General features: G+C 41.5%; 7 protein-coding genes, 2 long non-coding RNA genes and 5 pseudogenes across 29 annotated transcripts; 8 read left to right on the top strand and 6 right to left on the bottom strand.

Annotated features, from left to right (window-relative positions):
* Positions 1-14392: 14392 nt before the first annotated feature.
* On the bottom strand, positions 14393-123327 carry AXIN2 (axin 2). 5 transcript variants are annotated; one of them, XM_055258908.2, is made up of 11 exons: positions 47384-47582; positions 43717-44647; positions 35335-35475; positions 27279-27381; positions 24054-24194; positions 23180-23691; positions 22725-22919; positions 22175-22408; positions 21481-21576; positions 19710-19877; positions 14393-15919 (listed from the first exon to the last, which is right to left on the bottom strand). In XM_055258908.2, exons 2-11 carry the CDS (start codon positions 44529-44531, stop codon positions 15793-15795), a joined length of 2532 nt encoding a protein of 843 aa, XP_055114883.2. In that variant the 5' UTR covers positions 44532-44647; positions 47384-47582; the 3' UTR covers positions 14393-15792. The 5 variants fall into 5 exon arrangements, with proteins under 5 accessions (XP_055114883.2, XP_055114885.2, XP_055114880.2 ...); XM_055258905.2 differs by lacking the exon at positions 47384-47582 and adding an exon at positions 123267-123327 and having other exon boundaries at positions 14447-15919; XM_055258906.2 differs by lacking the exon at positions 47384-47582 and adding an exon at positions 46728-46784 and having other exon boundaries at positions 14447-15919.
* Positions 24005-27963, top strand: LOC129470761 (uncharacterized). Its single transcript, XR_008653297.2, has 2 exons — positions 24005-24185; positions 27229-27963. It is a non-coding gene; the product is annotated as an uncharacterized lncRNA (long non-coding RNA).
* CEP112 (centrosomal protein 112) lies at positions 122898-674473 on the bottom strand. Of its 8 annotated transcripts, none has more exons than XM_055258899.2 (27): positions 674250-674471; positions 665471-665584; positions 659102-659292; positions 657315-657487; positions 613818-613911; positions 610877-610954; positions 578051-578098; positions 577717-577794; positions 560486-560572; positions 557387-557486; positions 553548-553666; positions 544422-544565; positions 517708-517862; positions 516979-517108; positions 516170-516262; positions 515360-515419; positions 490614-490693; positions 444889-445024; positions 412487-412594; positions 387612-387794; positions 337023-337253; positions 239155-239217; positions 231183-231332; positions 176904-176993; positions 128302-128403; positions 124464-124528; positions 122898-123330 (listed from the first exon to the last, which is right to left on the bottom strand). In XM_055258899.2, the coding sequence occupies exons 2-27, from the start codon at positions 665574-665576 to the stop codon at positions 123327-123329; spliced, it is 2868 nt and encodes a 955-aa protein (XP_055114874.1). In that variant the 5' UTR covers positions 665577-665584; positions 674250-674471; the 3' UTR covers positions 122898-123326. The 8 variants fall into 8 exon arrangements, with proteins under 8 accessions (XP_055114874.1, XP_055114872.1, XP_055114873.1 ...); XM_055258897.2 differs by having other exon boundaries at positions 577717-577797; XM_055258898.2 differs by lacking the exon at positions 674250-674471 and adding an exon at positions 673910-674206.
* LOC129470525 (chloride intracellular channel protein 1-like) lies at positions 130144-131586 on the bottom strand (annotated as a pseudogene).
* On the top strand, positions 131794-142849 carry LOC129470526 (dynactin subunit 6-like). The gene is made up of 3 exons (XM_055258374.2): positions 131794-131969; positions 137445-137448; positions 142304-142849. The coding sequence occupies exons 1-3, from the start codon at positions 131794-131796 to the stop codon at positions 142835-142837; spliced, it is 714 nt and encodes a 237-aa protein (XP_055114349.2). The 3' UTR covers positions 142838-142849.
* LOC129470759 (nuclear transport factor 2-like) lies at positions 485548-486025 on the bottom strand (annotated as a pseudogene).
* LOC129470762 (uncharacterized) lies at positions 647091-652334 on the top strand. Of its 2 annotated transcripts, none has more exons than XR_008653298.2 (3): positions 647091-647175; positions 647331-647427; positions 652157-652334. It is a non-coding gene; the product is annotated as an uncharacterized lncRNA (long non-coding RNA). The 2 variants fall into 2 exon arrangements; XR_008653299.2 differs by having other exon boundaries at positions 647092-647175; positions 647328-647427.
* A 4744-nt stretch (positions 674474-679217) lies between the features above and the next one.
* LOC129469670 (26S proteasome non-ATPase regulatory subunit 7-like) lies at positions 679218-679915 on the top strand (annotated as a pseudogene).
* Positions 679916-708503: 28588 nt separating this feature from the next.
* Positions 708504-712731, top strand: LOC129469817 (keratin, type I cytoskeletal 17-like; annotated as a pseudogene).
* Positions 712732-751727: 38996 nt separating this feature from the next.
* Positions 751728-757758, bottom strand: LOC129469847 (sperm acrosome membrane-associated protein 3). Of its 6 annotated transcripts, XM_063629402.1 has the most exons (6): positions 757574-757751; positions 756554-756612; positions 753866-754174; positions 752578-752736; positions 752082-752160; positions 751728-751893 (listed from the first exon to the last, which is right to left on the bottom strand). In XM_063629402.1, exons 3-6 carry the CDS (start codon positions 753999-754001, stop codon positions 751827-751829), a joined length of 441 nt encoding a protein of 146 aa, XP_063485472.1. In that variant the 5' UTR covers positions 754002-754174; positions 756554-756612; positions 757574-757751; the 3' UTR covers positions 751728-751826. The 6 variants fall into 6 exon arrangements, with proteins under 6 accessions (XP_063485472.1, XP_055112975.2, XP_055112974.2 ...); XM_055257000.2 differs by lacking the exon at positions 756554-756612 and having other exon boundaries at positions 752578-752697; positions 757574-757757; XM_055256999.2 differs by lacking the exon at positions 756554-756612 and having other exon boundaries at positions 757574-757710.
* A 10476-nt stretch (positions 757759-768234) lies between these two features.
* Positions 768235-889986, top strand: LOC129470747 (cytospin-B-like; annotated as a pseudogene).
* Positions 889987-905370: 15384 nt separating this feature from the next.
* On the top strand, positions 905371-936438 carry ADORA2B (adenosine A2b receptor). Its single transcript, XM_055258865.2, has 2 exons — positions 905371-905830; positions 934719-936438. Exons 1-2 carry the CDS (start codon positions 905496-905498, stop codon positions 935380-935382), a joined length of 999 nt encoding a protein of 332 aa, XP_055114840.1. The 5' UTR covers positions 905371-905495; the 3' UTR covers positions 935383-936438.
* Positions 936439-936524: 86 nt separating this feature from the next.
* Positions 936525-959106, bottom strand: ZSWIM7 (zinc finger SWIM-type containing 7). 3 transcript variants are annotated; one of them, XM_055258875.2, is made up of 6 exons: positions 958916-959105; positions 953172-953193; positions 946033-946135; positions 939751-939855; positions 937991-938110; positions 936525-937052 (listed from the first exon to the last, which is right to left on the bottom strand). In XM_055258875.2, exons 1-5 carry the CDS (start codon positions 958989-958991, stop codon positions 937994-937996), a joined length of 423 nt encoding a protein of 140 aa, XP_055114850.1. In that variant the 5' UTR covers positions 958992-959105; the 3' UTR covers positions 936525-937052; positions 937991-937993. The 3 variants fall into 3 exon arrangements, with proteins under 3 accessions (XP_055114850.1, XP_055114851.1, XP_063485494.1); XM_055258876.2 differs by having other exon boundaries at positions 936525-937860; positions 958916-959101; XM_063629424.1 differs by having other exon boundaries at positions 936525-938110; positions 958916-959106.
* On the top strand, positions 959065-988683 carry TTC19 (tetratricopeptide repeat domain 19). Of its 2 annotated transcripts, XM_055258871.2 has the most exons (10): positions 959065-959449; positions 959535-959662; positions 961341-961451; positions 962215-962253; positions 963322-963378; positions 963693-963754; positions 965952-966046; positions 984963-985117; positions 986465-986627; positions 987299-988683. In XM_055258871.2, the coding sequence occupies exons 1-10, from the start codon at positions 959266-959268 to the stop codon at positions 987430-987432; spliced, it is 1128 nt and encodes a 375-aa protein (XP_055114846.1). In that variant the 5' UTR covers positions 959065-959265; the 3' UTR covers positions 987433-988683. The 2 variants fall into 2 exon arrangements, with proteins under 2 accessions (XP_055114846.1, XP_055114845.1); XM_055258870.2 differs by lacking the exons at positions 959065-959449; positions 959535-959662 and adding an exon at positions 959721-959799.
* Positions 988684-989870: the final 1187 nt, after the last annotated feature.

Raw genomic sequence — 989870 nt, forward strand, 5'->3', positions numbered from 1 at the left:
AAAAAGCCAAGGGTGTGTGGGTGGGGAGCCTGGATAGGTTCCATACGGTATTTTAACAAAAAATTGTAATGTAGCCTGGGGGCTTCTGGTTAAACAAAACAAAATGTTTAGTTTAAAAACCTGTTCTTTGCATTAGAATAAAGGTGAATGAGAGTATAGAGTTGGGTGAGATCTTAGCCATGTTCTCAAAAGAAGGACAGAGAAGCCCTAATTTAGGGAGGGCTTGGCCACAGTCCCTGTGTGATGTGCTTCAGATATTCGTCATCCTGCAACAAGCTGGAGAAGACAGAGGCGTTTTGCTTAAGGGCCCCAACGTCAGTGCCAGGCAGGGCTGAGGCCTCCTGCCCAGTGCTTCTTGCCCCTTACTTCCTGGCTGCTTCTCCAAGCTAGCAAGGTCAGGGTGGATGGAGAGAAACATTTCCCACAGGCCAGAGTTGCCCACAAGAAGTGGCTCTGCCCTGAACTGTCTCTCATTTTCTGGGGGCCAGACTGGCCTGTGAGGCAAAGTTGACTTCTTCCTGATATGGGGAACAAGGCGCTCAACCAGACATCCAAGTGTGGCTCAGCTTTTGCTGAGGCTTGGGAGGGAGGTGGGAGCCAGAGACAGTTCTGCAGCTTGAGGGTTCCTCTATGGATTTTATTTAAACCATCTTTTTTTTTTTTTTTTTTTGAGATGGAATTTCACTCTGTCACCTGGACTGGAGTGCAGTGGTGCGATCTTGGCTCACCACAACCTCCACCTCCCAGGTTAAAGCAATTCTCTCACCTCGGCCTCCCAAGTAGCTGGGATTACAGGTGCACACCACCATGCCTGGCTAATTTTTGTATTTTTAGTAGAGATGGGGTTTCACCATGTTGGCCAGGCTGGTCTCGAACTCCTGACCTCAAGTGATCTGCCCACCTCGGCCTCCCAAATTGCTGGGATTACAGGTGTGAGCCACTGCGCCCAGCTAAACCATCTTTCAAATGGGATTTTAGGAACAGTGTTGGGTCACTACAAGATACCAGCCCATGTCCCTGGGCTTGGAAATGAGACCTGGAAAGTTGAAGGCCTTCTCTGAGCCCCATCTGAGGGCATATGCAGGAGAGCCTAGGCTGCCTCCATTCCCCCAGGCAAACAAAGAAGAGCAGAGAGAAGTGGAGAACCCCACAGCCAGGAGCCCCTCTGAGCAAGCCAGAGCTGGGCCCGGAATCCAGCCCACAGCCTTTGCCTCTAAAGAACCTGGAGGTGGAAGCATCACCAGCGCAGTCCCCAGCCTCCCAGCACAACAGCCAACAGCGGGGCAGGGCAACCTGCTCTCCTGGGTGGGGTTCTTGGGGGAGACCTCTCTCTCTGCGGCCTCCTCCCTCTGACAGTGGGACTTTCAAAACTTGATCAAAAAAATAATAATAAATTTAAAAAGAAAAGAAAAGAAAGCAAACAAGCACAAAAGAGCAGGCGGGGAAAACCCTAGGTAGGAATCAATGAAGCCTTTCAACCTTCTTCCCTGCAAAAGTCTGCATTTCTCTGTTGTCTTTGGGAACCCGCTGAATGGCTGGGAAACTGTTTTTAATAAACAAGAGTTCAAACGCTGAGTCTCCATAGCCAACAGTCACGCCTTAAACTCTAAACTTTACATGAAAACTCTCCCAGTCCCTTTGAACTCTCCTTCCCTCTCCGACGGAGCATTCCAGTGTTTATGCATTTTTCGAGATTGCTGGCAGGATTGCGAGGCGCTTTGAATACTTTCCCTCTCTTTAGCAATCTCCTGCCTTCAGAACCCATTAATGCCCCACTCAGCAACATCAAGGTAATGCTTTGAAGTCCCTTCTGGCTACAGGCCTCTCACACTCTTTGGTTACTGTGCAATCAAATAATTAAATGGATTCTCAGGGAAAAAAAAAAAAATCATTCTTTTCCTTGGTAATTAAACACTCCAGGTTGGACAGGAGCGCTGTGTTGCCAAGGGAGTGAGAATCTATAAAGACTCCAAGCCCAGAAGGCTATGCTGGTGGCCCCCAGGGGAGAAAAATAATAACAAGAAAGTCAGCTCAATCCTCACTTCCCTTCTTGGCTGGCAGCAACCCTGGCCCACCCCGGGCTCTCCTGTCTCAGGGCCTCCCTTCCTAGGGCTGGGGATGGGGGGCGGAGGGGGCATCTTTTGGCCAAAATAAGCTTGTCAGAGACTGTGGCTGCTGGAGGTCAAGGAGCAGGTTCTACTCCCCTCCCAGGGGGATTATGCCCCTAAGGAGGCAGAATGGGGGCAGGAAGACAGGGCAGAGGGTGGAGGAAGGGAGGGTAAAAGGAGCAGTGGGGGAGAAGCAAGAAGGGGAAAGAAGAATGAGGAAGAGAGATGCGGAAGGCAGAGAATGGGTGAAAGGGGGAGGCAGGGAAAGGGGAGAGAAAGACAGGAAGGAGCAGGGAGGGGGTGAGGGAGAGGTGTGGGAGGAGGGAGAACATGGGGGAGGAGGGGGAGTGAAAAACTGTGTAGGTGGCAGCTGCGGCTGTTTCCTGCCTCTCTGTCTGCCATGCCTCCACCGGGGTCTGCTTCTCCCACAACAGATCTGACTCCCACCCTTCGTCTGGGTAGAGCCCCAACCTGGAAAAGTCCAGGGCACCCTCCACCACCTGCTTTGCCCTTATAGCCTCAACTCTCACCTCTTTCCCACCTTCTTGCCCTTGCCCAAACTGCTCTCTCTCCCCGAATTACTCTTCCGCTGTCCTCCTGACCACCCCCAGGACCCCCGAAGTCTCAGCTCAGCAGTGACCTTCCTCTGGATGTTCAGACAAGTTTTATTCAAGCAACTTTTTTTTTTTTTCCCAAGACGGAGTCTCGCTCTGTCGCTGGAGTGCAGTGGCTCAATCTCAGCTCACTACAACCTCCGCCTCCCAGGTCAAGAGAGAGATTCTCCTTCCTCAGGCTGGGGTTACGGGCGCCCACCACCACACTCGGCTAATTTTTGGTATTTTTAGTAGAGACGAGGTTTCACCATGTTGGCCAGGCTGGTCTCCAACTCCTGACCTCAGGTGATCCACCAGCTTCAGCCTCCCAAAGTGCTGGGATTACAGGTGTGAACCAGTGAGCCCGCCAACTTTTTTTTTTTTTTGAGATGAGGTCTCACTAGACTCCTAGACTCCTTGCTAGACTCCTAGACTCCTAGAGACTAGATTCACTAACTCCTAGACTCAAGCAATCCACCCACCTCAGCCTCCCAAAGTATTGGGATTACAGGCATGAGCTACCATGCCAGGCTATTCAAGCAACTTCTCCAATGAATCATGATCTCTCAATCAGGTGCTCCTCCGGGTTGGGGACCACGTTTTCATGGTCTGTTTCCCCACCCATACCACCCTCTCCACACCCAGCACAGGCCCATGGTAGTCCTCAGCAGGTGCTGGTGATGCTGGCAATGACAGTGATGTGCAGAAGACCGCCGAAGAGGCTTAGGCCCCAAGAAGCACTTTTTAAAATGGCCGCTATATACCCTAGGCTTTGTTTATGAGCATCTCAACATGGCATCCTCTGTGACTGGAACTTGGAGCATCTCTTCATCACTCCCGTCTTGTATTCCAAAGTGGCCCATTCCCCCTCTCTAACCATCTCTCGCCATGTGGTGTATGCACCTGAATGTCCAGGAACTTGGGCTCCCTGTCATCCAAATTGGCCTTGAGAATAGATCCCCCCCAACCCCTAGGACAGGAGCCATATTATTAGTCAGAATTATTTGCTTTGGCCATGACAAAAACCCAAGACAAACTGACTGAAGAGGAAGAAAAAAAAAGATGACAGGATTTATTGACTCCCAAGGCTAGGCTTTCAGAGCAGTTGAATCTAAGGACCCAAGTAAAGTCATAGGACTTAGTGGATCTTTTTCTTTACCCCCACCCTGCCATCTTCTGGCTCCGATTTCCTCCTCAGTGGCTTCAATCCCAGATAGGAGCCTTTCATACCATGGCCCCCAGAAGCCCAAGGATTTGGTTATCCCATTTCAGAAGCTTCAACAGGGAGAGAGCACCTCATTCTCTGAATTCATGGCACAAGTCCCAGGTGTGACTCTCATTGGAACAACTTAAGTCACATGTCCCTCCCTGGACCAATCACAGTAGCCAAAATGATGGGCTCTACTAATTGGCCAGATCATATGAGCATATTTGCAGCTGAAGGGTGTTCCCCAAAGGAATACCAAGATGTTAACATCAGGAGGTGAAAACATGGATGTTGGGCCAGCTAAAACAACAGATAACCACTGCAAGAACAAATCTCACTGGTGCCATTTATGGAGATTCTTAGAGGGAGGTGGCTGGGAAGACTACCCTGTTAGGAAGACTACCCTAAATCCTGTTAGGGATGAAAGGGTAGAGACAAACTAGGATCAGAAACAAGATCTCATCAGATCTTGTACAAAGGTGGAAGGTGTGGAGCAATGGAACCAGGCAAGTAGTAGACAAGCCAAGCAGGTGACCAAGGAGTAGGGCCTCCCAATAGGTAAGGGGGCAGGGCAAGGCAGCAGGAACTCCAAGCCAAATTCTGTCCCAGTCCAGAAGTCAATGATACAATTCCTGGGGAGTCAGTAGCCTACCCTGGGCTCAGCCTACCTCCTGCCTCCAAGTGGGAGAAGCTATGCTATGCCTCTTGTTAGAAAAAGTCGAGGCATCAAAGCAGTTCTAGAAGGGGATGGAGGTAGTTTGCAGAAATGTCCACAAACTCTGCTTGAAGCAACAAAAGTCTTCACACATGGAGAAATTTATCCTGAAAAATTATGAGATGCTCAGAACGCTTTATTTGGTCAAGAGAAGATGTCATCTATTGAAAGGAAATACACCAAAATATTATCAGATGGTATCTCCGGGTAGTGGGGATTACAGTTGAATTTCTTTGTCTTTTTCATAATTCTGTGTGTTTTCCAAATTTTCTACCATGACTGCTTATTTTTGTGATCAGGAAAAATACAATTTAAAGGTGGAGGGGGAACATCCCTAAACTGTTCCTATCAAATGCTGTATAAGCCAATCTTTCACGATCATAATCCACTTTTCCATTTATTTTATTTTCTCGCCGTGTCTCTGCTTCTCACCCTGGGTATCCCTCAGTCTGGATAATTGGCCTCTGGCTGCCTGGAAGCAGTGGCTGAAGCAGTCCTATTCCCTAAAGTGAGGTTGGGAGGGGGTCCTGCTTCTCCCAGCTGAGGCTGGGCCGGGAAGCCCTAGCAGTGGTTCCCACTGAGCCCGGCTGCTGCTGATGAAATAGGACTCAGATGTCCAGCAGCTGTGACCCTCCCCAAGCTTGGATCCCTCCCCCTCCTCTCACCTCCTGGGCTTCTTCAGGCGGGATGAATGAACAACAAAGGTCTTGTGGCCAAGTCAGCCATGCCAAGAAATGGGTGTCATCTGGAGGACGTGTCAGCCCAAACCTTTTATGTTGACAAACCATGTAGATCAGAAGACTAATTGCTTCTTGCTGTCTTCAGCCCGCCAAGGGCTCAACAATGATCCACAAATCATTTATACAATTGATGATCACAAATGGCTTTACCCTAGTGGAACTAGACACCCACGCACCCATTGCCTGACTGGGGATGGGAGTTGAGACTTAATTTACAAACAAAGGTCCCAGCCAGCACAGGAAACCCTCCCCAAGAGTCAGTAAGACCACTCCCACCCGCAAGCAACCCAGTAGTTAACTCCTTCCCTTGGAAAAAATATGGTGGAATCACACTCACAGGCCTGTGCCGGACTCAGAATCCCAGAGAAAAAGAAATTTGGACAGCTAGCGGAAGACACAGCCTCCAGGCCAGTGGCGGTCCGAAAGCCAGGACGATCCAATGCTTTATATTATCTCCCTGGAAATCTTTGGAGACAGAGATTTCATAGTTTCTCCCAATGACCTACTGCAGAGTTTTATATCCTGGTAACTGAGATGGTTTTTGGAGGAACCATTGCCTCTCCTGCTTTTCTTTTTTTTTTTTTTGAGACGAAGTCTCGCTCTGTCGCCCAGGCTGGAGTGCGGTGGCGTGATCTCGGCTCACTGCAAGCTCCGCCTAGTTTTTTGTATTTTTAGTAGAGATGGGGTTTCACCGTGTTAGCCAGGCTGGTCTCAATCTCCTGATCTCGTGATCTGCCCGCTTTGGCCTCCCAAAGTGCTGGGATTAGAGGTGTGAGCCACCGAACCTGGCACATCTCCTGCTTTTCATCCTGTTTGCCTTCCATGAGCATAGAGGGAAAGGCTCAGATCCTATCTTCATCTTCAGCTGGGCAAAGACAGGCAACTTGGATTTTCCAGTTTGGTCCAGGCTGGGTAGAAATGAAAACTAGAGCTGTGTGTAGTGGTCAGGAGAGAGTAAGTCCAAGAAAGTCTGGCTTAGCCTGCTCAGGTTTGTGAAGGGAGGTAGGCAGGGGAAAGGTAGTTACTGAGATGATTTGCAGGGAGGAGTGCTGATGTCTTGCACGTGATAATGTCAGTTTCTCCTGGAAGTGTTGCTTAAAGTTTTGTTTTTTGAAAATCTGTCCTTTTCTTTTTCTGTTAGGATGGAGAAAATGACAGCTGTGATAATTTTATCGGTCCAGAGACAGACAGCACTCTAGATCATTGTTTTGGGTTGAATTGTGTCCACCCAAAAAGATGTGGTGAGGTCCTAACTCCCAGTACCTCAGAATGTGCCTGATTTGGAAATAAAGTCTTTGCAGATGTAATCAAGTTAAGATGAGGCCAGGCCTGGTGGCTCACACCTGTAATCCCAGCACTTTGGGAGGCTGAGGCGGGTGGATCGCCTGAGGTCAGGAGTTTGAGACCAGCCTGGTCAACATGGTGAAACCCTGTCCCTACTAAAAAGACAAAAAATTAGCTGGGCGTGGTGGCAGGCGCCTGTAATCCCAACTACTAGGGAGGCTGAGGCAGGAGAATCACCTGAACCCGGGAGGTGGAGGTTGCAGTGAGCCGAGATCATGCCATTGCCCTCCAGCCTAGGCAAAAGAGAGAAACTCTGTCTCAAAAAAAAAAAAAAGAGGGACATTTGATTTGATTTGATTTGGACACAGACATGTCCAGAGAGACAACTGTGTGGAGGGATGCAGGTAGAAAGCCACGTGAAGACTGGAGTTGTGCTGCCACAAGCCAAAGAATGTCTGGGGCTGCCAGAAGCTGAAAGAAGTAAGGAAGGCTCCTGCCCCCCAAGGTTTCAGAAGGACCATGGCCCTGTTGATACCTTGACCTCAGATTTCCAGCCTCCAGAACTGTGAGACAATACATTTCTGTTGTTCTAAGCCTTCCAATTTGTGGTACTTTGTTACAGCAGCCCTAGGAAATGAATATAGTATTTTAAACAGAAAGTAAATTAATACAGAGAATCCGGCACTTTGAATTTTGTTTAAAGAGTCGACAGAGGCCGGGCGCGATGGCTCACGCCTGTAATCCCAGCACTTTGGGAGGCTGAGGCGGGTGGATCACGAGGTCAGGAGATCGAGACCATCCTGGCTAACACGATGAAACCCCCGTCTCTACTAAAAATACAAAAAATTAGCCGGGTACGGTGGCAGGTGCCTGTAGTCCCAGCTACTTGGGAGGCTGAGGCAGGAGAATGGCATGAACTGGGGTGGCAGAGCTTGCAGTGAGCCAAGATCACGCCACTGCACTCCAGCCTGGGCAACAGAGTGAGACTCCGTCTCAAAAAACAAACAAACAAACAAAATATATTTACTCCCTGTCTCATGGGTAAATAAGTATGCAATTAAATAATCAGTTTCGTTACAAATTAGAAACTACAGGGAAACAAATAAAGGAAGTTCTGCAATGGAGAGGATCAGACAGCCACACACATGGATCCCATGGTCAGAGAAGACCTCTGACATTTGAGACAAAACCCAAAGGCTAAAAGGAGACAAATGTAGGAAAGGGTGAAGAAGGGTGCGTGCCCAGCAGAGGGGTTGCATACACAAACTCCTGAGCAGCAGGTCACTTTAGGGCAGTGGACCCCAACCTTTTTGGCACCAGGGACTGGTTTCGTGGAAGACAATTTTCCCATGGACAAGGGCGGCGTGGGAGAGATGTTTTTGGGATGAAACTGTTCCACCTCAGATCATCAAAGCATTAGATTCTCATAAGGAGCACACAACCTAGATCCCTCGCATGCGCAGTTCACACACAGTTTGCACTCCTGTGGCGATCTAATGTCACCGCTGATCTCACAAGAGGCAGAGCTCAGACAGTCAGGCTCCCTCGCCCGCCGCTCACCTCCTACTGTGTGGCCTGGTTCCTAAAAGGCCACAGCCCAGTACAGGTCTGCAGCCCAGGGGCTGGGGACCCCTGGTTTAGGGGAACAAGAAGGTCAGCCTGGAGGGAGCACAGAGGATTTGTTTTCAAAACTAGGCATTGGATGAGGTGGAGGAGGCCCTGTTCAGGGGTGGTGGTTCTACCTGAGGCAGACCCTTCTAAACACTCCCTACACACACATCTCCTAAGCTGCCAGACCTAAGGTCCTATACCAATTCTCCCTGTTTGGGCTCAGAGACTGTACCAAGCAGGCGGCCTGCTCCCTGGGATAATTCCGGTAATAGACAACATTTATCAAAATGTCTTTCTTTTCTTTTTTTCCAAAAATTAGCCAGGTGTGCATCTGTAGTCCCAGCTACTCAGGAGGCTGAGGTGAGTTGGGAGGATTGCTTGAGCCCAGGAGGTTGAGGCTGCAGTGAGCCGTGATCGTGCCACTGCACTCCAGCCTGGGAGACAGAGTAAGACACTCTCTCAAAAAAAAAAAAGAAAAAAAGTTTTTTTTTTTGTTTTTTTGTTTTTTTTGGTGGTGGTGGTTGTTTTTGTTTTTAAACCAAGTCACCACTACCCACTTCCTGAGACAAGTCATGGAGTAGTGTCTACTCATACCAGATTTCTAAGAAATATGGTTGATAAAGTGAGATAATAACCACTAAGAAGGATGTAAAGCATTCTTTTGAAACTTTTGTGTAATTTGAGGTGTTTCTATACAACTACATTATCTACTAAAGGTAAAAAAAAAAAAGGGGGGGAGGAACATTTTTCTAAACCCTAAAACAAAAACAACTTTGCCTGATTATTCAAGTAGACTGTAATATTTTCTCTAATATTGGTAATTGACAATTTCCTTCTTTTTGACAGCATGATGATGGCCCTAAAATTTTCTAGGCTGGGGAGAATAAAATGGGATTTTCCCCCCAAAATCCAACATTTCAGACTCTTTCGCACAAACTGCCATCCTGGCTGCGAGCCCATAGAGAATTTCCAAGTACTGTAAGGACTTGGGCTTGATAAAGAAAAATTTACAGATGCTTTGTGGCCAAAGGCTGCCTCCAGCAGCAAGTCTGTTTCCAAATAAAGCAAGCCGCAAACCCACTCTCCCACTACCTTGGGCAAGAGAGCAGATGGCAGCCCCCAGGTAGTACAGCAGGAAGGCTGTGAGGGTGGATTCCACACGAGGAGCAAATGGTAACAAGTGGGTGAGACCCTCACCCATGTCACCATCACAGCCACTCTAGACAGAGGACTCACGTGTTATCCTCATTGAACAAACGAGAAAACCATGGCTCCCTACGCGGCCCAGCTGTGAGTGAACTCAAACTCGGGTCTGCCCGACCCACAGCCTGCTCTTGACCTCTGATCATCTGGTTAAGAATTAATCAGATAAATAAGGCAGGAACATAGAGAAAAGCCCAGGAAGTGAAGACGAAGTTATGTGATTTGAAGCTAGAGATGAAAAAGAGGAAGATCAGAGGAGGATTAAGGCAACAGGACGCCGGTGTGCACATGAGTCCCCTGGAGAGGCGGGAAACACGCAGGTCCCGTCTATCCAATGGAATGGGGTGAGCCTCTGCCTCTCTCAGGCTCCCACATGAGTCCGCTCCATGGTCCTCAGACCACACTAGCGAGAGCCTGGGGGAGGGAGGGAAGGGTTTCTGGAAGAGTTGGGTCTTAAATTATTTGGGGACAAGGAATAGAGAAGCTGACAGCCCAAGCCATGGGTTTTAGCATTTTCTCTGGAGGCACAAATCCCTTTAAGAATCAAATAAAAAATATAGACCTTTGCCTCAGAGGAAGGCATGCGCAGGTGATACTGTGAACAGTTTCAAGGGCTCTCAACTCCCAAAAGCACATCCACACGGGATTAGGAGGCCCTAAATGTTAATATGAGAGAGAAGCACAAAAATGGGCCCCTCTTAGAAGAGGCAGAAATATACAGTTCCAAAATATATAAGAGCTCCTACAATTCAATAACAAGAAATCTAATAGCCCAATCTTTTCTTTTTTTTTTTTAATTGGAGGTGGCGTTTTGCTGTGTTGCCCAGTCTGGTCTTGAGCTCCTGGGCTCAAGCGATCCCCCCACTTTGGCCCCCAAAGTGCTAGGATAACCCAGTTTTTAAACGGGTTAAAGACTTTAATAGACATTTCTTGGCCGGGGGCGGTGGCTCATGCCTGCAATCCAAGCACTTTGAGAGGCCGAGGTGGGGGAATCACCTGAGGTCAGGAGTTCAAGACCAGCCTGGCCAATATGGTGAAACCCTGTCTCTACTAAAATATAAAATTAGCCAGGCATGATGGCAGGTGCCTGTAATCCCAGCTACTCAGGAGGCTGAGACAGGAGAATCGCTTGAACCTGGGAGACAGTGGTTGCAGTAAGCCGAGATCATACCACTGGACTCCAGCCTGGGTGGCTGAGTGAGACTCTATCTCAAAAAAAAAAAAAAAAATAGACATTTCTCCAAAGACATACAAATGGCCAACATGTATATGAAAAGATGCTCAGTGTCAGGCCGGGCGCGGTGGCTCACGCTTGTAATCCCAGCACTTTGGGAGGCCAAGGCAGGCGGATCACGAGGTCAGGAGATCGAGACCACGGTGAAACCCCGTCTCTACTAAAAATACAAAAAAAATTAGCCGGGCGTGGTGGCGGGCGCCTGTAGTCCCAGCTACTCGGAGAGGCTGAGGTAGGAGAACGGCGTGAACCGGGAAGGCAGAGCTTGCAGTGAGCCGAGATTGCGCCACTGCACTCCAGCCTGGGCGACAGAGCAAGACTCCATCTCAAAAAAAAAAAAAAAAAGATGCTCAGTGTCACTAATCATCAGGGAAATGCAAATCAAAATCATGATGATGTATCATCTCATACCTATTAGGATGGCTATTATCACAAAAAACAAAACGAGTGTTGATGAGGATGTGGAGAGATTGGAACTCTTGTATACTGTTGGTGGGAATGCAAAATGGTGCAACCACTATGGAAAACACTTCGGAGATTGCTCAAAACATTTAAAATAGAACGGCTATATGATTCAGCAATTCCACTTCTGGGTGTTTATCAAAAATCATTGAAATCAAGTTCTTGCCGGATGTGGTGGCTCACGCCTGTAATCCCAGCACTTTGGGAGGCCAAGGCAGGTGGAATACTTGAGGCCAGGAGTTCAAGAACAGCCTGGCCAACATGGCAAAACCCCATCTCTACTAAAAATACAAAAAATTAGACGGGCATGGTGGTGGGCACCTGTAATCCCAGCTACTCGGGAGGCTAAGGCAGGAGAATCACTTGACCCCAGGAGGCGGAGGTTGCAGTCCATTGCACTCCAGCCTAGGTGACAGAGTGAGACTCCATGTCAAAAAAAATAGAGATCAAGGTCTTGAAGAGATATTAGCACTTACTTGTTTATTGCAGCATTATTCGAAATAGCCAAGATGTGGAAATGACCTAAGTGTCCATCAATGGATTCCTGGATAAAGAAAATGTAATATACACAATGGAATACTATTCAGCCTTAAAAAAAAAAAAAAGAGGAAAATCCTGTCATTTGTGACAACACGGATGAACATACAGCACATTGTGCTAAATGAAATAAGCCAGGCACGGATTGACAAATACTGCAGGATTCCGGTTACATAGGTTATCTAAGTCAACTTTGCAGAATTAGAGAGCCAAATGGTGGTAGTCAGGGGCTGGAGTGAGGGGGTAATGAGTTGCTGGTCAATGTGCATAAAGTCTCAATTATGCAAGATAAATAAGTTCCAGAAATCTTCTGTGCAACACTGTCCCTATGGTTAACAATACTGTATTGTATACTTAAAAGTTTAAGACGGGCCAGGTGCGGTGGCTTACTCCTGTAATCCCAGCACACTGGGAGGCCGAGGAGGGCAGATTCACTTGAGGCCAGGAGTTCAAGACCAGCCTGGCCAACATGGCAAAACCCAGTCTTTACTAAAAATACAAAAATTAGCCGATGTGGTGGCACATGCCTGTAATCCCAGCTACTTGGGAGGTTGAGGCACGAGAGTCGCTTGAACCCGGGAAGCGGAGGTTGCAGTGAGCTGAGATCGTGCCACTGCATTCCAGCCTGGGCAACAGAGCAAGACTCTTGTCTCCAAAAAAAAAAAAAAAAAAGGTTTAAAGATGAAAACAGGCGCCAGGTGCGGTGGCTCATGTCTGTAATCCTAGCATTTTTGGGAGGCCAAGGCAGGCAGATTGCCTGAGCTCAGGACTTTGAGACCAGCCTGGGCTGTTGTGAAACCCCATCTCTACTAAAAAAAAATACAAAAATTAGCCAGGCGTAGTGGTGGGCGCCTGTAATCCCAGCTAATCGGGAGGCTGAGGGCTGAGAATCGCTTGAATCCAGGAGGTGGAGGTTGCCGTGAGCCGAGATTGTGCCATTGCACTCCAGACTGGATGATGGAGTGACACTGTCTCAAAAAAAAAAAAAAAAAAATGAAAACAGGAGGTAGAAACATGAGTGATCAACTAGTCCAGTTCTCTCTCACAAATGCACCTTAGAAGATGCCAGGAACCCGCTCACAGCACCCAGAGGGTGGTGGTGCTGGGCCTTCAGTCCAGTTTGTCTGAGGCCCAAGCCCCAACCTCATCACTCTCCTCAATCAAGACGCCTGAAGATAGAGATGAAAAGCCATCCACAAACCCCAATCTTCACCACACACAATAGGTTGCATCTCCTCATCCTTTTGTCTTGGAAAGAAGCTTACAATTTGGAAAGTGGTGGACACCCTGGTATGAGCCCCCATTCTAGCCAGGAGGGGAGGGCACGGCAATTTGCATGGTTAGGGACAAGTTCAAGGAATCAGAGAGCTCCTCCAGCCTCTTGCCAGATGCCCTCACACCCTTGCCTTCTCGGAGGGTAGCTCAGGACTCTCCCAGCAGCCTTGACAACTCCTACTACATCCCTACCCCACATGGCCAGAACGCTGGCCTTTCTCTATGCCCGACGCCAGTTCACAGCAGGAAGAACAAGCCAAGCAGATCCACTGCAGACCACCAAGTTCATTTCATGAAAACTCAGCACACAAGAAGTCAAGTCTAGCCGGGCGCGGTGGCTCACGCCTGTAATCCCAGCACTTTGGGAGGCCGAGGCGGGTGGATCACGAGGTCAGGAGATTGAGACCACAGTGAAACCCCGTCTCTACTAAAAATACAAAAAATTAGCCGGGCGCGGTGGCGGGCACCTGTAGTCCCAGCTACTCCGGAGGCTGAGGCAGGAGAATGGCGTGAACCCGGGAGGCGGAGCTTGCAGTGAGCCAAGATCGCGCCACTGCACTCCAGCCTGGGCGACAGAGCAAGACTCCGTCTCAAAAAAAAAAAAAAAAAAAAAAAAAAAAGAAGTCAAGTCTAACTGCAGTTACAGATCCTCTATTTTTAAAAAGGGTTCTTCCTAGGACTCCACTAAAAAGACCTGCTTTCCCAGATCTGAAGTATGGCCTGGCATGCATGCCAAGTGCTCAGGGTATAGGGAGGGCACGTTAGTTGAGCGGGCAACTGCCTGCTGAGGTCCTCAGCCACACAAGCACACCTGTCCACTGAGCAGTGCAGAAGCTGCCCATGTCACCTCCTCCTGAACCACCTGCTTGCTATGTTCCCGACACCTGACCGGCCCTGGGCCTGACGGCCCACGATAAAATACTCAGACAGGATTAATAGTCAGCCTTGTTGATCAGCTCCCAGAATGGGGAGGATTGCCTGGCTAGCTTTGATCTCTAAGTCCATTGGCCCCACGTGGACATTCCAGGTCTATGAAACCATCTGCTGAACGGCTTTCATGTCGGAGACACCTATTGAAACTCCTGGGAGGGCCTTCTCTCATCCCCTGGTCCCCTGCACCTACCTGGCCGGACTGGAGACAATCTGCCCAGGAGGAAGAGGCTGAATGGAGGTGTTACAGGGAAGAGGACCCCAAAGGGGATGTCGTCTACAGCCTGCTCCAAGGCAAGAAAAGCCTCAGCCAGTAGCCAGGTGATTTGAATAAATGGTTTTACAAAACCTCCAGGTGGGTTCAGATCAGGTCAGGGCTCGAGGTCAGAGACGGGGCTTGGGCAAGATGGGAAATCAAGCACAGATGTCTACACACAAAAGGGCCCCTCGGCCCTGTTCCCACCCTGGGGATTCAAAGACGAGGAGGCCGATGTTTTGAAAAATATAAAATTTTAATAAAGGCTACATCTCTTAATTACAATAATTATTGTACCAAGTAATTTTCCTTAAATGAACTCTTTATAATGCATAATTTACAGTATAAGTAGAACAAAATGTCATGACAAAAGTCAGAGTACAAGACTTGTAATAAAAAGGCATAAAATATATTTATACATAAACCCCTTTCAAAAAACAAGGGAAAGCTTGAGCCCTCAATATAGGGCGACACACGGAGCGGGTGACCGTGCAGGTACAGGTACTGTACTGATTTAAAGTCAAGCACTAGAGATAGTGGATTAATACTCTTTTGCCGTACACTATATACAGATGTATAGTACAAGTAACAATGGCAAACAGAATGTACAGATTAACTTAACACAAAAACCCGAACATCAAAATGAAGGTATGTGGAGGAAAGGTGCTGCTGGGTCTCCCTACAACTGTTCGTTTCTTTGCGGGACAGGGGGTAGTTCCTGAATGGCTGTAGTCCAATGACTAATGTAAAACAAAAACAGAAACAAAAAAAAACAAGGAACTGTCATTTCCACGAAAGCACAGTGGCAGTGATTCTAGCAGGCCTCAGGGCCCTGGGCCTGGGGAGGCTACATGAGGTGGAGCCTCAGTCACACGATCAACCTGGGGCCCCAAGGAGCGGGGTTCCCTGCCTCTCCTTCTGCAACGGATCATCCCATCCAACACAACCCCCAAAATGTTGATGATGACGCAACATGGTCAACCCTCAAGACCTTTAAGACAAACAGAGCAGCATAGGAAAAAAAAAATGCACCAATTTCTGCATGTGTCAATGGTAGGGCACCATTTTAAAAAGTCTGTCTAAAAAAGTCTGTCTTCACTTGGAGGGACGCAGTGCAAAGCATAATTCCTCTGTTAGTGAAGAAACCATGAACGCACTCCTAGCTCAACTCCTTAGTCAGAACAATTAAAACTTCCTGTCTCCCCATTCCAAGTTTAAAGCAGCATATCCATAAACTGGGGATGGGGGAAATCAACTGTTCTATAAATATCAGTAAGGATTCCTGTTCAGGTAAGCTATACACAGTTTCTCTTAGTTTATGGATTTCAGATCCCTAGGAAGTCATATATTATGTATGGCAGTCTCTCAAATACAGGCAGCATCTTCAATAGCCAAGAGTGGTCATGTTTTTAATAAATAGTTCAGGCTTTTCTTATCTCAGTCAGTACCCAGCTCATGAATCATGAAAATCAACCTCCCCCCGCCCTCCCGAAGGCCCACTGGCCGATTCTTCCTTAGACTTTGTCTTCTTCATTGGTTTAATTTTCCTTCAAATTGTTTTGTCGCACTTGCTCACAGCCAAGACAGTTCACAAGAGCTTCGGGCTCCAACAGTTCACCAAAGCCAGACCCCAAGGCTCAATCGATCCGCTCCACTTTGCCCAGAATCCGGCCTTCATACATCGGGAGCACCGTCTCATCCTCCCAGATCTCCTCAAACACTGCTCCACAGGCAAACTCATCGCTTGCTTTTTTGAAGTAATACCTTAAAAGGAAAACCAGAAAAGCTTCTTGGTAAACTGCATTTTCCACATTGTTGAAAAGAAAAGCATACCAACATGGAGGACTGAGGTATCCTAGGAATTTGCTATGGCAGGTGTGCATGGACACTGTTGCCCACATCTGCTTTAAGATGGCAACTGGGACTGGCCACACCACAAGCAGCAGGTGGGCCGAGATGATGAAGGCCGGGCACCCACTTAACAGCAGCCTGGGCTGGGCCTGCCACCTGCAATCTTCAGCCCAGCACCTCTGCTGTCCCCTGACACACATACACTGTGAAAAGCAGAGCTGCTTTTCCCCTCCAACCTTTTTCAGCAGTGGGGTGGGGGAGGGAAGGGAAGGACGAATGCCTGCAGTTCATTTGCAGCAGGAGCCAAGCAGGTCCTTCAAAGAGACTCCAGACTATCTCCAGGTTCAGCCATCCTGAACCCATCACACCTGGAGAGCCGGAACCTGCTGAAGTCTGTAAAAGGCTGACTTCCAGATGGTTTAGCAGTCCAGAAGCCTCTCGGCCTTGCCATCCTCCAGGGACCAAGTGCAACACTCCTGGATGGCCCTGGCACAGCCACACAGGAGGCAAGCCAGCCCAGCACAGCTTCCCAGGGCCAAACAGACGGCACTGGCCCCATGATGCCCTCCCCTCTTCTCCCCATTTCCAGGCCTCTTCTCCCATCCCACCCCTCCAGGGTCAAACAGCAAAGGCCCTTCTATTATGCTCGTTGATTAAAGGCTCCTTTCATCCCTCCCCAGCGTTCTTTCTTCTGAGGCTGTTTAATTGTACAGATGCAAATGCCTGGCCTCTCAGGAGCGCCACATTCGGAAACAACTGCTGTCCTCTTGGGCCAGGCCCACCCCCAAACCCCTTCTGAGGAAATTAAGCGAGGGCCTCTTCCTTCCCTGTCCCCAGCCAAGGGAGACCCCTCAGAGGGATTAAACTTGCCCCTGCAAGCTGTCATTTCCAGCCCATAAAGGCCACTCACAGAGGGAAGGTCACAGTCCCCTGGGGGGATGGGAGAACCTTTCAAGCATTTAATTGTGTCTCAGGGTTATGGTTGGGCTTTGTCTTTTCCCTTTAAAAATAAAAAAAAAAATTAACTCCCCTTGGTGAGAGCTCAATTTTTTCCCTCTTTAATAAAGGCAAGCCAAATACTTTTGTAGGAGATAAGGCTAAATACAGTGAACAGCTGGGTTTAGTCAAGGTTCTTTGTTTTCAGCATTCCTGACCCAGCTAATGCAGTGGGGTGAACAACGGCATAGATCTGACTAGGCAGCACTGAAGACACGTCATGTCAAGGGGTCAAAATTCTCGGGGGAGCGTGAGGAGACAGTGAGAAAATGGGGAGGGGCTCTGTGCACAGGAGACTGGGGACAGTGGGAGGAAAAGTCACTTCTCCACATAAGAGGCTCAAATCCCAACGCCACCCTCCGTCAGACCCCTTTGGCCCCAGCTCCGACCCCTCCAGGGTTTACCAAGTTGGGCTTTCACAGCATGTCTGAGCAAACACGCAGTGACCTTTTACATAATTGCAACCTCCTCCAGAGAGGAGAGAGGCCACATTCTCTCGGCCCCACCCCCAGGACTTCAAACGCACTGCACTGCCCTCATTTTCTCCCAGAAACAGGCTTTTCCACTGCAACATGCTTTATGTGGCAAACTTTGCTTTCTTCTGACATCTGGCACCAATAGCGTCTGGCGTGTCTGAAGGGACTGTTTGCTTTTTGAACCCCTGCCATGCTGAGATTACTCAACGCATCCCAGGTCCCCCACCTCCCACCCCTGCTCCACGGCCCCAACCTCACTGGGTCTTTTTTATTTTTTTGAAGGGGGGGATGTATTCGTACAAATTGAGATGTTGAAGCACCAGCCCTGCTGGAAGGGTGAGGCATGACACCCTGTGTCCCTGTCCTACCCCAGGAGGGCACTGAGTCTAGCTCAGGCCCTGCAGAGATAAGGCAGCTGGGAGGGCCTTCCCACAGCCTGATCCACTCAGGAAAGAACTGGAGAGGATCGGAGGGTTGACCATTTGTGCAAGTCTTTGTGCATTAAAAGGGAGGCCAGGGCTTCAAAGTCAGGCTTATTAACTGTGCCTTGGGGAGAAAAAAAAAAAAAAACAATCAGAGCCAGATGTGGCCAGAGCAGCTGAAGGAGGCACCTTCCCCACAAGCCTATGCCAGCGCCACGTGGCTCTTCTCCGGCGTCACCTGCAGTTCCACTCAAAGTCCAGCCCAGACAAAGCCAAGATCAAAATGAATCCCCAGAGGGGCACACTTGTGTCATTAGTTTCACCTTGTGTCTTTTCAAGATAAAAGCAGCAGCAGCAGCAGCAGCAGCCAGGCCTGTTCCCCCATCCCTTTGATACCTTTTCACAATTGTCTCTGCCCAGGTGTAAAAGGGAATATCCAGACCCAGCAACACGCCCTGCTGGCCAGTTACCTCCAGGGGCTCAGTCCAACCTCCATCCCCTCCCCCTTCCAAAGAGAATCACTTTGAGCCCCCGCCCCCACTAACACCCAGATGAAGGTGGCTGGTAAAACTACACAGGGCCTGCTCTAGAGGGGAGGGTGTCTCAGAGCCCTGCAGGTGGACTCGTCCCCGTCGAGGAGCCCATGCCCACCTGGCAGGTTACCAAGTGCTATTCAGAGTTTTCCATTCACGCCCCTGGCCCTGGTGGCGGCAATGGGTTCACACCTGGGCATAGACTGTGGTCCTGGCAGTGACAACGGCACACAGCTGAGGAGTTGGAACTCTGTCTCAGGTGTAGACCCCAGAGTGAGCACCTCCTAAAACTAGGGTACCCCTGTCTCATCCTTGTCCCAGCCTGGAGCCCTAAACCTGGGACAGAACTGGAGCAGAATCCACACATTCTCTTGGGCTGCAGGCCATGGAGAGGGGCAAGGGAGGACTCCAGATGAACTGAGGCAGAGTCATCACTTGCTCCTTACTAGGGAAGTGATCAAGAGAAGGAATGGCCTAGGGCTGGCCCTCATCCTCCTCAGCTCTTGAACCCTCTCAAGGGCCCTAAAAAGTCAGCATGGACCTTCTCAAGGGCACCTTCGTCCACTCTACAGACAAGGTAAGGAGACCAGGAAGTTCCCTTCCTGAAGCCCCTGCAGGGGAGAAAGCAGCCGGGCCCGGACAGGGGGAGTAGACTGCCCTATTCACCCTGTGGCCACCCGCAGGTCCAGCCCCTTCTCCGTTATGGACAAAGGCGCATCCCTGCTTCTAATGGCCCATAAAACCCAGGGAGGCCCTTCAGGTGGAAAGGCAGGCTAAGAAAAACACGGCGGACTTTTCCTAGGCATGGTTCCTCACTTCAGTGTGGGGTCTCTCCTAAACTCAAGCCAGGAGGGCGGTGCTTCCAGACCCTCCCTCCTAATCAGTGTGCCTGTCCCTCTTTTTTCTCCCTGCTCCCCGCTCGCTCACAAGTCCCTCAATTGCAGGTGAAGCCTCTGCAGTGCGGCCTGAGCCCCACTCTCCTGTCAGAGCAAGCAGCTGCTCCTTTTCTCTCCTCAGTCTGGTTCACCTGGTGGAAAGAGCCTGGCCAGGTCCCCCAGAAAACCCTCCACGCAGCCTCCCTCTTGCGGCTGCTGCTTCGTTATTGCTGCTAGTGTGAGGGGAGAGAAGAAATGAGAAGGAGCCTCCCTCAGCGCCTGCTGAGCCCCCTCCCACCCTGCCCCGCCCAGGTCTGCTCAGCCAGGGGAGCTGCTCCAGGCTCTGGCTCTTGGTTCTGAGCAAACAAACTCAGGGCAGAAAAAAGCCACAGGACTCTTACCTATAATTTCCCTTTTTGCTGAGCTGCTCTTTAAAGTGGCCCAGGGTCAAGCTCTGAGCCTTCAGCATCCTCCGGTATGGAATTTCTTCCCCACAGAAAAAGTAAGTGACAACCAACTCACTGGCCTGGAGCGCGTGGACACCTGCCAGTTTCTTTGGCTCTTTGTGACTGAAAATAAGATGGAATGGAACAAGTTTAGCATTTTAAAGCAGACACACATCTAAAGCAAACACACACGTGCACACATGTGCATAAGTGACAGGGTATCCAAACACTAGGGCTGCAATTGTAAACCCAAAGTGGGGGCTAGGGCAGAGCCCTACATTCCAGAGTCAGGCAGCTCTCAGGGACACACAGTCCAACCCCACATGTGCTGCATGGAGCATGCAGAAAAGGATGATTGCCTTTTGGTTGTACAGATTGGTATCATTTCCCCCACTGCCACCAAATGAAGGTATACAGCGGCCTCTTGCAGGTTGGCATAAATGGGGTGCTTCCCCAAGAAGATGAGAGAAGAGAAATTATCACAGAGATGCTGGGTCTCACCTGGATTGGAGAGTGCTAAAGAGACAAACCCAGAGCAGGACACCTTTGGGATGGCATGAACTCAGAATGCCTAAAGCCCACCCCTTATTCCAGCAGAATGAGAACAACTAATGGGGGCTATGGCACAGTCATGTCCATTTCCCCATTTATTCTGAGATTTTGTAGAACGGCTTGAAAAAAACGCTGCTAGGCCGGGCGTGGTGGCTCACGCCTGTAATCCCAGCACTTTGGGAGGCCGAGGTGGGCGGATCACTTGAGGCCAGGAGTTTGAGACCAGCCTGGCCAACATGGTGAAACCCCGTCTCTACTAACAATACAAAAAATGAGCTGGGCGTGGTGGTGGGCACCTGCAAGCCCAGCTACTCAGGAGGCTGAGGCAGGAGAATTGCCTGAACTCAGGAGGCGGAGGCTGCAGTGAGCCGAGGCTGAGGCAGGAGAATTGCCTGAACTCAGGAGGCGGAGGCTGCAGTGAGCCGAGATTGAGCCACTGTACTCCAGCCTGGGCAACAGGGTGAGACTCTGTCTCAAAAAGAAAAAAAAAAAAGTGGCTGGCCCAGACCCGGACAGCTGGTACACTTAGGATCAACCAATTGAAACAATGAAAGGGTCCAGGGCGGTGGCCTATGGAGGACTTCAGACATTGCTCATTGATCAGGATGAAGACACTCAGAAAGAAAACTTTCTATAGACCATTTTAGATCTCTTTAGCAGATTTCTTTTTAATTGCACCATCCAGTAATTAAATTGAGCAAGCTCCTCAACCTACTTTGAAAGAGACTAAATTTACAAAAAGAATCACTGCCCAATTTGGGGGAAGATATTCTGTCTTCTCCAAACAAAAACACAAGGATGGGCCCCTCCATCTCTGCCACAGTGGAGACTGATCTTTCTGCTCAGGGGTGACAAATGTTTCCAGTACTACTACATTGCAAGTTGAATGGGGGCAACTTTTCCAGCTGAATTTGAGGTCCCTTCTACCCTTCTGCTAATAGCTTCATGCCCCAGCTTTTGATTTGTGTATGACCAGAAAAACTCTTGCTATGACGCATTCGTCCGCAGGACATGGATGGCAACATCTACGTTTACTGTTCCTCATCCCTAGCACTAAAATCAAAGTGATTTTAAAAACCAAAAAAAGCTTCACGAAAATGAAACTCCAGATAGCGAATATTCTGAAACACAAACCACTCGGCAGATCTCAGCAATGTCAGGTAAAGACACTCACTCTTCTGGAGCCAGGCTTGGATTGGAGAAGGGCGTGGCTCCCGCCTGAACAGTGGCCGAGTGGTTCCTGTCCCTCTGCTGACTGGCCACACAGCACCTGAGGACACAGCCAGGGCGAGGGATTTAGAGGTGCACTGTTGTCCCCAGAGCAATTGAAAAGCAAACAGAAAATTACTATTTGGCCTCCTGAAGAGACACGAACCCAACTTCCATCCCTATGGAGACCCAACCAAAACCCTGGGTTAACAGTGGCTGAAGAGGCCGGGAAGACGTCTTGGAATAGCCATTCTAAGCCCCCCTGGGAGCCCAGGATGGGACACTCTCAGCCCCAGCAAAGGGCTGAGGACTCTTGATCCTCCATCTCACAGCTTCTTATATACTCAACTAACCAGCCTTAAACAATCAAGACATTTGTAAGGAACGGGATTTGTAAGGAATTGCTGAAATTCATTCTCCCAATTCTAGGCATGACTTGCCTCACAGATCCTGGCTTAACTCTGGTAGAATGAACATAACTGAAAGGAACAATTTCTAGAAGCTGGAAAGCAGCAGCTTATTCATCCATAAGTAATTCTTCTTCTCATGGGAGGGTTTGAGACCCAGGCAGAAAGAGAGGCCCTCCCCATTAGCCACAGACCAGGTCTCCACCCAAACCCAATCCCTGCCTCGAACTAGGACCCCTCACTTCCACTCACCGCTGCTTTGGGGGCTTCGACACCTCAGCCAGCCTGCGACAGGCCTCCTCCAGCTGAGCCAGAGTGTTGGGTGGGGTCAGGGGAGGCATCGCAGGGTCCTGGGTAAACAGGTGGGCACGGGGGGTGGTGCGGGGGTGCCCGCTGTTGCCCCCCCACAGATGGTGCCGGCTGGCTCGTTCGCCTGGAGACGAACGGGCAGACTCCAAGGGGTAGGCCTTTTTTGTGCTTTGGGCACTAAACAAGGAATGAGCAGAGAGAAAACAGAAGGAAAGAAACTGGGTTAGAAGAACTGGAAAATGTGACTTCAATAGAAACTTGTCTATTCTGCTCAGAGAGAGAGAAAAAAAAAATAACTACCATAACACGAACAGGGGTCAGTGCCAAAACATGACATTTTTGTGGTCTGCTCAGTCCAACGTTTAATATTATGATGGCAGGAGCAAATAGTCACATTTGTATTCGGCGGACTGCAAAAACAGCCATTCCCACAATACCTCCGTACTGAGTGCCCACGACCCTCGCGGCCGCGGCGGCGGCAAGCGGTGTTTACCTATGGGGCTTGGGCTTGCTCTGCCGCTCACTCTCCAGCATCCACTGCCAGACATCCTGCGACCTGTCTCCTTCCTCCCGGGGAAGCTGCAGGGCCCCAGCTCCGCCGGGGGCCCCTCCTTCCCTGGCGGGCAGGGCCAGGCCCGGCTCCGTGCCTTTCCCATTGCGTTTGGGCAAGGTACTGCCTCTGCTGCCGCTGTGGGGAACCAAGAACCACACCCAACCCAGAGATCCGGTTAAATCTCCGGGACTCCTAGAATCAGACAATTCAGCAAATCGGGGGGCCGGTGACACGAAAGACCCATGCACCTGCTCCCCGCACCCTCACCCGGCCGTGCCCTCTGCCGCCCTCTTAGAAACTAAATGCCTGTGATGCGGCTCCTACCTCGCACCTGCCCATGGACCTGGCTGGGAGAGAAGCCCCACACGGGACACTGCGGTCCGCCTGGCACTTACCCAAACTGCTCGCTGGACATGGTTTCCGGAGCCTTGGGGTGGCTTTTGCATTTCGAGTAGCAATAATACTCGGTGCCCCCAGGGCAGAAGCAGTGCACCCGCTGCGTGGCCTCCGCCTCGATCTCCTCCTTGGTCTTGGGGACGGCGTGGTGGTGGATGTAGTGGTGGTGGACATGCTTCGTCGTCTGCTTGGTCACAAAGCCCTTGCCCCCGAGGAGGGGGCAGGCGCCCGGCGAGGCGGCCGCGGGAGGCAGCTTGCCACCGGGCGGGAGCAGGGAGTGGTACTGCGAATGGTGGTGGTGGTGGTGGTCCGGGGAGCGGGAGCGGGGGCTATAGCGGCCTACGCCCGGAGACTGGCAGCCAGGGGTCTTGAGGACCCTGGACAGGTGATCGTCCAGTATTGTCTGCGGGTCTTCCTCGTAGGTGCCGGAGGGCAGTAGGGAGAGGGGGTGCTGCGTGGGCGCCCCCTCCCGCGAACTGAGTGTGAGCTCGGAGCCCTCCTTCTCTTCATCCTGAAAGGGAAGACGTCAGAAGGAGAAATGACCCAGGAAGCAGAAGGGCCAGAGGCCCTGGGGTTACAACATTCGGCTCCCTACGCAGGAGCACGCACACCCATGTGCACGCCCACAGCCATGCCTATGCGCACACGCAAGGCCCACCTACACAAGTACATATCCACACGCGTGTGCACACTCACACGCAACCCACGCACATGCGCACACAGCCCAAGCCTAGGCACACAATCACACGCAGCCCAAGCGCATGCGCAAGCATTGCACATGCGCACATCCTCACGCACGCCAGGCACATGCGCATACACATACGTGCGCGCACGCCATGGACGGAAGCAGGAAGAGGGCCTAGGCCGCATTACCTCTCGGATCTGCTGCAGGCGCTCCTCCAGGCTGTGGCGGCTCTCCAACTCCAGCTTCAGCTTCTCCAGCCTCGAGATCAGCTCAGCTGCAAAGGTGGCGGGTTCCACGGGGGTCATCTCCTTGGGCAGGCGGTGGGTTCTCTACAGGACGTGGAAAGGAAAGGGAGGAGGCACGTTCAGCAGGCCGGGTGGGCGGTGGCTTGACCGGAGCTTCCCGCACCAGGCACTGTGCACCGCAAACCCATGTTCGGGTGGAGAGTGGATGGCAAGGCGGCCTGGGCTGCTCGGGACTTTTATGCGCTAGCGCCATGGCCTCATGGAGAGCCATGGTCCCCACCAGCGTTTGCCTTGGGCAGGAGCAGTTGGTCGCACTCCGAGAGGCCCTGCTTGTTCTCTCTGTAGTACAACCAGCCCATCAGTAGCTACTCTGAAGTAGAAAATCTTCAAAGACTGTTGTCAAACATCAAAAAAAAAAAAAAAAAAAAAAGGCAGTCCTCTGAGGTGGGGAGGGGAGAGACCAACTCAAGGAATAGAAAGTAGAATCTAAACAGAAAGGGAGTTGAAAATTTAAAAAAATAAGATTGGAAAGGAGGTGGGAGGGAAGAAAGGGGGGGAAAAGGGAGTCAAACAGCCTGGATCAGAGAAGAAGTGGTAATTTATTTCCTGGCCGCACACTGCGCACCTTTGAGGTGGTGTTGTCTCAACACTGTCCTCGATCTCACTCGTTTTTCTCCTTCCCTCCTCCCTCTCTCTTTGTACAGAAAATGAAGAAAGCTGCTGCAGGCTAGTAGCAGAACACTGCTGAGCTTGGCTGCCTGAAGCTGATCTATCAAGGGAAAAGGGAACATCTCCAAATCAAGTGCAGAATATAAAAAGGCACCAAGTATGCCTGCCAAAAGCAGCAAACAGAGAGAACCCCTGCTGCCCAGCTTTCTGTCCTTTTCCTGTCATCTCGCTCCCCCCACCCAACCCCCCACCCAACCCCCCACCTCTCCAGTGTTCTACCTCCTTCTTCCTAATCTCCCTCTTGCTTAGCTCCTTTCTTTGGGGTGAGGTGGGGGTAGCAGAAAGCTAACTTGCAAAGGCTAGCATCTCCCCCAGCTGAAAAGATGGGCCTTGCCACGGCAACCACTTAGCTGCAGAAACTGGGAGAGGACAGAAAGGCTCCTGTGTAGGTGGCCATTCTCACACAGGCTGGCTCCTCGCAGGCCCTGATCAAAGCGCTGCCTGATGGAGAAAGTCGATTTGCACACCCCAGGACAAAATCATCTAATTTACAAGCTTGGGCGATAGAACTTTTCTTTGTTAACTCACATATCCCCCCGTCAAAAAAAACAATGATAGTATGTCATCAATACTTGTTATCTGTAGAGGGAGGGGATGCTAGAGGTCCTCAGAAAAGCAATTTTAATATGCTAATTTTAAAACAAGGTAAGTCTGCCCTTGTCTGTGTGAGGAGCTTTCAGAGAAGAGCTATAGTTTGTGCACTAATGCGACATGGGTTTAGCAATTCAATGTGTTAATTTTTTAAGCACAGCATAACCAGACAGACCAATTAGATTCTCTGAAGCTGGCAGGAAGGATTCATAAACACCTGCTATGAGCTGGGTGCTTTCTTCCCCTCCTTAAAGAAGAGTGTCCTTGCAACCTGGATCTGAGACTGTTGTAAACAGCACAGCCCTAAAATGGGAATGTAGATGGGGAAGTTCTCTTGAGTACAGCCATGTGCTGGCTGCTTTAGCAAGCATGGAAATAAAAGGAGAGGTCCCAGAAAAGCCCTTCAACCACCATCTCAGTCACAGGAAGAAGCTGCTCAGGAGATCCTCACTTCTGAACGTTTCGTTCATTCTGCATTTGATAGGCACAGACTCACCAGCAGGTACCAGGCCAAGTTCTGGAGTTGGAAGGGAACAGCTACCCTCCAGGGCTTCAGGAGCCAGGAGGAGAAATAGTCAATGAATACATAAATGAATGACTAAAATCACTGACTAAAATGACTTGGAGTCCTGTGGTTGACACAAGAAGTAGAATGTCCCAGTGAAGAGAGCAGGAGAATGTCCCAAGGGGGCAGAGGTTCCTTATTCATTCACTCAAATGTTTATTGAGCACCTATGTCTCTGTGCATACAGAGGTTAACAGAACAGATAAAACTCCCTCCCATCAGAGGGCTTCCATTCTAATGGAAATACAGTGAGCTCACCAAGCTGTAGAGAAGCATGGATCATCTAGCATTTCTTGGTTTCTGGGAAATAAGTGCTTCAGTTTCTTTCTCATAGGGAATTTTTTTTTTGAATTCAGAAAATGCAAAGGTTCAAAAATAGGTCATCAAACCTCTGATACAGTTGGGATGTTTGTCCCCTCCAAATCTCATGTATGATCCCCAATGGTGGAAGTGCGCCTAGTGGGAGGTGTTTGGTGCCCTCCCTGCAGTAATGAGCAAGTTTTCCCTGTAGTTCATATGAGATCTGGTTGTTTGAAAGAACATGGCACTGCCCACCACTCCCCCAACCTCAGCTTGCTGCTTCTCTCCCTGTATTACAAAGTGGCTCCCCTTCCCCTGCATTATGATTGAAAGCTCCCTGAAACCTTCACCAGAAGCAGATGTTGGCGCCATGGTTCTTGTACAGCCTGCAGATCATGAACCAAATAAACCTCTTTTCTTTTTTTTTTTCTTTTGAGACAGAGTCTCGCTCTGTCGCCCAGGCTGGAGTGCACTGGCGTTAGCTCACTACAACCTCCACCTCCCAGGTTCAAGTGATTCCCCTGCCACAGGCTCCCAAGTAGCTGGGACTATAGGCACGTGTCACCACGCCAGGCTAATTTTTGTATTTTTAGTAGTGGTGGGGTTTCACCATGTTGGCCAGGCTGGTCTCGAACTCCTGACCTCAGGTGATCTGCCCACCTCAGACTCCCAAAGTGCTGACATTACAGGCATGAGCCACTGCGCCCAGCCATAAACCTCTTTTCTTTATAAATTACTCAACCTCCTTTATAGCAAAACTGACTGATACCTCATAATCACATCACTGTGCTCACCATCACAACCCAAAAAACCACGTGATGTCTATTGTCCAGTTCTTCTTTTCTCTCCCTTTGCCCTAGGGGACCTTAGGTACTGCTCTTTTCTACCTTCCCTATACCTCTCCCCATTCCACCACCCATTTCTTTTCCTTAGGACTCAACATAGCAGAAAACAGCTGCCTCCTCACTCCAGACTGTACTCACCGGGAAATGAGGTAGAGACACTTGGCCATTGGCCTTCACACTGCGATGCATTTCTCTCTGGAGCTGTTTCTTACTGCCCACACGATAAGGAGGAATTCCATCTCTAAGGGAAAGGAAAAGACAGAATCCATAGGCTTACGAGGATGTTTTCAGCACATGAGCTACTCTCATATTCCATCTTGAGATCCCGCCGACAGGGCCACATGCTTCCATAGGAGTGTCACATGTCTCCAGATGCCATCGGTGTTCCCACAGGGAAGGACCCACCCAAGATCAAATTTAAATCCTGCCCATCAATCATCTATGGAAACTTGGCTCCCTCGGATGCAGAAGCATTGACTTGGAAAGAGCCTGGAAAGTTCATCTCTTGGGCTGTTATCTTCGAACTGGGTTACACTCCAGCCAGCCCAGGCAGAGCAAAGGCTCCCCTATTTTACAGGTGCCCCAAGTAGGAGATTCTCAGGCCCCATTGGTCCTCCCACTTGTTCCCACTGCTTCAAACCAGGAACCAGTGCCTTACGGATAGGGCCAGGGCAGAAAGTTGTAGGGATAAGGACCAAACCTACAGAGGGCTAAATCAGGCATTAGTGAAGCATGCATAACTCTCCAAGTCAACCTCCCAGTCATTTCCAAATGTATTTCTTTTTATAAACCAGTACAGGGTGATTAATAAAAAGAATATATAACATTTTGGCCCATTCTCTCAGCTCCAAACCCTACCACCCCCAACCAAGGAATTTTCAAAGACACATGACCAATGTGGGCATGAAGAGAAAAGCCCCTACTATGTGGTGGTCTGTGCAATCCATTTAAAGATTAGCACCTACTATGTGCCAGATCTTCTCCTAGGCACTAGGCAAGAGAGCAGTAGACAAAGTGGATACATAATTCAAACAACTGCCCTCTTGAAGTTTATATTCTAATGGGGAGGCACAGGCAATGAACAAAATAAAAAATAGTACGTTAGTGATATGTACTATGAATAAATACACAGAAGGAAAAGGAGAATCACTGGTGAGTGGGTAAGCTGCAAATTTAAACTGGATGTGGGTGTCAATTAAGTCCTCATTGAGAAAGGGACCTTTGGGCAAAGACCTGAAGAAGTATGGGCCCCTATCCGTTACATTTTTAAAAACATTAACAAGTGGAAGAATTTTTAAAAAGCCTCCAGTCCAGCTAGTGTTCACTACAACCATGACCTGGAGTTGCCATGATTTTTTCCAGAAAGAATTTCCTTCTTAAAAGCAGAATGGTCAAGGTGTGACTATTTTCCCATTGATGTCCCTTCAGGAGGCCACTTATTTACAAAAGCCTCAGGGTGCAAACATTTTCATAATGAATCATACTTGGAGGCTGTAAATATTGAAATTGGGTGTTTGGCTACCTCCCTTTCCCCAATGTCTGGTTCATCATAGGGTGGAAGAAAAATAGGATAATTAGCAATGTCTAAAAATACCCAGGGGGCAGCCAGGAGTAACTGGTCAACCTCTAGCTCCTTATCTGAAATGCCCTAGAATTCTAAATAGCTGCATTTTCAGGAAGTCTGCTGACCTAGGTCAGAAAACAGGGCCACACAAGAGACAATGAAGATTCCAATAGATTAACAAACCAATGTATGTTAACCAAACCCTGGCTAAAGAGTGCATAAAGGATAATTGCACTGAGGGGAGTAGGGAAGGGAGAGAAGACAGATCAGTATCCAGAACAAAAACTTACCCCCAAGTGTGAGTACTGCCCCAAAGAAAGATGAGTATGGAGCAGTGACAGGGCATTGTGGGAAGGATTCGCAGCAGCTGGCTGACCAGTGCTGGAGAAACGTTTCCTACTCATGACTGAGAAACAGTCAGCCTCCTACTCATGAGGCTCGGCACTTGACCAAGCCCACCTAAAGATTATTTATCAAAACTCTGTGTCTTCACCTTGGGTAGTTGAAAACGGGACTTACAAGCATGACTGGCTTGACCAGAAACCAAATCGCACCCAAGGCAACTGATGCCAACCTGAGAATGCCAGCTCCTCCATACTGAGTCCCTACTGTACGTCAGACATTGGACTTATAATCAGACTTCATTCTCATAAGAACCTTAATGAGCCACATTTTACAGATGACCAGAAATGCTCAATAGCTCACCTAGTGTTACAGTCAGTAGCAGATTGATAACTCATACCCAAGCCACTGTTGGACTCCAGAACAGGCATCTGTAACAACCTACACTTGGTCATTTCATTAAGATGCCCTTCCCAGCCCCAATCAGCAGTCAAGCTTCCTGATGGTCTGAATGTGGAAGTGCCATTTCCTAAACCCCACACAGTCACCTGACATTCATAAGGCATGAGGGGGAAATTTGTGGAATTTTCTGGAAAGTCCTCCCCAACCACCTAGTACTCACTAGCTATGGGGCTTGCCAGGTGGTTCCCAAGCCACGCTGAATATCCCCATCTCTCACCTAAGATACCTTGTATGGTAGGGGTGGCGGTATCCCACAGATTGGGCTCATGCTGGTCTAACCAAATTCTGCTGCCCTAGGGCTGTAAGACAACGTCTACCCTCTGTCTTTCTTCCAGGGACTTAAGACAGTGGATGACTCTGCTCCAGCCCTGTTCCTGACAGTCTTGGGGGCAGGAGTCAAGCACTCCATGGACCCACCATGACACAAGTGACATAAGGCTTCAAGAGTCCTAGAAGAGTCCCCCATCCACCCCCTCCAAGACTAACATTTCCACTAGTAGCTTTCACTCTTCCTTCTCCCAGATGAAAGTCAACGGTAGAGCTTTTATGCCTCTTTTTCTTCTTCCATATAATAACGTTAAAAAAAAAACAGGATGGGGGTAGGGATGGGGAGGAGAGTAGACAACTGCAATATTGAAGGCAAAAGGAACAAATGATTTCATAAGCACCTCATACCCCGCCCCCCGTCCCCCACCACCACCACCACACACACTCCATTACCCAGGGCAAGTGAAGGACTCAACTGCTGGAAAGGCAACTTGTAACCAGAGCAGAAAAGGAAGATGTCAGCCTGTAGAGGCTCAGAAAGGCTTAACAGGCGCCTTCAAGGAAATGTGGCTTTAATTCCCTCCAGCCAAGAATCTTCTTCCCAAACAGCCCCTCATTCCAAAAGGGGGCCTCTCCTTTATTCAAGCTCTAAAAGTCTATGATCAGTTTCCTGGCTGCTCAAGCCTGTGGGCTGGAGAGCACCAGTTTTGGTCCCTATACGGTCTCCTTTAATTATAAACATTTTAGTTAACGAGCCTGCTGCCGGGCCCAGCTGTTTCTGGGGAGCATGGTTTTGAAGTATGGACTCCACTTAGCTGCCATTTGAGCCAAGCCAATTAGCTTAGCCTTTTGACTCCACCGTGCCCGACCTAACCTGAATGTCATTTTCTGGCGACTTTGAAATAGCAGACGCATGCACACATGCGTCCACTTGCATCTTCATTTGGCAACCACTCTGAAGGCAGCCTCTGATCACAGCCAACATCAAAAGCCTGGTTTGTAGGAAAAGGTTAATATTTGAAGTTCACTCAGATGAATTTCCTGGTGTCCAAAGTAAACCCCCATAAATAAGATATAAAGAAACACAAATAAGTAACTCGCGACATTCCCTGTGTGGAACACCAAAAAGTCATCTTGTGCTGATTTGGGGACACTCAGAGCTGAAGCAACATACAAACATAGCTGATCTTGATTAGAAGTGCAACTCCTAGCAGAAAGAAGAGACAAAGGCGTCCACGCCACTGACTTAGCTTTCATGCTTCCTGGCAACATCTAACCATGGCTACACTTGGGCGGCAAAGAGTCTGCTGCTTCTGACGTTTTCAGCCTCTTCACTCCATCCTTCTAAGCCTGATGCCCTGGAATGGCCCCACAGCCTTCTGCCTCCAGTGCTGCAAGGATTTTGGTGGGAGTCTGGCAGTTAATGTTAAATTTTTTTGGCAGGTTGCGGTGGCTCACACCTGTAATCCCACCACTTAGGGAGGCTGAGGCGGGCGGGTCATGAGGTCAAGAGATCGAGACCATCCTGGCCAACATGGTGAAGCCCTGTCTCTACTAAAAATAGAAAAATTAGCTGGGCGTGGTGGCGCACGCCTGTAGTCCCAGCTACTTAGGAGGCTGAGGCAGGAGAATCGCTTGAACCCAGGAGATGGAGGTTCCAGTGAGCCAAGATCGCGCCACTGCACTCCAGCCTGGCGACAGAGCGAGACTCTGTCTCGAAAAAAAATTAAGCCATTTCTTCCGAGAATGCAGGTTTCAGAGTAACAGGCTCATAAAACAGCCTTCTCAGAGGCCCAAATCCCCAGCCATCTTTAACAGGGCTTTTTACTTAGCAGGAAAACAGAAGTCAGCAGTAGGCTTTGGGAGAAGGCAATGATTTCTTTAAAGCCCCTGCCTGCTCTGCACACGCAGGCCCTGGCGTGTGGCTCCCTGGAATAACCAAGTGCAGGCCAGCGCTGCCCCAACTTCTACCCAGGCCGCTTGCAAAGGCCCCCGGGACTTAATTGGTTCTGTCGCAAATGAGATGATTGCTTTCCTGGGTTTGTGTCTAATGAACTCCAACCTTCTGGAGTCTATTGAAGGCTGCCTGTGACCCCCTCTCTCTCCCTCTCCAGCCCCCCCCAGCCCTGTTCCCTCCCCAGCTCCCAGCAGGGCAGCCAGCCCCCCTCCCCAGCCCCTCACAGCTCGCACTGGCCATTGTGACGGGAGAAACAGCCAGGGCTCTTTTCATGCTTTATGGGGCGCTCCTATTCACTTGTTCAAGGAAATTTCAAAGGGGCCTGCTACCCTCTTATCCCCTCTAAGCTTCCCGGGATGAACAATGGGCTGAAAGCGATTCAGTTCAGCTTTTCATCCCCCACACACTTTATTTCTCGCCCGGTGCTCTCATCTGCACAAGGCCTACAATTGGCAGAGCTCTGAAGAGGGGGTCTGATCCCAGCCCTGGGAATCCCGGGTGACCGCCCGGCACTGGGCAGGATCACACACACCCAGGGCCAGTCGGCCAGAGAACACGTTGCATCGCCAAGTCTGCTTGCAGCAGAGTGAGGAGGGCCCCAGAGACCCCCATGCCTGGCACCCAATGGCAGCTTGAGTCAGTGCCAACAAGTCTGGAGACCCTACTGATGTTTTCTAGTGAGCCCCACTAGAGGCAGCGTGAGACAACGCCCAAGAGACAGTGACCCCACATGGATGCCAAATGCACTCCTAATTAGTATAAATGCCCAGGTGGGCACAACTGTGACAGTTAATCTGATAACCTGCGCACTTGGTTCGGAGAGGGCACAGAGCCATTCAACACCACCAGGACGAACAGAGCCGACACCATGAGCCCACGGGTCTCCAGGCCTTGCAGCACTTCCTCCTGGCTTCCTGGTTTACTCACTATCCATCCAAGGCAGCTTTGCCACAGAATAGGCTTATTAATACTCACAGGTTCTGCCACCAGGGACCCAAAGGTATCTGCTGTGCCCCAAAGAGAAAGCCGCTACATGAGGGATTTGCCCTCTTCTGTCTCTGTATCCAAGTGGACCTCACTGAACTACACACTAACCCTTGCCACCTAGAATAGGGACTGGCAAAGGTAACCTGATCCCTGAAAAGTGGCTCCCCCATGCTTGGAATCCAAAATGCTTCAGCTAAAGGGGGAAGGGTGAAAGTTTTAAAGTCACCTCTAAATAAAAGAAAGTTTTTCTTCTGGGAAGGGGATAAAAGAAGAGGAAGTAAATGGGGAGGCTGCAGAGGAGAACTTAGAACCTGCTCCCTTCTACCCCTCCCGGAACCAGTCTTTCTAAAAAGCAGTCTTGATTACTAAGAAATATAAATAAAAGAAACCCAAAGTGGCTCAAAGGTCTCATGACCAACTGGTCCTATTCACAGATCTCACGTTGAGAACGCTCATGCCTGGGGGAAGGGCAAAGCAGGGGCAAAGTGCAGGGCCTGTGTCTGGCCTGGACCTGAAGTCTGTCTCAGAGGTGCATGGCTGTGGAAGCACCAGGCCTTATTTCCTCATCTGTAAAGTCCCAAGTATCTGCCTGCCTACCTTTCTGATTGGGTCTTGGGAGGATCAAACAGAAATAAGTGTGGGACTACACCCAAGTTATCTCATCATGAACCCGGAATAACACCTCAATGATGGGGACTGACATGCAGCCAAGGACCAGGAAACAAGCCAAAAATAGTCTCTAAGAAAACTAAACAGAAGTCTTACCGTCTTACGTAAACTGCATTTGACTTAGGAGATTCACTCAATGCCTTCAATCAATTTCAACTTACTCTTATTTTACACATAATGCTAAGAGTCCCACACAATCCACAAAGTAATATATGCTACAGGAGGAATGCATGCTAGAAGCAAGCACACAGACAGCAGGGAGAATGAAAAGAGAAAAGAGAAACTTTTCAAAGGGGAAAGGGTCAGATAACCTTATGCACCCTCATTGCCTATGAGAGAAATACCACAACAAAGTACACAAACAGATCTTGATATTATTTGGATAACTGAGAGATAAATTATGCCCTAATACTATTCAATAATGACAGAGCAAAATCTAAGAAATATGTCCACCAAAAAATTATCAAAGCATAATTTTTTCAAGTATGGATACCGAAAGTTCAGTCAATATGGAAAACTCACTTCTGTGAAACTTCTCATATCTCCATATTGGATGAAAAGATGTGTACTTTCCTGTTTCCATATTGGATGAAAGATGTGTACTAATGCCAAAATGCTATTTTTATTAAAATTCAAACTTTCACCTTGAGGATCTCTCTCCCTTTACTAACAAGGGAATTTGAGGTAACACAATAAAAGCCACCAGCAAAATAAATGGTAGGTTCCCAAACTCACCTCATCAACTTTCCCTCCAATTGGTCCCATGCCACAGGCCAGGCAACAGGACATTGGCCAATAAAAACCAGATAGTTTCAAACAAACTGGAAGAATAGATGGTCCAGTTTTAGGAAGCTAAAAGGAACAAACTCTAAATAAGTGTGCCAGAACTTACACGGTTCAATGGGTTTGCCTTTCAAAATTATTCCCTTAGCAGGTGAAATTCTGACTCCAAAACATTGAAAAGCTTTCAAAGACCATTTCTGGAACAACGAATCTCAATCGGGTATTGGGTGAGAAGCCTTTGGGGAATTTCACCCATCCCCCCATCCCCAGGCTCCACTCTGGGTCTCCTGAACCAAAACCTCAAAGGACGGCCGGAGACAGGGATACCCAGGCCACAGCTACACATCCCTCCTCATGAGACTCACTGAGGATCACTGCTGTCCATCCACAGAGATTGCCATGACTTGACATCAGATGACCTAAAATTCAAAATGTTACCTTGACTAAGGGCCTTCTGACCTCATCAGACCACGCCAATGTCTTGGGTTACTTTCAAAAATCAAAGGCTGTCTGCCAAAGATCCAGATCAGACACTACTTTGGAGAGAGCCCCTACTTAGGGTCCTCAGTATCTAACACAGAGTATCTAACACTCCACCCACACTTACTGAATAAACAATGTCCATTTAAAAACAAAACAATGCGGAACATTACACACTGTGGCTCTTTAGAGATTTCTGGCTTTCTCACCCCCACTTGCAATGCCTTTTCCTCCAAAAACAATGAATACCTGAACACAGACCCTTCTAATGCCACCTTGTCTCCCAGCTGTTGGTTCTACAGACAGGATACCTGGGTTTCTGGACCAGCCAAGCAACTGTTCCTACAGGGACAACCAGATGATGACAACCAGAAGAAGGTTTTTTAAACTCAAGGAATCTATAAATATTCACTCATCCTAATCTTCTACTGTCCTTTAGTTTTTCTTCTGTTACAATATCCTCCCAACTTTCAAAGTTCTAAGCTTTACCCTACCCAGATGACCACGTCATCCTCCTTAACCAGCACCATAGCCTTGTCATACTCCCCTCCCACCCAACCGATGTCCATACATGCACAGGTGGGGTCTGCAAAGCCAGCTGAGGATGACAGACGATTCTGGCTAACTGCCCAGGTGGTATCGACTCCCAAGCAAGCCTACGGAAGGGCGGCCAGGATACTCACACACTGCTGTCCGTCATGGACATGGAATCATCCGTCAGCGCATCGCTGGATATCTCACTGTCGTTGGCGCTGGTGGCTGGCGCAAAGACATAGCCAGAACCTACATGATAAGGATTAACAGGATCGCTCCTCTTGAAGGACCTATGGGCAAAGCACAAAAGTGGTTCAGTCACTGACCCTCACCAGAAACCCAGGTCATCAGGTGACCCCAGGACAACCCAGCGCACCATCCCACAATGTGCTCAATGCCAACCTGCTGCCCAGGTCCAGTTGCTCACCTGGGCAGAAAGCAGGGGCCACAAAAGGGAGGCCTCCTGAGCCACCGGCTCACCCTGGGGAAAGCAAGCTGGTTCCTCTGCCCCCAGTGGTGGGTCTGCCAGGGCAGAGGGTATTCCAGAGGCAGCCCAGGGGATCCTGTGAAGCTCTAAATGCACTTAGAGGAAGGAACTGGACTCTGCTTTAGGAGAGGAGGCCATGGAATAGAAGAGGGGAACGAGTCAGTGAAGATGAAATATCTTTCTCCGCTCCACCTCCCTATCCAATCCTGCACCGAAGAATACAATTTCAGGGCCCCAAGACATCTTAAGTATCCAAACTCCTTGTCTGGGGTCTGTTAGCCCAGTCCAGAGATGCCAACAGCTAGAGGCATGTGGCCTTCTCACTTTGACCCTGGGCCCACAGTGAGCTGGACAGATGGGACAGAAAAGTTCAAGACAACGTTCAGGACTCCAATCCCACCTGTGAGCTCTGCCATGAGCCATTGCCATGCCCCTTCCCCCACCCCCAGCTTCCTCTCCCCAGGGCTGGCTAGTGCAGCAGGATTGAAATGAGCAACCCAGCTGTTTCAAAGGAAGGCCCAGGCCCCTCCTCCGGTGTCTCCAGCCCTTTTGTTTCAATGGCCTCTGGCTCCTCATTTCACCCTCTTGATCTCCTTCCAGAACTACCAGTGTGCACATCTCCTGCTGGGCCGCATTCCTCTTGTGTCACCAGTGAGGGGCTTAAGTAGGGGGAAGGGGCAGATAGGTCGGCAGGCTGCAGGAAGGGACCACGCTAAGGCCTGAAGTCGCAGGAGGCCTGTTTACAAAGACTCTGGCATCCTCCACTGGTCCCACCAAGTCTATGCCAGCAGCAAAGAAATCAAGTGAGGGAGAAAAGAAAGGCTCAGAAAAGAGAATATATTCTATTAGTCCACAGCAGCTGGTCTGTAAAGATGGCCGTGGGGTTGGCAAATGAAAAGGACCCAGAAAGGTGACAGTCAGCTGCCTGCACATGTTCACCAAGCTCCTACTCACTTGCTGCGCGCTGAACTCTGGTCTCCCGGCACCCATGGCCAGGTGGGGGCATGTCACCATACTGTAGGGGTGTCATGAGGGAGGTACACTCAGTGTTATCACAGGCCCACGAGGAGGGGAGAAGGAGCACTGGACTGTGCCCATTCTACAGATGAGGCCCTTGGAGTCCAGAATTCCAGCAGCCTGCCCAGATCACACAGCTGGAACTGGTGGGCATGGATTGAGTCACGTGGCTCTCAATCAGACTGCCTCCCAATACAAAGACTAGACTCAACATGTTTCCAAGTTCTCATAGAATAAAAAGGGAAGGATGACTTAGTGTAGGTAACCCAGATGATGGATAGAACATTTCTAGGAGGGACGGTTGGGGACGGCTCCCTGGGACAGACGGGACTGATGGGACTAATGGGGACTCCCTGGGACAGATGGGACTGATGGGACTAATGGGGACTCCCTGGGACAGATGGGACTCATGGATGAGCAGGAATTTGAGGAGATGACACCCAGGACTGGGTAAAGGGAAAGGTAGTGAAAAGCTCTCCCTAGACTAGGGAGAGAGAGGGGTCTAATTAGCCAGGCTAAGAAGGCCTGGCAAAGGACATAGGTCTTCAGTGCAAGGTCAGAGTCCTGTCTTAACTGGATGGGGAGGGGCCAGGAGGCCAGGGGACAGCAGGGGTGCCAGGGGACCGGCAGGGAGAAAGCATTCGCATCAGCACATAGGACCCGAGGTCTGTCACCAGGCTGGACGGAAAGGAGGGGTAGGTACAGGCAGGGAGCCCTGGGGGAAGCCACCGCCACAATTTGGTGTGAGGGTCTGTCTCAACAGGGGATGGTGGGATGGAAAAGAAGGTGGGAGAGGCAGTCTCTGCCTTTAAGGAGTTCGCGCTTGTTGGAGTCACCAAACAAACACAAAAAGTTACAGGGCCATAAACTTTTTAAGCCAGAAGGGACCCCTGTAATCATCACAACCACCGAAGGAGGTAACTTAGCACCACGTGGGCCAAAGGCCTTGTCAGACTTGGCCAGGGGAGCTGGACCACAGCTGTGCCCTTGATCCTGTCAGACTGCATCAAGTCAGATCTTAGAGATATGCTGTAGGCATAGAACTGACCAGAAGGTGCAGACCAGGAGCGCTGCACATGAACCCCTCAACACTTTTGACCAAGTGACTTGTGACTGTCACTTGGACACTCTGACCCTGTTCTCATATCTGTACAGGGCAGAAAGTCTCACGACCTCCTGGGATTTTTTGGTGAAGATTAAATGAGAATGGTAAGATCTTGCAGGCCTTCCTCCTGGTCCGTGTGTCCTCAATCTGGAATTCCCCAACACCAAGGGCAGAGAGGAGTAGTGAGAGTAAAAAGAACAGTTCATTCTTCTGGAGAAGAGAAGGTTGATTCAGTGAAAAAGGCCTCGTAGTTGAGAAGGGGGACTCTCTGCTCAGCATCCCCACTAAAGGAAGAACAAGGGGAAATGGGCTTCAAAAGTCAGAAAGAAAAAAATACTTCTAAATGGTCAGAGGAAATCCATAAAGTAGGTGGGGACAGGCTGTGAAATCACCCAAGTCTTTAAAACAAGCCAAAGTGCCCAGCCATCTGGGTGCGTAAGTGAGGCGTGGATACTGCCTTGAAGCAGGATGCACAAGATGACTTCCTTGGGGCCTTTTCCTGTTGTTAGGAATCCAGTGATGAGGCCATTCTGTAAACGCTCAGTAGGGACCAGAAGTCAGAGGCTGGGCACTGCTGCCGGCTTGGCTGCAATGCTTGCTGCTGGGCTGAGTCACAACCCCTCCAGACGTGGGCACCCACCTGAAGAGCAGGCAGTTGGATCATGGCCTCTGCACCAAGTTCTGGGGTCCTCCAAATGAACCAACAAAGGCACAGGAATTTGGGGGAAATCACAGGAAAATTCCAAGAAAAAACCAAGTGCCAACAAAAGCAGAGAGCTCCAGCCAGGCACGGTGGCCCACACCTGTAATCCCAGCACTTTGGGAGGCCGAGATGGGTGGATCACCTGAGGTCGGGAGTTCGAGACCAGCCTGACCAACATGGAGAAACCCCGTCTCTACTAAAAATACAAAATTAGCCGGGCGTGGTGGCGCATGCCTGTAATCCCAGCTACTCGGGAGGCTGAGGCAGGAGAATCGCTTGAACCCGGGAGGCAGAGGTTGTGGTGAGCAGAGATCACATCGTTGCACGCTAGCCTGGGCAACAAGAGTGAAACTCCATCTCAAAAACAAAAACAAAAAAACCAGAGAGCTCCTATTTTCTCAACTACCCTAATTTCCTTCATCATCTTTATCATGATTTACAATGACTGGGCACTGGTGTTTCCATGTTGAACACCTGTCCTGTGAAACCAGACTGTAAGCTCCATGAGGGACAGCCCTGTCCTCACACGAATCTCCAATGCTGAAAGTAGTGAGTGGCACGTGGCAGGGACTCAAAACCTTGTTGACTCTCCTTAAAGGACCTAAGACCATCAGATGGGTCGCTGGAAAAGTTTTTTAGTTTAACAGGCATGGTGCAACACCAAAAAAGCCAAAACAGCCTTAAATAGCATTCAAACACTCTTTCTTCCATGCCTTCAGTCCTGCTATCTTGGTGGTATTAACACATCAACCATGTCTCCAGTGTAAGAGCTATACTTCAACCTCTGTGGGGAGAAAATGACTCAATAGAAAATTCCTTCCTCCCAGCAAAAAAGACACCTAACTCAAACCCTATGTGTGCTCACACAGCTTTGCACTTGTTGTTTAACACATGGATCCCAAAATAAACTTGTCTCCCTTCACTTCCAAAATAGAGGACTACTGTGTGACCAGTAATTAAAAATGGAATATACTGCTCTTAACTCAGTTGACTGCAATAAAGTACTTGGATTGTCCTACAATCATAACAAGACGGGGCAGAGAAAGGAGGCAGGGTTGTGGGGAGAGGCAGAGACTCAGTATTTCAGAACCCAGACCTTTGTCAAAAGTGCCACATAATTTTAAGAAAACGGAGTGGGGCTGTTTTCTTGTGATTACTTTAAAAAAAAGGGGGGGGGGGGAGAAACTCAAACCATGCTACAGTAATTGTACCCAGATGCTTCATTTCTTCAGGACTGTTGTGCTTCCAGTTGCTGCAAGGATTTTAAATTCCTACACAGAGTAGAGGCCTATGCCGCAGCTTTTGCATCGGCCTCACATCCACAGACCTGGTTTGCAACCTCAGTAAGCAAAGGGTTTTCAGCCTGCAGGTGGCAGAGACCCCCGGAACCTTCAGGGAAAGGAGGTGCTGGCTGCTTTCTGTTTTCCCCTGTCCTGTTCTTATCTCCCCTTAATGAGATGCTGTGGCCCTGCCCCTCCCCATATACCAGCGGGGAGCCTCCACACAGGGAGCACAGAACTGACCTGACAGAACTGACCATAAGGAGTCCTCCTCCTTCTCCTCCTCCTCCTCTTCCTCCTCCCTCCTCACGTTCCCTTCTCAAAACAATGCAACTTCAAAAGTATGTGCTTCTAAGTCTGTGCGTCCAGGGCTTTCCAAGAGCCCTCTGAAAATTTACTCACAAGGTCACTGCCCAAAAGGCAATACCCTCTTCAACAAGCATTTTCTAAGGCAAGATCAAGGGACACTCGGCAAGGGGCCAGGACTCCCACAGCACTGGGCAAAGGGGCCTTTTGAAAACAGGCAAACTTTTACAAGTGGATCTTAGCAAACTGCCCTCACCAGAGCTTCCATCCTCTAATTGTGGACTACTGCTTCCAGCATATCTTTCCTATGGCATCATTTTCTTTGATAATTGAAGCCAAGCTTGATTCCAATGGCTCCGCACAAAAACGGGCCTCATCAGCGAGTTCTTTCAGAGAACTGGAAGCAGCACTCAGAGCCAGCAGAGGGCCATCTGCTGGGCCCGACTTCTTTTAAGGGAGGCCAGAGCAGAGGGCCCAATGGGAGGCAGATGAGCCCCATCTTGGGCAGGACACACAAGGGCCCGTGCAGAAAGGCGAGGACATAGGGAGGGCTCTGTGCACCCAGCACCGTATTCTCCTCCCCAAAATAAATGCTGGGCCCAGTGCCTAATCCCACAACCCCCCTTTGCACACACCTCGACACTGTGCGTGTGTGTGTCTGTGTGCCGACACTGTGCGTGTATGTGTCTGTGTGCCGACACTGTGCGTGTGTGTGTCTGTGTGCCGACACTGCGCGTGTGTGTGTCTGTGTGCCGGGGATTTTACACGTGCTCCTACCAACAAGTTGCTTTTGCTCTAGGTTATTTATAGCCAACGTCAAAAGCCCAGGCATCCCCCTCAACCACTCAGACCAGAGTCCTGCCCTCTGAGGATAATTCCTGCTCTTCCGCCCCAACTATTTATATTAAACCTGACACCAAATCAGTAAGGACACAAACAAGTCGTTAAAAACGAGGCTCCTTTGAGTGCCCGAGGTAAACACAGGGCTTGCAAAGCCTGGTCAGTGCCCCAGGCATCCGGCTGCCAAGACCGCTCCTCAGCAGCTGATGAAGAAAGACCCTCCTCAGCAGGACTGACGTTTCTGTTTCATTCATTTTACTAACTTATTAAGCCCATCCCAGATGTCAGGTACTCTGCAGAATGAGTGAGTGTGCGGGGGAGGGAAGGGGGGAACTTAAACCTTAGATGGGATCTCTACATTCCAAGAACTAGCTGGAAAAACAGACTTCAGTTCAACAAGAAAGTTGAGGCATGGGGGACAGGGGGCCACTCTAAAACCTTACAATGGAAAATGGGCTAGGCCAAGAGTCACCCTTTAAAAGTGACATCTCAACCTGGTTGCCCTATTTACATCATCATTACTAATTATACTAATTATAACACTTTGCGGCTGTTCAAAACGTTTCTCTCTACAAAAGGCTTTCATGTTTATTATTTTGGTCCTAATAACGATCCTATGACACAGACAGAAGGAGTGGTGCCCACCCATTTTACAGATGGGCACATGCAGTTCAGAAAGGCTTCAACACCCAGGTAGTAAGTGGTGGACCGGGCTGGAATGCAAGCCTTTGAATAAGGAGTCAGCAGACCTTTCCATATACTGTGCACACACTCGAATATCTTACACGTTAAAATGATGTTAGATCACCTGGCTATGTCTTAAATTCTCTTTAAATATGCCCAGTTAAGACATATGAGCTTCAGAGAGTCCTTTAAGATGCTTCGTCTCAACCCAACAGTGGGAGAAGGCACACATGAATCTAGTATGGAAACTCTCAGGTCAATGACAAGCTGTCACCTCTTTATCAATGATGTCCACAGTTCACAGCCAAGAAGGCAGCCCTGGAAAACAGGAGCTTCTGTCCCTGCCTTCTGGATCACAAAAGCTTCATGAGTTGAATCCTGGTAATATCCCACATGAGGCAAGCCCAGGCTGGGTCTCAACTGCCCACCCACAAAGGGGAGGGTTCACAGCAGAGTCCTGCCTCGGGAGGGCATCCAAAACCACACACTGTGCTATTTACGAAGGTGACACTCCGGTCCCGACAGTGGGAGACACAGAAGCCCCAGTCAGGAGGCCCCTGGAGAAGCAGCCTTTACCATGGCCCTTAAGTAGTCTCAGCTCTGGCTGCCAGGCTAGAGGGCAAGGAGGCCAGCGCCAGAGGCTTACCCAAATGGTCTCACAATGGGGTGGGCAGGCGTAGCAGGTGCCCAGCGACTGACCTACTGCAGAGGCCAGACCCAAGATCTTCCTCCCAGACAACCTGACTCCATAAGCATAAAGACGCTGAAACACCTCCCTGGAACCTGTGCTTCCTTGCAAAAGTCAACCTGGTTCACACTTAGGTGTAGACCAGATGTCTTGAGTAAAACTGGTTCCCAAGCCACAAGCGCGCCCCCTGGTGGTTGGAGAACAAGCCCTTCCCCACCTCGCCAACAATCAACTCTCGGCCGCCCCCTAAAATCATGGCCCGCTAGGCTAAGACCTGGCCACCCCGAGAGGCTCAAGATCAACCATCTGGTGCCCACCTCTCTTCCTGCTGCTGGGCACTGGAGACCACACCCTACAGAGAAAGGGAAATCCAGAGGCAGCTATCAGATCGCATCCTGGGCCCCTAACACACAGAGAGATCCACACAGAGGGCAAGATAAACCATTCTGAGAGCAGTCAAGTGCAGCCCCATCCCCTGCCTGTCATAAACCACACCCCAGAATTAAGAGGCTCATTTCTCGTTTCGGATATTTGGAAGTCGGGAGGAGGGGAGAAAACAGAAAAACTCATTCTAACAAGAGGTCTGAAGTTGCCTCCAAAGGTCAAGAATCTTAAGACTTGGCCATTCTGCAAAGAACTATTTGTCTTTGAAGCCTCAAAGAGAAAGTACTCCAGGGCCCCAGTACTCCCGGGCCAAAATCTCTTCTCCATCAGCACTAACAAAATAATCAACTGAAGTCTGACCCTCGGACTCATGAGCATTTAAAACCTGGATTAATATGCCAGCAGGCTCTAAACTTAAGGGTCCTTCAGTCGGGAAAGTCACAGGACCTTCCCTAGTTAGAGGCCTTTCTTGCTGGGTAAATATCTAATTCTACAAAGGGAACCACAAGCTCAGTTAAGTCAATTGCTGGCTCTTATCTTAACAGAGAAGTTCAAAAAAAAAAATCCCACTTACCCCTCAATGGGTGCACATATTATTTCCTGTGCCTCCACCACAACCCAGCTGCCTCCCTAGCCATATTAATTCCACCCTCTACTGATTAGTGGTGAAGCGACCCCTTCCAAAACCGGCGCTTAGTGGATCTGATGACTCAGAGGCATCAAAAGCTGCTGTCCTCTCTCTCTCTCAACCTCTTCTGAGACACTAGCCCGGGATAATAAGTAACCCACATTAGTGAATACTGCTTGCCACTGTTTGATGTCAGCATTGGAAGACTGCAGGTATTTACTGTATGTGCATCACTTTCCCCCTCTTTCAACAACAAAAAGCAAGATCAAAAAGGGTTCATGGCCAGTAGTCCTAACTCTCAACAGACCTGTCAGTCTCTGCAGCACACCCATCCATCCATCCATCCACCATACTTAAAACATCTGCAAAGTCCACAGCATCAGCCCACCCGCCCCTGTCCAAGTCTTACCTGTATCCACTGTCAACAGTTTCCGTGGACCTCACACTCGCTGTCGCCCTCAGAGTTTTGCTGGACAAGCCAACCACAGTTGGCGAAAGTTTGCACTTGAAGTCGGCACAAGTCCACTCCTCTTCTTCGTTCAAGGTGGGGAGATAGCCACACACGACCTTTAGGCTCCCGAGTCCCCCATTACTCATGTAAGCTGTGTTTTCTCCCCCACTCCTCACATATTCGAGGTATATATCAGAAGTCAAAAACATCTGGTAGGCATTTTCCTCCATCACCGACTGGATCTCGGTCTGCGCCTGGTCAAACATGATGGAATCAATCTGCTGCTTCTTGATGCCATCTCTTATGTAGGTCTTGGTGGCAGGCTTCAGCTGCTTGGAGACAATGCTGTTGTTCTCAATGTACCTTTTGTAGATCGCTTTGGCTACTCGTAAAGTTTTGGTATCCTTCAGGTTCATCTGCCTGAATCCATTGCAGGCAAACCAGAAGTCTAAGGTATCCACGCATTTCTCCCTCTCCAGGAAAGTTCGGAACAGGTAAGCACCGTCTTGATCGCCCAACAAGGAGTGTAAGGACTTGGTCCACCGAGTCAGAGGGGAATCCGGAGATGCCCGCCCCTCCGGCTCCCCCAACCCATCTTCGTTCCGCCTGGTGTTGGAAGAGACAGGCATGGGTTTGGTGACCTGGCCCTTGCCCACCCCTGGCTGACACGGTGGGGTCTCCCCTTCTTCCCCTGGCACTGGGGGCCGCGGGGCATCCTCACGGAAGCTGCTGCTGGGGTCCGGGAGGCGAGTCACCAACATAGCGCTACTCATGGTGAGGGAGTTCTTCCCACTGAGTTTGGGAATTTTTCTTCTTCCAGTTCCCCTCAGCAATCGGCGTGGTCTCTCTGTCTCTCTCAAGTCAGCAGGGGCTCATCTGAGCCTCCTCTCTGGAAAGAAAGGAAGGGGGAAGGTGGGGAGAGAGAAAAGGGTATTGATCTAATCAAAACCAGATCTACCCAACATCAAAGCAAGAAAGTAAACAGGCTTTTCAACTCCTCAAATTCAAATCAAGCAACCCAGCTATCTGCGAGGTGCTCATCTAAAGTATCAGGCACTGCTTTTCAAAGGCGAAATCTGAGCTCCCTGCACACTTTTCGGGGTTGGGGGTGGGAGGGAGCTGTTGGGAAAGAGGCGGGGAAGGTGAGAGGAAGGCAAGAGCTGGGGACGGCAGGGGGACACCGGAGGTGTAAGACACAACCTTCCAAAAACCCACCCGGCCAGGGCGCACGCAGGGCAGCTCAGCCCGCGCCTCGCCTCCCCTCCCTTCCCCTCCCCCGATACCATCAACTCCAAAAAGGCGCACTCCCAGCCGCTAGGCTGTGTGCAGGTGAAACCAATTTCGGTATATTTCCCCACTCGGCTCTGCACAGATAACTCGCGCTCCAAACATGCCCTTCCCCGGCATCTGGTTCCCATTCTCCCTACCCACCCCCTCCCTCTGCGCTCCCTCTTCCTCCTTAAAAATTCAGAAGATCCTGGCCCAAGAGAAGCCCGCCCAGCATAGGCGGATTGGGCTCCCGGACTCCCAGATTCAGCATGCAAACGCCCCCTCCCCAACTCAGATTTGAGTGTTCGCTGCGCGCCCCTTACCCCCGCCAAGAATCCAGCTCAGTCAACACCTCTGTCTTCCCTGACCTCCCCCAAACCAGAAACCAACTCACTCAGTGGAGACTTTGATCTTCAAACTTTGAGTGAGAGCTGAGAAGCCTCGGAACCGTCGCCCCCGTGCCCCCAACCCACCTCCCGGAGCCGCGAAACCTACAAAACTGGATCACCAACCGTCTCACGCCACTACTGCCTGTGCCAAGAATCCCAAACTCTACTGATTTCAAGCCTGTCTTTTTTCCAGAGAAAAAAGTCTTATCTAACCAATAAACAAGCTGCTTTCCCTAGCACGGAAAGGATCAAACTAAGAAGGGTAGGGGCGGACTGGGGAACGGGGTGCAACCCCGGGCGAGAAGCCAGGGACCCCGGATCTGGGATGGGTGCACGCTAACCCCGACCAGAGCCTCGAGCCGCGGGACTGGGCGGCACGGCCCATAGAGAAGTGGGGCTGCCGTTAGCACCGCGCTACCCGGGCGGTGGGAGGTGGAGCGGCCCCGTTACCTGGAAGACGAAGGCCGCCGAGACCGGGCTCTCATGTCCTCCGAGCCCCTCCGGCCCGGTCCCCCGGCCCAAATGCAACCGAACGCCTCCAGAGCCCCGGCAGGCACACCTCGAGGCCGGAGCCCCGGGACGCGCCAGCAGCGCCCCAAGCCCGGGCGGGGGGTCGGTCCCCGGCGCCGCCGCTTGCAGAGGCGCCCGCAGAAAAAGCACAGAAAGCAGCAGCCTAGTCCAGAAATGGCGACGCGCGGAGTCTCTGCCTCTCCGCAAAAGGGGCCGGGGCGGCCACGGGCGCGGGGCGCGGGGCCCGGGCCGGGAGGAGGGACGCGAGCACCCCGGACTTGGGCCGGTCCTGCGCGCAGACTGAGCCTCTGCCAGCGCTGTGGGCCCCTTAGCGCGGACCCGCGGCAGGGAGGGGAGAAGGGGAGGGGGGAGAGAAGTAGGAGGAGAGGATGGGGCGGAGGAGAGGCGGGGGGCGGGGGAGGGCAAGCGGGGGGCGCCGCTACCCTTTCATCCCACCTCCCAAAGGCACTCCCGCGCGCACTCACACCCCAACTCACATCCATAACCGCGACAGCGACGCGACCCCCGGGGGGTATCTGCCCCTTCTCCGCCCCCGCCACTGCCGCCACTCGGAGAAGTACCCTCTCCGGGCCCCCCGCCAACCCGATCCCCGCGCTGGGGAGGGGGCTCCGGCGCAGGGCTGCCCGGCCAAGCCCCCCCGGAACGCTGGGCGCCAGGTCCGCCGCTCCCCTCCGCGCCGGCCCCTAGCGCGCCCCGAAATAGCCCGCCTGCCAACTTCAAAGGGCCGCCCCGCACATCAAAGCGCGCGGGCCGCCCGGCCGCCTCGGCCTCGGCACTCACCATTGATCCCCGCGCGCGCTCCGCGGCGAGACCTCGCAGGCGCCCCTGGCAGGGGCCCGGCCCCGGCCCCCGGCTCGGCTCGCGGCGGCAGCCCCGGGCCCCCCCGGGCCGGCCGCGGCGTCAGGGAACATGGGGAGTCGCGCGGCGGGGGAGGGGGTGCGGGAAACAACAATCCCGGGATCAGAGCTATAGCCACCGGCCGGGGAGGGGGAACGGCACGCCCCGCCGCCCCTTTTATGCAAAAGATCCGAGCGGGCCTCCGCCCCCGCCGCGGCCGCCCCCGGCCCCTGCGGCCCCCTCCCGGCCCGGCTTTCAACGCAGGTCCTGTTTCCAGCAGTCACTCGGCGCACCAAATGTCCTCCGGGCGCTTCCAACAAAAACTGCGCTGTGGATTTAACTGTGCACTTCAAAGGCGCGAGCCGAGCGCACGGTCCTGAAAGGGAGGTACGCGCCGGCCGCGCCCCGGGAAGCCCCCCGTAGCCCGGCCGCCGCTCCGCAGGGCCGCCCCGCCCGTGTCCCCCTCCAGGCCCGGCCTCCGCCTGGCCGGGCCCCCTCCCGCCCCCTGCGCCCACGCCGCGGCTCGGTGCGACCTCGCCCCCTGTCCGAGGGGGGCTTTCTTTGAAGCGGCTCCGCTGGGGCCGAGCCTCCACCCCCACCTTTTACAGCAGGGCCTTCGGCGGGCGCCTCGGCCGCCGGGCGGCCCCGAAATCCATCGCTCTGAGGGGTTATTTTTATTTCCCGGCTCTCGAGCTGTTACTGAGTTGCCAGGACCTTATCAAAGCGCAGCCGGCTCCAGCCGACTCCCCCGGGCCAGGCTCGCGGAGCCAGTGATCCCGCCGCGCCAATCACAGCCGCGCTCGGCCGGCCCGCGCCGCCCGCCTTAAAGGGACAGCGCCCTGGCGCCCGCCCCGCCCCGCCCCGGCCCGCCCCCGCCGCACGCTTCGCTCCCGCGTTAACCCTTCCCCGGCCTCTCCTCCGCCCCCTGCCAGCCCCCCGCGGCCCCGAGGGCGTTCTCAGCCGGAGTTCTGATTTCTTCTTTCAAGTTCTCCGGCCTCTTTGCTCCCGCTTCCTCCCCCTGCCTGCCCTCGCTCTCCCAGGCTCTGGAATGCAACAGTTTCTTGTAGCATTATGGCCATCGCAAGAACTGCAAGCAAGCAAATTTTTTTTTTTCTATCATCAAACGCTTTTCTACCTCTATTCAAGTTTCCCTGGGAATTTGGACTTGGAGGACTTTATAAAGGGAGTTCTGGCCCTGGGGTTGGCTGGCCCGCTGTCATAGGGCGGACTCGGGCCCAGCCGCTGGAGGCGTGTGCATGCCTGTGCGCGCTTGTGCACGTGCATCTGAGTTCGGGTAAATATAGGACTGCAGTTGGTGGATGAATTGCGTTTGTGCATGTGTGAAAGTGGAGTGTGAATCCGCCAGTATAGGCCTGAGTGCTAACACCAGTTAGGAGGTATACCTCAGTGACCTGAAGATCTAGGTCCAGCTTCCTAACCTGCTGGGCATAAGACCCTCATAGCGGCACACATTGGCCATCTCTCCCAAACAACTGCATACCCGTTACTCTTCCAAAGCCCCCTCTTCTGCCATATGTTACATATTAAACCGATATGGAATATCTTTTTTCCCCGCTCCAAACGACAAGGCATGCATGCCGTTTTAATGTATCGAAAACTCCTCACCCCATTGTCACCTTTGAATTTCTCCCACATTTCCCCAAAAACGTTTGTTTATAAGGCACACACAACCTTCTCTTCTCCCTTAAAATGAGAAAATATGTCACAAACCCAGAGCATTATGTATTTATTCTTCTGCTGCTATAGAATGATTCCTTATGTTATGAGCGAATAATTAACTTTTCTTCCTTTTAAAAAACATAAAGGGCCAGGCACGGTGGCTCACGCCTGTAATCCCAGCATTTTGGGAGGCCCATGCTGGAGGATCATCTGAGGCCAGGAGTTCGAGACCAGCCTGGCCAACATGGCGAAACCCTGTCTCTACTAAAAATACAAAAATCAGCCGGGTGTGGTGGCACTTGCCTGTAGTCCCAGCTACTCGGGAGGCTGAGGCAGGAGAATCGCTTGAACCTAGGAGATGGGGGGTTGCAGTGAGCCAAGATGGCGCCAACTGTACACCAGGCTGGGTGACAAAGCGAGACTCCCTCAAAAACACACACACACACACACACACACACACAAAGGTGTGAACCAAAGAGATCCAAGAAGTGAAAGGCAGAGTCCCTGCCTCAGAACTGTGCAAGGCTCTTACTCTCCAACTTAATGGATGACGAGCCCTTTTAAATATGAGATGGCCTGTCATTAGGCCTTCAGAACTTTAAAACATGAAAGAATTGTGGCTCTATCTAGGTATCCACAGAAAAAGAGAAGGAAGAGGCTGGGTGTGGTGGCTCAGTGTAATCCCAGCACTTTGGGAGACCAAGGCAGGCGGATCACCTGAGGCCAGGCATTCAAGACCAGCCTGGCCAACATAGTGAAACCCTGTCCCTACTAAAAATACAAAAATTAGCCAGGCATGGTGGTGGGCGCCTGTAGTCCCAGCTACTCGGAAGGCTGAGGCAGGAGAATCATTTAAACCCAGGAGGTTAAGGTTGCAGTGAGCCTGGGCGGCAGAGCAAGACTCCATCTCAAAAAAAAAAAAAAAAGAAAGAAAAAAAGAAAGAAAAAGAGGAGGAAGATCCATCACCCATGATCTGCTGGAAAGGGGCAGGCTGCAGGACTGTGCGCCACCTGCCCTCAGCGTAAGGGGCTGTGTGTGACAAGGGACTGGAAAGCTCTTCGAGCCATGCTGCTGGACTCTGGCTCGTGGGTGCCATGACAGGTGGCAGCTCCTCCCCAAAACCTGCCTCTCGGTGCCCATGGTCTGTCCCTCCAGGCTCTCGACCCCAGGCAGCCAGGTTGGCATAAAGACAGCAGTACCAGCTCTGAAATGTGGCCCTGAAGCCAGCCAGGAAGGCCAGGGAAAGAGTGTGGCCCGATGACTCATCTTTGCCTTAGGACAACTGCTGATGTGAGGAAACCAGCGGGCTCTAAAATCCCCGGCCTGCTGGTATTCTGGGGGTTCAGTGGCCCATGGACCCTCTTAGCCACCAGCTCTGAGCTGGCCCAGGGCCAAGAACACAGCCACCACCTTTGGCCACCCCAGGAGTACCAAGAGTAAAACTGTCACTGTGGTTCCAGGGAGTCTTTAGGCCACAGAGGGTGTTATTACTGGAACAGAAGTGTAGACAGAGGAGTATGGATTGCCATAAAAGTGTCTACCGTATAAACAACAGTAAAGGCGCACACACACACACACACACAGACACACACACACACAAAATGTAGGGGGTGGGGGAGAGAGAGAAAAATCAAAACATCTAAAATCAAAATAAACAATGTTCAGAAAAAGGAGGTTTTCAAAAAGGAAGTGGAAACTTGCTCTTCATGGGTGGTTTTCCTCTCCTCCCAGTTGTCCCCACTGACCGGTCACTGCCTCCCCCAACCAGCCCTAATCACTGTAGGCTCAACTTTAACCAAAGGACAACCTCATTATCCCATGGCTGCGACCGTAGCAAGAGGGGACTGGGATCTGAGGCAGTGGACAGCTATGGGCCTGTGGGAGCGGGGGAGGGGAAGGGGACCCAAGAGCAAGGCCCGGTTTGGTTTGGATCTTCTCAGTCAATAATAACTGCTCTGAGGGCCGGGCACGGTGGCTCATGCCTGTAATCCCAGCACTTTGGGAGGCCGAGGCGGGTGGATCACGAGGTCAGGAGATCGAGACCATGATGAAACCCCGTTTCTACTAAAAATACAAAAAATTAGCTGGGCGTGGTGGCGGGCACCTGTAGTCCCAGCTACTCAGAGAGGCTGAGGCAGGAGAATGGCGTGAACCCGGGAGGCGGAGCTTGCAGTGAGCCGAGATTGCACCACTGCACTCCAGCCTGGGCGACAGAGCCAGACTCCGTCTCAAAAAAAAAAAAAAAAACTGCTCTGAGGGCCAGGCACGGTGGCTCACGCCTGTAATCCCAGCACTTTGGGAGGCCAAGGCAGACGGATCACCTGAGGTTAGGAGTTCGAGACCAGCCTGACCAACGTGGAGAAACTCTGTCTCTACTAAAAATACAAAATTAGCCGGGCGTGGTGGCACATGCCTGTAATCCCAGCTACTTGAGAGGCAGAGGCAGGAGAATTGCTTGAACCCAGGAGACAGAGGTTGCGGTGAGCCGAGATCGTGCCATTGCACTCCAGCCTGGGCAACAAGAGCAAACTCTGTCTCAAAAAATAAAAAAATAAAAATAAATAAATAAAAAATAACTCCTCTGAGAGCATGGTTTCCAGAACAGGTGCTTGGGTCACCTTAGGGCAGTGACTCCCTCCACCATCACCCCTGGCCTGTCCCCTTTCCTACAGCTTTATATCTGGTGGGACACTTCCCACCCAGCAGGAGGCTGGACCAAGTGCTGGAAAGCCCTCTCTCTAGCCTCTGGGTCTCTGACTACTTGTTGATGATATTTCTAGAGGAGAATCCAAAGTCCTGTGCTTATAGCAGCCCCTTTCTCAAGATAGCACGTTTTCCATTTTCCCCTTGTCCCTGGCAGCAGCGCTATCATGTGACTTGTTGTAATCCTGCACGGTTGCCTGGAAACTGGAAAGCAAGGTGATGGATTTCTGCACATGCTCACTCACCCCCCGCTCCACCTTTAAAGAAAAACCCTACAGAGGATAAAGAGTCCACTTTGCCTAAGTGCAGACAAGTTTAATAAAGCAGAGAGTGATTCTTTGCTGGAATTATATACTGGGTTGAAATCCTAGAATCCCAGAAAACAAGGACTAAGGGCTCCCTGGGAGGCATCTGGCCAGATCTCTGACCTTTAGTCAGCCCCACAAAAACCACTGTGGAGGGGAAGTCACACCAGCTGGGACTTCAGAGGAGCTGAGACCCAGGACATTGCTCTCTCAGATTCAGTAACTTTGTCTTTTATTCCTTTGGAAAAGTGCCGCCTTAGACAATGTACGTTTGTTTGGGGAGGAAGGCGAAGAGAGACACAGGTAACCTTTCCTAAGACTGGAGGTTACCTAACCACGCTGAGTTTCCATTTGTTCACCTGTAGACTGGAGGAAACCTCCCCTGCAAAGGCTGTTGTGAGCCTGAGCAATACGATAAACGCCTGGCACAGAGCTGGACACACAACAGAACATGGTGGTTATTTTCACAGAGTAACTCTGTTCCCTCAATAGCCTGTTACCTATTCTGGGAAGAAACCCCCTATCTCCAAAGCAAAGATACCGTCCATTGGGAGCGACAGTCTGGGGAAGTGTGACCCCAGGAGGCTGACCACAGGGGGCCTAAAGGAGATAAAGGAGGCTGTGCCCTGCTACCATCTTTCAAGGACGGTCCTATGCAGAAAGGAATAAGCCCAGGGGCCATTCAAGTGTTATCTACTCCAACCCTTCATTTAAGAAACTAGACAAATTGGCTGGGTGTAGTGGCTCACGCCTGTAATCCCAGCACTTTGGGAGGCTGAGGTGGGCGGATCACCTGAGGTTAGGAGTTCGAGACCAGCCTGTCCAACATGGTGAAACCCTGTCTTTACTAAAAATACAAAAATTAGCTGAGCATGGTGACACATGCCTGTAATCCCAGCTACTTGGGAGGCTGAGGCAGGAGAATCGCCTGAACCTGAGAGGCAGAGGCTGCACTGAGCAGAGATCACACTATTGCACTCCAGCCTGGGCAGCAAGAGCGAAACTCTGTTTCAAGGAAGAAAAGAAAAAGAAGAGAAGAGAAGAGAACAGAACAAAAAGAAAGAAATCGGACAAATTAAGCAAAGAGAAAGTGAGATTTCCCCAGGATCACTTTGCCCGTATCAGAGATGAGCTGGAACTTCTGAGGGGTCCTGAATCCTGGCCCAGTCTCTTTTTCCTCCACACCATAGTAAGGAGGCCCAGGGTGGGGCTGGCTGAGTTGGAGGGAGCAGGACCATCTGGAGGTCTTGACTTTTACAACAGGACTAATACATACAATCTGGGATACTTTCCTAAAAGAATCACAACAGGGCTTCTGTCTGAAATCCCTCTAAAGCACGCTTCATCCAGCCCCTACCTGTAGGTAGGTTGCCTTGACTCTGCCAGCTGGGCTACCCACAGCCTGATCTGGGACAGTTCGACCCACATCTTTTAGAGTGGCAGCCATTTACATGGGCATCTCCGTGAAGTCGATCCACCTAAGGGGGAATGGACCTACTTCCTCTCCCCTTTGCAGAGGAGGGACTGGGAATGCCAAGGTGGAGATTTTGAAGCCACAAGGGGAAAAGTAAGGTTTCCCTAAGAAATCCCATCTTCAAGGCCAGGTGCAGTGACTCACACCTGTAATCCCAGCACTTTGGGAGCCCAAGGTGGGCGGATCAGCTGAGGTCGGGAGTTCAAGACCAGCCTGGCCAACGTGGCGAAACCCCATCTCTACTAAAAATACAAAAATTAGCCTGGTGTGGTGGCGGACACCTGTAGTCCCAGCTACTCGGGAGGCTGAGGCAGGAGAATCGTTTGAACCCTGGAGGCAGAGGTTGCAGTGAGGCGAGATCATGCCACTGCACTCCAGCCTGGGCGAGAGAGTGAGACTCTGCCTCAAAAAAAAAAGAAAAGAAATCCCATCTTCAGAAGTGTTGGGGGAATTTATTTGTTGATAAAATATCTTTTTTATATGAAATTAAAACACAGTTAAACAGTAATTTAAAACTTCCTAATTGGATTGACTTTCGAGTGCTTTTATTATGGATTGTAAATAGAGCTGCAAACTGCTGATTTTTTTTCGGCATCTCACCCTTTGTGGTCTTCAAGTTTGGCTTTTAGGAGTTGGCCTGAGCTTGTAACCAGAGGAGAGCACGGATATACCTATATTAAAACATACCCAGAAAGAGGTTTTGCTTTCTTTTTTCTTTATTATTATTATTTTATTTTATGTATGTATGTATTTATTTATTTATTTATTTTTGTTTTTTGAGATGGAGTCTCGCTCTGTCACCCAGACTAGAGTGCAGTGGCATGATCTCAATTCACTGCAACCTCCACCTCCCGGGTTCAAGCAATTCTCCTTTCTCAGCCTCCCAAGTAGCTGAGATTACAGGCGCCCGCCACCACGCCCGGCTAATTTTTTTTTTTTTTTTGTAGTTTCAGTAGAGACGGGGTTTCCCCATGTTGGCCTTGTGATTCTCCCATCCTGACCTTGTGATCCGCCTGCCTTGGCCTCCCAAAATGCTGGCATTACAGGCGTGAGCCACCGCCCCCGGCCCAGAGGTTCTGTTTTCTTAAGTGATCTTCTCCACAGCGAGAGACACCAAAACAAAGGGCGAGGTTGGGGGAGAAAACAGCCCCCCAAGGTCATTTTTAGAAAAGGAACTGAAAAATAGAAAGGAATCCCCCTAAAGTCATCACGCCAACCTGCGACGCGTGTTCCTAAGCCGCCCCCCGTAGACATTTTCCTCACCTTCTGATATCTTATTTTGCTCATTTTAAACAACTTCTGGGAAGCAAAGTTTAGCTGAGCTTGAAATAAGTTGCCTTATTCTCCTCTGGGCGCAGTGGCTCATGCGTGTAATCCCAGTACTTTGGGAGGCCGAGGCGGGCGGATCACGAGGTCAGATCGAGCCCATCCTGGCTAATATGGTGAAACTCCATCTCTATTTAAAAAAATACAAAAAGTTAGCCGAGCATGGTGGCACACGCCTGTAATCCCAGCTCCTTGGAAGGGTGAGCAGGAGAATAGTTTGAACTCGGGAGATGGAGGTTGCAGTGAGCCGAGATGGCACCACTGCACTCCAGCCTGGGGGACAGAGCGAGACTCTGTCTCAGAAAAAAAAAAAGAAAAAAAAGAAACCTGGGCCACATCTAGACTCCGCCTTCTCCCTCAAACGCCTCCATTCATTCACCCAGCCCTGTTGATTCTGCCTCTAAAAAATCTCCCACCACCACCCCCTGCTCCGCAAATCCACATCCGCTATCACGGCTCTTGCCAAGGACAGCCAAATGTTCTAATGATGCTTCACACCTACAGTTTATAGCCCCAACCCCTGACCCCCGTTACATAGTGATGCAATGGTAAACACTGTGTGGTGCAAAGCCACCCATGTCATTCTCCTGCTTCAGATCCTCCCCGGCTGCACATAACCTTCAGGATAAGGCCCAGAACCCTTTGTGTGGTGCGCAGGTAGCCGGCCCAGGCACAGGCCCTTTTCCAGCTCTGTTTCTTTTTCTATCTTTTTTTGTTTGTTTGTTTGTTTGTTTGAGACGGAGGAGCCTCGCTCTTGTTGCCCAGGCTGGAATGCAGTGGCCCAATCTTGGCTCACTGGAACTTCCGCCTCCCAGGTTGAAGTGATTCTCCTGCCTCGGCCTCCAGAGTAGCTGGGACGACAGGTGCATGCCACCATGCCTGGCTAATTTTCATATTTTTAGTAGAGACGGGGATTCACCATGTTGGCTAGGCTGGTCTTGATCTCCTGACCTCAGGTGATCCACCCACCTCGGCCTCCCAAAGTACAGGAATTACGGGCGTGAGCCACCATGCCCGGCTCTCCAGCTCTATTTCTTGCTGACACCCCCTTGTCCCTACCATATGCATAGTGGCTTGCCTCTCCTTTTCCTCCCTGGCCGACTGCCCTCCCTCTGCCACTTCTTCAGTCCTCTCCCACCTCATCCCCCGAGACCGGGCTAGAGCCTGTCCTCCTACTCCTGTGGCATCTGGGGCTCACCTCTAGCAAACACTGTGGTTGATCTACTTCTCTGTCCCACCCACTCCACCATGAACTCTCTGAGGACAGGGACCGTGTTTTGTGATGCTTGCATCCCTTGAACTAGATTGTGGGAAGGAGGGACCTGGGAGATATTTAACAGCTGGTGAAACCTGTGTACCGGCCAATCAGAACTGATACCAGCCTAGGGTCTGGAACAGGGTCTTGGAAACCCCTTGCCAGAGTCAAGCCAGTAGTCGCTGTGTCATGAGGAGCTGTGGTTGGCATCCTTTAAGTTGGGCCTTGATGATCCCTGCTTCCTAGTTCCACACCCTGCATACTTCCCTCCCCTTGAGCACGGATGGCATTTGACTCTCTTCTAACAAATAGAGTATGGCTGATGTGACAGCACATCCACTCCACATTAGGCTATCAAAAGGCTGCGATTTCTTCCTTAGGTGCTTTCCCTAGAATCTTGAGGCATCCCTGTTGAGGGATCCGTGTGACGAGGGACAAGCCTTGCCACCAACCAAGTGATCTCAGAAGCCGAATGCCACCTAGGCAAGCTTTGACATGATGCAGGTCCAGCTGCTGGCTTGCTGGTAGCCTCATGGAAACCTCAAGGAGGAGGCACCCAGCTAAGTCTTGTCCAGATTCTGGACCTACAGATGAAGATGTATCCTCTGGGGAAAGGAGTGGTGAAAACCGACGTGCTGATGAGACTTCGCCCTGTCAGTTAACATTGCTAATGGTAAGAACCCAGTTGCAAGACATACAGGTTGTGAATCTTTTCTATACTTATTTATTTATTTATTTATTTATTATGTTTTCTTTTTCTGAGACAGAGTCTCGCTCTGTTGCCCAGGCTGGAGTGCAATGACGTGATCTCAGCTCAGTGCAACCTCTGCTACCCAGGTTAAGGTGAATCTCCTGCCTCAGCCTCCCGAGTAGCTGGGAATACAGGTGTGCGCCACCATGCCTGGATAATTTTTGTAGTTCTAGTAGAGATGGGGGTTTCACCATGTTGGCCAGGCTAGTCTCGAACTCCTGACCTTGAGTGATCAATTGGCCAGCCTTGGCCTCCCAAAGTGCTGGGATTACAAGTGTGAGGTACCGTACCCGGCCCTTTTCTGTACTTTATGAAATGACAGCACATTGATGGTCAATGACGACAAGCATAAGCTATTGGCAATAATTATCACGTATTTGGGCCAAGCCCAGTGGCTCGCGCCTATAATCCTAGCACTTTGAGAGGCCAAGGCAGGTGGGTCACTTGAGGTCAGAAGTTCGAGACCAGCCTGGCCAAAATTGGCAAAACCCTGTCTCTGCTAAAAATACGAAATAATTAGCTGGGAATGGTGGCAGGCGCCTGTAATCCCAGCTACTCGGCAGGCTGAGGCAGGAGAATCCCTTGAACCTGGGAAGCAGAGGTTGCAGTGAGCTGAGATGGTGCCACTGCACTCCAGCCTGGGCGAGAAAAGCCAGACTCCGTCTAATAAATAAATAAATATCACATATTTGAAGTTCTTCAAAGGTTACTGGAAATTTCTATTGAAATATATCAAAATTCTCCTAATAGATTAATAAAGAAATATCAAATTATTTGAGATGTTACTGAGTTACAGGATAGAGACATTTGGTCACACTCAAAAGCAATATTTGCTTTGCTGCCACCTTTTTCTTCCCAAATGGAAAGAACTCATTGGTCTAGGAGGTAAATGTCAATAGTCCTTGCAAACTATTGCATTCAGATTAGAGGACAGGAAATGACTCTTCCCTATGGAGTGACTAGGAACCTGGGAGAAAGAGGCTAATAAGAGTATCGTGTGACTTAAATGTGGTGGCAAAATTAGTGGGGACATGGGCTAATTCTATGCATGATGATGGTTTTTAGAAAGCAGACCTCGGAGTCCCTGTCACTGAATTTAGATGGGAAGTGGTGGGGGCGGGGATTGGCGGGGATTGGCGGAGAGGATTCCTGAATGGTATGGCTTAGAAAGACTTTGAAGAAATCTTGGTATTTGATGACCCTTTTAATGACAGTGTGCCCTGGGAGTATGCTCTCTAAACAAACAAGGAGAAATGGTCTACAGATCAGTATGGTTGAATGTTAATAGCTTTCTTAGCAAAAACATTACTATCACAAACAATAAAATGTGTAGATTGGCCAGGCGCAGTGGCTCATGCCTGTAATCCCAGCACTTTGGGGGGCCAAGGCGGCAGATCACGCGGTCAGGAGATAGAGACCATCCTGGCTAACATGGTGAAACCCTGTCTCTACTAAAAATACAAAAAATTAGCCGGTCATGGTGGCACGTGCCTATAGTCCCAGCTACTCGGGAGGCTGAGGCAGGAGAATCGCTTGAACCCGGGAGACAGAGGTTGCAGTGAGCCAAGAATGCGCCACTGCACTCCAGCCTGGGCAACAGAGCGAGACTCCATCTCAAAAAAAAAAAAAAAAAAAAAAGAAGTGTAAATTGAGACTAGTCATGCTCTTTTGGTAAATACTTTTGCTGATAACTTTTGAGCATAGAAAAAGATACAATAATTATTGAAACTAGAAAATCTATCTTGATAGCTTCAGTGAATCACCCAAACACCTAAGGGATGTTGGGGGAAAAAAAACTGGTCAGGTGCAGTGGTGCACGCCTGTAATCCCAGCACTTTGGGAGTCTGAGGCAGGGTGGATCACTTGAGCCCAGGAGTTCGAGACCAGCCTGGGCAACATGGTGAAACGCCGTCTCTATAAAAATACAAAAATACAAAAATTAGCTGAGGGGGAGGGAGAGCATCAGGATAAATAGCTAATGCATGCTGGGCTTAATACCTAGGTGATTGGTTGATAGGTGTAGTAAACCACCATAGTACACATTTACTTATGTAACAAACCTGCACATCCTGCACATGTATCCTGGAACTTAAAATAAAATAAAAATTAGCCAGGTGTGGTGGCGCACACCCGTAATCTCAGCTACTGGGGTCAGGGGGCTGAGGTGGGAGGATCGCTTGAGTCCAGGAGTTTGAGGTTGCAGTGAGCCGAGATCGCACCACTGCACTCCAGCCTAGGAGACAAAGTGAGACCTTGTCTCCCTGAAAAATAAAAAAATAAAGAAAAGAAAAGAAAGTGAGAAAAAATTCAGTGAAAAACAAGTATTTAGCTAGCCCAGCTTTTCAGATAAGGAAGACTGGAGCAAGACATCCCACCAGCTTCAACGGGTTAAGCAGAGTCAGGTTAGATGACAAGGCAACTTTTTTAGCTGTTAATATTGTTCCCCGCCCCCACACCACCCCCACTGAAACGAGTCTTTCTTTTTGCAAACTGCCTTGTTTTCAAGAAGCTCAATTTGTTAAATGCATTCATCTGTCTACCTTTGTATAACTTTTCACAGGAATCCATTGGTTCACAAAGCAGAAAATGATCAAGACCTGGCAGCCTGACTTGGGGGTCAAAAAATATGGTCACAAAGAGCAGAGTGCAGTGAGTAAGGGGCTCCATCCCCATCCTCTCTTCTACTCCAAGGTCAGAGAGGAGCCAGAGCAATTTGTAAGAGCACAGAGGTGTGAGAGGCAGGTGTCAGACGTGGCCTGCCCAGGGAAGGAGGGGGAGGTAGGGTTGCTGTCTGCAGAGTGGATATTCAGAGAATGCCCTTGGGGACACCCTCAGCTGTAGAACAGATTCCCGAGGTCAAGACCAAGAAAGGCACCAGGGCCACCCAGGAAGGGAGTATGGGGCGCTGTGGGGGCGCTTCACCCATTTCCGCTCGCTCAGGCAGCCACCCACTTTGTGCAGGTCCAGCAGCTGCTCCAGCCGAACCTGGCTTATCTGTAACAGACCTGGCCCTCCCCCACTCCATTCCCATCCGTTGAACTTTGACCTTTTCTCCCCAACAAAGGCCACCTGCTTTCCTTTCTCTCGCCGTCCCCAGGAGATGCCCTGCTCTGAATTTCCCTGTGAAAAGGCATTAACCTTAAACTCTACAAGACAATGGAGGGTCTTGCACACCCCTAGGGAGGCAGTTGTGCCTGGGAACATGGGGCTGGGTCTTTTCTCGGGGAGCCAGGGCAGCACGAGGAAAGCAGGCACCCAAGGCAGTGGGCACTGGGGCCCCAAATGGAACCCAAGAGCAGGGCCTCCGCCCTCAGCAGCCCCCAGTCTGGGGGAGGGTGGGAAGAGGACACCGATAATCCCTGTTTTGATATTTTTTGTGCCACATGATCCGCAGAAGAGGTGAGACAGACACAGGGCACAGGAGAGTTGGAGACTGTGTGCAGCTGAGAACAGGAACTGCAAAGACCCCAGGCAAGAGAAAGCTCTGCCTTTTCCAGAAACTCATAAAAACTGAGAACCAGGAAGAGCAAGGGAGGGAGAAAGGTGAGGTGGGGCAGACTGGCCTAGGCCAGCTTGGCAGAGCACTGTGGGCCGCGGGGAAGAGGTGTTTTCTTTATCCCAAAGTGTCTGGATGAGCCAGGGGAGTGTGGCTCAATGGTTCAACACAGAGGCTCTGGAAATGGACGGCCCCGCTTCTTATGGAGAGTCTGTCATTCCTCTGTGCCTTGGTTTCCCCAAGTGTATAATGGAAGGAATGGTGGTGCCTGTCTGGTGGGTCGTTGGGAGGATTAAATGAAGAAGTGATGCAGCCGAGTGCCGTGGCTCACGCCTGCAATCCCAGCATTTTGTGAGCCCGAAGTGGGCAGATCACTTGGGGTCAGGAGTTCAAGACCAGCCTGGCCAACATGGTGAAAACTCAACTCTATCAAAAAATACAAAAATTAGCCGGGCATGGTGGCATGTGCCTGTTGTCCCAGCTACTCGGGAGGCTGAGGCAGGAGAATCGCTTGAACCCAGGAGGAGGAGGTTGCAGTGAGCTACTGCACTCCAGTCTGGGCGACAGAGTGGGACCCGGTCTCAAAAAAAAAAAAAAAGAAAAAAAAAAAGAAGTGATGCGGTAAAGTGGTTAGAACCCCCCTGATGCCCAGGGAATACCTGGTAAGGGTTAGACATCTTTGGAAAAAAACAAAGAGAGCAACCTGGCCTAGGGCCCTGCTCCCCCAGCTAGGGAGGTCCTACAAGTTATTGGGCTCTTAAAGATGCCCCTCCCTTCCCTATAAAGTGGGAATGAAATATGACAGATTTAAGGTTAGGTTTGAATGGAAATAGTCTAGCCAGTACATTTAGTTTCTGAAAGATGTAAGTGCTCAGCTTTCTGGCACAAATGGCTTCCCAAGGCCCATAAAGATCTTGGTGCACATTTAATCCTTTCACTGCTCATTGCAAGTCTTCAGCTAGGGGTAGTGGCTGCAGCCAGGTGACCCCTGGTGAGTCTCCGTCAGAATGTGCCCACTCCCATGCTCAAGTCTTGCTGTGATGACAGTGGGGACTTCTAGGTACTTGCAAATGGTCAAGTGTTCTTTGAATTCAGGAGCCCTGAACTCTTTACAGCATCGCAGCCCCCAGCCTTGCTAGGCGCCCCCATCACCACTACCCCCCAGGCCTTCCTCTGGCACCAAAAGCTGCACTGATGTGTTCTATAATTTTTTTTTTTTTTTTTGAGATGGAGTTTCGCTCTTGTTGCCCAGGCTGGAGTGCAATGGCACGATCTCAGCTCACTGCGACCTCTGCCTCCTGGATTCAAGCAATTCTCCTGCCTCAGCCTCCGTAGTAGCTGGGATTACAGGCCTGTGCTACCACGCCAGGCTAATTTTTGTATTTTTAGTAGAGACAGAGTTTCACCATGTTGGCCAGGCTGGTCTTGAACTCCTAACCTCAGGTGATCCACCTACCTCGGCCTCCCAAAGTGCTGGGATTATAGGTATGAACCACCACGCCCGGCCTTGTTCTATAATTCTTGTTCCTCCTCCCAAGAGCTGTAAGGTGGGCCCCAGGGGGCACCCAAGACCAGGTCCAGAGGGGACAAAGGAGGGGATGCACAGAGGTAGGAAGCCACAGTGAACCTCTCTCAGAAGTATTTTCTGCCACGTGTCTGCATGCAGCCTGGGCGAGGCTGTTTTTATTGCATATATGAGGTACTGGATTTTTCTTTCTTTCTTTTTTTTTTTTTTCGATGGAGTCTCACTCTGTCACCCAGGCTGGAGTTCAGTGGCGCAATCTCGGCTCACTGCAAGCTCCGCCTCCCAGGTTCACGCCATTCTCCTGCCTCAGCCTCCCCAGTAGCTGGGACTACGGGCGCCCGCCACCATGCCCGGCTAATTTTTTTGTATTTTTTAGTAGAGACAGGGTTTCACCATGTTAGCCAGGATGGTCTCAATCTCCTGACCTCGTGATCCGCCTGCCTCGGCCTCCCAAAGTGCTGGGATTACAGGGTGCTGGATTTTTCTAAAGGTGCTTGTCCAGACAGCCCAACCAACATGGTGCCATGAAAGTTGCCAGGGCCAAGCCTTCCACTTGTTTTGTATCCAGCACCATGTAATATTAAGAAACAAGTGAGCCGGGAGCGGTGGCTCACGCCTGTGATCCCAGCACTTTGGGAGGCCGAGGCAGGCGGATCACAAGGTCAGGAGATCGAGACCATCCTGGCTAACACAGTGAAACCCCGTCTCTACTAAAAATACAAAAAAATTAGCCAGGCATGGTGGCAGGTGCCTGTAGTCCCACCTACTGGGGAGGCTGAGGCAGGAGAATGGCATGAACCTGGGAGGCAGAGCTTGCAGTGAGCCGAGATCGCGCCACTGCACTACAGCCTGGGCGACAGAGCAAGACTCCATCTCAAAAAAAAAAAAAAAAAAAGGAAAAGAAAGAAACAAGCGAGGAAATTAATGAACAAGAAGTAACACCACACTATGGACTTTGGAGTCAGAAAGACAAATCAGATTTCAAATCCTGACCCCACACTGACTAGCTGAGACCTTGAGTAAGTTGTACAACCTTTTTAAGCTTTAATATCACCATCCATAAAATGGAGCTAAGGATAAAGACCCACTTTGTGAGGGTATCCTTCATTCGCTGGGTGAAATCACCTGTGAGCTATCCTTTTTTTTTTTTTTAGACGGAGTTTCACTCTTGTTGCCCAGGCTGGAGTGCAATGGTGCGATCTCGGCTCACCGCAACCTCTGCCTCCTGGGTTCAAGCAATTCTCCTGCCTCAGCCTCCCCAGTAGCTGGGATTACAGGCATGTGCCACCACACCCAGCTAATTTTGTATTTTTAGTAGAGACGGGGTTTCTCCATGTTGGTCAGACTGGTCTCAAAATCGCGACCTCAGGTGATCTGCCCGCCTCAGTCTCCCAAAGTGCTGGGATTACAGGCATGAGCCACTGCACCCGGCCGAGCTATCCTTTTCCATATGTTTCCCACCTAACAGGTCCGGGATATTGTGGGTATCAAGATAATATATACAAGCCGGGCATGGTGGCTCACAGCTGTAATCCCAGCAATTTGAGAGGCTGAGGCAGGTGGATCACCTGAGGTCAGGAGTTTGAGACCAGCCTGGCCAACATGGTGAAACCCCATCTCTACTAAAAATACAAAAATTGGCTGGGTATGGTGGTGGGCGCCTGTAATCCCTGCTACTTGGGAGGCTGAGGCAGGAGAACTGCTTGAACCTGGGAGGTGGGGGTTTCAGTGAGCGGAGATCGCGCCAGATTGCACTCCAGGCTGGGCAACTAGAGTGAAACTCCGCCTCAAAAACAACAACAACAACAACAAGATAATATATGCAAGGTGCCCACCACAGTTGCTGGCACAGAGGGAGCAGAACGTCTGCTGGCCTTGTGGTTGGTGTTAGTATCTTCTTCGGAAGTGCTCTAATCCAAAAAGCCAACCTTGGATACCTGGCCAGAGTAATCAGGCTGTCCTGTAAGTATGGCTGCTAGGCCAAGTCGGGCGCTCCTGTAGACCCTTGCAGACTGGCCTGGCACCAGCCACAGGGAATCCACTGCCCGGCCCTCAGAGGGAAGGTGGACCAGCAACACAGCTCAGCTCCTTGGCGCCATCTTCCCTCACAAAAGAGCGGCACTGTCTGAACCCCCAGGGCCAAGGAGCAGTAAAAGGCTGTAAAGGCAGAGGGAGGAGCCGCCATAAACTGGAGCCAGAGTCCTTAGCAGTTTCCTTTCTGATAAGGGCTTCAAGGGTTTGGAGGAGACCTGCTGTGATTTCCTAGTCTGAGCTCGCGTGCCCTGGATGTTTGAATCCTTGGGTCAGAGTGCACAGAGGGAAGATCAAGGAGGAGAAACCATCAGAGGGGACAGGAAAGGACAGGAGGGGGCATCTGACGAAGGCCAAGAGGCAGGCTACAGAAGGGGCCGTGGAATAACACCAAAAGGGTGGCTCGGGCGAAGGCCACTTCCTGCACGCCAGGCCCCTGTGAAGGGATCACCTCATTCGCTCCCCCACCCAACCGAGAGTGAGACGGCCCCCCCATTACCAACCTATTTTTCAGGAGACCCGGGTTAGAGGCAGGATCTGCTACATCATGTGCAGGGTACAGTGTAAAATGCAAACGTCAGCCCCCTTTTGCACCATTTATTAGGAATTTCAAGATGGCGACCACAGAAGGTTAAAGCTAGTGGGCATCCTTCTGAGTGTGGGGCCTTGTGTGACTGCACCAATCTCATGTCCATGAAGCTGACCCTGTCTAGAGGGGTTGAGACGCTTGACAAAGGTCACATGATAGTAAGAAGCGGTGGCTCTGATGTGAACACAGTGCAGTGGGATAGGACAAAGCCCCGGGTGGGTCTTTTAGTTCTTCCCATCCTTTCTACAAGATGGACAGTGCTCAGAGAGGGTCAGGGAGCTGTTGAGGGTCACACAGCTCCCTGAGAGGTGGGTTCTTCCAATAAGGCAGGGAATTCAAGATGGGCCATTGTTTTGGAAGATGTCAGTCTCTACTTGCTTAGACAAGCAAAACACACACCCAAAACACACCCAAACCAGGACACCAGCAGCCTGGAAATACCAGACAAGAAAATGGAAGAAAATATATAATGAGGCCAGGCATGGTGGCTCACGCCTGTAATCCCAGCACTTTCACACCCAAAACACACCCAAACCAGGACACCAGCAGCCTGGAAATACCAGACAAGAAAGTGGAAGAAAATATATAATGAGGCCAGGCATGGTGGCTCACGCCTGTAATCCCAGCACTTTCACACCCAAAACACACCCAAAACACACCCAAACCAGGACACCAGCAGCCTGGAAATACCAGACAAGAAAATGGAAGAAAATAGGGCCGGGCGCGGTGGCTCACGCCTGTAATCCCAGCACTTTGGGAGGCCGAGGCGGGCGGATCATGAGGTCAGGAGATCGAGACCATCCTGGCTAACACGGTGAAACCCCGTCTCTACTAAAAATACAAAAAATTAGCCGGGCGAGGTGGCAGGCGCCTGTAGTCCCAGCTGCAAGGGAGGCTGAGGCAGGAGAATGGTGTGAACCCCGGGGGGCGGAGCCTGCAGTGAGCCGAGATCGTGCCACTGCACTGCAGCCTGGGTGAAAGAGCGAGACTCCGTCTCAAAAAAAAAAAAAAAAAAAAAAAAAAAAAAAGAAAATGGAAGAAAATATATAATGAGGCCAGGCATGGTGGCTCATGCTCGTAATCCCAGCACTTTGGGAAACTGAGGGGGGCAGATCACTTCAGGTCAGGAGTTCAAGACCAGCCTGGCCAACAGGGCAAAACCCTGTCTCTACTAAAAATACAAAAATGAGCCGGGCGTCGGGGCACACGTCTGTAGTCCCAGCTACTCAGGAGGCTGAGGCAGGAGAATCGTTTGAACCCGGGAGGCAGAAGTTGCAGTGAGCCGAGATCATGCCACTGCACTCCAGCCTGGGCGACAGAGTGAATGAGACTCTGTCTCAAAACAAAAATCACAACAACAACAAAAATACATATATATATTATAAAATGAGTTTTATAGAATTGTAAGCTCATTTTCTGAGCGAGGGGACTTTTTTTAGTGAGTGCGAACAGATAGGAATGATAACTTTCCTGGCCCTACAATCCTCTAGCATTTCCATCCCCTTGGACACCCTGCTAGGGTAGCGGTGGTGGCCAGGGCTGGAAGGAGCTGCTGCATAAATGTCCTCCAGGTTGGAAACTCACCTGCCTCAGGCCCGGGGCTGAGGTCTGCCTGTCTTGTGCCCTCTTTTGCAGATAGGCGTTTCCTTAAACCCCTGATCCAGTGTTAGCTTTCCCTTCTCTAACAGGCGTCAGTGTTCATAGGCCCCCAACTCTGAAGGCAGCTAGTCCGAGCTGCTGTTTTTCAGAGCAGAGCCATCAAACTCAAGTGGCATTTTTATTAATTTTCCGGTTGACTACATGTTCTTATCAATTAAATGCACAGCCAGGAGGGTTAGTGGTGAGGGTCCAGGTTGGGCTCAGAGGCCTACATTCCAGTGCTGGCTGCAGCTCCCTCGTGACCCCAGACACTCTGGAGTCCTCATCTACACAAGGAGGGGCTTGAACATCAGCCTCTGCCTCCATGACTCACGTTAGCGGCTCTCCTAGCCCCATTCTTCTTCCTCACTGCATATGTTAGTCTGGGAGGCAGCTCAGCCTCACCTCCAAGGTGGACAGACTCATGAGAGCAAAGACTTCAGAAGGCACCCACTCACTCTTCTTCCCTTTTCACAGCCTGGGTTGTTGTTGGCCTCTTTGGAGGCTGGCAGGGAGAGGAGAGGTCCTGGTCTTGGCCTTGAGTCTAGCTCTCAGGTACAGCATTCAAGGACAACAGCAAGGATATAGGCAGATGCTAAGAGGTTGGGACCAACCAACGTATTCCCGCTATCCCTGTGGCCTCTTCCAAAAAGCCATCATACCTCCACTTCAAGCGAAAGAGCCAGGTTTCCTAAACACTCCTGGAGTTGGTGGAGTCTAAGATGTCATCCTGTACATTCCTGAAACCATTCCAAGCATGTGGGGTTATGTATAATCATAGGAATTAGGAAATAATATTTATGCCTATAGGGGATTAAGAAAACCGTGGCTGCACATGGGAACATTATATAGTCATTGAAATGGTAATGGTGTTGTGATGATATTGGAAATGCTTATGATGTAATATTAACTCCAAAGAGCAAAGTGCAAAACTGGATAGACTATGTACTCAGCCAGGTAAAATACACAGGAAAAAACCACCAGGGTCAGGCGTGGTGGCTCACGCCTGTAATCCCAGCACTTTGGGAGGCCGAGGCAGGTGGATCACCTGAGGTCAGGAGTGCAAGACCAGCCTGGCCAACATGGTGAAAACCTGTCTCTACTAAAAATACAAAATTAGCCGGGTATGGTGGTACGCCCCTGTAGTCCCAGCTACTTGGGAGGCTGAGGCAGGAGAATTGCTTGAACCTGGGAGGTGGAGGTTGCAGTGAGCCGAGATCATGCCACTGCACTCCGGCCTGGGCGGCAGAGTGAGACTCCATCTCAAAAACAAAAAACAAAACAAAACAACAACAACAACAACCAGTACAGATGATGGGATCGTGGAACATTTTTTTCTTGCTTTTTGTATTTCCATTAGCATGTTTCTGTTGCTGGCCACCCCGGCCCCTTCCTGAAGCCAGGCCTGGCTGGTTATATTTTGTACCATGTGACCCCCACCCACTTCCCCCTTCCCCCTTCCCAGTCACAGCTGACTGGGATGTCACTTGTGGGTAGCCAGCTATAGGCAGGCCAACACCATGTGACTTGAGTAGTCTGGCCTAGAAAGATGAGCTGAGTTATTTGTTCAGCTTTCCTCTTGAGCTCAGAAATGTGAACTGAGAAACAAAGAAAAAATTTTGCTCCGCTGGATTGAAGCTGTGGAGGGGACCAGAACGCTGCTGGAGGAATGGCCACCTTGGGCAAGGGGCTTGTTGAGGCTATGAGGGGGCAGGGGCCAGAGGCCAGCAGAGAAAGCCAAGTCCTGGGGACAGAGAAGTCAACAGCAGCCACCTTGGCCAATTCCCCCACAAGCAACCTTATTCTTGCAACACACTCCCATTTTCCCTTGAGGTAAACTGAGAGGGTCTCTGGTCCTTGCAACTGAAAAATGTTATCTTACACCTTCCAAAATGTCTATGGCTGTATACTATTATTATTATTATTGCTTTTGAGACAGGTTCTCACTCTGCAGCCCAGATTGGGGTGCACTGGTGCTATCATAGCTAACTGACCTTGAACTCCAGGACTCAAGTGATCCTTCTGCCTCAGCCTTTGGAGTAGCTAAGACTACAGTGTGTGTCACCATACCCGGCTAATTTATTTATTTATTTATTTATTTAATTTTTTTTTTTTTTTGAGACAGAATTTCACTCTTGTCACCCAGGCTGGAGTGCAATGGGGTGATCTCAGCTCACTATAATCTCTGCCTCCTGGGTTCAAGGGATTCTCCAGCCTCATCCTCCCGAATATCTGGGATTACAGGTGCCTGCCACCATGTCTGGCTAATTGTATTTTTAGTAGAGACGGGGTTTTGCCATGTTGGCCAGGCTGGCCTCGAACTCTTGACCTCAGGTGATCCACCCACCTCGGCCTCCCAAAGTGCTGGGATTACAGGCATGAGCCACCACACCTGGCCTTGGCTAATTTTTTTTTTTTTAATTTTTTTGTAGAGATGGAGCCTTGCCATGATGCCCATGCCAATCCTGAACTCCCGGGCTCAAGCGATCCTCCCTCTTCACCCTCCCAAAGTATTGGGATTATAGGTGTGAGCCACCGCATGCAGCCTATATAACTTAAAATAGAGAACCACCAAAAAGGGAAATCCACAGCATGTCAGGTGACCCTGGCATTTTGGAATGCCTTCTTATACCCAGTCACATACTATAAATTTGCCTGGTCTTGTGTCTTTCCACCAGGGCTATAGAAAAGCTAGAGTTCTAGGCTGTTGGGACATTGTGCATCCCTGGATGTCCATCTGGGGCTTTGCCATCAGACAGTCTCAGCCAGGGCCTGTTGGCAACGAACTGCCAGGGCAGCAGGGCCTCGTCACCTTTGACAGGCACCTTGGCATTGCCTATCTTGTGCTGATCACATCCTCAGACAACGTTTGGTGGATCCCCATTTACATGTGGTCTCTGTACTGCCTCACACACTCTCAGCTCTTTCTCTTTTTTTTTTTTTTTTTGATGTTGTTTCACTCTGTCGCCCAGGCTGGAGTGCAGTGGCACAATGTTGGCCTACAGCAACCTCTGCCTCCCAGGTTCAAGCAATTCTCTTGACTCAGCCTCCAGAATAGCTGGGATTACAAGCGCCCGCCACCACATCCAGCTAATTTTCATATTTTTAGTAGAGATGGGTTTTCACCATCTTGGCCAGGCTGGTCTTGAACTCCAGACCTCAAGTGATCTGCTCACCTCGGCCTCCCAAAGTGCTGGGATTACAACTGTGAGCCACTGTGCCCAACCTCTCTCTCTCTCTCTCACATGCACTCACACACGTGTGCACGCACACATGCATATGCTGACACACACACACACAGATGCTCAGACACACTCAAACCAGGACACCAGCAGCCTGGAAATACCAGACAAGAAAGTGGAAGAAAATATATAATGAATTTGATAGAACCGGAAGTCCATTTCCTGCGTGAGGGGACTTTTGTGAGTGAGTACAGACAGATAGGAGTGATAACTTTCCTGGCCCTATAAGGCTGTAGCATTTCTATCCCCTCACACACTTCTTCCCTTGAAGTTTCTGTTCTTCACACTTCCTGCTATCTCAGGCTCTTGGCCAGATCTGTGGACTTGAAAGGCACAGCGGAATGGCCTCAAATGTTCTTCCTCCTGGATAAAATGCACACAACTATGCTTACCTATTAGCGGACTTTCTTCCTCTTTGCCTGAAATGTGGATTGCTGAAGAGAAGAGGCCCAGGATGAAGTGAGAGAGAGAGACCGAGGAGAAAAAGGGGAGGAGTATGGACTCTTCTTTTTTTTTTTTTTTTTTTTTTTTTTTTGAGATGGAGTCTCGCTCTGCCGCCTGGGCTAGAGTGCAATGGTGCGATCTCAGCTCACTACAACCTCTGCCTCCTGGGTTCAAGTGATTTTCCTGCTTCAGCCTCCTGAGTAGCTGGGATTACAGGTGCCTGCCACCACACCTGGCTAATTTTTTGTATTTTTAGTAGAGATGGGGTTTCACTATGTAGGCCAGGCTGGTCTCGAACTCCTAACCTCATGATCCACCCGCCTCAGCCTCCCAAAGTGCTGGGATTATAGGCGTGAGCCACCGAGCCTGGCTGTCTTCTTAAAGTCTAGCTTGGTGCGCCCACCAAGCCTAGTGCACCCACCGCCGTCTCCCTCCAGGCAGACAGGTTTGATGCATCCCAAAGAAAACTGGTTTTGGTGACCTCAAGTCTGGGCTCATATCCCAACTTCAGCATTTAAAAGCTGTGTAAGGCAGTGACTCACACCTGTAATCCCACACTTTGGGAGGCCGAGGCAGGAGGATTGCTTGAGCCCAAGAGTTCGAGACCAGCCTGGGCAACATAGCCCCATCTCTACAAAAAAAAATTAAAAATTAGCCAGGCATGAAAGCTTCCACCTGTGGTCCCAGCTACTTGAGAGGCTGAGGCTGGAGGATTGCTTGAGCCTGTGAAGTCAAGGCTGTAGTGAGTCATGATAGCACCACTGTACTCCAGCCTGAGCGACAGTATGAGAGAGACTCTGTCTCAAACAAAACAAAACAAAACAAACCCAACTCTGTGAGCTTGAGCAAATTTCTTTTTTCTGATTTTTTTTTTTTTTTTTGAGACGGAGTCTCGCTCTATCACCCAGGCTGGAGTGCAATGGCGTGATCTTGGCCCACTGCAACCTCTGCCTCCCGGGTTCAAGTGATTCTCCTGTCTCAGCCTCCTGAGTAGCTGGGATTACAGGTGTCTGACACCACGACTTGCTAATTTTTATGTGTTTTTAGTAGAGATGGGGTTTCACCAGGTTGGCCAGGATGGTTTCAAACTCCCGACCTCAGGTGATCCTCTTGCCTCAGCCTCCCAGCTGTAATCCTCAGCTGGGATTACAGGTGTGAGCCACCACACCTGGCCTAGCTTGAGCAAATTTCTCACCCTTCCTGAGCTTCACTTTTCCCAATTGCAAAATGGGAATAAGCCGCTCTGTTACGGGAAGGATAAAATGAGAAATGGACATAAAGGTCCATGCATACCGCAAGTGACTTTCTTCATCTTAGGGAGTCAGACTGTGGCTGCCTTCCCTTCCTACTCCCCTCTGGCTTCCTCCTGGGAATATGTCCCTCCCAGGAGGCTGGTGGGGGCTGGGCAGTCACCCCAGGCTAGGGGGGCATCCACCTTGCAGGCGCTTCCATAGCAGACTGACTGCTTGCTTTGTACACTGTCAATGGGCAGTGCAGTCCGGGCCCAGGGAAAGGATAGTGGCGGCTGCAGCTCTGTGACCAGGTTTGGAAACACGTGTCAAACCCAATTCCAACCAGATGAAGCTGGCCTGCTTCCAACGGCTGCTTTCCATCCAAGGTCTGGCCAGGAGGAGCTTTGCCCAGATCCCCTCCACAGGCAGCCCAGGCAGCAAGGCCTATTTGTTCTCCTGAGTCCTCGGGTCCAGACTGACAAGCTCACCTCTCTATTCCATAGGCTGTGTTCAGAAGGTCCAAGCCATGAGTCATGGAGCCCTGCGCCACTGGGGAAGGTGGGAAGGGTAGGTGCAGGCTCCAGGGCACACAGCAACTGAAAGAAGCCATCTGCCCATCCTGTAGTTCAACAAGGCTGGTCCTCTCCCTGACAGGCAGGGGAAAGAGCTGGGCAAAAGAAGAGGACGAAGAGATGCTCTCCAACCACCACAACATGGGGCAAACATAGGCCTCCTCCAGCGAAGGGAAATATCTCATATGCAGCAGATGGGCCTGAGGCAGTTGGCCAGAGAGCCAGCGACTTCTCCTTTTGCTGCTTAGAAATGGTGGCTGAAAAAAACACACACGCCACCACCACCCAAAAAAACTAGAGAATGCAGCATACCAGCAAAGAGTCACAGAAGAAAAGGAAATCCAAATGTTTTGAGTTTAGCTATTAAGCATAGTTTCCAGCGAGTGTACTCATGTCTTGAAATGAAACAGATGAAAGCAACATGTGTCAATGGTTGTAGGAAGGCAATAATGTCATCAACAGGAAATAAAGAAATTGAACACTGAAGCCTCAGCCCAGAACTTAACTCTTCTCTTGCCCAGGTCCCCAAGGCTTTCTGCATGAAGACTGAGGACACTTCCTGCAAGACTGGGTCACTGCCTCTCTCCACCCGCCTGGAAGGTCCTTGAGGCACCCCCTGCAAGGATCACGAGCACCTGAGAAGGACTTGCTTTGTTTCTTAAGGCATGTGGCCTTGGAAGAAAGGGAACCCCAAGGGGCCCTGGACCAGCTGAAGAGGAAGCTGCACAGCCTCTCTCTCCATGAAGAGGCTACAAAGCCTTGGCTGTGGGATTACAGTTAAGAGCTCCTGGCAGGGACAGTGCTGGCTGCTGGAAGAGCCAGCAAAGCCAAGGCCAACGTGCTGGCACTAAAAGGGCTGGTGGTGCCACCAGGGAGTCCTGCAGGCCCCAGGAGGCTCTAAGTGCTGCTCAGGGGCCAGAAGCTAGGAGATCCCTTCTTAGCCAAGCCCCCAACCTGAGATAGAATGCAGAGCGCATGCACTGGCCCCTCTGGCCGATCCAAGAGAACCTCAGGAAGAGTGGGGACTTTGGGCCTTGGAAGGTGAGGCTAAGGTTCACGTGCCTTGAGAGTGGCCGGGATGACTCCTGCAGGCCAGTCTCACTGGCTGCTTTTATCTCTGATGAATCCACCCTATTTGGCTTTGGGGATGCCTGACTCACTGTTGACATTGTATGTCACTTGCAAACAATTCATAAAACTTAAATATCAAACAGATCACGCTGGATCAAGTAGATCAAACAGATCAAGTGGGATCTTGGAGTGAGAGCATTCATGAGTTCAGTTTCAGACCTGGCCTTAGAGCTCTTGAGTCCAGGGGTGCCAGACAGCACCATGGGCTGCACCTGTTCTCTGCATCAGAGTCCTGGGGGAGGTCTACACAAAGCCGGATTCCAGAGCTTTTCTCTGGAGACTCAGGAGGTCAGGCTGAGGGGTCAGCAGCTTAGCCCAGTGATTTTTAGACCACTCTGGATCAAGATAACCTAAAACAAATGGATGTAATTGTCATTACATACAGATAAAATTAATGGACAGAAATGCCTCAATTCTTTCTCCCTTTCTCCCAGAATTAAGAAAAATCAACCCTAAAAAATGTTTGTTAGGTCTTGACACTGAATTCTAGTACAGGATCTTTGGTATTTGCCCAGAAATATACATTTGGGTTTACTGTACCCATGTGCATTAGTCAGCTTGGGCTGCCATAGCAAAACACCATACACTGGGTGGTTAAATCACAGATATTTACTTCTCATGGCTCTGGAGGCTGGAAGTCCAAGATGAAGATGCTGACCTTTTTGGTTCCTGGTGAGGGCTCTCTTTCTGGCTTGCAGAGGGCTGCCTTCTGGCTATGTCCTGCTATGGCTGAGAGACAGGGAGAGAGCAAGCTCTCTGGCATCTCTTTTTTTTTTTTTTAGACAGAGTCTCGCTCCTGTTGCCCAGGCTGGAGTGCAGTGGCATGATTTCGGCTCACTGCAGCCTCCGCCTCCCAGGTTCCAGCGATTCTCCTTCCTCAGCCTCGCCAGTAGCTGAGATTACAGGTGCATGCCGCAATGCCCAGCAAATTTTTGTATTTTTAGTAGACACGGGGTTTTCACCATGTTGACCAGGCTGGTCTCAAACTCCTGACCTCAGGTGATCTGCCTGCCTCAGCCTCCCAAAGTGCTGGGATTATAGGCATGAGCCACTGTGCCTGGCCTTTGTGTCTCCTCTTATAGGGGCACTAATCCCACCATGAGGGCCCCATCCTCATGACCTCATCTGAACCTAATCACCTCCCAAAGGCCCCATCTCTGAATATTGGGGGTCAGGCATCAACATGGGAATTTTGGGGATACACAGTTGGGTCCATAGCACCATGTTTCATGGAGCTCCTCTGGGAGCATCACCAGGTCAATCTGACCCACATGTCAGGTGCCTGCCAGGTGGGCACTGGCTTAGGCTTGGGGGCAGTGTCAGCAATGGTCAGACCCAGACTTTTGCTCCTCAGGAGCCCTCATTGTGTGAGAGATCAACATAGAAACAGGGTAATGACCAAGGTGGAGATGTACCCAGGGTGCTAAGGGAGCAAGAGGGGGCACTGAGTCTACTTTAGAGGAGATGACAAGGGGTAAAATCAGCTCAAGGAAACTGAGAAGGGCAAACCTGGAAGATGGAACAGCATGAGCACAGGCTCCGAAGCAAGCTCGATGCAGCCTCGGGAGAGGGGGTGGCTCCCTGTGGAGCCGGACAGCAAATAACTCCCAGGGGGCTGTCTGGAGTGGAGGTTGTTGTGGCCAGATCAAGGAGAAACCCAGGGCTCTGCTAGGAGTATGGCCTTGACTTCGCAGATAAATTGTCTTAAACCGGGTAGTGCAGGAGCTACGTAACCCGAGCTGGGTTTTAGAAAGCTCCCTGTTGTGGGCGTGTTGGGGCTGGATGTAATGAGAGGTAGGATTCAGGCAGCAGGGACCCCATGGGAGTCCATTACACGAATGTAAGCGATCATATTTGTTTAGATATTCACATTCTATTTCAGCAACTGTCTTAGGTAGGGCTCCCCAGAAACTGACCCTGTGAGGGGAATGCATGTGAATTACTAGGAAAAGTCTCAGGAAAATCCTGCAGGGGAGCAAGGGAATGGAAGGGAAGGAAGCCAAGCAAGGCTGTGACACCGAGCAGTGTCCACAGAGGGGGGACTTTGGTTCCACCCACGGGGAAATCCGGAGACAGTGTAGGTCACTGCTCACCACTGTCCTGGCTTGGGGACAAGGGAGCTGGAGGATTTATATCCCAGCATCTGTCCACCACTAGTTAAGGGCTGGAAGGAGATTAAGGGTATGGAGACATTTGCTGCTCTCCAAGTTGCCAGCAAAACATATTCTAGCAGCTTCCACCAGAGAGGCAGCAGGAAACGCTGCGAGTGAAGCAGGAAGAAGCTGGTGTCCAGGGTAGGGTGGGGGTGGGGAGAGAGGGGGTTGGAAAGCAGAGCACTGAGGGCATCTGGTGCCATGTGAGGCTGCCCAGGGACTTCCAGTGCATCTCATGACTAGCCAGGGCCAGCCAGGAATTCCTGCTTGGGAAGAACTTAGTATGGTTCAAATCTAGAATGTCGAGGAAAGCCCAAAACAGGACAGCCGCATCAGCTCCTTTTCCAGGATTATGGGGACTTTATAACTTGAAAAAATTTTTTCCAGCTGGGAGTGGACAAGGAATTCGGCAAGCAAGGAATGCCCCACACTGACCTCACCAGCTAACTGAGAACCACATCAGTGGCTACGACAGGGCTTTGCTGCAAGAATCAGGGCCCAACCAAGGGCTGCCACTGACTGGTTAACTGATGTGGGGAAGGTCAAGTTCTCATCCATCGGTTACTCAGTGACCTTTATCTCCACAACCACGACGACTCTACCCGCCCTACTCATCTCTAAGATGGTTATAAAGATAAAAATGGGATTCCAGCTTGGGCAAGTTTTCCAAGAATGTTCAAGGCCTGTTGTGAGTCCATAGTATATGCCACTTCTGAAATGCTGAGTAATGTCAGACAAGGGCCAGCAGGGAGAAAAGTGACATTTACTGAAAATGTCCCCTACAGGTTGTCGGCTGCCTTTGCAAGCTTCATGCAGGTGATGAGAAGGTGCATAGGGAGAACTTTGACCTTCAAGGCTGGATACTGACAGAAACCTTGGTCTGTCCCTGTGGCTGCAGCTATCACTAAGGCATGTGGTCTCCACCCAAAATGCAATTAATCACTGAGCACGGGCGTTACCTCTTCAGACTTGTGAATAAACAGAGATCAAAGACAGCCAGTCAATGAGACTCCGATAGGCCTTTAACCAGGCCCGGTGCCAGCTCGCTGGCTGACCGCACTCGTGATCCAGCCAGACACACTCAGCCACCCATATGTCAACTGCCTGTCCTGCCCCCCACCCTCCAGGGCCAGGCCAGCCTTCCACAGTGTCCCAGAGCCATTGAGCTTCCAGGTTAACCTCTTCCCTGTTATAATGGCGCATGGAAGTCATCTTTCTCTTGGAAAATCAGGACTGTGGATGACGTGGCTGGGACACCATCCCTTTCCCCCTTCCCCTTGACAGCCCACTGGGTCCTGTCACTGATAGACCCAAAAGCAGAGCATCTCCCTCTGAAACATTCAAATCTGCGCCCCAGGCCCATTTACAAAGCTGACTCATCTTGGAGCCTCAAGATTGCAAGAAAACAACGAGACTCTGACTGTAACATCTGAACCGTCAGGGAACTCCTGTATAACCTCTGTCGGCCTCTCTGCCAGGGTTCATGCCCCACCTCACTGTGGGAACCCTGGTGCCCCAGATGTGGGGATAAGAGTGAGGGGGACGGGGAGTCTGTGCCATGCTACAGGATGGCCAGGCCCTCCTGGCCACCCCCAGTGTCTACATCAAAGTCCCCACCCCATTGCACGGCACGGGAACCTCTGCCCACAGCTCTACAATGTGAGCTCTTTAAGGGCAAGGAAAAGATTCATTCACCTTTGCATTTCCAGAGCTTCACCCAAAGCAGGGGCCCAGCAAGGGTAGGAGTCTTTGATGCAGGACTCACCACATGCCACCGGGAACACTGAGGATCTGAGAGCCTGTGGGACTTGCCCAAGCTAAGCTGGTCAGTAAACGGCAGGGTCTGGACTTGAACACATGTCTGTCCGACTTCAAAGTCTGGGCTTGTTCCAATACATCACACATATGTCTGAGCTAAGACATCTGGGTTTACAACATCATAAAAATCAAAGGTTGGCAATACGTTCACAGCATCCAGTTTCACACATGGACCAGTTTTGTCCCAGAGCCAAGGACTGGTGACCCTGGCTTCAGGTACCCCTTTGCTGACAGGGGCTCTGGGGAAGAAAGTGCAGAGGGCACTGTACATGCAGCCTCTTTGAGGGCAAGGACAGGCCATACTACGGATGTTTTCAGTTACACCAAGTTCTCTCTTCTCTAAGAGGATGTAGGCTGCCTTGTATATTATCTACATTAGTGGCCAGGCACGGTGGCTCATTATAGACATGAGCTATCAGCACTTTGGGAGGCCGAGGCGGGCGGATCACCTGAGGTCAGGAGTTTGAGACCAGCCTGGCCAACATGGTGAAACCCGTCTGTACTAAAAATACAAAAATTAGCTGCGTGTGGTGGCAAACACCTGTGATCCCAGCTACTTGGGAGGCTGAGGCAGGAGAATCGCTCGAACCGGGGAGGTGGAGGTTGCAGTGAGCCGAAATTGCACCACTGCACTCCAGCCTGGGCAACAAAGCAAGACCTTGTCTCAAAAAAAAAAGAACAAAAAAACAAACAAAAAAACTAAATTAGCAGATGATTTTCAAAGTTTTTGGATTGGATTGTGGAACAAATCATATCATTTCCCCCTATCAGGCTACACTGAATATTCGTCATAATTTTATTTTATTTATTTTTATTCTTAATTTTGAGGCAGGGGCTGTCTGTGTCATCCAGGCTGGAGTGCGGTGATGTGATCATGGCTCATGGCAGCCTTGAACTCCTGGGCTCAAGTAATCCTCCCACCTCAAACCTCCCAAGTAAGCTGCGATGACAGGTGCATACCACCATGCCCAGCTAATCATCAGAATTTTCCAAGAACAAATCAAATGAATGCATAACCTATCATCTGTGATCTTGGAGAGTCTATGTTACACACCACTACACATTACCTGCCCTTCTTCAGGGAACACTCTCTACGATCTCTGATAATCCAGGCATAGTTGGCCACAGTGTTTCTTTTTTCTTTCTTTCTTTTTTTTTTGAGATGGAATCTCGCTCTGTCGCCCTGGCTGGAGTGCAGTGGCACGATCTCGGCTCACTGCAACCTCCGCCTCCTGGGTTCAAGCGATTCTCTGGCTTCAGCCTCCTGAGTAGCTGGGATTACAGGCGTGTGCCACCACACCCGGCTAATTTTTGTATTTTTAGTAGAGATGGGGATTCACCATGTTGGCCAGGCTGGTCTTGACCTCGTGATCCACCCGCCTGGGCCTCCCAAAGTGCTGGGATTACAGGCGTGAGTCACCATGCCCGGCCACAATGTTTCTTTCTGAGCTTAAAAAGCCAGAAAGGGGGATAAAAGGTTGGAAGTGAAATTTGGTCAGCTAGTTAGATCATGAGTGTTAAAAGGTAATAAAATCAAGGGGGCCGCTGGCTCTGGCCAGAGTCATCTTCCCAACACAGCCTTTTTGCAAAGGTCTGGCAGCTGCAGGGCAGCCACACCACGGTACAAGAGTCAGCTGCAGAGGGAGTAGGAGGTCCCCAACTCTCTCCTGTTCTCCTTTGATTCTCCCACCTGAGGCCCAAGTATGGCTTGTGTCTTGAGATGCTGCAGTCTCTTTCCCTAGGGTACATGTATACGGCTTCAGAGAAGCTTTTGGTGTTTCTGGTTTTTTAAAGAATAGAGACAGAGGCCAGGCATGGTGGCTCACACCTGTAATGCCAGCACTTTGGGAGGCTGAGATGGTTGGATCCTTTGAGGTCAGGAGTCGGAGACCAGCCTGGCCAACATGGTGAAGCCTCATCTCTACTAAAAATACAAAAATTAGCTGGGCATGGTGGCGCATGTCTATAGTCCCAGCTACTCAAGAGGCTGAGGCAGAAGAATCGCTTGAACCCGAGAGGCAGAGGTTGCAGTGGGGCGAGACTGAGCCATTGCTCTTCAACCTGGGAGACAGAACAAGGCTCCATCTCAAAAAAAAAAAAATGATTTCAGCCTGACACGGTGGCTCACACCTGTAATCCCAGCACTTTGGGAGGCTGAGGCAGGTGGATCACTTGAGCCCAGGAGTTTGAGAACAGTCTGGGCAGCACCTCATCTCTACAAAATATTTTTTAAAAATTAGCTGGATGTCGTGGTACATACCTGTAGTCCTAACTCACCTGGAGAGGCTGAGGTGGGAGGATCCCTTGAGCCCACCTCAAGCTGCGGTGAGCCATGATCAAACCACTGTACTTCAGCCTGGGTGACAGAGTGAGATCTTCTCTCTCTCTACCCCGCCCACCTCCCGCCCCCATATATATATATATATATATATTTTTTTTTTTTTCCCTACAGAGACAAGCTCTCACTCTGTCGCCCAGCCCAGGCTGGTCTTGAATTCCTGGCCTCAACCAATCCTCCTACTCAGAGCTCGGGTTACAGGTATGAACCACTGTGACAGCCATCTTTTGTTAGGAATGGAGTGAGGGCGGCAGATGGATGGGGCCACAGTCTTCTCAGGTGTGCTGGTGACTGTCTCCTGAGAGCTGGAGAGAGGCCTCTGCACTCTGCCTGCACTCAGGAAACATTTACAGAATCACACTCTGTGTGGAGCACTGTGTTGCCCTGGTGGTCTAGGGTGCATTTCCTGGTCCTTGGAGGACTCAGATGGCTCTCTGTAGAAGCCCAAAGGAGGGTTGGTGGGGCTGAGGCATGTTGGCAGTGGTGAAGATATTCTAGTAACCTCCCCCAGCACCCAGCCTTCCCACTGGTCGGGCCTAGGAATGTGGTCAGAGAGCCCTGCCCTGAAGTTTGCAGAGAGGCTATAGCTGCCCTGGCAGCTGGTCAAGCGTCTATCCATTTCAAAGGCTTTTTGTTAAACTTCTAACAGCCGAAAGGACAGCCTGAAGCCATGCACCAGGAAGGCCTCCCAATTTTGGTGGCCAGGAAGTCTATTGAGCTCCCCTCCAACCCCTAGAATGGAGACCTGAGCTGGGCAATCAGCCCAATAAATCAGGGGATGGCACCCCAGGGGCCATGATGACCCAGGGGAGGCCCCCTCTGGCTTTGGGATTTACTGAAGGGCAACGCACAGGTGTGCGGGGCAGGAAGGCGCCAGGAGGCCTTGGAAAGATGCTAGCCAGGGCTGACGCCAGTGTCATACAAGTGTTGGGTCTCCCTGGGGTGATGTTCTAGTTGGATGCAGTCTTCCTTTCTTCCCCAGGTCCTGTCTGCTCATCCAGCTCTAGCTGTGGGAGTCAGCTCTGCCTTTGGTGGGGGTTCTGCTACTACCAATTCACGGGTGTTCTCCAGGCAAGCCATCTTGGCTTTTGAAATGTGATTTTCTCATTCATAAAATAAAGATGTTGGCCCGGTCACCAGGTCTGCTCCTCTCTGATGGGTGTCAGGGACGTCTCAGAGGACGCAAGGAGAGTGAGAGAGGTGGGGGATGTTGGGGAGGCCCCTGAGGGATCAAGCCCTCCTCCCACCCACAGGGCTCCCTGGTCCCTGGGGATTCCCAGCCTGCCCTGCAAAGCCTTCATGGGTGCCCTGGGTGCACCCATGAAGACCCAGGTCCACTGACACCAAGAAAGGAAGGCTTTCCTCCCCTCTACCCCCAAACCTTGTGCTTTTAAGTGTCTTTGTTTGATTTGAATTCTTGATTGCTATTGTGGAGGGGTGTGGCTGAGTGGGACCTTTGATCTCGCCCCCCCCAGAGTTTCTGGGGTCTGTGGTTCGGCAGAGAAGTTTGGGGTTAGCAGCAGTCACTGCCATCCGTATGAGGGGGGCGCTCAGGCCCAAATTGATGTCAGGTTCCTGGCCGGGCGGAGTGTTACCTGGAGCTTTGAAGCTCGTAACGACTCCAGACCGTCTTCTCAAGTCAGCGGCTACAAATGTTAATAAAATTAAAGCCACCTGAGAGTTCAGCTGGGCGATCCTTTGAAAGCAAGTCTGTGATGGGTTATTACCCTCAATTACCTAGTTGTCCACTCTCTTCGCTTGGGGTTAAACTCTTAACTCTTCCCTTTGAAGTCATTATCCTTTTATCTATGACTGGACCAAGGAATTTCAGGACAATAATCAATGGAAACTTCATAAGAATAGAAGAGCCGGGAGGGGAAAAGGTGTGAATATCCCTTTAACCGTTGGGGGGAAGGGCGGTGGGGGGTGGGGGGTAGGGGGTGGGGGGTGGGGGGTGGGGGGTGGGGGGTGGGGGGTGGGGAATGGGGGCCGAGAAGGCCCTGTGTCCCCAACTTGAAGAAGTAAAAAAGGAAGTGGGGGTACCTGATAATGACCCAGCGAGCAATTTTCAGATCTTCTAGAAAATAAAGAGAAAATGATAATTTGGGGGCGATCAGAGAGGTGCAGCCCTCATCAAAGGGGAAGGGAAAGTAATGAAGCAAAAAGACACAATTAAAGAATGGGTTTAATTAGGGCTTTGATGTCTGACATGGTGCATGACACTGTTAAAGGGGGAGGGGGACCAACTATTCAAGCGCCAGGAAATGGCTTGTTAAAAAGATCCATCCCCCAAAGACGCTGTCAGAAAGAGGGGAAACTTCCATGCCGCTTCTCCCACCAAAGAGGAAAGCCAGTTTCACTTCGATCCTCACCATCAGGAGGAAAAAACATCACAACTCTTTTTTTTTTTTTTGCAAAAGTCTTTCTGGGTTCCCAGAGGCAACAGCTCTTTCAGGATCATTATACTTGGTGCTGGCCTCTCTCTGTTTAAAGAGAGAAGGAAAGAGAGAGAGAGGAGAAAAGAAGGAAACAAAACAAAACAACAACAACAAAAAAAATGGAGTGTGTGTGCACTAACGAATGTTGCCAATGTGTGTTTCATTTCTCCTTTTCATTTAATCCCATTTGGAATGCTTGTCTACACAGAGAAGATGAAAACACACGGGGGGAGAGCCAGTCGCACTGGAATGAGCAAGGAGCCTTCTCTAGTAACAAGGAGCAGCCCCAGCCTGGTTTTAGATGTGACAGAGCCGCGTCTGCCCCTCCACCACGCAGCCCGCACCTCTCAGCCTGACACACACATGCACACACAAACACCGCCAATTGAGGATTTGAAAGCTCACATTTTGCCCTTGTTACAACTCCCCAACTCCTCATTAAAAAAAGAAATAATAAATAAAAACTCCTTTTATTGTGTGCAACATCTGGAAAGCTCCCTTCTCCATCTGCTAGGTCCTGACAGTGTTTGTAACCACAAAGCCAGCATCTCCTCCTGCAATGTGTCACGAAGGCTGGGGGTTGGAAGCCCTGGTGAGAAAGCCTGGGAGGGGATCAGACAAACAGGCCTGCCCTCTGCCTGCTGGATGTTGGAGCCAGCGTGGGTCCCCTTGGCCTGGGTTCTGGGGCCTGGGCTTCATGTGACTCTGAGTTTAAGGGAGGCAGGCGGTAGCCCCTGAGTCTGTTCAGACAGGAAGCAATGGCTGAGCATTCTCATGTTCCTGGGAATAACTTGAGTCAGGCCCTCCTGCCAGTGCCGGGAAGAAGGACAAACAGCCTGGAGACCCTAATATGTATGCTTGGGATTCAATTTGAAATAAGCCTGTTGGGTTTTTATTTCAAAACGATCCTGTGTTGGGTTTTTATTTCCTCTCTCGTATTTACACACACACTCAGCTAGCACTCTGGGAAAAAAAAAAAAGACAGCAGGTTTTGAAAAGTAGAGTGGTTTATGTGAAAAGATCGAAATGTTTCTCATACTTTCTCCAAAGGCCTAGGGCTCTCTTCTCCCAGGGACTGAACTTTTTCTCAGACAGTAATCCTTTAAAGCCTCAGCCTTCATTTCTTTTAGGTCACTCTTCCATTTCTTGGATTTAAAGAAACCAAGGGGTCACAGATGTGGGCATGTCACTCAAAATGAGCCACGGGGCCCTGGTCATCCTGCTTTGGAGGATGAGGGCTAGTTAGAACGAGAGCCTGAGTGATGATGGGCTGGTGGACAGAGTCACATGATCCAGGCCCAGCCAATGAGAAGTCACAGAAATTTAGGATGGCTTGAGCAACGGTCAGGGTGGTGATGTCCTCAGCTGTAATGATCTTGGACACAGTGCCTAGACAGACATGCATGTATTTATATGTGAACCGAACGTGCTGGGCTGTCCAGGATGCTATGATGTATCTGCTCCTGATGAAAGCGAATGCTAAAGTTAGCTCTACAAAAAGCAAACTTCTTCAGATCAAGTGTCATTATTCTAGATACCTAAAAGCTGCTTTATAATACAATTTATGCAGACCCTGGAGGAACTTCTACTTGAATTGGAGGGACTCCTTTGCTTTTCTGCCCAAACTACAACTGCTCAAGCATTTCTACTGTGAAGAAATAAAAGATTTGAAAAGCACAGTAAGGCCAGGCACAGTGTCTCATGCCTGTAATCCCAGCAGTTTGGGAGGCTGAGGAGGATGGATAATTTGAGGTCAGGAGTTCGAGACCAGCCTGGCCAACATGGGAAAACCTCGCCTCTACTAAAAAAAAAAAAAATGCAAAAAAATTAGCTGGGCAGTAGTGGTGCACACCTGTAATCACAGCTACTCAGGAGGCTGAGGCATGAGAATCACCTGAACCTGGGATGGGGAGGTTACAGCGAGCTGAGATCGCACCACTGCACTCCAGTCTAGATGACAGAGTGAAACCCTGTCTCAAACAAACAAACAAAAAACATGGTAAGCCTAAATTGGCCCACATTAAGAATAACTGTAATCTCTCCTCACTTTAGGATTTTCCATTTTATGGTGGTTTTCAATTCTTTGCATATTGGAAAGTAAGATACTTGGGGATCCTTATAGCATCTTATTTTCTATGTGGAGGGGAAAAAAAACCATTATGGAGGGCCTGGATTTTGTAAAGAGTTTTTAAATGCCCTGGGTTATTCTAAAAGTTTCTCTCCTCACAAAAGGAAGACATGACATGAAGTATATATATTTTTTTATTTTTTAAATTTTTTATTTCTTTTTGGGACAGAGTCTCACTCTGTTGCCCAGGCTGAAGTGCAGTGGCATAATCTCAGCTCACTGCAACCTCTACCTCCCAGGTTCAAGCGATTCTCCTGCCTCAGCCTCCCAAGTAGCTAGGATTACAGGCACGTATCACCACACCGGGCTAATTTTTGTATTTTTGGTAGAGACAAGGTTTCACCACGTTGGCCAGGCTGGTCTCAAACTCCTGACCTCAAGTGATCCGCCCGCCTCAGCCTACCTAAGTGCTGGGTTACAGGCACAGCCACCGTGCCTGGTCTGAAGTATATTTTTGATGATCGGTTTTGGGACAGTCTCATCTTGGCTTTGGATATGTAATTCTGCTGGGCAGAAGGGACTATGGGGAAAGAGGGCTCTGGGCTGGCACTGAGGCCCCAGGAGTCTAGCTGGGCAACGTTGAAGGCTTTTGGGTAACTGGGGTCAGGGATTGGCTTGATCCCAGTGTCATTTTTCCATATTACCCACTGGAATATGCCAATATTTCACCTTTACATAGTGTTGGTGGTGGGGGCTGTTTATGTGACAAACATTTCTGCAGCAAGAGAAAACGGATGTTAATTACCAAGTGAAGCTAAACCCCAGTTTATGAAGAGCCTTCTCCAAAAGAAGCTGCAGCTACAGAGAGAAGTCTTACTTTAGGAATCAAGTAAAAGGCTTCCCTTTCATGTTGTTTTCAGAGAGGAAGTCTTCGTTTGTGATGAGAGTAGGTGTCAGGAACAGGCTCCTATTAAAGGTGGTTTTGCTGGAAGCAGGAGAGGGCCCGAAGCCAGGGATATTCTTTTTAATAAGTCCCCAGCCTCAAAGCAGAAACAGGGCCTTGGTCCCACTAGGGGGATGGATGCTTCCCGTCCAGTCTCACACTGGAGGTGGGGCGGGGTGCATGTGAGTGTATGAGTGCGTGTGAGTAGGGGTGTCATTCTGCGGGAGCAGGGGACACTCCAGCATGCTTTGCACTCTCGTGGAAGGCAAGAGTGAACTTAAGACCCACAGTCCCCAGGGTAAGTCACACCTACCGCCCCAGGAATCCGGGCTTTGCAGAGTTTTATCTATCGGGTATAGCCCGAGTCTATGCCTCACTCTGCCACACACTGACTGAGGATAGGTTTCCTGGGACAAGTTACCCAATCCCTCCATGCCTCAATTTCCTAGCTGTAAGACAGGGGAGGACTCCTGCATCATAGGATTGGGGACTATTAGAGGTGGTGTACTGTTTTTGCCACATTGTAGCAGGCACTCAGTATACTCATTATTTTTCCCTTTTTTTTTTTTTTTTTGAGATGGAGTTCGCTGTTGTTGCCCAGGCTGGAGTGCAATGGCGCCATCTCGGCTCACAGCAACCTCCACCTCCGGGTTCAAGCGATTCTCCTGCCTCAGCCTCCCGAGTAGCTGGGATTACAGGCATGCGCCACCACGCCCGGCTAATTTTGTATTTTTAGTAGAGACGGAATTTCTCCATGTTGGTCAGGCTGGTCTCAAACCCCTGACCTCAGGTGATCCGCCCGCCTCGGCCTCCCAAAGTGCTGGGATTACAGGCATGAGCCACCGCGCCTGGACTCATTTTTCCAATAATTCTTCTGTGTGAACAAAAACAGGTAAGAATGGGTTTTGTTGAGGCTCCAAGACTGTAAGCTTTCTGAGAGTAGGAACTGCATCTCACTTTGTAGCCTCAAGTTCCAGCACACTGCTGGGCGTATGATGGACACTAATACACGGTTGTGGTTACTGTTATAGATCACTGGAGAACTGCTGTTGGTCAGGAGAGGGTAGGGGATGAGAACTACAGTAGTCTTTGCTTTACAAAAGCATCATCTTGGCCGGGTGCGGTGGCTGTAATCCCAGCACTTTGGGAGGTCGAGGCTGGTGGATCACCTGAGCTCAGGAGTTCAAGACCGGCCTGACCAACATGTTGAAACCCCGTTTCTACTAAAAATACAAAATTAGTCGGGCGTGGTGGTGCACACCTGTAATCCCAGCTATTGGGAGGCCGAGGCAGGAGAATCACTTGAACCCAGGAGGTGGAGGTTGTAGTGAGCTGAGATCACGCCATAGCACTCCAGCCTGGGCAACAATGGCAAGACTCCATCTCAAAAAAAAAAAAAAAAAGCATAATCTTACAGGATTGTTAAAAGCGGACACATTACTTTTATCGAACAGATGGCACACTTTCAGGACAAGTTGAAGTCTGTGATGTGTGAAACAGGGGCACCTACTGATAGAGCTTGGAAATGCAACATGAGTCTATTAAACATTGCAAAGGAGGAAGAAGAGGAGGAGGTTCAGAGTTTAAGGATCCTCAACCCCTAGAATCAATAGAAGAGGAGATAAAGGTGGAGGAGGCATCTCAACTTAGGAAGAGTCAAATGCTACCAAGTTCTCAAATTGCTGGCAGTCTGCCACACCTGGGCCACTAAGCACATCCAACATGCCACAGACATCCTTCCCACAAGAATCTGATCCTAGGGAGTGGCTCTGCTTGGCCAGCACTTGAGATAAATCTGCCTCCATCTGCCCTAGCTATCTCGTCTGAGCTTCATGACCCACCACAAACACGTAAAATGACTGACTAGGGCACAATTTCTAATGGTGGCACATTAAAAAATGGGATGCACCAAGAGCGGTTCAAAATCATGGCCTTGATGGATGGTCTGTGGACTGGGCTAACCAACTGGAAAGGCTCCCTTTCTCCACCTGGAGACAGTAACTCCACTCTTGCAATCGAATTTAATGGGAAAATAGGATTCACTTCGTAGTGATCTTCGCTGGAACCTGTGAGTGTCATGCCCTTGCCGTAGTGTTTGCTCCTGGGAAGAGGCGCCGTGCAGATAATCTGATGAGGTTGTCTATTCACTTGTTTCCATGAACAGTCGCTGAACACCTACTATGTGCTGGGCACTGTGCTAAGGACTGAAGCCCTACTACAGCACCACAAAAGGGGTACTCTAGGGGACACATTTGTTATCGTGTTCACCTTGTGTTAGAGTCATTGCAGCAATTCAGCAGTACTGATGATCCCTGGCTAACCATGTGGCTGTGGCCAAGCCATTTACATTCTGTCAATTAGTTGCTTCTTCGGTAAAGTGAGGGGTTGGACTAGATCATCTCCAAAGTCTCTTTCAGCAAAAACATTCTAAGCATCATGCTCCATGTGGAAAAGAGCAGGGAATCGCCATCACTCTGGATAAACACAGTGTTACTGAAGGGTAGTAATAAATTTTCTCACTGTCTGTCATAATCATGTTCTGCCACATCATCTCTCTTCACACACAGATGTCTTTTTCCTCTATCAAAAGCCTGCTCCCTCCCTCCTGAGCGCCTCATCACTGTTGGTGCCATCCATTCTGGCAGGCTCCTTACCAGAACTGCCAAAGCACTAAGGCCTTGATGCCATGCCTGTCCCCTGACGCGAACGGAAACAAGTTAGGTACATGACAGCATATCCACTCTTCTCTGAGCATCTCCTGAAGGGAAGGAGGCAGTTGGGCTATTTGAGGCGGAAGAATAAAGACAGGGAGAGTTCTTTCTCTAAAACAGCCATGTTGATGGCACAATGGCTCTTCCCAGACGTTCCTCGCCTTTGCGGGGCTTCTGATAGTCACCTGATTGATTGCCTAACATCTGGGGACTTTCCTGGGAGCTGCTGCATGGCATTTGTTCCCATATCTTTGGAGAAGATTATCAGGCATGAGCCTTAACATCTTAGCATTTTTGTAATTAGTATTTCTCCACTGCAATGGAAATGTCTTCTCTCCTACCCTGTTTTACTAGAACGTCGTGTAGGGTAGGTCTTCTGTTGTTCAAAAAAAGAGAGACTGTTTGGAACAGTCTGAAATATCTTTAAAGGAACAGTCAAATCATCCATTCAACTAAATAGGAGTCAACTCCCCTAGAAATCACTTCCAAAAACTTCTTTGGAGTATGACATTTTCAAAGCAAAATTCTTTTCTTTTTTCAAAATACCACAAGCAATGCATTGAGTTCAGGGAATACTGCCTGCCAAACTTCATTTTTTATATTTAACCTTTCTTCTTCATTTTTAATGTCTTGCAAAAACATCCTTGAAACTCTTCAAAAATCTTTTCAGCTTGAAAGTTTGGGAAAGAGTCTTAACTGACGAAACTCTCAGTTCTTAGCTTCCCTGTGTCTTCCCTTCCCCCTCCTTTGGTTAAGGAGAAAAATTATTATTGTCTGTTCACCAAACAAGGTCAATTCTAATCAGCCTGGGAAAGGGACGGGCATTCGGTGCTGGCTGCTGGCTTTTCACGTCTACATTACCTGAGTGATTCTTAATCAGGTCCCAGTGTATCTTTTTAAAACAAAAACTCATAGATTCTTGGGCCATTAAGAGTGAGAAACCCTAAAATTGTGATTGTGGTAGAAACATGACATTGAACACACCCCACTCCCCCTGTGTCAGGACAAATAAGCATTGTGTAGTCAAGTTCTGCCAAAGAAATTGAAAATATATCTATAAAGTGGAGCTACTGGCTAGTCAGTAGAAGAATTGAACTTGTAAAAAGGTGTTGATAAAATACTTGTCAGAACAGGAAAATTGGATTAGTGGTGGTGTTCTGGGCATGACGTTCTTTGGGCCAAAAAAAGAAAATAATCATGTTGTTCTATTTTACCCGGGGCCCAGCAAAGCAGTCTCAGCCCAACATCAGGCCTCTAATCTTATTTTCTTCTTCTCTAGCATGTATTTTATTAACCCATTTTCTCATTTACCCACTCTGAATAGCTCAGTGGGTAGCATCGTTCTCAGAAAGTGAAAACCTCCTTGGAGATGCTGTGTCGAAGCAGAAATGCACACAAACCCCAACCCTCATTGCAGCAAAGAAAAGCCCCTTCTGTAATCCTGTCTGGTGAATCCACACATTGTATTCCAGCCTGCCAGGAGTGCTCATGCCTTATTAAAACATGGGCCATCAAGGAATGCAGCTGGCAACAGGCTGGCAGCTTGCAAAGTGATTAATATCTAGGTAGGGATGAAAAGAAGTCCTTCCCATCCAGGGCCCAAGGCAAAGGGTTTCCACATATCTGCCACCTGGCAACAAGCTACTGCCCCAAAATAGGATGGGTCCAGAGCTGATGGTCTTCTGAAGGCATCAAAGTGCAGCTTGCCTCGGACTGCATGTTGTAGGGGATCAGCCATGGGTTTAGATTCAGCCAGGTGACCTGTGTTCACGTCTTATTTTTGCTACCATCTTGATTTAATGACCTTTGACAGCCACTTTCCTTCTTGGAGCCAAATTACAGGGGTAGTCCTGAGTCACTGATCTCACCGGACAGATGTGTTGTGAAGAATTCTAGACCCTCGAAATAAAGGGTCTAGAATGCCCAGTTCTAGGACCCTTGGAATACAGATGTAGACATAATGTCCCTATTTCAAAGGCAAAGCCTTAAGGTGGGGAATAGGTATGTATCCCTGCTTCCCCACTACCAATTTCTCATTTTGACTTTTGGAAAAGTCTGCCCCATAGTCTCTTTGCAAAAGTGAGATAGGGTGGAGGCTGGTGAAGAGCTGCACAGGAAGTGAGCTCACTCAATCAAAACCAACAAACCCTCAGTGCCCACTGTATACCCCGGTCTGTGCCAGTTGCTGGACAACACAACATATACATCATGTTGTACTGGGGAAGACAAAACCACAATGAGTTAACACTATACTTTCACCAGAATGGCTTAAGTTGTATAAACTGTCAATACCACGCGTTGGCAAAGATATGAAGCAATGGGATCTCACGTACCTTGTTGATAAGGGTGTAAATTTGTTCAACCACTTTGGAAAATTGTTTGGCAATACCTGCTAAAGCTAAACATATGTGTGTCCTATGTGCTGGTAATTCTATTTCTGGTACATATCCAGGGGAAATAATTGTACATGTTCACCAAAAGACATATACAATAATATCCATAGCAGCTATATTCATAATAGTTCCAAATGAGAGAACCAGCTCTATTACTGGAACTGGAACTTGACACAATCTTTATGACCTTTGTCTCTTAATCTTTTATATAATTAACATATCCTTTCATCCAAAAAATAAGAAAAATGCTGTGGAGGTGATTTTTTTTTTTTTTTTTTTTTTGAGATGGAGTCTCGCTCTGTCACCCAGGCTGGAGTGCAGTGGCGCAATCTTGGCTCACTGCAAGCTCCGCCTTCTGGGTCCACGCCATTCTCCTGCCTCAGCCTCTCCGAGTAGCTGGTACTACAGGCGCCTGCCACCACGCCCGGCTAATTTTTTTGTATTTTTAGTAGAGACGGGGTTTCACCGTGGTCTGGATCTCCTGACCTCGTGATCCGCCCGCCTCAGCCTCCCAAAGTGCTGGGATTACAAGCGTGAGCCACCACGCCCGGCCTTTTTTTTTTTTTTTTTGAGATGGAGTCTCGCTCTGTCATCAGGCTGGGGGTGCAGTGGCGTGGTCTCAGCTCACTGCAACCTCCACCTCCTGGGTTCAAGTGATTCTCCTGCCTCAGCCTCCTGAGTAGCTGAGATTACAGGCACATGCCACCACGCCCAGCTAATTTTTGTATTTTTAGTAGAGACAGGGTTTCACCATGTTGGCCAGGATGGGCTCAATCTCTTGACCTTGTGATCCACCCATCTCAGCCTCCCAAAGTGCTAGGATTACAGGCGTGAGCCACTGCACCGGGCATTTTTTTTTTTTTTTTTTTTTTTTTGAGATGGGAATCAGAGTCTCACTCTGTTGGCCAGGCTGGAGTACAATGGCACCATCTCGGCTCACTGCAACCTCTGCCTCCTGGGCTCAAGCGATTCTCCTGTCTCAGCCTCCTGAGTAGCTGGGATTACAGGCGCCTGCCACCAAGCCCGGCTAATTTTTGTATTTTTAGTAGAGATGGGGTTTCACCATGTTGGCCAGGCTGGTCTCGAACTCCTGACCTCAGGTGATCCACCTGCCTCGGCCTCCCAAAGTGCTGGGATTACAGGCATGAGCCACTGTACCCAGCCTGTGGAGGTGATTCTTATGCCCTGGAACATCTAGGATGTGTGTATATTTCTGTGTGTGTATGTTGGAGGGGGTGGTGTCAAGGAAAATGGCATCCAAGGAGATGGCTGGGTCTGCTCCTATTTGAAATCTTTCTACGCATCTGTGGGGCTATGGCATTGGGATAAACACTGGGGATTCTTCATGGTAGAGACCTCACCATCTGTGCTTCTGAGGCACTGGGGCCAAGAAAGCATCTTGCACAAAATCAAAAGTCAGCAAATGTTGACCTGAACTGAATTCCCTGCTCTCAGAGATCTTATAACATTGTCATAGAACAACAACAACAACAACAAAATTTCACCCAGAAACACTGCAATTTATGGCAAATCATTTAGTCCCAGTTGAAAACAGCTGTGTGGTAAGGTACTTTGGGCATTAAAAAATTTACACCTGTCTTAGTCCATTTTGTGTTGCTATACCAGAATACCATAGACTGGGTAATTTATAAAGAAGAATGTATTTCTCACACTTCTGGAAGCTGGGAGTTCAATATTAAGGTGTTGGCATCTGGTGAGGGCCTTCCTGATGCTTTATCCCATGGTGGAAGATGGAAGGGGAAAGGGCAAGAAAGCAAGAGAGCGAGCAAAAGGAGCTGAACTCATTTTTATACCAAAGCCACTCTGGTGATAACTAACCCACTCCTGAGATAACAACACTAATCCACTCATGAGGGCAGAACTCTTATGACCTAATCACCTCTTATTAGGCCCCACCTCCCAACACTGTTGCATTGGGAATTAAGTTGCTGACACATGATCTTTGAGGGATGCATTCATGCCATAGCAACATCTAATCTTAGGTCCATCACTAACTGGCTATATGATATTGGGTAAGTCTCTTCTTATAATTTGGTCTCAGTTTCCTCATCTTCAAATGATGAGGGCCTAGCCATATGACCTAGATTTCCTTGCTATGGTCAAACAAGAACATGAATGTGTTTGTGGTTCACAGATAGCAAAGGGGTCCTTGCTGACACTTCTGCTGGGGGACTTGAATTGAAGCTCAAAGCTGCAGGGTGATCTTGGCCTGAGGCAGCTTCCTTTCACAGGAAACTTGCAGGTGGTCAGCTGCAGCTCAGCCTGGGCATGAGATCCACTGGGAGGAAGGGGATCCTCCAGCCCTCTCACTTCTCCGATGCATATTCATGAGGACAGCCAGCCACCCGAATGATGAGGATGTGTTTGTGGAATCTGTTTGGTCCTTTCTAAAGCTCTAATCCCTTCAGGATTCAAGGTGGCACAGGAGCAGTAGCGTTGATGATGACAATCTGGAAATTGCAGCCATTAATTCTTGAGCACCTCCTGTGCAGCACGTGGCACTTTATAAACCTGGTGGGTGCCAGCAAAAGCTGACTACGCATCTCGGACTCATCACAATCAAAACCAAGCTCCTGGTTGTTGCTCTCAATCTGCTCCACCTGCAGTCTTCTCATCTCTTTTTCGGGAAAACTACCTGCTTTGGGTTGCTCAGGCCAATCATTTTGTTTGTTGTTGTTGTTGTTGTTTTTTGTTTTTGAGATGGAGTCTCCCTCTATCACCCAGGCTGGAGTGCAGTGGCGTGAACTTGGCTCACTGCAACCTCTGCCCCTCGCGTTAAAGTGATTCTCCTCCCTCAGCCTCCTGAGTAGCTGGGATTACAGGCGCCTGCCACCAAGCCCGGCTAATTTTTGTATTTTTAGTAGAGATGGGGTTTCACCATGTTGGCCAGGCTAGTCTCGAACTCCTGACCTCAGGTGATCCACCTGCCTCGGCCTCCCAAAATGCTGGGATTACAAGCGTGAGCCACCATGCTCGGCCAGGCCAATCATTTTGGAGCTTACATTTTCTCTGTCACACGACACATCTCATCCATCAAGAAATCCCATCACAACTGATTTGACACCATGGGCTGTGACTGCACTGCTCTTCCAAATGCCTAAGTCGGCCCCTCATAACAATAGTGATGTATTTGCTTCCCTTTGTTTTTTAACAAATCAAAGAAAAGGCATTTTAGTGGTTCACTAATTCAATTGACTAAACAAAGCCACATGACTATGGCTACAGGTCACATCAGGCTCAGCTCTGCAATTTTCTAGTCTGTGAACTCGGGCCAAAGCCCCCTTCATAAGTTCACTGTGGTTGCCTTACCATCCCATCCCAACTGGCCTTGACCTAAGGATGTCCCCAAATGCTTCCACTTTTGCTTTGCTTCTGTCTGCAAATCTCCCCTCCCCCACCTTCCACAAGAGCTTGGGGATGCTTGCCATTGCGTGGTCTCTTAGGATGAAATTCCTCAACCTCGGTCTCCACAATATCTGTGTGCAATGTCTCTTCATTTCCTCAAGGATCAGATAGCGGGGATTAAATCTCATGGCGCCAGGGCTGGAGGATAGCTGACTGTCAACCCGAATCCCTTCTGCCAGCACTAACCAACTCCATAAGGAAAAAGGCCACTTATTACATTGCGTTGGGAATTAAGCTGCTGACTCATGATCTTTGAGGGACACATTCAGCCCATTATACCTTGGAATATCTAGAGTATGTGTATATTTGTGTGTGTGTATGTTGGAGGGGGTGGTGTCAAGGAAAATAGTATTCAAGGAGATGGCTGTGTATGCTCCTATTGAAATTTTCCTAAGCATCCGTGGGGGTAGGGCATTGGGATAAACACTGGGGATCCTTCATAGTAGAGACCACATCATCTGTGGTGTGTGTGGGGACTCACCATAATTCTTAGGTCACCCGTGAGAGATGCTGCCACTGAAGGGGGAGGCGTATTTGAATTGGATACATAGGTTGTAGATTTAAAGGCAATGCTTGCTATGTTTTCAAAACGGAATTTTAAAATGAAGTTTGAAAAGTCCTATTGATTTTCAATTAGAAAAATTTCATCTTGGGCTGGGCACAGTAGCTCATGCCTGTAATCCCAGCACTTTGGAAGGCTGAGGTGGGTGGATCACGAGGTCAGGAGTTCGAGACCATCCTGGCCAACATGGTGAAACCCTGTGTCTACTGAAAATACAAAAATTAGCTGGGCGTGGTGGCGGGCACCTGTAATCCCAGTTACTCGGGAGGTTGAGGCAGGAGAATCGTTTGAACCCCAGAGGCGGAGGTTGCAGTGAGCTGAGATCATACCATTGCGCTCCAGCCTGGGCAACAGGACGAGACTCCGTCCAAAATAAATAAATAAATAAATAAATAAATAAATAAATAAAATTTCATGTTAACCTCTGGTCCCCTTTGGTCATTATGAAGACACAATGAATGGTATAATAGGATCTTTATTTAAATGGATTTGGTTGTACAATGCTCCCTGGGATCTGGAAGAGAATGAGGATGGATCCTAAAGTACTTTACATTTGAAAAAATGATGTGCTCTGGAGCGGAAGTGAGGACAAGCTGGGGTTGGGGATGGAAACTTTGAAGGGGTAGGAGGCAGAGGACTTATTCTAGGAGTCAATTTTAGGGATTTTGATAAGAGATGTATTTGTCTGCCAGCCCCAAATGTCTGCTCATCTTGGGACTTTGAAGAAGTATTTTGTCTGGGCTGGGATGTGTCACCTTGGAGGGGAAGAGGCAGTGCTAGGCTTCATACAATGAGGGGTAGGGTAGGTGTAATATCCCTATTCTGCAGGCAGAGAGACTAAACTCAGTGTGACCAAGTTGCCTCCCAAGGTTGCAGTTAGTCAATGCCAGAACCAGACCTGAAGGCAGCTCAGGCTTGAGTCAGGTCTGAGCCATACTCTGCCCTGGTCAGGTGCATGCTGGTTCCCTAGGTTTCTTAGGAGCAGATGCCTTAGCACCCACAGTCCCCTGGCCAGGAATGGGCCAGTCCCAGGCTGAGCTGTAAGTGAAGAGAGTGATGAGGAAGAGTCTGGGTTGTGGGATGCTGGTGTTGGGCAGGGGACGTCTCAGTAGGAGGGCCCTGGATTCAGTGCCTTCCTGTGTATTCCTAAGAACCTGGTGTTGAGACCCCGGGCTTGGCAGAAGGGGCAGGGCATCAAAGCAGAGAAGCACACTGGAAAAGTAAACAGTGTCCTCCTCCTCATTGCCATCACTCCTGTCACCATGTGTGGGGTGCTCTGCAGGTGCTAGGCCCTGGCTTGGCATGACGGGCACCACTGCCTTTAATCCTACAGCAACCACATGTGGCAGGTTTTCTGACCTAAGGAGTGAGGCTTACGACAGAGGGGTAGGGGATCTGAGGACAGTGCCTCTGTTTCTTTGCTGGCACCAAGGGCTGGCAGACATCACTGCACAGGTTCTTATGAGAAGTGGATATCTGGGAGAGCTTCCGTTCAGGCTGGGAGACGCAGAGGCAAGGATGTGTTCCATTCATTTCCAATGCAAGGGGTAATGGGGGCAATAAAAGCATCTGCAGGAAAGAGGGCACCACCCGGCAGCTCCAAGTTCACACTGGACTTTGAAGCAGTGCAGGCCCCAACTTTTCATTCCTCCCCCATAGACAGCCAAATGGCTACACTGTGCAGGGGCTCCCCTACCTTCACAGATTTATTTCTCCAGTATCAACAGCTGAGGCAGGGACACGCCTCATGAACAGCTCATAGGAAACCTCATTCCACCATGAGGCATTCACTCCCACCCACCAGAAAAGGCTTCAAAGCGGCAAACAAGCCTTGATCTAGTGGCCAGTTTGGGCACATTCCCTCCTCCCGGGTGACTTCCTTCTCCATTCTTTATAAGAAATTCTTGTAAAGCTCTATAAAGTCTAAAATGAGGGCCAGGCACGGTGGCTCACACCTGTAGTCTCAGCACTTTGGGAAGCCAAGGTCGGCGGATTACCTGAGGTCAGGAGTTTGAGACCAGCCTGGCCAACATGGTGAAACCCCATCTCTACTAAAAAAAAAAACCAAAAAACAAAAAACAAAAATTAGCGGGGCATGGTGGTGGGCACCTGTAATCCCAGCTACTTGGGAGGCTGAGGCAGGAGAATTGCTTGAACCCAGGAGACAGAGGTTACAGTGAGCCAAGATCATGCCACTGTGCTCCAGCCTGGGCAACAGAGTGACACTCTGTCTCCAAAAAAAAAAAAAGAAAAACCAAGAAGTGTGACATCGGAAGGTCTTCTAACAGTGGTTCTCACCCTGGATGCACCTTTGAATCATTAAGAAGCTTTAAAAATATTCGCACATTCGCAACCCCAGCCCTGAGCTTTTAATTTAATTGGTCTGCGGTGGGCTCCAGGCCTGGGTGTGTCTTAGAAGCTCCTCAGGCGATTTTGATGTGCAGCCCGTGGTAAGAGGCACTGTGCCCTCTCCCTAAGTTAGTAGAAGTCTTCATCAGGCCCTGCTGCATCACCACGGCTGCTTCTCCTTGAGAGATAACCTCTCAGACTCATTTCTTCATCTGCAAAGAAGAGCTAAGGGACTCTACCTCATACGGTGGCCATGAAGAGGATTCAGGGAGCAATGCCTGTAAAAGGGCCATGTCCTCCAAAAATAGATGATTTACAATCAGAACTGATCCACACTTGAAAACTCTGAGTTCAAAGTTTTCATGTTTTATGTTGTTCAAGAACAGGCCGGGCACGGTGGCTCATGCCTATAATCCCAGCACTTTGTGAGGCCAAGACGGATGGATTGCTGAGCTCAGGAATTTTAGACCAGCATGGACAACATGGCAAAACCCCATCTCTACAAAAAAAGAAATACAAAAATTAGCCAGGCATGGTGGTGCACACTTGGGAGCACTCCCATGCTACTTGGGAGGCTGAGGTAGGAGGATCCCTTGAGCCCAGGAGGTCGAGGCTGCAGTGAGTCGTGATCATGCAACTGCACTCCAGTTTGGGTGGCAGAGTGAAATCCTGTCTCAAAAAAAAAAATAAAATAAAAAAGAATAAATACAGCCAGTGACTCAGGAACGGTCTACACCCCGTTTTTCACCTCTGTGTAAACTATAGAAAGTGGGGCTCCAGGCTTATTCTGAAGGAAACCTGCCTCCTGACTGTCAAGGGTTTGGAAGCTGCTGGCTCCTGAGATATGATTTGCACATTATGCTCTCTTGGAGCATTTTATTTTAAGCAAAACAAAAAAGAATGTAACATTTTGAATCTGTCTTTGGCCACAGAGAGAATCAAACTTGGAAAAGAGGGGGCTCAGCTACTTTTCTTCCTGGCTGTCCTAGGAACCGGAAACATTCCATCCACATCTCTCCTCAGCTGTTTTTCCATCATCTCCAAACAGAAAATCAGAGACATCAGCAATGTGAAAGCCAAATCCTATGTGTCTGAGGTGTTGTGAAGGGATCCAGTTTTAATAATGTCCCAGTGTGGGGACATCTGGCTGGACATCAAAGATCTGTTGATTGCTTCACACTTTCCCCACCCATTGCTCAAGGTTAGCTACTTATCTGCTTCCTAAGATTTTGTCATAGAGTCTTGGCGTTACAAAGACCTGAGAGATACAGATCACGGGCTCACATAATGCAATCTCCCATCTCCTACTGCTTCCCTGACACCACTGCTCCAAGACTTAGAGGAATGAGGGCCCGCTACCTTCAAGGACAAGGGAAGACCTACCTCAAATGGTAACTCTGACCTCGCAAATAATGGGAAAGTCTGCAGCTTCCCCATGGATCCTTTCCCAACTGCCCAGAGCAGTCTCTCTCCAGAGAACTGGGAGGAAACAGAGGGCCCAGGCATGGAAGAATCAACAGTGAGTGAAGCCATTTGGAAGGGATGCCAGGACTCCCCTCTTGCAATTCCCACTCCATTTCTCAAACTCTTACCCAAGAGCAGACTCTTGCACATACCACTGTTTGGGACTCTGGCCAAGTGCTGTTCTCCTATAAAATGTCTTATCAGATGGTTTATGAAATTAAGCTTTGTTGCTGAATCCTACATTTCCAAACAGACACTGTTCCCAGGGCCACGGCAGACTAAGCCTTTCAACCTTCTACATCCCAAGACACATAAAATCCTTAAGAAACTGGTAGATGGACATTGGCCCATGAGTGACCATTGTAAAGAAAAAAGACTTGGCTCATCTCACCATGGGTTAAGCTGATGTGTCTAATACTCCACAGTAAGCTGTGGGTGTGTATTAGTCTGTTCTTGAACTGCTATAAATAAATACCCGAGACTGGGTAATTTATAAAGAAAATAGGTTTAATTGGCTCATGATTCTCCAGGCTACACAGGAAGCATGGCTGGGGAGGCCTCAGGAGACTTACAATCATGGCAGAAGGTGAAGGGGAAGTAGGCACGTCTTCACGTGGCCAGAGCAGAAGGAAGTGAGATCTTCTGATAACTCACTCATTAGCACAACAACAGCACCAAAGGAGAAATCTGCCTGAACGATCCAATCACTTCCCACCAGGCCCCACCCCCAACATCGGTGATTACAATTTGACATGAGATTTGGGTGTGGACACAGACCCAAACCATATCAGGACGTCAGGGAATAAGTAACAGGAAAGAGACTTTGAAGCCAAAAACTTGGATTCTAGACCTAATTTTAACAACTAGGTAGCTGACCTTTGATCTCAGAAAACTCATTTTACCTTAGAGATTCTCAGCTTTCTCATCTATTAAAAAAAAAAAAATGTGGGGGCATTAATAATACCAGCTATAAGGGTTTGTCCACACCTTTGGGAAAATCGAGTTAATGGATGAAACAAGATTTTTATAATGATAAAGTCAAATGAAAGGGAGGTGGTATGTTTAATTCCTAAGGCAAGAAGACATTATAACAAGAGGGACCAATTCTGGAAAGAAACGAAGGCCTTGGGTCAAAGAACCAAGCAAAGGTTTTTTTAAAAGTATGAAAGTAAAAGGAAGGAAAACGAGGAAAAGGCTTCTGGTTGGCCACAGGTCAGTGAAGCCAAAACAATGGACTTTGAGTGGTTGCAAGGAGCAGAAACTCCTCTGTCAGCCTTGAATAAAGTGGGTGGCATCACCAGCACATCAGCCTCATTCCTTTGCTAGCTCTGAGCTTTAACTCCTGTCAATGGGAATCTTCTTGGATGAGGCCAGGCCACAGGTCACTGGCCCAGTGACTGAGAAGGGGGCTGGGTTGGTTGCAGCTAGAACAGGGGCTAGGGGAAGGGCAGGTCCCCTAAAGAGGGTGCCGTGAGTATGGCAGGTGTCTTGAGGTTTAACCTGACGCAGCAACCAGGAAAGTATACATACCCCTAAGCTGCAGTGATACATGTAAAGGATCCAGATCAAAGTGGGTAGAACCGGCTGGGCATGGTGGCTCCAGCCTGTAATACCAGCACTTCGGGAGGCTGAGGCAGGTGGGTCACCTGAGGTTGGGAGTTTGAGACCAGCCTGGCCAACATAGTGAAACCCCGCCTCTACTAAAAATACAAAAATAAGTTGGGTGTGGCAGCGTGTGCCTGTAATCTCAGCCACTCAGGAGGCTGAGGCAGGAGAATCACTTGAACCTGGGAGGCGGAGGTTGCAGTGAGTCAAGATCGTGCCATTGCACTCCAGCCTGGGCGACAGAGCGAGACTCCATCTCAAAACAAACAAACAAACAAAACAAAGGGGACAAAACTCATTCATTCATTCCTCAACAAACATTTATTGAAAGTCTACTATGTGCCAATTCAAATTTTATATCTTTGCTTTCAAAGAGCTCAAAGTCCAGGGAGACCCAGAAATAAACTATTATCACACACACAGTGCATTAGGAGCTATGAGAGTGATGTGGACATCACATTGTGAGAATCAGAGCAGACATTCTTTATCCTGAGGAGGTGACGGTTGATACAAGCTGAGTCCAGAGGAATGGGTGGGCGTTAGCCAGGAGGCTGCCTGGAAAAGGGAGCTCCAGACAGAGGGAATAGCGTGTGACAATACGACAAGGCATGAGGCCACATGGCCCCACCAGAAAGCTGCAAATCATGTAGCAAGGCACGGATGCCTGTGGGTGGGACGGTAGAGGTGGCTGCTGGGGGTCAGACTGCTTCACTTGGGAAATACTGAAATTAGCACCTGCGAAGTGCCTGCTAGATGCCAGGCTCTGTCAATACAAAGATGGAAACAACACAACTCTGCCCTTAGGGAGTTTCGTCCAATTGGGGAAGACATCCAGGCATGGACAATATTGTGTGCATAGGATGTGCTCATTGCCTGCTATGGACTCACAGAGGAGGCATCTCAGATTGTAAAGGATATTGAGTACTATGATATGGAGAATGGCCTTGATTAAGATCAGCTAGAGCAGGGGCTAGGGGAAAACGGAAGTTAAGGAGTGCAGGCAGGAGAGTAACAGGGTGAGAGCTGGGTTCCCAGAAGAGAGGCTGGAGGCGGTGGGGAAAATGGACAGCAGAGCAGTGAGGCTGCTGAAGAATCTACCGCAAGAGTTGAGAAATCTCAGAGGCTTGGGCTACAGTGCTGACAGTGAAGATAGAGAAAAGGAGAAGGGCCAGAAAGCTCTGTGGATGCTTGAACTTGCAGAAGTTGGGAACTAATTAAATGTAAGCATGAAGGGAAAAGCAGGGTTCAAGCATCTGCTGGGCTTCTGATGTGGGTGACTAGTAAAGGGGACAAGTTTAGTCTTAGACATTTTGAAATTCAGTTGCTCATTGGGCAGGAGGGTGGAGACATCCAGTAGTTAGTTGAAGAAATGGCTCTAAGTTCAGAAGAAAGGACTGGGTGGGTGTCACAGTTGATGGGTAGAAGCTGAAGCCTGGATACGGAAATGATCATATATGGAATGAGGTCTACAGAAACCAACAATTAAGGGAAGCAGGAGGCCGGGTGAGTGGCTCCCAGCACTTTGGGAGGCCGAGGCGAGTGGATCACCTGAGGTCAGGGGTTTGAGACCAGCCTGGCCAACATGGTGAAACCCTGTCTCTACTAAAAATACAGAAATTAGCCGGGTGTGGTGGTGGGTGCCTGTGATCCCAACTACTCAGGAGGCTGAGGCAGGAGAATTGCTTGAATCCGGGAGGTGGAGGTTGAGCCAAGATCATGCGCCACTACCCTCCAGCCTGGGCGACAGAGTGAGCCTCCACCAAAAACAAACAAACGAACAAACGAACAAACAAAACAAATGCAGAAGCCCATAAAGGAGACTGCAATGGCAGAGACGTGGTGGCGGCAGGTGGGGGTCAGGGTGAACCAGCCATAGGAGAAGAGTTTGAGAGAGTAGAGAGTGGAAGAAAGGCAGGTGAGGCAAAACTGGGGATATCCTTTGGATTTGACAATGTTGTAACTTTAGCAAGAGCAGTCTCAGTAGTTACAGGCATGGGAAGCGAGTCTGTAGTGGGTTGAAAAGTAAGAGAAGGGTTGGAGAGCGGAGACCTACGTGTAACAGCTTTTAAGAAAAGCATGGCTGAAGGGAAGAGAGCCAGCCAGACCATGTCCGGAAGAAGGTGTCCAGTGGGCACCGGTTTTTTTTTTTTTTTTTTTTTTTGAGATGGAGTTTCACTCTGTTGCCCAGGCTGAAGTGCAATAGCGAGATCTTGGCTCACTGCAACCTCAGCCTCCCGGGTTCAAGTGATTCTCCTGCCTCGGCCTCCCAAATAGCTGGGATTACATGCACCTGCCACCACGCCCGGCTAATTTTTGTATTTTTAGTAGAGACAGAGTTTCGCCATGTTGTCCAGGCTGGTCTCGAACTCCTGACCTCAGGTGATCTGCCCGCCTTGGTCTCCCAAAGTGCTGGGATTACAGGAATGAGCCATTGCGCCCGGCCTGGGCACCGCTTTTTAAGAGGATGATCAGCAAACCAAGTGTGCCCAGGAGGTCCCACAAGTGGATGAAGGATCTGGAAACAATGGCACATAGGAACTACTAAAAGAACTGAGGATTCTTCATCCGAGCTGGTGGCTGAGGGAGCCTTCTTCAAATACCCAAATGCCTGTCATAAGGGAGAAGAACTCATCTCCTTTCAGGTATTCCTAAAGAGCAGAATTAGGACTAATGGGTAGAAGTTATAGGAAGGACAATTTTGAGTCAATATAAAGAACAGCTTCCAATGAAGAAGCGTTTCCTACAGTGAAATGGATTGTCTTGGAAGATAAAAATTTTATCTTTTGACTGGAAGCATTTAGCTGATTCAAGACCAGCACATGATGATGCCGGGGAACCATCCAGAAGCAGCCTGACTTGGATGCTACTTTTCCATCATCCATTGAATTCCACCCCTCCGTCCTGGGCCTCATTCCACAAGAGATGGAGCCAGAAGTGACCTTAAGGGCTCCTGGCAACCTAGAGATTTTATGAGCCTAAAAAGTTTCTAGGCTGGGTGCGGTGGCTCACGCTGTAATCCCAGCACTTTGGGAGACCGAGGCAGGTGGATCGCCTGAGGTTAGGAGTTCAATACCAGCCGTGGAGAAACCCCATCTCTACTAAAAATACAGAATTAGCAGGGAGTGGTGGTGCATGCCTGTAATCCCAGCTACTAGGGAGGCTGAAGCAGGAGAATCGCTTGAACCCAGGAGGCGGAGGTTGCGGTGAGCCAAGATCGCGCCATTGTACTCCAGCATGGGCAACAGGAGCGAGACTCTGTCTCAAAAAAAAAAAAAAAAAAGAAAAAAATTCTAATTAAAAGCATACAAATGAGGAAATCAATCCACTGCAAGCTTCACCTGTGGGCCAAAGCCTGTCTGCTGTTTTTGTGAATAAAATTGTACTGCAATGCAGATATACATGGTCTATGACTGCATTTGCACTGCAACTGCAGAATTGAGTAGTTGCAACAGACAGCATATGGCCTGAGGCTGAAAACATTTGCTATCCGGCACTTTATAGAAAAAATTCGCTGACCTCCTCTCTACATCCCTGAGATAGAATGGTTGAACACACTGGTCTTCCAGTCTAAGCTATACATCTAGCTGAGATTTCTCAGCTTATCTTAGACTTAGTATACATCTTTGGGAACCTGAATTTGTAACACAAAAAAAGAGCCAAATAGAGTCAGACCTGGAGCTGTCAAACAAACCCAGCTACAAGTGCATGTTTTATTAGGTTCAGGCTGGGTTACAAATACCAACTGTGCAAGGCAAACTTTGCACACTCCTTTTTTTTTTTTTTTTTTTGAGACAGAGTCTCACTCTGTTGCTAGGCTGGAGTGCAGTGGTGCAATCTTGGCTCACTGCAACCTCCGCCTCCTGGGTTCAGGTGATTCTCCTGCCTCAGCCTCCCGAGCAGCTGGGACCACAGGTGTGCGCCACCATGCCCAGCTAATTTTTGTATTTTTAGTAGAGATGGGGTTTCACCATGTTGGTCAGGATGGTCTCGATCTCTTGACCTCGTGATCCACCTGCCTTGGCTTCCCAAAGTGCTAGGGTTACAGGTGTGAGCCACCACACCCGGGCCACACACTCTTAAAGTAGAAACAAAATAGCCAAAGGAGTCGGGCAGCTTCCCTTGAAGGGGGATGAAGGGGCTTTCTAAACCACACAGACTTGGGTCAGATTTGATGGAAGGGAGTTCTAGGCAGATTCAGAGAACGTTTCTTCCTCCCGTGTCTACTCTATGGCTAACAGTGATGCGGACAAAAGTTCTTACACAGAGTGTCCAAAATCTGCCCTGTACTGCAATCTAAGAGGGTCTGCTCAGCCACGGGCTTCTGGAAGGCATGTATAAACAGCTAGCTCTACCTTTCTGACCCGAGTTTTCTCTTCCCTGTAACATCGTGATTGGCTGTCTTCACCAGAAAGCGGCCTTTTCTTTACTCCCATCCAGTTTCACTGAATTCCACGCTCCCTTACACTTGAGAATATGAAGCTGAGCCTGTAGCTACTCTGATGGGGTCGCACTCATGCAGGGCTGGGAAGAACACGCACTGACCTTGCCTATACCAGTGTTTCTCCAACGGAACACGCTGTTCTAGAAAGGAGACAAGTTCTCACTCGTCCTGAATCCTGGAGCATTCCAGCTACCCTTTCTTGAACTCTCAGGTTAGGAGAAAGCACTTCTCCTGGGCTCCTATTTAGAACCCTCTTATGAAATGTACCGCCAAATCCTATACATTACAGGTATTTATATACCACTTTATTTTTTCTAGACTGTGACCTCCCTGGGCACGGGACTTGTGCCCAATTCATCTTTGAATCAGTGCCTGACACACAGAGGATGTGTCTTGAATATACACAGAATGAATCATGGAATCTTTTTTCATTTTTATTTTTTTCAGATGGGGTCTCACTCTGTTACCCAGGCTGGAGTGCAGTGGTACGATCACAGCTCACCACAGCCTCAACCTCCCTGGGCTCAGGGTATCCTCCCACCTCAGCCTCACAAGTAGCTGGGACTACAGGCACGTGCCACCATGCCCAGCTAATTTTATTATTATTATTATTATTATTTTGTAGAGATGCAGTCCCAGTATGTTGCCCAGGCTGGTCTCAAACTCCTGGGCTCAAGTAATCCTCCTGCCTCAGCCTCCCAGTGTTGGGATTACAGGCATGAGCCACTGCACCTGGCCTGAATCACTAAATCTTTTTTCTTTTTGGAGATAGAGTCTTGCTCTGTCGCCCAGGCTGGAGGGCAGTGGCATGATCTCGGCTCACTGCAACCTCTATCTCCCGGGTTCAAGTGATTCTCCTGCCTCAGCCTCTCAATAGCTGGGACTACAGTTGCATGCCACCATGCCTGGCTAATTTTTGTATTTTTAGTAGAGATGTTGGCCAGGCTGGTCTCAAACTCCTGACCTCAGGTGATTCGCCTGCCTCAGCCTCCCAAAGTGCTGGGATTATAGGCGTGGGCCACTGCATCGGGCGTCACTGAATCTTAAAATCTGCTAAGTAGTGGCCACCTGGATAGGCTACACCAAAGGGAGAAACTGGCCTCATTCCAACCAGGGTCAATCACTCTACAGGGGGCTGGGAGAACTGGGGGAAATCCGTCTCATTAGATAATTATGACTGTGCCCAAATTTGTGACTGGCCAGTTTGGCAACACTAGGCACAGGCTCTGTATTCATCTACTTGCAGGATGAATCTTGGATGAAAAATTAAATGAGGCATGTTATTCTTATAAAGCAAAGGAAGGAAACGGGGAGTCTGAACATGAGCAGTGTATTAGTCCATTCTCATTCTGCTATAAAGACATACCCAAGATGGGATAATTTATAAAGGAAAGAGGCTTAATGGACTCACAGTTCCACATGGCTGGGGAGACCTCACAATCATGGCAGAAGGCAAAGGAGGAGGAAAGTCATGTCTTACACGGTGGCAGGCAAGAGAGCATATGCAGGGGAACTGCCCTTATAAAACCATGAGATCTCATAAGATTTATTCACTATCATGAGAACCAGACAGAAAACCCTGCCCCCATGATTCAGTTACCTCCCACCCGTCCCTCCCATGATTATGGGAGCTACAATTCAAGATGAGATTTGGGTAGGGACCCAGCCAGAGGATATCAAGCAGACTGGAAAATGTTCCCTGAGTTGGTGAATGAGAAAGGGGACTGGTTACGGCCTGGGCAGACGAGGTAAAGTACACCATGCCATGCAGAGTGTGCAGCTCCTACAGTGGTATGTGGAAGGCACTGTGCCCTCTGTTGAGGAACATGGCCCAGTCTGTCACCCAACTTCTCCTAGACGGTGCGGGTCACTTCTTAGCCAGTTCTATCCTCAGAGTGGTACTGAACCGTTGATGAAAGCTATCTGCCAAAGGAGCAGCCACATGGGTCACTTGCTAAGCTGATCTGACGAAAGGAATCTTCCAGACACATTCTTGGAAAGTTCTTGATTCAGCAAAGGCCATTTTCTCTGACTACCCAACAGCTCTACTCTTTCCACCCTTCTTGGGTTATTAGAATGAAAAGTTCTACATGTTTTATCTTTATAAAAGTTGGAAGACGTGAACGTAACAATTCTTGGCTCCAGATTCACTAAATAAAGACAAACAATCCTCCACAACCTAATTGGTTACCAAGCTGGTAACAAGTTAAATTATTCTTATGTTTTTCTTTTTTCTTTCTTTGTTTTTTTTTTTTTTTTTTTTGAGACAGAATCTCACTCTGTCACCCAGGCTGGAGTGCAGTAGTATGATCTTGGCTCACTGCAACCTCTGCCTCCTGGGTTCAAGTGATTCTCCTGCCTCAGCCTCCCAAGTAGCTGGGACTATAGGTGCCCACCACCATGCCTGGCTAATTTTTGTATTTTTAGTAGAGATGGGGTTTCGCCACCTGGGCCAGCCTGGTCTTGAACTCCTGACCTCAGGTGATCCACCTGCCTCAGCCTCCCAAAGTGCTGGGATTACAGGCTTGAGCCACTGTTCCCAGCCTGAAATACTCCTTTTCGAAGGCTTTTCTTCATGGGCTGAACTGGTTGAATTTTCTAAAAATATGAGCTCAATGATGTTGGACAGAAAATATTACCTTCATATCAGCATTTTTCATTGATCCAAGGGCCTTGGAACTGCATTCAAAATTAGAGTCATCTCTAGAAAATAGTTACTGTGGACTTACTGTGCATGGATGATCTAGAAATCCATTGAATGTAACTGCAGGAAGAGAAAAATTCCCTTGTCTCCTTCATTGATTTTTCTGCACAATTCTTTGATGCTTCTGAATAGGTTTTTAAAGCTTTCTCTTGTGTTTTGACATAAAGCCAACAAGTTCATTTTTGGAAGTGATGAAACACTGCTTTGGTGGTGCTAAAAATGTCTACATGTTCTCATGTGTTTAGAAGAAAATTGGTTCTAGGTTGGGCACAGTGACTGGTGCCTGTAATCCCAGCACTTCAGGAGGCTGAGGCAGGTGGATCACTTGAGGCCAGGAGTTGGAGACCAGCCTGGCCAAAATAGTGAAACCTTGTTTCTACTAAAAAATACAAAAATTAGCTGGGTGTGGTGCTGCGTGACTGTAGTCCCAGCTACTCAGGAGGCTGAGGCAGGAGAATCATTTGAACCCAGGAGGCCGAGGTTGCAGTGAGCCGAGATCATGCCACTGCACTCCAGCCTGGACAACAAAGCGGGACTGTGTCTCGAAACAAAACAAAACAAAACAGAACAAAACAAAAATTAGCTGGGCATGGTGGCACGTGCATGTAGTCCCAGCTACTCGGGAGGCTGAGACAAGAGAAACACTTGAACATAGGAGGCAGAGGTTGCAGTGAGCCGAGATCGCACCACTGCACTCCAGCCTGGGCAACAGAGCGAGACTCTGTCAAAAAAAAAAAAAAAAAAAGGGAAGAGAATCGGTTCTTTGGCTCAAACTACTGCTTGATTCTGAAACATATGGATTCATCTCATCTGATTAGGTTTGTAGTATCCTATCAAAATTTTTCCTCCTCCATAAATGAGCCTATCACATTCTCTTATAACTGAGGAACTGGCACTTTACATGCTTCAAATACTTTGTGTCCTTACAAAATTGTGCTCGCTATCAAATGAAACCTCTTACTTTTGACTAAATGCGTTATTTCCAAAACTATGGCCTTTCTTGATCATTTTATTGATTTGAGAATCTGCACATCAGATTTACTTTCCTTAAATATAGTGAAGCATGAAAACATTTTAATACTTGAATTTTTTAAAAAATGAAGTGTTGCCAAAAAGATCTGTTTTTTTTTTTCCCTGATGCTCAGGATGAATCACTAGCAACCTTGACTTTGACTGGTAAGACTGATATAGGTGATAGTAAATACAGGTTTTTGTGGTTAGTGGGGGTCTTAACTCTGGTTAAGAAAAGACCTTAAAGAAGGGACACATAGGGCCAGGCACAGTGGCTCCCACCTGTAATCCCAGCACTTTGTGAGGCCCAGGTTGGGGGATCACCTGAGGTTGGGAGTTTGAGACCAGCCTGGCCAACACAGGGAAACCCCATCTCTACTAAGAATACAAAAATTGCCGGCTGTGGTAGTGCATGCCTGTGACCCAGCTATTTGGGAGGGTGAGGCATGAGAATCACTAGAATCTGGGAGGGGAAGGTTGCAGTGAGCTGAGATTGCACCACTGCACTCCAGCCTGGGTGGCAGAGTTGTTGTTTTTTTTTTTTTTTTTTTTTTTTTTTTGAGACGGAGTCTTGCTCTGTCGCCCAGGCTGGAGTGCAGTGGCGCAGTCTCGGCTCACTGCAAGCTCCGCCTCCCGGGTTCACGCCATTCTCCCGTCTCAGCCTCTCCGAGTAGCTGGGACTACAGGCGCCCGCCACCACGCCCGGCTAATTTTTTGCAGTTTTAGTAGAGACGGGGTTTCACCGTGGTCTCGATCTCCTGACCTCGTGATCCGCCCGCCTCGGCCTCCCAAAGTGCTGGGATTACAAGCGTGAGCCACCGCGCCCAGCCGGGTGGCAGAGTTATAGCAGCGCAATTTGCAATTGCAAAAATATGGAACCAGCCCAAATGCCCATCAATTAATGAGTGGATAAAGAAACTGTAGTTTATATATACTACGGAATACTACTCAGTCATAAAAAGGAATGAATTATTGGCATTCACAGGAATCTGGATGGAACTGGAGACTATTATTCTAAGTGAAGTAACTCAGGAATGGAAAAGCAAACATCGTATGTTCTCACTCATAAGTGGGAGCTAAGCTATGAAGATGCAAAGGCATAAGAATGACACAATAGACTTTGGGGACTCGAGGTAAAGGGTGGGAGTGGGGTGAGGGATAAAAGACTACAAATTGGGGCTGGGCGTGGCGGCTCACACCTGTAATCCCAGCACTTTGGGAGGCTGAGGTGTGTGGATCACGAGGTCAGGAGTTCAAGATCAGCCTGGCCAACATGATGAAACCCCGTCTCTACTAAAAATACAAAAATTAACCGGGTGTGGTGGCGGGCACCTGTAATCCCAGCTACTTGAGAGGCTGAAGCAGAGAATTGCTTGAACCTGGGAGGCGGAGGATGCAGTGAGCTGAGATCACGCCACTGCATTCCAGCCTGGGTAACACAGCAAGACTCTGTCTCAAAAAAAAAAAAAAAAAAAAAAGAATACAAATTGGGTTCAGTGTATACTGCTCTGGTGATGGGTGCACCAAATTCTTACAAAGAACTTCATGTAACTAAATACCACTTGTTCCCCCAAAACCTATAGAAATAAATCGAAAAAAAAAAAAAAGACTATCTCAAAAAAAAAAAAGAAGGGACAGATAGCAAGACTAGCTGCTCAGTAAGAAGGGTGAAGGGTTGTTTACAGTCAATATCAGCTGCAGGTAACATTTCTCTTTCAAGATGGCCTAAGCGGGCCGGGCGTGGTGGCTCACACCTGTAATCCCACCCAGCACTTTGGGAGAGCGAAGCGGGTGGATAACTTGAGGTCAGGAGTTTGAGACTGGCCTGATCAACATGGTGAAACCCTGTCTCTCCTAAAAATACAAAAAATAGCTGGGTGTGGTGGTAAGCACCTGTAATCCCAGCTACTCAGGAGGCTGAGGCAAGAGAATCGCTCGAATCTGACAGGCGGAGGTTGCAGTGAGCTGAGATCGTGCCAATGCACTCCAGCCTGGGTGACAGAGTGAGACTCCATTAAAAAAAAAAAAAAAAAAAAAAAGATGGTCTAAGTGATTTCTACATTGTGGCTTCTACATATTAAACACATCACTAGTATGATAAGGCTGTAGCCATTATCTCTTGTCTATTTATCCGGACAGGGAAGCTAAGCATACAGAATTTAAGTGGCTAGCCTAAAGGCCAACTTAACCAAAGTGTTAGAAATGGAATCTGGCTATCAATACAAGCTCTTTCCTTAAGTATTGTGAACTATACTTTCACTATAAAAAATTTGATAACATGCCTGAAGATGCAGTAGAATTATACCTTCTTTTCTCCATGGTCAGAAGGCAATAAAGTAAAATTCAACTATCCTTAGGGGTGTAATCACTTTACTAATACAGATAAAACCATTATGACCAAGTAGGAATTATAGCATAAGCTAAGCACATAAAATGGAATTATTTAAATTATACTACAGCTAATCAGGAATAAGACTCCATTTATTTTTGGCCTGAACACTTCTTTGAGATGAAGAGAAATGTTACTCCCAGTTTTACATATATTTCTGGGAACGAAACTCAGGGCTTGTCCACAATACTACAAGTTTCCTGTGTTGGGATCCTCTCTACTTGAAGTGCCTGGGAGAAAAGCATATCCTGCTCAGCAATGAGTGGTAAGTAGTCCAAAATCAAGCTCACCATCACCCCCAGCATTTCTTAGCTTGATTTCAGCCAATGCCACCTGGCAGAAAAGTGGCACCACTTTTACAACACCAGCCACCGAAAAATCCCAAGTCCATGCTACCAACCTCTCTGTCACTGTTCGATCTCTGCAATCGACTAGCTAACTGACATGCTTTAAAGTTGCAACTTGGTCTCAACTTCTCTTTTTCCACCTGGGAGAGGCACATTCTATTACTAAAAGAGAAATCCAGGGCTGGATTCATGGTGGCACAGCTCCCAGTTTTTGGCACATCTACTCAAACCATAGTCAATTCTACAGACGTTCCCAGTGGGGAATGCTACCCCCAACACGCTCTCAAAGCTATGGTACAGTCAGTTTGAGTTGACTGAATTCACCCAACATCTCAAGGGCATCAGGACAAATTGGCTTTCCTTTGCCACTTCTTTGAAGGACAGTTAGCAGATCAAAAGCATTTACTGGATTTACTTCTATAGCTCCCTCCCCACCCCTGGAGACCGTAAAGTACCCAAATGTCCTGTTTTCAATTTTCGTTAGTAGAAAAAAGTCATTTTCCCCCTTCCTTCCTCTAAATAAGCTCACAATCTAAACTATTTGACAGAATTGTAATGTCTTGCCTTGCTTTGTAAGTCCATATTAGTAACTTTTAGTATTGGCATGAAGGAATTTTGGTGCCAAACTATGAAAAATATAAGCAAAGGAAGATATTTATGACTTCCAGACATTGTAGTAAGCATTTACAAAATTTACTAAAGAATTTAGGATATTAAAGTGTTTTTATGTAGTAAGAAAATCTTACCAGTATTTACAGAATTTTAGCAAGTTTAATTTCCCTTTTAAAGAGTTGTATCATCTTCTGGTGTTCAATACTAAAGCCCCTCACGTGGCTGTTTTTTGTTTTTTGTTTTTTTGAGACGGAGTTTCGCTCTTGTTGCCCATTCTGGAGTGCAGTGGCGTGATCTCAGCTCACTGCAACCTCCGCCTCCCAGGTCCAAGCAATTCTCCTGTCTCAGCTTCCTGAGTAGCTGGGATTACAGGGGCCTGCCACTATGCCAGGCTAATTTTTGGTATTTTTTTTTTTTGTAGAGACAGCGTTTTACCATATTGGCCAGGCTGCTCTTGAACTCCCGACCTCAGGTGATCTGCCCGTCTCGGCCTCCCAAAGTGTTGGGATTACAGGTGTGAGCCACCGCACCCAGCCTACATGGCTGTTTTTAATGCAATCTTCTCTACCCCCAAAATGTTTCTATAGTTTGGATGTGTGTCTCTGCCCAAACCTCATGTTCAAATGTAATCCTCAATGTTGAAGGTGGGTGGGGCCTGGTGGGAATTGACTGGATCATGGGGGCATATTTCTTTTATTGTTTTCTTTTTTTTTTGAGACAAGGTCTCATTCTGTTGCCCAGGCTAGAATGCAGTGGAGAGATCATGGCTCACTACAACCTTGACCTTCCAGATTCAAGCGATCCTCCCACTTGAACCTCCCAAGTAGCTGGGACCAAAGGCACATACCACCACGCCCGGCTAATTTTTGTATTTTTTGTAGAGACAGGGTTTTGCCATGTTGCCCAAGCTGGTCTCAAACTCCTGAGCTCAAACAATCCAATTTTCCTCGGCCTCCCAAAGTGCTGGGATTATAGGCATGAGGCACCAGGTTGGGCCAACAGGAAGATATCTAATGTATGATTAAGCACCATCTCCTTGATGCTGTCCTTTTGATAGTGAGTTCTCATGAGATCCGGTTGTTTAAAAGTGTGTAACATCTGCTCCCACCTCCTTGTTCCTGCACCCGCCATGTGAGGTGCCTGCTTCCTCTTCACCTTCCACCACGATTGGAAGTATCCTGAGGCCTTCCTAGAAGCTGAGCAGATGCCAGTGCCATGCTTCCTGTATAGCCTGCAGAACTGTGAGCGAATGAATCCTCCTTTTTTTTTTTTTTTTTTTTTTTTTTTTTGAGATGGAGTCTCGCTCTGTCGCCCAGGCTGGAGTGCAGTAGCACAATCTCGGCTCACTGCAAGCTCCACCTCCTGGGTTCACACCCTTCTCCTGCCTCAGCCTCCTGAGTAGCTGGGACTACAGGCGCCCGCCACCACGCCCAGCTAATTTTTGTGTGTGTGTGTTTTTAGTACAGACGGGGTTTCACCGTGTTAGCCAGGATGGTCTTGATCTCCTGACCTTGTGATCCACCCGCCTTGGCCTCCCAAAGTGCTGGGATTACAGGCCTGAGCCACTGTGCGCCACCCTCTTTTCTTTATAAATTCCCCGATCTCAGGTTTATTTTTTATAGCAATGTAAGAATGGCCTAATACAATGTCTTCACAATCATTTGCCTGGGTTAACTACTGTTTGCTTGTTTTTTGAGGGGAGTGCTGGACATTATTAATAAGAGTAGTTTTGTGAATAAGTATACTAACTTGAGGTTAAGTTCTACCTAAATATCAGCTTAAGTCAAAGTTGACATTCTGTTGTTGTTTGTAAGAATAAAAATGCCTGAAAACCAATGATAATCCCAGGACTTAATATTAGTAAGGATCAGAAGCAAAAATATTTTACTGAGCGCAGAGGAACTTCCCTCTCAGAGGATCCATTTTATTATCAGGATTTATCCCAAGGGAGGGCTAGCCGGCAAAGTGGCTAACTCCATTTAGCACCTCTACAAAATTTATAAATTGATGCAGACTGTAGGATGAGAGAAGAGCTGAACTTTCAGAAACGTTGCCCTGAACTTTCATAAAGAATCCAGGAAACCAATTCACATGGCCAGGCCTGTATGAGCTTCAGTGATTTTGTGGGTTTAGTGTCTGGTGGAGCACCCCCCCACTGCAAACTGTTATCTAGCATCAAAGGAAGGAACTTCCTCCAATCCCTAAGGAACTCTCAGAATGTCTGGTCCACTGGCCACTAAGCTCAGGACTCTAGATGTCTGGGAGCCACCACATTCTCTAGTTTGGACCCTCAAGGAATTTAGATGTGTCTCCTCTAACCCACTGCCCATTCTGACTTCTTCCTCAAAGGCAAATTCAAAGGACTTTATCCTCTTTGAAGTACACTTTGTCTAACCCTGCTGGCCATCCTTCTCTTATCCACTACTTCTCTTTTAAAAACTCACGCGGTGGCTCATGCCTATAATCCCAGCACTTTGGGAGGCCAAGATGGGTGGATCACAAGGTCAGGAGTTTGAGACCAGCCTGAACAACATGGTGAAATCCCGTCTCTACTAAAAATACAAAAATTAGCTAGACGTGGTGGCATGTACCTGTAATCCCAGCTACTCAGGAGGCTGAGGCAGGAGAATCGCTTGAACTGGGAGGTGGAGGTTACATTGAGCTGAGATTGTGCCACTGCACTCCAGCCTGGGTGACACAGCGAGAGCCCATCTCAAAAAACAAACAAACAAAAAACAAAATAACTCCTTTCCTCAGCTTCCAGAAAGGACTGTGCACTCTCCCCTGGTCCTCTCCTATTCCTCTTCCTCTCCTTTTCTGTTTTCCCCAAGACCTTCCCCTTCTTGGTGAAACCACTGGCTCTCCCAGCATCAACTGTAACCCTGGCTTGACAAATCTCTGGGCCCTGACCTAGGTTTCCAGTTGCCTGATGAAGCTCATTATGTCTAAACCCAAACTCATCCTTCTTCCCTGACTCAAACTTGTGCCAAACATCTTTTGAGGCTAGAAGCCTTGGCCCCATGTCTTCTGAAGCTGGAAGCCTTGGCCCCACATCTGTTTCTTTTTTGCAATCATCTCATTTATTTAGGTGTCATGGTGTCTACTGAATCTTTGCCCCTTTCCATTCACAGAGAAATGCCTCTCTCACTGACGACTTGGACCAATTTATAGGAACACTGCACACATTGCCTACATTTTTCTCTGCCTGCAGCCTCTTGTCTCTTCTAATCTAGGGGTCCCCAACCCCCGGGCTGAGGACCTGTACTGTTGTGTGGCCTGTTAGGCATGGGACCTCACAACAGGAGATGAGCCGCCTTGGAGCAAGAATTACCACCTGAGCTCCACCCTGTCAGATCAGGGCGGCATTCTATTCTTATAGGAGTGTGAACCCTATTGTGAACGGTGCATGCGAGAGATCTAAGTTGCATGCTCTTTGTGAGTCTAATGCCTGATGATCTGAAGTGGAACCATTTTATCCTGAAACCATCCCCACTGCGTCCTGCCCCCTGCCCCTACCCTGTTCGTGGAAAAATTGTCTTCCATGAAACTGGTCCCTGGTGCCAAAAATGGTTGGGGACCGCTGGTCTAATCTACCCCATCTCCGCCGGGTGCGGTGATTTATGCGTGTAATCCCAGCACTTTGGGAGGCCGAGGTGGGCAGATCACCTGAGGTCAGGAGTTCAAGACCAGCCTGGCCAACATGGTGAAACCCTGTTTCTACGAAAAAATACAAAAATTAGCCAGGTGTGGTGGCAGGTGCCTGTAATCTCAGCTACTCAGGAGGCTGAGGAAGGGAGAATTGTTTGAGCCTGGGAGGCGGAGGTTGCAGTGAGCCGAGATCGTGCCACTGTACTCCAGTCTGGGCAAAAGAGTAAGACTCCATCTAAAAAAAAAAAAAAGAAAAAAAAAATCCATCCCATTTCATGCTGTTGCTGGACAAATGCTTATACAGCAATTTCTGATGATGTTATTCCCCTGTTCAAATGACTCTAATTGCTCCCTCTTGCTTATAAAATAACCTCCAAACTTTTCCTGCATGGAGACAATGCATTGTAAAGACCAAAAATGAGTGAATCAGAGACACAAGGGTTCCAATTTCTGCTTTTGCCAGATGTTAGATATGTGGCCTTGGACAAGTTTCCAAACTTCTCTTTGCTTCAGCTTCCCCAAATATAAATAAGACTTATAAACTTATTGAGAACTGTCATAAAATTAAAATAGCCTTCGTTTATTGAAAGTTTATAGACTTTTTAAAATGCAACACCTCATTTAATCTTCATAACCATGTTCTACTATTCCTCTATTTTCTTTTTTTTTTCTTTTCTTTCTTTTTTCTTTTTTTTCTTTTTTTGAGACAGAATCTCTTTCTGTCGCCCAGGCTGGAGTGAAGTGGAGCGATCTTGGCTCACTACAACCTCCGCCTCCTGGGTTCAAGTGATTCTCACGCCTCAAACTCCTGAGTAGCTGAGACTACAGGCATGCACCACCACACTTGGCTAATTTTTGTATTTTTAGTAAGAGATGGGGTTTCGCCATGTTGGCCAGTCTGGTCTTGAACTCCTGGCCTCAAGTGATCCGCCCACCTTGGCCTCCCAAAGTGCTGAGATTACAGGCGTGAGTCACTGCACCTGGCCTTATTCCTCTATTTTTTAGGATCAGGAAACTCGGACTCAGAGAAGCTAAGCACCCAGCCCAATTCCAGATCCTTAACTGACTGTGCTGAGGCCTCGCCTAGTGCTGCAGGTAGTCAGTGCATGTAGTTCCCTTTGTCTTCCATAATCTGACTCTGACACACCTTCAAAAGCTTATCTCATGCCACTTTTCTCCCAGCAGTTGTCATCTCCAGGGTCTGAACTACCTGACCGGCTGTGACTCCACCTACAAGGCCCTTCCCCGCATTTCTACCTATTAAAATCCTACTGCTATCCTAAGCTCTAGCTAAGTGTCATCTTTTCCTAGAAGACCTGATTGCAAATGTTCCTGCCTCCCTGGAAATCTCGTAAGACTTGCCATGTCTCTTATGCAAAGATCATGTTTTTGCTTGTATTATCATTTTTTTCCCTTTTGTGCGTATGTTTTATTTTCCTTCTTGAATCACAAACTCTTTCTGGGCAAGGAGCATGTTGCCAAAGTCTTATTCAACCTTGTTTGCCTTTTAGTTCCAGGCTCAGTCCCTGGGACAGATGAGGCATTTGCAAAGTTCTGTAGAATATTTAATTTTTGCGCAAATTTAATCCAGCTTTGAAGAATTGAGCTCAATCTACAGTCTGCATGAAGTGAACGTGTTCCTCATGTGTTAGAGGTGATATCACAGGGAGAACAGTAATTACAATGTGAGATGGAGATGGGGCCAATTAGTCTTTCTCCTTTGCCAATAAAAAGGCAGATAGAGTGAACATTATATGGTTTTAGGCAAAGTACCTGACAGCAGGGACCAGCGGTAGGAGGTCTACTTAGGTTTGCTATCTTAATTAGCCTATTTAAAAAAGATTTCTGGCACTATAAAGATGTGTGGATTTGCCTTTGAAGGTATATGGATTTACCATCACTCTCGCGTGCATGCACACACACCCTTCCACACACACCCCACAATCCAAATAAGACAGTAGAAAGGGTTTTAAAAGAAAACCCTTAATCTACCCCATTTCTATTTCAGCAGCTTCCAAATTCACATGCCCGAATGCAATAAATAAAAATACTGGAGAAGAAAATCAGATAACACAAGTGGGAACTCAGTCAGCAAAAGGTTCCCTAACATTGTACGAAATATCACTCTAGGCAGAAAACTGCTACCAGATCCTTAACGCTGAGAAAGAACAGGTGGAGACATGATGAGTCAATGCCGCTGAGGCTTCACGCAGCAGCCACTGTGGCCCAGCTTGGGTAAATATTTTTATTACAAACACAGTGATGCATAATGGGCCAAAAGATCAGTCCTGACAAAGATGGCACACGGGACTGTGACGCTGCAGTAGCTGGGAAAGTGGGCTAGAACCGAGCATACACGAACCTGACGAGCAGCATCAGGGTTGATGTCAGGTTAGTGACAGCTGCTGTCACCTCACAGGAAGCAAAAGTGGAAAATGAAAAATTCAGTTTTGAGAAATCTCAGTCGATGGCAAGACGTTTCTTTAAAAACTGCAAGATTCGCAGGACCCTCCACAATCCTCTTAGGCAAATATTTCTTCTTAAGGAAACAGTGTCTTTTCTATTTTTCTTTCTCCCTCAAACTCTCACAGGCTCTGCTTCTTGGACTGAGCTGAATTCCAGTCAAACCAACCGTTTAGATGTCTTCTTTCTTCCTTCCTTCCCTTTCCTTCTTTTTCTTTCTCTCCTTCCTTCCTTCTTCCTTCCGTCCCTCCCTCCCTCTCTCTCCCTCTCTTTCTATCTTTCTCTCTTTCCTTTTTAGAGATGGAGTCTCACCCTCTCACCCAGACTGGAGTACAGTGGCGCGATCTCGGCTCACTGCAACCTCAACCTCCTGGGTTCAAGCAATTCTCCTGCCTCAGCTTCCAAAGTAGCTGGGATTACAGGCAGCACCACTACGCCCAGCTAATTTTTTATTTTTTTTAGTAGAGACAGGGTTTCATGATATGTTGGCCAGGCTTGTCCCGAACTCCTGACTGCAGGTGATCCGCTGGCCTCGGCTTCCCAAAGTGCTGGATTACATGTGCAAGCCACCTTGCCCAGCCTGTTTAGATATTTTCAAAACACCTGCGGATCACAGGGTTGGACCAATTGTCTGGTGACTGTGGCATTCAGTAAGATGTGGAGAGTTAAGAGAGCAGAGGGGCCGCCCAGCCCCTGCACCTGGCTCCCTTTACACAGTTACCTTCTCCCCCAACCCCCAGGCTCAGGCTGAGAAGAATGAGATCCAGGAGATGGGCTAAGAGGCCAGGAGAGAGAGAACTGGGCTGTGGTGGTGAGAAAGTGAGAAAGCTAACGGGGCAATTAGAAGGCTGATTCATTTGTTTAACTAGATGATTATGCTCTACTTAGTTGAATAGTTTTGAAGTGCTCTGTGGTTCAGGAAATTTCCTCTCACAGGCTTATCAGGTCCACAGCCTTCCATGTGCCTGATAGTTCCATGAAAGAAGGCTCCTGAGCACAGGGTATGAGTTTTGAGGGACCTTTTAATGATACATTTGCTAATACAATTAAGTCAAGTAATGCATACCAAACCTCAAGCCGAGGAGAGGTGAAAAAAAATTCAACTAAGGTTGCTTCCATCTTTTAAAAGAACAGAGAAAAAAGACATGGCCTCTTAAATATCCCTAACTCAGGGTTTCCCAAGAAGTGTTTCTAAATCCCCAACTGGACCTGTGATTCTAGAAATGCAACATAGATGAACAGAATTTTTGAACAGGAAGGAACTTTTAAGCAATATCTTAGGTTTGGGCATCTCTGATCAATATTTCACAGAACTCTACAATAAAATATGTGAGTCACAGAAGAAGCTGAAAGATAATTCTATGGATCAAATCATTTTAGGAAATTGCAGATTAAACAAAGTTAGGCCGGGCGCAGTGGCTTATGCCTGTAATTCCAGCACTTTGGGAGGTTGAGGCAGGTGGATCACTTGAGGTCAGGAGTTTGAGACCTGCCTGACCAACACGGTGAAACCCTGTCTCTACCTAAAATACAAAATCAGCCGGGCGTGGTGGCACATGCCTGTAATCCCAGCTACTCGGGAGGCTGAGGCAGGAGAATCACTTGAACCCAGGTGGTGGGGGTTGCAGTGAGCCGAGATCACGCCATTGCACTCCAGCCTGGGCGACAAGAGCGAAACTCTCTTTAAAAAAAAAAAAAAAGGAAAAGAAAAAAGAAAGGTAAATTGGTTTCTTTAGCAAAGGATGTGGCAGCTTACAGACGGCAACAGATTCTTTGCCTTTGCTGGGTCTGCGTCCTCCGCCCTTGTCTCTGGGTGGGTTCTGTCTTTGACAGTTGAAGTGATCCTGCCAGTTTCTGGGCGCTGGCCTTATGGGGTTGGTAGCTTCGACGTCTGGTCTCTGGCTGGGCTTGCACCGGAGGGCTCCTCAAAGCTGCCATTCCCCAGCAGACAGGCAGCGTCAGTTGCTCACCATGTGAATGGGTCTTGTGGGCTTGAGCCCTTGCCTCCCATGACTGCCACCCCAGCCAATAGCTGACTGCACCTGCAATGAAACCCAAGTGAGAACAGCCTAGCTGAGCCCGATGAACCCTCAGCACTGAGAGAGATGACAGGAAGTTACTGTTTAAGCCAGTAAGTTTTGGGGTGGTTCATGTTGCTGTATGGCACACAGTTGGCAATCAGCAACTATTTATTTAATGAATGAATGACTGAGTGAGTGGTGTAAATGTGAATCTTCCAGAGGGTGGTATAGCACGCCACATTTCCTAAATATGACACCTGAATACTTCAAGGCAAATCTTGCAGAACAGGGCTTGACGGAATGCTAGTCTGAGAAACAATAAATGAGAAGATTGAAATGGTAGAGTTTGGGAAATATTGCTTGAGTTATACCCTTTTATGTTGTAGATTAGAAAAGTGAGCCAGACAGGTCAAGAGAATTGCCCGAGGAAACAAAACTAATTGTTAGACTCCACCTGTGAACGAATCTCCTTTCTTGGCTAAAGTAAAGGGTATGGATACAATGGTTTCCCTCCCATAGCCACATTTTAGCTAATTAAATAGATCAGGCTTCTAACTTGGTAGCCCTCTCTTTCTGTTCCATGATAAAGTCTTTGTGTCCAACTAGCTATTTTCCATGAGACCTCTTTTACGTGGCAGACTTCCAAAGATGATATAAGAATATGAATTAGGCTAGGTGTAGTGGCTCACACCTGTAATCCCAGCACTTTGGGAGGCCGAGGCGGGCAGGCCACTTGAGGCCATGAATTCGAGACCAGCCTGGCCAACATGGTAAAACCTCGTCTCTATTAAAAATAAAAGAAATTAGCCGGGCATCGTGGCGCACACCTGTAATCCCAGCTACTTGCGAGGCTGAGGCAGAAGAATCACTAGAACCCACAGGACGGAGGTTGCAGTGAGCCAAGATCGCACCACTGCACTCCAGCCTGGGCAACAGAGCGACAGATCAAGACTCTGCCTCAAAAAAAAAAAATTAAAAAAAAAATATGTATTAGCCTAAAGTCTAGATTAAGCGTTCTCAAAATAGCAGAACCCATAGCAACATCTTGGTTCTTTGGTTTTAAAACACTTGCTTGGACCGGGCATGGTGGCTCATGCCTGTAATCCCAGCACTTTGAGAGGCCACGGTGGGTGGATCACCAGAGGTCGGGAGTTCGAGACCAGCTGACCAACATGGAGAAACCCTGTCGCTACTAAAAATACAAAATTAGCTGGGCATGGTGGCGCATGTCTGTAGTCCTGGCTACTCAGGAGGCTGAGGCAGGAGAATCGCTTAAACCCAGAGGTGGAGGTTGCAGTGAGGTGAGATCACGCCATTGCACTCCAGCCTGGGCAACAAGAGCGAAATTCCGTCTTAAAAAGAAAGAAACAAACAAAACTAAACAAACATTGCCTGATGGAAATGCTCGCTTAAAATGGAAATGTCTGGAAGAACAGATTTTCAGTGGAACTAGCTATCGGTGAGGAATCCAGATTTTAAAATTTCTTCAGTCTTATGTTACAAATTTAATTTCTCTTCCTCCATATGAAAAGTAAATAATATGATCTGATTTTAAAACAATATAGTGAAGAATGTTAACACTAACCAGGTCAAAATCTAGGGTATTCCATTTTACTTTCCTTCCTTTTTTTAGACAGAGTCTTGCTCTGTCGCCCAGGCTAGAATGCAATGGCGCCATCTCAGCTCACTGCAACCTCCACCTCCCAGGTTCAAGCGATTCTCCTGTGTCAGCCTCCTGAGTAGCTGGGATTACAGGTGCATGCCACCACACCCAGCTAATTTTTTTGTTTGTATTTTTAGTACAGACAGGATTTCACCATGTTGGCCAGGATGGTCTCAATCTCCTGACCTCGTGATCTGCCCACCTCAGCCTCCCAAAGTGCTGGGATTACAAGCATGAGCCACCATGCCTGGCCTCCATTTCCACGTTTCAAATACCATTACAGCCTATGCCACCGGTTCCTAATCAAGTCTCCAAAGCCAAGAACCACTTCAATATCAGTTGAAAAAAAGTTTTATCTAATTATCTTCATTCCCTACTTTGAATTGACCAACCATGTATCTTTTTCTGGTTTTATCAAAGGGGCTGCCAGGACAAAAGCACATCCAATTTTAAGTAGGCTTTAGTTAGCAGACTTAAAATTGATCATGCATTTTAGTTTTAGTAACTTGCAATTTCTATACCCTTTGATAATTCACTTTAAAGAGCAAACCGTCTTTAATGACAAGGCTTAAAAGAGACGACACTTCTGAACAAAATATGAAAGCTCGGAAGAGATAGTTCTTTTAGGGAAACTATGAATTAAAATGACCTTGTGTTCTGAAACTTTTCTCCCACCATTTTTGATGTTTTACCTTTCCTTTTTACTCTTAGAAAGAAAGCTAAAACACCACTGCCTTCTATGGATGGTGATGCACTTTAATAAGAGAGCTGTTAATTGTTAATTCCAACTCACAGTTTCTTCTGTCTGCACTGTCTCTGCAGATGCCTTTAATGAGTGAGGTTGCTCACCACTGTAAGCATATACCCGTTTCTGAAGAAATCACTGTTGATATGTGACATTACAGGATAATGTTTGAATCTGAGCTATTTCCCTTGAATCACAGTCAATTCTTTTGTACAGTCTATGAAGCAAGTCCGTCATTCTCTGTTCCCTCTTAGTCTTCCTGTTTTCTTCATTATGCCCCTGATGGCTGCCGTCTGTGAAGTTCATTGTTGAGTGGGGAGGTTGCAAAATCAGAGCTCAGACCCCTGAAAGGGTGCACTGCTTGGTGATGCAGAAATGGTGGACTAGAACAAAATTGTGACATATGTGGATGACTGAATAGCTAACTTTGCTATTAGCCCTTCTCTTCCCTGACCCCGTAAGTGGATAATAACAAACACCAAGAACCTGGGGTTGCAGAGTGTTTCTTCTGCTTGGCTTGTTCCAAATCCTTTACCAGCCACTACCTGTTGACAATTACGTGTTGAAATAGAAAAAGCACAGATGGATGACTCAGGTACAGCAGCCAATAATGATAACTTGAGATGTAATGAAATTAGGTACTTGTGATGAACAATTGATCTTCCAGCAGATAAAAGAACGGATTATATCTTAGATGATTTTATAATAAGGCACAGTGTTTATAATTTATTTCCTGAGCACTTTCTTTTTCTCCCAGTAGCCATTTCTATACTCACCGCTCAACTCAGTAAGGAATTTCAAACATGACAAATGCAATTTTTCTTTCTCTTCCTTTATCAGAGAACGTTCACAAAGACATTAGTGTCAACCATCCATTCCTATCACATCCAATCAAAGTGACCTAAAGTTTCATTCCCTTTACTCCCAGATGTACAAGACATGGTTCAGAAGGGAAACAGGATCTGGGTAATGTCAAAGGTTCACCAGTGTTTGTAATTTCATAACCCTTGAAATAAGGAAAAGAAAGAATGGCAGGCAACCTTCCAAAACACCTACTGATATTTACTCATGGAAAACAAATAGTCTTGAGTGGGAGTTCCGAAGCCAGCATACAATACAATTCACAAAGTATTTTCACCTCAAGCACCTAATAACCTTGCTAATGAAATCTGGTGAGCTTCAACTTGTTTTCCATGGTCTGTACAGAAAGAAGTACTTAACAGGAATCCTGTAGGAATCTTTCCATTCAGACTAAATCATAGTCTGAGTACCAATAACCCTCATTTGTTTTAACAGCATCTGCAATGATTTTGCTTTTTCCTAAATATTCTTGAAACCAGTACTATAATTTATTGTATATGCAGGAAAAACCTCATCTTCCAAAAGACAGAGACTTATATTCCTGGGGGAGGTGTCAGGGTGTCTGAACATTAACAGGCTGAGTGGTAGCCCCACAGAGATGAGTTAGTGCAAGAATCCCAGGCCTCCTACTGATGGCCACAGCCCAGCCCTGTTTATGCCAATTCCCTCCCTGGCTTTGGAAGTGGCCGTAAAACCTGTTACTTCCTTATCATCTTCGTGGCTCAGTTACAGTACAATAAGGGGTAATTAATCCTTGGGCTGCAAACAACAGACTTGGGCGTGGGAAAGAGAAAAGAATTTTGAAAAAGTGTAAATAAACTTTGTGTCCCGTCCTTTTACAGTAAACCAGAGGATTACAGCCCCGCCCATAAGCCAGATTTTTAGAGAGCTCAAAATGCCCATGGCACACACCACAATGCAGTCGAAAGAATTTGGAGCATCCATTCACTCATTCTCCGCAATTCAAAATTTCCTTGGCAAATGGGTTGACCAATCATCACAGAACAGCTCTTGGGCATTTGAACGGGGAGAGGGACGCAGACTTAACCATCCACTCATGGAAGCAACACCATAGTCTCTCAACCAGGCGGTGCCCACATGCAAACCGGACCAAGTAAAGCACATTCTGTGACTACTTGCCAATGTGTTGTGTCCTCATAACCTGACCTCACATTTTTTAGGCTTTCTTAAGGATCATCGATTGATATTATAATTAAAACAACAACCATAAAAAAGGAGATCAAGAAAGTAACAATAAAACCACAGCAGCTATCTAAAATTGTTACACCATATTCTGCCTCTAGGGTTCCAGGACGTGACTGGAGACCAACAAGACAAATACTTGGACTGATATCAGATGATCCAGCGATTTTATCCTAAACACCAATTCATGCACTAATTATGGATTTGATTGTTGACATGATATAAGGTATATTTTCCCAAAGTACAATTTGAGATTGCTAACATTTGCTTGGGAAAAATACCATATATATGTCACACTTATTTTAACAAATGAGGTTCAATAAAAAGTAGAAATAAAACTGATCAGTACAAAATAATATTTTAATAATATACGAACATGAACATGAAAACAACGTAAACAGGTTAGAATTTTTGATATGATACTACAAACGTGATTTTGATTGTACGCAACTGTAAAATTCTATGCAAAAGGATTAACAAGGCATATCATAGGAAATCACTTTGCCCAATATAAGCAGTTCTCAGCACATACTCAAATGCACACAAACATGAAAATTGGAAATAAAGGAATGTTAAAAAAAAACTTAGGCAGACACAAATAAAACCACCCCACTAGTGTATGAATGATGCATGTTTTTATGATCTTAATTACATTTAAGGATTTAAAAAATGTCACTGATCTCACAGTTTACAATATCCAAATCTTCAAACCTGCTGGAAGAAGTCCACGGCGCAGCCTGGAAATTGCATCCATTGCATTCTCTCGTGCAGTTACCTGTAAACCAAAAATCACAGTCACGACTTTCTCTAGGTTTAACAGGTATGTCAATCAAAAAATAAGCTTCAATTCTGGAGAAGTTGATAGGGGTTGAAAAGGATATTTGATATCAAAATTTCATAATTTATGCTTATCTATAAGGGATCAAATCTTACCTACACCAAGCAAACAGAATCTTTTGAAAAATGTGCGATTCATAAGATCTTTCCTTTTAATTCAAAGCCAAATAGGTAGTTCAGTCTTTCACTGCAGAAACAGGAAGGGCGTTTGATGGTATTACAGCAGGTAAACACAATCTATGTTAGTGATGGCACTGGGAACCTTTGACTACAAAAGGTCTCATGCATCCCCAGAAAGAGCACTGAGGGTACTCAAGTCACTGTGAGTGCCGGATCACTGAGCTGTTGATCTATTCTGGTCTGGAGAACAATACCAAACCCTTAGTGGAAAGGACTTTGAAGATGTGAGCTATCCTAGCAAGTACTGCATCATCTCACTATCTTAAAGGAAGATCGTGTCTCCTTCACTCCATCACTGGGTCTCAAGACAACGTCCTGTCCTCTTGTCCAGGTAAGGCCTGGACCTGCCATGCCCCTGCAGATCCTTTCATCTTTCATCTTTCATTCTTCTTTTTCTTGAGACAGAGTCTTACTCTGTTGCCCAGGCTGGAATGCAGTGGTGTGATCTCAGCTCACTGCAACCTCTGCCTCCCAGGTTCAAGCAATTCTCCTGCCTCAGCCTCCTGAGTAGCTGGGATTATAGGCGTGTGCCATCATACCTAGCTAATTTTTGTATTTTTAGTAGAGACAACGTTTTACCATGTTGGCCAGGCTGGTCTTGAACTCCTGACCTCAGGTGATCCTCCTGCCTTGGCCTCCCAAAGTGCTGGGATTACAAGAGTGAGCCACTGTGCCCAGCAGATTATCTCATCTTGTTTTGATAGTACAGACTAAGCACTGGGATGAGAAGGGGGGTGACTTCTTAAAGACATCTTACTTACTAAAAACAAGTCTTTTTCAAAACTGGCATTATGTCCAAGCATTTTAATAAAGACAAAGGCCAAATGAGGAGGCTCACAGATGACACAACACAAACTAATCAGGAGACAGACACTTGCTTATGGGCTGTACCTTCTGCCTTGATATGCAGTCAGTTCTTCTTGAAGGATGGAAGCTCTCTTTTTCAGAAAATTAACCTAGAAAAGACACCTTGTGTGAGAAGAAGTGGATGTGGCTTACATGTCAATATTATGCAAATAGTATGGTAAGATTTTATTTAAATTCAGACAATTCCCTAGATAAAACTCAGAGGATTTGTTGAATGTCAATGTTGTGTTTTTTACATTTGGTCATATCCCATCCTTATTGAAAATCCATCAGATACAACAGAATAAAGTTCAAACTCCTCATCGCAGAGCCATTTTGATCTGGCCCGCCCCCATCATTGTGGCTTTACCTGTCCTCAAGCCCTGCCCACCATTGCTCTTCTACACCACGTCTTTCTCACTCCATTGCTCTCTGGCCCAGGCCACTTTCTGTCTTTGGAACACTTGTCTTTCTGTCTCCCATTCATCCTCCACCATTTGGTTTAAATGTCACCTCTCCTGTGGAATCGTTCACCTCCTCCCCAGCTGCTCCTCGCCTCCTAGCCCCAGACAAAGCCAGCGGTCCCCTTCACTGTGTTCCTCTCCTCTATTACTGGTACTTCTCAAACTGCTTTGTGGTTATTTGTTTTCATATCTCTTCCCTAAACCTGAGAGCTTCTCTTGGGCAGGAATGACTTTTCTGTCTCTCCACCCCAGTTTCTTTCACAGGGCTGGGCTTGTAGCTGGTTTCACTAGCTGTTGAATGAATGAATGAATGAATGAATGAGTGAGTGAGTGAGTGAGTGTAAAGAAAATTACTGCTTTCTGGAAACCTCAATCCATCCTAGGGATTCCCTGAGGTTGGAGAGACAGAACTTCATAGCGGAAAGAGCCCGAGCATTGTCTGGAGTTAGGCCAACTTTGGTTCAATTCCTGGCTTGCCATCTGTGGCTCTAGGAAAATTACTTAAGCTCTTGATGCTTAATCTGTGAAATGGGATTAATGACAGCTACTTCCCAAGGTTATAAGGATGACATGAAACAACCATAGAAACCGCCTAGTGCAGAGCTCAAAGCAGGTACAACCCCCAGATCGCCATTCTTAGGAGGCTGGAGGAAACTGGGTTGTTTAGCATATTCTCTTAAATCAGACCTTTACAAAGCATTTGATTACTGTGAAGCATACATTTCTATACTGTTAAAGATGCCTGTATCAGGCATGGACTCAAAAGCACCTTACACAACCCAATTGGTTTGGGGCCAACTTATAATGTAATCAAGAGTCAGTGGTATTTGATCGTTTCAGAATTGTTTATTCTTGCATCTTCGGTCTGAACTGAAACCATGGCAACAGTTGATCCTGAAACATAGTTATGCAATAGAGTACAGCTGGCAGAACAGAAAATGTGCTTGAAAGACAAGAAAACACGGTCTTTCTAAATGGGTGCATCTCAAAGTGGTCCTCCTGGTTTTGCTTATTTGTATAGCACCCTCGTCTTCATTTTATCCAATTGCTCAAGTGACCCATAGGACAATTGATAATTTTGACAGATGCAGGGATTACACTGATTCAACTTCCCTCCCCCAACCATGCTCTGTAATCGGAATTCCAACAATTCTCAAAAAACACAGGCACCTGTGCTTTCAAACTAAATTTGCTCACTGTATGGCCTGTGACTCCTCCGTGCAGCTGCCAACTCTGAGGCCCTATCGCAGCTGGCAGCACTCTCTTTCTGGGTCAGCATCCAGTTTTAGGAGGCTGAAGTGGCTTTTATTACAGTGAAATGATATGAATGATAACAGAAGCCCTGCAGGTGGGTATCAGATTCCTTTTTTTTTCCTCTTCCTAAAAAAACTCCTCTGAAGGCGTCAGGTCCTACCTAGCTGACACTATCTGTAGCTCACCTACAAACTTAATGGGTAAACCACACCTGGAGTGTAGCTTTTCATGTAAATAAAGATTATTTAACCCTTTGTATATTCCCATCTCCTCCACTACTTATTTTTATATGCAGGCATGAACAACATTTCATAGCCCTTAGAGGCAAAATCGCAAACAGTAGCATATGGATTGAGTTTATGAACATTTCATTTTCAGATGAGAGAAGTTTTACTAGGGGAATATAAAAAGAGCAGCTAAAATGTGTTCCACATTTTATCTTACATATTATAAATAGATAACGTGGATATCATCAAATCATACCATTTATTTTATTCATAAATATATTTATTAAGCAACTGTTATGTGCCAGGCACAGTACTTGATACCGGGAGTAAAGAAATCCTTTCCTTCATGGAGTTTTTCAAGGAAAAATATGTCTTAAACTTCAAAGTGGGCTGGGCGCAGTGGCTCATGCTTGTAATTCCAACACTTCGGGAGGCTGAGGTGGGCGAATTGCTTGAGGTCAGGAGTTGGAGACCAGCCTGGCCAATATAGCAAAACCCCTTCTCTACAAACAAACTCCTGTCTCTAAAAATTAGCTGGGCATGGTGGCGTGCACCTGTAATCCCAGCTACTTGGGAGGTTGAGGCAGGAGAATCACTTGAACCTGGGAGGCAGAAGGTGCAGTGAGCTGAGATAGCACCACTGAACTCCAGCCTGGGTGACATAGTGAAACTCCATCTCAAAAAAAAAAAAAAAAAAAAATTCAAAGTGTATTGGAAATGTGAATATGTAAACTCTTTCTCACGACACCAACAACACGTAAAACATTCAAACATGTTAGAAGTTTTTCTCACATCATGAATCACATCACATTTCTTTTCTTTTTTTTTTTCTTTTTTGAGACAGTGTCTTCCTCTGTCACCCAGGCTGGAGTGCATTGGGCATGACCTCGGCTCACTGCAACCTCCGCCTCCCAGGTTCAAGTGATTCTCCTGCCTCAGCCTCCTGAGTAGCTGGGATTACAGGCGCGCATTACCATGCCTGGCTAATTTTTGTATTTTTAGTAGAGATGGGGTTTCACCATGTTGGCCAGGCTGGTCTCAAATTCCTGATCTCAGGTGATCCGCCTGCCTTGACCTTCCAAAGTTCTGGGATTACAGGTGTGAGCCACTGCATCTGACCATATATATATATATAATTTTTTTTGAGACAGAGTCTTTTTCTGTCACCCAGGCTGGAGTGCAGTGGTGTGATCTCGGCTCACTGCAACCTCTGCCTCTGGGGTTCAAGCGATTCTCCTGCCTCAGCCTTCCAAGTAGCTGGGATTACAGGCATGGGCCACCACACCCAGCTAATTTTTGTATTTTTAGTAGAGATGGGATTTTGCCATGTTGGCCAGGCTGGTCTCAAACTCCTAACCTCAAGTGGTCTGCCTGCCTTGGCCTCCCAAAGTGCTAGGATTATAGACATGAGCCACCACACCCAGACAAGAACCACACATTTCAACAAGAACTATTTAACCTAATTGTTTGAATACCTTGTCATTATTTTGCCTTGAACTTAGGATACATCTTGTTATCTCTAACGATCATGTAAAATACACACCAGAATAAAAGTGCTTCTAACATAACTGTGCTTTCAATTTCTCTGCACTTCTACACAATGAGGAATCAGCCATATGCTAAGTGATGGCATTTTGGACCTGATACCAAGAATAAAATGATGAGGCTATATTGGAAGGTAGACTGTAAATGAATTGAAGTTATAACTGACTGAACTTTTCAATTTTAAGGGTGCTTTAAGGAAATTCTTATTGAGACAGTGAGTTATTAAACAAGTAAGAAAAAAATTTGAAACAAAATGAAAATTTATCCTGAGTAGTAGGTTATGCAATGACATCACATTGATTTGTGGCATCAATTTGGAATCAGATTTATTTGCAAGTTTCTTTTCAGAGTATCCCCTAAATCCTTGGAAAATGCCTTGATTCTAATAATTACCTGTGATTTTAGGGAGGAAATGGTGTCTTCAAGTTCTTGTCTTAGGGATGCTGGCATCAATCCTTTCAATTTTGTTTCATATTCTTGTCGTATGTCAATTATCTAAATTGGAAAAAAATTAAGAGTTATCTTTTTACCACATAAATGATTGTTTTGAATTTAAGAAGTCTCAGAACAGTATCTGTTGATCACAATGAAAGGTTTGTTACACGTGGTCAGAAACCAGACAATAAAGATGAAATAAGAAGAAAAAGTTAAAAACTGAAAAGGCTACCCAGCCTGACCCTGTGACTCTGAGAGAGATGGTCCCTGTAACAATGCTTTATTTCTTTAAAATCCTTGTGAACACAATTTTTGGCATCTGAATAAGTAAAATAATTGTTCTCTCCTTTTCACTCATGAGGTTCCCCACTATGCTAGCCCTGCAGCCTCTCCTTGATCAGGATGTGAACTCCAACCATACTAAGCTGTCATCTGAGGACAACTCATAGCATGTCTTTGCTTTGATTAAAATACTCCTTGAGGGTGTGGTGGCTCATGCCTGTAGTCTCAGCACTTTGGGAGGCTGAGGTGGGCAGATCACTTGAACCCAGGAGTTTGAGATCAGCCTGAGCATCTCTAAGAAAATATAAAAATTAGCTGGGCATGGTGGTGCACAACTATAGTCTCAGCTACCTGGGAGGCTGAGGTGAGAGGATCCTTTGAGCCCAGGAGATCAAGGCTGCAGTGAGCCAAGACTGGGCCACTGCACTCCAGTCTGGGTGACAGAGTGAGACTTTCTCCCCAAAAACCCCCCAAAATTCCTACTCCTCCAAACTGTCAGGTAGTTGGGGCACTAAATGTGATTCATATAATCATGAAGACATGAATGAAGGAGAATCTGCATAGCTATGTCTCCAACCCCCTTTGACACAAGTAGACAGGTAGAGTGCACTGGGCATAGGAAGGTTCCTGGTTCCTGGTTTCTTTCTGCCTTCCGAATACTATCGGGTCTGTGTTTAACTAACTGATGCTCACTGAGCTAGTAAAAAAACTAGGTTGGTGGCTCATCCCGTTCATCTCTCTCAAGGCTAAAGGAGTGAGAGGGTAGAAGAAAAGCCTTTGGAAGAATATGCCTGAATAGGATGAAGATGTGCATGGATGAGACATGAATATGCATGTGTAGATATTGGTGTCTTTTTCGAGCTGTGTTTCTGCATTTCTCTTCCTCCTACTATGAAATATGATAGAATTAATTATTTTAAAAATCTGTTGCATGTGCTGTGTATGACTTAACCAAACATTAAAGCTGAGTTGCAGTGTATCGTACCAAGTGATTCATCATACACACTATACACACCTGGAAATAGGCAATATACTCTGAAAATTGTGTACAACTGAGTTGAGTTGGATAAGCCTATCAATTTGCTGAAGATAATTTAAAATTAACAGTCTTTAAGACCCAACTTTTCTTACACTAAACTGAATTAAGGAAGAAATGTGCTTAAGAATTCATTTCATCACCTACTAAAATCCTGTGGCCACTGTTCTAGAATGTAAATTTCCAATTTTTGGCAAAGTGCTTTTTTTGGGATACGCTATAATCCTGTGACTTATACCTAAAGGAAAAAAAGAAATAATAAAACATGATCTCTCCCACAGATGCAAAGTCTTTGCTGATGAAATATCTGTTGATTCTCCCATCTACTGATTTTTCTCACCTTCTCTTCTTCAACTTACTTCCAAGTGAGCAAGTTCCAGCTACTCACTTACTTGAGTCAGTTAGCTGACTCAAATGAAGGAAAAATGCAAAGCAAAACACATGCTTTATAAACCAGACCTCAAGGTAACATTTATTGAGGGTTCATGGGTTATATATTGACTATTTTTTTTTCTATCACTCAACACTGGTTCTGAAAGTTTGAGTTTCAACTCTTTTAAAAACAACTCATGCATGCACTATTTCCTTTTTAAACAAATTTTATTCTGTATTTTACTACTGAAATATGTTGTCCTACCCATTCCCACCCCACAGTAAAAATCTCACCCAGGCTCCCTATTTCTTTCCCTTATCCCCTCTTCCACCACACCGTCCCGGGACAAGTGCTCCAGGATTCCCTGTCCACTGGCCATTCTGGAGTGTATCCTTTGGGTAGCAATGTGGAAACCACCAGGGCCTTTGTGGGGCAAATGGAGGGGGCTGAAGGAGTCCCAAGAGGGGCTTGAGGGCCTTGGATCCTTGCTCATAGGCGAGCTTGATCTCATCATCTGGACAGGTAGAGGCAGATTCTTCCTGAGCATAGACATTGCTCAAGTACTGATGCACGCCCCAGAAGGCCTCAGGGATGGTGAATCCCTGGTACTTTTTTTTTTTCTTTTGAGATGGCATCTCACTCTGTCGCCCAGGCTGGAGTGCAGTGGCATGATCTTGGCTCACTGCAACCTCTGCCTCCCAGGTTCCAGCTATTCTCTTGCCTCAGCCTCCTGAGTAGCTGGGATTACAAGCACGCACCACCACATCTGGCTAATTTTTTTTTTTTTTTTTTTTTTTAGTAGAGACGGGGTTTCACCTTGTAGGCCAGGCTGGTCTTGAACTCCTGACCTCAAGTGATCTGCCTGCCTCAGCCTCCCAAAGTGCTGGGATTACAGGCATGAGCCATGACACCCGGCCCCCCTGGTACTTCTTACATACCACTTGCACTATGTGGAGCATTGGCAACAGGTTGCAGTCAGCCAGGGTGAGCTCATTGCCATCCAGAAACTTCCTCTGAGAGATGCCTTCATCTTCAGAACTGGTTTCATCCACTTCTCCTGAGTGGGGGGATGTCAAGTAACTGTCTAAAACCTTCAGGACTTTCAGGAGTCCCTGCTCCAGATTGTCATTGAGTGCTGGCTTTGAATTCTTGATGTAAGCAGAAAATTTCGCAAATATGTCCAGCTCAGCTGTGCTGGACTCAGGGTTCAGAGCTGCCAGCTTGGGGTACCTGGGAGGGCACAGCACTGCCTACAGAAATTCCTCAATCTTGTTGGTGTCCTTGTGCTCTTCCATGCCATACAGCAGGAATGGGAGCTGCCCTTCTGGGCACAGCTTTTGCACAATCTCGGTCTGCCTCTTGGTGTCAATGATGATGACACTGAAGGTGACTCCCTTGAGCCACAGCACCATGAACAGTCTCTAGGAGAAGGGGCAGTTCCCAATCTTGGCCCCATCACTGCCAGCCTTCACGAACGACTCAACTTGCTGTTGTTCTTCAGCTATGGTTGCGTTGGGGACCAGAAAGTAGCCATAGCTGGGGAACTGGGGCATGCACCATTTCTTACATCCTTACCTGTTTAGAATGTCTATCTGTTTTCCTAAGCTGGCACTCAGCAAGAAGGCCATGTTCTGTTTGAGTGCCAAGATGGTGAAGCCCAATGGTGAGAAGCCGGACAAGTTCAAGTCTGGCATTTTCCAGGGTCTTCTGAAGCTGGAGATGAACTCAGACCTCAAGGCTTAGCTGGGTTGCATTTACAATGCAGTCCTTGAGGATTTGGTCTTCTCACGTCAAACTGGATGGCAGCCAGCTCATACAGGTTAATTTGGACAAAGCACAGCAGAACAATATGGAACACAAGGTCAAAACTTTTTCTGGTGTTTATAAGGAGCTCATAGGCAAAGATGTTGATTTTGAATTTCCAGAATTTCAATTGTAAACACAAATTATAAAGTGTATTCACAGTAAAAAACACAAAAAAGTCTATCCATTGCCTGTATATTTAAAAGACAACTTTGCTGGGTATAAAAATGCTTCAATCCCACTTTCTTTCTCTCATAACTTTGTGAACACAAAGATCAAGTTAGCTAGGCATGGTGGAGTGCACCTGTAGTCCCAAATACTTGGGAGGCTGAGGCAGGAGGATTACTTGAGCCCCTCAGAACATTTCTCCAGTGTTTTCTGGCATTACATATTGCCATGGTAAAGTCTGAGGCCAATCTGATTTTTTTCATGTTAAATATAACTTTCTTTTTCTGCTTAGATGCTAAGATTTTCTTTTTCCTTCATTTAGTAACTTCACTGGGAAATGCTTTGATACTAATTATTTTATATTAATTTTCCTGAGACATTGTGTCTGCCCTTTCTACCTTTACATTCCATTATTTGAACAAAAGTTTGCTTTGTTAGAATAATTACTTGTATTTTATTATATATATATTTATATATATATTTTTTCTGTTGGTTCTCTTCTTCAGAGACACAAACTTTGCATGTGTTGACCCTTCTTTGACAATCTCCCATAATTATATATTTTCTCTATTATCACTTATACTTTCATATCATTTTATTTTGAGACAGGGTCTTGCTATGTTGCCCAGGCTGGTCTCCAACTCCCGGACTCAACCAATCTTCCTGCCTCAGCCTCCTGAGTAGTTGGAATTACATGCACGCATCACTGCACCAAACTCTTCTTATCTTTTATATCTATTTTATATTTTCATTTCATTTTGTATAATAGCCTCTAGCCTAATTACTATATTTCCTTGGATGGTTTTAGTTATGATTTTTCTATTTTTGTTTCATCTACTATGGTTTCAATCTCTGTAATCGTTTGCTTTTGTCTACCATTTTTCCTAAGCTCTGAGAGATCACTTTTCATCTGTCTGTTGACTTATATAATCTTAAAATATGTCTCTTCTTTTTTCTACTTCTCTATCTCCCTCCACCATTTTCCTTGAGAGATGTCTAAACGTGTTTTGTGAATGCTTTGACACTGTGAAGAGCTGTTATAAAGAACGGTAATTAGTCTGAACCTTCCTCCTGTAATTTTCCATTTGATATACAGAACACTATTTGCTCACATTCTTTCTTCTCCTCTCTTTTAATCCAGCAAAGATAATATGCTAGTTCCTTTTTCTAAAAGAAAAATTACACCTCATTTTTGAATGGAACCAGCTATTTGCTGAGAGTTGAGGTGTGGCGGGGGCAGCTGGGGTCAGGCCACAGCTATGCTTTGGTTTTGTTGTCTTCATTACACTTTGACCAAATCTATGATTTCATTTGCTCTGGGGGCCTATGTCCCTCAGTGTTCAAGTACTTTGGAGGTCACGGCCAAGTACTTAAGCCTTTTGGTTCATGCTCATGGTTGGTTTCTCTTGACTCTCCTTCCTCCCACCCTGCCCACTATTCACATGTGATGGTTTCTCTCTAGCAGGAGTCTAGGCCATCGAGAGTAGAAGATTGGGTGTGACTAAGGTTGCTCTTTGATCACCATTATTCCTTCCATCACTTTTCAAATTCAGAAGTTACATTTTCCAACATTTATTGAAGATTTGTGCATTTATACTTCCTGTCTACTCCTTTATTCTTAGTTTTTGTGATTTCAGTGAATTTGAATGAATTTAAAATAAGCCTCTGGAAAATATGAAATTACCTCATGTATGAGTGAGACTGTCAACTGGGAAAATATTACTACCCTGAATCCTTAAACTCAAATGCTCAATTTAAAAATCATTATATAAAGCTGAATCCTGTTACTTTAATAAAGTCATGAAAAACTTTAACCAATCTGTTTTCATTCTATTTATGAGGTTAATAAAGTTACCACAAGCAAACATTTACTGAGGACTTTCTGTGTGCCAGGTGTGACTCTCCATGTTTTTATATGGATTTAATCCTTCTGATCACCCAATGAGGGAAGCACAGAGAGGTAAAACATGATTTGAACTCAGGTAGTCTGACTCTCAAGCACATATGATTGTCCACTTTGCTCTACAGTTTCTCAAATAATCCTTCTAAATGCTGAGTTGATTTTTCCACCCTAGGGGGAAGAGAATGCCAGAGACACGTGGGTTAGAGGAGTCTTTGCTACCATGCTCTAGTGCTTTCCCCAGCACAACAGGGGCCAGGGCCAGGGGATGGGGCGTTGAACTGCAGTGCTTCCAGACATCCATCTAGTCATTGATCTTTTTAAAAAAGTGACAACAATAACAACAATGACAACAACAACTGGTTCCAGAGGACTCCCCACACTTTCCCACTGATTTAAAAATTTTAGCTTAGTACGGATTTATATATGACCAATTGAAGAAAACCTACACAAATGCAACGTACATGTCTGACCTAAAATAAAAGTTCCACAAATTCCCCAAAGAAGTACATATTCAAAAATCCAACCAGTGAAGGATACATGTAAATTTGTCACATGGCAAAATGACAAAAGAAAAGGAAATAATTAGTTTATATTCCTATATATCACTCTTGATTCTTGTTACTTATTTTTTTTTGAGACTGAGTTTTGCTCTTGTTGCCCAGGCTGGAATGCAATGGCATGATCTCAGCTCAGCGCAACCTCCGCCTCCTGGGTTCAAGCGATTCTCCTGCCTCAGCCTCCTGAGTAGCTGGGATTACAGGCATGCACCACCATTCCCGGCTAATTTTGTATTTTTAGTAGAGACAGGGTTTTTCCATGTTGGTCTGGTCTCGAACTCTTGACCTCAGGTGATCCACCCACTTTGGCCTCCCAAAGTACTGGGATTACAGGCATGAGCCACTGTGCCTGACCTTTTTTTTTTTTTTTTTTTTTTCAAGAGACAGGGTCTTGCTCTGTTATCTAGGCTGGAGTGCCATGGCACAATCACGGCTCATTGCAGCCTCAACCTCCCAAGGCTCAGGTGATCCTCCCACCTCAGCCTCCCGAGTAGCTGGGACTACAGGTGCGTGCCACCATACCCAGCTAATTTCTTTTTTCCCCATATGGATAGTTTCTCACTATGTTGCCTAGGCTGGTCTCAAACTCCTGGGCTCAAGTGATCCTCATGCCTTGGCCTCCCAAAGTACTAAGATGATAGGCATAAGCCACCATGCCTGGCTTTTGCTACCGCTTTTCTATCCCCACCTCTGACCCAGGCTGTGTTTAAGGGGAAACAATGAGGGAATGCGAACTTTTACCTGTGGACTATTCATGAACTTGGAACTGCCTGACTGTGAAACAATCTGGCCTTACAACAGACCATGAAGCAAGATGAGGTTGAGTGGAGTTAGGCAAAGGGTTTGATGGACACACAATTCCTTTGATTCAAGATCAAAATTTTTACACATACATGTATTTTATTATTATATTTGAATATTAAACTCATTAGCATAAAGTGTCCTATTATACCAGTGAGTGATTTCTATTAAACACGAAGGTATTCAAAGGCTGTTCTGCTGTGGCTCATTTCCATCCTCTCTCCATTCCCACCATCCTCAAAAAGCACTGTGGATAATTACGTGCTCTTCCACATCCCTCAACCATATCGCACCAAAGAGAGGGGCTTCCCTCTCCCCACCACGGTTACTTCTCTCTCTACCTTCCTTCATCTTCCTTCCTTTAGCAAAATAAAGTTAGGAAACTCACTCAGGACATTGTGATAATGACATTTCTATAATTGGTAATGACTCCTGTAAGCTGAGCTGAAATGGGGTCTTTATAACATGGTGCCCATGTGACCAAAGGGCTATGCCCTGCTCCGTGGCAACAGACTGCCCACTTTTCCCTCCAAGGCATGGCACTGACACTATGATTCCCTTAACTTTTAAAGTGAACTGTGAAGACCAAGACCATCCCTAACTAGAGTTTCATGTTCCAATCAAGTAAAACTGAAATCATGGGTAACCAGACAAATGCTCATTTGCATAAATAAGAGACTATAAGGTGTATGGAATGTGACTTGAGCCAAAGGGTCCCTAGAGATAAAAATTCAGAGTGACATTGGAAAAAAGGAGCCTTGAAAATCTATAATTTCATTAAAAATAGCAAAGGGAGAACTAAAACATATTTTATGATGTTTTTATTGAAAAAACACTGTATTGACCGGGTGCATTGGCTCATGCCTGTAATCCCAGCACTCTGGGAGGCCGAGGTGGGTGGATCACCTGAGGTCAGTAGTTCAAGACCAGCCTAGCCAACATGGCGAAACCCCGTCTCCACTAAAAATACAAAAATTAGCCAGGCACGGTGGCAGGCGCCTGTAATCCCAGCTACTCAGGAGGCTGAGGCAGAAGAATCACTTGAAGCCAGGAGGTGGAGGTTGCAGTGAGCCAACATCGTGCCACTGCACTCCAGCCTGGGCAACAGAGTGACAGTCTGTCTCAAAACAAACAAACAAACAAACAAACAAACACACACTGTATCAACCAGTCATGTCAATATGTCAAAACCATGTCAAATATGTCAACTTGTTTATAATAAAACAAAAACTAAGATGGAAATGTGCAGCTCTGTGCAATCAGCTTAGGCACAGGCCTCAAATGCAAGTTATTTTATTGCAAGCTCCAATGTGCCTAACACAAAATTGTCTTTTGAGGAGCTGAGAAAAGAGGAACCTATTACATCGCCACTGGTTTATGCTACAGTGGTGGTTTATATGTCTCTGCATAGTCCTTTATTATCATATTTTGAGGTAAGGGTGAAGCAGTTCAGGAAAATAAGTGTGCATGAGGCCAGGTGTGGTGGCTCATGCCTCTAATGCCAGCACTTTGGGAGGCTGAGGCAGGAGTATCGCTTGAACTCAAGAGTTCAAGACCAGCCTGGGCAACATAATGAGATCTCATTTCTACTAAAAATAAAAAAAAAAAAATTAGCTGGGCATGGTGGCATGCATCTGCGGTCCCAGCTACTTGAAAGTCTGAGGTGGGAGGGTCACTTGAGCCCAGGAGATCCAGGCTGCAGTGAGCTATGTTTGTGCCACTGCACCCAGCCTGGGCAACTAAATGAGACCCTGTCTCAAAAAAAAAAAAAAAAAAAAAGTGTGCCTAATACTACTTTACAAAGCCCAACAAGCATTTCTGGGGTCAGTTCAGCAGAGAAAAAGGGGAACTAAGTAAGAATTCTATTGATGTTATCTCCTGAATCTCTTTCCACTTTGCCACCGGTACCATCCCAATCCAGAATACATTCAATACATTCATCTTGCACCTGCATGACTGCAATATTGGTATGTTGGTTTTGCTTTTCAAGCAGAATTTGCTTAACTTTTAAGATCAAAATTCATATCCTGTATATGGCCAACAAGGCCCTGTACTGTCTGGCCCTATCCACCTCCTAACCTCCTGCAACTCCAGAGAGTCACCTGGCCTCTGGAATACCAGACATGTTTTCTTTCTTTCAATTCATTCACCAATGCCCTGTGCTTTTTCTCACAACAGGATGGTTCGTTTTTTTCTCTGATTATTCTTTCTTGTTGTGTGGGGTTTTGCCACTGTGTCCATCTGGACCTCTGGATGTTGGGGGCCCCTGCTCTGTGGTGATGTCAGGGAGGGGGCAGATCTAGGCACCCAGGGGGAGGGAGCTTGGACAGACCTTCATGATGAGGCTGTGTTGGGGCCAACTGACTCCCCTTTAGACAAGCCATATAGCCCTGAGTGTGGCAGGCACGAGCTTCATTAGCAAAAACGGGCCCCACACCAGCCCTTGCTTTCAAGCTGCAACCCAGGCTCCTAGCACTTTCCTGGCAAGGAGCACTTCTAGCATTTTTAGTCCCTGTCATCCCTAACAGGTTTCCTCCCAGCTGCCTCTGCTTGTTGCTGGGCTCAGTACCTGGAAGCTGTGGCTTCACTCACTACTTGGGTTCTGCTCTGTTTTTACATCACAGAGATGTTCGTCTTGCTTTTAATACCAAATACTGGCCGGGAGCGGTGGCTCATGCCTGTAATCCTAGCACTTGGGGAGGCCAAGGTGGGCAGATCACCTTAAGTCAAGAGTTCAAGACCAGCCTAGCCAACATGGTGAAAACTCTTCTCTACTAAAAATACAAAAGAAAAAAAGAAAATTAGCTGGGCATAGTGGGGAGTACCTGTAGTCCCAGCTACTCAGGGAGGCTGAGGCAGGAGAATCAAATTAGCTGAGCATGGTGGCGAGTGCCTGTAGTCCCAGCTACTCAGGGAGGTTGAGGCAGGAGAATCGCTTGAACCCAGGAGGTGGAGGTTGCAGTGAGCCAAGAAAACAAATACATTTTTCTAATTATCTCTTTCACTCTCTTTCTCTCTCTCTATATATATATATTTTATGTATATATATTTTTTATTTCCATAAGGTTTTTGGGGAACAGGTGGTATTTGGTTACATGAGTAAGTTCTTTAGTGGTGATTTGTGAAAATTTCATGCACCCATCACCCGAGCAGTATACACTGAACCCAGTGTATAGTCTTTTATTCCTCGCCCCCTTCCCACCCTTTCTCCCTGAGTCCCCAAAGTCCATTGTGTCATTCTTATTCCTTTGTATCCTCATAGCTTAGCTCCCACTTACGAGTGAGAACATACGATGTTTAGTTTTCCATTCTCGAGTTACTTCACTTAGAATAATAGTCTCCAACTCCATTCAGGGTGCTGTGAATGCCATTAATTCATTCCTTTTCATGGCTGAGTAGTATTCTATTGCATATAGACCACAGTTTCTTTATCCACTCACTGATTGATGGACATCTGGGTTGGTTCCACATTTATGCACCCCTTGTGAATTGTGCTGCCATAAACAGTTGTGTGCAAGTATCTTTTTCATTTAATGACTTATTTTCCTCTGGGTAGATACCCAGTAGTGGGATTGCTGGATCAAGTGATAGTTCTACTTTCACTTCTTTAAGAAATGTCCACACTGTTTTCCATAGTGGTTGTACTAGTTTACATTTCCACCAGCAGTGTAGAAGTATTCCCTTTTCACCGCATCCACACTAACATCTATTATTTTTTGATTTTTTGATTATGGTCATTCCTTCCTTCCTCTCTTTCTCTCTTTCTTTCTCCTTCCTTCCTTCCTTCCTTCCTTCCTTCCTTCCTTCCTTCCTTCCTTTCTTTCTTTCCTTTCCTTTCCTTTCCTTCCTTCTTTCCTTCCTTCCTTTCTTCCTTTTCTTTCTTTCTTTCTTTCTTTCTTGTAAAGTCTCACTCTGTCACCCAGGCAGAAGTGCAGTGGCATGGTCCCGGCTCACTACAAACTCCACCTCACAGGTTCAAGTGATTCTCCTGCCTCAGCCTCCTGAGTAGCTGAGATTAAGGCATGCACCACCACTATACCCAGCTAATTTTTGTATTTTTAGTAGAGATAGGGTTTCACCATGTTCGCCAGGCTGGTCTCCAACTCCTGACCTCAGGTGATCCGCCTGCCTTGGCCTCCCAAAGTGCTGGGATAACAGGCATGAGCCACTGCGCCCAGCTGATGATGGCCATTCTTGAGAGTGTAAGGTGGTATACAAATGGCGAAAAATGCTCAACATCACTAATGATCAGGAAAATGCAAATCAAAACCACAATGAGATCTTTTTATATTTTATCAATCATTGTAGAGTGTTTGGAGCTGAGGGGGTGCCTGGTAATATGACCTAATAGAGCCATCTAGTAGAAAAGGACAGACTGTTTTGTAATCTTTTGATTTAATAAAGTGTAGGGATTAAGAGCCCAGATGCTGAAACTGCAGTGTCTGGAGCTGGGTCTGAGTTGTGCCCCTAATCTGTGTGCTCCCAGGAAGAGTAACTTCTCTGTGCCTCAGTTTCCTTATCAGGAAAATAACTTTTCAAGGTCACTGTGAAGATTAGATGATTTAACACCTGCAAAATTTTTTTAACAGTTGCACATAATAAATGTTCAATAAACATTAGTTATCATTATGACTTAATAGATTTTTATTATATATATTTCATATTATGTATATAGTATGAATTATATTTATATATATATTCCATTTAGCCAATTCTCTATCATTAAACTTTATTGCTATTCCTAATTATTTGCAACATTAGAAATCCTTATAGCAAATTATTGGCATAAATTAATGATTGAGGACTCCACTGAAATGTTTTTGTATTTTTTGGTATCTGTGGATTGAGAAAGTACCTTACCAAAAGCTCCTATGAATCCAGAATCAATTTTAAATGAATTTAGATTTTATAATTCAAGACAATCTATATATATTTGAAAAACAGTAGTGCCTGTTTATCCAGGATACCAACAATGGCTAGTGAGGGTCTTAGTTTGGGCTGCTATAACAAATACCATAGATTGAGCAGATTAATCAATAAGCATATATTTCTCACAGTTCTGGAGGCTGAAAGTGCAAGATCAGGGTGCCAACATGGCCAGGTTCTTGGCAAGAGCTCTCTTCCTGCTTCCAGTTTATAGCAATGTGTATGCGGACCTCCCCAGATGGCCTTTCCTTGATGCGCTCTGGTCTCTCTTCCTCTTTGTATAAAGACATTCATCTCATTATGGGGGACCTACCCTCATGACCTCATCTAGATCTAATTACCTCCCAAAGGCCACCTCCGAATACTATCACATTGGGGATTAGGGATTCAACACATGAATTTGGGAGGGGACACAAACATTCATTGTATAGCAGTGCACACATGAATTTTCTCAGATCCTTGTCAATAACTCTGGTCCACAGGTGGGGAACCATTGCTTCATTGTAAATGACTTAAGGGAAGGATCTCAGCTCAAAACTCTCTTTCCATCTGGATTTCCACCAATACATAGGAGGATTAAGGGAAAATAACATATACTTCTACTCGTTGTGGATTAGTTTATCCAGAAACTGTTCTTTGAATGCCTGGCTTAGCAGAATGTGTTAAGTAAAGTGAGTTTGACTGGTGGGTAGATTGAAGCGGGCAGGAGGAGGGGAGGGAGAAAAAGAGGTGACTTTGGAGCATGGCATGTACTCTGAGGCAGGGTGGACAAGGGCAGGCACTGCAATTGGCCATCTGGTGTAAGAAGAGTGCAACAAAAAGACAAAGGGCTTCTGAAGGGTGGTGAAGGGCCCGAGGAGGTGGGCAGGAGCTGGGCACAGGAAGGCTTGCTGGGAGGGATCAGATGTAACACAAACAGGAATGTGGAGGATGTTTCTGAGGGATGGGCCTTTATGCAGCCAAACGTTTTTGCATAGGCTTTTTAGGGGAATGAGTATATTTTGGTTTCAAGAATAAGAACGAGGGCTGGGCGCGGTGGCTCATGCCTGTAATCCCAGCACTTTGGGAGCCTGAGGCGGGCAGATCACGAGGTCAGGAGATCGAGACCAGCCTGGCCAACATGGTGAAACCCCATCTCTGTGAAAAATACAAAAATTAGCCAGGCGTGGTGGTGCGCACCTGTAGTCCCAGCTACTTGGGAGGCTGAGGCAGGAGAATCGCTTGAACCCAGGAGGCAGAGGTTGCAGTAAACCGAGATTGCACCACTGTACTCCAGCCTGGCAACAGGGCGAGACTCCATCAAAAAAAAAAAAAAAAAAAAAAAAGAATAGGAATGAAAGAAATAGTAGTAAAAGATGATGCCAAAAAAATGCTGTAGTACAGGTGAGAAAATGTACCGCCTTCTAAGAAATTCCATTTTTTTATTGGGGTTAAAGTATCATGTGTTGCCACAGCAACTGCCAAGAAAAATCCGTTTTAAGAAAGGTGCTCCGCTGCAGAGCTCATGTACTTTGATTCTGAAGTATAAAGTGAAAATGTAAAAATAACTGCAATTTTCTTAACAATCTTAAAAATATTCATTTGCCCCCTTTCTTCAATATCATTTCCTCTTTAGGTTCTTTATTCTAACTGGCGTCCTCTCAAACCAAGCGTGCAGCGCAATAGGGGTCCTCCATTCCCTGTTCATAGGAACCATTCCACCGCAAGGGAGTGAAACCTGCTGCTTAACAGGCCTGGGACTCCAAGGCAACGAGGTGGCTGGTGCAGGGAGCAGTTGCTGACCTCTGTTGTTTGAAGGGTGGCATGAACTAGTTTCTGGAGAGGGTTATATTTTCAGGACCATTTTCTGATCCTGTGGAGAAAAAGGTGGCTTTAGCATGAGTGAGTGGTTCAAACCTAGTACAATAATAGGTTTAGATGCTCTAAATCCAGCTTCAGGTAGTTCAAAAGATTCTCTGACACCAAAAAGAAAACAAAGGTCTGGTAAGTCTACCTCTAAGGATTCACACACAGAGAAAAGATGGAAAATGGATAACACAGTCAAAGACCAGAAAATTACTAATAAACTGTCTGAATTCGTTCATGAATCGAAGACTTAAATTCCGAATAAGATTGAGTTTGTCATTGGGGCCGTACCATGGCGGCAAAGACTCAGAAGAGGAGCTCGGACAGTGATCCATCCTAAAGCACGAATTATTGTGGAAACCGGGCCAATAGTGATTGGCAAAGGGAACCTGATAGAAGAACAGGCCCTTATCATAAATGCTTCCTCGGATAATATCACTCCTGACACTGGAGATCCAGAACCAAAACCTATGATCATTGGCACCAATAATGTGTTTGAAGTTGGCTGTCATTCCCAAGCCATGAAGATGGGAGATAATAATGTCATTGAATTAAAGGCATATGTAGGCAGAAATGTAATATTGACAAGTGGCTGTCTCACTGGCGCTTGTGGCGACCTGAACACTTTTGAAGTCATCCCTGAGAATACGGTGATCTATGGTGCAGACTGCCTTCGTTGGGTGCAGGCTGAGCGACCGCAGCCTCAGACACTACAGCTGGATTTCTCCATGAAAATCTTGCCAAATTACCACCACCTAAAGAAGACTATGAAAGGAAGCTCAGCTCCAGTAAAGAACTAAGAATAGTACATGAAATGCAGATAACATTCTGTCTTTGACTGCTGTCTTTTGAATGGACCACAGTGTTTATGTACTCTTAGCAACTCACAGAATAATACATGTTGACTTTATTTTGTAAAATTGGGTTGAGAGGAAAGTAATGGATTTTCATTGTAACTGTCCCTTATAATTCATATAAAATGTATTATTTTCCTATATCCTTGCTTCTTTTATGATAATTTACAGATTTAGCTTTTCTTTTGTTATATAAACTGCTAGCCACAGATTTTAGTTATGTAAAAGACTACCCATGACAAGAAAGGACATATTGTTATGTATTTATATTCTAGCATAGGCTAAACTGAATAAAAATACTGATAACAGGAAAAAAAAAAGATTGAGGTTGTGATGTAAAATAAACACATGTGAATATTAAAATTTTGGACAGTATTTTGCATATAAGCAGTACCCTTTACTTCCTGATGGAGATGGAAAAGCTGAAACCATATTACAGAGCTCCTATTAATAAATGTGGCCTTGGGAAGTACTCATTTAGAACTTCACAAGACACATGTAGTGCAGATTTTATTCAGCAGCATTCATTCCAGCATTTACTCCAGCATTATTCACCAGTTTTCTGGTAACTGGAATCTACCCCTCTCCCATTCTCTGTCCCACCCAAGGGTCAGGGGTAGAGTATGTGACAGGACCCTAAGGCAATCATCACGTCGCATTATCTGGACCATAACTATTGAGGGCCTGGGAACATGATCCAAGTCCAGGTAACCAAAGTCACTGACAGTCAAAGGATGCAGACTCTCTCATTCACTGGACTTTCCCCATGGATGTCATTCTGGAATTGTGACAACCAACTTGCTATCATGGAGTATGAAGTAAACTGAGGGTTTTGACAATCCAGGGGAAGAATTGAGAAGTGGAGAAAAATAAACTAAGCCCTTTTATCAATCTGTACCTAAAGTTAGCCCTGTCTTTGGATTTTTCAGTTTGGGTTAGATTTTCTGTCACTTGCAACCCAAACAGTCTGAATTGAAACAACACAGAATATGCAAAATATTCACTTACATTTATGTGTATCACATCTGTTAAACCAGGGGTCAACAAACTTCAGCCTGCAGACCAAATTTGGGACACTGCTTGTTTTTGTAAATAAAGTTTTACTGGAACACAGCCATGCTCATTTGTTTACTTATTGTCTGTGATTGCTTTCTCATGACCATGGCAGTATTGAGTAGTCTTGACAGAGACCTTATAGCTCACAAAGCCCTGAAACATTTGTTATCTGGCCCTTTATAGAAAGTTGGCTGACCCCTGTGACTAGACCGAGCTCCACTAGGTAGGGACTGTGTTTGTTTTGCCGACTGCTACGGCCTCAGCATTTAGCATGGTGCCTGGCATATGCTAGCAACTCAATACAATAAATATTTGCTGATGAATGAACGAATCACACAGAGCTTACAACCTTTGGTGTTAAGTCTGTCTTTGTCTCAAAATGACAAGGTCTTCAGAATGTCTAGAGTAAACTCATCACACATGCTTTCCCTAAAGACAAAGAGAAGATTCTGTCATCTCAGTATTGCAGTTCTTAATCAGCACAGTGGCTATTAATAAGTAGGCTGGCTTCAAAGCTGAGAAAGTCGGAGGCAAACACCAGGGCCTACGGGGCTGCTGAGATCAAAGAGGATCTTAGAGATTCACCCCGAAGGAGGGGAGTTGGTTTCATCATGCTCTTTCCTCTTCTGTGTTTCTCCGGTTTACTCACTATCAGACTTTTTATATATGGTTGAGATAGTCAATGACTCATGCCTCTTTTCTTCTAAAACCAAATGCCAGCTCCTTTCTTGCTAGAATATATAATTTTGGTCTCATTTCTAATGTTTTTCTTCTTAATAATAACATTCTTAATATTTTTTCTTTTCTTAGATTGATATATACTATGAATACTCCATTCTTTTAAAGAAGAGCTGGTACAGGTCCTAAAGCAGTTTGAGCAGTATAGCAATTCTATAGGCATGGGATGAGAAAGGCTGAATGTGGAAAGTCTGGACAGGTACATGTTGAAGAACATGAATATATGCAAGACCAAGTTTAAACAAGTTAGAAGGAAGCATCTTCTCTATGTTGCAAGGTACATCCCTGAAAGCGTTTGGGGAAAACCTGGGGGAAGGATAGGGTGTTTTTCACTTCTGTTTACAATGTCTGACTTTCCTCTCAGAAAGAGGGTGACTAGGTCTTTTCGATTGGGGCTAGACTTCCTAAAAAAGGTAGTTTTCATCAACAAAGGACAAAAACCCCAACCAAAGGGTAGGTGGAGAAAGACTCTTGAGGTTTATACTGACTTTGTTAATAAAAGACCCAAGAAAACCTACAGAATAAGGCTGATACTCAGTGAGGCTGATGGGGGTTTTGGAGTCTCCCTGATATTTACAATTTATACACAGAAGTAAGGTTGGAGCACTGGGCACATAGCAAATGCTTAGTAAATATTGTTTTAATGAGTAAAAGGCTGAACAAAGTTGTTGTTGAATAGGTAGGTGGCACCTTGAAATTATGGAAGGTAGTAAAGGTTATGTCAACAAATTTAGATTGAATGTAGTAAAAAATAGAAAAAGCAAAGAAAACCCCACATTATGAACACCTTATATGTGCCAGATACTGTATTAAGCAATTAATGCATAATCTTTTACATACTGTGATGATTCTATTTAATTCTTACATACAATTTGGAAGACAGACATTATCTACTCATTCCATAGAGAAGGAAACAGGTTCACAGTGCGTAACTGCTAGAACCGCGATTGAAACCTGACATCTAACCCTGTACTGTGCCCATTTATTACTGGGAGGTGGAGAAGGGAAGAGGATTGATATGGAAATATTGCGATGAAATCTCAGGAGAGGAGATTCTGGGATTCAGGGGGGCAGCTGGGAGCTGCTGGAGTGATCTAGGAAAGTGAGGAACTCCTAGTCTGATCTGAGGTGATGGCTATGGGAAGGTCATAAAATAGAAGCTGATTAATTACCTGTCTCATAGAATAGAAGCAAGAGATGAGTTATGCGAGAGTATATGCTTCAGCCATGTGCCTAGAAGGGTGATGTTCCTGCAGAGACAAGGCAATGGGTACAGTACAGGGAGTTGGTCTGGGTGTGGGTAGGACACAAGGTATGTTTGGGGGTTTGCATTTACTTAGTTTGAGGAGCAGAGGAGACATTCATGAGGAAATATGTGAGTAGAGCTCAGGAGAAAAGCAGGACTAGAGGCCCAAGAATCACAGGCCAGAAGAAGAAGCTGTAGCCCCGGGAATGGAAGAGCTCTCTGAAGGGGAAAGGGGAAACAGGAATGTCCCAGGAGCCAAGGCTCATCTATAAGGGACTTCCACATTTAGGATGTAGGAGAAGGAAGCAGAAGCAGGGAATGACCAGAAATGGCTCCAGAGATGAGATGAAAGTTAGGAGAGCAGGGAGTAAGGCTTTGGGTTTCACAAAGGAAGGATGGAAAGTAGGTGTTAGGTGCTGCCAAGATCAAGGAAAATAAGCAAGAAGACCAGGCCATTTCAGCTGCAGTGAGCCAAGATCGCGCCACTGCACTCCACCCTGGGTGACAGAGCGAGACTCTGTCTCAAATAAAAAAAAAAAAAAAAAAAAAAAAAAAAAGAAGACCAGGCCATTTCTATCCCCTGCCTTGAATATCACCACCGCATAGGAAATAGAATGGTCTAGATAGCAGATTAATCACGAGGGATTTCGGTGAGCAACAGTGCTACAAATAAGAGGAGTTTAAGAAGAAATTAATTTGTTGATAAACATACAGTTTCCTATTTTAAAGCAAAACTTAAAATAAAAGATCCACATCTAACCTTCAGTTAAATATCATTCAAAATATCTGATTTAGACAGAGAGTTCTGACCTGGTTTGAGGGCATTTTTCAAGAGGCAAGCTACGACTGCTCTTTCTTTTCTGCATATTTAAACTCTTGACAATTATAAATAAGCTAAACCTCTCCCTCAAAGTACCAATTATCTCCTTATGTTTGAGAAGGCATGTCTTGCCAGATATGGTATTCGATACGAAACACAAAATACGAAGACAAAGGCAGCCGTTGTCCCACCGGTGCACCCCGGATTTACTTAGGCAGCTCGAATGAACACTAATGAGGATTTTGTGCCTGAATCTCCCACCTTCCAGCTAAAGGGAACCGAGACCCCACAACCTCACAGCAGAACATTTCTTAACACCATTGTAAACACTGACTCCATTCAGGAGTTGTTCACCTTTACACGGCAGAGAGAAAAGAATTTTTTGTTCAATTAAAACTTAGGGAGTGTGACGTCATCAAAATACTTCCTTTAGGCTTTCTGAAAGAAAAAAACTTATACTTTTTACACAAGAAGTAAAAAGGAGCTTCAGAAATACATAACTGACATATAATAGGCCAGGAAGGGAACAGGAGACATCAGTAACTCCTATGTGGGATAATGGAGGCCTTCATAGACGTGATGAGATTTGACTGGGACATTGAAGAATGAGTAGGAACTTTCAAGATGGATGAGAGGAAGAAAAAACTGCTAGCCGAGGAAAGGGCAGGAAGCATAGAGGTGACTGTGTGCGGCATGCCTAGGGACTGTCACAGGGTAGAGTATGGGTGGAGGTCATGGGGTGGGCAGGGGATAAGTGAGATAGGTGGAGACAAGGTGGTTAGGACTTTGAAGCTTATGCCAAGGTACCTGGGCTTTATTCTGAAGACAATGGAAAAACTAACTCAAGGTTTCTGATTAGAGACTAATATACCTGGATTTCTCCTTCCTTCCTTCCTTCCTTCCTTCCTTCCTTCCTTCCTTCCTTCCTTCCTTCCTTCCTTCCTTCCCTTCCTCCCTCCCTCTCTCCTTCCTTCCTTTCTTTCCTTCTTTCTCTTTTTCTTTTTTCTTTCTCTCCTTCCTTCCTTCCTCCCTCCCTCCCTCCTTCTTTGTCTTTTTTCTTTCTTTCCTTCCTTTTCTTTTTCTTTCTCGTTCCTTCCTCCCTCCCTCCCTCCCTTTCTTCCTTCCTCCCTTCCTTTCTCCCTCCCACCATCCCTCCCTCCTTGTTCCTTTCTCTCTCTCTCTTCTCTCTCTCCTTCCTTCCTTCCTTCCTTCTTCCCTTCTTCTTCTCTTTTTTTCTTCTCGTTTCTTTTTCAGACACGTTCTCACTCTGTTGCCCAGGTTGAACAGCAGTGATGCAACCGCAGCTCACTGCAGCCTCCACCTTCTGGTCTTAGGTGATCCTCCCACCTCAACCTCCCAAGTAGCTGGGACTACAGGCGTGTACCACCATGCCCTGCTAAGTTTTGTATTTTTTTTTGTAGAAACAAGGTTTTTGCCATGTTGCCCAGCCCAGGCTGGGCAATCCACTTGCTTAAGGTGAGCTCAAGCAATCCACCTGCTTTGGCTTCCCCAAGTGCCGCCTGGCCACACCTTGATTTCTATTACAGGAAGAGAACCCTAATGTCACCATCCTGCTTCTATTTTTTACTTCTCCAACTCATTCTCCACACTGTTGCATGTTTCTCTAAAATGCAGATCTGATCATCTCACCCCAACCCCACTCCCATATAAAAACACTTCTGTGATTTATCTGTAGATTAAAGACAACCTCCTTTGCATGGATCATCTAAGAACCTTCTCATATAATCTTAGACTAATTTTCCAGGACCTTGTGCTCCAGTAATGACTTGGCATTTTCCCCAAAAGTCCCATGTCATGCTGTGACTCATGCCTTTGCACATGCTGTTCTGTGCTCCTCTGCGCCCTTCCTTTCCCTGAGCTGGCTAGAGAACCACTCTCCACTCTCACATAGGACCTTCTCCATGACACCCTCCCTCAGCCTTCTAGTCATGGTAACCAACCCCTTCACTAAAATGCCTTGGTATTATGTTCATCTAACAGTTACTGATTGACACTTACGGAGTGTTTTCTATGTATTAGGCACCATATTGTACTCTTTTGCATATATTATATTTCATTTAATCTTCTACGAATGCTACATGGTACTTTTATGGCTGTTTACATAAGAAGAAATAGGCTTATCCACAGTCACACAGCTACTTGGTACCTGAGTCGGGACCTGTACAAGGTCTTCCTTACCCGAGAGCCTCCGCTTGTACTTCATTATCAGATACTACTATAACTATTGATTTGCACACTGCTTTCTCCTATTAGACTGTGGGTTCCCTGACAGTAAGTTCTATGTTGAACCGGAGATCAATGCTATTTCAAAAGTATATAAGATTAAATAATTATTCTTTTGAAGTTTGAGATCATTACATGGACTGTTTTTGCCAATGTAAAGACATTTTTGCTAACCTATTATGTAGGCTGGAGTTTGCATGAAGCAGAACATATCCAACCACGTAGACCTGGGCTCACTTAATCAGCATTACATCTGCTCTAGGTGAGATGGAGAAACAGCAGCCAATTAGTAGTTCACTTTCCATCTTTCAAGAGAGATTGACATCTATTTTTTTTTACATAGCAGATAAACTGGTAATGAATATATATATATATGTATATATATATATGTTTATTTATTTATTAAAAAATTTTTTTTGAGATAGGGTCTCCCTCTGTCACCCAGGCTAGAGTGCAGTGACGCAGTCATGGCTCACTGCAGCCTCAACTTCATGGGCTCAGGTGATCCTCCTATCTTGGCCTCCTGAGTAGCTGGGACCACAGGTGGGCACCACCACACCTGACTAAGTTCTGTATTTTTTGTAGAGACAGGGTTTTGCCATGTTGCCCAGCCTGGTGGTAACGAATATTAACTTGGCTTGGTCCACTTAGACATACATGAAAGTACAATTTCTGTTAGAAACACTTACGTAAGAATATGAAAAAGATAAGTACACTGTTACTGACTTAGACAAAACCAGTGCAACCTTAAGAAACAGTACTGGGAGGGCAATAGTTATGTTAGATTGGGCAAGAGGCTGCATCTTCTAATCTTTTTTTTATGATTATTTTCACTAGTGTGCTCTTTCAGGAATGTCTCTGTGCATTCTTTATAAAACTGTTGCCCAGATCTTTTTTTAAATCACATCAAACCAAAAAAGGTCAAATAAAGAGCAGGAAGATTTTGTTCTTTCCGTTGAAGGCATTTCTTTAATATTAAAAATGTACTGAAATGTAGAAATCATATTCTCATGATGTCTGAAAAGAATTCATGGTAAAGAGTAAAAAGACAAAGAAAAAAACTCTCAACAATCACTGGTGGTTGAGGGCCGCGGGATCCTCATTGGGCCAGCTTTTTCCTTTACTTCAAATGGCAGAAAAAATTCACGATTCAAAATTAGAAAAAAAATCCTAAATGTGTGTGGATATTACGATGAATGCCACTCTTCATGTTTATTGGCCCACATGGTAAAACACATTATGGTGAAAATTCCAACTTCATTTATAAGTGAAAACAAACAGAAAGGGCATCTTTTCTTATTCAAGTAGAGTTCTAGAGGGTGTGTTTTTGCTTTATTTCCAACCATAAGAGGCTCCTATCTGAAGGATCTTTCTGTGTAGCTTGAGTGCCCAAGTTGGCAACTTAGGTCTCTATAGCAATTTCATTCCCTCTCTTTATCTTGCACATGTATTTAAAACTGATGTTGGCAGCAGAAAGGCTAAGATTTTAGGGACAAGGATACTATTTTATCTTGTATGATGTTAACTTTTTTTCATCCAGGTTTGAGAAAACTCTTTTTTTCTCTCTCATTTTGATGAGCTGAATTAATCTTGCTTCTTTATGTCCTTAGGAAGCTTTAAAACTAAGATAGGTGAAACCAAGTCCCTGTACTAAAGGTGGCTTATGTGATCTTTGTCATATCCAGTAATCTTCTGTGATCTTTGTCATATCCAGTAATCTTGGAAATAAAATGGTTGTTGTATTGTAAACTTAGGTTAATATATACTTTAAATGTCCCTTACGGCAAAGTAGATGTTTGATGCAATGAGAACTTTCAGAAGACTTGTCTGAGATTTTTTTATTTAGTCTACACATGGTATAGCTCAACTTAGTTTGTGGATCACATATGGCAACCATAGGAAGTCTGAGAGAAAAAGGGGGGTGGCCAGTAGAAGGTAGGAGCTCCCTATATTTCTTAAAACTATTCTGAGCCAATTGGATGTTAGAGACTGGTGGGTAGTTAGGTGAGAAAGTGCTAGGATGGTGTAGCTGCCTAGGAAACCCAGCCCGCAACCCAGCACAGAATTAGACATCTGCATTTTATGCCAGCTTCCTCCTTTGCCTCCCTGATCAATGCTGAATGCCTGAGAGTTGACCAGAAGTAGCCTCTGTTCTGTGCAGAACACAAAGGAAGAATCAAACCCTGTCTTCAAGGAAGTAACAGTTTTGGGGGGAAGCAAAATTAACCTATAAACATTATACAAGGCCGAGGTGGGCAGATCACGAGGTCAGGAGATTGGGACCATCTTGGCTAACACGGTGAAACCCCGTTTCTACTAAAAATACAAAAACTCAGCCGGGCGTGGTGGCGGGCGCCTGTAGTCCCAGCTTCTCGGCAGGCTGAGGCAGGAGAATGGCCTGAACCCGGGAGGCGGAGCTTGCAGTGAGCCGAGATCGCGCCACTGCACTCCAGCCTGGGCGACAGAGCAAGACTCTGTCTCAAAAAAAATAAATAAATAAAAAATAAAATAAACATTATACATCCAGCTATAGGGAAACTCAGTATAAGTATAATAGACATTTGGGGAAAGAAAAAGATCTTTGGCCCATGGCATTGCTTGGGAAGGTCTGTGGGAGGTGAGTCTTGAGCTGTGCTCCCAAAGCTGAGTAGCAGCTGGACAGGCAGAAGTTTGGCAAAAGGAAATTTCAGGTGAAGGAAAAAGCATGAGCCAAGGCGAAAATGAGTGTGGCTGGTGTGAGAGCTGAGCAGCCACACTTGGCTGAGGGCTTGACAGGAGATGCTGGGGAGTGCTTAGAAATAATATTGGACAGTCCATTAATTAAGTTTTAAGAGAACTTAAAAGTCTGGCAGAGAGATCCAATAAGTGAGTGTGAGGCAGTTGTTTTTCCGAGCAGGGGAATAACATGATGACAATGGTATTTTAGGAAGATTGCCCAGATGTGACGCAGCTAGGAAGAGACCATTTTGTCCAAATCCAAGGTGATTAAGAGTCAAACAAAGATGTCCATGGGGAGAATCGAGAAGATGAATGGAACTAAAGTGACATTTTGGAGGTAGAAATAACATGACTTGGTGATGAAATAGTTATAAAGATGTGACCGATGCAGCAGGTAGAGCCCAAGACAATGAATGCCAAGGTTTCCAGCAGTCTTCCTCTCAATCCTGATAACACCATCAAGGACTCAGCATCCCCACTGAACTATCTTTCCTGGTTTCCACTTGTCTTAGTCAGCTCAGGCTGCTATAACAAAACACTGTGGATTGGGTGGCTTAGACAACATTTATTCCTCATAGTTCTAGAGGCTGGGAAATCCAAGATTAGGGTACCAGCATGGTCTAGTTTAGGTGAGGGCTCTCCTCCTGACTTGCAGATGGCTGCCTCCTTACTGTATCCTCACATGGCAGAGAGAGTGCAATATTTCTCTTATGTCTCTTTTTCTAAGGGCATTAATCTCACCATGAAAGCCCTACTCTCGTGACCTAATTACCTTCCAAAGGCCCCATCTCCAATACCATCACACTGGTGCTTAGAGCTTCAATATTTTGGCAGGGTGAGAGGCATTAACATTCAGCCCATAACACCACCTCAATTTTAACACCTTTTATTTCAACACCATAGATTTTTTTTTCACCCCCACTTTGCTGTGTCACTGGCCTCCTTTCCATTGGCAAGCCTAGCCCTACACCAAACTGCTGAGACAATGCAGGTCAGGACAGGAGGTACATTAAGAGCCTCAGTCCATCAGCTGGAGACAACTGAATTCTTCTTGCTATTGCAGACCCAGTATCAGGGGCCTCAGGACCAACCCAAGGGTGTGCTTCATTAACCCAGTTCATATGCATGGGCTTCTGCCATTCCCTCCTGCCTACTGCTCTAGGTCTCTGCTAGAATTGGCGCACAGGGCAGATGAAAGACGAGCCTAGGACACTGCGCGAGGTTCTGTGGAACAGAACTTTCTCTTTTCTTCTGATACAAGCCTGGAAACACAGGCTCAGGAACTGATAGCAGGTATCTTGCAACCATGAAAAGGACAATTTGTGGAGAATGGAGCCAACAATAAGGGAACAGTTAAAAAATGGAGAGAGAATAATTGGCTTTTGGTCACATAATTTAAGCTATTGGATTAAGCCTCCCCCGAAGCCAATGCTACTTTCTCAGTTTACCTGAAGCAACATATTCTTACTGGTTAAACCATCTGTTCTTCAACCAGCTATTTCTAATAAATTATTTGACTGGGGCTGAGACTCCCTGCCAAGGACCTAGACTTTGTACCCTATGAGCTGGTCCCAGCAGTCCCCCAGCAAGGTAGTGAGGGCCACTCAGTTTAAACTCTGCCACACCCTACTGGCTGGACTGGATTGCTTTGGGTACTGACACCTGCCCCAGCTCTCAAACCAACTTCCATATCTCCAAATACCTTGCCTACCTCACTGTTCATCTGCATTTCAACTCTGATCACTAAAAAGTTGCCTACTTTCTGAATTAATGAGTTAGTTTCCTCGTGTAGTCTCTTGGTGACTTAACCTACAATTTATACACAAAATCTTATGTTGCCAGGTTTTTTGGGCCAAACCTGAACTCTGGGAGCTCCCTGACACCTGCATGCTTTATCCCCAGGCTATCTTCTGTTGCTACAGAAAGTAAACAACAATAATAAAACACACTCATGCTGTTTCAATAGGGTCATCTACAAATTCATGCTATTTAACCTCAAAGGACCTTCTCCATTGCTGGTCAACCTTTAACTGATCTCTATTTTACACAGTGTGGGGGCCTTTTTCATACAATGTCTATCTCATGGGACACCCACATACTTGGTAGCCAACATTACTGATGATCTACATGATGATCAACATGCTGATGACTGACCCTGGTGTAATTTAGGGTTCATTAGTCCCTTGTGCTGGGTGAAGCCTTTGGTAATACTTAGGGAGCACCAGAGAAAATAACTTTACACAAAGACAAAGAGTTTAGTTATTTGCTGTATGTCTTAATTGATGCAAGCCATCAAAGTAGGAATTGCAGAGAACAAGGTATAAATCAATAAAATAAGTAAATGGAAGTGATTAAAGGACAGAGCCACTTTAAAGCAAGTGTTGCTCAATTTCCTGAAAACATAACCAAATTGCTTTGCAAAAGAAATCATAATGGTTTGCTTTTAATTTTTCCTAAAGAGCACTAATAACAAATAATGGAAAGTTCAATTGATAATTAAAGAAAAAAAACACTTCACTTTTGAGCATTCATAAGTGAGGCAGTATTCTTTTCAAATTATTATACTCTGGCAAGGCATACTCAAGGTACTTGGTTCCTTTGTACTCTTGCCCTCTGTATTTCAGGTTTTATATGAATGAAACACAATGAGTAATTCCTTCTCTTTGGATCCTTCAGGATATTATTTAAACACTGGCATCTGCTCTAAGGGAAACTTCATGCTAAGTCAGAGGAGTATTTGAAAAATAGTTTACATCTGGTTTTGTACTACCCATCCCTGGAAGTATGCAGGGAGGGTGGAGGAAATGAGCACATTGCTGGCTCTCTGGGCTGTGGTGCTGGTGGGGTTAGGTCTTTTGGTGTAATGCATACCACAGCATTCCCTTTTATAAAGTGAGGGATTAGTGCCACCTTCTTTGTAGCAATGTCGTGACCTCTATAATGCTTCTTAAATTGAGGACAATGATGGACCCACCAAGCCTTAACACATGATTTAAATCTGATCTGACAGTACTTAAACCCAGAACTCCAGAAGGCTAATGGTTGAACAAGCTTCAGAGAATGTCCAGGGAACCAAATGTAGAAGCCCGATGAATTACGGAGGAATCACAACTCCAGGGCAATGGAGGGGGGAGTAAAATGACATATTCTGAGTTGTTATCTTTTATAGGATTGACTAAAACTGTGGTCCCACTATAATGTGCTAGAAAGCAAAAAAAATATATTATTTTCACTCGTACATCTATAATTTAAGAAGGATATGAGTTTTAACAACATTTGTACTCTTACACACACAAACACACAAAACCTATCGAGAGGAATCTCTCATACAGGCTAAAAATTAGAAGCAATAATATTTTAAGGTGGTCATTAATTTTAGGTACAGGTATATAGTATTTTAAATTTCTCACATTTAGACAAACTTAGAAACCTGATTAAAATCAGTTTGTGGTATTTGTATACTGAGGATAAATGTAAATTGTAGAACCATGAAGAGCAAAACACTCAATAATGAGTCACAGCAGGACCCATGGAAGCTCACCTAGCAGTGACGTCTGACCTGCAGCAGCCACTGTGCTCAGAGGGAGGCCAATGCCTGCGCCACTCCCTTGTGCACTTTTTTTTTTTTTTTTTTGAGACTGAGTCTCGCTGTGTCACCCAGGATGGAGTGCAGTGGCGCGGTCTCCACTCACTGCAACCTCGGCCTCCCAGGTTCAAGTGATTCTCCTGGTTCAGCCTCCCAAGTAGCTGGGATTACAAGTGCCCACCACCATGCCTGGATAATTTTTCTATTTTTAGTAGAGATGGTTTTCACCATGTTGGCCAGGCTGGTCTCGAACTCCTGACCTCAAGTGATCTGCCCGCCTCAGCCTCTCAAAGTGCTGGGATTCCAGGCATGAGCCACTGTGCCCGGCCTCCTTGGGCACTATTCTTAGGGGACCTACTCCATTTCAATAAACTACAAGTTGGTGACAGGGCCAATGTTTATTTTGTTTTTGGCTTGTAAACAATCCACACATCGAAAACATCTTTGCCCTGCTCCTTCACTAACCCTCAGGGCCCTCCAGGTATGCCGAGCTGTTCAATATACACGTTAAGCCTTTGGCATTAAGTCAGGAACTTTCTACCCACATCCAAGAGACCTTATTACCCCTGTGACTTGTATTTCTGCATTTTTCTTTTCCTAACTCAGATCCCCCACCTGGAAGATCTTCTGTTTGTAGTTAAGCACTAAAAGTCTATATAATTCATAACCGCAAGGGCAGAGAAGGCAGAGAAAACTCTAAAACCACCTGCCTGTATGTGGCTTTCGGGAAGCAACATTCCTGTGATCACACAAGCTGAAAAGGAATAAAAGTGCTCTCTGACAACAGCATCAAGTTAGAGGTACTTTCCCTTCTTTCCTGGGATGGAACAAGAAGTGTTTCCTTTCTTTTCCATGTTTGTTAGAATTTGGATGGTTTCTATTCTTTCAACTCAGTGTTACTGATTGGCTGGAAGAGTTCGTGCCACCCTTTTAGCCAAAGTCACTTTTGAACAGGCTGTTTTCGACTGCCAGGCAAGCACCATACAAAATTGGCAAGAGATGCTTTTCTTTGGTTCCTTTGGCTTCTCCTTTGTCTCTCCATCACTCCACTTACAGAATCTTGCCCTCCCCATCTAATGCCCCACATTGTCACATTTTCTCCCCATTTTCTCCTAGCAAACTTTCTTTTGGTAAAATCTCTAATGTGTGACAATTTCAACGGGTAACTTGCATTAGAAAGCCTCTGATTGTCAGGTAAAGTTCTAGTCCCTAATACCTGAATTTTTTTGGCCCTCCTCAGTTCAGTTTTCAGCAGGTGGGCAGGGGAAGCATTTTGGGAGAGGGGCAGCTGGCCTTTCTCTCCTCACTGAAATCACACTACCAGTATGACTTCGCCTGGTGTTAAGATTGATTCTTTTACTACTGCCTATTACTGACTCATTTCTCTTTCCTTTTGAAAATACGTTATGACATCGAGCCCCAAATTCAAGTATAAAACTAGACTTGGTGGCAAGAAATTATCTTCTAAGGAATAGTTTTAGACTTTAGAGTCTGATGAGCCAGATTGAGATGCATGTGTTACCACAGGGTTATAAACATAGGGTTGGAGTTTGAAAAAGAGTATGTATAGCCTGGCGATAACAATTTGAGAATCACCACAATAAATGAGACCTGAAGACAATGGGGATAGATGATATCATTGAGGGAGAGAGAATGTATAGCTGGGAAAGAAGTAGGGAATAGATACCAGAAAACAGAGATTATTTACTATACGGGGAAGGCCAAAAATCAGAAGTCAATAGAAGAGATTGAGAAGCTGCGGTCTAAAAAAGAAGAAAAGGCCGGGCACAGTGGCTCATGCCTGTAATCCCAGCACTTTGGGGGGCCGAGGCAGGTGGATCATGAGGTCAGGAGATCGAGACCATCCTGGCTAACACAGTGAAACCCTGTCTCTATTAAAAATACAAAAAATTATCTAGGCGTGGTGGGGGGCACCTGTAGTCCCAGCTACTCAGGAGGCTGAGGCAGGAGAATGGTGTGAACCCGGGAGGCAGAGGTTGCAGTGAGCCGAGATCATGCCACTGCACTCCAGCCTGGGTGACAGAGCGAGACTCCATCTCAAAAAAAAAAAAAAAAAAAAAAGGAGAAGAAAAATAGGATTATGCTGGGGTAAGAAGTCAATGCAGATTAACCTTAGGAATCTCTTCTACTTGGCTATGAGCGCCTTCAGGAAAAAGACTCTCTTATTTACCTTACAGTCCAAGGCTAATGGCTCCTGGCACATAGTAGGTGCGGAATAAATGTTTGCTGAATAAGTGCCTTCTCTTTTTAAAAATAACCTGTTTGTCCCTTCAGTGGGGCATATGTTCTTTGAGGTTTTTTTGTTGTTGTTGTTTTAATTGATGCTTAAAAGAAGGTCTGAAACTTTTGTGTGCTGTTATTTTCAAAATATCCTCTAATTATACCCTAATAGTTATATAGGTATCATAGCTAGAATTTCCCAACAGGCAGAATTTCAACTCACTGTTTGGGTCCTGTTACCTTCTGTATATTTTTATAACTCAGTTGTAACTAAAAAAAAAAAAACCCTCATAATTGAAATTCTCAAGAACTTTTCTATTTACTGGCAGTATATTAATATACACAAATGCAAACACATTTATTATTCTTTGTCCCCTATTTAAAAACTGAATACCAGCAAGTGTCAACTTTTAAAACCCATTATGCATTCTTCAGGCTTCACCTTAACCCCACCTTCCTCCAGACTTAGAAGCTCCAAAATATCACGGCTCACAAAGAAATAGAGCCTGCAACAATTAACCAACTTAATTTTCACAGATGCTACCATCAATCAATACATATTACATATTAATTTTCACATAGGCTACAGTTTTTCACGAGCTCCACTAAAAAGGTCAGTATACACCGAACCAAAAATTTAGCAGTTTTAAGGACTAATGAAAACTAAGTAGATACTACTTCAGAATTACGAATCTGACTGTCAGCCAACTCAGGGTCCAAAATCTTATGGAAGGTACTACTCCTGTATTTACTGATCATGCAGTTGAATGCCTGTTTTGTACAAAGCACTGTGGTAGTGGGGGGGTGGGGGCGGACCAAGATTAAGCTCAATACAGATAACTGGGGAATCAACCCACACTACAGTCGTTGAAAAAATAACCCATTAGTATAAAGAAATGTATCAAAACAACATAATAGATTATATAAAAAATATAAATATCTAAATATCCACTACTATTTCTAAAAGGAAACATATTTCTCAGATGTCTGTTGGGGTTGTTTGGCTGACAAGGGGGTGGGTAAAACAAATAGAATGCAGCTGGTGGAAAGAGAAGGACTACAAGCAGGTGGCAAAAGGGAAAACAGTAGTCACTGGGGGTCAGGAATCTGAAGGTCATACCACAGGGTGACATCACAGAAAAGAGAGCCCTGACTATACTTTCAGAGCTCCCGAAGGGGAAATTGGGAGGCAGCATCAATAAGGGGAGAAGCACCCCCATATACGGGGAATGCTACATCTCAGAAAAGAGGATCTTGCACTGTGTCTAAGGGAGCCCATGATGAGTGTAAGAGAAAAGGGTCAAAAAGTCTCTTTGTGACTGATGTAAGGACAAGAAGAATGGTGTTTCCATCCCGCATATGCAAGAGGACTTGGAGGCTTTCTGTCTCTCACTGGTACAAACTCCCTGAACCAACTGGAGATAAACTCTGTTCATCTTCTATGTGCTGAAAGTTGACTGTGGAACAAACAGACATACTATATACACCAATACACAACATATATATATGTGTGTGTGTATGTGTATGTATATATATAGTATGTATGTGTGTATGTATATATATAGTATGTGTATGTATATTTATAGTACTTGTGTGTGTATGTGTATATATTTATTACATATGTTATGTGTGTGTGTATTCCTACTATAATATATTCACTGCCCTCAGAGGAGCCTTAGTCTAGTGGAAATGACAAAATATATCCACAAGTAATTAGAGTGAAGGTGATGTGTCTGAAATCAACAAAAGGTAGCTATTAGAAATCCTCAGGAAGCAAACTCTTTCAGTGAAACTTAGGCATTCTCATTAAAGATAAGAAAAAAACAAGGACACATACTATCACTGGTACTACTTGATATGGAACTGGAGGCCTCACCTGTGCGATATGACAAACATTAATAAATAAGGATGAAATATAGGAAGGAAGATACAAACATTATATCTGTTTAGGAATGATACAACTGCCTACTTAGAAAATTTAAGAAATCAACGGAAAGATCATTAGAAGTAATGTTGGTAAGGGCTCTGGTGAGACAACTGTAATACTCCTAAATACCAGAATTATCCATTTAGAAAAAACAAGGGAAATCCATGAAAGGAAAATATACCATAATATATTTGGGAACAAGTTTAATAAGAAATGTACAACACTTCCATCCATATTAGGATAGATTTCAGTTGTAATGAAAAAGCTAATGAAATGCAAAGAGATGTAAAGTTCCTGAATGGGAAGACTCAATATTGCAAAGATGTCAATTGTCCTGAGACTAATTCGTAAATTCAATACAGTCCCCATAAGACAATCAGTGGGATTAAAAAAAAGTGAACTCTACAATCTTAGCCCAAGATTCATGTGAAGGAGAAAATGCTTAAGAATAACTAAGACAATGCTTTAAAAAGATGATGATAAGAGTCTTCTCTGTATAGATGATATTTACTACATATTAGTACTCTTCAGAAAGGTTTTACTTGTAATACCTGATTGAATCCTCACAACAAATTCATAAGATGAGTACCACTATTAATGCATTTTCAAGATAGGGAAACTGAGGCAAATCAAGCAAGTAACTTGCTTAAGGTTCCATAGCAAGTAAGTGGAAGTGGCAGAGCTGGGATGTGAAGCCAGGCACTGTGGCTCTGGAGCTCATGCTCTTAAGTACCATAACAGATGGCTCATATTGGCACAGGAAATCGATAAATGGGAAAGAAGAGAAAATCCCAGATCCACACGCATATCAAAAATTTGATTTTTGAAAATGATGGCATTTCCAAAAAATGGAAGAAATATATCTCAGTCAATACATGGTATTAGTATTAATAACTGGCTACCTATTTGGAAAGGAAACTTGTAAGATTCCTGTATTAGTTTTCTATCATTGCTGTAACAAATTACCCAAAGTTAGCAGCTTAAAACAACACAGATTTATTCCCTCACAGTTTTGTAGGTCAGAAGTTTGAGGGAGCTCAGCTGGATCCTCAGCTCTGGGTATCACAAGGTCAAAATCAAGGTGTCAGCTAGCCTGGGCTCTTATCTGGAGGATCTGGGGGAGAATTCACTTCTAAGCTCATTTGGGTTGTTGGCAGAATTCACTTCCTTGGCACTACAGGGCTGAGGTTCCCATTTCCTGGCTGGCTGTGAGCTGGGCATCCCTCTCATCTCCTTGCAACTGCTATTCCTCATCATGTTGTCCTCTTCCTCTTCAAAGTGGCAATGGTGCAATGGTTCTTAGGCTTCAAATCTCTCTAGCACCTCCCCGCCCCTTTTTGCCACATTTGCCATGTTCTCCTGCCCCCAGCTGCAGAAAGTTCTCAGCCCTTAGTGGTCATGTGTCTGGATCGGCCCCACCACTTGGCTAATCTGGGATCATCTCCCTTTTTTAAGGTTACTCATTAGTAACCTTGATTATATCTGCAAAGTCTCTTGCAATGCAATGTGCATAGTCACAGATGCCAGGGACTGGAGTATGGACCTCCTTCAGGGGCCATTCTGTCTACCCCAATCCTTCTCTCACATAATATATCTCACATAACATAATAAATTTGAGGTAGATTAAAGAGTTAAATGTATGAAACGAAACTCTCAAAAGTATAAGAAAAGAGAATATATTTCATAATCTAGGTTAGAGAGTACCTTCCTAAGCAAGCTTGGAAACCATAGGGAAAAAGAAGATAATCTTCTCAAAAAATTAAAATATTGAATAAAAAATTAAAATATTGAATAAAAAATTAAAAGATAAGCAATTCTGAATTCTGAGAAAGTATTTGCAACTTACCTAACTAACAAATAATTAACATACAGACTATGCAAAAAATAAACTTCTTTTTTTGGAGTTGGAGTATCACTCCATCACCCAGGCTGGAGTGCAGTGGCGCAATCTCGGCTCACTGCAACCTTCGCCTCCTGGGTTCAAGCCATTCTCCTGCCTCAGTCTCCCGAGTAGCTGGGATTACAGGCGTGCGCCACCACGCCCAGCTAATTTTCATATTTTTAGTAGAGACAGGGTTTCACCATGTTAGCCAGGCTGGTCTCCTGACCTCAGGCAATCTGCTTACCTCAGCCTCCCAAAGTGCTGGGATTACAGATGTGAGCCACCGTGCCCGGCCAAAAAATAAACTTCTATAGATCAAATTAGAAAAACAAATCAATAGAAACAATTAGCAATAAATGTGATCAGGCAATCATGGACATGAAAATGCTTTCCACTCTTAGTAATGAATGTTTCGATAATCCATTCCCGGGTCTGTTTCAAAATGTTAGGCAAGGCAGGGAAGAATTATGGGGTCAAGATCCTGGAGATGACATAAAGCAGGAGAATTTGTAAAGCTGGCATGTGGGGACATTTTTACATGGTGGCCTTTGCCAATTCTAGAGTGGTTGGTGAGAGGCTGAGAAGCTGAACAAATCTTTCTTTTAATAGTTTCACATAAAAAAAATCCAGAGAGACAAAAATTGCAGTCCAGGGCTCACTAAGGGGGAGTGTCTGATAAAATCCCTATACTGTGGGTGGATTCCAAAGGTCTACACTCTAGGAGTAGGAGTGAATTGGAAATAAACCAGCTCTCTCCAGAACTGAAGTTTAGCTTCAAGTCATCTCAATCTCTGAAAATAAATTAAGGCTATTCGAGATTACAAGTGCCACTACCCGTCTATCTAGAAACAAATGTAAGTTCTCTGGAGGAAATTAACATCATCCTAGGTCTTAAAATTGTTTCTATAAATTTTCATGTAAAATATCTGGCACTCAATTAAAAATAGCCAGACTCACAAGAAGCAAGACAACATGCCAAGAAAAACAAAAGACAATGAAACAAGATCCTTGTGAGCTCCATATCACGGTTACAAGACTTAGACTTTATACGAACCAAGACATAGGGCCAACAGAATAAGAAAAATGATTGTGAATTTTGATATAGAATAAGTAATTTAAAAAGAACTAAGTAGAAAGTCTAGCTCTGGAGAATATAATAAGCAAAATTAAGAATGAGTTTAACAGTAGGTTAGACACAGCTAAGGAGGGAATTAGTGAGCTAGAGATTGGATAAAAATAAAATATCCAGAATAAATACAGACATAGGAAACAGGGCTAGAAGGCCTAATATATACATAATTGTATTTCCAGAAGGAAGATAGAGAGATAGAGTTAGGCAGAAGTAAAAATAGAAACATCTAAATACCATAACTACTAAAAAAAGTACATCTATAATTAATTACAAATCTTCCAACAAAGAAAAGTCTAGGCCCCGATGGCTTCATCAGTGAACTCCACCACCTATATTACAGGTGTCCACCACCATGTCCAGCTAATTTTTGTATTTTTATTAGAGATGGGGTTTTACCATATTGGCCAGGCTGGTCTCGAATGCCTGACCTCAAGTGATCCACCCACCTCGGCCTCCCAAAGTGCTGGGATTACAGGTGTGAGCCACCATGCACGGTACCCCAAATATTTTAAAGGAAGAAAGACTATCAACTTGATACGAATTCTTCCAGAAAATAGAGAATACTTTAATTTGTTTTATGAGGCCAGCAAACTTTAACACTAACATCCGATGAGAACGTTATAATAAAAGAAAACTATAGGCCAATCTCCCTGAGAAACATAGATGCAAAAATCCTAAACAAAATATTAGTAGACCAAAATCCATCTACAGGTTAAAAAAAAGGGATAACAAATGGGATTAATTCCATGAATGCAATATTATTATATTATTAATATTATTATATCAATAACATTAGAAAATAAACCTGTAAATTTTACTGCATTCACTGAATAGGAAACAAAATTCATATGATGACTTCAAAAGATGGAGAAAAGGCATTTAAGAAAATTCAACATCTACTTGTGATTTTAAAAATGGAAAATGAACTCTTAGTAAGAATAGAAAGAAAATTCCTTACTGTCATGAAGGCAGTCTATACAAAGTCAATTGTATTTCAGTATGTTAGCAACGAACTGTGAGAAAATACAATTTTTAAAAATGCCATTTAAGGCCAGGCACAGTGGTTCACGTAGCACTGCGCACTCCGGGAAGCCAGAGGTGGGCAGATCACTTGAGGTCAGGAGTTTGAGACCAGTGTGGCCAACATGGTGAAACCCTATCTCTACTAAAAATACAAAAATTCGCCAGGTATGGTGGCATGTGCCTGTAATCCCAGCTACTTGGGAGGCTGAGGCAGGAGAATTGCTTGAGCCCAGGAGGCGGAGGTTTCAGTGAGTCAAGATCATGCCACTGCACTCCAGCCTGGGTGAAAGAGTGAGACTCTGTCTTAAAAGAAAAAAAAAAAAGGCCGGGCGCGGTGGCTCACGCTTGTAATCCCAGCACTTTGGGAGGCCGAGGCGGGCGGATCACGAGGTCAGGAGATCGAGACCATGGTGAAACCCCGTCTCTACTAAAAATACAAAAAATTAGCCAGGCGTGGTGGCAGGCGCCTGTAGTCCCAGCTACTCGGAGAGGCTGAGGCAGGAGAATGGCGTGAACCCGGGAGGCAGAGGTTGCAGTGAGCCGAGATCGTGCCACGGCACTCCAGCCTAGGGGACAGAGCGAGACTCCGTCTCAAAAAAAAAAAAAAAAAAAAGAAAAAAAAAAAGAAGCCTTTAAAAATAGCTTTATAATATGTTAAATAAATAGGAGCAAATCCTACCACCCAGAAGATGTTAACGATATCTTCATAGAAAATGTAAAACATAACAGAAAAATTAATTAATGTTTAAATAAAGTAGAGGGATATACTATGTTCACAGTAATGACTGGAAAACATTAGAAATTGACAAACCGAGTCTAAAATTTATATAGAAATCAGAAGAACCTACCACTGAAATGTAAACTTCACAAGGGCAAAGATTTTCGTTGGGTTTGTTCAGCAACGTATATCCAGGCCATATAGTAGGTGCTCAGTAAATGTTTGGTGAATTGAAGTTTCAAACTGTCTAAAGACTTTGTTTACAGTAAGAGTTCACGCTGAGCTTCATTCAGTTAACCATGGCACATTCTGATATACCATCTCATTTACCTTCCTGGTTATGAACTCACACAAAGCCTCAAAATCTTATATGCTGAATGGAGCAATTGGGATCATTCGGTTTAGTTTTTCATTCTTTCTTCAGGGCATTCAGGCAAATAAAATCTTAAGCTGAAGGGTAGAAAAATAAGATAAATTGCTGCTCCGGTTTCAACCAGGGGAGCCTGGCCCAGAGCACCACCCCTTGGATTACCAACCCTAAGAAACAGGATAAGCATCTGAACATGATGTCTGTGCCCTCTCCAACATGGCTGCTACCTAACTGAGCTGAGAAGAGCCCCCCAGATAAGTTTGTCAGGGCCAAGACAAACCGGCTACAAATTCCTTCTTATTAATAATAAAAAACTGGACAATCTGGCTGTCAGCATGCTCTTTACCTCCTATTTCTTCCCATCATTTTAGAATAAACCTGGCTGTAAATCTCACATACAAAACCTAAAAAGGATCTTTAAACTATTTATTTTCCTTTATTATAATAGAAGCTCCTAGAGTATAACCACGTTTTCTATGCTATTTGTATATACTGAGAGCTAAGTATGTATTAAGTTGCTGGATTCAAAAGAAACTTTGTACTTAATAAAATTTAAATGATGCCAATTACATTATATTCTTTACTGATTCTTATTTTTTCATTTAATTCAATAAGTTACATGCATTTGAACATTTTCTAACTATGTATTTTTTTCTACTGGAACTATGCCTTCTAATTTTGTATATAAATCCAATAGGATATCTACATGGAACATATATTTAAATGGCCTTTTAAACTTCTGAATTGGCTGTTGTATTGAAAAATCAACTTTCTTTCCTTGTTTCTAGTTTAAACTGATGTATATCTGGTACCTTTACAACATCTCTGCTTCGGCTGGGTGTGGTGGTTCACGCTGTAATCCCAGCACTTTGGGAGGCCGAGGTGGGTGGATTACTTGAGGTCAGGAGTTCGAGACCAGCCTGGCCAACAGGGTAAAACCAGGTCTCTATTAAAAATACAAAAATTAGCCAGGTGTGGTGGTGCGCGCCTGTAATCTCACCTACTCAGGAGGCTGAGGCATGAGAATAGCTTGAACCTGGGAGGCAGAGGCTGCAGTGAGCCAAGATTGCACCACTGCACTCCAGCCTGGGCGACAGAGCAAGACCTTTATCTCCAAAAAAGATCAATCAATCAATCAATCAATCAATCTCTGCTTTTTCATTTGTTTGCCAATAAACAATTGCAATTGCTTCTACCTCAAAATAGCCCTTTCTCAACAGGAAAAGGGCTGGACTATAGTAAAAAAAGGAACTGCAAGTTAAGTGGCCTCTCGGAATGTTTGATACGTTTTTCCAAACATGACAAGCACAATCAGTAGTCATCAAACATTTCTCTCTGCTGACTCAACCCCACCCTCTTTTTAACATCACTGTGTTGATCTCTACTTTCTCTTTCTACCTATTCACTGAATTCTATGAATTCTGTGCTTAGTAGCTGTCAGAACAGTAAGCCTTGACAGAATACTGTGGGAACATAAACATATATATTCCTTTTTATCTTCCTGGGAAACTATATTTGATCACCCAGGTTAATGCTTGTTAATTCTGCTTGCCCACAAATTTTAAAAGGTGGGATAGAACACATCCTGGTTTTAAGTTTTTTCTATTTTTTTCTTTAAGAGCCTCCATAATTTACTTGTTTGGAGTAAATCATATGTTTTGATCGAAAACATAATTTTTAATAAGGCTAAAATTAAAGCCAAAACTGTCTTAAAAATTAAACGGAAAGACATGAGACTATACCACAACATTACTTCATTCTAAGGATAGAAGATGAGATCCGGCCCCAAGGCAGGCACAGCCTGGCTTTGAACCCTCCAGTCCCAGGTCAGAGCCCTGTGTGCTCCTGCGGCCCTCCCCATGGTCTTCGTCATCCCTCAGTATTCATTGTAAGGACGAAGAGCCACTTCAACAATGTAGAAAATGCTTTATGGAAAAACAGCTGCAGCAATGCAGTCGGTGCTTTGCTGACATGTGGATTTGATATGTCAGCAAAGCACGGGATTAAAAACATGCAGCAAGAACATAGAGGATCCCGCCTCTTCTCTCCTCCCCCAGCACACTCAGCCCAGTGAGATTAAAAACAAAGAAAATCTCAAGAAAGCAAAGATGAAACAGAGCACGTTCACACCAGAAGAATGCTTTAAGTGATCCTTTAAAAATGGCATTGCAATCATTATGTATGGTTTTTAGTGAGGGTTTTGGGTACAAGTGTTTGACTTGCTTTGCCACCAAAATCTATTAGAATAACTGATTTATAAGAAATATTTTGATAAGATGTGTATTTAATAAAAATACTAATGTCCTTGACACTGTGGTTCAAGGTTTTTTTGTTTGTTTGTTTGTTTGTTTGTTTTTTCAGAAAGCAGAGGCAAGTATTCAAACTGTCACGGAGAATAACATGTGGCCAAAATTAAATGTGGTTCTATCTCTCATAACAAGTCTTAGAATGATGCATCATACCAGCTGTCTGGGAACAAATGTATTTTGTTGGCATGGGAACAAAAGAATTAGTCTGAATTTTGTAAATAAACTGTGGTTATTAAAATTACTCAAAACAAACCAGAATAATAACCATTAAACATGAAAAGTCAATAAAAGTCTTTGAATTACATTTCTGTTGCAATTCCTGTTTTCATAATGTGCTTTGGGATGAAACATAGCTTTGAGTTGTTAGTACTTTTAAATAGACTTCACTGCAGATGAGTTAGCCAACAGCAGCTAAGACTGTGAAGTTTTAAAATCCTTTATGGAAAATGGAAATTAAAGGCTTGGAAATCTGTAGAAGACCAATTCTTTTTTAACAATTGTCACAATTATTGCACAATTGATTTTCTGTCTCTATAGCATCTTCTTCTTTAAGGTTGTCTGTGACTCCACAGATTTGTTGGTTAACCTTGATGATGGCTGAGGTGGTTTAAAGATAAGCAGTGCTATCTACTGAAAGCTTTAACTTTATTGATTTTGGTTCTCCTAATATCCATGCTACTCCTGGATAGATCACTGGGCATTGTGGGAGGCAAATGAACTCTTTGGGAATACAAATGATACTAGTTGTAATGGTATAACAGGTGGAAGGAGCTAAGGAGCTTCCAGAGTCGTCTAATACTACCTGAAAGCTACTTATACTAAAGGGACCAAGTTTTATTCTTTAAAAACCCAGAGACCTAGGAAGGAATCAGCAGAATGCTAAGTTCATCTATAGAGAAAAATCAAGGACTTTTTTGGTGTCTTTTCTGCTTTGGCCTTCTTATAGGAGAGATTTGAAATAAAAATCTGTCGCTTTAGAGGAGAGCAGAAAGGTGGGCCGCACAGGCAGGGCACTGGCATTTTGCTTTCTCTCCATCTTTCCCTGACCTGTGAACGCTTTTTGGTGCTATAATGTCTGAGGAATAGCTGAGGGCCCAGAGAAGCCATGAATGACCCTACCAGATGAAATGACCACCCCGGATGAAAATGATAAAAGAATATCTTTAATATTTGTTTTGATAAAAGTCTAGACAAGAATACACTTAGAAAAAGTCACTTAGAATATGTTTAGGAGGCCCAATACCAAGGGCCTGTGATCAGTACCCAAGTCCCCCAAGTTCAGCAACTTTTTGAACTCTTCCTTCTCAAAGTCCCTGTGGCCTGTGATGCTGCTAATTCTTCCTCCCTCCTTCTCTCCATCTGTCACCCTCCCTCTCCCTCTTTCCATCCATTCCTTCTTCCTCCCATTAATTCACCGAGCACAATTGGGCCTGATGCTGGGCTAAATGCTGGGATACAAGGATAAACATGACACAGTCCCAGCTCAGATCCCACCCTCAAAGTGTACCATCTACTGAGGGAGCTTGATGGAAAAAGTTTTAATGCGGGGGGTTGGAGGGGTGCTTTTTAGTCCGTTCTCACACTGCTATAAAGATACTACACAAGACGGGTTAATTTATAAAAAAAGGAGGTTTAATTGACTCACAGTTCTGCATGGCTGGGAGGCCTCAGAAAACTTACAATCATGGCGGAAGGGGAAGCAGGCACCTTCTTCACAAGGCAGCAGGAGACAGAGTGAGTGACAGAAAGGGGAAGAGCCCCTTATAAAACCATCAGATCTCGTGAGAACTCACTAACACAGGAACAGCATAGCGGAAACCACCCCCCATGATCCAGTCACCTCCCACCAGGTCTCTCCCTCAACACCAGGGGATTACAATTCAAGATGAGATTTGGGAGGGGACACAAAGTCTAACCATATCGGGGGGCCACAGGAAGTGCTGCAAAGGCACAGATAGATAAAAGTGGGACATCAGGTGGGCAGGGCTGTTTTGAGGATAGGGGCTCCGGAAAGCAAAGGCCTTACAGAGTGATTGAATTCAACAAGCGCTGGTGGATGCCATGAAGATGACAGATCGGGTCCTTACCCTAAGGGGCGTAATGTCTAGTAGGAAATTCTCTTTGGTTTTCCTGCCTTTAAATTCTCCTGGCTCTGCTCTTCCTGCCCATTGCTTTTCAATCCTCTTTGCATCCTCCATCTTCTCTGGTCCCTTGGCTGTGATCCTGCCTACCAATCTGCTCATGGCCCTCTTATATCCCTCTATGCTCTTCTTTGTCAATATTATCCATACGTTCTGGGTTTCTGCTATATCTGCATCAAGATGACTCTGACATGCTTAAAGTCCTAGGGCTCTTTCTTGACTTCTGGATTCAGATTTTCATTTAAATGCCTCCAAATGAATGTCCTCCGGCTAGCATCTAGGATGCAACATCTAAAAAAATGATAGTGTCATTGTCCACTATACACCAGCTTATCAATTAAAAACAAGGTATTATTTTCAACACATTCCTTTCTTCCACTCTCTAAATCTCTATATTCTGTGAATTTTTCCTTTTTTTTAATTTTTTTTTTTTTTTTTTTTTTTTTTTGAGACAGGATCTCCCTCTGTAGCCCAGGCTGGAGTATAGTGGCGCAATCTTGGCTCACTGCAACCTCTGCCTCCCTGGCTCAAGGGATCCTCCTACCTTAGCCTCCTGAGTATCTAGGACTACAGGTGCACATCACCACACCTGGCTAATATTTTTGCATTTTTTTTTTTTAAGACATGGGGTTTCACCATGTTGGCCTGGCTGGTCTGGAACTCCTGGGCTCAAGCAGCCTGCTTGTCTCAGCCTCCCAAAGTGCTGGGATTATAGGCGTGAGTCACCACGCCAGGCCTGAATTTTTCTTTTCTTTCTTCTTTCTTTTTTTTTGAGATGGAGTCTCACTCTGTCACACAGGCTGGAGTGCAGTGGTGCGATCTCAGCTCACTGCAACCTCTGCTGCCCGGGTTCAAGCAATTCTCCTGCCTCAGTCTCCTGAGTAGCTGGGATTACAGGCACCTGCCACCGTGCCTGGCGAATTTTTGTATTTTTAGTAGAGACAGGGTTTCAACATCTTGGTCAGGCTCGCCTTGAGATCCTGACCTCGTAATCCACCCACCTTGGCCTCCCAAAGTGTTGGGATTACAGGCATGAGCCACTGCACCTGGCCTGAATTTTTGTTTTTAAATGCGTATTCACATTTATCCTCTTCTTTCTACCCCTTTTGACAATATCCAGCTCAAGCCTTCTGTATTTCTCTTGTGACCAGTGATGTGAATTTTAGGCCATAACCTCTGAATTGGTCTCCCTTCATTTCTTGTTCATCTTCCCTGCTGGACTAATCTTTGTAAAATATAACCTCAGTCATCTAGCACTCCCCAGCAAAGAAAAAGTGCCCTATTGCTGACAACTGCTTTCTAACGAATGACTGAACTGCTCAGCATTCCATCCAGAATTGGCTGCTGGTCCTGACACACAACACAGCGCTCAGTAAAGAGTAGACACTGAGTAACAAAGGATCCCTCCTCCCTTTCTTTAATGGATGAAATGAACAAAACGAACTTTCTGGTCTTGTTTTCCTCTTCACTGATATCACACCTTCTGGCCAAGATGTTACTCAATGTCCCTTGAACACTCGGCATGTTCTGCTCTTCACTCTGCCCTCTAACTAGAATGTCCTTCCTCTCTGTTAATGCCCAGCCCAGATGTTCCCTTCTCCTCTATAAATAACTATAATCACACACGTTGCATCTCTATGATGTTTGATAGTTTTTGAAGTATTTTTACACACTTTATCTTGTTTTGATGTTCCCAAGAACGCTGTGGGAAGATATTTTACTAACATTTTACTGATTAGGAACCCATTATCCAGAAAGGTTGAGTGGCTTACCCATGATCACATGATTAGTAGTGACAAAGGTGGACTGAGAACCAGCAGCACTTTTCCCACTAGATCACGACAGTCCTTGAAGCCTCTTCTGGTTTCTCTTCCTGTGCCTTGGTGAGAGTCTCTGGGACCCTGCAACCCAAGAGGGAACCTCTTTCCCCACCCTGCAACCCCTAAACACACACGATTACCACGGAGACTGTCTTTGGTCACTAGTGTCTCTCCTAAATTAGTTGATGTGTCTAGGCCTTAAATATGAAGTTGGTTGCTGCAAAGCTGTGATCGAAATGTTAAAGTGTGACTTTTAACTATTTTAAAATAATTTATGAGTCACTGTGCCTGCACAGTCCAGAACTTTAATGCTTGCAAAAACAGATGAGGCTTAGAACTAAACCAGCTGGCTGCAAAAAATACTGAGCAGAAAACCAAAGAGGACCCCAGAGGCAACCCAAAACAGCAAGACAAGGTAGAAGCCAGGAGCCTTCAAGAGAAGGCTGGCAGAATGCTGATTCCTTCCGACCAGCTTTGGAAGGACCCGGTTCCCCAGAGGGCCGCAAGCTCTTGAAACAACCCCAAATTAGCAAGTGCCACACACTGCCTAGGCAGTGGGACCCTAACCTCTTCCTGGGTAAAGATCCTCTCCTTCCTTCTGATAGCATCAGGGAAGATGGAAGGAAGGACCAGTGCTTGTATTCTTTCTGCATATTGTGATTCTGAGCCTCCAAGCCATTGAGAAAAAGAACCAACTTCCAGCTGGGTGCAGTGGCTCAGGCCTGTAATCCCAGCACTTTGGAAGGCCGAGGCAGGCAGATCACAAGGTTAGGAGTTCGAGACCAGCCTGGCCAATATGGTGAAACCCGGTCTCTACTAAAAATACAAAAATTAGCCAGGCGTGGTGGCAGGCGCCTGTAATCCCAGCTACTCAGGAGGCTGAGGCAGAAGAATTACTTGAACCCGGGAAGCAGAGGTTGCAGTGAGCCAAGATAGTGCCACTGCACTGCAGCCCGGGCAACAGAGCGAGACTCTGTCATTAAAAAAAAAAAAAAAAAGAACTAACTTCCATTCCATGCCTGGGGTCTACATTTCATACACATCCCATTTACTCTATCAGACTGTAAACTCCTTGAGGGCAAAATCTATAACTTATTCATCTTCGTTTCTTCTCAGACCTAACACTGTTTAGCAAAATACACCTGTTAAAAGAATAAAATGTTGAGTAAAAAAAGACTGAGTCTCCTGTGAAACAGTCAGCATTGTATTTTATTTATTAGAACATCTCTAAAATATTGTTTTTTCTCACTAATTTGTTTAACAAAATATTCTTCTGGGAAACTGAGTGACTAATGTAATTAAAGCTATTCATACTTTCAAATTTTAAGATAGCCAGTTTGAAGCAGGGGGTTTTGCTTGTATGTTAATATCCACATATTGGTATGTTAGAATCTGACATTGTTTGGTGTCTTTGTTATAAATACATGCTTTATACAGTGTTAAGAATAACAAGAAAACTTTTAGACTATTTTCTTCCTTTTCTTTTCTATAATTTATCAAACCAAATTATCTAGTCTCATTGTGAATAACGAAACATTGTTTGCTCCCCATTGTGAATAATGAAACTAAGTGAATTTTAGTTTTACCCATAGTATTTTAATCTGTACCTGCACCCGAGTGACAGATGGCATATATCCATTTTACACAGTGTTTAACGCAGTGGAAAATAATATTCTGGGAGTAAGCAGACCACTTACAGACCTACCCTGGGTCTGCCACTACTGTGTTGTACATTAGGGAAGTCACATCCTTCCTGATGACTCAGTTTCTTTGCACAATGAAAAAGTCTGACTCAAGCTCTGATCTCCCTTCTTTAATGAAATTATGGGGTTCTTGCTCAGAATAAACTGGAATTAGAAATTATTACCTCCTCCTATGAATAAAAATAATGGTGATTTTAAATTGCTGTTTATTGATTAGAGAAAACATCATGCTTTTGTAAAGCTGACTTAGAAAATTTATTTTCTGATTCTATTAGTGTTATTTCTCTTGAATCTGCCCAAGGAGAAAAGTAACCCTTTGTGCCTCCCAGTGAGTACATCTTCCCTGGGGACTCTGTGTGTTGATCTGTCCACGTGAGGGGACAGAAGGGAGAGTTGGTGGCACCAAGGCATGTGGTGGGCAGCAAAGATGCCACCCATCAAGACCTGATGAGAAGCAGCTTTTTGTTTTTAATTAAAAACATAACTTTTACAATGCCTCATTCATTTCTTGTTTTTATAGAATCAAAACGCAGAAATTTTTCTTAAATGAAAACCAGAAACCATTGAAACATTTTTAAAGCAAGCAAGTTAAAAGAAGCAGCTTAGGAAATTGTCTTTTGTAATTCTGCCAGTTTCAATTTTGATTCCTTAATGCAACTAGTATCAGGATAACAATATTTGCTTGAAAAGAAAGAGAAGATAGTCCTCAGGGGCTGTTTCAAACACATTTTAGTTGTTCGATTGGCTGATGTGAGACTAGCTACTGTTACTGGAGTTGCTTTGATGAACAGCAAAAAATACATTTATAATGTAACAATCTCAACATTTTAGATATCCTTAGTAAACTCATATTTAGCAGATCCTAAAAAGTGTCTATGACAATCGTTCTAACTTTTTTTTTTTTTTTTTTTTTTTGAGATGGTGTCTTGCTCTGTCACCCAGGCTGGAGTGCAATGGCACAATGGCACAATCTCGGCTCACTGCAACCTCCGCCCCCCAGGTTCAAGTGATTCTCCTGCCTCAGCCTCCCGAGTAGCTGGGATTACAGGCACATGCCACCACGCCTGGCTAATTTTTGTATTTTTAGTAGAGACAGGATTTCACCATGTTGGACAGGCTGGTCTCGAACTCCTAACCTCAGGTGATCGACTTTCCAAAGTGCTAGTATTACAGGCATGAGCCACCGTGCCCAGCCTAGTTCTAATTATTTTTGACTACTTGTATTAGTGTCACAAATTTAAAGGGGGACATAGGTCAAATTTAGATAAAAGATTAAGTTAAATATAGATGAATAGTATTTGTTAAATATCTATTATTTGTTATGTGGTTTAATTGAAACAACTGCTTTTTTTTTTTTTTTTAGCTACACCCTAGGACCTTGTGGAAATAACCCAACATCTCTTGGTTACAAAGATTATGAAATATTCAGCTTTACCCATGGGTATTTCCTGACATTTCTTTGGTAAACGGTAGCCTAATAGAAGATATCAGGAATTAGTGTAAGAAATATTCTGAAAAGCTATTGTCACTACAAAGATGAAAGCAACTTTGATGATCAAAAAGAAGTCAATAAAAAAAGACTGAAAGTAGTTCCTGAATCCTTCTCTATTGTTCATTTGGGATTTCTTAATTTCCCTACTCTCAATATATTATGGAATTTTCTGTGTGAAGTTTTGCCATGAATTAAATTGATGTCAACAAAAGTTTTACCTTAAGTCATATTTTACCACAAACAGAGAAACCCCAGTCCTCCAGGGAGCACCTTTTCCTGCCTTTAAGAAGCTTGTCTTTTCTCCTTCTTTTAATTACAAGCATCATCTACAGAGGACGGGGCTCAGTTGACCTTCAGTGACGATTAGACCTGCTGATTTGACATGAACAAATCCATGCTCCCATCCGAGGAGGCATTTTCATCTCCTTGACTTGGCACATGATGGGCAAGTCTGCTGTGCTTGTGTTTCCTTTGCTTGTTGCTTTTCTCTGCCCATGGAAAGTCAACAGCATTTGCTCCTCTACCAGGAGGCAGGAATACGATGTCTGTTTGCCTGCCATCCTTGATAAGTTTACTTTCTCTATCATTGCTATCCAGTTTTTTTTTTTTTATTTGCTAGATATGTAACTTGAGAATTGTCATGGAAGGAGCAAAAGTTTGGAGTTCAGATAAACCTGGATCTGAATACTCTTCTACTACTGTGTGATCTTGGATCTACTGCTGTGTGATCTTGGATGAGTTAATTACTCTGGATTTTGGCGTGCTATTCACAAAATGCAGATGATAATACTGATCTTACATGGTTATTGTGAAAATTAAATGAATCAATATGTATAACATTTCTTGTACAGTGTCTGTCATCTTGTCAGCATTTGATAAGGTATAGTTATTAATTTTTTTCTTTTTTTTTTGAGATGTAGTCTTGCTCTGTCTCCGAGGCTGGAGTGCAGTGGCGTGATCTCGGCTCACTGCAACCTCCGCCTCCCCAGTTCAAGCAATTCTCCTGCCTCAGCCTCCTGAGTAGCTAGGACTACAGGCACCTGCCACCACGCCTGGCTAATTTTTGTATTTTTAGGAGAGACAGGGTTTCATCATGTTGGCCAGGCTGGTCTCGAACTCCTGACCTCATTGATCTGCCCACCTTGGCCTCCCTAAGTGTTGAGATTACAAGTGTGAGCCACTGAGCCTGGCCTAGTTATTATTAATTTTTTATTCTAGTATTATTCTATTTTGTTATCCTATTGTTGGGTGTATTACATAGACATTGTATAAAACGTATATGTATATATGTATATTTATGCATCTCATATACATGATATGTACATACATATGTGATATACATATGACACAGAGTTTATTAGAGAGTAGGAAGGAATTATAGGAGGGCAAGTCAATTCAGTAAGTATTAACAGTCAGCATCTATTACGTGCTTACTTTCATCATTTTGTACAATCCTCTATCATAGGATCCTGTTTGTAAACATCTCCAGAGATTAAAGAAGAAAAGAAAACCTATTAGCCTTACTTTTGTGTTTCCCCTTCCCCCAAATTCAGAATAAGCTAATATAATATGCCAGTATTCCTGTACTGAGTTTTACAACCAAATTATAAACATCTGTCAATTCCTATGACTGTTTCTGTACATAATGGATTGATGGCACTTAGATCAATATTAGCAATGCTATACTCAATGGCTGAGGACAATGCATTTATAAAGGGTTTCATCAAGATTCATGGTCTCTAGTGATACATGTTGACTTTTTAGCTTAAATTGTCAAAATTACCACTAAGTGTAATTTATTATAACCAGAAGAGTTGGGTGAAAATAATACTGTCATTTAAAAATAAAATAGGTCATTAGCTATTGTCATAGCCATACTATTCTGGGTTATATTACATTATTTTGAAAAGAATGGAAAGAAAGAGGAGAAAACTAAAATTCAAAAGAAAACATGATTTATGCCTCTAAGCAAAATAATATCCATTTATTTTGAAATGATAACATAGCAGACACTGTTGGCTGCATACTCAACACTCCATTTCCCCTTCTTTTTGTTCCAGTTTTCCTTCTCCCAGTTTCATCACCAGCAGGTGGGTCCTGATTATTCTAGGCTAGTTTTGTATACTCAGTTGTTTAGCCAGGGATTGGGTATGCCAGGCTAAGCATGTGACCTTCTCTGGCCAATGACATGTAAAGGGAGGGGGTAGTTTCCGGGAAAGATTTCCTTACTCATTAGGCCCTAGAAACTGGCAGCCTCTTTCTGCCTCCAAAGAGCGCAGATCTGGACAGAATGCCTGGCACTGCTGCAGCCATCTTGAAGTTGCTTCTAGAATGAAGCCAGCACCGGAGGCAGAGTCATGAGAATGCTTTACTTGTGGACTTCTTGTTCTGTGAGGTAATAAATTGCTTTATTTTTTATGTCAACCATGGGTGGGATATTCTGTAACTTGCACCCAAAGTATCTTAACTGAAACAGGCAATGGGTAAACTTGTTTTTTTTTTTGAGATGGAGTTTTGTTCTTGTCACCCAGGCTGGAGTGCAATGGTGCGATCTCGGCTCACTGCAACCTCTGCCTCCCGGGTTCAAGTAATTCTCCTGCCTCAGCCTCCCAAGTAACTGGGATTACAGGCATCTGCCACCACATCCAGTTAATTTTTGTATTTTTAGTAGAGACGGGGTTTCGCCATGTTGGCCAGGTTTGTCTCGAATCCTGACTTCAGGTGATCCACCCACCTCGGCCTCCCAAAGTGCTGAGATTACAGGTGTGAGCCACTGCACCTGGCTGCACACACTTCTTGACCTAGAGAAAGTAAACAAGAGAGTCAAATAGTAAAAGAGTGGGTACCTGTTCCTGTGACTCCAATTCTTTGTGTTGTAATTTTTTCTCTGCACATCGCACCTGATTAGAACGGTTTTCTAATTCATCTTGTAAAACCTGAAACAGTATAAAATAAAGATATCATTAATAGTTAGCACACTTGAAAAAATAGTTTTACACCATAAACTGGCACTAAAAAGGCCTCAGATCTCTAGTTTATTACTCTTGTTCCAAAGCATTCAGGCAAACAATATCAGACTTTTGTGTGTCAGGCCAAGATGTTTTCTGCTTGAAGAATACCTAGTATAAAAAATTCCAAAGTTATAAAATAGACAAATTGGCAGATGTCGATCATATATTAAAATGTCTCATATTCCCAGCACAGAACCACAAGCATGTAATAAAGCATATGTAATAAAGCACAACACTATTGCAATGAAAATGGCTCCCTCAGGACACCTGCAACGTACACTTACACTCTGAATATCATTGTGACAGATAGGAATTGTAGTATCTGACCAGCATAACATTTTTCAAAATTATATTATGATAATTTGAGTAAATTATAGTAGCCTTAAAGGAATTTCTTTATAAAGTCAGAGAGGATGGTATGGAATTTGAGGAACTTGTAAGAAATGGACAGAGGTGAACTCTTTCCATTGCCAAGGAGCTGTTTGAAATAGCATTCAGGTTAATATGGGAAATGGAAACCACAAAGACCAATAATTACCACTGCATCAATTACTATGTTAAGTAAAGAAGTGAACTAGAAAAAAAACTTGTAGTTTCCATGTACTATTTCTATAATGACACTGGATTGTCCATTCAAACAATCCAGTGTAATTACAGAATTACTACATGGAAAGTTACAGTGAGCAGAATGCATGGGGTGGTAACAGCAAAGGTGCCAAATTCACAAAATTCAATTCATCCAGTCAATATTAGTGAGTTCCTGCTCTATGTCAAGAATTGCAATAGGTACTGTAGACATAGCAGTGAAAGAAAATAGACCAAAACAAAACAAAACAAAACAAAACCCTGGTCAGGCACAGTGGTTCACATCTGTAATCCCAGCACTTTCAAAGGCTAAGGCAGGAGGATCACTTGAAGCTAGGAATTCAAGACCAGCCTGGGCAACATAGCAAGATGATTTCTACAATTTTTTTAAATTTAATTAGCTGGGTGTGGGGGTGCAAACCTGTGGTCCCAGCTACTTAGGATACTGAGGCAGGAGGATCACTTGAGCCCAGGAGTTTGAAGCTGCAGTGGGCTATGATTGTGTCACTGCACTCCAGTCTGGGTGACAGAATGAGACCCTGTCTCAAAAAAAAAAAAAAAAAAATCCTTGCATTCACATGCTTAGATTATAATGGGGTGGAGGTAGGCAATAAGCAAATAGTAAGTGTATTATATAACCATGATGAGTGCAGAAGAAAAATAAAGCAGGGAAGGGGACATTCTGGAGTGGTGTGAGGAAGGGGGGATTGTGATTTTAAACAGATGGTCCAAGAAGGCCTAGCTGGGCAAAGACCTGAAGGACAAGAGAGAGCAAGTCACACGTAAATTTCCACAGGAAGAGCCTGCCAAGCAATGGCCACTGCATGTGGAACGACTCCGAGATGGTATGTTTGTGGAACCCATAAGGTCACTGTTGAGAGTGAGCAAAGCAGCAGCAGTGAAGTCAAGGACATAACAGGGTTCAAGTCACATCAGGTCACGTGGAGTCTCGCAGGTCAAAGGCTTTAGATTTTGCCCAGAGATAGACAGGAAGCTGCTGGGGGGTGGGGAGCAGGTGCTGCTTTCATTGTTGTCTGAAGAGCGGACTGAGGGGCAAGGCAGAGGCAGAGAGCAGGGGAGAGGCCACTGCAACACCGGGAAAGGGAAGAGGGAGAGTGGGGCCAGGTGGTAGCAGCTGATGAAGGAAGGATCAGGTCTAGGTATGAAATAGGGATGACGGCCCTGAGGGAGTGGAAGCAGAGACAGGAAAAAACAGGACCCCAGGGATTCTGGCCTGAGGAGCTAAGACTGCAGTTGGCATTCACAGAGACAGGGCAGGTGTTGGTGGAGAGGAGCTGGAGCTCAGCCTCAGTTGGGTTCAGTTTGAAATGCCTATTACACATCCAGGTGGAGACACGAGTTCAGACACAATGGCTAAGTTAGTGTCCATTAAAGATTCCTGCCAACACAATGCCAGCCTTTTTTATGTCCACATAAACAGTGGTTCTTAACCCTTTGGGAGGTTCTAGACTCCTTTGAGAATCTGATGAAAGCTATGTAGTTACTCCCTAGAAGGAGAAAAACCATAGTTGTATGATTTTGCCTCTCACTGTAGGGCATTCATAGATTGCCTGAAGCCCATCTGTGAATGGACCCCAGGCTAAGAACTAATTTAAAAAGTGAAATGGTCTGTGAACGAGCTTGCATGCTTTAGGGTGTCTTTGATATTAGACTTGATCATAAATCTACAACTCAACCAGGTCTGAGAATGAGCTTGGAAATCTCTCCATTCTTGAATTGTCTATAATTCTGTTGTTCTGTTCTACTTCCAAAAGGATGAATGCAATAGTTCCTGTGCTTGTTGATGAGGTAGCCTTTTCCCTGCCCCCCACTTTCATAGCTACCAACAAATAGGATCTTATCAGTTTCTTTTATGGCATAATTGGGGAAAGTAATGATTACTGTATTGGGAAGAATATTTATCTATTTTTTTGTCCCCACTCTTTCCTGCTCTCTAATCCATCCTCACACCACTGTCAGAGTGATCTTCTTAAACTTAAATCTGATTATGTTGTTCCCTGACTGAAATGCTTAAACAACACTCCAGCCCCGCTGAGAGACAACTCTCACTCCTTAGCACAGCATACAAGGGCCTTCATCAACTGGCTTGGTCTCCAGCCACGCTACGCCATAGGAAGCCTTGGCATGCCGTGCAGATGTCATTACCAGCAATAACAACAGAAGCTATCATCCACGGAGTGGATTTTATTTTTAACCCTTATGACAATTTTGTGCACCCAGTATTGTTTCATCTACGTTAGAGAGGATGTAGTTGAGGCTCCATGCAGTTAACTACCTTGCTCAAGTCCATGTGGTTAGTAGTAAGGCACTGGACTGGAATTTTTTTTTTTTTTTTGAGACGGAGTTTTGCTCTGTCACCCAGACTGGAGTGCAGTGGCACAATCTCGGCTCATTGCGACCTCGGCCTCCCGGGTTTAAGTGAGTCTCCTGCCTCAGCCTCCAAGTAGCTGGGATTACAGGCATTTGCCACCACGCCCGGCTAATTTTTTATATTTTTAGTAGAGACAAAGTTTCACCATGTTAGCCAGGATGGTCTCGATCTCCTGATCTTGTGATCTGCCCATCTCAGCCTCCCAAAGTGCTGTGATTACAGGCATGAGCCACCACGCCCAGCCTGGGCTGGAATTTTAACACATTTCTGTAACTTCAAATTCAATATGTTTGTGCTACTCCATGCTGCCTCTTTCCCACACTGTACTGATTTTCTCTTTTCTTTGCCTGGAAGTCTCTACTGCACCTACTCTGCTCAATGATGTAATCGCCCTAATCTATACAAGAGTTAAGTAATGGACTTCTCCCGGCTTTCATCTAGTGTTTAAGAGAATTAATTTCCATGTCTGGGTGGCATGCAACTGTCTGCATGCAACTGCAGCTCAGGGCTCTCCTCTCTTCATCTCCGCAAGCCCAGTGCCAAGCCAGCTCAATGCCTGGTACACAGGTGACACTGAAGTCATGTTTGTGGAAGGAACTCATAAACATTTGAACTCTACTCCCTAAAGACATTTACTTCAATTGTCAGGGCTTCTGACTGTGGCACATTTAACCAAAGGTGATTATGTGTCCTGAGACACAAAATATACAAATATATCCTCCAAATGTCTGTATCTATCTCTGAACATACACACACATATCATAATGATAATAATTGATAATATATTATCTGGTTTCTGCTACAATAAAAAATACTCCTTTAATTTTATTTCACAGAAGAGAAAGATGGCATGCCTCTCCCTTCTCTTAAACGAAGAGTTGTTCCCCACCTCCTGGATTCTCTCCCTCCTTGCCTTCACCTGCAGAACCCTGAGAGTGCCACACTCGGCGTCCCACATCCTCCCCCATTCACTACATACCCCGTTACACCTGCCCCCGTCCCCACTGCTCTCCTGAGTCAGTTTTCACACCAGTCACTTGTCATCTCCCAAATGCCAAAGCCAGAAGCTAACTTTCTTCCTTTTTCCACAGAAGCATTTGGCCCTATCCACACCCAATTGTGTTTTTCTCTGGAATTTTGAGGAAATAATTCTGCTCAGTGAAGTCAAGGGATTAAAAAAAAAAAAAAAAAGGATGCTGCAAAAGTGAAGGCCAAAGACAACAGTCCTGGAAAGAGGGTGGTAGATATGGAGAAGGGGATGGGTGTAGTGGAACCATTGACAGGGGATTGGAAAAAAGGGACTCAGAGATACCCCAAGGCTTTGAGATGGAATGACCAGAGCACAGTGAATTCTTGCTCAGCACAAGTCAGAAGCGGTGTGGCAGTCTTTCTCACATGCTGGGTTGAAGGTGCTGGTGGGACTTCAAGGAGGAACTGTTGCTAGAGTCTGAATATTTGTGCCCCCTCCAAATTCATATGTTGAAATCTTAACCCCCAAGGTTATTAGGAGATGGGACCTCTGGGAGGGAATGTCCTCAAGAATGGGACTGGTGCCCTTCTAAAAGCTCTGAGTGAGGTCCCTGGCCCCTTCCACCATGGGAGGACACAGCACAAAGATGGGTGTCAATGAACTAGGAATCAGGCAGGCTCTCCCCAGACGCTGAATCTGCTGGTGCTTTGATCTTGGATGTCCCAGCCTCCAGAGCTGTGGGAAATAAGCTTTTGTGTTTAGGAGCCACCCTGTCCAAGGGATATTGTCACAGCAACCAGAGCTCACTAGGACCCCTAGCTAGCAGATCACGTTGCTCAGTGGGTCTGAACAGTGGGGCATGCTCTCAGACAGAGGCGCAAATGCGGAAACTTCCTTAGGGAAGTTTCCTAAAATGAGAAGAGGTTCTACAACCTGCCCTTTGGGTGATGCCCACACTCAGACAGGCAGAGGAGGAGATGGAGGCCAAGAAATCTGGTGAAAGTCCAGATAGGCAGGAGGCAACTGAGGAGAAGTTAGGATGACATATTACGGAAATCTAGCCGAAAGAAAGTTCCAAAGAAGGCAGGGTAACATAACTAGATCTGATCTTTTTCCGCACTTCACATAGTGAACAGACTACGAAGTCAACCATATTTTATCAATATTATTAAAATGGAATTCAAATTACATTTGCTTTTCAAAAAGGCAGGCCTTTAAAAATTTCCTCATAAAGATGTAAAGTGTGATCTTTCTAAAGTTAATCAGAGAAAGCAGTTGTATTTAGAAATTACTTTCGTTACCTATTAAAGATCAGTTAAAAAACTGAAAAGTCACCAAATAATATTTCACTTTCAAAAAAGTGAAAATGTATGGCATGAAAGGAAAATGACAGTTTATATTGGCAGCTGGTCTCGGTTTTATATTCTAAAAGATTATTAGGTTATTAGAGTTCCAACCTCAGAATTTGACATAAGGACTATGTGAAACTGACCACAATTGCTCAGTAAGTACAACCGGGGACTTGAAGTTGTGTCTTCCTTATTCAAAAAAGCTTCAAATTTGACATTTCACACACACACAAAATCACAACTTTTAGTTTCTTCCTGAGAAAAGCCCAAGATAATTAAAGAATAGAATGTCCAACACTGGGTCAAAAATATAAAACAAAACCCAACTTGAACAGTTACATTGTTTATTCTGCAGAACTGTCCCTCCTTTCCTAGCTCTGCAGTGTTAACTGGCATCATTACTGAAAAGACAGTTCTTTTCTCCCAATTAAATCTGCCTTTAAATATGCTGTAAGTCAGCTGGCTGTGGGAAGATACACCGCTCCTGACTTTCAGAGTGCTGTCTGCTGGTCGGGAGTAAAGAATGACACCTTCCAGAAAAAAATGTAAATGACATAAGCAGCTCCACAAGAACAACGAGCGCACACCGCACTCTTTAAAAGGGAGAGCGTTGTAGGATAATTTGATTTGTTTCAAATCTGAAAATAATGAGAGCAAATTAAAGTGTCAAAAATTGAACATGTTAATGGGCTCTTCAGGGTGAGGAAAAGGACCTGGTAGCTAATATGCCCATTGAATGGCACTTGTGACAGTACAGGGCTTTCCTGTGAGTTTGGGGAAAAAGAGTAGTCAATGCTATTTTAATAATATGTATGAACATAATTCAGCTCAAGCCACTCCTTAACTTGTAAAACCATGCATTAAGGAATTATGTGTAGTCTTACCAAAGTTTTCTCTTGTAGTTCTGAGTCAATTAAACAAGAATAAAGTGACGGCAGATACATGCCTTTTAATAATGAATAAATGAAACACAAGTTCATTTCAATTATAAAGTGGTTAAAAGGTTTTTTAATAAAGGAAAACTTTATTGGAAGAGAAAAATACTAGGTCACAATGATAAAAACAATTTTTTAAAAAATGTTCCCAGAATACATGGTATATAACAGAGAGAGGCTTTCAGATGTATTACTGTAGCAAGACCAGACGTCTTTCTAGAGATTTCTGCTCTCGCCTTTGGCCCATTTCTTAGCCAGCTCCATTCCGGCAACCCAAGAGCTGTTACCTTACTACCCTTTTCCCAACAGGCTGTCTAAGCATACAAACTGGTCTTCAGCTTATAGCTCAGAATATTGGTACTCTAAGTTTGTACCAGAGAATACAATTTCAAACTCTACCTTCCCATCTTTATCAAAATTCCATTTATGAGACATTTGGAAAAATCCACTTGCAAATCAAGACAGAATCATCAGCAGTATAAAAGTCACCCTTCTGAATCGTAGTCCTGGAAACACTGTCCTAGCAGAGTAGACTGCAGAGACACATTCTCTTACACATTTTCTGTCATGCAGCTTGTAGAGTGGCGTTCTTGCTCCCTTTTAGAGAGTTTCAAAGCAGTTCTCATTGAGTTGAAATTTAATGTGTCTGACACATATTCTGCCTCATTCTGTGTTGTGAAGCCTTGGTAACATACTAGTAGTGCCTGGCCTTTTCACCAATCATCATGAGGTCTATGAGCACGTTCTTCTGGGCCTGCCCTACATGAAGGGGCAGAGAGTAAATGGATCTTGTCCTTGGTTCTGTCCGTAGGTTCACCCACGTGTCCTCTGGGAATTGGGAAGCTTGAATGCTATAGTGTTCTGTTACTTAAAATAAACTGGATTGAATCATATGTAAGCAAAAAGAGGGTTGATTAAAGTTTTGCCCTACATAAATATAAAATTGGGGTTGGTAGAGTTGTGGATTTTAAGGGCCTTGGGTACAGTCTGTGGCCGTGAAACAAGGAACCAGATGAACCTCTGCTGGGTGAAACGCAGAGAGGGGCCTTGCGAGCTGCAAGCTCTGCAAAGCTGAGTTTTAACAAGAAGAAAAAGCCAGAGTATTTATACTAAAGATGCTGCCAAGAAGAAGTCACCCTGGCAAACTGCGGGAAACTGCTCAAGTGGGGTGATGGGTAGACGGCGGATCTGTGTACTCTTCTCCCTACTTTTGTGTATGTTTAAAAGCTTCCATAATAAAAAGTCAAAACATTGAAAAAAGAAAAAAAGTCGCACTTAAAAAAAAAATGAGGTCATCATATCCTTTCCTTCATGAGGCTTGAATTTACTATCCTACTTTAGAGAAAACAGATGATTCATTCGCCACTCAGTGGGGAGGAGGGATGCGGGAGGGTTTACCCCATGAATGTTTTGAACACAGAATGAAGAGACCAGGGGGGTAGGATGTGCATATTTTGACTGAAGGAGAAGATAACTAGAAAAGGAAGGCCTATTTTTATTTTTATTGAGGTATAATTTACATACAATCCAATTCAATGTTTTTTTTTCATGGTAATGGTCTGTTTTCCATTTAAAACATGTAAGATGATTTTTAAATGTGTGTCATAAAATATTTGTTAAGTTATAAAATCTTGACGTAAACCTCTCTTCCCCTGGCTGCTTGGTCCTTCAGACAGACGTGATGCCTGAGCTGGACTACAGTGAAGAGACACTAATTATAAAGGTGAAATAAGGGTGACTCTCATTTAAACCTTAATTACCTTCTTAATAATGCCCACATTTGTTTAAGCAGCATTACTCCAATTCAGTCTATTAACTGGGCTGATAATATTTCTGGTGAGTAGGTCTCCTTTTGCCATGTAAATTGACACCGAAACAGTAAATGTTTTTCTTTCTACTACTGCTAAATGAAGGCTAAGGTAAAATACAAATAAAGCAGTAAAATCTCGCTCTATTTTCATGTGAGATTTACAGACTTATTTTTTTAATCATATTGTAAATGACTAGGACAAAGCAAGAGGATCAAGCCCTGTCATCCCCATAAGGAGCGATAAATCTGGGGCTACCGAAAGTGACACAGTGGCAGCGTGACATTTTTACTGGGTGGTCTCATGGGCTATTTACAGAGGCCACTATGGTTTCTGTTTTATTATTATTTTTAAATAGGCTAAATCTACTAACAAAAGTAACTAGTCTTCTTCAACTGAAATGCCACTCAAGATTTCTTTTAAAGCGATTTCTTCATTCAGACCTACCCAGGATGAATAACAAACCATAAAAAAAGTTTTATTAGTGATTCTACAGTCATGGAAAACGGGTTATGCTGCAGATCTAAAGCCAGAGCGGCAGTTACTACTGCAGAGTCCACTAATGCATTCACAACACAACTGTATAATTTTTTTTCCTCTATGGCTTATGTTCAGTTTTTCAGTTTTTTTTCCACATCCAAGCAACACTTATTTTTTGTTCAGGTTTTCAGTTTTTTTTCACATTCCAAGCAAAACTTATATATATATATAAAAAAAAAACCCCTGATAATTCTATCTCTGATGTGAAGGTTTTTACCCAATACATATGTTACTCTTCACATAAGGCAAAATTCCTCTCACGTGAAAACTTTTTAGTTGTTGTTGCGACAAACCACACGCATGAGAAATTGCATTTTCATATGAGCTATTGCTATAGTACTTATTAGGCTACTGATTCAACATAAAAGGCAAAAATACTGTGGCCACTATATAAAGCAAGAGTTTTTCTTGTTTGTTATTCTCCAAGTACGGAAGTTTTCACTTTTTCTCTTTCCTTCTCTCTCTCACCTATTTTGAGTCCTTTAAAATTCCTAAAGGACTTCCTTTAAAGGTCTTAAAAATGCACTTTTTAAAAAGTTAATGTTTCCTGGTCTTAACAGAGGTTCCAGGAAAAGAAATCATGTTATTTCAAGACTTTGATGATCTAAGGAAGCCGGAATCTCCTAACGCACCTCATTCATGTTTTCCTAGTCACACAAAAGACCATCCTGACATTACCCACGTCTCCTCTTAAAGGGGCCAGTCTATTTCTGCTCAGGAAATTCAAAGCACGTTTCCCCCCTTTGTGGCTCTAGACAGCTTCACTTGTGAACAAGTTCTTATCTCGGGTGGTAGAAATCTAGGATTAAATTCAAGAACCACAGCTAGGATTTTGCAAGATCACAGAGGAATTTCCTTGTCTGGCCAGGAGGATAAGCACTCGAACTTGAGTTCAGTCTCTGCAGAACAGACTGTTAACTGTTAAATCCTCACAGACCACCCCAATTCGGCGCAAGCCCAGGGAAGAGGGAGGACCCATAAGCCATTCATTTAAATTTCGATTTTCTTACAAAGACTAATCATTCACACATGCCATCCCCTGAGCCTGCAGTATCATTTCCAGTCCCCTCCACCAAACTGTGTATTTCTCCTCCATGAAAACTGAAGATTCATTTCTTCCATGAAATATTTCAAATACAGATTAAACTATTTCGCATTGTCATTATATTCCCTATATGATAACATATTTATAGATCTCTTCCTATTGTGAATTTATCTAACTTTTTTTTTTCATTTTAGGCTCTGAACTTCACCAGAGCAACAGCCTTTGCCCTGCCATTATTTGTTAAGCAGTCTCTGAAATGCTTGGTAAAGTGATGAGCATTTACTGGTAACATCAACCAACTCTATAAAGAGCAAGTTGCCGTTCATTTAAAACAGTTGGGGTGATCCCACTAAAATTCTCAGATTTTTTTCCCCCTTAAGCTACATTTCCTCTCATTCTGTCCCTAGAGAAAAATAACTGAGTTTTACCCAGTCTGCTCCCTTGAGTGTCAGAAGTGGCCTCCCTTCTTGTTTTTTAATAACAACACATCTATCAGTGCCCTTTTTTCATGATCTAGAGGGCTGGCCACCACTGTTGCTCTCTCCCTTTTGCTAAGTCCCTTTCAGTATCTACAATGGCATGTTGTCTTTACCCATCTGCCCTTCAAGAAATTGGCCACATTTCTTTTGTTTGTTTGTTTTAAGAGATGGGGGTCTCACTATGTTGCCCAGGCTGGGGTGCAGTGACTTACAGGCATGATCATAGCACCGTATAGCCTAGACCTCCTGGGCTCAAGTGATCTTCCCACATCAGCCTCCCAAGAAGCTGGAACTACAGAGGTGCACCACTGCACCTGGCTGTTTTTGTTTTTGTTGGCCACATTTCTCAAGTGTTTGACTCCAGAAGGGAGGCCACTGCTGACACTCGAGGGAGCAGACTGGGTAAAACTCAGTTATTTTTCTCTGCAAGGTCAGCAATGATTCTCTTATTGATGATCCAGTGGCCTTTTCCACAACTCTATTCTCCTGGACCTCTCTGTTGTACTGGGCACTATTAGAACACTCTCCTTCCAGAAATCCTTCCCTTTGACACCACCATGTCATGCTGTCCTCCTCCTCCTTCCCACACGCTTTCTGCTCCTCCTCCTCCTCCTCCTCCTCCTCCTCCTCTTCTCTCTCACTTGTGGATATTTCCCTAACTAGGTTCTTACCTCTCTAGCCTTCTTTTTATACACTGTGTCCTTTGGTTCATTACTTCCATAAGTTAATGGAAGTATTTCTGTAATCTGGGCATATAGCATGTACCAGACGTGGTACTAAACATTACCCTCAAAATGCATCTAATCTAATGTGTATGGCAAGCTTATAAAGGAAATATTACAATACCACATGAATACTGCTAAAAAGTCTTACCGAGCATTGTGACTGAACACAGGAGGAAAGCAACAAATGCATGGGAAGGTTTATACAGTGAGAACTTCCTCGAGGAGGTAACGTGGGAGCTGGAGGGTTTCCCAGGAGAGGAGAGTGGTCCTGGGGAGTGAATCGCAGAGGGAAAGGCATGGTGGCATAGACCTGCAATGCGTGTTGGCTACACCGAAGGCATGGCCAAGCAGAGGGGTGGCATTGAACCAGGAGAGGCTGCCTGGGTTGCATCTCAAACTTATCAAGTCCAAGACCAAACTCAAGGGCCTTGTGTGCCAGGAGGACTATAGATTTTACCCTGTAGGAATGGGAACCACAAAAGGGCCTAAGATGATCAGATTTACAATACAGGATGAACGTTCAGGTGACAATGTGGAAAATGGTGGCAGGGAGGCCTGCTAGGGACAATTAACAGAGGCTTGGCAAGACATAGGTGAATCTATGGGACAGGACAGAAGCAAGGATGAGTTTCCACTCAGCCCTCTCTGTATACAGGAGAAAACCAGGCCCAGAAAAATACACCTGTAAGCTTCATGATCGTTTGTAAAATGGCCAGGAATACAGAATGAGGCTTAGGATATTAAATTTTCGGTCAATGAGAAATGCTTTAGAAACTCTAAAAATGAAAAGAATAAAAAAGCACAATTTTACAGACTGTAACCAAACATCCAAGAAAATCTGTCTCAGGAGTTCACTCTGCCATGGCTGGGAGGCCATCAGGAGGCCATGCAGTATCACGTGAGAGATGAGCTTGATTTGGACAAGAGATGGCGAGAAATGATGGGCCCGGGGGAATGCATGTGCCGGGGTGGCAGCAGAGCCACAAGACAGGTTGCAGGGCTTGGTCATGCAACGAATGTGCCATGTGCAAGAAGGAAGTTTAAAGAATGACTCTGAGGCTTTCAGAATAGGTGGCTTGGGTGCTGTCATTAACTAAGACAGAGAACACAGTAGAATTACAATATACAGAAAGGAAGGGGAAGAATAAGTTTCTGCATGACACGGATTCAACAGGAATGATGATGCCAATGGCTTGACCATTAGAGTATAGTGTCAAAAAAGAAATCATGGAAGGAACAGTTTTGGGGAAGTAAGATCATGAGTTCCATTTTAGAGTCACTGAGTTTGAATGCATATCACGACATCCAGCTCTCCTGCCTGATATGGGCAACAGAAACACTAGCTCTAACTTGGGCTTGCCTGGTGATGACTCCTACACTCATCTCCATACCCAGGATCGCAGAAGTCCTCTAATTTGACATCTCCAACTGTCTCTCTTATGTGTGTATATGGTGGCCTCACCATCATCTCAAACTTACCAAGTCCAAGACCAAACTCATAATTTTCCCCCTCAACCAGCTTCCCTTCCAACTGTCCTGCTGATTAATGACAAAGTCATTCATTCAATTACCCAGTTCCTGGTTTTAAATCTCACAATCATTTGTAAGCCCCACTCTCTCTGTTCTCCCTCCTAGTTAGGTGCCCACATTCCTTCAACTTCTTTTTTTCGAGACGGAGTCTTGCTCTGTTGCCCAGGCTGTCACTGCAACCTCCGCCTCCTGGCTTCAAGCAATTCTCCTGCCTCAGCCTCCTGAGTAGCTGGGATTACAGGCACCCGCCACCACACCTGGCTAATTTTTATATTTTTAGTAGAGATGGAGTTTTGCCATGTTGGCCAGGCTGGTCTTGAACTCCTGACCTCAGGTGATCTGCCCACCTTGGCCTCCCAAAATGCTGGGATTACAGGCATAAGCCACTGCACCTGGCCTAACTTCTATTTGAAATGACTCCACTCTGCATCCTGATTTCTGCACACCTGGATTCCAGACTCTTTCCCAGTTGTATCCTCCTGTATCCTGGCATGTAGGATGTGTCAAGGTTAGCATCCTGCACCCTGCATCCTTATCCTGTCAAGGTTAAAATTTCTTCCCTGGCTCTGAATCCCTTCCTAAACTAGCTTCATGTATCCATTTGGACTTCTTTCTTACTGTGCTCAATATACGGGAATCCCCATTTATCTGTGGTTTTATTTTCCATAGTTTCAGTTACCCGTGGTCAACTGTGGTCTAAAAAGAGGTGAGTACAACTACAGACAAGAATATATTTTGTGAGAGAGGAGAGAAAGAGAGAGAAAGACCACATAATTTTTATCACAGTATATTGTTGTAATTGTTCTATTTTATTATTGTTGCTAATCTCTTATAGTGCCTAATTTAAATTAAACTTCATAATAAATGTATTAGTCCATTCTCATGCTGCTAATAAAGACATACCCAAGACTGGGTAATTTATAAAGGAAAGAGTTTTAATGGACTCACAGTTCCACATGGCTGGGGAGGCCTCATAATTATGGTGGAAGGTGAATGAGGAGCAAAGGCACATCTTACATGGAGGCAGGCAGAAAGAGAGCATGTGTAGAGGAACTGCCCTTTATAAAACCATCAGATCTTGTGAGACTTATTCACTATCACAAGAACAGAATGGGAAAAACTCACCCCCATGATTCAATTACCCCCCTTCCAGTCCCTCCCATGACACGTGGGGATTATTACAATTCAAGGTGAGATTTAGGTGGGGACACAGAGCCAAACCATACCAGTAAGTATGTATATACAGGAAAAACATATGATACATCAGGTTCATTGCTATCTGTAGTTTCAAGCAACCACTGGGATCTTGGAATGGAACCCCTGTGCATAAGAGGGGATTGCTGTCCCAACTCAAAGCTGTCATGCTAGCTCCAATGTGCAGGCACTATGCTGTGGCTTTAACAGCTTTACTGACTTTCACAACGTCCCTCTGAGGTAGTAACCTCACCTTATAAGAAAGAGCGAAGGGCTGGCCACAGTGGCTTACACTTTGGGAGGCCGAGGCGGGTGGATGACGAGGTCAGGAGTTCAAGACCAGCTTGGCCAATGTGGTGAAACCCTGTCTCTACTAAAACTACAAAAATTAGCCAGGCGCAGTTGCAGGTGCCTATAATCCCAGCTACTTGGGAGGCTGAGACAGGAGAATCCCTTGAACCTGGGAGGTGAAGGTTGCAGTGATCCAAGATCGTGCCACTGCACTCCAGCCTGGGCAACAGAGTGAGACTCCATCTCAAAAAAAAGAAGGAAAAAAAAAAAAAGAAAGCTAAGGTTCCTAGAGGCTACTCAAGGCTACCCAGCTGCGAAGTCTTGCAGACAGGAAATGGCCCAGGTCCCTCTGCCTCTCAGCCTCCACCTTTTGCCACCAACAGGCCCAGCTCCACACATTGCCCTGTGAGCTCTGTGGGTCTTATCTTCATCATATCTAGAATGCCGTTCTCCTGCTATTACTTCCATCCTTCAAAAGCCTTCTTTGTCCCCAAATGCTCTGGATTTACTATTAATATTAAGATATTTAGACTTTAACGAATTAAAATGTATAAAAAAAGAAAAAACAAGTTTTTGTGTCACAGATTCAACAGTCGTAATGATTCCGATGGCTTCCGTATTAGAGTATGGAGCCAAAACGACAGGGTATTACATAAAGCGATGAGTTGAATTATATCCTCCAGAAAGACATGTTGAAGTCCTAATCCCCATTACCTCAGAACGTGGCCTTATTTGGAAATAGGATCCTTGCAGACATAATCAGACGAGGTCACCCTGGAGTAGAGTGGGGCTCTTAATCCAGTATGACGGGCGTCCTCACAACAAGAGACGCACAGGAAGAGGTTGGCCCTGCGACGACAGGGCCACAGATGGGAGTGATCATCTACAAGCCATGGATACCAAGGATTGCTGGGAAACATCAGAAGCTGAAAGAGACAAGGAAGGATTCCTCCCTAGAGCCTTCAGAGGGAGCGCAGCCCTGCCCACACCTTGACTTCGGACTTGTGGCCTCTAGAACTGTGAGATAATAGCTTCTCGTTGTTTCAGCCCACCCAGTTTTTGGTTCTTTGTTACGGCAGCACTAGGAAACAAATACACATGGGAAGAAACGTCCCTTGCTTTCCACATTTTCTCTTCTAAAATGTGTAAAATACACACACGCACACAAACATTTCTTTCAACTACCCAGTCCCACGAGACCTCATTTTACCCATGTGAGGGCCAACAGTCCACTCATTATGAGACAATCTGGAAAATGGCATTAGGGTATTACTATGTTATATTTATCTATCGGTATTTTCTTAATTTTTTGTGTGTACGTGGTCATATCAGATCATTAAGGAAGCCACTCCAACAGAATGATGGCTCCTTCTTAGCTGATGAAACAGATACTGCTTGAGGTGCAGAGGTGGAGATCCTCAGGTGAGCCTGCCTCTCACACCCCACATTCACATGATGGATAGAAATCACTCATGCCAGATAAAGTGTTTTTCTTTTTTTAACCTTAGGATTCTGTGATATCCGGAGCCAATACTCATGAAGGAAGAAGTTTAAAACTTTCCATTTAAACCACTTAGAATGAGAGGATTTACAAAGATCCTGTTTAATGTTCAGCTGACACATTGTCAAAAACATTTATCATGCAACCTTTTGAAGTTTCTTCCACTCCCTTCTAGTTATTAAAGCTTGGATTGCAGTTAGTTATCAACAACAAAGCATACACGTGATGGTGTTTTTAGTCAGCCTTTCAGTTTGATTTCTGAACTACTAAGCAAAATTCAGTTCTCCTGATCAGAAAAATGATTAGTGACCTACTTTTCATGCTGAATGCACAAAACCATTGATTTCTGAAATCACTTCTATATGGACCTAGAGATAATACAAGGGACATGGAAATTTCATTTGTATCATAATGCTCCAAACTGCAAGAATTTTCAGATATAAGAATCTGCCACTTCAAGTGAGGCTGTAATTCTTTCAGTGCAAATGAGGAAATAGTGACCTACATTATTGAGAAGATTCCTCTGGCAACTTAATTCCTAATATAAATTTCTTCAGATTGAGAATAAGCTTCAGTTCATGTTTTGGCAAGAGGAATAAAACTCTTTCTGAATAATTCAAGCGAATACTATTTTTTGAGTCTGTACAATGTATTAGAAGGTACAGAGTTGGGTAAGACATAGTCTCACCTTTTACGGCACTTACATTATCATAGAAAGTATGTGATAAGGACAAAAAGCAGGAGAGCGTGGTGAGTGTGTTAAGTGTTCAATCGAGAGAACAAAAAGAAAAAGGAAGGACAGAAGAAGACGTTCAATGATACCACAAGGAAGCAGGCAGATAAATCCAGAATGTGGGACATTCTACAGGACAACTGACCTGGTTTCTGCAAGAAGTCAATGACATGGGAAAAAAGTAAGGAAGGGTCTGCTTTAGATTTGAAAAGACACGAGAGCTGTAACAATCAAATGTAATGTTTGGATCCTGATTCAGACAAATCAACTGTAAAATGGCATTTTAAAGTTAATTTGGGATACTTAGTTATGAAGTAAGTATTAGATGATACTAAAAGATACTTGTTCACTGTCTTAGGTATGACAATGGCACTGTGACTGTGTAAGACACTGCCCATGGTTTCTGAGAGGCATTCTGCAATACATAGTGTAAAACGACTTGATGTCTGGAATTTGCTTTAAAATATTTTAGCAAAGAATGAGGGGGAAAAGACAAAGTAAATGTGGCCAAATCTTGATAGTTACTGAAGGTAGGTGACAGGTACACAGGAGTTCATAGTACTATTATCTCTACTTTTGGGTATGTTTGAAAATTTTCATAATAAAACTAAAAAAGAAACAAACATTTTATGTACAGTAAAATGATATGAGAAAAACACAAAGAGATTGGGAACGTGTTCAGGAAGGAAGTAGTATTGGGAAAAGCCTTGAATAACAGCTACAGTTCTGACAGGCCTAAGGTGGAAAGGGGAAAGAATTGTCTGCCAAAGAAGTTGCATTTGCAAAAGTAAATACAAGGAAAATGGGGGTGTGCTCAACAAAGGGTGTGCAGTCCCTGGAGCAGGACCTGGAATATGTGAAGGGGAGGCAGACCTGAAAAGAGGAGGCCAGAGCACAGTGAACTTCAGAGCACAGGCTTTAGTTACACTTAACTTGGTGAAAAGGAGAGGGGCTTTTGTGCAATGCCTAGAATCAAGAAAGATACATACAGTTACTTCCTAGACATTTACAACATGTGTCCCAGGTTTAACAGGTTCAAAACTGGACATCTTATCAGTTTTCCCACTTTATTTCCCTCTCCTTCCACTCACCCCTTTGCCTCAATCTAATTATGTTCCTATATATTCAGATCTAGATTAATGGAACCCATATTCACCTAGTTATCCAAATCAGGAACTGCGAGGACACCCTTGAATTTTCTTTGCCATCTAACCATTTACCAGCCTTCCAAATATTTCTCCTCTTCAGCCCTATGGCTACTGTCCTTGTCTCTTTTCCTCTGGACGATGACTACACTCACAGATCTCTTCGTTCCAATTCATTATTGCCAGAGCAATATTCCCCATCATCTTCAAGTTTCTCTACCTCACTGCACAGTACCACTACCACCCACATGATCCATCAAATTATCCAAGGCAAAAACTCAGATCTCTTTGACAACTTGCTTCTATTCCACCTGTTCCCTTCCAAAGACTCCTGTTTATTTGCCACTAACCCCTGTGGATTCAATCTCTTTTAATTTGGTCCACTTCATGCGATTTTTACTGACATTCTCTGATTATATTGTCAGAGCCCCCTTTCTGGTCTCCATCCATTCCTCTGGGCTCCCCTCGGTCTCATCTTCATACAAGCAGCCACTTACTTTGGAAGCCATTATTTAGGAGTTACCATTGAATCCCTTCTTTTCCTCACTTTACCCTGCCACATTCAATTTTCACTAGGAGTAGCGCAGGATGAATAGAAAATTATAAGTCTTTAAAGAAAAACCTTAAAAACATGCATAACCTACCCACTTCTCTCCATCTCTAGTACCACCTCCTTGGTCCAAGTCATGGCCATCTTTTACCTAAATATGACTCCAATAGCATAGTAGTCTCCATCTCCCTCCCATACATTCTACATGTCAGGTCTGTCCATTCATCTCTCTTACCTGCTCAAAGTTCTCCAATGATTTACAATTACACTTATCTAAGCTCCTCACCATGCTTAGAAGGCCCTATAAGGTGTAGCTTCCACATGCCTCTCAGGCTTCTCCTTGTACCAGTCTCCACTTTGGTCCAGCCACACTTGCCTTCCTACTATTCTCTGAACCTTACAACCATTAGCACTTCCCTTCTTTCATCTTTAGTCTTTCTGATTAAAGTTTCTTGCCAGGAATGTATAAGCATTTTCTTCTCACACTAGCAGTATATAAGGAATAGAAAATATGTGTTTTACAAAGAAAAACTCTTAATATTGTTTTAACACCTTTCAAAGTAACTTTAAGAGACAATGTGCAAGGTGAATCAGAACTTCATGTACTGTGTAAGAACTGGTGTGATTCCAAACACCCAGCATACTTAACAGAGGAATGCAAATAGTCAAAAATATATTATTAAGCACAAACCAAGACTGGTTCTTGGCAGTGTAGCCAACATTTTAACAGTGTAGTTTAAAATGTGTTCAACCTTAACCTTTCATCTAAGGCTTTCCTTTGCTAATGAATCATGCCTGTAACTAAAACGCTAAGGTTAGCATGGCTTCTTTGAAATGAACCACCACAAACCAAACATCTAAAGCTTAAGATATAGTGTTTCTTTTCAAAACTGACACCTCCCCCCAACCACTTTTTTTTTGTATTACATGACCAGTCTTCTTGAAATAATTGTGGTCTAGGAAATCTGACTTTTAAAATTAATTCTAAAAAATTCTATTTCCCCATTGATGTACTGTTAGTATGGTTTGTCAGTCCACTGAAATGCTAAGTGCATTTGATCTCCCACTAAGGGATCAAATCCTATTTTAGGACCTAATATCAATTTTAAAAATTTATGTTTTACTTCAGATTATAAAATAATACAGGCTAATTGAAGAAAAATGGAAAAGCATCAAGAGGGAAAAAAATTTCCATAATTCCTGCACTCAGATATAACCACTATTAGCACAGTGCCTTCTTTCCACGTCTTTTTTCTATTCATATGACACTGGCATGTTGGCTCTGTAGGGCTCCCTGAGTGTAATCACAGAAGCTTCTCTCTCTCATCTCCCACTGTTCCTTTAATCCGGCTTAGTGGAGGCAGTTCTTCTCTTGCCCCTTGGTGAAAATTCAGAAGGGTTTCTTGATTTTTCAGGTCACTCTAGTCCTACAGTCACTTTAAATTGCACACAAAGTTTTAATCCATTTAGATCGTTCCCAACCAAAATTTAAATGGTTCCTAAGAGCAATCTGATGTAAGGCAAGACATATCTAAAGGATTCCAGAACACCATTATTTGACCTATCATCAAGGTACTTTTACTTCCTGTTTGTCTTTGACCCAGGGACTTGAACCCTAGTGGGGTGGGTATGGTGCCTGCCTCACACACCAATGTCCCTAATGATGACTAAGATTGGACTGGATATGTAGGTGTCTCCTGGCCTCACTCTCCTAGTTTTTATATTCTGTTCTCCTCTGGGAATATCCCTCAACGTCTGTTTTACCCTGTTTCCCCAGCTTCAGCCCTTTGTTGCAGGTCTCTGTGCATTTTTCTTGGCCTGCTGGATGAATAAGCCTCTTCACTCTCGTCTCCCTTCTGCAGATAAAGGTCAAACATAACAATAATCTTCCCTTCATAGGGAAATGAGATGCCTGAACTCCAGGTTCTTGCAAGAGAGTAAAACATTGAATCTGCGGCCTAATTCTAATAAAAAGATTACTTTAACTAATAACATTAACAAAGATTTGCAATATATATATATATGTTACAACAATTCTTAGATATTTGTATTAGTTTGTTTTCACACTGCTGATAAAGACATACCTGAGACTAGGTAATTTATAAAGGAAAGAGGTTTAATTGACTCACAGTTCCACATGGCTGGGGCGGCCTCACAATCACGGCCGAAGAGCAAGGGACAGCTTACATGGTGGCAGGAAAGAGAGAGAATGAGAGCCAAGTGAAAGGGGTTTCCCCTTATAGAACCATCAAATCTCATGAGACTTATTCACTACCATGAGAACAGTATGGGGGAACTGCCCCACGATTCAGTCATCTCCCACTGGGTCCCTCCCACAACACGTGGGAATTATAGGAGCTACAATTCAAGATGAGAATTGGGCGGGGACACTACAAAACCATATCAATATTCAAATTTTAATTCATGGATAAAACCATCATCTGGTCCCAGGTGGAAGCATGTGCTTTAGGTGTGTGCCATCACTCCACACTGAGCAGCATCATACAAAATAGCTCTGAGAAACTTGATACTGCTTTTTCTGTAAGAATATTCTTAAGAACATCAGCTACATCTTACAGTTTTTCTTCCACTGATCTTTCTTTGCTCTGCAATGTCTTCTACATTGCTACCAATGATCTTTCCAAAACAAACCTCACCTAGATCCTCTGCTGAAAACTCATCAGTAGTTCTTCTCTACCTGCAGAATAATTTCAGACCCGTAAGCGTGGCATGTATCCTTGCTACTCAATGCCTGCTCTGAACGCCAGCAGCGTTGTAGGATCTTGAGCCCTACCCCAGACTGACAGCATCAGAGCCTACATCTTACCAAAATTCCCAGGTGACCTGCGGGCACATTCAGGTGTGAGAAGCACTTACACAGTGCACCCTTCATGAGGGTCCTACAGCTGAAATTCCTCTCTGGTGTCAGTGCTAGGAAAAGCTGTGTTTCTCCTAAGCACTTGACTTGGTTTCTATTAAGGACATGGGCTGCTGAAATTCGATTTCTTCTTGTCTTTAGCTGCTATGAAGCCCAGGCCAAACATGGAACTCTCCTTTTAGCAGCTTTATTGGACTTCATGGCAGGCATTTTGTTTATGAATTCTATTCTTGATTTCATATTTTCATATCTTTTTGTTTTATTGTGATTTTCTTATTTTTTTTTATTTTTATTTTTTTTGAGACAGAGTCTTGCTCTGTCGCCCAGGCTGGAGTGCAGTGGTGTGATCTCGGCTCACTGCAACCTCTGCCTCCCGGGTTCAAGCAATTCTCCTGCCTCAGCCTCCTGAGTAGCTGGGATTACAGGCGCCCACCACCACGCCCAGCTAGTTTTTGTATTTTTAGTAGAGACGGGGTTTCACTATGTTGGTCAGGCTGGTCTCGAACCCCTGACCTCGTGATCCGCCTGCCTCGGCCTCGCAAAGTGCTGGGATTACAGGCGTGAGCCGCTGTGCCTGGCTCTTATTAATTTTTATCCTATTGTACCATATGCATCTCTCTAAGTCACCTGAAATACTTTTGGGGATTTGGTGAGGTATGAGCCCATGATATTTGTATGTGTGTAAGACGGCAAGGAAGTAATAAAGTCAATAAATATTTCATTTCCTGGCCTTCCCTTGCCCTAAATGGTATGTTTAACACCAGTGCTAACTTCTCCCAATCCAACCTGTCTGTGTGTGCAGAAGTCTCATGTCAGATACTTTCATCACAAACCTAGAGGTATTTTCCATAGAAACCTCTTGTGTGAGAGGAATTGAAGATATGGAGGCAAGAGAGCATTGGTGGTAAGGCTGGTGGCAGGCTGGATGTCACAGTGGGAGGTCTAGGTTTCTCTGTAGCTTAAGAAGTGCGCTGGCCATCCAGGTCCCAGCTTACTCCGTGTCCCCACTCTTTTCTAAATAAGGACTTTCTGCTGTCGGTCTTTTCTGTCGTGAGCTGGGCTCCAAAGTGGCAACCTTCATTAAAAGGTGAAAACTGGGTGCTTCTGTCTAAAAACTAATTAATTCCTGTGGAGACATAAGACAACAAACGGGTTCATGTAATGACAGTCAACTGCTTGTGATGGCATTCCTGGGTGAGACAGCATGGCTCATTGGTGGCGACGAGTGGGTGGCGAACTGGAGCTTCACTTTCTCTCTAGCAGCGTGGCTGGAGGCAAGACATGTGACCTCTTTGAACCTGTGTTTTCATCTATATCACAGCGAGACATTTGAGAGGTCATCTCCCAGCACTAAATTCAACTGTTATGCAATCAATTGAGTTTCTAGTATTAGAGAGGTCATTTAGTCTGGTGGTGAAACATTCAAATGCATGGTAGAGTAATGAAGCATTCAAGGTTTCCAGTCTGGCTGCCTGAGCTGGAATCTCTGCTTCAACTCTTTGCTAGTCATGTGACTTTGGGCAAGTTATTTACATTTTTCTGGGCCTCAGTTTACTCATTTGTAAATAGAGGAATAATAACAGTACCTATCTCATATGGTGGACATGAGGATTATTACATAAAAACACAATGTTAGCACATATAAGAGCTCAATAGATGTTAGTTGCTATTTTATCACAACTGGGGAATAAGAAATGGGCAACCATATTTACCTATATGATTATATATCACACTTTTGTTAAGTTTTTGTAATTATTTTTCTTATGGAAACTCTATATTAGGGCCATCTAACTCTATATTGCTGACCAAGCTGGGACTCTCCAGCTTTTTAGAAATTCATCACGGTTTTATCAAACACCTGAGTCAAAGCATTTGTGAAGTCAAAACATTTTTAACATAAATTTTCATTCCCTCTATCTCCCCCTGCTATAGTCACAAAAATGAACAAATGGCAATAAAGTACAAGAAGTGCAAGAGGGTTGGGAGCTCATTCATGATCTGGTAGAGCAGAGAGATTCCACTTTCTGTTTCAGGTACCACGTCCATTACCAAACAACCACATGAATGAACACATAACTCCTTCGACTCTTTGCCCATTACCAAAGGAGCATGTACTCACTGCATGCATTTTGTCAAAGTACAAGGGTAGAAACAAAGCAAAAATAAAACACCACTACCACTTTCCCCACAGCCAGAGGCACCTACTGCTCAGGTTAATTTGCATCACAGAGTCCACCGACTGCTGTGAATGCTGCATGCCCAGCAGCCCTTCCCTGCTTGGTCAGAGAGCACTGCCACCCTCACACCAACATCTGAGAGTCAGCATGTTGAAAGGGAGACTCACCACCACCCTCTTGAATGCCCACTGTGCTCAACAAAATAATTTTTGAGATGCCATAAGTAAGGAAAGTCAGAGTATGAAATTAATGGTTCTGGCCCCCATGGGGCAATTATGATCATTTCTTCTGTAATTCATGGCTATGATATACAGAAGATGAATAGTAGAACAAAAAATAAACACCACCTTATCCACTTTTTTTAGATCTCTAAGGAGACTGAAATATTCTGTATTTATATGTCAGGTGGAAACGCTGCCTGGAGAAATGATGGCTAACATTGCTTATATCTCAGGCAGAAATAGTTTCAAGTACTTTTGATTTATGGCATATTAAAAATGCTTGCAGAAATAACATAAAACAGGTCAGGGCTATTCGCGTCACTATCCTCATCATGTAGTTACCGCCCTCTTCCATCTGACTGGCAAAGCCCAGACAAACATATAATTTCTGCTGTGCTGTGGGGCTTCAAAAGGGCTTTGAGCAACAACAACAAAAAAAACCCCTCTGCTTTTTTCACCAGCAAATGTAAATAGTGACCAAAATAGTACTAGAAAGTAAGCTGGGTTAGAACTGTCTGGGTCCCGCTCTAATTTTCACTTTTGATGAGATGTGAAGAAAGACTTTGCCCTCTCTGTAGGTGGGTGCTGTGGGCGATACTCAAAAGCAAGAACTGAGTAAGGCAGAGAGCTGTGCTTATCAGCAGCGCAGAACTATAATGAAGCTTGCATTCATGCCGAAAATCACCTTTGCCAAGTGACATTGGCTAATGTTGGGTCAGGAAAGAGAAAACTGGACATAAAAAATATGAATGGCAGACATAAGGCACAAAATAATTGGAAAATACATTCAAAGTGTAGCACATTGCTAACCGAAACCACAGTATAATCACCATACATTGGTCGTTCTCACTTTCCCTGCATGCTGTTTCCATTGCTGTGCTTTACAGAAAGGTAGGTAGACAGTACATGGCAACTCAGGATTCTGGCAGCTTTATGGAAATGCATACTATGTGAGTAGGGTATGCCTTTCTACCAGCTAGTGGTGGTCCGGGGGGTTACCAGGTAGGCAGACAATTAGAACCTGTGGAAATCATTAAAATTATTACGAGCCTTCTGAAATTGCTGTTTTTATTTTGGGGAACAGCAAATCCAAATCTGCACAGGATACAAATTATATTAACTTTGGAAACAAAAACATAAGAAAATCTAAATATAGCTAATGAAAACCTATACTGTCTAAAGAACAATTTAGAATTTATTTTAAGAGCTGTACCAAAGTGTTGTGCTACACATTGGTTCCTAGAAAACATACTCTTGTGAAGGCAAAATTCAAATATTTCACAAATAATAGTTCATTTTGATCCCTCCATTTCTTTAACAGCTATTATTCCTTCTCATGTCAAGTCAATTGACTTTCTTTTTTTCTTTTTTTTTTTTTTTTTTTTTGAGATGCAGTCTCGCTCTGTTGCCCAGGATGGAGTGCAGTGGCATGATCTCAGTTCACTGAAAGCTCTGCCTCCCGGGTTCACGCCATTCTCCTGCCTCAGCCTCTCAAGTAGCTGGGACTACAGGTGCCACCACCATGCCTGGCTAATTTTTTTGTATTTTTAGTAGAGATGGGGTTTCACTGTGTTATTCAGGATGGTCTCGATCTCCTGACCTCGTGATCCACCCTCCTCGGCCTCCCAAAGTGCTGGGATTACAGGCGTGAGCCACCACGCCCGGCTGTCAATTGACTTTCCTTCTTCCATAAGTTCATCTCCAAGGAGCTGAAGAACACCAAAGCCACCTCTTCTCTCTCAGTTTGGCCAGTCTTCATCTGTCAATTGGATTTTGTTTTCTTTTTTAGGCCACCCTTCGAAAGGAGCTTTGAATGTCAGTTCTCTAAGCCTTGAATATGCCCCTTGCCTAAATTATGCAAGTACCCTCTGCCTTCCCCTCTTCAAAGTCTGATGATTCCCAAGAGAATATATCCCTTTGAGCTCCAAGCATCATCTCTCTCCTGTCACTCTCTTCCATACATATGTAAACACACACACATATATATATATGTGTGTGTGTGTATATGTATATGTGCATATCTCTCTCTTCATGTACATATGTACATAAATCTTGCCCACAATGTAAAGATGAAACATATTTAGTTAATTCTGCTTGTTACATCTAATTTATTCTGGGTTGTGATAACCCAACTGATCAAAATGTGAAAAAGTCAATACTATATATTTTATGATATTATTATTTTTTGGATCCATATGAATATCAAAGTTTTTAAAAATAATTATTAGCCATTTAAATGAAGATGAACATTCTTTAATAGTATATATATCTGTTGGTTTACTCTTGTCCCCTTACTGTCAGTTCAGAATGTGAGCCCAGACCTAGCATCGCTTCCCCAGCTCCTAACAATTACATGACTTGGACGTCTTCATTCATTAGCCACCTGTGTACCTAGCCATACTATCAGTTCTTTCATTTTCTCTCCTAGCTTCACCTCCATTTTGGAAACCCATTCGACTACTCACAATAGTATTGTATCATTATTTGGAATTGATGCATGTCTGAAAAATTAAGCAATCCCATATTCTGGTAAAAATAGCATTACCAAATATTTATATACAAGAAAATATTGGTATATTTAGGCAGAAAAAAATAGTCTACCCTAGATGATGTTTAGGGCACATGTAGGTACAATGGAGGATGAGGGGTAGCCAGGCTAGTGGAGCTGTTAGGCAGCAGGGAGCAGTTTAAAGTTTCTGAGTAGGGGAGCTGTATGATTAGACCTGAATGATATATGGTTGAGCTATTTGCAATGGTAATAATACAAGCAGCAGTTGGAGCAGAAGGAGCAGGGAGACCCAGGAAGAGTCCAGGGGAGAAGTAGTAAGTGTAAAGTGGATTAGGGTAATGGTAACAGAAAGGAAAGGAGTAATAGAGAGTCAGGAAACAACTGATATGATGTAGGAAGCAAGAAGGGAAAAAGTCAGCTGACACTCTCGCTCCAATTTAAGTTAGGAGTAATAAGGATGGAGGGGAAATATGCTGAGTTCTAGAGGCCAAAAGATCATCAATGGAGAGGTGTCTATTCAGTCTGAAACCTGAAGAGAAGCCAGGGTCAGGTGCTCAGTCGGGATTGTTCTGCAAGAGGATTTATAGTTGAAATTGTAGGAGTGAGTGAGTTTGCTAACAGAGAAAGAATAGAGAGAAAAACATAAAACTCTGGGGCAGATATAGAGTCCCTGAAGAGAAAAGAAGAGGCAGCAAATGTATTAATAACCATAGAAGAATTTTCTTTTTTTGAGACGGAGTCTTGCTCTGTTGCCCAGGCTGGAGGGCAGTGGCGCGATCTCGGCTCACTGCAAGCTCTGCCTCCCGGGTTCACACCATTCTCCTGCCTCAGTCTCCGGAGTAGCTGGGACTACAGGCACCCGCCACCAGGCCCGGATAATTTTTTTGTATTTTTTAGTAGAGACTGGGTTTCAGCATGTTAGCCAGGATGGTCTCGATCTCCTGACCTTGTGATCCACCCACCTCAGCCTCCCAAAGTGCTGAGATTACAGGAGTAAGCCACCGCGCCCGGCCAAGAAATTTTAAGTGTAGTGTAGAATCTGGGGAGTCAAGGGAAAAGAGAATTTCCAGGACGTGGTTATCAGAATTGAATGCCGATCAGGGGAGTTAGGGGGGATTTGTGATTAACATTATCCTTACAATCATCACCAACATAACAACAATCACAAGAACAACTACTACTACAGTACTATTACTGTTGCTAATACTAAAAATATGTAGGAGGAAATGGATTACTTCTAAGCATGTAGTTTTATTGGTTGATAGATGTAAATAAACAAATCAATTTCTTCATTCAACAAAAATTTACTGAGTATTTATACCAAACTGAGCACTGGGTATAAAGCAAAGAATAAGAAATGAATGCATGGTAAAAGCAGAGAATATAGGCATAGGCCTACTCTTTTTTTTCTTTTTTTTTTTTTTTTTCTTTTTTTTTTGAGACAGAGTCTCGCTCTGTCGCCCAGGCTGGAGTACAGTGGCGCAATCTCGGCTCACTGCAAACTCCACCTCCCAGGTTCAAGCAATTCTTTTGCCTCAGCCTCTCGACCAGCTGGGATTACAGGTGCCCGCCACCATGCCAGGCTAATTTTTTTTGTATATTTAGTAGAGATGGAGTTTTACCATGTTGGTCAGTCTGGTCTCGAACTGCTGACCTCAAGTGATCCGCCCACTTTGGCCTCCCAAAGGGTTGGGATTACAGGCGTCAGCCACTGTGCCCAGCCAGCCCTATTCTTTTAAAAGTTCGGTGGTTGAAAGAGACTGAGCGGGGTAAGTAGAGCGGGGCAGGGGAGGGACTACTTGGAGTCAAGTCAAAGTTTTAGGAAAGATCTGAATCTGAAAAAGATTATTTAGCCTTTATGTGTCTGAAATACTATATTGTGCTAATTGTACTGTGAGACTCATCCACCATTTATAATAATGTTTCTGTTGGAAAATGTGTTCAAAGTTTCCATCTGGGATACAAGGAACACATCCTTCCTTGCAATAGTCTTGGTAGCATAATCAATTCAAAATGTGAGGATAATGATGAAAATGAGAAAAGGAACCAGAAGACTATGAGGAAAAAAAACAACTGAAGTGCATGATGCTGTAGAGGGGCATTTCAGCGACAAAGGGGTTCCGAGGCCCTTGCTAGGAACATGCTGGGGCAAGAAAGTGACAGGAATGGAAGGCTGGGAGTCATGCTTTCCTGACTACAGGTCTGGATTCTAGAAATCATTTATTATTGCCATCACCTTTAAATATGAAATTGCATTTAGAAACTTCAGAAGCCAGGAGTCTGTAAACAATGGTGCAAACAATTCAAACCTGAAGACATTCTCAGCTGCAATAAAATTTCTATTTACATGTTCCATTTTTTAAAATTCCTAGAAAAATGCTACCTTTATGACTGGGCTCTCATTGGGAAATATAATTTGCTCAGCTAAATAAATCTGTATATTTCAGGACATGTAACCACATCACACTTACAAGTCTTTGCTATGAATTTAAAAAGGCTCCTTGCCTCTGGAAACAGCCTTTAAAAGGCTGTTGTGGGCCTCAGGCAAGTGGCTAGATGGGCGGTATTCAGCACACACATCCTCTCTTTAATCTAGAATGATCTCACAAACACAAAAACAAGTCAGTCCCAGAAGAGAGAAGATTCAGCCCCTCCCCCACAAAAAATACTAGAAATAGGACAAAAGTAAGGTTTTGAAACTTATTTGCTGGTTTTCAGAACTGCCATATTATGACCACTATCCTTAATATTTATCTTTTCTTTTGGTTGGTTTTTCCTCCCTAGCTTTTGAATCCTAGCTCTTCCTTCTGGTTCCAGGACTTAACCAAAAGGCAGATATTTGAAAGTACTTATTCGTGTTCAGTGTCCAGCACAGTGGGCCTACTTTATGGATGCTATACAGTAAATACAAAAGCACTGCTTTGCAAAATGTTTGTTTTTCTTCTCAAACCCTGTATCCCAAACTCTCATAGCTTTTGAGTTTTAATTTTCCCACTCATGATTTCTTGGAAAGCTGGCAGCTAGACAATGTGTGCTCAAGTGAAGGCATGGGTGGCTGAAGGTGAAAATGTTTAAAAGGGTCCCTCACTTCTTGGCCAGGAAGAAATAAGCAACACAAAAGCAGAGAAGCCAACTGAACTGAACTGTCCACTGACAATCATTTAAGGTTGTGGGCTCACTTGTTAAAAACCAAATGGAACAAAAAAAAAAATCCTGTACATTTTTTTTTCTGATAACTTTTCTCTATTAATATAAAATTTGACTTGTCTCTTCAACTATCCATATATAACTAAACAAAATCACGGGGGCATAAATGTGATATTTTGCTATATTTTAACTGGAAGTTGCATTTACCATTTAAATTTCAATCAAATATTTACTACTTTTGGCTGGGCACGGTGGCTCACGCCTGTAATCCCAGCTCTTTGGGAGGCCGAGGCAGATAGATCACCTGAGGTCAGGAGTTCGAGACCAGGCTGGCCAACATGGTGAAACCCCGTCTCTATTAAAAATACAAAAAAACTAGCTGGGTCTGGTGGTGGGCGCCTGTAATCCCAACTACTCAGGGGGCTGAGGCAGGAGAATTGCTTGAACCCGGGAGGTGGAGGTTGCAGTGAGCCGATGTTGCGCCATTGCACTCCAGCCTGGGCAACAAGAACCAAACTCCATCTCAAAAAAAAAAAAAAAAAAAAAAAAATTTACTGTTTTGTCTGTAGAATATAATCAATGATGGAGTTTTTGCAAAGTGTTTCCTTCAACTCATCCCATTACAATACTATGTTTTCATGAGCCCCTTAATTTTAATGTCTATTTCAGTAGAAGTTCAATGAGTATCTACTAAATTCTATTGACTTTATTTTGGGAGGGTTTAGTTTAGCTTTCTTTCTTTTTTTGATCTATTTGTTTATGCTTATTGATAAAATCAAAGGGATTTTTATGTCATGAAATAATATGGCCTTAACATGGATGAAAGAAAAACTTGGATAAACATTATAAGAAGAAAGGAAAGGGAAATCCAACGTTGCAGACCTTCTACATAGTTTAGGGACTGACGATTGAGAAGGGACAGACGAGAAAGTGTTCTTATCTTGGGGTTAAGCCTGTAAGTGTGATTGTTCTCTTAGCCCTAAAAATTTTGTCAGATGCTTCCACGTGAAACATTCAGAGAAACACTATAAATAATTTGCATCAGAGAGAGGTAGAGAGAAAGGGAAAGAAAAGGCAAGTGGGAAAATAGATCTGAGGACTCACCCCCAAGCATGGAAAATTGAGGATGTGGGGATACTTAAGAAGTTAAATTTCTTGTTTTCTCTGCATATGTGTTGTCACATCATTGAAAAAAGAAAGTGCTTTCTGAAAGGAACTCTTTTTTGTTGTATACCTTTCATACAACAGTGGGTCTATTTGACTGTGAACACTAGGCACAGGGCTCTGCTGTGAACAGCCCTGTTCTTGCCAGGATTAGGGGCCAGTGGGAGGCGCAACAGCACCCAGTCCATTGCATCTGGCTCTGCTACAGCAGGAGAACCAAAGGGCACAAGAGGTGAATAAAGAACGGAACATTACTCCGGCGCAGGGGCTCATGCCTGTAATCCCAGCAATTTGGGAGGCCCAGGTAGGCAGATCACTTGAGGTCAGGAGTTCTAGACCCGCCTGGCCAACATGTTGAAACCTCATCTCTATTAAAAATTAAAAATACAAAAATTAGCCCAGCGTGGTGGTGGCCAGCTGTAATCCCAGCTACTCGGAAGGCTGAGGCACGAGAATCACTTGAACCCTGGAGGCAGAGGTTGTAGTGAGCTGAGATCATGCCACCGCACTCCAGCCTGGGCATTAGAGTGAGACTCAGTCTCAAAAATAAAATAAAATAAAATAAATAAAATAAAATAAAATAAAGAACATAAACCAGTCCTAGAGGCTGGAATGGTCCAGGAAATCTGTCTAGAGACAGAGACATCCAAGATGGGACACAGGTAGGAAGAGTAGGAGTTGGCCAGGGAAAGGGGCAAAAGGGAGAAGAAACAGCATATGCCAAAGGCTGAGGATGAGAGAAAGCTCATCCTAACTGAAGATTTTTTAAAAGATCAGCAATGGTAGGGGTGTGAGCAGCAGGAAAGGAAGAGGAGAGAGAGAGGACTGGGGCAGGCAGGGCAGCCTTGCGAGCGCATCTGGGCTGCATCTTCAGGGCCATGGGGACCCAGTGAACAAAGATCACTCTGGATGTGGTGTGGAAGAGGGCTTGGAAGGGGACAAGCCTGGGGGCCGGAGCCTGTTCAGAAGCAGGGGAGGGCCAGTACTCTCCTCAACTAGGGGAAGGGCCTTGTGAATGCACAGAAGAGGATGAGCCAAGCTGAGGCTCAGAGGGCTGGGTGATGGACTGCTCATGGCAATGAAAGAGAGGAGGAAAGGAAGGGTTGGGTCAAATAGGTGGACACTGCCATGAACTGCGTTTGGTAACACACGAACAGCAGCAGCAGGTTTAAGGGGATTCAGATAATGATTTTCATTTTGGACACAGAGAATTTCAGTTTTCAGTAGGACATGTCATCTGTTTTGATATCCAGGGAGGTTTTGGAAAGGGCTAGAACACACTATGATCTAAAAGACCTGGGCTAGAGATAGAAAGTTGCCAGTTGTCAGAACATAGGTGGTAGTGGCTGAGGTTGCCTAAGAGAGATTGCAGAGCCTAATAAGAAAAGGAAGCCAGGAACAGCTTCCCTGAGGAGCAACAGGGTTTCAAGGCAAGAGACAAACAGGGGCCGTGAAGGTTTCTAGGAAAGAGCTGTCAGAGAGGCAGAGGGCATCCCATTGTGTCAGGTGCTTCAGGGGAGTCAAGCTGGTAAAGACAGAGGCAGCAAGGATGTCACTGGCAACTGGAAGAACAGTTTCTGTGGACTGATGGCAACAGAGGCTGGACTGTAAAGTAATAAGAAATGAACAGGGATGGAGTACAGACAGAAGCTAGAAGGGAAACGGGATTAAGATAGATTTATTTAATATGGGCTACACTTGAACATATCTCAACACTTATTGAATAGGGTCTTTTTCAGTAATTTAACAGTTACATAAACATATGTAGGACCTATTAAGTAGCAGACACTATTCCAATGCTTTTCAAGCATTAATTCACTTGATTCTTGCAATTCCTATGAGACAGGCTTTACTGTTTCTCTCATTTTGGAAATGAGGAAACTGCTCCACAGAGAGGTTAAATAACTTGTTTGAGGTCCCATAGTTTCTAAATGGTGGATCTGGGATTTGAACTCAGGCAGCCTGGTTCCAAAATCCACGTTTTTAAGTTTTATCTCTCTCTCTCTCTCTCTTTTTTTTTTTTGAGACAGAGTCTCGCTCTGTCACCCAGGATGGAGTGCAGTGGGACGATCTCGGCTCACTGCAAGCTCCGCCTCCCGGGTTCACGCCATTCTCCTGCCTCAGCCTCCAAGTAGCTAGGACTACAGGTGCCCGCCACCATGCCCGGCTAATTTTTTGTATTTTTAGTAGAGACGGGGTCTCACCGTGTTAACCAGGATGGTCTCGATCTCCTGACCTTGTGATCTGCCCGCCTTGGCCTCCCAAAGTGCTGGGATTACAGGCGTGAGACACTGCACCTGGCCTTTAAGTTCTATATCTCTCTTTAACACAACACATGGAAGATAATCTAAGGGGATACTTTAAGCCTTAAGAAAAATGCAACAGTGGTAGCATTTAAAAAGATTGGGCTCCAGGTAATACTTCATAGTTTGGCAAAGGTTGAAAAATTACTTAAAGTAGCACAGAGCCTGACATCTTCATACCACTGTGCTGGTATCCTTCCAAAAATAAAGAATGCTGCTGTCTTGATCTCTTTTATTTATACATTGATCATTTAGCACCATAGAAATAAAGTCATTTGAACTAAATGGATTCTCAAAACAACTGGCTTCCTCTTAGAAGACAAATTCTTCAGGCTTCTTGCAAATCAATCTTGGCGTAAGTGTCTTTGCGGAGCCTCCACATCTATGAGGCTGCAAGAGATCGTTATTGATCAACAGTTCCTTCCTTTGGAATGCTCTTTAAATTAGTGTTTAAAAAGATGCCTTTTCAAATCATAACCTCTTTTCTAAATTGGCCTTGGACATTTTGTTTGCAAGGACCACTAGTATAATTAAAAAAAAAAAAAAAATCACAGCAAGCAACAAAGTCAACTATTGAAGGAAAGAAACATTTCTCAGACTGCCCACATGAGAAATGGCTTTGCTGAGCCCCACTCTAAAAGCCAAGGGAAATTTCTGCTTGAATTGCAAGGAACCACAGTAGAGGTGAGAAAGATGCTCCATCCATTTTAGCAGCTCACATATATTGTAAAGTAAAAGTAGTGTTTTCAGCTTCTTGCGCATTTGACTACGTGGAGTAGGAGGAGAAGACCAGACTTAGAAGTTCTGGATTTCAGACTTGGTGTTGCCAAGAGCTGCCTAAAAAGAACCAGGCACTTACCCTCAGGTGGGCTTAAGATTTTCATTTTTGAAATGGGAGATGAGGGTAGAAAGACTGGGAGGTCAGTAGAGCCAATTTCCTTTCTTTCTTTCTTTCTTTCTTTTTTTTGAGATGGAGTCTCGCTTTGTTGCCCAGGCTGGAGTGCAGCGGTGTGATCTTGGCTCACTGCAATCTCTGCCCCCTGGGTTCAAGGGATTCTCCTGCCTCAGCCTCCCAACTAGCTGGGATTACAGGCACGCACCACCACACCCAGCTAATTTTTGTATTTTTAGTAGAGACGGGGTTTCACCATGTTGGCCAGGTTGGTCTCAAACTCCTGACCTCAGGTGATCTGCCTGGGTTGGCCTCCCAAAGTGCTGGGATTACAGGTGTGACCCACCATGCTTGGCCAGTAGAGCCAATTTTTTAAAGATTCTTTTCAGCTTCAAGATTCTGTTAATCAATGAAATAACATGGAATTATGATTTCAGCTGGTATAAAAGAAAACAGATTCACATGAATCCAGTATAGTTAATACTCCGCTCATTAAGCTTTGTTAAGAACAGAGGAAGAATGGATGAGAGAGAACACGATGTTTGAGAACAGAGTGATGGTGAGCTTAAGTGGAAAACTGCCATTTAGAAGAAAAGAAGATCAGAATAAAAACCTAGCTAGAAAAAATAGGGCATAGGATCTGAAAGACAAGTCTGAGATTTGAAGTGATCGGAGCTCAGGATCAGTCTTCGTGAAAAAGCATTAGGTCAAGAAGTGAAATGGTAGATTTGTGAACAGCAAGGCTGAAACAGAGGCCACAACATGGAAGAATATCCATTGTCTAGCTGGGAGGGATTTGAGGTCAAGCACACATTCTGAGCTTCTCCAAATAAGCCTATCTACACAGTATCTAACCAAACACTATACAGTGTGTTCACAAAGATTACATGTGCATCAGATGTAGAACACAAACCATCTTGTGATGTTAATGACACACTTGTTTTATATTCAAACGGAGCCCAAACTGTTTCTGTGTTCTGTTCCATGGTAAGTAGACATGAACTTACAACGAGATGCTATTTATTAACCATGCCAAAGAAAAAAAATAGGCCAAACTCAGAGACTTTGTAAATAAGAATTTGCTGATGCTATTTTTAAAAACAAAATGAAATCAGATAAGCCAGCTTGGAAAATAGAAGGGAAAGTAAATATATCTCTCCAAAGAACATCAATATTTGCTAAAATATGGAATAATTAGTTTTTTAGGCAGCAATGAAATACTACCTACAAAAATGATTCACTGCATTAAAACTGGCAGTCCAGCTGAGGTCTTGTAAGCGTTGTACAGGAAGCCAAGTTTATTGGGAGGAACCTGAGAAGAGCTCAGTTCTCCAGATGAGAGAATACAGGCTAACATCACTTGTGAATTTGGAATGAATCTGCTACTAGAAATGGCAAGAATATAAAAGATGGGAAAAAAGCAATTGGGAAGAAAAGAAAAATAATGCTTGTCTGTAAGAATGCTGCTGCTTTATGAACTAGTCTATTTGTTTTGGCTCCAACTAAACTCAAGAATGTTTCTGCATATTTTACAGTGTAGTTTATAGACATCAAAGGAACAATCTCCCCTTTCATCATTATTTACACATAAAAATAATGCAATTTGTGGTACATGTAAAATGTTACTTCTTAAAAAGCTCTCGAGTCTAATTTATTAATTGCTTGAGATTTAAAGTTAAACAAGGGTGAGATGCAAATCATCTGTTACTCTGAAATATTTTACCACCAAATCCTGTTTTATTAATGAGATGTTGAGCAGCCATATGAATATTTATTTAGGTGGTTAGAGGGCTTTATGAAGAATCCTACAGCAAGTGACAAAGACATAAAAGCTGAAGGGTTCTGCTTCTCTTGAAAAAATGGGGGTTGTTCTTTTTTTTAATTCCACTTTTTCCTCTGTGTTTCCAACATTAAAGCATTCCTGTAACCCACCAACCATCCCGGCCTTCTTGCTCCAAATCTTTTGCTTTTGCTGCTACTACTGCTGCTATTATAGCAACAGCCTCCCATTGACAATTCGGGAAATAACAGCCTGGTCTTTTTGGATGGCAGGACAGCATCACATTAATTTTTGCCAATTACATACACTTGAAAAACATGATACATGTGTACTACTAGGTTTATTTTGCTTAATTTATTGATTTTGGTTCAGTTCCTTAGAAACTGTATAATTTACCATGCGATATTATAGATTTCCTGATGCAGTAGCAACAAGTTCCTTAAAAATAACTCTATATAAATGTAAAACAGAATGAGCTAGAAATGTCTTTAAATTGTTCCACGATTTATAAGGCACAGTTATGCAGAATCAGTTATAATAATACAACTATTTATTCACAACTTCACTTTTCTCTCAGTAGCATATAACTACTATTGGAAAATATACATATATATGCATATATTCATTCTTTTTCTAGAAATGTTTACACACATGTACAACATACGCATACATTCTACTTTCTTTTAAAAAAATTATACATATGTCTCAACCTATACATGTAAATATAGGATCAGGTACAATATTGTTTGAAAGACTTCTGAAGTCAGGTGTTAAAGTTCTACAGCAACAAAGATGATCTGAAATGAAGTCCACCAACAGGCTGGCTCTCAGCCTAGTCCCGCCCTAGGGGTAATTCTTCCCATTTCAGTCTAGCCCCTTTACCCCTCTTCCACTGAACAGCCCCTCCTGCTGCCCCCAAGGCTGCCCGCTCCCCTCTTGCAGACACCTTCAAGCTCTATTCCTCAGGTTCCTAAATGACTTCCTTGCCCTCTTCTTCTCCCTCCCCGCTCCAAATACCACCTCCTAGTCCTTCAAGTGAGATGATCTCATCTAATTGTTAGGAACAAAGTCTCTGATTAAACAGTTTCACATTAGAGTGTGAATTACTTCAAGTGGTTTAATATGTTAATACATCAAGGATGTCTCCATCTTAAAAGAGGAGTTTGTTAAACTGAAGGCTTAGATATTTAACTAATCCAAGAACTAACATTTTGTAGGGGTGGGGATATGGGGCCCCTGTTGATGTGTTTAAAGCTGCCTTGAAAACAAGCAATAATAGGTATAAAATAAATTAATATATTTAGTAACCAGGGATTATATGTGTATATATATATTTTGAAAGAGTCTCACTCTGTCACCCAGGCTGGAGTGCAGTGGCACGATCTCAACTCACTGCAACACCTCCTGGGTTCAAGTGATTCTCCCATCTCAGCCTCCTGAGTAGCTGAGATTACAGGTGCGCACCACCACGCCTGGCTAATCTTTTGCATCTCATAGAAATGGGGTTTCACTATGTTGGCCAGGCTGGTCTGGAACTCCTGACCTCAAGTGATCCAGTCACCTGGGCCTCCCAAAGTGCTGGGATTACAGGTGTGAGCCACTGTATTAGTCTGTTTTCATGCTGTTGGTAAAGATATACCCAAGACTGGGAAGAAAAAGAGGTTTAATTGGACTTACAGTTCCACATGGCTGGGGAGGCCTCAGAATCATGGGGGCAGCAAGAGAAAATCAGAAGGATGAAAAAGCAGAAACCCCGATAAACCCATTAGATCTTGTGAGACTTATTCACTACCACTAGAACAGTATGGGGAAAACTGTCCCCATGATTCAAATTATCTCCCACTAGGTCCCTCCCACAACATGTGGGGATTATGGGAGTACATGATAAGATTTGGGTGGGGACACAGAGCCAAGCCATATCAGCCACCACGCCAGGCCAGTATCCGGGGATTATATTCTTTAAATCAATGAAGTCTTTATGTTTGAGCACCCAGTACTGTGGGTGTTATGCAGAAACCAAAAGTGTGAGACACGAAATAATAAAATAATTATTGGCTGGGCATGGTGGCTCACGCCTGTAATCCCAGCACTTTGGGAGGCCGAGGTGAGCGGATGACAAGGTCAGGAGTTTCAGACTAGCCTGGCCAACATGGTGAAACCCTGTCTCTACTAAAAATACAAAAAATAGCTAGGCGTGGTGGTGGGTGCCTGTAATCCAAGCTACTTGGGAGGCTGAGGCAGGAGAATTGCTTGAACCCGGGAGGCAGAGGTTGCAGTGAGCTGAGATAGCACCGTTGCACTCTAGCATGGGTGACAGGGTGAGACTCCATCTCAAAAAAAAAAAAAAAGAATTATTAAGGATTAATAACAGGACCTCATGAAAGTGTAAGGTTCCTGAGGACTGGGGCAGTCAGCAGAGCTTCATGGAGGAGGGAGATAAGACCTTGAGATGATAAAACTTGACAAGTCTGAGGGTTAAAGATGCTGCTGAGGAGGAAGGTGAACAGCATGAGAGAGGGCAGGCTGTGTGGCTGGCAGGTGCTTGTGGATGGTGAGAACCAGCTTGATTGGAAGAGAATGTGTGTGTCAAGGAATAGTGAGAAACCTGGATGGGCTCTGAAAGCTAAGCAGAAGAGTTTGATTCATGATGATGAATTTAGTCATACGACATTGTAAGAAATTAAGATATCATCAAAAGATATAAAATAAAAAATGGAAAGTCCTATTCCCCTCAAATAATTACTATTACCCATCTGGAGACCTACTCAGGACATCTTTTTATGTATATGACATGCTGCACTCTTTTCATTTATTACATAATAGCAATCTTGCCTCATTTTCAAAGAGATCTACTTCATTCTTTAAAAATGGCCTCATAATATTCCATTGTGTGGATGTGTCATAATTTGCTTTCCCCAGCTTTTTGCTCAAACAATCCTGCAAAGATATTGTATAGACTTGCAAGTATATCCACAGATAGATTCCCGTCAGGGGGAACTGCTGGCCCAAAGGTTATGTGCATTTCAATGTTGGTAGATACGACCATACTGCCCTCCACAGAGGCCACACTGGTTTATACTCCCAGAAATGGGGCTAGAGCCTGCTGGTTTCCCCGTATCTTCATCATTGACCACGTTTTCAAAATGAAAACTTACGCTGGTCGGGTGGCAGTCAGTCCCTTCAAAACTTTGGACTTCTGATTTACATTTATTTGATTATGAGTAAGAATGAGCATTTTTTTTTCATAAGTTTGCTGGACACTGATGTTCTATGAATTCTGCATTTATGTTCTATGCTCTTTTTGTCCACTAGGTTGTTAGTTTTCCTATTGATTTCCAAACCTTCTTTGTAAGACAAGGACATCACAGTGATTTAAGATTTCTTTGGCAGAGTTCTTCACACTGGACTGAAGCTGAGAGCCTTTTGGCAGGGATATCGGCTGAGAGGAGGCTGTTTTAAATCAATCGCAAGTTGAGAAGAGCTCTGAATAGGGTCATATCACAGGAATAAGAAATACATTCAAGGACTCTGGTGAGAGACTTGAGATAAATTGGGATGAAGGAAAGAAAGGACAAAGATGAACTCAAAGTTTCTAAAAGGAAACAGAAAGACTGGAGGTAACCCCGATAGACTGGAAAGAAGGGCCAATTTGGAAGCGAAGATCACAACTCAATGTTGTAGATGGTGACTCTGAAATCGTAGTGCATCTTCAAAGGAAGACGATTTACAGGCAGTGCAAGATATAGGACCCAACTAGGAATCAGGCCAGGGCTTCTGGGAATCATCTCTATAGAAGTGACAGCTGACATCACAGAGGAGATGATCTTAGTGTGGAAAAGAAAAGGAGAAGCAAAGCCCAGGACATAGACTTGAGGAACACCCACTGGGAGGAAGAGAGACCAGCAGAAGACAGACAAGTAAAAGAAGTATCATATAAGCTAAGCTAAGTTAAGGTTGGCAAACTACAGCCAGCTGGCCAAATCTAGCATTTACCTTGGTTTTGTCAATAAAGTTTTACTGGAACATAGCCATGCCCATCTGTTGACATACTGTCTATGGCTGCTCTCAGGCCACAATGCTAAAAGCTAAATAGCTTCAACTGGGACTATATAGCCTGCAAAGCCTAACATTTTTACTATTTGGCCCTTTAGAGAAAAAGTTTGACAACGCCTGTTTTAGAAGGAAAACTGTTGGTCAATCAATATAATCAAATGCTCCATAGAGCTAGAGGATGATTAGAAGTAGAAAAACACTGTGGAATTTGGAGAAGAGGTGATAGGTTACTCTGTAAACTTTCTATATTATGGTGGGATTACAAAAGGAACTTTAAGAGAATAGATGGAAGAGCTGAATCATATACATATCAGAAAAAGAACAAGAGATTGGTTGGTAGCTAGGAAGGGTTGCAAGAGAAACAGTGCCATACAGTCTATCCACTTGTCTAGAGACCATACTCTGCTTATTGAGCTTAGCCATGCCTATAGGGCCTGGAGCTGTGAGTCAATTGCATCAAGGACATGGGAGAAAGAGAACTGTTGTACCGGTGGTACTTGAGTAAATGTATTTCCTGCACCTTATGACATTGTGGTATAATTGCCTATAGTACAGCATGTTACTATACTGTAACATTACTTTATCATTACTGCACTATAGGCAATTATCTAAATATATCTAAACAAAGAAAAGGTACAGTATAAAAGATACAAAATGGTGCACCTACATAGTGCACTTACCATGAATGGAGCTTGTGGGACTGGAAGTTGCACTTGTGAGTCAATGAGTGAGTGGTGAGTGAATGTGAAGGCCTAGGACATTACTGTACACTACTGTAGACTTTAAAATACTCTACACTTAGGCTATGCTAAATTTATAAAACAACATTTTCTTTCTTCAATAATGAATTCACCTTAGCTTACTGGAATACTTTCACTTTATAAACTTCACACACACAAAAATTAAACTTTTTGACTCTTTCGTAATAACAGCTTAAAACAGAAACACATTGTGCAGCTATAAAATATTTTTTCCTTTGTTAAAAATTATTTTTATTTGACAGATAGTAATTGTATATATTCTATTTTTCTTTATATCCTTATTCCATAAAATTTTTTCTATTTTTTTTATTTTTACTTTGTAAACTTTTTGTTAAAAATAAGACAAAAACACACACATTAGGCTAGGCCTACAAAGGGTCAGGATCATTAAGAAGTTACTAGGCAGTAAGGATTTCTCATCATTTATTTCATTATAATCTTATGGGACTACCATCATCTATGTAGTCCATCTTGACTGATATGTTGTTATGTGACATATGACTGCATATATAAATATGTGCATATACACCTATGTAGCATATATTAAGCTGGTGCAAAAGTAATTGAGATTTCTGCCATTACTGCAATTACTTTTGCACCACCTAATACATATTAAATTGATCATTCAGTAATTTTGGTTGCTGAGGCTTATATTTATGTCACTCAATGATCATTATGTTCATTATACTGCCTTTGAACTATCTCCAATACAGTTTAGCATTATTAAAGATTAACAATGTCCAAGTAGTTTTTTGTTAAATTTTTAAAATTAAAAAACTAAAATTATCCATATATATTCCAATAGTTTATTAACCAAAGTACTTCATTTTGGACCATGCAATAATACAATTAACCACCAGCCTGGGCAACATGGTGAAACCCTGTCTCTACTAAAAATACAAAAACTAGCTGGGTGTGGTGACCTGTATCTGTAGTCCCAGCTACTAAGGTTGGGGTCTGTGGAGGGAGGATCACTTGAGCCCAGGAGTTGGAGGCTGCAGAGAGCCAAGATCGTGCCACTGCACTCCAGCCTGGGCCACACAGTGAGATCCTGTCTCAAACAAACAAACAGAAAAACTAATTAACCATATATAGTCACCTAGTGACTTCCAAAGAGTACAATTTAGCCATTGGTGAAGAGGAATCTACTTTCACCTGTGTTCTTTTGATCACACTCTCTCTACTCACACATTCGTGCATTCGCTCATCAAACCTTAATTGATTCCTTAACGTACACAAGGCAATGTTCCAGTGGCTAAAAATAGCTCTTATAGCACTTGAAGGATTTTGTCCACTGAACAAAGAATCTTATTTGACTAGTTTTAAAATAAAATAAAAACTGCCAGAGAATAGAATCGGAGGGAAGCTATGGGGTAAAAAAAAAAAACTTTTGAGAGAGAACTGTTCATTTCTTCTATGCTCATTTATTTCTACTGCTTCTCCTTGCTCTAGGAAGCAAGGTCATTCACGGCTACAGTGTATCCAAGCTTATCTTCCAGAGCATTCTTCCTGAAAAATGGCACTTATGCTTTATGCTACTATGACTGAATGGCTCTGTCTTCGTTTCTGAGTGAGCAGGCAAACCTTCTTAGGTGGGATGGAAAATATATTTCTATTCTTAGCATTATTAATTCTAATTCAGGAGGGCACAAAGAAAATGCCACTTTCCTTGTGCCCTTAGGACGTGCATACAGGGGAGACAAGAATTAAATAATGAACAGGTCCCAAACAATGCCATTTGATGCTAGGCATTGAGATTTCTTCCCGTTTCTCAATGCTACTAAAAACCACAGTGAGGTTTGTAATTTTATTCTTTGGGAAATTGATTCCTGTAAGCTTTTAGCACAGTAAGAATTGCCCAATCTTATGAAATATTCTACACCCCCCACCCCCCACCCCCAACCAAGCAATTCTGGTAACACAGACCAGATTGCTAGATGTCCTACTGGCAGCTGACCTTTTCTTGTGAACTCCAGTCAGTAGCCAAGGGAGAGAAGCATCAATGCTGTAAAATCTCTTTTCTATGTCTGCGAGCAAAAATTTTACAACATTTCTCCTTGATATGAAATCTCTGCTTGGACATCTGGCTTCACAGTGAGAAACTTTCAATACGCTAGCTTCAAAGAAAGGACTTAGCCCTGGTGGTGCAGTGATGCCAGAAGAATGTTCCACAGTCTCTTTAAAGAACTATTTCTAACGTTTCCCCAAATGAACTTCTGTGAGCTCAGTGGATAGTGCTAACTCACATTTAGATAACTTGGCTTTGGCATACAGCCTTTTGTGGGCATTGCCCCTGGAATATACAAATTATGTTCTTAGATAATACAGGCATACCTCAGAGATACTGCAAGTTCAGTTCCTAACCACTGTAATAAAGTGTATACCATGATAAAGAGAGTCTCACATATTTTTTGGTTTCCCGGTGCATATAAAAGTCATGTTTACACTATACTGTAGTCTATTAAGTGTGCAATAGCATTATGTCTAAAAGAACAACGTACATACCTTAATTAAAACTTTCTTATTGCTAAGACATGTTAACAATCATCTGAGCGCCCAGAGAGTGCTAATCTTTTTATTGGTGGAGGGTCTTGCTTTTGATGCTGATGGCAGCTGACTAATAAGGGTGGTGGTTGCTGAAGGCTGGGGTGGCTGCGGCAATTTCTTAAACAAGATAAAAATAAAGTTCACTGCACCAATTGACTTCCTTTCACGGAAGATTTCTCTGTAGCGTATGATGCTGTTTGATTTAACCACAGTAGAATTTCTTTGAAAATGGGAGTCCAGCTTCTCAAATCCTGCCACTGCTTTATCAACTAAGTTGATAAAATATTCTAAATCCTATGCTGTCATTTCAACAATGTTCACAGCATCTTCACCAGGAGCAGATTCCATCTCAAGAAAACATTGTCTTTGCTCATCCATAAAAAGCAACTCTTCGGCCGGGCGCGATGGCTCACGCTTGTAATCCCAGCACTTTGGGAGGCCGAGGCGGGCAGATCACGAGGTCAGGAGATCGAGACCACGGTGAAACCCCGTCTCTACCAAAAAAAAATACAAAAAAATTAGCCGGGCGTGGTGCCGGGCGCCTGTAGTCCCAGCTACTTGGAGAGGCTGAGGCAGGAGAATGGCGTGAACCCGGGAGGCGGAGCTTGCAGTGAGCCAAGATTGCGCCACTGTACTCCAGCCTGGGCGACAGAGCGAGACTCCGTCTCAAAAAAAAAAAAAAAAAAAAAAAAAAAGCAACTCTTCATTCAAGTTTGGTCATGAGGTTGCAGCAATTCAGTCACATCTTTAGGCTCCATTTCCAATTCTAGTTCTCTTGCTATTCTACCACATCTGCAGTTACTTCCTCAAAGTCATTCGTGAGAGTTGGAATCAACTTCTTCCAAATTCCTGTTAATGTTGATATTTTGACCTCTCCCATGAATAAAAAATGTTCTTAATGGCTCTAAAACGGTGAAGCCTTTCCAGAAAGTTTTCAATTTACTTTGCCCAGATCCATCAGAGGAATTACCATCTATGGCAGCTATCATCTTATGAAGTGTATTTTTGACATAATAAGACTTGAAAGTTGAAATGACTCCTGGATTCATGAGCTGGAGAATGGATGCTGTGTTAGCAGGCAAGAAAACAACATTCATCTCCTTGTACATCTCCATCAGAGCTCTTGGGTGACCAGGTGCATGGTTAATCAGCAGTAATTTTTTTGAAAGGAATCTTTTTTTTCTGAGCAGGAGGTCTCAATAGCAGACTTAAAATATTCACTAAACCATGCTGTAAACCAAGCTGCAGTACAGGCTTTCTTTCTTGTTCCACTGAAAAAGCCCAGGCAGATTAGATTTAGCATCATTCTTTAGGGTCCTAGGATTTTTGGAATGGTTAATGAGCCCTGGCCTTAGTCACCAGCTGCACTTGCCTTGAACAAGAGAGTTAGCCTGTCCTTTGTAGTTTTAAAGCTTCTCTAGCAATAAAAGTCCTAGATGGCATCTTCTTCCAATAGAAGGCTGTTTCATCTATACAGAAAATCTGCCATTTAGTGTAGTCACCTTCATCAATGACCTTAGCTAGATCTTCTGGGAAACTTGCTGTAGCTTCAGCACTTGCTGCTTCACCTTGCATTTTTATGTTATGGACATGGCTTCTTTCCTTAAACCTATGAACAAGCCTCTGCTAGCTTCAGACTTTTTTTCTGCAGCTTCCTCACCTCTCTCAGCCTTCACAGAATTGAAGAAATTTATGGCCTTGCTCTGAATTAGACTTTCGCTTAAGGAAAGGTTGTGGCTAGTTTGATCTTCTACTAGACTGCTACAATTTTCTCCCTATCACCACAAAGCTGCTTTGCTTTCTGCCATTCATGTGTTCACTGGAGAAGCACTTTTAATTTCCTTCAAGAACTTCTCCTTTGCATTCACAATGCGGCTGTTTGGTACAAGAGGCCTAGCTTTGGGCCTGTCTCGGCTTTCAACATGCCTTCCTCACTGAACTTAGTAATTTCTAGCTTTTGGTTTAAAGTTAGAGATGTGTGACTCTTCTTTTCACTTGAACACTTAGAGGCCATTGTAGAATTATTAATTGACCTACGTCAATATTGTTGTGTCTCAGGGAAGAGGAAGGCCCAAGGAGATGGAGAGAGATGGGGGAATGGCCGGGAAGTGGAGCAGTTAGGATACACACAACACTTATTGCTTGTTGTCTCCCATGGGTGCAGTTTGTGGCACCCCAAAACAATGACAATAGTAACATCGAAGATCACTGAAAACAGATCAATCACCATAACAGATATAATAATGAAAAGGTCTGAAATATTGCGAGAATTACCAAAATGTGACACAGAGACATAAAGTAAGCACATGCTGTTGGAAAAATGGTGCCAATAGGCTTTACACAGAGTTGCCACAAACCTTGAATTGTAAAAAACACAATGTCTGTGAGATGCAATAAAATGAAGTGCAATAAAACGAGGTGTGTCTGAATATACAAGCACATATTTTTTTAGAATCTGCATAATTAGGCAAAATATATGGCAAGATCTGAGTTCTCTCCCAATATCTGCTATACCATTACAAAATATTTATGAGCTTGCTGCCACTAAAAATAAAATGACAAGAGAATAAAGTGACACTATTTGTTATCAGAACCTTTTGTGATTTATGAGGGAACATCATTCGTTTACTCTGTGTTATTTCCAGCACTTCCATTGAAACAAACATTGCACTAAAGCTTGCTCTCAAAAACCTCACAGTCTAGATGGTGAGAAAGATAATCTAAATATAGGTCCACAAGGTTCTATCTGCAATCCTGAAATCCAAAAATCCTCTGAAAAACACAAATTGTTTTTGAAAGTCTGCAGTTAACTTCTTTGGGAAAAAAACCTGACTGATGTTGGGTGGGTACTTATAATCTCTGCTTGTCTCATTCATTGGGGACACTCACACATTTCACTGTTCCTGTATTTGTCTGAGTAGACTGTGCTGTCCCAGGACCCAATGCAGATACAGCACAAGCACCACCTTCCTAGAACCTGCAGATTCGGACTGGGTGAGGGATTGTGGGTCAGCATTGTCACACAGCAAACACTTCATTAGAGGGATGAATAAGGTTGGCATGAGTTTCTCACTCTGATGCTTCACAGAAAAGATGACCTTAAGTCAAAGGGAAAGGACACTTTACACAGAGCTCATAGGCATTTCCCATGGGGCATGGGATAATAGAGAACATGGTATCTATGTTGAGCACTGGCAGCTGATGAGGGGGACTGGAGGGTGATGTCTAGACAAGTGGTTCTCCAAGTGTTGGGTTTCAGGATTCCTTTCCACTCTTACAAACTGACAACCCCAAAGAGGTTTTGTATATGTGGATTACATCTACTGAATTTATCATATTACATATTAAAACTAAGAAATATTAAAACATTTTATTCATTAAAATAGTAATAAACCCATTATGTGTAAACATAAATATAATATTTTAATAGAAAAATAACTATTTTCCAAAGCAAAAAAAAATTAGTGAGACAACTAGCTATGTTTCATTTTTTGCAAATCTTTTCAATGTCTGATTTGAGAGAAGGCAGCTGATTCTCAAATATGCTTCTGCATTCAATCTCTTGCAAGATGTTACTTTGATTGAAGAATAGGAAGAAAATCTAGTCTCACACAGATAAGAAGTTAGAAAACGGAGGAGTATTTTAGTAGCCTTTTTAGATGACCGTGGATATTTTTGTTACTATGCCAAAACTTGACAAGTGGTAGCTTCTTAAAAGTTAGTTGCAATGTGGAATCTGAAACTCTATCAGTGAGCTTTTCATACTATGACACTAACATCCATTGGTCTCTTTTGTAGTTTGAATGGATCTTTTACTCAGGCATGGTTTTGTAACATCAGGTGTTTGTCATTTGGAAAACATGGTTCTGTGAGTTATACAAATCTTCCAAATGTTGATACACTTCATTCTCTTCCTTCCCATCCACATCACTAATAATATCACCGATCTTAACAGAAAAGTCTGTAAGTATTGTGAGGCTGTCAGGTTCACAGTGGTGGTATTAGTTTTCCAAAATTCTAATTTTTGCTTGAAAGCTCAAATTTTATCATTAGCAACAATATAGTCAGTTGTTATCCTTGAAATGTCAGGCTTGTTTCATTTCATTCATTTTCAAGAAAACATCTGCCAAATACTCAGGTGTGAATAAGCATAGGTTGCCTGTCAATCGTTCTTTCAGAGTGACTAGAGTTCAGCTCATACTCATACAGACACAGAACTGCTTTTCTCTAAGACAGTCATCCTACTTCAGTATGCAGCAGAAGTGCTTCATGTGTACTTCCTATTAATATTAAAAGAGATGTGTCCTCGAGGTTTGAGATTTAACAAAATCAATACAGACGCTCTTCAACTAAGATGGTGTTAAGTCTCAATAAACCCAATGTAAGTAGAAAATATCGTTAACTTGAAAATGCACTTAATACCCTGATTAACCTATCATAAAGTCAAGAAATTGTAAGTTGAGCCACTGTAAATAAGGGACCGTCTGTATATTTTATTGCTTTTTTTTAACCATAAGTACATGGTAGTGAAGAAAATAATGACCAGTCATATGGTTTCACGTTAAAGCCTTGTTTTCTGTGAAGCCACCACCAGTTTTACCCACCACTGCTTCTATATCATCTGTTAAGTATCAATATAGTAAAAAAGGAAAGTGATGTCTTTGTGTTATTACGAAAATAGTTTTGACCTTGTGGGGCTATTGTAAAGGTCTCAGGGAGTCATCGGAGTCTGCAGAGAATACCTTAAGAGCTGCTGTTAGATCATAAAGTGTTTTGTATGCCATGCTGACAAGTATAGGTTTTATCCTGTAGGCAACAGAAAGCCATTGATGAATTTTAAGAAAAAACAACATGCCCATATTTGCGTTTTAGAAAAGTTACCTTATCAATAGTGTGAGGCATAGATCTGAGAGGGTCGAGTTATTGGCAGTGATTCTAGATAAGGGTGATTGTGCTAGGCAAGGTCAAAGATGATGACGATCTGACCTAGAAGGTAGGATGTAGTGATTGGGGAGTGGGGTATGAGTTTGGAGATATTTAGGAGTTTTCTCTAGGAACTGACCTATAAAAGGTAAGGGAAGGAAATAATTAATTCAGGGGGATTTCTAGGAAATCTGACTTCAGTGAGTAGGTGGATGATGGTGGTACTTTAATTCAGATAATCAATACAAGAAAAAGAGCAGGCTGGGGCTGGGAGAAGAGCAAGAGGAAGATAAATTCAGTTTATGACAAGTCTAGAGTGTACAGTCTATGGTCCATCCAAATGGAAATGTCCAGTAGTAGTCAGAAATGTGGACTGAGGGCTCAGGAGAAAAGTTTGAATGGCGATGAAAATTCAAAATTCATTTGTCTGGAAGTTAACATGGAGGGATGAGATTGTCTAGGGACAATCCAGTATATACAGAGAAAACAAAATAGGCCCTAACTAATACCATTATTTCAGTGCAAAAAAGAGGAGACGGGAACAAGAATGGGAAAGAGGGGTTCCGAAAGGTAGATGCTCCAGGAAAGTGCTGCCATAGAGCTAAGGAAGTTTTTAGAGGCTAGTCATGTGCAGATTAAATCGTTGTTCACAGATGTTCATGGTCTTCTAACTAGAGTCAGTATATAATTTCCCTGCCTCATTGATGTGGACAGAAATGAGGCTGAGGATGCAGTGATTTCTTTCAACCCATCCTCTTGCACTTCTGTAATCTACCATGAACAGGATATTCCGGACAACTACTAGTCCAAGCCAACTGTACAGACGTTTTGAGCTGGCCTGAATCCGATCTAAAGCCTGGAGTCAAACCCAGTCAGTCAATGCACATTCTGAATTTGAACCACAACAGCGACCCGCAGACATGTTCCAAGAAAAAAAAATGTGAGTGAAAGCCACTGAGTCTCCAAAAGTGTTCGTTAGGCAGCATTATTGTTGTAATATCTGAGCAGCAGAAGATCCTTGTTAAATGTTATAAAGAAGTCAGATAGGCGTCTCAAGATTAGATAGTAGATTGAATGTCCCTCTCCCAACACCAATAAAATCAGTAAAGAAGAGTAAAAGCTAGCAAAAATGCACCAACAGAACAATATTGGGTGGTAAGGTAGACATCATACAAAAACCATCAAAAACCTGTGGTCAAGGAAAGAAATGTAATTCTGGAGCACAGTGAAGCGTTACACAGGCGCCCCACTTCAAAACTTGCCCATGCCCCTAGGATCACTATTTTTTTATGAGTCAAAATCCTGAGAATTCTCAATACTGTCACCAAATCTGGATAGAAGCAAATGGCATGGCAGCCTCATTTTTTTCCTTTTCTGGCTGAGAGTAGGGGAGATGGATGTGGTAGAAAAACAGATAAACATCAGGGCTGGCTACCTCTGAGGAAAGGACTTCAGAGACATACACCAAATTGGGATCATTACAAACTCAAAGGAATAGAAGATGCTGCTCCCGTGTAGGTAGTGTGAACCCTGAAACACACTTAACATAATCTCAAAACGAGAACAGTCAGTTCAGCCAGATGCATGCTGGCTTGTGCGCCAGCTCTGCCTTCCCCTTCCCTCAGGTCAGAGAACACACAGAGACACTCACTACAAGTCAGTTTCACTTACAAGGAGAACCACTATGCCTCAGAAGCATTTGCTATTGAATACTGAACATGTAGACATATCTCAGTCGCTTACTGAATTTATCCTGGTTAATCTACTAAACTTACATGAGAAAGAAAGACTTCTTCAGGAATGCCTTAGAAAATGCAAATCACTTCCATGGAGGTGCACTCGGTCTATGTCTGCTGCTCTGCAGACAGAAAAGTCTGCGGGGTCACGTCTGCTGGTCTGTCTAGCCCAGGCTTCTCATAGCAATCTTAAACACTCGATGAGCCGTGTTTACACATGGGAAGAAAATGTGAACAGCAACAACGCACCCACGTAACATGCCATTCAATCATACAGGTTAGCCAGCAGACATTCTTAAACATGAAAAAACTCAGGGAAGACAGCACCATCCAATCAATTAAGAAACAAATCGAAGTAAAAACTGTGGGAATGGAGCCACTATGGTAAAAGGCCTAGTATAAACACTGCATAGATTGAAATATAGCATGAGAATTAAACTGTAGGATATGGTTTAAAAATTGTGAATATCATAAACCCGGACAGTGTGAAAATACTACTACCATCCAAGGTAGGAGGTGGCAGGGAAGGGTTACAGGAGAAAGTATGAGGGTGCAAAAGTACACGTTTTTCAGCCAAAATCAACATGTTCTGTCCAAAAATTCAACAGTTCCTCTGTTTTACTCTAGTTTCTTTCATCTGCTGAATTAAAGTAAAATTAAAGATTTTTCTAAAACAACAACAAAAATCTATAGTACTCATTTCAAAAACCTACTCGGCTTTCTGTTCTTTTTCCCTTATACATAGTAGGATATCAGAAATAATGTTTACCTTAATTCTATGATGGTTATTTCTGGATGATAGGATTTGGGGTGACTTTAAAAACTGTTACCGTTTTTTATTCTTGCATTTTAAATTATTTATAAATGAGCATATGACATTTCTACTTCTTCAAAAACAAGAGAATAGATTTTCTTTATAAAAAAAGATGGATGCAAATATGCCATGATGTTAAATAATGTTGATTATACGTAGTAGGAATATAGATATTTTCCTCTTTGTACTATTTTGTATAGTGGAGGAATAAATGGGAGATAAAAACCGGACCTTTAGTATAGACTACTGTGGTATATTTAAGATGGCCTCAAAATCTATGCCATTCCTCCCACTGAGAGAATGGCCACTATTTCTCCTCTCCTAGATTCTGGGCTGGCCCTATGACCTATCTTGGTCAATCAAATGTGGTGGAAGTGACTTTGTGAATCTTTCTAGGGCAGGGCTTAATGGAAATACAGGTTCTGCTTTTACCCCTTTTAATTATTTCTCTTTGACATAAGCTACTAGGTGAAAAGTCTGATTAATCTGTTAAAAAGGCCATATGGCATGGGCCTGAAACCAGCTCAGACATTCCAACCCCAGCCAAGCTTTCTGCTGAACGTAACCTCATGAGGCACCCCAGCCAATGCCACACATTGAGCAGATGAGCCACCCAGCTGATCCCTGCCCAAATTTCTGATCCAAAGAATTATGGACAGATAGACATTGCTCTAAGCCATCAAGTTTTGGGGTAAGCAGTGGTGATAACTCTTTTGAAAGGTGTGACTTTGAATGTAAGGAGTGAGCTAAGGCAGTAAATAAGTGACAAAGAAGATTTTTTTGCTATTGATTTTTAGAAGATAGGGTGTTACAGCATAAAAGATCTACTCTTGCTGGGTGTGGTGGCTTTTGCCTGTAATCCTAGCACTTTGGGAGGCTGAGGTGGGCGGATCACCTGAGGTCAGGAGTTTGAGACCAGCCTGGCCAACATGGTGAAACCCCATCTCTACTAAAAACACAAAAATTAGCCAGGTGTGGTGGTGGGCACCTGTAATCTCAGCTACTTGGTGGGAGGCTGAGGCAGGAGAATTGCTTGAACCCAGGAGGCAGAAGTTGCAGTGAGCTGAGATCGTGCCACTGCACTCCAGCCTGGGCAACAGAGCAAGACTCCATCTCAGAAAAAAAAAAAATCTACTCTTATGAATTTTGTTCGTTTGTGTAACTCTTTTTACACTAAAGGAATTCTGTTTTGTAAAAGACCTTATTTCATCTGTTATTTCTTGGACAGTGAGGATCATGCCTGCTGCTGGTCTCATCTACCACTATTCCCATAATGTTCAATGGATTTCTTCAGGCTGGTAGCTTTTCTCTGTTTACTAAACAATTTTTATTGCTTCTCTGTGCAAAAGTGCTATTATAGTTTAAATATAGATAAAATTAAAAAATCATAAATTCTACCACTCAGAGATATCCATTAGTAAAATTTTGATATAATTGTAGCCTTTTTTTCTCTTGAGTTATACTTTTGTTTTGCAAAAATGAGCTCATATCTATGTTTTGGGATGTGCATTTTCATTGAAAAATATCATGTGAACATTTTCAATATCCTTAAATATGCTCTCCAACATCATTTCCTATAGTGCACAGTTTTCAGTGTATTTGCTATAGTTAAAAATATAGAAAGGATATAGAGAATGCTGGTGTTGCAGGTACCTGTCACATAAGAGGAGCTGAATAAATAACTATTGACCGAAAGGATGAAAGCTAGAATAAGCATCTTTTTGATTAGCTAAAGCTTAGTGCGATTATTAATTGCCACCTTTGGGCAAATTCTGAAAATGGGTCAAAGGCTAGGTATATCTCTCAGGCAATTTAATAATGATAGGTATTGCCAAATTATCCTTTAGAAATGTTTTATCAAGTTATATTGCACATGACTGGTGACCCTTTAAGTGGATTTCAGTATACCTCAAATTTTCTCTAGAATTACTTTAATGATTTATCTGCAGAAACATTATTATAAGCTCTGACAGAATGAGTACTAGGTTTACTCTCTGTCTCCATTCTTGATCACCAGCTTGAAAAAGGTCAGTTCATCATCAACCCAGAAGAGGAGTGAAGTATGTCTCACAATTAGCATGCACGCTACTTTTACGGCACTATTGAATATATCGGCAGACAAATGTATTTGGTCCCAGAAAATCAAGCCTCATAGTGGCTGTGCCTCTCTCTGAGTATCAATATCTATTCATGTACCTAAATCTATGTGTACAAAACACTTAAATATAATCAGAATGTCCAAATCAAACAACTGTTGCAAAAATGTTATATCATTCATGCAGAGAGAAGAATAGAATGAGAATATCTAGGTTCATTTTCACACTTGGTCATTGGACTCATTTTTATGGACAGAATGTAGTACACTGGGGTATGGTATAATAGTTAATAGTTGAGGTTCTCAAGTAAGACAGATTGTGGCTTGAAACTGCCTCTGCCAATTGTTCAGCAGGATGATCTTGGGCTAGTTATTTAACCTCATAGTCGCAGTTTCCCCATTTGTAATATGGGGATGACAGAAATACCTTCCTCATGAAGATTACCATAAGGCTTAAATAAGATAATGGAACATGAGATGAATGAAAATGGCAGAGCCTGGAACATAGTACATGATGAGTAAATATCAGCTATTATTCACAGTATTTTTTGTGATATAGCCTTAAAAAAAGAGCCAAGGCAATGAATGCTAATGAATCAATTACCTTAGCAACTTTAATGTAGGTTAGTAAAAAAGAAATGTCATTTACTTTATGTATAATCTAAGTGAGTGAATCAAAACTTAGCTATCTCTTACCTATACTGTAATTTTAATTTTTTATTTTCAGGTAACATATGGTACATATGGTTTTTATATATATTATAAAACTGTAAGGATTAATAATTAAATTATTATTAATTTAAAAATTAAATAATTAAAACGGTAAGAATTAGTTTAAAATGAGCAACTGTACTAATTATAATTCTTTCAAGATTTTTTTAATCATCAAGAAACAATACCAGAACTATGTTATCAGGAGTACATTCATATTTTCCATTTTTGCTTATATTGAGATTTGATTGTTCATTTAAAATTTGGATATTACCTACCACTTGGTATTTGGATATAAAGTGAAACAGAAATGTACTTAATATGTAAATTTTATAGAACTAAAACAATTTAAACAAAATATGCAATGCAATTTATGTGAAGCAAAACAGTTCCATAGATCAATGGAGGCACTTCCTGTGCATTTGTAAATGAAAAAAACTTGAAAGATGTTTTTAAACCACCAGAATATGAAAAAAAAATCTCTCTCTCTTTTTTTTTTTTTTTGGTCTCATAACACAGGTAGGGGAAATAAGCTTGCAGGTGGAAATATATAGGAAAAATGTCATTAAAAAAAAAAAGTCCTCAATGGTAAAGTGAGGAGGCCGGATGTAATGGCCTTGAAGGTTTTGTCCATCTGTTAAGGCTTTTTATTCTATCTAGTGTTGTCTCAGCTTAAAGGGAATATATAAAAAGCAACTGACGTTAACATTAACTCTTCCCAACATTACTCAGATTGCCTGCAATAGGCTATAGAAAAAGAAGATGCAGAGGTGAGGCAGGAAAGGGCAGCTATAAAACCCAAATTTTTCTTTTATTGTTCTTTGCTTTGTATGATTACTCCACATGCTTTAAGTATTGTTATGTCAAACTAAAGTCGCTGAAAAATAATCTTTTGCTGGGAATTCTTTAAAAATTTTTTGTTCTCTTTTAAGCCTTATTTATAAAGGTTTCCAGATGCTTATCTTCACACATTAAACCCAGTATGATGTAGACACATACAATAATATTCACTGCTATGAAGCCAAGAAAAAACTACTTGGAGATCTAACTGCCTATCACTGAAAGAATTGGGGTCCAGGGAATTTTCTGTTGCTATTAAGGGTGTGATTCTCTGAAGTCATTTGGAAACAACCTAGTTTCTCAGCAGCAACACATCTATCCTGTACTGTGTCAAAGCACATCAAATGGTTGGCATTCCAAGCTTCGAACAGGTTATTTTTCATTATGTGAATACATAATGAAAGCATGTGGGCAAAGAACAGAATGCAAATTGGAAGCTGACTTCTGACTTTAACAGCCAGCAGTGCTGGGCTCAAACAGTCATTCTAATTTCAAGAGACAATTCCAAAGTGGTTCTCAAGAGAAAGGACAGGGTATTTTTAAAATATTTGTTCAATGTGAATGGATTGGGCTTGCCAAAAATGACTTTTTATGCTGGCATGCGATCTCTTAGAGGGAAGTCAGCCTGAGTCACTGGATACATCAAAGGTAGAGTCCAGTGAATGGAATTACTGCAGGCTGTGTGAACAAGCCAGATACCCGCATTCATCTGCCCACTGCTGGGATTTCAGCCCTCCTTTTAATTACATTAAAGCAGCTGGTACCACTGGTTACTGAAGTCTTCAGATTACCTTGATTGCTTGGTCATTATCTCTAATCAGCTGCTGCTTCTCATCTTCAAACTTTTGTCTAACATCCTGGAGCCGCCTTTCTGCAGCAAGCTGCTGCTGGCTGTTCTCTTCTTTCAGAGAGGAAATGGTTGTCTGAAGTTCTGCTATGATCTAAAATGAAAACAGCATGCTATAACTTCAAATTCTTCTGGGAGAGGCATCTATTTTATATGTATTGATGCTTAACAAAAGAATGAATTTGGCAAAACTTTATTCTACAAATTAAATATTTTCAATTAACATATCACACACTATAATGCATGAAATGCCACACAATAAAAGACTAATAAAAACGTGAATGGTGAACAACTGCTGAACCAAATATACTTGGAAGATGTTTCCACTCTAACATTCCACAATATTTACTCATCAGAAGAAAGAACATCTGTGATCTCAAAAATATGAAAAGTGTCAGATTTTATTTTATTGAGAAATATACTTACTAGAATGAGAAAAGCTATTCTGCTTTTCATAATACTTCGAACTGTAATAACCAAAGAAAATAATGAACAGAGTTTATTCTTCAGTCACCTAACTCTATACAGTAATTTTTGGGAATTCACTAATGTTTGTGTATTGTGTTTAACAATTTAAGTTCTTATGTCATTTACTACTGTGAAACAGGTATCATTATTGCCTATCTTTTATTTTATTTTATTTTATTTTAATTATTATTATTATTTTTTTGAGATGGAGTTTCGTTCTTGTTGCCCAGGCTGGAGTGCAATGGCGTGATCTCGGCTCACTGCAACCTCCGCTTCCTGGGTTTAAGTGATTCTCCTGCTTCAGCCTCCCGAGTAGCTGGGATTACAGGTGCCCGTCACCATGCCCAGCTAATTTTTTGTATTTTTAGTAGAGATGGGGTTTCATCATGTTGGCCAGGCTGGTCTCGAACTCCTGACCTCAGGTGATCCACTCACCTCGGCATCCCAAAGTGTTGGGATTACAGGTGTGAGCCACTGTGCCCGGCCTGCCTATCTTTTATAAATGAGGATGCAGAGGCACAGAAAGAGGACAAATATCTTACATTGTTGAAAATGACATTCAACTAAAGAGACAGGCAGGATTTGAACCATGCAGTCAGACCAATCACTGCACTAACTGGGTCCTTTAACCTGCCGACTTTATGGGTTTTTTTGTTTTTGTTATTTATTTATTTATTTATTTATTTATTTTTGAGATGGAGTCTTGCTCTGTTACCCAGGCTGGAGTGCAGTGGAGCAATCTTGGCTCAATGTAACCTCCATCTCCCGGGTTCAAGCGATTCTCCTGCCTCAGCCTCCCGAGTAGCTGGGACTACAGGCCACCACGCCCGACTAATTTTTGTATTTTTAGTAGAGACGAGTTTCACCATATTGGCCAGACTGGTCTCGAACTCCTGACCTTGTGATCCACCCTCCTCGGCCTCCCAAAGTGCTGGAATTACAGGTGTGAGCCACCATGCTTGGCCACTCTGTTATGTTTCTTTAAAACAAGGTTTTGGTATTGCAGGGAAGTTTATACTTCCAAATAGGTTGTCTTCTACCTAACTCCATGGATAGTTATTTTGGTTTACATGGTGCCATTTTCATTCACTCCTGTAGTATTCCCTGCATTTAAGAATCTGTTCTCTCCAGACAGCGTTCTTCTAACTTCTCAAATTAACCATCTGATGAGAAACTTTTATATTTAATTGGCCTTCTGAGAGCACTGTCCTTCCTTTGGTTTGGATGTATCCATTTCCTTGCAAATTCAATAGTGATGACTTTTTAAAAGCAGGAAATAGTTGTTTCTTCTAATAAAAGAAATAACATTAGACCCGCGTTAGAATATAATTCTTTTGGTCCTAAGCAGAGGGGAGGGCAGTTGGTGAGAAACTCTGGACAATTATCTTTCTTGAAGCTCAGTTTTTCCAACCATTATTTGGTGACAAAACAAGATTACAGCATTATAAGGCAATAAATAGAAACTGTCTGGAGTCCCCTAGAAGCCAAATGCTATAGAAATACTAGTTGTTACTACTGACATAAATAATAGCATCTTGACAATAAAATATGGAGTATTTATGCTTTGAGAAGTGAGGAAATTCACTGTACCAAAGTTTGACACTTGGAATTTGTCAATAATCAGATATTTAGCCAATTGTGAAATGACAAAATACATAATAACAACATGTCAATATTATTACATGCAAACTTGGGCTTTCTGCTATGAGTGGAGGCATTCATTTACTGAGAATGAAGATGTTTTCATCCATCTTCTGAATTTTGATTAAATATTGTTTCCATTCTGGCATCGATTCAATTAATTCTCATAGCACTTCTGTGAAACAGGAAAGGTTAAATTCTCATAGTAAATGTCAAAAATTGATCCACAAAACAATCAACTCACAGTCACAGAGCCACAGGAGCCAGGGACAAAAAAGAGTCAGATTTCCTTGGCCTAATATGAAATTTATGATTGATCTTTTATGAGAACATGGGGCCAAATAGTAAAAAACAACTTACTATTTCAATGTTTTAAGCTGAGTAAACTATAACTTTGTAGACGTGAGTTTAATTCTGGAGAGAGAAGGAGGGCAAGACAGAGAATGAGAGAGAGAGGGTGTGTGTGTGTGTGTTTAGTTCTGCGCAGTTTAACACATGTATAGATTCATATATCCACAACTGCAGTCATGTGATATATTTTTAAAGTACAAAGTAATTTTTTCTTTAAAAAATACTAAGATTGAGACTAGCTTGTAACTGACCAAAGAATAAAGATAAGAATATCCTGGGATACTTCAAACGGTCAAAGGCCATGGAACAGGGACATTTCTCATTTTCAGAACATTTAGGACAAAATAATTCAGGTTTTGAGGTGGGCGGATCACCTGAGGCCAGGAGTTCGAGACCAGCCTGGCCAACATGGCGAAACCCCATCTCTACTAAAAATACAAAAAATTAGCCAGGTGAGGTGACACATGCCTGTAATCTCAGCTACTAGGGAGGCTGAGGCTGGAGAATCACTTGAACCCAGGAGGCAGAGGCTGCAGTGAGTCAAAGGCCGCAGTGAGCCAAGATCGCGCCATTTCACTCCAGCCTAGGCAACAAGGGTAAAATTCCATCTCAAAACAAACAAACAAACAAAACAAAAAGAAAAGAAAAAAATGCAGGTTTTGGAAAGGACTACAAGTGAAGTCCAGGATGTTCTAAGAAGGACATGCTTGCTTTTGTGTGGGAAATAAAACCTTACATTCTTTGGGGGAATAACGGGAGATTCCTTTGTGGGAAATAATGAGATTATTTTTGGAAAGCTATTTCTAAAACTTAGGAAGGCGATATAAGGGGGAGAATGTTAAAACACTTCAGGTGAAACAACTTGGCTAGATATACAGATAAATTATTTGGTTGAATAGACTCACAGGTGATATGGATATGGAACAGTAACTAAAATAAGGATAATTTAAAAAACAAGATTTAATACTTTAAGACTGAGAAATAATCATAATAATCAGATTAACATGCTTCAGGTAAGGAACAAAACTCTACTGGTCATAGACCTAGAGTATAAGAAAATGGACCACTTTCTCCTTAGTTCAGTGTATGTAATAACTGGCACCCAGTTTAAGTGGTAGAACTATAATCATGGTAAGTAATAAAAAACCATCACCTGGCAAATTGTATTCAGATAACCTACCTTTCTCATAGAATAATAATGTTAAAAGTTTCTAAGAAAAATGAAAGCTAATATATACAATCATAATCAAAACCCTCCAGTTTTGATTGAATCATAATTAAAAACCATAGAACAAAATGCTAGCACTCAACTAAATGTTTATACTGTATTAGTTCCAACGAAAGAAGTGGATTAGAGAATTTTCATATGGATATTAAAAGTTAGTATTTTCAGAAACAAAAGGAGAGCTATTTTAAGCTAATGGTGTAAGCAACCGAACTCATGAAAGTCATAATAGTTAATAATTGTTAAGCAATTAACGCTTTGCAAAAATGTCAGTGGTCTTAAAAAAAAAACCAAACAGGATCCTAAATAGGGGTTAGGATTTCATCTTCAACTCATTCTATTGTTTTTCAGATTGTAGTACAGTTTGAGAGTTTTATAAAACTCTTCTTTAAAATATAATACAATAGAGAAGACAAGCCACTTAGGAAGCCATGCTTACAAACGTTAGGTGAACGGTGACGCGCCTCATAAAATAAGTGGATGCCCTGTGCATTCTGGGTTGGCCCCCAGGAGGCTGGCATAGAGATGGGCACAGGGGTCATGTGGAATATTCCCAGGTACTAATATGCATCAGGCGTTGGGTAGTGTGGGGCAGCGGTGGGAGACACTCGTCCCTTGGCAGCAGGCAAGCTCAACTGGCATTCCAACGTCAGTCCTGCCCATGTTTCTAACTATGGACATTCTGGCAAAATGGCAGTATCTTTCCCTGAAAAATGGCCACCAGATGACTAGGCTGAGTGGAAAAACTATATTAATATTGAAGAGGCAAAAGATTAATACATAATCACTTATTATTTCAATGTTTTAAGCGGAATAAACTCCAGCACTCACCACCACTGCAGTGTATGCACTGTCTCCATTCTTAAGATAAAAAAAATATGTGATTCTGATGGAAATGATATTTGGGGGCGTGCCCAGAGATGATGCAAACACTGCAGTAGTGGCGAGGGTGAGTGCTGCAGATCTCAGAATGGGGCACAGGTCTCAGGTGTGCCAAGGGTTCAGTGTACACAGTCTATTAGGTCCTACAGGCTTGATAAAATCGTGAAAAGTAAGCAGCTTCCTCTAAAGGAGGAAAATCTTTAAAATATTTTCCAAATTTAATCTTATGCTCTCTGAGGTACCAACACATTCATTACTAATGCATTCACTTTCTTTTTTTCAGAGAGGGATTTTAAAAAACCCAACAGAGTTAAGCACTTTGCTTTTAGTGTTCTCATCAGCCTAATGAGATATAAGTTAGAGATTCCAACAAACTATCACTTAAATATGAAGAGATCCAATCCACAGTCTTGTTTTATAATGCTCATTTTTAAATAATCTGACATGCTTCTCTGAACTGACTGGCATTGTAGACTAATGCTTCTCAAATGCCAGTTCACAGATATAAATATTTAGAAGTTGGCAAACAAAATATTATCAATGTAAGGTTATCATCCTAACTTTTATGAGAAGGATGGACTATCTTTTATTATATTACATCCTTTCTAAGTTTTTTTGGTGTTGCGCTGTCCCTTGATCAATGAAATGATGGTAATATATATGGTAGTTGCTACTAGTTGCTTTTTCCTTCTCCACCTTCAAGTCTTTTCTTGGGAAAACAGTTAGCAACCCTGTGCCTCTCCAAGTTTTTCAGGGAGATTTTATCAACTTGTGAACACTCAAAAGCATGGTGTCTGAAGCAATAATTTGTTCCACCTTCCGAACCTTTTTTCATTCTTCCCTCCCTCCTTTCCTCTTTCTCTATGGCAATTTTAGTGCTGATACTATAATAATTCACATTCATTAAGTGCTTTAGTGTGTGCTAAGCACTACACTGAACACATTTTTGGCATTGTTTTACTTAATAGTTAAAACCATCCTATGAGGTTAGTACTGCTCCTCCATTTGACAAATGAGGAAATTGAATTCCAAAGAGGGCAGGTAACTTGCTCAGGGTCACGGAAGTGGTAGGGCTGGTATTCAAATCCAGGGGTGCTGGACTCCAGAGCTCAGGCTTTCTTCTGCATTAACTTACATTTAATTTGTTTTAATATCAACTAATCAGGCTTCTTCATACATTCCTTTAGATAAATACTCCTGTTTACACTCTCATTATTTAGGCATTTTTATTAGCTATCTTATATCTCACTCTCGGTCTGCTTCCCCAATTTAACATAAAGCAAAATAAGCAGGATGTTAGGATATGCCAACTGGGGATTTTTAATGTTTTAATTTAAACTTTAACTTTTGGCCTAAATAGATTTCTTTTGATTGCAAGAAACTTTTTCAGTGGATTAAAAGGATATTTCTCCATGTTCCTTCCTCAAGGAAGGGCTGGAATAATGGCAATCAAGACATAATCATCATTTCTTACATAAACACATAAGACTCTTCATTTGGACAAAGACTTTTTGCTTTTCTAATGGGCTGTGAATTAGTAGAACTGAAATTTTAGGCCAGGCATGGTGGCTCATGCCTGTAATCTCAGCATTTTGGGAGGCTGAGGAGGGAGGATCACCCGAGGTCAGGAGTTTGAGACCAGCCTGACCAATACGGTGAAACCGTGTCTCTACTAAAAATACAAAAAATTAGCTGGGCATGGGGGCAGGTGCCTGTAATCCCACCTACTTAGGAGGCTGAGGCAGGAGAATCACTTGAAGCCAACTCAGAGGTGGAGGTTACAGTGGGTCAAGACCATGCGGTAACACTACAGCCTGGGCGACAAGAGCAAAACTCTGTCTCAAAAACAGACAAAAAAATGAAATTTTATAACTATCACCAAAATTTTGCCACATTAAAAATGGAATGGATGGGCCAGGCGTGGTGTCTCATGCCTGTAATCCCAGCACTTTGGGAGGCTGAGGCAGGGGGATCACAAGATCAGGAGATCGAGACCATCCTGGCTAACAGAATGAAACCTCGTCTCTACTAAAAATATAAAAAATTAGCCGGGCGTGATGGTGGGCATCTGTAGTCCCAGCTACTTGGGAGGCTGAGGCAGGAGAATGGCGTGAGCCCGGGAGGCGGAGCTTGCAGTGAGCCAAGATTGCACCACTGCATTCCAGCCTGGGTGACAGAGCAAGACTCTGTCTCAAAAATAAATAAATAAAATAAAATAAATGGGAGAGATTTGGCCAGGCTGGCAGTGTTAAGGTTAAGAACTTCCACTTTGAAGTCAGATCCAGACTGGGTCCTGGCTTAGTCACTTGCCAACTTGTGTGATCTTATCTCTTGAATCTCAGTTTTCACAAATGGAAAAATGGCACCAATAATAGTTCCTAATTCCAGAGTTATTGTGAAAGACTGAATGAGTCAACATGGTTAGTGCCCCATGAACATTAGATATTATTATCTTTTTTGTTGTTGTTACTACTATTATGTGGCATTATGTGGTAGTATGGTAAATTCTAGTTTACTACCAAATACCATTGTAAATATATAAAAATATGAAGACAAGCTGATTTTAACAATCATTAGATATGCTCACAAAACCAAATGGCTTAACTTACCTACCTGCAAAGTAAAGATAAGTAGTATTTATTTGTTCTATAATCACTTATGCAACTAAGGAAAACTTGGAGTTCCTTAAATGATACTACTGGATATCACTGTAACAACTTATGCTGAAAAAGCACTCTGAGCATCATATTTCAAGTAGAGACAGGCATTCAATTATTGGCCTTTCTTATACTAAAACTACGACAGTAAGTACAAACAGCAAGTTATGGATGTAGGGACTTAGAATTCTCTTTTTCCCGAAAGGAGTCAACAGTTGAGCTGTAGACTTAACCTAGAATTATTTGTCATTTTGATTTTTGTTTGAAGAAGCCTTTAGGTAGAGCAAAATGGAATATTACAAAAAAAAGCACAGATGGTACCAAACTGCTTACATCACAAATGTAGGTGTATATCTCCTGTTCTTGTGAAGCATGTTTCAGCCTGGGCTTGTTTAAGTGTACAGGCTGGTTTTACAACATCTGAGTGTGTGTGTGTGTGTGCGCGCGCGTGCGTGTGCACGCGCTTGTGTGTGTTGTTTCAAATGGTTAAATATGCCTAATTTTTCTTGATTTTTAATGACTGAAATATTAAAATCATATTCTGTTTATTTGTATACCCATAAAAATATGACACCATTCCACAAAAAAAACTGAAAAGAATGAAGTTTAACTTGAAAGTGCCAAGGCTTTTATGTGGAGGTTTCATTTTTGTTTTGGTTTTACCTTGTTTTATGTCTTTTAATGTTGCTTACCTGTGAAGATTTGGCAAGCTTCTGAGTGTATTCCTTTTCAATCTGCTTCAGCCTGCTGTTGGCCTGAAAAACACACGTACATGAACACATACACAGTGACCTGTGAGCTTGGTATCTCTTCCACATGCCTATCACCAGGCAGCTGGGATGCCTGCCAGCTGCACCACCCTTCTGGGGCAGCCAGAAAACCACAGGGCTTGTCTTTGATGTTATGCCAACTATTCATCACTTAAAAAGCAAAAAAAAAAAAAAAAAATCTCTTCTGCCAATTATTAGACAAACATAAGACTTCTGTGGATAGAAAGAGAAAGGGAGAAAGAGAGAGAAATAGACACAGCAAAAGTATGAAGGCTCAGAAGGTAAAGTAAGGGAAAGAGAGAAGAAACAAGAGGGGCAAGGAAAAGGGAGAGGGAAGTGGAGGAAGAGGAAAGGAAGGTAAATTTAGTACTTTTTCACCTTAATTAAAAAAATAAAAGAAATAGATGATTCTGGACAAAGGAGATACGGGATTTTGAGAATCACTGAGCAAAGAGTTGAGCCCTGACTCTGCCAAATACATAAGAGCTAATTTCTACAGTGACAAATGTATCTAAATCAAACAAGTTTTATGTCCTGGAAATAGGGTGGCCTTTCCAGAATCAGTCCACATTGCTTAGAACTTGGTTATCCCCTCTGCCACTCAAGTTCCAATTCTTTTTATGTGATCTGTTTTCTGCTCTCTGGAAACTTTTGGGATCTTTATTTCATCGTCAAGGTTTAAAAATGTCACAGTGACGTGCCCTAGACTGGGTCTTTTTCCCATCAATCATGTGGGCACTAAAGAGGCTTTTCACTCTGAACTTGTGTCCTTTACTACTGGGAAAGGTTGGTCATTACTCTCATGATTTCTCTCGTCTCTCTGTCTGTCCGTCTGTTTCCCTGAGTATGTCTCTCCCTGCAACTCTGATTTTGTACCTCTTAGATTTAGTGTCTCTTTTTCTTGTTGTTTCTATATTCCATTTCTTTGTCTTTTTGATTATTCTTAGAATTTCCTCAACTTTTACCTAAAACGTTATATTCTGCCATCATATATATATATTCATAATTTCCAACAGTTCCTTTTTGTTCTTTGAACAGCATCATCATTATCATCCCTCTTTTTACAGATGAGAAAACTAAGGCACAGAGAGGGTAAGTAACTTGCCCAGCATCACACAGCTAGGAAGTGATGAAGCCAGGACACAAACTCACACTTTGGCTGCAGAGCACAGGTGCTCCACCAGTGAGAGCACTGTGTCATGCCTTGCAATACAGTCCTTCTATCTATCTATCTATCTACTTTTCCATCCATCCATCCATCCATCCATCCATCCATCCATCCAGCCACCCATCCATCCATCCATCATCTATCTGTCTATATGTCTATAACTATCTATCTACACATATATTTTAATTTTTTTCTGCTGAGTGTGTGTGTGTGTGTCTGTGTGTGTGTGTTTCTGAGTTACCTTTGTTTATATACTTTCACCTGTCTGTTTTGGTCTTTGTCTTTCACTTTAGATACTTTCCTCAAATATCTGGTGATCTTTGATGTCCTTTCTTATTCAAAGTGAGGTCTCCAAAGCTGGATAAAAGAATCTTGCATGTGTGTATGGGTTTGTGGATGGGTGGGCATCACCACAGGGTGTGTTACAAAGGGGCCTGGACTCTCCCATGCCAGCATCTGACTGGATTTCCCTCTTGGATCAGTTTGCCCAGAGCTGCATCCTCCAGTTTCCTGCCAGGCAGCACAAATCTGATGGCCAGTATTTTCAGAAGGGCATCGAGGTGTTCAGGAGAGTGACTCTCGTGCAAGGCTAACCTCACATTTCTCCTCAACTGTACCTGAGGCCCTTTCTCATTCTACCTCTCCACAGAACAAACCAGAGATAGGGATGGGGGCAGTCTTGGGATAAAATCTGGGCCATCTGTTCCAAATGCAGACTTTCAACCAAGCTTCCAGTTCTTCACTTCACCCCATACCCAGTCTCTCCAATTCCTGAACCTTCCCAAAGTTCTACCACCGGAAAAATCTTGCTGCTTCTAATTGGTATCCTTCAGGTCTCCCTTCCCCCAGAAATTGTTCAGTTTTTAGGATTCTTAGTTCTGCTAAGTTAATTTCAGGCCCAGCCTTTTTCAGGTTCTCAATGCTATTGATTTCTTATGTGTATGGTTGTCTCTTATTTTCTTTGAAAAAAATTATAGTATAAAAATCTTGATGCCTGAGTCTCATCTGCAGAGGTTCTGATTCAATTTATCTGGGCTACAGGCTGGACACTAGGATTTTTAAAAATCTCTGCTGCTATTTCAAAAGTTCAGCCAAGGTTAAAAACCACTGGTTCATGCCTTTTTCAATTTCCTTACTTTCATTTTGATGGGACTTCCTCAGGGAGTGGAGATAAGAACAGGTGAGTTCTGTCCACTACCTTTAGTTGGAAGCAAATGATTTGTTTATTTTCATATCGCAAATAGGGTGAGGAAGCAATCCCATGCTCACAGCCCACTCCAGGCTCACCTCTATGGTGGTACTAAGGCTGAATTGGTCATCGCTGGTTAACCTGTCTTTTTCCCACTAGATAATGAGATCCTAGAAGGCAGCTCCCAGCCCCTAACATAGTGTTTGGGGCATAATTGTCCATCTAATGAATGAGTGGATGCCGTACAAGACCTCTTCCTCTTCTATTGCCTCAGTCCATACCTCTGAAGTTTTCTTTTCATAACCATTTTTTTTATGGACTTAAGTTCAAAACCAATTCTTTAGAGTTCATTCCATAAACCTCTTTGTATCTATAATCCCATCGAGTACACAGGGTAGTTTTGTTTCTTCCAGAATAGTGAGGGCATGTGACTATTGCTGTTTTTCTAGTAAGTCATCAGACTTGACTCCAGCTCTATTATGATTAAAGCCACTCTCCACCAGAATTAGGGCTACTCTGAATCTCTTGAGGTTTATTTGTCTTGGCTCACATTCTGTCACTTTTTTTTTTTTTTGTCACAAAATGCTTAATAAAGTATTTGTTGCTTTTAAAATAAACACTTAATAGAACTCATACCATGTCCCAGGCACTGTTCTAAGTGCTTTAAAAATATTCACCCACTAGAAAATCTAAAAATTAATTCTAGTGTCATAAAGATGAGGTTACTTTTCCCTAAAAATGCTAGAGTCACAGATAATAGTTAGTGCAGGAAAGCCTGTGTCTCAGTGTGAGCTACTCTTCATGAGTTTATGGCCAGTCCCCAAATTTCACAAACCCAATGAAGCTCCTTTATAACTAAATATCCAATTCATTCATCAACTCTAGGCAGCTGGACAACAGCAATGAACAAAACAGGCAAGAATCCCTCTCCATTTTTATGAAACATGTAGAGAGTAAACAAAGTAACTTTGAAAAGTTACATGGTGCAAGGCTTATGGAGAAGTATCAATCAAGAAAGAGAAAGAGGAAGTAATAAAAGTTAGGGGGTACTTTATAATTTTAAAAATACTGAAGTAACAGATGGCCTCCCTGAGAGGGTGACGTATGAACAAAAACCTGTAGGAGATGAGGGTAACCTCTAGGGAAACAGCATTCCAGGCAGAAGGAAGAACTAGTGCAAAGGCCCTGAGGCAGAGGCATGCACAGCATGTTCAAGACACAGTATAGAGGCCAAGAGCAGTGGCTCACACTGGTAATCCAGCACTTTGGGAGGCTGAGGCTGGCAGATCGCTTTAGGCCAGGAGTTCGAGACCAGCCTGGCAAAAATGGTGAAACCCTGTCCCTACAAAAAATACAAAAATTAGCCAGGTGTGGTGGTGCATGCCTGTAATCCCAGCTACTTGGGAGGGTGAAGCAAGAGAATCACTTGAACTGGGAGGCGGAAGTTGCAGTGAGCCGAGATCGTGCCACTGCACTGCAGCCTGGGCAGCACAAGCTTCTGTCATACACACACACACAAAAATACAGTGTAGAGGCCAGTGTGGTTGGATCAGTGCAACCAGTGGAGCACTGGCTCCCTCAGACAACACAGGGCTGTGACAGAACCAGGTCCTGCACGGTGTTGAACGTGATTGTAAGGAATCTGGCTTTTAAGATCAGTGAAAGAGAGAGTCACTGAAGGGGTTTGTGTTAGTCCATTCCTGCACTGCTACAAACCAAACACCCCATGTTCTTACTTGTAAGTGGGAGCTGAACGCTGAGAACACATGGACACATGGGGGCGGGACCCACTGGAGCCTGTTGGGGGTTGCGGGGAGAGAGAGCATCAGGAAGAATAGCTAATGCATGCTGGGCTTAATACCTAGGTATGGGTTGGTCTGTGCAGCAAATCACCATGGCACACGTTTACTATGTAACAAAACTGCACATCCTGTACATGTACCCCAGAACTTAAAAGTTGAAAAAGAAAAAAAAAAAACAAATAAAAATGACAAAAAGAGAAATACCCAAGTCTGGGTAATTTATAAACAAAAGAGGCTTAATTTGCTCATGGTTCTGCAGGCTGTACAGGAAGCATGGCTGGGGAGGCCTCAGGTAACCTGCAATCACAGTGGAAGTTGAAGGGGAAACATGCATATCTTCACATGCCCACAGCAGGAGAAAGAGAGGTGGGGAGGTAATACACACTTTCAAACAACCAGATCGCATGACAACTCACTCACTGTCATAAGAACAGCATCGGGGGGACATCTGCCCCCATGATCCAACCACCTCCCACCAGGCCCCACGTCCAACACTGGGGATTACAATTTGACCTAAGATTTGGGCGGGGACACACACCCAAACCATTTCAGGGTTTCAGTATAGGTTTGACATAGGTATTAATTTGACATAGGTATTAATAAGGCCACTCCAGCTTTTGTTTGGGGCAAGAATGAAGCAAGTAAGACAGTTAGGAGGGTACTGCAAATAATCTAGGATGGCAATAGAGGAGGTGGTGAGAAGGGGTCAGATCAGAGAAAAATTAGAAAGTAGAACCAACTGGACATACTGTATAGTGGAAAGAGACGAGTCAAGGATGACTTTAAGATTTTTGTCCTAAGCAACTAGACGAATGAGGTTGTCATTACCTAACATGGGAAAAGCTATAGGTGAAATAGGTTTTTGCAGAGAAGATCAAGAGATCAGTTTGCACTTATTAAACTTGGAGATGCCTATTAAATGTGCAGTATTGAAGTATCTGGGTATTCAAGTCTTGAGTTAATGGTTTAAGGTCTAGGTTAAAACTATGAATTCAGAAGTCATCAGTTTATACAGGGTGTGTGAAACCATGCTACTGGATGAGATCCCAAGAATCTAGTGTATATACTGGATGAGATCCCAAGTATACACAAGAAAGCAGAGGTCTAAGTATACTCAGCCCTGCGCCTGCAAATGTTAGGAGGCTGGGACACGAGGAGGAAACAGACAGAAGAAACAGCCAGAGAGTCAAGAAATCAGGATAGGCTGGTGGCTCACACCTGCAATCCCAGTACTTTGGGAGGCCAAGGCAGGTGGATCACCTGAGGTCAGGAGTTCGAGACCAGCCTGACCAACATGGTGAAACTCCATCTCTACTAAAAATACAAAAAATTTGGCTGGGCGTGGTGGCAGGAGCCTGTAATCCCAGCGACTTGGGAGGCTGAGGCAGAAGAATCACTGGAACCTGGGAAGTGGAGGTTGCAGTGAGCTGAGATCGTGCCATTGCACTCCAGCTGTGATAGAGCAAGACTCTGTCTCAAAAAAAAAAAAAAGAAATGAGGATAATATGGAATCCTGAGCCAACTGAAGAAAAGTGTTTCAAGGACTACTCAGTTGTGTCAAATGCTACAGAGAGGCCCTAGAAAGTGAGGCCTGAGAATTGATCACAGTAGTTTGGCAACACGGAAGTCACTGGTGATAAGGATAAAAGAAATTTTGTTGTAGTGGCAGACATGAAATCTGGATTAAAGGGAGTTCAGAGAGGAGATGCACTGGAATTTGTTCAGAATTTTATTATAAAGGGAAGGTGAGAAATGAGATGGAAGCTGCCCGAGAAGTGGGTGAATAGAGAGGTGAATTGTTTTGTTTTTTGGTAAGTTGAGGAAATTAATGGCATGTTTGTTGGCTGATAGGAAAGATCTAGCAGTAGAGAGGGAGGAAAAAAACCAGATGATGCCAGAGCTTTCCTAGACACATGTCCTTGAGTTAAGGGGAGGGATATGTCATGGAGTGAACTGTGTCCTCCCAAAATTCCTATGTTATGTTGCAACCCTAAACCCCAATTTGACTGTATTTGGAGATAGGCCCTTTGGTGAGGTAATTAAGGCAAAATGAGGTCATAAGGGTGGGGCCCTACTCCAAGAGGATAGGTGTCATTATAAGAAGAGGAAGAGACACCCATCTCTCTCTGCCTGTCTCTCTGTACACACACACAGGAAAGGAAATAGCAAGAATGCAGCGAGAGGCCTCAGGAAAGCAATCTTGATACCACCTTGATCTTGGGCTTCTAGCTTCCAGACCTGTGAGAGAATGAATTTCCATGGTTTAAGCCACCCAGTCTGTGGTGTTCTGTTATGGCAGCCCAAGCCAACTACTACAGGGTGGGACCTCAAGCATGAGGGGAGGAGATGGCCTTTGCTGGAAGTGCAGGCAAATGATCCCCCAGGAACAGCGATGGGAGCTTCTGATTGCTCTCGTTATCTCTACAAAGTAGGAAGAAAGAGTCATCAGCTGAGCATGAGGAAGGTAGAAAACATCTTTGGGAAATTTCAGAAGCAAAGGAAGGCACAAAATAGTCATCTAAAAAAAGCAGGAAAGGGAAAAGACAGAGAAATCCAGTTTGAGTCCCAGGACTCCAGGAAGCATCAGGACCCACTTGAAATTGCCAATGCTAAATTTAAAATGAGGCCAGTCTGTAATACAGAAACCCTTCTGGAATTTGCTAACAGCTAAACAGAGTAGAATCAATACTTTGGAGAATAAGAGTAACCAAACGAATAAAATTAACTGGTCAACTTTTGTGGTTTTTACTATTAATATTTTCTTCAGCGTAAATCATAGCTGCCTGAATTCCTGAACCCCTATTATATAAATCTAAAAAGCTCTGGTTTATCATGGTTGAAAATTCATGGCTAACTTATCAGGCAAACTGTCCCTAAAGCATTTTTTGAATAGCTTTAGTAACAAGATGGTACTGAGTGTACATTTCATTTCCCTGCTTAAAGGAAGGCTTAGTTATTTTAAACCAAGTCTTATTTTTATAGCTATCATTTGTATATAGAAACACAATTTTTAAACAACTACCAGCAGCATAACCTGAACAAATGTATAACAGAAGAGGAGGAAACCACAATTTGGGAACCACATAGTGAGACAGGGTCTCACTATGTTGCTCAGGCTGGACTCAAACTCCTAGGCACAAGGGATCCCTCAGCATCCCAAGTAGCTAGGATTACAGGTACATGACACTGCCCTTGGCTCTGCTCTATTTTTATTATTTCCTTTCTTCTGCTACTTTGGATTTAATTTGCTCTTCTTTTTCTTGTTTCCCAAATGAAAGCTTAGGCTATTGATTTTAGATATTTCTTCTTGTCTCATAAATGCATTCTATGTTATAAATTTCTCTTTTAATCACTGCTTTCTCCATATCACACAAATTTTGGTAAGTTGTAGTTTCATTTAGCCCAAAATATTTTTAAATTTATATTGAGATTTCTTCTTTGACCCGTGTGATTTTTCAAGTGTGTTGTATAATCCCAAAGTATTTGGGGATTTCCAGCTATCTTTCTGTTGATTTCTAGTTTAGTTCCATTGTGGTCTGAGATCAGATACTGTATGATTTCTATTCTTTTAAATTTGTTAAGATACGTTTTATGGCCCAGAATGCAGTCTATCTAGGGGAATGGTCCATGTGAGGTTGCAAAGAATGTGTATGCTGCTGCTGTTGGATGAAGTAGTCCAAGATATCCATTATTTCCAGTTGACTGATGGTGTTGTTGAATTCAACTATGTCCTTACTGATTTTTCTGCCTGCTGGATCTGTCCATTTATGATAGTGGGTATTAAAGTCTACAACTATAATAGTAGATTCATCTATTTCTCCTTGCAGTTCTATCAGTTTTTGCCTCACATATTTTTGTTTGTTCGTTTTTGTTTTTTTTGCCTCATGTATTTTGGTGTTCTGTTAGGTACGTATACACCTGTTAAGGACTGATATGTCCTCCTGGAGAATTAAACCCTTTATCATTAAGTAATGGCTACCATATCCCTGATAATTTTTTGTCCTAAAGTTCCACTGTATCTGAATTTAATATAACTACTAATCCTTTCGTTTGCTTAGTGTTAGTATGGCATATATTTTTTGATCCATTTACTTTAAACCTATATATGTCTTATATTTAAAGCAGGTTTCTTGGAGACAATATATACTTGGGTCTTATTTTTTGATCCACTCTGACAATCTCTGCCTTTTAATTGGTATGTTTAGGCCACTGACATCCAAAGTGATTACTTGATATAATTAGATCATAGCTACCATATTTGCTACTACTTTCTATTCACTGTCCTTGTTCAGTTTTCCTATTTTTGTCTTACACTGTTTTTTCTGCATTTTGTGGGTTTTAATTGAGCATATTCCATTTTCTCTCCATGCTTCTTTTTTAAAACATATTTTTTACTGGTTGCCCTAGAGTTTATAATATACATTTATAAATAATCCAATTCCACCTTCAAATAACACTATATCATCTTATGGATAGTGGGAGTACCTTATATGAATGAAATAATCCTAATCTACTCCTTGTTATTTTTTGTATTACTGCTGTCATTCATTTCACATATATGTAAACTTATGTAAGTATATATGTGTGTATAAATATATATGAATATTGTTGCTGTTAATATTTTGAATAAACTGCTGTTAGGTCAATTATGAATAAGAAAAATAAAAGTTTTAATTTTATCTTCACTTATTCATTCTCTGATGCTCTACGTAGATCAAAGTTTCTTACCCATATCATTTTCGTTTTATCTAAAAACTTCTTGTTAACATTTCTTGTGAGGCAGGTCTACTGGCAACAAACTCCCCCAATTTTTGTTTGTCTGAGACTCCTCCATTTTTGAAGAATAATTTTTTGAGGTACAGAATTCTAGATTGGTAGAGGTGTTTTCTCTCAACACTTGAGATTGTTCACTTCTCTCTCTTCACGCTTGCGTGATTTCTTAGAAAACTGATGTAATTCTCACTTCTCCTTTTTATATGTAAGGTGTTCTTCTTTTCCCTCTGGCAGATTTCAATACTTTTTAAACATTTTTTATTTTCTGCATTTTGAATACGGTATGCCTAGGTATCTTTCATTTATGCTGATTGGTGTTTTCTGAGCTTACAGATCTGTGGTTTGGTGTCTGACACTAATTTGGGGAAATTTTCAGTCTTTATTTCATTAACTATTTCTTCTCCTCCTTTCTTTCTTCCCCTTCCTTTATTCTCATATGTGTACATTACACCTTTTGTAGATGTCTCAACTACAAAAGATTTTATTTTTTTTTTCAGCCTTTTTTTTCTCTTTGTTTTACAACTTTGGAAGTTTCTACTGAGATATCCTCAAGCTCAGATATTCTTTCTTCAGCTGTGTCCAGGTCCAGTCTACTGATGAGTCTATCACAGTCTTCATTTGTTAGTGTTTTTGATATCTAGCATTTCTTTTTCATTCTTTTTTAGAATTTCCATCTCTCTGCTTACATTGCCCATCTCTTCTTGCATGCCATCTACTTTATCCATTAAAGCCCTTAGCACATTAATCATAGCTGTTTTAAATTCCTGGTCTGATAATTTTAAGATCTCTGTCATATATGAGTCTGATTCTGATGCTTGCTCTGTCTCTTCAAGCTGTGTTTTTTGCCTTTTTGTATGCCTTGTAATTTTTTTTCCTTATGGCTGGACACGATGTATTGGGTATATGGAACTGCAGTGAAAAAGTCTTTAATCGTGGTGGTAAGGTGTCAGGGAAGACGAAGTATTCTATAGTCCCATAACTAGGTCAGTCTTTTAGCAAGCCTGTGCCTCTGGGCTGTAAATGTCACGGTGCTTCTCAGTTTCTCCCCCTCCTAGCTCAACCAGGATGGTTCAAGACTGGAGGGATCTGGGCTTGTACATTTTCCATCCCCCATACAGAAGGCTAGAGTTGGCTGTAGGTGGTTATCTCCTTTCCCCCAGATTGGTTAGGCTCTGAAAAATCCCCAATAATTTCGGTGCTTGTAAAACAGTTTTTCTTGATATCTTGTTGCCGTTGGATAGAAAGTTATATATAGCACATTTTGTCTAAAGCACAATTCAATGTCAGTATCTCCCTTTTAATTTTCTGTCTCATTGATCTGTCTGTTGTTGATGGGGGATATTGAAGTCCTCACTATTACTGTATTCCTATCTATTTCTCCCTTCATGTCCATTAATATTTGCTTTATATATTTAGGTGCTCTAATGTCTAATGTCTAATGTGCTCTAGTGTCTAATATATATTTACACTTGTTATATCCTCTTGATGAATGTTCTCTTTATCATTAGTGACTTTGTCTCTTATGAAAGTTTTTGACTTGATGTCTATTTTAAATCTAAATATAGCCACTTCTGTTCTTTCTTTTTTTACCATTTGCATGCAATACCTTCTTCCATCCCTTCACTTTTAGCCTATGTATATCCTTAAGGCTAATGTAGGTCTCTCATAGGAAGCATATAATTGGATCTTGTTTTTTTATTCATTAAACCACTCTGTGCCTTTGGATTGGAAAATTTAATCCATTTATACTTATTGACATTTAAGGACTTACTACTGCTATGCTGTTTATTGTCTCCTGGTTGTTTTGTATATCCTTTGTTCCTTTTTTCCTTTCTTATTTGCCTTCATGATTTGGTGATCTTCTATAGTGCTAGGTTTTTATTCTTTTTTCTTTATTTTTTGTGTATCGCTATAGTGCTTTGCATTGTGGTTACCACAAGGCTTACATAAAACGTCTTATAGTTATATAATAATTGACTATTTTACACTGATAACTTAATTTTTTCCAAATACAAAATCTCTAAACATTTATCCTCCACCCTGCTTGATCTAGTCTGCTATTGAAGCTCTCTATTGTATTTTTAAATTTCATTCATTGAATTCTTTAGGTCCAAGATTTCTGTTTGGTTCTTTGTTATGATACCTATCTCTGCTGAATTTCTCATTCAGATCATAAACTGACTGATATCATTAAATTGTCTCTCTATATTCTCTTGTAATTTTTTTGAGTTTCCTTTTCTTATTTTGAATTGCTTTTCAAACAATTCATAAATTTTCTTTTCTTTGGGGTCAGTTACTAAAGAATTATTGTGTTCTTTGGTGGTGTCATATTTCCTTCCTTTTTTAGCTGCTTGTAAAACAGTTTTTTTTGGTAGGCTTTGTTAAGTGCAACAAAGTGCTCTGGTGTATTTCACAATGGTCACTTTTCTCCTTCCCCTGCCAGAAGCACAAATGGTTTTTTCCACAATATTCATGATGAGAACCTGGTCAAGCTCCTGGGGGCAAAACTCACAAAAGCCCAACACTGCTATGGCTGCTTGCAAGCCATGTTAGACTCAATACCAAGAGAGTTTCCCTCAGCTAAGACTCTCCACTGTGGGGAATATTTAAACAGAAGGACCCCAAGAGCCCCTGCTACTGTGAACTCTCACAATATGTTGCTGCCACTGCTGCCCTAAACTCTTATAGCCTACAGCACTGAGGTACCCACAGTCATCTGTGATACTGACCACAGCTGAAGAAGCTGCATGGAGGCTTGACCACTGCATCTATTCAGAAGCGGGGCCAGCAAATCCTTTTCAACCAGCACATTAAGGTCTATCTGCAGATGAAAATATTTTGCTATGAAAGTAACTCTGTAAAGTTTGGAAGTGGTGACTGTTTCATCAGATGCGAAGACATCAATTCGGAAACACAAGAAACATGAAAAAGGAAGGAAATATGACACCACCAAAGAACACAAGAATTCTTTAGTAACTGACCCCAAAGAAAAGAAAATTTATGAATTGTTTGAAAAGCAATTCAAAATAAGAAAAGGAAACTCAAAAAATTACAAGAGAATATAGAGAGACAATTTAATGACATCAGTCAGTTTATGATCTGAATGAGAAATTCAACGAGATAGGTATCATAACAAAGAACCAAACAGAAATCTTGGACCTAAAGAATTCAATGAATGAAATTTAAAAATACAATAGAGAGCTTCAATAGCAGACTAGATCAAGCAGGGTGGAGGATAAATGTTTAGAGTTTTTGTATGTGGAAAAAATTAAGCTGTTATCAGTGTAAAATAGTCAATTATTATATAACTATAAGATGTTTTATGTAATCCTTGTGGTAACCACAAAGCAAAACACTACAGCAGATACACAAAAAATAAAGGAAAAAGAATAAAAACCTAGCACTATAGAAGATCACCAAATCATGAAGGCAAATAAGAAAGGAAAAAAGGAACAAAGGATATACAAAACAACCAGGAGACAATAAACAGCATGCAAATGGTAAAAAAAAGAGAGAACAGAAGTGGCTATATTTAGATTTAAAATAGACATCAAGTCAAAAACTTTCATAAGAGACAAAGAAAGTCCCTAATGATAAAGAGGACATTCATCAAGAGGATATAACAAGTGTAAATATATATTAGACATTAGAGCACCTAAATATACATTAGACATTAGAGCACATTAGACATTAGAGCACCTAAATATATAAAGCAAATATTAATGGACATGAAGGGAGAAATAGATAGGAATACAGTAATAGTGAGGACTTCAATATCCCCCATCAACAACAGACAGATCAATGAGACAGAAAATTAAAAGGGAAATACTGACACTGAATTGTGCTTTAGACAAAATGGGCTATATATAACTTTCTGTCCAACAGCAACAAAACACACACTCTCCTTTAGTGCACATGGAACATTCTCCAGTATAGACTACATGGTGGGCCATAAAACAAGTCTTAAATTTAAGAAGATCAAAATCATGTCAAGTATTATTTCTGGCCACAATGGTACAAAATCAGAAATCAATAACAGAATTAACTTTGGAAAATTCACAAATATGTGGAAATTAAACAACTGGCTCTGAATAATCAATGGATCAAAGAAAAATCAAAAGATAAACTGAAAACTATCTTGAGACAAATGATAATGAAAACACAACATACCAAAACCTATGGGATGCCCAAAAGCATAAACTTCCCATAAGAGGAAAGCTTATAGCAATAAATGTCTACATTAAAAAAGGAGATCCCAAATAGCCTAACATTATGCCTCACAGAATTAGAAAATGAACAAATTAAACCCAAAGGTAGCAGAAGGAAGGAAATTAATAAATATCAGAAAAGAAATAAATAGAGAATAGAAAAACCATAGGAAAAAAACAATAAAACTAAGAGTTGGTTTTTGAAAAAATGAACAAAACTGATAAACTCTTAGTTATACCAGCTAAAAAAGAAGACAGAAAGAGAAGATTCAAATATATAAACTCAGAAATGAAAGTGGAGACATTACAACAGATGTTCTCAGATATGAAATAGATCATAAGGAGCTATTATTAACAATTATATGTCAACATAGTTGATCATCTAGGGTAAACAGATTAATTCCTAGGAAAATATAACTGAAGAAGGTTGAATAACAAAGAAATAGCTTGAACAGGCCAATAACAAATGAATAGATTGAAGTAGTAACTTAAAATCTCCCAAGAAAGAAAAGCCCAAGACCAGATGTCTTCATGGCTGGATTCTATCAAACTTTCAAAAAAGAATTAATACCAATACTTCTTAAATGCTTCCAAAAAAAAAAAAAAAAAGAACTGGATAATACACTTGACCCTTGAACAACATGGATGTTAATGGTGCTGACCACCCCAAAATGCAGTCAAAAATCTGCATGTAACATTTGATTACCCCAAAACTTAATTACTAATAGCCAACTGTTGACTGGAAGCCTTACTGATAACATAATCAATTAACACATATTTTATATATTACATTTATCCTATACTTTATTCTTACAGTAAATAAGCTAGAGAAAAGAAAATGTTATAAAAATAATAAAGAAGAGAAAATATATTTAATATTCATTAAGTGGGAAGTGGATCATCCTAAAGGTCTTCATCCTTGACATCTTGATGTTGAGTAGGCTGAGAAGAAGGAAAAGGAGTTGGTCTTGCTGTCTCGGCGTGGCAGAGGCAGAAGAAAATCTGCAGATAAGTAGACCCATGCAGTTCAAACCTGCATTGTTCAAGGGTCAACACTACTTCCTAACACATTTTATGAGGCAGCATTACCTTGATACCTAAGCCAGACAAAGCAACATAGGAAAACTATAGGCCAACCTTTCTGAAGAACATTGATGCAAAACTCTTCAATAAAATATTATCAAACCAAATTCAACAACACATCAATACATCATGATTAAGTGGGTTTTACCCCTGACATGCAAGGCTGGTTTAATATACACAAATCAATCAATGTGATATATCACATTAACAAACCACATGATCATATCAATTGACAAAAAAGCATTCAGGACAGCTCAATGTCTGATTTGATAAAAACTTTTAACAGTTTAGATATAGAAGGAAAGTTCTTCAACATAATAAAGCCTATTTGAGTAAACCCCACAGCTAACATCATAATCAATGCGGAGAAACTGAAAGCTTTTTCTCTAAGATCTGGTATAAGGATGCCAACTCTTACCACTTCTACTTAGAGTACTGGAGGTGCTATCAAGAACAATTAGACAGTAAGAAGAAATAACAGGTATTCAAGCTGGATTAAAAAAAGTAAAATTATCTCTATTTACAGATGACATGATCCTGTATGTAAAAAATCCCAAAGATTCCACATAAAAAAACAATTAGACCTAATAAATTAACTCAGTAAAGCTGCAGGATATAAAATCAACATATAAAAATCTATGACATTTCTATACACAACGATGTAGCCAAAAAAGAAATTGAGAAAACAATCTCATTTACAATCACATCAAAAAAATAAAATAGGAATAAATTTAACCAAGGAGAGAACCGTACACTGAAAACTATAAAACATTAATAAAAGAAATTGAAGAGGACACAAATAAATGAGAAGATATTCCATGCTCTTGGATTGGGAGAATTAATATTTTTTAAATGTCCATACTACTCCCAAAGGAATACATAGATGCAATGCAAACCCTATCAAAATTTCAATGACAGTCTTCACAGAAACAGAAAAAAAATCCTAAAATTCATAAGGACCCACAAAAGACCCCAAATAGCCAATGCAATTCTGAGAAAAATAAAGTTGGAGGCATCACAAATCCTGATTTAAAATTGTATTACAAAGCTGTGGCAATCAAAATTGTATGGTACTGATATAGAAACAGATGCCTAGACTAATAGAACAGTAGAGAGAGCCCAGAAGTAAATCCAAACATATATGGCCAACTAATTTTCAGCAAGGGCAATAAGAAAACACAATGAGGAAAAGTTTCTTCAATAAATAGTGCTGGGAAAACTGGATTTCTATGTGTAAAAGAATAAAGTTGGACCCTTATCTTACACCATACATAAAAATCAACTGTCTCTCCAAATTTGGGGCCAGCAGTTTGCCCTGTGAGTTTACTTCTCTGATAAATATAAAAAATGCTGATCAGTTTTTTCTTTCTGCTTTTTACTTGTTGTTAAGATGAATGGCAACTTCCAAGCACCTTACATGCCAGAGCAGAAACTGGAAATTAAGCTAAAAATAACATTTTAAATATCCAAATGGCTCCCAGAGAGACAAGGAGTAAGTTTACTGAATAATCTCAGTTATCTCTGAGATAGTATCACATCAACTAACATATGCGTGGTTGTATCCCAGAAAGAGAAAGAGGTTTGGAAAAATATTTGCAGATGGAATGGCTGAAAATTTTCCAAAATGAAAAAAAAAAAACCCTCTAAGACCACAAGTCCAAAAGATCATCGAACAAATAAAATAAAATAAAAAACCAAGATAAATACAGAGAAAACCATATCAAGGCATAACATAATAAAAGCAAAGAACAGAAATAAATATAAAATCTTATAAGCAGCCAGAGAAAACAGACACATTAAAAAGACAGGAATCAATGAAGATTTCTCATTTGAAACTATGTAAGTCAGAGAACAATACAATGAATCTTTAAAGTGCTGAAATTAAAAAAAAAAAAATCTGTTAATCTAGAAATGCATATCCAGTGAAACTATCTTTCCAAACTGAAAGTGAAAAGCACACATATTCAAAGAAAAATTGGAGAGAATTTGTCACCAGTAGATGCGCACTACAAAAAAGGTTGAAATAAGTTGTTCAGGCAGATGGACATGATACTAAATGGAAACCTGGATGAAACCAAGTGAACAAATAGTACTGGACATAAAAAAAAAGCGTTTAAATATAAATTACTTTTTATTCTCACATTCAAATTTCTTTAAAAGACAATGAATATTTAAAGCAATAATAACAAAAGTATATTGTGAGGTTTATAATACTTGCAGAAACAGAGTATGAATGGGGAAATGGAAGTATACTGTTAAGAAACTTACATTTTATATGATCTGGTACAACAGTAGATGAAGACAGACTGTAATTAAGATGTATATAACAAAACCAGATCAACAACTATAAAAACCAACAGTGAAGAGGTATAGCTAATAAGCTAATAGTAGAAATAAAATAAAATGTTAAGAAATAATTAATTCAGCCACTGCAGTCCAGCCTGGGTGACAGAGCGAGACTCTGTCTAAACAAAACAAAACAAAACAAAACAAAACAAAATAATTCAATAAAAGGTAGGAAAAGAGGAGAAAGAAACAAATAGAAAAGAAATAGCAAAATGGTGGATTAAAACCTAACAATATCAATAACTATGTTAAATATAAGTAGCCTAAAAATTCCAACTAATTGGCAAAGCTTATCAGACTGTGTTTTTTAAAAAAGTTTAACTACATGATGCTTTCAAGATAAATGCTTAAAAATCTTTTAAAAAACGTTAAGATTAAAAGGATGACAAAAGATGTATCATGCAAATAGTAATCATAAGAAAAGTGGAGTCAACATATGAATATCAAACAAAGTGGATTCCAGAACAAAGAAGCTGTTCTGTATCTCTGTAGAGATACCGAGGGGCATTCCACAATGATAAAAATTGAATTCATGAAAATGATATAACAATCCTAAATATGTATGTACCTAATTTTAAGGGCTTCAAAATACATGAAACAAAACCTGACAGAAATGAAAGGATAAATAGGGAAATTCACAAATGACAACTGAAGATAATTCAAAACTCCTTTCACAGGAATTGACAGGACAAGTAGACCATATCAGTGAGAATATAGATAGTTCAAAAACTGCTATCAACCTACTTGACCATTAATCAAGATAGACCATATTCGGGGCCATAAAATAAATTTCAGTAAATTAAAGAGGATTGATCTCATAGCGTAAATGCTCTGACCATAAAGAAATTAAATTAGAAATCCATAACAGAAATTTATCTTAATTTTTGTAAAGTAAAAGATAGACATATACTAATATTTGAGCCAAGAAAGAATCATGGCTAGGCATGGTAGCTCATGTCTATAATCCCAGTGCTTTGGGAGGCCAAGGCAGGAGAATTGCTTGAGGCCAGAAGTTCAAGATGAGCCTGGGTAACATAGTGAGACCCCATGTCTAAGAAAAAAAAAAAAAATTTAAAAATTAGCCAGGTGTGGTGGTACATGCCTGTATTCCTAGCTACTTGGGAGCTGGGAGGTGGGAGGGTTGCTTGAGCCCAGGAGTTTGAGTTTACAGTGAGCTGTGATAGTGGCACTGCTCTCCAGCCTGGGCAACACAACAAGACCCTGTACCTGAAAAAAAAATTGCAAAGGAAATTAGAAAATATTTTGAAATGAATGAAAATGGAAGCATATACTTATAGAATGCAGCTAAATCAGTACTTAGAGGAAATTTTTACCTTCTGAATTCTTTTATTAGCAAAGAAGGGAGTTCAAAAATAAGTGGTATAAGCTTTCAATTGAAGCAACCTGAAAAAGAACAGTAAATTAAAGACCAAGTAAGCAAAAGAAAGAAAATAAATATAAGAGTTGAAATCAACGAATTAGAAAAGAGGAAAACAATAGAGAAAAATTAATGAAACCAAAAGCTGGTTCTTTAAGAACAATAAAATTGATAAATTTCTAGATGGATAGATCTGAAAAAGAAGACACAAATTAACAATATCAGAAATACAGATGGGACATTACTATCAGATTCTGTAGACATTAATAGGGTAATAAGAAAATATGAACATCATATTTACAAATGTTTGATAATTTAAACAAAACGGATAAATCTCTTAAGTGACAGAAATTACTCCAAGTGACTCAAGAATTAGAAAACTCAAAGACTCCTCTATTTATTACACACACACACACACACACACACACACACACACACACACACAGCCCTTTCTGAAACCCTGATATACCCCTCTGCACTGTGTTAGTTTTGCAAACATTTACTTTGAGGACCTTCTCCGGGTTAGGCACTGTATGTTTACAGAAGTAAAAGATTTAATGCAGTTGGGGAGGGAAGAGACAGATGAGTGAATAAATAAAATGCTGCATAATAGGTGTCATGAAAGAGATCTGCACAGGGTGTTATTAAGGAAAAAATATGAGATACCCTACATGAGAGAAGGCTTCCATAAGGAGGTGAATATTAAAGGGTAATGATGATAATGATGTTGATGATGATAATGACAATGATAATGAGAGCAACAACAACAAAATAACTGTTTACTTTTCTCTTACAATAATCTATTGACACATATTGGCTAAATGTGTTACACATATGAACAAATCTAAACCTCTCAAAAACTCTGTGGTAGGCACTATTATCCTCACTGAAACTGAGAGACCCAGCAGATAAAAAACTTGTCTACGGCTATGCAGCTAGGAATGAAAACGAATCAAGTGACTGAAAGAAAGAGAAGAAAGTTTCAGATGACAGGAGTGACGTGCAAAGGTACAGACGCTTGAGGAAGCATGGTAGGTAGATTTGAGGCTGCAAGCTTCTTTCCTTCCTTCACAGGCACATTTCTTGAAAGGTAATATCTACCCTCTGCCTTCATTTTCATTTCCTTATTAGTTCAAGAAATATTTACTGAGCTCCTTGGTGACTACCCAGTCTTTCCTTGATGACCTGAAATTTGACCCTGTCCCTTCTATTCAACTTGCCAACTACCTTTTTACTGCTGTAATAAGAGGCCATTTTTTTATAATACTCATTTTCTTTTGATTATAAAAGTAAATTCAGATTGTGATGATGGTGTACAATTCTGTAAATCTGTTAAAAATCATTGAACCAGACACAAAACAAGAATGTCTCCAAATGTAAATTATACTTAAATGCTCATTGTGGAAAAACCAGGAAATAGAAAGAAATACATACGGTGACTATCTCCTCTAATCTATCACCGCATGTAGCTAGTGATTTTTCCGTGCAATGTTTTGCACATTACCTGGATATTTCTGAAGTCTTAAACCTGATATTTTCTTCTACTCAGCCCTGCCCAGCTTGTCATTCTACCTTCACTGCCTCATGGGAAAGGATGGCAGAAGTATAGAAAAAGGAAAGGAGGTTGGGCAAAGTAGCTCACGACTGTAATCCCGGCGCTTTAGGAGGATGAGGCGGGCGGATCACCTGAGGTCAGGAGTTCAAGAACAGCCTGGCTAACATGGCAAAACCCTGTCTTTACTAAAAAAATACAAAAATTAGCCAGGCATGGTGGCACACGCCTGTAATCCCAGCTACTTGGGAGCCTGAGGCCGGAGAATCACTTGAACCTGGGAGGTGGAGGTTGCTGTGAGCTGAGATTGCACCACTGCGCTCCAAGCCTGGGTGACAAAGTGAGGCTCTGTCTCAAAAAAAAAAAAAAAAAAAAAAAAGAGTCCATTTTTGGATTTAAACAATAACCAGGGCTTACTGGATCCAGGGCAGGGCATAAGAATACTACTTGAAAGTCGGTTTTACCTCCCTGCTTCCCTCACCCCAAGACTAGAAAAGAGGGATGGGGCATAATCAGGAATGAAGGAGAAAATGTTTACCTGCGGTTTTGTTCCCGAGAAAAGACCCTATTTCTTACTCTGCCTTCTCCATTAAGCCTGGGAGATGGGGAAACAACAGAAGCCCCATATAGGTCAGGGATCCTCTGAGAGCAGAAGGAGCTGCTGTTCACAGACAGGTCAGGAGAGGTGAGAGGCTGTGGGGCCACACTGTAGAGCAGACACACAGGCACAGATGAGCTTGGCAGCGTGTGTTCAGGCTGGCCAGCAAGACTGCAGGACCTGTTTCCTGTGGGCTCCCCACTGCCCCCCGACCACACACAGGAAGAATACAATATTTCCTGGGTGTCTGAGAGCAGCACGGATGTAGCCAAAATAATGTCAAATCAAAGATTAGTGGGGATAATCGATGTCTCCGTGGGTGCCTGGGTGGGTTGGTGACATCCAGGATCGGAGGCCCTACCCCATGGCATGATAGAGCCACTGGGGCTTACATGCTATCCTGAAACCAGGGGAGTGACTGAGGCCTAAGGTGATGAAAGGCAAGTAGCAAGTTTCTGCTGCACAGCCAAATGGTGATTCAAAACAGAAATGGATTACAGTGAAGTAGGCACCTCTGAGGTTATGGCCTGAGATCCGGACCCTTCACAGTGTATCAGCAGGAAGGGTTTGGCGAGGCTTTGGTGGTATTTGGCTCAGATCCTGGTTTGCTGCCCTGCTTCCTCTTCATGAAGGAGACACGCAGGAAAGTAGTAGCAGCAGCGGAGACACAAAAAGCTGCTTTACTACAGGCTGCTTCTGTGCTCAATACCCTTGATGTGGCGAGTGGGCGGGAACATGAGGCTCAGTTTCTGAGCCCCAGGAGGTCAAGACTCCCTCCTCCCAAGCTTGAAAATCAGCATTTGACCATCTTTTGGCCAACATAGGGTAGAGGAACCTGAAGCCACAGCAAGCTCACTTAGACCTAAAGAGAGAGAGCGAGACAACTGGGCCTGCCCGGGAAGGCTCCAGCCCTGTCATACCCGCACAGCTGGGACAAGGAGTCAGAGTAAGCTAGGGCCGTGCAAGTGTGACACCAGGGACCCTGCTCACCCTCAAGCATGGCAGAGACAATGTCCTCACCAGATCAGTGCTGCCTCTGCACGCAGAGGAAGGGGGTTGAGGAAGTAGAGATGGCAGGAAAGCACAAGCATTTTTATCACAGTTTTCCCCACTTTGCATTATATCATAAACATTTTCTCATGTAATTAAAATTATTTCAAAACCTAATTTTTAAAATTTTATTTTAAATTTTATTTTTTTTGAGGTGGAGTCTCGGTCTGTCACCCAGGCAGGAGTGCAGCGGTGCGATCTTGGCTCACTGCAACCTCTGCCTCCCAGGTTCAATCTATTCTCCTGTCTCAGCCTCCCGAGTAGCTGGGATTACAGGCATGCGCCACTACGCCCGGCTAATTTTTGTATTTTTAGTAGAGATGGCGTTTCACCATGTTAACTAGGCTTGTTTCTAACTCCCGACCTCAAGTGATTCACCCGCCTCAGCCTCCCAAAGTGCTGGGATTACAGGCACGAGCCATTGCGCCCAGCAAAACCTAATTCTTAAAAGCTTAGTATTTTATCATGTGAGTTGAGACTTTTAAAATGTTCCCATAAATTCAGGAAAAAACTGATTCTTCTGTAGCCACAGTAACATGTAGCCATCAGAACTGGTTTTAAATCCGTTCAATTAATCAATGACAACTGGCTTTGGTGAACGCACTTTCATAATTAACCAAGAGGTGTCAGCCCCTGACTTGGAAAAGCCAGCTAATCAGAGATGGACTCGCTGCAACAAACATACCTCTGAGGCCAACCAGTCGGCAACAGCCTCACACAAGTCTCTGGACTTCTACTTGACAATGTCAAGCCGTGGCTTTGGAAGGACCTCCCACCCCCATCTTTATGCCACCCCAAACCCTATACAAGACCTACCATCTGCTCTGTTCAAAGGGACTGTGCCTGACCGGCATAGCTGCCCCTTTTTATAGTTAGTAAGTGATGGCCTTTCTCTTTTTATTTGAGATACTGACAGGAGATAGCATGACTTATTGAACTATTCTTCTATTGCTAGATATTTAGATTATTTCCAATGCTTTATCATTATAAATAAAACTGTGGTATTTATCTGCACATAAAAATGTTTAATTGCACCACTGATTATATTTTTAAGATAAATCCCAGAAAGTGAAATGACTAAGTCAACGGATAGAAGTGGTTTTACAGACTTTTATAAATATTGTCAAAGTGTTTTCCAGAGAGACTGTATCAATTTACACTCATATATATCATTGTCTAGGTTGCCCATTCTGCTATATGTTTGTAAGAATTAAGTATTTCAATTAATACAATCTTTGTCAATGTAATAAGAATAGTTTTTTATTTTAATTTGTATTTATTTCTGAGAATGAATATGCTAGTTGTTTCCATAACACCTATTCTCCCTTCTTCCATAGGAATAAAATTTTTGGTTGGGCATCTGCTGTCCAGAATAAAGACTATATTTTCCAGCCTCCTTTGCAGCTGGACGTGGTCATGCGACCGCATTTAGGTGGCATGTAAATGGAGGCACTGTGTGGCAGCTTCTGGAAACTTCCTTTTGAGGCGCCATGTAGGTGAACTTGGATTCTTCTTTGTCCACTTCCCACTCCTCATTCTGATGCCTAGGCTTTAATGCAAGCTTGGACCACAAAATTGAGGACTGCACCATAGGCACAGGGTAAGCCAGACTGTGACCTGAACGTGACAGACATAAACTCTTTTGTTTAAGCCACCATTTAGATTTGGAATTTTCCGTGATTCGCTGATGATTCTAATCATAATGAATACACCCCTGTTTATTGGCCATATTTCCTGACTTTCTGTTCTGATTTGCCACCTGCTGACTTGCCACTTCCATCTAAGCTGTCCCCCTGAGAACATAAAAATTTCACATCTCGGCAGTTCTATGTACTTTGAGGGTAGGAGCTGTGCTACAGTCATTTATCATCCCACTACCCACACACTACACACCAAGGCCAGTGATCAATAAGCAGGTGCTTATCGAAGTACTCAATATGTGTCTAGTGGTTGAAGTTCTCCTCCCCTTCATGAATATTCTTAATCTGGAGCTATAGCTAGGCTTTAAGAGTCCATAGACCACTCCCTAAAGTTTTATTCAAACTTTTTATTTTAGTTTATTATATTTTATTCATATATAAATTTTTTATATATATCCTGTATTTTTTTCTGGAAGAGAATCTAAATATTTCAACATATATTTTCAAAGGACTAAATGACTCAAAGAAGTGTGAATGGCACTGTACCTACGACACACTGGAACCACCATTCTGCCCCACCAACAGGCTGAAAACCATTACTTTTTCTTCAGTTCATTGGTCCATCACATTTCCACTGCCTTACCCAATTCAGTTATTTCTCAATCTCATGTCGACAGTATTCTCCTGACCTGTCTCCCTACCTCAATCGTTAGCCCATCTCTAATGTGCCCTGGACCTCTATGGTGACTGTCCTGCCAAAGAATCAGTCCTGCTTACCAAGTCCACAGTCCCCACCCTGGTACTCAAGGTCCTTGGTGATATGGAGCCCATGTCTCTTTCAAACACCACCTTTATCCTATTGGAGATCAACTTCTCAAAGGCAGGAATCTTTTGTCTGTTCTGTTCACTGATATATCCCAAGACCAACACACAACACAACCAATAACTGCTGAATGAATGAATGAATGAATGAATGAATGAATGTTTTCTAATATGGATTAATGGGGGTTTTCCAGATCACTTTTTTGCTTTGCAGTCTCTGTCCCTCTGCCATAATCCTACCAATAAACCATGACTAATTCAAATGCTAACATTGTTTTCTTTGTTTATTTCCCTTAGAAGTGATTTACTTTTTGCTCTTTAGTATTTAGAGTCCTGGTAACATGCATGGCTGTTCTACAGTCTTTCGAAAATGTGTCTTCTTTCCGAATAGGTTAACACAGCTCATGGCTTTGGCATCATTGTTCAGCCCTTAGTAGTTGCTTGAAAAACACTGTTAAATGAATTAATAAAAAAAAGAAGGCTGTATGGGCTGAATTGGTGAGATTTTTATAGCTTTTAGATAAAAAGATGGCTATTTCTTTATCTCCACTTAGCATATTAAAGGTAAGGCAGAGGGAGAGGTGGAAGTGAAAAGGTTTCTAAGTATAGAAAAATATGATTTACTATACTTTTTTGTTATTTCTTCTAAGTGGAGATAAAAGAGAATTTGGGGTAAAATGAAAATTGGACATAAATTTACCAAAAAAAAAAAAAAAGGCATCTTTCAGGGTGCAGTGACTTGCACTTTTAATCGCAGCTACTTGGGAGGTTGAGGCAGGAGGACCATTTGAGCCCAGGAGGTGGAGGCTATAGTGAGCTATGATTGCACCACTACACTTCACCCTGGGTAACAGAGCAAGACCTTGTCTCCGAAAAAAAAAGGGCATTTTTTGTCTTGGTGAACAATTTGTTTTATATGCCATAAATAGTTTAAGGCATTTTAAAATAATTCAAATATTTAAAGAAAGTTGATGATAAAAAATAACCTTTTAAAGATATAATTTAATATTAATTCAAAGAAAAAACTCTCACATTTCAGTTATAACTTCCCCAAACATTGTACTAAACAATAAAATCTTACTTAGTTGAAAACACAAAAGCTAATAATTGTTCCTTGCAAGTTACTATTAAGTAGTAGGCAGACTGTCATTTACAACACTTCTGATTATCACATTTCTAATTTCAAAGCCCCTTCTTGAAAAGAGTGATCAAGACAGGAGAGTGGCAGGAAGTGAGCAAACATTTGTGGACTATCTACTAAACGTCAGTTACGAATAAGATTTAGTTCTTGATGTTGTATCCTAAGACTTTTGAATTCTTATCTTAAGTCAAGGACAAGTTCTCAGTTTGATGTCATCATCACAAGAAAGGGTACTTTAATTCAAGAATTCTTGTCCTTTTTCATCATTACATATAAATCCCAACTCCAGAAAATGGCAAACTAGTTTAAATAGCAAAACATCTGCAAATGTCACTGATCCATATTTAGTGACTCCTCAGTTTCAACTTGTTTCTAAAAAATTGACTGAATCATGTTAGATAGTTGCTTTACCCAGAAACAGAAGCTAATAATTAGGAACTACAAGTGTTCAGGTTTTTGTCACTGCCTATTCATTTTACAAGAATCCATGGAAAAGCCACATACTTTATTAAAGAAGGAATAAACAAGACTGTTTTTGAGAAGTGTTGTAGTGTATGCTTATCAATATCTGTATTTCCTAATACTTAACAAAAGCTCTTTCTCCTATACTGGACCTACTGAGTACCTACTCATTAAATACTGATGAATCCATTCTAAGAAGAAATGCCCATATATTCCTGAATTTGGCCCTATTTCTGAATATGTCTATTGTTATTGGATACATTCTCTGTCCACACAGAGTTAGTAACTGTGGTCAGTTTTGTGGACTTTTATAATATTTATTTAATGGCAGTTAACCTAAGGAATAGCATGGGACAGTTGATTTTCTTCTCTCACTATAATTCAGGACTAATTTTCTCACCATTGCAACATATATTTACATGGCTAACACCCATAAATGATCACATAAGATTTACATGCATTTCCCCACCCTACTCACTGAATAAGAAAGCAAACTGTGAAACAAGCTTATGGAAATAGTTAAAGAATTAAGATCTAATCATATTTCAAAGCTCACCCTCAGAGAAGCTCTCTGTAGCAAAGGCCACAGAAACTGAAACTCATTTATTACTTGGGCTGAAATACAAACTTTAAGAGAATGAGGGAGAAAAAAAACTTTACTTTGCTCTAGGGAAGAAGCAACTATTCTCTGATGTGCAAAAAAGAATTTATCATCAAAGACCAAATGTAAATGGGGTCAATTAATTTTTTTTAAATCTCTACCTTCTGTAATATTTTTCTGAGTCTTTGACACTGTTACACTTTATACTAAAATCTAATGTTGTGTGATTTGAAAAATGTCAAAGGAAATTGACTACTGTATTTAACAAATTTTAATAAGCATAATTTATACTTTAAATATACTTAACACAGAATTTACATATGAGTGGCCATTCTGTGGTATAGTACTCTTAGGAAGCAGATAGAACACCTATGTCAAATTTTGACTTCAAAGATTTAAAAAATAGTTGATATTGTTCAATGATCAAATGACATGAATCAGCCAAGTAATAAAGCATTTGAATTATAAGCTTTGAATCTAGGCATTAGATGCCCCAATTTGGCATGCTCATAATATCTTACTTTTTGTTTTTAAAATTTTTTACTTTTTTGTTTATTTGGGTAAGAAAAAAAGTAATGTATATTAATTGGAAAGTTTATAAAATAATATATTTGTACTAAGCTATGCTATGTCAGATTTGTAGACAGTTCAATATAAAACAGTGATCTCAATACTTAACAAAAGCTCTATTTCCTATACTGGATTATTTTGAGTTTAGAATAGCTGCTGAAAGGATGTTCTTGAGATTTAAGCATTAGCTGTTTCTAATTTAAAATGACCTAGACTCAAGGATACAAAATCAATGTACAAAAATCAGTAGCATTTCTATACACCAATAACTTCCAAGTTGAGAGCCAAATCAAGAATGCAATCTCATCTACAATAGCTACACACTCACAAAAATAGGAGGGGAAAGATCTCTGCAAGGAGAATTACAAAACACTGCTAAAATAAATCATAGATGAAACAAACAAATGGAAAAACATTCTATGCTCATGGATTGGAAGAATCAGTATCATTAACATGGCCATACTGCCAAAGCGTTTTACAATCTACAGATTCAGTGCTATTCCTATCAATCTACCAATGTCATTTTTCACAGAATTGGAAAAAAAACTATTGTAAAATTCATCTGGAACAACAACAACAAAAAAAGCCCAAATAACCAAAGCAATCCTAAACAAAAAGAACAATGCTGGAAGATCACATTACCTGACTTCAAACTATACTATAAGGCTGCAGTAACCAAAACAGCATGGTACTGGTACAAAAACAGACACATCGATTCATGGAATGGAATAGAGAACACAGAAATAAAGACACACACCTGCAGCCATCTAATCTTCAACAAAGTCAACCAAAATAAGCAATGGGGAAAGAACTCCATATTCAAAAAATGGTGCTGGGATATAGATAGCCGGCTAGCCACATGCAGAAGAATGAAAATGGACCCCTTTTACCGTATACAAAAATTAACTCAAGATAGATTAAAGACTTAAATGTAAGATCTCCATCTATAAGAATCCTAGAAGAAAACTCAGGAAACACCATTCTGGACCTTGGCCTTGGGAAAGAACTTATGACTAAGTCCTCCAAAGCAATTGCAATAGAAACAAAAATTGACAAGTGGAACCTAATTAAACTAAAGAGCTTCTGCACAGCAAAATAACTACCAATAGAGTAAACAGACATACTACAGAACAGGAGAAAATATTAGCAAACTATGCATCTGACAAAGGTCATCCAGAATCTATAAGGAACTTAAACAACTGGGCAAACAAAAAACAACCTCATAAAAAATGGGCAAAACACATGACCAGACACTTCTCAAAAGAAGACATACAAGTGGCCGACAAACATATGAAAAAAATGCTCCATATTACTAATCAGAGAAATTCATATCAAAACCGCAATGAGATACCATCTCACACCAGTCAGAATGGCTATTACTAAAAAGTCAAAAAACAGATGTTGGTGAGGCTGCAGAGAAAAGAGAATGCTTATACACTGTTGGTGGGAATGAAAATTAATTCAGACACTGTGGAAAGCAGTTTGGAGATTTCTCAAAGAACTAAAAATGGACCCAGCAATCCCATTACTGGGTATACAACCGAAAGAAAATAATTCATTCTACCAAAAAGACACATGTACATGAGTGCTCACTGCAGCACTATTCACAATAGCAAAAACATGGAATCAACCCAGGTACCCATCAATGGTGTATTGCATAAAGAAAATGTGGTACATATATACCATGGACTACTATGCAGCCATAAAAAGGGCAAAATCATGTCCTTTGCAGCAACATGGATACAGCTGGAGGCCATTAGCCCAAGCAAATACCACATGTTCTCACTTGCAAATGAGAGCTAAACATTGGGTACTCATGGACATAAAGATGGCAACAACAGACACTGGGGACTACTAGAGGTGGGAGGGAGAAGAGGGTAGGGGTGGGAAAACTAACTGTTCGGTACTATGCTCAGTAACTGGGTGACAGGATCATTGGTACCACAGACTTCAGCATCACGCAATATACCCAGGTAACAAACCTGTACCTGTACCCACTGAATCTAAAATAAAAGTTGAAAAAAATAAAAATAAAATTGAAAAAGAAATAGAAGACTATGCAAACTTTTAAGACAACATATATTATCTGCACTAAAAGTTTACTACTTTTCAAGAAAAATATTTTAAAAAATAAAGAATAATTCACATTTAAAAAATGGGTAAAGAACTTGAATAAGCATTTCTCAAAAGAAGATACGCAAAAGGCTAAAAGCACCTGAAAGTTATTTAACATCATTAGTCATTAAATAAATGCAAATCAAACACACTGAGGTACAACTACATACCCAGTAGAATGGCAATAGTAATAATAATGATGATGATGAAAATAACAAGTGTTGATGAGAATGTGTCAAAATTTGAACTTTCCTAGATTGTTGATAAAAATGTAAAATGTTTCAGCTGTTGTAGAAAACAGTTTGGAAGTTCTTCAAAAAGTTAGGCATAGAATTCTTATATGACCCAGCAATTACACACCCAGGTAAATACTCCAAAGAACTGAAAACAGGTACTCAAACAAATACTCGTTCACAATTTATCATAACACTTCTATTCACAATAGCTAAAAGGTGGAAGCAATGCGAATGTACATCAACCGATAAATGGATAAGAAAATTGTTGTATAAAAATAAATAAAAGAAAATGACTTAGAGTGTATGTAGTTTTCCAGAATCATCTACATCGAGACTGAATTACTTTGCCACTTCATTTAAATATAATATTCAAAATGTTTGAAAGCAATGAGTATGATGCCCATACAAAACATGTCTTATTTCCCCATTCGGTTGACAAAAATAAGGTGTCCAGTTGGCTCTGTTGCTTTATAGTTGAATTTCCTATCACCCAGACCCTAAAATCTACTTCCACCATCTTTTTCATTACATAAAGTTCCTCTGATTGACTATTTCAACTGTTGCCAGGTGGTAAGCAGTAGAGCATGTGGTTAACAGCATGGGCTATGAAGTTAAACCAACCTGGGTGGTGTGACCATGGGCAAATCATTTAACTTTCCTGGGTACTATTTTATAACATGTAGATAAAGTGGACAATAAAGATTAAATAGGACTGAGGTTTAGCAATGTAGGAGTGATGCAAGTGCAAGATGGCAATGGATTAGAGAGTAGTGAGTCAGCACTGGAATGATGACAAACACTAGGTTCTTTATGCGTGAGAAAATAGGAAAAATAAAATGCAAGGCAAGAGTGATCAAAAGGTAGACTGAAATCTTGGAGGTGAACTAGGCAAGTAATGTTAGGTCTAAGGCATGGCTACATTTTTGCATGGTCTAAAGTGGAAACAAGATATAACAGAAGTTACTTTACTATAGCTAAGCTTATAAACTTGCAGGGTCAGACTGTTAGAAAAGATACCCACCAAAGCAGTCTTTTACAGTAGATTCTGGTTACTCTTTCTTATTCATCTTTCCACCTTAAACCCAAAAGAACTATTTGCCTCAGCTTCTTTACTGGGGAAGCAATTTTCTTCCTGACATGTCCCCAAGAGTGGGGTGCTCTGCTACTTTTTTTTGTTTGTTTGAGACGGAACCTCGCTCTGTCGCCCAGGCTGGCGTGCAGTGGCGTGATCTTGGCTGGCTGCAACTTCTGCCTCCCAGGTTCACGCCATTCTCCTGCCTCAGCCTCCTGAGTAGCTAGGACTATGGGCACATGCCACCACGCCTGGCTAATTTTTGTATTTTTAGTAGAGACGGGGTTTCAACATATTGACCAGGCTGGTCTTGAACTCCTGACCTCGTGATCCGCCTGCCTCAGCCTCCTAAAGTGCTGGAATTGCAGAGTGAGCCACCATACCCAGCCAGATTTTCTATTTTTAATAACAGCTGTAGTAAGATATAATTCACATATCATAAAGTTCATATTTTAAAACTGCACCATTCAGTGGCTTTTAGTATATTCATAGATCTGTACATTTATCACCACAACAAAATTCTAGAATATTTTCATCACCTCAAAAAAACAAAAAACAACAAAAAAAGAACCCATCCCTATTAACAGTCACTTCCCATTCTCCCATCCTTTGAGCCACTGGCAACCACTAATCTACTTTCTGTCTCCAGGGATTTTTCCACTCTGGGCATTTCACATAATTGAAATCATACAACATATGACCTTTCATGACCAGATTCTTTCACTTAGCATGTTTCCAATGTTCATCTATGTTGTGGAATGTATCAGTACTTTATTCCTTTTCCTAGTCAAATCTGTTGTGTAGATATACCACATTTTGTTTATCCACTCCTCAGTCAAACATTTGAGTTTTTTCCACTTTTTGACTACTATGAATAATGCTACTGTAAACATTCTTGTACAAGTTTCTTTGGGAAATATTTTTTCAGTTCTCATGTGTGTACTTAGGAATTGAATTGCTGAGTCATGTGGTAACTATGTTTAGCTTTTTGAGGAACTGCCAGACTATTTTCCAAAATGACTGCACCATTTTACAATCTCACCGGCAAAGTATGAAGGTTCTAATTTCTCCACATCCTTGCCAAAACTTTCATCTGTCTTGTTGATTATATCCAGTCTAATGGGTATGAAGTGGTATCTCACTGTTGTTCTGATACATGATTTGTGATTATTTCCTTCCATCTGTGGGTTGTTCTTTTACTTTCTTGGAAGTTTCCTTTAAAGCTTTTCATTTTGATGAAGTTCAGTTTATCTATTTTTTCCTTTGCCATTTGTGCTTTTAGTGTCATATCTAAGAATTCTTTGCCTAATCCTGAAATGTCATGAAAATTTACTTGCATGTTTTCTTCTAAGAGTTTCATAGCATTTTTCTCTGATATTGCTTTTTTCTACAAGTTTTATAGTTTTACCGTGTATCTTGTGAGGTAGAGATTGAACTTTACTCTTTTGCATATGGATATCTAGTTGTCCCAGCACTATTCGTTGAATTTCCATATAAATTTTAGGATCGGTGTGTCAATTTATACTAGAAAAGGCAGTTGAGATTTCGGTAGGATTGTGCTGAATCCGTAGATCAATTTGGGTAATACTGGCATCTTAACAATCTTGCTTTCTGATCTGTAAATATGAATGCCTTTCCATTTATTTAGATTTTAATTTTTTCATTGATGTTTTGTAGTTTTCAAGATACATATTTTGCACTTCTTTTGTTAAATTAAATATTCCTAAGTATTTAATTATTTCATGCTATTTTAAATGAATTTGTTTTCTTAATTTCATTATCAGATTGTTTATTCCTAGTGTATTGGAATACAATTGATTTTTCTATATTGATCTTGTATCCTGAAACCTTGGTAAACTCTTATTTTTCAAATAGTTTTTTTTTTTTTTGGTAGGATTCCTGAGAATTTTTCTGTACACAAGATTTTGTCATTTGAGGATAGAATTTTACTTCTTCCTTTCCAATCTGGATGACTTTTCTTTTCTTGCCAGACTTCCTAATTTCTGTCAATCTATTAGATATAACATTTCATTAGTGTCTTATTTTTCATTTCCTTGGTTACTGACGATATGAGCAGTTCTTCATGTATTTATGGGCTACTGATATTTACACCTCTGTAAAATGCTGTTTTGTCTTTAGCCAATTCTTTTTTTTTTTTTTTTTTTTTTTTTTTGCTATTGTTGTTGAGGCAGGGTCTCACTCCGTTGCCTGGGCTGGAATGCTGTGGTGCAATCATAGCTCACTGCAGATTTGATCTCCTGGGCTCAAGCTATCCTGCTGCCTCAGTCTCCTGAGTGGCTAGGATCACAGGCATGCACCACTACACCCAACTACCTTTTTATTTTTAGTAGAGATAAGGTCTCACTATGTTGCCCAGGCTGGTCTCAAACTTTTAGGCTCAAGTGATCCTCCTGCCTTCGTCTCCCTAAGTGCTGGGATGATAAGCATAAGCTGCTACACCTGGCCTCAGCCAATTCTTTTATTAAGCTCTTCACTTCTGACACATGCCAAATTTCTATGGCGTGTGTTAGAAATGAAGAGCTTAATAAAAGAATATTATGCCAAGTTTCCATAACTATATCTATATCATCTATATATATCAATATATAGCTTTATGTGCTGTCTATTCAGTTCCTTTGGTCAGTCTATCTATACTTGTACCAGTGCCAAACTACTAATGTCCACAGATTTGTAGCAAATTTTGATTTTGTATGTGGTAGGAGGCAGATACTTTTGACTTTTTCTTCTTCAGAATAATTTTGGCTGCTCTTGGGCTTTAGGCCAGGCACAGGTTGGCTCACACCTGTAATCCCAGCACTTTGGGAAGCTGAGGTGGGAGGATTGCGTGAAGCCAGGAGTTCAAGGTCAGCCTGGACAACAAAGCAAGACCCCCACCTCTACAAAAAACTTTAAAAATTTAGCTGGGCATGGTGGTGTGCAACTGAAGTCCCAGCTACTTGGGAGGCTGAGGTGGGAAGATCACTTAAGTCCAGGAGTTCAAGGCTGCAGTGAGCTATAATTGCACCAGTCCACTCCAGTGTGGGTGACAGTGAGATCCTGTCTTAAAAAATTAGATTTATTTTTGTCAGATAAATCCAAAGAATTGCATTAAATCTACAGGTCAAATTGAGAACAACTGACATCTTTAAGATACTTAAGGTATTCAAGATATAGTGGGTATATTTCTCCATGATTTAGGTCTTCTTTAATTTCTTTTAATACAGTTAAAAGTTCTCCAAATAGGACTTATACGGCTATTCTTAGATTCATTCCTATACACTTTCTATTTTGCTGTGTGAGCAGAATCGTTTTTAAATTATGTTTTCTGTTTCTTGCTGGATCATATATTTAGACAACTGCTAAATTATCTTATTATTTCCAATGGTTTACTGATCCACTTAGGTTTTATGTATAGATTTTATGTATAGACAATCACATCATCAGTGAATAATATTGGGCTTGCTCCCGTCTAATTTGTATCCTATTTCCTTTTCTTGTCTAGCTGTGACCAATGGCATCTGTATTTCACTGTTGAACAGCAGCAGTGATAATGGGCATCCTTCTCCTTTCCTGATTTTAAAGGGAATCCTTCTAACATTTCACCATAAAAATGATGTTTGCTCTAAGTTTTTGATTAATATTCTTTATCAGGGTAAGGATACTCCCTCCTATTCCTAGCTTATTAAGATTATCACAGATATGAGTTGAATTTTGCCAAATGCTTTTCTTTACCTGAGATGATCACATGGTTTTTCTCCTTTCAGTGTGGCAATGTGATAGATTATATTAATGGATTTCTAACATGAAATCACCCTTGCATTCTTGCATTCAGTCCAGCTTGGTTGAAATGTATAATCATTTGTATGTACTGCTAGATTCTGTTTCTAAATTTTGGTTAGGAATTTTACACTTAAAATTAAATGTAAGATTGGTATGTAACTTGCTTTTTACTGTTCCTGGCTGACTTTCATATCAAGACTATACTGGCTTTAGAATAAACAGAGGATATTCCCTCTTTTTTTTCCTGTCACAGATTTTGTTTATTATTGGAGTTATCTGTTCCTTGAATGTTTGGTAAGAACTTGACCAAAATCATTTGAGTCTGATGTTTTCTTTAATAAAATATTTAAAATTAAATGCTATATTTATTTAATTTCTACAGGACTATTAGAGTTTTCTATTTCTTCTTTCATTTAATCACATTTTCTAACAATGTTTCCATCTTATCCAGATTTTCAATTTTATTGGCATAAAGTTATTCATTAAATTATCTTTTCTATGTCTTTCGACTCAATCAGCAGTCATTTTTCCTATTTCCTCCTTTCCCTATTTGTGTCTTCTCCCTATTTTTCTGACCAGTCTTCTAAAAAGTATGTATTTTGCTAGTCTTTTCAAAGGATCAAACTTTGCGTTTGCCGAATTACTGATTTTTAATTAAAACCTCTAACTCCTATGGCATCTATGTCCTTATTTTCTCCTGGTTCTCCAGGGACTTCTCTGACAATTGCTTATCTATCTATAGCTGGTTTTAAATAATTGCCCCATGCCATCTGCCCTTTCCTTACCATAGCAACCTCTCCCTTTTTAATCCATTCTGATAGTAAATCATCTTTTTGTTGATATGACTTCCAAATTCATCCCTAGGCACTACAGCCTTGGTTCCCAGATCCAGACACCTCTCTGTGATGTCCCAAAGGCACTCAACTAACTGAACTCAATCATTTCTCCTTGAGTCTGTTCCTCCTTATCTTAGTTAGTGGCACTTACATTTAGACACCCAAATAAGAAACTTAATAGAATTTCTTAGAATCCCTCTCTCTCACTCTTGACAGTCCTGCCAACTTTTACTTCTAGATTTTCACCTTTCTCTCCTGAATTTTTCCAATAGCCTTCTAACTTATTGTCCTATTCACTCTAGATATTTTATTTTTGCTATCTGATATAGATCCACCCACCATCTTTCAACTGATACTCTATCTAAAGTATAAATATGATCATATCACTTTGTAATTAAAGAAGCAATTTTCATTGCTTCTTAGCAAATACTAAAGTTCAAGTTCCTTAATGGGGCATACAGCACCATTCAGGGCCAGGACTTTACCTCTCCAGCTTCATGTTTCTCTATTTCTCACTCCACCCTTTATGCCTCTGTGAACATCAGACTGTAGTTCCCTGAATATGCTATTTCACACCCTGTATTTTTGTCCCATCTTTTTTTTTTTTCATGAATATCATTATTTCCTTGGTAGGATCTTAATCATCTTGCAATAATCATTTGAGCATCATCTCCTCCAGGAAGTCTTCCACAAAACCTCAAGAAATCTCAGTTTGGGCCAAGTCACATTTCTCTATCAGCCTATACACAATTATTTTATTGCTTATTATATTATATTAAAATTATCTATACAACTAGACTGACAACTCTTTAAGTGGGGGCGAATATGTTATACATGTTAACTCCAAGCATCTAGCACATAACAGGATGCAAATTTAGCTTCCTTGAGAGAACTGGATCGTAGCCCACCCTTCTGCTCCAAGTCTATATCCTAACTGTTGCCTGACAGGCTCAGTGGGCCTCACAGGAAGGAAGCAGCAGCTGAAACTGACCAAAGGAACAGAGGAAAACAAAATGGGTAGCCTTTGTCTCTTCCCTGCCTGTAGAAGAAGCTAGCAGCTTAAATCCTGGGCAAGAATAGATTAGACAGTTTGCTATTGAAAGTGCTTAATTTGAGAATGCAATATGGGACTTGGAAGGCAGAGCTTCTAGACAGGCGTAGTTCTTGACATTTGTGTCCTAAAGGAAAGACAGCCATTTTTGGCTTTATAAGAAGAATCAGAAGCAAAGACTACAAGGGGTCAAGGTTTCCAATAAACCAAGCTAGGGATCAGGGCCTGATTCAAATCCCAGCACAGATCTATGATGGGAACTGAGACCAAGAACCCAGGTAGAAGCCTGGGGAATAAGGACAAAGGTGAGCAGTAACTAGGGAAGATGCAGATCATGACTACAAGGGCTCCTCAGGGGTCAGTTCAGTCGAGGCCCAGCAGGTGCTGAATGTGCAAGCTGCATTTCTATACTCTTGAAGCAGCAGTCCTCAAAAACCACCAGCTTGGGCCCAGCTGGCTTCAGTGACTGGGCCCAGTCTAAGTGCTCTAAATCCTTCTCTCTTCAGTCTTAACCTCTCCAGTCCTCAGCTCCTTTGATTCCTCGCATGGAAGTAGCCTGAATTAGGATCTATATTTTCTAAACACAGGGCTCAGGCCATTTTCTGAAAGCTCTGCTTGCTTTTGGCTTTTCACAGTGATGCTCTAACATAGTGGCTCCCACCCAGGGGCCTTAGATTTAGGAGACATCTCAGCATTATCAGAGGACCTAAGGAAAAGCCTGTTAGAAGAGCTTGGGGCTTGTAAATACAATCTGTGATCTTCTGCTAAGTTCTTCAAACTGTTCAGTCTCTTCTAACTAGGCCTTGGCAGCATCACTGCTAAACCTAACCCTTGCGTTGGGGATGTACCCGACATACAGGCACCAACTGGCATTTTATTTCCTTTCAGACCAAAATCAGCAATGCAGGCTACCCTATCTATATCCCAATTACACTTTATTTTGATCCCACTTGGAATGGGGGGGAGGTTTAATCTTCATATGATTTTGGGGGGGATTTGATTAAGTCTAATGTCAGACTGATTTATTACATACAGCATTAGTGTAAATCTTTTATATTTCACGAGAGGAAAAATATCAATAAAAGGATGATAGTAGGGGATGAAAAACAAAACAAGAAGACAAAATCTTGAGAAATAATTTTGTAAAGCTTAAACGTCTGTTAATGGGCTACAGCATTTCAAAATATTTCTCCAAATAGGATTAGAATGAAGAAAGAAAGCAGGAAAGATGATGCCAGAGTAACAGGAGAAAAACACTTTTGAGCTTTTTCTACCGAATCAGCCACCAGGATCTTGTGGCCCAGGAATCTGATTTAAAAGCTCCCTGGTTGCTTCTGATAATCAGCTTTAGGTAAGGAACCACTGTTCTAGCTAATGAGGACAAAACAGAGGGCACTTCCCTAAGTAAAAGTATAAGGACAGTAATTGATACAAAACACATGATTTCTGCTAACCACTTCTGCCATATTATCTAATTTCTATGGAAACTTTTTCTCTGAAAAGAACTCAACCAGTTGAGATTGTCTATTCTAAATAAATGAATATCATCAACTTTGATAACCCCTAAAGAGTTTCTATAGTAACACAGAACAAAGATAATAACCATCAAGATCCAGCTAATCAAGACTGCTTAGTGTGCTTAAACTGGCTTACTGTAATGGTTTTAAATTCAGTAAAAACCAAACAGCTCAGCTCTAAGGAATCAGACAGCATCGCTACAAGAATATTTAATTATGTGGTCCCCCTAAAAAAAAAAAACAAATAAAATACAATGAAATATACTGTTTAATCACAAAAGCAATTAAAATACATGAATACAATTTTCACTGAGTCTGCAACTCTCAGCATGTCATTATTTATCTAATTCAAGTCATGCAGCTAGGTGTTGGAATTAACTTCTCTGAACTAAATACAAAAATGGAAAGTCATTTTGGGATTTGATCCTCATTCATTTTCAACCAAATATCCAAATTCATTTCCAATTCACACAAGAACTGCCACAGCTTTACCTAAATCAGTTTTCTACAAGTTAAACAGCGCTCCTACACTCAGATGTGATTGTGGAACTACTTTGATCTTTATTCCCAAATTTATTGCTCCATGTAATCCATGACAAAATATAATGTGATTTACTATATCTCTCTATGACAGCCCAGCAGCTGACAGAACTTAATAATTTAGCATAAGAAAAAAACCTTCTGGCACCAAAATACACAGATCGTAATGGGGACTCTTTAGTATCAGTTTACATTGAAGCCTATACAAGCTGATCCTAAGAACTTCAAAACAATTCTCTTTTTCATCATGCATTTAATGAAGGAGATTTTTATTCCTTAAACATGCTTTGTAGCTGCAAGCAAGTAATTCGGGAACATTTTGTTTTTGTTCTCATTAAAACAATGCAGAACTAGTTACATACTGATGTCCCATTCTCAAAGAAAAGTACTAAATTTCTCCATTGTCAAGTAAGTGAAGAAATACATCATACGGGAAGCTAAAAACTCTTAAAAAAAGTAAATTTACGTTGTGTTACGTTACATAAAAAGCGGAGATTAGATAATTAGGTACTGTCTAGAGAACCACCAGAATTAGGTGGAATCAAGACCTGTCTCTGAAGCTGCTAGAGCTGAATTTTCTCTGGGCTGCACATGTACCCCTGAACTTAGATGTCTGAAAACAGGAACAGAAGCTATATACCAAAAGAGGGTACTATTAAGTCAGAACATATGGCTGGCACTGATACGTTTTAGTAGTGGCTATTTAAAAAAAAATTTCATGGAGGAAATTGCCTATACCAAAGATTATATAACTTCCTTAGTAATCTAGAAGGTACTGTTAATTCATTTTTAATAATCAAGAAAATACACCATTGAACACCTCTTTTTAGCTTGACAACCTAGTGGGCACTGAGGATGCAGCCATGTCCAAATCGAAGCTCCTGTCTACAGAAAGCTTACCCTGCACTGGTGGGGGGCGAGGGAGGGGGCACACACAATAAACATATAGACCAATAACAGAGTAACAGAGGGATGCATGAAGTACGAAATAATAACCCAGAGCAAGAGAGTGAAGAGTGAAGATAGCTCATTTCTTTTTAGCACTGAATAATATTCCATTGTTTGGGTAGTACAGTTTACTTACCCATTCATTTATTCAGAAAACCAAATACTGCATGTTCTCACTTATAAGTGGGAGCTGAATGATGAGAACACATGGACCCATGAGGGAGAACAACGCCCACTGGGGCCTGTTGGAAAGTGGGGAGTGGGAGAAGGGAGAGCATCAGGAAGAACAGCTAATGGATGCTGGGCTTAATACCCAGGCGATGGGATGATCTGTGCAGCAAACCACCATGGCACACGTTTACCTACGTAACAAACCTACACATCCTGCGCATGTACCCCTGAACTTAAAAGTTGGAAAAAAAATAAAAACTAAAAATGTCTTCCTCTAATTCCTACAAGAACTCACACTTTATCTCATATATTCTCTCTCTTTCTGCCCTTGAGGCAACAGGTGGCAAACTTACCTGAATCTGCTTTGCTAATACTTTGAACATAGACACATTTTCCTTTATTTCTCATCCTTACTTAGTCCATCATTTATGAAAACTGGATCTAAAATTGAGATAAATCTATACCCTCTAGGTTTGTTAATATATTCTTCTGCTCCAATAATTGTTCTACAGAAAAATAGCATTTGTGTATTCCTGGAAAAGTTCTTCTGGAAAGGATAATCTTTGTTGTACAATAATCCTAACTTCATTAACTTTCTCTTATTCCTTCAGTTTGACCTATATCTCATTTCTCTGTGAGTGCCCCCATTCTACTCTCCATAGCTACTAAGCAGTGATTATGGAAAATAACTATTCCTGATGAAACAAAAAGAATGATAGTTTTCTTGAATAATTCAGATATTCTCTTTCCACTGAAACTTCCATCTATTCAACATTTATTAAATGCCTGCTATATTCTAGGTAGTCTTCCAGGCACTGGGGATACAGCAGTGAACAAAATGGGCAAAATTTTTGTTGTCATAGAAGTTACACTCCAATGGGGAGTAATAAAAAGCTGTATTGGCATGTATAGTCTTCTGTTGTAGGGTAAACTCACTTAAGGCCATATTCTTAATAATCATTTTCATCTTTGTATGCATCCCCATGACAAAATATTTCGCAAACCACAGAAAAAGGATAAATATTCATTAAAAGAATAGATAAATGATCTGTTTCATAGTTTCAATCTTTCTCTTTCCACTGGCTCATTTCCTTTGCCAAATCTGAAGACAGAATAAGCTACTTCTCAAGCTGCTTTCTCCTTCTTTCCTTTCCTTCCCTCTATAATACATTTAATGGTTAGTCTGTGCCTACAATTTCTACTTCCTAATTTCTCCACATCCCACCACTTTACTGAAATTGGTTTACTGAGGGTCACCAATTACCTACAGGAAACTCCCCCTGGAGAAACTCTCAACTTCTCTAATTTCAGAAAAATATTTCCCATTGCCTACTAGATAGCTCCAAATGGGTATCCTGATGGCATTAAACATGTGAACTCCATCATTTTCTCCTTTGAATGTGCCTTTCCTCTATGCTCCCTCTGTAAGTTGATGGATGGCATGACGACCTTGGGCACCCTCCTCAAGTCTCCCTTTCCTTTCCACCCACACCCAGTCAGGAATCGCATCTGCAGCTTCTACCATCTCCCCTTCCACCACCACTGCCTTAGTCCAAAACCTGTGTCACTTCCCAAGACAACTGCAATAGTCTTTCAACCAGTGTTCCCTTTCAACAATAACAGTGGTCACTTAGAATGTGAGATCCACAAGGGTGGGGACTGTGATCTGTTTTGTTCATTGATACATTCCAAGTACATGGAACAGTATCTGACACAAGGCAGGTATTCAGCAAACGTGTTGAAAGAATGAATAAACTAAGTGCTCGGCATATAAAGCCCTTTAATATATACTCTCTCATTTGATCAACACAAAACCTATGAGGCTGGGATTGTCATCCTTATTTTATAGATGGCAACACTGTCACTTGGTAAGCTGTCCTAGTCACAGAGCTAATAAGTGTGGGAGGTGGGATTTGAAGCCAGGTCAGCCTGTCTCACTCTGAAACACCAGCTCATAATCACACTACTAACTGTCTAAACCACTCAGATTCTTAAGAATTGGTTACTCTGATTAAAGGGGTAGCTACTATTTAATGAATTCTTACTAAGTGCCAAGGCTTTGCATAATTACTTCACCAATTACAATTCTACAGGAGAGGTATTACCCCATTTTACAATTATGTAACCTAAGCCTCAGTGAGTTTAAGCAACTTGTCAAAGAACGGTAAGCTATAAAGCAGGAATTCAGACTCCAAAATTCTAGACTACCCCTGGTTCCCTACAAGTACTATACTAGAATTATCTCTCTAAAACTCACCATTTTGGCCGGGCACAGTGGCTCATGCCTGTAATCCCAGCAGTTCAGGAGGCCGAGGCGGGAGGATCACTTGAGGTCAGGAGTTCAAGACCAGCCTGGCCAACATGGCAAAACCCCTTCCCTACCCAAAGCACAAAAATTAGCCGGGCATGGTGGTGTGCACCTGTAATCCCAGCTACTTGGGAGGCTGAGGCATAAGAATCACTTGAACCCAGGAGGTGGAGGTTGCAGTGAATTGAGATCACACCACTGCACTCCAGCCTAGGGGACAGAGTGAGGCTCTGTCTCAAAATAAATAAATAAATAAATAATAAATAATAAAACTTACCCATTTTATTCCACTAAAAAATCTTCAATGGCGCCTAACCCACAAAAAATAAGGGCCCAACCCCCTGAGTAAGGCATTTAACACTGTTCACACTTTGGTAATTAGCTCTCATTTAGTCATTTCATGTAGTTTGCCCTGGCCACATGGGGTCCGCCCTCTGAATGTTTTCTGGGCCTCTCTATCCTTACTCGAGTTGCTCCCAACAGTTAGAAAGCCTTTGCCACTTGTTCCAGCCCATCCTAGAAGAAGTAGTTAAAGTTACATCTCTTCTAAGCTTTCTCAGATTCCACCACTGAGAATGATGAATTCTGCTTCCCCCTTGATTACAAGAGCACTGTGTACCTCTAATGATGGCTTCTGTAACAGTTTGTCTGTAGCAGTTATGTAGGTATGTTTGTCTTCCTTTATTAGACTATGATTCCTCAGAACACAGGAACCTTCTCTGAAACTCTTATAAGGTTAGCACAGTTCTTTGTGCAAAATCAACCACTGCAGCCTGCTGAATGAACTGAGAGAATGGCCTGGGGCTCATCTGTTGCAGGTAGGATAATACACCAACTCTGTATATGAGGGTATTTTTCTTTTGTACTCATTGATCATTACTTTAAAAATTAGCAAACAGTACTTAAGCAATATAAACATTTAAATTTCTTCTATGTAGAAATCAGATACTAAATTCTATTTTTTTAAAAACCTCACTGAAGCAGGAAGATCCCTTGAGCTGAGGAATTCAAGGCTGCAGTGAGCTGTGATTGACCCTGAATCTAAAAGCAAAACAAAACAAAAATGCCTCAAACACCTCATACAGTTTGAAAATACCAGTTAAAGTAGAATATTGTAAAAATATATATGTCTTTAATATTGGTGCCTTGGTCATTCATTATATTAATAATATCTTGGGTCAGGCATGGTGGCTCACGCTTGTAATCCCAGTACTTTGGGAAGCTGAGGTGGGTGGACTGCTTGAGTCCAGGAGTTCAAGAGCAGTCTTGGCAATATGGTAAAACCCTGTCTCTACAAAATAAATAAATAAATAGAAAAAAAATTAGCTGGGCTTGGTGGTGCACACCTGTATTCCCAGCTACTTGGTAGGCTGAGGTAGGAGGAACACCTGAGCCTGGGGAAGTCGAGGATGGAGTGAGCCATGATTGTGCCACTGCACACCAGCCTGAGTGATGGAGTAAGACTCTATCTCAAAAAACAAAACAAACAAACAAAAAAAACCCCATCTTTGATAGCCATCATGGTATGTACCATGATATTCATTTGGATATTAAGACTCATGATCAGTAACACTGATTTCATATTCTTCTGTTCCCATTCCTTGGCTTCCACAGGAGTGACTGGTTCTGCTGGAGCAGCATAACATTTGGAGTCATACACTCGCCACCCAAGCCCAGACACAACTTTGTGGATATTCATCTGCAGAGAGATTGTTGAGATGTCCACTGATTATAATGTTAGCTTCTGGACATAGATGCATTTTCTAGTACCCGGTACCAGCATCTAACCCTGGCTCATTTGTTACTGCCTGTTTGCTAGCTTATTCTTCAGTACTTAAACAGTTTGTTTACCATTTGGGAGGATAAAGATACCTGCTGATCTCTTAGGCTGTCATACCTACCTCACTAGCATGTTTGTTTATCCTATCTGCAAACTCAGCTTATGATTTTCCTTAATCGAAATGTCTTGCTTTTCCTGTATACTTGACTCCAATGTCATGCTGACAGACATGAGTCATGTTTCCAGTTTCAAAATATCACTTGATTATAAAAATGTCCAGTAGCTTCATACCACACACCTGAATAGCTTAGAAAGGAAGACACAGCCAGTTCAAGGAAGGCTCATTGACTTTCTTCATTGAATCTGGTTAAGTTTGAAGAGGATTAAGTCATTTTTTAAGCCCAGTTGAAAGCTGGTTCAGTGCTTATGCTAGTCACCTCTTCTATCCACTTGTGAAAATCTTCTTTTGCCTGACAATCATATTTAATCTTGTTCTTGACCCTGATAAATCAGTGGAGGGACCCTTCATGAAGAGTATCATTGTGGTTTTAGTAGTGGGGGAGGCTGCACACGCATACAAGGGTCTCTCATGCTACTGGCTAAAGTGGAAACTGGTGGGAGATGCTGGCATCTTACTTGCATAGTGCCCCCTGAAGATGACTGGGTGGTATATGAGTGTGGGCCTCAGCCATATGGTCTAGCTGAGTTTGCAGAGCTTCAAGGTCCCTTCTGGAATCCCACTGGTTTTCCATCACTATGGTTCTCAAGAAAATGCCCCCAGCCCTCTACACTCCTTGGAGCTTCAGGAATTGTCAGCCTATGACCCTCATCAATGGAGAGTTACCTCCTGATCTCCTCTCCAGGTATTTAGTCATAAAAAAAAAACACATTATATATTTATAACTTCAAAAATTTGAAACCTATTATCTTCTCATATGTATCTGAGTGAAATATTCTTTATCTGAATTAGTGTATACTGGGGAAAGGCTAGCTGGCTGGCTAGCTTCTAAGAATACTCAAGCACCTTTTCTGAAGTCATCAGTAGGATCCACCATGCATCATAATCTGGTTCCCTGTTTTTTGTACAAAAATTCAATGTTGTCAGTACCCCTGTGTGGTTATTTTAAAAGACTGACTCACGGACTAAAGTTATAGTAGACCTAGGTTCTAGGGATGTCTCCCTACTCTCCTATGTTCTATTCATTATTCAATTTCATTTAGATTTGCACATCACCTTGCTTGCATTCTAAACCAGCCTGATGACATGCTTAATACCTGTTATTTGTCACAAGCACTGATCTCCAGTACTGTAATCGCAGAAAAGAATTTGGAAAAATCCAAGAATTTTTACTGTCTCTTGTTCAGAAAGGTTATAGTTAATTGCTTTAGAATCCAAAGCTATTGACATCCTTTAAGTGCTTTTCTGATGAACTACATGACCATGGTTTTCCATTCACTAAAAAATTAAGAGCAAATAAAATTCTAAATTCGAAAATGCATTAGGAACCAGAATTTGTTCTGGAGTGCTTTAGTGAATCTTAATTTTTATTAATGACCAAAAGCCTTCAGAATATTAAAATACACAAAAAAATGAACTAACTCATTTATTAGCCAAAGAGGCAGAAACCAAATGTTTGAATTTCCTTGACTGTTCAAAGGTATAATACACATATTTTACCCTAAATTAGACTCAAAAGTTGTTCCCTTCCACTTGGTTTAAAAGGTTTAAGTATATGATAATGTAGTATTTAATTATCTAGTGTTACTTCCCTTTTGAGGTGAAATTAAGAGAAAATATTTTCGAGGCAAAAAACTTCCGGAATAAGGTGTATTTTCTTTCCCTTCCACTTCTGAAACAAATCTGTGGCTCCCAACAGAAGGTCTTTAAGAATATCTACCAATAGAAACACTGTCCTCTTAACAGCTCAGACAACAAACTTCCAATGCTGGGATAGGGAGCTGGGAATGTAAGCTGGCACCGGATCCTCTACCTTCCCACACACATCTCATTGTTGATTATATCTCATGTCTGTCTCCCATTCAATTCTGGGGCTTCAGGGTCAACAATTCAGGGTTTTGGTCAAATCAAGGGGTCACAGGCCAAGAAACTGGATTTCATTCTGGATGCAGTGGGATGGGCAAGAGGTCTGTGAACAGAGAATAAAATGAATAGAAGTCCAGTTGGGAAGACGAATCCTCTGGGACTGTGGAGAATGATCCAGAAAAGCAGAGGAGACAACTGTGGCAATAGTCAAAGAGCACTGCTGCCCTTAGGCAAGGGCTTTTGTTTAAAGTCCTAAAGCAACTACAGTTCTGAGGAGACAAAGGCAGTGAAATGGGGCTATCTCAGCCTTGTGCCTCTTTCTGAAAGAGAAAGCCACATTGAGGCAAGTCAAACAACTGAACAAAAGGAAATAACTAAACAAAAGGTAATAATCCTTTATGCATCATCTACCTTTCTACCCTTCTACCATCGTTCACACACACACTGGTATCCACACACTGACACATTCACAAATGGATCTTCCTATAGTTGTTTTATGTTTAAAATTTTTTAAGCTTGGGTATATTTCTCAGAGTGCAACTAGAAAAAATGCAAGATGATGTATTAAGAGATTTATATAAACTATAGGTTACTCATACATAATTCCTCAGAAACTAAGAATAAGAAACTTGTCCTCTGAACATGAAATCAGTTTCTCACATGTTCTTCTGCCTCTTGATAGACTCCTTTTCAATATTACTAACTGCCTTTTCTTCCATAGCCAACTCTCTTTTAAAAATTGAGATATAACTCATTTACCACAAAATGCACCTTTTAAGAGTATACATTTTAATGGTTTTTACTGTATTCATGAAGTTGTACAACTATCACCATGATCTGATTCTGATTTTTTTTCACTACCCCAAAAGGAAATCAATAGCCATTATTCCCCATTTCCCTCGAATGAAACTCTAATCCACATTGTTTCTATGGATTTGTCTATTCTGAACATTTCATATAAATGTAATAATACAATATGTGGGCTTTTGTGTCCAGATTTTTTTTATTCACATAGTATTTTCAAGGTTTATCTGTGTCATAGTATGTATTAGGAACTCATTACTTTTTACAGCTGAGTAATATTTCATTTTATGGATATACCACATTTTGTTTACCTATTCATCAGTGAATGGGAATTTGGGTTGTTTACACTTTTTGGCTATTTATGAATCACGCTGCTTTGAACATCTGTGCACAAGTTTTAATGCAAACCTATGTTTTCAATTATCTTGGTATATCACCTAAGAGAGGAAATGCTGGATTTTATAATTCTAATTTTTTGAGAAACCATCAAACTGTTTTCTAAAGTGGTTGGGCGGTTTTAAATTCTCATTATAAAATATGAAGATTCCAATGTGTATTCATGTCTTTTTCAACACTTGCTATTGTTTGTCTTTTTTAATATAGCCATCCTAGGGGGTGTGAACTAGTATTTCATTGTGGTTTTGGTTAGCATTTCCATAATGACTAATGGTGTTGAGCATCAATGGTGTTGATCTGCTTACTGGTCATTTGTATACATTCTTTGGAGAAATGTCTATTCAACTCCATTGCACATTTGTCAGTTGTATTATGTCTTTTTGTTGTTGACTTGCGAAATTCTTTATATAGTCTGCTAGGCTTTTATCAGCTGGATGATTTTCTCCCATTCTGTGGGTTGTTTTCATTTTCTTTCTTTCTGTCTTCTTCATCTTCTTCTTTTTTTCTCACTCTGCCACCCAGGCTGTAGTGCACTGGTGCACTCACTGCAACCTCCGCCTCCTGGGCTTAAGCCATCCTCCAACTTCAGCCTCCTGAGTAGCTGGGACTACAAGCACATGCCACTACATCTGGATATTTCTAATTTTTGTAGAGATGGGGTTTCACCATGTTTCCTAGGCTGGTCTGAACTCCTGGACTTAAGCAATCCTCCTGCCTTAGCCTCCCAAACTGTTGGGATTACAGGCATGAGCCACTGGACCCAGCCAACTTCATTTTCTTGATGTTGCTGTATTCTTTAAAATACAAAAGTTTTTAATTTTGATGAAGTCCAATTTACCTCTTTTCTCTTTTATCACTTCTGCTTTTGCTGTGATATTTAAGAAATCATTGTCTTATCCAAGGTCATAAACATTTTCTGGTATGTTTTACACTTTTATAGGTTTTATAATTTTAGTTCTTACATTTAGGTCTCACAAGTTGCTATTGACAAATTGTCTCAGTTTGTGTTTATCTGAGAATATTCTTCATTTTAAAAGGACATTACTGGAAGTAGAATTCTTGGTTAACAGTGTTTTTCTTTAAGGGCTTTTAGTGTTTCATTCCACTGCTTTCTGACCTTCATGGTTTCCAAAGAGAAATTAGCTGTTAATCTTTATTTCTTTAGACATAATATTTTAGTTCTTTGAACATATTTCAAGTAACTTATTTAAAGTCTTTGTCTATTAAATCCAACACACGCGCTTCCTCAGGAACAGTTTCTATTATTTTTCCCCCTGCCCATGGGAAATAAAGTGTGCCCATGCCACACTTTGTTTCTTTGCATGTCTCATAATTATTTTGCAGAAAACTGGACGTTTTGAATATTTTAGTATGGCAACTCTGGAAATCAGATTCTCTTCCTTCCCCCAGGGTTTGTTGTTGTTGATGGGGACTTTTGCTGTAATAGTGGTGGTGATAGTGTTTATTTAGTGACTTTTCTGAACAAATGCTGTAGAGTCTGTGTTCTTTGTCACGTGTGGCAGCTGAAGTTTCTGCTTGGCTAGTTAGTGGTCAGCTAATGATTGGGTAGAGGTTTCTTTAAATGCCTGCAAACACTAAGTCTTCCAGTTTTCTCATTGCTTTTATGGAGAAGAGACTTTGTGGAGGCTTTTACTTTGTCATTTTCCCTGACATCCTCTCAGTACACTTGTTCACTGTTGTTTTCTACTGGGTTACATTCTTTCCCCTTTTCTCTTATTCCACAAAATTTCTCTGGGCAATATCATACACATCTACGTCTTAAAATTATACCCAAAATTTATTAACTCGCAAAACTACATCCTCAGCACAAACATTTTCCCTGGAAGATGTATTTGTAAATGACCAATAGTCATTTCTATGTGTATGTTTTACAGATGTCTCTAGCTCAACAGGTCTTAAACCACTCACCCACTCAGTCACACAAACTAGAAAACTGGGAGGCATACTAGACTACTCCTTTATCTTCAGTTCTTCACTAAAACACCTTCTATCAAATCTTACAACATTCCACCAGGCTCATCATTATCTTATCACATTATACATACCCCCATGTAAAGCATTTATTTACATGGATGTTCTTACTAGACTATAGGCATCTTGTGAGCAGGAATTGTATATATTTATCATCTTATTCTAGGACTCACCATGATGCCTAACTCATTATAGTCAGCCAAATGCTTTATCTGTGTAGCAGACTGTATTTTCCAAAGATGGCCACATCAATATATTCCTCTTCCCACATGCTCTTCTCCCCATATAGTGTTAATGCTCCATCAAGGGGTGGAGTCAAGGAGCTCTCATCTCTTGAACGTTAGAAGGCCTTTACAAGTGCCTTAACCAAATGAATGTGACAGAAATGACACCACTTGAAATCTAAGTCTAAGTCTAAAAGGTGATATGAATTCCACCTGGTTTCTGTCCCAGGACATGAGCCATGGAGTACTGAGCTAACATGTGAGATATCCAGCTACCCTGAAGCTGTCATGTGGACAGACTACATAGAGATAGAGATGCCAGAGGAGCTCCAGCTATATGTATCTTCCCTCTCCAAGTGCCAGGAGGGTAAGTGAAGAAGACTTCAATATGACCTCAGTTCCAGTTACTGTCTGACTGAAACCACATGAGACACTTAAGGCCAGAACCACTCAGTTAACGAGCCTCCAAATTCCAGAAATAGTAAGAGATAATATTGCTGTTTGAAGCCACTACACATTTTGTGGTGATTTTGTTATACAACATTAGATAACTAAAACAATAAATGAAGAAATGAAGATTAGAGTGGAGATATATCAATATCCCCCTTTCATTTCTCTACCATGCATCATTTTACAGTGGAAAATAGTTTTAAATATGTGCTCAAAACAATCTCACACTTATATCAAAAAGTTTCAAGATGTAATTAATGTGGATATAAAATGAACATACATCTAGCAAGGAAGTCCTTCCTCCAAATACCTTAGGCGTTGCATTATTTTCTCAAAACACAAATGTCTGCACTATTTAATCAGTACCACATGCCATCTTAAAAGGTGAAACCCCTGTTCTTTACTCCCTCCCAACAGATAATTTCATGAAGATAATTTCTGGATCATCCACGTTAGAAGTTTCTAGTACTATAATATCTAAGTGCATCATGTTCATGCATTGACTGCTCTTAGGCAAACTGTTGCTAAATTAAATGTCTTACTGTGTTTTTGTAGTTTCCTAGTCAAAAGAGTATTTTTATGAATCATGAGCATTTCTTTTGATTCTTATTTTTTACACAGCAAAATTTAATAAACTTATTAGTTTATAATAATGAACTATTCAATATATCCTAGATGTAGACAAATCCACTGTTTGTAACAGAAGTTTAACCTCAAGCTAACAGCTGTTAATATCTTAAGATTACATTTCTTTAGAACAGATGCTTACTTAACATAGACAAAAGAAACAACATTAAATGAAGTCTCATCCAGAAGAATTTTCTACCTTTCAATAGCCTTTCAGCATGTTTTAAAAAAAGAGTTGGGATTGATTACTTATAATTTTTAAAAATGTGTTTCGTCTGGTTTCCCTAAGCCAAAAGACATGTTAATCTAAATAAACACAAGAGAAGCTTTGTATTTTGATTCACAAATATAAAAGAAAATTTCTCTGAATTATTAAAATTAGATGAGCAATCTATGCTCATAATACTGTTTTGTATTCTACGTCCATAAAGCTCTTTTCAAAAGAACAAATTTCAGTCACTTTTCCATTTCAAATGTAGATGAATACATCTAATTATTCACTCAACACGTATGTTTGGAGCCCCATATCGACACAAAATTTCTCCTAGAAGAGATATTAGGAAAAATTTCTTTAATTGACATTTCATTTTGCTTAATACATTAATCATAATTTCCATTAAGTGTGTTTCTGATGACATCATTTAAAAAGTATCTTCTCTGAGTTTTAATTTTAATTTCTAATTCCAGTCTGCTGCATTCTGGGCAGAATAAGAAACTGAATGAAAAAATTACTACTGCTTTGTGAATTATTTAAAATGTATTATATAGAGGGTAAATATAAAATTATCAAAACTAGACAAATTTTTAGAATAAATGTAATGTTAAGAATTATACTAAAAAATAAGCATTGAAACTGGAAACTGTGGTCATTCTAAATATGAATCATATCCTCAGTATGATATTAACAATATTAAATATCACATTAGGTGAGGGCCACAGTCCATCTAGCAAAGGACAACCTCTGTACAATTAATTTTTTTTTTTTTTTTTTGAGACGGGGTCTCACTATGTCACCCGGGCTGGAGTGCAGTGGTGTCTCAACCTCCACCTCCCGGGTTCAAGCAATCCTCCCACCTCAGCCTCCAGAGTAGATTGTAATACAGGTGCACACTAACACGTGTGGCTAATTTTTGTATTTTTAGTAGAGATGGGATTTTGCCATGTTGACCAGGCTGGTCTCAGACTCCTAAGCTCAACTGACCCGGTCACTTTGGCTCCCAAAGTGCTGAAATTACAGGCAGGAGCCACCATACCTGGCCTACAAGTAATCTTTATAGTGGCAGGAAGAGTCATAAATGTCCTCATTAACATCATAATTTTCATGTGTTTTATGATATTTTACTATTTCTATGACTACTGTAATACCTCACTTGCCCAGAGATCAGAGTTTCAGTGGCAATGGTGTGTATTATTTAGGAGCTGCCCTTAGTCCCTTGCTCATGCTACTTGGTGTATAAACTCAGTCAACAAATTAAAAGCAGCTGCCAAAAGCATAAATTAACAACTGAAAGAAAAGGGAGGCAATGGAAGAACTATACAAAGGAGAGAAAACTGGGATAACGATGTGGGGTAGATTTTATTGTAGGGAATCTTTTATGTGGTATCAAAACATTCTCAATGATGACTCTGAGTTGATGTCTTTAGCATTTTTCGTTTAAAAGAGTAGAGAAGTAGAGCGTGCTAGAAAAATATCCTTCAAAATGGTAAGCTTTGGCACATATATTGAGATTACATTTTAGTTTTTTGGAAACTGACTTGCAGAACATTTTATTCCTGGACAATATCTGATAAATGAGGTATTCCTGTACTTCCTTTTATTTGGCTTGAAACAATCTCTTCAAAACTCTTCTAAGCAGTGCTTTGTTGAAAAAATAATCTGAATTAACCTATCCATGGTTTTAGCAAATTTCGCCACAGAATCTCTCAATGTTCTGCCTAAAATCAAAACTTTAAAAATATCTTCATATGGAAACAGCTTCATTCTCTTTATCACTTTAGTATTCTTGTTTCAAATGTTTACCAGTTCTGTATTATTTTCAGAATTTTAAGCTGCATTATGGATCCATTCACATAATATTTGACACAAAAGCAGAAAAAAATATTTTATTATTTTGTCCTATTCTGTTTCCAGAGCGTTAGAAGTATCTGTGTCAATACTACCATTTGTTGAAATCAAGACCCAAGAATTATTCTTGACAGAATATTTTCAGTCTCAATTAGGGTGCTATAGTTGGAAAACATTAAAGATTTATCCATCTATCTATTCGACACACTTGTACTGGTGCCTAAAACATGCCAGGCATGTGCCCAGGGGAAACAAGCATGAATAAACAAGCAAGCTAATAATAATAACAAAAACAGTAATAATAAATCATAAGGATTGAGAAGTATTGTAGAGAAAAAAGGCAGTGTACAATAATAGAAAGTGATGGGGGATATTCTAACATTTGGGTGGAGAGTAGGTAGTCATTGGAAAATACAAGATCCACTATGGTTTGAATGTGTCCCACAATATTCACGTGTTGGAAAGTTAATCCTCAATGCAACTGTGTTAAGAAGTGGGAACTGTAAGAGATGATTAGATCATGAGGGCTCTACTATCATTAATATGGTTTGGCTCTGTGTCCCCACCCAAATCTCATCTCAAATTGTAATCCCCACATATTGGGGGAGGGCCCTGGTGGGAGGTGACAGAATCATGGGAGCAGAATTCCCCTTGCTGTTCTCGTGATAGTGAGTGAGTTTTCATGAGATCTGATGGTTTAAAAATGTGTGGCACTTCCCCCTTCTCTCTCTCTCCTGTTCCACCACGGGTGGGAAGATGTGTCTTGCTTCCCTTTCACCTTCTGCCATGATTGAAAGTTTCCTGGGGCCTCCCAGTCATGCTTCCTGTTAAGCCTGCAAAACTGTGAGTCAATTAAACCTCTTTTCTTCATAAATTACCCAGTCTCAGTTGTTTATAGCAGTGTGAAAATGGACTAATGCAGAAAATTGACACTAGGATTTCTGCACTGCTATAAAGATACCTGAAAATGAGGAAGTGACTTTGGAACTGGATAACGAGCAGAGGTTGGAACAGTTTGGAGGGCTCAAAAGAAGACAGGAAGATGTGGGAACGTTTGGAACCTCATAGAGACTTGTTAAATGGTTTGACCAAAATGGTGACAGTGATGTGAACAATGAGGTCCAGGCTGAAGTGGTCTCAGATGGAGATAAAGAACTTATTGGGAAGTAGAGTAGTCATTCTTGCTATGCTTTAGCAAAGAGACAGGCTGCATTTTGCCCCTGCCCTCGAGATCTCTAAAACTTTAACTCAAGGGAAATGATTTAGGGTATCAGGTGGAAGAAATTTCTAAGCAACAAAGCATTCAGGATGTGATTGGCTGCTTTTAAAAGTGTATGCTCATATGCATGAACAAAGAGATGTTCTGAAATTGTAACTTATATTTAAATGGAAAGCAAAGCATACAAGTTTGGAAAATTTGCAGCCTGACCATGTGGTAGAAAAGAAAAACCCATTTTTGGGGGAGAGATTTAGGTAGGTTAGAGAAATTTGCATAGAGGAGCCAAATGTTAATAGCCAAGACAATGGGGAAAATGTCTCCAGGGCATGTTAGAGACCTTTGTGACAGCCCCTCCCACCACAGGCCTGGAGGACTAGGAGGGAAAAATGGTTTTGTGGGCCCCTCTGCTCTGTGCAGCCTAGGGACATGGCACCCTGTATCCCAGCCTCTCTGGCTCCAGTTGTAGCTAAAAGGGGCCAACATACAGCTCAGGCCATTGCTTCAGAGGGTACAAGTCCCAAGCCTTGGTGGTTTCCACATGGTGTTGGGCCTGTGTGTGCACAGAAGGCAAAAGTTTGGGAGCCTCCACCTAGATTTCTGAGGATGTATGGAAATGCCTGAATGTCCAGGCAGAAGTCTGTTGCAGGGGTAAAGCCCTCATGGAGAACCTCTACTAGGGCAGTGCAGAGGGGAAATGTGGGGTTGGAGCCCCCACACAGAGTCCCCACTGGGGCACTGCCTAGTGGAGCTGTGAAAAGAGGGCCACCATCCTCTAGACCCTGGAATGCTAGTTCCACTGACAACTTTCACCTTGCACCTGAAAAAGCTGTAGCCACTCAATGCCAGTCCATGAAAGCAGCTGCTGAGGCAGTACCCTGCAGAGCCACAGTGGCAGAGCTGCCCAAGGCTGTGAGAGCCCACCCCTTGCATCAGCATGCCATGCATATGAGACATGGATTCAAAGGAGATTATTTTGGAGCTTTAATGACTGCCCTGTTGGGTTTTGGACTTGCATGGGTCCTCTAGCCCTTTTCTTTTTGCCAATTTCTCCCTTTTGGAATGGGAGCATTTACCCAATGCTTGTACTCCCATTGTATCTTGGAATTAACTAACTTGTTTTTGATTTCACAGGCTCATAGGTGGAAGGGACTTGTCTTATCTCAGATGAGACTTTGGACTTGCACTTTTGAGGTAATGCTGGAATGAATTAAGACTTTGGGGGACTGTTGGGAAGGCATGATTGGTTTTGAAATGTGAGAAGGACGTGAGATTTTGGAGGGGCCAGGGATAGAATGATATGGTTTGGCTCTGTGTCCCCAACCAAATTTCATCTCGAATTGCAATCCTCACATGTCAGGGGAGGGGCCTGGTAGGAGGTGATTGAATCATGGGGGTGGATTTCCCCCTTGCTGTTCTTGTGACAGTGAGTTCTCATGAGATCTAATGGTTTAAAAATGTATAGCACTTCCCCCTGCTCTCTCTCTCTCTCTCATGTTCCATCATGGGAAGATGTGCCTTGTTTCCACTTAGTCTTCCACCATGATTGTAAGTTTCCTGAGGCCTCCCAGTCATGCTTCCTGTTAAGCCTGCAGAACTGTGGCCTCCCAGTCATTCTTCCTGTTAAGCCTGCAGAACTGTGAGTCAATTAAACTTCTTTTCTTCATAATTACCCAGTCTCGGGTAGTTCTTTATAGCAGTATAAAAATGAACGAATACAATCATGAATAGATTAATGTCATCATTGCAGGAGTGGGTTTGATACAAAAGTGAGTTTGGCCCTCCTCTTGTTCTCTCTCACCACGTGCCTTCTGCCATGTTATGATACAGCAAGAATGCCCTTACCAGATGTAGCACCTTGATCTTGGACTTCCCATCCTCCAGAACCATGAGCCCAAGGAACTTCTACTCTTTATAAATTACCCAGTGGTGTTCTGTTATAGTAGCACATAATGGACTAAGATAAGATCTGAGGGGGGAAATCCAGACAAAGAGAAAAAATAAGTTTAAAGGCCTTAGGTAGGAACAAGCTTGAAATACTTATAAATGGCAAGAAAACCACATGCTGGATCCATGTAACTGAGGGGGAGAGGAGTAGGGGATAAGTTGAAGAGATGGACAGGGGCAAGATTTCCATTTTGTTTCAATAGTGATGAGAAGCCATTGGAGGGTTTCAAGCATGGAATTATATAATCTCATTTATTTTCCAACAGATCTGATTGTTGTACAAATGAACTGTTGGAGGAAGTAGGTGTGAAAATAGGAAGACCAGGTGGGAGTTACTGCAAGAGTCCAGTGAAGAGTCAATTTAGATTTATTTTAGACTTGGGTGGTAATGACAGAAGTGATGGGAAGTAGTTTGATGTAAGATATATTTGAAGCAGCAGGACTTTTTGATAGGAAGAATGTAGGCGTGAAAGAAAGAAATGCATCAAATATGACTCAGTACTAGTTACTGATATGAAGAATATTGGGGAAGAATTAAGAGCTCTGTTTCAGAAATATTAAGTGCCAGACATCTATTAGAATTTCAAGGAAGGTGTCTAGGAAAAGGTTGAATACCAGCCTGGAACTTCAGAAAGAGACTAGGACTAGAGATATAACTGGAAGTCATCAGCATATAGATGGCATTTAAAGCAGTGAGACTGCACAAGATGAGTTAGGGACTGAGTAAAGGAAGTGGGGAGGGAAGACAAGGTGGTGCCACTAAAGGAGATGGGAGTAGGAGCAGCTAGCCAATTAAGAGAAATTCTTGGAGATCATGATGTTCTTCCTAACTGATAATGTGATTAAAACCTATCAGAGAAGGAGTGATCAGGCTGGGCGCGGTGGCTCACGCCTGTAATCCCAGCACTTTGGGAGGCTGAGGTGGGCGGATCATGAGGTCAGGAGATCGAGACCATCCTGGCTAACACGGTGAAACCCCGTCTCTACTAAAAATACAGAAAAAATTAGCCGGGCGTGGTAGTGGGCGCCTGTAGTGCCAGCTACTCGGGAGGCTGAGGCAGGAGAATGGCATGAACCTGGGAGGCGGAGCTTGCAGTGAGCCAAGATAGTGCCACTGCAGTCTGGCCTGGGCAAAAGAGACTCCGTCTCACAAAAAAAAAAAAAAAAAGAGGGAGTGATCAATGGTGTCAAAACTTCTGAGAAGTCAACTGTGATGAAGACTAAAGACTGAGCACTGCATTTAGTGCAGAGATCATTTGTTGATTGGACAAATGTTTCAACATATTGAAGTGGCTAAGAGCCTCATTGCCATGGATAAAAGAAAGAAGAGAATATAAGGCAGTAGAATAATTAAGTATTAATAGAAAGACCTTTTGAAGACTGGTTACAAAGATAAACAAAGACGTGGTACAGTGATTGAAGTGAGATTTGGATTGCAACAGAGCATTTACTGGTAGTTGAATATATACCTGCCTCCCTATTGCATCTCCTCTTCCTCACACACATTTCCTAGCCCCTTGCAGGTAGGTGGAGCCTTTTGTCTAGTTCTGGCTAATGGACTGTGATTGGAATATGGGTCATTTCTGGGCCAAAGTACATAGAATTGGGTGTGAGCTCTTCATATCCTGTCTTCTCTAGCCATTGTTGACCAGTAGTGTTCAAGATAATGGAATCTTTCTATCAACCAACATTGAACTTACAGTCTGAGAAAGTATTAATCACATTAAATTATTGATAACTAACCAGTCTAGATCTATAAAAACAGCAATTTCTTACGGTTTCACTTAACAAATCTTTGCTGAGTGAAGCCACTGAGATGTGGGGGTCAATTTGCTACCACAGTATAACTTAGAATAATTTGGCATAGGTGATCAGAGAATTCTTTAACATATTATTTCATATTTTTATATTTTGGAAATAATTTATCAGAGAGAAAAATGTTGATGTAAGAGAAATGGCGGATAATTATAGGAGAAAAACCCTTGAAAAAGGATGAGGAGTGTAGTGCACTAGTGAAGACCTTAGACAGAGGTACACATTTCCATAAGGAAGAAATTCATCTACCCTAAAGGAGGGAAGGTGGAACATGGATATAGATGCAATTGCAGAGTAGATTTGGGATGGGCAGATAAAGTGGTTCTCTTCTGTTTGCTTCCACTTTTCCAGTGAAATTGAGGTCATCATCTCAGAATAGAAAGGAAAAGGCAGTGTTAGAGGTTTGAGAAGAATAGACGGAGATGAAATTTTCTAGTGGGAAGATGAATTAACATTGCAGTGCTGTGGGCTCCACTGGAGCTTTTGGCCTTAAGTTCGAGGGAAGGATAGTTAACATAAGTGTCTCTTCTCTTGAACCATGGTCAAGTGTTTAGATACTGTAGCAGGGTATATGAGTGTTTGGTTTAGCCAGGGTTGGGGATTGCCAATGAGGAAGGTGAAGGTAAATAGGGGCAAGGAAGTTGAGAGTAGTTCAAGGAAGTGGTTACTCTGATGGACCATGAAATCTAAGCTGAGAAGTGAAAACATGAAGAAGTTAATGGAAAGTGGAAAATGATGTTAATCGATTGTAACTCTCACAGGGCAAAAAACTGCTAGTGTGAGGATGCTAACCTAACTGAGTTAGAAACATGAGGGTTGGGGAGGGCAGAGAGAATGGAATGCCAGAAACCAAAATTTTCAAGGTGGTACAGTTACTGGAATTGTTAAAGACTCTAGTCATATCCATGAACAGGTAGCTGAGGTGGAGAACTGATGAGCTCAAGAAACTGAGAGGCCAATGAGTTGCAATAATCTCATTCATGGGCTAATCCATCCAACATCATCTTGGCTATGAACAATTATGATTTAGGGTAGGACATGCTTTGTTCTTCCTGTGCTAGTTTTATCACGTACAAGTTATAGCCGCGAAAATCAAGCGCTGTGAATGAGATAGGGTGAAGCAATATCTAAATTTTTACAAGCAAAGTGTTATTTAAAGGAAAATTTCTTGAAAAATTGCTTTTCTTAACTTTATAAATCTCCCATTTAGAATTGAAAACTAAAGAGCCTTGCTTTTCTGTAATAACAGAATGCCTCATTTTTGGTCTACAATTCTAAATTGAAGTGGCATTTTACTACTAAAATACGTGTAAATTATTCTCTTTTTCTTTCGATAATTAATACACAATTTTCTGTCATTGCTGCTTTCCAATCCTAATCATATGTATTAAATTTTTTTTTTTTTTTTGAGATGGAGTCTTGCTCCATTGCCCAGGCTGGAGTGTAGTGGCTTGATCTCGGCTCACTGCAAGCTCTGCCTCCTGGGTTGATGCCATTCTCCTGCCTCAGCCTCCCGAGTAGCTAGGACTACAGGCACCCACCACCACACTTGGCTAATTTTTTGTATTTTTAGTGGAGACAGCGTTCACCATGTTAGCCAGGATGGTCTCGATTTTCTGACCTCGTGATCTGCCCGCCTCAGCCTCCCAAAGTGCTGGGATTACAGATGTGAGCCACGGCACCCAGCGATAGAAAGAATTTTTTATAGCTGAAAAGTATCTCACTTTCCCTTGATTTTTCATTTTCTCTGTTCTCCAGGATATTTACATGGGGAAGAAAATGGCCTTTTCCTCCTTGTAGATGATTCAGTTCAGAAAGGAACAGAACTGGCTTATACCTCATTGCTCCAAAACAGACCCTAAGAGCTCTGAGAAAATGTCTCCACATTTATCAGAATCTGCAGTCTGAAGCAGCTGACAAGGGCACCTGAAGCAATCCAAGTCAGCCCGTTTATAATTGAAGGCTTTTATTGAACTATTTTTGGATCCTGTTATATATTATCTCCACAAGAAAACAACTACATTAAAATGAATATTACAATGGAACAACAAAACTTCACTTTTATTTAGACAAAAGGCAACCTTCTAAGCAAGCATCCCTAATCTCTCAAAGATAATGATAAGGCAATCTGGCAGCTTGAAAAGTCAAAGTGACTTTCAAGCATTGCTGTTTAAACTGACAGAAATTTCTACAGATGCCAATGCAAAATTTAAAAAAAGAAGTAACACGTTTAAAATGTATACACTTTAGAGTTTATATAGAATAAAGGCTTGTTTTCAACATTTCTAGGATTGAAAACAAAAGCAAACATTGCTCTTCCAAAGCCATTATTGAGCAGAAAAAATATTCATACAGAAGTAAAAATCTACAGTGTAAATTAAAGCACAGAGAAACAATCTAGAATAAAACATTATTTCAAATAGTAAGATAATGCATGCATGAGTGAGCATTTCCTCTGAATCCAGGTGACTAGCAGGGCATGATGGGAAGATTACACTTCTGGTTATCCTATACAGAAACACCAAGAAAAGGTCTGGTGTCTCTCCAGGGACAAGGACCAATAATTCTTTGAGCAAAGGCATACTGAGAGGATTCCTTAAGTCAAATGGATCTAAGATCAAGTCCAAAGTGATCAAATAATAGCTGAAAGATCAGTCAAGTACCAAATACTCAAGGAAACTCATCAACGTAGAAACAAGAAATAGGGAAGGGGACTTGTGAACAAAAGGTGTGGGCAATGAGGAATTAGGAACCCAATCAGAGCCTCGTTGGGGAATGAGGAATGGGGCAACAAGCATGAATTGGTTCATAAAACCAATGATCTTGTGAAACAAGAGCTGCTTCTATCTTTTGCTCATAGTGACCTATCTGAGCCAAGAGATGGTTGGATTTGCTTGGAAATGGCATGAGAAGCCAACATTCCTGACATAGGTGTTGGAGAATCTTGGTTCTGCAACTTGTAGCTGTGTAACTCTGAGCCAGTTGTGTAATTCCTCTGAGCCTCAGTATCTTCTACAATTCTAAGGCATTCAATGAGTTGGGAGAATTAAACCAGATAAGGTACATGAAAGTGCTTTACACATGGAAGGCACACCATCAGTATCTTCTTCCATTAGGCCAGTACACCTGTATATTGCTTATTGTTTAACTTACACCAATTATTTTCAGGAATTTATTTGAGCACAAGGAAGTGTGGAATTAAGGATCTGTGTTGTGTCTGACTTTAAAAAATACAGAGAAGATCGTTCATTTTTTTCATGACATTGACAATGTCAACGTTTAACACAAACAATTCTATTTTAAAATCTTGTATTTCCTGATCAATCTGTTGGGAGTGAAAATTAGAAGAGAGGGTAGTAAACAAAGTAAGAATTTGCAAACATAGTTGAACTCAGATAATAAATACCTATATCCTCTACAGGTGCCCTTTTCTCATAATAGAAAAGAGATGAGAAGACATGAAAAGTGAAAGCCTCAAAAGACAGTACCCATGTAAGGCAAGAGCAGAATCTGTTCAGAGAGGTTACTTGTCTAGGGCTGCTTAGCTAGTTATTGACAGGGGCTTTGCTAGAACTCCCATCTCTTGTGGAATGTGTGTCTAACATATTCTTACCAAAGGAGTGTACGCATTATTTCCTCAGGGAAGCCCTTTCTTGGTCCCAAAACCAAGCTGTCTGCTCTGTATGCTCTCATAGCTTTCTATATTTCCCTTTTCAACACAGTCATCAGGCATATTGTTACCATGTGGATAATGGAGTGAGTGGTTAAAAGCATACGTTCTGGTGTCAAACTGTGTTTGAATCTTGTCTCTCTGAATTATTCAAACGATTTAAGCATCCAAAAAGAATAAAAGCACTTAATTTACAGAGATGTAGTGAGGAGACAATAAACCTTTACAACAATGCTTGACACTTCGTGCAATAAATGTTGGCAATTTGTATTATTAGTAAGGATAATTAAGGCAAGGAGTGTTTAATACTGGATGTCCAACACAGAGTGGTGCTCTCCCCAAAGATAGCACAGGATGTGTCCCCTGTCAAACACTCAGAGGAATTGCAAACCTATAAAATTAATAAACTTCGAAAGTAGTTGTGTGATTATGTTTGTTACATAAAGGCAATTCCAATTGGCACAAATTTCAGTTTTCATGGTTTAGTTTAAACAAACTCAGTGCCCCACCAACATAGTTAAAATTTCAGTTACCACAGTCTATCTTCTGTGGTGAAGAGCCTATTAAATCATTTTCTGATTTTTAAAAGTATGTTTTCTTCTTACTGAGTTCTTTATATATGCTGTATAAAAATACTTTTTCAGGTACATATGTTGCAAATATTTTCTCCAGGACTGGTTTGTCTTTTTATTTTCTTAAGAGTGTCTTCTGAAGAGCAAAAGTTTTATTTCTGAGGATTTCTAATTTATCTATTTTTTCTTCCATGGTTCATAATTTCTGAGTCCAATTGAAGAAATGTTTGTCTAAATCAACATCACTAAGGTGTCCTATGTTTCTTCCAAGGGTTTTATATTTGCAGCATTTATGTTGAGGTCTACAATTAATTTCAAGGTAACTTTTGTGTAACTGTGAGGTAAAAGTTGAGGTCTTCTTTGTCTCCATGTGAATACCCAATTGTTCAGAACTATTTGTGGAAGGACTATCCTTCCCCCATTCATTATCTTAGCACATTTTTGTCAAAAATTGATTGATTATAAATGTGTAGGTATATTTCAAGACTCTTTATTTTGTTCCACTGGTTGATATGTTAGTCTTTACACCAATACCACATTCTCTTGATTACACAGCTTTATGGTTAGTCATGAAATCAGGAGGTGTAATTTCCCCAACCCTGTTCTTTTACAAAATTGATTTGACAATGCTCTAATGAAATTTAGAGCCAGCTTGTCAAATTCAACAAGAAAACTGCTTAGGTTTTGATGAGGACTGCACTTGATCTAAGGATCAATCTGGGAGAAATGACATTCTTACAAGGTTGAGTCTTCCTGCCCATGAACTTGGTATTTCATTCCATTTAATTACATCTTTTCTTTATGCCACAAAAGTTTAGTTGTCAGCATACAGATCTTGGATATATCTTGTTAAACAAGTATTTCATATTTGTGATGATGTTGTAAATGGCTGATTTTAAAAATTTCAATTTCCAACATTCATTGCAAGTACATAAAAATATAACTGATTTTGCATATTGATTTGGTACACCATGACCTTGCTAACTTTAGTTATTGGTTCTTGTAGTTTTGTATTTTTGCAGATTCCTTTTATCTCATGTAGATGACATGTCTGCAAATAGAGACAGTTTTACTTCTTCCTTTCTGATTTGTATGCCTTTTATTTCTTTTTCTTGCCTTGTTGCACTTGCTAGGACCGCCAGTATAAAGTGAACAGAAGTGGTAACAGTGGATGTCTTTTCCTTGTTACCAATCTTGGGAAAAAATAATACGGTCTGTCATCATTAAGTATGATTTTAGTTGTTGGTTTTTCTTTTTCTGGCGTCTTTTCTTTTTAAAAAAGTTTTTAAAAAACATTTTTGTTGAAATATAAATCACATACCATAAAAATCACCCATTAAAATGTCCAATTCACTGTGGTTTTGATTTGCATTTCTCTGATGGCCAGTGATGATGAGCATTTTTTCATGTGTTTTTTGGCTGCATAAATGTCTTCTTTTGAGAAGTGTCTGTTCATGTCCTTTGCCCACTTTTTGATGGGGTTGTTTTTTTCTTGTAAATTTGTTTGAGTTCATTGTAGATTCTGGATATTAGCCCTTTGTCAGATGAGTAGGTTGCAAAAATTTTCTCCCATTCTGTAGGTTGCCTGTTCACTCTGATGGTAGTTTCTTTTGCTGTGCAGAAGCTCTTTAGTTTAATTAGATCCCATTTGTCAATTTTGACTTTTGTTGCCATTGCTTTTGGTGTTTTAGACATGAAGTCCTTGCCCACACCTATGTCCTGAATGGTATTGCCTAGCTTTTCTTGTAGGATTTTAATGGTTTTAGGTCTAACATTTAAGTCTTTAATCCATCTTGAATTAATTTTTGTATAAGGTGTAAGGAAGGGATCCAGTTTCAGCTTTCTACATATGGCTAGCCACTTTTCCCAGCACCATTTATTAAATAGGGAATCCTTTCCCCATTTCTTGTTTTTGTCAGGTTTGTCAAAGATCAGATAGTTGTAGATATGCGGCATCATTTCTGAGGACTCTGTTCTGTTCCATTGATCTATGTCTCTGTTGTGGTACCAGTACCGCGCTGTTTTGGTTACTGTAGCCTTGTAGTATAGTTTGAAGTCAGGTAGCGTGATGCCTCCAGCTTTGTTCTTTTGGCTTAGGATTGACTTGGCGATGTGGGCTCTTTTTTGGTTCCATATGAACTTTAAAGTAGTTTTTTCCAATTCTGTGAAGAAAGTCATTGGTAGCTTGATGGGGATGGCATTGAATCTATAAATTACTTTGGGCAGTATGGCCATTTTCATGATATTGATTCTTCACTGGCCATCAGAGAAATGAAAATCAAAACCACAGTGAGATACCATCTCACACCAGTTAGAATGGCCATCATTAAAAAGTTAGGAAACAACAGGTGCTGGAGAGGATGTGGAGAAATAGGAACACTTTTACATTGTTGGTGGGACTGTAAACTAGTTCAACCATTGTGGAAGTCAGTGTGGCGATTCCTCAGGGATCTAGAACTAGAAATACCATTTGACCCAGCCATCCCATTACTGGGTATATACCCAGAAGACTATAAATCATGCTGCTATAAAGACACATGCACACGTATGTTTATTGCGGCACTATTCACAATAGCAAAGAGTTGGAACCAACCCAAATGTCCAACAACGATAGACTGGATTAAGAAAATGTGGCACATATACACCATGGAATACTATGCAGCCATAAAAAATGATGAGTTCGTGTCCTTTGTAGGGACACGGATGAAACTGGAAAACATCATTCTCAGTAAACTATCGCAAGGACGAAAAACCAAACACCGCATGTTCTCACTCATAGGTGGGAATTGAACAATGAGAACTCATGGACACAGGAAGGGGAACATCACACTCCGGGGACTGTTGTGGGGTGGGGGGAGGGGGGAGAGACAGCATTAGGAGATATACCTAATGCTAAATGACGAGTTAATGGGTGCAGCAAAACAACATGGCACATGGATACATATGTAACAAACCTGCACATTGTGCACATGTACCCTAAAGTATAATAATAATAATAAATAAATAAATAAATAAAATGTCCAATTCAGTAGTTGTACTGAATTGTACATTTATAAAATGTCCAGTTCAAAGTTGTACAACCATCACTACAGTCTAAGTTGTTTTTTAAAAAAAAATTTTATTTCCATAGGTTATTGGGGAACAGGTGGTGTTTGGTTACATGAGTAAGTTCTTTAGTGGTGATCTGTGAGATTCTGGTGCACCCATCACCTGAGCAGTATACACTGCACCCAATTTGTAGTCTTTTATCCCCCACTCCCTTCCCACCTTTTTCTCCTGAGTCCCCAAAGTCCTTTGTATCATTCTAATGCCATCTGTTCTTTATTGGCTCTTTGAATAGGTGTTAAACTTTTAATGCTTTTTCTACATCTACTGATATGATTTTTCTTCTTTAGTCTTAATATAGTGAATTACACTGATTTTTTAAAAATTCTGAACCAACTCTGCATTCCTGAGATAAACCCCACCTGACCTTGATGTGCTATCCTTTTTATATATTGATGGATTTGATTGGCTAATATTTTGTTAAGGGATTTTTTGTGTGTGTCTGTAGTCTGTAGTTCTTTTTCTCTTGCAATATTAATATCTAGTTTTGTTATCAGGATAATGATAAGTTCATAAGGTGACTTGGAAAATGTTTCTCTTTTATTTTCTGAAACAGTTTGCGTTGAAATGGCATTATTTCTTTCTTAAATGTTTGGTAGAATTCACTGGTGAAGTCACCTGGTATAAAATACTCTTGTTTATTCATTATTCCTAAACTAATTCCATAAAAACACTGTGGAGGCAGTTGCTTATAATTCTTTCTTCTAGCAAATGCTAGCAGTTACTTGCATACAGAGATTGCCAAATAAGTATCTGTGAAAGCAAAAACTAAAATGTTACATACCTTTGTTTTTTCCTGCCTCACTTAAAAATATTTTGTGTGTGAACAAACAATATCAGTGATGATTTATATAGGTATATATTATACAAAATTAATTTTAAATGAAGTATAACATTAAGGGCTATTTAAAAAACCCAGGTATAAGGAGATTGCTACTTATTATTTAACAAACATAGATATTTAGCATATTGATTAATATTCTTCATTTAATTTGGTGGTTAATTAAACCATTTAGGTTATGAGAACAAAATCAAAATAGTGTCTAGTTAAAAACGTTTCAAAACAGGGGCGAAAATATGGGGCTGAAACAACCAATAGCTATTTTATGGAGAAAGATTACAAAATCATTTCCTAAATAACTTTCTTCTTTCCTTCTTGCAAGATCAGATCAAAGCAAAAATCAAGATTCCCTTCAGGTTCATGCAAGTTCCTGTGATTTTAAAAAATCTGATTTCTCTAAAAATTGTCTTTCAAAAACTGTCCTATTTATTTCTAGCTTCTTGAACAATAACAGTTAGGTTTATAAAAATTGGACAAATTTTGTTTTGGCTCTATTCATTAGCTCTCACAGGGTATTTCAAAAATAAACCAATTCCAACATCTGGATTTTTTATCAAAGTACTGTCTAATTCCTTGGCCATATAAGGCATATTTTAAAAAGCTGGTACAGAGCAGTTAAAAATCATGCTGAAACACCACTCTGGAAACTTTTATAGTATTTTACTTTCAGATTATAACCTAGTAAATGCAGATAACATGGAAATTCTACAGAGCCTGACAAACGTAATTTGCTTACCCTGGGTAAGCTTTTTATTTAATTTGAGCTACTATGTTGGGGCTATTTTATTCTTAGCTATATTTTATGTGAAATAAACTAATTCGTATTCTTTTAAAAACCTATGTTAAAATATATTTTCATCCTTTAGGTCCTGATCAATTATGATGTCTTTTCTTCTTTGTATTGTCAACACTTAACAAGTTGCCCAGTTTACATTGTCATTACTCAATAAATGCTAAATTTGAACGTGAAGTTTAACCGAACTAAACTGGTCTTGTAGCAATTTACAAAGTAACCCAGAGGGTCAGATATCAGTGTGACATACAGTGAAGGAAGTAATTACACATTTTTCTTTCACTTGAAGTGGTTCTAAATATACAAATATATTTACTTTGCATTCCTCAGGTAAGCAGCCCTTTACCTAACTATCATGAAAAGAGTTTTTAAAAACTTTTTGTTAAAATAACAAAGCCCTCGTTGCAGAACACCAAAAGCCACATATTTTAAGATATCAAAATCTTAAATATTTTTAGCTCTTTAGAAATAGAAAACTAGCAAAAGATAGCACTATCAGCAAATAATATCTCAGCCCCTTCCTTACTACTCCCCCACCATCCTTCCTCAGGATTCAGTTCCAGTGAATGATCATCAGAAGCAAAATCTGAAGCAAAAATCTTTCAAAAATTACAACAAATAAGGCAAATGCTTGGCAAGTCTCAATTTTGTTACAGCTTTCTCCTCAAGGTTAGTATTATAAAACTATCTTGTAATAAGGTTATCTGGACACATCCCCCATTTAGTCCCCCTTAGATGGTCTGAGACTAAATGATTTCTACTTCAGAAAAAAATACTTCTATAACAGGGTTTTGGTTATTTAGCAGAGTAGCATTCAAATAGCAGGAATTCAATTTTTGTTCAAGTAAATACTATCTGGTCATTAAGTTGTTTAATCACAAAATGATTTCACAAAACAATACAGTTTGTGACTTCTTAAAGAACTTCTGGTGTTCAGATTGACTTTTAATACATTATGTCTCACACTAATAGTCACTGTATTTTTAGAAAAGTTAAAATCAAAATAATACCTATTACACCTCCATTCTAAGGAAAAAAATATGTTTCATTAGGATGTTGTTGAAGATGTTAATTAACCATATTACACTTGTCCTCTTGGTGAGAATCTCTCGTAATTTTTTCTCTAAAGATTTCAATCCACTAATTTTTGAAATAATGACTTTTAAAAGTTTATTGCACTGAATCTTGTTTTAATTGTGATGCTTTTTATAAATTGACATTTGCTACTGAAAAATGTGGAGTCAAATATAGGTCCTTCAGCAGAATTTATCCAATGCTCAGTGTGTTGTGTTTTCATGAACACTGCCACTAGCCTCACCTTATTTTTTCTTTTATTTTCTGTTAGATGTGATTCCTTACTTTAAAAGAACCTTGCATTTTAAAAGCGACCTTGAGCTTCCAATATTTTCTCTCCTAATGATATGAAACAATAAAAATAAAAACAAAAAACCCCACACCCTCAGCATAACTTAAAGCTAGAAAAAATGACAAAACTTCAAAGTAACTGTGAGTAAAAGAACAGGTAATTATTTCAGGTAAGATTCACCAATGGTTCAAAGTTAGTGAACAAAAGTCTAAGAATATGTGCATAGTCTCAAACTATGTCTCCCAAGATATTTTACATCTTAGAAATGAAAAATGATTAATTTTACAGCACAGAAACCTGGCAGATACCATCTTTAAAAAGTGATCAATGTTTGCATCACCAATAACAAGATATTTTGATACCATGCATCCTTTGATATAATGCATCTGAGAAAGGCACAATATCACTTCTGTATTATTCTTGCCAGAAATGCATAACCTCAATCTGATCATAAACAAAGTGAGAAACATTCTACAAAATAACTAGCAGCTAGTATACTTCAAAAGCGTCAAAGTCATGAAAGATAAGGAAAGACAGGAGAGGTGTCATAGATTGAAGGAGAATAAAGAGATATAACAACTAAATGCACTGTGAGATCCTGCATTGGGTCCTAGAACAATAACAAGAAAGGACTTTAACGGAAAAGCTAGTGAAATTAAAGTAAGATTTGTAGTTATTTAATAGATTGTGCCACTGTTAATTTCCTGGTTTTGGCAATTGTACTATAGATAAATAAGATGTTAACATTAGGGGAAGCTGGGTGAAGGACATATGGCAATTCCCTGTACTATTTTTGTAACATTTCAGTAAGTGTAAATAAAAGTTTAAAAACAAAAATGTTAAAAAGCCATCTTCAATCTTTTTAAAATAAGTGGGATTTTCATAAACAATTACTGTCTGACATTCTTTCAATTTTTCCTAAGCTCATAGCTTCCTCGTGTTATCCCCTTTGACTGCCTCAGAAAATTCTTCATATCTAGTGCCAATTCAAATATTGTCCCTCTTCCATAAAAGATCCTGATTCCTACGGACCTTCTCAGATTTCCCAGCATTGTACCCTAAAGTAGAAGTTTACCATGCATGATTAGTTTTCTAGTTTTTTTTACCTTATTTCTCATTGTCACTGCAATAAGAAAAGCTCCCAGAATGCAGTGACAAAGTTACATGTCTTTTCATGATTTTCCCCAGCACTGACCTAAATATACAGTAAATGCTTGTTAAATATACGTTGACTCATTCACACATAAATTATTTAAGGAAACTAGAGATTTGTAAGTTCACATCATCCATTTTAGAGCCTCTCTGTGAAATTAGACATCAAATACAGGACTGAATGGGCCATTAGTTATAATCTAAGTATGGCAATTCTGATAATTTCTTATTCTCAGGAAGTCTTTAAAATGTAAAATGTATGATACTTCCTTCAACTTAATAAGGTAGTTGGGGTTGAATAAACACCGGAATCCATAGAAATAACAGGCCTAAATTTATAGAAATATAGGCCTAAATTATAAATCTTTAGAAGGTCATTGAAAACTCTGTTAGAATTCCGCATTCAATATTAATATGAAATGTACAATAACATAAGCAATTGTCACAAATAAGATTCAAAGATACCGATGTTTGATGAGATATTTTCCATGACCCGGGGTTGCTTTCTTAGAGTATTCCTAGGATGTCTACTGATCTGTTAAAGTCATGCAATGGGAACAAATGTCCATTTTCTTTGCCAAGAAAATACCATAGATGAATATTAAAAACAGTTATGTAAGCCAAAATTCACATCTGCACACACTTAAAATGTAGCTCTTTTTTAAAATAATAATTTGTAATACATTCTGAAAAAAAAAAAAAAACAAAAAATGTTGTACAATGCTCTACACCTGGCTGGGTAACCAGTGTTTAGCCGTAAGTGCAGTGATACAGGCTATGTAATTACCGAAGTTGATTAGTGTACTCTAAATTGTGGAAATATGTATGTGTTTGTGTATTAGTAACGCTTTTTGGCATCTATTTCAGGCTTGTTCATATTATACTATGTGTATATGTATATACATATATGTAGAATATAAAGTTCAAAATATACTCTACTGATGTAACAAACCAATTAAAGGAAATAGAATATGTTTAAGGGGAATATAAAGCATGGAAATTAAAGGGATTTTCTACACAATTTGGGGCTTCCAATACTTAAAAAAATTATCAATTATTAAACTAATATATATCTATCTATATATATAGATAGATAGATATTTTTTCTGAGATGGAGTCTTGCTCTGTCACCCAGGCTGGAGTGCAGTAGCGTGAACTCAGCTCACCACAACCTCTGTTTCCAAGGTTCAAGCAATTTTCCTCCCTCAGCCTCCTGAGTAGCTGGGATTACAGGCGCGTGCCACCACACCTGGCTAATTTTTGTATTTTTAGTAGAGATGAGGTTTCGCCATGTTGGCCAGGCTGGTCTCTAACTCCTGACTTCAGGTGATCCACCCACTTCGGCCTCCCAAAGTGCTGGGATTACAGGCAGGAGCCACTGTGCCCGGCCTAATATTGTTTCTTTAAAAAAACGTTTAAAAGGTCACTAATTCACTAAGAAGATATCACAAGCAATGCTTTAAAAAGCTTTTATAAAAACAATTTTTAAAATACGTGTGGGGAAAAATATATTTTGGTCTGATATTGAAAAAGAAATGATTTGCAAAATTTTAAAAATATTTAAGTAGTCAAAATTCCCAGTTCAATGGAATATTTAGAATACATGCATATATAATACTACTTTAAAATATTTCTATATCATTTTATTCTTAAAAAGAATGATTACTACAGTGAGTTAGGATGAAGAATAATTTGTATCTTAAAAATAGGTATTTAAAAACATAGATCACTTTTCCTATCCATGTTGGTTTATATTGTTGTTATCAAAAGAAAATCAGATGTATGGCATAGGACACAACAAAGTACAGTCTTCCTTAGGTACCCACAGGGGATTGCTTCCAGGGCTCCAGTGATACCAAAATCCAAAGATACTCAGCTCCCTTAAACAAAATGGCAGAGTATTTGCATGTAACTATGAACATTCTCTCATATACTGTAAAACATTTCTAGAGTATTTGTAATACCTAACACAATGTAAATGCTATGTAAGTGGTTGTTATACTGTATTGTTTTTACATTTGTATTGCTTCTTATTGTTATATTGTTATTTTTATATTTTTAAAAACATTTTTGATCCACGGTTGGTTGAATCCATGAGTACAGAACCTACAGATACAGAAGACAGATTATAAACTGAAAAATTACAAATGCTCATGTATTTTCCCTGGTACATTTGATTCTTCATAGGTTAGATTTGTTTTCAGGAGTCATTTTCCAAAATTCACCAGTTTATTAATAACACATACCACTGTGAAAAATAAAATATGTTGACATATGTGGCATAATTAAAATTAATCCCTCATAGGGAAAACTATTAAGCAACAGGTATTCAGTTAATTATATATGTAGAAAAATTCCAAGGAATCTACCAAAAATAGTGACTAGAATTAATAAATGAGTTTAGAAAGGTCACACTGTACAATATCAACATTAAAACATCTATTATATTTATATATTAGCAAAGAACAACTGGGAATTGAAGATAAAATCATGATTCAATATCATCTAACAAAATATGTGCAACCTCTAGATGCTGAAAACTATAAATGCTGATGAAAGAAATTAAAGAAAACCTAAATAAATGGTAAGATCTTCCATGGTCATGGATCAGAAGTCTCAGTTTCATTAAGATTTCAACCTTAATGTAGATTAAACACAAATTTAAAAAATATCTCAGTAGGATTTTGTGTAGAATTTATTATGCTGATTCTAAGAAAAGCAAAGAAATCATCATAGGCAAAACAATCTTGAAAAAGATCAGTGTTGGACAACGTGCACTACCTATCTCTAAGACTGATTATAAAAGCTATAGTAATCAAGACGGTGTGGTATTGGAAAAGGACAGACATATAGATCTATAGAAGGAAAATACAAAGTCCACTAGTAGGCCACACATATGTGGTCAAATAATTTTCAACAAAGCTGCAAAGGCAATTCAACAGAGAAAGGACAGTCTTTTCAACAAACAATATGGAAACAATTGAATCTTAATCCATACATTGCAGCATCCACAAAAATCTACTCAAAATGGACCACAGACCAAAAAATAAAACGTAAAACTATAAAATTCTAGCAGAAAACAGGAGAAAAGCTTTGTAACCTTAAGTCAGGCAAAGATTTTTTATACACAACACCAAAAAGATGATCTATAAAAGAATAAACTGATAAGTCAGACTTCATAAAAATTAAGAATCTCTGCTCTTTGATTTGGGAGAAAGTGTTTGCAAATCACATATCTTATAAACAACTTGAATCCAGAATACATAAATAACTCTCAAAATTTAATAATTAGAAAACAGCAATAAAAATCAGAAGAAGATTTTAATAAATAGTTCACCAAAAAAGATATTCAGATGACAAAATACACACAGGAAAAGGTGCTCAACATTATTAGTCATTAGGGAAATGCATGAATGGTGAGATATGTGTATTTGGATGACTAAAATAACATTATTAACTCCACAATATGAAGTGTGCAACCTAACTGGAACTCTCATACACTGCTGGTGGGAGTGCAAAATTATGTAGCTACTTTGGGAAACAGTTTGGCAGTTTCTAATAAAATTTAAAAATATACTTAACATACAGCTCAGCAATCTCATTTCTTTCTATTTACTCAAGTTAAAGTGCATATTCACACAAAATCTTTATGTGAATGCTTACCAACCCAGAAATTTCCCAGCTGGAGAATGGATAAGCTTTTGTATTCCCATACAATGGAATATTACTAAGCAATAAAAAGGAACAGATTACAGTGACACACAACAACATGGGTGAATCTCTAATGCATTATGCAAAGGGAAAGAAGCCAGACTCAAAAGGCTACCTACTGAATATTTACATGACATTCCAGAAAAGGAGAACCTATGGTCACAGAAAATAGATGAGTGATTACTAGGAGCTGGGACATGAGAAAAGAAGTGGGGCTGATGACAAAGGTCTGGAGAAATGTTTCAGGTGATGGAACTGTTCTTTATCTTGATGTGGTGATGGTTTGTCAAAACTTGCAGAACTGCAAATAACGTATATAAGTTATATTTGTTTTAAAAAGAGGAATAAATGAAGAGTTAGAGGAATACAAGAAAGAGCTTGACTGCTTCTGAGTTGGTGTGGAAAGGAGGAAGGCAGGGACATCTTTGAGGAAGAAAGATGAGTTACCAAGTCTTCCAGACAGAGGGGAAAATGTGTGTGAAGCCACAAAGGGAGACTATTTACAGCCTATTTATGGAAAACAGAGTTGTCTGGGAGTGGGTACAGCACAGACTGTTATCTGTGGTGGGAGAGACAGTTAAGAAAGTTAGAAGATATCAATTCACACCCATTACAATGGTTATTATAAACACTGTTGGCAATGAAGTGGAGAAACTAGAACCCTTGTGCACTGCTGATGGGAATGTAAAATGATGCAGATGCTATGGAAAATACATGGCAGTTCCTTGAAAAATGAAAAACAGAATAATATCGACCAATTCCTACTTCTGCATACATACCCCAAAGAACTGAAAGCAGAAACTTGAACAGATATTTACATACCCATGTTCACAAAAACATTATTCATAATAGTTAAAAGGTGGACACAACCCAAGTGTCTGTCCATCAGCAGAAGAATGGATGAACAAAATGTGGTATACACATACAATGGAATATTATTCATTTTTAACAAAAGAGGAAATTCTGACACATGCTACAACATGGATGAACTTGAAGACATGGTAAGTCAAATAAGTCAGTCATAAAAGAACTACTACTATATAATTCCATTCGTATCAGGTACTCTAGAGCAACGGTCCCCAGCTTTTGGTACAGGTTTCATGGAAGACAACATTTCCACAGGATGGGGGTAGAAGGATGGTTTTGGGATGAAATAGTTCCACCTCAGATCATCAGGAAGTAGCTCACCTGCTGCTCACCTCCTGCTGCGCAGGCTGGTTCCTAACAGGCCACAGACCGGTACAGGTCTGCAGCCCAGGGGCTGGGGATCCCTGCCCTAGAGCATCAAATACATATAGACAGGAAGTAAATGATGCTTGCCAGGGGCTCGAGGGGGAGAAAATGGGAGTTATTGTTCAGTGGGCACAGGTTTAGTTTTACAAAATAAAAAAAATTCTGGAGACGGATCGTGGTGATGGTTGTACAACAATTTAAATGTACTTAACACCACTGAACTGTACAGTAAAAAAAATAGTTATCATAACTAAAATTAATTAATTAAAATAAATACGTAAGGAAGAAAAACTAGGAAAGGTACAGAGGGGAAATGAAATTATGCAAATCCTTGGCCAGAAAACTAGGAAGCTGTGGCAACTTCACTTTTTCTTGGGCTACAGCACTTTGTAAGTTTTTGAGCAAGGGAGGAAATGCCATTAGCTCACAATCTACCTCTTCCAGAAAGTTCTGCCAGATTCTGCCTGTTGCCTCCAGATGTCAGACACCTCCCTGCATTTCCCAGGGCATGCAGTCCAGCATATCTAGATGATGGCCCTTATTTCTGTTCAATGTGATCGCAGTTTGTTCCATCATCCCTGCTCCATCAAAATTCATCTCCTTGAGGGGAGGGGCTGTTTTTATATTACCAATGGCTAACTCAGCTCAGCAATGTGATTTATTTTTTCAGCAAGATCCCAATGTCAGGAGGACAGACGTTGTCCTGTTCTTACCTTCTTCTCTTTGAGGTTAGATTTTCCTGTATCCCTCAGAGGCCTCAAACTTCCTGCCTGCTCTGTCTTGGGGGCATTACCATTCTCTTCTTTCATTTCTATCAGTCTCAGGGCTTGGTTTTCCTTGGCAGATGGATGGTCTAAACTCAGAGAAGCCCACATCTTCGTTGACCCCCCATTAAGATCTCAGAAGCAGTGATGAGAGCCCTCAGTGCAGGCTGTAGGGCAGGCAGAACTTCTAACGAGAAGCTAGTGAGAGCACAGCCTCCCTCTTCTGATAGAAAGATGACTTGGGCCCAGAGGGTTAGAGTCTCTGAGATTCCCCACCACTATCTCTTAGGTGAGGGTGAGGTGAGATAGTGACATCATAACCACACTGCCTTGCTCAGTTCCTGATGTCAGCTAATGTGATGCCAGGGCTAAAGGGCCAGCACACCCTCTTTGTGATTCTGGTCTCCCAGGGGCCGAAAATAGGAAGCAGGCTAAAGATGCCCTAGGACTTGGGGACTAGGCAACAGTATAATGAAAGGTTGACTTCTGTGCATCACTACGAAAGGCTGACTTCTGTGCATCACTGTTCAGCTTATAAAGTGCATAACAGAGAACATTTAGAAATACAGAAAAATACAATTCAAAATTCACATATCCCATCTCAAAGAGAAATGAACTAGCATATTTCTTTCCATGTTTTCCTGTGTGTAAGTGTGATGACGAATATTGAGTGTCAACTTGACTGGAATGAAGGATGCAGAGTATTGTCCCTGGGTGTCTCTGTGAGGGTGTTGGCAAAGGAGATTAACATTTGAGTCAATGGACTGGGAGAGGCAGACCAACCCTCAGTCTGGGTGGGCACCATCTAATCAGCTGCCTGCATGGCTAGAATAAAGCAGGCAGAAAACGGTGGAAAGAACAGACCTGCTGAGTCTTCTGGCCTTCATCTTTCTGCCATGCTGGATGCTTCCTGCCCTTGAACATCAGACTCCAAGTTCTTCAGCTTTTGGAGTCTTGGACTTACACCACTGGCTTGCCAGGGGCTCTCAGGTCTTCAGCCACAGACTGAAGGCTGCACCGTTGGCTTCCCTACTTTTGAGGTTTTAGGACTTGGACTGGCTTCCCTGCTCCTCAGCTTGCCAAAGGCCCATTATGGGACTTCACCTTATGAGTCAATACTCCTTAATAAACTCCCCTTCATATATACAGCTATCCTATTAGTGCTGTCCTTCTAGAGAACCCTGACTAATACACGAAGCTTATCTATGACTTACTTTCTTGCTCTCATGCCCCCTATCAAATCCATCAGAAAATCATATTTACTCTTACTTAAAGTATATTTTAAAAATATATCCAGAATATGATCACCTCCCCAGCTACCACTCTGGTCTAAGCCACCATCATTTCCTCTCATCTGGATTACCAAAGTTGCCTTCTCATTGGCTTCCCACCTTTGTTCTCATGCAGCTAGAATGATCTTTTAAAGCCTAAGTCAGATCATGTCCTTTCATGGTGTAATACCCTCTTACTCTCTCATTACTCAGAGTTAAAGTAAAAGTACTGGAACAGCCTCAAAGGCCCTACATGACCAGGCCTTGGAATGCCTCTAACGTATTTTCCAACTCCCCCATGTCCACTATGTTATTGTCACACCGGCTTCCTTAAGTCCCCTGGCAATGCCAGACATGCTCTTGCATTAGCGTCTCTGCACTAGTTCTTCCTTCTATCAGCAATTGCTTCCTCTGAATATCAACATGCCTCACTCGACTCCTTCAAATTTGTTTGAATGTTACCTTCTTGATGAAGCCAGCTTTGGCCACACTACATAAATGGTACCAGCCCTGGTACTTGAGAGTCTCCCTGAATCTTCTCTATCATTTCCTTTTCAATAGCACTTTGACACTTAAAAAAATTCTATATAAGTTACTTATGCAGCATGTTCATGGCTAACAATGTATCTCTCCTACTAGAATGAGCTCTGAGGGGATAGGGATATATGCCGTTTTGCTCACTGCTATATCCTAAGTGCCTAGGGCCATTGTACAAAAATTAGGCACAAAATGCTGAAAGCAATGAGTGTGTGCCATTAGTCTGTTAACTGTTCCCCAGTACCTGTTCTTCATTTCTTTTCAAAATAGTCTCCCTGCAACTTTTAGCACAGTGCATGCAAACAGGTCCCTGCTTCCCCAGGTGTGCCCCTGGGACTGTTTTCTCCAGTAAAATGTCAGAATGATATGCACAACTTCCATGGCAATTCCCTAAAAGGAAATATTTGTCTTCCTCATCTTTTTCCTCTTTTCCTGCTGGTTAAGAAATGGTGTCCATCGGAAGAGCAGCCTTTAAAGCAGAGATGGAGACAGCATGTTGAGGATGACTGAGGAATCTCACTAGTCAGCCTAGGTTCCTAAGTGACCTCATGAAAGAGAACCATTTGATCCTAGTGCTGGGCCATCCTAATACATCTGGATTGTTATGCAAAAGAGAAATAAACTTTCTTATTTAATTTCTCCACTGCGTTATGGGGTTCCCTCTTACAGCAACTTAGGATTACTCTAACTAGTATATAAAGGATCACAAATAATTTTTCTTTTTTGATTTATCAGTATAGTGATTTATATTATTAATAATAGTGCTCCTAATATCAAACCATCTTTGCATTCCTGGAATAAAATCCATGTGATTATGAGTACAATATTTTAAATGTGCTACTAGATTCTCTTGCCTAATATTTAGTTTTTTATAATATTCAAAAGTGAGATTAATATGTTTTTAGAGAGTTTTTTTTTTTTCAGTTTTGACACTGATGTTATGCTAACTAAGGAATCGATTACTAGGTCAAAAGATAGGGATATTTTAAGGTTCACAATATAGATAACCAAAGGCTTTCAGGAAGGTTGTACCAATTTATATTCCCAACAATAGCATTTTAGAGTGTTTATTCACTGCACCCTAGGCATTTTGGTGTTATTAATTTAAAATTATGCTTGGTATTATTTAAACTATTTTACTGTTTCAATATACTAAAAAAATAGTATGTCTTAATTAGCATTTTCTTTATTACTTATGAGAATGAAGAGGTTTATTTAAGCCAACTACAGTTTTAGTGGTCATGTACTTTCTATTTATTTTTTTTACCATGTCCCATAATGTATTCAATTTAGTTAAATTACTCAACCACCTTCAATTTTTAATTTATTTAATCTGCACAAAGCTGGATCAGACAAACCAGGCCCATAGAGAATTTTTTTTTTCCATTATGAATAAGAGTTAGAACCAGACCTGACTCTCAACACAGAACCCTTCCACTGTACTAGACCCATAATATATCTATGCAGCTTTAGGCCCATCAGCTCATTCAACTGTCCTCCCCTCAAAGAAGGTCTAAACATAGGAGCCGGGAGTGTGAAATAAGAGGCTCTGTCCCTTTATCCCAACATTCCTGAGTCTCTTAATAAAGAGAAAATAAGTTTGGTTCTAAGTGCATAAAATGCTATTTGAAATGTTGATATGATGTGGAAAAAACATCAGAAAGGCTGCTTGGAATATTAAAATAATTACAGTCTAGCTATCTATAAGCTAAATTTGGTATTACTGTCAAAAAAGCACTCACTTAAAATATACATAGTGACTACAATGATATTCAATAATTAAAGTACAGAAAACAAAAAAAGAAAAGGTACATCTTTTACATAAAAAGTACTCTTATACATATAACTTAGCATGAAAGCTGTGACATATTTAACAGTGAAAGGGATAGCAGGAAATACTGCTATACAAGATACTGAGACAACAGGTAAAAGTGAGAATGTTTTGGTCAAATCAAGATGTATAGACACCCTATTAATGGTAAGATATCAAAGTAGTACCATAAGTAATTATTTCTGTTCTTATTTGTAATCATTTCATCACTGATAAAGATCCTAGTAAAATATATTTTTCCATTTTATTAACTTCAGTGTTATAAAACACAGATGCACTGTCCAATTAGGCTATTAAAATTTAGCCATGAAGTTGAAAGGATCAAAAGATTTATACAGGCAAAGACTGGGAGTAGCATCAGCAAGATGGTGGAATAGATTGTCTGGCATTACTCCTGCCACAAAAATATAACTAAAAACTATCCAAAGACAAGAATACCATCCTGAGTTCACCAGAACTTGGAGGAAAAGCAGAGAAACTCCCTGAGCCCCCAGAATCGAGAGAAGCCATGACTGGTAAGAGAAATATTAATGTTGGACTATGCTGCCCTCTCCCACAAGCCATCCCTCACACAAAATTTCTCTAGATTCAGTTTCCAAGGTAAGAGGTTGTAGACATTAGATCTCCTCCACAGTCTGGGAATCTTCACAGGAAGACCATTCTGGTCTTGTCCCACAGGAACTAATGGAAATGCCAGGAATACTGAACCAACTGGGGTGAACTGGGGACAAACAGCCGGCACTGATTACTTGAATTAGTACATGGATCTTGGCAGCTACTCTGTACTTCAATCAGTGAGGAAGCCATATTAAAGAGACTGGTTGGTGCTGTACTGCTGCAGGGGGGCAGAATCTGTGGGAAGACTCGAATTCCTGGCTAGATTTTTCCACAAACCCCAAGTGCTCTATGGAGCCTTGCCCTGACCCAGAAACAACTAAACAGTTGAGATGAAGTTCTGGTGCCTGCTTAAGTCTTCCTTACACTGGGAAAAAATGGCAGGTCAGCAAGGTAGTTCAAAGGCAATGTTTAACTTCCAATGCTCACTATAAGTCTTCCCCAGACCAGAAAACAGTGGCAGGCAGTGATTTTGTTTCAGAGAAGCATTTAAGTTCTGGAGTTCACTATAAATCTTCCCCAGACCAGAAAAAAATGGCAGGGCAATGAGTTTGTTCCAGTGCAATGTTTTAGTTCTAATGCTCACTGTAAGTCTTCCCCAGAATGGGAAGTAACAACAGGCCACCATTTAACTTCTGATGCTAAGTAGTAAAGGTCTGATACCACCAAAGAACATGTGCATAAAATAGGGCAGGTGGATGTCTCCTCAAATGTGCAGCCATCAACATAAAGATGTAAGGATTGTGAAAACTCAGGGGAATATGACACCACCAAAAGAAACTACCAATAGACTCAGAAGAGTTGACAAACTGTGAAATATCAGAGAATTCGGAATAATACTTTCAAAGAATTTCAGAAAATCAGGCCGGGCGCAGTGGCTCATGCTTGTAATCCCAGCACTTTGGGAGGCCAAGGCGGACGGATCACGAGGTCAGGAGATCAAGACCATCCTGGCTAACACGGTGAAACCCCGTCTCTACTAAAAATACAAAAAATTAGGTGGGCATGGTGGCGGGCACCTGTAGTCCCAGCTACTCGGGAGGCTGAGCAAGAGAATGGCCAGAACCCAGGAGGCAGAGCTTGCAGTGAGCTGAACTCCAGCCTGGGCGACAGAGTGAGACTCCTTCTCAAAAAAAAAAAAAAAAAAAAAAAAGAATTTCAGAAAATCACAAGCAAATATGGATACAAAACTAAAAGAAATTTGGAAAACAATCCAGGAACAAAGTGAGAAATTTGACAAGGAAATTGAAATAAATAAAAAACCAAATAGAAATCTTAGAAAAGATAATACAATAATAGAACTGAAAAACTCTTTCGAAAGTTTCAATGGCAGACTTGATAAAACATAGGAAAGAATTAGTGAGCCTAAAGACAGAACATATAAAATTACTCACAGAAGGAAAAAGGAAAAAGAAAATGAGTGAAGAAAGCTTACAAGATTTATAGGGAAAACAACAGAATATACATTCATCTCATTGCCACATGGAATATACTCTAAAACTGACCACATAATTGGACAAAACAATCCTCGGCAAAGGCAAAAGAACTGAAATCATACCAAACACACTGTTGTACCACAGTGTAATAAAAATAGAAGGCAAGACTAAGAATATCATCCAAAATCATGTAATTACATGGAAATTAAACAACATGCTCCTGAATGACTTTTAGATAAATAATGAAATTAAGGCAGAAATTAGGAAGTTCTTTGAAACTAATGAAAACAAAGGTACAACATACCAGAATCTCTGGGACATAGCTAAGGCAGTGTTAAGGGGGAAATTACACAGAGCACTAAATGTCCACATCAAAAAGTTGGAAAAATCTCAAATTAACAACCTAACATTACAACTGAAAGACTTAGAGAAGCAAGAACAAATCAACCTCAAAGCTAGCAGTAGAGAAGAAATAACCAAAATGAGAGGTGAAATGAAGGAAACTGAGACACAAAAAGCCATTCAAAAGATCAATGAATCCAGGAGTTTGTTTTTTGGAAAAAAAAAAAAAAAAAACACTAATAAGATAGATAGGCTGCTAGCTAGACTAATAAAGAAGAAAGAGAGAAGATCCAAATAAACACAATTAGAAACGACTAAGGAAATGTTACCACTGACCCCACAGAAATAAAAATAACCATCAGAAACTCCTACGAACACGCCTATGCATACAAACTAGAACACCTAGAAGAGATGGATTAATTCCTGGACACATACTTCCTGCCAAGGCTGAACCAGGAAGAAATTTATTTCACAAACAGACCAATAAAAAACTCCAAAACTGAATCAGTAATAAATAGCCTAACAAACAAAAAAACTCCAGGACCTGATGGATTGACAGCCAAATTCCACCAGATGTACAAAGAAGAGCTGCTACCATTCCTACTCAAACTTCCAAAAAATTGAGGAGGAGGGACTCCTTCCCAACTCATTCTATGAGGCCAGCACCATCCTGATACCAACCTGGAACAGACAAAACAACAAAAAAAGAAAACTTCAGGCCAATATACTTGATGAACATTGTTGCAAAAATGCTCAACAAAATACTGGCAAACTGAATCCAGCAGCACATCAAAAAGCTAATCCACCACGATCAAGTAGACGTCATCCCCAGAATGCAAGGTTGTTTCAACCTACACAAATCAATGAATGTGATTCATCACATAAACAGAACTAAAGACAAAAACCACATGATTATCTCAGTAGATGCAAAAAAAGGCTTTCAATAAAATTCAACACCCCTTCATGTTAAAAACTCTCAATCAACCAGGCATTAAAGGACCATACCTCAAAATAATTAGAGCCATCTATAACAAACCCACCACCAATATTATGCTGAATGGGTAAAAGCCGGAAGCATTTCCCTTGAAAACCAAAACAAGACAAGAATTCTCTCTCACCAATCCTATTCACCACAGTGTTGGAAGTCCTAGCCAGAACAATCAGGCAAGAGACAGAAATAAAGGACATTCGAATAAGAAAAGAGGAAGTGAAACTTTCTCTGTTTGCAGACATGATTCTACATCTAGAAAACCCCATAGGTTCGGCCCCAAAGCTCCTTCAGCTGATAAAAAACTTCAGCAAAGTTTTAGGATGTAAAATCAATGTACTAAAATCACTAGTATTCCTATACACCAACAACAGCCAAGCCAAGAGCCCAATCAGAAAGCAATCCATTCACAATTGCCACAAAAAGAATAAAATACATAATATAGCTAGGAATACAGCTAACCACAGAGGTGAAAAGTCTCTACAATGAGAATTACAAAACAGTGCTCAAAGAAATCAGAGAAGACACAAACAAATGGAAAAACACCCCATGCTCATGGATTGGAAGAACCAATATCATTAAAATGGCCAAAGCAAATTATAGATTCAATGGTATACCTACCAAACTGCCAACGATATTTTTCACACAATTAGAAAAAACTATTGCAAAATTCATACAAAACCAAAACAGAGCCTGAATACCCCAAGCAATCCTAAGTAAAGAGAACAAAGCTGAAAGAATCACCTTACTCAACTTCAAACTATACTACAGGGCTATATTAACCAAAACAGCCTGGTGCTGGTACAAAAACGACACACAGACCAATGAAACAGTATAGAAAGCCCAGAAATAAGGCTACACATTTATAACCACCTGATCTTTGACAACAAAAATAAGCAACAGGGAAAAGACTCCCTATTCAATGAATGGTGTTGGGATAACTGGCTAGCAGTATGCATAAGACTGAAGCTGAATCCCTTCCTTACAATATAAACAAAAATCAACTCAAGAATAATTAAAGACTTAAATGTAAAACCTATAACTATAAAAACCCTGGAAGACAATCTAAGCATTACCATCCTGGACATAGGAACAGGCAAAGATTTCATGACAAAGACACCAAAAGCAATCACAACAAAAATAAAAGTTGACAAGTGGGCTATAATGAAACCTAAGAGCTTCTGCACAGCAAAAGAAACTATCAACAGAGTAAACACACAATCTACAGAATGGGAAAAAATATTTGCAAACTATGCATGTAACAAAGGTCTAATATCCAGCATTTATAAGGAACATAAATAAATTTACGAGAAAAACTACCCCATTAAAAAGTTGGAAAGGACATGGACAGATACTTCTCAAAAGAAGACACACATATGGCAACAAGCATATGAAAAAAAGCTCAATATCACTGATCATTAGAGAAATATAAATTAAAACAGCAATGAGATACCATCTCACACCAGTCAGAATGGCTATTAGTAAAAAGTCAAAAAATAACAGATGCTGGCAAGGGTGTGGAGAAAATGGAACACATACACTGTCGGTGGGAGTGTAAATTAGTTCAACCATTGTGGAAAGCAGTATGGCCATTCCTCAAAGAGTTGAAAACAGAACTACCATTCAACCCAGAAATCCCATTACCAGGTGTATACCCAAAGGAATATAAATCATTCTACCCTAAAGACACATGTATGTGAATGTTCACTGCAGCACTATTCACAATAGCAAAGACATCGATCAGCTAAATGTTCACCAATGACAAACCGGATAAAGACAATGTGATACATATACAACATGGAATACTATGCAGCCATAAAGAATGAGATCATGTCTTTTATGGAGATGGAGGCTATTATCCTTAGAAAACTAACACAGGAACAGAAAACCAAAGACCACATGTTCTCACTTGTAAGTAGTAGCTAAATGATGTTACCTATGCAACAAACCTTCACATGTACCCCCAAACCCAAAATAAAAGTAAAAAAAAAAAGACTTATGGGACATCAACAAGTGAATGAAGCTCCACATAACAGGAATTCCCAAGTCAGAAAAAGGCCCACAAAGCATATTTTAAAAAAATAATGACTGAAAATTTCTCAAATCCCAAGAAAAATTATACCATCCAGGCACAGGAAGAAGTAATGAATCAAATTTAACCCAAAGGGGAAATCCCCAAGGCACACAATAATCAAATTAGCAAAAATGAAAGACAAAAAAAAAATACTCAAGGCAGCAAGAGAAAAGACACATAACATATTCACTGGAGCCCCAGTATGGCTTTCAATGGATTTCTCAACAAAAACCCTGAAGGCCAGAAGAGAGCAGGATGCTATATTCCAAGTTTAGGGGTTGGGGATGGAAAGGAGAGACTGACAACTAAGAATACATACCCAACTTCACTATTCTTCAAAAATGACGGAAAGATAAAGATTTTCCCAGACAAATCAAAGCTGGGGTTATTCATCAACACCAGACCTGTCTTACACAAAATGCTAAAGGGAGTTTTTCAATCTGCAAGAAAGAAATGAATGCTAACATGTAACAAGAAAACATCTAAAGATATTAAACTGACTTGGAAAAACAAAACAGACACATTCAGAATAGTCTAATACTGGAACAGAAGCACTTAAACCACTTATGTCTTGAGCATGCAGACGAAAAGACATATTATTTTAAAAATAATAACTACAATAATTGGCTAAGAGGCAATATAAGAAGATTTAAATTGAAGCATCAAAGAGTCAAAATGTGGTGAAGGGGATGGTGTTAAAGTGCAGTTTTTTTTTGTTATTTTTCTTTTGGTTGTGTTCAAAGGTAAGTCACTATCAGTTTAAAATAACCTCATAACCAAAAGATGTTTTTTTGTAAGCCTCATGGTGGCCACAAAGCAAAGTAAATACACTAAAAATAGCACAGAATCAATAGATGCACTAAAAATAGCACAGAATCAAAACATACTACCAAAGAAAATCACTTAACCACAAAGGAAGACAGTAAAGAAGGAAGAAAGGATTTACAAAACAATCAGAACACAAGTAAGAAAATGGCAGCAGTAAACTCTTTCCTATCAATAATAACTTTGAATGCAAATGGGTTAAATTCTCCAATTAAAAGACACAGAATGGCTAAATGGATATAAAAGAAAACAAGATTCAACTATATGCTGTCTTCAAGAAACTCACTTCACCTATAAAGACACACACAGACTGAAAGTGAAGAGATAGAAAAGGATATCTCATGCAAATGGAAACCATAAAAGAGCAGGAATAGTTACACTTATATTAGATTATATTGACTTTAAGTAAAGAACTGTAAAAAGAGAGACAAAGAATGTTATATAACAAAGAAATTAATACAGAAAGATAATATAATAATTGTAAATATACCTGCACCCAACACTATAGCACCCAAATATAAAAAAACAAAAATTAACAGACCAAAAGGGAGAGACTGACTGCAATGCAATAATAGTAGTAGACTTCAACATTCCACTTTCAGAATGGACACATAATCCAGACAGAAAATCAGCAAAGAAATATTCAAGGTAAACTGTCCTCTAGACCAAACAGACCTAACAGACATTTACAGAATTTTCCACCCAACTGCTGCACACATTTACAGAACATTTCCTCAACAGCACATGGAAGAGTCTCCAGTATAGACCATATATTAGGTCACAAAACAAGTCTTAACAAATTTTTAAAAATCAAAATTATATCAAGTATCTTTTCTGATCACAATGGAATAAAACTAGCAATTAATAACAGAAAGAATGTTGGAAACTGTACAAATCCATGGATATTAAACAGCAGACCCCCCAATAAGAAATGGATCAATGAAGAAATTCAAAGAGAAATGTTAAAATTTCTTGAGACAAATGAAAATAAAAATACAACACATTAAAACCCATGAGATACAGGAAAATCAGTTCAAAGAGGGAATTTTATAACAATAAATGCCTACATCAAAAAAGCAGAAAGACATCAAATAAACAATCTTAACAACTGCACCTCTAGGAAATATAAAAGGTAGAACGAACCAAACCCCAGATTTGTAGAAGAAATGAAATTATAAAGATTAGAGCAAAAATAACTGAAATTGAAACCAAAAAAAAGAAAAATCAACAAAACAAAAAGTTGTTTTTAAAAAAAGATAAGCAAAAACTGGCAAACCTTTAGCTAGACTAAATAAGAAAAAAGAGAAGAGACCCAAATAAATAAAACTAGAGATAAAAAGGGTGACACTAAAATTGATACCACAGAAATACAAAGGATCAGTAGAGTCTATTATAAACATCTACATGCCAACAAAATGGAAAGCCTATTAACAGTAGAAATGGATAAACTTCTGGGCACATGCAACATACCAAAATTCAACTATGAAGAAATAGAAAACTAGAACAGACCAGTAATGCATAATGAGATTGAAGCAGTAATAAAATCTTTCATCAAAGAAAAACCGAGGACCTGAGGGCTTCACTGCTGAATTCCACCAAACATTTGAAGAACTAATATCAATTCTACTCAAAGTCAACAAAAAAATGAAGAAGAGAGAATACTTCCAAACTTATTTTACAAGGCCAGCATTAACCTGATACTAAAACCCAACAAGGACACACACATACACCCACACAAAGAAAACTAGAAGTTAATATCCCTCGTGAACATAGATGTAAAAATCCTCAGGAACATACTAGCAAACTGAATTCAGCAACACATTAAGAAGGTCATTCATCATGATCAAGTGGGATTTATCCTGGGGATGCAAGGATGATTCAACATAAATACATCAATAAATGTGATACATCACATTAACGAAACTAAGAACAAAAACCATATGGTCACTTCAACAGATGCTGAAAAATCACTCAATAAAATTCAACATCCCTTTATGATTAAAAAAAAAACCTCTCAACAAACTGTGTATAATAGAAACACTTCTCAAAACAGTGAAGGCCATATATGACAAACCCAGAGCTAACATCATAGTGAAAAGGGAAAAATTGAAAGCCTTTCCTCTAAAATCTGAAATTAAACAAGGATGCTCACTTTTACCGTTTCTATTCAACATGGTATTGGGAGTCCTAGTCAGAGCAATTAGTCAAGAGAAAAAAATAAGGAGCACCCAAATTAGAAAGGAAGAAGTCAAATTATCTGTATTCACAGATAACATGATCATATATTAAGAAAAACCTAAAGACTCCACCAAAATAATGTTAGAACCAATAAACAAATTCAGTAATGTTGCAGGACATAAAATCAACATGCAAAAATCAGTAGCAATTCTATACACCAACAGTGAACAATCGAGAAAAAAAAATCAAGAAAGCAATCCTATTTACAGCTGCTATAAAAAAAATCTAGGAATAAATTTAACCAAAAGTAGTAAAAGTTTCTACACTGAAAACTTAAAACACTGATCAAAGAAATTGAAGAGAACACAAAAATGGAAAGGTACTCCATGTTCATGGATTGGAAGAATTAACAATGATAAAATGACCATACTACCCATAACAATCTACAGATTGATTGCAATCTGTATCAAAATACCAATGAAATTCTTCAGAGAAATATAAAAAACAATTCTAAAATTTGTATGGAACCACAAAAGACCCCAAACAGCCAAAGTGATCTTGTGCAAAAGTTATAAAGCTAGACGAATTGCACTATCAGGCTTCAAAATATACTGCAAAGCTATCATAACCAAAACAGCATGGTACTGGCAGAGAAATATACACATTGACCAATGGAACAGAATAGAGAACCCAACACACCTTTACAGCTAACTCATTTTTGACAAAGGTGCCAAGAACATACCTTGGAGAAAGGACAGTCCCTTCAATAAACAGTACTGGGAAAACTGGATATCCATATTTAGAAGAATGAAACCAGGTCCCCATCTCTCACCATATACGAAACTCGAATCAAAATGGATTCAAGACTTAAATGTAAGACCTGAGAGTATGAAACTACTTGAAGAAGATATTGGTCTAGGCAAAGATTTTTTTTGGTAAGACTTCAAAAGCACAAGCAACCAAAGCAAAAGTAGAAAAATGGGATTATATCAAGGTAAAAATATTGAAAAATATTGAAGTAAATATACATTAGTACTGACTTTCTGCACAGCAAAGAAAACAATCAAGAGTAAAAAGAAATGAGAGGCCATATTGGCAAACTATCCATCTGACAACAGATTAATAATCAGAATTTATAACGAACTCAATAGCAAAAAACAAATAATCCAATTTAAAAATTGGCAAATGATCTGAACACACATTTTTCCGAAGAAGACATACAAATTGTCGACAGGGCATGTGAAAAAAATGCTCCATATCACTAATCATCAGAGAAATGCAAACCAAAGCAATAATGAGAGGATATCTCATCCACTTAAAATTGTTATTATCAAAAAGACAAAAAACAAATGCTTATGAGGATGCAGAGAATGGTGAACACTAATACACTGTTAGTGAGAATGCAAATTAGTATAGTCACTATGGAAAACAGTATAAAGGTTCCTCAAAAAACTAAAAATAATCTAGCATATAACCCAGCAATTCCACTGCTGAATACATATCAAAAAGAAAGGAAATTAGTATACCAAAGAGAGATCTGCACTCCCATGTTTATTGGAGCATTATTCACCATAGCAAAGATATGGAAACAACATAAATGCACATCAGCAAAGGAGTGGATAAAGAAAATGTGCAATATATACACAACAGAATATTATTCAGCTATAAAAAGAATGAAATTCTGTCATTTTCTGTAACATGGATAGAATTAGATGTCATTATGTTAAGTGAAATAAGCCAGGCACAGAAAAACAAATATTGCATGTTTTCATTCATATGTGGGAGCTAAAAAAGTGGATCTCATGAAGGTGAGAGTAGAATGACAGTTACCAGAGGCTGGGAAGGGTAAAGAGGAGAAGGCATAAAAAGAGGTTGGTTAATGAATACAAAAATACAGTTAAACATAAGGAAGAAGTTCTAGTGTTCGATAGCACAGTGGGGTGACTATAGTTAATAATTTATTGTATATTTCAAAATAGCTAGAAAAAAAGATTTGAAATCTTCTTAACAGAAAGAAAAGATAAATGTTTGAGGTGTTGGATATCCTAATTTTTCTGATTTGATCACAACACATTGCAAGAATGTATAAAAATCTCACATACATCTGATAAATATGTACAATTCTTACATATCAATATAATTTTTTTAAAGGTTTGCATAATTATCAGCACTAATCTTAAACAAACACACATACAACAAAAAATAAACCAAAAAAGTCTCCCCAGACCTAAACTGTATGTGCACGTACGCGTACACACACACACACACACACACACACACACACGAGACTTAGGGCACAAATATCTGCTTATTTTACTCACTCCCACTTCTCTCCATTTAAATATAAAACTTTAATGATGGCAAATAAGCTCTTCTACTTTCAATAACTTTCCAAGTCCAGTCACTATCTTTTGCTGTATTGACCTAAGGCATTTTCATTTATTCTAAATAGAATTTTTTTCATCACAGGGCGTCCAAAAAGACAAAACCAAAAACCTCTGAGGAATACAGAACTCCAATTTTTAATGGTTCTATTAGAATACTAAAAATTAGGCTACAGAAGGACAAAGGAGAATTAATCTTGTAATTTTTAAATGCCTACTTTAAAACTAAACTAATTCATTTATAATTCTAGGTTTTATTTTCAAATAACCTTAACATAAAATATACTCTCTTTTAATTTTCTCCAAGTAAAACATAGTTTTCTAGCTTCAGACAACTAGACTTTGAAGTTAAGCTATTGACTTGCTCTCCTGGATTGCCAGAAAATAAAGTGCTCTTTAATTAATGTGCAGCAGAAGGCAGAGCGAGAAAGAGGGATTCTTGGGGAAACTGTGAAAGCCATTCAGAAGGGAGCAGTCTATTTCTATCTACATCCATGACTCCACACTGACATTGAGCTTTGTAGTCCCTCTCAGGTAAGGATGATAGACCTTTGAACATGTAAATACTCAAGCATTAATGATGATAGGTACCCGTGCTTATTTTGTTAATAAACAAATGCTCCAGATATTATTCTAACATTTGTTTAGTGGACTCACTGTGATACGAGTGCCTCACATACAAACCAGATAAAGTAGGAGAGCTGGGGCTCATGTAAAATAGGGTCTAAGGAATATCGATTTCTTCTTGTTCCATAGGAGATACATAAATATATTTAAAATATTTGATTTGGTTTGATTTGTGTATTCTGTCAAAATAACAACAAAAGTCTTAGTTTTTCTTTTTAATTATGCCAATAAGTATTTTTTAAGGATTTTTTGGCTTTTTAATTTTTTATTTCTTTAAATACTTATCCTACAATAGTACTCCAAACCTCAGCATCACACAGTATACCCATGTAACAAACCTGCACATGTACCCCCTGAATCTAAAATAAAAGTTGAAATAAAAAAATTAGCCTATAAAAAGTCTTAGTTTTTGTATAAGACAAGATTATAACCCCTGTCATAAGAAAGCTTTACAATTTAGGTCATTCAAAAGCACATTAATATAAACCTTCATATAAATGAACATCAATTCATCACATTCAAATTATGTACACATCCTAAGTTTTCCAAGTTATTTGTGTATGTTTTTACTTGGTAAATTAAATTATTGTTATATTTACAGGTGCCATTATCTATTACACCAGGCTATAGCTTATATATCCAGAGGAAAATGCCGACTTTAAGTTCACCAATATTTGTGGAACCTAATAAAAAATATACGGGATATTGTTGGCCAATCAATTTTATAATTCTAACCTGAGGATAACATTCAATTTAAAGTTTAAGGATATAAAACTTCACATTTTTTAGCAAAGGAAAAAGTCATGGAAAAGATGAAAGTAAAAAGAACAAAATTGAGGTTGGAAATCCATCTTAAGCCAAAATGACAATGTCTTCATAAGTTAATATTAATCCTTTAATCATAAATTTTAAAGGTTTAAGTAGTTTCTATGACCTTAACTTTGAATAATTATGCCATATGGAGCTTTTCTTAAACTTGAAAAAGATGCTGAATTGTTGCTCAAAGCCTTTTCATGACTTCAGGCTGGCAGAATTCCAGTATAATCCTTCAGACACCACTTAAAATTACAGACCAGGAACCCAAGCTGGTAAATGCTATGTCAAAATGCTAAGAGCCTTTTACTGAGTAGAGTACGTTGTAGAAAACGTTTGATGTGTTGGTATATTTATAAATATCAAAACATGAAGCTGAAAACAACTATTTATAGTTGAGAATTTACAAAGGAAAAGATGAACAGATTAGACTAAATTTAAATAAAATGTTTGTGTATCATAAAATTAAATCATAAAAGGCAAATGCCAAAGATATTTGCCACAAAGATAAGGGTTTTATCATTCTAAATATAAAAGGAGTTTATTAGATAAGCTGATGAGAAAAACATTAGGACCCTAAAGGAAGAAAAATTGGCAAAAGACATGAACAGGCAATTTCCAGAAAATGAAATATAAATAAATAACAGGTAAATCCATTGTAAATGTTCAATCTCTCACACTTAAAAATACAAATTAAAACTGTTTTTTCACAAACATGTACTACAAATTAGGTAAAACTACTAATAAATCTACAGATAAGTAGATACTCTACTGAAGTAAATATGCATTAGTATAAACTTTCTGAAATGCAATTTGACCTGTTAATTCTACTAGGATTTTAACCTAAAAAAATTGAAATTGAAAATGTCAACAGAGGTGTTAACAAAAGTTTATGTATAATGATGCCAATCTCCACATCAAACAATTAAAATAAAATCTAAAAGTTTGGCTGGGTGCAGTGGCTCACACCTATAATCACAGCACTTTAGGAGTCAAGGTGGGCGGATCACCTGAGGTCAGGAGTTTGAGACCAGTCTGGCCAACGTGATGAAACCTTGTCCCTATTAAAAATACAAAAATTAGCTGGATGTGGTGGCGCATGCCTGTAGTCCCAGCTACTCAGGAGGATGAGGCGGGAGAATTGCTTGAACCCGCAAGCCAGAGGTTGCAGTGAGCCAAGATCAGGCCACTGCACTCCATCCTGGGTGACAGAGGAAGACTATCTCAAAAAAAAAAAAAAAAAAAAAAACCTAAATGTTCTAAAATAAAGAAATAACACAATTAATTACATCTGGCTGGGTGTGGTGGCTCACACCTGTAATCCCAGCACTTTGGGAGGTTGAGGTGGGTGATCACGAGGTCAGGGGATCAAGACCATCCTGGTCAACATGATGAAACCCCGTCTCTACTAAAATACAAAAAATTAGCCAGGCATGGTGGCACACGCCTGTAGTCCCAGCTACTAGGGAGGCTGAGGTGGGGAATCACTTGAACCTGGGAGGCAGAGGCTGCAGTAAGCTGAGATCGTGCCACTGCACTTCAGCCTGGCGACAGAACAAGACTCCGTCTCAAAAAAAGAAAAATTATGTTATATCAAAGGCCGGATAAGGTGGCTCATGCCTGTCACCCCGGCACTTTGGGAGGCCAAGGCAGGTGGATCACTTGAGGTCAGGAGCTCAAGACCAGCCTGACCAACAGGGGGAAACAGTGCCTCTGCTAAAATATAAAATTAGCCGGGCATGGTGGCACGTGCCTGTAATCCCAGCTATTCGGGAGGCTGAGGCAGGAGAATCACTTGAACCTGGGGGGTGGAGGTTGTGGTGAGTCGAGATTGTACCATTGCATTCCAGCCTGGGCAACAAGAGCGAAACTCCATCTCAAAAAAAAAAAAAAAATTGTTATACCCGTAAAACAGGATATCATGAAACAATGAAAACAATATTTTCAAAGAATTTCAAATGACATTGGAATATTCTTAGTATAATGCTTTAAAAAGCAAGAGATTGAATTAATTAGTATGATCTTAGGCAGCTAAGTTAGTATGGTTATTTTACATATACATTAAATTATTACTATTATATCTGGGTGGTGGTAGGAACAGGGAATTTTACACCTTTCTCCACCTTCCCTATTTTCTAAAATATCTTCTATTTCAAGGAAGGTTATTTTTAAAATAGCTGAATAGCTTTCTAAAACACTTGTCCAATTTAGATACCAAAGTTTTAATCAATCTTCTGAAAATTACCCACTATCATCACTTAGTAATGTTCTTTAATTTTTCAAAAGTTCATATTTTATGGACTTTGTTTCAATTCGGTTTGAAAAGATTTTAAAAGGCCACAAAAGAAGCTTTCACTTCGCAAATGTCAATCATTTACTCTCTTGGATTCTCTATTTGAAGCATTTTGACCTTGTGGAGGTATTTCATGTTTCTCTGAACTCAAAATCATTGAAGGTATCATCTGGGTCTAAACTGCTGCTGACAGGAACTCAGGTAGGATCTGGACTTAGGAATTCTTTTATAACCTTAACATTGTAAGTGCTACTGAAACAACACAGATCCATATAGAATGTTACATTGAGATTATTTATTATTCTGGTGTTACTGTCCTCTCCTCAATTATACACTCAATGATAGAAAATGAACTTCTAAACCTCTGAATTCTTGACTGGGTTTTAAACTACTAGCAAATATTTTAAATTTCAGATTTATTTAAACACGATAAAAACATCAAACTTTTAAAAAGATATAGTGAGAAGAGTTCAAGTAACTGGCAGAATGACACAACAGACTCACAACAGAATCAGCAGCTTGTTAGTTTTAATTCAAACTCTTATAGTAAAAACTCAAATTTTAAAAAATTTGTGTAGAAAAATTCAAAGTATGTCTGAATAAAGATTAATACTATGTTTTTAACTTATTAAGTGATATGAAGGAATTCAAAACACTAAAATAACATGTAAATAAGTATTTGAATACAAGGATGTATCATATCCTATCCAAAGTATTTATAATGATTTGAGATCAAATGTGGATAAATCAATAACAGTTTATTCACATGACCAGGCAGAGGCTATCTTGAATTTCTCAGTAGATTATCATTCTTTTTGTTTTGTTTTGTTTTGAGACGGAGTCTCGCTCTGTTGCCTAGGCTGGAGCACAGTGGCACGAGCTCAGCTCACTGCAAGCTCCGCCTCCTGGGTTCACTCCATTCTCCTGCCTCAGCTTCTCGAGTAGCTGGGACTACAAAGGCCTGCAACCACACCTGGCTAATTTTTTGTATTTTTTTACTAGAGATGGCATTTCACCGTGTTAGCCAGGATGGTCTCGATCTCCTGACCTCGTGATTCGCCCGCCTCGATTATCATTCTTTTATTCACTCACTTAATATTTAATGAGTGCTTACTTTGTGTAAGGCACCATGCAAGCTCCTGGGGCATTAGAAACAAATATTTCCTGCTTTCACGGAATTCGGAGTCCAGGTCTTCACTGCATTTGAAAATGCTGAACTCCTTTGACTGTTTATGTAAAAATATCAATCATTCAGAAATACAAATTACTCGATGTGGGCACAGGATTTAGATTTCATCATATGGACTTTGAGGTTGGTGAATTCCACCAACTGGACAAAAACCAAACTCATCGCACTAAACGCCAGTCTATGTAAAAGAGAGTCTTCCCTTTCCCCAGACTCTCCCTTTTTGTCAACAAGTCCCTCCATTCTGGTTCATCTCAGTACCTCTACCCATGCCAGCTAAAAGAACTGTCCTCAAACCTCCTTTCTACCTTCTGAGATCCCTTGTGTTCTCACTTCAATCCAGGAGCATTCCATTCTTCCAGATGCAGGATACCCATGCTCCCTCCTCTACCTGCAGAACTCCAATTCTATAGGAACAAATTCCCTTACATCTTCTTCCTTTCCAAGGCATTCCACTGTTCAGCTGGAAGCCTGTTTCGCTTTTCTTGAAACTCCTCACCTAAGCAGACTACTCTGATTCTTTGCTAAGAATACAGATGCTATTAACTACAAAGTATTTTCAAGTCTTGTCAGAGAGCTTCTCTATATCTTTACCAATCCTTGACTTCCTTCCTCCCCTGGTGAAGGTCATGCCTCCTGTCACTCATTCACATCATACTCGGAGGGCACCTGCCCTGAGCTGGGTTTTCTAGGCACTGGCAGTACAGAAGTAAACAAGATAGACAAGGTCCTGCTAACAGAGCTTATGTTCTAGAGGGTGGGAGGAAATAAATAAGTGAACAAATAAAAGGATGATTTCAAGCAATGCTATGAGCTATGAAGACAATGGGACAAAAAAAGGTGGCATAGGTAGGCCAGACTTTGGATGAAAAGGTCAGGGAAGGATGCTCTGAGGAGTGTAGAATGATGTTAAGGAGGTTAGCCATCGAAAAAATCATGCGAAGATGCATTCTGGCAGAGGGTGACAGCAGCTGCAAAGACCTGGAGGTAGGGGAGAGTGTGGCACATTCTGGGAAAAGACCAATGGACCCTTGCAGCCTTGTAGCCGAGGGCTGAGGTGGGCCTGTGCTGGGTCTGTGCTGGGGATGCCATTCCCACCTGCACCACCTCACAGATCACAAGCCATCAGTGATCTCTGATTCTTCACATCATTAAGCTGTTCTTTCCATTAGTCCCTTCGTATGTACTTCAAAATGCTCAACCCATGTTTAGCCCCAAAATATATTCTCTTTAACTCCTGCTGCTCTTTGGAACTACTTCTTCCTTTTAACATTGTACTTTCCCAAACAACAGAATGTTCCCTCACTTCCACTTCCAGACTTATCTTTTGTAACCCTGTTTCTGGGCACACAATCATTTTCAGCGCACTGTCCAAGATCATCAATGACTTCGTGGTTTCACATCCAGTGACCTTTCTTCAACCCTCATCCTTCCTGAGTTTGGGTCACATTCTTGACAATCCCCCTTTCCAAATAGTCTTTTCCTCTATTTCCATAAAAATGCATTCTTCTCATGTTCCTTCTACCTTCATGACCCTTCTTCTACTGTTTCCTCCCTGACCTCTCAAATGGAGCTGTACCCCTAAGTTCTTCCTTCACAGTTGCCCTCCCTCTCCCTCCCTCCCCGCCTCTTTCCCCCTTGCTTTAACAGTCCCACTCACTCTCAAGGCCACTGGCCAGGCCTTCTCTGTGGGTGATTCCCACAGCTGTTTGTCTCCAATCCTGCCTGCTATTGGGATATCCAGAAGCATTCTTTCAACAGCAAGGGAAAGTGTAGTGTCAGTTCAAACTCCACATGTTCTTAACTCAGTTCAGCTTCCTCCTCCTCCGACCAGAAACTTCTACATTCCTGGTCGATTTTATATTTAACCAGCCTAATCAGTGCTATCTCTATGATGGTTTTCAAATATCCTCTTTGTCCCCTTGCTACTGCCGACACTCTCACTGCCTTCTGATGCACATCTACTGTGCCCTCAAGGACCTCCTGCCTGGATTAATCCAGTCCTTGTTACCTCCTGCTGCTGCTACCACATCTTGCCAACACCAAGAGGATCATGTTCCTAAGAATCACTGAAATCTTGACACTTCATTTCCCTAAAACCTTCAGCAACTCCTCACTGTTTACCCAATGAAGCAAAAATGCTTATCACAGCTTTGGAGACTTTCAATGATCCCGAAGCTATCTTAGTTTGTTCGCTAGCTCTCTCCTGGATCAACCTCTATGTCATGGAAACGGTTTTGTTTGCTCTTGCTTTCCTTATTCTTTTGACTTAGAATGCCATCCAACATATCTACTAATTAAAATCCTACCTATGTTACTTATGTCGCATTCAAATGACATCTCTCCCAATTAATTTTCCCTGATTTCCTCAGCAGAAAATGATTTTTCCCAAATTCACACTGTCTTGCATTATAGTTATCTGTGCAGTGTACTTGCAGTATTTTTCTTGCAGTCACTATTATTTTTTCTATTTGAGGACAGTGGCCCCCTCCCCTGTTTTTTATATACCCACAGTGCCTGGGATAATGCCTTTCTGGGATATAAAAATTCAGGTTTCTGATACTAATTTTTAAATTATCTTTACCCTGTAAATTAGCATCACGTATAAACCTACGTTTGACAAAGTTCATCTCCTATTAAAAAGAGGCATTTGGAATGTGAATATATAATGCAGGAAAATTACGGCCTAAATTGGATGTGTTATATGTCTGACTTTGGCATATCCAATTTTCTTAAATCAAGGTGCACAGGTATCTGTGCTATTTAAGAACATTTACTTAGAAATACTTTGAACTGCTAGAAGAGTTGACTGAAGCCAAGGTGAGGTGTGTGTAAGAGTTAACAGAAAAGATAAGTGGCAACACCACTTTCACTTTCCATCAGTCTCTCTTTCATCTGCTGTTGTCAAAGTCCGAGACTATACCATATAAGAATATTTCCTGGCCAGGCACGGTGGCTCACGCCTGTAATCCCAGTACTTTGGGAGGTCGAGTTGGGTGGATTGTCCAAAGTTAGGAGTTTGAGACCATCCTGGCCAACATGGTGAAACCCCATCTCTACTAAAAATACAAAAATTTGCCAGACGTGGTGGCGGGTGCCTGTAATCCCAGCTACTCAGGAGGCTGAGGCAGGAGAGTTGCTTGAACTCAGGTGCTGGAAGTTGCAGTTAGCCAAGATCATGCCACTGCACTCCAGCCTGGGTGACGGAGTGAGACTCTGTCTCAAAAAAAAAAAAAAAAAAAAAGAATATTTCCCTAATTCCTGAACTGTATATTTCAGCATCCAGACATTATTATTTTATCCTGCTGTGAGGGAATTATCACTAACATCCCACTTAGCCTGAACATGTCCCGAGTGGCCCAACCTATTAGTCTTGTAGTCTTCTTCCTTTCGGCAAAGAGGAATTCCATCTGTCCACTGGCTTGGGAAAACAGCCTTGGTGCTGCCCATGACTGTTCCACCCTACTCCCCACCCCCCAGCATATCCCATGAACCAACAGTGAATGCTGTCAGCTCTACCTTCAGAACATATCCCAAATCTGATCAGGTTTTACCACCTTCATTGCTACTGGCTAGACCCAACTCTCTATTACCTTTCCTCTATATTTTTGCAACAGCGTTTTAACTGTTCTACTTCCTCCTTTACCATCAATACAGTCTATTCTCAGCACAGCAGATGATGACATCCTATTCAAGTGTGAGTCAAATCATGTCACTCCTATGCTCAAAATCTGCCAAGTTCCTCTACTCATAGAGAGTCAAATCAAAGCCCTCTCATTGGCCTACTCAGACCTATGTGACCTGGACCCACATCCTGAGGTTTCTTCTCTGGCCTCATCACTTTCCCTCTTCTTCTCACTCATCATTTCCAGACACACCACTTTCCCTGCTGTTCCCCCAAGAAGTCAGGCTCACTCCTGCCTATTTACAGTCCTTTTTCCTATTTATTTCTGGGTTCATAGCTATGCTGTCAAGGGCCAAATCTGCTGAAATCTGACTTTCAAATGAATTAAAGTACAATAAAGCAAGTACCTTAGGATCTCAGTCTATGTAAAATCAGTGTAGTAATGGCTAGTATGGTATTGCATACTCTTTAAAAGCTCAACAATAATTGAAGATGAAGAGGGATAGGTGGAAAGAAATTAAACAAAATTAGATGATTCTTAAGTTACCCTTTTCAAGTTTCTCATTCCCAAGATAAAGACTGGTCTTAAGAAACTCAAGAGGCAATTTTGGAAATAGCAATTCACATTTAGTACCTGACTAAAATAGTTACACTTTTCCTGAACGTCAAAAGAAAGAATATTTGAGATTGTACCTTGAATGTAAGTCCAATCAAAATGTGTAAACATTATATTGACATTTATTCCAATAATATATAATTCTAAAAAGACTTTTCTTATCTCGACTGAAATATCAACCTGGGAAACTAAGTCATCATTTATGTGACACTGTTATAAAAAACTGTAAAATCTAGAAATGCTTATTAGACAACTGAGGGAAGATCTGAAACTTAGTCTCCATCTAGGAAAATTTAGGGATACAGCCCCAGAATTTCTAATCAAAATAATATTGGAAAATATTATAATATCACTTTATTACAATGTGTATTTAACTACTACGGAATAGGATATTCCATAAAATCCCTTCCACGAAAGTCAAGGGAAAAGCTAGGAAATTCCCCAGATTATTTTACTGGTACTTAGACATAGGAGCAAGATACTTAAATTCCTCGATTGAAGAGTTTATACATTTAAAGAGTAATGCCATGTCTACTACCTTTTGGAGATTAAATATAAGGGTGGTGGCAATGGATTTTAAACGTGGGTTTCAACTGTCTATTAAAAAACCAGTTAAATATCTTACCTTTTCCAGTGTCATCTCTGTCTCAGCAGCATGAGTCTTTTTCAGCTCTATTTTCATCTTTTCTGATTCAGCCTTCAGTTTATTGACGACAATCTCATGTTCCCTTGTAGCCCTTTGCTTTTCCTCTTCACGAAGAAGACCAAGCTCTACCAGCTGCTGTTTCCGCTGTGAGTTCACATTGATCAGTTCTTCTCTCAACTTGTGAATGTGGGCCTCCATGTCGGCAATAACCTTGTTTTTAAAAATGGAAAAATGGGCAGAAGATATGAATAGGGGAGTCACAAAAGAAGAACCAATGGGCAAAAGGCCAATAAATGAAATATGAACATATGGAATAGAAAGCTTAGCTTGTACTCCATCCTTCCTTCTTTCCTTCCTTCCCTCCTTCTTTTCCTCTCCCTTCCTTCCTTCCCTTCCCTTTCCTTCCTTCCTTCCCTTTCCTTCCCTCCCTCCCTCCTTCCCTTCCCCTCCTGTCTTCCCTTCCCTTCCTTCCTTCCCTCCCTTCCCTCCCTTCCTTCCCTCTCTCCCTCCCTTCCCTCCTTCCTTCCTTCCCTCCCTTTCTTTCCTTCCTTCCTTCCCTTTCCTTCCCTCCCTCCCTCCTTCCCTTCCCCTCCTGTCTTCCCTTCCCTTCCTTCCTTCCCTCCCTTCCCTCCCTTCCTTCCCTCTCTCCCTCCCTTCCCTCCTTCCTTCCTTCCCTCCCTTTCTTTCCTTCCTTCCTTCCTTCCCTCGCTCCCTCCCTCCCTCCTCTACTTCCTTCATTTCATATTCCCATGTCATTCCTTCCTAGCTCAGAGGCAAATACCACCTGGAACATTTTACCATACTTTTGGATCTTTAAACAACATATTGTTTAGTTTTACTTGTTTCTAATATCTATGTAAATGGAATATTACATGTATTTTTCTGAAACTTGCCTTTTCAAATATTCAACATCATCATGTTCCTGAAATTCATCCAATGTTCCCTATAGGATTTTTACTTTTTATTGATTGATTTCTGCTTTTATTTTTATGCCCTTCTTCCTACTTTCCTAAGGTTTATTTTGTATTCCTTCTTCTAACTTCTTATTTTGGATACTTAACTCATTTATTTTTTATCATTTCTTCTTTTCTGATTTATAAATGTAAGACTACAAATGTCTCTCTGAATATTGATTTAGTTCCATCTCTTTGGTTTAGATATGTGGTATTTTCATTATCATTTAGTTCAAAATACTTTTTAACTTCCATTATGATTTTTGTCTTTGACTTATGAACCATTTAGAAGTATGTTTCTTAATTCCCAAGCATATGGGACATATTAGTTTCCCAGGGTTGCCATAACAAAGTAGCGCAAACTAAATGGCTTAAAAGAACAGAATACAGAATTTTATTCTCTCATAGTTCTGGAGGCTAGAAGTCTTAAAATCAAGGTGTTGGCAGAGTTGGTTCCTTCTGGAAACACTGAAGGAGAAGCTGTTCCATACCTGTCTCCTAGCTTCTGGTATTTCCTGACAATCACTGTGCCTTGGTGTGTAAATGCATCATTCCAATCAGTGCCTTTGTCTTCAGATGGTTTTGTTCTCTCTGGGTGTCTATGTCTCTGTGGTGCCTTATTTTATAAGGACACTGGTCATACTGGATTTAGGGCCCACCTTAATCCAGCATCACCTAATCCTAACTTGATTACATCTGCAAAGATTCTATTTCCGGCCAGGTGCAGTGACTCACGTCTGTAATCCCAGCACTTTGGGAGGCCAAGGCGGGTGGACCACAAGGTCAGGAGTTCAAGACCAGCCTGGCCAAGATGGTGAAACCCTGTCTCTACTGAAAATGCAAAACTTAGCTGGGCATGGTGGTGGGCGCCTGTAATCCCAGCTGCTTGGAAGGCAGAGGCAGAGAACTGCTTGAACCTGGGAGGTGGCAGTTGCAGTGAGCTGAAATTGCACCACTGCATTCCAGCCTGGGCAACAGAGCGAGACTCCATGTCAAAAAAAAAAAAAAAATTCTATTTCCGGTTCTGTGTAGACAGGAAATTTTGAGAGGCACACCATTCAACTCAGGAAATGGGCTTCAGTGGTTATTGTTTGGTCATTCACTTCTAATTGCATCATGGCCAAAGAATGTAGTCTATCTCCCATTAATTCTTTGCAAATTTTGAGAATGTTTGATGGCAAGTTATATAGTCAATTTTTTAAAAGCTTTATGTATGATTGCTAAGAAATGTCTGTTCTGTATTTTCTACAGTTTTCAGTGCTATATCCTATACATGCCTATCATATCAAGCTTGTTACATTGTTGAAATCTTCTGTCATTTACTTATTGCCACTAACACATTAGCCAGCAATGCAACATTTTCCAAAACACAATGATAAATGTTTCATTTCATGCCTAATGTACGTTCAACAAGCACAGCCTAAACCTACATTTCCTTGACTGGAAACCAGAAAAATAAAAAAGTGACAGGAATCCAAATGTCACATTATGACGCTGGGAAGATGAATACAAAGCTAAATGATGAGAAGTTGCTTTCGTCAAAATATCTACAAGAATTATTTCATTTTCAATATAAATATTATATTCATCCTATTTTTAATTTTAACAATTTTGTGATTTCTACATGATAAATAATAATTGCTATAATTTTGAGTGTTTACTTTGCACCAGGCATCTTATTTTGGATTGTGTTCAGTATACATTAGCTCAACTATTAACCCTGTGGCCTCTCTACACTAGACTGGAAAAGACATCTAGAACAGTAACATTTGTGTTAGAGGAAAGAAAATGCTTTACAGTAATAAATCTGAGCCTTCGAGGCTGGAGGTGATAGGATGTCCCATTTTTATCCAGCCTTTCTAAGAAAAGCTTACTTGAACTAGTCCCAAAGGAATGTGTGAGAGGACTTTATATAAAAGGCTGAAACTTGTAAACCTGTAGTGGAAAAATTAGTTATTTTTTCTTCAGGAAATCTATGCAATGTTTTAACATCTATTTGTTTCTCTATTTCATAGATTGATATCAGTATATCAATAATCAGCTGTGGATCAACTGTCCATGAAAACAGTCTTTTACCTTTTGTTCTTTGTTTTATAATGATTCTTTTGAACCCAAGAGAAGAGATAGTCAATGCAATCAGATTCTGAAATAGAGGATACATCTTCTGAAAGCAGACAGACTTTAGCAGTGACAACAGTTACATGTTTGGGAGGCAGAACATTCTTTTTTTTAAAAAAAGCTCAGGGATATCAACATGGCAGACAAGGATGGGCTGCTGGCTCCCTTCCCCAAAATCAATCCTGGAGAAAGCACAGGAAGCACGAATCTGAGATACTAATGATTATAACAATAATAAACATAACAAAAGCAAATTTTGAGAAGCTCCTGGGTGGAATAAAAACAGTCCTAAGGGGGTACAGCCTGGAGAAGAAAATAATAGAAAACCGCTGTAAGAAGGTGGGTTGCAGGAATGCTTTACTTTCTGCTCTTGTCTCTCTCTTTTGTTGCCAGGTAAAATCATATCTGTTCCATTACCATGTTGGGAGCAAGAACTCAACATAGTGTTGACATCAGTCAGTCAATACCAAGGAAAGCAAAGCCCTCCTTGGGTGAGGAGTTGAAGAAAACAGGCGCAGACTTCTCTGAACTTCCTGGGTATTCTCCCTTTCAAACACTTCCCTCCAAACTCCCAGGACTAGTGACTCAGTCATTAGACACTTATTTCCAGGAGCTTAGGTAAATTCCCGAGCAGCAGGTTTTCCTGATGAAGTAACTGTGAAAGGGAGTGGTACGGCAATGAAGGGCTCTGTCTTGGGGTTCATAATCTCGTCCTTCCATAAGCTCATCCAACAGGTCAGGGACTAAAGGTGGGCCTTCTGCTTTTCCCCAGTCGGGATATCTGATAGTCCCAGGGGAAAATGGGCTCCCTGGCCAAAGTAAATAAACCTAAGGAGCAAAACTACTACCAAAAAGAGACACCTAAATAACATATATTATCTGAAGCAGTATAATTGGAACAGATGAAACAAGAATTTTTTAAGTGCGTAATAGGCCGGGTGTGTTGGCTTATGCCTGTAATCACAGCACTTTGAGAGGCCAAGGCAGGTGGATTGCTTGAGCCTAGGAGTTCAAGACCAGCCTTGGCAATATAGTGAGGCTCCTTCTCTACAGATAATACAAAAATGAGTCAGGTGTGGTGGGGTGCGCCTGTAGTCCCAGCTACTCAGGAGGCTGAGGAGAGAAGATCAATTGAGCCCAGGAGGCTGCAGTGAACCGTGGTCATACCCTGTACTCCAGCCTGGGTGACAGAAGGAGATCTTATCCCCAAAAAAAGTCTATAATAAACATACAAATAGTAACATATATACTTAATATACTGAAAAGTGTAACGGAAGAAGTTACAGACATGAAGCTGCAATTAATAAGTCATAGAAGAAGGAAAAAGTGAAAATGATAGGAAAAAGAGCAAGTTAGCTAAAGACAAAGAATAGAATTGTGCATTGGAAGGATGGTAAGATTGAAGAACTCCCTGGGAGGCAGCAGAGAAAGATAATAATACAGAAAATGTAAAAGAAAAGCTAATATTTGTGGAGGACAGAGGAAGTGACAACATCTAAATAATAGAGTCTGAGAAAAATAGATATGGAAAGATTTTATCCAAGCTCAAGCTGATTTGAAAGCCTGCTTTTTATCATATACCGCATAATCTCAAAGTATTAAGAATTTATCTTAAGGAAGAGTACATATTTATTGTACTTTATTAATTTGTTATTATGCATTTCTATCCCCTAATTTTCACTACGGTTAGTACAAAGTTCACAATAAAAAGCCATAGGGCCATAATGTCTTTTTTGAAAATTAAAAAATACAAATATTTTTATAGACTTGGGAGCATAAGTACAGTTTCGTTACTTGGATATATTGCATAGTGGTAAAATCTGGGCTTTTAATGTAACCACCAGACAAATATTATACATTGTGCCCACTAGGAAAATTTTTTTTAAATGAGCAAAAATGTTAGTTTTCCAAAAGCACTGAGACCATCCCAAATTGAATTTCAATCTCTGTCAATGTATATAAAAGTATTTTTATGCACATTGTCATCACTGTGTAGATACTGTTCTATATTTTCACACACCCAATTTTAATTTAATTCCCATTTATTAGCATATTTGTCACATTTAGTAGCTCCCTGGTATTTCATCCTTCCAGGACAGGCATATCGCAGAGATACTGTGGGTTTGGTTCCCGACCACCTCAATAAAGCAAATATTGCAATGAAGTGAATAGCTCAATGAAGCAAATATCTCCATAAAGTGAGTCACATAAATTGTTGGTTTCCCAGCGCATATAAAAGTTATACACTATTCAGGAGTGTCCAAGGGAGAAAATACAGTCATGGGTTCTTAGTTTCTGTTTCTGGTTGGGCCAGTAAAGCCCCTTCCTCATCCCTCTTTTCTGCTTATCACTAGAGACAGAAACTTAAAAACCATGGCTTCTGGCTGCTAAAAGCCTAAAGCAAAACAAAACAGAACAACAGCAAAATAAGGTGGGTTGGACAAGCTTGCAGTTTATTCATTGAGGATTATGTCTAAAAAACAATGTGCATTCCTTCATTTAAAATACCTTATTGCTAAGAAGTGTTAACTATCATCTAAGCCATTCTTAAGTCCTAATCTTTTTGCTGGTGTAGAGTCTTGTCTTGATATTGATGGCTTGCTAACTGAACTCCTGACCTCGTGATCCGCCCGCCTTGGCCTCACAAAATGCTAGGACTACAGGCATAAGTCACTGCACCTGGCCAATGTTTTTTATTTTAATGCATTAATGGAGTAAATTATATTATAGGTTATTTTCAAATGTTACATCAACCTTAGGTTACATTCAATTTTTACCATAAGATAATATTACTGGATTCAGTTTGCTAATAATTTGCTAATGATTTTTGAGAGATTGACCTGAGGTTTTTTTTTGCGGGGGGTGGTGGGGGACTCTCCTTGGCATATTTTTAAATTGATGTTATGCTAGTCTCATAAATTGAGTTGCTGAATGATGCTACCTTTTTTATCCTCTGAAAGAATCAGTATAAGATGAGTTATTTGTTTCTTAAATATTTAGTGGAACTGGCCAGTAGGGCCATCTGGGCTTGATATTGTATATCTGGAAAAAATTTTGACTACTAGTTCAATTTTTCTGATGGTTATAGGATGATTCACATTTTCTGGTCTTTTACAGAGTCAGTTTTAGTAAATTTTTATAGTTTAGGAATTTTTCCTCTTCACCTAAATTTGTATTTGTTGGCATTTGTAAATTTCTATGTCCTTGCATTCTCTACAACTTGGTGATTACATACTTTATTTATATACATTATTGGACTTGATTTGCTAATAATTCCAGATTTGTACGTGTGTGTTCATGAGTGAGTTGGTCTGGAATTTTTATTTCTCTTCTTGTATCAGTCATCTTTTCTATCAATATTATAATCTTTTAAATTGGTTTGAGAGTATTTTTCTCTTTCTCTCTTCTCTGGAAAAGTTTGTAAAAGACTAGAGTGACCTGTCCCATGGGAAATTTTTATAGCACTCACCTGTAAAATTATATGAACTCAGTGTTTTCTTTGTTGAAAGATTTTTAACTCTTTTTAAAATTTGCTTAATTATATTAGATTATTTAGTTTCCTGTTTCCTCTTGTAGCATTTTATGTATTCCTGGAAATTTGTCCATTTCACCTGGGTTCTCCAATTATTGACATAATGCTTTTTAATACCTTATTTTTTTAATCTCTGATGATCTGCAATATATCCTTTTTAAAATTTAATGTTATTAATATCTTTTATTGATAACATTACCATAGCTTTATTTTTGTTCCCAATACTGTTTATTTGCACTTTGTTCTTTGATCAGTCCTACAGGAATACTTCATTTTTCTAACTTCTTAAGCTGGTTGCCTACTTCATTAACAATTAACCATTTAAAAATAAATGGCAGGTTAAGTGTACCCATTTCTCTCATTTTAGCTTCATCCTTCAAGATTTGAGAAGTACTATTTTCATTATCAATTATTTCTAAGTATTTTAATTTAAATGTTATAAATTTATTTTTGATTAGGAAATACATTGACATTGATAAGAATTTATAAGCCACAAAAGTAGATATAGTAAACTATCTTCCACTCACCCGGACTGTCATCAATAACCACCTCATCCCCACCCAAAATAGTACCAATGTAAAAAGTGTCAAAACTGTTTTAGGTCTAATTCTAGAGATCAATTCAAAGTGCTTTTAATTTTACCTTAATTTTATCTTACGGAAACAATTGAATGTAACCTAAGGTTGATGTAACGTCTGAAAATAACCTATAATATAGTTTACTCCATCAATGCATTAAAAGAAAAAACACTGGCCAGGTGCGGTGGCTTATGCCTGTAGTCCTAGCACTTTGGGAGGCCGAAGTGGGCAGATCACGAGGTCAGGAGTTCAAAACCAGCCTGGCAACATGGCGAAACCTGTCTCTACTGAAAATACAAAAATTAGCTGGGCAGGGTGGCAGATGCCTGTAATCCCAGCTATTCAGGAGGCTGAGGCAGAAGAATCGTTTGAACCCAGGAGGCAGAGGTTGCAGTGAGCTGAGATCGTGCCATTGCACTCCAGCCTGGGTGACAGGGTGAGACTCCATCTCAAAAAAAAAAAAAAAAAAGAAAAGAAAAAACATTATGATTATCTGAATACACAGAAAAACATCTGACAAAATTAAACAACAAAAATTCTTAGCAAGATAGAAATAGAAAAGATCACTTTAACCAGATAAAAGGTATTTGCCAAAAGACTCATCAAATTTCATTCATTCTTTATTGTGAAGTTGTAAAATATCCTTTTTAAACGAGGAAGAAGAGAAGAAGGTCTACTATCATTACTTGTATTCACAAGTGTATGACAAGAACATAAAAAAAAAAAAAAAACTGGGCCAGGTGCGGTGGCTCATGCCTGTAATCCCAGCACTTTGGGAGGCCGAGGCAGGCGGATCACGAGGTCAGGAGTTTGAGACTAGCCTGGTCAACATAGTGAAACCCTGTCTCTACTAAAAATACAAAAAAAAAAAAATTAGCTGGACTTGGTAGTGGGCGCCTGTAATCCCAGCTACTTGGAAGGCTGAGGCAGGAGAATTGCTTTAACCTGGGAGGCAGAGGTTGCAGTGAGCCAAGATTGCGCCACGGCAGTCCAGCCCAGGAGACAGTGCGAGACTCCATCTCAAAAAAAAAAAAAAAAAAAACAAAAAACCTATCTTTAATCGTAGATGCCATGACAGTATATATAAAAAATGAAAATGAATGTACAAATTATTAGAAATAATAAGAGCTTAGAGTGATGTCTGAATAAATGATCAATGTTAAAAAAGCAACTGCAGTTTTTATACCTCAGCAAAAAAATTATAAACATTTACAACTATGACAACAAAGAATCTTAGAAATAAGCCTATCAAAAGATGTGCAAAACCCTAAGGAAAAAAATATAAGGCTTTTTGAAAGACATAAAAGGAAGATCTAAATAACTAAGAGATATATTAGGGTGATGGAAGTCTCTTCATCAGTTCTCTGCAGATTAATCTGGAGTGTAAGTCCAATTAAAACTTCAAGAAAAGCTTTCAAGAAACCTGACAAGGTGAATCTAATATGTACAGGGACAAACATAGTACCATGACACCCCTAAAAAGAACAGGTGGTGTGATATTCCCTACAAGAAATTTGGGTCTAACATAATGTTATCATAATCAAAACAGTATAGTCTTATCATAGAGAACAGAAAAAAATTGACCAATGAAACAGAATTGAGAGCCTAGAAACAGGCTCACACTGGACAGAGCTGGCATTACAGTGTAGTGGGGATGTGACAAGCCAATGTATTCTAAAAATTATGCTGACAAAAGAAGTTATTCACATTGGGAAAAATAAAAGCAGGCCCCCATCTTACACAATGGACAAAAATAAGTTATTTCCATTTTTAGGTGTATATCCAAGAGAAATATAACCTATGTTAACACAAAAATTTGTAACATGAATGTTCATAGCAGCAATTTTCATAACAGCCCCAGAGGAAAAACCACCAAAATGTCCATCGATTGATGAATGCGCAAATGACATACAGTATATCCACACAGTGGAATATTATTCAGCAATAAAGAGAAATGCAGAACTAATACATGCTACAGTAGGAATGAACCTTGAAAACATGCTGAGTGAAGGAAGCCAGTCACAACATATTGTGTGATTCCAATATTTTACATGAAATATCTGAAACAGGCACATCTATAGAGATAGATTAGATTAGTGGATTGTCTAAGTCTGGGAGTGTTGAGTGGAAATGAAGACTGACCATTAATGAGTCTGAGTTTTTGGAGAGAGGTGACACAGTTAATGATGATGATGGTTTTGCAACCCTGAAGATACTGAAAACCACTGAATTGTGCAGTGTAAATAGGTGAATTGTATGGAATGGCAATTATATCTCAATAAAACTGTTTTTTTTTAATCAATTCTTAGTGGATGAGAGACCAAACGTGAGACAAAACTTTTAAAAATATGGGAGATGGCTTCATGACTTCAAAGTAAGGAAAGGCATGACTTAAAGGGCACTAACTTTAAGACTGATGAATTAGATTGCAATACAATTAAGAACGTTTGTTCATCAAAAGACACAAGAAAGAGAACGAAAAACTAAATCACAAACTGGAAGGGAACATCTGCAACATATGTAACTTACAAAAGAATATTATTCATAATGTCTAAAGTATATCAACAAGTAAAAGATAAATAACCCAACAGAAAATAAGTAAAACAATACATGACCAGGCACATCATAAAAGGCAACATTTTAATGGTAAACATGAAAAGGTGCCCAACTTCATTAGTCATCACAAATGCAAATTAAGGCTATTTTGATATCATTTTACAATCACCATATTTGCAAATTTTAAGAAGTCTGACAATACCAAATGGTGGCAAGAATGTGTATCAATGGGTACTCTTACACATTACTGATTTCGGTGTAAGGTGATAAAACCCTACTGTAAGTTAACTTGGCACTACCTCGGAAAGTTGGACATGTTCATAAGCTATACGTGTTGAGAATCTCTTACACATGAACACTAGGCACATGCCCAAGAATGTACACAGCAGTATTTGTACCATAACTCAGCTTGTCCCTCATGGTTGTCACTGATTTATCTTGATACAATGGAATATTATATACAGCAAAATGAATTAACCAGAGCTGTGCACAACACAACGGGTGAATCTTAAACATAAGACACTGAATGAAAAATGCAAATCAGATTACCTACAACACGCAACCATTTTTACAAAGTTCAAAAACAAACAAAAATAAACAATATTTTCTTCAGAGAATATATATATGTACAACAAAACCATAAAACATTGTTAGGTAACTATCAACACACAATTATGAATAACTGTTAACTCTGGGGAAGGGTGGTCAGAAATACGGGAAAGGAAGCAGCGCACAGGTACAGGCAGCAATCTTAATAATGTTCCAATTCTTGGCCGGGCATGGTGGCTCACGCCTGTAATCCCAGCACTTTGGGAGGCCAAGGCGGGTGGATCACGAGGTCAGGAGATCAAGACCATCCTGGCTAACATGGTGAAACCCCGTCTCTACTAAAAATACAAAAAATTAGCCAGGCATGGTGGTGGGCGCCTGTAGTCCCAGCTACTCGGGAGGCTGAGGCAGGAGAATGGTGTGAACCCAGGAGGCGGAGCTTGCAGTGAGCCGAGATTGTGCCACTGACTCCAGCCTGGGCGACACAGCAAAACTCCACCTCAAAAAATAATAATAATAGTAATGTTCCAATTCTCAACTTGAGTGGTCAGTTCATGATGTTCATTTTGTTGTATGTATTAGTATTTAAATATTAATTATGACACACATTCTTTGTATGTATCAGACACTAGATAAAAATTTTAAAAAGATGATGCAGACGTTTTAAGCGCAGCTGACAAGAAGAATGCTTCTAAAAGATAATTTCTTAAATTTTAGGACAATAATTATTTTTGATACATTGTAAGAGTGCTACTATTTATTATGGAAATGCACATAGCCCAACAATTTTTCTTTTTTTGTGAATATTTCATAGGAGACACTTAATTCTAATTATGTTTTTGAATATTACATGGCTTCATTATTCCTTACTTTTGTTTAGTATTTAATAAAGTTAATTAAAAAATAATATATTCTCTTCAGAATAACGTATTAGTAGTTCTAGTATACATTTTAATTATGTATTGTTAATATTAAGGCCACCAAATTTATTATTTTAAATTGTATGAAATGTATCAAAATTATTCCTCCATTTTCATTATTCTGGACACAATAAATACACATACTTGGATTTAAGCTTATAAATTCAAAAAATACATTATTTTAATTTACAGTCTTTTAGTCTCCTAATATTATTTTGTAAATGTCACATGCAAAAGAATTTTCTTTCATTCTATAAACAACTCCCATAAGACCTTAAGCATAAAATAATTTAACCTTAAAAGAAAACCTGGCTTTTGCCTTCCAAAGATAAAAGTTACTACTAGAAATAATGACAGATGGTTAATTTGTTTCTAACAAACTAAATACAATAATTAAATACTAATCAGCTCTGTTTTGAAGCAGGAGAATGGTGTGTCATGAGCACCATGGGTTCAGGCCATAGGCATGATTAAAAAGAAACAAAATGGGCTGGGCGCGGTGGCTCACGCCTGTAATCCCAGCACTTTGGGAGGCCGAGGCGGGCAGATCACAAGGTCAGGAGATCGAGACCATGGTGAAACACCGTCTCTACTAAAAATACAAAAAAAAATTAGCCAGGTGCAGTGGCAGGTGCCTGTAGTCCCAGCTACTCGGGAGACTGAGGAAGGAGAATGGCGTGAACCTGGGAGGCAGAGCTTGCAGTGAACCGAGATCGCGCCACTGCACTCCAAGCTGGGTGACAGAGCAAGACTCTGTCTCAAAAAAAAAAAAAAAAAAAAAGAAACAAAATGGTAGAAGACAGACTATTAGGAGGTTTTAATTCAGCACAGTCTGAGGCAGAGGTGTTCCTAGAAAGGTGAGTGCCTCCATAGCCAGGCGCAGTGGCTCACGCCTGTAATCCCAGCACTTTGGGAGGCCAAGGCAAGCAGTGAAGAGAAGAGATCGAGACCAACCTGGTCAACAAGGTGAAACCCCGTCTCTACTAAAAATACAAAAATTAGCTGGACGGGGGCACGCACCTGTAGTCCCAGCTACTCGGGAGCCTGAGGCAGGAGAATCGCTTGAACCCGGGAGGCAGAGGTTGCAGTGAGCCAAGATCGTGCCACTACACTCCAGCCTGGGCGACAAAGTGAGACTCCATCTCAAAATAACAAAACAAAACAAAAAAAACGAGTGCCTCCTGGGAACTCTGGATTTGACACAGGTTTCAGATCTTTCAGATTTTTGATCCTCGGGCAGTTTGCCACTCCATGTGTCCACCTAACTATCCATTACCTCTTCGAGTCATATTTTAAGATGCTGGGTTGTCTATGTTAATGTGCCTGAGTGTCCCTTTCAGAAGAGCTGTAGCCTTGTTTATACCCAAGATGTAGCAAGGAAGCACAATTTTCAAAATGTGGATTAGATTTCAAGAGAAGCAGTCCAAGCTCCTGACTTCCTCGTCACTGGAAATTTCTTCCCACAGTGAAAGGGCAAGGACCCTAATAACTGGGGCCCCGACGCCATTCTCCCACCTTCCTTGACATTCTTCAGCTGGTCACAAACACAATTAGTTAGTGATACAGTATGGAAGTGACTAACCTTTGGTCAGGCATTATCAGAACTGCTTCATTCAGATTTCTGAGAGCTCAATGTCACAGAATTCAAATATACTTGTGCTTCTTATGTAAATTATGGGTGAGCGTAGACTAGAAAGGCGGAGGCGTGCCTGCTCATGGCTGTTGGCTAAAGAGCAGTACAACACCATCGGCATCTTTATTATTACAAGGATGTAAATGCCGCAGGACTGAAAACCTCCCAGATGAGTAAAGATGTAAAATGAACATCTACTTTCTCGACTGGTCACATCATGTAGAAAAGGTCAGAGCGCTACTATACCACTATAGCCACTCCTGCAGTGGGCGGGCTTTTTAGGGGTAAGCAAGAGTGTGTGTGTGTGTGTGTGTGTGTGTGTGTGTGTCTGTGTACGTATCTATGTACCTTTTATTCACTTGGTCCTTTCATTTTACTTTATACAGGAAAGACTGTTCTTTTGTGTGTGTTGTGGGTTTTTTTTGAGACAGGGTCTCATTCTGTCATCCAGGCTGGAGTGCAGTGTCATGATCTCGGCTCACTGCAGCCTTACCTTCCCAGGCTCAAGCGATCCTCCCACTTCAGCATCCCCAGTAGCTGAGATCACAGGAGCCATGCCACTACGACTGTCTAATTTTTGTACTGTTTGTAGAGACAGGGACTTGCCATGTTGCCAAGGATGGTCTGGAACTCCTGAGCTCAAGTGATCTACCCGTCTTGGTCTCCCAAAGTGCTGGGATTACAGGTGTGAGCCACTGCACCCAGCCAAGAAGGACTGTTGCAGTTGGTGTGCATGGCTTGTATATAAGTGAGATAATTAGCTTATGGTAAGTATCATACAGTGAGAACTAAGCATACTATATTGAGGTGGGCAAGTTGCTAGATATATATCTATAATACTGATGGCAGCAACGGGCCGTCCAGATCCCCAAGGCAACCTACTGCACCACCCACACCCTTGCACAGCTGGGCAGGACCCGCTTCCAGGCCTGGAGCCTCTGCCATGGCCTCAACCGCCCTCCCCACAGGTCTCAGGAGCCCACCGGCACGTGGCTGAAGGTGCAGCTGGGGACTCGTGAAGCCGGTACCAAGAGCATCAGGTTTGCTTGGGCAGGGTTGGCTGGGGTTGCCAGGCCACCTGCCCCTCACCTGCCACTGCAGCAGGGAAAATGCAGAGAGAAGGTGGGCAGTGTGCAGAACCCACTCCTGGGAGTCCCCCAGAGACCACCACTCTGGGAGCTGTTTTGATGGGGCCCAGCCGCCTCACCTGACAGTGGGGGAGCAGCACGGTTGGGCACAGAGGGGCAGACAGAGAGATGCCCTGAGGCAGAGCTGGGCCCAGGGTGGTGCTGCGCTCTACACAGCCGGTGGGAGCTGGGAGCAGGCAGGCGCCTCACCCTCCTGGGTGCAGCTGGGGTCACTCAGGTCGTGGCTGTGGACCTGGGCCTCCCTGTGCTCTTGGGGTCTAGAAGCAGGCAGGAGCCCTGCCATCCTGGGTACAGCTGCAGCCACCCAGACACAGCCATGTACCCCGGCATCTCTGCACTCTCGGGGGCCTGGGAAGGCCCCTCATTTCCCCAACAGGGTCAGAGATGTCTGCTCCCACTGCCTGGCCTCTCCCTGCTCCTGGCACCCACTCCAATCCTGGAGCAAGGTTGGGGCCGAGCCCAGGTGCTGCTGCAGCCTGGTCAGTTGTGTGCACCCTGGAGGCATCACAGACACAGCAGCCCCGTTGCCTCAGTCCCCTCCAGACTTTGGGCACCAACGGGCACGGGAGGGAGGCCAAGGCGGGGCTGAGGGCAGCTTGGCATTGGCCTGCACCTCTTGGCACAAACAGCCTGGGCACCATGAATGGCAGCAGGAGGCAGACAGGCTTCTGGGAGAAAGGAGGTGGGTCCCTGGTGAAGGCCCACCTTCAAGCCAGGGAGGGGTTGAAGCCTGGGAGCTGGGCTGCTGGTCCCTGCAGATGGCAGTGGAAACCTGTGGTGCTTTTTCCCGGCCTGCCATGGCCATCCATGGACCAATCACAGGCACTTTCTCCCCTCTGAGGCCCATAAAAAGCCCCAGACTCAGCCAGATCAGAAGAGACAAAGGATGACCAGCTGCCAAGAGGAGCTACCCACCTCAGGGTCCCCCCTCTGCTGAGAGCTGAACACTCATTGGGACAATCTGCCTGCAGAGAGGAGCTACCCTCTCTGCTAAGAGCTGAACACCTGTCTAGACACCCTGGCTACGGAGAGGAGCTACCCACTCTGGGTCTCCTCTGAGCTGTTCTATTGCTCAGTAAAGCTCCTCTTCATCTTGCTCACCCTCCACTTGTCTGCATACCTCATTCTTCCTGGACACAGGACAAGAACTTGGGACCTGCCAAAAAAACAAACCCATGCCCCTTGCTCACCACATTGCAGGCGACAAGAAGGAGAGAGGAGAGAAGAGAGAAGGAGAGAAGAGTTGCAGCCCTTCAGGGAGCCCAGACCCAGGAGCTCCCCAAGCCAGGGCTGTAACGTCCTCTTTAAAGCTCTGTGGTTCCTGATGTCTCCAAGCTTCTGGGTGCCACATCACATTCCCCTGTGTCAGCCATGGCAGCTGCTTATGGTATGCCCAGTCCAGCTGCAACCTTGCAGGGAGCTAGCACGCCTGGAGCTACCCGCCCCACTGCTGCCGGCATGCCCGCCTGTGCACAGCAGCTGGACCCCATGCTCGATCACATACTATTCACCACTTTGAGTGGGATCCAGGCAGGTAATGCAAGCTGACACAGCCTGCCAGGCCAAGTGGGCAAAACAAACCCAGAGGACCAGAGCAAAATCCGGGCAAAGACGCCACTGGCCACAGAGGTTTCCGGCTGGCCAAGCAACACACCAAGTATCCTGTAACAATACTCTAATCTTACTTTGAAGATTTTGAAAATACTCCAGGACCATACAGTAATTCAAAGTCATTACAAAGACCAATTATCAATGTAAAGTCACATAAATGTATAAAGTTTAAGAGATTGGGGTTAATCTACAGAAGCCAGATGAATATCCTGTAAGTAATTTTGAAAAAAAAATTCTTGTTATTAGCTATTTACTTTTATGGTGCCTATACATTTAAATTCTCCTTACCTCTTTTTCTTTAGATTCTAAATAATAAGGAGCTTATTTAATAACTTAGCTTTATTTATTACTATGTATTTCCCGTTTTAATGTTTTTATATAAATCACCCCAAATTTGTTCTTAGTTATATGTCCCTAAAATTTCACTGAGACCGTTGTCAAGTTGGAAATACTGGGAGATAACTTTTAGTGTCTGCAGCAGCCAACTTATGAAGTAAAGGGGGAATGAAGTCACCCATGGCTATTTTTTCAAATAATGTTGAAGGGGGAAAAATAAAAACCTGATGACTAGGTTTGAAAATACATATTTCTGTTATTTATAATATATAATCAAAGTATCTATGTATTATGAGTTTATATTATATGTATTAATAAATTTTTAAAATTAAAATATAAAGAAGAGATATTCTTTCTGTTATATTTGGTTCTTGTTCCTTATGTCAATGTTATGAATGAGGCAAAACTTCAGACTTTTATTTGTCTAAAACTTTTCCTCCACCAAAATAAAATATCTCATTTTACTTTTTAACAAAAGAAATACATTGATGGCTAGGTGCAGTGGCTCACACCCATAATCCCAGCACTTCCCAGAGGACGAAGAAGATGGATCAATTGAGGTCAGGAGTTCAAGGCCAGCCTGGCCAACAAGGTGAAACCCTGCCTCTACTAAAAATACAAAAATTAGCTGGACATGGTGCCGGGCACCTGTAATTCCAGCTACTCGAGAGGCTGAGGCAGGAGAATCGCTTGAGCTCAGGAGACGAAGGTTGCAGTGAGCCGAGATCGTGCCACTGCACTCCAGCCTGGGCAACAAAGTGAGACTCTGTCTCAAAATTTAAAAAAAAAAATACATTGAAAGAAATATGCATTTTGAGATTTATCAAATATATAGAATTGATGTTTTGAAATTGAATATTCACATTTCAAAGGACAGCATACACATTAAAAAATAATAGAATATATTAGGAAAATACTGTTGTATCAATAAAAAAGAATATTTTGGATAGGTTCAACCTGTCAATTTATTTCATGGAGATTGAATTTATATAATGCATACAACTATATATATGTTCATTAGCATTTAAAAACTGAAATTCATCTAAACAGGGAAAATAAAAAGCATATTTTACTATACAATTATACAATATGCATTTTAACATTTTTTGGAAATGATTGATTTCAAATTAAATCACAAGTTACATAGTTATTTTATAGGTGAGGCAACGTTTTGCTGTAAGTTTCTGAATTAAAGTTTATATTTTTTATAGTATTTTTATAGGGCTCAAACTTGAACACGTGTTCTCGTAAGTTATTGCATAGACAGGTAGCTGGTAACAGTAGAAAAGAGACACATTAGGGATGCAGGTAAAGTCACACAGAAGTCTGGGCAAGAAACCAGCTCTTCAGATGCCCAGGCCAGCACATTTTCTATTTTTAACCTGCTGCATTCTAACCTGCAAATATAACTTTCTTCACTAATATTATCTGTGCTTTATCAAGTGGAAAATATTTTTAAGATCCCTTAAATGACCGAGAGCTATTTAGAAATACATCCAGCAGATTACCTTTAAAGTGATTCAAAAATTGTTCTGAGAGCCAATAAGGCATGTTTGGTATTATCTGAAATGCATGTGCGTTTTTCAACTCTTGTTCTACTATTATTATTAGACCTAGTAATTGGAAATGAAATCATTAGCCCATCTTGTGGTTTGGTGAAAATATTTCCTCTGCAACTTGTACAGATGAAGAAGAGGCTTAAATTACCCCAAACTCCAAAGAATAGGTTAGCTGTGGAAGGAATTCTATACACAAGACTAAAGTGTGGCACCTTTGTTCACAATGACACTAGAACTACAAGATGAAGGAGAGGACAGAACTTAACATATAGGAAAGGCAAGATAAACTTTTTTTTTTTCCTTCAGACAGAGTCTCGCTCTGTCACCCAGGCTGGAGTGCAGTGGTGCGATCTCAGCTCACTGCAAGCTACGCCTCCTGGGTTCACACCATTCTCCTGCCTCAGCCTCCCGAGTAGCTGGGACTACAGGCAGGCGCCCACCACCACACCCCGCTAATATTTTTTGTATTTTTAGTAGAGACGGGGTTTCACCGTGTCAGCCAGGATGGTCTCGATCTCCTGACCTCGTGATCCGCCCATCTTGGCCTCCCAAAGTGCTGGGATTACAGGCATGAGCCACCATACCTGGCCGATAAACTTTAATTTTGTTAAAAGTTTTAGAACAATTAATACCCAGGTTTGGAGCACACTACAAAGGTCTAATGTCAAGAAAAAAAGTTATCATGCCTGCAAAAAACGAGAGTACTCTAGGTAGAGAATAAAAAAGAAAGAAAGAAAGAGAGAGAGAGAGAGAAAGAAAGAAAGAAAGAAAGAAAGAAAGAAAGAAAGAAAGAAAGAAAGAAAGAAAGGAAGAAAGAAGGAAAGAAAGAAAGAGAAAATACAAAAAAAGGCAATCAGTGTATATACTTATCTGAAGGGGGAGAAAACTTCAAAAGGAGAATTAAAACATGTTACGAGTCACATGAACTGGAAAGCATTACGGCTACATTTGTTTTTTTGTGAGTAATGATACTGCTAAAGATTCATAACTGATGTTGAAATTTCTAGTTTTATTTTAAAAGAACTACCCAAATCATCTAACTAAAAATAGATCTTAAATAAAGTGAGTTAAAAACTCCATAACAATTTGCTCCTAGGTTAAGTTAAAACTAAAAAAGAAAAAAGAAGGTTCATAGCACGTTGACCTATTTTGGAAAATTGCAAATGAAATATCTACTACACGTAAAACAGCTATGTAGAAGCACATAAATTAAATGATTTTAAAGGTATTAGAAGTACTATATATATTTTTTTCTAGACTCAAATAGAATTATAAAAGTAGAAACATTCCACTTGAGATTGAATGACACTGAAACAAAAATACCTTCAAATTGCACTTTTAATAACCTTATCCTGAAAAATGCAGAAAATCAGTATTAAAAAGCCAATACAGGTGAATTATCCATAACTCACGCTGGCGCAACATCAGGGCTAACAAACAGGAGGACTACGTGTCAGGAAGATGTTATTTGCAGCATCTAGAAACACTTAAAGTTATCTTCTTGACAGAGTTTCCAGGAGTGACAGGTAACCTATTTGGCCTTCGAAGAAGAATAAAATTCAGCCTGAATTATTCTTCACCAGAAAACTACTTTTATAAAGAATGTCATTCAAGTAATTGGAGAGATGGTTTTCAACACCCTCTCCGCTTACTGTACTTCCCCTTTCCAGGGAAGCAGAGTTTTGACCTAGGTTTTTTGCCAGTTCTGTATTAGCTGCTCAACCCAAACACGCTACACACTAAGGTTGCAACCACCCACCCACCCACGTTATATGAATGTCATTCAGAACACACTAATTACTGTGCTAACAATGGTAGGACATTACTAAAGTAAAGTTTTGGTTGCTTAAATATAAGAAAATCTAGAACACAGGCACACAAATAGTTGAATTTTTAACAATGAGCCGATGAAAGAAAGGAGAGTGCTGCCCTCTGTGAAGTGGATTCCAGTGGCTGCCTTGGTCAGAATCATCATGGTGAGCCCTCCCTTATCATGACTTCTAACGGCATTTCCCTCCCATTATGTGCACGTTTTGGTGCACTGTGTTCACTCTGTGCAAATACCACTTTAAATACATGCAGGCCGGGCGCGGTGGCTCACGCCTGTAATCCCAGCACTTTGGGAGGTCATCGAGGCAGGCAGATCACGAGATCAGGAGATCGAGACCATCCTGGCTAACACGGTGAAACCCCATCTCTACTAAAAATACAAAAAATTAGCCAGGCGTGGTGGCAGGTGCCTGTAGTCCCAGCTACTCGGGAGGCTGAGGCAGGAGAATGGCGTGAACCCAGGAGGCGGAGATCACAGTGAGCTGAGATTGCACCACTGCACTCCAGCCTGGGTGACAGAGCGAGACTCTTTCTCAATAAATACATTAATTAATTTAATTAAATAAATAAATACATACAGAGAAAGGAAATCACTCTAATGCCATTAATGCGTTGGTGTTGAATATCTCCAGGACAGCAGCATAGTATCCTCGCTAGACAACTTGACCTCAAAGGACAATTTTACTGACCAGGTGGGCCTCCCCAAGATATCTTCAGTGTCAGATGACCTTGCATTATGTTTATAGTGTCAGCAGAGAGTGGAGTTACCTTGCTCTTAATCCCTACACTTGTCAAAGCATTTTGGATGACTTTTACATCAACGAAGCAACCCCATGGGACTATGCAACAATCAATTCACTATAATAATTTGTACTTTTGTACATCACCTTTTTTGCTGCTTTTTTTCTCTATTCATAAAATGAATTCACCTAATATAAAAATAAATTGTGTGGGCAAAGCCAAAGCAAATAACTAGAAAAAATGCACTAACTAAATTCTTACCTTTTAATTATATTAACATTTTTGGGTTTCTTTTAGCTGAGGCTTTTATAAGATTTAACATAATAAGGCTATTCTTAAATAAATTCAAGTGTATCTTCGAAAGGTATAAATAGCTCTATAATAAAAACTGGCCTATAGACATTAGAATCATAATACATGATTATTACGTACATACATGAGAACAATAATATAAAAATAAGGGTTTTAAGTTAATTTACAGAGGGATTTAGACTACCATTTTTAAGAATTCATCTTACTAAATATAATGTTAAATTCTTGTCAACATTATATTCTTTCATCTGGTAAAACCAGACAGTTATGAAATTTAAGAAAACTTATTAATCTTAGATATTCAACCATTTAGCTACAGACACAATGATCCTAATTATAACAGTGTTTAAAATAAACCAAGGAACAAAAACTACCTAGATCAAAACCACGGATACCAATAGATTTTCAAAACCACACAGAAATGCAGTAAGCAAGTTTAGAGATGAACAACTAAAAAAGTAAATGTGATTTCATTGGCTTAACATTTTAAAATAGCTATGTGAATTAAGTTTTTCACTGAATACTAATAAACATCAAATGTATTTTGAGATTGACATTTTTCATAACAAAATTTTCTACCCAATTTAGCTCACAGCTCTTCTAAAAACATTCTGCAATTAAAAAGCTTTGTCCATGTAACTTCTACAAGTCCGTATTCAATGGGTTTCCAATGCCTGTTAAAACGATTGGTAGCCTACTAGTTGCATGTTGTACTTACCTAGAGTACAGAACAAGGTCACCTGATAGTAAATGAGGTACATAATTTATGAGATTGTTTTCCCTTTTGTTAACCTAAAAGGTCCAGAAACTCCTTTCATCCTCTTTATCCCATGCAACTTCAGGCACCAGCTTGCAGTCTCCCTCCCACTCATTGTATCATTCCCTGGGAAGGAAGGACACACCCACATTCAAGCCAAAATGAATCTTGCCTCCAAGATGGGCTCGCAGCTAGGAACTTTGGTCATGATCCCATCGGGCTCACTGGCCTGACTAAACCTTTTGTTACCCTCCATCTCTGATCTGGATTTCTGACCTTACGCTTGTGGCTAAATTGAGGTTACCACCTGTTCCTCAAATTGTTTTGTGATTAGATTCTTGACTTTCGGTAATTATGTTCTTTTATCTCTTGCTTTAACTACCTGGACTCTTGAAGTTCATTCCTTGACCTCTTGATCTGACTTCATTAACCTCAAGCTGACTTACTTGAGTTTCTGACCCATCATCTGACTCTCCTAATAATTTAATGGTCCCTATTAATGCTTAGCTTAGCTATCCAGCTTCTATTCTCCTCCCTTTGCCACCCCTTGCAGTATTGAGATTACTAGATTTATTCTAGTAAATAAATATCCATTTGTCCCCCAGCACACCTAAGTAAGTTCTAGCAGGAAGATAACTACCTGCAAAATGTTGAAACAGAAATGCACGTTGCCATGGATACAGACTATATTTATGACCTAACCTTTATTCCATGCAGTTCCAAAGCAAAGAACTAGCCAATAACGAGGCAGGAACTTAACTAAGAATGTGATCGAAGAAATCAGAAACTACATATTACTTTTATTAGAAGAAAATTATATAAAGGGTTTTTCTTTGGTTTTTGTTCTTTGTCCAGTAAAAGATGACTTGAATATGGGTATACCATATTAGCATATACCAATTTCATGTCATAAGGAAAGAATTTTTCCCAGTCCTGTATGATTACAATTGAGTGCATATAATAAAGTAGATGCTGTTGATTAAAACGCTCTGCTTAATACAAACCACATCAGTTAAATAATACTCTGCATTTCAATTTTACATTTTAGAAAACCATTGTATGTGTGCATATGTGTACAGACACTCTATTTGCTTAAAATTTTACAAGTAGTTTCATAGTTATTTGAAATCTTTATAAATATGTAGGTATTGTCATTTCCATTGAAAATGATAAAAATGGGTGCTCAAAAAGATGGGATTAAGGTATCTGCTTTAGTTCACAAATCTTGCAAGTAGCAATCAGAGTTGACACCCAGACCTTCTGATTTCACTTTTTTGTACTATTAGACAGCACTGTCTTTTAGTTAACAAAAGCTTATTGCTCTAGATATCATAGAAATTATTTAGAGGCTTAGATTCCAGTAATGAGGGCACTTTCTTAAATTTTTAACAAAATCTTTAATGACCATTATTAATTTTGTTTTACTTTATCAACAATTGCTGGCTGGACCAATAACACTGATTCAGCTAACATGTCAATACAAAAGAAAACCAAAGTAACATTAGTGGGAGAAAGCACATGTTGGTTTCATCCAGATGAAGTTACTTCCCATGTATTGGCAAATTATCTCTCTGAAATAATGTCATTTTATTAAAGCCTGTAATTTTGCTTCTCTCTTAAAATTTTATTGCATCATAAAATTACATTTCAACAGGATGTTCAAGACTTATTATGAAAATTTTGACTCAATCTGTCTTTGATTGATTGCCACTAATATTTTGGTTTTCCATGCAATTTCTATTTCTTACAGCATTCTTCCTAATCCTTCTATGAGATTTGATATCTTCAACTTACTACCCATGTAGACAACTATATCACGGGGATTATCTAATGTATTCTCTATATTGACAAAACTATGCCTGTAAATTATTCTTTGCACTGTAATCACAAATGTGTCAATCTTTTTTTTTTTTTTTGAGATGGAGTCTTGCTGTGTCACCCAGGCTGGAGTGCAGTGGCGTGATCTCGGCTCACTGCAAGCTCCGCCTCCCGGGTTCAGGCCATTCTCCTGCCTCAGCCTCCCGAGGAGCTGGGACTACAGGCGCCCGCCAACACGCCCGGCTAATTTTTTGTATTTTTTAGTAGAGACAGGGTTTCACCGTGTTAGCCAGGATGGTCTCGATCTCCTGACCTCGTGATCCGCCCGCCTCGGCCTCCCAAAGTGCTGGGATTACAGGCTTGAGCCACCGCGCCCGGCCGTAATCTTTTTAAAGTATCTATGGTTTCCCTATGCTACCTTAACTGTTCATGATAGTAATTACCTAAATGATACTTATCCTTGTCTTCTTAACCCTAAAATATTATATACCTTTGTTCCACTGACAGTAGATATATCTTACTGACCATTCTCATAAGAACACAGTAAATTATGGTATCAAAAAATGTTTTACAGAAGGCAAGATAGCTGTATTCCAAAACATCAGATAGAGACCTGAAATGTCTTTTAAATATCTCCAAATTTCTCTGAAAAAAAATTGATGATGAATTATTTAGTCAGAAATTTGTCCAAACCACAGAATCTAATTCTTTGGAACATATCAGGAAAGTTGACACAAATAGAAAAAGAACAGTTAGACCACTGCATTGCCAAAAGTTTTCTTTATGAACTTTTTCCACTGAAGTGTTTAATTTAAAAATACACATAATCAAACCAAGTAGCATAGAAATGCCCTTAATAAAATCACTACATTATGACTTATGACTACCCATCTGCAAGTTACTCCCCAGAGGCAGACACATTTTTATTCTTTCAGTTATCTGTTTTCAACTCTGATGATCATTACCTTTGTACCTTTACATACTTCATAAATTAATTTATTCACAACCCATTGATTTTCTGCTATAAAAAATATTTCATTTACTTACACCATTTACTCTTTTTCGCTTCAAAATACAGTTGTGTCACAATTTTTAATTCCTTTATTGGTTATTTCTATAACTTTCAATAGAATAACTAAATTTTCATTTTTCCAGAAATTATGTAGCATCTTTTAATTCCTCACTTCATGCGATGAGAATATTAGTATAGCCTAACCTTCATTTGGCCTATTCATTCTCACAACCCCTATTATCTACATTTTCACTTCTGTTACCTGCACTTTGGTTAAAGTTGGAAACATTTACGTTGTGTCTGTAACCATGAGTATATTTTCTATGCTTTATGTATAAACTGATTTCAAAATGCGAAATTCAATACACAGAGTCTAATCATTATTCAAAACACAACCAGATAATATGTTACATAACTACATCTTGTTTCTGACAGTTTTTTGTTTCTCCTGAGGCTTCTAATTTTCTTCTTTCTCCCTTGCATTTTTTGCTTTTACTGCCTCCTAACATTGTTGAGAATTCTCATGAATAGTATCTAGAGTCTTCTTCCTCACACTCCACTTCTGTTCCAATCTGGACTGGATGTTCTTTCCAGACTCACTGCACAACTGTACTGTGCAACTTGTCTCTTCTCTTCTCCTGAACAAGATCCACTGGTTCAACGAATCTTCTGTATTTCTCTTTCATATTTATTCCTCCATCTTACTTAATAACATCCACAGCAACCTCCAAAGAAATGCAGAAGATAAACTTTCCAAATCCTTGCATGTTTGTAATGTCTTATTCAACCTGAGATTTCTATATAATATTGAATATTGGCTTATGTATAGAAGTCTGACTTGTAATTTTTCCTTTTCATAGTTCTAATAAAGGCATTTTTCTCTTTTACCACTTATTATTTGAAATCTGATGCCAATCTATCTTGTTCCTACATAGAGGACCTGATTTTCCTCTGGGAGTTTTTGGGATCTCTCTTTTATTCCTTCTGTTCTGAAATGTAACAATGATATGTGGAGACGTGGACCTTTTCTTTTGTGATGCTGGTACTTATTAACCTTTTCAACCTATAGACCTATACCCTTTGGCCCTGTAACTTCATTGACTTCACTATCATTATTACGTAGCTAATTCCTCCACAACATTTTCTGTTTCTTGAACATCTTGGTTAATCATCTATGTCTTAGCTTTTTGAAATATATTTTTACACTCTATTTTTGTCTCTGCTTGTTGTTCTGTTTTGTGAAAGATATTCTTGATATCAATTTTGGCTGGCCTTTAAAAAAATTTAATTTCTAAGAGCCCTTTCTTATTTTGATTGTTACATTTTCAGAGCAGCCTGTTCTTCTTTTATGAATATTACATCATTTTCGATATTTCAGTTTTGCTTTCCTTAAATCTTTTTTGTATCCTGAGGTTCTTGTTTTTTCTCTGTGGTCATCTGTTTGTTTAGTCTTTCTCATGCCTCTCAGGCCAGCCTTAAACTTCAGATAATCTGGGATTATCTGTTCATATTCAAGGCAGTAAAATGCAGATGAGAAGTCCTGCACGTGTGTGTGGCTAGAGTCGGCTTGGTAAGGGGTTTACTGCAGTCCAGGACATCTCCTTGGTCTGTCTGATTGCAGCCCAGCTGCAATTCAAATCTAATCCAGTTTTCCCACCTTGGGCTTTCTCCAAACTCAGGGAAGGCTGCTAAGCCCAAGTGCAGGTGTGACCAGGAAGTACAGGAAGAGGCAGGAAGTGCAGGGCCATGCAGGAAGTACAAGTGTGGCCAGGAAATGCAGGGGCAGATGCCCTCCGGGAGCACCCTCAAACACAAAGAGCTGGAAGTCCAGGGTTAAGTGCTGCAGACTCCCTTTCTTTGGTGGAACAACTCTGTGCACATTCTAAAAGATTATCCAGGGGTCCTCAGTGGAATGGAATCTCCCTTACTCTTAAAGTAGTAGCTTGCTCAAGGAGGCACCCTTTATTTGTTGTTCTCCCTTTTCTGTCTCAGTCTCCTCATTCCCTCACTTCAGACTCCTAGAATTCACCATCTCAAATAAATTGTCTCAGCGGCTCTATTTCTAGAATAACCCAAAACTAAGACAATACCATGCAAACTGAAGCTCTTAATAAGGTTCTTTGTAACACTATGTAAAACTGCAAAGGAAAATGGTAGGCTGATTTCTATGAATATGTCTAGTTATCCTTCATTCCAGTCGATTTCAATGGCCATTAGTTTAAAAATTAGTAGGCATCAAATTAGGTGATGTGATATGAGATGTACACATATATACAATGGAATATTATTCACCCTTAAAAAAACTTCATATTTGTGACAAAAATGGATGAACCTGAAGGATATTATGCCAAGTGAAAAAAGCCAGACACAGACAGACAAATACTATATGATGCCACCTATATGTGGAATCTAAAATAGTAAAACTGATAGAAACAGAGAACAGAATAGGCAACTCCTCATTCCAGGGAGCATTGGGAGGTGTTGGTCAAATGATACTAAGTTTCAATTACACAAGATGAGTAAGTTCTGGAGATCTAATATACACCAATGTGACTATAATTAACAATACTGTTTTGTATACTTGAAACTTGTTATGAGGGTAGATCTTACCTGTTCTCATTGCAAAAAAAGAATGAAGGAAGGAAGGAAGGAAAGAAGGGAGGGAAGAAGGGAAACTGTGAGATGTTGGATGTGTCAATTAGCTTGATTGTGGTGATTATTCCACAATGTATACGTATGCTAAAACATCAAGTCATGCATCTTAAACATATAAAGCTATTTGTCAGTTATACCCCCAATGAAGCTGAAAAAACGATGAAGCAAATACACACATTTTTTAAAAGTCTGCTTTTAGTGACCTTTAACCAATTTAGTGAACTGCTAAGTGACCTTGAGTAAAACAAAATGATATATGTACAAAACAAAGCCAACCATAAAAACAAAAAATGGGCAGGCATGTTTGGGGGACACTCATCAGTTAACAACAGCTTTCCACCACTTTTGGAGGACAGAAAATAGGACAATACTGAAGTGTTGAGGAATGGAACATGCTGTGAAAGCCAGAGCTAGTGGGGAGGCTTCAGCAGACCTGGGAACCCATTTAGCTATCACACATTCTCAAGAGGCTCTGGGCTCAGGTACTATAAAGATGGAGAAAACAGTGAGAAGTAAAAATAAGGACAAGCCCCCAAAAGCCTGCATACAGAGGGGTTGGACCCACCCCAACCTACAGATTGTAGGCAGTCCAGGTGAAAAACAGAAGGCCCTTCCCTAAAAAAAAAAAAAATGGAATGAACAATCTGGGAAAACCTATGGCTTCTAGTATGGCTTCTACAACTCCAGAATAAAGCCTCTCTTCATTAAAGCCCTTAAGGGGCCTGAATTCTAACACATCTATTCCCCCAAAACCAGAACGCACTCTAAATTCCCACTCAGGGAGAGATATATTGGGAGACGGGACAGAAAAGAAACTCTCTTTACACAACAAATCACTATCCCACCTGTGTGAACTGAATAATGCATCCCTTTCCCAAAATGTTACCTTATATGTGAAAAGGGACTCAGCAAATATGATTAAATCAATGATTTTGAGACGGGAGATTCCCCTGAATTATGTTGTAGGCCCAAGGTAATCATAATCATAAGGGTCCATATCAGAGTCCATGTCAGAGTCAGAAAGAAGGCATTGCGACAATGACAGCACCAAGAGGACAGGTGACATGACGTAGGGCTGCAAGCAGGAATGCTATGGGCCTGTAGAGGCTGGAAAACTCAAGGAAACATACTTTCCCCCGGAACCTCCAGAAGGAGCCAAGTATTCCAACAACTTCATTTTAATTTTGTAAGACTAATTTCAGATTTCTCACCTTCAGACCTGTAAAGTAACAAATTTCTGTTCTTTCCAGGTAGAAAGCTTGTGGTAATTTGTTACAATAGCAATAGGAAACTAACACCATTTCCCTTTCGTAAATGTGACTCAAAAGCAAGAATCATCAAGCAGATAAGAAAAGCCAAGACAAATAACTATGAAAGATAAACAGAAAAACCAACCCTGAAGGAAAGAGACATTTCAGAGAACAGAACTTAAAAAGCAGTCTAATTCATCAACTTGGAAAGAGGAAAATTTATTATATTTATTAAATGAAAACAAGATGCTCTGAAAAAGAAATAGGAAAAGTACAAACAGATCTTTTCAAGTTTAAAAATATGATTCCAGCGCATAAGGGAAAGCAAATCTAAAAAAACATTGAGTGAAAAGACAAAATGAAAAAAAAAATTTGCAAAAAAAAAAAAAAGAAAAAGTCATGCAGGCAAATCCAGGAGGTTCAATATACAACTAACAGAAGACCAGAAAAGACAATAAACAACAACAACAAAGCTAAAAGACAGAAATTATCAAAGAAATCATCCAGGGGAATTTTCCAGACATGGAAAGGGACCTGTACCAAGTCACATCAATAATGAAACTTTAGAAGCCCCCATATTTTGTTAGATTTATTTCTGGGAACCTTGTGGTTTTGTGCCATTGTAAACAGTACTTTTTTTTAAAATATGTTGTATATTGTTACTCATGTATGAAAATACAGTTGATTTTGTATACAGAATTGATTTTATATCTAGTTATTTTGCCTAATTGTTAATAGATTTAGGAACTGTCAAACTATTATTTAGATGACCTATAATAACAATAATTCTGTTTCTTGATTTCCAATCTTACCTTATTTTTTCTCATCTTACTATGGAGACAGGGACTTCTTTAAAATATGAGATAAAGTCATGATAATGGATATCATCATGATTTTTCTTACTATGAGCAAATACTATTTTGAAGAACATACGTAATAAAAACAGGTTAAAAGCCAACGAACTTCAAATTTAAAAAACGGGGGGCGATCCTATGGAGGCAGACAATGTGCTGAAGGCAGCTTCCATTAATTCAACTGACTGTGCAAGCTATGACTTCTTTCTTGTAAAATGTAATGACTATTTACTATCAAAGACCTTTCTAAGTTAGGCTCATGGTCTCTTCTAAAGAAGCTAGCATTGCCTGCTTTCTGAGTTCCTTGTCTGCTAAGTTCCTTGATTTAGAGTTAGAACATAACTGATAGAGACAATAAACCACCTTGTAATTGTGAGGTGTGAAGATGTGCTCTGAGGCTGGGGTTAGCTCACACCTCTGACCAGAGTATGGACACATGTGGCCAGTGCTCAACATCAGTTTAACATCTTAATGTTTTTTATTCAAGCAATAAAATCTTTTGATTGTTCAACCTCGGGTCTTTACCTAATAAAGGAGCAACATTTATGAATTCCAAAATGAACTCAATTTCAAATGAGAAAGCTTATAATTATGATAAAAACACAAAAATGGGCCAGGTGTGGTGGCTCATATCTGTAATTCCAGCACTTAGGGAGGTCGAGGAGGGCAGATCACAAGGTCAGAAGATCGAGACCATCCTGGCTAACACGGTGAAACCCTGTCTCTACTAAAATACAAAAAATTAGCCAGGCATGCTGGGAGGCAGGAGAATCACTTGAACCTGGGAGGTGGAGTTTGCAGTGAGCCAAGATCGCCGCCACTGCACTCCAGCCTGGGTGACAGAGAGAGACTCTGTCTCAAACAAACACCCAAAAAAACCCCCACAAAAATGGAATGGAAAGTCAAATGCTCTCTGGAACATGGAGGAATGCTACTTTTTTTTTTTTATAACTGATGTATTTTTCCCTTTTGCATCATTTTTATGAGAACAGACACAGCCAAGTTTTACACATTAACTTCAGAAGCAAAGCAGAAAACAGGTGTGTGTGTGTGTGTGTGTGTGTGTGTATGCACATACATATACATTCATATTGCATGTTTTCCCCTTGGCCATCAGACACAGCTTCAAACAACCATCTTATTATTTTATCCCTTCAAAGTTAATTTATTGCCTTGGAAAGAGCTAAAGAGGTTTCTGAAGATGATCTCAGACAATCTTTTGTCAATTAACTATCCTTAATTATAACATCATACCCACTGGACATGGATAAAAAGAACAAGTGATGGCTCTGTGGTACAGCAGTGCCCCATGACACAAATACCACATTCATCCTCATAATGACAACATGCTAATGGTATAAGAGAAATATCTCTAAATACTGAATTTAGTTTATGTACCAGAGAAGCACCTAAAAAGTCAAACCACATCAATCTCAAGAATCACCACAAGGAGACCACAAAATTGAAAGCATTCTCTATTCTGAACCGCATTTTGAAGATTTCAATATAAACTACGGAGGATAAATTAAAACTACGTAGGAATACTACTGTTCCCTCACTGCAGAATCGGTAGTACGATTCACTACTTGGTTGATTGTGGTAGCTTTTAGCAAAGAACGAAATATGGGACTTTTGACTGTGTTCCTGCTTTTCATGGACATGGTAGCCTCCACAGGGAGAAATTATATGGAAGTAAAATTTTGTACTTACTGAAAAACATTAAAGGAGTAATAAAGGGGGAAAATTATACTCATTTTGATTGAAACTAAAGTCCACAAGAGCAGTGCCCACAGGGCATGCGCTACTGAAAAACAGAACCTCCCCTCTGCCTGCTGCCTGCTCCCAGAATGGCCTGCATCTCCTTCTTCATGGTTCATCACAACTGATGACGTCTCTAATACTGTACTGAGCACATAATTTCAAATGTATGCTTCTTTGCCTTTTGCCCCTTAGGATTAACTGTGTCTTATTCATTTTGGCATCTTCAGCAGCTAGCAATGTGCCTAAACTAAGAAGGCCCGTGGTACATGTTGGACAAATATTCTTTCATTTCAATCACATTGCCAGAATGGTTCTCGGAAATCATTATTATTTGGAGATTTAATGACCATCTCTGCATATTTTAGAAATCTGAGGGTTAAAAAATATGATATGGAAACAAGCAAAGCCCAGATCTAAAGCAATCTCTGCAGCATAGTTCAATGTATTGATTTGTGTTCCCTCGTTCACTGATTAAGCGTCGGCACTTGGGCCAGGTGCTCTAGTAGGTTATTGGGATTCAAAACAGACAACATATAATCCCTCCTCTGGAAGACACAAACATGCACAGGATAATGACTTTACAGTAAGTATAGGCTTATGTTATACATATGTCTTTGTCATTGTATGTTAAAAATTTTGTGAGAGCTCAAAGAGATAAGAATGATAAATACACTGGCAAAGCCACCATCCACTGAAGAGGAAACAAACAAAACCAACACTAAAACAAGTTGGTGGCTTCTCTGAGAGCACAGCAAGCCATGAGCCTCTTTCCCTGTGACCCTACTCAATTCTTAGTTTGACTCCTCAAGGGGCCCTTCCTTGGCTTTTCTGTGGCTCCAATTCATCAGTGAATCTGCCTTCATTAATATAGCCACATGCATATGTTTGCTGAGGTCACAGTCTGTACTAGGAACCTTTTAGGCATCGGGTATACAGAAGTGAGGAAAATTAGTAAGGTCTCTTTTGTTTCAGTCTCAGGGTGGAACAAACAAATGGAATAATAAATCTGCAATTGAAATGGAAAAAAGTGTTATGAAGTTCACAAACAAGGTGCTCTGATAGAAAACAGCAAAAGAAGATGCTGGGAAGGTAACAATTAGGTCAGATCATACAAGGTATTGCAGCTCATGCTAAGCAGTTTACATACATATATATATAAATATATATATACACACACTTCATATATACTTCATATATATACTTCATATATATATATATATATATACACTTCATATTATATATATATATATATATATGATGTATATGTGTGTGTATACACACATACATTTTTCCTCCCAAGATAGAGTCTTGCTCTGTCACCCAGGCTGGAGTGCAATGGCACAGTCTTGGCTCACTGTAACCTCCGTCTCCTGGGTTCAAGTGATTCTCCTGCCCCAGCCTCCCAAGTAGCTGGGATTACAGGCATCTGCCACCATGCCCAGCTAATTTTTTGTAATTTTTTTAGTAGTGACAGGGTTTCACCATGTTGCCCAGGCTGGTCTCTAACTTCTGACCTCATGATCTGCCTGCCTTCCTTGGCCTCCCAAAGTGTTGGGATTACAGGCGTGAGCCACCATGCCCAGCCAGAAGTTTATATTTTACTCTAAGTGCAAGCTATGAAAGGATTTTAAGCAGGGGAGTTTTCTAACCCAATGTACATTTTGAAAAAGATCATTATGTCTGTTGAGAAAAATAAGAGATAAGGCAAGATTATCAGTTATAAGATTACATAGAGGCCTGGACTAGAGGAGTGGGTGGCAGTGAATGAAGTGAATGGATTGGAGATCAATTTGGGGGACTGAATCTATAGAATTTAATGACAGGTTAAGAGAAAGGAAAAAAATCAAGAATTACTTCCAAGTTCTGCCTTGAGCACTGAATGTACGGTACATAGGGAGGTTGGGAGGGAGAGGTTTCGGTTCTGGACCTATGAAGTTTGAGGTGTTTGTGGACAAGCTAATAGAAGATGTCAAGAGCACAGAACACAGATGAGAGATGGGAACTTGAAGGTTATTAGCACATAGTTGTTAAGGCCACTGAAATGCAGGTAATCACTTAACAGAAGCATGAATAGAGAAAAAAGTGGGGGCAGACTCCAGTGTTCAACGTGAAATAGAGGAGCTAGTGGAGAAAACAGAAACTAACGTGGAGAAGTAGAAGTGGAAGAAGCAGGAGGAAAACTAAGGAGAATTGGGAAGATACAGATAATTCGGTAAGACAGCACGAAAGAGTTACTTGCAGTGATGAAAATCTAGCTACCTGATGAAAAGCAATGAAGACTAGCTAGTCAGGGTAATAAAAAAGAGGGAACTAAAACAGAATTACAGAGTGAACAGAATTACACTGCGAGGAATCCAACTTCTTCCATGTAATTCAGTAAACTCTTACGTATCTACAGAAAATATGTAAGGAGTAGGTAAAATGTTTCCTGATACATCCTATACAAAAGTGTCTTATTTCAGGTTTTCTTCTAAAGAGGGAAAAAAAGTCTATGAAACATTCTAGAATATGAGATAGGCGATAGACGTCATCTATAGGACTTTTCCCAATGGTTGATGTTTTGCAAATTTAAAACTATATATATTCAGAATTTATTCCAACTATAGTTTGGATATTAGTTTGTAGTTTCTTTCTTTTTTTTGAGACGGAGTTTTGCTCTTGTTGCCCAGGCTGGAGTGCAATGGCGCCATCTCAGCTCACCGCAACCTCCGCCTCCTGGGTTCAAGCAATTCTCCTGCCTCAGCCTCCCGAGTAGCTGGGATTACAGGCATGTGCCACCATCCTGGCTAATTTTGTATTTTTAGTAGAGACTGGGTTTCTCCATGTTGGTCAGGCTGGTCTTGAACTCCTGACCTCAGGTGATCCACCCTTCTCGGCCTCCCAAAGTTCTGGGATTACAGGTGTGAGCCATCATGCCCGGCCTGGTTTGTAGTTTCAAATAAAAATCCTATTTGAAGAGCTTGAAAAGAATGTTGTGTAATTATTAAGTCTGCACAATTAAATGATACTTAACCTCCCAAGTAAATGGAAGAACCATTTTTATATTCTGAGAAATAGCAGATTTCTAATATAAAGCAGGTGCAGATTATCTTGAGAAAATTTTCTAATGGATTGAGATTATTTATACTGATTTATATTTAGAACATTAAAAATGATCACTTTTTACTTTAAAGTGAACTTGGGTTTATCTTCTAGGTTTGTAATGTCCCTAAACAACTCATTCAGTTACTTAACTATTTGGCTCAAGAGAATATTTATCATTCAACAGCAACAGGGCAAAGACAATGTTGAAATCTGCTTTCATAAATGATTTTTTTCCAGATCAACAGCAGAGTAAGGGGAACTATTTTAACGCAAAACAAGTCATTGTTTTAAAGTTAAGTTGTTTTCCTTTTTTTAAAAAAAAAAAAAAAACGGTTTGAATTAACTGCCTATGCTTCATTACCCCGCAATGCACTTCAACACATTTACACTGCAAGAAGAATATGTAATAAAAGAGAAGCTGCATCTTCAAATCCTTCTTGTCAAATTTGAAGAGATACCAATCAACCAAACACCTCGCTAATAGTCATGAGACTGCTGTTTTAATTAGCTGGTGATATTTTTGACTAAGACTCTCAGATGATGAAACTGTTTTTCCTTGTATTGAACCAGCTTGGCCCAGACTAGCCTGTCCTGCAGTGACATGTATATTGAATACAAATCAGACAGCACAGCTTTAAATCTGTGTTGCAGCTCTCATTTCCAATTCGAGAACTGTACTATAATCATAAGCTTCTGGTGGATGAAAGGAAATCAGCTCTCTGGATATTAGCTAATGCCACATTTGCAAGTCCTGAAGAGATCTTTGCTGTTAAAAAAAATAGATCATTTCACGTGAACCTATATATATGAATTGCTTTGTACTGCTCAACTGATAGAAGCAATGCCTGTGCTGGGATTAAACCCTTTTCATCATAAAACCTCATCTGGTTCGGAGTCCAAGTCCATCAAACCTTTTTCCTTTAAAGTCCCGCCTTTGGTTCCACATCAATTTATTCAAACCGCAGCTGGGTGGCTGAAAACGAAAGGACAGCATCATTTAAACCAACCATGTTCCCAACTTGAAAGAGGGACTATAATTAAAAAAATGGGCATAAAAGAATGGAAATGGGATAATATTTTTTAATGGTAGTTCAAAGGCCGACAGATGTCAGAGCCTTTGAAGATGTCAGTACACTGAGTAAGAAGTTGCCATAAAAGAGCTTGCCAGAGAGGTGAAGCAGCTTTTTAATGGCTAAAAAAACGCTTGCAGACACATCCTTGTGTTTTTAATTTGTCAGAGTTTCTGCAGTATTTTCTGATTAATGACACATGATTATAACAGCATAGCAGGCATATTTTTATACTTGGTTAAATGAATAGTTTATTTCACATTCTTTTAGAGCTAGATAAGAATAGGGACACTTTCCTAGGAAGTCCAAAACTATTCTGATTGATTCACATATTTATGCTAATTTTGTGGGACTGGCCCAATTCGGAATTACTATATGTTGCCAACTTTTGTTCTTTAATAGTCTGTTTGCTAATAACATTACAATTCACATGTGGTATTTAAAATACAATTCACTACAGTTTGATTCTTTTCATGTACATGGAACAATATGTGCCTGAATAATTAATTTGTGCACCAAGTCATGTCAAACCAAATTAATGTTTTAAGACATTCCTGAGCTCAATCTACACAACCGCAGGCTGCCATAGGGTTCAGAAGAGAAAGGGTTGCTTAGGGGAAAAAATGCAGCTATAACTATAATATAACATTAATGCATACTCAAAAAAAACGAGCTGGAATACTATGTGCAAAATGCTGGGGGACACTCTTCTAAGATTTAGGGGAGGGACTTAGAATATTTCCAAACTATATGCCCTTCTAAATAGTTCTAACATGTCAATTTAATTTGTTCTGTGAAACTGCCCTCACAATATTCATGCATGTTAACCACAAGTCTCTAGTGAGTAGTGGCAAGAAAAGAAAACAGGTTTCCCCACCAGTGGATATGCCTGTAACTTATAACCATGATGAGGTGCAGGGGAGACAGAGTTCATGGCTTTGAAGTCAGACATATTTGAGTTCACATCCTAGCCTTTGCACTTAAGAGCTGCATAGCTTGGGTCTATCTTCCCACCTGTAAAAACTGAGACAATACATAAGCGCCTCCTCCCAGAAAGCATGTGAAGGTGTCTAGCACGTAATATTGTTCCTTTCTCAAACTGCATGATATACAGAAAATTTAAAATTAGGCCACTTTCTGATTGAAAATGTTTATATATCATAAAATCACATTTTAATGAGAATAATCATTCTTTTAAAAGTGGATGTTGAAATTTCCCACTGCTTCAGGACCAATAGATTGTAAGTACTGTCTCCATCCTTACATTGTAATCTTATATGACCATGACTGGTCAAACCTGTAAGCATACACCTATTTGTGTCTGAACATCTAACTTTCAGCCCAGTGCTGCGAGCACACCCATGGAGGCAGCTCAGCAAATGGGGTGCTAGGGCTCAGGCTGGGATGCAGGAGAGAGATAATATTCTCACGCAAGATCAGGCAAGAGACCTAGGAAGCAGAGAGGTGGAGTAGGCAGTGCCCCCAACCCAGAGAGAGCAGATCTTGCAGCAGGCAGGAGCCCTGCAGCCTGATCCTGAAGAAGCTGACCTGCAGTCCTCTTGCCACCGCTCAGGTTTTCTCTGGAAACAGAAGCATCTTGGAGTTTACTTTCCTCAGGGAGGGGGTGTTTCCTCTTTCAGGTCTCTAGGTGACTATAGTTTTGTATCACTAACCCTGGGGACAATTTCAAAGCAGGTAAAGTTTGCCTTAAGCATCTTTCTACCCTCTTGTTTGCACTTCCCTGTTTTTTTTCTTGCCTTGCTCCAACCCACCTCCAGATGTCCACGTCTTCCAAAAACTCCCCCAGGGCATCCCACCAGGTTATCTTCCAGCAGTATCACTCTTCCTTCTCCCTTTACAGTCTTTCCATACATCAAAACTCCCATTTTTTGAGTGTAATGGATTTCAGCTTGATGAGAGTAATTTAATTAGAAACAATTTCACAATATGGTACGTACAATAGCTATTTTCCTGCCCAATTCAATGCTGTTCAGATCTTCCCTTTGCTATGAACTCCCCCGTTTCCTTCAGGCAATCAGTCTTCTGGCTTGGGGTACAGGGCAGATAGCCTTTATCCTACTTATCATGCTACATCCACTTGCTAAATTTTCTGCTAAGAACCCTTGCAGGGGAGGCCTTTGTCTTGTTTTTGTATACTTCCTCTTAGCGCAGTGACTGCTACAAGAAGGTGTTCAACAAACGAACGAACAAAGAGATCAATGAAAGAAGACACAATTTCATCCTTAAAATCATCATTTTTTTTTACCATATATCGTTATTCATTTAAGTTTTAACAGTGTTCAGGAATTGTCTATTCAGGTATCCATTTTACTGTATATATTTATCCATTTTGAATTTTTGAATGCATTCATGAGTTACTTATTCAAGGCAAATGCATTAAATTAAAATCAAAGAGAGAGAATGTTACTCAGCCCAAACAAATTCTACTTAGAGATACTTCAAGCAATGTAGTGGACAGATTCCAGGCACAGTAAAGTATGTGGGGTAGGAGCATTCTTACACCGAGTGACTCAGTCTAGGAATCTGGGCATTTTAGAGGAGCTTCCATGCAGCTCGTGGTTGGAAGCTCCTTATCTCCCATTAGCTGATCCAAGATATGTTCTCCCGCTGATCAGTTCCTCAAACTCTTGGCTCTTAGATAGGCCCAGGCAAAACCTATTCCTTTTTTCCTGTCAGAATTGAGTTTGTGCTTCACTGGGTGATCCTGCCAGTTAATCCCTGCTTCCCTAGGTGAGGCATGAAAGCTTTCTTAGTACCTAACTGGCAAATTTCTCTGTGGACATGAAACCTTACTGCTTTCAGGAGCAACTGTAGGACTGGAGATGCTGGGCTGGTTGGGTGTTGTATTGATCCTCCCCATATCACTAAACAAGCCCAGTTTACTGCTGCCTGAAAATCATGCCTGTGTCTCTCAGTAATGGCCCAAGTTGCTTCCTTCGTCTGGATCTTGTTTTCCACCTCTAAAATAGACTCCCTGATCTCACAGCCCACAACCACTTCAGAATTTGGTGAGAAACAGCCAGTGTTCATGGACTGCTGTTCATTTGGTGTAGTAGTCCATTCATGTATAACCACAATTCACAACTCAAGAAAATAAACTAATATTGACAGGGTTATTCAGAAGCATTTGCCCATTCCAAATTCTCACAATAATCCACGAGTTAGGTATTATTGTTACTTTTTTCCTGGCTCCTGAAATACCACTTTCTCATGGTTCCCTGCCTCTCTCTCTTGACCCACCTTCCCACTTTCTTAGTCTTCTTGTCCAGCTCTATTTCCTTCACCTTCTCTTTAAGTAGTGTGTGTCTTCTAATTCTCTTTCCCTCCATAGGAGATCTCATCTTCACTGTTGGTATCCATTACCCTCCATGCTCATGATTCTTTAATCTTATTTTCAATAGAGATGGAGAGCTGTCTTTTGAAGTCAGTCCTATATTTCTACTTGCTTAAGTAGCATCAACACATAAATGTCCTACAGCATGTCAAACCACAACTCGAGGTCTGTTCTCTCTCTCTCACTGCCACATCAACTTTCCCCATTGTCACTGCCTTGGCTAAGGCCCTCATCATCTCTCACGAGGGTGACTCTAACTAGTCACCCAGGCTCCAGTCTCACTGCCTGCTAATTCTTAATCTTCTGCTTAAAATTCTGCAATGACTTTCGATTGTTGACAATTATGGTCTCTAAACTTTTTTGTGACATGCCTATCATAAAATATACAGTGCATGTATATATATAAATTTGTAACACTATTAATATGTTAAATACATTATACAAATTTGCACAAAGTAAGTATTTTTAAAGACAAAATTCAAACACACATTAACAGAAGTTCTGGGTTTTCTCTTCCTATACCCTAGTGAACCTCACTTGGGAGAACACTGCTCTAAATAATTACTAAATGGGATAATAAGTGCAACAAGTTATTAAAGTGGAGGAATGGTAGAGGCATTGCAGATAGTGGCACAGACAGTATAAACCACAAACTGGGGATCACTGGCCAAGCAGACCCAGTCCGGACTTCTCAACATGGTACATGTTCTTCATATATTAATCATGCTACTCTTTCTGTTTAGAATGCTTTTTCCATTCTAATTTGCATATAACATTTCAGTCATTTTTTAAAACTCAAAGCATCTGATGTCTACTCTAATGGAACCTCTTCTGATGACCTCCTCAGACCTGATGCCCCGACATCCCATAATTTCCATCTCTACTTTTCTTGGGATCAAAGCTTCATTATGACTTTGTTGTACTTTGCTGTAACTCTGGCAGGCCTGAAGGGTGAGCACGCTAGAGGAGGCCGCAGAATATAACCTTCTATTTCCATACTCCCTCTGTCATTCTCAGAAAGATGCTGACACTGTCATCAGTTACATACCTGGTGGGCAGACAGGCGTATATTCAATGTTTCTAGACAGTAGAAATGGACCAAGAGGGTATTAATCTCCTTCCATACCAAAGAATGGTAAAGAACATTCCTTAAAGGGCCTGATTAAATCATCACAGCAATCAGGTGATATCATCAGCAAAGGGTGCCTTCATAACAATGTGAGAGCGAGGGGAGTTTGTCCTTCTGACCAGGGTTATTGTTACTGTGTCTCCTATACCACGCAGCCTTTGATGTGTGGTAAGATGCATCCTCTGTCTATGTTAAAGGAAGACATTCTTTGCTCATATCTGTTGGTATGAATCATAGTATTCTCCATTTATGACAGATGCACAATGCCTGTTTCCCCATAGACTGTAAGCTTGAGGGAGAAACCATTCCTTTTTTATATACTTAGGTCCTGGCATAGGGGCCTGGCTCATAGTAGGAGCTCAATGAATGCCACTAAATGAATGAATGGGTATCACAGGTGTGGAAAACGATGATCGGGGGTATTAAGGTAATTAGCTAATATGAACTCAGGTTTATAGAGCCAGTAAATGATAGAGACTGGCCATGAACCAGCATCTCTATCTTAATATTCAATAAGAAATTGGTAATTGCATCTGGGCCCATGCTTTAATTATTATCTATATGCCCAGTTCACATCTCTGGAATCTCAACCTGCATATCCAACTCGCTGTCTGACACACTTCCCTCTGGATGTTTAACATGCAGCTCACACTTAGCCTGGCAACAAAAGACCTCTTGCTTTTGCTTCTGTTCCCTGGCAATCTTCCTCATATTTGACACCACCATCTATACAGCTGCTCAAACCAAAATTCTAGGAGTTACTCGTACTTCTTCCCCTCATTCCCCACACCCAACCCATCTGCAAGTCCTGCTGCCTCACATACGCATATCATATAGGCATCTAGGACTGTTCACAAACAGAGCGATCTGTTAAAAACATGAATCAAATCATGTCACCTTACTGCTTACAGCCTCTGTCTTCCCATCACATTTAAAATGCAATTCAAACTCTTCACCAGGGCTTAAAAAGCCCTGTGTCTGCTACTCCCCGTCCCCTTTCTCACACCTGCTATGTTCGTGCCAGACAGGTCTCCTTTTTCATTTCGAGAACACACAAAACTTATTTTCCTACAGGATCTCTGCACCAATTGTTGCCTCGGTCTGGTTGGCTTCTCATCAATCAGATCTTAAATGAGATATCCTTTCCTTGGAGAGGCATTCTCTGATGGCCAGCTAACACAATTGTCACTGTATCATATCTCTCAATTTTAATTCTCCACCTACAAGTTATTGCTATGTGATACTCTCCTTGTTAATTTGGTTTTTGTCTTATGATCTGTCTTTCCCACTGCAACTGTAATTTCCTTTAGAGCAGAGTACTGGTCTATCTTGCACTGGGTACAGGAATACCCTTACGGCCATACAGGCCACGCCCTGTACAACTCTGGGGCAACATTCACATAAATCAGGATGTGAAAGGCACCTCCTAAAGGTATGCATGCCCAGCCCTAGGGCCTGGCACAGAGTAAGCACTCCAAAATTCTTAATGAAATAAAGTTGAAAAAAGTTGATGTCTGCCTAATTTTTGGCCAGCAAACTTACAGGGAAATAAATTTGATTTACATATTATCTGAAGGGTCATAATTATAAAATGTCCAAGTCACAGAGTTCCATTTTTTTCTATATTAATCTGAAACAATGAGATTTCAAAAAGCAATCAAAACGGTTAACAATAATTACGATTTTTCTTGAGATTTACTCTACTACTCTTGTTCCTGAATTGAATAATGTTTTTAAGAAACAGCAACATTATGGCAGTAGATGGTGATTTTTTTTTCTTGTGTGCCACTAGAAATGGTTAGAGAGGTGACATCACAAGAGCGCATTTCCAAATTTTGCCCCAAGTCTGAAACATCTATGCACAGTCTGGACTTTAACAGGGGAGCCTGGAACACACTGCAGCTCTTGAACTCATGGCATTTGTCTAATGACAGCTTTGGCAGTAATTGGTGGATAATTGAAGAGCAAAAGTTTTCAACCCTCACACTCCACTTCTCTTGTTGCGCATGTCAACATCACTATAACTGGAGCTATCATTTTAGCCAACAAGTGAGGATAACATTTACATTTCAAAAAATTAGCTTTTCAGGAAACATTTGGTGAACACATGCATTTTGTACATTAAATGACATCTTTGAAAGTAACGAAATCAGTAAGGTCCCACTTGACCCTAGGGATCTGGGGTTTGTTTTCTTAATAAATACTGACTTAAGGAGCAAACTTAAGATGAATGAATCACCAATTTAATTTTAACCTTTTTAAAGACCTGCGACTTTCAGGTCTTTCCACTGGAAAATTCCCTTGTTTTAAGATGGTGGGCCTGGCTGAACTACTGGATCTCTGTTCACTGAAAGCTCTTCTGTATCACAGAGCCACAGTATCCGGTGAAAGGACACACACACTCCTCGAGACTACTGCAGCATTACAACTGTCCCTACAAACGAGGGAAGAGACCCAGATCCAGGTTACATAATTCAGCACACTTCAATCTCTGAGGACACCACTAACTCATATTCAAATGTTACTAATACTTTCAGTATTGACTAATACTTGACTTCATACCTAAGCAAAACAAGTAAAAATAAACCAGAAAAATAACACATTTTCAAACCCTGGAAGTCTAATTGTGTATTGTTTCTTTGTGATTTCTTATGATTTTTCCCAACCTCCCAGTACACAAATATCCAAAAGCACTCAAGAAATCAAGACGTAATTTAAAATAATTATTAAAACAAGTGAAAAAGTATAATTTTCCTTGAATTTTAATATTTGTTTCAACTAAAAAACATTATCTCAAGTTGCACACTAACCTACTGATTCAATACTTGGGGGCTCAATTCAGCCCATTTTTATTATCTAAAAGTTTCCACTTAATGACAATATTTATAAAATATTTTCTGTACACAAATATTACAGTAGTTTGAAAACAGACCATTATTTTCATACAATGCTGTGTTCTCTTCTCCAAATAGGCATTTTAGGTCTCCCTGACACCAATTTGTGACATTTTTGTCATGAAAAAAGCTCAGGTGTTAAGTATCTTTCATATCATGCAAGTAGGCATGATTCCAATTAGTCCTGAATGGGAGACAAAATGACAGTTTAATAAGCTTCAATTTGCCGGCTCTTTGAACATTTGATGATATCACCATTTTGCCAATCATTTCTTGCACTTTGGCTTCAACCTCTCTGTCACAAAAAAATTACCACAAATATACAAATGAAGACATCGGGGATGTCTCTTACAGAACCGATTGAGTCAGAAATCCAAAAATGACTTTTCCAAGACATTAAGGAAGAAGAGTTATTCATCCAATACTTTCTCAGAGATAATTTCTGCCAATATTCCTAGTAATTTCATCGAGGCCTAGGTGAAAAGGAGAAGGAAGAGCAATATGCTAAAAATAACTCAAGACATATTTCCTTATGTCAGTGGAAATGACATTCTGCATGCAGAATAATGCTTTATCTCTGGAGTATTTATTTTAGAAAATAATTCATCTTAAAAGTTTTTACTTTGAGCAAAATAGCTCTAGGATGAAGCTAACACTGCATCAATATAAATTGTTTTTGAGGAGTCTAGAAGAAACACATTTTCTAATTATACCCTTGTATCAGTATGAAAAAATCTCCAGGTTTGAACTTCATAATCTTTTACCTCATTTCTAAGTCGCTTTTATTGGATTCTGTCATGCGACAGGGTCCTCATTCAGGTTCCTTTAGGAAAAAAATACTAACAAACAATTCTGTCATGCAATAGGATCCTCATTCAGGTTCCTTTAGGAAAAAAATACTAACAAACATTGAACTCTGAGAGTTAAAATTTCATTCTATAAAATGAATGGATCATATGTAATATTCCAAATTAGTATGTGAATATAACAAATATCCACAGATCATAAACCATTCACAAAAAACCATACCTTACCACTACTAAATACAAATTCCTATGCTGTTTTTATCAAGACTGGTAGGACTCATTGACCCAAAAACTTGGTGGATTCTTACTCTGGGCACTCCTTCTTATTTCAGTAATAATGTGAAACCAAAAGTGAACCCATTTCAAAAATGTACTCACTACTCACTCTTCTATTCTACAAATTCTGAAACTTGTTGGAAGAAACTATATTCCAAAGAAAATATTAAGGATTGCATATCTCTTTAGAGTTTAATTTACCTCAAAAGAAAGACATAGTCATGGCTTGTGGTTTTGGAGAAAGAGTGAAACTACCAGCTAATACTTGATTTGGATACACATAGTTTGAATTATGAGTATCAGTATTTTAAATCTAGTAAGGTAGTGACAATCCAAAATGAGGAATATAATGGATTTACGCAGAATAAATAAAATTCAGAGACAATGTGCTCATACACTAGCAGGCATATGGGGTAGAGGACTTTGCTATGAGTCCCAGTACACTAACTCTTAGTTACATAACCTTGGGCAATTTATTTATGCTTTCTGAATCATTCCTCATTGGTAAAATGAAAATACATATAGTCATCTTCTGACCTAGGTAAAAAGATCAAAACAGAGTTTCCAGATAGCAAATGTCATCCTCATAAGGTATTAAAGAGTTGCACAAGAGAATGCAATGCAAAGGACCCAGCAGAGAGCTTGGCACATGGAAAGCACACCGTAAATTGTTGTTGTTGTTGTGGCTGTTGCTGTTGCTACTGCTTCTGTTAAACACATACAAACATAAAAACTCAGTGTTGTTGGAGGAGCTACTACATACTCAAACTGGAAATCAAGCAGCATTATTCAAGCAATATTATGACTTTGGAGCAACATCAAATATGGCAAATTGCTGAAAGAAATGCAAACTGCTATGACAAGCTCAGCAGGGGAGCAGAGTACCAGTGTCTCTCTCTCCCATGCCAGGCAAAGATTCCTATATAATCCTGTTCCTTTTTTGCCATGTCCAAGTCTCTCCAAAAATCTAAAATCTTTCTTGGAGGAAACTATGATAGAAAGAGCACTAAATTTAGATTAAGAAGCCCTGGTTTGCTAGTTCTATGACCTTAGGCAAGAGACTGTCCTTGAATCAAAGGTTTCTTATCTGTAAATGGAATACAGTTGGATGTGGTCATCTCTTTAGATTACTTTATCTGACTATACTACTGCTAGATACTTAGACACCTGATATAACTAAAAGCTTCATGTTGGCAGAACATATGGTATACAATGACTTGTGGTCCCTTGCAACCCTCTCAGTTCTCACCACTGCAGTGATCATATTTTACTCCCTATTTAAAATCTCTTCCATATTTAATTACCTCTTCTTCAAGAACAATTTTAATATTTCTAAGGAAATCCATTAAATATAATGAGAACAAAAGACAGATTTTTAAAACAATCATTATTAGTTGACACAAAGTTACTAATGCAAATGGAATACTTTATGGTATTATTTAGAAGGTTTGTCTTTAAAAGAAATGCTCCCTATCTAAAAGTGGACCAAATACCACAGAATGTGGTTTCCATGGTAACTGCCACATTTAAAAAATATGCACAGGACTAAAGATACACTGTATCTTCTACAAATGGATCGTTGTTAGAGAAATCATTTTTCTTGCCTCAGCTTATATTTTTTGCTTTTTAAACAATATAATTTTCTCCATGATGAGGACAAAGTTAAATTGTTTATAATAGTTTAATCACAGGTATACATACACTAGTTTTATGCCTTCAGGATGAAAACAATTACAGAACTTTAGAATTATAACGGAAAAAGAAAGCTGGTGACCTACACAAAATGTAAGCTTTACTTAAAATAGCATTTTCCTATATTTTCTGCTAACTAAATACTTAAGAAATAGTATTATTTTACGTATTAATTTGTATAGTAATATATAAATAATGCAAATGTATTATTAAATTCACATGTAATACTAATAGACACGACATTATTGCATACTAATGAAACACGATCTTCACATCAGTGCATCCAAGCCAAAATATGATGAGAATTTTTGCCCCCTCTATTTGGAAAATTCTGTATGACCTATGCTTTCGGTGTCAGAAAAACAGTATTTCCCCCACATGCTTTTTTAAATGGCCTAGTTATGAAAAACTCTATCAATATTTTGAATATATACAGAAAGTTCCTGGGCTATCTTAAATACAGCACTTAGATAATACGATAAAACTTCATCTAAAGAAAATAGAGAATTGTAATGTGTGGTTTTACCAGGAGTCCACCAAAAATATCTTATTTTCTTTTTACAAAATGAAAGTGAAATAATAAAAACTTTTCCCACCAACCTTCTAATGCCTAACATTAAACTTTGTACATTGCAGTAAAGCCCACTTAATACTTAAAACACACTCTGCCTTCTCAATACAAATAACTCAGTCCATCAGGGGATGAGTAGCACAGCTTGGTGTGTACACAGCTGGAACACCAGGCCACCACTCTGATGTGACCATGTGTGTCACTAGGGAGAAGAGGGGAACAAAAAACAGGGTTACATTAACAGCAACAGCCTCATTAGGCTGGGGGAAAAATAGAGTTTACATGGCTTGGTTTTTCCAAGCAATCAGTCCAGTTTTATCCAAAGAAACAAAAATATATGCTACCTGAGGACCAAGCAAATGGCATTAATGAATAAATATTAGTGATGAAATACTATTTTGGTTATGCAGGTAGGATATGAATCATTTTAATACAGGTGTAAGTATCTTTGGAGTGAATTACCATTTGATTTTATAATTTCTTTTTATAGTTTTTCATAACAAATTCAGAGACAAGAAAATCAGATATAAGAAAGCTAATAACACACTTGGAAATTAGTATTAGACATTCACTCCTAAATAATTTCTAATCTCAGCTATGTTTCTAATTTCTACTTCCTAAAGACACTTTGTAAGTATTCCTGGCACAGTGATAAAACAACTGTACTAGAATTTGCTAGGCTGTGACTTAAAATATACTTTCTTATGATTCATAATATCTACAAAATTGCATTTCATAAAGCACTTTGTTTTTTGATTTGAGAATAATAATATTCTCAATAAATTAAAATGAAATGTTGGCACATAAAAATAAAATCTAGTAATTACATTTTATGAAAATACTAAAGAGTCTAAAGTTTCCCCACCAGATTTTATTTCCAATGTTTTAACATATGGAAAATATCATCAATTATATTGGTCAATGTCCTTTATATTAAGTCTAATGGCATAAATTTCTCTCAGAACTGAGAACTAGAAAAAAAAAGAACTGCTATGATTTTTTTCATTACATAATTAGAATTATACAATTCACAGCAAAGTTTCCCTCTTTGCTGTGGCTTCTAGGCAAATGCAGAGCTAAAATTTCTGCTTAACTGTAATATTTTTTCTTCAGTATAGATTTTCTAATGTGGTTAATATAATTTATTGCTTAATAATTATTTTCAGTTATTTTAAGTGTATGTTTATTATAAAATACTGCTTTAGATCCTTTTGATAGTAGCTGGCATATAAAAAAACTAAAATGTTTTCACTAGAAAAATGCTACCAAAGACCAAAAGCCATGTATATAGGTATAACAAGAATGTTCAGACTATACATATTGTTAAATTTACCCTTCGAGTAATCTTTAAAGAATGATAGCCAATGTTCAAGCCCCTGGATGCAGGCACACACTCAGTTTACAAATGGCGATTTTTATCTTGGGCCCAAATTTGCAAATGCATGGAAAATCAGGTAATGCAATTGAGATACAATTTTTAAAATTAAAATTGCCCTATCAATATCTTTCTAGGAAAACTTTTTTCTAAGTAGAAAAGAATTATTACAAATTCTACATTTCGGAATCAGTGATAGGTTCAGCTCTTAATGTGAATCACTATGGCAAAATCAAGATAATCTGTCCATTTATTATGTAAAAATTGTTCATATTAGATTTATGATTCTCAGTGTAGGGAATTAAGAAAGGCATTTAGATGCCAATGTTTTGCAAGAGCCACTGTACTATATGCAAATGCTAAATTCAATATATTTTTCAGATATGGCTGATGACCTTCGGCAAGTTTGCTGCATTTAATTTGCATGATACTGATGGTGATGCACAATGGCTGCTGGTTACCCTAGGTGCCTGAATGTCTCTACTGCAACAGGTCACATAGCGGTCCTAAGATGGTGATGCCACCTCTGGGGAGGATCACAAAGGTTCTATGCAACAGTCTCTACAGTAGTCACACACACCACTCAGTATGGCAACAAATGTAAAACATCAAGTAATCACTAAATAGTTCAGGGCCCTAAAAGGACAAGTAAGGGATCAAGGAACCTATGTTCTATTTTTCCTCTAATTCAACAGGATAAACTATAGAAATTCTTTCATTACATTATAGTTCAAAAGCAAAATAAGAATTACATGTAGAACTTCCATGTCAGAAGAAGCTAAGATTATATTTATAAATTTTCTTCATATTAAAATATGATTGAATCAATGCGATCATTCTCCAAAATAATTTCAATAAGAGAGACCTGGTAAATGAGAAATATTATACAATGAGGTTATGAATTTCTACAAGTCTTGATTTCTACTGGTCTGAATGCTTTTTTTTAAACATATGACCTTAGATAGATACCAGACTGAACATCTGGTATGATGGTGGTAAAATTTAATGTGCACATTAGCAAATTTAAGTATCAAAATATATCCTGCCATTGAAAATCAAAGTACTACAACAAAAATATAATATAGACATAAAATAATTACTAACTGAACCAAACAAAATGAGGAGACTAGTTCATTGTCCTTGGTGCATTTCTATGTCTTATCATTGCTCTTTAAAACAGAAATTATTAGAATAACAATTAACCTATAATAATTATAAAACATATTCACCAAAAGGGAGTCCCTAGTTGGAATGATTCACCTTAAGGTTGGTAACTATACTTTATAATAATTATTTTCTAATCAGCATACAATGTACTACATATTTGGAAGAAGTCAAAAATAGATTTTAAGGAAACTGTACTCATTTAAGAATCTGGTGGAAGGGAAGCAGCAAACAAAGTCATAGATTTCAAAATAGATATTTCACTGGTCCTCTTTTGGTTAAGTATTTCAAATAGTCCTTTTTACAAAATGGCCTCCATTGCTAAACTAGAATAGCCACACATTAACTGAAAATCAAATCTCTAACTCAAAATCAAATTAAAAAATTATACAATCTAATATTTAATATGTTTGCTCTGCATCAAACTACAACACAGTGATTTGAAAAAGATCTTCTATTTTGAAAATTATATGCCTACTTTGTTTTCTTGAAATCTGTGAATGAATTTAGAACTTAAAAGGTATTATACATTACATTATTTAGACCACAACCATGAAGAGACAGATTTTGAAAATTTAAGACTTACCTGAAGGAAACTGAATTAATATCCTCAGTAAATAACCAAAGACAAATACAAATTATGAGTATTTTGGTACATATGATAAGATTTTTTAAAATACAGCTCATTGCTAAGTTTTAAAAACAGTATTCTCTAAGAATGACTAAGTACAACATACACAAAATTATTTTCCTTTTGAGCAAGAATGCATTTAGCCTGTTTCCCTTGCTTACTGGCATTCCCTTGACAACAATTCCAATTAGTAAAACATTCCAAGAAAGACATGAAATATGAGAAATACAATCCTAAATTACAACATTTGAGGAGGTCATATAGTCCTCATACTTAATGTTTCAATAGGAAGAAATTCAATTAATAGATTCATTGTACTATCCCTGTGGCTTTATTATACGTAATAGAACTAAAATTTCCCTTTTGTTATGATTGGATGAACCGCACCCTATATGGCAGACACGACTCATGCAAAATCACAAAGGTTCCCTCTAAATTTGGCCTCCACTTGTATCGGCTTCCCATAGAAGCCCCCAAATAATAGGAAGTTATGTAAATTAGTGTATTTTATTTTATCCATTATACAATTCTACTATGCAAACAAATCCTACACTGACTCAGAACCCATATCTCTTACCATGGGAAAACAATGGTAAGGTTTAACATCATATTTGAAAGAGAATATGAACTAGAAAATATTCCTAATAAATTGAACGGCTAAGAGTCAAAACACCAGCATATATTTCACAAAGGCTCTAATGAGCCTGGTGGCAAAAATATAATACACGATGATTTAACAGGAACCACCTGAGTATTCTGGTACCATGGGCACTACAATGACTACCTTTTTAGGTAGCAAACCACCATAAAACAAGTTGAAATAATTGTACTGTAAATGTATACCATTGACAACAAAACCTGTGCTGTGTATATTCATACTGTATCAATTATTCTCTGAAAATAGAAGATAACTCAAGGTCAAATGAAAAATAACCAATAACTCCCATTCTTTGCCTTACCACTTCCCGCTGTCCACTCAAAAAAATTAACATCTTACTTAATTAGTAGTGTTTATGTTTAGATAATTATAAAATTGTTGAAAGACATAATATAATAGAAGGCTTGTTTTGTTTGAAAATTATATTATTTGGGGAGGAAGAATAACTAGAGGGAGAAGCTTGTGTGGTGTGGTTAGCATGGTTAGATTTCAATGGGAAAAGGGGCATTTAGACCTAGTATACAATATGTTTTTATTAGAAAAGAACATTATCTTTTTATTGTTATCAATTGCTCTTAAATTTTTCTTTAATACAATTTCACAGCAATCTCAAGAGGATACACTAAAGGCCCTTGATTATATATATTCTAAAGAATGTATTGTATCACAAAGATACACATCCAATAGATTTCTTTTTTCATCTGAAATTTATAAAGATAATTTTCCATGCTGACAGTGCACATTTCATCCACAAGTTTGAGGAGTCAAATGCTACCACAGCTGGGGGTTATTCTGCCAAATGGCTTCCAACAGGGACTACAGAGATGTGGGCTAGGAGGCATGTGTGTGTGCAGGAAAAAGCAACAGACCTGATGGGAAATAGCCCTTCTCTGGAGTCATTTTTATCAATTACCATCTGAGTGATCTAAGCAAATATAGTCTAATGAAAACAGCAACACTAGGAAGGAAAAGCAAATATTAAAACAGCTGCTTGATTACCTACATAGATTAAAACAAAAAGCAAGGAGTGAGGCTGATATATTTCATAGGGATTTGCTAAGGCTGAAGGGAGGGGTAAGGGGCAGATACCTTAAAAAAATCCATCATGAAAGGAACTGAGACAAGATTATAAAAAAGGGAGCCAAGTTATAGCGCGCCATGGGATTTTTAATCTGGCTACCTGTGGTTTCTGTAGTTAAAGCTTTATTCATCCCAAAACGGGGGGGGTGGGGGGGAGAAAAACAAAAAAAAAATCACATTTATATGTCAGTTTTGCAAATGATCAAACAGCGTGCATCAACAAGAATAATAAGAAAACATTAAACGCTGATGACTTTTTAAAAACAGATACCCGTTTTATCAAATATTATTGATAATTACCTGTGCATCTCGTTTCTTGAACTCCTGAATTTGATTTTCGTGCTCCATATTGGCAGCGCGAAGTTGTTTTTCCAGGTTTTCAATTTCCCGTTCATGGTCTCGGACTAGGTTATCCTTCTCTGCGTTATGCTGCTGTAATAGGTGCGTCTTCTCCTGTTCATGCTCCAGCTTCAGCTCTACTATCTGATTGGACAATGAGGAGGACAGTTCATCAACAGAACATCCTTGTCGTCATGACAACTCATGTACAGCTTAATTTTTCTCTAATTTGTCCAAGTTGAAAATTTTTATTTTTGCATCATTATTACCTCACCCTCGAAATACTCTCATTTGTTGGGGTGGTGGTTATGCAAACCTCCTAATATTCAAAATAGTTGGGCATATTCAGTAAATCCTTCTTCAATCTGTTGACACAAATGTCTGAACATTGAAAAAAATTATCTCAAATGCTAGTCACTTCCTCCCCAAAAATTCGGGTATTACTGATCAGCAATGGTTATAAATGGTTAATAGTCAGTACGCTTTGCTTTTTGCTTAAATATACACATGTAAAAAGCAGCAATTAAATCAGTCAGCTTTCTTCATGATTTTCAAATAAAAGATCGGAGCTAAATACGCATCTGGATTCTTGTATATACAGTTGTCTTTTAAAAAATAAAATGATAAATTTCAAAGCTCTATTATCTCATTGTCAGCTACGGTATACCAACATAAACAGATGTTATGTGTTCCAGAAGGGCACCTGCTGTGCTGCAAGCTTGCGCCATGATTTCATAAAGAGCATTCTATTCTCAGGATCCTTTCCCAGTCCACTCCACACTGGAGACTGTGACCTTGGCCAGTCTTAGCCTCTCCCTGCTAGACTGAATGGCAGCCCGAGACCAAGGGCCTGGTTGCCGCAGCTTTGATACTAATCCTCCCAGACTGTGCACAATGGCACCCTACCTGGCCTGCAAACTATAGCCAGCCAGGCTGTCTTTGAAGCAGGTGATGAATAGGGGACGGCAGGAAGCCAGCTTCCCCAGTGAACTCCAGGCCACACAGCTGCTAAGAACAGTCACTTGGATTTTTCTTCAGTTTTGGTGGATTTCAGGGGGAAAAACTGCTGTTATCTAGAATATGTTGTGTTATTTTCAGCGTGAGAATCCATCTTCAAGAAAGCTAACAGTAGGAGCCTGCTCCAAATCGATCTTGTTTCGTGCAATGAATCACCAGACTACCTTATCTTAAAGCTATAGCATTCATTTCTCCAGGCATGCACACTGCACTAAATTTCAGAAGTTTTCTTTTTAAATTTGAAATTCTTATCCCTTATGACAAATCAAGAATCAAAACACAAATGAAATTTGCTTTAAAACATAGGTTTCAAAATGTTTTCTTATTGTGATTAAAGAGTAGCTGGTACCATTCCTTCTGAAACTATTCCAAACAACGGAAAAAGTGGGACTCCTCCCTAACTCATTTTATGAGGCCAGCATCATCCTGATACCAAAACCTGGCGGAGACACAACAAGAGAAGAAAATTTCCGGCCATTTTCCCTGATGAACATCGATGCAAAAATCCTCAATAAAATACTGGCAAACCAAATCCAGCAGCACATGAAAAAGCTTATCCACCATGATCAGGTCGGCTTCATCCCTGGGATGCAAGGCTGGTTCAACATACGCAAATCAATAAACGTAATCCATCACATAAACAGAACCAATCACAAAAAACACATGATTATCTCAATAGATGCAGAAAAGGCCTTTGATAAAATTCAACATCCCTTCATGCTAAAAACTCTCAATAAACTAGGTATTGATGGAATGTATCTCAAAATATTAAGAGCTATTTATGACAAACTCACAGCCAATACCATACTGAATGGGCAAAAGCTGGAAGCATTCCCTTTGAAAACCAGCACAAGACTCTCACCACTCCTATTCAACATAGTATTGGAAGTTCTGGTCAGGGCAATCAGGCAAGAGAAAGAAATAAAGAGTATTCAAATAGAAAGAGAGAAAGTCAAATTGTCTCTGTTTGCAGATGACATGATTGTATATTTGGAAAACCCCATCGTCTCAGCCCAAAATCTCCTTAAGCTGATAAGCAACTTCAGCAAAGTCTCAGGATATAAAATCAATATGCAAAAATCACAAGCATTCCTGTACACCAATAATAGACAGAGAGCCAAATCATGAGTGAACTGCCATTCACAATTGCTACAAAGAGAATAAAATATCTAGGAATCCAATTTACAAGGGATGTGAAAGACCTCTTCAAGGAGAACTACAAACCACTGCTCAAAGAAATCAGAGAGGACACAAACAAATGGAAAAACATTCCATGCTCATGGATAGGAAGAATTAATATTGTGAAAATGGCCATACTGCCCAAAGTAATTTATATAGATTCAATGCTATTCCCATCAAGCTACCATTGACTTTCTTCACAGAATTAGAAAAAACTACTTTAAATTTTATATGGAACCAAAAAAGAGTCCAAAATAATCCTAAGCAAAAAGAACAAAGAATAAAGCTGCAGGCATCATGCTACCTGACCTCAAACTATACTACGAAGCTATAGTAACCAGAACAGCAAGGAACTGATACCAAAACAGATATACAGACCAATGGAACAGAACAGAGGCCTCAGAAATAATGCCACACATCTACAATCATCTGATCTTTGACAAACCTGACAAAAACGAGCAATGGGGACAGGATTCTCTATTAAATAAATGGTGTTGGGAAAACTGGCTGGCCACATGCAGAAAAACGAAACTGGATCCCTTCCTTACACCTTATACAAAAATTAACTCAAGATGGATTAAAGACTTAAACATAAGACCTAAACCCATAAAAATCCTAGAAGAAAACCTAGGCAACACCACTCAGGACAGAGGCATGGGCAAAGACTTCATGACTAAAACACTAAAAGTAATGGCAACAAAAGCCAAAATTGACAAATGGGATCTAATTAAACTAAAGAGCTTGTGCACAGCAAAAGAAACTATCATCAGAGTGAACAGGCAACAATACAGAATGGGAGAAAAATTTTGCAATCTATCTATCTGAGAAAGGGTTAATATCCAGAATCTACAAAGAACTTAGACAAATTTACAAGAACTTAGACAAATTTACAAGAAAAAAACAACCCCATCAAATAGTGGATGAAGGATATGAACAGACACTTTTCAAAAGAAGACATTTATGCAGACAACAAACATATGGAAAAAAGCTCATCATCACTGGTCATTAGAGAAATGCAAATCAAAACCACAATGAGATAACATCTCACGCCAGTTAGAATGGTGATCATAAAAAGTCAGGAAACAACAGATGCTAGAGAGGATGTGGAGAAATAGGAGCACTTTTACACTGTTGGTGGGAGTGTAAATTAGTTCAACCACTGTGGAAGACAGTGTGGCAATTCCTCAAGAATCTATAACCAGAAATACCACTTGACCCACAATCCCATTACTGGATATATACCCAAAGGATTTTAAATCATTCTCCTATAAAGACACATGCACGGGTGGGTACGGTGGCTCATGCCTGTTAATCCCAGCACTTTGGGAGGCTGAGGCGGGTGGATCACGAGGTCAGGAGATGGAGACCATCTTGGCTAACATGGTGAAAACCTGTCTCTACTAAAAATGCAAAAACAAAAACAAAATTAGCTGGGCGTAGTGGTGGGTGCCTGTAGTCCTAGCTACTTGGGAGGCTGACACAGGAGAATGGCGTGAACCTGGGAGGTGGGGCTTGCAGTGAGCCAAGATAGCACCACTGCACTCCAGCCTGGGCAACAGAGCCAGACTCTGTCTCAAAAAAAAAAAAAAAAAAAAAAAAAAAAAAAAAAAAAAAAAAGACACATGCACACTTATGTTTATTGCAGCACCATTCACAATAGCAAAGACTTGGAACTAACTCAAATGCCCACCAATGATAGACTAGATAAAGAAAATGTGGCACATTTACACCATACTATGCAGCTATAAAAAATGATGAGTTCATGTCCTTTGCACAGACATGGATGAAGTTGGAAACCATCATTCTCAGCAAGTTAACATAGGAACAGAAAACCAAACACCCTATGTTCTCACTCATAAGTGGGAGCTGAACAATGAGAACACTTGGACACAGGGAGGGGAACATCACACACAGGTGTCTGTCGGGGGGTAGAGGACTAGGGGATGGATAGCATTAGGAGAAATACCTAATGTAGGTGACGGGTTGATGGGTGCAGCAAACCACCATGGCATGTGTATGCCTATGTAACAAACCTGCATGTTCTGCACATGTATCCCAGAACTTAAAGTATAATAATAAAAAAAAGAGTTAGAAAATCAACAATGTATTTCTAACCATAAATGTATTGTTATTTAGAAGAAGTATGCAAACTCTTGAACATATACACTTATAACAATAAAATAATGTATAAATAATAAGGCAAAATGTATTTTGCATCTCAGAAGAGTGATGTGTTACAGTGAATTTATATTTATTTAAAATTTAGGGCTTTTCCTCATATTATTCTACTATTGGCAATATTCAGAAAAAACAGATAAACATTTTCTCCTAATAGATACTATACCGAGTAAGAAAGTTTTCTTTATTTAAAATAAATGTGTATGCTTTGTTCTGTGTCTCACAGAACTATGTTAATCCCAACAAAAGAGAGATTTCATATTGTATTGCTGTTATGACATTTTGCTCAGGAAGCTGAGTGAATGAATTACTGAGATGGAATATTTTTAGTTCTTGGACATGTTATTTCTACTCAGCGTTATACCACCAAGGATCATTATAATAAAATTATAAACTTTAATCAAAATCATTTAAGTATGTAACACAGTGAAGGGAAATGGGAGGTAGAAAGTTCTATTGAGATCTTCTTGAAAGCCTCAGAAATATTGGGAGAAGGAATGTGACTTAAAATTGATTAAAAGCAAAATATTTTACAATATTCTAGAATGAGAAAACTAACCAAATGAACTATAATTGGGGCAAAAGAATTGCAGAATTTTCTCCCAACAGAAAACACATGACTAGAACTAGCTGTGAGATCATTAGTAATGACACCTCCTTGTTCTGTGCTCTAGTAGTAATGCACTTTCACAGTAACTTTCTAAACAGAGACATTTGAAGTTTCTTATAGACTCATCAATGATCATGCCCATGTTCAAATTTCACTTTATTCATTTTTAAAAATCAGGAAAAAAGGAAATAGTGATTATCACATTTCAAGCATAAACACAGTCATAAATGATTGTTAGTTTGATATTTTGCCAGCACCTATTGCTCGTGATTCTACTTAATGAACAAATCTCAAGGTTGCCAAAGCCTTTTAAATATCATTCACTTTTACCTCTCCTGCTTGAATGGAGAATAAGGAGGATAATTTTCAATTTAAAATGCAATAGCTCAGGCTTGTCTGCTAAGCCCAACACTACATGGCTAACTTCTGGATGTCATGAGCCCTTTCTGGTCTTTTCCTAGGCTTCCGCACTGTCAGCATCTTCTGGCAAGGGTGTCTTCTCCAGATAAATGGTAGAGTCCAGAGAAGAAACCCTAATGTTGGGGGAATATCTTGACGATGGTATTCGTAACTACAAAGGATGTCATCAAGGTAGATCTGTAAATAAAAAGTTTTACTGGTGCCTAGCCCCATCCATGTAAATAAATGTTAAAAGAGTCATTTGGACTTTCCATTTGTCCTTTACTTGTTGACACATCTCAAAGGTAAACACAAAGTAGTTCTTCATGTTGGACTAGTAGATACTTTGGTTGACCAACAATAATGTCTAACGGAATTAATGATGACCAGGAGGTGGTAAACTATGGACATGTAGAGGACATAAAAGCAGACAGAACCCACAAAATGAATATTAAGTGGTTAATAAGCCCTAAGTTAAGGGGTGTGGGATGTCTGGACCCATAGTACATGCTACAAGGGAGAACTGGATGCACCATGATCAAGGACCCTGCTTAATTAAGGCTGGCTAAGGAGTTCCCTGTAATAAAAGGGGGAAGGCTTCAAGTTCCATAATCCAAAAGCATTGAGCTATGAGACAGATAACAATACTGGGTATGTGCCCACCCTAAACATATTAAAGAAGACTGGCATGTCTTCCAGGGACAATGGTACTGTCAGCGCTCATGTGCAAGCACCTGGTGGCATCTGATAGTCCTTTGAGATGTTAGGGTTGACGGCTTGGTGGTTGGGGTTCAGTGTCTAGAAAATACTGGGTTGACTCGTAGGAAATTGTCATTTTTAAGGTCAAAACAGGAGATGAAAAAGGGGCTGGGGGCAGTGGCTCACACCTGTAGTCCCAACACTTTGGGAGGCCGAGGTGGGTGGATCATCTGAGGTCAGGAGTTCAAGACCAGCTTGACCAACATGGAGAAACCTGTCTCTACTGCAAATACAAAATTAGCTAGGCATGGTGGTGCATGCCTGCAATCCCAGCTACTCAGGAGGCTGAAGCAGGAGAATCGCTTGAACCCAGGAGGTGGAGGTTGCGGTGAGCCAAGATCGCGCCATTGCACTCCAGCCTGGGCAACAAGAGTAAAACTCTGTCTCAAAAAAAAAAAGAAAAAGAAAAAGAAAAAGGGTCCTGCTCCACCCACTATGCTACTCCACAACACATGCAGAACTTGAAATTTAAGAGTAAAGTTTTGAAGTTCTGAAGTTCCTAAAAGCATCAGCCTCCATTTCAGAACAGACGAAATCCTTCTACAGCTTGATGGTGATGTCTTCATTCCAACTGAACTTTCATGTAAGTGCCTAAGGCCAAAAGTACATTCTAGGTCCCAAGAAAGACCAAGATGGAGCCACTGGACATCTAAGTCCCTAGGAATCTTGGGATATATATTTTAAGTCCTGGTAACTGTTTTACAGTGAAATTAGTGCTAGCAAATATGGCCTGAACCACTTTTAATAATCATTTAAAGAAATAGAAAAGGAGATGGAAAAAGTCATTTCTTCTCAATATACAATATGTGGAAGACTAATATATCCCAATAACATAACTTAATGTCAGGAACGCCAGTGCTAAAAATATAAATTATGGAAGGATGTACCACAACACACTGAAAAGGGAAATGATGGTATAAAATACTAACCAAAATAATCTTGAAGGTAATCAAATTACAAACTTTATATTCTACATAGCCCTGGTGTAAAAATGGGCTAAAGCTAGAGAAAGTAGGGAGAGTGGTTCTCCATATTCTCTCGCTAGAAAAGGAGGAAGAGAGGGAGTCACAGTTAGATGCCCTGAGGTTATATTTGTCCTACAACTCAATGATAATTGCTCTCCCTTAAGTGAGTAGAAATATGAAAGTTTAAGAATTTGGAAGGACTTAGAGGCTAGCTAATACAATGTTAATCTTAATCTAAAAACCTTCCCTATAAAACCCTGATAGTTGGTCATTCAGCTGCTGCTGGAATGATTTTACCAACAGGAGAATAACTGTATTCCAAGAGAAACCAATGCCTCATACTGAACATACTTGGCACTAGAATCTCTGGGTAAAGATAATAGGAAAAACTGAAAATTGTGAAAAGAATAAAAACAAACGTTAAATAGAGAACATGAGAACATTCTCTGGCAGTGAACAAACAAGGAAAGAAGAATAATAACTTGGCCACAAATTTCAAAAGGAGGTAGTCAAGGAAGGAAAGAGAAGATTCTGAAATGGTTTGGTGACACATACTCTTTTGTCCCTATACCCTAGAAGTAGAACTGGTAAGTTGAAATTATGCTGAGGATTATTTTCCAGTATCCCAGTTTTAGAGAAAAATGAACTGAAGATGTATCATTCACTTTTCCCCCTTCTGCCTGGGTGGAAGATAAGGAGGACAATTTCAATGGAGTAAAAATGGCTACTGGAGAGAGATGAATAAAGCTAGGAAAGTAGCAAACTTGGGCTGATTCTCTCCGATATAAGATTTAGAGTTCACATAAAAAAGAAAACACTCTCTAATACACAGAAAAACCCCAGTGTGAGACATTAATAAATTGTTAAAAGACAGAGCCAGTATCAGTTTCTCTAACAGAAGTTGTTCAGAACTGCAACTAAGCTCTTTTTCTCCATCCCTATCATGATCTCATAAAAAAGTAAATGCAATGAAATACCTGTGCCTTCATACTGAAATTCAGAGGACAGACAGGCTGAAAAGTGGTCAAAGAGAATTCATGAATATTATATCAGTCCATTTAACAGATTTGGACACAGGTGCCCACGTTAAGCCCAAGCAAGATGAGGGAGAAAAGTATCTGAAAACTAAATAAACATTAATCACATTAGGAAAAAGGTGAACTTAGTGACAAAGAAGAGGCAAAGAAGAAAGTAAGGAAGAGGCCCATCATTAAAAACCAGAAACAATTGTAAGAGAACTTAATAAGAACATGAGTGTGATGAAAGAATAATGCAAGGATAACAAGATAAAACAACATAATTAACTAAGGACCCAAATAACTCCATCATGAAATTGATTCTAAATCAGAAACAATGAGCTGAATAAACATGGTGAAAAATCAAATCATTGACATAGATAAAGGGCTTGAGGTAATCATAATAAAGGTCCAGGAAAAAGACAAAGAGAAGCTAAAGTAGGAAACGTGAAAAGAAAATCCATGTAAACACAGACCACGGTATCCGAAAATTTCCCTAAAATGAATGAAGAGATAAAATGTGTATATCAAAAAGACACACTGTAGACCAAGAAAAATAGATTCCAATTCAGGAAAAGAAACATGAAAGAAACTCAAGGGCTATAGTCCCCAAACCACTCTTGAAACAAAAAAACACTTGGGGATAAATTTCAAGCAAGAGATGACCAGAGAAGCTGTTTTAAGACCAATGTTTGCACCAAAAGGCAATGGATGATGTGTACCAAGTGACAGGGGAAAAAAGAATGATCAAAAAATTTTATGCCCAGCTAAGATATCCTTCACAAATAAGAGAACACATAGTGATGCTCAAGCATGCAAAAATGCAGTGAATACAACTATAAGCCCTTCTTGGAAAAGCTACTTGATGAAATCTCAGTAGTCAATAATAGATCAAAGTAAGAACTCAGGTATGAAGTTGTGCAAAAATCCTGGTGGTGAGCACATAACTGATTTAAATAAGAAGCTAAGTTTATATAACTGTGAGAATTATGGTTATGGGACAAAATATAAATGTTATAAACTTCAACAATGTATAAATAATCCTATGGTTGACAAAATAGACTGGTATAAGTAGGTGGAAGGAAATATAGGCAGTTTAATTTTTCTCCAATAAGGAGTTAACTAATGCCCTCAAAATTGAACCACAAAATTTAAAAATTAACTTCAATGTATTTTTAATTTCTAACATTCTAAAAATAATCTCTTATGTGGTTAAAAAAATGTTTTTCTAAATTTTAGAAATCTTTCCATTTCCACTGGGCACAGTGGCTCATCCCTGTTATCTCAGCACTTTGGGAGGCCGAGGTGAGATGATCACTTGAGCCTAGGAGTTCGAGACCAGCCTAGGCAATGTATCAAGACCCTATCTCTATAAAAAATAAATAAAAAAGAAAAAATGTCTTTCCGTTTCCCTTGTTTCTTCAAATAATTTCACATATAATTTAATATTTTAATTAAAAGTGGCAAATGTAGCATGGTCCTGTTTCTAGAAAATTGTTTTTGTCTATATATCTACTTAATCCTTCTATTTGTCAATCTCTCATAGAAATTTCTGGAATAATGCCCACCTAAGATTAACAGCAGTCGTTTCTGGAAGGTAAGATTTGGGTAAAATTTTTGTTTTCTTCTTTGTGTGCAGGACCATGCCAAATGCCAGTAGCTCCCTTCGGGGGGGAATATTTACTTCTGGTGGCAGTACAAGACTCTTAAACAAGGGATGTGGTCTCTCTTATAACAAATGGGTTCTGGGTCTGCGAACCGACTCAGATCTGGGAAACTAGGTAGAGGACTATGATTTTCCACCCTAAGTGGAAAACTGTTTCAGTTTCCCTCACCAGTTCTGGACGTTTTTCTTGATGTTGTGCAAGCCAAGCAGTATTCTCATTGGCTATCTTGTCACTCAGAACACAGCTCATTACCACCACAGATCCCTGCAGGGCAAGACACCTGAAGGGCCTGTCTAGCCTTACTATCCAGTACAGTAATCACGTCTACCTTCCATCTGATATCCAAGTGCCCCACGTAGTGCCTGCCATTTTGGAACCCAACTTTCCTGTTGAAAGTAGGCAGCTCAGTTCCATAGCAGCATCTCCTACTGTCGGCCCCAGAATACAGAGGAAACCACCATGGAGCTGGCTCAGTGCTATCAGTGCCCGTCCCACCAGTGCACCTTAGCACCCTAGTAAAGGCCATATCCTCCAGGCTTCCCATGCACTGGCTTCTCTGGCCTAAAGCAACAAAACCACTCTCATATTCTTACTTTTCTGATACTTTGACCCTTCCTCCATAGTAAGCCAGGGCAGTTCTGTCATGGCTGAAGTAGCAGGGAAGTAAGTAGCAGAAAAACTACTGCCTAGTAAAAATCACAAACAATTATCAACATGCCACATTTTTTAAAAATAAAGATGAAGGACAGTTCAAACATTGTAAACTGTATCCAAAATTATATTGATCATCAGATTAATAGTTCAAGGGACACACTGCTTTAAAGTGTTGGCCATTAATAGACAGATTTTTCTACAGGCCTTGCCAGGTAACACTTTCCTCTCATGTTCTACTCAAGGGCTCTCTGTGGAAAACCTTTGCTTCTTGGTTGTAAAATTTAGCACTAGTTTTATTAGGTTGGTGCAAAAGTAATTGTGGAAGTAATTGTTGTGTTTGCCATTACTTTCAACGGCAAAACCCGCAACTACTTTTGCACCAACCTAATATATAGGTCATTAGACTCATGATGTTAAGATGCATACTAAGAAACAGGTACATCAGGCCCTGGTATTTTTCATGTAATGAGATATATATTTAACATCATCAGGTTATGTCTCTCAACAATTTGCATCTGCAAAATTGCACACTTGAAATGTCAAAATAAGTTACTAAATTTTTTAGAGCTGCAGAAATTTTGAGCTAATGGGAAAGGTAGTAGTTTCACAGACTGATTTTATATCCTCACTAAAAGATGTTCGAATCTTGCTTTTTAGTCACAGTTATATGAATATAAAACGTGCTATTGGATACTTCACTATATGAGAAAAGCTCCCTTAAAGATAAAATAAGGACATATACAATCTTCTCTGAGTCTTTGGAGTCAGAGTAAAAATACATTTTAGCATAGAAAATACTACAATCTGGTCTTACTTTCTGAACACTTTAATAGAAATAGGCACAAAAAAATTGTAAAAAGCAGGCAGTGTGTCAAGAACAGAAATAGAATGTGTCATTTGGGGATGGCCATGTGGCTCCCAGATCAGATATTTGCTACAACAAAAAGGGCCATCCATGAAATCTGTCAATCAACAGTTCAGTTTACGCATGGAAGTTCTCCTTATTTAAAAGTTTAATGTTGCTGTGATAACCGCTGTTAGAGATGGTACCAGGGCCTGCCAGCATACACTGCTTCTTCATTCCCTTTCCTCTCCAGCCAACCATCAACAGCCAGGACTACTGCCTGCTGAAGCTCCCAAAGCTCATGATACAGGGAGAGCAGAAGGCTGGAAGCACAGCTGTGATTAGCAAGCTGATAGATGAAGCCAGGCTGGAAGCAGGCTCTATCTCCCGCGGTTATCTTCCCATTTAACACTTCAAAACACTTCTCCGGCACCTGTAGGTGATGAGTCACAATTATCCGGAGTTTTTAAAACTTTTTGAAAAATGAGCTATTGCTTTCTGTGTTTTTATCTGCCAGATCTCAGTAGAAACTCAGGAAGAAGCCAGATAGTCAAATGCTTCAAAAGGATTTTTTTTCATGGTTTAATAATGGACAAATCAAGCCACACAAATTGAGAAAATAAACTAAGTTTAATTAAGATTAATTAACTAATTAACTAAATTAATAAACTCCATATAGATGGAGTTCAAAATTTTTAGAAAAAAACATGTCTTGACTGTATATTTTAATTCATTTTACTTTATGTGTTTCTCTACAACACATTCAGTTCTCGATGAAATGTCCGTGTCTTAATCTAGTATGTCACTGCTTTTGAATGAACACGAAGTATAAAAATCATGTAAGTTTGCCAGCTAGAGTTCGTAATTTAGAAGGACAAATAGGTCAACCTGGTTATAAACTCTTCCAATATATAGTACCATGTCTTTACTTTCTTTTTACTTTCCTTATCTTGCCTACCACAATGCTTCGTAAATTATTCATCATTTTGAATGAAACAAGGTGGCATTCAAAAAACAGAATTACAAGTAGGTAGAAGACAGCTGCTTCATCTTCCCCATCACCAAATTGGCTGGTCCACCTGCAAAGACCCTGCCTTACCTATGGCTTGAACGCATGGCTGGCCTTGCAGCTACCTAAGGCGAGTCCTTTCATCTGTACATTGGATTCCATCCTTTCTTGCCAAATTAAGCATGTTGCTCTTGAAATTATCCCATCCCTCTCTGCATCATCAACATTTTCTTCTCTAGTGGATCAGTCTCATCAATAAGCAAACATGTTTTCAGCGTATCTCATTTTTAAAAAACTTTCCCTTGACCCCACATGTCCCTCTAAATACCACCCATTTCTCTGCTCCCTTTTCTTTCAAAATTCCTCAAAACGGCTGCTCGCAACCCATTGTCTGTCCACCCACATAATTCAGGCATTGGTTCCCACATTCTACTGAAACCAGTCTTGTTGAGCTGGCTAAAGACCTCGCCATCCAGCGGTCAGTTCTCTGTCCCCATCTAACTTCCCTTCTTGGCAACACCTGAAACAAGTGGTTACTCACTTCCTGAAACACTGCACATGGCTTATGGGAAATCCCACCTTCTTAGACCTTCCTTTTACCTCACTGGTTGTTTCTTCTCAGTATCTTTTGCTGCTTCCTCCACCTCTTCCTCATATGTAAGTGTTGGCAGCCCCTAGACTCAGTCCTGGAAGTTCCTTTCTTTTCTCTCTACTCATGTCTCAGTGTCTGTCACTACCATCCACCTGGTTGCTCAGTTGGAAAACTTCTAAGTCACATTTTAGCCCCCTCTTTACCTTACATTCTATTTCACAACCATTGACAAGTCCTGCCTGCAAAATAGATCCCAAATCTGACTACTCGCCGTCTCCTCCGCCACTCCCACCCTAGTCCCAGCCCGGGTAACCTCTAACCAGCCCACTGCAATCATCTCCTAACTAGGTCCCCTGCATCCTCTCCTGCCTCCATCATAATCAAAGCTCCACACAGCAGCTGGAGAGATCTTTCAAAAATGCAAACCAGGCCAGGCACGGGAGCTCACGCCTGTAATCCCAGCACTTTGGGAGGCTGAGATGGGTGGATCATGAGGTCAGGAGTTCGAGACCAGCCTGGCCAACATAGTGAAACCCTGTCTCTACTAAAAATACAATAAAAAATTAGCCAGGCGTGGTGGCGGGTGCCTGTAGTCTCAGTTACTTGGGAGGCTGAGGCAGGAGAATCGCTTGAACCCAGGAGGCGGAGGCTGCAGTGAGCTGAGATCACGCCACTGCACTCTAGCCTGGGTGACAGAGTGAGACTCCATCTCAAAAAAAAAAAAAAACAAAAAAAGCAAACCACATCTTGCTCAAATGCTCCAATGGCTTCTCAACACACTCAGAATAAAATCCAGTCTCCCACTATGGTCCATAGGATGTGATAAAATCTACCCTGTACTGTACTTTGGCTCCTACCACTCTTCCAAGTTCACTCCATTCCAGCTACAAACTAACCCATCTCATGGCTGTTGCAACCATCCACCTGGAATGTTCTTTCCTTACCTCAGGTTTTTGTATGGTTTCCTCCTTCACTTCATCCAGGTCTTAATTTGAATATCATTTCAGTAGAGTCCTTCACGAACAATCTTATCTACAATAACACCTTGTATAAAATAATAACCATTTATAAAGTAGCCCTTTCACTCACAAACACTTTAGCTTGCTTTATTTTTCTTCACAAGTTATCATTACCTCACCCTACCTTAAATTATGTTTTGAAAAAGAGTGTGTGTGTGTGTGTGTTTGTGTGTGTGTGTGTTAGTAGTGGTGGTGGGTAGTGGTAGTGTTTTTCTCTTCCATCATAAGGGTAAAGGACTCTATATTTTGCTCACTGTTATATCCTAAGCACTTGGAAGAGTGTTTAGCACATAGTCACTCAATAAACATGTGTGAAATAATGAATGATTGAGAAGGCATTAGTTCCACTTTATATTTCAAATGTACTTAAAGAAGGAATAATGAGTTAGTCCATATCACTATCCAGGAAAACTTTTTTTTTTTTGAAATGGGTGGGGTCTTGCTCTGTCACCCAGGCTGGATGGAGTGCAGTGGTGCTATCAAAGCTCACTGTAACCTTGAACTCCCAAGCTCAAACAACCCTTGCACCTTAGCCTCTAAAATAGCTTGGAACACAGGTGCAAGCCACCATGCCAGCCTATTTTTTTTTTTTTTAATAGAGATGGGGGCCCCACTACGTTGCCCAGGCTGGTCTCTCACTCCTGGCTCCAAGCAATCCTCCCTCCCGGGCCTCCTGAGTTACTGGAAATACAGGCATAAGCCACTGCACCCAGCACATCTTTGCTCTTTTAATATTCACTCTAGCTAAAGGTGCCACTTGTTTTAACCTAGATGACAACAGCTTCAGGCCAAAAGAAAAAAAAAGAGGAAGAGAAGGCTCTTCAATTGACTTTCACTAAATATCAGCACCCCTTCTATGACTCTAGGCTCCGACCACTGGACCTGGACACAGGGGCCCAGGCTCTGTAGCTTGTCTCTGAGTCTGGCAGCCTAATGGCTGGGAATCTGGTACTTTGCCATTGCCTGCAGGACCAGTCTGTGACTTGTGGTGTAGCTGCATTCCCTGAATTTGGTGCTTATTCAAAGAAGTAAGTTGAAAGGAAGCATCATTAGATCAAGGATTGCATTTGTCTCGATCACCACTGAGGACCACAGGGGCTGATACGTAGTTGGGGTTCAAAAATTTATTAGGAATTGGAAGAGGAAGGTCAAGCAAAAAAAGACTTTCAAAAAGAATATGATAAGGCGAGCAAGAATAAAACAAAGAGGGTAAGAGCAGCATACTGGATGTACAATAAATCATATATATCTAGAAATCAATAAGTCATATGGAAATCCATTTTGAAGGGATTTTAGGGAGCCCCACAAATCCATGGTCATTTACCTCAATACCGAAGAGAAAGTTTACGAAGTCTTTCTACTTGGATCAGTCTTGCTATCACCCAAATAATTTTAAACAATTCCCACTTTTATTTGCTCTCCAGTCTCAGCAAATGATCTTGCCGCCTATCTGACAAAGAAAAACCTCACTAATAAGAATGTCTTCATCTGCCTTTTGCAGATCCACAAACTTCTACACACCTGGCCTTCCCTTCTTTTCTCACGAGGCACAGGAGAGAGTTCTGGCCATCATCCGAGGACAGCAGCTCCCCACATGATGTGGGGAGCTGCCCAGTATCTCCACCTTCCTAGGAACATATGCTAGTGAGTATCTTCCCCTTTCCTCTCTCTCTTCCTTTCCACCATCTCCTTTTCCAGTGTAGACTAAATAGTTTCATTTAAAAGAAGCCTGGCCAGGCGCGGTGGCTCACGCCTGTAATCCTAGCAGTTTGAGAGGCCAAGGCAGGTGGATTGCCTGAGCTCAGGAGTTCAAGACCAGTCTGGGCAACACAATGAAACCCCATCTCTACTAAAATACAAGAAAAAATTAGCCAGGCGTGGTGGCGTGTGTCTGTAGTCCCAGCTACTTGGGAGGCTAAGGCAGGAGAATTGCTTGAACCTGGGAGGCGGAGGCTGCAGTGAGCCAAGATTGTGCTGCTGCACTCCAGCCCGAGTGACAGAGCGAGACTCTGTCTCAAAAAAAAAAATAAAAATAAAAGAAGCCTAAGTTTGAAGGTTATACAACCTAGCTAATTAATGACTAGAATATTTACAAAGGACAAGGATTGGGAATCGCGTGCTACCTGCCTTTTAAATATCCCAACCGACCTTCACTTAAAATTTCCTACTTGCTTATCTTGCATAATTTGTTTTGTCTTTGCTACTCTCTTTGCTAACAAAATATTTTAAGTTTTAAATAATGGCAGCTTGTAAGAAGTTGGCCCTTCGGTTTTTTTTGTTTTTTTTTTTGTTTTTGTAATCATGGACAATAAGCACTTATTCTTTCTGGAGAAGCTGGCCACTTGTTTATCTGCTGAACTACATTTCTCCTTCAAGGCTTTGTAGTGGAAAGCAAAGATATAAAACACAAGATTAAAGAATGATATCATGGAGTTGCCAAAGAAATCTCTATAGTCCAGGAAGTCCTAGCATGCCTGGTTGGTTGTTTGTTTCCAACTTGAATGAGGTTTGTGAAAAGACAATTAGAATTGTCTTTTTGTTCCAATGGGTTATACAGGAAAGAAACAGGAAATCTTGATGAAAGCTTGGGCTTTACAGGATATTTGTGTGAGCATTTAGCCCATGTGTTTGATGTTTTTCTTTCCACATCTGCACACTTTATGCCTGGATTTTGGCTAAGATACTTTAAAATACTACTTTGCTGTTTTCACTTCATTACAGTTCCTGGCACGATGCTTTCTGTAAGAGAGGGGCTCAAAAATTAAAACTGGAGAAGGAAACTGAGGCCCAGAAGGCACAAGTCCATTCATTCCCTCTGAATGTCAGTCAGTTCCCTCATTATAAAATGTGAGGATTAGACCGGATAAGTGCTTTTAAAACTTTTCCACCAAAGTACTCTTAGCAGCAGTGAAAATGAATAGGACCCCCCTGGGGGATCTGAGGGCATAGCCTGAAGCAGCCTCTGCAAGCTGGAAGTTTCTTTGAAATGTACTATTTTGTCTTAAAAATTCATGAGAACTTTGCATTTTACAAAACAGGAAAGTCTATGTTTGTTTTAATAGGAATGTTACCTCAATAGTAAAACTACGTTGCTTTCCCACAATCGAACTGAGTGGATGCAACACTCCAGGAAGCATGTACGCAGCCTCAGGAACCCCTGGCACTTGCTCACACTCCCCCGGGGATCACCTTACCTGAGTTGGAGAAGCAACCGCCCAGATGCTCCGCATCTAAATCCCCTCCTGATGTGAAATGCTATCATCATAACACTGACAATTTTACCTTTTAGAGAAAAGTAAAACAAAATAATAGAAAAATGTTCACACTTCCATTTGAATGGCAACTGAGAAAGTAGGCAAGAGTCCTGATACAGGGAAATCCAGCCAGACAGGTACCTAAGTGAATGAGTCAGCAGTGGAATCAGAGAAGTCGGTCTGTCAAGAGGGGCTGGGAATCTAATCAGGCAGATGAACAGAAAGTCCCAGAATCTTGGTTTTGGAAGACCACTGCAGTAGGACAGCCCCTGGAAAGCACAGTATCCCTCCAGAATACTCCAAAAACACACCGCAACCCACTCACACTGGAAACTTACTTTCTCACAAGAAAAACTGTTGCACATTTGAAGGAGGAGTTCTTTAGAAAAGAACTACCTTGAAACAATTCAAAATATTCCTCATGGTACCATCTATGTATGGGTTCAATTTCTGCCCCCTGGAACTCTGTGGGAGTGCATTTAGAGTGGGGGTCAAGAGCAGGGCTCAGGTTCAGATTCCGAATCCACCACCTATGAACTGTGTGGGACCCTAGGTCATTTACTTAAATGGATGTACTTCAGTTTCTACAACTAGAAGATGAAAACAATAAACAGTGGTAGCTACCTCACAAGATTTCCGTGAGTCAGGTGCAGTGGCTCACGCCTGTAATCCCAGCACTTTGGGAGGCAGAGGCAGGCAGATGACCTGACGTCAGGAGTTTGAAACCAGCCTGGCCAACACGGCGAAACCCTATCCCTACTAAAAATACAAAAATTAGCCAGGAGTGGTGGCACACCACCTGTAATCCCAGCTACTTGGGAGGCTGAGGCAGGAGAATCGCTTGAACCTGGGTGGCAGAGGTTGCAGTGAGCCGAGATTATGCCACTGGCACTCCAGCCTGGGTGACAGAGTGGGACTCTGTCTACAAATATATATATAAAATTATATACATAATATATATTATATATATTATATATACATAATATATATTATATATATTATATATACATAATATATATAATATATATAATTATATACATAATATATATTATGTATATAATTATATATAAAATGTATATTTTATATATATAATATATATAATTTTATATATATATATATATAACTGTGAAGATGGGGAGTGGCTGAATATGTGTAAAGCATGCAGAGTAGTGCCCAGTCCAGGGTAGATCCTAATAACTGTGGGCTTTTTGGATTTTTATCACACAGAGCAAGCCCAGTGCTCCCTGAAATTCAGACCTTAAATTTACAAACAGAGAGATATGCAATCCTCCCTTTAAATATCCCCTCTGACATAGTTCCAGACCTTTCTATACTCTGAAAACTCTTCTCTGAACATGTTCGAGTTTGTCAGTGGCCTGCTTAAAATGTGGTGACCAAAATCGATCTATTCCTTACGTGACCTGAAATGTGAACAATACCTGGGACCATATCTGCCAGCCCTTTTGTCCCCTGTGTCCCAGGCACTACACTCCCCTTATCTCTGTGGCTTTCTGTCTTCCTTCTACTTTTGCAACTGATTTTCTAAACCAAAGCATGGCATTTTATATTCAACCTCAATAAATGTAATCTTCTTAATTCCAGCCAGTTTAAAGCTGCAGAAAACTCATTTTTTTTTTTAATCCTACATATTAACTATTCCTCAGAACTCTAAGCTTTGGGAAACTTTAAACTTTTTTTTTTTTTTTTAATCCCTTATCATCCTCGACTGACTGAGAGACACAGAAATCTCACTTCAGGTTGACACTAATCATTCACAGATAGCCCGTTGAACTATCACTTAACCACATAAAGGTACCAATATTCAAACGATATTTCCCCATACTGCCTTCATGTAGGCACCGTCAGATGGCTCCACGAAAGCCAGATATATTACATCTACTCCTATTTCCTTATCTACCAGCCTGGCTGCCCTGTTCAAAGAAGGAAATGAGCTTAGTTTAATCGGCTTCATTCTTAGTGTACTCATGCTGGCTTGTAGAGCTCACTACTGTATGCATATCGTTTGTCATGATAAACTTCCACAGGAAAAAATCATAACAATTTGGAGTGGTCAGGGGAAATACCGTTACAGTTAATAGAATATTCTGCTGAAAAAAAAAAGCTAACTAAAAAAGTTTGTATATTGTCACATCAATAAATATTCTCCTAAAATGTACTAGCTCATACTCCTGCCTTCATCTTTCCTTAGTGAACTACCACCTGGGATCTTCGTTCTCAGCATTGATTCTAATGTATAGATCTCTAGACATAGAAAGAATAAAAACAGGTGAAATCTGCACCCACCTGAGGTACCCTTGTGTGTGTTTTTACATTCCTGTTATATACTACATTTGTATCATCTCTTTTCATGAAAAAAAGAAATATTGATGCAATGGTGTATGGCTTCCATTAATAGTATCAATTCTTTAAAGAATTTATCGGTATCCCTTATTGTGCTAGTATTATTTTTGATCAAGATAATACAAAGACAAAAATTTGACAGATTTTAAAATCTATCATTCTGAGAAAAGCCTTTGAAGTTTACATGCTTCCAGACAAATTTATATATATTTTTTACATTAAAAAAGTGAAACTGTCACAATGTGGATAATAGGAGGTATCGAAAAAAAGAATTCACCATGATTCCATCCTCTAAAAAATAATTAACATCATTGTTTTTCTATTTCTGTCTGATTTTTGAGATTAAGGATAACTGGGTCAGAGGGTGTAAGCGTTTTTCATGACTCTTGGTAGAATCTGCCAAAATGCTTTCCAAAAAGCCTGTAATGCCACTAGCATGTATAAAAGTACCAATTTCACTAAACTTTTACCGACTTTAGATGGCACATCATGGTTAATTCTAATTTGCATTTTTATTAACACCAAGACTAACGATGTTTCTACACGGCTGTTCACTTATTTCTTATCTCTGTCTTTCCTTTGCCACGTCACTTATTGGGACATTAATGATTTTCTTATGATTTGTGCTAATTACTATATTTATCTGCTAATTATTTTTATATATTATACATTTATTAATTTTATAAGGAGAGTTACTCTTTGCCTAAGATATCTGCTTCAATTATTTCTTCAATTACTTTTTTAACTCAAAATACTTTTTATTTAGTCAAATGCATTTCAATTTTCCTTGGCATTTTTTTCTTATTGTGTCTGACTTTCAAAGTCAGTGGTGTGCCAAAACAATTACAAAATAAATGCAAATCAGGTGCTGACATCATTTGGCCACACTTGGTTATAAATTTGTGACCCATGTGATTATCATCAAAAATGAGAATATAATTTTAAAACTCCCACAGAGAACTCGTCAACATCTTATACTCACCCTGTAGTATCATAACCTCTGACTAGCATTTGTGTTACATAAAGAGGTTTAAATTTCGTTTTCCCTTCTCCCCTGTTCCTTCATCAGTTTACTTAGAGGAACTGACATTTTTCTTATTTTTCTTAGTGCTTCTAATATTGTTTTTAATCCAAAATTACCTCAATTATACTTTGTAACTATAGCATAATAAAAAGTAACATTCATTGCCCTTCCTTAATATTTTTATTTACATTTGATTATTACCTCTGTTTCCCTCTTACCACCCCTTCCTCCCCAATTCCAGCCTCCAATTCTTCATCTAGTTTTCTAAACCTAGTTTCTGAAACCAGTTTCCAAGCAACTTCCTCCCATTACTAAAGTTGTGGAAAATATCCTCCATGGCTCTTTAGATAAAAGTGTATTTCGGGAGAAATACATATTTTTAATTTAGCATGTGTCAGAATGACTTTCAGTTGCCATCACATATTAATCAGAAATCAACTACTTCATTTTTATATGAAATCATTTTTTAAAAGAAAAGAATCTGATAGAATAACTCCATTGCACTGGCTTTTGCAGTTAGAAAGCCTGAAGTTACCCATACTTTGGCACTGTTGAAAATGATCTGTCAGCTCTATCATCTATCTTCTCTTTCAGGCTTTTCATTTATTGGTCATTTTTTACATTGCATATAAATTGTCTGAATTTATTTTCTATTTCATTAATCCAAATTTATTATCCACTTAAAATATTATAGAATATAATATAGACCAGGCACGGTGGCTCATGCCTGTAATCCCAGCACTTTGGGAGGCTAAGGCAGGAGGATTGCTCAAGCCCTGGAGTTCAAGGTTGCAGTGAGCCATGATCATGCCACTGCACTCCCGCCTGGGAGACACAGCAAGACCCCATCTCTAAGAAAAAATATATATAATATAAATGCTCCAAAATATTTTTTCCACTTTATTGTTTCTTAGCATTCATAATTTTAATATTTTACTTATCCAAGTAATGCATAACATGCTCATTATGAAATTTGAAGTAAAAAAGTTTTATTTAGAGCATACAGTGAAAGTCTCAATTCATCATAACCCTAGCCCATAATCCCAGGCCAATTCCATAGTCATGTATAATCTTACAGAATTTTTTCACTGAATTTACATATCTAACTTTGAGACACGTATGTTTTAATTTTACATCAATGGGATCATAATATACAAAGTGTTCTAAGAAGTGCTTCATTCCCCTCACCAATATGTCTTAGAAATCTGCATATGTTGGCACCTTCAGATTTATATCAATCTTTTTAATAAGTATATAGTATTCCACAGTAGGTATTTAGCATTATTTATTTATGTATTTATTTTTGAGACAGAGTCTCACTCTGTCACCCAGGCTGGAGTGCAGTGGCGTGATTTCGGCTCACTGCAGACTCCACCTCCCAGGTTCACACCATTCTCGAGTAGCTGGGACCACAGGCGCCCGCCACCACGCCCGGCTAAATTTTGCATTTTTAGTAGAGACAGGGTTTCGCCGTGTTAGCCAGGATGGTCTTGATCTCCTGACCTCGTGATCTGCCTGCCTCGGCCCCCCAAAGTGCTGGGATTACAGGCATGAGCCACCGCGCCTGCCCAGCATAATTTATTTAATCATTCATTTTATTCATAACTTTTTTCAATATTACAAATAATCCTCCCGAAACGTATGTGAACATGCATCTTTTTGCACATGTGTAAGTATTTCTATAGGATAGGTTCTAAGAAATAAAATTTTGGGATTAAAATCTATATGAATTAGTTTTTTTGGAAAAACAGAACATATATATCCTATATATGAATATGTATATATACAGTGTACATATTCATATGTGCATATGTGTCTGCATACATGCACACATGATTTTTAAAAATAAAATGGTAAATATCATCTTCTAATAAAAAGTAACAGGTCCTTGCCCCATCCCACTCCTGTATTGGTGGCAACTCTTTTAAAACATGTCTGTGCTCCTTTCTCTGGTGATTACTTCCCTACCTCTACAAAATATGCTACATAGCTCTTTCTTAATTTACCAAAGCTAGACATTCCTTATAGGCCTTCTACTAGGACAAATGGGGATTTAGCTCATTTACGCTCCCTCGCTCCTCTCTCCCACTCCTGTCACCATTTTACTAGTTACTCCACTCCTCTCAGTTCCTCCAGTGGTCAACCCTGTAATTAGGAATATACTAAAGCCTCTGTGTTTTGTTTCATGATACGGGCAGCTGCTCAAATCCACACTTCATGGTAATACCTCAGTGCTCTCACCCTTCCCCTCTCAGCCCCTCCATCCCTTTCCTCCGCTTCCATACCTACACCATCTTAACCTTTACTGTTACAATAGCAATGCTGGTGATATGGTTTGGCTGTGTCCCCACCCAAATCTCACCTTGAATTGTAATAATCCCCATGTGTGAAGGGTGGGACCAGGTGGAGATAATTAAATCATGGGGGCAGTTTCCCCCGTACTGTACTCATGGTAGTAAATAAGTCTCATGAGATCCAATGGTTTTATAAATGGGAGTTCTCCTGCACAAGCTCTCTTGCCTGCCACCATATAAAAGGTGATTTTGCTTCTCCTTTGCCTTCTGCCATGATTGTGAGGCCCCCTCAGCCATGTGGAACTGTGAGTCCATTAAACCTCTTTCCTTTATAAATTACCCAGTCTCTGGTATGTCTTTATTAGCAGCGTGAGAACAGACTAATACAGTTGGTAACATCTATGTCCTGTTCTGTAACCCTAAGCTAGTTTTTAAAGTTGAAAACAATAAATGTCATCTAATTATTGTGTCTATGTACATATTGTTCAATGATGAATATTTTGTCTGCTAAGACTACATTTCCTTTTTTACTGGTCCAGTGTCATAATGCCTGTGCTGCTTGATGAAGAATGTGCCTTTAAAATCCAGTTCCAGCATTTCCTACGTTTTTACATTTTCTAAGTTTGCAATCGTAGTCAGCATGGTAAATTGTTTTACGCTAACCCCATTTGATGGTCCTCTCTGTGATGCTCCTTCCCAGGCGGAGGATTACACCAGGGAGGCCATGTTTGCTTTGGCCAATAAAATGTGAGTAAACTTACTTCTGAGTCAATTTTAGAAGCCAGCAAATGCTCAAAATATTTCCTTTTCCATTTCCCATAGCAATGTTCCAGACAGTTCATTCTAAAAACTGGACTCAAGATGACATGACATGGGGCAGAGCTGCAGTCAATCCTCAAAGGACACGTGACATAAGTATGAAATAAGCCTTTTTTGTTCTAAGCCATTGAGGTTTAGGATCATGTTTACCAAAGCAAAACCAAGCTAAAAATTAATAGTAATCTTAAGTATTCTGGGAATAAGCAGAAACACATTTTTAAAAGAAGAAAATAAAACTTTGTATTACTAAGTAAGAGGCAGAGCACTGAGGACAAAATCTCAACTCCTTACACATCCTGGTCCTAACCTCCCTCTTCCCCTGCATCTCCCATAGCAGAAACCTTTCTCCCCATACTGTGGCTAACCTGGCCTCCATCATCATTTATCTTCCTTGAACACTTCCAGCTTGCTCTCTTCTTAGGATCTTTGAAAGTGCTGTTCCCTCAGACTGGAATACTATTCCTCCAGAGCTTATGGCTGGCTCCTTCCTAGTTTTCAGAACTCAGCACAAATGTCAGGGAAACCCTGATCAGTTATTCAAGGCTAGTAATCCCCTTCCCACCCTCCACCTAGCAAAGGCTGTAAAGGTATTATCTTTTCTTCTTCATAAGTCACTCTTCAGGCTGGGCATGGTGGCTCACACCTGTAATCACAGCATTTTGGGAGGCTGAGGTGGGCAGATCACCTGAGTTCATGAGTGATCTGGTCATTTAAAAGTGTACGGCACCTCCTCACTTCTCTCTCTCTTTCTCTCTCTCTCTCTCACTGGTTTATTTGCTGGCTCCTGCTTTTGCCATGTAAGGTGCCTGCTTCCGCTTCCTTCTGCCATGATTGGGAGCTTCCTGAGGCCTCTCCAGAAACAGAGGCCATATGCTTTCTGTACAACCTGCTGTGAGCCAATCAAACCTCTTTTCTTATAAACTACCCAGTCTCATCAATTACAATCAATGTTTCAATCAAACATTCAGATTAAACAAACTGTCAGAATAAACTTCAGTGGAGTGTTAAAATTCTGTTTACAGATTTTATTGAAACAAACATTATTTTAAATATAATGGTAATAACAGCTCTTAGTAATATTTTCATTATGCAGATATTTTGTGATAGTGATTTTTAAAAGATAAATTATATATGTATTTTAAAAATTTAATGGCAGCATCAAAATGAAAGACCAACCTGTTGTTCATACCGCTGTCTGATGTCCTCCAGTTGCCATAAAAACTCCTTTGATTGTTTCTCACGAAGAGATTTGGATTTAGTTAGATCTGCCTCCACTTTTTCCATCTACAAAATTTAAAAATCAAATATTAATTTTTAAAACAAACAATTGTGTTCCATGTTTTTGTAATTTGCCCATTTGTTTAAATGACAGATTTTAAATACATCACCAATAATAATGATGAATTTAAAGGTATTAAAATAATGAAACAGTTATCAATTCATTTTAATACATTTTAATTATTTAAGGAGGGAAATTAAAATTGGTATATAATTGACTAAATTCTAAAATTAAAACAATAATGTAGTGAAAATATAATTTAGGACATTCTAATATTTATTCAACAAAATTTAATTAAGCCCTTGGTATGTGCTGAATGAGATAAAGTATTTCCAAATCATCTCTCTGATAAGAGACTTATATCTTGAATATATAAAGAACTCTTATAGCCCAATAATAAATGGATAATTAAACTCAATTTTAAAATAGGCAAAGAGCCTGAATATATATTTCTCCAAAAAGATATACAAAAGGCCAAAAAGCATATGAAAAGATGTTCAACATCACTGTCTTTAAGCAACTATGAATTAAAACAAGAATGACGTATCACTTCATGCCCAAAGAATAGCAATAATAAAAAAAGACAAATAGTAACAAGTATTGGTGAAGATGTAGAGAAGTCAGAACCTTCAACACTGCTGCTGGGAATATAAAATGGTATAGACATGCTGGAAGACAGTCTGTCAGACAATCCCTCAAAACGTTAAATAGAGTTACCATGTGTCCTAGTAGTTCCACTCCAAGGTAAAAAATGAGAACATACATCCACACAAAACTTGGTATACAAATGTTTATAGCAGCATTATTCATAACATCCAAAAAGAGGAAACCACCTAAATATCCATCAGTTGATAAATGAATAAACAAAATGTGGTATATTCTTACAGTAGAATATTATTCAACCATAAAAAGGAAAGAAGTATTAATACATGTACTTTGGGAGGCTGAGGCAGGAGGATTGCTTGAGCCCAGGAGTCTGAGACCAGTGAAGGCAACACAGTGAGACTGTGTCTCTACGAAAAAGAAAAAAATTAGCCGAGCATAGTGGCACGGTCCTATAGTCTTAGCTGTTCGAGAGGCTAAAGCAGCAGGATCGCTTAAGCCCCAGAGGTTGCAGCTGCAGTAAGCCATGACTGCACCACTGCGTTCCAGCCTGGGAAAAAGAGTAAGATCCTGTCTCGAAAAAAAATAATAATAATTAAAAATAGAAAAAAAACTAACACATGTTATAACATGGATGAGCCTTGACAGCATTAAGCTAAGTGTCACAACAGACCACATACTGTTGGATTCCATTTATATTAAATTTCCACAATAGGCAAATCCATAGAAACAGAAAACAGATTAGTGGTTGCCTAGGGTGAGATGGCGATCTGGGATGGTAACTGCTAAAGCGTATGGTATTTCTTTGGGGGAAGATGAACATTTTCTAAAATTGATTGTGATGATGGTTACATAACATCCTGAATACATTTTTTAAAACCACTGAATCGTACACATGAGTGAATTGTTGGTATGTGAATTTTATCTCAACAAAGCTGTTATTAAAAAAGAAAACGGAAAAAGGAAAAGTCAAAGATTCCACCACACCCATGAGGCCTCACATAATCCAATCCCAGTGACCTCTCATAGCTCATCTCTACTGCTCTATCCCACTACCACCACCACAGTCCACCTATCTGCTGCCCAGGCCTATAATGTGTCAGAAGTGCTCTCACCTTGTGGGCAGGAGGTTCTGCCTGATATTCACACAGCTTCTTTCTCAAAATATTGAGGCTTTGTTTAGCATCACCTTTGTACTGAGACCTCCTAGACCACTCAATTTTAAATTCTACATTGCAATTCCCCAGCTCCTAAGTCCACCTAGTTCCCCTATCCCTGCTTTGCTACCCTTTTGTTCCACAGGATATATCACCTTCAGATTCACTATATAATCTACATCTTCATTAGGGCTGTTTATAATGTCTCTCTCCCCCAGTGTAACGTCACCTCATGTTCACTGTCATCAGTGAAATAGTATCAACCATTTATCACAGTGCCTGGCACATACAGGGAATCAATAAATACTAATCAAATGAAAACAAAGATTGCACAGTGTACCCAACTTGGTTCAAGACTTGCTGAATTTACAATTTCCAACATTTAGTTCCAAATTCTTTAAAACACACACAAAATAAATAAAAGCATGTTGGATCTAACTTTTTCTATCACTTTGTCCATGTTATGATCAGATGCAATGAGAAAGAGATGTTCTTACAGTCATGAAAAAGCTCTCCATGTCAACAACATGAAAATGGTGCCTTTTATTCAAAGCAATGCAGTATTTTATTTGTCTTTAAACCCCTGCACATTTGGGTATAACTTAAGACAATATTTTTTGTCTGAGGCAATTACCAGTTAACGTGGCAACCATTCTACCACTGGCTACTTTATATTACTTATTATTCTGCTTCACTGGTATGTGGAACTACTTCTACTCTGTTCAGCCTGCACACAATGCCTTCTTTCAGGTTACCTTTTGGTAAGCACTAAGATTAGTTAAGACACGAATATTGGAGGAAATGAACTATGAAAAATGCTTCTTTCACAGTTTTTCACAATATATTTGAAAAAAACATTTCAATGCATTTATTCAGACATGATTAGACTTTAAGGTTCTAGGAACAAAGATGTTCAGTGAAAGGCAACCAATTTCACTGCATGAGAACAAAATGCATATTACCACCCACTACTGTGTCTAACACCACATTCCAGTTTCTGGTTCTTACATTGAAGTTTGAACACCCTCTAGATTATAGCATGATATTAGCACCCAAGTATTTCTTTGTAAATACCAAGGATTGCAATCCCAAAAATATTAAGTCATCAAAGTAAAATTCAATTAGAGTTCTAAGATTACTGATTCATAGATAATTAGTATTGTAATCAAGAATAAATTTAAGGAATGATTAAAGGAAGCACAGTCAAGCACACTTTGGTTTTTTGTTTCTAACTCAAGACTTTGGTTTCAAGGCTCTCTCTCTTTCAATGCTTTTCATATTGGACCTCAAGTGAGAGGCTCCTTAATTTGTCCTCAGCAATCCAGACTCTAGTACCCTTGACATTTTCCAAGCAAGCCATGGCTGTTCTTGACTCTAGGGCCTTTTGTCCATCATACTATCGGTAGGTCCTTTCATTTTTTTTTTCATCCAGTCAGTCTTCTCAAAGTTGACTCAAGTTTTCCTTCTTCTCTAAGGTGTTCTTTAATCCCACTAACTGAATAAATGCCTTCCTTCTCTCTATGCTCTAGGACTTAACATCTTTATTCTCCTAGCACATTGTGTATTTCTCTATAAAATAGAAATGTTTCAAATGTGTAAGCTTTGTTTAGTAATGCAGATAATGAGCCCACAAATAAAAGAACTATGACAAGTCTTTCTTTTGTATATTTACTAAATAGCTGCCATGGTATGCAAAGTAAAGCTGTATTAAATTCTTAAGGATGAGGAGAAGGGACATCAGCAAGATGGTGGAATAAAAGTTCCCCAGCTCCAGTCTATCTCATAGAAATCCAACTAGCAACCATTCACAGACAAGAAAACCTTTGTGAATATTCCAGAACATGGGAGTGAGGCTAAGACATGCTCTTGGATCACAGAACTGACAAAAGTCACATTACAAAAATAATAGAAATGGTTTCACGTTGACTGTATCGTCCCTCTGACAAACCACCATAGTGCCGTGCCACACAGAGAGGATTCCCCTGGGCCCATGGTTTCTACAGTGGGAAAGAGATCTGGAGGTGAACATCCAGCTTTCCCAGCATTCCAAGATGCTTGGCAGGAGGCCCACTTCTGCCTTGCCTTAAAAGGAACATTAGGAGTATTAGCAGGGCTAGAATATCTGAGATCAGCTAGAAACAAAGAAGGGAAAATGGAGCTCACAGCAACCTCTGCATTATGGCCAGTGGAGGCACCCAACCAGAGAGACCAACAAATAGCATCACTGAGCAGGAAGCACAGTTGACAGATCTGCCAAGCTCAAGTCCCTAGCCAGATTTGCCACTCAGCCTCAGAGCTTGGCATACTTCCCCAGGCTGAGAGGCATGCCCAGATCCCTGCATATCTGCAGAGCAGAGCATGTAGTCCAATCCAATCTTAGCAGTGATTGCCCCTGTCTAGTGTTGGAGCCCAGCCTGAGGTGCAGGCAGGGAGCCAAGCCCAAAACTATACATAACTGTGGGCATAGCATCTGGCTTTGCCCATCTGAGTGGCTGGCTGAGCAGCAATCCCAGAGACCTTGCCAGCATTGGAGTCTGAACTTCAGCCCTGTCCAACTACAGATTTCAAACCTGAGTACCACCATGCCAGGGAACCCAGCCTGCAACCCTGCCTAATCAGAGGTTATCACAGAGCCCAGCCAGCAGCTGTGCTTGATTGTGCAGCCTAGCCAATGGTCTCACTGGACTGTGAAGCAAAACCAGGAGCCACACCTGACTTCATAGAACAGGCAGCAGCCCCTCATAACTAAAGAACCCAATAGCAAAATCTGCTTGCTCATGGTCACTATCAGCTGGTCCATCCAGAATCTTAGGCTAGACTAAATATTGAAAGTGTCCATCCCCACCAAAGGACATCTGCAAAGGCCAAAAGAGGAAGCCAATTCATCAAACACACAGACACCAAGGTAAGGACACAAAGATTACAAAAAAAAAATCAAGGAAATATACACCACAAAAAAAAACTAAAAGAGAAAGCTCCAGCAGTGAACCCTAAAAATCTGAAGGTCTATAAAATGACTGACAATTCAGAATAATCCTTCTAAGATCACGGATGTATTAGTCTGTTCTTGCATTGCTATAAAGCCCTGAGAGTGGATAATTTATAAAGAAAAAGATGTTTAATTGGCTCACAGTTCAACAGGCTGTACAGGAAGTATGATGTTACCATCTGCTCAGCTTCTAGAGAGGCCTCAGGAAACTTATAATCATGGCAGAAGGCAAAGGAGGAGCAGGTGCATCACATGGCTAGAGCAGGAGCAAGAGAGAGAGAGTGAGGGCGAAGGTGCAACACACTTTTAACAACCAGGTCTCATCACTTTCATGAGAACAGCACCAAGGGGATGACGCTAAATCATTCATGAGAACCCACCCCCATGATTCAATCACCTCCCACCAGGCCCCAACTCCAAGACTGGGAATTACAATTTGAAATGAAATTTGGTTTGGGACACAGATCTAAACCATATCAATAGAATTATAAGAAAATATGGATAGAAAAGTAAGTAAAACTTGAAAAACAATATACAGACAAAATAATTAGTTTGACAAAGGAACAGAAATTATTTTTAAAAACAGAAATCCTAGAGATAAAGAATACAGTAACTAAACTGAAAAATTTTATTAAAAGCTTGAACATCAGGCTCAAACAAATAGAAGAAAGAATCAGTGAGTTCAAAGACAGGACATTTAAAATTATCGAGTCACAGGAGCAAAAAGTAAAAAGAATAAAGAAGGCTTATGAAAATTATGGGACACCATCAAGAGACCTAACTTTCACATAATAGGAGATCCAAAGGAGAAGAGAAAGAGAAATGCCCCCCAAAAAACATATTTAAGAAAATAATGGCTAAAAGCTTCCCAAATCTAGAAAAACATGTCAATATCCAGGTACAGAAGATTCAGAGGTTACAATCGAATTCAACCCAAAGACAGTTCACCAAGACATATCATAATCAATTATCAAAAATCAAAAACAAAGAATTCTGAAAACCAAAAGAGAGAAGATACATATCACATACAAGGGAGTTGCAACATGGCTATCAGCAGATTTCTCAGCAGAAATCCTGCAAGCCAGGAGACAGTGGGAAGATATATATTCAAAGTACTGAAGGAAAAAAGCTGCCAATCAAGAATACTCTACCTGGCAAAGTTATCCTTCAGAAATAAGAGAGAAGTAAAATCTTCCCTCACCTCCATCTTCCCCCCAAAATGAGGGAGGTCATCACCATGAGCCTTGCCTTACAGGAATTATGAAAAGGAGTTATTTAAGCTGAGAAACAGTCACTTTCATATGTTAATAACATAAAACATAGGAAAGTAAAAAACTCAATGGTATAAGTAATACATAGTCATATTCAGAATACTTTAATGCTGTAAATATGGTGTGTAAAGCAATTTTGTCTCTAGTATGATGGTTAAAAAATAAAACTTTAAAAAGCAACTATAACTGCAATAAATTGTTAAGGGAGGCCAGGTGTGGTGACTCATGTCTGTAATCCCAGCACTTTGGGAGGCTGAGGCGGGCAGACCACTTGAGCTCAGGAGTTCAAGACCAGCCTGGGCAACATAGTAAGACCCCATCTCTACTAAAAATACAAAAATTACATGGGCACAGTTGTGTGTGCCTGTAGTCCCAGCTACTCGGGAGGCTGAGGCATGAGAATTGCTTCAACCTGGGAGGCAGAGGTTGCAGTGAGCTGAGATTACACCACTGCACTACAACCTGGCTGACAGACCAAGGCTCTGTCTCAAAAAAATAATTGTTAAAGGATACAAATTATAAAAAGCTGTAAATTGTAAAATCAAAAACATAAAGTTAAGGGAGAATAAAAGTGTACAGTTTTTATATGCAATAAAGTTATTATCATCTTGAAGTTGCCTGTTATAAGTAGAAGATGTTTTATGTAAGTCTCATGGTAACCACAAAGTAAAAATCTATAGTAGTTGCACAAAACATAAAAAGAAAGGATTCGAAGCATATCACTACAGAAAAACATCAAACTGCAAAGAAAGATAGCAAGTGAAGAAGATAAAAAGAACAAAGAACCTACAAAACAACCAGAAAATAGATTACAAAATGGAAGTACTGAATCCTTACCTATCAATAATTACTTTGAATATAAATGAACTAAATTCTCCAATCAAAAGACAAAAAGTAACTGGATAAAAAAACAAAACTCAACTACATGTTTCCTACAAGAGACTCACATCATGTTTATGGACACAAATAGACTAAAAGTGAAGGGATAGAAAAGATATTTCATGCAAATAGAAATGAAAAGAGAGCAAGGGTAGATATATTTAAATTGGATAAAATAGAGTACATTAGTCCATTCTCACACTGCTATCAAGACATACCTGAGACTGGGCAATTTATAAAGGAAAGACATTTAATTGACTCACAGTTCAGCATGGCTGGGGAGGCCTCAGGAAATTTACAATCATGGTAGACGGCAAAGGGGAAGCAAGGCACCTCCTTCACAGGGCAAAGGACAGAGTGAGTACAAGCAAGGGAAATGCCAGATGCTTATAAAACCATCAGATCTCATGAGACTCACTCACTATCAAGAGAACTGCATGGGGGAAACCACCTCCATGATCCAATTAACTCTACCTGGTCCCACCCTTCATATGTGGGGATTATGGGGATTACAATTTGAGGTGAGATTTGGATGGGGACACAGAGCCAAACCATATCATAGAATTTAAGTCAAAACTGTAAAATGAGAAACAGAAGGTCATAATATAGTGATAAGGGGCTCCACTCCTCAAGAAGATATAACAATTATAAATATATATGTACCCAATATAACGGCACCTAAATATATAAAGCAAATATTCATAGATATGAAGGAAGAGATAGACTGTAATACAATAACAGGAGAGAACTTCAATACTACACTCTCAGCAGTAGACAGATCATCCACAGAGAACATCGACAAGGAAACATCAGACTTAAACTACACTTTAGAACAAATGTACCTAAAAGACATATGCTCAGCATTCCATCCAACAGCAACAGAATACACTTAACGTCTCAAGTACACATGAAACATTCTGCAGAACTATGTTAGGCTACAAAACAAGTCTTAACAAATTTAAGAGGATTTAAATAATATAAAGTGTCTTTTTCCATCACAATGGTATGAAATTAAAAATCAATTAACAGGAGAAACCTTGGAAAATTCACAAACGTGAAAATAAACAACATAATCCTGAACAACCAGTTAAGTCAAAAAAATCAAAAGAAAATTTTTTAAAAAAACTTGAGACAAACAAAAATGGGACACAGGATGCCAAAACTTATGGGATATAGCAAAAGGAGTTCTACAAGGGAAATTAATGGCAAAAAAAACCTGTATCAGTTTTTTTAAAAAAAGAAAGACAAACCTCAAATCAACAACCTCATGTTATACCTCAGAACTAAAAATAGGAAAAATGAACTAAGCCTAAAGTTAGGAGAAGGAAGGAAGTCATAAAGATCAGAGCAGAAAAAAATGAAATAGAAACTAGAAAAATAATAAAAAAGATCAATGAAACTATGAGTTGATTTTTCAAAAAAATAAAATTTACAAAACATTAGCTAGACTAAGAAAAAAAGAGAAGACTCAAATAAATATCAGAAATGAAAGGGCAGACTTTAAAACCAATAATATAGAAACACAAAAACAAGGGAGAATTACAAACCTCTATACACCAACAAATTGTATAGCCGAGGAAACAGATGAATTCCTACACATGTAGAACCTACCACGACTGAGTCATGAAGAAATAGAAAATCTGAACAGATCAGCAATAACTAAGGAGACTGAATCATTAGCAAGAAACTTCTCAACAAAGAGAAGCTCAGGACATGATGAAAAAGAGAAGCTTCTCAACAGAAGCTCACTGCTGAATTCTACCAAACATAAGAAGAACTAATACCAATCCTGCTCAAACTCTTCCCAAAAAACTGAAGTAGAGGGAATATTTCCAAACTCATATCATAAGGCCAGTGTTACCCTGATACCAAAAACACACAAAGACACAAGGAAAGAACATTACAGGCCAATATCCCCAATGAACACAGATGCAAAAATCTTCAATAAAATACTAGCAAAAAAAAACAAAAACCCTGAATTCAACAACACTTTAAAATGATCAGCTAACCATGACTGAGAGGAATTTATCCCTTGGATGCAAGGGTGTTTCAACATGTGCAAATCAATAAATGTTAGACAACACATTAATAAAATGAAGAATAAAAACCACATGATTATCTCAATAGATGCAAAAAAATCATTTGCCAAAATTCAACATCACTTCATAATAAAAATTCTGGACAAATTAAGTATAGAAAAAAACGTACCACAACATAATAAACAACATGTATGACAAGCCCACAGGTAAAATCCTACTCAATGGCGAAAAGCTGAAAGCTTTTCTTCTAAGATTTGGAATTAGACAAGGATGTCCATACTTATTTTCAACATAGTAGTGGAAGTCCTAGCCAGAGTAATTTGGCAAGATAATGGGGAAAAAAGGCATCCTAGTAGGAAAGGAAGAAGTAGAATTGTCTCTGTATGCTGATGACATAATCTATATACAAAAAACCCTAAGGATTCCACACACAAAAAAATAAAACTGAACTGATAAATGAATTCAGTAGAGTTGAATAAAATCAACATTCAAAAATCATCTGTTTCTATACAGGAGTAACAAACTATTCAAAAAAGATTTTTTTATTTTTGAGACAAAGTCTAGCTCTGTTGCCCAGGCTGGAGTGCAATGGCAAGATCTCGGCTCACTACAACCTCTGCCTCCCAGGTTCAAGCAATTCTCCTGCCTCAGCCTCCTGAGTAGCTGGAATCACAGGTGCTTGCCACCATGCCCAGCTAATTTTTGTATTTTTTGTAGAGATGGGGTTTCACCATGTTGGTCAGACTGGTCTGGAACTCCTGACCTCAGCTGATTCACCTGCCTCAGCCTCCCAAAGTGTTGAGATTATAGGTGTGAACTACCACTCCCAGCCCCAAAAAAGAAAATTTTAAGAATCTTATTTGTAATAGCAATAAAAATAAAATAATTAGTATTCATTTATCCAAAGAGGCAAGAGATGTATACACTGAAAACTATAAAAGACCGATGAAAGAAATTAAGGAAAACATGAGTAGAAAGATATCCTGTGTTCTCGGATCAGAAGAATTAATAGTGTTAAAATGCCCATACTACCCAAAGCAATCTACAGATTCAAGCAATTCCTATCAAAATGCCAATGTCATTTCTCACAGAAATAGAAAAACCAATCCGAAAATTTGTATGGAACCATAGAAGACTCCAAATAGCCAAAGCAATCTTGAGCAATAAATAACAACAACAAAGCTGGAGGCATCACACTACCTGACATCAAAATATACTAAAAAAACTACATTAATCAAAACAGCATGGTATTGGCACAAGAGCTGATACAGTAGCCAGAGGAACAGGATAGAGTTCAGAAATAAACATCCATTTATAGACAACTGATTTCAATAAAGGTGTCAAAATCACACAATAGGAGAAAGGATGGTCTCTTCAATAAATGGTATTGAGAAAAGTGGCTATTCACATACAGAAAAAAATGAAATTGGGTTTTTATCATACACCATATAAAAAATATACTCAAAATGGATTAAAGACTTAAGTATAAAAGTTGAAGCTATAAAACTAGTAGAAAATACAGGGAGAAAGCTTCCTGACATCAGTCTTAGCAAAGATTTCTTGGATATGACAATAAAAGCACAGGCAACAAAGGCAAACACAGACAAATGGAATTACATGAAACTAAAATGTTTCTGCACAGGAAACTAAACAATCAATAAAGTAAAAAAAAATCTACAGAATGAAAGAAAATATCTGCAAACCATGCATGTTATAAGGGATTGATATTCAAAATATATTAAGAACACAAATAACTCAATAGCAAGAAAAATAAACTGATTAAAAAACAGGCAAAGGACCTAACCAGATATTTCTCAAAATAAGACATAAAAATGGCCAACAAGTTGATAGAACAAAATGCTCTCAACATCACTAATTAGGGAAATGCCAGTTCAAACTATATCACTTCACAACTGTTAGAATGGTTTTCATCAAAAAGATGAAAGTTAACAAGTGCTGCTGAGGATGTGGAGAAACAGGAACCCTTGTACACTGCTGGTGAGGATGTAAATTAGTATAACCACTACAGAAAATGTATGGAATTTCCTCAAAAAACTAAAAATAGAACTACCATTTTTTGATCCAGCAGTCCCACTGCTCAGCATAACTCAAAGGAATTGAAATCCAAATTTCAAAGAGATATATACACTCCCATGTTCACTGCAGCATTATTCACAATAGACAAAATATGGAATCAACCTACGTATCCACTGAAGGATAAAAGGATAAAGAAAATGTGGCATGTATATACCTTGGAATACTATTCAGCCTTTAAAAATAAGGAAATTCTGTCATTTGTGACAACATGGATAAACCTGGAGGACATTGTTTTAAGTTAAATAAGTCAGGCACAGAAAGACAAAATGGCATGATCTCACTTACAGGTAGAATCTAAAAAAGTCAAACTCAGAAATAGAGAGTACAATGGTAGTTAGGAGAGGCTGGGCGAGAGTAGGAAAAGGGAATTGGGGAGATACTGTTCAAGGGGTACAAAGTTTCACTTAGACAAGAAGAATACTTTCTAGTGATCAACTGCAGAGCATAGTGACTATAGTTAATAATATATATTTCAAAATTGGTAAGAGAGTATATTTCAAATAGTCACCACAAAAAACAAGTAAATGAGGTTATGGCTTTGTTAATTAGCTTGTTTTAATCATCTACATTGTGTGTGTGTATGCATTTTGATATATATATCAAAACATCACATTGTATCTCATAAATATATACAACTATGATTTGTCAATTAAAAATATAAAAAATTAAAATTAAAATTATTTGGGGTCAAAAAACTCTTTAAAGGATGAAATGGTAAGCAAAAGTGATACAGGAACTAAACAGAAGATAAATCAAGGATGGTAGGCCTGATATATTTAGTATTTTTAAGACAAATCTACATATAAAATTGTTTTTTGTTTCTTTTACTTCGGGCAAGTTGAAATATTAAAAATAAATAATAAACATTAAAATATTTAAAATGTTAAACATTTAAGTACTTAAAATAGAAGAATTGTATGTACTCAAAGTTGGTAAAAATAGATTACCTTCTATCTAAATAATTTAAAACACATTAAAAGGCTTTTGTACCAAAACATTTAAAAAAATCCAAAGTAAATAACAACTGATATTATAACAAAACAAAATACATGTTATTTTAGGTGATACTGACCAATAATGCCAGACCCCATTCCATTCTCTTTTCACAATTTAAAATTCAAAAATCGTCTTATAAAACACTTTGTAGAAAAACACAGCGTTCTCAGTTGCCATAGATACACAACATTCTGCTTCATCATGCATCATTCCATATTCCATTCAACTTCAAGTAAAAAGAAATATATAAAGGAAACTCCTTCATTGTGTAGCTCAGGCTTCAAGAGAACCTAAGATTAAAACCTAGTGGCCAAAAAAGGTACAGAAAAGGGCTTGAGTACATTTTTGTGGCTGTTTAGTGTTCAAAGATAATAAAGTGGTTTTTTTGGTTTTTTTTTTTTTTTTTTTTTTAGACAGTGTCTCGCTCTGTGGCCCAGGCTGGAGTGCAGTGGCACAATCTCAACTCACTGCAACCTCTGACTCCCAGTTAAAGCGATTCTCCTGCCTCCTGTCTTCCCAGTAGCTGGGATTACAGACAAGTGTGAGCCACCGCACCCGGCTTGAAGTGTATTTGATTTTCCTGATATGGTGCTTCAAGAATTACTTGTTGGTATATGTAAGAGAAAGCCCACGTATCCATAGCTTTAAAGAGGGGTCCCCAACCCCCGGGGCCATGGACTGGTACTGGTCCTTGGCCTGTTAGGAACCCTGCATACAGCAGGAGGTGAGTGGCAGGGTGAGTGAGTATTACCACCTAAGCTCTGCGTCCTGTCAGATCAGTGTTGGCATTAGATTCTCATAGGAGCCTGAACCCTATTGTGAACTGTGCATGCGAGGGATCTAGGTTGTACACTCCTTATGAGAATCTAATGCTTGATGATCTGAGGTAGAACAGTTTCATCCCCAAACCATCCTTCAGGTCCATGGAAAAGCTGTCTTCCAGAAAACTAGTACCTAGTGCCAAAAAGGTTGGGTACTGCTGGTTTAAATAGTATAGGTGCTTATTTTTTTTTCCCTTTATGTAACAAAAAGTTCAGAAGTAGTCTGCTACATTGGCAGCTCAAACATGTCAGGGAAACTGCAATTCAACTTTCTCCTAGCAGTTGCGAAATGGTTTCTGTAGCTTTGCATATCTGGAAAAGGAAGGGTAAAGGGTGAAGGGTAAAGACTGAAGGGCAAAGGGTAAGTATCAGGTGAGTTGAATCCCCTTTTAGGGGGCTTTCCTGCAAGTTCCTGCTGATAGCAAATTAATTATCCTATTTGCATCTCAACTCACTTGAACTACATTAAATGTCCATCTCCATCTACCAGGTAAGAGTATAGTTTTAAAACTGTGTCTCATGTTGCCCTAAATAAAATCAAGGTTCTATTACTAAGAGAGTAGGAATGTATATTGGATGAGCACCTGGCAGTCTCCATCAGATACAGTCATAATAAGTCATTACTCTTTCTCCAGTAAAGTACTATTGTGTTATTATATTCTAAGTAATTTGACATATACAATTCATATTAAACAATTATGCAGTTGTATATAAGTATACAATTCAAAATATATGTTGTTGTATTTAATACATATTTAAGGTGTAAGAAATAATCCTTCAAATATTTTCATATGTAGCTAGATACATACATAGATATGAATAGATAGGCAGGCTGGCAGATAGATATAAATGGCAGAAAGATAAATATTTATTTCTGTGCCTGGCTAAAGAACCAATTGGAACTAATGTTCTCAACAAAGAAAATCAATGACCATGTTAACTGATGATATCTGTAGTTCATTTGTGAAAGACAATCATTAATTCATACAAGAAAGACAACATGTCTTATATGTATGTTAGTGTGGGTGAAGAAAGGTATGAAATAGGAGAGATAGAAAATGTAGAAATATTTCTAGACATTTAACTACATTACTAACACCATAAAAGTTTAAAAGTTTACCTAAACAAAATAACAAGCCTAACACATCTATTTGTCTGAAAAGGATTTTATTTCTCCTTCGCTTATGAAGCTTAGTTGCCCGATAAGAAATTCTGGGTTGGAAATTCTTTTCTTTAAGAATGTTGAATATTGGCCTCCAATCTCTTCTGGCTTGTAGGGTTTCTGCTGAGAGGTCTGCTGTTAGTCTGATGGGCTTCCCTTTATAGGTGACCTGGCCTTTCTCTCTGACTGCCCTTAACATTTTTCCCTTCATTTCTACCTTGGAGAATGCCATGATTATGGTCTTGGGGTTGGTCTTCTCATGGAGTACCTTACTGGGGTTCTCTGAACTTCCTGAATTTCAATGCTGGCCTGTCTTGTTATGTTGGGGAAGTTCTCCTGGATGATATCCTGAAGTGTGTTTTCCAACTTGATTCCATTCTCCCTGTCTTTTTCAGGTACACCAATCAGTCATAGGTTTGGTCTTTTTACATAATCCCATAGTTCTCGGAGGTGTTGTTCATTTATTTTCATTCTTTTTTCTCTAATCTTTTCTGCCTGTCTTCTTTCAGCAAGACAGTCTTCAAGCTATGAAATTCTTTTCCCGGTCTACTTAGCTATTGAGACTTGTCGTTGCACTGTGAAGTTCTATGCAGCCATAAAAAGCAATGAGATCATGTCTTTACAGGGACATGGATGGAGCTGGAAGCCATTATCCTCAGCAAACTAACACAGGAACAGAAAACCAAACACTGCATGTTCTCACTTGTAAATGGGAGCTGAACAAAGAGAACACATGGACACAGGGAGGGGAGAGCATCAGGATAAATAGCTAATGCATGTGGGGCTTAATACCTAAGTGATGGGTTGAAAGGTGCAGTAAACCACCATGGCACATGTTTACCTATGTCACACCTGCATGTCCTACACATGTATCCCAGAATTAAAATAAAATCAAATTACATTTTTTAAAAATCCATTAATGAATTAACTATTCTTCCCTGCTGAAAGCACTGCCCCTTATTTCATTATTCTACTTTTAGATAATCAGCTTTCATATATCTTAAGAATCATATTTCTTTATTAATAAAAGAAAAGGAATAAAGTTAAATGGGTTATTATTACAGTTATTTTCATGAACATCATAATTGTTGCAGAATATCACTAACGTTTTGGAAACACAGTTAAAGAAATTAAAACTTTATTTTTGTTTTTGTTTTTGTTTTTTGGAGAAAGGGTCTTGCTCTGTCGCTCAGGCTAGAGTGCAGTGGTGTGACCATGGCTCACTATAACCCCAAATTGCGGGCTCAAGTGATCATCTTACCTCAACCTCTGGAGTAACTGGGACCATAGGTGCATGCCATCTTGCCCAGATAATTTTTTAATTTTTTGTCAAGATACGGGGTCTCCCTCTGCTTCCCAGACTGACTCCTGGGCTCAAGTGATCATCTCACCTCAAAAGTTCTGGGTTAGCCAGGCGCGGTGGCTCACGCTTGTAATCCCAGCACTTTGGGAGGCCGAGGCGGGCGGATCACGAGGTCAGGAGATCAAGACCACGATGAAACCCCATCTCTACTAAAAACACAAAAAATTAGCCGGGCGTGGTGGCAGGCGCCTGTAGTCCCAGCTACTCGGAGAGGCTGAGGCAGGAGAATGGCGTGAACCTGGGAGGCGGAGCTTGCAGTGAGCCGAGATCGCACCACTGCACTCCAGCCTGGGTGACAGAGCGAAACTCCGTCTCAAAAAAAAAAAAAAAAAAGTTCTGGGATTATAGGTATGAGTCACCATGCCTGGCCAAAACACTTTCTAACATATTAAAGTAATAAATTACTTTTGGACAAGTATTAACATTCTAAAAAACATTTTATTGAAATATAATAAAGCTAAAGAAAAAGGAACATGGATGATTTTCTCAAACTGAATACCTCCATGTAACTAGCACTCAGGTCAATAAACTGTATCTCAGAAGTCATTACCTCTCCATCCAAGAATAACTTGCATTCACTAATTTTGTTTGGTTCTGTTCTAACATAAATGGATTCATATAATAAAAACTGTTTGTGATCTTTGTGGCTGGTTTCGTTCAACTTTACATCTGTGAAATTCAAACATGTTATTAGGTAGATTCGTAGACTCTTCATTCACATTGCTGTATAGTATTCCGTTGTGTGACTAGACCACAGTTTACTTATCCATGTTACTTCTGATGGATTTGGGTATTTTCCAGTTTTTTTACTATTATAAATCATGCTGCTATTAATATTCTAGTACATGTCTTTTTGTCAAGTACATACATATTTCAGTAGGGCATATATGTAGGTGCAGAATAGCTGAGAATAAGGCACGCATATATTTAGTTTTCTTAGATATTGTCAAATAGTTTTCCAAAATGGTTGTACCCATTTATATTCATATTATGTACGTCAGTTTCATTGTTCCACCATTCTTGTAAACACTTTTTATTTTCTGTTTCATTTAAGGCATTCCATTGGATGTGTAATAGTATAGCACTGTGGTTTTATTTTTGCATTCCCCTGATGACTAAAGAAACTAAGCCCCTTTTTATTTACTTATTTCTTTTGAGATGAAGTCTTGCTCTTGTCCACCAGGCTGGAGTGTAATGGTGTGATCTCGGCTCACTGCAACCTCTGCCTCCCGGGTTCAAGTGATTCTCCTGCCTCAGCCCTCCTGAGTAGCTGGGATTACAGGCGCCTGCCATCATGCCCGGCTAATTTTTGTATTTTTAGTAGAGATGGGGTTTCACCATGTTGGCCAGGCTGGTCTCGAACTCCTGACCTCAGGTGATCCGCCTGCCTCGGCCTCGCAAAGTGTTGGGATTACAGGCATGAGCCACCACGCCCGGCCCTAAGCCCCTTTTTATATGTTAATTGGCCACTATGAAATCAATTTTTGTGAAATATCTGTTCAAGTATTTTACCCATTTGTCCATTTGAAGTCAGCCCTTATTGATTCGTAGTTCTTTATCTATTCTGGGTATGAGTCTTTTGTTCAACATATGAATTTCAATTATCTTCCCTAACCTGGAGTGCCTTTTCACCTTTGTACTGGTCTCTTTTGATGAATAGAAGTTCTTAATTTAAATGAAACCAAATTTTAAAATATTTTGTTTTTTATGCCTTTTTGTTTCCTATTTAGAAAATCTTTACCTTTTCCCAACTATCAAAAATGTTCCTACACCTTCTTTTGAAAATTTAATTGTTTTACCCTTCATTTGTATATTTACAATCCTTCTGGAGTTAATTTCATAAATGGGGTAAAATAAGGGGCAAGATTCTTTTTCCCCCATATGATTATCTACTTGATACTGCACCATTTATTGGTCATTTTTTTTCCCCATTGCACTGCTCTAGCTCCTTTTGACATGAATCAGACTGATCATATAGGTGTGGGTGTTTTTGGTCTTTCTTCTGTTCCACTGGTCATCTTGTGCCAATACCACACTGTATTAGTTACCATGGTTTAACAGTATCCTCAATATCTGATAATATAAGTTCCCCAATTGCATTCTTCTTCAAGACTGCCTTCACTTTGCATTTCATATACATCTTGAAATCAGCTTGAGAGTCCCCCTCTGTTCCCCTAAAATGGCCCTGTTAAGATTTTGATTTTAAAAAATTTTTTTTATTTTTAAGATTTTGATTTTTATAATTATGGTGATTCCATACATTTGAGAACTGCCATTTTTATAACATGGAGACTTCAAATCCATACACATGATATATCCCTCAACTTATTCAGGTCTTCTTTAGTTTCTCTCAACAACACTTTCCAGTTTCAGAACAGAGACCTTGTGCATCTTTTGTTAGATTTATTCTCGGGTAAGTGATGCTTTTTCATATTATTATAAATGGCATCTTCTTCAAGTTTTATTTTGTATTTGTGCTGGTAGGTTGGAATAAAATGTATTTGTATATTTGTATACAAAATTTATTTGCATATTTATTTATATTTAGTGACCTAAGTTCATTACCAATAACATTTTAACAAGTAAACATTTTAAGAAACTCGTAGTCACACAAAGATGTCACAATGCAGATAAGTGCATAACTCATTGGGCTACCTTAGATGACTCTCCTCTGTGCTCTCTTAATGACCTGTGAACTCCACTAGTTACACCATCTATTATAATCATACACCTTTATGCATTGGTCTATCACACAAGCCACAAACATGCCTATAAATAATCTGTGTATTCCCAGAATCTACAACAGTGGCTAGTAGAGAGCAGGTATTCATAAATTTTTTATGAATAAATGAAAGAAAAAATCCAGTCTGTTGAATCCTTTGACTGGCCAGTAAGTCAATAAAACAGTCCCTGTATTAAAAAATAACAATGTTACTATTTTCACAAATCAGCCAAGTGAAGACATAATGACATGTTTTCTAGACTAACATTCTCAATAGATGATTATTTTGCTTATTTTCTTTCTGCAAAAGAGATTAGTCACTGACGAATATTAGTAGGAAAAAGCTTCACTTACTATCCAATTAAGCACTTAAAGATACAAGTTTTCTTTTAAGTGTTTTATTTTTTGTTTTTCAAAGCCAAATACTTATACACATTCTTTGGAAGCTGTCATGTAGAATTCATTAATTATCATAATAGCATCTATTTAAACATTTAAAGGTATTCTAAAATTTTATCTCTGCTACCTAATCTTATTTAAAGACAATATTTAATAGAGACATTTCTCCATTATCATCAATAATTAACCGAGAGAAAATGCTTCTATTTATATTGGGTCTCTTATTATCATAAAAGTAGTCTTAAAAGGCTTATTTAAAATTACATGAGCTAATACAAGCCTAAAAGGACAATAAGACAAAGGTCCAAGTCATAATGAATGGTTTGTATGATGATTGGTTTTGTTCTCTAAGTCTATTTCTTATCCAATGACATATAATGACACAAACATATCCAGATAGCATTCTTGCTTCCTTGTAAGTTGAGAATTCTTTTCATTAATTCAGTAGCAATAATACGATGATGCACCGAAACTTAAAAATCTCTAAGAATGCAAGGAACTGACTAGCCAATTTCAGTTGTGCTAGAAGCCAGGATAAACCTCACTCATCAACAGCAGCGCTTTTCAGAACTTTGTTTTCATGACAAACCAGTGGGTTTTCCAGGTATAAAGTTAGCATCATATATCTAATGACTGTTAAAAAGAAAAGGAGTAGAATTTAAAGCCAGATATTTAGCAGCAAATCGCATTTAATAAGGATGTATTTTCAAGAGGAGAAAAATAAATTAGGAAAGTCAAGTGGCTAGTGGAAGCCCCAGGAGGAACTAGTTAGCTGACATTCATATTGTTGGTATACAAGATTTAAAAGATTTACTTTAATAGAATTGCTGCCAATACTTCAGAGAACATAGCTGTCTTTTTCAGTCATTTATGTGTTTCACAGAGAATAGGTAAATATAGAACACTATTTCTTTGAAAAATATGATTATATACATAGAAATAATTCTAACGATAATGCATTTTCACAATTAAAATATGTACATTTTACACAATTAGTTGCTGAGAGCTAAACTTATAATAAATTTCACCATTTCAGTATCAATTAGATTATTTAAGCAATATTAAATGAGATAAATGTTCTTCAAAGTGAAAGAAAGAGTGTGCAGCAATTTTTTAAAAAGTTTAAGTCTGTTACATTTTGTCTCATGGGCCTCATTTTTGAAACAGCAATTCTCTTTCTAAAACAAACTCAAAGTTTTTATTTTTTAATTCAAAATCCCACTGTCTGCAATCTGCAGCAGTTTCCAAATGGAAAAAGATGCCCTACAGCTCTGCTGGCTTTTACACAAAATATTTCTGTAAGAAGAGAAAAGCAGTTCAAAACAAGAACAGAAAAGGAAGACTTAAAAATATAGACTATGGAAAAATCTAAACACATTATGATTCTCCAAATAATGAATCTGCTGATTGATTTCTTTTAGAATTTGAGTTATATCAGATTCACTTTTTTAATCAACTGACAATCTGGAATCAAAGACACAATTTACCATGTTTGACATATATATTTTAATATTTTAATATTTGTTCAAATTTGCCATGTAAGAATTACTTGATTTGCGAACCAGCCTAGCTATAAGGATTATGTTCTAAATGGGGTCCCTTATTACTACATTCACACCAAAGGTGCTTTCTTTATTTCAGAAACCCAACTGCACTTGGCAAAACTATGTATAATTGAAACCACTGAAGAACATTTCTTCAACAGAAGACAACCAAAATAATTTCCTGTTCATGGGTTGCTGTTACTATTAGTTTTCGAGGAGTCTGAATCTAGCACACTAGACAGACAAATCAGGCCTGGTGAGGGCTGCTCAGAAAGATGGGACATAGGAATCAGGTATGTGGGGGGAATGTGGGGGGATTCTAGAGGCATGCGCCAAATTGGGCTCTTCATTGGATCATTTAACCAGTCCACAGCAATGTAATACTAAGACAACAGGAACACATGAACTCTTAGGTAAAGAAGAAGGAGACTCAAGTAGGTCTGGCAAAATTGAAGAAGTAAGATCGAATACAGACTATGAGCCAGGCATTCAACAAAACAGTCAGAGATGATATGAGGAGTGGACCAATTAAAAGGGTAGTTCTGGAACCAATTCCACAAATAGGATCTTTCATCCCTGGCTATCCTTATCTGGTAACAGCCTCATTTTGTCTGGCTAGGGTCCTTAAGGTTTCTGAGATTATATTATCTCCGGGGCTTTCAATTCTCCCACAGAAATAGGAGATTCTTTTTTTAACTTAAAAAAATTAATCATTTCTCCATTCTCTCCAATTTTTTGACATGTATTTTCTAACTTTTCCTCATTAATAAATAACATCACAATAACCACCCGTCAGTAGATATCTCGCACACTGTATTTTTAAAAAAATAGTCTTAGAAGTAGAATCAACACGTAAATGGAGACATAGTGTTAAAATGATCCTTCAAAAAGGTTACACAACTTTACATGCCCAGTAGAAATGCATGTCACTACCTGTTTCCTTAGGCCTTCATGAATTTCTATCTATGTGTTAGGTGGAAAATAGCTTATTGCTGTTTTAATTTTTTTCAACTTTACTAGTGAAAATAAAGATTTCTTATTGTCAATTTCTACCAAAAATTACATTGGAATTTTGAAAGAAATTGCATTGAATTTATGGGTCATTTATGGGAGAATTACCATCTTGACAATGAGCTTTCTAATCCATAAACAAAGAATAGCTCTCCACTTACTTAGATCTTTTTAACATTTCTCTCAAGAATATTTTGTTTTTAATGCTTAAGTCTTCCATTCATTTTATTTGTTTACTTGTAAATATTTTACTCTTCTCGATGTTATTATGAATTAAATGGCTGTCTTAATTTCATTTTCAAATATTTCACTGCTAGTATATAAAAGTGTGATTTTTAAATATTTTATCCTGTAAGCTGGTTTAAATCATGTATTAGTTCTAGTATATCTTTAATAGATTTTGTGGGATTTTCACTATACAGGATCATAATATCTGATACATTTGTACTTCTTTCCATTCTGGATACATTACTATCATTATTATCATCATTATTATTATTATTCTTTTGCCTTGGTGCACTGGCTACAACTTCCAATACAATGTTGAATAAAAGTGGCAAAAGCAGACATCTTTGCCTTGTTCTTAGGAGGAAAAGAATTAAATCTTTGAACATTAATTTTATTAGCTGTGGAGTTTTCATAGATGTCCTTTATTAGGTTGAGTAAATTTGCTTCTAGTCCTAATTTGCCAAGAGTTTTTTAAATCATAAATGGTGCTTGAATTTTTTAAATGCTTTTTCAGCCTGTATCAAGACAATCATGTGATTTTTTTCCTTTATTCTATTAATATGATATGTAACATTAACTGATTTCCTAATGTTAAAACAATCTTGGATTCCTGCGATAAATCCCGCTTGGTCGTGGTGTATAATTGTCTGTATATGTTGCTAGATTCCGTTTACCAAAATCTCATGAAGGGCTTTTGTGACTATGTTCATGACAGGTATCAATCTATAGTTTACTAGCGAAATATTTGTCTGGCTTTGATATCGGAGTAATACTGGCCTCACAGAATTAACTGAGAAGTATTCCTTCTTCCTCAATATTCTGAAAGAGTTTTCAAAGAATTAAAATTATTTCTTCTTTAAATAGTTGATGTAATTCACCAGTGAAGCCATTTGTCTTAGACTTTTCTTTGTGAGAATATTTTTAATTGGCAATTAAATTTCTTCTTATATTTCCCTTCAGATTTTCTATTCTTGGGACAGTTTTGATCATTTGTATCTCTCTAGAAATTTGTCCATTTATCTATGTTGTACAAATTGTTGGTATACAAAGATTTTAGTAATATCATTTTATAATCCTTTCATTTTCTATAAAATCAATAGTAGTATCCTATCCTTTGACTCCTAACTTTGGCAATTTCTAGCTCCTCATTTTTATGGTTTGTCAGTCACGCTAAAGTTTGTCAATTTTGTTGATCTTTTCAAGGAACCGGTACTTGGCTTCATTAATTTTCCATATTTTTATGTATTTAAATCTTAGCTTTCTGCTCTAATCTTTTTTTTCCCTTCTTCCACTTGCTTAGAAGTTTGCTTTGCTTTTCTTTTTCTAGTTTCATCAGGTGAAGTTTAGGTTACTGATTTGAGAACTTTATTTTTGGATATAGGTGTTTAAAGCTATAAATCTTTCTCTAAGCACTGCTTTAGCTGCATTCCAAAAATCTTGATATGCCATATTTTTGTTTCCATTCAGTTTAAAATATTTTCTAATTTCCCTTGTAATACCTTCTTTGACCCATTAGTTATTTAAAAGTGGGTTATTTACTTTCCAAATACGTGAGGATTTCCCAGATTTTCTCTTGTTGTTTACTTCTAATTTATTATCGTTGAGGTCAAAGAACATACTTCGTATTTCCATCCTTTTAAATTTGAGACTTGTCTTGTATCCAAGCATATGGCTATCCTGGAGAATGTTCCACGAGTGCCTGCAGTCATTGGGTGGGGTGATTTAAATCATCACCCAAGTCTCAGACTTACCCATGAGTGGCACAAGTACAAACAGATCCAAAGGAGCACAGCAAAGACTTTGAAACAACTGAAACTGGAATCCACCCACAGAAGACGAGACGAGACTTTCTCACTGAAAAGAACTGGGAATTCTAACAGGACTCAGAGATTACAAAACACTCAGTATATACTCTTCTGCTTGCATATTCTTTCATTCAGCATGATTTTGAGATCCATCCATGCTGTTGTATCAATAATTCATTCCTTTTCACTGCTGAGTAATATTTAATTGTACATACCACTTTTCATTTATCCTTTCACCTTTTGAGGAATATTTTGGCTGCTCTTTTGAGCTTTTATGAACAAATCTGCTGTCAGTATTTGTGCAATAGTCTTTGTCTAGACATGTCTTTATTTCTCTTTGGTAAATACATAGGAAGGGAATGACTGACATATGGTCATTGTGTATTTAGCATTTTAAGAAAATTGGCAGTTTTCTAACGTGGCTATACTATTTTATGTACCCATCAGCAGTGTATAAGAGCTTCAATTGCACCACAACTTTGTCAGCATTTGGTATTGTCAACCAGTCTTTATCATCTTAGTCATAACTAACATATCATCTTAGTCATAAACGTGTAGTGGCATCTCATTTTGGTTTTTAATTTGCATTTCCTTGATGAATGATGATATTGAGCATCTTTTCATGTGGTTATTAGTCATTTGTATATCTTCTGTGAAGTGTCTGTTCAAATCTTTTGCCAAGTTTTAATTGGATTGTCCTTTTGAGTTGTAAGATTTCTTTTATATTTTAGATGCAAGTTCTTTGAAATACATGTATTGTAAGCCTTGTCTTCCATTTTCTGGTTTGCCTTGTTTTTTTTTTTTTTTATGATGTCTTTCAAAGAGCAAAAGTTTTTAGTTTTGGTGAAGTCCAATGTAGCAATCTTAACTGAAATGTAATTTCCAGTTTTATTGCATTGTGGTAAGAAATATGTGTTCTCAGACATGTTAAGTTTTATAAATATACTGAGGGTTCCCTTACAGTCTACTAAGTCTTAACTGTTTTATGAGAACGGAGATTTAATATGTCATGTCAAATGGTAGAAAGTTGAAATACAGATTAAGATGGCAGACAGGAGGCAGCACTAGCTTGCAGCTCCTCTCCGATGGCCAGAGCAGTGTATGGAGATTCACATTGTGAACTTTGGCTCCAAGAACTACTGCAGGAACATAGCAGGAAAGCTGAGAGAATCCACAGAGCCTTTGAAAAAACTGGATCACTGCTGCAGGCTCCCTGAGACAACAAAAAAACTGAGTCTGCTTGCTTTCTCAATGGGAGGCTCGTGGTCTGGGGCAAGTTCTCAGCCCTGATTGATTGCCAGCTGCCTGGAAATAGACTTGGTGCTGTTGGAAGGGCACAGTGGGAGTTAGACAGGCCTTTAGGACTGAGGGCTGTGTGGCAGCAGGGCGAGGCCTGTGACTGCTGGCTTTCCCCGACTTCCCTGGTGACCTGTATGGCTCAGGAGAGGCAGCCATAATCCCCCTGGAAATATAACTCCACTCGACTGGGAACCACACTCCCATCCCCTACAGCAGTAACAGCCAGCCCCACACAAGGAGACGCTGAGCTCAGACATGCCTATTGCTGCCCCCACCTGGTGGTCTTTCTCTGCCTACCCTGGTATCAGAAGACAAAAATCGTAATCTTTTGTGAGCTCTATGGCCCTGCCCACTGCCTGAGAAAACTGAATACTTAAGCCGGTGTCCCGAGGGCAAGTTTGCATCCTCCCTATAGGACCATAGCTGATGCACTCTTGAAGTGCCACTTCCTGGCTGGAGGCCAAACAACACAAAACCAGCGCACTAAACAAAAACACAACCAAGAACCCTCACAGAGTCCACTTCACTCCCCTGCTATTTCCACCAGAGCAGGTCCTGGTATCCACGGCTACAAGACATAAAGACAGATCACATCACAGGACTCTTTGCAGACACTCCCCAGTACCAGCCCACAGCCTGGTAGCTCCACTGGGTGGCTAGACCCAGAAAAGCAAAACAATCACTACAGCTCTGCTCTTAGGAAGCCTCATTCCTAGGGCAAGGGGGAGAACACCACATCAAAGGAGCACCCCATGGGCCAAAAGAATCTGAACAGCAGCAAACCCCAGATCTTCCCTCTGACATAGTCTACCCAAATAAGAAGGAACCAGAAAAAAAATATGACAAAACAAGGTTCACGAGCAATGGATCCAAGCCAAGAGGAAATATCTGAATTGCCAGAAAAAGAATTCAGAAGGTCAATTATTAAGCGAATCAAGGAGGCATCAGAGAAAGGTGAGGTCCAACATAAAGAAATCAAAAACATGATACAGAATACAAAAGAAGAGATCTTCAGTGAAATAGACAGCATATATAAAAAACAATCATAATGTCTGGAAATCAAGGACACACTCAGAGAAATGCAAAATGCACTGGAAAACCTCAGTGATAGAATTGAACAAGCAGAAAAAAGAACCTCGGAGCTCGAAGACAAGGCTTTCAAATTAACCCAATCCATCTAAGATGAAGAAAAAAGATTTTTTAAAAATGAACAAAGCCTCCTAGAAGTTTGGGACTAAGTTAAACATCCAAACCTAAGAATAATTGGTGTTTCTGAGGAAGATGAGTAATCTAGAAGTTTGGAAAACATATTTGAGGAAATAATTGAGGAAAACTTCCCCAGCCTTGCTAGAGACCTAGACATGCAAATACAAGAAGCACAAAGAACACGTGGGAAATTCATCACAAAAAGATCATCGCCTAGGCACATAGTCACCAGGTTATCTAAAGTCAAGACAAAGGAAAGAATCTTAAGGGCTGTGAGCCAAAAGCATCAGGTAGCCTAGAAAGGTAAACCTATCAAATTAACAGCAGACTTCTTGGCAGAAACCCTAAAAGCTAGAAAGGAGTAGGATCATATTTTTAGTTTCCTTAAACAAAACAATTATTAGCCAAGAATTTTGTATCCAGCGAAACTAAGCCTTATAAATGAAGGAAAGATACAGTCTTTTCCAGAAAACAAATGCGGACAGAATTCGCCACTACAAAGCCACCACTACATGAACTGCTAAAAGGAGCTGTAAATCTTCAAACAAATCCTCTAAATACACCAAAGCATAAATCTCACAGGACCTATATAACAATAACATAATGAAAAAAAAAGTAGGTATTCAGGCAACAAATAGCACAATGAATAGAATAATACCTCATATCTCAATACTAACATTGAATGTAAATGGACTAAATGTTCCAACTAAAAGATACAGAATGGCAGAATCGATAAGAATTCACCAACCAAATTTCTGCTGTCGTCAGTAGACTCACCTAACACATAAGGACTCACATAAACTTACAGTAAAGGGGTAGAAAAAGATATTCCACGTAAATAAACACCAAAAGCGAGCAGGAGTAGCTATTCTTATATCAGACAAAACAAACTTTAAAGCAACCGCAGTTAAAGAAGACAAACAGGGACATTATATAATGGTAGAAGGACTAGTCCAACAGGAAAATATCACAATTCTAAATATGAATGCACCTAACACTGGAGCTTCCAAATGTATAAAACAATTACTACTAGACCTAAGAAATGAGACAGGTGGCAACACAATAATAGTGGGGGAGTTTAATATTCCACTGACAGCACTACACAGGTCATCAAGACAGAAAGTCAACAAGAACAATGAACTTAAACTATACCCTACAACAAATGGACTTAACAGATATTTACAGAACATTCTACCCAACAACTGTAGAACACACATTCTATTCAGAAGGGCATGGAACATTCCCCAAGATAGACCATAATAGGCCACAAAACGAGTCTCAGTAAATTTAAGAAAATCGAAATTATATCAAATACTGGTGGGAATGTAAAGTAGTACAATGACTATGGAAAACACTGTAGAGATTGCTTAAAGAACTAAAAGTAGGTCTACTGTTTGATTCAGCAATCCCACTTCTAGGTGTCTACCCAGAGGAAAAGAAGTCATTATATGAAAAAGATACTTGCACACGCATGTTTATAGCAGCACAATTTGTAATTGCAAAAATATGGAACCAGCTCAAATGCCCATAAATCAACGAGTGGATAAAGAAATTGTGATATATATACATACATATTTATATACACACACACACACACACACGCACACACACACACACACCATGGAATACTACTTGGTCATAAGAAGGAACAAAATAATGGCATTCGCATTAACCTGGATGTTATTGGAGACCATTATTCTAAATGAATGGAAAACCAAACATCAGATGTTCTTACTCATAAGTGGGAGCTAAGGTATGAGGACACAAACGCATAAGAATAATACAATAGACTTTGGGGACTCAGGGGGAAGACTTTGGGTGGGGGAGGTGAGGGTTAAAAGACTATACATTGAATACAGTGTACACTGCTAGAGTGATGGGTGCACCAAAATCTCAGTAATCACCACTAAATAAATTATTCATGTAATTTGTAATTTCATGTAAAGAAATTATTCATGTAACCAAGCACCACCTCTGCCCCAAAAATTGAAATAAAAAAATAAAAAATTTAAAAATACATAAAAATAAAAAAGTTAAAAACTTGATCAGCTATTCCACTCCTAGGTACAGTAGTCCCTCCTTATATGTTCTAAGACCCTCAGTGGATGTCTGAACTTTGGATGGTAACAAACCCTATATGCACTATGGTTTTTGCTATATAGCTGCATTGTATAGGGCAGGTAGGGTATACAGCATGGATATGCTGGATAAAAGGATGAGTCATGCCTTGGGTAGGACAGAGCAGGATGGCATGAGATTTCATCATGTTACTAAGAACAGTGCACAATGTAAACCTTACGAATTATTTATTTCTGGAATTTTCCATTTAATATTTTTGGACTGTAGTTGATGGAAGGTAACTGAAACCATGGAAAGTGAAACTTTGGATAAGGTGGGACTACTGTACTTATTGGAATAAAATGGAAACATGTCTACAAAAGTAAAAGTAAAAAAATAAAATGCTAAAAAAGAAAAAGTCAAAATATAGCTGTCATATAATTTGTTAGTTACACCCCATTTGGGTTTTACCCACTGACCTGTCAGAGATGGAGAAGAATATATGAAAACATCCCATGACTATCTATGTCCATTTCTTCATGTGTTCCTAACATCTTTTCGTATTTTGACTGAGTAGTCTTGCCTTTAGCATGCAAAAATATATCCCTTTGTCCAGTTTATTGACTTGTATTGATCTAATTTGTATGATAGTGTTACAATCCTACTTTCCTTTTTTTCTGAATATAAGTGATATATTTTCATCATCCATTTATTCTAATTTTTGTGTTAACTTTATTTTAGTTATAACTTTTACAAATAGTATATTTATGGATTTAAGTCTTCTAATCAATACCATTTTACTAGAAAAATTTAACCTATTAATGTTTATTATTACAATTATATACTCTATCTTATTTTGGACATTTTGTTGTATTTCTGCTTCTGTTCCTTTGGCAGCCTCTCCTCTCAAGCTTTGGTTTTTATCTTTTCAAGATTTTTATGAGAATGTACAACTTGTTAATTTTATTAATGCTCATATTTAAACATTACAAAATTATTTTTACCTACATTTCCCTAATTTTAAGAATTTTATGAGTCTCACATATTTATGACAAAGAGTTTTAGTATACTTTGCTTCTCCAACTCTCGCTATTCATCTACTTTTGATCCTTGTTAATGTAATCTAGGGATATAAATTCAAGTTGTTAATACATTTGTATTTTCTGTTTTATATACCTTCCTTTTCAAAAAATCAATTCATATTAGAATTCTATTCTTAAGTAGATTTGTAACAATTATTTAAATTTGTTTCTACTTCTTTGGGGTTCCAGGGTTCTCTACTCATCCTTTCATATGATGGTTTCCTTATGTGTGGGAAGTCTTATGCTTCATTTCCGGATTGGTTCATGTATTCATACAAATTTTTTCCAGAAAAATGTGGTATATATTATGTGAGCTCTTATATATAAGAATATGTTTTCTTACTGTTTTTGTAAGCAAAAAACTCCTTGGTTGTGTATAAAATGGAATCACATTTTTTTTACTGCATGCATATTACATACATGTATATTACATGCATTACATTATATGTAACAAGAATGGTGCAGTTTCAGCCTACCATACCATGGCTGTGGATCCAGGCATTTCTGTACTTCTGGGGGCTGGGGAAGGTCCCCACTGCCCTAGCTGGCTCAGAAGTGCTTGCTCCCACTGTCTGGCTTCTCCTTGCTGTCTGTGCCCACTCCAATGTTGGAGCAAAGTTAGGGCTGAGCCTGGGTGCTGTTGCAGCCAGCCAGGTGGGCACATACTCAGGGCAGTGCTGACATGCCACCCCCTGCTGCCTCAGCCACCTCTGGACTTTGGCTGCCAATGAGCATAGGAGGGAAGCCAAGGGGGTGCTGATGGCAGCTAAATGCTGGCCTGCAAGCAACCCTTGACACCTACAGCCTGGGCACCATGAACAGCAGCAGGGGGCAGACAGGCTCCTGCTCATAAGGGGATGGGTCCCTAGTGAGGCCTCACCTTCAGGCCAGGGAGGGCCTGAAGGCTGGAGGCCTGGCTGCAAGTCCCACAGACTGGAGTGGGAACTCGTGGTGCCTTTTCTGGGCCTGCCCATGGCCACCCATGGACCAATTGGTGTGCACTTCCTCCCCTCTGGGGCCCATAAAAGCCCCAGGCTCAGCCAGAGAAGAGCAGATGTGGGGACAACCAGCTGCAGAGGGGAGCTACCAACTCCAGGGCCTCCTCTCTCCTAAGAGCTGCAGATGTCAGGACAACCAGCTGCAGAGAGGAGCAACTCATCCCAGGGCCTACTCTCTGCTGAGAGCTGCAGAGACATCGGGACCACCAGCTGCAGATAGGAGCAACCCATTCCACGGTCTCCTCTCTACTTAGAGCTGGGGAGATGAGAGGAGGACCTGCCTACAGAGAAGAGTAACCCACTGTAGGGCTTCCTCTCTGCTGAGAGCTGCAGACATGATGGGACTACCTGTCTGCAGAGACAGGTTTACCACTCCAATGTCTCCTCTCTGTTAGGAGCTGAACACTCATTGGGACACCCTGGCTGCAGAAAGGAGCTACCCACTATGAGTCTCTGAGCTGTTCTATTGCTCAGTAAAGCTCCTCTTTGTCTTGCTTACCCTCCACTTGTCTGCATACCTCATTTTTCCTAGTCACAGGACAAGAACTCAGGACCTGTCGAATGGCAGGGCTAAAAGAGCTGCAACAAAAACAGGGCTGAAACATGCTCCTTGCTCGCCTCGTTGCAGGCAAAGAGAAGGAGAGAAGAGCTACAGCCCCAGACCTGGGCGCTCCCGAGCCAGGGCTATGACTTCCTCTTTGGGTTCCTGTGGTTCCTGGCTCCTCCTTGGGTTCCTGTGGTTCCTGGCATCTGCAAGCTTCCAGGTGCCACCACGTTCCCCAATGACAGCTGTGGAAGCTGCTTGCAGTATACCTGGTCCAGCCACAGCCTTGCAGAGAGCTGACATCCACGCTGACACCTGGAGCTGCCCACCCACTGCGGCAGGTGGCATACCTGACTGCACTGTGGCCAGACCCCATGCTTGCTCACATACCCCTCGCTGCTCCATGCCTGACTCACCCTTGGCAGGTGTCAGATCCAGGCAGTAGCATGAGCCAAGAGCAGCGTGTCAGGCCGAGTGGGTGGAATGAGCCCAGTGGGCCTGAGCAAAACTCAGGCAAAGGTGCCACTAGCCACAGAGGTTTCTGGCCAAAAAAGTGACACCCTAGGGATCCCATAACACACAGCTCAGTCCTCAGTCAGATTCAAACATGAAACCTTCCTTAGGGACATTTCTCCCACCCAGTGTGTGCTTGGGGCTCCTAAGGAAGATAACTATAGTGTAAAATCATAAGCGAGTACTGAAACATTCTTTATAATCAGGAAAAACTGAAAATAAACTAAATATGCTTGAGTAGGGGAGCTGATAAATAAAATATACTATATTCATATGATAAAATAAATCTAGTGTTAAAAAGATTGCACTAAAACAGCATGGTTAGCACACAGATACATAATATTAGATATAAAAGGGCGAACAGAAATAGTACTTAAAATCTGTTCATATTTATCTAATTAAAAAAAAATTTATCCCTATAACATATTAATGCATACATAATATATACATACATATTATCTATGGGCATTATGTATGCATATAAAATAAACTGAAATAATGCAGCCGTCTCCAGTATCCATGGGTGATTGGTTCCAGAACCCCTCCAGATACCAAAATCCACAGATAGTCAAGTTTCTCATACAAAATGGTCTAGTACTTCCAAAAACCTGTGCACATCCTCCCGTGTATGTTATCATTGCTAGATTACTTCTAATACCTAATACAACATCTACATGTCACTTCTATTACATGGATTCAACATAGTCCTCTGCACATGGCAAATTCAAGTTTTACTTTTTGGAGCATTGTCAAATTTTTCCAAATATTTTCGATCCATGGTTGGTTGAATCTGTGGAGGCAGAACCCACGGATACAAAAACACATGGATACAGAGGGCTGACTGTATACACTCAATTAATTATACTGGATTTCTCCAGGGAAGAAAGAATAATGTGTTTAGACATGAAAACAAAGTAAACTAAAACTTCACCTGAATTTTTTAGTTTATATAAACCACGTTAACAATCATTGCATCTTTGTGATGGGTACCCAGGTGTTTGTAATAATTTTTACCCTTTATTCTTTTATAAATTTTGTATTTTCTTTAAAAACTAAAAAAAAAAAAAAAAAAACTACCAATCTTATATAAGAATTGGAGACAGCCTTTGTTCTTCACAACTGCCAGTTGAAAATAATTTGCTGTAGCTGATCAATAAGACACTATGTATAGAACATGAAGAAACACAGACATGGTTAACTGGAACCCCTGCTCTAAAGAAACTGATCAGTCATGGGATTTTTCTCTTAGGCTTACCTATCCTTCCAAAGAAAAGTACATGCTTGCCATTACTACATTTATACAGGGGACTTTTAAATGATCATTCTGGCATTGCTTGAAGGATGAATCAAGTGGTAACATCTCTTTCTCATTCTGAATCTCTGACCCGATTGTATGGCTAATTTTGATACAGCTCTTTTAAAAAGTGAAATGTTTCTGTCATATTTAAGATGACAATGTACCTTCCTACTGAGAGAGTGACTTTCAAAAGGGACGGTGTGGCAGCCTCCTTACCTGCTCTTTCATTTCAGCATAGACTTTCTCTGAGTTCAGTTCCACCTGCCGCTTAAACTCTTCCAGAGTGGCATCTGCCTGCTGGGCCTGCAACCTCTGAACTTCAGTCACACGAGTTAGCTGCTCCTCTTTTTCCCTAGAAAGGTTCAGAGAAGCTTCAGAGTTAAAATATAAAAGAGATAGGCCTGAATGAAAGAGCAATATTTAACCCCCTCTAAAATAAAGTCCAGATTTTAATTTTTTTGATCCAAATCCTACAAAACTTCCCTTTAGAAATTTGACAATAAACTAATTTGTCTCAAGAGAAAAAGGGTATAAACATGTATTGTGTATTCTGATGAAGGCAAAACTGCTTTCAAAGATTTCCCTAAAAACAAAACTGAGTAAAACCATGTGTCTCCATCAAGTGATGAATGAATAAACAAAATGCAGAATAGCTATCCAATGGGGTATTAGTCATTCTTAAAAGGAATGAAGTTCTGATACCTGCTACAACATGGATGAACCTTAAAAACATCCAGCTAAGTGAAAGAAGTCAGTCACAAAAAGTTACATATTGTATAATTCCATTTATATGAAATTTCCAGAATAGGTAAATCCATGGAGACAGAAAGTACCTTAGTAGTTGCTAGGGTCTGAGAGGCTGGGGAAACAGGGAGTGATTGCTAAGGGATATGAAATGAGGAAAATATGAAAATGTTCTGGAATTAGATAGTGGTGATGGTTGCACATCCTTGTGAATATACTAAGATCCACCAAACTACACACTTCAAAGGAGTGAATTTTATGGTATGTGAATTATATCTCATTAAAAAAAAATGTACAAATAGAAAGATATATGTCTACCAGAAGTTAATCTGCAGTGAAGTCAATGCAACAGAGAAACATGATGGCCTAAAATTATTTTACTGCCTTCTAGCAGATTGCCTAAAAGACCACTTCATTTCTTCATACCTTAGGCAGAAACTATATAGCTCAAAGGGTCCAACAAAACAAAAGGAATCTTTGCATGTTGATAGAACAAAAAATTAAAGCCTTCAGTTTATAAATGCATGCCATTTAATAATAGCTAACTTTGAGTTCTAACTAGGTGCTGGGCATTGTGCAATGGAATTTTATATGGTTTGGCTCTGCGTCCCCACCCACATCTAATCTTGTAGCTCCCATAATTCCCACATGTTGTGGGAGGGACCCAGTGGGAGATAACTGAATCATAGGGGCAGGTCTTTCCCATGCTGTTCTCATGACAGTGAATAAGTCTAACAAGATCTGATGGTTTTAACAAGAGGAGTTCCCCTGCACAAGCTCTCTTTTTGCCTGCCGCCGTCCATGTAAGATGTGACTTGCTCCTCCTTGCCTTCCGCCATGTTTGTGAGGCCTCCCCAGTCACATGGAACTGTAAGTCCATTAAACCTCTTTTGAAAATTGCCCAGTCTCCGGTATGTCTTTATCAGCAGTGTGAAAATGGACTAATACAGAATTTTATGTCTTCTCTCATTTATTCTCACAGTAAACCAGTATAAGAGTGTTATGACATCCTTACTTACACAGAACAGGAAACTAGGGCTTAGAGAATACTTCCAAGGTTACACACCTAGAGTAACAACAGGTCAAGCCAGGATTCCAGTCCTGACAGTGTGCTTCTAGAGTTCCTGTTGTTGGCTGCTATGCCACACTGCTTTTCTGATTTTCCAGATGCCACAGGTAAGATTAACTTAGCTCACCTTCCCTAAATGGGAAAGCTTACACATGTACAAAATATGTTCTTGCTATTAGCTGTAACACTGAAGGATGCTGGGTGGGGGTGGGTAATTTAACTCACTCAAACCAAATTTTAGAGAAATATCATAAAGGGGAGAAAAGACATTTCTAAAACAAGATGATGCAATCTTTTAAGACTTGGGCAAAAAGTAATATGAGTTTTTCCAGGTTACTCATCTGAGTTTAAAATCCACTCTAAGACACAAAAATTTCTAGGCTTTTCAATAAAAACTTACATATCATATACATATCACATATCAAAATACCAAACTTTCTCCCCTCCCCCCCACCAAATTGAAAACCTCTTTCAAAGCTTAAGTGGTCAAAAGACTGATAAGAAAAAATGTGTCACCTAATTTCTACTTCAGCAAGACTCTCTTGTCCCTTTATAATGAGGTTATCATCAATATAGATATCGATATATATAGATATAGATAGGTGTGTGTGTGTGTGTGTGAGTGTGTTCTCTCCTTGCACTCATATCCCATCCCCACCCCTGTATTTGGGATCTGCAAATAGGCACATTTTTGTTGACGGGCTGAAAGAGCATATCGTGCATGTTTGTCATTTTAAACACGACCTCGTGTCTATGTATATCTTCATATCCCATGTATCCATCTACCTGAAGGTGACAATAATCATTGCAATCCCATGATAAACAAAACAGTTTTTCCACTAAATCCCTGTTCCTTTATGTGTCTGTTTTACAGATGTAGCCACCATTTTTATGACCTACAGAGTTTAATACTGCCCCAAGGTGTGTGATGCCCTGCATGACAGTTAAGCCATTCCAGGTCATGATGCATGCCACATGTGGCTCTCAGTGACTGCATTCTGCAGTTAAGCCATTCCAAGTCATGAGGCATGCCACATGTGGCTCTCAGTAACTGCATTTTGCAGCAATAGGGTACAGGATTCTGGAAGTTTTTAAAAGCTATTCTTCAACTTGTCTACTTTAATGAACTGGGACCTGAATATCTTGTTGTTCACCATGTTTCTTACATGTTGTTAAAGCAAAATGGCCTTAATGTTAACTGGCTGTTAAGTTCTAAAATCCTAACATTAGTGAGGCTTTTTAGCCACCTAATGTGAATATTAGCTCAAAGACAATGGTGATTAATAACTGGATATCATACTGAAGGCGGATTTCGGGGGCACCACTATATGAAAGGCTGAGCACTGTGATGGCTATAGAGAATTTTAAATTGTTCTGGTGCATTTTGACTCTTCCTATATTATTCTGCGCAAGAACAGGAGGCTTTAAGTTGTATGTAGGATTTCCCTGCTACAACTATTGAATAATTTGTCTGAATATAAAAATATCTAAATACTAAAACAGCACATGGGAACAACATAAAGTCACGTAAATTGTTATTGGGTACCATGGTCTAGACCTGGCTTGGCAAATAGATGTTCTCTGGCAAATAGGTGTGGTGGTCCCAACTGACTGGAAGGGGCTGCCTGGAATGCTCTATTTAAAGGATTCTGAGAGCGAGCTCATAGGGCAAGGGTGCTGTGGTTGATGAACGGTGGCACTGTTTACAAGGCACTGGGGTTAGGCAGTGCAATGACCGTTTCAGAGATTATAGTGACTAGTTTATGTTCCTCTTTAATTTTTGAGGCCCTTCTAAAAGCACTTGGGAAGACTATTTTATAATTAAGATTAACATTTATCAAAGGATTACCTTTGGTCAGTTTGTATATAAATACAAAAGAAAGTACATTGAACATGATTTGAAAACTTTAGAAGTTTATATATCATTTGCTTTTTAATTATGGAACATTAAATAGCCAAAAGAAAGATAACACATTTTATAAAAATATATGACCTATAGCTGAAATAGCAACTTTGTCCTATCTATGTTGAAAGTCAGTTTTTTATACTACTTGTGCAATAATTCACATGAACTATTTAAACACTTTTAATTTAATAGGACAAATCTTTTTCTCTATAACATGCCATTCTTACCTACTAAGCTTAGTTCATTTACTTTATAACTAATTTATGACCACATAAATCAAAGTCATAATCTTTAGCTATCCATCAGGTAATTAGAGGCCATTTTAAAATGTGAAAACCTTGTACAATAAGGCACATTGTTTTTAATTGATCATTTCTACCCTGATTTACAAATAGCAAATATTGTTTTATATTCAATTATAAGCACAGGGAAATATGTAAAATCTAGTTTCCAGTCCCGCCATACTGTCTGAACTAATAGTAACACTAAATATCAAAAGTGGCCTCATTCAATGTAATTTAATGTTCTTGTCCAGTAAAACCATAATGAATACATTGAGCTCCACTAATATTTAGAAACCTTCTGCCCTTTTTTTTTTTTTTTGAGACAGGGTATTGCTCTGTCACCCAAGCTGGAGTGCAGTGGCACAATCAGGACTCACTGCAGCCTTGAACTCCTGGACTCAGGTGATCCTCCCACCTCAGCCTCTGGGTAGCTGGGAATATAGGTGCAAGCCACCACCCCTGGCTAATTTTCTTTTTTGTAGAAATGGGGTTTTGTCAAGTTGCCCAGGCTGGTCTCGAACTCCTGGACTCAAGCGATCCACCCACCTCAGCCTCCTAAAGAGCTGGGATTACAGGCATAAGCTGCTGTACCTGGCCCCTCTGTCTTAATATAAATTAAATCTGTCAATTCAAATAAAGAGGTGATAATCATTTTAAGGAGAGATCCATTTTAATTTCTACATAGTAATGAAGCAGAAGTGAAAATGCTGAAGCTTTGAAACAGACAAAGGTCTGCTCCTATCACAGGAACAGTGCTCCTTTTTACTGTGATCCCAATAGTGCATCCTGCAAGAAGGAGGAAAAAAGGACTTTGAAGATTTTTTTTTTCCAGTGGAACTAGCTGTGGGGCCAAGTAGAAATGCATCACTCAAATGCCTTAAAGCTAGGCCTCCATGAAGATAAAAAGGTGGTAAGAAAATTTGCTTTTTAGCTCTGATTTATTTATAAAATGCAGTAAATTTTCCTCATCTGAGTATATAAAGGATAAAGAAAAAAGAAGCTGCATTGTTAAACAACCACAAGCCAACTCAGATTAAAGGATGTTCTGGAGTACATGATTATTCCAAAAAGGGCAATAAAATGTAGGGAACTAATGGATGGCAGTTTAGTATTTTTGAGCTTTACAAGCTAACATGTATATGTACGAGTGAACCTTAATTTGAAAATCTTCCTTTTGCACATTTCTGTCCCAGTACATTTGATAAAGATGGCCGCAATTCAACGTGTATGTATAAGGCTTCACATTACAGTATACTTCATTTGCTGCCAGCTTGGCATCTCCCTTGGAAACTCCAAGAAAAACAACACAAAACAAGAAACTTCAAACAAGTCTGAAAAACAGCTAGAAGAGTCCCCTTACCCTTGCCCTTTCCAGCTGGGCAGGAAAACAAGACTCACAAGTGGCAATATCACCAATATTCATGGCTGCTGGTTGTTACTTAAACTGATTAAACTGAATGAGTCAAAAATATTTAAAATAATACCTTTCATAAGCATGACAGATGAATAAACTGCTTTGGCCTCTTCTTCACTTGACTTCCAAAACTAGTAGTCTCTGCTAAATTCTAGTTTAAAAATGGTAAACCCCATAGACAGCTAAACATTTGATACTTCAAGAGTCAGAAAGAAACGCCCAGTAAGATGAAAATTAGTACTGGTCTTAATACTGAATATATGGTAATACTTCCCAAATTGATCTACAGATTCAACATAATCAATGCATGCAGGGCCACAAGCCAAGGAACTGGGGAAGTGTGTAGAAGATGGAAAAGGCAAAGAATGGATTATTCTCATAAGCTCAATGAAACTATGATGATCCAAACCACTAAATCAGAAATTATTCTCACGCTACTAAGGGAAAAGCTTGAAACAGGCATGATAGCAGCATAAAGAAGTGCTGCAGAACTCTATTCTGACAAAGACCTTTTATTGCCAACACTGTAGGCTTACCCAGAGAGCTTGCCCCCAGGGTCAAACACCAGTCTTAAAAACCATTCCTGTTGGTTGAGGCATGTTAGTTGTAAATAGAAATGAGGAATCTCCTTAAACAATTCAAAAACCTCTTAAGAAGACATGGATGTCAGCTAAGACGTCCATAAATCTATGACGCCAACTGGATTTAAATTGTAATTCAAAAGAACTAGTTCTGGCACCAACCTTGTAGCCTTTATTCTCAGTAAGTTAGTTTGTTCTGGGAGCAGAAATAAGGGTGCTGGCAGCAAATTCTAAGATCTGCTCATTCAAATACTATAGAAAACATAAAAGAAGTGTAAGACATGGTTCCTACCTTGCAGAAACTATAATCTGACTAAGGGAAAAGATGAAAATATAAGGAAAAAAATAAAATGATGCAATATCATACACATTAAATCTTGTGACAAATTTTAAGTGCTAAAAGAATACAAAGAATGTAACAATGAAGTAAGAGGCTATATAAAAAACAACGCTCAGAGGATCAAATTTATGGGTAAGGTAGGAAATAAAGCTATATAAGTAAAAACGAAAGCTTTAAACAGTTCAAAGTTTACATAATAATTCTATGCTAAACTAACTTCTGCCTGTAATATGGGTCCATAAATAAACTCTAGCTTGGCAAATACAAAAGCAAGTAATACTTCTATGGTAAACTAACAAAATATTGAGAAAATTATCCTTAAAGATAAAGCAGTCATGGTTTATGGTGAAGAAAAATTCCTTTAAAATCTTTAAATTCTTTAAACTTCAAAATAAATCCCACATATTATGCTATTTTCGTTTATGTCCCTATATTTAACAAACAATTAAAACTTCCATTTATAAACTGTACATCATATATGCAGTTTACATACATACTAATATATTTCATTGCAGATGTAGTATTATATCAGTAAATAATAAAGAAATATATGTTATTCTTGTAAAATGACAAAACCTAAATATTCTGGAATAGGTGAGGACCACTTCTTGTTACTAGGAGAGGAAGAAAGACAGTATGAAGTCACTCAAGCAGAATGATAAGTAAACCAAAGCCAGATCAAAAGAATAAAGAAAAAAGGCTGAAATGTGAATCTGAAATATTTATTTCCCTCAAAAACATTATCCATGCCTTGTCCCAGGGCAGTTCAATATTTCAAAGTAACTGGAAAATATTCTCACTTATATTCATCACTATGCACAAATAGATCAAATTTTAAGCAGGCAAATTTTCTCCTATTTATCAAATATAAATGTAATATTTATCATGTGAGAGACGCTTTTCTGCTCATTATAGATGATTTCTAAGTGATATGAAATGAAAAGTCGCAATAGATACGTCCCACTACTTTTACAGAATTATCTTGCTACAAAATATAACATTTATAGCATAGCCATAATTTTCAAATCTTTGGAAATGATGAAGCAGAGTGAACACTTATTGAATATCTACCCTGCTCATCACAGTTAGGGCAGTTCACACATTGCTTCATCTAAGTTCTATTAGAAAAGTTACTATATTTTTTAGATGAAAACACTGAAACTTAGAATAGTTAAGTGATTTGCTCAAGTTCACATAAAAGTGCCAGAACAGGCGATGAAAACAACCCATCTGACTGGAAGTCCAAAGTAGTTTCACTACACGTAACATTATTTCTTTAAATCTGTACATACACTTTTTATTAAGTTACCATTTCATATTAATTAGCTGAATTTATAACTATTTATTGTAATTTATCCTTATATAGCAATATTTGTATACCAAATATCTAGAGCATTTGAAACCTAAAATGTTCATTAGCATTTACTTAACATTTATCACATGCCAAGATCTGTGCTCAGTATCAGAAATGCAAAAATGATCAAGATGTTATATCAGTTTTTTGTTTTGTTTTTTTGTGTGTGTGTGGATTTTTTTTTTTTTTTTTTTTGAGACAATGTCTTGCTCTGTCACCCCAGCTAGAGTGCAGTGGTGCGATCTCGGCTAACTGCAACCCCTGCCTCCTGGGTTCAAGTGATTCTCTTGCCTCAGCCTCCCAAGTAGCTGGGATTACAGGCATGCAGTACTATGCCTGGCTAACTTTTTTGTATTTTTAGTAAACACGGGGTTTTGCCATGTTAGCCAGGCTGATCTAGGAAAACATCGTAAAGGACTTCTCATTTTGGTAAGATCATTATTAAAAATGTTTAAGAAGATTAACGTATTACATGTACATTGCATAATGCATACCACATGCATATCACATATAAGCATATTACATGTACATTACATGCATACACATCACACATGTATCACATGCATATTACATGTATGTATAATATATGCATATTACACACATGTATGTTGTATTTGCATTACTTGCATGTATATTGCATGTATGTTATTTAAGTGAATATTGCATGCATGTATATTACACACAAGTATACACATATATTGCATACACGAATATTACATGTGTGCTGCATGCATTGAACGCATATTGCATGTATACATTACATGTATATTACTGCATATTACATGTATGTGTATTGTATGCATATTACATGCATACAGGAATATCACATACATGTATATTGCATGCATACTACACGAATGCTTATTACATGTAAATCACAGATGCATATTACATTCATGTGCATCACATGTATATTACCTGCATGCATATTACAAGCACATCATCTATATATTGCATGTATGCAAATTACATGCACATTATGTGTAAATTACATACACGCTTAACATGCATATTACATGCATATCACATGCGATACACACATGCATCTCAAAGGTACATTAAATGCATGTATGACATGCATAGCACATGCATGCTACACACATCACAGGCATATCACGTGTATTGCAAACATGCATGCCACATATGTATTACATGCATACCGTATCACATGTATTGCAAACATGCATGCTACATGCATATTACAGGTATGCATAGCACATGCATATTGCATGTAAATTGCATTTATGTATTTTGCACGTGTATTGCAAACATGTATATTACATTTGTATTACATGCATATATGCTGCATGTGTATGGCATGCATACACATGCATATTATATGCATGTATATCAATTACACGCATGTTGCACGCATATTATATGCATGTATGTAGCATGGATGTCATATATTGCATGTGTATTGCATATATGTATAACATTGCACGCATATTACATGCATGTGCACTGCCTATATTACATGCATACATATTGCATATATACTGCATGCATGCACACATGTATATTATATGCATGCATATTAAATACATGTATAAAACATGCATATTACATGAAAGTTACCAGCATATTACATGCAAATTGCATGCATTTTATATATTACCTGTATATTGCAGGCATATGGAATGGACGCATATTGCATGCATGCATGTATATTACATACATGCATATTACACGGATATCACACATGCATATTACACACATACATATGACCTGTACCTTTATCACATGCATGTCTTAACACATGCACGTTATAGGCATGTATGTTATATGTATGTTACATGTAACATGCATGCAGAAAAATGTATATTGCACGTGTGACACATGTATATTGCATGCATGGCATATTTTATCACAGGCATGTGACATATTACATGCATATATAACAAATGTGTATCACATACATGTGCACTACATTTGCATCACATGTCTATCACATGCATGTATCATACCTGCATCACACGAATATCGCATACATGTAACATACATGCATATCACATACATGTCGCATGCATGTTGCGTGCATTCCACATTCGTGCCACATAACGCATGTATTCCATTCGTGCCATATTTATGCTTGCATATTGCATGCATGCACATCACATGCATATTGCATGTATATCATGTGCATGCCGCATCACATAACATGTATATCAGATGTGTGTATGTTGCCTGTATGTTGCATGCAGTTATTGCACTCATATCACATGTATATGGCATGTATATTACATGCATACACATTACTATGTATATCGTGCACACACTGCATGTGTATTACATGCATGCATATTATACATATGTTACATACCTATTACATGTTGGCCAGGCTGATCTAAAAAAACTATGTAAAAGGCTTCTCATTTTGGAAGATCATTACTGGAAATTTTTAAGAGGCTTATATTACATGTCTATTATATGCACGCATGTCACATGTCTTACATGTATATTACATGCAGAGTACATGCATGCATATTAAATCAATACCACATGCATGGTATATACATGCATAATACATGCATATTACATAGATGTATATTTTACATGTGCATTGCATGCATACTACATATGTATTACATGCATGCACACTCCATGCACGAATGCACATCACATGTATATCACATGCATGTGCACTCCATGAGTATTGTGCACATGCACGTTACATGCACATCACATGCATATCACATATATCACATGCGTATTACATGCATTCGTTACATGTGTGCATATTACATGTACAACATGCATGCTATATGCGTGTGAGATTTATATTGCATGTGTGCATGACACATGTACATTACATGTATAGCACATGTATAACACGCAAATATTGTATGTATGTGTCATGCATATTACATATGTGCATAACATGCATATCACATGCATGCTGCACACATGTATAGCACATGCATATAACATGCATGCTACGTGTTTTGCATGTCTTAAAAGTATATTACATGCGCTTGTATTTCAGGAACACATGTATATCTCATGTACATTGCATGTATATAGCATGTATATTGCACCCATGCAGCATACATTGGATGCATGTAATTTTACATGCATGGTGCACACATGTATTTTACATGCATGCTACATAGATGCATATTGTATGCATGTATCATACATGTATATGGCATGCATGTCACATACATATCACGTATGCACATCACATGTGTATCCCATAAATGTATGTTGCATGTATATTACATGTATGTTGCATGTATATCACATGCATGCATATTGCATGCGTATATGTATATCCCTTGCATACTGCATATTACATTCATATCACATGCATGCATTCATATATTGCAGGTATATTGCTCTATCAACACTAATCAAAAGAAAGCTGGAGTTGTGATATTATCAGACAAAGCCTATTCCAGGGCAAATAATTTTGCCAACACTAAAGAAAGTAAATTTACAGTACTTAAAGAGTCATATCAACAGGAAACAAATGTTGAAAATAAAAGAAGCAAAGACTTATTGAAATGCAAGGGTGAATAAACACATGCACAATTACATTTCGAGATTTCAATATCCCTCTCTATCAATAATTGATAGGACAAGTAGACAAGAATAAAGAGCTAGGATAAATAGGATCTGAAGAACCTATCAGCCAGCTAGGCCTAATGGACACTTATGGAATATTCCACGCAATCAAAGAAGAATACACATTCATTTCAAGAGTACATGGAACATTATCAAGATAGATTATTCTGGAACATAAAACAAGTCTCCATAAATTTAAAAGGATTCACATCATGCAATGAATATTTTGTGATCATTATGAAATTAAAAATCAATAAAAGAAAGATATCTGGGAAATTCCCAAATATTTGGAAACTAAATAATGTTTTTCTACACAGCCCATGGACCAAAGGAAAAATCAAATGAGAAATTAGAAAGCATTTTGGATTAATGAAACTGAAAACAAATATCAAAATTAGAGAGATGCTGCTAACACTGTACTTGAAGGAAACTTTATAGAATTAAACGTTTGCATTAGAAAATAATATACAGGTTTCGAAACAATGGCATTAGCTTTCACTTTAAAGAACAGTAAAACACAAAATAAGCAGAAGAAGGAAATAATAAAAATCAAAACAGAGATCAATAAAATGGGAACAGAATAACATTAGGCAAAAATCAGTGAACCCCCAAGCTGGTTCTTTGAGAAGATCAATAAAATTGATAAACCTCTAGCTAGACTGGTCAGAAAAAAAAGAAACAATACAAATTATCAATATTACAAATGAGAGTGGTTATGTCACTACAGATTTTATATGTGTTAAAAGGACAAGAAACCAGTATCATAAAAGAAGAGAAAAAATAATTTTTGTTTTGTTTTTTGTTTTTTTGAGACAGAGTCTCACTCTTGCCCAGGCTGGAGCACAGTGGTGTGATCTCAGCTCACTGCAACCTCCACCTCCCGGGTTCAAGTGATTCTCATGCCTCAGCCTCCCGAGTAGCTGGGATTACAGGCACCTGCCACCAGGCCCAGCTAATTTTTGTATTTTTATTAGAGATGGGATTTTACCATGTTGGCCAGGCTGATCTCGAACTCCTGACCTCAGGTGATCTGCCCGCCTTGGCCTCCAAAAGTCCTGGGATTACAGGTGTGAGCCACCGCTCCCGGCCTGAGAAAAAATGTTAATCCTTACTTCTTCCCACTATATACAAAATTACTAAAAAGTGATCAAAGTCCTAATGTAAAACCTAAAACTCTAAAACTTCCAGAAGAAAACCTTTGTGACCTTGGGTTAGAAAAAGATTTCCTAGATATGACACCAACAGCACAATCCATAGAAGAACAAATACTGTAAACACAGTAGACTTCATCAAAATTAAAAACACCTGCTTTTTGAAAGAAACCATTAAAAGAATGAACAGGCAAGTCACAGACTGGGAGAAAATACACAAAAACATCTATCTAATAAAAGACTGGCATCCAGAATATATCATGAAATCTCAAAACTTAGTTATAAGAAAACAGTCAACCCAATCTAAAAATGGACTAAAGATTTGAACACTCTCCAAGGTAGATAGGCATATGGCCAATAAGGACATGAATTAGTCACTAGGAAAATGCAAGTGAAAACCACAATAAGATAATACTACACACTTGTGAGCATGGTGAAAATTTAAAACACTGATGATATCAAGTTTTGGGAAAGAGGTGGAGGGACTGGAAAAACTATACATACTGTCTGCTTCCATTTATCTAAAATTCTGGAAATTAAAATATAAGGACAGGAAATCAGTGGTTGCCTGGATATGGGGAGGTGGAAAGGGGTAGACCAGAAGGATGGCATGAAAGCACGAGAGAACAAGAGAACATTTGGGGTGATACATATGTTCACACGTATGTCTTTTTTGAATTGGTAGTTTCATGACTATGTACATAGTTCAAAATATACGAAACTGTATACTTTAAATATGTGAAATTTATTGTATGACAATTCTAACTAAATAAGGCTGTTAAAATGGCCCTTAAATGTTTTATTAAGACAAAATTAAACATTTTATTAAATGTTTAATCTCACAAGAGTACTGCAAATTAAAACCGTGTCATTACTTCTCACCTACCAGATTTACAAAAATGTTTAAATTGTAACAGCATTCTACTTGGGAGTCTAAAAGGCTTCACTTTTTTTTTTTTTTTTTTTAAGACAGGGTCTCACTTTGTCACCCAAGCTGGAGTGCAGTGGCAAGATCACAACTCACTGCAGCCTCAGCCTCCCCAGCTCAAGCAATCCTCCCACTTCAACCCCCCAAGTGGCTGGGACTACAGGCACGCGACACCATGCCAGTTAATTTTTTTGCATTTTTTGTAGAGATGGGGTTTTGCCATTTGTCCAAGCTGGTCTCAAATTCCTGAGCTCAAGCAATCTGCCCGCCTTAGCCTCCCAAAGTGCTGGGATTACAGGTGTGAGCGACTGTGACCAGCCCAAAAGGCATCCTCCTTATTTGCAGCCAAGAGAAACTTAAGTCAGTGTAACCTTTATGGAGGAAAATTTGCCAGTACATAACAATACTACATACATGTCATTTTGACCCAGTATTCCCACTCCTAAAAAGTTACCCTGAATCTATATCCCAAACAATACAAAAATTCATATCCATTAGGTTATTCATGACAGCATCACATGCAACTGCAAATATTGGGAACAACCTGTATACTCAGATGTAGAACAGTGGTTGCATAAATACACTGATGTAAAAAGAACGAGTGACTTCCAGGTTATAATAAATGAAAAAAGCAATGTGTACAAAAGTATCCATGCCTTCCGTGTAAGGAGGAAGAGAAAACAATGAGATATACGTGTATCTGTTTATTTGTGCAGGAACAAACACAGAAATGATCAACTAGAGACTAATAAGATCATATATCTACAGAAGTGGCTTGGAATGGCAAAGACAACACAGAAGGAATGAAGGTAGGACGACACCTCTCTGAATATACCTAATAGTCCAGGTCTGGTGTTTGGAATCATATTAATGTTTTATTTACTAAAAAAAAAAAAAGAAACCGGACAGGAGAGGGAAATTCTGAAATGAAATACAAACAGAAACAAATAAACATACTTGTATTTCAAATGATTAATAATCACACTGAAGGGGGAATAAATAACCAAATCAACTTTAGAATACAATCTTTGGATCCTGTGCTCTTAGGCTGAAGACGAAAAGAACACAAAAGAACTCTTAGACTCTAGTTACAGGTTTCTTTCTTCACAGAGATATGGTCTATCAACTGAAAAACCATTTCCTGCTATTCTAGGTTTGAGCAAATAAGTAAATATATAATGGAAATCAGGTTTCTCACAGTCAGAGGGTAATAAAACATATAAGAAAAAACACTGTTGAATTTGACTAGAAATGGAATTAGTGTGAGTTCATGCTTTCTATATATTTAGCGAGATATAGAAATATAGATGTATAAGTATGGGATATGTGTATGATACAAAAACACACATATGTAAATATATAAACACACACACAAATATATACGCACACAGGGATGTATATGTATGTGTCTATATATTCATTTGTTTCCTAATTCCGCCTGCTGAAAGGGGCTAAAAGCAATTTCTTTGGAAAGGAAAAAAACATACCTTTAGGTAATTTCTCAGTGTCAAATAAGAAATCATACTGAAAATCATGAACTATACTGGAACTGAACCACAAAAACACACTACATATAAAAATGTGTGTCATACAACTTAAGCATTTCTTAAAACAATTTAAAACCTTCAATGCATAAGATAGAATAGGAAAAGCAACTGAAAGCCTTTTTTGGAACATTCTGTTTTACTTAAGGTACACTCAGGAGAAGTCCTAATTTGGGACTAAACATAGCCTTGAAATGACATGGCAAAAGCATAACATGTGGAAAAGAAAGGTGATTATCTCCAGGGAAGGAGAGAGAAAAAACCCATACCTATCGTAATTTTTTCTTTAAACAAAAAGAATCTGAAATGAATATCCCAAGAAGTTACCATTTGTTAAATGCATACACGTGTGCTGGATGTGTTACACAATCCTCCCGCCTTCCCTAATTTGACCTATAAAGTAAGCTCTTCAGCGCTTTCAACAAGAAGAGAACTGCTGCCCTTTCTTCGCACACACTAATCACCATGGACTCGGATAAGCAAGTGTGAACACAGTGTTCAGCCTCCTGCCTCTCTCTCCAGGGAGGGCCTATTGTCAGAATGTCCTCCTCCCCTGCCTTTACAGGCTGTAGTGGGTGGCTCTAGCTGTGACCTGGTGAGCACATTTAATCTAATGAGAAACGATTCCCAACCTTCACCTGGCCACACACCCAAACCACAACTTCATCTATAGGATTGTTCTATCTTCCTGAATGTGTTCTAAATTTGAGAGGGGAAGGGCACGTTATTTATTGGCCTTGACTGTCTCCCAAATAAGAAACGTTACCATTTTTTTTAGGTTCTATACAAACTTACAATAACTAGTTTATAGTTGTTTAGAGTAGTTTATAACTACAGAAGAAACCTGAAATGCATTGTTCCTAATAAAGCAGCAATGTCATTAATTTTATTTTCATGAATAATCTTTCTTAAAATTTCTAAGGAATCTATAGAAGTATGCCAACCGCATACGAATTCAGACTTTGTTAGTAAGAATTTGTGATAATTTTGACAGGGGTGAGATATTAACGTTCACCTTTATTTGTTCTTAAAAAGATCTTTTTAAAAAAATACATATTGTAATAACATTATATAGGCCATATTTTATCTATTTTTTAAAGTAAACTTATAACTTTCTCTTTTTTTTTTTTTTTTTTTTTTTTGAGACAGAGTCTCACTCTATTGCCCAGGCTGGAGTGCAGTGGTTCAATCTCACCTCACTGCAACCTCCACCTCCCAGGTTCAAGCGATTTTCGTGCCTCAGCCTCCCAAGTAGCTGGGATTACAGGTATGCGCCCCCATGCCCAGCTAATTTTTGTATTTTTAGTAGAAACAGGGTTTCACTATGTTGGCCAGGCTGTCTCAAACTCCTGACCTCAGGTAATCCACCCGCCTAGGCCTCCCAAAGTGCTGGAATTACAGGAGTGAGCCACCGGGCCCAGCCACTTTTTAAACAAATGTTTAAAATGCCTTTTAACTCATGGTAACCAAATGAAAACAGCTGTATATTATAAAGACATGAGCTCTCAGTGAAGGTGTCTCTTGAGATGCAACTGGAATAAACGAGACTCTGCTATGCATGGCTGCATTTCTCACAGCATCTGTGCTTCTCTTTGTGCATCTGCCCCATTTTCCTCTTGGCATCAATACAACTACTCGACACTTTAGCTCGCGTATGGCCCATAGTGGCTGCCTAGTCAACCTTCCTCATAGAAACGTTCCAGGTTTTCAGCTTCTGCATTGAGTCAGTCTCGTGGTTTTCCAGTTCCAAATTCCCAAGCTTCAGGGAAGAAAAGCAATGCAGTATGGCACAGTGGTTAAGAATAGAGGCTTTCAAGTCAAACACACACAATTTTAAATCCTGGCACCTCCACCAGCTGTGTGACTTATGCTCTTTGTACCTCAGAACAAAATGATTAGGCTGCCTTTGGATCAGGTGTCCACTCTAGACCCAGTGAATGTGGCAGAGAAGGGAAGATGGTCCTATAGCAAAGAACATGGTGGACAGCGGTCAGAGTTGTGGGCAGGGCAGATTCCCCAATGTGGGGTTCAGTGAGGAATAAGTGGCTGAGTGCAGTAGCTCACGCCTATAATCCCGACACTTTGGGAAGCCGAGGTGGGAGGATCCCTTGAAGCCAGGAATTTGAGACCAGCCTGGGCAACAAAGTGAGACCCTGTCTCCAAAAATAAAAATAAAAAGGCTGGGCACAGTGGCTCACACCTGTAATCCCAGCACTTTGAGAGGCTGAGGCGGGTGGATCACTTGAAGTCAGGAGTTCAAGACCAGCCTGGACAACATGGTAAAACCCTCTCTCTACTAAAAATACCAAAACTAGCCAGGCGTAGTGGCAGGCACCTGTAATCCCAGCTACTTAGGGGGCTGAGGCAGGAGAATCACTTGAACCTGGGAGGTGGAATTTGCAGTGAGCAGAGATAGTGCAATCACACTCCAGCCTGGGGGACAAGAGTAAGACTTTGTCTCAAAAAAATTTTTTTAAATAAAAAATAAAAAATAAAAAAATTAGCCAGGCATGGTGGTGCATACCTGTAGTCTCAGCTACCTGGGAGCTGAGGCAGGAGGATCACTTGAGCCCAGAAGTGGAGGCTGCAGTGGGCTGTGATCATGCCACTGTACTCCAGCCTAGGTGAGAGAGCAAGATCCTATCTCTAAAAGAAAAAAGAAAATAAGTAATGACATATCTAATATATGTTGCCATCTTTGAATGATTTGGATCCAATCATTTAAAAAGCACAAAAGGAAAATGACTTTGGTGACATAAAGGTAAACATTGGCATTCTATCAGGAAAAGAGCAATGAAGTAGGACTCAGTGTGCCCCGGGGCAAGGCCCAGCTCAGTCACATGCCAACTTTGCAATATTGGTCAAATTGCTTGAACAATCGGTGAAATCTCTATGAACCTCAGTTTCTTCCTTTCAAAATGCAGATAATAACAAACAGCCACATAGGATTCTTTCGAGGATAAATATATTAAAACCATTTTGTTAACTTGAAAACACTCAAGGAAGTATTATTGTCCTTTATTAGCATATTTTACTCCTCATAAGGGTTACATTTATTTCGCACTTCATTGCTAATGCAAATTTTGACTACAGTAAAACTCAAGAAGCTAAATATATAAACTGCTAAAAAATGGGTTTTGCAAACTCAATTCCTAAGGAAAGCATCCAAGAAACGTAAAAAATATGTTCCAAATTAAACCTGTTGTGTGAAATTGTGTCACAAAATGTCTCTGTCAGTAGAGGCCTCTTGACCATCATATTCTACTGACACTCATCCAAAGCAGTATGTTTTTGTGAGAAGTGCTGAGTTCTATAAAGGCATATCTACAAAGAAATACTTCACAGAATGAAAATTTCCCTCTCAACTGGAAGCAAGGTCACCACACATTGCTCTCTTCTCTTCAAGCTTTACATTGTGCTTCTTGGAGGGTTAAGCCAGCATGTTCACTGGAGCTAAGGAATGTTTACAATAAACTGGAAACCTTGCCTGCTCTGGATCTAAAATGGTTGCAGATGCTCCAGCAGAGAGGAGAAAAGAGAACAGCTGCTCCCCACCCCCACCATTGATACTTAAGAGAGCTATTTTTAAGAAGAAAATTATATTCAAAGGTTTTAGGCATTTTATTTTTAATTTTATTTATTTATTTTTTGCTTTTTGAGACAATGTCTCACTCTGTCACCCCGGGTGGAGTGCAGTGGCAATCAGTTTACTATAACCTCAAACTCCTGGGCTCCTGCAATCCTCCCACCTCAGCCTCCCAAAGAGCTGGGACTACAGGTCCACACCTCTGCGCGGGTCTATTTTTATAAAAAATTTTTTTGGTAAAGATAGAGTCTCACTGTGTTGCCCAGGCTTGTCTTGAACTCCTGGCCTCAAGCAATCCTCCCATCTCAGCTTCCCAAAGCTCTGAGATTACAGGTGTGAGGACACTGTGCCTGGCCTTAGGCCCTTTCTAAATGGTAGGGATAACTTTTCTCAGTATCACACAAATGATTATATCAATACAAAACTGAATACCTTAAATGTGCCTACCAGAAAAGAATGTAAATTCTTGTTATTGCCTTCTAGTAATTTAGCTATCATTTTCAACTTATAATGATTCCAGTTGCAAGAAAAGCAAACTATTATATTCCCAGTAAATTTAGAAAATTATTAAAATGAAACATCTTTAATATATAATAAACATATATTCACATCATAGCCACAACCTGCAAAATGAATGAGTACCCAGTATGGATAAGATAAACCTTGCATGATGAACTGTAACATTCTCTGGTAAGCACGATGAATCTCCTTAATAATAGTTTCAAACGCTATCACCATTCTCAACTACAAGATTTCATCATAATAAAGCAAGCTAAGGAACAATTAACTTCCCAAGAACTTAAAATGTTTCTAATTATAATCACATAACACCCCTTTAAAAAAGAAAAAGCCAAATCAAAGAATCAGACATCAAAAGGCCATTAGGTCTCTCGATACAGACCATTTCCAGACCTAGTTTACTCCACATAAAACTCCGTTGGGGTGTTTTCATTTTTCACTAAGAATAGAGATATATGGTTCAAATTACTGTTTCTTCAAAGTCCCTCGACATTTGTGTATTCTACAACTAAAATGAATAAATTTTATATCAAGTAATAAAAAACTTGAGGATTCAGGCTTTAACAGTAACCAGTTTTAAAAGATCATTGTTAAAATTCATGACATCAAACTTCAGGGACTATGATTTAGGAAGGAATAAAGGAAATTCAGTGAGGAAATAAACACAAGTTTTTGAAGGATAGAAATGTTTGACATTTATTTATCTATTGTTTATTATGATCTGACAAAATCTTTCCTCCAGAAAATCAGGTCTGTTTGCTGTACCTCTAACCTCATGCTTGGACATTAATATGTCATCAGAATCATGCCCTTGGAACATGTTATTCCTTCTGGTTGGAAGGAATCATGCCCTTGGAATATGTTATTCCTTCTCTCTCCTCCACCAGTTTATTTTCTGTCCCTTCCTTCAAAACTTAGCTTATTGGCAAGAACTATTCAGGAAAGTAAGCCTTTCTCCAATGTCACTTTGATCATATACTCTGTTACCAATTCTTCAACCATTCACCATTTGGGGGAATTTAAGGTCTCCCTCAAAGTGTACCATCAGGCCCTGCGCTTTCTGTTCCAGCTGGCTCATCTTCTCAGGTTTTTTTTTTTTTTTTTTTTGAGGGGGACAGAGTCTCACTCTGTCACCCAGGCTGGAGTGCAGCGGCACAATCTCCACTCACTGCAACCTCCACCTCCCAGGTTCAAGCGATTCTCCTGCTTCAGCCTCCCAAGTAGCTGGGATTACAGGTGCTGGCCACCACGCCCAGACAATTTTTATGTTTTTAGTAATGACGTTTCTACTAAAGAAATGTCTTTAGTAGAACATGGAGAGGGGTTTCTCCATGTTGACCAGGCTGGTCTCGAATTCCTGACCTCAGGTGATCAGCCCGTCTCAGCCTCCCAAAGTGCTGGGATTACAGGCGTGAGCCACCGCACCCAGCCATCTTCTTGGGTTTCTTCACATACACCCTTGCACTCTCCATCTCTACATATTAGTTCATGATCTTCTAACTTCCTGGGTAATTTTACTATATGGAAGAATAAATCTATAGGGTAGATGTTCAGGTGTTCAGGATATAACTTGGGAACACCATTAGGAAGAGATCTACTACTAAAATTAGTACCAGATTAACAGTTAACTTATGGAAATTTATTACTTATGAAACTTATTTTCTGAGTCTCTATGAAGAAACCAGCATATTCGATAGCTAATAGCCAACATATCTATGAGAAGTCACCAACATGGAAGATGTTTTTCCTATATTTCAGAGCACTATTTAATTTTGCTTTCTTCCTTTAAAATTTAACACACAGGCTTAAGTCCAATGTGAACCTAATTGAGGTTAAAGAAGTATTGTTTCAGTATGGCTGATCTTTTCTCAATCGTGGTTTTTGTTTTTTTGTTTTTTTTGTTTTTGAAATGGAGTCTCGTTCTGTCGCCCAGGCTGGAATGCAGTGGCACAGTCTCAGCTCATTGCAGCCTCCACCACCCAGGTTCAAGTGATTCTCCTGCCTCAGCCTCCCAACTAGCTGGGATTACAGGCATGCGCCACCATGCCCAGCTAATTTTTGTATTTTTCGTAGAGACGGGGTTTCGCCATATTGGCCAGGCTGGTCTCGAACTCCTGACCTCAAGTGATCCATCCACCTTGGCCTTCAATCATGTTTTGGTTGTAAAACTTCAGTTATCATTGTGATTGGCACTATTTTTTGGATTTGCAAATATACAAAAAAATTTAAAATAAATACATAAATGAGCTGCTACAGGAAAAGATGGCAATATTGATATAGTAAAAATGGCCAGCAAGTATAACAACCTAACAATTTATTGTAACTTTCTGGGTATAAGATAATGATGTTTTTATTTAGTATATATTTTTAAATATTTTTCTTTTCAATTTTTGTGAGTACATAATAGGCATATATATTTATGAAGTATATGGAATATTTTAATACAGGCCTAATATGTGTAATAATCACATCAGAGGAAATGGGGTATCCATCACCTCAAGCATTTATCCTTTGTGTTACAAACAATCCAATCATATGCTATTTTTTTATGATAATAATTATACATGGATGGATATGGAAGGTAAAAATTCGTCAGAGTGCCTTTGGTACTGATTAGCAGAGAAAAATGTGCTTTATGATAGCTGGCATAAGACATACAGGCAAAATATCCCCGAAGTAGAGAAGGGCAACTTGCCCAACTTAACTGCTTATCCTAACTAGATAGAAAACAGCATTTAAGAACACCCAGTTCTCTTAGTTATAATTCTATGATTATCAGACAACATTTCAACTGATGGTTTGAATTCGTGAACAGACTAGCCCACTAGAAAAACATATTTTTACCAAGTGCCTGGAAACCCTTTAAATAATTTTCAATGGCTCTTCTCCTTTTGTGGGTGATAGCCACAGTTCCAATTAGGGTAAAAGGGAAATGTGTGTGCCAACTGCCAGAGTATTATTTTGGAGACCAATATTGAAAGCCAAGTATACAAACAGTAAGCTGTCCCAGCAATTCCACTCCTGGGTAGATACACAAATAATTGAAAATAGGTACTCAAGCAAGTAATTATACATAAATATTCATAGCAGCACTATTCACAATAGCCAAAAGTTAGCAACAACCCAAATGGCCATCAACAGTTGAGTAGATAAACCAACTATGGTATATATACACAATGGAATATAATCCAGCCATCAAAAGGAATGAAGTGATGATATTTGCTGCACTGTAGATGAACCTAGAAAACATTACACTAAGTGAAAGTAGCTCCGGACACAAAAGGTCACATATTGTATGATTCCATTTCTATGACATATCCAGGAAAGATAAATCCCTAGAGACAGAAAGCAGAATGGTGGTTAGGAGGATCTGAGAGAAGGCGGGGAATGGGAATCCACTGCCTAATAAGTATAGGATTTTATTGGTGATTATGAAAGTGATCTGGAACTAAATAGAGGTAGTAGTTGCACAACACCGTGAACATACTAAATGTCACTGAATTGCTTACTCTAAAATGTCAATTTTATGTTATGTAAATTTTACTTCAATTTAAAAATAAATGTAACTGTAACTGTGGAGCAGGAGTCCAAATTCAAATGCCTACAGGGGCCAACTAACAAAAATGAGGAGAGTGAACCAAAGACCGCATGCCCGCCACGTAATTATATTCCTTTAATGTTGTTTAATTTTTGCCTTTTAGTCTTTGATATAGTTGGGATATGTGTCCCCTCCAAATATCATGTTGAAATGTGACCCCCCAATGTTGGAGGTAGAGCCTAGTGGGAGGTGTTGGCTCATGGGAGTGACTCCCTCATGAGTGTCTTGGTGCCATTCCCTTGGTGATGAGTGAGTTCTCACTCCATTGGTTCATGCCAGAGATAGTTGTTTAAAAGAGTGTGGCAACCCTTCCTCTCCCTCCTGTTCGGTCTCTTGCTCTGTGACATACCTACTCCCCCTTCACCTTCTAACCATGAGTAAAAGCTTCCTGAGGTCCTACAAGAAGCAGATGTCGGCACCAAGCTTCTTGTACAGTCTGCAGAACTATAAACCTCTTTTCTTTATAAATCACCCAGCTTCAGGTATTCCTTTATATCAATGCAAAATGATATAAAGGAATCAGAGAAAATGGAGACTAACACAGTCTTTTCTCTGTTTTTCCTGACCCGTCTAACAGAGACCTGTTTAATCTGTTCACTTATTTTATTAAACTGGTTTTGTTATCTCTCTACATTGTGTTTCTGATTTCACTGATCTCTGCTCTTAGTTTTACTGTATTTTTCACATTTACTTTGTTGCTTTTTATCTAGTGTTTTGAAGTTAAGGCTTAGCTTATTTCAGTCTAGATACCAATTTAGAGGTACTCTACAACATTTAATGAGTAATGCTGTCATTATCTTTCAGTTTTAAATATTTGACAATTTTATTGTGATTTTCTTTTTAACCCTAACTTATTTAAAAATACAATTTTACATTTCCAAACTTAAATCCAAGGGTTTTTTTTTAAACTGGCTGCTTATTATTGATTTCTAATTTGGTTGCACAGAGAACATAAAATGTCATCTCTATGACAGTGATACTTTAAAGGCAGTTGTGGCTTCTAATATAACCAATCAGTTCCACTTGTTGCCTTGACAAGGCAGGGGTCAGTGGTGCCAGATCGCACATAGTTCCAAAGAAACTAGAAATCTAAAATTTATGTGAAATCTTCTGATTTTATAATGTTGGCAACTAATTGAAAATTTTCAAAACATTGCACAGGCCAAACTAAATATATATGCAGATGACTCAACCTGCAGCCCAGGAATTTATAACATCTACTGGAAAGCCTGAACCTGAACAGAAGACCAACAAAACAGACAAGAAAAAAAGCACAAAAGCAGCAAAGATACGAGTAAGCTACAGGAGAATATTACGAAAGAAAGGAATGGCTTATATACACAATCCTGGAACTCTGCCTAACACAAATTTTAAAGTAGAATTTTAAAATTGGAACATAAAAATATTAAAATATCATATATTAATAAGTGCCATAAAGAAAATTAAGCAAATAGCCCAAGGCCAAGATACACATTTGTATATCATTGCTGTAAGGATGGCACAGAATGATAGTTACTGAAGCTAAACTTTCGAACTGGATTGTCTCATGAAATAATCTAGAGTAAGACAAGAGTAGGATGAACATGCAAAAAAGACCAAGTGGGATGACGAAAACCCAAAGAATGTGTGCCACAGAAAATGAAGAAGAAAATGTCCTAAGGAAGAAAGACGGAACAAAATCCAGATTGGAGGTCACTGGTATCCCTGGGAGGAGAAGTTTTGGTAACATCAGGGAATAACCCAAACTGCATTGGCTTGAAGGTAGATGATGAGAAATCTGAGGCAATGAGTAAAATAACTCCTTAAAGAAACCTGAATATAAAAGCAATGAAGGAGAGAGAAGCCACAGTTGAAGGCGTTGGAGTGAGATTAAGAAAAAAGTTTTAAGATGGATACTTACTCATGTCTAAGTGTTGAAAGGACCAATGTAGTTAAGAGATACCAAGAGGGTCCTGAATTAGACTTCAAAATTGAGGAAGATGCAATAATTGTAAGAGGAAGCAAACAACTGGTGGAAGGATTGGTACAAAGAAAACACCCTATAAATTAACAAAATACAAGAAGGCAAGAGTTTAAAAGAACATTAATGAAACCAGAAACAATATTTTGGCCTGGAATCTCAAGAATAGAAGTAGTATCACTTTTACATCTAACCAGTGGTGGATGACAGGAGAGGTAGAGGAGGACCACCTATCAGTCTAAAAGTGATGGCTAAGGCTTTACTATACACTCCATGAACAAATGGTGCCAGGAATAATTTTTTAAGGGATAAAAGCTTCAGAAGAAGTTGTCTATGGTCTACTATATTAATAAAGCATATATTCAATGGTGTGAAAAATAAAAGAACCATTCATGACAACAGGGAAAATGATGATTTTTCTGGAGTAAAAGAAAAACCACTTGGGAGATCATGAGTCAGCCTTTGATTCACTTATTAATTTTGTAGAAAGCTAACCGTGTTCCACTGCTCAGGAGGTCATACAGCTCTGCGTGCCTCACTCTATCCTCTTGAAGATGAGGGATAAGACCACAAAGCAAGCTGAGATCAAGGGCTTTTTGTTTTTATTTTTTTTAAGAAATCAAGTTTCAAAGTAATGGAAAGGTCAGTGTGCATTTAGATTTTAGGCCTATAAACTAATCTATAATTGAATCTACAGCAAATCACGATAATTTATTCCAAAAGTGATGATGCTGACTTATCCTAAACTTGTTCATTATGCAACTGTAAAGAGAATTGAAGTAATAGACCACATTTCAAAAAGAATTCTATCAAAAAAATCAAAAGAAGAATAGCTCTAGGTTTCATAGATAAAATGATAACTGGCTAACATCTCTCCAATAGTCTCCCCCAAGTGCTCACTAAAATACCTAGAAAGAGAAAGGGGGAAAAAAATAAAACATCGCAGTAACAGTAATAACTCAGATAAACAGAAAACACAGTGAAAGAACCTGGGCACAATCTCCAACAACTATAAAGTACATGGAAATAGACTAATTAAAAATGTATCTATACAGATCTACCTGAAAGCAAATGTAAATTAGCATCAGGAAACAGAACCTAAGAAAAATTATATAGGAAGACACATTCTACCTCCCTCAAGTCAAAGATTCTGTGTTGAAAAAAATCAAAAATATTTACTATGTGTGATTCTTCTATGATAATGCTTTTTCCTTCCATGGTGGTACATTTTTCTAACATCTACTAGTGTTTTACACACAACCATTCAGAGCCAGCAACTCCCAAAACACATCGGATTAAAGTAAAGTACAAATGATGTTGGCGTACTATATGTAGGGAGCCATCATCTCCACAGCTAAAGGAATACACATGGACACAAAAAGAGGGAAAAAAATCTGAGTTCAAAACATACTGAGAACTATACAATTCATTATTTCATTAAAAAAATCAAAGACGTCTAAGTTATAAAAAGATATATCACCAGTAAAGCAGAGTTTCTACAGGTAAAATAATCCTAGAAACTTGGAACTTCATTGGCAGCTGACCAATGTTTTTATCCACCTGAAAATCTTCAAGAGAATATGACCATTATACAAGCTGACATGGAGAAGACACAAGACAATCCATACCCAAAATACACAGTAGACTAATGTCAGAAAGTCCCTACAAAAGTGTACAGTGGGCCGGGCGCGGTGGCTCACGCTTGTAATCCCAGCACTTTGGGAGGCCGAGGCGGGCGGATCACGAGGTCAGGAGATCGAGACCACAGTGAAACCCCGTCTCTACTAAAAATACAAAAAATTAGCCGGGCGTGGTGGCGGGCGCCTGTAGTCCCAGCTACTCGGAGAGGCTGAGGCAGGAGAATGGCGTGAACCCGGGAGGCGGAGCTTGCAGTGAGCCGAGATTGCGCCACTGCACTCCAGCCTGGGCGACAGAGCAAGACTCCGTCTCAAAAAAAAAAAAAAAAAAAAAAAAAAAAAAGTGTACAGTGAGAGCTCAACAAGTGTTTGTTAAATAAATGAAACACCAAGACTGTACAAAATCTCCCTTATTCATTATTGAGTAATGAGAAAAAAATACCTGTTGGAGACTAAAAGCTATTGTAGAATCAGGGGAAAAGAACAACATCCTATAAACACAGAATAAAAATATACCATAAAAATAATCTCATATAATATCCAGAAGAAAATATCAAAAAAGTATAAGGAATATTAAAGAAGACCATCTCTATGAAATAGAAGGTAAAATCCTAAGAATTAGCTAAGACAAAAAGAGAACAGAATAATATTTAAAAGGGGGTATGATTACGATGAAAAATAGAAAGAAGCAAAAATGCAGAGCACAATAAAAATTCATAATGGAAGTGGCAAAGAGCAAAAATGCAAATCAGTGGTGTTGTAAACCATCCCATATACTCAGAGGACAAAAACAACACATGAAAAGATGAGAAACTAGAAATATGAAAGAATGATAAAAGAGCTACAAAAGTGAAAATGGAAAATAAATGCTAAAAAAAGGAAAACAATATTAGAAATAAACTCACTAAGCTTACACTTTTTAAGGGAAAATTTAAAATGCTGATGTCTTACTGTATCCTAGCACAAACAGAAAAAAAGAGAATTACATCTGATTCAGATTTCTGGTTTCAAAATGGCGGCATAGAAGCTGGCTTCACTCTCCCACACAGAAAACCAAAAACAAACATACAGCACTGAGATTATCACCAGCAATATCACAGAACTCAAATATGAGAATGAGGCAGTTCCCAGGACCACAGAGAAGTAAAAAAAACCTCTGAGCCGAGAGTAGGAGAACCACACTTCCATATATACAATGTCCCTCCCCTCCAATCTGCCCAGGCATACAGAAAATTTCCCCTCAACCCAGAGTTTCTACACTAGAAAAAGATCAAGGTGGACAACCAGCTTCTCCAACATCTTGGGTTCCCTGGCAGAAGACCTGTCTCTGCCTTAAGCCACAGGAAAGATTGTGAGTTCCTGAAGGGAGAAATATTCCTGAGGATAGCCAAAGACAAAGGGAGAGGTGAGTCTATCATTCTCAGTCCTGGAAACTCTGTTCTGTAACTTGGCCAAAAAAGACACCAAATCAGAGTGACTGTTCAACAGCACAGGTCCCCTAGCCACAAACTCCTAACTCGCCTTCCCACACTACTAGGATATCCCATTTAGGACGTCCCATATTCAGGACAGGTGACACTCTGATTGTTTACTAGAACCAAGCAAAACCTGGGTTTAAGGTGCCATCTAGTGACAAAAAGGAGGCAGTGATCTAGCGAGATAAGAAAGAAAGAAATCAACAAATCAATTATAATGAATCACTAAAGCAAACATATCCAATAAAAAACAAAACAAGTCAGGCAAGGAAAACTGAATAAATAACTAATCCTTCAATGCAAAGACACAGATGAACATCCTCAAGAAACAACAGCAAACAACAAACCATGAACTCCTCAAAGAGACAGAGCAAGGAACCAGCAACTGACTAGTGTGAAATGGTGATATGTGTACTCTCTGACCAAGAATTCAATATAGCATTTTTAAGAAAACTCAGTGATCTCCAAGATAACACAGAAAAGTAATTCATAAATTTATCAGAGAAATCTAACAAAGAAATTAAAACAATTTTTAAAAGATCAAACAAATCTTAGAGTTGAAAAATACATTTGCTGAACTGAAAAATTCATTTGAGACTCTCAATAGCAGAATGGATCAAGCATTGAAAGAACTTGTGAGCTTGATGACTGGCTATTTGAAAACACACATTGAGAGGAGAAAAAAGAAAAAAGAATGAGAAAAAAAGATCTCCTACAAGATACAGAAAATTATCTTAGAAGACAAAATCTAAGAATTATTGGTGTCCAAGAGGGAGTTGACAGTGAGAGGTAGAAAGCTTATTCACAGAAATAATAAAAGAAAACTTCCCAAAACTTAAGAAAGAGATAAATGTCCAGGTTCAAGAAGGTAAGAAAGCACCAAACAGGGCCAGACGTGGTGGCTCACGCCTGTAATCCCGGCACCTTGGGACGCCAAGGCAGGCAGATCACGAGGTCGGGAGATCAAGACCATCCTGGCTGACACATGGTGAAACCCTGTCTCTACTAAAAATACAAAAAAATAAAAAATTAGCCAGGTGTGGTGGTGGGCACCTGTAGTCCCAGCTAGTTGGGAGGCTGAGGCAGGAGAATGGCGTGAACCCAGGAGGCAGAGCTTGCAGTGAGCCAAGATTGCACCACTGCACTGCAGCCTGGGCGACAGAGTGAGACTCCATCTCAAAAAAAAAAAGAAAAGAAAAGAAAAGACGAAAACACCAAACAGATTTGACCCAAATAAGACTATCCCAAGGCATATAAACATCGACCACTCAAAGGCCAAGGACAAAGACAGAATCCTAAAAGGAGCAAGAGAAAAGAAGCAAATAATATAAAGAAGCTCCAATTCATTTGGGAATAGACCTCTCAGGGAAAACCATACAGCCCAGGAGGGAGCAGGATGACAGTTTCAAAGTTCTGAAAGAAAAAAAAAAAGAACTGTCATACAAAAATACTATATACAGCAAAACTATCCTTCAAATATGAAGGGGAAATAAAGTCTTTCCCTGACAAACAAAAGCTGAGAGAATTCACCAACACCAGAACCATCTTACAACAAATGCTAAAGGGAGTTTTTCCATTAGAAAGAAAAAAATACTAATGGGCAAAAAGAAAACATTTGAAGGTATGAAACCCCCTGGTAAAATTAAGTATATGAACAAACCCAGAATAGTCTAATACTGTTAACTGTGCTGTGCAATTCACTCATAACTCTAGTATGAAGCCAAAAAGACAAACCTATAAAAAACAATACTACCTACAGGAACCTGTTAAGAGACGCGCAATATAAAGATGTGTAATTGAGACAACATAAAGTCTAAATGTGGAGAGATAAAGTATATAAGTATTTTCATTTTTTGTTTCTATACTTTGAGATCTAAGATAAATTTTCATCTCTTTAAAATAACTTGTTATAGCTATAAAATGCTCTTTGTGAGCCTCATAGTAACCACAATGCAAAAACCTATAATAGATTTACTAAAAATAAAAAGCAATTAATTAAAACATACCACCAAAGAAAATCACGTAACCATAAAGGAAGAAAGGGAAAGAGAAGTTACCAAACAACCAGAACACAAACAACAAAATAATAATAGTAAGTCCTTACTAATCAATAAAAACATTGAATGTTAAGGAACTCAATTCTCCAATAAAAAGGCATAGAGTGTAGGGTAGAGCAAGACGGCCAAATAGAAGCTTAAGTGATTCTTCCCCTCAACAGAAACACCAAATTTTAACAACTATGTACAAAAAGCACCATCACAGGAACCAAAACTCAGGTGAGCAATCACAGTATCTACTTTTAATTTCATATGGCTGAAAGATACATCAAAGAGGGCAGGAAAAACAGTCTTTTTTTTTTATTATACTTCTAAGTTTTAAGGTAGGTGTGCACAACGTGCAGGTTAGTTACATATGTATACATGTGCCATGTTGGTGTGCTGCAAGCAGTAACTCGTCATTTAACATCAGGTATATCTCCAAATGCTATCCCTCCCCACTACCCCCACCCCACAACAGGCCCCGGTATGTGATGTTCCCCTTCCTGTGTCCATGTGTTCTCATTGTTCAATTCCCACCTATGAGTGAGAACATGCGGTGTTTGGTTTTTTGACCTTGTGATAGTTTACTGAGAATGATGGTTTCCAGCTTCATCCATGTCCCTACAAAGGACATGAACTCATATCATTTTTTATGGCTGCATAGTATTCCACATTTTCTTAATCCAGTCTATCATTGTTGGACATTTAGCTTGGTTCCAAGTCTTTGCTATTGTGAACAGTGCCACAATAAATATACGTGTGCATGTGTCTTTATAGCAGTATGATTTATAATCCTTTGGGTATATACCCAGTAATGGGATGGCTGGGTCAAATGGTATTTCTAGTTCTAGATCCCTGAGGAATCGCCACACTGACTTCCACAATGGTTGAACTAGTTTACAGTCCCACCAACAGTGTAAAAGTGTTCTTATTTCTCCACATCCTCTCCAGCACCTGTTGTTTCCTGACTTTTAATGATCACCATTCTAACTGGTGTGAGATGCTATCTCATTGTGGTTTTGATTTGCATTTCTCTGATGGCCAGTGATGATGAGCATTTTTTCACGTGTCTTTTGGCTGCATAAATGTCTTCTTTTGAGAAGGGTCTGTTCATATCCTTTGCCCACTTTTTGATGGGGTTGTTTTTTTCTTGTAAATTTGTTTGAGCTCATTGAAGATTCTGGATATTAGCCCTTTGTCAGATGAGTAGATTGCAAAAATTTTCTCCCATTCTGTAGGTTGCCTGTTCACTCTGATGGTAGGTTCTTTTGCTGTGCAGAAGCTCTTTAGTTTAATTCGATCTCATTTGTCAATTTTGGCTTTTACTGCCATTGCTTTTTGTGTTTTAGACATGAAGTCCTTGCCCATGCCTATGTCCTGAATGGTATTGCCTAGGTTTTCTTCTAGGGTTTTTATGGTGTTAGTTCTAACATTTAAGTCTTTAATCCATCTTGAATTAATTTTTGTATAAGGTGTAAGGAAGGGATCCAGTTTCAGCTTTCTACATATGGCTAGCCAGTTTTCCCAGGACCATTTATTAAATAGGGAATCCTTTCCCCATTGCTTGTTTTTGTCAGGTTTGTCAAAGATCAGATGGTTGTAGATATGCAGCATTATTTCTGAGGGCTCTGTTCTGTTCCATTGGTCTATATCTCTGTTTTGGTACCAGTACCATGCTGTTGTGGTTACTGTAGCCTTGTAGCATAGTTTGAAGTCAGGTAGCATGATGCCTCCAGCTTTGTTCTTTTGGCTTAGGATTGACTTGGCAAAGCAGGCTCTTTTTTGCTTCCGTATGAACTTTAAAGTAGTTGGAAAAAGTCTTGAATTGCTGATGCCACTCCTCCCCCATCCACCAGCCAGATAGCATCTGTGCTCTTAGGAGAAGGAAAGCACAGAGACTGTGAGGCTTTGCATTGAACTTAGTGCTGCACTGTCATGGTGGAAAAGAGAACCAGGTTGTAGTCAGCTGACATCTGCCTGCAGAGAGAGCACCTGGACTGGCCCATGCCTAGAGGTGAATCGCTCATCCCAAAGGTCAGAACTTGAGTTCTAGCAAGGCTTGCTACCACAAGCTGCAGTGCTCTGGGACCTTAAGTGAACTTGAAGGGCAGTCTAGGCCATAAGGACTGCAATTCCTAGGGAAATCCCAGTGCTGAGCTGGGCTCAGAGCCAGTGGACTAGAGGGGCATACAACCTACTGAGACACCAGCCAGAAAGGCTAAAGGAATGCCTGTATCAGCTCTCCCAAGCCCTGGGCAGTGGCCATCTGGCATGGAGAAATCTGTGTGCTTGGGAGAGGAGGACAGCAGCGACTGGGCAACTTCACATTGAACTCAGTGCTGCCCTGTCACAGTGGAGATCTGGCAGGATTCATCACGTGCTAACTAAAGAGCCCCTGGTCCCTGAATAACCAACAGCAATACCCAGATAATACAACTTGGGCATCGGGCTCTGAGATATCCTGGTTTCAGAACTCTGGATAGGTTCATTTTATCACAACCTTCTATTACAATGGTATACAAAATAATTATCTTTTGAATTACCCTAGAACTTGAGTGGCCACGACAAAGAATAAACTTTTTTAATAATTTAACTATAATATAATTCAGCAATTTCTGGTAACTTTTAATCGAACTTTGATATAACTCATTGAATTCTAATTAAGTGGAATCAAAGTTGATTTCATACATGTCAAATATTTCCCTCTTGCTCCCCAACTCTATACAGTATCTATGTTGTGAGAGGTAATGTTATACTCAGATATGAAAATCTGACATATTTTGGTTGAATAATACATTATAAATTGCATGTGTTCCTAATTTTAGTAATAGTAGCAATAGAAAAAATATATTCAAAAGTTACAAACTTAATCTTTAAATAGATATGCATCAGTTAAAAACAGCACCATATCTTCTTTATTAAGTATCGTAAGTTACAGGTTACTTTTGTGTTGTGGTAGAATAGTATTTAGAATGAATCTTTCAAGAATACTTTTTGAAAGTTCAAATTTGTTTTCTAAACAGAATAAAATTTCTTATCAAGGAGACCCTACAAAGATGCTTTCGCTTACTTATTAGGTACAGAAATCTTTATGTTTACTATTCAAGTTTGCAGGCTTCCTTTTAGGCTATTTCTAGATGTCTCCTTAATTCAATTTTTTCTCCATTTTAAATATCACTATTAATTCCTTGAGATATTTTTCACCAACCTTACAAACAAAATGATCAAGTCACAATTCCTCACTTTGGCAATCTTAAAACTAAATTCAGATTTCTACTATTCAGTTATACTTTAAAATCCCATACAAGACCAATTTAACCTAGCTCTCCCTGTCTACCAAAATTCAAAATTCAAGCTCCTGGGTAAACTGGAAGGCTTAATTCTTCCCACATATGTGTATTCTTTTTTGTTATTTTTAAGTTCGAGGGTACAAGTGCAGGATGTGCAGGTTAGTTACATATGTAAATGTGTGCCACGGTGATTTGCTGCACCTATCAACCCATCACCTAGGTATTAAGCCCAGCATGCATTAGCTATTTTTCCTAATGCTCTTCCTCCCCCACCTCACCCTCTAACAGGGCCCAGTGTGTGTTTTTCCTCTCCCTGTGTCCACGCGATCTCATTGTTCAGTTCCCACTTATAAGTGAGAACATGTGGTGTTTGGTTTGCTGTTCCTGCATTAGTTTGCTGAGGATAATGGCTTCCAGCTCCATCCATGTCCTTGCAAATGACATGATCTCATTGCTTTTTATGGCTGCATAGTATTCCATGGTGTATACTATCCAGTCTATCATTGATGAAAATTTGGGTTGATTCCATGTCTTTGCTACTGTGAATGGTGCTGCAATGAACATACGTATGCATGTATCTTTGTAATAGAATGATTTATATTCCTTTGGGTATAATATGTATATTCTTAACAAAACATAAAAGCATGGTGAAGATATATACCCAGCAGAAGTGTGTATATTTAGTTACCAAAAGAAACATATAACAATGTTCATTGCAGCACTATTAATAATATCCCCAAGCCAAAAACAGCCCAAATGAATATTGACAGTAGAATGGATAAATATATGGTGGTATATTGAAACACTATTCAACAAATGAGCATGTAAAAACTACAATGATACACAGCAATATAAATGAATCTCACAAACCTAAATATTGAGCAAAAGAGGCCAGGCACAAAAAACTGCATTCTATACGACTCTATTTATGTGCAGTTCAAAAATAGATTAAAAAGTCAAAATAGTGGCTGCTCTTGAAGGTGGGGCAGTGACGGTTAGGGGCTCAGGAGGGAGGCTTCTGCAATGCTGTTAATATTCAGCTTCTTGATCTAGGAGCTGCTTACATGGGTGTGTTCAGTTTGTGTGCTTTTTGGTATGTATGTTATACTTCAATAAAAAGTTATAAAAACCAGGAGACTGCAGGATGAGTCCCCTCAATAAACTTCGGTTCATAGGAAAAAAAACTACATGGAGTCAGAAAAGGGGTGTTATATGTCAATATCTGATACATATGAGCAGAAGACATCTCCAATTCATGGCCAATAGGGCTTGTGGCTAGGGTGTTTTCTAAAACCCATAATCTGAGACGAAATAAACATCCTAATCTGGGCATGACAGTAAGATATCAAAGAACAGGATTAGTGCAAGTCCAGAAACGTCACCATGCACTTTTTCCCTTGCATAGTTAGGCTTTCATTGAATTGACCGCATATGTGGTTTACCTCTCAATCTATGGTACCCCAAAACATCATTTGGCTTCTTTTTGTTGTTATTGAGACAGGGTCTTGCTCTCTTACCCAAGCTGGAGTATGGTGGCGTGGTCATAGCTCACTGCAGTCTCCAACTCCTGAGCTCAAGCAATTCTCCTGCCTCAGCCTCCTCAGTAGCTAGGACTATAAGTATGTGCCACCCAGCCAACTAATATTGTTGTTGTTGTTTTTAGAAATGGGGTCTTGCTACACTGCCTAAGTTGGTTTCAAACTTACGGCCTCAAGCAATCTTCCTGCCTTGGCCTTCCAAAGTGCTGGGATTTCAGACATAAGCCATTGCACACAGCCCTCATTTAACTTCTACTAGGAATTTTGTCCACAATATACAGCAAAATAGTTCTAGGAGAATAGGATGTGGGGGAAAATAGGAAACACATGGAGAGCCAAACATGTAAAAAAGAACACACTCATGGCACTTCCTTGAAAGGAAAAGAACATTCCAGTTTCAACACTCCCTGTCAAGCGATTACAATACTAAGTGACCATTTGGGGCAGTTCATTTGAATCCCTGCCTGCTGTGGGGCCACTTTCGGTTCTCTTTCTCTCTCTGGTGCCACTGGCCTAATCACAAGTGAGAATGCTGCCTCTAAGGGCTCCACCATCAACCCCTGAACTAAACATCTTTCATGTGCCCCTTCGGCATACTCATTACCCTTTTCCACCCAGTTCTGTGCCAAAGAGGTGAGTCTCTTTGATCTCCATCAAACCCGAAGGGCTCCCTTGCCTTCGGGTTTCAAGTTGAATTCAGCAAGGAGCCTGATCATCAGAGTCCCGTGTTGTCAGGGATTAAAAGAAAATGGAAAGGCTGAAGAGTTCTTGGAGTGGGGCGGGGTGGGGAGGCAAGTTTTATTCCCCATTCCTCTCGGAATTCTAACCTGGCCTTGATTGTTTTTGTTCTTCCTTCCTTGGAGACAAGGAAGTGGGTAAATTTATCTTCAAAGATTAAAACTTCACAAAATGTTGGACAAAGGAGAATGAAATACAGAAGTGATCATTTCAAAAAAAGAAAAGGCAAAACTGGATTCTGTTCAAATAGACATCTTTGATATAGGTGGGAAAATAGAAAAGGGTACACCTAGATGTTCTCCAGATAGCAGCTCCCTTGACTGAGGTTCAAGTACAGTTCAAAATCTGCTGCTCCATCTCTGGTCCCTGATATGTCTCCAGTTAGGGCATGAAAAAGTTACCCAGGACAAGTGCTCTTGTTCCACGACCCATCCAGCACTTCCCTCAGTGGGCTTATTCAGTCCTCAGAGCATTCTGGGCATTTATTAGGCAATACAATAAACAGAAACAGCTAAAATCAATTTATCTCTGAAGTTTTATTGAAATTTCTCTTTTAAAAAATGTCTGATTTTTACCCTAACAACTGTATCCTCACCCAAATCTCATCTTGAATTGTAGCTCCCATAATTCCCACGTGTTGTAGGAGGGACCCAGTGGGAGATAACTAAATCGTGGGTACGGTTTCCCCCATACTGTTCTTGTGGCAGTGAGTAAGTCTCACGAGATCTGATGGTTTATAAGGGGAAACCCCTTTCACTTGGCTCTCATTCTCTCTTGCCTGCCACCATGTAAGAAGTGCCTTTCGCCTTCCACCATGATTGTGAGGCCTCCCCAGCCACATGGAACTGTGAGTCCATTAAACCTCTTTTTCTTCATAATTACCCAATCTTGGGTATGTCTTTATCAGTGGCATGAAAATGGCCTAATACAATTCCTACATATTTTTTCATCATGGCATGTTTTGACTCAAATCCTACACCATGGGGAAAAATATGTGTGTGTGTGTGCGCGCGTGCGCGTGTGTGTGTGCGCGTGCGCGTGTGTGTGCGCGTGTGTGTGTATAATACAGTAAGTTAAATTCCAGTGTTTCAAAGTTTTTAAAATCATTATATTTGTATCTTTATAATTCATGAAACTGTATTTAAAAATCCAGTATTTCACTAGAAGCCCCAACACCCCCATTATGTAATATATCCATGTAATAAACCTGCACATGCACCCCCTGAATCTAAAAGAAAATATTTTTAAAATCAGTATTTGTACTTCAGATTTCCACTTAATCTACATCTATATGGAACAAAAATATAAAACAATGCAGCTTTTCATCAGCTATCTCTTAGAAATTATTTGTCAAAGTTTATTAACTGCGATGAAGAAAAGGTACTCAGACGAGACTGGAGAGTTCCAGAGAAGCTCCTTGTCTTGGCACATCTGATCCACTGTGGCTGCAAACATCCTCTCTCTCCATCACGGGCTCACCACTGTCCCAGAGTCCACTGTCTCTTACATGGACAATTATGATAGCTTCATCTTCGTTATTTTCCTGCTTCCACTTTCTCATTACTTAAATTTATATTTTCATTCCTGCCAGGATAATCTCCCTAAACTATAGTTCATTCATGAGATTTACTTACCCTGAAATGTTACGATATTTAGGAATCAAAATAAGTATGCTAAAATCAGATTCAAGTTTACAAAGTAAGATTGATAAATTAAAAGTAGAAGATGAATCTATGTATTACACACGAATTCACACAAGAAGAAAGCCTGAAGCCTCTTACATGGAGAATACTTTTTCTTTTCATTAAAAAATCCTAGATGGGCGCGGTGGCCCATGGCTGTATTCCCAGCACTTTGGGAGGCTGAGACGGGTGGCTTGCCTGAGCTCAGGAGTTCACGACCAGTTTGGGCAACACAGTGAAACCTCGTGTCTACTAAAATACAAAATAAATTAGGCGGGCATGGTGGCGTGCACCTGTAGTCCCAGCTACTTGGGAGGCTGAGGCAAAAGAATTGCTTGAACCTGGGAGGCAAAGGTTGCAGTGAGCCGAGATTATGCCACTGCACTCCAGCCTGGGCAAGAGAGTGAGACTCCGTCTAAAATAATAATAATAATCCTAATTGTACACTTATTAAAAAGCTCTCTTTCGTATTCTATATTCCATAAGCCTCCTAATACCCTCTCTTAACAGGCTGTGGTAGGGTATCCTTTCATTCTAGGTGAGAAAAACTCTCACCTGTTTAAAAAAAAAAAAGTGTTTCATCCCTGACAACTCTCCATTTATTATATGAAATACACAGAAGGCTGTTCAGTCAAAAACTCAAAATAGACTTTTAGCTATTTCCAGAAACTTGGTTTACACTCTGCTCCACCCCTTACTGGCTTAAGTGATTTGGGACAAATTGAAAGCATTTCAGGACCTCGAGGAATCCTCAGACACGTTTAATTAAAAATACATGCAAAACATAAATTTTTTAAAACCTCATATGCTTCCCAACTAGGGTGAGCATACAATATTTAACTACTATTAATGTTTTATTATAATTCTTCCTTCTAAAACTTTATTGGTTTATTTTGTCTTTATTATTGTCATAAGCTATAAAACATACATATATATGTATGTTTTTATATAATGTCCAGATCCCTTTCAATGCATTTATACACACACCCTAAACACCCACCCCAACACACACACAATCTTTTTTCTAAATTCACCCTTGTATCAAAGTTAAAATATTGGAGAGCAAAGTAACCAGTAAACAACATATTAAGGCTACCTTAGCTTAGGTCTCTACAACATGCCAAAGCACATCTTAATATAATAACTTTCAGCTTTTATTGAAAGTCAAAATAAGAAATAGTCTGTATTTTCTGCAAAATGACTATTGAAGACCTTGTCAGAAAAAAAAAATCATTATTTTATTTTAAAATTTGGTGCCATGGGGGATCTTTTTGGGGTGATAGAAATGTTCTAAAATTGGGCTGGGGGTGGTGGCTCACACCTGTAATCCCAGTATTTTGAGAGGCCTGAGGTGGATGGATCACTTGAGCCCAGGAGTTTGAGACCAGCCTGGGCAAAATGGTGAAACCCTGTCTCTACCGAAAATACAAAAAATTAGCTGGGCATGGTGGCGCATGCCTGTGGTCCCAGCTCCTCAGGAAGCTGGGGTGGGAGGATCGCTTGAGCTTGGGAGGTCGAGGTAGCAGTGAGCCAAGATCAGACCACTGCACTCCAGCCTGGGTGACAGAGTAAGGCCTCGTCCCCCAAAAAATGAAATGTTACAAAGTTGAATTATGGTGATGGTTACAAAACACAAAACTCTGTGAATTTACTAAAAATCATATATTGTGCACTTAAAACAAGTTATTTTTATGGTGTGAGAATTGTACCTCAATAAAGCTATTTTCTTTAAAAAGAAAAAAAACCCTGGATGATGAAATAATCTTTTCCTGTCAGGAAAAGATTACTTCTTCTGGAAAACCTGTTTATATGATTTTATAAGGCAATGAGAAACTAAGAAAACAGAGCTAATACACATATATAATATAGCCCTTATAATAATAATATTAATAATACATATACATAACAGACACAACTCTAAATGCTTTATATTAACTCTTCTAAGCCTCTCAATAATCTTAGAGGGAACACCTTATTATCTTATTATTATCCTCATGTTACAGATGTAAAGCCTGAATCACATGGAAATTAAGCATCATGCCTAAGGTCACACAGTTAGTAATTTAAGCTAGAAGTTGGACGGATGACAACCAAGTCCAGAGTCCATGCTCTTAACCCACACTAAATTCAAACTATTCCCAAAACCACCAAAAAGAGTTCAAGTCAAAGCAAATTTAGAATTTAAATACAGAAATATTTTATATCTAGTACAATAATATCTACCATTCTCTACATATTTGTTATATTTTAATTACATGTTAATATGTGTTTATAAGTCATTTTAAGTCTGTTCTAGAAGTAAAGACAAATATTTTATTCATCATTTCTTATAATACTTTCACTGTATCAGTGTTTTATAAATGCAGGAAATATTTACTTGCTGAAATGAATTCCAATAGAAATTACTAAATTCTTTTTTTTTTTTTTTTTTTTTTGAGACAGAGTTTCGCTCTGTTGCCCAGGATGGAGTGCAGTGGCGCTATCTCGGCTCACTGCAAGCTCTGCCTCCCGGGTTCACGTCCTTCTCCTGCCTCCGCCTCCCAAGCAGCTGGGACTATAGGCGCCCGCCACACTGCCCGGCTAATTTTTTGTATTTTTAGTAGAGACGGGGTTTCACCGTGTTAGCCAGGATGGTCTCGATCTCCTGACCTCGTGATCCACCCGCCTCGGCCTCCCAAAGTGCTGGGATTACAAGCGTGAGCCACCACGCCCAGCCAGAAATTACTAAATTATTTTTCCTATATTTACTCATTATTTAAGTGATATAATCCTGAAAGCTTTTTTTTTTTTTTTTTTTACTTAACTTTTAAGTCTGGGGTACATGTGCAGATTTGTTATATAGGTAAACTTGTGTCATGGGGTTTGTTGTACAGATTATTTCATCACCCAGGTATTAAGCCTAGTACCCGTTAGTTATTTTTCCTGATCCTCTCCTTCCTCACATCCTCCATCCTGCCATAGGACCCAGTGTGTGTTGTTCCCTTCTATGTGTCCATGTGTTCTTAACATTTAGCTCCCACTTATGAGTGACAACACGTGGTATTTGGTTTTCTGTTCCTGCATTAGTTTGTTAAGGAAAATGGCCTCCAGCTCCAGTCATGTTCCTGCAAAGGACATGATCTCATTTCTTTTTTATGGCTGCATAGTATTCCATGGTGTATATATACCACATTTCCTTTATCTAATCTATCACTGACAGGCATTTAGGTTGATTCCATGTCTTTGCTATTGTTAATATCGCTGCAATCAACTTACATGTGCATGTGTCTTTATAATAGAACATGATTTTCTATTCCTTTGGGTATATACTCAGTAATAGGATTGCTGGGTCGAATGGTACTTCTGTTTTTAGGTCTTTGAGGAACTGCCACACTGTCTTCCAATGGCTCAACTAATTTACACTCCCACCAACAGTGTATAAGTGTTCCTTTTTCTCTGCAACCTCACTGGCATCTGTTATTTTTTTGCCTTTTTAGTAATAACCATTTTGACTGATGTAAGATGGTATCTCATTGTGGTTTTGATTTGCATTTCTCTAATGATCAGTGATGTTGAACTTTTTTGCTTTTTTGTTTTTTTTTTTTTTTTAAACTGTTAAGAAAATGTTTGTGGTTTTATTGTATCATGAGGCATTGAAACATCTGAACAAATCAATGTCTGGGCGGTGAGGCAGCTGCTTTCTCCTTCACTTCTTTGGATTACTAGAGCAACTTGTCAGTAGATTAAAAAAAAAAAAAAAGACAACCTTTTGCATTATTTAAGTCTTTCCGAGGCATGTGCTGGTACAACACAAACTTCTCCCATAGATGCAACTAGTCTAGCGTCCAAACATCATTCATAGCACCTCGGTGGCAGCAGAGCACTGCGCCCACTCTCACCGCAGCGCTGCTCATTTGTGCATGATATTGGGAGCATCTGGAGGAGCGGGAATAGTATTGGGAAGAGGAGGGAGAAGGAAACAGCGTGCCAGGCTGAGAGGGGGTCAGGCGAAGTTGTGCAGGGCAAGCCTGAACATGTCATTGGTGCAAACCCAAGCATCGTTGATGTTCTTTAATAGGAACATCTGGTGGAACTCCATGATGGGGTCTTCACGTCTTAAGCTGGTCCACAACCATGCTGATGATGCAGCTATCTGGCGTGGGCTGATGGTCCTGTGCTGTGATGCTGTGCTGGACTTTCTGAAACGGAAGGCTAGACAACTTCTCTAAAATGGCAGCTTTCCATGGAACTGTTGTCCTTCTCACATAAGGCATGATGCGTCAACGTAAATTGTGCCTAGTTGGGTTCCATCGTTATCAAATAACTGGTAGCAATGTTGATTGAAGCCGGATCCAATCTGCTCCCAAATGGGCTTGTCTCCCATTCTGGAGCGTCACCCGGCCTCGGGGAGACCTGAAGGGCTGGCACAATGGCAGCAGTGGTGACAGCAAACCAGTGTGGTCTGCGTGAGCTTGTTTTCATATGATGGCTGACCACATGTATGTCTTCTTTTGAAGTCTATTGATGTCCTTTGCCCAGTTTTTAATGGATTTTCTTAATTGTAAATTTGTTTAAGTTCCTTATAGATGTTGGATATTAGACCTTTGTCAGATGCATAGTTTGCAAATATTTTCTCCCATTCTGTGGGTTATGTTTCTTTCCATATTCTAGTGAACTACTACTGTACATATATTTAATACTAACTGAAAAATAGAAAGCTTGTCCATATTAGTGTTAGGGTTAAAAATATTTAGAATGTTTATGACAATGCAAAAAGAGTTTAAAATATCAGAATAAATATGTTAAGGCATTTTTGTACTTTATTGTAAAAACAGAGTTTGAAAAAGTTAATCAAAAAGATGGTTTTGGAAGTTTTAATTGAAAACTTTAAAATAGACTATACACTGTCTCAAAATAATTCTTTATTATGTTTACAGCACCAAAAACTTAAAAATTAAATTTGATAACACAAGAATATTGAAAAAGGAATAAACCAAACTTGTACTATCCCCATTTGTTGTTTATGAATTTTAACTCCTCCAAAAATACAATTATTTGGTTTTATACCATCATTTTCCTTTCATTAGAGTCTATTTAGTTTCCCATATGCTTTAATTATTTATCTTTGAAAAATGAAACATGAACATGTACAACTCATACCATTAAAGCTTCAGATAACTTTCCATTTCTGGAGGTTATTAAAATTATTTTCTACAGTAAAAAACGAAATAGGAAGCAAAAGTATTTAATACATATGTAGAACAAAAATTGAAAAGAATAGTAAGGCAACAACATTAAACTAGTTTCATTTTTAGAAACAATAGCAATAGGCAAATTAGCTTTAAGGAGTTAGCATTTAAAGTGAAAAATGCTAACTACAATCCTCCTTCTTAAATAATGATAGGTTCTGAAATATCAACTTGAGCTCTAAACCAAAGATGAGTTGACAGTTTCAATTGCTTGGAGAGAGTATAAATATCAAGCACATCATCCTCTCATAGAAAAATTCCCAGCCTTTTTGTCTTTGATACAATTACTGTGTCAGAATAAAGCCACTCAACTTTTCCATTAACATCTCAAACACATTATGTATCATCCCGATTCACAAGACTATCCCTACATGGTCACAAAATTCTATAATCTGAGAGAATCAAAGAACTTGACACTTAGAAGTCATTAGGAGAAAAGGAAAGGTATTCTATCGAAGGAATATATCTGGTCATGTAACAAGGTGAAGAAAGAGAGCTGGGAAATAGAAAAGAAAGAGACAAAACTAGTAGAGGCTAGCATCTCTAGAGAGACAGGAGAGGATGGGACCAAACTCCCAGGATAATTTATTCTCCACTTTTCCTTCACAACTCAGTTAAAGACTTTTCCTTCTCTAAGATGCCTCCCATTACTAGTACATCTTACTGATTATTACCTTATTATTACTGATTATTACCTTATTATTATGTTTTTTTAAAGTATTTTGCTTTATACAGCATGTATCATGTTTTTATATGTATATAAATTCATATTTATATATCCCGGTTTTCTCTGATAGCCTCTCTACTATATATTCAACATGCACAGAAGAAATAAACCCTTATTCAATGAATGAAAGAAAGAATAACTACATGGATGAACAGCACTACATTCTAAAACTGAGATTTTCCATCTTTGTGTATTTTTAAAGAAAAAATTTTGTTAATAGTCAAGGCAAATTTCTACATCACAAAGCTGTCTTGTAGCAAAATGGAACCGTCTCTGGGCCAACCAGATCTAATGCTATTCTTAGATTCAAAAGCAGTAGCAGTCACAATATTCTCCTTTGGGAAAACAGCCAACTTGTGCTGTTTACTTTGAAGTTAGACCTCACAATAATTTACTCTTTTACTTTCAGACTACATTATTATTACTATGCTGGGTACTGTACTGTTAAGATCATCCAGACATTTAGCCAAAATGAAGGTATTAACTATATGGAGGATGGATAAATAATCTACAGAAGAATTTTATTTAACATTCTAAAATATCTTCTTTTAACTCCAAATAAAATTCAGTATTTTGGCAAAGACCTTTGAAGTACCTAAAGAGGGTTACTTGGCTCAGAAAATGATTATATTGTATATAGAAAACTGCAGAAACTTCAGGGCTCTTTGACTATCTACCAGAACCACTAAAAGATACTATATTGTTATATACATAAACTCCTAATATCACACTGAAACGATCTTTCTGAACTTTAATTGCTGTTATGGTCAACAAGTTAATACCTAGTTATTTTAAGTACTTCAAATGCCTAACCTGGACTGGAAAATCATTAAGAACATCATTACATCTTGAGCTGTCTTCTAAACCTTTTATTTCTTTTAGTATGATATTACAATGTGTAAACATTGTAGGTACTAAACAAATATTTGTTGTCTTACTGCTATTTAAAGCCAAGGTCCCAAACCCAAGGGCACCATACAGGTCCATGGCCTGTTAGGAACCAGGCCACAGCAGAAGATGAGCCCTAGGCGAGCCAGCATTGCCACCTGAGCTCCGCCTTCTGTCAAATTAGATTCTCACAGGAGCGTGAACCCTATTGTGAACTGTGCCAGCAAGAGATTTAGCTTGCACACTCCTTATGAGAATCTAATGCCTGATGATCTGAGGTGGAACAGTTTCATCCCAAAACCATTCCCCACCCACCCCCTATCCATGGAAAAATTTTCTTCCATAAAACTGGTCCCTGGTGCCAAAAAGTTTGAGGACCGCTGATTAAAAGAAATTATCCCTTCCTTAGACTTATAAAATATAAATCAATAAACCAATGAAGAAATGAAGAAAGGATAAAGAAAGTTAAAAAGAACAAAGGCAAAGTAGAACAAGAGAGAAAAATTATGGTAAATTTCATAAAGTTCATGGAGAAATCTTCATGAAGAAAGTAGTTAATGATTTTAAAGAGAAAAAATGAACTAATGAAGAATAGAGAGCATCCTATCCATTAACAAAAGCAAGAGTGGGCTAGGTGTGGTGGCTCACGCCTGTAATACCAGCACTTTGGGAGGCCGAGGCGGGCAGATCACGAGGTCAGGAGTTCGAGACCAGCCTGACCAACATAGTGAAACCCAGTCTTTACTAAAAAACATAAATAAATACAAAAATTAGCCAGGCATGGTGGCGTGTACCTGTAATCCCAACTACTCAGGAGGCTGAGGCAGGAGAATCACTTGAACCCAAGAGGCAGAGGTCGCAGTGAGCCAAGATTGCACCACTGCACTCCAGCCTGGGTGACAAAGTGAGACTCCATCTCAAAAAAAGAAAACAAGACTGCCCGAGTTTTGTTCAATATTTATTTGACTTAAAATCTAATGAATATTATTGTTCTCTCCTGATTTCATCTAATGCATATTGACAAGGTAAACAAATAAGTCCCTCTGTAGATAAAAACATGGATGTCTTGTGATGCCATCATTTATAAATCACATTAAAATGTTCTATTCAGGAACTGAGCCAATATATTTTATTAACAAGCAAAGTGAGAGAGAAGGAATGGTTATGCAATCTTCCCAGGCAGAATTCGATACTAAATGTGTTTGATCTTGGGTATTCTTTTTGGCCTTTCTGTAAGTCATTCTTATCTGGAGGTTTAGGGAAGCAAGTGAAATAAAATTACTGATTCTCTGGGAGTTAGCTAGGTATATTGAGCTCAAGAAAGCTTAATCTTAAATCACTTTTTTGAGCTCAAGAAAGCTTAATCTTAAATCACTTTCTTGGGTCAGTCACCGTATTGACCTTCCTCCAATTAAACTCTTATCATTCTGTACCAAATTGCCAAATGTCTTCAATATCTCTCCAACTAGACTATATGGTTCTATGGGAATGTGCTGAACATTGGCTGACACATGATGGGAACTCGATATTTATTGAGTTCACACCTCACAATAATTTATGTTTTAAGTTATCTAAATGAATCAATGTTTTTTCAGCTAAAAACTGCAAGGTCAAACCTAGTAATAGGAGAGTCCAATCAATTTAGTAAATGAATGGAGAAGACAAATAAAATCTAATATTTTAATGTATGCCTAAGTACACTAAAACACTAAAATACTAAGTATATCATAAGACAAACTCTTTCCTAAATAATGCCTGTATAGTAATCCATTTTCAATTATAACAACTGGAACATTTCATTTCCCAAACTGCTCAACAAAATCTACAGAGGAATTTCTAAATGTCCTAAGACCTAAATCTCATTTTTTAAAAAATCTGTTTTCGTTTAAGAGGGAGAGAGCATCTGAAACCACTAAGTTCTATTTTTTTACATTCCTATCACTTAAAAACAGCTGAACTGATTTTTCTTTTTTTAAAACAATTTACTGGCTAGTAATAAAATCCTGAAGATAGAGATTTGTGATGGAAAACTGATAGAAACGAATCCATAGCAAAGCTCTTATAAAAATATAGTGTTTAGGTCCCAGTTACTTAATTTGGCTCACAGTTTAATAAAGGGTAGTTTTAAATCAAATGCATTACAATTTTACTCACTTCAAAGCTTCCTCAAATTTATGAATTTTCTTTTGAGTATCTTCTTTTCCTTTATCAAGTTCACTCTGCAAGTCATGAGCCTGCCATGACAAGAACATGTAAAATTTATTGGAAGACAAGTAAAGTTTACTTCAAAGAGACATACAAACAATGAAACAGTGATCAAAAATCCATTTTTAATATAAAATCAGATTTAGATATTTCAAGATAGAAACTTGGTCTACCATAGAATGATTTCAATACTATACTCAAATACCTATTTTCTGTTCAAAGTGAATTTCTTGAGTCTACCTGCAGGTGAATTCTTTTAAAATAAATTCATAAGTTAAAAGAAAATAAAAAAAGGAATACTTTAGATTTTTTAAATTATATTTTAATCAAAGAAAAGAAATCTTACAAGATTCAAGAGAATACAGTGAACAATGTGTCTATATTCCCTGAACACATAATGGTTATGATGAAATGGTCTTCTCTTCCACTGCTGGGAATAATTTGTATAACCATTTACTGAGTCTGGAAGGAAACTGCCACTCCTCCCCTCTCCCCCCACCATGCCTACCTCTTTCCTAAATGTGGATCATTTGAGTAAATGAGATGGCAGCATCAATAAGAAGGGCTAAATGAAAATTTGTCTTCGGCCGGGCACGATGGCTCACGCCTGGGAGGCTGAGGCAGGCGGATCACAAGGTCAGGAGTTCGAGACCAGCCTGACCAACATGATGAAACCCTGTCTGTACTAAAAACACAAAAATTAGCCGGGCATGGTGGTGCGCGCCTGTAATCCCAGCTACTCAGGAGGCTGAGGCAGGAGAATTGCTTGAACCCGGGAGGTGGAGGTTGCAGTGAGCCAAGATCGCACCCCTGCACTCCAGCCTGGGCAACAGAGTGAGACTCCATCTCAAAAAAATAAAAAAAAAAATGTCTTCACAAAAAGCTCTTCATATGCATATGCAGATAAACATAGCCAATGTGGACATTTTACGGATCTTAAAATGTAAAAGGGAAACTTTGGTACAGCTGGACGAAAAGGAAGGAATGAAACAGCAGCCATGGCTCCACATACATGGCAACTGAAGATGCAGAGCCCAGCTGGGAGGTGGGAAAGCTCAAGTTACTTGGTGGGGTGGGAATACCCGCTACAGACCTGCTGGTAAGCAAGGTAAGGCTGAAAGTGAAACGAGTGGCCAACAGGTTTAAGAGAGAAACGACAAGAACAACAACAAAACAAATATACTATGACAAACCATATCAAACACTGAATCAGGGCTAGCCAAAAATACCTGTATTTAGCTATTTACATCAGCTTAAATGGAGACCTATTTAACTCAAACCCTATCTTTTACCTCTTCTTTTTAAAATTCTTTTGGATTTCTGCTCTCAGTGTTTTAGTAAATAAATAAATTAATAAAATCAATGTTTTCAGACAGGAAATTTTCCAAGATAATATCGAAAAGCTTCTATGAGCTGCTATGATGATAATCTCAAAAGTAAGAATACACTGAGAGGCAGAGAAGAAAAAGCAAGAGAATTAGGAACCTGTAGCCACCCTCCCCCATATTTTAAATGGTAAATTTAAAGTATCTCATAAAGACTATTTGTCTTATGAGAAAGAGAAAGAGCAACTTGCCTTGCAAAATTTTGCCACTACACTTATTTTATTTTACATGCAGGAAAAAGAAGTCTGCTGTTCAAGTTTTTACCATGTTCAAGTGTTTAATTATTATTTTGGATCTCTAATATGTATTACAGTGTTTGGCACATAGTAAGCATACTACACTGGAGTACAAACATTACTAAAGCAACAAAAGCACCATTTCAACGCAAATCTAGTCTTTTTAATGTACAGAGTCAAAGACTAAAACCTCAAAATGAAATTCGGATATGACCTAATACACAGATCCTGGAAACATGTTTTTATATCAGTAAAAAATAAAATCTTAAGTGAAAAAATCACCCACAAACTTAGGAAAAACACACAGAGAAAAGTCAATGTATTCAAGTGAAAGTGTGGGGGAAGGACAATTTGGAAGAAAGTTAAAGGGAGAAACTAATATGTGAGATGTTATCTTACACTGGTGTTTACTTATACACATTCACCTCTCCTTTTGCTTTAATCGTTCTTTGTTAGTCAAGTTCTCTCGCAAGTTGAATTTGGCCCAAATCATACATTTTCTTCTTAGATTTATTGCTAGCACTAAAATACTATTTATGCCGTTTTTTCCTGTTCCCTAATTTTTTATGTTACTTTTTATACATAGCATTTTTGTTACTGTCCTCAACTCCTCCACGTTCTGACAGATTGACACAGACAGAAAATGACTTTTCCAGCTTTATTGCCATATAATTGGCAAATAAAATTATACATCTTTGAGGTATACAACATGGTGTTTTTAAAATTTATTTTAATTGAAAAATGACAAATTGTATATACATATGATATGTGTGAAGTTTTGATATATGTATACATTGTAGAAATATTAAATCAAGCTAAGTCACATATTCATCATATCATACATATACTTATTTTTGTGATGAGAACATCTAAAGTTCGTTCTCTTAGCAATTTTCAAGTATACTACAGATTATTATTAATAATAATCACCATATTATATCTCCAGATACTTACTCCTCCTAAAACTTTTTTTTTTTTTTTTTTTGAGACAGGGTCTCACTGCCACCCAGGCTGGAGTACAGTGGCACAATGATAGCTCACTGTAACCTCAAATTCCTGAACTCAAGTGATCCTCCCACATCAGCCCCCCAGGTAGCTAGGACTACAGGCATGCACCACCATACCTGGATAATATTTTTTTAGAATCGGGGTCTCACTATGTTGCCCAGTCTGGTATAAAATGCCTGCCCTCAAGTGAACCTCCCTCGGCATCCAAAAGTGCTGGGATTATAGTCACGAGCCATTGTGACCAGCCTAAACTAAAACTTTGTACCCTTTAACCAGCATCTACCCATTCCCTGACATCCCTCCCCACCCAGCCCCTGGTAACCACCATTCTATTATCTGATTCTAGGAGTTTGATTGCTTTTTCAGATTCCACGTATAAGTGAGATAATGCAGTACTTGTCCTCCAGGACCTTCCATGTTATTGCAAATGACAGGATTTTCTTTTTTAAGGCTGCATAGTATTCCACTGTGTATATATACCACAGTTTCTTCCATCCATAGATACAACACTTAGGTCAATCCCATTCATCCAGAGATAAATATCTAGCTTGATTCCATATTTTGGCTCTTGTGAATAGTGCTGCAATGAACACAGGAGTGTAGATATCTCTTAAACATACTGATTTCATTTCCTTTGGATATAAACCCAGAAGTGGAAATTGCTGAATGATATGGTAGTGCTATTTTCAATTTTTTGAGATGCTTCCACACTGTTTACCATAATGACATTCCCACCAAAGAGTATAGAAGCTCTCTTTCTTCCACATCCTGGCCAACACTTGTTATCCCTTTGGGGTGTGTGTGTGTGTGTATGTGTGTGTCAGCAAAAGCCATTCTAACAAGTGTGAGGTGATATTTCATTTTAGTTTTGATTTGCCTTTCCCTGATGATTAGTGATGTCTAGAATTTTTCATACACCTGTTATTTGTATATCTTCTTTGGAAAAGTGTCTACTCAAGTCCTGGGCCCATTTTTTAAACATCAGATTATTTGTGTTTTTGCTATAAAGTTGTTTTAATTCCTTATATATTTAGGATATTAGTCCTTTATCAGATAAATGGTTTGCAAATATTTTCTCCCATTCTGTAGTTTGCCTCTTCACTCTGTTGATTGTAAATCTTTGCCACTTTGTATATCCAGAATGGTATTTTCCAGGTAAACTTTCAGGATTTTTATAGTTTTCAGTTTTACATTTAAGTCTTTAATCCATATTGACTTTGTTTGCTTATGGTGTAGGGAAGGGGTCCAGTTTCAATCTTCTGTATATGGCTAGCCAGTTATCCCAGCACCATTGAATAAGGGAGTCATTTCCCCATTGCTTGTTTGTGTTGACTTTGCTGAAGATCACATGGTTGAAGGTACGCAGTCTTATTTCTGGGTTTTCTATTCTGTTCCATTAATCTATGTGTCTGTTTTGTAACAGTACCATGCTGTTTTGGTTACAGTGGCTTATAATATAGTTTGAAGTCAGGTAATGTGATGCCGCCAGCTTGTTCTTTTTGCTTATGATTGTCTTGGCTATTCAATCTCTTTTTTGGTTCTATATGAATTGTAAAACAGTTTTTTCTAATTCTGTGAAGAATGTCATTGGTGGTTTGATAGGAATAGTATTGAATTTGTAAATTGTTTGGGGCAGTATGGCCATTTTAACAATATTGATTCTTCCTATCCATGAGCAAGAAATGTTTTTTCATTTATTTGTGTCATCTCTGATTTCATTGAGCAATGTTTTTTATCCCATTGTAGAAATCTTGCACCTCTCTGGGTAGGTGTATTCCTAGGTATATTATTCTTTTTATGGCCAATGTGAATGGAACTGCATTCTTGATTTGGTTCTCAGCTTGGATGTTGCTGGTGTGTAAGAATGCCAGTGATTTTTGTACATTGATTTTGTATCCTGAAAAAATGTAGTTTTTTTTATCAGATGAAGTTGTTTATCAGATCAAGGAGTTTGGGGCAAAAACTATAGGGTTTTCTAGGCATAGAATCATATCATCTGCAAACAGGGATATTTGACTTCCTCTCTTCCTATTTGGATACCTTTTCTTTCTTTCTCCTGCCTGATTTCTCTGGCCAGGTTTTCCACTACTATGTTAAATAGGAGTGGTGAAAGAGGGCATCTTTGCCTTGCTGAGGTTTTCAAAGGTATGTCTCCAGCTCTTGCCCACTCAGTATTATGTTGGCTGTGGGTTTCTCACAGATGGCTCTTATTATTTTGAAGTATGTTCCTTTAATGCCTACATCGTTGAGGGTTTTTAACATGAAGAGATGTTGGATTTTATCAAAAGCCTTTTCTGCAGCTATTGAGATGATCCTGTGGGTTTTGTCTTTAATTCTGTATATGTGATGAATCACATTTATTGATTTGCAAATGTTGAGTCAACCTTGCATCCCAGGGATAAAGTGTACTTGATTGTGGTGAATTAGCTTTTTGATGTGCTGCTGAATTTGGTTTCCTAGTATTTTGTTGAAGATTTTTGTATCAATGTTTATCAAGGATATTGGCCTGAAGCTTACTTTTTTTGTCGTGTCTCTGCAAGGTTTTGGTATCAGTATGATGCTAACCTCACAGGATGAGTTAAGGAGGAGTCCCTCCTCCTCAATTTTTTGGAATAGTTTCAGTAGGAATAGTAGCAGCTCTTCTTTACACATCTGCTAGAATTAGGCTGTGGATCCCTCTGGTCCTGGGGTTTTTTTGGTTGGTAGGCTTTTTATTACTGATTTAATTATGGAACTCATTATTGGTCTGTTCAGGGATTCAGTTACTTCCTGGTACAGTATTGGGAAGTATTCTTGTATGGTTTTTTTCCATCTCAATTTCCTTCAGTTCAGTTCTAATTTTGGTTATTTCTTATCTTCTGCTAGCTTTGGAGTTGGTTTGCTTGTTTCTCTGGTTGCTCTAGTTGTACTATTAGGTGGTTAACTTGAGATCTCTCTAACTTTCTGATATGAGTGCTGAGCACTATGAACTTCACTCTTAACACTGCCTTTGCTATATCCCGGAGATTCTGGTACATTTTATCTTTAATCTCATTAAAGAATTACTCGATTTCTGCCTAAATTGCATTATTTACCCAAAAGTCATTCAGGATCAGGTTGTTTAATTTCCATGTAATTATATGGTTTTGAGCGATTTTCTTAGTATTAATTTCTATTTTTAATGCACTGTGGTCCAAGAGTGTAGCTGGTATAATTTTGCTTTTTTTATTTGCTGAGGATTGTTTTGTGTCCAATTGTGTGCTTAGTTTTAAAGTATGTGCCATGTGCAGATGAGAAGAATATATATTCTGTTGTTTTGGGTGGAGTGTTATGTAGATGTCTATACATGCATTTGGTCAAGTGTCAAATTTGAGTTCTGAATATCTTTGTTAGTTTTCTCCCTTGATGATCTGACATTTGACTAATACTGTCAGTGGGGTATTGAAGTCTCCCATCATCATTCTGTGGTTGTCTAAGTCTTTTCATAGGTCTCTAAGAACTTTCTTTATGAGTATGGGTGCTCCTGTGTTGCGTGCATATATATTTAGGATAATTAGGTTTTTTTGTTGAATTGAGCAGTTTACCATTATGTAATGTCCTTCTTGTCTTTTTTGATATTTGTTGATTTAAAGGTTGTTTTGTCGGAAATTAGAATAGCAACCCCTGCTTTTTTCTGTTTTCCATTTGCTTGGTATATTTCTCTCCACCTCTTTACTGTGAGCCTATGGGTGTCACTGCCTATGAGATGTCTCTCTCAAAGACAGCATACCATTGGGTCTTGCCTCTTTATCCAACTTGCCACTCTGTGCCTTTTAATTAGGGCATTTTGCCCATTTACATTCAAGGTTAGTATTGATATGTGCTTATTTGATCCTGTCATCATGTTGTTAGCTGGTTATTATGCAGACTTGTTTGTGTGATTGCTTTATTGTGTCAGTGGCCTGTGTACTTAAGTGTGTTCTTGTAGTGGCTGCTAACGGTCTATCCTTCCCATGTTTAGAACTCTCTTCAGAACCTCTTATAAGGTAGGTCTGGTGGTAATGAAATCCCTTAGCATTTGCTTGTCTGAAAAGGATCTTATTTCTCCTTTGCTTATAAAGCTTAGTTTGGTGGGACATAAAACTCTTGGCTGAAAATTCTTTTCCTTAAGAATGCTGAATATAGGCCCCCAATGTCTTCTGATTTGTACGGTTTCTTCTGAAAGGTCTGCTGTTATCCTGATGGGCTTCACTTTGTAGGTGACGTGCCCCTTCTCTCTAGCTGTCTTTAATATTTTTTCTTTTATTTCAACTTTGGAGAATCTGATAACTATGTGTCTTGGGGATGGTCTTCTTGTGTAGTACTTTGCAAAGGTTCTCTGCATTTCCTGAATTTAAATGTTGGTCTCTCTAGCAAGGTTGGGGAAATTTTTATGAATTATAACCTGAAGTATATTTTCCAAGCTACTTGCTTTCTTTCCCTTTCAGGGACACCAATAAGTCATAGATTTGGTCTCTTCACATAATCCCATATTTCTCTGAAGTTGTTTTTACTTTTTTTTCTTTATTTTTGTCTGACTGAGTTATTTCAGATAGCTGTTCTTCAAGTTCTGATATTCTTTCCTCAGCCTGGTTGATTCTACTGTTAACACTTGTGACTGTATTCTGAAATTCGTGAAGTGCGTTGTCCAGCTCTATCAGGTAAGTTTGGTTCTTTGTTAAAATGGCATTTTCATATTTCATATCCTATATTATTTTATTGTATTCCTTATAATCCTTGGATTGGGTTTCAACATTCCCCTGAATCTCAATCATCTTTGTTCCTATTCATAGTCTAAATTCTACTTCTGCCATTTCAGCCTGGTTAAGAACCACTTCTGGGGAACTAGTGTGAGTGTCTGTAGGTAAGAAGACACTCTGGCTTTTTGAGTTGCCAGAGTTCTTGCTCTGGTTCTTTCTCATCTGTGTGGGCTCATGTCCCTTCAACCTTTGAAGTTGCTGTCCTTTGGATGGTGGGGTTGTTTTGTTTTGTTTTATGCTTTTATCTCCATTGATGTCCTTGGGGGTTTGTGGCATAAGGTGGGGTCCATCGATTCGCTTCATTTCTAGTAGATTTTGAGGAGCCAAGGCTCAGCTCAATACTCCCACACTGTACACTCTAAGGGGCTGGTATCGGGTCACTGGCTTTGTTCTCTGGTCCCTCAAAGTTGGGAACCTGCTGTGTTAAATGGGCCAAAGTGTTCCTGGTCCAATGGCCACATCACTACAATGAGTGGTGCCAGCCAAAGCGCTTCATCAGGCAGTGGCAATGTGATTCATGCTTGTTTGCATGTGCCAGCAGCAATGGTAGTACACCAGGGTTCACCCTTGTCAGCTGGGGTGGGACGCTGGCAGACCAGCAACTGCCAGCCTCTATATGCACATTCACAGTGGCAGCAGTGGCACCATGGAGGGGAGGGGTCACTGGCATCTGTGTGTGCATTCACACTGGTGGCAGTGTTGGCATAGCAGTGGGTTTCTGGCTGGGGTGGGGTTGGCAAACTCCTTGTGCATGTTCACAGTGGTGGCAATGGTGGTGGGAGGCAGGGCCACTGGCCTCCCTGAGTGCTTTCACACCAGAAATGGCAGCACTGCAACACAGCAGCAGGTGGGGGACGGGTACACTAATGCTGGCAGCAATGGCGCAGTGGGATGCACGCACATCACCGCACCAGCATGGAAGGGCAAGGTTGACCCATGCACACATGTGCCAATATGGCAACAGGGGGATGGCCATGGGTGAGTGCTTGCTGGTAAAGAAGCATGGGGGAGGCTGCAGTAGAGGGAGAATGTGAGTGGGCCGGAACATGTCAGTGGGGGCCATTCTGCTGGAGCTCTCTGACAATCTGGCACAGTTTGCCAGCACAGGAGCTATGATGAGGGCCCTAGGGAGGCATCCTGGTTGAGCATCTGAGACTGCACTGTAAGCAGGCAAAGCCAGGCTATGGCCCCAGGAGAGGCCAGCAGATGGGAGAGTTCAGGTAAGACTGGCCTCATCTGCTCTGTTCAGGTTCAACAATTCTTTTAAGGCTAGAGTCTCCCAGAGGAACATGGCCAGCCTGAGGGAATAGGCATCCCCGGCCATGTTCCCCTGCAGACATTCCCACATCAAAACTCTCTGGCCTCTGTACAGGCTGGAGTCCTGCCCCAACCATCTCTCTAAGCAACTCTCTCTGCCAGCTAAAGTGTGGGGGTCATGGGGTCTTCTGATGCCAGGATTCCAGAAGTCCAAAGCAAGAGCAGCTTGCTCCTTGCCTGCTCAACTCACCCATTCCCCAGGAGACATTACGAGCCAGGAAGAAGACCCAGTGCGTGGCAGCCCCATGCAGGGTTCCCAGCTTCCTCCCCTTTCAGCCCAGTGTCTCTGTCCTCCCTCTGTCCACTCTCAATAACTTCCCTCTGAAGATCGACTTGGAATGCGCCAGTCTTCCCAATGTCCTAGCCCCTTGGTGGCAGATATTCTTTCTAGATGCATCTAGTCAGCCATCATTTCCCACATTTATTGATTTACCTATCTTGAGCAATCCTTGCATCCCAACAATAAACCCACTTGGTCATGGTGCCTGATCGCTTAATGTGCTGTTGAATTTGGTTTGCTAGTATTTTGTCAAGGACACTGTCTTTGGAAACAGATTTTAATTACACTAATGACGCCACAAATAGTTCACAATTTTTTTTAATCTACATCCCTCTAATATTTAGCAAGCTAAAAATTAATATCTCTGCCCTGTTAAAATAATAGCTTGGCATATGTTTACTTCTCCCTCTCCTAGTCATTTTGGTTTTCTTTTATATAATCTTGAGATGCTGAGGCAGATAGTGGTTTTAAATTGTTTTAACTTTACACATCTTCTTTTTCAAGATTCTCTTCTGACATTTCCATTGTTTATATTGCGTACACAATATTTAAATTCATCTCTATTTTAATTTTGGCATTCACCAGTACTTTTTCATTCTTGAGTATTTTTTTTTGTTTGATTTGATCTTTTGCTTATCCTTAGGTTGATTAAAGTCCATCATCCAGTAATTTTATTTTTCAAAAAAAATATCCTAGTGATATATCTTCTGAGGCTTTGCACATTCAAAAATGTCATTCTGTTGCCTTTACACATGAAGGAAATTGTAGGTTTAAGATTCTTAGGTCACAACATTTTGGCCTAAAACACAGCATATGTTAAGTTTTTCTATTGTTTTATGACATTTAGGTTTGCAAATAAGAAGACTAAAGTCATCTAAACTTTGCTTTCCCCTCCCCCTGGGGTCTGGACATTTATAAAAATGATTCTCTTTGTACTGTCATTCAACCATTTTTTAATCTTGTATTGATTTTTAGCTGATAAAGAGTGAAATCTTTAAAATTACATACACAGACCTTCTGAAAAGTTTTCTCATATCTTTAGTTATTTTTGTGTTACTTTATTCTGAGCCTTCATTCAGAAATATCAGTTGTTATATACTGGTTTTCTATTTTCTGCCTTAATATCACCTTCCTCAAAATTTTTGATTCTTTGTCCCTTTCTTTTGCAGTCTGAAAGGTCATTATGCCTTGCCTTCGTATCGCTGATTTAATTCTTTACAAAATCTGACCTAACCCAACCAGCTCCTATGTGATCTTAAGTCTGCTATTGTACTTTTGGTTTCCTTACGATTTCCTTATGACAATTTTCACTTCATCCCTTTCTTTCCTTATGGTATCTGTTCCTCCTTCATAGATATCATATCTTCTTGTATGATACTGGTGAATTTTTAAACATTTTCTTCTGGAGTAACACATTTTCAGGAGAAACTCCTTCCTCTGAATCTTCTGCATAATGCTGTCATTCCTTTCCTCTACAATACTTTCCCAGAGACTCCATTTTGGTTCTGTTCTTCTACTCATTCTTGAACACCGTACACCACGCAGATTTGGTGCTTGATATTCAGAACAGCATTCAGTTTGCTGCTTGACAAAAACTATAGGGGCTGTAACTGTGCTTCTATTACATGTCTCTAAGTGTAATCTCTCTCTCAGAGATATAGCTAAAACCAATTCCCAGGAGGGTTTGAACTAGGTTACACTGCTCTACTGAGTAGGCACGTTTCTCCTCAAGCCACAGCCTGCTTCACTGGTACTCTAAAATGATATGTTACACGGCCTGCTTCACTGGTACTCTAAAATGATATGTTACATGGGAAACCAACAAGGAACTGCTATCAGAGTTGCTGACAAGTCAATAGGTATTTTGCAAATTAGCACTGTGCCTCCAATGTACCATGTACCAGTAGTTTCCCCTCTATTTACTGCTGATTTTTTTTTCTGGGACTCAGAACTGCCACATAAAAGCACAGTTGAGATTTACCCCTTTAAATGGGAAGCTTCAAAAAATTAACAATTTTTGAGAAAAATCTATCTCTAAAATTACACGATGATTATGAGTCCAAGCTCATAATCAGATGGCATGGATTTATGTCCTTATTCCTTCACAAACTACATAACATTCTGTGCCTCAGCTGGCTCCTTTGAAAAACTGGGATAACAATGAGTATATCAAAGAATTGCGATAAGTTAATAAATTACTTGATGTAAAGACCTTAGAACAATATTAGGAACATAATAAATGATCAGTATATGTGAAAAATTATTATACCTTCTCAGATTGAATAACTCAAGGTTATTATGAACACCCAAAACCACAATGTGCCACAACATGGTAATTCCCTTAGTCTGTCCACCTTTTCAGAAAGTAGTACCTGAATTGCTAAGCATTTTGTCTTTTTGTAACTGCTTTTTATCATTAATTATTGAATCTTCACCTCTGACAAGTTTTTAGCTGCCATTTCTTGACACTGGTCAGTGTGCTAGCACAAGCACCTTGATCTAATTTATTGCTTCTAAAATTATTAGAATGAAATTATCTGGGTGGGAAAACAAGGGACTCCCCTCTGAGGTAAACATCAATGTGTCAATGACCATACTTTTGAGCTGGGGGTTTCTTAAGGTAGAAGCTGTTTCTCATTTTTGTATCCCTAGGACCCAGGATAATATCTAGCCCATACTCCAATAGTCAATAAGTATTGTTTTAAATTTGTTTTTTCATAATTGAATATATCTGTATTGTTTAAGAGCCTTTTTGGATTGCATTTTTAGATTTTACCTATGTTCCAGATAGTTGTGGGTGACATAAGTAAACACCAGAGAAGTGAGAGATCATTGCATACAGATCTTGGCAAAAGAGAACAGATCAATACTTTTGGTGGGTTAAAAAAAAATCCTTGTTTGGGCTGGGCGCGGTCGCTCATGCCTGCAATCCCAGCACTTTGGGAGGCTGAGGCAGGCAGATCATGAGATCAGGAGATTGATACCATCCTGGCTAACATGGTGAAACCCCCATCTCTACGAAAAATAGAAAAATTAGCCAGGCATGGTGGCACATGCCTGTGATCCCAGCTACTTGAGAGGCTGAGGCAGGAGAATCACTTGAACCCGAGAGGCAGAGATTGCAGTGAGCTGAGATTGTGCCACTGCACTTCAGCCTGGGCAACAGAGCAAGACTCCATCTCAAAAAAAAAAAAAAAAATCCTTGTTTGTACATAAAAGACAATTAAAGAACAAACAACCTAGAAAGAGATAATGCTATTTCCAACCCTTCCTTTTTAGTGTACAAATGGTAGTAAGCAATAAATGATTTGCTTGTAATCCTTTCCCCACTTTAAATTGTTAATACCAGAAAAGTATTTAAAAGTGATAGGTAATGACAACACAAACCAGATAGTCAAGGATACATAATACACTCTCAAACATGAGAATTTTCTATAAATAATTGATTTAAGTAGCCATAAGCACATTTATTGAATAGTCACTGAATATATTTTTTTTGCTCCCTTGCATCCCAAGAATTTAGGTAATCACAAAAGGAATATTGTGTAAATAAGAAAGAGATTGTGCTATATATCAGAAACTAGATATACTGTGGCAGACAGCATAGTATAGTAAAGTGCACAGAGGAGGTACTGACCCAAACACTGGCTAGCTGAATAACTCCGCAATGCCTCTTAACTGCTATGACCTCTGCTTCCCAATATGAAAAATACGGGGGATAGGTTACATAACTTCTCTAAATCTTTTCACTGTACAATTTCATGTTTTAAAACATCACTAAAGGCACAAGTACTCTTAAAAATCATGTCAGTGGTAGTTCAAAAATACTATCCAATATGTTAAATATAAAGCTGCAACTATTTTAAACACGATTTTAAAAAGCATACATGATTGCTAGGCATTGGAATAACTATATTTTAAGGATTGTGAACTCCATTAGACTTCGTATCTCATTTGTTAAACAGTTCCATCAGAATGACTTTAAGTAGATATTTCAATTCGGTACATTTTAGAACATAGGTGCTTAACATATGTCTGGCATGTTTCTCTAGGTAAACAGCACCATCTTTTACTCTCTGGAACTGTTTGGAAAACAAGCAATATGTTATTGGTCGGGGGCAGGTGTTTCCTTGCTAGTCAAATCATTTAGTCTAACCATTTCCTGATTTAACAGATGAGGACACAATTCATCAACAATGACATTTCGGTTTACTACTTATTATTTGTTTGATGTTCAAAGATCTTAAGAGCAGACAATAGCCACTAGAGATCAATAAAGACCATTACATAATATGCGTGTGCTTAAATTAGGGACAGCATCTGATGCTGTTTCTTTTACCTCAAAGACAAGTTAGAATCCTATGCTCCTGTCCTGCTGCTGTCTCATAGGCAGGATAAAATAATGTCATTCAGATGGCATTTCCTCCCCCTGAAGAGATCCTTAGAATTAAGCTTTATATCAAAAGTTATTGAATGTGCACACCTGTAACACTAACAACAACAAAAAAAGCCCTATACATCCCATTTAGCTCTACAGTTACATAGTCCAGAGCTACAGAAGATTTATGTCAGGTCTTCAAGCTATCAAAAAGGATATTCCCTGAGAGGAATATAAGACATCAAAACTTCAAGGCTTGAGATCACAGCAGGTTTAATAAAGAAAGAAAAACAGATGTCAATATAAAAGGGGGAGATTATGAAGTTAATTGTAAAATAAAAAGTGGCATGCTGAACAACATTTTCTTCCAATGTAAATAATGTTAGGAACATATGCAATATGAACAACGATGGCTATTTTTCTTTTAAAGATTGTTATTATTTTAAACAATTCTTATTTACATGAAAACAACTAATACACATTAACAAGTAATGTTATTTAAAAGCTAGGCCAATTGATACCGCATGGAAAGGGAATCACTGTAATTATGATACCTAATAAAAAGGATTTAGGTCTGCTCCTTGAAGTGAAATAGAACAGGAATGGTCGGCAGGCTACTGGATACAGATGAACTGAGCTCCAATATTCCCTTTCTAGTGTACATTCACCAAGGAGGGAGACTGATAGCAGAAACCTTAGTTTACTTTGAGGCTAAATACCCAAGAAAAGATAATGGTAGAGGAAAGATTTCCTTTCTAGGTCTATCTCTATGTGTGTAACAGTCCTCAGCAGGATGTAATGAAGTTTGGGATAGGAATACCTTACTTTACAAATAGCCAGTGCATCCCTTTCTCCTCACTACAGCCCGTCTGTCTCACAGGTACATACGTACCAGGATATCAGGAAGAGGGCTTACCAGACTGCAACAGAGCAGGAAGCCAGGAAGCTCTTCCTTAATGGATGGACAGCCAGTGATCTGCCCAAAGAATGAACAGTGGACAAACAAGTGCACCTAAAGCATACTGATGCCTTATACAGGAATCAAGGATTATGAAAAAGTATGTCCATTTCATATGAAATATACTTAACATTTTGTATTGAGCTGCATTAAAACTGCAACAATAAGGAAATTTATTATGATTTTAAAGAGCACACATGCAGGTCAATACATGTTGCTAGAAACACTTTTCCAAATGACAGAAACAGATTTCTTCCTATACACTAAGCTCATGAAGGGCAGAATCTATGTCTAATTCATCCTCAACCCCACCCCACTACCTAATATAATACCTTCCCCAATATAACCACTTAATGGGTATCTGCTGAGTGACTATATGGATAAACAAGATGGTGGTATTACAAAGTGTTTTTTAACATTTTGTGATAGAAACCATATTTAATTTTAACTTGTATGTATTCTAAATAGTTTAAAGGTTAACTTTTTTCATTTTCTATTATTTTTGTATTTTACAAGTAGATTGATTTGATAAATGTTAAAACAGCAGATAGTGACAAAAGCAGCAACAAAACCTTTGCCATTTAACTACTCTTTTATTTTCTATATCTTATAGCAAAAAATAATTTAGAAACTTAAGTTTCATAGTCAGAAATCTATAGAACTCTGTTTTTCCTGAGATGGTGGACCAGAGGCCTTTCCAACATGCCTCATCTACTCGGAAGAATTTTGTCCAAGAAGGAAATGAAAAATCAACAGAAAGTGAAAGAAAACTTCAGATACTGGGGAAGAGAAGGTGAGCAGGGAGACAGTGGCTAGGTCTGGTTGAGAACTGAGTGAAGCTCCAATATAGGAGAGGGGAAGAGAATGTCCCTCTGCAATCTACCTGTCTACTGAGGAACGGTGCAACCTAGGCCATGGGAACATCCCATCCCTCCCAAGCCCTGGATATAAGTAGGAGAGAGGCCAAGAGCGTGTGAAAAGGAATGATATCAGAAAGTACCCCAGGCACTGTCCCAGACCTGGGACCCAACAGGACAATGCCATTCTTGATTCTAACTCATATCAAGCTGCGCGGGTCCCTGAAACCTAGCCGTGGCGGCAGCACCAGCATTAGTCTTGGGCCAGGATTTGGAGTGCTGGATCTGGAGCAGGGGAAGAGCCCCTACAGCCAGAACTTAGAGGTAAGTGTGGTGTGCAATCCAGCTGTGGGTGCTAGAATTGGGATACCCCTCCTTCATAGACCGAACTAGGAGGAGAGTTGCTGAAGAGGCATGGTTTTGCCTGGGTAGCGGGTTTTGTGGTCACAGGCAGCTTTGAAAAATAAAGTAAAACAACTGCACGTAACATTTCTGAGTGTTCCAACTGGCTGCCTTGCTTGGAATAGGGGTGTGAGCCCCCTCAGGTCTGAAGAGTGAGAGGTGGGTCCCCCTCCTGATCACCTGGAGTAGGCATGTGGGACACCCATCACTTGTCATGCAGAGAAATTGGTGCAGCAGCAGTGGTTGCTCTGTTTCTTGCCCAGCCTTATCTCCAGCCACCTGCTGACTACCTCTAGACCCCTGTCAGGGCTGGTGCTTGTGCCCACTGCTGGGAGATGTGAATGCAGACTTGCTCAGTCCAGCTCTGCCCAGATTTGGCCTCCACTGAGACTGAGCACAGGACCCAGTCCACTGAATATTCCATGGCCCAGCCATTGTCTGGGCAATGAAGTACTTCTCATGGTTAACAAAGATGAAGCATAAACTTTATTCCTACAAGAGCAACTGGCTTTTTTACCTGCAAGTGCCACCTACTGGTCTGGAGGTTGACCTGCAAACCCCACAATAAATCTGCTGACACAAATGCACAGTGCTTGGGAATGACATAAGATTCCCATGCCCTTTGCTACCACAACCATCAATGCCACTGTGGCTTCTCAGGAGGCTGTGAGCCTGCTTACCTTCTAGGTACACCACTACTACAACCAGGATTTGAAACAGCCACCACACTAAGTCTATTTATTACCAAGGAAATCATATAAAGCCTTAACATTCAACATACCCAGAAGTAAACAGCTCTACTCAACATACTTCATAGTTATATCCACAAGAAAAAAAGTTGAATTTCAATGAATTTTCAAGAAGTTTGAATTTCAATGAAATTCAAAAATAAGAAGTTACTATTTCTCCAGATGTGAATAAATCACCATAATAATACCAGAAGTATGAAAAAGCAGGGTAGCATAGCACCCACAAAGGAACACAGTAATTTTCTAGCAATGGATCTTACCAAAATAACATTTTTGAAATGCTAGATAAAGGCTGGGCACAGTGGCTCATGCCTGTAATCCCAGCACTTTGGGAGGCCGAGGTGGATGGATTACAAGGTCAGGAGATCGAGACCACCCTAGCTAACATGGTGAAACCCCGTCTGTACTAAAAATACAAAAAAAATTAGCCAGGCATGGTGGCGGGCACCTGTAGTCCCAGCTACTTGGGAGGCTGAGGCAGGAGAAGGGTGTGAACCTGGGAGGCAGAGCTTGCAGTGAGCTGAGATCGTGCCACTGCACTCCAGTGTGTGCAACAGAACGAGACACCACCTCAAGGAAAAAAAAAAAAAAACAAATGCCAGATAAAGAAGTAAAAATACTGATTTTAAAGAGATTCAGTGAGATAAAAGATATTCTGAAAACCAACACAGACATCACAAAATCAATTCAGGTTATAAATTTTAAAAACTTGCCAATGAGACAGATATCTTAGAAAAAAACAATTTCTGGAAATGAATAATTAAGAAATTACAAAATACAGTTCAAAGCTTCAACAATTGACTGGACCAAGCAGAAAATAAAATTCTCAGAAATTGAAGACAAGACCTTTGAATTAATCCTGTTAAACAAAAATAAACTAAAAATAAATTTTAAAAAGATGAACAAAGCCTTTGAGAAGTATGGGACTACATAAAGCAACTGAAGTTACAAATGATTGCCATTCCTGAAAGAGAAGAAAAAGCAAAAAGTTTAGAAAACCTATTTAAGGAAATAATTGGCAAAAACTTCTGTCGTCTAGCAAGAGATTTAAACATCCACATACAAGAAGTGCAACAAACACTAGAAAAAGATATTGCAAGATGCAATTTACCATGAGAAATAGTCATCAGATGTTGTCTAAAGTCAACATGAAGAAAAAAATCCTAAACTCAGCAAGACAAAAACATCTAGTCACCTATAAAGAAAAAAAAATCAGACGAACATCAGACTTCTCAGCAGAAACCTTTTCCAAACCAGAAGAGATTGGGATCCTATCTTCAGAGTGCTTAAAAAGAAACTGTCAACCACAAATTTTACATCCTGACATAACAAGCTTCAGAAACGAAAGAAATACAAAGTATTTCCCAGACAAGCAAATACTGAGGGAATTTGTCACTATTAGGCTGGTTCTATAATAAATGCTCAAAGGAGTTCTAAACATGTAAATGAAAGGTCAGTATTCACCATCATAAAAACACATTTAAGTATAAAACTCACAGGTCTTACAAAGCAATTGCACAAAGGAGGAAGAGAAAGAAATTAAATAGCAACATGACAAAACTCCAACAACTCACAAAGAGAAAAAAGAAACAAATAATTTAGAAAACAACTAGACAACATTATAACAAGAAAAAACTCACATATGAATATTAGCCTTGAATACAAATCGAATGAATGCTCTACTTAAAAGGTAAAGATTGACAAAATTGATTTTTAAAAGCATGAACAAAAAAAGTAAAGACCAATATCCCTGATGAACACATATGCAAAAATCTTTAATAAAATACTAAGAAATCAAGTCCAACAGCACATCAAAAACATAATACACCATGATCAAGTGGGTTTTATTCCAGGGAGGCAAGGATGATTCAGTATATGCAAATCAATAAATGTGATTCATCACATAAACTGAATTAATGGCAAAAACCATATGACCTTCTCAACAAATGCAGAAAAAGCGTTTGATAAAACTGACCACACCCTAATGATAAAAGTCTTCAACAAATTAGGCATAGAAGGAATACACTTCAAAATATTAAAGGATCTGTATGGCAAACCCACAGACAACACCACGCTAAACAGGGATAAGCTGAAAGCAATCCCAATAAGAACTGGAATAAGACAAGGATGCTCACTTTCACCATGCCTATTCAACATAGAACTAGAAGTCTTAGCCAGAGCAACCAAGCAAGAAAAAGAAATAAAAGCCATCCAAATAGAAAAAGAGGAAGTCAAATTATCTGTTATTGATAATATGATCTTATACCTAAAAAAACCCTAATAATTTCTCCCCCCAAAAAACCTCTTAAATATTATAACTGAATTCAGTAAATTTTAGGATACAAAATCAATGTATAAAAATCAGTAGCATTTCTATGTATCAAAAACAAGCTGAGAACCAAATCAAAAAGCAATCCCATTTACAAAGTTATAAAAAAATACCTGAGAATACATTTAACCAAGGAAGTAAAAGGAAAACTACAAAACACTGATGAAAGAAGTTGTAGATGACACAGACAAATGGAAAAACATCTCATCCTCACAGATTTAAATAATAAATATTGTTAAAATTACCATACTACACAAAGCAATCTAAGATTCAATGCAATCCCTACCAAAATACCAATATCATTTTTCTCAGACTTAGAAAAAACAATCCTCAAATTCATATGGCATTAAAAAAGAGCCAGAAGACCCAAAGCAATCCAAAGCAAAAAGAACAACACTGGAAGCATAACATTATTTGACCTCAAATTATACTACAAGGTTATAGTAACTAAAACAGCATGGAACTGGCATAAAAATAGGTCAGTATAACAGAATACAGAACCCAGAAACACTACCACATAACTACAGCCAAATGATCTTTGACAAAGTCAACAAAAACATATACTGGGGGAAGGACACCCTTTTCAATAAATGGTGCTCAGCAAATTGAATTGCCATATGCAGAAGAATGAAACTGAATCCCTCTCTCACCACATATAAAAATCAACTCAAGATGGATCAAAGAATTAAATGTAGGACTTGAAACCTTACAAATACTGGAAGAAAACCTAGGGAAAACTCTTCCAGACATTGGTCTAATCAAAGAATTCATGACTAAGACCTCGAAAGCACAAGCAACAAAAACAGACAAATGGGACTTAATTTTAAAAAAGCTTGTAGACTTGCTAGCGGTGTATCAATTTTGTTGATCTTTTCAAAAAAAACCAGCTCCTGCAAGACTAATAAAGAAGAAAAGAGAGAAGAATCAAATAGATGCAATAAAAAATGAAAAAGGGGATATCACCACCGATCCCACAGAAATACAATCTACCATCAGAGATTACTACAAACACCTCTATGCAAATAAACTAGAAAATCTAGAAGAAATGGATAAATTCCTCGACAAATACACCCTCCCAAGACTAAATCAGGAAGAAGTTGAATCTCTGAATAGACCAATAACAGGTTCTGAAATTGTGGCAATAATCAATAGCTTACCAACCAAAAAGAGTCCAGGACCTGATGGATTCACAGCCGAATTCTACCAGAGGTACAAGGAGGAACTGGTACCATTCCTTCTGAAACTATTCCAATCGATAGAAAAAGAGGGAATCCTCCCTAACACATTTTATGAAGCCAGCATCGTCCTGATACCAAAGCCTGGCAGAGACATAACCAAAAAAGAGAATTTCAGACCAATATCCTTGATGAACATTGATGCAAAAATCCTCAATACTGGCAAACCGAATCCAGCAGCACATCAAAAAGCTTATCCACCATGATCAAGTGGGCTTCATCCCTGGGATGCAAGGCTGGTTCAACATACGCAAATCAATAAATGTAATCCAGCATATAAACAGAACCAAAGACAAAAACCACATGATTATCTCAATAGATGCAGAAAAGGCCTTTGACAAAATTCAACAACGCTTCATGCTAAAAACTCTCAATAAATTAGGTATTGATGGGACGTATCTCAAAATAATAAGAGCTATCTACGACAAACCCACAGCCAATATCATACTGAATGGGCAAAAACTGGAAGCATTCCCTCTGAAAACTGGCACAAGACAGGGATGCCCTCTCTCACCGCTCTTATTCAACACAGTGCTGGAAGTTCTGGCCAGAGCAATCAGGCAGGAGAAGGAAATAAAGGGTATTCAGTTAGGAAAAGAGGAAGTCAAATTGTCCCTGTTTGCAGATGACATGATTGTATATCTAGAAAACCCCATTGTCTCAGCCCAAAATCTCCTTAAGCTGATTAGCAAATTCAGCAAAGTCTCAGGATACAAAATCAATGTACAAAAATCACAAGCATTCTTGCACACCAACAACAGACAAACAGAGAGCCAAATCATGAGTGAACTCCCATTCACAATTGCTTCAAAGAGAATAAAATACCTAGGAATCCAACTTACAAGGGATGTGAAGGACCTCTTCAAGGAGAACTACAAACCACTGCTCAATGAAATAAAAGAGGATACAAACAAATGGAAGAACATTCCATGCTCATGGGTTGGAAGAATCAATATCATGAAAATGGCCATACTGCCCAAGGTAATTTATAGATTCAATGCCATCCCCATCAAGCTACCAATGACTTTCTTCACAGAATTGGAAAAAACTACTTTAAAGTTCATATGGAACCAAAAAAGAGCCCGCATCACCAAGTCAGTCCTAAGCCAAAAGAACAAAGCTGGAGGCATCACGCTACCTGACTTCAAACTATACTACAAGGCTACAGTAACCAAAACCGCATGGTACTGGTACCACAACAGAGACATAGATCAATGGAACAGAAGAGAGCCCTCAGAAATGATGCCGCATAGCTACAACTATCTGATCTTTGACAAACCTGACAAAAACAAGAAATGGGGAAAGGATTCTCTATTTAATAAATGGTGCTGGGAAAACTGGCTAGCCATATGTAGGAAGCTGAAACTGGATCCCTTCCTTACACCTTATACAAAAATTAATTCAAGATGGATTAAAGACTTAAATGTTAGACCTAAAACCATTAAAATCCTACAAGAAAACCTAGGCAATACCATTCAGGACATAGGCGTGGGCAAGGACTTCATGTCTAAAACACCAAAAGCAATGGCAACAAAAGCCAAAATTGACAAATGGGATCTAATTAAACTAAACAGCTTCTGCACAGCAAAAGAAACTACCATCAGAGTGAACTGGCAACCTACAGAATGGGAGAAAATTTTTGCAACCTACTCATCTGACAAAGGGCTAATATCCAGAATCTACAATGAACTCAAGCAAATTTACAAGAAAAAAACAAACAACCCCATCAAAAAGTGGGCAGAGGACATGAACAGACACTTCTCAAAAGAAGACATTTATGCAGCCAAAAAACACATGAAAAAATGCTCATCATCACTGGCTATCAGAGAAATGCAAATCAAAACCACAGTGAGATACCATCTCACACCAGTTAGAATGGCCATCATTAAAAAATCAGGAAACAACAGGTGCTGGAGAGGATGTGGAGAAATAGGAACACTTTTACACTGTTGGTGGGACTGTAAACTAGTTCAACCATTGTGGAAGTCAGTGTGGCGATTCCTCAGGGATCTAGAACTAGAAATACCATTTGACCCAGCCATCCCATTACTGGGTATATACCCAAAGGACTATAAATCATGCTGCTATAAAGACACATGCACACGTATGTTTATTGCGGCACTATTCACAATAGCAAAGACTTGGAACCAACCCAAATGTCCAACAACAATAGACTGGATTAAGAAAATGTGGCACATATACACCATGGAATACTATGCAGCCATAAAAAACGATGAGTCCGTGTCCTTTGTAGGGACATGGATGAAATTGGAAAACATCATTCTCAGTAAACTATCGCAAGGTCAAAAAACCAAACACCACATGTTCTCACTCATAGGTGGGAATTGAACAATGAGAACTCATGGACGCAGGAAGGGGAACATCATACTCCGGCGACTGTTGTGGGTTGGGGGGAGGGGGGAGGGACAGCGTTAGGAGATATACCTAATGCTAAATGACGAGTTAATGGGTGCAGGAAATCAACATGGCACATGGATACATATGTAACAAACCTGCACATTGTGCACATGTACCCTAAAACCTAAAGTATAATTAAAAAAAAAAAAAAAGAAAAAAAAAAGCTTGTAGAAAGCAAGGTAAATAATCAATAGAGTGAAAAGACAACCTGAAGAATAGGAGAACATATTTGCAAACTATGCATCTGGCCTGGGGACTGATATCCAAAATTTACAAGGAACTCAAACAACTCAACAACAGCAACAGAAACAAAATAATAATAATAATAATAATTAATAGCCCCATTGTGAAGTGGACAAAGGGCATGAGTAGACATTTTTCAAAAAAAGACATACAAAAGGCCAACAGACCTATGAAAAAATGCTTAACATCACTGAATATTAGAGAAATGCATATTAAAACCACAATGAGATATCATCTTATTCTAGTCAGAATGGCTATTATTAACAAGTCAAAAAATAACAGACGTTGGTGAGGATGCAGAGAAAGGAAACACTAACACTCTGCTGGTGGGAATGTAAATTAGTATAACCTCCAAGGAAAACAGTATAGAGACTTCTCAAAGAACTAAAAATAGAACTACCATCTGATCCAGCAATTCCACTTCTGGGTATCTACCCAAAGGAAAAGATCATTATTCATAGGTTTCTCACAGCATGATTCACAATAGCAAAATATGGAATCAACTTAAGTGTCCATAAATGGATGACTGGATAAAGAAAATGTGGCATACACACACACACACACACTCACACATACATATATAGATACATATAGACCACACACACACACACACACACCCCATTTGTGTGTACATTATCTTAAATGAAACAACTCAAAAAGGGAAAGTCAAATGCCACGTCCTTATTTATAAGTGGAAGCTATATAATGGGTACACATGAACACAGAGTGTGGAGAGTGTGGAATGACAGACACTGAAGACTTGGAAGGGTGGGAGGTTAGGAGGCGGCGAGGGATGAGAAATTACTTAATGGGTACATTATTTGGGTAATGGTTACACTAAAAGCCCAGACTTCATGATTATGCAATATATCCATGTAAAAAAACTGCGCTTGTACCCGTTAAATTTACATAAAAATTTAAAAAATAAATCTATAAAACTCTGCACTTTACTGACTAAGGTATTAAGTGTGTCAATAACCCCCTAGTTATTACAGGAGGGATATGAACATATGTCAGTTGAAATGGTACTATAAACAACAAGGAACAATTGCTAATCTTTTTCAAGTAGTAGTCAGTACTTTCATTGTTTTAGGTTCTTTTGTTAAATATTTAAAGTTCTTGTTGCACATATGACACAACAGAATACCAAATACATCCCATTGATTATATAGTTCTAAACTAGTAGAAAGAAAATATAATTTCAACATGTTATTATGAGAGGTTAAGATAATAATATCGTTGTCCCCCAGCATCCATGGGGAATTGGTGCCAGGGCCCCCTGAGGATACCAAAATCCATGGATGCTCAAGTCCCTTTTATAAAATGGTGTAGTATTTGCATATAACCTACACACAACCTCCTATGTACTTTAAGTCATCTCATAATAACTTATATAGTACCTAATCCAATGCTTACACATCACTTCATTCACATGGATTCAACATAGTACTTGACACACGGCAAATCCAAGTTATGGTTTTTGGACCTTTGTGTAATCTTTTTTTCCTGAATATTTTTGATCCATGTTTGACTGAATCCACGGATGTGAAATTCATGGATATGAAAGGCCAACTGTACTCTTCCCTCATTAAATATAACACGAAAGCAGTGTTTTAATGTTGATATAACTAATATTGAACTAAAGCAGTTGTTTATTACATAAACAGGAAAAATAAGTAAGCAAAATTTAATTACTGGTTAGCTGAAATTAACTTAGAAACAAATTATTCTTGGCTGGGCGCAGTGGCTCATGCCTGGAATCCCAGCACTTTGGGAGGCCGAGACGGATGGATCACTTGAGGCCAGGAATTTGAGACCAACCTGGCCAAAATGATGAAACTCCCTCTCCACTAAAAATGCAAAAATTGGCCAGGCATGGTGGTGCACACCTGTAATCCCAGCTACTCAAGAGGCTGAGGCACGAGAATGCCTTGAACCTAGGAGGCAAAAGCTACAGTGAGCCAAGATCGCGCCACTGCACTCCAGCCTGGGTGACAGAGCAAGACTCTGTCTAAAAAAAAAAAAAGACAAAGAAACAAGTTGTTCTTTAAAGGTGAGAATGTATGGTTTCATAAAAATCAGTCCGCGTTAATGCCTCATTTGCTATTTTAAATATTTTATAGCTTCCCATAAAACATATTACCTTTTTTTCATAGGTGTGTTTTAAATGACTTTTCTCCATTTGAAACTTATTTTCTTGATCCTGTGAATGATAAATGTTTATATTTATTATACTTTAAATTATACTAGAGTCAATAAAATTAGCAACCTAATGAAATCAATAAATCTACTTAATGTCAAACTTTAGTTCAGAGTTTTGCATATTATTAAGTAAGCCCTACAGGTAGAAATTTGAGTAGCTTTATATTACGAGGCATAAAATCTTAGTCACCTGAAGATATTACTGTTCTCAAAAGTACTTGCTTTACAGTATAAGAAAATCTTTCTGACCCTTAGGATTAAGAGATACTTCATAAATGACTAAGTCAATAAATATGGAAATGATAAATTTGAAGTTACATCATATAACAGTCCTTGGTATTTTTTGATCATGAGAGAAAAGATCTAAAAGGTGCAAAAAAGAGAGACAGAGGGACAGAGAGAGGCAGAGAAAGAAAGAGGGAAAGAAAGAGAGAAATTATGAAGACTGGCAGATAATTTAAAAGAAGGAAATTATTCTAAAATAATAATATATTTAAATAAAATTTATTTTTAAAATTAATCTCAAAAGAGATCATTCCAATCCAAATTATTGTACTTTATTCTCTACGTCTCATTAGCATCAATCTCTATTAAGATAAATAAAATGTAAAATTATACAATGCGATAAAAGAATCAGAAAAGACGACTTGCATTTCTGAGTTTTATTTTTTTAATTGACTCTCAATTATACATCTAAATCAAGAAAACTGTGTTTGACAATTGTTCTTCTGTGTAGAAATACAAGACTCACCCTTAGTTGTTGCTTTCTTTGAACTTCTGATTCCTGTAACTGCTGTTTTAATTGACAGACATTCTGCTCTAATTCTTCAATCATACTAGATGCCTAGAAGGATTTTAAGAAGAATAAAAAGCAGAATATTGAGTTTTGTACCATATACTTTCCGATTGAAAAAATATGCCTTTTGTACCCCTGAAAGTCCAATCAGAATTAAAATTATCTAGAAATTTGAATGAAAAATGTTTTTAAAAGATACTAGAAAAATTAATCTTTTAAAGTAAAAATCTAAATTAAATGCAGCATAGTATTAAATATTATGAAAATGTAATGCTGATATAAAAATATAATCTTTTAAAGTAAAAATAGAAATTAAATGCTACATAATATTTAATGTTATGGAAATGTAACCCTGACATAAAAATAATAGCTTTACAGAAAACTTCAAAATTTTAGTTATAAAACGAAAGCAGAACCAAGATTTCAAAATAATAATAATGCATATAGTTACTCTATAAAATGTATTATTCATACAACTAAGCATTGGAATTTATATGTTTCCTCCTTTTAAGACTTTGGCATTTAAAATGATTAGCTTATAGCAGAATTCAGTTCATTAAATATTGGCGTTGTGCTATATAGTAGACATTTAGAATTTTAAACATTTTAAATACCAATAAAAACTCCTGAAGTTCCTGTTAATTTAAGAATAACGTGAAAGAGATACTAATTTCAAATGCCAAATTATTTCTACTTGGCTATCTATGGCTCTAGGCTTAGTGAATAAATACTTCATGTGGATTATCTATTAACATAAATAATACCTTAGAAGCTGAAAGAGCATGTTCTTGTTTTAGAAGGTTTATATCAGCATCATATTTGGTTTGTAACAGTTTCATGTTTTGCTCATAATCATTTACAAGATGGTCCTTCTCTTTATGCAGTGTGTTACGCCTAAAAGCAAGAGAATAAAATAGACTTCCAATGTATTTAAAACCAATCTCTAAAATGAAATTTTTAATCAGCTAAATCCAAATACATTTCCATTCAATATATTAAATAAGTATCCACAATTTTGTCAACTGCTTCTAAACATTCTGCTTATGTTAAAAACAGGTTGGGTACAGTGACTCATGCCTGAAATTTCAACACTTGAGGAGGCCAAGGCAAGAGGATCACTTCAGAAAAAGAGTTTGAGACCAGCCTGGGCAACAGAGTGAGACCCTGTCTCTACAAAAAAATAAAAATAGAAAAATTAGCCAGGTACAGTGGTGCATGCCTGCAGTCCTGGCTACTTGGGAGGATGAGGAGGATCATATGAGCCCAGGAGTTTGAGATACAGTGAGCCATGATCGCACCACTGTACCCCAGTCTGGGTGACAGAGACCCTGTCTCTAAATAAATAAATAAACAAACAAACAAACAGCAGTATTTAGTTTAGAAAGTTCCCAAGGCTAAACACACAAGGTGTAATTAATTTTGGCAGATAACTTATACAGTTAATATCAGTACTTTATAGCTACACCTGATCAATATCTGATTTCAGACAATACCTTGCCTTTACTTCTTGTAATTCACTACAAGTTATCTGGTAACATCTTTCAAGTTCTGCTTTTTCTTGAATTAATTTCTGTCTCTGTAAATTACTGTTCTCTGCTTCTCCAGTCAGCTGCTGGACACGGGCCTCCAGTTCTTTGATCATGTGGTTCTAAAAGAACAGGTCATGGTTAAGAAAGTCTCTGACTCAGTTGTAACACTTTTGTATCTGTAAGAAGCTTGAGGAAAATGTATAATCTATAAGCATAAATAAAACAAATGTATCATAAACCATGGTAGTAGAAATTAAATCAACCTCGAACTTAACCAAGTCTTTAAAAAAACAATGCATACTACCACAAACATAGGAACATCACAGTTATATACTTTTAGCCTTTTGTTCATTTAATGAATATTTACTGAGGCTGGTAATATTCAAGAATGTGGATACACAGCAGTAAATAAGACAAAGTTCCTATCCTCAGGAAAGTTTCAGTCTCTATGCCTCTTTATACGTACAGCCATTAGCTGACTACTTACCAGTGTTCTCTGAGTTTGATTTTAAGTTTTTGAAATGTGCTATAAGGGTAATGTAATAGTATTTTTTTTTCTTTTTTTTATTGCAAACAACCTGTTTTATTTTTTTTTTATTATTATACTTTAGGTTTTAGGGTACATGTGCACAATGTGCAGGTTTGTTACATATGTATCCATGTGCCATGTTGGTTTGCTGCACCCATTAACTCGTCATTTAGCATTAGGTATATCTCCTAATGCTGTCCCTTCCCCCTCCCCCCACCCCACAACAGTCCCCGGAGTGTGATGTTTCCCTTCCTGTGTCCATGAGTTCTCATTGTTCAATCTGTGACAAACCCGACAAAAACAAGAAATGGGGAAAGGATTCCCTATTTAATAAATGGTGCTGGGAAAACTGTAATAGTATTTTTAAAGGAAATCCATAACCCCAAAATTGTAGCACAGTGTGTTCACGTAAGTGATACACTTATTTTTAAGGGTATAGGAACATTTAATTACTTGTGTTAGTGTGCAAGATTTTTATTCATTTTTTAACATCTTTGCCATTTTGTAAAATGCACTTCTCCACTCTTCCACAGTATTAAGATTATCACTCAACTAAATCATTTCTCTATTATTTTTTATTTAGAATTTTTCCCCTTTGTAGAACTGCAATTTAAAACATGGATAAAGGTATTTATCATCTTTTAGATACTTTATCTAAAATTAGGGTAAGCAAGCATTAGATGAAGGGACAATTAATTTTCAGTTTTAAAATTAAACTTCTAATAAGTGTGAGCAATAAGGATAGGTCAGTATGATGTTGCACTCAATTATTGTGTTATACTTGTTCTAAGAGAACCATTTTAAAGATGCAGTTTAAGCATTAGATAATATTATAACCCTGACATCCTCTCTTCATTACAATACCAAATAGGTATACAAGTTACATTTTGGTGTAACAGCTTCCAATCTATATAAATGACTTATCTAACTTAAAAGCATGGTTTATAGATTAACTTCTTTAAATGCATACAGTTCTAGACTGACAAACATCAGAAGTTCTGATTTCTTCTTCCTGCATCTTATTCACTTTGTCTCTTCATTATCCCTCTGCTTTATGAGCTCCTTTCAGAAAATAGTTTCCATTTCCTAATATATATTCTAAACACTCTTTATGTCCTGCGTATTCCTTAACTGGAAGAAACAAAGAACATATACTTTGCCTTCCAGTTTTAGATGGTGGAATAAAGATGATTTGTATTCCTTCTTCTCTCAGAAACCAAAAACAGACAAGATAAACTAGAAACAAAAATGAAAATTCCATCCTAATAAACCCTACAAGAGGATATTCTATTATTGGCTATAAAAGAGTAGCTTGCAGCAGATGACACTCCCAATGCTAACAACTGAAAAATCCAGATTTATTTTATTTTATTTTATTTTATTTTTTTTTTGAGACAGGGTCTCGTAGCGCAATCTTGGCTTACTACAGCCTCAACCTCCCAGGCTCAGGTGATCCTCCCACCTCAGCTTCCTGAGCAGCTGACACTACAGGTACATGCCACCACACCTGGCTAATTTTTGTACTTTTTTGGTAGCGATGGGGTCTCGCTATGTTGGCCAGGCTGGTTTCAAACACCTGGACTCATGCAATTCACCCTTCTCAGCCTCCCAAAGTGCTAGGATTACAGGCATGTGCCACCATGGCCAGGGAAAGATTTAATTAGTAGGAAAGCACTTGAGAACTTCTAAGGCAGTTTGAAAACATCATAGAGATGAGGCATCATTCTGTAAGGTGCTTTTACCCTAGAGGTATTTTTCAATGGTGGAAGATGAGGATGGGGCAAGGAAACAAAGGCAGATGGTGGCCGAGGCAGCCAGGACTTGAGGAACCAAGATCCCTGAGAAAAGCAACGCACAGAGAAGTGGGCACCACACCAGCAGTTTTCTCAAGAGAATTTGTCAAATTCTTTTTCTTTTTCTTTTTGGAGATGGAGTCGCACTCTGTCCAGGCTGGATCTCAGCTCACTGCAACCTCCACCTCCCAGATTCAAGCCATTCTCTTGCCTCAGCCACCTGAGTATTGGAATTACAGGTGCACACCACCACACCTGGCTAATTTTTGTAATTTTAGTAGAGGTGGGGGTTTCACCCTGTTGGCCAGGCTGGTCTTGAACTCCTGACCTCAAGTGATCTGCCCACCTTGGCCTCCCAAAGTGCTGGCATTACAGGCATGAGCCACTGTGCCTGGCCAAATTTGTCAAAGTCTTAGCATTCGCAGGGCAGGAAGCCAAGAAACCAAGTGGGGGAAAAAAAAAAAAAAAAAAAAAAAAAAAAACCTCAGAAAAGCACACTAGAGTTTTCTGCAGTTATCAGTGTACTTAGGAGTAAAATAGATTGTCCAAGGAGAAGAGCCCCTAGTATTAATAATATCACAGGCTTTCAGCTGAGACCTGTGTTGAGGACTACCACTAGGAGTGAAAGTTAGTCAAAAGTAGACCAAAGATTACACATATTGCAACTCAGCCTTGAGTCAATTCAGTCCCTGAACGGATCCAGTGATCTGTCTCTACACCAGCTGCCTCTCAGAAGTGAGAGAAGAGCCTCTCTGGAAGAAGATAACATCATCCACAGCCTTTATTATTTTTTGTGCGCAATGTTTGGCAATTAATCACAAAATAACAGGCATACCAAGAAATAAAATCAGAGGAAAAAAAAAGAAAATAGAAATAGACATGCAGATGCCCCATATATTGAAATTGTTAAACATATGAGGCATGTGTTTTCGTGACTCAAAATATATGAGACATCACAGAAAATTAAGTGAAGATCAAATATAATTACAGGAATAGTCCAGAAGAAGAAGTCTCATGGCTGGAAATCCTAGAAAATGTCATCAGAACACACTTGTATAAACTAAGTGGCATGCAAATAACATCGCTGGTTCAATAATAACAGATGCATACGTTCCGACTGTAGCTTCTTTCAACATAATCTGGCACGAAAAAGAAGCAAGAAAGATTATGCTGAATGAAAAAATCACACAAACCATTTTTGCACAAAGCAATCTATGGATGACATTGATTAAGGGAAAGAAATAACATTATGAGCAAGTAAAAATTGTAAAAGCAAACAACCGACATAGAAAAAAACAAAATGGAGATCCCCCAGTTACCTAGTTGGTGTACCTAATGAACAGAAATGGTAGAACAAGAAAATATACCAAATGACATACTACAAGAAAACTATACATGAAAATAATATACAAATAGAAAGGGTATACTTTAAAAGTCACATAGAATGAAGAATGCCAAGACATAAGTAAAATTATTAAACTTCAAGGAAATAATCCTTTTAAAGCATTAATCAGACATGTCACTCTCTTGCAAAAGGACCAGAGCTTTTGCATCTCTATCTCCCACTGGCTGTGTACAGTGACATTAATAAACTTTTAATGCTTATTAAAAAAAAAAACCCTCCAGTGGCTTCTCTTATCACTCAGAATAAGAAGTGACTATCATGGCCTCTGATTTCATCTCCTACCACCCTCCCTCTTATTTACTATACTCCAGCCATACAGGCCTCCATGCTGTTTCTCAAAGTCATCAAGCTAGCCTCAAAGCCTTTTAATTTACTGTTCTTTCTGCCTAAAGCATCTTCCTCCAGGGGCCTGCGTAGCTCACTTCCTCACTTCTTTCAGTTCTCCACCTAAATGTCATCTTATGAAGGAATCTTTCCATAGCCATTCTACCTAAATAACCAGATCTCTACTGCCTATATTTCTGTGGCCTCTTACCCTTTCTTTTGCTTTTTCTTTCTTTGTTGTTTTCCACAAAAAAGTATAAGCTTGAGACAGCCAAGACATTGCTTTATTTGCATTAGATCTCCTGTTTCTTTCTAGCACACTGCTTAGCTTGTAGTAGGTATTCAATAAACATTTGCCAATTATCAAAACAGCTGACCTTGAACGATACGGGTTTGAACTGTATTGGTCCATTTATATGCAGATTTTTTTTTCAACTAAATGGTGATCAAAAATACAACATTCACAGGATGTAAGACCCACTTACATGAAGGGTCCGCTTTTCCTGTACCCAGACTGCACAATGCCGATTGCAAGACTTGAATATGTGCTGATTTTGATATACACAGAGGTCCTGGAACCCATCCCCTGCATATACCAAGGCACTACTGTATTCTCAAAAATAAAAACAGGTGGCCGGGCGCCTGTAATCCCAGCACTTTGGGAGGCCGAGGCAGGCAGATCACGAGGTCAGGAGATCGAGACCATCCTGGCTAACATGGTGAAACCCCATCTCTACTAAAAATACAAAAAATTAGCCGGGCAAGGTGGCGGGCGCCTGTAGTCCCAGCTACGCGGGAGGCTGCGGCAGGAGAATGGCGTGACCCCCAGGGGGCGGAGCCTGCAGTGAGCCGAGATCATGCCACTGCACTCCAGCCTGGGTGATAGCAAGACTCCGTCTCAAAAAAAAAATAAAAATAAAAATAAAATAAAAATAAAAACAGGATAACTGCTAAAATGTCAAAATGTCCCTTCCATATTCAAAACTGGAGTGATTTCTGACCATACTATAGAAAATATTAGCATTTTATAAGATTATAACAGGGTTACAATGAGGACATAACAAACATCTGTCCAATATAGAATATATCAAAATGTTTTTTGCATGTTTTATAAAAAATAGAGATAAAATACAAGAAATCCAACATAGAGGTAAAGATATTCCCCTCTATATTAAAGGAATTTCTGGAAATCTTTTTCTTTATATGAATCCAAAATAAATGTGAACATCATAAAATTTTAGAAAATATCAAATTGCTAAAGAAATAAACCAAGGCAAAGGGGGTTGAATTACACAAATAAATAAATCCACAGACTTTGCCTAAAGAAAAAGGGTTTCTGTTAGCCAGAAAAACCAGACAGCTCTCTTTCTACAATGTGAATAATTAAATACAGTGGAGATGAGAGAAAAAATGCTCAGATAAAAGCATAAAACTATTTTTATGAGAGAAAGAAAAAAAGATAAAAGAGAAAGATATCCAACAAATCAGAGAAGAAAATGATAGACATTGAAGCAATATTGTGACCTCAGCTATCTGTATATCACTGAACAAAGTAACAGTGATAAAGTGAACTTGAATTTTTTTTGTTTTTGTTTTCGTTTTTGTTTTCATTGAGACAGAGTCTCACTCTGTCGCCCAGGCTGGAGTGCAGTGGCACAGTCTCGACTCACCGCAACCCCTGCCTCCCAAGTCCTAATGCTTCAGTCTCCCAAGTAGCTGGGACTACAGGCATGTGCCACCATGCCCAGCTAAGTTTTTGTATATATATATTTTTTAGTAGAGATGGGGTTTCGCCATGTTGGCCAGGCTGGTCTTGAACCCCTGACCTCAAGTGATCTGCCCACCTCGGCCTCCCAAAGTGCTAGGATTACAAGCGTGTGCCACCACACCCAGCCTGAACTTGACATTTTGACTAAGGAATTATTAAAATGATGAAAAACATTCAGATCTGAAAGGAAGAGATTTGTGACTAAAATAGGTAACCCAAGGACTCTACCTGTTCAAAAGTAGCAGAACTATGAGAGGACGTGGTTCCTGTTCATTGCCCTATTAAATGCTGTGGTCTGCACTACTGGCCAGTCTTTTTGAGGATATGCATGTATTGTAAGTACCGACAAGTGAGTACCTCTGTGAACGTGCTACTTGCCCATCCTTATTTGTCTCCACCTGTTGATAAACCTTCAGGTTCCAACAGAAAACAACAACTGTTGGTGAAGTTGTGGAGAAACTGGTACCCTTGTGCACTGCTGGTGAGAATGAAAAATGGTATAACCATTATGGAAAACAGTATGGAGGCTCCTCAAAAATTTAAAAATAGAACTACCAAATGATATGGCAATCACACTTCTGCTTATTTACCCCAAAGAACTGAAGTCAGTATCTCAAAGAAATATTTGTACTCCCATGCAAAATTATTCACTATAGCCAAGATGTATAAACAGCATAGCATTAACCAGAGAAAATGGTGAATAGGAGATGGGACTAATGTGCAGCTCTCTCCTGGATGGACACAACAGCATCTGGAGACTCACATTGTGAACTTTTGCTCCAAGAACCACCACAGAAACATACCAGGAAAACCAAAAGAATTCACAGACCCTTTGAATAAAACAGCTTGCCACTGCAAACACCACAAGACAGCTGAAAAACTGAGCTCCCGAAGTGTGATGGGGGAAAGTCAGCCTCCAAATACACATCCACACTGGGGAGCCCGAACAACGTAAATGTCCATGGATGAATGAATAGCTAAAGAAAATGTGGTATATACATGCAGTGGAATATTATTCAGCCATTAAAAAGGGAAAGCCTGTTTTATGTTACAACTTGAATGAATCTTGAGAACATTATGCTGCATGAAACAAGGTAGTCACAGAGGAAAAAACACTGCATGATTCCAGTTATAGGAAATAACTGAAATAGTCAAACCCGTATAAACAAAGTAGAGTGGTGATTGCCAGGGGCTAGACGGAATGGAAAATGGGAATTTGCTACTCAATGGGTACAGAGTTTTAGTCATGCAAGACAAAAAAAGTTTTAAAGATACGCCATATAATATTGTGCCTATAGTTACTAATACTGCATTGTACCTTAAAAATGTGTTAAGAGGGTAGATCTCACAGTATATGTTTTTCACCACAATAAAAAGAAAAAGAGAAAACAACGGCTAAAACTTAACACCACATTAAATGCGCATACATGTAAAATTCCTGCCCAATAACCAAGGCTTCATGGACCCCCGACATATTTTGATGATGAATATAATGACAACAGCCACCACTGAACCCTCATTATAGGTCAGGCACTGTGCTAAGTGTTTTACCAGCTTTAGGCCATTTCTCTTCCCCACAAAACTATGAGGTAGGTATCATTAACATCACTTTAAATATGAAAAAACTAGGACTTAAGAAAATTGATTAACGCGGCCACACTTGCCCTACTGGTAAACTGGTAAGCAGCAAAAAAGAATGTGATCCAAGATCTCCTTGAATCAAAACCTATTCGACTGTATTACATCTTCTCCAGGACTTTGATATTCTGCTCATGGAATTAACATAAAATAAATTTGCAAAAATACCTCGGGTAGACATATCATTTCAAAACCTAAGGTACACAAAGAAAAGCTAAAATGCAACACTGCAATACTTGAGGTCTCTTTCTTAACCTCCCACATTATTACTGCTATTATTACCAGTCTCAAGATATTTTTTAATTGTGTAATGTGAAGGCTGTAGTGTTTTCTACCTTGAACAATCTATTATAATAAAGGGCTGGCTAGTGAAATTCTACTCATTTCTAAGCCCCTTTATTAAAATGCTCATTCCAGGAGAAATGAGACTCACAAATGGGATATTATAATCTATTTGCTAAAGGAACAGACCAGTAGAAATAATCTGTTACCATAAAATGTCTCCTAAATATGTGTGGAAATAAAAGTGGCTCATTATCCAATGATTTCTTAAACATATACTTTAGTTAGCTTAGATTAATAAAGTCAAAAGTTATCAGGTTTAAAATATAATAATTTTTAAGAAATAAATTTTAAAATATACAACCAGAATGCTCTAAAATAACATTTCAATATCCATCCACTCTCCATCTCTCCTTCTCCCCGTGGCCACCTCTCTCTCTCCTCTCCCTGTTCTCTCCTCTCTCCTCTGGCTCTCCGGCGCTGGTCATGCTAATGTCACTGGAGTATTATGTGATTATCTTCTGGCTTTTGCATTTCAAACTATATTGAATAATTCTAACTATAATGCTAAATAATGATTAACTCATCTTTCTTTCCAGTATTTATGCATAGTCTTTCCCCATTTCAGCAAATTAAACTGCCCATCTTGAATTTTATCATGACTTCCATAGGATGATTTTTCTAATACTACAAGATTATGTTTGTCTTTTCATAACAACAATTCTTACTCTAGTACCATAAAAGTATGAAAAGTACATTCCCAATTACCTCATCAGTAATAGAAATAAAAAGGACAGGCCCCAGAACCAGTCCCTTCAGCACACTACTCACCATATTCCATCAGGCTCATACTACTTTTTAAAATGAATTTTACAACATACCTGAGGCCAAACTTTACCGGTTTGTCAAAAGACTACTTCTGAGAATTCTTCAGAAAATAACTCAAAGAATGTTATGTATAATATAGATTTTAAGTATATACATAGATATGATTATTATATATCTGAAGCCCACCAGATGGACAAAACCAATCTAGTTGGTACTGTCTGTGAAGGCTGACATAAGATTAGGAAGTCCTGGGGCTGTACCAGATACAACAGGGAGTCGGAGGTTGCAGTGAGCCAAGATCGCGCCACTGTACTCTAGCCTGGCAACAGAGCAAGACTCTGTCGCAAAAAAAAAAAAGGAAAGAAAGAAAACAAAAGAAAAAAGAAGATTCTGATACGATTTATTCAAACACTGAACACCTGCCAAGACATAACTGTTGTTAGAAGCTGGCATGCTTTCTCACGTGCAGATAAGTATTATATGAAATGAAAAAGTGGCCTCTGCATTAAGATCTGTATTTGTCAAACAAATACTTTTGTATATACTGATGCCAAGTTTCTGACTGAAGAAGCAAACTATGTGACGTCACTTACTCAATTTATTTTTGATTTTTAAAGCATTTTCTGAACACTAATGTTCTGCACACAATTTTACACACAAAGTACATAAATTTTGAACCTACAACGTCAAGAGAAAGCCTATAGGCATATATAAAGTATCTTAAAAACAACAACATTTGACAAATTAATTTTTTAAACAGAATAAAAGAGCTGAGAGGATGCAAAATAGTGGAGTTCTTAAAATGGAGTAAAAAATTAGTCAAGAAAAAGAATGCTGATATAGAACTATGTTTTGCCGGCTGTAACAGACAATGCAGAAGCAGAATTCAGTGGTAGATGACAACAGAATCAAGGAAGAAGTAAGTTACTGTACAGAAAATGATGAACAGATTACCTTGTATGAACAGGATATCTTCCCACATTGGGAACTCAAAGGTAGCACTTGGAAAACTAGGTTGAACTTCGTGAACTGATGTAACTTGTAAGCATTAATTATAATAGGCATGATATTAGGAACTCAGGTTCTTAATCATGGGAAAATGAGAAAAAATGCATTTGTTGGCTATGGAGTAAGAGGAGACAGGGAAGAGTAATTGGCAGGTTACTGGAAGAGTCAGGAATGAGGCAACAATGGCCAGGACTCAATTGGTAGCTGTGGAAACAGAAGGGAAGAGAGCAGATCCAAGAAAATTTTCAGAGAGGTAAAATGGATGATTCTGTAACATACTAAATAAGGGAGATGGAAAAGCGGGAAAAACATAAATCTTCCAGGTTCAAAATTTAATGTGCCAACAGAATGATGACGATGCCAACTGACAAGAGGAAATTTGGGAAAGGGTATTATTTTGGTATTAATTATCATAGGTATGATCTTCTATAAGTTAAGTCTTAGAAAATATAAAATGTCTCATGGTCTTTTCATTGTACAACATCTACTGATATAAGAAGTCAGTACTGGAGATATAAATGTTGGAGTTTTACATACAAACTTAATTTGAAACCTTGTAGGAGTTAAAAATTAAAAAGGGTTAGTATTAGGCAACTACTTGGTATCCACAGTTCTCCTATGGCAAACTCCTATGGCAAAAAGAGCAACTAATTTTATCTTATTTCACAAACTTCTTATGAAAATAGGATATATTTTCATAAGAATAATAATTTATCCATGAAAATAGAACTATTTTCATAAGAAGTTTGTGTGCCACTGCACTCCAGCCTGGGCAACAGAGCAAGACTGCGTAAGTCTTAAAGATAGAGTTTATGATTTATGACAAAACGTGCTTAAGTCTGAAAGATACACACGTTTATGATTTATGAAGTTATAAATCATAAATCTTAAAAATAAATTCTGATAACTTTTTTACAAATTGAAAACTCATCAGCCACTAGAAGATGTGAACACTGCCAGCCTCCCTAAAGCCTTATTAGTTACCCTCCACCCAAAGGTAACCACTATTTTGACCCCTATCAGTACAAATAAATTTTGTCCTTTTTCAAACTTTGTATAAATGGAATCACAGAGTATATAACTTTTTGGGGTCAGGCTTCTTCATGCATATTAAATGCCTATGGGATTCATCCATGTTGTGGAACGTAAGAGTAATCTTTTTCAGTACTGTATACAGCATGCTAAAATAATTTATCCATTCTATTGATGAGTTTGTCTTCAGTTTTTGACTATTAAAAGTAATGTGGCTATGAAAACTCTCATACATGTTTTATGATGCATACATGCACAGATTTCTTTTGGTTATACATGTTGCAGTGAAACCGCTGTCATAAGATGTGCCTATGTCAAGCCTCAGTAGTTACTATCAAAGACCTTTTCAAACTGGATATAAAAATTTGAACTTCTTACAGCAGTGTATGAGACTTCCGACTATTCTGTATCTTTGTCAAAACTTTGTACTGTGATTGTTTTTGTTAAATTTAGCCCTTTTTGTAGGTATGTAGAGATACTGACTTTACATTTCCCTGACTATTAATAATTTGAGCACCTTTTTAAGTGTTTATTAATCATCCGAACAGCTTTTGTGTGCTGCCTATTCAAATATATTGCTCTTTTTTATTGAATTGTTTGTTAAGTGTTTATTAATCATCTGAACAGCTTCTTTGGTGTGCTGCCTATTCAAATATATTGCTCTTTTTTATTGAATTGTTTTATTGATTTTTTTCTATATTTAAAATGCAAGACATTTATTGAATAAAGGAATTGCAGATATCTTCTTCCATTCTGACTTGCCTTTTCCCTTTTTTTCTTTTTTTTTTGGAGACAGAGTCTTGCTGTGCTCTGTTGCCCAGGCTAGAGTGCAATGGTGCGATCTCGGCTCACTGTAGCCTCCACCTACTGGTTCCAGAGATTCTCGTGCCTCAGCCTCCTGAGTAGCTGGGGAGCATGCACCAACCACGCTTGGCAAATTGTATTTCTAATAGAAACAGGGTTTTGCCATGTTGGCCAGGCTGGTCTCAAACTGCTGGTCTCAGGTGATCCGCCTCCCTTGGCCTTCCAAAGTGCTGGGATTACAGGCGTAGGCCACCATGCCAGCCTCTTTTCCCTTTCTTAATGATACCTTTGGTGATCAAAAGGTATTAATTTTAATATATTCTAATTTATTAGTATCTTTCTTTAAGGTAAACATTTAATTTCCCTTTTAAGAAATCTTTGACTAGTCCAGGCCAAGAAGATATTCTAAGATTTCCTGTATAAGTTTTATCATTTTATCTGCACATTTAATTCTAACATGTTCCTAAAATGGGTTTATTAAATGATGTGAAGGTTCAAGATGCATTTTTTCCATATGAATATTCAATTGACCAATTTATTGAAAGGATCACTTTTCACAGTAAATGGCTTGGTAAAAAAAAAAAAAAAAGTAAATAACTGTAATTTTCATTGAAACTATTATATTACTAGTCCCCATAATTTAAAAGAACAAGGAGAAAATTATTTCAGAATTATTATATAATGAATATACATTGAGAAACAAAAAATATAGCCATCACCAAAATAAGTATTGTAGGAAATTAAAATTTTTGTCAAACAAGGAAAAACATTATGTTTGACCTAAGTGGCAAATAGAGCAGAGTTTAAATGTTAATTTATTAAAAAAAACCTTTAAGCAAAACAGTGTATAGCAGGTTCTCAAATAACATCATTTCATTATAATAACGAGAAAAAAATTTGGTTTCATTATATGTCACTTCACTTACAATCAGTTTCCAAAAACCTATCAATGACATTAAATAAGGACTTACTGTATACACAGGCTAGTATATACTGTATACACAGGTCAGTATTTCCTTGGTCAGGTGAGAGGGTGCAAGAGAAATGATACCCCAACAGCAGCATGCATACCTAGCACACAGATATTGGTTTCCAATACCATTTCTCCATATAATCCATATTGATGGGGCCATGTTCAAGAAGCACAGAAGTCAAATGAAAGAGCTCCCAATGGCCAAAGCTGGAAAAATTTGAGCAACAAAATGAAAAAATACTGGCTTATAACCCAAAGCATAAGATAAATATCCACATTTTCATATTAGTATGAATAAATAATAGAATAAATTGATAAATGAGAAAAATCTCCCATGCAGAAAAATTCCAAAAATTTATATAGATACCCCACCCTCAAAAACAGGGAGTAAAACTCCCTACTTCTTAAACACGGGCTGCCAAACAGTAACTTCCTTTCAAGGAGTACAGTATGGAAAGGTGGGAAGTAACTTTACACTGGAGAAACCTAATAAGCACTACCTCAGCCACATGATCAAAATTAATACACACAGGTATGATGTCACGTTGATAATATGTATTCATGGCTGGGCATAGTGGTTCATGCCTGTAATCCCAGCACTTTGAGGAAGGCGGATCACCTGAGGTCAGGAGTTCGAGACCAGCCTGGCCAACATGGCAAAATACTGTCTCTACTGAAAACTACAAAAATTAGCTGGGCATGGTGGCACACACCTGTAATCCTAGCTACTCAGGAGGCTGAAGCAGGAGAATCACCTGAACCCAGGAGGCGGAGGTTGTAGTGAGCTGAGATCGCGCAACTACACTTTAGCCTGGGTGACAGAGAGAGATTGTCTCAACAAAATAAAATAATAAAATAATAATAATATGTATTCGTGATATGATATGATGAGAATAGCACTTTAACTCTGAGGATCTTCCTGCCTAAACCCACAACCCCAGTCTAATCATGAGGAAAGCATCAGACGGTTTCTACTAGATGGGCATTTTACAATACGCCTGACCAGTCAATACTCCTCAAAACTGTCACGGTGATAAAAAACAAGGACAGTCTGAGAAATTATCACAAGCAAGAGGAAAGTAAGGAGGCCTAACAACTAAATGTCATGCGGTATCCTAGATGAGATCCTGGAAAAGAAATAGAACATTAGGTAAAAATGAAGGAAATCTGAATAAACTAAAGACTTTAGCTAATAGTGTATCAATATTGATTCATTTATTGTGAAAAGTGAATCAAGATAATGTAAGATGTGAAAAACAGGAGAAACTGAGTGGAGGTTATATGGGAATATATACTATGTACTATCTTCTTAAATTTTCTGTAAATCTAAAACTATTCAAAAAAAGTGTCTATTTTTAAATCGTCATTTTATTCAACATGATGAATTGGTGCTATTTAGAGCTTCTCTCCATTATAATCATTGTGAGCTTGGGGGAAGAAATGGTGATAGAAACTATAAAATCAAATTCTAGCTATCTCAGTGCATCCATGAGTAGTTCTATGAATTATCATATGTCACTACTAACAATAGTTAAATATTTCAGATGTCTAAGGCTTTTGGCACTCTTTAAAGTAAAGGATCTTAACCTACCTTAACCTACCACAGAGGATCATGGATGGAATTCAGACTGTCGCTGAATTTGAATTTTTTCTTTAAAGTTCACTTTCATTTTCACTACCCTAACTGAAAGTTAACATTTCCCTAACTGAAAGTTAACATTTCCCTTCAATTGTGAATGTAGTCATCAGACAAAGGTAGCATTAGCAATACCCGGGACAAACAGAAATCATGGATATTTTTACAGTTCATTACACTACTGAGCAATCACTATATATTGTTTACCCTCATTAGAAATTACTATCATGCTACTGCTAGATTTTGATATTTACTGCATTAATTTAGAAGCATATGTATTAATTGATCACAGCTTGGATTTATGAATATTTTAACAACTGTAACTCAATATAATTTTTCTTTGTAATCTTTTATTTTTAAAATACTATTCTGAGAAGGACTACACAGAATTCACCAGATTCCCAGCAGGGTCCATGGTACAAAAGATGTTAAGAACTCCAGTAAGAAAGACTAGAATCTCAATAAAGCCGCCCACACATTTTCAGTGTGTCTAAACCCTAATGTCAATAGAGCCATATCATTTTATAGCCTTCATCTTCCCAAGCATCTAGCAAGGAAGCTATAATTTTTATATTTATGTTGTAATATTTGTTTTAAAAATCTATTGTTTGCATATTTTCACTATGAGTTTCTCATAAGAAAATCCCTGCCAGTACCAAAATGCATAAGTCTCATAATCTATACAAGTGTCTGCTTACAATAAGTGGCAATAAGACAACACAAGACTCAACAAAAAAGAAAAAAGCCTGAAAGAACAGCAAAACAGAGAAACTGATTCTCAGTGACAGCCCCGTCTTTCATCTTAAGCCAGGCCTTGAACTCTACCTTGTTTAATTATTAAATCAGGAGCTGCTCAGCAAGACCTGTCTACTTTTGACGATTCTTAAATTGAATCCTGCTGACAGACTCCATCCATTTTTCTCTATATTTACTAGTATTACCTATGACAAGGTCTGAATGCTAATTTTTAAAATTCAGTTTTCATTAAAAATAGAATGGAGGTTCTCTGACAGCTACCTGTTGGCTCCAAAGCATGACTTTTCTTTTTATTTCAAACTTATAAAAATTAAAAATTCCATTGTGAATATTTCTCTCAATATTATTTAATAAATAAAATATACCTATGCAACAAACATTGAAGAAATATATTTTACAAATTTCCATTGTAATATTATTTAATATATTTAGAATGTGGAAATAATGAAAATGCATTTTAGACTTAAATTTGTTTTTTGTCCATGCCTTTAAATATCAAAGAGCTATCTGTACACCCACGTACACGGCAGCATTATTCACAACAGCCAAAAGGCAGAAGCAACTCAGGTGTCCATCTGCCAATGAATGGACACACAAGTGGTATAGAGTGGAATTATTATTTAGCCTTTAAAAAGAAATTTTGACACAAGCCACAACATAAATGGACCATAATGACATCATGCGAAGTTAAATACCCCAGTCACTGAAGGAGAGATACTGCATAATTCCACTTATATGAGTTTCCTAGAATGGTCAAATTCATAAGAGATGGAAAGTAAAAAGGTGGTTGTAAGGAACTGAATGAAGAGGGCAAATGCAGAATTATTGTTTACTGGGTACAAAGTATTAGGAAAAATGACAAAATTTGAAGCTGGATGGTAGTGATAGTTGCACTACAATGTAAATGTACTTAATGCCACTGAACTATATACTTATAATTATTAAAATGGTAAATTTCATGTTATGTCTATTCAATAAAAAAAGAATGAGGAAAAAGAATGTGACGATTTATTTGTATCCTAAATATATAAAATGTTACTATAAATCAAGGAAAAGAATAACTGAATTTAAAAATAGACAAGGCGGATGAATTGGCAATTGTAAAAGACCAAGAAACGTAAGAGCCAAAAGGGAGATAGAAATTAAAGCAATACATTTTTCAAGTTAGAAACAAAAAAAAAATTTTTTTTTTTTTTTAAACAGGGTCACACTCTGTCACCCAGGCTGGAGTGCTGTGGTGTGATCATAGCTCACTGCAGTCTTGGCTTCCTGGGCTCAAGCAATCCTCCCACCTTGGCCCCACAAGTAGCTAGGACTACAATGTGCACTATCACACCTGGCTAATTTTTTTATTTTTTGTAGAGATGGAGTCTTGCTGTGTTGCCCAGGCTGGTCTCAAACTCCTGGGCTCAAGTGATCCACCTGCCTCAGCCTCCCAAAGTACTGGGGTTACAGGCGTGAGCCACCGTGCCTGGCCAAAATATTTTAAAATTTGGTAAGTCCAAGTCTTGGCAAGGATGTGAAGACAATTCCTACTCTTGTTGAGCAGTGCCATAAACTGGTATAACCACTTTGAAAAGCTTACTATGGATACAGAAATTTGCTGAGGAGTGCTTTACTTCCAACTATGTGGTCAATTTTGGAATAGGTGTGGTGTGGTGCTGAAAAAAATGTATATTGTGTTGATTTGGGGTGGAGAGTTCTGTAGATGTCTATTAGGTCCACTTGGTGCAGAGCTGAGTTCAATTCCTGGGTATCCTTGTTAACTTTCTGTCTCGTTGATCTGTCTAATGTTGGCAGTGGGGTGTTAATCACAAGCATTCTTATACACCAACAATAGACAAACAGCCAAATCATGAGTGAACTACCATTCACAACTGCTTCAAAGAGAATAAAATACCTAGAAATCCAACTTACAAGGGATGTGAAGGACCTCTTCAGGAAGAACTACAAACCACTGCTCAATGAAATAAAAGAGGACACAAACAAATGGAAGAACATTCCATGCTCATGGGTAGGAAGAATCAATATCATGAAAATGGCCATACTGCCCAAGGTAATTTATAGATTCAATGCCATCCCCATCAAGCTACCAATGACTTTCTTCACAGAATTGGAAAAAACTACTTTAAAGTTCATACGGAAACAAAAAACAGCCTGCATCGCCAAGTCAATCCTAAGCCAAAAGAACAAAGCTGGAGGCATCATGCTACCTGACTTCAAACTATACTACAAGGCTACAGTAACCAAAACAGCATGGTACTGGTACCAAAACAGAGATATAGATCAATGGAACAGAACAGAGCCCTCAGAAATAATGCTGCATATCTACAACCATCTGATCTTTGACAAACCTGACAAAAACAAGCAATGGGGAAAGGATTCCCTATTTAATAAATGGTCCTGGGAAAACTGGCTAGCCATATGTAGAAAGCTGAAACTGGATCCCTTCCTTACACCTTATACAAAAATTAATTCAAGATGGATTAAAGACTTAAATATTAGAACTAAAACCATAAAAACCCTAGAAGAAAACCTAGGCAATACCATTCAGGACATAGGCATGGGAAAGGACTTCATGTCTAAAACACGAAAAGCAATGGCAACAAAAGCCAAAATTGACAAATGGGATCTAATTAAACTAAACAGCTTCTGCACAGCAAAAGAAACTACCATCAGAGTGAACAGGCAACCTACAAAATGGGAGAAAATTTTCACAACCTACTCATCTGACAAAGGGCTAATATCCAGAATCTACAATGAACTCAAGCAAATTTACAAGAAAAAAACAACCCCATCAAAACGCGGGCGAGGGATATGAACAGACACTTCTCAAAAGAAGATATTTATGCAGCCAAAAAACACATGAAAAAATGCTCATCATCACTGGCCATCAGAGAAATGCAAATCAAAACCACAATGAGATAGCATCTCACACCAGTTAGAATGGCCATCATTAAAAAGTTAGGAAACAACAGGTGCTGGAGAGGATGTGGAGAAATAGGAACACTTTTACACTGTTGGTGGGACTGTAAACTAGTTCAACCATTGTGGAAGTCAGTGTGGTGATTCCTCAGGGATCTAGAACTAGAAATACCATTTGACCCAGCCATCCCATTACTGGGTATATACCCAAAGGATTATAAATCATGCTGCTATAAAAACACATGCACACATATGTTTATTGTGGCACTATTCACAATAGCAAAGACTTGGAACCAACCCAAATGTCCAACAACGATAGACTGGATTAAGAAAATGTGACACATACACACCATGGAATACTATGCAGCCATAAAAAATGATGAGTTCATGTCCTTTGTAGGGACATGGATGAAACTAGAAACCATCATTCTCAGCAAACTATTGCAAGGTCAAAAAACGAAACACCGCATGTTCTCACTCATAGGTGGGAATTGAACAATGAGAACACATGGACACAGGAAGGGGAACACCACACTCCGGGGACTGTTGTGGGGTGGGAGGAGGTGGGAGGTGGGGGGAGGGGGGAAGGATAGCATTAGGAGATATACCTAATGCTAAATGACGAGTTAATGGGTGCAGCACACCAACATGGCACATGTATACATATGTAACAAACCTGCACATTGTGCACATGTACCCTAAAACTTAAAGTATAATAACAATAAAAGAAAAAATAAAGAAATTACACTCTAAATACATACTCCCCAAAGCAGTGATTTTCAAATTGTGGGTCTCAACCCATGTGAAATCAAGTTTTAAATCACAACCCAGCAATTTTTAAATGAAATTAAACAAAATGAAAACTACAGAATATGTTAGAGTAAATGGCCAATAATAAAAATGAAACTTTTGTTTGACTTATAAATATGCAGACAGATGTGTGCTCATATATGTACTTGTGTATGTTCTGGGCATAATTTATAAAATTTATTTCTTACTGGGAGTCATGGTCAAAAATGAAATGAAAGCCAATGGCTTAGAGCAGCAGTTCTCAAAGTTTGGTCAACAAACCCCTGAGCTTCCCAAAGACTCTTTTAGTAGATCCACAAGGTCAAAACTATTTCTATAATTATACAAAGACATAAATTGCCTATTTCACTATCATTTCCTCACAAGTGTACAGTGGAGTTTTCCAGAGGCTACATGACACGTGATACCACAACAGAATAAATGCAAAGACAGATATGAGAATCCAGTTGCCTTCTAAGACCGAGGTTAAAAAGTTTTCCTTTTTTTTTTTTGAGAAGAGTCTCGCTCTATTGCCCAGGCTGGAGTGCAGTGGTGGGATCTCGGCTCACTGCAAGCTCCACCTCCTGGGTTCACGCCATCCTCCTGCCTCAGCCTCCCAACTAGCTGGGACTACAAGCGAATGCTGCCACGCCTGGCTAATTTTCTGTATTTTTAGTAGAGATGGGGTTTCACTGTATTAGCCAGGATGGTCTCAATCTCCTGACCTTGTGATCTGCCCACCTTAGCCTCCCAAAGTGCTGGGATTACAGGCGTGAGCCACCACACCCGGCCAAAAAGTTTTTAAAAATATAGTCCCCAAAGAAAGCATGCACCACACTAGTGTGTTTAACTACTAAAAATGGGTCCCAAATTTGACTCTGAGCAACCTAAACAAAATAGAAAACATGATTGTTTACAAGGATCTTGCATGTGCATATTAAGCTTTTCTCCTTTTTAAATCCAATGGTTTAATTTTCAATATTTTCATTTATAAGTAATAACATAATTAAAGCAAAAATTAAATCACATTTTTTACCTATTGTTGTGAGATGAACTGTGTCCTCCAAAAAGATATGTTGAAGGACAATCCCCCGTACCTATGAGTGTGGCCTTATTTGGTTGGAAATAGCGTCTTTGCAGATATAAGCAAGTTAAAATGATATCATACTGGATTAGGGTGGGCCCTAAATCCAACAACTTCTGTGATTATGAGAAGGCCATGTGAAGACATCGAGACACAGAAATACACAATGAAAATGCAAATGTTGACAGAGCAGGACTGCCATGCTGCAGCTGTAAGCCAGAAAATGGCGATGACCACCCGCAGCCACCAGAAGCTCCACAGAGACAAGAAGAATTTTCCTCTACCAGAACCTTCAAGAAAAGCAGCTTCTGCTGGTGCCTTGCTTTCATACTTCAGGCCTTCAAAACTGTGAGGCAATAAATTTCTGTTGCTTTAAGCCATTGGGTTTGTGGTCATTTGCAACAGCAGCCCTAGGAAATCAACATATCTATCAAACTGGCCAACTTTCGGTTTGTTTTTATTTATTTTTATTTTTATTATTATTTTTTTTTAGATGGAGTCTCACTCTGTTGCCCAGGCTGGAGTGCAGTGGCATGATCTCAGCTCACTGCAACCTCTGCCTCCTGGGTTCAAGTGATTCTCCTGCCTCAGCCTCCTGAGTAGCTGGGATTACAGGCACACACCACCATGCCCAGCTAATTTTTGTATTTTGAGTAGAGACATGGTTTCACCATGTTGGCCAGGCTGCTCTCAAACTCCTGACCTCAAGTGATCTGCCCACCTCAGCTTCCCAAAGTGCTAGGATTACAGGCGAAAGCCACTGCACCCAGCCTGTTTTTAATTAAAACACCCATCTTTGGTTTGAAAATGTAGAAGAATGGACATTCACATACACTTTCAATAAGAGAGTAATTTTATTATGTAGATATTAATTTTTTTCTTTTTCATCATCTCTTTTCTAAAGTTTCAATAGTGAGCTTGTATATCTTTTGCAATAACAAAAACTTTCATTTTAAAACCCCTATTGTCACCATTATTTAACATTTTTCTGTAATTTCTAGTCAGTGTATGATAAATTATAAAATATTTGCTACATACATGTAAAGGGTTGAAATTTCTAACACACATTTATTTTTGAGTCTTTTATACAGCAGAAATATAAAACTTTATACAACAAAAGTTTGAGACTCAGGAATAAATATTACAAAAGATGTCCTAAAGACCCCAGAGTACTGTTTTCTTTATTAACTTGGTAAATTGATTCTAAATATACAATCATCCCTTGCCATCTGTGGGAAACTAATTGCAGGACCCCCTACAATACCAAAATCCAGAGATGCTCAAGTCCCTTATGTCAAATGACATAGTACTTGCATATACCCTACACACTCCTGCTGTATATTTTAAATCATATCCAGATTACCTACAATATGTGTAATACAATGTAAGTGCTACATAAATAGCTGTTATGCAGTATTTTTATTTGTATTATTTCTATTGTATCATTTTTATTGTTTTTTTTAAAATTTTTTTGAATATTTTTATGTGTGGTTGGTTGAATCACAAATGAGGAACCCACAGATCCAGACAGCTGACTGTATTTGTAAAAGGAAAGGGCCCAGAGTGGCCAAGACCCTTCTGATGAACAAGGAAGGAAGACTTCCTTATCAGACAGCAAGAGTAATTATGAAGCTGTAATAGAGATGACAGTATAATCATTGCAGAGCCAGTGAAATTATCCAATGTTCACATATATAGAAGTTCAATATCTAAGAGTAGGCATGACAGATCAATGAAGGAAGGAGGAATTACTCTAAAGTAAAGCTGGAAAAAAAAATGTATCCACATAGAAAAAAACAAAATTAAATCTCTATCTTGCATTAGTCACAAAACTAACTCCAGAAGGATTAAGGCCTCAATGTTAAAGGCAAAACTTTAAAGTTTTTCATAGAATATATAGGCAAACCTTCTGGCACTTACAATAGAGACAGATTTGTTTAACAAGACATAAAAAGTACTATTTTTTTTTTTTATTTTTGAGACAGAGTCTCATTCTGTCGCCCAGGCTGGAGTGCAGTGGCACAATCTCGGCTCACTGTAACCTCTGTCTCCTGGGTTCAGGCAATTCTTCTGCCTCAGCCTCCTGAGTAGCTGGGATTACAGGTATGCATCACCATGCCCGGCTAATTCTGTATTTTTAGTAGAGATGGGGTTTCTCCATGTTGGCCAGGCTGATCTCAAACTCCTGGCCTCAAGTGATTCGCCCACCTCAGCCTCCCAAAATATTGGGATTACAGGGGAGAGCCATCGTGCCAGGCCAAAAAAGCACTAATTATAAAAGACTTATACATTTGACTAAGTTAAAATACGAACTTCTTTCATCAAAAGACCATCTCTCCCTCCAAATCCTATCAGCTGATATATTACAATCTAGGAGACTGTCGCTCTACAAAGTTGTATTTCTCTCCCTTAGGATTACAAGGCTTGCTGATTGCACCTAGAAATTTGCAAAGGAGAGTTCAACAGTAGTCCTGTGCTATTATGGAGCTCTCTCCCTGAGGTTCACCCCATCTTTGCTACTTGAACAGTCTCTGATTGACCAAAACAAGGACCTAGTCTTCCAGGTTTTCCCCAATATGCGTTAAGAGTAACTTATAAACCCAAGGGACATGGGCTCAGAGTCCAAAATACCTAGATACCTCCAAAAAAACACTATGAAAGAAAGTCAGCAGTACTTGCATATATATAATAATATTATCACCTATATTATCATTCATAATACACAGCACATTATGACTTATATAACATTCTGAAGATAAATTATGAGAACTGATGAACTAAGAATTTTAAATAAGCTTAATCAATAAAGAGTCAAATGAGGCCAGGTGCAGTGGTTCACACCTGTAATCACAGCACTTTGGGAGGCCAAGGTGGGTGGATCACCTGAGGTCAAGAGTTTGAGACCAGCCTGGCTAACATGGCGAAACTTCATCTCTACTAAAAATACAAAAATCAGCCGGGCCGTGGTGGCACACACCTGTAATCTCAGCTACTCTGGAGGCTGAGACAGGAGAACTGATTGAACCCAGGAGGTGGAGGTTGCAGTGAGCCGAGATTGTGCCACTGTACTACAGCTGGGTGACAGAGTGAAACTTCATCTCAAAAAAGTAAATAAATAAAGAGTCAAATGAAAATACTAGGCATAAAAAATAATCACTGAAATAAAAAGTAATAGATCCCTAAGCAGGAGTAACTCTACCAAAGAATTAACTGATGAGAGTAAAAACAGAATGAGAAACTATCATAGAAATAAAGAATAAGAAGAAAATACAAAGAGATAGAAAATATAGCATAAGACCTAAGAGGTAGAAGGGATAGATCTTTTCAAAGAAATAATGATTGCAAATACTCAGAACTAAATAAAAAAACTCAAATTTAAAGGGCTCAAAATAATGCCAAAAAGTCCATAACTAGAGACATTATAGTGATACTTACATATATAAAAATCAAAGAGATGATGTTCAAAACTGCTCACCTCAGATCTTCATACTTGAAAACCAAGTGGGGTCACATTTTTTTCTAATGTTTATTTTTTATTAATAGATGTGGCTCCAGTGTCTTCTGGCAATGGATATTGAGATAAAGAAACCTAAAGGTATTTTGCATTTTTCCTCATATTAGTGACTTAATTTTTTGTTTTTTCTTTAGGGTAGGGGAATGGGGAGATGATGTCAGTGGTTTACAATTTGGACACTCAAAGGATTCTAGAGTCTCAAGGACTACTCAAGGGATCTGTTCACCACACTTGGCCAGTTGCCATGGTAAAAACCTCAACTGTGCCTGAAGTCTCCCAATCCAGAGACTGTTGTATTCTCTCCAGAAAATAACCTGTCTTCTGCTGAGTTGTAGAAGAGACAATCCCATGTTTCACAAAATGGGGGAGAAGATATAAAGATTTGGTCATTTTTTATTATTTTTAAAAAGTCATATTATCAAATATCTACAAAATTAGAAGGAAGAGTATAAAAAACCCCTTTGTACCTAACGCTCCAATTAAACATCTAGCTGCTTCTTAAATAGGCCTTCTAGCAATTTATATGTTGAAGGGCCACTTATCACCCCTCTTCCAGAGATGCCTGGAGCCTCTGGAGCTCCCATGGTGTAATTCATCTTACTTCTCAGGTTCCTTCACTGCTGATTTGGGGTTATGCTTTCTTGAGCCTGCTATATCAATTTCAACAAATCCATTGCCTTTCCAACTCCAAAAATTGTATCGCTCTCTCATTCTCTTTGTCCATCAGGGCTTATGCCTTTTTCTTTACCGTAGTCCTATTATTTCCATGGAAGGGAATGGAGACCAAAACAATTTTCCACTCTTCATCAAACAAATGTGTTAATTTTTTCTTTTTTTGGATCCACTGCCCAAGCTGGCATCCAGTAGCAAAATCACACCTCACTGCAACCTTGACCTAATGGGCTCAAGTAATCCTCCTGCCTCAGCCTCCCAAGTAACTGGGACTACAAGCACACCCCACCGGGCCTAGCTAATTTTTTTTTTTTTTTTTTGAAGAGACATGGTCTCGCCATGTTACGCTGGATGGTCTTGAATTCCTGGGCTCAATCAGTCTGACTACCTCAGCCTCCCAAAGTGCTGGGAACTTCTTAAACTGAGTCCTTCTTTTTTCGTTTGTATGTCTCTCTTGATTGTCATTCTTGTATGTTTCATTTTTGAACATAATATTAACAATGATCTGAGTGCGTACTGTGTATATTAATATATTTTATGTATATTAATATATGTATATATTATATACTTAATTTATGTATATTAATATAATATTTCCAACAACTTACATTATATTGTACTACTGTTATTCTATTCCACAAATAAGAACAATTAACATCCGAAGAGCTTACATGACACCCAAGCTATTAAGGAGTTGGGATTTGAACCCACAATTGTCTGACCCTAAAGTCCAGGTTCCAAACAACTGTGCATACCACTTCTCATTTCTTTTTCAATGTGAGGTAGACCTTAGTGCTGGTCTAAGGGTGCAAGGTAACACACTCTAAGATATATGTGTGATATGGCTGGGTAACAACTCTTGTTCTAATTCCACAGCTTTAAATTCAAGAAAGTACTTGGACCAAGTCAGGCTGGCCTGGGGAAGTTGAGAATAGTAAATGAGATAGAGTTCATGCCTAGGATACAACACTTGATCATTCTATAAGGTCATATTACATACAGATGCTCCTTGAATTAAAATGAGATCATGTCCCAATAAACCTATCACTAAGTTTCAAATATCATTAATTTAAAAATGCATTTAATACACCTAATCTACCAAACATTATAGCTTAGCCTGGCCTATCTTCAATGTGCTCAGAACATTTACATTAGCGTACAGATGGGCAAAATCATCTAACACAAAGCCTATTTTATTATGAAATATAGGGTATTTCATGTAATTTACTGAATACTATATTGAAAGTGAAGAACAGAATGAATGTACAGATAGATGGTCCCCAACTTACAATGGCTTGACTTACATGACTTTTTGACTTTACAACAGCGCAAAAGCAATATGCATCACTTTAAGTACCCATGCAACCATTTTGGGAAATAAGCCCATAGTAAATTGAGGAGCATCTGGTATTCTACTGAATGCATCTTACCTTTGCACCAACATAAAGTCAAAAAATTGTAAGTCAAACCATCGTTAAGTAGGGGACCATTTGTATCAGTAACAAGACTGATGCGATGCACTGGCCACGGACATGAGGAGCTCTGATCCACATGCAGAGTAGCTTTCCAGCAGAACTGTTCCAGGCTTATGGATCTTGAGATGTAAGGCAGGTTCCTAAAGAGCTGAAGACAGTCACTTCCTCAGACCTAGACTCCACAGCCATATATAATCAATGAAGAGTCTCTTTGGGGGATCCTCTATCTCACCCTGACCAGTGTCACCGGTCTCTCTGCTGTGTAGCCTGACTGTGGTGACCTCCTTCTGAATTATTTCAGTAAGGAACATTTTGGGCTTACCCACGTGATGTCTATGTCTGGCTCCTGAGTCAATATGATCTATTAAGAACATTGGTCAGAGTGGTCACACTACTCCAATCTCCCTCTTTGATTTCCTTCACATTAGCATTATTTTCAGAAAAACAATCAAGTCTTCCATTTAAAAAAAATGAAACAAACAAAAAAAGATAGAAAAGAAATGGCCAGGCATGGTTACTCATGACTGTAATCCCAACACTTTGGGAGGCCAATGAGGGCAGACTGCTTGAGCCCAGGAGTTCAAGACCAGCCTGGCCAACATGGCGAAACCCTGTCTCTACTACAAATATAAAAATTAATAGGATGCTGTGGTATGCAACTGTAGTACCAGCCACTTGGGAGGCTCAGGCACAAGAATCGCTTGAGCCTGGGAGGCAAAGGTTGCAGTGAGCCGAGATTAAGCCACTGTACTCCAGCCTGGGCAACAGAGCAAGACACAGTCTCGAAGGAAAAAAAAAAGAAAAGAGATTATCTCTGAACTGAAAGTCAATGGAAAAAAAAAAAAAAGAAGAAGAAGAAGAAAGATTTGTGAAGGCTTCTGAGGGTTAAAAAATAATAAATAAGACTAGGTACAGGGGCTCACACCTGTAATCCCAGCACTTTGGGAGGCCAAGGAGGGTGGATCACAAGGTCAGAAGTTCGAGACCAGCCTGGCCAACATGGTGAAACCCCGTCTACTAAAAATACAAAAAAATAGCTGGGCATGGTAGAGGGCACCTGTAATCCCAGCTACTCAGGAGCATAGTTTGAACCCAGGAGGCAGAGGTTGCAATGAGCCAAGACCATGCCGTTGCACTCCAGCCTGGGTGACAGGGTGAGACTCTGTCTCAAAAAATAAAAATAAATAATAATAATAATAATAATAATAATAATAATAATAATAATAAATAAAAAGCAGCATCAAACACTCTAGAGTCAAATCCCCCACAGATTTCAAGGGTCTGTCCATGGCCACACATAAATCTGTATGGAGTAGGAAGGTAAAGTTTTTCTTTTGATTCTGTAACACACTTCTTTCTACACTGTGCACATCAGGGAAGCATGAGAACATGGTAATTGAGAAGACAGGTTCTAAGATGTCAAGAATAGGTTTAAAGACTCACTGTGGACTGTGTTTGCGCCATGTATTCACTCTGCATTTTATTCAGACGCACATTTGTATCCTCAAGCAATTCTTGAATGTTTTCAGTGTGTTGCTTTTGAAGATCAAACTTTTCCTGTTCCATTTCTGCTACAGCATTGTGAAGCTACATCAGGAAATCGAGAGTTGACTCTTTTACTACTATGGAATTGACTATTTTGTAATTCAGCAGAAAAAATGGTTTCCTACATTCTTCTATTTATATATATGATGACCTGAACACCAAAAGATATAAAAAACCACCAATAAACATTAAAGGCAAAGATATCATATAAAAAGCAGGATCAAGAAACACTTAATTTTTCCTTTACTTTCCTGAATTGAAAATTTTAATGGATGAGCAAATATTAAAAAGAATTATCTGCCTCAGGTAGAAATGGTAAATAAATCAGGCAGATAATACAAGTGAACATTACTAGTATTAGTCTGAAATGAGAAAACAGAAACATTATAATATTGTTGCTAATTAGGAATACTGTCCCATTGTCCCCATTATTCATCCTATTTGCATGGAATTTTGTACGCCAGTAATGTTAAAAACCGCTTTCTCCCCTACCCGCACCTCAAACAAGAAATTACTTCTAGCCACTCCCTAATCTATTAAAAAACAGACAAAAAGATCACATTTATCAACCAAATAGAGTATGGGTAGGATGACTAAGCAGAATTGTATACTATATGTACGGAGGTCTTTATTTATAAAAATCATTATGTATATACTGTTTAAATGGATGAGGCTTTAAAATTTCTTCACAAACTAAGGTAAGGAAAACAAAGGCAAATACAGGAGGTCCAGACAAGCTTCAATGGACAACTTCCAAAAGGGGTTGAAAATCTGTGCTCCCAGCCTTGTGGGCATTCCTTCACTTATCTTAATGGGGGTACAATTCCGAGTCTAACTTCCATTCCCTGCATCCAACACCACACCTACCCAATAGGAGAAGAGACCAGGAGTCCAAACAGTCCAAATGATATATTTGGCTTTTTGTTTTTGTTTTTGTTTTGAGATGGAGTCTCACTCTCACCCAGGCGGGAGTGCAGTGGTGCAATCTCAGCTCAGTGCAACCTCCACCTCCCAGGTTCACGTGATTCTCCTGCCTCAGCCTCCCAAGTGGCTGGGATCAAAGGCAGCCGCCACAACACCCAGCTAATTTTTTGTATTTTTAGTAGAGTCGGGGTTTCACCATGTTGGTCAGCCTGGTCTCGAACTCCTAGCCTCAAGTGATTGGCCCGCCTCAGCCTCCCAAAGTGCTGGGATTACAGGTGTGAGCCACCGTGGCTGGCCCCAGATGATATATTTGATTCACTACCTATAAATAGGGAAGAGAGAAAGGACACAATACAGGCAGTGTGGACTCTTATTTGACTAGGAAGATACTGGAAGGACAGGAAAAACCTGTGAGAGATGGAAGCTAGGGCAGAATGCAGGCAATAATTATGATAATTGTACTGGTAAAGGTCTCAAGAACTCTTCTTCTAGTTTCTAGCTGAATAGGAAGAATGAGGATGCTCAGTAATAGCCATACAGAAGACTCCTGGATTTTGCAAGTTTAACATACACAGTTTTGATTATTTGTAAGTGGTCCCCAAAATTCCTGATGTATCTAATTTTTAGTTTTGCTGAAATAAACATTGTAAAGCAGTGTTAGGTCTGTTGTTCAAAAGTGAGTCACGCAGCTGGTACATTGCACCCAAATCTCAGTGCTCCTTCACAGCTGTCGAATGACATGATAGTAACTCAGATAATGGGCTCTAAAGGAGTCACTTAGAATTTTACAGTTGTACTTACAGGAGCAATTATACAATGTAGTGGTTTCCTCATGTTTATGGTCTCCCAAAGCCCCTAGAACATATGCCTGCCAAATGTCAAAAATCTAATAGCCCATCAACACTTAGTGGTTTCTCACGTGTCTTTCACAGTTGTTTTATAAACGGACTGTCGCTGTTGGAGGGGTATCTGTAAGTCAGTCTACAACACTCATCCAAAGAATTTGTAGTTGAGACTACAAGGGTAAAAATGGCACTGGCAAAAACAAGTATGCTATTACTTGGCTGATGTGTTTGAGGACTAGATAGGCATCTGGTCTAATAGTCTAACCAGAGGTGATTAAAATGTATTCATTCAACAGATTTTATTAGTACCTGCTATGTACCAGTCATAATGCATCAGTGAGCACTTTCCCAAACCTAACAATGAATTGGAGTCCAAGTCACTCAGTCTAGGAGGCTTTAAAGGGCAAACATTCCTAACTATCTTAGTAGCAAATATTATTAGGCTATAGGATACAAATCTTGCTAGAGTTTATGAAACCATAGGATATAACAATGAGTTGCTCCATAGGAATTCTCAAGAAGAATTTTTACCCAGAGTTTGATAATGGGTACAGGAGACACAAATGTCCTTCCCAGCATCCTACATATTCGTCTTTAACCATATAGTTGGCTCATGCCAGAGGAGACCCAGAGGAAACAGAAAACTGTCCCAAATAAAGGGAAAAGTATTACAAAACCCCACAGGTCAATGACGCAGCCACTGTGGAAAACACTTTGGCAGTTCCTCAAAAAATTTATCAAAAAGATAAACAGAGTTACCACATAACCCAGGAATCCTACTCCTAGGACTACACCTAACAGAATGTAAAAACACACACAAATGTTCACAGCAACATTATTCACGATATCCAAAAAGTGGAGTCAACTCAGATGTCTATCAGCTGATGAATGGATAGGCAAAATGTGGTCTATCCATGCAATGCAATATTATTGGACCATAAAACTGATTGAACTATTGATTCATGCTACAGTGAGGGTGAAACTTAAAAACATTACAGTAAGTGAAAGAAGCCAGTCACAAAATGCCACATATTATATTATTGCATTTATATGAGATGTCTAGAATAGGCAAATCTAAAAAGACAAAAAGTAGATTGGTGGTTGAAGAGCCTGGGGTGTGGGGAGTGGTAACTGACTGCTGATGGGTAAAGGTTTCTTTCCAGGGCGATGAAAATGGTCTGCAAATTATATTGTGGTGGAAGTTGCACAACTTTGTGAATACATAAAAAAAAAAAAATGAATTGGGTACTTTAAGAAGGTGAATTTTATGGCATGTAAACCATAACTCAATATTTTTTAAAGGCCCACAGATTAGAACAGCAAAACGTGTTGACAGCTGGGGCAAAAGTCAAGACAGGAAGAAGAATTGTGAGCAAAGATGAGGCTTGAAAGATCACCAGAGTCTTTATCATGAAAAGCCTTGTAAGTCCTAAGAACTAAGGAAACAATGGGAGCCACTAGGACAATAGGAAGCACTAGAGTGATTTAAACATGGTTGTGAGGTCAACCAGATTTGTGTTTGTGAAAGACCAATTTAGCTGTATTGTGGGACATGGAATGACGAGGGACAGACTGGAGGTAGCTACAGGTGATCTAGGCAAGAGACAGGTGTCTCCTGAACTAAGGAAGAAAGAGTGGTAGATACATTCAAAAGATGGATAAATAACAGAACTTGGCAAGGCATTAGATGTGTGAGCTGAAGCAAAAAGAAGGGTCTTTAAGTAGCTGAGCTGATTCCTATCCCATAGAGAATACCCTACTGGGCAGGTATATCCCTCCATGGGATAGGCATCTCCATGGGATAGGTATTCTCCATGGGATAGGGAAAAAGGGAATGCCCATTTTAGCAACAAAGGAAGAAGATGAAGTTTAGGGACAATGATGGAATTCAGACCAAGGAGAGATTTTAAATAGGTAGTTGAATAACTGGGACTTAAGGTGAGAGACATAGGATGCATATTTCTATTAGGGAATATACACACACACATACATATATCACCTTGTCCATGTAGAATACATAATAATTGTTGAATGAATGACTACATAAATAACGAAGTGAATCTATAATGTGCTTATTAATTTTGGTGCCTGTCCTGCTTGTACTCAGTTTTCATCCTCAGCCCAGATTTACATAAAATTACACTACACACACCACACACACACACACACACACACACACAGCCTTCAGTGAGGGGACAGGTACAGTGGCTCACACCTGTAATCCCAGCCCTTTGGGAGGCCAAGAGTTCGATACCAGCCTGGCCAACATGGAAAAACCCCATATCTACAAAAACTACAAAAATTAGCCAGGCAGTGGTGGCCACACCTGTTATTCCAGCTACTTGGGAGGCTGAGGCATGAGAAGAGCTTGAATCCAGGAGGCGAAGGTTGCAGTGAGCTAAGATAGCGCCACTGCTCTCCAGGCCAGGTGACAGGGCAAGACTAAAAAAAATTCAAACAGGTTTACGTATTTACACATCCAGTATTTATTGTATAACTAGAAAAAAAGCTTTACTAGTCCAGCAGAAAGAAAAAGACGTACCCTTGTAAGTGACAGAAGCCTCTTCTCTTCAAATACCTGACAATTTAAACTAGAATATATGAAACTAGCGAATTCAGACAAAGGAAAGAAGGGGACCTGCTAGGTACACAATGTCCTTGAAGCAAATACAAAAATATGCCAAATTTATAGAAAAGATAAAAACCAAAATACGAGAAAGAAAAACCGCATGACTAGAAATAACAAAATAAAAACTAGAAAAGAGCCAACTAAAAAGCAATCTATAGATTCAACACTATCCTATCAAATTACCAATGTCATTTTTTACAGAATTAGAAAAAATGATTCTAAGATTCATATGGAACCAAAAAAGAGCCTGAATAGTTAAAGCAATCCTAAGCAAGATGAATGAGTCAGGCATGGTGCCTGACTCCTGTAATCTCAGCACTACTGGGAGGCTGAGGCAGGAGGATCGCTAGAGGTCAGGAGTTCAAGACAAGCCTGGGCAACATAGTGAGACCCCACCTCTACAAAAACAAAAAGTTTTAATTTAGCCAGGTGTGGTAATGCACACCTGTAGTCCCAGCTACTCAGGAGACTGAGGCAGGAGGATCACTTGAGCCCAGGAGCTCAAGGCTGTGGTGAGCTGTTATGGTGCCATTGCACTTCAGACTGGGTGACAGAGCAAGACCCTGTCTCAAAAACAAAGTAAAATAAAAGAACAAGGCCAGTGGGCATCACATTACCCAACTTAAAACTATGTTATAAGGCTACAATAACCAAAACCACATGGTACCAGTATAAAAACAGACACATAGACCAATGAAACAGAAGAGAGAACCCAAAAATAATGATGCACACCTACAACCATCTGATCTTTGACAAAGTTGACCAAAAAAAATGGGGAAAGAATCCCTTATCCAATAAATGAGACTGAGATAACTGGCTAGTCATATGCAGAAGAATGAAACTGGATACCCCACAAAACACAAAAATTAACTCAGGATAGATTAAAGACTTAAGTATAAGACCTAAAACTGTAAAAATCCTAGAAGAAAACCTAGGAAGTACCATTCTAGACATTGACCTTGGTAAAGAATTTATGATTAAAACCCCAAAAGCAATTGCAACAAAAATAAAAAATGGACAAGTGGGACTAATTAACATAAAGAACTTTTGCACAGCAAAAGAAGCTATCAAGTAAACAGATAACTCACAGAATGGGAGAAAATATTTGCAAACTATGTATGTGACAAAGGTCTAATATTCAGAATCTATAAAGAACTCAACAATTCAACAACAAAAAACAAATAACCCCATTAAAAAGTGGACAAAGGACATGAACAAACAATTCTCAAAAAAAGACATACAAGTGACCAACAAACATACGAAAAAATGTTCAACATCACACGTCATCAGAGAAATGCAATTCAAAACCACAATGAGATACCACCTCACACCAGTAAAAATGGGTGTTATTTAAAAGATTAAAAACAACAGATGCTGGCAAGGTTGCAGAGAAAAAGGAATGCTTATATACTGTTAATGGGAACGTAAAGTAGTTCAACCATTGTAGAATGCAGTTTGGAGATTTCTTAGGGAACTTAGAACAACTACCATTTGACCCAACAATCCCATTACTGGGTATATACCCAAAGGAAAATAAGTCATTCTACAAAAAAGGCACATGAGCTTGTATGTTCATTGCCATGCTAGCCACAATAGCAAAGACATGGAATCAACCTAGATGTCCATCGATGGTGAATTGGATAAAGAAAATGTGGCACATATACACCATGGAATACTAGATGGCCATAAAAAATGAAATCATGTCCTTTGCAGCAATGTGGATGCAGCTTGTGGCCATAATCCTAAGCAAATTAATGCAGAAACAGAAAACCAAGCATGTTCTCACTTACAAGTGGGAGCTAAACATTGGTATATATGGACATAAAAATAGGAACAATAGACACTGGGGACTCCTAGAGGAAAGAGTGGGACAAAGGCTGAAAAACTACTGTTGGGCACTATGCTCACTACTTGGATGATGGGATCATTCATATCCCAAACCTCAAAGTCACACAATATAACCATGTAAGACATCTGCATATGTACCCTCTGAATCTAAAATAAAAGCTGAAATTATTTTTAAAAATGAAATAAAGTATCCATAATATTCAAAGCAATATACAGATTCAATGTAATCCCTATCAAAATATCAATGACATTTTCATAAAAATAGAAAAAGCAATCCTAAAATCTGCATGTAACCAAAGAAGATTCTGAATAGCCAAAGCAATCTTAAGCATGAAGAACAAAGGTGGAGGCATCACAGTAACTGACATGAAAATATACTTCAAAGTTGTAATAACCAAAACAGTATGCCATTGGCATAAAAACAGACACACAGGCCAATAAAACAGCATGAAGCACCCAGAAAAAAAATCCACACATTTACAGCCAGCTGATTTTTGACAAAAATGCCAAGAACATACAATGAGGAAAGTATAGTCTCTTTAATAAATGGTGCTGGGGAAAGTGGATATCCACATGCAGAACAATGAAATTAGACCTGTATTTCTCACCATACACAAAAATCGACTCAAAATGAATTAAAGACTTAAATGGAAGAACTAAAACTAGGGAACTACTAGGAGAAAACATAGAGGAAAAGCTCCATGACATAAATCTAGGCAACAATTTCTGTACAGGACCTCAAAAGCACAGGCAACAAAAGCAAGAAAAAAAAAAAAAGACAAATGGGATTACATCAAACTAAAAAGCTTCTGCATGGAAAAAAAAATCAATAGAGTGAAAAGGCAACCTACAGAATGGGAAAATACATTTGCAAACTATACATCTGATATGGGGTTTATATCCAAAATCTATAAGAAACTCAAACAACTCAACAGCAAAAAAACAAATATTCTGAAGATTAAAAAATAACCTAATGACTTATTTAGGCCAAGGACCTAAATAGACATTTCTCAAAAGAAGACACAGAAATGGCCAAAAGGTATATGAAAAATGCTAAACCTCACTAATCATTAGGGAGAGGCAAACCAAATTTACAATGAGATATCATCTAACTGTAGTTAGAATGATTATTATTAAAAAGTCAAAAGATAGCAAGTGTTGGTGAGGATATAGAGAAAAGAGAACCCTTATATACTGCTAGAGGGAATACAAATTAGTAGAGCCATTAGGGAAAACAATGTGGTTCCTCAAAAAATTAAAAATAGAACTACCATATGATCCAACAATCCCCCTACTAGATATATATCTGAAGAAAATAAAATCAGTATGTCAGAGATATCTGCATTCCCACGTTTACTGCAGCATTATTCACAATAGTCAAGATATGAAATCAATGTAAGTGCCCATCAAAGGATGAATGGATAAAGAAAATGTGATAGATACGCACACCCATACACACACACCCACCCACCCACACACACACACACACACACACACTGGAATACTATTCAGCCATAACAGAATGAAATCCTGCCATTTGCAACAACATGGACAAACTTAGAAGGACATTGTGTTCAGTGGAATAAACTGGAAACAGAAAAACAAATACATAATCACACTGGTGGAATTTTAAAAGTTGAGCTCATAGAAGTAGAGAACAGATAGCGATTACAAGAAGCAGGGGAGGAGAGGGAGGAAAGGGGACAGAGAAGTTAAAAAGCAGGTATAATGTTACAGTTATTGATAGGGTTTGGCTGTGTCCCCACCCAAAATCTCATCTTGAATTGTAATCCCCATAATCCCTATGTGTCAAAGGAGAGACCAGGTGGAAGTAACTGAATCATGGGGTCAGTTCCCCCAAGCTGTTCTCATGATAGTGAGTGAGTTCTCATGAGATCCGATGGTTTTATAAGTGTGTGGTAGTTCCTCCTGTGTTCATTCTCCTTGCCGCCTTGTGAAGAAGGTGGCTTGCTTCCCCTTCACCTTCTACCATGACTGTAAGTTTCCTGAGGCCTCCCCAGCCATGCTGAACCGTGAGTCAATTAAAGCTCTTTCCTTTATAAATTACCCAGTCTCAGACAGTTCTTTATAACAGTATGAAAACGAACTAATACAATAATATAGGAGAAAAAAATTATGGTTTTCTAATGCACAGTAGAGTGATTATAGTTTATAATAATGTATTATATATTTCAAAAAGTTTGAAGAGAGGAATTTGAATGTCCTCACAAAAAAGAACTGATAAATGTCTGAGGTGATAGAAATGCTAATTACTCGATTTTATCAGTATATAATGTATCTATGTATTGAAATATCACACTGTACTCTAAAAATATGTAAAATCATTACATGTCAATCAAAAATAAAATAAGTTTATACAATAAATTCTAGTCCATATTGTATTATCTAAAATTTCAGGAAAGAAATGCTCCAATGGCCCAAATACAAAATTAAAATGGCTTAATTTCCAAAAATTGTTTTAGTGCTATTTAACTAATTTTGTTTAAAATCTGTTGGCTGATAAGAAATCCAGAACATTAATTAAATTCAAGAGCTAGTCAAAAGAATATTTTCTAAATGAAAACTATTTTATAGACCACAGACTTCCAGAAGAAAATATACCAAAACATGAACAGTAGCTATTTCTAAACAGCCTGGAATTTTAGTTATTTTTTATACTTTTCTGTATATTCTGTGAAATCTATTACTTTTATAATTAAATATGTTACTTGGAAGCATAAACTTTTATGTTTTCCATTAGTATTTTATGTAGCTTACCTTTTTCTCCCAGCCATTATTTAGAGATTCCGTACTTTGTTCACATATCTTTTTTAGCTCTGCAATCTGGTCGTCTTTAGTCTCTCTGATAACTTGACAGTCACGTATCAGTGTCTGAACTGTCAAAAATTTTGAAAACATAGTTAAACCAATTCTAGGTACATAGAGTTTGATGATATAAAATTTAGTGCACCAGTCAGTAGGTAACTCAATTTTTCACCAAGTCTTCTCAATGCTTTCTTCTAAAATATCTTTTATTCCTTGCTGTTTTTCTCTATTTCTACCACCACAGACAGCCTTGGTTAAATTCATCATTACTGGCTCCCTAGACAATTTTAACAGTGTATTGGCCTCAAGCATCATTCCCCTCCAAGGAGTCCTCTGTTGCTTTGAGGAAACCTTTCACCATTATTCTAAGTGAAGTAACTCAGGAATGGAAAACCAAATACCATATATTTTCGCTTATAAGTGGAAGCTGAGCTATGGGTATGAAAGGAATACAGAATGGTATATAATAGGCTTTGGAGATTCAGAAGCATTGGGTGGAAAAGGGGGTGTGGGCTAAAAACTACATATTGGATACAACGTACACTACTTGGGTGATGGGTATACTAAAGTCTCAGACTTCACCACTGTACAATGAATCCATGTAACCAAAACCACTTGTACCCTAAAAGCTACTGAAATTTTAAAAATTTAAATAAATAAAGAGGCCTTTCACTGGTACGAATCTGGTAGTTACACCCAGGCTTACAAACATTCTACAGCTCTCCTCATCTAAAAGATAAATACAGATCAAAGCTTCTGACATGGACAACAGTTCCTCTTCCATATGGCAGTGCCCACTTCCATATGGCAAATGCGCCATATCTCTTCCCACTTGCATGTTTTCAACCAGTATTATAAACACACCGACCTATCTGCAGATTCGTGAGTTCATATTCTACCTTATATCACTGCCTAAATATGATCGTCTATCTACCTAGAATGCCCTTTCCTCCCTTATTGAAAAACTCCTACTCATCCTTAGACTCTCAACTCAAAAATCACACCTTCTTTATGAACCACTCATAAAGAATCACTAAATCATGATTCACACAACCAGATTTCTCCCCTTGCAGGGACAGAAAGAAATTCCTCTTTATTCCCATGAAACCTCGAGTATTTCTCAATTAAATCACTTACTAGCATTATAGTGATTTACTTGCCTGTTTCCTCTTTAATGAGACTATGTTCACAGAGGAGAAAGAGATTTCAACTTTTTATCCACAGGGCATAACAGTGCCACACAGGCAAGTGCTCAAAAAGATGCGTACTGAATGAATAAATAAAGGAACCGCTCATTTCAATATATTGTTGCTGCTAGATACTTTTAAATCATTTTTGAAGTTTATGTCACTAAAATGAAATAGGTTTTAAATTACATAAAATATTTGCCTTATAAATCATTTATGTTTCTATCTTCTTTACTAAAATTATTTAAACAGTCACTGATTTAAGTGAAAATGTGTTTAATATATTCATGTCTTCTGGATAGTAAAATAAATTCAGCTCTATTTTAATTGAATATAATATTATCATAGCTTACTAAATATGTTTTTATTCATTTACTTCAAGACAGCAACATTTTTGTAAACATTTCCCTAAAAATTGTTTTCACTCTTATACCTCAACTATGCAACAAATAAGAAGAGGAGATGAATCCAAGTTAACCTAATGTGAGTCTTTCCCATCTACAATGTATTTCACTTTACACTTCCAAAATTAAACTAAAATCTGATTGCAATTCCAAATGCTTTTAGAAACATTATTTTTAAAACCTCGTCATTTTTAAATCTTAGGCATGTTTGAATTGCCTATTTTGAATCAGGGTAAAGAAGAAAACCTGGAAATAAATTTAAAATATTCTTCTAGACACTGATAATATTTGGAGAAAAAAAACCTAAACGAATTTATAATTGCTTTTACCAACATTTAAGGGTGGAAATGAATCTAAAAATATTTATTTAATTGGTTAACTTATCTATGTAATTGCTGCCCTAACTTGTCAAAGCCATTATCATTCACTCAGATACACTCAGGTTTGGTGATTTGGGGAAGAGCCAGTAAGTTCCATACAGAAAATCCTAAATGAAAACCTTCCCTTCTCCTTTTCTCTTATTCATTGCCTAGATCTTCTCATTCACTAAATCATGATTCACTCTTCAAAATTTCTTCTTCGGTTCCATTCTAACTACTGCCAGTGCCATCATTCAGAAATCCTTCTCACCTTAACATGCAAAATTACAGCAGCACAGAAGCAGAACATCTCTGAGTTGGCAGGGACTCTATGTATTATTTATTCTGATCTCACCATTTTATAATGAGTAAACCAAGGCCCAGAGACGACTTGCTATCATATGTCGGACACTGGTAACAGAGCTGGGATTAGAGCCTATGTTTTCTAGTAAGTAGAATGCTCTCTCCCTCACTCCATTCTGCCTCTGCCTAACAGACTTGGAATTGGCCTACTCTATTCAACACACCCTCCATTACCAGGCTACTCCTCCCAAAACATGCGGTCCTAAAACTCACATCTCAAAATCCTTCCCTGGCTCTTTACATCCAGCATCTACAGGACAAAGTTCAAGCTTCTAAATCTAAAATTCAAGGTCATACTTAATGTAGCCCCAAGTCAACTATCTTAATATTTTAAAATCTATCTCTCTTTTTTTTTTGAGATGGAGTCTCACTCTGTCGCCCAGGCTGGAGTGCAGTGGCGCGATCTCGGCTCACTGCAAGCTCCACTTCCCGGGTTCACGCCATTCTCCTGCCTCAGCCTCCCGAGTAGCTGGGACTACAGGTGCCCACCACCATGCCTGACTAATTTTTTGTATTTTTAGTAGAGACAAGGTTTCACTGTGTTAGCCAGGATGGTCTCGATCTCCTGACCTCGTGATCCGCCCACCTCGGCCTCCCAAAGTGCTGGGATTACAAGCGTGAACCACCACGCCCGGCCTAAAATCTATGTCTTAATGCATGGGGTATCCACTCTAGCTAAGTAGTTGAGAAGTACCCTTCCTAAAACTTACCTATTTCAGCATTTCCATCCCAGTACCTGCAGCTCTTCTCTCCACCTAACCAAGACTTTAAAACTTCACAAAATTTTACAACAGTTCCTTTCCCGAAACAATATTTTCAATACTCTCTCTCATGACCACTTATTGATTGTAGATGTTTCAACCCATAATCATAGTCAATTAGGGTCAGAGTTAGCTCAAGCGGTTACCTCCTCATGCCAGACTTTCCATCTGTCCATAGTCAACTTAATACTTGATTACATGCTTTCTTTTCCTTCTTAATAAAAGTGCAAATAGGAAATACTTTTTAATTTTTTTCTGTCAATCACAATACCAGCATATACTATCAGACATAAAAGTAGATACTTAATGTAATGAATTTTACTAGATAAAGAAGAATAATTTCCTTTGACTTCCTCATGAAAGCCAGTAAGTCCTAATTCTATGACTGCCCTCAATACTCTATGGCAGCTGTATCCCAATGAGGCTAGAGTTAAGAAGAGGGAGTGAAAGCAACATACTCTTCCAACTCCGTATCTAAACCAACCACTACTACTATCCCATCACTGTCACTGCACAAACACACACACAGACACACACACACACAAACACAGTTTTTGCCCCTTCATATGGAAGCCTATATAAACTTATCCATTGATGAAAGCCCACACAAATATTCCTATCTCATACTATAAAAGGTCAGAAATCAAATTTTATTCTCCACATCACTAAAATAAAACGGAATGTTATTAAAAGATGTATGTAACAACACAACATCACCTTTCTTTTCAAGCTTTCTAATAGTCTCTTCAGTTTCATGTTGTTTACTCCTGTATAAAGTTTTCAGTTCCTCTATTTCATTATTCTTTCTTTCTAAAATCTGCAAATAAATTTACAACGTTTCAGCATATTGTATTACTTTACATATAGGACACTTTTTTTGAACCCTGATATATTTAATTCTAAAACATAAACAGAAAAAGTGATTGTAGCAAATATGACTACACTGTGAAATTATATACACACACACACACACATAAAGTAGTACCTCTTACCCATGGCTTTACTGTCTGCTGTTTCAGTTAGATGCGTGTGTTTTTGTGCATGTCCATGTTAATAATTCTAGCCTAGTCAGAAGTTCACATTTTACTCTTGCAGCAGCTAGGAGGTAGAATCTATATGATCTGCCACACTTGGAAGCTTCCAAGTTGCCTGAAATTGTGAGATTTTCCTCCTTTTGACTAGTGAATATTGCTGCAAATTGGCATTGTAGTGATTTAAGTGACTTTTTAAGTTGATTCTCAAATGTCAGTGTTTTGTAAATTAGGTAGAAGTGTTTTGTCCTGAAAGGGAGTTAGGGATTCTTTTTCTCAGATAGCATAAAAATAGGTGAAACTGTATGTGTCTAATGTTTCTCTTCACATATTTTTCTTATACTTATGATATCTACTGTTGTTTATCTGCTAGCAAATTCCTGCAGATAATAAGTGAATGGTGAATCAGCAGGTATACATTAATAGAAACTCGTAAAGAACCAATCATATAACTTTTCAATAAGCGTAATATTTTTGTAAGTCTATCTTAGCTAATCTCATAAATGGTTTTCCCCCAAACTGTAAAAATTATAGTGCATTAAGAAAATTATTAAATATACAAGAATAATTGATTATCTGAAAGAAATATGTTATTTGTTTGACATTTTCATATAATAATTTTTAAGGACAGTATAAATAATAATTTAGGTGATTCCCTAAAATGTAATTCAGAAATTAAGCTGTCATAAAGTGGCAGAGAGAAGCCCTCAGAAACTTGCCAGGTTGGGAGAGTATAATTCATCACATTGCACTGGGATAGAACATTCTTCAACTGGGTAGGTTCCCGGATCCACCCAGAAGCACCCTTCTATCCTCGTAGTGCACAGTAAAAGAATTCCCAGATATATGAGGAGATGACATGTAATCGGCCTCCTTTATATCTAGCTCTGCTACTGTGAATCAGAAAAATCAGCTCAAAATATGTCAAAAATTGCATTAAAATCTATTGTTAATTTATATTGTGTCAGAAGTTTTAAATGTAATCATTTAATAAAATTTGTAATTTTATACTTCAAAATACATCTATACTCACAAAAACTACAGAAATAACCAAATTGTAAAAAAGATAGCAAGTAAGAGAAAATGCTAATCAAGGGGAAAAAGGAATATCTACTTTTCTTATGGTTAGGGTATATTTCTCATACACCCAAAAGTCAGCTTAACAAGAACAACAAAAAAGAACGGGGCACAGTAGCACATGCCTATAGTCAGCTACTCAGGAGGCTTACAAATCACTTGAGCCCAAGAATTCAAGGCTGAAGTGAGCCATGATCATGCCTGTGAATAGCCACTGTCTTCCTCCAGCTTGGGAAACACAGCAAGATCCCATCTCTGGATAATAATAACCATAAAGAAGCAAAAAAGAAAAAGAATGTATACTAATAGGTAAAACACTCTAAATTTTATACCTCGCCAATTCCTGATGCTTAGAAAATGCCAGACAAGCAATAAACTGATGAATATACTTTTCAAATCTAGCATAAAGTTAAGAATTTTATTTATATTTTACATGGCACTTCAAATTAGTTGCACTGCCTTCTGCAAATAAATTTCAGGATTTATTTTAAAGAGAAATTTCTGGAAAGAATTATTAAATATTTTACTTTGAATAAATCTTTGTAACAGACATACCAAGAAACCTATTTCGAATTCCATCACCATAATTTTTCCAAATAAATTTTTATATTCATTTATCTTAAACATCAATAGACTCTATTTCAATTGTACATGTTATATTGAAATTATATTATTGACTCTCTAACATATGTATAGGGAGAACTATTATCTAAACAATTTAAACTAAAGTAAAACTCTAGTAAGAGCAAAAAAAATTTGCCTGTAATATCTGAATGGGTGAGAGGAAATTGGAAAAAGAGAGTTCAGTTTTTTTTCTCTAATATCCAATCAGTGGTTTCCTCCTTATTGCTTTGAAGGACGAGCCAAATACGTACTTTACTAAATATTTATATATGTATATTAAGCTTTTAAGAAAGCTTGGATACATAATCCTGATGCTGTAATTACTGCAACTACCTGCCTCTGTCTCTAGTACTCAGTTTTGGGAAGCAGAATCATAGGCTTAGTTTTGAAACAGTAAATGCAAAGTTTCCATTTGGATCAACCTCCATGTATTTCAAAAAAACACATACATACATTATTATCACCAAATGTTTTAATCATTACTAAAATATAGTCACAACCCAAATCCCATGTAGGATAACCATAATTAATGATTTTTGCTGTGCCAGCTAAGAAAAAAAAGTAAGTTTTATTTGAAAATACAGGCTGAAAGATTAGAAAGCATCAATCCCAATGAGCTACTTGAAAAACAAGCCTTTATTGTCAGTGCTAGCATTAAAATGCATACAAGTCTAAGAGTTCCTTTTTAAATTAAAAACGAAATTTAATTACCAGAAAACCAAAAGAATATTAGAATAAAACAAATTCTAGTATTTGCCATTGATGTCTTATTTCAACTTTCATGAAAGGTAATGACAGAATGCAGATAAAAGACTATAAGAAGGTCAGCCTAAATGTAACAGTTAAAGAAGAACTAAAAGGTAATGTAAATATAAGGTTTTAAATAAACACATATGTTTAGCTAATAAAGTTAAAAAATCAACTTTTGCCGGGATATTAGTTTAGCATATTCCACTTATAACAGGATGTCATAAAGTAAATAAATAAGTGGATGGATGGATGGATGGATAACTGGATGGATCATCATAAGACCTAGAATATTTTTAGTATTCAATATAATTAAAACAAGAGATATATATCCTACCTTCTGAACATCAGCATCATGTTTCTGTTGCAGTTTAAGCTTTTCTTCATGAAATTTAGCTTCCATCATTTTTGTTTTCATGTCCAACTTCAAGAAAAATATTTCAAAGGTGTTATTAATTTACTTTCCCTTTGGCAAAAAATACACAATTAAACTAAAATAATTCCCTATAAAAAAGACAGTTATCATTTTCCACCTTTACCTTGTAGTCACAGATTCTAGCAATCACATTACATATACCAATATGTTTATTTCAGTCCTCTAATTAATTTCAAACTAATTAAAAGTCTTTCAAATAAATTTCACCTGGTAGGCAAAACTGACAATACTAAGTACAGATTCACTACTCTCCCCATTCTCTCCCGCACAAAAGAAAAAGGCATTTTAAAGTGATATTTTGCTTTTACATTTAAATCCACACAGTATTTTACTCTTCATTATTTTTCATTTCAGTAAGTCTCTTCCAACCTTTTATTTTTTTTCTTTGATCTACTTGCTCATTTTAAAATACTCTAATTAACCTACATATGTAAATACCACTTGAGAATGAATATCCATAAAAATGGCAAATTACTGATAAGTGCGTATCTTTCGACAGTTTTCCAGTTCTCTCTCCCAGAATCATAGACCCCTGCTCCCTCAAGGGAGTGACTTTATCTCCTTCCAAGCATTCCTTAACTTCTGTCCTCTCCAAACCAACACCACATGCAACGGTGCTCTGAGCAAAGCCAAAAATGTAACCAATCTTGTTAATATAGAAGTGTATCCCAGAATTAAAACAGCAGTAGTGACAGGTTTCAAGAAGAGCAACATAAAATTGATTATCTCAAATGTGAAAGTATTTGGCCACATGATTCCTCACAATTTAAGAGAGTAAGTATTATACATTGGAGTCTGGCAGAACTCTTTTCCAACTCTAATTCCACCATATATGCATTGCTGCGACTTTAAGCAAGTGACCCTTTGACACTCTAGTTCCTCTCCTGCTAATTAAGGAAAAGTATTCTTACCTCAGTGGATTGTGAAAATTATATTCAATAAAATAATTTAACTGACCATACCCAGGACAACGTGTGGCACAAAGTAAGTATGCAAAAATATCAATCAACCACATTTAGGAAAAAAATTTTAATATTATTAATGTACCTTCAAAATATTTTCTTAAAAATTTTTGAAATACACTTTATATTTTCAATTACTGTTTCAAATACAAAATAATATAAATTTAGCAAGATAAACATACATATTAACATATCAAACTGAGATTTTATATTTCACAAACAAAAGTTAACACAATACAAATTCATGACTTAAATGTTATGAATGGTGGAGAAAGAGACAGTTAACCATTTACTATGCAAAAAAAAAAATTCCCTTGCCTCTAAATCACACAATATTTCTTCATCATTTTTGCAGAAAGGAGGCTAGACAATCTAATTCCATGTAAAGATCCTTCATAGAAGCATTTTTTGGGGTCTATTAAAAAGGAACTAAAGCCAAAAAACAGTATGACAAAGCTGGCCAGGTCTAAGAGACATGATTCATTGCCAGATCTTTCCATAACACCTTCTAGAGAACTTATCATACCCTCAGCTTCTGACGGTAAGCCCTAAATACCATCGAGTGTGCTACCATAACCCCAACACAACACCTCTCACCAGCCCCACCTTATTATGTATGGACCAAGTTAGGAATAAATACCTGAGATATGCTTAAGCAATCCATTAGCTAGCAAACAATCATTCAGATTCTCTCTCAAGAATCTGAACACACCAAGTTAGCTATTTTGGGGAGCAAATCCAAGTTCTAAAGTGCAGCAACCAAGAGAAAGCAGGCGAATCCAGTATATAGAAAAAAGTAGAGCAAATACACAAATAAAGATTAGAAATCACATAGCATCTGAAATACGAGGGAAGCAAACTCAGACTCCAACGATCTCAATGACATTAGGGTTAGTTGAACTCAAAAGGATTTTTGTGTCTCTTTTTATTTTACATAGCTTGATGGATCTCTGTTCTTACAACCAAAGATATTTATCTAAATTCTATTCTTCTGGTTATAACTTTTTGCCTTGGCATAATATTAAACTCACAGAAAAGTTGCAATAATAGCACAAGGAACTCCCATATACCCTTTACCCAGATTTACCAATTTTTTATATTTTGCCCTATATGCTTTGTCATTTTATGTCTATATCTACCTCTACATATATATAAATACACACATATTACTTCCTCAACTATTTGTAAATTAGAAGCATCATGTCTCTTTATCCCTAAAAACTTCAATATATATTTCCTTAAAACAAGAACACTGTCTTTGATAACCAAAGTGGTGTTATAAAATTGAGGAAATGTAATATTAACACAATGATATTATCTACTGCACAGTTTATACTCAAGTTTACAAATTATCACAGTAATGTCATTTATAGCTATTATTTTTCATAATCCAGGATCCAACCCAGAATCACGCATTGCTTTTAGTTGTCACATCAACTATTTATTTCTCCTTTAATCTGGAACAGCCTTTCTTTGTGTTTAGTGACCTTGACATTTTTTAAGAGTACAGACCGTTATTAAATGTCTCGCCATTAGGATTTGTCTGATGTTTCCTCATGACTAGGTTTATGAGATTTTGGCAAGAATGACACTAAAGTGATACTGTGTCCTTTTTCATTGCATCATATTAGAAGGAGGCTAGTTTGTCCCAATATCTCCAATGTACAGCGCAGTAACTTGGTTAATACAGTGAGCACCAAGTTTCTCTAAGGGTAATATTACAAAGAAAGTCTCTCCACTGCCATCCTTTTAAAAAGTTAAGAGTATCTCATCTCTGGAAACTCTTACCTTGATGCTACAGAATAGCTCTATATTTCCACCCTGTACTCTAGAGTAGGAATCCTGGATGTATTATGTACAACTAGGGCATGATTCCTGATGAAACACCAGGATTAGAATAGAGAAACAATCTTGCTACTATGGTATATAAAGACAGTATAAGGATACAGATTTAGATATAGATGTAGATGTAAATATAGATATGTACCTATGTGTTCATCTATATAGACTGAAATTGAAAAACATTTCTAATTAGTTTGACCTCCAAGGAAGCCTAACTTCAAAAAACATTTTTCTTTTTCTGACATCAGAATATACATTATCAATTTCAAATTTAAGATGGAAAAATTAGGCTTGCAGATCTACTTCAGGCTATAATGAAGTAGAGTACCACACTAACCTTCCACTGTTAACCATACAATGGGATAAAATATATGAGATAACCATTCTCAAGTACTGGACAACAGGCAAGCAGTACTGTGATCCTCATGAATTGAAGACCACGATAGTCCCAACTTTCCGCCTGGGTACAACAACTGGAGTCCATGTAGAGCACCACAGGCCTACTGAGCTGAGAAGGCAGAGGTCAGAGTTCTGGGCAGTTAAAGAATCTTAAATGCGGGGCACTAAAGAGGTATAAGCTTCCCAAAAGATTTTCCTGTCACTCCTCAACCACAGGCTGATGGCTGGGATGTGGGCACCCTGGGTGAATAACAAAATATTACTGCTACAAAGTAGAAAATGTAACAGCTGCTACAGGTTAAAGTGCTGGGAGGCACCAAAGACCTGCCCAGCCAGGTGGAGACAGCTTCCTAACAACTTGCAAATACCTGGGAATTCAGCTGAAACAACATAAAGGCCACACCTTAGGACTACTCTAAACCTACCTACAAGGACTGAAAGCAAGCCTCAGAAAGATAGTTTGTAAGACAGGTCCCATGGTGTTGGATAATATCTTTGGCTTTCTACGTATTTGCCTTAACAGAATGTAAAAACCAAGTCTACACAACTTAAAGGTGATTAACTAGTAATTGAACAGCCTATAAGAACAACAACAAAAAAAATATTCTATGGAGAAAAACAACAGAATCCAGAGTCCCTACAAGGTATCAACCACAAGGTCCTTTATCTAGAAAGTAATAAAGATGCACCAAAAAAATAAAAAAGAAAAGAAAATTTTATCCTTAGGCAAAATCAATATAAATAAAAGAAGTTAATAAGGCCCAAGATGACTCTACTTCAGCACACCACAGTTTAAAGAAGTTCATAAAAATACCTTCAAAGAACTAAAGGAAAACATATTCAAAAATTAAAGAAAAATATTATTTTAATGAAAGAACGGATAGGGGATCTCAGCAGATAAATGGAAATTATAAAAAGGAAACAAATGAAAATTCCAGAATTGAAAAGTGCAATAATTCAAAGGAACAAAAATTCACTAGATGAGCTTAACGGATTAGAGAGAGCAGATAAAGGAGTGTGTAAATTTGATAACAGAACAACAGAAATTATCTGAGAGAAAAAACGATTGAAAAATTGATTTTTAAAATAATAGAATCACCCTAATTTAAACAGAAAAATAAAACCTCTGCCTCCCAGGTTCAAGCAATTTTCCTGCCTCAGCCTCCCAAGTAGCTGGGACTACAGGCGCTCATTGCCACACCCGGCTAATTTTTTTGTATTTTTAGTAGTGACGGAGTTTCACCATGTTGCCCAGGCTGGTTTCGAACTCCTGAGCTCAGGCAATCTGCCCACCTTGGCCTCCCAAAGTGCTAGGATTACAGGCATGAGCCACCACACCTGACCTCATTAGTCAGTTTTTAATGGTATAAAATAAAAATTTGGGAGTTTGAAATACTTATATTGAAGGGTCCAGTAAGTCTGGAGATAATTAATTGATACCAATTTTTTACAGATTATAGAGTTCATCTGTGTCATTGTATTAGTCCGTTCTCATGCTGCTAATAAAGACATATCCAAGACTGGGTAATTTATAACAAAAAAGTAGTTTAATGGACTCACAGTTCTGTATGGCTGGGAGGCCTCACAATCATGGTGGAAGGCAAAAGGGGAGCAAAAGCACATCTTACATGGCGACAGGCAAGAGAGCAAGTGCGGGGAAACTGCCCTTTATAAAAGCATCAGATCTCATGAGACTTATTGACTATCATGAGAACATCATGAGGAAAATCCTTCCCCATGATTCAATTACCTCTCACTGGGTCCCTCCCACAACACATGGGAATGATGGTAGCTACAATTCAAGATGATATTTGGGTGAGGACACAGCCAAACCATATCAGTCATGAAGGATTTATTAAAGTATTTAATTTTGTTGAAGTTTTAGCAAGTCTTAAAATATTTAATTAGCCTTTAGAAATGGAGCTATTTAATACAATACAACTTCCATTTTAAATCCATAATTGTTCAGAAGATACCTTTGATGTTAACATGAGTAACATATGTAAAATTACTAATTGAATTAAGGCAATTATTTAATCTAATTTACTATATTATTTAATATTACTATTAATATCTACTTTTATTGGAGTTAAAGAATTATAGTGGTTTGTTTTGGTGGCTACAGATACACATATAAAAATTTTTTTTTTTTTTGAGACAGAGTCTCACTCTGTCACCCAGGCTGGAGTACAATGGTGTGGTCTCAGCTTACTGCAACCTCTGTCTCCTGGGTTCAAGTGATTCTGGTTCCTCAGCCTCCGAAGTAGCTGGGATTACAGGCACACGCCATCACGTCTGGCTAATTTTTGTATTTTTAGTAGAGACAGGGTTTTGCCATGTTGACCAGGCTGGTCTCGAACTCCTGACCTAAGGTGATCCACTGCCTCTGCCTCCCAAAGTGCTAGGATTACAGGCATAAGCCACCGCACCTGACCCACATATTAAATATTTTAAGATGTTCTTAAAAATTTTCAATTTATTTTGGGCATATTTCTCATATGTTATGGGAAAACATATGTTCAGTGACAGTGATCCTTTATTTTAACTTTAGCCCATCACTCACAAACATACTTGGACTTGCTTGCCTTTTTAATTGCTAACACATTTTCTCTGATATCCACATCACAGAATTGTGTGACAGTGAGCATCATCAAGCAATGGGTCTGTCTTTCTTTCTTTCTTTTTTTAGTAATCTGAAAAAAGGCTTCTTGACATTATGACATTTGGAAAAATGCTCTCACTGAAAATGAAAGAAGAGACAACACAACAAGAAGAGGTCAATTTTCAGAGAAGAGATGGTAGAAATTGCTCCTTTGGTAAAAGGCGAAAGATTTATACAATCTGAAGAGAAACCGGAGTAAAAAATTACTCTTTTTGTGAAATAGAAAATTAACCTCATGCTTATAATCCCAGCACTTTGGGAAGCCGAGGCGGGCGGATCACGAGGTCAGGAGATCGAGACCACGGTGAAACCCCGTCTCTACTAAAAATACAAAAAAATTAGCCGGGCGTGGTGGCGGGCGCCTGTAGTCCCAGCTACTCGGAGAGGCTGAGGCAGGAGAATGGCGTGAACCCGGGAGGCGGAGCTTGCAGTGAGCCGAGATCGCGCCACTGCACTCCAGCCTGGGTGACAGAGCGAGACTCCGTCTAAAAAAAAAAAAGAAAAAAAAAATTTCCTTTGACCTTTCTTTTCACCCATATTGAATGTTTCCATCTATTGCCTAAAAAGAGATGTTGCTTCTTTATTACATGTAATGCCAAGTAGGCCTTTTTTTTTTTTTTTTTGCTTTTTTTTTTTCCCCGAGATGGAGTCTTGCTCTGTCACCAAGGCTGGAATGCAGTGGCGTAATCTCGGCTCACCACAACCTCCATCTGCTGGGTTCAAGTGATTCTCCTGCCTCAGCCTCCCAAGTAGCTGGAACTACAGATGCGGGCCACCATGCCCGGCTAATTTTTGTATTTTTAGTAGAGACAGGGTTTCACCATGTTGGCCAGGCTGGTCTTGAACTCCTGACCTTGTGATCCGCCTGCTTCGGCCTCCCAGAGTGCTGTGATTACAGGCGTGAGCCACGGAGCTTGGAATTAGGACTTTTTTTTTTTTTTTTTTGTCTGTGAGTCTGCTAGTCAAATATATAATTTAAATAACTCCAGGATAAAGAAAGCCACAGTTATTGACATAATGAGAGAACAAGTATAGATTTCTTATGAAACATAGCATTCAGATATGCATAATGTCATATAATTTGATAAATAATTGTACAAAGGAATGCCATTGTAAATGCCATCCAGGCAAGAATTAGATAATTGCCAATATCCTAAGAAGCCTGCTGTCTGACCACTTGTAATCATATTCTCTTCCATCTTTCCTAGAAGTAACCACGTCTGATTTTTCTGACGATAATTTTCACCTATTTGTTTTAATATTGATTTTAGCATTAATACCTGCATCTTTGAAAATTGAAATATTTTTATTTTACCAGATTTTGAACTTTATATGAAGAAAACTAAACTTTTTATTTATTTTTATTTTTTCTTTAATTTTTTTTCTTTTATTATACTTTAAGTTCTGGGATACATGTGCAGAACGTGAAGGTTTGTTACATAGGTATACACTTGCCATGGTGATTTGCTGCACCCATCGACCTGTCATCTACATGAGGTATTTCTCCTAATGCTATCCCTCCCCTAGCCCCCTACCCCCTCACAGTCGCCGGTATGTGATGTTCCTCTCCCTGTGTCCATGTGTTCCCATTGTTCAACTCCCACTTATGAGTAAGAACAGGCAGTGTTTGGTTTTCTGTTCTTGTGTTACTTTGCTGAGAATGATGGTTTCTAGCTTCATCCATGTCCCTGCAAAGGACACGAACTTATCATTTTTTATGGCTGCATAGTATTCCATGGTGTATATGTGCCACATTTCTTTACTCAGTCTATCATTGATGGGCATTTGGGTTGGTTCTAAGTCTTTGCTATTGTGAACAGTGCTGCAATAAACATATGTGTTCATGTGTCTCTATAGTAGAATGAAATCCTTTGGGTATATACCCAGTAATGGGAATGCTGGGTCAAATGGTATTTCTGGTTCTAGATCCTTGAGGAATCTCCACACTGTCTTCCATAATGGTTGAACTAATTTACATTCCCACCAACAGTGTAAAAGCATTCCTATTTCTCCACATCCTCCGAGCATCTGTTGTTTCCTGACTTTTTAATGATTGCCCTTCTAACTGGTGTGAGGTGATATCTCTTTGTGGTTTTGATTTGCATTTCTCTAATGACCAGTGATGATGAGCTTTTCTTTGTATGTTTGTTGGCCGTATAAACGTCTTCTTTTGAGAAGTGTCTGTTTATATCCTTCGCCCACTTTTTGATGGGGTTGTTTTTTTTTCTTGTAAATTTGTAAAATTGTTCCTTGTAGATTCTGGATATTAGCCCTTTGTCAGATGGATAGATTGCAAAAATTTTCTGCCATTCTGTAGGTTGCCTGTTCACTCGGACGACTGTTTCTTTTGCTGGGCAGAAGCTCTTTAGTTTAATTAGATCCCATTTGTCAATTTTGGCTTTTGTTTCCATTGCTTTTGGTGTTTTAGTCATGAAGTCTTTGCCCATGTCTATGTCCTGAATGGTATTGCCTGGGTTTTCTTCTAGGGTTTTTATGGTTTTAGGTCTTATGTTTAAGTCTTTATCCATCTTGAGTTAATTTTTGTATGAGGTATAAGGAAGGGGTCCAGTTTCATTTTTCTACATATGGCTAGCCAGTTTTCCCAACACCATTTATTAAATAGGGAATCCCTTCCCCATTGTTTGTTTTTTTCGGGTTTGTCAAAGATCAGATGGTTGTAGATGTGTGGCATTATTTCTGAGGCCTCTGTTCTGTTCCATTGGTCTATATACCTGTTTTGGTACCAGGAACATGCTGTTCTGGTTATGTAGCCTTGTAGTATAGTTTGAAGTCAGGTAGCATGATGCCTCCAGCTTTGTTCTTTTTGTTTAGGACTGTCTTGGCTATACGAGCTCTTTTTTGGTTCCATATGAAATTTAAAGTAGTTTTTTCTAATTCTGTGAAAAAAGTCAATGGTGGCTTGATGGGGATAGCATTGAATCTATAAATTACTTTGGGCAGTATGGCCATTTTCATGATATTCATTCTTCCTATCCATGAGCATGGAATGTTTTTTCATTTGTTTGTGTCCAAAGAGAACTAAACTTTTGATATTCTTTTATGTCTTGCTTCTTTTGCTCAATAGTATGTCAGAGGCATTCATCCATGTTGTGCCATATAATTGTAATAGGTTTGTTTGCACTGTTTTCTATTTAATGAATGTCATATTTCTTGCCTTTTTTTGATACTTTATTCTAATTTTTTGCCTTTAAAAATAATAATTCTATGAATAACCTTATATGTGTATCCTGATATACATATGCAAGAGTAGAAACGGGGTTTTACCATGTTGATCAGGCTGCTCTCTAACTACTGACCTCAGGTGATCCACCCACTTCAGCCTCCCAAAGTGTTGGGATTATAGGCATGAGCCACTGTGCCCTGCAGCATTCCTTTTTCTTAGCAGGTTTGCCAATATGTTAAGTATTATTATTATTTTTGTCCTTTTAGTAATAGCCATTCTTACTGGTGTGAAATTGCATCTCATTGTGATTTTGATTTGCATTTCTCTGATGATTAGTGATGTTTCATATGTTTGTTGGCCCCTCATATGTCTCAACAGAAATCCTACAAGCTAGAAGGGATTGGGGCCCTATCTTCAGCCTTCTCAAACAAAACAATTATCAGCCAAGAATTTTGTATCCAGTGTAACTAAGCATCATATATGAAAGACAGGTACAGTCTTTTTCAGACAAACAAATGCTGAGAGAATTTGCCACTACCAAGCCACCACTACAAGAACTGCTAAAAGGAGCTCTAAATCTTCAAACAAATCCTAGAAACATATCAAAACAGAATCTCTTTAACGCATAAATCACACAGGACCTGTAAAACAAAAACACAAGTTAAAAAACAAAAACAAAAAACAAAAAAAACCCCAAAGTATGCAGGCAACAAAGAGCATGATGAATGCAATAGTACCTCACATTTCAATACTAACATTGCATGTAAATGGCCTAAATGCTCCACTTAAAAGATGTAGAACTGCCCGAGCGCGGTGGCTCACGCGTGTAATCCCAGCACTTTGGGAGGCTGAGGCCGGTGGATCATGAGGTCAGGAGTTAAAGACCATCATGGACAATCTGATGAAACCCTGTCTTTACTAAAAACACAAAAATTAGCCGGGCGTGGTGGCACATGTCTATAGTCCCAGCTACTCGGGAGGCTGAGGCAGAAGAATCGCTTGAACCGGGGATGCAGAGTTGCAGTGAGCTGAGATCGTGTCACTGCACTTCAGCATGGGAACAGAGTGAGACTCCGTCTCAAAAAAAAAAAAAAAAAAAAAAAAAAGATACAAAACCACAGAATAGAGCAGAATAGAGGACCCAGAAATAAACCCAAATACTTACAGCCCACTGATCTTCAACAAAGCAAACAAAAACATAAAGTGGGGAAAGGGCACCCTTTTCAACAAATGGTGCTGTGATAATTGGCTAGCCACATGTAGGAGAATGAAACTGGAACCTCATCTCTCACCTTACATGAAAACGAAGATGGATTAAGGACTTAACGTAAGACCTGAAACTATAAAAATTCTAGAAGACAACATTGAAAAACCACTTCTAGACATTGGCTTAGGCAAGGATTTCATGACCAAGAACCCCAAAAACAAAGATAAATAGTTGGGACTCAGTCAAACTAAAGAGCTTTTGCACGGTAAAAGGAACAGTCAGCAGGGTAAACAGACAACCCTCAGAGTGGCAGAAAATCTTCATAATCTATACATCTGACAATGGACTAATGACCAGAATCTACAACTTGATGACAGTGTGCCTAGGTGATGATCTTTTTGTGATGAATTTCCCAAGTGTTCTTTGTGCGTCTTGTATTTGGATGTCCAGGTCTCTAGAAAGGCCAGGGAAGTTTTCCTCAATTGTTCCTCCAAATATGTTTTCCACACTTTTAGATTTCTCTTCTTAAGAATACCGATTATTCTTAGGTTTGGTTGTTTAACATAATCCCGGGCTTCTTGGAGCCTTTGTTCATATTTTCTTATTCTTTTTTCTTTGTCTTTGTTGGATTGGGTTGATTAGAAGACCTTGTCTTCAAGTTCTGAATTTCTTTCTTCTTTTTGTTCAATTCTATTCTGTTGCTGAGACTTTGCAGAGCATTTTGCATTTTTCTAAGTGTGTCCAATGTTTCCTGAAGTTTTGATTGTTTTTTCTTTATGCTATCTATTTCCTTAAATATTTCTCCTTTCACTTCTTGTATCATTTTTTGGATTTCCTTGCATTGGGCTTCGCCTTTCTCTGATGCTTCCCTGATTGGCTTAATAAGTAACCTCCTGAATTCTTTTTCAGGTAAATCAGGGATTTCTTCTTGGTTTGGATCCATTGCTGGTGAGCTAGTGTGATTTTTTGAGGGGTGTTAAAGAGCCTTGTTTTGTCATACTATCAGAGTTGATTTTCTGATTCCTTCTCATTTGGGTAGGCTCTGAGAAAAGTCTAGGACTGAAGGCTGTTGTTCAGATTCTTTTGTCCCATGGGGTATTCCCTTGATGTAGTATTCTCCCCCTTTTCCTACGGATGTGGCTTCCTGTGAGCCGAGCTGCAGTGATGGTTATCTCTCTTCTGGGTCTAGCCACCCAGCGAGTCTACCTGGCTCCAGGCTGGTACTGGGGGTTGTCTGCACAGAGTCCTGTGATATGAACTATGAGTTGCTCAGCCATGGATACCAGCACCTGTTCTGGTAGAGGTGGCATGAGAGTGAAATGGACTCTGTGAGGGTTCTTAGCTTTAGTGGTTTACAGTTCTATTTTTGTGCTGGTTGGCCTCCTGCCAGAGGGTGGCACTTTCCAGAGAGCATCAGCTGTGGTACTATGGAGAGGAACCAGTGGTGGACGTGGCCCTAGAACTCCCGAGAGTATGTGCCCTTTGTCTTCAGCTACCAGGGTGAATAGGGAAGGGCCAGCAGGTGGGGTCAGGGCTAGTCATGTCCGAGCTCAGACTCTCCTTGGGCAGCTCTTACTGTGTGGCTGCTGTGGGGGATAGGGGTGAGGTTCCCAGGTCAATGGAGTTGTGTACCTAGGAGGATTATGGCTGCCTCTGCTGAGTCATGCAGGTTGTCAGGGAAGTGAGGGAAGGCTGGCAGTCACAGCTCTCCCCCAGCTCCCACACAGTCTTCAGGGCTGGTCTCACCCCCACCATGTCCCCCTAGCAGCCCCGAGTCTATTTCCAGGCAGTGGGTGAGCAGGGCTTGAGAACTTGCCCCAGGCTACCTAGTTCCCAGCTGCAAAAGAAGAGGGCTTTAGTTCTTACCCCGCCCGTGGAGTCTGCACACTGGGTTAGCACCCTTCTCTGAGTTCTGGCCCAGAGCCTTCTCGCCCAGTTCAAATTGTTATAAAGTTCAGCTGGAGACTTCCTTCTCTATGGTATTTCCCCCCTATGCCTCTAGCTGCCCTCGTGAAAGGTCCCTGTGGTACCAGGAAGGAATGACCTGCTTGGGGACCCAGCGAGCTCCCAGGGCCTTTCCTACTACTTCCTCTACCCCTGTATTTCGCTCAGCCCTCTAAATTGACCCAGCCTCGGGTAAGGTCGGAAGCGTCTCCTGGAAACGAGACCTTGAGTTTTCCCAGAGGGAAATGTGTTTGGGAGTGGAGGGTCTCCCTTTCCCAATTCTGCAGTTTGGGAACTCACAGTATTTGGGTGTCTCCCGGGTCATACAGGAGCAGTCATCTTCCTTCAGAGGGTCTGGGGGTCCCCTTGGGATTCCTGGTTCATTCTTGCAGTCATTCTGGAGCTAAAATTCACGATGCAAGCCTCTGCACGCTGCTCTGTCTGTCCGAGTTGGAGCTGCAATCTAGTCCTCATGCCTCCCATCCACCATAATGATTCCCATTCAAGATCCCATTGCTAATTTTTTAACAGTCTCTTTTAATTAGAGTGTTTAGTCCATTTAATGTAGTTACTGATCAATATGGTTAGGTTTAATCTACCTTGTTGGTATCCGTTTCCACTGGTACCCCCTTTTTTATTTTTCACTACTCTGTTGCTCCTTTCTTGTCTTATTTTTAGTTTTTTTTTTGTTATTCTATTTTAATTTTTCTATTGACTTCTTGGCTATACTTTCCCTTTGTATGTTTTCTTTATTGGTTGCTTTTGGGCTAAAATTATGCATCCTTACCATATCAAAGTCAGTTTTTAGTGTCAGTATTGTGCTGCTTACACTGGACTTTTCCCATTTTCTAATTTCCACCTCATAAATCTAATAACTTTAAAACAGTATAATCTAATTTAACCCTACAATCACTTGTGCTATTGTCATGTTCTAAATACCTTACGAAACCTAACTTTCAAGGTTGTTGTATTATCTTTAAATAGTTGTGTTTTGGGGAATTGTGAGAAGATAAAAATGGCTTTTATGTATCTCTGCTTACATACTATTTCTAGTACTTTCCTTCATTTCAGAGTATCTAAGTTTTCATCTTTAAGAATATCTTTTACTATTTGTTTTAGTGCAGTTCTACTGGTGATAAGTTAAGTCATCTGAATTTTTCTTTTAGCACTTCTAAGATGTTATTCCTTTGTCCTCTGGTTTCCATTGTTTCTGTTGGGGAGCCTGTTGTTTCTCTGAATGTAATGCCTGTTTTCCTGTGGCTGCTTTTAAGATTTTTCTTTTTTTTTTCTTTTTCTTTTTTTTTTTAGACAGAGCCTCACCCTGTCACCAGGCTTGAATGCAGTGGCATGATCTTGGCTCATTGCAACCTCCGCCTCCTGGATTCAAGCAATTCTCCTGCCTCAGCCTCCTGAGTAGCTGGGACTACAGGCACGTGCCACCACGCCCAGCTAATTTTTGTATTTTTAGTAGAGACGGGGTTTCACCATGTTGGCCAGGATGGCCTCAAACTCCTGACCTTGTGATCTGCCCGCCTTGGCCTCCCAAAGTGCTGGGATTACAGGCGTGAGACACCGTGCCCAGCCAAGATTTTTCTTTTTGTTTTTGTTTTTCAGCAGTTTGTGATGTTTCTAGGTGTTGTTTTCTTGCATTTATCCTGCATAGAGTTCATTCAGCATCTTGTTCTCTCAGTCAGTATTTTTATATTTTATCAAACTTGGGAAATTTTTGGCCATTATTTCTTTAAATAATCTTTCCCTATTCTTATTTGCTTCTATAGGAACCCCAATTACATGTATATTAGACTCTTGGATTTTGTTTCACAGTTTCTAAAAGTGTTAAAATAAATAACACACATGTCATGTTTCTGTGTATATATATATATATATATATAGTGGGCACAGTGGCAAATGCCTGTAATGCCAGCTACTGGGGAGGCTCAAGCATGAGAACTGCTTGAACCCGTGAGACGTAGGCTGCAGTGAGCTGAGACTGCACCACTGTACTCCAGCCTAAGCGACAGAGCATGACTGTCTCCTAAATAAATAAATAAATTGTATCCAAATTGGAAAGGAACGAGTGAAATGGTCTCTATTTACAGACGACATGATCTTATATGTAAAAAAAAATTTTTTTAAAGACTCCACCAAAATGCTGGAACTAATAAATGAATTCACTAAAGTTGCAGAATACAAAATCAACATACAAAAATCAGTAGCCATTTTATACACTGACAATGAACGATACAAAATCAAGAAAACAATCCCTCTCTTACTAGGTACCAAAAAGAAACCACTTAGAAATAAATTTGATCAAGGAGATTAAAGTCCAGTATAATGAAAACTGTAAAACACTGATAAAAGAAATTAAAGAAGATACAAATAAATGGAAAGATATCTCATGTTCATGAACTGGGAGAACTAATAATGGTTAAAATGTCCATGTTATCCAAAGAAATCTATATATTTAATGCAATCCCTATCAAAATTCTAATGGCATTTTTCACAGATATAAAGAAAACCCTAAAATTTATATGAAACCAAAAAGACCCTGAATACCCAAGGCAATTTTGAGCAAAATGAACAAAGGTGAAGGCATCACACTACCTGACTTCAAAATACACTATAAAGCTATAGTAATCAAAAAAGCATAGTAAAAACTGGCATAAACCAGACACACAGACATAATGAAACAGAATAGAGAACCCAGAAATAAACCCATACATTTAGTGTCAACTGATTTTTATTATTATATTTATTTATTTATTTATTTATTTATTTATTTATTTTGAGATGGAGTCTTGCTCTGTCACCCAGGCAGGAGTTTGGTGACGCAATCTTGGCTCACAGCAACCTCTGCCTCCCAGGTTCAAGCGATTCTCCTGTGTCAGCCTCCTGAGTAGCTGAGATTACAGGCATGCCCTACCACCCAGCTAATTTTCGTATTTTCAGTAGGGATGGGGTTTCACCATGTTGGCCAGGCTGGTCTCAAACTCCTAACCTCAAGTGATCCGCCCACCTCAGCCTCCCAAAGTGCTCGATTACAGGCATGAGCCACCATGCTTGGCCAGGTCAACTGATTTTTGACAAAGATGCCAAAAACACACAATGGGGAAAGACAATTTCTTCAATAAATGATGCTTGGAAAACTGGATATCCAACATGCAGAAGAATGAAATTAGACCCTTCTCTCCAATTCAAAACAGAGACTTAAATGTAAGATCTGACATTTTAAAACTACTATAAGAGAAATAGGGGAAAAGCTCCATGACATTGCTCTGGGCAATGATGTTTTGGATATGAACCGAAAAGCATAGTCAACAAAAGAAAAAATAGACACATGAGATTATATCAAACTAAAAAGCTTCTGCAAAGGAAACAATCAACAGAGTAAAAAGACAGCCTACACAATGAGAAAAATATTTGCAAGCCATATATCTAATAAGGGGTTAACATCCAAAATATATATGGAACTGAAACAACTCAATGGTAAGAACACTAATAACCTGATTTTAAAATGGGCAAAGGATCTGAATAGACATTTCTCAAAAGAAGACATGCAAATAGCCACCAGATATATGAAAAACTGCCCAACATTCCTAATCATCAGAGAAATGCTGATTAAAACAATACTGAGATATCACGTCACACCTGTTAGAATGGCTATCAACAAAAAGAAAAAAGATCAGTATTGGAGGGGATGTGGAGAAAAGAGAAACCTTGCCCAGTGTTGGCAGTAATGTAAATTAGTGCAGCCATTATAGAAAAACAGTATGAAGATTCCTTGAAAAATTAAAAATAGAACTACTATATGATCCAGCAATCTCACTATTAGGTATAAATCCAAAGGAAATGAAATTGGTATATTGAAGAGCTACCTGCACCCCCATGTTCACTGCAGCAATAGCCAAGATATAGAATAAATATAAAGTGTCCATCAACAAATAAATGAAGAAAATGTGATATATATACACACATACATACCCCCCCCATACACACACACAATGAAATGTTACTCAGTTTTTAAAAAGAAGGAAATCTTGTCATTTAGTACAACATGGATGAACCTAGAGAACATGATGTTAAGTGAAATAAGCCAGGCACAGGAAGGCAAATACCACATGATCTCACTTATATGTGGATTCTAAAAAAGGTGAACTCACAAAAGTAGAGAAATGGTGGTTGAGGCCAAGCGACAAAGAGTGGAGTTGGGAGATACTGGTCAAAGGATACAAAATTTAAGTTAGATGAGAGAAATAAGTTCTAGAGATCTATTGTACAGCATAGTGACTTTAGTTAATAACAATGGATTGTGTTTCAAAAATCACAATGAGAGTACATTTTAAGTATTCTCATTACAAAAAAAAGATAAGTCCGTGAGTTGATTCATGTATCAAGCTCAATTTAGCCATTTGACAATGTATACATATTTCAAAACATCATGTTGTACAAAATAAACATATACAATTTTGTTCAGGTGTGGTGGCTCATGCCTGTAATCCTAATGCTTTGAGAAGTCAAGGCAGGAGGAGGATCACTTGAGGCCAACAGCTCAAGACCAGCCTGGGAAAAACAGTAAGATCCCATCTCTACCAAAAAAAATATTTTAATTAGCTGGACGTGGTGGCACAGCTGTAGTCCTGGCTACTCAGGAGGCTGAGGTGGGAGGACTGCTTGATCCCAGTGAGCTCTGATCGCACCACTGCACTCCAGCCGGGCAAAAGAGAGAGACTCTATCTCTGGAAAACAAAAACAAAAACAAAAAACAAAACAGAAAGACAAATCCTGCCTACCATGCATCACGTTTTATATTTGTTTCAAATGCAACCTCTTCCTAGAATATACCATTATTTTAACTAAAACCTGAAAACCTAGATTATATAAAATATTAAAACTGTATTATCAAAGGGTTTATCAGCAATATCTCATTCCTACCTCTTTCTCACGTATTCGAGAGAGAAAATGATCATCATAGAAACTGCTGGATTTTCTCAGGCTGAATTTCGGTGTCATCTGCTGAATGAACAGGAGTTATTTAACATGTTTTCAGATCTGGTCTATCCTTAACCCCAAAGAAAAATTCTAAATTGCCTGAGGCCCATACCAAAATAGTACTAACACTGCAGGAAAAAATCACTTCCAAGTGATAAAATTCAAAAACTATTATGTTTCCTAATGTATATCTGCATTATTTTCTATAAATAACTTAGTGATTATTTTATTTTAAAATACCTGCCCCTAGAAAAAGTCCAATGGATTTCTCACATACCAGAGAAACTGGGATAGGCTTCTGTCTCAGGTATCGAGGATTTTCTATCTGAAAATTTAAAAATAAAACAAAATAAGGATTTATTAATTTTGGAGTTTTAATTATTATTTGATAAAATATAGAATTAAGCTGCCATATGAAACATTTTCTAGATTTCTTAATATTTAATTCATTTTTAGAATGGGTATTGTATGATACATTTTTAGTGGCTCCCTACAAATAAAACATAAAACATAAACTCCCTTGTGCATGCCAAAATGAACCTTCATGATCCTCTCACTGCCTAACTGCCCACTCTCATCTTCCATTACCCTTCACCTCATATTTTATGCTCCCAGGATCCACAATGACCTATATTACCAGAACATGGCAGATGTTGCCATGCCTGTCCGCTTCTGAATTTCTCTGCCCAGCCCTCCAAACCCTGTAAGCACACACCTATTTGTTCTTAGAGTCTCAATTTAATCACTGCACTCCCAGATGTATTTGGTATATGAATCCTTAAACATACCTTTCTAATAGCAAAGAGAACACAAAATTCCTTTGGGACTCCCCCTAAATCTCCCTTTCAGATTCATCTATCTCCACCATACCCCACATTCCAAGGACACCAGACAATTTGTTTTAACTTAAAAGCACTATACTGTCTCCCATGTCTGAGTCTTTGCAACCTGTAAGATCATTCCCCCAACTTCTACACATGGTTAACTTACTCAAGACTCACAGTTTAAAAATCATCTCCCCCAGGAAACTTAGTTTCTACTACTCCAGTAGTACCCTGGATGCTGGTTCCCTTTTACAATCTGGCATCTCCCTGTTTCAAAACCGTGTGGACTCTGAAAGCAGAGACCATGACTGCCCTGTTTACCACTCTATCCCTAGCACCCAACTCAGTGCCCAATGAGTATTTCTTCAGAAAGAAGGAAGAAACAAGAGGAAAGAAAGGAGTCACCTGTACCTGATTCCACCTTCTTATCAGCTCCTAAAGTATCCTATGTCCACTCTCTCATAGCCCTTATGTAATACTTTGAGTGTTTATCAGTATGTCTCCACATCTCTCTTTGAACAGAAGGAGTACTGGGATGATGTCTTCTCAATTTTGTATCTCTGGGACCTAGCAAAATATCTAATGTATAGTAGCCTTTCAATAAAGTATTTATTGCATGAATATACTATATGATAAAGTAGACACATTGATAGTTATCTCTACTATTTCGCTCACAAATAAAGTGATAATTAAAAATCATTACCATGAAAGTCTAATTTCTTCATATCACAAACCCACAAATTACTACATGGATAATCTCAAAAAGTACAAGAACACAAACTATCACTTCAACCTAGGGTAGTGGTTCTTACACTTGTTAAATTAAGATTAACCTAAAGCTGCCTCCTCAGATATTTTTAATTCAGCCTAAAGGTTTCTCCATTCATGGTGAACTGTAACCTAACTGGATGTGTAAACAGACTACAGCTTACTTTTGTGCCACTCACTGAGTTTTGGCCAATTAAAGGCAATCAATCATTCAAACCAAATTCAAATAAGGCAAATGCAGGGCTGTAACCAATCCCGCTGTTTCTGTACCTCGCTTCCATTTTGTGTAGGTCATTATCCTTCTTCTGTCCATAAATCTTCAATCATCCAGTAGTGCTGCAGTGCTGCAGCCTCTCTGAACCTATTATGATTCAGGGGCTGCCTGATCCATGAATCATTCTTTGCCTACTAAACTCTGTTCAATTTAATTTCTTTAAGGTTTTTCTTTTAACATCCTGGAGTGTACTATGAGGATCAAGTGATAAACATTTCAAATATAAATTATTGGATTCTACTTCTCCAAAATCCCATTGTGTTTTGAAAAAGTTCCCCAAATGATTTATTATGGTTAATAATTCTTGAAAATGAACAATCCACACCCAATTTGGCAATAAAGATAAGGGTGAATGAAGAATCAATTAATCAAAAAATGTAGAAGTCATAACATTTATAATAGAATCCAATCAAGTAAAACTTAAAAAGAGTATAGCAACAGACAGGATATAAAGTGTAATTATTTTAGCATCTAGATTAAAGCAAATACACAAAACAATTCTTTCATGTGGACGCCGGATCCTATAAAGTAATAGCAACTGTATGAATTTAAATGTCTCTCCCCATCCTCCAAAGACCCATACAGATTGATAAAGAGACTAAATAAAAATGCCCATCATCCATGACTACATCATAAAAAGGAGAAAGGGAATACAAATCCCTGGATTAATATGTAGGTGGCCAAATAAAGATATCAAATCAGCAGAATTAGATCCTAAGCCAAACCAGAGTGGTAGCATGGGGAAAAAAGGAAGTACCTCCAGGTCTTAGTAGTGGTGGAACTAAATATCATCAAATACTGACCTGTCAAAGAAAAGTGGCCTACCTTAAGTGGGCCACACAAAAAAACTTAATGGCTCAGAGTGCCAGAGATGGGCACAAAAGAAGGGGCTTGGCAACTATGAAGAACCAAAGAGGAAGTTCTAGGAAGGAATCACTTCTGAGGTAGAGAGAAGCACCTTTGAAGGAAGGTTGTTCATGATAAAGGGAAATAAAAAAGCAGCTGAAGATAAGGGCCCTGCAGAAACAAGATAGAATCAAAGGATCAAAAGACGACAAGCCATGGCCAGGAGCCGTTGCTCCCACCTGTAATCCCAGCATTTTGGGAGGCCAAGGCAGGCAGATTACCTGAGGTCAGGAGTTCAAGACCAGCCTGGCCAACATGGTGAAACCTCGTCTCTACTAAAAATACAAAAATTAGCTGGGCGTAGTGGCAGGTGACTATAATCCCAGCTATTCAGGAGGCTGAGGCAGGAGAATCTCCTGAACCCAAGAGACAGAGGTTGCAGTGAGCTGAGATCATGCCACTGCACTCCAGCTTGGGTGACAAGAGCAAAACTCCGTCTCAAAAAAAGAAAATAGAAGAAGACAAGCCAGGCTGACAACCACAAAAGGCACCATTTGATAAAGAAATTAAACTTCAGTGTAGCAGAGGAGGAGGGCTGTCCAGAAATAAGAAATAAAGTAAGCCACCCACTACCACTTCCCACACAATCACTGGCTATTATTTGTTCAGAAAAATCTAATAGATAATCATGAACAGAAAAAAAGAATCCAATATCCACAAAATATATAAAATAGAAAATATAAAATCAAAACCTGCCAGCAGAAGGAAACACTTTTTTAAAAAGCTAAAATACAGGAAAACAGTAATACAGGCTTCCTTTTGATTCCCATGTCTCCCCACTCTCATACATCAGGGTTTTTGTGCAATCCACTTAAAATAGGACGCTCTCCTACATGTCAATACTTCATAATACTTTTGTTCCACCACCACTAGGACAACAGGTATTCAAATATAACTTTTTTTTTTTTTTTTTTTTTGAGATGGAGTCTTGCTCTGTCACCCAGGCTGGAGTGCAGTGGGTGATCTCGGCTCAGTGCAAGCTCCGCCTCCCAGGTTCATGCCATTCTCCTGCCTCAGCCTCCCGAGTAGCTGGGACTACAGGCGCCCGCCACCTCGCCCGGCTAATTTTTCGTATTTTTAGTAGAGACGGGGTTTCACCGTGTTAGCCAGGATGGTCTCGATCTCCTGACCTCATGATCCTCCTGCCTCGGCCTCCCAAAGTGCTGGGATTACAGGCATGAGCCACTGCGCCCGGCCCAAATATAACTTTTAAATAACTTCAGGCATAAAAATACTCTAAATCAAAATAAAGACAAAAATACAAAGATGTTAAATAGGAGGTGACTAGATTCAGGAAAAAAAAAAACATGGAAGAGTAACAAAAATCATCCAAGAAATGAAGGCTAAATTAAGAGTTGTACAAGAGACAGGCTGGGCATGATGGCTCACACCTGTAATCCTAGCACTTTGGGAAGCCAAGGCGGATGGATCACAAGGTCAGGAGATCGAGACCATCCAGGCTAACACAGTGAAACTCCATCTCTACTAAAAATACAAAAAAATTAGACGGGCGTGGTGGCAGAAGCCTGCAGTCCCACCTACTCGGGAGGCTGAGGCAGGAGACTGGCGTGAACCCTGGAGGCGGAGCTTGCAGTGAGCCGAGATCACACCACTGCACTCCACCCTGGGCAACAGAGTGAGATTCCAGTCTCAAAAAAAAGAAAAAAAAAAAAAAAGAGTTGTACAAGAGAGAAAAGATAACTATAGTAACAGCAAGAGATAAAGATAGGACCTGAAGCCAAAAACCAGGAAATAAAACTGAAATAAAAACATATTCAAAAAGGATCCAAGGGAAATGAATAAAGAAAATGAGAAACAAGAATACAATAGATGTACAATTGGATTCCCTGAAGAAAATAAAATAAATGCAACTAAATATTTTAAATTATTAAGAAAATATTCTTAAATAAAATAATACCTGAATCATATTAAATATTCTCACTCTTTACCTTGGAAAACTGACCTAAGACCATCGACTGAAACATAAACAGTTGGCCCTCCATATTCATGGGTTCTACATCTACATATTCAACCAACCAAATTGAAAATATTCAAAGTAATAATTAGAAAACAAGAAAACAGTACAGTATAACAAATATTTCCATATCATTTATATTGTATTAGGTACTATAGGTAATATAGAGATTATTTAATCATTCATAGGTTATGTATAAATACTGTACTACTTTACGTAAGAAACATCAGCATTTGCTGATTTGGTATCTGTGGGAAGGAAGGAGGATGTTCTGGAACCAATCAACTCTTGATACTGAGAGATGACTGTGCAATATATTGAATAAAATCCAATGTGATATATTGAATATCTTTCAGAGTACAATATAAAAGTCCAAATATTAAACTTTATATTTTTTAAAAATTCTCTGGACCCTCAGTCAAAAAGAATAAGACGTTTATAACTTTATTTATATATTTATGAAAAATGAAAAGTATGTATCACATTTCTCAACTGTAACATACATCATATAAAACATTATATTTAAGGAACTCAGGTAAAGAAAATGCAAATCAAATATTTTATATACAATCTAGATTTCCTCCAAGAATCAAGACCATAGGAAACCATTTTGAAACATGCAAGAATTCAGAAAATATTGTATCACAAGGTCCATTCAGTAGACTCTACTAGAGCATGAGCATTTTATCTTAGTTAAAAGATAATCAAGAGGGAAAAAAAAGATAATCAAGGAACCTTCAGTCAACAGACTGGTGTTTCCTGATTAAGTATTCTAACATTTGAAATTTACTTTCAAATAGTTCCAATAAGGCAAAATCACAAAATTTAAAAAGCAGCAGCAATAAGTTATTGGTGTACTATTCTTTTTCTACTTGAAAATTTTCATCATAAAAATTGTAAAAAAAAAAAAAAAAAAAAAACTGGTTTCTTCAATAAGAGAGCACAAACCAAACTGATAATTATCTTATATTTTGATTTTGGAAAACCAAATACTATTGATTAGTCCAGTTAAATGGCAGTTTCTGATTACTGTATAGTTTAAATACATGCTGGAAAAAATGCTTTTTAAATAATGTTAATTCTGAGAAAAAAAACCAGAATCATGCTGAGTTTTTGTGAAAAGACACTGCAAAAAACTTAGTGGTTATTTGGGACTAACTAAATGAAATCACCATGGAATTTAAAATAATACAAGCTATTAGATAGAAGCTATAAATGTATTTTAGAAAGAAGAGATGGTTTGTTATTTTTTTAAGAAAAATGTGAAAATTATTTTGTGTAGATTAGAAAATACCAAGCTGAGAAAAGTTTCACCATCTCAACAGTTACTTTTCCACCTTAATAGATAAAAGCATGATAGTTTTGAGAAGACAAAAAATCTGAGAGTACGTATGTAACTAGAAAACAATATCAGAGATCCTTCAAAGAAATAATTTCTTGTGTCACACCTGGGGTTATATCATACTCTTTCAACAATTATATACTAAACATCTACCATGTGCCAGGTACTTTGAGAGACGTTTATGACAAGCTGTGAGAAAAAGAAGTGTAAACACCTGAAAATAACACCAGATGGAAACTCTACATAAAGTAATAAATATGCCATAAATGGTAAATGGTTGCATAAATATATAAGGCTTTTAATCTTATATTTTCAATCCATTTAATCAATATATAACTATTTAAAGGAAAACGAACAAAAACATAATATAATGAAAATAATATATTGTGGAGTTTATAACATTAATAGATTAAAGGAAGAAACTATATAATCCTCTCAAAAGATAAAGAAAAATTCAGGCCAGGCGTGGTGGCTCACGCCTGTAATCCTAACACTTCGGGAGGCCAAGGTGGACAGATTACAAGGTCAGGAGATCAAGACCATCCTGGCTAACATGGTGAAACCCCGTCCCTACCAAAAATACAAAAAAATTAGCCGGGTGTGGTGGTGGGCACCTGTAGTCCCAGCTACTCGGGAGGCTGAGGCAGGAGAATGGCATGAACCTGGGAGGCGGAGCTTGCACTGAGCTGAGATCACCCACTGCACTCCAGCCTGGGTGACAGAGCAAGACTCCATCTCAAAAAAAAAAAAAAAAAAAAGAGAGAAGAATTCAAAAATTCCACAAACATTCATGATTTTTTAAAATATCCTGACAAAATAGAGACATTCTTAATTTGATAAGTGGAATCTACCAAAAAAAAACTATAAGTAAGAAAAAACTACAAGTATGAAAAACTAGCCAGGCGCGGTGGCTCATGCCTGTAATCCCAGCACTTTGGGAGGCTGAGCTGGGCGGATCACCTGAGGTCAGGAGTTGGAGACCAGACTGGCTAACATGGTGAAACCCTGTTTCTCCTAAAACTACAAAAAATTAGCCAGGCACGGTGGTGCACGCCTGTAATCCCAGCTACTCGGGAGGCTTGAGGCAGGAGAACTGCTTGAACCCAGGAGGTGAAGGTTGCAGTGGGCCCAGATAGTGCCATTGCACTGAGTGAATAAGAGCGAAATTCCATCTCAAAAAAAAAAAAAAAAAACATGAAAAACTGAAAGCATTCCCTTTAAGATTGGGAATGATACAATGAGTACCACCCACTATGAACATGCTCCTATTCAACACTGTTGTGGAATCCTAAACAGCAGTTTTTTAAAAAAGAGAAGAAAAGGAAAAAGGAGGAGGATAGAAAGAAAGAAGAGGGTACAAGATTAGAAAGTAAAAACTAGAACACCTCATCATTTGCAGATACCTATCTACATAGAACTCTATAAATGAATAAATAAACAAGTAAATAATAGAACTCATAAGAGTTTGGCAAAGTTGCCAGATGCCAAACCAACATATAAAAGTCAACTGCAATCAAAGAGGCAGAGCAAAATGTTCGAATAGAAGCCTTTAGCAATTTTCCCCACAGCATGAACATCAAATTGAACAACTATTCACATAAAAAAAGCACCTTCATAAGAAGGAAAAATCAGGTGAGTGATCACAGTACCTGGTTTTAGCATATTAAGGAATAAGACGCCAAAGAAGGTAGGAAAGACAGTCTTAAATCACCTGCATCACCCTTCTCCTATCCCCCAGCAGTGGCTACATGGCATGAAGAGAGAATCTGTGTATTTGGGGAAGGGAGAGCACAGTGATTGTGGGATTCTGCATTGAAACTCAGTGCTGCCCTGTCACAGCAGAAAGAAACAGCAGGCAGAATTCAGGGTGCACCCACAGAGGAACATTTAGACCAACCCTAGCCAGAGGGAAATCATTTATCCCAGCAGTCAGAACCTTAGTTCTAGCAAACTCCACCACTACCATGGGCTAAAGTGCACTGGAGTCCTAAATAAACTTGAAAGGCAGTCTAGGTCACAAAGACTGCAAGTCCTAGGCAATCTCTGATGCTGTGCTGGGCTCAAAGCCAGTGGGCTTGGGGATGCATGTGACATAGTGAGACACCAGCCAGGGTGGCCAAGAGAGTGCTGGTGTCACCCCCAGGCAACACAGTTTGCAGCTCTGAGAGAGAGACTCCTTCACTCTGCCTGAAGAGGCAAGAGGGATGAGTAAAAAGAATTTTGTCTTGCAACTTGGATACCAGTTCAGCCACAGTAGACTATGGCACCAGGCAGAGTCCTGAGGCCCCCATTCCAGGGCCTAGCTCCCAAACATTTCTAAACACACACTGGGTCAGAGGAGAACCCACTACATTGAAAGAAAGGACCCACTCCTGGCAGAATTCATCATCTGCTGACTAAAGAGCCCTCGGTCTCTGAATACTTAGCAGTGACAGCCAGGCAGTACTTGCGTGGGCCCGGGGTAAGACTTAGTGTCATGCTAGCTTCAAGAATGATCCAGCACATTCCCAGATGTGGTGTCTATGGGGAGAAATCCCCTCAGCTTGAGGAAGGGAGAGGGAAGACAAAAGGGAACATTGTCTTTCAACTTTGGATACCAATTTGGCCATAGTAGGGAAGAGCACCAAGCAGGCTCCTGGGGTCACCAATTCCAGGCCTTGGGTCCTGGTAGGCATTTCTGGCAGCAGACTTCTCAGTGGAAATGTTACAGTCCAAAAGAGAGGGCCATGACATATTTAAAGTGCTGAGGAAGAAATGCCTTTATTCTTGAATGGTATATCCAGCAAAAATAACCTTGAGAGATTTGATCAACACCAGACCTATCCTACAAGAAATGCTAAAGGAATTTCTTTGATCTGAAAGGAAAGGACATTAATGCACAATAATGAATCATCTAAAGGTATAAAACTCACTGGTAATAGTAAGTATTATACTTAGTATAGTAAGTATATTACTATTATAACACTGTAATTGTGGTGTGTAAACTACTCATATCTGAAGTAGAAAGACTAAAAGATGAACCACTCAAAAATAATAACTGTAACAATTTTTGAAGACATAGTGTAATAAAATGGCAGGAGTAAGTCCTTACTTATCAATAATAACATTCAATTTAAATGAACTAAACTCTCCTATCAAAAGACATAGATTAGCTAAATGAAAACACAACTGGACCAGGCACAGTGGCTCATGCCTGTAATCCCGGCACTTTGGGAGGCCACGGTGAGTGGATTGCTTGAGCTCAACAGTTCAAGACCAGCTTGGGTAACACTGCAAAACCCCGTCTTTACAAAAATTCCAAAAATTAGCTGGGCAATGTTGCGTGCACCTGTAGTCCCAGCTACTTGGGAGGCTGAGGTGGAAGGATGGTTTGAATCCAGGAGTCAGAGGTTGCAGTAGCCAAGATCACACCACTGCACTCCAGCCTGGGTAACAGAGCCAGACCCCATCTCAAAAAAATGAACCTAATAAATATTTACAGAACATTTCATCCAAAGGATGTAAACATTCTTCTCATCCACATATGGATTATCCACAAGGACAGACCGTATGTTAGGCCACAAAATAAGTCTTTAAAAACTTTTTTGAATTTAAATTGCATCAAGTTTTATTACCTCTGCCCATGAGGTAATAAAACTAGAAAACAGTAACAGGAAGAATTTTGAAAACTATACAAACACATGGAAATTAAATATGCTCCTGAATGACCCATGGGTCAATAAAGAAATAAAGAAGGAAAATTTTCTTGAAACAAACAAAAATGAAAATACAACATACCAAAATCTATGGGATACAGTAAAAGCAGTAGTAACAGTAAAGTTTATAGCAAGAAGTATCAATATGAAAAAGGTAGAAAAACTTCAAATAAACAACCTAATGATACATCTTAAAGAATGAGAAAAGCTAGAGCAAACCAAACCCAAAATTAGTAGAATAGAAATAATAAAGATCAGAGCAGAAATAAATGAAATGAAAATTTAAAAAACACAAAAAATCAACAACACAAAAAGTTTCCTCAAGAGATAAAATCAATAAGCCTTCAAACAGATGAAGTAGGAAAAAAAGAGAGAAGATTTAAATAAATAAAATCAGAGATGAAAAAGAGACATTACAACTGATACGGCAGAAATAAAAAAATTAGATGCTACTATGAGCAACTATATGCTAATAAATTTGAAAACTGAAAAGAAATGGATAAATTCCTAGACACATACAACCTACCAAAAGTGAATAAGGAAGAAATCTAAAACCTGACCAGAACAAAAACAAGTAATGAGACTGAAGCTGTAATAAAAATCTCCCAACAAAGAAAAGCCTAGGACCCAATGGCTTCACTGCTGAATTTTACTGAACATTTAAAAAAGAACTAAGTATCAATCCTACTCAAACTATTCCAAAAAACAGACAAGGAAGGAATATTTCATAACTCATTCTAAAGGCTAGTATTACCCTGACACCAAAACCAGACAAAGGCACATCAAAAAAAGAAAACTACAGGCCAATATGACTGATGAACATTGATGCAAAAATCTTCAACAAAATACTAGTATACTGAATTCAACAACACATAAAAAAAATCATTCATCATGGCCAAGTAGGATTTATGCCAGAGATGTAAGGATGGTTCAATATAGGCAAATCAATCCATGTGATAAATCATAACAACACAATGAAGGGCAAAAACCGTATGATCATTTCAATTGGTGCTGAAAAAGCATTTAATGAAATTCAGCATCCCTTCATGATAAAAATCTTGAAAATTTTGAGAAAGAAGAAACATACTTCAGTACATCAAAAGTCATATACGACAGACCCACAGCTCATATCTATATTGAATAAGGAAAAACTGAAAGCCTTTCCTATAAGATCTGGAATATGACAAGATGCCCACTTTCATTACTGTTATTCAACGTAGTACTGAAAGTCCTAGTTACAGGAATCAGACAAGAGAAAGAAATAAAGGGCATGCAAACTGGAAAGGAAGAAGTCAAATTATGCTTGTCTGCAGATTATATAATCTTGTATCTTAAAAAAACTTAAAGACTACGACAAAAAACTATAAGAACTGACAAATTCAGTAAAGTTGCAGAACACAATATCAACATACAAAAATTAATAGCATTTCTATATGCCAACTGCAAACAACCTGAAAAAGAAATCAACAAAGTAATTCCATTTACAATAGATACAAATAAAATAAAACACCTAGAAATTAACTTAAATAAAAGAGTGAAAGATCAGTACAACAAAAACTATAAAACAATAATGCAAGAATTTGAAGAAGACACAAAAAAATGAAAAGATATTCCATGTTCATGAATTGGAAGAATCAAAATTGTTAAAATGTCCATACTACCCAAAGCAATCTACAGAGTCAATGCAATTACTATAAAAATACCAACAACATTCTTCACAAAAATAGAAAAAAATAATACTAACATTTATATGGAACCAAAAAAAGACTGAGAATAGCCAAAGCTATCCTGAGCAAAAAGAATAAAACTGGAGGAATCACATTACCTGACTTCAAACTATCGTACAGAGCTACAGTAACCAAAACAGCATGGTACTGGCATAAAAACAGACACACGCACCAATGGAGTAGGATAGAGAACCCAGAAGTCAATCCATATATTTACAGTGAACTTATTTTTGACAAAGATCACAAGAATACATACACTGGGGAAAGGATAGTCTCCTCAATAAATGATGCTGGGAAAGCTGGATATCCACATGCAAAACAATGAAATTAGAGCCCTATCCCTTGTCATACATAAAAATCAAATAAAAATGTAGGAAAAACTTAAATCTAAGACCTCAAACTAGGAAACTACTAAAAGAAAACACTGGGGAAACTCTCCAGGACATTGGAGTGGGCAAAGATTTCTTGAGTAATTACCCCACAAGCACAGGCAACCAAAGAAAAAATAAACAAATGAGATCTCGTCATGTCAAAAAGCTTCTGCACAACCAAGGAAACAATCACAAAAAATGAAGAGACAACCCACAGAATGGGAGAAAATATTTGCAAAGGAGCTCAAACAACTCTATAGGAAAAAAACCAATAATCCGACTTGAAAATGGGCAAAAGATCTGAATAGACATGTCTTAAAAGAAGACATACAAATGTCAAACAGGCATATGACAAGAGGTTTAACAATACTGATCATCAGATAAATGCAAGTCAAAACTACAATGCGATATCATCTCACCCCAGTTAAAATGGCTTCTATCCAAAAGACAGGCAATAATAAATGCTAACAAGGATGTGGAGAAAATGAAACCTTTGTACAGTGTTAATAGGAATGCAAATTAGTACAGCCACTATGGAAAACAGGGTAGAGGTTCCTCAGAAAACTAAAAATAGAATTAACATATGATCCAGCAATCCCACTGCTAGGTATATACAAAAAAGAAAGAAAATTAGTGTATCAAAGAGATATCTGCATGCCCATCTTTGTTGAAGCACTGTTCACAATAGTGAAGATCTGGAAGCAAGCTAAGTGTTCATCAACAGATGAATGGAAAAAGAAAATGTGTTACTTATACATAATGGAGTACTATTCAGCCATAAAAAAGAATGAGATCCTGTCATTTGCAAAAACTTGGATGGAACTGGAGATCATTAAATTCCGCAAAATAAGCCAGGAACAGAAAGACAAACTTCACATGTTCTCAATTATTTGTGGGAGCTAAAAATTAAAACAATTGAACTCTGCAGATCGACAGTAGGATAATGGTTGACAGAGGTTGGGAAGGATAGAGGGGGTTGGGGAAAGTAGGGATGGTTAATGGGTACAAAAATATAGTTAGAATGAATAAGATCTAGTATTTGATAGCACAATAGGGTGATACAGTCAAGAATAATTTATTCAACATTTTTAAATAACTATAAGAGTGTAATTGGATTGTTTGTAACACAAATAAAGGATCGATGTTTGAGATGACAGATATCCCATTTATCCTGATGTCATTATTATGTATCATATGCCTGTTATCAAAATATCTCATTTACCTCATAAATATACATACCTACTATGCTCCCATACAAATTTAAAATTTTTTACATTTAAAAAAATCAACTGCATTTCTGAAATGAGTAAAAATCATCTAGGAGAAGAATTTACAAAGATATAATTTCTAATATACTGTACAATTCCTAGATAAACTGACAAAATGATACCCTAGACCTTTATAGAGCAAATAAGCTTCATCAAAAGATTAGGGCTAAAGACTGAAAAAAAAAAAGAGTAGAATCCATTTTGGATAGTCTCGATGTTGCAAAAAATGTCAATTCTTAAGTTGATCTAGCAATTAAATGTGATCCAAACCAGAATTCCAACAGGGTTTTTGTAAAACTTATAATGACCTTATAAAATGTATATAAACAAAAACAGGGCAAAAGTAGTGAAGACATGCCTGATGAAAAAAATCAAGGTGGGGCAACTGGCAACTTATAAAGATATAATAAAACCATCCGAGCATGGTGGCTCACGCCTGTAATCTCAGCACTTTGGGAGGCCGAGGCGGGTGGATCACTCAAGGTCAGGCGTTCGAGACCAGCCAGGCCAACATGGCAAAACCCTTTCTCTACTAAAAATACAAAAAAATCAGCAGAGCATGCTGGTGCGCACCTGTAATCCTAGCTATTTCAGAGGCTGAGGCGGGAGAATCGCTTGAACCTGAGAAGCAGAGGTTTCAGTGAGCCAAGATCATGCCATTGCATTCCAGCCTGGGTGCCAGAGTGAAACTCTGTCTCATAATCCCAGCTACTTGGGAGGCTGAGGCAGGAGAATCGCTTGAACCTGGGAGGCAGACGTTGCAGTGAGCTGAGATCATACCATTGCACTCCAGCCTGGGCAACAAGAGTGAAACTCTGTCTCAAAAAAAAGTAAATAAATAAAATAAAATAAAAATAAGTAGCCCAGTGCCATATACACACTGCAACTTGAAAAACAGAGGCAGCAAATTTCCAGCAGGCAGCAAAGTACATGCAATTAAATATGTACCAGCTGAAGGTATACATATACATCTTCATATATATACATATGTATATACGTATACGTATGTGTATACGTATATACGTATACGTATGTGTATACGTACATATGTATATATGTATACATGTATGCGTATATGTATATACGTATACATATGTATACGTATATGTGTATATATATACAGATGTGTATATATATACCATATATTAGGTAATAATTTACTTTTGGAATGTTGCAGGGTTTTGTATAAAGCAGCATAGAAAGTAAGTTCTTCAAAGATACATGTAATTCTGCAAATATACAAAACCCAATTCATGAAGCAGAATCAAAATATAATGGAAAAAATAAAGAGGAAACAGGAATTTCCAAAGATGCTCAAGCTCTAATTAAGTTTAAAATTTAAAACCAAAAGCCAAGAAAACCATCTGTGATTTATTTTTATTCGGCTCTACATTTACAAGCAGAGTACAAAATATTGGTTCAGCTAATTATAATGTAGCATTTCAACTATGCAGAAGTAACTCCTATTTCATCCTCTTAATCTTTAAAAGCCATTAAATAATTTAAAGATTCATTCTAGCATCATAAATTTTCTTTCCCAACTTGACAAATAAATAGAAAATGTCTATTCTAATTTTTTAAAGCAACAATGAACACTGTAAACAACAGTGAATTATGTTGTTATTCATTTACAATACACTGAGTTTGTCTCATAACCAATTTTAATATGCAATGGGAATTATTCATGGTAAAGCATGTTCTTGAGTCTATTTGGGGGAAATAAGCAATCTATTTTCTGATTTCGTAACAGCAGCCAGATGTGCTTTGAAGTTCAATGTTCCCACTTTGTAATCCACAAGTAACATGGAACTTGAAGCAATCTGTAAACAGTCTTAACATTTACTTTTTTATGCTCTTTTAGAAAAGTTCTTGTTCTCTCATACTACCTCAAAAAAAGAATACCACAATAAATGTCCAAAATGGAAAATAAAAGACTTAAATGAAACACTGAAGTCAAAGAAAATATTGTATAGAAAGCAAAGCTGAAAATAATTAAGTTCCAATGGCACGAATAAATAACATGTTTGCACATTTCTTGCTTAACAGGCAAATAGAATCGCAATAATAAAATATGTAATAACTTAGGCTAGACATGAAAACAGACATCTGAATACTTTTTAATGAAAACTGGCTTTTGACATTTTGGGTTTTTTTTAGCAGATTTGTTTGTTGGTTGTTAGAGTTTTCTGTCCACTTGTTTTTTAAAATTACTTGGCATTTGGTCAAACTGACATAAGCAAAGAACCTCTTATAAACTAATGGTTATCAAATAGAAAAGTTTTACATTTCCAGAAAAATTAAAAGGCATTTTATCTGATATACTATCTTAGCGAGAAGGACATTGTCAAGCAATATATTACCAGCAACACAACTAAAATAAATGTTTTTATATCACAGCATCAGTCAGAAGTGCCGAAACTCTCTTCATAGAACAAAATAGATTCACTCTTCAACACCGAATTGAATATGCTCCAAAATTATGTTTTAAGTCAATATTTTAGAACTTTAACACCATTTTTCCACAGAAAATTTACAATACTATATTCCAAAAGGACTCTCATGCAGAATAGAGAAAAAGCCCTTATATAGGAATAGGAAAAGGGCAGACAACAGGAAAACTGACAAAGCTTTCAGTAAACACTTTACTTTGAGAGGCTATCCAAATTGACAATAAATATATTAAAATGCACCCAACTTTACTAGTCATCAGGAAAACATATTAAAACCACACAATACAATGTCACTAACTACTCTCAAGAATGGCTTTTTTTTAATTAAAAAAAAAAATTACCTGGCCAGGCACAGTGGCTCATGCCTGTCATCCCAATACTTTAGGAGGCCGAGGCAGATGGATCACCTGAGGTCAGGAGTTCGAGACCAGCTTGGCCAACATAGTGAAACCCTGTCTCTACTAAAAATATAAAAATTAGCCAGGTATGATGGCAGACACCTGTAATCCTAGCTACTCAGGAGGCTGAAGCAGGAGAATCACTGAAACCTGGGAGGCAGAGGTTGCAGTGAGCTGAGATCATGCCACTGCACTCCAGCCTGGGTGACAGAGACTCTGCCTCAAACAAACAAACAAAAAAACCCTGACAATACTAGGTATTGAAGAACAGGCACAGTAATGGGCTCTAGCACACAGTGCTGCTGAGAAGGTAGATTGGCACAGTCACTTTGGAAAACTGGCAATATCTATCATATCAGTTAGCTTTTTGCTGCATAACAGATCACCCCAAAACTTCATGGCTTGAAACTACAACCATTTTATTTAGCACCCAATTCTGTGAGTCAGCAACTTGGGCAGCTCATCTACTGGGACAGCGCATTCTTGAAATCAACCCAACAGTCCCATAGACGGTTCTTTTGGATAAACATAGAAATGGGCTCTTCTGGTCTTAAAGTTTGAAACTTGCATTTGTTTTATCTGAGTTCCCTCCTCAGGCATCTCAACAAAATATCAAAGAACTGAAACTGACCAGATTACCACATCCAGACAATGAAATGCTGGACCCCTCATTCACCATGATTGCTCCTTTATTCCTCCCTAGTTCCTGTTTTCTTACACATTATTACAGTTCTTCCGTGATATGTAAACCTCTAATTTTAGTCACTCAGAGATTAATCTGAGATTGATCTCCCATCTCCTTGGCTGCAGCACTCAATTAAAGCCTTCTTCCTTGGCAATAATTGTTGTCTCAGTGATTGGCCTTCTGTGCAGCAAGCAGCACGGCCTAGACTGAACCCCTGGTGTTTCAGTAACAATCTCAGCTGGACTTCCTTGTCTGTTGGCTATGCCAGTTTGACAGTTGCCCTCAATAAGCCCCGAAATGAAGGTTAAAGCAGGTCTAAATCAGCCCCAAAATGAAGGCCACACTGAGTACAATGGCCAGGCTTCCCACATTTCTTACAGGAAGAACAGAGGAAGAAAATTTTGACCCAGCAAAGGGTTAGAAAAAATTTGACCCAGCTACAAGGCAAGGGAAGGGTAAGTAATAAAAAGTATTTACCAACTTGTCCTTGAAATTTGTAACGTTCCTTACACACTGATGCATTTTATATACCAGCAGATACAGTGCTTACCTATAATTGTGAGAGCTCCGTACCTACCATTATGATCTCTTTTCAACAATTAACATTGTTGTTTTGTCCTCTTTCTTGTTTCTAGATCACACTGAAGACACCATAAAGTTTTCCATTTTATTGTTCTTTGCAAAGATCCAGCTTCTGTTTCATTGATTAGTTCTAATGTTTTGGGGGAAATTTTGATTGTTTCTTGTAGGTTTTTGTTTTTATTTTGGCGTGGTTTTTTTTTAATTGATTAAATTAAATAAGGGATCTTTGATCCTCAATATCACTTTGAGCACATCACAGAATGTTTTGTCAAATTTTACCATTATTTATTTTAATCTGCACTTGGTTTTCATTACTGTTTTTACACAAAGCTATTCAGGAGTGTGTTTGTACTTCATTTTAAGCTTTCAGGTGAAAACATGGAAAGGGAACTATCCTTTTCATGTTGCTGTCTAGCTTTATTCAAATGAACTCATTTAATTAGCATTTCTTTATGCCCCAGTTAAATCAGTTTTATAACTATCCCATGACTATGTGAAAAGTCTATAAATCCATATCCCATTCTTTTAGTTGGTCTTTGTTCGGGAACCATACCTTTTATTCACTTTTAGAAACTGCCATACCATTTTAAAAATAATATATGAAGCAAGCTTCCTTCCTTTCTTCCTCTCTTTTCTTCTCTCTGTTGCCCAGGCTGGAGTGTAGTTGGCTCGCTGCAGACTCCCTGCCTCCAGCTCCCATAATTCTCCTGCCTCGCCCTGCGGGCTGCCTGGGATTGCGGGCGCGCGCCACCACCCGTGCCTGGTTTTTGTCCTTTGGCTGGAGGCGGGATTTCGCCATGTTGGCCAGGCTGGTCTCCAGCTCCTGACCTCGGGTGGTCTGCCCGCCTCGACCTCCCGAGGTGCTGGGACTGCAGACGGAGTCTCGCTCACTCAGTGCTCAGTGTTGCCCGGGCTGGAGTGCAGTGGCATGGTCTTGGCTCGCTGCAGCCTCCGCCTCCCAGCCGCCTGCCTTGGCCTCCCAGGGTGCTAGGATTGCAGCCTCTGCCCGGCCGCCGCCCCGTCTGGGGGTGGGGAGCGTCTCTGCCCGGCCGCCCATCGCCTGGGATGTGAGGAGCGCCTCTGCCCGGCCGCCCCATCTGGGAAGTGAGGAGCGCCTCTGCCCGGCCGCTGCCCCGTCTGGGAAGTGAGGAGAGCCTCTGACCGGCCGCCGCCCATCGTCTGGGAAGTGAAGAGCGTCTCTGCCCGGCCATCCCGTCTGGGATGTGAGGAGCGCCTCTGCCCGGCCACCCATCGTCTGGGAAGTGAGGAAGGCCTCTGCCCGGCCGCCCATCGTCTGGGAAGTGAGGAGCGCCTCTGCCCGGCCGCCCCGTCTGGGAAGTGTTGAGCGCCTCTGCGCAGCCACCCATCGTCTGGGATGTGAGGAGTGCCTCTGCCCGGCCGCCCCGTGTGGGAAGTGAGGAGCGCCTCTGCCTGGCTGCTCCGTCTGGGAAGTGAGGAGTGCCTCTGCCCAGCCGCCCATCGTCTGGCAAGTGGGGAGCGCCTCTGCCCGGCTGCCCCCTCTGGGAGGTCTACCACGGAGGCCAGACGCAATGTGGGGGCTGGACGTGGTGGCTCACGCCTGTAGTCCCAGCACTCCGGGAGGCCGAGGCGGGTTGATCACTTGAGGCTAGGAGTTCGAGACCAGCCTGGCCAACATGGCGAAACATATGAAAAATACAACAGACCAACCAACCAACCCGGCAACAACAAAACAGGTCTACCCTGGAGTCATACTCTAATTTTTTCTATTTTCCTCCCTTTCTGATCCTTTATCCCACTTTCTTTTTCTTCCTTCTTCTTTGTCAAACAGAGGATTGAGTTATTATCGTTGATCCATACAAAGTCCCTCTCTCATTTATTTTCTTTAATTCCCACCCCCATTTCTATTCCTCGTCTTCCCATGTGCAACCTTCCTAATACGTTTGATATGCATCTTTTTGTTTGCATGTATTTTTAGAAAATGTTTGTTTTGTGTGCAAAAAAATAAAAAAAATTTAAAAAAAGAATAGAATAGAATAAACGCAAGTGATCAAATTAAAAAAATAATAATAATACATGAAGCATGGTAATTTCTCCAATCTCCCCTTTTTTTTTTTTTTTTTGAGACAGAGTCTCACTCTATTGCCAGGCTGGAAAGCAGTGGTGCAATCTCGGCTCACTGCAACCTCCACCTCCCAGGTTCAAGCAATTCTCCTGCCTCGGCCTCCTGAGTAACTGGAACTACAAGCACATGCCACCATGCCCAGCTAATTTTTGTATTTTTACAAAAATTTTTACAAAAATACAAAAATTAGTAGAGACGGGGTTTCACCATGTTGGCCAGGATGGTCTGGATCTCTTGACCTCATGATCCACTTGCCTCGATCTCCCAAAGTGCTGGGATTACAGGCGTAAGCTACCACACCCAGCCTCAAAATTTTTTTCAGTTCTTTCAAAAAGGTAACTCTAGGTGAATCATGATTTTTAAACGGAAACATACTACACAGAAAAACAGAAATTATTAGTCACTCTGATAGGCTTCAGCGCTTTTACCCATCGTTAGCTACAGCTATAAATGGAATATATCCTTGCAGGTCAGGAGCACAAATAATTTCTTTCTTTTTCCTTAAAACAATAAATAAAACACAAGACAAAAAAAATAAAACGTTGCTCATGGCTGACTCCTCATGGAAAACAGCAGAATATATTAACTTTTTAAATTTTTTAAATTTAAATTCCCTCTATGCCTCTGTGAGCTTTGACAAAAGAATACAGTGGTATAACCAGCAAAATACAATGAAAACAGTTCTGTTGGGGAAACACTCCAGGATATTGGTCTCTGCAATTATCTGAGTAAGACCTCAAAAGCACAAGCAGCCAAAGCAAAAATGGACAGATGGGGCCACAGCAAGCTAAAAAGCTTCTGCACAGCAAAGGAAACAATCAACAAAGTGAAGAGACAACCCACAAAATGTGAGATATTTGCAAACTAAGTATCTGACATGAGATTAATGACCAAAATACATAAAGAGTTCACACAACTTAATAGGGGGAAAATCCCTCATTTTTAAATGGGTAGAAGATCTCAATAGACACTTCTCAGAAGAAGACATACAAATGGCCAGCAGGTATATGAAAAAGATACTCAAATCATTAATCATCAAAGAAATGCAAATCAAAACCACAATGAGATACCATCTCACATCAGTTAAAATGGCTTACATCAAAATGACAAGCAATGAAGGATGCTGACGAGGATATGGAGAAAGGGGAGCCCCTAGACACTGGTGGTGGGAATGTAAATTAGCACAGCCACTAAAACTAAAAATAGAACTACCATAAGATTCATCAATCCCAATGCTGGGTCTACATCCAAAAGAAAGGAAATCAGTATATGGAAGAGATATCTAATAGTGCTGTAGTAAACATGGGACAGATTATTGCATTTATGGTAAACTCCCATGTTTACTGCAGCACTATTCATAGTAGCCAAGATATGGAATCAATCTAATTGCCCATCAAAGGATAAATGGATAAAGAAAACGTGGTATATATACACAAATGAATATTATTTAGCCATAAGAATGAAATACTGTCATTTGCAACAACAAGAATAGAACTGGAAGACATTATGTTAAATGAAATAAGGCAAGCACAGAAAGACAAATATCACATGTTCTCACTCATATGTGCTAATGTGGTAGCTATAAAAAAGAAAATGAACTCATGGAGGTATAAAATAGAATGACGGTTACCAGAGGCTAGGAGGGGTAGTGGGGAGTGAGGGTTAAATAGGGACTGGTAAATAGGTACGAAAATGTAGCTAGATAGAAGGAATAAAATCTAGTGTTCAGTAGCATGGTAGGGTAACTACAGTTAACAATAACTTACTGTATATTTTAAAATAACTGAAAAATGGCATTGAAATATTCCTATCACAAAGAAATGGTAAATGTTTGAGGTAAATGATACCTCAATTACTCTGATTTGATTACAACACATAGTATGCTTGTATCAAAATATCACGTCCCCATAAATATGAACTAATATGTATCCATAATTAAAAATTTTTAAATAACAAAATAGTTCCATCAAATAAAAAAAATCCCTAATGCTTATTCACAATAGCAAAGACATGGAATCAACCCAAATGCCCATCAATGATAGACTGGATAAAGAAAATGTAGTACATATACACCAAGGAATACTATGCAGCCATAAAAAGAAAAAAGATCATGTCTTTGCAGGGACATGTATGAAGCTGGAAGCCCTGATCCTCAGCAAACTAATGCAGGAACAGAAAACCAACCACCACACGTTCTCACTTATAAGTGGCAGCTGAACAGTGAGAACACATGGACACAGGGAAGGGAACAACACACACTGGGGCCTGTCAGGGGAGGCTAGAGGGTTGTGGGGAGAGCATTAGAAAAAAGAGCTAATGCACACTGGGCTTAAGCGATGGGTTAATAGGTGCAGCAAACCATCATGGCACACGTATATAACAAACTTGCACATCCTGCACATGTACCCCAAAACTTAAAAAATGATAAAATAAAAATCCCTAGTGCTATTTATACCCTTGTAGCCAAATTCTAGCCCAACACCTAGAAACTACTAATCTGTTCTCCATCCTTATAGTTTTACCATTTCCAAAATACCATATAAATGCAATTAAAACAAAACAGCCTTTTTAGTCTGGCTTCTTCCATTCAATATAATATATTTGAAATTCATCCACTTTATTTTGTGATTTGATAATTGAGTCCTTTTCATTACTAAAGAGTATTCCATTGTATACATGTACATACAATTTGTTTATCCAGTCTCCAGCTGATGAGCATTTAGGACTATTTGCAGTTTTGAACAATTACCAAAAAAGAGGGAAAGAGAGAGCTGTTCTAAATACTTGCATATAAGGTTTTTGTGTGAACACAGACTTTCATCACACATAATACTTAGGAGTGAGATTGGTGGATCATATGATAAATGTGTTTTAATTTTTTTAAGTGCCAACTCTTTTCCAAGTAATATTTTGCAGCAAGAGGTGAGGGTTCCAGTTGCTTCTCATCCTCACCAGCATTTTGTATTGTCAGGTGTTTGTTTTCACTATTATAATAGGTGTGTAGTGGTATCTCATCACAGCATCTTTTGTCCCATCTTTTAATTAGGTTGTTTTCTTATTGTTGAGGTTTAAGAATCTTTATATATTCTGGACAAAGGTATTTGCCAGATATGTGAATATCTCCCTAAGATAAAACTGGCTTCACAACACAAACTGGAAAGTGTTCCCTCTTCCGGTGGAGATGGTATAGAATTGGTATTATTTCTCCCTTAATTGTTTAATTAAATTTGTCAGTGAAACCACGCAGGCCTGAAGTTTTCTTTATTGGGAGGTTTTTGTTTTTGTTTTTGAGATGGAGTCTCACTTCATCGCCCAGGCTGGAGTGCAGTGGCACGATCTCAGCTCACTGCAACCTCCACCTCCTGGGTTCAAGCAATTCTCCTGCTTCAGCCTCCCATGTAGCTAGGACTACAGGCACATGCCACCACATCCAGCTAATTTTTGTATTTTTAGTAGAGACGAGGTTTTACCATGTTGGCCAGGCTGGTCTCGAACTCCTGGCCTCAGGTCATCAGGCCACCTTGGCCTCCCAAAGTGCTAGGATTATAGGGTGTGAGCCACTGCGCCCAGCCTGTTGGGAGGTTTCAAAATATAAATTATATTTATTTAATAGCTATAGGACTATTCAGGTTATCTATTGCATCTTAAGTGAATTTTTGGTAGTTTGTGTTGCTCAAGGACTTTTTCCCTTTCATGCCCAGAGAGCTGCTGGCAGTAATCTCTTATTATACTTTGAGTATCTATAGTGTCTGTAATGGTATCTTCTCTTTCATTCTTGATATTAGCAAATCCATTCTTCTTTTCATTCTTTGTCAGTCTGGCTAAAAGTTCATTGATTCCATTCATCACTTAAAAATCCAGCTTTTGGTTTCACTGATTTTCATTATTGCTTGTGTTCAATTTCATTGATTTCTACTTTAATCTTTATTATTTCCTTCATCTGCTTACTTTGGGTTTAACTTGTTCTTTCGCCAGTTTCTTTAGATGGGCGTTTAGATTCATAATTTACAACTTTCTTCTTGTCTCTCTTGGTGCTTTCAAGATTTTCTCTTTGTTGGCCAGGTGTGGTGGCTCATGCCTGTAATCCCAGCACTTTGGGAGGCCGAGGCGGGTGGATCACCTGCGGTCAGGAGTTCGAGACCAGTCTGACCAACATGCAGAAACCCTGTCTCTACTAAAAATACAAAAAATTAGTCAGGCGTGGTGGCACATGCCTGTAATCCAGCTACTCGGGAGGCTGAGGCAGGAGAATCGCTTGAACCTGGGAGGCAGAAGTTGCAGTAAGCTGAGATCATGTCATTGCACTCTAGCCTGGGCAACAAGAGCGACACTTCGTCTCAAAAAAAAAATAAAATAAAATAAAAGATTTCTCTTTGTTTCTCAGCAATTTTAGTACTGTGGCTAGGTGTGACTCTTTGTATTTAAACTTGAAGTGCATTGAGCTTTTTGGATGTGCAAATTGATGTTTCTCATCAAACTAGAAATTTTCCAGCCAATCGTTCTTCAAACATATTTTCTGCTCCTTTGTCTCCTCTTGTTCTGGTACCCCCATTACACATATGTTGGTGCACTTAATGGTATTCCACATTTCCCTGAGGCAATGTTCATTTTTCTGCATTCTTTTTTCACTCTCTTCTTTGGCCTGCATAATCTCTATCAATCTATCTTCAAGTTCACTGAATCTTCTGCCAGTTCAAATCTATTGCTGAGCCCCTATGGTGAATTTTTCACTTTGGTTATATGGTTTAACACTATAATTTCCATCTGCTTTTTTTTTTTTTTTTTTTGCTTTTTTAGAGATGGGGGTCTCACTATGTTGCCCAGGCTGGAGTACAGTGGCTATGCCTCCTGAGGAGCTGGAACTACAGGTGCATGCCACTGTGCCCAGCTCTGTTCTTTTTTATAATTTAAATCTCTTTATGATATTCTGTATTTGATGTGATATGGTCATCACAGCTTTCTGGTTTTTGTTTTTGTTTTTGTTTTTTCAGATGGAGTCTCACTCTGTCGCCCAGGCTGGAGTGCAATGGTGCAATCTCGGCTCTCTGCAACCTCCACTTCCTAGGTTCAAGTGATCCTCCTGCTGCAGCTTCCCAAGTAGCTGGGACTACAGGTGTGCGCCACCATACCCAACTAATTTTTTGTATTTTTAGTAGAGATGGGGTTTCACTATGTTAGCCAGGATGGTCTTGATCTCTTGACCTTGTGATCCGCCCACCTCAGCCTCCCAAAGTGCTGGGATTACAGGCATGAGCCACTGCACCTGGCCCATCACAGTTTTCTTTACTTCTTTAAACATCGTTTCCTTTAGTTCTTTGAACACATTTGTAATGGCTATTTTGAAGCCTTTGTTAAATCTGGTCTCTCAGCTCTCTCACAGGCCATTTCTGTTGCATAATTTTTCTCTCTACAAGGGCCATACTTTCCTGTTTCTTTGCATGTCTTATAATTTTTTTTCTTGAAACTTGGACATTTTAGGTAATACAATGTAGCAACTTTGGACACTGATTCCCCTCTCCATGAGTAATTTTAATTGTTTTCATTTGTTTATTTGTTTAGTGGCTTGGCTAGACTATTTCATAAAGTATATTTCTCCCACAGGGTGAAGACTTTGGAATCACTCCTCAGTGTATGCAGCCTTGGGCATGCATACAGTCACCTGTGATGACAGTGGATTTTGCAGGGCTCCTCTGTTTTTTCCCCTTATCTTTTTGTCAAACTGTAAATCTAATTTGATATGACACCCAGCTATTATGTCTACTAATTGCTGGCTGTTTGTTCTATTATTTTCAACAATACCCTGGTCATAAATTGCTCCATAGCCTGATCCAATTAAATTCAGGCAGGGGTAGATGCTGAGGTAGTCTCTGAGGATTGTTCTGATCCCAGGAGGACTCTTCTTAGCTGTCTTTGTCCCTGGTTCTCTCTGGTGAATGTACTAGCCTGTGGTTTTGCTTATTGCTGTTAATTAGTAGGAACCACCAGACTCCTCTTTAAAATCTCCATTGTTTTCTACAGCATCCTTAGGTTTGAACTTCCCAACACTGTTTCCATTAGTCCATTTCTTTGAGGAGAGCTTCTGATCTCACTGGTCTTCAGACTGCCTCTCCCCCTGTGCAAAAATCTATGAGCTACTACACTGGGCACTATGCAGAGGGATAGCTTTCTTGTTCCCAGTTTGCATCTCTTGGAGTGAAATCTCTATCCTATGAACAAGTCAAGGTAAGGACAATGAAGGCCACAGTATTCTTGACCTACTGTGTCTGAGGCAGAGCTTCTGCCCTGTCAGTCTTGGCTGAGTGGAGGAAGAGAGCCCTTTCCCCCAACCACTAAGCTGCACTCACCAGGAATTTAGCCACCTCCACTCAGACTTCAAAGGGATAAGAAATGCTGGCAGCATGCCCCTCCCAATACGATACTGTATCCCTTGACTGGGAGCTGAGGGGAGAGAAACTTCATCTTCTTTGCCACACCCACGGGGAATGGAATTTCTGTGAAGCTGAGCTGGAGGAGGAACAGGGGAAAAGTGAAAGCAAGTCATGGTTCAAGTGCCAAAACTCTTGCTGTTCTTACCAAGCTGTAGTTGATTTTCTTGAATAAATGTCTTCATTTGTTCTATGCCTTTAGGACAATTTCCAGAGACTTTTAATTACCAATTACCAATTATGCTTGTTTTGCTAGGGAGCACATCTGTGGAGCTCCTCATGCTACCATTCTAGAAACAGAACCCCCCTCTTCTTTTCTAAAATAAGTATTTCATGCTGTAAATTTCCCAATGAAACCTACTTGGGCTACATCCCACACATTTTGATATGTTGTGTTGTCATTTTAAAATATTTTCTCATTTCCCTTAAGATTTTTTCTTTTACCCCTGGATTATTTAGAAGTGTGTTGTTTAATTTCTAAATATTTGTGGATTTCCCAAATAATTTGTTAACAATCTCTAGTTTAATTCTCTATGATCTGAAAAATTATTATCTTAATCATTATAATTATATTGTGAGGTTCTGAAAAATGGCGATGCTTGTTTGTTTGTCTCAGTGGACAATCAACTGCGTTCAGATCAGTCTGCAAATTCCATCTCTCCTACGGACAGTAGCTCTGGTGTCAGTTCCAAGTTTGAAGTCTTTACTATGTCATTTGAGTCTGCCTCTCACATGTACCACTCAGGGGGTGGTCTGGGACTAGGGCAATAGTTTACATCACAGTTCAGTTCTCTAAGACTTCTATGAGACTATGATTTGGGGGGTATGTTCCATACATGTCCACCTTGGAGAAAGACTGGAACTTGTATGGTTCATACACAGACTAGCAATCCCCTTCTCCCACTCTTTCCATTCCTGGATTTCCCTCCATACTCTCTGGCTCTGAGAGCTTCTTTCTCAGTCCCACTGGCCAAACTCTGAAGGAACCTCATTGCACTATTGTACAGTTCCATGTGACTAGGCATACTCTCAGAGGAAAGTATAATAGCAAGCGAAAAGACATGGGAAAAAAAAGTATATAAAATGTTCCTCCCATATTCTTTGCATGAAGAGAGGTTTCTTTTATCTGTTGATCTAGCCAAACAGATGGGCGCTAACTGCTGCCCTTATACCACAATAGCATAGTTTTTCCACTGGGGCTGGTCTAGAGGCAGGGCCAGGAAAGAAAAAAAAAAATCCCCTCACATTCTTCCATTCTCCCACTTCTCTGGCCAAAAAGATGGGCTGCTCTGTAAGTTTCTGCCATCCACGCCTGCTACACAATCGCTCAATTTGGCCCACCCTGGAGTCAAAGCTGGGAGTTAAGGAAGAAAAAAACACAAACAGAAAACCAGGAAACTTCCTGCCACTGTATCAGTGATTCTTCATATTCCAACTTCCCTCTCAATCGGCCTGTTATTATTGACTTTTCAGAGTCCCCAAGTGGTTCGCTTTTTGTATTTTGTCCAGAATTCTTGGTTGTGGGAGAACCTGGCTGTAATAGATTTACTCATGGCCAGAAGTTTACATTCACTTTTAAAAGAAATAAATGTCAACTTCTCAAATAAAACTCTGAATATAGTTACACTCCTATTTAAAAAAACACTTAAAATGTTAAGAAAATAAGTGCTGATATTTTACCATGGGGAATTATCAGTTACCATTTTGAGTAGATACTTCCAGATATTTTTACACTCTAGAGAAAGACATTTGTCTTATCAAAGTATTAATTTTTTATGTAAACCACTCTCATAACTCTTCTTCATTTGGGTAACTTTGTCCTAGTCTCAAAATATGACACTTTCACTCATTTGTGGAAAACTACAGCCAAATGAGAAGCCTAAAATATCAGAATGTTCAGCTCAGTTTCTCTCCAAGACCACCGTGTAGTATGAAATGGACAGGAGTCAGGCACGGTGGTGTGCACCACCAGCTACTCAAGAGGCTGAGGCAAGAGGATCACTTGAACCCATGAGTTCAAGGCTGCAGTGAGCTATGATCATGCCACTGCACTTTAGCCTTGGTGACAGAGCAAGACCCTGTCTCTAAAAAAAAGAAAAAAAAGAAAATGGGCAGGTTTCTAACCTACATGAAAAAAAAACATGAAATTGCCTAAAATAAAACTAGATAAGACAGCTGAAATTAGATGCTCACTTAATGAGAATTGTCCCAACTAATCATACCACAAAGTACCCCATTAATGAATACAACATATTTCCCTTCTCCGTAACCTTAAGTAAAATTACAATAAAGACCCATGAAGAAGAGGAAAAGAAAGAGAAAAAAAAGAGAAGAGAAAGGAGAAAAAGGAAAAAATAAGAAAAGAGACTACAAATCTCTGTGTAATTAGAATTGCAAAGAAAATATTATCAATTCAATTATCACACAAGAGTAACATAATTTTCTTAGGATAAAAGTTGGTCTTTCTATGTATGGTCATTTTTCTTTTAAACCATCAGTCAGTAATGACCATGTTTTTTAGTGCTACAATTTAAAAGCTTCATTCAATGGAAGATTTCAATTGTGTCAGCAAGCTAATTTTTCCCATCCATTTCTATACCTATAAAGTAGATAAAGGGACTTAAATTCAAAGGGAAACAGGATGCTTAACTTGTTTCATGATTGTGATTTCATGAATGTTAATATTATATGCCTCACTTATCAAAGAAAATTCACAAGCACATTCTAGAAACCAGAATGTACATACTTATGACTTTTTTCTACTACCTTAAAACTGTAGCACTTTAAAAAGGAAGCTACAAATAATTCCTAGTCAACATCAAAAGCTTCCAATATTCCTGACATAGATCTTAAGATATTACATTAATCGCAAAATAAATAATAGAATCTAAAACTTGAAAAACCAAATAAGACATAATTTTTAAAGTTTTTTTTCAAATGGGTACACATAGAGTGTTTCACAATGATCCATGAGTCACTAAAGGGAGGATGTTCCAAAGCCTCCATCCATGCAAGTACTCAAATGAACTTACGAATAGCGAATACCCACAGCACAACCATTCAGCTTGTGACTTAGAGAGTCAGACACAAAATAGGTATACAATATATTGAGTAAGCAAGAAAGCGTCACAAAAACTAAATGTTGAAAAAGTTAAATATTAAGAAAAAATACAAGAGAAAAATATCGTTGCAAGTTTTTAATAAATAAATCTCTATTTGAATTATGTATTCTTAGAAAAAATACTAACATACTCCTGGGAAAATAAAGAATATATTTGGGAATTTGATTTCTGGGAAAATAAAGAATATATTTGGGAAAAATTTGATTTTTTAACAAAAACTAGAAAATTCAAATTCTACAACATCTAAGGCATCTGAATGAAGGTGTTGACAGTAACACCAGTAATATAAAAAATGTATCCGTAGTCCAGAGCACAAAAATTAACTCTGGCTACTAATGGATCACTCAGAGGAAGAAAGAAAACAAGCCAGTCACACATTCTCATACAAAACTAAAATCAAAGCAAAATCTAAGCTTTCCAATAAATTGAATACTTAAATTATTCTACTTAAAGAGATACAGCTCAGCCTGATTAATGCCTATATGGTATAAATATATAAAAATACAAGACTTTTATATTTTACAGTTAGTGTATTTGAACAATAAAAATGCGAACAAAACCCTAGACAGACCTACTTTTAAGGTATTACCTCACAATATCTTAAATGTTTTAATTTTATTATACCAAGGAAAGATTTAATTCTCAGAACAGTTAAACAACCGTGAAAAGTACTCTATGTGCTAAGTAATGTATATCATGTTTCAAGTGGCTAAGGGCAAAGGCGAGTTTAAAAGGATAGCTCCAGAATTTTCTTTTCCACTTTGATGTTGCTCTCTGGCAAAAGGAATTTGTCTTTCTGAAGGATTTCCTGTGCTCTTCTCCCACACTGGTAACAGCACTTCCCTCCAATGAAAACTTCCCCTGCACCTTAAAATATGAAAATGTTTTTCTTTTGATTTATTATCCTTCTCTCATCAATTCTACTTCTCTCTTTCTCTAGAAAACTCCCAAAATTAATAGGAGGCCCACATTACTTTAATTTCCTATCCATTTCCCAACCTTCTAACTGTGCCCATTCCATGAGCCAGACAACCTCCCTCACTCTGCTCTCCACCCAGACCTCCTGACTCTCTGAGCTCTCCAAAGATTAGAGCTGTCCTAGTCTCTGGGCGCAGCTGCCTCCTCAAACAGTGTGACTCCAACATATACCTCCAGCTCTTGACTCTCAAGAAGCTCTAGGCCTTGAACTACCCCATTTAACCTTACCAGTTTTCAAACTCCACTATCTAAATTAAAACCGTTAAAATGGGTCCGCCCTCATCTGACAGTCAATTAACTGACAAAAGGCCAACGTTTCCGTTTCTCAGAACCGCCTTTAGGTGTCCTTCAGTTCAGCCTTTCAGTCACTTAGCACATTTTACTCTCTCAAAAGTTTTTCCTTTTTACCTTTCCCTCCTCCCAGCAATCACACTAACATGCAGTCCACTATAAAGACCTAAAACAGCCAGGCGTGATGGCCCACACTTGTAATCCCAGCACTCTGGGAGGCCGAGGTGGGCAGATCACCTGAAGGTCAGGAGTTCGAGACCAGCCTGACCAACATGGTGAAACCCCCGTCTCTACTAGAAATACAAAAATTAGCCAGGCATGGTGGCACGCACCTGTAATCCCAGCTACTTGGGAGGCTGAGGCAGGAGGATTGCTTGAACCCGGGAGGTGGAGGTTGCAGTGAGCCACGATAGCACCACTGCACTCCAGCCTGTGTGACACAACAAAATTCTCTCTCAAAAAAAAAAAAAAAAAAAAAGAAGAAAAAGAAAAAGAAAAAAAAAGACCTAAAAGATAATCAGGACCTTGTCTCCATTTCTACTCATATCCAATAGAACTTTCATATTCCCACCAAGTCAATTTCCCTAAAGCACTGCTTTCATTAAAGATCATTATTAGTAGGAAGTTTTTAAGTTTTTTGAAATAACAATCCCTAATGTCAGTGAATAGGTGGAAAATGGACAACTGATATACTGCTGGTCGAAGAAAATGGACAACTGATACGGCTGGTTGAAACTGATATGAACTTTCTGGAAGACAATGTAACAAAGATGTCATGTAAGCTAAGAAAGCAACCAAATATGTATAAAAAGATTCTTATACGGAATTTTACTGCAAAATTACTTGTGTTAAACAAACTGGGAGCAATTCAGATGTCCAAAAATAGCAGAACACTTAAAAAGTTTATGGAATATCCATCCAAAAGAAAAATAAATGCTACCATTCACAGTCATTTATATAGAATTCTTATAAACTCATATAAAATGTTAAATTGCATATAAGATAGCATTTATAATAAATTTTGTTGAATCTTATAAAAACACACAGAAAAAAGGGAGGAAAAGGTATGTTATATAACAAAATGTTAACACAGGTCTCTGTTGATTTTTATTCCTCTGATTTTCTATATTTTTCAAATTATAAATTATTTTTATAATAAAACATATTCTAAAATCATTTTAAGCACTTTTTGTTGTTTCCTCAAAGCATTTAAACAGTTAACCATCAGAGTGAACAGGCAACCTACAGAATGGGAGAAAATTTTTGCAACCTACTCATCTGACAAAGGGCTAATATCCGAATCTACAATGAACTCAAACAAATTTACAAGAAAAAAACAAACAACCCCATCAAAAAGTGGGCAAAGGACATGAACAGACACTTCTCAAAAGAAGACATTTATGCAGCCAAAAAACACATGAAGAGATGCTCATCATCACTGGCCATCAGAGAAATGCAAATCAAAACCACAGTGAGATACCATCTCACACCAGTTAGAATGGCCATCATTAAAAAATCAGGAAACAACAGGTGCTGGAGAGGATGTGGAGAAACAGGAACACTTTTACACTGTTGGTGGGACTGTAAACTAGTTCAACCATTGTGGAAGTCAGTGTGGCGATTCCTCAGGGATCTAGAACTAGAAATACCATTTGACCCAGCCATCCCATTACTGGGTATATACCCAAAGGATTATAAATCATGCTGCTATAAAGACACATGCACACATATGTTTATTGTGGCACTATTCACAATAGCAAAGACTTGGAACCAACCCAAATGTCCAACAACGATAGACTGGATTAAGAAAATGTGGCACATATACACCATGGAATACTATGCAGCCATAAAAAATGATGAGTTCATGTCCTTTGTAGGGACATGGATGAAACTGGAAAACATCATTCTCAGTAAACTATCGCAAGGACAAAAAACCAAACACCGCATGTTCTCACTCACAGGTGGGAATTGAACAATGAGAACTCATGGACACAGGAAGGGGAACATCACACTCCGGGGACTGTTGTGGGGTTGGGGGAGGGCGGGGGGACAGCATTAGGAGATATACCTAATGCTAAATGACGAGTTAATGGGTGCAGGAAATCAACACGGCACATGTATACATATGTAACAAACCTGCACATTGTGCACACGTACCCTAAAACCTAAAGTATAATAATAATAAAAATAAATAAATAAATAAAAATAAAAATAAAAAAATTTAAAAAGCATTTAAACAGTTAGCATTTATGTAAAGTGAAATGAGAAAAAAAAAAATCCAGGGCTCAATATTGCCTAAAATTTAAAAGCTAAACTTCTCAATTTAGCATTCAAAGCTCCAATGCAACGCAGCCTGACACAGTGCCCACAGATTCCACACATAAATTCCAAACACCCAATCACAACAGCTCACTTACCCCACCACATCTTTCTTCGTGCCTATTTCTGCCTCCAATTCCCACTTCTCTACCTCAGCAAATACGTTCACGACCCTGAGCCTCTATAAACTGTTTTCCATAACAGCTGCTCATCCATGGGGTCCCCTTGAGTGTTTTTAACCCAAACGGCTGTGTTGCTTCAAGTTCTCCTTCCCTCCCCTCCAGCTCGGGTGACTCACATAACTCATCTTGGTATTCTACCATATACTAACTTTAATTATTATTTATTATTATTTAACTATTTCATGTGTATATCTCTTATTTCACACATAAGAAAGTTAGCTTGTTGGAGACAGGGACTATTTTATGTTTGTTCAGAATGTTATTTATTTCCTATACTTAAGCTCTTCTCAAGGCCACACAGTAACATATATCTAACATCCAACGTTCACTGAATAAAATCAAATTAGTTCAGATATTATCCACATACAATATGATTTTGACACATCTATATATACATAAAGCAAATACTTTTTTTACCCCAAGATTCCAACTATTAAGGCGAGCTTCAATGTCACTATCATCCAAAGAAACAGGAGATTTTTTCGAATAAGCTTCCTGAAATACAAAAGGGAAAAAGGAAGAGGAGAGGAAGGAAAGATGGAAGAAATAAAAGGAAAAGATGGAAAAGATAAAAGGGGAAAAGATAGAAGAGATAAAAGGGGAAATAAAGAGGAAGGACAGGAAAGAAGGGAGGAAGGAAGGAAAAAAGGAAAGGAAGAAAGGAAGGGAGGAAAAGAAGGGAAAGCAGAGGAAGAGAGGGAGGAAAAGAAGAGAAAGAAGTGGGAAGGGAGGGAGAAAAAAAGGACAAAATACATGTCATTCAGCGCAATGAGAGTTTTGTGTGCTTGTCTGGTAATGCTGTATTGCCCTCAAAGGAAAGGATTAGGTTACAACTGAACTAGAGTTCTTAGTTCTAAGTAATGACTGCTTAGGGCTATGTGCTGCCTTAACAACATATTCACACAGTAACTAGATTTCAAAAAAAAAAAAAAAAATTAAAAATCAATCCAGGCTCTTCTCTTTAAGTTCTTTTACAAAAAGTTTTAATTGTGGCATACCACAGTAGCTTTAAAGTGTGTTGTGGGGGACAGGGGCGACGTGAAAAGATGAATTATTCTCATAAAAATTAGTTAACAGGGAAGTTTTGTGCTGATGTCCAAGAAGCTCTTTGTTCTTAAATTAATTCTCACCCATACACTGAATATAAAGATAAATAATCTTTGGACTCACATCATAAAAACACAATTATGGTTGGGCACGGTGGCTCATGCCTGTAATCCTAGCACTTTGGGAGTCCAAGGCGGTTGGATCACGAGGTCAGGAGATCAAGACCATCCTGGCTAACACAGTGAAACCCCGTCTCTACTAAAAATACAAAAAATTAGCCGGGCGTGGTGGTGGGCACCTGTAATCCCAGCTACTCAGGAGGCTAAGGCAGGAGAATGGTGTGAACCTGGGAGGCGGAGCTTGCAGTGAGCCAAGATCACGCCACTGCACTCCAGCCTGGGTGACAGAGCGAGACTTCATCTCAAAAAAAAACAAAAAAAACACAATTATGGTGATTCTTCACTTTTTAAAACATAACAATTCCATGCTTTTTTCATTCATGTATAATTTTTGTATTACACATTTATCAGCCCCAGATTAAAACTATAATGAACTAGAGACAACCTAAGATCTGTGCCCAGAAATTGACAATGACCAGAAAACCGTAAAAACTTAGAAAGGTAAGTCTGTGGAAAAGAATGGCTATTTTACAGCCCAGAAAGTATATTTTAAAATTAGATTTGTTGATACAGCATTCTCATGCTTTTAGAAGGCTTAATTGCTAACAAATGTATCTATTTATATCTATGGTCATTTAAATTACTATGAAGTAATTTTTTTAAATGCACTAAAATGTTCTTCATATTTTACTGAGTTTCTACATTTCTTTTCAATACAATACTGTATTATTATTTATAATACTATATTAAAATTCATTATCACTTCTACTAGTGGTCCTCTGCTTTTTGTATGTTTTTCTCATCAACAAGAATTTCTTAAATAAGAAAATGTACCTGCCTTGCTTATTCTGAGTAAATATAATGATTGCAGTTTATCACTATTTAAAATATGCTGCCCTTTATATTTTTTTAATTCCAAATTATCATTCGATAAAATGCAATAAGTTATGTTCATAGTGCTACGTGCTAAAGCAGTCATGTGTTGGCCAGGCGCAGTGGCTCACGCCTGTCATCCCAGCACTTTGGGAGGCCGAGGCGGGCGGATCACGAGGTCAGGAGATCAAGACCATCCTGACTAACACGGTGAAACCCCGTCTCTACTAAAAATACAAAAAATTAGCCGGGTGTGGTGGCGGGCGCCTGTAGTCCCAGCTACTCGGGAGTCTGAGGCAGGAGAACGGCGTGAATCCGGGAGGCGGAGTTTGCAGTGAGCCGAGATCATGCAGGTACCATTGCACTCCAGCCTGGGCGACAGAGCAAGACTCTGTCTCAAAAAAACTAAAACAAAAACAGTCATGTGTTACACATGCTTTCTCTTGTAACTAAAAGTCATGTAACTCAAGACAGCCAGAGTTAGGCAATAAAGACTGGAATAAGCAGGCACAGTGTTTCTCTTTTCAAAGCTAACTGGGGCTGGGCGCAGTGGCTCATGCCTATAATCCCAACACTTTGGGAGGCTGTGGCGGGCGGATCACTTGAGGTCAGGAGTTCAATACCAGCCTGGTCAACATGGTGAAACTCTGTCTCTACTAAAGATACAAAAATTAGCCAGGCACGGCGGCACATGCCTGTAGTCTCAGCTACTTGGGAGGCTGAGGCAGGAGAATGGCTTGAACCCAGGAGGCGGAGGTTGCAGTGAGGAGCCAACATTGCACCACTGCTCTCCAGCCTGGGCAACAGTGAGACTCCATCTCAAAAAAACAAAACAAAACAAAACAAAAAAACGCTAACTGGAGTGCTCATTAGCACCTTGTCCAAACCAAATCTATGTTGAACAAATAGATGCAAGACAGACATTCTTATTTCAAAATATACACAGTTTACCTTCATTAGAAAAGCAGTGTTCCCTACTTCACTACAAGTTAATTCCAGTTTCTTCTTAATTTTATGATCATCGGGTATATAATCATTTCCACATATATTCTGAATAAAGGGAAAATGTTATTCTTTGATACACAGGAGAAACAACAGATTGATGAATATAACACCTCAGAATCACTGAGGAAGTAGAAGGGATACTACACTATATACCAAACACCCCACTTTCTTTGACATCAGGATGTTCACCAGAATCATCCAACTTTATTCTGTTTTGAAGCAATCATTGGCACTTCAACAAATGAAATTAAAACTTTGTTCAGCTATTTTAAAACAACAAGCAAAAACCAAACAAAAGTAAAATCTAATCTTACACAAATCTTTGGGATATTATTCTGTCCATCTTCTCTTTGAGTTGGACTCAAGGAATGTGATCTCATTCGGAGCTTCCCAGTGTACTGTTCCCTGCTAAGAGACCAAAATAATCACAATCACCATTTGGAGAATTCAGAGGACACAGAGTATTAGAATCTAGGATTACCATTTTTTTTTCCCTTGGAAATGAGATGATAGTTTGTATTAACAATGATGTTCCATAGCCGGGCGTGGTGGCGAGTGCCTGTAATCCCAGCTACTTGGGAGGCTGAGGCAAGGAGAATCACTTGAACCTGGGAGGCAGAGGTTGCAGTGAGCTGAGATTGTGCCACTGCACTCCAGCCTGGGAGACAGTGCGAGACTCATCTCAAACAACAACAACAAAAAGACACACACACACACACACACACACACAAAATGATGTTCCACACCAAAAAAAAAAAGGAAAAGAAATACAAATAACCATTTTATTTATATTTCATTTCATTTAAATTATGAGGTTACATAAATGCCACAGACTTGCTTATGCAAATGCTATTTTTAAGTCAGACTATAATAAATCACCTGTATTTAAATCTTTTCTCCTCCTTTCCCATTTTCTCAAATGTAAAAAGAGAGAAAATGAAGCATATATTCTACGGGAAGAATATTGTTTTAAGGTCAGCAAACTTGGTTGGATTCACGTTCCACATCAACATGAAGCCTTAAAATATATAAAATAACAAAACCTTCATGTAGTTTAAAGTTTTAATTAATTTGAAAGCATGTCAGAAACCACAGATATATCAAAGTCTTCTATTTAAAAACACACCATGTTAATTTAGGTAAAATGTGAAATGCAGAGTAAGTAGGAAACAAGTTTAAATCGACTTCATCAAAAAGACTCTAATATAAATATCATGTAAAATACATTCTTAAATGGCCTCCTTTAGCCTGGAGTCTCTCTTATATGATTTTATTCAAACCACTTCAATGAAAGTTCCATGATTATGAACACCTATTCTCTGAACAACTGCTTCAAGATACATTAAATGGAAAATAACCATTATACAACGAATTAAAGTCACTAACATTCAACCACAAACCATATCAGGATTTCCTTCACAAACTGTGACCTATGCTAAGTATTTCCAAAAGACAGAATATTAATTCAAAAGACAATATTAAAATGAATGTATTTTGTAACTAAAACTGATAGAATAACATTCCTTAGACTAGTTAATAAGTAACGTAAAATGGCTGAAAAAGCTGTTTTAAAGAGAGCTGCTTATTTTTTATACCCCTATTCAGTATCATAAACATCCAAATAGTTAAAAGCAAATGAGAAAAATGGGCAAAGTTAATATTTTGAGTATAATTATACCAGTCAATGTGCATCAGCTGATATAAGCATTTAAAACTCTATGAGGAGAGGTAACCTTATATGTCATACTAAGCAGTGGCCTATTCTTCTTTAAGAATAGATTAAATAATCATAAAAAGATCTATACTTAAAAATTGAAAAATGCTTAATACTAAAATTCTTCTCATAAAAAAATACTAATTTAAAAAGGAGCCTGAAATATTTATCTATTTATTGCACAGGGTTGCATACATAAAACAACACACCCTCTTGATTCACTTGTAGCTGTCCTTCTGTACCAAACTCTTTACCCTCACAATAAATTTTCAGAAATGTTATTGCATCCATGCTCTAACTTGTCATATATTTTTCAATCAACTACAATATGACTTGCATTCATCCCAAAAGTGCTATAACTAAGGTCATCAACAGTCTCCTAGACACTCAAGCAAATGAGTCATAATCTGTCCTTAATTTAGTTGATGTCACTAAAACATTAGAGACAGTAGTTTAAAGATGCTGAATTCAATGGCTCCATAAAACCATTCTCTGGCCAGGTGCAGTAGCTCACAACTGTAATCCCAGCACTTTGGGAGGCCAAGGTCAGCCTATTGCTTAAACTCAGGAGTTTGAGACCAGCCTGGGCAACATGTGACAAAAAGTAGTCAGTCGGGCGTGGTGGTACATGCCTGTGGTCCCAGCTACTTGGGAGGCTGAGGTAGGAGGATCACTTGAGGCCTGCAGGAGGTTGAGGCTACAGTGAGCTGTGACTGTTCCACTGCACTCTAGCCTGGGTGACAGAGTGAGACCCTGTCTAAAAACAAACGAACAAACAAAAACCATTTTTCCATGGTTCTCATCCTATCATTCAGAGATCCCCTTCACAATAACCTTCACTAGCTTTCTTTGCCCATCCATACATGCTGTGATCCCAGAGTTCTGTGTCTAATTTATTTTAATTTTACATGCTTTCTCTGGATGATCCAATGTATTAGTTTTTCAAATAATAAGTTTTGCTTACAAAATCTACATCTGTAGTCCAAATTTCTCTCTTGGCCTCCAAACCCATTACAAATACAAATTGAATAGCCCTACTTCCAATTCAACATGTCCATTACTATTAACTAAACTTATTATGTTACCCCTAATACGTGCACCAATGAAGGCCAAGTAATGGAGAGGCATTGTGGAAGCCAGCTTCTTGTGAACGCATTTGAGTCAACTGAAGGAGAAGGTCGGTATCATTGTTAAAATCTGGCTGGCACAAGAAAAACAGGACATTAGGTACAGAAGTTTCATTTTCTGCCATAAGACTGTCTCCAGCTGGAAACAACTTAAACTCTAAGTAAGTACAAAGGCTGAAATTCAGTGATGGCGCTGGTGGTCTAGGTGAACAGTGAAAATAGAAAGTGGGAGAAAAGTTCAACCTTAAAAGCCTTTTTATGAATAACAAGTGCCACACGCCACACAGAACAGCAACTCCTGGTGCTTATAAGGACAACCTACGACTGGTACAGGGGACCTGATCACAGTGAGCTCATAATATGGTACTTGTGTCAAGCAGAAAAGCGGTATTGTGCCTCAATTAATTTCAGGATGCCAAAACCAACATGGAAAGAAAAAATTCAGTACATTTGTAACATTCCCTGACATGCCCTTTACTCTTAAGCCATAAAACTAGGAGAATATAAATTTTCCCTTTCACTTTTTGCTAATGAGAAAATATTTCAACAGGAATTCACAAACACTCTCAAAGTATCAATGCTGATTCTTAATACTAGAAAAATATAAACTTATCCTTGTACAGATAAAGAAATAAGGAATGATATTTTATATATATATGTATATATATATATATATACATATATATATATATATATATATAAAGATATAAAGCCTAAAGGAAGACCAATCAAATGCCCTCCTGTAAAAGAAAATTACTTTAGGGGGTGATGTCAGCAAGACTCTCCTTCTCTCAATGGACACATAAATTCAACAACAATACATGGACCAAAATTCCCTTTGTGAGACATCCAGAGACCAGATGAGAGGTTCCTGTACCCCAGGCAAGCATGAAACCAACCACACTGAAGCCACTAGTAAAATTTGTGGAATCCTCTTGCGCCATAAGCAAGGTTACTTAAGGGACTTGTTGCTGTCTTGCCTGTATCTTAGCTCTGACAGGAAAAGGTCCCAGGTTGGGAACTGCTGAGAACAAAGCCTCCGGTTTGGACTAGTATGCAGTAACTGACCATAGCCCCTCCCACCAGCTCAGAAATAGCTGGTGGAAACTCCCAGTCCCAACCTCTCCCTGGGGAAGGAAAAAGCTGAAGCATCTGTCCAACATTCTGGCTTCTGGAAGGGGCTGCCTAAGGGACAGGATTCTGCAAGTGCTCACAGGACTAGTATTCTCTAAATGCCTGGGGACCACTAAGAACAAAGGTGGTGGTTTGGACTAGTAAGCACTCACAGTCAGAGCTCCTACCCCTGGCTCAGCATGACACAATTAGAAAAACTCATGGTCCACAGCTTCTCCCTGGGGAGGGAAAGAGAAGACTAAAGCATATATCCAACATTCAGACTCTTGGGGGACTGCCCAAGGAACTTGTTTCTGTCTCATCTGTCTTGAAGCACTGGTGGGATGCAGCATAAACTAAGTGCCTAGGGGCAGCTGAAAATAAAAAAGCAAGTAATAACCAAAAAAGGATTGAGCCAGTGTGCTACTAGCTCCAGAAGGCCCATAGTACAAGACACAGAATAAGAAGGAACAAGAGATTATGATCTCCTAAAAACAGAAACCAGCAAATCCCACTATTTAGAAATTTACACACCGAAGTCCAGAGAAGACATATCCACAGAAAAAGTTTATGAGGACTCCAGAATCTCTACTCAGGCCGATTCCTGAAGGTCTGCCCCTGTACAAAGCCAATCCATAAAGACTGGAAGAAGTGGCTGTTTTTCAAATATGCAGACATTAATACAAAGGGTCAAGGAAAATGAAAAATGGCCCAAAGAAAGTAACAAAATAAATCTTCAGAAACCAACCCCAAAGAAATGAAGGTAAATGGATTAGCTGGTAAGAATTAAAAATAACCATAATCAAAATATTCAATAAGCTTAGGATAAATTATGCATAAACAAAATGAGTATTTTAACAAACAAAATATTTTTAAAAAGAAAAATTTGAAGGCTGAAGAATACAATAACTGAACTAAAAATTTAACTAAAGGGCCTCAACAGCAGCCTTGATCAAGTACAAGAAAGAATCAGTAAACTCAAAGACAGGACATTTGAAATTATAGATTCCACAGAGCAAAAATGTTTTTAAAAGACATAAGAAACTTATGAGACACTATCAAGCAGGCCAATTTACATATTACTAAAGTCAGAGAAAGAGAAGAGAGAGAAAAGCAGTAAGCTTATTTAAAGAACTAATCTAAGGAGAAAAATGGACATCCAGATTTATGAAGCTCAAAGAATCCCAGGTAGGTTGAATGTAAGGAGATCTACACAAGGACACATTATAATCAAATTGCCAAAAGTCAAAGACAAAGAATTTTGAAATCAAAAAGAGAAAAGCAACTCACTACATACAAAGGAGACTCATAAAACTGTAAAAGGATTTTTCAACAGAAACTTATAGGCCAGGAGAGAATGGGATGATATATTCAAAGTACTAAAAGAGAAAAACTGCCAGTCAAGGATATTATTATATACCATGCAAATCTGTCCTTTAAAAATGAAAGAGAGATACAGTCCCAGACAAACAAAAGTTGAAGGAGTTCATCACCACTACACTTGACTTAAAAGAAATTCTAAAGGGAGTTCTTCAAATTGAAATGAAAGGACACTAGTTAGTGGCATGAAAACACATGAAAATATGAAACTCACTGATAAAAGTAATTATATATAAAATACAGATTACTCTATTGATATAATAGTGGTGCATAAATCATTTTCAACTTCAACATAAAAATGAAAAGATGAAAATCTTAAAAATAACTATAACTGTTACCGAAACACAAGGAGTCCAGTCTAGGTCCCACTGCTCACTGCACAGAAAGCCAATCAATGAAACAATGAGTACTGCTAGGGAAGAAGGCTTTATTTGGGCACTGAAGCCAAGGATATGGGAGATCAGTATCAAATCCATCTCCTCGCCCAACTAAAATTAGTTTATATAGAGGGAAGAAATGTTAACTACCTGTGGGAAAACAGGAATTAGGGAGTGGTAAGGAAGCGGAGTTCGTCAACAGGAAGCAGATGGTTGGTTAGGCAATCATGATAGGTGAGGGGTCTGGCATAACATTGTCTAGATGCAGTGATTTGGTAAGTTTCAGTTCCTTGATACTATCTTGAATACGTGACGGTTGGTTTCCAGAGAAAGGAACTCAAATAAGACAACCGTTAAGTTTCTCCAGTGTTAAGACTGGGTGGGTTAACGTCTATGTTTATTCAAAAAAACCATAAACATCCATTTTATGGGACAACTTGGATGGTTTCATACCACAAAATAATTTGTTAATGAATACAGCATATTAAAAGGTGAAAACTGGGACATTAATAACAAAGTGTGTGAGTGAGTAAAAGTATTGAATTTTTTAATGCAATCGAAGTTATCAGCTTAAAATAGGTTGTTACAACTATAAGATGATTTATGTAAGCCTTATGGTAACACAAATTCTTTAAATATAGTAGGTACACAAAATATTTTTAAAAAATCAAAGCAAACCACAACAACAACAAACAAATCATCAGATCACAAGGAAATATAAGGAAGAAATGAACAAAGGAACTATATAACAGTCAGAAAGCAATTAACAAAATGACTTTTTTTTTTTTTTGAGACGGAGTCTGGCTCTATCACTAGGCTGGAGTGCAGTGGCGCAATCTCGGCTCACTGCAAACTATGCCTCCTGGGTTCACGCCATTCTCCTGCCTCGGCCTCCCGAGTAGCTGGGACTACAGGCGCCCGCCACCGCACCTAGCTAATTTTTTGTATTTTTAGTAGAGACGAGGTTTCACCGTGTTAGCCAGGATGGTCTCAATCTCCTGACCTCATGATCCACCCGCCTCGGCCTCCCAAAGTGCTGGGATTACAGGCTTGAGCCACCACGCCCAGCCCAAAATGATTTATTAAGTCCACAAATGTGTGAAAATGAAACAACAAATTCTCATCAATCAACGAGTCAAATCAGAAAGCAAAATAAAGGAAATTAGAAAATATCTTGAGACAAATGAAAACAAAAACACAACATACCAAAATGTGTAGGTTTCAGTGAAAGCAGTGCTAAGAGGAAAATTTACAACTGTAAAAGCTTATATTAAAAAAGAAAAAAACTCTAACAACCTAGATGTACACCTTAAGGAACTAAAAAAAGAACAAACTAAACTCAAAGCCAGCAGAAGGAAGTAAATATTAATAGTAAGGATTAGGGCAGGGATAAAACAGAAAATAGAAAAACAACAGAGAAAATGAAACTAAGAGTTGATTTACTGAAATGATCAACAAAATTGAAAAACCTTTGGCTACACAGAATAAGAAAAAAGGAGAGAAGACTGAACAACTAAAATCAGAAATGAAAGATAAGACATTACACTCAATTTAACAGAAATAAAAAGAATGACTGGGTGCAGTGGCTCATGCCTGTAATCCCAACACTTTGGGAGGCTGAGGCAGGAGGACTGCTGGAGCCCAGTAGTACATGAGCAGCCTCAGCAACATAGTGAGCCTCATTTCTACAAAAAATAATAATAATAAAAATTAGCTGGATGTGGTGGCACACACCTGAGGTCCCAGCTACTTGGGAGGATGAGGTAGGATTGCTTCAGCCCAAGAGGTCAAGGCTGCAGTGAGCAGTGATTGCACCACTGTGCTCCAGCCCAGGTGACAGAGTGAGAACCTATCTCAAGAGAAAAACAAAAAAGTACTGAAAAGAACTGTAAGAAAGTACTAAGAGCAACAGTATGCCAATGTATTGGATAACCCAGATGAGATGAGCAAATTACTTGAAATGCAAAACTTACCAAGATTGAATCATGAAGAACAGAAATATGAACAGACCAATAATTAGTAAGGAAACTGAATCAGTAATTAAAAATCTCCCAACCAAGAAAAGCCCAGAACCAGATGACTTCACTGGTGAATTCTACCAAACATTTGAGAAGTAATGCCAATCCTCCTCAAACCCATTCAAAACCCTGAAGAAGAGGGAATACTCCCAAATTCATTTTACAAAGCCAGCATTACCCTGATACCAAAACCAGACAAAGACACTACAATAAAGGAAAATTACAAGCCAATATACCTGAAGAACATAGATGCAAAAATCCTCAACAAAATACTAGCAAACTGAATTCCATGGCACATTAAAAGAATCATACACCATAATCGAGTGGGATTTATCCCTAAGATGCCAGGATGGTACAATATATGCTAAACAATAAATGTGATACCCCACATTAACAGAATGAAGAATAGAGATTGTATGATCATTTGGATCGATGCAGAAAGAGTATAACAAAATTCAACATTCTTTTATGATAAAAACTCAATAAATTCAGTACAGAAGGAATGTACATCAAAATAATAAAATGCATATATGACAAAGCCCATACCTAGCATAATACTCGAAGAGTGAAAAGCTAAAAAAAGCTTTTTCTCTAAGATCAAGAACAAGGCAAGAAGGCTCACTGTCACCACCTATTAAATAGTACAGCAGTCCTAGCCAGAGTAGTCAGGCAAGAAAAAGGCATCCAAATCAGAAAGTAAAAAGGAAAATGGTTTCTATTTGCAGATGACATAATCGTATATGCAGAAACCCCTAAAGACTGCATTAAATAACTATTTAAACTAATAAATGAATTCAGTAAAATTTCAGGATACAAAACCAACATACAAAAATCGGTAGCACTTCTTTACACTAACAATGAATTATCCTAAAAGAAATCAAGAGAGCAATCCCATTTACTGTTATTTTTGCTCTTGTTGCCCAGGCTGGGGTGCAATGGTGCAATCTTGGCTCACTGTAACCTCCACCTCCTGGGTTCAAGCAAGTCTCCTGCCTCCCCGAGTGGCTGGCTAATTTTTTTTTATTTTTATTTTTAGTAGAGTTGGGGTTTCACGATGTTGGTCAGGCTGGTCTCAAACTCCTGACCTCAAGTGATCTGCCCACCTCAGCCTCCCAAAGTGCTGGAATTACAGGTGTGAGCCACCATGCCCAGCCCTAAGTTCATTCTTTAAGGCTCTTTTCCATATAATCTTGATGAGCATTGTGAGTACTATTTCTTTATTGCTTCTCCAGTTTCTATTTCCTCTTGGAATACATATTATCTCTGTATTGGGGATTTTGAATCTATATTCTTCATCTCTTACACTTCCATTAGTTATAGCCATGTTTTTATTTTTTTCTTTTGTTTTCTCAGAGAACTTTTTGAGCTGGTTTTCTAATTCACTGATTTGATTTTCTGTAATATTTAATCTGCTGTTTTCTGTTTCCATCGTGATTTTCAGATTTAGTAATCATGTTTTTCAATTGTAAGCACATTTTTATCATCAGACTGTTCATCCCCTTTTCACATATGAAATGTCTGCTTGAATCATATTGAAAACAAAAATTAAATAAACATTTTAGAAATTTCCCTTTTTAAAAGTTTTTTTATTTATTGTGGTAAAAATACGCAACATGAGATCTACTTCAGATTTTAAGTGTACAGCACAGTATTGCAGCTATAATCAGTGTTGTGCAGCAGACTTCTAGAACGTTTTCATTTTCTGTAGCTGAAATTTTATATGCATTGAACAGCAACTCCCCATTTTCCCCGTCTGTAAGCCCCTGGCAGCTACCATTCTACTCTCCTCTTCTATAAGTTTGACTACTGTATAGTATTTATTCTATTGTGATTGGCTATTTAACTCAGCAAAAGTCCTCCAGCTTCATCTATCTTGTCACATATGATAGCATTTCATTTTATTAATGTTGAATAATATTCTGTTTTATGTATATACCATATTTTGTTAATCCATTCATTTGTAGATGAACATATAGGTTGTTTCCACATCCTGACTATTGTGAATAATGCTGCAGTGAACACAGGAGTACAGACAGCTTTTTGAGATCCTGATTTCATTTTCTTTAGCTTTATACCCAGAAGAGGGATTTGCTGAATCATAAGGTAGTTCTATTTTTGATTTTTTGAGGAACTTCCATACTGTTTTTCATAACTGCTATATCAATTTATGCTCCTACCAAGAGTGGACAAAGATTCCCTTTTCTCCAAATCCTGGACAACACTTGATAACTTTTTTTTGATAACAGTCATTCTAACAGGTGTGAGTGATATCTCATGTGGTTTCGATTTGCATTTTGCTGATGATTCGTGATGTTGAACATGTTATATATCGTATGTCCACTTTGGAGAAACGTGTATTCAAGTTCTTTGCCCATTTTAAAATTGGGTTGTTTTGGGGCAGTTGAGTACTTCATATAGATTGAATATTAACCTATTATCACATATGTGGCTTGCAAATATTTTATCTGATTCTGTAGCTTGTCTCTTCACTCTGTTGATTGTTTGCTGTGCAGGAGATTTTTAAGTTGATAAAATCCCATTTGTCTATCTTTGCTTTAGTTGCCTGTGTTTTGGGGTTATATCTAAGAAATTATTGCCTAGACCAATGTCAAGAAGTTTTCCCCGTGTGTTTTCTTCTAGTCGTTTACAGCTTCAGATCTTATGTTTAAGTCTTTAATCCATTTCTAGTTGATTTTTGTGTATGGTGCAAGATGAGGGCCAAATTTTCTTTTTCTGCATGTGGACTTCCGGTTTTCCTAACACCATTTATTGAAGTGATTATCCATTAACCATTGTGTGTTCTTGGCACCTTTGTGAAAGATCAGTTGACTGTAAATGCGTGGGTTTATTTCTGGGCTCTTTATTTTGTTCCATTGGTCTATATGTCTGTCTTTATGCCAGTATTATACTGTTTCAATTACCATAGATTTGTAATACATTTTGAAATCAGGAAGCATCATTTCTCCAGCTTTGTTCTTCTTGCTCAAGATTGCTTTGGCTATTTGGGGTCTTTTGTGATTCCATACGAATTTTCGGATTTTTTATTGCTGTGAAAAAAGCCATTGGAGTTTTGATAGGGATTGCATTGAATTTGTAGATTGCTTTGTGTATGGACATTTTAACAATATTAATTCTTCCAATCCATAAGCACAGGATATCTTTCCATTTCAGTTTTTTTCATTGATGTTTTATAGTTTTCAGTGTATAGATCTTTTACATCTTTGGTTAAATTTATTCCTAGGTATTTTATTTGATTTTTGTTGCCAAATGGATTATTTTAGCTGTGTATGAAACAGAAGAAATCAAGAGAAATGAAGTAGAGAAGACAAGGCTCAGATTTCAAGCAGGGTCCAGAGATATATTCATATGTCCAACATAGGAAATATAAGATGGTAAAAGCAAATTATTTTTCATTCTCAGCTTCTTCCACTAGTAAAAGCTCTGAAGGAAGAAACAATCCAAGGGCAAAGATCAAATCCAAGGTTTTGCCAGTAAAATATGGACTCAGGATCAAAATTTCAAGGACACATCTTTAAACACTTGGTTAAGACCTCAGAAAGATTTGGGCAATGCCTGAAAAAAGGAAAACAAAAAGGCTTCTAAACGTTTCCATGTTGTACCTCTTAGAAGCTCTCTGACAGATAAGAGGGATTCTAAGAATCATAAGGGTGTTGTACCACAGCATCCTGATTCCTGGACCAAAACAGAGAAAGTCTGTCTCAAAGAAATTTGTGAATATGGTGTTTGTCTAATGGAATGGATTACAATTTGATACACAGAAAGCTGCAAAATTTTTAAAGGAATTATAGCTTCATTTGAAAGAGTTCAAGATGAAAATATGCATTTGGTTCCCTGAATTCATACAAACAGAAAGCAGGCTGAAAAAACTATTCAGGTGAAAGCAAATTATTTCTTATGGTAACAGAAAGATAGCTCAGAGGGAAGAGCCAAGATCATGAAAAACAGAGCAAACAGCCATGAAGAACCACTCCCAAGACGCAGCACTAAGATCTATCATGAAACGGGCAACAAATGCCTGGCTAGATTTCAGAACTGCTATAAACTATCATTGCAATCTGCCTCCCATTTCTCTGCTCTTTGAATGGGAAAGTTTACTGCAGTTCTCCGGTCCCTCTCTCACCATTGTTGGCTGTGCAGGTGTGTGGGAAAGAATAATGTCTTCCTTTAGTTCACAGGTTCAGGCTGAAAGAAGCCACACAATGGAAGACTCAGCCACACCTGTACCTGATTTTTATTGTTTACTGAGGTATAGCTTGCATACAATAAAACCATATCCTTGTAAAATGCAGTTTGATGAGTTTTGACAAAAGTACATGTAACCACCACAATATACATATTATTTCCATCACACCCAGAAATTCTTTGAGCCTGAGAGGTAAGAGTCAACTTACCTCTTCCTCCAATTCCAGACAAGCAGTATTTTCAAGAGTCTCATATGTATGAAATTAAACAGTATGTACATGTTTATGTATGGCTTGACCTGGCCAAGAATATTTCTGAGATTTCTCCATGTTGTTGCACATATCAAAAGTTTATTATTGGCCAGGTGCGGTGGCTCATACCTGTAATCCCAGCACTTTGGGAGGCCAAGGCAGGCGATCACCTGAGGTCAAGAGTTCAGGACCAGCCTGGCCAACATGATGAAACCCCATCTCTACTAAAAATACAAAATTTAGCCGGGCATGGTGCTGCACACTTGTAGTCTCAGCTACTCCAGAGGCTGAGGCAGGAGAATTGCTTGAACCCAGGAGGTGGAGGTTGCAGTGAGCTGAAATCACACCACTGCACTCCAGTGTGAGCAACAGCAAGGCTCCATCTCAAAAAAAAAAAAAAGTTCATTATTGCTTTGTAGTATTCCATTATATACATAAACCATAATTTGCTTTTCTATTCATGTGTTGATGGACATTTAGATTGTTTACCCATTTGGGTTATTGCGAATAAAGCTGCTATGAACATTCAAGTATTTATGTGGACATATGTTTTCATTTCTCTTTACCAAGTATCTAGGAATAGAATTGCTGGGTCACATGATAAGTTATCTTAAAATTTATAAGAAATAGCCAAACTGTTTTCCAGAGTGGTTGTACAATATTATACTCTCATCAACAGTGTATGAGACTTTCAGCTTCATCACCTCACCACCATACTTGGTTTTCTCAGTCTTTATAATTTTAGCCATTCTAATGGGTATGCAGTGGTATCACACTGTGCTTTATAATTTGCATTTCCCTGATAATGCTGTTGGCCATCTTTTCATGTATGTATACTAGCCATTTACATATTTTCTCTTGTGAAGTGTCTATAAACTCTTTTGCACATTAACTGGATTGTGTGCTCCCTTAAGTTGTAAGAATCCTTTATGTATTCTAGCCACAAGTCCTTTATCAGATATATGTGATGAAAATTTTTCTCCCATTCTGTACCCTGCCAGATAATTTTCCAAATGGTGCCTTTTTAAAAAAAAGTTTTGATAGTTCAGTTTGTAAATTTTTTCTTCATTGTGTTTTTTTATATCTTATTTTAGAAATCTTTGCCTATTCCAACGTCACAGAGATTTTCTGTTTTCTTCTAGAAACTCTATACTTTCAGCATTTTCATTTAGGCCTATAACTCATTTCAGTTTTTCCCCAGTGGATATTCAGTTCTTACAGCATAATTTGATAAATTTATAAAAATTTATAAAAATTTGATAAACTTATAAAAATTTATACAAATTTATAAAAATTTGATATACTTATAAAAATTTATACAAATTTATAAAAATTTGATATACTTATAAAAATTTATACAAATTTATAAAAATTTGATAAGTTTATAAAAATTTATAAAAATTTGATAAATTTATAAAAATTTATTAAAATTGAAAAATTTATAAAAATTTATTAAAATTGAAAAATTTATAAAAAATTATAAAAATTTGATAAATTTATAAAAATTTATTAAAAATTTATAAATTTATAAATTTGATAAAAAGACCTTCCTTCCCTCAATTCCACTGCCATCTTTGTGGAAAATCAAATGGCCATGTATATGAGGGCTCACTTCTGGAATTTCTATTCTATTCTATAAATCTATCTATCTTTTCACCAATACTACTGTCTTCATTACTACAGCTTGATTTTAAGCCTAAAAATCAGGAAAGTGAAGTCCCCTAACTTTCTTTTCTTTTCTATAATTGCTTTCATTTCTCATGGATAATGAATCAGGCTGAGGAAGTTCCCTTCTATTCCTAATTTGCTGAGAGTTTTTATCATGGATGAGTGTTGCATCTTGTTATATGCTTTTTCTGTATCTAATGAGATGATTATATTTGTAAAACTATGACGAAATACATAAATCTTCAAATGTTAATCTCAAATTATTCAGAATATTCTCTCCATCTATTAATAGATCTGATTTGATAATTAAGAATTTTAAAATCTATGTTGATAAGGGAATGCTGCTAGGTAGGTTTCTGTTCTTGTACGGTCTTTGTCTTCTTTTGGAAGCAGAGTAATACTGACCTAACAAAATGACTTGGGAAGCATTCCCTCCTTCTCTATTTCATGTAGGAAAAAAAAACTCAGGGAAGATTGATAAAATTTCTTCCATAAAAGCCTTAAAGAATTCACCAGTGATACCATCTGGGCTTAAGAGATTTGTGAGGTAGTTAATTATGAATTCAATTTCTTTGGTATATATAGAGCTATTCAGATTTCTCATTTCTTGAGTCAGTATTTAGTTTTTGTGTCTTTCAAGCAGTGTGTCTATTTCATCAACAATGTCACTGGTATAAAGTGATTTATAACATTCTCTTATCTTCTTAACATCTGTAGGATCTGTGTCAAGTCCCTTCTTTCATTCCTGATATTATTATATCTTCTTTTTAAAATATTTTATTATCAATTGTGGTAAAATACATATAACACAAAATTTACAGTCTTAATCATTTTTAAGCATACAGTTTAGCGGTATTAAGTATATTCACATTGTTGTGCAATAATCTCCACCATCTGTCTCCAGATTTCAACTGAAAAACTGAAACTCTACAGTCATTAAACAATAACTCCCTATTCCCTGCTTCCCACTGCCCCTATAACCACCATTCTACTTTCCGTTTCTATGAATTTGACAACTTTAGAGACCTCATATAAGTTAAACAGTATTTGTCTTTTTGTGACTGGTTTATTCACTTAGCATACTGTCTTCAAGATTTATCCATGTTGTCCCATGTGACAAGACTTTCTTCCTTTTTAGGGCTGAATATTATTCATTCTAAATGTACCACATTTTGCTAATCTATTCATCTGTAGATAGACATTTATGTTGCTTCTACCTCCTGACTATTGCAAATAATGCTGCTATGAACATGAATATGCAAATATATCTTCAAGACCCAGCTTTCAATTCTTTTGGATGTAAAAAGAATTCCCAGAAGTGGGAATGCTCGAAAATGTAATTCTATTTTTAATTTTTTGAGGACTACCATGTCATTTCCAACAGCAGCTGTACCATTTTACATTCTTACCAACAGTGCACAGGGTTCCAATTTCTCCACATTCTCACCAACACATTTTTTTCATAGTAGCCATCCTGACGGATGTAAGGTAACATCTCATCATAGTTTTGATTTTTATTTCCCTATGGTTAGTGATGTTGAGCAACTTTTCTTGTGTTTATTGGCCTTTTTTTTTTTTTTTTTTTTTTTTTTTTGAGAAGGAGTCTCGCTCTTTCACCCAGGCTGGAGTGCAGTGGCGCAATCTCGGCTCACTGCAGGCTCCGCCCCCCGGGGTTCACACCATTCTCCTGCCTCAGCCTCCCGCGTAGCTGGGGCTACAGGAGCCCGCTACCTCGCCCGGCTAATTTTTTGTATTTTTAGTAGAGACGGGGTTTCACCGTGTTAGCCAGGATGGTCTCGATCTCCTGACCTCGTGATCCACCCGCCTCGGCCTCCCAAAGTGCTGGGATTACAAGCGTGAGCCACCACGCCCAGCCTGGCCATTTTTATATTATCTTTGGGATACGTCTATTCAAGTACTTTGCCCATCTTTTAATCTAGTTTTTTTTATTGTTGTTGAGATGAGTTCTTTATATATTCTGGATATTAACCCCTTTTCAAATATATGCTTTGCAAATATATTCTTCCATTCCATTGACTGCTTTTTCACTCAGTTGATTATGTCCTTTGATGTACAGTTTTTAATTTTGATGTACATAGTTTTCAATTTTGATGTAGTTCAATGTATCTATTTTTTTATGCGTCTGTATATTTGGTCTCATATCCAAAAAAGAAATCACTGCCAAGACCAATGTCATAAAGCTTTTCCCTATGTTTCCCTATTATAGCTCTTATGTTTAGGTTTTTGATCCATTTTTAGTTAATTTATATATGATGTAAAGTGAGAGTCCAACTTAATTCTATTGCATTTGGATATCCTTTTTTCCCAACACCATTTGTGGAAATGACTGTCCTTTTACCACTGAATGGTCATAGCACCCTTATCGAAAATTATGTGACCATATATGTCAGGGTTTATTTCTGGGCTATTGTGTTCCATTGGTCTATATATTTGTCTTTATGCCAGTACCACACTGTTTTGATAATAGTGGCTTTGCAGCAAGTTTCCAAATCAGGAAGTGTAAGACCTCCATCTTTGTTTTTCTTCTAAATTTGTTTTAGCTACTCAATGTCCCAAGTGATTCCATATGAACTTCAGGATACTGTATTAGTCCATTTTCACACTGCTGATAAAGACATACCCAGACTGGGGAGAAAAATAGGTTTAATGGACTCAGTTTCACATGGCTGGAGAGGCCTCACAATCATGGCAGAAGGCAAAAGGCACTTCTTACATGGTGGCAGCAAGAGAAAATGAGAATCAAGAGAAAGGGTTTCCCCTTATAAAACCATCAGATCTCGTGAGACTTATTTACTACCACAAGAACAGTATGGAGGAAACAGCCATGATTCAATTATCTCCCACTGAGGCCCTCCCACAACATGTGAGAATTATGGGAGCTATAATTCAAGGTAAGATTTGGGTGGGGATACAACCTAACCATATCAGATGCATTTTTCTATTTCTGAAAAAAAATACACTGTTGGAATTTTGACAGAGACTGTATTGCATCTGTAGATCATCTTGGGTAGTATTAACAGCCTAATAATATTAAGTCTTCCAATCCATGAATACAGGATGTTTTTCATTCATTGGTGTCCTTTTAGATTCTTTCATCAAGGTTTTGTAGTTCTCAGTGTACAAGTCCTTCACCTCCTGAGGCTTATTCCTAAGTAATTTATTCTTTTTGATGCTATTGTAAATGAGATTATTCTCTTAATTTGCTTTTCAGATTGTTCATTGTTAGCATATAAAAATTTAATTAATTTTTTGCACTGATTTTGTATCCTGCAACTAAGCTAAATCCATTTGTTAGTTCTAACAGCTTTTGTGAAATCCTTAGGGTTTTCTACATATAAGATTATGTCTGTGAACAAAGATAATTTTCCTTCTTCCTTTTCGTTTTGGATGACTTTTTTTCTTTTTCTTGCGAATTGCCTGGCTGGGACCTCCAGTGCTATGTTGAATACACAAGACAAAAGACAGCATCCTTTCTTTGTTCCTGATCTTAGAAGAAAAGCTTTCAGTCTTTCACTATAAGAAGAATATGTCTATAGGCTTTAAATAGATGGTGTTTATTGTGCTGAGGTAATTTCCTTATCTTCCCAATTTAAGTTTCTTCTTATCAAAAAAGGGAGTTAAACTTTGTGAAAAGATTTTTCTATATCAATTAAGATGACTGTGTGAGGATTTTCTCCTTTGATTCTGTTAATGCTAATGTAGTATATCACATTTACTGATTTTCATATGTGGAACCATTCTTGCAAGTTACGAATAAATCCCATTTGGTCATGATGTGTAAACCTTTAATGTGCTGTTGAATTCAGTTTACAAGTATTTTCCTGAGGCCTTTGCAGCAAATATTTGTCAGGATATTGGCCTATACTTTCCTTGTACCACCTTTGTCTAGTTTTAGTATCAACTTAATGCTGGCCTCACGTGATAAATTTATAAGTGTTTCCTCTTCAATGTTTTTGAAAAGTTTGAAGAAGGATTGGCATTAATTCTCTTTAAACGTTTGGTAAATTCACCAGTGAAGCCACCTGGTCCCGAGTTTGTTGTCTGTTGAGAGATTTTTGATTACTGATTCAATCTGCTTACTAAAGGTCTGTTCAGATATTCTATTCTTCACAATTTAGTTTTGGTAGGTCATGTGTTGTGAAAAATTTGTCCATTTCACCTACATTATCAAATGTATTGACATATGGTTGCTCATAGTCCTCTCTTACAACCCTTTTTCTTTGTGTTAAATTTCTGATTTTAGTTAATGAGTCTTGCTTTTTTTTCTTATTCCATGTAGTTAAAAGTTTGCTTATTTTGCTGATCTTTTCAAAAACCCAACTCGTAGTTTCATTTTCTCTACTGTTTTTCTGTTTCATATGTTATTATTTCCTTCCGTTTGTTAGCTTTAGTAAGTTTAGTTTGTTCTTTTTCCAGTTCCTTAAGGTGTAAATTTAGTTTGTTTGTTTTTTTGTTTTTGTTTTTTGTTTTTTTTTTTGAGATGGAGTCTCACTCTGTCTTCTAGGCTGGAGTACAGTAGCGCGATCTCAGCTCACTGCAACCTCAGCCTCCCGGGTTTAAGTGATTCTCCTGCCTCAGCCTCCCGAGTAGCTGGGACTACAGGCGCATGCTATCATGTCCAGTTAATTTTTTTTTTTTTTTTTTTTTTTTTTTTAGTAGAGACAAGGTTTCACCCGGTTAGCCAGGATGGTCTCGATCTCCTGACCTCATGATCCGCCTGCCTCGGCCTCCCAAAGTGCTGGGATTACAGGCATGAACCACTGCGCCCGGCATTCTTTTTTTTTTTTTTTTCTTTTAAGATGGAGTCTCACCGTGTCACCCAGGCTGGAGTGCAGTGGCACAATCTTGGCTCACTGCAAGCTCCACCTCCCAGGCTCCAGCAACTCTTGTGACTCAGCCTCCCAAGTAGATGGGACTACAGACATGTGCCACCATGCCCAACTAATTTTTTTTGTATTTTTACAATACAAAATACAATACAATACCCCTAGTAGAGACGGCGTTTCATCATGTTGGCCAGGCTGGTCTTGAATTCCTGACCTCAAGCGGTCTGCTTGCCTCAGCCTCCCAAACTGCCGGGATTATAGGCATGAGCCACCGCACCCAGCCACTGGAGTGTTCTTTACATATCTGTTAGGTTCAGCTGGTCTACTGAACTGTTCAAGTCCTCTATTTATTAACCTTCTGTCATTTGTTCTATCCGGCGTATTGAAGTTCCCCACACTGGGGTATGTGCATTCTACAGTTATTGGATGGGGTATTTTATAAATGTCAATTAGGCTGTGGTAGTTCAGAGTATTCCTCAAATCTTCTACATCCTTTTTGATTTTTTGGTCAGGTTGCTCCTTCAATTCCCAAGAAAAGGAATAAATGCAATAATGTTTACGCATTTGTCTGTTTTTCCCTTTGGCACTATTAGTTTTTGCTTCATGTATTTTTGAAGCTCTTTTGTTTGCTAAATACACATTTATAATCATTATATCATGCTTATGAATAGACTCTTTACCATTACAAAATGACTATTTGTCTTATAATTTTTCCTTATTGTGAAGTCTATTTTATCTGATATTCAGTATAGCCATTCCAGCTTTTTCATGCTTGTTTCCATGATACATCTCTTCGCATCCTTTTACTTTCAACCTATTTATCTTTGTATTTAAAGTATATGTCTTATAAATAATATAAAGTTGGCTCTTGCTTTTTTTATCCAATCTAAAAATCATTGTCTTTGGCTTCCAGTGTTAAGTTCATTTATATTTAATGTAATTATTTATGGTTCTATTTAGTCTGTCATTTTGCTATTGTTTTGTCACAGCTCTTCTTTGCTCCTCATTTTTCCTTCCCTGCCTTCTTTTATGTTCACTGAATATTTTATATTATTCCATTTTAATCCTTCTAGTTACACATCTTTCTAGCTATACCTAGCTATATGTCTTTTCATTATATGCTTAGTATTTGTTCTAAGTATGCGCTAGGCAACATCTAAGATGGCTCCCAATTTTCCCCAACTCCTGGTATGCATGCCCATGTGATATGTCCTTTCCCTTGAGTATAGTCTGGACCTAGAAACTTGCTTTTAATAAACAGAATCCGACAAAAGTGATAAGCTATCATTTCCAAGATTAGCTTACAAAAAGATTCTAGCTTCCATCATGCTTACCTCTCTCTTGCTCTCTTACTTGTTCACTTCGATGGAAGCCAGCTGCCATGCTGTAGGCTATCCTATAGAGAGGCCCGAATAGGAAAAAACTGAGAGAGACTTTTGGATGACAGCCAGCAAAGACTGAGGCCCTCAGAGCAATACTCCTGCAAGGACCTGAATCCTATTAACCATATTAGTGAGAATAGAAGTGGATTCTCCCCCAATCTAGACTTCAGTTGGGACCACAACCCCAGTCAATACTTTGTTTGCAACCTTATAGGAGAACCTAAGCCAGAAAACCCAGCTAAGCCATGTCCATGAGAAAAAAATTAAAAAAATTAAAAAATAAACGTTGCTTTAAGCTGCTAAGATTTGGAGTAATTTGTAATGCAATTTCTCTTAGATGTTGCCTAGCACATACTTAGAACAAATACTAAGCATATAATTAAAAACATATAGCTAGAAAGACATGTAATAGATAACTGCAGATATCTGTATTATAGATAATACAGATTTTGGTATCTGAAAGTGAAGTACAGCCCAAGAATATGGAAACATCTTTGTGTGTAGTGTGCTAAAGAAAAGTTGATTTGAAGAGGTCATCAGTAGGAATTTGGAATTTGAGGATATTGCCAGTGGGGCTCAAGAGGAAGTAAGAAACCTGTTATTGGAAATGGGAAGAAGGGGATCCTTTTTACCTAGAGATAGAAAGCTACACCATCATCTTCAGTAACATGAAAATTAGAAAATATGCTTGATGAACTAAGTGAGTAATATAGCTAAGAAGATTTACAAAGTATTTGCTATTGCTTTAAGTGCTGTTGCTCTTAGGTGCAAGAGTAGAGTAAAACTGAGTCAAGGAAAGTTAAAGAAAATGGAACTAAGACTTCATGGTTTTAAAAATTCTCGGCCTCTCTAGATGGCAAAATATCCTAAATTAAGAAAGTCCAAGCAAACTTTGGACACTGCATAGATATAAAGCCAACGGTATAAATGTAAAATATTTTGTGAAGATCGAAAAGATAAAAGATGGTGTATCTCAGAGTACTATGCATTCATCCACAGATCCCTTAAAAAGATTAAGAGTATGCCTGACAGATCCCCTCAATCAAACAAGAGGGCCTCTACAAAACTTAAGAATGACTTAACTAAGAAAATTCTACTACTTGCCTATCTGGATTTCAGAATTGTTATGAACTAGTGACTTTTTAGAAATGTCTGTAGAGGTTATCCTCTGCTTGGCCCATTGTATGTTGGGTGTGTTAGGAGCAGATAACTATTAGAACAGACATTTCTTCAAAGAAGATATACAAATACCCAATAAGCACATGATAAGATGCTCAGTGTCATCAGTCACTGGGGGAATGCAAATTAAAACCACAATGAGATACCACTGCATACCAACTAAAATGGACAAAATCAAAGCCACTGACAATACCAAGAGCTGATGAGGGTGTGAAAAGACGAGAATACTCATGTGAAGAGACTGGAATATTGGTAATGGGGATATAAAATGGAACAGCCAGTTTGGAAAAGAGTTTGATGATTTTTTAAGTTAAAAATAAATTTACCACACAACCCACTCTTAGATATCTGTCCAAAAGAAATGAAAAACATACGTTCAAATAAAAATTTGCAATGAACGTCCAAAACAGCAACATTCATAATAGCCAAATACTGAAAACAATCCAAATATCCATTAACTAGTGAACGGATAAACAAAATGTGGTATACTCATCAATGAAATACCACTCAGAAACAAGAAGGAATGAACTACTGATACAAGAAACAATATGAACTTCAAAAACAATATTGTAAGTGGAAAAACTAGATACATAGGACTACATATTACCCATGAAATTCATAGAAAAGGCCAAAAAAAAGATAACCGCTTGCCTGGGGCTCTGGGTATAACTCCATATTATAAAGATATCAATTCCTCCTAATTTATCTATAGATTCAATGCATTCATAATAAAATATCTCAGTAGGCACGTACACATGCACACATCACATTTATATGCAAGTAAAAACTGGTGAGCTAATCCTGAAATGTATATGGAAATGCAAAGAACCAAGAACAGCCAAGGCAATCTTGAGGAAGAAAAAGAAGGACCTACACTACACTATAAAATATCAAGATTTATTTTAAAGCTACAATATTAAGGCAGTGTAGTATTAGCACATAGATAAACAGGCCAATGAAAGAAACTAGAAACCAGAAAAAACCTACACAAACAAGATCTCCTGGTTTACAAAAATGGTGCCAAGGGCTGGGCATGGTGGCTCACACCCGTAATCCCAGCACTTTGGGAGGCAGAGGTGGGTGGATTGCTTGAGGTCAGGAGTTCGAGACCAGTCTGACCAACAGAATGAAACCCCATCTCTACTAAAAAAAAAAAAAATACAAAAATTAGACAGGCGTGGTGGTGCATGCCTATAATCCCAGCTACTCAGGAGGCTGAGGCAGGAGAATCTCTTGAACATAGGAGGCGGAGGTTGCAGTAAGCCAAGATCACGCCACTGCACTCTAGCCTAGCGACAGAGTGAGACTCCGTCTCAAAAAAAAAAAAAAAAGGGGGGGGCCAACTACAGCAGTGTGAATGACATTTAAAAATAACGCTAGGCTGGGCACGGTGGCTCATGTCGTTAATCTTTAAGCACTTTGGAAAGCCAAGATGGGTGGATCACTTGAGGTCAGGAGTTCACGACTAGCCTGGTTAACATGGTGAAACCCTGTCTCTACTAAAAATATAAAAATTAGCTAAGCGTGGTGGCGGGAGCCTGTAAGCTCAGCTACTCAGAAGGCTGAGGCAGGACAATCACTCAAGCCCGGGAGGCAGAGGCTGCAGTGAGCCAAGATTGCGCCACTGCACTCCAGTCTAGGCGACAGAGCGAGACTTTGTCTAGAAAAAATAAAATAAAAATAAAAATAATGCTAGATCAAACACATATCCATTGTGATAGAGGGAATTAGCCATGACCCCTACCTCACTTCATACATAAAAATCAATTCCAGATGTACCACATACCTAAATGAGAAAGGTAAAATAAGAAGCTTCTAGAAAATAGCATAGATGAGTACTCTCTGATCTTGTAACAGGCGAGGTAAGAAATCTCAAACAGGAAACAAAAAACACAACAACAGAGTCAACTGACAGAACTATATTAAAATTAATAACATTCAACAGAAGATACCAGTTGCTATGGTTTGTCTGCTCCAAAACTCATGTTTAAATTTAACTGCCATTATAACAATATTAAAAGGTATGACCTTTAAGAGGTGGTTAGGCCATGAAGGCTTTGCTCTCATAAATAATTATTGCCAAAGTGGATTAGTTATAGAAGGGCTAGTTAGGCCCACTTCTCTTTCTCCCTCCCTCCCTCTCTCTTTCTTTCTCTTCTCACTTTCTGCCATAGGATGATACAACAAGAAGGTCCTCATCAGATGCCAGTACCTTGATACTGGATTTCTGAGCCTCCAGAACTGTGAGTCAGGGCCGAATAGAAACAGCTCCAGTCAGCAGCTCCCAGTGAAATCAATGCAGAAGGCGGCTGATTTCTGCATTTCCAACTGAGGTACCCGGCTAATCTCACTGGGACTGGTTAGACAGTGGGTGCAGCCCACAGAGGGCGAGCCAAAGCAGGGTGGGGTGATGCCTCACACAGGAAGTGTAAGGGGTCGAGGAACTCCCTCCCCTAGCCAACAGAAGCCGTGAGGGATTGTGCTGTGAGGGACAGTGCATTCTGGCCCAGTTACTAGACTTTTCCTATGGTCTTCACAACCCACAGACCCGGAGATTCCCTCAGGTGCCTACACCACGAGGGTCCTGGGTTTCAAGCACAAAACTGGGTGGCTGTTTGGGCAGACACCGAGATAGCTGCTGAAGGTTTTTTTTTCATACCCTAGTGGCACCTGGAATGCCAGCGAGACAGAACCGTTCACTCCCCTGCAAAGGGGGCTGAAGCCAGGGAGCCAAGTGGTCTAGTTCAGTGGATCCCACCCCCACAGAGCCCAACAAGCTAAGATCCACTGGCTTGAAATTCTCACTGCCAGCACAGCAGTCTGAAGTCGACCTGGGATGCTCGAGCTTGGTTGGGGGAGAGGCGTCCGCCATTACTGAGGCTTGAGTAGCCGGTTTTCGCCTCACAATGGGGAAGTTTGAACTGGGCAAAGCCCACTGCAGGTCAGCAAAGTCGATGTAACCAGACTGCCTCTCTAGATTCCTCCTCTCTGGGCAGGGCATCTCTGAAAGAAAGGCAGCAGCCCCAGTCAGGGGCTTATAGATAAAACTCCCATCTCCCTGGGACAGAGCACCTGGGGGAAGGGGCAGCTGTGGGCACAGCTCCAGCAGACTTAAACCTTTCTGCCTGCTGGCTCTGAAGAGAGCAGTGGATCTCCCAGCACAGTGTTTGAGCTCTGCTAAGGGACATGCTGCCTCCTCAAGTGGGTCCCTGACTCCCATGCCTCCTGACTGGGAGATACCTCCCAGCAGGGGTCGACAGAAACCTCATACAGGAGAGCTCCAATTGGCATCTGACGGATGCCCCTCTGGGACAAAGCTTCCAGAGGAAGGAACAGACAGCAATCTTTGCTGTTCTGCAGCCTCCACTGGCGATACCCAGGCAAACAGGGTCTGGAGTGGACCTCCAGAAAACTCCAGCCGACCTGCAGCAGAGGGCCCTGACTATTAGAAGGAAAACTAACAAACAGAAAGGAATAGCATCAACATCAACAAAAAGGAAACCTCATCTGAAGGTCACCAACATTAAAGACCAAAGGTAGATAAAGCCATGAGATGAGGAAAAACCACCACAAAAAGGCTAAAAATTCCAAAAACCAGAACACCTCTTCTCCTCCAAAGGATCACAACTCCTCGCCAGCAAGGGAACGAAGCTGGACGGAGAATGAGTTTGACGAATTTACAGAAGTAGGCTTCAGAAGGTGGGTAATAACAAACTCCTCTGAGCTAAAGGAGCATGTTCTAACCCAATGCAAGGAAGCTAAGAACCTTGAAAAAAGGTTAGAGGAATTGCTAACTAGAATAACCAGTTTAGAGAAGAACATAAATGACCTGATGGAGCAGAAAAACACAGCACAAGAACTTCGTGAAGCATACACAAGTATCAACAGCCAAATCAATCAAGCGGAAGAAAGGATATCAGAGATTGAAGATCAACTTAATGAAATTAAGTGTGAAGACAAGATTAGAGAAAAAGAATGAAAAGGAACAAAGTCTCCAAGAAATATGGGACTATCTGAAAAGACCAAATTTATGTCTGATTGGTGTACCTGAAAGTGACGGGGAGAATGGAACCAAGTTGGAAAACACTCTTCGGGATATTATCCAGGTGAACTTCCCCAACCTGGCAAGACAAACCAACATTCAAATTCAGGAAATACAGATAGCACTACAAAGACCCTCCTCAAGAACAGCAACCCCAAGACACACAATTGTCAGATTCACCAAGGTTGCAATGAAGGAAAAAATGTTAAGGGCAGCCAGAGAGAAAGGTCACGTTACCCACAAAGGGAAGCCCATCAGACTAACAGCAGATTTCTTGGCAGAAACCCTACAAGCCAGAAGAGAGTGGGGGCCAATATTCAACATTCTTAAAGAAAAGAATTTTCAATCCAGAATTTCATATCCAGCCAAACTAAGCTTCATAAGTGAAGGAGAAATACAATCCTTTACAGACGAGCAAATGTTGAGAGATTTTGTCACCACCAGGCCTGCCTTACAAGAGCTCCTGAAGGCAGCACTAAATATGGAAAGGAAAAACCAGTATCAGCCACTGCAAAAACATACCAAATTGTAAAAACCATCGACACTATGAAGGAACTGCATCAACTAACGGGCAAAATAACCAGCTAGCATCATAATGACAGGATCAATTTCACACATAAAAATATTAACCTTAAATGTAAATGGACTAAATGCCCCAATTAAAAGACACGGACTGGGAAACTGGATAAAGAGTCAAGACCCATCAGTGTGCTATATTCAGGAGATCCATCTCACATGCAAAGACACAAATAGGCTCAAAATAAAGAGATGGAGGAATATTTACCAAGCAAATGGAAAGCAAAAAAAAAGCAGGGGTTGCAATCCTAGTCTCTGATAAAACAGACTTTAAAGCAACAAAAATCAAAAAAGACAAAGAAGGGCATTACATACTAGTAAAGGGATTATGCAATAAGAAGAGCTAAGTATCAGAAGTATATATGCACCCAATACAGGAGCACCCAGGTTCATAGTTTTTAGAGACCTATAAAGAGACTTAGACTCCCACACAATAATAGTGGGAGACTTTAACACCCCACTGTCAATATTAGCCAGATCAACAAGACAGAAAATTAACAAAGATATTCAGGACTTGCACTCAGCTCTGGACCAAATGGACCTAATAGACATCTACAGAACTCTCCACCCCAAAGCAACAGAATATACATTCTTCTCGGCACCACATCGCACTTATTCTAAAATCGTCCACATAATTGGAAGTAAAACACTCCTCAGCAAATGCAAAAGAACAGAAATCATAACAAACAGTCTCTCAGACCACAGCACAATCAAATTAGAACTCAGGATTAAGAAACTCACTCAAAACTGCCCAACTACATGCAAACTGAACAACCTGCTCTTGAATGACTACTGGGTAAATAACAAAATTAAGGTAGAAATAAACATGTTCTTGGCCAGGCGCGGTAGCTCACGCCTGTAATCCCAGCACTTTGGGAGGCCGAGGCGGGCAGATCATGAGGTAAGGAGATCAAGATCATCCTGGCTAACACAGTGAAACCCCGTCTCTACTAAAAATACAAAAAATTAGCTGGGCGTTGTGGTGGGTGCCTGTAGTCCCAGCTACTCGGGAGGCTGAGGCAGGAGACTGGCGTGAACCCGGGAGGTGGACCTTGCAGTGAGCCGAGATCGTGCCACTGCACTCCAGCCTAGGCGACTGAGCAAGACTCCATCTCAAAAAAAAAAAAAAAAAAAAAAAAGAAAGAAAGACGTTCTTTGAAACCAATGAGAACAAACACACAATGTACCAGATTCTCTGGGACACAGCTAAAGCAGTGTTTAGAGGGAAATTTATAGCACCAAATGCCCACAGGAGAAAGTGGGAAAGATCCAGAATTGACACCCTAACATCACAATTAAAAGAACTAGAGAAGCAAGAGCAAACAAAATCAAAAGCTAGCAGAAGACAAGAAATAACTAAGATCAGAGCAGAACTGAAAGAGAAAGAGACACAAAAAACCCTTCAAAAAAATCAATGAATCCAGGAGCTGGTTTTTTGAAAAGATTAACAAAATAGATAGACCACTAGCCAGACTAATAAAGAAGAAAAGAGGAGAATCAAATAGACACGATAAAAAATGATAAAGGGGATATCACCACTGATTACACAGAAATACAAACTACCATCAGAGAATACTATAAACGCCTCTATGCAAATAAACTAGAAGATCTAGAAGAAATGGATAAATTCCTGGACACATACACCCTCCCAAGACTAAACCAGGAAGAAGTCAAATCCCTGAATAGACCAGTAACAAGTTCTGAAATTGAGGCAGTAATTAATAGCCTACCAACTAAAAAAAGCCCAGGACCAGATGGATTCACAGCCGAATTCTACCATAGGTGCAAAGAGGAGCTGTTACCATTCCTTCTGAAACTACTCCAAACAATAGAAAAAGAGGGACTCCTCCCTAACTCATTTTACGAGGCCAGCATTATGCTGATTCCAAAACCTGGCAGAGACACAACCAAAAAAAATCTCAGGCCACTATCCCTGATGAACATCAATGCAAAAATCCTCAATAAAATACTGGCAAACCGAATCCAACAGCACATCAAAAAGCTTATTCACCACGATCAAGTCAGCTTCATCACTGGGATGCAAGGCTGGTTCAACATATGCAAATCAATAAACGTAATCCATCACATAAATAGAACCAATGACAAAAATCACATGATTATCTCAATAGATGCAGAAAAGGCCTTCAATAAAATTCAACGGCCCTTCATGCTAAAAACTCTCAATAAACTAGGTATTGATGGAATGTATCTCAAAATATTAAGAGCTATTTATGACAAACCCACAGCCAATATCATACTGAATAGGCAAAAGCTGGAAGCATTCCCTTTGAAAACCGGCACAAGACTCTCACCACTCCTATTCAACATAGTATTGGAAGTTCTGGTCAGGGCAATCAGGCAAGAGAAAGAAATAAAGCGTATTCAAATAGAAAGAGGGAAAGTCAAATAGTCTCTGTATGCAGATGACATGATTGTATATTTAGAAAACCCCATCGTCTCAGCCCAAAATCTCCTTAAGCTGATAAGCAACTTCAGCAAAGTCTCAGGATACAAACATCAGTGTGCAAAAATCACATGCATTACTGTATACCAATAATAGACAAACAGCCAAATCATGAGTGAATTCCCATTCACAATTGCTACAAAGAGAATAAAATACCTAGGAATGCAACTTATAAGGAATCAGAGGGAACTCTTCGAGGAGAACTATAAACCACTGCTCAAGAAAATCAGAGAGGACACAAACAAATGGAAAAACAGTCGTCCATGCTCATGGATAGGAGGAATCAATATAGTGAAAATGGTCATACTACCCAAAGTAATTTATAGATTCAATGCTATCCCCATCAAGCTACCATTGACTTTCTTCACAGAATTAGAAAAAACTACTTTAAATTTCATATGGAACCAAAAAAGAGCCCACATAGCCAAGACAGTCCTAAGCAAAAAGAACAAAGCTGGAGGCATCATGCTACCTAACTTCAAACTATACTACAAGGCTACAGTAACCAAAACAGCATGGTACTGGTACCAAAACAGATACATAAACCAATGGAACAGAACAGAGGCCTCAGAAATAACACCACACATCTACAACCATCTGATCTTTGACAAATCTGACAAAAACAAGCAATGGGGAAAGGATTTCCTACTTATTAAATGGTGTTGGGAAAATTGGCTAGCCATATGCAGAAAATTGAAACTGGACCCCTTCCTTACATCTTATACAAAAATTAACTCAAGATAGATTAAAGATTTAAACATAAGACCTAAAACCATAAAAACCCTAGAAGAAAACCTAGGCAATATCATTCAGGACATAGGCATGGGCAAAGACTTCATGATTAAAACACCAAAAGCAATGGAAACAAAAGCCAAAATTGACAAATGGGATCTAATTAAACTAAAGAGCTTCTGCCCAGCAAGAGAAGCTATCATAAGAGTGAACAGACAACCTACACAATGGGAGAAAATGGTTGCAATCTATCCATCTGTCACAGGACTAATATCCAGAATCCACAAGGAACTTAAAGAAATTTACAAGAAAAAAAAAACCATCAAAAAGTGGGCAAACGATATGAACAGACACTTCTCAAAAGAAGACATTTATGCGGCCAAACAAACATACGAAAAAAAGCTCATCATCACTGGTTATTAGAGAAATGCAAATCAAAACCACAATGAGATACCATCTCACACCAGTTAGAATGGCAATCACTAAAAAGTCAAGAAACAGGCCGGGCGCAGTGGCTCACGCTTGTAATCCCAGCACTTTGGGAGGCCGAGGCGGACGGATCACGAGCTCAGGAGATCGAGACCACAGTGAAACCCCGTCTCTACTAAAAATACAACAAATTAGCCGGGCGTGGTGGCAGGCGCCTGTAGTCCCAGCTACTCGGAGAGGCTGAGGCAGGAGAATGGCATGAACCCGGGAGGCGGAGCTTGCAGTGAGCCGAGATTGCGCCACTGCACTCCAGCCTGCGCGACAGAGTGAGACTCCGTCTCAAAAAAAAAAAAAAAAGTCAAGAAACAACAGATGCTGGAGAGGATGTGGAGAAACAGGAATGCTTTTACACTGTTGGTGGGAGTGTAAATTAGTTCAACCATTGTGGAAGACAGTGTGGAAATTCCTCAAGGATCTAGAACCAGAAATACCATTTGACCCAGTATCTCATTACTGGGTATATACCCAAAGGGTTATAAATCATTCTACTATAAAGACACATGCACACATATGTTTATTTCTGCACTGTTCACAATAGCAAAGAATTGGAACCCACCCAAATGCCCATCAATAATAGACCAGATAAAGAAAATGTGCCACATATACACCATGGAATACTATGCAGCCATAAAAAAGGATGAGTTCATGTCCTTTGCAGGGACATGGATGAAGCTGGAAACCATCATTCTTAGCAAACTAACACAGGAACAGAAAACCAAACACCGCACATTCTCACTCATAAGTGGGAGCTGAACATGAGAACACATGGACACAGGGAGGGGAATATCACACACCGGGGCCTGTCGGGGGGTTGGGGGCTAGGGGAGGGATAGCATTAGGAGAAATACCTCATGTGGATGACGGGTTGATGGGGGCAGCAAACCACCATGGCATGTGTACACCTATGTAACAAACCTGCACGTTCTACACATGTATCCTAGAACTTAAAGTATATTAAAAAAAATATAAAAACTCTGTAAGAATTTAAAAATAAGTAAATACATATGGCATTACACTGTAAAAAAAACTTAAAGTATAATTTTTTAAAAAATCAGATACAGAACTGTGAGTCAATAAATTCTGTTCATTATAAATCACCCAATCTGAGGTATTCTCTTACGGCAGCACGAAATGGACAAAGACACCAGTGAAAGTGAAAATGCAAGCCACAGAATGAAAAAAGATATTTGCAATACATGTATTCAACAAAGAATTAGTATCCAGAATATACAAAGACAAATCAACAGTGAAAAGACAGACAAACCTTTTTTTCATACTTAAAAAAGATCAAAGACTCAACCAGAAACTTCACATAAGAGGATATCCAAATGGTCAATAAACTTTAAAAAAGATCTTGATATCATTAGTCATGAGGGAAAATGCAAATTCAAACTATACATCTGCCATACCATAATTGCTAAAATTACAAAAAACTTACAAACCGAGTTTCAGCAAGGATGGAGAGCCACGGGAACTTTCATTCTTGCTAGTGGAAATGTAAACTGGTACAGCCACTTTGAGAAACTTTATAGCAGTGTCTACTATGATTACACTTCTAAGTCAACACTCAAAAAAATGTGTATACTTGTGTACTAAGAGACACGTAAAAGAGTATTCACAGTAGAATCACTTGTAATATCAAAAACCAAAAGTCCAACCACAGTACAATGGATATATAAATTGTGATATATTCATACAATAATTTTAAAAATCCATTGCTAAATGCAACAACATGGATCAATCTCACAACATAATGTTGAGCAAAAGAAGACAGAAACAAAAGGGAACATGCTTTATGAATCAGAAACAATGAAAACGAATCTATGGTAACATAATACAGAATAGTGGTTCCTTCTTCAAGAGGTGATAAATGACTGGGAGAGAGCAAGAAAGAGTTTCTGGGGAGGTGGCTATATTCTCTATCTTGACCTGGAAAGAGATTTCATGGATATATACATTTTGTAAAACTTCATCAAGCTTTACACTTTGATGTGTCTTGTTGCATGTGTGTTGTATTTTGATTTTAACAGTTTACCAAAAGACAAAGAATGAACTCTAGCTATATTTATTAACATGGATAAATCTGAAAAATATGATGAGTGAAAGGAGCAAGTCTCAAAATAATATATACAGTATGATTCTACTTATATGAAATTCAAAATAAAGAGAGAGGTAAATAACTGATTAACACGAAACATAGGACAGTAATTTCCTCTCAAGCAAAGGGAAGAAGAGGCAATCGGAGAAGGGTACCCAGCGGTCTTCTGGAGAACTGTAATATACTATTTACTGGCTAGGTTGAAAGCATAGAAATGTTTATCTTCTAGTGGCTCTTTAAACTGTACCTGTGCACTATACACATTTTTTGTATGCATGCTATGTTTCACAGCTGTAAAATATTTTAAGAGTAATACAACTACTGAATTATAAATTATCAGAAAACCAAAATGAGAACTTCTGATTTCCTGTCTTTTCATTTATCTGAGCAGCAGGTAATATTGTTATATACCATCTGCAGAACAGTCTTCTTTGGGTATATTACTAAATATACTTATGAAACATAAAAATAAATAACAATTAATAATCCAGTAAAGTATCAAATGCTGAAAATTAAAAAATGAAAATAACTTCCAATGAGCCACAACATACTTATTTTAATTTTTCAAAAAGAACTTTATTAGAAAGAAAAAGAAAACTAAATGAAAAAAAGGAGATGCTTAACAAAACTAGAAAAAGGTGAGCACAGATCCAAAAACACTTTAAGACTTCGTATTTCCAACTACTTACTTTAAAATGGCGCACTTGATTTTAAAACTTAAAAAACAAATTTAAAAAATCGTACATTTAAATCATTGTTTATTAATATATCTCTGACTTAGAACACTCAGTATTTAAATTTCATTAAAATTAAATGTCAAAATATACTTATAAGCTGTTATCCATTATTGTTTATTAAAAAGGGCAACCCAAACTGTTCAATATTACCTGACAAACAGAAACTTGTTTGCGAAATTAAAAGATGTTATTACAAAGCCTCACTCATTAAAAGAAAGAAAGAGAGAAATGTGACTGAATTGTCAGAAAGCTCATTTACTGGGGGAGAAAAAAGCTTTTCAAAGCTGCTCCATCCCAGTTACAAATAGTTGCCACTTGGCCTCATCTTAGTAAATACCTAAGAGTGACACTTAATTAGCACATTAATGTTGAAAATTAATGAGTAACTAAGTGGTTTTATATGTGTGAAATGTTATATTTTATTGAGTACTCTAAGAAGCAGTTTTCACTTCTCATTTATGTAGCAGTCCTATTTCTAAAGTACAAGGTTAAGTGTCTATCAGCAAGTGTCCATTGTATAAAAGATTGTCAAATTAGTCAGATTTGGCCAGGCACAGTGGCTCACACCTGTAATCCCAGCACTTTGGGAGGCCAAGGCAGGAGGACCATTTGAGGTCAAGAGTTAGGGCCTACCCTGGCCAACATAGTGAGACCCCATCTCTACCAAAAATACAAAAATTAGCCAGGCGTGGTGGCAGGCACCTGTAATCCCAGCTACTCGGGAGGCTGGGGCAGGAGAATCACTTGAACCGGGGAGGCAGAGGTTGCAGGGAGCTGAGATCACGCCACTGCACTCCAGCCTGGGTGACAGTGCAAAACTCCATCTCAAAAAAAAAAAAAAAAATGGCCGGCATGGTAGCTCAAGCCTGTAATCCCAGCACTTCGGGAGGCCGAGGCAGATGGATCACGACGTCAGGAGTTCAAGACCAGCCTGGCCAAGACGGAAAAGCCCCGTCTCTACTAAAACTACAAAAATTAATGGGGCGTGGTGGCAGGCACCTGTAATCCCAGCTACTCAGGAGGCTGAGGCAGAGAATTGCTTGAACCCGGAAGGCAGAGGCTGTGGTGAGCCGAGATTGTGCCATTGCACTCCAGCCTGGGTGACAAAGTGAAATTCCATCTTGCCTTACAATTCTGTGAAAAATGTTTTGAAGCTTCTTGTTAATGGCTTGGAATTATTTTATGTCTTTTCAGTATGCCTTCTTTTTCATCAGTAAATTCCTCTCAAATAAGCAGAAGCAATGTGTTTCTTCCACTGTAAAGCAGTGTTTAAAGGTCAGGGTTTATTTAACATTACTCCTCTTCACCCTACCTTAACTTTTAATGAAAGTTTTCAGTAAAAATATACACATATGTGTGTGTGTGTGTGTGTGTGTGTGTGTGTGTGTGTGTGTGTGTGTATTTATAAACAGTTTCTTTTTTGTTAGTAGGAGCTCCTCTGACAGCAGAAATTGACCAAGAGAAGAGCAACTAGATGTTGACCATGGGTGATCATCACCAAAAAAGGGAGCTGCCCATGAAATGCAAGTAAGTACAGAAGAAAGGTCTCCCATGTGGCAGAGCCAGTTTCTATGCACCAGCACCCAAGCTCTAGTCCCCATCCCCAACCCACATCCCCGAGACAGAGAACTGGCCACCAGCTCTCCATCTGGTCAGTCAGGTTTTCCAATGGCCAAGCAGAAGATTCAGATCTGGTACTGTTCTGCCCAGCACAGTAGCCCCTAATCACATGTGGCTATTTAAGTTAATTAAAATTAGAAATTCAGTTCTTCAATCACACCAGCCACATTTCAAGTGTTCAATAGTCACGTTTACTGGTGGCGACCATATTGGACAGTGCCGCCTATAGAACATTACCATCAGAAAGTTCTATTTAACAGTACTGCTGTAGAACACATATTTGCCCAAACATCAGGGTTATTCACAAATAAAATGAATGTGCTTTTGGCAGGTAATATTTAAGAAGGTTTTACTAAGAAGGAAAGGTATTGATTGGCTCCCTGATAAATTATCCAAGAATTTCAGGAGGAGCAATTTATAATGTTAGTATAGTATCATTTACATATAAAAATGGAGTTTAACAAAGTAAAAAGATTCTTTTGTATGCCCAGACTAAAAAATTAAATCAATATTTTTAAAGTGAAAAATGTTTGCTCACATAGATTAACTTCTTCAACCACAAGTGGGTTTTCATTATACTTGATCACCATCTGCTGGCCATGTTATTAAACTGCACACACAAAATGAAACGTTAGCTATATTGGGGTAAGACATACAGAATCCCAGCTTTTTGCCACAATGCATTCCTGGAAAACCACATCATGAACAGGATCATTATAAAGCAAGTCACATTTTCCATAAGGGCAGGACCATAATTAGAATCTTCATTCCAAACTAAAATCTAGCATCAAATAACCCATGGCAAAATCTCATTAAAGCAAAGATGTAAAAACTATAGTCCTCTATAATCATTTAAAATAGGATAATCATTCTCCAAGTTCTTTCTTATAGGTATGAACACATGTATTATTTAGATGACCCAACATGAGTTAAAAGATATATATAATTTATATAAAATTAGCCTAAATCTGATATGGTAAAAATAAAAATAGTAGGTAGTTAATAATAATTATTTGCACTCTCCTAGAAACCCTAAGCAATCTGGTGTAGGCTCCTAATAAAACAGCACCTAAAGAAATCTAATTAAATGCCTTCTTTTTCATCAATAAATTCCTCTCAAATAAGCAGAAGCAACGTATTTCTTCCACTGTAAAGCAGTGTTTAAAGGTCAGGGTTTATTTAACATTACTCCTCTTCACCCTACCCTAACTTTTAATCAAAGTTTTCAGTAAAAATAATAAGTGCTATTAAATCATTTTTTTTACATCTTTCCCTATCCCAGAACCTAACTGCACTTTGGTGATAAGCTACCAGACCACACATACTTCACTGAAAAGACATAAAATAATTGCAAGCCATTAACAAGAAGCTTCAAAACATTTTTCACAGAATTGTAAAGCAAGAATACAACCTATTACTTTTGTGTTCTGTCTTTGAGATAAAGCATGAAGAGTATATAGATGATGTGAACTAAAATCAAAATATTAGTTACCGGCTGAGCCCAGTGGCTCACACCTGTAATCCCAGCCCTTTGGGAGGCCGAGGGAGGGGGATCACCTGAGGTCAGGAGTTCGAGACCAGCCTGGCCAGCATGATGAAACCTCGTTCTACTAAAAATACAAAAAAAAAATTAGCCAGGCATGGTGGCACATGCCTGTAATCCCAGCTACTCAGGAGGCTGAGGCAGAAGAATCGCTTGAACCCGGGAGACTGAGGTTGCAGTGAGCCGAGATCGTGCCACTGCACTGCAGCCTGGGTGACAGAGCAAGACTCCATCTCAAAAAAAAAAAAAAAAAAAAAAAACAGTTACTTAGGCAGCTTCAAATATATGGCATGAAAAAATGTAAACAATGAGGCCAGCCACTCTGTGTTCCTTCTATCCTTGAAAAAGAGGCCTGTTATATTGTTTAAAGATTCCTATAAAGCCTCTTTTAAAATACAATTACCATTCTTTATTTTGATATTGTGCAGGATTCATACTTACAATCATAACCTTTCTGCAGAGTCATAATTTATTTTTCTCAGGGAATACAAAATGAATTTTAGTAACTGAAAATAATTAATGACCAACAGACTTTAAGATAATACCCTTTGGGAGGATTAGTAATTAGAGAAGCAAAAGAATGGTCAAACAATCTAACAAGCAAGGCCCTGATGAACTATTACAATAACAATCACCATACCAGTGACGATGGTGGTAGCCGCAGCTAACACTTAACAGGCCCTCTGTCAAGGGCTCTACACGCCTTATTTCACTTTGTCCTTACAACTCCATTTGTAAATGGAGACAGTGGTAGTACTAACCCCGAAGTTAGTACTACCACTATCTCCATTTACAAATGATGAAACTGGGGTTTAGAGAAATTAAGTAACTTGCCTGAGGACAGACGGTTGCCAAGTGTCAGAAGTGGAATGTGAACAAAGGCAAACTGCTTTCTTTCAGCTCAACCTAGAAATAACCAAAAACAAAGGTATAGCTGCCCAGGATTGCTGACGCAGTACAAATGGAAAAAAACATATAAAACTGAAATTTCCATATTTGCAGCATAAAGTACTTATGCCTATATGATACACTAGAAAGAACATGGGTGTGAAATCATAAGGCCCTGCATTCCAATATTGGATCCATCACTGGAAAAGTCACTGGACTTTCCTGAAGCTGTTATCTCGTCTATAAATACAAAAGGGCAATTATGTCAACCTCACTGGACTGTAGAGAGGATTCAATCAGATGACTTGGAAAAGATTTCCAGAACAGTACCTAGCATGCAGTAGGAGATCCACAAATGGTATGACTTGCCTCACTTGGCCTCTGCTTTCACAAATTAGAAATACAAGTAGAATCCACATTTATTTACTAGAAAATTTTTTATGTTTAAATGTGTATATATTCGTTATACAAATTTATTAATTTGCAATGTGTATGCACAAACATTTTAACAAGATATTTCGGAGGGCACTGGACAGTATCTATCAAAATAGAAGAGTGTGATTATTAAAAATACCATAGACACATTTTTTTTTACAAGAATGTTTTTAAATGTACACTCCAAAATAGTCCCAATCCCTAAAGCTAACCACCTTTAACAGTTTCATGTGTGGTACCCAGAAAGATTCCCTGCACACGAACACATATGTATCCATACAGCCTCTAAAACACATATACACAAACGCAAATGGAAGCTTCCTATAGTTTATGTACTTCTTAACTTTATCCTATTAGACCTTGCCATAATAACCTATATATATGTGTGTGTATATATACACACACATATATACATATATACGTATATGTGTGTGTGTGTGTATATATATATATATTTTTTTTTTAACCGTTGCACAAGATGTTGAACCAACTAATAACCCCACCAACAAAGCAATTTCTCATCTAGGAATCCATAATAGCCCAAAACACATGCAGGCATATAATAATCATTCTTGATATTCTAATTGATAATTTGGCATCTTGAAATCATGGACCAAACTAACAGTCAAAGTTGTTCACATCCTTACCATCCCTGTCTTTTTGTGGGCACTTGGAAATTATATTACAAACCCTCCAACTACAAACCCCAACATTGGTGTTTCACTTTCTGTCTAATAGGGAACATCCCACCACTGTACAAAAAGGCTCTCATCCATGCTTCTCCTTGCTCCTTCTGCCTCCTGACCAACCCTTGTGCTTCTCCACGTGGTCTGCACGGTGTGGCATGCCTCCTCCTCTTGGAAACTGTGAGAAATGAACTCTTCTTTCAAAGGCAACTTGTCTCTACGTCTGTCATCGTATAATATCTGATTAAAACAAACCCTCGGTGCATTTTTAAATAAGGTGCATGATGATGGATTACTAGGATGTTAACTCAGGCATTCTTTATAACAATCAAAAATTAAAAGCAGAAGAGACAGGTTAAATTATAGTATATCCACATTATGGATTATCTATAATTTAAAAGTCCACATGATACAGGTTTAAGACACAGCTGAGTAAAAAAAAAAGAGCAAGTCTCAGAACAGCATGTACAACATGAGTCAACTGTAATTTCTTTTTTTTTTTTTTTTTCTGAGACAGAGTCTCACTCTGTCACCCAGGCTGGAGTGCAGTGGTGCAATCTCAGCTCACTGCATCCTCTGCCTCCCGGGTTCAAGCGATTCTCCTGCCTCGGCCTCCCAAGTAGCTGGGACTACAGGTACCCACCACCATGCCCAGCTAATTTTTTGTATTTTTAGCAGAGACAGGGTTTTACCATATTGGCCAAACTGGTCTCGAACTCCTGACCTTGTGATCCGCCTGCTTGGCCTCCCAAAGTGCTGGGATTACAGGCATAAGCCACTGTGCCCGGCCTGTAATTTCTTAATTATATAGGTGTGGATGTCTATTGTAAAACGATATGCACAAAATTGCTAATGGTGATTACCACTCGAAAGTGGGATAAAGAGGACACAGAGAGAAGGACTGTGACTTTTTACTCTAAATATTTCTATACTGAGGTTTTTATTAACATGTATTATATATATAGATTGCATACTTTTCTAAAATGAGGATAAAGACTGTACTAGTCATCAATTGCTGTATAACAAATTATTACAAATTTAACAGCTTTAAACAACACACATCAATTTTCTCATGTTTCTGCAGGTCAGAAGTCCAGGCACAGCTGAACTGGGTCCTCTGTTTAGGGCCACAGAAGGGTGCAATCATGATTGGACCAGACCTGGGTTCTCATCTAGAGGCTCTACTAGGGAAGGATTCACTTCTCGACTCGTGTGGATGTCAGCAGCATTCAGTTCCTTATGGCTATCTGATTCATGTATGATTTGTGGCAGCTGCTTCTTCCAAAGCCAGCAAACGGAATGACAGCAAGTCTACTAGCAAGATGAAGTAATGTAATCCTGGGAATAATATCCCATTACCATTGCCATAATCTATTGGTTAGAAGCAAGTCACAGGTCCTGCCCATACTCAAGGGGAGGGGATCATATAAGGGTATGAACACCAGAAGAAGGATCATGAAGACCACCATCAAGACAATTAAGGTCTTTATCAGACCTCCACAGTAAGTATCTGAAGGCTGATCAGAAAGATAATATATATTGATATAGCTCATGATTGTAGATCTAAATGAAATTAACCAAACTATACATGCATGAGATCTAAGTCTATGGTCTCCTTAGTAACATTTTCTAAAGTCATGCTCCAAACTCAAATATAACTAAAATATTTCATTGTCAAGAAAATAGGCAGATAGGCCAGGCATGGTGGCTCATGCCTGTAATCCCAGCACTTTGGGAGGCCAAAGTGAGCACATCACTTAAGGTCAGGAATTCGAGACCAGCCTGGCCAACATGGTGAAACCATGTCTCTACTAAACACAAAAATTAGCTAGGCATGCGCCTGTAGTCCCAGCTACTCTGGAGGCTCAGGCAGGAGAATCGCTTGAACCTGGGAGGCGGAGGTTGCAGTGAGCCGAGATTGAGCCACTGCACTCTAGCCTGGGTGACAGAGTAAGACTCCATCTCAAAAAAAAAAAAAAAAAGAAAAGAAAATAGGCAGATATTTGACATAAAAATGCAGTAACAGATATATAATAGCAATGCAATGTGGAACAGTAGTTTTTCTTATAGAAAATATGGGTAATAAGATTACCTTAAACCAAGAAATATGAAAAATGAAAGCAAAGAAGAGAACCAGGACAGGACTACTAGCTAAGTGTCGAAGCTGTTTGGTGTGAAATGCTAAGTACACTAGTATATAATGTATACTTGGAGGAAAAAATAAAGCGTGAGAATAAGCCAGATGGAGTATGACCTCACCATACTTCTAACAAGTTTGGAACAAGGCTATATACCATATCCTACAGGAAGAATAAAAGTAAAGGAAAGGTGCCATCTCTACTGAATAGGGAGTCCTAACAAAAAGGCTTCAAAAGGACTCTGCATCTTTAATAATATAAAAAGGCTAGGACACAAACAGCATCATCTAAAATGCCATTAGAAATACTTCACATACAAAAAGGTCTAAGTAAAGCAGGATTTTATAAAGTGATCAAAAAAGAAACACTAAGGGGGAAAAATCTTTTAAGATTAAAGAGGTTTTTCAAAGGACAAGTTGAAGTGGCTGTAAAATTTATGAGGCAGCATTAAACTTCAGTTCTAACTAACAATAAATTATTCACTATAAAAACATACATGTGTCAAATATTATAAGCCTCTTAAACTTTTTAAAACAATTTCTTGCAGAACTGATTAGATATATTAGGTCAAGATTAGCAGATACTAACTTTTTCATTAGCACACTATGATCACTTAAAGGGGGAAATTTAGAAAAGAAATAAGAAGACAGAACCATCAGTAGCTGATTCACCACATGTGATCTGATGTCACACATGATACATACTTCACCTTAAGATCAGTTTTCTTGGTTTTAGCTAAAGTAAATGTTAGTTTTATTTTTAAATGTCTTCATGTATGTAAAAACTACAAATATCTGTTAACTAATGTAAATCAAATTAAAATTGTAAAAATAATCAAGTTAAAACTATTAAATTAAAAGAAACATAAGATACCCTGAGATATTTTGTTTTGGCAGCCCTAACTGACCTTAGTGATTCTGACATTTGACAGAAGATATTTTAAGCATGTCCTTTCCAGGTCCTTCGTTGTCATATTCCTCACAGTGTGTGAAGGGAATCGCTATAAACTACATCCAAGCTTCCCTCCATGTTTTCTAAAATTTATGCTTCCCTCAACGTTTTCTGAAATGTTAAAAAGAAAAAAAAATCCTTTTAGGGCATTTCCTCTGTCACAATATACCCGTTTCAAAGGGATTTTGTACAGATTAAATATATGGCAGTGTCTAACACAATCTACTCATTCATGCATGTATTCACTCTTGAATATAGATACTTACAGAATTCCTAACACGTTCCTGCCCAGTGCTAGGGGCTGGAAATATAGCAAATACAGCAAACAGCAAAAACACAAGTTCCTACCCTATGAAATTTACAATCTAGCACACAGGACAGATAGTAAGCCTCTACGCATGGGATGAAGGCAGCAAAGAAACACAGAGTACTAAAGGAGTAAATAGCGGGGTCGCCTAAACTGCCCTGGGGTATCAGATAAGGCTTCTTTCACGTTGCGATCTCTGAAGGATGGGTAGGACTCACCAGGATCACAAGAGTGCCTGTTTCTCCCATTACTTATTATATAACTGACAACGAATGCCTCATACTCTAGCAATCCTTCTGCATTAAAACGCCATTTAATAATAGGTGACCAACAAAGAGAATTAAGTTATTTTTTACAATTGTGGGGATTTTACTACGGTTTCATTTCTCAAAAAAGTCAGTGAGTAATAGTTGAAGGATAGTCTCATTGTATCTTCTTAAACTTTATCCTGTATTCCAAAGAAGAAAAAAATCTATTCACCCGGACTCCCTGGAAATCTCAAGTCTATTTCCTATCCTGAACCCTTCTCTTATACACACCTGAATCCTTGCAAATACTTCCATGACTGCGCATAGCCACTGCATTGAAACTATCCATGTGCTCATCTCTCTCCCCCACTCATCTAACAATGGTTATAAATCAAAAGTCTGGAGGGCTTAACAGATGAGTTATCATACTGCCAGATATAAGGATATCCTTCACTTCTACAAAGACGTAGTGTCTGTCTCTCCCCTTCTGTTTTTTGTTCACAGATGAGGTCTCACTCTATTGCTCAGGCTGGCCTCACACTCCTGGGCCCAAGCTAACCTCCTGCTTCCACCTCTTGAATAGCTAGGACCACAGACGCACAGGCTGTGCCCAATCCTCTTCCCTTCTTAAATCACATGATCCCTCTTTTCTACCTTTCTTCTTTCACTTGCTAGAACATAAAAATAGAAAAACAAATACTTCATTTTCCTCTTAACCCTACTTAAAGGGGGGAAAAACTCAAGCTCAATAAAGACGCAATAGACATCAAATTTGGTGTCAGGAATTAGAAGAAAATCGTGAAGGCATACGCTAAGGGGGTTAACCAAGAACTACTTAGCTCCAACCTATGGCTGTCTCCTGGAAAAAATTCTAGGTGTCCAGTTTTAAAGAGAAGCCAGAAAGTTGGGCTTTTATATGAAATTCCCCAAGTGTTAATTTTGACAACTCATTTAAAATTGTTAAAGACATTGTTTAAGTCCAACAAAACAAATCTATCCACACAATTCATTCAGTTCAGGAAGATCACACATTTTCAAACTATGCTCTAAGCTCTAAGATACACGAAACTATTTTTGTTCACTTTTATACTGTAAACTCCACATTCATTACATCTAGAAAGGAACCCAGAATTTAGCTGGACTCTTAGCAGACATTTTGGGAAACAACTGATGTATTTTGCAGCTAAACTAAGAATCGTATTTTTCTTTGTATACAGACCACAATCTCTTTATACCTCCATATAAAAAGATTGCTTCAAAGGCTACAAAAATTCTACAATTACACCTCTTCTAATTGTAATTCTCCTATGAATGTAAAAATAAGTATTTTAAAACCACACTTCCTACAGACTTATCTATTCGTTTCTTTTTAACTCTTCTGAACATGCCCTTAATTATTTCACCTCTTCCTTTTTGCCTCCCCATTCTGTTTCTCCTTTCTACTGAAATAATTTCATATGGACTGGATCTCTCACTTTTATCTTTTTCTTTTCTTTTTTTTTTGAGACAAGAGTCTTGCTCTATTGCCCAGGTTGGAGTGCAGTGGCGCGATCTCGGCTCACTGCAAGCTCCACCTCCCAGGTTCATGCCATTCTCCTGCCTCAGCCTCCTGAGTAGCTGGGACTACAGGCACCCGCCACCACGCCTGGCTAATTTTTTGTATTTTTAGTAGAGATGGGGTTTCACCGTGTTAGCCAGGATGGTCTCGATCTCCTGACCTTGTGATCTGCCCACCTCGGCCTCCCAAATTGCTGGGATTACAGGCGTGAGCCACCATGCCCAGCCTGTTTATATTTTTCGACCATAATATCTCAGGTCTGAAAAACATATAAACAGACTACATCAACTGTGGAGACATTTCAAATTACTAATGAAATTTCTATATCTGTTTAAGGAACAAACCAAAAAAATTATAGTGGACAAGAAAGATTATACTGTTAACAGAAACAGATTTCTAAAATTAAAATTACCAAGAGAATGGTGAGGATTGAACTACAAAGTATGGTACATGGTAATTGACACTGTCCTGTATTTTAACATTTCAAGGAATAAGGCCAAACGGAAAAGTAAAAATTTGATAAAAGTCCAAATTTACATCTATCCCTTCCCTAAAGCCAAAAATTATGCTACCACAATAATGGCCTTTTTGTACATTTCAAAAATTCAGAAATTTATTTTTATTTGCACTAAAAAAAACCTATTTAATACTCTAGTAAGAAAGCACCGTCTAATGGGGTTTACACTTACATTCATTATATCATTAAGTGAAAACAAATATTGTTCAAGGTGGATTTGCAGGATATTATATTTTGTTCAAGTTATTGATAATGCTTTTAATGTATGCTTGTCATAAAGGAAAATACATAATTGTGTCATTTAAAGATGCTCAGGGACCACTTGTCAAGCAATCAAAAATATATATGAAGTTAACAGCTATCTATTAAATGGCTAAAAATATAAAATAATCTTGAATGTGCAGTTAAGGGAAAAGTAAAACTACTTACCATTTAAAAAAAAAGGAAAAACAGAATGTATAAATCAGTTCCAAAGACAGACTAAATGATGAAACACATTCAAAATCCCATTCTCTTAGCATACCTGTAGACATCAGTTGGCGACTGTACCAAAGTGTCATCTTCTCCAGAAGAGCGTTTCCATGATTCATTTAATTTGTGTTCACTTGTCTCCGGCTCACCCAGTACCCAGGCTGGTAATCCCTCTGGGCTTGAACCTTTTGCTCGTGCTGGATTTGGTTCATCAAAATAGATGGACTGATTTTTAAAAGTTAGAAAAATTATTCTTTCAAAATGTACTATAATAAAACCACTAAAATTTCCACCAAGTTTCAAGTTTGATAACAGCCTTTCAAATACTCAAATTCAATTACAAACATTTAAAAAATTAAATGTACATTGAATTATGAGATATTAAAATACATTAAGTGATAACATTTACATTTTAGTTGCACTCTACTGTCTAAGAAATACAATAAACAGAAGTACATAACAGATAAATCTGATAGTAATGTTTATATTACAAAAGGAATATTAAATACAAAAAGTTAAATACAAAGTTTTTTTTTAATTATATGCTATCCTATCTCTTTCTGTAATCACTAACTACTTTACACACACACAAAAAGAAATCAGTGGGACGAGAAACACAAACAATGCAACCCAGGAATTAAAATTAGGAATCCCTTGATAAGGTGGGAACAGCAGAGTGAAAAACCTGGGATTTAGTTCTGGCCACACTACTAACTAGCTGGGAAACCCAAGAGAGTTCTCTAAACTTTCACATTATTACTATTTGTTAAATAAAGTCCTTCCCTTTGATTCTATGAAATTGTGTGAATGGGAAAACATGATACAATATACTCGTATCTTCAAATCTAGATGTGCTTCATAAAGTGTTCTACCTTTACACGTTTCTAAAGAAAACTCTGCATTGACTGCACGCACATCTCTGCAACAATTCTCCCAATCCTACAGACAAAATCCTCAAGGCACTGTTCTTTAGGGAGGATGACACAAGATCCTCCACTCCATATGGGACATGCACAGAAATTTCTTTTTAAATGACACAGTCATTAAAACTTTTGGCATTGTGCCACGGAAAACAGGAATTATTCTCTAATGCTCAGTGTGCAACTTGACTAAGTTGTGCTTTAAGTAAACTGATAAAATATAAAAAGTTTTAAAATACATCACACAGGAATTCTGCAGTTCATTAAAAAAATACATATATATCCTAACAGCAACTACCAAAGCTACCAATACCTAGTACTCCTTCTTAAGTACAGGCACTCAAATACCACACAAACCAAGTTATATTTTATGGTTACAAGGACCAGGACAGTGACAATTTATCCACCACGCATAATAACTGCCTTTGCAATAAAGCTGATTTTGACAATGAAATTAATTTAAGTACAGAAAATGACTTTTAAACTCCAATTTATTACTGTCATTTTATTAGAGTAAAAAGGAACTTTTACAAATCATGCACTCCAATCTCTCATGAACGTTTAAATAATATATATGAAAGAGTTTAAAAACTAGAATTTGCTGAATTACATAAAAATTACCATTATAATCCAGTGAAAATTAGCAAAAAGTAAAGCTCAATATAAAAAATTTCATTTTGTTTTTTAGAAATATTGTTGAATACTGAGGCATAACTAAATCAATAAGGATACTCCCCTTATAAGCAATACTTGTATTTTATTAAAGGTGGAAAAAATTGAATCATGAAGAAAAAAACAATTTTAATATATTATCTAGCACATACAATCTAATAGTATTACCATTCCCCAAAGGGATGATAACTTGATGCTTTTTTTTTTTAATGAAACTAATATATATCTTTTGTTCATTGATACCTACCATGTATGAAGGTAGAATTTTTAGTGTCCCGGGTTCAGGTCGGTGTGTAAAAGGGCCTTCAAGCACACCTCGTTTAAGCATATGCAATAATAATTTTGCATACAGGTTCCGATTCTTCCTCCCCATTATTCCTGCACCTGTTCCTGAAGGTTCGCACAGCTTTCTAATCCAAAGAGCACACCTCTGCCGTTCTATAAATACAGAAGAACTATTAGAAACTTGATTTTTTATAAAATGAAACATTCGATTACAAAGACCTATAATAGCACCTGCTTTAGTCTAAAAGAAGGACCAACAAACCTTTTCTGTTAAAGGCCAGAGAGTATATACTTTAGGCTTCACAGGCCATATGATCTCTGGCACAACTACTCTGCCACTGTAGCATGAAAGCACTCAGAGACTGTAAGTAAACAAATGGCATGACTATGTTGCAATAAAACCTGACAAAAAAAGACTGTGGGCAGGAGTTGGCCCATGGGCCATTGTCTGCTAACTCCTGGTCTACAATTTAACTTTATTAGGTAATTGGTAAATGAGAAAGACAAACGCAAAGAAATATTTTCTCAAAAATAAAATCTCTAGATTATCATTAAGTAACTTTAATTTTTAATTTTTAATTATTGTGAGTACACAGTAGATATATATATTTAGGCAGTACATGAGATATTTTGATACAGGCACGTAATGTATAATAGTCACATCAGGATAAATGGGGTATCTATCCATCACTTCAAGCATTTATCCTTTGTGTTACAAACAATCCAATTATACTCTTAGTTATTTTTAAATATGCCATTAAATTATTATTGACTGTAGTCACTCTGTTGTGCTGTCAAATACTAGGTCATATTCTCTCTATGTTTTTGTACCCATTAACCATCCCCACTTCCTCCCCACCCATCCTTCCCACCCTCTGCAAACCGTCCTTCTATCTCCATGAGTTGAATTGTTTTAATTTTTAGCTCCCAAAAATTAGGAGAATATGTGAAGATTGTCTTTCTGTGCCCAGCTTATTTCACTTAACATAATGTCCCCCAGTTCCAGCCATGTTGTTGCAAATGACAGGGTCTCATTCTTTTTTATGGCTGAATAGTACTCCATTGTGTACATGTATCACATTTTCTTTATCCATTTGTCTGTTGATGGACACTTAGGTTGCTTCCAAATCTTGGCTATTGTGAACAGTGCTGCCACAAACATGGGAGTGTAGATATCTCTTGGATACACTGATTTCCTTTCTTTTGGGTATATAACTAGCAGTGGGATTGCTGGATCACATGGTAGCTCTATTTTCTAGTTTTTCTGAGGAATCTCAAACTTTTCTCCATAGTCACTCCACTAATTTGCTTTAACACCAAAAGTGTAGGAGAGTTCCCTTTTCTCCACATCCTTGCCAGTGTTTGTTATTGCCTGTCTTTGGATAAAAGCCATTTTAACTGGGGTGAAATAATATCTCACTGTAGTTTTTATCTGTGTTGCTCTGATGATCAGTGACGTTGAACATCTTGTCACGTGCCTGTTTACCATTTGTATGTCTTCTATTGAGAAATGTCTATTTAGATCTTTTGCCCATTTTTAAATCAGATTATTTGATTTTTTTGTATAGAGTTGTTTGAGCTCCTTATATATTCTGGTTATTCCCTTGTCAGATGAATAGTTTGAAAAGATTTTCTCTCATTCTCTGGATTGTCTCTTCACTTCGTTGATTGTTTCCTTTGCAGAAGCTTTTTAACTTGATGAGATCCCATTTGTCCATTGTCGCTTTGGTTGCCTGTGCTTTTGAAGTATTACTCAAGAAATCTTTGCCCTGACCAATACCCTGGAGATTTTCCCCAATGTTTTCTTTTAGTAGTTTTCTTGTTTGAGGTCTTAGATTTCAGTCTTTAATCCATTTTTATTTTTGTATATGGTGGGAGATAGGGGTCTAGTTTCATTCTTCTGTATAGGGATACTGAAAACTTGATATCCATATACAGAAGAATGCCTTTAAAAATGTTTGCATTTTTGCTGTGAAAATTATGTAATCACAAAACAAACTCATGAAATATTGGGATTACTTTTTACAAGAAAATACAAAAGTGAAACTGATAAACTTAAGTAAATGGCACCACTTACTGAAGAGACTGTCCTTTCCCCAGTATAAGTCCTTCACACCTTTGTCAAAAATGAAATTACTGTAAATGTATAGATTTGTATCTGGGTTTTTAATTCTGTTCCATAGGTCCATGTGATTGTTTTTATGCCAGTACCATGACGGTTTGGTTACAATTGCTCTGTAGTATAATTTGAAGTCAGGTAATGTAATTCCTCCAGTTTTATTATTTTTGCTCAGGATAACTTTGGCTATTCTGGGTCTTTTGTGGTTCTACATAAATTTTAAGGTTGTTTTTTTCTATTTCTGTGAAGAATGTCATTGGTATTTTGATAGGGATTGCACTGAATCTGCAGATTGGTTTGGGTAGGATGGACATTTTAACAATATTGATTATTTCAATCCATGAACACAGAGTATATTTCTATTTTTTTGTGTCCTCTTCAATTTCTTTCATTAATGTTTTATAGTTTTCATTATAGAGATCTTTCACTTCTTTGGTTAATTCCTAGATATTTTATTTTATTTGTAGCAATTGGAAATGAGATTACTTTCTTGATTTCTTTTTCAGATTGTTTGCTGTTGGCATATAGACATGTTATTGATTTTTGTATGTCGATTTTGTACCCTGCATCTTTACTGAATTTGTTTATCTGTTTTAATAGTTTTTTGGGGGAGTCTTCAGGTACTTCCAATATAAGATCATAGCATCTTTAAACAAGCATAATTTTACTTCTTCCTTTCCAATTTCGATGCCCTTTATTTCTTTCTCTTGCCTGACTGCTCTAGCTAGGACTTCCAATACTATGTTGAATAACAGTGGTGAAAGTGAGCAACCTTGTTGTATTCCAGATCTTAAAGGAAAGGCTTTCAGTTTTTCCCCATCCAGTACAATACTAGCTATGGGTCTGTCATATATGAATTTTATTATGTTGAGGAATGTTACTTCGATACCCAGTTTTTTTAGGGGTTCTGTCACGAAGGGATATTGAATTTTATCAAATGCTTTTCCAGCATTAATTGAAATGATCATACAGTTTTTGTCCACCATTGTGTTATGATTTATCACATGGATTGATTTGCATATGTTGAACCATCCTTGCATCCCTGGAATAAATCCTAGTTGGTCATGATGAATGATCTTTTTAATATATTGTTGAATTCTGTTTGCAAGTATTTTGCTGAGGATTTTTGCATTAATGTTCATCAGGGATACTGGCCTGTAGTTTTCTTTTTTTTGATGTATCTTTGTCTGGTTTTGGTATCAGGGTAATACTGGCCTCACAGAATGACTTTGAAAATATTCCTCCCTCCCCTATTTTTTTTGAATAGTTTGAGTAAGATTGGTATTATTCTTTAAATGTTTAGTAAAATTCATCAGTGAAGCCATCAAGTCCAGGGCTTTTCTTTGCTGGGAGACGTTTTATAAATAAATTTCTGTGATAAAGTTTTGTTATAATTTTGCATCTCTAAAATAATTTTAGATGTATTGAAAAATCTTTCCATAATTTTAATTATGTAAACCTTGAAAGAGATAAAATGCAATCTCTGATTTATCTAAGCATTTTCAACTTATTCTAAAATTAAATCTTGAATGTTTTATGAAATCCAATAATACCCAGGGATTTGTAGCTGACTGATTGAGGGTTTTAACATCTTTAAAAATAATTGAGCACTATTTACATGTCATTTTGTGAAATAATTATTCTTTTCAAAATCTACCTAAAAATCACAGCACAGTTTAACCCACATATAATGGTCTATATTATCTTGCCATGACACAGGATTGTTTTAGGTCTCATGAAAACTATTCTGTTATTAATTTTTTATCAGTCTAAGTCAATTTGAGGATTATATATCTAATGCAAATCATAAATCTGCTCTAATCTTTTAGTTTACAAAGATCATATTCATTTATTGTTTTACCTACAAAAATCACTAAGACCGGATTGACTATGTTGCAAACATCATCTCAGGTTGGAAACTTATGCCTTTAAAATTTTTTGTATTTTTTGCTGTGAAAATTATATAATCATGAAACAAACTTCATGAAATATTGGGAACACTTTGAACAAGAAGAAAATACAAAAGTGAAACTGATAAACTTAAGTAAATAGTTTTTCAATCTACATACTTTCCACATCCCATAGCAAACTGCAATCTATATAATATTCTAATGTCCAGAATTTAGTACAATTTGGTTAATGAAAGAATTCATTCCTCTATGTAAAATAATGGGAAAACCCATTATCACAAGTTGAATTTAGCAATAAGATGTAATTTATTATGAATTTCTAGTTCTTGTTTAAGATGTGAGTTTCGGATTGCTTATCATAAACTAATTAAATAAAAGAAAGCCATGGATGTACCAATACTGACAATGTGTCAAGGAATCAAAGATTACAATTAATGAATTCTATGTACCTAATTTTTTTTTCTTTTGAGATGGAGTCTTGCTCTGTCACCCTGGCTGGAGTGCAGTGGTGCGATCTCGGCTCACTGCAAGCTCTGCCTCCCGAGTTCACGCCATTCTCCTGCCTCAGCCTCCCAAGTAGCTGGGACTGCAGGCGCCCGCCAACATGCCCATCTAATTTTTGTGTGTGTGTGTATTTTTAGTAGAGACGGGGTTTCACCATGTTAGCCAGGATGGTCTTGATCTCCTGACCTCATGATCCACACGCCTCAGCCTCCCAAAGTACTAGGATTACAGACGTGAGCCACCGTGCTAGGCCCCTAAAATCTTTTTTTTAAAAAAGATAAAATATGAGGATGGTTTGATTTGAAATACATTTACAATGAGAAATTTTAATACAAATGTTTCCTAATCAGCAAATCTAAGACAAAAAGAAAAAAAGGTAGTGAATATTAGAAGAGGATGCAATATAAAAATATCATTAGATATCATTCAAATAATCATGAACTTGAGTCATGGGACATGAAACATTCCTTTGAAAAATATCAGAGGAAGAAAGAAGAGGTTAAAGCCCGACAAGGTCAAGAGCAGAAGGCAGAGGAGGAGGTCTTCAAGGGAAGACCATGGCAACTTACCCAGGACTAGGAAAGGTTGAAGGCCCTAGAACAATAGGTGAACACAGAATGCATAATTTATATATCATACTCCCTTCTCCTAACACAGCTCCCTGGAATAAAGGCAACAGTCTCCACTTATCCATGGTTTTGCTTTCCTCTGTTTCAGTTACCCACACTCGAATGCAGTCCAAAAATAGGTGAGTACAATACAATAAGATACTTAGAAAGAAAGAGGGAAATTACTTTCACACAATTTTTATTACATTATATTGTTATAATTGTTCTATTTTATTATTAGCTATTGTTGTCAATCTCATACTGTACCTAACTGATAAACTAAATTTCATCATCAGTGTGTATGTAAAGGAAAAGACAGAGCGCATATAGGTTTTAGTACTATCAGCTGTTTCAGGCAGCCTCTGGGGGTCTTGGAATGTATTCCTCAAGATTAGGGGGGATTGCTATATTTAATACTGAGTCAGTTCCTCACTGAATATAGAGTCCACTCAGACACCTCAGGGAAACAGGCAACTTGGAAAAAGTAAAAGCCATAGTTTCCTGGTCCCACTTCAAACCTACCACTCAAAAGCTACCAAGTCACATTTACCTTTACAGACAATCTTACACCTACTATGGCTTAGAGAATCTTCCCAGTCCCCAAAATTCTCTCCAATTGCTCTCTAGTGCCTTAAGTTACATGAAAATTCTCTAACTTGAGAAAAAGACTTTCATTCCATAATTAGAAATAACAGGCCAGGAATTGGAGACAAGATAGCAACAAAACTTTATTCACACTGGATTTTGTTCTGCCAACAAATAAGCATAAAAGACCAATAGATTATTTTCTGCTTTGATAGACAAAAGGGCCAGAGAACAGGAGAACAGTAGGCTCCTCCTGTCTCTGGCCCTTTCCATAGAAAGAAGAAAACTTTGCAAGAAAAATTTCCATAGAGAAAAGAAAAACATGCAAGAAAAAAGGTTGTAGCTAACTTTAGGATCCATGTGCTGTAAGCTCATGACATGTGAGACGAGGCATCACAATAAGATCTGTCCACAGTTTGGCAAGACATTATCACTGAATGTCTATCTACCCTTGAACAACTCAGTGTAAACAGTCCTATGTCAATGGCAAAAATTGTTACTAGAGAAAATCAGTTTTTCTTCCATGTTGATAGTTCATTGGTTTGACTAAATAATATAAAGAAAAAACTTAATCTTAAGAATCTAATTTTCAAACATAATCTTACCTGTCCTATGAGGTAATTTTAGAACAAAGGGCTTCATATCAACCACAAAGTGATCAAATTCTGCATCCAGCTTCTCCCATTTTTCTTCTTCACTTCCCACTTCCATAATCCAATCTGTAAAAGATTTTAAATCAAAATATTAAGGATTTGTATGCTGAAAACTACAAAACTCTGATGAGAGACATTTAAAAAAAAAACTCATAAGAGTTAAATATCAGTTCTCCCCAAATTGACCTGTAGATTTAGTGCAATTCCAATCAAAACCCAGCTGTATTATTTGTAGAGATAAGCTTAACTCTAAAATTTACACGAAAAGGTAAAGGAACTAAAGAGCCCAAACAATTTTGAAAAAGTACAAAGTTGGAGAACTCACATTATCAGATTTTAAGATGTACTCCAAAGCCACAGTAGTCAAGACAATTGGTATTGGTGAAAAGATAGATCAATGGAAAAGATTAGAAAGTCCAGAAACAGACCAAAACAAACATGAACAACCGATTTTCAACAAAGGTGTGATCCATGAAGAAATGACAGTTATTACAACAAATGATGTCATAACAACTGGATATCCATATACAAAAAAAAAAAAAAAACGAATTGAACTTCAACCTAAACTTCATCCTGTATATAAAAATTAACTCAATATGCATCACAGACCTAAGTGTAAAAATGTAAAACTATACAACTCTTAGAAGAAAGCCTGGGAGGAAATCTTTGCAAACTTGAGTAAGGCTAAGATTTCTCATATACAACATTAAAAGCACTACCCACTAAAGGAAAAACTGACTAGGCACGATAGCTCATGCCTGTAATCCCAGAACTTTGGGAGGCCCAGTCAGGAGGAATGCTTGAACCCAGGAGTTAAAGACCTGGGTAATTTGGTGAGACCCCATCTCTACAAAACAAAAAAAAATTAAAAATTAGCCAGGTGTAGTGGTATGTACCTGTAGTCCCAGCTACTTGGGATGCTGAGGTGGGAGGATTGCCTGAAAGTGTGAGAGGTCAAGGCTGCAGTGGGCCATGATCGCACCACTAAACTCTAGCCTCGGTGCTAGATAGAGCAAGACCCTATCTCAAAAATAAAAAAGAAAGCTGATATATTGAACTTCACAAAAAAAAAAAGTGTCCTGTAAAGGACTCTGTTAAGGAATTGAGAAGATAAAGCCACAGACCAGAACGAAATATTTGCAAATCATACATCTCATACGAGACTTGTATCGAGAATACATAAGGAACTCTCAAAACTCAACAATCAGAAAACAAACTACCCCGATAATCAGCAAAAAAAATTAGTCCCTTTACCAAAGAAGAAATACAGATGGCAAGTAAGTACATGACAAGATGCTCAATATCATTACAGAAATGCAAATTAAAACTATACTGAGATACCACTAACATTAAAAATGCAAACAATACCAAGTGCTAGTGAGGATGTACAACAACAGGAACTCTCATGCATTGCTGGTAGAAATACAAAATAGTACAGGCACTCTGGAAAACAGTTTGGCAGTTTCTTACAAAAATAAACACACACTCAGCCTATGACCCAGAAATCCCACTCCCAGGTATTTAGCTAAGTGAAAAGAAAAATCTATATACACACAAAAATCCAAATGTGATTTTTTTTAAATAACCACCAAACAACTGAAAACAGCCCAAATGTCCCTCAACTGGGGACTAGATAAACTGTGGCATATCCACACAATAACATAGTACGCAGCAACTGATACACACACAATATGGAAACTTCAAATCCTTATGCTAAGTGAAAGAAGCCCTTCTCAAAAGGCTGCATACTGCCTAATTCCATTTGTGTGACATTCTAGAAAAGGCAAACAATATAGACATAAAGAACGGATCAGCAGCTCATGAGGTTAGCAGTGGCGGCAGAGTCTCAACACAAAGGGATGGCAGAAACGATTTGGCATGTTGGAATTGTTCTGTACACTGTCTATGTAGGAAGTTATGAGAACCTCAGTGTGTAAAAACTGATAGAACTACATGCCAAAAAAAGTGCATTTGCTGTATATAAATTAAAAAAAAATTTTTTTCAGACGGATTCTTGCTCTGTTGCCCAGGCTACAGAGTGCAATGGCACAATCATGGCTCACTGCAAACTCCGCCTCCTGGGTTCAAGCGATTCTCCTGCCTCAGCCTCCTGAGTAGCTGGGATTACAGGCACACACCACCATGCCTGGCTAATTTTTCTATTTTTAGTAGAGACAGAGTTTCACCATGTTGGTCAGGCTGGTCTCGAACTCCTGACCTCATGATCCACCCACCTCAGCCTCCCAAAGTGCTGGGATTACAGGCATGAGCCACTGCACCCACCAAATATAAATTTTTTAATCCTCTTTAAAAACTATAAAATATTGGTCATCATACTTCTAATTAACAAGAAAAACACTGAATACAAAGGGGGTGAATCCCAAAAATCAAAAGTGTAGGTTTTGACAAAATTTGTTAAGTTAAAAATACATCCACACTCTACATGTTCCTTTAAATTGTGAAATGTCCTGATAGGGATGTGTGCTACCTTTACATTATGAATGGTGCCAATTTTTCATTTATTCCATTTACAAATTCTATATTTGGTGAAAAGCTTTGTTCTGCCTCATAAGCTATCTTGCTCCACAAACTGCCCTCTATCTGCTAAACCAGCTTCTAATATTTATCACATTATCATATGGTTTCCACCATTTCATCATCAACAACCTCTTCATAGAAAGTTCTCTCTACCCTGTCTCTGTAAGTAAATCCTAGCTTTTACTTGCTGACTTTACTTTCCTCAGTCATTAGAGGTAAGCCAAGGTCTCTCATAATCTCTCTCATTCTCTCTCTCTCTCCCCACCTGCTCTCTCATGCATCCTCTGTAGTCTTTCACTTTCTCCACTCAACCACGCAGTGGAAGGAAAACACTTACCAAGATCCATCTTGCCACTTCCCAACTACTGCTCTTCCTCCCTCAGCCCCAAAATCCCTCATGAGGCTCAACGCTCCAACCATCTGACTACCACGTACTCCCCTTTCTCATCTCTGTCATCTTGCAAAGAAATCCGTCTGAAACTAGCCTCTTGTCCTCTTTTTTCTTTTCTTTTCGTTTTTTTGTTTGTTTGTTTGTTTGTTTTGAGACGGAATCTCACTCTGTCACCCAGGCTGCAGTGCAGTGGCATGATCTCGGCTCACTGCAACCTCCGCCTCCCAGGTTCAAGGAATTCTCCTGCCTCAGCCTCCCGAGTAGCTGGGACTACAGGCGCCCACCACCACGCCCAGATAATTTTTCGTATTTTTAGTAGAGACGGGGTTTCACCGTGTTAGCCAGGCTAGTCTTGATCTCCTGACCTCGTGATCCGCCTGCCTCGGCCTCCTAAAGTGCTGGGATTACAGGCATGAGCCACCATGCCCGGCCGCCTCTTGTCCTCTTAAATGCTCTCTTCTTATTCCACTAGATCTTTCCTTTCTATTTGGCAAGGCCGCAATCCCTTGATGCCCTCCTTCATGCTCTACAGGGTTGCTGGAAAAAAATGGCACTGCCTTGTAGTCAGACAGCTTCCAACAGTACCTGAACCCTCAGGAGTCTCGCTATGTCCTACTCCACGAAGCAGCTTTAAAACTTTTCCCAAATATCTTACAGCCCCTTGAATAACTCCAGCCTCTCCTCTCAATTTAAAAATCATACATCTTGCTTCATGGAAAAAATAATAGCCAGGTGGTACCACCCCAAGATGTTGTTCCTCCCACCTCTCAACTTACCTCTCAGAGAAAACACTCTTCCACCTCTGCTCCTGTATCAGACACAATAACTCTCCCTCTATCTGTCCTCTATCAATTGCCTATCCGCTATGTAAAATTTTCCATCTCCACTGACTCCTTCCCCTCTGATAGCCGCTGAGAAATATCTCAAAATCTGCCTGCTTCTCTATTCTCACTGCCACGATCTCAGATAAAGGCCTGCTCACCACTTAACTTGGACTACTGCGGCAGCCTCATCATCTGTCTCCCTACTGTCAGTTTTCTCTAGTTGAGTCCATTTTCCTCACCTGTTCCAGAATGAGTTTCCTAATAACAAAGCTAAGTCTATCACTTCCTGTTTAAAAATCTCCCCTCACTCTAGCATTCCATTTACCAAATCCACTTACTTTCTCCACTTCATCAACTTCTATCCAGATCTCACCCCCTGTATATTACCTCTTCTATCTCCATCATGGTAGCAAAAATCTTTCAAAGTTCACCAGTGATCCACTAATTGCCAAATCCAAAGGGCTGTCTTCAGTTTGCATCCTATTTGACATCTCACAGCATCTTCCACTTCTGACAACTCCCTGCTCCTAAGAAACTCTTCTTTGACTTCGGTGGTTCCATTCACTCCTGGCTCCCCTACTGCCTCAGATCATTCCTTCTTGGTCTCTCAATAGCTCTGGCTTCTACAGTCAACATGGACTTTCCAGTGCTCTTTCCTTAGTCTCCTTTTGATCTGACTTTTCATACTCGCTTAGTGATTGCATTCAGTACCATCATTTCAAGTATTTGTTTCATGCCATTCACCCTTAAATTTTATTTCAAACTCCAGCCTCTCTTTGCAACTCCAGACTCATTTACAATAGCTCCTGGACCTATTCACTAATGTCCTGTTTATTACCTAGATTTATATGTCCAAGAAAAAAATCCTTGATGTTTTTCTCCATAAACCTATGTTGTACTCTGCTTGATGACATCATCTACTTTATCTCCCAAGCTAGAAGTTTCAATGTTCCCATCCTCTAAACCCCCACAAACCAATACATCAATAAATGCTGAGAAATATCTCAAAATCTGCCTGCTTCCCTATTCTCATTGCCACAATCTCAGATAAAGGCCTGCCCACCACTTACTTGAACTACTGCGGCAGCCTCATCATCTGTCTCCCTACTGTCAGTTTTCTCTACTTGAGTCCATTTTCTTCACCTGCTCCAGAATGAGTTTCCTAATGACAAAGCTAAGCCTATCACTTCCTGTTTAAAAATCTCTCGTGACTGCCTAAAACAGAATACTATCCAAACCCAAAGTTAGGCATACAAGTACCTTTGCATTTAGGCCTGTCTCTCACACCACACACACAAACACACACACACACACACACACACACACACACACACTTTGCCTAACTATACCAACCCACCAATGCCCACTTCCCTCTTGCCACAATGAACTCCTCACTATGGTCAAACCCCCCGAGGACTTATCTGATCCCACCCCCTTTGCAATTTCATAGGCTATTCCCTCCACCTGGAGTCAGGTAAATGCAGCTCAAATGTCACCTGAGTGAAGCTGGCCCCCCTCCCTTGCCCTAGACTGGCTGTTGCTCTGTTCTCAGTGTAAACTGTTCACATCTGTGTACAGCATGTTTTTTTTACACATCTGTGTATTATTATGCATACATCTTCCATTATCTGTGAGAAGCTCCTAGAAGGCAGGGACCATGATTTACACATCTTAGTAAGTACCTAGCTTATTACCTGGTACTCATCATTTTTTGTTTGGTCAGTTGGTTTTGTTTTACATGTATACAATATATTCCATCAGTTATGCACTTGGTAACAGAAGGCTATGATACCAGTGCTGGATGTGAGATCATAATGTTGAAAAGCAACAATTCAAATGGATGAACAAAACCAATGGAAACTCATAAACCCAGAGTTTTAAAGCACAGCTCTGGCCTAGATGTACTCCGGGGCCTAAAGACTATATACTGCCCATGTACTCAAACATTTGCCTGAGAACATCTATAGCTAAAGCTAAATAAAAAAGATTCCTCATAATCACTAATTCTCAATAAATCCTTTGACATGGGCAGGAAATGTTAGTGTTTAACATTAGAGGAAACTAAAATTCAACCATTAAATGACTAACTCAAAATCATGAAATCAAGCACAAAGCTCAGATTAACATTCTGAAACCTCTAGCTCTCAGATCCATTATATTGACAATTTACATATAAGTGAGCAATATCTCCAACTAATTAAAAAGTATTTTGAAGGCCGGGCACGGTGGCTCACGCCTGTAATCCCAGCACTTTGGGAAGCTGAGGCAGGCGGATAACTTGAGGTCAGGAGTTCAAGACCAGCCTGGCCAACATGGTGAAACCCCGTCTCTACTAAAAATACCAAAAAAATTAGCTGGGCAAAGTGGCACACGCCTGTATTCCCAGCTACTAGGGAGGCTGAGGCAGGAGAAACGCTTGAACCCGGGAGGCGGAGTTTGCAGTGAGCCGAGATGGTGCCACTGCACTCCAACCTGTGTGACACAGCAAAACTCTGTCTCAAAAAAAAAAAAAAAAAAGTATTTTGAAAAGTAGAAAGGCAATTGGAATTGCTATATTGACATGCAATATTGACGTATACATTTCAAAAAAAAAACAAGAATCAAAGTAACATTTGGTAAAAACTAAAAATCTGCTCCTTCTTATCCCTTAATTTTTCTCCAAAAAAATAAAGAAACGGAAAAAGAACAAAAAAACTAACATTTCAAACCTTCAAGGATTTATTGCTACACAAATTACATCTTATTGGCCAGGTGTGGTGGCTCACGCCTGTAATCCAAACACTTTGGGAGGCCAAGGCGAGTGGATCATTTGAGCCCAGGAGTTCAAGACCAGCCTGAGCAACATAGTGAGACCCTGTCTCTACAAAAAATACAAAAATTAGCCAGGCATGGTGGCATGCATCTGTAGTCCCAGCTACTTGGGAGGCTGAGGTGGGAGGATCACTTGAGCCCAAGAGGTCAAGGCTGCAATGAGCCAAGATCACGCCACTGCACTCCAGCCTGAGCAATAAAGTGAGACCCTGTCTCAAAAAAACTGAAAATGGGCCGGGTGCAGTGGCTCACACCTGTAATCCCAGCACTCTGGGAGGCCGAGGCGGGAGGGTCACCTGAGGTCGGGAGTTCGAGACAAGCCTAGCCAATTAAAAATACAAAAATTAGCCAGGCATGGTGGCAGGCACCTGTAATCCCAGCTACTCAGGAGGCTGAGGCAGGAGAATCGCTTGAACCTGGGAGGCAGAGGTTGTAGTGAGCTGAAATCACACCACTGCACTCCAGCCTGGGTGACAAGAACAAAGCTCCGTCTCAAAAAAAAAAAAAAAAAAAATTGAAAATGAAAAATAATTTTAAAACAAATTACATCATATTGACAAATTGTATCTAAGTTCCAACTTATCAAAAGTTTCATACCATTTATCAGAATTGAAAATTTAAATTACTATAATTGAAAAATAGGTAAAGCAACATCTTTGGCTTAGGCTTACAGTAATTATAGTGTGCCTATTAGTTATATAAATTATTTCAAAGGTAACCCAGGTGACGGACGTTGCAGTGAGCTGAGATCGCACCACTGCACTCCAGCCTGGGCCACAGAGCAAGACTGTGTCAAAAAAATAAATAATTTCAAAGGTAAAAAAGTAAATTGGGTGACTCTTGCTTATAGCTACAATCTATATTTGGATCATGTCTTTTATTAAACTCACCCATGTTGTTTTTTTTTAAACTTCTTTTTGGACAGCTACAAAATGGGCTTACCTACCCTAGAGTCAGCAAACATAACCAAGCCACGAGTATTAAAAGGTCTGGGAAAAAAAGGAGTCACAACTGCCAAGCAAAGAATACACTTCATTCATATCACACTCCTTGCCAAACAAAACGTTCTTGGAAGTTGCGTAAAATCCATTTTGTTCAATCAAATCATATTTTAAGTATATTGTGGGTCATTAAAGAAAACTGGAAATGTCGCCAAATTAAAAAGGATTACAGGTGCACGTTTTCTCTGGCTTACACGTGTGGATGTTTTGACAGGAGTCTTCCCTGACCCTACCCGTAGCTCAGTGTGTGCTTTAGAAACAAATCTCAGTTTATTTTCTGGCCCGGCCCTATAATTTCCGCACCATTTCCACGGTCATTTCACAAAGGAAGAAGCTGAGGCTTAAGTGAGGTGAAATCACTGTCCTAGGTTCTTAGGGGACAGTGACAGCTGGGCCTGAACACTGCACAAATTATTAATACCATGCATTCCACTAAGCTGCAGCCTGACCACTGTGGAGAGGCTCATGGAATTTAATGTGCCTTTTCTATCTTATTTTGACATCTTAAAATATTAAAGACAAATAAAAATAGCCGTGCAATGATCAGAAAAGCTGTTCACATTTACTTATGTCGTTCTCTTGAACACTTAAAAATAATTAACTCAGAAACACAGGGTAGTATCCTACATGCGGCGGTGCTGGGCTAGGGCCTCTCCAAGAGGCCTATGACTTTCTGCAAACCAACCAGCGCCCTGGTTCTGTCCCCGCAAATCCAGCTGATTGTTCTGAGACTCTTTTCTGCGACGGAATTGAAAACTCCAGCGGTGCCCTTCCTGGCAGTCCCTTCCTCAGCCCGCCGAGGCCCAGGCCCAGGCCGCGCTCCTACCTTATCCAGGACACAGATTTCCTCTCCCAGTCGCAAACCCTTGGGTCAGACTCCTGGACCACGTCAGACCGATCAAACCGGCTGATCAAACTTTACTTAGAACTTTCCCAAGCCGTCCCGGCCTGGATCGCGCTCTGCCTGCCGGGGACACCACAGCGGGCAGCGCCGGGACTCCCGGGGCGCACGCCCCCCAGGCCCGGAGAACGGGCCCAGGGCCTGAGGGCGACGCCCCTTCCCGAACGGGCCCGCAAGGGCGGGGCGGCAGCCACCGGCGCAAAATTACACTCAAGAACCCGGTGGGAGGGGCGGGGGAAGGAAATTCGGAAAAAAAAATGAGAACCTGGCACCACCACACGCAAGCTTTCCGCTCGGCCGCTGCCGCCAACGCCGCCGCCGCCCCTGCCAAACGGTTTCAAATCCTTGCGGGCCGCTGGGTCGCCGCCGCCCACCAGCCCGGGGGCGGGGACTTTCGCGCTCGCATTTCCCCGCCCCCTACTCCACCCCTCTAGCCTGAGGTGCGGTTGCCATGGCGACGTTCTCGGCGGCTGCGACCACCGGTGCCCCAGGCTGGGGGCGGAGACTTCCGCGCTGGCATTTCTCCGCCCACAGGCGGCGGCGTCCGCGCCGCCCCGTTGCCATGGCGACGCTCCTGCTGGCCTAGCAGCCGCCAGACTCGCATTCCAGCTTGCGGGCCCCTTGGCGGGTCCCCGGTCGAAGCTTCCGGGATAACCCGACAGCAGTTTGAATGCTGCTGCCCTCCCGCATCCCACGCTGAGTCGCTTATGATCACCTTAGGGGCCGTGGCGAAAGAATAGGGGCACAGAAAATGGGGCGGCTGGAGGATGTTCACAGAAGGGGTGATCCGCTATGTGGACAGACATCAGAGTTGAATGAGTCTCAAGTGAAAATTTCCTCACTCTCTGATATATCAAAACCCAAGTCAAATTATTTAAAAGGTTCTTTTTAAAACCTATTCCACTGGAAGTAAACACCAACAGCTCTTCCTTGTGTCAAAGACAAATCATGCTAAGGAAAATAAAGGGTACAGAATGCTTTTAAGAATGTTTAATTTTCAAAAGCATACTTGAACATGTTTATAACTAGGCAATGATCTATAATCCGGATCATTAGTACTGAGAATCAAGGATGCAAAATTAAGCATGCAATTGCAGGAATTTAACCAGTCAGTTAATACATTCAAGATAGATAAACTGACCGGGCGCGGTGGCTCACGTCTGTAATCCCAGTACTTTGGGAGGCCAAGGCGGGTGGATCAGGAGGTCAGGAGACCGAGACCATCCGGGCTAACTCGGTGAAACCCTGTCTCTCCTAAAAATACAAAAAGTCAGCCAGGCGTGGTGGCACACGCCTGTAATTCCAGCTACTCGGGAGGCTGAGGCAGGAGAATTGCTTGAACCCGGAAAGCAGAGGTTGCAGTGAGCCGAGATTGTGCCACTGCACTCTAGCCTGGGCAACACAGCGAGACTCTGTCACAAAAAAAAAAAAAAGAAAGAAAGAAAGAAAGAAAGATAAACTACCCTACTCCAGCCTCAGGAGGAGGAGGATATTAGTCAAAGGAAACAAAATTTAAGTTAGATGGGAAGAATAAGTCTAAGAGATCTATTGTACAACGTGGTGACCATAGTAAATGGTAAAGTACTGTGTTCTTGAAAATTGCTAAAAGAGTATATCCTAAGTGTTTTCATCACAAATTTGATAAATATGTGAAGCAACACTTGTTAATTAGCTTGATTTAGTCATTTCACAATGTTGTGCATGATACATATATGCAATTTTTAGAATCATAAACTGCATTGCTGAAAGATATGAAATGAATTTGACAAATGGTGTCTAAATGAACATGAAAAGAAAAATAGAAGATAAATAGAAGATAAATCAAAGAAAAAATGTAACAAGCTCAAGCTCATCTCAGAGGAAATAACTATAGCAGAAAAATATAACTGAAAATGAAAATGTCAGCGCCTCTGCCCAGCCGCCCCGTCGGGAAGAAGTGAGGAGCGCCTCTGCCCGGCCGCCCCGTCTGGGAGGTGAGGAGCGCCTCTGCCCGGCCACCCATCGTCTGGGAGGTGAGGAGCGCCTCTGCCCGGCCACCCATCGTCTGGGAGGTGAGGAGCGCCTCTGCCCGGCCACCCATCGTCTGGGAGGTGAGGAGCGCCTCTGCCCCACCACCCATCGTCTGGAAAGTGAGGAGCGCCTCTGCCCGGCTGCCCCATCTGGGAAGTGAGGAGTGCCTCTGCCCGGCCGCCCATCGTCTGGGAAGTGAGGAGCGCCTCTGCCCGGCCACCCATCGTCTGGGAAGTGGGGAGCGCCTTTGCCCGACCACCCATCGTCTGGGAAGTGAGGAGCGCCTCTGCCCGGCCACCTATCGTCTGGGAAGAAGTGAGGAGCGTCTCTGCCTGGCCGCCCCGTCTGGGAAGTGAGGAGCCCCTCTGCCCGGCCGCCCCGTGTCTGGGTAGAAGTGAGGAGCTCCTCTGCCTGGCCGCTCCGTCTGGCAGGTCTACCACGGAGGCCAGAAGCAATGTGGGGGCTGGACGTGGTGGCTCACGCCTGTGGTCCCGGCACTCTGGGGGGCGAGGCGGGTTGATCACTTCGGGCTAGGAGTTCGAGACCAGTCTGGCCAACTTGGCGAAACATGAAGAATACAACAGACAAACCAACCAACCAACTCAATGACAACAAAACAGGTCTACCCTGGAGTCATACTCTAATTTTTTCTATTTTCCTCCCTTTCTGATCCTTTATCCCACTTTCTTTTTCTTCCTCTTCCTTCTCCCTCTTCTTTGTCAAATAGAGGATTGAGTTATTATCACTGATCCATATAAAGTCCCTCTCTCATTTAACTCCCACCCCCATTTCTATTCCCCGACTTCCCATGTGCAACCTTCCTAATGTGTTTGATACGCATCTTTTTGTTTGTATGTATTTTTAGAAAATGTTTATTGTTTTTGTATGCAAAAAAAATTAATAAAAAAAAAAGAAAATGAAAATGTCTTTAAATATTTCCTCTGCTTAGGTGAAAATAAGATGAGTAGATCTCCCTTCCCACTGTTAAGAACAAGCTGATTGTCACTTTTTGCATTTATATATATCATTTTCATTTATATATTTTTCATTCATATACACACATGCAAATAAAAATATTAAGATATGCATATAGAGTTTTATTATTTATGTTATGCGTATATAACATGAAAGAGATACCAGCTTGAGCCTGAGCTGTGTTCACCTTAGAACTCAAGCCTACATGTCATGTTTAGATGACTAGTAGGCAAGTTTCACTTGGAAACTCCTTACCTGAGAACCAAGGAACCTCCTAGAAAGTAAGTCATCCTGGCTGCGCACGGTGGCTCATGCCTGTAATCCCAGCACTTTGGAAGGCTGAGGCAGGTGGATCATGAGGTCAGGAGTTCAAGACCAGCCTGGCCAATATGGTGAAACCCCGTCTCTATTAAAAATACAAAAATTAGCAGGCATGGTGGTGGGACGCCTGTGGTCCCAGCTACTTAAGAGGCTGAGGCAGGAGAATCGCTTGAACCCAGGAGGCAGAGGTTGCAGTGAGCCAAGATCATGCCACTGCACTCTAGCCTGGGTGACAGAGCGAGACTCTATCTCGAAAAAAAAAAGAAAAAGTAAGTCATCCTAAAGAGACCTGGTTCAATGGCAATATGCAAAATTGAAGGGGAAAGTGATGATATGATGCATGAAACAAAGTATTGGCCATGAGTTGCCCTTCATGTAGCATCTTCCTCTTTGTGTAAGAGAGTGATTCCTAATCCTACAGTGTGAACAACTTCCTTTGGGAATTTTCTTTTTTCTTTTTTTTGAGGCAGAGCCTGGCTCTGTCACCTAGGCTGGAGTGCAGTGGCATAATCATAGCTCACTACAGCCTCCAACTCCTGAGCTCAAGCAATCCTCCCACCTCAGCCTCCCAAGTAGTTCAGTCAGAGACAGAGCACTATGATAGGGTAGTTCCATCATATACAGAGCACCCATGTGACTCACCCTGGGGACCTCTACAAATATTTGGGAAGAAATTGCTGAACTCAGAGCCTATTCAGGAACCTCAAGGATGAAGCCAGATAAATATTCTCTAGTTGGCCAGGCGTGGTGGCTCACACCTGTATCCTAGCAGTTTGGGAGGCCGAGGCGGGTGGATCACGAGGTCAGGAGATCGAGACCCTCCTGGCTAACATGGTGAAACCCCGTCTCTACTAAAAATACAAACAAAAAATTAGAGTCTGTCTCAAAAGAAAAAAAAGGTATATAAATCATGTTTTGGGATAGAGAGGAAATAAAGAAAACACTGTGCTGTGATTATAAAGTCAGTATAGGAAAATATATACAGAACCTTGTTTTATCTTTGATAAAAAGAGAGTGACATTGAAACACTATTTCTATTGAAAATATTGTCTCCTAACAGCTACAAATGACTTAAATGAAAGTAGGTTTGTTTCAAAAACGAATGACATCTCAATTTTTAAAAATCAAATGGTAACATTGTTGATAATGGTAGTATAAAGAGGACCCTAAAAAAATTTTCTTTCCTCTGTGGGAAGATAATTGTGCTATACTTCCCACGTTGAAAGGGATCTGCTTATTTTCAAAATATAAACTTAAGAATTAGTCTAGATGACATTGAACAATGTGAATTCAATTCTCTACAAAAAAAATATGAAAATGTGAGCTTTTATTAATTAGAAAGATAATTATTCATCTGTAATTTGAACTAACATGCATCTTGAAGGATTAAATCTGATGATCTGTATACATTTTTTTTTTTTTTGATACAGAGTTTTGCTCTTGTTGCCTAGGCTGGTGTGCAGTGGCATGCTTACTGCAAACTCCGCCTCCCAGCTTCAAGTGATTCTTCTACCTCAGCCTCCCCAGTAGCTGGAATTACAGGCATGTGCCACCACACCCAAATAATTTTTTGTATTTTTAGTAGAGACAGGGTTTCTCCATGTTGGTCGGGCTGGTCTCAAACTCCCGACCTCAGGTGATCTGCCCTCCTTGGCCTCCCAAAGTGCTGGGATTACAGGCGTGAGCTACCGTGCCTGGCCAATCTGTGTAATTTAAACTCTTGCTCCATAAAATTAAGGTAACTATAGTAGGAGACCTAGAGATTACCTTTGTTTAAGCCACTGTTACTTGGGTTTTTTGTTTTGCAAAGTCAAATGTAAACCTGAGGGAAGAAGAAGAGCCAGGCCTGATGGAGCTCCAGGGAAATCACTACCGCTGCCAGTGTTTGCAGGTCGCAGGGAGCCAGGCCTGGGCAAGGTGTGTCTCGATGCCAGAGCTGGCAGTACAGAAGGTGGTGGGCCACCCCCGGTGCTGCTCAGCGTGGTGGATCATTTCAACCGAATCGGCAAGGTTGGAAACCAGAAGCGCGTTGTTGGTGTGTTTTGGGGGTCATGACAAAAGAAAGCAATTGATGTATCAAACAGTTCTGCAGTTCCTTTTGATGAAGATGACAAAGACAATTCTGTGTGGTTTTTAGATCATGATTATTTCGAAAACATGTGTGGAATGTTTAAGAAAGTCAATGCCAGAAAAAGAATAGTTGGCTGGTACCACACAGGCCAGAATATACACAAGAATGACATTACCATCAATGAACTCATGAAAAGATACTATCGTAACTCAGTATTGATCATTATTGACGTGAATCCAAAGGACCTAGGGCTGCCCACAGAAGCGTACATTTCAGTGGAAGAAGTCCATGATGATGGAACTCCAACCTTGAAAACATTTGAACACGTGACCAGTGAAACTGGAGCAGAGTAAGCTGAGGAGCTTGAAGTTAAACACTTGTTATGAGACATCAAAGACACAACAGTGGGCACTCTGTCCCAGCAGATCACAAACCAGGTCCATGGTTTGAAGGGACTGAACTCCAAGCTTCTGGATATCAGGAGCTACCTGGAAAAAGTAGCCACAGGCAAGCTGCCCATCAACCACCAGATCATCTACGAGCTCTCTCCATAAAAGATATTCTTATGGGCATTATAAAAGCATTAAGGCTTTTGATCAGTACTGCCAAATTGCTCACTGGAAGTATTTTGCAAATTTGCAACTTCACTCAATGGTCTGTGCAAATGACTGTCTCACATTAATGGTTTTTTAGATCTGTGCTAATCGTATGTAAAAAAAAAAAAAAAGCATCTCTTTTTACTTTGCATTTTTCACTATTAGAGAAGTTGGAATATTTAAATATCTCTATTAGTCTTTTATTCTTCTGCAAAGTATCTCTTTTGTCCTTTATCTATTTTTGTGGAATTTTTTATATAGTTATATAGATAGATAAGTATCTTCCATATTTTTAATTTATTGTTTCAAAATTAGCAATATGCATAAGCTAACATTCAAAGCAATCAAATTTCCATGATTCACCATTTTGCATTATTAAGATATTCTGTATCATTAGAGTGAAAAATGTAAATGACTTTTAGCTATCTAGATGGAAAACAATTTGTAAATACCAAGAATTGTAATTATTACATAAACACATTAGAGACAAATATGAAAACAATCCTGTACCTGGTAAATTCCTTAAATTGAATGGTAAGTAATGCAGAACTTTCTATTTACAGACCACAGAAGTATAGATTATACCACAAATGAATGCATTATAGGCCGGGCGCAGCAGCTCAGGCCTGTAATCCCAACACGGTGGGAGGCCAAGGCATGCAGATTACTTGAGCCCAGGAGTTTCAGACCACCCTAGGCAACACAGCGAGACCCTGTCTCTATTTTTTTAGTTAAATAAATAAATAAATACAGTATAAAGATTGCAGAAACTAAGAATGACGAGGCATATTTTCTTTTCTTCACTACTAAGAAAAGAGTCACTGCCTTTAACACAGTGACTTTGGATTTCTTCCTTATGCTAGAACTAAGCAATATTCAACATTTCATTCCTCCTTCTGCTGCTTATTCTATCTTAGCCTCTTGGGGCAATTCATGCTATAGGATATTAACAGAGATAAACTGGCTACTCTTTCTCCCTTCCCTTCAGTGATATACATACTGCCATAATGCCCTAGCCAGTATCCATAAAAACTAGCAACCTAGGATATTTCCTAGCCTTGCGTATATAACAATCTTTTCTACCAACTTGTTTCAGGAGTAGGCTGTAAAACGCCAACTTTAGAATGCAAATATTTCCAAGAAGCCACTGGGAAAATTTGTAGCTTAACTAGCAGTATAAAAATGGTACGAAAGATATCATTCTGAAGTTTGGATATCTGGTTCTGTCACTTATTAGCTTTGTGACCTGGGTAAACTAAGTTACATAATCTTCCTGAGCTTCAGTTTATTTATTTTCCTTATGGGATGATTGGGGAGATTGAATTAACAGAAGTGAGATATACAGAAAAAATGTACCCAGTGCCTGACACAGGAGACTTCAATATGAGGGCTTCTTTTCTTTCCCAACTGTTTTGCCAGCACTTTGGAAAGAAATAGATGCCACTAGGAGGCAGCAATAGCACACAAAGAACTAATTATCATGTGCTCGTGCATGCGCACACACACACACACACACACACACACACACACTCTCTCACATGCATACGCATGGGCACATACACAAAGCACATTCAAACCACATACACAAATCCACATGCATGCCACACATACCACATATATACTCACACTCACACAAAAGGGACTAATATGCTCACACATTTGCACAGCAACCACATACACACTCTCACCCACACACAGGCATACTGGCACACACATGCACATAGCTCAAGCTGTTTTCTTTCCTTTTCTTTCTTTCTTTTATCTTTTTAATCTTTTATTGAGAGATTAAAGCAGGGAACGATCCTCAGGCTAATAGGAAATGTCACTGAGGAGTAGTACTTATTATTAAGTTTGGGGCACAGGAAAGAGACCCTATATATTGAAAGATTGGTCCATGTATTAGAAATGAGAGAATTATGTTATAAACTTGTTGCAGAAATATAGCATAAGAGATAAGTGATAACATTGATTCCTTTGCATTTATAATGCCATCCTGCCATAAACCGAGAGAAAAAAGATGATCATTGCGAAGCACCTTCAGGGACCTACTTGTCTTGGAAGAAGACCTCCCTAGCCATATGCATTTATAGAATGTATAGTAATATAGTTATATGAATTTGTAGAGTTATAGTTATATAGTTTATAGAGTTCATTTAGTCTATGATTGCTAGGTGAGTAATATTACTTTGGGAAGATTCAGTTCAACTGTGCAAAAATAGAGGATGGGCCGGGTGCAGTGGCTCATGCCTGTAATCTCAGCACTTTGGGAGGCCGAGGCAGGCGGATCATGAGGTCAGGAGATCGAGACCATCCTGGCTAACGCAGTGAAACCCTGTCTCTACTAAAAATACAAAAAATTAGCCAGGTATGGTGGTGGGTGCCTGCAGTCCCAGCTACTCGGGAGGCTGAGGCAGGAGAATGCCGTGAACCCGGGAGGCAGAGCTTGCACTGAGCCGAGATTGCGCCACTGCATTCCGGCCTGGGTGACAGAGCGAGACTCCATCTCAAAAAAAAAAAAAAAAAAAAAAGGAGGATGATAACCAGCTCCTCATGGTTGCAGTTCTTTCTTCACTAGGCTACCTGTGGCAGTTAGTACTTCCTGTACCATCTCCAGCAGGGGGAGATCACTGCAAACTATGGCTAGGGAGGGTACAGCAGAACTGTGATGACAGGCAACCTGGCGAGCAAAGCATTTAAGAAGAAAAACGCTTGAAAAAGGGAATCTACTTATGGCACAAAATGGACCACATAATCACTAAATAGAGGGGCTGCAATTGGGCAGTTTCTACCGATGGACTCCTCACATCCAAATTGCCTCTTCCAATTACAAAAATAGCAGATTTTTATTTCTGTGAAAATACCATTACATGAGAGGAATCAGGACTATCGTCTAAGCTCTAAAGTCTGCTCTGATTATTTTTCAGGGATCCAAACCTATCCAGCAGCCTAAAATGCCTTCCAGTGAACAAAATGGCACAAAACACAACCTTCAACAAACTTGCCATATCCCAGGAGCTTCTTTGTAGAATAGGCTGGGGAAGGGAGGAGTGTTGGAAAGGTGCTAAGGGTTTAAAACAGAAGTGCTGAGGTGTCAAAGTTAGGCATGCTGACTATCGGGTGTTATCAAAATGCAGACCTAATTATTGTGTATATGAGTAGTGTATGTGTACATAAATATGTGTATGTATTTCCTAGCTCTGTCTGTTGAAGAGGACTTAGAAGCAGTGATGCCTCAATATCAATGAGCACTACACCCAGACACAATGCAGACTTTGATTTCTTTTTTTCTTTCTTTTTTTTTTTTTTTTTTTGAGATGGAGTCTTACTCTCTCACCCAGGCTGGAGTGCAGTGGTGCAATCTTGGCTGCAAGCTCCGCCTCCCGGGTTCACACCATTCTTCTGCCTCAACCTCCCGAGTAGCTGGGACTACAGGCACCCGCCACCACGCCCGGCTAATTTTTTGTATTTTTAGTAGAGAGGGGTTTCACCATGTTAGCCAGGATGGTCTCGATCTTCTGATCTCGTGATCCACCTGCCTCGGCCTCCCAAAGTGCTAGGATTACAGGCACGAGCCACCGCACCTGGCCCAGACCTTCATTTCTAAACACCGTTATCTTCAGTTCATTGGGGAAATGGCTGAGGTTTAGGAAGCTGAGGTTTACAAATTATGACAAGCTTGGAGTATTGTGTTTTAACCAAAAGCATGGTGGTGCACACCTGTTGTCCTAGCTACTCCAGAGGCTGAGGCAGGAGAATTGCTTGAACCCGGAAGGCGGAGGCTGCAGCGAACCAAGATCGTGCCACTGCACTCCAGCCTGGCTACAGAGTGAGACTCTGCCTCAAAAAAAAAAAAAAAAAAAAAAAAAAAAAGAAGTGCTCAAAGATGGGGGTGGAGCAAGATGGCCAAATAGAGACCCCCAGTAATCATCCCCCTCACAGGAACACCAAATAGAACAACCATCCACGCAAAAAAACACCGTCATAACCAAAAATCCCTGTACCTGGCTTTAAAATTATATCAAGGAAAGGGGCAATGAAGAGGCTGGGAAAGACAATCTCGAGTTGTCGGCACCACCCTTCGTTCATCCCCAGCAGTGGCCATGTGGTGCAGAGGGAGAATCTGCGTGCTTGGGGGAGGGAGTGTGAAGTGTTTGTGGGACTTTGCATTGGAATTCAGTGCTGTCTGTCACAGCAGAAAGCCACACAGGGCAGAATTCACCTGGTAACCACGAGGGCAACATTTAGACCGGCCCTAGCCGGAAAAGAATCATCCATCCCAGCAGCCAGACAGAACTTGAGTTCCAACTAGCCCCACAACCATGGGGTAAAGTGCTCTGGGGTCCTAAATAAATTTGAAAGGTAGTCTAGGCCACAAGGACTGAAATTCCTAGGCAAGTCCTAGTGCTGTGCTGGGCTTGGAGCCAGTGGTCTTTGGGTGCCCACAATCTGTGAGACAACAGCTGGGGTGGCCAAGGGTGTGCTTGTGTTACCCCTCCCACAACCTCAGACAGCACAGCTCGCAGCTCCAGGAGAGACTACTTCCTTCTGCTTGAGGAGAGGAGAGGGGAGGGTAAAGAGAACTTTGTCTTGCAACTTGCATTCCAGCTCAGCCACAGCAGAATAGGGCACCAGGCTGAATCCTGACGCCCCCATTCCAGGCCGAATCCTGAGGCCCCCATTCCAGGCCCTATTTGCTGGACATTTCTTGACACACTCTAGCCACTGCCTTAAAGAGAAGTACCAGTTCTGGCAGGATTCACTACCAGATGATCCAAGAGTCCTCGGACTTGAATTAACACCACCAGTTGCCAGGCAGTACTCACCACAAGACTTGAGTGAGATCCTGCGCCATGCCAACTTCAGGTGTGACCCAGCACATTTCCAGCCGTGGTGGTCACAGGGAGAGACTCCTTTTACTTGAGGAAAGGAGAGGAAAGAGTAAAGGGGCTTTGTCTTGCAGCTTGGGTACCAAGTCGGCCATAGTGGGATAAAGCACAAAGCAGGATTCTGGTGTCCCTGATTCCAGGCCTTGGCCCCTGGGTGGCATTTCTGGACTTGCCCTAAGCCAGAGGGGAGCACACTGCCCTGAAGGAAGAGACTCAAGCCTGGCAGCCTTCACCACAAGCTGACTGAAGAGCTCTTGGGCCTTGAATGAACATCACCGGTAGCCAGGCAGTAATCACTGCAGGCCTGGGATGGTGGTGACCAGGGGGAGAGACTCCTTCTCCTTGAGGAAAGGAGATGGAAGAGTAGGAAGGACTTTGTCTTGCGATTTGGGTGCCAGCTCAGACGCAGTGGAAAGAGCACCAGGTAGATTCCTAAAGTTCCCAACTCCAGGCCCTGCCCTGACAGCATTTCTGGACCTGCCCTGGGCTTAGGGAGAGCTCACTGCCCTGAAGGGAGGGACACAAGCCTGGCTGGATTCGCCACCTGTTGACTAAAGAGCCCTTAGGCCTTGAGTGAACAACAGACGGTAGCCAGGCAAGACCCAGTGCTGTGCTGGCTTCAGGTCTGACCTAGTACAGTCCCAGTTGTTGAGGCCACAAGGCTGCTTGTGTCACCCAGCTCCAAGCAGTTCAGCATGGAGAAGAGACTCTGTCTGGGAGAAAGTAAGAGAAGAAAGCAAGAGTCTTTGCCTGGTAATCCAGGGAATTCTCTTGGATCCTACTTAAGACCACCAAAGTGATACCTTAAGAGGTCTGCAAGAGTCATCATTACTGGGCTGGGGGTTCTCCTAGTGCACATATGGTTGCAGTGACCAAAGACTTAGATCACAACACGCAATTCTCTTTGAATACTTGGAAAGCCTTCCCAACAAACAAGCCCAGACTGCAAACACTACAATAAATACCTAACTCTTTAATGCCCAGACAACAATTAACATCCATAAGCACCAAAACCATGCTGGAAAACATGACCTCACCAAATGAACTAAATAAGGCAACAGTGACCTATCCTAGAGAGAGAGAGAGAGATGTGACCTTTCGTACAGAGGATTCAAAATAACTGTTTTGAGCTTCCTCAAAAGTCAGGACAATACAAAGAAGGAGTACAAAAGGATAATACAAAATTCAGAAAAGTACAAAGAAGGAATTCAGAGTCCTGGGCCGGGCATAGTGGCTGGTACCTGTAATCTCAGCACTTTGGGAGGCTGAGGTGGGCGGATCACCTGAGGTCGGGAGTTTGAGACCAGCCTGACCAACATGGAGAAACCCCATCTCTACTAAAAATACAAAATTCAACGGACATGGTGATGCATACCTGTAATCCCAGCTACTCGGGAGGCAGAGGCAGGAAAATTGCTTGAACCCAGGAGACGGCGGTTGCAGTGAGCCAAGATCGCGCCATTGCACTCTAGCCTGGGCAACAAGAGCAAAACTCCATCTCAAAAAAAAATTTTTTTTAATAAAATTTAAAAGTACCCAAAGGATATAGAGACATATCAAAAAGACACATGAGCCACTGTGTGGCTCCTACTGATCAATTCTGTACAACTCAAGCATCCAGATAAATAATTATATTAGTGAATCATAACTCACTGAATAAAATAAGAATCCATGTGTTTACACTAATATTAATCAACAAATTAATTTGGGGAAATGGGAAAGTACTTCCTTACAGCAGAATGAGAAATAATAAGTGTAGAAGGAATGATAAATTAAAAAAATTACTCATTGGCAACCATCACAAAAACAATTGATTTAGGTAAAAATCTAAAATTACTGGATGAAAATTTGATGAAAAACAGGATATTCACATAGTTGTGAAGTATCTCCCCATGAGATACTGATTAATTAGTTACAAAGTACAATATAGTAAGATTACAATGTAGAAATCTGGCAGACATCAGATTTCTAACCAAGTAATCATAGTTAACATTACCAATAGTAATGGCATAAATTGATATCATGTACTTCCTAATATGATGCACTAAGATTACAATCTCATTTCTCTTGTAATCCCAGCAACAATACAACTGAAATCGCATCATAAGGTAACATCAGACAAACCCAAATGATTGTCCTCTACTCTTTAAAAATATTAAGATTGTGAGGGGGGCACAGCATCTCACCCCTGTAATCCCAGCACTTTGAGAGGCCGAGGTGGGCGAATCGCTTGAGGTCAGGAGTTCAAGACTAGCCTGGCCAACATGGTGAAACCCTGTCTCAACTAACAAAAAAAAAAAAAAAAAAATTAAACAGGCGTGGTGGTGAGCACCTGTAATCCCAGCTACTTGAAGCTGAGGCAGGAGAAGTTTCAGTGAGGTGAGATCGGACCACTGTACTCCAGCCTGGACAACAGAGCAAGACTCCATCTCAAATATATATATATATGTAGATAGATAGATAGATAGATATAGATATAGATATATAGATAGATATATAAAGATTACAAGAAAGGAGGAATAAAAATGGAGGAACTCTTCTAGATCTAAGAAGACTAAAAAGCAGGGCCATGTCATCCACAGCGGAGAATTAGATGCCACTTGAGAAACAATTTCTAATATACTGGATGCTAGGCACCAAGTGACCAGGCAGTTACAGCTGCCCATCACCAGCTATATTCTGTCATACCCACCAAGTCGTAAGGTCAAGTGTGCCTAGCAACAACGCACGATAAGATGACAATGGATATACCCTGAAGCTACGTGATCAGAAGGTCAAAATTCCACATCATCCATCACTGTTGTACTAATGACATTCCTAGGTGCACATCTATAGCCCTATGACCCCATATGATCCCGTAAGACCAGCTTAGAGCGGAGGAAAAAGCCTGAGCTTCGTTCATGGACATGAAGGTCTGTACATGTGTGTAGGTAAACAAAAGAATGATAGCTACAATACAGCTTATTCGAAGAGCATCTTGAAAAACAGTGGTGAGAAAAAATCCTCCCCATGGGAAGAATTTTGGATGGTCGTCTTTCTTGCGTGGAAAAAGAAGTGGCTTACGATTAGTATATATATGAACTCATAGGTAGTGGCTTGACAGAGTCTGAGAGGTGAGAAGAAAGATGGGTAGATCAGGTACAAAGAGGACTAGGAGTAGAGGCATGTGAATCAATAAATGGAGTGGGCACAAAGTGTGAAGACCTTTGATGCACATGTTAACTCCCACTAGCAAGGTACTATATAACCAGATAGAGAAAAAGACTCAGCCAGTTGACAGCATCTGGCCTCTAACACTGGCCATCCCAGTGCTGGCATAATGGCCACATGACTGAAATGGCTATGGTAACAAGGATGGAGATAATTCATAGGCCCAACAGCATGGTCTCCTACTTATATAGATTGATCTGGATACTGCCTTGCTTGAATGTCCAACCTGGCAAGCAACAGAGACCAGAGGCAAGATGATACCATCTCGCAAGCAGACCCACTGGCACATAAGGTATCAAGTTGACTGCATTGGACCTACTTCTACTGAAGGAGTACAGATCCGTTATGCTAGGAATCAATACTTATTTGGATATGCATTTGTTTTTCCTGCATCACTATCTGAGGACTTATGGAGTTTGAATCCACTGATACAGGATCCCACATAACACTGTACCAGACCAGGTAACCCATTTTATAGTAAAGGAGGTATGACAATAGGCCCCCTGACCACAGGACCAACTGATCACATTACCTACCAAACTATCCAGATGCTGCCAGCTGATAGAACCTTGAAATGGCCTGTTGAAAGCATAATCAAAGCACCAGCTCTGAGATATGATCCTCTATGATGAAGTATATACTTTAAATCAAACATCTTCATTGTCTCCCCAGTAGGAACAATCATGGGTCTGGGAATCAAGGATTTGAAGCAGCAGTGGCCAAGTTATTATATCTCCCCTTGACTCACTTGGGGACACTTACGCTTTTGTTCCACATCTGAACTCTATAAATAGTTTAAAAGGCCTTGTTTCCAAAAAGGAAACACTTCCACTAGGGGCACAGCAAGTCCTATTGAACTATAAACTACAGATGGTGCCTGGCAACTTTGGGCTCCTTTTGCCAAGGAACCAGCAAGCAAAGATCTCACCATCTTAGAAAGGGTCATTGACCCTAATCATCAGGAGCAAATAGGGCTGCTGCCTCCTCAGTACTCCTTGATAAAATTTTGATTATAAAAATCATAGAAACATCAGAAAGGCAGAGAGGCCTTTCAGACCCCTCAAGGATGAAGGTCTTTGTCACACCACCAGAAGACCCACTGAGACCAACAGAAGAGCCAGCCAAGGGTGAGGAGAATACGAAATGGATGGTGGTGGAGGAAGAAGATGAGTATCAGTTGCAGTTCGAAGGCCAACTGCAGCATCAGCTGTTGTAGTTTATCTCACTAACCTTACTCTACTGAGTTTCACCCAAGAAAAGAGGTCTATCAGAATCCTGGAGGAGCTATTCTCAGAAAGCATACAAAGCAGTGGATCAAGCCAAAAAAAAAAAAAAAAAAAAAAAAAAAAAAGCGTGTATTGTCATGGGTACTATACTGTGCCATCCAATTTTCCTTTAAGGACTGAAGGGCAATGAATTGAGGGAAGTCACAGGTCAACAGTAAAAAATTGAGGCTCTCTTCCAATAGCCCAAAGGGAATTGAATCATGCCAACAACCACTGAGTGAGCTTAGAAGCAAATCCTCCTCCACTTGACCCTTCAGATAAGACTGCAGCCCTGGACAACCCCTGACACTTCTGTAGAAAATCGATTGACTATAAATGTGTGAGTTTATTTTTGAACTGCCTATTCTCTTACATTGGTCTATGTGTCTGTATTTGTACCAGCTGATTTGATTACTATAGCTTTGTAGTATATTTTGAAGTTAGATAATGTGATGCCTCTAGCTTTGTTCTTTTCATTCAAGATCCCTTTGGCTATTCAGGGGCCTTTGTAGTTTCATACAAACTGTTTTTTCTATTTCTGTGAAAAATGTCATTGGAATTTTGATAGGTATTGCACTGAATCTGTAGATCACTTTGGGTAACATGGACATTTTAACAATATTAATTCTTCCAATCTATGAACATGAATATTATTCTATTTATTTGTGTCTTTTTTAATTCCTTTCATCAATATTTTATATTTTTCAGCATACAAGTCTTTCGCCTCCTTGGCTAAATTTCTTCCTAAGTATATATATATATTTTTTGTAGCTATGTGAATGGAATTGTTTTCTTAATTTCTTTTTCAGATGGTTTGCTATTAGTGTATAGAAATGCTACTGATTTTTGTATGTTAATTTCATATTCTGGAACTTTACTGAATTTGCATATTAGTTCCAACATATGTTTTAAATTTAAAAACAATAAAATGAATTATGAAGCATTTGCAACAAAAGGTGGGATAATACAAAAATATTCTCTCCCCTTTCTCAGAGCCAATGCAGTGATCATGTGTGGGCAGGAGAAGACATTCTAAATGCTTACTGCCCTCTTTCCATGCCTAGAGCTGTTAGGTAGGATAAGAGAGGTCTATTTTTAAACTGACATGCAACAAGTTAAAGAAAACAATGGTTCTAAAGCTTTGTGCTTTGAGAGGAGGAAACCAGAGCAGATGGTTTTTTGTTTGGCAAAAATCCCTAAATAGGGCTTTTGGTTTAGAAAAGGGAAATACCACAACCTCTCAAACTCCACCTTCAACACACACACACACACAGAGTCTGAAGGAACAAGTTGAGGAAGAAAAAGTAAAATTTTGTTGTTGCTGTTTGTTTGTTTTGAGACAGAGTTTCGCTCTTGTCACCCAGGCTGGAGTGCAATGGTGCCATCTCAACTCACTGCAACCTCCACTTCCCAGGTTCAAGCGTTCTCCTGCCTCAGCCACCCAAGTAGCTGGGGCTACAGGCACCCACCACCATGCCCAGCTAATTTTTTGTATTTTTCTAGAGACGGGGTTTCACCATGTTGGCCAGGCTGGTCTCAACCTCCTGACCTCAGATGATCCACTTGCCTTGGCCTCCTAAAATGCTGGGATTACAGGTGTGAGCCACCGCACCCGGCCATAAAATTGGTTTTTAAGGTTAAGTAAAGGGAATTTGGAGCTTTTGAATGAAAGCCTAGAAGGGAGGGGAGCCACTCTGGTTTCTGTAAAAGGAGGAGGAGCAGAGAAGCATCTTGGAGAAAAGATCCAGTCCACGTCACATGGAATTGGGTTAAGTTCTGAGAAAGACGCATGGGTGGGGAAATCCTACGGAGAACATAGATTGTGGAGAAGTGATGGGTAGTACATAATGCAGATGGCAAAGGGAAATTAACTCCAGGACTTTTGTAAAAACAGGGACTAAAGAGTTGGAGCAGTAGCTGGAAGAAAGATGTGAAGTAACAGGGCTTCTTTTTTTAATGGGTGATATTACTGTATATCTGTATGCTGACTGAAGTGTTCCGATAGAAAGGAAAAAATAAACATGGATAAGCATTAATTAGAGGAGTAAAATCCTTAAGTAGGAGAGAGAAAATGGGACCTAGCACATAAAGAGAGGGTTTGTCCTTAGATGTTCATCCATTCATTGTAACCTGACGGAAGGCAGATTCCGTGGTTGCCGATACTGGTAGAATGATGGATTTGGGAGTGGAAAGATTAAAAAAAAAAAAAAAAAAGATCTTTTCTATTTTCTCAGTGAAATAAGGAGCCAAGTTATCAGCTAAGGGTGAGAAGAGAAGGAAGGTGGCTTGAGAAAGGTTGAAAAGAGAAATAGCCACTTTAGAGAGTAAGGGAGTGAACAAACTAGAGAAATATAATAGGATTGTTGGGCAGAGCTGGAGGCCCATGTAAAGTTTGTGTTTATGAATTTAAAATGTTTAAAATTTTAATCCAGATTTCAGCTGAGTTTTTAACAGCAGTTTTGCTGTGTGCACACTGAATGGGATTCTCCAAAGACAGGCAATGAGAAATCCTTCAACATTATAGGAAGTGACAGTGGAGAGAGATCCTTGTAGTCTTTGAGAGAAGGCTTTGGGGTTTCCAGGGGCTACGTTTTGTCAGAGATCTTCTTTCCTGTACAGGAAAGTAGGTGTTGCAGGTTCCTTCTTTTTCACTCTCTCCTTAATTATGGGAAGGAATTCCACCAACATTGATGTTTAACCTGGAAAGTCTCCCACTAGGGAAAATAATTGGCACAGGCAGCATGTCTATTTTTAGCATTATTTCAATACGCGTTTAAACTATTTTTTTTTAATTGAATATTGTAACTATTAAGTTTAAACCTAAGGATATGGTTGCTAAGTATAGGTCTTCTCTCACCTATTCAGTCTTTGCGTGGGTGAAATGCTACTTGTTGAATGAAATTAGAATAATTTCCATCTGAGTTTTTCAGGTTCAGCTGCAAATCAAGGAGTTGGTTTAGAGTCAGTTTATGAAGGAAGTTTTGGAAAACATTGGAGTATTTTGTGTGTGTGAAAATTAGACTTGTGGGAAGGAGTGTGGTAAAAACTGCTAGCAAACACTAGGCAAAATTTTTCAAAATTTTTAGTAGAGATGGGGTTTCACCGTGTTAGCCAGGATGGTCTCGATCTCCTGACCTTGTGATCCGCCCATCTCGGCCTGCCAAAGTGCTGGGATTATAGGTGTGAGCCACCATGCCCAGCCGATGACTCCCATATTTCTATCTCTTGCTGGGTGGGAGTTCTCCTCAGAACTCTATACTCATAAATCCAACTCTCATAAATAGTATCTCAAATGGGCAATATGCTCAAAAGTCAATTCCTACTTTTCTCCCTAAACTTGCTTTCCTGCAGTCTCCACCATCTTAATGTCCAATCTAATCTGGAGGCAAAAACTTTGAAGTCATTCTTGACTCTTCTCTATTACACACCCTATCCAATCTTTCTGCAGATCCAGTCGACCCCCAAATCCAGTTAGCTCTCATCATCTCCCGTTACCCCCTGGTCCAGGCCATCTTCCTCTCTCACCTGAATCACTGCAGCATTCTCCTCACTGGTCTCTTTGGTTCTGTTTTCACTCCACCTTAGCATAGTCTCCACAGAGCAGTCAGAGGGATCCTTTTAAAGTGTAACTCCCATCATATCCCTGCTCTGTCCAAAACTCTGTCGTGATTCCCGTTTTAATCTGTCAGATTAAAAGCCAGTCTTTCCAGTGACCTACATGATCTGCCTATTTATCACCTCCCACTTCTTTCCCCTTGCTCACTCCACCGAAGCTCTGCAGCTGTCCTTTCTGTTTCCTGAACAGCCCAGATTTTGCTTCTTTAGAACCTTTGTATTTGCTGTCCCCTCTGTCTGGAATGTTTTTCCAGGAAGTCACCTGGCCCTCTCCTGCACTTCCTTCCTAACCACCATGTTTAAAAATCACGCAAACACACTTCAGGCCAGACATGGTGGTTCATGCCTATAATCCCAGCACTTTGGGAGGCCAAGGTGGGTGGATCGCCTGAGATCAGGAGTTCGAGACCAGCCTGGCCAACATGGTGAAACTTCGTCTCTACTACAAATGAAAATATTAGCCGGGTATAGTGGCACACACCTGTAATCCCAGCTACTCAAGAGGCTGAAGCAGGAGAATCGCTTGAACCCAGAAGGCAGAGGAGGTGCAGTGAGCCAAGATCACGCCACTGCACTCCAGCCTTGGTGACAGAGCAAGACCCCATCTCAAAAAAAAAAAAAAAAAAAAAAATCACACAAACACACTTCTCTTCATATTCCCTTTCCAAGTTTTATTTTTCTCCAGAATACTTTACATTGTTTTAACAAAAGTTCTCCATTTCCCCCAAACTAGAATGGGTACTTCCTGCAGGTAGGCACTCCGGTCCTCCCATCCAAGTACTAACCAGGCTCAACCCTGCTTAGCTTCTGAGAGCAGGGGAGATCAGGCCTGTTCCGGGTGGTATGGCCCAGGAATTTTGATTCTGTTTTATTCACTGCTGTTCTGTTGATTCTCTTTTGTTCCTCTTCCTAGTGCTGAGAACACTACTTGTACATAATAAGCATTCAATAAATATTTGTTGAATGAATGAATTGTTGAATGAATTAATCTCAGAAATGCAGGACTGGTTCTACATTAGAAAATTTTTCAAGGTCATTCTCTGTTGTTGTAACACATTAAGAGAAGAAAATTTTGTACTCTAAATCATTTGATAAAATACATACTGATTTCTGTTTTCAAAAACTCTTATCGGCTAGGCACGGTGGCTCACGCCTGTAATCCCAGCACTTTGGGCGGCCGAGGCGGGTGGACCACGAGGTCAGGAAATCAAGACCATCCTGGCTAATACATGAAACTCCGTCTCTACCAAAAATACAAAAAATTATCCAGGCGTGGTGGTGGGCGCCTGTAGTCCCAGCTACTCGGGAGGCTGAGGCAGGAGAATGGCGTGAACCCGGGAAGCGGAGCTTGCAGTGAGCCGAGATCATGCCATTGCACTCCAGCCTGGGCAAAAAAGCGAGACTCCGTCCCAAAAAAAAAAAAAAGTAAGACCTCAAACTATTAAAATTATAGAAGAAAACCTAGGAAATACCCTTTTCAACATTGGCCTTGGCAAAGAATTTTTGGCTTAAGTCCCCAAAAGCAATTGCAATAACAACCAAAATAGGTGGAATCTAATTAAACTGAAGAGCTTCTGCACAGCAAAGAAAACTACCAACAGAGTAAATAGACAACTTACAGAATGGGAGAAATATTCACAAACAATGTATCTAATATCCAGAATCTATAAGAAAAACTTAAACCAACAAGCAAAAAACAAATAACCCCATTAAAAAATGGGCAAAGGACACGAATAGACACTTCTCAAAAGAAGACACACAAGTGGCCAACAAACATATGAAAATTGCTAATCATCACTCATCATCAGAGAAATGCAAATCAAAACCACAATGAGATGCCTTCTCACATTAGTGAGAATGGCTATGAAAAGTCAAACAAATAACAGATGGTGGTGAGGCTGTAGAGAAAAGGGAGCACTTATACACTGTTGGTGGAAATGTAAATTAGTTTAGCCATTAGCTTTAGTAGAAAGCAGTTTGGAGATTTCTCAAAGATCTTCAAACAGAGCTACCATTCGACCCAGCAATCTCATTACTGGATAGGTACCCAAAAGAAAACAAATCATTGTACCAAAAAGATATGTGCACTCATGTTTATTCCAACACTAGTCACAATAGCAAAGACATGGAATGAACCTAAATACCCATCAATGATAGACTGGATAAAGAAAATACGGTACATATACACCATGAAATACTACACAGCCATAAAAAAGAAGGAAACCATGTCCTTTGCAGCAAGATGGATGCAGCTGGAGGCCATTATCTTAAGCAAACTAAGGCAGGAACAGAAAACCAGATACTGTATGTTCTCACTTATAAATGGGAGCTAAACATAGAGTACACAGAGACACAAAGATGGGAACAACAGACACTGGGGACTCTGAAAGGGGTGAGGCAGGGTCAGGGACAAGGCCTGAAAAGCTAACCACTGTATACTATGATCACTACTTGAGTGATGGGATCAGTTGTACCCCAAACCTCAGCATCACACAATGTACCAATGTAACAAACCTGCACATGTACCCCCTCAATCTAAAATACATATATATCTCTCTCACACACGGAGAGAGAGAGGGATTGAACATAACCTATCATGCTGTACTTTGGTGAGGTAAAAAGAAAGTGATTTCAAGTAAAATGCATATGGCTACTGGTTTTCAAAAAGTCTATGAGTCATCTGACTTTCACCACTTTTTTTTGGCTTCCTAATTCTGAGAGAACAAGCCTATGAGGCATCATAGACAAACAGGTCTAGACACCATATTTTGTGAAGAGTAAATAAAGCAGACACATATTTATATTTCTAATTTTACAGAGATTTAACAATGAATAAAAATTACTCCAGGCAAAATGAGTTTTGGGTTTCATCAAATGTAAAATGTTTTGAAAACTAATCCAAAATATTCACACACACACACACACACACACACACACAATCACGCCAGTATGAAATACTATTCTTACGATCAAGATTAGAAACATCTTATTTTCTATCTCTTCCCTGCAATCTCATTATGACCAGGTTACATCATAAAAGGGCACTAATGAACATGTGAATTGCCTTTGCATATCCACTCTGGCAGCTGCCTCGGTCCATTTCTGTCAGGTAGGGGATAGCACAGGTGGCATCAGTGCAGTCATTCTTGAATGACTGCTCATTTTAACTGTTTTCTTCAATTTCCTGTCACCATTCCTATCTCCTTTATGCTAAACCTCCTGCAGGCAGCCACCTCCCTCTAGCTTTTTATTCTTTCCAGTGTTCTTGGCAGCATGGCTGACGGGCTGGGGAGGCTGTAACCAAGGGGCCTTCCTTCATGGTATGGTCCAGCCTTGGAAAGGGGCAGAGGCAGAATGGACAGGATAGCAGGAAGAACAAACAGCGGTCTGAGGTGAGTTTATACTTTGGGAGCCCCTATTACTGGTCAGTAACACGACAGGTTTTCTCTTCTTTTTTTCAGACAGGGTCTCCCTGTCACCCAGGCTGAAGTGGAGTTGTGCTATCACAGCTCATGCAGACTTAAACTCCTGGGCTCAAGCAATCCTCCTGCCTCAGTGCTGGTATTCTTTTTCTTTTTTTGACATAAAGTGAAAAGAAGGTAATGGCAGTGGCAGATACAAGATATATATATAATCTGGGTAGATTCTGGTTTTAAGACATATGACTGCTGATATGACGGAGACTCCCAGCCCTGCTAATTTACTATCTGGGCTAGGTCTTGGCTGAGGCTGGGATTTCCCTGCCAGCTTCTTTCTTTCTCTGTCCCCATCTCCCCAAAAGGCTTGAGGCTAGGAAGGGAGTGTTGTGGTGCCAGAATCTTCTAAAGGTTTAGCAAAATATTTTAAGAATGCAGTAAGAGTTGGTGATTTTAAAGAGGGTTTCTATTTAGTGTGAAAGATACAACAATAAAGCTCTTGCAGGAAAACATAGGACAGTATCTTCATGATCTTGGAATAAACAATGTCTTACACAGAATACAAAAAGCATTAACCGTTAGAGAAAAGATTGATGAATTAGACTTAAGAACTTTGTTCATCAAAAGAACATTTAAGGCACACTGGATGAAGGTATTTGCCACACAATTATTTGACAAGGGACTTATACCAAGAATACATAAAGAACTCTTAAAAGCAGTAAGGAAGATAATGACAATCTGATTTTTTTTTTTTTTTTTTTTTTTGAGACAGAGTCTCTCTCTGTCGCCCAGGCTGGAGTGCAGTGGCACAATCTCGGCTCACTGCAACCTCCACCTCCCAGGTTCAAGAGATTCTCCTGCCTCAGCCTCCCAAGTAGGTGGGATCACAGGCGCCCACCATCACGCCTGGCTAATTTTTGTATTTTCAGTAGAAACGGGTTCACCATGTTGGCCAGCCTGGTCTCGAACTCCTGACCTCAGGCTATCTGCCCACCTCGGCTTCCCAAAGTGCTAGGATTATAGGCATGAACCACTGCTTCCAGCCGACAATCTGATTTTATAAACAGGCAAAAGTTCATGTTCTGCTTACAGGCCAATAGATCTCACCCCCCAAACAAACAAGGATGATGGTTTCCAGCTTCATCCATGTACCTGCAAAGGACATGAACTCATCCTTTTTTATGGCTGCATAGTATTCTATGGTGTATATGTACCACATTTTCTTTATCCAGTCTATCATTGATGGGCATTTGGGTTGGTTCTATGTCTTTGCTATTGTAAATAGTGCTATAATAAACATACGCGTACACGTGTCTTTATAGTAGAATGATTTATATTCCTTTGGGTATATACCCAGTAATGAGATTGCTGGGTCAAATGGTGTTTCTGGTTCTAGATCCTTGAGGAACTGCCACACTGTCTTCCACAATGGTTGAACTAATTAACATTCTCACTAACAGTGTAAAAGCATTCCTATTTCTCCACAGCCTCATCAGCATCTATTGTTTCTTGACTTTTTAATAATTGTCATTCTCACTGGTGTGAGATGTTATCTCACTGTGGTTTTGATGTGCGTTTCTCTAATGATCAGTGATGTTGAGCTTTCTCTCATATGTTTTTTGGCTACATAAATGTCTTCTTTTGAGAAGTGTCTGTTCATATCCTTTGCCCACTTTTTGATGGGGTTGTTTTGTCTTGTAAATTTGTTTAAGTTCCTTGTAGAGTCTGGAAATTAGACCTTTGTCAGATGAATGGATTGCAAAAATTTTCTCCCATTCCATAGGTTGCCTGTTCACTCTGATGGTAGTTTCTTTTGCTGTGCAGAAGCTCTTTAGTTTAATGGGATCCCATTTGTCAACTTTGGCTTTTGTGGAAATTGCTTTTGGTGTTTTAGTAATGAAGTCTTTGCCCATGCCTATGTCCTGAATGGTATTGCCTAGGTTTTCTTCTAGAGTTTTTGTGGTTTGGGGTTTTACATTTAAGTCTTTAATCCATCTTGAGTTAATTTTTTTATAAGGTGTAAGGAAGGGGTGCAGTTTCAGTTTTCTGCATGTGGCTAGCCAGTTTTCCCAGCACCATTTATTAAAGAGGGAATCCTTTCCCCATTGCTTGTTTTTGCCAGGTTTGTTGAAGATCAGATGGTTATAGATGTGTCTTGTTATTTTTGAGGTCTCTGTTCTGTTCCATTGGTCTGTATCTCTGTTTTGGTACCAGTATCGTGCTGTTTTGGCTACTGTATCCTTGTGGTATAGTTTGAAGTCAGGTAGCATGATGCCTCTGGCTTTGTTCTTTTTGCTTAGGATTGTCTTGGCTATACAGGCTCTTTTTTGGTTCCACATGACATTTAAAGTAGTTTTTTTCTTTGGATTTATGTCCAATGTATGACCAGTTTCACGATATTGATTCTTCCTATCTATGAGGATGGAATGTTTTTCCATTTGTTTGTGTCTCCTCTTATTTCCTCGAGCAGTGGTTTGTAGTTATCGTTGAGGAGGTCCTTCAAGTCCCTTGTAAGTTGTATTCCTGGGTATTTTATTCTCTTTGTAGCAATTGTGAATGGGAGTTCACTCATGATGTGGCTCTCCGCTTGTCTATTGTTGGTGTATAGGAATGCCTGTGATTGCTGCACATTGATTTTGTATCCTGAGACTTTGCTGAAGTTGCTTATCAGCTTAAGGAGTTTTGGGGCTGAGATGATGGGGTTTTCTAAATACAGAATCATGTCATCTGCAAACAGAGACAATCTGACTTCCTCTCTTCCTATTTGAACACCCTTTATTTCTTTCTTTTGCCTGATTGCCCTGGCCAGAACTTCCAATACTATGTTAAATAGGAGTAGTGAGAGAGGGCATCCTTGCCAGACTTATCTTTAAAGAAAGCATTTACCAAACACATATCTGAAGAAGAACTTGCATGCAAAATATACCAAGAACTTGTGAAATTCAAAAGTAAGAAAATAAACTACATTTAACAAATGAACAAATATATGTAGCAATACCTCCTAATAGTAGATATTCTGATGGAAAATAAGCACATAAAGACAGGTGAACACTAGGGAATTAGGAGAAAAAAGTAATGCACTGTACATTAAGGAAAGCAAATTAAAACAGCAATGAGATAGATAGCCTATACATCGATTAGGACAGTTACATAAACAACAAACAAGCAAAAGCCAGCACTACCAATCCTTGGCGAGAATACAGAACACGAACTCTCCTTCATTACTGGGGAGACTGCATAATGGCATAGCCACTTCACAAGATAGCATGGCATGTTATTGCAAAGGAAACTGCAGCATCACATAGTATGCAGCAACCGTGCCCCTACACATCTACCCAACTGGTGTGAAAACACATCCACATACAAGCCAACAAGAAAATACACACAGCAGCTTTATTCACAATGATGAAAACCTGGAAGGAATCAAATCGTCCTTCAGTGAACACATAACCAAACTGTGTCGCTTGTAACCCGAGGCAGGAACAGGTGGTGGAGACACGAGACCTTTAGGGTGCAGCAGAGGAAATGGGGACAGACACATGAGAAGGCAGCACTGCAGCCACAAGGATTTCAGATACAAAAGGAAGACACTGACCACAGGCACGTGGTATGGCAGCACTTGAGGACAGATATGTCTGCAGGCACAGGGCAGCTGGGGAATGAAGACACTTGAGGATGGATATGGACCTCTAGGTGATGAGTGAAGACCCAGGTATCCTAACATGGGCCACATGGACAAGGAATGGATACATGTGGGGGAAGACATGGGCTACGCGCAGAGGGACCAAAGACAAATGAAGACTGGCATGGGAGGCAGACGCAGGGGAAGGAGACAATCTAGGCAAGATCTGTACTGCAAGCTGAGAGGACGGCAAAACCTGACAACACACAAGGGCAGACATGGAGAGAACCTGCAGAATTCAGGCACTGGGATGGAGATGCACAAAGCATGGCATGTTTGCAGGGACACAAGAGTGAAGACATTGGGAGACAGACAGTGCTGCAGGCACAGGGGTTGGAAACAGCTGAGTGCATACAGGAGATGCTTAGATCAGAGCTTGGTGGAAACATACACCCTAAGTGAGGATGTCAGAACAGAGAGAGACTGAAAATCAATCATCTCAGCTCCTTCTCAGGGATCAAAGCTAAGGAACAATCAAACTGGAAGTATACCGAATAAAGGCAATAAAAAACATAACAGCAGACATCAATAAATACGTAAAAAATAAAGCACAACAAAAACAAACCAACAAATAACATCAATAAACCATCAGTCAATGTGATTAAGAAAAAGAGAAGTTAACACAAACCATCAATATCAGAAATCAACACAGACACATTCTTCACTGGGCCTGTGGACCTTAACAAGAACTTAAGAGGACTTTGTGAAATATGTGGGTCTAAAAATTCAACAGAGAACAAAACGCACCACATTTAAAAACCAACTTACCCAAACTGACCCAAACATAACATGAAATAGAAAAACTCCTGGTCTACTAAACAAATTGAATAAATTCTTGGAAAAAAAAATCAAACCAACAAACAAAAATGTTCCACAAGTAAAACTCCCAGCTCATAATTATGGAATAGTCCATACAAAGAAAAACACTAAAATGAAAATAAAGATAATATTTTTAAAATTTTTTGTGTAGCTGGCATTACATTGAGGACACAATTGGACCAGGACACATTATGGAACACAAATGAATAAAATTATGTCACCTCTTTCATAAACAGTATGTATCTCCTTTTTAATAAACAGAGCAGGGGCCGGGCGCAGTGGCTCATGCCTGTAATCCCAGCACTTTGGGAGAACGAGGTGGGCAGATCACGAGGTCAGGAGATCCAGACGATCCTGGCTAACATGTGAAACCTCATCTCTACTAAAAATACAAAAAAAAAAAAAATTACCCGGGCGTGGTGGTGGGTGCCTGTAGTCCCAGCTACTTGGGAGGCTGAGGCAGGAGAATGGCATGAACCTGGGAGGCAGAGCTTGCACTGAGCCAAGATCACACCATTGCACTCCAGCCTGGGCAACAGAGCAAGAGTCCATCTCAAAAAAAATAAATAAATAAAAATAAATAAATAAATAAATAAACAGAGCTACAAATATTCTAAGCAAAATATTATATGAATGAAGCCACCTACGAAAACACAGTAGATCAATACTAAATGGAATATACACCAAAATGCAAGGTCCTTAACATTCAAAATAAATCATGTAAGTCATCCCACTAGCAGAAAAATACAGGAGAAAATAGTAAGATCATTTAGCTGAAAAGTTTTTTAAAGCATTTAATAAAATTTAAAATTGAACCACAAACACACAAAAAAAACTTGAGTAAAATATAAAAAGAGGATGGGCCAGGCGCGGTGGCTCACACCTGTAATCCCAGCACCTTGGGAGGCCAAGGCAGGCGGATCACCCGAGGTCAGGAGCTCGAGACCAGCCTGACCAACATGGAGAAACCCCGTCTCTACTACAAATACAAAATTAGCTGGGCATTGTGGCACATGCCTGTAATCCCAGCTACTCGGGAGGCTGAGGCAGAAGAATCGCTTGAACCTGGGAGGCAGAGGTTACAGTGAGCTGAGATCGAGCCATTGCACTCCAGCCTGGGCAATAAGAGCAAGACTCCATCTCAAAAAAAAAAAAAAAGCAACTTCCTTAATTTGATGAAATCTGATAAAGTCTAATACTAGCCAATAACAAATAACACAATTAACAGAGAATTATGGGAAGATTTTTCCCCCAGTGCAGGACCAGACGAGGATGCCTGCTATCACTCTTTAATCAGCATCATAGTGGAGAAACAACACAGTAAGAAATAAAAAGGCATTAGGATTAATTTTTAAGCCAAAAAAATTGTCATTATGTGTATACGACACTATTACATGCCTAGACAATCCCTGAAAACCCCAAAACTGTTACAATTAATAACTCACTGGATACATTATCGTTATCAACCAGATTACTATATATTAGTATGAAACCAATAGAAAATAATGATCAAACTAGAAAACAAGTATCTATGACAAAAATGAGCCAATAAAGGATCAATTTGCAGATTTAAGATAAATCCTTCAAATCAGCTTAAAAAAAAAGGACCCTACAAAAACATGCACAAAATGAGCAAAGCATATGAAGAAAAGGCACAGAAGCCAATAAACATTTGCTAAACTCTACCTCACATGAAACCCGCCACTGCAAGTTCCAGGTGAGAGGATCCCTGCAGAAACACTGTAGGGCAGGATCCCAGGAGGCAGGACCACCGGGGAAGTGATGGAGTCCCTGCAGTGGGGAGGGTCTCAGGCCCAAGAGGGCCAGGTGGCTCCAGATCTCCTGCTCCAGCTTCCCCTTACTCCCCACACCAGGCATAGCCCCACGTGAGTGCCCCGATGCAGGGAGGATTCTGACTGGCCATGTCTTCTCTGCCACTGTGCAGCCTGCTGAATGGCAGCCTCCTTGCCCATTACATCATTCCAGGCTTCCCTTTCATGGGTCACCTTCTCCCTCCCAACACAATGCCAGAACCCACCCCAGGAGGATAGGGACCGGGAACCAAACTGTGGCACCATGAGTGGAGACCCTGGAGGCAGACATGGGTGTAGGCACAGAGTGGAAACATGCTAGGCCTGGCCGATGGGTGACAAGCACAGAGGATGGGGACATTCAAGGGCAGACACGGGCTGCAGGCACAGCAGAGAAGACCTGGGCTACAGTCACAGGGGATCCAGACAAAAAGAGAGCTCGCTGGCTACAGCTGCATGGCAGAGAGGCACACCAGGGACAGACATCGGTACAGGTGCAGGACAGAGGAGTAGGTGAAGGTTGGTGTGGGCAGGGGGCACAGAGATAAAGACACCTGAAGGTAGATGTGGCTGTAGGCTGAAGGGTGGAGTCACAAGAGTCCTAATGTGGGCTGCATGGACAAGGGCTGGACACACAGGACGACAGGCATGGGAAGCAGGCACACTCAATGACAGGCCTCTGCTGCAGTAACAACAGATGGAGACACTCAACGAAAGAGACTGGCTGCAGGTACAAACACTGGGGATAGGAGTTTTGGGCATAGTCTCCTGGGAGAAATGATCCAGAAAAAGGACAGAAATGGGCTGAAGGCACAGGGGAAGGAGACACACGAATGCAGACATGGCCCAAAAAGCATGGATGAAAACACTGACTGTGGACATGGATTAGGGGGACAGAGAATGTAGCAAATGTTAAGCTGGCATGGGCAGAAGCTCATGGGACAGACAGACAAAAACATCAGAATGGGCTGCAAACACAGGGATTGAGACACAGGAGGACTGCTACTGCCTGAAGGCTAAGGAGATGGCAACATTCAAGGCAAGCAATGTGCTGCAAGCACACAGGATGGAGACTCACACAGCTGGCACGGGCTGCAGGAGCAAGAAATGGAGACTTCTGACAGGGCATAAAGTGAAGGCAGAGGACAGACCAGGTGACAATACACAATGGCAGACATGGGCTTCAGTCATTACAGGATGGTGATACTGTCGAGAAGATACAGGCTTCAGGCACGATGGAGACACACAAGGCCTGGCATGGCTGTAGGAGATACAGGGTGGAGACACTGGGAGGTCAATGCGGCTGCAGACACAGGGTTTGGAAACACCTGACAGAAAATGTGGGCTGCTTAGAGAGAAATTTACAGCCTTAAAGGAATGTGTCAGAATAGAAAAAAAGATTGACAATCAATCATATAAACTCCCTTCTCAAGAATTAAAAACGATCAAAATGAAACAATGCAGAATTAAAGTAATAAAGAGCAGACATCAATGAAATAGGAAAAAAAAATGCAACAGAAATAAATCAAGGATAAAAGTTGGTTTATAGGGTCAGGCGCGGTGGCTCACACCTGTAATCCCAGCACTTTGAGAGGCCGAGGCGGGCGGATCACGAGGTCAGGAGATCAAGACCATCCTGGCTAACACAGTGAAACCCCATCTCTACTAAAAAATACAAAAAATTAGACGGGCGGGGTGGCGGGTGCCTGTAGTCCCAGCTACTCGGGAGGCTGAGGCAGGAGAATGGCCTGAACCTGGGAGGCGGAACTTGCAGTGAGCTGAGATCGCACCACTGCACTCCAGCATGGGCGACAGAGTGAGACTCTGTCTCAAAAAAAAAAGTTGGTTTATAAATATTAATACACTTAATAAACCACTAGTGAAACTAAGGCAAACAGAAAAGACACAAAAAACCAATATCAGGAATCAAAACAGAAGCTTGCTCTATAGAGCAGGGTATTAAGACACTAGGAGGGTTCTGTGAAATACTTAGGACTACAAGTTTGACAACAGAGATTTAAATAACATCACACTGAAAAATAAACTTACTAGGCCAGACATGGTGGCTCACACCTGTAATCCCAGCACTTTGGGAGGTTCGAGGCAGGTGGATCGCCTGAGGCCAGGAGTTCGAGACCAGCCCAGCCAACATGCCGAAAACCCATCTGTACTGAAAAATACAGCCGGGCACTGTGGCTCACACCTGTAATCCCAGCACTTTGGGAGGCTGAGGCAGGTGGATCACGAGGTCAGCCTGTCCAACACAGTGAAACCCTGTGTCTACTAGAAACACAAAAATTAGCCGGGCGTGGTGGCATGCACCTGTAATTCCAGCTACTCAGGAGGCTGAGGCTGGAGAATTGCTTGAATCCAGGAGGCGGAAGTTGCAGTGAGCCAAGATCGCACCACCGCACTCTAGCTTGGGAGACACAGCGAGACTCTGTCCCTCTAAAAATAAAAATAAAAATAAAAATAAACGTACTAAAATGGACACAGAAATAACATAAAACAAGAAAACTCGTACATATACCAAACGATTTGTATTATTAGAAGTCAAACCAGCCATCAAAAATACTGTTCCACATGGAAAATTCCATACCTAAAGAAATATTCCAAATATTTAAGGAAGAAAACACCTAAATTTCTCAGACTCTTCCAAAGAGAAGAAATATAGGAAATATTTTTCAGTGTTTTTTTTTTGTGTGTGTGAAGCCAACATTACGTTGACACCACAATCTGAACAGGACATTAGAAAAAAAAATTACAGGCCCTCTCTTTCATTAACAGAAATACAAATATTCTAAAACAATCATATCATATGAATTAAACCACATATGGAAATGTAACACATGGATACCAAGTGGGATATACTAAAAAATGCAGGATCGGTTAACATCCAAAAATAGTTCATGTAAAATATCCTATTTTCAGAAAAATAGAAGAAGAATATATGATTACTTACAGTATATGTAAAAAAAAGCATTTATTCAAATTCAACAATTAGTCATAACTAACTCTTAGCATATGTAAAAGAAAGCAGCTTCCTTAATTGGATTAAGTTTGTCTAAAATGAAATTACAGCAAACTACATAAGGAATACAGGATCACTGAAACCTTTTCCCTGAAATCAGAACCAGGCACACTGTGTTCAGGAGGTGTGATCGGGACAATAAAAGAAAATAAAGAAAAATAAAGGTGTAAGAACCAACATTTAAGCAATATAGCTGTTATTATATGTGGCTGACACTAAGTACATAAGTATTTAAGTACGTAAGTAAGTACGTAAGTACATAACTACATGTACATAAGTACACGAAAAACCCACCACAATCCAAAAATGATGGCTATGAATATGTGAATTAAGCCAGGTAACACGACACAAAATCAATCTACACAATCAATTAGTTTCTTATTTACCAGCAAAAAAGAAATGTGAAATAAAATTAAGGTACAATGACCAGACTAAGAAACAACTATCTGCACTAGAAATGACCCCATAAAGGATTAATTTATAGAATACCTTTTTAAATTATTCAAGTCAACGTGAGAACACAAATGACCCAACAGAAAAGCCAGCACTGAAAATGAAGACAAAGACGCAAAGGCCAATAAATATTCACAAAACGTCACTTCACTAACTTATTTCCAGTTCCAGATGACAGGAGGCCCTCAGGGACTCAGGAGGCAGGAGCACAGGGAGGTGACAGCGCCAGCAGCAGGAGGGCGGGCCTCTGTCTTGGCCCGAGCCGGCCACAGCTCCTGGTGGGCTGCGGGGGCCAGGAAGCCCGAGCAGCCTGGCGCTCCTGGCCCCTGCACACTTCCCTCCCTCCACGCCGTTCCTCTCTCTCTCTCTCTCTCTCTCTCTGTGCCTTGGGCCCCGTGGGATGCGCTCACATCCAGACTCACCAGGCCCGAGACGTTGGGAGAATGGAGAAGCGCCTGCAAGAAGAAAGTCCTCCAGGAACACCTGAAGGAAGCTTCGCCTGCACCTGGGACACCCTTCCCTGATGCTGGCCTCAAGGCAGGCGCACCGCACACGCTACCGGTCCATGACTACCACACAGTAGCCGAGCACGCCTCGACCAGCTGCGAACCCAGCCTCCACGAAGAGAAAATGGCGGACTGGGTCTTCGCCTCCCTTTTATAATGGCTGTGCTCAACCGCTGTATCTTGTAAGCTTGGTTCTGATTGGGTGAGACGGAACTTTTTTCGACAACTCTTATTGGATAATAGTCGCCATCTCTGACTGGATAATCTTAACTAATCAGAGTTGGAGACTTATCCAATCAGTGTTGTAGTACAGAGTCTGCTCTCATCCTATCAGAAAGAGGCTTCCAGGATATGTCATTTGAATACAGACATTATAAAAGGGAGGCAAAAATCTGCACCTGCCATGGAGGTTGGGCTCATGTGCTCCTCCGCATTGGAGTTAGCCAAGGAGCGTGTGCAGAACACTTGACTCGTAGGCCAGCCGTAGAGAAGGATGTCCCAGGTGCAGGCGAAGTTTTGTTCATATGTTCCTGGAGGATTTTTCCTGTGGCAAGCGCTTCTCCATCCTCCAGCATCTCAGGCCTGGTGAGTCTGGATGTGACCGCTTCCCATGGGGGACCCAGGCACTGAAAGATGCAAAGGAGGGTGGATGGAAGGGGAACGTGGGCAGGGCCCAGAGAGCATCAGGTTGCCTGTTTCACCAGGCACCCCTGCTCCGGTGCAAGGCACAGGCCGGCCAGGGACCCAGGGCCGGGCTTGGGGTGGTGAGCAGGGCAAGGTGGGGCTGTGGGGTGGGGCACATGGCCCACCCGAGGAGCCACATCTTGGGGAGCCCGGAGTGGGGAGGGGGCTGGCTGGAGTCTCTGCAAGAGCCTCTTCTTGGGCAATGTCCTTTAGGTTTCCTATGGGCTGAGACCTGAGATAAATGCCCCTCACCTGACCCTGAGGTCTCTTGGGGTACAGAAGGGTGAGAGGAGTGGAAGGGGGCATCCCCCTCTCAGTTGGTTTAGATCCTCTGTTAGCACAGCCCACCATTTCCCCATCCTATAGCTGAGCCCCTGTTTGCCCACCCCAGCCTGGAGTGTAAACCTGGGGAAAGGTTTACACGAGGAGACTGGTTTAGCAAGGGCTTCTAGGGATGGGGCAGGGTCAGAAGCTGATTGGATGGAACTGTAGCTCCTAGAGTGCATTCCTGGGTGTTAGGCTCTGCAAAATGGGCCAATGTGGACACTGCACCCCTCTGGAGCCCCAATTTCTTTATCTGCGATGTGGGTTGGTCTCCGAGGCTTGATGGCGTTTCTGTGCTGTGAGGTGGGCCTGGTGGGTTTGGGCTCAGTTTCCAAGGCAGGATTGGCTCTCGGTCCCCTCTTTCTCTTCAGCACCCAGCCCCAGGCCAGCACCGTGGGTGGAGCAGTGTGGGGTGAAAGACAGCGACTTCGGGGGGGTCACCTGACACTGCAACCCATTTCCCCACCAGACAGGGTTGAGGCGGGCCGGGCTGGCATGGTGGCTGCCTGGGAGGGCCTGGGGACGGTGAAGTTCTGCCTTCTCCTCTTCTCCGTATTAGGTCATGGGAAAGCGTAGCTGGAGGGCTCGCCCGAATCACAGGTGACGGGCCTGAGAGCAGTGGCACGCACATGCACATGCACGGCACTCAGCACGAGGATTTGGAGAAATGAGGCAAATTCCTAATGATGGGTGGGGAGGGGGTCCCCAGCCACCTGAGAGCTGGCAGGTGGCCCGTGATGATGAAAGCCCAGGGAAGCATGTGAACCCCGGCAGCCCTACACAACTTGGGGCCCCTCTCCTCTCCAGCCCTTCCCCTGTGTGCCTGCCTCCTGCCGCCGCCACCATGACCGCCACCATCCGCCAGTTCACCTCCTCCAGCTCCATCAAGGGCTCCTCTGGCCTGGGGGCGGCTCGTCCTGCACCTCCTGCCGGCTGTCTGGCGGCCTGGATGCCGGCTCCTGCAGGCTGGGATCTGCTGGTGGCCTGGGCAGCGCCCTCGGGGATAGCAGCTACTCCAGCTGCTACAGCTTTGGCTCTGGCGGTGGCTATGGCAGCAGTTTTGGGGGCGTTGATGGGCTGCTGGCCGGAGGTGAGAAGGCCACCATGCAGAACCTCAATGACCGCCTGGCCTCCTACCTGGACAAGGTGCGTGCCCTGGAGGAGGCCAACATTGAGCTGGAGGTGAAGGTCTGTGACTGGTACCAGAGGCAGGCCCTGGGGCCCGCCCGTGACTACAGCCAGTACTACAGGACAATCGAGGAGCTGCAGAACCAGGTAGGGCTTGCTGGTGGGAGGGGTCTCCAGGGGGCATGACTTCTTCCCCCCAACTCCTGCCCTGGCCAAAGGCCTGGAGTCCAGCCATAGGGTATCAGGGAGCCAAGGGTGGTTTGGCTGTGGCTTAGCTTCTGGGAACCTGCCTTGGGGCCCCTGTGTGGCCCACATCCCCCTTTTCTGGGGGCAGCAGGCTGAGTCAGGAACAAACAGGCCTCGTGGAGCCCCTTGGAGCCTCAGTTTCTCCCTGTTGGAGCTCCTCCACCTGGAGAGGTTGTAGGATGAGGCAGGAGGATGCAGATGGAGGGCTGGGCCGGTGAGCCGCTGGATGCGTGGTGTCTTGCTCCTTTGGAGCAGGGGTCAGCAGGAGGGGGTTTTGGGAGATGTGGAGTGGGGGTGTCTGATTGAGCTCTCGATAGCACCTGCTGCAGGGGGAGGCAGAAAGGAGGGGGTGGGACCTCAGGGTGGGGAAGGCCTCTGATGTGCCTTATTTGGGGATTTTTCTGGCTTCTTCTTTCCTCCTCCTGTCCCTTAAGACGGGCTCAGCAAACCCCGGGGGGGGGGGCTGCTGGCTGGAGCCCAGAGTTAGGGGTTAGGAGGGGTCCTGACTTCTGATTTGGAACCACTGTTTGGTGAGGGCTCCTTTAGCCTCCTTTCTGGGGAGCCTCTCAGGGGCACCCTCTAGCTGACAGTAAAACGACGGGGTTGCCCACATCTCCTCCCTTGTTCTAGAATTCTGGGACAGCTTCTGCCCTGCGGACATTTTCCCATTCTTTTCTGGTTGCCTCATACTCCCAGCCAGCTGTCTCTTCTCCTTTAAGGCTGAGCCTGGCATGGGGGTCTGGTGGGGTACTGAGTAGCGGGGGAAGAAGAGGCACCTTTCAGCCCTTCAGACTCCTGCTTGCCCCTCCTCTGCCAATAATACAGCACGGGGCAAGGGAGGGGCTGGGCGGGAAGAGAGGCCCCCAGGCAGGAAGATCTGCTCAGAACCCTGGTGTGGGCTCAGCCACCCCCATCCAGTGACCTGACTACTCTCCCATCTCCTCAGATCCTCACAGCCACCATGGACAACGCCAACATCCTGCTACAGATTTACAATGCCCATCTGGCTGCTGCTGACTTCCGCACCAAGTGAGTTCTAGCTGTGGGCTTGGGCAGCCTGGGCCAGCTGGGGGAGGATCTCAGGGTACCCCTCCTGACCCCAGGACTCCTTGGTTGCTTGTGGCAAGGCCCAGGAGCTCAGGGTGGGACATTCCTAGGAGCCCCACTCCTTAGTCCAGGATGCAGTAAAGGCAGCCAGTTCTGAAGGTTGCTGGGCTTAGGCAGGGAATATAAGAGAAGGAGGGGAGGTGGGAGGCAGAGAGAAGTAAGGAAGCTGATGGGCATGGGATCTGGCCCTGTGATGGTCCCGGGGCCCCAGGGCTGGAATTTGTTTCCACTAGACCCTCTCGTCAGCCCTTCCAACCCCTTAGAGTCCTGGCAAAATGAAGGCAGGTGAGCAGCCAGGACCTGGACCTGCAGGTCCAAGCAGCCTGGGCTGAAGTCCCTGATTCCCACCGCAGGTTTGAGACAGAGCAGGCCCTGCACCTGAGTGTGGAGGCCAACATCAATGGCCTGCACAGGGTCCTGGATGAGCTGACCCTGGCCAGAGCCGACCTGGAGATGCACATTGAGAACCTCAAGGAGGAGCTGGCCTACCTGAAGAAGAACCACGAGGAGGTGAGGTGGCTGGGGCAGAAGGTCAAAGATGCTGAGAAGTGGGTGGCAGAGCCCTGGGGCTGGGCCATGGCTGAGGCCGTGGGAGAAAGCAGAGCAGATGCACTGGGATTAGGCACCTTAGAGAGCTTCCCTGTCTGCAGAGCCCTGATCATTGGGGTCCAGCGTGCAGGGCAGACTCCTCTTTGTACCACACTGCTTCTCTGTACCCAAGGAGTCTCCCAGGGTCCCACAGAGGCTCCCTCTACCCGCCCTGGCCTCCCTCACGAGGGCAGGGGATAAGTAAGGAAATCCCCTTCTTGTCCCATTTCAAACTCTCAAAGCTGAACATCTACATAGAAGCTTGGAAATTAGAGGGGAAATTTTGGGGGCATAGGCCTAATAATTAGATTTTATTTTGGAGAGCGGTTGGTCTAATGGGGGAGATAGAGTCTGATGGTGGAGGCAATACTGAGCAGATGAATAAAAATCATTTAGAGGGTCAGATAGAGCAGAGGGAGAACAAAGGAGGGGTCCTTGTGGGGAGTGGGGTCCCCTCGTGGGGGAAGGCTTGGGAGTGAGAGGTCAGGATGGGTCCAGATGCACACATCCACATCCCCTTTTTCCATAGGAGATGAACGCCTTGCGAGGCCAGGTGGGCGGTGAGATCAATGTGGAGATGGATGCTGCCCCAGGCGTGGACCTGAGCTGCATCCTGAACGAGTTTCGTGATCAGCATGAGGAGATGGCAGAGAAGAAACGCAAGGATGCCGAGGATTGGTTCTTCAGCAAGGTGAGGGCTGCTGCAGGCCAGAGATATCTCTTAGGGGCTGGGGCTCAGGGGCCTTAGCACTGACAGTAAGCCCACAGCCAGGTGTCTTGGAGGTGCCCCCTCCTCAGCAAGCTGCATGGACCACAGGGTCACCCGCTGCATCAACAGACCTGGAGCTGAGCTCAAGCTGGGATCTAGGGGGTGGGTGGGGAGGTAGGGAGCCCCCACAGAATAAAGGCGGAGGGTAAAGACCTTGGGAGTCCTCACCTCTCTCTCAAGAAGTCAGGAACTAGCACCAAGAGCCAGGCTACATGTTCTGGCTGGTTCTCAAGTTTCTGGTCTGTGCCTCCCACACACAGGGATTAACCATAAAAAGTTAACATTTCAAATGGCATGTTTCTGGGCTTTGGGATATGGGAAGCTGGTGAGAAGGCACCACTCTCTCCACAGTTAGATTTGGGAGGAGGCCTGACTTGGGAGAGGGATCCAGGCTCACACCACCCTGTCCTGTGTCCTGTCTGCAGACAAAGGAGCTAAACCTCGAGGTGGCTACCAACAGTGAGCTGGTCCGGAGCGGCAAGAGCGAGGTTTTGGAGCTCCAGCGCACCATGCAGGCCTTGGAGCAGTCCCAGCCCAGCATGGTAGGAAGAGTCCTGTGCACAGGGGTGGGCCCAAAAGAGGACACTGACAACCCTCACTGACCCCTGGTCTTCCTGCCGTCCTGCAGAAAGCATCCCTGGAGGGCAATCTGGTGGAGACAGAGAACCGCTACTGCATGTAGCTGTCCCAGATCCAGGGGCTGATCGGCAGCGTGGAGGAGCAGCTGGCCCAGCTTCGCTGCGAGATGGAGCAGCAGAACCAGGAGTACAAGATCCTCCTGGATGTGAAGACGTGGCTGGAGCAGGAGATCGCCACCTACCACCACCTGCTGGAGGGCGAGAATGCCCAGTGAGGGGGGGCCTGGGGTCAGGGCTGGGGGCCTCTTGGCAGGCGTGGGGCTCTCAGACTCACATCTAATTTCCTCTCTCTTTTTTTTTTTCTTTCAGGCAGACTCAGTACAAGAAAGAACATAAGCATCTTTGTGGCTGAGGCCTTGGGGATTGGGTGCATGGGACAGGCAGCCCACCTGCACATTGCTGGGGCAGGGTCCCCAGGAGCTCCAGGAGTTGATGGCTGTCCCTCAGCAGGGGTGGGAGAAGTGATCCATTAGCACTGAGGATTGATACTCAGGAGAAGATCAAATGAGAGAGACACTGTCTGGTCTGATGGGGGTGGGGCAGGGAACTGGTCCTTACCTTGGAGATCCTAGTCTGATGGAGGAGACAGGTCCCAGCTCTGGACCTGTCATGGTCTCACGATCTTTGCTTTTGACAGCTTTTGGATGAGCAAAAACAGTCATGTCTCTGGGGACTCTAGCCTGATGGGAGATAGGGACATGGTCCTTGTCCTTCAAATTCCAGTCTGATGGAGAAGATATGATCCTAGCCCCAGGGTTCCTAGTCTAATGGAGGAGATAGGGGCCTGGTTTTTGTCTTGGTGATCCCAGTCTGATGGGGGAGATGGGAGCAAATCTATGTCCTGGAGACTGCAGAGAAATGGAGACGGATTTCATGGAGTCCACATGGCTCCTCCCTGGCAGGACACACTGGGTCAGAATCAGCTTCCCCGGCCAGCCCCCCAGGAGGCAGGGAGGCAGCTGCCCCATCTGCCCTGCAGTCCTGGGCCTCTCCAGCCTCAGCCCCCGGTTTCAGTCCCTTCCCCATGCTTCATGCTTCCCTTAAATGTAAAACCTAAAACTATAAAACTATAAAAAAAAAAAAAGAAGAAGAAGAAAGAAGAGTAAAAAGAGGGAGCCATGACTTCAAACTATACTACAGGGCTACTGTAAGCAAAACAGCATGGTACTGGCACAAAAACAACATAGACCAAATAGAGAACTCCGAAATAGTGCTGCATAACTGTAACCATCTGATTTTTGACAAAGTTAACAAAAACAAGCAATGGGGAAAGGAGTTCCCATTCAATAAATGATACTGGGATAATTGGCTAGCCATATGCAAAAGATTGAAACTGGATCCCTTCCTTACATCGTGTCTAAAAATCAACTCACAATGGATTAAAGACTTAAATGTAAAACCTAAAACTATAAAACTATAAAAAATATGATATCCTGTAAGATACCTAGACAATACCATTCTGGACATAGGATCTAGCAGAGATTTCATGATGAAGATGCCAAAAGCAAATTGCAACAAAACCAAAAACTGACAAATGGGATCTAATTAAACTAAAGAGATTCTGCACAGCAAAAGAAATTATCAGCAAAGTAAAGAGATCACATACAGAAATGGGAGAAAATATTTACAAACTATGCATCTGACAAAGGTCTAGTATCCAGAATCTATAGGGAACTTAAACAAATGTACAAGCAAAAGACAAACAACTCCATTAAAGAGTGGGCAATGAACATAAACAGACACATTTCAAAAGAAGACATACACGTGGCCAATAAACATACAAACAAAATGCTCAACACCACTAATCATTAGAGAAACGCAAATCAAAACCACAATGAGATGCCATCTCAAACCAGTCAGGATAGCTATTTTTAAGAAGTCAAAATATAATAGATGCTGGTGAGGTTGCAGAGAAAAGGAACACTTGAACACTGCTGGTGGGAATATAAATTAGTTCAGCCGTTGTGGGAAGCAGTTTGGCGATTTCTGAAAGAACTTAAAACAGAATTACCATTCAACCCAGCAATCTCATTATTGGGTATATACCTAAAGGAATAGAAATCGTTCTACCATAAAGACATGTGCACATGTATGTTCATCGCAACACTATTCACAATAGCAAAGACATGGAATCAACCTAAATGCCCATCAATGGTAGACTGGATAAAGAAAATGTGGTATATATACACCATGGAATACTTCTCAGTTATTAAATAAAATGACAACATCATGCCTTTTGCAGCAACATGGACGGAGCTGGAGGCCATTATCCTAAGCGAACTAACACAGGAACAGAAAACCAAATACTGCATGTTCTCACCTACAAGTGGAAGCTAAACATTGAGTACACATGGACACAAAGAAGGGAAGAGCAGGCACCAGGGCCGACTCAAGGGTGAAGGGTGGGAGGAGGGCGAGGATAAAAAAAACTACCTATCGGGTACTCTGCTTATTACCTGGGTGATGAAATAATCTGTACACCAAACCCCCGCAACCCGCAATTTACCTATATAACAAACCTGCACATGTACCCCTGAACCTGAAGTACAAGTTAAAAAAAAAAAGGGACCTACAGCACCTGGGAGCCATAGGAGAGGTTGGAGCAGCATCCTGGGGTACTTCAGGGTCATTACATAAAGCACAAGGTCATTCTACCTCAGCATTCTCCCTCACCCCCACCTGCACACACAAGTGGCACTTCTCTCATCTGTTCTCTCTGTCTTTTCCCTTTTCTTTGTACAGGTCTTGCTTCAAATGTTCTGATCTTCTCCAAGACCCTTGCCCCCAGCTGTAACGTTCTGTGTTCCTTGATAGCACGTGTGTTAGTACCTCTCCTGGCCTTTCCTAGTTAGTGTGGTTTCATCTTCATGCATCAAGGACCTTACTTTAAGGGAAGCAGAATGTGTCTCATGTTCTCTGGATACACACAGACTTCGTTATCTATGACATTTTTATTCAACCCGATGTACTAACCATCTGCTCTTTGTCAGGGCAGGCAGAGCTGAACGAAGCCCCATCTCTGCCTTCGAAGAGTTGCGTGTCTAGTGATGGCATTGACAGTGACAGAAATAACTACCCCATGAGGTGGAATAAGCTAAGTGTCATGTCAGAGGAAGAAACAAAGTGTCAGGAAGCCTGAAGGACGGAGAAGGCTGTCTATCAGCTGTAGATGAGTAATTCCAAGTTAAGTCTCAATTCCCACTAGAGCAGCTGTATGAATGAGCAGGGTGGAGGGGTTAGGAGGATGCCTGTTCTGGGGCTTCAAGAGAATAATGATTGATAAAATGGGTGATTAGTCATCATTGAGCCATACAATGCATTTGTCTGTTGACTTTTGTTTCCTAGCCTTGATCTGATCTTTGGCTCATGGAGGTAAACGGTTTTGAGGGATCTTCGTGAAGATCCTAACAACAATACTGTGTCTGCACCAGTGGAAGTCCACACTGAGTTTGAAAACGACTTGTATCCTTTTGTTTAGCCGTATTAACTCCCCCCACCCCAAGATTTAGGCACTGGTGCCATTTAGAACTCCTGGAGGGCAAATGCGGAGACTGGAAAGCCAAGGGGAGCCAATAAACAATGATAACAAATGACTCAAATACATGACAAAAAAGATGTTCATCTTCTCTAGAGAAACTTCCCTGACCTCTTTCCCAAATAAATTCTGTATCCTTCCCTGTGCTCCTGCAGTCTCCTGAACCACTTCCTTCTTACCACCTATCACATATTTATCTATTCACATGGTTGCCTCCCCGACTAGAAAGTGAGCTCCTTGATGCAGAAACCGCGTTATGCTTATCTCCATGGGGGGGATGTGATGAGTAATACGGACTCAAGATGTGAACCCCTATGTAGCCAAATGAGTAAACCGCGTATGAGTGAACTGGGTGTTCTGACATTCCACCCAAAATGTGATTCCTCAGCCCTGATAGTGTGGTACTTCCCTTCTCCCCCACCCTCAACCCAGGCATCCAGTAGTTTTATTATAATGGATACTATACATGGACTCAACTCTTTGTAGCTCAGGGTTGCAAGAAGTGACAGCAAGGGTCATCCATGGTTCCAGGGAGCTACATTCAGAGGGCCACCCCCTCACCCCTGAGCAGGGAAGCCCTTCTTTCTCCCTCACTTGCGGTCATAAAGAGGTTTCCCCTCCACATCCTTGACCACCACTGTATTGATAACTCTATTTTGGGCATTTTTACATTTGTCTTGTCATGTTGTCCTCAACCTCCCAGGCTGTAAGCAGGCCCAGCAGCCACAGCAGTAACATGACCTTGAAAATGTCCTGGTATTTTTTTCATTTTCCTCAGCATATCCATGGCCTGTGGTTTTACCTGGTCCCAATATGTTTTGCCACGGTACAGATTAGGAAAGCAAAACCTAGAGAAGTGAAAAGACTGATCAAGGTCACAGAAGATGCATATCAAGATTCAAGGTCTTCAACTCCCAGTTCAGAGATGACCACAGTCCCTCTACAGGTATGACTCTCTGAGATTACACATATGGGAAATCTCTGATAATAGCAGACTCTCAGAAGAGATTACAAAAGTGCTGAGGATCAGGAAAGAGAGGCAGTCAATCTGGACATCCTGGCCTCTCCTAGAGTGTTGGGGAGACCACCGGGTGTCGAGGCAAAGAAGTAGCCTCCAGGAGGTGGGATGCCTAGAACTAGAGAACTCCTAGAGGGCAAATGTGGAGACTGGAAAGCCAAGGAGAGCTGGAACATAGGGTCATTTTGCCAAGATAATAAACCAAGAAGAGGCAAGTAGTGTGGTTTTGCTAGTATGGTATTCAAGTCACTTTGGGGGAAATGGGAGCAGAAGCTGAATTGTGGAGTGAAGAAACAAGTACACAATTACCCAGAGTGCAGCATTCTTCAGGATGAATTCCATAGTGTTGTGATATACTGAGGAATTGTGTTTACCAAGTCAACACCTCCTTCATCAAAAGCAGGAAAGAGAGCTGCACATTTAAGGAACCACAGATAGTGCAAAAACACTGAGTCTTGGTTTTCAGGAAGTCTGAACATGGCAAGCCACGAGGCCAAAGAGGTAGACAGGGGTCAGGTGACAGAGAAGCTTCCAGTTCGTGCCAGAAGCAATGCAGAATGTTCGCAAGATTTTAAAAGGAGAGAAACAGAAACTGATTGAGCTTCAGCAAAATTATATTGGTGCTGTATGGTGGGATAGATTAAAAAGAGACAAAACTAGGTCGGGCATGGTGGCTCATGCCTGTAATCCCAGCACTTTGGGAGGCTGAAGCAGGCAGATCACTTGAGGCCAGGGGTTCAAGACCAGCCTGGCCAACATGGTGAAACTCCGTCTCTATGAAAAATACAAAAAATTAGCTGTGTGTGGTGGCACATGCCTGTAGTCCCAGCTACTCGGGAGACTGAGGCACAAGAATTGCTTGAGCCTGGGAGGCAGAAGTTGCAGTGAGCCAAGATCTTTCTTTTTTTTTAGGCAGGGTCTCATTCTGTCACCCAGTCTAGAGCACAGTGGTATAATCATAGTTCACTGAGCATCAACCTCCTGGGCTCAAGTGATCCTCCTGCCTCAGCCTCCGCAGTAGCTGGTACTACAGGCATGCATCACCATGCCCAGCTAGTTTTTGTATTTTTAGTAGAGATGGGGTTTTGCCATGTTGGACTGGCTGGTCTTGAACTCCTGACCTCAAGTGATCCTCCTGCCTCAGCCTCCCAAAGTGCTGGGATGACTCGTGAGCCACCGTGCCCAGCCGGCATAATATTTTTTATTTAACGAATCTTCTACTGTTGAACATTTAAGCTGGCTTGTTTGAAACAGCACGTAATATTGCCGTCCATATCCTTGTAAAAAATATTTGAGCATACGGCAGATGATTTTCTTAGAAAAGTGTCCCAAGGTGGACTTACCGCATGTCCTGATTAATCTCTGTGTCTCCAGATACTCTTTGCAGCCTCCCCTACCTTTCTCTGTGCCCTGGGTGACTGAGCCAGCCCTAAGCATTGAATCACTTACTTCCCCTGGCCACTTTGAATAAGGTTTAGCCATCAAGAGGCAACAGCTGGGATGACAGTGTTCATAGACTTGAAGGCATCAATTTGACTTTAGCATTAAAAAAATTTTTTAATGTTTGCTGCAGAATATCCAAACAATAGAGATGTGTATAAAATATAACCCAAATAAAAGTCCAATTCTCCCCCAACTCACTTCTCACTGTTGTAAACCAAAAATAATGGACCCCTCCTCTCGGCCAAAGGCATTCCAGAGTTACCTGAAAATCTAGTCAGGCCATGATGGAAGAGGGGATGGGAGATGCCTCATTATACCCTCCAGCATCCACATCAACGGGGACCTTAGGTCTGATAAGAAACAATACAGTCTATTCTCCCTAAATCCTGCTACTTGGAGGCTTCGTCTGCGTGACAAAACCCAGGTCTTCACAACCTCTTATCATAACCCAGACATTCCTTTCTACTGATAATAACTCTTTCAATCAATTGCCAATCAGAAAGTTTTAAAATCTGACCTCTGGAAGCTGCGCCCTACTTTGAATTGTCCTGCCCTTCCAGATCAAACCAATGTAAACCTTGCCTGTATTGACTGATGTATTGTCTTCCTAAAATGTATGAAAGTGGCCAGGTGCAGTGGCTCATGCCTGTAATCCCAACACTTTGGGAGGCCGAGGCAGGTGGATCTCCTGAGATTGGAAGTTTGAGACCAGCCTGACCAACATGGAGAAGCCTTGTCTCTACTAAAAATACAAAATTAAACCTGGCGTGGTGGCACATGCCTGTAGTCCCAGCTACTCGGGGGGCTGAGGCAGGAGAATAGCTTGAACCCAGGAGGCAGAGGTTTCGGTGAGCTGAGATCACATCGTTGCGCTCCAGCCTGGACAACAAGAGTGAAACTCTGTCTCAAAAAAAAAAAAAAAAAAAAGAAAAGAAAAGAAAAAAATAAAAAGTATGAAAGCAAGCTGTAACCCGACCACGTTGGGCACATGTCATCAGGACCTCCTGAGGCTGTGTCATGGGCACGTCCTTAACCTTGGCAAAATAAACTTTCTAAACTAACTGAGACCTGTCTCAGATATTTTGGGTTCACACTGTTAAGAGTTTGGTATACGGCCAGGCTCACTGGCTCACACCTGTAATCCCAGCACTTTGAGAGGCTGAGGCGGGCTGATCACCTGAGGTTGGGAGTTTGAGACCAGTCTGACCAACACGGAGAAACCCCGTCTCTATTAAAAATACAAAATTAGGAGGACGTGGTGGTGCATGCCTGTAATTCCAGGTACTTGGGAGGCAGAGACAGAAGAATTGCTTGAACCCGGGAGGCAGAGGTTGCAGTGAGCCAAGATCGTGCCATTGCACTCCAGCCTGGGCAACAAGAGCGAAACTCTGTCTCAAAAAAAAAAAAAAAAGAGTTTAGTATAAATCCATCCTTCTAAGCTTTGCAACACATCTTATATATATGTAAGTGTGTGTATATATGTACGTTTGTATATATGTGTATATATATGTATATGTGCACGTTTGTATATATGTGTATATATATACATATATACAGTTATAATCACTGAACTACGATTCTGGAACTTCTGTGTTCTCTTCCTACAGCTTCATGGCTTTCTTTGTAAAGGCTCCTAACATCCTGCCACATGGTGAACCTGGTCCTCCCTATGGCTGGACAGTTAGGGAGATTTGCTTTATGGTACACGTCTGGGTGTGTGCTGTGGGAACCTCCATGGAGAATAACTTTCTACACGTGGATCTGTCAGCCCAGAGACATGCATGCGTCTTCTGGGCTCTTTAAAAGTTTGTGATGACAAGAGGCTGACAGGCGCACAGCAGGTTGCATGGAATTGCCACTCTGAGGAGTGCACTGTCAGCCTCAAGTCACCCCTCCCTCGATACCTGCTCACCGCCCCCTCGCCTGTTCCTCATCCCCAGGGCAGGAAGCAGCCCCATCTAAAGCTTCTGTCTTCCCGTGTGGCCTCTGTGGTCCTTCTGGCACCCCGACCCCCTCAACCACCTTATTTGTCATCAAACATCTCCACCACCCTCAGGCTCTTAGGACAGATGCACAAATGTCTGATGTGGCGCACAACCCAGTTAGCCACAGACTCAGCCTCCTTTTGCAACCCCGCCCACCAGCTTTGCTAACAACCCCTTTTTACTCTCCTTTTGAAGCAGTGGCAAAGATACAGATGCAGCTTATTTTCAGATGCAAATCAATGCCTCTCCACTGCTGCAGGCTGGGTTGCTGGGCCTAGTTTTGCAGGACTCTGACTGCTTATTGTCTCAATACAGGCTGGGGCCTACCCTCATCTGGGGGTCCACCCTGGTGATGCCAGGTGACTGGTGCAGTTTTGTGGAGCCCCTCTGTGCACTGGGCTTCGATCCAGGCCCTGGGGGGTGAGACAAGAGAAATAAAGAACAGAAACTCTGTTCCATGTTCTTCCTAGTACTGAGGGCTTCTGAGTATTTCTGACAGTGGACTTCTGCCATAACCTGCACAGTTTTTTGTTTTGTTTTGTTTTGTTTGTTTGTTTGTGTTTTGAGATGGAGTCTTGCTCTGTCGCCAGGCTGGAGTGCAGTGGTACGATCTCAGCTCATTGCAACTTCTGCCTCCTGGTTTCAAGCGATTCTACTGCCTCAGCCTCCCAAGTAGCTGGGGTTACAGGCATCCGCCACCATGCCTGGCTAACTTTTGTATTTTTAGTAGAAACGGGGTTTCACCATCTTGGCCAGGCTGGTCTCAAACTCCTGACCTCATGATCCACCCGCCTCAGACTCCCAAAGTGCTAGGATTACAGGCATGAGCCATTGCGCCCATACCTCGTTTTGTTTTGTTTTTTTGAGACTCGGTCTCCCTCTGTCACCCAGGTTGGAGTGCAGTGGTGCAATGTCAGCTCACTTCAGCCTCCACCTCCTGGACTCAAGTGATCCTCCCAGCTGAGCCTCCCAAGTATCTGGGACTGCAGGAGTGCACCACCACCCCAGCTGATTGTTTTATTTTTTTGGTAGAGACGGGTTTTCACCATGTTGCTCAGGCTAGTCTCAAACTTCTGAGCTCAAGGGATCCACCTGCCTCAACCTTCAGAATTGCGGGGTTTACAGGTGTGAGGCATGAGCCACTGCACCTGGCCCCTGCACAGTTTTCAAGCTTTGCCTCGCTCTTGCTCACCTCTTCCCACCTGCCCCCTGCCCTGCTGCCCCACTAAGAAAAGAGTGCACGTGATTCTTCTTCACAGAATTATATTGCAGTATGAGTGTTAGGAACCAGCATAATACAATAGTGTGGGATGTTCAGACCAGTTCAACGAGTGTTCTCAGAGAATCTTCCGTGTGTCTGGCACATCATGCCACACAAAGTGCATCACTGTCTATGTCAGGAAACTGTCTAGACTCCTGGTCTGCTCACAAGACAGATGTATAAACAATTATAATACAATGCGATGGGAACAAGAGAGGTTGGTGACATTAAATGATAATGTGGAATATTTATTATCTGTGGGATGTTTGGGGAGAAATGTTCCCAATCTGTCTTCTTTCCTTTTTTACTTGCACATCTCAACTCAAAGTTATATGTTCTCTGTCTGAGCCTCTTGCTCTTGAAATCTCATTGCCTCAAGGGAACAGTTTCAGATTAGACCCAGGAAAGATAGTACTCTTCCCAGTCTAAGTGCAAAAGCCCCGTGAATCTGGCCCACTTCACAGTCGTACGTGTATCCTCCATCCTCTCTGTCACTTAATATTCCATCCACCTTTAACAAGCTTTTCCCTCCATTTGCAACTGGATTGGGGATGTGAACCCCACAGAGGAAGAAGCTGCCTGTGGAACTCACGGAGTACCAAACCTTTTTTGGCAAGATAATGCCCAGTGCTGGTGAGGTTCTGGCGAGATTGTCACTCGCAGATACACACTGGTGCTTGTGGTTTAAATGGACTCTGCACTTTTGGAAAGCAATCTGAAAGCATGAACAAGAGCTATGAAACATAACTACTTTTTTTTTTTTTAGACTGGGTCTTGCTCATCACCCAGGCTGGGGTACAATGGTGTGATCACGGCTCACCTGCAACATTCATCTCCCAGGCTAAAGTAATCCTCCCACGTCAGCTTCCTGGGTAGCTAGGATTACAGGCATGTGCCACCACATCCAGCTAATTTTTATATTTTCAGTAGACACGGGGTTTCTCCATGTTGGCCAGGCTGATCTCGAACTCCTGACCTCAAGTGATCTGCCCACCTTGGCCTCCCAAAGTGCTGGGATTACAGGCATGAGCCACCACTCCCAGCCTATGAAGCAGAACTTCTGACCCACTAGATGCACAGTTTTTGTCCAGCTTTGAGATTACAAAAGCTTCATTCCTCGAGAAGCTATCTTTAAAAGGAGAAAAGACTTTAAGTGTCCACCCACAGGGAAATTGTTAATTAGGCTGAAAGCTCCTTCAATACACAGACTTTCCCTATGCATAAAGCATAGGACAGGCAGTGGGCCATAGTAGGTCCTCAGTAGATGTTGGAGAGCCTGTGAGGTGAGGGAAAGGGCAGTGCAGTGGTCAGAAACACAGTTCCTAGAGCCAGCCTGCTGGGTTCAAATCCCAGCTCTGCACTAACTTGCTGTGCAACCTGCAAAGAACATGGCTTTCTTAGAGTACTGTGCTTCTAAAAATTTAATGTATTTTTGGGTCATGTGGGCATTTTGCTAAGATGCAGTTTATGATTCAGTTATCTGGGTTGGGCTCAAGACTGCGTTTCTAGTAAGCTCCCAGGCCATGCAATTGCTGCTGCTCCTGGACTGCATTAGGAGTAACAAAGGCTTGGAGAAAAATCCAAACTTCCTTCCCATGTCCCACTTTATCTGGCCCCTGCATAGCTCTCCCATGTCATCTCCAGCCCTTGCTCCTCTCCCTCATCTTGCTATGGCTCCTCTGGCCTTCACTCTGTTCCTGGAGTATGCCAAGCTGCTCCTACCTCAGGGCCTTTGCACGCGATGTTCCCACTACCTGGAGTGCTCCTTTCCTGGAACATTCCACATGGTTTGCTTTTCTTTATTTACATCTTAGTTCAATGGTGAGATAGTAATTCTCTGTCCACTTCACCTAGTAAAGTACCTTAGCCACCAGGGACTCTCGGCTATTTGCTTTTTTCTTCTTCTGCATAGCGCTTATGATTCTCAGTTTATTTTGGTAATATATTTGTTGGCATTCATTTCCTGTCCTTCCCTTCATGTATGTTCCACAGGGATAAGGACTCGGCTTCCTTTGCTCTGAGCCGACCCCAGAGCCTGGCGCATGGTAAGTGTCCTCTTCATGTTTCTTGGGCCTGTGCATGAAAACGCTCCCACCGCTGCTGTTGGTGTTTGGATGCAGACAAGCCGGGAAAAGCAATGGAGGGACCTGAGACAGAGGAGAGGAAGGAGAGAGTAAGCAAACTGTCTCTACTGAGGTGCCTCAGAAAAAGCCTCAAGAACCTGGAGGTGATGCTGAAACCCTGAATCAACACATAGATGAATTCATCTAACTAGAAGAGATTCATTCTGGAAGGTGGGGAAGAAAGTAATGCACAGTTCAATGAGTTAAGGATTTGGAAAAGTTCAGTAGACATATAGTAAATATTTCTCAAATAATTAAATATGCTGAACTCTTATTTTATGACCATTACTTTGTGTTACATAATCTGTTCATCCTCATAAAACATTACCACCATCTTGCAAATAAGAAGCTGTGCTACCAGATTAGGAGATTTGCCTGAGGTCATATAAGACTCGCCAAAGGTCATACGGCGATTCAGAGACAGAGCTGACTACCCCACTCTCTAAAACAGCTCTATTCAAAGTTGTAAAGGCCATATTCCCCGTCCCCTTCCCTGCAGTGCCATACCACCTGTTATCACTAACACACTGTACGTTTATCTGCTTGTCTGTTTCCTCTTACTACAGCATAAATTCCCTAAGGGTAAGAATCTTGGTTTTGTTCGCTACTCTTTTCCAGAGCCCAGAACAGGGCCTGCCATGTACGTGGCACTCCATGAATGCTTACTGAATGTTAAAAGGACGAATGAAGGGATTATTTAAAAATCCTTATTTCGGCCAGGTGCCATGGCTCATGCCTGTAATCCTAGCACTTTTGGGAGAGTGAGGCCAAGAACAGGAGTTTGAGACCAGTCTAGACAACATGGAAAGACCCTGTCACTATAAAAAATTTACAAATTAGTCAGATGCAGTGGCAGGTACCTGTAGTCCCAGCTACTCAGGAGGCTGAGGCAGGAGGATGGCTTGAGCCCAGGAGTTTGAGGCTGCAGTGAGCTTTCTCACGCCACTGCACTCCAACCTGGGCAACAGAGCAAGACCCCGCCTCTTAAAAACAAAAAACAAAACAAAAAAGTTTCTCCACCTCTAAGGGGCAGTTCTGTAAACTCGTGGCTGACAGATGACTCAAATCCAGGCAAGAAGGCTGGAGGCCATCTGCGAGGAAGGAAAGCTGCGGCCTGCTGAACGCTTTGGATAATCAGAGGGAAGACTGTATCCACAGAGGAGAGACTCGCTGCATGGAACCTGGCGGGAGAGTAACCACGGAGCTGGCATTTGTCCAGTCTCAGGCTCTGACATCACCCCTGTGGTGACATGGGTGGGCATGAATGCCACAAGCTGGCAGTGGCTCTTCTCAGGATGTGGCTTCCCACATAAAGTGGCCCTAGAGGGAGAATGTGATGACCAGGCCCCAGTGGCAATAACAAGTTCGATGTAAGTGCATAAATAGGCACTTAGCAGAAAATTTCATGTGAGCCAGGCATGGTAGTTCACGCCTATAATCCCAGCACTTCAGGAGGCTGAAGGGGAAGGATTGCTTGAGCCCGAGAGTTTGAGACCAGCAGCCTGGGCAATGTAGAGAGACTCCATTTCTGGAAAAAAAAAAAAAAAAGTTAAACCTAGCTGGGCATGGTGGCACACTCCTATAGTCCCAGCTACTTGGGAAGCTGGGGTGGGAGGATCATCTGAGTCTGGGAGGTCTAGGCTGCACTGAGCCATGATCATGCTACTGTACTCCAGCCTGAGTGACAGAGCAAGACCCCGTTTCAAAAAAAAAAATCTTCTGTGAATTGCATTAGAATGACTGAGTCGTTCAAGCCTGGCAGCTCTGGCTGCTGGACAGAGGCTCTGAACCAGCCAGGCTGGGTTGTGGATAGTCCCTTGAGATAGTTCTCTGCTCACTGACCTTCCTCTGTACCTAGGCTTCTCAAAGTATAGACTTGCGACTGGGCTCAGACTAACCACATCAGTACCACCTGAGAACTTGATAGAAATGCAAATTCTCCTGCTCTGTCCTCTGATCTACAAAATTAGAAACTATAGAGGTGAGGTCCATGGTTCTGGGAATTAACAAGCCCTCCAGGTGATCCTGATGCATGTTCAAGTTTGAGAACCACAACTAGTTTCCCTTTCATAATAGTTACTACTTCGCAAGCAGTCGGGTGGGGTTAAGGTAACAGGTTGAGAAATTCATAATATCGTGCAGGGGGTCTTTTTATAAGTTGAGTGAGGACTGGATCAATGACTCAATGGGAAAGGCCAGGGGTTAGGGAGGAACCTCCTTGCATTTGGAAAATCTCCAGAGGAGGGGTTAATTTGCAAAAACAAATTTTAAAGTTATAGTTTTGCTTTCTAGATCTGATTTTTAAAAATTTATTATTTTTTTTAGAGACAGGGGCTTGCCATATTGCCCAGGCTGGTCTTGAACTCCTGGGTTTAAGTGATCCTTCCCCCTTGGCCTCTCAAAGTGCTGGGATTACAGGCATGAGCCACGGTGCCCAGCCCTTAATTTATTTTGAAGGCTGGTGTAATATAAACATTAAAGGAAGGTGTAATATAAACTGCCACCTAGTATTGATTGTTTTAGGGTCTATAATGTTTGGATCCCACCTCCTGTCCAATTCTCATCCTCAAACACAAAAACAAAACCAAAAAAACAACTGTCTACACACACACACACACACACACACACACACACACACCCTTGGCTGGCCTGAGAGGTAAAAGAAACATCCCGTACGACTAGCGGAAAGAGCTCCTGAGGCACGTTGGAGCCTTTACTGTGTCCCATGCACTATACATCTGGCACTATAAAGAGGGTACAATAGCTAGTGGCTTCTGCAATCAAGCAGCTTACAAGAGAAAATTCAGAGGGGAGACTTTTTTTCTGGTTGACAGATGTTGAAAGTATGAAGGTGTGGGAGCTTTGATCAGAGACTTGGTTTTTCAGTTTTGCCAGATAATAGAACACATGGGGTGAACTAATGGGAGGGGAGGGTGAACAGATGGTCGAGGCTTGATTGCTGGGTTAGGAGGCACAGAAAGGCACAGAGGACAGAGGACTACCAGTCCTTGGCAGTACTGTACTGCTCCATGGCCACTACTTGGGTCCAGGGCCACATTCAGATCTGAGGTTAGATAGTAAGAATTGCTAACATTTATCCAGGGACCACAGATGCGAGTACTCAATCTAGGTGCTGTGCATGTATTAACTCATTCTTCAAAGGAACCTTATGAAGGAGTTATTTGATGAGGAGACTCGGGCATTCACAGGAAATCGAACGTGCCCAAAGTCTCACCCTACACAGTGGTGGAGTGAGAATTTGAGTCCTGGCCACTTGCTCCGAAGCTACCGACAATTCAGCGTGCTGTCCCCCGTGTCTGGGCTGGCTTGGTGGGTTGGGAATGGCGGGGGAATGGCGGAGGAATGGGACACTTATTTTGGTAGGTAAATGCGGTTCAGAAGAAAGCTCTTCGTCTTTCTCCAAGCCTGAGCAATCCTTTTGGCTCAGGCAGTCCAGAGCAGAGCGCTTTGTGAGCCAGCTCTACAGGAGAAGTGCTGTAAGCCCCTTCCCACTAGATGGCAGCCCCTAAACCCACATGCAAATCCTGGAACCTCCCTGGTCCCCATCTTCCAGGGCTTGGCTGCAGCTGAGGAACTGCGGACGCACACCCGCCAGGCGTCCAGGGGACGTTGCCCCATCCGGGGGTCGCGGGAAGTTCCTAGGCCGGGTGGGGGGGCGGAGGCGGACGGGGAGAAGCCGGTCCCCTGACTGTCGGAGCCCGAGGGAGGAGTTGGCGCGGAGCAGCCCCATCTAGGGCTCCCAGTCGGGGCCGCCCTCACCGCCTGCATCGCCGCGGCCGCCGGGAGGGGAGGGGAGAGGAGGGCTCGCGGGTTGGGGGGGGATGTGCGGGCGCGGTCCGGGCCCCCAGGGCGGGGGCCGGCGGCAGGTGCGCGGCGTGGACTACAAGTCCCAGCATGCCCCGCCGCCCTGACCCGGCCCCCGCCGCCACTTAAAGGCTATGGGAGCCGCAGCGGTGGGGTCGCCGGCTTTTCGCCGCCGCCGCCGCCGCGGATTTTCGCTGCCAGGGCGGGAGCGGCAGACTCGGCTGCCAGCTCTACCTGCGTCCCGGCTCGGGCAGCGCCGAGGGGCGCTCCTGGTCCAGCTCTCCTGGCTCGGGGGTTCCTTGCCTAGGCCCCCGAGCCCCGGTCTTCCCGCCTGGATGGGAGAGAAGAAGGAGGGCGGTGGCGGGGGTGATGCGGCGGCCGCGGAGGGAGGCGCAGGGGCCGCGGCCAGCCAGGCGCCTGCAGCAGTGCGGGAGCTCCAGAAGTTCATCGGCATCTCCATAGGCAGCCTGCGCGGGCTGCGCACCAAGCGCGCTGTGTCCAACGACCTCACCCAGCAGGAGATACGGACCCTGGAGGTAAGCAGGTCGGGGACCCGGGCTGGGCTCGAGGAGCGGCCCGGACACCTCCCTCCGGGCCCTAGTTCACTCCTGGCCGAGTTGCGTCCTTGAGCCCGCGTCGCCCTCTTGGAGGCTTCCCCTCCTTCCTGCACTCGCTGATGCGGCAGCCAGAGGACTCGGGACCAGCCCTTACCTTGGGCAGGATTTGTGGGGCGGGTGCGTGGTGGGAACTGGGATGGAGGCTCGAGGGGCCTGTGGGCGGAGTGGGCTGCGCGCGGACATCCCCTCCCCCCCCTCGCGAATTTCCATCTGGTCCAGCCCTCTCATCTTGTAGGTGAGGAAACTGAATGCCTGAGGGAGAACTGACTTGCCAGGAACCCCTGTTAAGGAGAATTAACAAAGGGTAGTTATTAAAGGAGCACTGGGTTGGGAGTCAGACCTGGAGGCCCACACCCTTGGTTAAGAGATTATACCACCTTTAGTCTGGCCTGTTGACTGAGGGTGAGCCACTCCATCCTCCTCTGATTGTGGGGTCTTGACCTCAAGGGGTTTCCTGCAGGAAGAAGCAAATGGGTTTGCTTTCCTAGCTCTGTCCAGTGCTTTAGGGACCCTGAGGACTGGAGAGATTCTTTTTTTTTTTTTTTTTGAGATGGAGTCTCGCTCTGTCGCCCAGGCTTGAGTGCAGTGGCGCGATCTCGGCTCACTGCAAGCTCCGCCTCCCGGGTTCACGCCATTATCCTCCCTCAGCCTCCCGAGTAGCTGGGACCACAGGCGCCCGCCACCTCGCCCGGCTAATTTTTTTGTATTTTTTTTTTTTTAGTAGAGACGGGGTTTCACCGTGTTAGCCAGGATGGTCTCAATCTCCTGACCTTGTGATCCGCCCGCCTCGGCCTCCCAAAGTACTGGGATTACAGGCGTGAGCCACCGCGCCCGGCCTGGACTGGAGAGATTCTTGGAGAGCCATCTGGTGTATGTCATGGGTGGGCCTTTCTTGAAGGTCAGTCTGCCCAGTGGGCTGGCTCAGCCCGAATCAACTGTCTTGAATCTTTGGAGTTGTCTGTGTACTTTGAAGGGCTTCTCATCCTTGCACCAAAAGATCCCCTGGAAATTAGGTGGGAAAACCTTAACTTTTGTGGGGCCTTGTGTTTGTCTTAAAAGTTCATGCACATGGCCAGGTGTGGTGGCTCACACCTGTTATCCTGTCCTGGATCCCTTGAGTCAAGGAGTTTGAGACCAGCCTGGACAATATAGTGAGACCCCGTCTCTACAAAAAATAAAATATTAGCCAGGGGTGGTCGTGCCCATCTGTAGTCCCAGCTACTACTGAGGCGGGAGGAGCACTTGAACCTGCACCCAGTGTACTCCAGCCTGGGCCACAGAGCAAGACCTTAACTCAAAAAAAAAAAAAAAAACCAACAAGAAAAATTGTTGAAGATTTTGTATTCTGTCCCACTATCCATTGGTTTTCATGTCAAGATAATGTCAGAAATTCTTTACAATTGCTTCCAGAAGGAGTAGCCTTTTGATCTAGTGCACAGGTGTCCAGTCTTTTGGCTTCTCAGAGCCACGTTGGAAGAAGAATGCTCCTGGGCCACACATAAAATACACTAATGCTAACGATAGCTGATGACCTTAAAAAAAAAAAAAAAAAGTTTATGCATAATTTTCATGATACCTACCACCACAGATAGGCGGAAAAGTCCTTGTAGTCAAAGGGTTGGACACGGCTGTTCTAGCGTCTTGTCGTCCATTTTGGCTTTCTCCCTGATTCCAGAATGCAGGTAGAGATGTAGAGACGTGCTCTCAGGACAGCTGTTGAGATAAAAAATTTGTTGTCATTATTCCGAAGCACAGCTGTTTGTCATTTGCATTGAAAAAGTCTCCATTCAAACTGCTGTCACATATAAAATCTATTTATATAAGTCTGTATTTTTCTGTTGTCTTGGACTTTGTGGGTAGTAGTGTGTTTTAACCGAGCAAACTGTCCTTCCAAATAATGAAGGCGAAGTCAGCCTACCTGCTTGCCATTTTTCTTCCTCTTCCATTTTTCTAACCTCAGGATAATTGTAAGAATGAATTAAGATTTGTGTTTAAGGCCAGGCACAGTGTCTCAGGCCTGTAATCCCAGCACTTCGGGAGGCGGAGACGGATGTATCGCTTGAGCTCAGGAGTTCAAGACCAGCCTGGGCAACATACTGAGACTCCGTCTTGTATAATTAAATTAAAATTTAAAAAAAGAAGAGAAAAAGACCTGTGTTTAAAATTTAAAAAAAGAGGGGAAAGTGTAATGCAAAATGTGGACTATGCCAGCTATGATTGGGAAAAATAATTTTTCATACAGCATTATCTATAGACTTGTATTAGCAGCATACTGGTCATAAGCGTTTTGCTTTCCGCAAATATGATGAGGTAAGCTACTTTAAAGCGTGGTGGGGCTTTCTTCCACGTGGCTCCTGGAGGTGTTGAGTCCCAATTTAGGTTTAGTTTTGATATGGATAATTTCATATTTGGGTTTAGTTTTGATATAGATAAGGGAGACCAGCTTCATTCATGGTGCACGCCCAGTTTTGCCAATAAGGAAAAAAAGAAAGCAACCTGAATGTTCCTACTCATTAGATGCTATCTGGAGAGCTCCTACCCCACCCCCACCGAGGCCCGGGCCCTTAAAAAGACTCAGTGCAGCCTTTCTGTATCTCATACTGTATTCTGCAAGATGCTCTTGTGAAAGAAAGTTGTGCTGCATCAGCCATCTCCCTCTTGAAGATCCCTGCGGATGAGGATTTGTGTTTTAAAGGTTCTGAGAAGTCCTGCAACAACAGTTCTCAAACTTATTTGCCCAGGGGATCTTTTCTTCCACTGAACGTAGTTGGGGAGACACGGCCTTAAGCCTTGAGCAGAGAAAGAGACAAGAAACTGTTGGCTCATTTACAACCAAGTGTTGTGTTTATGTTTTAGGTTTTTATGAAACTGAGGTGCTGTTTGAGGTTCCAAATCAAATTGGGTGGTTGAAGAGAGGCTGGTATCTCTGTAGACTTAGCCAGCCATGAGAGATTGCCTTTTGTTGAAGGAGGTGTTTTACAAAGGGAAATAGGGTGTCTCCTGGGCATCACATTAGCACTTAAATACATCTGTCACTGAAATGAAATGAAATGATGAAATAAATGAAATGATGAAATGGTGAAACAAAATGATGAAATGAAATGAAATGATGAAATGAAAAGATGATGAAATGATGAGATGAAATGAAATGGTGAAATGATGAAATGAAATGATGAGATGAAATGAAATGATGAAATGAAATGATGAAATGGTGAAATGAAATGAGGAAATGAAATGACGAAGTGAAATGATGAAATGATATGAGATGATGAAATGATATGAAATGATGAAATGAAATGAAGTGAAATGATGAAATGATGATATGAAATGAAATGATGAATTAATGATGAAATGAAATGACAAAATGAAAAGATGAAATGATGAAATGAAATGGTGAAACGATATGAAGTGATGAAATTATATGAAATGATGAAATGAAATGAAATGAAGTGAAATGATGAAATGAAGTGATGAATTAATGAAATGATGAAATGAAATGACAAGATGAAAAGACGAAATGAAATGATGAAATGATACAACGAGATGAAAAGATGAAATGATGAGATGAAATGAAATGATGAAATGAAATCATGAGATGAAATGAAATCGAGATGAAATGATGAAATGATGAGATGAAGTGAAATGATGAAATGAAATGATGAAATGATGAGATGAAATGATGAAAGGATGAAGTGAAATGATGAGATGAAATAATGAAATGATATGAAGGATGAAATGAAATGAAATAAATGAAATGATGAAATGAGGAAATGAAATGATGAAATGAAAGGATGAAATGAAATGATGAAATAGATGAACCAAAAATACTTATTCATGTTTTTCTTGGCATCCTTCTAAGAGTATTTTAGTGAGGTTAATTTCTAAAAATAAATTGCTATTCAATAGCTATACAGTTGGCCTGTGCACCACAGGGGTTTGAACTGTGCAGTTCCACTTAGCAAAACCAACAATTCTACATCCTTCTCCACACCCTGCCCATGCCCATGAAAAGGATGAGGATGTAGACCTGTTTGATCATCTACTTCCATTTAATAACTAGTAAATATATTTTCCTTATGATTTTCTTTTTCTTTTCTCTGGCATGTTTGTAAGAATACAGTATATAAGACATATAACATATTAAATATGTGTTAATTGACTGGTTGTGTTATTTGTAAGGCTTACAGTAGGCTATTAGTAGTTAAGTTTTGGGGGAGTCAAAGTTACAGTGGATTTTCTACTGTGCAGGGGGGCCAGCACCCCTAACCTCCGTGTTGCTGAAGGGTCAACTGTACATGTTATTTCCTTACCTGTAAGAGAAAAATGATGAGAAGATCTTTTCTCCAATAAGTGTATTCAAAATGTAGCAGATTTGAAATGTGTTGGTGCCACCATTTTGCATCTCACTTTGAAAACTTATTATTAAAAATCGTACGAAAGCCTACCTTCCTTTTCCCACCTTAGAAAAAATGTTACAAAGAAAAGGGGTGAAACCATGCTAGTTTGCACTGAAATTTGAAATTATCTTTTAAAAATATATTTTTACTTTAATTACTTCCAAAATAGAGATCAATTGCATACAAATGGCAGGTCACCCTAATCCACCCTATGACTGCAGTTAGATTCATGAGGAATTGTGCCATCTAGAAAGGGCAGAGAAGAGGAATAGAGTGCTCTGCATGTTGAAATATAAACATGCACATAGCCACATGCTTTGATTCTGTTGTCACTGTGTACTTACTGCTAGGAAGAGGGCATATTTGTGTATTTTTATGCTAATTATTATCCAAGTTGTTCATGAACCATATAAAGATTTTTTTTCCTTTCAGATGTAAACTATCTTGCATTGTTCTTCTGATCATATGAGGGATAAATTTGACTAAATATTCTTCAGACCATAATATTATGTCCATATAAACGCCAGTAGCAAGAGTAGAATCAACCACAATTACCTTTTAATTATTTAAAGCGTGTGTACCTATAAGTAATTGGCATTTTATATAATCAAGAATCTTTGATATAATAATCTCTCAACTATTTGAAACATGGCTCACATATATTAATTTTATATGCAAATATATATATAATATTGTATACGAAACTAAATTTTGGACTTTAGAACAACTTCTTAGAATCTTGACTTAAATGTCTACAGTAATATTTGACTTAAAAAAATTTAGCACACTGTCACTATGATGAAAAAAATTACTATAAAATTATTTAAAAATTTTTTCCACCCTAACGGTTAGAATATTCTCACATTTGTGGTTAAAACCTATGGTGATTGTTTTAGAATTTAGATAAAAAATGTTCCAGAAAGTTTGAAGAGAAGCACTTTAGTCAATTTTTAGTTGTTCAAGCATGAAGAAATGGCATTTCATTGACATTTTAAAAACTATTCAGATTCTCTCTTTGAATTCAAGTGTTTCAAATATGTTTTATTTTAAAATACCAAAATAGGAATAGAATATGAAGGGCTGGTTATGAGTAATATGATACACTTTTATGAGAGGATGAGATTACAATAACAATACCTGCTCTCATAGAATAGCCAGCAAGTCTCCACTAAATAACAGTGCCTTGATTTTGTAGATGTTTAATCATGGATATTGAGTTAATCTGAACCATTTGGAGACACAGGAGTTTATTAAAGAATTATATAATGTCTTTCAAGTATTTAGAATAGTGTTGAAATTAAGCCTGCATCCCCGCGATTTTCAGAGGTGCTGATGCCTAATAAACTCAACCCCTTGCATGCCAAAATGGCTTAAAGCCCACCCGTTACCCAAGCTACACTTCAAGCATCAAGGTTCAAAAATGTAATTTTAAACATGCAAGAGTTTGAGGAATTCACTACTCACACTTTCTTGAACAGTCTATCCAAGTGCATCAAGCAAAATGTGAGTAAAGAAATTTTGACCAAAGGATTGATAGTAATGTTGAATACATTTAATAGTAGATCTAAGATTAAAAGGTGAGAGTGAGGGTGAGAAGAGTGTAATGCTTCATGTTCTGACAAAGAGAATGTAGCACCCATTTCCTACCTGCTTGGTTGCATTGCCAGTGCCCACGGTAGGCTATTTTATCCAGGTTTTTAGTTTTTTTTTTTTTTTCTTTTCAGGAGAGTTAGTCCAAGACCAGTAACTCCATAACTGGTAGAATTGGAAGACTTTAATAGTGCTTAACATTTTGTACATAGCTTTATAACAGTTTTCTTTTTCTTTTTTTCTGAGAGATTCTTTTCAATATACGCCATCATGGTTGGACTCAAAGTCATTGCTTATTTAAAATCTATAACTGCGGACGTTTTGTATCCTTCGCATTCCAGGTAATTGGTTTTTTGTGCATTTTCTGTATTTTTCTCCATCAGTCTACCTAGATATTTGTTAGATTTAATATTTTAATATTTTTCTGAAAAAGTGAGCTTTTGCATTTTTAAATATATGCTCAGTTGCTTTAATTCTGCTTTTTCATGTACTATTTCCTTTTTTTTTTTTTTTGAGATGGAGTCTTGCTCTGTTGCCCAAGCTGGAGTGCAGTGGCGTGATCTCTACTCACTGCAACCTCCACCCCCCAGGTTCAAGCAATTCTCCCACCTCAGCCTCCCGAGTAGCTGGGATTACAGGTGCATGCCACCACGCCAGGCTAATTTTTGTATATTTAGTAGAGAGCAGGTTTCACCATGTTGGGCCAGGCTGGTCTCGAACTCCTGACCTCAGATGATCCACCTGCCTCGGCCTCCCAAAGTGCTGACATTACAGGCATGAACCATGGCGCCTGGCTATTTCCTTCATTCTTTATGTTTATTTTACTGGTTTTATCTCTCTCTCACTGTTTCTCTCCTTCTCACATTCACTTTGCAGTTGTCAAATAGCCCAGGTGATGTTACAGATTTACTCCTTATTAAAGGAGGCATTACACATTATACATGCATCTTAGTGGCCTTACAAAAGTGTTTGGTTCATTTGTATTGACTATTCACCTTTAAAATATTTCAATATTCATTAAAATAGCTTCCAACCAATATTATTAGACTTACGTTTCTAGCTTTCTTTTTTCTTTTCTTTCTTCATTGCTGTTTGTTTAGGAAATGTATTCTGTGTCACGTTATTTCTGTGAAAATTGTTTGAATTTGTGGTATGGTCTAGAAAATGTTAATTTTTGTAAGTATTCTGTATGAACATGAAAATAACATGAATTATAATATCCATGTTCCTTATATAACATTTGCCCTTTTTAAGATCCACTAGCTTCTTTGAAAACTTACTCTTTTAATTTTTTCTTTTATCTATTACTGAAAGATGTGTGTTTGAAATGTCTATAATGATTTAGGGGCTTATCCATTTCTACTTACTTTCTGATATTTTTGCTTTATATAATTTGACTCTCTAAATGTGTGTGTGTGTGTGTGTGTGAGAGAGAGAGTGTGTGGTGTGTGTGTATATATGTATATATGTATCAGGCTAATGCACATTGAAGTCATCACATCTTAAAACTTTTATCACACTGGTTAGACTAACTTATTTTAATAAATGTTTCTAACTTACATTCTATTTTGTCTGCATAGCAACCTTTTAAAAAATTATATTCATGTAGTATGTCTGTATGTATATCATATATACACAGTATCTGTATTATTTGAACTTCAAAGTTTCTGTAAATTTATATATTAGTTGCCTCTCTTGTGACTATGATAGAGATGGATTTTTTAATTTTGCCAATCTGTATTTTAACAGAAGCATTATCTACTTAGGTTTAAGTTAATCTTGGATCATTTATACTTAATTTGTTTTATTAATTTGTTGTATATATATATATAATGTCTCATTTTCTCCTATCACTTTCTGTCTTGTTTTTAAATTATGACTTTTATTTTTATTGTTTTCCTAGATACAACAGAGAAATGCATAATGTCCAGTGAATTTATTAAAGTTCCAAAGTCGGTCATGCGCAGTGGCTGACGCCTGTAATCTCAACACTTCAGGAGGCCGAGGCGTGTGGATCACGAGGTCAGGAGGTGGAGACTAGCCTGACCAACATGGTGAAACCCCGTCTCTACTAAAAATACAAAAATTAGCCAGGTATGGTGGCACGCAGCTGTAATCCCCGCTACTCAGGAGGCTGAGGCAGGAGAATTGCTTGAGCCCGGGAGGCAGAGGTTGCAGTGAGCCGAGATTGCGCCACTGCACTCCAGCCTGGGCGAAAGAGTGAGTGAGACTCCGCCTCAAAAAAAAAAAAAAAAAAAAAAAAAAAAAAGTTGCAAAGTCATACTCACCTTTCTGCTCTTGTCAGACAATTAAGGGGTCTTTGAATACTTCAGCCCTAATAATTTGCTTCCCAACATACATATTGCAGTGCTTATCTAATTTTAAATATCTTTTTGTTTCAACGCCTAATTTTTTATTTAGATCTATCTGTATGTTTACAATATATTTTGCTCTTTGTTCATTCTTTGATTTCAGAACTTCAACCTTTCTGAAGCATCTTTTCAGAGTTTGTTTTTAGTTTCTTTAGTGGAATTCTGCTGGTGGCGTTTTGTTTTTTGTCTCTAAATATGTTATTTAGCCATAGGTTGATGAATATTTTTCTTGGTTGAGAATTTCAGAATGGAATTATTATTCTTAAGAAATAATATTGTTTATTTTACCTTTCATTCTTTCAGATTTCAATAGGATTAATTAAAGGTAATTTGATTTTTCTAGTGCTAATTGAAATATTTTTCCCTTCCTGATTGTTTACAGTTTCTCCAGGAGATATGTAGGTGTAGGTTTATCTCCATTGTAGCTTGCTTAGCATGCATTGAATTTTTGAATATGCGGATTAATGTCTTACAAAAGTCTAGAGAACTTTCAGCCAAAATACCATCACATATTGTCCCTTCGCAGTTCCCTTCTTCTATGAGAACACTCACTAAACCCATGCTACACTTTCTCACTGTCTCTTCCATGTCTCTTAATGATTCTGTCCACATTTTGCATTTTTTTAAATTATCTGTAATGCATTCTGAAATATTTATTAACTCTCACCATGGCCATGTCTAATCTGATGAGTTTATTTTTGAGTTTTTAATTTAAATTACTCTATTTTTATACAAGCTACTTTTCAAATTTGCTGCATCAATTTTTTTAGTCTCCTAAAAATATATTCTTTTTTTTAAAATTTTTTTAAAGCAAATGTGCTTTATAATCTAACAGTGATATTTCTACTAATGAACCTTTGTGGATCTGTTTGTACTCTTTTTCTGCTTTCCTTTCAAATGGTGGAATGTCACTTCCTTGTGTACTTAGATGCCTTTGAATGACAAATATTTATTTTTCTTTGAAAATTATTTTCGTGCACTTTTGAGGATTAGTACGAAGAAAATTTGCCAAAGAGAATTTGAATGTTTTTGTGAGTCTACTAAAGGCACCACTATTCTGGGACCACATTATGTTAATTCTTGGCCTAAAGGTGTTTGGACGTATGTTTGGACTGCACATTTAAACAATTTTTAAATTAATTGCTGTAAATCACTAATGATTGAGTTTCTTTAAATCTGTCCAATCTCAAGTCATTTTTATTTGCCATTTCCAGGGAATGTGAAATGGGACTAATTTAGCTCTGATTCTTCTTTGTACTGAGGATATAAATTTTGGTCTTAGCTTTAGGGAGGAGCTCCTGTGTGATGCCCTATCTTGGGAAAACCTATGTATTTCTTTACTGTCCTATGTGATGTATGTAGATAAATATAAAACGTAAGTTTTCTTCTTTAAAGTCAATGGGCTGCTTAAGGCAAAAATAATATTAACAGTGTGACCAGTCACAGTGGCTCATGCCTGTGACTTGGGAGGCTGAGGCAGGTGGGTCATTTGAGGTCAGGAGTTTGATACCAGCCTGGCCAACATGGTGAAAGTCTGGCTCTAATAAAAATACAAAAATTAGCTGGGCATGGTGGTGCATCCCTGTAGTCCCAGCTACTTGGGAGGCTGAGGCTGGAGAATTGCTTAAACCCAGGAGACAGAGATTGCAGAGAGCAGAGATCACGCCACTGCACTTGAGCCTTGGTAAGAGAGTGAGACTTTGTCTCAAAAAAAAAACAAAAAACAAAAAACAGTGTATTATAGTGCTTATAACAGATGTAGAAGTAAAATATATGACACAGAAGCAATATAAATAGAATTATATGTGAACTGGGATAATATTACTTCAAGGTATATTATGATGTTAAGGATGAATATTTTAAATCCTAGAGCAACAACTAAAAATAATAATACAAAGAGGTATAAATTGAAACTCAATGGAGAAAACAGAATGAACTACTAAAACAATATTCAACCTACCCAAAAAGAGTCAGAAGAGAGTGAACAAAAGAAGAACTAGAAATGAGGACAAATAGGAAACAAAGAACAACATGATAACTTCAACCCAACTATATGAAAAATTGCATTAAGTGTAAATAGATCAAACTCTCCAATTAAAAGGCAGAGATTGTCAGACAGGATAAAATACAACACTCAAATAGATGTACCTTAAAAACACATTCAAAAAGAGATGACCTTAAATATATAAAGATTCTGACAGTTAAAAGTAGAAGGATGAAAACAAAATAATAGATGGAAAAAGATAAATAGTCAGAGAATAAAACTGCCATGTCTGTTATTGTGCAAAGTAAACTTCAAAACAAGGACATTGTATGAGATGATTATTCACAATGATGACAGGATCAAGTCATCCGGCAGATGTAGCAATCCTAAATATGTATATGCCTAATAAGTTTCAGAAATACCCAAAGCAAAAATTGAGAAAACTAAAGGGAGAAACAGACAAATCCATAGTCATACTTAGACGTTTTGATACTCCTCTCTCATAACTGATGAATAAGTAGATGAAAAAGTTAGTAAAGACATAGAAGAGCCGAGCAACACTATTAAACAACTAAACCTAATTGCCTTTTGTAAAACAGTACACCAGCAGTTACAGAATGCATATACTTTTCAGGTGCACGTGGAACATTCAACAAGATCGAACATTGATTTATTTTTCTTGTCCAGTATCATAAAAACATCTCAATAAATGTTAAAGAAATGAAACCATGGAGAGGATGTTTTCTGACCAAAGCATAATGAAATTAGAAATTATTAACAATAAGGAAAAATAGAATACAAATTACCAATAATCAGGCATGAAAAGACATAACTGTAGATCCTACAGACATTAAAAAATGATGAGAATATTACATACAACTTTATGCCCACAAATTCAAAAATCTAGATGAACAAATTCCTTGGGAAAAAAAATACAACTTACCAAAACTAGCACAAGAACAAAAATAGAAAATCTGAATGTCTCTGTATCTATTAAAGGAATTGAATTCATAATTAAAAATCTTCACACACATACACACAATCACCAGGTCCAGATGGCTTCACTGGCAAATTCTATCAAACATTTAAGTTAGAAATGGTACCAAGTCCATACAAATTCAAAAAATTGAGAAAGAGGAAACACTTGATAACTAGTTTTATGAGGTCAGCACACTCCCAATACCAAAACTTGACAAGGAGATTATAAGAAAAGTAAATTAAATACAATATGCCTCATAAACATAGATGCAAAAAACCTCCACAAGATATTAGCAAATTGAATAGAGCAATATATAAGGAGGATAATAAATTATGACTAAGTGGAGTTTATCCCAGGAATGTAAGTTGGGTTCAGCTTCTTCAGATCAATCAATACCATTCACTGTGTTAATAGAATGAAGGAGAAAAATCATGTGATCATCTCAATAGAAGTAGAAAGTATATTTGCCAAAATATATATCATTGATGATAAAAACTCTCAGCAAATGAGAAATAAGACAGAACTTTCTCAATGTGGCAAGCACATTTAAGAAAAATATATTCCTAATATATTATGGTGTAATAATGAACCCTCCTTCCTAAGATCAGGAACAAGTGAAAGGGATATCCTCTCTCTCCAGTTTTATTCCAACATGACACTGGAGTTTCTAGCTAATACAGCAAGGTAAGAAAAAGAAATAAAAATAATAATAAAGACAGGAAGAAGTAAAACTCAGAAATAAAAAAGAATGAACTACTGATACATGCAAAAGCATGAATGAATCTCAAAAACATTATGCTGAGAGAAAGAAGCCAGACACAAAAGAATGCATACTGTCTGATTCTATTTATATACAATACTAACACAGGCAAACCTAGTTTATAACAACAGAAAGCATATTGGGGGTTGCCTGAGGGTTGGCAGGGAGGAAGTGACTGCAAATAGGAAATTCTGGAGGTTCATGGAAGTGTTCTATATCTGATTAGGGTAGTTGTTACAAGGGTGTATACACTTGTAAAAATTTATTAAATTGCACATTAAAATGGATGCATTTTTATATAAATTATATCTTCTGAAGTTGATTTTAAAAAATAAATACCATTAAGAAAATGAAAAGGTAAGCCAGAGACTCTAGGCGGTATAGACAAAATATTTACAATACATGTATCTGACAAAGGACTTGAATCCAGAATATACGAACAACTCTTACAACCCAAAAGTAAAAGTTAAAAAATAATAATTTTTAATGGACAAAATACTCAAACAGACATTTCACAAAAGATTATATATGAATGGCCAATAAACACATAAAATTGTGCTCAAAATCATCCGTCAGGGAACCACAAATACAAATGAGACGCAACGATATACCTACAAAAATGGCTAAAATCAAAAAGGTGGACGAAGTCAAGATTTGGCATGGATGTAGAGTAATGAGAATTCTCAGACATTACTAGTGGAAATATAAAATAGAAGAACCACTTTGGATAACAGTTGCTCAGTTTCTTATAAAGTTGTGCCTATACCTATCTTATGAACCAGCTGTTCCACTGCTAGCCATTTACTCAAGAGAAAACATATGTCCACAAAATGACTTATGTATAAATATTCATAGGAGTTTTTTCATGATTACCAAAAACTGGAAACAATCCAAATGCCCATCGTCAAGTGAATGGATAAGCAAATTGTAGTGTAGTCATACATAATGCTGGAAAACTATTCAGTAACTAAAAGGAAAGAACTCTTGGTGCAAACAACCATGTAGATGAACCTCAAAGACATTATGTTGAGTGAAAGAAGCACGTAGTGTAAGCTTTCATTTATATGAAGTTTGAGAACAGGCAAAGCCAACCTATGGTGAGAGAATTCATAACAGTGATTACCCAGGTAGGTTGGGGACTGACATTTGGTTCGTTACCAATTGTTTTCTGTGATAATCTGTGCTGAAATGAACATCCTCATTGCTACATTCTGAATTATTTCATTAGTTATCAGCAATTTCCTTAGTAATCTAAGATTTAAATTACTGATCTTTAAAATTGCCTCTGTCAAAAGGGACTTTGCCAAAATGATTAAGGTTACTAACTTTAAGTGGGGGAGATTATGTAGGTGGGCCCAAATCTAATCAGAGTCCTCAAAATTGATCCCCCTTTTCCAGCCAGGGTCAGAGGGAGATGTGACTATGAAAGAAGGGTCAGAGAGATGCAAACTTGTTCACTTTGAAGATGGAAGAATGTGGGTAGTCGATACATGTGGGTTGCCAATGAATGTGGGGGTGGCCTCTGGAAGCTGGGAAAGGCGAGGAAATGAATTCTCCCCTACAGCCTTCAAAAAGAACATCAGCCTCCCAGCCAACACCTTGATTCTGGACCAATGAGACCTATATCTAACTTCTGACCTGCTAAACTGTAACATAATAATAAATTTGTATGTTTTAAATATGAATAATAATAAAATGGCCTCTGAGCTTCCTAGAAAACAGAGCAAACAGGGAAACATGTCATTCAATCTGCTGTTTTCGGAAAGGAGAAAGCATATTGACTCTTCAGCTCTGAAAAAGGATTTGGGGAAAATAATAAGGAAAAAACATTATGGTGGACTTTAACTTTAGCACTTGGTAAAAGAAAAGAAAAGATCCTGGGTTTCTACAAAGAGATCCGGAGAACCCAAGCAAAGACATGAAGGGGCATAAGAGGTAGGCAGGTGCCAGAGGATGAAGGGCCTGGCCACCATGCTGAGAGGAGTGTCACGGCTGAAGTCCTTCAAGCTCTTTCCTTTGCTCCCCAAGAGGCTATGAAGACATTTCCCAAGCCAAGGATTGATTTCTTGAGCTAATGCCTTTCTCCCCACTCATTGGAGATTCTTAGCCTCTTAGCACATGGGATCGTTTTATTCAGGCCTTTATGTATTCCTAAGGCTAACAGGTTATTCTAGGGGGCATGAGGTTCATGGGGACATGAAACAGGACTGTAGGACCCAACCCTGCTTGAAGACGGGTGGAAGGAGGAGAATCTCTTACTAATTCAATTTAACATTTGATGAAACCAGTACTCGTTTTTCAAGAATAAAGCAGTGGGTTGGCAAAGGCTTTGGTCAAAGTCAGAAGACTGAGTTTTTGTTTTTGTTTTTATTGAGATGGAGTCTGGCTCTGTCGCACCCAGGCTGGAGTGCAGTGGCGTGATCTCGGCTCACTGCAACCTCTGCCTCCTGGGTTCAAGCGATTATCCTACCTCAGCCACCCGAGTAGCTGGGATTACAGGTGCCAGCCACCACACCTGTTTAGTAGAAACAGGTTTCACCGTGTTGGTCAGGCTGGTCTCAAACTCCTGACCTCAGGTGATCCGCCTACCTCGGCCTCCCAAAGTGCTGGGATTACAGGCGTGAGCCACCATGCCCAGCCAGAAGACTGAGTTTCTAATCTGTTTCTGCTGCAAACTGACCACATGACTTTAGGCCCAGTTCACTTCACTTCTATGGGCCTCAGTTTCCTCCTCTATAAAAGGGAAGGAGATGAAAATGGACAGATCATCCCTTTGGTGCCTCCCGACTCTAACAGTCTATGAATTGAAGTTGTAAGTGAATGTCAGGCATCTAAGCAAATATTTAATTGACTGCTCAGAGCCCCCATTTCTCCATCTATAAAGCAGAAATGCTGATGCTTAGTTTTCAGGCTTATTATGAGGATTAAATAAGTTTAAGTGTATAAAACACTTTCTATCTTTTCTTCTTTTTTCTTCCTGTAGAACATTGATGTTTAATCTTATTTGGATCACTGACTCTTAAAAGTAAGATGAAGCTGTAAACTCTCTCCCCCAAAAAATGCACATGGTCACATAGATATATGTAAAATTTTGCCTACAGGCTGGGTGCAGTGGCTCACACCTGTAATCCCAGCACTTTGGGAGGCTAAGGTGGGAGGATCACTTGACTTCAGGAGTTCAAGACCAGCCTGGGCAACATGGCAAAACCCCATCTCTATGAAAAATACAAAAAATTAGCCAGGCGTGGCGGTGCATGCCTGTAGTCCCAGCTACTTGACAAAACAAAATTTTTGCATAGAATTTCAGGAGGGTTATGGACCCCCAGAGCCCATCTGTGATCCTCTAGGGATCCACTGATGCTAGGCAAAGTCACCCTGATCAGGAAAGTGCTAAACAATCCTCCAAAAGAACACCACAGTACCACAAAATGCAACCAACATTTCTTCTCCTAAAATCATATAATGACGGTCATTTTTCAGTTTACAGAAAGAAGAAAAAATAAAAGGACAGATAGCATTTGATCAGTGTTAAGTGTTTTCTGCCATAATTTTTTTAAACCTTTGGCACCTGCTGCAGCTTGTGCGTTCTCACAGATGGCAAAATGAATGAACGAGCAGAAAATGAATATGAACACAAAAACTTGGAAACGTGATTTCATAAAATTATTTTATGCATGTGGAGATTTTGAAGGCTGAAGGAAGAGACCTGTATACATAAAAAGCAACCGTAGCATCCACTTTGCAGACACCTCCATGGCCTGGTTCTTCAAGAACATGCCCCCTGCATGCCCTGCACCCAGGAATGCATGCATAATGTTCGCTGGCTGCCACTGAGCCCCCAAACACGCCCCACTGCTGACATCTCATTTGTTTCTGAGCAAGGCCACAATGGTGTTTTGCTTTTTGTTGAAAAGAAAATCCGCCCCCTGATAATGACTGTGAGTGATGCTTTGGGATGGAGAACTCGGATTTTTTGCCTCCTTGAAGCTGTCCTCTCCCCCATGCCTCTGAAGGAAGTGGCAAACTTATCACCATTATAGGCCATTTGTCTTTAGTGTAATTCTGCCTTTTGTGGCTTCTTTACAAAAGCAGTTCTATCTGAGTTAAAATAGGCCCAATACAAAGTGATTGGTGGGCACCAAAGCACACCCAGCTCAACCAGCCTCCCGGAAGGAAACTTCCCAGCACCATGCTGGAGTCTCTGCCCTGACCCCATCACTCCACGAGCATTTTCTGTGTGCTCACTATATGCCAGGCACTGAGCTAGGTACTGGGAATTCACATATCAAGAAGACACAGTCTAGGTGGGCAGAGGTGGGCAACAGGCACGTACAGAAACACCTGAACAGTACGGTGGCTCACGCCTGTAATCCCAGCACTTTGGGAGACTGAGGTGGGCAGATCACGAGGTCAAGAGAGCAAGACCATCCTGGCCAATATGGGGAAACCCCATCTCTACTAAAAATACAAAAATTAGCTGGGCGTGGTGGCATGCGCCTGTAGTCCCAGGTACTCGGGAGGCTGAGGTAGAAGAATCGCTTGAACCTGGGAGGCGGAGGTTGCAGTGAGCCAAGATTGCACCACTGCACTCCAGCCTGGTCGACAGAGTGAGACTCTGTTTCCGAAAAAAAAAAAAAAAAAAAAAAAAAAAAAAAGAAAAGAAAGATTCCTGGACACATGCCAGCTCAGTAAAGATAAAGGCTTGTACTCAGTTTGCAATGTCTGCCATAGGCACAGAGGTGATGGGGTCCAGGAAATTCTGGGTGCCCTCTGACTGGCCCACCTCCCACAGTTCCCCTACCCTAGAAGCTTCAGGCCAGTGCTCAGAGTGGAGAAAAACTGCCATACCCAGCTGAGGGCATGGACCACAAAGAAAGAGCACCCCGCAAAGCCTCCTTCAGCTGCCAGGGGCATCTGCAACCCTCACCTATACCTACAGGTAGAGAAGGGACAGCACCTTAGCAAGCCAATCATCCCCAGGAACATTCAGTCCACCCTTAGCACAAAAGATATAGAAAAGCCCGTTTTAAATCTGTCTCCTGGAGCCAAACTAATCCAAGAAGGGGGAGACTTACCAAAAGTAACAAAAATTCATTGAATTCTCCCCTACTTTCCATAGGACTCTCTACTACTTTAACCAAACCATTCCCCTTCTGCTCCTTCTCCTCACACCTTCCCCTTTCTCTTTCTCTTCTTAGCAAACAGTGAGAAGGACACAGTACAGGTCTCCTAAGGAAGCCCTGGTCACTGGTGCAGGCATGTCCTGTTCCCATCCATTCCTCCCCAGGTAGGTTGGAACTTGCTACCCCCAGAGCTCAGGAAAACCAGATGAGCCAGCATTTCTGAAGCCCCGCTCTGTGCCAGGCACTATGCTGGGTGCGTCACTGCTCTATATTATAGATTACGATGAGAGATTATAGGTGCAATTGATACAATATTCCAAAGTGGCCTTCATTTGCTCCTCTTGCCCATGAGGAACACTGAGCTCTGAGAGGTGGAGTGACTTTTCCAAGGTCAGGTGGCTAGGAAAAAGGAGAAAACCCCATTGCTCCACCTCTGCCCAAACTGCCCAAACCGTACACCACGTATGGACGAGGAGGAGGCAGGCAGGACTTGTATGAAAAGCAGCCAGAGTGGTTACCTGGCTGAGGGATAGAGTATCCCCAAGAGAGGGATCCCTGGGGGCACGGGGCAGGGGGTGGCAGTGGGTCCATCTGGAGGGATGCCTAGGGTCTGGCACGTAGGTAGTGCTTAAGTAATATCATTAAATCAATTGTTGCATATTAGATGGTATCAAGCCCTATTCACTCACTGATTCTGCAAACATTAGCTGAGTGCCTACCATTCATTCATTCATGCATCAATCATGCATTCAACAGGTTCATTTTTTTTTTTATTGAGTATAATGTGCCAGGTACTATTCTAGGTGCTAGACATATAAGGAACAAACAAATTTTCTGCCCTCATGGTGCTTATAATCTAGCATAGGCAAGTGAAAAGGGGATATACATAAATTCAGAGGTGCATGGAATAATTTCAGATAATGGAGCATGCTGTAGTGCTAAGATAGTGACAAAGAGGGGAAAGACTCCTTCAGCTACAGCAGTCAGAGAAGTCACTTTGAGGAGGTGAAACTGAGACAAGACCTGACTGAAGAAAAAGGGAGCGTCACCCAAAGGTCTGAGGAAATATATTTCCACAAAAATATCAAAATATTAGTTGGGCCTGGTGGCGTCCACCTGTAGTCCCAGCTACTCAGGAGGCTGCAGTGAGCTATGATCGCACCACTGTACTCCAGCCTGGGCAACAGAGCGAGACCCTATCTCAACCAAAACACATGTAATCATGTATACATATGTAACAAACCTGCACGTTGTGCACATGTACCCTAGAACTTAAAGTATAATAACAAAAAAGAATACTATGTGAGAGGCACAGTTCAAACTTGACTGGAAGCAACAAGATCTGAAAGGGCGGTGGAAGTTGAAGATATTACAGAGACCTTATAGGATGGCTGTGGCAAATGGAGAGGAAAAAGTCAAAGATGACAGTATTTTCAAATTTGAGTGACTGGAAGAAGAATACTAAAATTAACACAAGTAAGGTAAGGATATTGTTTTAGGAGGATTGAGTGTGGCTTTAGACATGTTTGGTTTAATTACGTATCAAGCAATCAAACAGCTAGGATAGGAGTCTACAGCCAAAAATTAAATCTGTTTAAGAAACTGGAAATGTAAAGTGTGAACAAGTGAGCCCTGCGTTAACACTGGTTACCTTTGGTTATCTTTGTATTCTACTCACTCGCTATGACAAACACATGGCACCAAAACTTTTTCTGTAATAAAAAATCTTACAGTTTGAAATTCAAAAAAAATCAAAACAAAGATCTGAAGAAATAAAATTCCAGGAAGACAAAAGAGCAGGTACAGAGACCCTGTGGTGCAAACAGCTTGTTGCATTCAAGGGACAGAGTGTAATGAATGGGAGAAGAATGGTCGGTGATGATGCAAGGCGTGAAGCAGCATGCTAGCCTCGGGAAACTAACCGCCAAGGACACAAACCAGCTAGAGCAAAAGTTTCCGAACAGGTGAGAGTTGAATCTGTAGCGGTCAGCTGAGTCTTGGTCATGAAAGACCTTGTATACCAAGCCAAGGAACTTGAACTTTAACCCAAATAAGAAAAGCTATTGGGCCTAGGATGCAAGGCAGAAACAAGATAGAAAGCTCACTCTGAGGGAGGAGGTGGAGTGCCAAGGACCAAGGTTAGAGACACGAACGCTCTTAGGAAGCCATTGCAATTGTCCTTGGGAAGAGGTGATGAGGACTTGATTTAAAGCAGCTGCATGTGGATAGAAAGGAGGGAGAGTTTCTAGAGATATAAAGAAAGTAAAAGAGGTAAGACTTAATGGCCCATGGTAAGTGGGGTGAGTGACATGGAAGGAGAGAGACATCAGGGCATGGCCTGGTCACTCTCACCAACCTGAGCATGTCCCTCAGGAGCTGAGCTCTCAACGTAGAGGCTCCCTGGCCTCTACATTCAGATGGGCCTGAACACTCTGTAGCCCTCATTACAGGGGAGGCCTCCCTGGCTTTGATCAGGGCCCTCTTGCCTAAATACTTTTTCTCCATCTCCGTCTTCACCTGCTCCTGGTCAACCACCCAGCCCAGGCCTTCAGGGTCCCTTGTCCAGGCCTGATCCCAGCCCAGCCCCATCCTGAAGAGACTGTGGCCATCATCACTGCTCACAGCCCCCAAATCCTTTAACAATGTTCTCTTTGGTTCCAAGAGCTTCACTACACCTACTCCTGGGCTCCTCTTCCAGACAAGCTGAATGGGACCCAGTGAAGCAACCGGGCCAGGCAGGCAACAGAAGTCTGAAGTTGAAGTAGAAGGCACGAATCCTTCAAAGATGGATGGTTGGACCATGGACTGGAAGAATTAATATCATTAAAACGACCATACTTCCCAAAGCAATCTACAGATTCAATGCAATCCCTATCAAAATACCAACATCATTTTCCAGAGAATTAGAAAAAAAAATCCTAAAATTTATATGAAACCAAAAAAGGGCCCAAATAGCCAAAGCAATCCTAAGCAAAAAGAACAAAGCCGGAGGCATCACATTATCTGATTTCAAATTATATTACAAGGCTATAGTAGCCGAAACAGCATGGTACTGGTATAAAAAACAGACTCACAGATCAGTGGAACAGGGTGGAGAACTCAGAAATAAGGCCACATATTTACAGCCAACTGATTTTTGACAAAGCTGACAAGAACATACGTTGGGGAAAGGACGCTTTTTTCAACAAATGGTGCTGGGAAAACTTCTGCCATGTGCAGAAGAATGAAACGACCCCTGTCTCTCATCATATACAAAAATCAACTCAAGATGGATTAAAGACTTAAATGTAAGACTCAAAACTATAAAAATACTAGAAAGAAACCTAGAGAAAACTCTCCTGAACATTAGTCTAGGTAAATAATTTATGACTAAGACCTCAAAAACACAGGCAACAAAACGAAAAATAGACAAATGGGACTTAAACTAAAAGGCTTCTGCATGGGAACAGAAATAATCAACAGAATAAACAACTTGTAGAATGGGAGAAAATATTTGCAAACCATTCATTCAACAGGGGACTAATATGTAGCATATACAAAGAACTCGAACAACTCAAAAACAGAAACAATCCTATTAAAAAGTGGGCAAGCCAGGCATGGTGGCTCATGCCTAAAATCCCAGCACTTTGAGAGGTCAAGGCAGGAGGATTGCTTGAGTCCCCAGAGTTCAAGACCAACCTGGGCAAAATAGTGAAACCTTGTCTCTATAAAAAAACAAAAATTAGCCAGGTGTGGTGGTGGCATATGCCTGTAGTCTCAGCTACTCCGGAGGCTGAGGTGGGAGGATTGCTTGAGCCCAGGAGGTCAAGGCTGCCATGAGCCATGATCAAACCACCGCACTCCAGCATGGGCAACAAAGCAAGACACTTTCTCAAAAAAAAAAAAAAAAGTGGGCAAAGGATATAAATAGTCATTTTTAAAGAAGACATATAAATGGTCAACAGTTATATGAAAAAATGTTCAACATCACTGATTATAGAGAAATGCAAATTAAAACCACAATGAAATATCATCTCACCCCAATCAGAATATCTCTTATTAAAAAGGCAATAAACAACAAATGTTGGTGATGATGCAGAAAAAAGGGAACTCTTATACACTGTTAGTGGGAGTGTAAATTAATACATCTGTGGAAAATAGTATGGCGATTTCTCAAAGAACTAAAAGTAGAACTACCATTCAATTTAGCAATCCTTCTACTGGGTATCTACCCAGAGGAAAAGAAACCATTATGTCAAAAAGACACCTGCATTCATATGTTTATCAAAACACTGTTCACAATAGCAAAGATATGGAACCAACCTAAGTGTAATGGATGAATGGAAAAAGAGAATTTGGTATATATACACAATGGAATACTATTCAGCCCTAAAAAAAGAATGAAATCATGTCTTTTGCAGCAACATGGTTGGAATTGGAGGTCATTATCTTAAGTGAAAAATGCCAGGGACAGAAAGTCAAATGTCACATGTTCTCACTCCTAAGTGGGTGTGGAGAAATGTGTACACATGGACATAAAGAGTGGAATAATAGGGGCCGGGCACAGTAGCTCATGCCTGTAATCTCAGCACTTTGGGAGGCCAAGGCGGGCAAATTACACGAGGTCAGGAGTTCAAGACCAGCCTGGTCAACATGGTGAAACCTCATCTCTACTAAAAATACAAAAATTAGCCAGGCGCGGTGGCAGGTGCCTATACTCAGGAGGCTGAGCACGAGACTCTCTTGAGCCTGGGAGGCAGAGGTTGCAGTGAGCTGAGATTGCACCACTGCACTCCAGCTTGGGCGACAGAGTGAGACTCCATCTCAAAAAAAAAGGACTAGAATAATAGACAATGGAGATTCAGAACAATGCAGGGTATGGGGGGGTGGACAATGAAAAATTACTTAATGGGGACAGTGTACATTACTTAGATGAGGGATACTTTAAAAGCCCTGTCTTGACCACTATGCAATCTGTATGTGTAACAGAATCGCACAGGTACCCCATAAGTTGTACAAATAAAAATAAATTTTTAAATTTATCTTACAAAAAATAAAATTTAAAAAAAAGAAAGATGGATGGGTCATGAGTCCCAGGCCAGATGACCATAACAACAACCCCTCAGTGAAGTACCATGAGTAAGCATACATGTGGAGTCACACTGAGCTGGGTGCAAATTTATCTCGTCTGAGCCTCTGTTTCCCCTTGTCTATGGAATGGTGGTCATAATGGTACCTGCATCATAGCTATTGTTCTAGGGTCTAGATTAGATAATGCATGGCACATGGTAGGCACACCGTGTTTGCCTTAATGTTAAAAAGACAGCAGCTTCTCCCTACTTATGATTTAATAGCTCCATTAGTCATTGACGCCCCTACTCCCAGCAGGGTTCTTCACCACTCTGTCCCCTTGCATGAGTCGCTCTCAAGTTTCATCATCATCTTGACCAGACCAGCAGGGGAAGGAAACTGGCCTGCCTCGCTAATTGTGGACATTCCACGCCCCTCTGGTGTTTGCTGACGCGGAAGCATTCAGGGTAGCTGAATTAGTTAGGTGGAGGAGGATGGTGGGGGGCGACATTGTCGTCCCCTCCTCTCCCTAAGAGTCACCAGCCATGCCTCAACCAACAGTTCAGTACTTGCAGATTTCTTTGGAGCCTTTCCAGAAGAATCTACAATCTGAACTCAGGGCTCAGGCTTCTCACACGTCATCCTGTCCCTGCAACTGCTGCTGTTGCCACCACATCCACTGTGATCCTGAGACCCACCCACCTTCCTCCTTTAGAGGCAGTCGTTCCAGATTAGCAGGGGACCGCGCTATCTTTTTCTGGGCTTCCCATGTGCTGACTAAGGCAAAAGACTGCACGGATTGAAAGCCACGGTCACTCCCATCCCATCCTCCAACCTCCTAGCAGTAGTGGGCAAAGTGAGCGCACCGCATCTATCAGCGGCACTTGAATCTTCTGCCACGAGAGGGCACCAGAGAGCAAGGTGAGAGCAGAAGCTCCGGTGGTCATTCTCCCGCGACCAAGCAGCAACCCCGGCGTGGCAGGGGTGTGTGTTAGTAGTCACAGCTGGAGGGCCAAAGCACAGTGACCACCATCTGCAACCAAAGCTGCAGAAAATAAGTGTCCCAAGGACCTTCCCAATCAAGCCAGAGGTGCACAGCCCTAGATCCAGCTATGGTTGCCAGGTAAAACATAGGACACCCAATTAAGTTTAAATTTTAGATAAATGTCAAATAGTTTTAATATAAATATGTTCCTTTGCAATATTTTGGACATGCTTAAAATTATTTGTTGTATATCCAAAGTTCAATTAAACTGGGGCATCCTGTTTTTGTTGTTATGTATTTGTTTTGTTAAATCTGGCCACCCTAGACCCAAACTTTGCCAGGTGTGGTAGAGAAAAAATGCACTGGTGCCCCCCCCCAAACACCTGCCCCCAGGCCACCAGAAATGGAGGTAAGCCTCTGGTGCTGGGCTTTCTGGAGTCCACTGGAAGCCCAGCCCACGCGGACAGGTGAGGTGAGGTGAGGGAAAACGGAGGTGCTCTAGCTCTGACATAGCACCTGCAGACACACTGAGAGCTGAGAGCCACATTCACATTCACCCATCCTTTATTCGCTGGCTTGTCTTCCCAAGCCTAGGTCAGGAACCAAACCACATTTCCCAGCCTGCTGTGCATGGTTCTGTCCATCCTAGAAGTCACAGCCATCCACCCATTCAGTGAGGTCTTTTCCCTGGCAGTGATGCCTCCAGGCCTCCCTGAGGATGGAGAACAGGGAAGAGGAGAGATCATATCAGCTGCATTTGCCAGTCACTGCGCAGAGAAGAACAGGAAGGAGAGTGTGGGCTCTAAACCAGAAGTGAGGAAGGAAAGGGGTTTGTTCCCTGCTGCTGCCCACCAGTCCTAACCATACCACTGCGGCGGGGCTCCAGCCCAAGTTACTTACCAGTAACCCAGACCCTGAGGCTCTTGGGTGATTTTCATGGCACAGATAACGGTATCCTTGAGATCAGGATTCAACAAATCTGGGGTGATAGGCAGAGAAACACAATGAGAGAGGAGGAGACATCCAGCTGTGTGTGTGTGTGTGTGAGAGAGTATGTGTCTGTCTGTCTCTCCACACACACACACTCCACTCCCCTAAATCCAATCCTGTCTCAACCACTCCGGAAGCACAAGTACAACCCTATCCCCCTCCCCCTCCATCAGAAACAATCCTCCCTCCATTCCTATAGCCCTAAGGCAGTCTCCTATCTGGGACCCCAATTCAGACTGATGGAAGACCTACCCTCATCCCTTGTCCCATCTCCCTCTCCTCCGTGGGCCCAGCCTGATGTGGGGGAACCCTCAATTAGAGATGGGGGTAGCAAACTAAACTGGGAATGGAACAAAAGCTAATGCAGGGCCTGACTCCTGCCAGCCCTGGGCCCAGGCCCAGCTACCTGAGCAGTACATCCGGCACACGTTGGGGATGTTCGGGGTGAGGTTTCTGCACCACCTCCGGCTGTTGATCTGGAAGATCCCGTTGTTGGTGCTCCCATCAGCCTCGTGGTCCACAGCAGCTGTGTTGAAACCGCTTGTGAAATAAGCAAGGCAGACCCCTGCATAGGGCAGAGCACAGGCCTGGGGGTCAGACAGTTACGGCCACCCCAGACCAGGGTGCTCACTGCACAGGTCCCACGCTGGCTCCACCGAGCCTCACCTGCCTGATCAAGGTGATTGGGGCAGGTGCCCTCCCACCTGCTTTGCAAACCAATCAACTGAGGCTTAGAGGTGCACAGCGACTCACCCAGGGTCCCATCCAGCTACCAAATAGCATGGGTCGGGGCTGGCCTCAGGCCTCTTGACTTCTAGCCCAGCAATCTTCCCATTATCTCATTGTTCAGCACATAGTAGGGCCCAATAAATTTGTTGAATGAATCTACAAGTGCTAAATCTTTTTTTTTTTTTTTTTTTTTTTTTTGAGACAGAGTCTCACTCTGTTGCTCAGGCTGCAGTGTATGGCATGATCTCAGCTCACTGCAACCTCTGCCTCCTGGGTTCAAGTGATTCTCCTGTCTCACCCTCCCAAGCAGCTGAGATTATAGGTACCTGCCACCATGCCCAGCTAATTTTTGTAATTTTAGTAGAGACAGGGTTTCGCCATGTTGGCCTGGCTGGTCTTGAATTCCTGACCTCAGGTGATCCACCTGCCTTGGCCTCCCAAAGTGCTGGGATTACAGGCCTGAGCCACCGCGCCCAGCCTACAAGTGCTAAATCTTCAGTAACAAGATTTGGAAGACCCAGGTGGAATCTATAGAGGGTGCTGGACCTGTTGGAAAGATGAGCCCCGGCGTGACTGCCCTTCCCACATGGCCATCTTAAACTACCACCAGCTTGAAAAGTTTGACATGACTGCTCTGTTCAGTTTGTCTTCTAATTTCAGAAGGAATTTCTGATCCTTGTGGCCATAGTTAAGTTTAGGGGACTGAGCTGCTTGTTTCCTTCGACCCTGACTTTAGCAGCAGGGGAAAATGAAGGGGTGACTCCAATTTGGTTGCCTGCTGCCTGCCTACTGCGTGTTTAACTCAGTGCCAGCTGTTCTCTACCTGCCATCTCAAATCATCTTCGGTTTACAGAAGGGCTCTAAAAGCTCCCAAAGCCACAGCCCTTGAATGAGAAGGATAGAGGGAGGGAAAGAGGCAGGGAGGTGTGGGGAAGCCAGGGCCAGCCAGGAAGAGGGGTTCTCACAGTCAGCCAGGCTGTATCCCCGGTATCCATCCAGCCCGAAGTCATGCAGCACTCTGGCCAGTTCACAGCGACCATAGACCTTGGCCTCACTGGAGGGTAGCAGGCAGCTGAGCAGAGAGACCAGGGCCAACAACATGATCCCAGCTGGGCACCACCGCCTTCCGAGAGCCCTGCTCCTGGCTTCTATGCCGGCGGCAGAGGTGGAGCCACCACCACTCTGGCTCAGAGCTGAGCTTTGGGATGACAGGCAGCTCAGCAGCCTCCGCGGTCCACTCACAGAAGGAGAAGAAACAGGGCTTGAGTGCACCCCTGGGAAAGGGGAGAGGAGAGAAGGGGTGGGCAGAAGGCCAGGCTCCAGCAGCACGTATCAGCCCCCTTGCATTCCTGATTGGCATCACCCTGCCCTGAGACCAGCCCCTCTCCTTCCCCATCCTGCTTCACACCACCCAGGCCAGAAACAGGAAGAAAACTAACCTATTGTAAGCTCCATATTACATGTTACAGATTATTTAGTCCTGAGGCCCAAGATTTTACAACTAGGAAGGGGCAAAGTTTGGATAGAGACAAAGTTCTATAAATCCAAAGCCCCACTGAGCAGATGCTCCCGGAGAGCATGGCCAGGCGGTGTGTTCATGGGTCTCTCAGCCCAACTGTCAAGGGACAGCCCTTCTGGCATTGACCCTCCATCTCCAGATCTTAACTGAAACAAGGTCTCCCCCAGAACACTGCTCCCCTATAGCCCGCTCAAGGGGAAGCTGCTCTTTCTCCACACACAAGACCCCGAGATGTCCCGAGAGTCTCCTCCACCCCCACCACCCCTTCTAAACCATAACCTGCAAAAAACCCTTCTCCCTGGAAGCCCAGCCTGCCTGTCTGGTTTGACCTCCCTGCCCTGTCATCATTGGCTGTGTGTGGCCAGTCCCCCAAATCACAGAGGACATTAGCACCTAGGTGTCACAGCCTCAGGGCTCCTTCATCTCCCCAGACCTAGTCCCCTCCGGCTCCACTGTGTCTCAGCCAGTCCCTTCTCTGCCCTGGTCATCCCTGCTTCTTGTCCTCACCTGCATTTCCCCACCTCTGTGAGTTCCTATCCCACTGCCCAGCACCTCTGACAAGCCTTCCCATGCCCCTCTTGACCTCTGCACCTTCACAGAGTCAAAAAGTGAGAGTTGTACAAACTCTTGTTTGTGCCAATGAGTGTCCCTGGTCTCCAACCTCCACGGGACCTTGAATGCCACCGAGGATGACAAAGTGGTTGAGGGCATGGCTTTGCAGCAAGGTCCGGCTTGGACCCCCCCTCTGCTCCTTGCTCCATCTCTGACTTTGGGCCCTCCCTGAGCCTTGTTTCTTCCTCTATAAAATGAGGACGTGAGTAACACCTGCCTCATATGATTGTTGGAAGAATAAATGAGAAACGGCGTGGGCACAGCTTAGCTCTTGGCACTAAAAATAAGTGAGTTGTTGTTTCTGTTATGAACTACAACTAGCCCTGGTACTCGCGCTTGTCTCTGCTCAGATTTCTCTCTCCCATTTCCCTCACGGGAAATGAAAACCCTCGGTATTCTCCTTGAGCACGCCACGCTGTCCCACCCCTTGGCTCCCGGAACATGATCTGGTCTCCTGCTGCACTAAGAAAAGCAAGGTCCTCACTTGTGGAATTTCTTCCTCTTTCTGCCTTAGCCCCGCTCACTTGCAAACTCATCAGTAGCCTCCTCACCCTCATCTCCACCCCATCATTGTTTGGGTGCGGGGCCTCCACTCCCAGGCAGGCCCATCTTCCCTCCAAGCTCTAGATTTGTCCTTCATCTCCAAGCCTTGCTCCATCCGTTGTCCCTCCTCTCCCGGCGCGCTAGCACCATTCCCCTCCTGCTCCTCCTGCCCCTGCTCGTAGAGACTTTCTCAGTCTGTAGCTTCTAAATGCCTTCCCTCAAGTCTCATGCTGACTGGTACTCCCTTGTCTCTTCCCCCCTCTTCTCGCCCAAACTCCTGGGGAAAATTACCGCTTTCTCCCCTCCCACTTGTTTTCCAATCTGGTGAATTGGCCTCCCTGCCACCACCACGTGCTGAAACTGCTCTGCGGGTCCAAGGAGGCCCCCTTCGGCTCTGTCTTATGGGAGCTCTCAGCCGTACTCATGCTGTCCACTGCCCCCTGTTGAAAGGCTTGCCTCTCCTGGTTTCCATGATGCTCCCCTCTCCCAGGTTTCCTCCTCCCTTTCTGGCTGACTCTCCTCCTTATCCTCGGTGGAATCCACTTCTGCCCAGGCCGTAAATGCTGATCTGCTTTCCAAGGCCTTCCTGCCTTGAGCCCTCTTCTCTTCCACTTTGAGGAAACCCTCTGGGCAGCCCCGCTGTTAGCCACCGCCTGCAGGCTGGCGACCCCTGTGGCATCTTCCCCAAGACCTCAGAGGCAACTACTGGCTGGACACTTCCACTTGAATGCCCTGCAGGCACCTCAAACTCAGCACATCTAAACAGAACCACTGTTCCCATCAATGCCTGCTTCTGCCTTGTGACTTTCCTTACGTGCTTTAAGACATGATAGGCCACCCATTTACCCAAACTGGAAATACGGATGTCATTCTTCACTCCTTCCCCATGACATCTTTCACCCAGTTCCAACCAATCAGTCCCAATGTCCTGTGGATTCCACCTTCCCTCCGAGAGCACCGTCCTTTCCTAGGTTCACACCTCCATCCGGGCTTCCTTCATGGTCTTGTATCGTGTCTCGACCACTCTTCCAAGCTATTCTATACACATCCATCAGAACAAATTGTTAAATGAAAAGCCCAGCCCTGTGACACCTTGGATGGCTCCCACCGTCACTGCCCCTTCGAGGTCCACACGGCCTTTCACGACCCTTCACAGCCCAGCCCTGCGGCCCACTCCCTCACTCACACGTTATGTTCCGGCAATGCCACCTTGTTCTCTCACAATGACCTTGCTCTCTAGAACATTCACCCTCTCCTTTCCTCTACATGGTTAACTCTGACTTATACTTGAAGGGTCTCATCAGAGGTGTGTTCCCCAGTGAGAGTCTCCTGGCAGGCCACCACCCCCCACACTCTCACACACCCGATCTTCCACCTCCTCTGTCACACCAGGCTGGAATAGATGTCAGTCTTTCCCACCACAAAGTTAACTTCTGAAGAACCGTGGCCAGTCTTATTTATCTGCAGAGTTGCTGGCATGGAGTAGCTGCTCTGTGGCTGCTTCTGAAACTCAAGTCCACAAAAGGCATGGCCACAGGGGCATGAGCCCTTCTCCTCACCGCGAGGGGAGTGAGAAGGAGGAGGCAGCCAACCTGGTGGAGTTTGTCAAGTCTTTGAACACTGTGCCAGGCCTTTCCCAGAGCTTTTCTAACTTAATCTTATCCAATCCTCTCAGCAATTGAAAGGAGTGGGATTAATATCCCTAAGTTGTAGAGGAGGAAACCAAATTGACCGCTACACATGGACTGTTTTTGACTTTTTTTTTTTTTTTGTAGAAAAGTGACTTAAAAGGAATTCCATCCTGAGCATTTCACAGCAGCTCCAGAGTTTCTCTCTCTCTCTCTCTCTCTCTCTCTCTCTCTCTGTCTTTCAGCTGGTCACTCTTCCAGGCCAGGACACCCCCACCCTAACTACCACCTTGTTTTTCTCCACCCCTCTCTGGCCAGACCAACCCAGGGCCCCTGTTAACAGCCCCAGGAAGAAGGGAAAGGGGGCTCACTGATCAGGGGTGCTCCCCGCAGAGCTGAGACCATGGTGACAATGGCAGCAGCAGCAGTGGCCCAAAACCCTGCTTCAGCTCAGGATGTCCCCCACAACCTTGCCAGGGCCCCAGGCACCCGGTGTTAAGAGAACAGTGGGGAAGGCAGGCTCCAGGCCAACGGAGGGCCTTCTAGAACTCCAGCTCTGTGAGCTCATCTTCCACAAACAGCTCCACCACGGAACTTTGACTAGCCCACCTGAGCCCTTCCACTCAGGGTCCAGAGGCAGAGCAGGATATCTAATCCAGCCCCCTTGCACGCCTCTACCCCCCCCACACGTACACACAAGCACACACACACACATGCGTGCGCACACACACACACATGCGTGCGCACACACACACACACTACACTGAGGGATGACACTTCCTCTCCCAACAGATCTTTCAGATGATTATCCAGGGATAGTGGTGGACACCCAGGGATGGTGATGGATGTACAGAGATGGTGATGGGTGCCCAGGGATGGTAGCAGGTGTGCAAGGACAGTGGTGCGTGTGCAAGGATGGTAGTGGGTGCCCAGAGATGGTGGTGTGTGTGCAGGGATGGTAGCGGGTGCACAGGGATGATGGTGGGTGCCCAAGGATGGTGATAGATGTGCAGGGATGGTGGTCGGTGCCCAGAAATAGTGGTGGATATGCCCAGGGACAGTGGTGGGTGTGCAAGAACAGTGATGGATGTGCAGGGATGGAAGTGGGTGCCCAGAGATGGTGGCAGATATGCAGGGATGGTGGTAGGTGTCCAGGCACAGTGGTGGGTGTGCAGGGACAGTAGTGGGTACCCAGGGATGGTAGTGGGTGCCCTAGGATGGTGGTGGGTGTGCAGGGATGGTGGCGGGTGCCCAGGTACAGTGATGGGTGTGCATGGATGGAAGTGGGTGCCCAGGGACGGTAGCAGGTGCCCCAGGATGGTGGTGGATGTGCAGGGATGGTGGTGGTGGGTGCCCAGGGATGGTGGTGGATGTTCAGGAATGGCGGTGGGTGCCCAGAGGTAGAGGTGAGTGTGTAGGGATGGTGGTCAGTGTGCAGGAACAGTGGTAAGTGCCCAAGGATAGTGGTAGATTCCCAGAGACGGTGATGTGTGCCCAAGGATTGTGGGGGATGTGCAGGGATGGGGGTGGGTGCCCAGGGATGGTGGTGGATGTGCAGGGATGGTGGTGGATGTGCAGGGATGGTGGTGGTGGGTGCCCAGGGATGGTGGTAGATGTTCAGGAATGGCGGTGGGTGCCCAGAGGCAGAGGTGAGTGTGTAGGGATGGTGGTCAGTGTGCAGGAACGGTGGTAAGTGTGCAAGGATAGTGGTAGATTCCCAGAGACAGTGATGTGTGCCCAAGGATTGTGGGGGATGTGCAGGGATGGGGGTGGGTGCCCAAGGGGTGGTGGGTTCCTAGGGATGGTGGTGGTTGCCCTCTGCTTTTCCAGGCTGCCCATCTCACCATGGAGCTCCTTTGAGTGCCAGAAAGTTCTTCCTTAATGCTGAGCCACAAGCCACCCCCTTTTCCATCTGGATGATGGCCATTCAGTGTGGACAGGTGCAGGGCAAAGTTACACTATTGACCCTAAAACTTAAAGGACAGAGAAGTGGAAGGAAAGGGCATGTGGTGCCCACGTCTGTGTCCCACAGGAGCCTGAGTCCCACAGCACAGCAGCTAGAGCATAGGCTTTGGGGTTAGGCTGACCAGGGCTGAACGCAGGCGCTAGTGACTTCCAGCTGGATGACCTAAGGAAAACGGCTTCACGTTTTGTTTCCTTGATTCTCAGGTGGGGATGACAACACCAAGCTCACAGGGTACTAGGAAGCCTCAATGCAACAGCAAGAAAGTGCTTAGTACACCAGGTGCTCAATAAATAATAGTAATTACTACTAAGTGCAGAGCACAGCCATGAAAGTGTCTGGTTGCACTACGTCCACCCTATCTGTCTGGGCCCCACCCCAAGACAACCACGTTAAAATTGAGGGATGGCCCAGCATCAGCACCAGTATTTCTTTTTCTTTTCTTTCATTTTTTTATTGAGGTAAGAACACTTAGTGGAAGATCTGCCTTCTTAACATGTATTTAATGTGCAATCCATTATTGTTGACTGTACAGGACACTGCTGTACAGCAGCTCTCTCAAGCTCATTCATCTTGCCTGACTGGATTTTCTTTTTTTTTTTCTTTTTTTTGAGACGGAGTCTCGCTCTGTCGCCCAGGCTGGAGTGCAGTGGCGCAATCTCGGCTCACTGCAAGCTCTGCCTCCCGGGTTCACGCCATTCTCCTGCCTCAGCCTCTCTGAGTAGCTGGGACTACAGGCGCCCGCCACCACACCCGGCTAATTTTTTTTGTATCTGTAGTAGAGACGGGGTTTCACCGTGGTCTCGATCTCCTGACCTCGTGATCCACCCGCCTCGGCCTCCCAAAGTGCTGGGATTACAAGCGTGAGCCACCGCGCCCAGCCTTTTTTTTTTTTTTTTTTTTTTTTTTTTTTTTTTGAGATGGAGTTTCACTCTTTTGCCAGGGCTAGAGTGAAGTGGCATGATCTCGGCTCACTGCGACCTCTGCCCCCTGGGTTCACGCGATTCTCCTGCCTCAGTCTCCCAAGTAGCTGGGATTACAGGCATGCACCACCACACCTGGCTAATTTTTGTATTTTTAGTAGAGACGGAGTTTCACCATGTTGGCCAGGCTGGTCTCGAACTCCTGACCTCAGGTGATCCACCCACCTCGGCCTCCCAAAGTGCTGGGGTTATAGGCATGAGCCACCACACCCAGCCACCTGACTGGATCTTTATGCTCATTGATTAGTAACTCCTTGTTTTCTCCGCCTGCCATCCCCTGGTGACCACCATTCCTCTCTTTGATTCCATGAATTTGACTATTCTAGGTACCTGATAAAAGTAGAATTATTTCCTTTTCTGTAACTGGCATGTTTCACTTTGCATATTGTCCTTAAAGCTCATCCATATTGTTGCATATGTCAGAAATTTCTTCTTTTTAAAGCCTGAATAGTATTCCACTTTGAGTGTATACCACATTTTCTTTATCCATTAATTTGTGTGTGTTAGCTCATTTTGCATTGCTATAAAGGAACATCTGAGGCTGGGGAACTTAAGAAAAGAAGTTTATTTGGCTCACAGTTCTGCAGGCTGTACAGGAAATATGGTGCCAGCATCTGCTGGGCTTCTGGGAGGCCTCAAGAAGGTTTTACTCATGGTGGAAGGTGAAGGGGGAGCAAGCATGTCACATGGCAGGAGAGGGAGCAAGAGAGACGGAAAAAGATGCCAGGTTCTTTTAAACAACCAGCTCTTGCATGAACTAATAGGACGAGAGCTCACTCATTACCACCAGGCCAGCACCAAGCCATTTATGAGGGATCCACCACCATGACCCAAACACCTCCTAATAGGACCCACTTCCAACACTGGAGATCACATTTCAACATGAGATTTGGAGGAGACACATGCCCAAACCATATCACCATGGATGGACACGTTTCCACCTCTTGGCTTTTGTGAACAATGCCTCTATGCCCCGGAAAGCCTCTCCAGCAGCCTGGCAGTGCTCGAGGTGAGGACAGCGTTTCGGCCTCCCGAGCCTGCCTACTCTTCGCGGCGATGTCTGACAGCTAGGTCAGCGGCGCGACGTCCATGGGGGCCCCGCGCGCTGAGCGCGACGTCCAGCCCGAGCGCGGACCCTACGCGGGCCAGCCTCGGCCTGGGGCGCTGTCTGAATTGGGCGCTGGCTGCACACTCAGCTGGCCTGGAATGCCCTGGACGGCACCTGCCTGCATGACTTCTGCCTCTACCATCTGGTCTGGCATTTCGCCCCGGGCTGATGATAAGAAGGTGCCAGGAGGCCCTGGGACACCGCGCAGGAGCACGGCGGGATCCATACTGGGGCATAGCCCTGGACCGCCTCTCTGAACTGGCCTGCTCTGGGGAAGAGTGCCCTGCTTCTTTGTGCTACGATCACGCTTGACTCATTGGGCAATATTGTCTTGTCTTTCCTTTCTCTTTCTTTTTATGGATATAGTAGTCCTCATTCACTCCAGACCTGTCCTATGAATTGTATGGGGAGGCTGGGCCCTGGGAAGCTTTCCCTCGGCTTTTAGAATCTCAACCCCCTTGTGGTCATCCAAGCTTTCCAAAAAGGAAAGACATTTCTTTTTCTTTTTCTTCTTTTTTTTTTTTTTGACATGGTCTTGCTCTGTTGCCCAGACTGGAGTGCAGTGGTGTGATCATAGCTCACTGAAACTTCCTGGGCTCAGGTGATGCTCCCACCTCAGCCTCCCAAGTAGCTGGGACTACAGGTGCAGTGCCATCACTTCCGACTAATTTTTATGTTTTTTTTTTTTTTTTTTTTTTTTTTTGTAGAGATGGGGTTTCACTATGTTGCTCAGGCTGGTCTGGAGCTCCTCGGCTTGAGCCATCCGCCTGCCCCGGCCTTCCAAAGTGCTGGGATTACAGGCGTGAGCACCTCGCCCGGCCTCAGTATTGATTTTTTTTTTTCATGTACAGATTCACATTTTACTCTCTCAAGTATTTTCCCCATGATTGATACATGTATTTTCCCTGAAGTACTTACTGTTCTCTGTATTGAAATAACAAGGTAACTAGCCCTGGAGACCTCTCTAAATGTCCTAGAAGAGGTAAAGGGTACAATTAGAGTAATAGAACATCTATGGCCACTGACTAACGGTGAAGTCAAAATTAGCACTCATCTTTATCTGCTCCATCCAATTTGTTTCCAAACCTTCAGAGATTTTTTCTTTTTATTTATTTATTTTTATTTATTTATTTATTTTATTATACTTTAAGTTCTAGGGTACATGTACACAATGTGCAGGTTTGTTACATATGTATACATGTGCCATGTTGGTGTACTGCACCCATTAACTCATCGTTTATATTAGGTATATCTTCTAATGCTATCCCTCCCCCCTCCCCCCAACCCACGACAGGTCCCATGGGGGACAGGACATGGGGGTTCCACAAAGGGGTCAGAACTGAGGTAGGAAGACCTTCTGGGCTGTCAACACCAACAGAAAAGCAAGGAGCAGGCTAGAGTAAGTGTCAACAATAGTGAGCACAGCTGGTGAGGCCTACTCCTTGCTGGAGTAGGCCAATAAAATTGACTTGCCACTTGGCATGTGGGTAGTCACCTCTCCAAATGTGACTAAGGGAGAAAAAAGAGTGATGTCTCATCAACAGAGCAGCCAGTCTTGGATGGCCCAAGCAAATGAGCTGGATGGGACAAGGAAGCCCCATGTGCAAATCCAAGTTGACAGTCAGGCCTAGCTTAGATGTCCCAAAGTCAGGTGTGCCCAGGAGGTCCAGCCAGTCCAAGTACCACAGTCTCAGCTATAAGGGTAGAGATGTGGGTAAGGCAGTCTGCCTTTGGTCATATTGAGAGGCAGCATCTTGGTGACTGCTGTGAGCTGACACATGGTGAACAAGTGGCACAATTATTAAGTATCAGCAATGTACCCCCAAAGGGAAGCAACCTCACCCCAGTGCCTGGTCATGGTCATCCAGTGTGACACCACCCACAGCCATCAGCAAAGGCCTCAGAATTGGTGAAGATGTGGATTTCAGGATGGCCTTGGATGGTAGAACCAGGACAATGGCTGTAATTTCTCTCCACTGAGCTGAGTGACCCTTCCTCTGCAGCTGGAAGGGGGTGTCTAAAGCAGAAGGATGGCTAGTAGCTACCCAGATGGCACCTCTGCATGCCATCAGTGAAGCAGGCATACACCTGATGCAACAATGTGATGGTCCCCCAGCTGGTGGAAGGGCCCCAACTAACCAAAGGCTGAGTGGGAGCTGTTGATCGGAGGTCTTCCTCAGGCACATTGGAGGAGCAGAGACTGAAATCCTCATGAGGCGCAGAAACTCCTAAGTGTTCGGGCTTGGCTCAGTACTGTGAGTACCATTTCCACTTGGCAAGAGATGGTCGGTGGTGGTGCCCAGTTTGCAAAGATGAGGATCCCAAACCCAAGGCACAATGGGGATCTATTTTTAATGTAATGGGCTTGGATCCTGTTAGTGTCCATGTCAGAGAGGGCTAGGTAAGCTGCAGCCAGCTGTCTCAAGAGAGTCAAACACATTAAACACAGGATTTATGCCAAAAGCCCACTGGAAGAAGAGACCTGGATTGGGTAGTCTAAAGCCTCTATGTGTCAAAAGCGATGTCCTTGAAACCTAAAGCCTACATCTCCAAATCCTTCCTCCAGAAGACCAATAGAAGAGCCTCCTGGATTGCCTGCTGGTCAGCCCTTAAAGCTTCTTCTGGAGAAGGGCCTGAGTGAAGGTGGATGTCTCATAGATGACCTGAAAAATAGAACTTACTGGAGGTTTGGCATATGTTTTCCCCAGAAGCCAAAAATACCAGTGATGCCCTGGGTCTTGTTGGTGGAGATAGGATCCCTGAGGGTGAAGAGCCTGAGGCCGACAGGTTGTAGATTTTGTCTGCCTTCCTTACTCTAAATATAGCCTCACAATTTGGACTCGGCAGGGAAAGGGTGGGAGCAGGGTGAGGGATAAAAGACTACTACACGTTGGGTACAGTATAGACTCTTCGGGCGATGGGTGTACCAAAATCTCAGAAATCACCACTAAAGAACTTATTCACGTAACCAAACACCACCTGTTCTCCAAAAACCTACTAAAATTTTTAAAAAGTAACAATAGCTTAACAATGTTGAAAAGAATGTAAGAATATAATAGTTCTTTCCTGATACAATTACATTTTCAATTTTATTAATTTAAGGGAGTATATTTGGGAATTCAGAAAGGTCAAGGGATGAGTACTCTTTAGATTTTTAAAAGGAAACATCAATTAGAATCATTGTTTTGCCATAAATAATGTCATATGCTATTTAGTATGCTGGAGATTTTTCTTCTATTATGTGACAAAAATCAAAGATATATTCCAAAAACTAATTTTCTCAATATCAAAATTTATGATATGAGTAAATTATAATTTTAAATTTTTCCCTTAGAAATTCATGCATTCACAATGTTGATCTCCAGAACAAGGATTGAATACATGAGTCGGACATCAGTTTCTTGATGTTTTGAATAATATAGTCTGGGCCGGGCGCGGTGGCTCACGCTTGTAATCCCAGCACTTTGGGAGGCCGAGGCGGGCGGATCACGAGGTCAGGAGATCGAGACCACGGTGAAACCCCGTCTCTACTACAAATACAAAAAATTAGCCGGGCGTGGTGGCGGGCGCCTGTAGTCCCAGCTACTCGGAGAGGCTGAGGCAGGAGAATGGCGTGAACCCGGGAGGCGGAGCTTGCAGTGAGCCGAGATCGCACCACTGCACTCCAGCCTGGGCGACAGAGCGAGACTCCGTCTCAAAAAAAAAAAAAAAAAAAAGAATAATATAGTCTGGCAATTTCTTCTGTTTCTTAGCCTTCTGTATATAATACTTGGATATTGTCCATATTATTGAAATGCAAATTTATTGAAAGGATACTAGCATGTCCACTGAGATTTATAGTGTATCAGTTTTGGAAAAATCCCATCTCATTATATGAAACTGTACTGAAATAAGAGCAAAACATTTGCAAACCATATAGCTTCAAGTAATTAGTGACTTGTTCAGGTCTGCCCCTTAAATTTTTCTGTTTTTGGAAGAAATCAATGAGTACAGACTGTTGAACTTGGACACTCCACATTTAAAGAATGCCATTTTAAATTCCATTCTTCCTATAAAACTAACATTTTACATCCAAAAAAATAAGTAAATATAGCCCCACAATTTGATGAAAATGGCAGGCTGTTGTATCATATGGGACAATGGCTCATCCCCATTGAGTTGTGTGGTTAGTTGTCAATATGAGGGCCCATTGAACCTCTCCCTCTTTGTTATCGGGCAGAAGGACATTATCCATATAGTGCCACAAGTGGACATCAGGTGGCAGTCAGAGGGTAGCTAGATCTAGTCAATGCAACCTTGAGCCAGCAGAGGATTGTTGAGGTGGTCCATCAGATGCCTCCTAATGGTGTACTGTCAGCCTTCAAATCTGAAGGTGAATTGCACCTGATCTTCTTCACAAATAAACACAATAGAACATGTCTGCCAGGTCAGTAACAAAACCAAGAGAAAGAAGCATTCTGAACTTCTTCCAAGACAATGAAAATGCTGGGTAAGGGGACTCTAAAAGGAAGTACAGCCTTGTTGAGGTTGCAGTTTTTAGCAATGAGCCTTCATTCCTTTCCCTGGCCTTGAGAAAGGGCCATTGGTGAGTTAAAAGGTGAGATGGTGGGTTTCAGAACACAAGCTCTATTAACTGGGCAGATTCCCTCTGTGCCTTGCTTGGGTGATATTATGAGGTACTGACCACCTGGAGGAGTCTGGGGAGCTGTAAATGTTCCCGGTAGGCATGACCTACTTCCGTGCAAAGAACTTGGTGGGGCAAGACCTTCAGTGGGGGAACTGAAGTGCCAGAATGTCCAGGCCAATGATAGGAAATGGCCACTGAGAGATAGGCAGGAGAAACACTGGTGCTCATGGGAGAAGGATGAGTCCTACCTTAACAGTGAGCATGGCAGGCATCCTAAGGGCTCATCTTCCTCTCAGTCCATCAATGGGCACAGGAAGGCTGGTGCACTGCATGGGCAAAGCAGAGATAAGAATGACCCACGATCCAGTGTGTAATAAGACTATACACGTCTACAGGTTTGACCACCAGACTTATATGTGATAATATGATTGACACAGGAAAAAAAGCATTTGGCTAAATCCATCATATGATTAAAACCCTAACCAAACTAGAAATTGAAGAGAACTTCCACAATCTGGTCAAGTACATCTAAGAAAACCTACAATAAACATCCTAAACTAAGTTAGTGGGTAAAGAATGTTTACTCCATAAGATTGGAAGCAATACATGAGTGATCACTTTGACTACTTCCATCAACATTCTGCTGAAGGATTTTGCTCAAGAAATAATGCTAGGAAAATCAGCCAATGGATCTTCAAAAAAGTTAACGTGGAAAGGACACCGTATTCACTAAGTGGTTCTGGGAATAGTGGCTGAACATATGCTTAAGAATGAAACTGGACCCCTATCACTCACCTGTACAAAAATTAACTCAAGATGGATTAAAGGCCTAAATGTAAGACCTAAAACTATAAAGATCCGAGGAGAAAACCTAGGAAAACTCTTCCAGACATGGGAATGCTCATACATTGTTGGTGCGAATGTCAATTAGTTCAACTTCTATGGAAAAAGTAGGGAGGTATCTCAAATAACTAAAAGTACAACTACCTTTCGACCCAGCAGTCCCACTACTGGGTGTCTACCCAAAGGGAAAGAAATCATTATATAAAAAGGCACTGCACTCCCATGTTTATCGCAGCATAACTTACAACAGCAAGGTCATGGAACCAAGGTAAGTATCCACCAACGGTTCACTAATAAAGAAAATGTGGTACATATACACCACAAAGTACCAGGCAGTCATAAAAAAGAACAAAATCATGTCCTTTGCAGCAACACAGATGCAACTGAAGGTCATTATCCTAAGTGAATGCAAAAACAGCCAAATATTGCATGTTCTCATGTATTAAGTGAGAACAGTGGGTACACAGGGACATGAACATGGAGAGAATACACTCTGGGGACTCAAAAAGTTGGGAGAAGAATTGAAAACGTACCTACTGGGTACAACCTCCAATATTTGGGTGATGGGTATGCTAGAAGCTCAACCCCCCCATTGTGCATGTGATATACATATAACAAACAAGCACGTGTACCTTCTGAATCTAAAATAAAATAGAAAAAGAAAAAAGCCAAAGAAAAACATCCCGGGGAATCCAGGGAGCAGCGGCTACTGCCTCCACTGCTCACTGCAGCCCGCAGGTTCCACGTCGGCAGCTCCTGCCTGCGGAGCAGTGGAGCTGCGGAGAATGGCGGGATGGGTCTAGGTGCCAGGGCCAGAGCCCAGGAGGGGTGCTGGGTGGGGGCCTGGCCGGCCTGTGCCTTGCACCGGAGCAGGGGTGCCTGGTGAGACAGGCAACCTGATGCTCTCTGGGCCCTGCCCACGTTCCCCTTCCATCCACCCTCCTTTGCATCTTTCTGTGCCTGGGGCCCCCATGGGAAGCGGTCACATCCAGACTCACCAGGCCTGAGATGCTGGAGGATGGAGAAGCGCTTGCCACGGGAAAAATCCTCCAGGAACACATGAACAAAACTTCGCCTGCACCTGGGACATCCTTCTCTACGGCTGGCCTACGAGGCAAGTGTTCTGCACACGCTCCTTGGCTAACTCCAATGCGGAGGAGCACATGAGCCCAACCTCCATGGCAGGTGTAGAGCTTTGCCTCCCTTTTATAGTGTCTGTATTCAAATGACATATCCTGGAAGCCTCTTTCTGATAGGATGAGAGCAGACTCGTACTACAACACAGATTGGGTAAGTCTCCAACTCTGATTAGTTAAGATTATCCAGTCAGAGATGGAGACTATTATCCAATAAGAGTTGTCGAAAAAAGTTCCTTCTCACCCAATCAGAACCAAGCTTACAAGATACAGCGGTTGAGCACAGCCACGATAAAAGGGAGGCGAAGGCCCATTCCGCCATTTTCTCTTCGTGGAGGTTCGGGTGTCGTGCTGCTCTGCGGTGTGGTCGTCATGGACCGGAAGCGTGTGCAGCGCGCCTGCCTTGAGGCCAGCATCAGGGAAGGGTGTCCCAGGTGCAGGCGAAGCTTCCTTCAGGTGTTCCTGGAGGACTTTCGGCTCGCAGGCGCTTCTCCATTCTCCCAACGTCTCGGGCCTGGTGAGTCTGGATGTGAGCGCATCCTACGGGGCCCAAGGCACAGAGAGAGAGAGAGAGAGAGAGGAACGGGGTGGAGGGAGGGAAGTGTGTGCAGGGGCCAGGAGCGCCAGGCTGCTCGGGCTTCCTGGCCCCCGCAGCCCGCCCGGAGCTGTGGCCGGCTGGGACCAAGACAGAGGCCCGCCCTCCTGCTGCTGGCGCTGTCACCTCCCTGTGGTCCTGCCTCCTGGGTCCCTGAGGGCCTCCTGTCATCTGGAACTGGAAATAAGTTAGTGAAGCGAAGTTTTGTGAATATTTATTGGTCTTTGCGTCTTTGTCTTCATTTTCAGTGCTGGCTTTTCTGTTGGGTCATTTGTGTTCTTACTTTGATTTGAAGAATTTAAAAAGGTATTCTATAAATTAATCCTTTATGGGGTCATTTCTAGTGCAGATAGTTGTTTCTTAGTCTGGTCATTGTACCTTAATTTTATTTCATATTTCTTTCTTGCTGTACAGTGTATTTACATGTACTGCAAATCATATGTTTTTCTCCTATTTTTCTGCAAATAGGATATTTTACATGAACTATTTTTGGATGTTAACCAATCCTGAATTTTTTAGTATATCCCACTTGGTATCCATGTGTTACATTTTCATATGTGGTTTAATTCGTATGATTTTTTTTTTAGAATATTTGTATTTCTGTTAATGAAAGAGAGGGCCTACGTAATGCTGGCTTCACAAAACAAACTGAAAGATATTTCCTATACTACTTCTCTTTAGAAGAGTCTGAGAAATTTAGGTGTTTTCTTCCTTTTCTTCCTTAAATATTTGGAATATTTCTTTAGGTATGGAATTTTCCATGTGGAACAGTATTTTTGTTGGCCGGTTTGACTTCTAATAATTCAAATCCTTTGGTATATGTAGGAGTTTTCTTGTTTTATGTTATTTCTGTGTCCATTTTAGTAAGTTTATTTATTTTTATTTTTGGGGGGACAGAGTCTCACTGTGTCCCCCAGGCTAGAGTGCAGTGGCACCATCTCGGCACACTGCAACTACCGCCTCCCGGATTCAAGCATTTCTCCAGCCTCAGCCTCCCGAGTAGCTGGGATTACAGGTGTGTGCCACCATGCACCGCTAATTTTTGTGTTTCTAGTAGACACGGGGTTTCACTATGTTGGCCAGGCTGATCTCAAACTCCTGACCTCGTGATCCACCTGCCTCAGCCTCCCAAAGTGCTGGGATTACAGGTGTGAGCCACTGTGCCCGCCTGTATTTTTTAGTAGAGACGGGGTTTCTGCATGTTGGCCAGGCTGGTCTCAAACTCCTGGACTCAGGTAATCCACCCGCCTCGACCTCTCAAAGTGCTGGGTTTACAGGCGTGAGCCACCGTGTTCGGCCTAGGAAGTTTATTTTTCAGTGTGATGTTATTTGAATCTCTGTTGTCAAACTTGTAGTCCTAAGTATTTCACAGAACCCTCGTGGTGTCTTAATATACTGCTCTGTAGAGCAGGCTTCTGTTTTGATTCCTGATATTGGTCTTTTGTGTCTTTTCTCTTTGCCTTAATTAGTTTCACTAGTGGTTTATTAAGTATATTAATATTTATAAACCAACTTTTTTTTTTGAGAAGTCTCCGTCTGTTGCCCAGGCTGGAGTGCAGTGGTGGGATCTCGGCTCACTCCAAGCTCCACCTCCTGGGTTCCCACGATTCTCCTGCCTCAGCCTCCCGAGTAGCTGGGACTACAGGTGCCCGCCACCACACTCAGCTAATTTTTTGTATTTTTAGTAGACACGGGGTTTCACCGTGTTAGCCAGGATGGTCTCTTATCTCCTGACCTCGTGATCTGCCCACCTCGGCCTCCCAAAGTGCTGGGATGACAGGTGTAAGCCACCGCACCTGGCCTTGTAAGCCAACTTTTATCCTTGATTTGTTTCCGTTGCATTCTTTTTCCTATTTCATTGATGTCTGCTCTTTATTACTTTAATTCTGCATTCTTTCATTTTGATTGTTTTTAATTCTTGAGAAGGAAATTTAAGTGATTGATTGTCAACCTTTTTTTCTATTCTAACACATTCCCTTAAGGCTGTACATTTCTCTCTAAGCAAGGATTTATCTGACAGCCCACATTTTCCGTCAGGTGTTTCCAAACCCTGTGTCTGCAGCCGCATTGACCTCCCAGTGTCTCCACCCCGTATCGCCTACAGCCATGCCAGGCCTTGTGTGTCTCCATCGTTGTGCCTGAAGCCTGTATCTTCTCGCCAGTATCACCATCCCGTAATGACTGAAGCCCACGTCTGCCGTTGTGTGTTGTCAGCTGGTCTATCCTCTGCCTTCACTTTATGCCCCGTCAGAAGTCTCCATTTCTTGCTCCTGCAGCCCGTGCCAGCTGTGTGAGTCTCCATCCTGTGTGCTTGCAGCACATTGCTTGCCTTGAATGTTGCCATCTCCTTAGCCTTCAGGCAGTAGCAGTCCTCCAGTGCCTCAATCCCTGTGTTTGAAGCCCATTCTGATGTTTTTGTCTGTCTGTCCCCTGAGCTTCTGCCCATGACAGCTTGTTTGCTACATTCTTTGTCCCCCTAATCCATGTCCACAGTCAGTGTTTTCATCCATGCTTTTTGGGCCATGTCTGCATTTGTGTGTCTCCTTCCCCTGTGCCTTCAGCCCATTTCTGTCCTTTTTCTGGATCATTTCTCCCAGGAGACTATGCCCAAAACTCCTATCCCCAGTGTTTGTACCTGCAGCCAGTCTCTTTCGTTGAGTGTCTCCGTCTGTTGTTACTGCAGCAGAGGCCTGTCATTGAGTGTGCCTGCTTCCCATGCCTGTCGTCCTGTGTGTCCAGCCCTTGTCCATGCAGCCCACATTAGGACTCTTGTGACTCCACCCTTCAGCCTACAGCCACATCTGCCTTCGGGTGTCTTTATCTCTGTGTCCCCTGCCCACACCAACCTTCACCTACTCCTCTGTCCTGCACCTGTACCGATGTCTGTCCCTGGTGTGCCTCTCTGCCATGCAGCTGTAGCCAGCGAGCTCTCTTTTTGTCTGGATCCCCTGTGACTGTAGCCCAGGTCTTCTCTGCTGTGCCTGCAGCCCGTGTCTGCCCTTGAATGTCCCCATCCTCTGTGATTGTCACCCGTCGGCCAGGCCTAGCATGTTTCCACTCTGTGCCTACACCCATGTCTGCCTCCAGGGTCTCCACTCATGGTGCCACAGTTTGGTTCCCGGTCCCTATCCTCCTGGGGTGGGTTCTGGCATTGTGTTGGGAGGGAGAAGGTGACCCATGAAAGGGAAGCCTGGAATGATGTAATGGGCAAGGAGGCTGCCATTCAGCAGGCTGCACAGTGGCAGAGAAGACATGGCCAGTCAGAATCCTCCCTGCATCGGGGCACTCACGTGGGGCTGTGCCTGGTGTGGGGAGTAAGGGGAAGCTGGAGCAGGAGGTCTGGAGCCACCTGGCCCTCTTGGGCCTGAGACCCTCCCCACTGCAGGGACTCCATCAGTTCCCCGGGTGGTCCTGCCTCCTGGGATCCTGCCCTACAGTGTTTCTGCAGGGATCCTCTCACCCGGAACTTGCAGTGGCGGGTTTCATGTGAGGTAGAGTTTAGCAAATGTTTATTGGCTTCTGAGCCTTTTCTTCATATGCTTTGCTCATTTTGTGCATGTTTTTGTAGGGTCCTTTTTTAATATTGATTTGAAGGATTTATCTTAAATCTGCAAATTGATCGTTTATTGGCTCATTTTTGTCATAGATACTTGTTCTCTAGTTTGATCATTATTTTCTATTGGTTTCATACTAGTATATAGTAATCTGGTTGATAACAATAATGTATCCAGTGAGTTATTAATTGTAACAGTTTTGGGGTTTTCAGGGATTGTCTAGGCATGTAATAGTGTCGTATACACATAATGACAATTATTTTGGTTTAAAAATTAATCCTAATGCCTTTTTATTTCTTACTGTATTATTTCTCCACTACAAGACTGATTAAAGAGTGATAGCAGGCATCCTCGTCTGGTCTTGCACTGGGGGAAAAAGCTTCCCATAATGCTCTATTAATTATGTTGTTTGTTATTGGCTAGTATTACACTTCATCAGATTTCATCAAATAATTAAGGAAGTTGCTTTTTTTTTTTTTTTTTTTTTTTTTTTTTGAGATGGGGTCTTGCTCTTGTCGCCCAGGCTGGAGTGCAATGGCTCGATCTCAGCTCACTGCAACCTCCACCTCCCAGGTTCAAGCGATTCTCCTGCCTCAGCTTCCTGAGTAGCTGGGATTACGGGCACCCACCACCATGCCTGGCTAATTTTTGTATTTTTAGTAGAGACGGGGTTTTACCATGTTGGCCAGGCTGATCTTGAATTCCTGACCTCAGGTGATCCCCCCGCCTCAGCCTCCCAAAGAGTTGGGATTACAGATGTGAGCCACCATGCCCGGCCAGAAGTTGCCTTCTTTTTTTTTTATTATTTTTAATTTTTTTGAGACAGAGTTTCACTCCTGTTACCCAGGCTGGAGTGCAATGGCGTGACCTTGACTCACCGCAACCTCCGCCTCCCAGGTTCAAGTGATTCTCCTGCCTCAGCCCCCCGAGTAGCTGGGATTACAGGCATGTGCCACCATGCTCGGCTAATTTTGTAGTTTTAGTAGAGATGGGGTTTCTCCATGTTGGTCAGGCTGGTCTCAAACTCCCGACCTCAGGTGGTCCACCCGCCTTGGCCTCCCAAAGTGCTGGGATTACAGGTGTGAACCATCGCGCCTGGCCCATCCTCTTTTTGTATTTTACTCAAGTTTTTTTTGTGTGTTCGTGGTTCAATTTTAAATTTTATTAAATGCTTTAAAAAACTTTTCAGCTAAATGATCTTACTATTTTCTCCTGTATTTTTCTGCTAATGGGATGACTTATAGGATTTATTTTGAATGTTAAGGACCTTGCATTTTGGTGTATATTCCATTTAGTATTGATCTACTGTGTTTTCATAGGTGGCTTCATTCATATGATATTTTGCTTAGAATATTTGTAGCTCTGTTTTATTTATTTATTTATTTTTGAGACGGAGTCTCGCTGTGTCGCCCAGGCTGGAGTGCAGTGGCGCGATCTTGGCTCACTGCAAGCTCCGCCTCCTGGGTTCATGCCATTCTCCTGCCTCAGCCTCCCAAGTAGCTGAGACTACAGGCGCAGTCGAGAGCTCTGAGAATCACACTCCTTGGCTGCTCTCTGGTCTTGGGATGCAGGGGAGAGTCTCCGTGCTGCATCCCAGTCTGCGGTAGTCCAGGGTGTAAGCCCAGCCCACAGAGCTAGTGTCAGAGAGGAATTCCCTTTCTTCCCTTTCTGTTAATGGAGCTTCTCCCTCAAGCTTCTATTCTGCCTGGCTGGTGTCAGTCTTACGGTTTTCGTGCTCCTCTTTGGGCTTGATGGGGGTTCTGGGACTTTATGTAGGTCGAGATAGTGGTAGAGGAGGAAGGGCACGGACAGCTCCTCTGATCAGTTGGGCATCTGCCATCTGGTCAGTCGGCCATTATCTCCCCCTCAGGTCCAGTGGCTTTGGTGGCTTCCAGGCCATGAATGGGCCCTGGGACCTCCCCAAGGCTGCCCTTGTCACATAGGACCCCACTGCCGGATTTACTCAGCCACTGCTTCACACTATGGCAGGGTGGGTGGTAGCTGCCTCCTTCTCCACTCCCCAGCCCAAATTGGGGGAGAATTAGGAGTCTGTTTTTAATTGTTTGATCCTTTGATTTTAGATTTGCTTTTGAGTAGATATTATAGTCAGATGGTTTGAAACTCAGAATGTATTGAAAGATACAATAAAGTCTTTTTTCCCTCTTTGTCCACCAACTGCCCCCTTCTTGCCTCCCCTCGAATAAGCAGTTTTCTTGAGATGTAATTTCCATGCCATAAAGTTCACCTGTGTAAAGTGTACAAGTCTGTTTTTTAGTGTATTTACAGAGTTATGCAACCATCACCCTAACTAATTTTAGAACATATTGATCACCCCATAAAGAAACCTTGTCAATCTTCATTCCTCCCCTAACCCAGGCTACCACTAATTTATTATCTGTCTCTACAGCTTTGCCTATTTTGGACATTTTCCATAAATGGAATCATACAATATGTGGTATATTGTGACTAGCTTCTTCCACTTGGCATAATGTTTTCAAGGGCCATCCATGTTATAGCAGGTATCAGTACTTCCTTCAGTTTTGTGGCTAAATAACATTCCACTTTATGGATATATCATGTGGCTTATCCAGTCATTGGTGGATGGACATTTGGGTTGTTTCTACTTTTTGGTCACTGTGATTATTAATAATGCCTCCGTGAGCTTTTGGGTTCAAGTTTTGGGTGAACATGTTTCATTTCTCTTGAGTAGATGGATACCTAGAAGTGGAATTACTGGGTCATATGATAATTCTACATTTAGCATTTTAAGGACCTGCCAAACTGCTTTCCAAAGCAGCTGCACTATTTTATAATTCACTTCATGCACGAGGGTTCCAATTTCTCCACATCTTCACCGACACTTGTCATTGACATCTTTCTCATTCTAGCCTTCCCAGGGGGTGTGAGGTGGTATCTCAGTGTGGTTTGGATTTGCATTTCCCTAGTGACAAATGATGTTGAGCATCTTTTCATGTGCTTGTTGTCCAGTCATATGTCTTTTTTGGTAAAATGTCTCTTGAAATTTCTTTTCATTATTCTGTTATAAGCATTCTTTATATTAATATATTCTGGATACTGATATATTCTGGATACTCTTACTTAGCAATGAAGACTATTTGCAGTATGGGTCCAACCTGTGTTCCAGTTGGAATGTCCTAGTCACCTATGCATCCACCCGACAAATACTGCCAGAGAGCCTACCATGCCTATATATGGCAGAGTCCCTGGCCTCAGGAAGCCCACAGTCTAGTCCAGACACACGACACCACCCACGTTCTTTGAGCTTGCACTTCTCTCTAGATTTCTTGAGCCAACTAACAACTCTCAAGTACTTTGCCTATTCAGTATTGTTTTTTACAGCCCTTAATTTCATTTTGTACACTACTTACTGTTGAGTTTTAGGAGTTCTTTATGTATTCTGGATATCAATCTCTTAGCAAATATGTGATTTGCAAATATTTGCTTCTATTCTGTGACTTGTCTTTTTACTCTCTCAGTAGTATCCTTTGGTCCTATTAAAATTAAAAGAAGTTTTAATTTTCATGAAGTTCAATTTATCTAATTTTTTTCTTTCATTGTCTATGCCTTTGTTGCCATATCCAAAGTATCATTTCCAAATTCGGTTGATGGAAATTTTTCTCCTATGTTTTCTTTTAAAATGTTTATCATTTTAGCCTGTAGTCCATTTTGAGTTAATTTTTGTATATGGTGTCAGGTAAGGATTCAGCTTCATTCTCATGCATATGGATATCCAGTTTTTCCAGCGTAATTTGTTGAAGAGACTGTCCTTTTCCCCATTGAGTGGAATTGTTAGTGTTTTCTACATAGAAGATTATGTTGTCTGTGAACAGAGATAATCTTATGCTCTCCTTTCCAATGTTTATACCTTTCTTTCTTTTTCTTGTGTAAGTGCTCTGGCTATGTTGAAGAGAAGTGGCATGTGTGCATCCTGATCTTGTTCCTGATCTTTAGGGGAAAGCTTTCCCTCTTTCACCACTGAGAGTGTTGTTAGCTGTGGGATTCTCAAATATGGCCTTTATTATGATAGGGAAGTTACTTTCTACCCTAGTTTCTTGTGTTTTTATCATGAAAAAGTATTGGATTTTTAAAATTGTTTTTTCTGCATCAACTGAGATGAACGTAGTTTTTTCTTTAATTTTTTTTTTTTTTTTTTTTTTGAGATGGAGTCTCACTCTGTCGCCCAGGCTGGAGTGCAGTGGTGCAATCTTGGCTCACTGCAACCTCCGCCTCCTGGGTTCAAGCGATTCTCCTGCCTCAGCCTCCCAGGTAGCTGGGACTACAGGCATCTGCCACCACACGCGGCTAGTTTTTTGTGTTTTTAGTAGACATGGGGTTTTGCTATGTTAGCCAGGATTGTCTCGATCTCCTGACCTCATGATCCACCTGCCTCAGCCTCCCAAAGTGTTGGGATTACAGGCATGAGCCACTGTCACTGGCCTTTTAATTTTTTTAATGTGGTGCATTTTACTGATTGTTTTTGTATGTTGAACCATCTTTGCACTCCAGGAATAAATTCCACTTGCTTATGGTGAATAATTTCTTTGATATGCTGTTGGGTTCACTTTGCTAATATTTTATTGAGAATTTTTGCATCTAAATACTAAATACAAATTTGCGTCTGTAATTTTTTGTGATGGCTTCATTAGGCTTTGGTATCAGTGTAATGCTGACTTTTTAGAATGAGTTAGGAAGTGTTCCCTCCTCTTTGATTTTTGGGAAGAGTTTGAGAAGAATTAGAGTTGATTCTTTAAATGTTTTGGTGGGGTTCACTAGTAAAGCAGTCTGGTCTTGTGCTTGTCATTGGTTTTTGTTTGTTTGTTTGACAAAGTTTTGCTCTTGTTGCCCAGGCTGGAGTCCAATGCTACAATCTCGGCTCACTGCAACCTCCGCCTCCCGGGTTCAAGCAATTCTCCTGCCTCAACCTCTTGAGTAGCTGGGATTACAGTTATATGCCACCACACCCGGCTAATTTTTGTATTTTTGGTAGAGACAGGGTTTCTCCATGTTGGTCAGGCTGGTCTCTAACTCCTGACATCAGGTGATCCACCGGCCTCAGCTTCCCAAAGTGCTAGGATTAAAGGTGTGAGCCACCACATGCAGCCGGTAGGTTTCTTATTACTGATTCAGTCTCCTCACTTCGTCACTAGTTGTGGGTCTATTCAGATTTTCTATTTCTTAATGTGTCAGTTTTGGTAGATTGTGTGTTTCTAGGAATATGCCCATTTTATCCAGGTTATAAAATTTATTGGTATACTGCTGTTCATAGTATTCTCTTGTAATCTTTTTTATTTCCATAAAATAAGTAATACTGTTTCCAGTTTCACTTCTGATTTTAATAATTTGAGTCTTCTCTCTTTTTCTTAGTAAATTTCCTTTCTGATTTTGATAATTTGAGTTTTCTCTTTTTCTTAACAGATTTCATTTCTGATTTTGATAATTTGAATCTTCTCTCTTTTTATTAGTCTAGCTAATGTGTTGCCAATTTTGTTGATCTTTTAAAGAGCTAGCTTTTGGTTTTGTTGATTTTCTCTATTGTTTTTCCATCTGTATGTTGTTTATCTCTTCCGTAATCATTATTTCCATCTGCTAGCTTTGGGTTTGGTTTGCTCTTCTTTTTCTATTTCCTCAAAGGGTATAATTAGGTTATGATCGGGTTATGTTTCTTCTTTTTCAGTGTATGCGTTTACATAAACTTCCCTCTTCACATTGTTTTGTTGTATCCCATAACTTTTGGCATGTTGCCTTATCGTTTTCCTTTGTCTCAAGATATTTTCAAATTTCCCTTGTCATTTCTTCTTTGATCAGTTGAAGAAGAGTGTGTTTAATTTCCACATGTGTGAATTTTCCAGTTCGCCTTCTGTTATTGATTTGTAGTTTTATAACATTATGATCAGAAAAGATACTTTGAATTATTTAAAATTTTTAAGAATGTGTTAAGGTTTGTTTTGTGGCCTAAGATGTGGTCTATCCTGGAGAACGTACCATGTGCACTTGAGAGGAATGTGTATTCTCCTGTTGTTGGGTGGAGTGTTGTGTATATGTCTGTTGTGTCCAGTTGGTTTGTAGTGTTGTTCAAGTCCTGTATTTTCTTATTGATCTGTCTGGTTGTTCTGTTATTGAAAGTGGTGTATTGAAATATCCTAATATTAGTGTAAGAGTATTTCTCCCTTTCATTCTGTCAATTTTTAAAAATATATTTTGGGATCCTGCTGTTAGGTTTATATAAATTTATAATTGTTATATCTTCTCGCTATGTTCCTTTTTATTTTTATTTATTTTAGATGGAGTTTCACTCTTGTTGCCCAGGCTGGAGTGCAATGGCGTGCTCTCAGCTCACTGCAGCCTCCACCTCCAGGGTTCAAGCAATACTCCTGCCTCAGCCTCCCAAGTAGCTGCGGTTACAGGTGCCGGGTACCACACCTGGCTAATTTTTTGTTTTTTTTGTTTTTTAAGAGAGTCTCACTGTGTCACCAGGCTGGAGTGCAGTGGCGCAATCTTGGCTCATTGCAACTTCTGACTCCCTGGTTCAGGCAATTCTCCTGCCTCGGCCTCCCAAGTAGCTGGGATTATAGGCACACGCTGCCACACCCAGCCAATTTTTGTATTTTTGATAGAGACAGGGTTTCACCATGTTGGCCAGGATGGTCTCGATCTCCTGACCAAGTGATCCACCTGCCTCGGCCTCCTAAAGTGCTGGGATTACAGGCGTGAGACACCGCACCTGGCCAATTTTTTGTATTTTTTTAGTAGAGATGGGATTTCACCATGTTGGCCAGGCTGGTCTCAAACTCCTGACCTTGGGTGATCCACTCGCCTCGGCCTCCCAAAGGGCTGGGATTACAGTCCTGAGCCACCTGCCTGGCTTCCCTTTGTTAATATATACCTTAACAATGTATATTTTCTCCCATTCTGTAGGTTGTCTGTTTACTCTGTTGATAGTTTCTTCTGCAGACAGTGGAATACTATGCAGCAACTAAAGTAGCCACCTAGCAGGATGTATATCAGTATGGATACATTTTGAAAACACAGCTAAAAACAAGGTGCAAGGGCATAATAAGCATAAGATGGTGAGGGATAGAGCATATTACCATGTTACAAACCCGACACTCTAAAAGCACAATATAGTATAACATTGTGTAAAACATTCAAAACACCCAGAACAATACTACGTGTTATCATGGATACATACATATATAGTAAAAGTGAAAAACCATGCAAGGGATGACCACGTATCAATTTTAGGATAATGCTTATTACTCTCTGAGGTGGGAGGGAACATTGAAGCTTTAAAAAATTCTTCCTAGAATAAAAAGATTTTGCAAGTGTGGCAAAATTTAACTACTGTTAAGTCTGGGTACCTGTTTATCATTATTCTTGGTAGTTTCCTCTATATTTAAAATATTTAACAATCGAAAATTGAACAGGTGGAAGGACTGCACTGTGCCACTTTTCTGCTTCTGGTATGCATACTTTTCAGTGCTCTGTGCCTTCCACTGTGGTTCTCTATCACCTTCATAGTGTGTGTCTCTAAAGAAACATTGTAACTTACTGCAAAGTATCTCATAGCTAAGGAGATTGAAGATCAGCCTTGCTTCAGGGGCGTTGTTCACAGCTCAGCAGCAGAGGGCGCCACCCCATAGCTGATGTGCGGTGGGGCGGCCACACCAGGCAGGGCCAGTGCCTCCCAGGGAAGCAGGAAAGAGGAATATTTAAGTGCGTGCAGATTTCCCTTTGGCTTGTAGGAAGGGGCACAGAATCCAGCCATTTGGAAGCGTACATCATGTTTCTCTGACTGTTCGTGGCCTCGGCTGTTTCTGAGGCTAATAAATGCAAGAAACAGCACATGCCAAAGGCGTCTTTGCCACTGTGTCCATGAGCCTGCTGCTGACTTGCCAGGGGCTTTTTGTGATGTATTATTTTAGATTGAGGGGGTTCATGTACAGGTTTGTTACATGGGTATATTGTGTCATGATGGGGCTTTGGCTTGTAGTGGACTGATGACTGTGGGAACTTTGTTGTTAAACCGACCAGGGAACTTTCCTTTTATTGTAAGTGGAAAAAGATTATTCATACCTGAAGGAGATGTGTAATCACCAAGCAGAACAGCTAAACAGAACCAGCCTAAAGCTGCAAGAAGCATCATCAGAGAGTAATGCAGAGATCAAAGACGTGAAAGAAACCATGTTTGCACTGGAAGATCAGGTGGAACAGCACAGGGCTGTCAAGTTACACAGTAATCAACTTACCAGTGAGCTAAAAAGTAAGTGAGGTCAAGCCCAGGTGAAATGTGGAACGGGAGTGTGTAGGACACTAAAGAACCCAACAGCAGTGGGTGACTGTGGGAAGGTTTTTGACCGTGTGTTGGCTGGGGTTTATGAAGAGTCTTTCATTTGAGTGTGCTATAATCTCCCGGGAAGAATGTCACCTAAGAAACAATCATTAATCTCTTAAACTAAGTTGAAAACTGGATAACAGAAGAAAAGAGTAAGCAACATAAGTGACTGTGAAAAATAGCAAATGCTTTGTTGTTTGTTGTTGTTTTAGAGAGAGGGTCTCAGTCTGTTGCCCAGACTGGAATGCAGTGGTTTGACCATACTCACCACAGCCTCAAACTCCTGGGCTCAAGCGATTGTCTCAAATCAGTCTCCCAGAGCACTGGGATTACAGATGTGAATCACTGTACCCGGCCACAAATGTTTCTTGTTTTGTGCTAGATGTGCTGTGTGTGAGCCATGCTGCTGCCACTGTCTCTAAGCAGCCTCATTGGCTTGGAGGCCACAAGTTGGGACACTTCAGCTGTGACTGTGTGAGTGTTCACAAGGACTCTTCCTAAGGACATTCTGTGGGGTAGGAATGGGTTATTCAGAAGAAGTACCTTGCCAAGCATTGACACTGTGTTGTCTCTTGGAGCTGATAGAGATGGATGATAGGTGTCAGAGTGGATGAAAAATGCGTGCTCTTGGTCTAAGGAAGAAAACAATTCCTGCATGTGTGCCATTGATGGGAGGATATCAAGTAACCTACAGATGTTGGCCACTTAGTTGCTGAAGAGGCATCATTATGTGGCTTATGAGCTCATTGTTTACTTTGACTTGGGAAAGAAATTTTTAAAAGGGATTAAACGTTGCCTGCTTTGTCCAAATGAGCCTTATCAAATTATCACATCTAATGTGCTTCGCTTTTGTGATAAAAGACTTAATGGACGTGGCCAGGTGTGGTGGCTCATGCCTGTAATCTTAGCACTTTGGGAGGTCGAGGTGGGTGGATCACCTGAGGTCAAGAGTTGGAGACCTCATGGCCAACATTGTGAAACCTTGTCTCTATTAAAAATACAAAATTTAGCCGGGTGAGGTGGCAGGTGCCTGTAATCCCAGCTACTTAGGAGGCTGAGGCAGGAGAATTGCATGAACCCAGGAGGTGGAGGTTGCAGTGAGCTGAGATCACGCCATTGCACTCCAGCCTGGGCAACAGAGTGAAACTCTGCCTCAAAAAAAAAAAAAAAAAAAAAAAGGTTTAATGGACAAAGCATTTAGGTCACACCAGCCATTACTAAGAATAGCCTGGTCAGTTGCCTGAGAAGTTCCCCACCCTGTGCAGTTGATCCTCCTTATTCACAGATTCACAGATTTAACATTTGTGAATTCACCTGCTTGCTAAATTTTTTTTTTTTAGATGGAGTTTTGCTCTTGTTGCCCAGGCTGGAGTGCAGTGGTGCAATCTCGGCTCACCGGACGTTATCCTGCCTCAGCCTCCCAAGTAGTTGGGATTACAGGCATGTGCCACCATGCCCGGCTAATTTTGTCTTTTTTTAGTAGAGGCAGAGTTTCTCCATGTTGGTCTGGCTGGTCTTGAACTCCCAACCTCAGGTGATCCACCGGCCTCGGCCTCCCAAAGTGCTGAGATTATAGGCATGAGCCACCGCGCCCAGCTGCTCAAATGTGTTTTAACCCCCAAATCAACACACAGAGCACTTCCACAGAGTCATTTTTGTCATTTTTGGACTTGCACAGAGAAGTGAAAAGTTGAGTCATCCAGTGCTTATGCTTCCCACTGAGGTCAGACAGACATTTTACCTTCTCATACAGTACATGTGTCTTTTCCATGGTCTGTTTAGTACCGTGCTTTTAGCATTTTTTTGCTTGGTTTTGGTGACTTCGCTGTTCAAAATGGCCCCAAGTGCAGTGTTGCAGTGCTGTCCACTGTCCCTAAGCACAGAGAGGCTGAGAGAGACCTGCAGAGAAAACACGTGTGTTAGAGAAGTTTCGTGAAGGCATGAGCTCTTGTGCTGTTAAGCCTGAGTTACTGAATCGACAAGACAGTGCATCAGAGAAAGGGAGAGTAAGTTTGACAATATGTATGTAAAGCTGCCCTGACGTGCTAAAGGGACATCTGTAGAGTGTGATGCAGCTGTGGAAAAGATGGAAAAGCAGCCAAATTCACGGATTCATGAGAAGACAGCCAATTTTGAAAAGCAGTGGGCAACATTATTGTGAGACTGAAAACCAAAGACATCGCCTAAGGTCAGGAAAATATTAAATCCTTCTTGGTTAGTGCTGGTCGGCTCCTAGGTTTCAAAAGGCTGTAAGGTGTGAGAACGGCTAACCTTGCAGGCAAGGCAGGTTCTGCAGATCGGGAGGCTGAGGAAGAATTTAAAAATACTTGCTCAGTGTTAGGAAGAAGGAAGTGGGAAGAATGGGTTTCCACTGCTGAGACTTGCTTGTTTTATGGAGATATTGGCAGATGAACCTATATAACACAAATGGCATTTCAGTTGATGAGAATGTTGTGACCAGAGGATCTCAGGAACCTAACCTGTATTAACTTGTATTTTTCACAATAGTTCAGTGTTTGCTGATTTGGTGTGCATGGCAACTCTGTGCACGAACCTGAGAATTGACTGTGTATTCCAGATATTGATTAGTTGGTTAGAGTGAGAGTTGACAACACCTGCCTCATTTCTTCTTGAACATGACACACAGTAGAACTGCGGAACCTCAGCATTCAGTGTTGGTGCCATCCAGGCTGTTCTCAGGATACAGCTGAAAGCCTGGACGCTATCATCATCAGTGTATCCTTCCAAACCCAGCACCATGATTGAGAAGAAAAGTCAAAGAAAACAAGTTCTGTTCTGTTTTGTTTTTGTTTTTGTGATATTTTGCTGTTGAGAATGGGGTTGTATTGTCCCTAAATCCTTAAAAGTCAGCACAGACACACCAAGGAAACCAGTGTATAATTAATGTCCACAGCAAAATTTAGGCCCACCTCTGTGGTTATATCATCATATATCCAAGACTGACAATAACCCAAGCCATCTTTTGAAAAGCTGTTAAACTTTTTAAAAGGATTTTGAAGTATTATTCAAATATCTTTTTGCTCAGAGACCCCGAGACACACGAATCCAGCCCTAGATCGATCACTCCTTCCCGTGGGATCCTGATGGGAGAGAAATGGACTGAAAAATAAAAGGAAATTAGGGAGTGTTTTCTACTCAGCAGAATGATCCCAGACGCAGACTCCCAGGCCCACTAGAACTAGAACTGCTGGGGCAGGACCTGCCCACAAGCATCTTTTTAGCCTTCTCTGGTGATTCTGATCCACATCCTTCATAGAAAACTGCTTTAGGTTAGAGCATGAGGACCTATTGAGGAATTTCAGCTTGGTGACTGACACCATCAGATTTAAACTCGAATGACTCAGCCATATGGAGAGAACTGGAGGCGAGGAGAATGAGGGGCTGCAGGTGTCCTTAAGTAGGGAGAGGCAGGCAAGCCACCTGGGAAGATGTTAAATGCACACATCTCCGGGTTCTGTCTGCCCTTGGAGATTCTGCCTCCAGGTGTCTGGAGTGTGGGACTAGAACATCGGTGCTTTTGAAAAGCTTCACCAGTGATTCAGAGGCTTAACTGCCATTGAGACCCATGACTCTGGAAAGTGCTTTACAAACCACAGGAGGAATAAGCAGTCATGTGCTCTGTTATGTGAAAGCCTCTATCTCACAGCAATAAAGGACACTCAGGATGATTGTGTGTGAGTGCGAGGGAGGCTGGGCTCGGTGTGCAAGTGTGTGTGGCCATGGAGGCCTCTTCCCGTAGTGCTGCTATTTGGTTGTGCATCCTGTCTGCTGAGACTGTAACCTCAATATGCACCACGTATTTTTCAGATCATCGTGTTCCCTATCTTGGAGGAACTTACTGCTTCCAGCCCCTCTTTGCAGGGTAAATTGAAATGCTAAAAGTTGCATTTAGAGTAGATTTGAACACCTGCTGTGGCATGTGGAGCTGCCCCTTTGCTACCTGACTTATCTTCTCTCAAGAGTCTCACAACTCTTCCAAGGCCTGTCTGAATTGTCTATTTCTAAGTAATGTGATCAAGCTGGAGAAACAGAAGTCAGATCTGGGGAGGCAGCTAAAGACTGACTGAGCAGATACAGGGGAGATGTGGCGGGAGCCTTCACCACCATCTTCCTACAAATTACCTGCTCCGAGGTCTGGATCACTCTGTCTATCCTGCTTTATCTTGGAACATTTTCATGGCATGGGCCCTGAAACTGTAAATTCTTGCCAGCAAGAAGTAAAATCAAAGCAGTCATTTGTTGTCAGGATGGAGAGCTCTCATAACCTGAAGATGTAATTTCCACCAGTGCCTTTTCCTAGCAGCGAGACACCGTGAAAGCAGGGCCTCACTAAGCACTGCTGGCTGTTCTTTCTTGGTGACTGACACAGGGGCTCTGGAGTCTCTGCCCAGGCACCAGCCCTGGCAGGCATCTGACACGGGTGGGCTCTGGCATTTTCAGAAGGAGACTATGGAATGGAGGTGGTTCCAGCCGCATCTGCAGACTGCCGTGGCAGTGGCCAACAATGTCAAGTGAGAAGCAGAAGCTGGGCACTGTGAAGAGGAAACTGCTGAACTGCTGGAGGAGAAGGAGGAGGAGAATGCCTGGCTGCAGAAGGAGCTGGGGGATGTGCAGGGCCGCGGCAGGGTGGTTCCCAGCAGAGCTGCCTCTCCATGAGTCTAGTGGGCACCCAGGCCATGCTTGCTTTTCACTTGTTCACTCTGCGTGGGGCTCCCTGGTGGGGATGAGACGCTTCATGTCTCTCTGTGCAAGGCTTTGCTGTTTCTTTTCTGGGATCAGTCTGCATTACCAGTGCCACCGCACCACTAGGAACGTTCTGTCCAGTGCCCAGTTTCTGCCATGCTTAGCAGCATAAGGGGCTGCTAAGCTTCTCACTTACATATGAAGGGCAAGTTCTAGCCAAGTATCCTGCTAGGCTTAAAGAATAGAAGTCCAGTCTAGGATGCTCCTTGAATCTTAGTATTTATTAGTGCAGGGAGTGCACACTAATAAATATGAACCCACCACCTTACACAGGTCACTCCCATGCAGTGGGAGAAGCTGGAATCACTCCCGAGGGGAGGAGCCACCAAATAAGGACACATTCCTCCCAGCCCAGGGATGTGCCTACTTATTGACAACACCCATGGGCTACTTCAAAAGGTCTTGACATAACTCACTTTATTTTAAAAAGAGTGGAAAACATGCATTTGGCTGATGTATGACATTCCCCTCTGCTCTTGATGGGAAGAAACACACAGCCTATCAGCCCAGAGAGCTCTGCTAATAGCGACATTTAAGAGTATTTGGGACTACAGTTGCACCAGACAAGATCATTACTTTATAGCCAGACCTCTACCGTCTGGCCACCAAAGGATGTGGATTTTAGGAAAACTAGATTTTGCAGTGTTCCCTATTGAAACAGCAGTGAGGCCATTCTGGGTGTCTATTGTTGTTTGTTTGCCTCTGTCTTGCTTCCCGGTTGTCTGTCATTGGAAGAAGATCCCAGTCAGAACTTGTGTTGCTTCATGTGGACGTTATTTTAATGATAAATGGTAAAAGATAAGTCCTGAGTTTCCATGGTAGCCCTGAATAACCAGGTTCTTGTATGAACTGCTGCATTTCTTATGTATACTGTGAGACACAGGCCATACCATGCAGTGTGAACCCTGATATTCTAGGAAATCTCCACATGCATCCTGGCAGTTTAGGACTCCCTATGCTGCATCCTGCATCTTCAATCTTAACGTCACTGTTTTTTTAAACACAGAATTTTCTTTTTGGATTTTCCAGTGATTTGCAACATTACTTTCTCAATATAGCAGTTTAATCCCTTACCACAAAACATTTCAAAATTTTAGAACTGACACCAATGAGAACATGTCATGGTACTGAAATCAGGCATCATAATGATTTTGCCTGTGATTGCATTTGGCAGGAAGTCAGACAAGTGCCAGTGATGGTTTCTTGTTTGATTTTGCACTTCTCTGGCAAGCTGTCACCTCTGAAGAGTTGACTATTGGGCAATTACTCCCTCATGGCTCGGTCACTTCTGGAACCTACCCCATGAGCAAGAACTAAAACCAACTCACACCCTTCAAGCTCCAAAAGCCAGCCAGTGTTTCCATCTTGGCTGAATGAGTTCTTGATTGAAACTCAATTTGACTTTGGCAGTCATCTAATGAGAACTCAAAAGTCATCCTTGGTTCAGCCACAGCCAAAGAACTTGCAGAACATTCTCTGATGAGATCTTCAAGTACAACTGAGAGAAGGTAAGAACACCCAAAAAGCACCTGGATCCTGACACGGGATTACCTGGTTCTTAAGCTCTGTTTGCCCCCGTGGGCACTCAACAGGGATGGTTGCAGCCAGGCTGATAGGCATGAGATGAAGCGCCCAGGCAGGAATGCAAATCAGCATTTATTACCGGAACTCAGTGACTACACAGTGGGGTATTATCTAACTCATCAATGATCTTCAGCCCTGTTACACTTTCAAAAATATTTTTATTTCAGAGTTAGAATAACTGATGTTAAGGTATGTGGGGAAGGAAGGTGGTAGCCTCATCTTTGCAGCCAGCCAGCAGTATCTCATTCTCAGCCTCATCTTTGCAGCCAACTGGCAATATCTCATTCCCAGCCCCGTCTCCTGCCTCTGTTAAAAGAGGTGGGAAAAGTGAGTAGTTTTCAAGGTCCATTTAAGCTCTGCTATTCTGTGGACTGGTTGGTCAGCTGACCTTTCCCTGGTGGGAGAGTCAGAAATTCCTGTGCCAGCCTTAGCATCTTTCTGATGCAATCCTTTGAACCTCTTTGACACAGTGGTTTCCCCATTGTTGATGAGCAGTGCGGAGAAAGACCTCTGCATTTACTGTGTTTGTTTATTTCTCTTGTTCTGAAACAGTAAATGCTGTTATTTCAGGGTGACTTACCTAATTCTTACAGTATTTATATAACACCAGTAAACATCCATGGAAAACATCTTTAAAAGAGATCGTTAAACACACTTAACATCTGAGCCTAATTAATGCTATTGGTATCTAAATAGAATGTCTGTGATTCGAATGTGTTTTGCCTGCGCCACCAGTTCTTGGGTTGTCCCCTCTCGGAGGTGAGCAGTGTGGCAGCACAGCATGTGCAGACTCCGCTGGAATTGGCTTAACTCCGTGTGTGCACATCAGTGTTAGCCCAAGCGTCACTGCATGTGCCCGTACTTCCCTCTGTGTTGCTCTGATGGCTCTAATGGGTCACAGCCACTCAGCACATGTCCCAGCTGCTGCGGAGAGGGGAAGGGCGGAAGTTGGAGGTATAGATTCTTGGGTCCCTAAGGTCCCTTTTCAAGCTCTCTTGCTGTAGATGCTCTGGTACCGAGCCCCTGTCCCAGGTGGAGGGGGCCCATTCCGCTGAGGATTCCTAAACAGTTTCTGAACAGACCTCACCTTAGCAGCCATGATGAACAGGGGCTTCTGGCATTTAATTTGGACCTTAATGTAGAACCTGGTCCTCTCATATCCTATTACTGTAGCCAGCATTATCTGTTGACTCACCTAGTACTTTTTTTTTATAGTTTACATGTATGACATAGATACACAGTCTATAATTCTAAATAGCTGTGTCTGCCTCCCTGTTTCCAAAACCGCATCTTTACAGATTTGAACGGTGTGGACATAAGCTTCTCTTAGGCCTTTAGGATTTTTAGGTTGAAATTATGAAAGAAAAAAAGTTTTTTGGCCTTGACAGTAGAGGGAAGCACAAGCCTCTCTGTAAATTCTGGAGGGGCCTGTGATGTTCTTCGTGGGCATCTCTGCTTCACCACACAGTTCTTTGTTGGAGAAATTCTGGTGGAGGAGCCTAGTACAGGCATTTGTAGTCTGACAGTTTTTTATGTCCGAAAACCTTTGGCTTCCAAAAAATTGGAACAGTAGGAATTAAAACCCATTGGCCTATCCTGGACATTAGCTTGTCCCTGTAGGACAGTGTAAGCTGGAAATTCTTGCATTTGTGAACTAAGACCGTGTTGCCTTAGGTAACTCCTTTACAGCCTCTCCCTCCCCATTTCTATTTTCACCTCTCCATGGGCTCTGTCAGCTAGCAGAGCATTTGGTGGAAGAAAGACAGCCCAGCTCTTCCCATGATTGGGAGCCACAGCCATCTCTATGTGAAAGGAGGAATGTATAGAAGAGAAATTGCCTCTTTATAAAGAGCCCAGGTGTCTCCTTGTGACATTCACTGTTTCTCGGAATCATTGCCCTTGAGTCTTTGCTTTTTGTCCACATTTTGGAATCAGCTCACCGCATGATCAAAGATGATCCTTCACTCTTTTTTCTTTTTCTCAGAAGCTTCCACAGTCTTTTATTTGGAGAATAAAATGAAGTTGTCCTGAAAAAACAAAGTACAGGTCTCATGAAGGAGAGTTATTTGCAGCTGGAATGTTGAGAGGGCACAGTGGCAGAGCAGATCTGAGTAATGCTTATTCCGAAGAAGTCAGAAAGTTTGGCTTCCTTCTGTGGGGTCTTGATTGTGCCTCCTCACACAGGGTCTGACTTCATTACCTCATCTGAAACTAAGTGCCACTAAGCTTTGGTTTGATTTCCAGAATCTTGCTGGGCTAAACACAAGTAGATGTTTCATTGATTGTTGGGAATAGGCTCCCAAAATCTGGCCATAAACTGGCCCCCAAACTGGCCATAAACAAAATCTCCGCAGCACTGTGACGTGTTTGTGATGGCCATGATGCCCACGCTGAAGGTTGTGGGTTTACCGGAATGAGGGCAAGGAACACCTGGCCCACCCAGGGCAGAAAACCGCTTAAAGGTGCTCTTAAACCACAAACAATAGCATGAGCGATCTGTGCCTTAAGGAGAGCATGCTCCTGCTACTGATAACTAGCCAGAGCCCATCCCTTTATTTCGGCACATCCCTTTGTTTCCCATAAGGAATACTTCTAGTTAATCTATAATCTGTAGAAACAATGCTTATCACTGGCTTGCTGTCAGTAAATATGTGGGTAAATCTCTGTTCCAGGCTCTAAGCTCTGCAGGCTGTGAGACCCCTGATTTCCCACTCCACACCTCTGTGTTGCTGTGTATGTGTGTCTTTAATTCCTCTAGCGCTGCTCGGTTAGGGTCTCCCGACCAAGCTGGTCTCGGCAGTTGATCATAAAGGATGCTGTTAAGCCAGATAGGTAAGCATGGTGACAGTGGCAATAGAAATCTAATGGAAAACAGTTGAATGACAACTACACCAAAAGCCTCATGGATGAAACTCACCCAGGAAACTTAGTGTTCAACTCAGAGCGATCCACAATTTTTATGTGGATTTTAAACTTCCAGAAATGTGATTTTAAACTTCCGGAAATACCTGTGTTTGTGAAGATCCAAATCCAACTCAGCAACCTCCATCAGGCAGAAACCTCCTGCAGTTCTCAGCATGGAGCTGTTAGCTATCCAAAGGAAAGCCAGTATGTATCTTATCCAAAGGATGAGACAAGGCAAGAGTTACTGTCTAATAAAAGGAAAATTAGGAATAGGAATGCTCTTTAAACTCAGGAAGATGTTTCGGGGTGTCAAACCAGACAGCACAGAATCACTAGAAACATTAGCTTGGTGTGAGAAAGAAGAGACATTGATATCTTCTGTGTAAAAATAAATACTTGCGAGTAGGACTGCATATTCTGGGAGCTCTTTGCCTTGTGTTCAGAGTTGTTAGGATGATTTAAAACTCATTTGCTGGATGTTTTTAAATATAAACAGTTAGAAAACTGCAACCTCAACTAAAAAGGCACCACTGTATTTGCACCCCACATTTTGTCCTATCTTTTTTTTTTTTTTTTTTTTTTGAGACGGAGTCTCGCTCTGTCGCCCAGGCTGGAGTGCAGTGGCGCAATCTCGGCTCACTGCAAGCTCCGCCTTCCGGGTTCATGCCATTCTCCTGCCTCAGCCTCTCCGAGTAGCTGGGACTACAGGCGCCCGCCACCACGCCCGGCTAATTTTTTGTATTTTTAGTAGAGACGGGGTTTCACCGTGGTCTCGATCTCCTGACCTCGTGATCCGCCCGCCTCGGCCTCCCAAAGTGCTGGGATTACAAGCGTGAGCCACCGCGCCCGGCCTGTCCTATCTTTACTCCAGGTACTGCTGAGTATTTTTATCTGTAAGCATTTGTAAAATGCTAAATAATGTTATTATACAGAAGCTTGTCTGCTGCTTGAGGTTTTTTTTTTTTTTTTTTTTTTTTTTTGAGACGGAGTCTCGCTCTGTCGCCCAGGCTGGAGTGCAGTGGTGCAGTCTCGGCTCACTAACCTCCGTCTCCTGAGTTCACGCCATTCTCCTGGCTCAGCCTCCTGAGTAAGCTGGGACTACAGGTGCCCGCCACCACGCCCAGCTAATTTTTTATATTTTTAGTAGAGACGGGGTTTCACCGTGTTAGTCAGGATGGTCTTGATCTCCTGACCTTGTGATCCGCCCACCTCGGCCTCCCAGAGTGCTGGGATTACAGGCATGAGCCACCATGCCTGGCCTGCTGCTTGAGTTTTAATCACCAGCTATGTTTCTGCAGGGCCTTTATGTCATTTTGTTCTACGTTTTTTCATGAATATAGTTTCAGAACTTCAAAGCCTCCTCAAATAATAGAATTTGAAGGAGAAACAAGCTGGACTTTAAATATAAGTTGTAGATAGAAGGTTGAGCTGGGATATGAATGATTTTATTATTAGAACAAGAGGACATGGAGCAAAAACACTAGTTTTGCATGAATTAATTTTTAAGCAAAACTGTAGAATCTCAGAAAATATAGCATGGACTTTTTAATCTAGATGTGTCTTGTTGAAATTTAAAAATGAATAGATTGGCGAATCAATGTATTGGATTTTTTCCTAATTATGAAGTAATATTTAGGTATACTGGTAGCAAAATGGAGATGTGTCAAGAAAAATACTAATCTTTCTCCTCCTTCAGTACTCACCCTGCAAGGTAATCACTGGTAACAGTGTGTATATTTTTTGTTAATCATAAAATGTATAGGCTTCATTTATATATGTTTAAATATAAACAGGACTGTGTTCTACACAGTACGCTGCACCTTCACTTTTTATTTCATGTAACATGGGCATCCTTCCAGGTCAATACATACAAAGCGAACTCATTTTAAGAGCTGCATGGCCTTCCACAGGAGGGACGTGCCCTGGAATATTCAAATATTGTCTTACTAATGCCAGCAAGGTTATAGTCTTCTTCGTTACGAATAATGCTGTAATACGAGTCCTTATACATATAGTCCTATATAGTTGTGATTTTATTTTTATAGGATTAATTTCTAAAACTATGCTGCTCTAGAGAATTTACACATTTTTATCTTAATAGATGTCTCCAGGTTACTCACCTGACTGCTGTGACATTTCACTCTTTTTTTGTTTGTTTGTTTTTTTGAGATGGAGTCTCACTCTGTCACCCAGGCTGGAGTGCAGTGGCACGATCTTGGCTCACTGCAAGCTCCGCCTCCCGGGTTCACACCATTCTCCTGCCTCAGCCTCCCGAGTAGCTGGGACTACAGGTGCCCACCACCACGCCTGGCTAATTTTTTGTATTTTTAAGTAGAGACGGGGTTTCACTGTGTTAGCCAGGATGGTCTTGATCTCCTGACCTCATGATCCGCCCACCTCGGCCTCCCAAAGTGCTGGGATTACAGGTGTGAGCCACCACACCTGGCCGACATTTCATTCTTGATGAACGTGCCCATCTCTGCATAGTCTGAGCAGCCACAGAAAGCACTGATGTTATTTTTGTCAGTAGGATAAGTGAAAAATACTATCTTATTAGATTTTAATTTGTATTTCTCTGAGCATATTTTTATGTTTACTAACCAATTGCACTTTCCCTTCTAGAATTGCTAGCGTAGCACTTTTGCCTATTTTTTCACTGAGCTGATTGTTTCTCATCAGTTTGTAAGTCAATATTTTATTAGGGATGTGTTGGGGTTTTTTGTTTTGTTTTGGGGGATTTTTTTGTTGTTGTTGTTTTGAGACAGGGTCTTGCTTTGTCACCCAGGCTGGAGTGCAGTGGCACGATCACAGAAGCCTTGACCTCCCAGGCTCAAATAATCTTCCTACTCAGCCTCCTAAATAGCGGGGACTACAGGCGAACACCACCATGCCTTCCTAATTATTTCAAATTTTTGTACAGATGGGGTGTCACTTTATTGCCAAGGCTGGTCTTCAACTCCTGGGCTTGAGTGATCCTCCCACCTTAGTCTCCCAAATCACTGGAATTACAATTGTGAATCACCGTGCTTGCCCAAAGACGTGTTTTTATCCCCAGTGTACTACAGGCCTTTGGCTTTAACATCTGTATCATAGAAAAGTTTTTATTTTTATATAATGTTAACTGTTAGTGTTTTCTTTTATTATTTCTTTTTGTTTGTTTAAAGGTTTTCCCTCTCCAATCTTATTTGTTACAAATAAGTCATTAAGTTTCATCGTCTATTTTATGCACATGCACACACAGACACACAAACAGAGATACACACACACACACACATGCAGGCGTTTGATCCACCTTTCTTTATTTAATCTGATGTGAGCTGTGGGTTTTTCTCTCCCGGTTAGATAACTGGTCATGCCAGCACTATTATCAGCACCATCCTTTGTCCACTGAATTGAAATCCCACCTTTACATGGTTCATTTCATCTGCATTCAGAGAGAACTGCCCTAAGTATGCCCCCATTTCTTTTTCTTTTGAGTTAGTTCTGCTTTAAAATATTAATGAGTTATTAGATTGATTATATTATTTTTAACTCACCTTTCATTTTAAATTGTCATCTTTAATTTATGTCTTCTTATTTTATTGAACTTTAAGGTAGATACTATCAGTGTCAAATTGTTTCTGGTCATGAATTTACAAACGTTGGTCCTCTCTTGAGTGCAGTGTCCCCTTCACTTTGTATTATGAAATATTTGCATCGGCTGGGCGTGGTGGCTCATGCCTGTAATCCCAGCACTCTGGGAGGCCTAGGTGGGTGAATCACCTGAGATCAGGAGTTCGAGACCAGCCTGGCCAAAATGGTGAAACCCCGTCTCTACTTAAAAAAATACAAAAATTACCTGGGCGTAGTGGCAGGTGCCTGTAGTCCCAGCTACTTGGGAGGCTAAGGCTGGAGAATCTCTTGAACCCGGGAGGTGGAGGTTGCAGTGAGCTGAGATTGTGCCACTGCGCTCCAGCCTGGGTGACAGAGTTAGACTGTATCACAATAAAATAAAATAAAATAATAAAAATTAAAAAAAAATATTTGCATCAAGCAGGGCATTATTTTGTTCGTCACCTTCTCTTGCTGAAGCAGATCCAGGTGTGGCAGGGCCTGACATTTGGCCCAGGTCAGTGTCTGGATCCTGCTCAGTTCCACTGCCTTTACCTGACAGTGCTTAGGATCTTCTTATGACTGAAACGTGTTGGAAGGCTCTTGAAGGTGCATATATAACATATTGAAAGGTACAGAAGCTCAGGTAAAGTAGAAAAAGGTGAGTGCCTAACGGGGAAATTCGCCTGTGTCCAGTTTGTTCTCTGCTTGGTGAGCCCGGAATACAGAGCCAACTCTCTGGGTCTACATTTGCATGCCCCTCGTCCATTTTAGATGCACACTGTGGCTTCTCCTGCCCTGTCCCTTGTCACTACTGTCCTTTGTGTCTGGAGTAAACCAACCTTGGCCTCCTCAGATGTCAATTCCTCTTGTTCCTGATCCTTTGCCAGAATGCCCTGCATCTCTCTGGGCTTGTGCTCCTCGCCAGCCCTGGCCTTCTAGGGTGGGGGACATTAGTGGAGGGTTTCCTTTATCTCCATTTTCTTTGGAAGGGATTTGGGGGAAAGCTCTTGGTATTGTATTTTAATTTCCCCCCCACCACATACTCTCTATTAGCAGAAATTCTTCAAAGTCTAGGCTTGTAGATGATACCTGACTACAAGATTTTTACTGTTTCCTTTATTCTTTTTGTTCAGATTTGTAGATGAAGATGCTTATGTTCAAATTGCCATCTTATCCTGTTTAATTTTATTGTTGAATATGCTTATATTGAAATATGAAAGTGAAATTCAGAAGATACTGTTTGACATCTGGAGACAGAGTACTTCATAATTTCTGTCTCACAGTAGAGGGACAAACTTCTCTTAGATTCGTTTTGTGTAAAACAGTAAGAAGTATTTAGAGAAAATTACACTCCAGGCAAGGGCATAGAATGAGCAAAGGCACAGAGGCAAGACATAAAAGAAAAAAAACTTCAGGTGGCTGGGTGTATAGTCCAAAAACTAGACGGGTAGAGGGGACTCATGGGAGATCAATCGAAAGGTCTGGGGCTGGGCTTCATCCAGGTGTTCAGAAAAGATCCCAGCAGGCATGAGCAGGTGGTTGGCACAACCCGCCCTCTTCACAAATATTAATCTGCCAGTTGTGAAGGCAGCAGTGGTGCCATGCAACGCTTCCCAAATGGAGTTACCCTTGAATACTTTAAAAAATCATCGGCCGGGCGCGGTGGCTCACGCTTGTAATCCCAACACTTTGGGAGGCCGAGGCGGGCGGATCATGAGGTCAGGAGATCAAGACCACGGTGAAACCCCATCTCTACTAAAAATACAAAAAATTAGCCGGGCGCGGTGGCGGGCGTCTGTAGTCCCAGCTACTCGGAGAGGCTGAGGCAGGAGAATGGCGTGAACCCGGGAGGCGGAGCTTGCAGTGAGCCGAGATTGTGCCACTGCACTCCAGCCTGGGTGACAGAGCGAGACTCCGTCTCAAAAAACAAACAAACAAACAAACAAACAAACAAAATCATCATGGGCTGGGCATGGTGGCTCACGCCTGTAATCCCAGCATTTTGGGAGGCCAAAGTGGATGAATCACTTAATGTGATGAGTTCAAGACCAGCCTGGCCAACATGGCAAAACCCTGTTTCTACTAAACATTAAAAAAAAGAAAAATCATGTATAGGAGCTCACCTGTGCCTGGATCAGAATAAACAACAGAAACTGGTGTCTTGAGGAAGTGAAAGCTATAGACAATCACTGGCATTTGAAGACTCTGTTCTCTAATATAACAAAGAAAGCAACAAATTAGAGAGGTTAAATAAAAGTTTTAAAGGGAAATAATTACAGACATACATGTATATGGTCTTAAATGACAAGGTAAGACATAGAAGGCAGACCAACATTCAGTGAGGAGGGCCGTGCGCCTTGTTGTGCTCTGTGGAGATGCTGCCTGCTTGCTTATAGGGTGCGTGCATGTCACCTGCTATGTGTGACACACCATCAGAAAGTCTGGCCTCCAAATGTTATTCACAGGTATGGGTTGCCACCTTGTAAGAACAGATTATTATACAAAAATAGGAATGTTGAAAGAAATATTGGGAATGTTTTTTCTTAAATATTATTATATTTTAAGAAGAAATACCATCAGCATTATTTTTAGAACCTTGTATACCTCTCACAGAACACTTGTGCACAACAGAAAATTTGAGAAGGCATGGCCAGAGCTGGATTTGCATCCCAGATTCACCATTCATGAACCATGTGACCATCATCAAATTTTCCTCTAAAATAAGATATAATATGTGGAGGTTTTGTGGAAAATTAAATTAGATAACATTTTTAAGACACACGGTACTGTGCCTGTCATATACAGTGGAGTTATACTGTATTAGTTTGTTCTCACTTTGCTATAAAGAACTACTTTGAGGCTGGGCACAGTGGCTCATGCCTGTAATTCCAGCACTTTGGGAGGCCAAGGCAGGAGAGTCACTTGATGTCAGGAATTCAAGACCACCCTGGCCAACATGACAAAACCCCGTCTCTACTAAACATACAAAAATTAGCCAGGCATGGTGGCACGCACCTGTAATCCCAGCTACTTGGGAGGCTAAGGCAGGAGAATCACTGGAATCTGGGAGGTGGAGGTTGCAGTGAACTGAGATTACCCCACTGTATTCCAGCCTGGGATACAGAGCGAGACTTAGTCTGGAAAAAAAAAAAAAAATTGAATTACCTGAGACTGGGTATGTTATAAAGAAAAGAGGTTTAATTGCCAGGCATGGTGGCTCACACTTGTAATCCCAGCACTTTGGGAGGCTGAGATGGGCAGATCACAAGGTCAGGAGATCGAGATCATCCTGGCTAACATGGTGAAACTCCGTCTCTACTAAAAATACAAAAAATATTAGCCGGGCATGGTGGTGGGTGCCTGTAGTCCCAGCTACTTGGGAGGCTGAGGCAGGAGAATGGTGTGAACCCGGGAGGTGGAGCTTGCAGTGAGCCGAGATCGTGCCATTGCACTCCAGCCTGGGCAACAGAGCCAAGACTCCATCTCAAGGAAAAAAAAAAAAAAAAGGTTTAATTGACTCACAGTTCCACAGGTCACACAGGAAGCATGGCTAGGGAGGCATCAGGAAACTTACAATCATGGTGGAAGGTGAAGGGGATGTAGGTACATATTCACATGGCTGGCAGGAGAGAGAGAGTGAATGAAGCAGGAGGTACTACATACTTTCAACAACCAGATCCCTTGAGAACTCTTATCCCAAGACAGCACTAGGAGGACAGTGCTAACCCATTAGAAACTGCCCCCATGAGCCAATCACCTCCCACCAGGCCCCACCTCCAACAATGGGAATTACAATTCAACATGAGATTTGGGTGGGGACACAGAACCAAACCATATTATGTATGCATATTTGTTTCAGTGAAATTTTCAATTATTAACATAGTTTTATATGCTGGGGACAAGCAGAACACATGCTTCATTTTGTTGTGTTAAATATGGCCCCTAAACACAAAGCTGCTATTTCATCAGTGATGTAACTAAAGAAAGAGCCAACCTCAGTGGCTCATGCATGTCATCCCAGCACTTTGGGAAGCTGAGGCAGATGTATCGCTTGAGTCCAGGAGTTCGAGAACATCCTGGGCAATGTGGTGAAAACTCATCTCTTAAAAAAAAAAAAAAAAGAAAATTAGCCAAGTGTGGTGGTGCACATCTGTAGTCCCAGCTACTCTGGAGGCCGAAGTGGGAGAATCGCTTGAGCCTGGGAGATTAAGGCTGCAGTGAGCTGAGATGGTGCCACTACACTCCAGCCTGAGTGATACACCTCAGCCTCCCAAAATGCTGGGATTACAGGTGTGAGCCACCAGGCCTGGACACTAATAGTATTTTTTTTATTATTTTTTATTTTGAGACAGAATCTCGCTCAGTCACCCAGGCTGGAGTGGGAGTAATCTCCACTCACTGCAACCTCCTCCTTTCGGGGTCACGTGATTCTCCTGCCTCAGCTTCCCAGGTAGCTGGGATTACAGATGTGTACCACCACCCACGCCCGGCTAATTTTTGTATTTTTAGTAGATATGGGGTTTTATTCTGTTGGTCAGGCTGGTCTCAAACTCCTAACCTGAAGTGATCCACCCGCCTCGGCCTCCCAAAGTGCTGGGATGAGCCACAGTGCCCAGCCACCAATAGCATTCTTAATAACCATTTTCTTTAGTTGTTCAGTTCAGGCTTTGTTTTGTGAATGCCTCCCGCACACATACACCTACACACACACACACACACACACACACACACACACACACACACACACAATTGCTGTTATATAACATGGTGAGTATTTAGTGGGTATTTCTCTAATCTGCTTAAATGATGCAGGGTTTTCTCAGACTGACTTGTATATTGTTCTAGCCAAGCAGACTGAGCGTTTGAAATAACATCTGGAAATTAATTCTTGTGGCCTTGCTTTTTTCTTACACACTCTAAATGAGTCTATTTATCATTCAATATTTTGAATTGCAGAGAAACTTAGATAACTGAAAGGAATACCTCAGCAGAATGTAGGCGTCTCTATTTTGTTCTTATTAAATTATCAAATAAGGAAATGAACATGAATTATTTACAATGATTGTCCTTGGAGGCCTTGGGCACCAAGTCATTTAAATGGACTGATAAGAAGGTGGCCCATTTTGTTTGTTGATGACCTTCCTGAGAATGGCTGGCGCAGACAGAGGAGATTTTTTTCTCCTCAGACCTAACCTGATTTCATTCTCTTTCTGCATATTTGCCACCTGATTTTATTCTGTGTAACATAAAGGGGAAAATGTGAAAACCAGTTCCTGTCAGTAAACCTTTAAAAATTATTTAAAAGCCCAACCCCTTACAATTTGTTAAGTTCCTGATGGTTTCTTCCAATGAAGTTTTCAGTTTACTGATTTTTTTTTCCACTCAAAAGAAGGGGCTGTGAAGTCAAGAGTGTAAGACAGTGTGGGTTAACTGTTTTAAGTTCTGTTTCTGTGAAATGTATTCTATTCATGTTTACAGAGCAACAGAGGAAAGCTTAGAGAATTAAGTACACTGTAAATTCAACCACAGAAGCTTATGAGTAGCTAGATTAAGTTCAAAACAATCAGTAAATAAATATTTTAAACTTCCACTGACCTTTTTAAAATCTACTTCCAGATACGTTGGTTGAACTATTCTCATAAATTAGTCATCTTGCAAAACAGCTGTGGCAATATGATACAATGAAGAGAGCAATGATTTAGCAATCAGAAGGTTGGGAGTCCTTGTCTTGGCTCATTCACAGGGAGATCACATGACATGCCAAAGTCCCCTAGATGAGGAAGCCATGCATGAGAGGATTGAGGATTGGGTCAATGATCTATCATAAAAGACTTTCTGTGAGTCTGTGCTTAAACTTAGAAACCTCACAAAGAACACACCAGGGAATTTGGGTGAGAGCAGGAGCTTCACCTCATGCAGAATTGCAGTGTTATTTTAGAGTTGTGTTATGATTCTTAGGCTTAGAAGACAGAATGTCTGAGTCAGGATTATGTTGTGTATAATGGATTGCACTCTCGTTGGCTTAGGCAGAAAGGTGTTAAATGGCTTGCAGAATTGTTGGGAGGGCTGAGCTTCCAGGAGCAGCTCCCAAAGTCTCCACACAGAATTGGACCACCAGGGAACCTGCTCCCTCCACCAGGACAGGAGCCTTAACTTCAGAAAGCTGCCCACCCAGTTGGAAAGCTGCCAGCACAGTTAACAGCACCAGAAGCATCTTGTTTCTGCTACAGTCTCTGTGCATATAGTGAACGCCCTGTGCCCTGCCTCTCTCCCCCTGACTCAGGTGCCACTCCAGGTCTTGCCCAAGTCTTTCTGATTGGTGAAATTTAAATCACACCCAAAATCCCAGCTGCAGGAGAGTTCTGAGATTTCATCTTTCCAGCCTCTGTGTGTTATGTTACGTGGGGTTTGGAGCATTTGCCAACAAGCCAATCCAGTGCATTCACCATTGACAATAAGCAAAATGTTTATGATCAGTAACATTTGCATTTTTTCACAATTTCCAGCATACAGCCTTCTTAATTAGAGCTAATGTCAAGTCATTCTACATATAAAAATATCATTTTTGACCGTTTCTCAAGAAACAGCTTTTTAAAATATCGAGAGCAATGCCTACATTATTTCCTAATGCAAAGCTGGTAGAGAAAATAAGATGTTAAATTTAGAATTTCCCTTCCAGCTTTATTTTCTCCACATCAGCTCTGTTTTCCTGTGTCTTTTTCTCCTACGGGGATGTCCTCCACCTTTTCAGTCTGATTTGACCTTTGCCATGCGGACCTGTGGATGAAGAGCCAGCGTCCCCTAAGGTCGATGCTGCTGGCCAGTGGCCTGGTGTCTGTGTTAACAGAACATCTCCAATGCCCTCAGAGCCCATGACCACCATAAGTCACTCATCAAGTCATTTGATTTGGGATGCCCTGGTATTTAATCATTTTTTTCTATAAGCAAAGCTCCAAATTCAAACTTTGGCCCGACATATCAAATGTTTCTCGACTCTACCCTGGCCCCACGTTGTTACAACCACAAGGGCACTTTCCAGGTATTACCACATGCAGCCACTGCATGCAGGAGCCTGGCCGAGGCTCTGGGGAGGAACTGATGGAGAGCCTGACTCATGAATAACACAAAAGCAGCCTCTTCCTCTCTGCCTCTTCCTCCTCTCCAGTTCCTGCCTTGCCTCATTTCTTTTCTGCCTCTCATAGCCATTAAATTCAGGTCACTACTATTTGCCATTTTCTTATCTCATGAGAATTAGCATGGTCAGCCAGAGGCTTCATCTCCAAGGAAACCAGGTGTCACAACTGTGTACCTGACCCTTTTCTAGGCACCCTTGGCCATCCCCATCTTGCAGCCTGCTAGACATTTTTCTACCTGGTCTTGTATGTGAGCACCTGTGTTGATCTGTCACTCCTGATCTTGGTGTGCTCCCAGCTTTTCCTGGAATTTTCTGATAGACTCACAATACCCCTTTAGTCATGCTTATCTTCATATATGAGAAAGATGCATAGCTATACTTCATACATATACTGTACACATAAAGATAGCAAATAGAAGAAACAGAATATGCATCTCTCCACTGTAACAGTATCTTTCTTCCTGGACTGCAATGAACATGCCATTGTATTGAAAGACTCTAGTAGGCTGGGCGTGGTGGCTCACGCCTGTAATCCCAGCACTTTGGGAGGCCGAGGCGGGTGGATCATGAGGTCAGGAGATCGAGACCATCCTGGCTAACACGGTGAAACCCCATCTTTACTAAAAATACAAAAAATTGGCCGGGCGTGGTGGCGGGCGCCTGTAGTCCCAGCTACTCAGGAGGCTGAGGCAGGAGAATGGTGTGAACCCGGGAGGCGGAGCTTGCAGTGAGCCAAGATCGCCCCACTTCACTCCAGCCTGGGCAACAGAGCAACACTCTGTCTCAAAAAAAAAAAAAAGACTGTAGTAAAAATTAATCTTAGAATGTACCTGGTTATTATCTCTGCTAAAATAGTTTGCAATTAAGTTAAATGAAGATTAAACTACACATATTGAAAGACATGAAAGCCCAGTGAGTGAGTCTGTGAAGATGGGAAATGAACAGTAACAGTTTGTGCAAGAACTTTCCTGTTCCTTCCACCCCTAGGCACTTCATTATTTAAACATTTTCGCTTTACTCAGTTGTCCTACATCTAGGACTGGCCTCCACTCAGCTAACTCCTCCTCCCCTCTCATTTCTCCAATTCAGCTCTAGTCCAGAGGAGAAAAGGATAATAAATACAACACTAAACACCATGGAATACTTCTCAAGTCACCAAAAAGGTAAATCAAAAAGTATTATTTGCTGTTTTGAACCGGAACAACATGTAAATGTTCCCATCTCTTTTCTTGGCAAGTGGAACTGGACAGAATACTTCTGTCCATAAGGCCCTAAGTGAAATACCAATGAGGACCTCCCCAGCAGCTGCTGTCTCTCCTGCCAGGTAGATGAGCCCCAGGAATAACCACTGCTCATGGTTTGTTCTATATCCCTCTAGGTGTTTTTCTTTATACGTATGTGTGTGTGTGTCTGTGTCTGTGTGTGTAGAGAGAGGGTGTGTGTTGTGTAAATTGGATTATACTACACATTAGTCCAATACTTACTCATTTCACTTTATCATTGGAATGTGAGCTCCGTGAGGACCAAGATTTTTGTTTATTTTGCTTGCTAACATATCTTTTGTCGATAACAGGGAGTGAAACATGGTCACATCATGATAGAAGCTCAACAAATATTTGTTGAATGAATAAAGGAATATGTCTGAGACATCTTTACATTGCAACATTTGGAGAAATGGTTCCTTTTTGTGAAGGTTACATAATACACATCAATTTATGTAGCCATACTTCTACTGATAGATTTTAGGTTACTTGGGGTAAACAATAAAGTGAAGATCCTTATGCAGTTTTTTGACCACTAAAGGGGCTATTTCTGCATAAGGGTGGATCAAGATTCATTTGCAAATATGAGAGATCACTGTAGTTAAGCAGAAAGGGATTTAATCCAGGGCATTTGGTACTGGAAGGGCTGGAGAAGGCAGTAGGCTCCGTCCACTGAGCTTCCAGGAAGGGTTCCCAGAGCATCTCAATGCTGGTCCAGTAAAGGAGCTTCTGTTCCTGCCGGAATCAGGAAGTCTTTCTGTAGGTACATGCCCAGGTCCACCACTGCTGCCAAGATCTAGGATCAGCCTTGGGACCACACAGCCACAGGTGTAGTCCATGCCAGCACACCATGCTCTGTGCCTGCCTCATACTGCCCAGAAGATGGTGGAACAGACCCAAGAATCTCCACTTCCCTGCCACAGAACAGCAAATGCCTTCCCAGCCATGATTGCCAGGAGAAGCTGCAGAAGGGCAGCCTTCTACTCCCTATACCTTCCACATCCTCTGAGAAGGGGTCTGTTTGACAGAAACTAAGCCACTTGATGAGCCAAGCTGTAAGGACTTTGGCAAATACACCCCTTAGCTTTCCAGTCTCATGTAAGTCAGTAAGTCACCCTTCAAAGAGACAAGGATGGAATCAAGTGAGCCTGTCCTGAGATCTTCCACACATTGATTCCTAGAAAAGGAAAATGGAGTCCTAGGAAAGGAAGTGTATTTGACCTGTCCTGGCACGTTGAAAAACTTGACAGACACATTGCCCTTCAGTTTACCCTCCCACTCATAGCATGCAAGGTACTGTTTTCCCAGAATTTTCACACTCTATAAATTTTAAAGATTAAATGAACAATAATATCTTGATTTACTTTGTCCTTCAGTAAGGCTGAACACTTCTTCATATGTTTACAGACCGTTTATCTATCTTTTATATGTGTGAATGAAAACTTACATACTTTGCCTGTATTTATTTTGAGGTATTAGTCTTTTTCCTATTTGTAAGAAATCTTGATATATTGTGCTTTTTAACTTTTTTATATGTAATGCTGTTATTTTCTTTATCTTTGAACTTTGTTTGAAGTTATATCTTACTGAAGAAAAATGTTGCATGTTGTGTTGAGTGCTTTCCTTTATGATTTTAAGTGTTTTGTTTCCTGCCTTAAAAAGACCTTTCTAGCTATTAGATTATGAAAATATTCTTCCTTAACATCTTAAGGAAGTCTTTTATTTGTTCAGTCTTAAAACCCATAGAAACATGGGTTTGAATTTAAGTGGTCTTTCCCTATCTTACTGCCTTCTGGACTCAGAAATAAATACTCTTTGAATGAAGATTACATCATCCAGAACCTCAACTTATAGCCACATTAAAAAAAATATGGTGTCATAGTCAATTTTAAAAATACTAAGTATACAAATAGATAATACCAAATGATGAAAAAACAAGAGAAAAATAGGCAACAGAAACAGACACAGGAGATCCAGATATTAGACACGGACTTCAAAACAACTGAGATTAATCCAGTAAAGAAAATAAGTAACAAGGTGGATAATTTCAGCAGAAAACCACAATCTATGAAAAAGAATCCATTAGAAATGTTATAACTTAAAAATAAAATGCCTAAATTTAAGACTCAACAAAGTTTACCTGTAGATTAAACATTTTCAGAGAGGCTAAAGGAACTAAAGACAAGTTGATAGAAATGTCTGAACTGAAGCGCAGAGAAAACAAAGAATAGGAAATAGAGAAAAGGACATAAGAGCTATATGGGATGGGGCAAAAAGATCTAATGTGTAATTGGAGTCCCTAAAAGGGAAAACAAGAAAAACAAGACAGATAGGGCAGAAGCAGTATTGGAAGAGATAATGGCCAAGAATTTTGAAAACTAAACAGATGTCAAGCCCTAGATTCAAGAACAATATGAACCAAAAGCAAAGTAAATGCAAAGAAAACCACCTAGAGACATTAGGCTAAAACTGCTAGTAATGAAAGAGAAAGCATCGTAAAAGCACTCAAAGGGAAAAAAGAAACCTTAATGTTAAAGGAGCAAGAGCTAAAACTGACATCTGCCTTCTCAACAAAAATGATGGAAGCCAGAAGACAATGCAGTGGCATCTGCAAAATGCAGAAGGAATGCCTGCTTTCCTAGAATACCGTACTTGGTGAAAATACCCTTCAAAGGTGAACACAAAAGAAAGATGCTTTCAGTCCAACAAAAACAGATTTCTTTTTTACCAGTATACTTGTGATGAAAAGATTGTTTTAAAAAGTTCTGCATGAAGTTTGTTCTTTTAAAAGATTATTAAAATTGACGAACCTCTGACAAGGCTGACATAAAGAAAAGGCATAAATTAGCTATATCGGGAATTTTTAAAGGGGTGTATCACTAAAGATCCCATAATTATGGAAACAGTGATGAGGAGATTACAGATTACTGCTCTGTATAGTACTACTCTATAAATTAGAAAATGTTGATGAAATGGTCAAAATCTTAGAAAAACATCACTTACTAAACTGACATAAGAAAAAGTAGTAGGAAATCCTGATAGTCTGTAATTTAAATATTTTTCTCAAAGGAAATGCCAGGAGGACCAGGTGGTTTCATCATGAAATCTCCCAAACATTTAAGGAAGAAATAACACCAATCTTACATATTCATACAGAGACTAGAAAAAGACTAGAAAAAAGGGTAAACCTTCTTAGATCATTTAAGAGGCCATTAGGTATACCTTTGATACCTAATTCTTGCAAGGACATTAAAAGACAGGAAAATTAAAAGGTCAGTCTCTCTCATGAACCTCCATGCAAAAATCCAGAACAAAATCTTGGAAAACCTAATTCAGAGATACATTTATTTATTTTTTACTTATTTATTTTTGAGACGGAGTTTCACTCTTGTTGCCCAGGCTGGAGTGCAATGGCACGATCCTGGCTCACTACAGCCTCCGCCTCTGAAGTTCAAGTGATTGTCCTGCCTTAGCCTCCCAGGTAGCTGGGATTACAGCCACGCGCCACCACGCCTGGCTAATTTTGTATTTTTAGTGGAGGTGGGGTTTCTCCATGTGGGTCAGGCTGGTCTCGAACTCCTGACCTCAGATGATCTGCCCACCTTGACCTCCCAAAGTGCTGGGATTACAGGCATGAGTCACTGCGCCTGGCCTCAGAGATACATTTAGAAGATCATGTTAAATTGGGTTTATTCGAGGAATGCAAGGTGGTTTTAACTACTGAAACCAACCAGAGTTAATTTACCACATTAAGAAAGGTATAAAAAGTATACAGTCATCTCAGTAGATGACAGTAAAATATATCCAATAAAGATTAATACCTTTCTTAATGAAAAGTCTTAGAAAACTAGGAATAGAAGGGCAATTCCTTAATCTGATGAAGGGTCTCTATTATATATCTACATCATACGTCATACTTAATGGTGAAATATTGGACGTTTTCCCACAAGATTGTGAATGAGATAGGAATGCCCCATGTTGTCACTTTTGTTCAGCTCATTTCAAAAACAAGATATAAAACTACTTTTGAAAACTGTATACAATTATATTTATGTGGGGCATGGATACATGGAATTATGTTTAATGCGACGTGGAGTAGGACCTCTGAGGGAAAGAATGCTTTGGAAAGCCTCACAATGGCCCTGCTCACTCATGTACACAGACAGATGTACCAGGATGTTCATTTCCTAATACTCAAATCAATATCAATGCCAGTATTAACAGAGAATCAATCAAATAAATTATGGCAATGAAAATAGCTAAAATCTACTGAATGTCTACTGTGTACCAGGCCGTGTTTTGATTGTTTTAACTGGATTTAACTCTTTTTTATTTATTTATTTATTTATTTTGAGATGGAGTTTTGCTCGTTGCCCTGGCTGGAGTGCAATGGCACCATCTTGGCCCACTGCAACCTCCACCTCCTGGGTTCAAGCAATTCTCCTGCCTCAGCCTCCCAAGTAGCTGGGATTACAGGTGTGCACCACCACACCCGGCTAATTCTATATTTTTTTAGTAGAGATGGGATTTTACCATGTTGGCCAGGCTGCTCTTGAACTCCTGACCTCAAGTGATCCACCCGCCTCGGCCTCCCAAAATGCTGGGATTACAGGCATGAGCCACCGCACCCGACCAGATTTAACTCATTTAATCCCCCCAACAATCTTCTGGGGTAGGTACTATTTATATCAGTGCCATTTTATAGATAAAGAAAATGAAGCACAGAGAATGAAGTAACCCAGAGTCTTGCAGCTAGTTGGTGGCTATCTGGCCCCAGAGCCCTGTGCTTGGCCTCTTGTGTGACACTTCCCATGAGAAGCCACCAAGAAGGTAGGTAGAGAATGACCAGTAAGTGAAAGAAGCAAAGCGGTATGCAAAGCAATGGAATCCTGTGATAACATTTGTGTTTTTAGAATAACAGAGGGTTTTTCTTCAAGGTTTTTCCTTGAATAATATCACTCTCACCTGCATTCTGAAATGCTTTTTTTTAATGGGGGTAGAACAAATATACCACGAAAACTACCCTCTTAACAAATTTTTAGGTACAGTTAACTATAAGCACAATGTTGTACAGCAGATCTCCAGAAACTTTTTCTAAAATTTCAACTTTATTTCAGATTCAGGGTACATGTGCAGGTTTGTTACATGGGTATATTGTGGGATGCTGAGGTTTGGGGTACAATTAATCCCATCATTCAGGTGGTGAGCATAGTATCCAATAGGTAGTTTTTCAACCCTTGTCCCCCTCCCCATTCTACCACTCTCCAATGTCTATTGTTGCCATCTTTTTGTCCTCTAGAACTTTTTTATCTTGCTTGACTGCAACTGTACCCACTGAACAACTCCCCACTTGCCCTCCCCACAGCCTCTGGCAGCCACCACTCTACTCTCTGCTTCTGTGAGTTTGACTGCTTTAGATTCTTCACTGATACAGTTTCGCTCTGTGTCCCCACCCAAATCTCATCTCGAATTGTAATCTCTGTAATCCCCATGTGTCTAGGGAGGGACTTGGTGGGATGTGAAGGGGGCCGTTTCCCCCATGCTGTTCTTGTGATAGTGAGTGAGTTCTCACGAGATCTGATGGTTTTATAAGTGTTTGACAGTTCCTGGTTTTATGTGTTTGACAGTTCCTCCTCCACACGCACTCTCTCTTTCTCTGTCCCCCCCTTCCCCCACCTCCCTCCTGCCACCTTGTGAAGAAGGTGCCTATTTCCCTTTCCACCATGATTGTAAATCTCCTAAAGCCTCCTCAGCCATGCGAAACTGTGAGTCAGTTAAACCTCTTTACTCTATAAATTCCCAGTCTCAGGGAAGGTCTTTATAGCCGCGTGAAAACTGACTAATAGTGTAAATTTGTACTAGTAGAGTCGGGTACTGCTATAAAGATAGGCTGAAAATGTGGAAGTGACTTTGGAACTGGGTAACAGGCAGAGGTTAGAACAGTTTGGAGGGCTCAGAAGAAGATAGGAAGATGTGGGAAAGTTTGGAACTTACTAGAGACTTGTTGAATGGTTTTGACCAAAATGCTGATACGATGTGGAAAATGAAGTCCAGGGTGAGGTGATCTCAGATGGGGATGAGGAACTTATTGGGATCTGGAGCAAAGGTCACTCTTGCTGTGTTTTAGCAAAGAGACTGATGGCATTTTGTCCCTGCCTTAGAGATCTGTGGAACTTTGAACTTGAGAGAAATGATCTGAAATTGGAACTTATGTTTAAAAGGGAAGCAGAGCGTAAAAGTTTGGAATATTTGCAGCCTGACAGTGCAATAGGAATGAAAAACCAACTTTCTGGAGAGATACTCAAACCAGCTGCAGAAATTTACATAAGTAACAAGGAGCCGAATGTTAATCACCAAAACAGTGTCAGAGATCTTTGTGGCAGCCTGTCCCATCACAGGCCCAGGGACCTAGGAGTTAAAATGGTTTTGTGGCCTGGGCCCAGGGCCGCCCTGCTCTGTGCAGCCTTGGGACTTGGTGTCCTGTGTCCCAGCTGCTCTAGCTCCAGTGGTGGCTAGAAGGGGCCAATGTACAGCTTGGGCCATTGCTTCAGAGGGTGCAAGCCCCAAGTCTTGGTGGCTTCCATGTGGTGTCGGGCCTGTGCGTACACTGAAGTCAAGAACTGAGGTTTAGGAACCTCTGTCTAGATTTCAGAGGATGTGTGGAAATGCCTGGATGACCAGTCAGAAGTCTGCTGCAGGGATGGAACCCTCATGGAGATCCCCTACTAGGGCAGGGCAAAAGAGAAATGTGAGGTTGGTGCCCCCACACAGAACCCCCACTGGGGCACTGCCTAGTGGAGCTGTGAGAAGAGGGCCACCTTCCTCCAGACCCCAGAATGGTAGATCCACTGACAGTGTGTACCGTGCACCCAGAAAAACCACAGGCACTCAACGCCAGCCCATGAAAGCAGCTAGAAGGGGTGTTGTACCCTGCAAAGCCACAGGGATGGAGCTGCCCAAGACCATAGGAGCCTACCCCTTGGATCAGTGTGACCTGATGTGAGACATGGAGTCAAGGAGATCGTTTCAGAGCTTTAAGATTTAATGACTGCCCCACTGGGTTTTGGACTTGCATGGGGCCTGTGGCTTCTTTATTTTGGTCAATTTCTCCCATTTGGAACAGGAGCATTTATTAATGCCTGTACTCCCATTGTATCTTGGAGGTAACTGAGTTGTTTTTATAGCAGCATGAAGCAGACTAATACACTCACATATATGGAATCATGCAACATTTGTCCTTCTGTGACTGGCTTCTTTGACTTAGCATAATGTCTTCAAGGCTCATTTATGTTGTAGCATGGAACAGGATTTCCTTTTTATGGGTGAATAATATTCCATTTTATATTATATACCATCTTTTCTTCATCCATTCATCTGGTGGTGGACACTTGGGTTGCATCCACCTCTTAGCTTTTGTGAATAACACCACAGTGATCGTGAGAGTGTAAATATCTCTTTGAGATTCTGTTTTCACATCTTTGGGATAAATACCTAGAAGTGGCATTGCTGGATCATTTGATAGTTCTATTTTCATGTTTTTGAGGGGAACCTCCATACTGTTTTCCATAACGGCTACACCATTGTACGCTCTCATGAACAGTGCACAAGGGTTTCTCTGCCTCCTCACCAGCACTTGTTTTTTTCTGGGTTTAATGATGGCCTTCCTAACAGGTGTGAGGTGGCATGTCACTGTGGTTTTGATTTGCATTTCCCTGATGATTAGTGATGTTGAGCATCTTTTCATATACTTGTTGGCCATTCAAAATAGAATGCTTTTACACACATCCTTGAATATAGAGAACGTTCCAGGAAAGATTCACAAAGCTGATTAGTAATGAGTACTCTTGGGAAGGAGAACTGGGGTGCAGGAATGAAAGGGAGACTTTCTCTTCACTATTTGCCCTTTTTGTTTCTTTTGAGGATTGTGTCTATTGCATATATTACCTATTTGAATAAATGAGTTAATTAAAAACTCCCCCAGTTATTCCACTGTGTTTAAGAACTGTTGGACACACACGCACACACACACACACACACACACACACGCACCTGTGTTGGTGCTGTTCTTGATGTTACAAGCTCACCATTCTGGTGCCCCCCCCCCCCCCCCTCCCGGTTTTTACAGAGGCATCCGGCTTAGAGCAGTGTGTGGTCAGCCAGCAAAGGGATGACTCAATGCTTGGACCTTCCTGACCTTCCCCTCTCAGGTAAATTATAGAAACATAAAAGACTTTTGATTTACTGCAGTTTCAACCCCAGAATAATGGACGTGTCATGGACGTTAGATCCAGCAGTGCAGCCGACACAGGGAATAAATGTCTTATCTCCTGCCAGCTCCACCTCTTAGTGTGCTTGTGCTAGGGAGACAGGAACTTTGTTGCTGATTTTTTTAAGACATAGGGTCTTGCTTTGTTGCCCAGGCTGGTCTTGAACTCCTGGCCTCAAGCAATCCTCTCACCTAAGCCTCCCAAAGCATGTGAACTACCATGCTTGGCCAAAAAAACCATTCTTTTAATTGCCAAGATGCATACTAAAGTTGAGACCACAACAACTTAGCCCCCTCCAGGCACCTGTCTGCTTGGATGATTCTATTTACTGTAATAACAAAGGATCACAGTGACAATTGCTTGCTTCCAGCAATCCCCAGAAGTTGCTTGTCAACATTGAGGTCATCAGAAGCTGCAGAAACAGGGATTAATGGGCTGTTTTTGTTCTCTTTAGTGATGTAAATACTGTTTTTCTCTGCTATTTAGAGCTAATTAGCCCCACTCCCAACTTTAGTACCCATAATTGGTGGCTGTGAGCTGTAGAAGGATTGTTTTCTTCCGTGAGTATTTGTGGGTCATGGGCAGCAACTGTGGGCCTGGTCTCTGGCTTGCTGTGTAGCTCTAAACAAGGCACTTAGTTCTCTCAGCTCCAGTTTCCCCTATAACTATAGACTAGACAATCTTTGAAAGGTTTCTCCTGTTCTATATTTTTATGGTCCTTTATGAAATATCATCTGGCCAGGTATCAGGGCATGCTCCTTTAGTCCTAGCTACTCAGGAGGCTGAGGTGGGAGGATCACTTGAGCCCAGGAGGTTAAGTCCAAATCCAGCCTGGGCAACATAGCGAAACCCCTTATCTAAAAAAGAAAAAGAAATACCATCTAGAGGATTCAGTCTATTTCATTATCTGTTTTGATTCTGACTAATATGACAGCAGAATGAGCCTTGAAAGAATTAAGGGAGGAGACCACCCCTCATATTGTCTTATGCCCAATTTCTGCCTCCAAAGAAAAAGTAAAAACTAAAAGGCAGAAATGAAATCCACAAGCAGACAGCCCGGCATCACACCCTGGGCCTAGTAGTTAAAGATCGACCCCTGACCTAATCAATTATTTGCATAAGAAAAGCACTGTGAAGATCCCTGTCCTGTTCTGTTCCGTTCTAATTACTGGTGTATGCAACCCCCAGTCAGGGTACCCTGCTTGCTCAATCGATCACGACCCTCTCACGAGGACCCCCTTAGAGTTATGAGCCCTTAAAAGGGACAGGAATTGCTTATTCGGGGAGCTCGGCTCTTGAGACAGGAGTCTTGCCGATGCTCCCGGACGAATAAACTCCTACCTTCTTTAATTCGGTGTCTGAGGGGTTTTATCTGCAGCTCTATCTGCTACAGAATGATTTCTACTTTTTTACTGAACCAGGCCCTGTGGCCGGAATGGCCTTTCTCATGTAAAATAGTTCTTCTTGGTTCCCAGCTTCTTGCCTGCCGCTGCCTGTGACCTGATCATCACATGAGGCGTTTTCCTGCCACTCTCTCTCTGTCTCTCTCTCAGATGTCTGTCAATTAAAACAAAACATTACCTGGGGGCAGGTAATGTCTTTCTCCAGGTAAGGGCAATTTCATAAGGTCCTTAGAAAGGTGCATGCTTGGTTTAATGCTCTGATGACATCGTCTTGAAATTCACAATAATTTTTGAACAAGAGTTGATTCGGATATACATCCTATAAAGTATGTAGTGGTCCTGCCTGGAGAATCCACGTCCCTATTGCATTTTCATTACATCAGAACATATATATGTTTATACTTGAGGATAAAATGAGAACTGTATTGTACTAGAGTATGATGTTTGATGGCAATCAAGAGCCTCTTCTTCAGGAATAGGTGATTATGTGGTCGTTCCCACAGATCTTCGAAAGGGAAGGACCTAGGAACTGAAGCCAGACCCCCACCTCTGCAAGAGTTCCTTGCTGGAGTCACTCAGCAGACCCCCCCTCTCTGGACTTTGGGGACGTGAGACTGCTGAGCACCTCCACCAGAGGGAAAGTGGAAGTGGCCCCAAGAAAGAGGGAACCACGAAGCAGTTTCAGGTATCATGTCTCTAACAGTAAGAAATCAGAAAAACATAGGGCTGATCAGCTTTGATTGTTCCTTCTGTTTTGTTCTCCTGGCCAATTGACTTCGACAAATATTTGCTGCATGAAAATAATTAAGATGCAGTGCCCGTCTTCAGTGAGTTTAAAAGGAGGATGCTGGACAGTAAGTAGTGTGCAAGATGAAATTAAGAGCTGTAAAAAAACAATACTGAATAGACAAAGTACTTGAGAGTTGTTAGTTGTCATAAGAAGTCTAGAGAGAAGTAGAAGTTCAGGGAATGTGGGTGGTAGTGTGTGTCTGGACTAGACTGTGGGCTTGCTAAGGCCAGGGACTCTGCCATATATATGTATGGTAGGCTCTCTGTCAGTATTTGTTGGGTGGATGGATAGGTGACTAGGACATTTCCAGCTGGAAGGCAGGTTGGAGCCATGTTGCAAATCTTCATTGCTAAGGAAGAGGTTTGTGCTTTATTTTGGTAAAGCACTCAGGAGCCACTAAGTTTGTGGGATTTTGTTCCTGTTTGTGAGTTATGGTACAGTGAGATTGGACCCATATTTTAAGGAGGAGTCATCAGAAAACAGTGGCATATAAGGATTAGAGAGGCATTTTGAAATCAGTGTTTAAGGAGGACTTTTGCAGGGATGTGAAGGAGGGCTTGGCAGAGGGAGAGGACTGCAAGGCCAGCAGGGTGGTCACTAAGAGCTGGTCTTTGCTGCCACACCTCTGTCACCTCCTCCCTTTTCAGTGCCCCTGGTCATGCAGGTTACAGCAAACCTCTTTCAACTGTTTCCTCTCTCATGTCTTCCTCCTTTTTCGTGTTGGTTAATCTTCTGAAGCACTGAGCACATACTGCTGCAGACTTTGCAGAAATTTCCCATGACTCTGTCATCCTCACTCCTCATCCTGATCTTCTAGATGCTCCACTACTTAGCACCACCCCTGCCTACCTGCCAGAATGGCCCGGCGTCTCCCTCCACCTGAACCTGTTTTAGTCCGTGCCTTAGCAATATTGCACAAGCATATTTGAGTGTAAGTCTTTGTGTATAAGGTTCTAACTTGAATTGTCTTCCTTTTGTCCTTTCACATGCTAAATACTGTTCTCTTTATTTAAAGGTCAAAACTTTCATGAAGTTATAGCTAACACCTGGCAGCGTTGACATCTCCCTTCTCCCTTCTCCCTTTTTTTTTCTTTTTCTTTTCTTTTTTTTTTTTTTTGAGACAGATCCTCACTCTGTCACCAAGGCTGGAGTACAGTGGCATGATCTGGGCTCACTGCAACCTCTGCCTCCCGGGTTCAAGTGATTCTCATGCCTCAGCCTCCCAAGTAGCTGGGATTATAAAGGCATGCACCATGACACCCAGCTAATTTTTGTATTTATTTAGTAGAGATGGGATTTCACCATTTTGGCTAGGCTGGTCTCAAACTCCTGATCTGCCCACCTCAGCCTCCCAAAACGCTGGGATTACAGGTGTGAGCCACCATGCCTGGCCAACATCTCCCTTTTCTGACTTCGGTGTCTTACACTGTTTCCAGTGTTTAATTTCTGTACTGCTTTGTGGTGTGGATAACTTCTGCACAATATGTGCCTTTATCTCCATTTATGCTGTAATTTAGTGGACAGTAAATGTTCAGCTTACATTTGGTATCTCTCCCAGCCCCTTGCACTGTGCAACACACATAACATTTCACTCAGTAAAACTTATGAATGAGTATGCTCATTCATATACAATATGAATGTATTGTTTATCAATATACAAAATTGGCTACTTTTGGAGTAATAGCTTTTTTTTTTTTTTTTTTTTTTGGGAGACAGTCTCACTGCAACCTCTGCCTCGGGTTCAAGTAATTCTCCTGCCTCAGCCTCCCAAGTAGCTAGTAGTAGCTTTTTAATAAATATTATAATTACTAATAAGGGTACTGTCAAAGGATTTATGAAAGTCTGAATGAATAAGCTAGGTCTTATTGTTATACTTTTGGATGTAGCCTATATTTGCACCCAAATAGATGAAGTCATATATTTCAGAGGTTTAATTTAAAGCCTCAGATATTATATATTGTCCTGTTTATATGCATGAGATTTAAATAATCAAAAGAGGTTTTAAAAACCAGAATTAGTGCTATTCTAAAATTCTCCTTTTCATTATACCAGAAATGCATACAGGAAGGCTATGTGTATATTAATATGCTATTGATGTTTTATCTTTCATGGTGAAAAGTTAAATTAGTAAAATCAATTTATTTCAATTTTACATTTATCTCATTGAGATAAAGCAATGGCAGGATATCTGGTATTTTTAATATGACCTTCCAATATACCTTGAAATTTTTTTTTATTATTTTTTAGAGATGGGGGTCTCGCTCTGTTGCCCAGGCTGGAGTGCAGTGGTATAATCATAATTCACTACATCCTTGAACTCCTCGCCTCAAGCAGTCCTCCCACCTCAGCCTGCTGAATAGCTGGGTCTACAGGTATGTGCCACCATGCCCAGCTTATTTATTTATTTATTTATTTATTTATTTATTTATTTATTTATTTCAGAGTCGAGGTCTCACTATGTTTCCCAGGCTGGTTTCAAGCTCCTGGGCTCAGGTAATCCTCCTGCCTCAGCTTTCCAAAGTGCTGGGATTACAGACATGAGCCACTGTGCTGTGCCAGTCTCTACCTTTTAAATGTTATTTAGATACTGATATAGTCTTGAAACCTGTAGAATGCTTTTGTATAGATATCCTTAATTCAAATGAGATTGAATTAAAGGTTCTAGCCTGAATTATATTTACACAAATAAAAGACTAGATGGATGAGCAACAGATGGATTTTAAAACAAAATGTAGCAAAACTCTCCCCAGACTCATGACAGTCAGGAGGCACAATTTCATGTTTATTTCACACTGTGAGACATCAAATATGTTATTAATGTAACTAATGTGGTTGTTTCTTCAGATTCTGGCTGAATAAACTAGACATTTGCTTTTCTAAAGTAGGCATTTATTTCTTGTGAATTTGAGGATTCAGAACATTTGCATCTTCTCCTTAACATGTGCTCTTCTCTCTAACCAGTGTGGAAAGAAGAAACCCTCTGGTGGCCTTGGCCCAGGAATATGGCGGTTTCAAGTGCAACGCTGTAGTGAAATGGTACCAGAAGAAGACAGAAGGTTATGTGGTAAGGGACAACGTCAGCCAGCTTCCACCAGCCCTGGGTAGTAGTAGTCCTGTGCCAGTACATGTTCCATGTGTGCCTGTGCTTGGTGGGCCAATATGCATGTAATTATCATCTTTCTATTCTCCTAGACAGAGAGGCATATGCAACGGGAAGCCAGTTTGCACTCCACCCAGCAAACATATGGGTGCATGCAGAGCTGCATCTCCCTAGGGAAGGGGGACCTTTTCCTTTGCTCAAAGTGTTACCGACCACGGGTTCTTAGGCTCTTGAGGCAATAGAAATTCTCACCAGGCCAAAAGAGTTTACCTAGCAAGGCTTTATTGGAGCATATGCCCAGGCACAAGGGAGGAAGCACAGGAGAGGGAGGATTCTCTGACTGACTCCCTGAAATGAGCTGATAGGGATTTCTTTTATTAGGCAATTGTGCGGAAATTGATGTCAAGGTAGGGAATGTGGGCTGGGCAGGGTAGAGAATGTGAGTGGAGGGGACGTGAGTCAGCTTATCTGCTGGCAATGGTTGTCTTGAGTAATGGGCCACCTGGTGCTCTGGTTAGTGGCAGCAAGGCTATATGAATCAGTTGTTTAGCATTCCTTCCTGAGGTGGGATACTTGCAACCTTGGTTGGATATTTTGGATCTCCTAAGGCCAGTTCCTGTAATCCTTTAAGTAAAAGGCAAGGTTAAACATTATGAGAGCACTGAAGAACAATATAGAATGGCTGTTTTCTTTGCGTGACTGTTAGTGGGTATGGCGTCAGTGAGGTAGTGGTGTGGGTTTTGTGATCAGTGGGAATGCATGAAAGAATGCTGTAGTGGGGCCTCCACCCAAGGAGACAGCTTTTGCTAAATTACACTCCCAAAGAAGAGTGCTTTGCCTAATTCATATAAAGGCCCTACATAAATGAGCCTCCAAAACTTCTCCAAATATTTTCTTTCTATTGCTTTCAGAGTTGTTTGCATTTAGTTTAAAGAGCTTTTGTTTACTAGGACAGTATCTGTTTTCTGTTCAGAAAAGGAATTAATACCTGGTATAAGTTTAAGTTTTTTGTGCATGTGAAACACTATACACAAAGATAAAAATGCACAAAATGTAAATGATAGTTTTTCGTTGTTGTTGTTTAAGAGATGGAATCTCACTCTGTTGCCTAGGCTGGTGTGCAGTGGCGTGATCTCGGCTCACTGCAACCTCTGCCTCTCAGGTTCAAGCAATTCTCCTGCCTCGACCTCTGGAGTAGCTGGGATTACAGGCGTGAGCCACCACACCTGGCTAATTTTTGTATTATTAGTAGAGATGGGGTTTCACCACGTTGGCCAGGCTGGTCTCAAACTCCTGACCTCAGGTGATCCGCCAACCTCAGCCTCCCAAAGTCCTGGGATTACAGGCATGAGCCACCACTCCTGGCCTCAAATGATAGTCTCTTGAACTATGAGGAAGTGAAAAGTCGTACAGTCTCCACTCGCATCCAGAAGAAGAGCATCGCCAGCTCCCACAGACCTTCCTACAACTTTCCCATCATAACCCCTCACTACTCCCTAAGATAACCCAGCTCCCACAGACCTTTCCTATAACTTTCCCATCATAACCCCTTACTACTCCCTAAGATAACCATTGTCCTCAATTATTCTCCTTATGGATTTTCACGAAAGTATACAGCCCCAAATATTATGTTAGTATTGCTTGCATTTGAATTTTATTACAAATGGAATTTTAAAAACTATGTAATTTTGCATCTATCTTTTTTATTTTTTTGGTTTTAGGGACCGGAGAGTTTAATAGGCAAGAAAGATGGGAGAAGGCAGAAAATGGAGGCTCCCCTATACAGAGATGGAGGGGGGCTTTTTTTTTTACACAGTATTGAATCAGTGAGATTTATTCATGTTGTCACCTATACTGTAATTTGTTCATTTTCTTCACCATTTAGTAACCCATTGTAGGATTATAGCATTATTTAGTTATCCATTCTATTACTGATAGATAGTTGAGTCAAGTCCAGTTTGGGGCTAAGGTGAATAGCGCCGTTATGTTCTTGTCGATGTCTCTTGAAACACATATGTGCTTGTTCCTGTTGGTTACATACTTTGGAATGGAATTTCTGGGTCTTAGGGTATGCATACATTCTAGGATAATACCAAACAGATGCCTGAAATATTTGTATAATTTATGTCTTCTCAGCAATTTATGAGAGGTCAATTTCTGTGCATTTTCATCAACACTTGGTAGCATCAGTCTTTTTACTGGAGGTCATGTGGGTAATGTGTAGTAGTGTCTCATTGTAGTTTTGATTTGCATTTTTCTTTTGGCAGTGGAGATTGAGCACCTTTTCATATGCAAATTGGCCATGTGGATAGTCCCTTCTGGGATGCACCTGCTCAGGTTTTTTGCCCACTTTGTTTGTTTGGCGGTGGGGAGGGTGAGTATTGGCTCTGTAAACAGGATATGAACTTTTGTCCATTTTAAGAATCAGATGTCATTCTCTTCCTTATTGCTTTTAAGAGTTCTTTATGTATTCTCCATGTAAGTCCTTTGTCAAATACATATATGGCAAATACCTTCTCCCAGTGTGCCTTAAATTTTTTTCTTTTGATGAACAAAGTTCTTAATTTTAATTAAGTCTAATGTATCAGTCTTTCGTCTAATGGTTAGTGCTTTTTGTATTCTGTATAAGAAATTGTTTATTTATGGCCGGGCATGGTGGCTTACGCCTGTAATCTCAGCACTTTGGGAGGCCGAGGTGGGCGGATCACGAGGTCAGGAGATTGAGACCATCCTGGCTAACACGGTGAAACCCCATCTCCACTAAAAATACAAAAAATTAGCTGGGCATGGTGGCGGGCGCCTGTAGTCCCAGCTACTCACGAGGCTGAGGCAGGAAAATGGCGTGAACCCGGGAGGCGGAGCTTGCAGGGAGCCGAGATCATGCCACTGCACTCCAGCCTGGGCAACAGAGTGAGACTCCATCTCAAAAAAAAAAAAAAAAAATTGTTTATTCATGGATCATAAACATATTGTCTCACTTTTTCCTGTAATATCTTTCCCACTGAATAGAAACTGGTTTCTCTTTAAAATCACCAATTCCTACTGCATTCTTACAATATTTTGCCAAACTTTCTGACGATTCTGGCACCACAACACTCCCTTCCCAGCCTCAAGCTTTTTCGGGAGGTGGGGAGAGAAAGAAGGTGGAAGGAAAAACCCAGTCTCAGCCAAGATGCAGCCCAGATAGTAAATTAGCAGAACTGGGAGTCTCTGTCATATCAGCAGTCAGATGTCTTAAAACCAGAATCTACCCAGAGTGTATGTATCTTGTATCTTTGCCATTAGCTTCTTTTCACTTTATGTTTAAAAAAAAAAAAAAAAAAAAAAAAGAGGCCAGGCGTGGTGGCTCACGCCTGTAATCCCAGCACTTTGGGAGGCCGAGACAGGAGGATCACCTGAGGTCAGGAGTTCGAGACCAGCCTGGCTAACATGGTGAAACCACGTCTCTACTAAAAATACGAAAAATTAGTTGGGCGTGGTGGCATGCACCTGTAATCCCAGCTACTCAGGAGGCTGAGGCAGGAGAATCGCTTAAACCCAGGAGGCAGAGGTTGCAGTGAGCTGATATCACACCCCTGCACTCCAGTCTGGGCAACTGAGTGAAACATCATCTCAGAAAAAAAAAACAAAAAAACAAAAAAAAAACCTCAGCACTTTGGGAGTCTGAGGCAGGAGGATTACTTGAGCCCAGGAGTTTAAGGCTGCCATGAGCTGTGATAGCTCCACTGCACTCCAGCCTGGGTGACAGTGACAGAGGGAGACACTATCTCAAAAAAGGGAGGGAGGGAGGGGTCTATCATGTTACTGACCAGTAATAGAGGCTCCCAAAGTATAAACGTGCCTTAGACCCCTGTTTGTTCCTGTTTGTTCTTCCTGCTACTCTGTCCACTCTGCCTCTGCCTTGTTCCCAGACTGGACCATGCCATGAAGGAAGATCCCTTGATTACAGCCTCCCTAGCCCATCAGCCACACTGCCAAGGACATGGGAAAGAATAAGAAGCCAGAGGGAGGCAGCTGCCAGCAGGAGATTTAGCATAAAGGAGATAGGAATGGTAATGAGAAATTGAAGAAAACAGTTAAAAGGAGCAATCATTCAAGAATGACACCACTGGCCAGGTGCAGTGGCTCACACCTATAATCCCAGCATTTTGGGAGGCCGAGGCAGGTGGATCACCTGAGGTCAGGAGTTCAAGACCAGCCTGGCCAACATGACGAAATCCTATTGCTATTAAAAAATATATATATATAATATATATGTATATATATTATATATATATACACATAAACACACACACACAAAAATCAGCCAGACTTGGTGGCACAGGCCTGTAATCTCAGGTACTTGGGAGGCTGAGGCAGGAGAATTGCTTGAACCCAGGTGGTGGAGGTTGCAGTGAGCCGAGATCGTGCCACTGCACTCCAGCCTGGGCAACAGAGTGAGACTCCGTCTCAAGAAAAAGGAAAAAAAAAAAAAAAGAATGACGTCACTGATGCTACCTGTGCTGTCCCCCACCTGACAGAAATGGACTGAGGCAGCTGCCAGAGTGGATATGAAAAGGCAATTCACATTTTTGATGTAACCTTGTTGTAATGAGATTGCAGTGAAGAGACAGAAAATAAGATGTTTCCAGTCATGATCCTAAGAATAGTATTTCCTGCTGGAGTGCTTTTTTTGTTTGTTTTTCTGAATGTCTTATATTAGTTTTCATAACATTTTACATTTAATGAAACCTGAAACTCATTTTGCCTGGAGTACTTTCCATTCGTTATTAAATCTCTGTAAGATTAGAAATATAAATACGTGTCTGCTTCATTTACTCTTCACAAAATATTCTGTCTAGACCTGTTTGTGTAAGATGGCTCATAGGCTTGTTCTCTCAGAATTAGGAAGGCAAAAAGAACGCGTGAAAGTCAGATGGTTCATAGTCTTTTTGAAAACCAGTAGCCATGTACCTTTTATTTTAGATTCAGGGGTGCAGGTTTGTTACATTGGTATATTGTGTGATGCTGAGGTTTGGGGTACAATTGATCCTGTCACTCAAGTAATGAGAATAGTACCCAGTGGTTAGCTTTTCAGGCCTTTCTCCCCACCCTCCCTCACCTCTTTCGGAGTTCCCACTGTCTGTTGTTCCCATCTTTTTGTCTCCATATACTTGATGTTTACCCTCATTTATAACTGAGGACATGAGGTATTTGGTTTTCTCTTCTTGCATTAGTTTGTTTAAGATAATGGCTTCCAGCTGCATCCATCTTGCTGCAAAAGACATGGTTTCCTTCTTTTTATGGCTGTGTAGTATTCCATGGTATATATGTACCATATTTTCTTTATCTAGTTTATCAATGATGGATATTTAGGTTCATTCCATGTCTTTGCTATTGTGACTCATGTTGGAATGAGCATACGAGTACATGTGTCTTTTTGGTACAATGATTTGTTTTCCTTTGGGTACATACCCAGTAATGAGATTGCTGGGTTTAATGGTAGCTCTGTTTGAAGATCTTTGAGAAATCTCCAAACTGCTTTCCACACTGGCTGAACTAATTTACATTCCCACCAACAGTGTATAAGTGTTCCCTTTTCTCTATAGCCTCACCAGCGTCTGTTATTTTTCAACTTTTATTTATTTATTTATTTTTATTTTTCAACTCTTAGTGGCCATTCTGACTGATGAGAAGGCCATCTCATTGCAGTTTTGATTTGCATTTCTCTGATGATGAGTGATGATCAGCATTTTTTCATGTTTGTTGGCTACTCGTGTGTCTTCTTTTGAGAAGTGTCTGTTCATGTCCTTTGCCCATTTTTTAATGGGGTTATTTGTTTTTTGTTTGTTGATCTGTTTAAGTTCCTTATAGACTCTGGATATTAGATGCATAGTTTGTGAATATTTTCTCCCATTCTATAAGTTGTCTGTTTACTCTGTTGATAGTTTCTTTTGCTGTCCAGAAGCTCTTAATTAGGTCCCACTTGTCAATTTTTGGTCTTGCTGCAGTTGCTTTTGGGGACTTAGCCAAAATTTCTTTGCCAAGGCCAATGTCAAGAAGGGCATTTCCTAGGTTTTCTTTTAGTATTTTTGATAGTTTGAGGTCTTACATTTAAATCTTTAATCCATCTCCAGTTAATTTTTGTATGTGGTGAAAGGTAGGTGTATAGTTGCATTCTTGTGCATATGGCTAGCCAGGTATCTCAGCATCATTTACTGAATAGGAAGCCCTTTCCTGTTGCTTGTTTTTGTTGAAGATCAGATGATCATAGGTATGCAGCTTTATTTCTGGCTTCTGTAATCTGTTTCTGTTGGTCTTTATTAATATATTATTCAATAATGAATTGAATTATATATTGTTTCAACAATGAATTTTTATTGAGAGACCTCTTCAGCTCCAGGTAATTGCAGTTGCTGGGGATTACACAGTGAATGAAACAGGCAAAAGTTCCTGCTGTCATGGAACTTAAATTCTCAGGGGTACTGGCAGTTAATTAAAATTAAAAAGTAACGTGTACCGTATTTGAAGGTTGTATTGCTGTGGAGAGAAATAAAGCAGGAAAGGAGGATTGGGAATGTTGGGTGAATGGTACAGTTTATACACAGTGGTCAGGGAGGTGACATTCGAGCACTTGCTCCCCTCCCCTGAAGGGCTTTGGTGTCTGCATGAAGGTTTATTTTCCACCAAGGACTAGGTGTGGAGGGTCAGAGTAAGGAGGTCCTCACTGCCGTGACTGTGCGATTGGAGCTGAAGTGACACAATGGTGGCCGTCCCAGGTCAGCAGCACTGGGAAGTAAGCGTCACAGCCAGACCCACCTGCCGAGCCCCGAGCCAGCTGCCTGACATCTCGAGTGGCCCAGGATTGAGACCCAGTGAAAGGATGTGAGTCTGCCCTCACTATGAAGTGAGGCCCTCACTGAGCTCAAAATGATGCTCCTAGGAGACCCTTCCACACATTCTGCTCAACTCAGGCACCCTGGGATCTTTTTGGAATAAGTCACTCCTAGGAAGGCCCTGCAAATTACTCTCAGTCTTCACATTTCATGCTCCTGATGCCTGTTAGCTGTTTTCCAAGATAAAGGCAGCCCTGACCCAGGGAACCCCTACACCTCCTTTTCTTTCGTCTAAAAGTCTGCTTTGAGCTCCTAGTTTTGTGTTATGATGGGAAAATCTCTATCTCGAATGTAATTACCAGTAAGAATTCTGAAAGGACAGAAAGCCAAAAGGGTGAATGTGACAGGCAGAATTCTAAGGATAACCCCCATGACTCTCCCTAGTATAATGTCCATCCCTTTATATGACACAGGGAGATGGTCTGGATGTGCCCCACCTAATCACAGAGCCCCTTAGAAGCCAAGCTATGTCTCTGGCTTGTGGCAGAAATCGGAGAAATTCAAAGTGTGAAAAGGACTCTTTGTGTTCTTAGTGGCTTGAAGAGGGAGGAGCACGTGAGAAGGAGCCGAGAAGGGCCCCTGGCTGACAGCCAGCAGGAAACAGGGACTTTCTAGCACTAAAGCATTAGTGCTGAGGTCCTTGCCATGGCCAGAAATTGTCACATGGGGCGCTCTGCAGTTTGGAGATTGACAGCTGCAAGTGTGGTGCCACCAGGTCCTTTGTCCTCTGTCCCTGGCCTGATGCCCTCATACATCAGCTAGGCCAAGGGATTCTCAGTTTGCTTTGCCTTCTGCTTTCCCTCAGCTGGGGGATCTTGGGGTAAAAAGACACTCTGATGAATGTGTAGAATTCAGCTCTAAGTCTCTTCTAAGTCCTCTGTCACTTCCCAAGAAGCATCAAGAGGTACAGCTGCCTCGCCCCTTCATGGGTGGCACCTTAGCTGTGCTCCCTGGGCCCTTGGCCAATACTGGTGAATCAGGCAAGGGCAGGGATGGGGAGTCCATACATCTCACCTGCATCTCCAAAGCTGGAATCCATAATCCTTAGGAAGTTACAATGGGCCAAGTTTAAGAATTTTAAAGTCCTCTGGTTTCACGTGTCAGTTTAGAATATTAGAGCAGTATTGTAGCAGAAAAGAAAAGATGTAAAGTGACAGCAAAGTTCACTCTTGTGGAAAACATAACTTTGAAAACAGTTTGGCTAGAAATGGCCAAGTACTTTTATTGCTTTCATCTAAGTCATTGCATTAGTTTTCTTTCACTGGGTAACAAATTATCACAGACTTGGCGACGTAAACATTACATGTTCGTTAGCTCCCAGCAGGTCAGAAGTTTGGCTTGTGAGGCTGGGCTGTCCACTGAGGGTCCCCTGAGGCTGAAGTCAGGGCGTCAGCTGAGCAGCGCCCTCACCCTGAGACTCTGGGGAGAGCCTGCATCCATGCTTATCCAGGGATTGATGAGCTCTTTATGGTGGTAAGACCTAGGTCCCCATTTTCCCTCTGGCTGTTGGCCAGGAGTCACGCTCAGCTCCTAGATCGAGGCTGATCCTGCATGGCAGTGCCCTCATGGTCGTGCCTCCAATCTCAGACTTCCTCTTCCACCAGCTGGAGAGAACTCTCTGCCTTTAAACATCCAATGTGATTAGGTCAGGCCCACCCGATCCTTCTCCCTACCTTAGGATCAGTTCATTAATCAGCTAATCACATGTGTAAAATCCCTTTGCCATAGGTAATCTTGGGAATAACATCAGGTTGACACCAGGGAGTAGAAGTCATAGGGGCATCTTATAATTCAGCCCCTCAGGCAGGGTTCGCAATGTGGACTATGGATTGGAACCACCTAGAGAGCTTTTAAAAATACCTGTGTCTGGGCCTAACCCTGGATCTAAAGAATCAAATTCTAATGTGGAGAGCCCCAGGAACCAGGGTTTCTAAAAAGCTGCTGCTGTGGTCTGAGTGTTTGTGTTCCTCTTATCCCAACCCCAGATTGGTATGTTGAAACCTAATCACCAATGTGACCATGTTAGGCAGTGGGGCCTTAGGGAGGTGACTCAGTCCCCTCCTGGGGTGAGAGCCCTTATCCAAGAAACCTCAGAGCTGCTTTGCCTCTCTCACCGTGCGAGGACACATGGGAAGGTGTGACCTATGAACCAGGAAATGAGCCCTCACCAGACACGAAACCTGCCTTGACCCTGGACTGTCCAGCCTCCAGAACTGTGAACAAGAACTTTGTGTTGTTTATAAGCCACCCCACCCATGGTACTTCATTGTAGCCACAGAATTGCCTAGGACAGCTACTCAGGTGATTCTAACATGCAGACAGCGTTGAGAACCTCTGATCTAAAACTCATGCCTAAGCCTGAGAGAACTCTTTCCAGTTCTGTGTCTCCAGTTGCCAGCCGTCTGCATGCTGTAAAAGATGAGAAACACAGTGGACATGACGATGGAGACATTGATGGCCTGAAGAAGAGACCACCACTCTTTCACCATCTAGGCCAGGAAAATAATCTGATCCTAAGGAACTGTGGAATTCTCTGTTATTTCTTGGTCCCAGTAATTCCACTCTATCAGGTTTCTGTTGCTGCAAAATGCTGCAAAGATAGTCATTTAAACAATGCCCATTTAGCAGCTCACAGTTTTGTACATCAGAAGCCCCTATGAGCCCAGGTAGGTTCTCTGCTCCATGTGTCCAGGTGTTGGCTGGGCTCTTACCTGGAGGCTCTGGGAAGGAATCTGATTCCAAGTTCACTCCAGTGTTGGCAGACTTCACCCTTTTAAAATTGCCCTATGACCTCAACCACATCACCATCGTCAGCCGCAAAGTCTAGGACATGGCAGAGCCCTAGGAACGCAGCCAAGGTGCGAGCCATGGAGGTGTGTGGTAGCTGTGCCTTGTCATGCTTCTTGGGAAGTGACAGAGGACTGAGAAGAGACCTAGGGCTGAATTTCACACTTTCATCAGGTGACTTACAGGCCAAGGTCCTTCAGCAGAGGGCAAAGCAAACTGACCATCTCCTGCCTATCAGGACAAGGAGAGAGAGGACAAAGGACCCGGTGGCACCACACTTGCAGTTGTCAACCTCAGCACTTTAATGCTTTAGTGCTGGCCTGTCCCAGTCAGCCCACAGGCACCAAGGAAGAACGAAGATTCCATAGTTGGATCTGGATTCACTAGAGGCACCCCTTATGTCAAGCATCTTACAAGGCCAGACCTAAAGATTCTGAAGCCTCCTGACAGAGAAAGCCCTACCCTGCCCGTGGAGTGGGTCATTCACCTCACGACTCGTGAGTTCATTTACCTCTTAACAGAAATCCATTTTCCTATATCCTGTATGATAATAAGCAGATGTTATTTTCTATAACGAGCCTGTTTGCAAGCCTTGCTACCGTAGTATACTTCATAGTTAAGGACTTCATTTATGAGAAACTAAACCAAAAACTATAGCAGATGGTTGAGTAGCTCAGGGAGCTACTTTCTCCTTCTCAGGACATTTTGAACAGAATGACTGTGATTTCTGATGAGTAAGCGAAGCACCACATGTTTAAACTCAAGTAAGACCTTTGCCCTCTTCTGATCATGCTTCTCCTCCCAGTACGTTTATAGTCGCTGGAGTATAATATCTTCTAACTGCCTCATCCTTTATGTGCCTTCAGTGAGGTCACTGACGTGAGATCATTGAGAAAAGACAATTTAGTAAGAGAATTTCAATGTCAGCAGGAATGTTTCTTCTCCAAGCACTCCTTGCACATCATTGTGATTCACGTTTTATCTTTTCATTGTAATCCAGGCTGAATCAACATTTGAGGGGCTTATGATTTTATTTTGCAAGCACTGGGCCCAGAGGAGTAGAGTCAGAGGATGAATGGAGCCTTGCCGAGGCTGCAGGAAGAGCAGGTGTTGGAGACTGGGCGCTGCTGTTGACACTATTGACGGGGGCAGTGCTGCATCCAGAACTTTCAGTTCAGGGCAGCTTCAGGGTTGGGGGGTACATCATGGGGATACTTCAGCCCCAACCTGAGACAGTCCATTAGGTGAGTCATGACTGTGGAATGACCAAACAAGTTTCAGTCCAAGGGATTGATGGAGGAGGGGCAGTCTTCAGGCTAACTCTGTGCACACATGTGTGCACTCAGTAAATATATTCTAAATACTTGCTGGATGCTGTGCTCAGCAACCAGGCCTAGACCCCCAGGAAAAAGGTGGGTCAAAGGCAGTGGGACAGACAATAAAGAAAGAGAAGGGGAAGGGGAACAGGCCCAAGGGCTGTGCAGAGAATTGCACAGGATGAACAGGAGTGCCTGGGGTGCTCCAGGTTGGGAAGGCCTGCTGAGGAGGTGACGTGTACACCTGCACCAGAATGAGAGGAAGAGCCAGCCCTGTGGAGATGGGGTGGAAGGATCCCAGGTACAGGGAGCAGTTAGAGCCAAGGGCCTGGGGCAGGAAGGAGCTTGCCATGTTAGGGGGACAGAAGAAGGCTCTGTGGCCAGGGTGATGGTTGGCTGGCACAGAGTGGGCGTGATGAGATTGGAGAGTTGAACCAATATTGCATCATAGGTTTATTATTTCTAGTGGAAATGGGGCTTCTGCGTGAGGGTTCAAAGCCCCCAAAAGGTGATGGCTGCCTGACCTTTGTTCCATCCCAGCTGGAAAGTGGCTACCCTTGAAGTCATGGACATCTTAGTGCCTGCGTTTGTCGCACCCCCCCCATGTGTTGCCAAGGAATTTAATGTGGCAACCCTGCCTTCCCAGAGCATTGAACATCTTCTCTGCAGCACAGGCTCAGACAACCACCTCTGACTGTAGATCCTGGAGCTCAATGTGGTGAACTACTACATAAGTTAAAGTGGTTGGTTTCAATCATTGTAGATGGTTATAAATAGCCAGAAATATTGAAATTGTTTTATAAACTAAATGTAAAATTGCTCAATCCCATTGGTCACCAAAGATATGCAAATGAAAGAATGAAATGCTATTTCTTTTCTTTTATTTTTTTTGACGGAGTCTCACTCTATTGCCCAGGCGGGAGTGCAGTAGTGCGATCTTGGCTCACTGCAACCTCTGCCTGCTGTGTTCAAGCGACTCTCCAGCTTCAGCCTCCTGAGTAGCTGGGATTACAGGCATGTGCCACCACACCTGGCTAATTTTGTATTTTTGGTAGAGACGGGGTTTCTCCGTGTTGGTCAGGCTGGTCTTGAACTCCCGACCTCAGTTGATCCGCCCACCTCGGCCTCCCAAAGTGCTGGGATTACAGGCATGAGCCACTGTGCCCAGCGTGAAATGCTATTTCTTTGCTTACAATATTGGAAGTTTTTTAAAATGAAAAGGTGGTCCAAATGAGAATCCTACTACACCATTATTGGGAGTGCAGATGAATACTGCCTTTGGGGAGGACAATTTAGCAGTGTGTATCAGGAATCTTAAAAATGAGTATGTTCTTTAACACAGAAATTGTCTTTCTAGATATTTATGTGAAGGATATAGTCATGGATGCCTGTAAAGATGTAATTGCAAGTAAGTTCATAGTAGTTTTATTTATAATTATTTTAAAAGAACTGGAAATGGTATACATTTTTAACAATAGGGGAATCAACTAAATAAATTATGGTATATGTGTATGGTGGAATATTATAAAGCCCTTAAAAATCATGGGTTGGGAAAATCTATTTAAAGGCACAGGAAAAAATGTGCACAGTACATTAAGTCAAAAAGCAGATTTTAAGTCTCGGGAGTATAATTTCAGTTTTGCAAAAGAGATCTATATAAATGTTAACATTGGTTATCTCTGGGTGAATATTTAAAATTTATTCATGCTTGTCTGTATTTTTATATTTTCTGCAATGAACATCTTATATATATGTATGCGTGTGTGTGTGTGTGTGTGTGTATGTTTTTTTTTTTTTTTTTTTTTTTTTTTTGAGATGGAGTCTCACTCTGTCACCCAGGCTGGAGTGCAGTGACGAGATCTTGGCTCACTACAACCTCTGCCTCCTCAGTTCAAGCAGTTCTCCTGTCTCAGCCCCCCGAGTAGCTGGGAAGGCACACACTACCACGCCGGCTGATTTTTTGTATTTTTAGTAGAGACGTTGGTCAGGCTGGTCTCAAACTCCTGACCTCAGGTGATCCACCCGCCTCGGCCTTCCAAAGTACTGGGATTACAGGCATGAGCGATTGTGTGCGGCTAAACATGTTGTATTTTTAACAGAAAAAAATGTTTCTAAAATTGCGTTTTTTTAGCATAAAGAAGCCAGGTGCGAAATGCCACATCTTGTATCATTCTATTTGTATGGAATGTCCAGAATAGGCAAATCCATGGAGACAGGACATGGGTGGTTGCTAGGAGCTGGGGAGAGGGGATGGGGAGTGACTGCTGATAAGACAGAGCTTCTTTGGGGGTTGAAAATGTTCCAGAAGTGGACAGTGGTGGTTGCATAACCTTGTAAATATGCTCAAAACCACTGAATAAGGCTGGGCGCGGTGGCTCCCGCCTGTAATCCCAGCACTTTGGGAGGCTAAAATGGGTGGATCACGAGGTCAGGAGATCGAGACCATCCTGGCTAACATGGTGAAACCCCGTCTCTACTAAAAATACAAAAAAAAAAAAAAAAAAATAGCTGGGCCTAGTGGCGGGCGCCTGTAGTCCCAGCTGCTCGGGAGGCTGAGGCAGGAGAATGGCATGAACCCAGGAGGCGGAGGTTGCAGTGAGCTGAGATCATGCCACTGCACTCCAGCCTGGGTGACAGAGCGATACTCCATCTCAAAAAAAAATACAAAAAAAACCCCACCAAATGGCACACTTTTAAAGGGTATGTTTTGTGTTGTGTGATTTATATACCAGTAAGTTATTTATTTAAAAATAATAAATATAGTTTGAAGGGCTTAAGCAGAGGGATCAGGAAGATGTTGGGAGGGAGGGAGTACATTGGGTGGAGTAGGAGCTGCTATTTAAATTATAAATATTATCAAACTATAATTTAAAAAATATACATGTATTACTTTGTATATTAAAAAATAATTGAAGGCCAGGCGCAGTGGCTCATGCCTGCAATCCCAGCACTTTGGGAGCCCGAGGTGGCTGGATCACCTGAGGTCAGGAGTTTGATACCAGTCTGGCCAACATGGTGAAAACCCATCTCTACTAAAAATATAAAAATTAGCCAGGCGTGGTGATGCGCAACTGTAATCCCAGCTACTTGGGAGGCGGAGACACTAGAATTGCTCAAACTCAGGAGGCAGCGGTGGCAGTGAGCCAAAATCACGCCACTGCACTCCAGCCTGGGTGACAAAATGAGATGCTGTCTCAAATAATAATAATAATAATAATTGAAGCAAAACAATAAAGTAAAAGAGATAGATACAAGTTATTAGTAATCTAGTTTTTACTTGGGAGGCAGGATTCACAAGTATTTATTTTGTTATTATCATTCATAATCCAAGCATATTCTTTGTATCAAAGGTTATATTATGACCTACAATTTGGAGGTGGAAAATCTGAAGGAAAGGCCATGAAGAAGTATTGTGGTTAATAATTAAACCAGATGCTTTCTGAGAAAAGATTTAAAATGGAGAAATAAAACCCATGAGGAGGGTGCTCTCCTGGAATGACAGCATCAGGAATGGACCTGAGGGGCCTTCTGAGCTGGGCACAATCCACAGTGCTGCTATCCCACTTCACAGCCCTGTGACAATTCACAAGTCAGTTATTTCTTCCTAAACTGTGACTTTTTAAATTAAAATATACACATAAAAGAGTGATAAAAACATTTTTCAGAAAAATGGCATTTTTCCAAGTGGCTTACCTAAAAATGCCCTTAGCCCGAATTGCATATACTGTGTTGTAACTCAGAATTTTCTCATTTTGACATGGTCCCTTCTTATTTTATAAAGATAATAAAAGCATTTTATATCATCAAAGCTTTTGCAATTTGAAATAGTAATGTGATACTGTTAAACTAGATTTAAGTCTTGAGTCAGATGAATGGCAAATCCAGCCCACCACATGTTTTTGTAAATCAGTTTTGTAAGCACACAGCTCCACACGTTCATTTACATATTCTCCAGAACTGTTTTTTGCTGCAACTGCAGAGCTGAGTAGTTGCAACAGAAATTTTTCAGTTAGATGACCTACCAAACTGAAATTATTTACAATTTGACACTTTATAGAAAAAATTTACTTAGATGAAGATATATATTAGGTTGGTGTAAAGTACTTGTGTTTTTTTGCCATTACTGCAGTTCCTTTTGCACCAACCTAATACACATATTCCTTAGATGAAGATATATGCAAGTATCTCCTGTAGTTCAAATCCTATTTGGGGCCTGGCAGGGTGGCTCACACCAGTAATCCCAGCACTTTGGGAGGCCGAGGCAGACAGATCCCTTGAGCCCAGGAGTTCGAGACCAGGCTGGGCATACCAAAAAAGTTAGCTGGTTGTGGTGGCACATACCTGTAGTCCCAACTACTTGGAAGGCTGAGGCAGGAGGATAGCTTGAGCCCAGGAGGCAGAGGTTGCAGTGAGCCGAGATCCTGCTACTGCACTCCATCCTGGATGACAGAGTGTTATCCAAACTGAATCTTGTTTTAAATCTGGAAAGAACACCCACGTTGCAGGCAAATTGTTTTTCTGTCTCTGAGTTCTCGCAGACAAGCACTAAAATCTCCTTAGCCAATAGCAAGCAGCCCCTGAAATATCAGCCCACCTGGGGCTCTGTTTCTTGTCTTTTTTGAGAGAGATCTCTTGAGGGCTACATGCACAATTCAAAAAACATAAATCCTTTGACTTATTTATTGCCATCAGAGTGGTCCTTTCCCTGACTTCATTATGAAGATAGAGCCCCAATAGCAGATGTGCGGCACTGTGGGCTTCCACTCTGTTGAGGCCTTTTCTACCCGCTCTCCCTTCTTCTGTGCCTTTTCTGACACAGTGGCTTCTGAAGTGGCACAGGCATTGTGCTACAGCCTAACAGTGGAGTTTGTTTGAAAATAAAGACGAAGGGCTTTCCCATGTTGTGGGAGACACAGTCCTCTCCTGATGGCCATGTTTCTGGTTGGTTTTCTGTCACGAGCCAGTGTGCTTTGGGGCACCGGCTCCCACTCTTAGTGGTGTGTGCACTCCCAGAGGTATGAAACTTTGAGGAATAAAAATGGCTTTCTAAACAAAAATATCAAACAGTGTAGAGACCTGTCAGATTGTTCGCACAGCAGATGGGGAGGGACGCATTCTCCCACTTTAATGTACACAAACACCAAAGAAGCAGCCCCAACAAGTCTAAGCTGGGCCCATCAGCTTCTTCCTCGGGAATTTTGGAAATGAAACTGAGTAAGATCACCTTAAAATACAAAGCCCAGATGCTGTTGGCAGCCTTGTTTTTGCCTCTGTGCAGAAAAGAGTTAACCCAGGAGGCCTGGGACGGCTCTCCTTAGCAAGGCTGCTTGCAAGGCTGGCCCTCGGCTGGAGTCTGAGAACTAGGATTACAGGAGGGTTCACAGCATTCCCAGAACTGATGAGACGGGCTCACGGTGCTGAAACTGTTTGTGCAAACACGTGGTTTGTGCTGAACAGCGGCTTTCCTGTGAGGAGTCTGGAATGTGGTATATGCTGGGCAGAAGGGGCCCATGTGACCAGCCCCTGATAAAAACGCTGGATGCAGAGTCCCTTTGCGGATCTGGCTTTGTGTCCTTTCATTGTAATAAATTTGTGCATAGCTGTGGCCATGACTTCATGCTGCGTCCTGTGGGTCCTCCCTCTGATCATTGAACATGGGCTTTTTACTGAGCCTTAAAAAGGAGTAAGGCACTGACACAGGCTGCAATATGAATGTTCACTGAAGATGTCATGCCAGGTGAAAGAGCTGGGTGCAAAGGCTACATCTTGTTCAAGTCCATTTATAAGAAAAATCCAGAATAGGCAAATCCACAGAAACAGAAAGCAGATGAGTGGTTGCCAGGGGCTGAGGAGAGAGGGGAATAGGGAGTGGGGTGGCTGCTTAGTGAGTACAGTTTTCTGTTGCGTGATGAAAATGTTCTGGACTAGTGATGGTCGCACAACATTGGGAATGTACTAAAAGCCACTGAACTATACACTTTAAACTGGTTTAAATATACAAATTTGGTTCCATTGGTCTTTTATACCAATACCATGCTGTTTTGGTAACTAGTATAATTTGAAGTCCAGTAATATGATGCCTCCAGATTTGTTCTTTTTGGTTAGGATCGCTTTGGCTATTCAGGCTCTTTTTTGGTTCCATATGAATTTTAGGATTGTTTGGCTGGGCGCGGTGGCTCACGCTTGTAATCCCAGCACTTTGGGAGGCCGAGGCGGGCGGATCACGAGGTCAGGAGATCGAGACCACGGTGAAACCCCGTCTCTACTAAAAATACAAAAAAAATTAGCCGGGCGTGGTGGCGGGCGCCTGTATTCCCAGCTACTCGGAGAGGCTGAGGCAGGAGAATGGCGTGAACCCGGGAGGCGGAGCTTGCAGTGAGCCGAGATTGCGCCACTGCACTCCAGCCTGGGCGACAGAGCGAGACTCTGTCTCAAAAAAGAATTTTAGGATTGTTTTTTCTAATTCTGTGAAAAATGATGTTGGTATTTGGATGGGAATTTCATTCAGCAGATTGTAGATTGCTTTGGGCAGTATGATCATTTTCACAATGTTGATTCTATGAGCATGGGATGTGTTTCCATTTGTTTGTGTCATCTATAATTTCAGCAGTGTTTTATGGTTCTTCTTGTAGAGATCTTTCACCTCCTTGGTTAAGTATATTCCTAGGTTTTTGTTTTTGTTTTGCAGCTGTTGTAAAAGGGATTGAGTTCTTGATTTGATTCTCAGCTTTGTCGTTGTTGGTGTATAGCAGTGCTACTTCTTTGTGTACATTGATTTTGTAACCTGAGACTTGACTGTATTTGTTTATGAAATCTAAGAGTCTCATGGAAGAGTCTTTAGGATTTTCTAGGTATATGATCATATCATCTGCAAATAGAGATATATGACTTCCTCTTTTCTAATCCAGATACCTTTATTTATTTCTCTTGCCTAATTGCTCTGGCTAGGAGTTTCGGAACTATGTTGAATAGGATTGGTGAAAGTGGGCATCCTTGTCTTGTTCCTGTTCTCATGGGGAATGTGTTCAAATTTTCCCCCTTCAGTATTACACTGGTTGTGGGTTTGTCATATATCCACATATATATTATTTTGAGGCAAGTTCTTTTTATGCCTAGTTGTTAAGAGCTTTTATCAAAAGAGATGCTGAATTTTGTTGAATGCTATTTCCGCATCTATTGAGATGATCATATGGTTTTTGTTTTTAATTCTGTTTATGCGATGTCACATTTATTGACTTGTGTATCTATCACCTTGTACAGAAAATCAACTCAAGATGTATCAAAGACTTAAATATAAGACTTGAAACCATAAAAGTTTTAGAAGACAATTTGGAAAAGCTCTTCTAGACTTCAGCCTAGGCAAAGAATCCATGACTAAGACCCCAAAAGCAAATGCAACAAAACCAAAAATAAATAAATGGGACCTAATTAAACTGAAAAGCTCTTTACAGCAAAAGAAATAATAATCAGAGTAAACAGACAACCCACAGAATGGGAGAAAATATTTGCAAACTACAGTCCAACAAAGGACTAGTATCCAGAATCTACAAGGAGGTCAAACAAATCAGCAAGTAAAAAACAAATAATCCTATCAGAAAGTGGGCAAAGGACATGAATAGACATTTCTCAAAAGAAGATATACAAATGGCCAAGAAACATATGAAAAAAATACTCAACCTCGCTAATCATTAGGGAAATGCAAAATAAAACCACAATGAGAGACCACCTTACTCCTGCAAGAATGACCATTATTAAAAAGTCAAGAAACAATAAATGTTGGCATGGATGTGGGGAAAAGGGAACGCTTATACACTACTGGTGGTAATGTAAATTAATACAACCTCTTTGGAAAATAGTATGGATATTCCTTAAAGAACTAAAAATAGATCTACCATTTAATTCAACAATCCCACTACTGGGTATCTACCCAAAGGAAAAAAAGTCATTATATGGAAAAGACACACATGCATGTTTATAGCAGCACATTCACAATTGCAAAGATGTGTAACCAACCTAAGTGCCCATTGACTAATAAGTGGATAAAGAAAATGTGATTTTACATATATATATATATATACACACACACACACACCATGGAATACTACTTAACCATAAGAAGGAATGAAATAATGTCTTTTGCAACAACTTGGATGGAGCTGGAGGCCATTATTCTAAATGAAGCAACACAGGAGTGGAAAATCAAAAATCATATGTTCTCACTCATGAGTGGGAGCTAAGCTATGGGTATGCAAAGGCATACAGAGTGGTATGGTAGACTTTAGAGACTCATAAGGGAAAGGTAGGGAGGGGGATTAATTTTTTTAATAAAATAAAATTAAAATATATGTATTTTACCCTATTTTTTAAAAGTGTCGTGGCTGGGCACAGTGGCTCACTCCTGTAATCTCAGCACATTAGGAGGCCAAGGTGGGAGGATTACTTAAGGCCAGGAGCTTGAAACCAGCCTGGGCAACATCGTGAGACCCTGTGTCTACCAAAAAATAAATAAATAATAATCAGCTGTGGTGGCATGAACCTGTAGTACCAGCTACTTAAGAGGCTGAAGATGGAGAATGGCTTGAGCCCAAGAGTTCAAGGCTGCAGTGAACTATGATCGTGCTACCCTACTCCAGTCTGAGCAACAAAGAGAGACACCATCTCTGGGGATAAAAAACGGCCATAATGATGAATATCATTTATCATGCCTTTTTATGCTTGTGCTAAATAGTTGTGAAATGCTGCTAAATTTTTGTAAAATAAGTTCCTAGAAGTGAATTTGCTTTGCAAAAGGGTGTGTTATACTTTTCCATTTTAATATATATTCTCAAATTGCTCTCTTGTAAGGCTATTTAATTTACACTTCTCTACACAATGTGCAAGATTATACACATTCCCAATACTGGATACGTGTACTCTTTTGATCTTGTTCAGCCTAAGAGGAGAAAATGGCATTCCTTTTAATTCTTCATTGTAGATGAAAGTGACTTTTTATCAGTTTGTTAGTCATTTACATCTTTCTTCCGTGAATTACTAGTACAATTGCTTTGCTGGCTTTTCTGTTTGCATGTTCTTCTTTTTTCCTCAAAATTTGCAACAGTTTTTTGTTTTGTGTTGTTTTTTATTTCTAAGAAAGCTCTGTGTTCCCATAATCAAGTTTGCAGAGATCCTGATGAGCAAAGCAGTCAGCCTGGCCTGAGAGCTCTGCTTCCTGCTCCCCAGAGTCAAGCATTTTCAAGTCACCTTGCTGATTTTTTGGCATTTACCTCTACATTGCTAAATAGTATGCTTATCACTGCTATTTCTAGTTTTTCATTTTAGATGTTATATTTTGATCTCCTACTGTGAAAGATGAGGATTTATTTCTTTTCAGCCCCCAGCCTCTGTGCTTCCTGTCCTTGCATTCTCTCATTGTGGTTTTGTGTACCTGGAGTTCACATTAAGATGCTGTGAGTGTCATTCATAGATTAGCCATGTAGTAGTATACACTGCTGCTGCTTTTTCTTTTACACAACCTTTTATTCACCCTCCACTTAAAATTATCTTATTTTTGTCTGTTTACTTAGTTTTCTTTTTCTTTTTCTTTTTTTTTTTTTTTTTTTGAGATGGAGTCTCACTCTGTCACCAGGCTGGAGTGCTATGGCACGATCTTGGCTCACTGCAGCCTCCTACTCCTGGGTTCAAGTGATTCTCCTGCCTCAGCCTCCCAAATAGCTGGGATTACAGGCACATGCCACCACACCCAGCTAATTTTTGTATTTTTAGTAGACGGAGTTTCACCATGTTGGCCAGGATGGTCTCGAACTTCTGACGTCAGGTAATCCACCCACCCCGGCCTCCCAAAGTGCTGGAATTACAGGCGTGAGCCACCGCGCCCAGCCTCTTTACTTAGTTTTCTATGTAAATGTCATTAATTCAACCCCAACTCTTTGTGAGATATCCCCACATATCACAGGGGTCAGGGATCACAGCAGTGTCATCTTGAGATCTCTCTCGAGCCTCTGACCTCCTCCGTCATGGCTGCCCTCTCTGCCTGGCACACAGATTCCCTGTTAGTTCTTTGCCTCTCTCTTTTTTGGTCTTCTGTATCCTACATCCTATTCTTTTTCTTTCTCTTTTTTTTCCTCCAGTATCTCCCTGAGAATGGGTTCATAGAAGGTAAAATTTTATGGCCTTGCATTTTTGTTTTACCCTAATGCTTGATGGTTTCCTTGGGTATAACATTTTAGGTCAGAAACTATTTCCCTTTATAATCTTGTGGGCATTGCTCCATTGTCTTCTATTTGCCAGTGTTGCAGCAAGAAGAAAATAATTCCGGTCCTTTGTGACTTTTTTCTCTCCAAAAGCTCATAGGAGGTTCAGGCTGTTCCCAGGATTCTAAACTTTCAGTGTGGTTTGCCTTGCTGTATAGCTTAAGGTTTTTTGTTTGTTTGTTTGTTTGTTTTTCATCATGCTAGTCACTCACTGCACCCTTTCAATACAGTAATTCATGTCTTTATTTTCTGGAATTATTTCATTGGTAATTTCTTCTACTCTGTTTTCTTTTTCTGGAACTCCCTTTACCCTGGTCCCCTAATTATCATATTTTTTTTCTCCTGTTTTCTATCTCTTTGCCTTACAGTTTTGTTTTCTGAGATTAAACTTGAGGCTTCCCTAAGTTTAATCTTCCAAATTCTATTAAATGCTTCATTTCTGTTATCTTTTTTTTTGTTTTTGCATCACTTCAGTTTTCTTATTTTTAATTGTGGCAAAATACATATAACATAAAATTTACCATCTGAACCATTTTTAAGTGTACAGTTCAGTATCGTTGAGTATATTCACATTGTTGAGTAACCAGTCTCCAGAACTTTTTCATTTTGCAAAACTGAAACTCTTACCCATTAAATACTGACCTGCCATTCCCCTCTTCCCCCAGCCACCATTCTACTTTGTATCACTATGAATTTGACTACTCTAGGTACCTCATATAAGTGAAATCATATAGTATTTGTCCTTTTTGTCTGGCTTATTTCACTTAGCGTAATGACCTCAAGGTTCATCCATATTATAGCATGTCAGAATTTCATTTCTTTTTAAGGCTGAATAAAATTCCATCATATGTGTTTGCTATCATATTTTTAACTTCTAGGATTTTTTTTGTTCCCTAAATTTTTTATAGCATCCTGTTCTTGTTTCCTAGATGTAATGTCACATATGAATTTTGCTGAAGATTGTAGGTTGATTCTATCACCAAATCTCCCTACCTGGATTGTTTCCTACAGTTCCTTTGTTCCATTGGTATCTTTAGGTCTCTATCTTTATACTCGAGGTTTGACTGCTCATGTTTAGGTGGAGGCTCTGCAAAGCTGACCACTGCCCGGGCCTGTGTATGCAGCCTGCAACTATGGTCTTCATAGTAGAGAGCTGTTCCCCATGGCAAGTCCATGACAAACTCCTGATGTCAGTGTCTTTAGGTCCTTCCTCTTGGGCTCATCCATTCCCCAGAGAAGGGCCTTCCAGTCTCCTGCTTGAGGGCTTAGACTTGGCAGCCAGGATTATGGGATCAGTCAGAGAAGAGGCCTGGGGGTGGAGAATGACTATCTCAGCCCTCACCTTGTAAGTTCACTTAATTCCCTTGTTTTCGATGCATCACTTGTGCCTCAGCTGCTCAATATCCACCCGGTCCAGAGGCTTCATTTTATCCTCTGGTGTGCAGAGAAGAGTGTCTGGAGCTTTGGCTGCTCTGTGAACAGATCTAGAACCCAGTCCTCCTGTTTTTAACCACCTTCATTCCCCCATCTGAAGCACCTCTTGCCACTAATTTCCTGAGCCTTTGGGGGATTTTGTACCATAAGCAGGTGGAGTCTTTGCCCTTCCCCACTGCTGGCTTGGGATTTAGTTTGCTTAGGTCTGTTATGTTAGTTATTTCTTGTCCATCAGCTTTTCAGCTGCCAGTGTTTTATTTTCTTTCCTGTTTTCTTTTTCCTTGTCAGTTAATGCTTCTGGAGGAAAAAAAGAAATTCCTTTCTGTGGTTTCGTGGGGCCTCACAACGGAATGAGATTGTGAGTGCCTGCGTTTCATCACTGTCTGCCAAGAGGCCTCAGAGAGCTTTATTAGTTTCTCCTGAAGGATATTAACCATATCTGTCACAGAGGTTCCAGATATGCTTTATATATATATATATATATATATATATATATATATATACACACACATACACACACACACACACACACACACATTATATAAATACACATATTCCTTTGTTCTGGATGGCCACTTATTTCAGCATGATTTATTTCATCATCTCTCTTGAACTACCTGATAGGCCTAGGATATGAATGGGAACTGAGTGGTGCCTGAACTTGCTGTTCCCTTCTGCGGCTCTGTGGGTCTGGTCCTCTGCCACAGGTTGCTGCTGAGCAGAGAAATGAGAGTGTGACCTGAGTGCGGCACAGCGTCCTGGGTCTCAGCCAGGGCCCCGTGAGTGTCAGCCAGTGCTGTGATGCGCATTGTCATGATGACTTTTATGCCCTGGCATTTTTCATTATTTCATTATACTTGTTCGTGTTCTAGATAAATTATTACAAATAATGATAATTTTATTTCTTCTTTCCAATGTTTATACCTCTTGTACTTTTTTGGGTTTATTGCATTCATGACAGGCCGGAACAACTAATACTTACTAATGCTGGACATTCTTGTTTTATTTTCCATTAATAGCAGTATCTTACTTTAAATAAGATTTTTGTATTGTTTTCTGATGAATAGTTTATCAATTAAGGGAAGCTTGCATCTGTTTTGAATTTACTGAGTTTTTTAAAATCCAAAATAGATAAGAATTATAGCAAATTCCTTTTTGGCAGTTAATGAGCTATTCATATGGTTTCTTTTTAAACTTATTTATGTAATTAATAACATAAATAGATTTTCTAGTAGGAAAAAATTCTTACATATCTGGGGGCAAAATTCCAATTTGATTATGGTTTATTACTGTTGTGGGAAATCTCTACTTGATTATGGTTAATATTTAGTATGAAGCATATTATTTTTTATACTCTTATTGATGAAGAGATATTTGGCTTGTGGTTGCTTGCTTTAAGTGTAAATGAAGTTTTGTGTTAATAAGGCCTGATATTTTAAATTATGATGTTAGTGAGCTCTAAAACCCTGTATCATCTTTTTATATAGTCAAAAATGCAATAAGGGCCAAGTGCAGTAGCTTACACCTATAGTCTCAGGGCTTTAGGAGGCCAAGGTGGGAGAATTGCTTGGGGCCAGGAGTTTGAGACCAATCAGGTCAACATAGCAAGACCTCCTCTTACAAAAACGTTTTAGAAAAATAGCTGGGCATAGTGGCACATGCCTGTAGTCTCAGGTACTTGTGAGGCTGAGGTGGGAGGACTGCTTGAGCCCAGGAGTTCAAGGTTGCAGTGAGCTGTGATCATGCCACTACACTCCAGTGTGGGCAACAGAGTGAGTCCCTGACTTTTTTTTTTTAAAAAAAGAAAAAATAATAGGTATAGGTATTTATTTTACTGCCTTCTCTAGTAGTGTTGGTGACAGAATTAATTCTCAGCCAAAGATTTTTTTTTTTTTTTTTTTTTTTGAGACGGCGTCTCGCTCTGTCACCCAGGCTGGAGTGCAGTGGCGCGATTTCCCCTTACTGCAAGCTGCACCTCCTGGGTTTATGCCATTCTCCTGCCTCAGCCTCCCGAGTAGCAGGGACTACAGGCGCCCACCACCATGCCCAGCTAATTTTTCGTATTTTTAGTAGAGACGGGGTTTCACCATGTTAGCCAGGATGGTCTTGATCTCCTGACCTTGTAATCTGCCTGCCTCTGCCTCCCAAAGTGCCGGGATTACAGGAATGAGCCACTGCACCTGGCCAAAGATGTTTTATACTCTGGGTATGAGACTCTGACTCTCCAATCTGACAAACGAAAACTTGAAGCTTTAAAAAAAAAAAAAATTGGTTGGAAGTTGGGAAACTTCTCATTTAAAAGTTCCAGACAATTTTTGTGTTCTCTAAGCGTGAAGACTGAAGTTTTCCCTGGGACTGATACTCTTGTTTTGGTGAAAGTCTTCTGAAAGGACCTGTTAGTTGTACAGAAGTAAGGCTAGGCCTCCTCCTCTTCTCAGGGCTCAAGGTGTGAGTGGTCTGAGGTCCGTCATCGACCCCTGTGCCTCAGTGGGAGATCGAGTGTCTCCCATCCCGTGTGGCCACTTGATCTGCTGAATTCTGAGTCAGATGTGTTGAAGTCTCTCACTCTTAACTGTGGTTTATGTCAAAAGCTTTGATTTCTAGGATATTATGTCAAACCATACATAAAGGTTTCTAGCCCTGTCTTCTTGGTGGTTTTTACCTTTAATTTTAGTTAGTCCTTTTAATCTTGAAGTATACATTTTACAATACTAATATTACTGTTTCCATCTATGTTTTGAGGTTAGAAATCAGAGTTGGAGGCAGGGTCTGGGCCCAGGTGCTCTTGCCAGGGCTGCTTTCTAGGGTAGAATGGAGGAAGAGCCTTAGGCAAGGGCCAAGACCATTGGCGACTGTTGCCAGGGGAGCACCCAAAAGTCTGGGCCGTGCCTGGGAGCAAGAGGGACTCCAAAGACCCAGAGCAGATCTGAAGCACTGTGAGTTGGAGGAGTTGGGGTCGGACAGCAGCCTACAAGGGTGAGGGTGGTGAGAAAGCAGTGTGAACAGAGAAGGACAGACGTGGCCCACTCAGGGATCCACACCAGCGTTTTGTGGCATCTGATGCCTAGTCACCAGCACGCACGGGGTCGTGCCTGGATTCGTGAGCTGACGCTTCTGTAAGACTGAACCTTGCAGCACCAGGGTGCCCCTGGACAGAAACAACCACGTGGCCAAGCAGAACTCCTTAGCAGCTCTTTAAAGGGATAACTGGAAACTCTTCATCCTAATTGGGCAAGATTACTTACCATTTTCTGAAGTAGGGCATATGCTTAAAGTAGTTTTTAAACATTTTTTTAAAATGATGATGCTAAATGAAAGTACTTTTAATTTCACAGGGAGGATCCATTTTTGCCAAATGAAGTTCACTTAGCTCCTTTTATTGGTGCTTTGATGAAGAGGCGGCGTGGTCTGTCCCTTTAGCCTTGTTCTTGATCTGGATTTTCTTTTTTTATTTTTATTTGTTTTGAGACGGAGTCTTGCCCTGTCACTCAGGCTGGAGTGCAGTGGCACGATCTTGGCTCACTGCAACCTCCGCCTCCCAGGTTCAAGCGATTCTCCTGCCTCAGCCTCCCTAGTACCTGGGACTACAGGCGTGCACCACCATGCCTGGCTAATTTTTTGTATTTTTAGTAGAGTCGGGGTTTCACTGTGTTAGCCAGGATGGTCTCGATCTCCAGACCTCGTGATCCACCTGCCTCGGCCTCCCAAAGTGCTGGGATTACAGATGTGAGCCATCACGCCTGGCCTCTTTTTTTATTTTTTTATTGTAAAGTAGACATAACATGAAATTTATCATTTTAACTATTTTAAGTGTACAGTTGAGAGGCATGAAGCACGTCCACCTGGTTGTGCAGTCATCACTACTTTCTATTTCCAAAATGTTTTCATCATCCCAAACTGAGGTCTGTGTGCTTTAAACACTGGGGAGGGAACTTCCTATTCCCGGTCTTCAGCCTCTAACCACCGTTTTGCTTTGTCTCTGAATTTACCCATTTTGGGCACCTCATAGACGTGGACCCACACCGCATGTGCCGTTTGATGAGGGGCTGATTTCACTCAGCACAGTGTCCTTAGGCCCATCCATGTTGTGGCGTGTGTCAGCCACGCTGCTTCTGCATCCATCCGTCCACCTTCTTCTCTCCATAGCACCTACCCCATCCTAGTTCAGGAGTTGTGGTTTTCCTTGTGTCTTCCAGAACCACAGCTGGGAGACCGCCTGCCACTATGGCTTCAAAACCCGTACTGACTCTGTAGCCAGCGGAGTTAGACCCATATTCCTGGCCTGTGTGGAAAGACTGGCTTTTTCTAATAGGAGTACTTAGCTGTTTTATTTATCCTCCCTTTTCTCAGAGGTATGGAACGCAGCTCCCCTCCCTGCCCTCACCACCACCTACCTGAAAGACGGGAAGATTAGGTCCTCCGTGTCCTTAAGGAAAAGGAGAGAGTGTTTGGTTGCCAGCAATTTGGGCTCCAGGCCATCATCAAGGCAACTCATCGAGGTCCATGTTGGAGAATTAGAGGCAAGAGGATAACAGAGGCAGAGGATAAGAGCGGAGGCTCCAGTGGGCTGTGGAGGGAGAGCAGAGGCCAGCATGTCCCCTGGAGGTGGTGGCCGGTGGCTGAGAGGAGCATCTAGGAAGATCAGAAACTCAGCCACCCTGCAGGCTAAGGGCCCACATCCTGCCTCTTCCGACCTGCCAAATTCCTGTGAAACGTGGGAGGAAGTGAGGGAACTCACGAGGTGGGCTTTTAGAGACTGCACTGGACTTCAGTTAAAGGTTCTTGGCCGGGCACAGTGGCTCATGCCTGTAATCCCAACCCTCTGGGAGGTTGAGGCAGAAGGATTGCTTGAGCCCAGAAGTTGAAGGCTGCAGTGAGTCGTGATCATGCCACTGCACTACTGCCTGGGTGACAGAGTGAGACCCTGTCTCTAAAACAAAAGAAAGGTTCTTATCATGAGTTAGCCTCATTTTCTGGCTTTCCAGGGTCATTTGAAGGAAGTATCTATATCAAAACTGCCCATTTACACTTTTTTCGGTATAAATAGAAATACTAGATGTCATGCCAGCTTTAGGAAGGAAAAATAGGATTTTCAAAATAAAATATTGTCAGAATGTGTCCTCCTCCTGGAGACTGAGGGTGATTGTCAAGTTTCTTTGTCTTCTTTCCTCCCATGGGCCGTTTGTCTCAGGTTTGACTCAGTAGGTCAAATATGCCAGCAGCTGGTGCTGCAGCATGACACCACCCAACACCAAAACCATCATGTCACCATTCAGAAAAAGGAGGCCTTGATATTTGCTGCTTTTCCCTCTCCATCCCCCCAGGACAGCAGGTGAGCCTATTTAGATAATTACAGTCCCACGTGAATCTGCACTGAGCATTTTTTCCATTCCCTTACTCATGAAATGTTGTCCATTTGGGAAAGAAAAGTAATTTCACCACAAGACACTTATGATTTTAGAGGCTGAATTCAGCCTTTCTAAGGATAAGAGGTTAACAGGGGGCTGAAGTTTACTTTTCTAGTATAAACTTAATCTTGGAACAAAATTCCTTAGAACTAATTCTTTAATTATTACATATTATTTTCTTAGTAAGCACATCCAAAAATATAGAAGTGCTGTTTCCTTTAAAAACTTTTCACTTACTAAAAATGTTCTCTTTGGAGTGCTGGAACATTGTAATGTGAACAAAATCATGTTTTCTAAAACTGTGGATTAACTTATGACTTAATGTCTTTCCACATAGGCCAGGAATATGGGTTTAATACAGTGTTGGAAAGGGTTTTCGAGCCATGGTGGCAGGTGGTCTCTCAGCCACAACTGTGGTTCTGGAGGACAGGAGGAAACCCACAACTCCTGAACCGTGATAGGGATTGGGGCATTGAGAGAAGAAGGTGGATGGGTGGATGCAGAAGCAGTGTGGCTGACACACACCACAACACGGATGGGCCTGTGCTGAGTAAAAAGAAGCCGGTCATCAAAGGGCACATGCTGTATGGTGGAGGGACACAGTCTCACGTGTGTTGTTGGGAGGCAGAGTCTAAGGTGGAAGAACCTCTTTGAGGGCAATTTGGCAGAATCCGTCAAAATGGATTCCACCTGTGTGTAGAGACGTGCTTAGGAGGATAATTATTGCAGTAGTGTTTGTGATAACAAAAGACTAGAAACACCCTAAATGCCTGCTGTCTCCATCCATGTGATGGACCTGCATGTGTCATCAGAGTGAGGTAGGCAATGGTGACGGAAGTAAAGCTAGCAGTGATGAAATATTTACCATGTGACCGACATTGTCTAAGTGCATTTGGTCTTGACCACAATCCCATGAGTTAGGCATTTTATATCCAGTTTATGAATATGAAATTAAAGCAGTAAGAGGCCCCATGACTGCTCAGAGTCACACTTTAGTAAGGGTCAGACCTGGGACTGAACTCCTGCTGTTGGGCCCAGCATCCAGTCCCTTGGCCTCCACACTGAAACTGTTCCTCCAGATGTCATGAAGGACCTAGCTCTGTATATCTTGGTAAGGGAGTAGAACTTGCTGCCATCTGCATAAAAGAGGGGAACTATGCATGTATGTTTGTGTAAGTGCGGGGCAGCGCTGTCCTGTAGAACCTTCTGTAATGATGGGAATGTTCTAGATCTGTGCTGGCTGAACCTTATCCACAGGTGGCTGCTGAGCACTTAAAAGGTGGCTAATGTGACTAAGAAATTGAATTTTAATTTTAAAATTTATTAAAATTGTTTTTCTTCAACTTTTAGCTTCTGGGGTACATGTGCAGGATGTGTAGGTTTGTTACATAGGTAAACATGTGCCATGGTGGTTTGCTGCACAGATCAACCCATCACCCATCTTAATTCTTACTAAGAATAAGCCCAGCATCCATTAGCTATTCTTCCTGGTGCTCTCACTCCTTCCATGCCCCCAGACAGGCCTCAGTGTGTGTTGTTCGCGCACATGTGTCCATGTGTTCCCATCATTCAACTCCCACTTATAGGTGAGAAAATGCAGTGTTTGGTTTTCTCTTCCTGCATTAGTTTGCTGAGGATAATAGCTTCCAGGTTCATCCATGTCTCTGCAAAGGATATGATCTCGTTCCTTTTTATGGCTGCATAGAATTCCATGGTGTATATGTACCATATTCTCTTTATTCAGTCGATCATTAATGGGCATTTGGGCTGATTCTGTGTCTTTGCTCTTATGACTAGTGCTGCAGTGAACATATGCATGCCTGTATCTTTGTGATAGAATGATTTATATTCTTTTGGGCATATGCCCAGAAATGAAATTGCTAGGTCACATGGTATTTCTGCTTCTAGGTCTTTGAGGAATTGCCACACTGTGTTCCACAATGAATGAACAAATTTACACTCTGACCAACAGCATAAAAGCATTCCTTTTTCTCCACAAACTTGCCAGCATCCATTGTTTCTTGACTTTTTAATAATCGCCATTCCAACTGGTGTGAGATGGTATCTCATTTTGGTTTTTATTTGCATTTCTCTAAATCAGTGATGTTGAGCTTTTTTTCATATGTTTCTCAGCCACATGAATGTCTTCTTTTCAGAAGTGTCTGTTCATGTACTTTGCCCACTTTTTAAAGGGGTTGTTTTTTTCTTGTAAATTTGTTTAAGATTTTAACTAATTCAAACAGCCATGTGTGGCTGCTGGCTGTTCTTTGGGACAATGCAAGGTAAAACATAGACAGAGGTTGTAAAATAAAAGATCACTGGATTTTGCGGTTTGCAAACCGTACCTTTAAAAAAGCTTCTACAGGCCAGGCATGGTGCCTCACGCCTGTAACCTCAGCATTTTGGGAGGCCGAGGTGGGCAGATCACTTGAGGTCAGGAGTTCGAGACCAGCCTGGCCAACATGGTGAAACTCTGACTCTACTGAAAATACAAAAATTAGCCATGCGTGGTGCATGTGCCTGTAGTCCCAGCTACTCAGGAGGCTGAGGCACGGAAATTGCTTGAACCCGGGAGGCAGAGGTTGCGGTGAGCCGAGATCATGCCACTGCGCTCCAGCCTGGACAACAGAGCAAGACTCCGTATCAAAAAAAAACAAAAGAACAAAAAACAAAAACAAAAAATAAACCTCTGCAGAAATGTGAAATTGGAAGAACAGTTTTCGTAACTGTTTATTTCAGAACCACTAACTTAATCTAGCCACTTCATCTGAGAGATGAGAAAACTAAAGGCAGAAAAGTTGAGTCATTTTCCTGAAGTCACACTGAGTTGCTTTAATGAGAGAAGGAGGAGCTGGTCACAGTTTGGGCTGGTTTGTTACTCTTCAGAGCAGTGGACATTTAGGTTAGCCAGGGGCTTCATTCAATTTGATGTCAGTTCAGTTCTTAGCGTGGCCAGTTGGTTCCTGGAAACTGCAGCTTTGGGTGAAACCACATACCATAAGCCATGGGAACTCAACTGTGGCTCATATCAGTTAGCCTACAGTGAAACTGGTTTTGTCACGCAGCACATCACCATTTCACTTAACATCACAGTGTCCAAGAACCTCTCAGTGACATTAAGTGAGGACTTATTATAAAAGAAAGAATGAACCAGACTTTTGTTTCCCGGGCTCCCAGAACTCCATGAGGAATCTTGTAGTGGCTCGCCCTTTCCTGAAGCCCCAGAGTTCATCCTGCCTCCTGTACACCCCAACCTCAGGCTGTCCTGCATGCCTGTGCCACAGCACGGGTGAACCACGTGCGGTAGGACCACACTTCCCTGCAGGTGTACTCCTCAGCCCCTCATGCATGGAGGGCTTTGGAAATGTTTGTGTGGACTCTACTCCCAGCCTTGAGGGCTGAACTGCTAGTGAGTCGTGCAGGTGGCTCATGAGAAGGTGTCTCCAGCGTTTCCTTGGGGGAGCTTCTGGACACAGGTAAATGCTCAGCAAGGAGCAGGATGGGGCTTAGGGGTGCTTCCACTCCACTGACCCTGGGTGACTCCAGGAGGAGAGGAGCCAGCAGAGCTGTGCATAGCTATGACCTTTTTTAGAAGCAGCAAGCAAGGAAGAAGAGTGGAATTTATGAAAATGAGGTAGCCAACTTAACAGAAAGGCAGAAGAAGAAAGGAGGGAAAGAAAATTCCAGGAAAGTATTTGTCCAGAGGCTGGGAGCATGGTCCTGGGGACAGAAGATGGCAGGGAATCGTGTGGGTCCTGAACTGAGGGCACAGAGAAGACCTGCTCTCAGGATGCCACAGAAGAACCAGAGGCCCCTGCTGAGCCGCTGGGCTTCGCCTGCCTTCAGGTGCTGTGCAAGGCCACCACTGCCTGAGCTGCTGGTGGGCCAGAGGAAATGGACCCAGCCAGGGGGCAGGAGGTGTTGGCCCGTGCTTGCAAGGCAACCAGACCCTGTGTCACGATGCCAAAGCCAGGGAACCTCAGGGAGGAAACGCTGCAGGTGGGGACTCCTGAGTGTTTGTCAAATGAAAACAGAGGAAGTAAGAAAGATGGGGCTCTAGCCACTCCTGAGATGTAAATCTCCTGTGATTCTGTCTCCAGGGAGAGGCTATGCAGCATCCACCTGAACATCTCTGGGACATAGCCATCCTCTTGCCATGGGAAGGCTGTCACCCACAGAGGAGTAAAGGGAAGGGCACTCCTTCCTGGACCAGCTCACCATGGTCACTGTCTCCTCTTTCCCAGTCTCAAACCCTCAGTGCCGTCAGTGCAGATAGTGAGAGGAACCATTTAAAAAGCGAATTATTCCAAATTAATCTCCAATTGAAATCCCAACAGACTTTCTTTATTCTTGAACTTAAAATAATTAAAAATTCACATGGAAGAACAAACAAGAAGAAAGTTTAAAGAAAGAGTGCTGATGAAGGCAGGTTGCCCTATCCGATTGGAAAGGTGTTATGAAGGCCCCCTTCACATGTCATTCTGCCCACCCTAGCACTGCGGAAGGGAAGACACAATGGAAACAACCATGAGCATGGCCCCTGCAACTCATGTTTCAGAGTAGTAATGACATTGAACTGAGTGGGTTGAGGAGGTCTGTATTTTTTTAAATTTTAAAAGATAAGCAGGCTGGGCACGGTGGCTCACGCCTGTAATCCCAGTACTTTGGGAGGCTGAGGTGGTAGATCACGAGGTCAGGAGATTGAGACCATGCTGGCTAACACAGTGAAACCACGTCTCTACTAAAAAAAAATACAAAAAATTAGCCGGGTTTGTTGATGGAGGCCTGTAGTCCCAGCTACTCGGGAGGCTGAGGCAGGAGAATGGCATGAACCCGGGAGGCGGAGCTTGCAATGAGCCGAGATCGTGCCACTGCACTCCAGCCTGGACGACAGAGCAAAGACTCCATCAACAAAAAAAAAGCAGAAGTTGCCAAACTTGATTTGGGAGATAATGAGCCATATAAAATAAGGTGACTAAAACAATAATATGAACAGCATCAGAATTGGAAAAGAATTCCAAGGAACCCCAGAGTTATTTGCTTGGGGGACAATAGGTTGCTTTCCACCACCACAGAGATGTGATTCACTCCTTTGCAGCAGATATGAAAGAAGTCAGATCAGGTGTTCTGGTTGCTATAGCTGTAGAGCAAACCACCCTGAAACACAGTGGGTTAGAATTAACAACAGTGTTCATTTTGTTTGGGCATGACTGCCGTCTGCTCCTTGGTCACCAGCCCTCATGGCTGCGGCTGGGACAGTGGGGTCACCATCTCTCTCCATGCAGCCTGTATACTTGGCCAGCGTGAATTTCCACACACCCCAGGAGCCTCAGGGGTCCAAGAGAGCATTCCAAGAATCCTGGGTAGGAACTTCAAGCTTCTTAGGAACTGGCCTTCTGAGTCCCAAGTCACTTACTCCTCATTCAAGCAAATTGTTAAGGCCAGCCCAGATTCAAGGGGAAAAGAATTGGATTCCGTCTCTTAAATGGAGGATGTCCCAGAATCTGTAGACATCTTTAACCTATCACATAAGGTAAAAACATTAAGGTCTGCCTTTCTAGCAAGGATTTAATTGCATCTTGCTTCCCTCATTTACAGCCAAGTCTTCTTCAAAATTTTTGGAATAAAAAGGAGAAGACAGTCTCTCACGATTTGTTTGACACAGAATCATATAATTACTAGAACTCTTATTTATTCATGACTTTGGAATCCACATTGGCCTGTTTTAGCTATATGTGATGCCATATATATATATATACACATTGCCATATACATATATATGTGTGTGTATATATATATATACACACATTGCCATATACATATATATGTGTGTGTGTATATATATATATATATATATATATATATATATATTTTTTTTTTTTTTTTTTTTGAGACAGAGTCTCACTTTGTTGCCCAGGCTGGAGTTCAGTGGCGCTATCTCGGCTCACTACAACCTCCGCCTCCCAGTTTCAAGCGATTCTCCTGCCTAAGCCTCTCCAGTAGTTGGGATTACAGGTGCCCGCCACCACACCTAGTTGATTTTTGTATTCTTAATAGAGACAAGGTTTCACCATGTTGGCCAGGCTAGGCTGGTCACGAACTCCTGACCTCAGGTGATCCACCCTCCTCGGCCTCCCAAAGTGCTAGGATTACAGGCATGACCCACCACACCCAGCCCGCCACTAATATTTTTAATCATGTGTATTATTTTTATAAATGCGTAATTTGTAAAAGTAATAGCTGGTCAATGTGAAAAAATTTAAACACTCGCACATTAAGATGAAGAAGAATCAAATGTCAGCTCACTTAATTTGGTTCCTATTTCTGGCATATCGAAATCTTTTTGGATACTAAATCTATTAATTTGCTATTCTCTATCCTTCCCAGACCTCTTTGACCACATTAGGAAATGTAGAAATGCACAGGTCCAACCTTTTAGGTTGACATGTATCAAATAATTAGTGAAAAACATCAAGTACCTAGAAGGTGCTGCATATAGCAAACCCATCAAAAATCAGAGCATCAGTTTTGCCATGAGCTTTACAGGAATGTCTGAAGATTAGCAAATGGAGTAATAGATGTTTTTTATAAAATTTTTTTAAATATTTACTCAGTCTAGGCTGGATGTGGTGGCTCACGCCTGTAATCCCAGCACTTTAGAAGGCCGAGGTGGGTGGATCACCTGAGCTCAGCAGTTCGAGACTAGCCTGGCCAACATGGCAAAATCCTGTCTTTACTAAAAATACAAAAATTAGCTGGGTGTGGTAGCATGCGCCTGTAATCCTAGCTACTTGGGAGGCTGAGGCAAGAGGATCGCTTGAACCCGGGGGGTGGAGGTTGCAGTGAGCCAAGATCATGCCACTGCATTCCAGCCTGGGCAACAGAGCAAGACTCTGTCTCAAAAAATAAATAAATAAATAAAAGTTCTCTTAGCCTAATTGATAGATAATTCAGATATTTTCAGTTCCCCGTTTTGAATAGTAATGCTGCAGTAAATGTCGTTGTGGGTGTGTCTTGTCCATTTCCTCTACACTGGACACCTAGATGTGATATTACTGGGTCAAATCGTATTTTCATTTTCTAAAAAATACTTCCAGTTGCCTTCTTAAAAGCCTGTACCATTTTATGTTCCCATCAACCAATATAAGACTACCCATTTCCCCACATCTTCATTAACGCTATAGATTAAGAGTCTTTTTAAATTTTTGCCAGTCTAGTGAGTGAACATGATACTTTACCATTTTCATTTTCTATGAGACTGAACATCTTTTCGTACATTTCAGACTATTTGTGTTTCCTCTTCAGTATGTTACTGGTTCATTTCCCTGCCAATTTTTACTTGAGTTATCTATCTCTTTCTTAGTGATTATAGGAATATATTCTGGATATTAGTCATTTGCTATATATATACTGGTTTTAATTTTGTCATACAGAAACTTAGTTTTTTGTAGTCAAATTTCTCAGTCCTTTATTTTATTTATTTTTATTTTTTTGTATTTTGTGCCTTATATGGCTTTCTTTCCCCAGGATTATAATCTTAGTTCTTCTGTATTTTTTTTTATAATGTTATAATTTTGGTTTTTAAGCTTAGCCATCTGGAACTCATCTCTAGGAAACAAGCAGTGTGGGACTAATCCCTGAGAGAAGGGAAACTCCTGCAGTGATGGCCAGCTCACCAGCTCTCTGCCTGGGAACAATATCCAGCTCCCAGTGCAGGGAGCTGGCCTCTGAGCAGAGCACAGCAGCCCCACTGGCTAAGAAGGCGGTGATGAGAGAGGGCAGCTGAAGCAGCCCATTTTATGGAATGGGGCATTAGAAAGGAGGATGCTATGAAGAGAGGGGACCCAGGAGCCTATGTGCAGGTCTCCACAAGCCCATGCCCAAGGGCTGTGCTCTCCATGTGCAGGACGAGGCCACTCGAGGTTTACCAGACAGCCTGAGATTGGAACAGAGGTACTAACATTGGATATCTGTGGCTGGGTGCAGTGGCTTATGCTTGTAATCCCAGCACTTTGGGAGGCCAAGGCAGGCAGATCACCTGAGGTCAGGAGTTCAAGACCAGCCTGGCCAACATGGTGAAACCCCATCTCTACTAAAAATACAAAATTAGCCGGGCGTGGTGGTGGGCGCGGTGGCAGGCGCCTGTAGTCCCAGCTACTCAGGAGGCTGAGGCAGGAGAATCGCTTGAACCTGGGAGGTAGAGGTTTCAGTGAGCCGAGATTGCACCACCTGCACTCCAGCCTAGGTGACAGAGTGAGACTCTGTCTCAAAATAGATAAATAAATAATAAATAAATAAAATTGGATATGTGTATATGTCTGTCCCAGGCAAGGACTGAACACTGAATACACAGCAGGGAAGGAGCACAGGCTGCATTTGCTGAGATTTCACACGAACCCGCTTATGTGTGCATTTGCTTTGTATTCTCTCTAACCAGACCTTTAATGTAAGTGTGGTCCTCCCTGGGCTCTTATTGCACATGCTGAGCTCCAGTGAGGAATGAGCTGCTTTTATCCTCTGTGATCTGTAAACTGTTACATTTTCCCAAAAACTCAAACTGATTCCACAGCTGTAATAATAAAGACCTATTGGGAAAACCCCAGAGAGATCCTGGGAATGAGGCTGTTTAGATCGCCATCAGCCTGAGACAGCTGGTTCCTGCAAGAATGAATGTACAGCACTTTTTTCTTTTTTTCAAGATGGAGTCTCGCTTTGTCACCCAGGGTGGAGTGCAGTGGCGTGATCTCGGCTCACTGCAACCTCCACTTCTTGGGTTCAAGTGACTGTCCTGCCTCAGCTCCTGAGTAGCTGAGATTACAGGCGTGCACCACAACGCCCAGCTTTTTTTTTTTTTTTTTTTTTTTGAGATGGAATCTCCCTCTGTCGCCTAGGCTGAAGTTCAGTGGTATGATCTTGGCTCACTGCAAACCTCCACCTCCTAGGTTCAAGCAATTCTCCTGCCTCAGCCTTCCCCAGTAGCTGGGACTACAGGCATGCACCACCATGCCCAGCTAATTTTTTTTTTTTTTTTGTATTTTTAGTAGAGACGAGGTTTTCCCATGTTGGCCAGGCTGGTCTTGAACTCTTGACCTCAGGTGATCCGCCCACCCCTGCTTCCCAAAGTGCTGGTATTACAGGCGTGAGTCACTGCACCTGGCCTAATTTTTTTTTTTTTGAGACAGAGTTTCACTCTTGTTGCCCAGGCTGGAGTGCAGTGGCGTGATCTAGGCTCACTGCAACCTCTGCCTCCCGGGGTCAAGCGATTCTCCTGCCTCAGCAGGAGTAGCTTGAGTAGCTGGAATTACAGACAGGCACCACCACGCCTGACTAATTTTTGTATTTTTAATAGAGACAGGGTTTTGCCCTGTTGGCCAGGCTGGTCTCAGACTCCAGACCTCAGGTGATCCACCCGCCTTGGCCTTCCAAAATGCTGGGATTACAGGTGTCAGCCACCGTGCTCAGCCAAATTTTTTCGTCATGTTGGCCAGGCTGGTCTCGAACTTCTGACCTCAAGTGATCCAGCTGACTCAGCCCCCCAAACTGCTGGGATTATAGGCATGAGCCATGATGCCTGGCCCATACAGCATTTTCTAATCAGTCTCCTGCCTCCTTCCCAAGAAGCTTTGCTTTTTTCTTCCTTTTTTTTTATTTTTTGACTTGAGCAATTAGTGTACACAGAGTCAATTCATTAATAGACACCTCATGGAGGCACCTAGAGGACCTTGGCAAAGGTGAAGAAGTACTGGGAATGCAGCCACGAATCCAACTGTGTCCTCAGTGGAATTTAGCACAGTACACAATTCAGTGTGTACCCTGCAGCTTCTCCCCCACAGTGATTGATGTCTTTATGAAATGTTAGTAACCAAGGCAAGGCAAGTAACCAGGCAATCAAGGCAAGCGAAAGCATCTTCTAGAAGCAAATGCCGTGGGCTCTGTGGCTTGGCTTTGCCCCGTCCTGCTGCATTATTCATGAGTACTGTCTCTACATTCCCCCGTCGGGAACTTCAGTACAACCTCAACACTCTGGGAAGATATTCTTGGATATGCACTAAAATTAGGATTTTACCTTCCCATGTGCAATTCAATATCTTCATTTTTCTCAAATGACTTTTGCTGCATTGAGGGAAATAAAATTCTGTATATTACACAATATTTGTCTAAGCTCTCTTAGAGACCTAACTAATTTTGGAGATGCTTGGAATGTTAACCTTTTTTATATCTGAGACTTCCTTCTATCAAAAAGTCCCATATCCTACTGAGAAATATCTCTAAGGTATTTATATCCTAGGGAAAGTTAGAGATAATTTGCAATGAGTACCATTTCCCTGGGGAAAAATAATCAGTTAAGTTTCTTTCTGTTTTTGCTCTGCTTTTTCCTCCCAATAAATCTTGTACATAAATTCTAAATGTTATCATTCAGAGTGGACACTACACTCCAGCCCCTTAAGATAATCAGTCCTTCCTTCCTTCCTTCCTTCCTTCCTTCCTTCCTTCCTTCCTTCCTTCCTTCCTCCCTCCCTCCCTCCCTCCCTCCTCCCCCCCCTCCCTCCCTCCTCCCCTCCCTCCCTCCCTCCTCCCCTCCCTCCCTCCCTCCCTCCTTCCCTCCTCCCTTTCTTGCTCCCCACTGTAGCCACTGATAAGTTCCTATCACTGCTTTCCAGAGAAGGCCCCGCTGGAATCTCACCTTCATGTTTCAAGATCTTGGCCAGCATTTTTCAAAGCCTATTCCAAAGAACCAGCAAGCACCAACAAAACATTCCCTGCTGGAACACTGTATATTACATGACATTTGTAGACAGCACAGTGCCTATTAACACATTAAAGACTTCAAGAAGTCCTACATTAAGAAATCTGTGTGACTGTTTAACCCAACATAGATCAGATCCACATAACCTCTTAACTTTTGTTTATTTTACTACAATCACCGTAACAAGGGTTGGCAGATTTTCCCTGTTAAGGGCCACGTAATAGGCTCAGTGGGTCAGTTGGTCTCAGTTGCAACTATTCAACTCTACCATCAGGCTAAGGAGGCCTTCGACACTTTGTAAATGAATGGGCATGGCTGTGTCCCAGCAAAACTTTATTATATGAAAACAGGCTATAAGCCAGATTTGTTTGGCCCATGGGCAGCAGTTTGCCAGCCCCTGACCTAGAACATCCTACAATATGTCCCACAGAACATACTTTGGAAAATGCTGTGCTGGGCCCTACACTCGGTCACTCAAGAATTTCTTGCCAAGGACCGGGCACCGTAATAAGACAGCAGTCAGCAATAGAGACATGTCCTCTGAACTCATGAACTCTGAACTCTCATGCCCTCATGAACTACACAGACAAGCAAGTGGTAGACTTTATAACAAGTAATTAATGAACAAGGATAAGTCGTCAAAGAGCCCAGAGAGAAACTCAGTGCTGTGAGAGTGAGTGACAGGGATCACATTTAGACCAGGGAGACAGTGGCAGTGATGTCAAAACCAGTGTCAGAAGGTGGAGGAGGCAGCAGTGTGGAGCCAGGGCGAAGGAGTAGCTGCAGCCAGGAAACACCTTGGTGTGGTCCAGGACATGGAAGAAAGCCGGTTGGCTGGATGCGCTTAGTGGGGCCAGAGAGGCTGTGCTGATCCAGGGAGTCCAAGGGGGCAGGGCCTGCAGAGCTTCCATGGCTCAGGTTTGGCCTCACCCAGTAACCACGAGGGTGGTAGCAACGCAGATGGAAAGACATAGAAAGATTCTAAATATGTCTTAGAATCAACTGGACTTAGTGACAGATTGGTTGTAGGGGAGGAGGAGAGGAAGGAGTCAAAGACAACACCCTGGTGTCTGGTTGGACAGGGCCATTTTCTGAGATGGGGAGGGCATAGATATGTTTAAAAGCTCTGTTTTGATTACCCCACATCAGGATTTAAATAAAGTCCAAAGAATGGTCATGGTAATGACAATAACTAAGCAAAGTAATTTAATTTTTTAAGATGTTCTCTAGAGAAGCAGAATCAGTAGGATATTGGGGGTAGTGGTGAGGGGAGAGAGATTTATTCTAAGAAGTTAGCTCAAGAGTATAGAAGCTAGCAACTCCAAAATCTTCAGGGTAAGCCAGCAGGCTAGAATCAGGAAAGAGTTGATGCTTTGAGTGTGAAGGCCGTCTGCTGACAAAATTCCTCTTCTTGGGCGAGGTCAGTGTTTTTCTATGAAGGCCTTCAACTGATTAGATGAGGACCATCCACATGATTAGATGGTCCTCATCTAAGTAGACTTAATAAGTCTACTAATTTAAACTAAATGTTAACATTTAAATGTTAAGCTCATTTTAAAAAACACCTTCACGGAAACATCTAAAATAATATTTGGCCAAATATCTGGGTACCATGCCTATCCAATTTGACACATACAATTAACCATCACAGAATATTAAAATCTTTAAATTACTTTTCTGTGGGGTGCTTTGTTCATGAAGCAGACTGGACAGGATTATTAAACATTCTGGGGGAAAGGTTGTATTTATTTATTTATTTATTTATTTATTTATTTTTTTGAGACGGAGTCTCGCTCTGTCGCCCAGGCTGGAGTGCAGTGGCGCAATCTCGGCTCACTGCAAGCTCCGCCTCCCGGGTTCACGCCATTCTCCTGCCTCAGCCTCTCCGAGTAGCTGGGACTACAGGCGCCCGCCACCATGCCCGGCTAATTTTTTGTATTTTTAGTAGAGACGGGGTTTCACTGTGGTCTCGATCTCCTGACCTCGTGATCCGCCCGCCTCGGCCTCCCAAAGTGCTGGGATTACAAGCGTGAGCCACCGCGCCCGGCCAGGTTGTATTTATTTAAAGCATGTGGAGTCTGAGGTGCTGTGAAATATGCAGGTGATGATGGCAGGCAGGCGATTGCACGACAAATCCGGAGCCGGGATGGGAGAGCAGAGCTGGAAACACAGATCTGGGGGTCATCCATGATCCATGCCATCTAATGGAGGTTCCTGAGACGATGGAAGTGTTCTGTATCTGTGCTGCCTTCCTGGCAGCCACCAGCCACATGGGGTCTTGAGTCCCTGAAATATGGCTAGTGTGTCTGAAGACTGAATTTTTGATTCCAATTTTAATTTTAATTAATTTTAATTAAAATAGCCACGTCATGTGGCTGCTATGTTGGAGAGGGCAGGCACAGCGATGGTATTTAAAGCTGTCAGAGTGGAGGAGAGCATCCGGGCCCTCGGTCTTAGGGAAGCATAGAGAGGGAGGATTGAGGAACACACCTGGGGAACCCAGTGTTTGCCCACACAGGAAAAAGAGACAAAGCCCTGCACTCCCATAAACACAGCATTAGTACCAAGACCCCTGTGTAAAGCCAAGGCTCACAACATGCTGCTCTTTTTAGTAAAAGCAGAAATTTTTGCAACTCCACCTGCCAGTCCAGGGAGGTTATAAGGAAGCTGGTCTCTACCTGGTGTTTTTTGGGTATGGGCAGAGAGAAAAAGGAGAGAGAGAGAAAAAGAGAGAAAGTCTCTTATGAGGAAAGAAAACCAGGCCAGATGAGGTTTGGAGTCCAGATTTATAATATCTATGCTGCATAGAGACCTTAGATTATGCTCTCAGATACAGGAAGCCCCTGGGCTTATAGTACACAACAGCTGCTTTAAAAATGACAAAACACTTGAGAAAATTATCTACTTGAGCTAGTCAGCAAATACAGCAAATGAAAGGGTTACCTACCAGAACTTGAGATGATAAATAATAAAAGACTACAAAAAAACTGCATTTAAACATATTAAAGAGATAAAGGGAGCAATAGAAACCACAAGGAAGGAATGATTCTATTTAAAAAAGAAATTTGGAAAAAGAATCAAATAACACTTCTAGAAATGAAAATTTGGAATTAAAACCACAATGAGATGTGTTGCCAAACTGATCAGATGCAGGAGAAGAGAGAACTAATGAACTGGAAAATAAATATAGGGAAATTACTCAGAATATAAAAGAGATGTTAAAAAAATAGAAAATATAATAGAGGGGTTGAGTTAGTATGTGTTTACCTTGAAGAAACCAACAGTTGCTTAAACCATTAAAAATGTTAATTTTCTTTTTTAACAAAAGTAGTTTCAGGATTGGTTCACCACTCAGTGTTGTAATCAGGGCCCCAGAGTGTCTCCTCTCCATGCTCACTATCTTTAATCTGTTGGCTTTTTCCCATACTTGCTCCTGTGTGGCTGATTCCTTTTAGCTGCCAAACTTTAGACATCACTTCCACCTGCAGGGCAGGAAGAAGAAGAAGAGATAGGACAAGTCCCTCCTATTTTTTCCCTTTAAAGAATAAAAGTAAAAGGCTCCCCGGGTTCCTCTGGCTCATTGGCAGTACTCTGTTACATGGTCCCAGGCTGCAAGGGCATTTGAGGAAGGGAACATATAACATTTTTCAGCTTCTTTAGTGGGAAGTCTGCAAGGGAGAGAGAGCTTGGGAATGACTGTTGGTCTATCTAATACTGTCTGTCTCAGAGCTTAAGAGACATAGACAAAACAAAAGATCAGACGATGGCCATACCCCATGCCCACAGTGAATTCCAGATGAAAAGGATAGAAAGAATGGAGTGGAAACAATATTTGAAGATAAGACACCTGAAATTTTTCCAGAATGATGAAAGACAAGAGTTCACAGATTGTTCATTTATCTCAAGCAGGATGAATAAAAGAAAGTATTCATCTAGACCCATTATAATGAAACTGCAGAAAGAGCAAAGACAAGATAGGTAATCTATTAAAAATTTCTAGCCAGGCATGGTGGCTCACCTATGGGAGGCTGAGGCAGGAGGATCACTTGAGCCCCAGAGTTGGGGTCCAGTCTGGGCAACATAGCAAGACCTCATCTCTACAAAACATTTAAAAATTAGCCAAGTGTGATGTTGCATGTCTGTGATCCCAGCTAACTGGGACACTGAGGTGGGAGGATTGGTTGAGCCCAGGAGGTCGAGGCTGCAGTGAGCCAAGATCACCCCACTGCACTCCAGCCTGGGTGACAGAGTGAGACTCTGTCTCAAAAACAAAGCAAAAACCCCCGCACAGCTTTCTGCTAACCAGTAATAAAAAGACAACCTAGCAGGAAATTATCAAAGGCTAGAATAGACAAGTCACAGAAGAAGATCACAAATGTCCAATAGACATTTTTAAAGATGTTCAATCTCATTAGCGATCAGGAAAATCTAAGTTGAAATAACAGTGAGTTATATTTTGATAACCCTCAGAGGATGTGGGGAGTCTAAGAAATAAGAAAGTAAAAGTACAGCTATTGTAGAAAGCTCAACACCATGAACAGTGCTATGCCAGTATATTTCTGAAACAGAATAGACAGTTTTCTAGAAAAATATAAATATATTTTTTCAAATATTGAATGTAAATATTTCTCCAAAACTTACTCAAAAAGAAGTAAAACTTTAACCATTAAAGGGGTTGAATTCATACTTTAAAATGTAGTCACACAAGCAAAAAATGTCCCAACAAATCTTTAAGAAGCATATCCCTATTGTGTATTTACAAGTCCAGGGAATTTAAAAAGGAGTGAGGAAACTTACACATCTGACCAGGGTGGAGTAGCAGGGACCTCCTTTCAGAAACAACAAAACTAACCAGTACCAACAGAGAGATCAGTAAGGATAAAGATACAATGAGACCTTGTTGGAAGATTATATTCTATGCAGAAGACATTTTTCTTTGGAGTGTTGTAATTAATATTTGCTATTTATTTATTTATTTATTTATTTATTTATTTATTTATTTATTTATTTTAAGATGGCGTTTTGCTTTTTTGCCCAGACTGGAGTGCAGTGGTGCGATCTCGGCTCACTGTAACCTCCACCTTCCGGTTTCAAGCGATTTTCGTGCGTCAGCCTCCCGAGTAGCTGGGTTTTAACACTTTCTTAATCTCTCACTTTTTTTTTTTTTTTTTGAGATGGAGTCTCAAAATCCTAAGTAGCTGGGATTTCAGGCACCCACCACCACACATGGCTAATTTTTGTATTTTTAGTGGTGATGGGGTTTCACCATGTTGGCCAGGCTGGTCTCGAACTCCTGACTTCGTGATCCACCTGCCTCAGCCTCCCAAAGTTCTGGGATTACAGGCGTGAGCCACTGCGCCCAGCCTTGCTTTTTAAATTTATTATCTTTGTCTTAATTTTTGTCTAATGCACTATAGAAGTTAGCTGGGAAGAGAATGAGATCATGGTCCTAATTGTCAGAGCCAGGGATTTTATTTGTATGGATGGTCTGTGAGGAGCTGCTGACACACATGATAATTAATCTTAAAGTCACTTAGGAGTGTTTATGAACATTTTAACCAGCTTATTCCACCAACGAAATAGAAATTTCCTACATTCTTACATTTGTTTTTCAATACCGTGATGTGGATTGAAAAATAATATGGGCTGGGCACAGTAGCTTACGCCTGTAATCCCAGCATTTTGGGAGGCCGAGGTGGGCAGATCACTTGAGGCCAGGAGTCCTAGACCAGCCTGGCCAACATGGTGAAACCCTGTCTCTACGAAAAATACAACAATTAGCCGAGCATGGTGGCGCACACCTGTAATCCCAGCTACTTGGGAGGCTGAGGCAGGAGAATCACTTGAACCCGGGAGGCGGAGGTTGCAGTGTGCCAAGATAGCACCACTGCACTCCAGCCTGGGTAACAGAGCGAGACTCTGTCTCAAAAAAAAAAAAAGAAAAAGAAAAAGAAAGAGAAATAATATATTGAATTATACATGACACTTTTAAACTACACCCAGTCAGAAGTGACAGCAGTAATAATCCATAAATCTTCCATCAAGTTCTATAGTTAGATTATGCAGGGAACATTTTCTTATATGTATATATTCAAGTAAATAGAAGTTTCTGGGTGTAACATAGTAGCAAGGATGAGAGCTTTAATTTATTTATTTTTATAATTTCAACTTTTACTTGAGATTCCGGGAATACATGTGCAGGTTTGTTACATGGGTATATGGCGTGCTGCTGAGGTTTGGGGTATGACTTATCCTCTTACCCAGGTAGTGAGTATAGCACCCAGTTGTTTTTCAACCCTTGCCTCCCTTCTTCCATTCCCTCTCTTATAGTCCCCAGTGTCTATTGTCCCCATCTTTACATCCATGACTACCCAGTATTTAGTGTCCTCTTATAAGTGAAAACATGCAATATTTGGTTTTCTGTTTCTATGTGGGTTAGCTTAGGATTATGGCCTCCAGCTGCATCCATGTTTCTGCAAAGGACATGAGTTCATTCTCTTTTATGGCTGTGTAGTATTCCATGGTGTTTATATGTACCACATTTTCTTTTTTTCTTTTTTTTTTTTGAGACAGAGTCTCTCTCTGTCGCCAAGGTGGGGTGCAGTGGCGTGATTCTAGCTCACTGCAACCTCTGACTCCCTGGTTCAAGTGATTCTTCTGCCTCAGCCTCCTGAGTAGCTGGGATTACAGGCACGTGCCACCATGCCCAGCTAATTTTTGTATTTTTAGTTGAGATGGGCTTTCACCATGTTGGCCAGGATGGTCTCGATCTCTTGACCTCGTGATCCGCTTGCCTCGGCCTCCCAAAGTGCTGGGATTACAGGCGTGAGCCACTGCGCCCAGCCAACCACATTTTCTTTATCCGGTCCACCACTGATGGACACCTAGGTTGATTCCATGTCTTTGCTATTGTGAGTAGTGATGCAATGAACATACATGGGCATTTGTCTTTTTGGTAGAATGATTTATTTTCTGTTGGATATATACCCAGTAATGGGATTGCTGGGTTGAATGGTAGTTCTGTTTTAAGTTCTTTGAGAAATCTCCAAATCGCTTTCCATAGTGGCTCTACTGATTTACATTCCCACCAACAGGGTATAAGCATTCCCTTTTCTCCTCAACCTCACCAGCATCTGTTATATTTTGACTTTTTATTTTTATTTTTTTGACACAGGGTCTTGCCTTGTCACCCAGGCTGAAGCACAGTGATATGATGATAGCTCATGCAGCTCTGACCTCCCAGGCTAAAGTGATCCTCCCACCTCAGCCTCCCAAGCAGCTAGGACTACAGGCATGTGCCACCATGCCCAGCTAAATTTTTTTGTAGTGATGCATTCTCACCATGTTGCCTAGGCTGGTCTTGAACTCCTGGGATCAAGCAATCCTCCCACCTTGGCCCCTTAAAGTACTGATGAGCCACCGTGCCCAGCCCGATTTTTTTATCAGTAGCCATTCTGACTGGTGTGAGAGGATGCAATCTTTAAAAGTGAAGTTCTGCAGCGTTCCCCAGATCTTAGAAAGTGTTCCTCCTCGGCTACCATGTAAGGAAAGCATCTTAGCCAGCCCAGTTGCAAGTGTGAGCAATTCCCCACAGAAAGAATTTGGTGAGGGAGGATATGTGACATCGCTGTTGTAAACAAAGTCAGAACGTGTGTCCCCAGGACTGCCATGTCTGTACCAGGCCGTTTAGTCCATGAGGGTTGTTGCTCACTGAGTGCCAGCATGCCCACCAGGACAGCAGCTGCACACACAGACTGGGTGCTGCAGGCTCCCTCTAGAGAGGTCACCACAAAGTGATTCCTGAGGCATGACCACACCTAGTCTGAACTTGATTAGCTATACTGAAATAGCTAATTTGAGGCCGGGCACAGTGGCTCACACCTGTAATCCCAGCACTTTGAGAGGCTGAGGTGGGCAGATCACCTTAGGTCAGGAGTTCGAGACCAGCCTGACCAACATGGAGAAGCCCTGTCTCTACTAAAAATACAAAATTAGCTGGGTGTGGTGGTGCATGCCTGTAATCCCAGCTACTCAGGAGGCTGAGGCAGGAGAATCCTTGAACCCAGGAGGCGGAGGTTGTGGTGAGCCAAGATCACGCCATTGCACTCCAGCCTGGGCAACAAGAGCAAAACTCGATCTCAAAAAAAAAAAAAAAAAAAAAAAAAAAAAAAAAAAAAAAAAGCTAATTTGAGCTGATTACATGAAAAGCACTTTTTTTCATATTTACTATGTGTATTTACTATTTACTCATTCTAGGCATTTTCCATGCATGGATTTATTGAACCCTCACGGAGGTTCTGCAAAATGAATACACTACGGGGGGAAACTGAGGCACACAGCTCATAGGCAGCATAGGCAAGAGGGAAGTCCAGGCAGGCGGCTCCAGAGCCCATGCCCTCAACCATGGTGACAGTTGTGTTCACCCTCTGGCTCCTAAAACACAATTTATTCATGGTATAATGGAGCACATGCCCTATTATATTGTAATTTATCTGATCATACGGCAAATCTCCCCCCACCACCTCCGCAAGACCACGAGCTCCCGAGAGCAAGAAGTTTTATCTTGTTTGTTCTTTATTGTGGTAAAATACACATAAGAGTCACCGTCTTAATTTTTAGTTTACAGTTCAGTGGTATTGAGTCCATTCATGTTGTGGGTGCAGCTGTCACCACCTTCCTCTCCAGCACTCTTCATCTTCTCAAACCGGCACTCTGTACCTATTAAATATTAACTCCCCATTCTCCCTCCCCTCAGCCCCTGGCAACCACCATTCCACTTTCTGTCTCTGTGAATCTGAGTACTCTAGTACTTCATCTGAGTGGAATCATATGGGAATTGTCTTTTCGTGACTGGGTTATTTCACTCAACATAATGTTTTCAAATTTCATCCAGGTTTAGCATGTACCAGGATTCCCTTCCTTTTTTTTTTTTTTTTTTTTTGAGACAGTCTCGCTCTGTCATTCCAGGCTGGAGTGCAGTGGTGTGATCTTGGCTCACTGCAACCTCCACCTTCCAGGTTCAAGCGATTTTCCTGCCTCAGCCTCCCAGGATTATAGGCCTGCGCCATCATGCCTGGCTAATTTTTGTATTTTTACAAGTATTTCTCCATGTTGGCCAGGCTGGCCTCAAACTCCTGACTGCAGGTAATCCACCTGCCTCAGCCTCCCAAAGTGCTGGGATTACAGGCGTGAGCCACTGCGCTGGGTCACTTCCTTTTTAAGGCTGAATAATATCCCATTATACGGATAAACCACATTTTGCTCATCCATTTATCATCAGCCAATGTTTTCCAAACCAAGTTCATTTTCATCCTGGCTGGAGCCTTTTTCTCTTCCATCTTCTTTGTTCTGTTTTCAGCATCCCATGAATTGGATACTTACTCCATGCTAATCCATCCCATGGCTGTCCACACCAAACCACATGGGAGGATGATTTCCCTATATCAGAGCTGACATACCATTACAAAGGCTACTCAGCTTCTGGATCTGCAGTTCCTCAGTAGCCTTGAAGTTCAGAATCAGCTTCAGATGCAAAGCAGAAGCATTCTTCTTGTCAGATGAACAGTGCAGAAGATTCTGGAGGGCTCACTGGCAACCTGTCATGGCAGGTTGTGATGGGAAGGGGCCCCCGGGGGCTTCTGGGATGCAGATAGGGTGCTACTTTGTGATCTGGGAGGTGATTATATATAATATTTGCTTTATAATAACTCATTAAATTATGAATTTATATTTTATATATTTTTCAAATGTATCTTATGTTTCACAATGAGTAGTTATTAAAAGATTGGAAGTAATTATAAACATCTAGATGGATTCTGCAGTTTGCTTCATAACTGTCTTTAAATTTTTGCACCACTTGAAAATTTTTAAAAAGTAAATTAGGGCTTTCTAGACTGTCTATTTTGGGTCTGGCTTTTGCAAGAAAGATGGCATCAAGCCCTCAACCTTGGACCATGTTCAAATAAAAGGCCTAGGTTCAAATCATTAGATGGGCAAATGAGTATGTATAGTTGTATATTTCAGGTTAAAATGAAAAATATAAGATTGAAATGAAAAATATATATTATTTTCTGTGGTTACCCACTTTAGGCTGTATTTTTGTTTAGATAGAGTGGGAACTTTGCTAAATTCACCTTTTATGTAAATTGGAAATTTTACTTAGAAAGGCCTACCTTAGCACTACGTAGGGGGAAGAAAGCACCTTCTAGGCTGAATGCTACCCGGAGACCCTCCCTATGCACCTATGCTTCAAAATTGCCTCCAGCACCCACTGTCAAGCCTCCCATCCTATCGCCACCCTAGCATCTCACTTGCTATCTCCCTGTGGGTTTTCAGTTTCTTGTTTGGAAAATTATTGGGTGAATTAATATCTTTTGAAAGAATTTGTGTCCACATTACAAAAGTTATTCCATAAATGATTTGATTTTTTGGTGGTGGTTTTAGTTGTGAAAAGTGGGAGTTCAAAAGTAAGAGAGTTCCTGTTGCCCCCACCTCTGCATCAGAATTTGGTATTACCATTTTTTAGATTTTAGCCACTCTAATATGTGTAGCATAGTATCTCGTGGCTTTAATTGGTATTTCCCTACTTCAAATTACGTAGAACCTCTTTTCATAGGTTTATTTCCCAGCCCATCTTCTTTGGTCAAGTCACTATTCAGAACTTTTACTCATTTTTTGATCTGATTATTTTCCTGTTGAATTTTAAGAATTTTTTTTGTGTGTATTCTGGATACAAGTCATTTATCATATATATAATTTTTAGATATTTTCTTCTAGTCTGTGGCTGGTCTTTTCATTCTCTCAGCAGAATCTCTCCTAGCACAAAGTTTTAACTTTTAAAAAATTATTTATTATTTAAGTTAAAAATAGAGACAGGGTCTTGCTATGTGGCCTAGACTGGTCTTGAACTCTTGGGGTCAAGTGGTCCTCCCACCTCGGTCTCCCAAAGTGCGGGTATTATAGGCCTGAGCCACTGCACCCAGCCAATTTTTTTCTTTCTTGATGATATTTTACTGTTGTCTGTAAAAACTTATCACCAAAGCCAAGATCACACAGATTTTCACCTATATTTTTTCCTAGAACTTTTGTACTTTTGCTTTTTTTTTTTTTTTTTTTTTTTGAGATGGAGTCTCTCTCGGTTGCCCAGGCTGGAGTGCAGTGGCACAATCTCGGCTCACTGCAAGCTCCACCTCCCGGGTTCATGCCATTCTCCTGCCTCAGCCTCCCGAGTAGTTGGAACTACAGGCACCCGCCACCATGCCAGCTAATTTTTGTATTTTTAGTAGAGATGGGGTTTCACCTTGTTAGCCAGGATCTTCTGACGTCATGATCTGCCCGCCTCGGCCTCCCAAAGTGCTGGGATTACAGGCGTGAGCCGCCACGCCCGGCCTGTACTTTTGCTTTTTACATTGAGGTCTATCATCCATTTTGAATTAATTTATTTTTGTGTAAACAATAAAGTATAGGTTTTGGGTTTTTTTTGTTGTTGTTGCATATGGGCATCCAGTTATTTCAACACCATTTGTTAGAGCGTCCTTTAGCAATTGACTTTCTGTACACTTTTGTCAAAAATTAGTTGACAATATTTGTGTGGTTTTATTTCTGAGCTCTCTTTTGTTCTATTGATTTATAATCTGTTCCTTACCAGTACTACACTGTCTTGATTAACATAGCATTATTAAAAATCTTGAAATCTAGTCTTCTTTGTTCTTTTCAGAATGTTTTAGCTATTCTAGTACCTTTGCCTTTTTAGTTTTAGACTCAGTTTGTCATTATCTACCAAAAAAAAAGGTTTGCTAGAATTTTGATTAGGATTGCATTGTATCTGTAAATCAAACTGGGAAGAACTGACATCTGAACAGTGTTCAGTCTTCCAGTCCAGGAACACAGAATATATCTTCTTTTATTTAAGTATTTGATTTCTTTTATCTGTATCTTGTAGTTTTCTGCATATAGATCCTGCACATATTTTGTTAGATTTAGACCTTAGTTCTTTTTGTTGTTGTTGGGGGGGGTTGCGATTGTAAATGGCTTTTTTTTTTATTATCACAAAATCCAGTTGTTCTTTTCTGGTATATAGGATAGCAATTGACTTGTTGTTGTTGTTGTTTTGTTTTGTTCTTTTGAAATGGAGTCTCGCTCTGTCACCAGGCTGGAGTGCAGTGGCGCAATCCTGGCTCACTGCAACCTCCACCTCCCGGGTTCAAGTGATTCTCCTGCCTCAGCCTCCAAGCAGCTAGGACTATAGGTGCACGCCACCACACCTGGCTATTTTTTTTGTATTTTTAGTAGAGACGGGGTTTCACCGTGTTAGCTAGGATAGTCTCGATCTCCTGACCTATAATCTGCCCACCTCAGCCTCCCAAAGTGCTGGGATTACAGGCATGAGCTACTGCACCCAGCCGGTTTTTTTTTTTTTTTTAAGAGGGAGTCTTGATCTGTTGCCCGGGTTGGAGTGCAGTGGTGTGATCTCAGCTCACCACAACCTCTACCTCCTGGGTTCAAACGCTTCTCCTGCCTCAGCCTCCCGAGTAGCTGGGACTATAGGGACGTGCCCCCATGCCCAGCTAATTTTTGTATTTTCAGAAGAGACGGGGTTTCACTATGTTGGCCAGGCTGGTCGCAAACTCCTGACCTTGTGATCTGCCCACCTCAGCCTCCCAAAGTGCTAGGATTACAAGCGTGAGCCACTGTGCCTGGCCACAATTGAATTTTGTATACTGACTTTGTATTCTTAAGACTTTGCTAAACCTGCATGTAAACCCGTTGGGGTTTTCTACATAGACAGTCATGTCATCTGCAAATAAAGGCAGTTTATTTCTACTTTTCCAATTTGTATGCCATTTATTTCTTTTTCATGTCTTTTTGCACTAGCTAGAACTTCCAGTACAGTGTTAAATAGGACAGATGAGAAAAGACATCCTGGCCTTGTTCCTGATTTTATGAGGGAAGTGTTCAAGTCTTTCATTATTAAGTATAATGTTAGTTGTTGTTTTCTGCACATATCCTTTATTAGGCAAAAGAAGTTCTATTCCTAGTTTGCTGAGAATTAGCACAAATAACTGTCATGGTTGTTGAATTTTATGTAATGCTTTTTCATCATCTGTTGATATGATCATATGGTTTTTCTCATTTAATTGATTAATATGATGAATTACATTGATTTACAAATGTTGAACCACCCTTGCATTCCTGGGATGAACCCCACTTGATCATGATATATTATACTTTTATAGATTAATGGATTCAATTTGCTATATTTGTTAAGGGTTTTTGTGTCTGTATTCATGTGAGAAATTGGCCTATAGTTTTCTTGTAATGTCTCTGTCTAGTTTTGGTATTAGGGTAATGCTGGCATCATAGAATGAGTTGGGAAGTATTCCATCCTCTTCCATTTTTTGAAGAGATTTCGTAGAATTGGTATAATTTCTTCCTTAAGTATTAGAATTCACAAGTGCAGTCATATGGGTCTGGTGGTTTTTTGAAAGGTTTTAATTACTATTTCAAACAAATGTCATGCATTATAAGATTATTCCTAATACAGCATACTCTCTTCTGACATGTGCAAAATATGTGATGTTAACAATGTATCAAATATGTTTAGTTCAAGTATTATGACGTTCAAGCATGTAAGATAGTCTGTGTAAAACTGTGAATGTTGATTGGACTTCTGAGTCCTCTCTGAGTTTAAAGACACCCTTCCCATCATACAGAGGAAAGCTTGCCATCTCTCTTGGGTTTGTAGGCATCCCTTCTTTGCCCAGAGCTCATGTATCCCCCAAATAGCATGCCCAATTCTTCATCACTTGCTTTCTGTAAGTCATGTTATCAGACCTTCATGGTAAGGATTTTAGCTTGCCAGGCTTCAGTCTGTGTGTAGTCATGGCTAGAGCAGTGTAGGTAGAAGGAGACTTTCTATCCTTGTATACTGTGAAAGTGGTTTTTTTTAATTGTTCTGGGTGTACCTGCTTGGAATGTTTCACTCCTTTTCCATACCTTTCCCATGACTAATGATATGCTGATAATTTTTTAGCATCACCAGGAAGCAGAATAGATGAAGTCTGTTCAGATGTTGAATCAGGGGACCAGTGTGCTGAGTTCAGCCTTACTTTTCCGTGGTATCTCTGCTTCTGGCTTTACATCAGGATCCTTTCCAACTATTCTCTTGTAACCACCCAGGAATCCAAATTCAATCCCAAAGTTCATTATTAAATATGTCCAGTGACACAAATTTCAGAAAAGCTTGACTGAGTGCCTGACAGGATGCCCTTGCCCCTCCCTTTCTGGGCTGGACCTTATACGTGCTCAATACAAGCTTGCTTGCAAAATGAACAAAAGTAAATCAATCAGTAAAAACCAGCAAATTAGCAAAAAATAAAAATAAGCAAAAAGTCACCAAACTAACAACAACAACAAAAAAAAACACATTAAATGGTAACACTTAATGCTGGTAAAATAAATAGTTGCATTCGAAATTGGTTCAAGATTTTCATGATAATCCCACTCTTAGTAATTTATCTTGAGGGACTAGTTTGACAGAAGAAAATACTGCACAAAGATGCTGATCGCAAAGTCTGTGGTGGTGACAAGGTGAGCGTTCACTGCACGCCATGTCCCTTGTGGACAGCAGTTTCCCTGGTCAGTGTGCATCCACTAGAATGGCAGCCCGCACAATGGCACAGCAGCACGGGGACCTGGGTGTGAAATGCTCAGCCCACATAATAGCACATGCACTGTGCTGGGAGCCTGGGGAATTAGAAATGTGTATTCAAATGTAATTTAGAAACTTGGAAATCATCTTAATCGTTAAATTATAGGTGATTTTTTTTTTCTGTTTTTTGAGACTTCCTCTGTCCACCCAGAGCACCCAGGCTAGTGTGCGGTAACAGAATCATGGCTCACTGCAGCCTCAACCTCCCAGGCTCAACCAGTCCTCCCACCTCAGCCTCACAAGTAGCTGGAACCATGCCTGAGTTTTCTTTTTAAACCTTTTTAAAATGCTGTCATACGGTTAAAAGATGAAAGCAGCAGGAGAACATGTCTTCCATTTTTGGAAAGGGGTAGTATCTCCTGAGTAAGTGGGAGAAAAAGTCTTTTCTTTTAACTCATCACATTCAGCTCCACCTGTGCTGGTCTTCATATTCCATCTGTGTAGGTGGAGGGTTTCCAGGCAGTGTAAGCCCTAACCTGGATTGAAGTCCCTGAGGGGAAGGAGTCTGTGATGTCCTGCCTTGTGCTCTGTCCCCCATCCCCTTCCCTAGCAGGAGCTCACAGCAAGATGCTGAACACAGACTGGCCCGACTGGCAGAGAGTGATGCAGTATGTGGCCCAAATCTACAAGTACTTTGGGACGTAACCCCTGAGGGCCTGGAACAGCCACCACTGCCACCCACTGCAGTTTGTCCTGGAAGCACCTGATTACTGTCCACGGACCCTGCTCTGCCCCACCACCCAGCTAGATGGACTTCAAAGGCAGGCTCAATCCTAGTGGACCAACACCCAAATAAGAAACAGAGCGTACCTGTCTCAAATGCAAACGCAGCTGGAGTGTAAATTGGGGACGCTTTGCTCTTCCGTGGGATGCTTCTAAAGAGGGCAGCCTCCCTCCTTCCAGACCAAGACCCCACCCCCAGGCTTGTTTTGCTGATTACATTGGGTGAACAAGTACATCATCTGCACAGAGATTCAAACAAACAGCATCTCCAAATTAGTCTCTTTTTTTGCTAAAAATACCCTGGCTTTTGCCTTTATAAAAACTTTGCCCTTAGCTGAGTGTGGTAGCGCTCACATCTATAGTCTCAGCACTTTAGGAAGCCAAGGCAGGAGGACTGCTTGTGTCCAGGAGTTGGAGGCACAGTGAACTATGATTGAGCCACTGCTCTCCAGCCTGGGTGACAGCAACAGAGTGAGACTACGTCTCTGAAAAAACAGCAACAACAACAACAACAAAACTTTGCTCTTGGGAACCTTGTGCTTTCTCTTATCAAAAAGACACACACAGAAACAAACATTTGCTTCAGGGCAACCTGGAAACACATGGGCCCTGCCTTTCGGGAAATATGAGAATTCTAGGTAACAACGTTAACACCTAGAACTTGATTACATTTTTAGCTCTCATAGTCCTTTATTTGATTCATTGTAGCAAAAGGAAAGCCTGTGATAATGCAAGGGAGCCCCTGGCTGCTTTGCTGGAGTCCCTGGGAGGCGCCCCACACCTCTGCCATCGTAGTCTGTGTGCTCCGGAGTGGCCGGCCTCTTTCATGCTAGGGAACCCACGGTCCTCGTTGCCCACGCCTTTGACCTCCGGTTCTTGAAGACTCCCATTCACACCCACACAGGCTTGTCCCCCACAGAACTTGACAGGAGGTCATGTTTGTGGGAATGGCCTGTGTCTGCTTTGCAGGGTTGAGCAGGCTGAGGGTGTGTACCTCTGGGGACCCTGGGCTGACAGCAAATCCCAACAGTATTTTGGCTCTGGACTGTCTTGGCCTTCAGTGCTTTCCCAGGCCTCTTACATCAGCATGGGAAAAAGAAGCCCTTAGGGGTGGGCAGTGAAGGCCTGTTGTTAATTAACAAAAAGGAATGCAGCTGCCCCTGGCACCCTACTGGTTACCCTGAATGGCAGCAGAGCCCTCCCCAGAGCCACCCCAGTCCCTCAGAAGGGCTGGGTCCAGCCCAGGTGCCCATCTCGTGGCTCTGCAGTGTTCTTCTGGGCACATCAGTGGGCACTACACAGCGAGTGAGGGTGTGGCTCATACAGGTGGTTGAGGGAAATGGGTAATGCCCATCCCTTGCTGTTTTAAGTGCAAAATAGCCTGTTGGTGCTCCTCTGACAAAGGATCATCCTTCCAGTGAGTCACTGAGAATGACAGTGACTGCCATTACTACTCAAAGTACATCTCTGATTGCTGATCTGAGCCCCTTCAGAGCCAGGTTCTAGAGCAACCTTGTCCAACCCATGGCTCGCAGGCCACATTGCAGCCCAGGGTGGCTTTGAATGTGGCCCAACACAAATACATAAACTTTTTTTTTTTTTTTTTTGAGACTGAGTTTTGCTGTTTCACCCAGGTGGGAGTGCAATGGCACGATCTCAGCTCACTGCAACCTCCGTCTCCTCGGTTCAAGTGATTCTCCTGCCTCAGCCTCCCGAGTAGCTGGAATTACAGCCATGTGCCACCATGCCTGGCTAATTTTTTGTATTTTTAGTAGAAATGGGGTTTCACCATGTTAGCCAGGCTCGTCTCGAACTCTTGACCTTAGGTGATTCACCCTCCTCGGCTTCCCAAAGTGCTGGGATTACAGGCATGAGCCACCGTGCCCGGCCTACAAATATGTAATCTTTTTGTGAGATTTGTTTGCGATTTCTTTTAGCTGATCAGCTATCATTAGTGTTAGTGTATATTATGTGTGGCCCAAGACAGTTCTTTCAGTGTGGCCCAGGGAAGCCAAAAGATTGGACACCCCAGGAGCTGCAGGTTCAGCCCCTTCCCATACCTGGAAAGGGCAGGAGCTCGGTCCCCTCCTCCAAGCCAGACCTTTGCAGAGGTGGCAGCTGGGCTCTGCAGGTCAGTGGATCCCTGAGTCTCAAGCCACCACTAACCTGGGGACAAGAGAGTCTGCCCTGGCTCTGTTAGTGTATCCCAGCTGCAGCTCTGTATCAGAATTTTCAGGGCACTGTTTTGAAAACTGGTTGCCCCAGTTGGTTGACTCAGAATGTCTGGAATGGGACCAGAGATGCAGTCTACATGTTTTGAAAGTTCTCTAGGCGACTCCAATGCACAGCTGGATGGAGAACCACTGAATGGGGCAGGGATCTCCCTGGTGGCCCCAGGGCAGGCAGCCTGTGGGAGCTCCTGAGCAACTGCTTGGTGATGGTCATTATATCACCCACGCCTTTGTTTTTAAGTGAAACTTGAGGCACAGTCAGAACCAATTCAACCGGAGAGTTATTACTTGTGCTGCTTCACGCAACTGTCTTTTGTTGACATAACCGACGCATTTTTCTTTCTCCTTGTGCTTCTACTTTGCCTGCTATTGAAGTGGGGGAAAGTAATATCCCAAGTAGTTGTTGGTTGTTGGGTTTAAGCTGAAATTACTCCAGGGGTTTGTGTGGGGAGGCAGTTGTGGTTTTGGGATACCTGGAGTCAGTGTTTACTGTGATTGGCTCTGAGTGATTACATGTAAATGATCTAGAACCAGCTCTGCTCAAAGCAGTTTCTATGCTGGATGGTGTTGTGGTTTCCCTCCCTCCACACTGGAGCCATACCAGCCCCTCTCCAGTGGGAGCCCAAGTTGCCGATTACTTTAGCCAAACTCACCCATTCTGGTCTCTATCCTGATCCCTTTAGGCTAACAAGAAGGAAAGAAACATCATATGAAAGAAAGGCCATGTGCAACTTATTTTTATAACTCAAGGAGGTTCCCTGACTACCATTTTACTTGCCAATAGACATGCATGTAGAAGAGAAATGGCATGTCCTGTCCATAGAAATAACACGTGGTGGCTGGGCATGGTGGCTCATGCTGTAATGGCAGCATTTTGGGAGGCCGAGGCAGGAGGACTGCTTCAGCCCAGGAGTTCAAGATCAGCCTGAGCAAAATGGCAAAACCCTATCACTACAAGAAAATTTTTTAAAAAATTAGCCAGGCCAGCTGAGTGTAGTGGCTCACACCTATAATCCCAGCAGTTTGGGAGGCCAACGTGGGTGGATCACCTGAGGTCAGAAGTTTGAGACCACCCAGGCCAACATGGCAAAACCCCGTCTCTACTAAAAGTACAAAAATTAGCTGGGTGTGGTGGCAGGGGCCTGAGCTACTCAGGAGGCTGAGGCAGGGAGAATCGCTTGAACCTGGGAGGTGGAGGTTGCAGTGAGCCGAGATTGTGCCATTGCACTCCAGCCTGGGTGACAGAATAAGACTCCGTCTCAAAAAAAAAAAAAAAAAAAAAAAAAGCCAGGCCCTGGTGGCACATGCCTGTAGTCCCAGCTACTTGGGAGGCTGAGATGGGAGGATTGCTTGAACCCAGGAGGTTCAGACTGCAGTGAGCTATGATTGCACCACTGCACTCCCACTTGGGTGACGGAGACCTGTATCAAATTTAAAAAAATGCAGGTAGTGTTTCAGGGCAGTGAGGCTGCCTGTCCTGAAATGTTCACTTCTTCCTCCCAGGGAAGCCACACTGTCCCAGCCTTTTTCTCCCTAGGGCCTCTGCATCTTCTCAGACAGCACAGGCTCGGATAAGGAATCATCACTTATCACCTAGCCAGGATAGCAGCCACAGCTCACTTCCCTCTTGGGCTGTCAGGTGACAAGAGAAGCTGTGTCCAGGAGATACCACGTCTCATTTGCCCAGCATCTCATCACGTGCAGCTGTCTTCAGCTGCTCAGTGGTTCATACATGCATATGTGAACACACACACACAAACACACATGCACACATGGGCATTTTATGGAGGGCCAATGACTTAGCACTTGGGATGATCTCTTCCGTATTTGCCACTGTTCGGGCCCCATTAGGGAGGTTCCCATCCTGTGGCCTGGACCACTACAAGAATGAAGCATCATCCGTGGACATTTCAAGCCTGGGCTGTCTGAGCACACACACTTTACAGGTACCTGGCTTCAGGCCACTTAGTTGCACTGAAGCTCCAGGGCCTCTTCCTCCACCTCTGTAGCCTAGATTCCTCATATGGTGATGGAGAGAAAACACTCACCTTCGAAAGTGGTTGTATTAAATGAGGTGTCAGGTGAGAGGCTCCCAATGTGCCCCCTGAGGCATCTGTTGTTGCACTGTCTGTGGCAGTGGTCTCTGCTGCCCAGGAGCCCACGGGGACTTGCCCACCCTGTGTCCCTTGGCCCACAGCTGGCTCTTCCTTCCCTGAGCCAGAAGGGCTTGGATTCTTAGGCTGTGCATTTACACCCTGCACTCTGAGCTCCTTGGAAGCAGAGCTGTGTATTTACTGGCTCAAAATGCTACAGCCTAATGTGTAACAGTTGCTAAATAGATAATTTTGATTAATTAGTGGAAATATCCAGCTCCCACTCACCCTCATTCTGACTTGGAATTCTTCATTAAACTCCAGGAATAAACACCTCCGCATCCAGCCTGGTTTCAGAGCTGCAGTCAATCTTGTCAACAGTTGTTTCCAGCCTTTTCCAGATTGATGGTGAAAATCCCAGAATTGCAAACAAGAAACACCCGTGGAGGGAAACTCAAAACCTGGCCATTCTAAGACCTTTGTCATTTTTCCTTCTTTCTTTGCTAATATCACTTGTGGTGTCATGAATGGACACAATTTCCAAGCAGAATCTCTGAACCTTCCAAACTCATTAAATTGATACATTGTAACTTGACTCACCTGCCCTACTAAAACCTTACCAAGATTTTTCTAGATTATGAAAAATATGCTATAAAAAGATTTGGCCTGGACATCTTGCAGGCCAAAGGGCCGGTCCCGTCACCCCTCCCATATGTCCATCTGGGTTACTATTTATATCACCCTTTAAACCAGATCATTACCCTCATATCAGAAAAATAGCAAAACAGAAAATGGAACATGGGAAAAGTTAGCCGCAGCTTGCTTTTACTGCTGCATGTGACCTCAGAAGGCCTGGCCACCGTTTGAAAAGTCTAATCCTAGACAACACATCTGGCTGGAGAAGGAACCTTGACCACAGCAGAGTCTTCGATCTTCTCAGGGGCAGGAGGACTTCACTGTGCTCTTCTGATAGCTAGCAACAGACACCCAGGCGGGCTGCCCGGAATCACAGGGACAGACATGCAGCTCATGGCAAGGAGGAAAATGAGCCATACTGAGTCCTGGGAAGGCATTTCGAACTCACATTTTACTCCCACACATTTGACCACCTATAGTTGGAAGAAAAAACAAGGTTAATTCAAAAAAAATTCTTTGAGACAATCTCACTCCGTTGCCCATGCTGGAGTGTGGTGGCATAATCCTAGCACACTAGAACCTTGAATTCCTGGGATCAAGGGATCCTCCCACCTCAGCCTCCCAAGTAACTGGGACTACAGATGCATGCCATCACACCCAGCTGACTTTTTATGTTTTTACTTTTTGTAGAGAGAGGGCTCTTGCTTTGTTGCCCAGGCTGGCCTCAAACTTTTGGCCCCAAGTGGTCCTCCCATCCCAGTCTCCCAAAGTGCTGAGATTACAAGTGTGAGCCACTGCGCCCAGCTGTTAAAAAACAGGATGTGTCTATTGTCACCTGCCATTGCAGCCAATAATCATGTGCCCCAGAGCAAGCACGAATCATGTAGCTGGTCCCGTCTACAGCCTCAGCTCCTGTGGGTCACCCATTGTGTGAGTGTCCCGTGACATTGAGTGCAGTTTCAGCATTTAAAGCTTTCTTTGCTTGCTTGTTTGTTTGGACACAGTATGGGCCTTAACTGCAAGTGAACTGTTTCATCTAATGCTCAGCCCATCCCTGGAGGAAAACTTGGCTGTGTTGGGGCCATTTGAGAGGATTTTTAGATGTTGCAGATGGTAGCTTGATGGCAACTGACACAGGAGAATTTCCAACTTGTGCACTGACTTCAGATCCTAACTTCTTAGGCAACTATCCTCAAAGTTCAGGTCTTTTGGGGCAACCCTCGTTTCGTGACTATCTCGGGCTGGGTCATGACTGCTCACTGTCATTATATTCACTTCCTGTGGCTGTTGTAACAAATTATCACAAACTCAGTGGCTTAAAACAACAGGAACTTGGTATCTCACAGTCCTGGGGTTCAAAAGTGCAGCATAGCCTCACTGCATTAAAATCAAGGTGTCACAGTGCTGCTTCCTTCCTGGAGCTCTAGAAGAGAATCCGCCTTCTCGCCATTCCCAGCCTCCAGGGGCTGCCTGCATTCCTTAGCTTGTGGCCCCTTCCTGCATCTTCAAAGCCAGCAGCGTTGCTTCTGTGGCTGTTCCAGTCACATCTCCCCTGGTTCTCTGCTGCTGGGAAAGGTGCTCTGATTTTAAGGACTCATGTAAGTAGATTGGGCCTATCTGGAGAATCCAGGCTGTTCTCTCTATTGCAAGGTCTCTAACCTTAATCACATCTGCAGAGTCCCTTCTGCCATGTAAGCTAACACATTTACAGGTTCCAGGGACTCAGGAGTGGACATCTCTGGGGACCATTATTCTCCCTGCCATAGTCATCTCTTCTTTCTTTCTCCGCCCATTCACAATCCATGGAATCTTTCTGTATTTTCTAGTTATAGTTACAAGCGGTGTTAGTCAAGGTTCTCCAGAGAAACAGACCCAATAGGAGATAGGTAGGTGATAGATAGACAGACAGGTGGACAGATAGGGAATGAGATTTATTATACAGAACTGCCTCATGTGACTATGGAGGCTGAGAAGTCCCACAATCTGCCGTGTCCAAGTGGAGACCCAGGAAGGCCAGTGGTGGTGTTCAAAGGCCTAAAGAATTCAATCTTCCTCCACCTTTTGGTTATATTCAAGCCCCAGTGGATTGGGTGATGCCCACTGACGTCAGGGAAGGTATCTGCTTGATTCAGTTCACCAACCCAAATACTAATCTCTTCCAGAAACACCCTCACAGCCACCCCAGAAACAATGTCTAACCAGCTATGTGGACATCCCTTGGCCCAGTGAAGTTGACACATAAAGTTAACCATCACACAAGCTGAAGAATCAGATCGGCCTGCGTTAGGTCTCCCCATCCTGCTTGAGCAGGCACTGATTTTCACATGGGATCACCTCACGGGTCACTAACCAGTTAGCGGTCGGCTGCCCTGGCTGTCAGCTGGGGTGGGGGGGGGGGTCACATGGCACTGACTATGCCTGCCTGCTTAGGAACAGGTGAAGACTCTTGCAGCCCAGAGCTGTCTCCCTCCAAAGGCACTGGTAAGCGGGATGGGCTGCAGGCTGATATGTGTCCTGGGATGGGAATCAGGCTTTTCCCAAACAAGTCAGCCTTACTGGGGACTGCAGCTTTGTGCTACTGCAGCTGGAAGCCCAGCAGGACCGTGGGTCTGAGCCAGCCCCTGAGTTGAAGTGTAGCAGGACAAGCCGCAGACAAAACCCCTCAGACACCGAGTTAAAGAAGAAAGGGCTTTATTCGGCCAGGAGCCGAATAAAGACGTTTCCAACAACCGAGCTCCTGAGTGAGCCATTCTTGTCCCTTTTAGGGGCTCACAACTCTAAGGGGGTCCACGTGAGAGGGTCGTGATCAATTGAGCAAGCAGGGGGTACATGACTGGGGGCTGTATGCTCCTGCACCGGTAATTAGAATGGAACAGAACAGGACAGGGGTTTTCACAGTGCTTTTCTATACAGTGTCTGTGATTTACAGATAACTGATTATGTCAGGGGTCGATCTTTAATTACCAGGCCCAGGGTATGGTGCCGGGCTGTCTGCCTGTGGATTTCATTTCTGCCTTTTAGTTTTTACTTCTTCTTTCTTTGGAGGCAGAAATTGGGCATAAGACAATATGAGGGGTGGTGTCCTCCCTTCGAAGGGGTTGCGGCACCAGTGAATTAGGTCATTGCTAGACCATTTTATAGACCAGGAAACTGAGGCAAAGACAGGCTCAATAATTTGCCTAAAGCAGCTCAGCTTGGAGAAGGCAAAGCAAGGATTTAAACCCAAGTGATCTGGCACCAAAGCCTGCACTCCTAGCCACTGCTCAGTGCCTCACCATCGGCCACTTGTCCTGGAGAAGGAAGAGCACTTGCTGTAATCTCTTACTTGAAAAACAAGGCCGGGCACAGTGGCTTCCCAGCTCTTTGGGAGGCCAACACGGGAGGATGGCTTGAGCAGGAGTTCAAGACCAGCCTGGGCAACGAAAAGAGACTGCATCTCCACAAAAAACTAAAAATGAGCCGGTCGTGGTGGCGTCTGTGGTCCCAGCTACTTGGGAGTCTGAGGCGGGAGAATCACTTGAACCCAGGAGGTAGAGGCTGCAGTGAGCTCTGATTGCGCCACTGCGTCCCTGCCTGGGCAACAGAGCCAGACACGGTACGCCGGTGTCCTCTTGAAGAGGGGGCTGGGCGGGGACAGCGGTACCCGCGGAGTCCCGAGGGGCACGTTCCCTCAGGGCTTCCAAGGGGCGCCCGCAAGGCGCCAGGCTGAGCCGGCGCGGCCAAATCCCCTCAGGGCTGCGGCTGCCCATCCTGGGACCGCGCCCTTGCACCTCGTGGATGGTGCGGGCCGGGCTGGGGTCTGACGCCCGAGGACCCCTTTCCCCCCCCCACTCCCCCACCCCCGGCCCATCCCTGCCCTCGCAGGCACTGGAGGGTGCCCTTAGGCGGGGCTCCGGGCTAGGGAACAGGGATGCCGGGCGACCTCGCGCTCCCGGGGCGGGACTCCAGTGGCAGGGACCTCCCCACGCTGTGGCTCCGCGCCGGTGACCCGTCATCTGCCGAAGGGCTCCTGCCCCTGCCCAGCCTGGCCCGTGCTGGCCGCATCGGGGGCTCCATTCAGCAGACGACCGCTCCGGGCCTGGGAAGGGCAGGGGCCTGCAGTCATCGCCTACTCGGCCCGTTGGCCCTGCCACAGGAAGCCGCCCCAAACTTCGCCTGGACAGGCGAGTGCTCGGGCTCGGTCCCAGCCCCGCCTCCCGCCACTGTCCTTCCCTCCCTCCCTCTCTCCCGAGCCTGCACTGGGCCCGGGCTGTCCTCCTCCGTATCCTTGTGGGTGATTGTCCATCCAGGGGGCCGTCGCGAGGCACCTTAGACTGGGCGGCTTAGAAACGACGTTACTGTCTTGTGGTCCTGGGAGTCTGCTCTCGGGGTGGCAGCGTGGTCAGGCTCTGGAAAAGGCCTTCTTCCCGGTTGCCCAAGGCCACCTTCTTGCTGTGTCCTCACTTGGGGGACAGAGCGAGCTGCTCCTGGCCTCCTCTTACAGGGGCAGGAATCCTTCCATTCTCATGACCTGATCACCTCCCCAAGGCCCCAGCTCCTTATACCATCACCTTGGTTCGGGTTTCAGCAGAGGAATTTGGAGAGGGGGACACAAATATTCAGTGCATTGCCCTGGGCTTATATCTTCTTTTGCCTCTTCTGGCCACTTAAAAGTCGGAGTCTTAAACCTTTCCTCCGGTATGGGCCTAGTTTGTAGGCTGAGTACAGTCACCACATACAACACAGGATGCCCAATTAAATTTGGATTTCAGATAAACAATGAATAATTTCTTTTTGTTTGTTTTTTTGAGACAGAGCCTCGCTCTGCCACCCAGGCTAGAGTGCAGTAGCATGAGGTCGGTTCACCGCAACCTCCGCCTCCCGCATTCAAGCAATTCTCCTGACTCAGTCTGTCCAGTAGCTGGGATTACAGGCATGCGCCACCACGCCCATTTTATTTTTGTATTTGTAGTAGATATGGGGTTTCACCATGTTGGCCAGGCTGGTCTCAAACTCCTGACCTCGTGATCCACCCGCCTCGGCCTCCCAAAGTGCTGGGATTCAGGTGTGAGCCACCGCGCCTGGCCAACAGTGAATAATTTCTTAGCATAAGTACACCTCCTGCAATATTTGGGACAGACTCAGGAATTATTGGTTGTTTATCTGAATTTCAGATTTTGCTGGCAGCCGTGTAAGAGCCTCGGGGCAAGCAGGTCACACTGTGTGACTGGGGACAGCCAGAGGCCCAGGCAGGAGGAGCAAATAGTGAAGCCTGAGTGAACCACCCAGGCAGGTCCTGAGCCCCCCCCACCAACATCCGGTTTCTGTCCCTTCTCAGTCTCCAGGAGGAGGTTTATTTTCTCCTCTGCATCCTGGGCAGCTGTCCAGTGCCCAGCCTGACTGCTGGCAGCCCTAAGCAGATACATTCCAGATGCAGCGTGGCCTCCTCGTTGCCACCTCTTGGGGAAGGAAACTGTGATGGGCTCCCTGCCTTCCTACAACCATGGCGCCCACTGGAGGTGTCTTGTTCTAAAGCCCAGTGGCCTATTCCAGGCCCTGGTAGGAACCAATTTGGATTATTTGACCTGAATTTTCCAGCCAAAGCCTTCAGAAGGTGCCCATCCAATCCCACTGCAACCTGTTGAGTCATCCCTGCGTCTGTCCTCTACCTACCAGCTTCTACTCACCTTTCAGGACTACCTAAAACAAGACTGCTTTAGAGAAGCACCTCTCCATTCCCCCACCCCAATTAAACTGGGCTCCCTGAAAAAATGTGGCCTTAATTTTTCCTTCAGGGCCATCATCACATGTTTAACTCTCCAGCTGTGGGTGTCATTTTGGGGTGAATGTCTGTTTGCCACCCTCAACCAGGGACTACAAGCTGTGCCAGGGCAGGGACCTGTGTCTTTGGTCCCCTAGTGTGTCCTGGCACCACCTCCTCAGCAGGAAATGGGTGCGTGGAAGCCCAGTGGCAGGCATGTTGCAAGGGTTGAGCCTCCTGAGGTCAGGAGACAGCCACCAGGTACTGCAGCGGAGGTGCCCAGCAGGCGGGAAGGGAAGGGAGGCCAGGTGGGATGCCAGGTGGGGCAGAGGAGGCTCCAGTGGCCAGCTGGGTCTACAGGATGGAAAAGACCCACTTTTTCCAGCCACCTTTTATAAAAAATAAAAATAATTTTTTTTAAAAAAACCTTTGTTCATGAAGAAATTGGGTGAATGTGTCTAGACAAGACTGGATGTAATACAGACCCAAAGATAGTTTCAATTAGTGTGAAATCCTGTAAGCGTGAAATCCTGTAAGCCAGAGTTTTAAACCTTTTCCCTAGACCAACGTACCCCAGTGGGACCCTAGGCAGTCTCAGAACACAGTTTGAAGCTGTGTACTACAATAATTTTTTGAAATCTTTTATTTTGAAGCCTTATAAATGCTTCAGAGTTTTCAGAAACTCACATACTGAATGTTTTCATTATAAATGGGAGCTAAATAATATGTACACATGGACATGCAGAGTGGAATAATAGACATGGGAGACACAGAAGAGTGCGAAGGTAGAAGGGAGAGTGAGGCATGAGAAGTTACTTAATGGGTACAATGTACACTATTCAGGTGATGGTTATACCAAAAGCCCAGACTTCACCACTGTTCAATATACCTATGGAACAAAATTGCACTTGTACCCCCTGAATTTATATAAAATAAATAGTTTCTGTTCCCCTCATGACATAACAGTGATTGTTTCATATAAAAATGACTACTTTCAGGCCACGCACGGTGGTTCACGCCTGTAATCCTAGCACTTTGGGAGGCAGAGGCCGGTAGATCACAAGGTCAAGAGATTGAGACCATCCTGTCCAACACAGTGAAACCCCGTCTCTACTAAAAATACAAAAATTAGCTGGGTGTGGTGGCACGCGCCTTTATTCCTAGCTGCTCAGGAGGCTGAGGCAGGAGAATCACTTGAACCCGGGAGGTGGAGTTTGCAGTGAGCCGAGATCATGCCACTGCACTCCAGCCTGGTGATAGAGTGAGACTCTCAAAAAAAAAAAAAAAATGACAACTTTCCCCACCACAAATTTTTACATAAAAATGACATGCCAGAAAGGTGCATCACAGCACTGTGCAGGTATTTGTGACAGGCCTCATCCCTTGGAGGCTGTGAGCCCAGCTGGAGAAGCACAGCAGGGGGCCAACAGGATGACTCACAGATTGCACAACTGCAGGCATCTGGGAGCTCCCTGCTGATGGTCTTCTCAGAGCCACTTTCAACAGGTCTTCTATAAAAATTCTCTCGCTCTGGAATTGTTTGTATATGGCGATATAGGAAACCGATGTTTGAGTCCAAGAACATGTGCCAGCCTTCCGGCCTTCCGATCATTCCAGGATGAGTCAGTGAGCCAGTGGGGCACCCATGTGAGTTTTATCATCCATCTCCCCAGGCCATGGAGGATTTCTCCCCTGCTTCAGACAGTCGTAGACAATGGAAACCTGTTTCCCAGCAGAAAGCAGACAAGCTGAGCCTGGAGATTTGGCAAATCTCAATCAGAACTGACTCCAAGCATCTTCTAGGTCTCGCTTACAATTTAAAGCAACAGGCGACTTTTCTTCAACTGGAAGGTCTCAGCCTGTTCTGCAGCAGCAGGGATGCTATGGGATCTCTGCTGCTAACAAAGCACTACTGCAAATGGCTTCTGGAGATATTATCTGTCTTGATGGTTGCTGTCATTATCTCCTTTGAAAGTGAAATTTACCTGACACACAACCAGAAACTAGAATATCCGTTTTCTGTAACTGCAAATGTTGCTTTAAAGTGACAGTTGATGCTAAAATACATGTTCAGTACAGAAAATACCAAAGGCACAAAGAAAATAAAAATGTCCTGTCATCACACCAAAAATGGGTAATGAAAATTAACTTATTTTTTGGTAGTTTATCAGCACACGTCAGTATCAGTTAGAATTAGGTTAAGTGGCAAGGGATAGAGTCCTGAAAAACAGTGCTTTAAGGTAAGAAACTTCCTCCCTTCTCATTAAAAAAAAGAAGTCCAGAGGTAAAACTTCCAAAGCTAGCATGCTGAATTCACAAAATTATTAGGGATCCAGGCACCTTTTAGCTCTCACATCCTTAAGGGAGTGGCATTTATCCTCATAAATAAAAATGGCTACCAGAGTTCCAGTTATCACAACTTTATCCCAGGTGACAGGATAAAGTTTATGTCTTCCTAGAAGACTCATGTGACACTTTCTGTTATATTTCATTAGTCCCATGGCTACACCTAGCTTCAAGGAAGGGTGGGAAATCTATCTGGGGTTCTGTTACAAAAAGGAAGGATGACTTGTGTAGGGAATTAGAAGTCTGTGACAATTTATACACTTTTTCATCTTAAAGTTTAACTCTGAATAGATTCAAACATTTATTTTTACTTGACTCAAAAATAAAAAATTATGAAAAAATATACAGTGAAAGACCCTGCCACTCAGTCTTCCCTTCCCTTCCCAGATGCATACACACTGGTAACTACTGTTATCAGTATTTTGTGTATCCTTCCAGAGTTTCTTAGGCACATACAGGCAAATGTGAGTAGCATCATATCCTCTTATTTTTAACCCCAAAGTTAGCATGCTATGCATTTTATTCTGCACCTGGCCTTTTGTTTTTGTTTGGGTTTTTTTCTTTTCACTTAGCAACGTGTCTTGGAGACGTTTGCCTATCAGTACATAGAAAGCATCCAGATTCTTTTTTTCTGCTGCATGGTATTCTATTATATGGGTGTAGCATCAGTTATCTAGTCGCCTATGATTAGGGTAGCCATAAAACCATCCAGATTGGGACATTTTCAAGAGTGAACAGGGCTCTATTATTAATTATACTGGGGCAAAGGTGTAAACCAGGGCTGTCCCAAGCAAACTGGGATGTAGGGTCACCCCATAGATGATGAAGATAGGGACTGTTTCCAGTCTTTTGCTCTTATGACAATGCTGTCATTAATGTGCATATGTATATGTTCATGTGTGTAAGTTTCAAACATATACTTGCTGGGTCAAAGAGTTTATGCTTCTGACAGAACATGCCAAATTGCTCCTGTGGGAATTGGATTAACTTGTTCTCCCATGAGCATCATAGGAGAGTGTCTCTTTAACCACAGCTTGGCCCACAGAGTGTGCTGTCAGACATTTGGATTTTTGCCGGTCTAATAGGTGAGAAGTGGTGTCTGAATTTAGTTTTCATTTGCATTTGGTTATAAATGAGACTGAATATGTTTTAAAATTCTATTTGTGTTCCTTTTTCTGTGAACTGCCTTTTCATATTCATTGCCCATATTTCTTTCTTTCTTTTTTTTTTGAGATGGGGTCTGGCTCTGTCACCCAGGCTGGAGTGCAGTGGTGTGATCTCGGCTCACTGCAACCTCTGCCTCCCAGGTTCAAGCGATTCTCATGCCTCAGCCTCCCGAGTAGCTGGGATTACAGGCACCTGCCACCACACATGGCTAATTTTTTTTTTTTTTTTGTATTTTTAGTAGAGATGGGGTTTCACCATGTTGGCCAGGCTGGTCTCGAACTCCTGACCTCAGGTGATCTGCCCGACTCGGCCTCCCAAAGTGCTGGGATTACAGGCGTGAGCCACCACACCATGCCATTGCCTCTCTCTCTCTCTCTCTCTCTTTATATATATATATATATTTTTTTTTTTTTTTTCTTTTGAGATGGAGTCTCACTCTGTCACCCAGGATGGAGTGCAGTGGCGCGATCTCGGCTCACTGCAACCTCCACCTCCCGGGTTCACACCATTTTCCTGCCTCAACCTCCCAAGTAGCAGGGACTACAGACGCCCACCACCATGCCCAACTAATTTTTTTGTATTTTTAGTAGAGACACGCTTTCACCATATTAGCCAGGATGGTCTCAATCTCCTGACCTCGTGATCCACCCGCCTCGGCCTCCCAAAGTGCTGGGATTACAGGCGTGAGCCACCACGCCCGGTCCCATTGCCCATATTTCTTAGTGAGTGTTTGGAAACCTCATCTTGGAGCTTTTAGTACATTGGAGAGATGATGTCTGTGATTTGAGGTGCAAATAGCTTCCCCAGTGATTGTCTTTGTTTTTGCTTATGATGATTTGTTTTTGCCATGCAGAAAATTTTTTAAATTTTTGTCTCTTTTTTTGCAGCTTTGTTTTTTTTGTTGTTGTTGTTATTGTTTTGTTTTGTTTTAAGACAGAGTTTTGCTTTCGTTGCCCAGGCTGGAGTGCAATGGCATGATCTTGGCTCACTGCAACCTTTGCCTCCCAGGTTCGAGCCATTCTCCTGCCTTAGCCTCCAGAGTAGCTGGGATTACAGGCACCCACCACCACACCCAGCTAATGTTTATATTTTTAGTAGAGGCAAGTTTTCGCCATGTTGGCCAGGCTGGTCTCGATCTCCTGACCTCAGGTGATCCACCCGCCTTGGCCCCCACAAAGTGCCGGGATGACAGGCATGAGCTACTGTGCCTAGCCCTTTTGCGGCTTTGGATAAGTCAAAGCTAGAAAGCCCTTCCCCATTCCAAGGTTATAAAGGTGTGCTCCTTTATAACCTTCTACAACTTTCATTCTTCTAGAACTTTCTTCTAGAACTTTCATTGTTTTCTTTTAGAACTTTCTTGTTTTGTCTTAAATCTTTGATGCATTTGGGATTTATCTTGATGTACATGGTGGGGTATGAATTTATATACATTTTAAATAAGTATATTTACTTTTCCCATAGTAATACAAGCTTATTGTTAAAAAATTAAGCAGTATTCTTTGGGAGGCCGAGGCGGGCAGATCACGAGGTCAGGAGATCGAGACCATCCTGGCTAACATGGTGGAACCCTGTCTCTACTAAAAATACAAAAAAAAAAAAAAATAGCCTGGCGTGGTGGTGGATGCCTGTAGTCCCAGCTACTCGGGAGGCTGAGGCAGGAGAATGGCGTTAACCCAGGAGGCGGAGCTTGCAGTCAGCCGAGATTGAGCCTACTTTTTAAATATATATAGAAATGGGGGTCTCAAACTCCTGGCCTCAAGCGATCCTGCTACCTCAGCCTCCCAAAGTACTGGGATTACAGGCAGGAGCCACCAAGTCCAGCCTGAAAGTTTCTTTTTATATGTATCTCCCTATTTATAAATAGTAATCTAACACTGTTGTATGTTAACTTCATTAATTTTAAGCATGCTTCATTGTTACGTTGCATGAGAGGTCTTCCCTTCAAATAGAGGTGAAGTAATAAATGTTAGTGAACTCTGTGTCAGTATTTCTATGCAGTTAGTACTAGGATTTGACTGTTCTCTTTTTGCATATTTGAATAATTAACCTGAGTTGGTAATTGTGACCTCCTTTGCAAAAGTGTAAAAACCAGACAGCACTTTGGGAGGCCGAGGTGAGTGGATCACGAGGTCAGGAGTTCAAGGCCAGCTTGGCCCAGATGGTGAAACCCCGTCTCTACTAAAAAAAAAAAAAAAAATTAGCCGAGCGCGGTGGTGCATGCCTGTAATCCTACCTACTCGGGAGGTGGAGGCAGAGAATTGCCTAAACCCAGGAGGCGGAGTTTGCAATGAGCCAAGATCTTGCCACTGCACTCCAGCCTGGGCGACAGAGCAAGACTCCATCTCAAAAAAACAAGCAACCGATTTAGGGGTAAGGCATGGGATGAGAGGAATTCCTTATTTTTTTCTCCAAAGCAATTTTTTCTACTTATACAAACTTATTGTTTAAAATAGCTGGTTGCATTTGCCTCTGAATAAATAATAAAAAAAAAATTAAAAAATAAAATAAAAAGTTTTATTTACTTCCACGCTTTCAGCCTCACATTTCTGAGCAGCCCCAAGATTCCTCTGCAGATGCTCTACAGGCTCCTATGTGTCAGGCACCCTGCCAGTTGCTGGAGATAGAACAGTAAGTGAGACAAATGGGGTTGTGCCCTTTTGAAGCTCGCGCTCTGGTAGGGGACGCAGACAAGAAGCAGCCGAATACACAAGATGACAGGTGTTGATAAGCACTAGGAAGACAAGCAGAGCAAGGCGAGGAAAGAAGAGCCAGGGAGAGGGGTGCTATTCTAGGGAGGATGGTCAGAGAAAGTCCCTGAGTGGGTGACACGATGTGAGCAGATACCTGAAAGGTATGCAGGGGAACCATGTGACAAGCTGGGGAGAGCTTGATGGGTGGGCACAGTATGTCCAAAGGCCCTGTGGCAGGGACATACTGGTTCACTGGAGAGGGTCAGGGTGTGGGGGGCAGCAGAAGGCCAGTGTGAGCAGCAGAATGGGCAAGGCAGCTGCTAGGGAGTGGCTCATGAGAGATGGGTAGGGCAGAACCTCCCTGGCTTTATCTGAGGAATGGCAAAGTTCTGAGCAGGACCTAATTTACATTTCTAAACAATTTTTTTTTTGGGAGGCCGAGGTGGGAGGATCGCTTGAGCTCAAGAGTTTGAGACCAGCCTAGGCAAGATAGTGAGACCCCATCTTTACAAAAAAATTTTAAAAATCAGCTCGGCATGGTAGTGTGTACCTGTGGTCTCAGCTACTCAGGAGGTCAAGGCAGGAGGACTACTTGAGCCTAGGCGTTCGAAGCTACAGTGAGCCATGATTGCATCACTGCACTCCGGCTTTGGCAGCAGAGCAAGACCCTGTCTCAAAAAATAAAATAAAAATTTTAAAATAAGCAATCTCTTTGGTAGCCATGCAGAGAAGTCATTGTAGAGGCACAAGAGTTTAAAATAATAGACTGGGCATGGTGGCTCACGCCTGTAAACCCAGCACTTTGGGAGGCCGAGGCAGGCAGATCACCTGAGGTCAGGAGTTTGAAACCAGCCTGGCCAACATTGTGAAACCCCACCTTTACTAAAAATACAAAAAATTAGGCTGGGTGCAGTGGCTCACGCCTGTAATCCCAGCACTTTGGGAGGCTGAGGCAGGCAGATCACGAGGTCAGGAGATCGAGACCATCCTGGCTAACATGGTGAAACCCCATCTCTACTAAAAATATAAAAAATTAGCCGGGCGTGGTGGCATGCGCCTGTAGTCCCAGCTACTCGGGAGGCTGAGGCAGGAGAATCCCTGGAACCCAGGAGGCGGAGGCTGCAGTGAGCCGAGTTTGAGCCACTGCACTCCAGTCTGGCAACAGAGTGAGACCCTGTCTCAGAAAAACAAAAAAAAAAAATTGCTGGGTGTGGTGGCGGGCGCCTGTAATGCCAGCTACTCGCAAGGCTGAGGCAGGAGAATCACTTGAACTCGGGAGGCAGAGGTTGCAGTGAGCCAAGATTGCACCACTGCACTCCAGCCTGAGCAACAAGAGCAAGACTCCGTCTCAAAAAATAAAATAAAATAAAATAAAATAAAATAAAATAAAAGTAAGGTCTGGCTAGGAGGCCATTACATTAGTTCAGGTGAGAGATGAGGGGACTCAGCCCAGCAAGGGCAGAGCAGATGGAGCGGCTGTGGGGAGTGCAGGAAGGAGAGGAATCCGGGATGCCCCTCAGTGCCTGTTGCTGCTGACATGGAGAAGACTCAGGGATCCAGAGTCAGGCGCAAGATGGCTTTTCACATCCAAGTGGAGAAGGTGAGTAGACAGGGAAATATAGAAGCCTAAAGCACCAGAAGAAAAAAGACCAAGCCCTGGGGCCTCCCAGGAGCGGCTGAGCTGGGTGGGCAGGAGGGAGGCCGTGGGTTTTTTTTTTGTTTGTTTTTTTTTTTGAGACGGAGTCTCGCTCTGTCGCCCAGGCTGGAGTGCAGTGGCACGATCTCGGCTCACTGCAAGCTCCGCCTCCTGGGTTAACGCCATTCTCCTGCCTCAGCCTCCCGAGTAGCTGGGACTACAGGCACCCACCACCACGCCCGGCTACTTTTTGTATTTTTAGTAGAGACGGGGTTTTGCAGTGGTCTCGATCTCCTGACCTCGTGATCCGCCTGCCTCGGCCTCCCAAAGTGCTGGGATTACAGGCGTGAGCCAACACGCCCAGCCGAGGCCGTGGGTTTCAAGAAAGAGGAAGTGATGGGTGACAAACTGCTGAGCGGTTAAGCAAGGCCTGAGGGGCGGCCATTGGGTTTGGCAAGACGTATGTTGCTGGTGGCTTTACAAGGTGGTGTCAGGAATGGGGACCGAAGGCAGACCTCACTTGGGAGGAGAGTCTTGCTGTAAAGAGGAACAGAGAAATGAGGAGATCATCGGAAAGGGATGTGGGGTTAGGGAGAGTGTTTTCTTTCCTTTTTTTTTTTTTTTTTTCTGAAAGTATGGAAAGATAACAGTGCATTCTCTTGCCTGTGGGGGAAAATGCCCAGTGAGGGAGGTTGTGTGGATGCCAGGGAGATGGGGAAGGAGCCAGATTCCAGGCACACATGGAGCAGGGAGTCTGAGCATGGGGAGGCTGGCGGCTGAGGTGTGTCATTGCTTCCTACAGCGGGTGCAGCTGTACAAGGGCACGGGACTGGATGTCAGCCAGACAAGGCTGGGGGACAGGTAGAGGAAATAGGCTGGCAAGGTGGAGGCAGTTGTCCAAGAGGGGACACCTGAAGCAGAAACTCTGGAGAAGATGCAGTTACTGAGAGTGACAAGTCTCAGCCTTGGCCAGGACTCCATGAAGGTGGGTCAGGTGTGTTGGAGGGAAAGAGGGTTGTGGAGGAAGAGATTGGGAAGCAGAGGCAGGAAGATTCATGGGCAACATTGTTGAAGCTGCCAGAAATGAGCACAGGAGTGTCTGGCGACAGAAGGACAGTGTGAGGAGGATGAGAAACCTTCCCTGAGTGGTCAGAGTGGCTGGAGGTCTGGAGGTGACTGTGGCAAGCAGGGCTCGAGGGTGATGTGGTCCCCAAGCATGCTTTTGGAGAGGCTGGGTTGTTATGGAAGGAGAGGGGAAGAATATTCTGGAAAAGTAGGGAGAAGAGCTCTGCCAGCTGCAGGTCCTCAGAGAAGGCAGGGTGTGGGAGACAAAAACAGCCACCCCTTGAGAGAGCTGCAGGAGAAACAGCATCTTCAGGGGAGAACCTGACTTCTAGCAGAGTGAGAGAGTGGAGGGACATCTGAGAAGAGGCTGAGGAGGATGTAGGGGTTTTCTGATGACACCGTGAGTTGACACCGTGAGTTCCCAGTGGACTACTGACAATTTGGGGGTCAGGAAGAGGTAGACATTTAGGTCAGTTTAAGAATGTTTGAACCCTCTGGAGATGACAGTGGTGTGGAATGTGAAGTGGCATCCAGACTAAAACAGGAAAGAGCCAGGAGCACTTTCTGGAGTCAGGTGAATGGAATGACCAGGTGAGCCCAGGAGCCATGGGGTGGACTCCAAGATGTGCTGAGGCTGCAGTAGAACCATCAAGGAAGAAACTCACTGACCATGCTCTTCTCAGCCCAGTTCATGAGGGACTGCCCTGGCCAGGAGGGCTTTCCTTGTGGAGGTGGCCGAGGAGCACTGTGCTCTCCTCCCTCCACCTGGTGTCAAAAGTCAACCTGGTGCCCACCCGCATTCACAGCAGCACTCTGAACAACAGCAGAAAGGTAGAAGCAACCCAAGCGTCCATCTACAGATAACTGGATAAACAAAACATGATTCATCTATATAATGGGATCTTATTCAACTTTAAAAAGGAAGGAAATTCTGACACAGTGCTACAACCTGGATGAACCTTGAGGACGTTATGCTGAGTGAAGTAAGCCAGACACAGAAAGACAAATCCTGTGTGATTCCACCTACATGAGGTACTAGAGTAGTCAGATTCATAGAGACAGAAAGTAGAACGGTGGTTGCCAGGGGCTGGGGGAAGGGGAAAATGGGGAGTTAGTGTTTAATGAGGACAGAGTTTAAGATTTGCAAGATGAGAAAGGTGAGGTGAATGGAGGTGATGGTTGCACAATAATGTGAATGTACATTTTGGTTAATGCCACCAAAATGTTTAAGAGGATGTTAAAAAATGTCAGCTTGGGGAAACTGAAGCTATCCTATTGCCTCGAGGCCACACAGTTGACAGAAGGCTGCAGCATTGGACCAGAATGTGTCTCTGACCCCACACCCTGCAGGGGCTCTGCAAGGCAGAGGAAGAATCGGGGCTGTGGTGATTAGAAACAGTGAGCATCCTGGGGCGACCCGGTTGAGCCTCTTAGGAAGAACTTTTTAAATTTTTATACTTTCTTTGTGGTTGGTTTATTTGAATGTGAGACACTACAATTGGTTTATATGTCTCCTTTTTTTTTTTTTTTTTTTTTAAATTTTGAGACAGGGTCTCACTCTGTCACCCAGGCTGGAGTGCAGTGGCATGATCTCAGCTCACTGCACCCTCCGCCTCCCAGGCTCAAGCAATCCTCCTACCTAGTCTCCAGAGGAGCTGGGACAACAGGTGTGCACCACCTCACCTGGCTAATTTTTGCGTTTTTCCTAGATACAGGGTTTTGCTGTGTTGGCCAAGCTGGTCTTGAACTCCTGAGCTCAAGCGATCTGCATGCCTTGGCCTCACAAAGTTCTGGGATTACAGACGTGAGCCACTGTGCCTGGCCAGGAAGAACTTTCACTGACTCATTTGCCACACTCAGATCTTACCCAGAGACATTTGAATTTCCAAGGGTGATGATTTGCATTGGGTGGAGCAGAGCACCATGGGCACTTAGATTAGCCCAGGCTCAGCAAAAAAGCTGAAATGCTCACAAACAGCAGGCCCTGGGCATTATGGTTATTTTCCTGACCTCAGTCTCAAGTGCCAAATCTCAAAACTATCATTAAAATGTCCATATTTTTTCATTTAGAGAAAACAGTGTCTGCTAAAATCCATAATATCCACCTGAGTGTTTGTTCAGCACAGCTGGCCTGACAGCACTTGTTTGGAACTTGACAAGTAAGCCTGAGTTCTCTGGGAAGGATGAAGCTAAGAAAATTTGGAATAAGAATGAAGGAGGATGCACCCTGCACATATCAAAACACACCATAGAGATGCAGTGCTGGCCAGGCACTGTGGCTCATGCCTGTAGTCCCAGTGCTTTGGGAAGCTGAGACAGGAGGATCGCTTGAGCCCAGGAGTTTGAGACCAGCCTGGGCAACACAGCAAGGCCCCATCTCTACAAAAAATTTAAAAGGAGCCACACAGACAGGAAAGAAAAGAGAAATGCAGGATGTCCATATGTAATGTGTATGTTATCCCACCTGGAACTTTCCCCTTGGAGCTTAGCGCTTCAGTGCTGGCCTCTACCCAGAGCCTAAATCCAAGGTCTCCCTGAGGCAACTCTTCATCTTACTCCAGAAGGCTGGAAACCTTCAGTCCTCCCCAGCACCCACTCATGTGTGAAGTGAGATCTGATATCTTTGAAGGACATCAACATTGGGTAGAAATAGCCTAAGAAAGACCTCCATGTCCTTTTCCTTAGCAAGGATCCACATGCAGATCTGGCCCTGGGATGGGCATGGTGTGAGCATCACCAGAGGGGCAGCAGGAATGCAAACACACCTGGCTTAAGATCCAGCTCTGCCACTTACCAGCTATGTGTGGTGGCTCTGGGAAGGTCATCCAGTCACCTGCAGCCTCAGCCACTTCACCTCTCTACACAGGATCAAGTTACAAGCTACGCAACTTGCTTTTGTATATCTTCTTTGAAGAAGTGTCTATTCAAGTCCTTTGCCCATTTTAAAAATTGGATTACTTGTCTTTTTTTTTTTTTTTTTTTTTTTTTGAGACAGGGTCTCATTGTTACCCAGGCTGGAGTGTAGTGGCATGATCTCGGCTCACCGCAACTGCTGCCTCCCGGGTTCAAGCCATTCTCGTGCCTCAGCCTCCCCTGTAGCTGGGATTACAGGCACTTGCCACCATGCCCTGCTAATTTTTGTATTTTTAGTAAAGATGGGGTTTAACCATGTTGGTCAGGCTATTCTCAAACTCCTGAGCTCAGGTGATCTGCCCACCTCAGCCTCCCAAAGTGCTGGGATTACAGGTGTGAACCACCATACCCAGCCTGGACACCAGACTTTTATTAGATACATGATTTACAAATATTTTCTCCCATTTTGTGAACTGTCTTTTTATTCTCTTGATAGTGCCCTTTGATGTACAAAAGTTTTTAACTTTTATGAAGTTCAGTGTATCTATTTTTTTATCTGATTCCTTGGGTTTTTGGTGTCATAGTTAAGAAATTGTTGGCCGGGTGTGGTGGGTCATGCCTGTAATCCCAGCACTTTGGGAGGCCGAGGTGAGAAGATCATGAAGTCAGGAGTTTGAGACCAGCCTGGCCAACATGGTGAAACTCCGTCTCTACTAAAAATACAAAAATTAGCTAGGGGCGTGATGGCACATGCCTGTATTCCCAGCTACTGGAGAGGCTGAGGCAGGAGAATCGCTTGAACCCGGGAGGCAGAGGTTACAGTGAGCTAAGATAACGCGCCATTGAACTCCAGCCTGGGCAACAGCGCAAGACTGTCTCAAAAAAAAAAAAAAAACAGAAAGAAAAGAAATTGTTGCCTAAGGTCATGAAGATTTACAACCTGTGTTTTCTTCTAAGATTTTTATAGTTTTAGCTCTTACATTTAGGTGTTTGATCCATTTTGAGTTGATTTTTGTATATGACTTGAGGTAGTAGTTCAACTTAATTCTTTTGCATGTAGATACCCAGCTGTCCCAGGAGCATTTGTTAAAAAGGCTATTCTTTCTCCCATTAAATTATCATGGAACCCCTGTCAAATACCAATTGACTATACATGTAAGGATTTATTTCTGGATTCTCAGTTCTAATTCATCAATTTATATGTCTGCCCTTATGCCAGTACCACATTGTCTTGATTACTATAGTTTTGTAATAAGTTTTGAAATCAAGAAATTTAAAAATAACAAAAAATTTAAATTTAAAGCAAAAATTTAAAAATAACAAATAAAAATAAAGGGAAAAAAAGAGGTGTTAGTCCTTCAAATTTTTTTTTTTTTTTTTTTTTTTTTTTTTGAGATAGAGTCTCGCACTCTCGCCCAGGCTGGAGTGCAGTGGCGCAATCTCGGCTTACTGCAAGGTCCGCCTCCCAGGTTCATGCCATTCTCCTGCCTCAGCCTCCCGAGTAACTGGGACTACAGGCACCCACCACGCCTGGCTAATTTTTTATATATTTAGTAGAGATGGGGTTTCACCGTGTTAGCCGGGATGGTCTCGATCTCCTGACCTTGTGATCTGCCCACCACGGCCTCCCAAAGTGCTGGGATTACGGGCGTGAGCCACCGCACCCGGCCTTGTTTTTCTTTTTCAGGATTGTTTTTGCTATTCTGGGTCCTCTGCATTTCCACATAATTTTTAGGATCAGCTTGTCAATTTTTGCAAAATTTTGAGAGATTGCATTGAATATGTAGATCAATTTGGGTAGTATTGCCATCTTAATAATAATGTCTTCCAATCCATGAACATGGACTGTCTTTCCAGTTATTTGGGTATTTTTTAATTTATTTCAATTATGTTTTGGAGTTTTCTTTGTAAAAGTCTTATGCTTTTTTGGTTAAATTTATTCCTAAGAATTTTGTTTTTGATGCTAATGTAAATGAAGCTGTTTTCTTAATTTTATTTTAAGATTATTCATTGCTATTGAGTAAAGATACAATTAATTTTATATTTTGTCCAAGATACTGATCTTGTATTTTGCAACCCTGCTGAAGGGCATTTATTTGTTCTAAAAGGTTTTGTTTTTGTTTTGTGGATCACTTAGGGTTTTCTATATACAAGATTATGGCATTTGCAATATATATATATACGTATATATATATATAGAGAGAGAGAGAGAGAGAGAGAATTTTAGTTCTCCTTTCTAATCTGGATGCCTCTTATTATTTGTTTTTTAAATTTTTCTTTTGGCTTTATTGCCTTGGCTAGAACCCCCAATACAATTCTGAATAGAAGAAGTGAGAGCGAAATCCTTGTCTTATTCTTGATCTTAGAGGGAATGCTTGCAGTCTTTTATCATTGAGTATGCTGTATTAGCTTTGAGTTTTTCATAGATGTCCTTTATCAGATTGAAGATATTTCCTTCCATTTCCATTTTGTTGATTTTTTTCAAATCATGAAAGGATGTTAGATTTTACCAAATACTTTTTCTATGTATATTGAGATGATCATGTTATTTTTCCTTTATTCTATTAATAATGTATATTACATAATTAAATCTTATACATTAAACCAACTTAGCATTCCTGAGATAAATCCCACCTGATCATTGTATATATTTTATTTATTTTTTTATTTTTTGAGATGGAGTCTGGCTGTGTCACCCAGGTTGCAGTGCAGTGGCACAGTCTCAGCTCACTGCAACCTCTGCCTCCTGAGTTCAAGCAATTCTTCTGCCTCAGCCTCCCAAGTAGCTGGGACTACAGGTGCATGCCACTATGCCTGGCTAATTTTTGTATTTTTAGTAGAGACAGGATTTCACTACATATTGGCCAGACTGGTCTCAAACTCCTGACCTTGTGATCTGCCCACCTTGGCTTCCCAAAGTGTTGGGATTAGAGGCGTGAGCCACTGCACCCGGCCTCTATATATCTTATATCCTTTTTGTTCCTCTATTCCTCCACTGTTTACTTCTTTTTTGTTAAATAGGTATTATCTAGTGTACCCTTTTAATTCTCTTGTCAATTATTTGTTAAAATCTCAGAATATATAATGATATAAAAAAGCTTTCTTCCTATATCGTTCTGTTTCCTCCTCTCCTTTTGGCTATTAACATCATACAAATAATATCTTTATACATTATGTGCCCATCAGCACATATTTCTAATTATAGTTTTATGCTGTCTTTTGTGTTTATTTATTTATCTATTTTGAGACAGAGTCTTGCCCTGTTGCCCAAGGTGGAATGCAGTGGTGCAGTCTTGGCTCACTGCAACCTCTGCCTCCTGGGTTCAAGTGATTCTCCTGCCTCAGCCTCCCGAGAAGCTGGGACCACAAGTGCATGCCACCATGCCAGCTAATTTTTGTATTTTTTGGTAGAGACAGAGTTTAACCATGTTGGCCAGGCTGGTCTCGAACTCCTGACCCCAAATGATCCACCCACTCTGGCCTCCCAAAGTGTTGGGATTACGGGCGTGAGCCACCGCGCCTGGCCTGTATTTACATTTCATACTCTCTTTTATAGTTGTCTTTGTAGTAGTTTTTTCTGGTGTACTTTATTTCTTCATGCATATTGAGTTATTGTCTAGTATGCTTTCGTTTCAGCCTGAATAAATCCCTTTAGTATTTATTGTAGATCTCTTAGTGAATTTTTGTTTATCTACTCTCTTAATATCTGCTTCATTTTTGAAGAATATTTTTACTAGGTAGAGAATTTTTGGTTGGCAGTTTTTTTCTTTCAGAGCTTTTACTATGTCATAGTAGACACCTCTTCTGGTCTCCATGACTTCTGATTAGAAGTCAGATGTTAATCTTATTGAGGGTTCCTTGTACATAATAAGTCACCTTTCTCCTGATGCCTTGAAGATTCTCTTTGACTTTAGCTTTTGACAATTTGACTGTGGTGTGTCTAGGTGTAGATATCTTTGATTTTATCCCACTTAGAGTTCACTGAGTTTCTTCGATGTACATATTTCTTTTTCATCAAATTTGGGAAGTTTTTGACCATTTTGTTTAAATTTTTCTGTTTCTCTCTCACTCTCTTTCTGGTACTCTCATTTTGCATATATTGGTACACTTAATGATATCCCTGAGGTCTCTGAAACTCTGTTGATTTTTCTTTTATCTTTTTTCTTTCTGTTCCTCAAATTGGATTATCTCAATTAACCAGTGCATTCAAGTTCACTAATTTTTACTTTTGCAAGTTCAAATTTGCTGTTGTGCCCTTCTATTAAATTTTTCATTTGTTACTGTACTTTTTTTTTTTTTTTTTTTGAGATCAAGTCTCACTCTGTTGCCCAGGCTGGAGGGCAGTGTCGTGATCTTGCAACCTCCACCTCCCAGGTTCAGGCGATCCTCCCACCTCAGCCTCCTGAGTAGCTGGAATTACAGGAGCATGCCACCATGTTTAGCTAATTTTTTTGTTTTGTTTTTGGTAGAGATGGGGTTTCAACATCTTGGCCAGGCTGGTCTTGAACTCCTGACCTCGAGTGACCTGCCCTCCTTGCCCCTTGGCTTCCCAAAGTGATGGGATTACAGGCATGAGCCACCACACCTGGCCTGTTATTGTACTTTTCAACTCTAGAATTTCTATTTGATTCTTCATCATCTCCATCTCTTTTTTGAGATTGTCTGTTTGGTGAGACATCTTTAATTCTTTAGACAGATTCCTTTTTAATTTTTTTTTTTAGATCGAGTCTCTCTCTTGTCACCCAGACTGCAGTGCAGTGGTGCAATCTTGTCTCACTGCAACCTCTGCCTCTTGGGTTCGGGCACTTCCCATGCCTTAGCCTCCCAAGTAGCTGGGATTATAGGCGTGAGCCACCACCTCAGCTAATTTTGTATTTTTTTAGTAGAGACAGGATTTCACCATGTTGGTCAGGCTGGTCTCAAACTCCTGACCTCAGGTGATCCACCCACCTCAGCCTCCCAAAGTGCTGGGGTTACAGGCATGAACCACTGCACCTGGCCCCTTTTAATTTTTTGAACATGTTTAAAATAGCTGATTTAAAATCTTTGTCTAGGCCTCAGGCACAGTGGCTCATGCCTGTAATTTCAGCACTTTGGGCACCTGAGGCAGAAGGATGACTTGCAGCCAAGAGTTTGAGACCAGGCTGGAAAACAAAATGAGACCCCATCTCTACAAAAAAATTTAAAAATTGGCCAGCATGGTGGCACATGCCTATAGTTCCAGCTACTCAGGAGGCTAAGACAAAAGGATCACTGGAGCCCAGGAGTTCGAGACTGCAGTGAATCATGATTGTGCCACTGCACTCCAGCCTGGACAACAGAATGAAACTCTATCTCTAAAAAAATTAATTAAATAAAAATAAATAAAACATACATACATACAGTCTTTGCCTAGTAAATCCAACATGTTGACATTCTTAGGAACAGTTTCTATTGTTTCTTTTTTCTCCTGTATGTGGGCCATATTTTCCTTCTTATATGCATGTCTTACGATATTTTGTTGAAAGCACAACATTTAAAATAATACAATGTGGCAACTCTGAAAATTGGATCCTGCCACTCCAGGGTTTCTGGTTGATACTGTTTGTTGCTGTTGTTGCTGCTCATTTGTTTAGTGAATTTCCTGGACAAATTCTGTGATGTCTATATTTTTTGTCACATGCAGCAGCTAAAGTCTCTGCCTAGTTAGCCTAGTGGTCAGCTGATAATTGGATAGCAATTTCCTTAAATGCCTTGAATCTATAGGTCCCCCAGCCTTTGCAAAAGGGCTTAGGATGTGTGTTGGGGTACACTTTCACGACTGACAACTCTACCTTAGCCTTCATTTCCTGCTTATGCACAGCCCCAAAGTCAGCCAAAGGTGACAGATTATGGCATTTTCATGTCTTTCCTGGGCCTATGCACATGCACAAGGCCTTATATATTCCCAGGAATAAGAGCTTTACTTTTTTTTTTTTTCTTTTCTTTTTTTTCTTCTTCTTTTTTTTTTTTTTTTTGATGGAGTTTTGCTCCTGTTACCCAGGCTGGAGTGCAATGGCGCCATCTTGGCTCACTGCAACCTCTACCTCCTGGGTTCAAGCGATTATCCTGCCTCAGCCTCCCAAGTAGTTGGGACTACAGGTGTGAGCCACCACACCTGCCTAATTTTTGTATTTTTAGTAGAGATGGAGTTTCACCATGTTGGTCAGGCTGGTCCCGAACTCCTGACCTCAAGTGATCCACTCACCTCGGGCTCCCAAAATGCTGGGATTACAGGCGTGAGCTACCATGCCTGGCCTGAATAAGAGCTTTTCAAAGCCTCCTATGGACATGTCAGTTTTTAGTTTTTCTTTTTAATTTTTTACCAGCTTCTTGTTAGTCCTGCCTGGTATTGACATCTCAGGCAACTGCGGTTTAAACTTTTCCCTCACCCACCCCTAAACACACACACTTTTCCACGCCTCCATTTCCTCAAGACAGTTTTATCATGCTGGTTGTAGTGGATCATATCTGTAATCCCAGAATTTTGGGAGGCCAAGGTGAGTGGATCATGTGAGTCCTGGAGTTCTGCCTGGGCAACAGAGTGAGACTTTGTCAAAAAAGAGAGAGAGAGGAAAAAGGAAGGAAGCAAGGAAAGAAGGAAGGAAGGAAGTTAAGGAAGGAAGGAAAGACAGGAAGGAAGGAAAAGAGATTTATCAAATTTTTTCATTAAATCAATATTCAGTGTTTTTTTTGTTTTGTTTTGTTTTGTTTTGTTTTTTGAGGTGGGGTCTCACTCTGTCATCCAGGCTGGAGTGCAGTGGTGCAATCTCGGCTCACTGCAACCTCTGCCTCTCAGGTTCAAGTGATTCTCCTGCCTCAGCCTCCTGAGTAGCTGGGACTACAGGCGCCTGCCACCACGCCCAGCTAATGTTTTGTAGTTATAGTAGAGATGAGGTTTCAACCATGTTAGCCAGGATGGTCTCGATCTCCTGACTTCATATTCCGCCCACCTTGGCCTCCTAAAGTGCTGGGATTACAGGCATGAGCCACCATACCTGGCTCTTATTCAGTGTTTATATCAGTTTCCCAGTAGGAGCAATATTGGCATTTTGGTGGGACAATTCTTCATTGTAAAGGATATTTAACATCTCTGGTCTGTGTCCACTAATTGCCAGTAATGGTTATATAACAGTGGGAACCCAAAACATGTCTACATATTTCTAAACATCCTCTTGAGCTTAGCAGGCAGTATCACTTGGTTAATAATCTGCTTCACAGTATTTTGACTGTATAATTAGATTTACACTGAAACATGTACTGTTATTGCATTTTCTCTCTTCAACTTTCTTTTTTTTATAGTTACTAATTACCTCCCTTATTTGTTTAGTTTCTTAGTAACTATCACTATTTGCTAAGATCTCCGAATGTATACCAAATATCTCTCCATAACATCAAACATAGCAAGTAATTGCTTCTTTCTACTCTTTTTTTTTTTTTGAGACAGAGTCTTGCTCTATCACCCAGGCTGGGGTGCAGTGGCGTGATCTCGGCTCACTGCAAGCTCCGCCTCCCGGGTTCATGCCATTCTCCTGCCTCAGCCTCCCTAGTAGCTGGGACTACAGGCGCCCACCACCACTCCCGGCTAATTTTTTGTATTTTTAGTAGAGACAGGGTTTCACTATGTTGGCCAGGCTGGTCTGAACTCCTGACCTTGTGATCCCCCTGCCTCTGCCTCCCAAAGTGCTGGGATCACAGGCGTAAGCCACAGTGCCTGGCTGCTTCTTTCTACTCTTTCTTGGAAACATTCCTCCTGGAGCCTTCTGTCTTTTCACACAACTCTGAACTGATTAACCAGGACTGCTGCAAAGCAGACATTCTGGGGCTTCCCTTCACCACCATCCTGGTAATTGGACTCAAAAAATGTGAATTGGAAAATCCAAGTTGTCTCCACTGCCTGTTTCATTGGGAGAGGCTGAAGAAGTTCAGGACAATTCAGAGAATAAAGAAGTTACATGGCACGGCGCAGTGGCTCACGCCTGTAATCGCAGCACTTTGGGAGGCTGAGGCGGGCCGATCACGAGGTCAGGAGATCGAGACCATCCTGGCTAACACATCAAACCGCATCTCTGCTAAAAATACAAAAAAAAATTAGCCGAGAGTGGTGGCGGGTGCCTGTAGTCCCAGCTACTCGGGAGGCTGAGGCAGGAGAATGGCATGAATCCAGGAGGTGGAGCTTGCAGTGAGCTGAGATCACGCCACTGCACTCCAGCCTGGGCAACAGAGGGAGACTCTGTGATTCTGTCTCAAAAAAAAAAAAAAAGAAGTTACATTTTCTCTGAATGTCTGAGGGCAAAGTGAATGTATATGTAACATTACTTCATACATATATGGAATGAATACTCTTTAATGTGCCTCTATATTTATCATATAATTTGGTCCTTATTTTAACTTTATTCTCATTTCAGATTTGAGGAAATTGAAGTGCACTGCCTGGCACCCACTTTACTTCTGAAACAATACATGTGGTAACAGTATTAAGTGCTCACTATTTTGCAAACATTGTTCAAGAACCCTAGGAAAGACAGTACAGAAGAAATAGAAGGCAAAGTCTTTTAGTCCAAGAACTTAAAGCCCATCAGTGTTGGGAACATGCGATGTGTGTGTGCAATGGTGCAGGAGTCTGGCCGTGTCCATCTCTGGGGTGCAGAGCTGCCTCTGGAGACTTGGCAAGAACTACCCAACAGTCATTCGCTGACCGGAGACTGAGGAGCCTCCTGGGATTGGGCTCATCCTCAGGAAAAATGGACCCAGTCCCAAGCTTGAATCAGTGACAAGTCCTTGGATGTCAGAGAGAAGTAGAACGTTGAGGTACAGTAAGAAACCCTTGTTGACTTCCAGAAGTGCTTGAGGGATTTTGTGGGGAGCTGAGGCCTGGAGAGAGTCAGCTGTTCTGAAATGTAGGCTGTGACTCCTGCTGTGTGCCATCTTTATGTACAAGCCAGTGAGGCCTGGAGCTCTCAGGTTAGAGTTAAAATTTCCCTCTGACATTCACACAGACACTGAGGGGCAATGTGCATTGTACTCCTTTCCTCTTTATTTTGTAGAGCCCCAAGTTTATTTGGAGGGTAACATATTTGGGAAAGGTATGCCTCTCCCTCTTCCCCATGGAATAAATCGTATTTGGTCAAAGCCAGGCATGATCATTCCATTTCCCTGTGCTCGTGGTTGGTGTAGGGTAGCACGTCATCCATGACTTCACCCCATGATAAACGGTAGGGAGGCTAGCCCTCTTCTGCTTTGAATGAGGTTGCATGAGCAAGCAGTGCTTGCAGCTGTGGCAGCCTTTTTGTAACCATGTGGCAACAAGCCTAAGAGGAAAGCTTCTGAAGATGGCAGAGCAGAAAGACAGAGAGAACCTGGGCTTTTCATGACATTTCTGGGACCATCTGTATGCCACCTGGATTCTGCTCTGGCAGTTGAGGCAGGATGAGAGGGGTGAAAGATGAGAGGATGTGTACTAGCAGTCTGGAAGAGGTCCTTGGAGGGTCAGTTTGTTCACGAAACATACCCTTCCACTTTCACCAGTGAAAGGCCCACTTGAGTTTCTAGGGCTCTAGTCCTAACCTACCCAAATGCTTTCATCACTGCAGTTGTTTTCCAGGAGTCAGGATGTAGAGGTAGTCAGATGGCAGATGGCTCCTCTTGCCCCTTTTTAGCCTGACCCTGTGAAGTAGATATTGTTATCCCATCTTATACATAAGAAATAAGGGCTTAGAAAGATTAATTGACTTGTCCAACATGAACAGCAGAGCTGGGAATCAAACCTGGGTTCTCTGTTGCTAAGACCAGGGCTCTGCTCACTGCACACCAATTGCTTTCAAGACTAAACCGGCTGGGTGCAGTGGCTCACGCTTGTAATCCCGGCACTTTGGGAGGCCGAGATGGGAGGATTGCTTGAGCCCAGGAGTTCAAGACCAGCCTGGGCAACATAGTGGGACGTTGTCTGTACAAAAAAATTACAAAGTAGCTGGGCATGGTGGTGTGCACCTGTAGTCCTAGCCACTTGGGAGGCTGGGGTGGGAGGATCACCTGAGCCCAGGAGGTTGAGGCTGCAGTGAGCTATGATCCCACCATGGTGCTATAGCCTCAGTGACAGAGTGAGACTGTGTTTCAAAAAAAAAAAGGCTTAAATGCCGTGATTCTCTTCAGATTCCACCCTTCCTCCTCGTGTTTCCTGAATAATAGCCTGTTAATAATAATTATTATAATATTTAATAATAATAATTGGCACCCCCATAGACCCAGTGAGTCCAGCTCAAATCCTAGCATGGATCAGGGGTTGAAGGAGTCAGGAAAATGTATGATTCATTTCACATAGACTTTGTGAAGAGGGGCGGGTTGTTGTTGTGAGTCAGAGGGCACCAGGTGGGGCTGGGGTGGGGAGAGGACGGAGAAGGGGAAGCTCTGCTGGTGAGGGACACCAGGGACATGAAACTCAGTGGACTGCAACATAGAAGGGAACAGGGTACAGCCCTGTGCTGGAGATTTCCTACTTGGGTGCTATCATTTGGAAATTTGTCCTCCCAAATCTCATGCTGAAATGTAATCCCCAGTGTTGGAGGTGGGGCCTAGTGGAAGGTGATTGGCCTGTGGGAGCAGTTTCTCATGAATGGTTTAGTGCTATCCTTTTTAGTGCTGTCCTCATGATAGTGAGTTCTCACTAGATCTGGTTGTTAAAAAAAGGTGTGGCATCTCCCCCCACCTCTTGCTCCTGCTTTCCGCATGTGACATGCCTGCTCCCACTTCACCCTCTGACACTCGTAAAGCTCCCTGAGGCCCCTCAGAAGCCAAGCAGATGCTGGCACTATGGTTTACAGCCTGCAGAACTGTGAGCCAAATAAACCTCTTTTCTTTGTAAATTACCCAGTCTTAGATATTTCCATACAGCAATGTAAGAATGGCCTAATACATTGGGTGATTCAGGGAACGTTTCCTGATGGAGGTTGGGCTCTGAAAAGGGGAAATGGGGATTCTGGGCACAGAAAATGCTGGAGCAGAGCCCAGGCCCAGCAGCTGCAGGGCGTGCAGGAACCATTCATAGCAACCAGCTGGACACCGTTTGCCTCCTCTCCCTCTGTAAAATCTCCATTCCTTTGGATAGTGCTCTGACCATCCCCACCCCGCCTTGTGACCTCTGTGGACTGGCGTCCCAGCAGGATGACCCAACTCTTCAGCCTGTCAGCCAGAGCCTTCCCCACTAGGCCTTTTTCTCTTGACTCTCCTGGGCATGGCACCCCTGGGCAAACTCCTAACAACTGCCCCACTGCGAAGCCTCCCTCACTCTGTAAAAGCCACTACCCCAGGAAGCCTCCTCTAACCCTTTCCCCTCTGCCACTCGAAGAAAGTGCTATTGGACAAGCTGCATGATCTCTCTGGCCTTCTGTGTGGCAGCAGAAGTTTGTGTCAACTGCTATGGGAACGTAGCTGGTGGAGCAGGTGATTCCAGAACTCAGGTGACCAGGACACGGAATGTGTGGGCTTGCCAATATTTTGATATATAAATCAAGTGTTTTCATTATGGAAGTAACAAAACCTCAAGGGAAATAAAGAAAAAAAAATCCCTATAATCATCCCACCCAGCTAGGAGGTCTACTTTGTGTGCTTTTGACATTTTGCTGTCCTCGTTGGTACAAGGGCAGATGTTACTGTTTATGCCTGTGGAGGGCTGAGGGATTTTTCTTCTTCTTGTTTTTTTAGAGACAGGGTCTCCCTCTGTTGCCCAGCCTGGATGGAATGCAGTGGCATGATCCCAGCTCACTGCAGCCTCGAACCCCTGGCCTCAAAGGATCCTCCTGCCTCAGCCTCCCAAGTAGCTGGGACTACAGGCACCTGCCACCGTGCCTGGCTGATTTATTTTTTGTTTGTGTGTTTAGAGATGGGGTCTCCCTACATTGGCCAGGCTGGTCTTGAACTCCTGGCCTCAAATGTTCCTCCTGCCTTGGCCTCCCAAAGTTTTGGGATTATAGGCATGAGCCATGTTGTTGTTGTTGTTACAGCTACATTGAGATATAATTTATGTGCCACACAATGCTTCCCTTTCAAGTGTACAGTTCAGTGGCTTTGGGGTATATCCACAGAACCGTACAACCATCACCACATCGAGAAAATTTTTATCACCCTAAAAAATCCTTTATCTTTTAGCAGTCACCCCATGTTTTGTTTTTTGCTTAACATGATTTTACAAGCATCTTTTCCTGTTGCTGGAAAATCTCCTTACCCATCCTCTTTGGTGACTGTCAGCAAAGGCTTTCGGGTGGTGAAATAGCGTGACCAGGAGTGCTCTAGAACAATGGTGTTGTTGAGGGCTGCAGAAGCTGAGGACCCACAGGCAGAGAGGGAGCGATGGTAGAAGCAGGTGGTGAGGAGGGACTCAGGGCAGGACTTTGGGGGTAGAAGGAAGCAAGGCTGTGGAAGCAGAACCAGCAGCACTGCTGATCATTGCGACGTGTAGAAAGGCAGAGGCTCATGGTGTCAGCAAACTTCCTAGGTGAGGGTTGCCAGGTCAATAAAGAACAGGATCCCAGGAAAAGGCGGCAGCACAGGTTTGGGGAGAGTTAGAGATGAGCTTGGTTTTGGACTTGTTGGATTTGGGGGCGCCAGCGTCTCTCCTGGCGAGAGTCGGCAGTGGGATGTTAGGATCTGGCCCTCAGGAGGCCATTAGGGCTGAAGCAAGAGATTTGGGAGGTAAGGGTGTGAGGGCCACGTGGGAGGCCTCGGGAGCCTGTGCTGATCCAGGGTGAGTGTGAAGGAAAGTAAAAAGAGGGCCCGGGGAACACTGGTATTTTCGGGCGGTGGACGAGGATGGGACGGCCACGAGCTTGTCTTAATGTAGAAGGCAGAGCAGGGCCGTAGGGGCAGTGGCGCGGGGTGGAGGGGGCGCAGAGGTGCGGGCAAGGGTGGAGAACAGCGCTGAGCAGCGCAGGGAGGCGGCCGGGACTGCAGCCCCCGAGGGCTCCTTGCAGACCGGCTCAGCGGCCTGGGGCAGCTCGGGTGGTGCTGCGCTGCCCGAGACTGCTGCGTGAGCGGGAACTGCGACCTGGGCTCACTGCCTGCCCGGCAGCACCCCGTCCAGTCGGCCTACCAGGGGTGCGAAGGGTTAGCATGGAGTGAGCTCGCCCCTCCCAGGGCTGCGCGGCCCTGGGGGATCCTTTCGCGGCGGCTCCTGGGACCGGCAGGCGCCCGGGGCAGAGCCCGGCCCCATCCCACGAGCCGCCCGGACTGGATGGCAGTGCGAGCGCTGGGACACAGTCTCCAAGCTCGAGCATGACGGGAAGTTGGGGCAATTTGTTAGTTAAACGCCGCCACCAAGACGCGCGGCGCGGCGCCTAGACTGGAGGGGCCCCGTATGGGCGCGAACTTTGGGCTCGGGCGAGTGGGTGGTGCTCCGCCCAACCCGAGACGGACGGGCGCGCCGGCCAATGGGTGCCGCCTCTTGGCCGCGGGGCCTCGACCCGTGGGTCCCGGCCCCCAGTGCCCCAGCCCCGAGGCTCAGAAGCGGCCGGCGGAGGCGCGGTCCGGGCGCTACGGCCCTGCCCGGCGGGGCTCACGCGGCTCCGGCGCGCCTCCGGTAGGGGACGCCCGGGGACCGGCCGGCACGGCAATGCTGCTGGAGACACAGGACGCGCTGTATGTGGCGCTGGAACTGGTCATCGCCGCGCTGTCGGTGGTGGGCAACGTGCTGGTGTGCGCCGCGGTGGGCACGGCGAACACGCTGCAGACGCCTACAAACTACTTCCTGGTGTCCCTGGCTGCGGCCGACGTGGCCGTGGGGCTCTTCGCCATCCCCTTTGCCATCACCATCAGCCTGGGCTTCTGCACTGACTTCTACGGCTGCCTCTTCCTCGCCTGCTTCGTGCTGGTGCTCACGCAGAGCTCCATCTTCAGCCTTCTGGCCGTGGCAGTGGACAGGTACCTGGCCGTCTGTGTTCCTCTCAGGTGAGGCGCTCGGCGTCCCCCGACCTCGTGGCCCCGTCGGAGCTCCGAAATGGGTCGTCCTCTCCAGGTCGGGGTTCCTCTCTGGGGACCCCAGACGGGCCAGGCTGGGGGCGCGCCGGGGGTTTGGAGGTCTGGTTCCCAGCCTGGCCACTTCTCCCCGCTAGACTAGTGCACCCGGGCACCCAAGACGTCCCGGATGCGCATCCCTCTAAGGAGATCTGCGTAGGGACAGCTGTAGGGGGTCAGGGGAGTGCGGCTCCCGGCGCCCGGCGAGGCGCCCTGGAAACCCTGGGGAAAGCGTCACCCCCGTGGGCGGGTGGAGGCCCGGGCGCGGGAGTTTTGGTGATCACATCTCCACTCCTGCTGCGAAGGTCGTTCCTAACACTCGCCCAAAGCGGCGGTGTCCGCGAGAGCGGCCGCCCCAGAGTAGGGCCCCGGGTCCAGAGTGGTGGCCAGACGCAGTCCCGTGAGTGCTGCGGCTCCCGGAGGCCCGGGAGGTTCCCACCAAGGGCAAGGCAACTTTGGACGCTGGGCATTCGCACCGTCAGGATGGACAAGCATGAGCCAGCTTTAGAATGTGCCTGCAGCGGAGAGGCGGCCCGGGCCATCCCAGGGGAAGGCGCCCGAGGGGAAGGTGTCCGTTAACTTTGGGGAACGCTAGGGACACTTGTTCCTGCGTGTTTAATGGTGACTCACGTTACCTCTGTATACTTTTAAAAGGAGTTACAATGCTTCCTGGTGTCTGGCAAACGGCCTTACAGCCTCCCTGCCCTTTTGTAACCGTTTTATCTCCTGCTGCCCTGTCGGGAGCAGGCTGAGAAGTGCAGAAAATGGTGGCGAACTTACCTGTCCACTCTTTCTCCCACACTGAGAAAATCTAGGATTCAGGGGATGGAGTCAGCCAGCGACCACAGTGGATTCCCAGTTGGAGCTGATGACTTCAACATTGAGAGTTTGTTGAAAGTATTTACTCTCTGTCTTTGGTGCCTGGGCCACTTGGGCATTTCTGAGGAGAGCTTGAGATCTCTTTAAATTTGGAGCTGAGACAGGGAAACTAAATCACAGAGTAGGAAAGAAGGGAAGGAAGTCATTTATTGGGTGCCAACTCTGTGCAGACAGTTTATAATAAACATGTCCCCAGCAGTCCTTGGAGTAGTACCAGAGGACAGGTGCTGTAACCTGCATCTTGTGGAGGAGGGGTGGTGGCTCAGGGAGGTTGGAGGCTTGCCCAGGATGGTGTATCAGGGACGGGTGTCAGAGCTGGGGCTTGAACTCACAGCTGGCACCGTGTCCCCACCCATGCCATCAGGCCACCCTGCAAGGCCATGTATGGCACCGCGTTTGGGAATCAGGGAGAAAAGTGCCCTGCTGTTTCGGGAGGAGGAGCCTGCCTGCAGTAAACTGGTGGTTGTAGGGGAATGTGTTTGTGGGAACGGAGTGGGAGAATGCTCCCAGAGACCATTTGAGTAGGCAGATGTGTTGGGCCTGGTCCTTGTGGGTTGTGTCGTGGGTCCCAGCAGGAACAGGAACCTCCTGCTTGGGAGGGCTGTGAGCCTTATGTGGGTGTCTGGCCGCTCCATGTGCTGCTGCCCGTGCTGTTGGACCAGGAGGCCTCATGTCTCCCATCAGGTGTGACAGCCCAGGGATTTCTAAGGCTTAGGGAGGACAGCAGTTTCTTCTCTCTCTTCTGGATCCCTTCCCTGCCTTTTGGTGTCATCGTTGTTACCTGATGGCGTTTTGGATGTTTTGCATCCAGCAGAGCAGTCACAAGCCCCAGCCTAAGTTGTCCATCTAATAGAAACCCTTTGGACTTGCCCTGGCAGAGACCAGAGACCCAGAGAGGAGTTAGTGGAACAATCTCCCAGGCCACAGGGAGCAGGAAGTTCCATGAAAGTTTAAATCTGTTCCTTCTTGCCCTGGTTTGTGCTGGGTGGGGTCTTGAAAAAAATGGGTGTGGGTGTGTTAAGGGGAAAGTGCTGTGAATCACAGGCCCTGAACTTCTTTGCATTGCCAAGGGCAGGAGGGGAGAACACTGAGGCTCGCCCCATCCTGCCTTCCTGGCCCGTCCACAGAGCTTGGAGGTCTGGAAGAGGTGCACAGGCAGTCCCCAGCTCCCTGCCCCAGAGGTAGTCGTCTGACCTGGCCACAGCACCACCCCAACCCTGGTGGGTGGGAGAGGTGTACTGGGGCCCCCAGGGCTTCCCTCTCGGGGGCTGGTGCCTGGGGCAGGCCTTCCCTCAGCTGGCCTAGCAGTTCATGGCCCCTTGGGAGGAGGTTAAAATACAGATTACAGGGCCCCACCTGGTTGTACTGAATCAGAATCTCTGGAGTGGGGTGTCGAGGGGATTCCAGCAGTGGGATCTTTAACCAGGGACATCTGGTTCCAGCGATCTGAGAACCCTCCCAGAGTCAGGGCCTGAAGCTTTCCTCACTTGACTGACACAGGCCGGGTGCAGGGCGCCCCAAACACTGACTTGGCCCTGAGGCCTTTCTGGGGTTGTGGAACTCCAAGTGAGAGTAAAGTCGGAAGTGCCCTGTTTGGGAGGAGGTGTCTCCCATTTGAAGCCAACCAATAAGGAGGGCGAGGTTCAGGGAGTGAGGTCTGAAGGCTTAGGCAAGGACAGTCCTGGGACCTACCCCCAGTTCCTCCTGGTTCACGGGCTCCAAGTTTGAGGCCTGTGGCCGCAGAGACCACAGCCCGCACCTCCCACCGCATTGCCAAGGTGTTTACTGATGTGACAGATGACAGTGTAGAAGGGAGGGGAGCCCGGAGGGAATGCCAGGGACAAATATGACGCCCTTGGCCTGGAAGGGAAAAGGAGTGTCTGCTCGCACCAGGCACTGCCCTTTGCCTTCAGGACAGGGCTGGCCACAAACAGAAGTCCATTGCCTCTGGTTCAAGTCCATAGACAGTTCCTGATGTTGGGGCCTGGCGGCGGGGGGGGGGGGGGGGGTCCAGTCCCATGCAGCTCCTAGGCGGGGCGGGGGGAGGTGGGCGTGTACAGGCAGGAGGGTGTGGGCCCTGCCCAAAGCTGCTCCCAGCTCTCACTTCACCCTCAGGCAGGAGCACTTCCTCCTCCCTGCTTGAATCCTGTTCTTTTCATGCCACACCCACTGTGGGGGCCTTCCCTGCTCGTAGACTCAGTTTCCCTGGCCCTGTGGCATTGAGTCTCTGGCAGGGCTGAGGCCAGCTGTTTTCCTAGTGGAGCTGAAAGAGGGTGGATCCGGGAGGGTTTAGTTGGCCGGATGGGTCCAGCGCCGTGTGTCTGACCTGTCCCTGGACCCTGCCCAGTCACCCTCCCTGCTCTTGCCACATTGAGGCTTTTCTCTGCGCCTCACGTATCTGGTCTTTGAGTAGGGATTAAAGACCTCCTAGCAAGACTTTGTGCCTTGAATGAAAATGTGGCCTCCACTTAGGGTGGGAGTTGGCAGGGGGTTCTGAATGTTTTTCAAAACTTAAAAAAATTGAGCTATAGGGCCGGGCACAGTGGCTCACGCCTGTAATCCCAGCACTTTGGGAGGCTGAGGAGGGTGGATCACCTGAGGTCAGGAGCTTGAGACCAGCCTGGCCAACATGGTGAAACCCTGTCTGTACTAAAAATATAAAAATTAGCCGGGTGTGGTGGTGGGTGCCTGTAATCCCAGCTACCTGAGAGGCTGAGGCAGGAGAATCGCTTGAACCCTGGAGGCAGAGGTTGCAGTGAGCCAAGATCACGCAATTGCACTCCACCCTGGGCAACAAGAGCGAAACTCCACCTCAAAAAAAAAAAAAAAAAATTGAGCTATAGTCTAGGCGCAGTGGCTCAGGCCTGTAACCCCAGCGCTTTGGGAGGCCAAGGCGAACAGATCAGTTGAGGCTAGGAGTTTGAGACCAGCCTGGCCAACATGGCGAAATCCCATCTCTACTAAAAATACAAAAATTGGCTGGGTGTGGTGGCTCACACTTGTAATCCCAGCTACTCGGGAGGCTGAGGCAGGAAAATTGCTTGAACCCAGGAGGCAGAGGTTGCCGTGAGCCAAGATCACACCGCTGCACTCCAGCCTGGGCAACAGAGTGAGACCATGTCTCACACACACACACACACACACACACACACACACACACACACACACACAAAATTGAGCTATAATTCCCGTCCCATAAAATTCACTGGTAATGTTTGAAATACAGCTTGGCAGGGGCTGGATACAGTGGCGCACACCTGTAATCCCAGCATTTTGGGAGGCCGAGGCAGGTGGATCACCTGAGGTCAGAGTTCGAGACCAGCCTGGCCAACATGATGAAACACCGTCTGTACTAAAAATACAAAAATTAGCCGGGCGTGGTGGCACGCGCCTGTAATCCCAGTTACTCAGGAGGCTGAGGCGGGAGAATTGCTTGAACCCGGGAGGTAGAGGTTGCAGTGAGCCCCAGCCTGGGTGACAAGAGCGAAACTCCATCTCAAAAATAAAATAAAATAAAATAAAAAAGCTCAGCAGGAAGATTTCCTGCTCTGGGTCGTATCCTCCAGCTTTCCCAAGAGCTCCCTCCTTGGGTTCACCCTTCTTCTGCATCAGTGTTATCTTTCTCTTCCAGATGATTCCCATGGGAATGGGTTGGATGATGGCCTCCTACAAAACGTATGTCCGTATTTTAATTCCCAGAACCTCTGACTGTTCCCTTATACGGCCAAAACAAAAAGCAACCAACCAAAACCCCACAAATACTGCTTTCTGTGGATCTTGAGAGAAGGAGCTTATTTGGATTATCTGGGTGGCCACTTAATGCAGTTGCACTCTTAGAAGATAAATCTGCAGAGAAGGTCGTGTGAAGGTGGAGGCCACAGCCAAGGAATGAAGGATGGCCACCAGAAGCTGGAAGAGGCAACGATCCTCCTTTGGAACCTCTGGCAGGAGCGTGGCCCACACCTGGACGTCAGTCTTCTGGCCCTGCTTGTTTTAAGCCACTAGGTTTTTGGGGCTTTGTCAGAGCAGCACCAGGAAGCCACCTATCAGTAAACGAATATACCCCTAGATCAACGCTCGTTCACTTCCTCATCCATTCCTTTGCCTCCCCCCTGGCAAACTCTGCCACTTGTTACCAGGATGCCACCGAATTCTCCTGTCAGGTCGCCCATGCGCCATCCCTCTTTTGGCAGAATCGAACAGTCACTTCTCGGACCTCATTGAACATGTTCTCTCAGCAGCTCCTGGTGGGCACTGTGGGCCCCCAGCTGGACTCCTGCTCCCCTGTAACCACTCCACACAGCAGCCAGACGCGATGACTTAAAACCTAAGCCACATCATACTGTTCCCCTGCTTACCACGCTGCAGAGACACAGAGGGTGAAATCCCTGTGCCCTACCCTAGCCTGAGGCCGTGCATGGTCGGCCTTCACCCCCCATTCTCGCTCACCACGGCCAAGTTCTTTTCCCACCCATGGTCTTTCACCCCGTTCCTCACTTCACCCACCTGGAGAGGCTTCTCAGCCACTGCATTGGTTTACCACCATCTGTAGTTATCCCATTAAACCATGTCCTTACTTAGATTCTCTCTTCACCCAGTGCGCTAGCCTTGTGGGCAGGGGCCTTGTCTTACACCCCAGGATGCAGCGTGATGCTGTCACAGACTAGGAAAGCACATTGTGGATGAATGCATGAGTGACTGGGTGAAAAGGGCACATGTCAGGCTACGTCATGCCCAGGGAACAGCTGGACAGGTGGGAAGGGAGGGTCCGAGACAGCAGATGTACAGTGAGGGTCCAAGGGCTCTGTGAAATGCCAGAAGAGGAACTGCCCCCACAAGTTCTAATTATCAGAAGGCAGGAAAACCGTCTTCTGAAAACATCTCTCATGGGCCTAAGGGACAAAAGGGTGGAGAGGAGTGCGGAGGTGTCCGGGGACTGCCAGGCAGCCAGCAGGGGCTGTGGGCTAGAGGGCCAGGCTGAGGCCAGGGGCTGCAGATGTGCGGGACATGGCCCATGGGCCCTGGCTCCTGGTCCCATGCAGAGGCCAGGACCCACCCTGTTACCTGCATCAGAGCATCACCCAAGCCTGAGTGTTACTTTGCTGTCATTTATCCTCCATTGTTAGCACACAGTCCTCCCAACTCCACTTCCCAGGCCATGTAGCAACCTTAAAACCAGCAGTTGCTGTTTATAATCCTGCTGGGGCCTCCAGCTGAGATAAGGGGCTGGTTTCTGGCATGTTGGTTCCAGGGGACACACACATGCCTAGGCAGGGGCCAAGGTCTGGTTTGGTCAGTGAGGCCCTCAAATGTGTCTTGGAACCAGGTCAGAACTGGGGTAATTCAATCCAGAGGATACCTGAAGGCCCTCTCCCCTCGGGGAGGGTAGAGTCAGCCTGACCTGGCTGGATGGTCATCAGGAGCACATGGGAACTGGAGGACAGGGGAGATGGAGGTGGACTTGGTGTGCGTGGGGGTGCTGTGGACAGGTTCCCTCTGAAGGAGGCCAGGAAGGAGGGCCCGTTCAAGCCACCTTGGGCCCTGCCCTGAGACCGGAGCCTGGAGCTGCTTCCAGAGGACAGAAGCCTCGTCTCCAGACCAGGCACAGTCTGCAGCAGCTCTGCATGCCTGGAGGTGGCCAGGTGCCCTGGAGCAGCACAGCCAGGGAAACACCGCCTGGCCTCATGCTGTGGACATTTCCACTGAATTCTGAAAAGGACAGTGGCCTTTGGTTGTCTGGAGAAGAGGTTAAACGAAAACAAAGTCAACATTTTCCCACTACAGATCACCTGGCTCTTTTCTCAGTGACCACGTGCAGGGCAGGACCCAATGCCTGTATCTCACTCTTCTCATTTGTCAGTTTATTATCACAGCATGGGTGTACCCTGCAGGGACAGATATGGGGAAGTGTCCTCAGCTATTCTGGACATAGAGGTTTTCAGTCTTATGAATGGCAGCCATTGTTCCCAAGCTGTTTCTGGGTGCCAGGCACCTTATACATCTCTAATCTCCTTTGATCTTTATGACCACCCTATGGGAGCAGATAGAGTTATCTTCACCACCTCACAGATAAGGAGATGGAGGTGCAGAGAATTATGTTTAGCCCAGGGTCACATGGAAGCCGGGACTGAGTCAGCCTATCTTCCCAGGAGCCCTTAACCATCACGTGAGCAGCTGGAGGGAAGGACTGCACACCCCAGGGTCACCCCCAAACACCCCCTTGATGAGGGGTCCCTTCTAGTGGTGGATGAATAAGGACACTGGCAAATTGTGATTAGATCCCTTTAATTATTACGTGGACAAAGAAGACTCCAGCTAAATATTCAAATGGACAAGTGAGGAAAGAAGCTAAGCCCTGGCCAATGTGAATGGAATCTCACAGCATTTGCCTGACAGCTGCAAGGCCCTGTGGATCTCCTCCCACCTGCTCCTTCCTCGGATTGGGGAACTGAGGCCCAACCTTTCCTTTTGCCTCAGATTTATTACTGACTCCAGAATTAGGCTTTAGCCATGGTTATTCTCCCCTAAAGTATTAACTCGATAGGCTCTTGGACTCCGAGGCTAACCAGCTGGAGACGACAACACGGGCAGCGGGAACTCAATGGCAAATAGCAAATGTATCTTCTTGGACAGAATTAAAGTGGAGAACAGCTTGTCCCAGGCACGGGCGGGCGGGCAGGCTTCCACTCAGTCTGGGCTGAGGGGCAGGGCTTTTTCTGGAGGGTGGAGGGTGGAGTGGTGTGGTGGGTGGGAGGAAAGCGCCTGCGGAGCTGGGAGTGCAGGGTGCGCAGGAGCAGGGGGACTCCTGAGCTGGCCTGGCACCTTGGGTGCTTCGCACCTTGGAGGTGTGAGTGGGCATGGGATTTGGGCTGTGGTGGGGGACGGGCCAGGGAGCAGGCAGCTCGAGGAGGGCCTTGAGCTTGCTGAGGGTTTTGGATTTTGTCCTGAAGGTGCTGATGAGTCCATGAAGGAGTCGCATTTATTATCTTCTATTTTTTTGAGTTAGAAATCAACCAGTGGGCATAGAAATAAACAGTCAAAAGTACAAAACGGCCCAAAAGGGAAAGCAAGAGACACCCACCAGTCCCTCTGCCGGGGGCAGCCCCCAACCCGTTACTCTTGGCATTTGCCCTGAGGAGCGCTCTGGGCTGAGCCCTGGTTTTGTGCTGCCATCTTGAAGCAGAATCTGTTGACTCCCCACTGTGAACCACCAGGCCCATGGCTCATGCCAGCCTTCTCCCCTATGCCTCACTTGAATTTCTGTTGTTTTTTGATTTTTTTCCTGTGGACATTTCGGCCTGTGTTTCTGTCAAGTGGTGATTGTATCTGCTGACTGTCAAGAAAAACAAGGAAGAGCGTGTCCCCCATTCCTTTCCCAGGTCTGCTCCTGGTTTCTGTGAGCCGCACTGTTACTGTGAGTGTGCTGCCTCTCATGAAGTCTTCCTTTTGAAAGGTAACTCATGCTGCTGTAAAGAAGCTTACACTGCACAGGGGGAAGCTGTGGAGTTGTCCCCTCTCTCGGATCTCTGCTTTCCTACTTTGCCTGTCAGAGGCAGCCACTATTTCTCATGGCTTCCTCTGCACAGATGGTGTATTGAACACATTTGCATCGTACCATGACTTTTATGCTGTTAAGGTTTATACCATTTACATTTCTTTTTTTTTTTTTTTTTGAGACGGAGTCTCTGTCGCCCAGGCTGGAGTGCAATGGTGCAATCTCAGCTCACTGTAACCTCAGCCTCCCGGGTTCAAGCAATTCTCTGCCTCAGCCTCCTGAGTAGCTGGGATTACAGGTGCCCACCACCACGCCTGGCTAATTTTTTTTTTTTTTTGTATTTTTAGTAGAGAAGGGGTTTCACCGTGTTAGCCAGGATGGTCTCAATCTCCTGACCTCGTGATCTGCCCGCCTCGGCCTCCCAGAGTGCTGGGATTACAGGTGTGAGCCACTGCGCCCAGCCACGCCTGGCTAATTTTTTTGTATTTTTAGTAGAGACGGGGTTTCCTCATCTTGGCCAGGCTGGTCTTGAACTCCTGACCTTGTGATCCACCCGCCTTGGCCTCCCAAAGTGCTGGGATTACAGTCGTGAGCCACTGCACCCGGCCTATACCATTTACATTTTATTCTATGAAAACATTTCCTGAACTTTACGTAGAGAGTTTCTGGAAACTGGAAACTGAGAAAGAGCACTTACAATGGTGGTTCACTTGGATCTGTCGTGTTCACCCTGGGATGGAACAGTCCGAGTGGAGTAGGGAATACAGGCCTGCCCATGTGCCCATGCTTCTCAAGGAGGTGCTTCTCATGTCCAGGTCAAGTGGATCCTTATTTTAATTTATTTTATTTTAATTTAATTTTATTTATTTTATTTTATTTATTTATTTATTTATTTATTTATTTATTTTTTTATTTTATTTTATTTTTTGAGATGGAGCCTCACTGCAGTGCCCAGGCTGGAGTGCAATGGCACGATCTCACCTCACTGCAACCTCTGATTCCCAGGTTCAAGCAATTCTCCTGCCTCAGCCTCCCGAGTAGCTGGGATTACAGGCACATGCCACCATGCCTGGCTAATTTTTGTATTTTTAGTAGAGACGGGGTTTCACCATATTGGCCAGGCTGGTCTCGAACTCCTGACCTCAGGTGATCCACCTGCCTCGGTCTCCCAAAGTGCTGGGATTACAGGCGTCAGCCACTGCGCCCGGCCAGGATCCTATTTTTAGATGCCATCCATTACTCAGACATTACCCAAAATTATGTCACGTTTTAGCCTGCTTCAGGTTTACCATCTGGAAATTAGAAAGTTAAAGGAGGAAGCATGGCTTCCCACATCCTCATGGTCACCCAGCTTCTTAATCACCCTCATGCTGAGCCTCCTCACCCCCTTGCTAGGTGTGCCACACAGCCGCTAGGGCTTCCTTTACTGTGCCCTTGGAGTGGTTCCAGCATTTCCTGCATTCCATGTTCTCTTTCCTCTTTCTAGGATTTCATATTTGTTAGACACGGGGATAAACTTTCTGGGTTCTTATATGTCAAAAATGTTTTTTTTTTGCCTGGTGCAATGGCTCACACCTGTAATCCCAGCCCTTTGGGAGGCTGAGGCAGGAGGATCGCTTGAGCCCAGGAGGTTGAGGCTGCAGTGAGCTGCGTTCACACCACTGCACTCCAGCCTGGGCAACAGAGTGAGACCCTGTCTCAAAAAATTTTTTTATTTCTCACATATGATTGGTTGGTTGATAGATTGTGGTTCGGAAGTGTTTTCCCTTAGATGTCTGAAGGGGTTGCTGTAACACCGGTGTTGCTCACAAAGTCTGGTGTGTAATGATTCTTACCTGTAACTTGTATCTCTGCTCTGGGAACCTTTGGGATCATTTGTTTTTCCTTGGTGTTCTGAAATTTCGTGAGGCTGGGTCTAAATGGTAACTCTTAGTTTTTCTTTTTTATTGAGGATGGCACTAGTAGGTAGGTGAACCTTGCCAATTTGAAGACTTAGGTCTGTCTTCAGCTCTGAAATTTTCAAAGAATACAGTTGACCCTTGAACAATTTGGGTTTGAACTGCGCGGGTTCACTTAAAATGGATTTTTTTTCAACCAAACGCAGATTGAAAATACAGTATTTGCAGGATGTGAACCCGAGTATACAGAGGGCCAACTTTTCCTGTAGTGGGGCTCCTGGGGCCAACTTCAGGATTTGATTACATATGGATTTTGGAGTACTTGGGTGCCCTGGGACAAATCCAGTGTGTATACCAAGTGAAAACTGTATTTTCTTAATTCTTTCTCTCCATTTCCTCTGTTCTTTCCTCTGGGATTCTTTTTTTTTTTTTTGAGACAGAGTCTCGCTTGTTGGCCAGGCTGGAGTGCAGTGGCACGATCTGGGCTCACTGCAACCTCCATCTCCCGGGCTCAGGCGATTCTCTTGCCTCACCCTCCCGAGTAGCTGGGACTACAGGCATGTACCACCACGTCTGGCTATATTTTGTATTTTTTAGTAGAGACAGGGCTGGTCTTGAACTCGTGACCTCAGGTGATCCACCCACCTTGGCCTCCCAAAGTTCTGGGACTACAGGCGTGAGCCTCCGCACCTGGCCACCTCTGGGATTCTTTTTTTTTTTTTTTTTTTTTTTTTGAGATGGAGTCTTGTTCTATTACCCAGGCTGGAGTGCAGTGGCACGATCTTGGCTCACTGCAACTTTCACCTCCCGGGTTCAAGTGATTCTCCTGCCTCAGCCTCTCGAGTAGCTGGGATTACAGGCGTGCACCACCACACCTGGCTAATTTTTATATTTTTGGTAGAGACGGGGTTTCACCATGTTGGCCAGGCTGGTCTCGAACTCCTGACCTCAAGCGATCTGCCCGCCTTGGCCTCCCTAAGTGCTGGGATTACAGGCGTCAGCCACGCCTCTGGGATTCTTAATAGGCAGATGGGGACGTTCCCTCCTTTCCTGATCGCTGTTCTCTGACAGTTCCCAGTGCTTTCTCATTCTCTGAAAGAGTTTCTTGACTTTTTTTCCTTTGTTCTTCTATTTTTTAATAGAATTTTAGCATTCATATGTTTACTTTTGATGAAGACTAAAGGATTTTAAATTGACTTTGAAAAACATTTTTTAGATTCACATGGTTGAGATTCCTCGTGTGGCACAGAGTGTACATAACCTAAACTATTCCCCTCCCCCACCCTTTATCACTAGGTCTCTAGCCGCAGCTTGGGGAGAGTGTGGGAGGGAGAGGGGATCAATGCCACAGTTCCCAAAGCTTGCCCACAGGCTGTCTTCCTCTTGATATCTGTTCTTTTCTTAATCCCATTCTGATCCCTGCTGTTTGCTAGACTGGAGCCTCTCATCCTGGCCATCCACGTTTCCAATTTAGGGCTCCGTGATTCATGCTGATGATCCTGTCCACCTTCTGTTTTTTTTTTTTTTTTGCAATGGTGAGTAGGTTTATTAATTTTTTTTTGCATACAAAAACAATAAACATTTTCTAAAAATACATACAAACAAAAAGATGCGTATCAAACATATTAGGAAGGTTGCACATGGAAAGTTGGGGAATAGAAATGGGGGGTGGGAGTTAAAATAAATGAGAGAGGGACTTTATATGGATCAGTGATAATAACTCAATCCTCTATTTGACAAAGAAGAGGGAGAAGGAAGAGGAAGAAAAAGAAAGTGGGATAAAGGATCAGAAAGGGAGGAAAATAGAAAAAATTAGAGTATGACTCCAGGGTAGACCTGTTTTGTTGTCACTGAGTTGGTTGGTTGGTTTGTCTGTTGTATTCTTCATGTTTCGCCAAGTTGGCCAGACTGGTCTCGAACTCCTAGCCCGAAGTGATCAACCCGCCTCGCCCCCCAGAGTGCCGGGACCACAGGCGTGAGCCACCACGTCCAGCCCCCACATTGCTTCTGGCCTCCGTGGTAGACCTCCCAGACGGAGCGGCCAGGCAGAGGAGCTCCTCACTTCTACCTAGACACGGGGCGGCCAGGCAGAGGAGCTCCTCACTTCCCAGATGGGGCGGCCAGGCAGAGACGCTCCTCACTTCTTCCCAGACGATAGGTGGCCGGGCAGAGGCGCTCCTCACTTCCCAGACAATGGATGGCCGGGCAGAGGCGCTCCTCACTTCTTCCCGGACGGGGCGGCCGGGCAGAGGCGCTCCTCACTTCCCAGACGGGGCGGCCGGGCAGAGGCGCTCCTCACTTCTTCCCGGACGGGGCGGCCGGGCAGAGGCGCTCCTCACTTCTTTCCGGACGGGGCGGCCGGGCAGAGGCGCTCCTCACTTCTTCCCGGACGGGGCGGCCGGGCAGAGGCGCTGCTCACTTCCCAGACGATGGGTGGCCGGGCAGAGGCACTCCTCACTTCCCAGACGGGGCGGCCGGGCAGAGGCGCTCCTCACTTCCCAGACGGGGCGGCCGGGCAGAGGCGCTCCTCACTTCCCAGACGGGGCGGCCGGGCAGAGGCGCTCCTCACTTCTTCCCGGACGGGGTGGCCGGGCAGAGGCGCTCCTCACTTCCCAGACGATGGGTGGCCGGGCAGAGGCGCTCCTCACCTCCCAGATGGGGCGGCCGGGCAGAGGCGCTCCTCACTTCTTCCCGGATGGGGCGGCCGGGCAGAGGCGCTCCTCACTTCTTCCCGGACGGGGCGCCCGGGCAGAGGCGCTCCTCATTTCTTCCCGGACGGGGCGGCCGGGCAGAGGCGCTCCTCACTTCCCAGACGATGGGTGGCCGGGCAGAGGCGCTCCTCACCTCCCAGATGGGGCGGCCGGGCAGAGGCGCTCCTCACTTCTTCCCGGATGGGGCGCCCGGGCAGAGGCGCTCCTCATTTCTTCCTGGACGGGGCGGCCGGGCAGAGGCGCTCCTCACTTCCCAGACGGGGCAGCCGGGCAGAGGCGCTCCTCACTTCCTCCCGGACGGGGCGGCCGGGCAGAGGCGCTCCTCACTTCTTCCCGGACGGGGCGGCCGGGCAGAGGCGCACCTTCTGTTTTTAGAAACTCATAAAAACCTCCGGTTTGCTGATATCACCCTCTACTTCTTTTTTTAGGATGATTTTGTGTGTCTTTTTTTTTTTTTTTTTGGAGACAGTTTTGCTCTTACTGCCCAGGCTGGAGTGCAGTGGTGCAGTCTTGGCTCACTGCAACCTCTGCCTCCTGGGTTCAAGCGATTCTCTTGCCTCAGCCTCCCGAGTAGCTGGGATTACGGGCACATGCCACCACCACACCCAGCTGATTTTTGTGTTTTTGGTAGAGACGGGGTTTCACCATGCTGGTCAGGCTGGTCTCAAACTCCTGACCTCAGGTGATCCACTCACCTCAGCCTCCCAAAGTGCTGGGATTACAGGCATGAGCCACCGCACCCGGCCTGTGTGTCTTTACTGTCATTAAAATGTGATTTTGTGAGGAGTGATAATTAGGTGGAACTTGGAATGCCAAGGTAGGATTTTAATCCAGAGTTTGATATGGTCAGGTTTGCATTTTAAAAGTCACTGGTGGACAGCTGAAGGAAGGAATGGGCGGGACAAGATCATATAGGGTAGCCATTTGGCATCCAGGTGAGAAGGAAAAAAGCATGACCAGGGCAGAGGCCATGAAGATGGCAGCAGACTCTACAGATATTGGAGACTCATAGAACCACAGTTTCTGCACCAGAGAAGGCTGATGTTTGATGCCAGCCATGGAGTTCAGCAGTCTGGAGCAGAGGAGCCACAGGTAAAATCATATAGGAAAGAGTCCTGAGAACCACAGATGGGCCCTGGAGCCACAGTCAGTGAGTGACACCTAGAAATGTGGGTAGTTAGGGCCAGGCTGAGTGGAATTGATGTGCGTGAGATCTGCCATTGTGGAGCAGTAATGAGTCAGCGTGAGTGACTGGCAAGTGGATCTGATTGATAGCACATAGTCGTGTGCTTCTGGCTGGAAGACAGGGCACACGGGACAGGTTCAAGAGGATTTGGTGACTCAGTTGGATGTGGACATGAAGGAGAGGGAAGACTCCAGGATGATTCCCAGATTTCCGGTCGCCTGGGTGATGCCATCCTGAAGATGGGGGCTTTGGGAAGGTGTTGCCTAGGTTGTGTTTAAGGTGCCTGCAGGTTGAGAGATGCAGTAGTGGTCGAGTCTGGGGGAGTCTGGGGCTGCTAGTTCTTCCAGCTAGCTCTGGACCCAACTCCTCCTGCTCTATGGAAGCCCTGCACCGTTCATTATTCCTGCACAGCAGCCTCTTCCCTTCCCCATTTAAATGTGCTCAAACTCCTCCCACCCGTCTCCGCCCAACCTTCTTTGGTGTGCCACCTGTTTTGTGCCAGTCCCGCCACCTGCAGACTTCCCAAAGCAGCTTTCTGTCTATGACATCTTGATTTCCACTGCTGATTTTAGCACCACTGCTGAGTGTTTTGTTTTTGTTTTTTTTTTTTAAACGTAGAGAACTACAAAGCTTTATTGAACGACATTGTAGAACCAGGACCTGTTAGGTACACTTTTTTTTTTTTTTTTTTTGAGATGGAGTTTCACTCTTCTTGCCCAGGCTGGAGTACAATGGTGCGATCTTGGTCACCACAACCTCCGCCTCCCAGGTTCAAGCAATTCTCCTGCCTCAGCCTCCCGAGTAGTTGGGAATACAGGCATGCGCCACTACACCCGGCTAATTTTGTATTTTTAGTAGAGACAGGGTTTCTCCATGTTGGTCAGGCTGGTCTCTCAAACTCCCAACCTCAGGTGATCCACCCACTTCGGCCTTCCAAAGTGCTGGGATTGCAGGCATGAGCCACCACGCCCAGCCCAGGTACACTTCTTAAACCCTCCCTCCATTCACTTCTCTTTGGCCCCATCTCCATGTCTGCCCCATTCCAGGGCAGCACTCTCCTATCTGGTCTCTCCCCATCCATCCTTGTTCTTTTAGCCCATTCTTCACATAGCTGCAATCTTTCTGAAATGAACCCCTGCGTGCACCTCCTTCCTTTACCCAGTGCTCCCAGTGCCTTAGGATGACATCCCAGATGTCTCCCTTGCCCCTACTCCCCACCTGGTCTGGGGCCTACGTCTGCTTCTGGCCTCATCCTCGTCCTCTCTTTCCTTCATTTCTGTGCCCTGACTTCTCAGGACCCCTCTCAATTCCTGAGACTTCCGGAGCTCAGGCCTTTGCGCATATGTTTCCCTCTGCCTGCGGTGACTTTCTCTCTACCTCTTTGCCTGCTGATTCTTCCTCATTTTCTCTGTGCCCCTTAAAATGACACTCCCTCTGGGAGTCACACAGGGTTCTGTTGCAGCTCTCTGCATACTTGCAGCTATTTTCTTAATTATTTGTAATTTGTTCAAGGTTTGCCATCCTTTCTCTGTTATGAGCAGGGCACATGTCTGTTGCTTTCTCATTATCCCCTGTGTGTTGTCCAGTCACTGGTTTGGCTTGTGACATATTTAAGAGTTGGCAGTATGCATGTGCATGCAAATGTATGAACATGTGTCTCTGTGTGTGTATACTCGGGGGTGGGATTAGCTCTGAACCGATGAGCTTGTTGCCTAAAGATAAGAATCCCACGTCGTGTGTCCTGAGAGGAGAGATAGGAGAAACTGAAGAGGCAGAAAAGCTAGGCTGGCTTCACTAAAACCAGCAGGGAGACTTTGATGGGGAATGGTTAGCAGCGTTACAGAGGGATAAAATACCTCCTAAATTTGGCATTTTCAGAAGTCATTTAGCAACCTAGTCTTTTAGTTGCAGGGACTCTTAAAAAATTACAAAATGAGTACAGCACATATTTGTATCTGACTCATCTAACGAAGTTTGTGGTTTCAGAAATAATGAGTCATTCTGAAACAGTGCATTGTTTCACAGCTTTTAAGTTGCACAAGTAACACAGTGCAGTACTATATACCTTTCACTTACATTCACCAATTATGAGTAGTTTGCTACATTTGGTTTCTCTCACACACACATACACACACACAATGATCACATTCTGATTTTTTTTTTTTTTTTTGAGACAGAGTCTCGCTCTATCCTGACCTCAGGTGATCCACTCATCTTGGCTTCCCAAACTGTTGGGATTACAGGCATGAGCCACCGTGCCTAGCCACATTCAGAAATTGTAATAGGTACCACAGTCTATAGTCAGATGTTCCCAGTTATCCCAATCATATCTTTATAGTTGTTCTTTTTTAAAAAATCCAGGTTCTATTAAAAGGTCATGCCTGCATTTAATGTGTTCCTTTAATCTGAAAGAGTTCCTCAGTTTTTTGTTTGTTTTAGTCTTTCAATACATTAACATTTTCATCTGGGTGTGGTGGCTCACACCTGTAATGGGAGGCTGAGCAGGAGGACCATTTGAGGCCAGAAGTTCAAGACCAGCTTGGGCAACACAGTGAGGCCCCATCTTTATGAAAATTAAGAAAATTAGTCAAATGTGGTGGCGCATGCCTGTAGTCCTAGCTATTCAGGAGGCTGAGGTGGGAGGATTGCTTGAGCCCAGGAGTTCAAGGTTACAGTGAGCTATTAGATTGGTGCAAAAGTAATTGCGGTTTTGCCATTAAAAAAGGCACAAATTGGCTGGGCGCGGTGGCTCACGCCTGTAATCTCAGCACTTTGGGAGGCCAAGGCAGGCAGAACACGAGGTCAGGAGATCGAGACCATCCTGGCTAACACGGTGAAACCCTGTCTCTACTAAAAATACAAAAAAAAAATTAGCCGGGCATGGTGGCGGGTGCCTGTAGTCCCAGCTACTTGGGAGGCTGAGGCAGGAGAATGGTGTGAGTCCAGGAGACAGAGGTTGCAGTGAGCCGAGATCATGCCACTGCACTCCAGCCTGGGCGACAGAGCAAGACTCCATCTCAAAAAAAAAAAGGCCGGGCGCAGTGGCTCATGCCTTTAATCCCAGCACTTTGGGAGGCCAAGGCAGGCGATTCACGAGTTCAGGAGATCGAGACCATCCTGGCTAACACGGTGAAACCCCGTCTCTACTAAAAATACAAAAAATTAGCCAGGCATGGGGGCGAGCGCCTGTAGTCCCAGCTACTCAGGAGGCTGAGGCAGGAGAATGGCGTGAACCTGGGAGATGGAGCTTGCAGTGAGCCAAGATCATGCCACCACGCTCTAGCCTGGGCGACAGAGAGATACTCTTTCAAAAAAAAAAAAAAAGGCAAAAGCTGCTATTACTTTTACTTTTGCATCACCCTAATATAATAGTGAGTGTACCGCTGCACTTCAGCCTGGGCAACAGAGTGAGGCCTTTTCTTGAGGGGAAAAAAAAAAATTAACATTTTTGAGTTCAGGTGATTTTGCCAAATGTCCCTCAATTTGAGTTTGGTTGTTTCCTTATGGTTACATTCAGGTTAAACCTTTTTGGTGGCAATACTGTCTACATGAGTGATGCTGCATCCTCAGTCAGTCCATCAAGTAAGAAGGACACAATGTCTGTTTCTCCCATTGTTGGTATAAATCTGATCACATGGTGAAGGTTGTGTCTGCCAGGGTTCTTCACTGTAAGGGTATGTTTTCCCCATTGATGATTCTTGCCTGAATGAGTTATTACTATTGTCTTAGTCCATTCTATGCTGTTATAACAGAATACCACAGACTGCATAATTTATAACGAAAACAAATACATTCTCACAGTTACGAAGGCTGGGAAGTCTGATATTAAGGTGCCAGCATCTGGTGAGGGCCTTCTTGCTGCATCATCCCATGGCAGAAAGTGAGAAGGTAAGAGAGGTGAGTGAGTGAGCAAGCAAGAGAGGGCTGCACTTGCATTTATAATAGACCCACTCTCAAGATAACAAACCCACTCCCATGATAGGGACATTCATTCATTCCTGAGGCCGGAGCCCTCATGACCTGATCGCCCCTTAAAGGTCACACCTCTCAGCACTCATGCATTGCAGATTAAGTTTCTAACACATGAACTTCGGGGTACACATTCAAATCACAGCAACCACAGTGATTATAAAATGGTAATTTTCAGGCCGGGTGCAGTGGCTCATGCCTGCAATCCCAGTACTTTGGGAGGCCAAGGTGGGTGGATCACTTGAGGTCAGGAGTTCAAGACCATCCTGGCTAACATGGTGAAACCCCGTCTCTACTAAAATTACAAAAATTAGCTGAGCATGGTGGTGGGCATCTGTAATCCCAGCTGAGGCAGGAGAATCAGAGGTAGGAGGTTTTTTTTAATAAAAAATAGTGAATTACAGGAACTCTTGCTTACAATACAATGCCATCTAATTAATGAGAAGGAATGATTGAGTTAAGCAAATCACCATTTCACAACTGTCATAGTAAGAACTGATTCAGGCAAGAATCATCAGTAGGTGCTAAAACTCATAGGTGAAAGTTTGATGAGGAGTAAGATACTTACAGTCCCCAAACACATACCACAAGATACCTACTAATTAAAATGGGAAAGTTATGATGGAGAAACCTGGCAGACACCACATCAACCAAGTACCTTCTCATGTCCTCCTCTCACTGGTCGCTTGTGTTTATGGCGGCTGATGCTTTTGACAGTTAATGTCACATCTGAGGCAGTGTTCCATAACCCCAGCCTTGGAGGGCACTTTTTGGGGCAGAGGACAGATTGTCCTGTTATCTTTTGGTCTGGTTCCAGGCAGGAGCCCTTTCTTTCAGGGACTGCTTATTTTATGGGAAGGAGATCAGAGTCTCTACTAAAAATACAAAAAATTAGCCAGTGTGGCAGCGGGCGCCTATAGTCCCAGCTACTCGGGAGGCTGAGGCAGGAGAATGGCATGAACCCAGGAGGCGGAGCTTGCAGTGAGCCGAGATCGTGCCACTGCACTCCAGCCTGGGTGACAGAGTGAGTCTCAAAAACAAACAAACAAAAAAAGTTTTATAGTTTGGTCCCATGGGAAATCTGAAAAAATGGGGGGCTGCTCAGAAGCTCGTCATAACAATATCTCCTCTTATATAGATAGCCTTTAGTGGTTTATAAGCTGAAGCTGAAACCATGTTCACGCACTTGATGCCTTGCTTTATTAAGAACTCCCAAGTCCCAGGTGGGTGTTCAACACGTTTCTTTGATTAAGAAGGCAGGGTTCTGTTCCCTTCTTAAAAACTCAGGCTTTCTCTCACCATTTGCTTGCCAGGCAGCGTTAGGTGTTTTGGATACAGCTGTGAGTCTGTTCCACGGAGGAGCTCATCCTTCAGTGGAAAGAGACAGAAAATGCAGTTGTGTGGTAGGTACACGGGAGAGGTGCTCTGGGTGGTCATGAGCTGCCCTGAGAGCTCAGGGGCAGATAAGCTGCTCTGCTTGCATGTGAACTTCTGTACTGTGAATTAATTCACGCGTGGCAGGTGAGCAGGGGGAGGATGTTGGTATAATGGAGACACTGCTTTGGTTCACCTGTGATTTTGCCTAGGCAAAAGTGGTGGAATAGTGGGAGGAGAATGACAGTGTTCAGCAGGAAAGGAAAAAGTCCTCTGACTGCTCTGCTGCAGGAGCCCCTGTGGGCTCCTGGGAACAAGAAAAAACAGTGCCTGCAGCTGGCACTCCCGTAGAAAGCCACATCCTAGCCTGTTGGGGGTCTTGGCCGTGGTGGGCTACGCTGCCTCCAGGCCCATCTTAGTAACAGCCCCCTGGCTCAGAACTCCTCTTTCATCTGCACTGTCTTGGCACCTGTCAGCCTTGCTCTAATTAAAGTTTGCCAGGCTTTCTATTTGACTTTTTTGGTGCAGTTTTAATACCCATGGTGGCAGCCTCTCGCCCCACTGAACTGCCTGCCTGGGTGGCCCAAAAGATTTTGTTAGTGCTCTAGTGACAATGTTTTGTAGGTTTGAGTGGTCTGCTCTAGCCCCATGTTTCACAGAAGTCCTGTTAATTATGTGCAATAAGATAACATGAGGTTTTCTAAGAATGTATATATTGCTTTATAGCAGAAATGTATGTATTTCAGAGGAATTTAAAACTTGTGAGCTAGATAGACTATAAAGGGAAGAAACATCCCTAAAACAAACAGGAAACAATTTTAAGAAGCGGCAGTAGAACTCTGTGTGCATTTACTTAGCAATCTGCATTTCTAAAGTGCTTTGTACACATTCTGTCTATGTTAAAAGCCTCAGTAGCAGCTTGGAGGCCAGTTCTGGGGCCAGTGTTTCCGATGGGAAGCTCAGGCTCCATCCAGCCTGTGGCTGGACTGGCCAGACTCAATGTCACTCCCCAGGTAGCTGCCCTTGATCTATCAGGAGCACCTTGAGAGCTGGGAATTGATTTCTAAGCCTGGTTTGAGCTGAAGGCCACACAGCCAGTGCAGGAGGAGACCCTGCCCCAGAAATAGGCCAGCGCTTGTTATGCAGGCCTTGGCGGTTCCCCGTTTCCTTATGTAACCTCAGTGTTCACGCTGTTCCCTTGTGTTGATTCTCTCCATGTGACTGTTTTTCTATCAATCTCCTTAGCTAATGAGCTCCTTATAAGGAGAATGGATGGATCAGAGCACAGCTCCGTACACAGTGGTGGGGCATAGCCATCTGCCAGAGTGGACTTTCCCAGAACTCCCCTGTTGTGGGCCTGTAGAGAGGCTGGGCTTGTTTCTGCCTTGTTTGGAATAATAAAGCTGCCTGTGTTTCCTGTGTTCACTTTTCAGTCGCCAGTTATTCAGTCTCCTACACTTGGGGCGGCTGTCCTGCTTCCCTGGCCTCACTGCTGTGCTCAGTGACCTCTGCAGCAGAGCAGTGACTGCCACAGGCTGGCGAACGGAAGGACGTGGCCCATGCCCTTCAGGAATGTTTTGGGGAGATGGACAAGCGCATGCAGACCTGAGGGTGTTCGGAGCACAGGGAGGGAGGCAGAGTCTGCAGCAAGGGGTGGAGCCGAGGAGGGAGGCAGGCCTGGGGAGGGGACAGAGGCCCAGCAGGAAGTGGGAAAGGAGAGGGCATGGCAGGCAGTTACCAGAGCCCTCCTGAGATGCCAGAGTCCCCAGGGGTTGGTTCCTTGCAGTGTCCTGCCCAGTGCAAGGACACCTGCTTGCCCTTTTTGTTTGAGATGGAGTCTCGCTCTGTCACCCAGGCTGGAGTGCAATGGTGTAATCTCAGCTCACTGCAACCCCCACCTCCTGGGTGCAAGTAATTCTCCTGCTTCAGTCTCATGAGTAGCTAGGATCACAGGCATGCGCCAACACACTCGGCTAATTTTTGTATTTTTAGTGGAGACGGGGCTTCACCACGTTGGCCAGGCTGGTCTCGAACTCCTGACTTTGGGTGATCCACCCACCTTGACCTCCCAAAGTGCTGGGATTACAGGTGTGAGCCACCGCGCCCGGCCAAAGGAACAGATTATTAAAGAAGATAAGAATGGGAGGAGGTGGAGGATGCAGGGTCCAGGGCACGTGGGGAAGGACACTTCCTCAGCTGTACCATTGCACTCTAGCCTGGGTGACAGAGCGAGATTCTGTCTCAAAAAAACAAAAAATAAATAAATAAAATGATATTACAAAGGACACAGATGAAGAGATGCACAGGGTGAGGTGTGAGAAGGAGTGCAGTGTTTCCATGCCCTCCTTGGGTGCACCATCCTTCAGGAACCTCCATGTGTTTGGCTGTCCTGAAGCTTTCCGTACCTTTTCCTCGTAGCCCTTTTTTGGATTCTCCATTGGATAGACATGACTCAAGCATGGACAACTGGGTGGAAATGTGAGTGGATGAAAAGGCATGATCTCAGACTGACAGGCTGAATGGGGAAACTCAGCAAAGCCTATCTGTTCCGATGCTTCTTGGCCTCTCTGTACGGCTCCTTCTAGGGGAGGGGCAGGACCCCTTCTGAAATGTGGGTCTTATGAGTCACAATCAAACAAGGTGGGTCAGAGAATTTCTTTATGGACAGCTCCAAGACAGAAAGACAGAGGGAGATATATTTTTAGTTATCATGGCCTGTCTTGGGGAGAAGTAACAAGGGCTATGGGAGTTATGTGCCAGCAACTGTGGACCAAAGCCAACATAGCTGACCCTTGAACAGCACAGGTTTGAACTATGCAGGTCCACTTGTGCTGGACTTTTTTCAACCAAACGTGACTGAAAATGCAGTATTCCTGGGATGTGAAACCCACGTATATGGAGGGCTGCTGACTGCGGAACCTAAGTATGTGAGGACTTCGGCATATGTGGGGGTCCTGCAACCAACCCGTGTGTACATACTGCAAGGTGACTACTACAAATACATACCGTAACATCGCAGACCACACTCCGCTTCCTACAGAGGTTGTGCTGAGGGGTCTGGTTATGTCCCCCAGCACGCCTCTTTTTGCTGTCCTTAAGGACTGCCTCCCAGGAGGGTAGCAGAAGCCCCTTCCTTCAAGTCTTCAAGCCGCTGACCTATGGCTGTGTGGTCAGGCGGAGGAGGGAGCTGGAATTTGTGAGTTGAACATGGAAGAGCTGTAGATTCCTATGCAGGAAAATGGCAGTTTGGGGCGAAATTGGAATCAGATTAGATGAGGTCTGTGTCCTGACCGCAGTTTAGCAGCAGCAGGCACATCATGTAGACTTTCCGAGCCTTGGCTTCCACGTCTGTAAACTGAGGATAGCAGCTCTCACCTCAGGAGGTGTGGTATGATGAGATGCGAGGGGTCCACAGCCCAGAGCTGCACAAAGAGCAGGTGCGTAGGCGGTGGTAGCCGTGGCATGGATGTGTCTGGACAGCCGAGGGAGGGTGTGCAGGCATCTGTCAACAAAACTTGGGGTTTGGTTGTGCAGTTCCTCCCCTGCCTCAGCTGATGACTTTCTCCATCCTTCTCTGAGGTAACAGCAGTTCTCGAAGGAGATGCTGGCCCATATTCTCACCACTCAACTGTCCTACTCCCTGCACTGGTGCTATTCTTGTCCTTCCTTCCACTACAGCTGAGGAAGTGTTGTTCCCCACATGCCCTGGACCCTGCAACCTCCACCTCCACCTCGTCCCATTCTTCTTTAATAATCTGTCCCTTTGGCTGAGCGCGGTGGCTCATGCCTGTAATCCCAGCACTTTGGGAGGCTGAGGCTGGCAGATCACGAGGTCAGGAGATTGAGACCATCCTGGCTAACACGGTGAAACCCCATCTCTACTAAAAATACAAAAAAAAGAAATAGCTGAGTGTGGTGGTGGGCGCCTGTAGTCCCAGCTACTTGGGAGGCTGAGGCAGGAGAATCGCTTGAACCCAGGAGGCGGAGGTTGCAGTGAGCCGAGACCTGCCATTGCACTGCAGCCCTGGCAACAGTGCGAGACTCCGTCTCAAAATAAATAAATAAAATAATAATAATCTGTCCCTTTTTCCTGCATCTTCTCTACTGATCATTTTCAGCAGTGTGCGCGCATCTGCCATTCTCTTGATCTTTATCCCACTCTTCCTTTAATCCTCTCTTTCAGGAAACGCAAACGCAGAGGGGGAAACCCTAAGAAATCATCCTCCAGTCTTCATCTTCCTGCACCTGTTGATCTTCAAGACCTGTTGGTTCTGCCTCCACAGCACATATCCATTTCCATCATCTTTGCTGTCACCCTGGCCCAAGCCAACGTTTTCTCGAGTCAACTACCGAAATAGTTTCCTAGCTGATCTCTCTGTTTTTCTTCTGGCTCCCCTAAAATTCAGTCTCCGTACTCTGGCCAGGTGACCTTTATACAACAGAAATCAGTACCATCCCCTGCTTAAAAGTCTTCCATGGGTCCTGGTGCCTATGAACTGGCCCCTGCCTCATCTTGGGCTCATTTTCCTGCATGAAAGTCTTATTAGCACATGCTGTTCTCTCGGCCTAGAATGTTCTACTTTTCAAATTTCTCACTCCTCAACCTTTAGCTTTCTGCCTGAAAGGCCTTCCTGACATCCTGTATCCAAGGCCTCCATTTTTCTCTTCTCAGTGCATCCAATTCATTTTGATATAGTGGAACCCATCCCAATTCATAATTTTGTATTTATAAGTTTACTTATTTTCTGTCTTTCCCATTAGCTTATGTTCCATGAGGGCAGTGGTTGTGTTTCCAGTGCCTAGCAGAATGTGTGGTACAAAAAAACTCTTCGAATGAACTAACGAACCAACAGGGAAGAGCGGTGGTGATGGAGGTTTACAGAGAAGGCAGTGACCAGCTGCCCCACTGATTGAATTACCTGCTTTTCCTTATCCAAGACAAGGCATGACAGTTTTGCACATGTGTAGGATCCAGCGGTTATGAGATAGGGTGGACTCCAGTTGTTGTTCTGAACTTTAGTAGGAAGCCACCCCTGTGAATGAGCCTCTATGTACAGGGTGCTCCAAATATAAAATCACTTTAAAAAAAAGAGGCAGCATAACATAGTATAAGGAACACAGGCCTGTGAGTACTGATTTAGCTTCTGGTCTTTGGTTTGTGTATTAGCTTTGTTTTTCTTTTCTTTGTTTTCTTATTTGTGAAATAAGAGAGATTGGACTAGAAAGATAAAAGTCCTCTCCAGTTTGGCGGTGTTAATGGAGTACCTCACAGTGTTATCAGCAATCAAAACATTTAATTATCCTTTGAAACCAGAATATGGAGCCATGATGGTTCTAGGGTTAGTCGGGTGGTTCAAAGGTGTCATCAGGGACCCAGGCTCTACTGTTGTCTTCTGCTTTGCCATCAGCTTTGTCTCCAGGCTTGTCCCTTGTGGTCACAGTGTGGCTGCTGCAGCTCTAGGCATCACACCCTTCCACAAGAGCATCAAAAGCAGAAAAGGATGGGCATGGGGCAGAGCTCTCCTCATGGGTCCCTCTCTGTTCATCAGGAAGTAAAATCTTTCCTGGAGGTCCCCTAGCAGATGTTCTTGTATGTCTCACTGGCCAGAACCACTTCATGTATCCACTAGACCAATCATGAGAATGGAAGTGCCATAATTTCCTTATCCCAAATATAAATTCATCCCCCAGAGCTGACCTGTTACCCGCTGTACTCGATACAGCTTAGTCCTGTGAACAGAGGAGGAGCAAGGGCAGGCTGCTGCATGGGCTGCCTCATGGACCTGAAGTTCTGTGATTCTTAAGGCTCCGCCTTTGGGAGGCTTCCTTGTTATGCTGCAGGGACTAATTGTGTTATTCACATCTCCAGTGAGGCAATGGCAAAGAACAACATTTTTTAAGGAAGGTTTTACGTTCCTGAGTGAGGTAGGAAACAGATGGATTCACTGGCCAAGAAAAATTCAGTGAAAAAACAGCCTAGCAGGTCCTCTGTAGTATAGGGGCCCATGATTGAGCTGTCTGTTGCTAAGAGGGAGTAGAAAAGATTAGAGATAATTGTAAATTATGAGGCAAGACCTCAGCTAACTTCCTCAGCAAACTACTGGTTCTTCTGCCTGTCCAGGCTGCAACTTCAAGTATTCCTAGTAAGTAGAATCTTTCTTTAAAGCCGCTTAATAAAGTCAGATAATAAAGGATGAATGTATTTGTAATGGCCATTTTTTTTTTTTTTTTTTTTTTTTTTGAGATGGAATCTCACTCTGTCACCCTGGTTGGAGTGCAATGGTGTGATGATCTCGGCTCACTGCGTTCTCTGCCTCCCGGGTTCAGGCAATTCTCCCGTCTCAGCCACCTGAGTAGCTGGGATTACAGGTGCCCACCACCATGCCTAGCTAATTTTCGTATTTTTAGGAGAGACGGGGTTTCACCATGTTGGCCAGGCTGGTCTCAAATGCCTGACCTCAAGTGATCTGCCTGCCTCGGCCTCCTGAAGTACTGGGATTATAAGCATGAGCCACCATGCCTGGCCTGTAATGGCCATATTAAGAACATACTATGTGCCGGGAACTGTGCTAGGTCTTCAGGATACCAATACAAAGGGACAAGGTCCTAGTCCTTAAGAGGCTGACGTTCCAGTTGAGGGATACCACAGGTATCAGATAAGCCAGCTCTATGACAAGTGAGTTATGGGGCAGGAGAATGGGAGTGGCCACCTCTACCTAAGAGGTGACCAAGAAAGGAAGTGACCTTATAAGAGCAACAGATGCTTTGTCTGTTGTTGAGAATAGCATGAGCCAGAGGGAGCCATTGGTCAAGAATGGCAGGCACTGGACGTGTGGAGCTGAGGCTGGGGGGTTCTGCAGCCATGCTGGGAAGTGTACGTCTTACACTGCAGGTAAAGCAAACAAACACTTCCCATAGGCAAGTCTTTAGGTAATGTCAATCAAATTATTTCCCAGTTTTCTCTCCCAGAGATTACAGAAGGATTTTATTTCATTTACTTAATACATTACATTGATTATGTTCATTTATACATTACATATGTATTATGGACCAGTTAATAACAAAATATATACCTTTGCTATAAACCATGGATAGACTAGTTTATAGCAAAATGTCTAAAAGGGATATTGTGGTATCTGTTGCTCTTATAAAGTCACTTCCTTTCTTGGTCACCTCTTAGGCAGAGGTGGCCGCTCCCATTCTCTTGCCCCATAACTCAATTGTCATAGAGCCTGCTTATCTGATACATGTTATATCTCTCAACTAGATACTGGTCAAACCTCTTAAGTACTAAGATCTTGTCCCTTTGTATTGGTATCCCCAGTAGTGGTTTCTAGTATTTTTTTGTTGTTTTTTTTGAGACAAGGTCTTGCTCTGTCACCCAGGCTGGAGTGCAGTGGTGCAATCATAGCTCACTGCAGCCTCAACCTCCTGGGCTCAAGTGATCCTGACTCTCCCACTTCATTCTCCCGAAATAGCTGGAACCACAGATGTACACCACCCTGCCCGACTAAGTTTTGTATTTTTTTGTAGAGATGGAGTTTCACCATGTTGCCCAGGCTGGTCTCGAACTTCTGATCTAATGGCTTAAAGATGACCAAAAAATTTAATATTTGCTATTTCCCAATTTTTGTCAACTCTGCTGCTAGTATTTCTCAGTAGACAGGGGCATTGCTAGACTCTTGCTCTCCAGCAGTCTGCAGAGGTATTCAGAAATGATTCTGCCCATAGTCCTAGGCAAATCTCTTGTGGTGTTTGTGGGAAGCCAGAAAGATCCTTGCCTGGAGCCACAGGTGGTGCTGACTCCAGTGCTTACTGCCTCAGGCCTCTGTTCAAGTGTCACCTTATCCATGATGTCGGCCTCTTTAAAACTGCAGGTCCTGGAGGTCCCCTAGCAGATGTTCTTGTATGTCTCACTGGTCTTTCTCACTCTGCTTTTTCATTTTTCATACCATACATATCTCCATAGTGTTTACTAACTTCTATTTGTTTATTATTATGTTTACCCCTGCTAGACTCTGAGTCTGTTAAAATTTAGTAGGGATCTCTGTGTGTTCTGTTCACTGATGTATCTCAAGCACTTAGAACAGGGTCCCTCAACCCCTGGGCTGCAGACTAGTACTGGTCCGTGGCCTGTTAGGAACTGGGCCACACGGCAGAAGGTGAGCAGGCAGGCGAGCATTACTGCCTGAGCTCTGCATCCTGTCAGATCAGCAGCATTCTATTCTCATAGGAGCTGAACCCTATTGTGAACTGTGCACGCAGGGGATGTAGGCTGTGCGCTCCTTATGAGAATCTGATGCATCACCCCCACCCCTGGTCTGTGGAAACATTGTCTTCCATGAAGCTGGTCCCTGGTGCCAGAAAGGTTGGGGACCGCTGACCTAGAACAATGCCTTACAGAAGACCTAGACTCAAAGAGCGGTACCTAGGTAGTTAGGAAGTATAGGAAGTCGATCGGTTCTTGGAAACTGTGACTTGAAGCAAAATGATGCACTGTATAACAAAGCCAATTTTACCACAGTTGATACTGTTAAGAGAAAAACTTCGGCTGAATTCAATTTAAAAGGGCTTAACTGAGCAAAGAATGATTCACAAATTGCGCAGCCTGCTGAGCCAGAGTAGGCTCAGAGACTCCAGTACAGTCACGTGGTGGAAGATAATTTATGGACAGAAAAAAGAAAGTGATGGACAGAAAAAGGAAAAGTGACACACAGAAAATGGAAGTGAGGAACAGAAACAGCTAGATTGGTTATAGCTTGGCATTTGCCCTTTTTGAACACAGTTCGAATAGTTGGCCACATTTGACTGGCCAAAAGTCGGGGATTGGCACGAGTGCAGGCTATAGTCTGTTTATACGTCCACTTGTTATAGTCCACGATGTACACAGAAACCTTTAGGCCAAATTTAAAATATGTAAGGAGGCAGCTTTAGGCTAACTTAACAATATAAACAAGAGTTAACTTCCTATGACATATACTTCAAGTCACAGTTTGCGAACCCACCGAGGAGATTAAGTGAGGACTTACAGTACCCCCTTAAGGCTTCTCCACCTCTTGTCATTGGCCATCCTGTGTCACTAAACAGAAAGGAGTTGCTAAGTCAAGAATGAAGATCTTACTGAGTTTGCTAGAGCAAGCTGCTTATCCCCGCTTGCATGTCTTTAGTATTGAGGGTAAAGGCCATAGTGCCCTGGAAGGTGAACTTTAGAGGTTGTTAAAGGGTCATGGAAAAAAGAGGAGGTGGGGTCTTGGATTGTGGTTGCCTAGCACTATAAACTGACTGTAACAGATGGTATTCTTTTAAACAGGTATAAAAGTTTGGTCACGGGGACCCGAGCAAGAGGGGTCATTGCTGTCCTCTGGGTCCTTGCCTTTGGCATCGGATTGACTCCATTCCTGGGGTGGAACAGTAAAGACAGTGCCACCAACAACTGCACAGAACCCTGGGATGGAACCACGAATGAAAGCTGCTGCCTTGTGAAGTGTCTCTTTGAGAATGTGGTCCCCATGAGCTACATGGTATATTTCAATTTCTTTGGGTGTGTTCTGCCCCCACTGCTTATAATGCTGGTGATCTACATCAAGATCTTCATGGTGGCCTGCAGGCAGCTTCAGCGCACTGAGCTGATGGACCACTCAAGGACCACCCTCCAGCGGGAGATCCATGCAGCCAAGTCACTGGCCATGATTGTGGGGATTTTTGCCCTGTGCTGGCTACCGGTGCATGCTGTTAACTGTGTCACTCTTTTCCAGCCAGCTCAGGGTAAAAATAAGCCCAAGTGGGCAATGAATATGGCCATTCTTCTGTCACATGCCAATTCAGTTGTCAATCCCATTGTCTATGCTTACCGAAACCGAGACTTCCGCTATACTTTTCACAAAATTATCTCCAGGTATCTTCTCTGCCAAGCAGATGTCAAGAGTGGGAATGGTCAGGCTGGGGTACAGCCTGCTCTCAGTGTGGGCCTATGACCTAGGCTCTCGCCTCTTCCAGGAGAAGATACAAATCCACAAGAAACAAAGAGGACACGGCTGGCTGATTCTCATTGTGAAAGATAGCTACACCTCACAACGAAATGGACTGCCTCTTGAGCACTTCCCTGGAGCTACCACGTATCTAGCTAATATGTATGTGTCAGTAGTAGGCTCCAAGGATTGACAAATACATTTATGATCTATTCAGCTGCTTTTACTGTGTGGATGATGCCGACAGCTTGAATGGATTCTAACAGACTCTTTTGTTTTTAAAAGTCTGCCTTGTTTATGGTGGAAAATTACTGAAACTATTTTACTGTGAAACATTGTGAACTATTATAATGCAAATACTTTTTAACTTAGAAGCAATGGAAAAATAAACATTGGCTGTACTAAAAATGTATACTTGTTCCCAGGAAGGTGACCTCAAAAATTAAAACTATAATTATTCAGCTGGGCGACGTGGCTCACACCTGTAATTCCAGCACTTTGGGAGGCCAAGGCAGGCGGATCACGAGGTCAGGAGTTCAAAACCAGCCTGTCCAATATGGTGAAACTCCGTCTCTACTAAAAAATACAAAAATTAGCTGGGTTATGGTGGCACATGCCAGCTACTCGGGAGGCTGAGGCAGGAGAATCACATGAACCCGGGAGGCGGAGGCTGCAGTGAGCCCAGATTGCATCACTGCACTCCAGCCTGGGCGACAGAGTGAGACTGTCTCAAAAAAAAAAAAAAAAGTATAATTATTCAATCAAGAAACTGCTGTATTAATTTAGGGAAATGATAGTCTCATAAGTCAAATTTTCATCACATAATTTTAAGCTCCATCCTTTTCCATATACAGAAAACTACTCGTGGGGAAGAAAGTGGTGAAATGGGATCCCTCCTCTACCAAATTCTGCCTTCTAGGGCTAGACACGGAATTTTGCTTCTCTCCAAAGTTCAAGTTTGGTTAAGTTCTTGGAACCCAAAGTGTGAAAATTTTACTAAGTAAAATTATTTAACCATGTTTATATTAGGTTAAATAAAAATAAAACTTCTTAAAAAGACAAGCTTAGGATGCTGCATTGGCTTGTGACATCTACCTTCTAAACTTTATCCTGAAGGCTGCTGGAAAAAAAGTTATACTGAGTCCACGTTTCCTGAGTAGCAGAAAAGTCTTGATAAATTTTATCTGTTGCACTTTAACAAAACAAAAAGCATCTGCCTACCACAGAACATTGCAACATCCAGGCCCTGGGCTTTCCCCCAGCATTCATTCACTAGCACCTCATGTTTTGGGGGCACAAGCATGGGGCTTTCTTAGGCTGTAAAATCACCTATATCATCTGTTTGTCCACTGCTTCAACTCCTTCTGCAGCATCCCTGCAATGATATTACATGCTTATGAAATGCAGCAGACAGGGAATTCCTGTCCTCCTAGGATCCTCTTCTGGCTGTGGGCAGCTTTACCCTAAGTTCTTGTCTTATGCTGAAATTGATTTCATTTTCATCTTCACGTATTATTGCTTCTTTGCTCTCTCGGTGTCCAACTGAGTCTCATCGTTCTCCCTTCTAATACTCCTTCTGTCATCTATTTTGTCTTTTCTTCTTCAGACTGAAAATCACTGGTAGTACCTGTAGTTTCCTTTCAGGACATGATTTTTAGTCTGTTCCTTCAATTGTCCTGTTGTAAAGATCAGAAATGCAGAGTGAAACCAGTTCTTCCCTTGTTCTCGATACCACCTCTCAAACAATAGTCTACTTAAGCTGTTTTGGCACCAACATCACAGATATTTGAAGCTTACAGAAACCAGAACCTCTAAGTCTTTTCATACCTGCTACTGTTTAACCCATCTCTGATCTTCTGTTGCTGCTCAATAGTTTTCTGGACCCAAGGAAAAGAACTGACCTACTCGTCGAAACTTCATCTTACTCTGTTTGGCCCACCATTCCAACCTTTTAAAAATTACTAGTAATTCAGTTACTTAAGACTAGATAGGGCCAGGCGCAGTGGCTCACGCATGTAATTCCAGCACTTTGGGAGGCTGAGGTGGGCAGATCACTAGGTCAGGACATAGAGACCATCCTGGCTAACACGGTGAAACCCCATCTCTACTAGAAAAAATACAAAAAATTAGCTGGGCATGGTGGCGGGTACCTGTAGTCCCAGCTACTCGGGAGGCTGAGGCAGGAGAATGGCGTGAACCTGGGAGGCAGAGCTTGCAGTGAGCTGCGATCACGCCACTGCACCCCAGCCTGGGCGACAAAGTGAGACTCTGTCTCAAAAGAAAAAAAAAAGACTAAATATTGTGGACACAACATGATATTAGGCTTTATTTGAATTTAAAATCTTGATTCCATCCAGGGACATTTTCTACCCAAGCGTCTCAGAGACTGGCTCAGGGGTTTTCTTGAGAAGACTGTACAGGGCTTCTCATCATATGCAAACCCTCCACAGCCCACGGCCCCAACCCACAGCACCTCCTGCAGTCCTGGAGGGAAAAGGGACAGTAACATGAAGTGTCTAAAGATCCATTTCACCTCTTTTCCATGTGACTCATGGCATTTTAAATGCATTTCTTGACAGGATTCTATTTTGAAAGTATGATGCTCAGTCTGTACCTTTTATGCTTCTTGTTTCTTCTCCATCAATAGTATGTCAGTCAACTGCTTGTCAGAGACACTTAGCTGCTGACAGGTCCTCATAACCTGACTAAGGTAAACTGCCAAGAGATGCTTGCACTGGAATATAAAACACACACACCTATTAGAAACAGGCAGGGCCGGGGCTGGCCAGTCTAACCAAGATTTCTCATTACCGTCTTATTTGGCAGGAAAAGTCTAGAGCATACAGATTACGGGGTCTCTAACTAACTGTCTAAAAAGTGCAGATAGGCTGGGCATGGTGGCTCATGCCTGTCATCCCAGCACTTTGGGAGGCCGAGGCAGACAGATCACTTGAGGTCAGGAGTTCGAGACCAGCCTGGCTGATGTGGCAAAACCCCATCTCCATTAAAAATATGAAAATTAGCTGGGTGTTGCGGTACACGCCTGTAATTCCAGCTACTCAGGAGGCTGAGGCATGAGAATCGCTTGAACCCAGGAGGTGGAGGTTGCGTTGCGCCAAGATCATGCCACTGCACTACAGCCTGGGTGACAGCGCCAGACTCTGTCTCAAAAAATAAATAAATAAAAACTGCAGATAAAGACGATGAGACAGGAGTATTCTCTTTAGAAATCAGAGTGGACAAACACAGACTTACTTTGCCTGCTGCTTTGGGAAACAGCTTAGATCCATCAGGCACAAGGTATGTAACCCATGGTGAAAACCAAGACTAGCTGCACTGCTCACGTTAGTCCTAAGTTATATTTCTTCCTTGCCTTCAGAAAGCTGTCACAGCAATGGTTAACATTCCTCGAGGCACTATGCTGTGAAGTGCTTCTCATACATCATCTCACTGAAATCTAACAGCTCCCTAGGAAGACAGGTATTGTAATCACATGCTCATCAGAGTCTCTAGGCTACTCTCTTAACTACTGTGTTATACTGGGGTTGCGGGGCGGGGAGTAGTGGCAAACTCTTGCATATATTGGCCTATACACACCTCTGGGGAGATGATTATGTTGAATCTGATGTCAGAGAACACAGCTTTGGATCTTGAAGGGGTCTTAGTTCAATCCTGTCTCTTGCAGTTGAGATAAACTTAGGGCACATCAGTTATGAATGTGGCCTCTTGTACAATGGTATACCCAACTTGCCAGCCAGGTCCCAAGATGTTTAAGAAGTTAACAGTGTAAAAGAAAGGAGAAGAATGGAGTGGACACCATGATTTTCTTCTTTGGCAAGACTTAGAAAATAGCTGCCTGCTTTCAGGAAGGTAGTGGTTTTTTTTTTTGGAATAAGGTGTGTGTGAGTATGTCCTGTTTCTGCTTCATGGTCTGGACTCTGATGAAATTGGCAAAGGCTTAAAGGAATAGGTGAAGGTACTCATGCCCCATGTGACGGTCAAGTGTGGTATCAGGCTGTCTTACGGGTAGTGCAAAGATATACCACATGGCTGAAGGTAGGATATCCAAAGTTGCCAACATCGAATTTAGTTCATATTTTTATGGGGCCATCTAATTCCCCAGTGCCCACTTGTGGGATTCCTTTTTTTTCCTTCTCAAAGCTTCACTCATGATCTTTTACATAAAAATTCAAGAAATTGATGTAGTTCTAAAAATGACATTGCATTTTGAGAGGCTAAACCCCTATGAGATGACTAACTGAAGTCAAGGACAAAAAACTTAAGATTCCCATTTTGTAGAATAGTTAAACCACAAAGTAAGGGCGATTTCTCTCTACATTCAACTACAGTGGGAAGAGTCTTCCCCATCCTCACCAGGATGCTGTCACTCTTCCGTAGCACTGAGAAGGCAAATGCAGGACATGAACAGTAATGACAAGAAGCCAAACATGTGTATGTTTTACCAGAACTTCCAAGTACCTACAAAGAAAGGATAAATGGGATCAGACCTCAGAAGATGTGCTGGAAAAACCACCTCTTCCCCTTTTTATCTATGTAGACTCAGAGTTGCTCTGCAAATTGCACTGAGAAGAACTGCAGTAATGTTTTACATAAAAGAGAAACAACTCTTCCTCCAGCGTACAGACCCTTCCTTCCTCACCTCTCAGTGCTCACCTTTAGGACTGCATATAGAGGAATTGAAGAGTTTCAGATTAGTTCAACCAACCACATAAACCATTCTGTTCCTATGCCTAGTGATTCATGGGGCCCACTCTATGGGCTGACTGTAATAAGAAGGAAGTGGGGGGGAATCTCTCATCTACATTTTATTGTGGGGGTTCTTAACCTTTGGTATTTCACAGCAGGTGTGTAAATTTCTAAAGCTTCCTACATACCTAAAGAGAGTAAAAACAGGCAAAGGGTCAGTAGCAGGGTAAGAGTAAGAGGTCTCAGGCCAGGTGTGGTGGCTCAAGCCTGTAATCCCAGCACTTTGGGAGGTCAAGGTGGGAGGATCACTTGAGCCCCAGAGTTCAAGACCAGCATGGGCAACATGGTGAGACCTCATCTCTATAAAAAAAAAATTTTTTTTAAAGTCAGGTATGGTGGCACATGCCAGTAGTCCCAGCTACTTGGGAGGCTGAGATGGGAGGACTGCTTGAGCCTGGGAGGTCAAGGCTGCAGTGAGCTGTGACTGTACCACTGCACTGCAGCCTGGGTGACAAAGACCCCATCTCTAAAATAAAGATAGGTCACAGAAGAAGAAAAGAAGAAACTGGGAAGAGGCTTTTGAAAAGCATTTGAGAGCAGAGAGAATAAATAAAGCAAAGACCCTTGCCAAAGGAATGACTCAGCTGTTCAGGATGGAGGTCTCAGGAAAAGAGGCAGGCCCAGATCTGCCTACTCATCTAGCAGGATGGAAGGAGGACACTGATATATAGTGGGTTGATAAGAGGCACAGTCTAACAGTCTTGGTGGTGGTCAAGAGGGACAAAAAGGAGAGGTACGGGAAAAACAAGATACATCTGTAGTATGATTGCACAAATTTGTTGGAGAAATCCTTTGTTTAAGTCTCTCTGCCACCAAGCAGCCAAAAACTTTTTGTTGAGGTCTTCATTCCTAGAGTTAACTTCCCAACTGGAGGCGTAAGATTATTATTAGTATCTGAGGGAAGCCGAAATGTCCTGAGGGTGATTTTATAATGAACTGCCACTTAGGAATTTGCCACACGGCCTTCAAAGCACTTTTAGGCTCTCAGATGGCAATCTAAATGAAAAAGCAAGGACTTACAAATTTTTTTTGAATTACAATGTTAGCACTCCTAGGATTCTTTAATCTTTCTTACCCACAGAGAATAAAGCTACAGGTATGGTTTGACTGCAAGAACAAATAGCAGGTTCCAGTGTTGTGCTTTTATCACATTTTCAGTGGTTCATATAATGCAGTTATCCCAGTACAGCTTTTATTAACATTTTTTTTTTTAATTTTTGTTTTTTGGAGACAGGATGTTGTTCTGTCATCCAGGCTGGAGTACAGTGGCATGATCATAGCTCATTGCAGTCCTGAATCCCTTGGCTAAAGTGATCCTCCCACCTCAGTCTCCTGAGTAGGTAGGAGTACTGGTGTGCACCACCACACTATGCTAATTTTAAAAATTTTTTTTAGAGATGGGGTCTTGCTATGTTGTCTAGGCTGGTCTTGAACTGCTGGGCTTAAGTGATCCTCCCACTTTGGCCTCCCAAAGCACTGGGATTACAGGCATGAGCTACCACACCCAGCCTCAGTATGGTTTTTTGACACAGTCAGAATTCCTTGGGAGATTTTAGGTTACCAGAAATAGCCAATGATTGGGTAAGAAGATGCCTACTGAACACATTGAAGATTTCAGTTCAGGCTGGGCACAGTGGCTCACGTCTGTAATCCCAGCACTTTGGGAGGCCGAGGCGGGTGGATCATGAGGTCAGGAGTTCAAGATCAGCTTGGTCAATATGGTGAAACCCCATCTCTACTAAAAATATAAAAATTAGCCAGGCGTGGTGGCAGGTGCCTGTAATCCCAGCTACTCAGGAGGCTGAGGCAGGAGAATCGCTTGAACCCGGGAGACAGAGGTGGCAGTGGGCCAAGACTGCGTCACTGTACTCCAGCCTGGGCAACAGGGCAAGACTGTCTCAAAAAAAAAAAAAAAAAATTTCCGCCCAGTTACAAATTAGGTGTTGAAAAAGCACGCCTTGCATATTACCTACCACAAGGCTCTGACGTGTTGTGAATATATCACCTAGACCATCCAGTATCAATGGAGAGATTTCCCCAGCATGTATGGAAGCTTACACTGAAGGAAGAGCATTAAAGCAGATTGTTTTCCACTTAATCCTAAAGAAAAAACCCACCACATCCAGCAGTGACATGTACAATTCTCTCTCTCTTTTTTTTTTTTTTTTTTTTTTTTTTTTTTTTTTTTTTTTTTTTTTTTTTTTTTTTTTTTTTTGAGACAGAGTCTCACTTTGTTGCCCAGGCTGGAGTGCAATGATGCAATCTTGGCTCACTGCAACCTCCACCTCCTGGGTTCAAGCCATTCTCCTGCCTCAGCCGCCTGATTAGCTGGGATTACAGGCATGTACTACCATGCTGGCTAACTTTTGTATTTTTAGTAGAGATGGGGTTTTGCCACGTTGGCCAGGCTGGTCTTGAACTCCTGACCTGAGGTGATCCACCCACCTCAGCCTCCCAAACTGCTAGGATTCCAAGCATAAGCCACCACTCCCGGCCTATAATTCTTGGGTGTCTAAACTATTACCAGTGAATATAACTTTAGGTTTCTTCTCCCTTTAGTTATCTCGTCTCTTCTCTCTAGATTTAAACTTAAGCAAGCAGAAGCCTCTGGGATTCTACACTGACTAGAATAATTCACTGCTTCCTTCTTATTGCGAGTCTCCGTCCATCATAATACTCCCTGGATCATGCTGAATAAATGCCTGGTGGCTTGAGATGGGGAGAATTTCTACAGAGTTTCCTTGCCTGAGCCTTTCAAGGGCTAAGACTCAAAAGTAAAATGTTCAACTGCCTAAAGCAATAAACACTAAAAGAGGTTAAATTTCGAATTTGCTTTTTGCTTATCTAGCAGTGGACAACTAATGAACCCAACAATCAGGCAAAATCTCAGTTAGAAACATTTAGAATTGGAAATTGACCTTAAGGATAATTCAATTCCTTCACCCTTCAGTGAAAAAACAACTTCCTCTTACAGGAATTGCTCCTAGTTTTCCCGCTTATAGTCTGGAATGTTTATCCCCAGAAGGAGACAGCTTTTTAAAAAAGGGACATGCTGGAAAGAGGATAGTCGGACCACGGCTGACAGGACTTGTAGGAACCTCACTTGGAGGTGGTTTCTACTGTGGTTCTACTGTGGTTTCAGTTAGGTCGCAAGGAGAGGTGACCCATCTACGTGGTCATCCATTTATGGATACAGTTTTATTTTATGACTGCTCCAAGCCTCTTAGGACACTCCACAGTGTCTTTGTTATTGTTCCTTGTGTTTGGTGCTTCTCTCTGAAAACAGGATTATACATTCCTGGCCTGTTAAATACAGGCTGGCCATGTGACCTGCTTTAGTAAAATCTGAGTAGCCAAGCAGAAAAATGTTAAAAATTGTGTACCATGTTTTCCTTTTTCTCTTTGAGATTCACAGTGTTCCAGATATGGGCTGCTTTGCCCACTGGGATCCCTGCATGAAGCTGTTTTGGAACAGAGCTACAACTGGCTCCTGGTGGATACATAGCATGAATGAGATCTAAAACTTTGTTTTTGTAAGCCTTTCAGATTTGGGGTCATTGATACCACAGCATAACTTAGCCTCTCCTGACTGAAATATCCCCCTTCTTAAGTGAACCAAAAAAGTATAAAAAGTGGCCAGGCGCAGAGGCTCACGCCTGTAATCCCGGCACTTTGGAAAGCAAAGGTGGTGGATCACCTTTGCTTGAGGTCAAGAGTTCCAGACCAGCCTGGACAACATGGTGAAACCCTATCTCTACTAAAAATACAGAAACTAGCCAGGCATGGTGGTGCACACCTGTAAACCCAGCTACTCAGGAGGCTGAGGCAGGAGAATCGCTTGAACCCAGGAGGCAGAGGTTGCGGTGAGCTAAGATCATGCCATTGCACTCCAGCGTGGGCAACAGAGTGAGACTCTGCCTCAAAAAAAAAAAAAAAAAAGTATAGAAAACGACTCAGGTGTCAGCAACATAACAATGACTTTAATTATTTCATATTACATCTAGAGAACAATAATATTAGAGTTGACCTATGGGATGAAGAATGACCTATGAAAAGATAACTAGCTGGACATTGAGGCAGTATGTGACTCAACTTTTATCATCTCATACAACTCCTGAATTCAGCCAAATTCTTACTATATTACCATACAATGCAACCATTAAGGTTAATTTGAGGGTGTATAAGATTTCTACAGCCTCATTTAATTCAAAGTCCAAGATGACAGCCACATTTCTTGGAAGTTAGTATTTTATAATTAATAAAGCAATGTAATATACACCAGATGTGAACAACAAAAACTAAACAAGTGACTTAAGTTACTGTTAACCAATGGGAGGAACAAAAAGTCAACAGTAATTAAAATACTTCAAACAAAAGTCTGCTTGCCAGGTCAAGTATTGTGCCCATAATGGAATCAAGACCAAATATCCCAAACTAAAAGCAATGGGAAAAACTTGAAGGTCCCTCTAGTTTCGGGTATTTTAGCTACCTAAAAACCAAAAATAAAAACACCAGGAAAGAGGACAGACACACCTCCTCAGGTACAAACTGCAAGTTCAGTGACTTTGATTATTCCATAAGTTCTCCATGAGAAAATTCATCTAATAGGCAGTCTCTTTTGAGTAAGACAATACCATCCAAAAGTTTTTTTGTGTGTTTTTTTTGCTTGTTTGTTTGTTTTTGAGACGGAGTTCTGCTCTTGTCACTCAGGCTGGAGTACAATGGTGCGATCGCTGCTCACTGCAACCTCCTCCTGGGTTCAAGCAATTCTCCTGCCTCAACCTCCCGAGTAGCTGGAATTATAGGCGCCCACCACCACACCCAGATAATTTTTGTATTTTTAGTAGACACAGGGTTTCACCATGTTGGCCAGGCTGGTCTTGAACTCCTGACCTCAGGTGATTCACCTGCCTCGGCCTCCCAAAGTGCTGGGATTACAGGTGTGAGCCACCACACCTCGCCATCTTATTTTAGTTACAAAAATGTCTGGAAGATTTTGTTAAGTGAAACTATGCTAAGTGAAATAAGCCAGGTACAGAATGACAAATACCACATGATATCACTTATATGTGGAATCTAAAAAAAGTTGAACTCATAGGCTGGGTGCAATGGCTCATGCCTGTAATCCTAGCACTTTGGGAGGCTGAAGGGGGAGGAATGCTTGAGGCCAGGAGTTCAAGACCAGCTTGGGCAACATAGCAAGACCCTGTCTTTATTTAAAACAAAAAAAAAGTTGAACTCATAGAAGAAGAAATAGTGGTTACCAGGGGCCTTGGGGTGGGGGAGGAAGAGGAAGATAGGGAGATATTGGTCAAAGGGTACAAAATTTCAGTTAGGAGAAATAAGTTCAGGGTATCTATGGTACAACATGGTGAATATATTTAATAACAAAGTATTGGCAGGGATGGTGCTCATGCCTGTAATCCCAATACTTTGAGAGGCCAAGGTGGGAGGATCGCTTGAGCCTAGGAGTTTGAGACCAGCCTGGGCAACATAGTGAGACCCTGTCTCTATAAAAACAAAGAAATAAAAAGACTGAAGTACTGTATATGTGAAGATTGCTAAGATAGTGGACTTTAAGTGATCTCACCACAAAAAAATAAGTATATAAGGTATTAGATATGTTAATTAGCTTGATTTAGTTATTCTACAAGGTATCCATATATCAAAACATCATGTTATATACCATGAATAGAGACAGTTTGTGTCAGTTAAAAGTAAATAAAAATTTTTAAAAATTATCAATTTGTTAATTTTACCAAGTTGGGGCAAAAGCCTTTTAACAGTCCAGGAAATATTTAAAGCTAGTCACCAGCTTCTACAGAGATGAAGAAAACATTTTGTCCTAAGGGGTTTCTGTAGGGATCACTCCCATCTCTAGACTTCTACCTGGTAAACACGCCTTCCACTGGGTGATGAGATTAAGGTGACGGACTGTCGATCAACTAGGTCCAGGGCCTGGGTGGCTGATGAGCCAAAGAGAAACTTCAGCCTGTGAAATAAAAACGCTTCAGATTAGAAGGCCTGATTCTCAAAGTCACCTCAGTAACTTGACCCAAAGGATCACTAGACTTAGCATTTTTTAAAAATTCATTTTAATTTCGAAAAAAGGAAAATAATACAGCAAAACCCATGGACCCATTCACTCCCCAGAATTAATGTTAATATCTTGTGTACTTATTTCAGATCTTCTTGTATTTTATATATATATATGTGTGTGTGTGTGCGTATGTGTGTGTATATATATATATTTTTTTTTTTTGAGAAGGAGTTTCGCTTTTGTTGCCCAGGCTGGAGTACAATGGCGCAATCTTGGCTCACCATAACCTCCGCCTCCCGGGTTCAAGCGATTGTCCTGCCTCAGCCTCCCAAGTAGCTGGGATTGCAGGCATGTGCTACCACACCCGGCAAATTTTGTATTTTTAGTAGAAACGGGGTTTCTCCATGTTGGTCAGGCTGCTCTCAAACTCCAGACCTCAGGTGATCCACCCGCCTCGGCCTCCCAAAGTGCTGGGATTACAGGTGTGAGCCACTGTGCCCAGCCTGTATTATATTTTTCATAAAGGGAGTAAACTGTCAGTGATAAGCCCTCTTTGTACTTCTTTGTAGTGCCTCCTTCCTACCTTCCCCTTATCCCTGAGGTAAGCACATGCATTTGTTGGTTTCCTTCCCGTTAATGTGTTCATATTAAATATTATATATAGAACATATGTATGCACACATACATAACAAACACACGTGCATATATGTATGCATATACATATATAGTATTGTTTTAAAACATAAAAGGGCCGGGCGCGGTGGCTCACGCTTGTAAGCACTTTGGGAGGCCGAGGCGGGCAGATCATGAGGTCAGGAGATCGAGACCACGGTGAAACCCCGTCTCTACTAAAAATACAAAAAATTAGCCGGGCGTGTTGGCGGGCGCCCGTAGTCCCAGCTACTCGGAGAGGCTGAGGCAGGAGAATGGCGTGAACCCGGGAGGCGGAGCTTGCAGTGAGCCGAGATTGCCACTGCACTCTAGCCTGGGTGACAGACCCAGACTCCGTCTCAAAAAAAAAAAAAAAACATAAAAGGTATATTGCAGGCTTCTTTTTGCTGTTCCTGAAATAGCTCATGAAAAATAAAAGAAAATATAAAATATTGCAGACTTCTTTTGGCAACTTGCATTTTTCTACTCAATGCATTTTTGAAAATGAGGCATGTTGACGGACATTTATTTTTACTTTACCTTTGAATAATATTCCATTATATGTATACACTGAATTTTATTTAAGTACTCTATGTATGGACATTGTTTCCATTTTATACTATTATAAATAATATTCAGTTATCCCCATACATATCCCTTGGCATACATCTCTGAAAATCCCCCTTTAGTTTATGTAACTAAAGCGTATGTTCATTTTCAACTTTAATAGATATTGCCAGTAGCTCTCCAAAGTGGAAACAGGAGTGGTGGCTCATGCCTGTAATCCCAGCATTTTGGAAGGCTGAGGCAAGAGGATCGCTTGAGTCCAGGAATTCAAGACCAGCCTGAGCAATGTAGTGACACCCCATCTCTAAAGAAAAAAGAAAGAAAAAACTAAAACACACAAAAAAGTGAAAACAGCACTCCCACCAGCACTGTATAAGACTTCTATTTTCTCAGGCCGGGCGTGGTGGTTCATACCTGTAATCCTAGCACTTTGGGAGGCCGAGGCAGGCAGATCACCAGAGGTCAGGAGATCGAGACCATTCCGGCTAACATGGTGAAACCTCGTCTCTACTAAAAATACAAAAAATTAGCTGGGCGTGGTGGCGCACGCCTGTAGTCCCAGCTACTCAGGAGGCTGAGGCAGGAGAATTGCTTGAATCCGGGAGGTAGAGGTTGCGGTCAGCCAACATTGCGCCACTACACTCCAGCCCAGGTGACAGAGGGAGACTGTCTCAAAAAAAACAAAATAAAACAAACAAACAAACAGAAAAACCAGACTTCTATTTTCTCCATGTCCCCACTAACACCGGTATTATCAGGCTTTTTAATGTTTGCCCATCTGAAGATATTAAATGTGTACTTTTTGGATTAGTAATAAGGCTATCCAACTGTTAAAGGATATACAGGAAAAAACTTTGAGAAAATTCTTATAATATTAGGTGAGAAAGGTTGAAGACAAAATTATATTTTAGGAACTCTCAAGCATGTTAACTTTTTTAAAGGAAACCTACAATTATGTCAAAATTTAAAGTTTATTTATTTATTTTTTTGAGATGGAGTCTCACTCTGTTGTCCAGGCTGGAGAGCAGTGGCACAATCTCGGCTCACTGCAACTTCTGCCTCCTGGGTTCAAGAGATTCTCCTGTCCCAGCCTCCCGAGTAGCTGGGATTACAGGTGCAGGCCACCATGCCCAGGTAATTTTTGTATTTTTTAGTAGAGATGGGCTTTTGCCATGTTGGCCAGGGTGGTCTTGAACTCCTGACCTGAGGTGATCCCCCTGCCTTGGCCTCTCAAAGTGCTGGGGTTACAGGTGTGAGCCAGCGTGTCTGGCCTTTTTGTTTGTTTTTTGTTTTTTGAAACAAGGTCGGTCTCTGTCATCCAGGCAGGCTGGATTCCAGTGGTGCAATCATGGCTCACTGCAGCCTGAACCCCCTGGGCTCAAGTGATCCTCCCACCACCTCAGCCTCCCTAGCAGCCAGGACTACAGGTATACACCACCAAACCCAGTTAATTTTTTGATTTTGTAGAGACAGGGTCTCCCTGTGCTGCCTAAGCTGGTCTCAAACTCCCAGCCCCAAGTGATCCTTAAGCTTCAGCCTCCCAAAATACTGTTATTACAGGCGTGATCCACCATTCCTGGCCAAAATTTAATTTTTTGAAAAGGCAATAAACAGGCCGGGCGCGGTGGCTCACACCTGTAATCCCAGCACTTTGGGAGGCCGAGGCAGGTGGATCACGAGGTCAGCAGATCGAGACCATCTTGGCTAACACGGTGGAACCCCGTCTCTACTAAAAATACAAAAAATTAGCCAAGCACGGTAGCGGGTGCCTGTAGTCCCAGCTACTTGGGAGACTGAGGCAGGAGAATGGCGTGAACCCGGGAGGTGGAGCTTGCAGTGAGCCGGGATTGCGCCACTGCACTCTAGCCTGGGCGACAGAGCGAAACTCTGTCTCAAAGAAAAGAAAAAAACAAAAAAAAGGCAATAAACCAAAATTTAAGAGTGATTATTACTGGGTGGTATGATTATTGATGCTTTTTATAGGTTTTATTTTCCAATAAAAATTTTTTATAAGTGTGGGTTATTATTATTATTATTATAATCATTGAGTTGGAGTCTCACTCTGTTGCCCAGGCTGGAGTGCAGTGTCACGATCTCTGCTCACTGCAACCTCCACCTCCCAGATTCAAGCGATTCTCCTGCTTCAGCCTCCCGAGTAGCTGGGATTACAGTCGCGTGCCACCACGACCGGCTAATTTTTGTTTTTTTTAGTAGAGATGGGCTTTCACCATATTGGCCAGGCTGATCTCGAACTCCTGACCTTGTGATCCGCCCTCCTTGGCCACCCAAAGTGCTGTGATTACAGGCATGAGCTACCACACCAGGCCTAAGTGTGAATTATTTTTATAAACTAGAAAATAAAATGGCAGAGTTAAACTCAAACTGAAAAGTTAATGTTTTAAAGAACTTATATGACTTAACACAGAGTAAGACAAACCTAGTAAGGCTTCAAAATTAAAATGTTCAACTTCTTACTTCATTTTCCAACAGACCAGCCACATATACAACAAATTATTGGGGGAAATAGAAAAGAGTGCTTTGAATTTTCATATTAAACACATGAAGATTTAGTCTACAAAATAACAAAATACAAAAAACAATGAAATAAAATTTGTTGGGAACCTTACCAATCAATCACAGCAGTTACCTTTAAGAATTTTTTTAAGGCCAGGCATGGTGGCTCATGCCTGTAATCCCAGCACCTTGGGAGGCCGAGGTGGGCGGAACTCCTGACCTCGTCATCCACCTGCCTCAGTGTGTGCCACCTGTAGTCCCAGCTACTCAGGAGGCTGAGGCAGGAGAATCACTGGAACCTGGGAGGCAGTGGTTGCAGTGAGCTGAGACTGCGCCACTATACTCCAGCCTCTGCGACAGAGCGAGACTGTCTGAAAAAAAAGAATTTTTTTAACCTGCTCTGTCCACTTTAATACCTACTGTGAACATCTCTTGAATGCATTAAAGATTTTTCCATATCACTTTTAATGGTTACAAATAATTCTACTGTAAAGATGAATCATTTTTATTCTCCTCAAACTCCATGAATTATTAGGGTGTTTCTATGTTTTATTGCTACCATAAACAATACTGGATATTCATCACACTGAGAATATCCTCACTGTAAAATCTTTATGAACATCTATGATTACTTCCTGGGTATGTGTTCTTCTATGTGGAATTTCTGGGTCAAAGAATATGTATGTTTTAAAGTTCCTATTGCCTGTTACCCTGCAATTTATATTCCTGTTATAAATGATCCCTTTCCCCATATTTGTGTCAACTTCTTTTCTGTGTTCACTAATTTTCTAGATGAAAAGTTATGTTAATTTGTATTTTTGTGGTCACTAGTAAGAGTTGTCTTTTTCCTCCCAAAGGATTTGGCTATTTGCATCTTTTATTCTTTGCCCTTTTGTTTTTAAAGTAGTACATTTTTTCCAGTAATATTTAATTCTTATTAAAAATTTAAGAAATACAGTAAAGGTTAAGGCCATTCCCTCAATTCTACCTCCTTCCTTGCCCCAAAGAAAAAACACTGGTAGAGCTTGGTATATATTCTTCAGAACTTTTACTTTTTTAGAGACGAGGTCTCACATCACCCAGGCTGGTGTAGTGGCACAATCATAGCTCACTGCAGCCTCGAACTTCAGGGCTCAAACAATCCTCCTGGGACAGGTTTTCTTTTTTTTTTTTTTTTTTTTGAGACAGAGTCTTGCCTCTGTCACCCAGGCTGGAGTGCAATGGCATGATTTCAGCTCACTGCAACCTCCGTCTCCCAGGTTCAAGCGATTCTCTTGCCTCAACCCCTCGAGTAGCTGGGATTACAGGCTAATTTTTGTATTTTTAGTAGAGACAGGATCTCACCATGTTGGTCAGGCTGGTCTCAAACTCCTGACCTCATGTGATCCACCCGCCTCAGCCTCCCAAAGCGTTGGGATTACAGGAGTGAGCCACCGCGCCTGGCCAGGACTTTTAAATATAAGTGTATATCAGTAATTAAGTATTACTTATACCTAGGTAGCTTTCACTTTTTTGATCTCTGCATTTTTAAAATAACTGACCACTCTATATTATTTTCATTTAAGTAGTTGTATCATCTGCAAATAATCGTCTTTCCTTGCAGATAGATACATTTGTAATTTCTTTTTCATCTGTTAGTTGAACAGCTATGCTTTTTTTTTTTTTTTTTGAGATGGAGTTTCACTTTTATTGCCCAGGCTGGAGTGCAATGGCGCGATCTTGGCTCACAGCAACCTCCACCTCCCAGGTTCAAGCAATTCTCCTGCCTCAGCCTCCCGAGTAGCTGGGATTACAGGCATGCACCACCATGCTTGGCTAATTTTGTATTTTTAATAGTGACAGGGTTTCTCCATGTTGGTCAGGCTGGTCTTGTACTCCTGACTTCAGGTGATCCGCCCGTCTCGGCCTCCCAAAGTGCTGTGATTACAGGCATGAGCCACTGCACCTGGCCAACAGCCACAATTTTTTTTTTTTTTTTTTTTTTTTTTTGAGATGGAGTCTTGCTCTGTCCCCCAGGCTGGAGTGCAGTGGTGCGATCTCAGCTCACTGCAAGCTCCGCCTCCCGGGTTCACGCCATTCTCCTGCCTCAGCCTCCCGAGTAGCTCCGACTACAGGCGCCCGCCAACACACCCGCTAATTTTTTGTATTTTTAGTAGAGACGGGGTTTCATCGTGTTAGCCAAGATGGTCTCGATCTCCTGACCTCGTGATCCGCCCGCCTCGGCCTCCCAAAGTGCTGGGATTACAGGCTTGAGCCACCGCGCCCGGCTACAGCCACAATTTTTAAAACAATGTTAAATAAGAGTGGCAAATATGACAATACTGGATATGGTGTTGGCTAATTCAATTGAGACAAATTTTTAAGAATCATGTCAAGAAAATATTATTCCTAGTTTCTAAGAGTATTTTTTATTTTTTTTGAGACGGAGTTTTGCTCGTTACTTAGGCTGGAGTGCAATGGCACAATCGCAGCGAGATATACAACCACAACCTCCCAGGTTCAAGCAATTCTCCTGCCTTAGCCTCCCAAGCAGCTGAGATTACAGGTGTGTGCCACCACGTCCCGCTACTTTTGCATTTTCACTAGAGACAGGGTTTCACGATATTAGTCAGGCTGGTCTTGAACTCCTGACCTGAAGTGATCCACCTGCCTCAGTCTCTCAAAGTGCTGGGACTGCAGGTGTGAGCCACAGTGCCTGTCCTTTTATTCTATTTTTAAAATTATTTTCATAGAGATGGGGGTCTCCCTATTTTGCTAGAGCTGGTCTCAAACTCCTGGGCTCAAGCAATCCTCCTGCCTTTGCCTCCCAAAGTGATTACATGTGTGAGTCACAGTGCCTGGTAGTAAGAATATTTTTATTTTTTATTTTATTATTTATTTTTGAGATGGAGCCTCACTCCGTCCCCAGGCTGGAGTGCAGTGGCATGATCTTGGCTCACTGAAACCTCCACTTCCCAGGTTCAAGTGATTCTCCTGCCTTAGCCTCCTGAGTAGCTGGGACTACAGGCGCCCGCCACCACGTCCAGCTAATTTTTTGTATTTTCAGTAGAGACGGGGTTTCACCATGTTGGCCAGGATGGTCTTGATCTCCTGACTCCATGATCCACCCGCCTCGGCCTCCCAAAGTGCTGGGATTACAGGCGTAAGCCACCGCGCCCGGTCAAGAATATTTTTAAAAATCAAGAGTTGATGTTGAAAGGATTTTAACATTAATGGTTAAAAAAAAAAAATCAAACACAACAGTATATGTACTTACGATAACAGATATTCATCAGGAACTGTAAAATGAGAATGGAAAAAAAAGTTAATCATATTAAGCCAGTGACCATTGACATAAAAATCTTAAAAAACACTAACTACAAACACTTCCGTGTGTGATGGTCAACTGAACCTATGCATCTGGTTTTATTCCTTCCCCAAACCCCACTAAAACCATAATAAAAGGATTTCCTTTTTCTTTTTTTGAGACGGAGTCTTGCCCTGTAGCCCAGGCTGGAGTGCAATGGTGCAATCTCGGCTCACTGCAACCTCCGCCTCCCGGGTTTAAACCATTCACCTGCCTCAGCCTCCCAGGTAGCCGGGACTACAGGCATGCACTACCACGCCCAGCTAATTTTTTTTTGTTATTTTTAGTAGAGATGGGGTTTCACCATGCTGGCCATGCTGGTCTTGAACTCCGGACCTCAAGTGAGCCACCTGCCTTGGCCTCCCAAAGTGCTGGGATTATAGACGTGAGCCACTGTGCCCAGCCAGATTTGTTTTTTAAAAGTATGAATTCCAAAGGATGAGAAAGACAGGGAGAAACAACAGCCATGATACATTGGAAGTGATAGAAGAGTGGAAAATGATTTATAAGACCTAAGAAAACTGAATCTTTGGCTAGCAATGGGGAGAGTCAAGCACCAGCCTGAGTTACACTCCAAAATCCACCTCTCCCCTTCCCCAAACCCTAACAAATTGGTGGCACCAAATAGCTTCATTGGGGGTGAAGCAGGGATATGAAAATAAGACTCTTTTCAAGTACGTTTGAGAAGTAGTGGGACCCCAGTTCCCTCCACAGCTTTAGGTGACTGCCTTTCCCTCATTCTGGCAAAAGACTAGGTTTATTTTCTGGAGAGGTTCAAACACAGGCTATCTGAACTAGGGAAAAATACTAGGTACAGTGAAAGTCAGGGTGTCACACTGAAAACAGGATCTCCTGCTCTCTTCCCTCACATGGCTCCCATAACACAAGCAATCAGGCCTTCGCCCTCCAGCCAGGAGACTGGAAGTCTTCCCTAGGTATACCCCAAGAGAAGTGGGAATGACACTGAAATGGTTTCCCCAACTAAATAGCCTACTGAGAACAACTATAGTGACGTTCATATTCTGTAAGCCCCTCTACCACCCAGAGCTTCCGATATACTTTTTAGTCTTCCACTCTGAAATATGACTAGACAGCCAACGGTTACCAGACAACAAAGGAAAAAGGAAATAGAATAAAACAGAAGAAAGTTAGAGGAAAAACTGCAGAAAGGAGAAAATTTTAAACATCTATTACTAATATTTTATCATCAGAAAAAAGTTAATGCAATCATAAAACAGGCAGAAGCCATCATAATAAGAAAAAGGGAATCTTCTGAAAAAAAGTTATAAATTAAAAATACATGGTATGTCTCTGTAGTTTCAGTTGCTTGGGAAGCTGAGGCAGGAAGACTGCTTGAAACCAGGAGTCTGAGGCCAGCCTGGGCAACGCAGTAAGACCCCGTCTCTCTCTTTTTTTTTTTTTTTGAGACAGAGTTCCGCTCTTGTTGCCCAGGCTGGAGTACAATGATGCAATCTCGGCTCACCGCAACCTCCACCTCCCAGGTTCAAGCAATTCTCCTGCCTGAGCCTACAGAGTAGCTGGGATTATAGGCATGCACCACCACACCCGGCTAATTTTTTTAGTAGAGACGGGGTTTCTCCATGTTGATCAGGCTGGTCTCGAACTCCCGACTTCAGATGATCCACCCGCCTCGGCCTCCCAAAGTGTTGGGATTACAGGCATGAGCCACTGTGCCCGGCAAGACCCGTCTCTTAAAAAAAAAAAAAAAAAAAAAAGACAGCAGAAATTCAACAGAAAATCTGGAAGATAAAGTTGAAGAAAGTTCCCAGGAAGTAGAGAAAATATAAAAGAAACACAGAAGCCACAGTAAGTCAATCAGAAGGACAACAGAGGACATCCAGTAACTTAATTACAGAAATATCAGAAAGAACAGAGAAAACAGATGGAGGGAACTCATCAGTCAAATAATTCAAAATTCCCCACAGCTGAAGGACATGAATTTCTAGCTTGAAAGGGCCCACTGTGTGCCCACACTGTGAAGTGAAAAAAACAAACTTTACCAGAAGATTCAGAACACTGGTTATGAAGAAAAGATAATTCAAACTTCCAGAGAAAATAAAGGTCACATACAAAAATCAGGAGTAACACTAGAAGCTCGGAGGTAGTGGAATAATGTTTTCAGATGTCTGAAGAAATATTACTTCCAACAAATAATTCAATACCTAGATAATCACTTAAGTGTGAGGGCAGAAAAAGAACTTTTTCAGCTGGGTGCAATGGTTCACGCCTGTAATCCCAGCACTTTGAGAGGCCGAGGTGGGCGGATCACTTGAGGTCGGGAGTTTGAGACCAGCCTAACCAACATTTAGTATCTCTACTAAAAATACAAAACTATTAGCCGGGCATGGTGGCGCATGCCTGTAATCCCAGCTACTTGAGAGACTGAGGCAGGAGAATCCCTTGAACCCAGGAGGTGGAGGGTGCGGTGAGCAGAGATTGCGCCATTGCACTCCAGCCTGGGCAACAAGAGCGAAACTCCATCTCAAAAAAAAACCCAAAAAAACAAAAAACCCACAACATTTTCAGACATAAAAAGCCTCAAAAAGGGGCCGGTGTGGGGGCTCAAAACCATAATCCCAGCACTTTGGGGGGCCAAGGCAGAAGGATCGCTTGAGCCCAGGATTTCCAGAGTAGCCTGGGCAACAAAGGAAGACCCGTCTCTACAGAAAATAAAATAATCAGCTGGGCGTGAGGTGTGATTGCGCCACTGTACTCTAGCCTGGGGAACAGAGTGAGACCCGGTCTCAAAAAACAGAAAAGAAAGCCTCAAAAAGTACATCTCATGCCCCCTTCTTCAGGAAGTTGGCAGAGTCTGTGTGCCATAAAATAAGGTAGTAAGCCTGGGCAACAGAGTGAAACCCCGTCTCTACAAAAAATATAAAAACTAGCTGGGCATGGTGGTGCACACCTGTGGTACCAGTTACTCAGGAGGCTGAGACAAGAGGATCTCTTGAGCTTGGGAGGTTGAGGGAGCAGTGAGCTATGAGTGCCACTGCACTCCAGCCTGGGTGACAGAGCAAGACCTTGTCTCAAAAAAAAAAAAAAAATTTACATGGGCCAGGTGTGGTGGCTCATGCCTGTAATCCTGGCACTTTGGGAAGCCAAGGCAGGTGGATCTCTTGAGCTCCAGAGTTCGAGTCCAGCCTAGGCAACATGGTGAGACCCTGTCTCTACAAAAAATACAAAAAACTAGCCAGCTGTGGTATTGTGTGCCTGCAGTCCCAGATACTCGGGAGGCTGAGGTGGGAGGATCATCTGAGCCTAGGAGGTCAAAGCTACAGTGAGCTTTGATCATACTATTGCACATCAGCCTGGGTGACAGACTGTCTCAAAAAAAAAAAAAAAGAGGTAAACTGAGAAAAGAAAACTGTAGGATATACTAAACATAGGACCCAACATAGATACAGAGAATTCCCAGATAATAATGGTGAAGAGAGATGTCAGGAAACAGCCAAGAGATCAGCCAGTCCATATTAAGCAAGTCAGAAGGCTCTAGAGATGTCTTCAGGAAGGTGAAACTGATAACATACTTCGTTCATCTGAACATCTTGAGGGGAGATTGAGAACACTAGTAAAGGATGTGAGGTTAAAGTAAGAATATGTAAAAAACTAAACAAGCAAATAAAACCAAGATAGTTATAACTCCATGGAAATCCAAAAGTTACAAAGAAAACGAAAAGTAATCAGAGCTTCCTACATGGTTCCACTGTGACTAGTTTATATATCATCCTACAAGTATAAATTTGGAATCTTGATCTAATTAGGAAGGGTGTATAACTATATATTAATAGGAAAAAGATTTTGAAAAAGACAGAAAACAGGGCTGCTGAAAATAAACATGAATCAACAGCATTGGTCCCTGTGTCTGAACCATGGGTGTCAGGGGCAATGATTATGCCCCCTTCAGGAGTGTCAATGCGTCTTGTGAACCTTCTTGTTGGAGGGAAAAAACCCAAAACTGGCTGGGCACGGTGGCTCACGCCTGTAATCTCGGCATTTTGGGAGGCTGAGGTGGCCGTATCACAAGGTCGGGAGTTTGAGACCAGCCTGGCCAATATGGTGAAACTCCGTCTCTACTAAAAACATACAAATTAGCCGGGTGTGGTGGCATGAGCCTGTAGTCCCAGCTACTTGGGAGGCTGAGGCAGGAGAATCACTTTAACTCGGGAAGCGGAGGTTGCAGTGAGCTGAGATCGCGCCATTGCACTCCAGCCTGGGAGACAGAGCAAGACTCTGTCTAAAAAAAAAAAAAAAAAAAAAAACCCAAACTACTGTCAGTGTTTGGATTAATCTATTCAGACACAGAATAGTTCTGGCGATTATTGTTTAAAGTGACAGCATTCCAAACCCTCAGGCCATCAAATCTTAGAGCCAGGAACAACTGTATAAACTAATATCAGTTGGCTTTTTTCCCATCCTTTTTGGAATCAAGTATGTTTGAATACTTGGCTGCACTAATCTTTCAAGCACATACACCTAAGTCTCCTTAATTTTGACTGAGATGAGAAAACAAAGTTGGCTTATTTTTCTCAGTTCCTTAAAAGCAGTAACTCAAGATAAACCCTTTCAAAATGCAGTACAGTACTTTTAAAACAAAAGCCATCCAAGTTGAATAAGCAGTGGCAGTTTTGGGGCCTAATATGGCTGTTACTTATAAGGTGGCCATTTTTACATCCTAATAGTAGTTCATTAGTCAATGCATTTTGATTAGATCAAATTTGATTTGATCTTATCCTAGCATACTCTGAACACATCTTGAGATCAACCATTCGCAAGTGATTTTGGCGAGCATGGCCAAAGAGCACCCTCTGCTGGTCAGAAAAAAAATGGTGCTTTCACAATACCCAGATTTACTCCAATGATTGCATATGCATTTAGGTTTATGTGGCTCTTAAAATGCTTACTTTTTTTTTTTTTGAGATGGAGTTTCGCTCTTGTTGCCCAGGCTGGCACGGCAACCTCCGCCTCCCGGGTTCAAGCGACTCTCTTGCCTCAGCCTCCTGAGTAGCTGGAATTACAGGCGCCCGCCACCACGCCCAGCTAATTTTTTGTATTTTTAGTAAAGACGAGGTTTCACCATGTTGGCTAGGCTGGTCTCGAACTCCTGACCTTAGGTAATCCACCTGCCTCGGCCTCCCAAAGTGCTGGGATTACAGGCGTGAGCCACGGCGCTGGGCCTACTTTTTAAAGCGTATGGAAGCATTAACTTTAATGTTAACATCAGAATTTGAGAAAAAGTTTAAAAATTCAAAATTTCGTGTAAAATAATCCGGAACTCCACGTTTCTATCACTCACTGTAGGCTCCCGTCCCTTCCACCCCCGGGTGGGGACCCCTCCCAGCGACCTGGCCAGCTTTCAGCACTTCGGTCTCCACTGGCCTACTCGCTCCGGCGGAGGGGCTCCTGCAACTGCGCTGTACCCTAAATATTTGCTGAATCGATTTGACTTTTACTTGTTCCAATTTCGCTTTTTTTGTTTTGTTTTGTTTTTTCACGAACAAGAGGTTTAGAGAACCACATGAAAAAAAGGCAGGGCCAGGCCCGGACGCCCCGCCTCCTGCCTCCCGGCCCGGCGGTGCCCGGATGCCCGGTCTGCGCCCACGGCGCAGCCACACACGCCCTCGGTCCCGTACTTCGCGCGCTCTCCTGCACCGCCGCCGCCATCTCGCTCAGGAGCTCCTCCACGACCGCCGGCAACACTACGGCCATCGCGCCGCAGGACACGCCCTCCACGACTGGCCGACCGCCGCGACGCTCCAGCTGACGGCGCCTAGCTGCGGAAGAGCCTGACCACCCGCCGGGGCAGGGCGAGACGAAGTGACGTCGGGGCGCGTCGGAGTGACGTCGGGGCGCGTCATCGCGCGTGCGGACGCAAGGATGTCCTGCTCAGTCGTCAGGGCCCGGCCAATCCGGAGGGCGCTCCGCGCGTCGTGGGGGCCAGGATCGCGTCTGGCCTGCAGTGCGCAGAGGACGCGGCGGGAGCATGTACCGGCTCCTGAGCCGGAGCCTGGGCCAAGGCCTCCTGCGGGCCGCGGGGCGGCGGTGCCGGGGCTGCTCCGCGCGCCTGCTCCCGGGGCTGGCAGGAGGTCCGGGGCCCGAGGTGCAGGTGCCGCCATCCCGAGTCGCGCCGCACGGCCAGGGCCCAGGCCTGCTGCCGCTGCTGGCAGGTGAGGGGCGCGGGCCGGGCGGGGCCGGCCGGGCGGGGACAGGGGCGCGGGCCGGGCCCGATGACCTCAGAGCCCCTTCCCGCAGCGCTCGCCTGGTTCTCGAGGCCCGCTGCGGCAGAGGAGGAGGAGCAGCAGGGAGCCGACGGGGCCGCTGCCGAGGACGGGGCGGACGAGGCCGAGGCAGAGATCATCCAGCTGCTGAAGCGAGCCAAGGTGAGGCGGCTCCGGGCCCTGCGCCCGGCCGAGCGCGGTAGCCTTTGTGAGCGGGGTCTTGGCGTTGCTGCGCATTACTCTCTCCGCCTCGCCGAAGAGTGGATGGAGGCTCCGCGGGTAAAATTGCCGAGAATGAGGTGGGTCATCCGAGAGGGGATTGGAATTCATCCAGGCTTTTCCGACTCTAAGGCCTGCAGTAAAACCTCTGCAGTGTCAAGTGCAAATGGAGATGGCGCCCCAGGCATCACGCTTTTATGCAAACGAAATATCGGGAACGTTTTGTAGTGGTTTCATCAATTAACCAGCCTACCTGAAATGACATAATTTCTCACGTATATAGCGGCCTGAAAATGGCAACTTAGTGTTGGTTATGCGGTTCGGTTCCCCTTCTGAATTCTTCCTTTTCTCCACATCCTTTTCTATTTTTTTTTTCCTCCTCTTCTCCCCAAGTTATCTCATCTCTTCCATTGAGCTAAATACCGACTCGATGCCAACAACGTCCAAATTTGTATTTCCAGCCTGTAGTGTGCTACTGACATGCCATTTGCACTTTAGGACGTTACCTACCTCTCAGATTTAACATGCCCAAAACTAAACTCGATCTTCAATGCCTCCTCAACATACGCTTTCGCCGTCTTTTTACTACCATCAGTTTTTCAGCCTAAAAACCTCATAGTCATTCTTAAAACTTGTGGTACCTTACCATTGCCTTCCAATACACTTACAGTCCAGCAACAAGTCCTGTTGCCAACAAATGGAAAATACGTCTCAAATCTTTCCCCTTTTTTCTATCTCCCTTGCTGTCACCCTAGTGCAAACCATCATTGCCACCAACTATGCTCCAGTTGTCTTTCCTGGCCTCCTGTCCTCTTGCAATCTATTCTCCATGCAGAAACCAAAGCGACCAAAAAAAAAAAAAAAAAAAGTAAATTGGATCATATCATCTCCTTGTCTGAAAGCTCTGAATGGCTATCCACTGCATTTGTGATAAAATACAAACTCCTTGCCATGGCTTGCAACACCCCACATGATCTAAACCAGCATGCCTTGCCCACCCGTTTGGCAGTAATCCTCTGGCTCACCATCCTCCCTTCACATCTGTTTCTTTGCATTTCTTCCTCAAAACCATTCTCTTCAGCTTGTAGGGACTTCACTCATTCTCTACCCTCTGTTTGAGTCATTGTTCTCCCCAGGTCCTTATTTGGTTGACTCATTCTCATCCTTATTACCTCAGTTTAGCTGTCACTTCTTTGGAAGGCTTCCCTAAGTCCTATTTAGAGGAGACCCCTTATCATTCCTTTCTGTCATCTTTATAGCTCTTATCATTAGTTGTAATTAAGCTTACTTGTCCTATATGGTCACCTCCAGCCTGCAAGAAATTAGAAAGAGGATGGAGGACAAGCAGCTTCCTTATAAAATATGTTGTAAGATCACATTCCTTCTGCCTGTGTCTCTTGGCCAAAACTTCATCAGATGGCCACATCTAGCTGCAAGGGAGGCTGACCTCCCTGTCACCTCTGTAGACAATGCTCTGTACATAGTAGGAATTCAGTAAATGTTTGATGAATGAGTTAGCTTCCTTCTATCAGTTGGGATGTATACTTGCATACACTTCTGTCTGGTAGCGTATGCATCTACTATATGTTTCATTTTCTATTATTTTGTCTTCCTTTTTCAGTTGAGCATTATGAAAGATGAGCCAGAAGAGGCTGAGTTAATTTTGCATGACGCTCTTCGTCTCGCCTATCAGACTGATAACAAGAAGGCCATCACTTACACTTATGATTTGGTAACTCTTATAACCAGTCTGAACCACTGATGAGGAAGGTTGGATGGGAGGGAAGGGTAGTTAGTTCTCCTGATTTATATTCCTGACTTTCACGATGTTCTAAAGCTCCTTTTCTTTTTTACTGAGTTTTCTTTTGGCTTCAGTTTTATTTTTTGTTTTGTTTTGTTTTTTTGAGATGGAGCCTCACTCTGTTGCTCAGGCTGCAGTGCAGTGGCACGATCTTGGCTCACTGCAACCTCCGCCTCATGAGTTCAAATGATTCTTTTGCCTCACCCTCCCGAGTAGCTGGATTACAGGCATGCATCACAATGCCTGGCTAAATTTTGTATTGTAGTAGAGACAAGGTTTTACCATATTGGCCAGGCTGGTCTCGAACTCCTGACCTCAGGTGATCCACCTGCCTTGGCCTCTCAAAGTGCTGAGATTACAGGCGTGAGCCACCATGCCCGGCCACAGCTTCAGTTTTTTTACCCTTGGGGTGACCATAAGACCTCTCAATTCCAGACCAAAAAAACCAGTATCATTAGCATGTTTTTTTAAGGATGAGTGGACCTAGATTTGGTTTATTAACAACAAAGTATGTGCAAGTATTTACTTCTCACATGATTGCTGTTCTGTGCTTCTAGCAGATTAATTGGTGACATGCTTTTCATTTTAAACTTTTTTAAATTTTGAGGGTGAAAGCAAAAGGGAATTTTAAAGTTTTGAAATAAGTAGGAACACAGTATTCTAAACTGAAAAACAATTTGTAATTTGCTTTCAGATGGCCAACTTAGCATTTATACGGGGTCAGCTTGAAAATGTAAGTAAATTACTTTGTAATATCTTGAATTTGTGAAGGAGTAGCCTCAAGGGAACTGTAATAGTAAGGGTACAGGCTAAGCTGCTATAACAAAGAGACCCCAGAATATAGTGACTCAAACAAGATAAAAGTGTATTTCTCTTTATTGTGTTAGTCCAGAGATAGGCTAAAGACTGAAGGCAGATAGACATAGGCACCTTTGCTCTCTGATCCAGAAGTCCAGGTTTCTTCTAAGATAAGCCCTCATGTGCCTGGGTGAGCTGACTCACCTCCAGCCTGCAGGAAGGGGGAGAAGATGGACTGTGAACAGCTTCCTTATAAAATATGATTTAGAAGTTCACGTTCTTTCTGCCTGCATCCCTTGGCCTAAATTTTATCATATGACCATATCTAACTTCAGGGTGTCCAATCTGCTAAAATTGACTGAATTTCTTTTTTAAGATAAGGTCTTGCTCTGTTGCCCAGGTTGGAGTGCAGTGGCTTAATCATGGCTGACTGCAACCTCGACCTCCCAGGCTCAGTTGATCCTCCCACCTCAGCCTCTTAAGTAGCTGGGATTCCAGGCATGTGCCACAACACTTGGCTAATTTTCTTATTTATTTATTTATTTATTTATTTATTGTAGAGATGGGATTTCACCATGTTTCCCAGGCTAAATTGAGGGGACTCTGTAATCAAAAAGATGGAGAAGAGAATGACTATTAGGAGACAGTTTGTAGTCTCTGCCACAGTGGGTTTGAATAAGAAGTTAATCTCTGAGGTTGTTTTCTACTCATCAGAGAGTAGTTTAAGGTACATAGAGGATGTTGGGGGTCCTGATATTTTTATCTGTTTTCGCTTCAAAAGGGTACTTTTCTGTGTGTGAATGTGCGTGTGTATGGGTATATGGGTTTTAAAAGGAATGATGCATCAGACTGGTACTTAGAATCCAGGGTCATTTATATATATATATATATATATATATATATATATATATATATATATATATATATATATATATACACACACACACACACACACATATAATGGGGCCCAATTAAAAGAAAAATCTTTTCCTTATGCTTTTAGGCTGAACAACTTTTTAAAGCAACAATGAGTTACCTCCTTGGAGGGGGCATGAAGCAGGTAAGGACATTGCCTAGTATTGGCCCCCCACTGAAGCAGTTTTCAAAACAGTCTTGTCTCCTGAAAACTCTCCCTAACCCCACCATATGCTTTGGTCAGGAAAGGTGGAGTTTCCCGTCTGAGATCTCTATACAAACTGCCATTCTTTCACTAAATGCAACAGCATGTTTGCCAAGGAATTCACAGTTGGCTAATCACTCTAAAAGAATAAAGACTGTGGCTTTGAGGCCACTGTCAGTCTGGAAGTTGATCTGAAATATTCCATGAGAAAATTTTACTTGTTGTGAGTTCCCGTCATTCTGTTTCTCTCACAGGAGGACAATGCAATAATTGAAATTTCCCTAAAGCTGGCCAGTATCTATGCTGCGCAGAATAGGTAAGTACAGCAGCCAGGGAGTAGGACTGTGGGCAGAAAACTTTGACTCTGGGACGTTACATAATATTCATTGTCTACTGGTCATCTGGGTCTTCCAGAAATTGGGTGTCACACTCAAAGTGTTCCACCCCTCATCTTTGAAATTGTCAGTCTTTTTCCAGTTTGCCCCTACTGTTTCCATCAGCCTGCTTAGTGGGGCACACAGCATCTCTGGCCGCCCTGTGACAAAGCTAACTAAGTTTTCTGTCACTGCTTGAAGTGGGAACAAAGTTAGAGTTAGAACTTTAGTTTAACTTTTCCTAGAAGAGGAAAGAGCAGGGTGAAAGCTGCTGGGGATATTAATACTCTGAAGAAGCCATTTTGCTGGTATAAATAGAGTTCAAAGATGAAGTATCTAGGACGTAAGCAGAGAGCTCCTCTAGAGAGTTGTATTTGTGGTGAATTTAGGGAGAGACCTAAGACTAGCTTCCCTTCGGGTTTTAGTGGTGCAGAAGTTGGTGCGAGAGGTTTGGAGTGACATGGAGCCTGATGCTATAGAAAGGGTGCTCACTGAGGCCAGGCCCTGGCACTGGTCCCTGCTGTCCTACTCACCAGCTCCTTTGTTCCCATCAGGACCTGCGTGGTCTCCTTGCATTTTGATTGGACACTAGGTAGGCTAGAGCTTCCTGGAGCCTTTGACTTCAAGTCTTTTGAGGAGCTTTGAGCTTGGCCCACGCCAGGGAACACTGCAGCTTGGTCAATCTTCCTTGGAGTTGTAACAGACATGCCTAGTTCTTGATTGGGTATGAACTCCTAGGGTAAGAAGAAGCCCAGAGCCTAATAAACATTGTTGAGTAAGACAAATTCATAGTCTTCTAGAGGTGAAAGCTAGTAACAATTAGCCTCTGAGTTACATGGTACTCTGTACTTTTCAGTTTGTTTTATTAAGAGAAGCATGAGACTAGAAAAGACATGGCCAGATCTGAGGCTTCGAAAGGCTGATATAAGTTAGAAGGGGAATTGTTTGTAGACCGCTTGCTCCGACTGGGAGCGTCTTGTGGGCAGTGTCCACTTGCCCTGTGTTATGGCTAGAGAGGGCCCTCTTGCCAAGTTTTGAGTCTAGAGAAGGAAAGGGATGCTTCTGTTCTTCTGAGAACAGAGCAGAACAGTAGGGTCATAAGTTCTCCCCTAGCAAAGCACTAGAGAACAGATGAGCTTTTTAGTGCCACTTCTGTAAGAAACTAGAGCCAAAACTGAAGAACAAGAACCAAAGCTGAGCTCCTGAATGGAGAAGGGATTTCTGTCACATTTCCTCTGCATCTCTGTAAAAAGCAGCAGTCAGTCGGCCTGCTTGGGTTGACTCAACCCTCTCCAGTTGATTGAGGGTCCAGGGCTACAGAGTTGGGTTAAATGACTTCTACTGCCATAGCTAGGAGTCCCATTTCTGCAAAAGAAACTTATATCAGAGACTTAGAGCTTGAAAGAAATATACAATGACTAAAGCTCCTCAGAAGCTGTGTGAGGTCAACAGTTGGAATCCTCACTGCAGGGTGGCCTGAACCTCTGTTTAGGGTAGTATTACTTTGAACAGGGGTAAGGCTTTCACACATGGAGAAACTGATTCACTGGAGGCCATCTGTTAGTGGGAAATGATGAAGACTGCTGGCTATGTCAGTTATTAAAATTAGGGCAGCATTCCTAGCTTTTTGTGTCTTAAGTTATATTAAATGGATGACTTAAAAAAACTACTTTGAGAAATGGCAGATTTGACACTACTTAGACTTTAAGCAAAGTTCCCTCTTCCCATTTTGCACTTCCTTTACTGATAATGTTTAAACTGAGCTGGAAAAATGAAGATAAAAAGAATTTTTGAAAAGGTAAATGGGCCGGGCGTGGTGGCTCACACCTGTAATCCCACCACTTTGGGAGGCCGAGGCGGGTGGATCACTTGAGGTCAGGAGTTCCAGACCAGCCTGGCCAACATGGTGAAACTCTGTCTTTACCAAAAATACAAAAATTAGCTGGGCATAGTGGCGGACACCTGTAATCCCAGCTACTCGAGAGGCTAAGGCTGGAGAATCACTTGAACCCGGGAGGTGGAGGTTGTTCTGAGCCGAGGTCACGCCATTGCACTCCAGCCTGGGCAACAAGAGCGAAACTCCATCTCAACAAAAAAAGAAGAAAAGGTAAATGGCTGATTATTGATTTTGCTTTACAGACAGGAATTTGCTGTTGCTGGCTATGAATTCTGCATTTCAACCCTAGAGGAAAAAATTGAAAGAGAAAAGGAATTAGCAGAAGACATTATGTCAGGTAGGAAACCCATTACCTGGGCATTGCCTTTTCTCCACAAAAGGCTTTACTTTACACTTTGAGAAATGGAAAGAGATCTAAATTGGGAAGAGGGAAAGTTACCTATTTTGCAAAATAAGTGGCTGTCTTTAAGGTATCAGCAGAAGTTTTGGAATAAGATGTTTTGTTTAAAATATTTGACTGCTGTTTTGGTGGTTTTTTTTTTAACCCCCTTGGTGACATGTTCATAATTTATTTGTTAACTTTTAGTTACATATAACTTATGGAAAATCGGGGAGCAGAAGGAGAAGGTGTTTCTTGTATCCCTTAGTTCAGCTACCAATCAAAATGCTTATTACGTTTTAGCCCTAGATATACAGCAAATTAAGAAAGAAGAGAAGAAAAGCTCATGTTTTTACAATTCATCCTCACTCATTCTGGAGGCTAGGAATAGAACTGGATGAGCAGGAAGATCTCTAGCTCTCCACCATTTTGGGTTTCTTAATTTGGGTTGAAGTATAGAGAATTTTCAGATTTGACATTTATTCACTACCTACTCTATACCAAGAGCTACCAAGATGGTAGGGATACAGCAGTCAACTCTTTTGTACCTAGTTGTCTTCTAACTCTCTTTAACATACAGTAGTACCCCGTTATCCATGGGGGATATGTTCCAAGACCCCGAGCAGGTGCCTGTAATGAATTCTAATACACTGTTTTTTTTCTTATATATATGTACCTATGATAAAGTTTAATTTATAAGTTAGGCACAGTAAGAGATTAACAACAACAACTTATAATAGAACAATGATAACTATATACTGTTAACAGTGTCACAGACAGAAGATTCATTCTTATTGTAGATCTTGTCAACCAGCATACAGTTTTTTTTTTCTTACTAAGTTGAGAACTTTCACCTTTTCATTAAAAGGAAGCACTTTATGACTTCTCTTTGTCATATCCAAATTGCCAGTATCACTACTCTCAGACTTTGGGGCCATTATGTAAAATATGGATTGCTTGAGCACGAGTACTGCAACACTGGGTTGATCTGATAACTGAGACTGCTGCTAAGTGACTGAGGCCAGGTGCCGTATACAGCTTGGATACACTGGACAAAGAGATGATTCATGTCCTGGGCAGGATGGAGTGTGATAGTACAAGATTTCATCATGCCACCCAGAATGGCATGCAATTTAAAAACTTAGATTATTTCTGGAATTTTTCATTTAATATTTTCCAGACTGTGGTTGACTGCAAATAACTGAAACCCCAGAAAATGAAACTGTGGAGTAGGAGGGATCACTGTACACCAATTTTTTTGTTTTCATCACTCCACTGAAGCTACCTTTATCAAAGTCACCAAATCCAATGGTTACTTCTCAATCCTTAACTTACTCATCAGCAGCTTTAACTTAGGGGATCACTGTCTCCTACTGAAAATACTTTCACTTGGCTTCTGGGATGCCTCACTGGTCTCTCTAGTGAGGTGAAGGGACTTCCCTACCTCTTAATGTTGGCACGCCTTAGGGCTGTTTTCAGCCCTATTCTCTTGTCTCTCTGCCCCCACACCTAGGAGATATCTCTTAGTTCCATACTTTTAAATATTAGATTTACACCTTCAGCCCCAACTTGCCCCCAAATGGCAGACTTATAATTATGATTGCCTACCCGACATCTTGACTTGAAGTCTAATGGTCATCTCATACTTAACATGTCCAAAATAGGTCTCAGTTTTGCCGCTCACAACTTGTTTCGTCACCAGTCAGCCCCAGATTTGTAAATGGCACACTACTCATTTAGTTGCTTTGGCTGAGAACCTAAGAATTGTCCATGATTTCTTCCTCATTCCTCATATCTAATCCATCAGCAAGTTATACTGGATCAGCCATCAAAATGTATCCATACCGACCATGTCGCATCCCGTTACCCTAGTGCTTTGGTCCAGGCCATCACTGTTTCAAGACCTCAGTACCTTTGTATCACCTTTAGAATAAATTTAGAATCCCTGCATGGACCCGTAAGGCGCTTATGACCTGGGCCCACCCACCTCTTCCATGCCATCTGCTGCTCTCCCCTCGCTCGTTCCAGTCTCACCACACTGGTCTTATTCTGGCACATTCCAAGCTTAGTGCCACCTCAAGGCCTCTTTGCTTGATATTCCTCCTACCTAGACTGTTCTCTCTCACCTTTCTCTGGCTAACTCCCATACTTCACTCAGGTCTCTGCTCAAATAGCACTTCCTCAGAGTCCTCCCCTCACTAAAACTATCATCTCGTCCCACCTTACTATTGCTCTACTCCTCTTCCCTTTACTTTTCTTCATCACACTTGAAAGAAGAGGTGTGTGTGTTGTGTGCTTGTGTTTGTTTCTCCACTAAAAGTATGTTTTTGTTTAAAAATTTTTAGTCTTTGTCTTCCATATCAAAGAAGGATAGAGACTTCATCCATTATGCTCACTGCTAAATCCTCGGTGCCTAGAACAGTGCCTGGCAGATAATAGAGGCTCAATAATTACTGAATGAAAGAACAAAAGACCCAAGAAAGACCAACAAGTAAATCCAGTTTCAGTGCAGTGTGGAAGTTGTTTGAGGAAATCCACAAGAGGTGTAAAAACAAGTCTAGCTGTCAAGTAAGTCACTTCTGAACTATTTACACCTTTGCTATCTTTCATTTATAGTGTTGACTATGGTTTCTTAGGAGTGTAAAGCTATATTTTCTGACTCAAAAAGTAATACCAGTAAACACTGAAGAAAGTGTAGAAAAGCACTAAGAAGTAAAGATCATCTATAATCATACTACTAAGAAAGAGCTACTGTTTTATTTATTACTACGGCTTTCCGGGTTACATTTTAAGAAATAAATTTGGGATAATACTGTATATCCTACTTTGTAACCTGAGTTTTAAAAATTTAGTAACATACTATGAAAACACCTGCCGGGCGCGGTGGCTCACGCCTGTAATCCCAGCACTTTGGGAGGCCGAGGTGGGCGGATCACCTGAGATCAGGAGTTCAAGACCAGCCTCAACATGGAGAAACCCTGTCTCTACTAAAAATACAAAATTGGCCGGGTGTGATGTTGCATGCTTGTAATCCCAGTTACTCGGGAGGCTGAGGTAGGAGAATTGCTTGAACCTGGGAGGCAGAGGTTGCGGTGAGCCGAGATCATGCCATTGCACTCCAGCCTGGGCAACAAGAGCGAAATTCCGTCTCAAAAAAAAAAACAAAAAAAAACACTTTTTTTTTTTTCCAGGCAAAGGAATTCTTGTTAGATAGAGCAAGCTAATTTCTATTATAAATATTATTTTTACATTTTACTAGTTGCACAGTATAGAAAATGTGTTACATGATTGTTCGTCGTATTTTTTCTAGAAAAGAAATAAATTCCTACCTATTCAGTTTTGCACAAAGCAAATCCATTATCAAATTTATGTGCTTTTTATTGACACAACTGTCTCTATCCTAGGATAACATTACTTAATTATATAGTTACCTATGTTGTAGACATATGTGTACTTACTGAGGAAATGCCCATAAAAAATTAAGTGGAAACTTTGGTTGCAAACTAGTATAGTTAGTATGTAGACTACAGATAGGAATGGAACAAAAGCTGAATGATAGATATCAAAATATAGGCAGTTACTCTCTTTGGTAGGTAGATTTATAGGGAATTTATATTTTATTTGTGTTTCTCTGAGTATTCTATAATTTTGTACAAATTTATATTTTTCTTTTTAATTTCCAATGTTATCTGTTAGAATAAAAAGTCAAATAATATAATAGTACAAAGCTTAATTTAAGAGAGCATTTTCAGCTGGGCGCGGTGGCTCATGCCTGTAATCCCAGCACTTTGGGAGGCCGAGGTGGGCAGATCACGAGGTCAGGAGATCGAGACCACAGTGAAACCCTGTGTCTACTAAAAAAAATACAAAAAATTAGCCGGGCATAGTGGCGGGCGCCTGTAGTCCCAGCTACTCGGGAGGCTGAGGCAGGAGAATGGCGTGAACCCGGGAGGCGGAGCTTGCAGTGAGCCGAGATTGCGCCACTGCGCCTCCAGCCTGGGCGACAGAGCAAGACTCCGTCTCAAAAAAAAAAAAAAAAAAAAAGAGAGCATTTTCTTGCTACCTCACCCCACCCATCTATTTATTTTATTTTATTTATTTATTTATTTTGAGACAGAATCTTGCTCTTGTCACCAGGCTGGAGTGCAGTGGTGCGATCTCGGCTCACTGCAACCTCTGCCTCCCGGGTTCAAGCGGTTCTCCTGCCTCAGCCTCCCAAGTAGCCAGGACTACAGGCACGTGCCACCATGCCCAGCTAATTTTTGTATTTTTAGTAGAAACAGGGTTTCACCATGTTAGCCAGGATGGTCTCAATCTCTTGACCTCATGATCCGCCTGCCTCGGCCTCCCAAAGTGCTGGGATTACAGGTGTGAGCCACCGTGCTTGGCCCTGTTTTCAACTTTTTTTTTTGAGACAGAGTCCCGCTCTGTCGCCCAGGCTGGAGTGCAGTGGCGCGATCTCGGCTCACTGCAAGCTCCGCCTCCCGGGTTCACGCCATTCTCCTGCCTCAGCCTCCCGAGTAGCTAGGACTACAGGCGCCCGCCACCACACCCGGCTATTTTTGTATTTTTAGTAGAGACTGGGTTTTACCATGTTAGCCAGGATGGTCTCGATCTGACCTTGTGATCTGCCCGCCTTGGCCTCCCCAAGTGCTGGGATTACAGGCATGAGCCACCATGCCCGACCCTTATTTTCAACTCTTAACCAATTTCCTCTGGTATTTACCTTCACATTTTTCAATAATATAAACTTGCTATTTCCTAGTTCATTATTTTCAGAATATGTTGGTTTATGGAAAAGTGAAGATTTAGTGCAGTTTCTGGTTGTGTCTACATCATGAGTGTATGAATAGTGTTAGCTGCTGAGCCAAGTAACACGATTACACAATTACATTTCCTTTTGTGTACGTTTTGCTTCCTCTGAAGTTAACTAGGTTTTTTTGTGGCTCCGTTTGTTATGTATATGCCAAATTCCTCACTTTTACATATTACTTGCTTTCTTCAATTCATAAGCTTTCCCAGTATTCTAGAGTTCATGTTGGCTCACTTTTCATTGGCATGGCTGGCCACAAGCATTCAGTCTTCATCTTCCTTTTTTTGTTTTTGTTTTTGTTGAGACGGAGTCTCACTCTGTTGCCCAGGCTGGAGTGCAGTGGCTCACTTTTGGCTCACAGCAAGCTCCACCTCCTGGGTTCAAGCAATTCTCATGCCTCTGCCTCCTGGGTAGCTGGGATTATAGGCGTGAGCTACCATGCCTGGCTAATTTTGTATTTTTAGTAGAGACGGGGTTTTACCATGTTGGCCGGCCTGGTCTCCTGACTTAGGTGATCCGCCCGCCCAAGCCTCCCAAAGTGTTGGGATTACAGGCATGAGCCACCGTGCCCGGCCGCGTTATATCTTTTTCATCCTGTAACTTTCATTTTAGTGGTATTTGGGGAAGGAGTGGAGAGGAATGCGTGTGTTCAGTTCAGAATAGTAAAGCTGTTATTGGGCATCAAGATAGTGTCCAAACCTGTTTTTTTAAAGTGGATTCTTAGCACTGAGATTTCCAAGTCAAGAGTAGCACATTTTAAGGTTGTTGATGACTATTGCCAAATTGCCATTGAAAGGACTGTATTAATTTACATTTCCTGGTTTGGCTATTTATGTACTTTGTGACTTTGGTCAAATTACTTTTCTTCAGTGTGGGATTAAGAGTAATACTCATAGGACCTTTAGGAAGGTGGAATGAGTTAATACATAAAACGTACTTAGAATAATACATTCTAGCTGCTCAAAAAGAGTTTGTTAGTGGTTTTTATTATTGTGATAAGGCTATGTCCTCATCCCCAAAACTCATTAACTTTTATAATCTTTGTTAGCTTGATGATATGGCCTTGATGCATTATCTAGCATTTCTTTGATAAACAGTGAGGTTTATCTTTTTTTTTTCTCACCATGTCTGAGGGTGCTGATTTATTTTTTATTGGAGCTTTATTGTAAAAATATTAATCCTTTGTCTCTTGGGTTTTCCTCCTGATTTGTGTTTATAGAGTGCGTTTTTTTTTTCTAATAAAAAGGGAATGTGAAATTAACATTTGTATAAAGAATTATGAGAATTGGCGAGGGACAGTGGCTCACACCTGTAATCCCAGCACTTTGGGAGGCCAAGGTGGGTGGGTCACTTGAGGTCAGGTGTTAAAGACCAGCCCTGGCAATGTGGCAAAACCCCATGTTTACAAAAATTATCTGGGCGTGGTGTTGCGCACTTGTAGTCCCAGCTACTCAGGAGGCTGAGGTGAGAATCTCTTGAGCCTGGGAGGTGGAGGTTGCAGTGAGCTGAGATCGCACCACTGTGCTCCAGCCTGGGTGACAGAGCAAGACCCTGTCTTGGGGCCGGGGGGGCGGAAGCGGATTGTGAGAATAGACAAGTGATCCAGCATTACCAGTACCTTTGGAGCTCTTCCTACCTGAGATACTACTCTCCTTAATCTTGTCGCTGTCATTCCATGGCATGATCTCGGCTCACCACAACCTCCGCCTCCTGGGTTCAAGTGATTCTCCTGCCTCAGCCTCCCGAGTAGCTGGAATTACAGGCATATGCCACCACGCCCAGCTAATTTTGTATTTTTAGTAGAGACGGGGTTTCTCCATGTTGGTCAGGCTGGTCTCGAACTGCTGACCTCAGGTGATCTGCCCGCCTCAACCTCCCAAAGTGCTGGGATTACAGGCGTGAGCCACCATGCCAGGCCTATTTGCTTTTCTTTCGTTTTACTGTGTCCCTTAAGAAGATGTCATTTAGTTTTTGCATATTGCTTTTAAAAATTTAAATAGGCTGGGTGGAGTGACTCATGCCTGTAATCCCAATACTTTGGGAGGCCAAGGTGGGAGGATCACTTGAGCCCAGGAGTTTGAGACCAGACTGGGCAACATGGTGAGATCCTGTATCTTCAAAAAATAAAAAAATTACCTGGGCACGGTGGCACATGCCTGTGGTCCCAGCTACTTAGGAGACTGAGGCAGGAGGATAACTTGAGCCCAAGAGGTTGAGGCTGCCGTCAGCTATCATACTGCCACTGTCCTTCAGCACAGGCAATAGAGAGAGACCCTGTCTCAAAAAAAATTAAAATTATACAAATGAATCATAATATGTATTCATTTTAGGGCATTTTTATGACTTGCATGAGTAATCTTTTCAGAATTAGATCAGAATTAATTTCTAATTTCCTTTGCTTTTATTCATCTTTAATAAATACTGAGTAGCTGTTCTGTGCCAGGTATTCTAGGATTTGAATAGCAGCAAGTAAGGCAAAAGTCCTTGCTCTTCTGGAGCTTAATGCTTAAAGAGGTATTTTTCAAGCTTTGAAATTGTATGCATTCTCGCTCATCTTTCCTTATAATTTTCTATTTTTTTTCCTTTTATTTCTAAACAGTTTTTTTAGTATACCTGGTATTTTGGTGTGAAGCTGGTGACTGTTTTCTTGCAGATAGTAATCAATCTATATGTACTAATTAGTACATACTTGGGTTTCTTTTGGGGTTTTCCATTCTGATATATTTATCTGATGAGTTTTATAACAGTATACATTGTTTGAATTATATATTTGAGTTATATGGTAGGACAGTTGACACATGCTTCCTTTGCAAAATACCTTCCCACATTTCACTGTTTTCACATGAATTTTAGAATTATTTTGTCAAGTTCCTAAAGTGCTTTCAGACTGAATTATGAGATACGCATTATATTTATAAATTAGTTTGGGGAGATTGCCATCTGAATAGGTTAGCATATCTTTGACTGTAAAGAGCAGAAATTTCAGCTAAATTAGGTTTAACAGTAAGGACATTTATGTCAAGTAACTGGCAGTTCAGCAATAGGGAGCAGGCTGTTGAGTTAGCTGACAACGTGATTCACTGAAATCATAAAGGAACAGGCTCTTTCCATCTTTCCTCACTCATGTATTGGCTTTTTTCTCATGCTCCCCTGGTGGTTGAAATGTGAAACTATAACAATTCCCAGGAATCTCATCCAGAAATGACAGTGTCCAGAGGAAAAGGAGACATCTTTGATGTTTCTCATAGGATCAAGGTAATCTTTCCTAGAGGTCTCCAAGTAGATTTATCCTTACTTCTCATTGGTTAGAATTGGGTTACATGCCATTTCTAACCCAGTCCTTGGCAAGAAAAATGGATTATCATGATTGGCTAAAATTCATCAGTCTCGTTTCCTGAGGATGTGAGTCATGTGAGAAAAGAATGGATACTGGGACAAACCAGCTGCTCTGCTAGCAAAGGAAGATCTTTGTAATAGTAAGCCATCTCACTGAGGAACATTCTATAGCTCCTGCTTATATTATAGTTTTCTTCATATAGATGACAGCTATTTATTAAATTTGATTCTGACTGATTCCTTGACTGAACTCTTTGCTTTTCAGTTGATACTCACACTAATTCCAGATTTATAATCATACATTCCAGAAATCATGATACAGGTTGAGCATCCCCCAAAACTGAAGCTTTCTGAGTGCCAACATGATGCACAAAGAAAGTACTCATTGGAGCATTTGGATTTGGGTTTTTGGTTTTGGGATGCTGGCAGTATCCAAAGGAAATATTCCAAACTGAAAAAATCTGAAATCTGAAACACTTTTGGTCCTAAACATTTCAGATAAGGAATACTCAACCTGTAATTGTTCCCTTCCAGAGAGTTATACTACTGTCTCCCTTCCCTACCCTTTATAAAATTAGTTCATTGGCTGTACCTTCAGACCATCAAGCAATAGTAGTAATAGGCAACTTAGTCTTATATCCAATTTGGTACCAAAATATATGAATAGATTTATTACTATTATATATCTAGAGCAGACCAGGCTTGCTTGTAGGTTAATTGCTTAGTACCTGTGTAGTGTTGGATAATATTTAATGCTGATATGTAACTTTTGTGTTTCTTATGAGATCCACAGTAAATTTCTTATTGTATTGTTTGTTATCGCAGGATTGTATTAATGTGATAAAATGAATTGGGATGCTTTCTATATTTTCTATTCTGAAATAAGTGTGGGATATTCATTGGAATGGTCTGTTCCTTGAAAGTTGTAGAGTCTATGATGCCAGATGGACCAGAACTCCTGAGTTAATTCTCCGGCAGCTTTTTTATTCCTTCTTCATTACTCATGTATTTCTTCTATTTTCTTAATTTCAATATAGGACAGTGCTAAATACATGATAAGCATTAATAAATATCTATTGAATAAATGAACGTATGAGTGAACAAATTTTATAACTTATTAATTTCCTAGAAGAAACTTTAAGGAATTATATTTTTAAAGCATATTTTACACTACTCTTACGTATCTGAGATCATCTTCCTTTTCTAGATCCTAATTTTATGGATTTCTTTTTAAATTAGTAAAAAGATGTTTCCCATTGATTCCTTCCTCCTCCTTTCCTGGAAAGTTTTTATTCTCATATATTAAGTAAAACATTTCTAGAAAGTTATTTTTGATGACATAATATTTGGTTCCATGAGTGCTTAAAGTCTGGAGCCTAAGTTCAGATTCTGGTTCTGCCACTTACTAGCAGTGGACAAGTTATTTAACTCCTCTGTTCTCAGCTTCCTTATCAATAAAATGAAAATAATAATAGAACTTACCTCATAGAGTTACGAGAATTAAATGCTCCAGGACTATGACCAGTACTCATTAGGCACTATTATATAAAAGTTTGTGGAATGTGATATATTTACTAGTCTTATTTATTATATGATTTGGCACCTATATTTTACTACTATCAATTTATGAAGGACCTTCCTGGCTATTGTATGTATAGTTTTTCCTTGGTTTTTGTTAATTTTGTTTATTCATTCAAAGAGCCAACTTCTGGTTTCATTAATTTTCTTTATTGTTTTTCTATTTTCCATTTCACTTATTTCTACTCTGTCTTTATTACATCTTTCCTGTTTGCTTTGGGTTTATTTTGTTCCCTTTCTGGTCTCTTAGTTGGGAGATGAGGTTATTGATTTAAGGTTTTTCTTCTAACATAATTGCCATTTATAACTATAAGCTTTAGCTGCATCTCATTAATTTTGGTAAGTTATATTTTCATGTGTCTCAAGTATTTTCCAATTTTTGGGGGGATTTCTTCTTTGACTCTGGATATTTAGGAGTATATTGATTAATTTCCACATACAGTGAATTTCTCAAATTTTCTTCTGTTGAATCCAGTTTCATTCCATTGTGTTCAGAGAACAACTGTGCATGATTTTATTTATTGAGACTTGTTGTATGGCCTCACATATGGCTTATCCTGGAGAAGGTTGCATGTGCATTTGAAAAGTATGTGTATTCTGTTGAATGGAGTTTTCTGTGAATGTCTGTTAGGTCTAGTTGGTTTATAGTGTTATTCAAGTCTTTTGTGTCCTTACTGATTTTGTCTAGTTGTTCTATTTTTTTTTGGGGGGGGGCGGGGCGGGGACGGAGTCTTGCTCTGTTGCCCAGGCTGGAGTGCAGTGGCGCGATCTAGGCTTACTGCAACCTCCACCTCCTGGGTTCAAGTGATTCTCGTGCCTCAGCCTCCCGAGTAGCTGGGAGTACAGGTGTGCGCCACTGCATCTGGCTAATTTTTCTATTTTTAGTTGAGATCGGGTTTCACCATGTTGTCCAGGCTGGTCTCGAACTCCTGACCTCAGGTGATCCGCCTGCCTCAGCCTCCCAGAGTGCTGGGATTACAGGCATGAGCTACTGCGCCTGGCCAGTTTTTTGTATTTTTAGTAGAGACAAGGTTTCATCATGTTGGCCAGGCTGTTCTTGAACTCTTGACCTCAGGTGATCCACCTGCCTGAGCCTCCCAAAGTGCTGGGATTACAGGCATGAGCCACCATGCCTGGCCGATAAATTTTTTATAATCTTTTTTCTTTATACATGTTTCTGTGCTCTGTTTAGACAGTCTCAGATATATATACATATATTTGTTATGAATTGTCCCTTCATCAGGAAAATGATTCCTTTTTCCCTATTCAAGGTATTTGTTACAAATTCTAGTTTTATATTATCTACTATATCTTACCCTTAAAACTTTTCTGAGTCATTTTTCAGTATATCTTTTATAGAAGGCTATGGTTGGATTTTTTTTAAAACCTGAGTATCATTGTCTTCTGACATAGAATCTGAAAACCTTTTAAAAATTAGTGAGGCAAAAAAATTAGCCGGGTGTGGTGGCGGGTGCCTGTAGTCCCAGCTACTTGGGAGGCTGAGGCAGGAGAATGGCATGAACCCAGGAGGCGGAGCTTGCGGTGAGCCGAGATCGCGCCATTGCACTCCAGGCTGGGTGACAGAGTGAGACTCCGGCTCAAAAAAAAAAAAAAAAAAAAAAAAATTAGTATTGAGGCTGGGTGCAGTGGCTCACGCCTATAATCCCAGCACTTTGGGAGGCTGAGGCAGATGGATTCGCCTGAGGTCAGGAGGTCAAGACCAGCCTGGCCAACATAGTGAAACCCCGTCTCTACTAAAAATACAAAAAATGAGCTGGGTGTGGTGGCGGGTGCCTCTAATCTCAGCTACTCAGGAGGCTGAGGCAGGAGAATCGCATGAACCTGGGAGGCGGAGGTTGCAGTGAGCCGAGATCTCGCCATTGCACTCCAGCCTGGTTAAGAAGAGCGAAACTCCGTCTCAAACAAACAACAAAACAAAACAAATTAGTACTGAAAGGGATAATTGGTCTAATTATTGCATTTTAAAAAGTGCTTTCCATTTTTGTTAATTCGATTGTTTTCAGTTCCTCTTATAGGAACTTTTCCCTCACTGATCTGTATTTGTATTTTGTAGGGAAGGTATACATATATGTGATTTTCAGTTGTATAAGGAGTAACCTAAACATTTCTTAAAGACATAATTGACTCAGAGGGAAAAAAATTGTTTTCAGTTTCTTCTCTAAAATGAGATGAGTACATTTTACATTATCCTTCCTTTCCCTTTTCCTCACTTGTTTTTTCTCTGTGATCTGGAATTTTAGACTTAGTGGAATTTATTGCAGAGGAGAATTCTAAAGCCTGCATATTTGCCTTGTTTTTTAAGCAGTCTATTTTCTCCTGCTCAGATGCTTTGCTGGACTCAGAAGTTACATGAGCATAAGGTTAGGGAGTTGTCTGTTTATAAAGCTTGCTTAGTCCCTGGTGAACCTTCATTTTTAGCGTCCAGTTCTCTGGAGCTTCTGTAGTCTATCCTGGCTCAATGCTTCTGTCCCACATGATCTGGTGTCTTGCTCTGGAATGTCATTTACCTGTATGTTGACCTCTCTCTTCTCTATCCTGCACATTATCCCCTCTTCCATCAGTTTTCTCATCTATATTTTGGGAGTTTCTTCAGTTGATATTCCACATTACTGATTTATTATTAAGAAAAGTCAGTTCTGTGCTTTTCTTTTGATTTGTTTTTTGTTTTTTGAGATAGGGTCTCACTGTGTCGCCCAGGCTGGAGTGCAGTGGTGGTCATGGCTCACTGCAGCCTCAACCTCCCAGGCTCAACTGATCCTCCTACCTCAGCCTCCCAAGTAGCTGAGACTGCATGTGCATGCCACCATGGCTGGCTAATATCTGGATTTTTCCTAGAGGTGGAGTTTCACCATCTTGCCCAGGCTGGTCTTGAACTTCTGAGCTAAAGTATTCTACCTGCCTTGACCTCCTAAAATGCTGGCATTGCTGGCATTACGGGCATGAGGCATCGTGCCTGGCTGCCCTCTGATGTAATTTTTTAAAAAATAGATTTCAAACAAAAGTAAAGTTTTGACGACTTACCAAATATCTGTGTTCTTTCAGCCTTGGCCAGATTTCAATATTTTACCATATTTGCTTTAGAATTTTTTTTTTTTTTTTTGGATATTTAAACCCCTGTATACCCCTCCCTGCCTAGGGGTAGCTACTATCCTGAATTTGGTTTTGTTTGCCTACTTATTGCACTTGTATATATCAATAAACAATATATTGCTCGGTACAGTGGCTCACACCTGTAATCCCAGCACTTTGAGAAGTCGAGACAGTTGGATCACCTGAGGTTAGGAGTTCAAGACCAGCCTGGTCAACGTGGCGAAACCTTGTCTCTACTAAAAATACAAAAATTAGTCCAACATGGTGGCGGGCGCCTGTAATCCCCACTACTCGGGAGGCTGAGGCAGGAGAATCGCTTGAACCTGAGAGGCAGAGGTTGCAGTGAGCCGAGATTGTGCCACTGCACTCCAGCCTAGGTGACAGAGCGAAGACTCTGTCTCAAAAACAAAAAAATACACAATAGGGCTAATATGTTTTTAAACTTAATATGAATGGTATCATACTGTACAACTGGTTTTGTAGTTTGCTTTTGTCACTCAATATTATGTTGATGAGATTTATCGGGCTGCTATTTAAAGCAGTTTTCTTAGCACAGAAGCCCTGTTTGCTTGCCAAACTGCATGTCTGCTGGGTTGCATCTGTCTTTAAAGGGTGACTTCCTCTAATTAATCCACTGGGGTGAGAGATAAGTTGAACCTTTTTTCTGTTCTCACAAGTGTGGATACAAGCTAAAGGTGGCCCTGTGTGGTTCCCTCACTACAAATATGGTATAGTAGTCCATTGTAGAAATATACTACAGTTCTATTGATGGACCTGTTGGGTTATTCTATATGTTTTGCTATTAAAAGTCATACTTCACTGAACATTCTTAGACTTATGTCTTTGTGCACACCTGGAATATTACATAAAAGTGGAGTTGCCGGGGTGCATATACCAAATTGCTTATCAGGCAGGGTGTAGTGGCTCACACCTGTAATCCCAGCATTTTGGGAGGCTGAGGCAGGCAGATCACTTGAGGTCAGGAGTTGGACACCAGCCTGGCCAATATGGTGAAACCCCATCTCTACTTAAAAAAAAAAAAGCCAGGCATGGTGGTGGGCACCTGTAATCGCAACTACTTAGCAGGCTGAGGGATGAGAATCGCTTAAACCCAGGAAGGCAGAGGTTGTAATGAGCTGAGATCACGCCACTGCAAGACTGTGTCTCAAAAACAACAACAAAAACCAAATTGCTGATCAAAGTGGTTTTACCAGTTTACATTTTGACTAGCAGTATATTAGTGTTCGTGATGTTCTCTGTATATCTTTGTTATCATCAGATGTTTTTGATAATCTGCTGGGTTTGAAAAGGAATTTCATTGTGGCTTCACTATGTGTTTCTGATTACTGTATTTATTAGTTATTCAGATTACCTGCTCTGAAAATTATTTCTTCATATCTTTTGCTTAGATTTTTGAGGGGTTGTCTTTTTCTTAACAATTTGTAAGAGTTCCTTATGTATTCGATCATTTTATATTTTTGTGGGTTACATATCTCTTGTAGCTTGTCTTTTCACATTAGGGCATTTGACGTAGATTAAAAATTTGTATACTAACAGAATCTTGATATTTATCTTCATAGTTTGTGCTTATGTCTTGATTTGTAATGACATCTCTATATTGGGTTTTCATAGATTCATGGGGTGCTAATGTTTAAATTTGTAATTATAACTATTTTTAGTTTCATTATAATTTTTCGCTATTTAATTCAGTACCTTATTTCCCTCACTCCCCGCCCCCCGCCAAGAGACAAGGTCTTCCTTTGTTGGCCAGGCTGGAGTGAGTGCAGTGACACGATCACAACTTACTGCAACCTTAAACTCCTGATATCAAGTGATCCTCCCACCTCAGCCTCCAGAAGAATTAGGACTACAGGCACGTGCCACCATGTCTGGCTTATATGTATTTTTGGGGGGTGGTGAGGGACAGTAGAGATGAGGTTTTGCTATGTTGCCCAGGCTGGTCTCGACCTCTTGGGCTGAAATGGTCCTCCTGCCTCAGCCTCCCAAAGTACAGGATTGCAAGTGTGAGCCACCACGCCCAGCCCTTTTATAATTCCTTCTATTTGTTCATTCATTCAATAATTCAGTCAGAAATACTGAGTGCCCACTGCACGCTAGATATGCTGCTAGGTGCTGAGATACAGATATAAATAAAACAAAGTTGGCCGGGTGTGGTGGTTCACGCCTGTAATCCCAGCACTTTGGGAGGCCGAGGCAGGTGGATCATGAGGTCAGGAGTTCAAGACCAGCCTGGCCAATATTGTGAAACCCTGTCTCTAATAAAAATACAAAAAAAAAATTAGCTGGGCATGGTGGCGCACCTGTAGTCCCAGCTACTCAGGAGGCTGAGGCAGAAGAATCACTTGAACCCAGGAGGCGGAGGTTGCAATGAGCCAAGATTTTGCCACTGCACTCCAGCCTGGGCGACAGAGTGAGACTTCGTCTCAAAAAAGAAAAAACAAAAAAAGTCACTGCCTCATGGAGCTACATTTCTGGTGAGGGAAAGACACATAGTAAGCACTACCCAGTAAGTTGGTGTGTCCAAAATGCTATGTAGATATTTATGAAGGAATATGTATACCAGGAATATGTTGGGGCAGTATGGTGTCTTATAGAGGGAGTAGGGAAGGCCTTGTTAGTATGAAACCTGATGAATCGGAAAGAATAGGCCAAGTGGCTATTTGTGAGGGAAGAAAATTACAGGCAAAGGGCAATTACAGGTACAAGACTCTGAGGTGGTGTATGCTGCTTGACTTACTGGAAGTAAGGAGTTAGAACTACTGGAGTTGTCTGATTTTTTAAAATTTTGGGGGGATGAGGCCTGCTTTTTTACTGTCTGCTGATTCTCATGATGAATTGTCATGTTTACTAATCTTGGATTATACATTCATCTTCAGCAAAGTTTTAGCTATACAGTGAGATTCCAGAATAGTTTTGTGTCTTCCTGGCCGAAGTGGATGTTATAAATTTAGACATCACATTTACAGGGTAGTCATTTTTCTCATCTAGATTCCAGACTTGGCCTTTCAAGGCTCCTTGTTGTCTCCCTGTGCCTGTGGTCGGGGGGGTTAAGGGGAGTGTAGGTTGGAGTGGTGCAATATTTTTCACATACATTCTTTTCCTGGGGTTGTGGTCCTAATGGTAATCATCCTGATTTTATGCATTGGCTTCAGATCTCATTTTGTTTAGTACACATCAACAGCTTTAATTCCTGGATTACAGAGACACTCAAGCTACAACAAAAACTGGGCTTCTGCTCTGTCAATTCACAGACTCTCCACTTTGGGTTTTAGCTTACTCCTAATTTCTGGCTCTTGGGAGCTCAGCTGTGCATGGAAAGGATGTGTGTTATAGTTTATCTAAGATTTCTAGTTGTTTGAAGCAGATGGGTTTCATCTATAGCATTAGGTTAGATTCTGCTTTATTCCCTCCACTAAAACCATTAACACTCATCAGGAAGTGCTAATCAGCTGATTAACAAGAGATTTAGTTTAGCAGAAATTTCAGGATATTCTTGGAATTTGGGCAACAAATATCTCTAGTTTCAAAGACCCTTGTAGACTTTCCTATATTGCTATTGATGGTGAGGGGGTAGAGGAGAGTTAGAGGCCTACGCTCAAGTTTTCCTAAATTAGAGATGCTCTTTTGCTATTGTTACAAATGCATATAATTGCTCCAGTACTTTATCAAATTCCCTCAAGTCTATATTTATGTAAACCTAGTTTGATATACTGAACCATTCTTTTATTCCTGGAATAAATGCTGTTTGGTCATCTTAATACATCTGATTATTCCATTTGGTAATATTTTGAGTAAAAAATTCCATAGTGAATCCTGTTTGCTTCATGGACTGAGTATATAGTAGCATATCTTTTTCTGTGACTAGAAGTTATTTATGAAAGAGAATCATTTATGTTTGAAGAGGTAAATATGCCTCAGTTTCAAATGATGCTTTAGGGGCTGTGTATAAACGATTCCAATATATTTCTCAGTTGTTATTAAAGTACATGATTTTTTTCTTGTCTAACTTTTAGCAATTTTTATGTTAATATTTCAAAGAACCATGTTTAAGTAAATTACTAGCAAAGGAACTCTTTGGGGGAACTATGAAATTTTCTCTTGGCAGTTGCTTAAAGTTTTCTTATGTTTTCTAAAGTTCAGTAATAGTACATTTATCTTTAGAAAAGTTTGCTTTTAAAAAAGTGTTTCCATTTTTATTGTGGTCAGAATGTGCTGTGAATTTTAAATGTATTTTTAAGATATTATAGCTAAATTGTACCTCATTGTTTTCTCTAAAAAGTTTTACTGCTTTTACTTCCACTCCACTACTCAGTGATAACAAGGGTAACAATTTTCCACCAGAATTGCTTGTCACTTTATTCTTGTACTTTTGTTATACTACTGAACATCTTTTTAAATCGTTGCCACAAAATATCTCACTTTTATAATTTTCACATTGCTCTAGTATATCAACTTTGGAAACAAGACATCATTCTATTTATAGCATTCTGTTTTTAGTAATGGTATTTCCATTTACAAAATACAGTAATTCTTGATCACTGAAAATGTCAAATCAGAAAACATAGCATGCCTACGCGTGATGTTAACATCATTCTCGAATAGTTGTTGGTTGAAGATTCATTTGATGAATCTGATTTTTCTGAAATAGATGAGTCTGATGATACAGATGATTCTGGTGGTCTCTTTAGAAATAACTCCAAGAACACTTTTAATAGTTTATTTTCACATTGAAAATCAATTTGCTCCAGCCTCAAAGAGCATATTTATGTAAAATTAGGTAAGCGATAGAAGCAAGCTGCACTTTTTTTCTAAATGGGAAGGTATTAAAAAAGAAAAGTCTCATTTTAGTAACATAGTCTTCCTTAAACTCTATGCCACTTGTAAGATTTCTGAAAACTGAAGACATAGAAGGGAAAGGGCTTGATATGAACGACAGCTTTGCTGGTAAATAAACCCAACTGAACCCAAGATTATCTAAGGTAACCTCTTTTTCTAGTCTTTTATTGTGTTAACAGTTACCTCCTGCTGAGTTGTTGGCAGAATTTCCATATAATCTTGCTTATGACCATTTCTACATAATTTGTATCATCTTTTAGAAGTCTTACCCAGGTTGGTATAGGTTACTGTTCTCTAGATCTATGTCTCCAATTCTTCTTATGTGGCATTAGGTATTTTAAGCTTGTTCTTTTTCAGACATCGTATAGTCAATTCTTGAACGTGTTGAGAGGTGCTATGTCATTGTAAGCTTTATTCTTCTTCTCCGAATGATTAGCTTGTTTGAATTTTACCTTTTTTTTTTTTTTTTTTTTGAGATGGAGTCTCGCTCTGTTGCCCAGGCTGGAGTGCAGTGGTGCAATCGCGGCTCACTGGACCCTCCACCTCCTGGGTTCAAGCAATTCTCCTGCCTCAGCCTCCTGAGTAGCTAGGACTACAGGCACCCGCCACCACGTGTGGCTAATTTTTTTTTTTTTTTTTTTGTATTTTTAGTAGAGTCGGGGTTTCACCATGTTAGCCAGGATGGTCTCGATCTCCTGACCTTGTGATCCACCCGCCTCGGCCTCCCAAAGTGCTGGGATTACAGGTGTGAGCCACCACACCCGGCTTTTACCTTGAATTCTTTAAATTCGGCTTGTGATTTTGCACTTCAGGATTCTGAGTGTTCTCTGTCTTCTTCCTGCATTGTTTTTCTTATACCATACAGGTTTTTCATTGGCCTTGACTTTTTGTTGTTAACTCATTCTTCTTTCGGTTTATCTTCATTTGTTTCTGCTGAATATTATTTGTTTCAAACTAAAAATAACATTCCACCTTTTAATTGATGTGCAGACTCTTAATCTACTTAAAATGTGGGGTGAAGTTCCATGATTCCAGCTAGTCTGGAATAGGTCATTTAACCGGATGTTAATCCACCTACATTGTTCCCTAAGTGACATGTGGGTCCCATTCTGCTGACATACTTGTGGGTCCTGGTAACAACTATTTGGGTAGATTTGCTGATTCCTCTTTTCTCCTTAGTGGAAGAGAAAGCCAATACCCACCTCCTCTTGGGCATGTGCTTAGACGCCTGTGCTCGCTACCTTCTGTTCTCCAAGCAGCCATCACAGGCACAAAGGATGTATGAAAAAGCTCTGCAGATTTCTGAAGAAATACAAGGAGAAAGACACCCACAGGTAAGGGAGGAAAACACAGAAGGGGGAATATAAAACAAAGGCTTCAAAATTGAAGGGTGTGAAATGTCACACTCATGGGTAACAGGATCAGCAGATGGTCCTAGATCCTCCTTGCTCCCCAGTCTACTCATTTTCTTATCACCAGCACCCTCACCCCAACTACTTGTTTTAGAAAGGATTTGAGACTAGTTATCAGTTACTGGGTCTGCCCAGAACTTTTTGCATGATCCATGGTTTGCACAACAGAGCAACTTTTCTACAGGGCAGGACTGGTCAGGCTTCAATGGACACGGCACAGTATTTCAGAGTGGGGTCTGTAGATACCCCTATTAGAAGCTTATGAGGAACAGTTTAATACACAAATATCCTTGCTTCCCTTGCCCCACAGTTAAAATGGCAGGAGGTGAGGGAAGGAACAAGGGACCACATTAAAACACTTCTAAGCCATTGGCATATTATAGAATTTAAGTATAACTTGTAAAGCTCTGTGTTAGAACACTAAACACATTGAATTGAAATCATCTCTTTGGGTCTCCCCTCCATCCAAATAAGTTCTTAGATGTAAGGAGTGGATCGCTTTGTCTATGAATGCTCGCTACTGCCAATATAAGACGTAACAATTTTAACTGAATGTGTCCCAAGGCTGGGGTACGTGGGTAGGGTGAGTAATATGTTTTGGAAGAAAAGCGAGGTTGAGCTATGAATTATCTCCATGAAAGGGATTTACAACTTATTATGAAGAGTCCCTTAATGGAGTGAGGAATAATAAACAAGCAAGTACAGAATTCAGATCTCCAAGTACTAGAGTCAGGGGGCTTCTTTAAAGCATGGCATCAGTGGGGAAGTAGGTGTGGAAGTCTACCTCTTACAGTAGCCAAATTAAAAAAACTCCTACTGGGCATCTTCCTAAAATAGATGGTGTATTTCTTGTTTTTGATGAGCCTCAGGGTTATCAGCAGGAACAACATAATACAGTGGGGCTCCAGAGGCAATCAAACCATAGGAGGCCGGCTTCTCAAAGTTGCTCAGCCTTAAAGGAGATCATATGTGTAGCTTCTTGCTGTTGTTTTTCATTTGGTGCTTCTAATTGGGTAATTAGTTGGATTAATAAGCACTGTCTGTTACCTAATTTCCAGATTTGTATTATTTCCCAAAAGGTCGAACTAACATTGTCCACTGTACAATGTGATTGCCAAATGCCTACAAATTTGTTAAAGGCTGGTATCCCTCATCTTTTGTGGAATGCTAGGAAAGATGAAATCTTAGTATTCAGAGTTGGATGCACTCCACATTAAAGTTCTGTGTAGGCATGTTTTTAAAGAAAAAACTTTTTTCTTTTACATGTAGACCATTGTGCTGATGAGTGACCTGGCTACTACCCTGGATGCACAGGGCCGCTTTGATGAGGCCTATATTTATATGCAAAGGGCATCAGATCTGGCAAGACAGATAAATCATCCTGAGCTACACATGGTACTCAGTAATCTAGCTGCAGTTTTGATGCACAGAGGTAGGTAGCAATGGAAACTTAACTGACTTGCTTTAACGGAGGGATGTCACTGGATTGATAAATTTGTGAAATGGTATGTAGGGAGGGCAAGGGCCAACGAAGAAACATGTAAATTAAAAGCGTGGTTGAATGGCAGAAAAAGGAGGTATTGATTAGGTTGAAGTACTATTGTGTTCAATTCACGTAACTTCTACAGACCTGCACTAGCCTGTCGAACCCCATCAAGCTGGAGAAAACCTTGCAATGATAGTACCTTACGTCAGTAGTGCTTTACAGATTTCTAAATGTGTTCAGTTACAATGTGTTTCTCACAGTGTGCTGGTGAAGCTTTATGACAGGAAGTATCAGTTTGTCAGACATTTCTTAGTGTCAGGACATGATACCTATCATTTTCAGAAACCTGGGATGACAGGTGTATTACACATACCACCATTCATGAAATCTTTGGCTCATCAAAGCCCTCAGGATATACTGGAAAGGACTGTTAGGAATCCCACAGCATTCAGTGGAGTTCCAGCCTGTCAGATGGGGATGAAATGAGGCAGCACCAGCCTGTCACTTCATAAGCACACAGTAAATTAGCCCTATATCTGCATTTGTGCTGTCTCTTCAGAATCACCTTGAAAACATACACTTTCTTCTTACTGTCCCTTCTCTCTGGGTTATTTTAGAACGATATACACAAGCAAAAGAGATCTACCAGGAAGCACTGAAGCAAGCAAAGCTGAAAAAAGATGAAATTTCTGTACAACACATCAGGGAAGAGTTGGCTGAGCTGTCAAAGAAAAGTAGACCTTTGACTTAAATTCTGTCAAGCTCTAAATCCATTTTTGTGTAGGGAGAATAATGTCTAGTAATGCGGAAGAATAGCTATCATTCCTGCCTCTGTGGCACCCAGATCAATGGCTTAAATCTGTCGTTTTTGATATTCAGGTTTCCTCAGTTTAGCCTTAGTGAAGGAGGGGTTGTATACACTGCCATTTTTGTATTTTAAAGGAAAAATGACTTTCATTCCCAACTGATTATGACCTTTCAGGATGCTGTCAAGTGATGTTTTCAGTTGTAACACGTGACTTGGTGCTGTCCCTGCTGGTCTAAGTAGAACTATAGATTAATATGGGCTGGCGTTCCTGTGCGCTGTGGGTGTGGTGATTGAGCCTGGCATTTCTACCTAAGTTTTTGGTCTACTGATTTGCTGCCCTCTCTTCTCTTTATCAATATCTGGCAAACTGACCAGAATTACCTTCCTCATGGCAAAGGGGGATTATGGTGAATTGTTGTTTTTATAGTCTGTTTCATGAAGCACAATGTGGAATTTAATACATAAAAGAGAAAAATATCTTAGTTTGTTACCAGCATCCAGCATGAAGTTTTAAAGTGGGGATTAGGCACGTGACAGTATAGCACCCATTTGAATTTAAATAAAAGTGAACCATATTTATCTGGTTATATAAAACTAAAAACTAAGAATGATGTAACCTTTTGTCTGTGTTATCTGAACACTCTACTTCCTTTGCAGCCTGAGTCACACAACTGAGTCATCTCAAGTACTCTTTAAGGACACACAGCCCAGGCTGTTCTGAGTCAGAATAGGCCCCTGCAGGTATATTTTAAAACTCTTCGTAATTCTAATGTGTACTGCTGGTATAGTTGAACTACTGACCTGGATCTTAGTCCTAGCCTTTTTGCTTTTGCAATTTCAGTATCTTCATCTCTAAACTAGGGAAACACTGGGATTCTTTCTTAGCTGTGGGGGAAGGTATTTGGTTAGATGACTTTGAATGAATAGACTGCTGTGCTGAAAGAGCTTTATCACACTGCCTCAAAGTATGTAAAGATACATAAGTGGATGCTCTTACCGCAGCAGTCGTATGAATACATTTTTAGCCATTTACCTAAGGAAAAAGACAGTTTTTCTAGGTGCCATGAAGGAAGATTGACCCTGTTGGTATGCCTGTGGGGGTGGGATGTGAGTGGGACTGATAAACTGATATTTTTGGTTCGTATGTACATACTGGAAGAATCTTTTCATAATAAATGAGACTATACAACAATATTGTATGTATCCCAGTAATCTTTGCATTTCTCAAAAAAAAAAAAAAAAAAAAAAAACTTCCTGAAGAAAATAAAAACACCAGAAACCTTGAGGTCCAAATCTTCAGGGATGAGACTAAAACTAGAGTTTTGTATGGTGCAGATGTAAATTTCTTCCTATTTTCTGTCTAATGTCATATTATTTACCATCCAGCTAATGCCATTTACCAAGTCTAGCTCAGAGAGATAAGATACAATATAAATCAGAATGAGTTTCAGTAGAAACCAGTATTAACGTATGGTGATTTCTTAAAAAAATTAATGTCAACCACTCACCTTTTGCATTGAGAATGTTTTTACCTTTTCACAACTGCAGGGGTTACTGAAAGGTTTTTCATTCCAAGTAAGTTTTATTTGTTTATTAATTTTAAAACATCCACAGTGACTCAGCTCATGGTCTGGTTGTTGGAAACACTAGGAGTTTTCAGGACAGTCTCTTCATGTAGGTGTTCTCATTACAGTTCATTTACACTGTTGTAAAATAAGGTACTGAAGCAAAAGAGGACTGATCTCCTTTACTGATTGATTGATTGGTCTAAATTCAAAAGTGAATTGGTTAAAAAACTGTCCAATGGTCACTGGAGTTTTCAGGGCATAAATATTTTTAAAATAGAATCACTCAGTATACCAAAATTAAAGCATTATGAAATTTGAAATCATAAACATGCACTGGAAAGCTGGCTGTCAGAATACTTTTATGAAGAGTATTAGGAAGACCTTAATTTAGTTCTGGGTGCTAAAAAAAAATCACATGTAAGGATATAGTGTCAGAACACTGAAATCCAAGTCTACAAAGAATATCATGCCTTGGTTTGCAGTGAACCGCAGTAAGTTACCAGTGCTGCTCTGTGCTTACCACTTAAATCATGATAAGGTGAACCTCCATAGGTAAGCCATGTGAGAATTCTGCCCTTTCATTTATTTTGAACCAAGAACTATTATTGGATTTTAACTCTTCATTCTGAGATTTCTTCTCCAGGTGATGGTAAATAAAGTAATACGCACATGCATTATGATGAGGATGGAGTGAGTGGTTCACAGCAGTTCACCTTCGGGTCCTCAAGTAGAACTGCAAGAGTAACAAGTTAGGCTCTGATCTGACATGTTCTCAGAAACTATACAGTTGACCTTCAAATAATGCAGGAGTGA

Source organism: Symphalangus syndactylus, chromosome 20 (genome assembly GCF_028878055.3).
Source record: "Symphalangus syndactylus isolate Jambi chromosome 20, NHGRI_mSymSyn1-v2.1_pri, whole genome shotgun sequence".
In the NCBI taxonomy this organism is placed as follows: domain Eukaryota; kingdom Metazoa; phylum Chordata; class Mammalia; order Primates; family Hylobatidae; genus Symphalangus; species Symphalangus syndactylus.

Excerpts from the sequence above, each read along its gene's own strand:
- AXIN2 (XM_055258908.2), bottom strand. The coding sequence starts at position 44,531 with ATGAGTAGCGCTATGTTGGTGACTCGCCTCCCGGACCCCAGCAGCAGC. Across the intron at positions 21,577-22,174 it reads TCGAAGCCCCCAAAGCAGCG|GTGCTGTGTGGCCAGTCAGC; the intron begins GTGAGTGGAAGT and ends CTGTGTCCTCAG. Across the intron at positions 15,920-19,709 it reads AGCAAAAAGGGAAATTATAG|GTATTACTTCAAAAAAGCAA; the intron begins GTAAGAGTCCTG and ends TTTCCTTTTAAG.
- LOC129470526 (XM_055258374.2), top strand. The coding sequence starts at position 131,794 with ATGCAGTCCTTGAGGATTTGGTCTTCTCACGTCAAACTGGATGGCAGC.
- CEP112 (XM_055258897.2), bottom strand. The coding sequence starts at position 665,576 with ATGGAAGTGGGAAGTGAAGAAGAAAAATGGGAGAAGCTGGATGCAGAA. Across the intron at positions 553,667-557,386 it reads TAGAAAGCTTGAAAAGAAAG|TTCAGACACTGATACGTGAC; the intron begins GTGATGTTGTGT and ends AATTTTTGACAG. Across the intron at positions 239,218-337,022 it reads CAGAGATGACACTGGAAAAG|GCCAACAGCAGGCTGAAGCA; the intron begins GTAAGATATTTA and ends TGTGTTTTTCAG.
- LOC129469847 (XM_055256999.2), bottom strand. The coding sequence starts at position 757,607 with ATGGTCTCAGCTCTGCGGGGAGCACCCCTGATCA. Across the intron at positions 752,737-753,865 it reads GGGATACAGCCTGGCTGACT|GGGTCTGCCTTGCTTATTTC; the intron begins GTGAGAACCCCT and ends TGCCCTATGCAG. Across the intron at positions 752,161-752,577 it reads GTGCCGGATGTACTGCTCAG|ATTTGTTGAATCCTGATCTC; the intron begins GTAGCTGGGCCT and ends CTATCACCCCAG.
- ADORA2B (XM_055258865.2), top strand. The coding sequence starts at position 905,496 with ATGCTGCTGGAGACACAGGACGCGCTGTATGTGGCGCTGGAACTGGTC. Across the intron at positions 905,831-934,718 it reads GCCGTCTGTGTTCCTCTCAG|GTATAAAAGTTTGGTCACGG; the intron begins GTGAGGCGCTCG and ends TCTTTTAAACAG.
- ZSWIM7 (XM_063629424.1), bottom strand. The coding sequence starts at position 958,991 with ATGGCCGTAGTGTTGCCGGCGGTCGTGGAGGAGCTCCTGAGCGAGATG. Across the intron at positions 946,136-953,171 it reads CCTGATGAATATCTGTTATC|GCTGAAGTTTCTCTTTGGCT; the intron begins GTAAGTACATAT and ends TTTATTTCACAG. Across the intron at positions 939,856-946,032 it reads GTGGAAGGCGTGTTTACCAG|GTACTTGGAAGTTCTGGTAA; the intron begins GTAGAAGTCTAG and ends CTTTCTTTGTAG.
- TTC19 (XM_055258871.2), top strand. The coding sequence starts at position 959,266 with ATGTACCGGCTCCTGAGCCGGAGCCTGGGCCAAGGCCTCCTGCGGGCC. Across the intron at positions 962,254-963,321 it reads TACGGGGTCAGCTTGAAAAT|GCTGAACAACTTTTTAAAGC; the intron begins GTAAGTAAATTA and ends TTATGCTTTTAG. Across the intron at positions 986,628-987,298 it reads TGCAGTTTTGATGCACAGAG|AACGATATACACAAGCAAAA; the intron begins GTAGGTAGCAAT and ends GGGTTATTTTAG.